At 39.1% G+C, this 1,027,065-nt stretch overlaps 5 protein-coding genes and 3 long non-coding RNA genes across 17 annotated transcripts; 4 read left to right on the forward strand and 4 right to left on the reverse strand.

Annotated features, from left to right (window-relative positions):
- Positions 1-8,007: 8,007 nt before the first annotated feature.
- LOC125113630 (uncharacterized) lies at positions 8,008-487,454 on the reverse strand. Its single transcript, XR_007131518.1, has 8 exons — positions 486,502-487,454; positions 476,724-476,895; positions 327,605-327,851; positions 326,575-326,719; positions 124,247-124,340; positions 112,015-112,151; positions 14,943-15,023; positions 8,008-11,166 (listed from the first exon to the last, which is right to left on the reverse strand). It is a non-coding gene; the product is annotated as an uncharacterized LOC125113630 (long non-coding RNA).
- On the reverse strand, positions 412,373-413,709 carry KCTD12 (potassium channel tetramerization domain containing 12). Its single transcript, XM_047756446.1, has one exon. It carries the CDS (start codon positions 413,551-413,553, stop codon positions 412,570-412,572), a length of 984 nt encoding a protein of 327 aa, XP_047612402.1. The 5' UTR covers positions 413,554-413,709; the 3' UTR covers positions 412,373-412,569.
- Positions 459,841-470,337, forward strand: ACOD1 (aconitate decarboxylase 1). The gene is made up of 5 exons (XM_047756444.1): positions 459,841-459,978; positions 464,182-464,343; positions 465,207-465,296; positions 466,689-466,894; positions 468,245-470,337. The coding sequence occupies exons 1-5, from the start codon at positions 459,967-459,969 to the stop codon at positions 469,188-469,190; spliced, it is 1,416 nt and encodes a 471-aa protein (XP_047612400.1). The 5' UTR covers positions 459,841-459,966; the 3' UTR covers positions 469,191-470,337.
- On the forward strand, positions 487,402-509,220 carry CLN5 (CLN5 intracellular trafficking protein). Its single transcript, XM_047756445.1, has 4 exons — positions 487,402-487,619; positions 499,572-499,737; positions 500,940-501,165; positions 506,999-509,220. The coding sequence occupies exons 1-4, from the start codon at positions 487,453-487,455 to the stop codon at positions 507,508-507,510; spliced, it is 1,071 nt and encodes a 356-aa protein (XP_047612401.1). The 5' UTR covers positions 487,402-487,452; the 3' UTR covers positions 507,511-509,220.
- A 2,906-nt stretch (positions 509,221-512,126) lies between these two features.
- FBXL3 (F-box and leucine rich repeat protein 3) lies at positions 512,127-531,472 on the reverse strand. The gene is made up of 5 exons (XM_047755957.1): positions 531,340-531,472; positions 526,124-526,475; positions 522,751-522,873; positions 521,554-521,725; positions 512,127-514,636 (listed from the first exon to the last, which is right to left on the reverse strand). The coding sequence occupies exons 2-5, from the start codon at positions 526,472-526,474 to the stop codon at positions 513,993-513,995; spliced, it is 1,290 nt and encodes a 429-aa protein (XP_047611913.1). The 5' UTR covers position 526,475; positions 531,340-531,472; the 3' UTR covers positions 512,127-513,992.
- Positions 531,473-544,452: 12,980 nt separating this feature from the next.
- MYCBP2 (MYC binding protein 2) lies at positions 544,453-807,969 on the reverse strand. 10 transcript variants are annotated; one of them, XM_047755871.1, is made up of 84 exons: positions 807,388-807,958; positions 780,262-780,337; positions 771,324-771,539; positions 766,034-766,187; positions 761,943-762,139; positions 755,301-755,543; positions 755,000-755,071; positions 752,839-752,935; positions 748,928-749,001; positions 748,650-748,788; positions 746,523-746,599; positions 745,471-745,675; positions 743,418-743,582; positions 740,775-740,933; positions 740,180-740,384; positions 737,730-737,875; positions 737,361-737,462; positions 728,632-728,739; positions 721,370-721,489; positions 720,142-720,223; positions 712,309-712,426; positions 705,781-705,985; positions 704,981-705,134; positions 700,543-700,715; positions 698,852-698,977; positions 698,639-698,766; positions 694,648-694,739; positions 691,452-691,586; positions 690,058-690,141; positions 688,559-688,655; positions 685,812-686,004; positions 684,908-685,182; positions 683,851-684,072; positions 681,498-681,689; positions 678,607-678,813; positions 677,603-677,734; positions 675,864-676,042; positions 673,490-673,632; positions 671,994-672,094; positions 671,094-671,312; positions 665,311-665,536; positions 663,806-663,924; positions 663,086-663,173; positions 660,738-660,787; positions 658,753-658,925; positions 656,965-657,109; positions 654,173-654,388; positions 645,839-645,894; positions 641,382-641,497; positions 638,477-638,574; positions 637,415-637,531; positions 636,290-636,430; positions 625,855-626,079; positions 624,846-624,978; positions 620,941-621,063; positions 618,074-618,229; positions 598,827-600,470; positions 596,918-597,087; positions 592,854-593,098; positions 590,521-590,688; positions 585,389-585,546; positions 583,634-583,833; positions 582,238-582,387; positions 580,770-580,930; positions 579,315-579,471; positions 578,914-579,138; positions 576,958-577,023; positions 575,009-575,248; positions 574,571-574,669; positions 571,417-571,497; positions 569,904-570,170; positions 568,912-569,195; positions 567,443-567,539; positions 565,325-565,444; positions 563,207-563,308; positions 561,745-561,873; positions 561,260-561,392; positions 559,606-559,709; positions 558,640-558,828; positions 557,721-557,828; positions 555,837-556,046; positions 553,048-553,155; positions 551,987-552,152; positions 544,453-545,281 (listed from the first exon to the last, which is right to left on the reverse strand). In XM_047755871.1, exons 1-84 carry the CDS (start codon positions 807,687-807,689, stop codon positions 545,166-545,168), a joined length of 14,193 nt encoding a protein of 4,730 aa, XP_047611827.1. In that variant the 5' UTR covers positions 807,690-807,958; the 3' UTR covers positions 544,453-545,165. The 10 variants fall into 10 exon arrangements, with proteins under 10 accessions (XP_047611827.1, XP_047611826.1, XP_047611825.1 ...); XM_047755870.1 differs by having other exon boundaries at positions 574,580-574,669; positions 618,074-618,253; XM_047755869.1 differs by having other exon boundaries at positions 618,074-618,253.
- Positions 807,970-955,651: 147,682 nt separating this feature from the next.
- Positions 955,652-976,700, forward strand: LOC125113146 (uncharacterized). Its single transcript, XR_007131365.1, has 3 exons — positions 955,652-955,969; positions 969,439-969,755; positions 976,639-976,700. It is a non-coding gene; the product is annotated as an uncharacterized LOC125113146 (long non-coding RNA).
- A 40,732-nt stretch (positions 976,701-1,017,432) lies between these two features.
- LOC125113625 (uncharacterized) lies at positions 1,017,433-1,019,011 on the forward strand. Its single transcript, XR_007131517.1, has 2 exons — positions 1,017,433-1,017,516; positions 1,018,749-1,019,011. It is a non-coding gene; the product is annotated as an uncharacterized LOC125113625 (long non-coding RNA).
- Positions 1,019,012-1,027,065: the final 8,054 nt, after the last annotated feature.

A 1,027,065-nucleotide genomic window follows, 5' to 3' on the forward strand; every position in this document is an offset into this window, starting at 1 on the left:
GGCATGATCACAGTGCTATGTGAGGGTATGCATGATGGAAAGCAGGCATTTGCCACCAAAATAAACTCATGCTATAATTTCACTTTACAAAAAAGACCAAAAGAGATATAGAACTTTTGAAAATTTTATCATGAAGGCAAGACATTTTACCAAACATCTTCGAATACTTTATCTCAAATGTCACCTTTCTGGTAAAATGAGATTTTCAATAGTAGAGATAAATAGTACACAATAGAATGTGTGTGCATGGAAGAAAATAACTTTTATAGAAAAATCATTATATATGTTTATATAATTATGTATATGTATATAATTATATATACACTATAAATGGCTATATACACACACAAAAAAACTATATATAGTGTATATGCACATATACAGATATTTAAAATGATAGCCTAAAAATTATTATTTCCTTTTTCAGAACACTAATTAGTTTCTTTTTATAGTTTAAATACAAAGCCAGAACTTTCTTCCTCACTCTAAGCAGGAAGTATTTCACAACTTCCCAGGAAAGAGTCTTAGCAATGAAGCCAACTCTAAGCCCAAGGCATAGGATGATATGATTGTCAACAAGCTGACTTTTGACCACTTATGTCACAATGTAAATTAAACGGCTGCTTGACTAGCTCTCTGAGATGAAAACCAGCTGTGTAATGGTTGGTTACTCATTGAGTTTTAATTACTACTTGCTACATGTAAAAGAGGATTAAAATTGTTATACGTGTTTGCTAATGAACTAAAAAACATGAAAAAGGTTTTATTCTTGGAAGCATTTCTGACAGAGTGCGTGTTGACATGGGGGGTAGTTCCATAGACAATATCCTTGAGCTATTGTCTATGAAATCTCAATTAACAATGTGACAAAAGTCTCAGTTTAAATTACAGGATCCATTTCTTCATTTCTAACATGTTTTGATGTTTACAGCTTACAAACTCCTGATTCACAACATTCAGCAAAAAGCACTCCAAAAATCAAACCATTTCATTGCGGAATTAAAATTAGGCTTTTGCGCAAAAGGAGCAACTAAATTGAAGTTTTAAGAACTTGATATGTATATTGAAAGCAGTGATACATTCTATTATGAATGGTTTTATATTGCTGAAGCTGAGGAACCGCTAAAATCTATTTTTCTTTCATTTATCAGGACTATCACATAGCAGTTTGACAGTTCCAAACAATTAACCATTAGATACTTTTGAAAGATATCTTTTTCTCTTTTATTTTTCAAACTGTGAAATGACTTGAAGAACAGCTTTGTTAAGAAACACCCTGAGTACAGAGGGAACAGAATTAAAGTTCAGGAAATCTGAATATACCTCCTAGCCTCTCCCTGACTTCACTTTGGATCATATGGAAAAGTCTTTCCATTTGCATTTAGATGATTCCTTAGTGAAAGGCAAGATACAGTCTGTCCTAGTTCGGAGAAATTGGATCTTCAGTTCTGACAATTCATGTGGAATGGATAAGCCCTTTCCTGATTAGAAATATTAAAGTTAACTTCTCAATGTTTTGTGTTTGTTTTTATTTTTATTGTTATAGGGCTTCTTTACAAACCTTCTTTAATAAATTAAATGGCCCTAAAATTTTCAGGTCATTTTTTTATGTAATTTTTGTGACATCAAATAGTGATATTTATATGTGGGTGGCTATAGGCTGTATTAACCAAAACACAACTTGATGTTCTGTTCTTTTTGTTTTGTTTAATTGAGTCACAGGAAATTAGGACCCCAATACATTAACAATGATCTAACTCACTTTCTTATATTACAAATGAAAAAATACACTCAGGAGATTTGATTGGCTTATCCAAGGAGATGCATAAGGAGGGTAAGCCGCGGACAACAATGGCTGAGAACAATTTCTAATGGATTTTCACTATCCTACAGCATCATTCTCCTGAAAGAGATCTTTGCTGATAGGAGTCTCTCTTTGTTCCAAAGTGACCATCAAATTAGCTTACTGAATCTTTCAAATCCTGTGAAAAATTCTAATACATGAATGAGTTCTAACACATGACACATCTTTCGAAGAAGTTTAGTTTCATGTTAGGACTAAGGCCTCTTAAAATTCAGCCCAAAGGAAGCTGAAACAATGGCTCTCATTGTAATCCTCAGAATATTACCTCATAAAGCCACTGGTTCAGATAAGAGCCCATAAACAATTACAATACAACATCACAACTTTGACAAAGGAGACCTGTTACAGCCAATAAGCTCTTGCCACAAAGAATCAAATCTAAGTCTGCAGACATGTAAAGGGTGGACTTTGATGCAGGCCAACTTTTAAATTGCCATTGATGAATTAGATGTTCAACTCCAAAAGATTTTAATAAAGGGGCTCAACACTATGTATTATCATTCAACAAGCATGACCAAGTTCTAGCAGAATATAGGGAGTATCCAAAGAAATACTAGAAAACAAAACTCATTCTAGAAGATGTTTTTCAAAAGTACTCCTTAACAGATAACTGCCCCATCAGAGAGTTGAAAATAATCTCATGCTCTTTAGTATCTGACTGTGTGAAATGATGTTATCATGCCACGGCATTCTATTTTCCAATTTACCAGTTTATGAAAGGACCCATTCAAAGAAACAGTAGCATTACACTATTCATTTCTTGTGAGGAGATTTGGCCATTTAATTCCCATTTAATACTTCAAACTTTCCCAAATTATGAACAATGATACTTAGATCTATTTGTTAAATAAGCAAATTTCTCTGCTTCTGACTTAAGTTTGAAAATCTGGTTCTTGCCTCTTTTTTTCTTGTTTCTTATTCCAGGACGAGTGATCAAATAATTCATAAAAACTACTGTGATTTCCCTCATTAGTCTTTACTCACCACTGAAATCATTAGAATTTCAATAATTAATAATGAACTATTTCTACTTACTATATAAGCTGTGAGCACGTACTTGAGATATATCTCTATATGGCATTCATATACATTTTTTAAATCTTTTTTTACATTTAATTTTTGAAATTTTTATACAATTTAAAAAAATTTTTATTGAAGTAGCTGATTTACAATCTGTATGAATTTCTACTGTACAGCAAAGTGATTCAGTTATACACATAACATGTCCACTCCCATGTAGGTGATCACAGAATACTGAGTATATTTCCCTGTGCTGCACAGCAGATCCCTGCTGACCATCCATTCCATAAACAGCAGTGTACCCATGCCAGTCCCAAACCCCCAATCCATCCCTCCGCTCCACCTTTCCCCTTTGGTAACCATGTTTGTTTTCAAAGTCTGTGAGTCTGTTTCTGTTTTGTAAGTAAGTTCATGTGCATCATTTTTTTAGATTCTGCATGTAAGTGATATCATATTTGCCTGACTTTCTTCACTTAGTATGATAATCTCTAGGTCCATCCATGTTGCTGCTAATGCCATTATTTCATTCTTTTATATGGCTAATAATTGGCCATTCTGACTGGTAAGACCTCACTGTAGTTTTAATATGCATTCCTCTAATAATTAGCGATGTTGAGCATATCGTTATGTGCTTTTTGGTCCTCTGTATATAATCTTTAAAGGCTACTTTCCATTTACAGTTACTACAACATATTGGCTATATTCTCCATGTTGTATATCCTTGAATCTATCTTACACCAATAGTTCGTACGTCCCAATCCCCATCTCTATATTCTCTCTTCCCGTCTCCCCACTGGTAACCACTAGTTTGTGCACTATATCTGTGATTCTGCTTCTTTTTTGTCATATTCACTACTCTGTGGTATTTTTAAGTATTTTTAAGATAAACCTTAAGCTAATGTTATGTCATTTAATATTTATTAATCTCTAATTTAGAACCTTAATACTTTCAGAAATGATGGAAGACACCTCATAATCGAAAACATATATTAAAACATAACAAAATACAAAAATAAAAGTAATATAATACGAGAATGAAGTTAAATATTAAGCACAAAATCAGGGGGAGAAAAATGTGTCCCAAGAACTATTCCAATTGAATACTCTTACCATAGGCAAGGTAAAAAATAGTATATAAAGCAATTTCATATTGATGATTCTTTCACCTCAGAAATTTACACAACTGAACACTTTTCTAAGCAACTATAGGTGTGAAGCAATTGCCAGGGCACTTTAGTTCAGATGAAATCCCAGACCAGAAATATCCAGGAGCATATTCTGTTGCTAGAAGAAGCGATATGGGACAGAAAATTACGGCTCTGGATTGAGCTTTGGTCAAAAGGAAATGGTATTATCCATAACACCATGACAGGGCCTCACCCCAAGTCTACGTTAACAATACTTAAAAGGAAAAAAGAGGTAGAATCAAAGCCAGAAAGAAAACAGCTACTGGCTTCAAACATATTTTATGTTGCCTTCCAGTTAAATGAGACTTATAATTCAAAGACTAGATTGTTTTCTTTTTATGTCCATATTTGCATGAAACTCTGGTTTAGCTTCATTTGCAGATATATTAATAAGCATAGATATGCTACAGAAAATACCTCTTTGAAAATAACATAACTTTAAAACATCTCAAAAGCCATTACTTAGTGTGAAATAATAAAAATCGGTTTTATCTTACAGCATACACAAAAATCTACTCAAAATGGATTAAAGACTTAAATATAAGATATGAAATGGTTAAACTCCTCTAAGAAAGCATAGGGGAAACAGCCTTGATTAGTCTTACCATTGCTTTTCTTTCTTTTTTTTTTTTCTTGAATTGACATCAATAGCACTGGTAACCCTAGCAAAAATAAACGAATGTGAAACAAAAAAATTATCTGCACAGTGAAGGAAACAATCAACACAATTTACAGACAGCCTGTGGAATGGTAGAAAATATATGCAAACCATATATCTGACATAAGAATATACAAAACATATAAAGAAGTCATACAATTCAACAGACAACAAAGAATATTTCAATTAAAAAATGTGCAAAGAACCTGAATAGACATTTTTTCAAAGACACACAAATGGCCAATAGGTATATGAAAAGATACTCAATATCACAAATCACCAGGAAAATGCAAATCAAAGCCACAATGCAATTATCACCTCACAATTCTTAGAACTGCTATGACCAAAAAGTCAAATGATAGCAAGTGTTAAAGAGATTGCGGAGCAAAGGGAATCTTTGTGTAGTGTTGTTAAGAATGTAAATGGAACAGTCACTGTGGAAAAAAGTATGGAGGTTCCTCAAAAAATTACAAATAGAAGTACCATATGATCCAACAATCCTATTTCTGGGTATACATCTGAAGGAAACTAAATCAGTATCTCGGAGAGATAATCTGCATTCCCAAATTCATTGCAGCATTATTTACAACAGCCAAGATATGAAAACAACCTAAGTATCCATCAACAGATAAATGGATCAAGAAAATGTGGTAGATTTATATACAATGGAATATTTTAGAGCCACAATTACGAAGAAAATTCTGCCACTTGCCACAACCCAGAGGCAATTGAAAGACATCATGCTAAGTGAAATAATCCAGACAGAGAATGACAATACTGCATGATCTCACTTGTTTGTGGAATAAAAAAAAAAAATGTCAAACTCATAGTAACAGAGTAGAACGGTGTTTACCAGAGGCTGTAGGGAAATGGAGAGTTATTGATCACTTTCAGTTATAAGACAAGTAAGTTCTAAAGACTTTATGTATATCATAGTCAATAATAATGTATTAGAAACTTTTAATTTGCTAAGATCTCTAGGGTCCTCACTATAAAGAAAAAAAAAAGGAAATTTGGGAGGTGATGGATATATTAGTTCCACGGAGGAAATAATTTTACAATTATTATATATATCAAAACATACTGTATACCTAAATATATACAATTTTTTATTTGTCAAAAATAAAAATAAATAAATACAAAATAAAAAACAGTCTTAAAGTTTCAATTGCCAGATCCACAAATGATGAGTAAGTATTGGTATCATATTTAAACTCTTAGTGTCTCTATTTTTCATCTGTAAAACAAGGATAATATCTACCTCATAAGAATGTCTTAAGTGTGGTAGGTAGTTTCTTAAAAGACTCTTAGTATTCACATCCTTGTGTAAGCCATTCCCCTCAAGTGTGGGCAGATGTAACAATTCACTCCTAATAAAATGTAGCCAATGTAATAGGACATTATTTCCGACATTAAACTACAAAGGACAGTGAATTCCATCTTGCTTCTCTCGTTCTCCTACTTGCTTTCAGGGAAACCAGCTACCATGTTGTGGGTCGTCCTATGGAGAGGCTTCCCTCAGATCTTATGACAAGGATCGAGGGAAGCCTCTACCCAACAGCTGGTAAAGAACTGAGACTTTTACTCCACTCACCAGTGGGAAACATGGTCCAACTATGTAAGTGTATATGGAGACATGAGACTACAATCCCATTTAACACTTTGTTTGCCTTCTTGTGAAAGGCCATGGGACGCGTGGCCCAAGTAAGCCAGACCCAGATTCATGCCTATAGAAACTGTGGAATAAAAATGTTGCTTTGAACCATTAATTTAGGGTAAATCCATACCCAACAATAGATAACAAACACAATATATTGTTATCCATAGATCTGCTGAAATACAGGTCTGGGCCTAGATGAAGGCACTGAAATTTAAAAGCATATCAAGAAGTAGAGTTTGCCTTAAATTAGGATGCTTTTGCATAAAGATTGAGTTGGAAGAGGGTAAGACAAATCCTTAGGGATAACCAGTATTTTCGGAAAATAAGATCCATCAGCGAAGAGAAATTCATGTTCACGGCCAAAACAAGCAGTTATAAAGTTAAAACTGAGAAATGGGAGAGAGCCAAAGGAGGAGAGAATTTCAAGAAGGAAGTTAAATACCAGGGGTGAAGGAAGAGGAGTAATATTTGTTAAAAACTCATTATGATACTGGCACTTACAGGTGTTTTGAAAGTACTAACTTATTTTGATGCTCATAATATTAAAACAAAATTATCCCCATCTTACAGATAAGAAACATACTCAAAAGAGGGAAATTTCTTACCCAAAGTCACACAGCTAATGTGAGGAAGTATCAGAATTCAAATCCACATCTGTCAGAATCTAATCCCCTGCTTCTTTCACTGATATACAATGACTCACTGACTTGTCTGGTGAGCTTATAAAGCTTTCATATATAACAAAACTCCCCAGACTGATATAAAATCCCATGGAGGAGGTTAGGAAGTTCCTCTGCAACCACTGTATGGTGCCCGGGCTTTCCATTTGATGTTCCTCAAGAAATTAACATTCTCTCACAACTCTGCACATACTGGAAGGACTACTCTTCCCTCCTCCCTAGTGACATCCTTCAGATACCACTTAAGCATTACCTCCTCCAATAAGATCAACTTCCTATCTCAGGTGGGGTTGGTGACTCGAAGCTCAGATTCGTATCTTCTTATAAGCACTAACTATGCTCTGTTTTTATTTATTTATTTATTTTTGTCTTTCTTTTCTTTTGCTATTTCTTGGGCCGCTCCCGCGGCATATGGAGATTCCCAGGCTAAGGGTTGAATCGGAGCTGCAGCCACCGGCCTACGCCAGAGTCACAGCAACGCGGGATCCGCGGGATCCGAGCCGCGTCTGCAACCTACACCACAGCTCACGGCAACGCCGGATCGTTAACCCACTGAGCAAGGGCAGGGACCCAACCCGCAACCTCATGGTTCCTAGTCGGATTCGTTAACCACTGCGCCACGACAGGAACGCCTGCTCTGTTTTAATTGTTGCTTTAGGTCTCCATCTCTTCCATCATAGGCTGTGTCTATACTTGCTGTCATAATTTCTATATGGCTGACTTTAACGGATATTTGGATATTTGTGAGCTGTAGATGGAATGAATAAATGGGTGAAAGGACACTGGTTAAATCCTGATGATGACATACAATGAGAAAGGCAGAAGAATGATAAGCAGAAGCAAGAATATGAAAGTCTAAAATCATAAAAGAGCACGGAGTACACATACAGAAGAGAAAATATTTCCGTATGGAAATTCAATGCTCACTTCATCACACATATACTAAATTCAGAACCATATGGCTATGGAATTCGCTAGGAGGAGCAGAAAAAGAGGTGGAAAAGCTAAGAACTGTAAGGATAGACACTGTTGGTTGCTGTCTGGTAGCCATATTATAACAAAGAGCAAACCTGACTCCATACTGGATCCAGTCCTTTAGCTCTAATCCTTGTGCACTACTGCCTGTGCTTAGTCATGCCAACTCTCCACCTTTTGTACAAAAAGAATGTTGCCTAGAGCCTGAAATATACCTGACAGTTCCTTCATGTTTTGACATTTTTTCCCCTTCATATAGAGATAAAAAGTTGCCAAACAGAAAATAACAAAAAACTGTGACCAGTCCTACCTGGACAGCTGCACGAACAAGGATTTGTGCATCAAGAAGTTGGCAGCAACCAGCCACCCCAAACACACATTCCGCCTCACCCTTTTAGTATAAAAGCAGCCTGAATTCTAACCAGTAAGATCACCCTTTGGGACAGAAGTCCACTATCTTATGGGTCTGCTGCCTTTCTGAATAAAGCTGCTATTCCTTGCCCCAACACCTCCTCTCTGGATTTATTGGCCACTGCAGTGAGCCAATATGAGCTTCCACTCAGTAACAATATCTCCTGTCTCCTTCCTAACAGAACTCTGAGTGCAGAAGTTCACTTGTATTTAACCAAATGCTTCAGGGGCTGCTCATCTCCAGGCTTAGGAAGGAAGAAAGGGAGGTGGGGGTCCTGCTGTGCTAAAATAATCCTGATGTGTACATCCCTCTTGCCCAGGTTGGTGGAGATATTAGTATGTGATGCAACATACATAGCCATGTGCTTATGACCAGTAGAAACTTCATTTATATTAATTAGTCATTACCTACTAATTGGGGTGATCTCAGGCTACTATTATTACCACATAATAGTAACTGTCATATACTGAGCACATGCCATGAACAGTAACAAGCACTTTAGACAACTCATGTATAAAGGAGCCCTGTGAGCGATCTCTTCTCCGGGGCAAGGGTTTAGGACTGGCTTAATTTCTAGACAATTTATTTTAATTTGCATTAGCTAATCCATTTTGTTCAATAACTCAATCACTCTTTGACCCTTGTGGGAAGAAAGAGAAAAAACCTATTTATTACATATCAAGGTCACATGAAAGAAGATTCTTTATGACCAGATATTCTTCCCCAGGTAGATTTCAGTACAGATTGCAGTATTGATTTCAATGAACTTACCTTGGCAAAAGCTTGACTGCTGCAGGCCCGTCATTTGAGTCACACGTTAATTAATGCTCACAGCGGCTGGACCCGGCTCTCCTGTCTGCTAGGCAGCCGCCTCCTTCCCACTGCCCCCACTGCCCGGGCAGGACGAGCAGCAGCATAGCAGCATGTGGCGACCTCACCTGTGCTTCGTTATCCTATCACACAGGGCAGTATGCACCTTAAGATCCCGAAGAAAAGGCGCAAAATATTCTAGTAATGTTTAGAAATAATTTGTGACGTGCGCGAGGAAACTATGCCGTCTTCAGAACACAGTCTCAGGCATGTCGAACTTCATTTTCTCTGGACTGAAAATGAAAATGGTCCGCCTCTTCCTCCGACGACGTGGCTGTTAGTGCCTGGTTCACCCTCACAGCAGCAGCAAGACCGGCGCCTTCATGACGTAGCTTCCGGTCGCGAATGCGGATTGCCATGCTCCTGCGCTCCAAGAACTTCCGGTACTCGGGGGGTCCACGAGGTCTTTTTAACGCAAGAGGTGCTCGCTTTGCCTCTAGGTTAAGGACCCTGCTCACCTACCCGAGAGGCAGTCCCCAAAGGCGGTGATAATAAAGAATAGGTAGAAGAGTTCGCAGCTGAAGCCAGAAGAAGTGATCTACAAGCACCCACAGTGCCGCTGTATCAAGCGCAGCATGCCCACTGCACTGCAGGACTTGCAAAAGAGGTATTGGGAAATATATCAGCACTGCCCTGGGTGCACAATTGCGTAGGAGGAAAAGAAGCAGAGGGTTTTTTGTGCCCTTCACTTGGTACAAAGCTCTGTCATCAGCGCCACGCTAGTCATTTGCGGGCTCCAGTTCATCTGGAAACGTGGGCAGTGGTTTGAATGCAGTGATATTTCGCCTCCTGTAACTATAATCCTGCTGATCTTTCTGTGCCTTGAGGGTCTCTGTCTTTTCACTTTCACTGCAGTGATGTTCTGAATCCACTTCAGTTCAATATGCAGTGACAAAACGGAGATCCAGTGGCTGAAGAGTAAGAAGCCCATGTGTGAGCGGAGTCTGCCATGAGAAGGGATAAAGTTGGTCTCTGGGGGCTCCCCTCGATGCTCTGAATGAACCCCTTCGTCAGCTTGCAGTTTAAGCGACTTCAAATGAGACCCTGGAAAGGCGACCCAGAGTTCTCTGTGAGGCCCTCTCATCGTGCTGGAACTTGTTAACGCACTATTTATTTGGGGGTTGGAACCGGTATCAACAGCCTATACATGGAACCTAAAACTCTGCTGCTTGCAGCAAGCATAGTTTTATATATTTCTAGTCACAGTTGGCAGATTTCCCACACTAGTATCTGGGTGGTGCTCTGATCATTGTCACTGTCCAATAAGGAAGGCATATGGCGACATGAAAAAGCCAAATGTCGTTATCTTCCTGCAGTTAGGCGTTTTACCTTGCATTCTCTAAGATGTGTGAGATATTACAAGTGCTGTTAAAATACGGTGTGCAGAGCTGCTTTTCTCACTCATAAAGAAAACAAGCCAATCCAGTGAACAAGAATTCTGCAAGGGGTGGTTTCAGGGAGTCCCATTGACCCTGTGACTCAGGAGTGACACCTCTGTCAAGAGGGACCTTGATCCAGGAGCATGTTCATACCGCCATTGCTCCAACACTGCACTGGGCAGCAGGGGGCCCCAGGAACACTCCCCCCACTAGGAGGTGGCTGTCCCTGTCACTTCAGGCAAGTCTGCACAAGTTCATGTGCAAACGTTCATGTGTGTTTTAAAGTGAGTCGTGTTGTTCAGGTGATGTAACTATGTAATGGGCTTGTGCAGCAAACAAGTTATTTTTTAGAAACTAAGATTTCAGAGGAGAGGGGAGAGCATTTGGTGTCTTCCTCCCCTGGGATTTATTGTGAAGGTATTGCCTATTGGAGAATATCTCAATCCAAAGAACAGTCATTCCTGTGTGATCAGAAAGAAAGAAAGAAAAATTAATGCTCATGGACAGCCATGAAAGTGGTAGTGAGTCAGAGCACGATCTAAATACACATGGAAGATATAGGTTATAACAGACCCTCTTCTTGATAAAGGCCCAGAGGGCCCTCCTTCCAGGTCCTGCCCACGGAAAGGCTGGATTCTCCAAGGCCCCACGCCCTGAAAGTTGTTTTATCTGAAAAAAGGGGTACATCAATTTATTACCTTAACTACAGTCTAACCACAGGGACCTCCTTGAACTTTTCAACCTGCCCAATACTGTCCCCTCTTTAGTCCTTTCTTTACACTCCATGTTCTCACTGGCCACCTGGCTCTTCCCCAAGATATCCCTTGATGCATTTCATGATATCTTTCAATTTACCTAAATTTTATACTGCCAAAATTAGCAATGTCTCTATATAAATTACCAGTCCTGTTACTCTGTCATCTTAGCTGAGTTATTTTTCAGAATGGAATTTGTTCCTAAGCAGCTTCTACTCTTACATCTTTACTCTGGGTCACTCCAACTGGGATATAAATTCTCTGAGGGCCAGACTTTCTCATGCTGTTCTTTATTTCCTCAGCGCCCAAAAGTGTACCTGGCACAAACTTGGTACTCGATAAATAGTGCTGAATAAGCAAATATATTGTATTTATTTTAGCGATAAAACATTTTAAAATAAATTAGTTTCTTATCAATATATGTTTTAAACCACTGTAATTTGAGTAAGTTCTGCATTTTCGTTCTCAGATTTGTCCATGTTGGGGTAAGGGAGAATGTTCTTAAATATATTAGGCTTATTGTAGAAGTCAGGACCTTGAGATCTACATCCTTCTTTAAGGCCCTTCTAGCACTCCTCCCACTCCCCCATGTGTTAGGTTGCCTCTGGCACTTCCCAGGTTTATGTGGCAGAAAAGAAGAGAGTTGCAGCACAAGAAACATCTTACTTAACTCTGGCACTGACCTGGCATAGGTACTTTCTGGGCTTGGTGGCTATTAAGAGTAACTCTGTTTCTTAGGGAGTGGTTGTGGTTTCTTCAGACAGCATTTCTTTGTTGCTGGGAATCTCTCACTGCAGCTACTCTAGAGCGGGGAAAAGTATCTTTCCCCAATGCTACCTACAAATCTCTGCTGTCCCAGCCCCTGATTTCCTTGGTCCACTTCTAACAGGATAACATGATGGAGGATAATGTGAAAAAAAGAATATGTGTATATATGTATGACTGGATTACCTTGCTATACAGTAGAAATTGACAGAACACTGTAAGTCAACTATAATGGGAAAAATAAAAATAAAAAAAAAACTGACCCCTCTATTTATTCTCCCTTACTCAGCCTTCAGAATAACTAGACAGCTATGACTTCTCACTTTTAAGCTTTGTCACACTTTGACCCAGCCTGTGCTTTCCTGGACAGACTCCAAGTAATACAAGTAAAGCTGTATGAATCTTCTCCTTATAGCACTGTCTAAAGCCATACCTGAAGAAAATGCAAAATATTGTCTAAATATGGAAATTTGTGGAATATTACTTTCCACAGCCCCTTTCCCTTCAAGCCCCATTATCTTTGCTTCCGTCCTTGAACTGCACTCCAATTGGCCCTTGAGTTGTATCAAGAGAATTCACTTACACCAAAGCTTCAGTGAACCACAGAGGCCTTATTCAGGATTTTGTAGGAGTAGCAGAGGCAATATTGAAATCATACCACTGACAATAACCAACTCAAACATCCTACACACAAACCTTTCTCTATCATGTTAGACAATTCAGGCCTCTCAATTTCTTGCTACCTAGTTTGCCTACATATGATCAAAAATTTTCAGCGTAACAGAGTTCTCATAGTGGTTCAGTGGGTTAAGAACCCAACCCTGTCTCCAGGAGGATGGGGGTTCAATTCCTGGTCTCACCACAGTCTCTTTTAATGGGTTGAGGGTCTGGTGTTGCCGCAAGCTACAGCATAGGTCATAGATGTGGCTCAGATCCAGCATTGCTGTGGCTGTGGCATAGGCCAGCAACTGCAGCTACAATTTGATCCCTAGCTCAGGAACTTCCATATGCCATACATCCAGGCATTAAACAAATAAACAAACAAAACAAAAAAAACCCACACCATTTCTATAAAAAGGATACATCCTCAAAGAAGGACAGTCATGTTTATAAATTACAAAGTTTCTTTCTTGCATAAATGTACATGTACATGAATGCATATATATATTTACATTAACAAAGCAATACATGATGGATTGCTTCACATCTTAATATGAATTACAATTCTGAAGATGCAGAAAAGTTGAAAGTTACAAGGTCATCATTACTTTAAATACTATGTGCTTGCACATACACACACACACAAAATATGGAGCAAATGTCAACCTCAACTCCCACTGTCTCAGATGTGACCACTTTAGCAGTCTGGTGTGTTGCCAAGTGTTTTAAGGCTAATGCAGACATTTGCATGCCTGCATATAAATATGTGTGCAGTTTTTATACAATCATATGAAACACGTTGGTCTATAAGTTGTTTTTCTCTGTTAACAATGTATGTCCAATGTCTTCTTGGGAAGTACACACACAGCAGTTTATTTTTATGGCTGCAGAGAATTCGCTTTCATGAATGCAGCATAATTGACTCAGGCTATGCTGGCCACACATTCCCCCTCCCACAACTGTTTCTCCCATCTTTGACAGCACCTACTCTGTGATGAGCACAACTTCAAAATATTTTGACTATGTTGTCTTTATTTTTCCCCATGAACTTTAGAATAATTTTTAAAAGTTCAAAGAAAAACAAATGTCCCCCTGAGATTAACACGGTAGAAAATGGTGATATTAATCTGAGGGTGAATTAGCATCTTAAAATGTTGTCTTACCATGCAGGAATATGGCATACTTTCACACTCACTCATGCTTAGGTTGTTTGTTTGATTGACTTTATGCCCTTTGAGAAAGTTCTTGGTTTTTAATCTTAAATGTCAGACATGAGCAATGATAAATGGGTACTTAATGTGTATCTCAGAAAGTTTCATGATTCAGTCCATAACCCAATTTCTCGATTAAAAAAAAAAAAAATCAAAAAAGCTGCCTTTGGGAGTTCCCATCGTGGTACACCAGAAACAAATCCGACTGACTAGGAACCATGAGGTTGTAGGTTCGATCCCTGGCCTCGCTCAGTGGGTTAAGGATCCAGCGTTGCCATGAGCTGTGGTGTAGTTCACAGATGTGGCTCAGATCTGGCATTGCTGCGGCTCTGGCATAGGCTGGCAGCTGTAGCTTCGATTAGGCCCCTAGCCTGGGAACCTCCACATGCTGCAGGTGTGGCCCTAAAAAGACACACACACACACACACACACACACACAGGCTGTCTTTGTGTTCTTACTTCTGAAATAATTCCAGTTTTTATTTTAATGGTTTTAATGGGATGTCAACTTTTTTCATTTCCATTACTTTATTCATAATGCAAATAATCTAAATTGTAGGACTATATCTTTTTCCCCATAAGGCTCAACAAAGCTATTAAAATTTTGAATGAAATAAGTCACCTAACATGTGTAGTTTTTTTTGTGAATTGATTCTACACAATAAACTTTGCTTGTCAGTGTTAGCAGTCCTAAGCATTTCTTCTAAATTGAGTCTTCTTAATGAAATATCCATGAGGGGTCAATCAGGGCAGTGATAAAAATTGGTCCTGTTTTTAAAAACAATTGTCTGTGTTTTCTATCATTGTTGATGGTAAATGCATATTGGAGGAAGAAGTTGTACTTACTTGCAATAGGATTCTTTTCCATTGGGTCTTCTTCTGGCCTCTCGGTTGCTGCTATGGGAAATTTCTCTGAAACAGTCTTGACTGGAACAGGAAAAGAGAATTGTAAACCCAAATTAGCTTCCTCTCTGTTTTTCCTCCCTCTGAAGAATCTAAACATAGATAGTTGTGCCAGACCATTACCTGAAATAATCAAATAATCTAGATAATTATTTCACATTTGTTCCATAAAATTTTGTGTTCAGATGGAAGATTTCTTTCCAAAATGCCCAGGAAGATACTGTGTTGTGAAACACTGTTCATGTTCCTTGTCAACCATCAGCCCAGAATATATAGTTATGAAGAAATTGGAGTTATATTTGAAACTTTAAGCATGTACACCATACACAAATGACAAGAATTCTGTTGTCTAATTTTAGCATTTAAACGATCTATCCATTCATTTTGGTGGGAAAACAAAAACCACGCTCCTTGTTTTAATTGGGAGGGATTTACCAGAAGGAAATGGATATTTAAAATGCTGTTTATAAGGGCAAATAAAAGTCAGGGCGTGCTACTGCTGGCTTCCAGGAACTCAGGAAGTGTGGAATTTGGGAAAATGGTGCCGAATCTCTCAGATGCCTACAGCACTGAAGCAGGTGATTAAAAGAAGCTCACCCAGAAGATGCTGCAAAACTGTCTACAGTTGAGCGAACATCTCGCCTGTCCTTCAAAATCTTGTCACGAATCCTTTTGTTAGAATTAAATTTAAAGCATATGGCAAAGGAGTATGGGAAGTGTAGATATAGGGAAGATCTTAAAAGGGCAAGGATAGTACTCATTATCAACAGACAATGTCTCACCCAAATATCCACTAGCATCATTCCTAAGATTGAAGTGTCCCATTAGACACCTATTACACACATACTTATTTGAGGTTTGATCAATACTCCTTAACTTTCAACTTGATGTGGACTCATCTGGATGCCCTGATCCCAATTTGCAAAATCCTAAATTAATACTTTCTCAATCAGCAGCCCCTGTTGACGGTACCCCTTTTGACTTAGAAAATGGTGTAAAAAAACCCCTTTCCAGAACTGGCCCAGCAGAGCTGATATATATCCTCTCTATTTTCATTTCCTTCTACTACAACAGTGGGAGAATGAGTTATAAAACTTGGCTAGCACTTCCCCTAGCAACAAACCAAATTAATACAGCCTCATTTCTCTTGGGTCACATTTCTATACAAGAAGATTAACATGTTTTCAAGACTGGCTAGGTGGTTTTGGATAACTGAAACTCTGTCAGTTTTATTGAATCACTCATGGAATTGATTTGAATCTTGTAGAGAGTGCTTTCCATCTTTAAAGGCTCAATTTGATTATTCACAGATGGACTTCATGCAGTTTTCAAAATATATTATCTGTCTGTATTTCAATGAGCCTGGATGTTTGTATAATCCTGGATGGGTTCCAGCAACATCATTCTGAGTCACTATGAGAATCAAGATCCAAAAACTTTAGGCAGCAAATTTCCATTTATACCTCCTAATTTTCAGCTCCAGACGCCTGTAAAATGACTTCATATGAATTCTAAGTATTTGTTAATATTAAAAGCTATACTATAATTAAAAAAAAAAACCTTCGAACTAAAATTATTTTGTCTTCTGTAAAAGAGAAAGAGGGCAAATTGTTAGCATGGAACAAATCCAGAAATTCAGACTAAAACTAACAAGAAAGTCACAAGTTAATGTTACTCTACTTTGAGTCATTTAAAGAAAACTTCCAAATTAAACATCAATTATCCAGTTTTTAATTTTTTTGAATAATAATTTTCTGAATTTGCTTGGTACACAAGAACATATTCTGCCACTATATGAATTCTGTGGTCATTAAAATCTATATATTATAGAAGGTATAATAATATAAAAACCATTTGTGATATAGTGGTAGGTAAAACAGATTTCAAAATAATACATTCTGATCCCATTTCTATTAAAAAAGTAAAAGGATAAATTGCATTCTTAGAAAACCATTAGTTATCTATGGCTAGTGATAGTATGATTTATTCTAATATTCCTGTGACTTTCTGCAGTTTCCTATATAACTTTTGTTATTAAACATTTATTTTCAAGGAAAAGAACCAGTGTTTATTTGGAAGTTCTCCCCAGAGGATCAACTAATCCTCTCCTCTTAAATGTACACATTACAAGTAATTTTTGACAAAAATACAATGACATTTCTGTAGAAAAGGGTCACCTTTCCAACAAATTAACTCAAGGTGGATTTTAGGTATTAAATTTAAAATTATAAAACTCCTAGAAGACAAATTTGTGGGGAAAAAAAAAACTTTGTGATCTTGGGTTAGGTAAAGATTTGCTATGATTGTAAACCATTTTTAAAAATGAAGTGATAAATTGAACTTCATCAAAATTTAAAGCTCCTTCCAGTTGAAGTCACTACTAGGGATTGGGAGGGAATATTTACAAATCATATATTATAGAGAACATGTAAAGAATATATAAGGAATTCTCAAAATTCTAACAACAAAACAAACACTGCAGTAAAAAAAAACTCGGCAAAATACTGAACAGAATCTCATGAAAAGATGTTCATGATTATGTCATTTAAAAATACAATCTAAACTTAGAGTAACATGCAACTACCTATCTATTGTAAAAACGAAAATTAAGAAATCTTACCATAACAAGTCTTGGCCAAGATATGAAAAAGCTGGAATACCCTAACAATGTAAAATGACACAAACGCTTTGGAAAACAGTTTGGCAGTTTCTTAAAATGTTAAACAAATACCATATAACCCAGTCATTCACCTTCTAGGTATTTACAGAAGAGTAATGAAACAATATGTCCATTAAATACATGTGCATAAATATTCATAGAAACTTTATTTGGAATAGCCTCAAACTGTAAACAACCCAACATTCCATCAACAGGTGAGTGACTGCATCCACAGATATGCAATCCCAGATACAGAACCATGTATGAGGGTTCTGACTAAAATTTATATGCAGATTTTTTTCAACTGGGTGAAGGGTTGATGCCCTTAAACCTCCCATTGTTCAAGGATCAACTGTATATATAAAAACTTTCCAATGTGGATTCATTCTTTAAATATGTACATTTTAATATATATTAATTATAACTAAATACACACACACACACATCTATACACATGCATATGGTGCCATCCAAAAGAAAAGAATACATGCTTGTATTGGTTATCTATTGCTATGTAACAAATTTCCCCAAATTTTAATGTCTTAAAACAACAAATATTTCTGGGTATCACAAATGTGGGAATTGCCTAGCTGGGTGATTCTTTCACAGTATCTCATGAGGTTGCGAACAGGATGACAGGCAGGGCTGCAGTCACCTGAAGGTTGGGCTGCATCTGGAGGTTGCTCTTTCAAGATGGTTCACTTTACATGGCTATGGACAGATGGCCTCAGTGCCTCTTCAGGAGTGCCCCACCCTAAAGCTGCTCTAAATCCTTCAGACCAAACAATTCAGGTGAGAACAAAAAGGAGGCCATGCTGGAGTTCCTGTCATAGTGCAGTGGAAATGAATCCATGAGGATTCAGGTTCGATCTCTGGCATCGCTCAGTGGGTTAAAGATCTGGTGTTGCTGTGAGCTGTGGTATGGATCGGAGACCAGGCTCAGATTTGGCGTTGCTATGGCTGTGGTGTAGGCTGGCAGCTGCAGCTCAGATTCAACCCCTAGCCTGGGAACCTCCATGTGCTGCAGGTGCGGCCTTAAAAAAAAAAAAAAAAAAAAAAAGAGGCCATGTTGCCTTTTAAGCATATCATTATTTCTGAAATATTCTATTGGTCACATAAACTGACCATTATTTCTGAGACAGTCTATTGGTCACACAATCTACAAGGGCATGAATCCCAGGAAGCAGGGATCACTGCAGCCATCTGGGAGCCTGACTCTGACAAATGCTCATTGTAGACGACAGTCATGTTTAAATGTGAAAGTGAAAGTTTCTTTGTGTTCCCTCAAAGTTAGCATTTTCTGCTTATAAGGATTTCACACACACAAAAAAAATCATGCCTATTGTTCCCATTTTTTTCTTCACTTAATACATATAGACATCCTTCCTTGTATGAATTTGCTAATATACATGTATCTCATCATTTTTTTGTTTTTTTTAAAAAGTTGTAATTAACATAAAATGAACCATGCATAAAGTAAAAAGAAAAGAAAACAAAAACACTTAACATGCTAATTTAAAACATAAGAAATCAGAGTTCCCGTTGTGGTTCAGCACGTTACGAACCTGACTAGCATCCATGAAGATGTAGGTTTGATTTCTGGCCTTGCTCAGTAGGTTATGGATCCAGCGTTTTTATGGGCTGTGGTGTAGGTCACAGATGCGATTCAGATTCTGTTTTGCCATGGCTGTGGCATAGGCCAGATGCTACGGCTCCAATTCGACCCCTAGCCTGGGAACTTCCCTGTGCCACAGGTGTGGCCCTGAAAAGCAATAAATAAATAAATAAGCTTTTAAAAAATAAAAATAATAAATTGACCTATCTCAGTAATTAATTTTATGCACCTTGGTGTGTTTCTGATCAATCCTATTGATTGGGACTTTCAATTGCAACAGAAATTGAAATAAAACTAGTCCAACTAAAAAAAAAAATGTAAGTGGCTGGGGGTAGAATTTATCGCCACGGGAATTCTTGCTTCTCTACACACTGGAGACTTCTTATATACTATCTTCCTTATCTTTAACTGGCTGAAAAAAAACTCAAAAATACCACTGCTTCTATCATGTGTGTCCACTAATAGTCCCTGCCACCAGAGGCATGTATCTTCAGCTAGGCAAGGCCTGTATTATGTGTCCACCCCTTAATGCTGGTGGGGCATGGAGTGGGGGAGAGGGTTCATTCCATCCAAACCTCACATAATGAATTTCCTTAGGAAAAGAGACTTTCTTACCAAAAAGGAAAAAGGGAATCTTGACATACATAGCCTATCCATTTGAGGGGTCATGGAATAAATAGCCTTCTATATTTTACAGATGATTAAATACCTGGTTCTGTTTTCAGGACTTAACCCCTACTAAATAATTTTGTTAAGTAATCCTTCTCTGTTAAGACTACTTTTTTTTTTTTTTTTTTTTGCCACACTAGGGATCGAACCTGCACCACAGCCGTGGCAACGCTTAACTTGATGTGCCACCAGGGACCTTCAGGACTGCGTATCTTAAGTGTGAAGGTCAATTGTGTCAAAATACCATGGGCAGCTATAATCATTTTATGGTGGATATTTTCTAACTGAAAACAAAAATTTGGAGATACCTACATGCTTTTAGAGACACTTAATGAAAGCTGCTTTCCAGTATAATCTCTCTTATCACAGACACAATCTCCAAGACTGTGTTCTCAACTGGACTTGATTAAATCTGTGCTTTTACTGTTTCTTTGTTTAGCTTAAAATAACTGCACTGACGCAATTAAGGCTGCTTCCAAGTAGTGCCTGTGGCAATAACACTCCTGTCTACACAGCCTGTTCTCAAAATTGTGACCATACACAATACGAGAAAGAGGAAATTTAGCCCAGGAGAGCAATGTTTATGTTTTCATAATACCAAAGTCACTCGGTACTTACTTTTGAATTACCATGGTATCTGCTTTGGTTAATTTGAGTAAAGCTGCAATTTTTAAAGGCCTATATGTTTTGAGTATGTAAGTGCTAATGTTGTAAAGGAGGTTTATAAAGTGTGATTGAAGTACATGCCTCGTTAAAAATAAAAAAGTATAGCCAGAAAAAGCAGAAGAGGTGAGAGAATTCTGAAAGCTTCCGTCCAGATCTTGTTTTACTGAAAGAAACATCATCCCTGGAACCCAATCTGAAAATAACATTTCAGAAAGATTTTTGTCAGGGCTGTTTGGGCTGGAGAAGGAACCTTGGAGTGGCTTAATCACAGTCTTCAAATGTATGAGGGGTTTCTATGAAATTGAAATGTATTACTTTTTCCCTTTCCATGGTGAATTGAATGAAATAAAATAGCATTAAATTAAGTCAGAGGCAATTTAGGTTGGACATAATGAAGAACTTCTTGGCTATCAGAATTGTAAGGCAGCAGAATTCCTCCAAGGGAAGCTGGAAACTATTTGTTCTCTGTGGTCAAAAAAAAAAAAATGCTTTTTAATTAAAAAATAAAGAAAGAAAAAGGAAAAAAGATAGAAAAAGGGAGTGTTTTTCCTAGTTCTCTCAGCCAAAATGGTTGTATCTCCTCCACAAGTCATTGGTGTCACTTTTACTTTGTTGATTGTCACTCTCGCCCTTTGTCTTAACCATTTGTCTTGAACAAGGGAGACACTGCTTTAACTTTGGACACAAAGTTTCTAAACCACTGCCAAGGACAGACTGAAAAGAAATTGAATATACAGCTTGGAGCTGTATATCCAGAGCTGCTGATCTCCTCCATGTGGTAGAACGTAATAACTCAGAATCCAGGACATGTGGTGAAGCCAGACAGTTGTATAATTTGGGGACCACATGACTGGATCATGTCCTTTGTGTGGGAGGGAAAGTAGTATCAGGACAGCAAATGAGGACATGGGGCAAGGACACACATCCTCCTTTTTCTGAGTGGCGCCAGCATGGCCTGGCTAACAAGGCATAGACACGCTAGGGTGCTCCTGGTGTTAAAGACAGGATGGGAAGAAGCAAGTTCATCAAAGAGGGAAGTGGCCCCGGAGATGCTGCTCAGGTCTGGTGACGAGCTTTCCTTGCCTGTTTTAAGGCACTCCACCAGAAGCCAAAGACGCTGGGTTGGTGCACAAACATGACCGAAGGCTCAGTGAGATCCAGCATCTCGAGGGATGCATCATCACAAGATGACTCACTCCTGGGACCCCAGGAGTTTTAAGGACTGCAGGCAGAAGGTGTGCTGGAAAGTGGTTTAAGACATGAGAGACTGAATGGGGGATTGGCTGACACTTTATTTATTTATTTATTTATTTATTTGTTTGTTTATTTATTTTTGTCTTTTCTTGAGCCGCTCCCATCGCATACGGAGGTTCCCAGGCTAGGGGTCTAATCAGAGCTGTAGTCACTGGCCTACGCCAGAGCCACAGCAATGTGTCGATCCGAGCCACGCCTGTGACTCACACCACAGCTCACAGCAACGCCAGATCCTTAACCCACTGAGCAAGGCCAGGGATCGAACGTGCAACCTCATGGTTCCTAGTCGGATTCATTAACCACTGCACCACGACAGGAACTCCCCTGTCTGACACTTTATACATGGAAAAATCCCAAGGACCGATAACCCATTCAACCAAAGCAGCAGCCCCCCCCCCCCCGCCCCCCGCCATGGCCCTGCAATAGACAAGAGGTTTATTCCCTGTAGAAACTGTCCAGGAAGGTCCTGGCTTAGGGACACCAGGCAGGGAGATACAGTGCATACTCCAAAGAGTGAGTCCTCTTCCCTCAGCCAAACCTGGCTGGTGGACTGCCTGCCCATCAAGGCAGGAGATTGAGGATAGAGTAAAAAGAAAACTACAGATACTGGGATCCCTTGATAGAAGAGCTGACCTGTCAGATGCACACCTTCACTGCTTCACTTTTAAGCCAGTCAGAAATCAACAGACATTTGTTAACAGACTTTAACGAAAAGACTAAAACAAAAAGACACCACCCTCCATATACAGTGTGAAGGGACAATGTCTCAAAGTAAAAGAGACAATGCTGGAAGAAAAAAAAAAAAAAACTTTAAAAAAAGGAAGTTTTTATCCTTAGAAAAAACAGAAAAGATTAAATTCATGAAGCAAACATGATGCAGTTTTTAAAAGACAAAAAATTATGGAAAAATACATCTAGTCAATGAAAGTTTTAAAAAATGTTAAAGAGTGAGAAGATAAAGTTAAGGAACCCACACAGTAGGGTAAAGACAGAGATAAACAGCAGGAGGAAACGGAGACAAGTTATCCTGAATAGTGACCCAACTTGCTAATCCAGAGTGGTTCCCATTTCCAGTATCCTATCTTTTTTAATTGCCTTGGACTTTGGGAGTCCTGGGATAATGTAAAAGGAAGACAGATTTAAATCAGATTGGCTGCATCTTGATCTCACCCAGCCACAGGTTAGGTAGGCTGCTCAAAAGCTACCTCTGGCTTAAGATGTCTACAGGTCACAAGTACCCTCCCAGAAGCAAGGGATTCTCGCATATGCAGCCCCTCAAACAGAATGCGATCACCACTCATATTCAGGGAGCATTTTCTAGAGAATTAGGGTTCAGTAGCTTGCCATTGAAATCATTCATTCTTTGCTTTCCACCCTGTCCTTCTGAACCCTTAGAACCTTATGATTCTCACTATCTTCTCTTAAGGAGCCAAATTTCATAGTCATCCTAACACTTAGATATTTCTCCCTGACTGTATCAAAAGCAGAATTCCATATGTACCAGGAATAAATGAAAAGTGTTCTAAGACAAGGGGGCCGGAGTTACTCACTAGATGGCTTTGTTTAATAGATAAGGAAATGTGGGTAGAAGCTGTACCATTTCCCCTTTATGCATTTGTTATCTTATTTCTAAATGACATGAGAATAACAGCAACTAGGAAAGAATTCAGAACCCCTGTCTGAGGAACAGATATGTCCTAGATTTTCTCCAAATCTGGCATCTTTCCAAAGAGCAAGACATACACACACTTTCAAAGGTCAATCATTCAAATTTTTTGCTGTATAAATCACTGTCCTTTTGTTGTTACATTCTTCTTTTAAATGCATTGTTCATTATTACATATTAAAGTCAAGCAAGTCTAAATTAAGACAATATAACATATAAAGAGTGCCTCTGTTTCCCAGACTCAAGACACGGAGAGTCTGAGAGACATGGAGAGCAGATTTGTGGTTGCCATGGGGGTGGGGGGGGGGAAGATGGACTGGGAGTTTGGGGTTAGTAGATGCAAACTATTGCCTTTGGAGTGGATAAGCAATGAGGTCCTGCTGTATAGCATAGGGAACTATACACAATCAGTTGTAACAGAGCATGTTGGAAGATAGTATGAGAAAAAGAATGTGTGTGTGTGTGTGTGTGTGTGTGTGTGTATATATGTATGTATATATATATGAACGGCTGGGTCACTATGCTGTACAGCAGAAATTGAAAGAACACTGTAAAGCAACTATATTTTAATAAAATTTTTAAAAAGAGTACCTCTGTTTCTTTTATTAATCATTGGAGAAGCCATCCACATATATAAGTGTAAATTCTATTTTGCATATATAATATATATGCTTTATTGTTCTTTGGTTAGAAATACTAATTAAGATTTCTTTAAAGAGGTCTTATTAAATGTACTTTTCATCACTTCTTTTTTTGTCTTTTTTTGTCTTTTCTAGGGCCGCACCCTTGGCATATGGAGGTTCCCAGGCTAGGGGTCCAATCGAAGCTGTAGCCGCCAGCCTACGCCACAGCCACAGCAACGCGGATCTGAGCCACATTTGCAAACCTACATCACAGCTCAAGGCAATGCCAGATCCTTAACCCACTGAGCGAGGCCAGAGATGGAACCTGCAACCTCATGGTTCCTAGGCAGATTCATTAACCACTGAGCCACAACGGGAACTCCTCATCACTTTTAAGTTTTCAAAATAAAATAATTTGACAGAATAATTTTAAACTAAAAACATTTTTAAAAGCTTTAGTTCTAAACACGTTTTAATCTCTCTTGTGGAGGGAAGAAAGCCATTCAGAAATATACTTCAGAGAGGAAGAGGAGTCTTTCATTTTTCTTTTCATAAATTATAAGAGCAAGTCTGTATTGATTTATCCATGGTATGAGACTCGCGTAAACATAAGACTTTATTTTAATCAACTGAACATGGCCCCCGCAGTTAAATAAGATATTTTAAATATTGAGGCTCCTGCTATAAAGATTTATAGAGTTTTATAATCTCAACAGGCAGACCTCAGAAATCCAAGCCTAATTTTTATGCTATTAAACTCTGCAGTCCCCTCTCTTTGCCTTAAGAGAAACTTGAGAAAACTTCCTGACTTGTTTTTACTTTCCCCCAGTTCATTTCTGTGCCTTATTTAACAGCTTCTTTGAAAATCAGAAACTTGGCATTGTTCTTTGTATTTCTGAAAAGAATTCTCCCTCCCACCATTGTTCTTTGGTTAGAAATGCTGATTATGATTTCTGAAAAGAGGTTGTATTAAACGAATCTTTTCAGAGCTTTTACAAGTTTCCAAAATAAAAATAACATGATTTGATATAATCATCTTAAAAATAAGGGCATTGAAAAAGTTTTACTTATGGGACAGAGGAGGCCATTAAAAAAAAAAAGAAAAAAAAAGAAAAAAGATTGTTAAACTCCTGCTGGAGTTATTGTTTTCTACTTGGAGGCCATCAAGCCCAGATGAAGCTAGAGTCCCTGAACCTCTACCCACCAACCAGTAATCTGCCTGGTTTCGTATTTGCTTTGTTCACTTTGCAGGCTAGAATAATTCCCTCTGCTTGGGGATCAGTACACATTTTTATCATTAACTAAAAACCTAGAATTATCATCTCTAAGACATTCCACAATTTGGTAGGCTCTTCACCACTGAGGTACCAAGACCTCAAGTTCATTGGCCGCCTTATAGCCTCTGGCTCTGTTTCAAAAGGAAATTTTTGAACTTCTGGCTGGAAATTGTAACACCTGGAATTATATCTGGCTATACTCACCAATATGGTGATACACAAAATTAGAAGTAACCTAAATATCCAGCAATAAAGACATGTTTATATAAAGTATGTTGCATTCATATGTAATAAGCCATTATCTGCTGTTAAAATGATGCTAAGGATGCATGTTAAACATTAGGGAAAGGTGTTTAGAATATACAGTTAAATTTTAAATAATGAAATCATTAAAACTGTATACAGGAGAATTTTATTTTTGTGGTAAATAATAAGAACGTGTATGCGTAGTGTGTATGACAGAAAAAATAACAAGGGATTAAACACTAAAAAAGTTCTTTTTCTTCTTCCTCTATGTGTTTTCTAATGTTTTGCCATGTATATGTATTACTTGTAATAAAACTGAAAAATCATTTATAACCAAGAAATATGTGTACCTTCCCTGGAGATTTGCTATTTGTTTTGCCTTAGGATAAAAAGGGAGTGGTTCCTATTTAGAGACTTTGGTGAAACCTGCCCCAAAATAGTAGGAGTGAGAGGCAGACTCTTGTGGATCCTGAAGGGACACTTCAACCCACACAAACCCCTCCTTGCTCTGAATTTCCTAGCTGAGAAGAGTTCAACCACAACAACTGGCAAGCATTCAGTCTGGCATTCTTTCCATCGTCTGTTACAATTACCATCTCACTTTCAGTTGGGGAACCACTAACTTGGATTCCATTCAAACAGGAAAAAGAAAAAAACAAAAACAAAAACAAAAATGGATAATGGAACCAAAAAGAAGAGCTCCAGGGCTCTGGATTGGCTCAGCTCACTTCAACGATAGTGCAATTTCATCCCTGATACAAGACACAAAGGGTTTCCTCCCTCGTGTCAGTTCTTTTGTCCCCTAAGAGGCTTTAGAACACCACATATGACCCTGTAGGGATTCAAGTGTAACCTCTCAAACTTCATCAGTGTCCAAGGGTCCCAAGTTCAACACTTTAAGCTCTCCTAGTACCACATCCATCTCATGTTAGTGTCACCTCAATGCCAAACCCTTACTGTATCTGTTTATGTCATGGCACACAAATATTGGTAACCTTCTTTAAGGATGGCTGTTAGTATTTCCACTGCTGCTTTGCTTAGTACATTGCCCATCATAGATGCTCAGTGGTTCTCTGGTAGAGGGAGGAGAGAGACAGACAGACATGGATGATGGATACTGAGTCAGGATAAGCTGGTATGAGCGGCCTCCTCTTAGGCTGAAAGAAGAGAAGAGTGCAAACTTGCCCAATAAATGATATTCCTATCTCCAACACATGTCGGAACCCACTGAAGGAAGTTAAGACCATAAAGACAGGTTGGAGGACCTGGGTGGTCAAGGAGGATGGCCTCATATTGTGCTTCAGAGCGAGGCCGACTTCTCACAGGCCCAGTGAGGCAGCCGCACCTTCCCTTTGCTTAAGAACCACCTGGAGAGCTCATTTAAAAATCAAATTGGTGACCTCCTCCTGCTCCTTCGGCTTGAGTGGGCTGGATGGAGCCACTGGTCTAGGTTTTGAGATAGGGCTCTAGATTCCATCCGAGAACAGAATCATTATAATAAGGTCCCAAACAGTGCAGCTGAACAAACAGTATTTTCTTTCTTCCTAGGGTAAGGTAACCCTCTTCCAAGAGCGAGAGCATACATAAAGTTCAATAAGCAATTTGTAAAAATAAACGAATCAGTACTAGTTGGCAGAGACAAATATGTAGCCAGCCCTTCAAGTTCATACTGTCTCTCAAGGTGCTTTGTTATGCCAAGTGGCAGAACATTCTACTTGGCTGGAAGGCACAGTGTTTGCATCAGGATATCCTGGGGGCACAGATGTGCTTTGGCTTGAGAAACAACAAACCATATCAGATCCTTTGCTATTATGTGGCCATGGTAAGAATAGATAAGTTGACTGTTGTTTCTTTAAAGAACTGCATTTTCAGCCTGAAAAATAAGCCATTTTATTTTTAAAAAAATTAGTCATATGAAAGGAAAGTCTTAATTTCTTCAAGCTTAACTTTTAAGCTCCTCTTCCTTCTACATCTGTGGACATATCCTGGAAAAGAGCAGAGCGATGACAGGTGAAGGTCTTTGATAGATAACAGTGAGGAATTCTGCACTTCCCAGTCTCCAGGGGGCACATTTGGTGCTGGTGATGATGAAGTTCTAACCTACTTGCCACCCCCGTATTTCCAGTTCCTTCCCTCTTTCTACCTGCCCATGAGAAAGAGTTACTGGGATGTGAAAATGATAAAGTGAAAACTGTTCTTTGTTAAAAGCAAAGAAAAAAAAATTTTTTTTTTTTGCCTTTTCTAGGGCCACACCCGCGGCATACGGAGGTTCCCAGGCTAGCGGTCTAATCGGAGCTATAGCTCCACCGGCCTACACCAGAGCCACAACAACACCAGATCCGAGCCGCGTCTGTGACCTACACCACAGCTCACGGCAACACCGGCTCCTTAACGCACTGAGCAAGGCCAGGGATCGAACCCACAACCTCATGGTTCCTAGTCGGATTCATTAACCACTGAGCCATGATGGGAACTCCAAAGCAAAGTATTTTATTCTATTTATTTATTTATTTATTTTTTAATTTTTTTGCTATTTCTTTGGGCCGCTCCCGCGGCATATGGAGGTTCCCAGGCTAGGGGTCTAATCGGAGCTGTAGCCACCGGCCTACGCCAGAGCCACAGCAACGCGGGATCCGAGCCGCATCTGCAACCTACACCACAGCTCACGGCAACGCCGGATCGTTAACCCACTGAGCAAGGGCAGGGACCGAACCCGCAACCTCATGGTTCCTAGTCGGATTCGTTAACCACTGCGCCACGACGGGAACTCCATAAAGCAAAATATTTTAAATGAAAGATAAGGTCTTGCTGTTATTAGAAATATATTTGATCAGGCAAAAGCAGGAAACTAACGTTTATTGTGTCGGATTCCTACTTTGTGCAGACTTTGATGATTAGGATCCAGTGGAGAAAATGAGGAATTAAACATCCCAGGTATTCATAAGGACAATCAATTATACTAATCGTTGCAATATAGCAATTTGCTGATTCTCTTTCCCACAGATATTAGTCATGCCATGGTGGCTAAACTTTAAATTAGCTAGCAAATGTTTCTCTTCATAATTGCTCCCATTAAAGATGAAATGCTGGTTAATTTCAATAGCAGGGAAGAGCAATTAGAAAATGAAAGAATTCTGGTCTTCATACTCCCATTTCAAAGTCTCTATGTTAGTTTAAGTCATGTTTTATGCTTTGATCAGAGCTATTAGTGGATGGTTCTATTTTATGAAAGACAAGAGTACATCTAAAATGCCAACACATTTGTAAAATTCAACTCCAAGTTGCCTTAATTAATTAACATCTACTAATGAGGTATGATTTTTCATTTATATGAAATTATTTTTCAATTTTATCTGTACGAAAATGATTATTTATTAGTCCTTGTTAAGGCTCTTTTGGTTATAGTAGCAGAAACCCATTCCAACTAGCAGAAGCAAAAAAGAGCAGTTTGCGGGAGACAACAGGGTTGCAATTCCATATTGTTCCCTGTGTTGGCTGGTTTTCTCTGCTACTGTGTCTGCCTGGGCAGCACAATGCTCCTCCTGTCCCCAACATACCCTCTTAGTTCCACCAACCTCAAGATGTAACACTGATTCATGTTAATAGGAAAGAGAAGCTCATGAGTCCAACTTGAGCCCACCAGCTGCTTCATGGTCCAATCTGGACTTGTTTACACAAAGCTATCATTTCTCTGGAAAGAGAACTGGACCATGTGGTAGTGACTGGAGCTGTCATCAGAGTTGTCCCCAACTGGTACCTGTGACCATCTGTCACCAATTTAGCCTCATTGCTTCACCATAATTTGGAATCAATTAGTGTCAGTTAGAATTGATTCCACCTCTGGAATCAACAGGTTTGAATAGATCATTGTTAATTTTTTTAAAAAAAGTTTATGGCTGCACCCACAGCATATGAAGTTTCAGGGACTGAATCTGAGCTGCTGCTGTGACCTATACCACAGCTGCAGCAATGCCAGATCCTTTAACCCCCTGCGCCAGGCCACAGATTGAACCTGTGCTTCTTCAGCAACCTGAGCCACTGTAGTCAGATTCTTAACCTGCTGCACCACAGCAGCAAATCTGATTATTTCTTTCTTTAAATTTAAGTATAGTTGATTTGCAATATTACATTAGCTTTAGGAGTCCAACATAGTGACTCTATTTTTTTTTCTGATTATACTCCACTATAGGGTATTATAAGATAATGGCTATAACTTCCTGTACCATACAGTATATCCTTGTTGCTAAACTCTTTTTTTATATATATACTGGTTTGTATCTGTTAATCCCATACCCCTGATTTGTCCCTCCCCCTTCTCTCCCCCCTTTGGTAACTTTGGTACTTCTTTGGTAAGAAGTTTGTTCTCACAGATACAGAAAATAGCCCATTTAAAAAAAATCCCTTTAAATCAATATTAAGCACCCAATAATCATTTTTCTTAAATTAATATCTTCTAGTCCAATGATAAAGAACATTATATCTGCATGCTACATGAAGATAAGCTCAATAGTTAGCGAAAAATAAAATGTCTAAGGAAGTTCCTATTGTGGCTCAGTGGCTTCAGTGGTAACAAACCCAACTAATATCCATAAGGATGCTCGCTCAATCCCTGGCCTTGCTCAGTGGGTTAAGTATCCGGCATTGCTTTAAGCTGTGGTGTAGGTAACGGACTCGGCTCAGATCCTGCATTGCTGTGGTTGCGGCATAGGCCAACAGCTGCAGCTCCCTAGCCTAGGAACTTCCATGTGCCATGGATACAGCCCCAAAATGCAAAAAAAATTAGAATAAAATATAAAAATAAAATAAAATATCTGAGGAAAAAACTGAAGGGTAATCACAATCACAAGTAATTTATATTATTTTACTATAACAAAATAATTATTTTCTATCAAATGAAAAATAATGGTAACATCTATTATAGCCTAACAATAGCCAGATACTATACTGAAGGTTTAAATGCATTAATGAATTAAATTCTCATGTTTATAAAAGCTTGGCATCATTACCCTCATTGGAGATAAATGTTTAAAAATTGGATTAAATAACCAATTCAAAGTCAACGTGGCATCATATTTGAGAATCAGATGTGAATCTAAATGTTTGGCCTATGGTGCTCCTCTGTTGGACTTTCATGTGATATGAGTTTCTGCCCAGTGCTCGCATGGGATTCTGGGTGAGAGAAATGCAGGTTTGCTTCAAAACTGATTCTCTTATTATGCTACAATTATTTGGTCCACCTACCACCCACGCATGGATGATTCTATGATCATCACCACCATTCCAGGGCGTACACAGTAAGAGAAGAAAGTCAAAAGGAGTATAAAGGAATGCTGGCATGATTTCAGTTTTTGAGACACCAAGGGACTGGCAGCAACCTTCAAAAAAGCCATCCAATGTGTTTTACTTCTTCCTCCCCATCATCGTAGTCCACGCCCCTTTATAAACTTATGGACACCAGTATACTTTATGTCTACATGCTTAATGAGCTATGTTAATTCAGACTGATCCCTGAAGGAGCCAAAGGAAAAGCAGCAGAGAATCTTGATAATCCTCCGAATAGATAACCAGTCCTTGAATCAATGAGAGTTGACAGAATGCTCATTGGATTTATTTTTAAATCATTACTAATGGAAGCAAGGAACATTTCTCAACTCAATATCCCAAGGGTGCATCGAACACAGCCTACTGATATATGATGCACATTAAATGTTTATATCTAGTACCATCTTAGATCATGTCATGGACTAAAAACGTTCTTTCTAGTTCAACCTATCTTGAGAACACAAATAAGTATGAGTCCCTAGAGAAGTAGCCATTAGGGCTAAAACAGAAGAGGAAGTAGACCTAAGGAATGCGAGAGTGCAAGGTGGATCACCATCGTCCTACACTTCACTTTCCTTGCTACCAGCAAAGTTTTGCCAACTCCATTCTTTCATTCATTTATTCAATAAATATTTATTAACAACTGCCAAAAAATGTGCTAGAATCCAGTAGTGGAGACAAATGGAAATGGCTGCTTCTTTCATTGAACTTAGATGTTATATTCACTTCCTACTAAATCTATGGAGATTCCCGAGTGATTTTAAACACAGGTAACATGCAAAAATCTCTTCTTCAGATGCATGTCTCTCTCTCTCTCTTTCTTTCTTTCTTTCTTTTTTTTAGGGCCACATATGGAAGTTCCCAGGCTAGGGGTTGAACCAGAGCTGCAGCTGCCAGCCTACACCACAGTCATAGCAATGCCAGATCCGAGCTGCGTCTGGGACCTACACCACAGCTCACAGCAACATGCCAGATCCTTACCCACTGAGCGAGGCCAGGGACTGAACCTGCAGCCCCATGGTCGGATTCATTTCTGCTGTGCCACAACGGGAACTCCAGATATGTGTCTCTTTTGCATTTGTTCTCTGCTGGACTTTCTGTGCCTGATTTTTTCTTTTTTTATTCTGAAACTAACTGAGCTGCTCCAAGGCTACTTTTTATGAGAAACACTTGGAAAGGGGAGAGAGAGGGTCCAAAAAAGGAAAGGAGAAAAAGCAAAGCATTCCCAGGTACTATCTGCAACTCCCACTTCTGGATTTAGAATGTTTCTTGTGCATTTCCTGTGATGGGACGGAGCTTAGCCTGAGTTATCCCAGGAGTTATGTCTGGATGTGGGGAGAGAGTGCCATTGACTTTTCACTACAGATAAGGGTCCACTTTTTGTGCTTCCTTTAGCTCTCAAGCAGTACATATTTTGTATGATTTTTTCCTTCATATCTAGTCTTTAGAGTAAACCTCCATTCCTGCAAGAGATACGCAAATTATCCTTGAATGCAGCAGTAACTGATACATACAAACCCCAAGTAGGGGATCTACTGCTGTTCATCACTGCATCCCTGGTGCCTTGAAGAATTCATGGTACACAGGAAGTCATAATCTTTACTAAAGGAACGAATGTATGGGTCCAGGACTCATCTATACATGCTCCCTGAAGCATCACTTCCTAATGTCCCATGATGTGGGCAGTTCTGTCAAGCCCCTCATTTCCAGTTGACTTTCCATCCCATTTCCATCCTTCTATCTGGTTCCCAAGCCTTTTTTATTTTGTGTTCTGAGACCTATAAGCTAAGCAATTGGCTGAACTCTTTTATCTGTATTGTTTCTATTTGGTTCCCAATCTCTACTGACTGGGAGCTTTGTTTTTTTGTTTTTTTCCTGTAAAACCTCTGTGCTTCCCTTTGATTTCTTACTCTTATTGGGTCTCTTCTAGTGATATCCCCTTTTAAGCCATCAGTAATTAACCCTTTAAAGTTACACCTATATGCCTAGGCTACGTACAGAGTACATTATCCAGTAGATAAAATGTGGAAAATCACATGAAAGAGATTGAGGTAGAGAGAAAGTTATTTGTTCATCACTGGGGAATTGCAGACTGACTTGAGTCTCTTCTTCAATCAAGAGCTGTGGGGGGAGGTGTCAGCAGAAACATCCATCTGGCAGCATGACCCCACAGAACTCTATCTAGGACCTACAGCTTATTGTCTCCCAGACATAAAAGGGGGCATCCCTGCCCAGGGTCCCTGCAGTTAGAAAGGTTCATTAATGGGTGTCTCCTAGAGAAGAGGAAATGTCTATTGGACCTTGATGGTGGTGGGAAGCAGGCATAAACGGAAAAATGGGCCACCTTGGGCGTGTTCTGACTGCCTTGACTTAACGTAGGGATATCTAAAATGGATTTTCTTCCACAAAATGCATGTGTGGTTCTTTCCTTCACTCTCTTATTGGTAAGAGTTATTTCCTGTAAATACAAAGAAACTAAAAAAAAAAAAAAAAGTTCCAATAGGAATTAAAAAAAAAAATACTCTAAATTAGGTAAGAGGCTACGAAACCCAGTACTCTGCTGTTTTAAAAGTTTTCCATTGGCTTTCTTTCTAAAACCAAAAAATGTGAGTCAAATAAGTTAACTTATTTTTTTTGGTAAAGATTTCAGCATGTGACTCCAAATGATTGGAACTGTTTGTTTTAAACATTATTACACCTGAATAAAATTAACAATAATTCTTTAATATTATTGAATAACCTGTCAGTGTTTACATTTTCTAAATTTCCTTATAAATGCGGTACAACTTTGTTTATAGATTCAGTTTGGTTTGTTTGAATCAAATTCAAAATAAGGTCCATATATTAAATTGGCTGATACTTATCACAAATCTCTTTTAGTTTATAGGTTCTCTCCCAACTTCATTTTAATATTTTTGTAGAGAAAAAATAGATTATCTGTTTTGTAAGATTTTTTTCAACCTTCTGGATTCTGCTAATTGCATTCCACTGGGACCACGTTAATTTTCAATTAATTTTAGAAGAGAACTCCAAGTCAGATGTCTACATATGCAATTTTTAAATTATAATCAAAATCTATACCCTCTAGAACAATCTTAGTGAAACTTTTTTTTTAGAAATTATTTAATAAACCATTTTATTGTTGGATTAAATATTTTCATGTGGCTAAAACACTTAACATTTCTACTAGAACCTTCATTTTTCTCTTCAGATCACAGCTTTATTCCATACCCCAAATTTTCTTGCGACTCTGCCTTTTCATTTTAACAGGGCATTTGAAAGACAGACTTTGTGTCATGGAATTTAAAGTGCTCCAAATGTGGTAAGTTCTTCCATTTATTCAGAATATAGGGCCTTATCCCAAATGATCTCCTTTATCCTTCCTGTCCTAAACACAGCAGACTTAGCTTTGCCACTTTCCTTTGAGTATATCCTAACCAAATGCTTATGCCCCATCCCCCGCCCCCAGCTGCAAGTACTCATGATTTTAACTAGAGTTGAGCCTGTGTATCTAAGGGAAAATTTAATTAGATATTTATAGAGTATTTTTATCTAGACCTCAAAACGATTGCTCTGGCGCATGAAATGTTCCTAAGGAAAACTCAAAGAGTCTGCCAAAACTTGGCTTTTGCATGTCCATAAATTAACTGTGGTAGACACAGGGACACCGAAATTCTTTATTCAATAAAAGACCAGCCTGGGTGGATGAAACATATTCTGGGCATGAAAATCTGATTCCAATTGTTGGTTGAAGCCACCTACTTATTTTAGCAGCACTGTAACTGGTGCTTTGGGGCTCTGGATTTTATAAAACTTGTGGCTCCCAGAAGGTGAATTAACCCACACCATGCACTTTGTTTAAATTTAAAGATGGAGTGGGAGTCTCATCTTAACTTTAATATCTTCTGAGTAGAGTCAGTAAACTCCTTCTGCAGGATTGTCTTCATCATCTTTTTCTGCTTTGTTCCGGGCATCCGCTCCATGCTCCAAGCCAGGAGCCATACTATGTCACCCGAAATCATAGTAGAATTACCCTTTCTTTGTATTAGAACTTTCACACTAATTGCAGAAAATCTCAGGTTCATTGCAATTTTTTGGACCTGCAAGAGGCATCTTTAAGGGTTTTCTGTAGTTATTGCTGCTTCAGTTCATATCTCCCAATTTATAGATTGGTGCTTCTCCCTTCCTTAACACATACTATCAAATAAATCTTTCTTTTGTAGGACTGCCCTAGGAGAGGAGAATGGTGTGGATGGGGCAGAGAGAAGAGTAGAAGCAGAAGGAAATGCCAATCACTCTTGATTTTTGTAGGCAGAGGATAACCTCTTGGTTCAGCTCTACTTCAAGATGCATTTATATCGTTAAGGCAAATGAAATAAAAACCTAAAAATGATTTTGTAATGTGATAAAGACATTATCTTAGCCTACAGAAACCATGTTCAGACTAAATAGCCCATTTATTACCTAGTGTCAGTGCCACATGCAAAACCTTTATGGACTTTTTACCATGATGACTGGTCAGTATGAAAGCAGCCTCTTCAACAATAGCAAACATTGACAACTGACAGCCAGTCTGATGTGAGAATGGTAACTTTTAGTAGGAGTTGAACCAAAGGGGCAGGAGCAGATGAGCAGTTTTAACATTCACAGATTTCATTCAAGTTGACACCAAGACATCCACAAGGAAACGGCAGTCTTGTTTGATCTTAAGGCAGGCTACTTGAGAATCTCAACTCTATTCTTCAAAATTCTGGACATTCTTAAGTTTATTCAAATGGAGAAGACTAAAACCAGCAGCCTATTAATTGGTTTGGTTCTAATTCACAAGATAGGGGGTGACCTTCATCCAATATCCTCTTCACACACCTTGAGTGAAGTTGGCAGCTCTTCCAAGCTGTCACAGTGCCTAACGTTAAACTTCTTATTGTATTTTATGACCAATGAAGCACTGTAACAAGAGGGAGATAGCAGAATTGTCTGATAATCTGGGCTCATGAAGGAAACCACTCATTGTCCACTTACCTTGCTAAACCAAGGTATCTTGCTCACTCTGATTTTATTAGGCCACACCAAGCTGGGAGAAACTCCTTTTGCTAACCAAATATCTAAATAATATTCTTGATTTGTATTGGCATTTAATTATATTATTGGATTACAAAGAAATCATAAATCTGAAGACATTACTGTTAGCCCAGGGTAATAAGGAATAAATGATGTTCAATAAAAAAAAGATGAATGAAAGAAGATAATTACAATCCCAAGAAAACCCAAAAGTGGATTCAATGAACCCCCAAAGAAATATGAATATATCCAGTGGGACTGGCATAACAGCCTGTAGTCATTATGTTCTTCTTTGCTTTGAAAGTTCATATATGTGTGTTTTTTCTGAGACTGCTGGTATACCATGCAATGGCTGAACCTCTTTCATTTAAATCAAGAACTGTCAACCCATCGATGGCATCAAGAATTAACACTATTCTCACACAGACCTCAAAGATAAGAGTTCCAGATTATGACAGCTGGAAGGCATTTGGGGCTTGTGGAGTCAAACTCCCCATATAGCAAACACTTCTCCAGGGAGGATGCGTGATCTGCCCAGCTATTTGGTAAGGGATGCCAATCTCACCAACAGAAATCCAGACACCCAGGCTAGTGCCTTCACGAGGACATTCTTCAACACTCTTTTTTAAAATCCCTTACACATATGAGGCAAAAAAAGAAAAAAAAGTCAGGGCCTCCCTAGAAAGAATGAAATACCAAAGAAAAATTTAAAAATGTATATATTATGATGACCAAGTTCTAACAGACTACATCTATGCTTCACCCTTGACATCTAGACGAGTGTGATTCCAGCACAGACTTTCAGTGGTATGTCTCACTGCAACAACCCCAGGGCACCACAGTGTGTCTAGCAAGTTCTGACCAGCCTCTTTTATCTTGCCTGGGCTGCCATTTCCTATCTCTGCATTACACAGTGAGAGGACACTGCAAGGAAATGAGGGAAGATTTTCCTACCATTCCTTTCCAAAGTCATCACACCTGTGCCCCCCCCCCACATACACCCCACCTTATCATATACATTCATCTAGGATCTCTGAAGCACGTTCTAAGCATGTTCACTTTCTCCACCTCCATCACTCTTCTCATAGTCCAGAGCCCATCATCTCTCTGGGAGTACCATTTAGTTTCCTAATTGAGCTTGCTTATCATTTCATCTTCTCACCATCCGTTTAGCACAGAACAGTCAGATTTCTCTCTTCTAAACACAAACTGACCCCCCTCCTTCCTGGTTAAAACCTTCCAAAGGCTTCTCAACAGAGAATAGACTTCAAACCTCTCCACCTAATTGGGAGAGGAGCTTGCAATACTTCGGAGTTGGAAGAAGAACACACTGACCACAAAAAGAGAATGCATTCCTCATGTCCTTTATACGTGGGGTCTATCATGACTAAATGAAGTTTGGGAGCCCAGAAAATAGACCCCATCTTGTAAGAAATATTAAACTAGAAACATAAAAATGTCTATGTTTATATTCCCTTTTGTTATTCCACAGTCTCTAGTCAATTCTTGCTGAAGCATGGTAGCATCGGCTCCAAGATACAAATGGAAAAACCGTTTTTACATTTGATTTTGGAAAACTAAAAGAAAACTTTACCTACTCCTGAGCTGGGCATGATGAGAGGAGCAGTAATTTGCAAGAAACTTAACCTCAAAAAAACCCCTGTATATCCAAAAGAATCAGAACTATTCACTCAAACCACCATTCAGGATTCTAGTGCAAATAGTAGGAGCTCAGCAAACAGACAGCAAAAGAAGAGAGTTTGTTTTCTTCTTTTCTCTCTCTCTTTCTTTCTCGTTCTTTCTTAATCAAGTTAAAAGCATGGGAACAACTTCAGTTAGTGAGCCAGAGTAAAAAAGAATCATCAGAGGTCTTTGTGGGCCAACTTAGCACCCAGGAAAGTCTAATGAACTTCACCTCAGTGGATATTCCCTAGCAGTTAAAGTCTGAATCCTTAGGGGACCTCTCTTCAGGCTGTTTCAACCTTCTTCCTATTAAATGACAGCGAGACCAAATATCCCCAGATAAATTGCTGAAAACCTTGTATCTGTGGTCCATATTTTCAGTTCCCTAAGGTCAACGCCTGGGAAAGTAGGCACTCATCTTGGCATCCTTATCTTTTTCATTCCTTACTGTTCTTACCCATGAGACTAACTAGTAACTTCTGAAAACTACACTCCCTCGGAGACTGGGATTCAAAATTCCTTGGGCCACTCTGATGTGCACTCCCAGCTGAGAACAGCAACCCAGCAAAAATGGAGGAAGAAAACAACATTGTACCCATTTCAGCCGGTAGAGCCACTGCTCGTCTTGAGATCCTGCAGCCTCTGCTGCCCCCTGGTGGTAACTACTAAACGTACCTTTAGCCCTCTCTGGAGTCCTAGTTCTTCAATAAAACCAAGAAATATTGAGAATTAACAGTATCAAAAGAATTGTAAGGGATTTTGGCACAATGCCATGTGATATATTTCTTCATTTTTATTTTAGCATTCAAGAAAAATAGTAAGAAACATAGTCGAGGAGCTGACTCCAAATACCTAACCTCAAACCTATCATGAAAAATTTGATTACAAATGAAGAGCAAGCAAAAATAACCTCATATTTATCAATATAAATATGGTTAAAATAAAATTACTCCTACCATTTTATTATAATTAATGAAATTTCTCTCTTTTGAAACCACATACTACTTAATTCCTTAAATTATTTAAGTAAAAATCTGTTTTGGTGCTTCCAGCCAACCAAAGGTGAATGTACTAGGGTTTGAAACCAAACGAAGAAGGGTGGAATCTGGGCCCTCTTTCAGTTGTCTGTCATCAACTCTTTCTTCTTGTTCATCAAAATGTTCACAGAAAATGAATTATTAGTGAATTGCAAATCTTGTTTGTTTGTTTACCTCAGCATCCCAGAAAAATGCCTCAAAATTGCTAGCCTCAAATTCTGAAATTTGAAGATGAGGGTATAGTTTCCAACTTATCTAATATTCTTTCCCTTTGCCTGGGAGTCTTCTAAAGAATCATTTTTGTCATTGTATGTTTCACTTAAAGAAACATTTACTAGTAAGATCATTTTCACTGTGTGGGCAGACATCTGTTCCCAATTTAATTTCTGGAAGCCAGGCAGAATTCCGAGCAACTCGCGATTATTTGACAGTTTTCCATCTTTGTTTCCCCTGGTAGAAACAGCCCTCTTAAATGTTCAACTCTTTCAAATAAATTAATAATATCTTGAATTTACATTCATGTCTAATCTAATGTTCCCAAACTGGGACAATTTCTAGTCAGAGAAAAATCCCCATAACTGTTTTGTAGGACAAGGTGTTCTGCATTATCTTTATGTGGCTGCATATCATTATAAACATAGAAACCACATTTTAATGTATCTAAGTCTATCTTCCTTTGATGCTCATAAATTGAATATGCACTCAGGACCATGTGTGTGTTTTCTTTGTAATAAACTACAGTGAAATTGGAGGTGTTGTGATGTATAACCTTGGGCTATAAGGGGGTACTTTTGACACATGAATATCTCTAGGACGCTGAAAATTCAATTTATTTTATTGCCTCTCTTGAAAGTTCTAAAAATTTTGGAGAATTTTAAAACTGTCCAACATACTTCTCAGAGATCTTAAGATCCATGACTGCTAAGAATTAAAATGTCCATATAGAGACACTAAGAATAAATTACTAGAGTAGGAAGCAAATAAATAAGAACAGCACTGATACAGATTTAAAAAAAAAAAAAAAAGGGAGAGGAGGCAGCCAAGTTTTTGACTGTTTTTGAGGTCAGTGCAAGTTAGGATCATGTTCTCCCAGGCACCAAACAGATTAACTATAATTTTTTTACTTTCTGAATCTCAATGTCAGTGTATTTTTAGGACTAAATTTCTTTATTTAACGAATGACTTTATAGCGTCTCTGCCTAGAATGTTCTACTCTTACAGCCCCTCTCATCCACCTACAAGCCTCTCTTTGGTCACCACTTGGTAAATCTCTAGTCATTTCTGACTCTATGGGGATACACCTCATTCATGAATTGCTCCTGAATCTAAACCCACTTATTAGTGACTGGATTTCATGTAACTCGATCAGACTTGACGAAATGATGGTAACTGTTCACTCCCAATTGGACAGTGAGTATCTCGGTGACACATACCTTGTTTAATTTTCAAATCTCCACCTCCAGGTATCGTGCAGGACTTATCAGAGGTAAAGAAGCGTTGGTTGAATGGATACAGAGAGTACACCATAGAGTCCATTTCCTCTCTATGGGGAATTAAGGGTTATTTCTATGAAGTTTGGGCACTGTTGCAATGAGGAAATGTGCTTCTTGTTTGCTTTCACAAGTTTAATTCTGGAAACACTTTTGTTTATACAAATATTTGCTTCTATTGTCACATTCTAGCTAAAACAATTTTCTTTATCTATGGTCATTAGACAAAATATAACTTCCCATAGCAAGGCAAATTAGGGTTGAGCAGTTTTGTTTTGTTTTTTTTAATTGTAACATGTTTAACCACAATTAATAGTTTCTGGCCTACTGTTTTTACTAAATTCTGCAAATGTAGCTCCTTATATGCTTTTATTTATAGTAAGTGTGCAAACGTTTATTAATTAGGGTGAATAGAAAAGACCAGCTTGGATAAATTAGTTCATTGCTGTCTCATCTACAGCCAATTTTGCCTTACTCTACTGATTTCTTTATTAGATTAAAAAGTCCTCAGTACCAAATCTTGTAAAGTTTGACTGATAGCTTTTCTATAATAATCTCTACCCTCCAAAATTCCTGCAAGACAGAACCCTGAAATCTAACATTCAAGTCTTGCTTTTCTGCCTAGAGGCTCCCATTTATCAAAGGGAGCAAGGACATTAAGTAGATTAAAACAAACCCTACAGCACAGGTTTTAAAATCTGACCACTCTACACACTTCCTGATTCTCATCGTCCTTCCCACTTCTGGAAATTCGAGACCTAAACCAAGATCAGATGAAGAAAACGCAACAGAGGGAGAGAAGGGGCTTAGAGAATTTCTGCCAGAAGGCCACTCTGCTTTTACCAGAAGAAAAATATTTACTTTATATAACAGTGGTTGTTAGATGGACCCATTTCACAAGCCCAGAGAGTGGAGCTCAGATGGATATGCTTCATTTCAAACTCCTGCAGCCAACCCAGGAGCAATCACGGCCTGTGTGCCAGGATTGGAAGTGATGCTCTTCTGGGTTGGGGGTGGGGGGATGGTCTTGGGATCCTAAAACACAGGGACAAAGGCCCCCTTGCACTGAGTTCTATTAAAGGTTATACCTCAGAGAGAAGTGCACTTTCCTGTAGGTGAATATTTGTTTTTGGATGGTTTTCACATTTTGGCCTTTGTGAAGAGAGTGGGCACATCCGTTTGCTGGGTCTGCCATAACAACATACCTCAGAGTGGGCGGCTTACATCACAGAATTGTCTTTTCTCACTGTTCTGGTGGCTGTGAGTTCGAGATCAAGGTTTGTCAGGTTTGGTTTCTCCGGAGGCCTCTCACCTTGGCTTGCAGATGGACACCTCGCCTTTCCTCACACGGCCCCTTCTCTGTGTGTAGGAATCCCTGGTGTCTCCTGTGTCCTAATCTCTTATACACAACAAAACTAAAAAAACAAAAACAAACCAAAAAAAAACTAAAACTAAAAATAAAAATAAGGGATTTTTCAACATTTCTCAATCAAAACAAATTCTCTACATGTTCTGGAAAGTAATATAAGTAATCAGCTATAGACGTTGCAAAGCTTCATCTTCCAGCTTCACTGCTTATGTTTCACTTCCACTGTGTCTTAACAAGTAGGTGTTATTTTGAATAAAAAATAATTCATCAGGATTTTCTTTTGTTTTAGTTCTTCCCGGTGTTATTGTTACGGAAGTCTTGGTTTAAAAATTCTTCTCTACCTCAAAATCTTAAAATATTCGCCTAAATCTTTTCTTCAAATGCTTTCAAGTTTTGTCTTTCATATTTGGGTCTTTAGTCCATCTGGAATTTATTTTAGTACATGATACGAGGTAGGGATCCAATTTTGCCTTTTCCTAGAGGGATAAACAAATGTCCTGGCCCCATTTATTGTTTAGTCTATTCTTTCTCCAGTGGTTTCTGATACCATGTGTCATATGTCATTTCTGTATGTTCGTGAGCTCTTTCTGGCCTCTCTCTTAGGGTCAGTTAAATAGCATGTCTCTTCCTGGGGCAATATGAGAGCTTTGTAATGAGTCTTGAAATGTGCCAGGGATGTTTCCACATTCTTCTTTAGAAACGCTTTGACTGCTTTTCAGTTTTTCCGTGCCAAAGAAATATTAGAATCTGCTTGCCAATATTCAAACATTAAATCGGTTACAATTTTGATTGCAATTTCTGTAAACCAATGAAATTAATCTGTGGAGAAATAAACATCCTTATGATATTGGACTTTCCTTTATGGTAATATGACATACTTCTCTACTTGTCAACTTTTACAGTAAATAGTTGTGGGTTTTTTTGCATCAAACAAATACATATATAAATTTGTTGTGCTTCTCTTACATTTTTAAAAGATTTTTGGTTACTCTACATTTTGATGTTAAATAACTACATATTCACTCATTTTATATTTTCTCGACATATATATACATATATATATACACATTTCTAATAGTTTGTTTTCAACCTTGCATGTCCTATGTTTTATGTGTTTTCTACAGTTAAATGTGATTTATTTTATGCAAAGTGGCAATCTCTGTCTTCTAAAGAGCAAGTTAATTCATCTTGCATTTAATGTTATTAGCGATTTATCAGAACTGATTTCTACCATATTTCATTGTGCTTTCTGGTTGATCCATTTTTTTTTTTTAAGGGACCTCAAGCTTTTCAGCTTTATTGAGGTATAATTGGCAAATAAAACTGTATATATTTAAAGGGTACACCATGACAATTTGACTTAATGTATACTTTGTGAAATGATTACTAAAATGCTGTTAATGCATCCATAATTTCACATAGTAACTTTTCTTTGTATGCTTCTTGCATCTTATTTCTATTTTTTATTATTTTTTGTTTGCTTCTTTCCATCTTTTATTTTTCTATACAATCCATGATTTATAGAGAGTCTTCCAATTTTTTTTTTAACAATTACACTGTTGCCACTGGCACAAAATTGTAAGTTAGTTTCCTTACTACCTTCTTAAAAATATTAAAGAATTTAAACAATTTAACTCCAGCCATGTCTCTCCCAGTGATAATTTTATCCTCTAATTTTGCTTTTCTTTTTAAAATTGATACATCATTATTACCATGTTAGGGGAGACAATGTTTGTAACTGTACGTGTGCATGTTTATGTAATCCTTTCTCTTACTGAATCATAACTGACCATGTGACTAATTGGATATAGCATAAGCAATAAGGTGTGACCACCCAAGGCTAGGTCAGAAAGACATTTTAACTTTCACCTTAATGTCTTGAATCACAGGTTCTGAGAGATACTGGCTACCAAGTCAGGACACCTAAGAACTATTACAGGGGTTTGTTCCAGAACCAACTTGCAAGCCATGTGACCAGTAACCTTTGAAATATATCCCCCAGCTATAGTTATGCCTTTGTTTGACTGCAGCCTCAGGTGACATATGATGGCAGCCTCATGAGGGACCCCAGATTAGATCCATCTACCCAAGTCACTCCCAGATTCCTGATTCACAGAGACTGTAAGAGATAAAGAAGAGCTTTTGTTTTAAGCCCTCTATTTTGGGACTTATTTGTTACTCAGTATTAGATAGCTAATGTATGATACTTACCAATTTCTTTTCTCATAATTGTATTTTGTACTTTCCTTGTAAGATTATTTTTCTTCTTCTTAAATAAAAATCATATGTTCTTTTAGTGAAGTTGGTTATTGGTAAATGAACTCACATTTTCTGTACCTGAAAATGTATTTGTTTCAAGACCTCCCTCCTTTTATTTATCTATTTATTTATTTTGGAAGATGTGTTTGCTGAATATTTAATTCTAGTTAACAGTTATTTTCTATTAACACTTCAAAAAATGTTATTCTATGGTCTGGCTTTCAATTTTTTGCTAAGAAGTTTGGTGACAAAGTGTTGGTCTTTGTAAATAATTTGTTCTTTCTCTCTGGCTACCTTTTCCCCCAGGCTTTCTACAAATTTACTGAGTCTATATTTCTTCTTAAATTTATTCTGCCTTGAAGAAGTGGTGCTCTCTGTGTTTTCACATCTGTACCTTTCATCAGCTCTGGCAAATTACCAACCAGCTTCTTTATTCTATTTTTCTTTTGGGGACAGTAATATGTTGTATTGCATTAATACTTTTCATGGTTTTGTTTTTCTGTGTTGCAACTTGGGCAATTTCCCTACATCTATATTCTAGTTTTACTAATCCTTTCCTCAGTAATATCTGTGTGTTGCTGAATTCAAGTTTTCTAATATCAATTGTTATTTCCTTACAAGAGTTCTCTTAGGTTTGTTTCACATATGCTTGTTATTATGGTTTCAAAGATTAAGTTGAGGTGTTTTCCCTCTATTTTTCAGGAAGAGTAAAATTAATATTTCCTACTTTAATGTTTGGTATAAGTCACCAGTGGAGGCATCTGAACCAGCTAATAGTTTTCTTTTGGGAAAATTTAAAATCACATGTATACTTAACAAGTACAGAATTATAAACATTTTCCATTTTTATGTACATTTTGGTAAGTTATGTCATTCTGGAAATGTCTATTTTATTGGATGCATTGGATTATTTCTTTAACCAAATTCTTATTATACTTTCAAAAACTAATATTTTCTTTTTTTATTTCTGTTGTTCATTATTTTTGTCTTCTTTCTTTTCATTCTTACCCAGTCTTATCAAATATGTATCCATTTTATTAATCTTTTTGTATTTCTTTATTTATGGCCTTATAATGTTTCTTGTATTCTATATTTGTTAGGTTTAATTTGCTGTTCTCCTTCTAAGTTATTAAACTGAGACTTAGATGATGGAGTTTCAGTTTTTCATCTTCTTTAGTATATGCATTTTTAAGGATGCATGTTTCCCTCTAAGCATACTTTAACAAAGCCTGTGAGTTTTGAAACTAGCATTTTACTTTACATTCAATTAAAAATATTTTCTCTTTGCCATTGTGATTCCCTCCACGACCAGGGGCAACTTAGAAATATATTTCTTGGCTTTCAACACATGGGGATTTTCTAAATAGATTTGTCCAAGATTTCTGGCTTAAATTATACTGTGATTGGAGAGTCCAGCTTGTATCATTTTGATTCTTCGAAATTTGTTGAGATGTGATTTGTGAGGCAGCATATGACACAGGTTTTAACTGCTCCATTTGTCCTTGAAAACTGTAGAGTATAGTTGTTGAGTGGAGTTGTATGCGTGTGTCTATTAATAAGTATTTCAAATTTTCATTTTTCACTTAAATGTTCTCTGGTTGTTCTGTTAATTATTGAACGGCTTGTGCTAAAATTATCTCCCATTATCACTCTGAACTTGTCTTTTTTCCACTTTAGTTCTGTTAATGTTTGTTGACCTTCCATCTCTAATATTTTGAGATCATGCATATTTGGAGGTTTATTCAAATTATTGTTACATCTTCTTGAATTATGATTGTCTTTCTTTGCTACCAGTAATACTTTCTGATAGCTATATCAGCTTTCTCTTGGTTGTTATTTGCATCTTCTATCTTTTTCCATTTTTCTTAACTTCACGTTTCACCTGGGTCTTGGCCCAGGAATTCTTACCTGCCTTCTTGATTCTCTCATTCCTAGCTACACATACTGATACACATACATACTTATACACATATACATACACACACACATACACACATCTGCAGTTTTGCTTTTCTTATCTTCTTCAGGACAGTTGACACAAATAACTGGGAAATACCATAAACAAAGCTAGGGATTATTTTTCATGGCTCCATTTCCTTTTTCCTTAATCATTTTTGCACATATTTCACTTCTTAAACATTTCATACATAGTTACTTTATATTTTTAATCTAATAATTCCAACATATGAAGTATATAGATCTAATTTTTTTTGCTGATTTTGTTGACTCTCACATATGGTGAATTGTTTTATTAAGTTTTAAAAAATTATTTTTAAAATCTACATTTATATTTAGTTAAGTTTATTTCATGGATTCTAAAAAACTATAATCAGAATGCTTTCTTCCAAAAATATTTGTCTCTAAAAGTACTATGGATCCCTTGGAGGATTCCAGCTTATATCAGAAGTGTCAGAATTAACTTCACACCCTGACATTGGTCCTAATATCCAATTTCCTGATTCCATTGTTGGTTTGGGCATTTACTCAAGAGCAACTCCAACTTCCATGTGTATTTGTCCCCCACTGCCTGCTCTTCTAGTTTCTAACTTCCTCAAGGACCTATAAATATGTATATTAAATGTACAAAACCTTTATTATAAGTTATGCATCATTTCCTTGTTTCAAGTAGGTGGGTCCTCCATCATCAGTCATACACCATACTGCTTGGACCCCAACTCCTCCACTTTCAGTTCTCAACCCCCCACGCCTTAGTCCCTCTGTGTTGTACCAGATAGCTCCAGATGGCTTGGGAAAGTCTCTTGAAAATAATTTGTTCCCCAAAAAGTGTCCAGGAATTTCTAGTTTGAAAACACTTCAGAGCCCACTTGTACTATCTGACGCAAAGACTAGGTTCTTCCTACTCCCGTCAAACACACTGATTGTCCAACTTAGAGTGAGAGGGCTCATCATAAAATGTGGCTAGTATTCTATATTGGAAAGGACAGTTAGGAAGCTCAAGTATAAGTTCAGTGAAGAGTGTTTTATATTGTCAGGCTTCCTCTAGCAGGAGGGGAAATTGTTTAAAAAATTCGAGTGAATTGGTAAGGTTTTAGGCTTATCTTCAAAGGCAAATTACTATGACCATCGGCTTTGAAATCTTTGCGAATACTAGAAGTATGATTTGAGCTAATATATTCTAGGTTCCAAATGCTCCCCAACTAATACATCTTATCACCTGTATATGTAGAATGCAGCCTTAGTTTTTGGTAAAAAGCCCTGAGCAGTTTGCAGGGGGGAAAAAAATGCTGGTTAAGATGACTTTTTGCAAGAGGCCTCCTTATTAGTAACCAGCCTCACTGCAGTGCTTATTTATGTCTTTCTTCTGCGTGGTTTGAACCGAATTCCAACCTAATACTGTTTCTGCTTTCAAAGGACTTTATCTTCTAGACCTCATTTAGCATGAGGCTAGAGAAACACAGATAAATGTCTTATCAGGAGAAAAAGTAATTTCATGTTCTTGCCATTCTTTTCTCTGGCTATTCAAATGCTAGATGCCCTTTCATCTTCTACAAATGATTTTCTCTTAATCCGCAAGAAAGTAGTTCATTCTTTCTAACAGCATCATTATATTTTGAGTGAATTATCACAGAACAATTAAGAGCTATTCTCATGTGACATGCTTATCTTTGGCTGTTTGTTTCAAAATTTGATTCAGCTGTGCCCTCCACTATTTTCTCATTTTGTTGAATGCCTTTGTCAGTGTGGAGGAAAGAAAATAGCGCAGTAGGGGGCAGGGCAGAAGTCACTGTATTATAAGACATTATTGCCTTTGGAAACAATGTTCTCCATCCCAGTTCAACAAGCTAATAACAATGCATTATTTTGTTAAAAGGCAGTTGTTGCTATCATTGCAACAAAACATCATGTAGCATTAACTAAGCTATTACTCTGACACTTTGGAATAAATAAAGAAAAAGATTCTTTTCCATCAAATCTTATTTTGCCCTGCATTACATGTTCATGCTTTCCTTTAGAAAATTTGCATTTTCTGAGAGATAACCTACCAACAAAAGGGAGGAGGCTTGAGAGTCTGACAGTCCTGAGTTTGAATCCTTACGCTACTGTTTACAGAGGTCTGACTTTAGACAATATAATTTCTCTAATTCATAACATTGGCCTGGGTGGACAAGGGAGTTTACGAGAAATAAAAGCAATGAGAATAGCTCAGAGCTTCACAAAAGGAGACACTCAAAAAGGAGGCCGTTTTACTATTATTAAAACATCTTAACCTACATTTAGCTTCTTGCCTCAGAATTCCATTAAACCATGGCAATAAACAAAAATAAATAAATAACTATCCTTCATCTATGCTGGGTGCTTTTTTTTTTTTTTTTTTTTTTTTTACAGGCTTACCTGTTGTTAAAAGAGCAAAACTTCTCTTTATCTTGTCTTGATAGAACCCTTGAGCAGCATAGCTATATAGAAACCATTTTCTAAAAGGCTCTGAGAAAACTATTTGCCCACTCAAACACCGTCTGAGGTTAATGACACCGTGGCATCAAGTATTATGGCTATTCTTTCCTGACATCCTTTTGTTGCCTGCAGTGGAGACAACACTAAAAGACAGGTCTGAATTCAGTTATCTGAGCACAGAGGAAAAAGTCTTTTATATTTTTGAGCAGGGCCCTCATCTGGATTTTTTGTCTCTGCGAAGTAAAACAGCACAGAAAATCTCCCACTCACCATAGTAAAATATTGGCAGAGCAAATTCTGTTTATTAATTCATTAATGCTTATGTAATGAGTGCCTGCTATGTGTCAGAAACTGAATGCAACACTGAAGACACAAAGTTAAGACATGTCCCTTTACTGAAGCCCCCAAGGTTTAGTTGGGAAGACATGTCCATTTGAGAGATGCTTAGAGACTTCTAGTTTGGACAAGTGGGTGTAGAGTCATTTCTCCCAGCTTCTCTTCACCAAATATGACAATAAACCCTGGAAATAATGCAAGAGGCAATGGGAGGAGAACTCTGAATGGTGGAAAGAGGCAGGGGAAGCGGTTTGTGATGTCAAGACTAAAGGAAAAACACAATGGCAGAAGTCCTATAACCTTTCACCTGGCAAAGAAAAGCTATCCAGCCTCACGTGCTGAATCTCCTATCAGAGATGAGAAGGGAACTCTTAATGGGTTCATCCCTCTCCTGGGTCGAATAGGAATTCAGGGAACAACACCAGGCACGCAGGGCAATGTGTGCAAGGGATAGAGATCAAGACCCACCCTGGAAATCAGCAGGCAAGGCTCAGGATTCTCTTCCACCCAGAGAAACTGGGAGGCCAGGTGACACCTACCATGGGGAGCCACAGCAGGCAGCCAGGCCCAGAGGGCTCTTTTGTCCCTGTGGACCTGAGACTCCACTCCCTCAGGGGAGGTGACAGGGTGAGTGGGCAACAGTGGCAAAAAGGATCCAGCTACAATAAGAGTGTCTCGCAGCGGAACTCTCTGTCCTTGGCGGGGAGGGGGAGACTCCCACCACCTAGAGGCACATGGCTCTGGGGGACTCCTACCTCCTCTCCAAGCACTGGAAGTGTCCAGTGGGTGCCCCAGTGGCACCAGATGAACCAAGCAGGCATAACTAGCACTCTAAAGGCTCTAAAAATTAAAGTGTCCAAAAGAAAAAAGAAAATAACAAGTGTGAGTGGGGATGTGGAGAAATTAGAGCCCTCATATGTGACTGGTAGGATGGAAAATGGTGCAACCACTGTGCAAAACTGGTTTTTTGATGGCTCCTCAAAAAGTTAAACATGGAATTAAAACATAAAATATAGGATTACTCAGCAATTCCACTCCTATATATACACCCAAAAGAACTGAAGTCAGGTATTCAGACAAACATTTGTACACAAATGTTCATAGCAGCACTATTTACAATAGCCAATGGGTGGAAATAACCCAAATGTCCATCAACTGGTTCTCCATCAATAGGTAAACAAAATGCAGCATATCCATAGAATGGAAAATCATTCAGCCACAAAAAGTAATAAAGTACTTATACATGCTACAACATTCTAAAAGTTGAAAGCACTATGTTAAGTGAAAGTGAAGTCATGTGTTGTTTGAATTTCATTTCTGTAAAATCTCTAGAATAAGCAAATCTATAGACACAAAAGTAGACAGGGAGATGATTCCTAAAGGGTACAGAATTTCTCATTGCTGTGATGAAAATATTTTAAAATTGACTGTGGTGATGGTTGCATGTGTCAGTAATTATACTAAACCCCCCTGAAGTGTACGGTTAAAAAAAAAAAAAATGAATTGTTGCTGGAACCACAGTCTGCAGAGTTAAGCCAGGAGCTGTGGGCTCAACCCAAGCAGGTGACTGTCTGCTAAAATAAGTTTAAATAGGACCTAGAGTCTCCTAACATAATTATCACAAGGTTGATACAATTAAAAATCACCCATCATACCAAGAAAAGATGATCAACCAATGCCAACACCAAGATGAATAAGATACTGGAATTGTCTGACAATCCTTGATGATTCTTTTATGAAGCATCCTTCATAAAAATGCTTCAACAAGAAATAACACATTCTTAGAGTTCCCGTAGTGGCCCAGTGGTTAATGAATCCGACTAGGAACCCTGAGGTGGCGGGTTCAATCCCGGGCCTTGCTCAGTGTGTTAAGGACCCGGCATTGCCATGAGCTGTGGTGTAGGTTGCAGACGCAGCTCGGATCCCGTGTTGTTGCGGCTCTGGCGTAGGCTGGTGGCTACAGCTCCGATTAGACTCCTAGCATGGGAACCTCCATATGCCAAGGGTGCGGCCCTAGAAAAGACAAAAAAAAAAAAAAGAAAGAAATTACACATTCTCTTGAAACCAATGAAAGTCTTAGCCAATCTATCACAAGGAATATAGAATTAAGAATATAGCAATTGCTTTTTGGAAAGTAAGGCAAGGAGGAATAACTTTTCACCCTATAACTTTATGTATGCTTTGAAGTATTTTCAATGAGCATGTTTTTTGTTTTTGTTTTTTTGTGGCCAGAGCCACAGCAACGCGGGATCTGAGCCACATCTGCAACCTACACCATAGCTCACGGCAACGCCAGATCCTTAATCCACTGAAGGATCGCACCCACAACCTCATGGTTCCTAGTCGGATTTGTTAACCACTGAGCCACGACAGGAACTCCTCAATGAGCATGGTTTTTAATAATAAAATTAAAGTTCCATAACATTAACTAAATTTCACCTTAAAAGGCAAACGGCTTCCCTATGCCCCAGTACTCACAGGCCTTCCTTTTGTTATAAGTAGCTAGTATGGTTTTACATTGAAATCACAAAATGGGAGTTAGTGGTTGTTCCTTATAAAAAGATTTATGAGCCACAATTTCAAAAAAGACTAAAAATGAGTGCATGCATGACTTTCTAGGCGCAAGACGCATGCTCCTATGAACTGGCTGAAGTGAATTCTGATGGTGACCATGCACTGTGCTGAATTACTTTGTCCCATGTCTGAGGAAATAAAGGGTTGAATACTTTTATTTTTAAATACTGAATTTTTGCTCTTGACTCTAGTTTTGTTTTCCTAATTTAGTAGAAATACTGAGTATTATAATTAGAAGAATATTTGTTCTTTGCATTCTATTGTTATGTAAGTAATAAGCAAGCGTGGCGACCAACAATTTTTTTTGAGTTATCACCATACACAAGGCTCTAGGAACACATATTATTGAGAAATTCAGCTTTAAGAAATTATCACGTTTTTTAAAGACTATTGCCACTTGCGGACAATTGATATCTAGTTAATGATGTGGAACTCAGAATATGCCAAAAGCAACCAGCATTTATCCTGCTCCTCTTCATGAAGAGGTTGCAAGCTGAGCACCACACTTTTGACTTAAATAAGTGGCATCAACCGAAATCCTGGAGGCTAGCACTCCTACAGAAGAAAAGGACAATAAGAAGGGAACCCTCCATGTTTTTTATTTTGTTTTCTCATTTGTTATTTTGGCTGTGCCCACGGCATGTAGAGGTTCCTAGGCCAGGGATTGAACCCAAGCCACAGCAGTGACACCAAATCCTTCACTGCTAGGCCACCAGGGAACTCCTTCTCATTTGTATTTGCTATGCTCAAACTTTCCAAAATCCTCACCAAATATGGTGTAATACTGTGATTCATAATAAAAAATATGTATTTTGTCTTCATTCCTCACACAGTGCTCTTAAAACTCTTGACATTTCCTGAGAGAGATAAACGTGTCACTTTTATGTTAACTAGGTGACTTCCCAAAAGTCCCCAGGTCCCTTAAGGGTGGGGGCTGGCTGCCAGTGGTGCCAACGATGTGACTGGAAGGTTGAAACTTTCAGTTTCACCCACTGATCTCCTGGGAGGCAAGAGGCACTGGAGATTGAGTTCAGTCACCAATGGCCAATGCACTCACCAAGCTGCCTTTGTAATGAAGCATCCATAAAACCCGAAGAGGATGGAGTCCCAGTGGGTGAACACGTGGAGATCCTGGGAGAGTGGCGAGGAAGAGGTGTGAAAGCTCTGCCCCCTTTCCCCACACCTTGCCCTGCGTGTCTCTTCCATCTGACTGTTCCTGAGTTATATCCTTTTACAATGAGCCAGTGCTCTAGTGAGGAAAGCATTTCCCTGAGTTCTGTGAGCCACTCTGGCAAATTCATCAAGCCCCAATGGGGGGCTATGGGAAATTCTGCTCTACAGCTGGTCGGTCAGAAGCACAGGTGACAACTTGTCCTTGCCACTGGTGTCTGAAAGTAGGGGGTGGTCCTGTAGGATCTGGTACCATCCCCAGGAGATGGTGTCAGAATTGAATTCAATTGCAGGACACCCAGTTGGTGTGAGAGAATTGCTTGGTGGTGGTGGTGGGGAAACCCGCACGTTGGAATTGGGTGAAAAATCCCACATGGTCATCCAAAGAGTCACTCATCTACTTAGTTATATCTGTAGTTACATAATTGCGAGCCAAGCGTCCATGTTTAGCAATTAGAGCCCACAGAAAGGTAATGTTTGCTCCTCTTCTTTTATCAGGAATCAGCAGATACAATAATAATACCGTGAAATCTATTTTTCTACCAAACTCGGAGGGATGTGCAGAAAGCAAAGAAAGCATGATGCACGCAATGCCAAAGAAATGAGGCTGTTCATTGCCAGCGTGCTGCCACGCCTGTCACTGCTGTAGCAGCAAGAGCCGCTGCTTGCGCCAAAAACATCCTCGCTGTGACACACCATGCAGATTTCAGCACTCCTGTCAGAGCAAACTATAAATATAAAAATTAACCCCAAAAGGAATTTGTCACCATCAGGGAACAGAAATATTTCAATTTCTGGATCCATCAGTTACCAGGAAGACACTCAGGGTCTTAGAATAAACAAGTAATTCCTGAATAACTCTAAGCCTCAAGTGGTAGAAGTAAGGAGAGTTGTCATTTTGGGAAAAAAAATATATAAATCTAAAAAACCAATGCTTTGTTAGGTTTATAAAAGGGATTCCAATGACACAGAAATGTTGAAGGTAATACTGCTCCCTTGCCGTCTCCCCTTCCCCTTGGTTGTTCTTTCCTAGATTTCCCATGTTAAGTTTGATGGCTTCATGACCAGAAAGATATATGTATATACTGCATGTAAATGATCCTTTCATTTACACAAATATTTGTGTTCTACATTTTTTAAATTAACCAATATGTTGGTCAATGTTCCATGTAAATAGTTAAATCTACCCATTTCTTTTTTTGAAAATTATTTTATTAAAGTATATTTGATTTACAATGTGTTTCTGCTGTATAGCACAGTGATTCAGTTTTATATATATATTGTTTTTCTTTTTCATATTCCTTTCCATTATGGTTTATCACAGGTATTGAATATAGTTCCCTGTGCTACACAGTAGGACCTTGTTGGTTACCCACACTATACAGAATAGTTTGCATCTGCTAATCCCAAACTCCTAATCCATTCTCCCCTGAGTCCCCTCTCTCTTGGCAACCACAGGTCTGTTCTCTATATCTGTTTCTGTTTTGTAGATAAATTCATTCGCATCATTAAATCTACCCATTTCTAATCATAATCGCAAAATAACACAATACACAAATATTATTAATACTTTTCTTTTTGATGAGCATTTGTGCTGTTTCTGGATTTGAGTACCAGTGAACATCTTTGCATTTAAATAAACTGTTAGATAAATTCCTGGGAGAAGGATTCTGGATCATAGGAAATCTTGGTATTTTAAAATGTATTTCAGCATGATTTGAGAGTATTTACTTATTCTAGCCAACACTGGCTATTGTAAAACATTTTAGTGTTTCCAATAAGATAGGGGGAAATGGTGTGTGTCTCAATGTTATTTAAATTTGAATGTACAGTTATCAGTAACTTTAGTATTTTAACATGTGACTGGCTATTCACTATTTATAATTTTTTCTGTGAAATGTTGCTTTGTTTTTACCCATTTTTATATTGTGAGAACTCTTTGTGTAGTAAGAAAATACGGCATTTGTCTGGCATAGATTTTATACTTTGCATATATTTTCCATGATTGTCATTTTTCTTGTGACACTGTGAAAGTTTTTGTAATATCAAATTTATACTTTTTCATGTGTCCAATTTATGACTTTCCTCTCTCAATTTCTAAGTTAGAAAAAGGTTTTTTTTTTCCCCATTCTAAAGTTTTAAAAAGTAAGGATATTTCTTCTGGTGCTTTTAGAATTTCTCTTTCTAATTTAAATGCATGTATATCTTATATTTATTTTAGAATAAAACTCCCAATAGGGATTTAGCTTTAGTTTTTAAAAAACATCTAGTCAAATGGCCCAACAGAAACATCTGAATAATCTGTCAGATCCTCAGTAATTTTAAATATCCCCTTCACCAATATCTTGATTACATTTTTGTGTCTGTTTCTGATTTTGTTTCCTTGATCTATTTATAAATTTGTACCAAATTACTTTAATGTACCTTCAAAATACTTTTTAAGCCAATAAAAATGACTTTATGCTAATTACTTTTCTTTATTAGAACATTCCAAGATATACTTACATGCTGATTACTTTACATAGAATTTTGCTAGGTAAAAAAAAATCTGGTATTCCTGTCATGGCTCAGTGGTTAATGAATCCAACTAGGAACCATGAAGTTGTGGGTTCGATCCCTAGCCTTTCTCAGTGGGTTAAGGATCTGGCGTTGCTGTGAGCTGTGGTGTAGGTTGCAGATGTGGCTCAGATCCCGAGTTGCTGTGATTCTGGTGTAGGCTGGCGGCTACAGCTCTGATCGGACCCCTAGCCTGGGAATCTCCACATGTGGCGAGAGTGGCCCTAGAAAAGACAAAAAGACCAAAAAAAGAAAAAAAACCAAAAAACCCAAAACCCAAACCCTATTATTATTTTAATTGAGATATAAATGACATTATTTAATTTGGGGAAATTTTCCTAAAGGAATTTTGTTTTTCTATCTAAACACAGGGTATAGCCTTCCTTTTATTTAAGGCTTACTTCATATCTTTTATTTAAATATTAAAATTCTCTTCATATAATGTCCAGATATCTTTAAGTTGGGTTTATTCTTAGATACCTTATCTCTGTTGTTTTGATGGTGATAGTCTCTTCTCAAAGAGCTGATAAAAGAAAAATGGAGATGTGATTTGTGAGAAGCTCAGAGCTAAAACAGGACTTTACAAACATGGGAAATGCAATATTATTTGGAAAATAAACACATGCACAAAATGAGGAGGGAATTCAGAGGAGACAGTGTCCCTCTCTGCAAAATGAGTTTCCTAATAGAATGCAACATTTGATCTGGATGTTTAAGAATGAGAGGAGTCTCTAAGGCAATAAAAGGTGAAAGGGCTTTGCAAGTAGAAGAAAAGGAAAATGCCAAGAAGGGGCGGTGAGAGAAGGCTGTCCTCCTGAGATGCTCCTGCTGGAATGGCAGGGTGGTCAGAGGGAGAAATGTGTGGAAGGTGGTTAGAACCAAGCTCCCAGGGACATGGTCTGGGCTGCACATGCATAGTAAAAGTTCTTTCCTTTCAAGTTAAGGAATTTGGAATAGATTAAATACTTTTTTCTTTTTTTGGGGGGGGGGGTCTTTTCGAGGGCTGCACCTGCAGCATATGGAGGTTCCCAGGCTAGGGGTCCAATTGGAGCTGTAGGTGCCGGCCTACACCACAGCCACAGCCACAGCCACAGCAATGCAGGATCCTTAACCCACTGAGCGAGGCCAGGGATCGGACCTGCAACTTCATGGCTCCCAGTGGATTTGTTAACCATTGAGCCATGACGGGAACTGTGGAATTTGGAATAGATTAAATCAGTCCTCTATTGCAAGAGGATTTAGGTAGCTGTGAAGAGATTTACCCTAAACATGGAGAGACAGGTGGCAGGGAACACCAGCAAGGGGAAGAAAGGTCAGGTTTGGACAGAGAGTCTCTGGTTCCAGCAGCATGTCCCAGTGGTAGCAAAGCTCCTAACAGAAAGACAATTCTTACCAAATATTGACTGAATTAAAGAAAAACATATATATGAAAAAGTAAGACTTTTAAAGTCAAGTATTTCTCGAAGTGCGTGACATGTAATAATCTAATCTCAGTGTTTAATCCACTCATTCCACCAGATCACCAGAATTCCCAGAGGTGTAGCATGTTGTTCAATAAGCATGACAACATTAAGGAACAAGAATCTGGAACATACCTCTATTTTGAAACACAGTAGTCATTAAGTAAGTGAATTAATGCTTCAGAGCACTTGGGGCAGTGTTTTGCACAAACTAAGTGCATAACTGATATAACTGTTAAGTAAATACTGAATGCTTAGGTGCATGGGCCCTGAGTAAAAATGGTAAAATAGTCAATGTTTAAATAGGACCCCAGTTCCCTTTTTCTTAACAACTTACCTGTCTCTGGTTGTCCCCTGCATTTGCCTCATGCTATTTTTCTAAGTTCCAGATATCTCTATTAAAATGCCTTTTTCCAAAATATCTCACAGAAAAGGATATGTTTACTGCAGGAGTATGTCCAGGACAGAGGAAGGAGGGCACCTGTGGCATATGACACGTGAAGGGAAGCTCTGTGCAGCTAGACCATCATTAGCAGCAAGGAAGAAGATGGGCAGAGATGGGCAGCACTCAGCTCAGGCCACCTATAGGGGGTTTCAACTTGATCATAACAGCAATGAGAAGTAGTAAAGGTATTCAACAAGAGAATTGTGTACTTAGACTTTCCCTAAAAATGATTCTTCCAATTCAGAGTGGAGAACAGATATGAAGGAATCAAAACCAAATGTGGAGTACCTCCTCCTAGAGTCAAAGTAAGAGGTGATGATGGTTTCAGCTACCGGGGTGTCTGGGGAAAGCAAGTACATCACCAGGGGGTGGAATTGGGGAGCCATTCAGATGGAGAACTGAGGAGGGGGAAACGTCAAGTCAAGAATGAAGACTAGCTTTTGTGCCATGAGCAACGAGATCTCTTTCCCAAGGCAGGAAACTAGGGGGGGGGGGGATGTTTGTGGAAAAGAGTATGATTTCAGTTGGTAACATGAGTCCAGAGTTGAATGAAGTGTGGGCTAGAGAAATATACTTGGGAGTTGTATCAGGTCCCTCTCATGCATCGCATAAATGCCTTTTAACCCCACCTCTTCCTCCAACTAAAAAGCTGCTACAACTTCCACTAGTATCCCCTCTCATCCAGATTCCTACCAGATACTCGCAGGTCTAATTTGATAATGTCTCTCCTAGGTCTTAGCTATATATCTTTTGATAGCTGCCTGAGACTGGCATATGTACCCCCTGGAATGTGAGGAGCAAACTCCTGTGACGCCATCCTTGATCAACGGGACATAGAAGCTGATGAATAAATACTTCTTTTTTCTTCCACCCTAGGTGGATAGATCTGAGCTACATTTAATTAGGCTGCTCAGAAGATCTCGGAAGGATCCAGCACCAGTTAGCTCAGCAAAAGCGGTCAACTTGATAACATATCCTTCCGCTGGCTTTTTGTCTATCCCTGCCTCGTGTGCCGCGGGCTTTTATGCCACTACCTGGGATAACGTTCCAAATAAACTAGCTACGTGTGATCTGACTATGGAGGAACCTAGGATGAGATAGCAGTTATCAGGGAAGAAGTGGTAATTCAGGTGCCAGGAGTGGATAAGGTCATAGAGTGAGAGAAAAGAGTAAGTGGGCTTCAAAAATTCAATATGCAGTGATTAGATAGAACTAAGAAAGAAAAGGAAGAAAGAGAAGACAGAGAGGGAGGAGAGAGAGAAAGAAAGAGAGCACACAAGGAAGTACAAGAAGAGACTATCAGAGGAGGATGTGGTCAATTTTGTCAAATGCTTCTGCGATCAAGAAAAATGAAGACCAAAAGTGTACAGTAGATTTGGCATCATTGAGGTTAATCATGTTCAGAGCTGGGACCAGCCTTTTCTTTTTTTTTTTTTGTCTTTGTTGTTGTTGTTGTTGTTGCTATTTCTTGGGCCGCTCCCGCGGCATATGGAGGTTCCCAGGCTAGGGGTTGAATCGGAGCTGTAGCCACTGGCCTACGCCAGAGCCACAGCAACGCGGGATCCGAGCCGCGTCTGCAACCTACACCACAGCTCACGGCAACGCCGGATCGTTAACCCACTGAGCAAGGGCAGGGACCGAACCCACAACCTCATGGTTCCTAGTCGGATTCGTTAACCACTGCACCACGACGGGAACTCCTGGCCTTTTCTTTTGATAGAACACATGGAACTGAAATCAAAAGACCTTCTCAGACTGGAACTCTAGGTGTTGATAAGCTTAATGAGCAGGTAAGTAAGAGAGCTTTACTTTTTTTTTTTTTGTCTTTTTAGGGCCACACACCTGGCATAGGGAGGTTCCCAGGCTGGGGGTCCAATCCCAGCTGTAGCTGCAGGCCTATGCCACAGCAGTAGCAACGCTGGATCCGAGCAGTGTCTGCGACCTACACCACAGCTCATGGCAACTCAGAAGCCCTAACCCAGGGATGGAACCTGAGTCATGGATGCTGGTCTCGTTCCTAACCACTGAGCCATGAAGGGAACTCCTTGCAAGAGAGCTTTAAATACTGTTTTAATCACACCATGTTGGGGACTCTCTATTTGTGACACTGATTGTCTTTGGCACTTTTTGGCACCACAGTGCTTGGTTCCAGCTGAGGGCTACTTAAGAAGCTGGACAGATGAGTCTACTGCCAATTTAGACACTTCCCAGAATATGTTCGCCAACACCTGTGCCAAATTTATGACAGTTTTTAACTCAGCTGTCATCTTTGATCTTGCAAACATATGATGGTGTTCTCATCTGCAAGAGACTAACCTGAAATTGAATCTGCAAAGCGATCTTAAGGTAATGCCTATATATATTTAATCATTATGAAAATCATTTTATGGGAATTTACCTAGTATTTAAATCACTCCCCATTTGGGGTTGTTGATACCAAACACTTCCGATAAGATCAGACAGCAGATTTGCTAGAATCCCTCCATCCATACACTTTATAGCTGAAGGCACTGCTACAAAAATGCCAACTTTTCTTTCCTAACAAAATCCTTCATGTATATTGCCTTTGACCATTCATAGTAATTTTTCTCTGGCTTCTACATGTAGCTGGCAGAGTACTTGGATTAAAATTTCATAGAAATGCAGATATATTTTGAAAAATAAGAGTGCTCATGTTCAAAATAGGAGGAAGCACTCAGGTCTGTATACTAAGACTTTGGTTACGATTTTGGATAAAACTTAATGCTAATAAATAAAAATAAATTTTGGAGAATGAAAATTTTTTCATGTGAAAATGTCAATGATGTTCAACTCTTGAACTGAAATGCTTTAGTTCCACTCTGAAGTGCTATCGGGATGATTAAGCATCCTTAATAAGAACAGCTAACAGTTACTGTGTGCCTGGCATGATTGTAATGCTTTACTTCTCCTGAGTCTAAAATTTTATTTGGGGGAGGGGGTGGGGCATGCCCATGGCATGAAGAAGTTCCTAGGCCATGGATCAAACCCATGCCACAGCAGTGACCTGAGCCACAGCAGTGACAACACCAGGTCCTTTAACCACTGGGACCCCAGGAAACTCCCTAACTTTTTAAACATAATTGCATCAAGTAGGTATCATCCTCTCCATATCAGAAGTGAGACTGAGATAAGGTTTAAGTAACCTGCCCAGGTGAGCAGAGCTAAAAAGTAGCAGGGGCAGGATCCAAATTCTAATAACCTTTTCTCAAGTCCATGTTCTAAACCCTGAGAGTAAGAGTTCTCTAAATATATGATGAAGTAAACAGGCCACTTAACTCCTTTTTTTATGTATGGGAGTCTTCCCATATTCATATTCTTACATGCCCAAAGTTAACAGTCAAAAAAGTAAGAGAGTCCAGAAACCAGCCCATCACTGAAAACGTGAAGCCTAGGAGTGGAGGATCCTATGAGGTGCTTGACTGATGGTTAATTACACCAGGTATCAAATCCACATGGCACCACCACCAATAGACTAGAAAAGTCAGACTTTGTAACCTGAGACACACCATTCTTATGCCAGTCTTCACCGGATTTCGAAGCCTCTAGAGAAGGGGAGAATGTATGAAGACAAGAACTCAAGGAATGAAGAGGAGAAATTACCAGTCAGAAAGAGTAGAGTTTGCTTCTGCCCTCTCACTGCTGCTGAAACAGGCCTGTCTGGATGCTGACTGCACTGAGCCCCGACCCTCGGAGTGATGGGCAAAGCCTCTTCATTGCATTTGCCTTTACTTCTTGCAATAGTATTAATGTGAGAAGCCTGTTTAAAAGTTGTCCTAAATTTAAAAGCAGTTTCTATTCATGAAAATTTGTCTATACTGAAGGTAAAAAAGGAGGGAAAAAGAAATTTTTATACTCCCAAATGAACATATAATACAAAGAAGACTTAATTGAGGAGTTCCCATCGTGGCGCAGTGGTTAACAAATCTGACTAAGAACCATGAGGTGGCGGGGTCGATCCCTGGCCTTGCTCAGTGGGTCAAGGATCTGGTGTTGCCGTGAGTGGTGGTGTAGGTCGCAGATGAGGCTCGGATCCAGCATTGCTGCGGCTGTGGTGTAGGCTGGCGGCTACAGCTCTGATTAGACCCCTGGCCTGGGAACCTCCATATGCCGTGGGAGCAGCCCTAGAAAAGGCATAAGAAAAAAAAAAAGACGACTTAATTGAGCACAAAACTATCTACATCTCATTTCTGGGAAAAAAAAAAAAAACATACTGAACATCTCCAATGTTTTTTCGTTTTGTTTTGTTTTGTTTTGCTTTTTAGGGACGCACTCGAGGCACATGGAAGTTCCCGGGCTAGGGGTCAAATTGGAGCTACAGCTGCTGGCCTGTGCCACAGCCACACAGCAACGTGGGATTGAGCTGCATCTGTGACCTACACCACAGTTCATGGCAACATTGGATCCCTGATCCACTGAGCGAGGCCAGGGATCAAACCTGCATCCTCATGGATATTAGTTGGATTCATTTATGCTGTGTCACAACAGGAACTTCCTCCACATATTCTTCTATACTTTACAAGGCCAGAAATTTCTGAAATAAAATATACTCTTCTGTGCCTTCAAAATTTGTTTCTTTGACATATTTTTCCTTCACTGATGCTATGATTCTCAAAGTGGTTTATACCAAAAACGTTCATGTTGAGCCCTAGACACGGCTTCAAATCCCAACTGAACATGCATGGCAACATCTTATTTTAGACATGTTCCACTTCAGTATTCTCACATGCAGAATAAAAATAACAGTACTCACTTTATAAATAAAGGTAGTTAAGACCACAGTCAAAAGTGCTCGCATGATGGCTGTCACCTAAGAAAGGCTTAAAAACAGTGATTATATCTCATATTCAGTTCTTCACACACCAATTCACCGGCTTCAATAAATTGTTTGTCTTTCAAAAGATGCTCATTCAGTGACCCCTGGAGGTCACTGAAACACTCTGGAGGATTCTTAGGAATAATTGAAATTGATGGGTCTTGGAATATTTATATGCCACACTTCCACCAGGCCACAGGGGGGAGAATGATTGGCTTAAGATGAGATTCCTTGGCGTGAAATGCTTGTGTAACAGTCACATAGTCACGGAGGGAGATGAGAAGTCTACTGGCAGATGGGCAGAGATACCCTTCCTTTTCTGAAAGTTCCAGACAATGGAATTATTGACTTTTGCCTCTAAATATGCCGTGTGCCTGTTGGCCTCTAACAGAGCAGAACTGATCCCATGAAGGAACCTGGATAAATACAGTTAGCCTCCTCAGCTCATGGTGGCGGTTCTCCTAGGGCACCTGACCTCCATGGTTCAGGGAGGGGCCGAGCACTGGGATGCATTCCTTTCAGAAAGATCTTGACCAGAAAATTTTAAGATGGGACACATGAAAAAACAGTTCTGAGGATCTGGGCCATTCTGAAGCTGCTGCATTGCTTCTATTAGGTTGATCCTTTGGTATAGGGATGGTAAGAAATACATTTAGGTTATAAAGGCAAAACAAAACAAACAGCTCTCTATTTTCAACCTGTTTCTGAAGTAGTACAATCCAGAAACTGCATTTCATATTTCAGCCAAAAAAAAAAAAAAAAAGGCAAATCAAATTTTGGGTATGACTGTTTCCTATTAGAAAGCTTTCTGTGTGGCTCAGTAATCTGGTGGCATGAAAGGAAGTTCAAATCCATGAAAATACCATCCTAGGAAGATGATGAATTTGTCAGATACAGAGACTCTTCTCTGGGACCTAGGTTTTTCTCCGGAATGCCTGTTTAACATTCTGCGTGTGGGTATGTGTGCATCAAAATGTAAGTATCAGCAGCATGCATGTGTCACCTTGATGGTCTTGAAATAAAGTTAAGAATAGAGCAAGATCAGAGCAAAGAAGAGATGCATTACCACTTCTAGGCCAAGCCACAAGAAATAGCTGGGTCTATCCCTTAACCATCTCAGAGGAGACCTATGTGTATAGGCACTTGCTTGAGTGAGTTTTAATTGGTTATCTAGTTAATGTCATGAATAAGTATAGTCAGTTTTTATTAGCCACTGAGCAAGGCGCTTTATGCGTGACCTAATTTAATCTGTTTCACAATCTTCTGAAGTAGCTTATTGTGATGCCCATTTTAGAAAATGGTAAACTAAGGCACAGAGAAGATGGATAGCTATGTCCATCATGTAGAGATCAATACTAAGTTCTGTGACCTTGAAACAACAGTGAGCTTCCCTGTAGACAAGAGTGCCATATTTTGTAAGTGGCTCTAGTGTCAGGGTGCAAACACAGGCCATCTGGCTGCAGATCACACATTTTTAACCCCCACAGTCCATTACTGCTCCCCATCTCTGTGTCACATCCAAATAACATCACCCTGAATTTAGAAAATAGAAATAAAGTTGGATTGGGGGTTTGGGACTAGCAGTTGCAAACTATTATATATAGAGCAGATAAAAAACAAAGCCCTATTGTACAGCACAGAGAACTATATTCAATATCCTATAATAAACCATAATGGAAAAGAATTAAAAAAAATTTTAAAAATAATGAATAATTATGTTTTCAACCAAGCTTGATTACATATGTGTATGTACACTCGAATGTATATGTGTGTATTTATACATGAACGTATGTGTGTATATATATATGCAATATATATGTATGTGTGCATATAGAAATCTGAAACAGCTAATTAGCATTCTTTTTCACTCATTGCATGATCAAATGTAAATTCAAAAAGTAAAATTGTTAAGTCACAACATCACAGTGAAACGAATTTCCAAGAACTGATATCATAAAGCTAAATGCACTGGATGAGTGTAATTGTATATAATTCATCCAATAATATGACACATTTTACATGTACAATAAAAACACCTCTACATAATAAAAGGCACACAATAAAACTTATCATTTAAAAAACAAAATAGAAATACAAGTCATTAAATCTCCACTTGATTACTGTCTTGTCATCGATTCCTTTTCACCACCAAGGTTTGTTTATTAGTGAAAAGCAAGGCGTTCCGGTTGTGATTCAGTGGAAATGAACCCAACTAGTAGCATGAGGATGTGTGTTCAATCCCTGGCCTCACTCAGTGGGCTAAGGATCTGACGTTGCTGTGGCTGTGGCTGTGGCTGGCAGCTGTAGTTCTGATTCGAGCCCTGGCCTGGGAATTTCTATATGCTGCAGGTGCGGCCCTAAGAAAAATAAAAAAGAAAGAAAAAGAAAGAAAAGAAAAAGAAAAAAGAAAAAAAAGAAAAGCATCGGGTTAAAGGGCTCTTAGACATTAGAGAGTGTTTCGATTTCCCCGTGGTGTTACCATGCAATGAATGCCACATTTGCTTGTTTCACTACTTTGAATTCAGTTCTGAGTGCCCACTTGCTGAGGCCAATGAGGAGTCTAACATCATTCACTGGTCACAGTGTCCTGCCTTGTGTTGGGCAGTACCAGGACTCCTGTGATGATGTGACCCAGGGAAGTCTTCAGTCTCAGCCCCTGGGGAAGCTGTGGTGCATCTGGGCTCACAACGCTGATGTTGAGCGCTACTCTCCTGCCATCTGTCACACTGCCAAGCCAGGCAGGCCTCAGGGGTGCCCCGCTCAGCTGCCTCACACTGACCATGAAAGCACTCCTCACTGCTTCCAAGACCACTGTGTTGAGTGACCAGCCTTCACTGAGTGACACTGGCTTCCACCCCTGAGTCCTGCCTGTCCAATCCCTTTCTCCTCTCAACAAATGTATATTGGACACTCAGTGTGTCCCACACATTATTCCAAGTGTTAAGGATAAAAATATCAATGGGGAGGCGGGAAGCCTGTTTTTATGAAGTTTATATTTCAGTGGGGAGATATATGTTTTAAAAAATGCAATAAAACTCTAATACTGTGACATGATATTAAGTACTAAGAAGAAAACTAAAGCAGGATAAGGAGATGGAGTGAGAGTGTGGGAAAAATTCTCTTGGAGGTTGGGATATTTGTGCAAAGAGATGAAGTAAGTGAGGAAGCAAGGCCAGAAGCCCAGTGAAAACAGCTCAACAGTACAGGTTTCCGAAGGTAGATAGTAAGCTTATGTGTGTTGATGGTTTTGGTTCTCAAATGCAGTGAAATTTTAAGAATCCAGATTCAATTAGGACTGAGGATTCCAAAGTTGGGTCAATGACTAAGCCTTAAAGAAATCAAATAACCTTTGCAAATCCAATTATTTTTAGAGCCAATATTTTCACCCAATCAACCTTGTTCTTTCTACTTCCATGTTGTTCCCTCTGTAGAGATTCTTGTAGTCATGCCACTGCAGGGTAGAGTGAAATATCTAGTTCATAGTTGAATTCGTCATGATATTTTTTATATATTCTAGTACAACTACCTTTGTAAGATATCATGGTTGACTAGTAGAGTACCCTGGTTAGTGTAATCATGACAAACTTACTTATAATAAATAACCTCCCCCTTTTCAAAAACTAATTCAATTTGTTTCAGTTACTGCCTAATACCTTTTGGAAAGGGCCTTGTATTTAATTTATTTTACATTTAATTTATTTTGGATCACAGAGTCTAGTACAGCAACTTGTAAATGCTAGGATGAAAGAATAAGGATATGATAAATACTTTTGACTCTTAAATTACACTGAAGATACCTTCACTAAGTTACTTGTTTAACAGATGAGTGATGATTCAGAAGACTTCTGAATGGTATGGTATCAAATAGACTTCATCACAACATCAGTCATGATTATTGCAGTTTATAAATCTCTGTTTTTTGCTACATAGAGTTACTTTTAACTTAACAGGCTCCACTGGTGGCTGAGCACTCAGAAATAGTTTCCTGTCACATTTGGATATGGCTAGGTTTTGCTCTCACTTACATTTGAGAGGTTCATTTTGACTCCCACTGCTATTCGCATCCTTATTACTGCTAAATAATGTAACCATCATCTTAGATTCCCAGAGGAGTTCATTTAAAAAAAAACTTTATTGGAGTATGGTTGGCTTAGAAAGTTGTGTTAGTTTTTTTTTTTAAATAAATTTTATTGGTGTATAGTTGACTTGAGACTCTCTTAAACATGATGATTTATTTCAGAATTCTGTCCCCTACATTTCAGAAAATGCACCTACCCTCATTCAAATCAATGAACAAAATAGAACATGAAATTCTGGGTGAATCAGCTCTGCAAATACTTTTCCAATAGTTGTAGGAAATTACTGTGATTGAATTTCTGGACAGAATAAAGTTGGGAAGATGAAGGAAAACTCTATTTTGCGGAATATGATTTCTCATGCCTGTGGCTTGCTTCTTATTATTCCTTTCATGTTAATTGCACTCTCCATCTTCTATAGCTCTTTTTTGAAACTCACATTGTCCTCACAGGAATGAGATTTCCTTCTACTCAGGGTTCTAAGGATAGAAGCCTCTAAATATTCTTATATAATACCCCAAATCTTAATTTCTAACTAGTATTACATCTCTTCCCTATTACTTCATTAATATAGCCATTTCTTCTTGACAAATCTAGTTTTCCTTCTATTTATTCTCTCACCTTTAGAGTAAATTTGCTTCTCTGAAAAAAAAAAAAGATCAAGGACTCTTTTTTATTTTATTTCTTTTTAATATAGTAAAGAAAATTATTGGTAAGTTAAACTTTCAGCCTCTTTCTTCAAGAATCAGTAGCCCCAGAGATGTCCTATAAGTCACCTGGGAGTAAGCAGAGTTCCCTCAGGGTTGGCTCCCTTCCATGAATCCATCACCACTATCACCTGCAAGCCAGGGTCACTTTTCCATTTTAAAAATGAATTCCACTTCTGTTTCAAAAGATGGAGTAGACATACTTTTCCCTATTCCTTTGGCTAGGTACAACTAAAAAGTATATGTAAAATAAGCATAAGGAGCTTCTCAAAGTTGGAGAAAAGAAAATTTGGAGCCCAAGGAATGACTTGGTGGTGAATGTCCAAATTTTCCTTTTTGCCTCATATACCCCAGACTGGGTTCCAGAGAAGCCAGGACCCTGGAAACACTCAGCAGAGACAAAAAAAAAAAAAAAACACAAACAAACAAACAAACAAAGACACAAAGAAGAGCCTATTCTTTCTAGCCAGGAAGAGGCAGCCTAGCAAGATAGAGCACATTTACACAATAATTGCTCTTCTTCAGCCAAATGCCAGAGATGAAAAAAATGAAAAAAGAAGGGAGCTCCCTTGTGGTGCAGCAGGTTAAGGATTTGCTGTAGCTGCAGCTATGACACAGGTCACAAATGCGGCATGGGTTCAGTCCCTGGCCTGGGAACTTCCACATGTTCCAGGTGCAAACAAACAAACAAACAAACAAAGATAAAAAATAAAACAATGGTAGGCAGAGGTGCTTTAAATTTCCACTCTCAGCAGGTTGTAACAAGGTGCCCCAACACCCTGCAGGGTGGTGCAAAAAAAGCCAAATTGGGAGCTGTGATATTCTCACCAGGTAGTAACAAGGTGGCCCTACCTTGAAAAGGCACATCTGGACTTTTACCACTATTCAGTATAATGTGATAATGAGGGATTATTATCAGTGATAACACCTTCCTAGTTTTAGTGAAGGCCACATGGGGAGCAGGGCTCCCCAAGCAACCAGACAGAATGGTACCAGCTGAGGACTGAACTTCTGTCCCACCCACCAGTATAGGGCTCTTTCCTGCACCAGCGTCTCAAAGGCTAAGTGGCAAACCTGGACTTCCACCCCTTCTTGGCCGTAATGAAACAGCACTTTATATCTCCCGCCAGAACAGTTTCAGATAAGGCCTGCTAAACTACAGAACTGAAACAAGACCCAGAGTCTCATAACATAATTCTGTAAGTGTCCAAGTGTCAATGGAAAATCATTCATCATACCAAAAACCAGGAAAATCTCACCTTAAATGAAAAAAGATAACGGATACCAATACCAAGATGATACAGATATTAGAATTATCTGACAAGAATTTTAAAGCAGGTATCATAAAAATATTTTCATGAGGAATAATAAACATATTTCAAACAGATGGAAAAATAGAAAGTATCAAGAAGGGAAACAGAAAACATAAAAAGAACTAAGTAGGAACTTTAGAACTGAAAAATATAACCACCTGAATTTAAAAATGAATAGGTGAGCTCAACAGTAAAATAGAGGGGACAGAGGGGGAAAAAAATCAGAGAACATTAATATAGAATACAAATTCCTGAATCTGTAAAACAAAGAGAAAATAAACTGAAAAAAACCTGAACAGATTCTCAGTGAACAGTGAGACTATAACAAAAGATCTAAACATTTTCTATTAGAATCCCAAAAGAAGTAGAGAAGGAAGATAAAGGTTAAAAAGTGCTCAAACTTTCCAAATTTGCCAAAAGACATAAATCTACAGACTCAAGAAGCTGAGTAAGCCCCCAAATTAAAAAGACAAGGACAGGAAATTCACACCAAGACAAATCCTGATCAAACTTCTTAAAACTAAAAGCCAAACCAAAAAAAAAAAAAAAAATCTTGAAAGTAGCAAGAAGGAAATGATACATTACCCATAGATGAAAAACTATTGAGATAGAAGTGCATTCCTCTTTGGAGAACACTGAGGCCAAAAAGAAGTTGCTTGATATTTTCTTTTTTAATTTATTTTTTATTAAGGTATATTTGATTTATAGCATTGAGTCAATTTCTGCTGTACTGCATAGTAGCCCAGTCGTACATATATACATTCTTTTTCTCATATTATCTTCCATAATGGTCTGTCCCTGGATATAGCTCCCTGTGCTACGCAGTAGGATCTCATTGTTTGGTATTTTCAAGATCTGAAAGAAAAGAACTGTTGGCACAGAATTCTGTACCCAGCAAAAATATCCTTCAGAAAGAAAGGAGAAATCAAGCATTCTTAGATCAAGATACTAAAGGATAAGTTGCTGATAGACATACAATAAAAGAATGACTAAAGGAAGAAAGATCTCTAGCAGAAAAATGGTAAAAGAAGGAATCATGAAACTATAGAAAGAACGGAACAATGAAGAAAGTAAAAATATGGGTGAATACAGTTGACATTCTTTTTCCCTCTTGAGCTTTCTCAATCGCATTTCACAGTTGAAAAAAATTATAGCACAGTCTAATGTAGTTCGCAATGAATACAAAGAAAACGTTTAAGACAATTCTATTACATGAATTACACAAATCTATAAATGTGATAAAATCATATAGAAAGAAATATACACGGACACAAGCACATGTAAAACTGGGAAAATCTGTGTAAGATTAAAAATATAACACTAAATTTTAATGAAGAAACAAATACTAAACTAAGTTTACAGTTCAGTTATAATTGAGATTATAGTTCAGTTTAAACTAAACTGAAACCAGACTACCCATTTTTGTCCTAACATGGGACCGCAGTTCAATTCGCCCCTTTAGGGATGAATGAGGTCCATTAAACTCCATCAGTACTCAGTTGAAACCATTCACCTCAATGTTTTTGATGTTGTACTGTAAGTTTCACAAGATAGTATCATTGGGGGAAACTAGGTGAAAGATACATGACATCTCTGCATATTATTTATTATAACAGATGATGAAAATAGGCCCCAAACAGGTCTACAATTATCCCCCAATAAAAGTTTTAATAAAAAATGCACTCCTGAAATGGAAATTGATTGGAACAAGTTCCCATGACTCAAGAAACAAAGTCAAGTATCTACAAAAGATAGAGGGAAATGTTAGAAAATACTTTTAGCTTTATATAGAAACTAGTGTGTGTGGATAGACAACCAGTCAATCAATGGATCAATCAATCAGTATGTCAGTCATCTAGGAAAGATGGCTAACAACTCAGGAAGGAGCTCATAATGTAGTCACAACTTGACTTACTCATCAGAGTCCGTGGTAGGGTTCTGATGTTTGCAAGTTCAGAATCTTTTCTTTAATCAAAGTATCCCAAACTTATCCACCTCTTCAGACTGACTTCTAGTAATTCAACTCACAAGGGACTCAATTTATATGAGCAGGAACACTTGGACAGTCTTTGCTGACGCTCTCCCCTCAATCCCCCACTTTTTTTCTGGATATTACTCATCCAAGGCCCCCAATCAATTATCTCATCTTCGTTTGGGAATCATATTTCCCTGGTTCCTGCTTGAATTCTTTGAGATGAATGGTTTCAACTGAATACTGATGGAGTTTAATGGACCTCATTCATCCCTAAAGGGGTGAATTGAGCTGCGGTCCCATGTTAGGACAAAAATGGGTAGTCTGGTTTCAGTTTAGTTTAAACTGAACTATAATCTCAATTATAACTGAACTGTAAACTTAGTTTAGTACTTGTTTCTTCATTAAAATTTAGCACACCCCACCCAAGTGAGCATGCATTTTTCACGAAGACCAAACACTCAAGTCTTCTCTGAGGAAAGGAAAATTTCTCCCAATAATTTGACTTTGACTCTGCCCTTTATAAAAGAGCAATCTCTGCATTATTCTTGCTAGAAACATCTGTTTCCTTCCTTGCATTGACCTGTATTATAAAGTCCACCACATTGTATAAATAGCTTCCTCTTCGGCATCAAGTACAAGCTCAAAAGGTACTTGACTTTTAATTTCATAGTAGGTGGAAAAGGAGATATAGAAGAATGTGTCCTGTTATATGAATCTCAGACGTCCTTTTTTCCTTCATTGCTGAGCCTTACCTTAGTTTTATCTCTTTCTCTACCTAAGTTCTTCTTTTATATACTTTTCATAATTGCAATTAGTTAGGTATGCAATAATTATTTTAATTATACCATGCTTGATTACATGCTGGACTCTAAGATTCTTGAGGGCAGGAAGCATGTCTATCTCACATGTCCATCTGTTCCCAATGCCCGTCACAGGTAAATAGCAGGAACTCAATAAATATTTGTTGACTAATGAATGGATGGAGAGAAAGGAAGAAGGCAAGTGATTGAAGTGCTCTGCACCTCAGTGTTTTTATATGTAACATGGAAATGTTGTGAAGATTAAATGAGATACCATAATGCACAGAGAAGTGTTGAGGGTTCTTCCTGCCTTCTTTTCTACCCATTTATCCATCATCCAGATATATGTTTAATTTGTATCTTAGAGCACAAGGGGATGATTAAGGTCTAGTGAAGGTCAAAATTAACTAGATTCTGCTTATAAAAGAGTCGTAGAGTAATTCATATAAAATTGAAATCACATGCTCACCAAACTTGTAAAATACAAAAAGAATAAAGAGGAACCAAATAATTTCCCATGACACCAAAACAATTACTGTTAAAATTCTAATAAATTTGTTTCAAGTCCTTTTCTATGAAGAAAGTTGCTTAAAAATATCAAATGGCAAGACATTAAAAAGCAAGCTCTGAGACATTTCTCCAAAGAAGATATACAGATGGCCAACAAGCACATGAAAAAAATGCTCAACATCACTGATTATTAGAGAAATGAAATTCAAAACTACTATGAGGTACCATCTCACACCAGTCAGAATGGCCATCATTAATAAATCCACAAATAACAAGTGCTGGAGGGGGTGTGGAGAAAAGGGAACCTTCCTACACTGTTGGTGGGAATGTAAACTGGTACAGCCACTATGGAGAACAGTTTGGAGATACCTTAGAAATCTATACATAGAACTTCCATATGACCCAGCAACCCCACTCTTGGGCATATATCCAGACAAAACTTTCCTTAAAAAAGACACATGCAGGAGTTCCCGTTGTGGCGCAGTGGTTAACGAATCCGACTAGGAACCATGAGGTTGCGGGTTCGGTCCCTGCCCTTGCTCAGTGGGTTAAGGATCCGGTGTTGCCGTGAGCTGTGGTGTAGGTTGCAGACGTGGCTTGGATCCTGCATTGCTGTGGCTCTGGCGTAGACTAGTGGTTACAGCTCCGATTTGACTCCTAGCCTGGGAACCTCCATATGCTGTGGGAGCAGCCCAAGAAATAGCAAAAAGACCAAAAAAAAAAAAAGACATATGCACCTGCATGTTCATTGCAGCACTATTCACAATAGCCAAGACATGGAAACAACCTAAATGTCCATCAACAGATGAATGGATTAAGGAGATGTGGTATATATACACAATGGAATACTACTCAGCCATAAAAAGAACAAAATAATGCCATTTGCAGCAGCATGGATGGAACTAGATTCTCTCACACTAAGTGAATTAAGTTAGAAAGAGAAAGACAAATACCATATGATATTACCTATATCTGGAATCTAATATATGGCACAAATGAACCTTTCCACAGAAAAAAAAATCATGGACATGGAGAACAGACTTGTGGTTCAAAGGGAGAGGGGAAAGAAGTGGGATGGACTGGGAATTTAGGGTTAATAGATGCAGACTATTGCCTTTGGAATGGATAAGCAATGAGATCCTGCTGTATAGCAGTGGGAACTGTATCTAGTTACTTATGTTGGAGCATGATAATGTGAGATAAAGAATGTATATATGTATGTGTGACTGGGTCACCTTGCTGTATAGTAGAAAATTGATAGAACACTGTAAACCAGCCATAATGGAAAAAAAAATAAAAATCATATATATATATAAAAAGCAAGCTCTGAAATAAGCCTTCAAGTAGATTATTAAACTCTCAACTCAATGATTAAATACATCTTAATGAAAATATTTAGTAGGTATAAAAGTATATATATATGTATATATATATATATTTATTTATTTATTTATTTATTTATTTATTTATTTATTTATTTTCCCACTGTACAGCAAGGGGGTCAGGTTATCCTTACACGTATACATTACAATTACATTTTTCCCCCAGCCTTTCTTCTGTTGCAACATGAGTATCTAGACAAAGTTCTCAATGCTATTCAGCAGGATCTCCTTGTAAATCTATTCTAAGTTGTGTCTGATAAGCCCAAGCTCCCGATCCCTCCCACTCCCTCCCCCTCCCATCAGGCAGCCACAAGTCTCTTCTCCAAGTCCATGATTTTCTTTTCTAAGGAGATGTTCATTTGTGCTGGATATTCAATTCCAGTTATAAGTGATATCATATGGTATTTGTCTTTGTCTTTCTGGCTCATTTCACTCAGTATGAGATTCTCTAGTTCCATCCATGTTGCTGCAAATGGCATGATGTCATTCTTTTTTATGGCTGAGTAGTATTCCATTGTGTATATATACCACTTCTTCCGAATCCAATCCTCTGTCGATGGACATTTGGGTTGTTTCCATGTCTTGGCTATTGAGAATAGTGCTGCAATGAACATGTGGGTGCACGTGTCTCTTTTAAGCAGAGTTTTGTCCGGATAGATGCCCAAGAGTGGGATTGCGGGGTCATATGGAAGTTCTATGTATAGATTTCTAAGGTATCTCCAAACTGTTCTCCATAGTGGCTGTACCAGTTTACATTCCCACCAACAGTGTAGGAAGGTTCCCTTTTCTCCACAGCCCCTCCAGCACTTGTTATTTGTGGATTTATTAATAATGGCCCTTCTGACTGGTGTGAGGTGATATCTCATGGTAGTTTTGATTTGCATTTCTCTTATAATCAGCGATGTTGAGCATTTTTTCATGTGTTTGTTGGCCATCTGTATATCTTCTTTGGAGAAATGTCTATTCAGGTCTAAAAGTATATTTTAAATAGTATTTTTCAAATTATAAAATTAACCTATATCATTATAGGATATTCGGAAAATGCAAAAAAAGTTTAAAAAATTTAAACTCCTCTACAATTTCACTGCAACTTTTTTTCTGCACCTCCATTTCAACACTTTTTCAGCTAGGTACTATAAATATTGCATTTCCTAAGTGTGTAAATTTATTTGTTTTAATCTAAGTATAAGATAAATATATATAATTATGAAAATTTCCCCAGCTATTAAACATTTCTGAAACCATTTCATTTGAAGAATAATCTACTGTTTTAGAATGTTGTAATTAAGATAACTATTTTATGTTGTTGAATATTTGGGTTATATAGAATTTTTTCAATATTACGAAGTCACAAGTATAAATTTTAGGCTGTTTTCCTTTAAGATTTTTTCCTTGAGACTCTTATACTTTGAACTATGGATAAAAATATATGGTTTTTTTTTTACTTTGGCTAATAAAAATGTATGATTTTTATAGGTTTAAATATTATAGATGTGTATAAAAGTAGAAAGCCTTCTGTAATTTCAGTTCCAAAAGCTAACCACTGTTGATAAGTTCATATACGTCCTTCAGATTTTATATGAGACTTTGCTTTTCATCTTATTTTGTGCTTGATTTCTACTTAACACCAAAATAAAAGAAAGAAGGAAACAACAGAACTTATTGCAAAAGTCTTGGTGTGTGTGTGGGGGGGATGATATTTATCTATCTATCATCTATCTATTGATTGATAGATATGTATAGATACACTCGCATTTTATGTTCATAATAAAAGTATATACTCTCTAGCTATGAAAACTGGTGCTTTGATTTTATTCTTTATGCACTTTCTCAGGGGACTTCTTTTTTTTTTTTTTTTAGCATAAACACTATTGTTGAGTTGGTTTTTCTTCATGAGAGGTTATATTTTGAACCAATAAAGTAGGAAAGAAATCAAGCCATTAAAATTGCCTTCTTCATTGCTTCTCAGCCTTTTGGCTAAGATCCAGTGAAGACTGCCTTCTTCATCGTTCCAAATATGAACATACATCATTCTAACACACTCCTTCTCTCAAAAAAATGCAGCATAAATTTCTATTGAACAAAGGTTGATCTTAGTCAAAACGTCTCTTCTGTCCATAGCTACAGTTCTGTCTAATTAATACTGTTAACTTCATATTATGGAAAGAACATTTAAAATATCATCTGTTTTGTTGGTCTACATTTTATAGTTTGTTTCTCATTAATGATGTTTTGTGTTTATATTTTTCTCCTTAATATTTCTCTCAGTCATACATGATTGATAGATTTATCTACTTCTTTTTTCAGTCTAAAGAAACAGCACTGCATGGATTTGTGTTGTTGTAGAGGTGGGGGTGGTTTTTCTTAACTAATTCATTAATTTACTTTTGTCTTTATCTTTTTATATTTACTAATTCCTTCTTTCATCTCTCTTGTCATCTTTTCTAATTTATAGATCTAATTTTTAGTTCAGTTTTGTTAAATATTTCTCATTCATTAAAATACATTTTAAAACCATAAAGTTTCCTCTGGGTTATAGATTTGGCAGTGCCCTATGGGTTTTGACATATAACATTTTCATTGATATTAACTTGAAAATGTCTTTTATTTCATCTTTATTTCTACTTTAATTCAAGTTAGAGACTATATTGTTTATTATTACTTCCAAGAGATTATCTTTTCACTACAACCTGTAGGAAACTCTGATATCTATTGGATTTACTATCTTTTTAGTATGTGATATCTTTTTGTGTGTCTTCTATAAATATTTGAAAATAGTGTATATTTCTTGAGTTTGGAATCAATATGTCCATATTAAAACTCCTCTGCACCTTTTATATTTGTTAACTTCAGCCATTAAATTCTGAAAAAGATATATTAAATCTTCCACTCTGCTGTGGCTTGGCTGAATCTAAGAAAATATCTATCTAGACAGATAGAAAGGTAATATCAATGGATATATACTTCAATGATTCTGCCTTGTGTTTAACTGAGAATAAGCAACTTCATGTGACTTAAACCATCACCTTCCACTTTTCTGAACCATTACTCTATTTTTCAGCATTACATTTGTCAGAGGACCTGGGTTCCAGATCTGTCTTCTCGGTGGTTGTCAGAACTTCAGATTGCTCAAGGCTTTTGAGCTGTATCATTGGTAGAACCAGGATAATAATCGTCCTTCCTACCTTAGTAGATTGTTACAAGAAGCAAATGAAAGGCAACAATGTAAAAAAGTTTGCTAAAAAATCAAGGTTTTACATATGAAATTTTTTTCTTATTACTTTGTAAGTGTTAGATCTATGGCTATTCATCTCTAAGACTGCCATTGTCTGGCTTAAATAGGTAAACTATAAAGCTTGAATTTTTTATTTTTAATGATTCTAAGGTATGAAATATTTGCTATGAACCTGGACCAAAACTGTGAAAGCTGTTTTTATATAACTTTTCATTAAAAACTTACCTATAAATTGATTCTAACTCTTTTGCTTTCTTAAAAATTATTTTATGAAGCTATTTTATTCACCAGAGCATTTTGGAAGAAGAGATGAAATGCCACTCTTGAGTTTAGGAGTAAACTCTGCTATTTTTCACAGCTAGAGCATGGAATGTAAATCCTCTTCAAAGTTCATTTTATCCCCTAAATTAACTTTAGTGTGTTTGTTTTAGAACATTATGCTCTTATATGTGAGTCAAGGGGCATATGGTCTCTTTATTGGAAAATAAAGAGCAGATGTGTGGTTTAGATAAGTACACATAAACATGTGAAGGTCAATGGGAGGTGACTCAGCGTTTTCACCATATTGTGAAAGGGATATGAATAATTTCCTTGGAGGAAATGTAATCCTTGATATAGTGACATCAAAGAAACCATTATTTAATTTATTTTATTAGATAAGCCTAAAAGGATCTAGCAAAAAGATGGATTTCTTCTTTGAGCTGTTAATAATTCTCTGGAAGCCTGGATGATGAATTTAAAATGTGTTGAAAGCCAATCCAAGTACTGAACACACACACCAACAGAGGCCCACATTCACTAAGAAGGAACTTCTTTTTTTAAAAAAATTGTTTTATCTTTTTTTAAGTTTTATTAAAGTATAATTGACTTACAAGGTTGTGATAATTTCTGCTGTACAACAAAGTGATTCAGTCATACATATACCATCCTCTTTTAGATTCTTTTCCCAGGTAGATTATCACAGAATATTGGTAGAGTTCTCTGTGCTATACAGAATGTCCCAGTTGGGCAAGCAGGAACTTCTTAAATATGCCTTCCCTTTAATTTCTTTGAGTATTCAGGTCACTTTGCATGAGAAGAGGATGGTAACTTAGCTCAGTAGGGTATCTCACTTATTTTGTCTTTAAATATTAAAACCCTGTCTTGGAATCCCTTGAAATGGAAGGAAAGAACCTAGTTTTTAACAGGAAAAAAAAAGGAAACTGTAAGTTCTTAAAAACTTTTTTTTTCTTTTCTTTCTTTTTTTTTTTTTTTTTGGTCTTTTTGCTATTTCTTGGGCCGCTCCCGCAGCATATGGAGGTTCCCAGGCTAGGGGTCCAATTGGAGCTGTAGCCACCGGCCTACGCCAGAGCCACAGCAATGCGGGATCCGAGCCGCGTCTGCAACCTACACCACAGCTCACGGCAACGCCGGATCGTTAACCCACTGAGCAAGGGCAGGGATCGAACCTGCAACCTCATGGTTCCTAGTCAGATTCATTAACCACTGCGCCATGACGGGAACTCCAGTTCTTGAAAACTTTTGACTTTTTCTTGTAATTTTGTCTTTCTTTGCTAGAAATTTCCATATAGGTCAATTCAAAAGTTTTCTGGAAAACAGAGCAAGTCTGTATTCATTTTGCCTTCAGAGTGGATTGCATTTTTGTTCTTTCAATCGAGGCCAATTTTTTTCTGGCTCCACATTTATTTCCACAGCTTTAGGAAGGTAATTTAGACTCTAAATCCTTGACTCTAGACTCCAGAAACAACTTTCTTATTAAGTTCCCATGTTCCAATTTCTTTTTTTTTTCTTTTTCGTCTTTTTAGGGCCACACCCACAGCATATGGAGGTTCCCAGGCTAGGGGTCCAGTCAGAGCTGTAGCTGCTGGCCTACACCACAGCCACAGCAACACCAGATCCGAGCCATGTCTCCGACCTATACCACAGATCACGGCAATGCCAGACCCTTAACCAACTGAGCGAGGCCAGGGATTGAATCTGTGACCTATACCACAGATCATGGCAATACCAGATCCTTAACCAACTGAGCGAGGCCAGAGATTGAATCTGCGACCTATACCACAGATCATGGCAATACCAGATCCTTAACCAACTGAGCGAGGCCAGGGATTGAACCTGCAACCTCATGGTTCCTAGTCGGATTCGTTTCTGCTGTGCCACGACAGGAACTCCCCATGTAACAATTTCTTATTACACCAAAAAAAACCCAAAAACAAAATTAGCAAGCATATCTTTATATTCAACTGTTGACTTATCTCTCATTAACATGTGCATTTATAAATCAATAACCCATCACATAATGAATAATTATAAGTAATATATACTAATAAATAATAAATATATATGTTAAGATCCCTGCTACGTGTCTGGAGAAGTGGAGATAATACTGTTCAAGAGATCTGTCTAGGGGCCCTGAAGGATCTCAGATTATAGTGCAGGAGAGAGATGTAGACAAACTATTACAAAATGATGTGATAAGGAATGAAATGGATGTATTCCCAGGGATTCAGAAAAGCACCATGGAGGAAATGCAGATTTGTATCTTCTCTGGTTGCCAGAATATCCTAGCACCTGGAATACTAAGACCTGTGGCACTTGGTGAATATATATGTTGAATGCACACATGCATGGATGGAAGGGTCAAGGACGGCTTCTTAGAAGAAAAATCAATTGGCTGTGGATGGAAGACTATAAAGGTATGCATGAAAGAGATGCTTCCAGGTGTACAGCAAGGTATTGAGAAATGAAATAGCTCTGGCATGTTCAGGGCACAGGCAAGTAGGTCAGTATGACGGCAAAGAATGTTTGGCAAAATGACAGCAAGTGAGATTTGAGAGATTAAAAGAAACGAGAATGTGAAAGTCTTTTCATACATCACTAAGACATGTGGTCTTGGTGAGTCATAAAAAAATACTAAAGGTTTTAAGTAGGAAATTGACATGATCTGATTTTCCAGGTGATAGAGGACAGAACCACAGGGAAACAAAGAATTTGAGAGTTGTAGCTGCAGAGTGCTTCGAAGTACAGACTCTGGAATCCAGATTGAGAAAATGTTTACTATCTCCTTTTAGAATTCCTTAGGGATTCCAGTAACCTTGAGAGGAAAGATAGCATAGTGGCTAAGATCAATCATACTGGAACCAGATTGCATAGGCTTAAATCCTGGCCCTGCCACTTAGCAGCTGTGTGACCTTGAACAATTTGCTGAGCCTCTCTGGGCATCATCTGAAAATGGGGATGACAATAGCAGTGCTTGTATCAGAAAGTTGTTCATTACGAGGATTAAATGATTAAGTCTGGAGAGTGCTTGGAAAAGTGGTAATGGTGTTTATTAAATCTGCTAAATTAAAACCTTTAGAAATTGACTCATAACTATTTCACCTAAAATTATGTTTTAATTTTGTTTTCATTTCTGTAAAACTATACATATATGTTCCTTATTTTCTGTAAGTTGAAAGTTTTATGTAATTTTCCCTCAAGCTGATAAATATCTGATTCTAAAGTGGGTTGTGAATCAACTGGCAAAAACTTGCAAACATTTAGATCATATTAAATACTTCCTTCACATTGAGCATATAAAGGATCCAGAGAAAATCTGAGAAAGATCTTGAGGAAAGTGTCCATGGTACACAGTGAGCCACCCACTACCACCCAGGGGACAGATGGGGTGAGCGACCTCCTTCACTCAACTTCCACAGGACCCATAGGAGTGTCTCCTTCAGGTGAGGGATTTCACTAATTTCTTCTTGAGTTTGAATCTTGCCTGGAAATTACAAAAGGCAGAAAACAGGCTGGCCAGTTCCTCTGGCAACAAATGTGAGAAAAGAACCTGTTGCCTTGAGCTCAAAAAAAGTGTATTAGAGAAAAGGAAGTGTAACTACTCTTGAAGGCCGGGATGGGGACCAGAGCTAAGAATGGGTCACATGGAGGCCCTCTGGGGAACAGAGCTCTGCAGTTCATAGAGACTGTGGAAGGAGAGACTATGAGGAGCCAGAGGCATCTTCCCTATCTGCATCTAGGAAATTGCTGTTAAAAGATCTCCAGCCATGGGGAAGCATCATATCTTGAAGTCAAAAAGTGGGTTTGAACCTAGACCTGACTCAGACCAAGCTTGGAGATGGCTTTTGGAGGCAAGAACTTTTCCATCCCCCTACATCCCCTCCTCTCCACTTTCCAACTCTAGAGCCATGAGATCAGACAGACATCAGGATTAATGAGTTGAGGAAGAGAGTCCAAGCAGGAGGTACTCCATGTCCTCCAACCCTGCAGCAGATGCTGGAAGCATTAACTTCCATATATGAGACTGAACATTTTAAGTTTCAATAAGAGACAAGTTTGTGATGTAAAGTGATCTTAATCTTTGGCATGTGTTCTACAACATCCGATAACTGCCCTTTTTCATGCAGAGATGGGGGAATCTAGCTCGCTGAGCACCAAGAGACTAGTGAGAAAAGAAAAGAAATGTGCTCTGGGGATTGCATCCTGCAAATTGTACTTGTTCTGGGTACTGCTATAATTTTTAAATTCTGCCTTCTATGTTATCCATTTGCACGTTTTAGTCCAGACAAATTAACTCACTCTGCCCACCACTCAGTAATTTTATTTCCAGAACTTTTCTCATGCCTTCTCTTCCAACTAACATGAAAGCACACGTCACATTCAGGACTTGTAACAAACACCCCATTCTTCTTGTGATGCCAGCAAACCCTTTGATCAGTGGTTCTCAACCTGCCATCTTGGATGAATTTCAGAGAGTCTTTGAAACCCTGAAATTGTCCCCCAACATTTGGATAAATGTGTACATGTACATTTTTTTCTCATGGCAGAATTTATAGCTTATTGTAGCTTCTTTAAAAAGGACTAGAAGAAAAAGGTAAAGAAAATTCTGTCTTTATTTCTTCCTCTCTTACAGTTAAAATAAATTTAAAATATGCATGTCCAGGTCTGTACAAAATTATGAAGGAGGTGAAGTTTCCTTTTCTGGATTTACTATCCCTGAGGGCTCTTTGGTCTTTCCTTGTACCTTCTGACCCTCTAGTAATGACAATATTAGTACCAGGCATGTATTTCCTAAGTTACTAATATACCTCTTCCCAGAAATTCTCATTTAAGCACTGTGCTCTCAAAAACCAATTTCAAGATGTAGTAAACTTGGAGGGAAACTTTCTTGGTTGTTAGTGGAGATTTCTCAAGCCCTGAAATTGCATAATGTAGACTTCCTAAAGCAACCTATAAAGATATATTTTTGTTTTCAAGTGTTATTATAAATACATATGTACACATTAAAAAATATGTATACATGTTCTTGTATATTTCTTCAAGAGCCACACATGGTATTCATTACCGTGGAGCTGAGTTGATGCTTGACTATGGGGACTCTGGTTGGTTTCTAAAAATGGAACCTAATGAATATCAGAGGTTGCCGGATATTCACTAATGATGGGTCAGTCCATTTCTCCCTCCCTCTCTCTCTCTGCTCTTTCGAGTTAATTATTCTATAACTTTTTTCCTTTGCCCTTCTCTGATTTAAATTATTTTTCAGAGTTGGAGCAGTTACCCTTGGTGGCATTTGATTGTAAGTCAAAATTATAACTGTTCTCATGACACTTTGAGCTCCAATTTCTTACTATTTTCCCCCACAGGAAAATAAAGGAGGTGGTTTCTCTCTCATTTAGAAAATAGGAGCAAAATCTAGTAGCTTCAATTTATAATTTTAAATAAATGCCAATAAATATCTGTTAATAAGAGGGAGTGTATGGAGGGAGCAAAGTAGAAAATAAAACTGGTTATTTAGGGATTTCCAGATGTTTTCCTGACTTTCTATGTCCTATCACAGCATATAAAATTATAGTGCTGAGACAGTCCACTTTCCAGGAGTGCATTTTCTCCTCTTATGGAGAAAAAGATCTTTTCTGCTCCAGTGAAGATTCCTTTCAAATCCACAAATAGACATCTCACACTGACAAGGTCTGGAGAAAATGAAGAAAGAAAAGAAACTTAAGATGAAAGTAGAGGAAAAAATTCTCTTTGAAGTATAATCAAACGCTGAGTTCCCCAAGTTAAATGATTCTAGCAGAGGAGTTCCCTGGTGGCTCAGTGAGTTAAGGACCTGGAGTTGTCACTGCTGTGGCTCGGGTCACTGCTGTAGCATGGCTTTGATCCCTGTCCCAGGAATTTCCACAAACCATGGGCACAGCCAAAAAAAAAGTAAATAAATAATAAATAATTCTAGCAGAAAATTCCTTTGATTGGCTAAATCAGTCGTTAAAAAAAGATGAATTAAGTGCAGTAATTAGTATATCACTAGCCAGGTGATAGAAATGACACAGGACTAAACAAATAAAAGTGATAAAATTAAGGTTTTCAAGCTGACTTGGTGTTGCACAGGACTTGGTATATTTCAGAAGTATGTCTACTGAGGCGTGTGGCTGCATGGGACCCCACAGAGATGCTGAGGCTCTGTTTATTCCTGAAAACCCCTGCCTTCTTGGCTGGTATCTACCTTTCACCTGGCTCTTGGGAGTGAGGTAGGAGGTAAATGGGCACCTGGGCTGAGAATACCTGGGACTTGTTAGAAAGAGTAAATTGTGCCTTCTTTCTCTTTGACACTTCAAGGAAAAAGTTAACTGCAGGAGATGAGCTCTGCTGGAGTAGAAAGATAAGACGACCACTTCAATCACTCCTGGGGTCAAGGAGACCTCCCCAATTACACATGCAAAGTAAGACTCCTAGGGGTCAAAAAGGGAGGGGGCACCAGGCCGTAATAAGTCCTGATACTGTCCCAGCATCCTTTGCTTTGGAAACTATCTTTGTCAAAAGATGCACACACATATCAGGGAGGGTCCTGTGTCTAATCAGGTGTAAGAAATAAGATAATTGGCCAAAGGAAAACAAAGACCCGGAAGAACTGTCCTATATAAGTGATTTAAATTACCTCTCTGGTGTGCTCCTCACTCAGGTGGGTGCTGGCACCCGCACTCCTCTTTAGGGTATTACTTCTTTGCTTCTGACTTATGCAAGTAAACTACTTCTCTGTGTGCTCTGCCACATGTTGTACTGTGACTCTAACAATAAACTTTATACCTGTTTTTACCATCTTTGCTTCCTTGATACATTCTCGCTTTCAACAGGGGGTAAGAATCAGGGCAATTATCTACCCCTAGCTGGTCTAGTGGCCAGGATTCCTGGTTTTCACCCAGGCTTCTCAGGTTCAATTCCTGAGCAGAGAATTAAGATTTTGCTTTAAGCCACCACTTACTGCTAGCTCTCTGAGATCAGGAGCAGCCCTTAGCATGAGCTCTGGCTCCTCTCTGCCTGGACTCCAGGCCTACACTGTTTTTAATACCTTCTGGATGCTTGAAATTTGGGCTGCATTTCTTACTGTCTGAATAACTTTTTTTTTTTTTTTTTTTTTTTAAGGCCACAGGTGTGGCATATGGAAGTTCCCAGGATAGGGGTCAAATTGGAACTACAGTTGCTGCCCTACACCACAGTCACAGCAACACTGGATCTGAGCCACATCTGCAACCTACATCACAGTTCAGGGCAGTGCCAGATCCTTAACCCAGTGAGCGAGGTCAGAGATGAAACCTGTGTTCTCATGGATACCAGTCAGTTCATTTTCTCTGACACAACAGGAACTCCCCAAATAGTATTTTTGTATATCATGTGGGTTAAGATTTGAGGTTGATTTTCTCCCATAAGGCTACTGAGTTGTTTAATCACATTTGTTAAAAAGAGAGGGTTTTCTTTTTTTTCCCTAAAAGAATATACATTTTGCTTTTAGTTCCAATACACATGTCCTCTGCACAAAATTCAACACTGTAGAGTTAAGGTTCCCCTAAAACCTCTCTTGCAAGAGGCAACCACTGTTAATGTTTATCATATATTTTACAAGATTGTATTATTTATGCATTGCCTTATATAATGGATATATTTATATTCCTCAACACAGACACACACACACATGCATCAAAATATAGCCAAGTGGTTAAAAGTATGGACCCTAGAGGAAAATTGCCTGGGTTCAAATCTCATCTGTAAACTTTTAGATAAATTAACCTGTAAGAGCTTCTCTTATCCATAATTTAGAAACTATTTCATATGGTTGGTTTTAATGCCAGTTTAGAAAAACACCTAGGAAAATGCCTAAAATACGGTAAGTGACTTGTTAATGGTAGTCATTATTATACTATAAAATGTCCTTTGACTGCTTTGTCTCATCAATAATTCATAGATCCCCTCCTATACTACAAAGAGGTTTTATTTTTTTAAATATGTATTCAGTCCCATTCTATTTTCTATTCTATTCCATCCTATGCTATTCTGTTTGATAAGCCTATTCCATATTCTACTGAATGTCCGTACTTAGAATTTAGATACATCTTTAAAACTAACACCATACTGTTTTAATTACTGTGCCTTTTTACTATGTTTTAATTACGGGCAAGTCCTACTTAGCCATGTATATGTGTAACTAATAATTATCATGCACTTGCTTTCTGTTCAGATTTTCTTTGCACTGCACATACACTGATGAGCAAAGGAAAAAATTTAAAAGTTTATGGTTGTTTTACTGATTTATGTTTTTCATTGGATGTTTTAAAACACTTTATAATTGTACACAATAGAAATTATAGTAAAAGTATAGATTATTTTGAAAGAGTATTAACATATTTATACTACTGCTCAGAGACATTCTATCTCTCTCCTTTTCATCTCTACTTTCAAATTTATTCCCATGAAGTTATCCATTGTGTGTCCCTAATTCTTTTGACTCTTTTCCACATTGCTAGCTAAATAATTTTTCTTTATCATAATGTTTTATATTTCTGTTAGTATTGGTTTTGCTTTGGTCACACTTGGTCAGTGATTCCTCTGTTTCCAAGGAGCTTGTGACATTTCTGCAGCACACGTTTTTTAAAGTTTAGGTAACCTAACGTTTTACTCCTTTCATTTGAAGTTATTTTCATCATTTTTATTTTCAGTGATTACTTCCTCAGTCAAGGATTGGGCAAATATTCATTAATATTTTCTTCATTATGAAAATGTTTTAGGTTTATTATGAAAAATCTATACCAAGATTAAGTTTCTAAATATTTCAACTACATGTTATTTGAGAGAAACACCTAAAACAAAATGTTTCAGAAGTTTAAAAGAAAAAGGAATTAAAAAAGTATGTTCTTAGAACATTAGTGGTAATAATAACAAAGTAGAATTTGATGCAAAGGTAAATTATTAAATAGGATAAAGATAATTGATGTCAATCAAAGGTTATAGTGCATGACAATAGTAAATTTGATGTAAACTTGGATGCAACAAAGCACTGCATAAGATATGAGGGGAAACTATAACAATTATAAAATAATGAGTAAAAACATAATACAGGCAAATGATTTCAACATAGCATTCTCAGTCTATGAGAGATCATGGGAAAAATTATATATTATTTATCCAAAGTCCTATTTTATACCATAAAAGAATCCTAACAAAGTCTAAAAACTATATTTCTTTTCAGACTGTTCTAATTACAGTACGAAAATACCTGGAAATTAATCTCAAATGTTGAAACTGAAAATAAATCAACAGAAGATTCAAAGACCCTCCTAAGAATTAGTAGCTCGAAGTTGAAGGTCAAATGATAATTACATAGTATTTTGAAAATGAGAATACTTTACATGAAAACATGAAAGATATAGACAAACTCAGCAAGAGTTAAATTCTTGTGCTCGAGAATTTCACGATTTAAAGGAAGAAAATAGGAAATAACTGAAAAATCCTTTGTAATGAACTAGGCAATCTTCAGAGTGCCTGTCATGCCCATAGCCTCTATGAGGTGAACTACAACAGAGCAATGCCTGGCACTGCATGTCCTTCCTTAATATCTGGTCACTCGGACCAGGGGTCAACTTGTGATCGAAGAGTTACTCCTTCCTGGTCTAGACAGTGACCAGAAGAAATATACTGTGAAAAGCTGAGCAGGGCAAAGAAATGACATTTCTTCAGGTCCCTAAGCAGCCCAAGATGCAATGCAACTCTGCCACATTACTTGATGATCCCAGGTGTTGGGACGTGGGTGGAGAGAGCCTGGATACAAGGGTGATCCTAGTGCTGAGTGGCTCAGAAAATTGATATTGAGCAATTATGGGCTAGCTGTTGGCTTTTCACCTCCGTGTTTCTCCTAATCACCATTTCTAATAAGAAATGAGGGCAGCAGACCATGAGGGCCAAAGTTCTTTCCTATTGCAACAGTGATCATTTGTGTGATTCTTACTGAGAGAGCAAAATACATGCTATATTATCCAAGAATCTCTGTACATGCCTCTCAAGGATATACTATTAACGCAAGTTCTTCTGGTACATGGAAGGAAAAAGACCTCACATATGCTCTTCCTTTAACTCAGGGTGCCATTGCTAGTTTCTACATTTATTAGCCTTCAATAGTGTTTAATGGAAGTTTGGAAGAAAGCATACCAAATGAATCTACTGCAATACAACTAATATATTTAGTTATTAATTCTCTTTGTTTCATTTACTTTTTTACTTGTGTATTTTCAAAAATGTATATAATGCAAAAGGAATGATGTTAATACTTTTGGCAAAGGAATAAATGCACAAAAATTAATAAGGCTAGAGGTGAGGTAGACAGTAGAAAATATATACTATACAGTTCTGTGCAGTTGCTATAGGTAAGCTGAAAATTTATCTCTCTGTTCCACCAGCCAGACACAGAGGGAAATAAAATCAATAAAATAAAAATTTTAATGTTTTCAAAATACAAAGAGACTTCTCATGGAGGATAATTTGCATTTTCCCCTTACATCAGCTTATTTCTTTATCTTAACATGTATGAAAACATCTTCCTGGCAAGCTTCCCCTAGTTACAGGTGCACTGTACAATGTTAGTGAACAGGTTAGAAGAGCCTTGAGTCAAAATGAGAATTATATTCTTATAACTTACTTTAATTTGTGCTAATGGCTTAACATGAAAGAGCAGTTCAATAGAAATAATTCTAAAGGGGGCAGAAAACAGCACACATTTTAACGTCTCAGTAAAGTAGAAGTAAATGTTTACAAGATGTCAATTTCTTGAGTTGAAGTTGGGAATACATATTAAATCAACTCGCTTCAGTTGTATTGATGGATTCATAGGGTAATTACTGGCTCATGTAACCAAATTGCAGGTGAAGTATTTCTCTCTTCCTTCCAAGTTTATCTCAGCCTCTCACTGCAGGTCAATTTCATTCTCTGAGAGCACCCTGTGCCACACTGTTGGGACCTGGCCATGGCCATCAGCAACTCTAGGCTTACTTGGTAACCACTTACTGACCTGCTCACCATGCATACACTTGACATTTAAAATAAAACTCCAAGGGAAGGAGTTTGGCTCAGGTCGCATGACCAACCATTAACAATTGCTAAACCAAAGAGTCAGAGTCATGAAGAAAAAAACAAAAACAAAAACAAAAAAAAAAACTGGATAATTTGGAACCCTTGTCAAGGGATGGAAAAAAGAAAGCCATTCTCCGAAGGGAGGGATACGATTGGTAAAGACATGGCCACTGGAAGAGTCAGTGTGAATACCAGTTTGCCTAATAAGGATAGCTACTGAGGTTTAAATGTGAGAATGTGCTGTGCAAATAATAAAGTGATCTATAAAATCCCAACCACTATTTTTCCAATATGACATTCTTAGAAATTTAAGATTTTTAAAAAAAAAAAGCTCAGAAAAATATTTCAGAAGAGAGAAGACTGTTTTGCCAGGGGAAAAAGTTGCTTTTTACAACTCCTTGTAACTTGAGAGCAAGTCACCAGCTGTTATGAGCTTGAAAATGAAGAACCCCCAGGAGTCCATTCTGGCCCAACAGGAAGAAGATGGCTCAGTGGCTCTCCTTGACCAGGACCCATGGTCTGCTTTGCATCCCCTGCAAAGTCTAGGAATGGTATAAACATACCACCAAGGACAGCAATGCTTACTGAGGAAATATTTGTGTGTACGAGTTGCAATTCTTTGTAATTAAATGTCTTCAAAAATCGTTTTTTAAGAGTTCTAAGAAGAGGTTGGGTCATTACCCTCCCATTTCCGTGCAGCAATATTCCCAAGGGTGCTGTGAAAGAGGAAATATGCCAGTAAAAGTAATTTCCTAAACAATGTTCTGAAGGACACCAAGGCAAGGGCACACTTAACAAAAGTGTGTCATGCCTTAAAATATAAAGCTGAAATTTTGGCCTATATTTTCAAGATAGTTTAATAGAAAAGGAGCTGTAGTCTTACAGAGTGCAGAAGAACACATTGAAATGTCCTTCTCTCTCCTTCTGCTATGAGAGAAAAATTCCAATCTGATGGTAGAATTAAATATGAAAACAGACTGTTTTAAAATCAAGTTTCATCTTAGTTCATCTGCTAATAAAAAGTGGTAATCATTAAGTACCACAATTTGTATGGAGAAGGTAATTAAGATTTTCCTGGAAGTGGTGCACTCATATTACATATCTAGTAAATATGCTTTTAAACATTCTGCTATTTATTTCTCTTTTTTTTGCCTTTTTCCTTTGGAGTAAATTAATTTTCAATTACCAGATCCATATTTAAGCAAATACAATTAATCTATATAAAGTTTGCATGACAGTTGAGAGCTGGAGAAATGTGAATGCTAAGGGTAGTTGTCAAATTTAGAAGAAAAGTCTCTATTTCAGTTTTCCTTGCAATATTAGTCTGTATTTTGAATGATTAATGAGATTTTTATTGAAGAGGAAGGAAGATGGATGTTTCAGGTAAGGAAATTACATATAAAGGCACAGAAGTATGAGAGGGGTAGCTTGAACTTTTTTTTTTTCCGTCTTTTTAGGGCCACACCCACGGCATATGAAAGTTCCCACCGTAGGGGTCGAATTGGAGCTATAGCTGCTGGCCTGCACCACAGCCACAGGAACACCAGATCCAAGCCATGTCTATGACCTACACCACAGCTCACCAGATCCTTAACCCACAGAGCAAGGCCAGGGATCGAACCTGCATCCTCATGGATGCTCATCAGATTTGTTTCCACTGAACCACAACAGGAACTGCAGTAGGTTGACCTTTGAAGAAGCTGAATGAGGATGGTGATATTGGAGTCCCCTCTGGAAGAAAGGTGCCCAGGAATCACCCTGTTTAACACCCTACAGCCCTGGTGTGTTTGGGGAGCAATGGTTATAACTGAACCAAAAGAGAGCAATCAGTAAACCTACAAATAGTGCCGGCTGAAGAATTAATATAATTTGAGCCAAGCTGCTGTGCTTTCCTGTGAAAATCAGCAAAATTTAAGACTACCCCTTACATTCAAACCAGGCAACTTCCTCTTGTCTATTAAATGTACAATAACTGGAATACTCACATGATCACGTATCAATATTGAGATAAGGAAACTTCTGAACTTCTAGCCTAAAGTATCTTCAGTTGAACTTTTAAAGATTAGACTTCAAAATTTGCTGTTTTTTTTTTTCCTCTCTTTTCTGGTTATCACTATGGAACAGAACTGTTTGCTGAGTTAAAGGTACTGTATGTGACTGCATCCCATTAGTCATTTTAACACCTGCCTCATCTGATGTCAACACAGGATTCTGCTCTTCTTCTTCTTCCTCCTTCATCTGCTCCAGAATTTCAGCCAACAATCAAGAACACACCACAGTTCTTGGCAGCCCCAAGGCCCAGATGCTGAATAATTTTTAACAGTTAACTCATAACTAATGGTTTCTCATACCAACACTTTGCAAGCAATCTGTGACCATGAAGCCTGCTCATAGGATAGTTTACTGTCTTACTAAGTCCAAATAGTTGCAGCAAAAGTAGCTGCATGCAGGGGGACTGTGATCATCTTGACTGTGGTGTATATGTAGTGAGATTCTGATTCAGTGTTTTTATTGCAAACAGGTGATTATTTCTCAAGTACATGTGCCAGGAGCACTTACATTATAAGCAATGCTTTGCTTCTTGGGAGAAATAAATAATTTGCTCCAGAACTTAAACTTCTTCAGAACAGCAAGTAAAAAGCAATAATGTGTTTGAGGTATATTTCTTTATTTGTTTATTTCCTTCACTGGGTTTATGATGCTACCTTAAACGAGAGAATTAAAATGTTTTATACATCCATAATACTTTGGTTTAAGATACTTTAAATTAGAAACATATTGTGTCCTGACAAACGACAGAGGTAGAGTAGTATAAGTAAATAATTACTGCCCCTGAAAGGCAAACTGAGGTAAAGGGAGAATTTGATTAGTGCTGCATATTGAATTGCAGGAGTCTTTATAACTACTGGAATGAAGACAAATACCCTCGTAACTGCTGATCGTAACTGCCTCTTTGCCTTTGATGTCTGGATGGAACCTCAGAACTCCAGGACCAGGCTACCAGGGCACATGGGCAGCCCTAGCCAGTCCCTGGAGCTGGCATGCTAACCGAAACTTACTGGTTATGGTTGCCTCACAGTGTGTGTGTCCAGGATGAGAGTACCAGCTGTTTCAGCTCTTCAGACACTTCGTAATGACTGACCACTAGATATACCTATTTATTAATTCTTGTCCATGATGTTCATTCTTTAGTTGACCTGAGAGATCTGAAAGCAGTTGAGTTGTAGCAACTCTGGGTTATAACATAAATGGTTTACTCCAAGTGCCTCTGTAGCCAAGATCGAAAGAGAACCAGGAACTTTTCTCTTTTGTCCTGACTTAAGACATTTATGGTTTGAACAGAGTCTTAGGAAACTCTTCCTAGTTATTCCTTTCTTTCCATTTTTACAGTTGTCCCAGTGTTCTAGAGATGATAGAGCAGGCCATTGGATGAGTTGTATAAGACTGTGAATTTGATAAACTTCCTTAGTTGCATAGTTCATCAGAGTAGCTTTGCCCCCCCCCCTTCATACTTATTCCAACTTAGCATAATCAATTTTTTTTTTTGGTTTTTTAGGGCCACACCCAAGGCATATGGAAGTTCCCAGGCTAGGAGTCAAATTGGAGCTGCAGCTGCTAGCCTACACCACAGCCACAGCAGCGCAGCATCTGTGACCTGTACCACAGCTCATGGCAATGCCAGATCCTTAACTCACTGAGCAAGGCTAGGGATCAAACTTGCATTCTCATGGATACTAGTCAGATTCGTTACCACTGAGCCACAATAGGAACTCCCCATAATCACTATTTTTAGTGATAAGTCTGTAGGTAATAACTCTACAGATTTATTGCTTTAAAATCTTGGAGGACAGTATAATGGTCTAAGGCACAATCTCCAGGACCAGAGTACCTTGATCTGAAGTCTGCCTTGTCTGTTAACAGCATGTAACCTTGGACAAATTACCCAATCTCTTTGTGTTAAATGGAGATAATAACAGTATACATCTTATTCAGTTGTTCTGAGAATTAATTGTATTAATATGTATAAACAGCTTCAAAGAGCCTCATGCACCGTAAGTACTAGTTATTACTAGTTTGCACCTATATGCTGCCCACCTAATTCCAAACATTTCACCAGGAAACATTGATCATAAGGAACAGTTGATCATAGTCAATGAGAATGCAAAAACTAATCAGAATAAATGCATCCCTGATTCCAAAAGAAAAAATAACCTATTTAGGTGATGGTAGATCCCAGCATCACTACTATTTGCAAAAATTTCACATTTGTGTTAATATTTAATGAAGATAGGATTTGACAAGTAGGGATTAAAATAATTAGTCTTTGAAACATTTATCTTCACAGGAAAAATTTTGGTAAACAATTCTACCTTTTAAATCTGGTGGTAAAAATGTTGGTACTTTCTCCTTTTTAGGATGCATTATGTTTTTGTATCTATACACATTGTTATATAGTTGTGTTATCTTTGTCACAATAATCATAATTTCTTCATTAGAATAGATATTCACCAAATTCTTTGGAACTAAATTTTTTTCAGTTTAAATTTTTTATTTAACTGAATAGCTGGTGAATAAATTATAGTCTCAATTTCTGATTTATGTAGACTAGCCTCTTCAGAAAATCATAAAAAAGAAGTCAGAAAAAAAGAGCAACACTAAATTAGGAGGTGAAGTAATGCTATCTTTTTTGAAATATACATAATCCATAACTCAAAGGAGCTTTACTGTTACAATACCCGAATTAAAGTAATACATACCATCCAGTCAGCATTTAGGAAAACTGGTTCACTTCATGACTAGCTATAATTCTCTGAGGGAATTAGTGGCCCTATTTGATTTTCAAAATAGCCCTTGACCTAAATCCACTTTTTTAAACTACATAGTTTGAAAATAGGACATTGTGAACAAAAAGAGTTAGTATTCGAACTATTATCTAAAGGAAAGTGAAACACTGAATTTTTTCCTCCACATGTGCCAATTCCTTGAAATTTAAGGTGTATTGACCGAAAGAAAAATGCACAACATGAGAGTTGTGGGTTTAAGTTTTATTCGGGGGCCCACTGAGGACTATAGCCTGGGATACAGTCACTCAGTGGCTCTGAGGAAACTGCTCCAAAGAGAGAGATGGGAGAGAAGCCAGTTTATATATGACTTTTTTGGCTCAAAAATACATTCAGTCAAGTGTACATCTTGGCAAAAGATTACTGCTAATCACAAGGAACAGACATGATCTGCTGTATAGCACAGTGAACTCTGATAATCTATATGGGAAAAGAGTCTGAACAAGAATGGATGTGCGTACACATATAACTGAATTACTCTGTTGTATAATTGAAACCAACCATACTTCAATAAAACTTAAAAAATGAAAAAAAATAGAGTTAATGATTTTAGTGCTTTTCCATGTATGGGAAGATGCAAGAATCTGGGGTCATTGAAATTCTTCCTGAGATATTTATCTAACTAAGGGAGTATTTACCCAAATCACAGAGTACCTCATCCTGTTTTTCATCCAAAATTCCTTTCAGGATGCACTGCTGGTGAGCAACCTCAGTGAGTTACAAATTAACTCTTGTAGAACTAAGTGGTGAGCAATATTCTTGTTTTTCTTTATTCGTGGTCCTTTATTTAATATCACGTTTACCAGTTAAAATGAACTCCATTGGTTTTGGTAAATGTAATGTCAAACTTAAATTACACAAGCATTATCTATTTGGGACATTTAAGACACACACATATTTCCTTGAAAGCAGAAAACAAATTTCTCATATGAGAAAAGTGTACTCTCTGCATCTGAAGGTAGAAGGACACCCTTACAGTCAGAGATGGGGAATTCAAGCTAAGACAACTGTATAAACAAACCTTGCTCCTTCTTTAATTTACCACCACAAGCCCACATTCTGTTCAGATTCCTCACTAATTAAACACCCCAAATATGTTTCTTTCCTCACAAATGTGTTGTTTCTTTGTCTAAAAACAGTATAAAACCTGCCTTCTTTGGCCACTTCTTAGGTCTCATTTCTATGACACCTCAATGTGCATGAGATAAAATGTTTTCCTTTCTCTCATGTTAATCTGTCTTATATCAATTTTATTATTAGTCCAGCCATAGTCTCAAGAAGGGTATAGGAGGAAACTTTTCCCTCCCCCACAACTCTAAAGAATTTGCATTCATTCATTTTATGGCTACTATTAGGGTCACTGTCTTTCAAAGTTGAGGTAGAAATACAGCAGGATAACCAATTATTTTTCAAATGAAAAGTGATTAGTTAATTTGTCATAAAAAAGAACTTAAGTACAAAGTGGGTTTTTTACAAACAATACATACATATTTAAAAGCAAAACACCACATCACTTAGAGATTTATGACAAAGGAGAAAAATTATATACTTAATAAATTACCCATGGATTTTAACAATTAAAATTAAGTTTCAAAGACTTTGCACTTAGGTAAAATATGGTGACTCTTTTCTATAGTCTTAAACTTAAACAGAACTGGCAATTCCTTGTCTGTGGCCAAATGTTGTCTTTAACCTTCCTATTCCTCAACAGCTAGGATTAATTGGGTGTTCCTCTCCCTACAAACTTATTCTATCCAGAAAACATTTTCATGGAATCCAACTTCTACCAATTTGACTTCACTTTCTTTAAGTCCTGTCAATCACACTCTTGCCAAGGTGCAACTCTCTTTTTTTTTTATTGTTATTTCCCCGACACAATTTTTTTTCTACTGTATAGCATGGTCACCCAGTTACACACACATGTACACACTCTTTTTTCTCACATTATCACGCTCCATCATAAGTGACTAGACTTAGTTCCTAATGCTACACAGCAGGATCTAATTGCTAATCCGTTCCAAAGGCAATAGTCTACATCTATTAACCCCAAGCTCCCAATCCATCCCACTCCCTCCCCCTCCCCCTTTCCAACCACAATTCTATTCTCCAAGTCCATGATTTTCTTTTTGTAGAAAGGTTCCTTTGTGCTATATATTAGATACCAGATATAGGTAATATCATATGGCATTTGTCTTTATCTTTCTGACTTACTTCACTCAGTATGAGAGTCTCTGGTTCCATCCAATTGCTGCAAAATGGCATTATTTTGTTCTTTTTTTAATGGCTGAGTAGTATTCCATTGTGTATATATACACCTCATCTTCCTAATCCAATCATCTGTCAGTGGACATTTGGGTTGCTTCCATGTCTTGGCTATTGTGAATAGTGATGCAATGAACATGCGGGTGCATGGGTCTTTTTTAAGAAAAGTTTTGTCTGGATATATGTCCAAGAGTGGAGTTGCTGGGTCATATGGTAGATCCATGTAAAGTTTTCTAAGGTACCTCCATTCTGTTCTCCATAGTGGTTGTCCCAGCTTACATTCCCACCAACAGTGCAGGAGGGTTCCCTTTTCTCCACACCCTCTCCAGCATTTGTTATTTGTGGACTTATTAATGATGGCCATTCTGACTGTTGTGAGGTGGTATCTCATGGCAGTTTTGATTTGCATTTCTCTAATAATCAAGGATGTGCAGCATTTTTTCATATGCTTGTTGGCCATCTGTATATCTTCCTTTGAGAAATGTCTATTCAGGTCTTTTGCCCATTTTTCAATTGGATTGTTGGCTTTTTTGCTGTTGAGCTGTGTAAGTTGTTTGTACATTTTAGAGATTAAGCCCTTGTCAGTTGCATCATTTGAAACTATTTTCTCCCATTCTGTAAGCTGTCTTTTTGTTTTCTTTTTGCTTTCCTTTGCTGTGCAAAAGCTTGTCAGTTTGATTAGGTCCCACTGATTTATTTTTGCTTTTATTTCTGTTGCTTTGGGAGACTGACCTGAGAACACAATTGTAAGGCTGATGTTAGAGAATGTTTTGCCTATGTTCTCTTCCAGGAGTTTGATGGTGTCTTGTCTTATTTAAGTCTTTCAGCCATTTTGAGTTTATTTTTGTGCATGGTGTGAGTGTGTGTTCTAGTTTCATTGATTTGCATGCAGCTGTCCAGGTTTCCCAGTAATACTTTCTGAAAAGACTGTCTTTTCCCCATTTTATGTTCTTGCCTCCTTTGTCAATGATTAATTGTCCATAGGTGTCAGGGTTTATTTCTGGGTTCTCTATTTTGTTCCATTGGTCTGTATGTCTGTTTTGGTACCAGTACCACACTGTCTTGATGACTGCGGCTTTATAATATTGCCTGAAGTCTGGGAGAGTTTTGCCTCCTGCTTGGTTTTTGTTCCTCAGGATTGCTTTGGCAATTCTGGATCTTTTGTGGTTCCATATAAATTTTTGGATTGTTCCAGTTCTGTGAAAAATGTCATGGGTAATTTGATAGGGATTGCATTGAATCTTTAGATTGCTTTGGGTAGTATGGCCATTTTTACAATATTAATTTTTCTAACCTAGGAGCATGGAATATCTTTCCATTTCTTTACATCTTCTTTAATTTCCTTGATTAATGTTTTATAGTTCTCAGCATATAAGTCTTTTACCTCCTTGGTCAGGTGTATTCACAGGTTTGATTTTTGGTGGTGCAATTTTAAAAGGTATTGTATTTTTGTATTCCTTTTCTACTATTTCATTGTTAGTATACAGAAATGCAACTGATTTCTGAATCAGTTAATCTTATATCCTGCTACTTTGCTGAATTTGTTGATCAGTTCAAGTAGTTTTGGGGTTGAGTCCTTGGGGTTTTCTATATATAGTATCATATCATCTGCATACAGTGACAGTTTTACCTCTTCTCTTCCTATTTGGATGCCTTTGATTTCTTTTGTTTGTCTGATTGCTGTGGCTAGGACATCCAGTACTCTGTTGAATAACTGTGGTGAAAGTGGGCATCCCTGTCTTGTTCCAGATTTTAGTGGGAAGGCTTTCAGCTTTTCTCCATTGAGTATTATATTTGCTGTGGGTTTTTCATAAATGGCTTTTATTATGTGAAGGTATGTTCCCTCTATACCCACTTTGGTAAGAGTTTTTCTCATGAATGGATGTTGGATTTTGTCAAATGCTTTTTCTGCATCTACTGAGATGATCATGTGATCTTTGATGAATATAGACACAAAAATTCTCAACAAAATTTTAGCCAGCCGAATCCAACAACATATAAAAAAGATTGTACACCACAACCAGGTGGGATTCATCCCGGGTTCACAAGGATGGTTCAACGTATGCAGAGCAATCAACGTCATAATACCACATTAACAAAAGAAATGTCAAAAGCAACTCTTTTCGTAATATTATTATTGACAACCAGTCTTTCTTCCCACATTGCCCCATCTTTAAATCATATTGTCACAACATTAAAAATTTTAAATATCAAGAGATCTGTCCCTGGTAGCTCAGGTCTCTACCCCCACTCCCACCATTGGCTTAGATTCCTGTAAAGAAGTCTCCATAAAAACCCAAAAGGAGGGGATTCAGAGAGCTTCCAGGTTGGGAAACAATCCACCTTGCCAGACCCAAAGATCCATGAAGATGGAAGCTCCTTTTTTGGGGGGGACCTCACCAAAAGTATCTCTTCATGTGATTATTCATAGCCTTTGTAGTAAATTGGTAATCTAGAGTGTAAAAAGGTCTACCTGCTCTAGGTTTAGTGCAGCTTTGGAAGAAAGCCATAGTCTAACCTGACCCCAGAGTCTTATGATCTCCTGATGGTTTGATTGAGTAATAGCAATGCTCTCTTGATCTCTGAGGCCATAAACTAAAAATGGATAGCTTTTTATTGAATTCCAGTTTCCTAAATGTCTTCTCCCTACTTCCACCTATAATATCACCCCTCAAGATATTGCTAGTTATGCCTAATTGTTATGTGTAATTGGATTTCATTTCATTGATGTTGAATCTGTATTTATACAGGATGGAATAACAAATAACAGCATGATAAGATATTTTTCCAGCTTATTTTATCACTACTCTTTATAAAACAAATGTTTGAGATAGCTGTAATGTAGTATAGAATGTAAGTTTTCAGAGGAAAGACTCTTTTTTTAATCATGTAATAAAATTTTGATCTAGAAAATTACTGACTTAAATGCCATCCTTGTTTCATGTTCTTCTTTTGGTCTAGTTATGAGGACTATTCTTTGAGTAGTGATATATAAAAGAGAGTCATGGGAAAAGGAATAGCACTAAAGGGCTCACATTATAGAGGATTTAATACCAAAGATAAATGATGGAAGAGATATTTAAGCTCATCATAAGAAATAAGGCTGCTGCTGATGGGCCTCCTTAACAAAGGCTTTATCCCAATGTATAGCCATATTAATAAAATACATGCTATTATCTGCACAGTGATTATTACTAAGAAACTAGTATTTCAAGACAATATCCTATTATAGTCATTAATTAATCTCTAGCTTGAATAGTAGCCCTTAAGTAAATTAACCCAGGCAGGTAAGGCTATAGTTGAAGAACAGACTTATCATTTACATCTGACTTATCACCTGCTAATTGGCTGGCATTTGGGAAAATATTTTATACTTGTTATAAAGATTAAATATTTATACAATATAATGGATATAAAACTGGCTAGCATGTTACCTACACATAAGAGATTCTCAAGTGTTGTCATTTTTATAGCATTCAGCAAATGGCTAGGCTCAGTTCTTAGCACTGTTCTAAATACTTTCATATATTGACTTTCCTTATTTTTGTACATCATATATGTTTACAGTCAAAAGTGATCAAACTGAAACTACCACTATGTATATCATTCTGAGAAATTTATAATTAAACATTTTAATACATATAGATAAAATAATACTAAATAGACTCTTGGTCCAACTACTCTTGGAAAGATTTCTGCCAAAGCAGAAATTTCTATATGTAGTGGCTCATTTGTAAAGGGTCTCAGAAAAAATGATCTTTCTTTAGCAGTATTCTATAGATTAATGCTTTTCAAACTTTAACATGCATTGGAATCACCTGGAAGTCTTGTAAAATGCAAACCTCACCTCCAGAGTTTCTGATTCAGTGGTCCTAGAGAAGAGCTTGAGAATGTTAATAAATTCCCATAGCAGTGTCTCACGTGAAGCTGCTGGTCTAGTGACAGCAATTTAAGAATCATTGCTATAGGTCAGTGATTGTCAAGAGGCAAGAGATTCATCCTTACTTTTAAACCTAAGTCCATCAGATGCATGTTCTAAACTTTAAGAATGAGTAATACATCTGAATTAGTCTTGTCTACATGCTCTCTAATTTATTTTTTAATGATTTTTATTTTTTCCATTATAATTGGTTTACAGTGTTCTGTCAATTTCTACTGTACAGCAAAGTGACCCAGTCATACATATATATACATATTCTTTTTCTCACATTATCCTCCATCATGTTCCATCACAAGTGACTAGATATATTTCCTGTGCTATACAGCAGGATCTCATTGCTTACCCAGTCCAAATGCAATAGTTTGCATCTATTAACCCCAAACTCCCAGTCCATCCCATTCCCTCCCTCTCCCCACTGGCAACCACAAGTCTATTCTCCAAGTCCATGAGTTTCTTTTCTGTGGAAAGGTTCATCTGTGCCATATATTATATTCCAGAGATAAGTGATATGTTATCTAATTTCTTTTGAAATATTGAAACTAAAATTGGTATGGGTATTGAGGAAAGTTTGAGACTCAGATGACAAACCCCACATTCAAAGTATAGAAGCTCTTGATACAGACTCACTTATAAATAGCCCCATGACATAAACTTTGAGCATCAGGGTAAGCAAGATGCTGTTACAATCAAGAGAAAACAATTCTCCTTTCTAGATAGACAATACAGCCTTTCAAGAATATTATCCTTAAACTTACTAGTCTTTTATTTTTCCCTGCTGTTGGCAGGTACAATTGGATCATCTCAGGCTGACCATCTAAATTAAAGCCATATAAATCCCAGTGTGTATTCACTTTAAAAATTTTGTTTCAGTAACAGATTACGTTTTTGTAATGAGCGTGTTTAACCGTTCAAAAATTCAGATGGTAATTAATTCATTTTGGTACACAAAATAAATTTTTCATGGAAGTAGAGTCAAATTTCAAAGTTTTCTCAGTTTCTAACTCCAGATTTGATAATATAGAGCTAAGAGGTGGGGCACAGTACATGTATTTGCCAGGAAGTCAAGCGTTCAGCTTAATACCATCACTGAAAGGCTCAGACACATACAGAGGCATGAAGCAAATTTTCTGTCCTGAAAAATCATTATTTTTATCTGTACAGGGGGAATAGGATAAGAATTCACACCTCATACTCCCAAAGTGGGAAGAAGAAAAAAAGTTCATTTCTTTATTGTCTAAAACATACTCTGTTTTGTTCCTGAGTGCCTTTTTTCCTGATGATAGGCTTAGAGAAATGATTTAAACTTTCTAACTAAAGGGAATTCATTCTCTTTTGGATATATTGGGGCAGGTCAAAGTTTAATCTCTCTCCCAGGCTTTCTTCCCCATCAAGGAGATCTCTCATCCCTGCTTCCTCCCAAGACGGTGCCTGGTTACAGAGAAAAGCTAATATTCTCATAGCATTGGATTATCACAGGTTCAAATGCTGTCCCCTGAATGAATGTCATGTCCAGTCTGTCTTTGGGCATCTGCCTCTAATGCTGATGTGTCCATGGCTGATATAAATTGTGAATTGCTTTTTCAGCCTGGGCGAACTGCCTCCAAAGACACCAACCACGTCTCACTGTTGGCCAGTCTTCCCCTCATGAGCCCTGTAGATTTCCTTACGTGTGGCTAAAGCTGTTTTGTGGGTCCACGCTGCAGCTCTAGCTTTTCATCCTCCCTGATTTTCTATAATCTTCTGAGGCTATCAAGGAATTTCTGGAATCCATCCACTCCAATAACTCGGGGTCCTTTTTCCTCCTAAACACACAGCAATACAGTTTCCTTCACCTCCATCTGCTCCGTGTTGGCTGTTGGAGAGACCTTGAGTGGTAACTGCCCTGAGATCTAGAAGTTCCCACCTGGAGATTCTTTGTTTTCAAGTCTCACACCCAAGGCAAACTGAAGAATAGAGGTTGGAGAAGAGAAAGCAGACCCACGAGGGAAGTCTTATTTTCTCTGAGTCTGTGCTCTCTCCACAATTTACAGTTATAAAGGGACTTCCCAAAAATTTGCTAAGAGAGTAGAACTTAAATATTCTCATCCAGGAGTTCCCGTCATGGATCAGCAGAAATGAATCTGACTGGCATCCATGAGGAAGCAGGTTCAATCCCTGGCCTTGCTCAGTGGGTTAAGGATCCGGCATTGCCATGAGCTGTGGTGTAGGGTAGATGCGGCTTGGATCCCATGTTGCTGTGGCTGTGGTGTAGGCTGGCAGCTATAGCTCCAATTCGACTCCATATGCCAAGGGTGCAGCCCTAAAATGACAAAAACCAAAACAAAAAGTGTATGTGTGTGTGTGTGTGTGTGTGTGTGTGTGTGTATTTGCCATATGCCGCAGGTGAGGCCCTAAAAAGACAAAAAAAAGTGTGTGTATACATATGTATATATATATTTTGTTTTATATATATAAAGTTTTAAAAAATAAAAAAATTAAAACATTTTTAATTAAAAATATTTTTAAATAAATACTCTACTTTTAACCTGGGCATATCTTGAGTTCTTACCACATGCAGGTTAAAATCTCAGTTCAGATCACAAAGTTTTACTCTTGAGATACAAAGAAAAAATCTTTTAGAATTTAGAAAGTTTTTTCTTCCAACATAGCAAGGCTTTCAGAACCACTGTCTGTCTATGGGCTTTAAGATCCTATTTTGTGAACTTAAAGTTAAAATTGACTATTTTACATTTCAAATTATTATAATCCTTATCTTCCTAAGATAATAGATACCTCTGGCTGAAAGGAAAAGGAGGTCAAATTCAAGCAAATGTAAAAAGGAAGACCACATTTTTTAAAAGTTCCTTTCTGAAATAATGTTTTAGAGAACTTTTATTAAAAAATAATGATGATTAGGCACATACTCTGGGTAGGACCACCATTATTTAAAGGCTGCTTCTAGTCACTCTTTAGAAATTTGAGAAAATTTTATTTTATTTTATATTTTTGTCTTTTTAGGGCCACACCCACGACATATGGAGGTTCCCAGGCTACGGTCGAGTTGGAGCTGTAGCTGCTGGCCTACACCACAGCCACAGCAACACCAGATCCGAGCCTCATCTGCAACCTACACCACAGCTCACTGCAACACCAGATCTTTAACCCACTGAGCAAGGCCAGGGATGGAACTAGCATCCTCATGGATGCTAGTCAGATTCAGCCACAGTGGAAACTCCAAAATTTAAGAAAATTTTAATTGTATTTACCCAAAGACATTCAGACCGAATGAATTAATTTTCAAAATTTAAACCCACAAAAAGTTAATTTCAAAGCCATAAAATTAATGTTATAATGTGTAATGTGATATGTATCTTATTTGTCACCCACCAACAGAAATCTTAGAAGGCAAGGGCCACTAACCTGAGTCCTCATGGATCCTAGTTGGGTTAATCACCACTGAGCCATGATGGGAATTCCTCATAATTTTTAAAGATTATAGTCCATTTTTAAGTTATTATAAAATATTGACTATGGTGCTTGTGCCGTACAATATATTTGTGTAGCTTATTTTAACTTTGAATTTATAATTATCTGAATACTTAATGTGTACCCAATATGAGACTAAGCAATAAGATTCAAGTACTGTCGATTAACAGGTATATAACTATATGGATATACCCCTAAATGTCTATGGATCAGGAAGTTTAATTAAGTTTTAGGCATTTTTCTATTTCATTCATATAAATCCAAAGAAATCTTATACTTTATTTCATACTATAATAAATAGGTTTTTAATTTGGTATTAAACACTTTTCATGTTTGTAGATATTCATTAAAGAGGGAAATAGTATCTCAATTAAGAGTTAAATGGTAGGTATGGAACTAGAACTTAGTTTCTGATGCCACTCTAATTTTTAATATCTTCATACTTTTAATTGAATACATTAAGGAAAGGAAGTAAGGAAAGTATCTTTGCTCTTATGACTTATATTCAACACCGTACTAGAGACCCTAATCTTTGCATTAAGACAAGAAAAAATAAAAGGCATAAAGCAGAGAAGGGGTAAAGAAATAAAAGCATTTTTAGGGTTTCCTGTTATGGCTCAGTGAATTACAAACCCAACTAGTACTCATGAAGATGTGGGTTTGATCCCAGGCCTTGCTTAGTGGGTTAAGGATCCAGCATTGTCCTGAGTTGCTGTGTAGGCCACAGGGTCAGCTCAGATCCCATGTTGCTGAGGCTGTGGTGTAGGCCAGCAGCTGCAGCTACAATTTGACCCGTAGCCTGGGAACTTCCATGTGATGCAGGTGTGGCCCTAAAAGGAAAAAAAAGAAAAATGGAAAAGAAAAAGAAATAAAAATTTTTAGTCACAGATGACATAATCATCTAACTAGAAAGTCTCAAATAATCTCCCCAAAATATCTATAGAAATAATAAGTTATTTTAGCAAGATTGAATGATAAATGTCAACATGCAAAAAATCAAATGTTTTTCATATACTACCAACACACAGTTAGAAATTTAAAAAATTTTAAATGGTGCCATTTACAGTAGGACCATACAAAATGAAATTCCTGGATATAGTCTTTAAAAATAATTGCAAAGTCTGCTGGAAATTATGAAAGTTAATGGAAAGTTAGTAAAATATAAACAAAGGGGAGTTATATCCATAGATTGAAATAACTAATATTGTTATTAACCCATAAATTTATATATAGATTAAGCACAATTCCAATCAAAATTCCAAAATGTTCTTCTTTTGTAGAAATCATACACTGACTTCTATATACAGCTAAAAGAATTCTGAAAAGCAGAAAAAATTAGGGGACTTATACACCATGATTAAGACTGACAGTAACGCTGTAATGATGAAGACAGTGTAAAATATGAACAAGTAGAATTTAGAAATGGACCTAAACACATACATATGGTCAATTGATTTTCAACAAAATTATTATAGCAGATCAATGGGCATATGATAGTCTTTCCAAAAAATATTTTTGCATATGGACATTCACATACAAAAAATTAAGCTGATCTATACCTGACACCTTAAGCATAACTCCAAATCGATCATAGACCTAAATGTACAACCTAAAACTATACATCTTTCAGAAGAAAATATGAGAAAATCTTTATGACAGTGAGTTAGAGAAAACTTATAACCAAAAAAGTAAGTGCCATTAAAAAAAGAAATTGATAACTTGGACTTCATAAACATTAAAATTTTCTTCTCTTTAAGGATGCTATTAAGAAAATAAAGGAAAAACAAAAAACAAAAACAACAAAAGAAAAGAAAATGAAAGGACACGCACTCACCGGGAAAAAATATTTGCAAAATCTGATAACTTGTATCTAAAACGTAAAGAACTCTTACAACTCATTTCTAATAATAACAAAAAAAATTTGTTTTCGCTTTTTTGGGGGGGTTACACCCACCACATATGGAAGTTCTTAGGCCAGGGGTCAAATCAGAGCTACAGCTGCTGGCGTATACCACAGCCACAGCAACTCAAGATCCTATACACTGAGTGAGGCCAGGGATCGAACTCCCATCCTCACGGATATTAATCAGGTTTATAACCTGCTGAGCCACAACAGGAACTTCCACAAATTTTTTTGTTGTTGTTTTCTTTTGTCTTTTAGGGCCATGCGCTCGCGGTATATGGAGGTTCCCAGGTTAGGGGACCAATAGGAGCTGTAGTTGCTGGCCTATACCACAGCTCACAGCAATGCTGGATCCCTAACCCACTGAGCGAGGCCAGGGATTGAACCCACGTCCTCATGGATGCTAGTGGGGTTCGTTAACCACTGAGCCACAATGGGAACTCTGAACAAAAATTTTTTTAAATGCGCTAAGAAATTTCAACAGATACTCCAACAAATTTGAGAAATAAACAGCAAATAAGCATGTAAAAAGTTGGTCAACATAACTTGCCAATAGGGAAATGCTAAATAAAATCAGAAAGAGATATCCCTACATGCCTACTAGAACGGCTAAATTAAAAAAAAAAAATCAAAAAACAACTGGCAATAGTATGTGCTGGCAAGAATGTGGAACAATTGGAACTCTAGTGCTTTGCTGGTGGGATTGCAAACACAGCATAGCTAGGGAGAGCTACTTTGGCAAACAGTTTCTCATAATATTAAACATTTACTCACCATTCAACCCAACAATGCCACTCCTAAGTATTTACCCAAGAGAAATAAAAATATATGTGCATACAAAGTACTGTACATGGGAGTTTATATCAGCTTTACTCATAATTTTCAAAAATTGGCTCAACCCAAATGTCCAAAAACTAATGAAATTGTGCTATATGATATAATTGAATACTACTGGGCAAGAGAAAGAAACTTTTTATAGCTGCATGAATATTAATCTCAAAGGCATCAGGCTAGATGCAACAAGTCAGATACCAAAGGCTACATAGTATATAACCTATTTGTAGGGCATTCCAGCAAAGGCAAAACTACTCATACAGAAATCATGTCAATGGCTACCAGAAAGATTAGAGGAGGAAGTAAATGATATGCACCAAAAGGGGGCCTCTAGAGACTCTCTGAGATGATTTAAAAAAAAAAATTGCATCTTGGTTTTCATGGTGGTTAATGCAATTTTATACATTTGTCAAAAATAAAAAAGATACCTAAAAAAGGACACATTTTACTGTAAGCAAATAATACCTCAATAAATAAAAGTAGGACTTCCCATTGTGGCTCAGTGGGTTACGAACTCAACCTAGTCTCCATGAGGATGCAAGTTCTACCCCAGGCCTCCATCAGTGGGTTAAGGATCTGGTGTTGTCATGAGCTGCAGAATAGGTTGCAGATGCAGCTCAGATCCAGCATTGCTGTGGCTGTGGTGTAGGCTGGCAGCTGCAGCTCTGATTAGAGCCTTAGCCTGGGAACTTCCATATGCCACAGGTGCAGCCCTAAAAAGAAAAAAGTATTTTTAAAAATCCAAAAAATAAAAAGTAATAGATTCTTTTGTATTAGACTTTGTCTCTCAATAATTTGAACAGGATATATAATGCCAAGCTTATCTGAAGAGATAGCTACACATGAACCCAGAACAGGTAATGTTAGAGTCAAGATTTCATCCCCTTCTCACTAACATACCTCTTCCCAGGCGGTATGCCAGGTTCTCACTAGTTGTCTATGAAAAAAAAAATTGATGGCTCATCCTTAACTCCTCTGTAATTCATAGCAGGTGTTAGCAGCCCCAGTCACCTGGAGAGCTGACTCCTCACAGAAGAAGAATAGCTGCTACTTGTCAGCAGCCAATGAGCAGCAGGATTCTGAGATAATGGTTCTGGATAATGATCCAAAAAGGAAGGGAAGAATGATCAAAAGGAAAATAAAAAGTGAGAATAAATGAGTAGGGCTAGCACTTCACACTAAATATAAGGCTACGGAGCCATGCTTCTCTTCCCCATTTACATTTCTATCTTCTGTCATCTATTCAGATATGACTTGTAGCTCATTTTAAGGTGAGGGAAGTTGTGTCATGGTTATTCAGAAAAGTTAATAGAAAGTAGTAGAAAGTCTGTAAAGGTAAAAGTCACAGACATTTTATGGGCATCTTACACTCCACAGTAGGCACGTATTTACTTACTTGCTGAACACAATCAGACTTTCTACAAGTTCACAGTATAAGAGAACAACATGGATCTGAACTTTTGATTCAGCACAAATAAAATAAAGGAACAAGACTGATGAGATTAAATGCAGTTCTTAGGGCTGCCCAAGTAGAAAAACATATCCTTATTCAGAAGAGGTGTTTTCCCTTTCTTATTTAAAAAGTAACTGTATAAAACAATATGTATATAATTGTATTGTTAAGCCACACGAATCCATGGGAGCAACTGAAAGGAACCAGGAAAGGTAAATAAGAAGGTACATGTTATTTGATAAGATGAGCATGTTTGCAAAGCCATTTGGGCTCAAAAGAAAAATGTGTACTCTCAGTAAAATTTTGGTTACTGAGTCTGACTGTACATAGAGTGCTAATACTAAATCCCATCTCACGTGTATATGAATAACGTTACTTAATAATATGATATTTCTGGAATAGTATGTGCACAGTACTCCATAACAAGAGAGAATATTATTACACTTCTTCCTTTTCTGGGATAACTATTAGATAATTAATTTTAATTTCAGTTTTCAAATCACAGAGAAATTTTAAAAAATGAATTTTCTAGGTCATGAATTTAATGACAAAGAATGTTCTAATGTTGTCTGTTTATTCTAAAAGAACTCTCATCAATAACACTCCTTTCTGCTACTTCTTCATAAAAATAAATGAAATGTTCCATATTGTTTGAGTTCATACTATTGTTCGGAGCATTCATATAACGAAGTCAATTAATCGGTCTTTCTACCAGTCTCATGCCACACATTTCTTTTCTAATCACCATCTCAAAGTGAAATTTATATAAGCCCAGAGCCGCTGCTAAAAAGTCAAGGCAAAAGTCTTGATAGAGACCTATTACAGTCAATTTGAATCAGAAGACTTGAGGACACACTATGGAGAGTAGGAACCCTTCTTTCTGATTTTCATGTAATTGGTGCTATGATTAGATCAGAGGTTAGTTTCACATACTCAACATCCTTAGTTGAATCTTACCAACTCAACTAGCTCAAAGCTGTGTGAAACAAGACCTCCAATGTTTTGGTCTTGCATCTCATTGTCAAGCTTTTATTATGTTTATTCATTCAATATTTATTAAATATGTACTCTTTGTGAAATAATGTATTCAGTAGTTTTTAGAATTACTGATTCAAGTTCATTACCGGTAACTGCCTGTTCATATTTTCTATTTCATCCTGACTCAGTCTTGGGAATTGTATGTTTCTAGGAATTTATACATAACTTCTAGTCTGTCCTCTTTTTTTGGTGTTTAATTGTTCATAGTAATCTCTTATGATCTTTAGCATTTCTGTAATGGTGGTTTTAACTTCTCTTTAATTTCTGATTTTATTAATTTGGACTCTTTTTTTCTTGATGAGTCTGACTACAGGTTTTTCAACTGCGATTGTCTTTCCAATGAATAAGCTTTTGGTTTCATCGATCTTGTCTGTATATATTTTTTTTAGATTCAGATCCATTGATGTTTATGATTTCTGTCTTACTGTTTTTTTTTTCTTTTCTACTTCCTTTAGGTGTAAGATTAGATTGTCTATTTGAGATTTTTCTAGTTTCCTGAGGTAAGCTTGCATTATTATGAATTTCTTTCTTGGAACTGCTTTTGCTATCTCCCATAGATTTTGGAGCACTATGTTTTCATTTTCTTTTGTCTCCAGGCACTTTTTATTTCTTTTTTGATTTCTTTAGTAGTCCATTACTTGTTTAGTAGCATACTGTTTAGCCTCCACATGCTTGTGTTTTTTGTAAGGTCGTTTTTGTTTGTTTGTCTTTTTGGATTTTTTGGGGGGGGGCATTTTTTTTTTTTTATAGTTGATATCTAGTCTCATAGCATTGTGGTTGGAAAAGATGCTTTATAACAATTTCAATTTTCTCAAATTTACTGAGTTTTTTTGTGACTTAGCGTGTGGTCTATCCTGGAGAATATTTCATTTGTACTTGAAAAGAATGTATATTCTCCTAATTTTGGATTGTGCCCTCCTACTTGTAGATGAGACCATGTCCTGGGTCTAGTGCTAGCCACTGAAGGGTGACGTTTTCCAGGAGCTAGTGCAGGTGTGCTGGTGGGCAGGTACGGGTCTTGGGCCCTCTAATTGGTGGGGGCCAGGTCTCACAGTGGCTGGGCACTCAAGGGGTGCTGAGGCATACAGCCTCAGAAAATGTTTCAAAAACATTTTTGAAACAGAGAAGAGCTTGGGAAACATTTCTGTGGGCCTATATAAGGAAAGTTAATCTACAAGGTTCTAGACCTTCTCCTCATTGCCTCATTTTAGACCTGAGATTATAATGCTGCAGAAGGCTGCCTGAACTTGGGATGCCTTGAGAGTATTTCCTGTGCTAAGATCTATTGATGATAATAGCTTTTATTATTGGACATCATTATTTGCTGAGCACTCTTCCAAGCATTTTACATATGTGAACTCATTGAATTTTTGCAATTTTAAGAGAAAGTATTGCAATTTATCCTGTAAAGAAGGTGAAGTATGAAGAATATGCCCCCAGACACCAAGGCCATAACTTCAATGTTAATCCATCCCTCCAGTCCTCAGTCTTACCTTAAATTAGAAGTATTGATTTCCCCTGCAATTTTTGAAAATATTTCAGTGTTGGTTTTAACTTGTAAAATGTCTAAGAAGGTCCATTTCTCATTGGCTTTAAGCATATAGCAATGAATGTTGATTTCTTTAAAATAATTAGTTGTGCAGGTAGTATGTGTCCATTTGTCCACATAGCTTCATGAGTGCAAATGACGTCATTTGTGCCTTCAATGAGTGTGCTGTATAATTAATGGAAAATCTTCTTAATGGAAAAAATAGTCATGCAGTGTTTTTCTGGTGACAACTCCATTACAGGATGGAGTTAAATATTTTAATTAATGATTTTATTATCCTAATTCAAAGGACCTGTTTTCTACTATTTTGTACAGGGTGAACTTTAAAAGTTATCAAAAATACATATGTTGTTCCCAAAGTAACCACACACACATATGCAAAAAATTCTCTTGAGAGAGTCATTTATTTGAGCCTATAATTAAATGACTCTCAGTTCATACACATGAGGCCATAAAACTTATTTATTTTTAACGATGTTGTTCATGTATCAGGGTGCCCATCACTTTCATATCACTTTCTCCATGATGAATAGGGTGTTAAGACTGTAATCTAAAACATCTGATTGGCAATTGCACTCTATCTTAAAACTTTGACAAGTCCTCTCTTCCCAAGAATTGATACTGCAATACAAATGAGGAGCAGAAAAGATCAATCTCTTTTCCATTCAGTAATTTCAAAACAAGAACATACATAATTATATGTATAATAACTGGGTTTTTTTGAAGTTTTTTTTATTTCTTTCTATATATATTTTTTCTACTGCACAGCATGGTGACCCAGTTACACATACATGTATACAATAATAGGAATTCCAGAAGGAAAAGAGAAATAACTGTTTTATAAGAATAATGGTATGTAAGTATATATATAATTTTAAAAATGCTTATTAAGTATGTATATATGTAAAACACTAATCAAATTTGGATGTGATCAAACTTCTGTCCTTGGTAACATAAAATTTAAGTTCATAATTCGCTGGATCAGACAAACATGTAGATAATTAGAAATGTATATGTGTGTGTGTGTGTGTGTCTGTAGTTGGTCATTTTATTTAGTTATTGGGAAAAGGTAAAGTGACATTCATCTAATTCCTGGTAGGATTATAGGAAGGTTTTCATATTTTGTTCAAATTGTGCCCACTTCAACAGAATATGCAGAGCTCAGTGAAAGAGAGGAACTTGAGACCAACTATTTTTAACAAGCTTATCCAGTGAGCCTTAAGACCCAAGAAGCTTGGAAAATGTCAGTTAGACTATTTGACAATACAGGTTGATGAATTTGTTAATTATATTTTCCACTCTATTACAGATATTTCAGCCTCCTGCTATTACTCTGCAAGATATTGCTGGATGGAGGCATGCAGCGATGGGTTATGACTTCTTAAAATCACGGTGTCTGGTTGGAAGGTAACTTAAAGGTCACCTTGCCCAACAGTAAGTGCTTTCCTGATTTCAAATTTAGCCTGACCCTCAGGCTATCACCTTCCATTAATCAATCCTTCAGGTTTGTCTATGTGTCAATTACATGAAGCTAACCTAATTCAATCAGAGAAAGTATATTTTAAAGAAAGAAATCTATTCCAACAAATTCTACAATCCCCAGCCAATCATTTTTGGCCTACCTTGCTCACAAATATTTTTAGATTGACAAGTGACTAAAATGAGTCATGTCTAATTTACATGCCTACTCATTCCCTAAGGCAAAAACAAGTCAAGCTAAGGCAGCAGAATTACAATTCCTTAGTTGTCATCATCAGGTGTTTTCCAAGACACCCATGTACAGAAGGGGGTGGGGGAATGACTGTGAGAAAATTTAATTTATTGGTGTTATGACTATTTAAGTAGACAGTTCACATCAGTCTTCAAAATTGCATTTTCTACCAAACATTATTGCTATTATTGATAGATTTTAGGGCAAAACCAACTCTGAATGATTTACTCTGTGATTGAATTGCACAGTATAACTTCATTGTGTTTTGACAAAAATTTTCTGCAATTTAGAGTCTGGGAGACATTAAGCAGTTATGTATTGATTCTTTTTTTCCTCTCAAGTAATCAATTCAGATCCTTTGGCCTTAATTTCCCAAAAGACCTTAACTTCCATAAAAATTTTATTTCTGTGAGTATAAGATTCTGGATACTATAAAATGCCATCAGACATTTTGGAGGCCCATCTGTACTTTTGTCACTTTAGCAGCAGAAGTGGTAAAGAGAAGTGACTCTAACAGAAACATCATAAACTAAAAAGAAAAAAAATGCTTGGCTTAAAATAAAATGTCTTAATATGTGTTTGAAAGAGGTGGAATTCACCAGATTCCACAGTTCTTTTCTGAGTAAGATAAAAACAGGCTTTTGCTTATAATTCTTATTGATTAGCTGGACATTTGCCCTTGACTATAGGTGACCATATAATGTTATCATTGAAGGACTCACAGTTTATCTAGTCGTAAATCAATGGGTAAGTTATAGGTTACCTGATATTGACAGTTCATTCAACAATAAACATTTATGAAGGGGTTACTATGTACCCACTATTCTACAAGGCACTGGAAACTGAGCAATGAACAAGATAAACAAATCCCTTTTATTTTATAGGCTTATATTCCAGTGGGAGGAGATAATAATGAACAAACAAGTGATAAGAACTAGAAAGCAAAATAAGTTCAGGTAAGGGGATAGAACATTCAGGAAAGTCCTCTATGAAATGAAGATGTGAGCCCTGTCGATATGTACATGTCTCTGCCCCTCAACTAGGATTTACGCTTCTTAGTGGCAGAGACAAACCATTAAGTGTTATTGATCTCCTTTCCACTCCTCTTAGGGCCTTACATAATCAGGGTCCAAAATATTTTAATTGCTTTGAGAGTTATCTCACTAAAAGCCAGAACAATCCCTAGCATCCCTTTCCAGCCCGTAAAACAAAGACATAACTACTAAGTTCACCAAACAGTGGTACAAATCCCACCAGACATGAGTGGTTTCCCAGCTACCCTCTTTGCTTAACTCAGCCCAGATGAGAAATATCATAGAACAAAAGAGCAAACCTGTATGGACAAACTGGAAGGAAATTGATTTTATGCTGTCTTCAATATCAGTTATCAGCACTGATTTATCAGCTCCCATAGAGGGGCAAAACTCTACTCTAGCAGTCATGATCCTCCTGCAACTCCCATAAAAATAATGCAGATGAGACTTATAATACCTACATACAAAAGGCTTCAATCTGACAAAACAGTGCTGTATTTCATTCATCCGGCAAACATTTACTGCGCACATGCTATGTGCCAGATGCTGGGGATATAACATGGAAGGGAGTCCTGCCCTCAAAGAGTTTACTTGCTGGCATATTTCAGGTAGAACATAGTCTTTTCTGCTGTAAAGGCCTATTCTTAGGGGTCAGGCAACCCTGGTACCCAGCATTGTTTGAATAAATACAGAATACTCAGCGAAGAGCCTAAGAAAAGCAGCCCCAGTCTTCAGTATTCCACTGTCTCAAAGGACAGCAGTGTCCTTAACTTGGCAATTCCAAGCCAAGTGTCTCTTTGGAGACAGGGATGAGGTGTTCCAAACTAAGTCCCTTATTGAGATGAAGCTCTTGGGCAAAGGCCCAACCCATACAGACACAAACACACACACATCCCAGGATTCAGTCCCTACCGTTATGGCGCCCTGTCTGCGAGTTTGCTTCACCTCCTCTATTAGTGGGCTTTCGTTGCCAGGTGTTGGTCCATGACATACAGATAGTCCTTGGAACACTGACCTCTGGATGGGCCATTAAGAGACTTCTCTGCTTCCTGGAAGAGTCAAGAACCGTATGAGGGCAGAGGAAAAACAGTCATGCCATTGTTTTGACAGATTCAAATTACCAAGTTTCAGCTTTGGTTCTAGAGAGTGTTTGAATAAGTCCTTATATTATCCTGAAAAGGAGAAAATCTAGTCTTGTCTATTTTCGCTCTTTGTTACACTGGCTTTTACGTTTCTCAGAGCAGCCCTATGTCAGGATAATTTGGGCCGGGCTTGGTGTCCTGCTGCTTTTAGAACCTGCTCGCTTTGAGGGGTGAGTCTTTCACTGAGCATATTTTCCATCTCATTTGTCCTTTTTGCCCTTTGCTTTGACTGTTTCCTTGGAGGAACCAACAGGTTTCTTGTTTTGTTTTGTTTGTTTGTTTTTTGTTTGTTTTTTTTTAGCAGCTTCCCAACTTGACACTTTCTAAGTACAGATGTGTCAAGTTGCTTTCTGATCTTTCCAGAGTCTTATAACTTTCCTGTCCAGTTCTGATGGGAAATCTGACACACTCTGTGATCATGCTGTAATTTTGACAAGGGAAATCTAGCTGAAAACACCATTGTCTCCACACAAATGACCTAGAATGTCTCCCTGTCTTCCATCTGTAAAACAAATGGTTATGCCAATTGGAGGTGTAGAGCCATGAAGAGAATGACACATTATGCTGTCAGGTAAAACTATGAGAAATTTGTGCTTTATATGCTCAGGATAGCGACCTTCAGGCGCACAAACAGGTATTATTACAGTATATCAATTTGCATTTTCTTAAAAAGTGTCATACTTTGTTTTACAAGATACTGAATATATCTCCCTGTGCTATACAGTAGGTCCTTGTTTATCCATTTTATATAGAGCAGTGTATATATATATTAATCTCCCACCTTCCCCCTTTGGTAACCATGAATTTGTTTTCTGTGTATGACTCTCTTTCTGTTTTGTAAATAAGTTCATCTGTAGCATACTTTTTAACTGCTTTTCTAACAGTAGGAAGTATATGATATTATTATATAACCAGCATACTAAAAGTCTGGGACTGGAAGAATGGAATTGGTGCTGAGTTTTAGGATTTAAGGTCTCAGAAAATAGAGTGAAGGGAAAGGAATCAATAAAATTACAGATTGGACAATATGGTATTTACTTTTCTCTATAGTTTTAAAGATTCTATAATTTCATAAGCTTGTCAATGATCCTTTTTAGCTACGACAGCCATTTTAACACAGACGTGGGGAATTTAGAATTATATTACTGTAGCTTTGGAAAAAAAAGAAAAAAAAAACCCAGAATTTATCTTAACTTTCTCTTCTCCATAACATTTACTAAATAAAAAAAAAATTCTTAAAAAAACAAACTGAAATATCTGCTTTTTATCCTTGATACAGTATAGCCTTTTATTCATATTCAAGATCACCTTGGAAAAGCTGGTAGATTATATTTAATGAATCTTTGTGAGGAATGACAAGGTACAAATGTGTCAATTCTTTCATTTTTATCAGAATAAAAGCACAGTTTATTCATGCCTATGTACCTTGCAGTTACAGAGCCTTTTGTTTATACATCATTCATTTTACTAAAGGCTTTGCAAACCGTTTTTCATAAAGCAAATCTGTCTGTTTTACCATTCTCAGATTGGAAGCCAGCAATTGAGAATTTTGAATTGGCATTTCTTATTATAGAATATACATCTGTATTCTTCTAAAAGAATATAGACTTATGTATTGTTTTTTAGTTAAACAGGAGAGTATATAATATTGTTAGAAAAGGACTTTTTAAAAACAAAAATGACTAAATTATGTATAAAATAAGATTGTGGTTAAAACAAATTTTGGAATGAGAAAGAAAAGTTTAGATAAATGGTCTATAAAAAGAGCCTTCCTAAGAAAGTCTTTAGTAATAACCTGGATGTGGCTCTCTAGTAGTTTATGCTGGAAAGAATGACGAGGCAATAGAATTATAAGACTTTTTTTTTTAAAGAAAGAAAACCTTAGCTATAGGTCTTTTGACTAGAAGCATGACCCAAGTTAGTTATTTAAGTTACCTCAACAAGATTTCTCATCTTTAACAATCTATATCTAACAAGGATATAAAAAAGTAAGAAAATAGATATAAAAGTGCTTGTAGCTTTTAAAGTACCATAAGCAGGCAAATTACTTTAATTCTTTTTGTGGTATGACAAAACTGAATTATCTTACCACCAGAAACACAATATTAATTTCCATTTCTGAGGTCAAATGTTGTATCTCACAAAGTATGTATATAATGTATGTTGCTCCCAGAGAAGAAGAGAGTCTTAGTATGTAACATGGTAGAAGAGATACTGTTTATTTCATCTAAGCTACCAGAATCCTGCCAGTTCAGATATAGGTCCACAACAATATGTGAAGTTCTTTCATGCATGATGGTAAAAAGACACCAAGAACTGAACTGGGAATGACTTAACATTCTGAAATTTAGAGCTATAGACATCTTAGTTGACAGAAGTATGGGTTAACACAAGCTATAAGTGATCTAAAGTGGTGGTTCATCATGAACTGCCTCCCCTCTGCCATTCAATGAAGAATCATGAGGCTGGGGGAGTATTTTTAATGTTCTATGTTCCTTCTTGTTTCCATCTTTCTGAGTGTCCTCCTTGCTCTTGTCCCAGTCTGCTTTGCACGGAATCAACTGCACCCATATTTCTTTTCCCTTATAACTAAATAGAGCAAATTCTGAGTCTCTCTGGAATCGCTCAAAGTTCAGACTTCAAAGAGGACAAAGTCCTCATTTTCATCCTCCAAAGGATTCAGAAAAATGCTGCTGCCATTTACTTCAGTTTAGAGGATGACTCCTCTTCCCATTTGCCTTGCACTGAAACTGTACTTTGTTGAGAGTCATGTAGGCGGTTATACTGTGACATGAAATGTTTTTGTTTCTGTTTTTTTAATTCTTGCTTTTTGGGATAAGAAAAAAAATTTCCTATATTAGCCTTGTCTGCAAGGGATCTTTCCTTGGGTAGAAGGATGACAAGACACTCCTGATTGCAACAGCCTGAAACTTTTTTTTATCTCATCATGTCCTTTGTCACATAAGCCACATATGTCTGATTTTTTTTTGTCTTTTTAGGGCCGCACCCATGGCATATGCGGGTTCCCAGGCTAGGGGTCTAATTGGAGCTACAGCTGCTGGCCTGCACCACAGCCACAGCAATGCAGGGTCCAAGCTGTGTCCGCGACCTACACCAGAGCTCACGGCAATGCCAGATCCTTAACCCACTGAGGGAGGCCAGGGATCAAACCTGCATCCTCATGGATACTAGTCAGATTCGTTAACCACTGAGCCATGATGGGAACTCCCTGTCTGATTCTTGAGAGATCTGAATTTTAATGTTTGCCATTGAGCCATAGTTAATAAAATGTATACTACTAATAATACAAGTTTTAACCCAGATAGACTCTTAGAAGCTAGATTTAATAAATAAGAAACAAGTAAAAGAAGAAATATTTCTCTAACATTTGGATGTTCTCTTACTATTTCAGAAGTAAATATTTTAAAACATTGAAAGAAAACATTAAGAAAAACTTTGCTGGGGAATGCCTAATTTTACTCTCATTTCATGAACTATAACTATTGTCCATGCTTCAGCCATCTCTCCAATAAAGCACCTTATGTTTAGCGTCAGCCAAATGAAAGGCTACTACTATATGACAAAAATTAATTATTAATAATGGTTTGATTTAACTTTAACTCAGACCAAAAAAAGAGCATTCTATTCTGCAGCTTCTGTTCCTACCTGAGTTTTATTTTGTTTCATTTCCATCCTGTTTCTTAGTAAGTTGCATCTATTTATCTCTTATGCTGCTCCTGAACCCAGTATACTGACAATTAAGCTGTTTGTCATTCTTGCACAAGACTGCAGAAAGTTACATACTTTTTAAGGGCTTTAAGAACCTTTCAAGATTAAAGCCCAGCAGAAAACTCCTCCCTCTGGATTTACATTTTACAATCCATTATTTATTATTGTTGCTTGCCCTCTGAGAATAGTCTTCTTTATGTACGGCTGTGAGCAATATACATATAGTCCAAACTCATTATCTTTTTCCCTTTGCCTATCCAAACCTAAAACCCAAGAGAAGACTCTCATTTTCCATACTTGAGATAATGTCTCAAGTGACCAGTCAAACAGCAGACTTGTTTTAAGTACCGAACTTTGAGCATTAAATGTGTAGGTGCATGTCATTCGTGGCAATTCATACATAAACCTCTTCTGTTTCAGATCTCTCCAGGAGCCTCATGTCTGAATGAGTTGTCCCAGAGAGAAAATAATAAATGAAACATTAGACAAACTCCTTTCCATCTCCCCTGGCTCCTAACAGTCTTTATTGTTCCAGATACTACCAATATATAGCAACAGAATCAGATTCAAGACACAACACTCTGGGAGTTCCCACTGTGGCTTGGTGGGTTATGAACCCGACTAGCATTCATGAGGATGTGGGTTGGATCCCTGGCCTTGCTCAGTGGGTTAAGGATCTGGCATTGCCGTGAGCTGTGGTGTAGGTCACAGATGTGGCTTGTATAACATGCTGCTGTGGCTGTGGTGTAGGCTGGCAGCTGCAGCTCTGATTTGACCCCTAGCCTGGAAGCTCTATATGCTGCAGATATGGCCCTAAAAAGCAAAAATACATACATACATACATACATAAAGACAGAGCTCTCCTAGCTCTCCTTCATAATTTTAACCATGAAGAACATTTTTTCCTTTTACTATCTCTAATAAACTAGCATATTTTCCTCCCAAGGTTCTTTTATTTAGTATAGGGAGAATCACAGACAAGTAATTGTCTTCTCTAAACCATGAAATATATATTGTCCAACAGGCTGAATTTTTTCTTTTTAAATAGAAGTAAAGGTCACAAGATAAAGGAGGCACACAAGAAGATTGATTCTAGTAACATAGTGTGTGTCATTTTAATCATTCTGCTTTATTCAGCTACTATCCCAAATCCCTGAAAGTCTATCTTTCTTACCAAGTTAAGCAATCTTCCAAATAGCATATTGAATGGGGAATTGTTGCTACATTTTTTTTTTTTAGCTGAAATAAGCTGTGGTTCAACTTAAAGAAAACAGTACTTGATATAGCTGCCAAGAATAGGCTGTCACATGTAAAGTTAACTTTTAGGAAAAGATTTAAGATCCTTTAAAGACATATTTACCAGCCCAACTCACATAATGAGTTTAGGAAATCAATATTATAGATCAAACTATTACTCATAAAACTAAAATATTTTGGTTTTTCAGTAAAAGTTAACACAACTATTTGAATAGCATGCTCTGCCTGGAACAGAACATAGTATGATAAATTTTTTACACATTACCCTGAATACTGATGTTTGTCATTGCTTTTTTTAAAAAAATATTAATGTACAACAAAGGAAACCATAAACAAAATGAAAAAACAATGTATGGACTGGGAGACAATATTTGCAAACATTGTGACCAACAGGGGCATAATTTCTGAAATATACAAATAGCTCATAACAATTCAAAAGCAAACAAACAAAAGAACCAATCCAATCAAAAAAATGAACAGAAGACCTAAAAGACATTTTCTCCAAAGAAGATGTGCAGATGACCGACAGGTACATGAAAAGATGCTCAACACCATGAGTTATCTGAGAAATGCAAATCAAAACTACAGTGAGGTACCATCTCATACTTGTCAGAATGGTCATCTTTAAAATGTCTACAAATAACAAATGCTGCAGAGGATATGGAGAAAAGGGAACCCTTCTACACCATTGGTGGGAATGTAAATTGGTGCAGCCACTACGGAAAACAGTATGGAGGTTCCTCAAAAAACTAAAAATAGAGTTGCCATATGAACCAGCAATCTCATTTCTAGGCATATGTCTGGATAAAAATCATAATTCAAAGAGATACATGCATCCTTATATTCACAGAAGCACTATCCACAATAGCCAAGACACGAAAACAACCTAAATGTTCGACAGACAAATGGATAAAGAAGATGTGGTACATAAATACTCAACCATGAAAAATAATGTAATAATGCCATTTGCAGAAACATGGATAGAACTAGAGATTATCATGCTAAGTGAAGTCAGAGAGAGAAAGATAATATGATATCACTTATCTGTGGAATCTAAAATATGACACAAATGAATTTATCTACAAAACAGAAACAGACACAGAGACAGAGAGAACAGACTTGTGGTTGCCAAGGAAGAAAGGGGTAGTAGAGGGATAGACTGGGAGTTTTGGATTAGCAGACTATTGTATATAATGCAAACTATTATATATAGAATGGATAAACAACAAATTCCTATGTAGCACAGGAAACTATATTCAATATACTGTGATAAAATCTAATGGAAAAGAAAAATATTGAAAATAAAATAAGTAAAATCTAGGTAAGAATAAAAATAATTATATATTTTTTTCTTTTCTTTTTCTTTTTATGGCCATACCTGCAGCATATGGTTTCCAGGCTAGGGGTTGAATTGGAGCTACAGCTGCCACCCTATGCCACAGCCACAGCAGCACAGGATCCGATCTGTGTCTGTGATCTACACCACAGCTTACAGCAACGCTGGGTCCTTAACCCACTGAGCGAGGCCAGGAATCAAACCCATGTCCTCCTGGATACTACTCAGGTTTGTTTCTGCTAAGCCACAACAGGAACTCCATAAATAAGTGTAATTTCTTATGCACATGTTTGGCCGTCTGGTGATGGACAAAGGAAGAACTGCCCCTCCCACCCCACCCAAATTGCTAACTTGTAAACTTTTAAACTAACTAGATACTTACTGTTTTAAGTTGGTGAGTTTTTAGGGTAGTTTGTGAAACAGAGTTATTGGGGCTACAGATAATGGATGATCTCTTGATGGAAGAAAGAACAGCATAAAAGGAGGCATTAAGGGTAGGGAAGAAAATCTTTTCCACTCCCTCTCCTTGTCTCCATTTCCAGGTACGGCTTTAGTCTGCCTAACCTTGGGTGCTAAAACTTCATGTTGAGTCAGGAAAAAAAAGGGGGGGATTTAAACTCTAGTTCTGGGGCATATTACCTCTGGGTCATTGAATTTCTCTAGGTTTCAATATCCTCAACAGTACTACGCATGACATGGGGTTATTCTGGGTAGTATACTGAGAAAATAAAAGTAATCGACTCACATGTTGCTGAATCCATGGTACATGCTTGATAAATGGTAGGCACTAAGGAAACATTGGCCAATTGTTTCACCATGTGTCTTTCTCATTCTTCAGGAGATGAAATGGGTAAAGACAGAGAAACAAGCAATGGCAAACCCAAGTGCACAAGCACTGGGCGAGCCTCTGCTTTGTCAAAGCTGCTAACATCCCACTGGACAAAGCAGTCACATGCCTGACACAGAGTAGTGGTAAAAGTTCATAACAGAGCTATAGGGCAAATGGTTTGAAAACATGAGGATGCAAAATGGGGGCCCACTAGTCAAATCAATATGCTAGAATCTATAACTTTTCATCTTATCTTGGAAGACTTCCTCTACCTTTAGCATTCTCAGGCTATGATTCCTCAAAAACAGTGATTTACAATGCATATAGGGGCGTCTATATAAAATGGCCTTCCAATACTGGGGACTCCATCCTCAAAGAAGCATCCATTACCTCACTTCTGGTAGTAACTGGACCAGCGGCACTGACATCTTACAGCACCTTGAAAGAAATTCAGGATCTTGGGCCATACCCAAGGCCTACTGAGTCATAAAGAACATGTTACTAGGATAGCCAAGTGACTTGTATTAACATTAGGTTTCAAAAAACACTGGCTATTAGCTTGGAATTATGTTCTTAAATTTGTTCTCAGTTGTGTTTGATGAGAAACCTTGGAGAGATTTTTACCTATAAGAATGGAAACAAAAAATGGGTTTGACTATCCAGTAATAACCTAATTTTTAAATAGATAAGACTTGACACTTCACTAAAGAAGAGATACAAATAACCTACAAGCCTGTTAAAGATGACTGGCACCATTAATCATTAGGGAAGTGCAAATTAAAGCCAGACTGAAACCTACTAGAATGGCTGGAGTTAAAGAGACTGGAAGGATTTGCAAGGATGTGAAGCATCTGGGATTCTTATAAAAGTACTTTGGAAAGTAGTGTGCTTCATATAAAGGTAAAACTGTACCTACCCCATGATCTAGCAATTTGAATTTGAGTACATACCCAAGGGAGAGGAATCTGTATATCCACAAGAGAACATGCAAAAATGTTCATAGTAGTTTTATTCATAATAGCTAAAACTGGAAATAACCCAAATATCCATTAACTGGAGTATGGAAAAACAAAATGGGGTATATTCATGCAATAGAAAGGAATGATATGCAAAACATACCATGTATGTTTGCATATGTCTCTCACTGACATTTTTGAGAGAACAAGGTCAAACACACAGGAAATACATATTGTGTGATCCCATTTATCTGAAATTAAAGGACAGGGAAAGTCAATCTCTGGCTACAGAAATCAGAATGGTGGTTTTTCTGTATGGTGGTAGGACATGTAGTATGCATTAATCATAAAAGAGCAAGAGGGATCTTTCTACATGATGGTGAGCTTTTGTAGTTCTCTGTGGGTGTCTTTACACAGGTGTATGTATTCAGCAAAAACATACTGAACTTCATGCATTATATTATTTATAAATTAAACTTCAATAAAGAGACGTTTATCACTTCACAGTTTTCAAATCCTGTATTCCCATATATCACCACATCTGTAACAATCCTGTGGGACCAGCAGGGCAGGTGTTATAATGTTTACAGATGAGAACATTAAAGCTCAGAAGGATTTAACTTGCTAAACTCTGCACACCCATAGGTCTTTGACCACAATTTCATTTTCTGTAAACTGCATTTTCATTTCCCCAGGCAGCCAGTGAGAGCAAAACTACAAGTTTTGAAATAGAAAAGAGTTAATGGATTTTAAAGTGCTGAGAAGAACTTTTCTGCTGGGATAGTATTATTTGAATACTAAGCATAGTCTTTACATGTCAAACATCCACTTTTGTCTCTTGCCTACTGTTCTGGGGAACAGGGAAGCTTTCCAAAGACAGAAATGGAGAAGACCATAGGAAAATGAGACAGTTGTTGCCAGGGGAGCGGGCTTCTTTGTTTGGCTTGGAGTTGTTCTTTTCTGTGGCTTCTCAGAAGCATGGCGAAGTATAAACATTTCAGACCAGTACTGAGAGACTAGATAGAAACTACAGAGTCCTGCATCAAAGCCAACCTGAAGAGAGACAGCCTAAAGAGATGCCATAGAGGGAGCCATGGGTCTGGCTAGCCAGTGTGCTTGGTAATTTCTATACCTGAGGTGTCAACAAGAAATTAAAGAAGACAGACTTGGGATTGTGGCCTCGTTGCCAGAGGTCAGGACAGGGCATCAGATAGGACAGCTTCTCTAGACTCATAGGCTACTTCAGAACACCAGAATATCTATTTCTAGGCCCCTGGCTGAACCTCTAGACCCATCTCCTTGAAGCTAGGGGAGTGATTTATTTGCTGGTATATATACATTTTTAAAAATTTTTATATTTATAAAATTGATTCTATGCATATAAAATACTGAAGGAGAGACTGATGATTTAACAAGAAGGCATCCTTGTGATACTTCTCACACTTAGGCTTCCATGCACCTGTGTAGTAACATGGTATACTGTTCACCATATTATCGTTCTGACTCTTCTCAATAAATAAAGTCCAAGTTGGAGGTGGCTAGAAAAACACACGTGTGTACATGGAGGGGGACAGTGTAAAGAGAAGTGGGTCCTATGATAAGCAAAGGCTGGAAATAAATTAGTCCAGTGGGTTTTTTGCCTGGAGGTACATTAATGTATATCTGGACCTTTTATTAAAACCTCACTGTGTCCAGATCCTATTGCCCAGAGAGTCTAATTTAATCAGTCTGAGGGGACGGAGAGGGCAGAGGGGTGTGAATTGCCATGAAAACTTCACAGGCAGGACTGATGGGCTGTAAGGGGTGGAAGTAGGCAGAGGAGAGAGGATAGTTATTCAGAATGAAGTCCAGGTAAAAAGGCCAGCTCGCCGAAACGGGCTGGTTCCAACAACACCTACAGAACAAACAAAACCCTTCATAGAGGTTGCTCCACTTTTAAGTTGGATGGAGGGTCAAAAGTAGAGACACCAGGGAACCCCAAACCAAGAAACTCTCCCAAAGGAAAAAGAAAGAAGCCCGCACAAGGATCCTCTTTGGTTCCATCTTTGCTCCCAGAGCACCTCACCCTCTGCCACTTCTTAGGGGAAATAAACACGTTGTCAAGCCATTGGCCTGAGACCTCCGAGTTACTTATTGCCGCACATCTCACTTCAGCTCACAAAATGCTAAACAGCGACTTTCTCACTTTGAATCACATTGATCCAAGTTACCCAGCTAAGCCCCGGGGACTATACTAAAATACATTCACTTTACGCTTTCCTCTACGCTGGAAAGTTGCATACCCACATCCTCCCAGCAATGAAAGAAATAGAAGTTACATAATCAGATAGTCTTAGAATCAGATTAGAGAAGATTAAAAAATACTACTCAACATGGGCAAAAATAAGGGGAAAATGCCATCTCATACTCTGCTGATAGAATTCTAAATTTGTAAAACTCTCCTGAAGGACAGTGTTTGTGTTTTGTTTTCTTTTGTTTTGCTTTGCTTTTTAGGGCCATACTCATGGCATATGGAAGTTCCCAGGCTGGGGGTCGAATCAGAGCTATAGCTGCTGGCCTACACCACAGCCACAGCAATGCAGCATCAGAGCAGCATCTGTGACCTGCACCACAGCTCATGGCAACACTGGATCCTTAACCCACCGAGCAAGGCTAGGGATTGAACCCTCATCCTCATAATCGGATTCGTTACGGCTGAACCACAATGGGAACTCCCGGTGGTGTTTGTTTTTATCTCAAGAGAAAATTTTAAATTTCAGAAAACCTTCTTTTTAATTAAAGTATAGTTGAGGACTTCCTGTTTGGCTCAGTGGGTAAAGAACCCAACAAGTATCCATGAGGATGCAGGTTTGATCCCTGGCCTCGCTCAGTGGGTTGTTTCTGCAAGCTGCGGCATAGGTTGCAGATGTGGCTGGGGTATGGCATTGCTGTGGCTGTAGCAAAGGCCGGCAGTTGCAGTTCTGACTCCACCCCTAGCTGGGGAACCTCCATATGCCTCAGATGCAGCCCTTAAAAAAATTACTAAAATATAGTTGATTTACAATGTTGTGGCAGTTTCTGCTGTATGGCAAAGTCACCCAGTCAAACATACAGACGCATTCTTCTTCTCATACTATCTTCCATCATGGTCTATCTCAAGAGATTAGATATACTTCCCTGTGCTGTACAGTAGTCATTTGATACGACATTCCCCCTCTGGCAATTTATCCTAAGGCTATATAAAAATACTCTTCTAATCATGATGATCGTAACATTAAAACAGCCTAAATATGAATAAGAGTTTGAGTAATTAAATCATTAAGTCTAGTCCATAAAAAACGATGATGTGAAAAAATATTTTACAAAATTAATACATGATTAGACAAGCAGTAGGTCATACAACAGAATGTACAACAGAATCCCATTTTTGGTAAATCTATATGCACAGAAAAAAGACTAGAACTTGGCAGCAAACTCTTGGCAGTGATTATCTAGGTGACAAAGCACTTTCTCCTATTCGAACAGTACTTTTCTGTTATATTTTATAACGAATTTAATTTGTACTGTGTGTATAATTAAGGCAAATGCATAAAAGCAAGTAAAGAAAAAAAGACTAAAAAGCTATACCACAAAATAGTTGAGATGAAATCTTTGCTTATCTCTTGTTCAAGATTTCTAACAATGAATATGTATTATTATTATAACAAAAATGCCCCCAAGTAATTTTAATTGCACTCTTACATAACCTAAGACATTTCAGAGTCTTCAAATAATTTAACTGTTATAGCTCTGTTGTTTCCTTTATTGAGCCTCAAATTCTTTTCAAAAACAACAGCAAACAAAACTAAGCATTAACACAAGCCTATTTCAGCTTAAGAGAGGAAGCAACTGTATGGGCTTTGAGAACTATCCTTACCTTTATGTGTAGCTTTGAGACTTCAGCGCCTAAGACATTCAGACTTTTGTTCTGCTTAGATATTTCCATTTTCTTTTGGGATGTTGCGTCTTGCCTTTAGAACCAAAAGGAGCTTTATTAGCAACTTTGTTGCCTTTGCCTTTTTCACTCATATTTTTATTGATTTTTTTTCCCCACATTGAATTGCCCTAGTTCTTGACAACCCATACCCTCTAAAGCATTAAGCAATACCCTAACGACATTGTGTCTACAAACATTCAGGTACCATTTAGCGTAGGAAATCCACCTAAGAATTCCCCTTCAAATTCATTTTCAGAAAAGGAGGATGACATTTCAGGACTTCCAAAACTATCGTCTTGAGGTAACTAAGGTATATCTACTGAGAAAAGTAACTGTTCATCAATGGTAGTCTGAGAATATTGTTTATATAGAAAGTTAACACCCCCTCCCCCACTTCCTTCTGTGGAAAAAACAAGGTATAATTTCCTGCAGAGGTTACCTGAAATGTCTGCCTCTGAACCGAAAGAACCTTAGCAGCCCTCAGACTGACATGCTCTTACAGAAAGTGTTATATGTTCACTGGAAATATTTTACAGTCAGACCCAGGCATTGTCCTGATAGATGAGAGGTACCTCAGGAAGAACTCCTGGGTCCACTCAATACCCACTGATGGCCAGAGAGGCTATGACATCCCTCTCTACAAGCCTCCCTGAGAGCAGACACTAAAACTTGTGCTCCATTATGTCCTCGGCACTGGACATACAGTGCGTTTGATAATACCTATAGTGTAAGTGAATTAAAAAAAAAAAAAAAGGATGAATGAACAAATGAATGATACTCCATAAAATTCCTCAAAGAGGGTGAATCTTTATACAAAAGAATTTACACAGGATAAGATATGGGTTAGGGTTAGGGTTAGAGCCTAACCCCAAAATTAGGCCCTCATAACAAATAAATGGCTGACTTTTGTGACTCAGTGGGTTAAGGATCTAGCATTGTCACTACAGCAGCTTGGGTTGCTGCTGTGGCATGTGTTCGATCCCTGACCTGGGAACTTCCACATGCAGCAGGTGCAGCCAAAAAGGAAAGAAAGAAAGAAAGAGAGAGAGAGAGAGAGAGGGAGAGGCAGAGGGAGAGGGAGAGGGAGAGGGAGAGGGAGAGGGAGAGGGCGAGAGCGAGAGCGAGAGGAAGGAAGGAAGGAAGGAAGGAAGGAAGGAAGGAAGGAAGGAAGGAAGGAAGGAGGGAAGGAAGGAAGGGGAATAACAGAGAAGTTTTAGCAGATAAGAGGATGGAGACAGCACGAGGCCCCTGGCAGAAAAGGAGGAAGAGCCTATTAGAGGATGGATCTCCAGGAACACTGGAGGAAGACTAGCCCACTTCAAACACTTATTGAAGATCATCAAGCCTGCTCCATGGGTTCTTGCCATGGACCCACCAACTTCAAGAGTGTCTCAAGGACTTGTTACCAAGGTTTTATTTCCCAAAATAGGGTAGGGAGGTGACTTCATTTCTGCAGAGAAGCTTAAGTTTCTTTTTTTATCAGGACCCGAAACTATAGAATCCAAGGAAAGACCCAGTTCCAAATGAGTGAATACAAAGCCTCTAGGTGGGGAAACAGCAGATTTAACCATTGTATCTGCTAGCTAACTCCATTTCTGCTCCTCTCCTTCTTCATTCCTTGGTAATTAAAGATGAAAGATCCCATGGTGAATGTTGTGATGATACACTGCTGTATAATAAACCACACTAAAACCTAGTGACTTAAAACTACCATTTTATGGTATCCTGTATTTATGTGGATCAGAAATTCAGGCTCCACATAACTTCTGCTCTTTAGAAGACACAGTTAATATATCTGGTAAAGAACTTGTATCCAGAATATATTAACAACTCTGAAAACCCAATAATAAAAAAGCAAAAAAAAAACCATAAAAAGTAAGGCAAAACATTTGAAAGACACTGTACCGAAGAAGATATTTATTATTTTTTTGTCTTTTTTTTGTCTTTTGTTATTGTTGTTGTTGCTATTTCTTGGGCCGCTCCCGCGGCATATGGAGGTTCCCAGGCTAGGGGTCCAATCGGAGCTGTAGTCACCAGCCTATGCCAGAGACACAGCAACGCTGGATCCGAACCACATCTGCAACCTACACCACAGCTCACGGCAACGCCGGATCGTTAACCCACTGAGCAAGGGCAGGGACCGAACCCGCCACCTCATGGTTCCTAGTCGGATTCGTTAACCACTGCGCCACGACGGGAACTCCCCGAAGAAGATATTTAAATGGCAAATAAGCCCATGAAAAGATATTCAGTATCATTAGTCATTAGGGTAATTCAAGTCATAACCACAAGGAGATACCACCACATAGTGATTTCTAGAGACTAAAAGCAGATTAGTGGTTTCCTGGCTAGAGAGAAGGCGCTGAAGCAAGGGGATCACAAAGGGACACTGGTCAACCTGGGAAGTGATGGATACATTCACTACCTTGCGTGTGGTGATGGTTTTCCAGGGATCTACACAAATCAAAGCACATGAGGAGTTCCCATTGTGGCTCAATGGTAAAGAACCTGACCAGTATCCATGAGGATTTGAGTTCCATCCCTGGCCTCGCTCAGTGGGTTAAAGATTTGGCATTGCCAGGAGCTGTGGCGTAGGACACAGATTCGGCTTGGACCCCACGTTGTCATGGCTGTGATGTAGGCTGGCAGCTGTAGCTCCAATTTGAACCCAGCCCAGGAACTTCCATATGCTGCAGGTGTGGCCCTAAAAAGACACACACACACACACACACACACACACACACACAGCACATGAAACTATTCAGGTTAAATCTGTGCAGTTCACTAAAGTATATGGAATGATTGGCCAACAGGGACCTGCTGTATAGTGCAGAAAACTTTACCCAATATTCTGTGGTAATCTATGTGGGAAAAGAATCTGAAAGAGAATGGATGTGTGTACATGTATAAATGAAACCCTTTTTGTGCAGCAGAAATTATCACAACCTTGTAAATCAATCATACATCAAAACTTTCAAAAAATGAAAAAAAAATCTGTGCAGTTTATAGTGTGCCCATTGTACCTCAATACAGCTGTTTTAAAGAGAGAATGGAGAGAAAAGATCTTTTCTTCCACCATTCATCCCATTAAGGAAATCACCAAGTTTAGAACTCACTGAGCCAAAGTTTTAAAGCAATTTGAGGCAGATGCTCACAAATGAGGAAATCACACCACAGATGGAAGAGGTGATTTGCCTAAGGTCACTCAGCTATTGGCTACAGTTTCAAGATCTTATCTTCCTACCTGCCACTATTCTCTGAAAAAAGGTGCCTCTTTTTTACAGCTGCATTCAAAGTGTTTTAGGATCAATTAAATGATTGAAAGTGTGATATTAATGTAGATTAACATAGGTCCTAGTTTAGATGAAGGACATCTAACAGTCTGGTAGAGAAGCCACAATCTTTCTGGTCTAAAGAAATTGAGGGTGGATTTTGGAATAATCACAGGCTCTGGAAAGTGAGTGGGGGAATACTGGAAAAATGAGACCTAGAAAAGGAGAATCCCAAATTTTATTTGTAAATTCTGCCAAAATCTCTGTTTAATCCCTGAGGCATGCATGCATAAAACAGAAGATAAAAGAACTAAATTGATATTAGAATTGCTGATAAGATCGAAAGTTGGCAGTATTAGCCTATCCATTTAATTTCCTGCTAAAACAATAAAATCAACACTCTTCAGAAGAATAGAACAGAATCCAGAGAGTCTAACACAATATTCAGGATACAATCAAAAATCACTAGACATAAAAAAAAATAGCAAATGTAACCCATTCTCAACAGAAAGCTAATCAACAGAGACTGACTCCAAGATGGCCTAGATATTAGAATTGGCAGACAGGAATCACTATAATAGCTATTTTCAATGATGGAAAGGATGTTGTGGCTTAACATAAACTCAACTTTCAAGGTATCTTGTTTAGTCTATTATCAGACACTGAGTAATAACCCACTCTTTTCTGGAAACTATACTGGCTTATGTGAGATATCACTTTCTTCCCTCACCAAAAGGGGTTTCTTATCCTAATACTCTACTCCTCTGACCACAGGGAGGTAATCCAGAACATGTGAACCTAAGTCTCTCCTCAGATTCTTCATATTGAGTTTTGGGATAGAGATTCTGAGAAAAAAGACTTGAAAGCTATTGGCAGCCATTTTCCACACAATGGGGAAAAAATGAATCTTTGGTGGAAGCAGAGAAGATTAAACTTCCTGAGAAAGAAGCAGAGACCACAGGCACATAGAAAATCTTGGCATCATTTGAATCCTGGTTTTAGCGGCTCCTGGGTCCAGCTGTACCCTCTGGTTACGTGTGCCAACAAATTCCCACATTTTTGTTTAATTTAGTTCTAATTGGAATTCTAATAACCAAAATCTAGTGTTTCTGTAAAATAAATACCTAAAGAATAGAGAAGATGGGCAAAGGGGAGAAATCATAATGTCAAAATAAGAAGTACCAGAGAACTTTCAGGACAAAGGGTAGGGTAGTTTTGGAGAAAGATGCCAGAAAACACAATGGAGGGCTTGTTTAGCACTTGCATATAACCTCTTCTTTCCACTTCCACTTCATTTGAGATAAAACATTGGGAGAGGTGGATGGGAAGCAGCAGTAGGGACTGGGAAGTCTTTAGGAGGTTGCTAAGAGAACCATTAGTTCATTTGTCACTAAAGACTGATCACAGCTGGAGGCATATATGAGTTGCTAAGGATACAGCAATGAGCAAAACAGACCATACCTCTCCTCATGGAGCTTCAGTCTAGTGTTGTGTTACTTTTGAGAAAGAGCACCTGCCTGTAGCATAGCTTGAGGCCAGGAAAGTTGTCAGCTTAGCACACCAAAAATCACAAGCTTCCTATGGCATGTGGAACCAAGCCACATGCTAGGTAAGAAGTTGCTGATACAGTATCACAAAAAGAGAGATAATTCCAGAAAGATCAGTGACCAACCACTCCTACAAACATGCTGAATCTTACGAGGTCTTGATAAGGAAGAAGCAATAGGTCTCAGTGTAGAGAAACACCAAAGAAGGAGATTGAGAGAATACTGATGTGCTAGGAAACATATTTCTCTAGGGATTCAACTCTCTGGAGAAACCATCTCCACTCTCCTCTCTACCAGGACTGGATAAGACTGGGGAGGCAGGGTGGTCTACAGATGGTGGTAAACCAGCTCAGCTGTGTTTGAGCTTGTCATGAGCTCAAGGTCATGGAGAGTGAATAATTAGAACATGGAGGTCTGAAAGCAGACTTCTGGACTTCTGCAACAATTTGAAAGGGTCCTTCCTTTTCCACAGGAGAGTTAGAAACACTGCCCACAGCTGCACCAAGCAGTTCTGTGGCTTTGTTTTACAAGTAAATGAAATCCCACGACCATCCCATGGTGTCAGCTATCATCCTGGCCATCACATTCTGCTTGGCAGGCTGGGAAATGAGGCACAGAATAACATATTCAGGTTTTGCCAGTGAGCACTGGCTCGTGGCCTCATCAGTCAGCCCTGGTGTTCCAGAGTGTTCTATACAAAATTCTATACAAATGGAGGAGAGCATGTCGTGATTTTATTTACATGTCAGATGTCTCAAGATCATCCAAGTTGTCTGTCTTGCTAACAAGCCCTGTCTCCTGTCAAGACTGTCCACCCAGGCACATCCTCAGCAGTCCTCAGAGTCTACAAACTCTACAGCAGATTAAAGTGTTTACATGCAAGTATATGTATGGGCAGCTGAAAATCAAATGTGAGTTACATCTTCCAGCTATTTGAGCAGGTCCTCAGTTAATGGGTTTTTTGCTGAGTTTTTCTTGTTTTGTTTTTGTTTTTTTTTTTGAAGATGGGAAATTTTTCTTGGACTGAGAGCTCTCTCAAGGACATTATATTAGGGGCCCTCTTAGAGGATGACAACTGCACATGCCAATAGAAAAAATGTGGCCAAAGATATTAGTGGGCAGTTCACAAAAGAATAAATACAAATGGCCAATTTTTAAAAATTTCAATCTCACTATTTCGAGATAGAAAGTAGACGAAGATGTAGTAATTTTCATGCATTAGATAGGTAACTCAAAGCAAACAAACATACAAACAAACAAAACAAAACAAAACCTTACAAAAATACAGTGAAAAGTCTCTCTTCCACTATCCCAAACTTCATTTTCCAGAAGCAACTCATGCTACTGGATCCTATGTGCCTTTCTAGAAGGATTCCTTGTATATACAAGCAAATATGTGTGTATGTGTGTGTCTTCATAATGAACATCTTGTTTTTAGGCTTAAGTTATATCCTGGGAGTTTATTTTATATCAGCACATATAAAACTACCTCATATATTAATCACTTCCTCAAAATTGTAGTGGATATTGAGGTTGCCTCCCAGCATTCCTCTACTTTTCCACCTCCTTTGTGTTACTGCACTAAAGTTTGAGGGACACTGGTACCACATGTACCACTAGGGGTAGGTGTGGTCCCTGACCACCAGTGATTATGTCAGTGTCAAATCGCCAATCTTGAGCCAATCAAAGTGAAGCTTAGGTTTTTTAAAAAATGATTTGGGGGGGTTTCTCCCTCTCTCCATGAGATGAAGAAGTCCAGAGCATCTTATTCACAAGTGGAGCCAGACCAGCCATGTGTTGGAGCAGGTAACGTGGAAGGCAGAGCAGAGAAACTAGGTCTTTGAGGATGGTGAGGGCCAGGAGGTTAAGGCCACTCTGAAGTTCACTCTTCTCTGGACTGTCAAGTCACCAAGGGATTTTTTTTTACAGTGTAAGCCACTTTGTTGGATTTCTGTGATTTTCAGCATCAAGAACTCTAATTGATCCAGTAGTCTATGGTGTGACTATACCACATGTATATAATCAACTTCCTTTCAATGGGTAGTTGGGTTGCTTGCAACCTTTGGCTATTACAAACAAAGGGTGACAGATATTTTTGTACACATGACTGAGAACAAGCTTGAATATATCTGAAGAAATTTGAGAAACTAATCAAATTGCTACCAAAAGAGAAAGAAAATTTTAGCAGCCATTTGCAAATTTCCCGCTGTATACTTTGTAGCAATTTTTTTTTTAAATGGCTGCTTCCACAGCATATGGAAGTTCCCAGGCCAGGGACTGAATCCAAGCTGCAGCTCTGACCAATGCCACAGGTGCAGCAATGCTGGATCCTTTAACCCATTGCACCGGACAGGGGCTTGAACCCACACCTCCACAGCAACCTGAACTGGAGTCATTACTATCAGATTCTTAACCCAAGGTGCCACAGGGGGAGCTCCAGTTTGTAGCGATTTTAACCCATATTCACAAAATACAAAAACGCCTATTTCTCAAATACTCGTTGACACAGTACTATCAAAGGTTTTGATTATCAAAGACTTTGTTTCCAGGAGCAATATTTAAAGTTGATAAAGATCTAATGATATAGGTAGTCCTGTATACTTTCATTTAATTACCTACAACCTGTCTGGGAAGCAATCAGGCAATATGAATCAAGAAATTTAAATTCACATTTTAAACTGAGGTACAATTGATACATAACATTATGTATACACCATATTGACATAATGCACCTATAGTTTGCAATATAATGACCACTGTAGCATTTGCTGACACTTTTGTCACTTCACAAAATTATTATTTCTATTTTCTGATGAGAACACTTAAAATTTAGTCTCTCCACTTTGGGGAATCTATCATGAGGAAAACTTCAAAGATGTGGAGAAAGGCTTATACATAGGAAATACTGAATATTATCATTATTATTATTGCTTTTAGGGCCACATCCGTGGCATATGGAGGTTCCCAGGCTAGGGGTCGAATCAGAGCTACAGCTGCCAGCCTACGCCACAGCCACAGCAATGCAGGATCCAAGCCGCATCTGCAACCTACACCACAGCTTACAGCAATGCCAGATCCTTAACCCACTGAGCGGGGCCAGGGATCAAACCACAAAATCATGGTTCTTAGTTGGATTCGTTTCCGCTGAGCCACAAAGGGAACTCCCGGGAAATATTGAATCTTATTTTTAAAAAATACTGAAAATAAGAACAAATTATAAAATAAGTTATGGCTTATCTGTAGGATGAATATTATCTAGACATTAAATACCATGTTCTTGAAAAACAATAATAGTGAAACATACTTCTTATATAAAGGTAAGTTAAATAAGCATTCATTTAAAGTAACACACTCACAACACACATGTATATACATTCTCTGTATTTGACATGATGGATACATCTTATATATCTATGCATACAGATGTTAAAGGATTTATGCACCGAAATATTCTGGGTTTTTCTTTTCTTGGCAGAGTTAGCAGTAATTGTTTCTTAATATCTTCTTAAAAATCTTCTACATTTCTAAAATTCCATGTAATGGACATGTGTTATTTTATAATCAGGAAAGTGTTCCCTTCTTTTACTATCCCCTGGCTTCAGCTTGACAAGGAGTTTGAATTTAAAATTAATTGGATGAAGGGAAATGAAACTTCATGAAACTTTCTGGTTCATGGAACTTCCAATGTGAATGAAAAATGAATATGTTCCCTAGCATTTCTGATACGCTGATCTTTCTACTTGAGACCCTCAATTTTTAAAGTTGAAATGTCATGAAAATATTCATTCCCTATTTCAAATATTTCTGCCAATGCTCCTTCAGATTCGGGGGCAAATAATTTAATCTAGCAATCTGAGACTCCAAAGCACAGGACACATATGAGAGGAAGTGAACGTTCAAAATGCAGAATGATGTCAATAAACAGTTTAATATTTTATTCATTCAGTTTTCATTTTTTCATTTCTAGTTGTATTATGTACCATAGTAATGGGTAAAACAGATCATTATCCTTACAGTGGGAAAATAGATAAATGTAAAGTGTGACTTTGAAAAATGTCACTAAGGGAGAATGGCAGCAAAAGGAAGGTCCCAGAAAGTATGGACTCTGGAGACTGATGCCCAGGATGGGTCCCTTCTGTCACATATTAGCTGTGTGACTCTGGCCATATTACATAACCTTTTTGCCCTCAGGTTGCTGATATGTAAAGTGGAAATTCTGAAGTATCTATTTCATAGGACCGTTCTAAGTATGAATTGAGTTAATATTTTAGATGCCTATGATAATGTTTGACACAAAGTAACCCTCTAGTTGAATGCTTCCTAAATAAGGGGACAGAAGGAAGTACAGGTATAGAGAGCATTTAATAGGAGAAATAAATGACTGGGATGGCCAGAGAAGCCCTTCCTGCATGACTGCTGATCAAATGTCAAGAGCTCCCCACGTGAAGGGCACGGGGTGAGGGAGTTGAAAAAGATTAAAGCGCAATGTGGTGAAAAGCGAGGACAGACAACACAGGGCATGTCTGGTCACATTAAATATTGGGGGTTTAGTTTCACTAAAGTGTGACAAGGGGGGATTTGATCAAGTTTCTGTTCGGAGTGGAAAAAACTTTCTCTGACTATAGAGTAGAGAAAACACTAGAAAAGGACAACTGATATGAAGGGAAGATCTGTTAGAAAACAATTACAATATTTCAGATGAGAAATATGGTGGTTCATTTCTGAGGCAATAGAAGAGAAAAAGGGACACGTTGGAAAAGCGTTGGGAGGATAAAAGCATCTTCCTAGTGGTAGCTGAGCTTAAGAATAAGAGAGGGCAATGTTAAGATTAACTGGTTTTGGAGCTACTAAGTCAGGGGCCACTGGGGAAAAAGAGTAGAATTAGCAAATACAGCATGACTTTCAATCTAAATAAGGTGAGTTTGAGGTAACTCTGAATCACCCAAGTAAAAATTTTAAGTAGGCAGTTAGTAATGTGAATCTGTGACTCAGGGGGATTGCAAAGCTGGAATAGAATCTCAAGTGCTGCTGAAAAGTCAACTAAGATTGAATAACAAATGACCAGATTCAGCAACAGGGAGGTCATTCTTGATCTTTTTTAAAAATTACATGATGGGTATTAAAACCAAGTTGGAAAAATTGTATTATAAGGTGGGAAAGGGTAAAGGGATGGAAGCAAGTATAGATGGGAATTTGGAGTAAAGGAAGGATTGTTAGAATTTTGTTTTAATGGAGAAATTCAAATTGATAAGAAAGATCTCTTTGAGAGGACAATGTTAAATATACAAGACAAAGAAAGTATAATCCATAGCGTAAGATTTTTGAGGCAGATAAATAAATTAGCCTTAAAGAAAAGAAAGGCTTCTATTGAGACCAAGAGAAAAGGAGGACAGAATGGTCTCTGAAGTAGGATCCAAAGCATCCAGTGTATTAGCCCCATCTTGTTCATCTTGACCAATCAAACATAAGGCCATTGAGATGATGGGTGCACGTGATGTTCCATAGGCTCCATATCTCATCATACTCTATTATGAGTCCTCATAGCTTTCTATATCTCCTCCAGCAACAATGAAACATCTGGCACAACAGTTTTAAATGGGGCTACCATGGGTCTGAGCTTGCACTGATCTACAATTATTCTCTAGGACCCATCAGTATCTGAGGAGGCCAGACCAGCGAATTAACAGGCGATAAGGAAATGATAAGCAACCACTGCCTCTCTTTCTCTGCCATGCTCTACTATACTCTTGTCCCAGAATGTGCTAGCCGGTAGGGATGGAGGAAGTTTCAGAGGTTTCTATGAGGCCATCCTCACTATATCATCTCTTACCTAACAGGCCAAAGACTCAGCAAAAGAATTATCCCAACTGCAAGTGTGTCCATCCCAACCATACATTTGGGAAATGGCCACTGAGCAGATCCACGGAAACCCATTGGAAACTGGAATTTAGTCAGAACTCCATGTATCACATGACCTTTATAAACTAGGACTCTAGCAGGGGAGCCATGATGATGCTTTGGCTCCCAAAGCATCAGAGTCACCTCTTGCTTGTGTCCAATAATCCTTGAAATGTCAAAGCATTTCCCTCTCCCTGGTATGCAGTCATCTTAGTAAAGAATATAGGTCCTTTTGGTGAGGGACTGTGAAATCATTACAAAACACAATTTCTAGAGAGCTGCTATGACCTTCCTCCTAGAAAGGAGGGCACCTTTTAGTCAGTGGGTTCCAGTTCTGAACATTGGCTTAGGTCCAAGAGCTGAGCAAAGGACTATGATTTTTATTAGACTGGCTTCCCTCCTGCTCTTCTCATGCTTTCTTTGGATTATAGATGTTAAACAGCACACCTATGTTGCCTCCAGGGACCCCATACTCTACTCTACTAAGCCTTCTCCACAACTTCTCAAAATGTTCTTAAAGTTTACTTAAATGTGAAACACATATCTACCACACCAGTCAGCTAAGAGAAATGAATGCATATGTTCATACCAAAGTTTGTATATAACTGCTCACAGCGGCTTTGCGTGTAATACCCCAAAGCGGAAAATAACCAAAATGTCCATCAATTTGTGAATGGATAAACAAACTGTGGTATATTCATATTCAGCAGTAAAACGGACTATTAATACATGAATTAATAAAAACACAAAACATCACAGATGAAAAATTATGCAACATGAAAGCAGTCAAACACAAAAGACTGTATGATTCTATTCATATAAATTCTGGAAAAACCAAAACTATAATTCCAGAAAGATCTGTAATCACTTAGAGCTAGGTCTTAAAGGAGGGAGGACAGATTTCAAAGATGCATTGGAAAATGTTACAGTATTAGAAATATTCTATATCTTGATTATGGTGTGTTAATTGTATATAACTATTAAAATTCATCAAATTGTACCCTTAAAGTGGATTTCATTGTATGTAATTATACTTCAGTAAAGCTCGAGGGAAAAGATGCCATGCTAAGCACTAAGGAAATAAAAGGACGTAAAAATAATATTCCTATACTCGTATGATGTATAATTTTGTAAACAAGAGAAAAATACATAGAACATGTTTAATAGCTGGTTGACAGAACACTGTCCAAAAAACAAAAATCGTTATATTAAAAAAATAGAAAAAGTTACTACAAAAAAAAGAATATGTTTAATAAGTGCATGATATAAGGCATGCCATGAAAAGAGTGCAAAATGTTATGAAGATTTAGAGGTGGAAGAGGTCACTTCCTTTTGGGGAGCTCTGGCAGAGCTTACTAAAAGAGGTAACATTTGAATTAAATCCTGACAGATGAGTTAGATAGCTATGGGAAGAAGAAATTTAAGAAGAACTGGATTAGGAAGGCATTTATCTTTATATTTATAAAAACCATATGGTATATTAGGAAAATGTTTACCTGGAACATAAATATTATGTAGGAGATTTTTAAAGGATACGACAATATAAAGACTAGTTATAGCCAAGTCATAAAACTCCTACAATTCTAGTGTGTTGGTAGTAGAAGCTCTGAAAATTGTGTGACCAGAACTTTTGTTTCAGATAAAGACTGTACTGGTAGCTCAGAGCAGGATGGATGGAATACGAGGCAGGGAAGGCAGCTAGGAAATGGTACTGAAATTTAACAGGTAAGAATGCTGAAATGAGAAGGGGTAAGAAAAGAAATAGGTCAGAGTTCCCATTGTGGTGCAGTGGAAATGAATCTGACCAGTACCTATGAGGATTCAGGTTCAAACCCTGGCCTCGCTCAGTGGTTAGGGGATCCAGCGTTGCTGTGGCTGTGGGTATAGGCCAGAAGCTGCAGCTCTGATTTGCCCCTAGCCTGAGAATCTCCATATGCTACCCCTGCAGCACTAAAAAGAAAAGAACTACGTATGAGTTTGTAGAACAAGAAATTTGGGGGCTGCTGTTATATAATTAATTATAACTAGGCAATTTGCCTTCAGGAGAGTATTTCTCTCAACAGAATGCTAGTATCCAATTGTAAGTGTTAATGGAATTAGCAAGTTATTAAAAAAATGGAGCTAGTGGGAATAGAATGCTATTGAAAGGCGTTTAAAGGAAAGATACAAATGTATTAATTGGAAGAATGAAAGAGGGAAGAAAGGATGGAAGGGAGGGAGGAAGAAGGAGGGAAAGCAGGAAGGAAGGGAGGGAGGGAAGGGGAGGAAAGGAGGGAAGGAAGGAAGGTAGGAAGGGAGGGAGGAAGAAGGGAAAAGGAGGAAGGGAGTAAGGAAGAAAGGGGGAGGGAGGGGGAGGAAGGAAGGGGAGGGAAAGAGGGAAGGAGGGAGAGGGAGGGAGGAAGAAAGAAAGAACTTGAAGCTGTGTAATAAAGGGATGGGATTGTGAGTAGAAAATAAACCACAAGAAAATGGTTCTTTCTCCACAAGAATTAAGACTTTATAAGAATTAAGAATAAGATGACAAGTAAAAATATAAAGAAAATATAAGGTGGGAAAAATACCTAAGGAAATATGAGTTGGGAAATGAGCTGGACTGTTTTTGAATGGTCTTATCCATCTTAGTGAAAATGAAAGGGGCTGTGGATGGGTTTCCAGGTCTGAAGAGAGAAAAAAAATTCTGCGGAATGGCAGCTACGAGGACCATGGCTCTGCATCATGGCAATTGGCTGGCAGGGTTCGCTGAGAGCTCAGCAAAGGTTATTTGCCATGAATTTTTAGAGCACCTAAATCAGCATGACTTTCTGTAGCAACCCAAGAGCAGAGAATGTAGAAAATTCAGGTTGTAGGCCAAAATTAATTCAAATTAAATACATAAATAAATGAAAAATATGAAGGAAAGTCAAGGGCATAGGTAAACAAAAGTGTTATTGAAATGGATGATGATAATGTGTTCAAATATAAGTTGAAAATTCAGAAGCCTGGGGAGAAGTCACGGTCAGTCCATGATGAACTGGCAAGCTGATAAAAATAAGGCAGTTTGTAAAAGTGTAAAGTAAGAAGATTATAGACAGAAAGGAATAGCAGAAACTAAGATAAAGGATTACAGAAGTTCCTAGAAATTACATAGTCAGGATGAGGTGGTAGGCTTTAATTAAAAGTATTGTATACAGCAAGGGTTTCAAAAGTACTTTTCAAATTTCAATCTGCTGTTTATTTACAGATCTCCCTATGAAATCCCAAGGTGGTAATTAAAGGCTTTACAAACATTTGCGCATAGTAATTTCACAATTCTTTGAGGAGATAAGAAGAAGCACTTCATATTTTGAACAGTTTATTTTTACAAGTGCTTGTTATCCATATGAAGCTAAAAAAAAAGGAAACTTCTGATGCCTTCTCTGTACTGTTGACAACAGTCTCTTTTTTGGCCAGAAAATGATGATGATGTGATTGGATTACAGACAAGAAAATTCCTAAATGGGCCTCATGCTACATTTATGATGATTGAATTAAATTTCCTTATCCCCAGGGTTTGGTGATCAACTTGGGGAACAAACAAAAACTAAAGAAATAGAAGAGAACATTTTCTCCTAATGTTCTGCTTCTCAGTAGAGAAAATGAATTTTTAAGAGCTACATTATTTTGACTAGAAGAAACAAAACTCTGGCAAGGCAGCAGGTGGTTATCATTTTGAAACAGAAAAATAAGCACATATTCCCATACCTTAAAGTTCACAGTATTCTTTTGTATTTAGTCCAACTGAGTACCAATGTCTCTTGAGTATTGATGTCCAACGGTGAGCTCTGAAATGCTAATCCAGTGAGTGACTTCGTCCTCTGGATCACATATTCAAAGCCCTGAATAAGGCTTTGAATACCTCATCCTTCCTTGTCTTACAAAAGACTCATTTTTGAAAGCAACATCTATTGGGCGACACCCACTAGAAATATTGCCCTGATAATAAAACCAAAATGTTTGGTTATACCACTTCAGTGAGGGTGTCACCTTACATCACCTGAGCAACGCACAGCAATGTGAGGTCTCCCCAGAATTATCTGCCTGTTTTAGATGAATTGCAGGATAGCAAACAGACTACACTGCTTAGTCCAATTTGGTCACACCTCTGTAGATATGTTTCTTTAATTTGTTCTCGTCTACAATAGAAGAATTTTTCTTTCTGTCCTTTTCTGGAATATAGAAGGGAAATTCATCCTCTTAATGTGGTGGTTTGGAAGTTCTGCAAAAAGCTGATGGTCTGTATAGAGAGGTATAAAATGGAAGCAGATGGATCAAGGCCACCGGCCACCAAATCACACAACACCAGGAGACATCATTCCCGGAGAACACAAGACTGGGCCCCAAAGGCTGTCATTCTTGTTATATTCTATGTTGTGCAATATGGTGGCTCCGTGGAGAGCAGGTGATAAATGAGTTTACCAGGTAAGTGTGCATGATCAAAGGTTTGCTGTGTGGAACAGGTTGTCTATTCATCCACCATGCAAATAATAGTAAGAGCCAATGCTTCCATAGCACCCACTTCTGCCTGGTCCTCTTCTAACTCTATTGGAACGATAACACTATTCTCTCAGTTTACACATAAAGAAACTGAGTTAAAGAGAGATTATGTGCCTGCCCTCAGTCATAAAGCTAATAAGTGGCAGAGCCAAGATTTGAAACCAGGGAGTCTGTCTCCAGAATTTCGACTCATCTGTTTTTTAAATAGAGATCCTGTTTTTCCCCCAAACCAAAGGAAATGAACAACAACAACAACAAAAGCTTAGCATTCATGACATCTGGATGAAAGAAATATTTGGTGTGGTACTTGATTTATTATACTACCTTTCAAAAGAAAGAACTAGAGATATTTTCTAGTAACTTTTAAAAAGATAAAACAAAATCAATTGACAGTGGCACCTGAGAGAGCAAATTTAATTATGTAGCAATGACTCTTTCCCTCCTAACATGGAAACATCCAATCTGCACATACACATAAAAAGGAAACAAAGGAGGTTTCTTTAGAGAGGATTATCATGGCCTGCTCTTCACTTTCATTTCTCTTCTTTTAAATGGAACACAGCATGTTCCAAATGTATATGTACTTTGCCGTAAGTTTCTTTACCTTTAACACAATAAAGTTAATAAACCGCAAAAGAGAAGTAAAGACTAAATCAAATATTCTAAAAGGAAGACCATTACTGGTGTGGTTATTTTTCCACTGGCTTTATTCATGTGCTTCCTGATGATACCACAGCTGATTTTTTTCCTTATCTGATAATGTCTAATTCAACTAAATTTTGCAGGAACACGAGAGAACTTTCCATAGTACGTTATACAGAATTTTATAACATAATTTGCTTTTATCAAACACAGACACTGTTTTCCTTGAGTTAAAACAAGCATTACTGATTTAAATGTGCCAGGCAACCACATGATATAGTTTTTCTGGCAACATGTATCCTCTGCTTGACAGCGTTCATACATCATTCTCAGATCCTGACAGATAACATGATTGTAAAGATTTTACGACCACGCTAGTAATGTATGTCAAGGTTCACATAAAAGAAACTCTGGCAACTGGTAGGAGGCTTCTCAATAAAACAGAGCACGCTTACACCTGAAATAGAGACTGTTAAAGATTGGGAGATAAAGGCATTCAGATGAAAATTGCTTGCCAAAGTCGAAAGTAGCAAACACACTTTTGGATTCCACTTGGCTCTGCACCCCAAAATGAAAGCCATGCACAAGAGCGTCACAGAGCAAGGATGAAAATTTCCATCCTGAAAGGTGTTAACAATAAAAAACATTTCTCACTTAGGTTTAAAAGCACCAAAACGCAAATGCCTTAATGAGAACTAAAATTCTTTCCAGAAAAATTTCATTGATTTTCCGGAGGTTGATATAGGAAACTTTCATTGAACAGAGTATTCCACTTCTTGGAAAGCTCAAAACCAAAGGATTTGTTCTATTGACCAGGAAGAAAAACTGAGCCTGCATGCAATTTCTTTTGCCATCTCTATGAGTGCACAAGAATATTGCATTAAAGAGTACTTCAAATATTAATATGCAGAATTTTTAGGAGAGAGTGACACCCATCTCCAGTTGAAGGAAGAACAATACACCCTGAGCCATCAGCTGGCTGTGTTCTCTACCCCAACTAGCCTGTCTGGGGTACACTTGAGACAATGCTTCCCACATAGAAAGTGTCAGCTTATGTCTTCAGAAAAGTGTGACATTTGGTTTTTTTCATCACTTTGTTTTTTATTGACCCAGCAAACAATACATATTTATTGTACAAAATATGCATTGAAAGGGAAATCTTAGTCAAGACTGAAGAGAGAATTTGAGAAACAAAAAGGATGGAGTGTGTGTGTGAGTGTGTGTGTGTGTGTGTGTGTGTGTGTATCTACTCCTCTTTCTATTCGTCAAGCTGAGCCCAGGAGAATGAGCAATATATGACTTAAAGGGATGTAATATCAATAAGAGCTGTTTCTCATCCTTTGTCCTAGCTGGATTTGAAGGTCATTTGTGATTTTACAAACAACTTCTGCCTATGAGAATCCATGTCAGAAAACAAAGATAAGCAACAAAGCATAAACAAAACGGGAAAGTAGGAAGTTGGAAGCTTTCATTCCTTACTTTCTCCTTCCTTGTGCCTCTTGTCAACTCTTGACCTGAGCCTCCCTGCTTGAATCTTGTGGATCTTGAGCAGTTGTTAGGGTTTTGTTCTTTTGTGTTCAAGTAACAAAAAGCCACTTGGGTTATCCCAAGGCAGGGGGTACCTTAAATTTAAGGAAGCCCGGCTGAGGAACAGGATGATGCTATGCAAAATATTCCTTTAATTTCCATCTGTCTCTCTTCACCCCTATTTTACTATAAACATCACCTCTCTTTTACTTTTTCCACCTTCTTATATCTTTCCTGCTACCTGGTAATTTCAGTTTGCACGAGACTTTGGCTAGTCACAGTTCTGATCCATGACGTCCTTTAAAACAAACAAACAAAAACAAACAAAAAAAAACAACCTCCTATTTTTCTTTCAATTCAGATTCCCAAGATAGAGACTGTGGTTGTCTCAATCATTCTTTTGTGTCCAGTCATGGCTCATAAATATATGGTCAATGTTATGGCTTGAAATGTGTCTGTCCCAAAGCTATGTTGATGTCTTAACCCTTCCAATACCTGTGAGTGTGAACTTATTTGGAAACAGGGTCTTTGCAGATGCAATCAAGTTGAGAGGATGTCATTAGGGTGGGCTTTTGATCTGCTATGACTGGTGTCCTTGTAAGAAGAGGGGACTTTGGGGACAGCACAGAGGGAAGATGGCCGTGTAAAGACAGGCAGAGATTGGGGCTGAGCCTCCACAGAAGATGGAATGCTGGGGCGACCAGAAACTGGAAGGGGCAAGGAAGGATCCTCCTTTGTCCCCTGCCAACACCTTAATTGTGGACTTCTAGCCTCCAGAACTGTGAGAGAATAGATGCCTGTTGCTCTAAGCCACTCACTCTGTGGTATGTTATTACAGTGGTTCTAGAAAACTAATGCTTTAGTCACTTTCGTCAGCTGGTTCAGTCCTCATCCAAATATTTGAAGGGTGTGTTAGGTCCAAATTATTTTGCTCTTTGGGTGAACTTGTGGAAGACTTTTTTTTTTTTTCTCTCTTAGAAACTGTGGGAGTAAGTAGGGAATGTCCATGTCCTTGTCAAGAACATACCTGGTGACAACTGCTGAGAAAGATCTTCTCTAAGAAAAGGGAGGGGAGGGGCTGTTCTTTAGTCAGAAGCATGTGGTTTATCCCCCAATTTCTAGGAAAGGGGAAAATTTCAACAGGAAGAAAAATCAGTTGTTTTTTCCAAACTGGAACTAATGAAATTCCTTTAATATTTCTTTCCCCCCCCCCCTCCACCCAAGTTCTCATCCTTTTCAAAAGAGAATTTAAATATGGAAAGGATTTCATACTTCACATTGATCATCACTCATCATTTTTTGAGGTCTTCTATACTCATTATCTTGATGGAAAATCCCAAACTGGAGATAAAGCCCAAGGAAAATAGGCTTCCAACACATCCTATTCAGTCCCTTCCATTTTTTTTTTAACTGAAATATAATTGAAATGTAACATTTTGTAAAGTTAAGGGGTACAATTCATTGACTGGATGCATTTATACACTGTGATGTGATTTCTACCTGAGTGTAAGCTAACACCACTATTGCACTGCATAATTGCCACTGCAAAAGTAGAAAAATCAGGAAAGTGAAAATGTGGGACAGTGGAGCAGAGAAACAGGAGGGACTCTGAAACAACCTTCTGTAAAGGACCAGTAAGAAAGGGTTGCTGGCTTTGCAGGCTACACAGTCTCTGTCACAAGTTGTAGCAGCATGAATCAGCTATAGACAATATGCAAATGAGTGGGCATGGCCCTGTTGCAGTAAAACTTACCCAAAACAGGAAGGGGGATTCGCTTGAACCTGGAGGTCATGGTTTCCCAAACTTTCTGTTTTAAAGGATAAGTGCAAACACTTGTGGTGGGTTTTGATGAAGCTCCTCATTGGTTTGCCCTCAGCATGGACACGTATAATATTCTATCCAGGAATTTTTTTTTTGTCTTTTTTGTTGTTGTTGTTGCTATTTCTTGGGCCGCTCCCGCGGCATATGGAGGTTCCCAGGCTAGGGGTTGAATCTGAGCTGCAGCCACCGGCCCACGCCAGAGCCACAGCAACGCGGGATCCGAGCCGAGTCTGCAACCTACACCACAGCTCACGGCAACGCCGGATCGTTAACCCACTGAGCAAGGGCAGGGACCGAACCCGCAACCTCATGGTTCCTAGTCGGATTCGTTAACCACTGCGCCACGACGGGAACTCCCTATCCAGGAATTTGAATGGCCTCTTCTGTCCCCTGTTTCTCTAAAAATGGGTCTCACCCACAGTCAATGCCAGTGTATGGGAACACCTGTGGCCAATAATAGCACCTTTAAGGCATAGAGGCATTCTTCCAAGGAGCCTGGCGCTCCTTGAACAAGTGTTAAGACCTTCCTCTGTCACTTGAACAGCTTAGGAACCCTAAGAATTCAGTGCATGCTGGCAGTCAGGTTTCACCCTTTGTCCACAGATTGCCATACAAATGTTCTTTCTCAGAAACAAAAGTAGCTTATTAGGCAGGGGGACTCTTACCACAAGCATATCTAGATGCAAATCCCAATATTGGTCTACAGCCCCATAGCAGCTAATAGAAGCAGTGTGATGTTACCACTGAATAAATGCTTAACAGTAGGAGGCATATGAGTGCCTCCTGGTGTCCCTAGAAGCACAAAAAAAGTTGGTACCTTGTTCTATAAGGACAGGACACAATATACAATGTCACTGGCTACAGAGACATATAATTCCTGATGCCATCTGAGCCAGTCCTCAGAGCAATTCACACAGTCAACAAAACTCACAATGACCTTGCACCCACCAACACATGATCAGAATGTTAACTACCTGCAACAATGCATGTGTAAGTCAAAGACAGACCAGAGATGCCAGTTTCCTGACCTCCCAATGTGCACATGTCCCCAAGACCATGGGCTATTGGACTGTATCTCAGACCTAAACCACTTTCATTTATAATGAGGGACTCCATCACATACACCCCCCCCCCACAAATCAGGATCTTTTTCCAGAGAGCTGAATGTTAGACACTTATCAGGATATCACTGACCCTGGTGCCCTATTGCACCAGCCAAAATGTTTTTGTTTTTAGTCAGACATTTCACTTTCTTAAAGTGACCAGACACTTGATCACTAAGTTACAGCTTCTCAGTGCTTTCAATTTTGGAATCATTCTCCTCCCTCCCAACCCCCGCTACAAAACAACAATGAAGCAAATAAAATCAGCTGTTATATCTCCCACCAAGAACACATCTGGTCCACACATCAGAGAATTCATCTCCTAAGGACTCATGATACTCCTACAGCAGTGACAGCAATTATTGCAATGATCATTCTGCAACCCAACCCCACCACCTACAGATCCTCTAAAAGGAGGCATAAAATGCTTTTAAAAGATTAAATTTAAAAGTGGGCATTTAGCAATGAATAATTTCATTCCAGACTAAGTCAAAAGGAGCATCACCCCAAAGAAATACAGAATAAGACTAATTCCTCGGATAAGCTGCTTCTGCAATTTGAGAAGAAAGAGCAGCTGTGAATGTTGGCTTCAAGCCAGTGTGATAAGTTAGGGATGGTCTGCTGCTCTTCATGGAAATTTTAGTGTTTGTAACTCCACTCTTTAATATATATAACAGGGATTGTTTATACCTTGTGGTTTTCAATTGATTTCTTTCCCACATAAAGGGATATAAGCCTTGTTCTAAGTATCCGTCTAGGCTGCAATAATAAAAGAGGATGAATCCTACTTTTTCATTATTTTTAAAACTGTACTCCTTTTGCCCTATTGTGCTAATGAGGTAAAAAGAAATACTTATATCAGAGGGCTGATTTATCAATAGGTAATTCTTGAAATTCACACATAAAATGCAATTCTGACTAAAAAATCACCTTCATGAGCCAGCCATAATGTATAAATGTCTACCATTAGATAGTCCTTCCTTTGGTTTTAAAATCCACCATGTTAAACCACTGAAATTTTAATATGAACCAAATTATCCAAATTTTGAAAAATTTACATTCTTCACACTATAATTTCTGAATGCCCAGAGTTTATGAACCCTGGACTGCATTAAAGGAATACATATATGAAGCTTAAACTTGATCAAGAGAGAACTTCAAGAAGGACACATGGTTCCTTTGAATTGTCTCTGAAGATAGTACCAGGATAAATTTATCTCCAATGTTGCAAGGTAAGAGGTTAGGTAATATGTCTAAAATTATACATCTAGTAAATGGTAAAGCTAGAGTTGCTCCAAAGTAATTTTAAAACTTTAATCTTTATATTGTGTTGTTTGGAGGAGTAGAACTAGGGGGGGGGGGTTAATCTCTTGTAATATGCAACAATCTCAGAAATTATAGTATGTCTTTGTCCTAAATGTCAATTTCTCCAAACTATGAAAATGTTAACTGGTGTTCTATGAAATCCTTGGCCAAAAGCATGATCTAAGAACTTGTTTTCTTTTTCTTGAAACTCATGTATTAAGGATTGACTGGAAGGTGATAATGATAGTTTTCATTTAATAAGTACTTGTGTTAGTTTCCCATGGTTGCTACAACAGGTAACCACAAACTGTGTGACTTCAAACAACAAAGGTTTTTTTCCTCATAATTCTGGAGACAGAAGTCCAAAGTCAAGGTGTCAGCAGGACCATGCTCCTTCTGGAGGTTCTAGGGGAGAGACCTTTCCTTGGCTCTTCCAGCTGGCACCTGTTGGCATTCTTTAGCTTGCAGCCATCTCTCTGCTCTGTCTCCACATAATCTTCTCTTCTGTCTGTATTATCTCCCTTTGCCTTTCTCTAACAAGGAAATTTGAGATGGCACTTAGGGACCATCCAGATAACCCAGGGTAATCTCCTCATCTCAAGGTCCTTAATTACATTGCATCTACAAAGACTCTATTTCCATTTAAGTTACCATTTACAAGTTCCAAGGATTGAGACATTATGTTTGAGCCATTATTATTCAACCCATTATAGTATTATATTCGGTGGAATATATTTTTCATTAATATACAGGAGAACTGCATGGACTAGAGTTAGATCATCAGTCCATCTTTTCTTCTTTGGGAAAAATGACAAGATACTACTTTTTATCTCTTTTCTCCTCATAACCCTAACACCCTCCCTACTCTCTAGTATTCCCCACCCCACCTTGCCTCCTGAAGATGGACTTTGCTGCCAGTATGGACACCACTAATTCTGAGAGATGCCCAAGATGAAGCTTTTTAAAGTGTGGGTTCCCTTGGATGGACAGACTGGGACATCTACACACATGCATTCTAAGCCAGAACCGGGTGTGGGAAGTGAAGGTGGGAGGTCTCTGGTCTAAGACCCCATTTATTCTTTGACCCAAGGCCCTGAAAATGTCAAAGGGGATCCTGCTGTGAGGCTGGGGATTGAGGCAAAGGCAGGCATAGCCATAAGCCACACTTTGGCTTCTTTATGACATGGTAGGAGAAAAGAGACTATTGGATAATTGTGAATATCCCAGTCACTATTCTGATGATTTAATTTCTGCTAAATGCTAAAAAGATGTAATGCTTGCTTTAATATGTTAATGGCCTTAATGATGTTCATATTTTTGACTCAATAATTATACTTACTGGAATTTAGTCCTTGAAAATATTTCAAAATACAGAAAAGATTTTATGTACAGATTTTCATCCCCCAAATTTTCAACATAATAAAAAGGAAAATATTCAAAATGCCCTGTAATATGGCTAAGTTAGCTACAGTATATAGAAATCAATATAATAGAACTATTTAAAAATTATGTTTATAAAGTGTTTTAATAACATGGGTAAATGCCTATAATGCTGAGTAAAAATAAAAGATATAACATTATAGCAACAAAATGGTCTCAACTCTGTAAAAACTAATTCTGGTAAGAAATGACTTCGAGGAAATAACCAAAATGTTAATTACCCACAGAAAGTAGGATTCTGTATTATTTTATTATACTTTATAATTTAACAAGTTTTCTAAAATAACACACATTACTTTTACAATCAGCCTTTTTAAAGAAATGTTGAAAACAAAACACTGAGATCATTTACACACAGTGTTTATCAGTTCCTTTCCAAAGCTGCACTAGATGACAGTATGAAGATTTTTTAAGGGCATAAGCCCCTAAGAAAAAAAGCAGAACAAGAAAAGAGACAAAGGCAAAATAACCTTGGAATCTAGAAAGCTGGTGGATAAGAGGTAATTGATGACATAGAGCTGGGAAAAGTGACCTATCACCATTAGCAGGAAGAAGCCAGGCTGATCCATGGAAAAGCTCAGGAATTGGAGGCATCCTATTTTATGAGAGTGGGAGTACAGATGCACTATTAAAACAGGAGGAAAAATTGTAAATCTGCATAAATGCTCATAGAACCACAGGAACCTCTCCCACCCCAACAGAAGACAAAGGTTTACTCTCTAAAATGAGTGAAGAAGATAGATGCTGAGCTCAGTGTATCAGGCAGAACTGAGGGTCAGTGTGTCATTAGACATTAGGTAAATGGTGAGATCCCTGCTTGCTTCCTCCGGAATGCTGGTAGAAAGGCTTATACTTCTTGATAGGGAAATGACCAAACCAAAAGGAAAGACTTGCATGTATTGACAGGTTGGGGGGGGTCCTTTAATAAAGAAGCCATCCATTGATAAACACTTCCCATTTATATACAGTGATTCATAAGCCTTTTATTGCCTCATTCTTAAAAATGAGTGGAAGACAAGGATTATTAGTAATTTGAGGGATGACTCCAACATAAAAGAGAGAAGTGAAGTTAACCAAAAAGTAAAAAATAACTCAGGGGAAATAAAAATATTGCAGTAGGAAGAGAGAAACTTTGAATAAAATATGATTGAAATCCTCAGGGAGGTAAGGTAGAACTATACTTAATTTACAAAATAAAAACATAAAACTATACATATAAGAATGATGGGGGGGGGAGAAAGGGTCTTTGAATTTTACAAATAATATGATGAAAAAATGAAAATCTCAAAAAAAAAAGTATGGAAGGAGAGTTAGCTATTGAAGGATGAGTGGTAGAACTGATCTTCAAACTTAACTAAGTTTCCATTATTTCTCTCCCTACCTTCCATCAATTCCTGCCCCCAGTGTATTCTCATGGATGGTGCCTGTGGTTTAAAGAATTCATCTGGGGCATTCTAACCCTCTCTCAGAACTGTTATAGCAAGGCGCTCTAACTTCATGAGCAATGAAATTTTACTGCCAGACTCTGCCGTTTATCTGGAAATAGAATAGGTTTCCCCTACCCCTTATTTCCCCCCTATTCTTAAATGCATTCTGTGTGGTAATTTTATAATATCAATTGCCCATTGGGTGTTTTACTTTCTTTTTTTCAGGCGACTCATACAAAATTGACTCTTTTTTTATAGGCTTTGGAAATAGTAACTCGAATTAGGAAGAACTATTGACATGCTCCCAGAGGCAATCCACAGGTCCAGCAATAACTTTCACTAACACCAGTTAGCTCCAGCCACAGGTTCAGCCCCACCCTGAAACTTTTTTTTTTTTTTTTTCCGCTCAGTCCACCAATCTCTCCAAGATCATTAATTACCCACACCTTCAACACCTACATGCTGCATTTGTAGGTGCTGACAAGCCTCTTTTTTTAATGTGGTTGTTTGAAACTTTCACAGCAGGCAAAGCTCAGATTTAATCATTTGATTCTGATGCACTTTCTGTACCAAAGTGTAACAGCATTTAAGTACAGTATGACAGATCTGGGACTATGACAACACTGTTGATCAGGGTTATTCTCACAGCCAGAGGTCCAGCTTTGTAGAAAGTTAAAGACCTGATTTTAAAAAGCTTTCAGACTTTGAATCTGGCTGTGCTGAAAGCTTTCACTTGTTTTTGTTGTCATCTGAGAAAGACTGAAGTTCCAGGAAAACCAAATACATAGTGATCAAACTGGCTTACAGCTGCATTGAAATAGAAGTACTACATACAACAAAAGTCCATTAAAGTAGATGTGCTTTATAAAAGAAGAGCAAATGTGTCCTGCTTGCTCTGAGAGAAATTTCAACACCTGAACCCATAAAGCAAATGTGTTAGGGGAAGTCAGTTGCACCACTGAGATGTTTAATCAATTAGAATTTGTTTCGACAATAAAATCCTTTAGTCTACCTAAACCACACCACAAACTTTGCAATTTATGAACTATATACTTTGGAGCACATGAGTTTACTTTTACAAGAGCTACGATTTTATCTTCTGGAGCTCCCAAAATAATTTTGCATATATTATATCATTTTATCCCATTTACAACCCTAAATATTCAGTGAAGCTCTTATCTCCAATTTATAGACAACAAAATGACTTGTTACAGTGAGTGGAAACAGGCATTCCTCAAATAAATGTTCCTCCTTTGCATATGCCAATGTATATGAAAGCAGGACATGAAAGTTAGAAAAATGTCAATAAATGTTTCCAGAAAAAAATATAAAACTGAAGAAAATATTCACTTTTAAGGTTAAATCTTAAGGGATTTCAAAGAACAATGTTTGTGAGAATAACACACATGGTGACATACTGATGTAGAAAGGATGTCGCTTTCCTAATTTCCTGAATGAGACAAAAAGTTTCTTGATTCACACTCAGAACCTAGGTCATCCCTTGGATGAAGTGTCAGCCTGGCTTGCTGTATCTTTTAGAATATCCCTTGCTCAGAAATCAACAAGGTAAATAAGGTAAAACCTAACCACTACTTGGTAAATGATTAGCCTTAAATAGTATAATCTGAACTACGGAAAGCTATTGAAATGAAATTAGTTCTACTACTTGAATTACTTAAAAGCAACTCAAAGAATGCCAACAATATGGCTTTGGTAGAGCCATAGGTAAAATTTCTTATTAGCAAATAAATGTGTCCTTTAGTGGTTTCTTTGTTTACAGGGCTCTGTGACAGAGGGGCCCATATTGTTGTGACTATTTCCACCTCCTGCCCTCCAGCCTAGGGTCTGGATCTTGTTTATTTTGGTATTGCTGGAGACTGTCTAGTCCATATGTTATAGGAACTCAATAAATGCTTGATGAGTAAGCTAATTAATGAATAAATAAACTGTTGCTGAATAGTTGCTGAATGCTTCTTGGCAAAAAAAAAATAGCACAGGCTGTGGAGTCAGAAAACTTGGGTTCGCATTCCAGCTGAGCCAAACAGTAGCTGTGTGATCTTAAGTTTCTCAGCCTTACTGCCAGCCTCTTGTCTCAACTGTAAAAGGAGTTTACAGTAGGTAATAATCCTATCTTATATCATTGCTTTGACAAGAAAATGAGAGAATAAAGTAAGAATTTTAACTGCTTTCCCTGACACCTTGTTTGCACTATAAATTTACTTTATGAAAAAAAAGTTTTAACTTCAGACCTCAAAATAGCATTGTCCTGAATGATTAAGTCCTCAAACAGTAGAGTTCAACTAAATTCATTGTCCTCTTTCAATACACAACACGAGGATGATAAGTTAGAAGTGGTTACTAGTGACAGTTAACTAAAATAACAAAATGAATAGTGCACGTGTTACTTCCATTTAAACATTGCCATGGCAATACTCATTGCCATGATTAAGGCTTTGATGTCAGTTTTCGTATTAATTTCATTGATAGTGAATATTTGACAGTTTTAAGATAAAAAATTTACCTCACCAATTTGTTGAATTTTGCATTCTAGGATTTTTTTTTCTTTTTTCTTTTTTTTTTTCCCCCCGGCTACCCTGGAGCATATGGAAGTTCCCGGGCTTGGGTCAAAATCTGAGCTGCACCTGAAGGCTTACACAACAGCCACAGCAATGTTGGATCTGAGCCGCATCTGCGACCTACACCACAAATGCCAGATCCTTAACCCTTTGAACAGAAGCTCCTCTAGCGTGTTTTAATGATAGTTTCTACATAAGAAAAGTACGGTTCATGGAAGAAAAAGGAAAAAAAAATTTGGAAACCAATTTTAAGCCCCCAAATAATTGAAAGAAACAAAAACAAAATATGTGCAAAACTCTGTGGGAATTCCCCATTTCTATCATTGCAGAGGATTAAAAAAAAAAAAAAATCTGGCCTGGTATACTTTCTAATTCCCTGCAAGCCTTTCTACAATGCAAATGTCATGCTGAAAAACTTGGCAACTGCATTAGGGAAAGGTAAGTTGCCCAGATCGTTGGAAAATGTTTTGACATTTAAGTGACCCTTCCATTCTGTTTTACAAAAGAAGTCCCAATTAAGCTCTAGAGCTTTCCTCTTCTTTACTATACTGACCCTGAAAATGAAGGCTGTGAAAAGTTGAATGCTATTCTTGCTGTGGGAGCAGGGCCGAACACTGTGCTCTGCAAGAGGGAATGAGAACTCTAAGCCGCCTCCCAAGAAGATGAGAGCTGAAGAAAATTGCTGCTTTTCATGAAATTTATCACCATTTCCCCATAGCACTGGTTTTCTTTCCTTGGCTGTAGCCCAACACAGATGCTCACTTCAACTGGCAGAACACAGGAAAGAGGCTAATATTGGAAGGTTCTGGTCCTGGCTCTGCCGCTAATTTGTCATGTAATGTTGAATAAGCCTCTTCATCCCTTTGAACCTCTGTTTTCTTATCTATTAAATGAAGGGGTTGCACCAGATGATTCCTGAGCTCCTTCCAGCTCCAATATTTTATGATGTGTGCATCTGTGGTCAGTAATGAAGGAAGGAGAAGGGACAGCTTCTGTAATGATGTGATTCCCTCAAAGCAGCCAACCACCCCCTCCTTCCACTTAGGTAAGTGTTGGAAGGAACAATCAAATCAGTCTGGGGTGAGGGTGGTGGATCCACAGTTAATCAGCTCTGGAGACAAGAAATGAGATGCGGACCCCAGCAGATGGAGGGGGGCTCTGACCACCTAGACAGAGTCTGACTTCCAGACTTAATTGAAATAATTCTGGACAAAAGGCATATCTACTTCTTCTGTGGTGCTAATTAGGAATCCTTCCCTGCGGGTAGTAGAAATCGTGTCAAGGTAGCTCGAGGAAAAAGGTGCAAATGCTTATGTGAATGTAACTTAGACCTAGGAAGGCACTGGAAATGTGAATCCCTCAGGGACCCAGGCAGTACTCTCTTTCTCTTACTGTCTCTTGTCTCTGCTTCTTCTGCATATCTAGTTTCTCCCACACCTTCCCTCCTCCTTCACCTCCTCAGCCCTCCTCCTCCTCCTTCTCCTGTTTTCTTCTCCTCCCCACCCTCCTTCCTTCCCAATAGGCTTTCCCTACTGTTCATCCACGCAGAGAAATGTGAAGTGACCACCACTCCTGACTTTCAATGTTACATCCACTCATAACTAGAGAAGAACTGGCCTCCTGGATCCATTTCCAGTTTCCCTGGACAGAGACACTGAACAGAACAGTTGTCTATGCCTTGTCTAACTGTGGAGAAAACAATTAAAAAGGTTAGAGAAGGGGATTTCTTGGGGGCATGTGAATGGACAACAGCTCTAAAACTTCAAGTGCAAGATCTGACCTTTTCAAGCTCTCTTAGATAACAAAGCCGACTTCAATCACTGGGCTTCATTTATCCATTTGAAATTGATTATGGGAATGTTCAACCTCACTCACCTTCATGATTGTAGCTAATGGCCAAAATATTTTTAAAACTGTTAAGGTTGATGTTATGTTTTTAAGTAGTGTTGGGCAGTTAAGCATAATCACATTTAAAATAAAAGGTCTTTACATCCCGCTCAAAATCCTACTTGATTTCATTGCTACCTCTAGGTTCACAGGATTCACAACATTAGACTCCACAGATGATCTCCTCTGGAATTTCTTCTTGAGGTAATTTACACTTAACAGGAAATACTGTGCTTGAGTTCCCTAATAGGGTATGTTCATACCTTGTATTACATGAAGATTCCAAATTGACATCAGGACACTGAATATGATAATTTCAGGAATTGAAAGAAGGAGGAAAGAAATGGGCAGAGATATTTGAACACTTCTTTTCTTGGCTAGCATCAATGAAATGAGTGTTGGTTCCTGCTGGAGATTTATAGAGCCCTTTCTTAGCCACAAAAGCATGTCAACTTTCTTCTACTTAGTCATTTATTCACTCAGCAAGTATTTATTTGCTGTCTACTCTTCAAAAATAATTTACTAGATTCTTTCTTCCACATGTAATCAGATAGGTTATTTGTTACCAAGGGAAGAATAGTCTTCATTGTGCTCTATTGAGTCACTTAAGAGTCATTAAAAATCTAACAAATATATTTTCAGTGGTATAAGCTTTGAATTCCTGGATTAAATGCATGTGTTATAAAAAAAGAAGAAATAAAATAGGTAAAAGTCTTCTGTAATCACAGTCTTTACTCTGTTAAATGTTTGCTTATAAGTTCTTAATTTAAAATTTATTTACTATTTTTATTTTACTTTTTTTAGGGCCACACCTGCAGCATATGGAGGTTCCAATCAGGCTAGGGGTCCAATCAGAGTTACAGCTGCCGGCTTAAACCACAGCCACAGCAATGCTGAATCTGAGCCACATCTGTGACTTACACCACAGATCAGGGCAACGCCAGATCCTTAAGCCACTGAGTGAGGTCAAGGATCAAACCATGACCTCACAGACACTAGTCAACTTCATTACCACTGAGCCACCTCAGGAACTCCGCTTATAAGTTCTGAAAGATTTTTTTTGTGTATATACTTACGCAGAGTATATGTGCATGTCATTCACAAATATATACATACACATAACACATATACACATTTTTATAGTAGAATCAGAATGTACATTTTTCTTTGACTCCTTTTAGATAAATTAAAAATATTTTCTCTTATCTAGCTCAATCCTTTAAAAGGCAACATAGTAGCCCATTATTTGAATATGACAAAAGTCAAACATTCTCCTAATTCTACCCATTTTTAGTTATTTCCATTTTTCTCTACATAAACAATGCCAATATGAACACTCTCATATGTACATCTTTGTTCACTTGAGTCAGCATTTTTAAAGAGTGAAAACTGGAGTTCCTGCCCTGGCGCAGCAGAAACAAATCCGACTAGGTACCATGAATTTGCGGGTTCGATCCCTGGCTTTGCTCAGTGGGTTAAGAATCTGACATTGCCCTGAGCTGTGGTGTAGGTAGCAGGTGCGGCTCAGATCTGGTGTTGCTGTGGCTGTGGTGTAGGCCGGCAACAACAGCTCCAATTAGACTCCTAGCCTGGGAATCTTCATATGTTGCGGGTGCAGCCCTAAAAGGACAAAAGATTAAAAAAAAAAAAAGAATGAAAACCTAGAAATTAAAATGCTAAATCAAAATGTATGTACAGTTACCATTTAAGTAATAAAAGCGAAATTGCTTTCTAGCTGTACAATGGAAAATATAAATAAAAATAAAAATAAATAAGTAAAGATGAGTTTACCAGGGAAAAAAAAAAAAAAGCTTTTACCACATTAAAACCTCCAGCAGCTACAGCTCCGATTAGACCCCTAGCCTGGGAACCTCCATATACAGCAGGAAGTGGCCCTAGAAAAGACAAAAAAAAAAAAGAATATCAATCCCCCCCAACTTTTTTGGTTTCCATCTTCTATTTGTTTATATTAACCAACTGCTCCAAACGTGTGGCTTAAGACAACACCCAATTATTAGCTTGTACCTGAGGAAGTCAGAAATCTAACAATCAGGGTGTTAGCAGAGCTGCATTCCTTCTGGAGGCTCTAGGAAAAAAATCCCTTTCCTTTCCTTTTCCAGATTCTAAAGGCTACTTGCATTCTTTGGCTCATCACCCCTTCCTTCTCCTTCTCTAAGTCTAGCAATGTCGCATCTTCAGATCTCCCTCTCTGACACACACAGACACACTCGCACAAACATACCACTGCTTCCTTCCTCACACCTTCCACCTCCACCTCTGACTCTGACCTTCCTGCCTCCTTCTTATAAAGATCCTTATGATTACATTGCATTTTTCCAAATAATGCAAGCATCTCCCCAACTCGACACTCTTCATCAATTTTCTCTTTAGCTTTGTAAAATAATATACTAACAGGCTTCAAGAAGTGGGACAAGGACATCTTTGAGGGGCCATTCTGTCTATCATACTTTTCCACCAAGAGATTGTAAACATCATTACCTATATTATCTTCTACTGTATTGTGATCTTTTCTTTTTCTCTCTCTCTCTCTCTTTTTTTTTTTTTTTTTTTCTTTTTAGGACCATACCTGTGGCATATGGATGTGTCCAGACTAGGGATCAAATTGGAACTACAGCTGCTGGCCGACACCGCAGCCATAGCAATGCAGGATCTGAGCCAGATCCTAGCCAAGTCTTCAACCTATAGGGCGTGGTGCTCCAGATAGAGGACCACAAGGATCAGAAGCCTGAAAGTAAAAGAAGGAATTGGGAATCCACAGCTCAGGGCAACACCAGATTCTTAACCCACTGAGCCAGGCCAGGGATTGAACCCGAATCCTCAGGGATACTAGTTGGATTCATTTCTGCTGAGCCACAACAGGAACTCTGATTTTGATTTTTATAATTGGGAAAATCTGGACTTTATTTCAGCATAGCATATAATTTATTTAAACCTCATTTAAAAATTAATAAACTTGACTCTCTTGTATTCTAGTGCTTTTCTTATTTCTTCCATTTAACCAGTAGGCTTGCTGAAGTCTCACACATTAGACAAACAAATAAATAAACAAAAAGCACTTTTGACCTCATAGCTCTCTCTAGTCAGTGTCCTCCTTCCTTTCTTTGTTTCCCAATTAAGCTCCTCTGGGGACCAACCTGTACTTCCAGTAACACAACCTCACTTTCCACTCTTCAGCACACTAGAATCAACCTCTGTCATCTTACATTTTCTCTCACTGAATTTCCCAAGTGTCCTCCTGCCTCCAATACTGTCCATCCTCATTGCTGCAGCCAAAGTGTTCCTCCCCAAATTTAAACTAATCATGTCATTTCTAGGCTTAAAACCCATCAAAATATCTCCATTGCCCCAGTGCAATCTCTCTAGTGAAATGGCCCTTACCCTGAAAGTTTGGACCAGTGATGGGCTCTCTAGGTTTTCCTCTGCCAATTCCCTGGGCTCTAGTCACATTGAGCAATTTGCAGTTTTGTGGATTCCCAATTCTTTCTTTTACTTTCAGGCTTCTGATCTTTGTGCTCCTCTATCTGGAGCACCACACCCTTCCTCACGTCTGCCAGGCAAAGGACTTCCATCTTCTAAGACTCAACTCAAAGGTTGCCTCCTTTTTGAAGTCTTCCTCGACTGGCCACCCTACCTCTCAACTCACACCTCCTAAGCCAGCATTATTATTACCTTAGCACCTTTATTATTCTCTCTAGACTGTACTAGAAATGAGAAAGGCAGTACAAGAGATTGCTTGGGATGGATTTTCTACTTTCTCAATTTTTTTAAGCAGGACATTTAACCATTAAGTGTTTATTAAAAACCAGGAGAGCATCAGGCAAAATTCTTATCTGGTAGGCTAACAAATACAAAGGATGTAACCAATTCACTTTTTAGCTTATCTGATTAAACACAACACATTTCATAGAAATGGTTATAAAATGCATTGCCAATAGAAGCAGAATATTTTTTACACTTTTGATTGCCTAACCCAGTCAAAATAAACAAACAATTACAGAGACATGAGGTGCTTACCATGCAAATGATTTTTCAAGAAAAATTCTTGACTTCCTCCCCCTTCCAACCAATTCCTCTCCCTAAGCCCCTTTCTATCCATCAAGCATTAGGGCAGGAAATAGATCCTACTCTACATATGTAAATAAGAAGGAGATTGATTACAAGGATTAAGTGATTATAAAACTGTTGGAAGGGCTGGAGGAGAAGGAGCCAGGGGTGACTTTGGAACTACTGGATTCAAGAACATTCCACCAGAGGAATAAAGACGACCATGCCATCAGCCTAACTGCTGCAGCCACTGCAACTGTCTTATGACTCCCACAATGCAGGTGATAGACTGGTTTCAACTGCTGTGACTGCCTCTCAACAGTCACAATTCTGAGCCCAACTTATCAGCAGGAGCATTAGGAAAATGACCTCTGCCTCTCTCCTGCTTTCCAGGACTAATGCATATGCATCTACTTGGCAGGACCTATTTTACACCGAGAATGCTAGCCTCAAGAGTCTAAGAAAATTAGACCTTTGCTTTCTAGACTTTAGCAACACAGGCAGGGTAGAAAGAGATGGGAATGGATGTTTAGAGCCAACTGACCTTCTCAAACTGCCCCTCCCATATGGAAATTTTAGAACTACCTCTGCTCTTACACATCTGTTTGAGTACTTAGAACACTTTCCTGAAGTGGTTTAGTGATTATTTCTCCCCTTACAAGATACTAAGGTCCTTGTGTCAGCTTCATCTCTATCTGATAGTTCCGCAAGAATAGTCAGCTAGCAAGATAGGGAACAAATGTGTACAGAGAGTAAGGCAATTGTGTTCACATACCACTTCCTGCCTCACTACTCACCCTTTGCCCAACTGTCCTGTTTAATTAATTAATTAATTAATTAATTTACTGCTTTTTAGTACTGCACCTGTAGACTATGGAAGTTCCCAGGTTAGGGGTCAAATAGGAGCTTCAGCTGCCAGCCTATGCCACAGCCATAGCAACACCAGTTCTGAGCCGCATCTGTGACCTATGCCATAGCTCACAGCAACTTGGGATCCCTAACCCACTGAGGGAGATTAGGTATTGAACCCACATCTTCATGGGTACTAGTCACATCCATAACCCGCTGAGCCACAATGGAAACTCCCTGTCCTGCTTCCTTTGAAGATGCATACACAAAGCAAAGGAAGAAAACAACCTATCTTAAGAGCATGGATTTTGGAGTTAGAAAGGTTTGCATTCAAGTCTATTTTCTGTGTGATCTTGAGAAATGTGTTCTCTCTGAGCCTCAGTTTTCTTACCTTTATTTCTTTAGAAGGACTTGTTAGTAATATAGAATGAGGCAATATGAATAAGGTAACATTTTGCTCAATAGATGCTGAGCAAGGACTAGTTTTTGCCCCCTCCCATTGAATCTCATCCTTTCTGTGTCTCTTAGTCTCCTGCACTTGCAACAAAGGGGATAAGAAACATGAATAATGTTATATGAAGGACACTACATGGACCATTGATTTAAACTTTTTTTCTTCTGTAACTAATCATCTTAATTACTTTGTCCCTTTAGAGTCTCTTATCTGAATATTTCAAAGGACTTTACAAGCAAGAATTATGATATACAATTGATAACTAGAGTAGCTAAGGCTTAAGGGCTAAGTGATTTGTCAATTTTCTTGTGATCCTCAAAATACCAACAGCCTAGTGGGTTTTTTGGCTGTACTTTCTTTTTCTTTTTTATTTTCTTTCTTTTTTTTCCCCCAGTGTTTTAGTTGTTGCTGTTTAAAAGCTGATGCAAAGGACTTTTTAAAGATGGATTGTTGTCAAGTGGTCTGACCAAAATGACATATTTAAGGGCAGAGAAGGATAAGAATTAAGGAGACTGGAGCTGAACACTCAGATCTCTTTTCTGCTTCTAACTTGGTATAATTTAGGGGTAAGTTTGCATTTTATCATGTAGTTTATTTTCCCTCAGATTCCTAAAGCTTTGATCTTTCCTTTTTAGGGAGAGTGACATAGATCCAATTTCTGTCCCCAAACTTCCCACTGAACAGCTTTGCTGAGTTAAGCAAGTCAACATCTCTGGGTTTTGATGCTTCATCTTTAAATTAATGGAACTGGGTGATCTCGTCTCCAGCCCAACTGTTCTGTGAGTCTTTATGTACAGCTCCTAGGACCCTGAGCAGCAAGGGACAAACTGACCTTTTCCTCAGTGGCACATGAAAAGCCACAAAGACAGTTTCTTTACCGTCCTTTCTGAGTAGAAATAGCGGCAAACAGCCAAGAAGGGCAAATCTCTTTTGTCCTTGCCAGGGTCAGGGCAAAGAAGCCATAGGTTGGGTGTTGAGAGTGGCTCAAGGGGCCCAAGCAAAGCTGAAAAGCAAGCCAAGAAGGTGGCTCCAGGCCAAGATGCTAAAATCCTCAGGAAAGCCTGCATACCCTAAGCCTGGCCGGCAACAAACCCAGTTCATCTGTTGATGGCTCTGCTTAGCAATGCAATCTGCAATCTTTTAATAAAATCTCAAATAACTGAAATGGTATTTTTACACAGGAACCTTCTGTATATCCACTTGGCCCCTTCTATGGATACATCTAAACTATCTTGGCATGCGAAAAAAAAAAAGTAAAAAATAATTAGCAAAAATGCCACTAAAAAATGAAAGAGACCTTAGAAAATGGGTAAACTAACTTTTATTTACCCTTATGCCTCTTCCATTTTTATGGATGATAAAAAAAAGAGGCTGAGGTGAGAAATTAGTGATTTGCTCAAGGTCATCCAGTTTATCAGTCTCTGAGTTAATTTAAGCCATCTCACTCCTAGATCAAATCCTGCTGAAGCATGGATCATATTTGTATATGCCTGTGTGGATCATACTTGGTTACCCCTAGACTCAGTCAGAATCAGGAAATCAGCACCATTCCAAAGTATATATTCAGGATGGACCAACCCGTTCATTGCCCATTTGGTCTGAATTTGCCCCAGGAGGTTCAGGCTGGAAGCACCAATGCCTCAGAGATTCCTATGTATGAAACCTTCACTGATCCCACTGTCCTGTTAGGTTTTTTGGTCTCAACAGCCTTCCTCAAGTACCTCTCAAATTTCAAGCTCTGGCCAAGCAGTTTCTGACCGGATATAGCTGGGGACTCAGACAGTCTCTTAGTCAAATTTTGTAATAGTAATACTAATAGTGATAATAATAAGAAGAAACCTGAAAATCCTGTGGTTTACTCAACAATGAGAACTTATTGGTCTGCAGGTCAGCTGGGACTCTGCTTGTCTCTGCTCCATGGGTCTTCTCATTCTGAACACTGGCTAAAAGAGTAACCCCCACCTAGATATCTTGTTCTTATGGCAGACAGCAAGAACAAAAGGCTGAAGTAAAGCACACAGCATGTATAAGTTGCTGTTTGAAAGGACACATGTTCACCCTCATTCTATCACCCAAAGAAAGTCATACGACTCATCCTGTCTATGGGACAGAAAAACATCATCGACTTGGCATCATGGCAAAGGTAGGGAAGGGGCAGATAACTGGAAACAATGCAACAAACCACATCAGAATATTGGTGTATGAATGAAGTGTTCTTGAAGCATTAAAAAGCAACCAGCTTTGCCTGCAGCAGATCAATTAAAGAGGCTGGGAGAGATAAAAACACATTCCAAAGGTCTTTGCAGGATGACTAGGAATTTTCCTGTTATAAAGGAATGCAAAAGCATTCTAGGTAGAAAAAACACCTAGCATGAAAGCATTAAATAGCACACTACATTGAAAAATCTGTGAAGAATCTTGCAAGAATGAATCACATTTGTTTTACAAGTGTTTTCCTTTCAACCTAGCTAGATCACAAAATTCTTCAGAGTGTAAAACACATACACATGCACACCCAAATGCATATGTGATTCAAGGGAGCAGCATGGGAAACAGGTAAGGTTTAGGAGATGATGTTTAACTAGATTACCTATTTCTTTCTCAAAACTCTGAGACATGCCATGGTGGCTAAAGGTTTTAAAACACCATAGAGTAACTTGGGCTGAGGGTGCAGGCATAGGTCAGCCAAAACTTGGCTTTAAAATTTCTGAAAGGCAGTGTGAGATAAACTGTAAGTTACATGAGTCACTGTGTTCAGAATATAGATGCAAACCGCAAGAGGGTTCTTGTTCTAGACAGTATGTAATGAATACTCACCACCCTGTCTCTGCCACTGAATGCAGCCATCAAATCTGAACAGAATGCAAGGAAGAGCTATTTAAAGACTCCAAAACATCACAGGTATATTAGGAAAGCATGCTAAAAATCTAAAGTATTGCTGAACGAGTGGTGAGTTTATTGCTGTTTTTCTCCAGTAGCTCCAGCCAGGACTTAGAAGAAACACAGGCGAGGGCATTAATGAGAACTGAGAGCGCCCCAGAAGTGGTCCACTATTGAGGCTCAAGGAATGAGAAGAAGTCCACCTCTACTGGCACTACATCAGCAACACCTGGAACACCACACACCTAAAACTCTGTGGAACTGGAAACTTCTCCCCTCATTGGAGGAGCTTGGCTCCCAAGAGGATAAATGCTGATGCTTTTTCTCTCTCTCTGTCCTTTCACTTCTTGGCCCCAGACATGGGCGGCGTCATGGGTGTACATGCCAATGTGAGGTAAATAATATCTTAAGTTTCTGGCCAAAGGATTGAAAAGAGTATCTCCAAAGAACTGGAAAGTACCAGTGAGACCACTGAGAGGGAAGAACTCAGGGAAGTCATACCATAAAAGAGTTTATGACCACGGAGAGTCACCTTGTCTGCACATGTGTAGATCTAATTCTAAACAACATAGTAAAGACTATGAGAACTGAATTAAGGTACAGACCAGCACCCAGGTCCCAGAACTGACCACTGGGTGACACACATGTGAGGCAGATCTGAATAGCACTGAAAAGGCTTTAAAGAAGGAAGAAAATTGAAACCACAGCCAATGGAGAGTTGGTGAAAATGTGCAGGCTGAACCCAACTGGATTAATTGCCTCCTAAAACAAACATATCAACACCTTCCATTGCACTTAAACAATACATACAGTTTCATAATATACAAAATGTCCAGAATACAATCCAAATTAAATCAATATATGAAGAACTAGGAAAATATTAACTTACATGGGAAAATAAAATAAATAGATATTACTACCAAGGTGACATACATGTTGAAATTATATGACAAAGACTTCAAAGAAGCTACTATAAAAATATACTAAGAGGAAATTGTGAACACAGCTGAGATAAATGGAGAGCTAGAAAACTGGGGCAAAGAAATAGAAAACTGAAAAAACATAGTAACCCAAAATAAAAAATCTTAAAATATGTGCTTAATAGAAAAAAATGGAAATGACAGAGGAAAAGTTCAATAAACTTGAAAATAGATCAACATAAATTATCCAATCTGAAAAACACAGAGGAATATAGTGTGTGTTTTTTTAATAAAAAGAGCTTCAGGGAGCTATGGGATAATACCAGAAGACTTAATATTTATGTCATATTTATGTCATCAGAAGTCCAGAATAAAAAAGGAAAGAGCATAATGCAGAACAAAATATATGAAAAAGTAATGGATGAAAACTAAGTAAATTTGATGGAATACATAAAGTGCAATGAATCCCAAATAAGATAAAGATAAAGAAATTCATGTCCAGGCATATCATGATCAAACTCTTAAAAGCTAAACACAAAGAAAGTATCTTGAAAACATACAGAAAAAAAAAAAGATGATGCATTACTTATGTAAGAACAATGATTTTAGTTAGTATGTATTTCTCTGGAACAACATTTAATGAACACTCCACCCAGAAATAGCAAGAATTACATTGTTTTCAAATTTCCACAGATATATCAAGATAGGACATATCCTGGACTATTAAAAAAAATCCTCAACAAATTTAAAAGAACTGAATTCATTTTTTAGTGTCTTCTAGAAAATGAATCTCCAGGTTTACATGGTTGCATTGGTGAGTTCTACCAAACATTTAAAAAAGAAATAATGTTAATTCTACACAATCTTTTTCAGATACATAAGAGAAGGGAACACCTCCAAGTCATTTCATAAAGCCATCATTACTCTCATACGACAACCAAAGACTGAACAAGAAGAATAATCACAGGACAAACTGCAAATGTAATAATCCTTAACAAAGTATCGGCAAATCAATCCAGCAATATATAAAAAGCATGACCCATCACAACAAATGCAAAACTGGTTTAACATTTAAAAATCAGTCAGTGTACCTACCATATTTTAACACTCTAAAGAAGAAATGCCACATGATCCTGTCAATTGATACAGAGGTGACATTTGACAAAATTCAAATCCATTCATGATAAAAACTCTAAGCAATGTCAGAACAGAAGAAAACTTCCTCAGCCTGATAAAGGGCCTCTACAATCTACAGCTAACAACACACTAAACAGTGAAAGACTAAATGCTTTCTCCCTAATATAAGGAACGGCAGAGGAAATCCATTTCACCTCTTCTTTTCAAAGTTGTATTGGAATTCTTAGAACAACCAGATAGGACAAGAACAAAAATGCATCCACTTTGGAAAGGGAGGTATAATACTCTTGATAGATATCATGATTGTCTGCTTAGAATATCATATGTAGTCTGCAATACATCTTTGAGGACAAGTGAGTGAGTTTGGTAGGGATGTAGGATGCAAAGTCAATATATCATAATCAATTATATTTATACCACTGATGAACAGGTAGAAGCTAAAATTTTTTAAAATACCATTTATAATAGCTCCAAAAGAAAGAAGAAATGTAAATCCAGCCAAATATATATACAACTGGTGTATTAGAAATTAGAAAATGCTGATGAAAGACATTGAAGAAGACCTTTATTTTTATTTATTTACTTATTTTGTCTTTTTGCCTTTTCCAGGGCTGCGCCCGTGGCATATGGAGGTTCCCAGGCTAGGGGTCGAATCGGAGCTATAGCTACCAGCCTATGCCAGAGCCACAGCAACACGATATACGAGCTACGTCTGTGACCTACACCACAGCTCAAGGCAACGCCGGATCCTTAATCCACTGAGCAAGGCCAGGGATCGAACCCTCAACCTCATGGTTCCTAGTTGGATTCATTAATCACTGAGCCATGACAGGAACTCCTGAAGAAGACCTTCAAAGGAGTCACCGCATGTTTGTGGATTTGAAGATATTACATATCTATGAGAATGTCCAAAACAACTGACAATACACAGGGTTGGCAAGAACTCTCATATATCACTATGGGAATATAAAATGGCACCACTGCCCTGGAAAGCAGTTTGGAAGTTTAGTACATAGATATACATACACTTTCCATATGATCCCACATTCTCACTTCTACTTATTTCCCCTGAGGAACAAAAACTCATACACATACACACACACACACACACAGAGAACAACAACCATACTCACAAAATAGTACATGAATGATCATAGCAGCTTTGTTGATAATAGCTAAAATCTGAAACAACCCAAAATGCTTTTAAAAGGGCGAGAAGATAATGTTACATTCATATATGGTATGCTCTTTGGCAACAAAAAAGAAATAAATTAACAATGCAACTTGGATGATCTCAAAGGTATTGTGCTAAATGAAGGAAGACAGTCTCAAAGGCTACATATTGTATGATTCTATTTTTATGATATTGTTCAAAAATACAAAACTGTAGTGACTGACAACAGATCAGTGGCTGGAGATCAAGAGGAGGGGTAAGGTAAAACTACACAACAAAAGCACAAGGAGTTTATTGGGGTAATGAAACTATTCTGTATCCTATTGTGGCGATGGTTACCTAAAAGTAGGCATATGTTAAAATTCTACTTGTACGCCTACTGATTGAACATTCTACCAACTGTACACTTCCCAAAAAGTAAATTTTGCTATATATTCATTTAAAAACAAAAATTTAAAAATGCTAATAAGATGCTCTAATCTTATGCATTGAGAGTTCTCCCATTCTAATGAATGTTGTATAATAAGTAGTAATGAATACCAAATACTCAAGTAATTATTTATTCATTTTTTTATCTATTCAGTCACTCAACAAACACTTATTGAGCACTTATTGTTTTTCTAGACACTCTACCACTCACTAGATTTAGCCACAAGCATCAGAAGACCTTCAGTTGAAATATCTAATGCAGGCTAATCGCATAGTCATAAAACACAATTTACAAAAGCAATCCTACATGAGCTGAAATAATACAATCAAGATACTCAACTATCCTCTGCTCTGACAAATTTAGCATGGATTTTAGAAAGCATAGAGGAATAAGTGGGTCATAATATGTAAGAATTAGTTCTCTAAACTGAGTTTTTAATAAACAGTAAATGGCAGAGAGTTTGAGATAATACTCAATAAGTACCTGGAGTTCAATATTCTATCTTTTCAGTTAAATTCAAAGCCACTTGTTTTCTGAGTCAGCCCAGCTGGGGGTGGAACTGCCATTCTCTTATAAAAGCTGCGAAGTTTGATAAGTGTTTCAGTCCTAATAGAAAGCTCCTCTGCCTCAACCCAGAGAGGATGGAGGAGGTACAGATGGGAAAAGTCATGAAAATCTTCATAAGGGACTCATAGAAAGTATAACCTTGAACCATATAAATTTTTGATATAGCCTACAGAAATTACTATATCAAATGATTAACCATAAACCAATATTGAGGAAATTGAACACCAAGAATTATTATTTGAGTTTTAATATGGTTATTTTGTACCTTTTTCAGGAGTTAAAAGATAAGGCCACTTGCTGTGAACCGAAATATGTTCCCCCAAAATTCATATGGTAGAGCCCTAACACCCATTATGATGGTATTTGGAGATGGGCTTTTGTAAGATAATAAAGTCATAAGGTAGGACCTACATGATAGGATTAGTGCCCTTATAAGAGACTGGAGAGCTTGTGCTTATTCATATTCTTCTCTTCTTATCTCCTTCTCTCCTCTCTCTCCCCCTCTCTCTCTCCCACCCCTACCCCAATGTTCGGACACAGCAAGAAGGAAGCCAGGAAGAGGGTTCTCAACAGAACTTGACTGTGTGGGCATGCTAATCTTAGACTTTCAGTCTCCAGAGCTGAGAGATAAATTTCCATTGTTTAAACTGCCTTGTCTGTATGGTATTTTGTTATGTCAACCTGAGCAGACTAATATAACACTCCTAGGTCATGATAATACTGAAAATCATCATAATGGCTAAAATATGTTGAGTGCTGAATATATGACTATCATCTCACTCAGTCCTCACAACCTCCCTATGAATTAGGTTCTGTCATCATCCCCACTTCACAAATGGTTAAATGCCTTTTCCAAAGTCATCCAGCTAGTAGGAGTAGCTGGATTACTAAAAATATCTTCAAGGCATAGCTCTAGTTTACCCCCTGCAAACTGACATAAGAACAATCCAAAATCTTTACTATTGACCTTGCATTGAGGTACAAGTTTAAATAACTATCAATAACTGAGTGGGAGTGGTCTCTATGGAGATCATATTGATCACCCACAAACTACTCCTATCAACGACAACCACAAATAACCTTCTATTACTCCCAGAACATTTCTCCAAGGTAATAAAGTGTATAACCAAAAGAGTAATGGAATACATTTAAATCTTTCCTCTTGTTGAATAAGCTTTATCAATGGCCTCCAGCCAAAATCTACCAAGAGGAACACCTTTGTATTTAAACAAGTTAAGTTTATTGCTCATTGCAATAAGAGAGACACACACCATGGAAAATCATGAGATGTCTCAGTAAGAGGATGTTAGAATGAACTTATTACAGGCATCAGGCTTGGGTTACGTGACTTTGGCAAAGTTTCCACCACAAAGCTTTGCTCTGGATTGAATGATTTCAGGAAACAGGAGTCATTTTAGAACTGTATCTTATAGAGAAGAAGGGGAGCATAGAATGAAGCTAAAGCTGTGATGAGGAAAGAAGCAGCAGTCACTCATATCAATCAGGATCAGGGAATGCATAGCATATTGTGGTTTGCATGTAACCTTGCTTTGTTTGTGTGTAGGCAAGATTCCAAGGCAGCCTCATTTTATGCATCCCTTCATCTCACAGTCACAGAGTGTCCTTGCCTAATGCTGGTACTCTGTGAGATGGACAACTGTGAGTTTGCTGTGAGTTTCTCAAAGCCAGCTCCTAGCAACACCAATATCTGGATGTTAGTGTCAGGCCAGTTCCTAGCTGTTGAGGGCATTTTTCTCTTTCTCAACTTAAACCTTTCCTTCTCTTCTCATAAACTGCAGGCCTGGGAAAATGAAGCCTGCAGTATGTCAATTAGGTAATTTGTATTGAGTTGCCTTTCAGAATGAGTGGCTAAGAAACTAATTAGCCTATAGTTTTAAGAAAATAGTGTTGTCCTCTAACAAAAATGAGATAGATAAATCCCTGAGTCAACAAGCTATATTATGTAGCAGTGGGTATTTTTCAAAAATAACAAAATCCTTTTTATCCTTTGTCTTTGAGATTATAAAATAATTTTTCATGTTATTCAAATGCATTGAAATGTCTTCTTAGCATCCATCTTGTATTTCCAAAGCAAAAAGAGAAAGAGGTCTTGGAGGCTAAGGGAAAATTTAGATTTTGGTAGAGGAGCTTTCCCCATGGCAAATACAAGTAGCTTGGTCCAATAAAAAGAGTGTGGATTCTAGAAGCAGATTAGCTCTACCACTTTGCATGATGACCTTGAGCTTGTTGCTTAAACTTTCTATAAAATAGAAATAATTATACCTGCCTTCAAGGTTGAAGATAATTGAGCTAAAAAGTAAGAAAACACTCTAAAAGCACTTTAAGTAACAGTCATTATTATTCTTACATACATAAAATATTGTGTTATTAATTAAAACTTTATCCTTAGAAATAAGGATACTGATGTAAAAAAATTAATTGATCATATTAGACTATCCCTGTAAACTAGGTATAGAATGTTTTTGATTTTGAAAAATCCTCTAAAATTTGAAGCAAGTATAAAAAGATCTTTACCTCCAGAAAGTTAAAAAGATTCTCCAAGAGTCATCTCATCTACTATCTAGCTGGCTCAAAGCCATTAATGTAAAATAAATGACCCACAGTATCATATTGATTTATTATTTCACCTTATAAAAAATATTCCAGTTCTCAGGGCTCTGAGGGCATGTAATTTTCAAAGAAGAATAAATATTGAGACCAACTTGAAATTTAAGGCACGGAAAATGTTTAGATTCTGTGAAAGAGGGTTAAACAAATAGTTTAGTCAATATGCATGTATAAACAGAGAGTTGAAAGTAGGAGTCTCTCCCTGGCTTTTAAGGTGCAAAACTCTTAAGGAAGGAAAGAAACAACTCAAGGAATAAACAACAGATTTGAAGGAACATGTGATAAGCAAGGTCTAAACAGGATTCATTGGGCTGTGTTAAGGAAGCAAAAAGAGAACAGGTGGAAACTGGTGGCACCTGGGGAAAAGACCCTCCACTGTGAAGAGATTGTGCAAATTGAAGCCAGGTCAGGTGTAGAGATGGCCCAGCCTCCATCCAGAAGTCTAGGTGATTGCTAACACCCAGAAACACCATAGGTGCAGAAATAGAGCCCATAAGCCATCCAGTCTCCACTTCCATGAGGGGAGCTTGCACCAAAGAGCTAGTTATTCTTCCAACTGGAGTTCAGAGAGGACCTCTCTTTCACAAGAGCTGGAATTGATCAATGGCTATTGACCAGCAAGCATGACCAATATTCATTAGAGTCCCAAGGCTCTGCTTGGTCTTTATCAACCTCATTTCTATGTAAAATCTTCTTGTCCCAGGGAACTCATAAGCCCAGGTCTATACAGGAATGAAAAGTATGACATCTGGTAAAACTGAGGTACAACAGAAAGTCCATCTATTAGCTGAAACTGAATATATCCAGCTTAAGATATCCCTTTCCAGGTAAATATTAATGTAAAACTAGTGAGAGAAAAGACAGAATCTCTGTTCTCCTCCAAATATCCTTGAACACCCCAGAGTTTCAAGATAACCATTAGATCAAAGAGACTTCCATGTCATCTTAGTCACTGATAGTGCTCACTGAGCCCCCTGATAAAGAAGGGAAGGATGCTATTGTTTGAAAAGTCAGAGTATAATGGAGTAGACTTTTGATTACCTTTTGTTGATCATTTTTTGGGGCAGATACACACATAATTGAGAGTCCCGAGTTGCTCCAACCACTCCTCATTGTGTATCATCAGGGCTGCACAGGGGATCGACTCTACTCCAGGCTGGGTACTAGGTATAATTTCCAATGATGGAAATTGTTCACTCACACAAGCATCAAGAAGCCAGGCTTAGGCCAACAAATCATGGCAATTCCCAGGAAACAGCCATCAGTTCGGGAATAGGCATGTGACTCAAATCAGGTCAATGAGATACCAATTTCCCCAGAAGAACTGGAAGTCCTTAGGAAAGGATTAGAGTAAAAACATCCTTTACTGACTTCATAGCAAAGGGACCAAGTGAATAAAGGCATTTTTTTTTTCCCAGAAGCAAGACCTGAAATGCATTTGGGAAGCTAGAAAATGAGGAATCCAGCTAAAGGTGTTCTTTTAGGAATGAAGGTAAGATTAGCCATAGCAGGAAAAAAAAGCTAATACTATATATGTTGGCTGTAATTTTCCACCTATAACTTTTTTATTTTATATCTTTGTTTACCTTTAGTTTTTGAAAAAGTCCTTTCCGAAAGCTGTAGTCTATCTCTGTTGTTCTATGAGAAAATCAAAGTCTTTTCAAGGGCGTGAGTGTATCCTTAATGGTACTAGGAATTAGAATGGGAGGACTCTCAGAGATAAAAGAGAAAAGTTAGGGCACTAGACGCCGACTTCTCTTTGGAGATTCTCTTCTGGTGCTTGACCCAAGAGGTCCTAGATTTTATTTTGCTGGTGAACATCACGTCCTCAGCATTGTGATGACCCTGTGGCCATGATGGATTATAAATGGAGCAAACTCAGCATCTCAATGGCCTGAGAAATCGCACTGGTGACAGGTACATAGTCCATACATAGGGTTCCCTTACCTCAGAAATGCCTGGGTTGAGAGTCGCTGTCCAGGGTGTTCACAAAAGCCTCTGGCACCATCAAAAGTCAGTCTGTGGGAGGAACCCACTTCCTCCCAAGTGGCACATGCAGCCTGAAAAGCGAAGTTTCCCTGAATCGGTACCAGCACACCACTTTATAGATGTTAAGACCCTGCCCGTCCATTTTAGAGCACCTTGCAGATTCTCATTTCAACAGAAAATCAATATATGGAAACTAATTCGTGTATCAGCACAATCAGCAGTGCACAAAAGCAGAGACCAGTAAAGTAAGCATTTTTTTTTTTATTATTATTTGGAGTAAAAAAAAATAAATTATGGTAATTTTTTTTCTCCCAATCACTCATCAAAAGAAAACACAGTTTTATTGGGTCCACTTTACTGGCTGATTATAGATCTATTTGACTTAAGTTGCCTTTCTTGGAGTAATTTTAATCTGTTCTATGAATGCACTGGGATTATTTACTAAAAAAAAGCTTTAGAATTATTTCACTGGGAACATAAAGAAGATCTTGAAAGAAAACAAACATAGGAAACAAAATACCACACAAATTCTTAACAATGCAATTAATATTTTTTTAATTTGGTTGCATTTTTTGCATGTCTCCAGGCAATTGCACATATTATCAGTTGCTTCTTGTGCAGTTTTAATTGAGTGACAAAAGTATTTTTGAATTCTAAATATATAAAAAGCATTAGGTAACTGTCTTGCTTTTGCAATTTATTTGAACCCCACATGTGTGCTTTAAATTTTAAAACTGAGCCATGGTATAAAATATAGTTTTTGCCATTAAGTTTTGCCATTAAGTTTTGCTGTTTTGAAGTTAGAAATCACTGAAGAGAGAAACAGAAATACTCTCATTTGAATGTACCTGCTCTGTACTGTATTTGAACATTACCAGTATTATACAATGTTTCTGGGTTCTTTAAAAAAAAAAACAGAAAGTCCAAAACATCAAAAGAAAACCTCTTAGATATGTTTCACATGCCATCTCTCTGTTTAAAAATGGAAAGCTAATCTTTGGAGCAGAAATTTGTAGTGACTCTGGATCTATGATTCTGGTTACTGCTATTTTCAATATTGCTCAGAAATTTGGTTCATAGGGCAGTAAAATATAGGACACGATGAGACACATTTTCAGCACAGCAAGCAGTTATAGGGTTTCACCACGCTACTTGCAATAGCCTTAGTGTGCAATGAGAAAGACATTTCCACTCACCATGAAATTGATGCCTGTAGAACCGTACTCAGAATACAGCACAACTGAGAACCATAGAATAGACCGCCTGTGGTTGGGCAGAGAAAGCACAAAGAGAGTAAAGGATCCAAGAGATCAGTTAACTTAGACCAGGGGGACAGTCTAAGTGAGCTCATTTAAATTCTAAGATGGATCTAGGAACTATTCTCCTTCTTAGTCAAACTATCAAATCGTATAATTGTCAGGTACTGTTTGTGATCATAGGCAGTTCTGTTTGCACAAGGTGCAAATGAATGTAATATAGCTACCTGGTTTTTCTGACTTACTGACATTATTAAGATGGTCTGTGAATAGCGGATGTGGTAGATTACTTCCCAAATACTTCTTAGGCTGTTCGTTATATGAAAACTAACAAATTCAGCTAACAGAGTCACTGGTCATATCCCTTGAGGAATATTCAGATTCAATGAGTGCCTTCACACATCTGTTTATTCTTTCCACAAATATAGTGGAACCCGCTGCACAAGGCACTGTGCTAGGAACTGAGAGTGATCATGGGAAAAGGCAGACACGAGCCTACTGTCCCATGACTGGCCACAAAGAAGGAAAGCCATAAACCAGGTGCCTGTTCTTTCTTCTTCTATAAGTATTAAAGCACTACCTTCAGACCCAGATGGAATTTGAAGCACAATGTGAGGTCAAATAGCAAATATTGACCACTTGTGTGCCTTTGCCAGGTCAACTTCTCTGAGTCTTGGTTCTCAAAGGGAATACAAATTTGTACCCTGTAGAGATTTTCAGGATACAGACAATCTTGTAAAATGCCAAGGAAAGTGCTCAAATGACTATTCAGATGATGACAACAATGATGATGATGTGATGGTGGCAAGTCCTAAAGGAGCAAGGGACCACAGTTGCCACTGCCTTCTATCTATGACTTTAAAGATGTCATCAATATTCTAGCACTAAACGCCAATGGAAATTTATCCTGTCTTAAAGCCTACTCCTTATGAATTCATACTTTCAATTAAGATCCTGTGCCCTGTTTAAATACAAAGACAGGGAAAAAAATGCATAAACATTTTCAGTCCTTAACATCTTAGGATAAATTATTTTATTATATCTTAAGTGGAGAGCCCAATGCACAAGGTTTTCAGCTGTGGGCAAGAAGAAGGGTGGGTCCAGAGAAGAAGCCTTTGTCATCCGCATGTATGCGACCTGCCTGGTCAGGAGTATGAAGACCTGGCACATAGAGTCAAAGAGGGAAGGGGAAAGAGAAATGGCAGCAAGTAGGAAGATGGGAAATTTTTAAATAATGAATAATACGTGGCAAGGACTATTCTCAAAACCTTGCATGCCCCTCTTGTATAGTATGTCAGCGAGGGAAAAAAATTCCTTTATTGTTCTGGACTCTTCTGGCTGGTCTGAGAATTAAATTGACAAGAGATAGATTAACAGGAGAAAATCAAACAGAAATTTAATAGCTTATATGCATGAAAGAGACCCAGGAACACGGAGTAATTTACCAAAAGGGCCAAAACCCTCACCTTCAATACCGTCTTCAACTGAAGACAAAAGAGGATGTTGGGGATAGTGGTTTGGGACTTCAAAAGGGAGGAAAACAATTCACATGAATATGGAAAGGTTTATCTTTGGTAAATAAATGTTTCCTGGGCCACACTGAGTCGATGAGACAAAGTGGACTCTGGTCCGCTACACTAAGCCCACACTCTGCAGATATCTTTACAAAGACCTACTCTAGGAACAGGCCCTCTGCATAAATTTTTTCTTTCTTTTCTTTCCTTCTTTTATTCCTTTCTTTCTCTCTCTCTCTCTCTCTCTTTTTTTTTTTTTTTTTTTTTTTGCTTTTTAGGGCTGCACTTGTGGCATATGCAAGTTCCCTGGCTAGGGGGTGAATCACCACCGCAACGTGGCATCCAAGCCATGTCTGCGACCTACACCACAGCTCACAGCAATGCTGGATCCCCGACCCACTGAGCAAGGCCAGGGATCGAACCTACATCCTTGTGGATACTAGTTGGATTTGTTTCCACTGTGCCACGACAGGAACTCCTATGTAAATTCTTTTAGACAGTTATAGGAGAGGTCAAAGTTCCTTCCTGAGCTTTGATTTGTTTTCAGCTTCAAATAATCCTCATGCCAAGGAGACACTTTGGGATGGCAAGTTTTGCGCCCCTACAGGTACGTACAAAAAAAAATCTTATTAGGTAAATACTATTTATACTCTCAGTTTACAGCCGAGAAGTTTGGGAAAAAAGAGTTTCCCCAATATACGCAGGTAATGTGAGTGGCAAAGCCAAGATTCACACTCCAGCGACGTGACTCCAGAGCCTTCTCTTAACTACTGTCTTACATAGGCCTAGTCAGGTCTTTAGTCTAGCGGCTAGATTGAACTTGCATTATGACATTTTAATGTATCAGTTAGGGTTCTCCCAAGACCCAGAAGCAACAGACACAGAACTATAAAGAGATTTATTATGAGTGCTTGGCTCATGCAAATGATGGAGATGGAGAAGTCCCAAGATAGGCCTGCCAACTGCAGGCTGGAGGCTCAGGAAGCCAGTGGAGTATGCAGTTCCAGTCCAAACCTGGCAGCCTGAGAACCAGGGCAGCCAATGGTGTGAGTACCAGTCTGAGTCTGAAGACCTGAGAACCAAAAGCACCAGTGTCTAAGGACAAAGAAGATGGATGTTCCGGCTACGGCAGAGAGCAAATTGCCCTTCCTCTGCCTCTTTGTTCTACTCGGACACTTAATAAATTGGATGATATCCACCTGCATTGTGGAAGGGCCATCTTCTTCACTCAATCCACTGATTCAAATGCTAATCTCTTCCTGAGAAACCCTAACAGATGCATCTATAAATAATGTTTTTTGTTTGCTTTTTAGGGCCACACCTGCAGCATGTGGAAGTTCCCAGGCTAGGGGTCGAACTGTAGCTACAGCTTCTGGCTTAAACCACAGCCACAGCAACACAGGATATGAGCCCTGTCTGTGACCTACACCATAGCTCATGGCAACTCTGGATCCTTGAGTGAGGCCAGAGATCGTACCCACATTCTCCTGGATCCTAGTTGGGTTCATTAACTGCTGAGCCATGAAGGGAACTACCTATAAATAATGTTTACCAGCTGGCTGGGCTGATACCTCAGGGCAGTCAAGATGATACATAAAATTACCCATCACAGCCAGGACTCTCAAAGTTCTTTGTATGTAGAAGGCCACCTTCTGAGTCAATAAGAAGACCCATTTTTACATCGGGAAATTTGTGAGAGTGCAGTAGAAAAGGTGGTAAAATAGAAATAAGACCAAGGGATTCTGTGTTCTAATATTTTGAAGGAGAATATCAGAAGACAGTACAATATATGCCGACACATACGTGAGGCACTTTGGAAGCTCTTTATAAGGAAGAGACCATCGCCTACCTTTGAGCACAGCTGTTAGAGTGCAGTAAGAGTGCTTCTCTGAGATGAGGCCAGACATTGAGCCTTAACAAAACAAGGCTCCCAAGTCTATCTACTTGGTAATAAATGGAGTAGGAATATGACAACCTACCAATTTACTTTCTGGCAGTAAGTGTAGCCTGGGGTTGTATTTGACATTGGAAGTCCAAACCTTGGCAGGAACTTCTACAGTGCAGGAATTTAGGGACATGGGCAGGGGGTGAAAGGACAGGGAGCATGTGAAATTTCTTGGCCATAAACAGGAACCTCTTGTGGTATGGGAATTGAATCTTTTCTCCCTATTAGAATAGTTCTCAGGGGGCTTGCTTGAGTTAAAAGTAAAATGAATTCCTCACCCTGGAGACTAAAATGTCCTTTATAATTCCTGGCTTTAGCTTGGAATAACTAATAAGGTTTGTTATTAATGTTCCTCTTTGCCTTACAATAACTTCAACTGGCAGAAATAGGATGTTAGCTCCCCTATTGAGGAGGCTTGGGGAATGAAGGACAGGGATCAAAGTGTGGGAAAGGCCTCGTCCCTCCCCCTGGACCAAGGTCGTCATTTAATTTCCATCAGTGTTATGGCTTTAGAGGAGGGTATAGAATCAAGCAAAAAGAATGAGGAAGCTGGCATTTGCAAAATGACTTCCAGACCTATTAAAACATCAAAGCCAAAATATACCCCCAGGAATGAACTTCAGATGACCATTTAAGAGAAGATATACCAAAGAATGTTTTATTTCATATTCACAAAACCTAAGCTTCCCATCTCCATAGTATTCTATGTTTTTATGTGTTTTAACAGCTTTTAATGTTTTCAAATAAAAAGAGCAAAAACACAAGCATGTGGCCTGCCTATCTATCTATCTAATATATAAATACTGAAACACAATTCTTAGTCATTCAGTATCACTCCAGTCTTGGAATGCCTGTCATGGCTCAGTGGTAAAGAACCTAACTCATATACATGAGGGGGTGGGTTCCATCCCTGGCCTCGCTCAGTGGGTAAAGGATTCATCACTGCTGTGAGCTGTGGTGCAGGTCACAGACACAGTTCAGATCCCAAGTTGCTGTGACTGTGGCATAGGCCAGTAGGTAGCTCCAATTTGACCCCAAGACTAGGAACTTCCATACGCCACAGGTGCGGCCCTAAAAAGAAAAAAAGAAAAACAACAACAACAACAACAACAAAAAACCCAAAACTCATTCCAGTCTTATCCAGCATAGACTGGATGAAAGTTGAAATTGTCATCCTAGTTAAAATAGAGAGAGTGCTTTTACTGGATTGCTCTTTACAGAGATTTTTTATTGTCACAAAAATGTTTCCAACCACTGGAACACAAAAAGGTACACAGATAAGTAAAGCTATGAAAGGAGCTATGAACCTAGAGTTAAGAGGAAATCTGTTTGTAGAAAAACACACACCCCTCTTTAAAGGTATTGCTCTGCATGAATCTCTTATGTATAGAAAGAGTACAATGATGCGATTAAGAATCAAGCCTCTGGTTACCAAGGGGGATGGGTGGGCGGAAGGAAGGACTGGGAGCTTGGGATGGCATATACACACTGTGGTATACAGAATGGATGGTCAACAGGGACCTGCTGTACAGCACAGGGAAATCTACTCAATATTCTATGATAACCTGTATGGGAATGGACAGGAGTATCTGTATAACTGAATCACTTTGCTGTACAGCAGAAATTAACACAACATTGTAAATCAACTATAAAATTAAAAAAAAAAATTAAAGGAGTTTGTTAACATGGCTCAGCAGTTAACAAACCCGACTAGGATCCATGAGGGTGTGGGTTCGATCCCTGGCCTTGCTCAGTGGGTTAAGGATCCAGCATTGCTGTGAGCTGTGGTGTAGGTTGCAGACGCAGCTCGGATCTGGCATTGCTGTGGCTGTGGCATAGGCTGGCAGCTACATCTCTGATTCAACCCCTAGCCTGGGAACCTCCATATGCCGTGGGAATGGCCCAAGAAAAGGCAAAAAATATAAACACACACACACACACACACACACACACAAAAGTCTAATTTTAGTCAACATTTTAATGCATAGTAAGGTTGATAGGATATGCGATTTTGAGTTCTTGGTAAACTGATTGATGCTTTCCTGGAGTTTTCATATTAGAAAAGCCAGTTCTATCAAATATTTGAACTTTGGTGAGAGATTTTTCTACTTGAAGCCTGCTGATGCTTTCCCAGGGATGGAGGAATAAATATCCCTTCTCTGTCAATATCCCCTTGAGAGCAAGAACTGAGGGGCTTAAATTGGCAGCCTCCAAAGATCCATTTGTGTCCTCCATGGCTGGCAGTGGGCAGTGTGCAAAGAGTTTCCTTATTCTAAGGCCTGTAGCAATCATAAGGCCAAATTGTCAGGAACGCATGATATAATATATTTGGTGTTACTGTCCCCAGATAGATACACACTGGTCAGACAGTGTGTACTGGTGTTTCATGTAGGAAATATGGTGACCATATGTTCAGATTTCTATGTTTTGCTAATTCTATTTCCTCCCCCCACCCCTTTTGTTAGCAGTTTATGGTTTCTGTTCACTGACAAATTGCCAACTCAATTTATAAAACAGACTAAGTGTAAAGTAACCATAGTGAGGAAACCAAAACAAAGAAAACTAGACCAAAGAAATACTATATCAAAATATCTTCTAACAAAGAGGTATGATTTGTCTTGGACCTTCATGACATGAGCTCCTAGAACACTCAAGGGGGGTGACAACGACTCAAAGGTGACCAGACTGCAAAGTTCTGTGTTTTATATCTGTTTCGTGAGTGTGGGAGGAGACTTGTTCAATTTGCAAACAAGGCATTCTCAAACAAAACAGTGAGGAGGAGTTCCTATCGTGGCTCAGTGGTTAACGAACCTGACCCGTATCCATGAGGATGCAGGCTTGATCCCTGGCCTTGCTCAGTGGGTTAAGGATCTGGCATTGCCATGAGCTGTGGTGTAGGTCGCAGACATGGCTCGGATCTGATGTTGCTGGGGCTGTGGTGTAGGCCAGAGGCTACAGATCCGATTGGACCCCTAGCCTGGGAACTTCCACATGCTGTGGGTGTGGCCCTAAAAAGAAAAAAAACAAAAACAAAAACACCAGTGAAAAGGAGCTGATAGGCTGATAGGTTCCTGAGCATTTTTAAAGAACATATTTTCTTACTCTAGTTACATCAAAACAAGAAAAAAATTTCTTAAATGAGAAAACTCCAGGAAACTCCCAAATCTGCCCTAGTATGTAAGAGTCTAAACAGACTTTCATGAAGCTGGTAAGCAAGTATTTCTCCTTTCAACTCCCTTTCCCCTCCTTCAACTCTCCAGATACTCTCCCCAGACTGCATTCTGTTAAGTCTGACATCAGCTAGAGGCCTCCACTAAGGCCAGCTCACTGTCCTAATTGAAGATTACAGATTTTCCATTGATGATAAAGTTCTTGCCTATTCTGACTCATGAAAATATCATTTATTTGCCTAATCCCATCCCCCTCAGTTGAGGAAAGACTTGATCTTGCAGTAAAGACATAGAGACAGAGTAAAAGAGATAACCTAAGGAACTGCCTCCTTGCCTCTAGCCAACCAATGACATCAACCTACCCAAAAATGTGTACTTGAAAGAAGATGGAAAAAATGGGGATACAGGTATACTTGGCATAGCGCAGGTATACTTGGCATAGCGCAGGTATACTTGGCATAGCGCAGGAAAAGTAGCTGCTAGTCACTAGTAATTCATCAATACTCAGGGCAGAGAGGTGGAGAAGAAACTACCCTCTATGCTTCCAGGCTGCTTTCTATCTTTACTCTCTCTTCAGGTTCACAAGGTGCTTTGACAACTGGATTGGCTTCCCAAGTGGCTTCATGCTTGGGGAAGTGTCCTCAATAGGGGACAGAAGCACTGAAAAGGGATGTCACTTCTCCCAGGATTAATTTCTACTTCTAGTCTCTATGACTGGCTGATGGTGTTCTGGTTGATGTCAGTCCATCTCTGAGAGTCTCTTGATCTCTAGTGGTACTGTTAATGCCAACATCCTGGATCTTTAGGAATGTGTATCAGATCTGACATCAGTATCTTCACCAAGGCTAAAGTACCCTAAAGAAGAGAAGCCCACTGATGAAGAGCCAATCAATGACACACTTTGGCCTCACCAAACATTTCCATTTGAAGGTCAATAAACTATACTCAATCAACTTTTTCTAATAATTTCTTTCCTAGGTTCACACTTCCTTCTTTAACCCTCTTTGCTACCTACCATTCCCCTAACATGCCAAGAATATTTATAGCTCCATCCTTTCCTCAAATAGTTCTATCTGTCTAAAATTCTTTATAACTGACTATACACAAAAAGAGAGGGGAAGAGACCTTCTGAGGATAACTCTGATGGTGCCTAACCTAGATGGATGGAAGGAAAGTGGTGCCATTAAGGGAACTAAGATACAGACATAGGGTGAAGGGTTAAATTTGGCAGGGAAGGGGACAGTGGAGTTCATAAATTTGGGGACCTGTTGCATTGAAAGTCCCTATAAAATGTTGCAGAAGAGAGAGAAATGTAGCATGTAGTTCAGGCAGAGATTTGGGATGGCAATAAAGACACAAGAATCATCAAAACAACGTGGTGAGAGATGAAGAGATTTCCAGAGGAATGGTAGCAGAGTGGGTAAGTAAGATGACTGAAGACAGTGCCTTGGTAAATGTATGAGAATAGGGCACACAAAAATAGTAAACAGTATTTAAAAAGCCACGACAAAGGGAAGAAAGCAGGAAACTAGGAGAACCAGAAGACTGCCTGATCAGAGCATCCAAGAGAGGATAGAAAGATGAGGATTACCAGGGCTGAGTAATATCAAGTTTCTAAAAAACAGAACCAAAAAAAAAAGTCCTGTGATAAGGTAATTAAGAGATACATAAACCTTGAGTGGGAGGCAGCCCTGTTAACTCTGGAGGGGAACTGCCTCCTAGGTACGCAGTTGCTAGAGCTGTGATTATTTGATCTCTCTCTGCCTTAGCATCCACATTTCTTAAATGGAGACAATGATAGCATCTGCTTGAGAGAGCTGACATGAGAATCACATGAGTTAACATGTCTAAAGTGCTGAGACCACTGCTTGACAGAAGCTCTGTATAAATGTTGGCTGCTATGATTTATTATTATTATAAGATTCCAAGGAATCAGAGAACAATATATAATGGCACAATAAAATAATCTTTGAAGAAGCAGGGCAATAAATTGAAAGGGAGAAATAGGGCACTATCTTCAGTAAGAGGATGAGTACACGCACATTTCCTTTTGATTTCCGCCTACAACAATACTAAGAGTAGGAGACAAGAATGTGAAATTTATGGAGAGTTACTGCATAAATACTAGTAACATGGAAACCAAAGTCAAATACGGGAAAACGTCAACAAAGTCCTCATGGAAACTCCTACTCTGACTTTTTTAAAATATGGAGTTAACACTTATCTGTCTAATTTGCTTAAGGTCTATTTATTTCCATCAACTTGACAACTGTATAACTTGATAAATCAAGTTATCTATCAAGTGTAATACTTAGCGTCATTGTATCTAACATAGTTTCAAGAAGTAAATGTTGCACTAAAATAAATGTATTAATAAATGAATTCACTCTTTTCAAAGAAACATTGCAGAATACCTAAACAACACGTCATTCCTTTAAGTAAAAAAATTTGCTTCTCCAAATAATTTTCCTTAACTTTGGCTGTCAATTATCTCAGAATTAGTAAAGAAAATAATTCTTCTCTCTAATTATGAAAATCCTTTTATCTATGAGTAAAAAGTGAGAAATAAGTAAAAATTTAGTATAAGGAATGTAAGGTACTTGCTAAAATTAAAAGTGACTATATTTTTTTAGTTTTCCTAGCATTTGGCAGCATTCTGCTGAGACAGTATTCCACTGTATTCTTCTTCCTTACCCTTACAAAGCTTCCATTCACATCAAAAGGATGTTGAAGACCCTGACCTTGACCATGAAAGTTCTCTTTGTCTTCACAATCATAGCTAATGGAATTTAACTAGCCACCTGTTACTAATTATTTTATTTAGCAACATAGAATTTTTGGCCTGCTCAATAGACCCTTTCAAGTAAGGTTTGATTGATTTTTTTTTTTTTTTTGCTGCACCTGTGATACACAGAAGCACCTGGGCCAGGGCTCGAACCCACACCATAGCAACAACCTAAACCACAGCAGTGACAATGCCAGATCTTTTACCCACTGAGCCACCAGGGAGCTTCTGTTTTGCTTTGTTTCTTTTCTTTTTCTTTTTTCTTTTCTTCCTTCATTTTGGAGGAAGAAAAACTAAGGTACAGGAAAAAATTTTAAATCTTCAAGACACTTAATGAGTCACATTTGGAAAGTGACACAAGCAGGATTTTCACAAGCAAGATACCAACTGACCATATCGTTACCAGCATAGGTTCAACAGGTGTGCTAGATGCTGTAAATCATGATTTGTCCAGTTATCTCCATCATGCGCCACCATCCTATCAAAGAATTTTAGTCCCACAGGGCAGTCCCTTTGCAAAGGATATTTTTTTGTCAACAGCAAGGAACAGCAATGAATATGACTGGGAAGATACAAAAGATGAGAAGGAAGACTTCCCAAGGTAGGAAGACTAAGCCTGAAAAAAAACCCAGCAGTCAATTCTGCCCAGGGAGAGAAAAAAACAGTAGCCCAGGAGAATCCCCAGTAAAGACTTCAAGCATACAACTTGATGGATCTCTTTCAGTCCTTACATTTATCCTTCTATATAGAACAGTAGCATTTATTTATAATGACATTTTATAACTATTAAATTGTAAAATTATTAACATTCCTCCTGCTTAGAAATAAATTCTTATTCTTCTATGGCTCACTATGTAGTTATGGACTATTTTCTAAAAGTGTTTATGCTTCTGGTTTTATTTCTCCAGAATTACACCAAATATGATACCAAGCCCTGCATGGCCTTAAGGAAAAGATGCCACAGGGTCTCCCTGGTGAGGGGTAACAGCAGCCACTGCTCGCATATCCTGGTTTGGGAATATGCAGACCTGATTCCGGCTGTGTGTGTACTGGCCACAGACCTGAAAGGTTCATCTACCTTCTAAGAGACTGTGATGCCTCACTACAGGATATTTAATTCTACGGATAAATTGACTTTAAAATCACATAGCTGATTAAGCTAATACCAAGAAATAAAAAAAATAGCATTGTTTTAGCTTAGATTGAGCATCAGTAGAAAAAAACCTGCTGTCCAGCATCACTGTCAAATTTGCCAACTGATGTGGCAACAGATATTCCAGGGTTAAAGTATTTATTTGTAAGATTTCAACTAACTCATCAGCTGGGTTGTGGAATGAAAGACTGAACAGACAATTGCAATGAACAGTAATCCCAAAGTAACAGCTTGGATCAACCCTGGTACTTGATGGAGAATAGGATACAGTTTATGAATTGTCCTTCAGAATTCTTGGTGTGTCTAATAGTGGGTTAGGAGTCACAGGCTTGAAGAGCATGGAGGAAACTCTGCATAGCCATGTCAACCATTCAGACACTGGGGGCAGGAGAGGGGCAGCAATCACAATGACTAACCTCTCCCCACCCTGCAACAAAACCTCATCAAGAATATTGAACAACTGCTTACTATTTCATACAGTAAGCTGCCACAGAACAGTAGTCATTTTAAAAAGGTAAGAGGGAAAAGGGAACTGCCAAGTGAAATTCTGTTCCTTGATGCAGAACAGACACTAATAACTTGGCAGAAAAATGTTCAACTCATGCACACATAACTCAAATTCCTTTAAATAAATATGCATGTAAAATTTGTTACTTTTTTATCTTAACAATGGGACCCCAGAAACAACCTTTTGAATCAAAGAACACCAGCAATTTGAAGTATGCCAATTAAATCTAGATTTATGACTAAATTTATTAATAGGTCTTATTACCATACCCAGAAAATAGCAATATATGGAGTTCCCATTGTGGCTCAGTGGGAACAAATCTGACTAGCAACCATGAGGATGCAGGTTCAAGCCCTGGTCTTGCTCAGTAGATTAAGGATCTGGCATTGCCATGAGCTGTGGTTTAGGTCGCAGAAGAGGTCTGGATCCTGTGTTGCTGTGGCTGTGGTTTAGACTGGTGGCTACAGCTCCAATTTGACCCCTAGCCTAGGAACCTCTATATGCCTTGGGTGTGGCCCTAAAAAGACAAAGAAAGAGAGAAAAAGAAAGAAAGAAAATAGCAATATATGTTTTATAGTAAAGAGATAAGAAAACATTTTACACGTACATTTTTTTTTCAAGCAAAGTTTTTATTAAAGGAAAGCAGATAGCTCCCAGGGTTACTGGGAGGGGGGAGAAAAGCCACTCTACATGTACATTATGATGATGTACTATATTCAACAATAAATGTGGGGTCAAATGCCTCAGAGTCAATATACATCATAACGAAAAATTCCATCCAATTACCAAATCTCTAGTACTGACATTAACCTTTCTAGTTCAAGTATGCATGTGTTCTCAATGAAAATGAAGCTGATAAAACTGGACTAATATATGATATTTTAGGCATTTCTCCTATCTTTTAAGGAAATGTATTTTGGCTAATGCTATTCCTCTGTCAAACTCATTACCCATATGGAATTTCAGTACAGGACTGATTCCTATTTGACTTACACAGAACTAATATTTGAACAATATCTACATGGTGTTCATAAGGAAACAACTTATGTAACAGATGTCAATCCTCATGGTATAAATAAAGGCAGCCATAATCATTATGACCTTTAAAGAGCCATGAGGAGAAGGGAGGCAGACACCAGAAGTAAGAAAGGCTACAGCTCTATTATCTGTAAAAAGTTCACCACACCAAAAGCCTGTAAAAATGAAAAGACATAGAACTATAATGCAGATGAGGGAGAAAGAAAAAAAAACAGAAAAATAGCCACATGATCAGGAGATTCTCAGCCTCCTGGAAAAAGACTTTAGACTGTTGATGCTGAAGATGATGCAAGACATTGGAAATATACTGGAGGCAAAGATGGATAACTTACAGGAAACACTGACCAAAGAGATACAAGATATAAAACTTAAACAAGAAGAGATGCAAAATACAATCACTGAAATAAAAAATTCGCTAGAAGCAGCAAAGAGCAGAATACAGGAGGCAGAAGAAGGAAGAAGCAAGGTGGAGGACAAATTAGTGGAAATTACGGATGTAGAACAGAAAAGAGAAAAAAGATCAAAAACAAATGAAGAGAGTATCAGAGAACTCTGGGACAACATTAAACACACCAACATCTGCATTATAGGGGTGCCAGAAAGAAGAAGAGAGAGAGAAAGAGACAGAAAAACCATTCCAAGAGATAATAGCAGAATACTTCACTAACGTGGGAAAGGAACTCACTCAAATCCAGGAAGCACAATGAGTACCACATAAAATAAACCCAAGGAGGAATACACCAAGACACATATTAATCAAACTGACCAAAATTAAAGACAAAGAGAAAATATTGAAAGCATCTAGGGAAAAGAAACAAATAACATACAAGGAAACCCTGATAAGGTTACCGGCAAATTTTTCAGTAGAAACTCTGCAGGCCAGAAGGGAGTGGCATGATATACTTAACGTTATTAAAGGAAAAAATCTCCAACCAAGATTAATCTGCCCAGAAAGGCTCTCATTTAGATTTGAAGGAGAAATCAAAAGCTTCACAGATAAGTAAATACTAAGAGAATTCAGCAATACTAAACCAGCTTTACAATAAATACCAAAGGAACTTCTCTAGACAGAAAAGAAAAGGCTGCAACCAGAAACAAAAATACCACAAATGACAAGGCCCACCAGTATATATGCAGTATATATAGGTATATATACAGTAAAGATACGAAATCATCCACACATAATTTTGCCACCAAAATCAGAAATCATGAGAAGAGGAGGGTACAAATGCAGGACACTGGAGATGCACTTGCAATTAAGAGACCAACAACTTAAAACAATCATATATACATATATACATACACACACCCTTAAATCAAAACTTATATATATATCCAAAAGAATAAAATACCTAGGAGTAAACCTACCTAAAGAGACAAAAGACCTGTACTCTGAAAACTATAAGACACTGATGAAAGAAATCAAAGACGACACAAATAGATGGAAAGACATACCATGCTCTTGGATTGGAAGAGTCAATATTATCAAAATGACTATACTACCTAAGGCAATCTACAGATTCAATGCAATCCCTATCAAGTTACCAAGGACATTTTTCACAAAACTTGAACAAAATATTTTAAAGTTTGTTTGGAAGCACAAAAGACCCAGAATAGCCAAAAACATCCTGAGAAAGAAAAATGGAGCTGGAGGAATCAGGCTCCCTGACTTCAGACTATATACAAAGAAACAGTCATCAAAACCATATGGTACTGGCACAAAGACAGAAATATAGATCAGTGGAACAGGATAGAAAGCCCAGAATTAAACCCATGCATCTACAGCCAACTAATCTATGACAAAAGAGGCAAGAGTATACAATGGAGAAAAGACAGCCTGTTCAATAAATGGTGTTGGAAAAACTGGACAGCCCCATGTAAAAGAATGAAATTAGAACACTCCTTAACACCATACACAAAAATAAACTCAAAATGGATTAAAGACCTAGATGTAAGACCAGACACTATAAAACTCTTAGAGGAAAACAAAGGCCAAACACTCTCTGACATAAACAACAGCAAAATCTTCTCAGATCCACCTCTTAGAGTAATGACAGTAAAAACAAAAATGAACAAATGGGACTTAAACTTAAAAGTTTCTGCACAGCAAAGGAAACCCTAAACAAAATGAAAAGACAACCCACAGAATGGGAGAAAATCTTTGCAAATGAAGCCACTGACAAGGGATTAATCTCCCAAATTTATAAACACCTTCTGTAGCTCCATACCAAAAAAAAAAAAAAAAAAAAACCCAATCAAAAAATGGGCAGAGGATCTAAACAGACATTTCCCCAAAGAATACAATCAGATGGCCAAAAAAACACATGAAAAGATGTTCAACATCACTCATGATTAGAGAAATGCAAATCAAAACCACTATGAGGTACCACCTTACCATCATCAGAATGGCCATCATCCAAAAGTCTACAAACAATAAGTGCTGAAGAGGGTGTGGAGGAAAAGGAACCCTAGTACACTGTTGGTGGGATTGTAAATTGGTACAACCACTGTGGAAAGCAGTATGGAGATTTCTCAGAAAACTAAAAACAGAACTACCATTTGATCCAGCAATCCCACTCCTAGGCATCTACCCAGAGAAAACCACAACTCACAAAGACACGTGTACTCCAATGTTCATTGCAGCACTATTTACAATAGCCAAGACATGGAAACAACCTAAATGTCCATTGACAGAAGAGTGGATAAAGGAGATGTGGTACATATACACAATGGACTATTACTCAGCCATTAGAAGGAATGAAATACCGGCATTTTTAGCAACATGGATGGACCTAGAAATTATCATGCTAAGTGAAGTCAGTTAGACAATAAGATGCCAACATGAAATGCTTTCACTGACATGTGGAATCTGAAAAAATGAACAAAGGACTTTGCAGAACAGATACTGACTCACAGACTTTGAAAAACTTAAGGTTTGCAAAGGAGACAGTTCGGGGGGTGGGGGGATGTGCTGGGGTTGTAGGATGGAAATCTTATAAAATTGGATTGTGATATATACTGTACAACTATAAATGTAATAAATTCATTGAGTAATAAAAAATAAAGAGCCATGAGGATGACTAAGATACCTATGGGTAAGCTTCCTCATTAGTAACATCAATATATTTTATCTACTACTTATGTAGAGAAAACAAAGACATGTCCTTGGTCATCGAGGGGCTGATACTCCGGTGAGAATACAAAATAAATATGGCATCGTTGTACAGAAGTAACAGTAAGACAAGGAGTGTTATTTCATACAATTCTAGTCTTTGGTCTTCCTCAATATGATTTTAGTATAATACTTAATCTCTTCAATGCCAGTTTCATATTCTGAAAGTGAAGAGATTAGAATAAATGCTTGCTTAGAGCTCTCATAGCTCTAAAATGTGAATGAGTTTAGATTTAAAAAAAATTCCTTAACAAGGTAGTTTATACTGTGTTGAATAACTACAGATTTCAAGTACTAAGGAGGTTTGGATTAGGGGTCAATCACAGCAGTCTGGCTTGGGAAGACACCCAGAAGAACTGCAGAAATGCTAAGTTTGAATGATTAAAACTGGGGCCACTCAGGACCTGGACTGGTCTACTGAGGTGAGGTGGGCTGAGTCTAGGAGAAGATTCTAGGCACCAAGGGCAAGGACAGCTGAGCAGAATCAGTGACTTGAAGCTGAGTCATCAGCCCTTAAACTTAACTTGGCCATGGTCATGCTGTGTCCAGGTGCTAGAACCAGGCTCATTGCGCTGAGGGGACAAGTGACCACAGATGAAGGGAAAGAAGAATTATAGAAGCTGAGGCCAAGAAGTTCTTAAGTTTCCTTCACATTATGTTGACTTCATAAGTTAGCAGTACATAATTTTAAACTGGATATAAAAAAAAAAACCCAAATTCTATTTCACAGGGGAGTATATAAACTTTACTTTCTATGGAAACAGTTAACACTAGATACTTCTTATTAAGTAAAGGACAAAAATACATCATCCAGGGAAAATAGTGATTTAGAAATTAGAGGATCTAAGGAAATAGGCATGTATGGATTCCTTTTCCAAGCCCAAATAATACCCCGAGAAGCTGAGAATATGAGTATCATTTACAATTCAAGGGTTCTGCATTGATATGATATTTCATCAAGTTTTCTCAGTCTCTAACCATATCCAGTCAGCTCCTACATGCCCAAGCTCTTACCCCAGGGTGAGGATTGAAGATTTCCCTACTGCTTGCCCAACCCAGCCTTTCTGTTAATAAGCATGTCCCACCAGGTACAGGAGCCTTAGCTCTACCTCTAGTCTGGCTGCCCTGAGGCAGTTTTTGCCATGTGAGCTTGAAGATATCTTTACCCTCAAGCTGCCAGTTTATGTCTGCACACCCTACCATGTGTGCCCCATTCATGGGATAGGATTTCTTTTGTTCCTAGTTGTTCCTTGAGTTCCCCCACTGACCCAAAATTTGCCCTTAATTCCAACCTGCTTGTCTGGGGCAATACTTAACTAATTTGGGGCAATCTCCTATTTCAAAGAGTACTGATATAGAAGACTACAAGTTTCCAATTAAAATGGTCTCCATGGGTAAACAATAAGGTCCTACTGTACAGCACAGGGAGCTATACACAATATCCTGTGATTAAACCATTACGGAAAAAATATGAAAAACAGTATGTATGTATGACTGAGTCACTTTGCTGTACAGCAGAAATGAACACACTGTAAATCCACTATACTTCAATAAAGTTAAAAAAAAAACAACAGTCTCTATTGCTTTGCAGGAATAGCTATTGTGGACATATTAACTCTGGCACTCCTGGGAGGAAGTTCAACGGTGCTCAGTGGTGTTCAATGGTGGCTTCAGGTGCCCTTTAAAAGCACAGCAAATTCTTGAATTGTCCCATAGCAACTTCCAGAATTTGTTTCCACAATTAGTCATAGTCTGTACCCTAAATCTGATTGTGTCAGCAGCCATTGCAGGGAAGGAGGAACTAAGTCATTTAAGAATGGTCCTGGATCCCAGTGTGGCTCTCTTAGCATAAACTCTAGGAACATAGCACTCTGTTCCTTACTGTGTCAGTTTCTTTACTGCTCTATAAACATTACCATAAACTTAGTGACCTAAAACAACAACCATTTATTTCACAGTTCTGTAGATCAGAAATCCAGGTGGACTCAGCTAAGTTCTCCTGGGGCCAAAATCAAGATGTTGCCTGACTCTTATCTGAAGGATAGGAGAAGAATATACTTTCAAACCATTCAGGTTGTTGGCAGAATGCTCATTCCCTTGTAGTGCTATGTCTGAGGTCTCTTTCCTTGGTGACTGCCAACCAGAGTCTACCCTCAGGTCCCAGAAGGTGTCCACAGTCCTTGATTCATGGCCCTCTCCACCTCCAAGGCAACGGCACATCCAATCCCACTCATGCTTCAAATCTTTCTCACTTCCTCTGCCACCAGGCAGAGAAAGTTCTTTGCAAACAAACAAACAAAGGACTATGTGATTATACTAGGCTTATCTAAATAATCTCCCATTTCTAAGGTCAACTCTGCATTATATCATGGGTTCAATTGTGTCCCCCCCCAAAAATATATGTTCAAGTCCTACCTCCCAGTACCACATCATGTGACCTTATTTGGAAATAGGGTCTTTAAATAGATAATCAAGTTAAAATAAGGTCATTAGGGTGAACGCCAATTCAATATAATTGGTATACTTATAAAAAGGGCAAATTTGAACACAGAGACTGGCACAGAAAGAAAATAATATGAAGACACACAGGAAAGTATCATTTAAACATGAAGGTAGAGAGGAGTTCCTGTCGTGGCTCAGTGGTTAACATATCCGACTAGGAACCATGAGGTTGCGGGTTCGGTCCCTGCCCTTGCTCAGTGGGTTAACGATCCGGTGTTGCCGTGAACTGTGATGTAGGTTGCAGACGCGGCTCGGATCCCGCGTGGCTGTGGCTCTGGTGTAGGCCGGTGGCTACAGCTCCGATTTGACCTCTAGCCTGGGAATCTCCATATGCCGCGGGAGCAGCCCAAGAAATAGCAAAAAGACAAAAAAAGAACAACAACAACAAAAAAACCCATGAATCGAGAGATAGATTGAGGCAACTGTACATTAAGGAACACCAAGGAATGCCCACCCCCACCAGAAGCCAGGAAGAGGCAAGGAAGGATTCTACCCAGAGTCGTAGAGGGAGCATGTGCCTGATAACACCTTGATTTCAGATATCTAGCTCCTAGAACTGAGACAATATATTTTTGTTGTTTTAAACCACCTAACTTGTGGTGGGTGGCTAACAGCAGTCCTAACAACCTGATACCATACAACACAACCAAGGAAGTGTAGCTGATCACATTCACAGGTTCCGGGGATTAGGAAGAGTATAATCCTGAAGATTAATCAAGAAGTTCTCCCTACCACACTGACACTATAGCTCTTTCAAAGAAGTTCAAAGATCCTGTGTTCTAAGTTTCTCCAGCATCCCCCCTTCAGATTATTTCCTCTTTGCTCTCAGGGCACAACACAGATACACTGATTTTTTAAATTCTCTATTAAGATATAATTGATATACAAAACTATGCATATTTAACACATGTATTTGATGAGTAAAGATATATGCATGTGAAATCATCTTTACAATCAAGGTAATAGACATAGCCACCATCTCCAGATTTCCTTGTGTCCTTTAGTTTTTTGTTTATTTTCTTTTTATGTGTGTGGTAAAACCATTAAACATGAGATCTACCTTAAATTTTTTAAGGACACAATAACTATTGTTAACTACAGACACTGTTATATAACAGATCTCCAGAATTAATTCATCTTGCATAATGGAAACTTCATACCCACTGAATTCTTCCTTGGTTCAGGATATTTTCTTTTCTTTTTCTTTTTCTTTTTCTTTTTTTTTTTTTTTTTTTGTCTTTTTGCTATTTCTTTGGGCCGCTCCCGCGGCATATGGAGGTTCCCAGGCTAGGGGTTGAATCGGAGCTGTAGCTTCCAGCCTACGCCAGAGCCACAGCAACGCAGGATCCGAGCCGCGTCTGCAACCTACACCACAGCTCACGGCAACGCCGGATCGTTAACCCACTGAGCAAGGCCAGGGATCGAACCCGCAACCTCATGGTTCCTAGTCGGATTCGTCAACCACTGCGCCACGACGGGAACTCCAGGATATTTTCTTAATTAAAAGGACTTACTTCCTTTTGGTGGACTGAATTGTGGCTATTATTCTGTCCTAGTAAAATCCAAGTGTTATATACAGAAGAGGCCCCTAATTTCTTTTTCATGGGTTGCATCACCAGACGTTGGAAAGATACCTACATAATTCAATTAACAGGAGGGCTTTAGATAGTTCCAAAGTGCTCAGAGTAGATTTGTGAAGAATCCCGAAGGATGACTCTGAATTACACAAGAGTTAACCTGTCTACAGCTAGTGCATTTGGGAATTACCTTGTCTCAAGTGGTCTACCAGATGTATATAGCTGCTGCATTTGCTGAATATTCACTAAAAGCAATTTGTTCCTTTTTACCCTACTTGTTTAGAGTAAAACCTCTGAGGCCTGACCATTGTCTTCCAAATTCCCAATCCTCCTTACATCTCCCCTTATGTCTCAAAGAAGGATGTTTGGTTTCCCAGAAGCCATGTAAGCGCCTAAATGAACAGTGCAGAATTTTTCTAAGAAAATTAGGACTCCTGAAGTTCCTCTTGATCTCCAGATAGTCTATTCTATAACTTCCTGTCTAAACTCAGTTTGTCCATCTTTATACACCTTTCCAAGCACTTAACAACTCTTCCTTCAGCATGAGAGTCTCTGCCAAACATTTACCTCATATATAGGGCAATCCATAGTACTCTCTGAAAGCCACAATATTAACTCATGAGCATAGATTACTGGGACTCAGGGTCAGGTATCATCCTTGACCTAAATGTCTTCTTCACTAGGTGAGATGTGAAAAGAGCTAACAGCTGCTATGGGGCATTAGGCAGAAGAATCCTGCCAAATGCACAACATTGTACTTGTGTAGGTCCATGGAATCTGAGCAGGCCTTTCCAGGGACTAGGAGTGCAAAACACATTTCGGGCAAGAGCAGAAATGGAAGGAGTCACCTAGGAAAGAAGTGATAAACAGTAGTCATGACAGATTGACAGATTGGTCGCGAGTGAGCCACAGGTAAAGAAAAATAAATAATTAAAGGTACTGTGATAGTAGAAGGGGATGGAAAAGAGGTAAAGAGAAGATGAAACACCTGAGTGGTAAAGTAACCAGAAGAGGAAGCAATGGACTCCATGCCTGAGGTATAAGTCAAGATGCTCTTTAGCCTGCAGAGCTACCACTGGAGCAAGAATGATGAGCAGTGGAGCCACATGGTAGGAATGCAGAGTCAGTTTTCTACTTTCTTAAAATCATCCCCATCACCTAAGGTTACAGAACATTTTAATTAACTTTTTTATGCTATTGTCTTCCATGTTTGCATTCTGAAATGGACTCCAGCTCTATCATATAGTTTCAACCCAAATGATTAAATTTCAGACCCCCCAAAAATATGCCACCATAACTTGTCCTTTTAACAGAAGCACTACTGATTTTCTAAGGTTTACTTTGATTTTATGTGTAAAAGTCAAGTTGCCTATGAGCAAGTTCAAAATGTTTAACCAAAATTTTATTAGTATATAAAAGGGAAAACTATTTTCCTAATGATCTCCAGGTATTTTAAAAATATGTGCCACTCAAAGTTATGACAGTTACTCCTTTCACACATTTTTATTCATTAATATAACACACTAGCAGAAAACCACACCCCAAGAAATATCACAAAGTGAACACCTACAAAACCATGACCAAAGTCAAGAAATAGAACACAGTCCTCATACTACCCCTGAGTAAATACTTCCTTCTTCGTCCCTAAAGATAACTGATATCTGTAATCCTAAGACTATGCCATAGATTTCCTTTTGTGATTTTTTTTTCTTCTTTTTGTTGTTCAATACTATGACTGTGGGATGGAGGTATTATGTACTTAATTGTTATTCCATGGAATAACACAATGTTATTCCATTGTGTCTACTTCATATATTGTGAAGGTCATTTAGGTTCATCGTGTTTTGCTATTACAGATAATATAGGAAGCTTCTGGTTTCAGTTCTGACATTGTTTCTCCCATATTTACACAAGAAAAAGGTAGACAAACCAAAAAATCAACAACTTTTCTTGGAACCATCAAAAAATAGTGGTTACAGAACAAAACACCATTCCAAAATCTGAAGAGACATGAACAAATAGAAAGTCACATCCAAGGTCTGCTCCTCTGGAACAAAATCTACTAGAGTCATAAACTGGTAGAAACATTTAACGGTAATTTTGACAAACTGTGGAGACTGAGCATGGATTAGCCCAAGAGTAAGAAACTTATGGAGGACTCCCTTTTGTTCCTTCAGAAATCTCACCAGATTTTCATGGTACAGAACTGAAAAAGATCTTCTGGTATTTCTGTCAGGGAGTAAAGAAAGAACAATCATTGTGAAATAGAAAGAGGCTTCTCCACAGCAAAGGCAGGGAAAAGGACATTACCAGAGCCTTCTCCTACCTGGGGAGAGAGAATTCATCCACACTCACACACCTACAGCCTGCCTGTCTCATCTGATTGGAGGAAGAAAGCACAGTCAACAGAAATCAGAGCTTCATAGAGTAAGAATGTTGCAGCCAGGGAATGACATAGGAGACAGAAGAGAAAAAAGTTACACTGCTGCAGAAACACTTGTGAAGGTCACAGCACCAAGACACATGCCCCACTAAAAATCTGAAATTTAATCAGAAAATTATAAAATGCTTCCCTTTGCCACATTTTACCACCACATCAACAGGGCTCTAGCATAATAACAGTGGACTACAGTTGAAAGAGCTGCAAGACACGGTCTCTTTTTGAGAAGGAGTAACTAGAAAAGCCCACAGTCAAGAGGGGAGGCAAAACCAAGGTTGGCCAAAGAATTTGGATCCCCTAGCACCTATTGCTATAGCAAACGTTAAACCCAACCCAACTGCTAGCCATATTAACATACATTTTTCACATGAAAACCAACATATCACACCTCCTATTACCTGACACAACATGCTCAGCTTTCCACAAAAATTTACAGGCATCTGAAAAGGAAAGAAAAAAATACAATCTGAAGAGACAAAACAGTCCTCAGAACCAGACATCAGTATGACATAGATGTTAAAATTATCAGATACAGAATTTAAAATAACTGTGTGTTAAGGACTCTGTTCTTTATCTGTTATAAAAAGTAGCCAACATGCAAAGACAAATAGGTAATATAAATAGAGAGGTAGAAACTCTAAAAGAACCAATGGAAATGCTATAAGCTAACAGTGCTATAACAAAAATGAAGGATCATTTCACTGGGTTCATCACTGTATTAGATATGACCAGTGAAGGAATCAATGAGCTTCAAGATATGCCAATAGAAACTTCTAAAATTGAAATTCAAAGGGGAAAAAAGAATTAAAAAATAAACAGAATAGAGAACGCAGGAACTGTGGGACAATATAAAAGATATAATACACGCATAATTAGAATACTGGAAAGAGAAGAGAGAAAGGAGCAGAGGAAACGAAATAACATGTAATATTGGTAGTAATACTCTTGTATGTGTCTCTTGGTACACAGGCACATGCATTTCTGTTGGAATGACATAACTTCAACTTTGGAAGATAATGCCAACTGTGTTCCAAAGTTTGTTGTATTAACTTATAGTCTTACCAGATATATGGGAGTTTCAGTGGCTCTACATCCTCATTAACACTTGATTAGATCCTTTCTGATGGTTGTGTAATGGTATTCATTATGGTTTTACTTTGCATTTGTCTTATGGTCAATGCAGTTGAACATTTTCCATGTTATTGGTGATTTGGTCATCCTGTTTGGGAAGTGCTCAGTCAAGTCTTTTGGCTTCTACTTTATTGCCTGTCTTTAGTTCATTGATTTGCATGAGTTTTTAATATACTCTGGATATAAATACATTTTCAATCTACTTCTATTTCAGTCTGGTTCAATTCTGAAAACCAATTCAATTCCAGTCTTGTTCCCTTGGTCCCATGTAGCTGTCAAAAGCCCTAATGTGCTTTTTAGCCTCTTCTGCTATGTCTTTCAGAATCAGCATATATTCTTAGAGAAAAACTGACCCCAATGCTGGGCATACTTCTCTGGACCTGTTTTTTTTTCTTCCAGATTTTGATTCTATAATTTTTTTACTACATTATTAGCTTACCAGTGCTTTCAAGCAGTATTTTTAGTATATTTTTCCACCTTTTAAAGCTATTTTCAGTATTAGAACTTGACTGAATTATCTTATCAGCCATTACCAGAAGTTGAAGTTCCAGGCAGATGAAACATGCAGACACTTTTTAACCTCTTCCCACTCAGTTAAGAGCATGAGAGTATATTTGAGGCTTAGCCTGCAGACATAGAATAGTGAACTTGACTCTAGTATTTTACCTTCTTTTATATTACACTACAATCTTCTTTTATACATAGTACTTAGCACTTCAGCAACATTTTTCAACTTACCTTCTGAACAACAAGTGATTATTTAACTACTTAATTTAGGGATTCTAGTGCTTATCCATTCAATCCTTGCCTTACCAGAAGTCTGATTTTCATACATTCATACATTCATTCAAATATTTTATTTATGGTTTCTATGTATAAACATTGCTCTAAAAACTACAATGAGACAGGTTAGGATCTCTGCCTAGAAGATGAAGACAAAATGAATGCTCGAATAAATCAGAAAACTGACAGAGAGAGGAATAAAAGTGATTACATATTAACAAATGATATGCAAAGAATTAATATGGATTAATGTAAGAGAGTAAAAAGGGATCACTTTACAATGGGAATCATAAAAGTCTTGACTGAAGAGTTGATATTAAAAGCTAAGATCTGAGTGACAGGAAGGAGCCACAGCATGAGGATCAGACAGAAGAGCACTCCAGGAAAAGGGAAGACTTTGTGGGAAAGCCCTTAAGCCAGAACAAGTTGATTTAGTGAAAGAATGGAACAAAAGCCAGCCTGGCTGGAGCATAAAGAGTGAAAGGTAAAGTGGTATAAATGAGGTCAAAGTCACAAACTGGAACCAGATCCAGGTGGGCTTTATCAGCCAGTATAAGAAATGTATATTACATTCTCATGATGAAAGGAAGTTTGGGGAAATATGCAAATGAGTTTGGAAAAGAAGAGGTGACAGGATCCAAGTTACGTTTTAAAAACTATTTCTCTGGATGCTGTGTGAAAATTCTAACTGCGTAGGAGTATATTAATTAATGCTAAATAAAGAAATGCTTTAAAAATCACTTAGGATCTTTTAAACAAAGACTATTTAGTACTAGGAATTGGGCGCACAGCTGATATAAGACCAAAGAATTCAAACAAGTTATGATGAAGCAATGTGAGCTTCACCATAGCCACTGCTACTTTAAGGACTGAAGGAACCAAGGCAAGAGGTAGTGTGAGCAGGACCCAGATGCTGCAGTCATCCGACTGTCATTAGCATGGAAGAGGCTTCCTGGAAGAGTTGGGTGGAACTATCTGGCAGGAGCTGAAGCTACACATGTGGTGTAGGAGACATCACAAAAAGCTGTCTTCCATCATTCCCTTCTATTGGCCCAGAGGGCAAAGGAAACTGAGAAATTTAGTTCTCTGAGGCATGGAGCTGAACAAGAGAGCAGACAAAAAAAAAAAAAAATTTACCAGCCCAGGAGACAAAAGTAGAAACAAGAAGACCAAGAGGAGGCTAATGCAGTAGATCATGAGAGTTACAGTAGATTGCATTAGCAGGGTAGAGGTAGAAAGGAAAACAAATGAATGGGGTCAATATATCCAAGATATGATCAAAAAACTCACTAGGAGAGTGGATGTAACAAGTGGGATAACACAAGCTGAGGGATACTTCTCAAATTTTTATTGAACACTTGAAGAGATAGTGACAATATTTACCAGCACAAGAAAGACTAAAAAAAAATCAGGGGAGTTCAGGTATGGTAGAATTAATACCTCTATCTGGTTATGTCAAGTTCAAAGCATCAGTTAGAGGTCTGCATGGAGAGTTCCCAGCAGGCACTGGCTATGTGGTCTAGAATTGTTGGGAAATATCAGAACTCAAGACATAGAGTCGGAGTCATTGGTGTATACATTGTTTTTGGCTTCGCTGCTCTTTTTTTTTTTTTTTTTTTTTTGATGGGGCTGGATGAAATTACCAAGGGAGAATAGGGAGAGAGGAGAAGAGTCCCAGGAGCATTCCAATGCTGAATGTTGTTGAGAGATCAACCAAGATAAAAACAGAGAAATGACCATTGTATCAGCAGCCCAGAGGTTATTTTGTAATTTTGACAGAAGCCACTCCAGTTTAGTCAAGATGATAAAAGCCAAATTAGAATTTGTTGAGAAAAGAATATAAATCTCATGTGAAAAAAAAAATTGTTTTGAAGAAATTTTTTTTTTCCAAAGGGGATTAGAGAAATGGGGCTATAAACACAGAGGAATGAGTTTTTCTTCCTTTGTAACATAGGATGTTTAAAGATAGAAAGGAAATTTCATTAGAAATTGATGGAAAGTATCCAGTGGAGAAGTACAGAAGACCCAAGAGACAGGGAGGAAACTAGAGGAATCAAGACATTAAAAAATTAAGGAAAATTATGACTCAGATCAATTGAGGGGTTTGACCCTTGATGGATGCAGGGACACTCTATCCACAGTAACAGAGGATGAGTCAGAGTTGGCTACAGACATGGGTTGGTTGGTAGGTTTGGATCTTGGAAAGTGTCTGTTTGATTACTTCTATTTCAATAGTGAAACATGAGACAAGGTCATCAACTAAGAGTGAGGGAAGTGGGTGTGTATGCATTTTGGGAAAGTTTAAAAAAAAGAGTTTGAAACTGTTTTGAAAAAAGAAAAATAAAATCTGCAAAGAGTGTACAGTAGGATTGCCCTATATGATAGCATCATTGGGATGCTAAATAATAGTGTTTAAGTAGGCAAGTACCCCAGAACAGATGAAGGGCTTTAGGGATGTTTGGGGTTTAAAATGCTGAACCATGAAACTAAGTAATTTCAGGTGGGAAGTAAGCAAATGGCTAGCTCTCTCCTGAGTGGATGCATAGCATACCTAGCTAATTATTTACATGACAGCATGCAAGGCAGCTTTCTTTAAGTACAACAAAAGTATGCACATGGCAGAACAACTGCTCAAAGCCCAGAACAACAATCTGCAAATCAAGGAACAGAATCCAGGTCTTCAATAATTAGTTGATGTGTCTTCTACTCGTAGTTCATTCTTAATTCCTTACAAAATGCATGTTTGCATCATCAATTATTTATTTGTATGGGATAACTGAGTTTTTTAAAAATTAGTGTTTTTATTAACTGACAGTGGTTTGTTTTTTTAATTTTGGTGTTTAGACACCATAAATGAACCTCTGTAAACCTCACTAAGCTCGGTCAATGAAACAGACTCCGTCTTAACAAAGATGTCTTTATTGTATGAATAATAATATTTTTGCAAAATATGAAGTAGCCATACATTAGGAGCATTTTTAGGAATCAGAAAATAGGTCATGGTAAGATGATTTTGGGGAAGATCATTTTAAAATCATTTTATAGACTGTTATATATAGGATAGCCAAGAAGTTGAAAGACTTAAGGACAAAATTAATTGGATTATATATCATTGTTTACGCCTAGCCATAATAATGAGAATGCCTTTTTCCCCCAACAATTTAAGCAATAAAAAACTTTCCCAAGCTGCATAAATGTTGAACAATATTCACCCTTTCAAGGGACTTATTTTCCTGTTCTCTTAAGTGAAAGGTTACTTTCATATAACCTCAAAAGTTTTTCTCTTATTTTATGATTCTGTAATCCAGGATCAGAAGCTAAAAATTTTTAATAGCAGAAGTCACAGCTGGAAGTAAGACTAAGCTTATTTAAAGGTCTTATCCTGCATGTCTGTGCCATCATCAAGAATGGCCGTGGCCTTATTTGCAGGAAGTGGGCCAAATAGCAGGAAGTAAAACCATGATGCAAATAACTCTAACAGAATATGATTATCAGGGGGAAAAATGATGCAAATAACTAGGAAAAGGGAATCTGATGGATGAAGCAGAAGTCTCATTGCTTAATCTATAACCAACCTAATACAATAAGCATTATGAACAACTTTCATATTGAGAGTGAACATACAAATGGTGCTGTGTTGTATGCCATTCCTAAGACCCAGTGAGAGAGCAAAGGCTTTGTAGTTAAAGAGCTGAGATCATCCTCCTGCTCCTCCTGTGTGGCTTTGGGCAAATGATTTAACCTTGCTGATTTTTAGCACCCATGTCCCTCAGAGGGCAATAATCTAATTGTTGTAAGAGTTTAATGGCATTGTATATTATAAAGTACATAATATAATACCTGGAACTTAGAGTTGAATAGATGATAGCTATTATCAGACAAAATAAATAATGCTGTGGACCTGTCTGCTAAAAGTCTCCAAATTCTAACAATACAGAATATAGAAAGGGAGTCATCTGGAAAGGGAGTCAGGGAGTCATGTGTACACATTGAAAGTAGATGCCAATCATACCCAAGAAGGTGAAGTTTCAACTATTCTTGGCATCCTATACCCAGCCATCCAAACTCCCCAGAGGTCCAAGGAAACATTTAATTAGCTTCTGATATAAAAGGTGAGAACTGGGAAGCAATAAATACCTTTTTCTCTCTTATAGACAATCCTGCTTGCTAAACTAGCAGCACCAGTGACAACTCAGCCCATATAAAACCTGCTCCAAAAGATTCCTAAAATACAAGATTAGGCTTTCTAGCAGACATGAAAGTTAGTGGCTCTGAGGGAATTATTTCTTGAACCAATTGAAGACTATTGAAAGATTTGTTAGGAACCAGAAAAATAATTTTCTCTTCCGCAGTTTTAGAGAGCATATGGCAAAACGTTCCCATCTAGGAATCAGTAATGTGACAAAATAGCCTTTGTTTTACTCTAGGTAGACAATAAATACAATGACAGTGATTTAACATAACCGCATAGCTATCTTTCTCCTTTACTGACATGACACATGCATGATTTGTCATCTATTATGCTAGCTGCTATTATAAATGTACTGACTTTGGACTCTTTAAAAGAAACCATTTGACACCATTTGCATAATAAACCCATGCAGAACAAATCTGACCTAAAAACCAAATAACTATGTACAATCTTCCATTTCAGGAATCCATTTGGAGACTACAATTTCCAAGGGATAATTTTAATCAATTTATAATTCTGAGATATTGAAACACAAAGGATCTCAGAGACCATCTAGACAAATCTCTTCTAACTAACTGAGGCAACTGAATCCCAGAAAGAGTAAGAGTTTTACACAGAGTCACACAACTAGTTAGAAGCAGAACAGGGACAGAAGCCCAGACCTCCTGACTCCACAGATGGTTCTCAAAACACTGAGCTGGTAATCAATTTAAAATAGACAGACCAGAAAGACTTAAATATACGACAGGACACCATCAAACTCCTAGAAGAAAACATAGGCAAAACACTCTCTGACATCAACATCATGAATATTTTCTCAGGTCAGTCTCCCAAAGCAATCGAAATTGGAACAAAAATAAACCCATGGGACCTCATCAAACTGAAAAGCTTTTGCACAGCAAAGGAAACCAAAAAGAAAACAAAAAGACAACTTTCAGAATGGGAGAAAATAGTGTCAAATGATGCAACCGACAAGGGCTTAATCTCTAGAATATATAAACAACTTATACAACCCAACAGCAAAAAAGCCAATCAATCAATGGAAAAATGGGCAAAAGACCTGAATAGACATTTCTCCAAAGAAGATATACAGATGGCCAACAAACACATGAAAAAATGCTCAACATCGCTGGTTATAAGAGAAATGCAAATCAAAACTACCATGAGATATCACCTCACACCAGTCAGAAGGGCCATCATTAATAAATCCACAAATAACAAGTGCTGGAGGGGGTGTAGAGAAAAGGGAACCCTCCCACACTGTTGGTGGGAATGTAAACTGGTACAGCCACTATGGAGAACAGTTTGGAGATACCTTAGAAATCTATACATAGAACTTCCATATGACCCCGCAATCCCACTCTTGGGCATCTATCCGGACAAAACTCTCCTTAAAAGAGACACGTGCACCCACATGTTCATTGCAGCACTATTCTCAATAGCCAGGACATGGAAACAACCCAAATGTCCATCGACAGAGGATTGGATTCGGAAGAGGTGGTATATATACACAATGGAATACTACTCAGCCATAAAAGAAGAATGACATGATGCCATTTGCAGCAACATGGATGGAGCTAGAGAATCTCATACTGAGTGAAATGAGCCAGAAAGACAAAGACAAATACCATATGATATCACTTATAACTGGAATCTAATATCCAGCACAAATGAACATCTCCTCAGAAAAGAAAATCATGGACTTGGAGAAGAGACTTGTGGCTGCCTGATGGGAGGGGGAGGGAGTGGGAGGGATCAGGAGCTTGGGCTTATCAGACACAACTTAGAATAGATTTACAAGGAGATCCTGCTGAATAGCATTGAGAACTTTGTCTAGATACTCATGTTGCAACAGAAGAAAGGGTGGGGGAAAAATGTAATTGTAATGTATACATGTAAGGATAACCTGACCCCCTTGCTGTACAGTGGGAAAATAAAAAAATAAAAAATAAAAAAAATAAAGTAGACAGACCATTCCAGGAAATAACATCCATTAAAAAAAAAAAACTTCATGTAAAATATAAGGCAGTTCTGTAAGCAAATACTCAGAATCTTAATGAAATTAGGATGAGATTAATGAAAATTAATAACCAGACTAATGAAGACAGGCAGAAATTAAGCAAGTAGTTAATATACTTGCAAATACAAGTAGTTAATTCTTTTTTCCCACTTTGTGTTGGCTCACTGGAGAATTTAGCATTGTATGGGGGTTATATACAGGTGTCTTGTAGCTTTCATAGGTCTTAGAGCATCTGGAAAGAAACCACAGATGCCAAGAAGGAGGAGGGGAAGCAAAAGTAAATATGAATGAGCAACCATACTAATTTGAGAAAACTTAAGCAAGAGCTCATGCATCAAAGGTGATTTTGAGAACCAGGTGTTCTACAAACAGAATTTAGGCATCAAAATCCAATCATAATAATCCACTTTGTGCAAACCAAAGGAAATTATAAGGCCATTTGCAATGAGGTTGGCTGTTATTCCTGAGAACACTTTCATATTTGTAGAAGGGTCATAGGCAAAACTACACCAAAAATCACCCTCTTTCAGGATGGTACTGTTAAAATACAGCTGTTAAATCAATGCATTTAACACAATAAAAATTCTACGTGTTTAATTTAAATATTGAGGAACATTCATAGATGTGAATTCTAGTTCCCAAGTTAAAAAAAACCAATGGGAAAATGGCCACAATAAAAAATATTGACTATCCATATTTAGGCACTAAATGCTACTAGAAGAATAAGAAATTCTACAAGTTTTAGTCTCTTAGTGGCCAAAGCAATATCCATGGCTGAACTGACTGTTGAGTGAGCCATACATATGCCTGAGAGGGCCAACAAAACTACTTCAGCATTGCCGTATGTATGCATTTTAATTTCATAGTTACAACTTAGAAAACCAAGACGTATACTGAGATCCAAGATTTTAAAATTATTATATATTTTATAATGTTTTATCTCAAGAAAAAGAACTCTAAGTTTGTCTGATTAACTAAAATCTTGAAAATCAACATTATTAGCTATAAATATTAGTTCCCATATTCAAGATAAGCATTTCCTTTGGTTTTCTTTTAATGATTTCTTACATAAGAAATAATGTGTTTATTATAGAAAATGAGAACATATGTATAAATTCAAAGAGAATAAAAATTAATTACCAGTGATACAGTGAGAACAAGGCAAGGATATCTGCTCTCTCCATCTCTATATAATATTATATTTAAAGTCCTGGCCAGTCTGGCTATAACTCAAGAAAAGGAAAAGGGGAGTTCCCGTCATGGCTCAGTGGTTACTGAATCCAAATAAGAACCATGAGGTTGCAGGTTTGACCCCTGGCCTTGCTCAGTGGGTTAAGGATCCAGTGTTGCCATGAGCTGTGGTGTGGGTCACAGACGTGGCTCGGATCCCGAGTTGCTGTGGCTGTGGCATAGGCCGGCAGCTACAGCTCCAATTAGACCCTTAGCTTGGGAACCTCCATATGCCCTGGGTGCAGCCCTAGAAAAGACAAAAAAAAAAAAAAAAAAAAGGAAGAAGAAAAAGAAAAAAGAAAAGGAAAATCTATTCAAATGGGAAAGAAAGAAGTAAAACATTATTTGTTCATAGACAACATTATTTTGTACATAGTAAATCCTAAGGAATCTAAAGAAAAAGAGTTCCCATTGTGGATCAGCAGTAACAAATGCAACTACTATCCATGAGGATGTGGGTTCAATCCCTGGTCTTGCTCAGGGGATTAAAGGATCCTGCGTTGCTGTGAGCTGTGGTGAAGGTCACAGATGCAGCTCAGATCCTGCATTGCTGTATCTGTGGCATAGGCCAAGAGCTATGGCTCTGATTTGACCGGCAGCCTGGGAACTCCTATATGCTGTGGGTGTGGGCCAAAAAAGAAAAGGAAAGGAAGGAAGGAAGGAAAGATGGAAAGAAAGAAGGATGAAAGAAGAAAGGAACTAATACAGAACTAATACATGTCACAGGATACAAGGCAAATGTAAAAAACAATCATATTTCTGTAAACCAACAGCAATGTTTACATTCCAATAAGTAATTGCAAAATGAAAACAATTTAAATGCCATTTAAAATAACATTTAATAGTAAAAATGTTACTATTTTTACTATTAAATGAGATCTCTATTAAACTTAAATAGTTTTAAGTTTAATAGAGATAAACTTAAAACATATGTACAAGACCTCCAAACTGAAAATTACAAAACATTGCTGAAAAAACAAACGGAAGCTCAAATATATGAAGAAATATACCATGTCCATGGAATGACTGATGCAAGGTTAAGATATCAATTCTCCCCAAATTGATCTATAAATTCAGTGCAATTTCAGAAAAAAAAAATGCCAGAAGCCTTTCTTAAATTGATAAACTGATTCTTGTAATCATGTGGAAATTGAAGGGGCCTAAAAGAGCTGAAACAATTTTGAATATGAAGAACAAAGTCTGATGATGTAAATCATCCAATTTTAACACTTAATATACAAAGCCAAAGTTGTGAAGACAGTGCAATAGTAGCATAAAAATAGACATATAAAAAAAGGAACAAAATGGAGAATCCAAATACAGACCCACATGTATTTGCTCAGTTTGGGGTGAGGTTTTTCAGTGAGTGAGAGTTTGGGAGGGGGAAGTTTTTGTTTTGTTTTGTTTTAATATAGTCACCAAGGTAATTTGAGGAGAAAATAATTACATTTTCAACAAATGGTACTGAACAATTGGATGCCAGTGTGGGAAAAAAAGATGAACTTTGACCCTTATTTCACATAGCAGACAAAAATCAATTCCAGATAGATCATAAACTTAAATACACACATTGAAACTAAAAAAACTACTAGAGAAAAACATAAGTGAAACCCTTTGAAACCTTGAGAAAGACAAAGTTCTTATAAATAGAACACACGAAAATGAACCATTTTAAGGAAATGATTAATTAGAATTTTTAAAAAGTTAAAATTTTTGCTCCTCAGAAAACACCACTAAGAAAGTGGAAAAGTCAAGTCAAAGAGTCAGAAACTTTTTGCAATACATATATCTGGCAAAGGACTTATGTCCACAAGATATAAAGAATCTTTACATGTATACATTCTTTTTTCTCACATTATCATGATCCATCATAAATGACTAAACATAATTCCCAGTGCAATATAGCAGGATCTCGTTGCTAATCCATTTCAAAGGCAATAGTCTGCATCCATTAACCCCAAGCTCCCAATCCATCCCACTTCCTCACCCTCCCCCTTGGCAACCACAAGTCTATTTTCAAGTCCATGATTTACAGCAGAAAAAAAAATAATGTATTGGGGAAATTAAAAAAATAATAAATAAATAAAATTAAAAAAAATTAACTGGGAAAAAAAGAATCTTTACAAGTCAATAGAAGATAACTCAATTTAAAAACAATATGAGCAAAAGATCTGAAAAGACACTTTATAGAACAAGCCCATATATATGGCTAATAAATATATGGAAGGGTACTCAATATATTTAGTCATCAGGGAAAAGCTAGTTGAAACAATGAGATACTGTGATAAGCCACTACAATTGTTAACATTAAGAATGATAGTACCAATTGTTGATGTGAATGTGGAGCAACTGGAACTATTATACATCATTTATGCAGTGTAAAATGATACAATCATATTGGAGAAGTCACTGGAGAATCTTTGACCCAGCAATTGCACAGTCAGTTATTTATCAAAGAGAACTAAAAATGTGTGTTTACAGGAGTTCCCATTGTGGCTCAGCAGAAACAAACCCAACTAGTATCCATGAGGATTCAGGTTCAATTCTTGGCCCCGCTCAGTGGGTTAAGGATCCAGTGTTGCCTGTGAGCTGTGGTGTAGGTCACAGACATGGCTTGGATCTGGCGTTGCTGTGGTTGTGGTGTAGGCTGGCAGCTATAGCTCTGATTCAACCCCTAGCCTGGGAACTTCCATATGCTGCAGGAGAGGCACTTAAAAAAAAAAAAGTGTGTTTATAAAACCTTAAAATAAATATTCAAAGATGAAAGGATAAATTGTTGTATAGCCATACAGTGGGGTACCACTCAATAATAAAAAAGAATGAATTACTAATACATGCAACAACATTGCTAAATCTCTAAACCATTATGCTAAGCAAAATAACAGAATCAAAAGAGTACATACCAAAGGAGTCCATTTATATAAAATGTTAGAATAAGCAAAATTAACTCAGAAAACAAATCAGTAGTTGCCTGGAGTGAGGAATTAGGAGCTGGACTGCAAGTGAATGTGAAAACTGTCTTTTTTTGGGGGGAGGGTGATAGAAGTGTCCTATTATCTTTATTGTGGTGGGGTAGGCTTATGCATTTGTCAAAACTTAAAAGGATAATAGAACCTCCAAACGGACAAGTAGATAAAAGGGGAAAAAAAAAGGAAAATTTTAGTAAGCCAACAAAAGTAGAGAAATGAAGAGAGAAAAACAAATGGTAATTATCAATTTAAAAGGTATAACATTAAATATATCACATGCTCTGAGATTTTTTTAAAGGATATTCTGACTTTCATTTTGAGAAAAGACTGAAAAGGTGAAGCAAGATTTCTTCTGTCTGTTCCTTGCTCATACACGTCTCCCCTGGCCCCCTTGTCTAAAGTAGTCACACAGAATCATATGATTGCAATACAAAGAAAAACTTATAAAACAGGAGTTCCCATCATGGCACAGCAGAAACGAATCTGACTAGGAACCATGAGGTTGCATGTTCAATCCCTGGCCTGGCTCAGTGGGTTAAGGATCTGGTGTTGCCATGAGCTGTGGTGTAGGTCACAGATCTGGCGTTGCTATGGCTGTGGCGTAGGCTGGCAGCTATAGTTCCAACTGGACCCCCTAGCCTGGGAACATCCATATACTGTGGGTGTGGCCCTAAAAAGACAAAAAAAAAATGAAGAAGAAAAATTTATAAACAAACATAAAAATTATTAGAATTAACATGATCCTAGGAATAGTTCTGGATATGAATATCAACATACAAAAGTCAATTTTGTTTCTATATAGTAGATAATAAGTTTTTTTAGAATAGCATTTACAATAGCATCAAAATATCAGATACTTGGAAATCAATACCTTATAAAACATTATTAAGAGAAATGTGGGGAGCCGAGAAGATGCAAGAAGCCGAGGAAGGGAGCTTGCCTAAACGGTGCAATTCCGAGGGCAGTCTCCTAATCAGAAAAGGAGGCCTGCCTGAATGGTACAATTCCGAGGACAGGCCCCAGAAGACAATAAGGCTCGCCTGCTGACATAGGTGGAAAACTAAATTTCCCAGGAAATAATTTCCATTTTGTGTTGCTGAGTGGAGATTGTTCCATGGATGATTTAGTCTTTTCTGTTATTCACTCGCTATTCAGTTTTCCTCAGTCTTTCCTGATTATTTACTTATTATTCTTATCTCCTATTTTTATTTTCCTGTGGTGACTTGTGACTTAACAAAATTACAACAATAGTATAATAAAAATTTCATCCTGAAGGACTTTTCCCCTATTTAAATCCAACTTAGTTAAAACATAGTGTTTATCTATTAACTAGTTATATAGTAAACTTTAGAGTAAGGATTTTAATGAGGTCCATAGAAGTTAGCCATATCTTATCCAAAAAACCTAGCTGTGAGTTTTGTCTTTGATTTTAAAAGCTTTTTAGTGATAGCTAGTTTAATTAAGTTGGTTTATATTTACTTACACTGTCTCCCTGCCATAACTCTTTGAAGATAAGCACCAGTCTACAAACAAAGTTTGTAAATGCCAAATTCTTGTGTTTTATGGCCTCTTCAAAGTACTCACTAAGTTTAGTTAAGATAGAGATCTTAAAACAGGATGCATAGCTGCTATACTATGTAATAGTTAACCAACGTACTTTTAACACTGTGGTGTAATCTGTAATTAAAAACTGTCTATATAATCAATCACTGTTGCCAATAAAGTTTGAGCAGTCCATCGCCCTGAAAGAAGGGACAAGGCTGTCTCCATGTGTACATTCGCCGATGCACGTCCCTCTCCAATGGGGAAAAAAGTGTACACTCCCTGGCCACTGGAGCTGTCCTCTGGCAACAGAGAAATTAAATAAATTTTTAATTTCTAATTCATTTTTATGAATTAGAAAACAATGTTATAAAGATGTCAATTGGTTCAAAATTTGTCTATGCATTCACATTTCTACAACTTTTGGTGGAAGTGGGCAATCTAAGCTACATATTAAAATACAAAAGACCAAGAATAACCAAGATGAAGAGCAGAGTGGGAGTATTTACTCAACTAGATATACAGCTGCAGTAAGTAAAACCATCTGGTATTTCCTTAAGGATAGACAAATAGACCAATACAACTAACTAAAGAGTCTAGAAAGCGAGTTCCCAGCAGCTGTAGCTCAGATTCTACCCCTAGCCTGGGAACTTCCATATGCCATGGGTGCGGTCCTAAAAAAAGACAAAAAAAAAAGAGTCTAGAAAGAAACTTACACATATTTGATGACACCATTTATGATAAAGACAACACTGTAGAGCACTAAAGGAAAAGAGAGTTTTTCAATACATGGTTCTAGGTCAACAGGATATCCAATTGGAAAAAAAAGGAAACTAAATCCCTACCTCAAGTCACATAGAAGAATCAATGTTAAGTGGATTGAATATTTAAATGTGAAATGCCAGACAAAGTTCCTACAAGAAAATGTTTTTCCATATCTTCAGGACCTTGAAGTAGTTTTGACTCAGTGTGAGAAATCTTAGTAATAAAGAACAAGTTTGGGAAGTTCCCATTGTCACTCAGCAGTTAATAAACCTGACTAGTATCCATGAGCATGTGGGTTTGATACCCTGGCCTTGCTCAGTGGGTTAGGGATCCTGCGTTGCCATGAGTTGTGGTGTAGGTGGGCAGCTTCAGCTCAAATTCCATTCCTGGCCTGGGAACCTCCATATGCTGTGGGTGTGGCCCTAAAAAGACAAAGAAAGGAAGAAAGAAAGAAAGAAAGAAAGAAAGAAAGAAAGAAAGAAAGAAAGAAAGAAAGAAAGAAAGAAAGAAAGAAAGAAAGAAAAGAAGGAAAGAGAGAAAGAGAGAAAGAGAGAAAGAAAGAAAGAGGAAGAAAGAAAGAGTTTAGTATGTTAGATTAAAACGAAATTAAGACCTCTATGGAGAGAACTGAATATAAAACAAGTAAATAGGCAAGTTACAGAAATGGAAAAGATATTTGCAACAATTATAGCCAAAAAAGGGTCCATACACAGACTAAAGAGCTATTACAAATCAGCATTGAAGAGACAAATCTATAGACTTATATAGGAATTTCACCAACAAGGATGACCAAATGGCCAATAAAGTTATGAACAGTGTCCATCTCAAAGTAATCAAGGGAATGCAAGATAAGATCATAAATCAATATCACTATAAATCCAAAGTGACAGAAATGAGCATGTATCATACCATAATAATACTATTGTGATAATTCACTAACCTGTATATTTTAATATTTATACACATACATCTGTCACAATAAAAATTACAGCTAGTTAAAAAATAAATTGTGTGTGTGTTGGGGAAGGGTGGGGAGAATCGATGTTATAAAGTCATTTAAGAGAGTAAGCAAAAATAGTCTAATGAATGCGCAAATACCCCAAAAAATTTATTAAAAATAGAAGCTTTTTCTGAAAATGTTGTTCAACCAATATTAATTTATTAATTTAATACAGTTTTGATCAAAATCTTCATTTTGATGATCCATTTGTTATTGGGGGGAGAGATTGATAAAATTGCTTTAAAATTTATAGATAAAAGAAGTGTCTGTGGTAGAAAAAAATATGATCAAAGAAAACAATAAGGAGAATATGTACCTTACCAGATATTTACATTTACTGTAAAGTCACTGTAATCTCTGACACTAAGACAGAAATAGATAAATATATTTGTGGGACAAAATTGAGAGTCCAGAAATAAATCCACAAAGTGACATTTTAATTCAGTGCGAAATAACTGGTTTATTCACACATAATCCTGGCAAAATTGGCTATCTGTCTGGAAGAAAACAAGCTAGATCATCTACTTCGCACCATATGCCAAAATGAATTCCAGATGGATTAAAGTTAAATGTAAAAATATTTTTCAAGTTTTAAAAATTAGAAAATTAAGATATTCTCATAAACTTGAAGCAGAGAAAAACTTCCTATGCAAAACATAATTGCCTGAAATCATAAACAAAAGAGAGACATATTTTGATTTCATAAATTAAAACATATTATATGATAAGCTCACTATAAACAGAGTCAAAATAAAAATGATAAACTAAGAAAACAGTTGCAGTTAAGGTGACAAAGGGCCACTACTTTTAAGAAACAAAAAGAATACCTCTAATTTGGAAAAAAAAAGAAGAAAAAATTGACAAAAGCTGTAAACAGGCAATTCACACAAGATGAAACCTAGTGGCTAATAATGTGAAAAGATGCTTAGCTTCACCAGTATCTAAAGGAGTGGAAACTAAAGCAAAATTAAAGTGTCATTTTTCACCCATATCAGCAAAGATTTTTGGCATTTGGTTTTGATGAAGATATGGGGAAATGGGCACTCCCATATTTTATTGCCAGGACTATGAGTTACTCAGGCTCCTTACAGTAAGCTAACATTAAAGTGGTCCAGCAATTGCTATGAGCATTCAAAATACACAGACCTCCTGAACAAGCAATTTTGCTTTGGAAATTCCATAGTACAGAAACAAAGGCATCAGTGCATGATGATAAATACAAGGATAATTATTGCAACTATTTTAATGAAGATAAAAAATAAAAAGGAAAAACTCTGGAATAAAGGAGTGTCATCAATAAAGAAATAGTGAAAAGTTTGTGGAATACCATTTTATAGATGTGGCTCTTGAAAATGAAAAGAAAGGAAGAGGAAAACACAGCAAGGGGTGCCAGTCTACAGGTATAAAGTTGCAATAATACAAGATGAGTAAGTTCTGAGATCTGGTATCCAAAGCTGGGCCTACAGACGAAAGTATTATATTGCACATTTAAACATCTGTTAAGAGGGCAGGTCTCATGTTAAGTGTTCTTATCGTGGTAAAATAAAATTTTTAATTAAGGAAAGGAAAGACAAGGAAAAGACAGATCAGTATTCACTTACAGGGACATGCAAGATGCACTGCTAATTTGCATGTGAGTAAGGACAATACGATAATTTTTTGGTAAAAGAGCAGATGAGATCCTATAAATGTATATGCATTTGCATGAGCACTAAGAAAGTGATGGAACCATAACATCCAACAAGCATATTCATTTGAAACAACCGGGAATAAAGGAAATGAAAATAAATCTTTAAGGACATCTTTGTGTTGTTTCACTGATTTCAATGGGCACACATTTTGTAATTATAAACCTTTTCTAGGAAAAAAAACAAGTATTTTCTAGAATACCTGTTGACTGATTCTAAATGGGCATTTGACCCTGTTGACCTCACACTTTCTGATATATAATCTTCCCTTGACTTCTCTCTCACTCTTCTCTCCTAGATTTCCTTTTGACCGCTATCTCTTATCTATTTCTTCTGTTTTAGCACATTTTCCTTACTCATTCTTGAAATAAATTATTTCTGTTAGTTCTCTTCCAGAGCCATTTCCCCCCATGTGTTTGCAGTCTCTTCTTTCATTCACTTATTCGTGATATCGTATCCTCCTACAAATTCAGAGAAATGTAGGAAACAGATATGGAAATGAAAAAATTAAAACAGGGTGAGAAGTCCCATCATGGCATAGCAGAAACAAATCCAACCAGGAACCATGAGGTTGCTCGTTCGATCCCTGGCCTCAATCAGTGGGTGACGGATCCAGTGTAGCCGTGAGCTGTGGTGTAGTTCACAGATGCAGCTAGGATCTGGCATTGTGGCTGTGGTGTAGGCCGGCAGCTGTAGCTCTGATTGGACCCCTAGCCTGGGAACCTCCATATGCTGCAGATGGGGCCCTAAAAAGCAAACAAAACAAAACAAAACAGGATGAGATAACCCCTCAATGTAATATATATTGAAATCCTTGGAGGGGAGTTCCTGTCGTGGCGCAGTGGAAACGAATCTGACTAGGAATCACGAGGTTGTGGGTTCAATCCCTGGCCTCAATCAGTGGGTTAAGGATCTGGTGTTGCCATGAGCTGTGGTGTAGGTTGCAGATGCAGCTTGGATCCCAAGTTGCTGTGGCTGTGGCATAGGCTGAGAGCTGTAGCTTGGATTCGACCCCTAGCTTGGGAAACTCCATATGTCAAGAGTGCGGCTCTAAAAGGCAAATAAATAAATAAATAAATAAAAAATAAAGATGAAATCCTTGGAGGGAACTATGTGAAAGCATATTTTGAAGTACCGAGAAGTAATCAGCTACCTGAGACTAAGCCTTTGGAGCAGAATCCTGAAGAAAGAAGTAGCCCTGCCCGATGAACAAAGAGGAGGGCTGGCCTTCTTGAAACTGCCAACAGTGGTTTTATGTTGCCATTCATTCATTCTTTCCCTTTTTTCTCAGCAATGTATAGTTTTTAGACAAACAGCATGAATTACAGAAGACTGCCTATTGGACTAAAATTGAGCTAAAGATAAATTTCCTTCTCTGAAAAATGTAGAGAAGCAGAGATGTTGCCTCGCTAATAAAAACGGCCAATAAAAAGGACTAATTTGGAATTCAAATCCAAGGAGGGGAAACAAGAACATCATGTAAATGCTATCCTGTTTTCCTCTAAGTCACTGGCATTTATGGTTTTACTCATTTTATAGGATAAGTACAGCCCCTAGCCTTGCAGAACCATGCAAGCATAATGAGTGGAAAGATTAAAGGAGCACAGAGTGCTACAGTAAGGCATACATTTTTCATCCTTTTGCTTGCTTAACTAGTTCATTATAAAATATTTTCTTATATACATTGATCCTCATGGTTTACTGGAGGATAGTTTTACCTAAGGATTGGTTGGCTGTTTTACTCAAGAGGAGAAATGAAGATTTTTGAATCGGAAAACGGAGTGGAAAGGAAAGTTTAAAAGATGAATGGTACTTGCAACTACTCTGTTGGAACAAAAGAACCTGGGAGAACAGTGGTATAGCTCTACAGATTTCTTTGCTTCCCATCACACCACAAGGCATGCCTGCTACAAGAACAGGAACCCGAGGGGAGGTGTTAGAATCAGATAAACAAGCCTCTTCCGCTCCTTGGCCAGGTTATCTTCTAGCACACAGAAACTCGTTTGCACAATAACGTGAAAGAGGATTTTATTATTTAGGAAACTTTGTCTTGTATGAAGCAGAATTATAGACCTCAGAGAAGATAACTAGAAGCTATCGTAGAAATACTTATCTCAGCACTTTCCATCTATAGATTAGATCAAAGCAGGACAGTTAAATAAGATGCTGCAAGATCTCACAGCTAGTGAGTAATCTTTCCTCCAATAATTCTACCCCCTTATATAAGTTCTTTAGATAAGAAGCAAATGTTGAGTTACCGCAAGTATGAGTTAAAAATCCTTCTGAAAATATGTATATTAGCAATGTTATTTTAGATACACAAAGGAAACTGTCCATTAAAAGAAACTCTGAAATGAATTATTTTTAATGCAAGTAAATATGCTCTCATCAATATTAGATTGGGATTTCTAAATACTGTTGTATGTTTCAGAGAGAAGGAAATACTGGTTATTATATTCTTAAAATATGCCAATGAAAAATCTTATACGACAGCTAGAGAAATCACACAATGATCCCATCAGCTCTATCATTAATTACTGAGAAATGTATAATGTTTCTATTCTACTAGATACTGTGCAATTTTACCAATAAAGAAAATCTTTAGATGTCCAATTAGAATCAGATCAGCATCTTTAACCAAATTCAACTCCTCCTGGAAGTCCCATTAATTCTGGCCCGCCTTTGCTTCTCTACCTCCTATAGACCTTCCCATCTTCCCCCAAGATTTTAATTTATTGACTACACTTTTTTGTCTGCTACAGGGGACCACAGTTTTCTAAACACATGTCATTCAGGTCTGATAAACTGTTATATAAATACTTCAGAGCCTTTCTTTATAGCCCTTGTCAACTTGTCCCTATTTTATTTCAATCTTCAGTGATTATATTTCCAATCATACCTTAAATTAAAAAAAAAAGACTATTCAGTTATGGTCTAAGAGAAGGTAAGTGAAATCCTGTTGTATTTTGGAGAAGGCAGGTGAACTACCTCAGTATATTCCCTTCTCCCTTGTCTTTATCCAAAGTCTTCCTTTTCCTTCCAGTGGTTATAGCTCAACTCCCACAACACAATCACACACCAATGCAGCATTGTACATCAACAAATACTTCAGCGCCCAATGTGTTGTACGCATTGGAACATCACAGACAAGTGGGACATGACCCATTGAAACCGACAGAGAGACCCACACAAGAGAGAAATAATCTACCGACTGTATTACAAGGTGGTCAGTACTATGTATGATCATGTGATGGAAACTTTTAAGTTGCTCTTAAAATGAATATATGGAATAAGACACACGAATCATGTATAGATGAGAAATTAGAATCCAAGAGGAAAGATGACTTGTAGAGGAAAAACTCTGCTTAGAAGATTCTTCGGTCCTGGCTGTTTTTTGGAAACAAAATTCTTTTTTTTTTCTTTTATTTCTTTCTTTTTATGGACACATGCATGGCATATGGAAGTTCCTTGGCCAGGGACTGACTCTGAGCAGCAGCTGCAACCCAAGCCAGAGCTTCAGGAATGCCAGATCTTTTTAACCCACTACACTGGGATGGAGATCCAGCCTGCACCTCTTGTAATAACCCGAGCGGCTGCCGTCAGATTCTTAGCCCACTGAGACACAGCAGAAATTCCAAAAACCAATTTATTCTTGAGTTAGTTCCTGCTTCCTTGAACATCCCAAGATGTCTGCATTCTCTTTCAAATTCCAAACTATTACTATCCCTTCTGCCCAGCTCTGTCCACCTCACCAGGAGGCTCTTTGACATATATGTGCACATAAACCTAATCTAGTCTCCAACTTTTTTGTCTGACTCAAGACCCCTTTTCCTGGCTATTCCCAGTACAGGGCTTCTCCAGTTCTTACAAACTATAATTCCTTACTCTTATCTCTAAATATGTACCTAGTGGCTGGAATTCACTTTAGAATTTGGAATTAGAATCAATCACTAATTTAGGGAGCCCCAAAGCACCTCCTGCTTTTCACCCACAAAAAAATAACTGACATGAGCACCAATAAGACATCAGCATGAGAGATCATGGACTCAGGGATATGAAACCTGTCAAAAATACAGAGATAAAAGAGGTAGGAAAAAGAGTCAAAACCTATCAAGACTGGGCAGAAACAAGATTTTAAGCAGAATAGCAAAGTCTGAGCAGGTTTTCACAGGGTTCTCCAAGGTCAGCAGGCTGATTGTTTCCTTTTCTCCTGATTTGGGGTTTTTGTTGGGGTTCTGTTTTGTTTTGAATGCCTCCAATAACTTCTTCCCACATCTCGATCACCCAAAAGAAAAACTGTAGTTTTCTCATCATCCAGATGCCACACTGAGCCACTTCATCCCACACTTAAGGCATCAAGAATGCTGTCTGGAGAACTGAGTGGGGAGAAGAAGGTGAAGGGCTCTGGTTGCATCTGGGTTTGATCAGTCCCAGTCTTCCAACAGGCACTTGAAAGAAGGAGGCTTTTAAGAAATCCTGTGGCTTCAAAGGCTTGTCAGTGGAACCTCCCTTCAGCATATTTGCTAGCTTCTCTGTGATCTGCATCTCCCCAGCTGCTGCTCCAAGATGGAACACGCCCTCTACGGACTTCCAACCTCAGCCTGACCTGCAGGATACACAACCAGGGTTCTTTCTGTGGGAGAAGCTGATTCTTTCCTACTTGTGTCAGATGTGAGTCTGGTGATTGTATGCCTTTTTTGAAACTATAAACATTTTTGGGCAAGGAATTTCTACATGTTTTCTAAGCCAGGTTTTAAGATCAACTATTAAATAAGAGCAAGTTCTCCAGCTCTGCTTCTCACACAAGATTGTAGGATTTTCAACCACTTCCAGACTATTATCTTGTATATGCTTCTCAACTGAAATCTTAGGCATTCTTCATCTTGATAATATTTCTTGTGTAAACTAGTGCCATGAAAATATTACCATGTGAATACTAAATAGTAAATGTGGAAAGATAAAATTATTCAATGTTTCCTCAGGAAACCTTCTCTTTGTGAATAATTTCAACATATTTAACCTGAAATGCTTATATGAGTTCTATGTCAGTTCAGAAAAAACAGGGACTAGTGTAGATCCAAACATTTATTTAGGATTCCATGAATTTCCTCATAGAGATGATATAAATGATATTTAAATAATGGTTCCAATTGTCATTAGCATGTTTGATTCCTTTCGACACTAACTGCACCATTTCCATTGTAGCAAACCTTCATGTATACTCAAGAAGTCAGAGCAAATCACCTATGCACCATACCTCCTCCTTACACATACCCTTCCTTGTCCCACCTCCAGGACTGCATAAAGGGGTAGAAGAAAGTTCACGTTTATTTAGCCACTATTCAGTTCCGAGATAGGGCAGTATGTTAAGTCCTATTTAAATTCCCATCAAGACCTTTGAAAATCTGATAGGGCCTATAATTATATAATATAATATATATTAACATTGCAGTCTTTCCAGTTATTGCAGATCTTGAGTGTTCCTCTATGTATAGGGGACACTGCTTGGTGAGAGATGTAAAGATGAATAAGAGAGTGTTTCTATCCTCAGTGGAGCTGATAGAAGAGCAGACAAACCAAATGCCTAGTCAGGTAACGCCCTTGCAGCAACACTGCATTCCTCCTGCATCTTCAAAAGCAGCTTGAGTCTCAGAACACTGACCAAGATGTCTGGAGTCAGAACCAGCTGTGCAAGGCAGTTTCCCTAAGTATTAACCCTACAACTTTAATACATTATGAAATCTAACTTCCACCACTGTCATTAGGTTTCACCATCTCATGACAGCAGTGGAAGTTAGGTTTCATGGGAGAACACATGAAAACCACAACTTGCAGTGTTCCGTGTGAAATAAGAACTTTTAAGAATGCTTGCTCTCTTTTCTTCCCCCACCTCGGCCCCTGATATTTCACATCATATATGGAATTTTAAAACACTTTTTAAAAAGATGAAATTCCAGATTTGGGGACCACAGAGAGAAAACAAAGCTAGGAGCATAACTGCTATTCTGTTAGACAGCTGACATAGTAACTGTATCTTACTGGTACCTTACTTCTTCCACTGTAAACAGTTTTTCAGATCCAAAAAGTGGTTGGAATGTGGATAGCCTAGACAGGATATATCTTTCATTATCTCTTAACATAGACCACAACTTGCTGTGGAATGGAATCCTACACACAACTGCAAAGCTTGCACTGCTGGGGGGAGAAAATTATGAGCTGATCCAACATCATTACTTAGAAATAACCTTTTATTATTTTCCTTTATTTTCTCATTTAGTAAATGTCCCTTTGTCCAGAGTGACCTGGCAAAGTGGAGTTGACAGGAACTTGCAGCAAAATTTTAAAGTTCCATTCAGAGGGCTCAGTTGAGGGAGGGAAATACCGAGAGCCCGAGAACATTTGAGAAAATGCCAGGGGCTTATTCAGAACTTGCTTATTAAACTTCTGACCCAGTTAGCAACAAGTTCTTCTCTTTTAGGTGAATGAGGAATGATCTCTAAGGTGCTTCTGGCTCCAAATTTCTGTTTTAAAGTGAGTGGGGTTTCCTTAAGAGAGGCAGCTTTTTAATGATATGAGCAGTAGATCTGAACCCTTAAGCTCTTCTTCAGAAATTCATTTCAAGGGACTGATTTCTGTTCTCGCTATTCATCAAAGCCTGAGCCTGTTCTCACTACGTGGAAGCAAGCTTTTTTAGAGGAGCATGCTTTTACGTGTTGTGCACAGTCAAAGCAATACGCATTTTTAACCCAGGTTCAAAGTTTCGGGGCGAGTCCACAGGAAATGTTTCAAGCTGATCAAATGTTCTCTAACCTCTTTGACTCAGTCTGGGATAAGAAATGAAATACAATATTCTATGAATTTTAGTTGTCTATTTAATTAAAATCTTATTTGTCCTCAGTCTAAATTTTTAATCTAGGCTCACCCTTAATTCTTTCCAACACACATCCCTGAGCGATTTGGGACAAGCCAATACATAAAAATTACCATTCAAGTCTTTCTCCAAGGCAGTCTTCTCCAAGAGGCCCCAAGAGGAAGAGGAAGAAACTAAGCTAAGAGAGACTAATAAGAGCTAACATGCCTGATATTCACATAAGAGCCTCATATAAACTCCTTTGATCTTTGTAATTATCCTATGAGTTAGGGGCAATTAATATCACCATATTATAGCTGGAGAAAATGGAAGCATAATAAGTTTCCAAAAGTTAGATAGATAGTAAATGACAGAAATAGGTTACAAACCCAGGGAGCCAAGCACTACTTTATAGGTGCTCTATGTGAGACAGATTTGCTTGGCTTGATCCTCAGAGATTCTGATTCACTTCTGGTGAGGTCAGATGGGATGAGGGAGGAGGTGGTGGGTGCTGGAGCTGGTCCATGCTGGCTTCCAAACCTGCCACTGCCCCCCATGACCACCCCACAGAGCCAGTAGTTAAATATGGCTGCACACCACTGAGTGGAGACCAGGTTTAGTTTCCTAAACTCCTCTGATAATTCCAACAGGCAAGTACAGTTGAAAACTACCCTTGGTAGACTGGTCACTAGTTTCTTCAAGGAGCGAAAGCATATGAAAGAGAAGGTAGGCCATGTTCACTTTTTACTACAGATGTGTTTGATGTAAACATGAATTTCATAAAGTAATTTGCTAGATTTAAAGGAACTAATAAATCTTTTTCAAGATTGCCTCTGTCTTTTACTTATAGATATGGAAATAGCAGTTGATGTCATGCTTTGGGCATGGCCATGGGGTAGAAATGACAGGTGATGAGAAAAGATCCCTATCACTTTCTCTATGGAAAAAGCTAGAGATGCAGAAGAATCAGTGCTATGTACAGCCAAGAGGAGATTCCCAGCAGGCAGAGCACCATTCCAAGGAGGAGACCTCAGGGGGCTCTGGCACTAGGTAGGAGAAGATAGTGGAAAGATAGAGGAAATTAGGCAGAGAGTCTCAGGCCAAAGAACTGGAGTACAATCCTGCTGTTTGGGCTTCAGAGACAAGAGAAGGAAGGGTTCAAACTTGGGAAGACTTGCAATAAGCAAGAGAGTTTTTTCATGGAGCAACTGGAATCCTAGGCAGGATGCCTAGATATAAAAAGAATGCAGAGAAGTAACAGTGAGGCCCGGTTACTGAAAGACCAATGAACTAAGCCAAGATTCTTTTTTTTTTGTCTTTTTGTTGTTGTTGTTGTTGTTGTTGCTATTTCTTGAGCTGCTCCCGCGGCATATGGAGGTTCCCAGGCTAGGGGTCGAATCGGAGCTGTAGCCACCGGCCTACGCCAGAGCCACACCAACGCAGGATCCGAGCCGCATCTGCAACCTACACCACAGCTCACGGCAACGCCGGATCGTCAACCCACTGAGCAAGGGCAGGGACCGAACCCACAACCTCATGGTTCCTAGTCGGATTCATTAACCACTGCGCCACGACGGGAACTCCTAAGCCAAGATTCTGAAAAGACCAGCAATAAAACTAACCTGACTATGATCGCCTGCTTCAGCTTGCTAAATGCCTGGGGACTTGGCCATGTCTCTACCATGTCCACAGTAACAAAGACAATCAGACTCCTTGCACCGAAATTCTACAGGGGCGGTGAACCAACAAATTTGAACATATATAGTGTCACTTCAGCAACTGTGACACTGTGATTTATAGCTTTACTTGCTATGCAACTTTAGTTATATAGACAAAAATAATAAAATTAGATGCCGTTGAAATTAATGAACATAATGAGGGCAAGGCATCCCACTACAAAATTTCCTATATAACACAAACTCTTTGTCCCAGTCTGGTTTCATGATCTTTAACAAAAATCAACTAGTGCAATAAAAGTAAATAACTTGATAAGTAGGAAGAATAGATGTCAACAGAGCAGCATGGATGCAAAACACAAGGGATGTGTATCACATCAAAGCCAGAATTTAGAGCAGAGAAAAAGCTCCATTATGTTCATATAATGCTTGCTATTCTTGAATTTTTTTTCAATCAAGACAAGAGAGGAAACTTTTGAGAATGAGAAACGGCTGCTAATGCTGACCACTAAGAAGTATGTTGATAGACAAGAAACTTATTGCATTGTGAAATCTTTTTCAGCAGCCTATTTCAGATGCATACTTTGACAACAATCTCACCCTTTCAATTTGACCCATTTACTTTGTAGTGATAATGACAGAGCAAATAAAGGTACTGCCCATAAAATCTCAAATTCATAGAGCTCCATAGAGACAGAAGCTTCAGTATTGCCTAACACGTTGTGGATATTCAATGAATATTTATTGAACTGAAACAATGGTGTGTGATGATCTCAATATTGTGCATGCTGAGACAGATCTGAGATTGCAAACATAGAAAGAATTTAGTCCATCCACCAGAATGAATTTTTGATGACAGCTTTTTAGTCATTACTGGAGTAAAAAAGGGATCTTTGGTGGGCTGCATTTACTAGAACATGTGCTATAGATATTTGCAGCCTTTTAAACTTTAGAGTTCTTCGTATCATACATGAAAATAAGTGGACTCATTGCCTTATTAATCTCTCTAATGGCATATTTATCTAAAGTCCATTTTTATCAAAATTTAATTTGTTTATGCTATATATAAGTATAACTCTTCCAGAGATGTTTTTCTATCCCTTCAGTTTTTGGCAAACTAAATATTTCAAAATGTCTTTAATCAACTTGGAGACACTTCTGTTTTAACTTTTTATTTCTAGAAAGAGTTCAATAATTAACAGCATTTCATATATGCTGTCATGTTCTCAGCCTCTTTGACATTTTTGTCATCCTTTCAAGGACTGTGAGACCATATGAAAAGATTTAAGTATACATAATTAGAGTATCAGAAGGAAAGAAAGGAAAGAATAAAGCAGAAGAAATATTTTAAGTAATAATGATCAAGAACTTTCCAAAATTAATGACAGACACAAAACCACAGATCCAGGAAACTCAAAGAATATCAAAAAGGATTAAAAAAAAAAAAGACCTAGTCATATCATATATATATACTGCAGAACATTAAAAGCAAAGAAAAAAAACTTGAATCCAAGAAGCTAGAGGGGGAATAAACACATTAGCTCTAGAGGAACAGGCATGAGAATGATAGTGAAATATGTAAATTATTGTATGAAAACCCCTAACCGAGAATTATAGTTACAGTAAAATAGTCTTTAAAAAAAATGAAAACGAAGTAAAGACTTTCTAAGACTTACTTAGACAAAAAAAAAAAAAAAAATGGGACTCATCACCAGCAGACCACTGGCAGAAGGAAAAGAATATTGGTCAGGAACTTGGATTTACATTAAGAAAGGAAGAGTACAAAAAAGGGGCGGGGAATAAATGAAGGCATGATGGTCAGTTTTACGTACCAAGTTGGCTGAGCTACAGTCTTCAGTTGTTTAGTCAAAGAACTGACTGTGTTGCTATGAGAGTATTTTGTGGATGTAATTAAAGACTGTAATCAGTTGACTTTAAGTAAGGAAGACTATCCTAGATATCTGATTGGGCCTGCTCAATCATTTCAAAGTTCTTAAGAACAGGGCTTAAGATTTCCTATAGAAGAAATTGCTTATGTAGACAGTGGCTTCAGCTTCAGAAACCCAAGAGTTCCAGCCTTGCCTGCCTGATAGATTTTGAACTTGCCTAGCCAGTCTTCAATAGTGCATAAGCCAATTCCGTGTAATAAATCTCTCTCTCCCTCTCTCTCACTCTCTGAGTCTATTCTTTATTATACTGTAATGGTGGGTACATAACACTATACATTTGTTAAAATCCATAATGCTGGCATTCCCGTCGTGGCACAGTGGTTAACGAATCCAACTAGGAACCATGAAGTTGTGGGTTTGATCCCTGGCCTTGCTCAGTGGGTTAAGGATCCGGCATTGCCATGAGCTGTGGTGTAGGCTGCAGACGTGGCTCGGATCCCACGTTGCTGTGGCTGTGGCATAGACCGGCAGCTACAGCTCCGATTAGACCCCTAGCCTGGGTACCTTCATATGCCACGGGAGCAGCCCTAGAAAAGGCAAAGAGACAAAATCCATAATGCTTTTCAGCACAAAAGTAAACTTTACTGTATGCAAGTCAAAAAAAAAAAAAAATAGGAGGTCAGGGAATCCCAGGATGGAATGACAAAGTATATTATGTGACAAAAGAATCTGTTTAGTAAATATATGAAGCAACCTCATGGAAGGGAATGGGAGGAAAAGTGCTGATCTAAGTAACTTTGGAAATGAGTGGAGACTGTAAGACCAAAGGCAAAAGGAATTGTAGATAAGCACTATACTCTAATTTGACAAGTTATTTCCCATGGGACTGCTGGTTAACAATTCTGAAACCACTGCACATGTACACTGGAAGTTAACAAATAAGTAGATGGTGGATGGTTGGAACCATGTCTCACTGCTAGAGTGGGAGCCTACAGACAAGCAAGGGGAAGAGGCTAGAATGATCTACATGGAAATGGATTAAAGTTGAAGACAGTATAAATTCATGTCTAGCTTAACACAGATACAGATGGATATATTATGGAATTATTTACAGGTGTCTGCATGTGCACAGATTAGTGCACAAACATTATATTCCCCTGCTCTGTCAGGTGGAAAGTCCAAGAAGCAATAACACCCCAGTAGCAACAAGCAGCCAGGTCATAGTTTCTAATACCATTCTCCAGTAAAAGAAACTAGGATTCCAAGGAGAAAGGGCCAATTCCAGAACCAGAGCAGAAAATATACAAGATGAGCCTGGAGCATCTTATAGTTCCATAAAGTAGGGAAGTTTTTGTTTTTAAAAAGTAAAATAACAATGATAGATATATGTCAAAAGGACACTGAAGTCACTGAACTCAGAGCAGCCAAACATGGAACAATTTGAGCAATAAAATAAATAAGGTAGCCTTGGATTACAATCCAGTACATAAAATAAATACTTGAATCCATATTGATATAAATGAATAAGAAATAAATGAGGGAGAAAATACAAATCTATGCAGAAGAATTCCAAATAAAAATTCCAAATTGTGTAGATACACTGCCTTCAAGGAAGTAGAGTATAACTCCCCTTAAAGGTGGGATACACACAGTGACTTCCTTCCAGAGAGTAGGAAACCTAGAAAATATATACCTTTCTCATAGAGAAACCTGACAAACTTTATGTCATCCCAGTGATCAAAACTAATATCAGCAGGGATAAATCATGTCGCTAGGATGTGCCGTTGATATGGTAGGATGAGAAGGATCAATTATTTCTGTGGTCTTCCTCCCCACAAAGTGACAACCTTCTTCTAACCTTGGGGAAAAAAAACAGTCCCAATGGAGAAATATTCTGCAAAATACCTGAGCAGTACTCCTCAAAACTTTCAAGGACATCAAAAACAAGGAAAATTCAAGAAACTGTCATATGCCACAGTCAAGAGGAAAGTAAGGAGACAGATAACTAAGAGCAATGGGATGTCCTGCATGGGATCCTGGAGCACAAAAGACATCCAGTAAAAAGTAAGGAAATCTGAATAAAAGATGGACTTTAATCAAAATACGTAGGTGAGTGTATGGGTGTGTATATACACGTACATGTACGAAATTGAAATTTCAATTTGAAAGTCTTAGCTGTGGGTAAAATTGATTGCCATTTCATATATTTAATTTTTTTTAGAAGGACAAGTTTTATGTGAAAATTGGTTCTTTGTGAAAGGAAGAGGAAGGAAGGGAGGAAGGGAAAGAGGGAGAATGGGAGAATGGGAGAGGGATGGGGAGAGGAAATAGCATAGGAATAAGGAGCATGGAACCCAAAAGGGAATTTCTCACTTTAACATTTTTTATTCATTTTATTTATATGACCGCTAACTTTTATTTTTAATTTTACTTTAGTTTTTGAAATTTTTCTTCTATGTTTTATTCTTAATCAAGTAATTTCTCTTAATATTTTCATTGTTAATTCTCAATTGCTTCACTTTTTAAATTACCATTTCACCCTTTTAGCCTCCTCCTGAAACTCTGGTTCCATTTCCTCTTCTTTTATACAGACTTGATTATTGACTTTGTTTATGAAGAAGCATGTTCTGATCACAGTGGGAAAAGCCAGCAAGCATGAGAGGTGGGAAAAATATTCTGCTGCCTGTGTTGATACTGCCTCTGCATAATAATCACTCCAAAGTGTAGTGGCTTAAAGCAACAATAGTCATTTATTGTCTCATGATTTTTGTGGGTCAGGAATTCATACAGGGCACCAGAGGGTAGCTGGACTCTACCCCATCAGGTCTGGAGCCTCAGCTAGAAGATTGAAGGCTGGCACCTGGAGTCATCTGAAGGCTTGTTTACTCACAGTCTGGCATCTGATTCCAGTTGCTGGCTAAGACCTGAGATGGAGCTTTTGGATGGAGACGTATACACATAGCCTCACCATGTGGCCTGTGTTCTAAAAGTGAGCAAGCTGGGAGAGAGAGAAAGAAAGAGAGCAAAGTGGAATCATAGGACCTAATTATAACCTAGACTTGAAAGTCATGCAGCATCCCTTCTGCCACATTCTGTTGGTCAAGGCAGTTGTAAATAAACATCTAGTTCTAATGGGCATAGAATACTGTCAATGTCATATTCTCTGAAGAGGATATGGGATGAGATGCATATTGGTGCAGCCATACTTTGAAAAATGCAATTTATTGGAGTGAAAGATGCATCTGAAACAATCCCTCCAGTTTCCTCTAAATGAACTTGGCAATGAAAAATAAGTAAATGTGTGAATAAATGAATGTATGACTTCTCCTGGTTAACTTAAAGTAATACAGAACAATACTTTCTCTGCCTTCCATTTGGCTCACTGAAGATTGTTCCTCCTAGGTATTGTCAACTACACACACATTCTACAAATATTTTAGAGCGCCTGCCATGTCTAAGCCATTGGTCTGGGATCTGGGGAAATAATGGCAACATCACAGAATCCCCATAATAATGAGTGGTATTATTGTGGGCAACACAGAAAGTCAACCAGAAATTATAATTCAGTATATTTTGTATACCGACAATGGTTAAGTACAGGATTCCATGGAAGTACATGAGATAGACTCATTACCTAGGCCTGGGAATTGGGAACAATTCCCCAAGGAAAGGGATATCTGTCCTAGAAAGGATGAATGAATAGGAATTAGCCAAGAGATAAGTATCCATGATAGGCTAACAGCAGGAGGCAGAACTATTCAAAACAGAGAGAAGAGCAGGTTCTTCGTTTCAGAGACAAGAAAGAGCATGATATAGTCATAAGAAAGCAAACAGTTCATTATGGCTAGAATGATTGTTTTGGAAACAGGCATGGAAATAGTTGAGACTAAATTGTTATGGGAGAGCTAGATCAAGAAAGGTACTATAAATCATTCCAAGGAAACTGGATTACCCCATCACTCAGATCTTTTAATCCCAAGATGCTCAACCCAGGGCTTCAGAAGGCCTACACAGAGCAGCCAGTGCTATGCTCTTTAGCACAAAGGCTCCTTCAGGTTCTCCTCTACCACTCTTTTAAGCCATATAAAGCCTATGTGCTAGGTATACATACAGGTTTTGAAGGCCTAAACCTCTGCCCAGTATATCCTACTGCACATAGGATGGAATAAATATTTGCTGGGTGAATATAAACTTCTTTTACTTTATCTTTGCCCTATGGCTTCATACTTGGACACCTCTCTCTCACCCCACTCCTATTTGCTTTGGATGAAAACATCACTGGACAGTCAGGGTATCAGTCAATTTCTACCTTGGGTGCTGCCTTTTGACTCATGCTCAGCTCCATAAATTGTGTCCTGAAAATAAAACCTGTCTTCCTGGACTTCCCAGATGTTTCTCCAAACCAGGCTACAAATCAGAGGCCTGTCATGCACTTAAAGAGAAGGGGGCATTGAAAATTCATGGTCTCCAATACCTTCAAATCTGTCATAAGTCATGGCCGTAGACCCAGGAATTGGTTATACCCAGGGAACAAGAGTTCACACAAATACCACTGACCTGCCTTGATAAGGAACCAGGTGGTGCCAAACCTCCTGATGTACATGCACACAAGATGGCACCATAGAAGGGCTACGGCAATATAGCTGGGGTTACTGCATCAGCCTTGACCTAAAGACCCATCTGTAGTTTGGTTCCTCTATCTCCTTTATCAGTAGTGTTATTAAACATATTATGGATGCCCCAATCACTACCACCTAGCTCTGTGTCTGTTTCATTCATCAAACTTTCTGGAATTAGAGCATTCCACAACAGTAGGGAATCATGAACTTTAGAGTTTCTCTGGGCAGTTTACACAAGTGATTTAGTAAGATCATGGAACTAAGATCTCCATCATACTGCCTGGTTAGATTTTGATAACCAGATTTCTAGCTACTAGAACTAACAAAGGGAAAAAATTTTTGAGAAAATATTTGTTTGGAATATGGTCAATCGCATTGTATAAATTAAGATCCTGATTTTATCTGGGTACTTTCCTTCTGGCGGAAGTGTAAAATAAGACCACCTGCCCCAGAGTGTGTTAAGTCTTGGCCTATGAATGTCTAGACCAGGTTATGTTCCCCCGTATATGTGACTTTAACTAACATGCTTAAGCTGGATAAAACATCCACTGATGGTTCTCCATCTTCAGAATTGTTCAAGGCCACTCTGAATGGCAGGCACACATACTCATCATGTGACTTACCATTATTAATTCTGCAGATATGATGGTGTCTCTGGCAGCCCTTATTTGGAGATGCAAAGTTGGAGATGCAAACTTGTTTAACTTCAGCCACAAATTTGGAGATGAAAAATTGTTTAACTTCAGCCACAGACATCCCTAAAATTGCCAGTCAGCTTCACCCTTGGCCTTCAGAAGGCTGACTTAGCCAAATGCATATTTCAACATCATGTCCAGCATCAATAAACTCACAGTTAATCAATCTTCAGGAGAATGTTTAGTTATCATTATAACTACTCAGCTTAACAACATCTAATAATTGCTTATTTGCATTCTTTACAGCCTTCATTATATCTGGATCAGAGATGATTTTTGTGGATGTTGTACATAATTTTGAAGATTTTCTTGCTTTGAAAAATTTTGGAGTGGCACAATTGATCTTCTGCTTTTAATTCCCCTCACAAATGTGAAGAAAGAATCTTTTTTGCTTGAAAGGCATCCCAAATGGAAATAAATAAATAAATAATAAATAAGTATTAAGTGCAATTCTTAGAAGTCATTTTGTTTACATTTTTGAATGCTAATATCCCAAATGATTCTACAATGTTTAAATTATATTATTTATTCCCTCTTATTCTGTCTTGCACCATTTAAGTTTCTAAAAATTATGTCTAAAATTATATACTAGTCTTCCTAAAATTACCAAGTTAAGAGGAGTGGATAAAGAAGATGTGGTACATATACACAATGGAATATTACTCAGCCATTAAAAGGAACAAAATAACAGCATTTTTAGCAACATGGATGGACCTAGAAATTATCATGCTAAGTGAAGTCAGTCAGACAATGAGACACCAACATCAAATGTTATCACTGACATGTGGAATCTGAAGAAAGGACACAATGAACTTTTTTGCAGAACAGATACTGACTTTGAAAAAACTTATGGTTTCCAAAGGAGACAGTTTTGGGAGGGTGGGGGGATGTGTTGGGGCTGTGGGATGGAAATCCTATAAAATTGGATTGTAAATGAACCTTTCCACAGAAAAGAAAATCATGAACTTGCAGAATACACTTGTGGTTGCCAAGGGAGAGGGGGAGGGAGTGGGTGGTTGGGAAGCTTGGGGTTAATAGATACAAACTATTGCCTTTGGAATGGAGTAGCAATGAGATCCTGCTGTGTAGCACTGGGAACTATGTCTAGTCACTTATAACGGAGCATGATAATGTGCAAAAATAGAATGTGTATATGTATGTTGTACAGTAGAAAAAAAATTGTATTGGGAAATAACTATTAAAAATAATAATAATAATTTAAAAAATAGAAAAAAATTGGATGTGATGATCATTGTACAACTATAAATGTAATAAATTCATTAATTAAAAAAGACACAATATTATCGTAACTACTGCTCTGTTTCCCTACTCAATTATTTTAAATTTTTCATCACTGTTTTTATTTAAAACTAACAACTTTGCTAATTATCTTTTATTACTGTGCATTTGATTTCAGACATCTGGTAGAACTTCATCATGGAAAGCACATAAGGCTATTATTTGGCTCCAAGATATATCTAGCACTCATACCTCCACTGGAAAGTGAAGTCAAATATTAACGATGACCCCCCACAACACTCATACCACTGATGTGTTGTGGTTGATAAGAAATGATAACAAATCTACCTTGTACAAATGTCAGGATGCTAGAAATGAAGTAAACTTTCAGCTATTTGGCCTCCCAAGCGCTCACATGGAGCCAAACACAGTGGCCTGAGGCACCCTTGGCTGCACTTAGGAGCTCTCATGGAAATTCTAGGATTCCCTACCACCCAGCTGTGTCAGAGACATATGCATTGAAAATTGCAGCTTCAGGGTTATTTAGATACTTTCTTCCAAAGGTTTCTCCTTGTACTCCAGTTCCCATTCAACCCTGGATTTAGGCTTTGACAAATACACAATATTATTCATATGAAAGGTAATTTCCTCACAGTACCTACATTCCGTATTTTGCATATTTGTAAACATGTTGACTCTCCCCTCATTTTTCTTTTAGGATGGAATGTATATGCAAAAGCTGTAGGCAGAGGAAAACCCTTCCTTGACAGTTTCAGGTTTCCAGAGTCAATGTCTTATAAGGTCACTGTCCACTTTGAGGGACTCTGTTGGCCTCTGAAAAATAATCAAGGTGAGCAAAGTTTGTCCTTATAACCACTTATGTCCACTACACACTCCCTCCTCCCTCCCCTAGAGGTGCCCAGATGCCATCCCAAACATCTGGGGCCCAACCCTTTTGCCAAAACTCCCCCAGACTCTTTGCCACAACTCTTTACCCTTGTTCATTTCCCCAGAGCCCTGACCTGCCTCCAGGTAGCAGGAAAGAGAAGAAAGGGCAGTGGGGGGATATATTCTGAATATGTTATCCCACTTTTCGGACATACTAGTATTTTTTAATTTATTTTTCATTAGGATATAGTTCATTTACAGTGTTGAGTCAATTTCTGCTGCACGGCATAGTTTTATTGGGGCACTTTACAGAAAAGATTTATCCCAAAGAAGGTATTTACAACAGTAGCAATTTTAGCATTCCAGGAGTACGTTACTGTGAGTAATGGTTAAAGATGGAAAGAGACTTTTTTTTGTCTTTTTAGGGCCACACCCACGGCATATGGAAGTTTCCAGGCTAGGGGCTGAATCAGAGCTGTAGCTGCCTGCCTACACCACAGTCACAGCAACACCAGACCTGAGCCACATCAACAACCTACACAACAGCTTACCATAATGCCAGATCCTTTAACCCACTGAGTAAGGTCAGGGATCAGATCCGCATCCTAATGGACACTAATTGAGTTTTTAACGTGCTGAGCCACAAAAGGAATTCCCAGAGACATTTTTGAACAAGAGAGTTTTTCTGCATCTCACAAATTACACTACAGATCTCAATAGTAGCCTCTCAATTACAGAGGGTCAGGTTTGACTTCTTCAACATCCTCCAGCCTCGCTGGGGTCCCCTTTCCATGCTCTCTTAGCATCCTGCACATGTTCCAGTCAGAGCATATGCTCTGCAGGGTCCATATTTCTATTTGTATGTTGGTTTCTGCCAGGTCAAAGCTACTTGTTCATGAGTAACAACCAACAGATAATGGAGATGGGATTTGAACCTGGGTCTCTCTGATTTCACAGCCTATGATCTTTTGATTTTTATGTTGTGGCTTCTCATCAGAAAATGTATATCAACAGTGTGTCAAACCACTTATCTGGAATCATTAATCCTGAAATAACAAATCCTATTACTTGCATTTAAGTGTCCTTCTTTTTTTTTTTTTGTCTTTTTGCCTTTTCTAGGGCCGCTTCTGCAGCACATGGAGATTCCCAGGCTAGGGGTCTAATAGAAGCTGTAGCCACTGGCCTACACCAGAGCCACAGCAACATGGGATCCAAGTCACATCTATAACCTACACCACAGCTCACGGCAACACTGGATCCTTAACCCACTGAGCAAGGCCAGGGATTGAACCCGCAACCTCATGGTTCCTAGTTGGATTCATTAACCACTGAGTCACAATGGGAACTCCTAAGTGTCCTTCTTTTAAGTAAATTGTTTCTATCATTTGTTTGACTTGCTTAAGTCCAATTTCTTAAACAAAATTTATTTCAGTGATAACTATCAGTGTGCTTCTCACAGTATATATACTCTGAAGTTTGGAAAGTCATAAAGAGGAAGGAGAAATATATACCACATAAAAACAGCATCCTGAGAAAAATGGTTGAATAATATGTTCCTCATACATATCCTCCTTCAACAATAATTTAGCATCCCTCTACAGACAAACATGCCTTTGTGGGAGATTTGGGATCCAGGTGGAAGACTGTGAAAGCCCAGGGCAGTCTAAGACTGAGGAGAGCAAGACAGGCTTGCAACCCTCTGTCTGACTTGCCAACTGTGGTCTTGGCTGCAGAAATGAAAATAGCTCTGTACCCTGACAACATGGCCACAGCCCCATTTGGCTTTGTGATGGTCACCTGCCTGATACACCAAGGGACCCTGGAGAAGCCCCAAATACCTCAATCCCAACCTTGAAATGGCCCACAAACTGGCTCGAGCTCATCTCAGTCATTATTGTTGGCTCACAAAATTGGCCCCCACACACGCAGGGCAAGGAGAAACAGAAGTAAGAGGCAGACCACTCTAGCTTGGTAGGTGGCAGGTTTAATAAGCAAGGGAACATACATATGAAGTGTGTCTTAGGTGTATACCTTCACACCCACCCACAGAATGTACATTCTAAAGACCAGGGAAGGGGTGAAAAGATTTGGATTGCCTGGTCCAGCTCATGGGTCAGCCAGCAGTCTCCACCTCCTGATGACCTCCTCCAACAATTATCAAAACAAAAAGAACTAATGAGGATTGGCAAGGATGTGGAAAAAAAGGGAACCCTAGTGCACAGTTGGTGGTACAGCTATTATGGGAAAGAGTATGGAGATTCCTTTAAAAATTAGACATAGAAGAACCATATGATCCAGCAATCCCATTTCTGGGTACATATCTGAAGGAAATAAAATCAGGATCTCAAAAAGATATTTGCACCCCTATGTTCATTGCAATACTGTTCATTCACAATAATTAATACATGGAAACAAACTAAGTGTCCACCAACAGATGAATGAATAAAATTTAAATAGGTGTGTGTGTGTGTGTATATATATTATACATTATTTTTATATATGGTAAATAATATTATTCAGCCATAAAATGATGCAATAACATGGGTGGACCTTGAGGGCATCATGCTGAGTGAAACACGTCAGATAAAGACGAATACAGTATGGTTTGTATGATTTCATTTATATGTGGAATCTAAAAAAAATCTAAACTCATAGAAACAGAGAGTAGACTGCTAATTGTCAAGGCGGGGGATGGGTAGGAGTGGAGAAGATGGATGGATGTTGGTCAAATGGTACAAACTTCCAGTTATAAAAATGAACAAATTCTGAGGATCTTCTATTCAGCATGTTGACTATAGCTAACAAAACTGTATTACATACTTGAAAGTTGCTGACAGTAGGTCTTAAATGTTCTTACTATACACACAAAAAATATTGCAATGGTATGAGGTGATGGATATGTTAACTAACCTACTCATGGTGCCATTTTGCAAAACACACATGTATCAAATACACTGTATACCTTAAATATATGTTTTATGTTATATAACAATTATGTATGATGTTATATAACAATTATGTATCAATAAACCTCCAAAAATTCAATTAAAAAATGTCCTCTATACAGTCTTGGCATGCAGTAGGGGCCCATTGAATGTGGAAAGGTTTCTAGATGAGAGGCAGCAGGTTGTACTGGTGGAGCACTGAGCTCCCCCATCAACTTTGATGAGTCACTTTTCTTCTATGAGTCTCAGCTCCTATTCTCTAAAATGAGGGGATTGGTCCTTTCACTAGGAAAGTCTAGTATTGAATAATTTCCTGCTGGCCCTGCAACTCCAAATCAAGCACACTTAGACTGTTTTTCCTCAGAAAGGAACATACTTCTTTGGATAAGTCCAATTGCAGAACTATAGGAAAAGAGAGGCATTCTACTTACTCAACATATCAGTTTATATAAAAATAGAAGAGCCTCAGAAAACACTAAAACTTAATAAAGTACTTTAAATGCCTAAGTGAAAATAATGTCTATGTAAAAACCCTGACAGCAAAGAATAAACTTTCTTTGATATTTAGCAGTCCCAAAAAGGGGAGATAGATTATGCGTTTGCTTGTTTGGAATTCCATTTGTATTCAACTCAGTGCTGTAAGATTTAAAACATCGTGAAAATGTTGCAGCTCTTAGGGAAGAAAAAAGAGAGAAGAGATAATAAAGTTAATCTGTGGATTAAATGGAAAAAAAATAAAGGAAGATTAAACACATCTCAGAATACATTGAAAACAGATACTTTCCAAGGGAAAAAAAAGGGGAGTGTACCATTCAGGTAAATGCAAGCTTAAAAAAAAAAGAAGGATAAATTTATAGATTTGCTACATTGCTGAAGCGAACACCAGAGCTTCTAAGATCTAAATACATAATTGCTTCAGAGTCCTACGAACTGAATTCAAACCTATAATTGTTTAGGTCCCTATTGTAAGCAAAGTTTTGCAAACTCTCAAATATGCTCAGAAAAAAAAAAAAAAAAACCACTATACTCAGCTGTGGCTAGAAAAACAATCAGAAGACATTCAATAGCATTTCTTAAGTTATCAGATAATATCCAACTATCGTTTATCCTAATTTAGACCAGCATTCAAATAAACCCAAATCCTGCACAAATTTTCATTTGTGTATTAAAACCTATTTTTATTAAAAAACTTTAAAAAGCATTCATTTGAGTTTTCTTAAGTATTCCCAGCTGGATTCATTATCTGTACTGAATTTATATTTCAAAGTAGCAATACCAGGTGGTCCCATAGGCTTAATGAGGATTTGATTGTATGTGCAGTGGGGAGAAATGCAATGGCAATATCTTCAGGTCACCTATATTTCTAATTTGTCTTGATATGCTACTTTTTAGCATCTTTACCCCTAACAGAGATGTGGTAGAAACAGCAGGGCTTATCAACATCAGTTGGACAGATCTGTGCTGGAATTTTACTTTGGCCCCACTTTCCCAGACCACATCCTATGCAACAGGAGCAGTTACAGAGTTGACACCAGAGCTGACTCTGGAATAAACAGAGGCAGCCTACCTCCAAACAGTTCCAGATGGGTTGCTATGCCATGGAGTAATGTTTTAGAAATACTTTTAAAGGAAGAGAGGCCGTAAAAGGAAAAGGGAGGGAATTCTTTTACAGCTCGTATTTGGGAAAGGAGAGGTATTATAATCAAATATAACATGTCTAATAAACTGCTGCCTTGCCAAAGTGACTAGTTACCCTAAGAGGTAATTCTCTTCCAGTTTAGGTGTGTAGGTTTGATGGTGGAGGGGAAAGGAGTGAAAATCCCTTTGGAAAAAAAGCAGGAAAATAATTTTGAACTCTTAGTTGATGTGAGATAAAAGAGAGGCAGAAAAATAGAGGTATTTCACTGTATGAATGAAAGCTCTGAAAATGAACAGAAATTATGAGGCAAGCTCTAGACTCCCAAAACCATGATTTTAGCAAAATCATGAAAAAAATAATTAGACATCAGGAGCACGAGAAGCTTTATTTCATATCTGGGCTACCTACGAAAAGAAGCAGAGGGGCATATAGGAATCTAAATACGGAGACTGAGGAGTTCCTGTCATGGCATAGTGGAAATAAATCTGACTAGGAACCATGAGGTTGAGGGTTCAGTCCCTGCTCTTGCTCAGTAGGTTAAGGATCTTGCATTGCTCTGAGCTGTGGTGTAGGTCGCAGACATGGCTCGGATCTGGCATTGCTGTGGCTGTGGTGTAGAGGGGCAGCTGTAGCTCCTATTTGACCCCTAGCCTGGGAACATGCATATGCCGAGGGTGCAGCCCTAAAATAGATAGATAGATAGATAGATAGATAGATAGATAGATAGATAGATAGATGATAGATAGATAGATAGACAGACTGAAATTGCTGCTACTGAGCAGCAAATAACAGTTAATTATAGGAAATACTCTTTGGTCCAGAAGGAACCTCTAAAGTCATTTAGCCCATTCCTCTGATTGCAACCTGGACACATTCAAACCATCACAAACAGACAGCATTCCTCACACCCTTCCACCTGCCAGAATCCACTGTGTCCCTCGGGGACATCTCTCAGTTTCCACAGTTCAGGCCTGTATTATTAAGGATTTACATAACTAAAGGACTTCCTGGTGCTTAACAGAGCTACCTACCATTTAAATCAAGAGAACCTGTCAGATTTCACAAATTAATCCGTTTTCCTCAGAAATATTGTAATAATTCAGCAAGAAGATTAATAATAGATGGTGTTGCTGCAACTACAGCTAATAGGTTTCCCAGAAGGAATTAGCAGTTGTATCAAGACCTTCAAATACCTTTCCTCTACCTTAAGGACGATTGCAAATTTAGTTTCTCCTGGACTGAAGAAATAGTTTTTGAAAATGTACTGGCTGAAGAGTAACTTGTCAGAGTTGTTTGCAGTTAATTGGGACAGAACACTCTCAGTTAAAATGGGTCTGCCACACCATACTAGACCAAAACCGCTGAGAGGCTACACAGAAGTTCAGCGCATCATTAAAATGTAATGACACCCAGGGTTGGAAGTGAACAAATGAGAAGACAAGGCCAGAATGGGTTACCACAAGGTATTTCAAACAATATCTTTTCATTTAGCCATCACAGTTAGTTCATTCTTTGTTAATCTTTATATTTTATCTGATGGAGTGACTAAAATGAAGGCCAGTTTTTAAAAGGAGAGGAAAATAAAGGAATTAGATAAGCCGTGAATTCAATACACAACTGCTGAATAATGTAAAATTCATCACAATGGAAATAGCTCATTTTTGGTTTTAAAAATGCCTTTTTTTTCCCTATCAAAAGCAGAGGCACCAGTGCTACAACCAAACAGTATACTTTTTTTAGCCCCCAAACTTCTCTCTCACAGGCAGCAAAAGACTTTATAAAATTTATTTTTTGTATACAAATAGCATTCATAAAAGCATACATTATACTACATTTAAATAAACAATAGCCTATTTTATTTTATTTTTGTCTTTTTAGGTCCATACTCGTGGCATATGGATGTTCCCAGGCCAGAGGTCAAATCGGAGCTGTAGCTGCAGGCCTACACCACAGCCACAGCACATGGGATCCTAGCCGAGTCTGTGACCTACACCACAGCTCACAGTGACGCCAGGTCATTAACCCACTGGAGCATGGCCAGAGATCGAACCTGCATCCTCATGGTTGCCAGTCAGATTCATTTCAGCTGAGCCACGACGGGAACTCCACTCCAGCTATTATTTAAAATGGTCTATTTTAAAAAATAACTGGGAAAAAAATTTATTTTTACATTTTAATTACACATTACTTGTGTCATATTCTGATTGAATGCCAATATATATATTTTTTGTCAGTGTTTTTCTTCCTGTGAATGTGTGTAGGCCACATGCCACAGATAAAAATATTTGTTACATACAAGAATCTTAGCAGCCATTGCCCATGTAAATGACCTTGTTGACTTTGGTTGTAATCAAAACACTGATAAAACTAAATTCTGGAATGAGAAAGAGGTCCAGGTACAAATTAGCCTACTCTTCAAATGACTCTAACAGGTACATGGTGGTCCAGTGTCACATATTTATCCATCAGGGTTTAAGTTCTAGCCTTTGGCTCATCACCTTGAGCCATTCAAGGAGAAGTCCTCCCAACTAAGCCCGAGGATGCAGCAAGACCCATGCATATGTTTCCACTGGATACCCCAGAGCACCAGGCTCAAAGGCAAATGGAAAATGTAGCACTGTACAATGTAATTCATTTAGAAAGTTATACTTAGATTAAATATAATTTAATGAAGACAAATTTATTTATGACAAAAAGCGTTTGGTCTCAGATGTCTTAAACTACTCAATTATGGTAGATTTTGTTGATGCTGATGCCGTTATCTTATCCTGAACTGCATTTATTAGGTTATTGATCTGTTTCCAATTGACTGAACTTTTCTCTCCTGGAAAAGCCCTGCTCGGCAGCTGGTAATTCTGTTTGCCTCTGCTGAATGGTTTCTGTTTTTCCTTTTTTTGCTTCTTCTGGCCAGATTGGATTTTGGCTTTGTTTACATGTCTTTGACTTACTTTATAATCTTTATGGTTTAAGATATGTTAGCAGATTCATGTCTTTATAATAACAGTCTAATTTGTGAGAAACTCTATGGTGTATCCACAAAAAATAAAGAAGAAATTAAGTACCAAACTGCCTTTTTTTTATTTCACAGGAGAATGGGTTTACTTTTATCTAAATAAACACCCTCTAAAACTGACCCAGGCAGAGATTAATGTCCAGAGGTATATTACTGTCAAGGAAAGACTCAAGTGCAAGATTTTTAATCTTGCCTTAGTTCAGCAGAGAATTTATAATCAATGAACATTTTCTGAATCCTAAAATACTAGACATCAGAATACATAGAAGATACATCTGTCTACAAAAAATTAATAGTCAATCTAAGAAAGAAACACAGAATTTTATTTGAGCCAACCTAAGGATTATAATCTGGGGGTCGGTCTTTCAGAAAGCCCTGAGAACTATTTTAAAAAGGTAAGTAGAGAGGCCAGTATGCATGTGATTTTGGTGAAGGTTTTATGTGCAATTGAGTGCACATCCTGGTAGAAGGCTACTGCTATTCTCAAAAAAAAAAAAAGCAGATATCTTAGTTAATTGTTTTAGTGCTTTTTCAAGTATGAGAAGATGCAAGAAACTGGGTTCATAAAATTTTCTCCTGAAAATACCTAATTCTGAAGGCCAGTTCTGCCAGTTTTCCCAGAGCACAAAGTGCTTCATCCTGATCTTCACCCCTAATTCCTTTCAGGGTATATTGTAGGTCAGTGAATGCAGTGGCTAATGACTTGATTCTTGTAGAACTAGATGTCCAACAACATTCTTTATTTTCCTATCCCTTCCCTTTCAGTCTTAATTTCAATGACTGTTTGGGGGGCATTTCATGACCAGTTTGTCCCATGGTGCTAGGAGCATGCATCCCCAGGTCAGGTGAGGATTTCATTGATGGATCACTCAGTGTGCTGTTGTTGGACTGGGCCTTCTTAATAGTAACCACAAGCCTCTGGACCACCTGTCTTACTAGCCTGTTATGTTCCAAGAAATGGGGCCTCCTTATGGCTTCTTCTCATATCTAGAGTTACACTATTACAATCATTAATCCTATAGAACTGTATACCTAATCATTTCAAGTCACCTACTCATCATTATTTTTATCAGAGGCTCAGTCACACATTTGGTAATGCAAGAAACAATCATCATGGCTCAGCAGAAACAAATCTGACTAACATCCATGAGGAAGCAGGTTCGATCCCTGGTGGCTTAGTGGGTTAAGGATCCAGCTTTGCCATGAGCTGTGGCGCAGGTTGAAGACTTGGCTTGGATCTGGCATTGCTGTGGCTCTGGTGTGGGCCAGCAGCTACATCTCCGATTCAACCCCTAGCCTGGGAACCTCCATACACTGTGGATGTGACCCTAAAAAAAAATAATCATCTCATAAAATGGGCAGATACAAGCAATATAGCTAGTAACATTAATAAGACTAGAGGTAAGTATTTACATGAAAAACTTCCACTAGATGCAGTCCAGTGAGTTCTACATCAAACTCTACCTATAAGGGAAATAATATATTAGCATTGTACATAAAATTTACCAAAGATGTCTGTACCTACAGCACGGGTGGTGGGCCATAGTGACCTCTTACAGAATTGAGAAAGGAATGTTCTCTTCTATGGAGTAACACAGTTGGTGTCAGAAGAAGAAAAAAAATGAACTTTGTGGTTGAGCAGGTATTTCTGCCATTGGGGAAGTCTGGTTAACACATAAGGCAGATGTACAATGCACACTAGAGAGGAGGAGGCAGAGAAATGGGCAGAAAGCATTTTTTATGTTTAAATTTTTCTTGTCTTGCCTTAAAATATGAATTTTCATTGCATTATGTCATTTCCTTAAAATATGAATTTTTATTGCATTATGTCATTTCCCTTAAAAAGAATATCCTCTAGTTAAGGAGATAGGACATCAAGGAAAATAACAGATACCTAATATATGATATAATGAAAAGGCGTGGAGTCAGTGTCAGGAAGATCATCTTCAGTAGCATCCTTCACCTTTCTGTCTCTGGTTACATCTGTGAAATAAAGGCATTTATATTTGCTCTGCCTTCCTACATGGGTATATTTAGGATCAGATCAAAAGACCGTGAAATGTTGGGAGTTTGGGGTTAATAGATGCAAACTGTTACATTACAAATGGATAGGCACTGAGTTCCTGCTATACTGCACAGGGATCTATGTCTAATCACTTGTGATGGAACATGATGAAATATAATATGAGAAAGAGAATGTGTATAGATATGTGACTGAGTCACTTTACTGTACAACAGAAATTGACAACAATGTAAATCAACTATAATAAGAAATGTTTTTTAAAAAGACTGTGAAATGCTCAGGGATATTAAATTGGAATTATGTAATTGAAAAATTGATGATGAAGATTCAACATTATTTTACATGTGACAAGTGTCAAAATTCCATAGTGAACTTCTTTATTCTACAAAAATTAGGATTTTGAAAATCATACCAAGGGTTAGCAAGGAATACCTGTTTCTTGCTGCTTTTCTCATAGTGATGTCAATATGACACATTTCCCAAGAGCATGGATTGCTCATTAATAATTTTAACACCAGGAGTTCCCGTTGTGGCGCAGTGGTTAACGAATCTGACTAGGAACCATGAGGTTGTGGGTTCGGTCCCTGCCCTTGCTCAGTGGGTTAACAATCCGGTGTTGCCGTGAGTTGTGGTGTAGGTTGCAGACGCGGCTCGGATCCCGCGTTGCTGTGGCTCTGGCGTAGGCCGGTGGCTACAGCTCCGATTGGACCCCTAGCCTGGGAACCTCCATATGCCGTGGGTGCGGCCCAAGAAATAGCAACAACAACAACAACAACAAAAAGACAAAAAATAAAATAAAATAATTTTAACACCAGTCTCTGAGGAAGTTCTATGTTATTGAGGTTGTTCACATAATCTTGGAAAATGTACCTGCTCCCTCAAAGCAAGCTGACTCTATCTTTAGACCCAGAAGGTGTCCTTGATGATGTAAGGGGAATCTCACTTTCTTTGTCAGTGACTGAGTCGGTAACAAACTTGTGACTCAACTGAGAACAAAGAAAAGTATGAAGATGTCTTCTAGGGAGCTTTGGTGAAAAGTACCTTTGCTTAAAAAAAGAGAGCTGGCCTGTGGAATGGATTAGCAATGAGATCCTGCTATGTAGCACTGGGAACTATGTCTAGTCACTTATGATGGAGCAAGATAATGTACAAAAATAGAATGTGTACATGTACATGTAACTGGGTCACCATGCTGTACAGTAGGAAAAAAATCATATTGGGAAAATAACTACTAAAAATAAAATAATAATAATAATAATAATAATAATAATAATAGAGCTGCTAGATGGAATAGCCTCCCTTGTTCTACCGGATTCTTCAACGTCCAGAAACTACTATGGCCGTGTTGCTATCTATGCCTGAAGTTAACACTAAGAGACACTGTTAATGCTGGGGAAAAAATGAGGTTCAAAGGTCCAAGAGAGAGAAGCCAAGTGTTAAATCCAAGAGTAAAAGGCAGGAATCAATACAAGGACAAAAAGGACCTTGAAGTCAAAATGAGCTGACCAGAACCAGTGCAACAGGACATGAGTTTCCAAGAGAACAATCTCCCCTACTTCTGGGTATGTGGCTACCCATGAAGGAGCCAGAAGCTATATGACGGTGGAAAGATGACAACGGTTTTAAAGACTGAGGCTGGAAAGACCGCCAAAGATCTCAAAATAAAAGCCAAGATTTAAACACTTAAATGTGAATAACCTTAGAGGCTTAGAGCAAAATATTTCTTGCTGTGGTGAAAATCTGAAAGCAGAATCTTTCTCTTGGTGCAGCAAAGTACCTCTAGTAAGACACAGCACTAGAAGACAAAGGTGTTATGATCATTATAAAGGTCAATAATTCTCAAGTACATTTGAGAATTTAATAAAGCTTTAATAATGTTCAATGTTGAGGAAGAGTAGAGATCAAGTGTCCTCCACATAATCCTTCCACCAAAAGACATCGAGTAACTGAAATTTACATCTGGACTGCAGGACAGCCATCTGGAAAATAATGTTGCAAATCTTCTACACAACAAGTAAGTCAATCTACAAAGATGAAATGAACTGGAGGCTTCTGGACACATGTTATGTACTACAGGTAATACTAGTCCATGCATGTGGGTGACTGTCAATATTCAAACTTGATGGAGTTCTCATCGTGGCGCAGTGGAAATGGATCCAACTAGGAACCATGAGGTTGCCAGTTCGATCCTAGGCCTCACTCAGTGGGTTAAGAATCCAGCGTGGCCATGAGCTGTGGTGTAGGTTGAAGACACGGCTTGGATCCAGAGTTGCTGTGCCTCTGGTGTAGGCCGGCAGCTACGGCTCCAATTAGACCTGTCGCCTGGGAACCTCCATATGCCATGGGTGCGGCCCTAAAAAGACAAAAAGAAAAATAAAATATTCAAACTTGAAATAAGCTCAGTTATGGGAATAAGCATTAAATATTTAACAACTGGTGCACCGCTGGATCAATGGGCTCATCTTCTTCCCTTGAATACACACAATAAATTAATAGATATGGGCTTCCACCAGCAGGAACAGTTTTCCTGAAAATTGGAAATCAATGAGACCACTATGGTTACATCAATAGGTTAAGCGATTAATGGAGGCTGCTGTCATTTTTTTATAACTAGGAAAAAAACAAGGAATTTAAAATTTTTTTCTTATGTTTGCTTTATTTACTTTGAATTTATAAAATGAATTCTTACAGAAGTCCCAGGCTATGTGTACTTTTTAAAGGAACATATTGTCCCAAACTAACAATGTCTGCTAATACTAAATCCAGTTCCTGTCAATCTGTCCTTAAAAATATTTTAGGTTCAGATTTTCAGTTCCTGTCTATGCCAAGAAAAAGTATGATGACTAAACTTTGTAAAAGAGGAATGGGACATGGAGTTGCAATACATAGTGTTGCAGAAATGAAAGAAAAATGTGCAAAAATGTGTAAAGACTAAATTTTTCTTTTAGTCTCTATTGTATTCTATTAAATCTCCTGCCATATAAGATCTGCTGGGGAGTTCCCTTTGTGACACAGCAGAAATGAATCCAACCAGTATCCATGAGGATATGTGTTCGATCCCTGGCCTCACTCAGTGGGTCAGCGATCTGGTGTTGCTGTGAGCTGTGGTGTAGGTTGCAGACGTGGCTGGGATCCCACGTTGCTGTGGCTGTGGTGTAGGCCAGAAGCTGTAGTTCTGATTCGACCCCTAGCCTGGGAACCTCCATATGCCGTAGGTGGGCCCTAAAATAAAGGCAAAAAGAAGGAAGGAAGGAAGGAAGGAAGAAGAAGAAGGAAGGAAGAAAGGAAGGAAGGAAGGAAGGAAGGAAGAAAGAAAGAAAGAAAGAAAGAAAGAAAGAAAGAAAGAAAGAAAGAAAGAAAGAAAGAAAGAAAGAAAGAAAGAAAGAAAGAAAGAAAGAAAGGAAAGAAAAGAAAGGAAGGAAGACAGACATCTGCCTGATCGAAAAAAGTTCCCAAGCCATGACGTAATCACAGGATATTCTGGTGCTAAGGTTGTTTCTCTGAAATAATGATTCTGGGCTCTAAGAGTAGATAACTTTTCTTGGAAGCTTATTTAAGGAAATGGTTGATGGTAAGATTTTGACTAAAATACTAAGTTGGTCCATTTAACCATTCCTTCAATAGCCTCCTTGAGGTCTTCCAGCAGTGTGATAATAACATCTTCATCAAGAGGCTGTGTGCCAAAATCCCACATAAGACATGACTGACGGAATCCCAGGGCACATCTATCAGGAGCTTCCTTCCTGAGCAGTGCATTCTTACTAACCTGAACTAAGAATTAAGAATTGGTCTCAGTCAGTTCGAGGGATAAGAAAACAATGGCAGAGGATACTAAGGGGACACATTGTGTGGAACTAGAAAAATATGTCTCCTCTTTAAGAACAGAACTGGCACTAATTAAAAGGGAAATAAAAGTTACAATTTATTTCAAGCCAGGAGCCCTACACCATGGAAAACCATTTCAGAAACATAAAAATACTTTGCTTCTTCAGTTGCTATTTTGAAAATTGCTTATCCCTGTATGATAATGTTCAGTAGGATTCAAAATATTTTTAATGATTTTTATTTTTTCCATTATAGTTGGTTTACAGTGTTCTGTCAGTTTTCTACTGTACGGTAAAGTCACCCAGTCACACATACACATATACATTCTTTTTTTCACATTATCCTCTCAAAATATTTGAAATGAACAGAGACTTATTAGCTTTTGTCTTTGTTATAAGTCTATTCTTTATCATTTACATATTCCATCTCTGTATTTTCTCATGTGTAATATAAAAAGCCCCCTAAAATTAGATTATTTTTCTATAGTCACTATTTTCTGTGAAAATTCCAAAGCTATAAAGCATTGCTTATAAAGTGATATGAAGGCAGACATATGTCAATAGTAAGAGCTAGTTCAAAATGTCTCTGTTATTAATCACAAGTTGTAAGTAGATTGATCTGGTTTGGTTTTCTTTTCCTTTCTTTGTTCTTCCAATTTATACAAATTTTGTAAACTCTAGAGAGAAAGCCCAGTCAATGTGTGCTTCCTGCAGCTTCTGTATCAAGCTATATTAAGAAGCAGATCCCAATAATGCCACTACTTATTAAAATAATTTCATTCAATAAGTATTCAGCAATCATTTACTGAGCCTCTATTATGAGCTACTACTGCTAGGTCAGACGATGGAGAGACAAGACAGTAAACTGGCAGCAAATCATACTAGTCCAAGTGTTTTTCAGTTAAATGTAGTTCAAATGTGGAAATAAACATGTAAAAAGATGGAGGTAGAGAATGTTTCAGTTCTCAATGTTCCTCTTGGTTCAAGACACCAGAGACACCAGAGGACACACTGAAGTAAAGGATTTTCATTCCAGTGTTTTCTAAATATTGAAAACCTGTTAAATGTGGTCACATGTTCTTAAATCCTATGATGGGTGAGCAAGCAAGCCAGGGGTAGGAGCAGTGAGAGAGCCAGATGGGTCTGTTTAACAGAGGGCAGAGATAGAAGACCTCTGGGAAAATTCAGAAGAAGAAAGAGGATACAGAGAAGCAGGGGCACGAACAATGAAACAGCAGCAGAAGCAAGGTCAGGAAAGAAGTCCAGTCAAGATATGTGTCTTGTATGGGGTCAACATATATATCTAGTATGATAGATATTTCTAATGTTCTATGTTATGCAATACGGGGCACCCACTTCTACTCAGTCCTTTCACTGTGTTTCTCCACCCCATATTTCAGTAAACATTGCCCCAAAATACACACACCCCCCAAAGAATTCTTGTTTATTGATGCTTATTGAATTTCTTGACATAACCACTGAATAGCCACTGTTCCAAATCTGGGTTGATGCAGCCAGAAACAGGATCAGGGTATGGCTCAGAGGATGGCTAACATCAGGTTGGTTACCTGCATAAAATCTAAAAGCAGAGAAGATCCAGGTTTTCTGGGTCCTAAAGTGATAACATTTGAGAAATTATTTTTTAAGGAAAAAATTCCAGAAAATACAAAGTTAGATACAGGGACTCGGAAGGTGCCCAGATAAGTGAAGGTAACTGAAACTAAAGCTTCATTTGCTTCAAAGTAGATCCACCTCTGCCTACAAATCAGTAAAGCTATGGAGACTTTCCATAAAAGAAATACAAATATGGTGCAAGACTATTCTTTAGAATAGAACCTCAGAACTCTGGATAAAATGGAAAAAAGATGCGAATGTATAAAAATAGTTTGTGACATCAATGTTTATCACTTATTACCTAAATCATTTCCTATATACCCATCATTGACCCAGTCTTTTAATGAAATGCATGTTTGATATAGAAACCATCTCATTATGCTACTATAATCAGATGGGAACAGTTTATGTCATTACATTTAAATACATGGTAATTCCTGGTGTCAAGGTAAGTATATATAGAATGTTGATTGCACTGGTTTCCAGTTACTCTTATTAAGATTTTCAGATAATCTGCATGAATTATAGAGCATGTTATTATTATAATTATGGCTGTAAAATAAACAAAGTAGATTGGGCTTTTTTTTACTATTATTATTCTAACAATGAGGAATGCATGTCTGAGAAAAAAAAAAAGGTGTCACCTCACTGCCAGCAGGCTTTGACCACCAACTTTCCTAATATACACCTTTCCTTCGGCTCAGCGCCTTTCCTATCAGAATGTCCCACTGAGAACCCGTACAAAAACATCAGAAGAAGAACATTAAAAGTATGTCAAAGAACCAGATTTTTAATCTGAATGTTGTCTTTGTACCTGCACTCATGTTGACATTGTGTTAGTCAATAAGACTCAAGGGACAGCAGGACAGAAAACTTCTTTTGAGGCTCTGCTTCATCACATTACAGGGGATGCTGGTCCAGCCTCCCCTCCTCCTTCTCTTGGCAACAATCTCTGCTTTCCTCTTAAAAGACCAAACCCTTCCCCATTCTTTTGGTCCCAGGGGGGCCATCTCCAGGGAACTTGAAAAAAAAGGCATGTGGCCCAAGGACTTTCTTTCCTGCAAGGCTTCATCTACGCACAACAGCATGACAAACAGATGGAAGCCATTAGGGCTGAGTTTTTTCAAGGGGAGTGTCCAGAAAAGACACTGTCATGGGATTCTTGACAATTCCCTGGAGATGTTCCAGCTCCTGTCCTTCCAGAAGTAAGGTGATTCAGCAATTCCTTGCAAAGTGTGAGCTCTCCAGAAGCCTTCCTACCAAGTCCTTAAAAACTTAAATTAGAAAAAGCTGGTATCTGTTGCTTGCAATCAATGTGCCCTAACACAGGAAGAGAGGTATTGATCTCCTTGTAGAGAGTAGGGTATCATGAGTTTCCAGTTAGGTTCAATTCTCGCTGTGATCTTTGAGCTACATTTTAAGGAAATCTAAAAGTGGTCTTAAAGGTTAAAATTCCTTTCCTTTTTACCCCAAAAAATTTTTCAGGGAGTTCCCCTTGTGGCTCAGTGGTAACAAACCCAACTGGTATCAATGAGGACGCATGTTCGACCCCTGGCCCCACTCAGTGGGTTAAGGATCCAGCACTGCCACGAGCTGTGGTGTAGGTCACAGATGCAGCTCAGATCTGGCATTGCTGTGGCTGTGGTGTAGGCCAGCAGCTGCAGCTGTGATTCCCACCCCTAGCCTGGGAACTTCTATATGCCATGAGTGTGGCCCTAAAAAGACAAACAAACAACTTTTCATGCAAAGTTTAAAAACATCTAGTTTCTTTCATATTTCACCAAATCTGCCATTAAGTGTCTAAAATACAAACAACATACAATATGAGGGTAGTTGTGTCTTATATGGAAATTCCCAAAAGAAAAAAAATTGTGCTTAGAAGACTTAGATGAATTGGGAGGGGGGTTAAAAAATTATCTCACTGAGATTTTTTTTTTTAAATCCTCTTTAAGACCTAATTTGCAATTTTGTAGTCACTCTTGGGGGAATTTTAGTTTTAAAATATTAATTTAAAAATTGATAGCCAACAGAACAATGGGAGGAAAAAGAATATATACATGTATGTGTAACTTGGTCCCCATGATGTACAGCAGAAAAAATAAAAATAAAAAAATAAAAAATAAAAATTGATAGCTAATTTTTAAGTTAGTTGAAAATATTTTAGCATACATTTGTGTGTATGTTTGTATAACATAAAGGAGATTAATTGCGGCAAATTGAAATTAGAAAGCCAGTTACCTTTAGTAGCAGCCTAACTGCTTTACCTATTTAAGCAACAAAAACATGCAGCTATAAAGTTTCCAAGCACAGCATTTTCCTAATGTTTTCACTACCAGCCTAGTGAATCATGAGACACTTAAATACACACAAAGTGAGTCATCTGTGGAATTACCCAGAAGAGACCCCCACTTACCTACATTTTCTATATCAGATCGAGCTGGAGGCAGGTGTTTCTCTCTCCTGATCAAGACAGGATTTAAATTCAACCACAGCAGGGCTATATGCACGAATGTCTTCAGTATATATTCTCCAGAATTGGGTCAAGTATATTTCTAGGCTTGTGCCTATAAAAGTGCTTTTACAACAGCAAAGCAAATCTATGTCCAATGTAGCATTATATTAAATATTCATAAATTGCTAATAATTACCAAATAACTTTTGACTTCTTCTGTGTGTACTTCTGAATCACTCAAATTAGGACAAGCTCTGACAAAAAGCTTGTTTAGAGATTACTTACTAACCATAGTTCAAGCCAGGGTATGGGAGCAGAAAGCTGCGGTTTTAGCACCACCTATAATCTTCTAGATAACATTTGCTGCTACTGAGATTATGGAGATAATGTGTGCTACAGCGTTGAAGAGAAACACAAATGATCAAAGTCTTGGAGACACCCATATTTTGGGTCTTCTTTAGAAACCAAAGTTGAAGTAGAGTATTAACTGGGATTTTTAAAAATAGCAACATGAGCTATGGGATGGGGAGATGACTTCAGAAAATGTGATTTTGTTGCTCACATAAAAGAGACGGTACACAGGGCCATGTTTCCACGTGTCCCAGCTCTGGGAAAGAATCTCAGGTTGTTCCTTTTCGGTCACACCAAGGAAAGGCACTAGGGTTTTCTCTCCCATGTCCCACACCCTCCTGTTTGTCAAGGGCCTAAATTTCTGGTTTCATTTATATTCTGTAGATGGAGTCGAGAGTGACATTGGAACTTGTAAGGGTTCTAGGTCACTACAAGAGGGAAATCCATGCTGAGGGTTTCAGACAGAGCTGAACAGTCATCAGTTTTGTTCATCACATCCACTCTCCCCAAAGATCCACTAGAAGGACCGTTACTGTAGCTTGTTTGCATAAATTGCAGGCACAGGCCAATGGATGGAAAGGGCCAAGCACCGACACGCCACCAAGGCCCTCAACAGCGTTCACAAGGCAGGAGCTGGCAGAGTCTCAGGACTCCTCCGCCCTTCACAGTGTGGTCCCTGCAATCTTCCTCCTCTCATTGCATGGCCCTCAGACCTCCTCACGTGTTATGGTCCTAGCATACTCCTCCTGCACCCCCCACCAACGCTGGCCACCCTGACCCAATCTGCTGAAGCTCTTCATCCATTTGCTTCCCTGTTAAGTGTGTACCTGTGTGTCATCCTACATCATTTCTCCCCTTGACTAGCTTTACTAGCTTTGCATTCCTGTAAGTGACATTTGATGGCATCTGAATGCATCCGGCACAACCTGCAAAGTTAACCACTAGAATCTGTTTCTTCAGAGCAGTAGGCTACCCAAGAGCATGCAGCTTGGACCCAGATCCTAGTGAAGTGCTCACATCTTTCCATTAGAGAATCATACTTGTTTTCTCAAGACCCTCTCCTTTAGCTCAGCATCACTGACCACACCCTGCTCCACCCAAGCCAGATTGCTCAACCTCAGATGTAGGCTTCCCTTGAGAGCGGATGAGCATCTGGTAGTGCTTGCTCAATAAGGGTGAGCTGCTGCTCTTACTTAAAGGCAGAGAGAAGTCTCGGATGAAACCCCGACACACTCTCCCACAGGTGTTTCCTCCTCCCCGGAGTCATTAGGTCTCTGAGGTGTAGGGGCCTGGTTTGAGCAGTTTTGTCCCCGCTTTCTGGACTGTCTTTGTGCCCACACCATCCCCCCCAACACACACACCTCTTGAGTCTGCTTTAGGATCCTAATCCCTAGCTTTAAAATTGCTTCTGAAAATAATGAAATAATGCCATCTGGAGCAACATGGATGGACCTAGAGCTTATCATACTAAGTAAATCAGAAACAGAAAGACAGACACCATTTGATATCACTTATATGTGGACTCTAACATATGACACAAATAAATATATCTGCAAAACAGACTCATAAAGAACAGACTTGTGGTTGCCAAGGGGGAGGGGGAGAGGGATGGACCAGGAATTTGGGGTTAGCAGATCCAAACTATTATATGCAGAATGGATAAGCAACAAGGTCCTACAGTATAGCACAGGGAACTATATTCAATATCCTGTGGTAAATCATAATGTGTATATATATATATATATATATATATACACACACACACACACATGCATATATATAAACAAATTATTTTTTATATGCTTTATGTGTATATATACATACAACTGAAGAACTTGATGTTTATATATGCACATATATATAAATAACTGAAGCACTCTGCTGTACAGCAGAGAATAAAACAACATTGTAAATCAACTGTACTTCCATAAAATAAAATAAAATAAAAATAAAATATCTTCCTTGCCTAATCAGGGGATAGACTCTCTCCCTTTAAAGCAAAGACCCTCGTACTATGTCCCAGGCCTCCATACTTCTCATCTAAGATTGCAGAGCATTCTCTCATTCTCTCCTCAGGAAGAGATTCAGTAGTTTCAGCACCTGTATGTCTGCAGTTGGGTCTTTCCACGCCCATCACTTTCTGTGATACTCTCAGTCATGGGCTTAGGTTAGCCTCTTTTCCAAAATCAGCAGGGACCTCTGAGAATTTACTTCCTTGCTGCACACTGTTTTTCTCCTAGGGTCGTTACTCTGATTTCAAGCTGACTTGTACCAGTTCTCAACTAGGATTACATTGGTTTATGGGACCTAATGACTCTGGGGAGGAGGAAATACCTGTGGGAGAGTGTGTCGGGGTTTCATCCGAGACTTCTCTCTGCCTTTAAGTAAGAGCAGCAGCTCACCCTTATTGAGCAAGCACTACCAGATGCTCATCCGCTCTCAAGGGAAGCCTACATCTGAGGTTGAGCAATCTGGCTTGGGTGGAGCAGGGTGTGGTCAGTGATGCTGAGCTAAAGGAGAGGGTCTTGAGAAAACAAGTATGATTCTCTAATGGAAAGATGTGAGCACTTCACTAGGATCTGGGTCCAAGCTGCATGCTCTTGGGTAAGTACTCTTCAGACTTTCCAACAAGTGTCCACATGTAAAGGATATGAATTTCAGCAATCACAAAAGATGAATGTACAGAGGTAGAGCTTTCTTTATACCTTCATAACTAAACACATCTCATACACTCCTTTTTTTTTTCCCACTGATGCTAAAAACATAATCATTTCAAGTGTGGATACAAGGAAGGTTAAAATAGAATATTACAGTCTGAGTTGTGACTGAAGCTCCAAAATAATGGAGGCCAGCCATTCCTACATTTGACTTCTTACAGTGGAGGTAATTAAAACAAAAAATAAAAACAAAAACAGTTATGCAATCATTGACCCCTACCCACTAGTGAGTATAAAGGAAGGAGTGTGGCATCTTTCTTGTAACCTCGAGTCAAGTGAGAAAAGGTTCAACAGGACCTGTCACAAAGCTTTCTATGCTCAGATGGGATGAGAAGGGTTCAACTAAACTGTGTTCTTCTCTTGCGGCTTTCTTTGAATGGCTGTTCAGCATGGAGAGAGAAGGCTTATTTATTCTTACTACTTTGGTGAACTCCAGGGCAGCCCCCACTGGTTATCCAGCTTCCCTCAGATGATGTCCCCTGTCATGTCAGTGCTGCCTAAAACAGACTTGTTTGGGTAATTAATGTGTGCTTTATGGAATAATCCAAACCTTAAATTTCTTTCAGAGTCAAAGCTTTCCCCTCCCCCAGCTCAAGCTCACGATGTGTGGGAAACCAGCAATGGAAAAGGAGAAGACAGATTTTTCCTTCTTTGTTCTGTCAGCATCTCCAGGAACCTGCCCTACTTACTGGCCACAGCTTCTGATCTCTTAGGGCTTGGAGTGTGGAAAGGGGGAGGCAATAAAGGTAGGAGGAAAAAAAAATGCCAAATGAGCACCAATCTGGATTTGGTTTCCACAGAGATTAACGGGTGTTTAAAATGGATTGTTTCATGAGAAACCTCTTTTCATAGACTCTTTGGAAGGATGCTCTGTGCCAGTCCCATGTCTGTTTGCTGTCAGATCCATTCTTTTTCCACCTGCCCTGTATTTCAACAGATCTGACTTCTTTGGAAGGCAGCTATGCTCACCACTATACCACCAACTTCTTTGGGTTCGGCTAATTGGAGGTGCTGCATGGGACTGGAATGGGGGGAAGGAAGAAGCCACAGTACTTCTCCCCATCTCACTTCACCTCCAGTGGCCTCTCCAGCAGCAGCTGTGCTTCCCTGGAGGCAGAGCCCCACCCTGATTCCAGCTTCTTTCTGGTGGTTCCAGCCCATGGGCGCCAGTAACACCTCTCACTTTGTCCTCCAACCCAAGGATGCAATGGCTTCCTGCTCTTTCCAGTCTCTGGTTACCTCTCCATCCCCCTTGTGGCTCTCAGCTCCTCTGTAGCCTGAATAAATGATCCCCTGCAGTAGGTGTCCTTAGCTGTAAATACTGAAGGTGTTTCTGTTTTCCTAGTTAGACACTGGTGATACACTCCAACACACATACTCACTGCCTCTTCCAATACTGGGGATCTCATCCTCAATGCCCTGACATGGGAGTATTGCAGCTTGCAGCTTCTACTAGCCACTTGCAGCTTCTCCCTCCTTCCCTGGTCCTTGGGGATACTAGAGCACCCTTCAGTTGGGATCTCCTTTCCCTGCCAATGGCCATCTTGGATGGAATCTAAGACAAATCAATTACACATGTCCTAGATCTAATTCTCAGGAAAAACACACTATAGAAAGTGTCAGTGGAAGTAGAATTATTTTTTGTCTTAGCTGGGCTCCCTTAAATCAGACGGAGATGAAAGTTTCTGTATAAACACTTAATTTGGGAATGTGATGCCAAGGAACAAGAGTGAGGGGTGAGGGAATGAAATATGGATGCTATATTAGTTCCTTTATTTTTCTTTTATGATTTTTATTTTTCCATTATAGTTGGTTTACAGTGTTGTGTCAATTTCTACTGCACAGAAAAGAGATCCAGTCACAGATACATATATACATTCTTTTTCTCACATTATCCTCCATCGTGTTCCATCACAAGTGACTAGATATAGTTCCTGGTGCTATACAGCTGGATCTCATCACTTATCCACTCCAAATGTAATAGTTTTGCATCTATTAACCCCAGACTCCCAGTCCATCCCCCTCCCTCCTCCTTCCCCCTCCCCCTTGGCAACCACAAGTCTATTCTCCAAGTCCACACATTTCTTTTCTGTGGAAAGGTTCATTTGTGCCAGATATTAGATTCCAGATATATGTGACATCATATGATATTTGTCTTTCTCTTTCTGACTTACTTCACTTAGCATGAGAGTCTCTAGTTCCATCCATGTTGCTGCAAATGGCATTATTTTGTTCTTTTTTATGGCTGAGTAATATGTATACCACATCTTCTTAATCCATTTATCTGTTGATGGATATTTAGGTTGTTTCCATGTCTTGGCTATTGCAAATAGTGCTGCAATGAACAAATGGGTGCATGTATTTTTTCAATGAAAGTTTTGTCCAGATATGTGTCCAAGAGTGGGACTTCTGGGTCAAATGGTAGTTCTATATTTGGTTTTTGGAGTTACCTCCATACTGTTTTCCATAGTGGTTGTACTACAATAGTTTCCTATTCCTGCTGTATCAGTTTCCTACTACTGCTGTACCTTAAAACAAATTTATTATCTTACAGTCCTGAGGTCGGAAGTCTATGATGGGTCTTATGGGCTAAAATCAAGGTGTTATAAGCCCGAAATGCATCTTACAAGCTCAAATTAAGGTGTTGGCAGCACTGATTTCTTTTGGAGCCTCTGAAAGTAGACTCCATTCCATTCCTTTTTTTTTTTTTTCAGATTCTAGATGCTTCCAGTCTTTCCTTAGCTCATGACTTTTTGTTTTTTTATTTCTCATAAAACTCCATCCTCTTGCTTCCATCATCATTCCTCCCATTATCTATAATTCTACTGCCTCCTTCTTATAAAGATCCTAAAGAGAAAGAATGAAAATAGATCTCTAGTTTCTTCCTCAAGGAACTGATACAGAATGACGCTCCCAAAGATTGGAACTAAAGCACCAAGAAAGGGAGTCAAAGAAATATTTCTCCCTCTGGCTAGAGACAATTATTACTGAGAGTTCAAACCCTTCTCAGAGAGCACCAGGGAAAGAGCCTTTAAGTCCTGACCCGACCTAGTTCTAAGACGCTACCAAAGTGCAGAATTAGGAGGTAAGCAAGATAAGCTATTCAGGTCATTCACGTTCTCAAGGACAGCTACCCTTTAATGAACAAGCCTCTGGACTTGCTGAAAACATCAGGGCTGACCTTGTTCTTTTCCCATTTATCAGAAGTGAGGGAGAAGTACTTGCTTGTGTGTGAGACTGGAGTTGGGGCAAAGAGGAACACTGCCACACTGATCATCGGAAGCGTGAACTAAGACAATACTGTCCCCCATCGGACAGGTAAAGGTTAAAAGGAGAAAATAAACCCAGTTTTAAAGAGGGGATGAAAAAAATGGGCATTCTGACCATTATTTCAAAAGCATAAATTGATAGTTTTTTGAAAGGCAATTGGGTCTTATCTATCAAAATGTAATGAATGCTGGCCAGGTGACTCCATTTTACTTCCGGGAAAAAAATCTTACGGAAACACATAAAACAATGAGCATAATGTGCATTACAGGATGTTTAATACAACATTGCTTTGAAGTAAAAACCGTCTGAGAATCTATTTTAGAAAAGAATTATGAGTTAGTTCTATCTGCACTGACATGGAAGAGGCTCACAATCTATAAAGAGAAATTCCCAATCTGCAAAACAGTGAATGTGTTATGATCTAGTTTATCTTTTTTTTTTTGTCTTTTTGTCTTTTCTAGGGCTGCACCTGTGGCATATGGAGGTTCCCAGGCTGTGGCATAGGCCGGAGCTGTTGCCACCGGCCTATGCCACAGCCACAGCAATGCCAGGTCCGAGCCGCGTCTGCAACCTACACCACAGCTCACACAACACCGGATCTTTAACCCACTGAGCAAGGCCAGGGATCGAACCCATAACCTCATGGCTCCTAGTCTGATTCGTTAACCACTGCATCATGACAGGAACTCCAAGTTTATCTATTTTTTAAAATAATATTTGCATTTGTGAAAGCTTAGGTAGTATTTGATCATAATGTCATATCCCTAATATGTTATGGAACAGTCATTGCATTACATTATCCCTATCATGGCCAACATCAAGTTTACAGAGAAGCTGTAGCACCAGAGATACTTCCTTTGTGTTTCAGAAAAACTCTTGTTTATCATAATGATGGGTAAAATGACTGATTAAGATGATAAGAGTGAATATGAGCTTTGTGTTAATGAGAGTGCTAACAGAGATAAAAGAAAACCCATTCTCTTGAGCAAAACTATATATAATCAAATGCTGGATGTGCCCAGCAATGTTTATGTTTTGTTACTATTCTTATAACTGAAAGAGTTACTCAAATCCTGAGAGGTTAAAAAATAATTTTGCTTTAAAATTCCAAACTCTCTAGTTCCAACCCTTTCTTCTTTTAAGATAATTTACTATGTGACTTTTTAAAAAAACAAGACAAGATTCCTGTAGAAGACAATTGTTGAGCTAGAGCACAAAAAATTTATAGATGTTCATAAAAATCTAAAAAGTCTGAAGACTTCAGGTTAGACATAGCAGATGGAATGTGATGTAACTTTTACAAAGCCCTCCTAAAATAAGAGTGAAGAAATCAAGTCAAGGTAATATAAACACACCCCTGTAGCATCAAGTTTTATACAAATTACATCTGGGTGTGTATTTTCATTTTATTTTTAATAAGATTTATTATATTTATTCAATATTTCTCATACTGATGTGTGTCATTTTTATCATTAACTTTATGGGTATGATAGTAAATAATGTCTTAATTGTGTTTCTACATTATAAATAGTTTAGGCATAAAAGGCAGGAAAATTAATGTCAAGCATCTGTGTGCTTTCCAAGTTTAGTAAGAATTAACAATGCATTAAAAAAAAGATATAAATTCACAAGGACCAGGGGAATGTAAAAGGATATAGCAGTGGAAAAGAGGTGTCAACACATTTTTGGCTGTGACAATCTATATGAAAAAAGAATCCGAAAAGGAATGGATGTGTGTATATGTATAACTGAGTCACTGTGTTGTACAGCAAAAATTGTCACAACATTGTAAATCAACTATACTTCAAACTTTCAAAATGAAAAACAACAACAACACAACAACACATTTTTGGAAGATGAAAAGTGTTGAAGGGACCAAAAGTTGAGTAAGTGCCCCAGTTAGCTGGGAGAGAGGGAGGAGTAAGTTAATGAAGCAACTCACGTCATTTCAAAATCCAGAGAGATTCTCACTGGGGAGCATAGCTGACTGAAAAAGTTGGGTGGAGGACCACAAACAGGAGAAGTGGCTGCAAGCCTATGAGAGGGATCTGGACCTCTAGATCCCAGTCCTTCTCTGATGCGTCCAGGCAATGGCTGCTGACGGGAGCTCAGAAACATGTTGCTCTCTTGCTTTCCCATCCACAAGATATTGAAACCTCACCCTGCATGGGAGTCAGGGGTAAGATATGCTCTGGAGGGAGGACAAAAAGCTTGGGGCTGCTGCCTGCATCTTTGTAATCCTGGGAAAACTGCCACCATCCCAGTAGGAAGTCGGAGGAATCCAAGAGAATGGAAAAGACAGAGATCTTGTAAGGGAGAAAAACAGACCCTTCTCCAGGGGAACCAGAACTGGGCTCCAAGACTGAGAAAGTAAAGTTGTCTAATGGGCATTATATGAGATGATAGAATGTCCCCTTTGTTACTGGTTTTGCTTCAGAGCAGCACCCTGCAGTTTTGAGAGCATTTTTTTTTTAAATGACCATTGTCTACCTTGGGAGAGGGGGAACATTTTTTTTAATCTAAGATGCCTGAAGACATCAAATTTAAATTTCAGACTTGTACCCACTGCAGTCAGCAGAAAACCCTGCCAACACAGACAGTTTATTTGGGAAATATCCAAAGCAGAAAAATCTAGAACAAGTATAGGGAGATTTGCTATCCTTGGAATTAGATGGAAAGAAATCCAGGGACATGTTGTAGTGACCATAACTTCAGTCAGAATGGACAAGCCCATGACACCGGGATTCTCTAGTGTAACAAGCGAAGTATTTTTTCACATTTGCATTTTCTACTCAAATCCACTCAGATCGAGAGAGAGGGATCCTATAAAGAAGTGTTCACTAAGCCTGGTTACAAAAGTCTAAGACCAGTCCCAAGACCAACAATAGGAAAAATTCAGCAAATGTAACTCAACTTGGTGTCAGTGAAACTTGGGCCACCATCTGGACCCAGTTCTCTTGCCACAACACTGTTGCATAAGTACAACCACAAACCCTCAGCAGCTCACAGTCATAAACACTTATTTTGCTCACACGTCTACAGGCCTTATATAAGGTAATCTTGCTGCTCTGGGATAGGCTTAGCTGATCTTGGCAGGACTCACTTGTGGGCTGGCAGGCAGCAGGGACCTGGCTGTCTAGCATGGCATCATTATTCTGTTGGGACAGCTCCTCTGTCATTCATATAGCTGCTCAATTCAGCAGCCTAGTCCAGCCTTGTGCTCATGAAGGAGGCTGGGGTCCAAGAAAGGGAGCAGTAGCACCCAAGGCCTCTTGGGACCCAGGCTCAGAATGGGCATATCTTCATCTCTTCTGCATTTTTTTTTTCTTTTTTGGCTGCCCCTAGGCATATGGAATTCCCAGACCAGAGATCAGATTTGAGCCACAGTCTAGACCTAAGCCACAGCTGCAGCAATGCTAGACCCTTAACTCGCTGCACCAGGCCAGGGATCAAACCTGTGTCCCAGCACTCCTAAGACACGGCCAATCCCATTACACCATGGGGAAACTCCTCTTCTGCATTTTATTGTTCAAAGCAAGTCACAAGGTCAGCCCAGACTCAAGAGTGGGGAGGTAGAGCACTTCTTTATAGGAGATGCTAAAATTTCACATCCCAAGGAGCATGGTCACAGGGAGGGGTCATAAACAAGGGCCATTAGGACAACTGATCTACCACACCCACCAGCATTTGGTATAAAAGAATTAGTTCTGTGAGTAAATCAAAAGAACTTGGTTAAAGGCAATGCAATATCCTGGAAGGGAAAAAAAAAAAAAAAACATATTAGTGAGAAAACTGCTAAAACTGCTGAAATCTGAACAAAGGCTGTATTTTAGTTAAGAGTAATATTAATTACCTAGCCCTGAAAAATTCATCATGGTTATGTCACCAAGAGGAGAAGTTAGGTGAAGCACATATGGGAACCCTACTATCTTTGCAACTTTTCTGTAAAACTAAAATTAATTCAAAACAAGAAGTTGAATTTGGAAGGGACATCCTAAAAAGAACCTGTAGTTCTGGAGTGTAGGCCATTGGTGGTGTGCAGTGCCCTTAACTGGGTGCATCCCTGAGTCCCAAAGGATGCTCTAGCCTGTATTCAAAAACCCCTGTGGCCTGGGAAAGTTGGGCAGCACATGGGAACTGAAAAGCCAGAGCAGGTGGCTTGGCCGGGGCCATGTCTCTGCAGACCTCCCAGGCAACAGCTTTGGCAGGAGAGGTGCCTGGCTCTGTGGGGCAAGTGGCTGTGCCAGGATCCTCTCTCAGTGTGACTGAAGGGGTGCTGAGCAAGCCGACTGGGGTAGTTAGAAGATGCAACACACAGCTACAAGGCTGCAGAGCTTGAGGACTCTCTTTTCTTCCCTTTTTAAATGAGTGAAATCCAGATTTCACCATCTCCTTCTGACTTTGTGAGAGGGACAAACTGTGATCTTCACTATGCCGTGGCTCTGAGTCTAACATGGAGGCTACACAAGACACATGAACATGATTGTGGTACAGTGTGATAAGGTCCATGAAGAGCATAACTTTCTTGTCTGTTCTGCTCTCTTCCTTCAGGAAATGCCAACCTCCTTCCCGAATGGTTCAGATGGGGTTTGTCCCCCACCTCCTCCCGTGTGGACCCCAGAGGCAGGCTTATGGCATATGACTCAGACCTGGTTGCTAAAAGCAACCCATCCCTCTGAGCACTGTAATTGGTCAAGAGAGAGGCACGTGCTCCAAGTGGGCTAATCAGATTCTCCATCACATTTGAGATACAACCTCTGGGAAAAGAAAGGTCTTCTTTCTCTGCTACTAGAAGCAGTTGTAAAAATATAGACTGTCTGACACTAGAGACGACCAGAGGGAAGAGTCAAGATATGGAGAGAAAAGTGTCACAAGGTAGCTGAAGCTCCTGGAAGCAGGCAAGCCTGAGGCCAGAGACCCCACTTGGGTTTCCATTTGTCTGAAAATAATCCAGCTTGAGCTGGGTTTCTCTCGCTTGCACCCACAAGAATCCTGCCTAAGGCAAAGATCAGTAGCTGGAAGTGGGGTGTGAGAATTGGCAGGCATGACGATGTGGATTTGGTAAAGAATTAGAATTGGCAGGCATGACAAAGTGGATTTGGTTAAGAACATGTGGGATGTGGGGCAGTGAAAGCAGCCTTTCGTTACCTGGGAAGGCAACAGTACTCTGTAGGTGGAAACAAAGCAGTTGGGCAGATTTTTCTTATCTGTGTCCTGGGATTCAATGCAGCTCACTTCTGATGAAGTTAAAATGGGTTGACTGTTTAGCCAACCTTCAACATAGTCCTAAAAGATTCAAGCCAAGCTTGCCCTCTGAGAACAGAAAGGAAGGCTCCATGTGGTCTCACCAAAGAGATCATTTCTTTCTCCAGCAATCTTCATGAAGACACAAAACCCGATATCTCTATTTTGAAAGGAGATAATATTAAGATGCAGGAAGAGCTAGAGCCCTGGGGAAACTTAATTTCCCCACTCCGTACCAAACACTTCTGGCCATATGCTTCCCACCTCAAAAAGACATAATTTTGCCTTTTTAGAGAGACATCGCATGAGCCTGAGCCCCACCTCATTGTCCTAGACTGTTCCAAGGACAGGGACCAAAAGGCAAGCTGGTAAAGACATGGCTAAGAGACAGAAACTTCAAAACAAGGTTGGAATCAGGGACCATGTGATTGCGTCTTAGTTGCTAGCCCACTGGATTTGTAGAAATTAAATAAGCCAGCCTCCCTCTGAGGTTTTAAGGAAGTGTTATTTCCAGAGATGCAGCAAGCCCTGCAAATAGGCTTGTGATTGATTGCTCAACCCCTGAGGCAGTCCCCAGGTCCCCAAACTTGCACCAAAAGGAAAAGGGGTAGAGTTCTCCAGCAGCTCTTCCAGAACTTTCTGGGTAAGTTCAAGGAAAGGATGCAGGAAGTCTGCCTCTGGCTCGAGCCACCATGCAGTGTGATCAGCAGTAAACCAGATACTGCATTTTCATCCCCATCTGGCTTGTGTGTCTAACATACAATTGATTCCGAATCTGGAAAGGATGAAAGGTAAATAACTAAGCTCTGCTTCAAACTCCAACACCAGGGAGCTGGTACTTTATCCTATAGGCTTTTGGGAACAGTAGGGACTTATCACCAGTTTTAAGCAGGTTTAAGCAGATAAAACCTGTGGCGTGTTTTGTAAAGGCAACTATGGCAGCATCGTGGGTTAGCAGGAAAAGGGTAAGCCTGGAAAAATGAGCCGAAAAATTAGTAAGTGATAGCAATAGGAAAACTAATAAAGGTTTGAATGAGCAGAGTTACAATGAGTAGGGAAGCCCTGAGGGACCCCGAGATGATGCAGAAGATGAAAAGCTCACTGATGTAGGAAAGCTGCAAAAGGAATACATCCTGTAAGGGAGCAGGAAGATTAAACTCTGTGGATTGTAAATGGATACAAGTCACTCATTTTGTTTTTGTTGGAGGGACGGAAGAAGCGGACAGCTGGAATTCTGTCCGAAACAGAAGGAAAGATTTTTAAATCCCTGTTTATTTTACACTTGAAAAGGATTTGTCCTGAAAATTGCCAAGCTATAAAGATACTCTTAAGGGACTTTGACAAGATATACACCAAAGAAGACTTTGGTTAGATACTGAAATGCAGCCCCTGGGACCTTAAATTAGAGCAGGCACTGGAGAGCCCCTAGGCCCATTGCACAAGGTTTTAGGTTGAATAATGAGGTTGATTACATCATTTTTAGGTTCCCTTTAACCTGCATGAGAGCATGGTGCTAAGTGATCCTTGAGGACTCAGCAGACTAGAGAAATATGCGGACCAGAAAATTTACAACACAGCTTTTGTGATTTATAAATGCTAGAAGAGATGATTACCTGTCCCAGGGAGTTTAGCCTTTGTCCTGTTTCTTCAACATCGCTTCCTTTACTGGGATTCTGTTAAACACTGCATTTCTCAGGACTGTACCTTTTCTGCCTTGTCACAGATTTAAGTCCCTAAATAGTTCTACCAGGGTGCTGAATAAATACCCACTCATCTCTCAGGCAAATGTAGATTCAGTTTAGCAGTTACAGTTTGTTCATCATAGAGGGTCCATGCAGGGATTAAATGAAATCTTGCAGGGTGAGTGATTAGCTTAGATCCCAGAATATAATAAGAAATCACATATGGCCACTTGCCTCAGTTACATATAGCACTGAGAACCTTGGCTTTAACTACAAAAGTGTTTAGCGAATAGACACTTTGCTATGACAAATATCTGGTAACCCATCCCTATTTCTACTCCTGTCTGCACTTCTTCCCCCTTAGATGTGTCTCCAAAATGAAATTTATCATAAGAATTCAGGAACAAAGATGTTTAAATGAAAAACAAAGCAAAATGAAACAACACACAAACTTAAGGTAATCAAAATACCACCCAAACATTCTTTGGCTAGGTCCAAGATTATTATTCACTAGCCCATTTAAGTTTCTAACTCTTTCCAAAGAGTAAAAATTGTTTCTCATCATCAGTGAGGAGACAAAGTTCTTTCCCAGAAACAGCTTAAAGTTCTTTTCCCAACTTGGCCAGCAGCACTTGAATTCAGGGTTTCCGCCCTAGAAAGAATGTGGTTTTGTCCAAGTGGGATGAGTCACTGAATTCTAAGTACAGGAGTTTTCATCTTTATAGGAGAAGCAGCAAGGAGTTGTTTTTATGGTGAAGTAATGCTTAAAGTGGACCAGGATGAGACCATCTCCTGTCTTCATTTCCTTGCCTGGCAGTTAGGAGGGGAAAGGGAGAACTGATGAGAGAGAAAGAGAATATTTGAACCCCAGCAATGGGCCACTTGGCTTTGTGGATTTTCTTAGCCAAGTAATTTTGGCCAAGAAAAAAGTTCTTGAGTGATGGTATAGACCATTAAGCCGCTCTGGGATGCCCATTAAATGCTTGTTGGCTGTCTTTAGGGAGCCCTAAACCTCATCAAGTCCTGCAGTCCTATTTATTGCTGAGAGCTCTATAGATAGACTGCATTCCACCTCAACCGTCTTGGGTCTCTATCTATAGAGCTCGACCGTGTTTTTGAGATTTGCAATAGTTCATCATGGCTCCAATATCAATCATGTAAACAATGTAAAGATGAGTTTTTGTTGAGTAGTCCATAAGGAAAAAATGAAGTTTTCAGATGAACTCATGAATATGTAATTCACCTCGGCTTCTTTTTTAAATACCATTGCTGAGGAGGGATCAATTTAATTTTATGGATGGTCTTCTATATAATACTTCATGCAATCATCACATCTACTTCAAAAAAGGTAAAATTGATAATATGGGTTCTATATGATAGAATCACAGTACAGGCATGCCGTGAACACTTCCTAAAATGTGAGCTGCTCTGCTAGACGCTTTGGGAAATACAAAGCTGAGTAAGCTGAGTCTTTGCTCGCTAATAGCTTATAATCAAGAGGAAAGACAAAGCAAAAGCACGTGTAACTACAATACCAAGTGGGCTATGAAAAGCTTTTGGTTGCTTTCCATGCTCTAATAGGAAAGCATTGAAAGAATGTATACAGAGTGACACACAATTGTAACTGCATTTTAGAAAGATCACCCAGCCACTAGGATGGAGAACAGATTTAATGGGAGGAAGAGAAGCATTAGCAGGTTACTGCAATAATTGAGGCAAAATATAAAAGAGGCTCAACATGATGTATGGAATACAGAGGGAATGTGTAAAAAGATTTTAATCAGAGATTAATAGGACTGGGTGGAAAATGGTCAATTGATGAGGGATGCTGAGGGAATGTAAAAAGGAAGAGCTAGACCTCTGCCTTCAGCAGCTGAGAAGGAAGCGATGTGTTCACTGTAGGAAAACACGGCAGGGATGGAGAAGGGTATTCAGTCCAGGTGGAGACAAAAGAGCAAGAGAAGCCCTAGGGAGCAGGGACACCTAGGACAGAGCGTGGGCTACGTGCACCAGCTTCACAGAAGACCAGGTCAGGAAAGCAAGCTGTGGGCCCTAGATGCCAAGCACAGAGTTGGACTTTAATTCAGTGAGCAAGAGAGAGGCTTTAAACAGTAGAAATTACTAAAGCAGATCTCTTGCAAAACTAAACTTACCAACAAAGAGACTAAGATTCCAACAGGTTAAAAATAGTAAAAGACACCTAGTTAGTGTCAGAGATGGAACTAAAACTCAGGTCTTTGGACTCCTGGTCCATTGTCTGCAAGGACAGGGAACTTTGCCTGCTTCTCAGAATTCTAAATGCACCCCCCTCTCTCCAGGAAGTCCTGCTCCCTAATGGATCCCCCAGCCACGGTATTTAGTTTGGATCACATTAAGAAAATGAATGGATACTTCCACTATTTTTTTAGTAACAACCAAAGATCCCAGTTCAATGTTTTAATTACAAATGCTCAAAAAATGCCAGTGATTGCTAAATGCAGATAATGGCAATGCTCTTTAAGACTCCGTCAAAGGTAGGAGTCTAGAGGGAATAAAGAGTATAAAAACACTTTTAAAATGATAAAGTGGCTTGCAAACACACATTAGTATTATAAAACAATAGTAATAAGAGATACATTTTATTGAAGTTTTATCCTGTGATAGAAATTAGACCCTGCATGATTTCATTTTGTCTCCACAAATACCTATTTTACATATGAGAAAATAGACAGAAAGTTTAAATAATTTGCTCACTGCCATGTAGTAAAATTTAAGCCCCAAGAGAACCCTCCTACACTGCTGGTGGGAATGTAAATTGGAGCAGCCACTATGGAAAATAGTAAGGAGGTTCCTCATAAAACTAAAAAACAGAGTTACCACATGATCCAGCAATCCCACTCCCGGGTATATATCCAGAAAAAATTAAAACTCTAATTCAAAAAGATACACATACCCCAATGTTCATAGCAGCACTATTTACAATGGCCAAGACATGGAAGCAACCTAAATGTCCATCAACAGATAAATGGATAAAGAAGATGTGGTATACACACACACACACACACACAATGGAATACTACCCAGCCATAAAAAAGAAAGTAATGCCATTTGCAGTAACATGGATGGATCTAGAGATTATCACACTAAGTGAAGTAAGTCAGATAAAGACAAATATTATATGATATCACTTACAAGTGGAATCTAAAAAAGATAGTACAAATGAACTTTACAAAGCAGAAACAGACTCACAGACAAAGAAAACAAACTTATGGTAACCAAAGGGGAAGGGAGGGATAAACTGGGAGTAGGAGATTAACAGATGCACACTACCATGTATAAAATAGATACAGTGATTCATTGTATTGCACAGGGAAGTATACTCAATACCTTGTAATAAACTTGTAATGGAAAAGAATAGAAAAAAGGAGTTCCTGTTGTGGCGCAGCAGAAACGAATCTGTCTAGGAACCAGGAGGTTGCGGGTTCGATCCCTGGCCTCGCTATGTGGGTTAAGGATCAGGCGTTGCCAAGAGCTGTGATGTAGGTTGCAGACACAGCTCAGATCTGGCGTTGCTATGGCCCTGGTGTAGGCCAGCAGTTACAGCTCCAATTTGACCCCTAGCCTGGGAACCTCCATATGCCGTGGGTGCAGCCCTAAAAAGACAAAAGACAAAAAAGGAAAAAAGAACAGAGATACATACATGTGTTTACATATAACCAAATCACTTCATTGTACATTTGACAACTATACTTCAATAAATATATTAAAAAAAAGGAATTTAAGCCCAGATCTAACTCTAGAACTCAGCTTGTCAATGGTCTGCTATTCTGCCCTTCAAAGTAGTTTGCTAGAAAGAGTTCAAAAGAAGCCAGAAAGAGAGCAGCAGGGTTATGTTCTGGGGGTTTGTGTGTGTGTGTTTTTCTTTGGTTTGTTTGTTTGTTTTTGTTTTTTAGTCAAGACAACAAGCAGTGATTTTCATGGGGCTGTGCCAGCCATTATAGCAGAAAGTTGTTTTTTACTCAGAGCCACAGTGAGAATCTACCAACTCAGAAACAACATTCCCAATTGCAGCTGAACTATTTGGGAAGAACAACAAGCTCTTACTACACTGGAAATAGAGACTAGGGAGGAGGACAGAATGAGAGGGCAGTGCACTGACATTAATCTCATTTACTTTAAAAAAGCACTTAGATGGACAAAAACAATCAGGAAATCTCAATAAACCAACTTCTAATCAGTGTGTGTACTTTATGCATGCATAAGCTCGCCTCCACGCATGCACTTGTGCAGAACTTGAAGAGAAGCCCTGGAAAAATGAACAGCTAAAGTCAACATAAAGTAGTGGGTTTTCCTGTGAACTTTTCAGATCTACCATTTTCATGGCATAAAATGCTGTTTTTTGGCTCTCCCTTTTTATTAAGGCCCTTGTGTAGACTTTTTTTTAATGGATGTCATTATTTGCTAAAGTAAATTTAAGAGAGAAATTTCCATGAGAGCAAAATGATGAGTATTTTAAACAAACATGAGTAATTTAACTTTACCTCAGCAGCTCTCTTTACCATGTTTATTCATGAGCAGGCAGTGAATTTTAAATCTGCCCCTCTGCAGTCCATCTCTTGAGAAGAATGAAGGTAGAGCCTGATGAAAGTTAAGACTCACAGAACGGAAACTCTGTGCTGGGCTAAGCATTCATCCTTGTTGAGAAAGGATTATGGGAAAGAGGAACCATAAAAAAAAAAAAAAACCCATGATCAAAGCAATATGTAGGAAAGGAAAAAGAAAGAAGAGTCATAAAAGCAAATAAAAGCAATATGATTTGAGCATGCAAAAATTGATTTTTTTAGTAAGTACTAATTCTTAATTATTTTCCAACATTATTTGACCCATATTCAGTTTCATAGTACTGTCTGGATTATATCAAAAGTGTCAGCCTAGGAATTCCCACTGTGGCACAATGGAATCAGCAGCATCTTGGGAGCACTGGGATGCATATTCCATCCCCAGCCCAGCACAGTGGGTTAAGGATCCAGCACTGCCACAGCTGAGGCTTAGTGGAAACTATGGCTTGGATCTGATCCCTGGCCCAGGGAACTGCATAGGACGTGGGGTGGACAAAAAGGGAAGAAGAAAAGTGTTGGTCCTTTGTAGGACCAAATTTAGAAGCCATATGGTCGATCCCACTAGCAGCAAGGCAGTTTATTTGTATGACTACTTCAAAGTGAACAAGTGTTGACTCAGAGAAGGAGTGTAGACAGAAGTAAAGAATGAGAATGAAAAAAAAAAAAGGAGGGGGAGCAGAGGGGACCACTCATAAGCACAAAAAATGATTCCTTACAGAGCAAAGTGCATGTTTAAATTTCATATTTAAGTTGCTGAAAACAGGGCAATTGAAGTGGTTTAAGCAAGAAGAAATGAATAGTAAACCTCAAAGATGTTATTATAGCTACTCAAAACTATAAAGAACTATAATGCATATTTGAAACTAAATACACACCAAAAAGAGGAAATGGAAAATATTAAATAAGACAACAGATGATCTCAATAATGTACTGACCCTTAAAATGTTATAAGTCTAGATGAACGCTTAAAGGCAGTTTATTCAAGAACACCTAAGCCTAAAAGAAAAGTTATTTATTTACATGACAGAATTATCTGAGAGCTCATGAACATCATATATCATGTTTTACAAGTGAGACAAAGGTCTTTAACAGAAAATAAAAGTTTTGGCGCTCACTATGTCAAATGAGTTGCTAAAGAAAATAAAAAGGGACATGGTCTAGGATCACCAAAGATATGACATGGAAATATTTATCATAACTCTTCCTTTCCTAGTTTTCCAATAAGTAGTACTTTCACATTGGGAAACTTGGAGGGACTTACTCTAGAATTATAGATCTGGAAAGAATATCAAGCAATTGTCTAAAAATCCACATATTTCCAGACAGTAATAATTTCAAACCAGGCAAAAGTTACTCCTACTTAACCTTTTCTTACAAAGCTCAGAAAAGGAACTGCTACAAGCAGTCTTGAAAACACCCATCAGTCAGTTCCCAAAAACCCTGAAAAATCGTTTTTAACTCTATTATGGGACCAATAAAAATAAAATAATCAACTTTCGGAAAAGACATTTTTCCTAAATATTACTGTCTCTTGAAATTATATTATTGTGTTGCTTTCTCCTTCTGATTAAAAAGTATAAGTCTATTTTCCTAAATTCAAAAAATTTATTTAGATTAAGTAAAGAGGCCAACTGGTTCAAGAAGGAGCCTGGGAAAGAGCCAGAGAAGCACCAGTCTGGCTCCAAGGAGACCTGTGTCTGCTGTGGGCAAACTATGAAGCCATGAAGCAACTGACTCACCTAGTGAATCACAACAGCTTATCTATGTTTGGAAATGGCGATGCAGCAGCAATTAACACCTCTGTGCACTATCTATAGTTGGGATCTTCAGCCCTCAGCCCTCAGTTTAGAAAAGGCCCTTGACAGCCCAACTTCCTTGTTATAACAAAGATGAAAAACTAAAAGAAATCTCCCTCCCTTTAATTCCTCTAATTTCTCTAATTTCAGCTTGGAGGCTGTAGAAAAGGGAAAAGTTGGTACCTTGTGGAAGTCACAGACTCAACAGCATCAGTGCCCCCTTCTGAATCCTCCCCATCTTCTTTCACATTTGGCCTTTTTTTTTTTTTAATGAATTTTATTTTTCCCATTATAGTTGGCTTACAGTGTTCTGTCAATTTCTGCTGTACAGCAAAGTGACCCAGTCACACACGCACATATATACGTTCTTTTTTTCACATTATCCTCCATCATGTTCCATCACAAGTGACTAGATATGGTTCCCTGCACGATTCAGCAGGATCTCATTGCTTATCCACTGCAAATGCAATAGTTTGCGTGTAGTGACCCCAGATTCCCTGTCCATCCCACTCCCTCTCCCTCCCCCTGGGCAATCACAAGTCTGTTCTCCAAGTCCATGCATTTCTTTTCTGTGGAAAGGTTCATTTGTGCCATATAGTCTTTTTTAAAAACACAGATCTTCACACCCACAATTAATCAGTAATTACCACACATCTGCTTTGTGCCTGGAAATATGCTGTTGTTGAAAATGGCATAAAAGCCTTTTGTTCAGTGTGCTACCCTAAAAAAAAAAAAACCCACAAAAATATCAAAAGATACAGAGGAAAATCCCCCACTTCCGCAAAACCTATGCAGTGTCACAACCGCAAACCACATACGCTGAAGGCCAACCTGCCAGGCTCTGTGCAATCTGAATTGCCTGGGTGCACAGTTCCTCAGACATCAGGTGGGATAAAGACATCCCCCACAAGAAGTGAAAGGCAGAGCCAATCACCTTTGAACTAAAACCATGTGTTCTTGGCATGAGGACAGACGATGAGAGATGCAGGGAATGCTCCGAAACAGTCATAGAGCAACATCATGAAACTGGAGAAAGGAGAAGGAGCTTAAAAGTAAAGCATGTCATCTTGCCTTGTCTATGGGATGATCCAGCCTTTTATCCAAGGGAAGTGGCCACATGTATAGCAGAGTGGAGGAAGGAGAGGAAATACTGATGGACAGAGAACAGTGAGCCTGTGATCCAACTGGCTGGCTGTTAACTGTATTATCCTCTGTATACTGAAAAACACAGAGAAATGGCATTCCTAGGCAAAAAGGGGAGTGTCACTTTGGGGAGGGAGAAAGTTTTCAAGGCAAGAAATCCTAAGGGGGCAGAGGATATCCGTGAGTTACTCTGCTAATCCTACCTCCTCAATATTACCATCACCCCAACACCCCTTCCCTACACACATACACACACATCAGGCCAGGAGTAAGCTGAGGCAAGCAAGGAGCCCAGGGAGCCCTAAGAGTCTGCTGCCTTCTTAAATTCTGCACTCCAAGTCCCTTCTTGCCCTATCCCAATCCCAGTTCTGACACACAAATGCATCAATTTGTCAGTAAGAAGTTGGTTCAATTTAAAAATGAGGAATGAATAAGGGAAGGAAAAAAGCTGAAAATAGAAAAATAGCTCTCCTTCGTCTCATGGGAAAGAGGGCAAAATTATCTGAAGGAAGGGGAAAACAGTTCAAAGAAAAACTTGTTAAATTATAGAATAATATCACATGAAAGTAAGCAGAGCTCAGGAAATACATCGAAGAGAAAAATAAAAACATTTCAGAGATAGGAGCTACACTAGAAGAAATCAAGAAAATGGAATAAGTACAACTGAAAATATCATTGGGGACGTAACAATAGGATTGAGAAAATTAAACAAAATGAGATGGAAAGGAATAATATATTTTATTTATTTTATTTTATTTTATTTTATTTTTGTCTTTTTGCCTTTTCTAGGGCCGCTCCCGCAGCATATGGAGGTTCCCAGGCTAGGGGTCTAATCAGAGCTGTAGCCGCTGGCCTACACCAGAGCCACAGCAACTCGGGATCCGGGCCACGTCTGCAACCTACACCACAGCTCATGGCAATGCCGGATCCTTAACCCACTGAGCAAGGGCAGGGATCAAACCCACAACCTCATGGTTCCCAGTCGGATTCATTAACCACTGCGCCACGACGGGAACTCCAGGAATAATATATTTTAAATGTCTAGAAAAAATGATAGATATGGAGGACAGACCAAAAACATTAATATATACATAAAACGGAATAATTGGAACAGAAAAAATATACAAAGATATTTTAGAAAAATAAATCAATTTTCTGGAACTAGATCCTTCTATATACAAACTTTAAGACCACAATATATAGCTATAGAAACAATATCAGTATGATCAACAGCAGTGTATACCCTGCAAAGTTACTGATTGCCACTGGAAATTAACAAACATTAATTTGTTATAAAAATTATAAACTGGGTATAAAAGCAAGTAACCAATCAGGTAGATCCTACATTTCTCCATGAAATTTCTCAATTCTAGAAAACAGTGATGAAATATTTATAGTCTCGAAAGTAAGTTTGAGCCAAGAATTTTTTGTACAGCCAATTTTTTCCTCAAGAGCTAAAACAAAAGCAAAAGAAAAATATCTTCAAGTGGGCAAGAACTTAGAGACTCTATGACCTATAAGACCTAAAAGAGCAAAGAAAACTTAAAAAACTACCAGAAGGTAAAATCCAGTCAACTGAAAAGCGAACCAAAATAAATTACCTTGAAAAGGACTGGTGGTAAACTATGAACCAATGTGTACATAGAACTATTCTTAAACAAAATATGCATCTCAAAAATCTTGAAAGTAGAAAAATTATAATATGAATAATTTAAAAAACTGCCACAGGACTTCCCGTTGTGACACAGTAGAATCCACGAGGATGTAGGTTCGATCCCCGCCCTTGCTCAGTGGGTTAAGGATCTGCTGTTGCTACTGTATGGGTCACAGACACAGCTCAGATGCTGAATTGCTGTGGCTGTGGTGTAGGCTGGTGGCTGTAGCTCTGATTTGAACCCTAGCCTGGGAACTTCCATAAGCTGTGGGTGCAGTCCTAAAAAGCAAAGAAAAAAAAAATCTAAAAAACTACCACAGAGGTGAAAGCTGGAGAGAGAAAGTGTGCTAATTTTCTAATCTTCAGAGCAAGAAGTCAACAGACACTGTCTAAAATTTTAAACTGTAGTTTTAAAAAATGACTACATTCTGTCTTTTAGCAAGATTCCTTGAGAGCCAATTTGCCTCACAGTGAAAATTTATCTGAATTTCAGCAATGCTTCATTTTAACTCTGTTTCTTCTTTTTTTGGTTAAATTAAAATAGAACTTAGTGCATATTATTTTCAAGTAGCACACGTAGAATAACCCCATTTTTCTTTAAGTGTTTATTTCTCTATATATCTGTCTTTCCAATATACATAGAGACGTGTCTGAAATAACCACTGGTTATTTCTGGGTGGTAAAATTGAAGAAGATATTTAATTTTAGGTTTGTACTTTTCAGCATTGCTTGGTTTTTTATGGTAAGCAAGGATGATTTTTTTTTTAAAAAAAAAAAGATAATGTCAATATTCTTTATATGACTTAAGTACAGAGAGAAGGAAACAGGAGGAGGAGAAAGAAAGGAGGAAGGAGGGTATGGAAAGAGGAAATTTTCACTGCATACACTCAAGCCACGTGTGGTCTTTAAAGGAGGCGGGGATGACACATGTTAAACAATTAGTGAGGAAGTATTGAACATGCTGTAGCCAGTAAGAACCGTCATGGAAATTCACTAAAGGACAACTTCACTAGGGATGGAGTCCTGAGCAGAACAGGGATAGAGATGGGCAGGAAGTGAGTTTTGCCCAGAGTCCCCAGTGCTACGCTCTCACCAGCGAGGAATGCTGAAGAGCTTGTGCTCTGCTTCCCCCCAAACACAACCAACTGTACTTCTCCTTCCTTTTGCTCTGATCAATGGGTGCTAATGGACACCAGTGTACACTTGGGTTACTCATTCCTTCCCTTAAAATTTGCATTTGGTTAGCCTTTGGTGAACATAATGCTTTCATATAAAGTGAAAATTCCAAAGGTCAAAATTTCTCAAACCATTGCTAGGGACTTGGCAGGGACTTTTTCGTCAGGGGAATTTCAGTTGAATTACACTTTTCAGGCAAGTACTTGCCAACTCTTTGTTAAGACCATCCTTTGCTAGAAACAAAGCTCTTTATTTCAGCGTAGGACTTTATGGCTGCATGGTTCCGACATGAGGACATCTATAACTTTCCCTCCCTTCCAAAATATTGCTCCACACCTGAGCAATTCATAAGGTATGGGATAAGCCCATGATTGGAAAAGGATCCAGGACAGGGTACCTCGTAGAAATAGAGTGTGGTATCTACTACACACGTTGTATAGTGATTTTTTTTTTACTTTTATTTATTAGCTTTTAATCTACTGTGATATGCTTCAAGAAAATCTTGGGCCATTTCCTTAGAAACATAAATAGTAGATGAGTCAACTGAGATAAAGAATGATACCTATGTTTTTTAAATTTTATTTTTATACATACATATATAAATAATACTTTTCACAGGTTTTATAATTGTCATTTTTAAAAAATTTTATTATGATTGAATCACAATGTTCTGTCAATTTCTGCTGTGCAGCAAAGTGACCCAATCATACATACATATACATTATTTTTCTCACATTATCTTCTATCACATTCTATCACAAGTGATTAGATTATATAGTTGCCTGTGCTATACAACAGATCTCATTGCCAGTGATTTCTTTTTAAGATAGAAATCTACCATTTGTTTTTAAGGTCACCCCCTGCCTAGCCAAGAGATAACTAAAAGACTATTCATATTTAAATGGATTTTTGCGTTGCTCTGCCTGTGCTGGCAATCTCTGATGGTGGGACAAGTTTGGGTCCCTCCTGAAAACTGCCCCAGGAGGGACCCTCAAACAATGAGGGGTAGGAGTCGGTGGATATGGACTCTGCAGTAGGAGGATTCTGAGATGCGTTCCACAGTCCTTCAGAAGCCCCCCACAAGAAGGGAGGCCCAATTCTGCACAGCCCCAGTCTACTCATTACCACACTCTTCATTGGTTTCCCTCCCTTCTTTGATTCCCCCTCTATCTCACAATGGCTCTGGGACCCCAACCCACAGAAATGATTGGTACTCAAATCCTTGTCTGGGGCTTAGCTTTTGACTGAAGCCACCTGTACTAGGCAGCTCAGGCTGCCATAACAAAATACCACAAACTGGGTGGCTTACACAACAGAAATTTATTTTCTCACTGTTCTTGAGACTAAAAGTCCACAATCATGGTGTTATGAGGTTGGTGTCTAGTGAGGCCTCTCTTCCTGGCTTGTGGACAGCCACCTTCTCGCTATATCCTCACATGGCCTCTTCTCTGTGTACTGGCAGACAAGAGACAGACGGGCAGATCTGCTATCTTTTCCTCTTATAAAATCATGAGTCCTATTGGATTGAGGGCCTACTCTTATGATTCATCAATCCTTTATTCCTCCTCATAGGCCCTATCTCCAAAAATAATCATATTGGGAGTCAGAGCTTCAACAAATGAACTGGGGCAGGAAGAGGATACAATTCAGTCTGTAACAACATCCTGAGATGGGATCTTGAGGAGGGACATCAGGACCATTCTGCTTCCCCTGGGATTCTTCCTCCCAAATGTGAGAGCTGCTAAACTGAGTCAGTAGAAGGACAGGTGAGTTGTCACACTGTCTGCCTACAGGCTTAACCAAGTTGCAATAGATGTTACCATCGGGGGCTGCAGGTGACGCTTCAGGACGGCAGGGCACCATGGCTTGGAGGTCTCTGGTCCTCCTTACCATCTTAGTTGAGGTGAGTAAGAGCTAAGTGGCTGCAACAGTAGAAGTGCAGGATTTCAATATACTCTCACAGAAGAGAGGAGCTGGCAGTTTCTCAAAAGAAATCTCATGGACTTGAAAGACAAGCCAGAGAAACCTTAGATTTGAATCCACATCCCTGACACCTAATGAATGGAAAATATAGTTTAAAAAATTATAGTTAGGAGTTCCCCCTGTGGCTCAGTGGTAGTAACCATAAGGACGTGAGTTCCATCCCTGGCCTCGATAAGTGGGTTAAGGATCCGACGTTGCTGTGAGCCACAGTGTAGGTTGTTTCCTGTGTTGCTATGGCTGTGGTGCAGGCCAGCAGCTGTAGCTCTGACTGGACCCCTAGCCTGGAAACTTCCAATCCTGTGGGTGTGGCCCTAAAAAAACAGAAGTTTTTTTATTTTTATTTTTTGCTTTTCAGGGCCACACCCGTGGCATATGGAGGTTCCCAGGCTAGAGGTCGAATCAGAGCTGTAGCTGCTAGCCTACACAACAGCCACAGCAATGCGGGATCCAAGCTGCCTCTGCAACCTACACCATAGCTCATGGCAATGCCTGATCCTTTAACCCACTGAGCAAGACCAGGGATCGAACCTGCATCCTCATGGATGCTAATCAGATTTGTTAACCACTGAGCCAGGAAGGGAACTCCTAAAAAGACAAAAATTTTTTCAAATAAAATAAAAATTAAAAATTACAATCAACATATTTTTTTCTAAGTGATGGAACCATAGTTCCCTCTTTTGCAAAATAGTAATAATAATAATACTACTAAATATCGGGGTTGTGATGAATAAAAGAGATCATGAATGTAAAGTACTTGGCCTGGTACCTGACACAATGCTGGTACTCAACAAGCATGACTTCCCTTTTCCCTTCCACAAATTTGAGCATCATTCCTCCACTCCAGGAGACTTGAGGCTTACACTGGTCTATGGCTCTGCCCCAGTGTATCATTCACAGGTATTTCACTACTGTCGCTACCAGTTTTTAAAACCCCCTCTGGGTTCTTGTGTTTCCAATCAAATTGTATTAAAGGAAAAAAAAAAATCTCACCTTTTCATGGACTTCTTAAGCTTTCCAATATCTACCAATGTGACAATAATTTGGGATGAAAACCTATCTTTAACTGATTTTTTATATGACATATTAGCTTTTATTTCTTTTTTTAATACATAGTTTTTAATTTTTTTTCTTATCAAGTATTCTTAATTGTAATCAATTGTTATTTCCCCAATACAATTTTTTTTTCTACTGTATAGTAAGGTGACCCCGTCACACATACACACATACATTCTTTTTTTCTCACATTATCATGCTCCAACATAAGTGACTAGACATAGTTCCCAGTGCTACACAGCAGGATCCCATTGCTAATCCATTCCAAACACAATAGCTGCATCTATTAACCCCAAGCTCCCAATCCATCCCACGCCCTCCCCCTCCCCCTTGGCAACCACAAGTCTATTCTGCAAGTCCATGAGTTTCATTTTTGTGGAAAGGTTCATTTGTGCCATTTATTAGATTCCAGATATAAGTGATATCATATGGTATTCATCTTTCTCTTTCTGACTTACTTTACTTAGTATGAGTCTCTAGCTCCATCCATATTGCTGCAAATGGCATTATTTTGTTCTTTTTTATAGCTGAGTAGTATTCCATTGTGTACATATACCACATCTTCCTAATCCAAATATCTGTTGATGGACATTTGAGTTGTTTCCATGTCTTTGTTACTGTTAATAGTGCTGTAATGAACATGCAGATGCATGTGTCTTTTTCAAGGAAAGTTTTGTCCAGATATATGCCCAAGAGTGGGGTCACTGGGTCAGATGGTAGATCTATGTATAGTTTTCTAAGGTACCTCCATACTATTCTCCATAGTGGTTGTACCAGCTTACATTCCCACCAACAGTGCAGGAGGGTTCCCTTTTCTCAACACCCTCTCCAGCATTTGTTATTTGTGGACTTGCTAATGATGGCCATTCTGTCTGACTGGTGTGAGATAGTATCTCATGGTAGTTTTGATTTGCATTTCACTAATAATCTGTGATGTTGAGCATCTTTTCATGTGCTTATTTAACTGATTTTTTTTAAATCAAGTTTACTTTAAGTATGTTATCACTATGACTGACCCACCCAGCTCCTATACTGAAAAAAAAAAAAGGCTATAACAAATGCCTACTTCTAGAGCTTGGATGTTGGGGACAGGCCAGATGATAAATACAGCTTTCACCAAAGAACAGTCTTATGTCACTGGGAGGATGACATAAAATTATCTCCATTGCTTCTTCTCTTACTTAGTCAAAATGATTCTGTTTCTAGAAGTCAATCTCATTTTCTAGTTCTAGTTCTTTGATCTGTGAGCATCCAAAGAACATCTATGTTTTCTTCCTTCTTTCCACATTTCAAGTTCCCATCCTAGAATGATTGCTCTCCTTTCCTCTCAGTACATCCATGTATCTCTCATACCATTTCTCTCACTCTCCCAAGCCCACACTTGCCTTTTATTTTCTTCCTAATTATTAGCTTGCTACACCTAAGCCACCACAAGAAAAGATGTCTCTATGATGCCTTGTCTCATTGATGACAAAACAATGAAAGTCTCCATGACAGCCAGGTTCCAACTGATGTTTACAGCACACTCAGGGTCTCCCTGAGAGGGCCTAGAGCTTTTCTAAGAGTGTTCTTTGACAACTTCTACAAATGCCGTGACCTTCACCTTCCCGACTTCTTTAAAGTTACTGGGAGGAAAATTCTTGCGATCCCAGTGGAAGAAATATGTAGGCCAAATACCAATAAATTCCCTCATCAGTTGACTAAACAAAAAAATTCAACCCCAGTTGGCTGAGCCCGGCCTGGGTTCCCCTCCTAGGCTTCCTGCTGCCCACTTTTCCAGTGCAGACTCGCAGAGCTCCCTGTCGGCCACCAGGGACCACAGTGTGAACTGAAGTTTGGCACTTGCCATCGGCCTCTACGTGGAGTAAAACATGACTCACTGCAACTGCTGACCCGCAGCGCCCCCTTGAGAGGAGCTCAGGGTGGAGACCAGGAGTAAGACCCTCTCTCCTCCGGGAAAACTGGAAGAACAGGTCTTCAGATGGTTAGATATTTTTAGAGAGGATTTTGTGAGCCCAATCCCTGCATCTCCTTATATCTAGAAAAACACTAAAATCCTTCAATGATGACTGATGTCTGTGACTCGTAGTAACCTTCACAAAATCAGCAGAAAACTCCTGTAGAATGTGCGCATGGCTGCATGCACCTCCCCCTTCACTGTTATCAGGTATGTTTTGATAGTTCCCCTTTCCTCTTTGGGGCAGAGCTATTTGAAATACTGCCTCCTGGGCTGTAGTTAGGTAGGCAAAACAAAAGATGTCGAAGTCATCTGTGAGAACAGCCACTCCCAAAGGTGGGCCAGTGAGCCCTGAGGGAACTCAGGAAAGACACAAAGAAGACTGGCCCACAGCTGAGGTGTGATTCCAGTAAGCCCAGACCTTTACATCTTCCCATAGCAACCGGTTTTCTGTAACTCTTTCGCTGTAAATCTTTTGTTCCTAATACCTTCTTTTTTTTGCAAAAACTCATATATCCTAGCTTCCTCCCTGCCGCCCGCCTTCTCTAAGCAGTATCTCAGGGCTACCTGAGATGCTGTCTCCCGGCCTTAAGTCCTAATTTTGCCCCAAATAAAACTTACCTCTCAACTTTCAGAGCACTTTTTTGTGCATTTTTTTAAAGTCAACAAAGGCCTCACAACTCATAGCAGACAGGGAGCAGGGGAACCTGCTAAAGGAGATGGGGTCACAGCCCCAAGCCATCAGAAGAGTTCAAAGCAAGACTTCCATCAACGACCCCAATAACATCCTGCCTTTTTGTCAGCTAGCAACTCAGAACTCTCCCCACTTCTAACGCACAGACCACAGATACCATCTGCCCTGTGCTCTCACCCAGCGAAAGAATTGTTTGTCACAGTCCTGAAGTTTAGTCTCTCAACCTTGCTAGACTATTTCTAGAAGGCAGCAAACCCAAAAAGCCCAGAGGGACGATATGGACAGAGTCTGCGCCCTCTTTCACATCTCATTTTGATCTCTTCTTCTGCAGGATAAACAGTCCTAGGTCCTTCCCTCATTCCCAGTTTGACATATTCTGTGTTTTCTTCACTCTCTTAATTGTTCCATTCTTATTACATTTGGGTTTCAAAGCTGGTTTCAAAACCAAGGGTATTCACAACTTCAGCTAATATTATTGATAATGTTATTGATACAGTATCACAGATGCACTATTATTTGTCACTGGTCTCTATCATGATAGAGAAATGCCAGGGGCTTTAGGAGTTATGGTTTAATATGCCTCATTACTTACTGGAACACATATTAGCCATTATTTAGCTTCCATTTTCCAATTTTTCTCAAATGGTTGGGCAGAGATTGGAAAAAAATCACATCCATTTTCTTGCAAAATCAAAACATGTCTTATATTATTTCCCAGGTATTTTTTAAAATTTAATATGACAGCATTCCTGAAAAGAATCATCAGCAAGAATTACAGAGCAATGAGATTTAATTCAACAAGGACTGAAGGAAAATGCATGTTAAAATATGTGGAAAATCTATGTGACAAAATGAAACAGACGTTAAAGAGGATCACACGGAGTGGAGCTAAACATGGGAGCCCAACTTTTTAAAGATTCAGATTGTGTGCACATAAGCTAAAAGGCAGCTGCTTTCTATATGAAGTGGGCAAATAAGAAGATACCGAGAGGTCATTATACTTTAGAATCACTGCATAGCAGGCTGAAAATAGGGAAGGAGAAATGGAAGTCAAGGAGAGAAGGAAGGAAAAGAAGGAAGGATTAAATCGAAAACAGGACAAACCAAGCCTACTTGCCTCATACAGGTACCATTCTTTCCAAGAGAATAGAGAATGGTGATCGTACTTCATTTTCAATAAGAATTTCATCTATCAACAATCCCTATTATGTAGCTACTGTAATGATTTATGCAGTAATTAGCAGAAAGCCACCTTATCTACATTACCCATGAGGATTTGCAAAGAACATAATGTATATACCCTGAAATAAAAAAACTCTGAATCTAAGCACACACCCAAGCTACCACTGGACATGGAGAAGAGAAAAACAAAAAGAATTGTTCTTTCCTGATGTCAGAGTGTGGCTGGTTCGGGATGGGATGGGGGAGTTCTGTGGGTTTATGCTGTTTTGTTTTGTTTTTTTTTTTAGAAGATAGCATCTGCTGAGAGACTTTTAAAAACAGAAAGAAAAGCTACAGCAGATCTGGCAGAGACAACACGAAGAACCCTCTTTCCTGAAGCCCAAACAGCGGCAGATAAAGAGATTGAATTAAAAGGTCATCGCACACACATGGCCTTCTGGGTTTGGGGTTTTCCTTTTTCCTTTGGCCACTACCCTGCGATCCTTTTCCAGGTTGTTTTTTTCGTTGAATCAAGAAAAACACGCAAGACAAAAATGATTCTTTTCTGGAAGCTCTGCTTGTTTAACGTCATGGGAATTTGAAGCTGTTATCTAGTACATCTGGGATGATTCTGCAGGGTAACAACAAAGTCTACAGTGTTTATGAATTTATTTTCTAGCTTGTTTCTACCACCTTTCTGATTCCAGATGGGTTTTAATTGCTTCTGCCTGCCTTCTCTATTGTATATAAAAGTACACCTAATGGCCACTATCGGAGGCTGCCCGGCATTAACCTCACAGACTTACATGAGCAGAGAAATTTTAAAACATAAGAGCAGCAGAGTTTTTCTCAAAGTCAGTAATACTAATAAATCATATTTTGAAAGGGATAAAAGTCTTGACAAATCTGCCTGATTTTCAGGCCAAGTAAAATGAAGGTCTTCAAACCATCAGATAAAATGTATTCAATTTACATCCACTATGTGTCCTGAGCTATACACAGGCACTGCAAGGGATGTGACATTTTTAAAATACAAGGCAGGGTCCTTGCTCCTACACGGCTTAAAATTTAACTGAAACATGGGAGATCCCATCAGCGAATCTGACTAGCATCCATGAGGATGCGGGTTTGATCCCTGGCCTCGCTCAATGGGTTAAGGATCCAGCGTTGCCATGAGCTGTGGTGTAGGTCTCAGACACGCTTGGATCCCGGGTTGCTGTGGCTGTGGCGTAGGCCAGAGGCGATTCGACCCCTAGCCTCGGAACCTCCACATGCCATGGGTGCGGCCCTAAAAAGACAATAAATAAATAAATAAATAAATAAATAAATAAATAAATAAATAAATAAAATTTAACTGAAACAACTCAAGAGCAGTGAAGAGGCAAGCAGAGGAAAGGAGGTCTCAGGGGGAAGAGGAATGCCAGGAGGACCTTGAACTATTAGGATCTGTGAAGAGATAGAGGGGACCCCAGCCTGGGAATTGCAACATTAAAGGCCTGAGGCAGGGGAGGCTTTGAGAATTTTCAGGAATACTGAGTAAGCCTAAGAGGGAGCAAGCAGAGGAAGCCAATTAACATGTTAAAAGAGAGTTTCAGTTATTTCAGCTCTGAAAAGGGTTCGATTTTCTGCTCAATAGGACATCCAATGCTTGTATTAGATTTTTTTCTCATTTATCTCAAGTTCTATTTCCTTTAATGCACAATTTTTTTTGGTAGTAAATTAAACGAACAACCAGAAGTAGTGCTCCTTGATAATAAAAGTATCACCTTTTTTCCACAAAAACCACATGTTGGCAGTACATGCCCCTCATACCACCTGCCCACCCTACTGCCAGCCTAATAGTACTTGGGTGCAGGGCAGGGGACGACTAAGAAAGCAGGAGGCCCATATGGGCTGGGTTTGAATTTTCCTCTTTGGGGGGTTTGGTAGGATTTGCTTGATAGTATTTATGTACAGATAATGGGTTTTGTTTTGTTTTTAAACAGCCACACCTGCAGCATATGGAAGTTTCCAGGCTAGGGGTTGAATCAGAGCTGCAGCTGAAGGCCTATGCCACAGCCACAGCCACTGCAATGCTGGATCTGAGCCACATCTGCAACCTGCACCACAGCTTGCAACAATGCTGGATCCTTAACCCACTGAGAAAGGCCAGAGATCAAATCCACATCCTCACAGATACTATGTTGGGTTTTTAGCCCACTGAGCTACTTCAGGAACCTCAGGAACTCCAAGATAACATCCAATTAATTACTTAACTTCAACTCCACTGGAAGTGGAACTAGTGCAAAAGATCATACCTGCAGAGAAAGATAGTATTTATTTTGTTTGGCTTTGGTAACATCCATGAAGGAATCCCCTTCTTTCTTAAAGCAGTATATCTCAGAGGAGGCACCCTATTTTTCTGTGTTCAAATAATATACCGTAGGTTATTGTAAAACTCATGGTTCTGCTGTCTAACTTTGAAATTCCCCTTTAATTCTCCTTCTCCAGTTGAACCAATATGCAGGTGAAGCTGTGAAACAATCTGAAGACAAATAAAAGGGAAGACAACAATAGGTACCATTTACTAGTATCTTTCATATGTCCGATCTCTGCTAAGTGCTTTACCTGCATTATCTCATTCAATCTTCCCCACCATCCTATGAGGTTGGCATTATACTCCCCATTTTATAAATAAGAAAAAAGACAGGTTGGGCAATGCCCCAAAGTCACATTCTAGCAAATGATGGAGCCAGGATTCAAGGCCAGCCCTTAAGCATCCTGTAAATTTCAGTGTGGAAGGTAGAGAAAGGTAAAGGGAAGTAGGGCTACAGAAGGGTATGAGTGTAACACTTAAGGGCAGAAATGACAAATTGGTACTGGTGCCAAAAGGGCCTGTCTATCATCCTGAAGCATGAAGGTAACTGAAGAAGTATTAAGATTAAAGTGTTTAAAACTGATGAGAGATACAGAACTGATGAGCAATACCTAGGTAGTCAATACTTGGTCTCAGCTAAAAATAATCTGAGCCACTAAAATGCAAATCAAAACCACAATGTGATACCACTTCACGTCTGTCAGAATGGCTATTATCAAAACAGACAAGAAATTAAAAGTGTTGGCAAGGATGTGGAGCGAAGGAAACCCTGTTGGTGGGAATGTGAATTGGTACAGCCACTATGGAAAACAGTATGGAGTTTCCTTTAAAAAAATCAAAAATAGAACAACTATCATCTAGCAATTCCACTCGGGTATTTATCCAAAGAAAGAGAAAACATTAACTTAAAAGATAGGAGCATCCCTATGTTTATTGTAGCATTATTTATAATAGCCAAGACTTGAAAGTAGCCCAAGTGTCCATCAATGGAGGAATGAATAAGGAAAATATAGCATATACATACAATGGAATATTATTCAGCCATAAAGAAGAACAAAATTGTGCCATTTGCAAGAACATGGATGGACCTTGAGGGCATTATGCTAAAAGAACTAAGTTAGAGAAAGACAAATACTGTCTGATCTCACTTATAAGTTGGATCTAAAAAAATCTTGAACTCATAGAAACAGGGAGCAGATTGATAATTGCTAGGGGCAATCGAGGATGGGAGAAATAGGTGAAGGGAGTCAAAAGGTACAAACATCCAGTTATAAAATAACTGAGTCATGGGGATATAATTAAGAGTATGGTGACTGTAGTTAATAATACTGTATTGCATATTTGAAAGTTGCTAAGAGAGTAGATCTTAAAAGTTCTCATCATAAGAAAAAAATTACAACTATGTGACAAGTTAACTAGGCTTATTGTGATGATCATTATAATGTGGTAATGTGTACAAATATACAAATATTGAATCTTTATAAAACCAATATAATGTTATGTGTGAATTATATCTCAATTAAAAAAAGATAATCTGAGCTCCTAAATTCTGGATTTTAATCATTAATTACCTGTGTGCGCTCTGCTATATATGCATATAGTCAAAATTAAGAAAATGACCTCAAAAAAGTCAAAGACTGCAAGCTCTAGAAGTGTTGCCCAGGAAGAAGCAAAGGCCTCTATTTTTACACTTGGGTGGTGACAACCCCTTCCAAGGAAGTAAGATCAACAGAAGAAATAAGGAGAAGAGCAATGAGCTCTCTCAACAATATCCTGCTTATTTTCAAAGCACACTAACTCTCTGGAATATTTTGTCATTGTTTAGACACACCGGTGTTGAGAAAAGACTATTTAGAAAAACAACAAAAAAAGACTTTTTTTTTTTTTTTTTTTGCTTTTTAGGGCTGCACCCACAGCATATGGAGGTTACCACACTAGGGGGCCAGTAGGAGCTGTAGCTGCTGGCCTACACCACAGCCATAGCAATGCAGGATCTGATCTGCATCTGTGACCTACACCACAGCTCACGGCAACACCGGATCCTTAACCCACTGAGCAAGGCCAGGAATCAAACCCACAACCTCATGGTTCCTAGTCGGATTCATTTCCGCTGCACCAGAAGGGAACTCCTAGAAAGACAATAATTTAAATGTAACAGGATACTTTTTTGTAGGCTAGTACAGAGGTTGTGTGGATTTAGGCAACACTCCTGGAAATACTTGGGATCCTCCCTAAAAGTCTAGGGGAAAAAAGTATCTTTCACTGTCACAGGATGTTCAATGACATGGAAAAATGGACAGTACTCAACTGTGACAAGAGTGATATTCAGGTACATTAGAAATATGTCTTCTGGAAAAGTGCAAAGGAAACTAGAAAAGGGCAGCATTGTAAATAAGGAGAGAATCTGGGGTGGTGGATGAGAAGTAGCACAAGACCTAAGTATCCAAAGCTCAAGTGCTGGCTGGCACAGATCAAAAAGATGCGACACCCACCCTTTAAAACTCAGTCTCTGGAGTTCCCCTTGTGGCTCAGTGGGTTCTAAACTCATCTAGTAGCCATGAGGATGTGGGTTCGATCCCTGACCTTGCTCAGCGGATTAAGGAGCCCATGTTGCTGTGGCTGTGGTGTAGGTGGGCAGTTGCAGCTCTGATTCAATCCCTCACCTTGGAACTTCCAGATGCCACAGGTGTGGCCCTAAAAAGCAAAAAATAAAAATAAATAAAAAATAAAGCTCAGTCTCTTGATGGTGCCTAAGCCCTTAACCCAAACAAAAGGAATTCAATAAGGAACTCCTGGGCATCTCTGTCTCTTGTGATTCAAGACTCAGAATTTAAGCATGCTCCATAATCCTATGTACTTGTTCTCATTATTAAGGTTCAAGCTCATGGAAACTATTCACATCTCTTGTCCTCTCTTTGAAAGGAATGTAACTCTAACCAAATGCCAAGAAGGTTTGTGGGCTGTGCCCCTGCCCACTTCAGAGACTGACAATGCTTCAGAGTTCAGGGAGGATGGTGAGTAGCTCAAGTATGGGAAAAACATATTAAATAATGTGTCACAATAACCCCCAATATTGTGAATATAATGGATTCTTGCATAATTAAGCATAATTTCCCATCACTACTGAGCATCCACTTGGGTTGGATTGGGAGACAGAATTCTATGGCAACGCAAAGGATAAACACTCCAGGTTGTTAGAGGTCAAGACCAAGTTCTACACGCAAAGAAAAGAAGCAGCAGCCAATCCACAGAACCAGAAACACCAAGACCACCAGCGTCTGCCCTCTCCTTCACTGTCTTCCAGAGGAGTTCCCAGGTAACACAGTAGGCATGACAAATCGGGGCCTGCCTCTCAGAAGGGGTTGTTGATCCATGGAATGAGAAGACTACTACCATGAAAGGTGACTTCTACAAGCTGGTGGAACCTAAGAAATATTCTATTTCTATAGATACAAATTAAAATATTTTGTATGAGTCGTTATTAAGTAATAATATCCCAAGGTCAGCCTTAAGTAATATAAAATTTAGAAATCCAGAGAAAACCATGACTCGCAAAGAAACATGCACTCCGATGTTCATTGCAGCACTATTTTCAATAGCCAAGGCATGGAAACAACCTAAATGTCCATCAACAGAGGAGTGGATCAAAAAGATGTGGTACATATACACAATGGAATACTACTCAGCCATTAAAAGCAAAGAAATACCAGCATTTTTAACAACAAGGATGGACCTAGAAATTATCGTGCTAAGTGAAGTCAGTCAGACAATGAGACACCAACATCAAATGCTTTCAGTGACATGTGGAATCTGAAAAAAGGACAGGATGAACTTCTTTGCAAAACAGATACTGACTCACAGACTTTGAAAAAAAGTGTGGTTTCCAAAGGAGACAGTTTTGGGAGGATGGGGGGATGTGTTGGGGGTGTGGAATGGAAATCCTATAAAACTGGATTGTGATGATCATTGTACAACTATAAATGTAATAAATTCATTGAGTAATAAAAAATAAAATAAAAAAGAAATAAAGATGTTATTAAGCAAGACTAATCCATTTTTAAAATGTCCCTGAACATAATAAAGTACTATATTGAGATGCATATTTAAAAATCTTGGCTTTTCAACTCTTTAGGTTCAAACTTAAACTACATAATATAACATATGAGGCCCTTTAAGAAACCGAAAAGTCTCAAGAGATAACTTGGTGGACTTTAGGTTGGTTAGTTTCTTTAAGACATAATTGATACATTACACTCTTCCAGGTGATAAATGCCATAGGCACCACTTAGTCAAAAGAAATAAACACACTTGAAAGAGAGGCTTTCTGTTCCAAATTAAACATAGCAAAGAAAAGGTATTGAGGAAGGATTCTTCCTCAAAGAACTATAAAACCTATTATAATCAGCTTTTTTCTGGGAAGATGATTCCTTTCTTGGCAACAGCCCACATTTCCTTGAAAATAAATGGGAGTTTCTCTCTCTGGTTGGGATATTTGTCTCCAAGGGACAATTTTACTGGCGAACTTTTCTGTCCAGTCATTGGTGAAAACGTGAGAACTTTCCAGAAGAACATGCTCTGTAAGTCTCCTATCAGGAGGAACCTCTAACACCCTCAGCCACATTCAAGTGTTTCCCATGACTGGAATTCTATGCAGTCTTCCCAGATGGGTCCACCCTAGGGAAGAACTGAGACATATTGCAATGGAATTGTCTGAACTGTTAACATTTCTCCCCACTACTTAAGGAGATTTTCTTCAGACCATTTAAATAGGCATGATACGTACCACACATGTTAGCTGTCCTCAGATATTTTTAAAAGACTCTTCCAATTGACCTCTTTAAACAAATCATGCCTCTCTGTAGCTGAGAAGCAGCCTCACCCAAATAGCAGTTTCTCACTTGGAAGTCACAGGCTAGGGAATTTTCCCACTCATCCCCTTATCTTGTTGGCTCTTTTATGTTAACTGTGTCTCCCACTAAGCTATTTTGAAAGCAGGAACTTAATGATCCAGCAATCCCACTCCTAGGCATATATTCAGAAAAGAGGAAAACTCTAATTTGAAAAGATACAGGCACCCCAATTTTCTTAGCAGTGCTATTTACAACAGCTAAGACATGGGGGCAACCTAAGTGTCCATCAACAGAATAAGAAATAAAGATGTGTGTGTGTGTATGAATATATGTATGAATATTACTCAACCACAAAGAAAGAATGAAATATTACCATTTGCAGCAACCGGAATGGACCTAAACAATACTATACTTAGTGAAATAAGTCAGACAGAGAAAGATAAATATATCACATGTCAAATCTAAAAGAATAATAAATGAATCTATATACAAAAGAGAAACAGACCCAAAGACATAGAAAGCAGACTTACAGTTACCAAAGGGGAAAGGGGCTGGGGGAGGAATAAATTAGGAGTATGGAACTAACAGATATAAACCATTCTACCTAAAATAGATAAGCAACAAGGATTTACTATATAGCACAGGGAACTATATTCAATATCTCATAATAACTAGAAAAGAATCTGAAATATATATATATATATATGAATCACTTTATTGTATACATGAAACTAATATAACATTGTATATACACTACTCTTCAATTAAAAAAATTAAAAGAAAAGAAAACCACTGAAAGCCAGTATTTAATGAGGACTTACTATATGTCTGACATTGGGCTGTGAGCTATATGGGAATTATCTCACTTAATCCTTTCACGTACCTCAAGTTAGAAACTGTTGTTATGCTCATTTTTCAAGTGGAGGTGCTAAGGTTTAGAGAGATTAAATAAGATGCTCCAAAAATCTGATACTAGAATCCAAACTCTGAACTGCTTAGTTCACATTAATACTAAGAGGCATATTTTTGACATTTAAACATCTCTGAAATCACTGGATTATCTGGCAATGTAAAGTATTACAATTAAAACCAGCAGTAGTTTTATTCCTTAATGGTACATAAAACATGTACTTCACAACTCACAGCATCTCCATTTCTCTGATCTATCTTAGTCATATTTAATTTCTGTCTTAGTCATATTTCTTTCCCCAACAGGACCTGACCCCATCCCAGTATAAGGTAGACATTCAATAATTCTTTTCTTATCCTCCCTTCGCTTACTCCTTTTATTCCCCCAGTTTTATTGAAATATAATTGATACATAACATTGTATTAATTTCTCTCCACATTCAATAATTGCTGCATTTAAACATATGTAAATGTAAGTACTCTCCAGTAGCATGTGGTGGAAGAGAGGAAGGGACTGCTAGGTGTCTAAAATATCCCTTTTCTCCTACTTCCTTGGTGACTGAGCCCTGACGTTTAGCTGGGCTCCCGGCCACCAACAATAAAGGGTGTATTTTCCAGCTCTTTTGCAGCCCAGCATGCTCAGGTGATTAAGTTCTGGATGTGGAGGGTAAGCAGAGGCGTTGTGTCTGACTTCTGAGAAATGTCCTTAGAGAGAGGAGACATATCCTTCTTTATCCTTCCTCCATCCCACTGCCTAAAACATAGAAGTGATAGCCAAACAGTGACAACTATTGGGGACCATATGAATAAAGGCTGTGCCTTGGGAATTGTAGAATGGAGAGCAGAAAGGCATCTGGTCACCTGATGACTTTGCAATACATCTTACCAGGCATGCAGGCTTCCCTCTTAACTTTTTACATGAGAGAAAATGCCACATGTGTTGAAACAACTTTAAATTTAGGTTCTCTGCCATATACAGCCAGATGTAGTCCTAACCAATACAGAATTAATATTTGAAGAACAAAGGGTTCTGGAACTTTCCATAGAATTTGCAATTGTCTCCAAGTAACCTAAGAGAATGTAGCCTTCCTGAGTCCTGGGGCCAGTCTTTAAGCACATGAACTAATCTGATGTCTGGTTCAAGCCTGAAGCGGGGATGATGGGTCACAATACAGCCTTCACGGTGCCTGCACGTTCAGGGTGATTCCACATCTCTCTTCCCATTGACCAAGTTGCCTGGGATTTCAGGGAACAAGTGGGGACATCCCTAGTAGCTAATCATACTAGCTTGTTAACAGGAGTGGAAATGACTAGTGTGTAGTCATATTTACAATTCAGATCCCAGAAAATTTCATGTATATCCTACAGCTCAGGAAAAAAATGACAAAATAACTGGGTGACATGTTTTCTATAGATCAAATGAGCTTGTCACATCTGCATATGCTCTTCTCATGAAGCGACAGAGACCACATCATATATAATCCTTTCCATCACCAGTGACTGAACACCTGCCCATATCTCCCACATGGGCAGAGACCCCACACCAGTCAATGTTTGCGGTTCCCCAACATCATCCTCTCAAACGGACGAGCAGGATCTTTTCCGGCTCCACAAAAGCTTTCCAGATGCCCCACCACGCCTTCATTTATATGCTACTGATGATAGCTTTGGAATAATCCACAGAACTTTGCTCTTATAGAGAAAACTAGACTAAAGTTCCAGTGTCAATATAATGAGAATGACCTGGAGTGCCCCTCATTGACATCTCATAAAATATAGGAGGGAAAAACAAGAATCATACTAATTTTTAAAATAATACCGCAATGTTTATCTAGAGTAAGTTAGTAATTGCATCCCACTGAGCTGAAAGCCAAGATACAAATTTCTAGTGGTGCCGGAGGCAAATCTACCATGAGTATGGGCAGTTCACTTGCCCAGCCCTGGAGCTATGAGACTTTAAAAGTGGTCGACACACATGTACCTCAGCACCTCCAAATTATCTGCCTAAATCTGTATTTATAGAGCTTGTTGTCAGGTGAAACGTCTGTCCAAACCTAAGGACAAGCAAGCAAGTCAACTGAATGAAAAACTGTAAAAAGGTAGAGAGGAAACAGCCCCTAAGGGGAAAGTAAACAGGATTCAATCTCATTTGTATAAACTTTAATCACCTATTGTGGCTCTGCAAGTTTACAGGGCATCCTCTAGCGCATATGGAGGATAAAATGCTGTGGATGCAATGTAGCCAGGCTTCCTTTGACCGCTATGCCGGTCACCCTCCCTGCCTCATTATTTGAAGCTCTCCCCTTCCTCCAAGTTCTTGAGACTTTCAGTCTTCACCTCTCTCCTTATTGGCCTCTCTTTGCCCTAATTTAATTTCCATCTTCAATAACAGCCCCATTCTGTCCCCCTAAAAGTATACTACACCCTCAGAGCTTGAAATGTTCTATTTTTTCCTGCCACATCTTCCCCAGCAAACAGACACTCCACCTTTGCCGAGACAGCCACTGATCCTTTAGGGCCAGGAAACAGAGATGCAGACATTGTCATACATTCAGAGTAGGCTAACACAATTCCAGTCTGTAAATATAAACAACCCATTAGTGACCCAGGAGACTTAGAAGCCAAAGGCACACGAGCTACCACTGTCTGCTGACACTGAAGTCTGAACCACTGGGCAGGGCCTCAGGGAACTGGGGACGTGAGGTCAGCTTGGAACAGTGGCCACAATTGGAATTTCCATGGCTGCCCATAGCTCCAAGTGAGGCTTCTTCCAGCAGTCCCAAGAATGCATGCTGAAGGCACAACCCAGGGTCCAGTGGGCTTCTGCATTAGTCAGGGCTCTCTGAAGAAACAGAACCAATATGATGTATATACATAGAGTTATTTTAAGTAACTGGCTCAAGTGATTGTAGGAGCTGGCAAGCCCAAACTGTACAGGGCAGACTAGCAGGTGGAAATTCCAGCCGTGTCAATGTGGTGGTCCTGAGTCCAACAGCAGACTGGCAACAGAAGGCTGTCCTCTTCCAGGGACCTCAGTCTTCCTCTGACAGTCTTCAACTGACTGGATGAGGCCTACCCACATTACAGAGGGTACTCTGTTTTATTCAAAGTCCACTGACTTAAATTTTTACTAAATTGGAAAAACACCTTCACAGCAACAGCTAGGCATGTGCTTGACTAAACGACTTGGCACCGTGGCCTAGCCAAGCTGACACATAAAATCAACCACCGTAGGTTCCAAGGAGACAGGTCTCTCCCTAGGATGCTCCAAGTTCATTTAACCTAGGAGCTGATCTAGTCTCCGTAAGGACAAAGTCACCTCCCACCTGTAGTCTTAGCCCAAACATCAGTGAAAGATCCCAAAGGTCCAGAGACTTCTTCGCCACCCTCCCCCCAAGATTCCAGGGGCAGGTCTCTCCTCTCCAGAGCATAAGCCCCTGTCCGAACATGGACAGTGGGGTTCTCATTACCTAAACCCTTGCCTTGATCTTGATGGAACGCCCTCACCTCACCAAAAGAATTGAACTGAACAGTTGATACGGTCACAAAATCCACCTGTCACATACTTTTATGCTGTGTCTCTCTCTTTTTTTAATATTGATTATCTTTATGGGTTTTTTTTGTTTGTTTGTTTGTTTGTCTTTTTGCCTTTCTAGGGCCACTCCTGCGGCATATGGAGGTCCCCAGGCTAGGGGTCTAATTGGAGCTGTAGCCACCAGCCTACGCCAGAGCCACAGCAATGCGGGATCCGAGCCGTGTCTGCAACCTACACCACAGGTCACGGCAATGCCAGATCCTTAACCCACTAAGCAAGGGCAGGGATCGAACTTGCAACCTCATGGTTCCTAGTCGGATTCATCAACCACTGCGCCACAACGGGAACCCCATATGTTTTTTAATTAATGAATTTTGTTACATTTATAGGTATACAACAATCATTACAACCAAATTTTTACAGCATTAGTAAAGGCGTCCAATGTGGGTCACGAAGAGTAGGTCTTCCATGAGCAGAGAAAAGTGACACTGAAAACAGCAGAGACGATAGCCTTGCACTTGACAGAGTTGCGACCGTGAGTAGGCAAGTAGAAACTTTAAACCAGGATAACAATGGGGCAGAATCAATCACAGTGAGCTAAACATTATATTCAATTGCTTAAATGTATGTTGAGACAGTCAGGGGCTCGGGTAACAGAGTCTAAGATAGAGGAATTATTAGAAGCCATGATAAAATATAACCCTTGGTTTTCAGGTGAGAGTACTGTGGACCCGGAATGTGGGGATCTTGTGGGAGAAAATTTAACCTGTGCCCACCAGTCTGGGTCCTGTCTTTCTCTTTCTGTTTTTTTTCTACATGGGAATCTATCATTAGGCTGTGTCTCTTGAACATCCAAACAAAAACACTCTCAAATATTTATTCTTAAATTACATCCTAATTTAACTCAGAGATCCCTAGATTGGCATCACTTTACTTAACAAGTGGGCATTTTTAGTATATCAACATTTATACATGTCAGGAAACAAGTTCATTGACTCGCCAAGCTTATTCTTAATTTCAGAAATAAGCCCATTCCATGGTGTTTTTGCTAAAAGAAATGACAGCAGTGAGAAAACGCAGCTATACGATGCCTCCCAGACTCAGAGGTCACATGAATTGGGTCCCTGAAGCCAGAGAGTAAATCAGGAGGCAGAAAGCACTGCAAAGAGAACAAGGGGGATGTGTGTAGAGCACTCATTTCCCTACAGTTAGCATCATTTTTACACACAGAGGCTTTGTAAAGAGTCCTGGAGGCCAAGGGAGAGGAATGTCATCTGGCAGAGAGAAAAACAAAATATATGAACGAGAGCATCACCACCAGGGAGTAGGTTTTTCTTCATTCTCTAGCAAGACAATTGCAAGCAACTGTAACATCCTAAGATGAGTCCATGCAGATCCTAGCAGCAGTGCAGAAATGAAATTAGTTCCTTTATTCTTAGTACAATAGATTATTCACATGGTAATGGACGGCAGCAACCAACGCCCAAAGAGCTTTGCTTTAAAGGAGGAAGTGGCCACTATTTCTACTTCATGCTGGTCTGTTCCCTCCCCTAAGAGGGAAGCAGAACCCTGTGAACAGTTGATCTTATCTGCCTAGTTACCGTCACTGCCATTTACAGAGCATCAATGGTACATAAGGGTCTGGCAGAGACTAAAGTGACCCAGTGGGCCCTCGGCCTGATTTCAGCTTCTAAATGTCAAAAAGACCAACCACCAAAAACCCATAACAGGAGAGGACAGACTTGCCTTATCAGACCGAGAGTTGCCTGATTACACAACAGGAAAAAGAAGTGGCCAGAAAAGAACTTGAAAGAGGAAAGCAGATTTTTTTGGAAATGTGTCATTTCTTTCCTTCACCCATTGACCTCTTTTGCAGGACTTTTGCAACAAAGCAATAATTATTTACAGAAATGGTTCACAGCCTGCAAGAGGAGAGATCAGAGAATTATTAAAGATTTTTTGTTGAATAGAGGAGGTTTTGATTCCTGATAAATGAAAATGTTATCATTCAGGTTGTAGTTAGTCACTGGGAAAACCGAATATTTACAACAGCCCTTGTGCCACAACTTGAATTTGGCATACAAAGAAAATGTCCCTGTAACAAACAAGAGCTTTGCATTCCTGTTTTGTAACAGGTCATTTGGGTCTGAGTCAAATTCCTGGTATACTAGTCATGTGACTCTAAACAGCTCACTTAACTTTTCTGTCTCCATCTCCTCATTTGTAAAATGGAGATAACAGTGAAACCAGTCTGAAGGCATTGCTGTGAGGATTGAGTAAAATAACACATGTAAAATGGCCTAGCACAGGAGTTCCCATCATGGCTCAGTGGCTAACGAATCCGACTAGGAACCATAAGGTTGCAGGTTCGATCCCTGGCCTTGCTCAGTGGGTTAAGGATCCAGCGTTGCCGTGAGCTGTGGTGTAGGTTGCAGACTTGGCTCGGATTCCAAATTGCTGTGGCTCTGGTTTAGGCCAGTGGCTACAGCTCCAATTAGACCCCTAGCTTGGGAACCTCCATAGGCCTCGGGCACGGCCCTAGAAAAGGCAAAAAGACAAAAAAAAAAAATGGCCTAGCACCGTAGGTGCTCAATAAATGTTAACTAGAATGTGAGAGCACTTTGCAAACACCAAGCATGACACAAATGCAGGTTACCTATTATAACGAGAATGGTTACAAAATTAGCTTTTTTTTTTTTTTTGTCTTTTTAGCTATTTCTTGGGCCGCTCCCTCGGCATATGGAGGTTCCCAGGCTAGGGGTCCAATCGGAGCTGTAGCCACTGGCCTAAACCAGAGCCACAGCAATTCGGAATCCGAGCCGCGTCTGCAACCTACACCACAGCTCACGGCAACGCCGGATCATTAACCCACTGAGCAAGGGCAGGGACCGACCCGCAACCTCATGGTTCCTAGTCAGATTCGTTAACCACTGCGCCACGACGGGAACTCCCAAAATTAGCTTTTAATTGCTTCCAAGTATGTTTACCCACATGGTAAAAATTGTCTTGCCTTGGTGAGTTTCCTGTCTGGCCAGAGGCTGAAGTAACAAGGAGGTACCTTTCAGAGCTGGGGAGAAAAGGAAGGAAAGAGGGGCTGGTTCCAAACCTCCCCTCTGCCATTTCCACCAAGCTGGAGAGCCTGGTCCCTGGAAAGTCCCTCCGTTGCTGGTATAAACACTATTTTCCTCTTGCTATGCATATTAACCCTTAAAAAAATTTTTTTTTAATTAAAGTATAGTTGATTTATAATGTGTTAGTTTCAGGTATACAGCAAAGGGATTCAGTTATACATATATGATATGTATGTGTATATATAAATCTGTATGTAAAATTATACATATTATATATTAATATATATATAATTGTATATATAATTTTTCAGATTCTTTGCCATTATAAATTATAAGATACTGAGTATTGTTCCCTGTCCTATAAATAGGTCTTGTTTATCTATTTTATGCATAGTAGTGTGCATATGTCAATCCCAAACTCCTAATTTATCCCTCCCCTTTACCCTTTGGTAACCATAAATCCTTTCAATATGAGTCTATTTCTGTTTTGTCAGTAAGAGTCAACTGACAGAAAGGGTAACCCCTGGCAGCATCTGACATTTGGGAGCCTGCCCTGGAAGCACAAGAACGATGTATTCCCCATCCCTCACGCTTCTTTCCCTTTCCCTCCTCTACTCACGCCCTCCCATGGAGCTCTGGATCTCGGCACAGAGCTGCCCTTCATGTACACAGGAGGCAGCCTACTGTGATGCTGAAGCACAGGCCATGGTCAGAACACATGGATTCAAATGCTGTGTGACCTTGAGAAAGTTACCTTACCTCTCTGTACCTCAGCTCCCTCATCTGTTAAATGCAAATAATGGAAATGCTGACATCAAAGGTTTGTTGTGAGCATTAAATGAGATACTATATGTGAAAAATAAATAGGTGATCAATAAACATAGCTATTAGAATCACCATCATTATCCTCACCATTGTCTTCGTCATTATCCGCATCATCATTATACACGCTCCTCCCAGAACATCCACCCGCAAGCTTGACAGTCCATCATGCTCTCTGTGAAAGTACTAAATCTCCTTCTCTGGCCACCAGTAACACTAAGTGCCAGGGGAATAAGAGGACAAATGCAGAGGGTCACAAATGCACTACTGTGCAGCACTATTTACAATAGCCAAGACATGGAAACAACCTAAATGTCCATCGACAGAGGAGTGGATCAAGAAGATATGGTACATATACACAATGGAATATTACTCGGCCATTAAAAAGAACGGAATACCAGCATTTTTAGCAACATGTATGTACCTAGAAACTATCATGCTAAGTGAAGTCAGCCATACAATGAGACAACAACATCAAATGCTTTCACTGACATGTGGAATCTGAAAAAAGGACAGACGGAACTTCTTTGCAGAACAGATGCTGTCATAGACATTGAAAAACTTAGGGTCTCCGGAGGAGACAGTTTGGGGGGTGGGGGGATGTGCTTGGGCTGTGGGATGGAAATCCTGTGAAATCAGATTGTTATGATCATTATACAACTAAAGATGTGATAAAAAAAAAAATGCACTACTGGCAGCCTGAATTAGAATAGTTCCCCAGTGTGAAAGAGGCGAAGTACTACGTGGGGAGTTGAGTGAAGAATGAAACAGGGTACCCTTGAAGTCACTAAGGTTTAATGTCTAGTACCAGAGAACATTCTTTAGGAAGGGCTCATCTTCAGAGCCAATCTCCTGGTTCCACAGATGAGGAAAGGAGGACCCCAGAGCAAATGACTTGCTCTGTGAGCTCTCCTCAGAGACGAGAGCCCAGGCCCCCTGATGCCTAGCCCAGCCCTCTCCCCTGACTCCCCAGCTTACTGACAAGTTGCACACAATCTGATCCAGGATGAGGAGCGAAAGGCTGGCTCAGCTCTGGGGCCTCATTCGTTGGGGACTAGCCCAGTTGCATCTACCCGTTGCTGATGGTTTTCTGTCCCCACCTTATTTCCTTATCCTCTTCCTCTCCTAGGTCCCAGCCAGGCCTGCAAGAAGATACAGCGCTAACATGGCTTAAGCAATAAAATGCAGGTTCCCAGGGTCAAAGCCCTTCTCCAGCGAGGGCACCTCTCTTCCCACTCACCCAACTTCCTCTATGTTCTCATCCTTTCCATCTGGGCTCTTTGACACTAGACTATATATACTCTCCCCTGCAGCCCTTAGTTCCCTGTTTCTCTTCCCTCCTGCTGTCTTATCTTTGTGCTCTCCCACTGCAGGAAATGCTTTTCTTCCCCCTTCCATCCAGTCACCTGGCTATCCCTCCCTCCTCCTGTAAATCTCAATTCCAGCCTCCCAAGCTCAGCATCTTTCTGAATCACTCCAACCCACAGCTGGATGGAATTGAAGAGCCTCCCTTCTTGGTTCCCAACTGTGAATTTCTATCTCGGCATCCTTGCACTTACCACATTTTCTACATTTCTTCTTCCCCAGCACCCAGAGCACCTCGAGAGCAGTGACCATCGACTTTCACATCCTTGGGAGCTATCATAGTGCCCGATCCAATAGTAGGTCCTCAATAAGCATGTGTTTGAATGAATGTTACACAGGTGAAGCCCACTCCCCCACCTATGCCATGAGGCACAACGGCCATTGCCTGCCTGTCCACAAGACTGGTGACTCTTCCACGAGTTAACTGATAAAAGAAGCATCGGTGTTATTTTTTAACCTCCTGACTCTGATTTCCATACTTCCTCTCAAGAGATGTCCGCTTGCTTCTTTGTCTTTTTCCAAAATCTACAGTTTCAAAATTAACCTCTCAAGTGTCAAGAGACTTGAGGTCATGGGAGTGGCACAAATTACAAATCATTGGCCAAATAAGAAGTATAATTCTTGGAGTTCCTATCATGGCTCAGTGGTTAACGAATCCGACTAGGAACCATGAGGTTGAGGGTTCAATCCCTGGCCTCGCTCAGTGAGTTAAGGATCTGGCGTTGCCATGAGCTGTGGTGTAGGTCACAGACGTGGCTCGGATCCCGCATTGCTGTGGCTCTGGCATAGGCTGGCAGTTACAACTCCAATTAGACCCCTAGCCTGGGAACCTCCATATGCCGCGGGTGTGGCCCCAGAAAACACAAAAAAACAAGGAAGGAAGGAAGGAAGGAAGGAAGGAAGGAAGGAAGGAAGGAAGGAAGGAAGGACGGACAAAGGAAGTACAATTCTTGCAACAGACACACTGAAGTACTAGCAGAGAGGCTCACTGCGTACGACACCCGTGCTGCAGCTGAACAAAGGTAAGCCTGACAAGCACACCCCCACGCTCAGGGTCATTCATTCCCATGGGCACTTGGTGCCACCCAGGAAGCACACAGACACCCCTGGTGCATCCCTTCTTGATTCCCCACTTCCTCCTTTCTCCTCAAACCCTCAGCCTCATCTCCTCATTCTCAGCCTCAGCCACTGTGACCTCACTTACCCTTTCACGGGAAAGAGAGACTCCACCCAAAGGGAACTCAGGCAAGCTCCCACCTCCACACACATGCCCCACCCAACCACACTTGCACTCCTGGATCCTCCCCTCCCCGGGAAAAGGCAAACACTTCCACCTGCGCACTAGATCCCACCCCCTTCTTGCCTCTTCTAGAATGTTCCTTTAGCTGTTCTTTCCAATCCCGTGCCGCATCAATTTTTCCTTCCTGCACTGGATACATCCATCAGAATACGACATACTCTCTCCCACTGATCTTATAAAAAACAAGCAAAAAAACCTCTCTCCCCAGTTACTTCCACATTTTCTCCTTCCCTTGATAGCAGGGTCCCCCAGGAACTGTCATGAAAAGTATTTTAAACTTAATCCTTTCTGTGGCAACTTGAATCCACTTCAGTCATATTTTGACCCTCAAAACTGCATCAAGGTCCTCAATGCTGCTTTGCTACGTGGTGGCCCAGTATCTGTCTTCATCGCTCTGGTATTTCAGCAGCATGTGATGACTCTATTTTTCTGTCACCTCCCTCTCTGGCTATGAGGACACCTCACTCTCCTGGTTTTTCTCCTACCTGTCTGGACATTCCATCTTCTTTTCTGGTTCCTTCTTCATCTCTCAAACCCATACACTTTGGAGTATCCCAGGCTCAGCCCTAAATTCTCTATCTATACTCACTCCCCTGGTAATCTTATCTAGATTTATAGCTTGAAATACCATCTTCATGCTGCTGACTTCCAAAGATGTTGAAGAGGCATCTTAAAATCATCATATCTAAACCTGAACTCTTGATAGATACCCTCAAATGAGCTCTTTGACGTTAACTGCGATGCAGTTCTTTCCCTTGCTCCGGCCAAAACTCTTGGAGTCATCTGTAGCTCCTTTTTCTCTTTACCCTACATCAGTTCTGTCAGCAAATTCTGTAGACTCCATTCATTTTCTGCTTTCATCAGGATCTTCTATTATTATTAAAAAGCTCTAAGCCTCACACAACTACAGCAATTCAAAAGGAACCACAGATGCTGTCAAGAATGCCACAGGACACGAAGACTGCAGGAAAGAGCCACAACAACTCTGCCTGACCCTCAGAGCCCCCTCATGCCCTGCCTCCCCTATCCTTCCGCCCTACCCTCATATCAGCTAATGATATTGCTGGCTTTTTTTATTTGGAAATAATTACAGATTCACAGGAAGCTGCAATGATGTTACAGAGATCCCATGTCTTCTTTACCCAGTTCCCATCGACGTTATATCTTACATAACTACAGCATGTTATTCAAACCAGGAAACTGATATCCTTCTGTGGGTATCGCTGCATGCCTGGTAACCATATATGTAGATTCCTATCACCACCACTGCAATCAAGACACAGAACTATTCCACCACCAAAGAGAACTTTCTCATGCTACCCCTTTATAATATCTACCTCCCCTCATCCCTAACCCCTCCAAATCACTAAACTGTTTTTCACGTCTTTCATTTTTGCCTTTTTTTTAAATGTCATATAAATGGAGCCATATAGTATGAGATCCTTTGAGACTGGCTTTTTTTCCACTCAGCACAATACCCCTGCAGGCTTTAGAAGCTATTGTGTGTATCAATAATTTGTTCCTTTTTTATTGCTAACTAGCATTTTGTGGTATGGATGTTCCACAGTTGTTTACCCGCTCACTTGTTGAAGAACATTTTGGTTGTTTCCAGTGGTTTTTTACTATAACAAATAGAGCTGCTATGAATAATCCCGTGCAGGTTTTTGTGTGAGCGTAAGTATTTATTTCTCTGAGATAACTGCCCAGGAGTACAATTGCTGGGCTGTATGATAAATGTATGTTTAGGGTTTTATGTTTGTTTGTTGCATTTGTTTTGTTTTAGAAACTGCCAAGCTATTCTCCAGAGTGGCCGTAATGTTTTCTTTTTCAAGATGTTTTCAGAATCCATCCAGCAGGCCAGTATCCAAACTGAGCTGATGCCCTCTCTCTCCTGGATCACTTTACTTTTATTTTTATTTATTTTTTGGTCTTTTTAGGGCCACACCTGAGGCATGTGAAGGTTCCCAGGCGAGGAGTTGAATCAGAGCTACAGCTTCCGGCCTACACCACAGCCACAGCGATGCCAGATCCCAGCCGCATCTGCAACCTACACCACAGCTCGCAACACTGGATCCTTAACCCACTGAGCGAGGCCAGGGATGGAACATGCATCCTCATGGATACTAGTCGGATTCGTTTCTGCTGAGCCACAACGGGAACTCCCTCCCCAGGTTGTTTTAACAGCCTCCTTAACTGCTGCCTCTACTTAGTATTCTCTCCCTCCCTCCTCTGTCTACGTTCAGTCCAGCAGCCAGAGTGGTCCTGGTAAAATGAAGTTCAGATTGGGTTACTCCTCTGCCTGAGACCCTCCAGTAGCTTCCCAGGCCACCCCAAGAAAAGCCAAATTCCTTACCATGACCAGAAGAATGTGCTTGTTCTCAGATTTCATTTCCAGTTACTCTCTCCTGGAGTTTCCTCTGTAGCTCAGCAGAAAGGAGCCTGACTAGGCTCCATGAGGATGTAGGTTCCATCCCTAGCCTCACTCAGTGGGTTAAGGATCCGGCGTTCCCGTGAGCTGCGGTGTAGGTCACAGATGCAGCTCGGATCTGGCGTTGCTGTGACTGGCCAGCAGCTGTAGCTCCGATTTGACCCCTAGCCTGGAATTTCCATATGCCACACCTGTGGCCCTAAACAGCAAAACCAAAACCAATTATTCTCTCCATCACTCACTCCTCTCCAGACATGACAACAGCCCCCTTGCCCTGCCCTCCACTCTCGTCAGTTTCACATCGCTGCTCCCTCTGCCCGGAATGTGCTTCCCACATATCTCATTCCCACGATCCTCAGGTCTGAATTCAAACATCCTTCTCAGGGAGACTTTCCTAGCCACCCTACCTCCTGACCAGTCTTCCTTGCTTTGTTCTTCTTCCGACCATTATCACCACCTAACACATGTACATGCTTCATGTCTCACCCTCCATCAGAATCCAGGCACCCTAAGGGCAGAAGTTTGTGTCTATTCTATTCACCGCTTAATCCTGTGTCTAAAATAATTCCTGGCACACGTTCGATGATCACTGAACATGGTTTTTTTTTGGGGTTTTTTTTGTTTTTTTTTTTTGTCTTTTTGCTACTTCTTGGACCGCTCCTGCAGCATATGGAGATTCCCAGGCTAGGGGTCTAATCGGAGCCGTAGCCACCAGCCTACACCAGAGCCACAGCAACGCGGGATCCGAGCCGAGTCTGCAACCTGCACCACAGCTCACGGCAACGCCGGACCCTTAACCCACTGAGCAAGGGCAGGGACCGGACCCGCAACCTCATGGTTCCTAGTCGGATTCGTTAACCACTGCGCCACGACAGGAACTCCTCACTGAACATGTTTTAAGTGAATGGATGGACAGCTGAGTGAATAGTCACTATCTAGAAAAATAGGGTTGCCAGCATCTCAGGTTTGTTCACAGCATCCCTGGGAGGAGTACCATTCGGAGCACATTGAAATGGAGGTCAGAACAAAGCCCAAAGACCATTGAAAAATGTCCCCAGGAAATAATGACAAATACGTATTTGTGAATGGGCTCATCAATAGCGCACTGGACCACCCAGCTAGAGGCCTTGAATTTCTGCATCGCTGGAAGTGTCGCACTGGTACACACAGCTCAGGAAGCTGAACAGGAAACCTGGACAACAAGGCCACATGCAATTCGCATCCATCCTTTGGTTATCAACCCAAATATGATGATGGAATCCATTATTCCTATAACGACTATTTCTCAAAGCTGAAAAGATCAAAATCTCACCTCGTTACCCACGGCGTTGCACTTTGGAACCAAACTTATATTTGGTAAAAGATAAAATTTAACCAGAAACAACAGGCAAAGAGTTCGCAGTGGTATAAGAAAGTTCAAAGCCACGGAAAAGAGCTGGTTTACAGGCTGACAGGTAGCAAGGCATGGCATGGACGGACATGCTAGAAAAAAATTCCAAGGAAACTAATTATACTTACTGATATCAGTTGCTATTTTTTGAGGGTTTGTTCTGAAAATAACCACCAATTATACAGTATGTATTACATTCCAAGGACTATGCTAAACACTTTACACATAATAAGGTAATCAACCCTTCCAGACGACACTAGGAGGTAGATACTACAATAGGCCTCAGATCACATGGGCTTTTACTAATAGGTCCAAAGACACACAACCCATGAGTGAAGGCCCCTGGACTTGAACCTGGGCAGCCTGGCTCATGGAATTTGTGTTCTTCACTTTGCCTCTCCATTTTGTGCTAACGTCTATGCTAAAATGTTACCTTCGGAGTTCCCTTCATGGCTCAGCGGTTAATAAACCTGACTAGGATCCATGAGGATGCGGGTTCGATCCCTGGCCTCACTCGGTGGTTTAGGGATCCAGCATTGAGCTGTGGTGTAGGTCACAGACACGGCTTAGATCCCTCGTTGCTGTGGCTGTGGCGTAGGCCAGCAGCTACAGCTCTGATTCGACCCCTAGCCTGGGAACCTCCATATGCCACAGGTGTGGCCCTAAAAAGCAAAAAAATAAAAAATAAAAAATAAAAAATAAAAACATAAAATGTTACCTTCATTATCTCATTCAACCAACGTTTAAAACCATCTGCAGAGGTAACAGAAGAGGAAACTGAAGCTTAGAGAGGTGAAGTGAGTAGCCCGGGAAGTGGTAGAGAGGGTTTCAAAGCCAAGTCAGCCTGGCTGTTAAAACCCCTCTGTGCGGCCTCCTCCCGCCCCTTCTCCCTTTCCCTACACCCTTCCCCTGGGGGAGGCGAGGTTACTGTCCCTTGGCTGCCCACCCTCACTGCCCTCCCTACAGCCCACATCAAATTAACTTCTCCTTCCAACACCTTTCCCTCAGCTATGTGAAGAAGGAAAGGCAAGAATCTCAGAGAACATTGTGGAAATATTTTTTGACTCGGAGGCTCTCCTTCTTATAGACCATGGATTGTATCCCCTGAGGAGTCGTCTTGATCTATAAACAAAGATGGCCAACCACTCACTGTAGGCCACATACGGCCTGTGAGACCTCTGACAAGTACCATCACTGTACCTCAGTTTCCAACTTGTGCAAAAGGGGCTAAAAATATACCTACCTCTTGGGATGTGAGAGAATTCCCCGAGCTACATTCAGAAAGCAGCGCTTAGAAAAGTTACCGACACAAGGTAAGTGTTAAGTAAGTGTTTGCTATTATTATCATGATTATTAAATACCCTACTCACTGCCCTGGCAAGAAGTGAGGAGCTGGGCTTCCTCCCCTTCCCCCAACTCCACTCTCAAACTCCTGTCATTCTAGAAACATCTCGTGACACTGGTTTTCAAGAAACTTTGTTTTCTGCCTCATGGAGTGGAGAATTTCGGTTGATTTAGTAATACCTGCTATTTCTACAGTGTTTTTTCTTCCTTAAAAGACCTCTGCACAACTAACAATTCTTTCCGTGACACTAAACAAAGAAAGATTCTTGAACGGGAAATTTCTGAAAGAAATGTCGTGGGCTTCATTTTCAGAAATGGCCTAGCTGGTTCAAGTCTGCTTACTGAGAGAAATAGGACACAAACTACCACAAAACAAGCACTTCCATGGTAGGAGAAAATGCACTTTGTTCAAATGCAAAAACAAAACGGAAAAAAAGCTGTTTAACCTTTACCAGCATTTGAGAGTAAATTTGCATTATTCTGAATGCTTTGCATGCTGCTTCTTAGGCTTCTTTTAAAAGAAATTTCATAGAAGGAAAAGAAAGAGGACGTACCAATAAAAAAAAACAGCATCCCTTGCTTATCTCACTCCCACTGCAGAGACTTAGCAGAATTAGACTGCTAAGCAATGTATCCCATCTCCTTGCAGGACCCACTGACAATCTACACGTCTTGATAGAAACATCCATGTTACCTCCTTTTTTCAGGGGGCTCTTCATCTTCCTTATTCAGAATCTATTTCCCAAGCCATGAATTTTAAACTAGTCACACTTAACTCTTTCCTTACTTTGTGCACTGAGAAAATTTTGTAACATGGGCAAGAACTGCATGCTGCTCCCTGCAGCTTCAGGAACACCTGAATTACACGCTTCCAAAATAATTCATTGCAATAACTCACAATGCTGCGGCCCTTTGCAACTTCAAATCAAAGGATTTGCTCAGGAAATTATGAAGGAAACCAGACGAGTGGTTAAACACCTGCATGGTCAGAGATGAAGGGGGTTTCCTAAGGAGGTATCATAAGGCTCCCTGCTTCCTGTGAGCTTTGAAGACAAGTGATCCGGTCCTTTGTGGTGAACGACCTAATATCTGGCTAACAGTGATTCCCCTCAACTTACCAGTCTGACTAAAAGACCAGCTTTTGTACCTACGTGCCTTTTCTTTCCAGATGTCTGGTCTGTATTTGACATAAAAGACATTGAGCTATTTACAGCTGGGGGCCCCGTTATTCTGCCCCAGTAAGACGGCCCCTTCTCAGATGACATCGCAGCAGGGTCTGTCTGGAGCCACAACCTCCGTGCTGTCAATGACACACACATGCCCTTGACTGTGCCCTTGTTTGCGTGGAGCAGGCTGCCTTCCTTCAGCCAACAGTTCAACCACTGCTTTAACTTCTTGCTATCACACAGCCTCTTCAAGGCGCAGGTAAGAAGAGCTGTGTCCAAATCAGCAGAGCGTTGCTGCATTTTCCTCATTAGATTGAAGGGTTAGGTTACCTAATTATGGGTCTCCAGAAGCCCGTGGTGGCCAGAGGCATAAAGCTGAGCAGGATTTGTGTTCCTGGTTGAATCTAGAGAAAACATATACTCATTTTGCATTTTTATCCCTGTGGCTTTCCTTGGTTCTAAGCATTCTCTTTGAAGTCAGTGTTCTTCAGTTCAGATGATTAGCACATTATTTTAATAAGATCAAAGCCATTAATCTACTCATTTATCAGTTAATGTCACTCAGTTCCATGTCACAGACTATACTAGTCCTAGTGAATTGTCTCAGAAATGACTCCAGGTTACCAAGACGACCAACTTATGAAAATGCGACTAAGCGTAAATCCACCATCCCAAGAGATGAAACAATTCAAAGCATCTATCCCAATCCCCCCAAAAATAATGGGCATTGTCATGTGAAAACAGCGGCATTGAATAGATAAGCATCCCACTAAGAGTGCCGTTTCACCTAGTGTTTACACAGCTCCAAGCTAGCACCTGTGCTAATACCTAATATCTGTAATTAATAGCTACAGTGTCAAAAGATCAGAGTCTGAGGTTTACACAGTTAATGACATCAGCACAACCAAAGCCTCCATGGATTTCCTCTAAGGTCTTAAAGCATAAAATGCAATGAAATTGGCTTTGCCTCCAGAGTAATTGTGGCAAAGTTTAGCATGCCATCAGAATGTATTATATTCATAAACTGAGCATGAAGGCTGTTCACCAATATAGATCACTTTTAACATGAAAATATAAAGAGCCTGAAGTCAGTATTTCTCATATCCAAACAGCCAGAAGAGTGGATGTTCTGGCCCAAGGGCAGAATTCATCCTGTCTCAGGGGTAGATATATCCCCCATATGAGGACGAATTAATCAAGTTCCTTGTGGATTATTCAAATCACACAACTAACTCGCCTGGTTCTAAATGGAATCTTTGTGGCTTGTCCACAGGGATAAGCCACACTCATGCGCTGATACCAGCACTCATATATTAACTGAAGTCAACAAACAAGCACAAGCCACCTAATTCCGGTTTAAGAATACAGTATCTTTGTGGAGCTTGCATTCTACACAGCCATTGATCAAAGAATTACATAAGCACATATGTAACCCCAGCTGTGATAAATACTAGGTATGAAAGGTTTCTAGTCCTAAAAGAGCAGAAAAGAACCAGAAAAGAACCCCACTGGTATTGTTATTATACTGATCAAGTAGAAATAAATATAATATTTAATTTTCAGAATTCTTGTGGGGATTACATTTGACCTATACAGAAACATATTTTAAAACCATACATACTTAGGTAAAAATAAGGATCATTTCACCGTAATGGATAGGATAGACTAAGTTATGTGGCAGTAATAAATAAGAAATAAAATCTCAGTGACTAAATACAGCAAAGGTTTATTTCTCGCTCTGGCAAAGTCACTGGAAAGTCTGGAAGTTCTCGGGGGCAGCTCCCCTCAAGCAGAGAATCAGGAATGGAGTCCACTTGCATCTTGGGCTTCCAACATCTCAAGATGTGGCTTCTAGATCACCATGGCAACAAAGACCCTCAGAGTGAGGGACCACAGAGCACTAGCTCTTAAATATTTCCCCTTCTCACAAAGGCCCTAGTACATGTGAGAGAGAACATGGATATCCAGTAAATACTGCCAGGAGTGGGAAGAGCATGGTTGTTGAACAAGTCGTCCAAATTTTCTTAGACCATTTTCTCATTGATCAAGTGGAAAGGGTGAGTCACACTTCCTCACATGGTTATGACTAATGTAAAGACCTTATACACTTCCAGGAGCCATAGAAAAGGCTGTTACGGCTATGCCTGCCACAACCACAATGACACCAATGCCAAAGGGAAGAATAAAAATGAAAAATGACACTGAAGAAGGCCAGGCCTGGACTAGTTTCTGTCAATGGAACAAGCCAGCCAGCTTGGCTGTGCACCTAAGAATTGACAGCATCCTAAATCATGTCACTTGGGGGCAGCGCGGAGTGTGAACACAGCACTGAAGCAAACCAGCAGAGACCCTGGTCCTCCCTGCTATCCTGGAAGGCACAGTTTGACTTCTGGGTCACAGCACATTGACCTAATTTTCCAACTGAGCTAGTCTAAAATTATCTGATTAGGTTAACGGACTTTTTTTTTTTTTCCTAAAGAAAGCTAAATATACCTAGTTACCTAAGTATTTTCTTATTCTGAATCATATCATCCCAGGTCAGAGATGAGGTATATTACTTGTTTAACTGGCATTATTAGTCCCTGTTGGAGCATTCTAGAGCCAATGGCCCTGATCTAAATTACAGACCCTTCTTTACCTAACTAAAAACCAAGAAACCTATAAAGAAGCAATTCCTGGCTATCATTACGGCTCCCAGTTGTCTTTGCTAAGATGGGAACTCAGGTGGTGTTTATCTATTTGAGAAATGTTGTGCTTTTTTATACTCTCCTAAGCAACCACTCTCAGCACCAATATATCTGCTTAATATTCTCCCTTTATTGCTTTGGTGATAGATGCAACCATTAGGTGCACAGCATGACAAATGTATATGTGGGACCTTGTGCAAATGATGTCAGCTCTTCATCATGGGTTTTAGTTCTCTGTCTACCCGTGCAGGCTCTTCACAGCTAGAATGAAGAAAGCAGTGTGCCGTAACATTAAAGGCAATACCAAAAGGCAGAAAAGGGATACTTCTATAAAAACAAGTGGAGGTGAAAGAGGATGAAATGAAGTAATTGATTGTAAGGGGAAAAGTCTCAGTGATTCTAAAGATCAAAGATAAAAAAAATCCAAAGGCTTGGGGATTAATTTAACCACTACAAAAAGATGATTCTGAGAAAAGCAACCCACAAGACCAATTGAAAAATAAATGGCTGTTTCAGAAAGTAGAATAAAATTTAGTGCTGAGAAGGTAGAAAGGATATGATAAACAAAATGGCACTTATTTAAGAAGGTGTATGTACTTATTTAAGAAGCCAGAATGTATGTTATTATTCAATACTTCAGTGACCCAAAGCAAATTTTGAAAACCACTAACACTACCTTTCCGTTGTCCATTAAAAGAAGTTATTAGGATCTTGGGGGTCTTCCTACAAAAATAAACCTTGAGAACTCACATAAAGAAAAGTGATTCGCTATATGTCCTTGGTAGAGGTACAGTCTTAACTAAAATAGCAGATTACCTGTTTTTAGCGCATTTTGTGAAAACTGTCTACATGTGACATTATATCATATTATGAAAATAAATATGTTAGGATGTTTCCACAGGTGCTTGTGCATGTATGTTTAGGCATGTATGTTTGGTGGGAGGTGTGAACATGTGTGGTGTGTCTATGCATGTCTGTATGACTTGAGTGTGTACATATATGGTTGTGCATGATGTGTGTGGTTGTGCCTATGAATAGATGTGTATGTGTGCAACGTGTGTGGGTATGCATGTGAAAGTGCATGTGAGCATATGTGATTGTGGGATGTGTAATTGTGAATATATGTAACTCCATGTGTGGATATGAATGTGGATGTATGTGGGTGTGTGTGCATATATGTGAGTGTGTGTGTGACAATGTATGAAACATGTATGTGTGTATATACAAGTATAATGTGAGTGTGTGTGTGTGCGTGTGGGCACATGTAAGCATATGCAAGAGCTGTTGATAACAGTAGATCACTTCTAATAAACTAAATGGTAAGGTGATGCTTAGAAGGAGAGAAAGAATGGATATATTTAAAGGCTAATTAGCATAGCAACTTGCCTCTTATGAGATTGCTTAGACCAGAACCACATTCGGTGCCAAAGTCATTTCCTAAACAGTCTCCCAGAGGCTGAGAACTGCCTGCCTCTCTGTCTCTTCACCATTCTTTTTATCCTTATTAGCTTAAGAAGGCAAAATGAATGCCAGCAGAAGCCCTTATTCCCTCCCAACCAGGTCTTTCTCATTTCTAGGAACCTACGTCCTCCATAAGGAAAGTGCCAGGCTTGACCTGTTCATCCCAGCCCATGACATCTTCCAAGCCCTGATTAAAAAACACTTTCATTCAAGGAACCTCCCTACCCAGCTTCTCCCCACACCAATCCCTCCCTTAATGCTTAAGAATAGCATTTATCATTTTGAATTACAAGGTTGAATTGAATTAACTGTACAAAGAGATGAAATCACACAGCTATTGTACCCCAGGTGTAATAATTAGAATAGTTAACTTTTCTTGAGAACTTACCATATGCCTGGCACTTTGACAAATAAGCCTTTTACATACATCTCAATCGATTGTCATAATGTGATTTTGACATAGATACAAATATGCCTTTCATTTTAAAGATGAGGAAAGTGAAATCCAGATGGTTTCAGTAACTTGCCCAGGGTCTCTTTTTCCTGCCTACATTCTCTGCCATTCATATTGAGGACAGTTATTGATTTGTCCTCAAATCTATAGATTTTCCACTTTAGTCCTGAGCCCATCCAAGGAGTTTTTACACTAGTTATTATAATTTTTAGTTCTATAATTTCCATTTGGTTCCCTTTTTAATCATTTCTAGTTCTTTCTGGAAATCTCCTCATTTTTCATTTGTTTCAAGAGGATTTGTAATTCCCTGGGAAGTACCTTTACGGGGCTGCTTTAAAATTGTTGTCAGATCATTCAGATTCCAATTCATCTCAGTACTGACATCTATAGGATTGCAGGTATACAAAGGAAGGAGCTACTCTGGTTGAAGAACAGGAAATCCATTGGCTCGACCTCCTTTTTTCCTGAAAAGACACCAGGGTATGGCTTCTCTCTTCCTGCCAGGTAAGGAGACAGTCAGTGTTTCTTAACTGTTGCTGTGATTGGTAAGCTCAGCCCAGGTTCTGGTGCTCCTTTCCAGGGTTCCCCCAAAAGCTCAGTCACCTAAACCACAGCAACACCCAACAACACAGAGGAATCTTAGCAATTTAATATTAAACTTTAAACATAAGTTTCAAAACACCACTTACAGCATGCTACCCTTTATACAAAAAGTCAGGACAATTAAAACAAAACTGCATATACTTTGTAGGAACACTACAATAGCACATATAATTAACAGTGACACATACAACAAACTATAGCAAAAGAAAAGCAAGAAAAATGACGACCATGGGGTCCAAGATGATGTTTACCTTCAGTGGTAGACATTCAAGACAATGACATTAGGATGAAGGTATGAAACAGGATAGATTTACTAACAGCCAGGGTCCCAGCTCTTGTTTTGGTTAATGGAGCAAATGTAATCACTACATGATTTAAAACAATAGAATAAATAATCAATTAAATAAATAAAAGCGACAGGAAACTGGATGGTTAAAGAGTTGACCTCAGTCTTAAATTAGATAAGATTCAGGATTATTTACTTTCCTGTCCCCTCCCATTCCTCCAATTAATGAAGAATGAACTGTACTTCTCAAAGGATGATATTATAGTCACGCTACCCAAAGAGTTTTCACATGTCACTGCCCAAGCTGAAAACTAGCAGATTGGTAATCATTTAGGTATATCCTTGGCATTTGCTAGCTGAGTTTTCCAAACATAGTTCCCAGCTCTAACCCCAGAGATTCTGACTCTATAGCAGGAATGAGGTCTGAAAATCTCTGTTTTGTGTTGAACGCCAAAGCAGCTCCTGGGAAGCTTGTCTGCAGTGTCTGGGTCATGGAGTCTGTCTTATATGCTGCCTCCACATTCACCTTCTAAAACTTGTCATTTTTCATATTACTCTTTCTTCAAAAATCTTTACTAGCACATTCTTGCTTGCCAAATCTGAGCCCTCCACCCACCTTTCAAGGCCCTCTACAATCTGACACCACCCTCATTCTTCAAATTTATCTCACACATTCCCCACAAGCACATCTCTATATAATCTGGCTGGTGCTCACTGTCACCAAATGTGAAGCACATTAGTGCCCCAGCCTAATTTTTGTGGAGTCCTTGTCTGGAATGCCTTTTTCTCTTCTCTGTCTCTCCAGATCCATCCCCAGTCTGGATTCTGCCAGGCCAAAATCAAATCTTTCCTTCCCATACAAGCCATTTCTGACTCTACCAGCACAGAGTAGCCCCTAATGAATTCCTATGAAGTGACTGATATATTTCTTCATTTCTCTTTATATTTAGTAGACCTCCATGCCACTAATCTTTTTTCTTCTCTTCTTCCACTTAAGATTTGGTTTCTGTTGAAACCAGCGGACAATTTCAGTACCATCACTTTGGTACTTCTCGCTAGGAAATATCCCTCTCTCTCTGTCCCTGGCTAATGCCTGAGTCACCCCATTGGAAGAATGACATCCAACCACTGATTCTAGTCCCTGGAGAAAGAATGAATCTCTAATCCAAACCCAGCCCGTGAAGTCTTTCCCCAACATTTTGAGACTCAACGCCCACAGACTTGAGGCAGAAAAAAATACAGTTTGGATGCTGATTTCTTGATATCTACCACATCTCTTGTTATGGGTAAAAGATAGGCAGAGAAGGCTACTATTCCAATAGAGAAAAGAAGGAGCAGTTGAACAGAAATAAGCAGAATCAAGGATTGAAGAGAAAAGTCTGCTGGTAGAGTCCTTGTTTCTGATTAATTCCTGAGTCTTGATTGAATTCGTGTTCTGGGGTGGTGAGACTCCTCAGAATTTAATAAATTCTTCTCTCTCTGTTTAGTTACTTTTTTTTTGTCTTTTTGCCTTTTCTAGGGCCGCTCCCGCAGCATATGGGGGTTCCCAGGCAAGGGGTCTAATCCAGCCTACACCAGAGCCACAGCAACGTGGGATCCAAGCCGCATCTGGAACCTATACCACAGCTCATGGCAACACCAAATCTTTAACCCACTGAGCAAGGCTGGGGATCGAACCCGCAACTTCATGGTTCCTAGTAGAATTCATTAACCGCTGAGCCATGACAGGAACTCCTCTGTTTAGTTACTTTAAATGCAGTTTCAATTACTTTCATGCAAAGAGTCAATCTTTATGATCCAGTCTCCATGACACTGACCCACCACACCTGCCTGTCACTGTCCGCATTCCTCCTCTCTCTACCTGTCAGTCAAGAAGGAACGCTATGAAGGGGCTGACCACTGTTGACCAGTTCATCCTAGGAAATGTCCCTCTCCCTTTATTGAGTGCCCTGTGATGCTGAGTGCTAGAGAGATCAGACCCTAAACCCCAGGAGAGGAAAGTCACATTGGACCACACTTTAAAGAAGTTAACATTTAGCCATTAGCTCACCTCAACTTTGACCTTCCCCAGAATCTCCTTGTTTCTGGAACGGACACTCCCAACATCCCTGGAACCACCTTGCTGGGTCTTGGGATTAATATTTACGAGTTAAAAGAAGGATGTGCAAATGTACATATAATTTAATACATTCTCGCAGGTGTGGCAAAAAAGGAAAGAGGATTAAATCTTCTTCAGTGCGGGGAATGCATCGGCCTCAAATTTCAAAACATAGGTTATCTCCTCAATACCCAATTCTCAGAAAACAAATCACTGACACACATAGCAAGTCACTCGATGCAATGACTAGTTTTACTCCAAACTGCACGTGCATATAGCGTATGTATCCTTATTCTTCAACTGGGGGTTTCATGAAGCAATGAGAATTCTGAGCACATTTTAAATATCTAAAATAAATTAGGTAATTATTTGCTCTGTGACCAAAGCAAGGACTTTGCGTTGCTCCCAACCTGGGTTTCACAGATAACATTGCAGCTGGTGGCCCAAAGTACACTGTGGCCGTAAAGAAATGTTGCCACTCACTTTGCACCGAATCTACAGAGCACACATATTTTTGCCTGTCAAGCATTCAAGACTTTGAAATGCTGCCCTTGTGTCAGAGCTCTGAATTCCGTGGTACCAATGGAATTTTATCACACAAAATAAAGTTAGTTGTGGTCAATGACTAGCGAGGAAATACTGTGAGTCCCACGGAAAAAAATAGAATAATAAAAAGTTTTTTAAAAAAAACAGTCTTTTGGCCACTCTCAGGCTCTCTCCCTGTGGACCAATTAACTGACACATTCAGATGCTGGCTGTCCTTCCTGTTTTCAGAACCACAGGCCCAATTACTGGGCTCCGAACAGCCGCATTTTATAGCTGAAATGATTTACTGCCTGTGTTTTCATTGCACAGTATGTGTTCCTCTTTGTTAAACAAAAAGTCCACAGAGAAGAACTGCAACTGAGGAGGAAGAAGGGGGTGGGGCAGAGACATGCAAGCAGTAGATCAGACTCAAAAGCCGAATGCAAATTAAGGAAAAAACCGCACCCTTTGGACTTCAGCCCGTATTCTTTTGGATTCTGTGCCAAATGTGTATTTAAAAACATCCTGAAATAACCCCAGTTTAGAATTTATTTTCTGCTTTTGTCAGAAGTGCTCTTCTGCCATAGGCTCTGTTGAATGATAAACCTAATGCAGTCACCAGAGGACCAAAAAACGAGCAATCTCTTTCGCTATTTTGTTGTAGTCATGACCAACTCAGGTAGACTATGAGAGACCCTTTTCTTGGTTTAATACTCAGTCATTTAAAATATTTGGAGTGAAGGGTGGAAAAATAGGCCTTGAATTTTAATACAGATGTGGACAAAGCCATTAACCTGAGGAAGAGAGTTTACCTGCTCTAACAGATTGGGACTATGCAGTTGAAATAAATGAGGCATCCACCTCTTCAATGTGATTGTACAAAACCGCTCTTCCCTGACCTGTGTCTTAGAAATGAATATTCTTTTGCAAGTCCTGTCTTGGGTAATTGAGAAATTATCTGTAGTAAAAAGGAGAGAATGGTACAGCTTTACCTGCTGTAAAACCTTTGTACTCAGTGGTTTTCAGTGAGGGGAGAGAGGGATATACCCTCCACTCCCTTGCCCCAGGAATCATTTGGCAACATCTGGAGACACTGCTGGTGTTGCAACTAGAGTGAAGGGTGCTGATAGCTACTGGGTAGATGCCAGAGATTTGGTTAAACACCCTACCATGCACAGAACAGCCCCCCACAATAGAGAATAACCCAATACAAAATATCAATAGTGAGGAGGTTGAGAAACCCCGCTTTACACTGTCACGTGAATTAAGAATCAGGTCCTTTCCTAAGTTGAGCTAAGTAAGAACAGGTTTTGTAGAGATTTATCTCATCTGAGAAGGTGCCTAGGGCCAGGAGGAATTAAGAAAGGGGCAAGAGGTACCTCGGAGGGGAAAAAAAAAACTAAAGAAGGCAGCAACTGGAGTTGAACACAAACCTCTCCAACATTTCACTTGGGCTTTAAAACCAATTACCTACTAGAGCCTTATTAATAATCAGTCTTGTTACACCCTCATCTCTTCTAAAAGATGACCTGGCTCCAATCCTGCTCCCACAGGTGTTCAAATTCTCCATTAACTTCTTCTTTATGCAAGGAAACACATTTCCCTTCTTTTTCATTTACCCTCTTGGGGCTTCTTTCTGGACATTTGCATTCTAGGATTTAGTTTTTGATATTCAAGACAGAAAAGAAGATTTGTTTATAAAAAACCTTTGGGTGTTATATTTCAAAGTCAATTTCACATTATTCATCTGAATTTCTAAATATTTTGTCTATGATACCACACTGGAAGAGAGGTATTGGCCAGCTTAATAGAGAATTCTCATGATATAAAGGGTACGGTCTCTCTCGGTTCTTTAAAAGTACTGATATACATCTCAATCTATTAGGTCAGTATTTCCCATCACATTTTCTTAGAAGAGTAGTTTCTTGTATGTTGTTCTGAAAGAGTCATACAATCAAACAAGACAACAATGTTCCCCGGTGGCCTGGCAGTGTCATTGCTGTGGCTCAGGCATGGCCAAAAAAAAATACCAGATAATAACATTATACTGAAAATGAGTAGCTGAGTATGGACTATGATCCTGGCACTTTACTGAGTGTTTTAGTACATATCTTTCGTCTCCACAATAAGCCTTGAGTTGGGACTCGTTACTCCCATTGCACAGAGAAGCAACTTGCACAAGTTTCATGGCTAAGAGTGAGCCTAGGATTTCAGTAAAATCTATCTATATTCAAAGCTGATGCTCTTCAATACTGTTATCTACTAGTGGGTTAAATGGTAAGTAGGAATTCTTTACTGTAGACTTTCTGAGACCCTTTAATAAGCCCTTTCTACTTGGAAGCTCTAAATTCATTTCCCAGTGTGATTGGTCCCAGGCACCCTTTCAGCCGTGAAGCAGCCTGTGTGGTCAGCTCTCCACAGGACCTCTTCAGAACTACATCACATTCTCCTCCTAGGAGAATTTGGATAAAGGTCCACAGAGAAGTTCACACCAGTTAGTTGTTCACTGAGTCACTTAGTAACCTGAACCGGTGGTTCAGAGTCACCACTGAAAAGCCTTGTGAAGCAGGACAAGTGTCATGGGGCTGATGAGAGAAAATATATTTTCTGAGAGCAGAGGCCCAAGAGAGCCAGGCTGTTCCTAGAGTTGCTTTTATAATTTAAATCTAGGACAATGTCTCCCTATAAGCCTCATGTTGAGGTCTTTACCAATGAACAGCTGGAGAGCATTAAAAGCTGTGTGAATATTTTTTTACACTCAAGAACAAAAGATGTTAAACTGCCAAGGCAGCTTTGGTGACTTATGAAGTGTCCTGCATTATGAGCAGTTTGGTTGATGGCAAGATTGGTTCATAAAGGCCAAAAATGAAGTGTTACTATTGAAAGACTTTCCACAGCTCCATGATCACATCATTAGCTTGTTATGCTTTGCAGAACTTTCCTCACTGTTCTTTACTTTTTTTTTTTTTTTTTTTGCTTTTTAGGGCTGAATCAGAGCTACAGCTGCCAACCACAGCAACTCAGGATCCAAGCCACGTCTGCAACCTATACCACAGCTCATGGCAATGATGGATCCTTAACCCGCTGATCAAAGCCAGGGATAGAACCTGCATCCTCATGGATACTAGTTGGATTCATTTCTGCTGCACCATGATGGGAACTCCATTATTTACTTTTATAGTCAATACTTAAGTGGGATCATGATTCTGGGTAGATTCAGACTCTGAGAACCAAAGAAAAGTCAGGTAAAGAAATACATCTCATAAGTCTTATACACTTAGGGAAGTCAAGAGAAGAGATAGAAAAATAAAACAGATGTGAATTCGATGTGATTATATCATACCCTCCAAAAGGAAGAACACTTTTAAATTCATATTTTTTTTCCCTTGGAATCAGTTGCATCACTGAATTTTTTCAAATATGTAAAATATTGAGCAGCTCTTGCCCAAAAAGAATTACATGAAGCCCACACAGGGCTTTGAACATTCATTTGCATTTGAATGATGCAAATTGTAATTTGGTGTAATAAAGTCTATGTGACTGAGAGGGAGAAATTATATGAACAAACAGAATTCCATTCAAGTCCTAGTTCTAATCCCAACATGCTAACTTCAATATACATGTCCCATCAGAGGTGTGTTTCTATGAAATGAATAATATCCTTCCTAACCCTGCCACATCTGCCTGGCTTAATAGGATCAACTTATTGGTTATTACAGTCATTTTTATTGAATGGATTCTCAAGGATTCCCCATGAACAGTATAGTTTCTGAGTCTTCTTTGGTACAACAGATACAACCTTATGGTGCTACATTAAGAGTGATTCTTTCTAAGATATGTTCAGGTTCTGATGTGGAATTAGCATGGTAACAAATCTGTTTTATGAAAGATTATATCTTTGCTGGAAAAACAATATTAATCATTTGACTATCAGACCACAAACTGCTATAAGCATACTTCCTTATTTTCAAATACAAAGAGGATAACAATGTAAGAAAAGTTGTCCGCTCTTTCTGCAAAATGGCTAATTCATGTAATTTCTAAGCCTGAATATTACACTGTTGGGTAAGGGAGACTAACGTGTAACCATTTGAGAAGAACATGAAGGGAAAAGGCCATTTCTCATCGCTGTGTGTGTGTTTGCTTTGTCACTATAGCACTGTGCTGTCCCCTTAAAGCTGAGCTTAGATTTTGCAAAACAGTTTCCTAAAAAGTATGACTTTTTTAGATTTTTTTACAGACTCATAGACTTCAGAGAATCTTAGAAGTTGTCTGTGATCCCACGCTGCCTTCTCCAATCAGGACTGACTTCTTCACTGATGGGCAGTTAGACTGATGGGCAGGTAGCTAAGGACGCTCCAAGGTAGTTACATTCTGTGTTGAGCATTTCTATTCTTTGAGAGTGCCTCCATGAGCAAAAGCAGAATTGACTTCCATAAAGTTCTTCAGTGCCCTCAGGAAGGGCAACACAGACTGAACCTAGCCCTTCTTTTAAAAGACTGAAAGGCACACCAGCCCTCTCTAAGAAAGGATCTGTTCTTCCTAGAGCCAAACACGGCCGTTCATCCAAGCATTCCACGAGTGATGGTGAGCAGTCTCAGGCATCCTTGTCTCCTTTCTCTGACACTTCTTTACAACCTTCTCTGCTTCTACTCCCCCCACCCCCACTTTCATGTTTGGGTTGCCTCGTTTTCCTTTCCCTTGTCTTCTCAAACTACACCCTCCCAAGTGTCACATGGATGAAGACCACCAATTCTGAATCTCCGACGCAGATTTCGCTTTTGAGCTCAGCTCCTAACTGAACCACACGAATGTATCAAAGGCAAGTCAATCCCAAAATGTGGCGGCAGCATCTTTCCTCAGCATTCTCTACCTCTATCAATGCTATTTATCATCATCCAAGGAAGACATTCTGAGTCACAATAAATCCTCTCTCCCCCTCAATAAATGTCCCTTCCAATAAATGCACCTCCTAGAACCTGAACTCTGTTTCCTCTTCTCCATCCCCTCCTACACCCCCGCAATCCTGCTTCCAGTCACACCTTACTGCCCTCATGGTGGCCAGTGAACTGCCCAAAACACAAGCATGTGCTTGTCACGTCCATTCTAAGAATTACAAAAAAAGAAACTGGATCTAACAACACCCCGTTTCACATCATGCAAAAGCAACCCTTACTGGCCCTGTTCTGTAAACAAAAACTATTCAAATAAATCTTATTCTTTTTTAGAAAAAGTTTGATTTAAACAAAAGAAACAGAAAAGAAGAATTGCAGCTTTGGAAAACATTTCCACACAACTCACCAGTTCTCAGCTGTGATTTGACAATAAACATATGGGAGGAAATTACAGTACACGACAAAGATTTAAGAGCCCCATAAAAATACCTGTATATTTAAATAAGACATTTTCCAGACTCTTGTAACTGGGTAGAATCAAAGGACATGTTGTGAGAGTCTTTCAGTTTTGAAGAAAGAAGTTAATCTTCTATCTCCCCCATTATTAATAACTCCACAGAACTTTTACACTTTTCTACACACACAGATTATAGGAGGTTCCTGATAGAGTCCTCTAGTGGGGATAAATGCACAGAGGGAGAGGAATTTGAAAGGATTATGATTCAGTAGCAGAAACAAAATTTTTTACATTTTTTTTTCATGAGGCAGGTTAACTTCTATATCATATGAATTGTCTCTGTCACAAATAGTGTAACACTAGAAATGAAAATGGATTCTGTTAGTCCTCAGTCACTTTTATGGAAAAGAGCAGAGTGATTTAATTACATATTCTCAGGATCCTAAAATTGACTCCCCCTTTCTTGGCTCTTACAATTTTCAATAAATACACAACTTTGGACTTTCTTGACAAGTTCCCAAGCAAAATATTTCGGATTTGTTCATTTGTCTAAATTTACTTAGAAAACATATTTAAAGGATGATGATAGAATGGACCCATCCAGATGAGTAGGCTGTCTTAAGTTATTAAATTTACTTACTTCTTTTTGACAAAATTCACAGTGCAGTCTCATTTGCAGTGGAGTAAAATTAAGGGAAAAGTTCTCTTTTCATATTATTTTTTTAATTGAAGTATAGTTGATTTACAATTTGCATTAGTTTTTTTATTATTACTCTTTTGACCTTGAAGAGTAATGAACTGTGAAAAAAATAAAACACTAAATCATTAACAATAAATAATTCCAGTTAGGTCCCAGGCCTGAAGTCTGACTTTTCTCATCTCAAAAGAACTGACATAAACTCTAGAAATAAAACTGGTTTTCTTGCATGTTTATAAGTGTTTATGTAAGTGTGAAACAATGAATTTTCTTCCTCGTTTCCTTCAAAAACAGAAATATTTTGGTTTAGATTTTCATTTTTCATTTCCTTCCATGCTTTGGAATCTTTTTAAGACACTGATGCAAATCTGCAAAGCCATAGCTAGGTGTGGTCAGCAGCCTCTGAATAAGTTTATCCTTACGTGGTGGAGGTTTAAAAAAAAAAAAAACTTTTTAAAGGAGTTCCCATTGCAGCTCAGTGGTAATTAACCTGACTAGTATCCATGAGGCTGTGAGTTCAATCCCTGGCTTCCCTCAGTGGGTTAAGGATCCAGCGTTGCTGTGAGCTGCGGTGTAAGTCACAGACATGGCTCAGATCTGGCGTTGCTGTGGCTGTTGTGTAAGCCAGTAGCTGTAGCTCAGATTCGATTCCTAGCCTGGGAACTTCCATATGCTGCAGGTGTGGCCCCTCCCCCCCAAAAAAAATTTTTTTAATGAGTCTATTAATGAGTATTATTTGAGTTGACCTAAACAGTTCTGTGGAAAATGAAACAGAACACACATTTTGGTGGTCATATCATAAGCTCTTCGCCCTCCCGAGGGACTTGTGAGGGTGGATATGTTCATGATCAAATCACCGCCGTGTTTGTCTACCCGTGCCAGATGCTTTCAGTCACATTTATATAGGAAAGTGAGATTTGATTCTGTTTCAAAGAAGGAAGAATAATTGCAGTAGTTTTTGTCACTACAAAATGATTTTTTTTAATCTTCTCCAGAAACTCAGAGACTATTTCAGATGTAACAGAAAACTTGAAAAAAAAGCATGGGATGTGAAAGGACAGGAAAGACATCCTTGAGCGTGATGCTTGAACAACGTCAATCCCCCACCTAAATGCAACAAAAGATGAGGACAATCTCTCTCTAGAGTGGGTAAAAAAATAAATAAAACCTGTGAGTGTAAAACAAGAGCACTCTGAGAAAATGTGTTAACAGAGTATTAACCTCTGAAATGCTAATAAGATAGGGAGGAACTGACAAAGAAATTAGACTTCATTTTTCCATGCAGAGCCAAAGAGATAATTGTGTATCACTAGCCAAAAATTTTATACATGTTGCCATATGTGAAAATCTATATACATTTTGCCCTGTTGTTGTTTTTTTTTAATTCATGTAGAACAGGAACATTTTTAAACCCCTCAAAATAGCACTAGTTGCGGATATTTAATTTAACTTTAACCTTTTAACGGGACCCATAACTCATTGATTAAGGATTCATCTCCATATTTCAGCTCTTGGTTTAAGGCTCCTTGTACCACATATGTCAATCTAGGGCTATCTAGAGCATTAACGTAAAATGTCAAAAGCGTAATTCTTCTTTACAGCAGAAGAAGAATTATAAAAATTAGATCTTTCAATTACAAATGACATTTACCACTCTAATCAAGGTTAGCCTTACATGTGGTTGGGGTCAGAGGTTGAATGAGAATGGCTCTCCACTCCTAAATAACTCTAGCACAGATCTACCACTGAGGCTTTGCTTCCATCTTTAGTAAATAGTCCTATTATCTTGGTTCTGAGTCATAACAACCACAATCATGGCTATATTTCATTGTGGATTTTCTATGTACCAAATACTGTGCTCTGTTGACATAAAGGAGCCCTTAAGTATGGACACTAATGTCACACCCCATGTATTTGAACCCTAGCTCTTGGGAAAATTACCTAACCTTGATGAACTTCTGTTTTCTCAAATGCAAAATAGGCTTGATAGTCTCTATATTATAAGGTGGCCGTGAAAATGATAAGAAAGAAAAATTAAGCAATTTTCCTAAGACCACACACAGCTAGGAAGTGGAAGAACCAGATTCCAACCTAGTTCTTCTAATTTCAAATTCCCTTAACTTTCCACTATATGACACCACCTCAGAGGGTGCCCAGGATGATATGCAGACAAAAGGTACCAAAGAGGAGCAAGACACAAACACACACACGTTTATACTCTCAGAAGGAGACACAGACTTCTGGGGTCCAGGGATAATTTAAAGAAGACAGATTCTGTCTGACTCTCAAAATCTTAGGAAATCATATTGGCAACCTGTTCAGCTAGATGTCATGGGAGCTGACAAGGACTTTCCAACCAACAGTACTCAATACACCATAGAACTCAAAAAAATAACAACAAAAACAAAACAAAATTATTGAGTAAAAAAAAAAATGAGTCAATTAATGAATTTTGAAAAACTCTTCTCCTAATAAAATATCTTGGAGTCTACTACCAGCTTCCGCACCTTTCGAAGACCTCAAATATTTACATTTTATAACAGAAGATGAAGATACATCAGGAAAGTTGGGATGAACCATGCTGCCCTTTGGTTGTAAGCTCAACTAGGGCAGGAAGACCAGCAATTTTAGTGACCACTCTACTCATACCCCCTGGCATGTGCTGGGTTAACTCTTAGCGAGTGTTTCTTGAATTGAATTCAATCCAATAGCTACTTTGATCTTCATCCATAATGCAAAGATAATTGACCCTCCTTTGCTCTCGAACTCTTATTTAACATCTAGGAATACCATTTCTCATGCATTTGGATCCCACCCACATTAAACATCTGCAAGCCATGCACATCAGATATATTGGCTCGAGGGAAATGGAAACACTCCACATCAAAAGGGATGTGCATTATTTTAAATGATTCCGTTTAATATAAAAGATAATTCATGTTGGTAGAGGGATGCAATGTTACATGATACTGACCTGGATTTTTTTTTTTTTTTTGTCTTTTTAGGGCCACACCTGGAGGTTCCCAGGCTAGGGGTCAAATCAGAGCTGTAGCTGCCAACCTACGCTACAGCCATAGCAATGCAGGATCCAAGCCACATCTGTGACCTACACCACAGCTCCCAGCAATACCGGATCCTTAACCCAGTGAGCAAAGCCAGGGATCAAACCTGCCTCCTCATGGATACTAGTCAGATTCATTTCTGCTGAGCCATGGTGGGAAATCCCTGACCTGGATTTTAATGTAGACATTCCTCCTTCTTCATGGAATCCAGAAAGTCTCACATTGGTTTACATCTGAAGAATATGTGGTCCAAAAGAGCAAGTTAGGAGCTACAATCTTGTAAAACCAAGTCTCAAAGCCACACACCAATGCTTTGAATCTTTGCTGTCACCCTGCAGGCTGCCTACCACAGCTTTCCTCCAAAAAATCAAGTTTAGGAAGCTGAAATAACATTGTTCATATAATTGCAACTATATTTCTGTAAAGCTATTGGAAATGCATGTCAAATACCTTTAAAATATGTCTATCCTTTCACTGAATAATTCCTTTTCTCAGAATCTATCCCAAAGAAACAGTCGCAAATGCAAGGAAACGTGTATATCATTTTTACATATTATATATTATTTATTTTTCCTCTTACTATTATAAGAGGAAAAAAGTTTGATTTTTTATAAATAAGTAAATTTTTATAAATAAAAGATCCAGAATAACAAAATGGTCAATTAAACTCAGGTATGTTCATTGATACCAAGATTCACTTTTTTCCACATTTTAATATCTGTGAAATTGGAATGTGTCTTATAGTAGCCGGCATCTTATTATTCAGCCACACAGTAGGCACAAAGTGGCTGTTATTGCCAGGCATGCATCACTTTGGTCACAGATGTTCATCTTGTCATTACCTCAATGGAATGATGTACATTGCTGGTACCACACATGTCGATTTCACTACTATTTAAAATGTCCTCAAAAGTAACACTGTGATTCAGTATTGAGATGAAAAGTTATTGTGTACACAAAAAGACATATAAACAGAGCTACAGCAGGTAAATTTTATATTGCTGAGGCAAACATTCATCATAGGAGGGATAATCATGAGCCTATATTTTGTTCCATAACAAAAAATTCTGTAAATGTGTTTTATGGAACCTATAGGAAATAGACGAAACGGTGCTACATTTTGCTTTTCTGAACAATATGCAAAAGAAGCATCTCCTACATGCTAAGTAATGCACCTCAAGACAAGAGAGTTGCCAAATGCTTAGAATAGATGAAAGAAATGTCAAAGCATCAAAAGGCTGGTGTAAGCAACAAATGTGTTTCAGGGGATCGTTAACACTTTTGTGTCATCATTTAATTGGAAAGATTTTTTTCCTTTCATAGTTGTATGTAAAATAATGTGTCCTTCAATCAACGGCATCTTAAAATCACATTTAAACAAAGAGTTTCGGGAGTGCCCGTCGTGGTGCAGTGGTTAACGAATCCGACTAGGAACCATGAGGTTGCAGGTTCGATCCCTGACCTCGCTCAGTGGGTTAGGGATCTAGCGTTGCCGTGAGCTGTGGTGTAGATCGCAGACACAGCTCGGATCCTGCATTGCTGGCTCCGGTGTAAGCCAGCGGCTACAGCTCCAGTTAGACCCCTAGGCTGGGAACTTCTGCATGCCACAAGTGCGGCCCTAGAAAAGACAAAAATAAAATAAAGAGTTTCTGGAGACATAGAGAAAACTTTGGGCTTAAATAGAGATATAAAAGAATACAAAATTGCAAATTACAACTATGTAAGATAATTTTAAAATAGTGTGGGAAAAGTGAAAGCAAATACATCAAAATGTTAAGTCTGCAGAATGAGATTATGATTAATCTTTATCTTCTTCCTTTTTATGTTTCCCAAATTGTTACCAAAAGAATGTGTTTTTAAATTAGTTTAAGATAATATTTAGAATATTAAAAACAAAGATGGAAACTCACCCTCCAGGTACTCATCAACTCCTTTATAACATATTGTTATAATTTATCTAAGCTTCTGTGAATCTGTTTATATTATATCCTTCCTATTCTGTAAGGCTAATTCTATATACTCAGTGAGATACATTCTATAGATTCACAAGCTTCAAGTTTGACCTCCTGCCTGGTGTTGCTAGGCTGGGCTCATGCATGTCAATCCAATCTCTATTCTTCACACTTTCACAATGTTCAGTCAAACCTTCCTGGCTTTTGCTATTCTAACCACAAATGCTAATTTATTAAGTTTTTCTAAATACTGAAGTTCTTTCAGAAAAATTAAAGACCTTTCCAACTCATCTTTCTTGGTCCTTATAATTATTCTGAGATCACCACGCTAGACTATTCTGATATCAGGTCTATAGCCTAGCAAGTGCATTTCCAAGTTATTTATCCAGTTTGGCATCTTTTGGTCTCTTTCCTATATGACAGAAACTAAGATGAACAAAAGAGGAAACACCTCTTTTCTTGGATATATTAGCAATCAAAGGGGCTTCTGGCTGGCATAGTTTGCAGCCATGGACTTTTGGATAGGAATTTAATATCATACACTAGAATTTCTGAGTTCACTAAGATGAATGAGGAGTTCCCATCGTGGCTCAGTGGTTAACAAATCTGACTAGGAACCAGAGGTTGCAGGTTCTATCCCTGGCCTTGCTCAGTGGGTTAAGGATCCGGCATTGCCGTGAGCTGTGATGTAGGTCACAGACTCAGCTCGAACCCTGCGTTGCTATGGCTCTGGCGTAGGCCGGCAGCTACAGCTCCAATTGGACCCTAGTCTGGGAACCTCCATATGCCGTGGGTACGGCCCTAGAAAAGGCAAAAAGACAAAAGAAAAAAAAGAAGATGAATGATGAGAACATAAGGTGAAGATGGAACAGAAATAAGGAGATCCAGAGCTTAAATTAAATCTCAAACCAGGGGACCCTAAATAAGCTGGATTCATCCTGGGCATTGTCCCCAAAGCCCATCTTTTTCTCTGCCCTGGGTCTTTTTAAATTTTACTGCATTTACAAAATCCATCTGTTACTTCTCTGGTCTCTCTCCTTCTCCTACAGATCAAACACATTTTGCCCAACTGCCACAGGCAGCCCTGGATTACAAATAAGAAGCAGGCTAAACCCCAGTTTCTTGTTTGGGCTCTTCATCAGTCAACGCTGCCAAAAGACTTCCACCAAAGCAGCATCTCCATTTGTCTTTGCAGTTCACAAGGTCCCAGCCTTCATGCCTCATGCCCACACAAGCTTCTGTCACTTATGGACTCTGTGAGTGGCCGTCCTGAAGATGTGATGAGGCTATGAGAGCAATCAATCCCACAAGAGAGGGTCAATGTGCGCCAAACTAAGCTCTTCCCTGGCACCATCAGTCAGACACGTCCTGAATAGAAGCTTTATTTTCACTTCAGTCCCCCCACAAGTAAATTTATATGCTGGTATAATTATAAAATCATTTAAGCATTTAACCTGCAGCTCATAAGCATGTTCAACACCCTATTGGTGCCCCATCCTACGCCTAACTAGTTGAAATAATAAATAAATAAAATCTGGCTTGATGTTACTAGCTAACAACTAATAACAAATATCTGACTTGGTCTGAGATTGAAGTTCAAGACTTACTTTGCTGGAGCTAGTCTTTTCCCAGACTTAGGCACAGAGGTATGATGGGGAAAGATGGGAGGCAGAAATGCCGTGGCAATACAGCGCTTACTTCAAATCAGAGATACAACACATCAACTCAGCGCAAACTTGAGCAACACCCAGAGCACAAATTTGAGGGAGGTGGGGGAAGGGTCTGCTAGAAATGTCTTGTCACTGTCACGTTAAGACTTACCAGACTTTGTAAAGTCAGAATCTTCCCAAAATAGTAAAAATAAGGATACATCTCATTGCTCTGTCATGTGTGAGATGTTCATTAGCATTTCATGCATGCAGGCAGAAAATTGCTGGAGAAGGGAAGAAATCACATTCTGAGCTTATCCCCCACCAAGAGCTGCAAATTTGGCATTTCTGCACAGGAGGAAACCATACCCTGCTGGCAACAGACTCATCATCAACCCGACCCGCAATGAAAACACAAAACAAGCAAAATACCCTGCATCTGTATTGCTCTCAGTACCCTGTGAGTATATATCAGTCTTAGGAACATATCTTGGAATCATTACACAAACTCTTTCCACCACAAATACTGTGCTCCCTATCTGAATTCTGCTCAATTCATTAGGACAGAGGTACAATTAGCTTCCTAATGATCAGCATACTAGGGATTTGAGGAAACAGGGATTCTAATGGAAGAGTAATGAGCAGTGACAGGGTCTAAAAGCCGAGTGTCCTAAGGGGGAAAAAGTGAGCTGGATAATAGGTGCTTGAATTCTGAAGAGTCAGTTTTGTGTGTAGGCACTTCCAAGATGAGGGTTTTATCTCATGGTGGCCTGGAGTGACAAGTGTATGGCCTAAATAGTGCTTTACATTAAAGATGCATGCTGATGGGAAGGACAAAATAAGAAACTATTACATTACATTGTCTTCAGTGTGTCTTTGAACTGACTGTCTGTCACCTGCCTCTAAACACCCTCATGTTGCTGCTTGCAAAGGACTGACAGCTTTCAACTGCCTCTGTCACCCTTCCCTCCATGCTGACACCTCAGATCCTAGCCCCAAATCTTAGCATCCCTTTCTTTTAATTCTCTACTAGGATTTATTCCAATCATTCTAAATCACTTAAAATAAAAATCAAAAAGAAAGACCTGAGAATATTAGCCATTTACAAACCATATTTTTGCAGAACATTCAATGCCATGGGAAAGTGCTCATCATATAATATTAAATGAAAAACCTGGATACAAAATTGCATAGGCACTATGATCTGATCTGACTATATATAGGTCTGTATGTGTGATTCCAAGATATTATTCTTGTTCATTTCTTGAAAAGGTGGTTAAGAGTAATTTTTATTTTCTTGTTTATGCTTTCAAAAATTTACAAAATTGAGCATGTATTATTTTTTATAAGCAGAAAAAAATAATCATTTTAAACTGCTACACAGAAGTAAGATAGTCCTCAGTTTAAACCTGCATGTTATTATTTATTTACACCACGTTCTACTCCACGAATTTCATGTCCTATCATCTGGATGCTGCTTATCTCACATGGTTCATCTTTGTTTCTGGCTTTCAGGATGCAAACGAAGCAAGCAGGCTGATTTCTGGGTGCCTCCTCAGCTCGTCAAGTGTCAGGAAGCAAAAGGAGCCAGAAGGACTGGCTCCTGGTCCCCATCCTGCCCCTAAGAGTAATCAGAGACCTTGGAAATCCCCAAGCATCCTGGGCCAAACTCTCCCCATATATGAACCGCAAGGTTGGGCTGGATAATCCCAAAGGCTCACCTCACCCAAAACTTCTCCTTTTCATGAGCTGCTAGATCCAACTGCAGCAAGAAGCTGTCATCACCACAAATGTGAGGTTACTGCACAGTTCCATTCACAAAGCAAAGGATTCTCAGCTGGAAGTGGTAAAAGCCAAGCATCCTAAATATGCCAGAGATCCAACTTGCTGTTTTATCTCAGAGCAGGTCTCTCGGGCAAAATCTTCATTGTTGATGTAAATATAGCCCAAATATCGACAGTATTGGGGGGGAAGAGGACTCAGAAAAGAGAGGGGCAAGAAGGCCTTTGAGAAACATTAAATTATATGCGGTCCCAAACATAAATAAGGAGTTAGCTCTTTAACCGACAGTTAAGTTTCATAGTCTGAATTCACCTGGATCTTCGGGTGACTCAAGTATAAACACCTGGGATGATTACCTTAATCTGATCTCAACAATTAGCTGTAGAAAATATAACCCTTAAGGATAGAATTATTGACATTCTAAAGTTAAATTCTTAAAATTATACGAGCGAAACATAAATTCACTATCAAATAAAATTCAAACCATACAGATGTACATACAGTAAAAACAGGAGATTCTCCTTCAAGTTTCACCTTCTGCCCACCCACCCCGCTACCAACAGGCACCTGTTTTAGACCCTTTTTGTTTTAAATGTACGCATCTTCACCTGGTTCCTATCCATTCCTCCCAAAGCTCTACAAGAATATCTATAAATATCATAAGTCTTTGTTCTGTCAAATTTAATCATAAACTTGACAAATTTCTTCTAAACTGGAACAGTTGCTTTTGAAGAAAAAGTCCATTATGTATAGCTTCCAGAATTGATGCTGACCATTATTCTCCATCCCTGCTAATCTTGTTATCTTTAAAATAATAAGCATATGAACATGAATAGTAAAGGAAGAAATGTTACTAGGACAGCAAGAATAGCACAGAAGCCTCTGTGTGCAGCTTTCGGCCCCTCAAACACAGGCATGTGCCAATCTTTATTAGCTCAGGCTCTTAACTGAGCTCAGCAGATGCCTCAGTTTAGTGCCCATTTGGAAACCCATCCCACCTGTGGGTTCTGCTAGGAAACAGCATCACAATCCTTCCTTCTGTATTCCCGGGCAGAGCTGTGGGTTCAAGAGGAAGGACCAAGTACTTTGCTGATACCTGATCCAGAGATGGTGCTTTGAGAACAGTCCCTAAGGTTTCTTTTTTTTTTTTTTTTGTCTTTTTGCCATTTCTTGGGCTGCTCCCGTGGCATATGGAGGTTCCCAGGCTAGGGGTCTCATTGGAGCTGTAGCCACCAGCCTACGCCAGAGCCACAGCACCGCAGGATCCGAGCCACGTCTGCGACCTACACCACAGCTCACTGAGCAAGGCCAGGGATCAAACCCACAACCCCATGGTTCCTAGTTGGATTCCTTAACCACTGAGCCACGACGAGAACTCCATGGTTTCATTCTTTAAATGCCAACATAGACAATTTATTACTGGCAAAACCAATTCTGTGCAGAGATCACTCCAGTATAGAGCTCACTTAAGAGGGAAAAAAATAATTTAAGGAATTAAATAACAATTAACTAGATGGCTCAGCCCCCCCCCCATTATTACATTGGCCTCAATGGGAAAGATGCTTTTTGTTAAAGTAACCAATAAAAACTATCATTTATTGAGTGCTTCCTATTTTGAGCATCTTACGTAAGTTAAGAAATTTAATTTCACAACAAACGTAGAGGAAGGTACTGTATCATTCCTATTTTAAAGATGAGGAAACCAAAGAACAGGTTGCTGGTCAGCTTCATTTTGACAGCTTCATCTTAACTCTCCCTCCAAGTAGTGAAATGGCTGTGGTAGTGTCAGCCTTTACATCTCCTTCCCATGCCATTCAGAGAAAAAGAAGCTTCCTTCTGGACTCCACATGCTCATTGGCCTAGCTGAGTTATATGCTCTTCCCTTCATGTACAGTGAGACTGAGATATGCAGATTAGACTAAGCCAATCAGAGCCATCAGATTATATACATGGAGGTATAAGCAGGATCAGTGTCATCTAAAATTCCTGGGTGGGTACCTGAGAGGTGAACACCAAGTATGCCTACTACAGTACTCATAAGCCAGAAAAGAAAAGAAAGTTTGTCCAACAGTAAAATTTTAATCACAGTCCAGCTTGAAACTCTTAATTCCTATTGGCACTATTTGTTCTGGAAAAATATGTCCTCCATGCAGTTACTTTTTTTTAAAAGCCAAATTTTTATTCCATCTCCTCTTCCTCAGAACCAATTTTCTCCTCAGGGCAATAAGTTTACAATACATATTGGGCACTCTCAGAAATATATGTGATAATGGCTTTTATTAGGAAATGTGATACTGCAGAACGAGGACTATCATATACTATGTGAATAGAGAGAAAAATCAAGATTTCAAATGAGAAGAATCTTTCTACCCAGTCATCTTAAGATGTGTTATTTTTACCCCTGGGTTATGAACTTAGTGCTCTGCTTACAAGCCAAACACACAAGTGAAATCGAGAACTGTGTGAGTCCTTAAGAACTTCTCAGAATTTTTCCTCTGCTTTTATTCTAAACAGATAATTAGCTATCCAATCTAAATGATGCCCTCAAATGAAGATGCCACTGGTTTCTTTGGGAACACACTGCAAATTTCAATGAGCTTCACTACCAGCATGATGCCTATATTGAAACTAACATTAAACTCAAGCGGATCCAATAAATGTTTGTAAAACATAGGCTGCCTACTATGTGACCATCTTGATCATGCCTGAGTCTCAACAGAAAACATCCTCTACAGTAACTTTCATGACCACAGTTGGTTGTACACAAACAGATCAACACACATGTATTTGAGCATCTGTGCTAGGAAGAGAAGATGCAGACAAGGGTAAATGTTATTCCCAACCTTACCTCTCCAGGATACATGGTTGAATTCCATTTTCCTTGTTCGTCATCGTTTCCATGACTTTTCTCTGGACCTTCAGTTAGTTTTCCACAGCTATGATAAATTGATGTCTCACCATTGAACTCCACAAATAGAAACAACCAATGCATTCTAGAAAAAAAAAATAAGTGGCTTATTTTGGGAAGTTCAATCTCCACCACAATGCTTTTACATTAAGTTGTGCTTAAATGTAAAAGAAAAATAAATATAAAACAGAAAGGTTAAGCATAGCATATATTACCTAATAATCCAGGGAGAAACACCTCATATCACTGTTACTAGGGATGACTAATCCGGTAAATCCTTTAGCTAACACCAGCTGTCTGTAATTGAAACAGACCGGCAACCATTCCCAGCCTACAACGTACATACATGCTGCTAAGGAGGACTAATTCTATCAAGGCCTGAGTAGCCCCAAATTTCCTTCAGTTCTGCTCCTAAAGAAGTTTCAAAGTCATTTTAGTCTTCCCCAATGTGACTTAAAGCTCTGGAGCAGGCATACGAAGGGGTGATTGAGGTCTGCTACTTTAAGGCAAGAATTCCTCTATAACCATGGTTATCCATGGATCCAGCAATGGGAAGCTGAGCAGGGCTGCTCCAATGACCCTTGTCAAGTTCCAACTATTGGGAAGCCATTTCTTATACTAAGTCAAAGTCAAGTACTTACACCCCTCCTCTCTGCCATTCCCATCAAAACATGTCTAATCCCTCTTCCAATGACAAGCCTTTAAATAAAGGAAGACAGCTATCATGTTCCCATCTTAGTCATAGCTTCTCTGTCTTCTTCATAGAACAGCTTGCATATATTTTGCATCATCTTTCTCCCTGTCACTTTGGTTAAGCGAGTTAAGTAATAAAAACAAATCTAGATGGTTGGAAAAGCATATCTGCTTCCTTTTCTACCATATTGCTTTTGTTAATGGCTTTTATAGTCATTTCGTAGCTACTCAGAATAATTCAATAAGTGAGCCAGTATACATCCTAATAAGCATTTACCCTGAGAATGTCCATTTTGTCTTGAGTCAACATTCATACTGCTCTGTGTCTGTTTAAATGATAGCCTCCTGATTTCTTCCACCTTTGAGTCTCTCTGCACTCAGTCTTCACCATTCATTCATTCTTGCCCAGTAGATTAAGGTCAGGTAGCAAATGCCTCTATTCTACATCATCTAATTGATCATGCTGGTGTGACATTTCAATCTCTGCTTCATCTGGAGAAGCGGCCTCGTGTTAGATGGTAATGCTGTGGAGGAAAAAACAGAAAGAGAAAAAGCCTATTAACCTTCAGAAAAGGAGAGTACAATTTGTGCTTCTCAACACCTGATTATTTTCTAAGCACTAAAACTTTCCATTTATTAAGCCCTAGGTGGGTAAGTGATGCTTTTACAGAGAACAGGAGATACCATTTTGTAGCAATTTTGTGGCAATCACACAAACTGGGAGAGACTGAAGGAATGACCAAGTAGGAATACCACAGATCTGAGTTCCAAACACTAGCTCCTCTGTCTGCTCAGTTACATTGTTGTTTAGAAAGCTCTAATCTGGAACTCCAAAAGTTAGAATTCAGACCTCATCTGAAAGACTTGGCTTATAATCGCTGGTCAGACCAAAGTATTCCATATAGACCCAGCCTCTACTGTGTACAGTAAACTCAGTTATCCTTCAAGATACCCTGTCAAGACCCAGAAAGATGGCTCCATTTTACAGATGAGGTCAACTGAGGCTTGGAGATTTATGACTGGCCAAAGCTCACATAAGTGCCAGAGGGAGTTAAAGTAGGAAATCAATCCTTAGTTCAGGATACCACACTAAAGTGTTCATTGCGGCAGTCTTCGCTGCTTAGTGTAGCCCCTCCTCTTTGAGACCTAACATTACAAAATTAGCCTTTGCTTTTACTTGCTCTAGATTTTAGACAAGTGACACAAACAAAAGTCAGAGGAGAAGAAGGATCCTAAAAAGACGGCAAACGTGTGTCCTGAAGGATACCTCCCCAGGATGCCGCCCTGCAGCCCACCCTAATCTTGAGTTCAGTGATGACAACCATCATATTCTCTGATTATGCACGAACACTGCAAGGTGGTCTTAGTGTCTGGTGTAGCCACCCCTCCTTCTGTTCCTTGCTGCAGAAACCTGACTCCAGACACCTATTTCCAGCAAATCTACAGGAGCTTGCAAAATATTGGGTCTCAAGACAGTAGAACCAAATTTTCAACTCTTTCTGGGTTAAGGTCTGAAAACCTATTTTTTTTTAAATGTTCTAATGTGGGGAGAACATACATTTTTCTTTATTATTTTCTGAGATCATTGGGAAGTTTCCCACTGAAACTTTTTTAGAAAAGAAAAAAGAAAAAAATTCTCGGGGGGGGGGTGCAATTTTCCAGATATTTCTGAACCTTCACACCACTTTGGGATTAATCATATGAATATCGTGAATCTTTTTTAGGTAACAGTGCAGAACAATTTTCTAATCTCTGCTTTGCCATTTTCTTTATAATTGTGGGCTAGTGACATATGTTCCTTCATCTGTAAAATGGTGATAATATTAGCCTACTCCAGGGAAATTTTGTAAGAATAATAGAAGAAAAACCTTTAAGTTCAGCTATAGCAACCACCCCCATGGAAGAAGTTTTCTAAGGGATTTGTGAGGAGTGGGAGGGAGCATAGAGGGAGTGCTCCCTAAGGTATAGCATCCCACCTCCTCTTTCTCTAGTACAGTCTCCTTTATAATCCATTTCTTCTTCTTGTCCAACTGTTTCTCCATCAGGCCTTCTACAGGTCCCACGTAACTACTATCCTCATGTTAAGAACACTTGCTTAAGGTTTTGTTTGAGATTTCCTCATTTCTACATATGCATAGCTGCTTTCAGGACTATATAAAATACGTTAATGCCATGAAGAAAGACTCATATTCAGGAAATTGTAGTAATGTGGAACCTGTTGACTTTTCACCTGGGAGACCAAATACATTACCATCCACTTCCTGTTTTAGGTTTAAAAGGGTTGACAAGCTCGTATAACCCCACATCAATCAGACAAAAGCTGGTCTCCAGGGTAAGCTATCCTGTCATTCTTTTTCTTTCTTTTTTTTTTAATTATAGTTTATTGACAACTTTGTGTCAATTTCTGCTGTACAACAAAGTAACCCAGTCATACATATTTACACACATTCTTTTTCTTCTCCTTCCTTTTATTTATTTACTTTGCTTTTTAGGGCCCCACCTGCAGCATATGGAATTTCCAGGCTAAGGAGTCAAATCAGAGTTATAGCTGCTGGCCTACACCACAGCCACAGCAATGCCAGATCCGAGCCATGTCTGCAAGCTACACCACAGCTCACAGCAATACCGGATCCTTAACCCACTGAGTAAGGCCAGGGATTGAACTCACATTCTTCATGGATACTAGCCGGATTCGTTCCCACTGCACCACAATGGGAACGCCAATTGTCATTCTTTATATGTCTGTCTTTTGTCCTTAGTTCCCTTTAAGGTCTTCTCTTTATCCTTGCTTGTAGTTTCACTATTTTATGTCTGGGTATCGATTTCTTTTCTTTGGCTTTGGTTTTGTTGCACATTTTCAGAGTACTCATGCCTTTTATTAGTTCTGGAAAATTCTCAGATGTAACTTCTTTGAAAATTACTCCCTCCAAATTCAACTTTTATAATACAGTTTTTGGGTGTTCTAATCCAAATATTTATTAGTCTTGTTTTTTATGGATAAGTCAGTTTAATTTTTCTTTCTGAGGTAGGAAGAAAGGTGTTGATCACAAAATGACACGCAAGGCACTTTTGCATGGCTGCCAATGCTCTATTTTTTTAACCAATGTTTAGTGATTGTTTTTTGTTCATTTGTTTTTCTTGGGGGGCGAAGGAGAAAAGGATAGCTTTATTGCTTTGCCAAGCAAAGGTGGGCTAATGCCTCCAAAAACTGTATGTCTGCACATTCTTTTTCTCATATTATCTTCCATCGTGTTCTATCACAAGAGAGTGGATAGAGTTCCCTGTGCTATACAGCAGGACCTTATTGCTTATCCATTCTAAATGGGATAGTTTGCATCTACTAACCCTCTTCTTACACAGTCAGCCTTGGAGGGAATAAAATAATACCCACCCCTGGAGAGCTAAGGAAAACAAAAGAAACTAACTTCAACTGAATACCATCATGGCAGAATTGTGAAAAAATAAAACCACAATTTTACTGGATTTAAAAGGAAATTGCACAGAGGAAAGCACATTTCTTTTGGTCTACCTAAATAAATAACTTCTGCTAGTAGTAAATGCCCACTCTCTTCTACTGAAAGCCCTTAGTTTGCAGAGAATGTAGATTAGGGCAATAGGTCAAGAAGCTAACAAAAAGTCAGGATGCAAAATATAACAACTTAGACTCTTTTTTTTAAATCACAGATGTCAGTGTTTTCAAAATGCTAGAATATCCTTTAGTAACCACTTCTTTAAAAAGAGACCTCTTAATTGTATTTGTCTATAAATTTAATGTGATAACCCTACTTTTTAAATAAAATTTTAGCAACTATATTAAATTTGATGAAGATGTTTATCCGTATGGATATAAATATTGCTAAATAACAACTAACTCCTTCTTCTAGAAACAAAGTCAAGACAAAAGATGTACTCATCAAGGGTAAAATCTAACTTTTAGTTTAGCTTCACAAGTCTTAAAAATGACCTCGACCTGGATTTCCTGTTGTGGCTCAGTGGTAGTGAACCCAACTAGAATCCATGAGGATGCAGGTTCAATCCTTGGCCTCACTCACTGGATTAAGGATCTGGCATTGCCATGAGTTATGGTGTTGGTCAGATGTGGCTCAGATCCAACATTGCTGTGGCTGCAGTGTAAGTCAGTGGCTATAGCTCCCATTGGATCCCTGGCCTGGGAACTTCCATATGCTGTAGATTCGGCCCTAAAAGGAAAAAAAAAGACTTAGACTAGATGATTCCATATTCATCCTCCTCTTCCTTTCCAACCACCTGCTTCAGCTCATGAGCCAGACCTCTCAGCACTAGAGACCCCTGTCCCAAATAGGTTAAGAGGCCAGTGGTCCAGTAATTTCAACCCCTCTCTCTGTGTGTTTCCATCCATCTTTTCAACATTATCAAATTAATGATCTGTTAATCCCCAAGTCACTTTTGAAGCACCCCCTAAATCAATAGATGTGCTTTTGATTCAGTACATTACCCTCATTCCATCTCTGCTAGACTCTAAAGAAGAAACCATTCCAATCAGGGAAAATTACCTCCAGAAGAGAATCATCATAGCCTTCAAAAATCTGCAACAAATCTGAAAAAAACTTTGATCATGAAGTATTAATTAAGCACTATCATTGCAAGACACCATTAAAAAGTGGCCAAAATCTATGTACATACATAAATACATATAAAAAATTGCAATCAAATGTAAATATATAAACTATTTTAGTAGATAGTCGTGTGCATCCAGGATTTGCATTTTATGTGAGAGATGCTGGGATGGAGGAAGCTGTTGAAATCATACTTTCCAGCTGCGGCTTCCTGACATGATTGCTCCTGGTCTGGAAACATCCCCAGCCCTTCAGAGCAGCCTTAAGTAACGACTTATTACCAAGCCCTGTTCTCAGCTTTCCAGTTGATTCGCTGAGCTCCTGGTCAATTTCCAAGGAGTTCCCTTCTTAAATTGCCACAAATCAGTTTCTGTTTCTACAACCCAAGGACTCTGACCATTACAGTTACTGATGAAATAAACTTTAAGAACACATATTAAATATATTATTTACATTCTGGGCAATTGGTATATATGGGTGGATGCATACTGTTGATCAGTGAATAAAGAGGATGCAGGGAACTTGAATTTCCAGGAGGGAAGGCTCCCATAAGCCCTCTCCAGGGGAATGACAGGAGCTGAGAAAACATCTTTTTCACACATGATATACACAAACACACACACACCCCCCTAGTGGTATATTCTGAAATTCATTAGTACTTTCAATGGAATATTAATTAAAATTGGCAACAGCGTTTTTCAGTGAGAATTTCAATAGTGGGGAATTTCAACCTCCCTGTGTTGAAAAATTTTATATTTTATAAAATTTATATTTTACGCAGCAGGCTTAAAGAACATTTCATCCAGGGAGTTCCCATCGTGGCGCAGTGGTTAACGAATCCGACTAGGAACCATGAGGTTGCGGGTTCGATCCCTGCCCTTGCTCAGTGGGTTAACGATCCGGCGTTGCCGTGAGCTGTGGTGTAGGTTGCAGACGCGGCTCGGATCCAGCGTTTCTGTGGCTCTGGTGTAGGCCGGTGGCTACAGCTTCGATTAGACCCCTAGCCTGGGTACCTCCATATGCTGTGGAAGTGGCCCAAAGGAATAGCAAAAAGACAAAAAAGAAAAAAAAAAAAAAGAACATTTCATCCAAACAATATATGTGTAGTTTATTTAACACAAATGGCTGAGGATATTTCATTGTTCACCCTTTGCGATCTTTTTAAATAGCTATTTACTATCCTGATTCCCCCGCATCAGCCAGCAAAGAGGGGATTTCCTCGCTTTGTGGATGCAGAGCATTAACTTAATGTTGCAGAATTTAAGGTCTTCTCTCTTATAAGCTTATAATATCCTTTCTCTCCCTGTGTTGTAAGTCTGATTTAATTATCTCCCAGAAATCAGTAAAGGAACTATTTTTGTATTTGCTTGCCCTTAATCCTTATTTGATTAAAGTACCACATGCTTAATTGGACTGGGTTTACCTCAACCTCCTCAATTCTAAATATCAAAGGCAACCATGGGACTGCAGGGGTGGGTTTAACAGGCTCCTTGGAGTCAACAGACTCTTCCCGGATAATCAGTAAATCAGCCTAACCCACAAAATGCCACTTTCTCTCCTTTGCACCACCCTGTCCTGCCAAGCCCCCTCGCCTCTCCTCTGAATATGGGTTCCCTTCCCTTTCACAATTCTAGCCAGTAAGGAAGGAAATTTATAGGAATGAGGAAGGTATGTGAAATCTATTATCTCCCATTTTAACAGGCTGGAATCTTTCTCAATCTTGTAGGTCTTTGAAAGACTTCAAGTACTATTTGGTGATTGAAGCCCTGTGATACTGAAAAGAAAGGCTCACTAAATTTCGGCGTTAGAAAAGGAAAGAGAAAAACATAGGCCCCTGACAACACGTATTTTTAAAGAAAATACAGGTATCACTGTGATGCTTTTACCAGTGAGTGATCTTTTAAGATGCTAGGAGAAATAGAGAAGGAAAGAGGAAGGGGGAAGAGAGAGAAGGAGTTGTCTTAGCTCCAAGAGGGAGCAATATTACACAGAAATCATTTTCCCAGCAGCAGACACTGCCAGGGTCTCCATGAACACAAGGCACACCTAGAACGTAGGAGAAGACATTTCGACATTACCCTAAGTGTTAGTTTCCTACAAGGCTGTCATAACAAAGCGTAACAGACCGAGTAGCTCACAAAAGAGGATATTTTCCTTTCACAGCCCTGGAGCCTAGAAGTCTGAAATCAGGGGGCTGGCAGTGCCGGTTCCTTCTGGAGTCTCTAAGGGAGAATCCGTTCCATGCCTCTCTCCTGGCTTCCGGTGCTTGCTGGCATTCCTTAGCGTTCCTTGGCTTGCCACTGCATCCCTCCAATCTGTGCCTCTGTTGTCAGATGGCACTCTCTTTGTGTGTCTCTGTGTCCCCAGGGACAAATTTGCCTCCTCTTGTAAGGAAACCCTTCATTGAGTTACGGCCCCGCCATAGTCCAGGATGACCTCGTCTTAACTTGATTACATTGGCAATGGCCCTATTCTCTGATAAGGTCACATTCACAGGTACTGGAGGTTAAGACTTCAATTACAATTAACCCACAACACTCTCCCTGATAAAGTAGCCTTGTGCTACTGCCTAGCTAGTCCATGTTCCTCTTTGCATATTCAATCTTGTCTTGAACTGATTCTCAGTGGGCCTTGCGTGTATGTGCTACCATGTTTTAACAAAAATTTTACAAAGTAGAGGACAACTGGCCATGAATAAGAGGGAGGAATATAATCTTTCCAGATCCACATAAAGATTTTCTGTTCACTAGAACGCGCAAGCGTTTTGCCTTGTGAGTATATGAGAGATGGAGTTCAGGGCAAGCAATAGGTCCCCCAAAACGGACACCACTGGAGCAAACTGGTGAGCAGCGCAAGCAAGAGGAAGGTTTTCCCAGACACCAGGAACCATCACTACACTGCACTTTCCTGCAATGTGCCGTCAATCTGTTCATGGCCCAGAACACAATGATGTTAAGAACCTCTGTTTTCATGAAGTGTAGATCAAATGCTCCAACTCCAGCACCTCTTCCACTGAAGAATCGTAATTCACCAGCTGCTTAACTGACTACATTGTCTAAAGATGGGAAGTTCAGACCTATGAAGGGAATGATTCAGGTAGCAGAGAATTTTTCAAGTCTACTCAGGGATTTGTTCCACGTATATAGGAAAATGAACCCCACTCAGGACTGGGATAAAATCACCCAATTCACGGCAAATAAAAAACAGATCTCAAGAATATGAATTTCAAGAATATAGCCATTGCTTCTGGAGAGCACCTAGAAGGCTTTGCCAGGCTCCAACCCCCAACAAGTTGTCATGGAGCCAGAAATCCTGTCATTGGGGAATCTGTTCTGCAGATGTGTGAAGAGCTGCCCAACATAATGCAAGACCCACCACAAGTAACGACTAAGAATTTATAGAGATTCCTTCATCAGATATTTTTCCAACCTAGAAAGAGAGAAATAAAATCAGGAAAGGCACCTGTCTAGGACACATAATGAAAAGCAAAGAGACAAAAATAATGTCACCCCTTTGCAGTTGTGCCAGGGGGCTGACCCTGTGACTCTGCTCCCCAGGGAGCTTCCTACAGCATGTCCTAGATGCCATTTTCTATAACTTGGATGACAGAGAGGGGTCCATGAGGTACAAGATCTGCACAAATATTCTCTCAGAGAAAAATCATGTTCAATGAAGAGAAATGAAGGAAATAATAGAGAATTTGGAGAGAGGAAAAATAATATTTGGCTTTTGCTCCAGTGGTCCACTTCTTCATCCATCTGCCATCCTCTTCCTTTCTAACCTGCTGACTGCCGAGTCCTGAGTGCCTGGTCCCAAAAGGTCAAGTGAACATTAGGCCATGAAGTGAGAGCCCAGGTCCCACGGGTCTTCCCCCTCCCCCCTCAGTCCACAGCAATCTACTCAAGAAGACGCTCCCTGCACCCCACTGAGATGCTGGGTCAGATGCAGGGGCATCACCAACTAAATGCCAGTAAAAGCCTCCTGTGTCTATAGATGGGGGAGCGGGGGGAGACTCTGGAAATGTGAGTGGTGCTGAACTGCTTTCTCCTGGCCTCACCTTTACTGCTCTTTCCTTGAGAAACCTGCTCCCTACTTTTCTCCACAGAATCCTCCAGCCAGAACTTCCTGGACACTAAGCCAAGGCTGTCGCCAAAATGGATATTCGCTTTCACAGGCCACGCTGGTGCTGCCCAGTTAGCTTTGCCTTTCAGTACTAAGGTAGAGCAAGACCACCTTGTGGCTGAGACTGGTTGTCATTTGCCTCTTCTCTCCTGGGCACACAGCTGGACCTTCCTCCCCAGCTCCCTCACTGTTAGTCACAGCCATGAGACTGAATTCTTTCTTTTTCAATGATTTTTATTTTTTCCATTATAGTTGGCTTACATGTTGTGTCAATTTTCTACTGTACAGCAAAGGGACCCAGTCACACACACACACACACACACACACACACACACACACACACACACACACACATATATACACACACATTCTTTTTCTCACAGTATCCTCCATCATGCTCCATCACGTGACTAGATATAGTTCCCTGTGCTATAATGTGGATCTCATTGCTTATCCATTCCAAACGCAATAGTTTGCATCTGTTAACCCCAGATTCCCAGTCTATCCCGCTCCCTCCTCCCACCTCCCCCTTGGCAACCACAAGTCTAAATTCTAACTATCAGATTGTTAAGGATCGGGCGGCACTCACAGGTCTGGCCATGACACTCCCATGCACAGTAATCCATGCTCTCTCCCCACCCACTAGTCTGAGGCAACAGACACAACCACCTGGGAAGCCACATGATAGAGGGAGCCTGGGTCCCTGAGTCACCCCCAGGAGCCACCAATCAAATCCTTGATGGTGTTATATAAGTGAGAAGTAAGCTTCTATTGCATCTGGGCCATTCTACATTCTTTAGTTAAATTTCTTTGTTGCAGCAATGACTCTAGCTTAGTTAATATGTACCTTCTTCCTGAGGTGCCCACCATGGGGGCTGTGTGCTCTCCTATACTATTGCCAGAGCGTCTGAAAACAATAGAGAGGGGGTAAGAGAACCTGTTCCTTACTGATGATAAAATTTTACCTAAACAATATGATTGTACAGAGAAAAGAGGGCAAGCCTTGAAGTCAGAGGGGCTTAATCCCATTTCCACAGTATTCTGCCCAGGTGGTCAATATCAACTCACTTTATCTCTCTGACCCTAAACCCTTCTCTATAAGTAGGATCCCAATTAAACATTAGGATAGAGTTGCAAAGAGTAATGTTTAAGGAGCAGAATCAAAGCATTTAGCACAGTGCCTGGTTCATAGTAGATCCTCAACAACTAGAAGCCATTATTATTATTTATATTCATTAGCCTTTACTTGATTGTACCCTCTAAGTACAGCAATATTTTCTTATTCATCCCTCTATCTTCAGCATCAAGCATGAGTTCCCAGAAGATATGGATGATGTCTAATTCATCTTCCTAACCCATGTCAAGAATGGTGATGGTTACTTTAGCGAAAGGAAGCTCTCCTTGGCATTAATATTATTCACTAACTGTGACCTCCAAAGAAAGAATCGTGTCCACAAATCTTTCTCCAGAATCTAGAAGGGTGACCTGCACATAATAGGCCTTCAACCACAGTAACAAATAAACTGATTTCTCCCTGGGAGGTAGATGACATGATTCCGGTCACGGGGATTGGTGGGAGGCAGTGGCTGCTATATAACAGACAGGTCTGTGAAAGAATGCAGATTCTAAATCAACAGTAGCCTGAATCTCCAAAGCCTCTTACGCTGCCTATGTGGCATCACTCCCCACCACAACAGAACATTCATTCAAAACCAAGCCTTCAAAAAAAAAAAAAAAAAAAAAAATTACGGGAGTTCCCGTCGTGGCGCAGTGGTTAACAAATCTGACTAGGAACCATGCGGTTGCGGGTTCGATCCCTGCCCTTGCTCAGTGGGTTAACAATCCGGCGTTGCCGTGAGCTGTGGTGCAGGTCGCAGACGTGGCTCAGATCCTGCTCTGCTGTGGCTCTGGTGCAGGCCAGCAGCTACAGCTCGGATAAGACCCCTAGCCTGGGAACCTCCATATGCCGCGGGAGTGGCCCAAGAAATAGCAAAAAGACAAAAAAAAAAAAAAAAAAAAAAACCCAAGCCTTCTCCAGTTCCCACTTAGTGAATTAAAGGCAAACAATGTAGCCTTCCCAACCACCTCACAAAGTCATCATGAAGGTCAAACACCATGGAAGCTGTGAAGTGATATACAGACACGGAGGAATTCTATCATTGTTGTTACTGTTACTATCACAGAAGCCATCTTCCACTACTTTTGTTATCAGAACTCTCCTGGTTTGGATTCTTTCCCCTCAACTGGTAGGAGGTCCTACGTCACATTCTTTCCTTGCATGAGGCAAGACCGTAAAGTAAAATGCTATTATTAAGACAAGTATTCTTATACCACATATTACAGAAAGACAAATGCATTCATTATTAAATCGACTCTCTCTTGGAAATACACCCAGAAATGAATCATTTCTTAGAAAATTGAGGAATGAAGCATTTCAGTTCATCCAAGAAAAGACTATCACATGCAAGTAAGACTAGCAGGTGCTGAGTCCCATTTTACGTTCTCCAGTTGTTTCAACCATGAGTAGACCCATAAGCAGTGTTTGAAATGAAAAACAGGAATTGAGAGGAGAAGGTAGAGCAAGAGCTGAAATGAGGAAAGAAATGGGGTGAAATTAAGCTTCTGATGTAGCTGGACAAAATGGAGTTCAATTACACTGTATGCATATAAACAATTGTCCTGATTACAGCAAAAGAAGTTTGAAAGAAGGTTAGATGTGTCACCAGGAGAGCTTCCAGGCTTAGGGAAAAGTGACCCCACAAAGGGCTCTCTCTCCTTGGTGCTTTCTCCCTTGGTCAAGGCCAAGTGCCCTCCTTTGTAGACTCTGATATTTCACCTTGTTGGCACACACAAGTGAATTCACCTCTGAAAGATTTAAACTCAGGGGAGATTGAGGGATAGACGAAAAGGCCAGCACATGCATTTACTGCAGGCCATGTAGCATTCGGGATCTTTTCTCGTGTCTCCTCCAGCCAGCCCAGCCTCTCCAATTATGAACACAACATGGAACACAGACTGAAAGCAGAAGTTCACGCTGTGAGTCTAGCCTCGAGCTAGTCAGAGGATTTGGATTATATGATGTCAGGTCCATTCATCACCACGACTGGCACACCCCTGTCTCTAGGAGTCAATGCCTCAAGTTGGGGAAGACGGGGCCCTCTGTCCTCCCAGGAGAGAGCTTGAATGGTCAGTGCTAGTGTCAGCATCTCCGTCTCTTAATTCCCTGCCTCTTTCTCATTCTTCACAATACTGATGAGGTCAAACAAGTGTCTTGAGCTTCATGGTGATTGTATGTGAAATGTTTTATTTCGGAGTTCCCTGGTGGCTCAGCAGGTTAAAGATCTGCCGTTGTCACTGCTGTGGCTCAGGTCCAATCTCTGACTCGAGAACTTCTGCATGCCATAGGTGCTACCAAAAAAGAAAAGAAAGAAAGGAAAGAAATGTTTTATTTCTAAGGTTAATACTGCCAATGCACAATCTCAAGGACCATGTGATATTTTTATTCAAGTTGTCACCTCTGCCTAGAACTAGTGTTCACTTTTCATTAGAAGAGAAAATGTTTGGCCTGGTTTTGATGCAAGTGCTACTCATTTGGTGGTGGCATCTGCAAATCCTTATGTATTCAACTTTCTTCTGAGACAAATATTATTTTTATTAAAATACCTTCATAGCACAAATTCCTTGCCAAAGGAAGTCTGAAATGGCAAATTTTGTAACTAAAATAACAACTGGTACCTGAGGCACAGGGATGGTGTCGAAAACAATAGACTGGAATTCAGATACCCAGGTTCTTAACCATGTACAGCCACCAAAGCCCTGGGAAACCTTTGTTTTTACACTTTTGGCCTCAGTTCCTTATCTAAAAAGTGAAAGAGTTAGATGAGATCATTTCCAGGGTTTCTTTCCATTCTAAATGCTTATGATTCTAAGATACAAGAGAGTTGACACACACTAAACAACGCTGCCAAGATGGGAGAAGAACTAAGAGCTACTAGTGACTGAATCTTTACTAAGTTTCAGGAGTTTTGCACACACCAGTTCATCCAGTCCCTAAAACGCCCTACGGTTCTATCATCATCTGCGTTTCTCAAATAAAGAAACAGAGGCCCAAGAGTTTCTATCATGGCTCAGCGGAAATGAATCTGACTAGCATCCATGAGGACGCAGGTTCGATCCCTGGCCTCGCTCAGTGATCGAACTGACTGACCTACACCAGCATTGCCATGAGCTGGGGTGTAGGTTGCAGACACAGCTCAGATCTGGCATTGCTGTGGCTGTGGTGTAGGCCGGCGGCCACAGCTCCAACTGGACCCCTAGCCTGGGAACCTCCATATGCCACGGGTGTGGCCCTCGAAAAAAACAAACAAAAAAAGAAACTGAGACCCAGAGATGTTAAACGACTTGCCCAGTGTTACAGGCTGAATATTTGTGTTCCCACAAATTCATATGTTACAGCTCTAACCCTCAAGGTGATGGTCTTTGGAGGCAGAGCCTTTGGGAGATGATGAGGTTTAAATGGCATCGTGAGGGGGGACCACTACCCATCCTAATGATAGGATTAGTGCCCTTATAAGAAGAGACCAGAGAAAGACTTCCTCTCCCCTTCTCCCACCCTCCTCCTTCCTCTGTCCCTGTCCCTCTTCCTCTCTCTGCCATGTGAGGACATAGCACAAGAAGAAGACAGCTGTCCACAATCCAGGCATTGAGCACTTACTGGAACAAATCAGCCAGCACCTTGATCTTGGACTTCCAGCCTCCAGAATGCTAAGAAATAATTGTTTAAGCCACCCAGTCTGTGGTATTTGGTTGTAGCAAGCGGAGCTAAGACACCCGATGCCCTAGAGTTAGTACCACCTCTGAACCCTGTGCTAAAAATAGAGGCCAAATGAAACTATAGAAATGTCTGAAGAAACTGTCCCCAGTGCAGTCAGCTGAATGCCAACAGTCCCCATTCTTGGGTGCTGCTACTCTGAAGGTAGGATTAGAAATTAATTTGCATCAGTGCCAAACCTACCCCCGAAGGCATGGCAAATGACCCAGATGCTCTGATGTGGAGGACACGCATCCAGAGGCACCTTGTACAGAAGAACCTTCCTGGCCCAGGGGCTAGAACTGGGGCACCTGCTAAGCCACCATTCAAATACCATTCTGCAGCAAGCCCTGCTCACTCTGTCTCTTCTTTTTTTTTTTTTTTTTTTTGTCTTTTTAGGGCACACCTGCAGCATATGGAAGTTCCTAGATGAGGGGTCTAATTGGAGCTACAGCTGTTTGCCTACACCACAGTCATAGCAATGCAGGATCCGAGCCATATCTGCAACCTACACCAGAGCTCATGGCAATGCCAGATCCTTGACCCACTGAGCGAGGCCTGGGATTGAATCCCCACACCCTTGGATACTAGTCAGATTCATTACCACTGAGCCACAACAGGAACTCCCCAGGGCTCTCTTTCAAACTGCAAACTCTACCCAGTGGGGAGGCAACAGCTCACTGCTCCAAGCTGGCCTATTAGGTGCAACTGGCAAGGCCAGAGAGCACAGATGCTACAGAGAGGAAGGGTGGGGATTGGGAGGAGAGCAGTGACAAGAGGAAGGAAAGAGGGGAAGGGAGAGGGCAGATGAAGGCACCCACCTACTTCCCCCTTGCTAGGACCAATCCCAGAGTGGAGAACTCTGCTCCAGGCTTGAGTGTGATGCTAATGCCATTATTTACAGCTTACAGCTTCCCAAACCAGGCGGCACCCCTCCCATGGGAAGGGTACCAGAAGAAGTGGGGAGCCATGATGGTGGGGACATTACTACAGCAGATGGTAGCCATGCGAGCTGTGGTGGCAGCTTGTTCAGAGTGGATTCTGTTCTGCTTTCATGGCATCTGTTTCCAAGTGAGGGTTTTGCCGTCAAAGCTGCTGACTCTGCTCCTCTCGAATCCAAGTCCATCTCTGGCTCCACATCCGGACCCCTCAGCCCTCGGGGAGGCTGCACTGAGCTCAGGCAGAAAATGGAATTTCCCCTTCCTGCCTCATAAAAGGAACCATCTAAGTTCACTTCTCTAACAGAAGCAATTGGGGCTGAATTTAGTCTGGAGCGATAATAAGCAAAGGCATCAAATTCCATGAGCCTTCCTACGTCTCAGTAACAAATGCACTGGAGTTAAGAAAGAAATCTCTAGACACATCCTCACTCCCAAGGGGAATATGCAACCCCCTCTGACGTTTCACATGCTAAGGGACACGGATGACAGTCATTTCCAAGAAACCATTAGAAAAAGGTTTTTCTGCAGCCATACTCTGCATTTTTACCCCCATTAAGCATATCGTCAGGCACCAGGCAGAGAAAACCATGGTTCATAAAATATCACTGTCTCTAGATGTATCTGTATTCAAAGGAGCAAGCCATTCTGGAGGTCTCATCAGAAATATCCAGATAACGAAATCGCCACATTAATGAAATAGTACTTATAACATCTCTCTTAATCCAGTCTTCCACCTCCCACGTATTGACCCAGCTTTTAATTCGGCTTCCTCAGCCCCATCTCAGGCACTAGATTTGTGTTGCTCAAGTGCAGACTGTGAGGAGGAAAGTGTGAGAATGAGATCATAGGTTTCACTCAACCCCACCGCCCCGAACACAATGAGCCACTTTTGGCAGCCTGGCCAGTCCGACAGGAAAGCCAGCGGTTGAGGAACAGGGCCAAGCTTTAGCTAAGCACTCAAGTGTTGAAAGGTTTCATGCAAAAATCCTGAAGCAGAGCAGTGGAACTTTCAGGGAGTGGGCTCCCCCCCCCCCCGACCCCGACCCCTGCCCCGGAAACCATGTTTATTGGATGGTTTCTGGCTCCCAGCTACCTGGCTCAATTTCTATCAGGCAAATAGAAATGAGCACAAACTTTCCACTGCCCCATCCTCCCCACCCTCCAAAGCAAACCACCAAGAGTTTGCAACAGGCTCTGACTCCTCTCACTTCCTGCCCAAGCCTCTGCTCCATGCAGAAGGCAGGTGGTGAACAGCCAGGAGCAGAGACACAAGCAAAGCCCTGTCTTGTGCACCAGAAGTGTGGGCCACCCTGGTAGGGTGGCGGGAGGGGGTAGAATGTGCAGGGTTCAAGATCCAGGCATTTCAACAGAGAGGACCCTCTGTCTACCTTCATCAATTACTAATGAAAAAACTAGCCTGGAGGGGTGGTGGGAACCCACCATTACACAAAGCCAGAGCCAGGGCTGGAATCTGAGTCTCCGCTGACTCTCTGTCACGCCTCCTCACAGTCTCCTTGTGCAATGGATGAGAGGAGGAAGGAAGTAGAGACGGTCCTGGAGTGGAAAAACTGAGAAGGTCCAGCCAAGGGTTTTTTGAATCAGAAACTGCGCAGCTTCATCTGTTCTGCCCACAGTCCTCACAAGGCATCTGGGCAGCTCCAAAGACCGGTCCTTGAGGCCTGGTGCCAGCTCTGGATGCAGAGGAGTAGTCACAGAGTGCAGCTCAGTCCCCGGGTGCAGACAAAGTGCCCTCTGCATCCCGGGGCCTCTCTCTTGCAGGCTGGGCAGCCTGCAACTACAGTGGAAACATGAGGAAACTTAGAAAAGGGAAGCTGTGGTCAGCCTTAGCAGCCAAAATGCAGAGAAGGAGTGTGGAGGGCTTGCAGCTAACCCACAGCTGCAGAGGCCCCACCCTACCACCTCCACAGGCGCCACCGTGTGCAAGCAGGTGTAAAAGGAGGTGAATTTCCCTGCCTGCGGCAGAAATTGTCCCATTAACTCACTTTAAAACAGGGCTTTGAGAGTTTAAAAATAAAAAACACGGTTTTGTCTTCTTTAGATTGAGGATCTTTGTACATCACAAAACCTAGATTTTAAGCAGGGGGTCACGCCAGCTTTAGGAAATGCATACTCATGGCGAAATCCAAGGCTCCAGGAATTTTCATGTGGGTCTTCCAGGTGTGTGTTTGTTTTTCTGTTTAGGGCCAACCTGAGGCATATGGAGGTTCTCAGGCTAGGGGTCAAACGGAAGCTACAGCTGCCAGCTTATACCACACACCTGGAAGACCCACAGCAATGCGGGATCCGAGCCCTGTCTGCAATCTACACTGCAGCTCACGGCAACGTTGGATCCTTAACCCACTGAGCGAGGCCAGGGATCAAACCCGCATCTGCATGATACTAGTTGGCTTCGTAACCCACTGAGCCACAGTGGGAACTCCTTCCAGGTATTATTACTTGTCCTTTCTTATGTACCAAGATAAGTGTTGTCACTCTTTGTGGTCCACACCAGGGACCTCAAATACATCAGGTTCTTTTTCCTCTTCTAAAATGAGGTTGAGGATTTCTCCTTGCATGGTTTTCCCCAAATTGTAGCAGGTAACAGGGCTGTGATTCAAAACTGGGCCTGGGCCTGGAACCTGGACTTTCTCTACTGTGTTGAGCCTTCCAGCCATCCCAGGTGCAGCTGGGCAAAGCTCACTTAATCCACTCAATCCTACATGCCTTAAAGCTGAGCACCCAGAACCCCCCATACTCCCGCCCAGCCCCCACCCTCCAGGACCACCAAGACTCAGGCAACATGAGCCCTGCTTCACTGTTCCTCTAAATATCAACCAGAGAAAAGTGAGCTACCCCCCTTTTCTCTGAGATAAAAGTCCTCCCTATCTACCAATCAGGGATCCAGTTTTTAAGATCCAGGCTGGCTGTGAGCCAGCGGGTTTCATCTTTCTATCATACCTATTCATCTGTGCCCATACCAGTGTGTTTATCTTAGGTTATAATTCTAAATCGAAGGAACCCAGGCTGTTTTTTCGATTCCATATTAAATAGAAAATCCTGTAGAATCCAGTGTTTAATAAAAGTGATCTTTAAATGGAGGTGGTGATGATGATGATGATGATGATGATGATGATGGCGAGGCTCTGATCCAGAGCGCGTCACCAATATTATCTCTAGGGTTTTCCCAACAGGCTGCAGTAGGGGACTCAGCAGACATGGGAAGCGGAATCTCTGACCTGGTTTTCTCCAGAGGTACCAGCTAATGCTTAGTGTGTCCTCTCTCCCAGGGCACCGAACAAGGGGGCAGACGATGCTCGGAAGCTGCAGGAGGCGACTGCCTCAGGAAGAGTGCCTGTTAGCACACAGAAGCATCACCTGTTCCCACAACAGGGAACCGACCGTGCCTGAGTCACCAAGCTTACAGCCAAATGACAGGCTGGAAAAAGAAAGCAACAAAACCTTCACGTCCGAGCATGGACTACTGGTTTCCCCGATAACCTGCTGAGCATGACTCAAAGCGGGGAAGCCGGAGAAGAGAGCTGGTCTCCCAGTGAGCCAGCTTCATGTCAGGTCTTTTCCAAGAAGGCTCTTCATCTCAGCCAAGCTCACGGAGGGGAGTCAGGGTGAGAGCACAGAGCCTCCCTCACCAACAGTAACAGCCATAACTGTGGTCTGAGGAAAAAACAAAGGCAAAAAGAATAGAGAGGAGATCAGAGGGGATGGTCTCAAACCAGGGTGGGACTTCCTCCGGAAGGCACTCAGATCCTGGCTGCGAATATCTTTTCAAATTCTCCAAAAAACTGCTCCCCCAGGTTTTCTGTATCAGTCGAAAATTACCTTCAGCTTCTAAAGCTGTTAGACTTAAGTGATTGTAAATAAAGGATACAAACTGCTTATGTTGTACACTGAGTCAATGTATCACACATCCCAGATCAAAAGCCACTGCCCTGAGCCCAGCTTGCCTTTAGAACATGGTTTTTTTTTTTTTTTTTACTGCATTTGTGGTTTGCTGAGTGCTTTTAGGGAGAATAAATAAGGCTTTGAAGGAACAGCACAGGAAATTTATAAATTGGAAGTCTTTTACTTTTCAAATCATTTTACACATACAAGCAAATGTATGTCAATGGCTTGTAATCTTTTTTAAAAAATGTACATTTGGGGGGAAATGAAGTCTTCTTTAATACAAATACTCTCTGGCTTTAGAAGTAGGACACAGAAATTAACCCACAGATTCATATTTCAATATTTCCTGCCATTTCTGTTATTTTACTCCACAGCTCATGGAGATGAGATGGCAAACTGGGAAAGAATTAAAAATATGCTTTTTGGCTCACATATCCTTATTCTGTATTAACTGCAGGTAAAGATGACACACTACGGTGAGGACATTTATATACAATTCAGAAAGAAAAAGGTTATGTGAGTTATGAGCTGTAGCAAACGGGGGGCACTGACAGATGGATGACAATTAAATGCAGAAATACCCATCATTTCCTGCATGTGGTATTGCAACAGATAAATAACACTCATATCATTCATGGCATCTGCTTAAATCAATGGCCTTGGCTTACTATAAATATTGAATGTTGTCTTTTATATTAGAGTAACTATTAGTAATGATACCACTGTCTCTGCACTTGAGGTCGACTGGAAAGACGTGCGCCAGTTTCTACGATGACGAACTCTGAGCATTCCTTCTGACACCCACAAGTGAAGAGCGAGCAATTCCACTTCTGGGTACATACCCAAAAGAATTGAAAGGAGGGACTCAAACAGACCTCTTCATCACCATGTTCACAGCAGTACTATTCACAATAGCCAAACAGTAGAAACAACCAAAACGTCCATCGATGGGAGAATGGATAAACAAATGTGGTATATGCTCACATTGGAATATTATTCGGTCCTTAAAGTAAGAAAATTCTGACTCACGCTACAACACGGATGAACCTTGAGGGCAACAGACTAAGAGAAATATGCCTGTCACAAAAATGCAAATACTCTATGATTCCACTTATACGAGGTAACTAGAGTAATCAAACACAGAGACAGAAAGTAGAATGATGGTTACCAGGAACTGGGAGGAGTGAGAAATGGAGAGGTGAGGTTTAATGAGTGCAGAGTTTCAGGGTGGGGAAAAGAAGAGGTTCTGGCAATGGATGGTGGTGATGATTACACAATAATGCGAATGTACTTAATGCCATTAAAGCGTACACCTAAAAATGGTGAAAACAGTAAACTGTATCTTATGCATATTCTACCACAATAAAAAATACATTATTTAGAGAATATATCCGATGGGTGGGTAACTAAAATAAGGATTCTCCCTGTGACCATGTGCTCTTGTGCCCCAAGTCCAAGCTCCGCCTCCAGATCCCTAATGAAGTCAGTACAGCTCCCAGCTTCTCCTAGCCCAGCCATATGGCTTGCAGGCTGGTTCCAGGGCTTTTCCTAATTATTGTTCTCCCAACATCTGCTTAGGGAAAATTCTCAGACTCCATACGGGAACTTCCTCTTAAAGCAGCCATTTCCAGCCAGCCAGCCAGCCACTCCCACCAAAGGCCACAAAGCTCAGGTCTCTGCAGCTTCTTAAACCCCAGGTACTGGTCCAGTCCTTTGGCCCCTTTAACTGGGAGTTCGCTTTTTTTAAATGAAAGTTAACTTGTTTTGGTAAAAGTAGCCCAATGGCATCTTGTTCCCTCAAAGGCTTCTTCCCAGGCTGAAGGAGTGGGAATGAAAATATAGGTGAGAAGCTCACTGAATCTTTGATAGGAGGGTGCCATGGAGGGATGGCCCCCATGGGGTCATGCACCTTGTGGTGTTTTTTTTGTTTTTGTTTTTGTTTTTGATTTATGGCCACACTTGCTAGGGTTTCCCAGGCTAGGGGTCTAATCAGAACTGCAGCTTCAGCCTACACCACAGCCACAGCAACACCAGATCTGAGCCACATCTGTGACCTACACTGCAGCTATGGCAACACCAGATCCTTAACCCACTGAGCGAGGCCAGGGATGGAACCCACATCCTCATGGAGACTACATCGGGTCCTTAACCCACTGAGCCGCAACAGAAACTCCCATGCTGTGTTAACAACAAAGAGGACAAATGGGAGAGGGCGGGGGCAGGAGGCAAGCCTGGGGGTGCCTTTGGTACCTCCTTCTCTCTCTCCTTTTGCTCATGCTTCTGACCCCTGATCACAACACCCTTCTTTCCACTCAGCTTCAGGCACTAAAGAATTGCCGTTCTCTCCGTTTCCATCTTCTTTCCTGCCCATCTGTCCACTCACTCTATAATTTTTATCATTTTAGAAAGTCCTAAATCATGAGGGAGTTCAGAGTTTGGGCTCCACATCCTATGTGGTCAAGGCAGTGCATCAAATGTGTCAAATAAGATAGCATGAAATAAGTGGGATATATGTGATCATTTATGCTCATAAAGGTGGCAAAGACAGCTGACCCAGGCACCAAAAGGCCTATAAATCATGTAGACTGATTTATAGATCAAGGCACATAGGTTCATAAATTGTCCAGAAGATTGGGGAAGAAGAGAGGGCATAGATATTCAAATAAAAGATGCAAAAGTGTGGCTCTTCCCTACAGAGCACCTGTCCCACACTGCCCCCTGAGCACTCTGCCCTGTTAGTTCACTTTTAGGCAATCCCAAACCAATTCTAAATAGTTTAAGCATGAAAAAAAAAAAAAGGGAGATGAATTCACTCACTGTACATTTAGAAGAGACTATTAGTAGGCTTGGGGGCTAAGCAGCCAAGAAAATGCCCCAATTCATATTCAATCATCCCAGTGGTTACAGAGAGCTAGGCATAAACAACCAACCCTGCCAACGTGGGTACACCTGGCTCCCCTAGATCCTCTGCCGCAACCGACTCCAGAAACTGGATGCTCTTCCCACGACATCAGCCAAGATGGATCTCACATCATCTCTGGCTTCACCAGCTTCCAGTTCAAAGTCTGACTGGTGGTACCCAGGTCACATGCCTGTGCCCTAATTGGAGGGACGATGGGTACGAGCCACGGGGACTTGGTACATCTCCTCCTTGGGAAGTTTTCCAATCATGGGCACAATGTTCATAGGTCTCCCTTATGAATACTGGGCAGCCATAAAGAATGGAACATGCGCATTGGTGGTAGCGCCAATGAAAAGCCAATGACGTAAACCCCCAAATCCTTCAGGAAAAAGAGCAAAGCCCTTAGACCACCATTCAAACACAATAGGGTCTTGGTCTGTCTTTCCAGCATGTCTCCACATACCTTCCAAAATTCTCTACCTGGCCACAGCCATACGGGTGAGCTCCCCCAACCCGTCCTACCGCTCAGCATGTACTTTCACCTTGTTGTTCACTTCATATCCCTAGAGGGCCAGGCACTATCCACTCAGCCTACCCAGTTCTACATCCATCACCTTCCATAATTCCCTAGTAGGAAGGACTTTTCTCTTCTTCAAATTCCAGTGGTAACTTAGTTTATAATCCATTCGTCAGTAAATTATGTACCACATGACATCACTTCTCTCATTGTCTCAAACTCTTCTTTCTGTCTTTTCTTATTTATTTATTTATTCATGCACATCTATGTCTTATCTCCCCAATTAGCCACTAAAGCCCTTGATGGCAGGAGCTCTTTGTCAGATTTCTTAGAATGCCCATAGCATTTCACACAAGCCTTTGCTCATTGCAGGCAGTCCATAAAGATATGTGATTTTACATTTACTTTACTCCACAGGGTTTTTGCCTACGAAAGTGATTATGGATACTCTTGCTTCCTGGCATGACCCTGTTCCACATGCTGACACTTGTGCATTTTCTTAATTAGGGCATCTTTCTTAGGGGATGCAGGGAGGAAGAAGTCAGCAGTTGATACTTCCCCAGCAAGCATGCTGGCAGAAACAGAGATAACATCTCAGTGTCTCTCATTAATCTGGGAATATTGGTCCAATATTTATCTGAATGGTGCTGATTAGGTGTTAGGTACATTCTGAGAGCTCACAGGTCCTATGGAAACTCCATCAAGTAAATGACATTATTTCCATTTTACAGATGGGAAGCCTGTGTAAAACTCAACCAGGGTCACACAACACATAAGAGACAGACACAGGATTTGAGCCCAGAATTAAACCCAGACCAGCTGGCTCCAGAGACAGTGCTTTTAACCACTGGCCAGTGACTAAGATACCTTCTTCCATGTTGTTACACTCAAGCATGGTCTCTATAGAAGGAGTATATCCAAAAGATTTTCAAGTAAATTTTCATAAAACATCTTTTTTTTTTTTTTTTTTGCTATTTCTTGGGCCGTTCCTGCGGCATATGGAGGTTCCCAGGCTAGGGGTCTATTCGGAGCTGTGGCCGCCAGCCTACGCCAGAGCCACAGCAACGCAGGATCCGAGCCGCGTCTGCAACCTACACCACAGCTCACGGCAACGCCGGATCGTTAACCCACTGAGCAAGGGCAGGGACCGAACCCGCAACCTCATGGTTCCTAGTCGGATTCGTTAACCACTGCGCCACGACGGAAACTCCTCATAAAACATCTTGCTTTAACATGGAGAATGGCTCAACAAAAGAAAGTTTACCAATATTTCTCCGTCTCTACCTTTGAGAGGACTTCAGAGAACACATGCTCTTTAGGGAGGATAAAGGGTAACACTTCCCCTTACCCTCCCTAAAGAGTCAAGTCAGATTAAACAAGTGAGAGAAACATCTGCCTCTTTGTGGCATGGAGATTCACTTAGAAACCTCTCATACATTCACAAACATCTGTGAGGAAACCCAACTTGCCTTTACCTCTTCAAGTTAATGGTATGCTAACCATAGTATCTGAGGCCTGTCTGAGAATAAACTCCAAAAGCCTCAGTTTTCAAGAAAATACTAAGAGTGTGGTATAGATGGGTATCTACATCTTAGATACTCCTATTCAAACATTTATAACAATAGGTATACAGGAAGGTTAACATTTTCTAGTGGCCCAAGTCAAAAACACTTTTTTGCTTTCTTCTTTTTCATTCTATCATGCTCTGTTCACTCAGAGAGAATATTACTGGTTACTCTCTTACTAAGTACTTGACTTTCTTCTCTCATCAGAAGTAAAGTTGACTTTATTTTCACTACCATAATATTTCCTACATAAGATGGTAAGTTTCTAAATATCCGTGTCCAATAAAAAGTAAGATCTCAGGGAGTTCCCACTGTGGCTCAGCAGTAACAAACCAGATTACCATCCATGAGGCTGCAGGTTTGATCCCTGGCCTTGCTCAGTGGGTTAAGGGTCTGGCGTTGCCGTGAGCTGCTATGTAAGTTAGAGACGTGGCTCAGATTCCATGTTGCTGTGGCTGTGGCATAGGCTGCCAGCTGCAGCTCTGATTGGACCTCTAGCCTGGGAACTTCCATATGCTGTGGCTGTGACCCTAAAAAGAAAAAAAAAAGTAAGATCTCTGTAAGTATGTTATACTTTCAGCTTTAATTGAGGAAAACTATAAAATTACAGAAAACCTATTTTGGATGGATATTACTATGGGAATGTTGTGCCCTCCATCTTCCAGTGCCTTCTGAAAGTAGGTACCACATGAGACGATGTCTCTAAATATTTGTTCTACAAAATATTTTGCCTTTCTTGAGAAATTGAAAGCAATTATCTTATAGATGATGAAAACTGATCATGTTTTTTATTTCACCTTGGCCACCAGGAAACTCAGCACCCATTTCAGACCAGTTCTATTTAGATCTATATTAGATACAGCTAGAATTGAAGGCACTTAGAATTTTATGACTCAGTGTGCCAGTTAGCAATGTAATGCTCTATCCATCTGTCTGCTCTGTGAAAATGGATATGGGCCCTTTAAATGTTTTTTCTTTGTCAGCTGGCACGGTTAACCTTTATCAGCAGTGGGCTCTGGAGAGACATTTCAGGATGAAAGGATTTTGTTTCCTGGGCTGGTGCTTGCTCTCCAGACTCCTGCAGGGTGCACAGCTTCTCTAGGGTCCTCTGACAGCACATGTGGCTTCCCCAGTGCCCAGCACCTGCCCCAGAAGCAGTTTCCCCAGAGCCTGACTCCTGCAAAGCACAGTGGTCAACATTGCCCAGCAGCCAGCAACTTCCCCAGCATGCCTTTGGGCAGATTTATAGCAGAGTTTTCCCACTGAGACATCTGTGTGTTCATCTCCCTGTGAACAGCTTACTCCAACACCCCAGAGGGCAGATTGCCAGCAAGTCCGTCGAGGTGAATTTCTAGATAATTCTAATAGCAACGAATCTCAGTGACTGCTCTGCTATCCAATCAGCCCCAGCTGCTCTGTCTCCAACCAGTCTGGGTCTCAGCCCTGAGGGCATCCTCCTCCCACTGTATCACAGCACTGGGAGCGGTGTCTGCTCCCCATCGCTGCTCTTCCGATGTGTTCCACATCTCTCCTCTTCTGATGTTCTACTGTCCTCTCTTTACTTCTTCCCAGGCAACCCCTTGTTGCTTCAGTTCCCTGTTACAGTCAATAATTATTTATATTAAACTTTCCACACCCAAATGACTATGTGGTTTCTCCCTCCTGATCAGCTTCAAACTGATGGACTTAGCATATGTGCATTTTATATTTTCTTCTTACCCAGACATCTACTCAAAAAATTTTACACCTTGGATCTATTATGTTTAAATTTAGATGTCACAATTTTATTGTGTGTATGATTTCATTACTCTAAACTATTTGTGGAATTTTAAGGCTAGTCATCAATTGAAATGTGTATGAAAATGAGGGTCATGCCTATTTAACTTGCTATGCAGAAAAATACCAGACTCAATGCAGTAGACCAATTATTTCTGATGAAGACAATGAGGATGATAATCCAAGGTTCTTCTGTCCCAGGTTAGACTTTCCTACAACTGAAAAAAGACCTCTAGAAGTTTCCATTGTAGGACAAAGAATAGCAAAGCTATTAGAGAGAACTGTGATAATAATAGTTCATCACATTGCTTCTCAAAACAAAATTTCCTTTTCCTAGGCATTTCCTGAAATGCATATGGCCCGTCTCAGGCTAGAAACTGATCCAAGAGATACTAAACCCAGAGAGACGGATGGAGCAGGATGCAGAAAATGATATTAAAGGCGAGCAGATATTTTCAAACTCCTGTAACAGAGCAGAGGGTGACAGTTTTAGGAGACACCAGTAAGCTCTGTGACAACTAAGAGAAGCCTCAGACCAAGTCCCCAGGGTGGCCTCAAATTGAAAACTCCCAGGTTAGCCATCAATTCCATTACCGGTGCCCAGGGATTTGAGAGCTGTGGTGTGGTGAGAGGAGCTGGCTTTGGTTGGAAACCCCAGGCTCCACTGAGTACTCATTATCTCCTCTTGAGCAATTACTTAACCTCAGTTATCACAATAGTGCCTACCTCTCAAGGTTGCCATGGAGATAAAGAGAAGCACTGACTAAGATGCCCTTTTCACAGTACCTGGCACGTAGGAAGCCTTAGCAAATGTAATTACCTTCTCCCTAATATTAGTCTCCCAGGGCAGCCACAACAAAGTACCACAAACATGGTGCCTTAGAACATCAGAAGCTTATTGCCTCACAGTTCTGTAGGCAAGAAGTCCAAAATCAACGTGAGAGCTTGACCATGCTGCCTCTGAAACCTGTAGAGGAAGGATCCTTCCTTGTCCCTTCCGGCGGCTGGTAGCCCCAGACTCGGATTGTGGCAGCATAATTCTACCCTCTGCCTCCATCTTCACATTCCACAGATTCTGGAATATGGGCTTCCATAATACACCCATTGAGGCCAAGCACAGGTAAGTCCATAACTTAGAAACCTCCTAACTCTCCTCTGCCTTCCCCCTTATTCTGGGCACTGGCATCCATGGTTATCCTCAGCCTTGCTCCCTCCAACCTCTTCTGGTCTCTACCCTCTCCCATCCCTGCCTTTCATTACCAGCCCTGAACTCACCAGGTACTTTTCTCTTTTCCTCTTTCTTAACCCAATTCCTTAACCAAAGACCCACAACTATATATAAGCTGCATTAAAATCTCTATACTCTGCAAACAGGTTTGCAATCTATAAAAAATGGCCCAGATGGTGAGAAGGACATTTTAGTTCATCTGAAAGAAAGCCCTTCACAATCCTATGTTGATGTCCACGTCCTTATTTGACATGTAAGAAATTTGGGGAAGGATATACATTTGGCCACTAACTCCTTCATGTGATTTTTAGGGGTAGGATTCATATTAGGACACTGGGCTCTTCTGTGGAATAAGAAAACCATAAAGGCACAGATTACGCATATGCGTGTGAACAGAGACCTATCAACATATAATCGAACTGGTCCCAGCCAAGGAAAAACAGGTAATTGAGAGAGGTCCCTAAGTTTTGTTATTGGCCTAAAGTCTTGGCAAAAATGGATCTGTAAGCATTGCCTCTCTCTGTGTCCCCACTACAAGCACTCTTGTTTTCCCACTCTAGAAATCCCAAATACAAAAATGAAGAGACGGCCGGCCGGTAGGAGCAGTCCCACTTAGGCAGTTACATGCATGGTCTACTTTAAGGGGGAATGAAAGATTCCTGCATGAAAAAAAATCATCTTCCTATCCCTCGCTCAAGCTCTAACTCTCCTCATTAGGATCATTCTCAAGTTAAAGACATCTGATCTTCCCAAGACAGTGAATAAAAGCAGAACATGTCCTCTGGATACAGAGGAATCCACTGTGCCCTTAGTGCCTGTTAATATTTTCATGAGCACTGAGGTATTGTATCCCCAGGGCTCACCTTAGACAGCCATTCCAAGGGAATAAGGGCAACCATAGACATAGGTTTGTTTTGTTCTCTATCTCCTCAGAGCTTTGCAAATCCCTGGATGTAGAACGTAATAGGCATCTACCTCGATAAGGTGGAGGCAGAATAGCACCTATCATATAATGTCTTTGTGAAGAGTTAGTGAAGAATTGGTGATTAATACATCTAAAATCTTAGAACAGTTTCCAGCATATAGTCAGCTCCCAGTAAATACTGACTAGCATTATTATAATTATTAATGACTGAGAACACACATAAGCAATGGGAAAGGAGAAAGGTCTAGAAAACCAGACCAGGAAGGCCACATGGGGTGATGCAACTAGGAGGGCCTGGGAGGAAGTGGGTGTTGGGCTGGAAGGGAAAGAGAACAGATGAGCCCCTCCTACAACCAAAGAGTCTGTAGAGCAACCTTCGGACAGCACCCATGTCCCAGGCACATGGCACTGACCAAGGCCCGCTAAGGGCCTACACTTAACTGTGGTCATCCTTTCCCTCTTGGCTTGAGCCAGAGGCACGCATATCACTGCCCTGAGGTGACCAGTGAGGGTGATAAAACGCAGGCAGTGGAGAGGAGTGTCTATACATTAGAAAGTGACCGTGGTATGATACGCGCACAAAAACAAAAATACAGATCAGTGGAATAGGATGGAAAGCCCAGAAATAAACCCAAGCACCTATGGTCAACTAATCTATGGCAAAGGAGGCAAGAACATACAGTGGAGGAATGAGAGTCTCTTCAACAAGCAGTGCTGGGAAAACTGGACAGCTACGTGTAAAAGAAGGAAATTAGAACATTCTCTAGTGCCATACACAAAAACAAACTCAAAATGGAACAAAGACCTAAATGAAAGGCCAGATACTATAAAACTCCTCGAGGAAAACATAGGCAAGAATACTGCTTGACATAAATCACAGCAACATCTTGTGTGATCTGCCTCCTAGAATAATGGCAATAAAAACAAATATTAACTGATGGGACAAAATATACTCAAAAGCTTTCACACAAAAAAATAACCCATTAAAAAAAAATGAAAAGCCAACCAGAGAATGGGAGAAAATCCTTGCAAAAGAAACAACTGGCAAGTGCCTAATCTCCAAAATACACAAACAACTCATACAATACAACAACAACAAAAAACCAAACCCAATCGAAAAACGGGCAGAAGACCTAAATAGACATTTCTCCAAAGAAGACATATGGATGGCTAGTAGGCAAAAGAAAAAAATGTTAAACATCACTAATTATTAGAGAAGTGAAAATAAAAATTGCAATGAGGTACCACCCACGATGATCAGAGTGGTCATCATTAACAAGTACACAAATAACTGGAGAGGGTGTGGAGAAAAGGGAACCCTCCTACACTGTTGGTGGGAATGTGAAACAAACGCTATGGAAAACAGTATGGCGGCACCTCAGAAAACTAAATATAGAATTACCATATGATCTAGCAATCCCGCTCCTGGGCATATATCTGGACAAAATTTTCATTCAAAAATATAGATGCACCCGTATGGTCATTGCAGCACTATTCACAATAGCCAAGACATGAAAGCAATCTAAATGTCCATCAACAGATGAATAGATTGAGAAAGTGTGGTACATATATACAATGGAATACTACTTACCCATAAAAAGAGCAAGATAACGCCATTTGCAGCAACATGGATGGAGCTAGAAACACTCATACTAAGTGTAGTAAGTCAGAAAGAGAAAGACAAATACCATATGATATCACTTCTATGTGGAATCTAAAACATGGCACAAATTGGAGTTCCTGTCATGGCTCAATGGTAACAAACCCGACTAGTATCCATGAGGATGCAGGTTCGATCCCTGGCCTCACTCAGGGGGTTGGGGATCTAACGTGGCCATCAGCTGCGGTGTAGGTTGCAGATGCAGCTCAGATCCTTGCTGTGGCTATGGTGTAGGCCAGCAGCTACAGCTCTAATTTGACCCCTAGCCTGGGAACTTCCATTAACCACAGTGCAGCTATGAAAAGATAAATAAATAATAAATGAACAAATAAATAAATAAATAAATGAGGCACAAATGATCCTCTATACAATACAGAAATAGACTCATGGACATGGAAAACAGACTTGTGGTGGCCAAGGGGGTAGGGGAGGAAGTGGGATAGATGGGGAGTTTGGGGTTAGTAGGTGCAAACTATTACATTTAGAATGGATAAGTAATGAAGTCCTATTGTATAGAATATGGAACTATATCCAATCTCTTAGAATAGAATATGACAGTGTATATTAACTATAATAAAAATAAAATAGAATAAAGTGACCATGTCCTGAAATCTCTGAAATTGAACCAAATAAACTGGGAGGCCACAGCCCTGGAAATAGGTGTCCCAGATTCCCAGCAAAGGCCCATAGGAGAGCACCCAGCCTAAAGGAGCAGCAAGGTGCTGCAACACAGTTTCCTGAAGTGTGTTACTGGCAGCTTGTGAAAAGAGTATTGAAGAGTATTCAAATAGGTTTCTGGGTTAAATACAGTTAAATGCACTTCTTTAGAATAAGATTTCTCAGAGCTTCTAATATGCCTCAATGCTTTGTGACTCTCTAGAGATGGATTCTGTGCAGTTTCCCAAATGTCTTTGACCAAAGAAGCCTGTTTTTAACACAGTATCCAGAGGCTAGTGTCCTGTTAGAAAACCCTGGGGGATAGATGATGCTGGACACAGTGTCTCCAAGGTCAAGTCACCTAGAGTTTTGGGCCCTCACCTCATCATCTGAAAAAATGAAGGGTTCTTCTTAGTCCAGTGGTTCTTATCTGAGAAGCTGGTAAAAGCCATGGGTCCTCTCCCTGAAGCTAGGTGCATATTATATATGTGCCAGACTCTTTTCTTCATACAAGCTCAGGGAATCATACATCTCTCAACTCTAAGATGTTCTAAGAGCCCATCCACCTCTCAGAGGGTGAAAGTACCTGAATTAGAAGGATATCATGGGAGTTCCCGTTGTGGCGCAGTGGTTAACGAATCCGACTAGGAACCATGAGGTTGCGGGTTCGGTCCCTGCCCTCGCTCAGTGGGTTAACGATCCGGCATTGCCGTGAGCTGTGGTGTAGGTTGCAGACGCAGCTCGGATCCAGCGTTGCTGCTATGGCTCTGGTGTAGGCCGGTGGCTGCAGCTCCGATTGGACCCCTAGCCTGGGAATCTCCATATGCCACAGGAGCGGTCCAAGAAGTAGCAAAAAAACAAAAAAAAAAAAAAAGGATATCATGGTAGACAGCCATTGCTTTCACCCGCCATGCATCCCTTTCCTTTCCTTTTGTTAACAGCACTTGTTCTCCTTTGTGGAACCACCTCTTTCCCATTCTCAGTCCACGTGTTTCGAGAAGAGTGGGCCAACTCCCTCCAACTCCAGAAGTGGACACACCACCCAAGATTAACCAGTCAGAATACATCATTCCCCTGGTCACAGCGAAGACACCATGGATGGCACAATGCTGATGAGAGAGTATTCTAGGACTTTCACTGGAGCTATCAGATAAGAGGGGAAAGAGGGAGAGATGGAGGGAGGGAGAGAAGGAAGGAAAGAAGGAGGGAGGGAGGAATTAAAGTCTTCACTTTGTGGCTACAGAACTAGCAGAATGAAAGCCAGTGGTCTAGGTAGCACTTTATCTTTGAGAGAGAAAGCAATTCCTGATGCTATTAGCTGAATCATCTCTAAAATCCACTTCCTCCCCCAAATATCCCATTTGTGTGAGCCAATAGTCTTTTCTGTTTAAACAAACTTGCAACTGAAAGACTGCTGAATAATTCAGACCTCAATCTCGGGACCCCCAGGCTGCCATGGGGCTCAAGTAAGAGACTCACGGTGTTAATGCTGAATCTTTACTCAACAGAGGACCAAGGTGGGAGGACGTGAATGGAGGACCGTGTGTTGGCAGATACCTGTAGGACCTGATCCCTGACCCCAGGCACCAAGAAGACCCCAGGGACCCTCAGCTAGTTTCCTCCACCTGCTACCTTCTGCCTGAAATGCCATCCTGGAGCATCTGGGATGCTGGTGGGTGGTAGCAGGAGGTGTGGGGGTGTTGCTTAGCCTTCTGAGAATCTAATGAATCTAATCAATCATCTTATTTCAAAAATAAGCTAACATATTTGCCTGAAATTTCAGGGGTTTACAAACTCCTGAAAACCACAAATGGACTCTGTCCTCAATGGGCCACAGGACTGCATGACCTCACTTAGGTGGAGAGGAGTTGCTGGACTTGTTCCAAGAAAGATCCCAATCTCTCAAGGGACTGGAGGTGAAGAAGAAGGAAAAAGGGAGATCACCACTGGCACAAGACGAAAGGAGGCTGGCGGATAATCTGCAGACTCCAGAGACTCCAGCATTTAACCTAACAGCATCAATGGGTCTCACCAGCCTCCACCTGCCCTTTGAGGAGTTTTCCAACTCAGGGTAATGGGGAACCAGCATAGCTAGAGCCCCCCTAGTCAGAGTCGGAATTAACCTGTGGCCCAAGGTTGGATTCCTGTTAAAAGTGATCCCAGGAGTTCCCATCTCAGTGGTTAACGAATCCGACTAGGAACCATGAGGTTGCGGGTTCAATCCCCTGCCTTGTTCAATGGGTTAAGGATCTGGCTTTGCCGTGAGCTGTGATGTAGGTCACAGACGCGGGTGGGATCCCATGCTGCTGTGGCTCTGGCATAGGCCGGTGGCTACAGCTCCGATTAGACCCCTAGCCTGGGAACCTCCATATACCATGGGAAGCAGCCCTAGAAGAAGCAAAAAGACAAAAAAAAAAAAAAAAGTGATCCCTGGAGAGAGAACATTTCAAGTTCTTATCGGTCATTCATTCCTTTTCCCAGGTAACATATTTTATCTTTTTTTTCCCCTTAGGGCCGCAGATGCGGCATATGGAAGTTCCCAGGCTAAGGGTCGAATCAGAGCTGCAGCTGCCAGCTTACACCACAGCCACAGTTTAGACAGAATCCAAGCCGCATCTGCAAACTACACCATAGCTCATGGCAATGCCGGATCCCTGATCCACTGAGCGAGGCCAGTGATGGAAGCTGCATCCTCATGGATACTAGCTGGGTTGTTGCCGCTGAGCCATGATGGGAACTCCCTCAGGTAACATATTTTAATAAGAAGAACCAGGGTACCTGAATAAAAGTGGGAGGGAGAGACAGCAGATGTCCTCTGCGGGCAGCTTTGTCTGGGCCTGCATGGTGGAAACACTAGCCCCCCAAAAAAGCAATCAATTTTAACTTTGAGACATTCTGCTGAATAACTGTTGTAAATGGCTATGTTCTTTGCAATTGTGGGAGATTTTACTAAAAAAAAAAAAAATTAGCCAAGATCTCATAACCAAGAAACTATTGAGTTTATAGTTGGCCTTAAATTTAATTGCAAACTTAGAGGCTGAAGTTCCCATCATGGCTCAGTGGTTAATGAATCCGACTAGGAACCATGAGGTTTCGGGTTCAATCCCTGGCCTTGCTCATTGGGTTAAGGATCTGGCGTTGCTGTGACCTGTGGTGTAGGTAGCAGACACAGCTCAGATCCGGTGTTGCTGTGGCTCTGGCGTAGGCTGGTGGCTACAGCTCCAATTGGACCCCTAGCCTGGGAACTTCCATATGCTGTGGGAGCAGACCTAGAAAAGCCAAAAAAAAAAAAAATCTTAGAGGCTGATGGTTTGACAAAGCCTGGCCCATTTTTTTTCCCATCCTCAAAATTTTTTCATCAGAACTGGCCTCCCCACTGAAGGCTAACTGTTCTGTTCCCAGCCCACCTCTGCCTGCATACTCACACCCCACTCCCAGCAGGCCTGGGCTTGGGGCTTGAGATCCCACCCAGCCCTTGCGAGCCCTCCTACACATCCAAATTCCAAGGCAAGGAAAGGAGGGGACACTGCAGCTCAGCTCCTGGCCACAGATCTTCCCCCAAGCCGTCATCGCTGATCTTTTTCTCCTGCCCTAAAAGATGTCAGAGCTTGGGTCTCATACTAGGAGGGCTCAGATGAATCTCTGCGAAAAACACATTTTACAATCCAGAACATTTTGCCAAGAATAAGAATGGTCTCCCTTGTGCCTATTTCAGTCTTCAACTGAGAGCAGATAATTATTTGTGTTCGCCTAATTCCTTCACGGCCTGAAAGTGCTTTTCTTTATCTTTCAGCCAGTTTGTTTGTTATACTCAGGACGGAGCCAAGATGTCAAATCTGCTCCGAGCACCTGTCTCCCTCTACTTCGATAGGGCCAGAGTCATCATCACTGCTACGTGCAGTGCAGCCTGAAGCAGGGCTGGGTCCTCGTGTTCACGCCACTGGCGTGGGGGCCAGTGGATGTGAATATGGTTAAATGTTTGCCACCATAAATTCTTGGAAAATAAAAACGACTTACTTCCTATATGAAATAAGATTTTTTACATCTAAAAAAATCTTATTAAAGAATTAAACTAAGCCATCTAGTTTCAGCTTGTTTTGAAAGCACGTGTTTCTGCCCCCAAATCACTCAGCTTGGCATATTCTCATAGGAAGCTCATTAAAACCTAAGCAACAGCTTGGGCAAAGGCCTTGCAGCATCAGTTCATGTTTGATATAAACACATGGCAAGAATCTGGTCACCAGGATCCGAGTCTTAGGAATGACCATGTACCTGCACAGCCGCGGACACTGACTGTGGGACCTCATCACAGCACTAACTAAGGAGGGTTAGAAGACATGCAAAGTGTGTCCTGGATGCCCCCTTCTATTTTACGCCCTCCTACATTTTGTAGAATCCCTTGCAAGTTTCTCTTGGTTCTCTGTCCACTGACCCCATCTTCATGTTTGCCTGTCTGCACTGAAGGGCTCTGTGCCCTGAACCACAGACCTAGGATGGCAGTTGCAAGAACAAGCTTGCCTGATTAAAACTGCTTGGTGCTGTGGAGATGGCAGGCACCATCTGGCAGGATGCATTTGCCTCTCTCTCCCTAACAACTGGCCCCACACCCAGGCCTCTGGTTACCTTGCTGCTTCCCTAGCTACCAGGGCTCCCAACCCCAAACACACCTTTGACACCACCCGTCTGTTGGCAGCTTCCCCCTGAACTCCTAGAACCCTACGGAGGTGGATCCCTGGATTCTGCCGCTTGGATCACAGCCTGACTCACAGCTCTGGTTTCAATCCTGCCAAGCCCATAGTATATTAGTCAAAATCCTTAGTTTCAGCATTTTAATTCAATGTTAGACAATCTGATCTGTTATAACTCAGTGGATCTCAGTCCTAAATGCACGTTTGAATCTCCTAGGAGCCTTTAAAAATGACTAACCCTCCAGGCACCAGCCCTAGAGATTCCGATTTCATTGGCCAAGGGTATAGCAGTATTTTTTTTTTTAAGCTCTGCAGGTGGTTCATGTGAGTCAGGGTTATGAATCAAGGATCTAACCCAAGAAATTCAGAGTACTGAGCCCATTCGCAAATGCAGAAAATTATTTCTTGCTCAATGACGAATTTGGACAAATACTGAAGAAGTTATCCCAATTTAAAAAAGTAATTCCTCCAGATTTTTAAATTTGTCTAATATTCAGTAAGGTACATATTTTGCAGAGGTATTTTATAAAAACCAACCCAATTTCTTCTCTTTCAGGACCCCTCCATAAAACTGCATTCTGTGCTGAATGTAAACTTTGTCTATGTGACTCCCTCTTTGAGTAGTATGTACCTTTGGAAGCTGTAACTCTTTCACGCCTCCAAAGTGCTTTGTGAAACCCTGAAATAGTCAGGTTATATAATATATAATAAGAGTGTCGTTAACCACTTTTCCAGTTAAATCTTCACAACTTTTCACTTGGTCCTCCAATCCACTGCTATTCAGGTGAGATAGAGTAGCATCATAGTAGAAATGCAGAATTTAGATCCCACCCCAGACCAACTGGATCAGACCCTACGTTTTAACTAGATCCTCAGGAGAACCCACAGCTGCATTCCAGTTTGAGAAGCACACCCCAGGAAACTACTTTTAGCCTTGGTGTTAGAATAACTTCTTTCAAGGCTCTCTGCTTGAGGTCTTCGCCCCCCATGAAATGCACCCACCAAATTAAACTTCCCCAGCTCCCAGGCCCTTGCTCTCTCAACCCTCTTCTCTGCCATCTGCGAAGCCCTCTCACCTTCTTTTTGCCTAAAGGCAGCGTTCTCATTTCTCAAAATCCCAGTTGAGCCTCTCAACTCCAAAACCTTCGCAGATCTCCACAGCCTGAGGGTTTTTTCCCTCCTCTAATTTTACAGCACCTGTCTAGCTATACACTCATCCAGCATCGTAGCTGTTCTTGTTTTATTATTTAACCCTTATTTTGCCCTTAATTTTCCAAGTACTTCTGCTTAGTGTCTCCTGCTCGTCCATCACTCACATGTTTTTGCACCTGTCGTGGGTCTTTGCACATAATAACACAATATTTGGTGTTTGGCCTCAACCTGTATCTCTGACGGCAAACTCTGTAATACAGAAAAACCTATAAATCTGAGTCTAGAAACTAGGAAAAGACTTTACAACATCTAAGCTTTGCTGGTATTAAGCCTTCCAGTATGCCGAACACAAGGTTTGCAAAATAGCATATTGTACAGATACTAGACTATTTTAAATAATTGGAGAAAATAAATATCAAAAATAAGACAACATAATATCAGGTATCAACTAACAATGTAAGTTGAAACATTTCATATTATTGTTACTAAGGGCAACTAAACAAATAAAATCCCTTAGCTACCAACAGCTGCCAGTGACCAAAATGCATTGACAGCCAACTCCAGCCTACGATATGCAAAGAAAAGCATGCACGGCTTCTTACAGGAGTTATGTCTACCTGGATACAGGCAGTCTCCAAACTCGTTCTATTCCATTCCTGAAGAGAATCACCTCATACACTGTGGCAGGAATATTCAGGGGTGTTTTCTTTTTATCCTTTCATAAAGTCCATAAGAATTATTGAAATTTAACAACATGTCCTGTAGCAGATACCAGAAATACGAGATGGCTAAGACATGTCCTTAGTGTCAAGTTGCTGACAGTCTTAATGGGAAGAGGCATAAATAGATAATTTAAACCTAATGTAGAACATGCAGTATTAGAGTAAACTTCCACAGGCCATTATGGGAACACAAAGAAGGGCGGCCTAACTCAACGTGAAGTAATCAAGGTGGGCTTCTTGAAGGTGGTGATGCTGGAGTTGAGACTTAAGAGTTGTCAAAGAAATTAAACAAGTGAAAGATGAAAACTGACATTTCAGTTAGGGAAAAGCATGTAAGGACAGAGAAGAGGTGACTGATGACATGGCATGTGGAAGGAGCCTAGATAGTTCCGCATTGTAAGAGGCCAGACGTGATGAGGTATTTCTCTTCAGAGGCAGTGACCACTTGCTAGTTGACAGCTTGAGGCAAAAGACCTTGGACTCTACCCTAAAGGCAAAAATGGAGAATGTCTAGGCTTGAAAGACTTTGTGTAGCTTCCAAGATCCAAACAAATAAAAATGACTTCAATTTCTAGATGAACCACAACTACACTAAATGCCATAGAATTCTCATCAACATGTCAACTTAGATACTGATTCAAACATTTCATGGATCATCTCTACAGATGGGTATGGGAGGAAATGACTTCTGAGATAAATCCCTTCCAGTCAAGATTCTATTTTCTGATTTTAAATGGCCAAGAAAACTAGGGACCTATAACATAGATCTGAAGGCACTAAACCAAACCACAGGACAAATACCTCAGTGTTATTAAGATATCAAAATGCAAAGGGCATTAAAAGTGCCATAGAATAGGACCTGCTTCTTCTCACTCCTAGCTAACTTCTCTTTTCAGCAAACCATATTTTTTTCCACTTATGTCAGACAAATGAAATTATTACAGAAATTATTATTTCTTTATTCTTAGCATTTTAATGTAAATTATTTAATAATTTTTTCATTTGCAACAAACCAGTTCAAATTATTTGCTTTATACTTAGATATGCACACACACACAGATTTTCACTCAATTTTGATAGGTGAGAAGCTGGTTGATTTGAATGTTGGCATTTTGTGAAATTTTGCCTCAGTATGAAAAATAAATTGTTTAGTCTGGGTGTTCAAAAGCATTAACACAGAAGAAAAATGCCAGCAGGAAATATTCTGTTTGGCTCAGCTAGGTGACAAAATACATTATACCCAAAGTTATATATAAGCTGGAATCATTTAACTGCCTGCCTTTTAAATACGTCATGTCGCCAACCAGAACCTTGCACTCCGCTTCCTCCAGTGGCTCCTAATCCGGGCCAGACTTCTCAAAATGGATAAAACAGGATTAACTCAGCCATCTTTTGCCAATTTCATGATACATGCATGCAACATCTCATCTCTCCACTTCACCTGTGTAGGCACTGTTTTCCTAGCAGTGATTCTATTTTTTGGAAATGGGGCAAATGTCCATATCTACATTTTTAGCCTTTTCAGGACCATAGAATTAATCAATCATTAAAAAAATAATGCATTTAGAATAATATTAAAGAGGTAAGTGTGACAGTTAAAAAAAAATTAAAATTTAAACAGCAAGCAGACCAGTGGTGAAGAACATGGGCCCTGGAGCAAGAGTGCAGGATGTGACTCTTGGTTTCCCCACTTATACTAGCTAGATGACTTTGGATAGGTCATTTAATCATTCAAAGGCCTCAGTTATCCAGTGTGTGAAATGGTTATACGAATGCTAGCTCCTACCTCATAATGTTGTTAATAAGATTTTTTTTTTTTTTGTCCTTTTCTAGGGCCGCACCTGCGGCATATGGAGGTTCCCAGGCTAGGGGTCCAATCGGAGCTGTAGCCACCGGCCTACGCCAGAGCCACTGCAACTGGGGATCGAGCCGTGTCTGCAACCTACACCACATTTCACAGCAACACCGGATCCTTAACCCACTGAGCGAGGCCAGGGATCAAACCCGCAACCTCATGGTTCCTAGTCGGATTCGTTATCCACCGAGCCATGACAGGAAATCTCTGTTAGTAAGATTTTTAACAGCAATTTATATACAGCATTTAAATCAGAGTTTCGCACATAAGAAGCTATATGTGCTGGCTGTTATTAATATCACCATCATCTTCATCATTATTATAAGGTACCATATCCATTCATCACAATTTTCAGAAAATATTTTCATTGAATGTCACAGGGATTTCATATTCACACATCCTCTTCTTTTCCAGCACATCTTGGGAAGTTTGAAATACAAGACAGAAAAAACAAACAAACAAAAAGACTCTTCTCAAGAGATTCTATTTCAAACATTACTTAGCAGAAAAGTATGCTATGGCAGACACTGTTGATTGAATGACGCAACCTCTCTTCCAGTCTCTCCCCTAGCTTCTCTTCCAGCTTGCAATGTCCACATGACACAGTGCAACAGGAAAAGGCTTCTCCCTTCTCCCTACTGTAATGATCAATGGCCAATGAGGAAAACAAACAAACAAACAAACAAACAAACAAAATCAGAGCCTTCAGTGCTAATCTTGCTGTGCCCCTCAACAGAGCCAACAACCCACCCTCAGATTTTTCATCATGTATAAAAAATAAAATCCTGTTCGATTAAGACATTATAGTAGGCTTTTCTAATGCATGCATTCCTGACCAATATATTTATAGACCCCACATTGCTCTCGAGATCATCCAAGAGATTTCAGTCTGCAGAAGTCATTCTCAGCCATCACCCCTGACACCTGATTTCTTTTCCTAGGCTAAAACTAGGTCCTAGGTCCTTGTCCTCCTGTGTTCAGCATTTCACCTTTCCCCACATCAGGTGCATACATCCAGCCCTTCTGCTAGGTCGTCCCCATATCGTCTTCCTGCTTCCAGGTGTTGGTCCCACTTCCAGCTGCTCATGCTGTAGGCTTCCAGGAAGCCACATTCTGGATGACCAGTGTGCTTATACTGGTGCTACTCATTCCCCCAGATATCGGCTTCATAAGTTTTCTCCTTAGTATCACCTGGTAATGGGGGCAGACACCTTCCCATCACTTGCCTCTCTCTACTGTATCAGTTTTATTTTTGTGGCCAATTTTTCTACTCCCCTGTGGTTCTCAAAAAGCCCTCCTGCCCAAACACAGCTCAGCTTCTCCCTGCTCTCTAACAATGTGTAGCTTTGGCTGTATAAACAATAAAATTGGGAGTTCCCGTCGTGGCGCAGTGATTAACGAATCCGACTAGGAACCATGAGGTTGCGGGTTCGGTCCCTGCCCTTGCTCAGTGGGTTAACGATCCGGCGTTGCCGTGAGCTGTGGTGTAGGTTGCAGACGCGGCTCAGATCCCGCGTTGCTGTGGCTCTGGCGTAGGCCGGTGGCTGCAGCTCCAATTCGACCCCTATCCTGGGAACCTCCATATGCCGCGGGAGCGGCCCAAGAAATAGCAACAACAACAACAACAACAACAAAAAAGACAAAAAAACAAAAAACAAACAAAAAAAAACAATAAAATTGGTAAAAGCAATACACTTTGTAATAGCGTTTTCAATTGTCATATTGTATTAGTGTTGTTTAGACAATCAACCTGTTCACTGAAATAATTACATTATTAAAATATTTTTAAAGTGTCTATGGATGTATTTAAGATAGTACTTCTTCAGATCTAAAATCATTCAACCATTTCAATAACAAAGAAAAAACTAGAACATGGACTCCGTGATATTTTCTTCTTCAACAATTTAGTTTATATTTTGGAGACAAAAGATTCTCTGTTTAATATCATATGAAAATGATAGTCATCTTGGATAAACAATAGTGTCAATAAATAGCATCTACAAAAGACTGAGGAAAAAACTTATATTCTTGCCGCCAGCAGAAAGATAAATTTTTGGGGGCCTTTGAAAGCCAGGGGATTAACTAGCATTTGGAGAAGATGTTTTGAAAGATACAGAACCTGTCATATTTTCTGCTTCATGAACTAAACATAAACACTGGGAAGGCTGTTATGGGTGTGTTACAGCTGTCTGCTAACAGATGAGGCTTTGGAGGTTGTGAGCCGAAGGAACAGCAAACACCATTCTATGTTTAATAAACCATATACCCTCCAGTACTGAGATTACCCCTGATAGGGAGCTAAAATTTCGGGAAAAAAAAAAAATTCTTCCAAGTCACAGATATAGAACCTAAGATCTTGTGATTGTAAAGAAATTACATGGGCTGTGAAGAGCACCAATTGTGAGAAATATCATTTTTTAAACGTCACTAATTTACAAATAAGAGAGGCCTGAGGTGATAAAGTATCATCCAAATTACTATTTGAAAAGGATCCAGACTAGAGGGAACCCAAAAGAGTATTTCTATTTGTTTTCTAGCAAAACATACATATATGCGTATCAAGGTGAATCAGAAACTCTTCCCAGATGAGAAAAATTTTTAAATCATACTAATAATGATGAAGATAAAAGTCATTTTCAGGCAGTAGCTCAATAATACAGCAAGAATGGAGTCACCACATACATAATTCAGGCATAATGTGATCCTCAAGGCACCTCTTCCTAAAATAAAGAGGCAGATAACCTGGGTATGGATCTGGCTCTTGTGTTACTCTGTGCAATTAACTTAACATCTCTGAGCCTCAGTATCCACATCTATAAAATTCAGGGAATAGCTAGATTGCATGGTTGTTAAAGTAAGTGAAGTGAATTGATATTTTAAGTGTTTAGAAAAGTCCCAAACATGTAATAAGTGATACATAAGTATAAACAAACAAAAAAAAAAATGACAGCTGAAGAGCTTATCCAATTCCTGATGGGATAAATTTTAACTAAGCAGTCTGTGGAAGAAGCTATGGAAGCTGCCAGTTTAAACTCTTAGCTCATATAAGAATCCTCTAAAAACACAAATAAAAAAACAAAACCAAAAACATAACCCAGCAATTCCACTCCTGGGTATATATCTTAAAAAAATCCCCAAAACACTAATTTGAAAAATCATATGTACCCCAGTGTTCATAGCAGCATTATTTACAATTGCCAAGACATAGAAACCACCCAAGTGTCCAATAATATATAAATGGACAAAGAAGATGTGATATGTATATGCTCTGAAAAGCCAGAGCATACATACACACACACATACCATGGAATACTATTCAGCCATAAAAAAAGAATGAATGGATTAAGAAGATGTGGTACATATACACAATGCAATACTACACAGCCATATAAAAGAACAAAATAATAAATGTCATTTGCAGCAACATGGATTCAACTAGAGATTCTCATACCAAGTGAAGTAAGTTAGAAAGAGAAAGACAGATACCCTATGACATTGCTTACATGTGGAATCTAAAATATGGCACAAATGAACCTATCTTCAGAACAGGAACAGGCTCACAGACATGGAGAACAGAGTTGTGGTTGCCAAGGGGGAGGGGGAGGGAGTGAGATGGACTGGGAATTTGGGGTTCATAGATGCAAACTACTGCCTTTGGAATGGATAAGCAATGAGATCCTGCTGTATAGCAGTGGGAACTATATCTAGTCACTTATGATGGAGCATGATAATGTGAGAAAAAAGAATGTACGTATGTATGTGTGACTGGGTCACCTTGCTGTACAGTAGAAAATTGACAGAACACTCTAAGCCAGCTATAATGGAAAAAAAATTAAAATCATTAAGAAAAAATAAATGCAGTGTAACCTTTTAAAATTATTAAAAAAAAAAAAAAAAAAAAACAAATAAACCTCACTACACTCTGACCTGAAGAAGGGGAATCTGGAAACAACTTCCCTGTAATTCCCACCTTGAATTCTAAATCTGAAACTATAACAAATAAATCCAAATCGCCTTCCACAGGGCAAACCACCACAATTGGGAACCATTATTGCCTTCTCTTCTTCAAGCCAAGCTTCCTCTATGCCTTCATCCTTGGAGATTTTGACAGGGCCCCAGATCCTTCACTGTCCCACCCTCTTGCCTCTACAGACACTGAGTTTGTTGGGTTCCCCCAGAAAATGGGGTGGGAAGTACTCAGATGTGGTCCACATGGCAGTGGACCTGCCACTCTCATTCCAGATCTTGATTTCTATTAACTGAGGCTAGATGGCCCGCGCATTTTTTGGCATCAGTGTCACCCTACTGCCTTATACTTAGCTTTCAGGTAATAAAACTAGCTTTGTGAGCTGCTGCAAAGCCAGCGCATTCAGCTCCATCCTTAGCACTGACATCATTATTAAGTTTAAACACAAAAGTGTATATTTATCCCTATTAATAAGTTTCACTTGATTATTAATCAGGATAAATGTGAGTGCAAATAGAATTGTAGTATGCCAAATCAGATTTTGAATTCCCCAAAGGAAATTGAGTTTTTTTACAGAAACCTTATGATCAAATTTTTTAAAGCCAATAACTATCCTTCAATTGATTTTTATAACTACCTATTAACATATTAGAGTTGCCTGCAGCAGGAAACTAATATATTAAGCTTTGGATTAAACTCTATTATGTTATTAAAGCAGATCTGCCTTCCTGTACTTTGATTAGGCTAATACTAAAATTAGTTTATTTTCCCTGAATGTACGGAAACCAAAAGATTAACATGCAGAGGGGAGAGCCAGGAGACCACAGACCCAAAAACTATGCTCAGGTCTAAGATTTCCTTAAAGTGTACAGTCCTCAAGTGGAAAACCAAGAGTTGATCCTTGGTTTAAAAGTTCCCTCCTATTTTTATATAAATGAAATAATACTATAAAAAAATTATAACTGACACTATCCTATTTATTCAATTTCCATTTAATTTGGTTCTACCATTGGGTCACTCTCCTCCAGTGCTCTCTATCAGGTAGACAAAGCTTCCTACAGGGTGACTCCAGTTCACTTCTCTTCTCTTGTCTCTGAAGATACTCCACCACTGTTACCCCTAGAGGTTCACCAGCCCTACCTACTTAGACTCTCAGTTCTACCCATATCTCAAAACTAGTCCTCAAGAAGGAGGTAGTGGGTAAATTCTTAAACCAATCCTGGGGTGAGACCACTAATATCTAGTGTGCCTGGCTGAGCCCAGGGAACCAGAGCTGAGCTAACCCTCCCCTACTGCTGAGCACACTGGCGCATGGCCTTTCTTCTCAGATTTTGACTGGGCCTTCCCGTCGTCTTACTGGAGTTGAAGCTCTTCCATAAGACCAGACACGTAACTGAGGCCCTGACAACTTTCCCAGCCCATTTCTAGATCCCCCTATTATTCAGTTATTACCTAGGATCCTGCCATAAACCGGAAAGAATGCCAAGCGCCACCATACTACATCCCTTTAGACTTTCCATATCAGCATTACTGCCCATGGATCTCTCACCACATTGGAGATGGGGCCAAAATTTTTCATGGATCTTTCAACATCACAATTTGAACTACCGATACTAAAGAGGAACCTGAAGAACTGTGCAAACACATGTATCAAAAAGCCCCAACTTCTTTCTCTGAGGCATTAAAGGAGGCTCAAATAGATGAAGATATATACCATGTTCCTGGGAGTGGCAAGGAGTCAAGGCCAAATATACCAAGATCCTAGATGAATCCATCAAACCTTTGGCAGCACCAATCTACTCAAGAGAAGATTTTCTAATCAGCAAAGCTTAGGTGTGGAAGACGGATGGCTGAATTCATCCAGGCTTGTGATTTTGTTAAGCCAATGTGAAAGAAGAAGTTAGGGACAAAAGAGTTGATAATGTCCAAGAGGAACCGAAGTGATAGAATATAAAATCTAAATGGACTGGGGAATGAATATAGAAAATGGGTAACAGAGAAAGAAAGTTGTAGAAGCATCTAGAGTCTGGAGAGCCTAATGGGACAAAGAGATGGATGAAGCTTGTCAGAGGCTATGTCAAGAGAGCAAAGTCTGGATATAAAATTTCAGTGCTGAAGACATGAATGATGAAAAAGACCAGAGTATGGAAAAGGAAGGACTCAATGGTGAAGGTGCTGGGGTAAGTAACACAAAGCCCTGGGGAGCCTGTGTCATTTGGACAAGTGTTGACATCATCTAGGATATGATGCAGGCTGAGGGCCCACAGGTCTGAAGCCAGGTGCCAAGGTGGAACCTCTTTTAGAATGGTGGGAGAATGGTGGGAGAATGGTGGTGGCTCATTTAGGACAGTAAATTAGACACAGGACAAAAATAAAAAGAAACCCAGACTGTCTTTAACTTTTCCATTTCTAGGATTGAGATAGGAGAGAGAAGATTTCTCTGTTTAAATTTTCTGCTTAATTTCACAAATCAAATTTAGCTTCACCAAGAAAGTTATGAAAAAGTGTTCCCTGGCAGTAACAGTACCAGTCAAGTGACATGGTACCACACACAGCATGTGATTTCAGAGATCTTATATTTCAACACTAATAAAATAGAACCCATCTTAGAATTGCCTTTAGCATGGCAAGAAAATGAACGCTGGGGGATAACTATTAAAACATAAAGTGCAAAAAAAAAATGAATTTGACACTATTTGTTCCATTAGTTTAGAAAGCTATTTACAAATCATTACAATTCTTGATACCTATAACCAAAAAGAAAAATGGTAAAAGAAAGGAAATGAGATTGATTCCAGCTAGGGCAGTGGATAGGAACTACAACAAATTGTTATATAAAAGTGACTGTCATAGGAAAATTCTAATCACCTAGCCTCCCTAGTACCAGCCATCACTCTCCTTGGAATGGCATTCTGTTTCAATATATCCATTCAAAGAAGATGGACTTGAAGCACCAAAGTTCTATTATCAAACCAAAAGTAAAAACTCAGGCATGGAAACACAAAAGGTGTTCTGTCAGTCCTGATTCCTTTGATAAATAATTAAATAATAATGAAATTAGAGGCCTAATTTTGTTTTTAAAATTGCAACTTGTTCAGACGAAAGCCTACTAAAAAAATGGCAAATTAGATGACATTGCTTTGAGGCCCCAGCGCTTGATCCGAGGAAAAAGTCCTTTGCAGTTTTGGTTGAAGTAGAAGCTTCACAACAAATAATCCCCAAGTATTTTTTCTGATTATTACTCATACACTAGGTTTATAAAAGCTCAGAAATAAACTATTAGGTTGGAAAAAAATAGGTTGAGCAAACTATGACTGACCTATGGGCTTTTTATTTCTCCTACCAAGTGAAATTCTGCCCATCTTGCTCATTGATATCTCAGACCACCAGACATCCTCGAGTTCCATACTTCATGTAACATCCAACAGAGAATGTGGGAGGAGAGTAACAGACATTATCCACTTCCTCTGCTGAGGACAGATCACAGATACTGACTAATGGACCATGGAGAGTGGGAATCTTCATCCATAGTTCTGATAGAACCAGGATTCTTGACAGGAAATTTTTTAACTAAACATATATATATATATCAACATTTGTCTTTCTATGCAGCACCCTCTGCTAAACTTGGGTTGGGTTTATTATTCTTTTTCATTTGAGAACCAATGTTTACTCAACCTGCTCACATATGTTGTACGTGGAGAGTGAGACCTTTAATTGAGAGCACAAAAGCTTTAAAAATTAATAGTAATTTCATTGTTGGGGTCTCATAGGTAAGTCAACTTTTGATATTAACATTTGAAACAAGTTTTGGTTTTCAAATTATGAATAATAAATTAGGCAAAATAATGAGGAAAAAAAAAACACATACACAAAGACCTTTCTGTTTTATTCTTTTAAAACTTAAAGAGACACAGATACTATCTATCAGTTTCTGGGTAACATATAAGTAAGCTAGTTTTTTTTTCACACTGAAAATTTGAAGGGACAATGGGTATTTTTTTTTTTCCTATTAGCTTCACAAATTGAGGAAAAACCTGTGCCCAAAAAACCCAAACCATGTGGGTGTATATATTTTTAGCAGGACAAAATAGACTAAAGAAAGAGTTAATGTGTGTACGTGACAGGAAAAAAAAAATCATACCTCTCTACCTCATGTCTTGGGAATTAATTCAAAGTTTTCAGATTTTTCCATAAAAGCTTATCTTCTCACTTTAAAATGAGAACGCTGAGCACAAGCAAAACTGTTTTTTATTTCATGTTTCATTCTCTGAAATAAATAAATTAACATAAAGCTACTTTTCAACTTGACATAGTAACAGTTAAACCATCCCAGACAAGGATTCTGTAACCTCTCTGTTTTAATTTGACAACTTAATCTCCAAGCCTCAGTTTGGAACACTTGCTGACCGGTATATTTTATGACCTATTCCTGGAATTATTCAAAAGAAAATAATAAAACAAATCACACTGAGTAATTTTTCTTTTTGGAACACCAGGGTAAAAATCTTGCAAAGATTTGATTGAACAGCAGTGTCCCTCTGGAGATAAATTTAGCAAAGAAGCTTTGACCAGGAAAATCTTTTTCTGGCAAGGTATGTAAGAAGAGATACAAAGCAGTAAGTATTCATTTGTGCTTTTCCTCCCTACGGTGACAATGTAAGAAGGTTTTATCTATCCCTATTCTTGATTGCAGCATAAATTTAAGATAAGCTGTTCCCCTTGTAGACAATCTACTTGCAGATGCCTTGGCTTTGGTGCCTGTGTTCTTCTAAATTCTTACTCTATGAAGAAATTCTTTATGCTCAGAGAAAACCTGTAACAAAATAATGCATGCCTGGAAATTGCAAATATGACTTGGCCCTTTTTCCTTTAAAATAAGTCACTTCAGAAGAAGACAGATCATTAAAATTTGCCCTAAATATCAAAGATTCTAATTTCAGCAAGATATTTTGTGATTCATAAGCAACACAAAGTAGATAAAGATTAGAGTTTACATCAAGGAAAGGACCATGAAGCATTAACCAGGAGTTCCCGTCATAGCTTAGTGGTAATGATACTGACTAGTGTCCATGAGGGTGTGGGATTGATCCCTGGCCTTGCTCAGTGGCTTAAGGATCCAGCATTGCTGTGAGCTGTGGTGTAGGTTGCAGACGTGGTTTGGGTCCCATGTTGCTGTGGCTGTGGCCTAGGTTGGCAGCTGTAGCTCCAACTCGCCCACTAGCCTGGGAACCTCCACATGCCACAGGTGCAGCCTTAAGACAAACAAACAAATAATTAAATAAAGCATTAGCCAAAATGCTGGATACCCAAGGAGATGATGCTAAATATCAGCAAAACCACTCACAAACAAGTTTTTTTTACGTTATAAAAGCTTCAAATGCAGGGTCATACTAATTCATGGTGTTGATTAAAATGACAGTGTCTCAACATGTCAGAGAGAAAATAATCAAATCGTTTTGCCTTTAAAACCTTATATATTATTGAGAGGGTATTATCTTTTTAGTCTTGGAACAAGATTAGATTTGCAACCAAAATGTGACCAACAGACTCATAAAAATTGGTATTGTATTACTTTAAAAATATACTGCTCAAACGCAAATCAATCAGCATCATACACCACATTAACAAAAAAAAAGTCAAAAATCAGATGATCATCTCAATAGACGCAGAAAAAGCATTTGACAAAGTCCAACATCCATTCATGATCAAGACCCTCGCCAAACTGGGTATAGAGGGAACATTCCTGAATATAATCAAAGCCATTTATGATAAACCCACAGCAAATATAATCCTCAATGGGGAAAAACTGAAAGCCTTCTCACTCCAATCTGGAACAAGACAGGGATGCCCACTATCACCACTGCTCTTCAACATAGTTTTGGAAGTCCTAGCCACAGCAATTAGACAAACAAAAGAAATAAAAGGCATCCATATAGGAAGAGAAGAGATCAAACTGTCACTGTGTGCAGATGACATGATACTATACATAGAAAACCCGAAGGACTCAACCCCAAAACTACTTGAACTGATTCATAAATTCAGCAAAGTAGCAGGATATAAGATTAACATTCAGAAGTCAGTTGCATTTCTGTATACCAGCAATGAAATATTAGAAAAGGAATACAAAAATACAATACCTTTTAAAATTGCACCTCACAAAATCCAATACCTCGGAATACACCTGACCAAGGAGGTAAAGGACCTATATGCCGAGAAATATAAAACTTTAATCAAAGAAATCAAAGAAGATGTAAAGAAATGGAAAGATATTCCATGTTCCTGGATTAGGAAAATCAAATATTGTAAAAATGGCCATACTACCCAAAGCAATCTACAGATTCAATGCAATCCCTATCAAATTACCCATGACATTTTTCACAGAACTAGAACAAACAATCCAAACATTTATATGGAACCACAAAAGACCCAGAATCGCCAAAGCAATCCTGAGAAACAAAAACCAAGCAGGAGGCATAACTCTCCCAGACTTCAAGAAATACTACAAAGCCACAGTCATCAAGACAGTGTGGTACTGGTATCAAAACAGACAGACAGACCAATGGAACAGAATAGAGAATCCGGAAATAAACCCTGACACCTATGGTCAATGAATCTTTGACAAGGGAGGCAAGAACATAAAATGGGAAAAAGAAAGTCTATTCAGCAAGCATTGCTGGGAAACCTGGACAGCTGCATGCAAAGCAATGAAACTAGAACACACCCTCACACCATGCACAAATATAAACTCCAAATGGCTGAAAGACTTAAATATACGACAGGACACCATCAAACTCCTAGAAGAAAACATAGGCAAAACACTCTCTGACATCAACATCAGGAATATTTTCTCAGGTCAGTCTCCCAAAGCAATAGAAATTAGAGCAAAAATAAACCCATGGGACCTCATCAAACTGAAAAGCTTTTGCACAGCAAAGGAAACCAAAAAGAAAACAAAAAGACAACTTACAGAATGGGAGAAAATAGTTTCAAGTGATGCAACCAACAAGGGCTTAATCTCTAGAATATATAAACAACTTATACAACCCAACAGCAAAAAAGCCAATCAATCAATGGAAAAATGGGCAAAAGACCTGAATAGACATTTCTCCAAAGAAGATATACAGATGGCCAGCAAACACATGAAAAAATGCTCAACATCGCTGATTATAAGAGAAATGCAAATCAAAACTACCATGAGATACCACCTCACACCAGTCAGAATGGCCATCATTAATAAATCCACAAATAACAAGTGCTGGAGGGGCTGTGGAGAAAAGGGAACCCTCCTGCACTGTTGGTGGGAATGTCAACTGGTACAGCCACTATGGAGAACAGTTTGGAGATACCTTAGAAATCTATCCATAGAACTTCCATATGACCCCGCAATCCCACTCTTGGGCATCTATCCGGACAAAACTCTACTTAAAAGAGACACGTGCACCCGCATGTTCATTGCAGCACTATTCACAATAGCCAGGACATGGAAACAACCCAAATGTCCATCGACAGAGGATTGGATTCAGAAGAGGTGGTATATATACACAATGGAATACTACTCAGCCATAAAAAAGAATGACATAATGCCATTTGCAGCAACATGGATGGAACTAGAGACTCTCATACTGAGTGAAATGAGCCAGAAAGACAAAGACAAATACCATATGATATCACTTATAACTGGAATCTAATATCCAGCACAAATGAACATCTCCTCAGAAAAGAAAATCATGGACTTAGAGAAAAGACTTGTGGCTGCCTGATGGGAGGGGGAGGGAGTGGGAGGGATCGGGAGCTTGGGCTTATCAGATACAACTTAGAATAGATATACAAGGAGATCCTGCTGAATGGCATTGAGAACTTTGTCTAGATACTCATGTTGCAACAGAACAAAGGGTGGGGGAAAAAAATGTAATTGTAATGTATACATGTAAGGATAACCTGACCCCCTTGCTGTACAGTGGGAAAATAAAAAAAATTTTTTTAATTAAAATAAAAATAAATAAATAAATAAATAAAAATATACTGCTCAACCTTTGCCAGATCTCCTGGCTCCTTTATTCTTACATCAGTGAAGCATTTAATCTTGCCTGCCTTCTTCAACAAAGCCAGTGAAATACCCATTCCAGCAAGAATTGTTCTTTGGTGTCAGATCTTAGCCAGAATGCATGCTCCCACACACAACTAGAAGTCTATGGTCAACTGGATAGACTCTTTCTTTGAAAACACCATTTGCCCTTTCTCCAAGTCCAGAGCAAAGATATTTTTAAGCAAAGTAGCTGAAAAGACAGGCTCAGGATAAAGGGCAAATGCAGACTGATTTTGTAGTATTGACCTTTCTTTAAGCTAGAAAGAAACTAATTTAGAATTTGTATACAAGAATCAGAGAGTTTTTTTTTTTTTTACTTTTTTTAAAAAGTAAAAATGTATTTTTCACCCAAATTTTGAAGGAGATATTGCTGGAATAAGACCTATGAATTTAATATACTAAACTAGGTAAAATATGAAAAACCCTTTTGGTACGATTAGCTTATATTTCCCATGTACAACCTCCTCTCATTTTTCTATCTCCCTCTTTGTCAATATTCTATTTTCCTCTCATTGTGCTTTCTTTTATCCCTACCCTTAGGTTGGGGAAGTTTCCATGGTTCAACCTTCTTCCAATTTCTCTTCTATCTCCTCTTGATATTTCATAGTTGGGTCACATTTGTATAGTACTTTATACATTTTATAGCAATTACCACATTTGATTCTCATAGCCATCCTATGACACAGTCCTGAAAGATATTACAATCTTCCATTTTATACTGAAATTACAGACCTATTAAGGATAACACAGAAACTCACAAGATTCTTCCAATTATCTTTGCCCACTTCGAAGAGACCATACAGACCACACAGAAAAAGAAATTTGTCCTTGTTACCAATGTGGCCTCAACAATTAGCATAGTACCCAGCATATAATATAATATAGTTATATGTATATAAAATATAACTATACAAATATCAACAGTGTAATAGGCTCCATATGTTAACTAAAGAATTAAAGATAGCTCTACTTCTTATATTTGTATGAAGTCTTACATTTTTTGAAATGCTTTTTAAAATATGAACTCTTCTGATGAATATGACATTTTATGAATTAGAAAAATCAACTCCTTTGATCAACTGATTTGCTGATGAATATACTGGGGCTCAGAAAAGCTAAAGAACTTATTCATAAGTAGCCAATAGTAGTGCCGAGCTTAGAGAGTTTTCAATCCCATATGAAACTGTGGACTATTCTTTACTATAAGGTTACCGTTAGGAGTTATGGCTAGTTATTTTCATCATTCTGCACAGACTTAATGGTATGTACATATCTGAATATGTCACGTGTGCTGGGCTGTTGGGACAGGGAAACAAACTTACATATACATACTAGCTGATTGCCTCTAAGCTGTACACTCAGTTCTTTCTAAATTTTAGAATATATAATGAAAATATCGAAACATTTTACAACTATTTAAGCCAGGATAATAATTCCTCATGTCACTGTTCTATTATCAACACCCCTTTAGACAAAAAGAATTGATGACCCGAAACATTCCTAACACACTACATGTGTGTTCACACACATATGGTTCACACACACTGTTTCATGCAATATTCATCATGATTCACCGCCTTGCCTCTTGGCCTTCCAGATGGCCTGTTGGTTATGTCCAAACTGAACTTCAAAATTCCTCTTTCATAATTACTGGCTGCCAGAAGGAGGTGTTTGTGGCAGCTGTTCCCCCCCAGTCAACTGCAACATTCCATGGCTTAAGCCTAAGTTTCAATATAGTCTTCAGGCTCTTTCTCTGCCTACCTAGTTCACAGCCATAACCAGTCTTTGATCATCCAGAAGAAAGCAGGGGAAGGGGCAACAATAATTTAAAATATAATCATCGAAGGAAAATTATTTGAAAAAATAATAATTATTATACCAGCTGAGACCTGTGATCTCAGGTTTTGTTTTGTTTTTTTTCAGCCTCTGAAGGCAGCAACTAGACTTATGGAAGACTTTGGTTATCAAGATAAAATGTATATTTTTCATTAGTCATTCATTCATTCAATAATTTTTGTAAAGAGTGTAGGATATATAAGATCTCAATAAAGTGTCTGGGGGCTGGATGAAATTAAGGGAGAGGGACGAAAAGGAAGGAAGAAAAGAAAAGAAAAGAGAAGGAAGTCACACAAATCATTATTTCAAACACTTAAATCCAGCTAACATTTCAATTATGTGATTTTTTTTTCTCAGGCCCTGTGCTTCTCCAGGCTCTACTGACTAGTTAATGCAGATTCATTCTTCACATCTGACACCCAGTGCTGCCCAGTGGAAACTTTCCCTAAACTCACCTCCCAGCAGCAGCAGTTGCCCCTCCCCATTGTGCCTTTCCCCATCTATTATCACAGTAGATATAATTTTACATTTTAAATACTTTATGTTTTAATTATATTTAAAAGATATTTGATATAGGCATTAACTAAGACATTGTATTTAATCTTATTTAATTATCATACTTTATAAATGTCATTATATGTTTTAATTATTTACTCTGTTTCCCCAGAAGCTAACACCATACCAACCATTTAAGAGGTCCCCAATAAATATTCCTAAATAAAGAAATGGGTAAGTAAATGATAGACATATCAATCAAGACAAAATGATATAAACTCTTAATGTTTAAAAATGCAAGTTTTGAGTCAGATTTCTGGGTTCACATTCTTCCTCAACACCTACTAGCTGAAAAAAACTTGAGAACAGTACAGAGATTAAAGTCACTCAATCAATAGGAGATTGTTAGTAAGGAACTAGTGAGGGTTAATTTTACGTGTCAGCTTGGCTAGTCTACGGTACCCAACTGTTTGGTCAAACACCAGTCTGCATGTTGCATCAAAGGTGTTTTTTACATGCAATTAACATTTAAATCAGTAACCTGTGAGTAAAGCAGATCACCTTCCATAAGGTGGGTGGAACTCATTCAATCACTCAAAGACCTTAAGGGGAAAGAACCTCAAAGAGGAAGAAATTCCCAAAATTGCAACACAGAAACACTGCCTGAGTTTCCAACCTGCTGCCTTGAGGCATTCAGACTCAAGACTGCAGTGTCAACTCTTACCTGAATTTCAAATTTCAGACTTTCCAGTCCCCACAATCACGTGAGTCAATTCCTAAAAATAACTTTATTTCTATCTCTCTTCCTCCTTCCCACCCCTCCCTCTTTGTCTCTCTCTCTGCCTCTCTTTCTGTCTCTATTTTTTAATATATTATATATACAACACAGATTATATGATATAGAATCACATCTAATATAACAATATATAAATACATAATTTATATGTGTGTGTGTGTGTTTTGTTTTTCTGGAAAACCGTACCTAATATAGGTCTATACCAGAAAACCCAAGAGAGGCCAATAGCCCTGTCTTACACAAAAAAAGAGAAGATAGAATCAGGCTCCTGGGACCAGGACCAGTTACCAAGCAAGGGTCTGAGCAGCAGGACTTGTACTTCTTGTTCTAAAGCTTTGCCACCGATGTAGCTCTGCTATTCCTTCATGTCTCCGTCATTCTCCAGTAGCTAGAGATTGACTCTCCATATGCTAGTCTGTTTATCTATTCCCTGTCTTGTATCTTCTGCTTACTCATTAGTTTCTGACGCTTTATCTTCCTCATTATTTCTGCTTCCTCATGACTTCGGTTTGTTGCAATCCTCAAGGCGCCAATGCTATTCTGTGGCTTTTCTCTAAGTAGTCTTTCAGTTTCAGCTCCAGGGCTGACTTCTTCCCTGTAATTACAATTCACATATCACATTCCTGATAGAGAGAACTGAGTTAGCACAGCTCATCTTTTGAGGCCAGTTGATGGTATAGGGCTCTGGCCAGGTTGGGAATCAGCTGCCTTTGGGACAAGTACCTATTTCTGGAATAATGAACTACAGTTGGGGACAAGAGCCATGTGATGCTAGCACAGCCATCTGAGACTGTTTCTTGCAGAGCAACTATAAAAAATTTTCCCTTGGAGGATCCTTAAAATATTAAAAATAGAACTACCATATGACCAGCAATTTCTCTCCTGGGAATATACCCAAGGAAATGAAAACACTAACCTAAAAAGATATCTTCACCCCCCATGTTCATAGCAACATTATTTACAATAGCCAAGGATGGAAACAAAGTGTACATCAAATGGATGAATGGATAAAGAAGTAACAAATGGAATATTATTCAGCTATAAAAAGGAGGAAATCTTACCATGTGTTGCAACATGAATGGACCGTGAAGATTTTGTGCTAAGACAGAAAGACAAATAATATATGATCTCACTTGCATGTGAAATCTAAAAGAAAAAAGGTCAAATTTATAGGAAAAGAAGATCAGACGTTTTTTACCAGAAGCATAGGGCGTGGGGAGGAGAAATGGAGGAAGATGGTCAAAAGGCACAAATTTCCACTTCTAAGTAAGTATTAGAGATGCAATATACAATATGATGGCTGTTGTTTGATGTACAGGAAAGCTATTTAGAGAGTAAATCCTGAGAGCTCTCATCTCTAGAAAAATATTTTATCCTTTTTTGTCTTTCTTTTCTTTTTTATTGTATCTATATGAGAAGATGGATATTAGCTGAATTTTTTGTGGCAATCCTTTCAAAATATGTATAAGTCAAACTATGATGCTATATGCCTTAAACTTATGCAATGATACATGTCATTTATTGCTCAGTAAAACTACAGAGGGTGGGGGAAGAACATACAATTTCAGGAAAGGCAAAGATAAAACATCTTAAATCACTGTGATGCATTTGGATGGGCTGAAGGAGGTGTAGGATGGCTGTCCTGAGACAGTGCCACATAGGCTTTCTCTTCTGCAGACAATTTGGCTTTAAATCATTAGGACTCTTACTGCTTTAGAAAACAGTTTGTATATTCCTTAAAAATGTTAAACTTAGTGTCACCACAAGAGCCCATAATCCACTCCTAGATATACCCAAGGGAAATGAACACAGTTGTCCATATCAAAACTTGCACATGAATGTTCAGTGCAGCATTTTTCATAATAGCCAAAAAGTGGAAAGAATCCAAATGTCCATCAATTAATGAATGAAAAACTAAAATGTGGCATATCTATGCAATGGAATATTATTTAGAAATGAAAAGCAATGAAGTACAGAAACATGCTATAATGCTGATGAACCTTAAAACTCAGGCTAAGTGAAAGAAGTCACTCACAGAAGACAATTCCATTATGTGAAATCTCCAGAACAGGTAGAGCTATCATGACAGAAAACAGATTAGTTTTCATCTAGGACTGGGCAAATGATGCTGAGAAATGGGAATTGACTACCTATGGGTATAATGTTCCTTTTGTAATAATGAAAATATTCAAAAATGCATTGTGGATGATGGTTCAAAATTCTGTGAATATACAAAATCCACTGAATTTTATAATTTAAATTGGTGAATCATGGGAGTTCTCTTGCGGCATAGTGGGTTAAGGACCCAGTGTTGTCACTGCAGTGGCTTGAACTGCGGCAGTGGTGCGGGTTTGATCGCTGCCCTGGGAGTTTCCACATATCTCATGTGTGGCCATAAGTAAACAAATAAATACATAAATAATTGGCAAATCACATAGCATGCAAATTATATCTCAATAAAATTGTTTACAAAATAAATTGAAGTTTCCCTTAGAAGGAGCTGTGAGTACCTGATGACATGCCTATAAAAGAGGAAAATGGCATTGGCAGAAAAGGGAACAGTCACAGTAGGATGACTAGGGTAGGAGCTCTCAGTGGCCCTCAAGTAGGTAGCATTTGGCATCATCAATGGCTGCAGCACAGACCACTTCTGAGCTGTACTCAGTCTCTATCAAGGTCAAAGAAGACCTAGGAGTTCCCTTTGTAACTCGGTGGGTTACTAATGACTAGTATCCATGAGGACTTGGGTCCAAACCCTGGCCCTGCTCAGTGGGTTAAGGATCCAGCATTGCCATGAGCTGTGGTGTAGGTCACGGATACAACTCAGATCCCTCGCTGTTGCACCTGTGTTGTAGGCTGGCAGCTGTAGCTCCGATTCGACCCCTAGCCTGGGAACTTCCATAGGCCATGGGTGTGCCCCACCCCCCCAAAAAAGACAAAAGGTCAAAGAAGACTTGGAAGTTACAAAAATGAGATTGAGTCAGAGATGATGACATTATTCATACTGTTGTTGTGAACAGTATTAACAGCGTTCGTCGTGTTCATAATACTGTCATGAGCCCTATATTATACTTTCACTAGATGGGAGAGCCTTCAGAAATATTTATAATCTTTGGAGGAGACAGGGTTTGACTAGGAATAGTCCAAATTCCAGTGCAATATTCAGATACACCATAGACTACCTTCCCCCTCTTCATTTCAGCTCCTTGATACTGTGGGAAATCGCAGTAAGACTTTTAAATGATCTCAGTCAGATCAGTGCAGACCCTTAAAGATCACTCCTCACTTAGAAATACCGCTGAACAGAACTGTGACGAGGGCATCCCTGATTAGACAGTTTCTAGCTAGTGGGCTGGCATGCAGCTGCACTACCTAACACAGTAAGCCACTCACTATAAGTGGATATTTCCACTTAAATGTACTTAAGTTATATTGTAAATTGAGTTCTCAGTCATATTAGCCACATTTCAAATACTCAGTAGCCACATGTAGCAAACAGCTATTACACTGGACAGTCCAGATAGAGAGTCTCAAGAAAAATAAGGTTTGAATCCCTTCCCTCAGATACTGAATTTTTTAAAATTGACCCATTTCCTAGAAAGTAAAGTGAATACACCATAAAATACGGCCAAAACACCAGAGCATGAAATCGCCTTTGCAGTGCCAAGTGCAGAGCCATCATATTGTGAGATAGACATGCCCAGATACTGGGGCACAAGGTGGGTAGGTGATTCAGCAAAGCCTTTAGAGAAACCCCAAATATCAGAAAGTTGGTGTTTTCCAGAGAAATCCTATACAGGCCTCTGAGAAAGAGTTCTGAAAGCTGACTGAAACAATCAGCTACCATGAGGAAAGACAAGTTTGAGGGAGGAAAATCATAGAATTTGATAGAGTTTACAAGCCCTTCTCTCGAAGGCAGCCATGTTCTCACACAGCCCTGAGGATCCGTACCCCAGGTGTCTGGATACTGAGACACATAATCATTCAAGCAGCACCCAGAAAAAAGGCTAGAAATATTATGGGAAGCAGTATGAGGAGGAGGACTTAATAAGTAACTGGAAGTTGGAGAGCATCTGGGCCAATGATCAGCAATGTCAGTTACAAGGACAGTTACTCCAGGACCCCGCCCCTCTCAACCAGGTCAGGAGAGACCAGGGCGAGATGGAGCTCTACAGGTCCTCGTGTATTTTTTGTTGTTTATTCAACAGTATTATTAATCACCTCCTTTTACTTTTTTAACCTTCTCATAATGGGAAAACACCTAATTAATATCATCATGGACTCTTAGAATATTTATTTCAACCTTTTCATTCTAAGGTTTATCAGTCAAGTTCTTTTAACTTATTGGGTTGGAAACTGAGTGGCCGATGGCAGAGCTTATAATTAGTGTGGACATATCTCCCGGTTTGCCTGCATGGCTCTGGTTTATGTTGCTGCTCTGAAATAATTATTATCAGAGTCCCCCTTTGCTCACAGGAGTCCCAGTTTGGACCATAAATATATAGTTCCCTACCCATAATTCTATTCTCTAAATGTGTGCCAAAGGCAAAATGCATTGTTTTTCAGCAGCTCGTGGTTTTAGCACCACTTTCCATCTCAGCAAATGTCACCTTGGGTGGAAGACATTACTTCACCAAGTTGGCATTGCTGACCACTTTCAAAACTATTTCATTCTGATGCCTTTTTTAACCTCTCTGTACTTCTCAGATTCAGTTTTAGTGTCAGTTTTCCTTTGCACAGCCTTCTTTCTGTCCTTCACTCTTCAAGAATGTTTTTCCTCTGGCTTTCTATTTTCCTACCTCTGTTGGAAAAGACCTCTGTTGTCTATTTTTCTACATTTACTATAATGTGTGCCTTCTATTTGTGGTTTCCTTTCTTCCCACATTCAATTTGTCTGTCATGTTTTAAATGACGATTTTTTTAGTAAACGATAGCACTTCACAAACATCCACTGGTAGAATGTGCAATACCTGATAACTAAACTTTTTATTCTACCTCGACTTTATTATATGGAACTTTAATCTGATTGGTTAAATTTTCTAGTATCTTTAAAACAGTCTGAAAAGCAAGAGTCTGCTGGTTAAATGGTTACCAACCAGCCTTATGGAGCTAGGGGTGGGGGGTAGGGGCAGGCCTTCAAGCATTGATGATTTCCATGGTGTAAAAACCCACACCATGGATGACTTCCAGCTATAGATATACCTCAACCAATTTGTGAAAATTTAATAACTGGCCCTCATGAGCCAATATGAGCCATTTCCAGCAGATCACTGCAAAACCCTTCTCAGGGAGATACAGCAGTTTAAAGTTCGGGGGGGGGGCGATAAAACACATAATTTTTAAAAATCATTCTAATTATTTGAAGTTTGCATTATCGTTAAAAGAAAATAAGTATACAGTGAAAAACTAGATCGAAAATAAGCTTACATGTGAAAAAATAACATGTAAGTTTACATTTGGTAATCAAAAATTCAGGAGGGGCCATTTCTGATACATAAAAGGGCTAGGTGAACTCACTTGATTCTATCCTCCCAAAGATTATTCTCAAATCTTGGGCACAATTACTATGCGGTTAGGGCTCCAGGCTCCATGACTGTCAGGCTAAAGCAAATTCACGGGCCAGAAGACTTCCCTGAGCTGGAACTGAGCCTCAGGGCAGAAAGTGAAAAAGTCAGAGGCTATCAGAGCTATAGATCACTTAACTAGCTATTGAAAATCCTTTGGCACTCAGCAAGGTTACTAGATTGGCTTTCCTCTGTTCCGAGAGATTCCAGAAGGGCTAAAGGTTATATTTGGTATCCATGCTTTTTTTTTTTTTTTTTTTTACAGATCTAAGCATTCTTTTTATTTAAAGCCAATTTATATCTTTGTTTAGTCCTGGTGGCATAAAACGTGATAGAAACTAAGCAGGTTAGAGGTGCAGAAAGCCCTTTGAGAAATGAGTAGTCTAAACACCACTCACATCAATTCGAATGCTTTCATTAATGTAAGAGAATCTGCACAGGTTGCACTAGCTAGAGACACTCAGCAAAGGGTGAAATAAATACTTTCTAGAGAACCTTCTGTAGCCAACACAACGTTACCTCTAAACTTGAAATATCCAGCCTGAGGGAAAACCCTAAAGGCTGAAGATTTACTAACCCCAAATTTATGAAGATAAATGTCTTTGAACACATCAGTCATACACATCATTGCAGATTTTTTTTTAAAGCTCATGTGCTAAACTTTATAGATAAAAAACTAAAAATTGACCCTGCTTAGACTTATAAATTGATGCATCATTTCTAGTAATAGTTTCCATTTATTAAGTTAGACACTGTGCTAAAAGTTCTTCACAAATTATTTTATTTAACCTATTATGGGCCTTAGGAAGTAGATGCTATGATCCACATTTTACAGATTAGGAAACTAAGACTTGGGTCAGTTACTTGCACAAAGTCACATATCTAAAAAATGGCAGAATCTGGGTTGAAACTCAAGCATGACCCTGAGCGCCTACATTTACTAAACTGCTGTCCTGCCAAAAACCTTTAGGTTACATTTTTTGACCCACTGGCCCCACTGCTACAAACCTATCCCAAGATAACATGTCCTAGGCAAGCACAATGTAACAAACAAAAATTGGGAACAATGTGGGAGTTCCCATTGTGACTCAGGGGTAACAAACCTGAACTAGGATCCATGAGGCTGCAGGTTCAATCCATGGCCTTGCTCAGTGGGTTAAGGATCTGGCATTGCCGTGGGCTATGGTGTAGGTCGCAGACAGTTCAGATCCCACATTGCTGTGGCTGTGGTGTAGGTCGGCAGCTGCAGCTCCCTTTCAACCCCTAGACTAGGAACTTCCATATGCTGCAGGCATGGCCATAAAAAGCAAAAAAAATAAAAAATAAAAATAAAAAAGAAACAATGTAAATGATCATTAACTGAAGAATATTACATGACCTATTCATACAATAGAATTTTTTCAGTCAAAAAACTGTATTCATCAAGGACATTTCAATGAAATGAGAAACTCACATAATATTAAGAAAAAATGAGCTTATAAAGCAAGATAGAATTTCACCATACAAAATCAATAGAGAAGAGAACAATAACTTAAAACAATCTCATATACATATAGACTCATATCAAAACTTCAGAATTACTGCAAACCAAAAATCTACAGTTGATACACAAACAAGGAATCTCTGGAGAAGAAATATATATCATAGTAAATAAGTACATAATCGAGCATGAAGGGGGTCATTTGACATCCTTCTTGGAATGCTGAAGTCTTCTTAGATCTGATTCTGATTTCCTCTCCATCAAAGAATTTATGATAATTATAATTAAATAACGCCACTGTATAATTAAATAATACAGATATACAATTGTATTATTAATAACCATTTCTCTCCACGGTACAATGTAAGGTCTATAATGTCTTGTTTATCACATCACCTAGAATGGTGTAATGCCTATATTGAAGAATCAATAAGATGTAACAAATTGTGAGGACATATTTATACAGTTACACTGTTTTTTAACCAATTTATGCATTTTATATTTTACTTATTTTCAGAGGGTGTATTATTTTTGTTATTCTTACCAGTTAAGTTATTCTTTTTATTATGCTATATAAAATACTTAATGGTACATAAGGCTTTCTTCTTTATAAATTTTAGTTGCGTAATATACACAATTTTAATATAATGCTAATTTTTAAAGAAAAATTGAAATGTAATAGATAATACTAAATAGTAAAGATGAAAGCCATACAAAATGGGATAAAGTATAGAATAAATTGCCCATTTGTCTCAGCATATTTTCCATTCCACTTCTCCATAGGGAGTCACTTAATCTCTTTCTTAAGATCCATGATATAATCTGTGTGAATGTAATTGTGTTTAAATATATGTATTTTAATCTGTAAAAAATAAAATAAAATTTCAAAAAAATGTATAGGTTTCAACTGACTTTGATCATTGTTTTTAAGAACCAAAGGAAGTTATTAATTACAAATCTTATCATAGAAGTGTCCTGATAGAGCCAGTATTTCCCACTATTAATAGCTTTTTTAAATTAAATTCTGTAAGCAGTTCAAGATGTCAGTATCAGAATAGTCATTACTACCCTTGTATCCACACAATAATCATTACAATAAACCTGAGTGTGGACCACTGCTGAGGCAGGACAAAAGATACCAAATGAAATAAGTATAATTGACTGTTTTATTCAGTAATTATACCATTTTTACATATAATACTGTAGCACTGTAGTCTTCAAGAAGTGACTATTTTAATTTGTGAACAATTAAAAAATAGATTTGATATGCAATTTTAAAAAAATCAATACAAATGTGAATGTGGTGAGCTAAAAAACACAGCCCTATATTGTCTCTGATGATCTCCGTGGATTAGGGTTATATATTTGTTATTTTTCCTTCTGCATCTTATTTTTTTTTATTTTTTATGATGAGTACATATCATTTTTACAACCAGAAAAGTGTCAGGTCTAAATTAAACAAAAGCATATATGTAGTTCTTATTGCCACATCTGATGAAGAAAATGTTGGTTGGCACTAAGAAGGGTCAAAGAAAAGGAACTAGGATCAGTAATAAACGAACATCAGATCTGGGGAGTATTCAAAAAGTTCTGCAATAGGCAGGCAGGGAACATCACAGCCAACACGGTCCTGGCTGGGGAGCACAATGACTAGGGTTTCCAGCCAGGAAAGGACAGTGACCCCGGCCAGCTCCGTTTCCTCCCACCTCTCTCCTAACCAAGACCCTTGTGCAATTTGCTTTCTCTCCCTACCTCTACTCTCTTGTCCCCTGTGTACTCTTTTTCTATTTGTTTTTGTTTTAACTTACTTTATTGAAGTATAGTTGATTTACAATGTTGGGTTAATTTCTACTGTACAGCACAGTGAGCCAGTTTTATATATATATATATATGTACACATACACACACATATACTCTTTTTCATAGTTTTCCATTATGGATTGAGACAGGATATTGAATAGAGTTCCCTGTGCCCCATTTACTCTTTAACTCACCATAACCTGGTCCCTTTCCCCTAGTTCCCCCCCCCGCCCAGCTCCATAGCAATTGCTCTCACCACCACCAGCAATGTTCCCTTTGTTGTCAAATCCAAGTCACATTCAGTCCTTGTCCTGTAGTTGAATGACCTCTCAGTCACGAATGACCCTTCGGTCACAAATGAGGCAACTGACTTCCTCCTCGAACATCTCTTTCCTTGAATCCTATGACAGACACACTGGTGGTTGTCTCCCCAGCAGACATTACCCCACATTCACATGTATATACACCTGCTTCCTGGCCAGCACGCTGCCAGCTGCATTAGGCGTGGGCAGCAGCACCCTCTGAGGAAGTAACCTCCTACCCCAGCCCCAGGACATGAACCATATTGGCCTAGACCCGTCAAGGAAATCTCATTTCCCTTTGTTGTAATTAGCTTAGGACTCAGGCTTAGGACTTGGTATTGGCCAAGAGGCCCTGAGGATAAGTTCCTCCTGATGTACGAGTCCTGTCTTTAAAGTCAGTTTTTGACATTTGGCCCTGTGACAGCCATTTTGAGACCATAAAAGGAAAACCAGAAGAATCACTAGCTGCTAATGCAGAGCCTGGACATCAAAGAAATACTGAAGTAATCAACCCTGGAACTACCTAGCTCCAGACTACTATATGAGATAAGAAGCCACTCTTCTCTAAGCCATTCAGCTAGATGTTCAGTTCCTGCAGCTGAAGATAACCTAGTTGAGGAGTTCCCGTCATGGCTCAGTGGTTAATGAATCCGACTAGGAACCATGAGGTTGCGGGTTCGATCCCTGGCCTCGCTCAGTGGGTTCGGGATCCAGCATTGCTGTGAGCTGTGGTGTAGGTCACAGACGCAGCTCAGATCTGGCGTTGCTGTGGCTCTGGCATAGGCCGGTGGCTACAACTCGCTCCGATTTGACCCCTAGCCTGGGAACCTCCACATGCCACGGGTGTGGCACTAGAAAAAAAAGAAAGACAAAAAAAAAAAAAAGATAACCTAGTTGAGGCTGACATACTCTCCTGACCTTCCTTCCGTATCCTGCCTACTCTACAGGCCCTCTTCCGAATTCTACCACCTCCTGCTGTTAGTGTTCTGGAAAGGTTCACCTCTAACCTCCTGTTTTTACTCCATTTACTTTCTCTTTGAGCTTTCTCTCCTCTACCTGGATGTTTTTATCTATACGTATTTATTTCAAGTTTACACCAATATTTATTGAAGGACTACTCCGAGCCAGATCCTGTTCCATTTTCTATGCTTTGGGAATGTGCTGATGAATAAGACCACTGAGATCCCTGGAAAAGAGAAGGGTTTGAAAGAGAAGAAGGGGAGGAGAGAAGAGAGGTTGAGGTTGAGGATCTGTTTATGAGACCTACTGTTAAACATAGTGCCTATCATTAACGATTCAATATTATACACTTAAAAATTTGTGAAGAGGATTGATCTCATGCTAGGTGTTCTTAACCACACAAAAAAAAAAAAAAAATGAAGGAGGAGCAGGAAGAAACTTAGAGGTAATGGATATTTTATTGCCTTGATTACAGTGATGGTTTCACAGGTATATGCATATCTCTAAAATCACCAAATTTTATACATTAAATATGTCCAGCTTTTTGAATATCAATTATATCCCAATAAAGCTGTCTTAAAAGTACAAAAAGGAGTTCCCATAGTGGCTCAGTGGAAATGAATCTGACTAGCATCCATGAGGATGCAGTTTCAATCCCTGGCCTCACTCAGTGGGTTGGGGATCTAGCATTGCCGTGAGCTGTGGTGTAGGTCGCAGATGTGACTCAGATCCCACATTGCCGTGGCTGTGGTGTAGGCCAGTGGCTACAGCTCTGATTCAACCCCTAGCCTGGGAACCTCCATATGCCATGGGTGAGGTTGTAAAAAGACAAAAAAAAAAAAAAAGCCCACACACAAAAATACAAAAAAAATGTCCATTTTGAGAAGATGTTCAAGTTTTTGCCTCTTTTTCTATGAGGCAGTCTTTTATATACTGATTCTAGGAATTATTTTTATCCTAGACATCCCTCCCCTTTTTCAACTCTCTAAGTTTGTGTAGTATTGTATAGCTGTTTCTTAAAGATTTATAAAACTTCTGGCAAAGTTATCTAGACCTAGAATGATCTTTGCAGGATTTTTTTTTGATTTATTCTTGAGTCAGTTTTAGGGAGTAATATTTTTCTAAGAATTCATCTATATTTTCAAATGTATTAGCTAAAAAATTTCTGAAATATAAATTTAAGGCTAAAAATTCTCCTATGTCCACTGCTTTGGTTGCACCCCATGAGTGTTTATATGCAGTATCTTTATTAAGGTGTGTTTCTGATATTTTCTAATTTATTTTATCATTTCTTCTTTGAACCATGTGTTATTTAGAACATTCTTTCTTAATTTTAACTTATATTAATTTTTTTCTAGTTATCTTTTTGTTAGTGATTTTTAACATATTAATTTTTTTCTAGTTATCTTTTTGTTAGTGATTTTTAACTTAATTGTATTTGTGGTCAGAAAACATGTAGTGTATGGAGTTCCCGTCGTGGTGTAGTGGTTAACGAATCTGACTAGGAACCATGAGGTTGCGGGTTCTGTCCCTACCCTTGCTCGGTGGGTTAATGACTGGTGTTCCGTGAGCTGTGGTGTAGGTTGCAGACACGGCTCGGATCCCGTGTTGCTGTGGCTCTGGCGTAGGCCGGTGGCTACAGCTCCGATTAGACCCCCTAGCCTAGGAACCTCCATATACTGCGGGAGCAGCCCAAGAAATGGCAAAAAGACAAAAAAAAAAAAAAGAAAAAGAAAAAAAAAAGAAAACGTAGTGTATGATTTTACCGTTTTAAATTTGTTTACACTTCCATTTTGGTATAGGATATATTAGTTTTTAGAAATGGCCCATCTGTTCTTAAAAAGAAATGTATTCTTCACTTCTTGGTTGTTCTAAATGTGACCATTTGATCAAAGTTATTAATGTGTTGCTCGAAATTTTCTCTCTACTTATTGATTTTTGTTGTTAACTAGTTCTGTTACTTCCTAAAAGAGATGTGTTACATCTCCCACTATGATTGTAGAGTTATTTCCTTTCACAGGTCTATTGATTTTGCTTTACACATTTGAAATTGTATTATTTGGAGCATCAAACTTTAAAATTGCTACATCATTCAAGGGAACTGAGCAAGTTATCTTTATCTCTAGCAATGTTTTTTTACATTAAGAGTCTACTTTTTAATAAAAATATTGCTGTTTCTTTGGTGAGATTTTTTCCTGATTTATCTTTTTATTTCATTTTAATTCCAATATTAATTTCCAATTTTAATTCCAATCTTTATCATCTCCATTGCTTTTTTTTATGACCACTCCCACAGCACATGGAAGTTCCTGGGCCAGGGACTGAATCTGAGGCACAGCTGCAACCTACACTGCAGCTGTGGTAACACTGGACCCTTTAACCCACTGCACCAAGCTAGGGACCCAATCTGCTCCTCTACAATACCTGAGCGACTGAAATCAGATTCTTAATCCACTGCACCACAGCAGGAACACTTCCACTGCTTTTTAAATGATTCCATAATACTATTACCACTGTAATGTTCTAATTATAGAACATAACATATTATAACTTCCAAAATAAGATTATTCACTTCTCAAAAGAAACAAGAAACAGAACTAGCATTTCTGGAATTATGGTTTGTGGTTTTGAATATCATTGGTTTGCCACCGTAAACACTGTTCTTTTTCTGACAGCCAGTTCTTGTTTTTACTGAGCCCATGGGCTCCACTGGAAAAACATATATGTGTGGGTAGTTGCCAGGGTGGGAAGAGGGAAGATGTGGTTGAGAAGAGGTAGAGGTGGGTGAGCAAGGCTAAGTGTAGAGTGGGTGCGGCAAATCCAAATGCCACAAGGGCCAAACAGCTAATTTAGGCAATGCCACCAGGCAGGAGAGAGCTGTCTGAACCGGGAATATTTTACCTTCCAAAGACAGCTATCTGTCACTCATCAATCTTTACTCTGACAGATCTTTTTTAGGAGAAACTTGAATCTAGACTTGAGTGGGAAATCCACTGAATTTGAAAAATTTGCAGATAATTCATTTTTTAAACTTTCATACAAGTCAAATAAATCATGTCTGTCACCTACATCTACAAATTCATGCTTCTCTTCTACCTGCAAATCCTGGAAGAGATTGCACTTAGGAGGAAGGGAATGAGTGGGAGAGGCCTTGCCCCAGCCCTGCTTGTCCTCCCAAATGGGCTAACACACTTGGCTTTACACTGAGAAATGCCTCCAAGGGAACGTAAAGCTAATTCATTTTCTAGTTCTTCAGAAATGGATCTTTGAGTTACATGGCCTGGTCGACTGCCACAAGCAGCATTGATATGCTGGTCAACCCGAGAGACAGAAATGGAAAACGGCAGGAAGTAAGAGTGGACTCGGCTCACACAAGAAGGGATACCACAAAGTTGCCACCAAAACAAAATGTGAAACTTTGTCCAGGGCCCCTCTTAGCACCTCTGTACAAACATCCACATTTGAACTAGTCCAGTCTGAGAAAAAAATAGAAAAAAGAAGGAAGGAAATATAAGATGACTCCTCGAAAATAAACATATGCATATGCACATATAAAGTCCTTAACTCTTCTGCTAACTTATTATTTCAAAATAATAAAATCCTTGTGAAATATCTCCAGGGAACCTTTAGAATCTACACCACCACTCAGAGGAGGCACTTCAATGGCTGGCTGAACAAGGTGTTCTTTACAAAAAAAGAGGAAGGGAGTTCCCTTCGTGGCTCAGTGGTTAAGGATCCCCACTAGGATCCATGAGGATGCGAGTTCAATCCCTGGACTCCCTCAGTGGGTTGAGGATCCAGCATTGCTGTGAGCTGTGGTATAGTTCACAGATGTGGCTCAGATCCTGCGTTGCTGTGGCTGTGGTATAGGCCAGCAGCTATAGCTCCAATTAGACCCCTATTCCTGGGAACTTCCATATGCCTCGGATGTGGCCCTAAAAAGAAAAAAAAAAAAAAAAAAGGAAGAAAAAGATTGAGTCACTATTACTTACAAATCACTTTTAGCTGCTTTTATATATGTTATTTTATGTAGTCCTTAGACAAAAACCATGCAGTCCTTCTATTTTATAGTGAGAAAACTGAAGCACAAAAGAAAGAAATGACAGCAAGATCACAAGCTTAATGAGTTTTAGCTACCAGGATTCAAAACCAGGTCTCCTGTGTGCAAATCCTGTGTTTTCCACTCTCTCATACCTTATTTATTGGGCAATCAGATGAGAATCAGCTCCACCAAACTGATCCTTACATGGCCATGGCTTCCCACAAAGTGTGGGAGCTGGGCGGTGCCAGTGCCAAGGACTCAACACTGTGAAATCTGATTTCAGCAGCAGCAGGACTCAGTGTGTAGCAAAGGAAGGACCCTGGTATTAAAGCTCTGATTTCTCACCTTCCTCACAACTGAATCCCCCTTCCCTTCCCTCCTCGTATACTTCTCCAAATATAAAAGACATTTTACTCCAAATTCAAAAAAGTATTTTTCTGGCTTTTTTGATCTCCTTCCACAAGTCAATCAAGTAATCACTTAGGAAATTTCAACTTTCACTGATGATATTTCACTATCCACCTTCTTACATTTTTAGTATATTAAGATAGGTAAGTCAATTTGTATTGCCTCAAAGAAAATATACCTCTTATGTAGATTAGAACATTCTGAATAACAAAAATTTCAATCTGCTTTCATCATAGTTTCACTCAACAAAATTGTTAGTTGTGCCAAAAAAAAAACTCAGTGTTTTCTTTTAACTAAAAAATCGATTAATAATGAGCAAAAGAAAGTGGATAGTTAAATTAGTTCTCATTCTCTTCAATATGCACAGTGTAAAATTTCTCAGGAAATTGTGATAAAAGAGATTTCAGTGGAAAAGAAAATTTATAATTCATCTGCCATCTCTCTGGTCAAGTCTCAGACTGACCCTTCAGAGCAAAGCCTGTCATTATTCTCCAGCATTTCCATTATCAAAGGTTTATTTTACAAATAAAAATTATGCATGCATAACCCTCTTCCCAACTGAGTGAAATTTAACTTATTCTTGGGCTTTGTTAGAGGTTCAAGGGATCCATTCTACAAGTAAACCACTTTTCCCCTCTGAATCTGATCTCAGGCCCACCTGGTTCACAACTGCTTTGGATCTGAAAATTCATGAGGGCTTTGATAGAACATTTAACAGTAAAGACTCTGTCTTATTTACTTCAACCAGTATCTACTGAGGCACCTTGGAATGAATTGTGAAAGGAAGGGAGAGCATATGAAAACAATAAGCTCCTAGCTATTTGCCCACCAAAAATAAAAATAATAACAATAATCTTTAAGTATAGATTTCCTCTACCCTTGATTCAAACCTATCTTCAAAGAGTTCACCCATTTCCAACAGGAAGGTACTTAGGGAAATAGAATCATTTACATTTAACTGAGAAGTTACTTAACAGTTTTGTCATAAGTCTTCAAAAGATACTTGCTTATTTGATAACTTTTGGCAAACACATAGGCACACATAGCATGAGTAAAATTCTTTGCAAAAAGAAAACGATTTCATTTTTTCCAGCCTGACTGCAAAGTTTTGACTGTTCCTTTTAAGAAGTAGTTATTGTCACATGAGGGGGTCGATGATTATAAAAAGAATTACGTTTCTCTGGTTTTTTAATAGAAGAATTCATGAAGTGCTTTTATGAAGAACATTTTTTAAGTTGCTAGCAATGTGTTACAGCCATGGTTCCAGGATCTTTGGCTGAAACAAAAGTTCATTAGCTTTTCTGAAACCTCTCACTGGGCATCACAACTTAGGTATAAATAGGCTCCCCCAAGGGCCCGCATTATCCTCAGCGACACCTATAATATATGGTCCCATAAGTCATGAGCTGGCCCCACTGCAATGTCAAATAACAATAGGGGAAGCAAGGGCTGGCAGTGACTGAGCAGGATAAGGACACCGTGGTTCTCTCTTCCCCACTTCAGTCCGGAATAATAACAACCCGTAACTCACACCAATATCCACTCCACAGAGCCTAATTCCAGTTGTACGGTAGCACACCAGTTTATTATAGTGAGCAAATACAGTGGGTCTACATATCTCATGGACACTAGGAAGGAAAGTAAAATGGCAAAGTGATAAACATTCAATATACATCACAGAACATCCTGTCTCTTTCCTGGAATAATCAGTCCTCCAGGTGACTCGCTCACAAACATGTTGCCCACGTCTGGGGATTTCTTCAGCAAGTCAACTCATCCTACTGGGTCCTACTCACCCCAGTGGAAAGGATGAATGGATTCTGAATACGATAACAAATGAAAAACATCAAGAAAATTAACAATTTATTTCCAGAAAAAACACTGACATTGACATCCTAGAACAAATAAGCTGCCAGTCCAAGAACGATGAGACAGACTCTAACAGACTAAAGTAGTTTCCAACGGCTGCTGGAACAAGTTACTACACACGTGGAGGTTTAAAGCAACAGAAATTTATCCTCTCACAGTCCAGAGGCCAGTGTGCAAAATCAGATTCGCTGGGCTGAAATTGAGCTCTTGGCAGCTCCACTCCCTCCAGCGTCTCTGGGGGAGAATCTTTTCCCTGCCTCTTCCAGCTTCTGGCGGCTGCAGCATTCCTTGGCTTGCAGCCCCAGGACTCCCATCTCTGCCTCATGGTCCCATGACCTCCTCCTCTCTTGTCTGTGTCCAATTTCCTTCTGCCTCTCTAATAAGCACCCTCATGATGGCATTTAAGACCCCCCCCCCACAGAACCCAAAATCCTGATCTCAAAATCCTTAGCTCAATCAACATCTGCAAAGACACTTTCTCAGAATTACAAGTTCCAGGAATTTGGGTGGAGATATCTTTTTTTTTGGGGGGGGGGTAGGGTATTTTTCAGCCTATCACATAGACCAAGAGTACAATACAAGAATGTAAACATTATGTCGTGACTGTGTGATATCAGGTGTCAGGGTCTCAGTCACAATGATGTTCCGGGATTAACAGATTATCTACTTTTAGGCAATCATTGACCAATTAAGAAATGGATTCCTCTCTGATTTGCCTGATAACGAAGACAATTGTAATGGGAGAGGTAATACTAAAATAGGACTGAACCTGTTCTCTGATTATCCTTTAAGGCTTTTGATCAAGTGTTTTAGCTTAAAAGTTACCCAGAGACCAAGAGGTTTTTTTTTTTTTTTAAGCTGTTCACAGGATATTGTCATGACACTGATAGTTACAAATAGAGAGGCAGAGTTTATTTCAAAAACTGTCAGGTGAGGCTCTGGGAAAATATCAGGCCAGCTTCTGGTTCACTGGTGCTTAGCTTTCAGCTGCTAATGTATGTAAATGAGCCCATCCAGGGGCCCAGCTGTTGTATGTTGAAATGTGCTGATGAAACTAAATTGGGATTCTAGAGAACGCAAATCAAATTGTAAGCAAAATGACTGAAATATACCAGCCCTCCTTTGAAGCATCGTAGGCTAACCCAAGAAAAATGACTAATGGGCAATAATACACAGTCCCGACAGGAATCATAAGCTAGGAAGGAAGTTGCATGTAAAATAATAACAAAGAATATTAAATTGCCACCAGGCCCAGCTAGAGACAAATGAAATCGGAACAGATTTCTCACCACCAGTCACTTACTCAATCCCTTAGAAAATGTCCCAGGAATCTGCAGACTGAGAACGGTTTCATTCAGATTCCCTTTCCACTAGAGAAGAACGTTTTTCTCAGATCTGGAAAAGGCAGATAAAGGATGACCTTCTGAAAAGGAGGCCCTGAGAGGTACCCTCTGGCCAGTTTACCATCCTTCCTTAGGCAATGAAGTAAAAAATTCAGGCTACTTTCATCAGCTGCTAGGAGAGAAAATTATGCACTTTTTCCATAATATCCACAGCTTGATGGCTTTTCATGTCTTCTCTCATAATGCCATTTTTATATGTAGAATATGAAATAATTTTTAATTGTCCATGTAACTTATTTGCTATCATTTTTACCCTAAGAGGATTCTTTTCATCACAAGATAATTTGGAGACTAGAAGCTTAAACCCAGAGCTCAGTCATTGAGCACTAATAAGAAGTGAGCTCCGGCTGTCTGCTCTGGCTCCTTATTATCAAATTATAAGTAAAAGCCAGCCTCAAACTCCAGGCATGTGCACCCCAGCCACAGCCCACACATCCTTTTGAAGGACAGGTAGCAAAACACCACGACAGAGGAAAGATGGCAGTTTATCTCAGAGTATTGTTCTCGTCACCCTGTTTTAACTTTACTGACCTATTAGGACAGCAGTTCTCAGCCTTGACTGCACGTTAGAAATATTTGGGAAATGTCTATAAACATTCTTGAAGTCCAGAACCCACCCTGGTCTGAGGTGGGGCCCAGGCATCAGTATGTTTCTTAATTTCCGTAAGTGATTCGAGTGCGTGAACAGGTTTGAGTATCACTGTTCTCCCTTGCTGGCTTCTGTTCCTTTTTACCATCCATATCTTGCCCACACTTTCTTCCACACTCGCCCACCCAGATCCACCACATTTACCCACTTCTTCTCAAATCTCTAAGGCCTCGTGACCTTCGTCTTGCTGCCTGTTGCTATGATGCTGTCTTGCTTTTCTCCAGACTCGATACACAGCCTGGCGAGACTTTCTTTTCATGTCTTTTCCAGGTCCTGGCTTCTCTTGGCTTTTGCCAAGGGAACAACCAGCAAGGTAACAAAAGCACCTTAGCGGGAGTCTACCAGCCCACCTGCCATTTCTCTCCCTCACTGAAGCCCGTCTCAAATCTGACAAGCCACAGAACATTTTCCTCTTGGGACCCAACAACAAACACCTTATCCCGACCATTCCTCTGTACACAAACCCATTCTCCTTTATATCACAGGGCTTCTCAACCTTGGAACTATCACATGTGAAGCCAAATCAGCCTTCACCGTGGGAGGCTGTCCTGTATATTAATAGAATGTGTAGCAGCATCCTGGGTCTCTCTCACTAGATGCCAATAGCACCCTTCCCACAACTTGTGACAACAAAAACATCTCCAGACATTGCCAAATGACCCCTGGGAAAGGGGAAGAATTTCCCCTCAAGCCCCACATTCCATGGAGAACCACTGATCTATCCATAGGTCTCATCTCCCAAACCACTTCAACAAAATTGGTTCTTCTGCCATCTGGTATATATTTCCTTCCCAGTTTCAGTTCCACCCAAGTTTACAATCCATTACTCTGAAGCATTTACTTCCTCCTGGGTTGGCAATCTTCAGCTTTGATTCAGCTTCCCAAGTGATGCCAACTCCAAAGCAGCTAAGACAGATTCTCACATCTGCTAGTCATCCTTATCCCTGCCCACTGCAGAGGATCAACTATGATTTCTCCATTACATACCTCTGTTCCCTAAAGACTGTTCTTATGCTATAAACCCTGTAAACACTAAATTAATTCACATAAAAATGAGAGTGTAAATGGAATACAGATCAGACTCTTTCTTAACATTAGAAGGGTACGTTGTTTCCTGAAGCTAAACAATCTCACCTTCTTGAATAATTATCCATTCCTTCCTTTGCCTTGTGGAATAAGAATTACAATGTTCTTGCAAAGTCCTTTGAAATTCCAAACTGAGTGGAATTTCATTCCAATTCGACCATCAACACAATTATTTGAGTTAATGGAGAGGGATGAAGCACCTAGCATAGAAAATTCACATGATACAAATTGAAGTACATACGGACACAAATACATATTCTCATATTTTCAGAAATTAAAAGGTTACTAAAAGTTCTTAGACTGATTTTATTGTGTGATTCATAAATCATCCAACTGGAGAATTGCTAATATGTTTGAGAATTATGTTACTGGCATAACACCACCAGAGGAATGACTTTCCATAGTTCTTCATCATAATTGGAGGTGATTTTAATGGCAACCTTTTTGGTAGGGTTAAAAAAAAATTTTTATTTTTTTATAATTTTCTATATTTGTATGTTATCTTTATTAAACCTACATTACTTTTATTCCGATGAACTATAAATAACATAAAATTTACCATTTTCACCATTTTTAAGTGTACAATTCTGTGTCACTAAGTACATTCACATTGTTATGCAAACATCACCACCATCCATCTCTAGAACATTTTCATCTTTCCCAGCAACAACAGTTTTTAATAGATGCCCCCTCCCTTCTGTCTACTAATAATCTGCTAAATGTCATTTTAAGTTAATTTCCTAGCTGAAATATTGAAATAAATGTAAAGTCTACCAAATGAAGGAGAGCATTTATATAGGTTTATTAATTCAATTTCTTATACCAAAAGAGAATTCTCAACTTTTCATAATCATCCTTCATATATTTCCACAACTCGACACCTAACTAATCTTATCCTTCCTCCATCTACCTGTCAACAGCCTAAGGGAATTTAACATGTGCAAACAGTTTCTGGTGGCCTTCAACAGCACGTAGACGGAGTACAGGCTTGTTGACACACAAATATGTTTTTGTACCTGCAAAATTGAAAAGTTATTTTTAACAAATCTACTTCATTTTGCTTAAAAAGATACTATAAATATCGGTTAAAGGATATTAAGAAAAGGCATGCTCATCCAGTTTTTTTAAGGCCTTAATGTTTAGACTAAACCATTTTTGGATTAACAAACTACTAGTTATCAAGGAAGACAGAAGTTTCATAGAGCTCTATTAATAAAGTTCATTTGAGCTTCCCATAGGCCTAGCTTTATTAATAATTTTTTTTAGCTGTACATATTTCATGAAGACTTCTTTGAAGCATAAAACACTATCCAACTATCACAAAACTCTAAGCTTTGGAATTAAGGAAAATATTTCTACATTGTTTTTGTACTAGAACCCCAGAAATTCTCTCTTTTTTTTTTGAGAGACAAAGACTGAAGTGGATGGCAATGATAAACACTAACCATATCGCCAAGATAATTTCCTTTACAGAACTGCTAACAATACTCCCTGTAGGACTCTAGCCCTAGTTTTAAAGTTTTCATCTAAGGAAACAGCATGTCACAATTAAAGAAGTGAGTTACCCATAGTTCCTCAGTATAGTGTTAGGCAATTTTAACTCAGTCTGTTTTTAAGAGATGGTGACTCCCTCCTTTCTGCTCTTTCTTGGATAATTATCATTTCTGGTTAACTTCCTATAGCTAAATGAAAGCTAATATTGTCCTTTTAATAGGGAAGTCACCAGTAGCTTTATCAATTATGTGTGGGTTCAAAAAGTAGAGTGAACTAAAGACAAATGTCAAAGGATTCGAGCACCAAAGACTCTTCTCATCTGTTGGATCCAGAAACTAAAATAAAAGTAGTGACTTTCCTTACTTATCCCCAAATTGATTCAAACCTAGAATTAAACTATATGATGATAATAACATGAAGATTTTGAGAATTCTTTTAAGACACTGGAAGAAGAGGACTATGCATAACAGGAGAAATATAACAACAACATAGTGAAGTTTCACTGTTGGGAAACGTAGTTAGAGTCAATTTGGGCTGCTGTAACAAAAATACCATAAACAGGTTGGCTTAAACAATAGACATTTGTTTCTCATAGTTCTGGAGGTTGGGAAATCTAAGACTAAGGAGATAGAATATTTGGTGTCTGATGAGGGGCTGCTTTCTGGTCCTTGGACACCTGTTTTCTTGTGTCTTCAAATGGTGAGAGAGATGAGAAGGTCTCTCTGGGGTTTCTTTTACAAGGGCACTAACCGCATGCATAAGGGATACACCCTCATGACTTAATCACTTCCCAAAGTTCCCACCTCCAAACACCATCTCAGTGAGGGGTAGGATTTTTTTTTTTTTTTTTTTGTCTTTTCTAGGGCTACTCCTGCAAGGTTCCCAGGCTAGGGGTCCAATCGGAGCTGTAGCCACCGGCCTACAACCAGAGCAACAGCAATACCAGATCCAAGCCGCATCTGCAACCTACACCACAGCTCATGGCAATGCTGGATCCTTAACCCACTGAGCAAGGCCAGGGATTGAACCCACAACCTCATGGTTCCTAGTTGGATTCGTCAACCACTGAGCCACAACAGAAACTCCAGGGGTAGGATTTTAGCATCTGAATTTCAGGAGGACATAAACATTCAGCTCATAGCACTGTTGTTTCTTGCTCACATTTTAAAAGAAACCCTCTTAGATCTTGCAGATAAAACTTTGACCTTATAGCTGTGTTTCTGATGTTAACTTAGGGAGAGAATTTATACTTTGAATACAAGTGGGTCTGAGGAGAGGGGGAAAAAAATCTGCTATTGTAAAGTCAGAGCATCAGTGCACAGATCACTTATTTTTTAAAAGTCCTGGCAACTGTCATTTTAAAAACCCATAAGAATCACCAGCCGAACATTTGCAACAGTATATTCCAACATTTCAGGGAAGTCAAATTTCTTTCCTACAACTCTTAAGAGGCACCTCTTGAAACTTCGTAGTTAAGATTCTCAAAACTCTGTAACAAATAATAGCCCCAGAGGAAAGCCTATAACACGGCTGTCAGTGAACTTGACTTCCATCATAAAATGGAAACATTGGCAAGTGTTTGGGGCTTTGGAGCAGCTGCCATCTAAAAACTTATTCAGAGAAAAAATACCCAAATCAGTTTTTAGGTCTCGTCATAATCTCTGTGCCTTTCAAGTCAAAAAGAAATGTAGTCATTTTTATGTATTTACTAATGAAAACTACAGTTATAAGTTTCTCAAAAAATATGTATAAAGAGGGCCAATTCATTCTTCGTAGTGTTATAAAAATAGTAAAAGCTAATTCTTTTTCTCCCTAATATATAAAAGGGTGAATTACTACAAACATTTATTCATTTATTCAACAAATTTTATTGATGATCTATTGTGTGTAGGCAGTGTGGAGCCCTGAAACGAAAATAAAATAATAAATATTTTTCCCCCTCCTATGAATGGGCAAATAGATGTCAAGAATGAATAAAGATTAAGACTACATCATAAAGTAGAAGCAAGCAATCCAAGTCACCTAGACATCTAAACTCCTAGTTCCCGGAGTTCCCGTCGTGGTGCAGTGGTTAACGAATCCGACTAGGAACCATGAGGTTGCGGGTTCGGTCCCTGCCCTTGCTCAGTGGGTTAACAATCCGGCGTTGCCGTGAGCTGTGGTGTAGGTTGCAGACGTGGCTCGGATCCCGCGTTGCTGTGGCTCTGGCGTAGGCCGGTGGCTGCAGCTCCGATTCAACCCCTAGCCTGGGAACCTCCATATGCCGCGGGAGCGGCCCAAGAAATAGCAACAACAATAATAACAACAACAAAAAATAAATAAATAAATAAACTCCTAGTTCCCTTTCCTTCACATTCCTCTCATTCTAACCTGTGACTTTTATTCAATGCTTTTCCAAGCAGAAAGATAAAAGCAGAACAAGGAGATACTGCTACTGCCCTTTTCCTCTATATGCAGAAATAAGGGCTCACTCTTACCACGGATTCTAGCTCACCCACCTAGAAAATAATAGAATGGAGAGAGATAATGAATTAAGGAGAGATAATTTCTAAATAACTTGGGATATTGCTGTCAGTTATGATAACAAAAGATAAGCCCCAATCATTTTAGAATCTGCAATTATTGTGCTTCATCTTTTCCATTTTGAAAAATGGGGGGGGGGGGGCGCGCACAGGGTGTATCATTCTTAGAAACTATTAAATGTATTTTTTAATTGTGAGGGGAAAGGCAGTGTTCATAAAAGTCCAAACAAGCAAAGTGTGTAAGGCCCAACAATGCTGAGTTTTCTGTGATTTCTGCAAGTTCCAGAGATAAAGGCCCTTTAACTGGTCAGTTCACCATTTTGCTCTCTGTTGAAGGTAAGGAAAACATTTTTTTGTGTGTCTTTTTTGGGCCACAACCATGCAATATGGAAATTCCCAGGCTAAGGGTTCCAACTGGAGCCATAGCCACCAGCCTATGCCACAGTCACAGCAACACAGGATCCTAGCTGTGTCTGGGATCTACACCACAGCTCGCTGCATCACCAGATTCTTAACCCACTGAGCGAGGCCAGGGATCGAACCCACACCGTTAGTGCTGAGCCACAATGGAAACTCCAGGAAAATATACTTGAAAGGATATGCCTGTGTCTCAAATATATTAGGGGTTCAGTTATGGCCATTGAAAGCTGAAAAGATAAGTTGCTACTTCAGGATTCTCGACACATTATATAGCAGGTGCTTGATAAACTATATACTAAATAAACTGCTACGTTTCTCTCAAGACTCCATAATATGTCTCTTGATGATGAGATTTAGGAATTAACACAGACTTCCTCAGGCAAACAGGGTGTTCCCAATATTACTACAAACAAATCTCATGTAAAACCTCATGACTGGAGAGGTTTGAAAGGAGAAGAAAGGTGAACAAAACCCTACCCCCCCCCCCGCAGCCATGTGTTCTGCTTGTGGTTTATTGGACATAGACCTTACCTCACAAACAGCTGCCTAACTAGCTTCTAACTCACCATGCCCATTAAACATATGCCCCACAGAGCCTCAAGTGGTCTTTGCAAGATGGAACCCTCTATCTCACACTTTGCTTAAAATTCCTCATCCCTCAGAAATAATGCTGAAATTGTCTAGCATGGTATATGAGGCTCTTCCTGCTTCTCCACCTGTTTTTTGGTGTGGTTGGTTGACTCTTTTGGTTGTGGGTTTTGGGGAGGGGGGCGGTTCTGGCAGGGGAGGAGGGGGGCTTTTTTTCTCCATAAGTTTTTAGTTCTTACTGTCTCTGAGTCTTTCTTCATTTTAAGTTGGCCTGTGCTTAGAAAGCTCCTCCACTTTCTCTTCTTGACTTTTAAGCCTCAGTCCTGGCATCTTCTCCTCTAGAGAGCTTATGGTGGTGTGAATTAGACATCCTGCTTTCTCGCTCATGTAATTATTTGGACTATCCCAGCACTGCCCTTGCAAAGAATCTTGTCATTATTCATTTAGCTCCCTTACTGACTCTCAGAACTTTTTCATTCCTGTCTTCCTATCAGGTTGGCGCAGTCTGGCACACAGTAGGTACTCAAGAGATTTTGAATGAACCAATGACTACTGAATGGCTGTACATGGAGAAGTGTTGCAGGAGCCAAGAGCTAGGGGCCTAAAGTGACCTTTGATATCTCCTTTTTATTTAGTCCTGTAGGCCACTCTTAGGAGATCTGTGAGTAGAAAGAGAGGTTCTTTCTTGCCTCAAAGGAGCATTGGCCTTGAAATTTCTAATGGGAGCAGAGTAAAGTTAACATTCCCCCTAAACTACTGAACAAAAAAAACAAGCCCAGCAGCTACCAGCAGAAGTTCTCAACCCCATCACCACCACCACCTCCAAGTTCTTCAGGGCAAAAGAGGGTAAACTCATTTCTGGAATTCTACAAGTTCAGAATGTCTTTAATGTTTAAGATTTTGTCAGAGTTCCCACTGTGGCATAGCAGGTTAAGGATCCACTTGTCTCTGCAGCAGCATGGGTTGCTGCAGAAGCGCAGGCTCATGCCTAAGAAGTGCTTCATTAAGAAGTAGGGGATACATCATGTTCCTCTTCATGTACAATAGTCCTAAAAACCAGCTGTTAGCTATACTAATGAGAAAGAAAACAAAAAACTAGAATAAAAATGAAAAGAGGAGGATCTCCAGAATTTTTTTAAAAATGATTTGCAGGGAGGGGTTGTCCTCAATATGAAAACTACGTAAAACTTCTCACTTGTATACCTAATGATTCTAGAATTATCTCACACCGTCATCATTCCCATTCCCTTGAGCATTTCCAATGAATCCTATTATTTCCATAGCCCATAAAGAAGAAAAAGGTACCTCCAGGTGCTTTCTCTCTTGGCATCACTTCATACCAAAAAAAAAAAAACTCAGATATACTTGAATATATGTATAAAGGTACTCAATACAGCACTCTTTGAAGTAAGACCGAAAAACCTGGGAATGTAAATGCCCATCAAAAATAAGATTGGTAAAATACATGACAGAACATCTAGACAATGGCATATCATGCAGAATATCAAGTAGCCATCAAATAAAATGAGGCAGATCACTGCTACATGTACAAGCATGCATTGCAAGAGCATCAGAATAAGTTGTTAAAAGAAGAAAGCCAGCAAGGAACAGGTATAAACCCAACTGAATTAAAAAAGGGGGGGGGGGATGAATTTATTCATGTATTCATTCATTCATGTATGTGGAATGTCTTTATAAAGATACACCAATGGTTACCCCTGGGAAAACCTAGGGGTTCCTGGAGGATGGAGATCTCCTCTTTATGATATACATTCTTATACTGCCTGAACCTTTCACCATAAACTTTTCAAAAACTAAAACAAAAGCTACCTAGGGGAAGTACAGCAAAAGCCAAGAGAAAGAGTAAAGCCCTCCTGGCTCACCAGCAGACTCCCAGCTTGCTATGCTGCAGCCCGGCAGCCTGGGGCTGGTGTGGCCTGCCCCAACCTCTGGGATTTCTCAACCTCGGAGGCCCTGGCTTTCTTTCAAGGAGAGAGACATCATTGCCTGGGGGATGGTTCAGGAAAGCACGCCTATATCCAAAACGCAGAGCCTTTCCCCACATTCCTTAGAATTTTGTCTTCATGTATTGTACTTCTGATTAAGGCCTAGCTCCCAGCTCTTATTTTTCCTTTTCCCTACAAACCTGAAGAGGTCTTCTCTACCCACATTCCCCATGTTCAAAATTATTCACATGTGATGCAAAGACTGAGGTCATAGAAAACGTCTGTGAAGGGTTTTTCCTCCTCGTGGAGGACAAGCCCCCTTGACAACAGCATTCTTGACAATAAACTCCGGGGAAAGAACACCCTTCACTCTCGGGCCCAACTGGCCAATTCCTAGCAAGGAGCCCTTCCAATGGCATTAGCCCCGTAACAGTTTAGGAAGCATTCTCAGTATTTAGAGAAACACTTAAGTGAAATTGAACCAGCATTTGAACCAATCCACACCCACCAGCTAAGAGGAATAATCAAAGGAGTGAATGTTTTATTCTTTAGTGTTTAATAGAATACATAACAAGTCACATAACCAATGATTCATTACTTCACACACAGGGAGGAAAACACTATTGAGCATTTGTTATACAAGTGGTTGTGAACAGAGAGAACCAAAATCTCTAGGGCATTTAGATGATTGAGGAAATTCTCAAAGCTCAGATATGTCTGAAAAGACTTCATCAGTTTTTGAAATATAGAAGGATTTTATTTTCTTGGCTGTTTTGTTAGAAAAGTCTGATCATTGTGTAATGATTTTTTTTCCCCTTTCTCCTTCAATTTTGATAACATCTGCAACAATTTCATAATCCTAGATGACGCTGAGGAAACTTACGTTGTTTAGCAGATGAGTTTTTCAGATGCCCAGAAAAATTTAAATAACATATAATTTGGCTCTTCAAAATTAACATCCATAATGGACATTTTAACTTTTGTCATTAAATGCCACAAATGCTATTTCAGAGATTATAAATCAATGGCCATTAGTAACAGCAAAATTCGCCTGCCTATAAAATTGCAAAGACAGTTGTATAATAGTTGACATTACAATTAATGTTCGCATATCTCAGAACACATTTAAAGTTAGAAAAAACAACTTGGGGGGGGGAATCACAAAAATGTATTCATGGTCAGCTAGTTCATCCTACCAGATGAGATTATACTCTAATATCAATATTCTGGTTGGATTTCTTCCATCTAAATTTTAAGGGCCCCAGTAGAGAATATAAGCCTTTAAACATTAATACTTTTAGATGTTTATTATCCAAAATTGTGACAAAGAAAAGTTAACTTCAACAGAATGTGTTTCTGTCTCTAGGAAACACATTTCAGGTCCTACAGCCATTGGAAACACAAGAGTGTTTTATTTATTTCTCAAGAGACAGGTTTAGGTCACCTAAGAAAACTAATTCGGTTTTTAAATGAGTTGTAACAAGGAAAAAGCAGAAAAAAAATTCCAAAGGCTTTACTATGGTAGATTTACAATAAGAAGACTCAGTTTACAATTTTAGAAATTTAAGTCAATTGAGTATTTATGACTCAGAACTAGAAAAGAAATTCTTAAGGAATTCAATCCCTCAATACTTTCCTAAATGCCTGCACTATAATTTAGCATTTTTCATGTGGAGTACAAAAATTTTTTTTAATATTAGATTAGAATTTATCATAATTTTAAAAGTAAAAAATTATCAAAGCTTCACCTTACATAGCTTTAATGTAATAATAACATTCCATGGAAAATTCCAATAAAAATTGGAATATGTTATGAGCATTGCCAGTTGCCCATTTTGTCTGAAAATTCACAGATAAAGCATTTACCCAGAGAAGCAACAAGCCCCATGTATACATGGATCTGGTTTGAAAGAGAAGTCAATTTTGGCTAGTATCATAAATTATCACTTTGCTATCAATGCAAAAACCAAATAAGACACAAGAATAAAAATCATATTGAAAGAGGAAAAAATTTAAGCCTCACACATTCAAGAAATATTTTCCACAATATATAATTTGATATATTAGAACAAATGTGGTTCATAGCCGATGTGTATTAAAAAATAGACAACCTGTCAAACACTTGGTGCAAAAGCATTGAATATGGTACCTGTTTTTTTAACCACCACTGTCAACAATTCTTTTTAAAAAGCTAAATTTGTTATTAAAATCTGTCACTCAGTAGTATTTATGAACCAAATGGTAATGAGAGCCATTATATATGTAAATGAGTCAGATTAATAGTCATAATTTCTGAATAATTTATGACACCCTCCCAGGTTACTGAATATTTGTGGAGGGCTTACTCAAATGGACCCTCAAGAGCTCATCCAACCTCACAGATGACAACCAATACTCCAGCCCACTTGGCAGACCACTAAGGGTCCTTCTGTGGCCTAAAGCACTTGGTGGAGAAGGGACCCCAAAGCGTCCAGGCCAAGTCATCTTTCCTCAACTGTACCATCTACCCAATGTAAAAATGAGTTTCCTACCCGGCCTTTACTTTGGGCTGAAAGTATAATGTTTTCATGTATCAACTTTCAACTTTAGAGGAGATGGTCATCACAGAAAGAGAGGCTGCTTTACTATATCTAACCATTCAATTCCTGGTCTTCGGACCATAAAAGGGGCAGGGGTGCACTGCAGGGCAGCAAGGATGTGGAGGGAGCGAGAGATGTGTGCATAAAGCAGTGGAATAGTTTTACAAGATAAAACTTCTAAGACTTGAGTGGCAGAGACAAAACTTAAGCAGTTTCCAATGACTCCCGGAGTTGAGCAGATGTAACAAAGAAAATCAGAATCTCAGTCTTGCCATACGTCTGTCAGTGCTTTTGATCTGTCCTGAGATGTTCTCAATTATGCGCTTTGTGTTGCACCATCTAACAGAACACTACATGGGGTGGAGACATTTCTGTGCCACTCACTTTTGGCTGGTGAGCGACATTCCTAAAGCATTTCAGGCCTCAAACCAAAGTGAAGTCTGATGCATTACCTAATATGATGCACATAAGCAAATATCAACTTCCTGAATTTCTGCTTCCACCTCCCTTACAATTACAGCCTTTGTGTATAAAGCTAACGTTACTTTTCTAAAAATGTAACTCCAATGAAAGACCTCAAATCCTTCTCTTTCCCAATTAGGAAAAAAAAAAAAATAGTGGATTAAAAATACAGGTACCTTGATTTAAGTGGACAGTTTAATCAACATGTTAGCATACAACAAATATCCAAGCAAAAAAGTATGGAGCAAATTCAGCTTTATAATTATGTTGTTTTTGTTTTTTCCCTAACCCAATTTCCCCATAGACAAGGATATAAGAAACTCATTAAAACATGTTGCTTTAGCATATACACCATCTGATCCAAGTTACTGGGGGTAAATATAGGGAAGTTTACAGCATTAGTAAATGAATTAAAAAACTAAATGATTCGTGTAAAATGTTTATATATGGTATATACAGATTGGATCACATGAGTCTAAGAATAAAACTGTTCCAATTCTTAACATCTGTTATAGACATAGTAAGATACAGTACAAGATTCATTTTTAAAAAGAAAAAAATAGCACTAATTTAAACACTGAAAAACGACCCTTACAAAAATCTTTTAAAAACATACTTCAGAGAAAGATGCTAAAACAAATGAAAAAGGAAAGTCTTCTCCATCATCACAGAATATTCAAAGGATCCTCACAGTTTGAAAGACAAGGATTCATTTTCCTTCATTTACGGTGTAGATATGATATACAGTGGGGATTTATTCCAAGTTAGAGTAAAGGTATAAGGCAACCAGGTCTCCTTCTGTTTCTGTTGCATTTACCTGGAACACCATTTTATTGCTCAGCTCACTTTTAAGTACTTATTTGCCTTCATTTAAAAATATTCCACTTTACAGCTATCTACAGATGGCAGCCTTTGGCACATCTATTTCTCCGCAGCTCTGTCACTTGAAAAGATTCCACCTTAATGTCAAACCACCTGCAGGAAAGTGGTATTTTCAGGCTTGCCCAGAAGTCAACATTGACTGGGCTTCGAGAAAAGAAGGATTTTTAATGAGAGAATTTAAGTTTAAGTCATCCAAATCAAACATATTTTGCTCAAGGAAATGGACTTTAAAATCAAGGCTTATAATCAACATGAAAATAAAGTTCAAAAACTAAAACCCTACTGGGTTATCTTTGGTTAGGTTACATAAGCATCAGCAACTTTAAGATTAGGACTCAAAACAGTTAGTTCAATAAACTGCCAGGTAAGAGTAGATCTGTGATTAATGTTTATAAAATGCTTTGCATGTTTTCGTGTGCTATTTTCTTAATGTGCATGAACTCAAATGGATGGCACAAACTTCCAACTTTCAAATAATCAATGAGTATGTCTGCTCCTCCCTTCCCACCCCCTCCTACCCTCCTTCCTCCCTCCCCCCACCCCCAGTCTTAAGAGCTAAGGTCCTACTGCCATTCACTGCAAAGAAGTGGGCTTTCCGAATACCCACGACGTGCATTACTACCCAGCTGCATTTACAGTCACAGCCAGGTGACCTCCCGAAGTACTTGGTAACCTGGGCTGTCTTGCCCTTGTCCTCGGCAGCTTTCTCTCCCCTCTTGCCAACAATGGCTGCCATGTCAACCAGTCGAACCGAGGGCTTCTGGCGGTGAGCCCAGGAGAAAGGATGCCTCCTCAGGCAGGAGGGGAACTTTCGACAAGTTTAATCCACAGGCGAAGACCTTTAAATCTGCACGGAAACCATACGCTCCTTCACTGCGCCAACACTAGATTTTCTCCTACCTCTACCTGTAACTTTTCAGAACTTTATTCATTTATAGTCACTCAGCTGCCTCCGCGGGATTCTAATTCCGGCTCCAGAGTTTTCCATCTACACTTCTAAAACCCTACCTTTAAAGAGGGTCAAAAGACTGTGTAATGAATGACCTTTTAAAACTAACTATTCTCAGTCAGTGCTATCGATTCTGATCTCCTAAACCGCGAATGAGTCATCAGGGCTTCAGAAGATTTCAAGGAATCTTCTACACACTGGACAGGGTCCAATCAAGTTCGGAACAATTCAGTCATTCCTAGGTTCTCGGTGACTCTGTGGCCACGCTGCCCCACTAGATCCAGACTCAAGGACAATCTGGGGGAGGGGTGGTTTGAGGCAGGGAGCAGAGGAAGCCTGGGGTGGAGGGGAACGTCTGGGCTCTCTCGGTTAATGGGGTCCAGAGAAGAAGCCCAAAGGATCTGCGGCTGCAGGTTTTTAAGGTGTGTGTGTGTGTGTGTGTGTGTGTGTGTGTGTGTGTGTGTGTGCGCGCGCGCGCGCGCGTGTGTTTGGGGTGGGGGCGTCGTGGGTCTGGCCGGGCTACTGGAGGTGGGAATGGGGGATGGGAGAACACGGGATGGGAAGGAAAATCTAGAATCCTCTACCGGCCAGGAAGGAGAGGGAATGGGAGTTGGAGTCGCGAGGGGTGTGGGGAGCTCACTCCCTGCAGAAGACGTACTCGGTGTAGCTGGTCCAGATCTTGTCCTCGCTCTGGTCGGTGCTGCTGGCGAAAGCGCAGGTGCCTGTGGAACTGCACGCCACCATGTGGAAGCCCGCCTCGGACAGCTTGTCGAAGGCCTGCTCCAGGAAGTTGAACTTGAGGTAATAGCGCGAGGTGTAGCGCTCCGGAGGCCGGTCGGGGTCCCGACTCTCGTTCAGGGTGTCCCCGAACACCTCCTTGGCCAGCGAAGTCTTGCCGCACACGGTGATGCGCGCCACTCGCCGGAACTTGGCGTCCGCCTGCGCATCCCGCCCGATGGTGTAGGAGCCTCGGTAGCCGATGGTGATGTAGCCCGAGCGCCGGCTGCCGTCCAACGACTGAGAAGGCGTGAGCAGTGGGCCAGCCGCGCCCCCGGACGGGCTGCGGCTAGACAGCTCCAGGGTGGGCGACGGCGCCCCAGCAGAGGCGCCCTCCTGCAGCTCGGGCTCCGCATAGCCGAGAGGCAGCAGCTCGTCACCCAGAGAGCCCTCCTTCTGCACCCCTCGCCGCGAGTGCGGCGGCGGCGGCCCGGGGCCGGGCTGCTGGGGCGCCCCGAGGCGGCGCACGAGCTCGGGCAGCTCGAAGTACTCGGCCTCGCGCTGCAGCCGGCTGCGCTCTGGGAAGTAGTCGGGCAGCACGAGCTGCAGGTCCCGCAGGTAATCCAAGATGTAGCGGAAGAGGAAACCGTCTCGGTCCAGAAAGAAGCGGCCTTTGCTGTCCCGGGCCAGCTCCTGCGGCTGCTGCTGCGTGAACATGCGCCAAAGCAGCGAGTCGGGCACCGACACCACCGTGCAGCGCCGGGTCACATACACCTGGCCCCCCACGTTGAGCTCTACGATGTCAGGAAACAGCGGCGGCTCCGCCGAGGACGACGAGGAGCCACTGCCGCCGCCGCCGCCGCCCCCGTTGGGTAATCCACGAGTGCTGTCCGCCAGAGCCATGGCCAAGAGGTGGCCGGGCTAGGGCAGTGGCCAGGAGCCGGGCCGCGCGCCGAAGCCGCCGCTTCCCGGACGCTCGTTCAGCCTTGCGCCCCGGCCACTGCCGCCGAGAGCCGCGCGGAGCCGAGCGCACCCTGCGAGCGCGCCGCTGTGCGCCCCCGCGAGCCCCGCTGCGCTCTGCCTGCCTCGCCCGCGCGCTCCAGGGGAGTGCCGGGTGGCCGCCCGCACGCCGCTTAAGTAGAGCCGCCCGCCCGGGCGCCGCTGCGCGCAGGAGGCGGGGGCGGCTGCGGAGCGGCGGAGCCTGGCTCCCTAGGCGGGAGGGGGCGGAGGAGCGGTGAATCGATTTGCATCTTAAACGCTGACGCCGTGGCCAGCTGCTGGCTCCACCCCGGCTCGCGCGCCGCCCGGGCGCCCCGACTTCCCCACCCCTCCTCGACCCGCGCTCCATCCCCTTCCCGCTCCCGCCCAACTTTCATCCTCTTCCAGAGTGGACGGAGCCTGGGATCTGCGCTTCGGCAGAGGAGCCTTCTTTGAAGAGGCAATCAGAACGCCCCTTTCCCTCCTAAGCGCTCCGGGGCCAGTGGAAGGAATACGTAAACTTTCAGGATCTCCTCACCCGAAGAGTGGAAGTGCCTGACCGCCCCTCCTCCCCCCACCTAGCCGCTTTGAACACGGGAACTGTGCCTCTTCATAAACACGCCGATCGCCGCGTTGCTGAAAGTTCTAGAGACCAAAAATATGGAAAGACCGCCCGCTGGGGTGGGCCCGCTTCAGCCCGGAGGCAGCTAGATTTTGTTCGCTAGGACGTGTAGCCTCGGGGGAAAAAAAAAATCCCTACAAACAAAAAGTTAATCTCGGTATCCTGCCGCAGGATTTTCTGGGTAAAGACGCAAGCTCATTAGTTGGGACTACCTCAAAATTGGAGGAAATGGGCTGAAATAGCAGTGGGGGAACTTGGGTGAGTTAAAGCAGTGGCTTCGGGGCGCGTTCCCCTCTAGGTGGCGGACGCTGCCTCCTGCTGAGCCTGAAGGGACGTGTTTGCTGAGGCCTTTGGGCTCCGTCTCCGCGGCCCCAGGTGAATCGCGTTCTGAGACTTGGAGGGTTAGAAGATCTAATGTAATTTGGAGAACCTCCCTTTCAACCTCTGCGTCTTTATCCTCCCAGAGGTGCAGTGCCCCTGCTCCCTCAGGCCTGGGTCACTCCGTTCATCCCGCTCTAAATTCCTTCTAGTCTCAGGGTCCTCGAACACTGGAAGGCCCTCTCCAGACCCCTTGTGGTCTTCTAACTCCTGCTCCCTCCACATTCTCATTCGCCCGTTACCACGTGGCGGGTGGGGCCTTGAATGGCTCCTTCCACCTGCTCTAACCCCCAGGCATTCTGAAATTTCGCATTTGTGAGTGATGATCTGATCTCTGACTTTGGTAAATAAAGTGCTCCTGAGAACCGCAGAAAGGGGACGGAAGAGTGGGTGGTGAAGGATGTCTAATCAGCAAGTCGATGAGTATCTATTGTGCACCAGCTATGTGGCCTCACTGGTAGAAGAACGCAAGGCTGAGTAGGCTCCAAAGCGCCATCACTGTCACCGGGTAGGCAAGGGTCAGAGATCTAAGGAATTATCAGATCAAGTTTGAAAAACAGACTGTCAAATCAGTATATATCAGGCGAGATCTTTGTTCTTGATAAAAATGTTTCCCCTTTTACATAACTACCCAATGAGCTTTACAGTCCCCTCACAGATGTGTCATTTTCACTTAAAAGGTTTAGTCTGCTGAACAATTATCTCATTTCATGTCAGTGTACTAAGATCAAGCCCCAAACCAGTTCACTTAATTGCAAGTACAGATTTTGGTACTGAATTTATTTGACCACGCTTTTTTGTTTGGTTGGTTTTGTCTTTGATATAATAACAGCTGACACAAAAGTTCCAAGTTCCCATGCTGAATGCCTAGGTGGCTGTGCTACTATTTGTTATATCAGTGTCACAGACCTGGGGGGGAAAAAAAAGTCTCTTTTCTGTAAATCCAAGAAAAGCCTTCTTTGTATCAATTTTGTACATAATTTTGTACCATTACTTTTTTCATTGTAGCGGCAAATCCTGTCAGTTCTGCCTTCAGAATTCTTCCAGGCTATTCACATGTTTCACCACCACCCTGCTTCCACCTTTGCCTCCTACAGTGTTTTATCACCAGAACAAAAAGAAGGATCCTATTATAACCTAAGTCAGATCATGTCACTCTGCTCAAAGCCCCTCACTGGCATCTCATCTCAACAAAGAGTAAAACCCAGGAGTTCCTGTCATGGCACAGTGGTTAAAGAATCCAACTAGGAACCATGAGATTGTGGGTTCGATCCCTGGCCTTGCTCAGTGGGTTAAGGATCCGGCATTGCCGTGAGCTGTGGTAGGTCGCAGACACGGCTCGGATCCCGCATTGCTGTGGCTCTGGCGTAGGCCAGTGGCTACAGCTCCGATTAGACCCCTAGCCTGGGAATCTCCATAAGCTGCGAGAGCGGCCCTAGAAAAGGCAAAAAGACAAAAAAAAAAAAAAGAGAGTAAAACCCAAACCGCCAATGCCTACAAAACTCTACGAGATTGGGGCTGTCCCCTGAGGACCTCTCAGACCCATCCCCTGCCACTATCTCAGGCACTCACTGCTTTAACCACGTTTCCAGCCCTACTCTTTTCTCAGGGCCTTTGCACATCCTGCTCGCTTTGCTGAAAGACTCATTTCTCCTCCCCATCTTATCCTCTTCACCTTGTTCAGGTACCTCCCTTCTCTCCTTCTTTGGGTCTCTGTAGCAAAACTTTCCCTTGGTCACCCTATTTAACATACAGCCCCACTCAAGCAGCGTCCCTTTCCCCATTTTGTTTACTGTTTCCCTGCATTAAAATATAAAGTTCAGATATTACTCAGCCATAAAAGTGAGTGAAATGTTGCCATTTGCAGCAACAGAGATGGACTTGGGGGACATTACACTATGTGAAATGTCAGACAGACACATATTGTATGATATCACTTACATATGGAATCTAAAAAATACAACAAATTAATATAACAAAAAGGAAGAAAACTCACAAAGAACTTGTGGTTACCAATGGGGAGAGGGAAGGGGAGGGGCAACATAGGGAGGGGGGAGTGGAAGGTACAAACTATTGGGTATAAGATAGGCTCAAGGATGTATTTTGTAATAACTAAATGGAAAGTAACCTTTAAAAACTGTGTACAATTTTTTTTTTTAATTTTAAAGAATACAAAGTCTAAGAGGTCAGGAGTTCCCGTCGTGGCGCAGTGGTTAACGAATCCGACTAGGAACCATGAGGTTGTGGGTTCGGTCCCTGCCCTTGCTCAGTGGGTTAACGATCCAGCGTTGCCGTGAGCTGTGGTGTAGGTTGCAGACGCGGCTCGGATCCCGCGTTGCTGAGGCTCTGGCGTAGGCCGGTGGCTACAGCTCCGATTCGCCCCCTAGCCTGGGAACCTCCATATGCCGCAGGAGCGGCCCAAGAAATAGCAACAACAACAACAAAAAACACAAAAAAAAAGAGACAAAGTCTAAGAGGTCATAGATTTGAGTTAGCTTGATTCATCACCACATCCCCAGTGCCTAGAACATAACTGGTATATAATAGGCATTGGATAAATATCTAATTGCTCACTTGTTTATTCCACCAATATTTATTAAAAGTCTACTACTATGTTCCAGCAACATGTTAAAAAAAAATGATCTCTACCCTCTTGGGGCTTAGAGTCTTGTGAGAGAGATATATAATAAATACATAGATAAGGTAATCCACTTCAGGGAGGTTAAAAACCATGAATAAAATAAAATTGCGAAATGGGATAGAGGGACAGAGTACAGGGATACTGCTTTATACAGACTGGCTGGGAGCCTCTCCATGAAAGTGGCTTTGAGCTGAATAATAAGAAAGACCACATGGGAAGCTCTGGAGAAAGAGCATTCTAGGCTGAGGGCAAAGCACATGAAAGGGGTCTGGGTTAGGAATGAGCTTGGGACATCTCACAGCATCATCTGCTTGTATCCTGTGATTGTCAACGTGCCCCTGAAGAGATATAAGCTCAAATGTGATCGATACTGTGTGCCTAGATGCTACCTCCCTTCATTCTCCATCACTTCACATATTCTTTCTCCATAGAGTGGTCTACTGCAGGAAACCATCAGGATTTCCTTACCAAAGTCTGGGTTGTGCATGAGAGGTATAATAATGAATGAAACAGGTGATATGAGACTGAAGGAATAATTTTCTGGTTAATTTTGTATGTTCTATTTCCTGCCTACAGGTTGGTGTCTGGAAAGTCATGAAGAAGAAAGATAGAGAATGTTAATGCTGGGACTTATGGTCCTGCATGTTGATGGGGGAAGGAAGGGTCGTAACTCTTCAGTTTCTTCAATATGTTAAATATGCTTCAGTGTCAGAGGGTAAGAGAGAATTTGGGAAGCCACTAGCTCTGTGTCTCATCTCAATTCACCTTCTAGTGATGGATACATTGATGGTCATTGTTCCTTCTCACGTGTCATGTACTTTCCTAAATAAGAGGCAGTGCTCTGTCCTTTTATCCTAAAGTTTAGGGTATTGGAAACATCTTTGAACCTATGTTCTCATCTGATTTGTAGCTCTTTCCCCACCTATTGCCTTTTCTTCCACTCAGCTTCCCACCCCCCACCCCATCCAAAAGCACAGAGTAAATATTCTGTACATCAAAGATTTGAGAACGGAATGAGGAAGATTAAGAAAAAACAAAGTTAAAAGAGGAGAAAGAACTGGGGTGAAATGAAGTGAGCCCCTCTGAGGACTGAATGAATTTAATATATGTGACAACAATCTGTAAACCATAAAGCACCATTCAAGTGTGAGAATCATGATTTCCTACACCCATCATGCTTCCTGACAAGTCTACTCAGTAAATACTGAATGAATAAATGAACGGTAGAAACATTAAAATGAATGCTGTACAGAAAGGGGAGAAGAGACAGAATCAGAAATTGTCTGAAACGAATGTTTAGCTCATTTATCATCCTCCCAATGTGTGTGAATCTTATCTGTATGCAGGCTTTAAAAATCACTGACTTTTTGCATTCACAGAAAGAAAAGAATTGGATACAGAGAGATTAAATAATTTCAAGTGAACCAGGGGATAAAGTGATCTTAATGAAGATTTGATGAAAGATATCCCAATAGCTAATCTTAAAGAGAGAAAGAAAATGTTATGTGAGGGACATTGCCAAATTATTAAGTCTAATAGAAAATCCCAACATCGCTATAATATGATTTTTTGTAGTTGAGAACCAAACTGAGAAACAAAAGTTAATGATGTTGGAAATTTAAAATTTTTTCACTTCTACATCCTTATAAACAGTATTTGAAGCTTTTCCAGGAAACAATAATGTGATATCGAGCATTTATATAATACTTACTATGTGCCAGCCCAATTAATAGAACTATACCTGTATTAGCACCTTTATTTCTCACAGTAACTCTATGAGGTTATTATTACCTGACTTTTTTTTTTTTTGTCCTTTTGCCTTTTCTAGGGCCACTCCTGCAGCATATGGAGGTTCCCAGGCTAGGGGTCTAATCGGAGCTGTAGCCACTGGCCTACACCAGGGCCACAGCAACACCAGATCTGAGCCGTGTCTGTGACCTACACCGCAGCTCACGGCAACGCCAGATCCTTAGGCCAGGGATCCAAGGCAAGGGATCGAACCTGCAACCTCATGATTCCTAGTCAGATTCATTAACCACTGCGCCACGACAGGAACTCCCTATTACCTGATTTTTAGAAGATTATAAGAGCAAATAACTGATGGAGCTGGGATTTGAACCAAGACAGTTTAACTTTAGAATCTGCTTCTAAACATTGTCTGTATATAACTATATATATATAAACATTTCAATGAATGGCTTATATGTAGGGAAGAAACAGGTTCTATAATTTCCCCCACTTTACAGATGACAAGGCCAAGGCAAAGAGAGGTAAGGTAAATGTGACCAGGATAATGCAGCCCTTTATTCCTGCTAGGGACATGAATGGTATTCTAACATTCATGGGCTTATGACCTACAGGACTGGTAACCAGAACCTCCAGGTAGCTACTGTGAAAGAACTAGAATTAGGAAGGAGTTAAATCCTTGGCTCTCATTTCTCCTTCTATTGATGGCAAAATCCTGCATCAGGTAGGAACCCACAAGGACGCACGGAACCCACAGACAGGATGGACACACTATTGTCCTATTCTTCACCCAACTGAGTCCGACACACAATAAATATGATTTTATTTCTGGCTCTCTAAAATACCGTTATGGTTTGCAAAGTACCAGGTTCTCAGTATATTTTATTCTGACCTCATTTTCTCTGGACTAGCATAAAGTGAGTTGAGACCTAGGTTCCATTATTCAAAGGCAAGCAGCATCCACTGGTCTTCTGGGACTTGTAAAATTGAACAAAGTATTCTGCTTGTGGCATTAGATTTCAATCTGAGCACAAAAATAACTGGCTGTCACACACAAGTGATTCTGGAATTCTGACCAAGGCTAATTATTAACATCACTGGTGTTTCCTATGAATCTGAAGGTTTTGGTTTCAAATTGTGTTATTAAACTTAGAAGTTAACCATGAATGAGTTATCACATTCTATTCCGGTGCTTCACTAATGTGAGGACTTTCATATCTTCAGGTTCACTTGATTATCACAATTTCAAGAGGTGTTATTCAACCATGTCACAAATGAAGAAAGAAGCTCAGAGAGGATAGGTGACCGACATAGCCTCTCAGCACCAGAATGCTGGGAGGCAGTGCTGGCATGCAAATGGATGCTTCCTGACTCTGCATTCAGTGCTCTTCAATTTAACACCTCCAGTGAAGGTGGTCATTCAACATAATCACCTTGGGGACTCTATTCCTATTGGAGAGATATCAGAATCACCCATGTTTTTTGGCATATCTGTTTAGGAATTTTCTTCAGGGCTAGGTTTCACAAGAACAACATTGCATTAATTTATACTTATGCCAAATCTCAGGTTGATCTCTTTTTACAAGGGTATAATGCAGGGCACCACACTGCAGGACACACCCACATGTTTGAGAATAATGAGGACAAAGCCCGTTTTCATGAGTGTGAAACTAAAGTAACGATTATCAGGTGACCACCTTTTGACATTGGGTTTTAAAACTCTCATCCCCGGAATTCTCTGCTGAATAGCATCGAGTTTAGGTTACTCAGAAAGAAGAAAGGCTGATTCAACCACAAAGATTTTAATATGTGGTTCCAGAAAGTCTGCATATTTCACTGTGAGGTTTGGACAAGAAGCCAAGCTACAGGCTAGACAATGGGCAACTAAGTATGTAATTGTAAGATCATTTGCTTGATATAATTAAGAGGGGAAAAACACCTTTCCCCAATTTGCTTTCCAGTTACTGGAGAAATATGCATGATATTTCACAGTAGGGAAATAGCCTCAAACAATGCTAAATTTTATATTACTCAAGATGATTTGTTTTTAGAAAATCAGTTTCTTTTCCTACAGTAAAATGTAGATGAGAAAAGCCATACCCTGTGGAGTTGGAAGAACCTCTTATGGCTTTGTTACTTTTTTTTTTTTTTTGGCCCCCAGCCACAGCATGCACAAGTTCCCAGGCCAGGGATTTCACTAAGGTCACAGCAGTGACAACACCAGATCCCTGACTACTATGCCACCAGGGAACTCAAGGCTTTGTTGCTTAAAATCTAAGATATCAGACAAAGTTATTTAAATATTCTGAACTTCAGGAGTTCCCGTCGTGGCGCAGTGGTTAACGAATCCGACTAGGAACCATGAGGTTGCGGGTTCGGTCCCTGCCCTTGCTCAGTGGGTTAACGATCCGGCGTTGCCGTGAGCTGTGGTGTAGGTTGCAGACGCGGCTCGGATCCCGCGTTGCTGGGGCTCTGGCGTAGGCCGGTGGCTACAGCTCCGATTGGACCCCTAGCAAGGGAACCTCCATATGCCGCGGGAGCGGCCCAAAGAAATAGCAAAAAGACAAATAAATAAATAAATAAATAAATATTCTGAACTTCAGCTCTTTGAGAATGAAGCAAAAACGCTACTTCATCAGACTCTAGTGGGTTTAAGTGAGATGATATAAAGCATTTCATTTCATAGTGTCTAGCACATAATGGACACATCATAAACCTAAGTTTCTGCCTCCACCCTCCCACTCCTCTCTCTCCACTGACTTCATTAGTCCAATCAGTTCTTTGCTGAGTCTCTCCTCCTAGCTTTTACTGCTCTTTCTCACGGATGACACCTCTCTGGCAGCATCAAAAATGGGCAGAGTCGATGGCATTTCATTGGCAGTTCCTCATTCTTCCCAGGAGTTACTCGTTTCTCACAAACTTGCTCTTTGGCTGGAAGATGTAGTAAAAATCTAGACAGCTTGGAACTCTGCACTTTAGAGCTTATTTCTCATCCCAGACTTTGCATCCCATGTGCCAATTACTAACATAGCTTAGTTTTATCTCTAACTACAAGTTCAGCCATGGCAACACCTGAGAGAGAAAGCCTGGGTAGAAATGGGCAGAGGTGCTGTAAGGAGGCCTATGCCAGGAGTTGATGAAGAGCTAAGACTAAAGAGGGCAGAGCAGCAAAAACGCCACCCCAAAGGGCAACAGTGATGCAGTCTACATGTGTGTCTTCCTCTTGTGCCTTATTGCAGCCATTTCCCATTAGCTCCCAGGCTGCAATGAGGCACAAGAGGAAGACACACATCTAGACTGCATCACTGCAGCAGATTTTGCTGGAAGAAATATCAACAGTGCAGGGGAAGTTTAGCTCCTCTTTAAAATTCCACTCAACATCCCTTCAAGCATTTTTGAAGTGGCTACTATGTGCCTGCTCTTGCTGGAAGTCAAGGATGGTCCATGATCTATAAGAAAGTGTGAGAAAGCAAAGTGAATGGCCAGCAATGGCAGGAGCCATCAGGAGTTCCACATGTCACATGTGAAGATCATAGACAGGGAAGTCACCTTCCTTGCCAGTCAGTGTTCTCTACAGAAACAGAACCAAAAGGATGCATATCTGTACCTATATATTATATTTATATCTATCTATACCTATTAATTGATAGATATACAGATTGATTAAATTCCTTAAATTGAGTTGCGAAATTGGGGGCTGGTAAGTTGGATGTGTGTATGGCAAACCAGCTGGCTGCAAATTCAAGCAAGAGTTGAAGTTAGAGCCTTAAGTCTAAAATCTGCAGGGCCGGCGGGGAGGATGGAAACTCAGGCAGGATTCATATGCTACATCGACAATGAATTCCTTCTTCTCTGGGAAACCTCAATTCTTTGTCCTTATGACTGTCAATTGACTGGATGGGGCCCACCTGCATTATCAAGGACAATCTCCTTTACTTAAAGCTTACTGATTGTGTGAATCATGTCTTTAAAATACTTTCATGACAACATCTAAACTAGCTGCCAAACAGCTAGGCACCATAGGCTAGCTAAGTTGACACATAAAATTAACCATCATACTTTCCAGTGTTTTATTAGAAGCAAAACAGCTTCTTTTGAGGAAAGATGCCTGTTCATTAATAAGAAGCCATAGCTTTATAAGCTATGAAGAACTGACACTCTACTCATTACAGTGTAAGAGTATCTGTGGGCAAGTTTAGTCTTCTTAGTCCCCCTGAATTTATGATCAAATTTCAGGCAGACTTGTGGAGTCCAAGCTATTTTTGACAGAGAAGCTATAGTAGTTCCACTCTCAGCCTTGTTGGTTTGGGGGTGGAGGAGACCCTTTGCTGTATCTATGGTACCATGAGCAGAGAGATAAACCAGGTTTGGATCCAGTGCACCAGACACACAAATGCTCACTCATTAATGAAGATGTTCTCTGTTATTTATTCATCTTCAATGTATCATTTATTAACAACCCTATTAAAAAGGCATGAGGAAATCATAAAGAAAGCATTTTGTAACTAAACAAATTCCCTCCAAAAATCACTTTTCCCACCCACGACATACCTTTGCATGTCTTCCATCTCTAGGCTCTATATGAAGGGGGTATCAAAGCAATGACCTTTTCTATTCATGAATGAGACAATCAAATATTCTGCTTTCCAAAGAAAGAGAAAAGAAAAGATGGTTCCCAAAAAATAGAGACTAGACAACTTGACATTCCTCCCCACAAAAATTCCAGAATGGATGATTAAATAGAGGTGTTTCTGAAAGAGAGAGAGAGAGAATCGCCTTCCAGAGACATAACGAGCTCACCTTGGGTAAGTCAGGTCAAACAAAACACTCTCCCTTCTTGAATGGCATTGTCAACCTCACAAAATATGGTAATACTGTAGACACAGTACATTATATTTTTGCAAGGATTTGAAAGATCATTCCTGATATCTTTTTGGACGCTTTAAAGAAATGTAATCAATAAGATGGATACATTGTTGGGAGTTCCCGTCGTGGCACAGTGGTTAACGAATCTGACTAGGAACCATGAGGTTGCAGGTTCAATCCCTGGCCTTGCTCAGGGGGTTAAGGATCTGGCATTGCTGTGAGCTGTGGTGTAGGTCGCAGACGTGGCTCAGATCCCGTGCTGCTGTGGCTGTGGCGTAAGCCAGCAGCTACAGCTCCGATTGGACCCTTAGCCTGGGAACCTCCACATGTCACGGGAGTGGCTCAAGTAAAGGTAAAAAGACATTAAAAAAAAAAAAAAAAGGATACATTGTTAAGACAGATCTATTCAAAGATTGTTGATGAATGGAACAATGTTGAACTGAAGAGAAAAGCTGGAAATAAGAGTTTGCTTTAGCTCTTTTCTATGGACCTTTTATTTTATCAACAATTAAATGAATTCACCTACAGTCAACTAATCTATGACAAAGGAGGGAAGAATATACAATGGAAGAAAGACAGCCCCTTCAATAAGAGGTGCTGGGAAAACTGGACAGCCACACGGAAAAGAATGAAATTAAAACACTCTCTAACACCATACACAAAAATAAACTCAAAATGGATTAAAGACCTAGATATAAGACAAGGTACTATAAAACTCTTAGAGGAAAACATAGGCCTAACACTCTCTGACATAAACAACAACATCTTCTCAGATCTACCTCTTAGAGTAATGACAATAAAAACAAAAATAAACAAATAGGACTTAACTTAAAAGTTTCTGCACAGCAAAGGAAACCCTAAACAAAACAAAACAAAACCCATGGAATGGGAGAAAATATTTGCAAATGAAGCCACTGACAAGGGATTAATCTCCAAAATTTACAAATACCTTCTGCAGCTCAACACCTAAAAAACAAACAACCCATCAAAAAATGGGCAGAAGTTCTAAACAGACAGTTCTCCAAAGAAGACATACAGATGGCCAAAAAAAAACACATGAAAAGATATTCAACATCACTCATTATTAGAGAAATACAAATCAAAACCACGATGAGGTACCACATTACACCAGCCAGAATGGCCATCATCCAAAAGTCTACAAATAATAAGTGCTGGAGAGGGTGTAGAGAAAAGGAAACCCTATTACACTGTTGGTTGGATTGTAAATTGGTGCAACTACTCTGGAAAACAGTATGGAGATTCCTCAGAAAACTAAACGTAGAACTACCATTGGATCCAGCAATCCCACTCCTGGGCATCCTCAGTGCATCCCCCAACCCGGAACCTGTCTCATTTGGAAACTGTAAGTTTCAAAGTCTGTGAGTCAGTATCTGTTCTGCAAAGAAGTTCATTCTGTCCACCACGGGAAAAGACACACATACTCCAATGTTCATTGCAGGACTATATACAATAGCCAAGACATGGCAACAACCTAAATGTCCATCAACAGAGGAGTGGATCAAGAAGATGTGGTACATAAACATGATGGAATATTACTCTGCCATTAAAAGGAACAAAATACTGGCATTTGTAGCAACATGGATGGACCTAGAAATCATCATGCTAAGTGAAGTCAGTCAGACAATGAGATGCAAACATCAAATGCTGCCACTGACATGTGGAATCTAAAAACAGGACAGAATGAACAGATACTGACTCATAGACTTTGAAACTTATAGTTTCCAAATGAGACAGCTTGGGGGTAGGGGGATGCACTGAGGATTTTGGATGGAAATGCTATAAAATTTGGTTGTGATAATTGTACAACTATAAATGTAATAAAATTCATTAAGTAATAAAAATTTTGTAGTTGACATAGGTAAAAACAGTTTGCACATGAAAAAATGGAAAATGTTGTGTTGGAAGACAAAGGAGACAAAAGAGATTATCATACTAAGTGAAGCTGGACAGTGGGAGACAAACATCATATGCTATCATTTATATGTGGAACCTAAAAAAAAAAAAAAGGATACAAATGACTTTATTTGCAGAACAGAAACAGACTCACAGACTTTGAAAATCTTCTGGTTACCAAAGGGGACAGGTGGAGGGGAGGGAAGGGTGGACTGGAGGTTTGGGATGGATAGCTTCTAAAATTACTTTGTAATGATGGCTGTACAACTATAAATACAATAAAATTCACTGAATTATTTTTAAAAACATGTGAAATAAACTTAGTATTTTAATAAATCAGAATAAATAAATAAATGCAAAAAACAATTAAATGAATTAAAATTAAAAACTAAATGCATATGTGGGCATCTAATCCAACAAATAGGGAATTAACATTCAAAATCATCCACATGGGCTTCAGTAACACAGAGAAACAAACAATAGAGGCTATAATAAGGATAAATGTAAAGTCATGCAGTTGCTTAAGATGCAGCTTCACAGACGTTCAGGTAAAAAATTACCCGGCACTCTGCATCAACTATAAGTTCAAGAAGCCAATAAGATGGCATGCGTGTAACATACACATGCACACACATTCAAATACAATAGCTTTTTAAAAAACTAGAGAGGACCTTAGAAATTATTCAAGTCAAATTCCTCATGTTTCAGCGAAAAGTTGGGCATGCAATGATAAAAATACAATAACTGATAGTAAACCTGCATCCTGTATGTTTTAATGTAGACATCGCACTCTTCAGAGTTACCTTGTTGTGGCCGTGCCTTGCATCTCTCTGATGCTTAGTGATGTTGAGCACCTTTTCATATACTACTTAGCCATTTGGATGACCTTTGGAGAAACGTCTGATTTCTTTGCCTGTTTTTTAGTTAGGATGCTTCTTTTTTTGCTATTGAGGAAAGGAGTTCCTCATATGTTTTGGATATTAACCTCTTATTAGATAAACAGTTTGCAAATATTTTCTCCCATTCTGTTGGTTTCCTTTTCATTTTATTGACTTCCCTTGCTGTGCAGAAGCTTTTTAGATTGATGTAATCCCATTTGCCTATTTTTGCTTTCATTACCTAAATGTTCATCAATGGATAAAGAAAATGTAGTATATACATACAATGGAATATAATTGAGCTTTAAAAAGAAAGAACTCATGCCATTTGGGACAATATTGATGAACCTGGAGCACAATATGCTAAGTGAAATAAGCCATACACAGAAGAAAAACACTACATAGTACCACTGAGGTGAGGAATTTAAAATAGTCAAACTCATGGAAGCAGAGAGCAAGGGCTAGGAGAAGGAGGAAACGGGGACATATTAGTCAAAGGGCATAATATCTCAGTTATACAAGATGAATAAGTCCTGGAAATCTATAACATAGCATAGTGCCTATATTTCCCAACACTTGAATACTAAAAGTTTTGCTAAGAGGGTAGGTCTTATGTTAAGTGTCCTCATCACAAATAATAATAAGTAAAGAAAAAATTATTTTAATATGCAAGAGTGGATTTTCAAGGAGTGTAAGTAAGGTTGTGAGGAATCTAAAAACAATGTAACAAAAACAGTAAAATGGAAAGAAATTTTTTTTTTTTTAATTTTAGCCTAGAAGGTAGTAGAAGAGCATAGAAGGGAATACTGTAAGAGGTGGCATGGCAGCTGTAGTCTTTTCAAGACTAAAGGGAAAACTAAGGCTTATAGGTAGAAGTTTTTAAACGGAAAAATTCAAGTTTAACTTAAGAAAAACATTTTGAATAGCGAGTGCCCACTAGAACCCACCGATGGGAAAGGTGATTTCAACAAGAGTGGGTTCCCGTTTCTGCTGTACATCTAAGCTATACACACACCAAAGACAGCAACAGAGAAGGGACTCATGACATGGGTTAAAAAGCTGCACTAGGTGATCTCTACTTCCTTTCTAAGATTCTACAGTTTCAGAGAACAGCTTTCCTCACCACCTTCTTATGCAAAAATAGGTGCTGTTGGAGTTCCCTGGTGGCTCAGTAGGTTAAGGATCAACTGCTATCATTGTTGTGGCTCAAATCACTGCTGTGGCAAGAGGTCAATCCCTGGCCCAGGAGTTTTCAAATGCCACAGGCATAGCAAAAAAAAAAAAAAAAAACACTGTTTTTTTCTAGTCTTTTCTCCCATTTTCAGGGTTTAAAACTTGATTAAGGAGTTCCCGTCATGATGCAGTGGTTAACGAATCCAACTAGGAACCAGGAGGTTGGGGGTTCGATCCCTGCCCTTGCTCAGTGGGTTAACGATCCGGCGTTGCTGTGAGCTGTGGTGTAGGTTGCAGACGCGGCTCGGATCCCGCGTTGCTGTGGCTCTGGCGTAGGCTGGCAGCTACAGCTCCGATTCGACCCCTAGCCTGGGAACCTCCATATGCCAGGGGAGCGGCCCAAGAAAAGGCAAAAAGAAAAAAAAGAAAAAGAAAAAACTTAACACCTCTAATATTAGAGAACTCATAATGGTAATCATAGGGGTACACCCCAGACACTCCCTGTGTGTCAGGATATATGGCAACCAGTAGACCAATCATGCCAATAATCTGTTATTTGATGTTATAAGTCAAATAAGCCCTGTCTTATTTGATGTCCAGATTTGAAAAACAGCATAATTTTCTTCTTCTTGTTAAATCAAGGGTAATACTCTCACTATCATCAAATATTTCCAAAATGTTTGATAATCTGTTTTCTTCATTTATTTTAATAAATCCAAGTATAACAAGTGAACATTTATTAATAAAAATCTGCTTTTTTAAATACATTACAATGGAAGTAAAAACCTATTAAATAATATAGCACCAAACCACATAATTTAAATCATTTTATCGTACAAATTGATTTTTAGTTATATTGGTTTCTCACCTGTTCATTCTACCAAGACCTCAGATGATTTAGCCATTATGCTAGATAAAAACTGAAGTAGCCATTATGCAATAGGCAAAATCCACAGAATTGTACAATGCAGAGTAAATCCTAAGGTAAAATATGGACTTTTGTGAATAATAACATATTCATGTTGGTTCATCAATTGTAACAAATGTACCACACCAATGCAAGGCTATAACAATAGAAGAAACAGTGGAGCGTGGGGGAGAACACTACACTTTCTATTCAATTTTTCTGTACACCTAAAACTTCCCTAAGAAATAAAATCTATTAATTTTTTTTTTAAAAAATGAAGCAGTCAAAATATCATCAGCCCTCTGATCATTTACCCTTGGTCCATGCCCCCAAACGTTCTACAGCCCTGCATTTACAAATATCTCATCCACAGAGATACTAAAGACAGGAAGAAACAGTTTCATTCAGTCCCAATGGGTGATATTGTCACAATCTGGAAATTTAACTTAATCTTACCCAATTTAATATAAACCGGGCATCCTTCACATATCCCAACAACGGTTGGGATAGTTTTTCCATGATTAAGAATTTTATATATGTTTGGATTATCTGATCCCTTTTCCTGAAACAATCTTCATCACCTTTATGACCCTTCTAGCCACCTAACTAGAAGTTACACTGACCCATCCTACACTGCCTAGGTATTCAGGGATGCTCTTTCAGTCAGTGGAAGGAGCTGTTGTGTGCCCATCACATGTAAGGCACTGTGTTGAGTTGTGGGGAGACAGCTCTGTCTAAGGCAGGCAGAGTTCCTATTCTCAGCAGAGAATGCAGACAGACAATAAACTAATTTTACAGTAAATAAGCAACTCCATGTTTATCACATCCCATAATGTGCACTCAACAAATATTGGTTGAATGAATGAGAACTCAACTGATTAAAAAAATCACCTGGACTTAATTAAATTTTTCCTTTATACCACCTAAAAGAGTTTACTAAGAAAAATAATATTATAGAATAATGTATGCATATTCAACCTCCTTAAACTGAATGTCTTTAAAATATTGGTATAACCATTTATTTAATGTTTCAAATGTTTCAAATAAGCTCTTCTTTTTTAACTTAAGAATAATATTTTTCCTAGTTAGACAGCAACTTCAACCGACCAAATGACTATCCCTGCTTGCTTTGTCAGAACACTTTAGGGTGGCGAAATTTATACTAATGTGTGTTAGGTATTTAAACACTCTGAGCAAACCTTCAGATATTCAATCCAGAGAAGTAGTGAGCGAACTCTTTTTTTTGTCCTACCAGCAGGATAGAGCCGTAATAATGCACCCTCCACAGAACCAGCAAAAGGCCTATGTTTTCTTCCTCTGGCTATTTCCAGCTACTCAGGTGGAGCTAAGAGTTGTATTTACCCAGGGAGGGAGATGAAGGTGTAGGCAAGGGAGTGATTAAAAGGATAGAATGAATCCAACTTGTGCAAGAAGGGAAAGGAGGCCAGGAGTAGGGCCTGCTCAAAATAGCACTTAAAAGCCGTGGGAGTAGCCTTCGAAATTCTTTTCTCCTCAAATAAGGAGTTCAGGGAGGCAGGAGAGCATATCATGGGGTTTCTAACCAAGAGGAGATAAAGGGAAGATCGTTTCCCACCTCTTGCCTTTTCAGTCTCTCAGTATCTTTTGCCTCCTTTATTAACATCACATGTCTGAAGGCTGCAGCTCCAAGTCCACCCTCAGAGCGAGGCTTTCCAGCTTCTCCTGCATTAATCAACTTTCCTTTCACTTAAATTCTCCTTCCACCTTCAAAAGTAACCTTTGTTGGTGACTTGCACTCTTGCTTGTGTGAAAGGGATTGAACTGCTTTGATCATTATGTTGTTTCTCTTTTATTTCTGTCTGGTTTAAGATTATTGTTCTATTTCCAAAGTGAAAACAAAAAGTAGGTGCTTATTCCTATAATCAAAATAGATTCTTAACAGGGAAACTAGACTCAACAGATTTGAATACAACAAAAACTAGTGCTTGACCCCATTACAATGAATAGGAATAGATCTCACTACTCCTGACCATGGCACATGCTGGTGGCCAAGAGGAAAGTAGGCAACACCTGGCCTTTCACCTTCCCAGAGGTGCTGTCCAACATTTTCATATCAGTCTCTTTGGCCAAAACTTAGTCATGTGACCATACCCAGTGCAGTAGCATAACAAGAGTGGGCAGGTGGAAGCAATTCTACCCGGAGGACTATCAGGTGATGGACAGCAAGCCACCAGCAGGTCCAGCAACACATCTACCCAGATGGTGGAAGGTTTTCATCCACTTGTGTTAAAGCCATCAAAAGAGTCTATGGTCATATCCTGTTGTTATGTCCAAATAAAATAAGCTGTCACTTGTCAATTGTCAAATTAACAAATTAACAAATCTTTCTCCTTGTTATCCCCGCTGTACCCTAAACTTTAAGCCCCCACAAAATAGAGGCCATTTCATTTTATTTTTGTATCTGAAATACATGGGCTCACCCACTAAAAGTCTGTTCAGGGAATAAATGAATGAATGAGACAGTGCATGAACAGCTAAACTGGATGAGTGAATCTGAGGGAAGATGCAAATAAATATGATCCAAGTATCTAATTTGCCTGGTCAGCTTGTTTTAATTTTTAAATCACAATTTGCTTAGTTTCAATTATTTCCTGCCTCATATTTGTTGATCCATTGGGGAGAAAAAATTAAGTTCCAATATTTAGAATTACGGAATTTAAAATCATATGTTTTGGTAAAATGTATACATGTTTCCTCAAGAGGGTCCAGTGGACATAAATATGAGAGTGGTTTAGTCCTCTTCATCTTCAAAAATGTTTACTGTTCATTTATAGGCCAGAGGGTAGGAGAATTGCTCCCACATAAGTTCAACAAAGAGGATCCCTATCAGCTGCTTATCGTCCATCTCAAAACATTTAGCAGGAACCTATAAACATATTCTATACATTTCCCTCTTTCATGGATGTACAGGAATTATCAGTAGTAATTCCTTTGGGTGATTGATAATACATAAGCAATAACTTAGAATTTTGTATTATCTCACATGTAAAATTGTTTAGATATTAAAATATCATCTTTTCAGGGAGAAAAATGAGCATGTTGACTGTCTCTTTAATGAAATTATAACCCTGTCACTTCCTTTGAGGAAGAAGAATTAAAAGCAACCAAGGGTATATTGCTAGTTTCCTGACATGTGGTGACGGACAATGCTACACAAGGCAGAAATAAATTGCACTTTCTGTGGTGTAGAGTGTTTGGTCAATGCTTTCAAAACAATGTATGGTTATAAAAAAGGGGAAATATTCAAGGTAAAGTCGTATCTTGTGTTTAAAGAGTAGCCTGGAGATGGAGAAGTTTGTTGGTTTTGCATCCACAAGGCTGCTTTTGAGACGCTAGATTCATATGTGATGGAGGAAGAGTAGCACCTAGTGGTAGAAAGTATGAGCTGCACCCACCAGGGAGCTGACTGGAAGGCTTCCAGGAAGGGTTTCAGGCACATAAAACACCAAAGCTGGCATCTTCAGTTCCTGAGATGAGTGTTTATCATGTATGGTTACAGATTTAAGTCAGCTTAATGTGTTTAAATACTTTCAAATAAAATGTATAGATGATCAATGTATCCAAGAACTTAGAAATTCTTGAATATATTTTTGAAATTTTCTGAACTTTTCACAAATACCCAAAGCATGTATAGTAAAATGTGAAAGGTTAAAACAAAATACATTTCTTAGACTGAGAGTTTATTTAATAATTACTTATCTAAGTCTACTAACATTTGAGCGAAAGACTGTTGCTTTCTTAAGCAAGTTGTATTTCACTGAGAGTATTTCAAGAACTTGAAGATACCTGTAAACAGCTACTCAAATTCTCTTTTCTTCCGGTGATGGATGTCATAAGCATTTACAGTATTTCATGCACTTTGGGTGTACATTCACTTAATTGAGCATTTAAAAACTTTTATAGTGGAAACTAGTTTTAATCATATAGCTTACAGTTTGATGACAGTGGTAAGGAGAAATAATTGGAAAAATTGTGAATAAGCATTTGTGCATACTTCAATTCCTAAATTAAATGTAAATTCAACTAAAATTTTATTCCCTTGGTGGGAGCGTAAGCATACTAATTTGTCTTCTGTCTTTGAGACCATGACGTAAAAAGAATTGTGAAATTCACATTACACCTATTTTGTTTTTATTCCCCAAGCTCCTTTTTCTAGTGGCAGGCATCACACTGCCACATATACACACAGGCCAGGCCAATCACTGTATCCCACTCCCTGGCCTTTGGGATTATTCCCAGGTTGTCCAATGAAATTGTAGCTTCCAGAAGTGATATCTTGAACCAGAGCTGGCAGAGGAATCTGTTCTTTCCCACTTTGATAGGCAGCTGTCAGAGGGGATACTCCAACCATAAGAAACTTGGCGCAGCAGAGAATGAAGTAAAATAGGAGAGAGGAGAAGAGAAAGAGCCTCTAGGGCACGAGTTTCTTGTTCTGGTTACTGAGGTCCCTGGCTCCTGTTTGCTGTTCCTGTTTCTCTCATAAATCTCGTTGAGACAAGATCTGCTTTGAGATATGTTTCTTCAACCGAAAGAGAACTGACTCATACTGCATTTTTAAAATAAGACATAATGATGGAAAGCAGTATGGAGGTTCCTTAAAAAACTAAAAATAGAGTATACACACACACAGGGATTATTACTCAGCCATAAAAAAAAATGAAATAATGTCATTAGCAACATGGATGGACCTAGAGATTATTATACCGAGTGAAGTAAGTCAGAGAAAGACAAATATCCTGTGGTATCACTTCCATGTGAAATCTTAAAAAATGATAGAAATGAACTTATTTACAAAACGGAAACAGACTCAGAACAAATTTATGATTACCAAAGGGGAAAGGGGTGTAGAAAAATTAGGAGTTTGAATTAACAGATATACACTACTGTATATAAAATAGATAAACAACAAGGATTTACTGTATTGGCATAGGGAACTATATTCAATATCTTATAATAACCTATGATGGAAAAGAATCTGAAGAAGAATATACATGTGTATACGTGTGTGCGCATAACAATCACTTTGCTATACAACCGAAACAAACTCAATGCTGTAAATCAATTACACTTTGATTTAAAAAACAATAATTTGTTTCTGCTCTGTCGTATCCCTAGCTTCCATCCTCTAATTCCCCTCATGGTCCAAGAAGGCTGCTAGAGCTCTAATCACCGCATCTACCTAACTCACTTTAGAGAGGGGAAAGAAACAGAGCAAGAAGTATTCTTTCCTGGAGTCACGGAGAACCAGCCAACCAAGCAAAAGTAGGGGAGGAGGAGCCTGGTGGCTCTGCCTCAAAGACTCCTGTTCCTTCCAGGATTTCTCAAAATGGTTTTCTGTGGCTCATAAGAGATTCACCCTTCTGGACACCACCTAAAGCTTAACTCAGTAAATGATTCTGGGACAGATGCTCCCAAGATTACAATTTGAGAAACTCCAACATTTTAAGCAAACTGAGCCTGAGATTGTTTTAATACGATAGAGTAAAACGATGCTTTAAAGATAGGACTTAGGTTGTTGAGTATATAAGACCAATGCTTTTAAATTAAATACAGAAATTAGTGGGAGAGGCAAGAATGAAAAGCATCAGAGACAAACAAGTGAGGCTGCATGGGGATGTTTGTGGATAAAGCACAGCCAGGGAGAAACGCAGCCCTGGAAGGAAATACACGAGGCACAAACTAAATCAGAAGCTGCAGCCCCAAGACGCAGATTAAAATGGCTTTGTCCATGAGAAAAAAAGAAGCCCTGAGGAGGAAAAACGAATTTTGGAAAATTGTGAATATGGCCTCATAAAACCAAGTGCAAGATAAACTTAAAGGATAAATTACAGCAAAAAAAAAAAAAGTTTTCAGGTTTTTGTTTTTTTCGTTATAGCTGGTTTACAGTGTTCTGTCAATTTTCTACTATACAGCATGTTGACCAGGTTACACATACATGCAGAGATTCATCAGAAGTGATTAGATATAGTTCCCAGTGCTATACAGCAGGATCTCATTGCCCACCCATTCCAAAGGCAACAATCTGCATCTATTAACCCCAGACTCCCAGTCCATCCCACTCCTTCCCCCTCCCCCTTGGCAGCAAGTCTGTTCTCCAAGTCCACGATTTTCAAAAAAAAAAAAAAAAAAAAAAGTTTTTTAAGCACACAGATTTCTTTTAAAGTATTATTCAGCATTCCTACACACACACACACACACGTTTTTCTACTTTGCAATAGTAACCTTCAGGGTCAGCAGAGATTTTTCTAAGCAGATATTTTTCTCCTTTAGGAGCCAAATTGTACTACTGACATCCGAGGGTTTGCCCTGGGCTGGGATACTGAGTCTGCACCCAGTCCAGCTATGACCCTCACTTTGCCTCCTCTTCCATCTTCGCCCTGCTCCCCAGCTGGCGATCCCTCAGCCTTGCATCCCACTCGCTATTCTATCTTCTGTAACCTCAGATGTTCCTTCTCTACTGACTTCTTCTCTGGCTATAAGAATATTCCTTGTCTCTTTTCATTAAAATAATACTCTCAAGTGCCCCCTCTATTTTGCTTCACAAAGTAGCCCCCCCCCCAAACAATCATATGTAAACTGTCATCCTTACTCGGCTGCTCCCACTTTCTTCACTGCTCACTGCTGCTCCTCCCCCTATTAATGCGCTGAAAGTAACAGAGATTCCCCAGAGGCCTCCTCACTGCCAAATCTAATTTCTTTTCAATCCTCAGCTTCCGCCAAACTCTCTGTGACATGTGACTCTGTTGATCATTCCACATCTTTGAAATTGTTTCTCCGTTGGGTTCTGAGAAAACACTCGATTCTGCTGCCTCCCTTACCTTTCTGCTCAGATTCTTTTGCTGGTTAAATGTTGATATTACCCAGGGCTCCACACTCATGCTAGTGTGCACATGTGTCCAAACTGTGGTCTCCAGACCCAACATCCCCATCACCAGGGCCTCAGGTAGAAATGCAAATTGGGGGAGTTCCTGTGGTGGCTCAGCGAAAGGAATCTGACTAGTATCCATAAGGATGAAGGTTCAGTCCCTGGCCTCCCTCAGTGTTAAGGATCTGGCATTGCCATGAGCTTCGGTATAGGCTGCAAATGCGGTTCAGATCTGGCGTTGCTGTGGCTGTGGCATAGGCTACAGCTCCAACTTGACCCCTAGCCTGGGAACCTCCATATGCCAAGGGCACAGCCCTTTTTAAAAAAAAATGCAAATTTGGGTGCCAGATAGAATATAGGACACCCAGTTACACTGGAATTTCATGGCCGTAACATTTTGTCTATCTTTCTGTGTATGTGGTCTCCTTTCCACAGGCTGCAGGCTTGTGGCCCCCTCTTGCTTCTGGTGTTTGCGCCCCCCCTCATTGTGGCTTCTTTGTCTTTTGGTGTAGGATATCTTTTTTGGTAGTTTCCAGTCTATTTTGCCGATGGTTGTTCAGCAGTTAGTTGTGATTTTGGTGTGAGAGGAGATGATCTTGAGTCCTTCTGTTCCACTGTCTTGTCTCTAGACCAAACTGGAATTTCAGAAAAGCAATGAATAAACTTTATGATAAAAAAATTCAGGATAAGTGTGTTCCATGCAATATTTGGGACACACCTATCCTTAAAAAATTGTTGTTTATCTGAAATTCATATTTAATTGGATCTGGTATTTTTGCTAAATCTTGCCATCCCAAACGCAAATTACTGGTCCCTATTACAGTCCTACTGAAATTCTGGGGGTGAGACCATTATCTGTGTTTTAACGAGCCCTCCAGGTGATTCTGATGCTCTCTAAAGTTTGAGGAATACTGCTCTACAGCACATGCTCAAGTGATCTCACGTGCTCCCATGACAACACTTAGCAAAATTGTGAGAAGTTCACCAGAGCTGATGTAGGTTCTCCTGAATTTGATTTAACTATGTAACCCACCCCTGTGTGGAAAACCAGGAAGAACCCAAGAATAAAGTTATCAAGTTTCTGGCTTTAGGGCAATTTTGACCAGAATGGGTGTGAGATGGAAAGACACAATGAGGGAGCATCTGTTTTTCTGCTACTCCCTGCATGGAGTTATGAAAAAATATTTAGTAGCTGGAAGCAGGTTTCCTGCACCCACTCCCACCTCTGCAGTCTCTATAAGAAAAATGGTAGAGAGCTTGTGTGAGTTTGGGGTCTGAGCGTAAGGGAGCCATTGCCCTGAGAGCTTCCTGTGGTTCCTCTAAGCCACCTCGGCAAGGGAGAGGAGAGATGGGATGGTGGGAAACAAGGGCAGCTTCATGAGCCTCTGAACTCCAAAAGGAAAGTGAAGGTAGATGGGACTTTGAGGGTGGGTGGGCTCAAAAGGGTCACACAGGCCCAGATGGCACAGAGGCCAGGGGGATCAAGGACACTTCAGCAGGTGCCATCAGAAGGGGAGCAAACCCCAAGATCAGATGAGTCTGCACATTAGCTGATGTCAGCAGAAATGGCCCCAGAAAGACCCCTGTCTCATCACATCATGATCTCAGGAGCTTCAGCTGTTAAAGGAAGTTTGTATGAGAAATTGCTAACAGGACTGAGGTGACCTAAAAGAGATTAGATTAAGTGCCCTGATACACATTAATATCCATTGTGAAATGATTACCATAATCAAGTCAATTAACACATCTGTCACCTCACCTAGTTACCATTTGTGTGTGTGTGTGTGTGTGTGTGTGTGTGTGTGTGTGTGTGTGTATGGGGAGAACAACTACTCTCTTAGCAAATTTCAAGTATACAACATGGTGTTAACTACAGCCACCTTAACACACATCCCCAGAAATCATTCATCTTAAAACTGAAAGTTTACCCTATGTAACCAACATCTCCCCATCTCCCCAACCTGCTACCCCTGGCAACCACCATTCCACTCTCTGGTTCTAAAAGTGGTTCTACTTACAGAACCATTCTACTCTCTGGTTATAGATATGGGAATAACATTCAAGTCATAAAAATAGATGGAAATCCTGCTATTTGTGACAACATGGAGGATGTTGTGCTAAGTGAAATGAGCCAAACATAGAAATACAGTATGATCTCACTTACATGTGGAATCTTAAAAAAGTACAACTCATAGAACCAACTCATTTTAACAAATGAATGGAAGCAGAATGAATGGCAAAGAAGAGATGCCCTTGGGAACTTCTGATTCTTCAGAAAGACTTGGACAGTGAACTGATCTACACAGTCACCTGTTCTTCACTCCAGAAGAGTCTCAAGGGCTTAACTCTGAAAATTTGGAGGAAAAAGCCTTAAATCGAAACAGCACTGTGTAAACACTTGTAGTTCACAAGGTCAAACTGATTGAAAGCAATGCTTTCTTTCTACACACTGCAGTTTACCTAACATCCCATGAGGTGCTCAGAACTATGTCAGATTCTATACAGGTTGTAACTGTTTGAACTCTGAGCATTATTGATAAAAGAAGTAATATTGAAAAAGCTGGATTCCAATTATCTTTACCAATAATTGTGATATAATTCTTAGTGTGTGTCACAATTATATGGAAATAAAAATCTTAGCAGTGAATGAAGGTTACTAAAAGTAGCAGCAGCGATTAAGTCTCCAATATTTACGTAACTTTAGAAGGCAAATGTTAAGAAAGATAAAGAGAAAACCATGCAAGTGAGATCATTCCATAAAATAATAAAAAGACAGGACCTTTTTTAAAATGTTGAATACATGAAAATGTCACAAGGTAGAATAACACATCATTTGGTGAATGTGTTTTATACATCATACACTTGGGTTTTCTAACTTTTATAAGGGATTTTAACTTAAAACTTTCATTGTGTTGACAAGATAATGAATGACTTTCTAGCTTCTTCCCACTCAAGGGGGTGCTGGAAAACCATCTGGCACAATAGGTGGCACTGCCTCCCCTGGGTTTCTCAGTCAGGCTGCCACGGAGCCCTCTTCAGGAAGGTGCCGTGATCCCTGGTCACCCTGGGTCCAGCCATGCCACAGTGCCCACCTCACCCTGAGAGTCCCCTCTGACAGCAAGTCCCTTTTCCCCTTCGCTCTTCTAGTAAATCTCTCCTCCTTTTCCCCTAAGGCCTTAATGAAATGTCTCCTCCCCTGTGGCAGCCACCTCAGTCTTCCAAGGCGAACTTGTAACCCCTACTTCAGGGGTTCCTCAGTGCTCTAGCCATGCCCTGTTTTGCTGCACTAACACTTTATACTCATTCATTTATTTCTTCAACAAAAATGCATCGAGCATCTGGCATGGATCAGACATTGTATCCAGTTCTGGAAACAAAGATAAATGGCACAGAGGGTCTCCTATCAATAAGCTGGCAAACTAGACGCAGGATGGCATGTGATAACAGGATGGCACACCAACGATGGACAAAGACATGCAGGGATGGTAGTGGGGGCATTGGGGAAACACAGAAGAGGCACAGATTACTGGGCCTGGAAAGAGGGTGCACTGGAGGCCTAATGAGACCAAAGGATACCTGAGCCAGGCAATGGAAGGAGTAGTTAACGACCAGGCAGAGGGGACAGTGGAAAGTCTGCTAAGAGTTATGTGTGGGGGGGGTTGGGTAGAACATACAAGCTGCTGGGAGTTTGGGGAAACTCAGAGTCTGGTAAAAGATAAGGATGGAGAGAGGAACAGAGATCAGGCTATTCATGTCCTTTTAGGATGCTGAGATTTTATCCAGTTGGCAGATTAGGCGTCAGCCTGGTAGTATCATGAAAGTACACATCCCTACGCTACACCCCCAGAGGTGCTGATTTAATAGGTCTGGACAAGGGCCAGAAATCTTCCATTTTAACAAACTCTCATGTGGCTCTGATGCATCTTGCCTAAGAACTACATTTTAAAGAAACACTTCTGTAAAATGACCGGAGGAAGCCTTTGAGGGATTTACACAAAGAAATAGTAAAGAATTGTGTTTTGGAGAGATGACTTTCCCGGTTTAAAGGAGACATTGAAGAGGACGAGTCTGGAAGCAGAGACCACTTAAGAGGCTTTTTCAGCAGCCAAAGTAAAAAAAGATAAGGGCTCCACCCAGAGCAGTAGTCAAGGGAAAAATGAATCCCCAAACTTGGCGATTAAATAGACTGGTGGATGAAGGGAAAGATGAGTCCTAGCTTTCCAGCATGGATGCCCATATGAGACCTGGAGTACACAGAAGTCAGTTTAGGGGGAAAGGTGATGCATTAGGTGCCCAAAGGCATCCCGGTGGTGACAGCAAAGAGGCAGTGGAATGTCTGAGCCTGAAGCTCGGGGGAGCAGAATGAGCCAAGGAGACAGTACAAGGAGTCACCTGCCCTCGACTGGCAATCAGGGTCCATGAGACCTACGAAGAGTGCCTGGTGAGAGGGTTCAGCATGAGAAGAAGAAAGGCAAGGCAGGGCTCCAACAGCACCAGGTGAAATGGGCTGGCTGAGGGAGAGGAGCCACAGAGGTCACAGGGAAGTGTGGTTAGAGAGGCTAGGGGAGAACCAGGAGAGGCTAGTGCTCCTCTTTGAGGAAAATATGGATCCTTCCCACAGGACCCTGTGTGATTGACATATGACAGAAGACAGGCTCTTGAACTTCCATAGCGCATTGGAAATTCTGCCCCCTTCTGGACCCTAAATGAGTGGATGGATGGATTCTTTTGCCAAAAACAGAATATAGCTAAAGGTCCAGTTTGAAAAAAAAAAAAAACAAAACAAAACAAAAAAAACAACCACAAGCCAATTTATAAGTGGCCCTGGAGTTCCCGCTGTGGTGCAGTGGGTTAAGAATCCCACTGCAGCAGCTGGGGTCACTGTGGAGTAGGTTTGGGCCCTGGCCCAGTGCAGTGGGTTAAGGATCTGGTGTTGCTGCAGCTGTGACAGAGGTTTCAGCTGTAGCTCAGATTCAATCCCTGGCCTGGGAACTTCCATACACTGTAGGTGCAGCAATCGATCAATCAATCAGTCATTCAATCGAAGCGGCCCCTTCCATAGACTCATATGAGGCCTCTAGCAGTAGAGAGTCTCAGTGTATACTTCCTTGTCCCTCTTCTAGCAGCACCACTCTCGTTTCCCCACCACAGCCTTGGGCTAGACAGCAGAAAGCAACCAATCTGACTTATTTTACCTAACCTCCCTGCAAAGATGGCTTCCTTTAATTAAGATTTTTGTTGCCTTCAGCTTTTAAAGAGGGTTTATACCAGGAATACCCACTTCAACAAGGTTCCCATGACTTCTGCAAGGCCGAATTAACAGTTATTTCCTGTTCAGTTCTTAAATATCCCTCATATGAAGATCAAGTTAATAAATTGCTTCTTGATTCAGGGCAAGAAAAAGTTCAGTTCCTCAAAGATCTAGCCTGCATTCTGCTGTCAAACAATAAGAATTGTATTACCCAACTCTCTCCCTTTTTGCTCCAGAGTAGAGACAATTATTATGCCCCACTGCAGTAACTGATTAATCGCACAGGCCCTGTGACATTGATTCCTTTGCTACGTAAATGTGTCTCTGGTCTAAGGTTTACGTTATGTTTGATTTTGTAAACAACTACATGCTTTTCTGGAAATAGGTGGGGGAATCACTTTTAAAATGCCTCTTAATTTTACCAAGAATTGGCTTCCTCCAAAACTTTTATTTCACTTTTACTTTGTTAATTTTTTCCATTTGAATAATTTTTGTCACCTATCTTAGAACCTAAGTTCCATGAAGGAAAGACCAACCTAATCTGGAGTTCCTGTCATGGCACAGCAGAAACGAATCCGACTAGAAACCATGAGGTTGAGGGTTTGATCCCTGGCCTCGCTCGGTGGATTAATGATCCAGCGTTGTCATGAACTGTGGTATAGGTCACAGACGTGGCTCAGATCCTGCTTTGCTGTGGCTGTGGCACAGGCCAGCAGCTACAGCTGCAATTTGACCCCTAGCCTGGAAACCTCCATATGCCTTTAGTGCAGCACTAAACAAGCAAAAAAAAAAAAAAAAGAAAAAAAAAAGAAAAAAGAAAGACCAACCTAATCTGCTCACTATTACACCTTCAGTGCCTGATTTCGCACCTGAGGGGTGACGGTACCTGTGTCAGTCAAGACAGACCAAGCTGTGTTGCAGTAACAAACAGCCTGAAAACCCCAGTAGCTTAAGAATAAAGGGTTTGTTTTTTTTTCTTCCTCATGCTGCATATCCATCATAGAGGCTAGAGCCCAGCTGGACCTCATATCCACTAGAAGATTGTCATGGCAAAGAGGAACAAGGTATGACAAACCACAGGTCACTTGCTGGCACTTCTGCTTCACCAGCCAGACCTCAGTCGCATGGCCAGGAAAGAGATGTGTACCCCTCCTAGGGAGGGGCACTGCAAGGAGGGAACAGACCACCTGATTATCAGTAATACCATCTATTTACACTACCCTAGGAACTGAGTCACCTGTCCTTAAATTAGTTAGGTGCTCTTTAATTATTTCTTCCTATGTATTCTTAACCCTTGGTACATTTGAAATTGTTTGTTTTATAATAACCTGATGTCAAAGTGTCTCAGCATATCACAGACTTTGTTACACTTCAGTCAAATATTCTTTATTATGTATTATAAATCCCTCCTGTTAACAACACAGAAAGTCTGGAGACTTTTAACTTTTTAACAGCATATTAATTTTGCCAACACCAATATAATATCAGGGGCCTTAACTGATTGCTACAGAACTTGTGTCATAACCACCTACAATAGGGTAGACCAGATAACCTGAAACCTTTTCACTTCAAAACATCTGAAAATCCTGGACAGAACATAAGAAACATTCTCTTCAAGGTTTGTCTAAGTTTGGAAGAAGACAAGAAAGCTCCATGGCAGCTATGATGGAAAAAATTAAAATCATTTTTAAAAATTTTTTAAAAAAGAAAGCTCCATGGAGCTCCCATTGTGGCTCAGTGGTTAACGAATCCAACTAGGAACCATGAGGTTTCGGGTTCGATCCCTGGCCTTGCTCAGTGGGTTAAGGATCCGGCATTGCCATGACCTGTGGTGTAGGTCACAGATGCAGCTTGGATCTGGGGTTGCTGCAGCTGTGGTGTAGGCCAGTGGCTGCAGCTCCGATTGGATCCCTAGCCTGGGAACCTCCATATGCCGAGGGAGCAGCCCTAGAAAAGGCAAAAAGACAAAAAAAAAGAAAGAAAGAAAGAAAGAAAGCTCCAAAAGTTAAACAAACTAAAAACTGCAGCAGGAATCCAGAGACCAAGCGTGCAGCAGTCAAGTGGGTGAGAGGTTTCTGGTTCAATGCCAGCATTGCAAAACCCAGACACTGAGGTTTCCAAGGTTTCACGGAAGCAGGAAAGTGCCTTCTTGTTGGGGAGTTACCACTGAGTCCCCCAGTAAAGCTAGAATTCTCAGAAGACCTCAGCCTAAGTGAAAGTTACACTTGGGGTTGCCAGATTAGACAAATACAAATACAAGACATCTGTTAAATTGGTATTGCCGATGAACAACAACTAAATATGTAATACGAGCATATCCAGGGCAGTATTTGGGATCCACTCATAACTAGAAAACTATTTGTTGTTTATCGATAATTATTTGCTGTTTATCTGAAATTCAGATTTAACTGGGAGTTCAATATTTCATCTGGCCGCCCAAATTACTCAGCAGAAGAGGAAGACAACAAGAATACGTGCCCATCTCCACGCGGGCTCCCATTCTGGGCCAGAGCGGGGTGTATTCTCACAAGAACTAACAGCCATGGGCCTGCCCTCACATGGATTTATGATTCAATTTTATACTGCATGCATGATCCTCATCTACCAAGTGAGAAACGAGTATAAGAAATGTCCCCTGGACCATGGTACCCCAAGACTCCCAGTAGAGGCAAATACGAACTTGCTCTGGGTGGGGAGGTGTCACACCCTGAACTCGAGCCACTGTGGAAGTCCATCGACAGAGACTCCCTCAAGATAAGCTCGCAGTCCCAAACCACAAAACACAGGTGGGAGTGGGGATGTTTGTATACAGTAAACAAGGGAGGCTCTTTCCCTTGCCAGCTAAAAAAGGTCAAAGGGCACAAAACCTTGGAGACACGTCCATAAGTGAGGGTCCTTCAAAGCTGATTTCTTCCCTGTATTCCTTTAGGTGGGGCAAATCACAGTATTCAATCCCCTGACTTCAGACGGACTTTCACCTGGCCACCCATCGCTAATAAGAATAACAAAGCAAAACAAACAAACAAAAAGCCAGTTCAAGTGACAGCAGGTTCAGCATTCTTTAAACTGTTAAGAATAGACCTTCGGGAACTTTAGTTCTTTCAGTTCTTCACTTTTGTCACAAGGACCACTTGTTAACCAAAACAAAAAAAGCTTAAGTGATCTGCTTTTAAAGGCTTGGTTCCAATGCTTCAATTTCCTGAAATTCCAAGTAGGCTGATCAGCTGTCCCAATTTGCCCGAGACTTTCTCATTTTAGCACTGAAAAAAATCCAAGACAGCTTGTCACAGGAAGCATTCTTCATCCCAGTTAAAGGCAAATTAAGTAAATCTGTGAAGGTTTTCCTCTTTCTCCCCCTACCAGCAACATTCGGGCAAAATAGGCTAATAATTATTTCTTTGGGAGGTAGGTTATGCAGAGTGTCTGGTACCCGCATAACTACACGTATTAACATGCATATATACACACTCACTCTTTTTGTTTGTTTGTTGGTTTGTCTTTTTGCCTTTTCTAGGGCTGTTCCCTCGGCATATGGAGGTTCCCAGGCTAGGGGTCCAATCGGAGCTGTAGCTCCCAGCCTACACCAGAGCCACAGCAAGGCGGGATCCGAGCCGTGTCTGCGACCTACACCACAGGTCACAGCAACGCTGGATCCTTAACCCACTGAGCAAGGCCAGGGATCGAACCTGCAACCTCATAGTTCCTAGTCAGATTCGGTAACCACTGTGTCACAACGGGAACTCCATTCTTAAGCCTCCTTGAGCTTCAGTTTCCTCATCTGCAAAATACAAATCACTATAGAAGAAGGTTTTGGTGAGGATTAATGAGATCATGTAGAACATAGATAAATTTAGTATCTGGCTTAATTGCTGGTACACAGTAACCACCAAAGAAAGATCTTTTTTTTTTTTTTTTTAAATCTTTTTAGGGCCACACCCATGGCACATGGAGGTACCCAGGCTAGAAGTCCAATCAGAGCTATAGCCACTGGCCTACATCACAGCCACAGCAAGGCCAGATCCAAGCTGTATTTTCAATCTGCACCACAGCTCACGGCAACACCAGATCCTTAACCCACTGAGCGAGGCCAGGAGTCAAACTTGTGTCCTCATGGACACAAGTCAGATTCATTTCCACTGAGCCACAACGGGAACTCCTATTTTGATTATTAAGTTTCAGATTTTTGCAGCACTTAGATTTTATACTTCAGAAACATTTATTAAATTCTTCCATTTTTCCACATTTTTCATTTGAAGTAGCAGCTTTGCTGATACTGCTTTATTATTCTCACCTAGCATGTCAGAATCTATCAACAGATGCAAATTATTTTCTCTGTGTTGGAGACTTATCTGATTTCTCCTTTGACTTTTGAAATCCAAAAATCTTTATCAAGACTTAGGGGAAATAACAATCATCTCAATAACTATTTTCTCCACTTTTTAAAGAACAAACTTGATATTTATCTTGCCTGCCTATCTTTTTTTTTAACAATGAAAACAGCTTTCTCTTTTTCCCATCTCTTACACTCAGTGACCCAGAAGTAGCAGTTTTCATTTCTGACTGTCTGATTTTCAAAGTATTCAAACTCTAAATAACTTTAAATTGAGTGTATATTTTATGTCATTGTTTTACTGATAGAAAAGGAGTTAAAAAGTTCATTTCCCACCCCACCCTGGCATTAGGCTGCACTGAGCATGTGTGTATTAACAACCTTTTACATTGCTGTCATTTTGAACACATGATCCTCCCTCTGTTAGAAGGACGTGATGCTGAGCCACATGGAGTGAGTGGTGATAGATATGTCCCAAGCCACCCATATAATCTTATTTGGTCCTTTTTATGGTCAGAATTTATTCTAATGTTGTAACTATTTTGATATGGCTGTCAAATAAGGTTTATCTTCGACTGACAATAAAAGTCCTCAAAGGAATCAAAGCAGGTAATCGAAACCAGTGCCTTTCAAACTGTAATGTGCACATTTTGAGAAACTTACTAAACACAGATTCTGATTCTAGAGGCCTGAGCTGTGGCCTGCAATTCTTCCTTTCTAGCAAGTTCCCAAGTGGTGCCAATCTTTGGACCACACTGCAGCAGCCCGGGTCTAAGGCAACAGGTCCGAGTGTGGTCATTGCACCAGCAGCATGAGCATCACCTGGGAACTTGTCAGAAATGCAAATTCTCAGGTACCATCCCAGGCTTTCTCTAGTCTGGGGTGGGACTCAAGGATTTGCATTTCTGACAAGTCTTCTGGGTTTGAGCAAGCCTTCCAGGTGACTCTAATACACACAAAGTTTGGGAAGCTTGCCTAGGAGGACCACGTACCGTGTTGTTTCCCATGGGGAAGGAAACCAAGACTGTGCTGGGGCTGAGACAACCAGAACAGACAAGCCAGTGCTCAGTTAGATGCAGGAAAGGAACACATAACAGACACACCCACACTGACCAGTGGGCTTTGGGGAGACAGGCCCTGCCAGCTGCAGGCTGAAGCCTCATGGAAGCAGGTATGTTCTCTGCATGCAAATATTCAGGTGGCATGGGCATGTGCTTTCAGCATCAGGGAAGCCTCGCATGAGTTAACTGAGCAGTGCTAGATTGCCCAACAGGGGAATAGGCATGTGTTTAAGGCATCTGCAAGCAGGGGCACTAAAAGAATGAGAAAAAAATTCTGAAAGCATTTGACACTTCTGAAAAAAAAAATGCATCAAAGTAGACTTCGTGGGGACATCACATTATTCACCTTCTGTGAACTAGTCTTACCATTTCGAGTCAGACTGCCTGACCCTATGCCCTGGCTGCACCACATACCAGCTATGTAATCTGGGGCAAGTTACTCAGCCCTCACTGCCTCAGTTGCCTCATCTGTGAAGTGGAGACAGTGATGTTTCATGGGAATTAAACTTTATATTAATAAAGCATGTGTAAAGCTCTTAGAACAGCACCTGGTATACAGTAGGTGCTTCATAAATATTAATAAACATTAACGTTTATTAATAAGTGGGTGGAAAGAGCAGAAAAGCCCTACATTTCTTTTTTCAGTTCTTAGAGTCTTCAACGAATTCATTTGTTCCCTCAATGGAGCCTAATACAGCTTGAAAGAAATCAAAGTCAGAAATGCAAGGAGGAGTTCCCGCCGTGGCGCAGTGGTTAACGAATCCGACTAGGAACCATGAGGTTGTGGGTTCGGTCCCTGCCCTTGCTCAGCGGGTTAAGGATCCGGCGTTGCCGTGAGCTGTGGTGTAGGTTGCAGACGCGGCTCGGATCCCGAGTTGCTGTGGCTCTGGCGTAGGCCGGTGGCTACAGCTCCGATTCAACCCCTAGCCTGGGAACCTCCATATGCCGCGGGAGCGGCCCAAGAAATAGCAACAACAACAACAACAACAAAAGACGAAAGACAAAAAAAAAAAGAAATGCAAGGAGAGAGATACAGCATCTTGAGGGATCTTTGGGTCCCAGGAAAGACCCAGCAAGAGCAGGATAGAACCAGAGAAACCGTGGGGCTCCGTGCGTCAAGTTCATATCAGGAAGAGAAGCATAAACCAGCACACTTGTGAGTCCTGGCCACCCACAAGGGGGTAACAGCATCAGTAAACCTCATAACTTTAAGCTGGATCACTGGCTCACATCTTGGCTGCAAATGGAATCACCCAAGGAGCTTTAAAAATGACATGTGTGAGTCTTACCCCAAGAGTCTGTTTCATCGGTCTGGGCATCAGATTTCTGAAATCTCCCTAAATGACTTTATTAGCCAGGGTTGAGCATCTTACTCTTCTTTATGCTCATCAATGTTGATCCTGAAAGTTTTGATGGGCTCAAATATAGGTAAATGAGAAACAAAATGCCTCAAAAAACACAATCCCTGCTTATTTATACCCTCCTCTTTTCTATTTATGCTCTGGATATACCTCCGCCTTGGCTACTATATAATACCTTTTCTCAATTCACAAAAACGTTCCGCTTCTTTAAGAGAATGTGTTAAGATCCCAGAAAGGTCTGAGGTATCACTCCACACACAAGCTAAGACATTGACCAGCCGCAGTTTCATGGATGGTGGCCAAAGACAAAGACTTTATCATTCACACAAATAGCAGTAGCCTTTTTCTTGCACCAATTCCCTAAGCTCCCTTTCCCACAACGATGCAAAGAGGGCCAGGTGACATTTGTACATGCAGTGGGTTTTGTTACAGGAGAGCACTCCTGAATTTAAGGAACCTAAATATTTTATAATGAGCAGTAAGCCTGCCTACCCTTTACTCCAGACACAAAGTATTTCAACCTTCTGCAGCTATTTGCTCTATACATCCTTGAAAAGGTGATCCAGAATAAATAGTCGGTGCTTCTGCCGGTAAAATGTGAAGATACATGTGAGACCCAAGGGGAATTATCTCCCAGAATATTTTCACTGTCTGAAAAGTTATTATAATATTCTGATTTTATTAGAATTAAAAAACTATAAAGGACATAATCTTATGTCCTCTACCATGCAACTATCATAATAAATGTGCAAAACTACAATGTCTATGATGTGAACAGAGCTCTGTTAGGTATGGCATCATTGAGCAGTTCACAACCTGCACAACTGTATCCTGGGGCATTGTGTCTCATTTTTTTATCTTGTTCTCCTACCCCTATCCTTGTTGGTTCCTATGCAAACTTGCATTTGGAATTATTTTTCCAATCATCTCATTCCTAATCATTTTCTTTCTTCCACCCCAACTTTTCATTAATTATTTACCTTCAGACTTTGATACTTTCAGATACGATCAGCCTCACAATGTTGTGGGTCTAATCCCATTTATTAGCATACTGGGGTTACATAGGGCACCCCCTAGACTAGGATGCACAGACAAGCATTCAGAATAACCCTGGCCAAATCCACATATAATGACTGAGTTCTATACAAATGACCTAGACTAAGGATGAGAGGAAAGAAGAGATTTCTAAGGATTATAACAGGAACTCAGGACCACGAGGATATGTCAAGGAGACATGATGTGCCACAAGTAACCTGCCATGTTCCTAGTTACAAGAACTCAATTTCATGGGGTTTTTTGTGGTTTTTGGGTTTTTTTGGTTTTTTTTTTTTTTTTGTCTTTTTAGGGCCACACCTGTGGCATATGGAGGTGCCCAGGCTAGGAGTGGAATCGGAGCTACAGCTGCGGGCCTACACCACAGCCACAGCAACTCGGGATCCAAGCCACATCTGCAAATTACACCACAGCTCACGGCAACACCGGATCCTTAACCCACTGAGCAAGGCCATGGACTGAACACGTGTCCTCGTGGATATTAGTAGGGTTCGTTAACTTCTGAACTACACCGGAACTCCAAGAACTCAATTTTAATCTTTTGTTAGAACTATACTGAAAAGGTGCCCAAACAAGAATGTGCTGTCAGAGGAGTTCCCGTCATGGCTCAGTGGTTAATGAATCTGACTAGGAACCATGAGGTTGCAGGTTCAACCCCTGGCCTTACTTAGTGGGTTGTGGATCCGGCGTTGCTGTGAGCTGTGGTGTAGGTTGCAGATGCAGCTCGGATCCAGAGTTGCTGTGGCTCTGGCGTAGGCCGGCAGCTGTGGCTCCGATTTGACCCCTAGCCTGGGAACCTCCATATGCTGCAGGAGCAGCCCAAGAAATGGCAAAAAGACAAAAAAGAAAAAAAAAAAGACCAAGAATGTGCTGTCATATGTCTGTGTGTTGCAACAACAGGAAGATGATCAATATGGGATTTTAAAAGAGGAACAAAAAAAAAGCAAAGAATTCTTATTAGCATGTCCTGGCAAGACCCTACATTTAGTGAAGATCAAAGAGAAGAACCCAATGTGTGGAACAAGGACTTCTAGCTTTCCCAAAGTCTTGGGAAACATCCCTCAAATTTCTTTCACAGTTTTACTCCAGTTTTATACTCGGCAAGCAATATCCCATTACTCATTTGATGTCCCAGCCATGATGCCATAGGGAAGGACCCTATACAGTGAACACACCTAGCCTTGTAATGTGAAGGAGCATCTGGAGTGTAAAATGACACACTAGCTGAGTTCCCTGGTGGCTCAGCAGGTTAAGGATCCAACATCACTGCTGTGGCTCAGGCCACTGCTATTTGATTCCTGGTCCAGGAACTTCTGCATGCCATGAGTATGGCCAAAATACAGATATATATATATATTTATATATATATTTTTTAATATATACATATTTATATATATATATAAAGCTTAAAAAAATTACCTGAAACACTGGCATTCTGGTCCATGCCTCAGCTTCCTACAAGGGGTGAGATATCAGAGGAGCTCAGTACTCATGGCTGGATTGAGCCTGTTCACTCAGGTGACCTCATGAAGGCATTTTCCCAGGAAGACCCTGTTGAGGTGGCCAGCTGGCCTCCTGATATTCCCCATCATTACTTCCTAATGGTAACTGGTCCCCAACATGCCAGAAGTCCATGGCTGCAGAGCAATTCCAGAGTCTTTCAGGAAAGTGCCCCCTGTCCATTGTAGGATATACATGCAGAATGTCACCCCCAGGACTAAAATGCAGTTTCTCAGCTGGTCAAAAAGCAGAACAAGGTAGGGACATGGTACCACCATACTCACCTAGGTCCACAGGTATGCACACCCTCACATGCTCACTCACACAATGTCCACAAAGAGGCAGAGACTGGAGATCCTGGACAAACAGGTACTGGAGATACAAAGACAAAAGATATGGAATCTCCCTGCCCTAATGGCACTTTGTATTAACCCGGCTTCCCCAGAGAAACGGAATCAATGGTCTGTGTGTGTGTGTGTGTTTGAGTATGTGATTAGAATTAATACAAACGAGAGAGGGGGAGATTTTACAGAGCTGGTCATGTGATAGTTCAGGCTAGCAACTGTGTAATCTGCAGGCTGGAGACCCAAAGAAGAGCTGATGTTGAAGTCTTGATTTTGAACAGCAGTCTGGAGCAGAATTCCTTCCTCCTTGAGTGATCTCAGTTTTTTTCTCTTAAGGCTTCCAACTGATTGGCTGAGGCCCATTATGGAGGGTAAACTGCTTTACTCAAAGTCCACTGACTTAAATGTTATCACATCTGAAAAATACCTCCTAAGCAACATCTAGATTGGTGTTTGACCAAACTACTGGATACCATAGCCAAGTTGACACATAACATTAACCACCATAGGTTTTTTGTTTTTTGTTGGTTTTTTTGGTTTGTCTTTTTAGGGCCACACCCACGGCATATGGAGGTTCCTAGGCTAGGGGTTGAATCAGAGCTGCATCTGCCAGCCTACACCATAGGCACAGCAATGCCTGATCCAAGCTGCATCTGTGACCTACACCACAGCTCACGGCAACACCGGATCCTTAGCCTACAGAGCAAGGCCAGGGATTGAACCTGTGTCCTCACGGATACTAGTCAGATTCCTTTCCTCTGAGCCATGAGGGGAATTCCAACCATTATAGGTTTATAGTGCATTATGTCCCACAGACCCAGATAGAGCTGTTTCCAGATTCCCCTCCATCCTAATCATCTTGCCCCCAAAACCACCTCCACCATCTCTCTCTCTCTCTCTCTCTCTCTCTCTCACTCACACACACACACACACACACACACACACACACACACACACGGTTTTTTATCATTGAAAAAAGTGCAGGATGTTTTCTAAAATAATCTGTTGTCTATGAACTCTTCCCTATAATTCTTTACCACCAGACTTGCTAACCTTGGTAGGAAGCTTCCAGAGGAGGGAGATGCAAATAAATTTTCAAGGCCTTTTGGATTCCCTCAGAAAACTCAGATCAGAAGGCACCCCTACCTAGAGGCGTTAGTGATTCCTTGGCTAGAAAAGAAGGCAGGTGGGAAAGAAGGAAGGAGGGAGGGAGGGAAGAGGGGAGGGAGAGAAATTAAGCCCACTGGCCTCCAAATCCCCCTCCTACTACTCTTGCCAATTTTTTTTTTTTTGTCTTTTTGCCATTTCTTGGGCCGCTCCCGCGGCATATGGAGGTCCCCAGGGTAGGGGTCCAATCGGAGCTGTAGCCACCAGCCTACGCCAGAGCCACAGCAACGCAGGATCCGAGCCGCGTCTGCAACCTACACCACAGCTCATGGCAACGCCGGATCGTCAACCCACTGAACAAGGCCAGGGATCAAACCCGCAACCTCATGGTTCCTAGTCGGATTTGTTAACCACTGAGCCACGACAGAAACTCCCCTACTCTTGCCAATTTTTGCCAGTAGGAAGACTCCACTCCCACCACAGAGCAAGCCATAAAAAGCATGAGGTCCAAGACTTGCCCTTTCCTTGGTGGCAGGGAGAAGCTGAGAAAGAGAAGCTGGCTCTCATGGGCCCCTGAGCCAGACTTCCCTCCCCCTACCCTGTTATCTGAATCCCTTCACCAAAGCCCAAGGCCTGCTTATTCTGTGGAACTTGCTGAGCACTTTTCTCCCCTCCACACAGAAGACTCTTGATTTTGACCATTCCTTTTCCCATTTTTCACCCATCTGAGAACAAGACAAATTTAAGCTGGTGGAAAAAAAGAATACCACTGATTCAGAAATGATGCTATAATCAGAGAGTATTAAAACCTTTGCAAATTAGATTTTGTTATGTTAAACTGCAGAAAAAGGAGACTGTGCTTTGTGAATTACAGAGGGAGGAAGGAAAGGAGCAAGGCTAAGAATTCCAGAAAGCAGAACCTAAGTAGTCATAAGGAAAATACCAAGTGTCAGAAAAAGAGGTCACGTTAATTCTAAATATTTTTCCAACAATGTTTTGAGGAAATACTAAGATGTTGAAATGCATGGCTAATGTGTATATTTTGAATGAATCATGACAGCTATTTCAACTGGCAGGAATTTTTCTCTCACTGAAACATGACGACAGTGAGTTCCCCTATTTGTTGTCATGCTGCTGACACCCAGAGTCCATGTTTTTATCATGTAGTAAACTTGGAGGGTACAGAGCTCATCCACCCCCCCGCCCCCGACTGACAAGGCTGATGTGTTTGGAGCCTAAAATGTAAAACCCAGGGATGTCTGATCACCCTGTGCTATAAGGTACCATCATGTCTTCACAGAGCAAATGCTAAAAGGCCAACGACATAAAGGTCATTTATGGAAAGCAAAATACGAATATAGTCAAATGCATCTAGTAGAGCATCTGGTGGATGCAGGCATCTGGGTACCAGGGAGATAGGAGATTTCCTGGGGCAAGGACAGTGGCTCTTCCACAGTCTGGGCAAAGCAGCTCTCAGCCTGCTCCTCTGCTATGACCATCGCTAATTTGCCTTCTTGACAGAGAAAAAGGGCTTGAGTAGCAGACTCTGTGGAATTCTAATCAATGTAAATTAACAAATTAGCATTCTGATTGACTCTTTGTTCTCAAATTATTTGGGTTAGTGAGAGTCAGTCCCCAAGACTCTAGTCAACTTTGGATGCACTGATAAAAATCAAGACCTGCAAAACTGATAACCAGTCCTATGAATGTGCTCAGTACCAATAGGGGCCCATAGCTGATGGTTCTGTGAGGCCCAGCCTCAACTGTCAGTTCGTATCTCTTTGTTCTCTCTCTTCCCACTAATTTCATAAAGTTAAGTTTTAGAATTCTAGTTTATCAGCCAGGAAGAATATGTGCAAATGGAAGACAGGGGATAAAATCATTGAGACTTCAGTAAAATATCCTGCTTAATGTTCTATGTTTAATGGAATAGAGCAGTCAAAGCCACATGGAACATGAAAAATAAGTAAAAAAAAAAAAAAGTCAATGATGATAATTCTTGGGAGAAGATCATCACACCTTATAAGCCAAGACAAATAATGTGCAGCACACTCGTGGTCCCCGAGTTTGTGGTCCCCCTCTGTTGACTAAGTGATCACACAGATCCCACAAGACCCCATCACCCCCACCATGACTGATTAGCCCAGCAATGGACATTGATCCAAGGAAAGCAATCTAGAGCCCGCCCGTGGTCTGGTGGTGATTTAATCCAAAATTTCTACTGAAGTGAGATGTCAGTGAAAAAACTTGAAGTTCTCTCCGTAGGTTCTGTGGCCTATATATATATTTTCTTAATCTTTAAACTATAATATGCAAGCATGGCTGACCATGTTAGCCCTGTTTTTACACCCTGACCAGTACCTCTCACCTAAGCTGAGTTTAAGAGCTTCCTTAAGATCTGACCAGGGAGGAGGCCCCTTGGTCTCCAAGCCTAAGGGTCATCATCTAGATTGGGGGATTGAGGGGACAGACGAGCATCCACTGCAGACAGTGATACTGCCGTCAAGAGTCATGTCCCAATAACTGTGACCAGTCTGATTCACCTGGAATTCATAATGAATAAACATAAGGAAAACCAACAGCATGAAGGAAAGGTACCAGATGATGAAGTATTGTGAATGATTCCAGAAGAAACAGGAAAAAATGTTCTAATTTTAAAGTAATTTTCTCAAAGAAAATTAAGTTACAGTATTCATAAAAGTAGAAGATGCTATTATGGAAAACATTAACCAGAGAACAAAGAAAATTAAAATAATAAAAATAAAAATACGTTCTAATAAAATAAAAAACAATTATTGCCAAAATAAGAAACTCATTTAAAGAGCTGAATAGCAGAACAGGCACAACTGAAGACCAAATTAGTGATTGGGAGACCAAGTTATTCAATCCTATCAGAGCATTAAACAGAAATGTAAAAACGTGGAAATTACAAGAATCAAGTGGCAACGCAGAGGATAAAGGCAAGAGAAATAATGTCTACCCAATATGTGCTCAGAAAGAGAATAGACAGGGAACTGAATCAAGAAAACAATAGAAGAAAATTTCCTTAAGCTGAAGAAAGACTGTATCATCTAAAAAGAGCCTCTGGTGTGAAATGAAATGGGAATATCAAATGGCTGCTGAAATGCTTAACCACATTTCCTTTCAAGATTCAAGACAATTCTATAAATATAGCTTCAAAAGAAGAGGAATTATCTAGAATCTATTCTGTCTGCTAAATGTGCAGACACACTTCCTGCATGGAATATTTTTTAAACGTCTGCTATTTCTCAAAAGTCTCATTTCTTCAAATAAGGCAACCACCCTTCTTTTTGCCAACATTCAATGTGGGGCAATATGGCCAGTGGATACTCACTCAGTATTTGCTAGTTAACTAACACTGACAGACTATCTGTGCTGATAAGGACAGCTACAAACAATCCTTTTCTTCGAGCTAGAGTGCCTAAAGCATAAAGTATAATTGGAACCAGCAGAACACATTCTCAGAACTTAGCAAAGTGTAGGTTCTTCTGTCTTGGTGCAGAGAGAATTCATCGAGAGGCAGAGTGACAGGTAAGCAAAGAGTTTATTAGTATAGGATGCTTGTGAGAAATACAAGTGAGTGGGCAAGGGGGTGCCATGCCCAGAACTTGTGGGCTAGAGTTTTATAATCGAAAGAAGAATGGGGAAGGGGAGAAGACCACCTTCTTCCTCATTCTTGAGTAGACTCTTCTCTACGTCTGGCAGCGGAGTCTTTATGTCCCTACATGGTCAAACTGGGCTTGTTGTGATGCGATGGAAATGAGCATAAAGGTGATAGCATATAGCAAAATATGGTAAATCATCTCAGGTTTCAGTATAATGTCCACCTTTTCCTATATTTTTGTTTTTAGTCTATGCAGAGAAGCGTGTCCTAGGAAATATTAACTAACCTCACTGGGCAGGATATGGTTCTCATTCTACCATTGTTTTATTGTTTGGGGGCATGGCTCATGCTTCTGTTGCATGGTTTTGGTGCTAAGCCAGCCTGCTTTCTTGAGTGATCATTAACTTACAGGGGTCTCCCATACTTCTTTCTACTTACAATCCCCTAGTGGGATTAACTATTTAATCACTTACTTTGTCTCTTTACTCTGTCCCTACCATAGCCATACGCTTCTACACATGGTAAGATATCATCACAATAAAACATGATGAGTCGATTATAGTGAAGCAATGATTTTACAGCCACACATTTCTTCAATAGGTCAAAGTCCTCACTTGATAGGAACCTAATTCCTTCCTTGGCACTTTAAAGATTCCATCCAAAATTTAATAAGTTGGTAAAGTTCACACAGAGAAAAGCAGAGAGGGTGGCAGAGGGGAGAGCCATTGACTCTCTTAAATATTGCTTTAAATATCCTCTCTTGATATTTTCATGTTAAAATCTGGTTTTATCTTTTTGTCTAGAGTCTGGGGAAAATGAAACCAGAACAATGGCAGATAGATAATGGCCTATGCAGTGGAGATTTTAATGGCTGTTATTACTGTGGTGCTGTTGTTGTCTTAAGAAAATTGAAAATATTTTGCCCCCAAATTTTCTCTTTTCTAAAACATCCTTATGGTATGTTTCAATATCCCAAAGGAATTAACAAAGAACTAATCAAGGACAGAGACCCCAGTTGTTACTGTGCTCTCTGATAAAACATAAGTTTTATTTCCAATAAAAGTTTCATTTCAAAAAATGAAACTTCCTAATTACAGTCCAGTGATTGACTCGTCAGATTTTTCATGGGAAAGGAAAAGCAGAAAAAGGAAAACTGAAACTCGAATACATCCAGTCAGCTCTTCTGGGCAAAGCTGATCAGATTAAAGGGTTTTTTCTTTATAGGACAATCTGCATTCTCACATTTCTGATTTGTTGTTTCAAATATTCCTGATTTACTCTGATAGCTCACATTCCACCCCTTATAGCTGGACTTGCTGTTGTTTAAAGAGAAAGATCCGTTCACTGTACCCTATTTGTTGTCAGACCTGTTATGTGTGAGGTTCTGAATGTAGTGATTGGCAGGGTAGATCAGCTCCCTTCCTGAACAGAACTTTCCTATCTAATAAGGGATATAAAGAGGGAAATTTTTGCCCCACGGAATTATACAGGTGGGCATTTAACCTAAACTTAGGATGTTTGGGAGGCCTCCTCTTTATTTAGACAGGCATTTTCTCAACTTTGATGCTATTCACATTTTCGACCAATGAATTGAAACCGTTGTGGGAGCTGTCCTGCACACAGTAGGAAGTTTAGCAACATCCAGGACACTACCCACTAGATGCTACAACGGGGTGAATGTCTCCAGACACTGCCCAACATCCCTTGGAGGACAAACTCATCTCTGTCTAATAACCACTGACTTAGAAGGAAGATGAGGGAAAGAAAGCTGTGGGGTGTGGGGAGAAGATACAAGAAGCGAAAGGGAATCACTCATTCCCTAAGGCATGAAGGCTCCCTAAGATCCCAAAGACAAGAAGATCTCGCCCCTTGGTTCTAGGGGAGATGCTAAACCCAATGTGAGAATGAAGAGAGAACACAGGCCAGGTCCTAAGGTCCCATGTTAGGCACACTAACAGATTATAGAGTTGGTATGAATTATCTATTCCTGTGTAACAAATTACCTTCAAGGCTTTTCCACTTAAAGGAACAAACCTTTATTATCTTAGTTTCTGAGGGTCAGGAATCCTGGGGCAGCTCAGCTCGGAGGTGTTGCTCTCTCAGGAGGTTGTGGCTAAGCTGCTGGCCATGTCTCTGAAGACAGGGCTTGCTGTGGAAAGACTTGCACCCAAACCCACCGTTAGAAGGCTTCAGCTCCTCCCCACGAGGGCTTTCATAGAGCTGTTCTCGGCACTGCTTTTTCTCCAGATCACGATGGAAAATCAAATTTGCTCCTAAAAACAAACTGGCTTCTACAGCTAGAAGCAAAAGGCAACTGGAATTGGTTTTGATTAGAGAGACCCCGGTCAATCTATGATTTACCATTTAAGCCCCTGGATAGTTAGAAAGTGACTCTAATTACAGAGAGCCTTAGTCTTTAAATTGGTCACAGTTCCATAAAGGCACAAAGTAATTAAGCAAGCAAATAACTGAACTAACTTGTCTTCTGAATTCAAGAGTGGCAAAAACGGAGAGCTCAGAGAAGCTAAATGACAGCACTTTCATTAAAGTCCATCAGACTTGATAAAGCTCATCATCACTTTATGAAGTGTTTCCACAGTGAGGTGGGTGAAGCCCATTCTTTACTTTCATGTAAAAGCAGCAGTCTTAGGAGTCTTTAAATATCTGAGTAAGCTGAAAACTCCAGAACTCCCAACTGAGATAATGCTTGGAGAATTCTATTTTAAGTGTTTTTCAAACTAAATGTCTATTTCCTTTCAACTGGATGAGATTACTATCCACATGCATTTCTGTTACTATCCAGCAATAAGCCACGAAATCTTACAATGTGATTTTTCTTCCTTGCTGGAATCTATCCAAATGGCCCTCAAATACCCATCTTGCACCCCACCCCCAAATAACTCAATTTATTTTTGGACACAGAAATTCCCCTTCCACTGAAAGCTGCCTTGGGAGTCCACTGATATAAAATAGATGGTCTGAAATGGTATTCTGATGCCCACAATGTGTGTGCCAATACTGAGCCTCGCTCTGGCTCTCCCCAGTCTGGGCCCCAGTTGGGAAGCCCACTTCAGGCAGCAGTTGGCTTAAGAAGAAAATCCAAACATCCCCCAGATGCATCCTTCCAAGACCCTCTTCGCTGTACCATCCAACTGGGTACAACTGGACCCCCTTCCTCTGACTGCTCCTTAACTACTTAGGATAACCAGGGTACCTTCCCCAGGTCGCTGCTCTCTGCTTCTCCCTCGGTACCTCTAGCCTTCTTTACTCCAAATACAAACAACCTCCCTGTCTTCACTCCCCAAAGCATGGCTGACACTAGGTTGAAGTATATAACAAACTTTGCTGAGGGTGACAACAAATTATTCTATTGCAGAGAAACTTTAAATTAGGTATTTGATTTTGTTGCTTCTTAAATTTGTCTGCCTGTTCCACTTGGGGTTCCCTGCTGACCACCTCCCCACCTCCAGCCACCCCCCCATGAGTAGTTCTGGCTTATAACCAGAACATCACATCAATCCATGGGGGTTCCCACTGACCCTGCCCTTAATCCTGCCTCCAGAATGGCAACACTCTTTCCCCACAGTCTCCAAGCAAGAGAAGCAAACTACTATAACATCTTCTCCCACAAATATCACCCAACCATTAGAAAGCTTTTGCATTTTTTTATGAAGAACCATTTAGTTCCTCTTTGTTCCAACTCTCCTTCCTGTAACAGGATGAGGTAGAACTGCAGGGCTCACAGAGATTTCCTCCAAAACTGAAAGCAATTCTCCCCCAAAGAAGAATTCTGCAACTACATCTGGAACAACAAGCTCAGATTTTAAATAACCTGATTTTTGTACCCATTGTAAGTACAAACCAATTGGCCAGGACCAGACAGCCCAAGGGCAACAGTTCCCTAGAGGACCAAAGCTAGGTTCAGACTAGCAACTTCACCGTGACTGAGAATAGGCAAAAGGTTTGGACATTTTTGCCTTTTCTAGGACCGCTCCCGCAGCATATGGAGGTTCCCAGGCTAGGGGTCTAACTGGAGCTGTAGCCACCGGTCTACTCCACAGCCACAGCAACGCAGGATCCAAGCCATGTCTGTAACCTACACCACAGCTCACGGCAACTCGGCAACTCAGGATCCTCAACGCACTGAGCAAGGCCAGAGATCAAACCCGCAACCTCATGATTCCTAGTTGGATTCGTTAACCACTAAGCCACGATGGGAACTCCCAGGATATTTGATTTTTTCCAATTTTTAAACTTGGAAGTCAGTCTGTGAATTTTCTTTTATTTTTTTGCTATTTTCCTCCCATACATCCATGTCTATTTCCTTCAGATAGATTTCAGAAATAGAATACCCAGATGAAAGAGTGTGAATATTTTTCTGATTTTGATGTATGGCGTCTAACAAGACACTAGTTTTGCCTTCAATGTACTTTTCTGAGGCCTGCGAAAAATCATTTGATCATCGCTACTGTATTTCCTAGCTTATTTACTGGCAAGTTAAACAACTCATTGCAGAGGAAGTTGAAGTAAGATTAGTTGGGAGATGTTGAAACGGTGGAAATTTTTAAGGTAGAACACAGTGAAAGAGAATGGGTTTGAGAGAACAGGATATAAAGACAGCCGCACAGCAATTCCTCCCCAGTTCATTCCTGAGGCAAACCTCCTCTCTGGAACAACATGAAGCTCAAGGTATTGTTTCCTTTTAAGTGGCTTATTTAAATTGGTTTTTCTAGCTTTCCTTTCCTTCTCAATTTCTTCAGTTGCCCTCTCCTTTTAAGAGCTACCCACTTCTACTTCAACAAAGGCCTTTTAACTTTTCTCATAGCCTCTGGGTGGTCTACTTAACTGCATCTTGTTTTTCATCAGTGTTTTACCAAGAAAAGATGTGATTCTCTGGTATAAAATTAGGAAGAAAATGAATCATTATAAGTTCATGGAGTTTTAACCTTCTGGTGTGGCCTGTATCCGTTAGGGCATTGCCAGACTGCATTTCTAGTTGTCTGTTTACTGTTCTTAGGCCCCTGGAGAAGATACGCTTCTTGTGGCAGGAGCCATAGCATCTTGGTTGGGTATTCTAGGGCACTTAGCACAGGGCAAGAACTCATGAAATACTCATTAAATAATTGCATACTTCGCCTTAATTTATACATTAGTCGTAGCATTTTACTAAGAACAGATTTAAATGCCAGGAGAAAATCAAAACAACCAAAAAGACATTTTAGAAACGAATGAGCACAGGGCGAAAGTCAGCTGAGCAGCTGCATGTTTATTTCCTTGTGTTCTCTCCCTCAGGAGCCAGAAAGAGGCCATTTATTCTTTGGCACACAGGGTGGGTTCAGGACTTGTCAGGGGACAGTGGGGCCCTACTTGCAAAGTCATTAGCGCTATGGGACTGTACGGATGGATAGCTGATCACCTCCCACGCTCCCTGTGGGCACCCAGCCAACACAAGCTCCCCAGGGAAACACGTTTCCCCAGAAGGCACTCCTGGGTCAGATCTAACCCTGAAGAGACCATCCATCACTAAATGCCCTCAACGGGAACTGCAGGGCTGGGAAGAGAGGTCAAAAAGAGCAAGTTTTGCTTCTAAGAAGGGATCCAACCACCACTTGAATCTCTAAGCTTCCCTTGGCAGATCATCAAGCCAGTTCTCTCCCCCTCCCCTTCTCTGTCCCTGCATATGTTTACCCAAATTTCTAGCACACGAAAAGCAAAGTTATTGTTATTCTCCACCCTAACCCCAAACTCCCCATCCCAGCACCCTTTCCCCATTCCAGCCATCCTCTCTCTTGGTTGACTCTGGCCTCCCCTCATTATTCTATCAAAGCTTCAGAGACTTAAAAGGCAGCCCATTGTTTGGAAATGGCAAGGTTTCCCTGACTGGATAGTCTAGAAGTTGAAAATATGGCACTAATTGGTGGGAACTGGTTCCACCTTTGTACCTCCGCTCCGGCACTAAGCTTAGCATCAGAGAGCCTCAGACATCCCAGATCCTCTATCTAATAACCCTCCATCCATCCTTCAGTTTTAAAATGAGGTATCACTAGAACCTGACTAGTATCCATGAGGACAGGGGTTCAATCTCTGGACTCGCTCAGTGGGTTAAGTATCCAGTGTTGCCATGAGCTGTGGTGTACGTCATAGGCTGGCAACTATAGCTCTGATTCCACCCCTGCCGAGACCAGCTCAGCAGGTGAGGGCTGAAGAACAGGTGCTGTGAAACTTAAGAAAAGGTGAACATAAAGCAAGACACAGAGATATTTAGTTTAGTCAAAGGTGGGAACGGGGGAACTCAAGGTCTCGGGGAACTCAAGGTCCCAGGGACCTAAAGCACCACCTCAAGAAAACACATTGCTTTTATTGTGTTCTTTAGGATTAAAAGAACAGTGAGGAGGGGGCTATAGGTACAGAACAGTTTTTTATTATTTTTTTTTAAGTCACGTAGCTGGTAGCTGGTTAAGCTTTTACTCTGACCTTTAGGTATTTAACAATCATTAGCATTGAGGAAGCTTGGCATTAACTGACCATGCACAGCATCTAGAGAATCACCATTGTGCTGCCATGTGCCTATCTGTGGCAACCCTGCGTGCCTAGGTTTGCACCTCATTCTCCTTGCTGATGCATATGCCACTAACGACCCCTCATAAACCCCCTAGGGCCTTGAGGCTCCTCTTCCTCTTATTTTAACAGGACATATCATGCTGTGCAAACAGCGTGCCTATCTGCACGGGTCAGCATGCCTAGACCAATGCATTATGTCCTCATTCACCTGACCACATGAATAACTTATGCCTTTAGGTCTTCGTTCTCAAGTCATTTACCAGCACTGCGACTGTTTTTCAAGCAGGAATATAGGGTAAAAGTAAAGCAGGACAAGATGGAGTTTTCAGCATAGAAAATAGAAACAGAGAGGCTAAGAAAAGATTGTAGAAACAAGTCTCCCAATAGACCCCTAGCCTGGGAACCTCCTTATGCTGCGGATGTGGCCCTAAAAAGGAAAAAAAGCAAAAAAAAAGGAAAAGAAAGAAAGAATGAGGTATCTGATGCTCAGAGAGAGAGAGAGACAAAGAAGATGTACAATGAGTCAATAATCAGAGCAGGGAAGGGAAGCAATCTAACATTTACAATGTGTTACTAAGCTCTAGGCATATAGTGAGACATGACTTAAGAGAAGATGTTTTTAACTATAAATAACAGACACGCTCTTATAAAGACATGTAGAAAACAAACAAATATCAAGGAACTTGATATTTAGTGGAAATGCAAAGCACTCTGCTGCTTACGAAGTACAAATAATCCTGCAGGTTTTCATTATCTGGTTTGTGGGTAGAAGCAGAAGGCCTTCTCCGCTAGGATGACTGACGACCTGCACTTCACATTCAACAAGTTTGCGATGGGCCCAGCATTGTTGCCCAGAAGTCTGCTCCTCTTCTGTGTTCCTTCTCATGGCAAATGGCACTGCTGTTTCCCCATCCACAATCTACTGCAGCAGTCTCTTACCTGCCCTCTCTACCCTCTCCATCCATTCTCCACCTACACGCATCTTTGCAAAACACAGTTCTGATCATACCTCTTCCTTTCCTAAGACAGCGCTATGGCTCCCTGTAGATGTCACAGTCTAGAGCAGAATGTAGCTTTCACCATCCAGCCCTAGCCTGCAAACCCATTCTCCCTCTCCTCTCTGCCTCCTGTGTGCAGCCCTGCAGCTGGAGTTTGCTAAACTCACTGCACCCCCTCACATCTCCAAGGCCCAGCCCAGGCCACCTCCTCTTGCCTTTAAACCCCATCTTCATCCTCAGCACCTTCACCTGGCTGACTCTGCTAAGTCTGCATTGCCAGCTCAGGCATCTACACCTCCAGGAAGTCTCCACCAACAGAAAGAGCAGGCAGTGGTTCTCAAGTGTAATTTTTAATTTTCTAGTAGCCATATTTTAAAAAGTAAGAAGAAACTGATGAAATGAATTTTAATAATACATTTTATTTAACTGTCTACTCCAAATAGTATCATTAATGAGATCCTTTATATTCCTTTTCTTCCTACTAAGCCTTAAAAACCCAATGTTTTCTTCTCCTCTGGTGACAGGGCTCGGTTTGGACTAGTCACATTTCCATCGCCACATATGGAGAGTGCCCACCGCATTGGATGTGACAGCACTAGAGCACTTAGGAATCACCTTGAGAGCTTAAGGGAAATCTAGAGCCCTGGGCTATGCTTCCAAATGTTCTAGTTCTACGAAGGGTCTCATTCTGGAGATCTGGGGTGGAAAACCAGACATGTTCATTTTTTCAGCAAAAAGCCCAGGTTTCTGTTCATGCTCCTCAGACTACACTTCAGGAGATGGGGGCTTCAGAGCTAGATGCACTGATTTAGGGGTTAGATCTACAGGGGTCTGTGTCCAGACTCAACTAAGTTACAGCTGTGTGACTTGGGGACATCACCTTTCATAGTCTTGATCTCCTCACCTGAAAAGTGAGACTCGTGAGACCTCCCTGGAGACCTGTGGGTATGAAGGAGATCCTGGCTCGCATCTGCTAGTGGCAGCTCCTGGCTGTCTGAATGCTCCCCCAGCCCAGGCATGTCCGCGTGATGGCCAAGACGTCCCTCCCAGCCTCCTCCACAGCCTAGCACACTCTGTGGTCATCACCTGCCTGCTAGGCTGTGTCCTCAACTCAGCTGAAGACAGAAACTGACTGTGGTGCATGTCCACACCCCTCTGCCTCACACATCTGTTTAACACACATCATTTTTCAGGAATTGAACCTAATTTGACCAAATGGGTTTCCTGCAGTGGAGTAAACTTGGCATAAAAATACCTCAAAGTTCTCAGGTAGAAAGGAAGTGTGTGAATACAGAGTGAGTGCAGCACTGTTCTAACACTCGTCCCTTTAAAGTCTGTCACAGAAAGCTTTGCCAAAGTGATCCACGGCTTGAAAGTGGGACACCTGACTGATCACGTCATTCAGAGGAGCAAGAGGATGATTCTGGACACCCTGGGTGTTGGCTTCCTGGGAACCAGTACAGAAGTGTTTCACAAAGCCGGTGAATACAGTAAAGTAAGAAGCTCAATGACTACTTCAGAGATAAAACCAAGTGTGCACACACACCTGCTCACAAGGTGGACCCAGGAGTGTGCCCAGGGGCGTGCATTTGTGTCCTATGCCACTGCTCTCCTCTCCATTTCAGAGATCGTGCATGGCGTATATAGCACTGTTGTACATAGTTTAGTACTTGTCTATGCTTTATTACCTAAGTCTTAATATTCATCCATATGCTTTACGAAGTATGCCTAAGTATTTACCAAGCATCCATATCCTTTACTAAGTTTATCTAAGTATTTACTAAGTATCCATATCCTTTACTTATCTTAAGACCAGTTTTAATCTTAAGGCTAGCGATATCTCAAAGTTTATTGCAACTACGACTGAAAGCACATTTTTACCTAAGAATCTCGGCGGCAGTAGCACCTGCCCCAGACCATTTATTTGTTCATGCAAAGACTGTAAGATTCTCTGGAGAAAAGCCTGGGCCAGCGCCCTGGGCAGAGTGTTTATGTGGGAGATGTAGCATCCACTCTCCATAGAATGTACATGCTCTAGATGACCAGTCTACCTTCCCAGTATGTACCCTCAAGGAATAAGTGACAGTAATTCAGACTTTATACCCTGGAGCACTTATGGATGGGATCACTGTCTGGGATCAGATGGAGCAACTAGCATTTCCTCTCCATTCCATGGAGAAAGCTGTATATTCAACCAGGAAGGCAGAGATCCAGTGATGAGGGCTTCAGTCCAGCATAAAAGGTTCAAATAAGAAGTATTAAAGTAAGGCCTTCGAAGATGGAGAACAACCCTTGCAATGGTGACTTGGCATGTTGGGCTCACACTTTGTATCACTGACTGATATTCTTTCATTCCAGATCTATAGTTCCAGTGTATCCAGCACTGTTTGGGGCCGGCCAGACTTCAGGCTTCCACCAACATATGCTGCTTTTGTTAACGGTGTGGCTGTAAGGCAGTTTCCATGTCTTTTCAATGGTTCAATAATCATAATAGTTTCAGGGCCAGAAAATATCTCAGAAATTGCCCGGTTTCCATATTTTACTGCTGAGACCATTGAAGTTAAGAGAGGTGAAGTGGCCTGCCTTCTCTCCTATGTAGCAATTTCAGTTTTCATGTTTTTACAGTGAATTGAACCTTTTCAGTTGAGAAGTACAGAAATAAGATGGAAGTATTTAGATAAAAACACCCCTAAGGTATCTCAAATCTAAATTAAACAACCAGACTCAATTCCTTCTCTTGTGGCCAGTGTTGGTTTCTATCCAATAACCTGCCTTTCATTCATTCATTCATTCATTCAGCAGATGCTTATTGAGAAGGAAACGATGGCCATATGGTGTTTATATTTTCTGAACCAAAAATCAGCACTTCTCATCTGACAATTTTTACGTTTTTCAGTATGTTAGGGACGATCGGCAATATATATAATTTGGACATGAACGTGTTGGGACTTCTGAGATATTTTTATGGCTTTGGGGACAGTAGCTCAGAATATTAAAAGTCAAACCTAATTGTGCATTCAGGAGTATGTTCCAGTAAGCAATGGGAAAGGCACCAGCCACAACCAATAGACATAAAAATCTATTTTTTTTATGGCGGTACCCACGGCATATGAAAGTTCTCAGCCCAGGGATTGAATCCCGAGCCGTGGTGGCGACAGTGCCAGATTCTTTAACCCAAGGTTGCGCCAAGCTGGGGATCAAGCCCTGAGCTTTGCAGCGACCTGAGATGCTGCAGTCAGATTCTTAACCTACTATGCCACAGCAAGAACTCCAAAAATCTATTTTTAAATGAACTTCTGGCTATTACTACTATTTCATATAAAAAAGGAAATGCAAAATAAATAAATAAATAATAAAAATAAAAATATAGCTTAATCTTATTCAAGAGTTCCTGCAACTTCTCCACAAGTTTGAAATTATTTCATAATAAAAGGGTACAAAAAATATGGCCTGATATGGAATAAATGACATTAACCTTTTAATGTGACTTTTTTGAAGGGTGGAAGTGGGAGGAAGGGAGCCACCTAGTTCTACAGCTTTGTTTATAAGGGGAATATAGATCTTTCCAGGGCCTGCAGACCCTGAGTAAGACCCAAGCTCCTTGGGGTCACTAGCTGCTCCCCAACGTCCCACCTGATCCAGCCAGAAGATAGCATGTCTCATGTCCAGCCATGTGATTAATCTCAGTCAGTTCATAGATTTTATCTTGAGAGAATCAGATCTAAAAATCTCACATCAAACAAGGTTATTACTGATCTGAACACTTACTGGTCCAAAAGCCATTGCATTCAAGGAAATACATTTTGGTTTTGGTTGTTGTTTGTCTTTCTGTTCACACAGATTCACTCAATGGATTTTGATGACACATGGTACCCTGCCACCCACCCTTCTGGAGCTGTCCTTCCTGTCCTCATGGCTTTATCAGAAGCCCTGCCTCCAAGTCCAAAGTGTTCTGGCCTTGACCTGCTGCTGGCTTTCAATGTTGGTATTGAAGTGCAAGGCCGACTCATGCATTTCTCCAAGGAAGCTAATGACATACCAAAGAGGTATGGAGAAAAGGCACCCAGCACAGGTGCCACTTTCCCCTTCGTCCATTAGTCGCCATCTCTGTAGAGCTTTCTGACACAGAGGTTGGCTCAGTTGAAGATGTAAACAGTAATGCTGGCAGATAAGCCAACTCATCGGTCACATATCCAACTGTATATCCAGTCACAAAGGTGTGACCCCAGAAGTGCCTGAGAAAAGTCTCCTCTGGGTTTAGAGAGGAGACTTCAGCAACCATTCAGCAACCAGGACCATGAACTAAACTGGAGCCTCTCACCCCAGGATGATAATATCATCCTGGCTTCTGTGGATACTCTGAGTATCCCTCATCTCATCTCAAAGCAGAATCTCCTTCGATATCTGCTAAGGCCCTTCAGACAAATGAGAACATTCAGAATACCATAAACCCAACTGCTCAACCTATAGATCAAAATTAGTCAAATGCTGACTGTATCATATGGTTCAATCTAATATTTATTGTGCCATGTGACCCAGCCTTCTGGAGGAAAGAATAAATTCCAATTTATTTAATTGGAATACCAAGTGAATTTTATTTATTTTTAATTTTTTTGTCTTTTTTAGGGTCACGGCCACAGCATATGGAGGTTCCCAGCCTAGGGGTTGAATCAGAGCTGCAGTCACCGGCCTACGCCATAGCCACAGCAACTTGGAATCTTAGCCGAATCTGCGACCTACACCACAGCTCAGAGCAATGCTGGTCCTTAACCCACTGAGTGAGGCCAGGGATCAAACTGGCATCCTCATGAATAAGAGTTGGGCTCAATACTGCTGAGCCACAATGGGAACTCCCCCAGTGAATTTTCAATTTCTACAAGGCCCTTTTTTTTTTTTTTTTTTTTGCCACAGCCAAGGCATGTGGATTCCCAGGCCAGGGATCACACCTGTGCCACAGCAGTGACAACACCAGATCCCTAACCCATTGAGCCACCAGGGAACTCCAAGGCCCTTAATTTTTACAGTTATTTACATAGGCTTTCAGCAATTAAAAACTTTTGCCTTTCTGGCAATAACTGTAACAGTACCATTTATAAATAACATACCACATGTTGTATAAGCATGTGAATTCATTCAAAACTCACAAAACATTATGAGATAGATGCTATCATTATCACTATTTTATGTGTAAGGGAAAACAGGTACAGAGAAGCTGAAATAGGTACAGAGAAGCTTTCTGACATAGAGATGTTTCTCTAAGATCACACAGCTAATAAGAGAAGAGACAAGATTTAAACCTAGATGGTAGGGCTCCATTATCTAAGCTCCTGATCACTGCATTATATTGCCTCCTTATGGTTTATAAGTCTCCAACTCTTTGCTCTTTTGCTTTTCAGATTTCATCCCCCATCAGTGGTAGGAACTTTGGGAAGTGCTGCTGCCGCATCAAAGTTTTTGGGGCTCAGCATGAGAAATTGTCAAGATGCTCTGGCTATTGCTGTTTCTCATGCTGGGGCACCCATGGCAAATGCAGCCACCCAGACCAAGCCTCTTCATATTGGCAACGCTGCCAGGCATGGGATAGAAGCTGTTTTTCTGGCAATGCTGGGTCTCCAAGGAAATAAGCAAGTCTTGGACATGAAGGCAGGGTTTGGGGCCTTCTATGCCAACTATTCCCCAAAAGTTCTTCCAGACCCGGATTCACACACTTGGCTGCTAGACCAGCAGGATGTGGCTTTCAAGATTTTCCCTGCACACTTGGCCACCCACTGGGTGGCAGAAGCAGCGGCATCTGTGAGAAAGCACCTTGTGAGAGACAGCACCCTGCTCCCCATTGATCACATTGAGAGAATTGTGCTTAGAATTCCAAATGTCCAATATGTGAACAGGCCCTTCCCAGACTCAGAGCATGAAGCCCGCCACTCTTTCCAGTATGTGGCCTGTGCCACCCTGCTCGATGGTGCCATCGCTGTCCCATCATTCCACAAATGCCAGATTGACAGGCCACAAGTGAGAGAGCTGCTTGGTAAGGTGGAGCTAGAGCACCCTCAGGACAACCTACCAAACTTCGACACAATGTACTGTGAGATAAGCGTTGCCCTCAAGGATGGAGCCATCTTCACAGAACGCTCTGATACATTCTACGGTCATTGGAGGAAGCCTCTGAGCCAGAGGGACCTACAGGAAAAGTTCAGAGCCAATGCCACCAAGGCATTGTCCTGTCACACAGTAGAAAAGCTTATCAAGATAGTGGACAACCTAGAAGAACTGGAAGACTGTTCTGTGTTAACTGCGCTTCTGAAAGAACACTCTCTACCAGAGATGGTTTCAAAATCTATCTAGCACTTAATAATTCCATTATACAATCACTCCCAAGGCTTAAATACAATCACTATGTCTTATCTGACGGACACATAGAGAACTCTGCACTCAACAACCAGAGAAGTCACAATCTTTTAAAAATCTCACAGAACATTTGCAAAAATGAATCATAGACGTAAAATCTCAACTTTTCAGAGTTCCCATCATGGCGCAGCAGAAATGAATCCAACTAGGAACCATGAGGTTGCAGGTTCGATCTCTGGTCTTCCTCAGTGGGTTAAGGATCCATCATTGCCGTGAGCTGTGGTGTAGGTCACAGACATGGCTTGGATCCTGTGTTGCTGTGGCTGTGGCGTAGGCTGGCAACGGTAGCTCCAATTAGACCCTTAGACTGGGAACCTCCATATGCTGCGGGTGCAGCTCCAAAGAAAGCAAAAAAGAAAAAAAAAATCCCAAATTTTCAAAGCAATGGATCATACAGATCATTTTCTCTAATCACAGGGCAATCAAGGTAAAAATCAATATAAAAAGATAATTAGGAAAGCCTGAAGTGTTTAAAAATAAACATTCCTATAAATAACTCTTGGGTCACAGAATAAATTGTAGTGAAAATTATAAAACATTTCTAACTAACCAGTAACAAAATACCACATATCAAAATTAGTAGAATGCTGCAAAAGCAGTACTTAGAATTTTCTATTGCTGCCTCTTTATTACCTGGAATGTGCAGCAGGACACATCATGTTACTGCTGATGGATTTGAAAGGGAAGTGAGAGAAGAGATGGTTTCTATTGTGACCTTGAGATTAAATTTAATTATCCTGTCTTGCTACATTTCAAAAGTTTCTAGGGGCAAGATATAAGGGCCATTAATAATAAGTTCACATAACTCCTATTGAAAACAAGACAACAGACCCAAAATGGAGTTGTTTATGCTAAGCCCATATCCACCAAATTGAGACTTAACTGAATTACTACTTTAGCTCTCCCAGGAGTGGAATTTTAAACCAGACAATCAGAACTCTGATTAGCACTATTAAGTTAATCAGCCTGGTAGACCCCAGCCATCCGCTAAAGGAAAGAAACCTTGCAATGATCAGTCCACTCTTTTTCCTAGTATAACTTCCTTGTTCCCACACCCTTCTGTCTATGAAATTCATTTCGTACTGCTTCTTGGAGCCCCTTTTTACTTGCTAGATTGGGTGCTGCATGATTCAAATCAATTTTTGCTCAACTAAACTCTCTTAAACATTTAAATGACTCAATTTATCCTCTGACACCCCTAAAGCTTGCTTCAGACCAACAGCAGGGGTTGGGGAAGACAATCTCTCCTGAAGGAGACAAAAGTACTCAAGGTGACCTTGATATTGGTTATTACACCCACAGAGTCAACTGAAGGCAGGAATATGGGCCTCTGGGGGAGCTGAAGGGTCCTCTTCACTGTCAGCCCCGCACCCCAGCCACCCCTCACCTGACCACATACAAAAACATGGAGAAAGAGAGAAAGGTAGGAAAGAGAGAGATGGGCTCCCCACATTCTCCTCTAGATGATTCCTTTCTATGAGGATCAAAAGCTAGGGCATCTTTGGGACACAGTGCTAGTGGAGACTTTGGATGGAAGGAGAGAGTTAAAGCTGAGCCTGCAGCTCTTCTGTCCATGAGGCTAAGGAACAAGGACAACTTGTAAGCTACCCTGAGAAGGCCCAAGACAGGGCTCGGACAGCTCTGACCCGATGTCCAGGCATTGCGGCAAATGCAAGCTTTTCCCCTCTACTTCCTTGGGGACAGCAACAGAGGATGCTGCTCAGCCCACTGTCATTGTGTGATAGGCCCGACATGTAGGCAAATGAGTCCTCTGCATGGATTGGGCCAGATCACCAGGGAGAAAACCCACTGAGACTGGGACAAAGGCTTCAGCTGACAGAGAGGTTTATCCCAGCTCCCTTTCTGTACTTCTGAACCCTCAGCACACCTCCATGACCTTGGGCCAAAGTGCCTCAGTCACCAGACACACCTTTGCCAGTTCTGAGGAGCCCTAGTGCTAGGACATATTTGGGGTATCCCCAGGACCATGCACACATTCACGCATGCACCAAAAGAACCCATGGGACTCCACATCTGGCTGTGCTCATGCCTAAAGTTTATTATAGAGACACGATAAATGACAGGATCAACAGGAGAAAAAGGCACAGGTAGAGGTCTAAAGAAACCCCTGCTGAGACCTTCAATGCTCTCTCCCTCCAGTGAAGGGACAAGGCGCTCCTTTCTTCAGCAGTGAAAAATTCAGTAAAGTGTGTATGACGTTTTTGCCCTGGGAAGAGACTGACCATCCAAGGGTTTTATAAACAGCGGGTCATGAAGGCGCCCTCGGCCCAGCAACAGTCATGATTCCAAACCTCAGAAAGGAAAGCAGGTGTTCAGCATAATTCACATTGTTTGCACAGTCTAGGCGAAGGGGATCATTTTTATCAGTTAGGGAATGGGTCAAGTGCCAAGTTCCCAGGCACCAGCCAAGCACCAACCTTGTAAAGAGGCTCTAACAAAGACAGTGGCCTCTGGCCTGCTTTGTTATCCCTTTTCCCCGCATCTTGTCCCATCCTGAAATGCCTTCCTTTCTGGTTTGTGCAGCTTTGTAGTAGAAAAATGATACAGAAAAATTCGACTTGGCCTCCACCTTAAGAACTGTCTCTGCCCTATAGCATTTGAGCTCCGTAAATGGTAAGTTTTGTCATCCTATAAACTAAAACTGATACCCCCAGTAGGCTTAGAGCTGCCACAGACCAAAGAGCTGTAACGATTTTCACCCAGGTGCTTAAAATGAGAATATGAGTTTAAAGGCAATTTTTATATATTATCTTTTACAACTTTACTTAGAAGTCCCGTCAAAAAAGGTATCACAGACAGGTAGGTCCCCTGTGAAAACAGAGATCACCTTCATGTCTGCAACAGCTTATGCAGGAGAACCTCTTTGGGGACGCAGAGTGAATGGTGGGCATCTATTCAATTCGGCGAATGTGAACTGAAGGCTTAATGTGTGCAGAGGACATTCTTGGTGCAGGTGGTAGAACAGTGAACAAACTAGGCAACAATCTTAGAGCCATGAGCTTATAATCTAGAGTGCGCAGAGGGGTGAGCAGAGTCAGTAAGTAGGACAACGAAAGTGCACTGCACCTCTTCTGGGCCAGCTATGCTTCCTTCATTCTTCCCCTGGTGGGACTGAGAGCTTCTGAAGGCCGAGCTGAGCTCAGGGACCAGGATGCCCAATGTATGTGAACCTTCCTTCAATAGAATCAAGGGTTTCCAGCTCTTCCTGGAAGAATGTAATCTGTGACACCGAAGGACGTGTGGAACTGCAGGACTGTGGCTTCCCTGTCAATCCCGGCGGGACTTCCCTGCCCAGAGCAAAGTTTCAAGGAAGCCAAGGAAGGGGGCAAAGCCACGACCAGCCACAGCGCTCTCCTTCCAGCAGAGGTGCACGTGTGTGTGCGGGCATGTGACTGCGTGTGCAGGCACATGTGTGCTCTCTTCCCGCCAATGAAATCCATCTGCACCACTGCAGGTTTTATTACTCATTAGTGAAATTGCTCCACTGTTCCTCCCTTCTCCTACCCTACGTTTAAAAAAAAAAAAATAGCATAGCGATAATTCATAGAAAGCAATCACTCAAAAAACATCCAAAGCAGGTGAGGGTTTTAGAAGCCACTACTGTGGTTCCTGATAAAACCCTGGGTGCCCCATTGACAGCTGCCTAGCACCTCAGAAGAACATATCATGATTAAAGTATCCTGGCTTTATCTGAATCATACAAAACAGAATAAATACCTTACAGAAATCATGAAAATCAGTCTAGTCAGTAGTTCAGTTGTTAATGCAGATAAACACTCAAGACATCGTTGTTGCATTTAAAAAGTCTCAAAATTCTCCCTGCTTTTTGTTGGAGCTATTACTAAAAACAAGTCAGCCTACCCTAGTTATAGTCAGTGCCCACAGAGAAGCCAACCTGGAGATTCAGGAAAAAGGCTTTGGAACAGCTGATGCCCATCTGTTTGAAACATGGCATGAAAGTATTATTTCTGACTTTAAAAAAATGAAAAATAGAAATGACGGTGTGCCTGTCTAGAAACCATGGGTATCTGGATAATTCAACGAAGGTTATTTCATCTGAGAGTCAAGATCCCTCTGAAAGCACCTGTCATTAAGTGACAGAGTGTGTAATTCATTTGGTTGGAGCTGAAATTTATTTTATTTGAATAACTTCCTCTACATACTATAAAGTATCACTTTTCAAATACATCATAAAACACCCCGCATCGTTTTTCCTATTCCATCACAATTTTCATGCTCAGGGCCAGGCCCTGAAGGCACAGGTCTGCATCATTTTGTTGGTAGGAAACTGGCAGGATCCTCTCACTTGGCTGCAGCTGTGTTTGCATCTAGGCTTCTGGGGGTGGCAGTGGCTGGGTCGGCATCAACAAACCTATCAGAAGATGAGATCTAACCAAGTGGGAAAAACCGTTTCTTAGGCACCTGACAGGACGACTGTGAAGAGAGTTAGAATCATCAGCTCGCGGGGGCCTCGCAAACACTGTAATATCAGAACAAAGCTCCCAGGCGCTGGCACACAGGAAATCTGTCCCAACATGAGGCTTCAATGAAACAGCCAATGAGTAAGAGAAACGAGGGCTATACATACTAGAATCAATAGGAAATAATTAAAGCACAATTGGACCCATGAAGCTGAATGATATCATACAAGAGAAGGGCTATGTTGAAATATTTTTTCTTACAGTCTAAGCCAGGGTATTTTGTAAGAATACATCCTCTCTATGATTCAATGCCACCTGGTCTTATCCCTTTCAACCACAGTCCCTTACCCTGCCCACCCCCACCTTAATGCCAATCACCAAATACCGCAGCCCCATAATGGAAGATAATTTGTTAAGCTATCGGAAAAGCAGTCACACTTACATTCATCTGCAGAAAGGAAGATAGGGCGCGCAGGAGAAGTTGCTTACCCGGCAGGAAGCTTTTCAATCCTTTTCTTCCCCTCCATCCACAATATTTTCCTGACCCACTGTGACTTCACAAGCAGGAAGCTTTCAGCTGCCAGCACCAGGAAATGCAGCACCAGCTGATGGGCTTCCTAGCACAGTGGAAGGCTGGAAGCGCCCTTTATAGAACTGAAGCCAGAGCAGCTCTGGGCCACCTCAAAACCACCTGCAAAGACGGGACCCTGGCTGATGTGAGGCAGCTGACAAAAAGAACTTCTGAACAATTCATTCTTAAGCAAAGAATTAAGGCATAGAAGAGCAGTAACACATGTGAATCGAATAGAAAAAGAGCATTTCTTTAAATCTTCTGGAGTGGATAATGACTTTAATTCACTAATTTAAAGTCAGGATAGCAACCTATATTTGTCAAAGTGGCTCAGAGATGTTTTTGTAAAAAATTGGTGCCAAATGCTAGAACTCAGACCCAATCATGAGGGCCTTTACATGGCTTCGATGTAGTCCTTGCAGCAAGTGGGCTGTATAGACAGACATAAAGAGGTTACAGCAACCTAATAATCATAGAAATAATCAACATTTTGCATCGACAGTATGACATTCTGAAGACACAAGCTGGAAACCCACCATGATGCTAATTTTTGCTAAACATTTCAATTTTAGTACAAAGTAGAACTGTATATTTTTAAAGCATTTGAGATAACTTCATTTCTCCTAAAAACAAAAACCTCTCCCTGTGTGCTAGAATAAAAGATTTTTTAATAGCAGTAATTTTTGTATTGATTGACAAGTAATACTGTCTTAGATATGCAAACGCTAATTCTAGCATCAGACCTAAAGGGCAATAATTTTTTACAAAGTTGTATTATGGCAAACCTATTTGCAATGAAAGAAAACAGTAAATTGTCAAAACACCAGCAGCCCAAATACAAGAAGTTTTCCTCAGCTTCTCCCACCGGGGTGTTGCATACAAAATAAACTCGGTGTACACATGATGTACAGCAGTCTGCAGGGATGGTGCCCAGGATCCATGCCTCCCAATATTCATGCCCTTTTATGCTCTCCTCTCCTTGAATCTGGTCTCACTTTTGATCAACAGAATGTAGTAGAAATGATGCTGAGGAACTTCTGTGGCTGGACTGTAAGAGGAAAGCCTGGGTGTCTTGGAATGCTTGTTCTAGACAATGCCAGGTTTATGAGTTATAAGGAAGCCCAAGACTATCACCTGGAATGCCCACATGGCCACACAGCCAGCCCTCAACTGTTCCAGCCATTCTCCGCCCAGGCACCAAACATGAGAGTGAGGACATCATTGTAGTGTTTTCCAACCCAGCAGAGCCTTCAGAGGTTTGCAGCTTCAGCCACTATTTGACTGCAACTGCATGAGAGATCTTATGCAAACCCAGCTAAGTCCAGTCATCCTACAGATACAGGAAAGATCATACATTACTGTTTAAGCCACTACATTTTGGTGGCGTTTATTATACAGCTACAGACATCTGGAAAACTCTATATGTAAAAGAGCAGTAAGCAACCTATTTAAATAGATACGTACAAGTATCTACAAGCAATACACTCCTGATCCAATGCAATGACTCCCAGTTCTCACTGTGGGACATCTCCAAACTGCCCTCCAAAATATCAAGAATATTGTGAGTGTTTAAAATAATCTTAAAACTGAATTGTTTGAAAAATAAAATATAACGTAGAGCTCCTTTATGAAGGGGACTAAAGGAAAAGAAATAAAACATGTCTAAGTCAGTTACACTTGTAAATCAATCTTTTATCTTTCAATCACCTATCCATAATGATTCCTGCACAGAAAAGTCCAGAAACAGGCAACTGTCCATTGTGATTCCCAGAGTCTCGAGGCCTTAAAATGTGGGCTGTAGTCCATAGACCACCTGTCACATAGGAGCTGAATCAGAATCTGCAGTGTAACAAAATCTCCAGGTGATTCATATACTCAACTCATTAAAGTTAAGACACGTTGGTAAAATCACTGACTGGTTCCCAAATTTGCCTGCACATGAGAATCATTTGGGAATCTTAATTCCAAAATTCAGGCCATAGGCATTGATGGTTTTGAAGCCCACCAGGCGATTCTGGGTGCAGCCAAGTCTGTGAACCACCGGTCACTCTGGGTAGAGCTGGTTTTCAACCTTGGCCGCACAGTAGAATCACCTCGGGCAGCATCAGTGTCTATTTCCACCCCCAGAGTCTCATGTAACTGGTCTCAGGTGTGACCAGGCACTAGGAGGCTTTGTTTTTGTTTTTGGCTGTATCCTTGGCACGGGCCAGGGATCTGAATCCCCAACTCGAGCCACTGACAATGCCAGATCCTTAACTGGCTGTGTCACAGGGAAACTCCTGTTAGGACGTCTAAAAACCTCTCCAAATCATTCTCGAGTGCCACAGACCTAGAGCCTGGGACAGGGGTTCAAAATGGTACCGAGCCTCCACCACTCTTTTGGGAAGAAGAGGGTTTGGACGTCAGTGAGCACTAATTAAAATGAACAGTTGGCCTCACAGCTTTCAGCTAACTCACCAGGTATCCTGACAGCATCAAGCTCGCTGAAGTTCAGGTCTGCCAAGTCTTGAGCATCCCCACGGGCTCTCCTGGCACCTTCCGCCAGCACATTTCTCTCCTCTTCTGTCGGGCTCTCTTTCAAGTGATTAATGATGTGCATCTGCTCAGCATTAGGAGCGAATACCTTCACCTTCAAAAATAGAAATAAAAACAAATGATGTCATTGCCTCTATGAAAACAACCAAGCAAATCAATCTCAGAGCTTAAACCAGAAAGGAAAGTCAGAAAACCGCTAAGTGATTCTGTATGCCTTCAGGGCCAAAACTGATGGCAAATATTACAGCTCAACCAGAAGGAAGAAACTGCAGGGGACTTTTAGAAGAAAAAAAAAATAGAGCTATAAATTAGTTTCCAGAAAGAAAGAGGTTGGTTGCATTTATATTTATATGTGTGTGTGTATATGTATATATATATTTATGAAAAGCATATATAAAAAGCACACACACATGTGTGTGTTCTGTATGTGTGTGTGCTTTTTAAAGAGACAGAGAAATGATCCAATGTTATAGATAGGACTTACACAGGACTCCAAAACATGGGAGAATTGATGAAATTAGCCCTTGAAATATTTCCAAAGCAGTGATTCCCAACCCTGGCTGCGTGTTAGGAGTTCACCACTTGTCAGGGTTGGCAACTGCTGATCTAAAGCAAATGAGAGAGAAAACTCATAACCTCGGGTCTCTGGGTTAAAATCCCAGGGGCTTTAATGCCAAGAGCCCAAAGCAGATTTGGAAGTGCTCACTTGCCCCACGTCCAGATACCCAGCCCCACCAAACTCTGGATTAACACCCCTGGTTTGCCATCAAAAACATGTGGAGGGGGAGGGATCGCTCCAATTCCCTTGCCCCCAACTCTTCAAACCTGCAGCGGCACTGATCTGGGGAGACAGGCTTTGGAGGCAACAGAGAAAGCTCAGGGCAGAAGCCATATACTGAGGGTGGCCTTTGAGTCATAACTTCTTCAGTGCCTTCTTCTCTACCCCCAGCTGGAGGTCCACTTCACCTGGAGGTGGACAAGGCTGGTCTGAGTCAAATGTCCCCTGACTCTGAGAGGGCATCATTAGGGCTAGAAAGCATAAGGTCATGAGTCTCAGCCTCCTGTGATAAACTCTGTATTTGATTAAAATGTATGTTAATAACCTAAACATTCTCTCTGCCCCATAGTTTTGGTTTTGCAAAACTGAGTAATATCTCCCATCTGTGATATATATGAGGGAGATCCTAAGCATGCACAGGTCCCATTATTCGTGAAAAGACTTAGAATGTTCTGAAGGGCAAGAAGGACAGCTGCAAACAAACACAGACTGGTTTTTAAAACCGTAATTCTGGAAACAGATCAGCCTATGGTTGCTTTATGGAATGAATTGGATGCACCTGCTGAAGGTGGAGGTAAAGATCAAACACACTTGGAAGTGGGAACACTTGTGTGTCCCTTGGACTGTTTAAAAAAGTGCTGCACTGTAATCAAGAGTAAACAAGTCCCTTGGAATTCTCCTTGTGGCTCAGCAGTAATGAAGCCAACTAGTATCCATGAGGACACAGGTTCAATCCCTGGCCTCGCTCAGTGGGTTAAGGATCAGCATTGCCCTGAGCTGTGGTGTAGGTCACAGATGCTGCTGGGATCTGGCTTTGCTGTGGCTGTGGCATAGGCTGGCAGCAAGAGCTCTGATTTGACCCCTAGCCTGGGAACCTCCACATGCTGCAGTGTGGCCCTAAAAAAAAAGGGAAAAAAAAAGGATAAACAAATCCCTCTATATCTGAGGGACTTTATCTCAAGGACAGACACCTGGGCTCATGAAACAACAACAAACCCAAGCAGATAGGACATTGCCCTTCACCATCTAGGAAAGTCAATAACTACTTGTTGAACAAATGAGTGAATATCAGCCACATAAATTGTAATACCCTCCAAGTTAAACAGGTGTTAAATAGTTTCTTTTCCTAAATTTTAGAGGATGTCTAGCTTCTCAAAGAATAAGCTTTGTAACTAACTCGTAATGACCTTGAATAAGTCATTTTTCCTCCTGGGGAAACTCAGTGAGTTCTGTAGGAATAGGTATGTCCTTTGTCTTCAAACTTCAAGTCCTACAGTCAAAAAATCATGGAGCCGGAGTTCCCATCATGGCACAGCGGAAATGAATCCAACTAGGAACCATAGGTTGCGGGTTCAACCCCTGGCCTCATTCAGTGGGTTAAGGATCTGGCGTTGCCATGAGCTGTTGTGTAGGTTGCAGACACAGCTAGGATCCAGCATTGCTGTGGCTCCCATTAGACCCCTAGCCTGGGAACCTCCATATATGCCATGGGCACGGCCCTAAAAAGACAAAAATGACCAAAAAAAAAAATTATGGAGCAGTATATCTCAAATTATTATTTAAAAGAATGGTGTAGCCATTACTGTGGAAATCAGTATAGTGGGTCCTCAAAAAGTTAAACATAGATCGGGAGTTGCTGTGAGCTGTGGTGTAGGTTGCAGACTTGGCTCGGATCCTGCTACTGTAGCTCTGGTGTAGGCTGACGGCTACAGCTCCAATTAGACCCCTAGCCTAGGAACCTCCATATGCCTCAGGTGTGGCCCTAGAAAAGACAAAAAGACAAAAAAAAAGTTATACATAGAATTACCCTATAATCCAAAAATTCCACTTCTAGATGTATACAAAAAGAACGAAAAGCAGGGACTCAGCAGACACTTCCACACCAATGTTCATGGTGGCATTATTCAGTACAGCCAAAAGGTAAAAACAACCCAAACATCTTGGATGGAACAACTGATGTGATATATGCATGCAAGGGAATATTATTCAGCCTTAAAAAGGAATGGAATTTTGATACATGCTACAACTTGGATGAGCCTTAAAGGAATTATATTAAGTGAAATAAGCCAGTCGCAAAAGGACAAATATTGTATGATTCCATTTATATCAGGTACCTAGAGTAGTGAAATTCAGGGAGACAGAAAGTAGAGGTTACCAGAGGCTGGGGAGAGAGCAGAATGGAGAATTATTGTTTACTGGTAAGATTCTGCAACCACCTTTAGTGTGTGGCTTTTCCCCCCTGAGCCAACAAGCAATTCTCATACACCTGCTGGGTGTCCCACAAATTCATCTCAATTCTGACACTCTCTACCCGGAAATAGCTTCCAATCCCACAGGGTAAGGACTTCGTCCTACAAGACTGCTCCCACTTCAGACACCAGTCACAAGCCCAACTTGTCACCTGTGCTTCTGATCAACCAGCTATAGATCAAAAAAATCCAATATCCCCTCCTCGGACTTGATTAATTTGCTAGAGCAGCTAGAGCAACACCTCAGAGCAACATGAATTATAGTAAACATGACCCGTTTACTATAAAAGGATTTAACTCAGGAAGAGTCAGATGGAAGAGAAGCATAGGACAAGGTATGGGGAAAGCTGCGGAGCCTCCAAGCCCTCTCTGAACCCTCCACTCTCCCCAAATCTCCATATGTTCGCCAACCCAGAAGCTCTCCCAACCCTGCCTGTCCTTTTGAGAATTTAAGGAGGCATCATTCATAGGCATGATTAATTCAGTCATTGGCCACTGGCTTGGGGTCAAGCTCCAGTCCCTCTCCTGTCACCCAGATGTCAGGGGGCTGGGACTGAAAGTTCCAATCCTCTAACCACCTGGTTGGGTCCCCTGGTAATCAGCCCCTTTAGGTGCATCTAAAAGGCACCTCCTTAACATAACAAAAGACACATTTAATGGTCGCGTCAAACTCTGTAAGTTTTAGGAGCTTTGAGACAAAAAACTGCAGGATGACCGAATAGATATGTATAATAAATGACAATATCACAAAAAGGTACAGACTTTCAGTTTGAGGATGAAAAAGTTCTGGAAATGGATAGGGGTATGGTTGCATAATATTGTGAAAGTACCTAAAGCCACTGAATTGTACATTTTAAAATGCTTACAATGATAAAGCTTATTATGTACATTTTACTACCAAAATAAAACAAAAAAACATCTGTTGGCGAGGGGCAGCCCCTTGGGTGTGTTTCTCAGGCTGCTGCAAGGGGGCCGCTAAAGCCACGGAAGCCCTGCTTTCACACTTGGATGGTGAACACCCATTTTTGGTCTAAGGCACAGTTCAGTAGTGGAAGGGACAATGGAGAAGTATGTAATGCCAAAGTAGAAAGAAGTAAGCCACACCCTACTCCGCCCGCAGGTTGTCTCGTCCTCGTCCCAGCACCTCAGGTGCACAGCCCTGGGTAAATCTGATGCACTTGGCAGCCCTAGAAACGCTGCTGACACCAGGAGGAAGGCTGGACCGCTGAGCCCAGCTCTGGGTCTGCACCCACGCGCCCCCTGTCGGCGAACTGGTCTAAATGCACAGTCCTACAAAGAGGGTGTTCCCAGAGGTCACCAGTCAGGAGTAGGAGACAGCAAGCCAGCTCAAGCTGCACATCCTGATCTGAGAAGGCTGCAGCTCTTCTGTCCTTTGTGTTGGGAAAGAAGAGAAGGTGTGGAAGGAATAATCTAGATTTTACTGACCATTAACCCGTAACTTTCAAAGTTATCTTTAATTAAAGAGGAAAAAAAATGGATTCTATCTTTAGCTGGACTAAAGTAACTTCCAGGCAACTTATTTCAAAAGAGAACCTCTGTATTTATATACACAATTATTAAATTTAAAACATTTCACTTATACAAATGAATCTATATACAAAACAGAAACAGGAGTTCCCATGGTGGCTCAGCGGTAAGGAACCTCAATAGTATCCATGAGGATGTGGGTTTGATCCCTGGCCTCACTCTGTGGGTTAGTATCCAGTACTGCGGTGAGCTGTGGTGTAGGCCAGTAGCTGCAGCCCAGATTCGACCCCTAGCCTGGGAACTTCCACATGCTGAGGGTGAAAAAACAACAACAAATAGAAACAGGCTCACGGACCTAGAAAACAAACTTATGGTTACCAAAGGGGAAAGAGAGGGGGAGAGGGATAATTTGGGAGTGCAGGATTAACATACAAAGCATTATGTGTAAAATAGATAAGCAACAAGGACTTATTGTATAGCACGGAGAACTATACTCAGTATCTTGTAATAGCTCAAAATGGAAAATAAGCATGCACACACATACATAACTGAATTGCTTTGCTGTACACCTGAAACTAACACAATATTGCAAACAAATTACACTTCAATTGAAAAAAATTTTTCTTTTTCATCCTGTACAATAGGTTTTTTTAACTGCTGGGCTCCAAAGCTGGAAGGCTAACTGGTGTTTTTGACAGATGAAACTGAATGAGACATGCCACTGCACATTTTATCTGCATCAGAGCTGAAGGACAAATCGTTTCTTAGGACACTTAAAATGGAAAGACTGGAGTTCCCGTCATGGCTTCGTGGTTAATGAATCCGACTAGGAACCATGAGGTTGCAGGTTTGATCCCTGGCCTTGCTCAGTGGGTTAAGGATCTGGCGTTGCTGTGAGCTGTGGTGTAGTTCGCAGACGTGGCTCAGATCCCACGTTGCTGTTGCTGTGGCGTAGGCTGGCAGCTACAGCTCCGATTAGACCCCTAGCCTGGGAACCTCCATATGCTCCAGCTGCGGCCCTAGAAAAAGACAAAAAGACAAACAAAAAAAAAAAAAGGAAAGACTGATGTCCAGATATAATGTGGACTGTAACTAAGGGCAGTGAAAGAAGGCAGTCTTGGCTAGGATACAATGTTCTTCCTGATATTTTGCGTTTCACAGAGGTACCAAGTTTTTAGAAAGTCCAAAATCCCTATGTGTAACTTAGTTTTCTTCTATAATCACAGGGAAGAAAGAGCAAAGAATGTGTTAACCTGGTTTAGCTAGGGTGCTCCCTGAGTGTTCTTTCATACAACTTCATATATTGACAGATTACAGCTCTACTTCCCTACTAGATCTTTAAATTATTAGCCCTATCTTCCTCCAATAAAAATTTACTGAGCCCTTGTTATGTGCCATATGCTAAATACAGCACTATATCTACTTTCAAGAAGAAACCTTCCTTAGCCTGGAAGTGAGATGCTGGTCATAAGCCATAGATGGAAGATTGCAAACCCGTGAGGTTGATTCTACTCCTGACCAGGAGGACATTTTCATAGCCTAAGACCATCAGTGATGCCCGAATTTAGAAAGAAGTGTACATGGCGCCGACATCGGGCAAGGGAAAGGTCGGCTGCCTATGAAAATACCTATGAATCTGCCCATGTCATTGAGGATAAGGAGCAATAGAAGAAGGAGGAGGAGAGCATCAGTCAAATTGAGAAGTAACATATCCTGGTGGTGGGAGCAGGTTCCAGGTCTGTCTGCTGGGGACTTACCTTGTGTGATACTGGGAAAGTTACTCAATATCTCATCTACATTTCCTCATCTGAAAGAGGAAGTAGCACCTTTTGCATAGGGCTGTTGGAAAGCCTAAATATAGTAAATGTCAGCTGTGTCAAAACCTTAATAATAGTGTATTTCTGTTCACCAAAGGGTAGGCACTGCTTCCTTTTGCTTGATATACGTGAAAGAAAAGAGAAGTTTTTGTTCTGAAGCTGGCTTCCTTGACAATATTAACAAACTGTTCACAAGAGAAGTAAAAAATATATTCAATAAATAACTAGAAAATTGTAAAGAATTGTTTAAAAGCTGTAACAAATAAAAGAGTATAAATCCAAAATTACTGGATTTAGGATTAGGGTGGGGTGTTAACTATAGCTCCATAGTTTTTTGCCATAAAGTGTTACATATTAAGTATGTGACATTAATTCCTTTAAGTGAACATACTTTCTAACTTTATTAAATTCACACTAAATTATACTACTAAATTGTTTGACCTAAAATAAGTTATGTAGATAAGAGATACTGCTAATAAAAATCTGAAAATAGGGCTTCTATATAGGCGTTGAATACTTGTTTAAGCCAGTCAAGCACCTATAAAGCAGACATATGTATCCAAGTTTCATAAGCTTTGGGAGGGAACTCTTAATGTTTTAACATCAAGAGACTATTAATCACTTGCATTAAAATTAGTGCCAAATAGTAGCATGTCCAGGGCAGGGGGCCTTAGCCTTTCTTCATATTCCATGAACCTCTTCGGCAGCCTGGTTAAACTTCCTCTCAGACTTACATTTTATTGCACTGGATTTACAATATTGACTGGATTATAAATCTCAGTGGGAAAAATTAATCAACAGTCAATGCAAAAAAGAAATGGAAAATCTTTTCCAAGCCAAACTGAGGATTGTAACTCAGGAGACAGTCTCTCCGAGAGCTCTGAGAACCATTCTGAAGAGGTAAGAAGGAAGGTCAGTATGTACAGGATTTTAAGGAAGGTCAGTATGTACAGGATTTTAAGGAACTTTCTACCAAGCATACACCTTGGTAGAAGGTTGCTGCTGGTCATGAGAAAGAGGTATCTGAGTAGGTTTAGTGCTTTTCTAAGCATGGGACGATGCAAGAATCCAGGTTCATAAAATTTTTCTCCTGAAATGTCGAACTCTCTGAGGGTCAGTTCTGTCAGTTTTCCCAGAGCACAAAGTGTCTCATCCTGATCTTCGCCCTGAATTCCTATCAGGGTATATTCTAGGTCAGTGACTAGAGTGGCTAAAGACTTGATTCTTGTAGAACTGGTTGGTGGGCAACACTCTTTATTTTCCTATCCCTTCTCTTTCAGCCAAGGGAGGCAATACTTTCAACCAAGATTGGGAGGCATTTCTTGATTGATTTGTCCAAAGGTGCTAGGAATGCTCATTCCCAGGTCAGGTGAGGATTTTGTTGACAGGCTGCTACTGAACTAGGCCCTGTTATCCCTAGCTAAAAGCCTCTGGACTGCCTGTTTTATTAACCTGTCATGGTTCAGGTCACAGTCTCTCCTTGTGGCTTCTTCCCATATCTGGATTTCCACGATTAAAATCATTAATCTTGGCGTTCCTGTTGTGGCCCAGCAGTAATGAACCCGATTAGTATCCATGAGGATGAGGGTTCAATCCCTGGCCTTGCTCAGTGGGTTAAGGATCCAGTGTTGCCATGAGCTGCAGTGTAGGTCACAGACGCGGCTCAGATCTGACGTGGCTGTGGTGTAGGCCAGCAGCTGTAGCTCCGACTGGACCCCTAGCCTGAGAACTTCCATATGACGCGGGAGTGGCCCTAAAAAGCAAAATAAATAAATAAATAAATAAATAAATAAAATTAAAAAAAAAAAACCTAAGAGGTTTTTTTTTTGGTCAGAAATCATATAAGTAAGAATGATACACCCACTCGCTGTATAGCACAGAGAACTCTACCCAATATTCTGCGATAATCTATGTGGGAAAAGAATCTGAAAGAGAATGGATGTGTGTACATGTATAACTACATCACTCTGTTGTACAATAGGAATTATCACAACCTTGTAAATCAACTCTACTTCAATAAAACTTTTATAAATGAAAAAAATTTATACTGATAAAAGGTAAAAAAGTTTTTAAAAGAATGAAATACCTCACTTTTGTCTGGAGATTCTCAATCACTTGACACAGAAGAACAGCCTCAATTATAACCTTTACAGCCCAGGTGCAGAGCTTCCAATAAGGGGTTTCTAGACACAAAATTCCATCTCTGTTTTAACTTCTTAGTTGCCATGGAAATAGGACCCTAGGTCCACTTTGTCATCTAGACTGCGCATTGACTCTGTGTGTTGACACACAACTTTGCTTTGAGCCTACCAGAATACTGCTCATTTAAATTTCACCTAAAGTCCACCTTACCTCAGAATCCGAAAACTCTCTGTCTTATCCATTGTTTGGGGAGCTGTCACACAGTTCCTCTGTGTGCAGTCTATCACAAAGCAATGGTTGATTAGCCTGATTTTAGTGGACTACGGTACTGTGCCACTATGGTGATCTTAGGCTAATTCGAAAAGGGAAACCATTGGTTTAAAACTCAGTCTGTAGTTGAGTCCTCAAAGCTTAAAAATCTCAGACTAGAGAGCAGTAACCAGTACAATGATGGATCAGGCAACAGTAGTCTACAAACATCCTTAGCCTGGGGTGCTGGGGTCCTAGCCAAGAGGAACAGAAGGCAGAACCAGAGCAGAGCAGATGGGAGTTACCGAGAGGCTGAGTTAGGGCTAATATGAGGAAACGTTTTCTCACCATTAGAGCTCCCTGCACACAGAGTGAAGGGACTGCAGACCCAAGAGGGGAGATCCCCCCCACTAACAGAGGTCAACCTGAAGCTTGTTTTTGTAGCTCTGGGAAATCGAAAGTTCCACTGTGGCCCACTAGCGTCTGGTCCTCTCATTTGTAAAAGCTATACTATTTCTTGAGAGCTGCTTCATTTAGTTTTAAGCCATGCTGGAGTTGAGGCCCACTCAGAATCCCCCAGGTGCTCCTCAAATCAGACAGTACCTGTCTGTTCACTGCTAGGATGAGTTTTCCTCTCATGTTGAGTGGGTCTTTGGAGAAACCAGTTTAGCTTGGTGATTTTGAAGTGGTGACAGTAAATGGAAGAGGGCTAGGATTGGTGCCACCTAAATTCTTAGGTGAGTGTTTATAAATGATGCCCTGCCTGAACCTGCCCAGAACTCCCCAAAATGGTGGGGCAAGTGGACAAAGGTGTGTGTGTGTGTGTGTAGAGAAGAACAATTGTCATCAACCCTCAGGAGGCCTGGCAGGAGTGGGAAGGCCAGTGAGGCTCCCAACCCTCCCCGATCCCACCCCCCAAGGGTCATGGTGGTCACCTCTGGCCATTGCAGACACACTACTCATTATAATATACTTACAAATATTATGATGGTTCACTGGTGTTGTGGGTGAAGTGAAGGCGTTGGAAAGCCCTGGCCTAAGAGTTACCTAGGCCGCCCTCTTGGAAAACGAGTGACTGTAAGTGGCCATGCCTTTAATGTACTGTTTCTAGACACAGTCAACCTCTGTGTATGAGAACACGGCAGGCCATGAGGGTCTCTTCAGAAGCGCAACAGTTGATCCCACTGTTTTCTTGAGGTGGTTGAAGGGTCAAAGAAGACCGAGTACTGTAGAAACTTCTTTCAACTGAAGTTGTAAATCCAAACAAGGGAGGACCTCGGGGAAGGTGGGCGGGGTGGATTGACAGCCTGAGAGTAGCAGCCTGGGCTGTAAATTGTGAGTGTGGCCTTTGTCACACTGGCTTGGTCTCCTGGGAAGCAGTCACTCCCCCATGACTGTCTTCCTCGCTGCACTGACCTCCCCCAAAAAGTCTCCTTCACTCAATGTGTGCTGTCGCCTAGTCTGGGCCCTGAGGGACCAGGTGACAGTTCAGGGCTAGAGAATCCAAAAGTGCCCACAGCTGGATTTTCGGTTTGGTTTTGGAGACTGTGGTTGGAGGGAGGTCAGCCAAGGCTCCACAGAAGCGGTCGTCCTTAAACTGAGACGCGAGGCCAAAAGAACTGGGCAGTAACAGTGGAGAAAAAGGTGACCCACGGCCTGCATCGGTGCTCGTGGGAGCCCGCCCGAAGTGCTTTTCGGGTCGCCCAAGTCCAGCAGCCTCCGAGAGGAGACGGGGCCGCGCGGAGACCCGAGTCCTCGCACCCCGACGCTGAGGGCGGCGTCCCCAGCAGCGGGGAGCGCATCCTCTGTCAGGACGCCGGGCGCAGAGGGCGGGGCCGCGAGCGGCCCCACCGCCTGCGCATGCTCAGCTCGCCTGCCCTCCGCCGTCGCCCGGTTCGGGAGGCACCGGAAGCAGCCGGAGCCTCTTCATGGTGCCCGCCACGAGCGCCGGCCCCCGGGCCGGGGTGCGGCGGTGCGCGGGCGTAGCCCTGGGGCGCGCGCCTTGGAGCTGGGGCACGGCCCTGCTCTGGCTGGTGGCCGCGGTGGCAGCGACAGCAGGCAGCCGCTCCCTGCGCCGGTGGCCGGTGCCCTACAAGTGAGTGCGCGGGCGCGCGCGCGGCGGGCTGGGTGTAGGTGGGGGTGTGGCCGTGTGACTCTGGGTCCAGTCACGCGGCTGTGCAGGGCAGTGCCCGGCCACCCTGAGGGCAGGGCGTGGAACAGGGTGGAGAAATCCCGAGTCGCGGCTGCTGGTTGCGCGGCGCCCTGGGGGCTCCTCTCCTCCCGGGACCCTTGAGCCGGTTACCAGAAGACCTAGCTAGGCTCTGGGTGTCCCGAATCGTGAAAGACAAGGGGAGTAATGTTATTTCGTGGTCTGACTTTCGGACACAAATAACTGACTCTGAATAATTTGGAGAGACATTTAGTAACGCAGTTATTGGTATGTCTTGCACTCTTTAGTTATCTTGACTGCATAATATTTGCATGCTCACTTTCCACCTTACGCAGCTGGTCTGTGTTTGGCTGGGACTTTCCGTTTTTTGCACCAAAAGTCTGGTGTCTCGGGAATCCCCTCGCCCGCTCGGTTGGTGACCTCGTTTGTCCACTGTCCTCAGCCTGGGGATAGGACGTTGGTCATAAGCTGAGGACAGAGAGGGCAAATCTGTGAAGCACAGAAGCACATATGAGCCTTTGATCCAGAAGAGTATTGTCAGAGATGGCTAAAACAGAGAAAACGAAAGCCTGGTGTCAACCTCAGGCGGGGGAAAAGCCAGCAGCTTTTGAAAACGCACAACTATTTTGGATGACAAAATAGTGAGTTGGGAGGCAGGATAACCTAGTCGTCGCGAGCGAGTTCTGGACTCTGACCACTGCGAATCAAGTCAGTCTCCACCATCACTAGCTGTGTGACCTTGGGAAAGTTACTCAGTATCTCTGTGCCCACAGGTCTGAGTCAGAAAGTTAGAATGGTAGTTCCTTCAGGTTTGTTGAGGGGATTAAATCTCCTCAATGGCAGCTGTTGTCAATTCTGGATGCAAAATTAGTGTCTTCTGCTCACTGAATAGCTTGCAGTGCTTTGTTTTCCTTGATACACGTGTAAAGAGAAATTTTGAGTTTGAAGCTGCTTTTCTTTCTTTTTCTTTATTATTTATTATTTTTCCCCCTTTTTTGGCTTTTCAGGGTCACACCCGAGGCATATGGAGGTTCCCAAGCTAGGGGTCGAATCGAAGTTACAGCTGCTGGCCTACACCACAGCCACGAGGGATCCAGGCCGCTTCTGCGACCTACACCACAGCTTATGGCAGTGCCGGATCCTTAACCCACTGAGCGAGGCCACCTCATGGTTCCTAATCAGATTCGTTTCCGCTGTGCCATGGTGGGAACTCCTTGAAGCTGCTTTTCTTGAACATGTTAATGAAATGTTAAGGAAAAAGTAAAACTTAAAACAAGGGAGAGACTGGAAATCCAAAACTCCTTGATTTAAGGGCAGAGTATTGACTATGACTTCTTGTGTTTCTTTAAATTTTCAAGTATTAAATAGTGCCTTCATCTAATCCCCATAATAAAATTTTAAGTTCACACTTATGTCATACTTTAGAGGCATTCCTTGGTGGCTCATTGGGTTAAGGATCCAGCATTGTCGTTGCTGTGGCAAGGGTTCAATCCCTGGCTAGGGAACTCCTGCGTGCCAAAGACGTGGCACATGTATGTGTTTGTATGTATATACATATATATACTTTTGAAATTACCTTTGACGTAAAATAGATTTTGCTGTGGGCAGGTGAAACCTATATATAGTTACTTATTTGTTTAGATGTATATGTGTTTTTGTGTGTGGGTATGTATGTATGTGTGTGTGTGTATATATATACATATATATATTTTTTTTTTGAAATTACCTTTGACGTAAAATACAAGTTTTATTTTTACGTAAAGTTTTTTTGTGTGTGTGTGTGTATACTTTTGAAATTACCTTTGATGTAAAATAGCACCTATAAAACAGGTAGATCCAGTTCTCTTAAACTTTTAGGAGGGTTGTTAATATTTTTGTCCTCGTGTTAGGACTATAAAACAGTAGATCTGGCTAGGAGCCTTAGGGATCTAGGACTCTGAGAAGACAGAGGCAGCTTCTTTCTCTCTTCCATCCATCACTCCCAGTGCCAAATGTGGGAGGTGCGTGGCATGGTGCTGCTCACCTGAATTCACCGTAGTCCCCCGGTCCTATTGCCATGGCCTTCTCAGGCCCCTTCTTTTGTTGCATTATTGCCCTGACCGCCTTACTGACCTCTCAGCCTCTCTCCCCTCCCTCTTCTAATTCATAAAATAAGGTTTATTTCAGAACAAATTCAGTTCTATCACATCTGCTGCTTGAGACCCCTGAAGCCCTGTGCCAGGCTCAGCCCTTTCCAGTTGTGGGACTTTAGCGGCTGGGTGCCCTTCACATTATCCAGGCACACCTCATTTTATTGCGCTTCTCAAATTCTGCATTTTTTACAAACTGAAAATGTGTGGCAACCCTGTGTTGTCAGATGATGGTTAGCATTTTTTAGCAGTAAAACTTTTTTTTTTTTTTTTTTGTCCTTTTAAGGCTGCACCCATGGCATATGGAGGTTCCCAGGCTAGGGGTTGAAATGGAGCTGCAGCAGCCGGCCTTACACCAGAGCCACAGCCACACCAGATCAGGGCCGAGTCTGCAACCTACACCACAGCTCATGGCAACGCCAGCTCCTTGACCCACTGAGTGAAGCCAGGGATTGAACATGCGCCCTCATGGATGCTAGTCAGATTCGTTTCCACTGAACCACGACAGGAACTCCCAAGTGTTTTTAAATTAAGATATGTACATTGATTTTTAGATGTAATAATACTGAACACTTAATAGGCCACAGTGCAATGTCAACATAACTTTTATATGCATTGGGAAACTACAAAATTCATGTGACTTTTTTTTCTAAGGTTATTCCATTTATTACAGTGGTCAGGAATCAAACCCACACTCTCTCCGAGGCGCGCCTAAATTAGGCCGTTAGGGCAGGATGATAGTCCTGCCTTGAAGCCTGAATTCTAGTCTTCTTTACGTATTGAGACACTTCTAGCATGCCATGCTTGTCTTAAAATATTTAGTGTTTTCTCTCCTTTTCTGTACTAACTTGCTAAAGTATTTAAAAAACCTAGGCCAGGTCTTCACCTCTTTCTTTGCGCTTCTGTTACCCAAAAACTAGGTTCGCCTCTTGGTGGGTGTGGAACCCAATGATACAACCAGGCCAAAGCGCAGGAGAACGAAGTTGTTACTTGCAGCAACTAAGGAAACCACCACCGGGAAGCTTTCCCAAAGCAGTATCTCCCGGAACAGCAAAACTGGGGAAGTTTTAAGCTAAGGGTACATGCATATTCATGAAGGGCTTGAGCCCGCACAAAGGTCCAGAGAGTCCAAGCTTTAGTTGATTAAAGTCAGGAGAGTCAACATCACCATTTCATCCTCCAGAGCCTTAGGTTCTGCACGACTCAAAGAGCTGAAGGAACTAGGACTCTGCTCTATCACTGCACTGTTGTTTGATGGCCTTTTCTGTGTTCTGCCTTCCTTTGTTCACTTAAAGTCATTAATTACTGAGACCCTGTTCTAAGCATTGTGGGCAGGCTTAGATCACAAAATGCTTAGGCTAAAATAGATTCTCTTCTGTCAAGAAAACCATTCCTGGTTCTCTTTCTCCAGGAACTCCCTAACCTTTCTGCTTACACGTCTCACCCCTGCACATCCCACACCAGGTACAAATGGTTTCTGTCTGGTTTGTGCCCCCAGGATTTTGTATATTCCTTTGGTTTAGCACTTACCACACTGCACTTCACTGCTTATGTAATGTTTTGCCAGACGCCCCCCTCAACCTCCACCCCAGAGCTCCTTGAGGAAGGGAGCAATATGTTAAGTTTTGTTTCCCTCCTTCCGCTATAGTAGTAGATCCTCAGTGGAGTTCCTATCGTGGCGCAGCAGAAACGAATCTGACTAGGATCCATGAGGATGCAGATTCGATCCCTGGCTTCATTCAGTGGGTTAAGGATCCAGCGTTCCTGTGAGCTGTGGTGTAGGTCACAAACAAGTCCCGGATCTGGCATTGCTGTGGCTGTGGCGTAGGCCAGTGTCTACAGCTCTGATTCAGCCCCTGGCCTGGGAACCTCCATATGCCGCAAGTGCAGCCCTAAAAATACATACATACATACTGGTTGAAGGGAATGTTGGCTAATTCTTTTTTTTCTTTTTTTCTTTTTTTAAATCTTTTATTTATATATATATTTTTTTTCTACTGTGTAGCATAGTGGCCCAGTTACACTTACATGTATACATTCTTTTTTCTCACATTACGTGTTCTATATATTCTTTTTTCTCACATTACATGTTCCATCATAGTTCACTAGACAGAGTCCCCAGTGCTATACAGCAGGATCCCATTGCTAATCCATCCCAAAGGCAGCATTCTCCATTTACCCCAAGCTCCCAGTCCCTCTCAGTCCCTCCCCTTCCCCCTTGGCAACCACAAATCTATTCTCCAAGTGCATGATTTTCTTTTCTGTGGAAAGGTTCATTTAGTGCCGTATATTAGATTCCAGATATAAGTGATATCATATGGTATTTGTCTTTCCCATTCTGACTGACTTCACTCAGGATGAGAGTCTCTAGTTCCATCCATGTTGCTGCAAATGGCATTATTTTGCTCTTTTTTATGGCTGAGTAGTATTCCGTTGTGTATATATACCACATCTTCCTTTTTTTATTCATGTGCATATCCAAATGGTCCAGCACCACCTGTTTTATTTTTTTATATCCCTTTTTTTATTGCTTAATGAATTTATTGCATTTATAGTTGTACAATGATCATCACAATCCAGTTTTATAGGATTTCCATCCCACATGCCCAGCACATCCCTCCACCCCCCAAACTGTCTCCTTTGGAAACCATAAGTTTTTCAGTCTATGAGTCCGTTCTGTAAAGAAGTTCAGTCTGTCCTTTTTTCAGATTCCACATTTCAGTGAAAGCATTTGATGTTGGTGTCTCATTGTCTGGCTGACTTCACTTAGCACGATAATTTCTAGGTCCATCCTTGTTGCTAAAAATGCTGGTATTTCTTTGTTTTTAATGGCTGAGTAATATTCCATTGTGTATATGTACCACCTCTTCTTGATCCACTCCTCTGTCAAGGGACATTTAGGTTGTTTCCATGTCTTGGCTATTGTGAATAGTGCCGCAGTGAACATTGGAGTACATGTGTCTTTTTGAGTCATGGTTTTCTCTGGATAAATGCCCAGGAGTGGGATTGCTGGATCCAATGGTAGTTCTATTTTTAGTTTTCTGAGGCACCTCCATACTGTTTTTCCACAGTGGTTGCATCAATTTACAATCCAACCAACAGTGTCCTAGGGTTCCTTTTTCTCCACACCCTCTTCTGCACTGATTGTTTGTAGACTTTTGGATGATGGCCATTCTGGCTGGTGTAAGGTGGTACCTCATCGTGGTTTTGATTTGCATTTCTCTAATAATGAGTGATGTTGAACATCTTTTCAGGTGTTTTTTGGCCATCTGTATGTCTTCTTTGGAGAATTGTCTGTTTAGATCTTCTGCCCATTTTTTGATGGGGTTGTTTTTTGGTATTGAGCTGTAGGAAGTGTTTATAAATTTTGGAGATTAATCCTGTATCAGTTGATTTATTTCCAAAGATTTTCTCCCATTCTGTGGGTTGTCTTTTCATGTTGTTTAGGGTTTCCTTTGCTGTGCAGAAATAGGTCCCATTTGTTTATTTTTGTTTTTATTGTCATTACTCTAGGAGGTGGGTCTGAGAAGATGTTGCTGTGGTTTATGTCAGAGAGTGGGCTTTGTTTTCCTCTAAGAGTTGTATAGTGTCCGGTCTTATATCTAGGTCTTTAATGCATTTTGATTTTATTTTTGTGTATGATGTTAGGAAGCATTCTAATTTCATTCTTTTACATGTGTCTGTCCAGTTTTCCCAACCCATTTATTGAACAGGCTGTCTTTCCTCCATTGTATATTCTTCTCTCCTTTGTCATAGATGAGTGTGTGGTTTTAATTCTGGGATTTCTATCCTGTTTCACTGATCTATATTTCTGTCTTTGTGTCAGTACCATACAGTTTTGATGACTGTTACTTTGTAGTATATATAGTCTGAAGTCTGGGAGCCTGATTCCTCCAGCTCCGTTTTTCTTTTTCAGGATGTTTTTGGCTATTCTGGGTCTTTTATGCTTCCAAACTTTGAAATATTTTGTTCGAGTTCTGTGAAAAATGTCCTTGGTAATTTGATAGGGGTTGCATTGAATCTGTAGATTGCTTTGGGTAGTATCATCATTTTGATAATAGTGACTCTTCCAATCCAAGAGCGTGGTATGTCTTTCCATCTATTTCTGTCATCTTTGATTTCTTTTATCAGTGTCTTATAGTTTTCAGAGTACAGGTCTTTTGTCTCTTTAGGTAGGTTTACTCCTAGGTATTTTATTATTTTGGATGCGATGGTAAATGGGATTGCTTCCCTAATCTCCCTTTCTGATATTTCATTGTTAGTATATAGAAATGCAGTCAGTTTCTGTGTATTAATTTTGTATCCTGCAACTTTGCCAAATTCATTGATGATCTCTAACAGTTTTCTGGTTGAGTCTTTAGGATTCTCTAGGTACAGTATCATCTGCAAATAGGGATAGTTTTACTTCTTCCTTTCCAATTTGGATTTTTTTTTTTTAATCTCTCCTACTTCTCTGATTGCTGTGGCTAGGACTTCGAAAACTATGTTGAATAGTGGTGGTGAGAGAGGACATTCTTGTCTTGTTCCTGATCTCAGTGGGAATTGTTTCAGCTTTTCACCATTGAGAATGAGGTCAGCTGTGGGTTTGTCATATATGGCCTTTATTATGTTGAGGTAGGTTCCCTCTATGCCCACTTTCTGAAGGGTTTTTATCAGAAATGGGTGTTGGATTTTGTCAAAGGCTTTCTCCACATCTATTGAGAGGATCATATGATTTTTATTCTTCAGTTTGTTAATGTGGTGTATCACACTGATTGATTTGCAGATATTGAGGAATCCTTGCATCTCTGGGATAAATCCCACTTGATCATGATCTACAGTCCTTTGAATGTATTGTTGGATGCGGTTTGCTAGTACTTTGTTGAGGATTTTTGCATCTATGTTTGTCAGTGAAATTGGCCTGTAGTTTTCTTTTTTTGTGGTATCTTTGTCTGGTTTTGGTATCAGGGTGATGGTGGCCTCATAGAATGAGTTTGGGAGTGTCCCTTCCTCTGCAATTTTTTGGAATAGTTTCATAAGGATAGGTGTTATCTCTTCTCTAAATGTTGGATAGAATTCTCCTGTGAAGCCATCTGGTCCTAGACTTATGTTTGTTGGAAGTTTTTTAGTCACAGTTTCAATTTTAGTACTTGTGATGGGTCCATTCATCTTTTCTATTTCATCTTGGTTTAGTCTTGGAAGATTGTGCTTTTCTAAGAATTTGTCCATTTCTTCTAGGTTTTCCGTTTTATTGGTGTATAGTTGCATATAGTAGTTTCTTATGATCCTTTGTATTTCTGTGATGTGTGTTGTTACTTCTCCTTTTTCATTTCTAATTTTATTGATATGAGTCCTCTCTCTTTTTTGCTAGATAAGTCTGGCTAAGGGTTTATCAATTTCGTTGATCTTTTCAAAGAGCCACCTTTTCATTTCATTGATCTTTTCTTTGGTTTTCTTTGTTTCTATTTCATTGATTTCTGCTCTGATCTTTATGATTTCTTTCCTTCTGCTAACTTTAGGTCTTGTCTGTTCTTCTCTCTTGAGCTGCTTTAGATGTAAAGTTAGCTTGTTTATTTGAGCTTTTTCTTGTTTCCTGATGTGGGCTTGTATTGCTATAAACTTTCCTCTTAGAACATTTTTGGCTGCATCCCATAGGTTTTGGAGTGTCATATCTTCGTTGTCATTTGCTTCTAGGTATTTTTTAATTTCCTCTTTGATTTCTTCAGTGATCCATTGGTTGTTTAGTACCATGTTGTTGAGTCTCCACGTGTTTGTGTTTTTTGCAGTTTTTTTCTTGTTGTTGATTTCCAGTCATGTAGCATTGTGATCAGAGAAGATGCTTGATATGATTTCAATTGTCTTAAAGTTACCAAGGTTTGATTTGTAGCCCAGGATGTGATAAATCTTAGAGAACATTCCATGCGCACTTGAGAAACATGTGTATTCTGTTGCTTTTGGATGGAATGTCTTATAAATATCTATTAAGTCCGTCTGGTCTAATGCTTCATTCAGGGCCTGTGTTTCCTTATTAATTTTCTGTCTGGATGATCTGTCCATTGCTGTAAGTGGGGTGTTAAATTCCCTCACTATGATTGTGTTATTGTCAGTTCATCATTTTAAGGTTGTTAGCAGTTGCCTTATATATTGTGGTGAACCTGTGTTGGGTGCGTAGGTATTTAAAATTGTTACATCTTCTTGGATTGATCCTTTGATCATTATGTAGTGACCTTCCTTGTCCCTTAAAATATTCTTCATTTTAAAGTCTATTTTGTCTGATACGAATATTGCTATTCCAGCTTTCTTTTGATTCCCATTTGCATGGAATATTTTCTTCCATCCTCACATATTCAATTTGTATGTGTCCATAGAAGTGAAGTGGGTCCCTTGAAGACAGCATATATATGGGTATTGTTTTTGTATTCATTCAGCCAGTCTGTGTCTTTTGGCTGGGGCATTTAGCCCATTGATATTTGAGGTAATTATTGATATGTATGTTCTTATTGCCATTTTATTAATTGTTTTGGATTTGTTTTTGTTGCTCTTTTTTCTTCCCTTCTCTTGTTCTCTCCTCTTGTGGTTCATTGATTATCTTTAGTGTTGTATTTGTGTTGATTTTTCTTATTTGTTTGTGTATCAATTGTAAATTTTTGTTTTGCAGTTATTCTGAAGTTTTGATATAAGAGTCTATATGTATAAGAGATTGTTTTAAGTTGTTGTGCTGTTAATTGCAAGTGCATCTCCAGTGTCCTGCATTTGTACCCTCCTCTTCTCACGATTTCTGATTTTGATGGTATAATTGTACATGGATGGTTTTGTGTCTTTACTGTATATATACCTTTATTGGTTAGCCTTGTCATTTGTGGTATTTTTATTTCTGTCAAGCCCTTTTCTTTTCTGCCTAGAGAAGTTCCTTTATTATTTGTTGTAAAGCTGGTTTAGTATTGCTGAATTCTCTTAGCTTTTGCTTATCTGTGAAGGTTTTGATGTCTCCTTCAAATCAGAATGAGAGCCCTGCTGGGAAAAGTAATCTTGGTTGGAGGTTTTTTCCTTTTATCACGATAAGTATATCATGCCACTCCCTTCTGGCCTGCAGAGTTTCTGCTGAAAAATCTGGCAATAACCTTATCGGGGTTCCCGTGTATGTTATTTGTTCTTTTCCCTAGCTGCTTTCAAGATTTTCTCTTTGTCTTTAATTTTGGTCAGTTTGATTAATATGTGTCTTGGTGTATTCCTCTTTGGGTTTATTTTATATGGTACTTGTTGTGCTTCCTGGATTTGAGTGAGTAGTTCTTTTCCCATGTTAGGGAAGTTTTCAGCTATTATCTCTTGGAATATTTTTACTGTCCCCTTCTCTCTCTCTTCTCCTTCTGGCACCCCTATAATATGGTTGTTGATGCATTTAACATTGTCCCAGAGTTCTCTGAGACTCTCTTTCATTTGTTTTCAATCTTTCTTCTGTTCCGCATCTGTGATTTCCACTAATCTGTCCTCCACCTCGCTTCTTCCTTCTTCTGCCTCCTGTATTCTGCTCTTTGCTGCTTCTGGTGAATTTTTTTATTTCAGTTATTGTATTTTGCATCTCTTCTTGTTTAAGTTTTATATCTTGTATCTCTTTGCTCAGTGTTTCCTGTAAATTTTCCATCTTTGCCTCCAGTTTATTTCCAATGTCTTGCATCATCTTCAGCATCAACAATCTAAAGTCTTTTTCCTGGAGGCTGAGAATCTCCTGATCACTTGGCTATTTTTCTGGGTTTTTTTCTTTCTCTCTCATCTACGTTATAGTTCTCTGGCTTTTCATTTTTATAGGTTTTTGGTGTGGTGACCTTTTTACAGATAATAGAGTTGTAGCCTTTCTTACTTCTGGTGTCTGGCCCCCTTGTGGCCGAAGTTGGTAAGGGGTGGGGGGGGGTGCTTGCTGCAGGCTTCCTGCTGGGAGGAACTGATGCCTGCCCACTTGTAGGTGGAGCTGATTCCTATCCCTCTGATGGGTGGGGCTTTTTCTCTGGGTGAGATTAGAGGTAGCTGTGTGCCTGGGGGGTCTTTAGGTAGCCTGTTTACTGATGGGTGGGGCTGTGATCCACCTGGATTGTTGTTTGCCCTGGGGCTTCTCAGCGCAGACTGACAGTTGGGGCCAGATTTTCCCAAAATAGCCACCTCCAGAGAAAGGCATGCTGATGTATACTCCTGAGAGCTTTGCTTCCAAAAAATCATCAGGTTTTGTGTTTATGACAGAAAATGGGACATTAGTGCTAGTTGCAACCATATCAGGTAAGTTTCAAAAAAGTTTCCTCCACAACAAGCCACATTCACCCCTGTTTTCCCAGGAGGTCCTCCAAGAACCTCAGTCAGGTTTGACCCAGATTCCTATGGAGACTTTGCTTTCCCCTGAGACCCAGTGCACATGAAAGTCTGTGTGTACCTTTTAAAAACAGGGTCTCCATTTCCCCCAGTCCTGTGGAACTCCTGCACACAAGCCCCACTGGCCTTCAACGCCAGATGCTCTGGGGGCTCTTTCTCCCAGTGCCAGATCCCCACTGGTGGGAGTTTGATGTGGGTCTTAGAACTCTCACTTCTGTAGGTGAACCTCTGTGAAGCAGTTACTTTCCAGTCTGTGGGCCTTCCCACCTGGGAGGTGTGGGGTTGCTTATATCACGTAATCAATCGCTCCTTCTACCTCTTGATGTGGCGGCCTCTTTGTCTTCTGGAGTAGGATATCTTTTTGAAAGTGTCCGGTCCATTTGGTTCAAGATCGCACAGCATTGGTTGTAAATTTTGTTTTTAGGAGAGAAGTTGAGCTCCACTCCTTCTATTCCACCTTCTTAATGCCATCTCCATGGCTAATTCTTAATAGAGGAGTTCTTACTGTGGCTCAGCGTGTTAAGAACTTGACTAATATTATGAGGATGCAGGTTTGATCCTTGACCTCGCTCAGTGCACTAAGGATCTGGTGTTGCCACAGGATGTGGCATAGGTCACAAGTGTGGCTCCTTGGATTTGGTGTTGCTGTGGCTGTGGTGTAGGCCAGCAGTTGCAGCTCTGTTTCAGCCCCTAGCCTGGGAATTTGCATATGCCACAGGTGCGACCATAAAAAAATATATATATAGAAAATGTTTTATTTAATTTTGATTATTTTTTAATAATCTTAACATGGATTATGTGGGAAGTTAAATATCATTTGAAAAATATTCCTGGAGTTACCATCGTGGTGCAGTGGAAATGAATCCAACTAGGAACCATGAGGTTTCGTGTTCGATCCTTGGCCTCACTCAGTGGGTTAAGAATCTGGTGTTGCCGTGAGCTGTGGTGTAGGTCGCAGATACGGCTCGGATGTGGCATTGCTGTGGCTCTGTCATAGGCCAGCAGCTGCAGCTCCGATTAGACCCCTAGCCCGGAAACCTCCATATGCCCTAAAAAGACAAAAGAAAAAAATATTCCTGCATTCAGTAAATATATCTGCTAAATAAGATGTGGAGGTATAAACATTTTCAGATCTGGTCCCTGTCTTCAGAATACTCCCTGTGGGAGCAGGGACCTGGGAAGGATGCAGTTATCAAAGTGCTTTTAATGTATTATTTGCTATTAAAAACATCATTGAAGTTCACAGGATAACAAATAAAAGGTGTATTTATGCACTGTGGGCTGAGCCTTGAATATTTTCTCTAAAAATGTTATTGACAGTGAAATTAAAAAATGGATTCTAAAATCTGCAAGAAGAGCCAAATTCCTGCTATAATCTACATTGATGATTTCTTTCTTTTTTTTTTTTTAGACGCTTTTCTTTCCGTCCAGAACCAGATCCATATTGTCAAGCAAAATACACTTTCTGTCCCACAGGCTCCCCCATTCCAGTAATGAAGAATGATGACGTCATTGAAGTCTTCCGGTTACAAGCCCCAGTGTGGGAATTTAAATATGGAGACCTCCTGGGACACTTGGTAAGGCTGCATCTTGATACTATAACGGGTTAGATAAGTGATTTGATTATTAGGTGGACTTGGGAATAATCACTATTTAGAAGGCTTATTTTTATTTATTTATTTTATTTTATTTATTTATTTTTTGGGCTACACCTCTGATATTTGGACGTTCTGGGGCCAGGGATCAAATGCACTCCACAGCAGCAGCCTGAGCCACAGCAGTGACAATGCTGAATCCTTAACTCACTGAGCCACCAGGGAACTCCAGAGGGCTCATTTTAGAGCATGTTTATTGGTGTTCCTCTTAACAAATTTAAAATGGATGGTGAAAAAAAAAAATCATCAGGTTTTGTGTTTATGACAGTAATCAATGCAATTGCTTTATTCCCTCTTAATATTCTGAATCCAAACCCAACTCCTATACCTAAATTCTAGGAAGGAAGGAAGGGAGGAGGCAGGAAGGGAAAAAGGGAGGAAGGAAAGAAGGAAGGAAGGGATGGAGGGAAGGAAGGAAAAGAGAAAGGAAGGAAGGAAGAGGGGGGTTCCTTTAGTGGTACAGCAGAACAAATCCGACTAGGAACCATGAACTAGGGTTCGATCCCTAGCCTTGCTCAGTGGGTTAAGGATCCAGTGTTGATATGAGCTGTGGTGTAGGTTGCAGACACGGCTCGTATCTGGTGTTGCTGTGCCTGTGGTGTAAGCCGGCAGCTACAGCTCCAATTAGACCCCTAGCCTGGGAACCTCCATGTGCCTTGGGTGTGGCCCCAAAAAGCTAAAACAAGGGAAGAAAGAATGAATGAAAGGAAAAAAAAAAAAAAAAGCAAAGAAAGAGAAAAGAAAGAATCACTTTCCAGTCCCTGTTGTACATACTTTTCCTTGGTTAGCTCACCATTCGAGCCTCTCATGACCTACAAGGTGCTGAGATCCTTCCTGAATCTGTGGCATGGAGGCTTCTTGCACTCATAATAAGCTGTAAGGAAATTCTGACTGTGCTCACATAGCCTTCATCCTTCCTATCTGAGATGAGCTGCAGTGGCCAAAACCAGAGCAGATGAAGGCCGGGAGTTTGAGGAGCTACAGAGTAGGCATGAGAATAGCAACGGGGAAGACAAACAGCCGCCCTACTTGATATGCCGTTGTGATGCCACATTTTCTCCCGTCTGGCTCCTGAAACAGTGGTTACTTCCCCAGTGCTTTATACATGTATGATCTTTACACAGAAAATTATGCATGATGCCATTGGATTCAGAAGCACTTTAACTGACAAGAACTACACCATGGAATGGTATGAACTTTTCCAACTTGGAAACTGCACGTTTCCCCATCTCCGACCTGAAATGAATGCCCCTTTCTGGTGTAATCAAGGAGCTGCCTGCTTTTTTGAAGGAATCGATGACAATCACTGGAAGGAAAATGGGACATTAGTGCTAGTTGCAACCATATCAGGTACGTTTCAAAAAATATGGCAGTATTTGATGGTTTCATCAATAGCCAAATGATAGAAATTAATTTCACTGAGGCAGTTTACCAAGTTCTACTATTTATGTATTTATTTTTGCTTTTTAGGGCTGCACCTGTGGCATACGGAGGTTCCCAGGCTAGGGGTCAAACTGGAGAAACAGCTGCTGGCCTATGCCACAGCCACAGCAACACAGGATCTGAGCGGTTGTTGTGACCTACACCACAGCTCATGGCAATGCCGGATCCTTAACCCGCTGACCGAGGCCAGGGATGGAACCTGCATTCTCATGGTTGCTAGTCAGGTTCATTACTGCTGAACCACAATGGGAACTCCAGTTCTGCTCTTGAGAGCTCACCTTATAAAATGCACTGTGGAAGCATTAACCTTTCACCCAAACTGTTACTCTTGGCAAAACTTCGCCTTATCTCTAGATTATCTTCCTTATTCTCACGGTAAAAATAAATGATCAAAAGCTTCCTACAGTTGGACTTTCTAAATAAAGTAATAGAGGTAAATCCCTAAAATGCCTAAAAAAATAATTGATTAAAGGGCCTGTTAACTGTAACTGGAAAAAAGGCTTTTAGTGATAATGAATTAAAATGTTTTTATATCAAGAAATAGTCATAACTACCACTCATGTGGGCCTGGCAGTGTTCTGAGTGCTTTCGTGAACATGAATATCACGTCATTTATCCTCACCCCAACCCCTGAGATAGTCATTATGATTTTCACCATTTTACAGATGGGGAAACCAAGGCACAGTGAGGTGAAAGTCACACAACTAAGTGAAGTGGGATGCCAACCCTGGCAGTCAAGCCTTACTGACCATTTCATTTATTTATTTATTTTGATGATTTTAATTTTTTCCATTATAGTTGGTTTACAGTGTTCGTTTGTTTTCTACTGTACAGCAAAGTGACCCAGGCAGACATACATATATATACACACACACACACTCTTTTTCTCACATTTTCCTCCATCATGTTCCATCCTAAGGGACTAGATAATAATTCCCTGTGCTGTACAGCAGGATCTCATTGCTTATCCACTCCAAGTGCTATATATAGTTTGCATCTATAAACCCCAGACTCCCAGTGGACCACTTCACCACATTGCTTCCCAAAACATATATGATCTTACGCATTGGAGGCCCCTTGATCATAATCCTTGAAGAAATTAGCATGCTTTCCACTCATGCCACTCTTTACAGAGCATTTCAGAGGATGTGATCTCACAGTTCAGTGGGAGAATGAGTTACTCTTCTTCCTTTTACCCATGAGGAATTGAGGCTCAGCCAGGTTGTGTGACTTACCTTCTCTTAAGGTTGCAGAGCTGAATGTAGAACCAGGAATAGAATTGGATAGAATTGGTGTCTTTTTTATTTTAATTTTTTTCCTTTTTTTTTTTAACTTGAAGTATAATTGACATACTATATTGTGTTAGTGTCAGGCATACAACCTTCAATATTTATATATATTAGGAACTTATCACCTTAAGTCTAGTAACCTTCTGTCACCATTCCAAGTTATTACAATATTACATTTCCCTGTGCTTTGCATTAAAAACCTGTGACTTCATTATTTTTTAACTGGAAGTTTATATCTCTTGATTCCCTTCACCTCTTTCTCCCACCTGCACCCACTCCGCTCCCCTCTGATGATCACCAGTTTGCTCTCTATATCTATAGGTCTGTTTTGTTTTATTTTGTTTGTTCATTTGTTTTATTTTTCAATTCTATATACTGTATGAAATCATCCAGTAATTTGTCTTTCTCTTTCTGAATTTTTCACTAAACATAATATCCTCTAGGTCCATTCATGTTGTCACAAATGACGAGAGTTCATTCTTGTTTATGGCTGGGTAATATTCCTGCGCACACGCGTGTGTGTGTGTGTGTACACACCACATCTTCTTTACCCATTCGTCTATCAATGGATGCATTCCTAGGTTGCTTCTGTATCTTAGCTGTTGTAAATAATGGTGCTATGTACGTTGCATTGCATTGCATGTATCTTTTCGAATTAGTGTTTTTGTTTTCTTCAGGTAAATACTGAGAAGTGGAGTTGCTGGATCCTATGATAGTTATGTTTTTAATTTTTTGAGGAACCACCATACCGTTTTCCATAGTGGCTGCACCAGTTTACATTCCCACCAACAGTGCATGAGGGTTCCCTTTTCTCCATATCCTCGCCAACACTTGTCATTTGTTGTCTTTTCAATAATAACCATTCTGATGGGTGTGAGGTCCTATCTCTTTGTGGTTTCGATTTATAGAATTGATGTCTTCTAAATGTAATCTGAGACTCTTTTAACTGTACATCATGCTTTTTTCTAATCTTTCTTCCTGTTTTCTAATCAGTGTGTCCCAAACCATCTGAACAATATAAAAGTCCATTTTTCTTTTAACAGTGCTGTAATAAATGTTCTTTCATTCCATGCCAGTTCATTTCTCTCCTGTCTCTGCTTCCAGCTACCTCATTATCTGTAAATTCTTCCTTCTACATCAAATAAGATCATATGAACAAATGATCATTATATTCTGTAAAAAAGTTGGTCATATGCTAGCACTTAAATCTTTTAAGTTATCCATCTGCCTTGTGATTAATCCTCTTCACTGGCCTTTTTTTCACATCATGGAATGTGTTTCAAAGCATTCTTTTTAAAATTTATTTATTCTTGGAGTTCCTGTCGTGGCACAGCAGAAACGAATCTGACTAGGAACCCTGAGGCTGCAGGTTCAATCCCTGGCCTCACTCAGTGAGTTAAGGATCTGGTATTGCCATGAGCTGTGGTGTAGGTTGCAGACGTGGCTTGGATCCCGCGTTGCTGTGGCTCTGGCATAGGCTGGCGGCTACAGCTCCGATGAGACCCCTAGCCTGGGAACCTCCATGTGCCGTGAGTGTGGCCCTAAAAAGACAAAGGTAAAATAAAATTTATTTATTTTTACTAAAGAATAGTTGATTTACAATGTTCTGCCAATTTCTGCTATACAGCATGGTGACCCAGTCGCACATATATGTACATTCTTTTTTTCATAATATCTTCCATTGTGATCTATTCCAAGAGTCTGGACATAGTACTCTGTGCTGGACAGTAGGACCCCATTGTTTATCCATTCTAAGTGTAATAGTTTGCATCTACCAACCCTAAACTCCCTGTCCATCCTACTCCCTCCCCTCTTCCCACTGGTAACCACGAGTCTGCTCTCCATGTCTGCAATCTACTGTGTTTTTGTAGATAGGATTGTTTGTACCATATTTTAGATCCTACATAGAAGGGATACCATATGGTATTTGTCTTTTTCTGACTTATTTCTCTCAGTATGAGAATCTCTAGTTGCATCCGCATTGCTGCAAATGGCATTATTTCATTCTTTCTATGGATGAGTAGTATTCCATTTTATATATGTACCACATCTTCTTAATCCCGTCGTCTGTCTGTGGACATTTATGTTGTTTCTGTGTCTTGGCTATTGTGAATAGTGTTGCATTGAACATAGGGGTGCATTTATCTTTTTGAATGGTAGTTTTATCTGGATATATGCCCAGGGTGGGATTGCTGGATCATATGGTAGTTCTATATTTAGTTTTCTGAGGAACCCCCATACTCTTTTCCATAGTGGTTGTACCAGTTTACCTTCCCACCAACAGTGCAGGAGGGTTCCCTTTTCTCTTCACCCTCTCCAGCATTTGTTATTTGGGGACTTATAAATGATGGCCATTGTGACTGGTGTGTGGTGGTATCGCATTGTAGTTTTGATTTGCATTTCTCTAATAATAAGTGATATAAACCATTTTTTCTTGTACCTACTGACCATCCGTATGTCTTCTGTGGAGAAATGTCTATTTAGATCTTCTGCCTGTTATTCGATAGGGTTGTTTATTTTTTGTTGTTGTTGAGTTGTAGTAGTTGTTTGTATATTTTGGAGATTAAGCCCTTGTCAGTTGCATTGTTTCCAACTATTTTCTCCCATTTCATAGGTTGTCTTTTTGGGGTATTTTGTTTTATGGCTGCACCTGCAGCACATGGAAGTTCCCAGGCCAGGGATCGAATTGGAACTGCAGCTGCTGGCCTGTGTCACAGCTACAGCAACAACAGACCCAAACCACATCTGTAACCTACGCCAAAGCTTCTGGCATCGCCAGATCCTTAAAACCCACTGAACCAGGCTAGGGATCAGACCCACATCATCACAGAGACAACATCGGATCCTTAACCCACTGAGCCACAACGAGAACCTCGTCTTTTTGGTTTTTTATGGTTTTCTGTGCTGTGCAAAAGCTTGTAAGTTTGATTAGGTCCCATTGGTTTATTTTTGTTTGTATTTCTATTGCCTTGGGAGACTGACCTAAGAAAACATTTCTACAGTTGATGTCAGAGGAAGCTTTGCCTGTGTTGTCTTCTAGGACTGTTATGGTATCATGTCTTGTGTTTAAGTCTTTAAGCTTTTTTTTTTTTTTTTTTGCTTTTTAGGCCCGCATTTGTGGCATATGGAGGTTTCCATACTAGGGGTCGAATCAGAGCTACAGCTGCTGGCCTACACCACAGCCACAGCAACGCCAGATCTGAGCCACATCTGCAGCCTACACCACAGCTCATGGCAACACCAGATCCTTAACCCACTGAGTGAGGCCAGGGATCGAACCCGCAACCTCATAATTCCTAGTTGGATTGGTTTCTGCTGCACCACATGGGAACGCTTCTTTAAGCCTTTTGAGTTTATTTTTGTGTGTGGTATGAGAGTATGTTCTTGTTTCATTGATTTACATGCGGCTCTCCAGTTTTCCCAGCACCACTTGCTGAAAAGACTTTTTTGCATTTTATATTCTTGCCTCCTTTTAAGATTGATTGTTTGCAGGTGTCTCCGAAGCAGTCTTAGCTCTTCATTACAGCAGTGGCTTTTCAAAGTTGAAGAACACTAAGAAAACAGGATTTACATTATTCCACAATTTTAATACCATACAATTGATAAAGGTAGCCATTCTATTCATTCTATAGGACTTGAAATATTGATTTTATAGACTCAAGGTGGAGTAAACTAAGAAAGACTCAAATACAGTGACAAAGTGAAATGCTGGGGCCAATTCTTTCAGGCCCAGATGAGGTCGTGACCATGCAGAGTAGTGGTAACATTTGGAGAGGTTCCTCTGGTCTGGAACAAGGTGGTGGGAGAGAGTGTTGTCTGTCCTGCAGTCTGTATAATCCATGAACTTGGCTTAGTTCACTGGAAGAATTTGTGTGGTGGGTGAGAAGGTTGTAAGTAGAACAGAAGTAGCTCAGGTACGGGCAGCAAAGGGAAGCACCAGATACTCAAGGTGGATGGGTTTTGGTGCCGCCTTCTCAAATAGCTGTCCTCGGGCAGCTGTCATAGTGTGCGCAGATCATGCTCTGCCCAGAAAAGCTTCATGTTTCGCTCTCCTAGGTTTTCTGACACTGGTTTTCACTCTTCCCTCTTCCAGTTTTCCCAATGCTTCCTTTTCTCTGTTGCCTCTAAATCCAAGATTTGTTGAGTGGGGTAGAGAAAGAGGGTTTCTGCATAACTTAGCTTTTGACTGTAACTTAAATGATTATACAATTAGTATGTAAGACTTCTCTTTATACTCCTATCATATCCAGTGTTTACAGTTCAGAAATACTTTGGGCCTTGAAAAATGGAATAAAAATTGGCTCAACTTGGATTCCTATTGTGAGATGCAGGTTTGGAAATTCAGAAGCTATGATTTATTCATGTACTCATGGCCTTAATCTGGTTAGAACATTTCACTCGAACATGATTAGCTTTGATGTTCATATAGTGTTTTTTGTTTTTTCAACTAGGAAACATGTTTAACAAAATGGCACAGTGGGTAAAACAGGACAATGAAACAGGGATTTATTATGAAACATGGACTGTTCAAGCCAGCCCAGAAAAGGGGGCAGAGACATGGTTTGAATCCTACGACTGTTCCAAATTTGTATTAAGGACATACAAGAAGTTGGCTGAACTTGGGGCAGAATTCAAGAAGACAGAAACCAACTATACAAGAATATTTCTTTACAGTGGAGAACCTACTTATTTGGGAAATGAAACATCTGTTTTTGGGCCAACAGGAAACAAGACTCTTGCTTTAGCCATAAAAAGATTTTATTACCCTTTTAAACCATATTTGTCAACCAAAGAGTTTCTGTTGAGCCTCTTGCAAATTTTTGATGCAGTGATTATACATAGACAGTTTTATTTGTTTTATAATTTTGAATACTGGTTTTTACCTATGAAATTTCCTTTTATTAAAATAACATACGAAGAAATCCCTTTACCTCAAAGAAACAAAACATACTTTGGTTTATAAAACCTTTACTGCTTTTTTTCTACCATGGAGTGGTTTTACATGTGTGGATTTCTTAGGCCTCTCTTCTTTGAGGCAGAGAGGTAAAATACACATGGGCAGAGTTAGCACATAATAACCTCTCAGGAATTTTTTTTGGAAAGAAGCTTTAAACTCTTCTGTTTTGGCCAAAGTGAGTCCATTAGGTGATCTTGATTCTTGATTTCAATTTTCAGCCTTTGTTATTATGGAGCATTATAGTTCATACCGGGTATATAAGATGTTTGGACTCAATTGAAAATTATAGATAGGGTATTCCAGGGCTTTTAAATTACTATCAGTGACATTTTCATGGTGGGAGCTTTTTTTCCTGTATGGTAGTTACGCTTTCTTATTTTGGTACTTTTTGGTAGTTTTAGTTGACTTTACAGGCTTTGTAAATTTTGGAACCAGGTCTAATAGTTTAATTTTGTTCTGTACACTTTTTTAAGTGACTTTTATTTTTTCCATTATAGCTGGCTTATAGGGTTTTGTCACTTTTCTACTGTACAGCAAAGTGACCCAGTCACACATCCGAGTACATTTTTTCTCACATTATTCTCCATCATAAGTGACTACATATAGTTCCCAGTGCTATACAGCAGGAATGTATCCTTAAAGAGTAGTTTGGACATCATAGCTGGAGTGGTTATGCTGCCAGATGTGGTGAATACAGTGATAAAGAGTATAGGTTTCTGGCTAGCATTTTAGACCTAGCCGGTAACTGGCATGTTACCATTTCTGAACCTTAGCCTAGTTTCCTTATCTCGAAAATGACTCACCTGTTAGGATTACGGTAAAGATTGAAGCCATTGTAGTTTGGCCTCATAATGTCACAATAAATGGTAACAGTGATTAATCAAAGAAAAAAACTGCCAGTTTTGATCTTGCCTAAGGTGGTTTATGTGCCAGCCCTCCCTGGTTTTGTAATAATGACCTAGACTTTGAGCGGGCGGACAGTGCCGCTGCAGCTCTTTAGACGGGACGTGGAAGTACGTGACTGCAGATACGTCTGGCTGAACGGGCGCCCCGTGCTCCTCCACTGCTTCACGCAGTCCTCCTGACGCCCACTCGAGCTGCCCACAGTGGAAGAGAGTACACTTGCTAGAGAGAGGGCACGTTCTCATTGAGGATTTCTAAGTAGCTGTGCTTCTGTTCAGACCATCAAACAAGGCTTCAAGGTCGAGTGTTTACTGATCACCTCAACGCATTGTTTCATGAAAAAAATACCAGTCAGTAAAATGATGATCAGAGGAAAACAGCCTGTATTTAATATGTACATGTACCACTTCTATTGTTTCTACCCACATTTGGGTGCTTCCTAAGAGGCGAGTACTTTATCATTGAACTCTCAAAAAAGGCCTAAGCATAGATCTTACTTACCTGATTCAAATGAGTGAACTGAGGCTTAGACAGATTGTGCGGCCTTTCCTCAGCTACCCAGCTAGTGGGAACGGAGCCACATTTTGTCCGGTTCTGCTGACTGAATGGGATGCATTATCATGTAGGCATTTCAGCGCTGCTCAGAGTTTTGTGGTCCTCAGACCAGTGCCTGGACCATATGTTACGAATACCTTATGTTACTGGTCTGTGAGGAGACAAGTACTTCTAAAGCAATTTGAGACTAATTTTGTTTCTGTTGAATCTAATAAAAAAAAAAAAAAAACTGGGGCTTGTACCTTGTCTTTGCTTTTATTTTGTCTAGGAGTTTATTTTTATTTTCTTCTTCAAAACTACAGGCACTAAAACACAATCTGAAAATAAAAATCCACTATTTTACCCAGACAGCTTGAGAGGCACCGCACCAGTATGCCTGCCACACAGAGGGTGTCTTGTGTGCACAGGGAGAACGTGCTTTCACCCCGTCATTTAGCCTGTCGACTCATGTTAATAGTGCCAAACATTCCTGACCACTGTTGCCTCTGACTTGCTGGTTGTCTTTAGAATATATCACAAGAAAACTTGGACCTTTGCATTATCACCATCTAGTGGCTATAGTGGAGCAAGATTCTTAGGAAAATTGCTCTGGGGAAACAGTATTTTGGATTTCCAGAACTGCATTGGGGTAACAAACAAAAACTCCTGTGACAGGTTTGTGTTAACTGTAAATCACAGAACTTGGTTCCACAGTGAAGACGTGGACATCTGTACATGAAACTTGAATATTAAAGCAAGATTCTAGTAGTTATATTAAAAAGCATTCATGATTTTTCACTGTTCCTAAGAACATTACTAAATGAAAATTCTTTGCAAGTACCTAGACTCGGGTGACTATAACAGAGTGTACAGTGTTCAAATAAGTAAGTACTTCTTTTTTTTTTTCTTTTTAAGGGCCACACTCACAGCATATGGAGGTTCCCAGGCTAGGGGTCGAATCGGAGCTACAGCTGCCAGCCTACATCAGAGTCACAGCAACACAGGATCTGAACCGAGTATATGACCTACACCACAGCTCACGGCAAAGCCAGATCCTTAATCCACTGAGCGAGACCAGGAATTGAACCTGCATCCTCAAGGATCCTAATCGGGTTCATTAACCATAGAGCCACGAAGGGAACTCCAGTAAGTACTTCTTAAGAATTTATCCAACCTTTTATCTGTACTTAGAAGATGAAGTAGGGCTTTGAAGTAGAGAAGATTCGGGAACAAGCTTTTAAAAATGGTAGCTGGGAAACCAAAACATGGGCCAGGCAGGAATTTGCCAGTTCAAGTTTGTTTCCCTTTGAACTACTTTATAGTTTAAATGTGATTTCTGTTTTTCTGTTCAGTAAATGTATAAATGTATAAAATTTCCTCTAAGAGAAACCATCTTATTAAAGTTTGAATTATATTAGGGCTTTAGAGTAAGTACATCCTCATTCATTAAGTCTGGCTCCATATTAGGTAAGTATACCCACAAGTGTCATATTTTGTAGGCACAGGAATATAGTCAAAAGGCGAAAATGACTATTAAATGTTAGATATTTAGAACCCTCAATCACTACTGGATCATTAGAAATTAGAAAAAAAAAAAACTTAGCAAGTTTCATCCAGTTTTATAATCTGCTTTGGTGGTACTTAATGAATTCTCTGGGACTATGGTTCCTTTAAGATGATGATCTTATTTTTATTTAAGAAGTTATTGGTATGTTATAGAAAGAGCAATGTTTCAAAACCACACACGTGCTTTTCCCTACTCACAGCAAATGAGTTGACCAAAGTTTGTTTCCAGCATCTTCCTCATATTTATCCTTTACTGTCCAAATAGCCTCCTGATCCTCAAACCTACCACATTTTCTCTCCCCTCTTTAAAATATATGTTAATCATATATTCTTTTACTGGACTGATTAAATTCTAAGGATAAGCTCTTAATTCACTTTGGAGTAAAAGGCTTTGTATTCTTTTTTATGTATCATACAACATGTCCTTTTTCAAAGGAAAGTTGGGGGGAGTTCCTGTTGTGGCGCAGTGGAAATGAATCCCACTAGTATCCATGAGGATGTGGGTTCGATCCCTGGCCCCGATCAGTGGGTTCAGGATCCAGCGTTTCCATGAGCTGTGGTGTGGGTCACAGAGGCGGCTCGGACCCAGTGTTGCTGGGGCTGTGGTGTAGGCTGGCAGCTACAGCTCTGATTCGACCCCTAGCGTGGGAACTTCTATTTGCCGTGAGCGAGCGTGGTCCTAAAAAGCAAAAAAAAAAAAAAGAGGAAAGTTGGGTAGTTGGGTATCAGCACGTAGGTACTATCTTTCTAGCTGCTTGGTAACATTTAAAACAGCCCCACAAATAAACTGAGGCTGGAACCTGTGCAAAGATAGTTCCCAGCAACTCATGAGAGAGAGATTACTTACAGCTTATTAAAGGAGCTAGTTCAGGCCTGAGCCTTCTTCATACCAACCTCTCCCCTTCTATGCTAAGCTTTTCCATAAATATAAAAATTCCTCCTTGAATGCAGTTAAATTGATTTAATTTTCACTGTTTTTTCTAATAATATTGTTAATAAAGTAGCCCAGACTACCAAGGTAAATTGACAACAGGAGATGCATATAGTTTTAATAGTTTAAAAAACTATTATGTTTGAATGGATTTATATAAAGACATTTTCCTCTAAAAAGGCTAGCTGGGTTTAAGGATCTTAAGAATTCTATTCCTAAAAAATCTTTTATAAATTCTTATTCTAAATGCTAAATCTTGTATCTTTTTTTTTTTTTTTTTTAAGGGCCACACCCGCGGCATATGGAAGTTCCCAGGCTAGGGGTCTCAATCAGAGCCCCAGCTGCTGGCCTACACCACAGCCACAGCAACGCCAGATCCGAGCCGCATCTGCGACCTGTACCTCACATGAGCCTTCACCACAGCTCATGGCAACAACGGATCCTTGACCCACTGAGCGAGGCCAGGGATTGAACCTGCAACTTCATGGTTCCTAGTCAGATTCATTTCCACAGCGCCGTAACGGAAATTCCCAAATCTTGTATCTTAAAAAAATTCTACCATAAACATTATTTAATATTAAACATTTCCATCAAATATGGATTTGAAACTAAAACATAAATTTATAAGTTTGTTTTAAAAATCAGGTAAGTCCATTTATGAGGGTAGTTTTAAAAACTAATACAACAGCATTAGTAACTATTTTTATTCTTAAACTGATAAAAGCATTTAGCATATATTCTATAGTTTAAACAAATTAAGTGCTAATGCATTTTGCTTATAAAGTGACTTACAAGTATTTCAAGCACTGTATAATTCAATTTGTACAAAAAGTAAATTTCCAAGTTAAGCTTTGGTTAGTAGAACTGATTACATACTATCAAATCCATTTTCCAATGTTGTTCAAGGGAAAAAAGCTTCATCCACAAACACAGGTATTTCTTATACAATCAAAAGATTTTAACTGTTTAGTAAGAGGAAGGAACATTACAATAACTGCTTTTAATTTCCATGTCTGGATCAGCTTTTTTTTCTTCTCATTTATATGTGGTCAGAATACCATCACTTTTGAAAGCATAAATTATACAGAAAAATCACCCTTTAATTAATTCTTAGGGAGGTAATCTATTTTTTAAAATAGATTAGATCCATGAGACATCAGCTTCCATATCTACCAAGATGCTTTCTAAGCTTCAAGCATTAATATATTCCACTGGGGGTAAATCACTTCTAATTTCCCTCAGGAGGTAATTATCTACTAGCACTAGTGCTCAGAATCAAAGTTTATATAATATCAAAAAACAAAAAAAACTAAATGTAGCCCCAAACTTAGTATTTTTGCAGATTCTACAATGTATGAAAGTAAAAATTCTACCTTACTTAAATAATATCAGTTTAACCAAAGTAACAATCACAAAATTGCAGACATTTTTCTATTAAAATTTTCCAGTCCACTAAGAATATTTACTTAAAAATTTGATTATAAACTTAAATATATACTCTTTTAAATTTACTGTTTATGCTAAACTGTACACTGGTGCTCCTTTTAGGATTTTTGAAAATTCTATTTACATAACTGTAATTCCAAAATGTAAAAATGAACCATCACTAAAATTTACTGGAGACTACTATCCTTGCATGGAAACAACTTATAAACAAACATTTTGAAGTTCTACTTTTAATTATTTCAATTTGGCTTTTTAAAACAGATAAACTTCTCATTTCGATTACTGTATAATACTTCAAAACTAGTTTAAACAGAGATAAGCCCAAGGAGAACTGGTAAACCATTCGTTACTTTATATATGATGCCCCAAGTGCCACATACATAGTAATGTATCACAGAAAAGAACTGATAGTTTAGCAGATTATAGAGCAATCCTAAAAGTTTATACAAAGCTAATAAACACTGCCTCCCTTCTATTCCATTCATTTTCTTTTAATTTGATCTTGGCTCTGTTTATTATCCTTCTACATAACCACTATGTGACATTTATCAGTTAAGTATTCCAATTAATTATATATACCTCTTTAAACAGCTTTGTAACATTTTAGAACATTCAATATTTTTCATTAGATACGATATATCCTACATTTTTCTCACAAAATGCTCACTTTCCTGAGCTATATTAAACACCTTATAACAGGTGTGTATGTATAACTGAAGACCCTAAAATGTCAAGTTTACATTTTTAAAAAATGCATAGAGAACATAACATTTTGGAAAACCTATTACTATTCAATTAGATACTGTAATATATAGGTTTCGTTTCCCTCAGACTGTAAAATGCTTAATCTTTATTACTGGTCATTCCTTTCAGATTTGAATCACTTTTTTTGATTTGACTATTAGGCTAAAGAAATAGATGAAGTTTTCTGACCAAAGCTGGTCCATGGGTCTTCCAAAAAACAATCCTTATATACTCAGTGAAGATACCAAATTTCTGTGCCACAAAATAGTAGAATTACATCAGACGCACAGGAAATAAACTTCTATTATAATACAATATGCTTAAAGTGAAGGTGCTGCTCATCATGCCCTATGTCATTTGGTCTTTACCAAGTGGGCATCATGTCTGGAAACCATACTCTACCAAGATGTTTGGACACCTCCCAGTGAATCTGCTCCAAACTATACTTTTGGTCAGGAATTAATACTTCTTCCATAATGGATAATTGAGACAGGCGGCCGCCACACATCTTCACAAACTCAACAAAGGCACTACATGAGACTTCGCATTCCCCTAGTCCGATAGCTGACAAATTTTTGCAGCGTTCTGCAATGCGAATTAACTCTTCATCAAGTGGCCGTAACCCATTAGCACACACTACTAGTTCAACTAGTCTAGGGCATGTCATTCCCACACGGCCAAGCACATCTTTGCTTACTGATCTCCCAAAGTAAAGATGGGTGGCAGGTATTTCATACCGAAAGAATGGATCAAATTCCTCTTCATATAAAAAAAAATACATCACTAAGTTCACTTTTGGTGAATGTCTGATGAAAGCATCCCAGCTGCTCTTCTGAATAGTATGGAAGTGTGTCTGTCCAGGATTCTCACTGACCACATCAATGCGCAAATGTTCTAATCGAACATGTTTTTCAGAAGATAAAGCAAGCAGCAATTCGTCACTTAACAAATGGTAATTCAGGGCCAGCTCACGTAAGCCATGACACTGATCTGCCACACAGAGGATACCTGGGAAGAAAAAAGACCCATTTTTATCAAGTTTTGTACAAGTTCATCATCTGTTCAAAAAATTAATCAAGTACATGTCCTACAATAAAATTTTACATTTCCCTGACCATAAAGCTATACAACTTAAAATTCAGTTGTACTGATTTAAAAGCAGCAAGTCACATGTTTAAAAATCTATTAACCAATTCTGCACATAAGAAAATGAGACCAATTCTAAATCTGACACCTTAAATAAAGCTCATTTACCAACTTGGAAAAATCATAAATTATTCACCATCATTTTAAAATATACCATGACTAAATAAGATTTATCTCAGTAATGCTGGACAGTGTCACAGTCTTTAAAAAAACTGATTACTAACACTATAAGCAAGAAAAATTACATGGTCATTGCAACAAAGACTAAAAGACATTTTTTGAAATTCAAATTCTAAACTTAGGTAAAACCATATAAAATATAATTTATATAATAAATCACTTGAAAAACTTAAAGACTTCCATCAAATGAGCACAGTTTAACTGCTAATAATAAGCCTGTCAAATTTCTAAGAAAAAATACCAAGATATCACTAGATAAATGAGTCAAAAGAGAACTGCTCTATTTACATTGATGGAAATACATGATTATGCCTTTTAAAGCTCTAACATACCCAGAAAACAATTCCTTAAATGGTTCCTTACACTTTGGGCACTTACTGTGTTTCGAAACTGCCCAAACCCCTAGCTACAGCAGATTTTACCAACGGTCAGTATCTGATCTCTAAAGAGGGCTGGTGAAAGAACTGCTCCAAAGAGATACTCTCATACTTACTACTTGATAAATGATCCACTCAAACCATTTTTCCTGTGCTTAGAAACAAAGATAGGAACAACAAAACATACATCTTACTTCTGCTATTTACTGTACAATATATCAGGTGCTAGATGTATTATCCCACAAATACTCAAAAAAACCTAGAAAAATAAGTATCTTTTCTATTTAGAAATTGGGGCAGCTAAGCCACAGATGGAATTCAAACACAGCCTGAGTGACTCTTAAGTTCATGCACTCACCTACTGCCTAAAAAGTGACAACGTGAAGGTCACCAATAAGACAAAGCATTATAGCAGCTGAAGGAAAATACAATCAGTGAAGAGATAAACTGAATCACTAGTATAAGAGTCACCAGCAGGGGGAGTAAAAGACATGTGTTTCACTGTTCAGTCTGCAAAGTTTCTGTTCTCCATGTTATGTACTCTGAAACCCAGATCATCCAACTTTGTAACCTGAACACATCTGTTCTTTGCAATCTCATAAAGCCTGATTAAAAGGAAAACAAACACACGGTAAATGATAAAGATGCAAATAAAATAAACTTGGAAGATAATCACTTAATAGTAACTACTAAAATAGTTGTGGCAGGCATAATTCTAAGTTGTCCCCAAGATCCCATTCCCTAACCTCTGAACCAGTGAATGTGATAAAATGATCACACCCATTATACTGTGCTATAGATAGCACAGTTAGCTTTAAAGCAAGATTATCTAGGGATCCTAATCACCTACTCTAATCACAGGAGCCCTAAAAAGCAGGTTTTTCTCTGACTGGTTGCAGAAGAGGAAGACAGAGAGATTCTGAGCTTCTCTGGCTCTAGCTGAGCCATGCCTCCAGCTCTGACCTACAGAACTGTGGTGTTAATAAATGGGTGGTGGTTTAAGCTGCTAGGTGTAATTGTTTGTTATGCAGCAATAGGCAACTAACACACAGTTACAAGTGTTCAAGTACTTAACAGAAAATAGTCACAAATATAAAACTAGTAAATTATTCCAACTTTATAATAAAAAGACATTACCTAATTAAAACATAGGCAAAGGATGTAGAGAGACATCTCTCCAAGGAAGATATACATACAAATAGTCAGTAAACATATGAAAAGACATCTGAGTCATCAAAATACAAATCAAAACCACAATGAGATACCAGTTCACATTCACTAGGATGGCTATAATCCAAAGGACAGTGTTGATGAGAATATAAAAAAGTTGGACCCTTCATACACTGCTAATGGAGATGTACTATGGTTCAGGTGCTTTGGAAAATAGCCAAGCAGTTCTTCAAATGGTTAAACAGAGTTACTACATAATTCAGTGATTTCACTCCTAGTTATACACCCAAGAAAAATTAATCATACAGCCACACAAAAACCTGTATATAAATTTTCACAGAAGCATTATTCATAATAGTCCAAGGGTGGAAACAACCCAAATATCCATCAACTGATCACCAGAAAAATGTGGTATTATTCACACACTGGAATATTATTTGGCAATAAAAAGAAATGAAAGACACGCTACAATATGGATGAACCTTCAAAACATCATGCTAAATGAAAGAAGCCAGTCACAAAGGACCACCTATGATTCCATTTGCATGAAGTGTCCAGAACAGGCGCCTCTACAAAGACAAAAAGTAGATTAGTAGTTGCCTGCGGCTGGTTGGGATGAGGGCTTGGGAGGTGACAGCTAAGAGGTATGGGAGCCTTTCTGGATTAGTATAAGTGTTCTAAAATTGTAGTGATGGATGCACCTATGTCAATACACTAAAAACCAATAAATTGTGAACTGTATGATATATGAATTACATCTCAATAGAGCTGTTACAAAACTGGTATAGAAAACCATTGGTGGTGACACATAAATTCATACAGCTCATTTTGGAAAAAACACAGCAAGAAGCATAAAAAGAATGCAAATGTTTTCACCTAGCTCTTCCACTTCTTAATAATTTGTCCCAAGGAAGAAATTATCAGAAGCAAACTATGTTCCCAAATATAGTTCATTTTTTTAATCAGAGCAAATATGTGGAAACAAGTTAGATGTTCAGCTGTAAAAGAACTATGAAGCAAATGTTGGCTTATCAACAAGAAAGAAAACTAAGTAGCTAAATGTTCATTAGTTCAGCTGAAAATTAATGAACAATGTTTAGCATTGGTACTATGATGGTAAAGAGTCAATAGGAACAAGACATCTTTAACCTAATAGAAGCCAGCAGATAATTAAACAAAAACACTCTGGGAATCACAGGAAGAGAATCAGGAAGAATTTCCAGAACTAATACAGACCTACAGAACTAGAAGGATCAAGCTAGGGCAAAAGGAGAGTAGAAAAGGAAAGTAAACAGTATTTCCTTTCCGAACACCAGACATGGACAAAAACCAAGTGTTCTAAGAAATGAAGGGAGCTCTGTAAGTAAAAGAGTATCTTAAAGGCTGAAATCCAATAGACAGGCAAGGACCAGATCACATGGGGCATTGTCAACCTCAGTAAGGAGTTTGGATCTTACCTACAGCATAGTGAGAAGTTTTGAAGGAAACTGAAGGGGGAAAAAATCAGACTTACGTTTTAGAAAGATTAATCTGGGTATACCATAGAAATCAAATTAGAGAAGGGCAAGTTAGATAATCAGCTAAGAGGGTACTCACAAAGATTATAGGGCTAGACCAGAACAGTGATGAAGACAGAGTGTGTTAATTTCGACTGCTCAACAAAATACCACAGGCTGGATGGCTCAAACAACAAACAGTTACTTCTCCCAGTTCTGGGGGCTACAAGTCCAAGGTTAGGATGCCAGCAAGGCTGGGTTCTGGTGAGGGCCAAAACTCTTTCTGGCTTGCACATGGCCACCTTCTCACTGTGTCTTTACATGGCAGAAAAGGAGATCAAATCATCTTTCCTATCCCTTCTTAGAAGGGCACTAATATTTATGAGGGTTTCTCCCTTAGGACCTAATACCTCCCAACTCATTTTCAAACACCAACACACTAGGGAGTAGGGCCTCAACATGTGACTCGTGGCAGGGGGTGAGGGGTGGAAGAGAACAACACAAACATTCAGTTCACAGCAAAGAGATTCAGAGCATGAATCAGTGAGAGAATCACTAGACCTCAGTGATTGAAGGAATGCAGAAAGTAAGGGTAGGAGGAGTCAAGGATGTCTGTCAGGTCCCTGCAACTAAATGGGTGGTACCATTCACTGAGACAGTAAAAAAGGGAGAAGCCAGAGATTTCAATAGGGAAAAGGATGTTCATTAATCTGAAGTAGCAGTGAGACATTCTAGAGGCGCTGGGCCATCATCAGCTCAACACACAGCTCTGGAGTTCCAGAAGCACTCAACGTAGGTGTTAACACAGAGAACGTAACTGAAGCCCCTGATGAAGATAACATAACCCAGAGGTTTACAGAATAAAACAATGAAGGGCCCAGAACAGAACACAGTGAAACACAAAAATTTAAGCAATGAAAAGATAAACTAGAAAAGGAAATAGAGTAGAAAAAATCAGAGGAGGAGGAAAGTCAAGAATAGTCAGTAGTGGAGTTCCCATCTTGGCACAGCGGAAACGAATCCGACTAGGAACCATGAGGTTGTGGGTTCGATCCCTGGCCTTGCTCCATGGGTTAAGGATCTGGCGTTGCCGTGAGCTGTGGTGTAGGTTGCAGACGCGGCTTGGATCCCTCGTGGCTGTGGCTCTGGCGTAGGCTGGTGGCTACGGCTCCGATTGGACCCCTAGCCTGGGAACCTCCATATGCCTTAGGGTGCAGCCCTAAAAAGACAAAAGACCAAAAAAAAATAATAATAATAATAGTCAGTAGTGTCAAATGGTGCTTAGTGGTCTGGTAATAGACAGTCAATTGTAAGGACCATATGAAATAGGAAAAAAGGTAGAACAGAAAGTAGCCCTTAATTTAACTTAGATAAAGAAACCATCTAAATATGCAAAACATGGATAGAAAGAAAATATACAAATGTTAAATTTTATTTTTTTAATATCCATTCTTTTTTCCCATATAGTTTATTACTAACTATTGAGTAGATTTTCCTGCGCTAGACAGTAGATTCTTGGGGTTTTTTGTTGTTGTTATCTTTTACGGCCGCACCTGAAGCATATGGAAGTTCCAGGCTACAGGCTGAATGGGAGCTGCAGCTGCCAGGCCTATGCCACAGCCACAGCAACACCAGACCCAAGCCACATCTGCGACCTATGCTGCAGCTGAGGACAATGCTGGATCCTTTAACCCACTGAGTGAGGCCAGGGATCGAACCTACATCCTCACAGACACTCTGTTGGGTTTCTTACCCGCTGAGCTGTGACAGACACTCCAAACAAATGTTAAATTTTAAAATAAAATCCTCTATGTTTATACCCTTATGTTAAAAAAGTATTACAGGTGCTCTTTCTTTTCTGTTCCCAAAACAACTAGTCCAAATGCCATTAGAACTTGTTAAGACCAAGCAAGGTTGGTCTTAACATACTATGAGAACTGATGTGTATATTTAAAAAAAATAAATGAACACTGGATGTACCAGGATAAAAAGAAAAATAAGCTCTCAATTTCACAAAGAAATCAGAGCCCCAAAGGCTCTCATACAGTGTGGTAAGTGCTACAAGTTATGTTCAGGGTGCTATGGAAACAGGCAGGGGTTCTAAACCTGAGAGGAGGGTGAAAGAGGAACAAAACTGGAACACTTGAACTGAATTTTGAAGGCTGAACTGGAGTTAGATGGATGAAGTGGAAAAAAAAAATTCTTAAAGGTACTCCACAAGATAAACTGTACTGACCACAGACATGTACAAAGAACTGTCACTACATAGGGCTCAAATAAAGCTGCACATGAGTAAACAGCAAGCAAGATTAAAGAGATAGGTGGAGGTCAGGATACAAAGAACTTTGTACACTCTAGCTATGAAGTATGAACCTTACTCTCATGGGAAACCCACACAGTAGAAAGTAAAATGTGACCAAGGTCACATAAGAAGGAAGAGCTGAAGCCCACTCTTCTAAGCCTCTGTTTTATTTAGTGTATCACCTTCACTAATGATCTAGAGGAAGCAGGAAAAGCTAGGAAAACACTGCAACCGACCTCGACATTCCCATCACCAGCTCTTCCATGTGGGAGACATGGAAGGACAGCGAGCAATCTCCATCTGAGAGGAAATCATTTTCCTGGGGAAAGGCCAGCCTTTAGATTTAACAAGAAGGTGGGACATGTTCCGTAAAGAGATCAAAACAGGTTTCCCAGGAGTTCCTGTCGTGGCTCAGCAGTTAACGAACCTGACTAGCATCCATGAGGATGTGGGTTAGATCCCTGGCCTCAGTGGGTTGCTGTGGCTGTGGTGTAGGCCCGTAGCTACAGCTGCGATTCGACCCTTAGCCTGGGAACTTCCATATGCCGTGGGTGCAGCCCTAAAAAGACAGGAAAAAAAAAAAAAAAAAAAAACAGGTTTCCCAAATAACACAGTCAAAGGGTTGGGAGGTCAACAATGGGAGGGTGAGTCAGGAGTGAAGCTACAGACTAATATGAAGTGTAGGTTTATATTTGCTTTACAGTGAAAACCACTTAAAGTTTAAATGATCTCAAATTCAATAATGTAGTAACACTTAGAAAAGTAAACAAGAAAAGTTGGAAAGAACTTTTATAAAGCTATTCCTCCATCTGATGGGTTCTTGACTCTAAAACTCAACTTAGGAAAAGCATTATCTTGCAAAATCTAAGGCAACAACTTCTGCACAATCCTTCTTTCTCTACATAGTGGGAAGAAAAGCAACTATGATATGGCTCTGACTCAAAACCCTGTTAGCTCAACCACAATTAGAGAAAATCCTATCTTACATCTCAGGCCAACCTCACACTGTCCTTTAATTTATCCATTTCCTAGCACAGGTTGGACACAAACTGCCAAATAAGATTTGAAAATAAGTGTCTAGGCTAGGAGTGCTACACAATTCATGCTATTGTATTATGACATTTAAAAATGTGTATACAATAGAGAGGAAATCATTTGAACCCACCTTCACAGTAATGATCATAACTCTCCTTTGTTTGATAAACACATCAATACATTTTACTAAAACATTATCTGGCAAGAATTGCAACAAACCTGCTGGAGAGACATGAGGACAGCTGCTCATTTTCAGCAGCTTGAGCGTATCACTGTTGTTGGCCACTAGTACTTTGAGGGATGGATCATCTACTGGGGTATCATCTATCTTAAGCGAGGATAAGGATTTGGAGTTTACAAACACGACTGTCAGTGCAGAGATAAAGTGAGACTGAAAAACACAAAATTTAAGACATTGTTTCAGTTCTTACAAATGAGAATTGAGGGTTTTTCATATATTAAGCATATAGTTCACTGGAACCTTAACGATACATTTCACAACTGTGTTTGGGTAGCAGCCCCTCACTCTACTGTGGGAATATGGTAAAGATAGGCCATCTTTGAGAAGGGCCCTTTTACCTGAGGGAGAAAAAAGATTTCAAGCCTCAGGATGTGTGTCTCTAATCACACCAATCATTGATAAGTAAAAAAGGAATTCTGGAAAAAATGAAAATACCTCTGAGACACCGCTTATTCATCTTATCTGGAAACCCTACACCAGTGTATTGTAACACTGAAATGCTTTCTTTTTTAGTGATAGTAATGACCCTAAAAATAGTAATAATTATTAGCATAAGCACCAAAAATTAACAGTCAACCTAGAAGTTTTGACAGATTCATTTGGAGTATGGAAGCATATACAAAATTTGATTTTAAAATAATAAAAATCATAACTAAATAAAATTCCAAAGTTAGAACTCCTTTACATATGCTAAATTATCTATAGTATTTTCCTTCACTGCGGGTCTACACCACAGCCACAGCAACACTGGATCCAAGCTGCATTTGTAACCTACACTGTAGCACATGGCAAAGCCAGATCCTTAAGCAATGAGTGAGGCCAGGGATCAAACCTGCATCCTCAGGGACACTATGTCAGGTTCTTAACTCACTGAACCATGAAGGGAACTTACAATATTTTCAAACCTATTATAATTTAATGTACTTTTAGCATATGTATATATCAATTAATATCATTCCCTTTACTATATACATATACATATATATCCCATAAAGAAGCACAGGATGATGAAAAAAAGGGGAAAATCTCTCTAAGATATCATCTTTAACATCCTAAATAGTAACTTGTTTTCCATCATACATATCACTTTTCTTATATTCCCACTGTCAGTGTAAGAAATGGGTAGGGTTTCAATGAGTTTCTCAGTAACAGCTAAAAAAACAAAACCATCATACCTTTGGTAAATCCATAAAGCTTGGCCGAGCAGTTGAAATAAGCCCAAGTGTTTTTAAAGAGCAATTCACAAGTTGTGATAATATATCACAAGCTGCTTCAGCTGATTCTTTGCTACTGTCCACCTGGGGGAAAAAAATCCTTAACACATGCATATAGTCACAATTCTCTGTGCATATTTTAACATCACAACACCAAGAAAGACAGTTATTAATTTACTGTATTATAATAATTAATATGTATCCTTTCAATTATCTACCCTCACATACAATGTCAGCCTTTTCTGAATCCCCCTGAAAAATTATAAGGTCAACTGCCAAGACTTAACTTTCACTAAGATATATATATTTAACGCTGAAAGGACTCGGCTTTTAAGTTAGATTTATTCCAAACAGACTACACAACCTAATGGAGACATGAATTTATAAGCTCTGAAAAGAATTATATATTTGGGAGTGGATCAGATCATACATGTAAAGACAGTGCCTATGATACAGATGCTTCAAAACAGAACGAATGAGTCTTTACTCAGAAGGTTCAGGTGAATCACAACCTGAGATTCATCATCAATGTTACTAATGGGAAAATGAATGTGAAGTAAAATGACGACATCCAACTGGTGAAGCATGAAAATCTGAACTAAATGAGAAGTGGCTGCTCCCACACAATCTTCTACATAGGCATTTGCCGGGGTAAAGATAATAAGGCAAAAACACTCCCTAAAGTTATAAGAGGGAGCTCTTCTTTCAAAAAGAAAGTTGTCCCCTGGACTAAAAGGCATCTTAAAATAGGTAAAAGTAGTATCATTCCTTTAATTTCCAGATTGATGTACAGTACCTTAACCCAAAAATGTTCCAAAGAGCTTGTTTTTAATGTACTGATTTATATTACAGCTTCAGAACTACTTTTAATACTACCCTTTGGCTAAGTTTCCTATACCAGTCGTTCTTTGAGAACTACTGTGGTCCTGGACCAGCAGCATCAACATCACCTGGGAACTTGTTAGAAATGCAAATTCTCGGAGTTCCCGTCGTGGCGCAGTGGTTAACGAATCCGACTAGGAACCACAAGGTTGCGGGTTCGGTCCCTGCCCTTGCTCAGTGGGTTAACGATCCGGCGTTGCCGTGAGCTGTGGTGTAGGTTGCAGACACGGCTCGGATCCCACGTTGCTGTGGCTCTGGCGTAGGCCGGTGGCTGCAGCTCCGATTTGACCCCTAGCCTGGGAACCTCCATATGCCGCGGAAGCGGCCCAAAGAAATAGCAAAAAGACAAAAAAAAAAAAAAAAAGAAATGCAAATTCTCATGCTCAGTTCAGAGGATCTGAATCAGAAACTCTGCAGCTGGCACCCAGCAATTGTCTTAATTAGCTCTCCAGGCATTTCTGACGCACATAAAGTTTCAGAACCACTGTTCTACACTAGTAACTCTGACTACAAGCCTCTTTGGGCCTATAGTCAGTGATGAATTAAACACAAATATTATCAGGAGAGCTCAAAAGAATCCTAGGATGTGGCTCTTTTTGTAAAATGCAAATTATTTCCTCAGAAACATAAACAATCCCTAATGAAAATGTTTAAATTTATAGGACAAATGGGATTTGTTTTTCTGTTCTTTTCTTTTTTTTTTTTTTTTTTTTTTTGCCATACCTACAGCATATGGAAGTTCCCAGGCCAGGGATCTGGCAACACCAGATCCTTAACCCACTATGCCACAGCGGGAACTCCAGACAAATGGCTTTGTAAAGGTTACACAAGTTGGATACAGCTGAACACTGACTCAGCCAATCCAATGGATGGAAATGGTCTTTAGACCTATGAGATAAATGTGTTATACCCATCTGTTTATAGGATTTACCATTAGAACACACTTAGACAACTCAAAGATGATTGAAACCAAAGGGAAGACTCTTCAGGTCTCCTCATGGGCAGCTGAGAGAGGGACAACACACGACAAGTTCCTAGATTTTTGTTTATTCTATTTTCCCACCATTCCCCCACCTTTCCCCCAGTGAGGGCTGCCACCTAACATACAGAACAACCAATTAAGTATTAAGCATGTCCCAACAATGTAAGGGACATAGTTATACTAAAAATTATCCAGTGACTATCTGAAATTCAAATTTAACTAGGCATCCTCTATTTTTTATGTGTAAACCTAGCAATCCCACACTCAGTGGCCTAAGGGGGCTACTTTGTGCATTATTCCAGGAAGACGGCCTTAATACACCCAGCCATTCCCAAAACCACTGTCTGTCCTCCTCCTCAGACACATATGGGAGAATAAACAGGTAATCTCCACCTAAAAAGGACTGAGTCTTGGGAGAAGACTTTAGTTTTGGCAAGGCACTTTGGGTTAAGAACCACTGCTACATCTGGATTTAACTTGCCTGTTTAACAACAGCTACATATAGCCAATCAGGTATGCATGCACTACTTTCCAACAATAGTCACCAAGTTTGTTAAGGATTTAGTAAATAAACATGCCCACATTATTCATCCCCAAAACAAAACATGACAAGCCTCTGTACTCATACAAATGATTCCTTAAACTATGCTGCACATCTCAAAAAGCCACGCCACTTCATTTATCTCATCACTGCCTAACTTCCAGTATGTCCCTGCTGGCAATGAAAAGAAACAACAGTTCTCACTGGCATTCTTCCATATGCCTATTTCTATTCCTATCTAAAATATATTCATCTAAACCAAGTTTACATAAAGTTTTTGTACCTCCTTTTTTTTTAAAGACCCTGTATCATAAAGCCATCAATAAGCCAAAACCCGGTCCCTATTAGATAGAAATAGCAAATAAGTGAAAATCTACACATTTTTAGTTTTTTTTTTTTTAGGGCCACACCTGCAGTATATAGAAGTTCCCAGGCTAGGGGTCAAATCAAAGCTGTAGCTGCCGGCCTACACCACAGCAACACAGGATCTGAGCCATGTCTGCAACCTACGCCTCAGCTTGCTGCAAGGCCAGATCCTTAACCCACTGAACGAGGCCAGGGATTGAATCTTCACAGGTACTAGTCAGATTCTTAGCGTGCTGAGCCACAACAGGAACTCCCCCACATATTTAGTTTTATCAGATATTTCTTCTGCCTCATGCCAATTCAATGTGACAGCTTTGGTACATGATTTATGCTTATTTAATGCCGCCTTCTGCTCTTTTAAGAAACTAAAATTTATAATAAAATGGAACAGTGAAGCTCAATGTAGTTATTTGTGACAGCTTCTAAGGTACCCAATTACTCTAAATCTTTAAGCACTTTCCCTAAAAAGACAATGGTTTAAATACAAGAGAATATGTACTGGTTTATGACACAAAAGCCACTAAATATGCTTTATTTTTAAACAAAAGGGTTTAAAGTATTACCTTGAAGCTGACATATTGTAGATGGTTTGAATGTCTTTTAATAATCTGTTTAATCAGCTCTGGATGTGTAGCTTTCAAATAAGATGTAGCTGGCTGATTCAGTTCAAATTCAAAACATCTCCACAAGTCAGGCATGTGAAATACCTGGTTCCAGTTGCGGCAAACTTGTGAAGCATGAGCCCGGTCAAGAAGAGGCAAATACTTAAATACTTGAAGAATAATGTCCTGAAGGAGATTACCCCAATCACAAGTCTGAGAAGGCTCACTTGTAGTCCTCAGTTTCTTGGATTTCTCTGCGGTACCTTCTTCTGATGAATTATGGTCACTATCTCTTCCTCCTCCTCGTTTCATCCTATTCAGAAAAGTAAAATCATCTTTTTTTCATACTTAACTTTTCAAGATAAATAAACCCAAAATTCATTCTTCTGTCACTGAGGTGTGTGTACATGTAGTTATAAATATAAATGCAAGCATGCAGGAAGAACTGGACAGTAATTCAAGAAGAATATCAAAACGAAATATAATAAAAAATGCCAATAGAGACCAACTGTCATTTTACAAACTTACATCTTTGGCAGGTGCTTTTAAAACATTTGTATTTGTACTGTACTACCTGGGAGAGAAGTTTATCTTAATTTTGAAACTAAACAAGAATTTATATTTCAAAAGTTATAGGCAACTAAAAGAAATATAAAAGATAACCTACAGTGACACTTACTCAAGATTTCTTAAAATTTGTCTAGGGATATCTACTATATTTGAGTTCCTGAATTCAAGGCAGAGTCCCAGGAACCTTCAGATAGGATGTGAATTAAGCAGTCAACAAATCTTTCCGGAGTTCCCATCGTGGCACAGTGGTTAACGAATCCGACTAGGAACCATAAGGTTGAGGGTTCCATCCCTGGCCTTGCTCAGTGGGTTAAGGATCCGGTGTTGCCATGAGCTGTGGTGTAGTTTGCAGACGCGGCTCGGATCCAGAGTTGCTGTGGCTCTGGCGTAGGCCAATGACTACAACTCTGATTAGACCCCTAGCCTGGGAACCTCCATATGCCGAGGGAGCAGCCCCAGAAAAACACCAAAAAAAAGAAAAGAAAAAAATCTTTCCACACTGAGTGACCTGCGATATGTGTTCCTGCCAGACCCAACCTTTGCTTAAAATGAGCCAACTCATGTCTACTATGCATAGTTCGATCTGGGATGTGGTTTTTTTCTTTCAACGCATCACATGCTGTTGCAATGTTTTACTGAAGTTGTATTTCTGGAAATAGTGTTTTTTGTTGTTGTTGTAAAGCAGTAGTGTGGTTAAAGAGAATGGGTTCTGGAATCAAGCTCCCTGGGTTTAATTCCTGGCTGTTCCTCTCACTGGTTATGTGGCCTTTAACAAATTACTTGACCTTCCTGTGCTTCAGTTTGTAAAATGGGGACAAGAGAAACACACATGGTTCTTGTGAGGAATTAAGTAACATTAGGGTTTTGAAAGGAGATATCCATGACAGTTGAACTCAGGTACAGTAAAGCAAGTCCAGTATTAAAGACATTAAAGTGCAAGACACATTAAAAACAGAAGTTACCAACCAGAAGGCAAAGAATGATCCTAGATTTGTTTTAAAATGAAGTGTGTATGACAAAGAGTGTGAGAACACAAGCTTACGTACGTGGAAAACACATTAAAAGTAGATTCACCACACTAGTAACTAACTGCAACTTGGGGGTTATAGAATATTATATTCATAATAGTGGGAAAACAATAGTGGTGGGATTATAGGTTTGTTTGTTTTTTTTTTTTCTTGGCCAACATGCTTCTATTTTGCATATTTCTTTTTTCTTTTTCTTTTTCGGCTACACCCGTGGCATATGGAAGTTCCCAGACCAGGGACTGAATCCAAGCCACAGCTGTGGCAATGCCAGATCCTTAACCCACCGTGCCAGGTACAGGATTGAACCCACACTGCCACAGAAACAATGCCAGATCCTTAATCCACCACACCACAGTGGGAACGCCTACACATTTAATGTCAGTGAATTACACTGTAATCAGATAAAAAGATCCAATTTTGATTTATTTGGAAAAATAAGTACTGAAGGCTCTACTAAAGGGGGTAATTCCAAACCATTTGCTGGTACTCCAGTTTAGTTCAGAGCCTATAATACTTGTCTCTAGACAGCAGTTCTGGCAGGGTGATGGTTTGGATTTAGACTTACAGCTTTTTTGCAAAGGATTGCTTGTGATTCCAACTCCCTTCTTCTGGCACATTAGCCTGTAAGAATTCTGATTCCTGTGTGGGGCAAACGATGTACCCATGCATGGCTCTTAACCAAATACATCTCTGCAGACTGTCTATCCAGGAGCTAGTAAAAACTGTACAGTACTGGGGCTAAAGGAAAATGGCACAGGACCCTGGCTTTCATGCCACTAAAACCAGCCCAAGAAGTCTTAGTACCTGTGCAATAAACTGCTATTCTTCATTACTCCTACTTCCAACTGTAAGGGAAGTAAATGATGTATATACTACTGAGCAGAGGAAGGAAGAAAACAGTGATGGGGTGATGGCAAGAGAGTAGTTTTATGGAAGGCTAAAACTTACATGTGAATTTAAGAATTTTTTTAAATATGTTTAGAGAAAAGGTAATATAATCTACAATGTCCTCTTTAAAATAATTTCTCTCCTAGGAATAATGCCCCAATAGAGGTTAAGATAACACTGTCATTATGACCCATTTTTCTGCTTTAACTTATCCTGAAGGCTTACTTTAATTTTAGCATATAAAATTTGGGTCAGAGAACAAAGAGTTTGCTACCTAGGGCTTATAATTTCTCTTCTGACTACCTAAAACTACTGAGATACAGAGATTCAAAAAAGAATGAAGTTGTCTTTAGAATTTCCACTCCTTATTACAGAATGTTCATCTCCTGTTTCTGGAGAAGTCTTCTAAAACGAGAACTATTCAACTTAAAAAGAGAATGATTCATTTTACTTTAAAGTACGTGGAAAATACAAATGAAAATACAAAAATAAAATGACAGCCTTATTTACACAACTACTTTTGATAATGCTTTTTTGATCCTAATAACATACACTTTCTTTTGTCTACTGCAGCCCCATTTCAAATAAAGTATATTTCAATACTTTTCCAAGTTGAGGAAAGAAAAAAGTTGACACATTAAAAAGAAGTATGCACCACTGAGGTACAGTATCTCTTGGTCTAGATATCTAAGACTACATGATCACCAAAGTATATTTAAGCACTTACTAGACTATGATTAGCTGAACAAGTAGTAAATTGTTATAGAGGACTGTAATATGTCAGAATTATAGTCTATTAAGCAAAAGAAAAAATGTAAAACTAAATGCTAATAAAAATGGTCTTTGTATTATCCTCATTTATGCATAAAAATAACCGATCATAGTGGGTGCCTAAGAAAAATTTTAAATGTCAAATTCTATTCCAAGATGATTTCACTTATTCATGCAAAAATGTACACTGCTTTCAAAAGTATTCTTATTAAATCTCTATACACACGAATCTCTGCTACATAGAAAGCTAAACAATTCAGAGCCTCCACCAGTCTGCAAAGGATTAACTCAATGGACTACTTATCTCCTACTTTTAATCAAAATGAAAACACCTCTTGGAGTTCCGGGATAGCTCAGTGAGTTAAGGATATCAGCATCGTCACTGCTATGGCTTGGGCTGCTGCTGTGGTGTGGGTTCAATCCCTGGCCCTGGAACTTCTGTGTGCAGAAAACACCTCTTACGTTTGAACAGGAGTGCAGAAGACAAGCTGCACCATCAATGTCTAAGAGACTCTGTGGAGCACCTACACCTCTGTAGAGCACCTAGCATACTTGGCCTCTTTACGGCTCTGGCAGTTCACTTCAAACTACAACTTTTCCCGGCTCCAAACAACTAATGCAACTTCGGCCACTAAAAGCGTTTGGTGAGGGACTGATGCTACTAAGAAGCATCAAAAAGTAAACTAAGGAGTTGCCATTGTGGTTCAGTGGAAACAAATTCCATTAGGAACCATGAGGATGAGGGTTCCATGACTGGCCTCCGCTCACTGGGTTAACTATAGGGTGATGTCATGAGCTAAGGTGCAGGTCACAGACGTGGTTTGGATCCTGCGTGGCTTGTGGCTGTGGTGTAGGCTGGCAGCTGTAGCTGATTCAACCCCTGGCCTGGGAACTTCCATATGCTGTGGGTGTGGCCCTAAAAAGACAAAAAAAAAAAGGTGAACTAACAGTTTCTGGCCTAGTCGGGCAGCACAGAGAGTTACAGAATTAACTCCTCACATTTCCGGAGTCTCTGAAAGAAGCAGTCAACTTGTTCATCAAATGAAGAGCCTAAGAGAACACTCAGCCATGTGTCCCTCATTGTATTAGGCACTTTTAGCACCCTGCACTTGCAGTGATTTTAAAAGCCCTTTTGTATTTAGCTCTAAAAAGTCTTTTATAATATCAAAATTAGTATGCATTCTTTGGCTGAAATACAAGAGTAAAACATAAAACAGTGCAGAGACTAACTCAGAGAGTGTGGTAGTGAAAATTTGTTTAGCGGTCATTTGTAGATAATTGGGAATTGACGGCATTTTTGTAAAGATTTCAGGGATAGGAAGACTCTGAAAGATCTGGGCCGCAATGGACAGGATCAGAAAATAACAGTCATCTCATCTCTTAGCTTGGAGGTGCAGGCCAATCATTTAATGGGTTGCCTCCTGTTCCATGTCTGCAATCCCACCTGAAAGGGCTACTCTCGCTCATAGCAGGCGGGAAGCAGCCCATCACAAGTTGACCAAGTTTTCCACCCGGGGACGCGCGCAGGGGTGTCCCCTCCTCCCGCGCCACTCCCGAAAATAGGCTTTCCCAGACATTTCTCCTGCGCCCTACCCAGGGCAGTCTGTTTTGACACCTTAAAGTCTCTTTTCTCACGCTACAAACACGGCCGTAACAGACACCGGGAAGAGCCTGGCAGAACAAGAGCTCCACGGTGCCGGTCCCCAGCCCCCGCCGAGGGTAACAAAGCCACACACCACGCCTTTTTGACTTGTTTTGAACCAGACGCGGGGCAACGCCCCCGAGCAGGCTCCACCGCCCGGGCGCCGCGCCCCGCCCCGCGCTCCCGAGGGGCGGCCGGCGCGCGCCCGGGACCCCCTCTCCCTGTCGGCCCGCCCCGGCGCCGGCCAAGGCCCGAAGGCCCCGGCCCTCCAACGTTACCTGCTGCCAGGGGCGGCTTCCCCAACACAGCACCCCGGGCTCCGGGGGCGGCTGGTCCCGTGGCTCTCACATGAGGCCCCCGGGGCCCCGCGCCTCGCGCTCCCGCCTCCGAGGCCCCCCGCGCTCCGCCCGCATCCGAGGCGCTGGTCCCGGGGCGGGCGCCAACTCGGCTCCACCTTTGCGGCTCTGACGGCCCAGGGAAAAGCCTCTCTTCTCAGTCCCGCGCAGCCTGCGTGCTTCTCCCGGGACCCCCCCAGTCCCCTCAAGAGACGCCTTCAGCGAGCTACAAGCCCCGCGCAGTTGCCCCTGCACCGCGGCCCAGACACCGAGTCCAAAATGGCGCCCGGACTGACGGCCGCGCGCTTCCCCCAGCGCGTCTCCGTCGAGGGGGGCGGGCGCGTGTCCGCCGCGGCGCGTCCGCGGAGGGCGGGGTCGGGGGCTGGAGGGGGCCGCGCCCAAGCGGGAGCGCGCGCCACCCCGCCGGCCTCGGGGCCTCGTCCTTCTGGTTCCGGGAGGAGTGTCGGCTGCTTTCCTCTCTCTGACGTGACTGCGGCTTTTAGAGGGTTTTTCGTCTTGCAGCGAATGTGGGAGGGCTGGAGCCAGCTAGATGCCCAGGAGACTTTCAAAGTGGAAAGCGGAAAGTTTGAGGAGGTGGAGCAGCAAGAAGAACGGAGCGAGAGTCTGTAGGGCCGGCCTTAGCCCAGCAGCTGGTTCCGGGCTCGGGGGATAAACAGCAGCTGCTGCAGTTGACACACCTCCGCGCGCCAGGCGGGGCCTCGGATGGCCGCGCCCGCCCCGCGTAACCCAAGTGGGTAAAATACGGGCTCTAATGATACACGCCTTGTACCCCTTGACGGGTATATCATAATAATATACATCGTGTACACATACGGTGTTTTCAGAAACTGCGGGAAATTAAAGCAAAGTGATGACAGTGTTAACGTTGGGATTACAGATGATTTTTATTATGATGATTTATAAATTTTAAAGTATTTTTATTTTTTCAATTTTCCTAAAAATGATTTTTGTCATCAGGGTTATTACTGTTTAACAATCGCCTTTAGGGAATTCCTCTGTTGCTCAGCGGTAACTCGAACCCGACTAGTTTCCATGAGCCCTCGGGTTCCACCCCTGGCCTGCTCATTGGGTTAAGGATTCCGCGATGTGGTAAGCTGCGTGTAGGTCGCAGCCCTTGCTGCTATCTGGGGTTACTGTGGCTGTGGTGTAGACCAGCAGCGGCAGCTCGGATTGGACCCTTAGCCTGGGAACTTCCCTAAGCCGCGGGCACGGCCCTGAAAAAACAACAACAACAAAAACAGCTTTATAAAGTAAATAGACTCCTGAAGTTTGTAAATAGCTTTCTGAAACACAATGAGGAAAGCGTAAAGGACTAGATGTTTGCTTAAAAGAAAACTCTGGTGAAACCTTTGGTAAACAGAGATATGTGTGTAACTGCTACCTAGTTTGTTTTAAAAGTTTTAATTTTTGAATACTAGGTTTTCTTAAAGTTAGAACGGTCCTTAGTTGCAAAATCATAATGTGAGTCATGCATCCTCTCTCCTTCGAAAATAAAGCAAGTAGTTTTCCATCCAAATATGTCTTTTTGAATATCTGACCCATGTGTAAGAGACTGGAAGACTGTGATGCCCACTCTTCTATGACTCCCCCCTCCCCAGATTGAGCTAGGAAGCCTTGTGTAAAATTTATGGTACTCTTCAATGGGGGGAAGGGAGGAAATGCCGCTGGTCTGTTAGGGCTTGGCTGTCTGATCAGCAGGTCAAACTGCACAAAGTTTCTAGAAACAAAATAATGTGGATGTACCTGCACTGCAACATTGTTTAGGTGCCTCTGTGACTGGATGATAAAGGACAATAGGAAGACAGGCAGTGATAATTATTAGAGGAAGAAAAACAAGAAAATACAGGTCCATTTATTTAAAGGGATGTTAACAGAATAAATGATCAGCAAACCACATTAAACCAAATCAGCAAACATAACCAGTATATATTAATATATCACATTAAAACTTTCACACTCCAAATGTATCCCTTTCTTCGTTTGGTCTTTTTTTTTTTTTTTTTTTTTTTTTTAGGGCCGCACCCTCAGCATATGGATGTTCCCAGACTGGGGGTGGAATCAGAGCTACAGCTGCCCGCCTACGCCAGAGCCACAGCAACGCCGAATCCAAGCCATGTCTGCAAACTACACCACAGCTCACGGCAACACCAGATCCTTAACCCACTGAGTGAGGCCAGGGATCGAACCTACAACCTCATGGTTCCTAGTCAGATTTGTTTCTTCTGCGCCACAATGGGAACTCCTAGAATTTTGTACTGCAGAAAATTACTATAGAAAACAAAACACTTTAGGAGATAGACCATAAATTAGGCCGCAAAAGAAATTTAAATTCCATCATACAGTGTTTGTAAGACAGAATGCAATAAAGTTAGAAATAACTAACAAAAGGAGAGCTAAAAATGCCATTTGTTTGGATATTAAATAACATAATTATAATAAAACATAAGTTAGAAAGTCAATCATAAAAGAGACTAAAAAAGATTTTCTTGTGGGGTTCCCGTTGTGGCTCAGTGGTTAACGAATCCGACTAGGAACCATGGGTTCGATCCCTGGCCTCGCTCAGTGGGTTAAGGATCCGGCGTTGCCGTGAGCTGTGGTGTAGGTCACAGACACGGCTCGGATCCCATGTTGCTGTGGCTGTGGTGTAGGCCGGCAGCTACAGCTCCAATTCAACCCCTAGCCTGGGAACCTCCATATGCCACAGGTGCAGCCCTAGAAAAGACGATAAAAAAAAAAAAAGAAAAAAGAAAAATTTTCTTGTATGATAATGAAAATGTTCTATATCAGTATTTGTGAAAAACATCTATACCAACACTTAGAGTGATATTCATAATTTTAAATATTGTTACCCGGAAACAAGTACAATTTGACGAAAACCAAATATTTAACCCAATAAGTCATAAGAAAAATCAACAGAAAAATCCCAAACATCAAGGATACTAAAATGTTGTTTATAAATGGCTACCATCTATTCTTCCCGTTCTCACAGTCAGATGGTGCTTCTAAGACATGATGTCTAGGGAGTTCCCTTCATGGCTCAGCGGTTAATGAACCCGACTAGGATCCATGAGGATGCAAGTTTGATCCCTGGCCTCGCTCAGTGGGTTAAGGTTCTGGCGTTGCCATGAGCTGTGGTGTAGGTCGCAGAAGCGGCTTGGATCTGGCGTTGCTGTGGCTGTGGTGTAGGTCACAGACGTGGCTTGGATCCCTCACTGCTGTGGCTGTGGTGTAGGCCGGCAGCTGTAGCTCTGATTCGACCCCTAGCCTGGGAACTCCATATGCTGTGGGTGCGGCCCTGAAAAGACAAAAGATGAGAAACAAACAAACAAACTTCTGAGACTAGGTCTTAGGAAGCCTTGTGGCTTTTATTTGGGTGTCTTGGAACACTTACTCTTCAGGGTGTGTCAAAAGAACCAGTCACCATGTTAAAAGAAAACAAACCCTCATGGAGCAACACCCAGTGAACCATGAGAGACAATAATAAACACCCGTTTCAGTCCAGTAAGCACTGAGTGGTTGGTCATACAAACATAGACAAGTGGCAGAGAATTAAATAATAAAGACAAGGACCAGAATCAGTAAAATTTAAGTTACAAAAATAGGATTATCAAGAATAAAACCTGTTTCAAATAAAAGCAAATAAGGTAGATAAAACACTAGTCAGACTGGTCAAGAAAAAATGTTGCAAATTAACAAAATACAGATTTTTTTTAAAGGAGGAACAAATGTAGACACCATAGATATTTTAAACCAATAAAAGTATATTGTAAATAATTATTAGCTAATTAAATTGGAAGCTCTGGTAAAATGAATAAAGGCCTAGGAAAAATATTAAATGCTAGAACTGGCAGGAAGAAAGAATTTGAACAGATTAATAAGCAAGTGAAGTAATTAGCAAAGCCCTTTCCTCCCAAATAAGCCTAGGCCCAAATGGAGTTGCAAGCAAGCCCTCCTGGACTTCCTAGTAAGAGTTATCCTTTTTTCTACAGTTGCTGCTGAAAAAGGATGAAGAGGAAAAGCTGCCCATGTCATTTTATGAAGCTAGTGTCATCATGATTCCCAAAGAAAATATGAGAAAACTGAAACCCCTATTTCCTTTATGAAAAATTGGTGCAAAAATTCAAAAAGAAATAATTAGTCGAATTCAACATTACTACCAAAACAAAAAATAAGCAAAACCAGAACAAAGCACTGACAATAACATTCGGGAGCCCCCTGGCTTTTAATGTCCCAACTCACATATAATAAGCACCATGAAAACCTGAGTCTTATCTGGTCTGTTCACAGATGCTAGGTTCCTGGAGCAGTTCTTGGCTGGGTAAATGTTCCTTTGAAGAGTGAAAGAACAGGGCAGGATAAGACTTCTGTTTATATTACATGGTGTAGTGTCCTGGATTTGAGCCATGTTACAACTAAAATGCCACCGTGGGGAGAAGATGGGCAGATAAATGCTGCAGGGGAGGAAGAATCCTAAGAGGGGGCTGGGGTGGTGATAAGAGGGCAGAAGGGAGTTTGCTTATGGACCAGAGGCTCCAGATCATACAAGGAACCCTGTGAGTTTTGTTTGTTTGTTTGTTTGGTGGTGGTGTTGTTTTGTCTTTTTGCCTTTTCTAGGGCCGCTCCCACAGCATATGGAGGTTCCCAGGCTAGGCGTTGAATCGGAGCTGCAGCCACCAGCCGACGCCAGAGCCACAGCAACACGGGATCTGAGCCGCATCTGTGACCTACACCACAGCTCATGGCAACGCCGGATCCTTAACCCACTGAGCGAGGCCAGGGATCGAACCCATGGTTCCTAGTCGGATTCGTTAACCACTGAGCCACGACGGGAACTCCAGGAACCCTGTGCTGTTATGATTCACCAATAATAGCACAAGCCCCATGAGGAACAGGGAGCCTCCTCACAGAAAACAGGAAATCTGTTAAAAGAACAGGAGAAAGAAACTAGTTGCCAAGGTCCTCTTCTTCCTCCCCCGCCTCTTTTTCTTCTACTGTCTACAAAGCGCTTGATTGTTGCAAAGAAGGAAAGAGACAAGGTCTGTGTCCTTCTGTGACTGTCTGAAGGGATAACATCCACTGAGGAAATTAGAAAACACTTGTACAGCTGTGTATGAATAGGTTCCTAATAAAATACACGGAAGAGCTGAGGGCACGAGATACAGAGTAGAAGAGGGACAGACAGGGAGCGCTCATTCATTGATCGAGGTCAGTTTTGAATCAAATCTTGAAGTAAATATTGGAATTGGGCAGAAGAGAGGCAGGCAATCCATTCAAATGGCAAGGAGAGCATCAGGTTGGGAGCTGGTAAGATGAAAGAATCGTAATTAGAAGGTCCTTGTGCTCAACTCCTGCCCAGGATTAGAATCTGCCGTGAACACCCACTCAGTTGTTCGCTAGCAGCTCTTGTTGTTGTTGTTGCTTTTTCTAGGGCTGCAGCCACAGCATATGGAGGTTCCCAGGCTAGGAGTCGAATCAGAGCTGCAGCAGCCAGCCTACACCACAGCCACAGCAACACCAGATATGAGCCATGTCTGCCACCTACACCACAGCTCGTCGCAATGCAGGATCCTCAGGTTTTATCCTAGTTCTGTCTTTCCTGAATGTGAGAGCATGGACAAGTTCCTAAATTTCTTTGTGCTTCACTTTCCTCATCTGTAAAATGGGAATAATAATATTATTATCATTATTATATCTACCACATAGAGTTGCCATTAGAAATGAATGAGTTGGAGTTCCCATCGTGGTGAAGCAGAAATGAATCTGACTAGGAACCATGAGGTTGCAGATCAATCCCTGGCCTTGCTCGGTGGGTTAAGGATCTGGCGTTGTCGTGGGCGGTGGTATAGGTCACAGGCGAGGCTTGGATCCTGCATTGTTGTCTGTGGCTGTGGTGTAGGCCGGCAGCTGTAGCCCCAGTTCCGCCCCTAGCCTGGGAACTTCCATGTGCCGTGGGTGCATCCTTAAAAAGCAAAAAAAAAAAAAAAAAAAAAAAAAGAATGAGTTGATGTATGCAAAGCATGTAAATCAGTGGCAGGCATGTAAATGCTCAGTAAGTGTTAGCTCCATTGCTCTTATTATTACTATTGGCTCCAGCTCTACAACTGAGGACTCATGTCTCCCTGGCAACACTGCATCGCTCCTCAGTTATTCCAACATGCATCTCCCTCTCAGGCAAAGTAGCCCAAGGGAACTATTTCATTTTAGGCCATAAATTTCTATTTTAACTCTCTAGGGTTAGACTGTAGACTCCTCAAAGGAAAGAAGTCTGTTTTGAGACTGACAAGAACCTTTATCAACTCTTCCTGAGACCACAGTCACAGCTTCCCAGCTGGGCTTCTCCAAGGGCAGTGTCTTTCAAACCACATTCTAGTCGCTTCCTGCATTACCTTCCTAAAGCGGGTGTCTCTTGCTAAAAAAAAAAAAAAAAAATCATTTAGAAATACATATAAGCCATATATATATGTTAAACATTTCTAGAATCCACATTAAAAAGGTAAAAAGAAATAGGCAGAATTAATTTTAATATTTAACATCTTAACTCAGTATACCCAAAACATTATTCATTCTATATGTGAACAATTAAAAAAAATTTGTGATATTTAAAATTCTTTGTCTTTTGATACTGGGTCTTTGCAATTTTTTTTTTTTTTGGAAATAATTATTTAACCTCTGTGAGACTCAGTTGCCTCATCTGCAAAAGAAAAATGAGGAGTTCCTGCTATGGCAAAGTGGGCTAAGAAGCCGACTGCAGCAGCTTGGGTTGCTGTGGAGGCATGAGTTCTATCCCTGGCCCAGTACAGTGGGTTAGAAACTCAGTGTTGCCACAGCTGTGGCATAGATCTCAGATACAACTCAGATTCAATCCCTGGCCTGGGAACATCCATAGGCTGTGAATGCGGCCTTAAAAAAAAAGTTTCTATAAGTTTGTGGACGATGAAAATGTCATAATGCACATGAATCCCATTGTACTTGTTTCCTGTCACCACAGACTCAGCGGCTTGAAACAGCGGGACTTTGTCATTGCACAGTTTGGGGGAGGGGGTGGGGTCAGAAGTCCACTTGTGCTAAAATCAAGATGATGGTAGAGCTGCATGCCTTCCGGAGGCTCCAGCAGAGAAGTCCTTGCCTTGCCTTTTCCAGCTTCTCAGGGCTGCCTGCATCCCTTGGTTCCTGGCCGCCTCCTTCCTCTTCAGATCCAACAGTATGGGGTCTTCGAGGCCGTACCTTTGAACTCTGCTTCTGTCATCACATCTCCTTCTCTGACTGTGAACTTCTCGCCTCCTCTTTCCCATGTTAGGATTCTCGTGGTTCTATGGAGCCTACCGGATTAATCCAGGCATGTCGCCCCAGTTCAAGGTCTGTACCCTTAATCACATCTGCAAAGTCCCTTTTGCCGTGTAAGGTGACACGTTCACATCAGCTGGGCATTGGGATGTGGGCATATCTGAGGGGCTGTTATTCTGCCTACCACACCCGTGTATTACTGGGAGCCACTGGGAGCCCTTAACACATGTTCTCTTTTACTACTAGAAAATTGGGTTATTGTTCTTGACAACATGGTGTTACTTAGATGCCTCTGTATTTGTATTTTGTGACTGTCTCATCTCGGGCACGCAGCAGAGCGTGGCATGTATTTACTCACTGACTCGTACAGTTTGTCCATCAGGCACCTTCCACCTGTAAGTCGTGGTTACTAAACAACTGGGCATATCGTTCCCACCCTCATGAGCATGTCCCATCAAGTGTGGATATAGAACAGGTGCTCAACTATTTATTAAATGAATTAATTAAGCAAAGCAGCTTACTTACACTTCTGAGAAGCACATCAGCACCTTAGTTTCGCTACACTCTTTCCCTGGAATGCTCTTTCTGTTTGTGCTTGTCAAAACCTGTCCATCCTTTGACTAGGCTCAAATACCTGCTTCGCTCTTTTATTTTGCTTTTGCTTTTCAGGGCCACACCTGTGCAGTATATGGAAGTTTCCAGGCTAGGTGTCGAATCGGAGCTGCAGCTGCCAGCCTATACCACAGCCACAGCAGCGCTGGATCTGAGCCACGTATGTGACCTACACCACAGCTCGCGCCAATGCCGGATCCTTAACACACTGAGCAAGGCTAGGGATTGAACCTGCATCCTCATGGATATTAGTCAGGTTCATAACCCCCTGAGCCACAACAGGAACTCCCTTGCTTTGCTCTTTTTGAGGAAATGGACATTGTTAAGTTGTAACTGAACATGCTTCTTGCCCTGCTTCGTCAGCTAAGAAACATAATGCAAAGTTGATGGCCTTTTTCTCTAGTAACTCCAAACTTAGTGGATGCTCTCTTCTAACTTTGGCTTTTATTTTCTTTCATAACTTCCTTGACTCGTTCCAGTATTTCTTTTATAGTCTGTGCATTTTTCCTAAGCTACCTTATGTCATTTGAGAAATGAAGCAAGAGTAAGTCAGTTGTTTAAAATGTATTATCCTTCTCTGTCAGTCAGCCAGGCCCTCTAGGAAGCAGATGCCAAGATAAAGTTAGAACAAGTGCAAGACAACTGTTGGAGGTGATGCCTATGAAAGATCAAGGGGTGAAGGAGTGGAAGGAGGCAGGCAGAGCCTTCAGACTTGCCGTGTGGGTTCAGCGTCTATGAAAGGACAGGAAGAAGGACTCTTGGGCAGGAAAAGCCTCTTACTACAGCACAGTTCTAAGGAAGTCTCTTGGCTAGCCCACATCCTGGAGTCAAGTTTGCCCAGAACGGAGTGCTTCTTTGGGTAGAAACAGCCGGACCCTCACATCCTGCCATGCTCTGTCACTGGCCCGGGCTGAAGGATTGAGTGTGGCTTTGGATCAAATGCGGTGGTGCACTGTTGACAATCACCAAGACATGGAAGCAACCTAAATGCCCGTCAACAGATGAATGGATAAAGACGTGGTACATATACACAATGGAATACTACTCAGCCATGAAAAGAATGAAGTCTCGCCATCTGCAGCAACATGGATGGACCTAAAGATTATCAGACTAAGCTAAGTTAGAAAGAGAAAGAAAGACAAATACCATATGAGTATCACTTATATGTAGAATCTTAAAAAATGATGCAAATGAACTTATACATGAAACAGAAATAGACCCAAAGACATACAAAACAAACTTACGGTTACCAAAGAGGAAAGAGGTGGGGGGAGCATAAATTAGGATTTAGGATTAATATTTACACACCATGGTATATATAAAATAGATGACCAAGAAGGACCTACTTGCATAGCACAGGGAACTATGCTCAGTATTTTGTAATATCCTATAAGGGAAAAGAATGTGAAAAACAACATAAAACCTGAATCACTTTGCCATATATCTGAAACTCACACAACATTGAATCAACTACACTTTAATATAAAAAAAAAAACAATGCTGTGGCAGATTCCATAGGTAGGGCAGGTACAGGCTGTCTGCTCACAGGCTACCTGTTACCTGTATGGAGATGGGAGCCAGGTCCTTCCGGATCTACCCTGCACAGTCCTTGAAGCAAATCCTGTCTTGTTCCCTTGGCGACCTCTCCCATATTACTGGTGTCCAGCTACCATTTCATAAGTTATTTCTTTTCATAGAACCAGTTGGTAATGTAACAGAAATAGTATGATGGGGTAGGAAGAATTTGTGTTTGAGACACAGAAAAATCTGGATTCATACTGCAGGTTTTTTTTCCAGCCAAATCTGTATTTTTTTTTGCCCACGTCTGTCACATGCACAAATTCCTGGGCCAGGGGTCAAACCTGTGCCACGGCAGTGACAACACTGGGTCCTTAACCCATTGAGCCACCAGGGAACTCTGAATCTGTATTAGATTAGTTGGACTTGAATGCAAGTTCTCTAAGCCCTTTAAAATCATCTGCTAAGGAGTTCCCGTCGTGGCGCAGTGGTTAACGAATCCAACTAGGAACAATGAGGTTGCGGGTTCGGTCCCTGCCCTTGCTCAGTGGGGTAACGATCCGGCGTTGCCGTGAGCTGTGGTGTAGGTTGCAGACGCGGCTCGGATCCCGCGTTGCTGTGGCTCTGGCGTAGGCTGGTGGCTACAGCTCCGATTCAACCCCTAGCCTGGGAACCTCCATATGCCGCGAGAGCGGCCCAAGAAAATGGCAAAAAGACAAAAAAAAAAATAATAATAAAAAATAAAATCATCTGCTAAAATGAGATTGTTTCATGCTACAGAGCTGCTGGGAGGATTAAATAAAATGCTTATTATTCAGTGCCTGATGTTGAGGAGGCATTAAAGAAATATTCTTCTTTGCTTTACTTTCAAATAATACATTATTGTGAGATAAAGCACTTTTATATATACTTTCGCAACTGATTTAGATGAGGTATTGTTACTTCTAAAAAGTTATGACTAAGAGGGTTAGTGGCTGATTCAAGGTCACACAGCCAAACCAGAGGCAGAGTGGGGACTTGACTGTGAGTTCTCTGGCTTAGGGTTCAGCAATCTTTATGTACTATTGGTGGTTTTCAAAAAAGGGAGCAGCAGTGTCCCATCATAGAGCCACCATCAGAAACACGTGTGGCCATGTGCTGGTGTTAATCAGTGTCAAAGTGGCCAGGGAGAGATGTTGGGCTGACAAATATGGGGGGAAAAAAGGTGAATGAGTAATTGTGGTGAATGAAAAAGTGAATAGGGAAATGCATATATTTTTCAAAGAAGCCTATTGATAGAATAAGGCGTTTTTAGACATAAATGGACTGGCCAGAAAACTGCTTAAGAAAAATGGCTTTTCCCATGCCTAAAGATGCAACTGGAAGAGATTCTTTCCAGATTTCCCGACACCTGCTCTCATGACTCTACTTTCTGTTTCCTGCCTGGTGCATGGCACACAGCAGGTGCACCGTAATGCTTGAGCCAAATATGGGCTTAAGCCATCTGCCTTCTGTGCTCTGTCAGAACTTATTCCTAACACTTAAACGTTTTAGGAATAAAATTGGCTTTGAGATGCTTGGATTATGCCTAAAAGTAGCCTCCTCCTAAAGGAAGATACGCTGGAGTCATTTTAAGACTGTTTCTGCGCTTTGTCGTTGTTCTCCCTTGAAGTGGCCAGCATGTTAACCGGAGACTGCTCATGATAGCTCATGCCCGCCAAGCCATGTGCATAGCTTCCTGTTCTCTTTTCTCTTCCCATTTATACACTGGAGCTGCTCCATCTGCCAGCAAAGTTAATGGTTACAAGATGGGATTCTTGACCATTCTCAAGTATCCATGACCCCTTCCATCCGTGAGGCATTCTCAAGGTTAGTTTCATTCCCGGGGCCCGTGGGCTAAAAAGTCAGATGTTTTTGCAATGGCCTCATCACATCTGGTTTTCCTGGGGTAAACTGAGGAACTGCTTCTTTCTCTGACCTCCTTTGCGTGAAAGCCAATGCTGAGCCTGTGCCCTCAGTGTCCCTGCACAGGCTGGGCACAGAATGTGACACTGGGAAAGGAGGGCTGGAGAAGGAGGGAGGGCAGAGCTTTGCAGGTAGGTGCTGAGGTGGGAGCTGGGCTGAGGGCTTGTCTGGAAGCAGTGTCATCCCTTCCTGATGCCAGCGGCCACGCATCCTCATGACAGAATAACGGTTTTGAAGAAAAAGGCTGTGTTGCCCTGAGGGTTCTGGAATCTTCTCAACATAGGTAGAGTCACAGTTAGCCCTTTGTCAGAAAGAGAAACGTGAGGGGACATAAACATGCCTTCAGGACACTTTTCTGCCTCAGGCATCAGCGTCTCTTTTTCAATCATTAATCCAAGGTATTCTGGAGGTTTGAAATTGAGCTAGTCTTACCGGCCACCCTTTCAGTGTGGCTTGGCACCACTGGAAGTGCCCTCAATGACAACAAATCATTCCCCTTGCTTTCAAACACACTGGGCAATTAAAAATTGCTTGCGACTCTGGGGCACCGTCACATAATACAAATGAAGTTTTTGCCTAATGTCCTTCTCTTGAGAGATTTTAAAAGAAAGTGTTATTACTTTCAATAATGGTTTGGATGTATCTTATTTACATGAAGGGGAACCTCTGCCCTGTTTCAAAGTACTTCCTGAGCAAGGACGCTCCTGTGCTCGTGCAGACAGTGGATCCACAAATTGTATCATGAAGGGATCTTTGTGATTCTCAGATTTTTTTTTTTTAAGTAAGATCTCCAACATCAGGAAGGTTTTGCGTACTCGCATTGTTCTAGAATGACATTCTAGAGTTTTCTAAATACATACTTTTTCCCTCATGCCTTTCTCCAACTCTTTGCCCTTGAAATTGTACTTACTCTTCAAGAGGCAGCTCAAAGGGTCTCTTGGCTGACTTCCCTCCCAACAACAACAAAAACAAAAAACCAGTAATCTTTCCTAAACCCTAAAGCATTTGTCTTGGACACTTTTATGCAAGTTATTAGAAGATTCTCTAAATAGTTATTTGTGCTCAGATACGATCTTTTTATATTTTAAGTTCTTTCAAGGCAAAGATTACTTTAAATTTCTCATAAACACAACAAATATTGAAATGATAGATACTGAGAAACTACATATTTTCAATAGTGGGGATTTAGAAAACTGATCAAAACTTTTGTGAGTCTCATGATATAACCTTATTTCTGACTCATCAATCTGTCAGTTTCATGAATTAACTGTAAAAAAGATCTGCTTAAACACACACGATCTATAATAGATAAAGAAAAGACCAGTGATTTTGTTGATTATAAAAGTTTTAAAAAGTGCTAGTTAATAAGTTGGAGGCTGGTCAGTTCCTAAATGTTTTCTTCCATCTTTGGCATATGTCTGTTTATGAATATGTATATGTGTGTATGGATATATACACAAACACACACATACACAGTGTGTGTGTGTGTATATATATATATATATAATATTTAGTTAAAATTCCTACCTCGTACTTACTTACCATTCTTTTCTTACCTAACGAAAGTTATGATTGTGTTCTGTCAGTAAATTTCTTTCCAAGGAAAACTGGATGGAGTTTTGGACCTTAGATTAAGGTAATTAAACTTGGTTTCTCAAGCAACACCTTACACGCTGGTTAGACTTCATCACTGTATAAAAATGTACAGTGGTTTATTGACATGTACATTCCAATATGTTTACGGCTGCAAGATGAGGCACACTCAGTATTGCACTTCATTAAAATTTCAGGCTCAAACTTAACCTAGAAGTTTAAATGAAACTGCATTTGTAATTGAGTAGTTCTTATACAGGACAAACATTGATATCTTTATATACAAGGTGATACTTATTACATTTATATGCTGTCCTAACACAATTTTTTTTTTTAAATAACAGTCTAGGAAATAAACCAGAATATTCCTCTTTTTATCCCCACCCGTGATGCAATTGTACAGGATTACAAAAAGGCAGTATACAATAAACAATGATTATTTTTCTTTTTTGCTTGAAAGCCAGCATCATTCTTAGTCCATGGGCATGGCAATTCTTTGATATCAATTATCTATAAATGTCCAATGCTTCACAGGCCAATGACGATAATGGCCACATGCAAACACTTCACAAGTTTGATGTCTTGGTTCAAAAGAAGATAAAGTGAACTAATGGAGAAACTTTCCATCGCAAGAATTATGTACATGGTATTTGGCATCCTTCTTGCACTGTGAATGGTTCGTTTCAATGGATGTAAAAATGGTCCCGTCCTTATCCTGAGCAGGGTTTAAACTTCACCACATCCGCTTGGGGGATGAAGGCAACTTTTCGCTCTGTAGACAGAAGAGTCTGAGCATTCTAAAAAGTGTGAGCATTTCTGCACACTCCACAGCCCAGAGCAAACTCTTCCCCAGTGGCGGGGTGAACAACATGGAGAGGACACTCAGTTCCTTCTAACTGTTTGCCTTTGGGACCTGCATAAATTTTGAAGGAGGTAAGAGAATATAATTAAAAAACACACACATACAAACCCAAAGTAAATATTAATCACCAATAAGGTACTCAAATGAAATAACATGACTATGATTGTGCAAATATAAAATTAAAAAATATTTTCTTCTAACCACAAAAGTAAAAATGTTCACCATAAAAAAATTGAACATACCAGATACATACAACCAAGGAAGGGACAGGGTTCCCTACCCACAATAGCTTGCCTAGAGATAACCACTATGAAGTACAGATCTTCTTTGTTTTTTAAAAATGTTATTGGAGTATAGTTGACTTCACAGTATTGCATTAGTTTCAGGTATACAGCAAAGCGAATCAGTTTTACATACATATGTGTGTGTATATATATGTATACACACACATGCATATATAAACACACACACACATATATCTCTATGTATCCATTCTTTTTTCCCACATAGGCTATTACAAACTATTGAGTAGACCTCCCTGTGATTAGGTTCTCAGATCTTCCATTAATAAATGAGTTAGATACATCGTTTTATAGCAAAGAGCAATGAACAAAAACAGTCATTAAAAAATGTCTCCAATGTGTTCTAGCAGGAAATTATACTGGATGAGAAAACATGCAGACTTCTGTACAGAGTATTTTTCTCCAAGCAAAAAACAAATTTAAGTGTAAGGAAGCCATGTTATCCTTCTACCTTCTCTGAAGAAAAAGCACATGTTGGTAAAATGGGAAGACTGATTATTAATGTTATTTCTAGAAGTATTTAAAGGGAAATTAGGACAAAAATGAAGATCAATTAACTTACAAATATGGATGGTAAAATAATATAAAATGTAGTCATCTGGAAGAAACACTTTGGGGAAAATATGTATTTGTAGATAATGACCAAATAAACTAGGCTTAAAATGTATAAAAAACTGTATATTATGTTATATTGTTATGTTAATGGGCTTCATGTCATGTGTTTCACAGCATTTAAAAGGGATTTTTGGAGTTCCATTCTGGCTCAGCAGGTTATGAACTCGACTAGTATCCCTGAGGGTGTGGGTTCGATTCCTGGCCTTGCTCAGTGGTTTAAGGATCCAGTGTTGCTGTGAGCTGTGGTGTAGGTCGCAGACTCAGCTTGGATCTGGCGTTGGTGTGGCTGTGGCACAAGCCAGCAGCTGCAGCTCCAGATAGACCCCTAGCCTAGGAACCTCCACATGCCCTGGGTGTGGCCCTAAAAAAAAAAAAAAAAAAAAAAGTCAATAAAATAAAATGGAGTTCTGCTACTTTGTAAGTGAGAAGCACCTGTGCAGGAAATAAAGGCTGGGCTTATTGAATGCAGAAGCCTACTAACAGACAGCAAGGAAGAGACCTATGCAAGAGTTTCCTACAGCTGGTTTCCAGCACAAAAAATGTAAATTTTGATTTTGTTTGGGAGAAAAGCATGATGAGATTGCATGGAATGGGCTTATCCAGATTAATGAGGAATGAAATCGAATTTAATTTACCTCTTCCAGGTTTAAAAACTTCTCTGATGTAAAAGACGGGAAATGTGAGGGGGATAAAAGGCTGGTGTATGTGACCCTCTCAGCCTGGCCACAGTATAAACACTGCGGTATAGGGCACAGACGAGGCTCAGATCCTGCGTTGCTGTGGCTGTGGTATAGCATCTGTAGCTCCGATTTGAACCCTGGCCTGGGAACCTCCATATGCCACAGGTGCAGCACTAAAAAGACCAAAAAACAACAAAAAACAAACAAACAAACAAAAACGTGGGGAAATTTGATCTGCCTTGCAGGTTGTCAAAATCAGGTGAGAAAATACCTGTGAAAATGCCCAGGGTCTATGTCAGTTTCCTCTCTGCCGCCTCCCCAGCCCCTTTCCTGTCTCATTCCTGACTCACAATGCTGAAAGGGTGAGGCCCCCCGTTGACCTGGGAGACCTTTTGAATGTGTGAGAGGAAGGCCTGCCTGGCCTGCCCTCCTTCTCCCAGCAACCACCCAGCCCTGTGTTCCCTGGAACACAGGTTTCACTAAAGGCTACTTCCCTTGTTGGTTTATTTCTTAATGTAGAAGAGCTATCTTTCATTAAATAAAATTTGGATTTTTTTTTTTTCCCATGATGACATGCTTGCCTCTGAACATTCTCACCTAGAATTTGGTTCTCTCTCATGCTCCTGTGTGTCACAAGGCCAGGAAGCAAGAGCGACTGTCCTGGTTCCCATTTCTTTCCAGAATACTAACTTGCAACTTTTCTTCAATAATCCCTCTTCCCTTGAAGCTCAGACGATGGACAGGAGTACCCGCTTCTCACTCCCTTCATCAGCTGACCTCCAGCTCACCACCCTCCTCCTGCTCATCCTGGCTCATGTCTCTATTCTAGCCACTGTCCCACACACTCTAGCCTCCCATTAGTCTGCTCTTGCTTCTTTCAAAGTCCTAAAGTCCTGCTACTGTTAAAAAAATTTTTAGAGAGAGACGGATTTTCCGTTGTGGCACAACAGAAACGAATCTGACTAGGAACCATGAAGTTGCGGGTTCGATCCCTGGCCTCGCTCAGTGGGTTAAGGATCTGGCGTTGCTGTGACTGTGGCATAGGCCAGTGGCAACAGTTCTGATTCAACCCCTAGCTTGGGAACCTCCATATGCCTCAGGTGTGGCCCTAAAGAGCAAAAAAAAAAAAAGAGAGGAAACTGTGTAGCAATTTTTATTTGACATGAGCAAATAACAGCGTAACAACAAATTAAAAAAATCCTATTTATCTTTGAATAGATATTTCACATGGTTTAAACAAAATCAAAATTAAATTACATACATGGAACCACAAAAGACCCAGAATTGCCAAAAACCAAGCAGGAGGCATAACTCTTCCAGACTTTAGGCAATATTACAAAGCCACAAGTCATCGAGACAGTGTGGTACTGGTACCAAAACAGACAGACAGACCAATGGAACAGAATAGAGAACCCAGAAATAAACCCAGACCCCTTTGGTCAATTAATCTCTGACAAAGGAGGCAAGAACATAATATGGGAAAAAGACAGTCTTTTTACCAAGTATTGCTGGGAAACCTGGACAGCCGCATGCAAGTCAAACTAGAACACACCCTCACACCATGCACAAAAATAAACTCAAAATGGCTGAAAGACTTAAATATTAAGACAAGACACCCTCAAACTCCTGGAAGAGAACATAGGCAAAACATTCTCTGACATCAACCTTATAAATGTTTCCTAGAAGCAACAGAAATAAGAGGAAAAATAAACCAGTGGGACATAATCAAACTGACAAGCTTTTGCACTGCAAAGGAAACCAAAAAGAAAAAAAGACAACTTACAGAATGGGAGAAAATAGTTTTAAATGATACAACTGACAAGGGCCTAATCTCTAAAACATACAAACAACTTATACAACTCAACAGCAAAAAAGCCAACAACCCATTTGAAAGATGGGTAAAGGATCTGAATAGACATTTTTTTTTTTTGGTCTTTTTTTTTAGCTATTTCTTGGGCCGCTCCCGCGGCATATGGAGGTTCCCAGGCTAGGGGTTGAATCGGAGCTGTAGCCACCGGCCTACGCCAGAGCCACAGCAACGCGGGATCCGAGCCGCGTCTGCGACCTACGCCACAGCTCACGGCAATGCCGGATCGTTAACCCACTGAGCAAGGGCAGGGACCGAACCCGCAACCTCATGGTTCCTAGTTGGATTCGTTAACCACTGCGCCACGACAGGAACTCCTGAATAGACATTTTTCCAAGGAAGATGTACAGATGGCCAACAAGCACTTGAAACAATGCTCAACATCACTGATTATTAGAGAAATGCACACCAGTCAGAATGGCCATCATTAATAAGTCCACAAATAACAAATGCTGGAGGGGCTGTGCAGAAAAGAGAACTCTTCTGCCCTGTTGGTGGGAATATAAGCCTAGTACAACCACTATGGAGAACAGTATGGAGGTATCTTAGAAATCTATACATAGAACTACCATTTGATCCAGCAATCCCACTCTTGGGCATATATCCAGACAAAACTTTCCTTAAAAAAGACACATGCACCCACATGTTCACTGCAGCACTATTCACAATAGCCAAGACATGGAAACAACCCAAATGTCCACGGATAGATGATTGGATTAGGAAGATGTGTTATATATACACAATGGGATACTACTCAGCCATAAAAAAGAATGAAATAATGCCATTTGCAGCAACATGGATGGAACTAGAGACTCTCATCTTGAGTGAAGTTAGTCAGAAAGAGAAAGACAAATACCTTATGATATCACTTATATCTGGGATCTAATATAAGGCACAAATGAACCTTTCCACATAAAAGAAAATCATGGACTTGGAGAATAGTCTTGTGGTTGCCAAGGGAGGAGGAGAGGGAGTGGGAGGGACTGGGAGCTTGGGGTAAATAGATACAGAATGTTGCCCTCGGGAGGAATAAGCAATGGGATCCTGCTGTATAGCACTGGGAACTCGGTCTAATCAATTCTGATGGAACACATAATGTGAGAAAAAAGCATGTATACATGTATGTGTAACTGGGTCACCATGCTGTACAGTAGAAAAAAATATATATAAATAAATGATTAGAAAAATTAAATTACATATGAAAACTCATCACATTCCTCCCACTTTTACCCCATTTTCCATTTTCCCCAATGGAAAATATGAGGTAATCAATTTTATTAGTTTCTTGTGAATCATCCCAGTGATTTTTTTAAAATGCAAAGAGAAACAAATGTAAGTATATATTCTCATTTTCCTTCTTACAAAAGGCAGCATACTACAGATACTATTCAATAACTTGATTTTTCATTTAACAGTATCTGCCATAGATCTTTCCACAATCACTGCATAGAAACTTCATCCTCAGTACCGTTCTATTTTTGTCTCTCTCTCTCTCTTTGTCTTTTTGCCATTTCTTGGGCCACTCCCGTGGCATATGGAGGCTCCCAGGCTAGGGGTCGAATTGGAGCTGTAGCCAATGGCCTACACCAGAGCCACAGCAACTCGGGATCCAAGCCAGCAACTCGGGATCCAAGCCATGTCTGCAACCTACACCACAGCTCACGGCAACGCCGGATCCTTAACCCACTGAGCAAGGCCAGGGATCGAACCCGCAACCTCATGGTTCCTAGTCGGATTCGTTAACCACTGAGCCATGACGGGAACTCCCTATTTTTGTCTTTTTAAGGCCGCACCTATGGCATATGGAAGTTCCCAGGTAGGGGTCAGAGCTGTAGCTGCCAGCCTATGCCGCAGCCACAGCAACACAGGATTTGAGCTACGTCTGTGACCTACCCTAAGTTCATAGCAACGCCAGATCCTTAACTCACTGAGTAAGGCCGGGGATCAAACCTGCATCCTCAAGGATCCTAGCTGAGTGTATAACTTGCTGAGCCACAAGAGGAACTCCCTCTTTCATTTTTTAGTAGAACATAGAATTTAGTGTTCAATCAACCTTTTACTGGATACTTTCATTGTTTACAAATGTGTATTATTATAAACCATGATGCAGTGAATAACCTTGTATATTTGCTCTTTTTAACTTTCACCAGATATGGAGGTATATCCTCAGCAGTGGGATTGCTGAAAGGCAGACGTGCTGAGGGGCACCACAAGGTTCTGCCATTTGTGCTCTGAAATGCAATGGATGAGAGTGTGTGTTTCCTTCAACACTGTATTGTGTGTATGTGCCTTCTTTTTTTTTTTTTTTTTTGGCTTTTTGCCTTTTCTAGGGCTGCTCCCGTGGCATATGGAGGTTCCCAGGCTAGGGGTCGAATTGGAGCTGTAGACACCAGCCTACGCCAGAGCCACAGCAACTCGGGATCTGAGCCGTGTCTGCAACCTACACCATAGCTCACGGCAACGCCGGATCCTTAACCCGCTGAGCAAGGCCAGGGATTGAACCCACAACCTCATGGTTCCTAGTCAGATTCGTTAACCACTGTGTCATGAGGGGAAGTCCTGTATTGTGTGTATGTGCTTTTGCTAATTTCGGATCTGGCTTGTGCGAAATTCTTTGACAGGCACATTTACCTCTTCTGCCACTGTCAGGCCTGGTATGTCACCTCACTGTGATCACCAGCCTCCCCACCTCTTCCAATTTTTTCAGTCTCTTTTTGGTTTCATGCTCACTTTCTCTCAGCCTGACCGCCACTGACCATCACTGCCCCTGTATTCCCACTGGCTTCTTTAATTCCCTTGGCTTCCTGATGCTCACTGTGCTGCCACTTCCCAGCCATTCTAGAGCAGATCACTTGTCTATTTTATGGGGTCCATTCCAGGCTTCTTAAAAAAAGAAAATTACAGCTCCTCACAATAAAGACAGATGTGTGACAAAAAAAAGAAAAGAATCACAAAAATCCCTTTAAATGACTGTTATCAACTTACAATTCCAAACCTCTCCTGGCCCTTTAGTGCTGAACAGTAATCCCTCTGCTGGTCCTTAGCTGACTCCCTTCATTCCCCACGCACTCGGCTTCGTTACAGCTCTGAGGCCCTCACTCACCGCGGTCATCTTACTTTCTACTTCACTCAGAAAGTCAGACACTTACAAGAGAAGAGGAATTCCCTTTGTTTCTTTAGGATAGTCTGAACTGGGTTTCTGCCACTTGAAACAAAGTGTGCTCATGTGATTATTAAATAACACCAGATACCATATATGTCATAACCATATTTATAAATTTTAAAAGCATACCTGCAGGACAGTGTGGTAATTCTTCCTTAGGAATGCTAGTCATTCTCTGAAAATCATCATGACAAGCATTACAAAAATGCGTCGTTCCAAAACAGAAAAAGACAGCCACTGAGCAGCAGTAGCGACATTTGTATTCCAAAAAGTCTGTGCCATGTTTTGGACACATCTATAGCAAAAGAAAATAGACATAAGATTATGGCGAGCCTATTTCAACTATACTCAAGACAATCAAATACTGAATCATATATTGATTCCTATTTTGTGAGTATACATAGCTCTCAAAACCGACTGAAAACTGAGTGCATGGCTTTGCCCAAAAGGTTTGGACAAAACCCCAAGTTTTAATCCCAGCTTCATCATAACCACTATTATTTAATAAGCTAGCCACTTAATTCCTTGCAAATGTTTCCTGGTCTGCCAAACTGAAACATTAATATTTCCTCTATCTCTCAATCTCATGGATGTACTTCAGATTTCACTGATGAAGGGAAAACCTAAAAGTGTAACTGCAAGTGTAAGAATATGAAGTAAGTAAATTTATTACCTGTTGAAAGATGGCGATTATTTTATGGGAGACAAAATTATAAAATGCAAATACCATCCAAAAGAAATAATACATACAAAATGACTTAGAAAATTATATACTGCCATTCAAACATCAGAAAACACGGGGGAAGAAACCTGCTCTACCATCCCCATCATATTGGCTATATTATTATTTAAAAAAAATGGAAGTCTAACATTTCTAAAGTAGCTTCTTTTTTTTTTTTTTTGTCTTTTGTCTTTTTGTCTTTTTAGTGCCACACCGGTGGCATATGGAAGTTCCCAGGCTGGCAGTCTAATTAGGTACAGCTACCAGCCTACGCCACAGCCGCAGCAGTGCAGGGTCCGAACTGAGTCTGCAACCTACACCACACCTCACGACAACGCCTGATCCTTAACCCAATGAGTGAGGCCAGGGATTGAACCTGCAACCTCATGGTTCCTAGTTGGATTCGTTTCCACTGCGCCACGACAGGAACTCCTCTAAAGCATCTTTTCTAATAAAATGTTCTACCCACCTGAGCCCTGGACACATCAGAACAGGCACCGCAGATGAGCTCTCTGGGATCGTAGTCATCCCCTTGTCCAGCCTCAGCATCACAGCGAGCTTCTCCACCAAAATAAGCCTACGGTGGGAACACATTTAGATTACAGCGGGAAACAGAAAACTCTGCCGTGAGAGGTTTCACGTGCACTGCATGTGCGGTGGAAGTGAGGTCGTGAAGGCCTAGGAAGTACTATTGTCTATTAGACATACCCTTGCAATGCCAAGTGGATGCCCATATTATTGCCTGTGAGAAACAGATCAGGGGAAGAAATAAAGCTGCTTCCATTCTGGAATGGACTCATGCTTACAATAGGACTTTCAAACATTGTACCATCAAACCGAAATAACAAAAGAATGTACAATATTCCAAAGAAATACCAAGAATAGGATATTAAGTAGTAAAGAGAAAATGTGCTTTTATAGGGAAAAGTTTGAATAGTTTTGCTCATTGTGAAATATTAAATAACATATTCCCTCTAAAAATATGTCTAAAATACACATTAGTACAAAACAATAATCATGAGGCTAATGGGAAAGAAACAGGTCAATTTTGGTCACATAGAAAACTATTATTAAAGGGAAAGAGAATTTGGTAATTCTGTTCAGAGTACTGCTTATACTTATAAAGCTACACTATATGTAGGAACTTAATAGTATCCAATGTAAACCCTTGAATAAATGAAATTATCATGGTAAGTAATCTATCTGTATTTGCTCTAAGCACGGAATTATTGAGGCCAATTATAATTGGGGCAATGTGCATACACAACATATCCCAAAGCCAAAAGTCTATGTACATAATTGGGAATAAATGAGTCCACATAAATCTATTATCTGTACTACAAAAAACAAGTCAAAGGACAGGCTCCGTTGATACAGAGGTTGCGAATGGTCATCCACCAGCTGAATCAGGCCTCAGAAGTATTTCATTTGCCCTTGGGCCTATTCCAGCTGTTTCACTTTTCTAGAGTCCCAGCTTGGCTCCCTGGACATTTGACTGTCATCCCCATGACACAATACTCATTTACAATGTCTAGTACATTAAACACAGAAATAATATGTTATTATATGTAACAATACCAGTTTCACAAAGGCACACGATTAGTGTTTGTCTGCCTTTCTGGCTATCATCTATCTAGTCTTGCATTCACTAGCTTTTGTTTTCTTTTTGTTACTTGGAGAGACTATGCATCTTTCATATATCGATCCCTTCATTCATTTACTCATTCTCTAGTTAACTTAGTGTCAAATAAGTGTCAAGTGCTGGAGATAGAGAAATTAAAAAGCAGTCTTTTTCTTCAGGGAACTTATCAAGTGGGACAGTCACTGGAATGCAGGGTAACGAGTGTGAGGGCGGATGTGTGTAGGATGTCCAAGAGGCGTGGGGGTGGGAAGGTGTGGGTACACTGCAGATGGGGTGAAACCTGAGCCAAATCCCGAAGTGTGATTAGACAGGTGTGGCCACAGCTAAGAGTGTGTGGGAATGAGCAGGTGGCAGGTGAGAGTAAGATGCAGGTGGGAGGTAGAGAAGAGTATTCCATGAAGAGCAAAGCCTCTGTGGTGGCATGGATGTGTCAGGGAGGGAGCAAACATGGCCCAGTTTGGGGACCTGCCAGTTGTTCAGTATTTCGTTAAGCACATATGGCAGCCTCTTGGGAGATGAGACTGGAGTGGTGGACAAGGCTGCAGGATTATAAGCAGAACAATGACATAATCAGATCTGAGATCTAGAATATTAAGCTACTAGCGGAATTTTAAGTGTAATGTATGGAATGGGGAGAGGGGGGAGGGACTCCACACAAGGAATCCAGTAAGAAGGCTACCAAAGAAAATGATTAGGGTTGCTGAAACTGTAACAGAAAGAGAAAAAGGACTCAAAAGAGATTTGGAGGCAGAACTGACAGGACTTTGTTAATACAGACTGGAGACTGAAAGTATCAAAGCTGATAAATGTAATACTGGCATATGGACTTTGAGGATCTGTGAGAAATCCAAATGTTTGGTAGAGAGATGGATATTTGTATTTAAATCTCAAACATTTTGAAAGGTCTGAACAATACAGGTGATAGATGAAGGCGTGGGCGTACAGGAGGTCACCAGAGGTAAGGAGGTTTTGAGGCAAGAATAGAGGGTGGGGAAACAAACACATAAGGAGCAGGTGAATGAAAAGGAACTAGGTGAGGAAATTAAAGACAAAGGACCAGAAAGGAAGGAAGGTACCAAAGACAGTCTTGTCCTGGAAGCCAAATTTAAGGAGGGAATGGTCAAAAGAGTTAAGCCGAAGTTTATTCAAGAACCAACTGGATTCAGCAAATAGGAAGTAGCTAGAATATAGAAATATTTCATGTTTTGGAAATAGTTTGTATATGTTTTTTTAAAAAAAATCCCCAAATAAATTAGATCAGTAAATTCCATTTGAAACGCAGTACCAAACGTTCTTATTTTTAACTTAGACTTAAGACATAAGAGTAATTAGACATCATTTTACAATTCAACTTTTTGGGTTTTTTTGGCTTTTTAGGGATGCAGCCACGGCATATGGAGGTTCCCAGGCTAGGGGTCCAATCAGAACTACAGCTGCCAGCCTACACAACGCCAGATCCTTAACCCACTGAGTGAGGCCAGGGATTGAACCCGAAACCTCATGGTTCCTAGTTGGATTTGTTTCTGCTGCACCATGACAGGAACTCCAACAATTCAACTTCTTAAGCAGAGGTAATCTCTAATTCTTAAAAATCCTTAGTAAGATTAACAGCATACCTTTCTGCATTTGTAGCAGACATAATATGCATATCTATTCATGGCATAGCCAGCAGGGTCATTATAAAATCTCACACCAGGAGTGGTGATGGCTTCGCTCTTATGCAGACCTTCATATTCCAATCTCATTAGAGCTTTTCTTCTGACATCCTCATAGAGTTCTTTTATTGGATCAAGCAGATCTTTTAACACTGTATGATTTATTTTGTTCTGAAATTTAAAAAAAGAACATTTTTTAATAGAATCATCTACTTATTAAAAAATTCAACAAACAGTGTGCACCTAAAGCTGTCAAGCTGTGTGCTAGAAGATAACCAAACATTTTCTAAATAAAAATCATTTAAAAATAATCCTGTAAGTCCTCAAAGCCTATGCTTCCTCAAGAGCAGGGTAAGTGGGGGCAAGTAGGGCGCAGAACATGAAAATTCCATTGTATTAGCTCCACATTCCTGAGTATGAAATGTATCTCCTGCTGCCTTAGCTGTTCTGGGAATAAAAGGTTACCTTGCTACTCCCTGTGCCTGTGTGCTCTGGTTCCTTGGGGATGGGGTAGAATGTTAGGTAATAGAAATGAACAAGTAGTATTTTCTATACCACTTTCATGTATCATTTCCTAAATGTGACTTTTCTTTTTCTTTTTTTTGTCTTTTTGCCTAGGGCTGCTCCCGCAGCATATGAAGGTTCCCAGGCTAGGGGGTCTAATTGGAGCTGTGGCTGCTGGCCTATGCCACAGCCACAGCAACTCAGGATCTGAGCCACGTCTGCGACTTACACCACAGCTTACAGCAATGCTGGATCCTTAACCCACTGAGCAAGGCCAGGGATCGAACCTGCAACCTCATGGTTCCTAGTCAGATTCGTTAACCACTGTGCCACGAGGGGAACTCCTAAATGTGACTTTTCTTTGTGGCATAAAATGAGAAGGGACAGAAATACTATAATCTTTTTAAATATTGCCCAGCCTAAGCAAGGACTGTGCTAAGTCTTTCCATGTTATACCCTATACACTAGTCTGTAAGTACATACTTTTTTTTTTCTTTTGGGCTGTGCCTTTGGCGTGTGAAAGTTCCCATACCAGGGACTGAACCCATGTCACAGCAGTGACCTGAGCCACTAGAGTGACAATGCTGGATCCTTAACCTGCTGCACCATAAGGGAACTCCTCCAAGTACATTCTTAAACAAACATTTTTTGTTAAACATTATTAGCTTGCCAAAACAACTTGCAAAATTTGCTTACTATCTTTGCAGAGCTGTGTCAAGATGTTACAGATTTTCTCCTTGTTTTATTTGAGTTCTAAAAGAAGCTGTCCTAATGGCACTTAAAGTTCAGGTTTGGAAGCTCCCTTTTGGTGCTGTGGGTTAAGGATCCAATGTTTCCACAGCTGTGGTGCAGACTGCAACTGTGGTGCATGTTTGATCCCTTCCCTGGCCTGGGAAGCCACAGGTGTGGCAAAAAAAAAAAAAAAAAAAAATTCAGGTTTCACTCTTTAATGGCAGGTATCAGTACCTACGTGCACCACAGGCTGATTCTCGTCTTTGCAGTCACCCACTGCCATGTCGGTCACATGATCTGAAATCAGTGGGTCTGAAAGCAGTGATGCATGCCTTTCAATGTGACCTGACATCTAGATGAATCTTCTGATGTTTAAGCAGCTTTTAATGGGCAATTATTGTTTTGAAATGCATTATAATAGATAGGGAGATCCTATTCTACTCTCATCTAGGTACCACCTAGATGAAGAGAGCAGACCCAGTTGGAAGCTGGTGGTAAAAAGTGAGGACACCAAAAGATGCTGATACATGTTTATTTTGAAAGATGAGAGATGAAGATAAAGATGAAAATAAGTAGCAAGTAAATAATCTCTGATTTTTTTCCCCATACCTTGCAAATAGGACAAGATATAAATCCAAATGTTATCCTTGGTCCAAGCCATCTGTTTTCCAAAACTCGTCGACAGCACTGTAAGTGGAATACGTGACTACAATCCAGCTTAAATGAAGAAGAGAGAAGGATATAAGCAAACGTAATAACAATAAACGTGAGAAAATGGCAGAGTACTCAAAGTGCTACTTAAAACAAGTCAGAGAAAAATCTAGAAATTCAGTGCAACAAAATTTCAGCACTTTTCTACTATTCGTTGGATGTTAATGAACCAGGTCTTCAGCTTCTCCCAATATTTACCATTCATATATGAATGCCACCTTAGAGAGAGTATGCTAGGTTAGGGAGAAATGTGAAATTATTCACATTTTTGGTATCTCGCTGAAAGAAGAGGAACTACTGATTTACAGATTAAGATTTATTTTCGAGGATGTTCATTATCTTGGAATCATAAGAACCGAAAATGCAACTAAACAACTGGTAAGCATTAAATAAACTTACTTATTAGCAAATTGTAACTTCTATAATATTACTAATATTATAGCTGTATGATGTACATTATGTATAGAGGTATGGGTCATTATGCATAAATCGATTACATTGTGCTATAAAACACCATGCTGGATTCTGGAAATTAAGAAGAGAGAAGCTGCTGGATAATTTAATTTTTTCTCCCTTTTGCACACTTGACACCTTCAATTGATTAAATGGACTCACACAAATCTTAAATTAAAGCTCAGCAACAAAAGTGAGATAACATAAAGAGACAGAATTTGCTCTTCAATAAACCGATAGATATTCGCAGGATATTTTCTCCCAGGGGTGTAAGATAGAGTCAATCACTGTGTATTTGACAAGTATATTTGTATTTCCTTTTTAAAAATCCAGGCACATTTAATACTTTAAAAGTAAAGACAACCTGAATGGCAGGTGCTGCTGAGAGCGCTTCGGTGAAACAGATCATGCACATGTCGTCAGCGTCTTGCTTCAGAGTCGAGGCGTTTTTATCACAGCCGTGTAGGCAGGGCAGACAGTGCTCTTCGTTTTTAACGCCTCCACACGGATGGCCACAAGGATGCGTCTTACTACAGGCTATCTTAGCATATTCCTGTTAAAGGTGAATCACAATGGCACAGGGGAAAAAAAGGGCAGACATTTACATCCATTATATTAAAACACTTTGCCATGAGAAATAGATATTTAGGCCAAGTAACCATGAAGTGATTTTGATTCGTTGTTTGAATATAATAGACTTACTAATGAAATTTTTCTTTCAATGTGTTTTAAAATAATTTCGCTCCACATAAAGGGAATGCTGATTAAAAAGTGAACTGCAATTTCCATCTGTTATCATGCACAGCTATGAAGAAAAAAAAATTGTTGACATATAATCATGCAATCAACACCTGCCCCCCTGCCAAAATAAATAAAAATACAGGTGTCTTTCATTATCTGTGCACTATCCAAATTCTTGTTAACTAAACTGATGAATCAAAAAATATTTGGACAGCATGGAATATGTACAGATATTCAGGATCAAAGAACTTTCAGATACTAAAAGTTTAAGGAAAAAAGTGGATAAAATATGTAAGAGGCTAAGGAAATGCAGGCCATAGATTTTTACCTTCTTCCAGCACAAAAGTAAATGTTAAATATATGTGGTGGTGGTAATTGGAAAGCGCACAAAAAGAATCTGATTTAGGTTTGAGAGCCTTTATCGGATCCGTTCTCAGCTTTCATGAAGCAATTACCTCTTGGCAACGGTAATGCACTAATTTAGAAAACAAAACTGATGCTGAGCTCAGACTCTTTATTTATATGAAGTGACAGTGTCATGAGGGAACACATGCAATTTCTTACTGTGATGGCCTAACTACACACACACCTGGCAATCTGCATCCGAACAAACACTGCCCACAGCAGACAACTCCGTTCCACTCCTGGAGCCACAGAAACGGCACGCTTCTGAGCTACTTGTGGTGGGTTTGCCTAGGTTCAAGCAGAAAAAGAAAAATCCTCCCTAAGAATATGTTTTCCATGTGTTTTAATATAACTAATGGGAAAAAAAACAAAGCAAGCAGACCAGATTTGTATCAGTTGCTATCAGTGAGAAATTGGCGTGGCAGTTTTACAGCTGAAGGGTTGTAAACTGCCCTAATTACAAAGTAAATAATCACATACAGAAAAGGATAAGAAACTAAAGAGCTGCCTGAAACCAAATACATTATTAAGTGATTTATTTGTACTTTTTCAGTAAATAGAAATAGATAAGGCTGCTAGTCAAGACAGCAGGTCAAGCAGCTACGGTAATAAGCCCTTCACTACAAAAGCACAATACCAGATAAAACCTAACAACAAAAATTAAATAAATATAAAAATACAGAGAGGAAAGGGGAATCATTTCCACAGTGACAATATCACAAGGCTTAGGAGAAAATCTATCATCAGAGAAGATGAAACATGAAAAATAGAATTAGTCCCACCCGAAGAACTAAAGATAAAAGCCGTTTGAAAAGAAATTTAAATATGTTTGAAAGAAAGAACAGAACAGGAGTTCCCATCGTGGCTCAGGGGTTAGTGACTCAAACTAGGAACCATGAGGTTGTGGGTTCAATCCCCAGTCTTGCTTAGCAGGTTAAGGATCCGGCGTTAACGTGAGCTGTGGTGTAGGTTACAGACATGGCTTGGATCCTGCACTGCTGTGGTTCTGGCGTAGGCCAGTGGCTACAGCTCTGATTCGACCCCTAGCCTGGGAACCTCCATATGCCGTGGGAGCGGCCCTAGAAATGGCAAAAAGACAAAAAAAAAAAAAAAAAGAACAGAACAGAATTATAAAACAAAGACAAAACAAAAGGAAAAAGCAGCTCAAGATTTGAAAAATACACACCAAGCTCATCTTAAAACACAGATACAAAAATTCTCAATATAATTGAATTTAGTAATATTTACAGAAAATTCCTTTTAAAAAGGATAGTTGATGTCATGAATACAATGATGTTTCAAACATCAGAACATTTATTAATGTAACATACAGCATGGAGGGATTACAGGAGAAAAAAAAAATCAGCTGTGAGAAAAGACCATGATCTTGGACTATGAAAAGTTACTCATATTTAGAGTTAAGTCTGTCAGGTTTACACCTAACTCCAAAATCAGAAATTTGTATCAGTCAGACAGATGGCAAGACTACAGAGGTGTTGAAAACTGAGAATTTGTAAGATTCAATGTAACTTTCAGCCAGACTTTAGAAATGTACCAAAACGATAAACGCTTGTTTTGGAGATAAAAGGACTTGCCCAAGGTCACACAGCTAGTGGCAAACCAGCTTTCCTGACTCTTAGTCCAACTTTCTACCGCAGAACACTCAACATTGTCTAGTAAATCTAAAAGCAGAGACGTGATCATGATGTCATAATCACTTGAGAATACATTCCAAATCGCTCACATCAATAATGCAACTGAACATCTAGTTCAACTGTCATCAGTGGGGATGGTTCAAACTCTTTTTTAAGGCATGGTTCGACCTTAAATCCTTTTACCTGTGTGTTCTCGGAATTCCACCATTGCCTTCATTGTCTTAGAATCTGCCAGTGCCATCAACCAGAACAACTTGGTTCTACCACAACCTTCATGAAGGTCAACCTTTATGGCCTCTTCTTCTTCTTTGAAGACCTATTAAAGAAAAGGGAAAAATAAATTTATCATTTTGAAAGAGGAAGTGTAAGATTCAATTATTCGATAAGGGAACAGCTTTTATTTACTAAGCATGCTAAGCAAGTTCCAGGTATTTCCAGACTTTTCTTTAATCTTTCCAACAGCCCTACTTTTATAAATGTGGAAAATGAGTCTCAGAGAGGTTAAATGACTTGCTTGGTCTACACAGTTGATAGATGAGACAGTTGGGAACTCCACCCAAGTCTTTGATTCCAAAGTCCATTTGTCCATTTTTTAATTTATTTCAGAATTTACTGAATATATTTTATGTTCCAGATACTGTCCTGCGTGTAAGTACGGAAATCTTCACCTGTCTTTGATGAGTTTTGGTTCGCCGATGAAGATGAAGGAATCTGTCACAGTCAGTACATAAGTTTCCACATACATTGCATAAAATGATTGCTGCAGTTTCACCGTCATCATGGTTATCACACATGGGCTAGAACAAGACATTTCTACATGTTATAACAGATTAATGAGAAAGTCTTATTTATTTATTTAATTTCTTATTTGTTTTATTTTTTTCACATCTGTAGTTGTGTAATGATCATCATAATCCAATTTCACAGGATTTCCATCGCACAACCTAAGCACATTCCCTTACCCTCCAAACTGTCTTCTCCGGACTGTAAGTTTTTCAATGTCTGTGAGTCAGCATCTGTTCTGCAAAGAAATTCAGTCTGTCCTTTTTTCAGATTCCACATGTCAGTGAAAGCATTTGATGTTGGTGTCTCATTGTATGGCTGACTTCACTTAGCATGATAATTTCTAGGTCCATCCATGGAGAAAGTTTTAAATACTCAAAAATTGAATGTCATTTATATACAATAGGAACAGACTGTTACTCTGAACTCTATGAAGAATTTAGAATCTGAACATAAGACAGAATTACGGCAAGTGTACTTAAATATAAAAAGCCCTCAAAATCCCCAATTCAACGATTCATGTGCTATGTGGGTTCAATAATTAATAAAATTAATATACTTTTCTTACAGACTTAAATTTCTCCCATTATATTCAAACTTTCTGTATGCTAAACAGATAATTTATTTTAAAAACATGAATGCTGTTAAGAAAATGTTGAACGAACCTATTTAAAGTTTTCCTTTCCAGTGAACCTAGGGACACCTATCAACTCACTTTGAGTACATTTGTGAATAAACGGTATATCATGTTGCTCTCTTACTGCTTTATTTCTGTCTTACTCGAAGATTGATTACATTTTGGTATAAAATCTAGATTTGAAGCAGTTTGGCTAAAAGCAAATCTTGATATGATGCAAACATGACTCAGAAAAGAAGGGAAAATTTTTTTGTTGTTCTTTTAGGGATGCACCTGTGGCATATGGAAGCTCCCAGCCTAGGGGTCAAGTTTCAACTGTAGCTGCCGGCCTAAACCACAGCCACAGCAACACCAGATCCAAACCACGTCTGTGACCTACACCAGAGCTCACATCAATGCCAGATCCTTAATCCACTGAGCGAGGCCAGAGATCAAACACATGTCCTCATGGATACTAGTCAGATTTGTTACTGCTGAGCCACAACTAGGAACTCTGAAAAGTTTTTTTTTATGCAATTAAATCCCTTAATACACTATGAAGAGCGGATTCTATGTGAAATAGACTTCTGACCTGAATTGGGTGATGAGACACAATATTTTCAATAGCTCCACTAACTGAGTTTTGACATGCAGAATTTTTTTTAAGGCTAAGCTAAAGCTTAATATAAAGAAAAGCAAGATACATTTTTAAGAAATCATTCTGATCTTACCATTTGTTTTTGTTGTCCATCCTTTCCCATCCATCTCCCGGACGACAGACGATCTACGTGGTCCTGGTCAAGAACGCACAGTGATGCCAGAGCAAGCCAGAGCTGTTGACGGGAAAGGCCGTTTGGTTACGACTTACAAAATATGGACTACCATGGCTCAGTGGCTGCTAGGTGGACTTGAAAAAAATGCAGATCCCCAGTGGCACTCAAGCCTCTGGACGTGGTGCCAGGCACGCATGCCCACAGCTGTGTGTGCCATGCACACAGCAGGCATGCAAATACACACTGATTGAATGACTGTTGCTCTGATGAACCATTCTGTTGTCTACCTGACATAAAATTATCCTTTACTGGTCAACTATGTAAACAATACTTTGATACATAAATTTACATATTTCATGTACCAATGCCTTCTCCAAGTTTTATACTTAGTGTTATCTGCTTGAGGCACTGAATTCCAAGGAGGGTGGTCAGATGTGCACAGTCCCATGAGGATGGGTAGCAACAGTCCCTCCGAGGTTTCGAGATGCCCCTCACGGCCTAAGCACTAGGCTTGGTACACTTTGTCAGAAGTAAGTAAATGTTCACAAACTTTAGAAAACTGCCCTCAAAAATAGTTTAAAACTTTCTGAGGGTAAGCTTCATGTTTATATAGAATGGCATATTCCTTCATTATTGAAAACCGGAAAATTATTTAACGGTCTCAAACTCTGAGAAATGCATGTGAGTATCACTGGATATAAGAATAAGAGGGGGTAAAATAGGGAAGGAGAAACTGGAGGCGAGTTAAAGTGGGCAAGGAGAAGGGGAGAGCCATCTGGAGGAGTGTGGGAGGGTAGGAAAGGGCGGCTCGCAGAACAGCTGCCCAGAACCACGTGCACTGGCAACACCGTACCCGCTGGCTTCTTCTGCCCAAGGGAAATGCAGTGTATCTTCTCTTTCAGAATTCTGAGGATAAATTTTGGCAATTTTTACTAGGCTTTACTTCCTCTTTAATGCTGTCACACTGCCCCACTTCAAGGAAATTTCAAGTCTCTTTTGGGAGTATATGGGACATGAAATTTGGTAGGTTAAAATTTACAACTGATCAGAGTTCCCGTCATGGCTCAGGGGTTAACGAACCTGACTAGGAACCATGAGGTTGTGGGTTCGATTCCTGGCCTTGCTCAGTGGGTTAGGGATCTGGTGTTGCTGTGAGCTGTGGTGTAGGCTGCAGAGGCGGCTTGGATCCTGAGTTGCTGTGGCTCTGGTGTAGGCCAGCGGCTACGGCTCCGATTAGACCCCTAGCCTGGGAATCTCCATATGCCGCGAGTGTGGCCCAAGAAATGGCAAAAAGCCAAAAAGCCAAAAAAAAAAATTTACAACTGATGTCTCATCTGAAGAATGCAAAATCACTTCCTAAAAGATTCTGCCCCACCCTGCCCTAGGGACACATTCGCTGCCTTTTTTTTTTTTTAAAAAGGACCTACATATTCAGTAAGTAGGTTATTGGGCTCAACTTTTGGGCAACTGAGCTACCACAGAAGAAGCAGGAGAGGCTTCGTCTCTGAAGGACCTTCAGTCTATCATAGCTTAATGCTGATACTAAAATTACAGTAAATATATCATTAAAAAGACAACACACTGACATAAGGGCAATTTAGCCTTTTCTAACCAGTATATTCTTAGCTGATAAAGAACACATAAGACTGAATATTAACAACACCATGCTTAATTTAGAATTCAAGAAGCCCTTCATAACTTTTTTTTCTCTTTTTATAGCCGTACCTGTGGCATATGGAAGTTCCTGGGTCAGGGATTGGACTGGAACTACAGCTGCAACCTATACCACAGCCATGGCAAAACTGGATTTAAGCTACATCTATGCTGAAGCTTCTGGCAACACCAGATTCTTAACCCACTGAGCAAGGCCAGGGATCAAACCTGCGTCCTTACAGAGACAATGTCAGGTCCTAGACCTGTTGAGCCACTATGGGAACTCCCATCCTTTTTCGACAAATATAATATTTGGTAGAAAAAAAGTGTTAAGATTAAGCTAAGCTTATTGATTTAAGTTTGTTCAAACCTATTACAAAAAAAGAACATGCAATAATATAGAGAAAATGAGAATAAGCCTACCCTAGTAGTTGCAATGCATCTCACCGGAGATCTAAATTCTTCCTCCATCTTGGTCAAGGCAATGATGGTTTCTGCAATGGCATTTTTTGTCACCCGGGACCATGCTTCTGACAGATGACCCTAATGAGCAGTACAGAAGGATTTAATAAGCAACATAAGAAATGTATAATCAAAATTCTCTTATCATCTCTTGCCAAAAGGAAAGATTTATTTGCTAGTGGAATTTTATTTTATTTACTTATTTATTTATTTTTAGAGTCACACCTGAGGCATATGGAGGTTCCGAGGCTAGGGGTCAAATCAGAGCTTCAGCTGCCGGCCTAGACCCCAGCCACAGCAACACAGGATCCGAGCCGCATCTGTGACCTACACCACAGCTCACAGCAGTGCTGGATCCTTAACTCATTGAGCGAGGCCAGGGATCAAATCCACCTCCTCATGGATATTAGCTGGGTTTGTTACTGCTGAGCTACAAGGGGAACTACTGCTAGTGGAATTTTATTTTATTTTTTGTCTTTTTTTTGCCTTTTTCTAGAGCCACTCCTGTGGCACATGGAGGTTCCCAGGCTAGAGGTTGAATTGGAGCTGTAGCCGGTGGCCTACACCACAGGCACAGCAATGCGGGATCCGAACTGCGTCTGCAACCTACACCACAGCTCACAGCACCTCTGGATCCCTAACCCACTGAGCAAGGGCCAGGAATCGAACCCACAACCTCGTGGTTCCTAGCCGGATTCATTAACCACTGAGCCACGACGGGAACTCTGCTAGTGGAATTTTAGATCAAAGGGCATACTTTAAAAGTCCTATACAACCGTATGAAGAATTCAACTTCTATTCACTATCTTGATGATTCAAAAGAAAAGTAAATAAAACTTTAGGTTCTCAATACACTTTTCCTATAGAGTTCAAGGGTATTTCATCTCTCATTTAGATGAAAACAGAAATATTGAAGTATCTATCAGTGAGATATTGTGTATGTGTTTGTGTATCTGTGTGTCTGGCCGAGCTTGCAGCATGCAGAAATTCCTGGGCCAGGGGTGGAACTTGTGCCAAAGCAGGAACCAGAGCCACAGCAGTAACAATGCTGGATCCTTAACTTGCTCAGCCACCAGGGAATTCCAAAAAATTCTGATCCCGAAATCCTTTTATTTAACATGAAATTCATATAGCTAAGCTAACTGCTTTAAAGAGTATGACTGGAACCCAAGAGCTCAAATGTGTTCAAATTATGACTACTTTAATTTGCTAACCTGATTTTTACTGAACACCGACATGTAACTACTACAGAATTTAGGTATTCCTAAACATCCTTCCTAAATAGTTTCATCCAATGGACATACTCAGAAAGCCCATCTGAGAACTGAAAAAATTCTCAATTCCTCTGATTGAGGAAAGAGCCATGCTGTTGGGTAAAGTGACAGAGAGAACCTCGAACTTCCGCAGAACACCCTTTCTCCTCTCACAGCTACATGCTATCAATCCTTAAAGGGACAGTTCCATGTCACATTCCTGCTCCTCTGAAACGCCTGCCAGCCTGCTACTTGTCAGGACCCGATCAGCCACAGTGTCTCCCCTCCTCAGGCTGGACTCCTGCCAATGGGGTGGCACGTGAGGAAACGAACACGGAGCAACCAGTGAGAGCCGGGCACCCTGAGCACTAACTCCCCCTTTCCACACCCCCACATCTCCCCGCAAAGCTGGCATCCAGAGACAGCAGCACTGGACAGTCGTAAACCACGAGAACTGAGGACAACAAGAAACCTTCCCTCTGAAAAGCCCCTTTTTCCTTTAGCCTTTTGGATTCAGGCTGCTTTTTTTTAGGATTCGAAGAGCATACTTTCCATTTTAAGTTTTAAAGTTTTGAAAGACTTACGTAATAATTCTCAGTAAATTAATTGGGAGGCTTGAAATGAAAGGTTTACACAAAGGGCAAATTTATCACCAACTGCAAAGACAAGTTGGTGCGATAGTGAACCTACAAAAAAGCCTGTATACAAAGCCAAGTATGGCGAATGTTTCTCTCCCATCGATTCAGTAGAATAATTCCTACTTGTTTCGTTAACCAAGTTTCTATTGCACTTCACTGACACAAGGATCAGGAGAATGGGAACTTACTGCAGCCATATCCTTAATAAGCTTAATGATGATCTCCGAAATCTGAGTAGGAGTTGAACCCTTCATCCACCAATGACTTTCCCCTCGTCGAATATAACTACAAAGAAAAGTCTCAGTGATAATTACAAATGAGTAAGAGGAAAAGTGTTATTTCAGCATGCAACATTTCAATTTTTTTATTAAATTACAGCAGCATTTTAATTCTTAAAATGATACAATCAGGGCATTTTAAAAGAAAGTTAATCAAAACCTAACTCATAATCTATCTCTTCAACCCCAAGAAAGTAGTTATTCTGATGTGAGTTCCCTTTCAAATATCTCACTGTTTATATATTATCTTTGCATGTATCTTCTAGAACAGGAGTATTTAAAATATATCCAATATATCCAAAGACCACAAACTCTTTGGGCATACTCCTGTTTCTTTCAGCTGGACTTTTTTTTTCCCCCTGGCAAGGCTATCTAGACGAAGGAGGAGATATGCATTCTGGTGCTCTTTGCTTTGACTAGCATTATTCCAGATGTCTCTACCTTTCTGCCGTTATACATACTGCAATGACAAACATCTCTGTGTATACATCTGGCACATATATGAACATTTTTGAGAGAAATGGTTCTATGAAAGTAGAATTGGTAGGTCAAAGGATACGCATATTTCAAATACAAAGATACATTATCAAGCTGACAGCCCAAAAGACTGCAGCAATTTACATTAACATTTACATCGGATGTCATTAAAAAATGCCTATTTTTTTTCATAATGCTACCAATGAAAAGGTATTTTACTATTTTTTAATCTATATTTCCCTGATCACCAAAAAAGTATCTTTTCATTTATTTATTGGCATTTGTAATTTTTCTCCTCTCAACTGTTGGTTCTTGTCACTTATTTTTGTATCAGTTGTTTGTCTTTCATTGATTTCTAGTCATTCATTCTTCTAATATTATGATAGTAATTTATTGTCTATTATATAAATATTAAATTTTTTTTCCAAGTAAGTTTGTATTTTAAAACATTTTGATAGTACTGTCTTCTTTATGTAGCCAAATCTGTGAGTCTTCCCCTGTTACTTGTGGGTTCTGTGTTCTGTTTAAAGGAGGTCTTCCCAAGTTGAAGACTACAAAAAGATTCTTCTAAAATTTGTCCTATTTACTAGAATTTAAAAGTAGAAATACATAAGCTTTAATTGATCTCAAGTTTATTTTGTACGTGGTCTGAAGATCTACTTTTTTTTTTTTAAATACTTGTAAAGTACTCTAATGTCATATATTCAGCAGGCTTTCCTTTCCCCACTAGTTCAAAAAGATACTTTTACTGTACACGGCATTCTCTTTTACACATGGGTCAGTCATTTATGACTTCTATTCCTGGTAAATAAGCAAATGAGATGGATTTTGAAATGTCTTAATTCTCCAAACAGTAGCTGACTCTGTCTTATTTTTGTACCAAAACAGATACAATGACCAACCTGGAATTGAAAATCATTGGAAGGGTAACTGTTGTAACTCCTTTGCCCACGGAGGTACCAGCTGTTCCTGTGATGGTAGTTCCTTTGGCTTTTAGCTGTACTGTGAGTGCTTTGGCGATGCATCCTAGGAACATGTCCAAGATACCTAGCTTATTCCAATCTCCCTTCTCTGTTGAGTGAATAATATCACTGATATCTGCTGGAGGGAGAGATTTCACTCCTATTATGCTGGCCAGACGATTAGGGGTCACTTCTGGCAAAACTCGTCTCAGTAAGGAGGTCACCTGGTAAGAAAAATAAAAGAATCCTATTTAAAGACTGACATTAATTTTTTTTTTCTTTTTAAATGAGGTTAGCTACCATTCTAACTTCAAAAGTTTTGAGAAGGTAGAGAAATGATTTACATATAATTTAATTTCTCAAGTGGTAACTACCACTCCAGGGCAGCCCTAAAAAAAAGCATGTCTCTTACTTGGTTCTTATATACCTCATGGTAATAAGACATTTGGTAGCCAGACCACTCTTTATCACAACAGCACATGAGTAAAGTGGAATATATTTTGCTTTTCCATATTCTCTTTCTAATGAGTCAAAAACAAGAAAATAGTGGAGATCCTGTCGTGGTTCAGCTGTAACGAACCAGACTAGCATCCATGAGGCTACGGGTTTGATCCCTGGCCTTGCTCTGTAGGTTAAGGATCTGGCATTGCCATGAGCTGTGGTGTAGGTCATAGAAGCAGCTTGAATCCATTGTTGCTGTGGCTGTGGCAAAGGCCAGCAGCTGCAGCTCCGATTCAACCCCTAGCCTGGGAACTTCCACAGGCTGTGAGTGCAGCCATACAAAGGAAAAAAGAAAAGAAAAGAAAAGAGAAAAGAAAATGGAATTAAAATACAATCCAAAACAACCAAACAAATTGCTGGTTGTTGCAGCAATTTGTAACCAAGCTTCAGGTGGCAAAATAAGCCACAAGGTAAGTGGTATGATCAGTCACCTGTCTCTGGACACGGGGCGAGGCAGTGTGGAGCAGTGAAAAGAGGTCCTGGAGCAGAGTCAGCTGCTGGGCCAGATACTGGCGGCCTACGTTGGAGCCACTCAAGGCTAAGACCATGGAGAGCAGCTCAAAGCAGTAGGCGTCGGAGGAGGCATCTTCATCGTTGGGCTGGGAATTGGCATTTTCTTTGCTTGATATGGCATGTTCCCATTCTTCACGAACTCTGGTGGCTTCCATGCGAATAGCCTGGACGATGTGAGCACACACCTATTGAGAGCAACATAAAGAAAATATAAAAACATATTTTTAAGGCCTACTTAAAAAAAAAAGAACAGTAGTTGACACTCAATTTTATACTCTGCCTCCCAGTTAATTCTTCATCATACCATTCTCTCTCTTTTTTTTTTTTAGATATAATCCATTTTATTAAATCACAGACTCTGTGTACATATTTACTCAGTGTGACCAAATGGGAGATACACATAAATTGCTTTTGCTGCAGTGCGATGGTTATCCCAAAAGCAATCATGACTTTTGGTTAGAGATAAACCAGATTCTATTTTCATGAAATATAGATTTTTACATGAAACATCATACCCTTCTCTTAACTCATCTCAAAAACAATTAAGGAAAACTAGGGAAACCATGATTAAAAGTCAAAATATTTAATAACTAGCAGAGAAAAGAATTATACACCAGTTACCAATCCCCCTGCCTTTGGTTTAAGACATCAAATGAAAACAAACTGCAATATTTAACCACTTCTAAGGCAGATTTCTCCCCAGTTTAAAATTTTCTATTTATAATGTGCTTTATAATTGATACAATTCAAAATTAAAAATTTTTTTTTAGTGACACATAAAATAACAGCACATTTTACAATTGGTAGCCTCTAAGAGTCAATAAAATGCTGTTAAAAAGATTAAGCACTGATAAATTTATTATTTATTTAAAAGATTTAATGGTGTTGAAAGTTAAAATAATGGGCTAGTTTAAAACCTCATCCCAAAGTCAATACTTTGACTTTTGAAGGCCTAATTTGATGTTATTTAGGCACCCCCTTTACATGAACCATCTAGTTCCCCATCTCTTGATAATTAAAGATCTTAATACTGGCTTAGTTAACATTACAATTGCTTGGCAAAGCAAAAAAAAAAAAAAAGACCCAACCAACCACCACCACCACCACCACCAAAAAAAACAATGGGTAAAAGAGCACAGGAAATGCACATGAAATCTGATATAGCTGGATATTTGACACCAAAATGAAACAATCTACCTGAAAATGAGAAAAACAAAGAGCGGCAAGGTAAGAAAGTTAACATTCATAACAAAATCTTTAAAGTGATGCAGGTATGCCAATGTATTCCTTCCTCTCTAGAAAAAGGCAGACACATTCTGCAGAACCTATAAAAGAGTCAGCATAAAAAAGCCTCCATAAATTTTGGAAAATGCTTTACAACCTAAAAGCAAACAAAAACTGACAAAGACAATGAAATGGCTATGAACCAACCTGTTTTTGTAGATTGGTCAGTTTACTCCTGCTGAATATGATTCCAACCATATGTTCTTTCAGGTCAGCATCTGATGTTGCCTTTATGTAGAAAAAGGAAAAAACAAAGGAAGTAGGCTCTTTCAATAAATTTGTATATATGATATTTTGAGGTATCCTGAGAAATAATTGAGCAGGTATTTTTATAAGGTGAATTTATTTTTTAAATTCAGATCTATAACACTAAGACAAAAGATAAAAATTTTGAAGAAATCACTATTGGCTAAGGTGACTAAAAGGACAAAATATCTCAATTTAGGAAATCTAGGAGCGGTAACCAATCTGACCGATAGTATCATAGCATCCATGAGGACGTGCTTTGATCCCTGGCCTCGCTCAGTGGGTCAGGGATCCAGCGTTGCCATGAGCTGTGGTGTAGGTCACAGACTCAGCTTAGATCCCACGTTGCTGTGGCTGTAGTGTAGGCTGGCAGCTGCAGCTCCGATTTGACCCCTAGCCTGGGAACTTCCATATGCTGCAGGTATGGCCCTAAAATGCAAAAAAGCCCACAAAAAAACCCCCAAAAAACACAAAACTCCTCAAAGAAACCCAGAGAAGCATACTATCTTTTCCTGGATTTATTTAATCTAGTCAATTTGTGTCACTTTGAGGGAATCTGTTTCTTTTTCTTTCTTTCTTTCTTTTTTTTTTTTTGGTTTCTAGGGCTGCAGCCACAGCATATGGAGGTTCCCAGGCTAGGAGCTACAGATGCCGGCCTACTCCACAGCCTCAGCAAGGCCAGATCTGAGCCACGTCTGTGACCTATACCACAGCTCAGGGCAACGCCAGATCCTTAACCCACTGAGCAAGGCCAGGGATTGAACCTGCAACCTAAATTGTGAACATTATTAGTTCATATCCTACGGTCACTGGGTTATTACAAGAGCAACTCAGGAAAATGACATTTGGTTAAAAGGAAAGTCTCCTGGATGTTCCCGGTGTGGCTCAGCGGCAACAGCCTGACTACTCTCCATGAGGATGTACGTCTGATCCCTGGTCTCACTCAGCGGGTTAAAGGAACTAGGGTTGCCATGAGCCGTGGTATAGGTCTCAGATGTGGCTTGGATCCTGCATTGCTGTGGCTGTGGTGTAGGCCAGCAGCTGTAGTTCTGGTTCAACCCCTGGCTAGGGAACTTCGATATGGTGTAGGTGCAGCCCTAAAAAAGGCACACACACACGCAAAAAAGGAGAGTGTCCAAACAAAACTCTGATAAAGGTGGATTTACATTAAGCTACTTTTACACTGACAATAAAGAACATATCATGAGAGGAAAAATGAAGACTGAAGTTTTATAGTGCTCATTATATCTATAGCACTCTTTTAAGTGACAGATAAATATACAGATTAAAACACACACACACACAAACTTCCGACACCAAAGTAGTGCTTAAAAGCAAGTTACAGCATTACTTATATGAGAAAAGTCTCAAGTCACCCTGTTAGGACCTTAAGAAACCAGAAAAAGAATAAATCAAACCCAAAGCAAGCAACTGAAAGCCATAAAAGAAGATATATCAGTACAGAGTCTAAGGATAATAAGAGTATACTTAAGCAACCTTTGCCAGTAAACTCAGCAACTGAGATGATATGGGCAAATAACTTGAAAGATAAAACTATATACATTAGTCAAAATTCAAAACGATACAGTTTAAAAGGATAATTTTTTTTGTATGGTAAATTCTACCTTAAAAATCTAACTTATAAAATGATTCCTTTAAAAATTATGTTATCTCATGGGCATCCAACCATCCTATTCAACCTGAATGTCTCCGCATACACTCTCCCACTGGGAGGCTGGCCTCTTCAAGGCACCCTTGCTCCCTTCCTCTGTATCTAACCTCCATCGGTTCTCTTTCAGGTCTAACTCAAGTCCAGTATCTGCCAGGAAGCCTTCTCTGACCACTCCAGGGTACAATGATGTCACCTGTACACTGAAATCCTATGACATGTACAATTTTTTCACATATTTAATAAGGCAATTATATACTATGGAGTATCCCTGCTAATTTTTTTTTTTTTTTTGAGGGGGGTGATTCGTTCACACCTAAGAACAGAATACAGGATACAAGCTTTTTGAGGGTTTGGTATCAATTCTCAAGGCTGTTTAGCAAAGAACTGCCATTTATTAAAATTCAGCAAATTTAATGAATACTCAGTCTTGTAGGTATCCAAATGGTATCTCCAAAGATGCTGAAAAAATTACTAGAATTTACAAAATCCTATTTTTTTTTAAAGACCCTAAATAAAGAAAAACATGGATGGTTTAGAGACTATTATATCAGAAGGTAAGGGTTAGCCTAATTAAGTCCTCAAAATTATCTTTCAAAGGGCTGTCAAGGTGATTATTTGTAACATTAAAGACACAAGAATTAATAAGGCTACTCAGGGTTGACACCTCTTTTTGAAAATGGATGTGATTTTCCTCTTAGAGATAATGCTTTAGATTAGACTAAACAAGTAAGGCAAATGCATTTTTCAATTTCAAGAACCATGTAAACAACAGGTCATTCCGATAGAAATTTACTGAGCACATGTGTGTTTATGCCACAGTGGGCAGAGACAGACCAGACATGTATTTGGTCTTTAGGGAAGCTATAATTCAGTAGAAGAGATAAAGCATGTACACAAACAAACACGACAAGAGACACAGAAATTACTATGAGGGTTAGCAGGGGAAAAACTACTTTCTGTCTTCTCCATGAACCTTCTTTAGGATTTCCCTGAACAATCAAAGAAGATTCATGGAGAAGACAGTATTTTTGAGCTGAACTGTGAAGGACAGAGAAGGTGGAGGAAGGGGAAGACAACGGCTGGTGCACAGCACAGCGAAGGGTGGAGTTCACTCTACACCTGCTAAGGACTGAACACAACAGCCCAAGGTTTAGAGCAAATTTTGTTTTCCTTGAAAAGCTAGCTAGGGCATACATGAACAAATAATGAATTTCTTCTGACAGTTCCTTCATCTTCTTTTCTAATTAAAGTAAAAAATATTAACTGTGTAGAAACTAGTACTACACAACCACTGAAATACACAGCAATACGTGGATTATTTCACTGAATGAAAGTAAGAAAATGAAAAAGGGAAATAAATATTTTTAGAATACAAATAAATACATTGTATACTTTTTCCTCTCCTTCAGGTGAGGACAACAGTGCTTTTTCCTCTTGTTCCGGGGTTGGTTCAGCATCTCCAGAGATGAGCTTTCCAAATACCTGACAAGAAAGAGAGGACGTGAGAACAGATTAATGGCAGGAAGTACCACTGGGAAGGCTAGAGACCTCAATGGGTGATGATGCTGCAGGTTTTATAACATTACCATGCTACTCCTGCTGTACACCACTTTTCAGAATTCAGCACTGTTTTTTAGAATTGTGAATGCAAAACGAAACATAAGAATTTAGGGCTATGAGAAGAAAAAATGGGCCACATTTGTAGCCAGCAATTTCTAACAAGTTTTATAAAATATTTTGTCACCCTCTTGATATTATTATTGAAGTAGTATATTATTTTGATGTATTCTGTGAGAGAATATGCAGTAAAAGGACACTCACTTGTGATGTAATAAGTCTGAACACTCGCAGAGTCTCAGCTTCACAGTTCCTCTGCTGGGCCACACTGGCTGAAATCTGGCCAGCAATTTTAGTGCTTTCGCCATCCTTCCAGCCCAGAACCTTAACTTGTCGAACTCTCAGTGTATTTTCTGGGCCCTTTAATTCAATTTTGATGATGTGATTATCCCCTCCGGGAAGTTCACTTGTTACCCAGCCAATGTGCCTGGAATCTAGGTCAACCTAGGAGAGGAGAAAAGGGATAGGAACCTGCTACAGGCATATCACTACTTTATTCCTGTCCTAGGCTTAGCATGATTCATGGCAAGCTCAAATAACAAATAATTGTACACACAGTACAATCTAGCAGTTTACTAAATTACTTCACACTGAATATCTATCTTATTTAAGCCTTTCAGGGATAAGTGATACTATGACAGCTATTATACAGATGAAGAAAGAGAGGTTAACTAAGGTGGAGGGATTCTAGTAGTGACGAACTTGAGAATTAAAATGCAGGTCTGCCTACTGTAGGGCTTCCGAGCACAAGTTACATAAGTGAAACTACTGCGAACAATTCACATGACTGTACCTATCCTGCCTGCAAGCAGAAACACCTGATTAGCAATCAAGTCCTGTTTTGTGTATCTTCACATGAAAGCACATTTGAACCAAGGATTTTCTCTTTCTTTCTTTCTTTTTTTTTTTGTCTTTTCGCCATTTCTTGGGCCGCCCTCGCGGCAAATGGAGGTTCCCAGGCTAGGGGTCTAATTGGAGCTGTAGCCACCAGCCTATGCCACAGCCACCCCAGATCTGAGCCACATCTGCGACTTACACCACAGCTCATGGCAACGCCGGATCCTTAACCCACCAAGCTAGGCCAAGGATTGAACCTGCAATCTCATGGTTCCTAGTTGGATTCGTTTCCTCTGAGCCATGACAGGAATTCCCTTTTTTTTTTTTTTTTTTTTTTAAAAAAAGGTCCAGAATAAGCAAGGATTTTCAGTGTGCAGTTACTGAATATGTTTCACTTTTGAAGAAAAATTATCTCACAATATATTTGTGATTAGCCATTTCACTTTATTTCATTGAGAATGTATTTTTTAAAAAATTTTTAAATTTCCCCAATACATTATTATTTTTTTCTACTGTACAGCAGGGTGACCCAGGTACACCTACATGTACACATTCTATTTTCTCACATTATCCTGCTCCATCATAAGTGACCAGACATAGATCCCTGTGCTACACAGCAGGATCTCATTGCTAATCCATTCCAAAGGCAATAGTCTGCCTCTATTAACCCCAAGCTCCCAATCCATCCCACTCCCTCCCCCTGCCCCTTGGCAACCACAAGTCTATTCCCCAAGTTCATGATTTTCTTTTCTGGGAAAGGTTTAATTGTGCCATATATTAAATTCCAGGATGTAACTTTTTTAAAGGATTATTTTCAATGTACTATAAAATGGCTTTTGACACTACTAACTCACAGGTGAACTTAGACAAAATCTCAGTCACATGCCCAGATAAAACTTGTTTCTAGAATCTCAACCTGGATATAGCTACAATGTTAGAAGTAAATCACTTTCAAGCTAGAGGACAACCACCTACATTTCAATCTGAAGTGTAGGTAAATTAAGGTGCTAACTGTGAACTGCATCTATGATGAATTGTAAGGCACCCTGAATCTTTCCAGGGAAGCAGGAGTCAGGGTGGAGGGACTGTAGGCAGATTAACCATAGAGGACATTTAGGGAAGTTCTACACGTTTAGCACAGGGATGGTTCTAACCATATACATACGGGCCATTTGTCAACTTAGTGTTTTGTAAATAGATGATTTCCTATAATACTTTGGTGGCATGCTAAATAAACTTAGTACTGAAGAGTAGAGACCGAGAAGAAGAAATTTCTCCCTGGGCAGTAAAACATGTCATGACAAAATTTTAATTACCTGCTTTATTCTGCATAAATCTTCTACTGCTTTGCCAGTTAAGAAGGTCATTGAGGTAACTTTATTCTAAAACAGACAATTCAAAATAGTTATTATGCCATATATTCCTGGCTCTGGAACTTGTAGTGATTTCTTACCGCCTGTTAACATCACCTGTCGCTTACGGTCCTTCCTAACTGACTTCATTTCATCTGCCCAACCAACCACAGTTGCTATAACTCCGGCCTTTTCTTGTCTCACAAACTCCATCTTGAATCTCACATTTCAGCCCTTCTCTTTGGGCTCTGAGAGAGGAGGTCGGCATTCTCTCTTTCCATCCAAAGTCTAATCATTTAAATTCTACCTCTATCATGAAGCCTTTCAACACTTGCCTCCTCGCTCAGGGAAGGGACATGAACACACAAGGTAGATTTCAAAAGAAGTTCAATAACTTTAAGTACTGAAAAGAGTCATGCTGGTCCTAGAGCCTGATTCCTTAAGTTTGAGCACATTTTGTGCCAAGCAATCAAGAAATAGACTGACATACTAATTCCCTGGAGACCTGTATACTTGAAGTGCTATAGGCTGAAATAATTTAAAACAATAAATGCTTGTTTAAGGCAGGATGCTGGGCAGGCTGAGTGTCACAGAGGTATACAAGCCTTAATGATGCACATAATGTAGAAAAGGTTTCCTAAAGGGAAAGCAGATGTCAGCATACATATTGGGACTTGAAAAAATGAGTATTATCATGACTCTCTCTCCTAAAAGGCAAAAAACGTCAAATTAACTCCAACCATTGTTCTGAAGACGGAGAGTGGGACTTAGCTTAAAAGCATGAATCAAAGATAACATTGTACTGAGCAGTGAGTTTCAGCCAGAAAAATGTTTTGATTTATTACACTTGACTTTCAAGTAAGATAAAGCAGTTGTACCAATTGAACTCTTGGGTCTCAAGGAGATAAGCTAGTGATATATTAGCTAAGTATTTTTTTTCTTATTCAATTTGTGCTGATGGACAGAAGGTGTGGTGACTGTGGATGGCAAGGGGTGCTCTGACTCAGATGGGACTTCCGTGCTTGGCATTCTTTATCCAAGGTTATCTGAGACCCAACCTACCACTCTGGCTCTTCTTGGGAAAGGAAACACTCAAATGGGATAGGAGCAGCTTGGCAATGCACCAAGGGGACTTATTAATATTATACTTGCTAGCAAGCCACAACCATTCTGAGGAAACATTTCCAAGAATTCTTCTCTAGGAACAGGGGTAAAAGCACGGGGGTTTGGCAGCTGGTGCTACTTTCTTCTTGGTTCTTAACACTGAAGTAAATAGGATGATTTTTCCTATTCAGGGCTTTTTGCAAAAAGTGCTCAATTCAGCTGAAACACGTATATGGGCAGGCTAGGGCTGGGGAGAACATAGAGTATGATTATTCAGTTAGTTAAGGAATTCCCCCCAATTCTCCCATGATGGCTGGAGGTAAAGACTGAAACCAAAATTCAACTAATTACACTAAAGGTCAAAGTGTATTAAGTGCCATCAGAGTAATGTAAAAAAGAACACATGGGAGAAAAAAGAGTAATTCTTATAGATGAGGTACTGGGAGATGATTTGTCTGCTATGTATTAGAGCTCTGGGAAGAATCAGAAAGGCAGAGTTTGAGGGGAGGACTTCCAGGCCCAGGGAAGCGCTTGCACAAGCGCATGGAGGTAAAGAAATTATGGAGTAAATATTTATTTTGCTTAGCTACAGTCATGGCATATTTGTAATCAGACCTTTTCTTAGAACTGGTATTCCAGAGTGCCCCAGTCACATTCATCTGTCTTTAGACTTCAGATTTATTTTGGAAATATAAAAACGTGGCTTGGATGGTGAAGTTTCAGGTGGATATCTTTGCTAAAACTCAGAATGAGACTGCATGATTACTAAAGGTCTGCAAAGAAGCAGTGAACCATAAGTTAAGTTTCCTTTCTTACCCCAAGATCTCGGGAATTGTCCACATGAACAGAGACATAGCGAGCATTGATTCCCTTTACACAGTTGATGGTGATATTCTTGGTTTTGTTCTTATCCTCATCTCCTGATTCCCAAAAGGTTTCTGTGGAACCATCTGTCAAACTGCCAATCATGGCAGGTCGGCTTGAAGTTTTTATGTCAACAATGCTGGTTAAGTCCTTTAAGCACATTACTATGCACAGTTCCTACCAGAAACAAACATAAGTGATTATAATACTCCGATGGAAACCTTCCATGATAATAAAATAGACATGAGGTAAGAACTAAAAGAACCAAATTGTTTATGGGGAATTTTCAATTTCTCCTTCAATATATCGTTGAATACTAGAAGGATAACACAAGATACTGTTAAATGACTGACCTGACTCATGGCTTCAAAGCCAGACTGTATACTGATGCTGAAACTCTCTTCACTGTCTCCATCATCTGATTTTGACAAAATATTGTTAATGTGATGAAAGACGTTGCTCTGATGAAGGAACTGGTGATCAGATTGCTTGAATTTCAGACTCCAGCATCTAAAAAGCATAAGCAATGTATTGAATAATTGTTTTTCAGGAATCTCTTAGGAATTCCTGGAGAAAAGCACTCTATACCTAATATTTCGAGGTTTTTTCTTTTTTTTTCTTTTTTGTCTTTTGTCTTTTTAGGGCTGCACCTGCGGCATATGGAGGCTCCTAGGCTAGGGGTCTAATCTGAGCTGCTGCTACCCACTGGCCTACGCCAGAGCCATGGCAATGCCAGATCCGAGCCGTGTCTGTGACCCACACCACAGCTCATGGCAATGCCCGATCCTTAACCCACTGAGAGAGGCCAGGGATTGAATCTGCAACCTCATAGTTCCTAGTCAGATTCATTTCCACTATGCCATGATGAGAACTCTGCATTTTGAGAAATTTTAATGCTCTAGGTAAAAACCATAAATGTTAAAAATTCAGGAAAAAAAATCATTTGTGCTGGGTTTTATTTTTTTTCAAGAAATAAAGCTTATTTCTTTCAAACAATGTAAATTCTAGGGAAAGTTTATCCATTTTAAATATAAAAACTGGATACATGAAGATCAAGGCTATGGAAGCAAAAAAAGGTAATAAATCAGTTTTGTAGACAAGTGTTACCTCAACCATAAAAGCTTCTCAAATTTATTTGTCTTACAATTTCGTACAAATTCATCAGAGTATAACACATTCTGTACTTCAAAAATCTTGTTAGGAGGAAACAAAACCTCCCCTCTGCTGACCTCCCGTTAGGGATGCGGGTGGCTGAAATCACTCCGTCAACCTATTTCTCATAAAGACCAATGGAGGGTTTATTCTTATGTGTAAAGTCTAGCGTGTGGCTCTAGTGACAAGGTTCACAATGTAAAAGCGATGTTGAATCTCAGCAGCTTTGGACTTAAAAGGAGGTGGTGCTCTTTTCTCTTGGTATATTTTTCAATTCAAAAACCTATTTTGATTTCTGTTTTTGAGACTTCATTCCCCCTCTCCCTTTTGGTGACAGATTTTAAGAGTCTACTCTTGAGTAGCCCTGAGCCAAAGGATTTGAGGTAGAAGGGGGGAAAGTGAGGAAGGCTACCACAGACTGTGACCATTTAGAGCAGCAGGAGGTATATTATCCACATTTTACAGAGGGGCCAACAGGTCTGAGCTAAGAAGAAGGACAACTCGAAATTAGGACAGTAACGAGGGAGGCACCATTCAGCTATAGCAGGGAGTCTTTCTATCTTGCTACCTGAAGAGGTCTTTCAAATGTTTCAAGCTTTGGCTACACCATCAGATCTCTTTTCAAGGGTATGTGGAATACCCAGACAGAAGATTACCTCAGGGCCATTTGCTGTAAGGAGCTGCCGCTGGGGAGAGACATCATAAGATCGGAGATGGTCTGAAGTAAGCGGTGAAACGTATGCGGTAAAGGATGAGCAGCCTCCCCGGCAATCACGATATCTGAGAGTGGATGTTCACATACTCTTGTATCTTTCTCCTAAGACGGAAGTTGAGAGTAAGCTGATTAGTGTGTGAGCTGGGAGGAGGAATTTTCTCCACAAAGAATACTGTGTTACACATAATTCAAGGCTACTCAGATAACAGAAACGTAAACAACAAAACCAAACCATACCCAAACCGTCCATTAAGACTAACTAATTATGTTTACATTATTTTAAAGGAAAAAGTGATAAGGTCACCTATAAATAAAATCTCCAAACAAATGCCATGTAGGAGTACCAAGTGCGTACTAGTGTACTCACTGATCTACTAGCAGAAATGAGCTGTTCCCAAGGTGAGCCTCACCCACACTGCTGACCCACAGGGTTTCGAGCCAATAAGCAATTGTTCTCATCCAGTGAGTTTTCAGGTGGTTTGTTATGCAGGGATAGACAGCTCTTACGGATGTGTCACGATCTCAAACTGTAATTGTGGAGTCTTAAAAAAAAATTTCCTTACAGCTCTACTGATTTTTACTTCATATTTTTTAAGGCTACATATATTTCCAGAATTACTCTTGTATCATTTTGTAGAGAGCCTCTTTATCCCTATTAATAATTATATCTTGAAGTGTATTTTTTTTCTGATGTTAAAATAGCTGTACCAACTTAATCTGGGTTGGTATTTCCCCGGTATACCTTTTCCTAACCTTCGACTTTAATTTTCCTCTATCTTCAGGTTTTAGATGTGATGTTCGTAAACAGTATCTAGCTTTTGTTTTTTTCTATCTATCCTGATAATTTTTGTCTTTCAAACGGAAGATTTTGTCCTCTATTCTTTAGCTCTAGAAATAAGAGATGAGGCCCAGAAGTCACAACTACAGAAGTAGAAATGGGGCTGGAACCCAAGCCTCCAGGGTCCAAGTTCAACGCTTCTCCATAATGCAGGCTGCCTCATATAAAATCCAAGTCTCTTGAAGCCAAATAATTTTGAACTGCATGTCCCTATACAGTATTGTTTTCACTGCCTGGCGCCTGACAGCAATGCTGTAAAGCAGAATGATTTCTGTAGTAAAGCTCCCCCATTTTTCTGCCTCATGGTGCACCATGACAGTACATATCCTCCAATGGCTGGCTTCATGAGAGTATTGTCTAATGAGAAATCAAAACTGACTGACAGCATTTTTGGAGAAAGAAAACTTTCATCCAGTATAGTTAATAAATTGCTCATAGCATTTAATTTATATTTCTACCTTTAGGTTATACAATCTGTGAAAGACCTCATGCAAATTATTTGCATTATCTGAAGGTGGTTCTACTCTTCTGTAAAAGTATGGAAAATTAAAAAAACAAAAATCTCACTTACTTGTTCTGCATTTTCTTTGTTTGTTTTATTTTCCTCATCCTCTTCTTCCTCTGGTTCCACTGGAGCAGGAGTCAGTGATGCCACAAAATGCCACAGGATGTCATGAAGAGAAGTTGTTTGGATAACATTACACAGAAGCCAGTTGAAAGCCTGAATAAATGATGGTTAAATATGTCCAAGATTAAAAGAAAACTTACAAGTGAAAATAGCAGAGCTTTTCTTATTCAGAAACAAAGAATCTCCATGGCTACATCTTGTAAGGAAAGATACAAATCTGACCTTCATTTCACTGAAAGCACACTGAACTTACATTGTCAGTAATTTTAGTCTAATTAAAAAACTAATAATAGGGAAAATAATACCTATGAAATGCAATACTGAAATACTTTTTCAAACCACTTTATTTTTTCTTTTTTTGGGGGCGCCTGGCGACACATAGGAGTTTCTGGGTTAGGGATCAGATCTGAGCTGCACTTGCAGCCTAAGCCGCAGCTGTGACAAGGCTGGATCCTTAATCCACTGCAATGGCCTGGGGATTGAACCTGTGTCCCAGCGCTCCCAAGACCCTGCTGATCTCGTTGTGCCACAGTGGGAACGCCTCAAACCACTTTTTATTTCAAGTATTTGTCTTACTATTAATTTCGTCAAGCACATTTTTTTTCCAACTTGCCTTTAGGATCAACACAGAAAATCTCTCAAGCTCTATACAAGCTACCACTTACTTAAATATATTCATATTGTTCCCATCAATGAAACAGCAGGTTAATTTGCTACCCATGATAAAGAAAAAAGATTTATTATATACAGGTCTATGATATACAGCAATCCATTTCCAGAGACTCAGATAAGTTATTACTGTTAAATTTATAACTCAAAAGCGTTACTTTTCATCTCCCTTACATAATTATTCTAAATAAAATGACAGTGATTACAAAAATCTTTTTCAAAAAGTATTATCAGGATTCAAATAATAAAGGAATGAAGAAATACATCTCTTTAGCGTGCTTAAATATGACATTCTAAATTCATTTATTCATTAATTTTGGAATTCCTGCTGTGGCACAGTGGGTTAAGAATCCAACTGCAGCAGCTTGGGTCGCTGCAGAAGTATGGGTTTGATTCCCAGCCCTGCATAGTGGGTTAAAGGATCCAGGGTTGCTGCAGCTATGTCATAGGTAGCAGCTGGGTTTGGATTCAATCCCTGGCCTGAGAACTTGCATATGCTGCAGATGCAGCCATCAAAAAAAAAAAAAAGTTTAATTTTGATGTGAATACTAGATTTTTTTGATTTGCTAATGTTCCTTAATTTGTTTGATAGAAAAGTGACATCATTAAACAAAATCATCACATGGTTTGTATGATCAATGAATCAATAACCATATTAATACATTCTTACCTCCATAGCAAAAACTCGACAAGCAGATTTCCTTAAGGCTTGTTTCATGGCTATTTCAAGACCTTCTAGGTCATGATGCTGTATAACGAAAGCTAAAACTGGCCACTGGAAATTTCGTTCTCCTTTGGAAAGAGAGCTGTGGGCTGAGATTAGCCGGGAAAGCTCAGGAGATGGATGTCTCAAGAGGGAAGAACCAACTTCTATTAAAAAAAAAAAAAGGAAAATTATTAATTTTCAAAGGTAATATATATGATGAATATATTAAAGATGCTAATTAAAAATATTATCTAGCTTATTCACTTTACAGTCTTTGGGGTATTTTTGTTGTTTCTTTAATGTGACACATATCCTAACGACTTTAATTTCTACTGAGGCTCAGAAAGATTAAATATCTTGCTTTCCTTAAGTCAAACAGCTATTAAGTTGTAAAGCTGGGTTTTGAATCCAGATCTGAATCTAGAGTTCATGCTTTCTAAAACACTAAACAGTAAGTGATTTATTTTCTCCCTAAATGTAATCACCATCTTATCCCCATTATTTTCTGAAGGACTGCTTTATAACCAATGGTATCTGAATAGGAGTTCAAAAATACTTGTTGAATGAATCATTCATATTTGATTTATCCTCAATAATATGTTCCTTGAAGATCTTCAATAAGATACATAATCATCTCAGCATAAATATTAGGGCAGATCTAGTAAGTGGTCTGCCTGATACATTATTAACATGTCTTTTTCTCTTGGGTTTCTTTCTTTATTTTTTTTTTTTTTTTTTTTTTATGGCCACACCTGGGTGTGTGGAAGTTCCCAGGCTAGAAGATGAATCAGAGTTGCAACTGCCAGCCTATGCCACAGCCACGGCAATACCAGATCCTAGCCGCATCTATGACCTATGCTGTAGCTTGCAGTAATGCTAGATCCTTAATCCACCAAGCAAGGCCAGGGATGGAACCTGCATCCTCATAGACACTATGTCAGGTTCTTAACCTACTGAGCCACAACTCAGAGAAACTCCTCTCTCTCTCTTTTTTTTTTTTTTTTGCTTTTTAGGGCTGCACCCATGCCATATGGAGGTTCCCAGGCTGGGGGTCTAATTGGAGCTACAGCTGCTGGCCTACGCCACAGCCACACCAGATCCGAGTTGTGTCTGATGTACACCACAGCTCATGCCAACACCAGATCCTTAACCCACTGAGCGAGGCCAGGGATCGAACTCACAATCTCATGGCTCCTAGTCAGATTTGAGAAACTCCTCTTTCTTAACCTACTGAACCACAACAGGAACTCCTCCAATTTGGGGCTGTTGATACCAACTGGTCCAGATTATCTAACACTAAGAGCTAGCCATATCCCTAATTTTCATTATCTATTCACACTGGTAGTTGACACAAGAGTTTTAAGCTTCTTTTGGGAGTAGGAAGATTGCTGTGAAACTAAGTCGCTGGAACTGCTGGTTCACTGAAGGTTACTAGAAGAGATAACAGTAGCAATATTTGGCTTAAATACCTAACAAGTAAGATATTTTTAAGGTCAATTTATTCTTGATTAACACTGGATGATCTCTGATCTCTGGGTGTCTCTTCCAACTGAGACGCAAACTTTAGAGAGGCACATTTATGGCTGTGTCACACAGAATGGATGTCCTCTGTAATTTAAAATTAATCCATTCCTTTGCCTTTAAAAATTAGATTTTGAAAAATATCTACCAATAAAACCACTCAGACAATTCAATCTTCCTTTTTATCTTTATACTTACCAGTGTCTCCACTGTTAACTCTTCTTCTAGGAATGGCTTTAACTCGAGCAGGTAAAATGGAGTGTTGTTTATCATATTCTGAAGCAACAACTGAGTATGACCTTTGGAAGACAGTTCTCTTTGCGAGATCAGTATCAGTTATGGGACTAGTTTCCAGACTGCAGACAGAAGAAGATGACAGATAAAAACTCAAGAGAAAAAGTGATGGAAGTGACACTCTATTTAGCTCCTAATAGTGTAGTCAAATATGTGAACCTACATCTTATGTGGAAGACTATAAATTCAAAGCCAATGTGACAGCCTCTCTTTAAAATCATAATTTGATCTTTCCAAGTGTAGTCACACTTTGACTCATCTCAGAACTGCATCTTAAAACTCTGGGTCTTCTTAAATCTACTTTGCATTTTAAATGAAAAAGACAAGGCACCAAATGTTCTAAGCTCCTTTCAGAATCAAAAGCACTGTGGTGAAAGACATGTGTCAGGATATTCAGGAAAAACAGGCAGACAAAAGAAAATACATATGGACATTCAGAAACCTAATAAAAGGGAAAGTAAAAGGATGCAATTTTCTTTTGGTGCTCACTGTTCTCTGAGGCTTCTCATTCTTGGGAAATATTGCTCACAGCCCTGTCCAGAGCACGGCCACACTGAAGTGTGGTATAAATTGATTTCCAGCATTTTGCTTGAGAACTCAATTTTCCTATTTATTACAGCAGCATTAAAAAATACTTGAAAAGGTATTAGATAGTTATACAATTTCCTTTATTGGGGCATTTTATAAAAAGAAATATCTTTCTTTACTTTCTAATTCAAATTTACAAACTATTCTTTTCATGAATTTTCTGTGTCACCTCATTCCAAACTGGGATATTTTTGCTCACCCTGAGTTCTAGAGTTGTTTCTTTTGCATCATCCAAGCCAGTTTTAAAATCCTGTGTTCCTCAGTAAAGCTTATACGTTTTCTGGTAAGTTGCTAATTCCTTGGCCATTTTCTTCACTCACTGCTCCAGTGTGTGCACATTCTTGTTTGAACAGACTATAAATACTGTACAAACTAAGTGGAGTAAAGGTGCCTGGATGTCAGTTTGGGCTGTTTGGTTCCAGAATTACCAGAATATAGAGACAATTTAATTTAATTCACTTTATTTATGGTGTTACTATCAGGCATGAAATACCTGCTTTCAGGGGAAGTTTATCTATCAACTTAAAAAAAACTGTTGAACAATCTCAAAAATAATTGATTTGTTCTTATAAAAATGATTGTGCTTGTGAAAAGAACTCAAGCAACACAGGAAAAGTCAAAGAAAACCAGGATGACCATTATTGACACAACCTCAGCTACTCTGGGCCAGAGAATCCCTTTGTGGGGGCCTGTCTTATGCTCTGTAGGATGCTGAGCAGCATCCCGCTAGGATGCCTATGTAACTAGCCCAAGTATGGGAAACAAAAATGTTTCCAAACATTGTCAGATGTCACCTGGGAGGCAAAATCCCCCCACCCCCACTGAAAACCACTGATTTAATGGGTTCATCATTTACTTTTTTTTTTTGTCTTTTTGCCTTTTCTAGGACCGCTCCCATGGCATACGGAGCTTCCCAGGCTAGGGGTCCAATCAGAGCTGTAGCCACCAGCCTACACCAGAGCCACAGCAACGCGGGATCCGAGCTGCGTCTGCGACCTACACCACAGCTCACGGCAACGCCGGATCCTTAACCCACTGAGCGAGGCCAGGGATCCAACCCGCACCCTCATGGTTTCTAGTTGGATTTGTTAACCACTGTGCCACGGTGGGAACTCCACATTTACTCTTTTATAATAGCCTGAGTTCATCAAGATTTTTTGAAAGAACTGTTCAAAGGTGCTGTATTCCCAAATTATGGTACACCTGGGAATGTCTCAACCTGGGTCATAGTCCCGTTTATTTAGGATTTTGTGAAAATTATACTATGTGAATACTACACAGTCTTTTAAACATAATTTTCATTAACTGTTTCATTTATTCAATTTCTCCATAATTAGGTTCTAATGTTCCCAAATCTTTTACATTTACATATGTCTGGGTTAAACTTCTAAGGTAATATTTTCTTTCTTTTGGAGCTTTAGAGACATTGTTTCATTTCTTTTCTTTCATTTAAAGTTGTTATACAGAGGTCTGAATTCACTCTAAACTTTTCCTTTTGCAAAATAATTTGTTTTTTCTCGGCTCAGATACTTGAAAAATTCCTGTGTTCCCCCACCCCCTTGGAGTTTCAATAACTTAATCTATATCCTATAGTCATCTGTTGCAAAAATTTCCTTTTAATCTGGGAATTTAGTACTTTATTATTTGAGGAATTTTTTTCTTATAGCTTTATAAATCTTCAATTATATTTGTTGGTTTTTCTAGTTTAAAGAACCACTTATTCCTATTTTGGACTGTCCTATCTCTATACTTGTTATCTTGGCTCTAATTGCTGTAAACTTTTTGTCCTTTTACTCTACTCTCTGCGATTATCTTATTTTATTTTATTTATTTTTTTGTCTTTTCTCCTTTTAGGGCTGCACCCGTGGCATATGGAGGTTCCCAGGCTAGGGGTCGAATCGGAGCTGTAGCCGCTGGCCTACACCACAGCCACAGCAACGCAGGATCCGAGCTGTGTCTGTGACCCACACCACAGCTCAGGGCAACGCCGGATCCTTAACCCACTGAGCAAGAGCAGGGATTAAACTTGAAACCTCCTGGTTCCTAGTCAGATTTGTTTCCCCTGTGCCACAAAGGGAACTCCTGACTAGGATTATCTTAAATTTTTCCTTCATATCAATAATTCAATTTCCCATTCTGAACATTCCTAACGTATTAATTGGTCTTATAATGGTGTTGACTTGGTCTTCAGCCTATCCTTACAGCTCTGTAATGTATCTTTTTACCTCACCACATTTGAATTTTTATTAAATTTATTTTATCGATTCTTTCAGTACTATGGAGTATTTACAGAAATTTTCTTTTTTATCGAGTCTTTCAGTACTATGGAGTATTTACTGAAATTTTCTTTTTTTTCCTCGAGAGTTTTCTTTCAGACTGTGTTCTTCATCTGCCTTGTATGACACTGTTTTTTTTTTGTTTGTTTGTTTTGTTTGTTTTGTTTTGTTTTTTTGCTTTTTTTTCCTGTCCTTTTCAGGGCTGTACCCACAGCATATGGAGGTTCCCAGACTGGGGGTCTAATCGAAGCTGTAGCCACTGGCCTACGCCACAGCTCACGGCAACACCAGAGCCTTAACCCACTGAGCAAGGCCAGGGATCAAACCTGCAGCCTCACGGTTCCTAGTCAGATTCGTTTCCGCTGTGCCATGACGGGAACTCCGACAGTTTATTTTAAGCATTTTCTTAGGGCTATAATAAAGTGGACAGCTCTTTGATAAGGGAGGGATGGATTTCCCTAGACCTCCTTCCCCACAATGGCCGACTCCTGTTTGATCCCCTCCCAGAGGTAGCTTGAGATCTTACTGAAGGTGCTGTACCAGGGAGTACTCTGCCTCAGTGGTGTGCATCCTGTTTCTGAGGCAGCAACTGGACCCTGGATGACTGCTCTGCTACAGCGTGGAGCTGTGGAAAACAGGATTCCCTAGAGGATCTTCAATTTCTTTTGTGACACCAGTGATAATAAGAGGGGCTTCCACACTAGAGGCTTTTACCTTGACTATGATATTCAATGATGTATAGAACTGCATTTCATTTTACCTATAAGTTTATGCTGCTTGATTTTGATCCTAAAGAGTAATCACATTTATCAGGCTAGTCTCAAAATGGTTTCTAATTCTTAAAAAGAAAACTATTTATTTAGCGATATCTTATTACCTTTGAGGATATAAAAGGCTACACTGCACTTTTTGGAGAAAATTTTAAGAGCAGCTGCAAAAAACCAACCAACCAAACAAACAAAAAAACCCCAACTCTGATGAATAATTCACACAGTTGAGGGGAGAAGTTACAAATGTTTTCAGTGGGAAAATACTCATTTTGATATATAAGTTCTATTATGCTCACTAAAATATCTGTTATACAGGCATACCTAGAAGATATTACGGGTCTGGTTCCAGACCACCACAATAAAGTGAGTTACATCAATTTTTTTTTTTAATTTCCCAGGCATATGAAAGTTATGATTATACTATGCTGCAGTTTATTAAGTGTGCAACAGCATTACATCTTTAAAAAACAATGCACATACCTGAATTAAAAAAATACTTTATTGCTAAAAATGCTAACCACTATCTGACAATGCAGGGTTGTCACAAATCTTCAATTTGTGAAAAACACAGTATTTGCAAAGTGCAACAAAGCGAAGGACAATAAAATGAGGTTTGCCTGTATATGTACCTACTTACCACTGTATAGTATGAACAGAGTGGCAAATCTTAAGAAGCATGTTCTTTCTTCCGTCAGCAAGTGTATTCCTCTCCAATGACATTCTGTTCAGTTACTCATGCCTGAAATCTTGATGTTATCCTAAACTTATCCTTTCAGTCAACAAGTCACACTGATTTTTCCTATAAAATATTTCCTTTATCTGTCTTTCTTTTCATAACCGTTGTCAACACAATCCAATTCCCCACACTTAGCTTAAATTTTAAAAATTTCAGCTTCTCAGTTGACACTGTGAGACTATCTTTGCATTTTTACCAAGTCATTCTTCTAAAAGGCCTAAGTGGTGCCCTGTTTCTTTCTGCATTACGTTTACATGCTTCTACTCGGTTTTCAAGAAGCCCTTTACCCTGATGCTATAATATGAAGGGGTAGGTGTGGGAAGCATTGCCAAGTAATACTCCTGGAAGCTCAAGTTTTACTTTCAGTGCTACTTCTCCCATAAAACCTTCTCTAAGCACTGCCTCAAAGTGACCAGTAAATGACATAATACCATATAATGGAATCTTTTATTACTTCATTAGTTGATATTTTTTTCTCTGCCTAGTCTGCCTCTGCCATCAAGGACCTTATCTGATTCATGCATGTCTTCCTGAAGAACTGACATGACCTCCTTCCCAAGATGAAAGGATGTATATATAAAAGAACTTCTAGAACATTCTCTTCTAGTTTAAAGTCCTTCTGCCACCAAAACACTGGACTCAACAGGAAGAAGATAACTCAAATACCTGGGTGGCATGGACTTCATGTTGCTCTCTGGCTCTTCGAATACATTAGGACTTGCATCAGGAGTTACTGATATGTACGGGGCAGGCACAGACGTTGAACGCAGATATCTCATTTCATCCTGGAATAGGTTGTCATCTTGATAACCCACAAAATTTTCATGATGATGCCTGCATTGAATCACACCCAATAACTTAAGAGTATGATGGGCAATACATTTTTAATTTCCTTAGTAAAAGGACCCATAAATCTATAATTAGTACTAATGTATTAACACAGCCACAGACGTTAAGGAGGAAGAAATAAAAGTCTGATAATTTTATACACAGATATATATATATATATATATATATATATATATATAGGCTGCAATCATGGCATATGGAAGTTCCCAGGCTAGCCATCAAATCGGAGCTGCAACTGTAGGCTTACACCACAGCCACACCAGATTTGAGCCACATCCGTGACCTACACCGCAGCTCACAGCAACACCAGATCTCTTAACCCACTGAGCAAGGCCAGGGATGAAACCTGCATCCTCATGGATACTGTCAGGTTTTTAATCCTCTGAGCCACAATAGGAACCCCCCCTCCCCACAAACATCTCAAATCCACAACTGAACTATTTTCCTTTGAGAACTTTTCCATCTCCCATGTTTTAGTGAGTGATCCCACCTGCTATCCAGGTGCCTTCAGCTAAAATATCTCAGTGTCACAACAGGCCTAGCCTTTGGCCATAACCAGTCATGCGGGTGGGAATACCAGGTTTCCCCTCATCAATCTCTCTTGTCTTTCTCCATCATCACTGCCTTACTTCGGATTCAGGATGTTTCTTGCATGCACTTCTGAAGTAAGGCAGTGACCATTTTGGTAGGAATATATGTAAAAGTAAAACTTGACGACAAGATCAAGATGTGTGAAGTATTCCATGGGTTAGGGGATATCTATTTCCCAGAGGGCTAAAAACAGAAGATCTATAATTAGGGTATTTGATTCTATCCTTTCAAACTGGAACAGAGAGGTGTTGGCCCAAGTACAGTCAGCTGGGTGACTGAAGCTGAAGATTAGCTGCACTTGGTATTCCTGATGATTTCCTCCTTAGTCTCACATGTTCATTTTGGTTTCCCATTCGTTTTATTGAATGATAACTACAAACACACACACACACACAGATACAAACTACATAACTCTGCTTCTCAAGATGAAACTATTGGTTCCATGTCAGCAGGCAATTTCTAGAAATCTTCATTTATCAGTTGATGAAAAAAAAAATCTGAATCTGGTCGATGAAAGGCTGTTTCAGAGTATCAGCATATAATGCCTGAATGCATGGGTTGTAGCAGCCAAGCCCAGTACAGGATAATAGTATACTAGTACCAGGCTTCTCTCCATCTTCAGTCATCCCCTTTGCTCCAGTTTCCACATCAGCAGCAGAAAAATTTAACTGCAAACCAGTTCACGCATTTGCTTAAAATTCTTCCACTGTTTCCTCTGTCTATGGGATAAAATCCACCTTAGCATGGGCTACAGAGCCTCACATGACCTGGTCTTGGGTAACCACTTTTGGGGCATTTCACCTATTTCTCCTGGTAGCCAATGCTTTAATAAGCTGTGAGTCCTTAAATGTGAAATGCTATTTCATTTGTGTCTTCACATATGTGGTTTGCTATCTTAGGAACTGCTTTCCTCCCATCACCAGCTTGAGTGATTTCTATTTATCCTTTAAGATTCTGCTAGAATGTCAGATCCTCTGGGAAATCTTTCCTGATTTCCCTGGGAGGATTCAGGTGTTCTCTCCCTCTTTTGCTGACAGTATCCCATACACATTTCTATTACAAGAACTCCTCAGGTGACATTTTAAATGTTTCATTTACATATCTGTCTCCACCAGAGTGGAAATCAGGATTTCTCATACTCATTTTGGTGTCTTCAAGGTGTAACACAAGCTGGTACAGAGCTAACCAACATATAAATGCTAAAAGAACTAAGAATTTGAAAAATGAAAGATTTCTAATCACAAAGATCAGCTTATTTCCATTTTATCATTTCCCACTATTAACAAATGGAAGTCTGTCTACCAAGGAATAAAGAGACCTTGAGTTGAAAATATATTTTGTATTAATAATAATACAAATCAATAGAGTATTTATATATTTTTTCAAATACTTACCCCTACCAGTTGTACATTGGTTAAGACAACTCAGAAAATAAATTCCTAGAGGTCTCTTTACTGCACACAATATGTATTGTAGCGTGGGTATTCAGAGCATGATATCAATCACAGTACGGCTGTTAATCCTAAGTGATTAAAAAAGAAAGTGCCAAGTTCTATTACCTAGCTAATGTCTGCAGGTAGAGACAAGGCATTTTCACAGGAAGATCCTCAGAAATGCCCTCTTTCACGCTGGGCAGGTGAGACTGGAACGGCTTTGCAGGATGGTAGCACAGAATGCTTGGTTCGGCCGCACTGCTCAGGGACAGAAGGAAGAGTGCGTTGGCTTTAATCACCTGGTGGGCTTCCATGGTGGGCAAGGCACGCGGCATCTTGACTTGCATTGGCTTCCTCCTAGACTGTTTGACCTGGAAAGAAAATTTGTAGGGATTGTTTCCTACTTGCATTCAAATTTTAAATGGCCTAACCTAAATAATTCGAGTTCTAATACAAAATTATTAAATACCTGTAGAACGATTTTAAAATAATAACAGTGATTACAAAAAACAACATTCACTTCATGCTTTCCCTGAACTGACTAAAGCTAATTTATAGTAAATAGAAAATTAAACTATATACTTTTCTTTCCTTGGGGAAGTTAAAAACCTAACTAGTACCGGTACCACACTGTCTTGATGACTGTGGCCTGAAGTCTGGGAGAGTTATGCTTCCTGCTTGGTTTTTGCTCCTCAGAATTGCTGTGGCAATTCTGGATCTTTTGTGGTTCCATATAAATTTTTGGATTGTTTGTTCTAGTTCTGTGAAAAATGGCATGGGAAAGTTGATAGGGATTGCATTGGATCTGTAGATTGCTTTGGGCAGTATGGCCATTTTTACAATATTAATTTTTCCAACCCAGGGGCATGGAATATCTTTCCATTTCTTTACATCTTCTTTAATTTCCTTGATAAATGTTTTATAGTTCTCGGCATATAAGTCCTTTACCTCCTTGTTCAGGTGTATTCCCAGGTATTTGATTTTTTGGGGTGCAATTTTAAAAGGTATTGTATTTTTGTATTCCTTTTCTACTATTTCATTGTTAGTATATAGAAATGCGACTGATTTCAGAATGTTAATCTTATATCCTGCTACTTTGCTGAATTGTTGATCAGTTTAAGTAGTTTTGGGGTTGAGTCCCTAGGGTTTTCTATATATAGTATCATGTCATCTGCATACAGTGACAATTTTATCTCTTCTCTTCCTATTTGGATGCCTTTAATTTCTTTTGTTTGTCTGATTGCTGTGCCTAGGACTTCCAGTACTATGTTGAATAACAGAGGTGAAAACGGGCATCCCTGTCTTGTTCCAGATTTTAGTGGGAAGGCTTTCGGCTCTTCTCCATTGAGTATTATGTTTGCTGTGGGGTTGTCATAAATGGCTTTAATTTGTTCAGGAATGTTTCCTCTATATGCACTTTGGTAAGAGTTTTTACCAAGAAGGGATGTTACAATTTGTCAAATGCTGTTTCTGCATCTATTGAGATGATCATGTGGCTTTTGACTTTTCTTTTGTTAATGCGGTGTATGACGTTGATTGATTTGCGTATGTTGAACCATCCTTGTGAACCTGGGATGAAGCCCACCTGGTCATGGTGTATGATCTTTTTGATAAGTTGGTGGGTTTGGTTGGCTAAAATTTTGTTGAAAATTTTTGTGTCTATATTCATCAAAGATATTGGCTGATAGTTTTCTTTTTTGGTGGTTATCTTTGTCTGATTTTGGAATTAGGGTGGTGGTGGCATTATAAATGTCTTTGGGAGTGTTCCTTCTTCTTCAACCTTTTGAAAAAGTTTAAGGAGGATGGGCACCAGATCCTCTTTGTATGTTTGGTAGAATTTGCCTGTGAAGCCATCTGGTCCTGGGCTTTTATTTGTAGGGAGAGTTTTTATGACATATGCAATTTCATTTCTAGACAGTGTGGTACTGGTACCAGAACAGACAGACAGACCAGTGGAATAGAATAGAGAACCCAGAAATAAACCCAGACACCTTTGGTCAGTTAATCTTTGACAAAGGAAGCAAGAACATAAAATGGGAAAAAGACAGTCTTTTCAGAAAGTATTGCTGGGAAACCTGGACAGCTGCATGCAAATCAATGAAACTAGAACACACCCTCACACCATGCACAAAAATAAACTCAAAATGGCTGAAAGACTTAAACGTAAGACAAGACACCCTCAAACTCCTGGAAGAGAACATAGGCAAAACATTCTCTGACATCAACCTTACAAACGTGTTCTCAGGTCAGTCTCCCAAAGCAACAGAAATAAGAGGAAAAATAAACCAGTGGGACATAATCAAACTGACAAGCTTTTGCACTGCAAAGGAAACCAAAAAGAAAACAAAAAGACAACTTACAGAATGGGAGAAAATACTTTCAAATGATGCATCTGGACCAGGGCTTAATGTCTAGAATATACAAGCAACTTATACAACTCAACAGCAAAAAAGCCAACAACCCAATGGAAAAAGGGGCAAAAGACCTGAATAGACATTTCTCCAAGGAAGATATACAGACGGCCAAAAAGCACTTGAAACAATGCTAAACATCACTGATTATTAGAGAAATGAAATTCAAAACTACCACAAGATACCACCTCACACCAGTCAGAGTGGCCATCATTAATAAGTCCACAAATAACAAATGCTGGAGGGGATGTGGAGAAAAGGGAACCCTCCTGAACTGTTGGTGGAAATGTAAGCTGGTACAACCACTATGGAGAACAGTATGGAGGTACCTTAGAAATCTATACATAGAACTACCATAGGACCCAGCAACCCCACTCTTGGACATATATCCAGACACAACTCTACTTAAAAAAGACACATGCACCCACTTGTTCATTGCAGCACTATTCACAATAGCCAAGACATGGAAACAACCCAAATGTCCACTGATAGATGATTGGATTAGGAAGATGTGGTATATATACACAATGGAATACTACTCAGCCATAAAAAAGAATGAAATAATGCCATTTGCAGCAATATGGATGGAACTAGAGACTCTCATCTTGAGTGAAGTTAGTCAGAAAAAGACAAATACCATATGATATCACTTATATCTGGGATCTAATATAAGGCACAAATGAACCTTTCCACACAAAAGAAGATCATGGACTTGGAGAATAGACTTGTGGTTGCTGAGGAGGAGGGGGGGGGGGGAGTGGGGTGGACTGGGAGCTGGGGGTTAATGGATGCAAACTGTTGCCTTTTGAATGGATTAGCATCGAGATCCTCCTGTGTGGAACTGGGAACTATGTCTGGTCACTTGCGATGGATCATGATAATGTGAGAAAATGGAATGTGTACATGTAGGTGTAACTGGGTCACCCTGCTGTACAGCAGAAAAAAAATTGTATTGGGAAAATAATTTAAAAAAGAAAAGAAAAAGAAAAAAGAAACCTAACTAGTAAAATCCAAATACAATTATTATTATTATTATTATTATTTTTGCTTTTTAGAGCCACACCTGTGGCATATGGAGGTTTCCAGGCTAGGGTCAAATTGGAACTACAGCTGCTGGTCACAGCCACAGCCACGTCAGATTTGAGCCACGTCTGTGGCCTACACCACAGCTCACGGCAATGCCGGATCTTTAACCCATGGAGGGAGGCCAGGGATCGAACCCACAACCTCATGGTTCCTAGTTGGATTTGTTTCCCCTGCGCTATAACGGGAACTCCCCAAATGCAGTTATTAAAAAAAAAGTAAATATTCTGTGTATGTGTGTGTACATTCAGCAAAATTTTATTTAGGTGTGCCACTGGTGTCAATGATCCTAAGTTTCCCTAAGTCCTACAATGTAATTAGGGATTAAGAAGAAGAGAAAGGAGATAAAGAATCAAGAAAGAGAAGAAAAAAGAAAAAAAAGAGAGAGAAAGGTGAAGCTGAAAGCTATACATATGTGTAGAGTAGCAGGCAATTAATAATAAAAAATTACACTTCTCAATAAGGGATGTAAGCTACAGGTTAGTTGTTTTGTGTTATTCCAAGATACAATTTGTTTTTGTAATTAAGAACAGCTGACCTGGTACATAAATCAATAATAATTATATATTATTCCTGTTATAAAAGCTGACCTTTATATCAACCATGTGGAGCTGGTTGATATTATGATCATTAAAAGACATTTTTATAAGGTTCACCCTTACCATTAACAGTATATCCAGAACAAAAGAAAAATACCTTCTCCCTTGCAGCAGCCTGTTTTTCACGGAGGTATTTTTCTCTGCAGCGGTCACAGACAAGATACCACGTGCTCCCCCCTATGCCGCCATCACCACAGTTACCGGCCCATCCGCCACAGAAATGCCCAATGCTGTTGTAACCTTGCCCACCAGCATACCGGCCACAACCTTGAAATGAGAATACAAATAAATACTTAACACTTTAAGTGTCCTTAAGAGTCTGATCCTTGCCACATAAATGAAGACTTTTCTTCTCCAAGGGAAATACTGAAGCAAATATCTAACTTCCTATTTTCCCCCAGGCTGTTACTTATATCAGGAAAATTGCAGGCATGATCAAAAAGCAATCAATTAAACGATGCCTAAAATACTGAAGATACTCTACACGGGCAGATGAAGAGAAATATAAGATGTGGGTACATTTAGATTTCTCTAAATATATCCAAAAAATTGGACAAAGGAGTATAAAATATTCCGTAAGAATGATATTATTTTATAAAGCATGTATTTTATAAAAGGTTCAGTGTAATATGTAGGGATAGAAAAACATTTACCCAAATTTATAATAGGTAAATTTTGGAATACGAATCAATTGTTATAGAAATAGTTACATTTGGAGTTCCCATTGTGGCTCAGTGAACCTGACTGGTATCTATGAGGACGCGGGTCTGATCCCTGGTCTCACTCAGTGGATTAAGGATCTGGCATAGCCGTGAGCTGTGGTGTAGGTTGCAGATGAGGCTCGGATCCTGAGCTGCTGTGGCTGTGGTGAAGGCCGGCAGCTACAGCTTCGACTGGACCCCTAGCCTGGGAACCTACATATGCCAAGGGCGCAGCCCTAAAAAGACAAAAAAATGACACACACACACAAAGAAATAGTTACATTTATCTAAAATACGGTCTTCTGATGAAACAGTTTTCTCCTCCACAGGAAAATACCCAAGGAAGCCAATCTAATCTAATCTAATTTATAATTCTGAACGGGAAAACAACACAACCAGAGAAGACCTAATGTTAGGATACTCCCTATGTGTGTGGACATGTCAACATTCTATTTTGTGAGACATCTTAATAGCATCCTTTGGGTAACACATAAACCATTTCAAAAGGAAACAAAGTTTTAGACTGTAATACTTTAAAATGAAATAGTATTAAACTGCCTTACACACTATTAGAATTCTTTTACCTATCTTCCACAAAACCTATGTTGATAATGCATTTACTTTTTATTTTTTAATTTTTTTGTCTTTTTAGGGCCGCACTCATGGCATATAAAAGTTCTCAGGCTAGGAGTTGAATCGGAGCTGCAGTTGCTGGCCTATGCCACAGCACAGCAATGCCAGATCCGAGCCAAGTCTGATTTTATGCTGCAACTCACAGCAACGCCAGATCCTTTAATCCAGGGGGAGGCCAGGGATCAAACCCCCATCTTCCTTGATCCTAGTTGGAGTCTTAACCTGCTGAGCCACAATAGGAACTCCTGATAACACACTTTGAAATCACATTATAAGTTCCCAATGTTGCTCAGCATTTTAAAGACTCAACGTTGTCTCTGTGAGGATGCAGACTCAGTCCCTGGCCTCGCTCAGTGGGTTATGGATCTGGCATTGCCACAAGCTGCGGCACAGGTCGTAGATGCAGCTCAGATGCTCTGTTGATGTGTGGCTGTGGTGTAGGCCTCAGCTGCAGCTTCCATGCGATCCCAGAAACTTCCATATGCTGCAGGTGTGGCCGTAAAGATATAAAGGAAAAAAAAGAAAGAAAAAAAAATCACATTATAAGATACTATTAATTCTGGGCAACAGCTTCCCTGTACCTTAGGGTAATTCATGGAATAACTTAAGTCAGACATGACCCAACTCATTTTTTACACAAAGTACTTACAAACACACAGCAGCATCGCTTACCAGGGTGGGCCTGCCTCATGTGGTATGTCACCGGGTAGGGATGCGACTCTCCGCACAGCTCACAGATGGTATCTTTCTCCGGTCCTCCTACTGCCAGCTGGGCCATCTCACCAAACAAATTACCCCGCGGCCGAACTTCAGTCTTTTCTTTCTTCTTTTTTTCTTTTTTGGCCTTTTTATTCTCTTTCTCACACTCTTTCTTTTTAAGGACTGCACATGAACCAGGGCTTGGAAAAATCATATTCTGGGAAGCTGCTTTGATAGTAGCCAAAGAGATGTCTTCCCAAAAAGCCACTAAATGCTGCAGAGTTAAGGGAAGAGGAGATTTAGACTTCATTGGGTGATGCACGGACATTTCGAAAGTGGCCTCAGTTTTCCCATCTTCACACTTTTCATGCAGAGGAGGTTCCTTAAGCATAGACAATACCTTATTTTTGTTGATACTACCCATTTTAGATATATCTGGTCCATGAGGTGCAATATTAAACATATTCAGCGCAGATGATATTTCCAATGAGTGTCTATTTTTCAATTTGGTTTCCTTTTCCTCGGTAGGCTGCTGGCTGTTTAAACTACTTCTTATGGGGGCATGCTCTTTGGAAAGCTCAGGGTTAAATTTTAAGAAGGAGGAACAAGCCATGGCATCATGCACTATGCCCTCGTGCCACAGGAAAGAGGCAAAGACCGCCCTGGCACACTCAGCCACAGAAGGAGACATGGCTTGCTTGGCGGGCTCTAAAGGTTTGGATCCATCTCCTTTGAAGAGAAAGCTAGATTTTTCCTTCTTGGGCCTGGTGTGCCTATTAGCACATTTTCGACTTATTTTGGGGGATGCTCTCATTTCCTGTTCATCTTTCAGTGGTGCTTTTCCTATGCTGAAATGCACTTTATTTGAACCTTCATCCACGCTCTTAAACTCACTGCTCTCATCACAGGTGCTGTCTGTGACACTGTTTGTTTTTAAAGTACTGGAAGTGCAGACTTCGACCACCTCACTGTGGAGGTTTTCCTGCACCACGTGGGGAGAAGGTGCTCTATTTTCAGATCCGGGGGACTCTTTAGAATCCTTTGGTACTGGTTTTGGTTTTGGCGATGTTGACCGTCCCCTTAATGGTTCAGTGAGGGGCATCTTCTTCTTGCGGAGGGTGTCTGGATCAAGGGTGTAAGAGTCTGATTTGGAGCGTTCCCGAGGAGGGTCGAGTTTCGTCTTCACGGGAGCAGCGCTTTTCTGAGGTAGATTTTTATCATGCGGTGAGGAGGAGCGCGGAGAACTGGCGCCAGATGGGCTAGACCTATTGGCTGGGAGAGTCTTTGGCTTAGGGGATGATGACCGAGAACCTGGTCCTGGGGATTCAGCTCTGAAGCTAGAAGACATCCGCCCGTCAGATTTTAGTGTCTGCAAGGTGTTATGGTTGGGGGACAATGACCTACTATGAGAATCTGACCTCAACTTTGCGGCATCAGATTTCAACATGAGCGATTCGCTCGCTGATAAGCCTTCTGTGCCTCTCGGCTTCTTCTGCTCAACCGTCGTGCGGCTCATACGCCCATCAGGTTTAAGTGTCCTGCTGTGTTTGGAGGACAGTTCTGATTTTCCTGGTGTACACAGTGGTCTAGAAGATGTTGAGATAGTTCCTCGGTCACCTGTATGGTCCATTTCATAGTGAAACTTGTTAATATAATTATAATTTACTGATGATTTAGCCACTAAACAATGAAATAAAAAACATAGCTAAAAAAAAACCCTTGTATTGCTTGTCGAAGACAAAATACTTGAAGAATAAAGACAAAATACTTGAAGAATAAAGGAAATAATTCTCATAAAATCCTGATCACATCGTTATACAACCATTTCCACTCAAAACCTATTTTAAATGGATGCAAAACAGACTGAACAAATAGTATCTCTGCACCAGTACGGCTTATCCATGACACCTGAACCTCAGCCTTAGTACAATAATTAATCGGAATTTCCATTCCGTGAGGGACTAGAAAGGAAAAAAAAAACACATAATTTTTTGGACTAAGACATTATGAGAACATGTACTTTTAAATATAAAGTATTTGAGCTTAAATTTCTACTAGAGTGATACAACTCATCCTCATTAGAGCAATGGTGCAGGTCTTGCTGAATTAGGAAACAGAATCTATGCATAGATACACTCCTTGTTTTTAGGTACATGAATAAATAAGGCTAATAAAGAGATGTTTAGGAGACATTTTATAATTCTAATAGTCTAGTAATTGGATTAGAATAGTTTATAGTTAATATACCAGAATACCCTAAATATATTTAATTTCATGCAATTCAGGCAGCCTATTATTTATAAAGAGATTATATTCTAAATGCTTATTTAGTTCATAAGTTTAGCTGGTTAGAACTCAGAGCCTGTGTCCCCGTGGAAAGAAGAAAAAAGGTTGAATTCTCAGAATTAGAAGTTCAAGTCTAAATTCCGGGGCCTTTAAACAAGGAATCGGGAGAATAAGAGAAAAAAAGATAAAAGAAAAATAATGGCACTCTTTCCTAGGCAAAGCACTAGCTATTTCTACATGGACACTGTTTTTGGCAGCCTGGCCTGGTTCAGGGTCCCTCCTTCCTACTCTCCATGCTCCCTAGGAGGCACTATGGCCAGCTCGTCTTTGCTGCCAGTACGTGTTACAACCTTCAAGATTACCTCTCCTCCCTAAAAATAAAAACTCCTATCCTTAGTGCAAGTGATACTAGCTCACTCTTAGGAGGAGAGCAACCTGGGTGAAGTGATTCAAGTGAAGTGAAAAACTGAAAATCCATAAACCTTGCTAGAAGCATTTATATCTTTTGAAAAAGGTACTTAGTAAATTGAGATATGAATCTGTTAATTGGTTATATTGTGGTTTTTTTCTTTCTTTCTTTCTTTTTTTTTTTTTAAGGGATATGAACACATCTGGACAACACAGGGAAGTGTTTGGGGCTTGCCTGCACGTGTGTGTGTTTACAGTCTCACCGAGTTATATGTAGGTCAAGAGAGTACTGTCATAGAATCTGCCTCCTCAGGAAAGGCCTGCAAGGGCTGCTGTTTCTGTTACTACTCGTCCCTGATGTAATGTTAAGAATGGGTCAATATAGTAAGTGTTCAATAAATATCTGTTAAATGAGTAAATAAATTTTTATTTCCTTACTTTGTTTTTGTTTTTCTTCTGCTAGTCACAAATGTGTAGATCCTCTGAAAATTCACTTCTTACTTTTATGGCTCCCATGGCAACAGGGCAAAGGTAACAGTAGCCACTGTTGTGTAAGGAAGGGTCAGATTTTATAAACAAATATATTGTATTTGGTAGAATTAAACATCATTCTCGTCCTTGCCACTAATTTTGAGTGAATGATGTCTAGGGCACTCGTTATTACTCTGCCAGCTGGAAATGCCTTCATCATATTTATTTCATAAGCTGAACCATATACAATGGTGAATCTAGACAAATGAACAGTCAATCTTTTGGAGTTAGCACCCTTCTCTCTAAAAGATCAATTTGTGAATTGAAAAAGGTTTGCTTTCTAATTAATGATGCACAATTCCTCATAAAGGAAATCTCCTCTGTGACTGGCTTAACAATAGAATCTTTCAAGTATCAGGAACACCACTTGTCATAGGCTAGCAAAAATGTCTGTAGAGAGAGGTAGAGTGTATGGGCCGCTATATGCCTTATTTCTCTGCATCTAGTAATGGTGAATGTTTGTAAGATCTGCAAGTGTTGATAGCGGAATACTGCTGGAGTCTAGGAGCCCAAGTAATGCACAGTTATTTCTTCCTGAGATGTATTTGTCAAATTATAATTAAGTCCTGCTGAAAAATGTACTCTTCCAAAATATCCTTCATACATTTTAAAAAAACAAACATGTCATGTCAGTTAAGTGCGGCAAACCTACACACTAAATACCTAACTGATGTTTACTGTCTTCATTTCGGTTTCAAAAGTTTTGAAGTATGTAGTGAGTATTACTAAAAATGGTCATGTTGTGGCTGCTTTAGGTATCAATAAATATAAAGAGACACTTTGTTAAAAAGCTTTAGATCATAAATACTTTTACTCTCATCACTTAATTCTGTTTAATGTTTATCATAGGTAAGTTTAAGTGGTAAAGGGCACTTTCTTAATCTCAAAAGAATTCTAAAGAAAAAAATAATACAGGACAGGATAAAAATTTAGTACATTCAAACAAATAAATAAAAATGTTAAACATTTAAGTATTCATTTACTAAGAGCCTGCATAATTTTCATGCCAAAATCACAAATAAAAGGTTTATGATACCATCCTATAATATACCATAATATAATACTACACTGTAATAGGATATGCCATTGTATATTTATATCGGGTTACACATCACTACATACTTCAGGGAACAGGCTTTATAGCCTAACATTATATAACATCATTGTGAACTGTACAAAGGAGAAATGTAAAACTGTTTTACTCGTTTCTAAGAATACAAGATTTTAAAAGTTTAATTAAATACTATTTTGAGATAAAAAATGTGATTAGGCATTGACAGTATTTTAAAAGACCAAAGCATATTTTAAAATTGTCTGACATTTTATCAATTTTCGATACTTTAAATATTTCTAAGTTTAAAATATTAAAACTAAATGGCTAAGAAATACTATAAGGAAAACTCATGCCAGACAGGTCAGCCCTCAAAACTAAGGAACAATTAAAACATTTAATTACCAAACTACTTCTCATAAAAAACTAAGATAGGAAAATTATTTTTACATTATATAACATAAGAATGAGTCTAAGGTTAACCTGTCACATGAGATGCTATACTCTTAGAGATCACAGTGGGCTTTATAGTTTACACATATACCACCTTGTTCTGACAATAATGGTTTTACAATTCTCCAAAGGCATTTATTTCTACATACTTATTTTTTAAGATCTCATATAGGCTTGAAATTAAATAAGAGCACTATTTAACCTACAGATACAGTAAACAGGCATATCAACTAGCATAATCAATATTACAATATTGAACAGATATGTTACAAATTACCCCCAAACATCAACTTTAAATAAAATGATAAATTTTAATTTTAAAATATGGAATGAGATGAAAATGACTGAGGTGAACTAAAACTTCTTTCTTGAAACCTCCTGTGTTTATTAAGAATGGCCCATCCGTGAACGCACGCATACCCACCCTTCAGTTTGTGAGACAGAGATGAGAGAGCAGAGGCAGGCCCAGCTACACCATAATTTTTGTAAAAGCGCTCACGAGAAGCAAGGTTGCGAGATGGAGATTCTACAGTGGAAAACATTGGCAAAGAAGCAGCACAGATTCAATGGAAAAAAAATTTAGCAGAGAACACAAGCAGAAACAAAGCATTTCAAATGGTATGCGCAACTCTGACTGTCATTAAAAAGTTTATATTCCGCTAAATTTTTCTACATTTCTCTAAAATTAAAAGTGAAAACAAAGGTCAAATTAATTAATTTAGACTAATAATGACAGCGCTAAATGAGTTAGCTTTAAAAACATTCATAGCACTTATGATAAATCAAATTTGAGCATTTCTTTTTAGGCTAATATTTTTTTAACTCAGTTTAATTTAGTGCTCACTTACTTATAAATTAAAGTTTATAAGTAATTTTTCTTTTGGTAAACAGTGAGAGATAAAGAAATGTTACTTACAGTTTAACCTAGTGTCACCTGGTTTTCTGTATGGAAACATGATTATAATTTTTCCAGTTATGTATCTCACAATGGACCCAAGTTGACATTTATGGTTGAATACTGTCCTGAGTCCATTTTCAGTAAAACATGTTAGTACTATTACCAATATTTAGTATTTGTTTTATAGATCTTATTACTGATACCAAATTATATTTATAAAGTTTCATGACACAAACAAAGCAAAGAAAACTTACAAATCACTGAAAATGTTAGACACATTAATGATTTACCATGGAGAAAATGAAGTACTTAAAATTAAAAAAAAATTAACTTTTTTTCAAAGAATTAATAGAACTTTTAAAGCAGTCTTTCAAAAGCAGTATGCTAAAAAAAAAAACCTATATAAATCTGAAAATAAATCCACTATTTAAATTTTTAATTCAGGACAATAAAATAAATGTAATCAACTGAGCTGAAATAAATTCAGATAATAAGGAGATAACTTTCTCAATATTACTGAAATAAAAAAGGGATACAACACACACTTTTTAAAGTTTTCTTCTTAGGGCGACACCTGCAGCATATGGAAGTTCCCAGGCTAGGAGTCGAACAGGAGCTACAGCTGCCAGCCTATGCCACAGCCACAGGAAGGTGTGATCTGAGCCGTGTCTGCGACCTACACCACAGCTCACAGCAATGCCAGATCCTTAACCCACTGAGTGAGACCAAAGATCGAACCCTCATCCTCATGGATACTGGTTGGGTTTGTAACCTGAATGAGCCACAATGGGAACTCCCAACACACACTTTTCTCAAAACAGAAAAATAACTGACTCATGGCCAAGATTAAAGATGAACTACTCAAAAACTAAAAAGTCCTTCCATATAATATACTGAGTGTATATAATGTATAAGACATTATCCCAGGAATTGAGGATAAAATGATGAATAGAAATGAAGTCCCTGCTCTTATGGAGCTTATCCTCTGGCAAAAGGAGACAGACAATGGATATATGCTAGGTCCAGTGGTGATAATCTTGGGAGTCATAAGCATGCAGATGTTCAGTAATACTACATGCCTGGATAAGACCACCTAGAGAACAAGGTCTAGGAGAGAACAAGCCCTGGGACATTCCTAGGAATACAGAATGAAGGAGGGTGTTAAAATGAGACCAGAAATGAACAGCTGAGGTAGGAATTATCCAGCAGGCAAAGGAAGAAGGTGTTTCAAGGAAGAAAGATCAATCCTGTCAAATACTGCCAATAGAGCAAGTAAAATGAGATTTTAGATTTTAGAGCTGACAACTGAACTTAAAACAAAAATCAGACTGACCAGAGCAGTTTGTGTGGATAAGGACAACTGAAAAGACCCCTGACAGTGGTTCAAGTAGATGAAGAGATGGATAACATGCCATCAAGTCATCTTCATCAAGGTTAAAAAAAATGCTAAAATTTTAATATTTTTAGCATCTTTCTTTTTAAAGTCTATAAAGCTCAAAAGGTACCAGGCACCGCAAAAGAAGTTCTTATGCCATTTCTGTCTCATATAATAAATACATAGTTTGCAACTCTCACTGAAAATATCAATTAGGAGAGTGCCAGCTTTTGACTGGAATTCAAGGGCAATTCAAACTGCTAATACAAGGATACAGTCTTGTATCTTGGCCCCTAAAATCTGTGAAGTCTGGGTTTAGCAGGAGGACACAGGAACAGGAAATCAGAATACTATCTGGATTCAAAGCACCCATACAAAGTTAGAAGGACACTTGAAGGGTAAGATGCTACAGGTTTAAGGACAAACTCCTGGAAAAGGTTTTGAAGCCCAAACGGCCTTGAATTCCTTTCAATATGTTACAAAGCCTAAAGAGACCGGATTCCTAGGTATGATTCAGAGTGAATAAGAAGAAACATTTTGAAAGTCTAAAAGAGGTTATTGTTAAGTGCCTAAAGAAACTAAGCTATGCTACATACAACACTTACCCTACACATTTAATTTTCATAAAATTTGCTCATGTTTAAAATACTTTGAAACAGTTAACTTTTAAAAATATTTGTATCTTTCAATTTAAAAAGTGAAGTAATCCTTAAGAGATACATTGCTATCCACGCACAAAAGAAAAAAAAAATCAACTAAAAGTTTTATACATATGATGAAGATTACGCCCGTTCTTTGGCTTTATAGACATAACTAATTATTAAATTCATCTCTGTAGAATTTTGATTTATTTGTGCATAATATAGTTAACTTAGGAGGATAATACTTAAAACAATATCAAAAGCAGGGGATTTTTTCTTTCAGTATTCATTTCAAGCCAAGGTTTTTTGGTATAAAATATATCCTTATTAACAACATGGTTCTTTACATATCATTTATTTTTTGTTTTAAATCCCAAATGTCAAGTTCCCTGGGGTACTTCATTCTCCGGTCACAGAAACAATGAACTTACTGTAAATTGTATTAAAAATTATTACCAAGGATAATGATAGAAATAGAACAGTATAACTTTCCTTTTTAACAAAGAAAGCCATTCTCATTTCAGTTGGCCAAAGACAAATTGTGGTTTTGCTGTTTCACAACAGTACTGGGACAAAACAATGGAAGAATCAAGATACCTGTCACCATCTGGTGGCAGTACAGGAAACTGCATTTCCGAGATTTAGAAAGTGGCATGTACTCTTTTAGTGTTCAGTCACCACCACGTAGGCTGTTTCCATATCTTGGCAATTATAAATAATGCTGCTATGAAAATTGGGGTGCATGTATCTTTTCTAAAAAGTATTTCTATTTTTTTTGGATTATACCCAGTGAATCTGCTGGGTTATACTGCATTTCTGTTTTTAGTTGAGGAATCTCCACTCTGTTTTCCACATGGCTACATCAATTTACAATCCTAACGGGGTATGAAGGTTCTCTTTTCTCCACATCCTTGCCAATATTTGTTATTTGTAGATGAGAACCAACCGACATGTATGAAGTGAATGTATACAATGGAATATTAGCCACAAAAAACATTGAAATTCTGCTATTTTGCAACAATGTGGATGGACCTAGAGAGTATTACACTACGTGAAATAAGTCAGACAGAGAAAGACAAATACTCTATGTTATCACTTACATGTAGAATCTAAAAAATAAAACAAATGTTTATAAAAATAAGACAGAAACAGTCTCACAGGTATAGAGAACAAAACCAGTCATTACCAGTGGGGAGAGGGAAGAGACAAGATAGGGGTATGGGATTAAGAGACACAAACTACTATGTATAAAATAAATAAGCAATAAGGACACTGAATAGCACAGGGAAATACAGATATTATTTTGTAAACACTTTGAGTATAATCTATACAAATATTAAATCACTGTGTTGTGTACCTTAAACTAATATATTATAAATCAATTAAATCTCATTAAAAAAATTGAGCAATGATCACAAATACTGAATTTTACATATAAGAATCAGTAATAACAAAGCTGACTACTGATAGAGTCTGAAATAAACTCCCACAAGCTGGGAGTAGTTCAAAAATATCACAACTATATGAAATAAAACTCACAGCAGCTATTTCAAAAGAATACGTTTTGGCCTCATGCTCAATTTAGCATTGAATTTAGGCTAAAATGTACTATTTTCAAGCTGCGACATTACCAAGTTACTAGTAGGCAATGTTAAAATGGGATAGTAGGAAGGACCCTATAGGGGAAATACATATATTCAAGAGGTCAAGTGTCTAATCTCTTTGCATATATCATCATTCCTGACACTCAGATAAGAGACAATATTGACGGGAATTTTTTTTCACAGACATTCTCCTGGGATACTACAAATAACAACTTGCAGCAATAATCATCTTCAATATCTACTTTTGCTTCTCTCTTTGTCTCATTGTCAATCTTAGGCAGGCAGCAGAGCAGTTACAGATTTTACAGTATCAGTCTAACTATTGGATGCCATGCTAATAAATTGAAATTGAAATTAAAATAAATTTTAGAAACTGAAAGCACTTGAAGAAGTTCTATAAATAAGTCTATGATGGCATCTGAATTTCACTGTGTTCTGTTTGTGCTTAGACACATCTATATTATGTGTGTACACATATTTTTTAGATACAAGAAAGGATCTAATTCTGCAGATCTTTCATAAACAATGATGATAACATTCTGTCAAGTTTATGGCAGGATGACAGGAACAGCATTCCTGACTTTCTTCAATTTTTAATTTTCAATTTAAACTCTGATAATCATACATCTGCATTCTTCTCTGAACAGAACTTCAGATATTTTGACAGTATAGACGCTTATAACAGGCAGCAAATGCTTAAGTTTAACTTATAATTCAGATATTCTTGAAATTACTTATTTTATTTATTTTTATTTTATTTTATCTTTTTGGGACCGCAACTGCAGCACATGGAGGTTCCCAGGCTAGGGATCAAATCAGAGCTGTAGCTGATGGCCTACACTAGAGCCACAGCTACGCAGGATCTGAACTGCATCTGCGACCTACACCACAGCTCATGGCAATGCCGGATCCTTAACCTACTAAGCGAGGCCAGGGATCAAACCTGCATCCTCATGGATGCTGCTTGGGTTTGTTAATTGCTGAGCCATGACAGAAGCTCCTATTATTTTTAAATAAGGGTAACCTCTTTAATAACACATTTAAAGAGGTATTTTAATTAACCTATTGATATTATCAAGTCACAGAATATGAAATCAAAGTGCAATTTTAAATATGGTGGCTTATTTAGATATAATCAATTTATTAAGTTTCCTTTATTCTTAACAAACTCTTTATCTTAATATATGCCAGCCACAGTTCTGAGCACTTTACATTATTAACTCATTTAATTTGCAAAATAACACTATGAATGAAATGCTACTGTTATCATCACCATTGGATAGGTGCAAATACCAAGAAACTTTAGGTGCATTGCACCAGATCTTGAACTAATGGCACCACCAGCATTCAGACTCCAGTCTGTGCTCCTAATCACTATATTAGATGCCACTTTAACAGAAAATGAAATTGCAGCCCAGAGAAATTATGTTTACTCAGTCTTTTTAAAAAATTACTCAATGAATTTTATTACATTTATAGTTGTACAACGATCATCACAACCCAATTTTACAGCATTTCCATCCCAAATCCCCAGCCCATCCTCCATCCCCCAACCTGTTTCCTTTGGAAATCATACGTTTTTCAAAGTTTTTCAAAATACTTAGGAATAAACCTATCTAAAGAGGCAAAGACCTGTACTCTGAAAACTGTAACACCCTGATGAAAGAAATCAAAGATGACACAAACAGATGGAAAAACATACCCATGCTCTTGGGAATGTAAGAATCAATATTATCAAAATGACTACACTACCCAAGGCAATCTCCATATTCAATGCAATCCGTATCAAATTACCAAGGACATTTTTCATAGAACTAGAACAAAATTTCTTAAAGTTTGGAAGCACAGAAGACCCAGAATAAACAAAGCCATCCTGAGAAAGAAAAATGGAGCTGAAGGAATCAGGCTCCCTGACGTCAGACTATACTACAAAGCTACAGCCATCAAAATCGTATGGCTCTGGAACAAAGACAGAAATATAGATCAGTGGAACAGGATAGAACGCCCAGAACTAAATCCATGCAGCTAGTCATCTGATCTATGACAAAGGAGGGAAGAATATACAGTGGAGAAAGACAGCCTGTTCAATAAGTGGTGCTGGGAAAACTGGACAGCCACATGGAAAAGAACCAAATTAGAATACTTCCTAACACCACACACAAAAACAAACTCAAAATGGATTAAAGACCTAAATATAAGACCAGATACTATAAAGCTCTTAGAGAGAAACATAGGTCAAACACTCTCTGACATAAACCACAGCAATATATTCTCAGATTCACCTCCTAAAGTAATGACAGTAAAAACAAATGGGACTTAATTAAACTTAACAGTTTCTGCACAGCAAAGGAAACCTAAACAAAACAAAAAGACAACCTACAGAATGGGAGAAAATATTTGCAAATGAAGTGACTGAAAAGGGATTAATTTCCAAAATTTTATTTATTTATTTTTGTCTTTTGTCTTTTTCGGCCACACCCATGGCATATGGAGGTTCCCAGGCTAGGGGTCTAATCAGAGCTGTTGCTGCCAGCCTATGCCAAAGCCACAGCAATGCCAGATCCAAACCACATCTGCAACTTACACCACAGCTCACAACAATGCCGGATCCTTAACCCACTGAATCCCCCAAATTTGTAAATACCTCCTGCAGCTTAATACCAAAAAAACAAAGAACCCCATCAAAAAAATGGGCAGATGATCTAAACAGAGAATTCTCCAAAGACATTCAGATGGTCAAAAAACACATGAAAAGATGTTATGCATCACTCATTATTAGAGAAATGCAAATCAAAACCAATGGTCCATTTTCAATCCTCACTTTACCCGACTCAATAGCAACATCTGATACAGCTCACCACTATTTGCTTGAAATATTTCACTTGGCTTTTGGAAACACCACACTCACTTGGTTTTCCTCCTATCTCTGTGGTCACTTCCCAGTCTCTTTTGCTGATCTCTCCTCCTCTCTCATGTCTGACCACCGAGGTACCCCAGGGCTCAGTCTTTAGGCATCTCCTCTGTTCTGTCTATACCTACTTTCCTCCTGCTTTAATTCACTCTTCAAACTATTCTGCTCGAAGCCAGTGAACTCTCAACTACATGTCCTGCCCAGAGAGTTCCCCTGAACTCCAGGGTCATATATCAACCTCAACTTGCTGTCTCTACTGCGTTTAATAGGAGCTTTGAACTTAACATATCCAATCATTTGCAAATATTGTGACAATTATTCCTATCCTTGTATCCATGCCCACTTTCAGCAATTTCCATTAAGAAGTGGAGTCTATTTCTCCATCCTTGAACTTAAGCGTTTTTCTTTGATCAACAGAGTATGGCAGATGTGATGCTCTATCAGTTTCAAGCCCAAAGACTACACATGCTTTTGCTCAGAGTCCTGTACTGTCCAGGCAGACAAAGCCAGGTTAGCCCGCTGAATGACAAGAGACACCTGACCTAATTACCTTCTTAATGATAGCCATGACCAGCTAACCCTCGAGGCAAAAATACCTGGCTGACCTACAGATGCATGAAGGATCCCAGGCAAGATCACAACTACCCAGCTGTACCAGCCTACTGTGCCAATTCAGAGAATTGTGAACTAAATAGTGCTCGTTTTAAGTAATGTTTGGGGAGGCTTGCTATGCAAGAGTAGCATACCAACATAATGTCCAAAATTAAGAGTTTGTTTTTGCCTGCCAAACCTGGTTCTCCTACAGTCCCCATAGTAAATGGAAACAACGTTCTTCCAAAAGCCTATGCAAAAAACTTAGATCTCCCCTCTGCTATTTTGATTTTCTCATTGCTCAATCTCTAAGCAAATCCTATCGATTCCCCTTTAAAATATATCCAGTATTCCATGATTTAATACCATCTCTTTGGCTACTACTCTGATAAAGCCACCATTATTTCCTGCCTGGATTACTGAGAAAACCTCCCAAACAAGATTCTTTGTATGACCAGTGCTTTGAACAGTGCTTGACATGTAGGTGGTGCTCAGTAAGTATCTGCTGAGTCAGTGGATGTCTATAACTTAGCTCATGCTATTCTCAGGGAGGGAAGGCTCCTGTATCTTTCCTTCCTTCCCCACCCCCACCATTGCCTGATAAATTCCTATGAGTCCTTCAACACTGTGATAAGGGGCCATCTCTTTTTCTAGTGCCTTCTCCAACCTTTCCTAGCTAAGCCAGGGCTTTTTCTCCTATGTTTCCCAAACATCCTTTGAATATTGCTCCTGTGGACTTAAAATGATGTTATCTTTTTTTTTTTTTTTTTTTTTTTAAACATGGCTGCCTTCTACAGTATCCCAAAAGCCCTTCAAGATTAATGATGATATTTTCTTTACCTTACTGGTCCCTATAACCTAGCATAGATTAGATATTTAACAAACGGAGGCAAACAGATGATGAGAAAATAAATGACCCAGTGAAGAAAAATGGGAAGGAAGGGTAGAATAAACAGTAGCCAATAAGGAGATGGGAGGAAAGGGAGAGATAAAAGGTCAGATCTAGCTAGGTGAAAGCAAAGAGATGCACTAGGGCACACAGTCTTCTAAACAACAGCAGTGTTTTCTTTGGTTTAAATTCTAGGATGAAGTGAGTGCTGATGAAGAAGCAAGGCAACATGGGTAAAAGCTTTCTGACCACAGTGAAGATGGCGATGCTGAGTGAAGAGAAATTGTGGCCCATGACTAAAATGATAAGGATTTGTAGGGATGTTAGAGCCCAAACTGAAGTAAGTGTACTGGCCATCGTGACAGATGCTATAGGGTCAAATATGAAAAGTTTTATTAAACTTGACTATTTGATTTTATAAAATCTTTTTGATATCATCATATAATTTTTCAGGACAAAAAATTATAAAGAGGAAAAGGATCTGAGAAATCAGCTTAGTTTCACTGAACTAACTGGAGGCAGAACAGCAATTACAACACAGGTCTCCCGTTCAAGTGTTCCATCCACACCACAGCTCACAGTGGGCAGGCAAACAAGTGGACAAATTCTGAGTGGTGACTACAACCCAGGATAAAAATGGTGTCTAGGTCTTAGAACCAAACCTGGATTTTATACCAATATTCATACTAACATCTGAATATAGTGTTACCATATGAAGAATTAATCTCAAAACCAGTAATGAAGTTAAGCTGTGAAAACATGCTGAGGCGCAGCTAGGAAACCTCATTTGTGCCTTTCCAAATTCCTTCCTGCAACTCAGTCCACAGAGGATAGACTGCTTTTTCTGAGACTGTGGTTTCTTCTAATTTTCCTCAGAGCATATGAGACGACAAAGGTTTGCATCAAAAGGCAGTAAGAGTATCAACAGATGAGATTTTAGGCACTTCATTTACAGATGAGGTAAAAAGGGTGTGTCAAGTAAATTAAGTTAGTAAGCAGCTGGAGGGGAAATTTGAGCTTAAAGCTTTTCCATCACTACATCTTTATAAGCTAAGAAAGTAAACACGAGTGCTTTAATCTATGTTAGTATTCTCAAACATAAACCAATATGCATGCAGATACTCAAGTGGACTCTTTTGTCACATGTAGAAAATTTTTTGTCTCATTTGAGAATGATACATGTGGATAACAAACTCTTGTTGCAAAGTAATCTAGAGCTCTCCTATCTGGGCTTGAAAGTATGATATACTTTGACATAAATATGTTTGTTACATGTTTAAAATCTCTAGGAGAATCATAAATTGTTTTAATGCTCTATTTAACATTTTCTTCTACAATAAATAAATAAAAGCAAATGATTTGGCTTCTTGGACAGCAGCCAGAAAATGCTTATGTTAAATAGTTATGTAAAATACAGTATTTCCACTGGAGGATCTATGTCTATGTAAGATTCAATCAGTATAAACTCAGAATTATTAGATATCCTATCGTGACATTATAGCTGGATTTAATTACTATTGAAACAGTCTATCTCTATTTTGAAGGTGTAAATCCTGGGAATACTGATCACAGGATAACAAACACATGATCTAAAATTAATGGTTTACATTGAAGATGTGATAGTCTTAGGTATTTATAGTCAATAAATACTTCCTGAGTGCTTATATGTAAGACACTGTCAGAGGATATGGGATTTAAATAATGCTTTAAAAAGAGATGAGAAAAGATAATGAAAATAAAGAATGCCGTATTCTTAAAAGAAAGCAGGCACATACCACTTCCCACCTCAGTCCACTAGAAGCTTATTGCCAAACTGCTTACCGATTCTAAAAACTACACACGTAATTCTGAAATAAAGTAAATTATAGATCAGTAAAGGAAAAGTTTATATACACACCCCTCTTCTTTCTCATGCCTTTGTACAATACACATATGGCAAGACAAGAAAAATTAGTAACTTTTATTTCTGTAATTCTATTTCACTAGAGTAACAGCTGAAATTGTATGTGTGTATGTATGTGTGCATGAACAATTTTGCTAATTAAAAACATGACCAAATTAATGTGCCAGATATTTTCAATTCCAAAGACTAAAAAAAAAAAAAAATCCTATGCTTTAGCAGAAAAAAAATAAAGGAATACTGATCATAATGCTCATAAAGTTGACATGGGGGCAGTTTATATGCGTTTCTATGGAGCTGGTCTACTTAGCTGGGAACTTGAGTTATGATTTTAGGAAATTTCTTCTTTTCAAACCATGCTACAATCTTAAACTGTAAAGGGTAAAATAATCAAGCCAAACAAAGCTAATACTCTAGATGCTAGAACCAAATGCAAACAGAAATTTAAAAACTATATATTTAACAACAGAGTTTTACAGTATTTATTAGAAGACAAAGCTATTTAAAAACATGGCCTCTGCAGTCAGCAGATCTGGCCTCACATATTGACTCTACCATTTATTACACATCTTTCTAGGGCATATCATTTATCTTCTTTAAGCTTCCACTTCCTTAACTGTAAAATGGAGATATTATCTCAAACGACAATGTACCAAAGTGCTCGAGGACAGTACTGTGTACATGGTACTATCAGCATAAACAAGAACTAGTAAATGCGATCTTCTATAAATATTTTATTTTAGAATCACAAAAGTATAAGCGAAAATGATTCTTTTTTCACTAATTAGTAAAAGGAAGTTCAGTATGAACAAGCCATCTTCTAAACAAATTGAGAAATGAATATCTTAGGTAGCATTAACAACGAACAACACTCTGCCACATTTAATTTTCCTAAGATGTGATTACTACAATTCTAATTTGCTTATAAAACATTAAATGATCTTTAGATTCCACATTTGTTTTTAGTTGTGCTAAGATTAAGAGTTCTGGTTTCTGGAATTTGGTAGTTAAACTTCAGTGACATATATTTATATTATATATATATATATATTTATGTGTGTGTATAATATATATGTATATATATATATATGTATGTGTGTGTATATATATATATATATATTTATTTATTTATTTATTTTGCTTTTTAGGAGCGCACTTGTGGCATATGGAAGTTCCTAGGCTAGGAACTGGAGCTGCAGCTGCCAGCCTACACCACAGCTCACAGCAGTGCTGGATCCTTAACCCACTGAGCAAGGCCAGGGATTAAACCCACACCTTCATAGATACTAGTTGGGTTCGTAAACCGCTGAGCCATAACAGAAACTCCCAAGATCTAAGTAATTTTTATCATCAGAGTAGAGGTAAGTAATGATTAGGCAAACTGGTAAATTTGAGACATTTCTAAGCTAGGATTTCAAATGTGCTCCAAGGCAATGGTAAAGGAAGTGGTGGTGCCAGTAACACTTAGACACAACACGCACAACAATGTATTGACATAATGTTAGTTACACACCCATTCTACTTTAAAAAGAGACAAATCTGATTTTCTTATGGTCTTTACATTTTGTTTTGCTATTTATTTATTTACTTAATTATTTATAGGGCTGCACCTACGGCATATGGAAGTTCCCAGGGTAGGGGTCAAATTGGAGCTGCAGCTGCCGGCCTATGCCACAGTCAGAGCAATGCCAGATATGAGCCACATCTGAGACCTACACCACAACTCATGACAATACTGGATCCTTAACCCACTGGGTGGGGCCAGGGATCAAACCCACAACCTCATGGATCATAGCCAGGTTCATTACTGCTGAGCCACAATAAGAACTCCTGTAATTTATTTTGTATTTTATTAAATAATTTGATAAGATAAAAACAGTAATTATACTTTGTTTAGAGAAGTGTTTGAGAAGACTTGCAATGACCGTTTAGGTCCTGATTCCTAAGTTCTCTTGTCTGCTGCTGATATGACATTATCAGGGTCACTTCTCTTTTAAGATTTTATATCTAATATGCATATTCTGCTTGGTTATGATTTTTTTCCTTTTTATTTCCTTGTCTTTACCTTTAAAACTTCCTGTAACCTGGGTACATCTAAATGTCAAATGTCTGTTGCTCCATTAAATGTGTAAACTAAGGCTTCACTTTTCTTTCATTCTTCTATAATACTCTTCAAAGAAGAAAAAAACTATTTCACATACATGACACTATTTTATTTCCCTGAAGTTCTTCTTTTAAGAGCTGTTAAAGTGACTATTACACATGAGTAGAGATTAGTTGGAAATTGATACTAGTTATACTTATAAACTAAGTAATTTCTTTTTTGTTGTTTTTGTTTTTGCTTTTTAGGGCTGCACTCGTGGCCCATGGAGGTTTCCTGACTAGGGGTCTAATTGGAGCTGTAGCCGCTGGCCTACGCCACAGCCACAGCAACGTCAGATCCTTAATCCACTGAGTGAGGCCAGGGGTTGAACCCGCAACCTCATGGTTCCTAGTCGGATTCATTTATTTCCACTGCGCCATGACGGGAACTCCCAACTAAGTAATTTCTTTAATTGAACCTGCCTAATATATAGTGCAAACTAGAAAAGTTTTATACTCTTCTATATGCTTTCCTTAGACTAATAATATCATAATGTATAATACTGGTTGCTAACTAAATACTACCCTGGATCCTAATAAAAACTAAACCGGGTGGCATTCTCTTCAGTAATCCTAATTAACAGTTATAAAAGTATTTTTGTAGAAAAATAACTTAGGGTCTAAGTGCGAACATACTCTATTAAAGTAAAGCAAGGAGGTCATGCATTTGAATTCAAACAAATGGATGTGCAAGCTGAGACTTTCATAGACCACCTCAATTTAGCGAGTGTGTTTATCTACTCTATACCCAGTATGTGAACTGAAGGCCAAGAAAAGCATGCTATAGTCACATTAGGAGCTTTGAGACGTTTCAGGAGCTTATAAGGAAAAAATTAAGACTCAGGTAAATGTAATTTTTTGGGTCAATTTTCTCAATCAATATGAACTATTATGGATAAAGGGCTAGAGAAATCTTAGAAGGCAGAACTGGAATCGAACGATCAGTTTGACTTATTAAGAATAAGAACAAGAACAAGACCTCCCCTCCCCCCCCAAAAAAAGCAAGAGAAGAAACACTTAGAGAAAATTTTGAAAATTAAGTTGCTATACATTTCATGAATACCATAGTTACTCAAAAGAAACAAACCAACCTGCCCAGTACAGCCTCTCCTCTACCCACTGCTATAGTGAGATAGATTTATTCTCTTGGGGCATCTCTATGTAACAAAAATCCAATGTAAAATAATAACAGTTTTTCCTACAACAGATGCTGACTATAGTCACACATAGTATAAAAGAAAACTTTAAATCAAATGGTTTTCTTAATATATATTATAGCATGGATTTCCTTGTGCTGGAATTAGAATAGAAAGTCTAACAGTCATATTTTTATAATACCTAATAAAGCGTTTAAAAACAAATGTTTTAGCCACAGAATGTCTTAGCTCAGAATAGCTTAAGTGCTACAAAAATGTGGGAAGGGATAATATCTTCATTAAATAAAACCAGTTAGATGAGTTGATAATTAGTAACTGATAAACAACTCAGAACAAAGCTTCAGAAATGGTGTGATGAGGCAGGGAAGGCTGACAAGACTTACTCTGAAGCTGAGGCTGCTGGAAGGAAAGGGGCTGTCCGAACACAAATGGGCTGTGGACTAGGGAAGAGGGAGGCTTTGCAGCTTGATCAAAGATGGAAGGAGCTGGGAGATTGGGCCGTGACTGAATGGAATTCAATATAGCACTCAGTTGGTCACCTGTAGTGGGCAAAACAGTCAAAACTACAACTTGTTATTAATTAACATCAAAAACAGCGAAGTAAATGGTGCTTTATGACATTCAGATAAAACACGAGCAGAACTGTGTGGAAGTTGGTGATTGTTACCCTGAAATTAGGGATGAAATGTTGTATGTTGTTTTAATGATAGATGCACCCCCCAAAATTTTATGTAATAGCCCACCTACAAAAACAAATCCACTTCAACTCATATACAACATCTAGCAACAGCATGAGAAAATACAGGGTCTATGAAGTATCTAAGATAAGTTGATTTGGTATCATACAAATATAAATGAAGATCTAAGTAAATGATGTCTTCTACACAGTATCTAACAATGACTATTATCCACTTGCCTCATACGTAGTACACTTCATGTGGAAAACACACAAATAGTATTGATAGTTTAATGTAGAACTGAAGAGAGGCAAAGTACAGTTACGTAGTAATACATTTATATTATAGCTATAAATTTTCTTTTTAAAAGTTGTCATTGTAAAAGAAATTATATATTTTTAAAAACATGAACGCTTTTGCTTGGATAGACAATATACAAATCCATAAGACCTGTAAGAAAAAAGGAGTAAGGGCTACCTTACTTCAATAGTATCTCAAACATGAATTCAGACATTTTCCTTAAAATTAAATACAAAGGACATTATCAGAAAAAAAGCTTTTTAAAATATGAAATGATGTAACTGGATGGATTATAGATCCTTATTTTTGAGAAAAAAAATATACAAAGCAGTTTAAATGAAGTTGAAGAAGATGGAAAAAATCCAGACTAGTTGATGCAGAAACTAGAAAACAGCTACCTTTTCAGCCATATTCCCTAATATAATAAAACTTCATAACAAATGAAATTTTAAATGAAACATAAATTAGAAATAGATTAATATGGGAAGAACTGTATCTACAGCATTAATTTTTTAAAAGCAGATACACGGAGGTATGTATGCTGTAGATCACAGAGAGGATTTTAGAGATGATGAAAACTTTTACAAAATTGTTTTAAGAAAAAAAGCAAATTTTTTTTTGCATGATCTTGGATAGTATAAAGAGTTAAAGAAAATGGGAACTACTATTAAAGGTAAGATAATAAATAAAGGTTACATATATTTAATCAGATGAAAGTTTCTTAATATTTCTCTGTCCCATCTATGGATCCTTAACCTGCTGCACCACAGTGGGAACTCCAAACAAGTACACACTGTTTTTGAACAGTATCACCAAAAATCACACTTTTAAAAAGTAATACATTATTATTTCTATTTAATAGCAAATGTTCTCAGCAATGTTTGTGTCTCTTGAAAGTTGACTTTTTATTCATAGGATATTTTAATAAACTATCTCTTAAAGACTGATTTAATGTGATGGCCCATCAGGACAATTTAGACATTTTAGGGACTGAAAGCATACAATTTGAATTAAACATGGATTTAAAACAGATTATTATAGAAGTGTAATAGTGGTAAGTAAACACTGAGATTTTAATTTAAGGATTGGCAGTGGTAGAAGGAAAGGGACATGAAGAAAACACCACAAAGCAGTTTCCCTACTTAAGTATGATGATCTAGCTGAAGTTAGCTGAAATCTGAGCTACTGGAAATGAGCAAGCGGACAAGTACCCAAGCTTGTAAGAAATGCCAACCCAACCCAGGAGGAAGAGCCAAAAAGAAATCTTGTAGCGAGGCTTCCTTCATAAAAATACTTTGTGGAAAGTAACAAAGATATCAAACAAGATCATTTTATTTTCAGTTGAGTATTTCCTCTACACTGATATAAATTTGTATTTTGTTGATTATTTCATTATTTCACTTGCTCTGAAAGTCAGGTACTATGACACTATATTTGTTTCTTGAAATCAAATACTATGAAATCATTTAAGTAACATTTTAATATAAAGTTATTTCCATGGGAGCTATCTTCTCCTTCCTCCCCATCATCCAGCTCTATGCTACCTGCTGACCATGTCACTGATTTTGAGGGAGTTAGCATCCAGTTCCTAGGAAAGAATTGCGAATATGTTTGAATTTACATACAAATGGAATTTGGGATGAAATTTAGGCATAAATTATCCCAAAGTAACCGCTGTTTGGACTGTCCATGATGCTGGTCCCTTCTATTAATGCAACTAAAAAGAGATGTATACATTTTATATCCATATGGCTTAGGGGACTTGTTTTTCTTTTCACAATTTTTGATTTCATTACATATGCCAAACCCAAAGATACCATTTCATGTAATTCTAAGTTAACTAAGATAACTTGATTAGATATTCAAAACCACATACATTTAATAAAGCTGATGTGCAATATTACCTAAAAATATTACTTTAAATATACTGATTTTAAATGGACCATTTTGGAAAGTTCTTTTTTGCTCATTCATTACTCTTATAAGTGGGTAATTAAAAAAGTTCTCACTGGATATAGTGACACGGAATCTTTATGATGCAAATTCAAAATGAGTATAAAGTAGGAACAAATAAGCAAGAACTATAAACTTAAATTAAAATGTATAAAACCAATAGTCCAGTAAGAACACCTTCATAAATATTTTGATTGATAGTTTCCTAGGAACAAACTTTAATAAAGTTTTGTGGGTAAACAGTAATAAAAATGGGTAAAAGAGAAGGTAATAAAAAGATTACAGTTAGGTTAAATAAAAGACTCACTTTAAACACCTACCTTTATTATTTCCAAGTCCATAATCAAATCCTTGGGCACTGCAACTGGCCCCTTTATTAAAAGCTTGTACTGAGAAAGGGCTTGGAGGAGGAGTTTGAGAATTTTGATCCAGAAGAACTTGTTCTACAACAAAAGGCACAGCTATAAAATCAGTTTCTTTTGTGATATTTTCTAGTCACAAAATAAAGAGAGAAAATTGCAAGAAGGATTTTTATGATGGTTAAATTTTAAAATAACTTCATATTTAGATTTGATAATAAGTCTACCGATTAGGTCACTGACACTGATATAAAGTGTATGACAGATCTTTGTTTTCATCTATGAAATTCATTATGAAATTTAGAAATGAGATATGCTCTTATGGAGCCAATTTGCTTATTATGAAAGGATCATCACTGAATGTATAATAATATTTCTGGACCAGGAACTCATATTTGTAACAAACTATACAAGGGCATTTTACAAAATAAAAGTGGAAAACCTATAAACCAGAATTTAAAATATTTTGTATACTAATATTCAAACAGAAAAATATCTTTAAATATGGTACAAAAAGAAACTTTTATTCCTAAAATATTTTAAGTTCTAAATGTGGAAATTATGGAAAATTTAACTTTTAACTTATTTTTACTTATTGTATAAAGGGTATTTCGCCTAAATTAAAGGATGATAAACCTGGTCATGTTATCGCTGCTATTAACACATCTAAAGTCAACAAATGTATCCAAATTCTCATTTCAAGAAGAAAATGGCAAATATTTTTTCCAGTTTACAAAGGATTAGAATACAACATATAAACCAGTAAACTATATTAATCCCCTATTAACAATCAAGTGGCTATAAAATTCTAATACTAAGAATACTAATACCATAATTAAATAACTCATTAATGCCAACTAATAAGAGGCAAAATAGAATCTGTCCAATGAGAGGTAAAAGGGAGAAAATAGTATTTATCCCATTAAAATATACATTATGAATAAATAAAAGTTTTAATTCTTTTTTTAATTTTTAAGGTTGCCCTCACAGCACATGGAATTCCCAGGCTAGGGGTTGAAATGGAGCTACAGCTGCCAGCCTACATCACAGACAGCCATAGCAACTCGGAATCCGAGCCGCTCTGCAAGCTACCCCACAGCTCACAGCAACACCGGATCCCAGACCCACTAAGCATGACCTGGGATCGAACCCACATCCTCATGGATACTAGTCAGATTTGTTTCCACTGTGCCACAACAGGAACTCCTTAAATATGTTTTAAAAGCCATCTTCCTTTAAACTGAAAACGGAACTAGAGGAATGCAGGGGAGTGTTTTCTTCCTATCAGTCAGAATTATGCTGAGCTATAAGGTCTATCTCTTTACCAGCATTTCTAGACTTTCTTCAAGAAACCAATCCTAGCACTCCCCTTAGGCAATACTCTTCAGTACGAGATATTTCAGCAGTGAAATCTTTCTTCTGAAAAGCACCCATGAACAGTAGTAATCTGAATGGAACAGACAGCACTGCTCTCACCTTCTAGACTCCAAATGGTCTAGCACAAATGTATGTTTTAACCACAGTAGTAACTTTGGCTTTATCTACAAAGATCGAAGACCTATAAAGAATTTTTACGAAGAGGAAAGCTTCTGTTTTACTTATACTGCTTTATATGAATAAATTACTACAATACCAAATCTTCCTACTTCCATATTAAATACAGTTACATATTAGTACCAATGAGAAGACTGCTTGAATAACACATCAAACTAATTTTAGTGATTTTTAAGGCACTAACTTCTCATCATTTCTTTCCTTGTAACCACAGGTTTTATGTTAAAATATTGAGACTCACATTATGAATATATATATATAGTCATATGTATATATTTAATACAGTCATAACATAAAAAGGTAAAAAATATATACACACATATATGTGAAAATTATTAAGTGATTACAGAGAGAAATTTAAACTTGTCTTACACCCCTTTTAGGGTTTAGTATGTACCTTACTGCAACAATATTCTAATTTAAGAATCATTTTATTGAAAAAGAATTGTCTATCTTGTCATTATATGAGAATACAATTTCTCATGTTAAAACTCACTCTTTAGTATAGAAAATATTTTAGATTTTAACAAGAATAGCAATCTTATCATCTGCTATCTTTTTTTTGTACATTTAGCTTTCATATAGAACTTATAAAGTATCCTCATTTTGTAAATGGGCAAACCAAGGCACGGAGATATTAATTTGGCCAAGGTCTATACCTTTTTAGTTAAAGTTACAGGGCTGGCATTTGTCCCCTGGAAGTCCAGCTCCAGAGTATACTCTTACACATTACCCTTACTACCGGTTAAAATGACTCATAAGCCAGAAAGAGCCTTTGATAGTCACTTAAACCATTCTCAGATTATTTAACTATGTCTTATATAGAGCTGATTTCAGGTTATTTTTATTTGTATCTGAATATCCCTATACAGTGAAAATGTTTAAGAATATAAGACTATGTAATAAATATACTGTATATGTAGTAAGTATATTGTAAATGAGAAAGTTATTTTGTAAAATGATTTACATCAAATGAAGCTTTTCATTTTTCAAAACATAATGAATAGTTCTACTATCTCAGAACATTATTTTAGGACCACATTATCCTTCACTAAGAAAAGTTTGTAGGTTCTCAAATTTTGTTCAACAGATCGCTGATGCAGCGTGGTATGGTGTAATGAGCATGCATCAGAAGTATGAATGAAGATTCTGGGGCAAGTCTTTCATCTGCCCTGAATCCAGTGGTGTAACCCCCACAGGCACGTCATTTTACATCCTATGAGCTTTAGATTCCCTACCTGTAAAAGGAAGGTTATATAACTTATGTCAAAGGCCTGCTGTGGGGGGGAAAGGGAGAATGTTTAATGTACCATGTTAATACACATAAACATACTCCATCCATCACTTAACGCAAATCTCAAAACTTTCATGACTCTCTATATATTTACGGCCATACTACCTCTTGGATAATGAGTATTATAACTTTATACTCTTTTGAATAAAGAAGCATGTTCTTTTAATTGTCTGACCCTATCCTATAAATTTTAGGATTTGGTAGAAACATCTTTATTTTGATGTCCTAATATTTTTGTAACTTAACTTGTATTTATGAAAATTAGTGAGCAACTAGTATATGCCAAAACTGTTTTATAAAGATACAGAGATAAGACACCTATGCCGTCCACCAGGGACCCACAATCTGAGTATGAAAAAAAAATTAACGTCAATATAATATCTGTTTTGTCCTGGTGGTGAATACAGCTCTTTAGGAACGAAGGTAATTCTCGACTCTGTCAAGATCAATTAAAGCTTCACCCAAGTGATGACAAGGTCTGATAGAGATTTTGCCACCAGGGGCACGAAAAGAGGCGGACATAAAGGAAACTTTTTTATTAAATGAGGTCATTGTTGAAAAAAGAGGAAGTTTAAGGCTGAAATTCTAAACAACAACCTAGGAAAACCAAAAGAAGCTAGGCATTTATTCAATGCTCCTTTCCTGAGACAGAATTCAATTGAATGAAATTGCCTGGGAGAAGTACTATGATTGGTGGTTTGAAAAGTGACCTTCCATTTTGCGGTAGAAAAAATAAAACGTTTAGTCCTAAACTGGTACAGAGGAACTGTCATTCAAATTCATATTAATGAAATAAAAGGCATATTTTATAAAGGCCTATTCATATGTTTCACATTTCCTTTTAATTCTCTTCTTTAATGTACATTCATTTAGTACCCATGTATTTTCTTTAGTTTTGATTTTACTTAAAAAAATAAACACACAACAAAGGTCTTTACGACAAAAGAAATACAATGTACTTTAAACTTCTGCGTTGCAAAGGTAAATTGGAATAAATCACAAATTTAAGCCAACTTGCCATCTTCATGTCGGAGGTACTGGTTTCCGCCTCTGTCTCTAGCTAAGGACCATGCCTCTCCTTCATCACTCTCACAGAACTCTACCATGCTGTTCTTATCCAGCTGCACCCACGTACCTTCAGAATTGGTTACCTAGTACATAACAGAAAGCATGATTGATTGGCTTGATTTCTTCACGTCACTCAGGCTGAAAACCAGCAAAAAGGTTTAAGTGTTTGAGTAGCATAATTATCCCAATAGATCTCTATCAACAAATTAGTTTCTGAAATTAAGACCACAGCCTGAGGTAAGACAGAAATCAGTAAATAGTTGTGTAAAATATTGCTCACTGATGACTTTGGTAAAAAAACAGTATTTTTAAAACATAGGATGATCTCTAAATAATTTTAAACATTACCCAAAAACATGTGGCTCTTTTTTTTTTTTTTTTGGCACCTAAGACGTCCTAAAACAGAGAACTCTACTATTTAGGTTGGTAGTACCTGTAACGCAACTTGAAAGTGACCCTGTCACTGAGAAATAGCATGACACACTACATCGTCAAGCTCATCAGCTGAGGCAAATGCCACAGTTGACCAAAGAGTAATGTTATTTGCTCAGGACTTCAGTGAGACACATGAACGGGAACAAAGAAATGAAACCCTTTGAATATATCACATCTCCATACTGATTCATAGCAAATATTTTAAAGTGCTGTTAACGCATGACAGTACCGTACACATTTGTAATAAGAAGATATGTGCAAATAATGAACATTTAACAAACATACAATACAAATTATTCTGTTAATATAAATATTGTTTTTACGAGGATAACTAGGAGAATAAAATTATTAAAAAAGAAACATAGAAAAACTGCATTAGTATTTTCAATACAAGTAAAGATAAAGAATATTAACATTTAAAAACCTGGGATGGAAATGGCAACCTTTAGAAGAAAAGAGATGCTTTGGCTGTATTATATTAAAAATGAATATCTTAGAAGTCATGAAGCTACAAGAATCCATACCTCTCCCACTGCTTTGACTTTGTTTCCCAGAACTAACATTCCAATTGGGATACCTCTAAGGTTAGGGCAGCTTCTGATGTTGTGACCGGAAGGTCCCGTCTTCACTACCTTGTACATGCCTGGCCCTCCTCGCAAGAACGGCATGTCTTGTTCTTGCATTGTTGCTTCCTGTGGGCAGCAGGAGTTTATGTCTTTGAAAAAGTCATCAGTATTAGTTTTAGGTTCCTGAAAATTTGAATAGGAAAAAAAAAGTAAACAAAATACCATCTATTACCGCTTCCAACATCCTCTTCTTAATAGCTTTTATTACCAAGTCCATAATACTTCAAGCAAAAAGAATACATATCCAAAGACAACTAAAGTGTTGGTTAGTACCAATATTAAAGAATCTTTCTGAATGATATTTAAAAGAGCTGAAGAGAAGAAAATATAGCAGGAGAGCAATTGAACCTTTAGCTTCTGCCCACCACAATTTGAGAAATGTAGTAGTAGTACTTGACTTTACCTTTATCTTTTAGTGAAATATTTAACAGTAAGAGAAACAAAAATAATATGAACCACAACTGAGTAATTGTGAATCACTATTACTGTATTACTGCCTGTTAGTAGGGGTTAAAAAGTTTAAATCTTCATTGCCTTATACTTTTGCTTATAATAATTATTAATAAATAGAGAAAATAAGTATGAAGATTGTAGAGTTTTATCTATAAACAGAGATAACCATGTTGAAAAATGTGCATGAAATATAGCTACATCTTATTATTTACTAGTTATGAATGAAGTAAGAATGCTTGTTAGATTTTAACAACTCACACTTTCTTAATACAGTACAAATAAAAGTATCTAGTTAGATCTGCTAGGCCATTATTAAACAGTGATATACTAATGCCATTAACAGAAACAGATGATTATACTTTTAGCAGAGAGGAGAGATTAACATTAAAGGTGGTGTGGTTTTACATAAATATAATGCATTTGGACATAAAAGAATCACTTCTAAAATGAAACAAAAGAACATGCCTTAAATTTGCTATTGAATCTGAATGCTGTGAGAAAATTATTTCCTACATGAATGCAATAAATAGAAAAAATAACCTTCTCATATTTGCTTTTTCCCAACTAAATGTACATGAGAGTCCCACTCTGGAGTTTCTCCCATTGTCATTATTACTTCTTTAAAACAGACTTAAACTGCACTTTTAAATACATAAAATAGACCCTACTGATGGCTTTATTCAAATACAGCAAAAGATGACCATAAAGGGACACTTATTCAACTCAAACGATGGGTTAATATTTAGTAATGTTATAAATAGGATAAAAAATGAAAAAAACCCACTAACATATTATACAAGGTAAAACATTATTGAATAGCTCTATCCCTATACATAGTCTTATTCTAAAAAAATATGTATACATGTCCATTATATTGTAGGAAATTGAAAATAAAATCCTAAGGTTTAAAAATATGTATTCAAGAATTTGGTGTATACACTGTGACTTTAATTCAATATGTGATTGGCCAGGAAAAATTTTAAATTCATTATTAAACTTCACAAAATATCTTGTAAATTTCATTGTGGTGATGAATTATCATCAATGTTTACTTATAGACTATATTTCTTTACATTTACTACAGTTATCACACCATATTTATCTAACATTCCTTAGTTATATATTGGCAATTTGATGAAAATAAGAATTTTAAATAAACTTGCAAATTTTAGATTTACAATCTAAAGTAAAATATGTATTTATATACCCATGCACTGTAAAAATTTATATATGTGCACAACTATATAAATACAAAGAGCACTCAAAATTAAAATGTAGTATAAGGTTTAAAATGCTAAATTGTGCTACCTTACTCAAGAGGTTTTCAGTAAAACACTTTAAAAGTCTAGTTGCTAATGGCCAATTTGAGCAAATACATCATGCTATTTCATAGATGAAAGAGTCAAATTAGTCATATTTGTAACTGTTATTTTTAAATTACATAGTATGATTAAAAACTAAGCAAATATTCATAGAATTAGTGAAAAAATAATTTCACTGGTCTTTAATGATACTTCTAGAGCATTTAATTAAGTTATAATAATATTTCCAATCAGACCATTTACGGTAATAGTGAGAGAGAAGTTTTAGCACAACTGGTAATGACTGCAAGTTATTCACTGAAAGGCAATATGGGGAACTGTACTAAAATATTTAATATTTTGCCAACTAGTTAAATTAACTATAAATTAATTAATGTACAGCAAAATCTAAATTTTTTAAAAAAAATACTAAACAGAATAAAAATAGGCATGAAATCCCTGAACTGTGCCTGTTATTCTCAAGCAACCCTAAAATGCATGTTCTGTTCAATACAAAAATTTAAGACCTGGGCACCAGCATATGAAATTGATGAACTGCAATGTCATTTTCTTCTCCCTGCATTCCCACCCCATTCTCAGAGCAACATTCAAAAGAGCACTATGCAAGGCTGGAAAAAAAACAGAACAGCTGTAGAGTTAGAACCCTCTCACCTAAATAAGCAAATTCTGAAAAAGCTAGATGAGGATATAATTGTTGGAGAGGCTAGTCATTCAATTAAATATAGCAAATTTGAAGTCAAGTCGAAGTTTAACTTAAACTAGTAATACAGTCTTTGGCAGAGACGGAGGAAAAAGGTTGAAGGGGAAACTCAATTGCAGCACTTTGTATAGATCTTTTTTGGTAAAAATTTTTAAAATTAATTTTAAGCAAAAGCTTCAAAAGACGTAATGTAAAGTTTGTTATACATGCTGAAATACCTGAATAATGTATGATTATTCCTTACAGTTAACTCACCTGGGGGAAAAAAGCTTTGGAAGTCCATGAAAATACGTCCAAATCCCTGACTCCTTGGCTAGCATTAAAGATATTCTGAGCGACAAAGTTTAAGAAAGAAAAATATCAACAAGGAAAGGGAACAGGACATCATGTGCAGAAGATGCGTTCACAGTAACCACATTGCTCTGTACTCAGGCATCCGCACTGGAATGTTATTTCACTACAGGGAAACTGAAGCAACCTGAGTAAACCACACACCAAAGAAATTCTGATGCATAAGTTTTTGTCAAAAGCTCTCCATGGATGTAGTGTGTCATGCCATTTACTACAATTAAGAGCCAGACATTGATTTAAAGTTTAAGACAGTCAGTGCAAGAAGGAAATCCTAAAACTCCTTTAAATGATGACATTTCTGTTCCGATACAAGCCAGATTTGTTTTATGACAGGAAACAGTCTGCTATTTTATAAAGAAAATGTGAGCAATACAGATTGTATAGATAGTGCAACTATTATGAATAATGGCACGTAGTATATGTGAACAAATTACTGCTTTTAAAGTACAAAAAAAAATCAAAAAGTAAAAAGAATTGTCATTTTTCAATTTTGCTCTCTTCTATAAATGGGAAAAAAAATCACTTGGAAATGTTACTGAAAGCTGTTGGCAACTTGTTAAGAAAAGTACAGGGGAAAACATACATCTGAACTTTTATCAAAAGGCAGGCCTAGTTTTCTCCATCTCAAAGTTTAGGAAATGCACAAAGCATTTAGGATCTCTATATTACAGTCTAAAAATATTTTGTTAAAGAACAACCAATTCACAGCAGCATGGTTCAAGAAAAATCAACATTTTCACAAAATGTCTTCATGAAAATTTAAATGATACACATTTTACAGAGATGTATCATGCTACTGAATACATTTATCTGATCTGAAATTAAAATCTTTTCAGAAAGTAGCAATTACACAATTTTACTGCTTATATAAATACAAAAAAGACATTCAAACTGTTATTAATAAAAGCTGTCATCATCCACGACTTTAGCATAAAGAAACAACACAATTCCCAACCAACTGTAAAGTCATTTTAGATAATGAGAATTTAATATTCTCTAGTTCTGTATTTTCCTCATGTACATATGTGTGTGGACAGATGTAGATACATACCCCTGTACATACGTATATGCTAATTCAGAAATTTAAGACACGGAAAAGCCAGAAAAAATGAGTTTCTATTAATATGCCTACAAATAAGTGCAAAACAAAATAAAAAACCAAAGTCCCCTTCACATTGAAAAACAGACAGCAGACAGGTGAAGTGGAAACATACTGCAAAGTATTCTGAAATGCTGTTAGGGCGGGTCAACGAAGATGTCCTTACTGATTCACCCATGTGTGTAAATATTTGTGGAGTACTTGGCTCAAAGGTTTTTCTCCTTCACAGAGAACAGTGGTGCAGACTTTTTGACATAAAACAATATTAACACTTTTTTTATCATAAAATTTTCTAGTATTAAAAGCAATGTAAGAAGTTCTCTTGTGGCACAGTAGGTTAAGGATCCAGTGTTGTCACTCACTGCATGAGCTAGGGGGTCACTGCTGCGGCATGGGTTCAATCCCTGGCCCAGGAACTTCCAACATACCACAAACACACAATCTTGACCAAAAACAAAAGCAATGTGAAAAGCAATGCAGATAGGTTAGTAATAAAGAAGCAATGTGGTATGGTGACTGACAGTATTTAAAGTCTGTATCTTTTATTTCAATTTTCAAAACTTAAGTGTTTCCTGGATCTGAGAACATGAGTTAACATACACAATGTGATGTAACTGCTGACCATGGCAACAAATTACAAATAAAATAAATTTTGTACATCTTAATTATATGTGGATGCAAATCCTACACTTTTTTGCTTTTGCTCTGCACTCGTAAAAAATTCTTAGTCTACACTGGTTTACCACCACATTTTCAAAATGTGTTATCCTAATAAAACTGCATAAAGCACTATACAGAAAGCTAGAGTTTAGAAATCAAATGTATTTGCATAATTTTCTTTTGAATACTTAGGAAAGTTTAGTCTAAAGACAAAAACATGCACAAAAGTATTAATTTCTCCAAAGTTTCAATTTCTCACTAACATACACAAATTAGCTTTCATATTGTATAATTTACAGATTAATATGAGCACCACTATATATGTTTGCACATGTATATATATATACACACACACATACACAAATATACACATATCTACAATAATCTAAATCATTTTATACTCAAAGACCATTTTAAAGGCAAAAAAGTTCTGTTGAGAAAATTAGAAGAGTTAAAAAATTTTCTATTTTGAGAAAATTAGAAAAGCATAATAAAAACCTAACTAAATTCATGAGCACGAAATTGCAACTCTTAAGATGATAGTGTTTCAAGGCATACAAGAGATCAAATAAGTGAATAATTTTCATGGTGAAATACATGACCAAATGCTCACACACACACACACAAATGATAATAATTGTTTCATTGTGTTAGATTAGCTCAGAGTTAAGAACTGCCATTTTTAAAGTAAAAAAGATAAAATATCTCAGGGAATTTAAACACTGCATATATACAAACAATTACAGTGTTATTGTAATGGGCTTAATCCCATTTTGTTTAGGAAACTTAAACACCAAGGTACAGCAGGAAATGAAGCTTGTGATAACCATCTAAAGGACAGCATACTCACTCAGTATTTATTGAGGCTGAACACGTTATGTGTGCGCGCACACACGCACACACACACACACACACACACACACACCCCTATTAATGAAACAAAACCAAGCTTAGGATATATTAAAGATGTGACTACTAGCCAGCATCATGTATCCCGAAAGAATGAAACCGGACAGAAAATGCAAGAAATATTAGCTAATTTTACTGATTACTCTGGGTGATGTTATAAGAGAGAATAGCAAGTGACATTTTTTCTTCAACTCTCCTCCAAATCTCCAGAGCCCCAAACTCTGGAAAGATCAACCTACTTTTCTATACGTGAACACCAATCAGCTTAAGCAGGTAGAAAGTGGTTTGTGTAACTGCATGGAGACGTCTGGAGACTCAAGCCTCCAGTTCTGTAAGAACTGGATAATATAGGTATTATAAAGACATTCTTTGAAGACTTTTTTTTTTTTTGGTCTTTTTGCCATTTCTTGGGCCGCTCCCGCAGCATATGGAGGTCACCAGGCTAGGGGTCGAATCGGAGCTGCAGCCACCCGCCTATGCCAGAGCCACAGCAATGCGGGATCCGAGCCGCAGTTCTGCAACTTACACCACAGCTCACGGCAACGCCAGATCCTTAACCCACTGAGCAAGGGCAGGGATCGAACCTGCAACCTCATGGTTCCTAGTCGGATTCGTTAACCACTGCGCCACGACGGGAACTCCTCTTTGAAGACTTTTAATGAGCTATCGTCTACCTTCCTTGATATAAACTTTTTCTATCACTCAACCTCCTTCACAATGTGAAAAGACCTCACTTCTTTTTTAAAACAAAGTATCCAAAGAACTGGGCCTATAAGTTTCAAATCACTAATATCTCTATTTTAGTAGTAAACTTGTTTTCCAAAAAACTTTAGGCTCTGTTATAGGGAGTCAAATGACCCTCAGGTCATGTGCATAACTGATTTTCTCTCTTTTTTAACTTAAATTTTCTGTGATGTCCGAAACATCCTACTAGCTTACGTTCATTGTTTCCAAATATTTAGAATTTTAATTTAAAATCAACCTTCCTCTGGTATATCTTCTCAGGCTGACCCTCCAACATATAGTATTCACCCTCATTCAACCATTCAGGTTATGAGTATTCATATTTATTTAACTGCAGTGTTCTAGCCAAAGTAATATGATTTTTACAGCTAGATTTACTTTATCCTTTTATAACTATATGTATCCTTATGTCTCTGTAGATTAAAATAGACTAAACATAAAAGCATGGGCTTTGGAATCACATCAACCGGAGTTTCAGAACTAGCTCCACTATTTACTACTCATGATCTTGGGAGAAGAGTTCTCTTATATCATGGGAAAAATGAGAATGATTAAAAAATTAACATCATAGGGGCACACTGAAAATTAAATGAGAGAATTAATAAGGTAAGGAGCATATCAGGATTAGAAATCATTTTAAGCTGCAGGATCATACCAAATGCCAAGAGCTAAAATTTAGTATTTAACAAATGCTGAAAGCCTACCATGAGCAAAATATAATATTTAATGCTCTGAAAGAAACGCATATGAATTAGAAGGGATCCTAAATGAGTCTTATCCCTTAAGGAGCTTAACAACAGCAATAAGAGGTATATAATTACAAATGGGATGAAGGCAAGGAAAACAAATTAAACAAAACGAGTAGTTGGAGAAAGAAGTTAGGCCTTTTCTGCTTTTACAAAGCACCATCCAAGAAGGGAAAGGGAAAGCTAATTTTCCCGTACTTATATGCTCTCTACCCGCAATTCCTCCTTCATCCTTATTTATTAGTTCCCAAACACAGCATGTCTTTGTTGCTTTGGACATCTGCTTCTCTATCTACAAATTCCGCCACTTTTTCCTGGCAATTTTTCTTTAAGACCTCCTCAAATGTCACCTCCTAAGTAAAGCCACTCTCTCACTGACCATGATGCAACTTACTTATGTGAATATGGTATGGTTTTTTTTTAAATCACATTATATAGTGAATAACCCAAGAGCAAGAAACGCACTCTTAATTATTTTATATCCCTCCCCTCTGCCTCTCCACCGAATAGCTTACTTCCCAGCTTAGTATTTGGTACATAATAAAGACTCAGTAAATGTATGTTGAATGAACAATTAATGAATTAATAACAGCATAATTGGGAAGTACAGGGGTGAGAAAAGCTGACACAATTTTTTGAGCCTGGTCAACTAGAAAAATATCAGAAAAGTTAGGAAAAAAATGGAAGTGAAAGCATTTTGAACAAATGAAATACCACAAAGACTCTAAGAAGTAAAATTAAAGTACATTCTAACAGAGGCAAGAAGTTCTAACAGATGATGAGCACCTCACAGAAAAGGAACTACATTCTTCATATTTATCTCTTTTCTTCCTATTGATTTAAAAAAAATTTTTTTTTGGCTTTTTAGGGCCGCACCTGCGACACATGGAGGTTCCCAGGCTAGGGGTCAAATCTGAGCCGTAGCTGCTGGCCTACTCCACAGCAACAGTGGATCTAAGCAGTATTGGTGACCTACACCACAGCTCACAGCAATGCCAAATCCTTAACCCACTAAGCAAGGCCAGGGATCAAACCTGCCTCCTCATGGATGCTAGTCAGATTGTTTCAGCTGAGCCATGACAGGAACTCTTGATTTAAAAAATTTTTAAGACGACACAGTCATACTATGAATGTCTAATGTTATTTAATCTCTAAACTAGAGCATTATTAAAGTGATAAAACAGAGTTAAAGTCACATTTGAACTACGAATGTCATTGTTTCTTAGTGAAGTATTGATGTTTAAATAGAACCACTGATAGGAGGCCAAAATTTAGCTACAGTCCATATCTTTAATGAAAAGAAGAGTTCTACAATGGAGTAAATAAACAAGAAAATGCAACAAAAATCACTTTAAAGCTTACTCTAAATATGACTATTTATGGTAATGTTTTAAAAAAACAGTCCATAACTATTTAGTCAGTGGTTCAATTTCTAATCCCTACCCCTATTATCCCCAACAGTTTGAGTCAGGCTCTAAGCATGGTACATGCATTGATGTGAATGCAAAACTATTTTAACTAGAAAAGATTGAAGAGATCAATGTAAAGACTGATTAAGGCAACTTTTGCATCTTTTTTCTTTCTTCCTTTTTTAAATGGCTGCACCTGTGCAAATGCAAGTTCCCAGGCCAGAGACCTATGCTTTATCTGAGGATCCTTGGACCCACTATGCCACAGCGGGAACTCCCTTGCATCTTTTTAAGTTAGTGGCATCAGTCCTTGATTATTTCTAATTTTATTTCAAATCTCCCAGCTTTCTCTTCTTTAATGAGCAGTATTTTACAATGGTCAACCATGATTTCTAGTTGATTTATTGACAAATGAACTGAAGTATAAAAAGGGAGAGTGGGTGGCAAGTGTTTTTCTAGTAGCAGATGATGTAACAGATGCAAAAGGAGAAGGAACAAGATGCATTTATTTAGCTGCATTAGTTTGCTTGAGAGGAGGGGTGCAATCACTGTTTCTTCTCTGCCCTATCATGTTTATCCCTGCAGAGTAGGATACTCATTAAATATTTACTGATGAATGTAAGAGGACTGTGCTGGTCCCTAAACTTGAAATCTTGGAAAACTAGCCTGTTCTTGCCTACGCCAGGCTCTGACTCTGTGGGCCATCATCTGACACCTCCACCGAACTTCACATGAGATCTGTTCAGAGCCCTAGCCCAGCTGTCACACATACCCCTCAGTCATCTTTGGTCACCACGTAATATATAAACCCTTATGTAATCTACCTGTTCTCTTATTTTTATCCCGAAACTTCCCTAGGCTTTCTCCTGATCCAACATGAAATTATTCCTATGCATCGCATGACTTAACTATAAGTCCAATGGTAAACAGACTCGCTTTCAGACCTTGGGGGTCACGGTGTTGCCGTCAATGCTGTGTCTGCATGTTAATGTGGATACCATACAACTGCCTTATCTTTTAGTTCTTAGACTTACTGCAGTTCCAATGACTTTCATTTCCAATATACTTCAGTTCCCCTCTCCTGGCCACATCAAGGGGATACTTGGGGCTATGACAGAAGAAGGGTATTCAGAACAGATCTACCCAGTGGTCTCAATGGGTCTTTAGATTTTTAAGAAATTCAGTGGTTTAAAATACTAAGATTCTCTTAAAAATAAAAATTTACCAATGCTACTTTTACTAGCAGCATCACAAGGAATACACATATTTAATGGTGATAAAAAGGAAGAAAGATCAAACTTTTCTGTTTAAATTATTAAAAGAGCTGTGGGTTCCTACCCTATTGAGTGATACAGCAATCTCCTGAATATTGGCTCTATGTATTCTACTGCATCTGTCAAAGAGGATCAATGAATTCTCTCAGACATCAGGATTTAGCTTTAACTAGAACACTACAGCACCAAAAGTCTAAAATTCCACCTTATTTTAACACAGTAGTATTACATGCCAAGAAAGAAAAGATTCAAACTTGGACAAAACACAGAGAATTACAAAATGTCAACATAAACAAGCACATTATACAAGATCCTGAAATGAATTGTAACAGTGAATTCATAAATTTTAGTTTGGAATTCATTCCAAATTGCAGTGTGAACAAGACAGGGGAAAAAAAAAAAGTTAACTACCATCACTACCTCTCTGGAAGGAATTCTGCAGGCCTAGTTTTAATTTACTACTTCCTGCCTGTGCGTGAGTATTAAGGTTCTCAGCCTTGCCAAACCCCACCCTTATCACACAGAAGCTCTCAGAATTCAGGTGCTTATCAAGTAAAAGCTATTTAGTTGTGGTTTACCTCAGAACTGAGAAGCCTTAATTAAAGAAAGCCCTGTAGCCCAGACAGAGGACACCTAGAAAGCTTTTTAAAACCACCTGTTACTTACGTCGACAGGGACCAGCAGGCTCTTGCCGAGATGCTGATTAAAAGAGAGGCACCAGGCTTCAGTGTACCCGTTCATGTTAGGAACATACTTCTTTATGGTCTCATCGTTCAGCCTCAGCCATACACCATCGTCATTGTGGATCTACAGGAAACAAGCAACAGAAACAAGCCGTGCCCTCTGGTGACTCCGAGGAAAGGCCCTGAGGCAGGCAAGTAGTGGTGGACGTGGACGGTAAGCATCTACTCTTTGCAGAAGGTAAGTAAGTATGAGAAAACCTTTAAGGAAAAACACAGCCAGGCCTGCCAAACAATGCCATCATTCACGTGGTGAGAACGTAAAAAGCAGTATCACCTTGAAGCAAAATCACAAAGAAATCACTGTTTAAGATAAAGAATTCAAAGGTAAAATCAAACGTTTCCCAAAAGAACATGAAAGTTACTGGATTGAATGATTAGAAAAATGTACTGCCCAAGGTTAAAGCAATACAAATAAACATATTCAAAAGAAACATTTTTAAAATTCAAAAATTGTCAACCAGCTATAATAAAAATGATTATATATATATATATATATATATACACATATACCTGTACTTATTTTCAGTGAGTACATGTACAGGTTCTGACTACTATGTTAACTGAATTCCTTTTATGTTAAAAGTCTAATTTTAGTTACTTTGACTTAAAAAAAAATGAAATGTTTTGAGACTCAATGAACAAGTTTTTTTTTTTTTTGCTTCACAGGGCCACACCTGCGGCAGATGGAGGTTCTCAGGCTAGGGGTTTAATTGGAGCTGTAGCCACAGGCCTATGACACAGCCACAGCAACGCCAGATCCAAGCCACATCTGCGACCGACACCGCAGCTCACAGCAATATCGGATCCTTAATCCACTGAGTGAGGGCAGGGAACGAACCAGCAACCTTATGGTTCCTAGTTGGATTTGTTTCTGCTGTGCCACGATGGGAACTCCTGAACAGAATTTTTAAATTCCACAAAACAAACTTTCCAAACACTACCCAAACTGCTTAAAACATAACTCTAACAACAACAAAAAATTATATTGTACAAACAATGCAAAAACTTTCTGTCCAACATTTATCCCAACGGTTTCTTTCCGAATTACCTCGTCAATAAAAGTGACAGTTCCGTTGACCTTCACTATGCCTATCTGCTCACTCTGAAGGGAAGGGTGGCTACGGATACGCAGCCCTGCACTGTCCTTGGCCACAAACTTTCGAACCTGAGAAAGGCAAAGACAGAGAGATGAGACAGGAAAAACCATGGAACAGAGACCTTAGAAGTGGTACGAGAGAAGATTAAATAGGTTTGAAAGTTTCCAAAATTACTTGGAGCTGACTTCCCCATTCTATTAACAGTGGACAACAGAATGCTTCTAAGTATAAAAATGTAAATTACTGGAGTTCCCATTGAGGCTCAGTGGGTTAAGAACCTGACTAGTATCCACGAGGATGCAGGTTCAATCCCTGGCCTTTCTCAGTGAGTTAAGGATCCGGTGTTGCCTCAAGATGCAGCTCAGATCTGGCATTGCTGTGGCTGTGGTGCAGGCTCCAGCTGCAGCTCCAATTCGACCCCAAGTCCAGGAACTTCCATATGCTGCAGGTGCAGCTGTAAAAAGGAGAAAAAAAAAAAGGTAAATTGTTGAAAAAATTACAATATTATTAATATATGTATAATTTCTTTTCTAAACTTTGAAGACATGATAAAAAGGAGAAGACAGCCATTTTTTTTCCTTTTAGGAAGGTATGATATAAATGCTATTACCCATGTTTCCTTCTTAATAAGTAATGTACTAGAATTCCTACAGTCCTTACTCTTTAGATGCTAGGAAATGAATTTTTCTTTTAACAGCATAGGATACTTTAACCTTGTAAACTTTATACACTTTACTTCAGTAGACTTTTTGTTAACTGTAAACCTTCAATAACAGAAAGTACATAAGGCCTATAAAATTACTATAGCATTATAAAAAGAAGCCGAAAAGTATGAAGTTCTACAATTGAGAAATGATTAGAACTACCATGAGCTATTCTTTAAACTTATTTGGGAATATTTAGATTTCAAACACTGAAATAAAATGAAATATTAGATAGCTATCCTGTAGCATCAATGAAAAAAATTAATAAATCTCTGACTGATACATGCTCTGGTTTCATTCTACCCTAACCTTATTTGGTTGAGGCTCAGTCTTTGGTTTGACCAGCTGAGTTCCTGGTGGTATCATTCCTTTTGGTGGGTCTTTTACTTTTACTTCTAGGCCAGCATCTGTAAGAAAAGGAAAGGAACTGTAGCATTCGAAAATACAAGGGAGGGAGGACCCTAAACCTAATTTTATATACATTCACAGGCTATTTTAAACAATTGAAACAAACATCTGAATTCTGCCCTTTTAAGGCTATTGATACATAATAATCAAAAAAGAGAAATACTTTAGGAGTTACCATCGTGGCGCAGTGGTTAACGAATCCGACTAGGAACCATGAGGTTGCGGGTTTGATCCCTGGCCTTGCTCAGTGGGTTAAGGATCTGGCATTGCCGTGAGCTGTGGTGTAGGCTGCAGACATGGCTCGGATCTGATGTTGCTGTGCCTGTGGTGTAGGCTGGCGGCTACAGCTCCGATTAGACTCCTAGCCTGGGAACCTCCATATGCTGCGGGAGCAGCCCTAGAACAGGTAAAAAAAAAAAAAAGACAAAAAAAAGAGAGAAATATTTGAAAAATGACCCTGAGATTCTAAACAAGTGTCTCAGGGGTTCAAGGAAAAGAGGCGGGGCTATGGTATATGTGAAATGATACTGAAAAAATTCAAAATAATAAAGAAACTCTCGTGTGATTAAACCTTATCTGACAAATCAGATCAGAGCACTACTCGTCATCTATACCAGTCAGCTGCTGAGTAACAGGCAGCACAGCATGGTTAGACTGTCCTGATGTTCTCACATTTGCCACTAGTTGTTTGACTCTCTGTGCCCCCATTTTTTTAATCTACAAAATGGGAATGAGAATAGCACACATCTCACAGAGCTGCCATGAGAATGAAATGATTTTTTTTTAAATGTAAAATATGTAAGGTGTGCATAAAACAATTTTGGATACTGAGTGCTCAATAAACATTAGCTACTATTATCATCCTTATTCTACTAAATTATTATCTGTCTTTATCTGCAGTCAAGCAGGTCCTAGCTTACTAACCGTTCTGTCACCTTTGGAGAAAGCTGAGTTAAGGAGGCAGGGAGGAAAATGAATGATTCTAAGAAACTATAAATCTTTTTCTTCAATGTCATTCCGGAAAACAAAGATGAGTGGGTTTTTCTTATGTACTTTGTATCAGTTTCCTACACTCCCTATTAGCGAAGATCAAACCATTTTTGACTTTCTCCACTTCTGAATTCCTGCAATTTGTACCTCTTACATTCTAAGTCATATGATTTTGTTCACCTATTTTATCTTCCAATCATCAGTAAGTTGTTAACACTTGACAGGAACTGTCTTACCTAGAACAATGTTTTGTTCAGAACCAAGAAAAGCATGTTAAATTAAAACTTTATGGATATGCTGAAATAAGAGAGAGTGCAGCAAAGGCTGAAGCTAAGGGTCTCTAGATGGCAAAGATGAATCTGACATATCTGATTCTACGGTTACATTTAATGTATATTCTGTACCGTTATGTTAGTGTAAAGTACCTCTTTATCTCCACTGTAAAAACAAAAATATTTAAAGTTTCCCAAGGGGTATTTCAGTAGAGCGTTAGTCAGTATTACTTTCTAAATTTTTTTAGGGCCATACCTGCAGCATATGGAATTCCTGGGCTAGGGATCAAATTGGAGCTGCAGCTGCTGGCCTATACCACAGCCACAGTAACACCAGATCTGAGCTGTATCTGTGACCTATGCTGCAGCTTATGGCATTGCTGGATCTTTAACCCCTGAGCAAGGCCAGGGATTGAACCCGCATCCTCAGGTATACTATGTCAGGTTCTTAACTCCCAGTGGGAACTCCCAATCAGTATTACTTAGAGCTCTCCCCTGCTCTCTCTTCCCTACAAGTAAGGGTCTCATGATACGGATAAAACAAATTTAGAAAGGATTCCTGGGAGTTCCCGTTGTGGCGCAGTGGTTAACGAATCCGGCTAGGAACCATGAGGTTTCGGGTTCGGTCCCTGCCCTTGCTCAGTGGGTTAACGATCCGGCGTTGCCATGAGCTGTGATGTAGGTTGCAGACTCGGCTCGGATCCCGTGTTGCTGTGGCTCTGGCGTAGGCTGGTGGCTACAGCTCCGATTGGACCCCTAGCCTGGGAACCTCCATATGCCGTGGGAGCGGCCCAAGAAATAGCAAAAAGACAAAAAAAAAAAAAAGAAAGGATTCCTAATTTTGGAACTTCTTAGAATTCCTAGTATGTTAACGTGAATTGTATGAATGTCTAAGATGAGACTACAATATACTGGGTTTTCTAAATCTACCTGATCATAGGAATCCTTCCACTTGAGGAGAATTAGGAAAGAGTGTTATAAGGAATTCATATTGATGAACACTTGCTAGAGCTTTCTTGTTCTACTGTTGTCCTATAATATGCATAGTTTAAAGATAAAGATTAATGCCCAAAGGAAATGCAGTATGTTTTTCAAAGTTAGTGGTATAGGTAAAGAAAATTCATTTTTTCAACAACTATTTATTGGGCAGCCACCATGCGCCAGGCACTGAACCAGACTGGGAGATCCAAAGCTGAAAGAGGTATCTCTGCTCATAGCCAGGCAGGAAGACAGACGTACCAGAATGGGGAGACGAGGCTTGTATATGGTTACAGGGCCAAACAGAGGAGATCCCCCTGACCAGCCATGTTAGGGGGTGCAGGGAAGGAGTCATGAGGGCCACAAAAACACACGAGTCATTAGAGTATATTAAGGTCTTATGAATGCACAAATTAAGTTCTCATTATAAAGGAGGAAAAGAAGTCCCCTAAAAGTTATAAAACCTATCCATGCCTGTGATACATGTTAAAGGGCAAGCTAGAACAGAAAGAGGATTTTGATTCTAGTTCTTTGCACTAAGTAACTCATAGCTTAAAAAAAAATACCTATTTCAATGCCGTCGATGGTAACATGAATAGTGTACAGTCCAATGGCCCCTGGAGTCCAATTTGCACAGTAAGTGCCATCGTTATTGACACGAATCAGCATATTCTCACTGGGTCTGAAAGTAAAAAAGATGAATACTGGAACATTGCTTTCAGTTAAGCTGTTGACACCATCAAGATGTATCACAGCCAACATTAAATTGCCAATTGTATTACCACAATGAATGGCAAACTGACTGCCCTGTTAGAGCCTGTTTTCCTTCTCTCCATACTGAATTGCACCTTTTCTTCCTCACCTCAAATCTCCAGCATCCTCTTCCTGACTCTCAGCTGATCATGACCTCATCGCCTTCTCCAGTGAAAGACAGAAGCAATCAGATACTGCCTTAAAGCTGAGACCAGATTAGCGGACCTGCTTTCCTCGGCCTCCTGTTACCAGGAAAGGAGTGTCCTGGGTCATGCCCAAAGCCAGCCCCTCCACTTGGGCTATGCCTCTCATTCCCTCCGCACTTGTGTGCTGCAATCACTCTGCTCTCTCATTCATTGTCTACTTCTCCCACTTCAGTGGATCATTTCAATTTCTACTTTATTTCTATACAAACGAACCTCAGACTTTCCCATCTTAAACATCGCCTGTCGTAGTACAGCCTTTTCTAATAGGTCTCGTATCTCTTTTTCTACCTATAGCAAAACTTATCTAAAGTGTTGTCTACAATAACTCTCTATTTCCTTATTTCAAATTCTCTTCTAAAGCTTACCCTAACTAGGCTTTTGCTCCCAATATGTCACTGAAATTGCCTATGTCATCACCCCATCCCCAAATTCAATAGCTGTTCCTTTGTCTTCAAGCAATCTCTCAGTAGCAGTTAATAACTGACAACCACTCTTTCTTAAAAAACCTTCTTTCTGCTTCTGCAACATTTTTCCTATTTTTTTTTTCTTTCTCAGTGTTTTGTTGACTCTCCCTTTTCTGACCACCCTTTAACTTATGGAAGGCCCCAAGATTTGGGTCTAGGTCTTCTTTTTCCTTTCTGTATTATCTCTCTAGTTGATCATTCATCTATTCCTCAATTTTAAATACTATCTCTATAATGATGACTCAAAAATTTATTTATCACTGAATTTCAAGCTACTATTTCCAATTGTCCTGGAAATCTCCCCAACTTGGAGAAGAATAACTATTTTTCCTTCGCCCCAGCATGCAACAACAACAGAAATAAAACAGGAGTTTCCACTGTGGCTCGGTGGTAAAAAACCCAAGTAGTGGGTTAAGGATCTGGCGCTGCCATGAGCTGAAGTGTAGGTGGCCGATGTGGCTCACATCTAGCATTGCTGTGGCTGTAGTTAGTGTAGGCTGGCAGCTACACTAACTACAATGCGACCCCTAGCCTGGGAACCTCCATATGCTGCGAGTGTGACCCTAAAACAAAACAAAACAAAACATATGGTATTTGTCTTTCTCCTTTTGACTTATTTCACTCGGTATTTCCATCCATGTTGCTGCAAATGGCATTATGTCGTTCTTTTTTATGGCTGAGTAGTATTCCACTGTGTATACATACACATCTTCCTAATCCAATCATCTGTCAATGGACATTTGGGTTGTTTCCATGTCTTGGCTATTGCGAATAGAGCTGCAATGAACATGTGTGTGTCTCTTTCAAGGAAAGTTTTGTCTGGATATATGCCCAGGAGTGGGATTGCTGGACTATATGGTAGTTCTATGCATAGATTTCTAAGGTACCTCCATACTGTTCTGCATAGTGGCTATACCAGCTTACATTCCCACCAACAGCGCAGGAGGATTTCCTTTTCTCCACAACCCCTCTAACATTTGTTATTTGTGGACTTATTAAAGACGGCCACTTTGACTGGTGTGAGGTGGTATCTCATGGTAGTTTTGATTTGCATTTCTCTAATAATCAGGGATGTTGAGCATTTCTTCATGTGCTTGTTGGCCATCTGTATATCTTCCTTGGAGAAATGCCTGTTCAGGTCTTTTGCCCCTTTTTCCATTGGGTTGTTGGCTTTTTTGCTGTTGAGTTGTTTAAGTTACTTGTATATTCTAGAGATTAAGCCCTTGCAGTTGCATCATTTGAAACTATTTTCTCCCATTCTGTAAGTTGTCTTTTTGTTATCACTCATATCTGGTATCTAATATACAGCACAAATGAACCTTTCCACAGAAAAGAAAATCATGAACTTGGAGAATAGACTTGTGTTTGCCCGGGGGAAGGGGAGGGAGTGGGAGGGATTGGGAGCTTGGGGTTAACAGATGCAAACTATTGCTCTTGGAATGGATTTACAATGAGATCCTGAGAACTATGTCTAGATACTTACACCACAGCACAACAATGGGAGAAAAAATTATGTATATATGTATTATGTATATATGTATGTGTAACTGGGTCCCCATTCTGTACAGTGGGGAAAAAAAACACTAAAAAAATAGGGGAAAAAATAGAAAAGAAAGAAAAAAAGAAAAGGCAAATGAAAACAAGCCTGTTCATTTCTGAGACTTTCTGATCCTCATAAAAACCATGACACCAGGGGTCAGTAACATTTCCTGTAATGATATTTTAGTCCACTGTGCCAGTCTTTGTCACAGCTACTTAACTCTAATGATAGAGAAGCTCATGAGCAAGGCTGTGTTCTAATAGAACTTTATTTGCAGAACAGGCCTGACTGGGTCTGCAGGCCAATGCTGGCCAAGCCCTACACTGCTGGATAATCTATACTGATGCTTGAAGCTGAAGAAACCTATAATCATTCTTGGATCTTCTCTTTCCCCACTCCCTATTTCCATTCCAGTGGCAGGCTGTTGGCTTTACTTCTAAGAGTAGCCCCTGTCCATCCACCCCTCTTCATTCCACTGCTAAGGCCCTTCAACCCCAGTCCAGGTCACCTTAGAGCCTCTACCTCATTTCTCTGTTCCCACTCTTGCTCCTCTGAAATTTACTCTCCAGAGAATAGCTGGAATGATCTTTTTAAACTATAAATCAGATTATATCCCCCTCCTGCTTAAAGTCCTCCAACTAAATTTGCTTACAAGAAAATCTGAACTTCTTAACACAGCTCTCCAGTCCCTATAGAAGGCCATCATCTGGACCTCTGATCTAATCTTCAACTGTTTTCTTTCCTGCTCACTATTCTCCAGTCCCACATCTCTTTCTGTTCTTCAAAGACATCTCTTCTACCCCAGATTCTCTCTGCCTAAAATGAATTTCCCCCAAATCTTTATACAACCCACTACCATCCAGCTCTTCACTCAGATATTACCTCCTCAAACAGCCTTCCTGGTCATCCAGTACTTTGGTGGCTTGTCCCGTCCCCATCACTCTCTGGCAAACGACCTTATTTATCATGTACCGTTTAGTTTACTTATTTATAGCCTGTTTCTCCACAGGAACGTAAATGTCATGAGAACCAGCACCTGGTCTAGCTTGTTCACACAAGTATCCCAGAGCCTGCACCAGTGCCTTCCAGAGAGCAGATGCCTAAGAGTATGTGCTGAATGAATAAATGCATTTACTCTGACAAGAGACCTTTAATATTAGGTTTAAAATGCCCAATGCATGAAAATCTATTTACATGAAATCTATTACAATCCAAATGGCCAATTCATTCTTATTTAACATACTGTAAACCTATACAGTCCGCATTTATATTACAAAAATCACATGCTTCCACTGTGCGGAGATTTTGAAACTAAATTTAAGCCAGAGACCAAATGCTACTCTCCTATTCCTAGACAAAGATATATTCTGAAAACCTGGCTATTTTGACAGAAAACTTTCTAAACTGTGTGCTAAAGCTCTACCTTGCATACAGGTCAGAATAAGGCCATAGGAACCTGCTAATTTCTAATAAGTCATGTGATATGCAATACAATGAAGTATACTAAGTAGTTACACTATTTCAGATTCACTTTGGAACTTTTTATAAATTCTGTGGAGTTGGCCTCTCTAAAGTACAATCCATCTAATAATTTTTTCCAAGCATAAGTACTTTCTCCTAACAAGCAAGTAAAATAGTAAATCCAAAAATCTGCTTCAATCTGGAGTTAACAGAATTACTTAGAGGCTTAAAAATAAAGTCCTCATAACCAAAAATACAAGCGCAGATTGAAATCAGTCTGCCACTCATTAGAGAAAAGAAAGGGAAAACAAAAATAGGAAAAAAAAAACAAAACCCCAAACCCCAGATTAACCAATTTACTAACAATAAGCCAAGTAATATTCTTTTAGATACTACTCTTTCTGTACTCCTTAGTATAACATACTGGCAGTATTACAGTTCAATACAAATACATTCTACCTATCTTACCTGCAAATCTACACATTACAAAACCTGTGGTAAATCTCCACTGGAAATTTTAAAATGCTCTAAAGTACTTACTTACAGAAAATAAAGTTGCAAAACGTATTCTGGCTATGCTTTGAGAAAGTGATCCTTACCTCTTAGGAGTTGGTGATGCAAAACGCAGTTCTTCAAATGAGTAATTTTCGTACACCTTTAAGAAAGAAACCAAAAGGATCACAAAAGCATTAGAAACATTCTTAACTAACACAGTGACAGACATTCAATAAATGGTGCTGAGACAACTGGTTATCCATATAGGAGAAAAAGAAAAAACCCAATTACCTACATCACAAAAGTAAATTCAAAATAAATTTACAGAAATAAGTTCTAGGTGTATTAAAGACCCAGACGTAACAATAAAACACCAACAAAATTCAGAAGAAAAAAAAAGATAGTATCTTTAGAGTGCATTAAAATTTTAAATAGCTCCAAAACAAAGACTATAAAGAAGGGGCAGAGATAAGCCTTTAACTGGGAGAAGGGGATTTATAATTCATATAACCAAAAAAGGATACGAACCCATAATAAATAAAGAATAAATCAATACAAAAGAGAGAAATAACACAAGAGAGAGTAAAGACAAGTCACTGAAGAGAGAAATATGAAAGGCCAAAAAACATTTGAGAAATTCTTCAACCATTAAGGAAATGCAAATTAAAACAGCATACGGCAACAAGTTTGACAATCTGGAAGAAATGGACAGTTTTCTAGAATCTTACAGCCTGCCAAAACTGAATCAAGTAGAAACAGACTAACTGAACAGACTGATCACTAGAAATGAAATTGAAGAGGTCATAAAATCACTCCCTACAAATAAAAGTCCAGGACCAGATGGCTTCACAGGAGAACTTTATCAAACATATAAAGAGGAATTGGTGCCCATCCTCCTTAAACTCTTTCAAAAGGTTGAAGAAGAAGGAATACTCCCAAAGACATTCTAGGATGCCACCATCACCCTCATTCCAAAACCAGACAGAGATACCACCAAAAAAGAAAACTATCGCCCAATATCATTGATGAATATAGATGCAAAAATTCTCAACAAAATCTTAGCCAACCGAATCCAACAACATATCAAAAAAATTATACACCATGACCAGGTTGGGGTCATCCCAGGTTCACAAGGATGGTTCAACATACGCAAATCAATCAGCATCATACACCACATTAACCAAAAAAAAAAAGTCAAAAATCATATGATCATCTCAATAGACGCAGAAAAAGCATTTGACAAAGTCCAACATCCATTCATGACCAAGGCCCTCGCCAAAGTGGGTATAGAGGGAACATTCCTGAATATAATCAAAGCCATTTATGAGAAACCCACAGCAAATATAATACTCAATGGGGAAAAACTGAAAGCCTTCTCACTCAAATCTGGAACAAGACAGGGATGCCCACTCTCACTACTGCTCTTCAACATAGTTTTGGAAGTCCTAGCCACAGCAATTAGGCAAACAAAAGAAATAAAAGGCATCCATATAGGAAGAGAAGAGATCAAACTGTCACTGTGTGCAGATGACATGATACTATACATAGAAAACCCTAAGGACTCAACCTCAAAACTACTTGAACTGATTCATAAATTCAGCAAAGTAGCAGGATATAAGATAAACATTCAGAAGTCAGTTGCATTTCTGTATACCAGCAATGAACTATTAGAAAAGGAATACAAAAATATGATACCTTTTAAAATTGCACCTCACAAAATCAAATACCTCAGAATACACCTGACCAAGGAGGTAAAGGACCTATATGCCGAGAAATATAAAACTTTAATCAAAGAAATCAAAGAAGATGTAAAGAAATGGAAAGATAGTCCATGTTCCTGGATTAGGAAAATCAATATTGTAAACATGGCCATACTACCCAAAGCAATCTACAGATTCAATGCAATCCCTATCAAATTACCCATGACATTTTTCACAGAACTAGAACAAACAATCCAAACATTTATATGGAACCACAAAAGACCCAGAATCGCCAAAGCAATCCTGAGAAACAAAAACCAAGCAGGAGGCATAACTCTCCCAGACTTCAAGAAATACTACAAAGCCACAGTCATCAAAACAGTGTGGTACTGGTATCAAAACAGACAGACAGACCAATGGAACAGAATAGAGAATCCGGAAATAAACCCTGACACCTATGGTCAATTCATCTTTGACAAGGGAGGCAAGAACATCAAATGGGAAAAAGAAAGTCTATTCAGCAAGCATTGCTGGGAAACCTGGACAGCTGCATGCAAAGCAATGAAACTAGAACACACCCTCACACCATGCACACAAATAAACTCCAAATGGCTGAAAGACTTAAATATACGACAGGACACCATCAAACTCCTAGAAGAAAACATAGGCAAAACACTCTCTGACATCAACATCAGGAATATTTTCTCAGGTCAGTCTCCCAAAGCAATCGAAATTAGAGCAAAAATAAACCCATGGGACCTCATCAAACTGAAAAGCTTTTGCACGGCAAAGGAAACCAAAAAGAAAACAAAAAGACAACTTACAGAATGGGAGAAAATAGTTTCAAGTGATGCAACCAACAAGGGCTTAATCTCTAGAATATATAAACAACTTATACAACCCAACAGCAAAAAAGCCAATCAATCAATGGAAAAATGGGCAAAAGACCTGAAGAGACATTTCTCCAAAGAAGATATACAGATGGCCAACAAACACATGAAAAAGTGCTCAACATTGCTGGTTATAAGAGAAATGCAAATCAAAACTACCATGAGATATCACCTCACACCAGTCAGAATGGCCATCATTAATAAATCCACAAATAACAAGTGCTGGAGGGGCTGTGGAGAAAAGGGAACCCTCCTGCACTGTTGGTGGGAATGTCAACTGGTACAGCCACTATGGAGAACAGTTGGGAGATACCTTAGAAATCTATACATAGAGCTTCCATATGACCCTGCAATCCCACTCTCGGGCATCTATCCGGACAAAACTCTGCTTAAAAGAGACACGTGCACCCGCATGTTCATTGCAGCACTATTCACAATAGCCAAGACATGGAAACAACCCAAATGTCCATCGACAGATGATTGAATTCGGAAGAGGTGGTATATATACACAATGGAATACTACTCAGCCATAAAAAAGAATGACATCATGCCATTTGCAGCAACATGGATGGAGCTAGAGAATCTCATACTGAGTGAAATGAGCCAGAAAGACAAAGACAAATACCATATGATATCACTTATAACTGGAATCTAATATCCAGCACAAATGAACATCTCCTCAGAAAAGAAAATCATGGACTTGGAGAAGAGACTTGTGGCTGCCTGATGGGAGGGGGAGGGAGTGGGAGGGATCGGGAGCTTGGGCTTATCAGACACAACTTAGAATAGATTTACAAGGAGATCCTGCTGAATAGCATTGAGAACTTTGTCTAGATACTCCTGTTGCAACAGAAGAAAGGTTGGGGGAAAAATGTAATTGTAATGTATACATGTAAGGATAACCTGACCCCCTTGCTGTACAGTGGGAAAATTAAAAAAATAAATAAATAAATAAAAGGATCAATTAAAAAAAATTAAAACAGCAATATAATCATTTCACAGTCATCAAATTATGTTTGTAAGAACTGAATGTAGATGAGAACATAAAGTATTTAGCATTGTGATACACTGCTGATGGGAACATGAGTTTTGGCAACATTTAACATAGCTGAAGACAGATATGCCCTACAAGTCAGCAACCCCACTTCTAGTTATGTATCTTAGAGAAACTGGTGCTCAAGGACAAAAGGGGACAGACATATACAAGGATGTTTATTTCAGTACGGTTTACAGTAGTGAAAAAAACCAGGAACAACCTATATGCCCCACAGTAGGAGAATGAACAACTTATGTAACAGGAATACACTGGAATACATCAAAGCTGTTAAAATGAATAAACTACAGCTACACAGCTAAACCTTAAAACAAGGCTGGGCAAATACTGGCAAAATGACAGGTGTGTATGACACCATTTTCGTAAACTTCCAAAAAACATAAAAAAATCTACATACTATATTTCTTATAGATAAATTTGTAATCAGTAAAGTGTAAAATATGTATCTGGGAACATGAAGCATTACATTTAGGACTGGTTACCTCTAGGGAAGCAGAAGAAAGGGGTCTATGTTATAGAACAGTTTACAGAGGGCAGCAACTGTACTCTTAACCATCTGTTTCTTAATAGAAATTACAGAAGGATCTGAAAAAACTATGGTAAAGTGTAAAGACGAAAATGGACTGTAAGTACACGCAAACTTGTCACATTATTTCCAATACTTTATACCTCTACAGCGTTACCAAATTAATCTTTCAAGGTCCAGGTGAAGTTCTCCAACTGCTCTTCACTTCTAACCTCTACTACACTGAGGACGAAGAGAAGCACACCCACACCACTCAAGAACCCCTTCCTTCACCCTCCTCTTTCTAATTTCATGAAAGTAATTTATAAACGAACTACCACCATCTACTAAATAGTTACAAATGAGAAGAATACAATTTAAGGGTAAGTCTAGCAAGATTACAAAGGCGTTAAATAGGAGGAAAACTCAGGTTTACAGTACAATGGGTTTTCCACTCCACCAATTTCCCTCAAACACATATTATTATACTTAACAATTAAGGAATAAATCATATCTCGATTTCCACCCTCCACCAATTCTGGCTCACTGCTGGGTGGCACATGTGAATGGCTGATGTAAGAAATCTCCTTTTCTGGAAAATGAATTAATATCTCAAAGAGACAGTTGTGGGAACGGTATTTTGTAACCGCTCTAACCTGGGCCACTCAGAACATTCCGGAAATACCGAATTCAGTTGTGGTAACTAAATTTGCAAAAGAAATTATACAAACTGAAGCAAATTTCATAGGAAACTAAAAGAATGATTATGTAGGCAAGGAGACCAGACGCTAAATCCCTAAAAAAAAGGAAACGAATGAGAATGTTTAGCTTCAAATTGTTTAATAGTCAGTGAACAACTCATCCAGAAGTCTAGCTTTGTAGTTCTTTCATTTCTTCAACCTCAGTAATCTTTTTTTTTTTTCCTTGTCTTTTCTAGGGCTACATCCATGGCATACAGAGGTTCCCAGGCTAGGGGTCCAATTGGAGCTGTAGCCACCGGCCTACGCCAGAGCCACGGCAACGCGGGATCCAAGCCACGTCTGCAACCTACACCACAGCTCACAGCAACGCTGGGTCCTTAACCCACTGAGTGACACCAGGGATCGAACCCGCAACCTCATGGTTCCTAGTCGGTTTCAATAGCCACTGAACCATGACGGAAACTCCTCAATAATCTTAACTTCAACTTTGTTTCAGCCACTCACACCCAAAGTCACAGACCTGTGATATTACACAGAATTGTTCAATCTCTGAAATCAAAATAAAATGTTTTGATTTTATTATCTGCTCAGTTTTCTGCCTCTGTAACTCCTACCTTACCTATTCTTAGATTGCTAGCCCTCTTCACCTCCTCAAATTTCTCTCTCTATATCCACTTTTATTTTCCTTTCCAAACCAGTTAGGCTTCATTGTCCTTTTTTTAACTACTATATGCTCAACTTCCTTCTCAGTCACTGCTCTTTTGTTGAACCGTCTGGCACAACATCCATGCTGAATCAATTCAAATCTTATTCGTCTTCATCTGACTCACGTTGCACAGTTAGTACACGACCTTCGATTTCAACTGAATGTCTAAGGATGTCTGAGAAACATTTTCTGATCAGTTTCTCTTCACTCGCTACAATGATTATTTCATTTTTTCATTTTGTTTCAAAACCTTGACCTTAAGATTCATCAATCCATCTCTAATATAAAACACATTAATTACTATCATAAATAATTACTCTGGCTGCACAACTACAGATGTATTAGACTGCATTAATTATTTTCTTTTCCTCTCCTGGTGGCATCAAACAGGCAACACTCCTCCTACTTAAAAGCCAATTCCTCTACCTGAGCTACAGACAGGGCTTTCCTCTCTCTAAGTATTTTCATTGTTGCTGTCTTCTCCACTGTCTTCTCATCAGTATTTAATTAAAGCATGTCTTTCTATATTCAATCCCAGACTCTAAACACTCAATTCCACTTCCTCTGTTTCTTTTTATAACAAAACATCTTGGAAAACTTACTATACTCCTTTTTGTGTTTCTTTTCTTTTTTTTTGTCTTTCTGCCTTTTCTAGGGCTGCTCCTGCGGCATATGGAGGTTCCCAGGCTAGGGGTCTAATCAGAGCTGTAGCCGCCAGCCTATGCCAGAGTCACAGCAACGCCGGATCCTTAACCCATTGAGCAAGGCCAGGGATCTAACCTGCAACCTCATGGTTCCTAGTCAGACTCATTAACCACTGTGCCACGATGGGAATTCCAATTTCCACTTCTTCATCTACAAATTAATCAACCTTCTATCCCTTTGTAGTTGCTCCTGCTAAGATCACTGGTGAATTTGTTGTTGTTAGATCCTTTTCATTTTTTAATGATTTTTTATTTTTTCTATTAGAGCTGGTTTACGGTGTTCCGTCAATTTCTACTGTACAGCAAAGTGACCCAGCCATGCATATATATATATATATATATATATATATATATATATATACACACACACACATATATATATATATTCTTTTTCTCACATTTTCTTTCATTGTGTTCCATCACAAGTGACTAGATACAGTTTCCCGTGCTATAAAGCAGGATTCTCATTGCTTATCCACTCCAAATGCAAGTTACATCCTTCTCAAAACATGACTGACTTCTGCAGCATGCACTGTTAACCCTTCTTAAATTGCTTCCTGTGACTTTCAACACATGCCATAAGGTAGATGAGATAAGCAACAGGAGAATCAAATCTGGAATCAGATTCCCTGACATTTGTGTGCCCTGGGAGAAGTTATTAACCTCTCTGTGGTTCAGTTTCCACATACCTAAAATGGGAATAAAACAGCAATTTACAGAGTTGTTACAAGGTTTAAATGAGTTATCATAGGCAACATGGTGGGAAAAGTGGCAAAAGCAAGAGCCAGTGTCCTGGGTTATGTCTTTGGCCAGTATTTTTGCCAATGCTGCTGCTGTTTTTTCCTTTTCCTTTCTTTTTTTTTTTTTTTTTGCCTTTCTTTCTCTTGTAAATCAATGTTTCTCAAAGTGTAGGTTTGGAATCTGAGTAATTCTGCTTGTCTCTTTTATATGCCAATTCTTGACCTTCTCTTCAGACCTACCCAATCTAAATCTTTTGATGGCAGGAAACATCTCCTTTCTAAGAAAGTGCTCCAGGTGACTCTGACACAATGGCTGGAGAATCACTGATATTGGTGCTTCTCAAGATCCTGTTCTAGAACTTCTTCCTCCACTCGCCACATTAGACAGGTATCTACTTCCCTAACTTCATGAGTAATCCAAATGCTGATGAGTCTCAAATCCTTTTCTTGAGGTAAGACTGTGATCACTTCACTTCTATATATCCAACTCCTTTTTACAGATCTTCACATGGATATTTCAGAGGTAGCTAAAACTTGCACATCCAAAGCTGAATCGTTATCTTCCTCAACCAAAACCTGCCCCTTCTCCAGCATTATCAATCTCACTATTCAAGCTCAAGGTATGAACTTAATTTATTTCCTACCTTTCTTTTTACCCCATCTTCATTAGCTATCAACTCTTATTTACTCCAAATATCTCTTGAATCTACTCTGACTACTCACTAGTCCGAGAGATCAGCATCCCTCACACCAGGTTAAGCCAATATTCTCCTGAAGAGACTTAAACCAAACCATGCCTCTTGATCGTTGGCATCATTACCTTCTCCACATTCCACCATCATCTTTACAACGCACAAATCTAATCGTGCCTTCAATGGCTCACCACTGCTCTCTGGAAATAGGAAAATTGCTAACTGCTGTTTCAAATAATGATCTTCTTGATAATTTAGACTGACCCTGCCTCTAAAGATAACTACAAAAGCTGAAGAAAGTATTTTTCAAAATCTGTCGAAAAGCATCAAGGAACTACAAAGCCTACAAAAGTAGGAAAGCCAAAGAGATGAGTTTCAAATTTGGAAGAACCACAAACTGAAGAGGGTCTAGGTAAATTCTGCATCCCTGAAGGACTATGTCTTAGGAGTCATGGTAAAGTGGAAACAGAGAAGGACTTCTGCAGAATTGGAATCCAGTTTCCAACGTCTCAATCTCTGAACAGATTAACTTATCTGCAACTGGAAATTACATCTAGACTCCTGCCAAAACCAAATGAAAATCCTCTTTGTAGGAAAAATAACATCATCCTAAAAAATATGTTTCAACTTTTACATTTATCAACAGCTCTCTAGAGCTGTGATCTTCTTGTGTCTGAGTCTGAATCACTAAAATGTTAAATGAATGAATGTTAAATAAAAATTTTCTGATAAGTAAAATCAATTACCTTCATCATTGTTATGGCAATATATCGAGCTTCCTTCACTATCATTGGCTCATAAGAAACATCCAGTTTTGGTGACGCGAGCCCGCCAAAAGTCATGTCAGCATTTGAAGATGCAGCTGTTACTGCGGGACTGCCAGGAATCCTCTGAGGCTTCTTTACTTGCTCTTGTTGTAAAGATGTTTTTTTCTGAGAAACAGGAACTGCTTTCACTTCCACCTAACCATAATATTATAACAACAAAATGCCATTACTATATAATTGTCTGTGATACACTGAAAGAAGCAATTCATGATTACGAACTCAGAATCGTGTAAGTTTTATGTTACCACTCATCCCTCTTGGGCATTTCATTCAAAGATTAGTTAATAGTGCCAGAATGATCAAGATGGTTCTATCTCAATAGGGATCCTGAACACAGTATAAAAGAAAGGACTTTTTTTCTGGAATAAATAGTCATAGATGTCAGAACATAAAAACACATGTCACCATTAAGGAAGAAGAGGAAAAGACAGTAAAATGAATCTACACTGAATTCTTTCAGGGACTAACATTAAATTAAAATAATTTCATTAATTAATCAAATAATTCCAGTATAAAACTTTCCAGGGAGTTCCCATCGTGGCGCGGTGGTTAACGAATCCGACTAGGAACCACGAGGTTGCGGATTCGGTCCCTGCCCTTGCTCAGTGGGTTAAGGATCTGGCGTTGCCGTGAGCTGTGGTGTAGGTTGCAGACGCGGCTCAGATCCCGCGTTGCTGTGGCTCTGGCGTAGGCTGGCAGCTACAGCTCCGATTAGACCCCTTGCCTGGGAACCGGCAAAAAGACAAAAAAACCCAAAAAATTTTCCAGCAATCTCCACCTATTTTAAAGCACTAATCTCAATTTTAGCTGTACTGTTTGGCAGGAAAAAAAGTACTCCACTGACAGCCTTAGATACTAACAAATCTTATACCCAAAAAAAGTGTTTATTTACTTTGTAGAAAGAGTACTATTAGACAGCTCTGTCACCAACATGAGCTACTGACCTAAGCATCCAATTAAACTTTCCAACTCAGTTTCTTAATAATAAAACGGGGATATCTTCTATCTACTTTACTATAGAGATGCAAAGAACAGATTTCCTGCGGCTTGTTAAAACACTGAAAGTACAAGTCGTCTCACAAACAATATTCAGAAATACTTTCTAGGAATTATAACAAAACATTTTATTGTTAGTTGTTTATTTATGCACTGGCAAAAAAACCACTTGATCCCTAGGCAACCATAAAATTACGAACAATTTAAATACGACTTTAGCTTTTTATCAGGCATCATCATTCCGAGCTTCAGCCAAAGTTTCTTGTTCTTTTCAGACACTACTTCTAGGGTTGGCAAAAATATATAATTCAACAATAGGATCTTCACAGAAATAGAAAGGGCAGCGTAAATGAAAGTCGCAATGTTACTTAAGTAATTGAGACATCCCAGAAATGTGGAATGTCTTTACTGGTTAGTGTCCTTATTAATGCCATCCTAGGGAGATGGCAGTTTGAGACACTCACCGTCTACATAAAGTGCAGCTGGCAAAAATGTTCCATTAAACAACCATGATCTTTAGTTGAGGTTATGAAAGATCAGTATTTGGAATGATATAATGTCTTGGAAATATTGAAAACCCACATCATATTTAAAATATAGAAGTTTTAAGACATATGGTAACATTCTTCAACTCATATACACTGCCCTTGGGACTGTGCTTCTTCATGGTATAAATCAAATAATGTACTGAGTAGTGGAAATAGTTCTACTAAAAGTAATCTTGAGGTAAAATTAGCTGCTTTGCGAGTAAAAAAGATAACTCTTCAGCTCCAAACCATCAAATCACTCTGAAATTCAACTTTGGGGGGGTTGCCTCTATGAAATTTCTGTTTGATATTGACCATTTTTAGAAATATAATAAAAATTTTAAATATTTAATAGATTCTATTACAAAGGACTTAATTTTATGCATTACAATATGCTCTAAAATGTCATTATTAATTAATGTCTCAAGAAAGAGGTATCTTCAATACAGCACATTATTTCCAATCCTCATTCTTTTACAACCCAAATTTATGTATTTTTAGTTTATTTAATAAGTATTAATGTTACATTTTTAAATGCTGTTCAGGGAGTTCCCATTGTGGCTCAGCAGAAAAGAACCCGACTAGTATCCATGAGGATGCAAGTTCAATTCCTGGCCCTGCTCAGTGGGCTAAGGATCTGACGTTGCCGTGAGCTGTGGTCTAGGTCACAGACATGAACCGGATCTGACTTTGTTGTGACTGTGGTCTAGGCTGGCAGCTGCAGCTCCAATTCGACCCTTAGCCTGGGAATTTCCTTATGCCACAGGTGTAGCCCTTAAAAGCAAAGAGAAAAAAAAAATGCTGTTTTGATGGTATCAAATGCCAAATATATTCGAGTCTTTTAAAAAATATATACCAAATTTTAAAATGTATTCTTTCACTGATTTATTCAATCACTTATGTATTGATGACCTTCCTTCCATGTGCCCAGCACTTTTTGTAAGGATACTTTCTTATTTTTCCTTTGAATCACCACAGCACCTAGCAAAGTGTAAAAAACAAACCAAACCAAAAAATACGAACTTGGAAAATTGAGTACTGATTCATATAAACAAGCCATTTAAACAGTTTTTTGGTTTCCTCCATTATAAATATATAAAGAGAGTATTGCAAATACACTCTAAGCACTGAAAAAAAAATTTTATTAGTTGTCAGTGCACAGAGGTCTACTAATTCTGATATAATTACCTTCATATTGGGAACGTGTACCACATCCCCATACTGGTCTTTTGTTTGAACAGTGATGGTGGTAGGCCAACCACAACGAATATCATCCTTATTCAGAATCAAAGATGTTTTCTGAGGATCAGCATAGGAATCCGGCTGAAGCCACCTAGCAGTAATGAAAAACACAAGTTCACAAAAACCCAAAAATTCATCAACCTCTTCAACGATTAACATGAACCTAAGTCAAATGAATAACACATATCAAATATAATGCTGAAATGGTATCTTCATTTCTTTTTTTTTTTTTAAAGATTTTATTGGAGTATAGTTGACTTAACAATGGCGTCAGTTTCAGGTGTACAACGAAGTGAATCAGTTAAGCACATATATTCATTCTTTTTCCCATATAGGTTATTACGAACTAGTGAGCAAATTTCCTTGTGCTATACAGTAGGTTCTTGTTCATTACCTATTTTATTCAGTGGTGTGTACATTATTCCCATGCTCCTAATTCCTCCCCACCCCCGCCCCATGGTTTCCCTATGATAATATAAGATTGGTTTTGAAATCTGTGAGTTTGTTTCTATTTTATAAATAAGTTATTTTGTATCATTTTTATTAGATTCCATGTGTAAGTAATATCATATGATATTTGTCTTTCTCTGTCTGACTTACTTCACTCAGGATGGTACCTTCATTTCTGATTTAGTAATAATGACCACAAGTGTCTCCCTTGGAAATTGTTAACGACAAATTCATTAAAGAGTATACTGAAGCATATGAGATTTCTGATGATTACAAAGAAAACAAATAATTTTAAAATCAGGAAATTTGTAAGTTTAACTATGGCTGATTTTAAAAAAACCAAGAAAATGATTCAGACTGCATATACTTTGAACTCCCAAATACACTCTTTCTTACTGAAGGACGTCTGCCTCAATTTGTCAACGTGAAAACCTGGGAAAGAGGAGTATCCCTGTCAAAGCAGGGACAGAAGCGACGTTCTAATTGCCGCAGAGTAGGCAGGTTAAAGATGCACTGTCTGTCTTCTCTTTACACAATTTCTGAAGTATCTTCCGTCTTTACCTTCCCTTCCACGTAAATCCTGACAATTTCCTATACTTTGTGACATCTGTGCCTGATTTCACCCCAAGACCTACATTCAAGTTGTCCTCTGAGATTAGTAATAAGTAATTCTGTCATGCATTACATAAAAGTGTCCACAAGGACAGCAGTGAGGCTGACTGAAGAGATTTTCTATGCTCCCCCACTTTGGTTTTTAAAAACTAAAGAGGAATCGCTGTACTGTTAAAATTAAAGCCAGGATGAAGTTAGATTTCTATATTTACTAGTAAATCACATAAGCCAGTAGCTTTGTTTTTTTTCATCTTTAAAAAAAGCAAATAGCAACAAAATAAGTGAGAATTTCATAAGATCACATGATCTGGTTCAAATTCTAAATTTCTATCTATTATTTATAGATCTGAAAAAACTGCATATCAAAATAAAATGTAGTGATAAATTTAGGAATTCAGTATAGATATTAGATGTTATCATCAATTTTACCATGTGTTCCACATATTTTTAAAATAAAAGTTCACCTAGAAAACTTTAAAAGTCAATGAATAATTATTATATATTTTAAAAACATTCTGAAATATTAACTAACATTTTATATTTCAGCAAGTCCAGAACACATAAACTAGATTCTTTTAGGCAGCACTCTAATATCCTAAAGATGCCCCTTTCATTTCTCTTCCGAAATGAAGACTGAGGCAGGCCCGGAAAGAAAGTCATAAAGTTCATTACCTCGCAAGCCTTCCACCGCTTGATCCTGGAACACAAGCAATAAAATCATCCAGAAAGGATTGTTCATTGCTTTGGATTTGAAGTGGTAGGTTCCCTTCTAGTGCCTCCAATATAGTTGGTGAATGAGAAAGAGCTAGACCCTTTCCCAGAATACCAGAATGGGTTTTGCACACCTGTTGGGGAAAAGAGAACATTGATACATTTTAAAATATAAAACTTTAATGACATGATTTCTTTTGCACTTGTACACAATTTTATGCGGAAATCATTTTCTCTCCATGGCCCAGGGGTTCTTTAGCCTATAAAGTAGGAAACTAACAGGAGGAGGATCATAATATCACTCAGGTACTTCCAGTTTCCTTCCTCCCACAAACATAAGCGATTCATCACAGATCTGCATGCTAGATGCGGTGGTGCACCTCCTCCCACACTAGCTCTCTGTGTGTCACAGTCCCATCTGTCAGGGCCAGGGCTCCCTTCTGAGACAGCTGCTGAGGTATCCCTCTTTTTGTGCCCACATAATCAGCAGGGTCATGGGTGGGCTGTGTCTGCTCTCTTGAGCAGGTGGGTACCAAGACCTTGACTTGGGCAAAAAGTGGATGGAAGCCTGATTGTGGCTGCACATATGCTGCATTAGCCTGTATAAGCCTTATTAAAGTTAAGAAAAAAAGGCAGATAAAACTGAAACTTTAGTTCCCACCTATATGACAGGTAAACCTTATGTTTCAGAAAGAGCTGCTTCAAGTGCTGAAATCTAGAAACTTTTTTCTTTTTTTTCTGCTTTTTTGAGCCATACCCACAGCATATGGAAGTTCCCAGGCTAGGGGCTGAATCGGAGCTGCAGCTGCCAGCCACAGCCACAGCCACACGGAATCTGAGCTGCATCTGTGACCTACACCACAGCTCACAGAAACACACTGAATCCCTGACCCAGTGAGTAAGGCCAGGGATCAAACCCGCATCCTCATGGATACTTGTCGGGTTCGTTTCCACTGCACCACAAGGGGAACTCTGAGATTTTTTTGAAAGAAAAAATAGAAAAAAAGCTGGTGGGTTTTTAAAACACAGGTGTTTCTTAACATTACTGAGGACACTGTGGCTCCCTGGGATTAGAGCATAGTGACCAAGACCACGGACTTTGTTACCAAACTGCCAGAGGTCAAATTCTAACCCAGTTCTTTACTCGCTGTTTGATTCTGGGCCAGTTACTTAGGTCCTCGGTGCCTCAGTTTCCTAATCTATAAGTAGAGGGGAGCCTCTGAATTCATAGGGTTGTTGCGAGGACTAAATGAGCTAAAAATATGTAAAGTGTCTGGAATGGTAATTGATCAAGTTAAGAGCAAATAAATGTTTGTTTTTATTATTACTGTTGTGACCAATTCATTTCAGAAAATAAATAAAATGTCAACTACTAGCTGTGGGTTTTAGAAAACCTGGGACACTACCCTTTATCTCCTAATTAGCTAAATTCTTAGACAAGTCACATAACTTCTCTGAGCTTGTTATTATAAGATACAAAAGAACACAGTGACCTCGAAGTGTTAGCTGAGGAAACAGGAAGATCATGTCAAAGGCATGGTAAACTATAAAGTGCTCTACAGATGTTATTTAAATTACTGTGACTAACACCTTTCCCCCTCTTTTTCCAACTGGTAAATAAAACTTCTTTCAAGAGTCAATTGAAAAAGGTCCACAGTTGGGCAAAGCCTCCCCCTTCACCTGCAACACTTGGCAGCTCTTCTGCCCCCAGCAGGTCTTGGTCTCACTCCCAGTTAATGCCCACCACGCAGTACGGTGAGGGCTCGCATGGGTCCCTCCCTCCAAGGGGAGAAGTTATGAGTTACTTATCTTTAAAACTGCCAATACTGGAATGAAATGCTTAATAACATGGGTCCTATGTTCAAGAGAAATTAAGGCTGATCTGAGCGAAAATTCTGCTTAAAATTAACGTACAAAGTTTATCCTTACGAATTTGAGGACAATACCTGTAATGCAGCCTCTTCAAGAATTTCAAGATCTTCCTCTAATTCATTGCCTGTTGTGTAAATTAAAAATGTTACTAAAATGTATCAATACTTAGCTTAACTTTTTTCAGTCCTTTGTGATTCATAAAACCTCTTCCCATAATTTTGATATTCTAAATTGGCGAGAACCATTATCATCCTTGATAAAATCTCAGTGGTTTAAATTTTAAAATGTTATTTTCAGAGTGAATAAAGCTGTAATTCTCAAGACAATACTCAAAAAGCATCTATCAAGTGATTTTCAAAAGATACATAATACATTTATGTAAATAAGTATTATTTTTGAACTTAGTGTATTTACTTTTTTACCAAAAAAAAAAAAAGAGGCAACTGATTATTCAGAATCTGAGCCTTTCTATCTTAGTTATCCTATAGAAGAGCTTTACCTTTAGGAAACAACCATTACTGATAGGAAAATGTCATGTCAGATAGTGGCTGTATTCTCTAGCCATCTTCTCCTTTACTGCTTGATATAAAACATATTTTATGTAGTGAATCTTCTTGGATAGTTTAATTAATTTATAAAATATTACTATTAAAGAAATACATGTTCGAAGAGAAATATTCAAAGTATACATAAGCGTAGAATGAAAAATTCTGCCACTACCCCCTTTCCAAACATAAAGAGTGTCAAGTTTCTTATGTCTCGTGCTAGAAACTTCGAGTGCCAAGTAAATATATGTCTGTGTGTCAACATACACACAGCGTGGGCATATGCACAAATAAGATGGTGATCACAAAAATGAGATCCTCTTCTGCAGCTTGCTCTTCTCAGTTAATATAATTTGGACATCCCTCTTGGCCAGGACACAGAGATCTACTTTTTGTGGTTTTTGCATGCATTTGTACCATATGGATGTACAGTTGCATGCATTTGTACCATATGGAGGTACCATGACTTATTGAGCCAGTTTCCAACTGTACAGTTTGGTTGCTTCTAGGTTTTATAATCACAAGCATTGCTATATTAATCTTACAACATATTTTTTGAGCATTTGTGCAAGTATGTATAAAAATGCTACATCAAAATGTATATGTATATAAAATCTGAATAGTTATTAACAAATTCCCTTCAAATAGGTTGAATTTCCTCACATGAATAGAATATAAATGTCTCATTTCTTCATTTATGTATCAACATCGAGTAGAATAAAGGGAGCAAGAAGAGGGAAGGGAAAAGAGTAGAGAAAGAAAAAAAAGAGGACAGAAAGAAACAAGAGGGAAGGGAAGTCCCAGAGGGAGGAGATATAGATGGACTGCGGGGGTGAGAATTGTGGACATGCAATAATAATTCCTATTATTCCTTACTGCTCTAAAAATAAAATGTTCAACTATGTATAAACATCAGAGAATTAGTTAATATTTTCAACTTTACTTTCATCTTTACAATCCTGATAATAGATCAACTTACGTATCCTACAATTTTTGTATCACAGCAATAGCTACTCTTCTGCCACTGCCTCATTTTTCTGTCCGGTACCATAAGAACTCTTCTAAAGAGCTATCTATGTTCAACCTGACTCCCCCACCTGACTTTGCATCTCCTACTCTAAAAGTCCTTATAGTTCTCTCATTTTACTCATATGTCTCTTATTGAGTATATAAATAGCCAAGAAGTTTCAACACAAAGACAAATTTTAACTGACTTCTCAGTTGCATGAACAAACCCTAACACTATCTGCCCTTCTGCAGTTTTATAACTACCTCACTGGCCAATGCTTCACAGTCTTTTTTTGCACCTCTTCTCACTGCTTCTGACTTTGAAATTTTGGCACGACTCAGCTTTGACCCTCGGCTATTTTCTCTTTCTCATCTGTGTTCTCTTTCTATCCCATCTTTTATATGGTTGCATGTCTGTAACTGCCAAGTATGTTCAAATGACATTTCTACTGACTTATCCCCTGGGCTCCGGACAATGAGTATCCAACTGTCTACTTGATATATCCACCAGGATGTTTGAGAGATATCTCAAACTTTTGGTTTAAAACTGTATTTCCTGTGCTTAATCCAGCACCTTGCATATAGCATGTACGTAAAGAGAGTATTTATGTGCATGTGTATGTGTGTGTGAATTAAAATAACTAGAGAGATACTCTTCAGTTCTCTGTTTAAAAAGCCCAAACAACTACCGTATTAAGTAGTTATTGCTCATGAATGTATGTGACTACTGAATTTATTTTGCTAATCTATTTTCAAGATGTTCCATAATAAACATACTCTATTGTTAAAATATTTCATTTTATTTAATTTATTTACCTATTTTTAAAATATTTTAAAATCATAAACACCTTAAATTTGACCAGACTTACCAATAGGAAGTGCTAGATCCTTTTTCATCAAAGCTGCTGCACAAACCCCACCAAGATTGGCTAGTTCTTTTTCTAACTGAATAACACCCTGGAGAATTACAAAAATCGAATGTTTTAAAAAATGTTTGGAAGATAAAATTTTTGAAAGATAATGTGGATTATCAAAAAAAGTGGCTTGCAGTCAGGCATAACTTTTGGAACCAGAAGGAAGCATGTGTTAGCTAATGGTTAAACTAAGAATGTAAGAGACTCAATATTACGTCACATGCTGGTTACAAAGTTCAGACCTACAGGTTCATTGTCCAAAGAATTTTTCATGCATTACTTTAAAGAAACATCATCATTTTTTCACCTTGACTTTTTAAAAATCATATGATTTGAAACATTTAGAAGAGATACTAAGTTTGTCCTATTGTAAAATCAGGTTCTAATATTTACTAAAAAAGGTATAGCCACCAGAGCAGGTTTGAAACAGGCACAATTATACTAAATCTTTAAAGGCTGGGTCAGGTTGCACAGACTGCATTTTCTTCACATATTAAAAGCAGCACACACACAAAAAAAGACGACTGCACAAAATTAAAGCACAAAATTTTAAATTATAGACCCAGCTTAAAATAAATTTCAGACTTCTTGAATATAGGCAGCAAGCACAATTTAAGTCATCAGAAGCTCTTAGAAACAGTCTTTCCTAAGAATAAGAAGAAAATTCATTCTCACCTCATCAGGTCCAGGGCTAAACTCATATCCAATTGCAAAACACTTGAAACCATAGAAAGAAGCCTTGTCATCTTTCACGTAATCTGATGCAGTCTCCAATGAAAAAAGGGCCTCATTTCCTAAGGAAAAAAAGCTAACACTGAATTCAAAACCTGGAACAACTTTATTAAAATTTCCTTACTTTCTTCCATCTCAAGAGAGGGGGCAATACAAATTAGGTACTGAAAAATCCTAGTCTTTTTGGGGGGGGGTCCTATATCTACTTGAACAAAACTGGAGTAAAAACACCACCAAGATAACAAAACCGTATCAGTTTTTGCTTTTAATGATCAAATGTCCTACTTTTAAGTTCTATGAGCAATCATTTTCAATTATCTGTCAATTACGAAAGTGACCTAAACTGCCTCTTCTATTTCAGAGTGAGCAATTCTCTATCCTGGAATCTGGCTTTGGTCTCTTCACAAACCAACATGGCAGGTCAGACTAGAATAAAGAAGTTTCTGAATTCATATTGGCTATTAGTTTGAGAAATCACAGGAGCAGTTAAGGTTAACTGGTTAAAAACATAAGAGACTACAGTAACAAAAGTGCCTTCCCCTCCCCGCCCCATCCTAGGCCTAAAAACAATAACTTTACACAACTCAGTGGGTTAGATGGATCACCAGTTTTCCAAAAAGGAAAGAATTCTTGGTAGTTCTCAAAATTTAGGACTTACTGGGAAAAGAAAATATATAATCCACTTTTGTCTTTTTTTCTTTTATTTATTTATTTATTTGTCTTTTGTCTTTTTAGGGCTGCGCCCACGGCACATGGAGGTTCCCAGCTAGGGGTCTAATCAGAGCTGTTGCTGCTGGCCTACGCCAGAGCCACAGCAATGCCAGATCTGAGCCGACAACCTACACCACAGCTCACGGCAACGCCGGATCCCCAACCCACTGAGCAAGGCCAGGGATCGAACCCGCAACCTCATGGTTCCTAGTCGGATTGGTTTCTACTGCACCATGATGGGAACTCCCTCTTTTTTTTTTTTTTTTTTTTTTTTTTGCCACCCCACAGCCCATGGGATTCCCAGGCCAGGGATCTGATCCCAGCAGCAGCCAGATTCTTAACCCACTGTGCCAGGCCAGGGATTGAACCTTCATCCCAGGATTCCAGAGGCGCTGCCAATCCCATTGTGCCACAGCAGGAACACCCTCTAATCCAGTTTTTTCTATAGTTTGATCCCAACTATACAGACAACCACCCCTCAGTATTAACCCTCTATTTTGGTGAGCTCTTGTCTTTTCTCACAAGATTCTCAAAACACTCTCCTTTCTCAAACTCGGTCATGTTATGCCTCATGTTGAAAGAGGCTCCTTACCACCGACTGCCAGCCAGATACAAAGGAGGCCTCGAAGAAATTTTTCTAAAAATTAAACATTTTCAATGATGTATCTTTGCTAAACATAATTATTATAAATGCGTATACTTCACCATATAAAACAGAAAAGAAAAAAATAACCTACCGGGCAACACTAAAACCATAGTAGGCCATCCGGAGGATCCTGAAAATTTCTTTAATTCTATCCAGGAATTAAGATTTTCATGAACAGATGTCAATTTTGGTCCATATCCTGAATTCTGAACAGTTCTAACAGGAATCAGCAAACGGAGGACATCTTCTGACTGTGCAGTACCACACTGAGGGTCAAACTCAATTGTCATCCACCGCACACACTCTGGGAATGTCACCTGAGGTCAACAGGCCAGAGGTCACTTGCATAAGAAGAATTAGATTTTAGCTTTTTGTCTATTTTAGAAACAGGACATCATACTGTAAATATGAGGCCTTAAACATACTTGAAAATAAATCTTAAGGAATTAATAGAGTAGTTTAAATATGATCAGCAATCAGCTTATTAATGGTCATTATCAATTGTCTCTAGTCTCCACTTGAAGTATCTACCACTTTCTACCTAACATTTGGTTGATGTTACATATTGATATGTTTGTAAGTACACACTGATATCATCAGAAAAACAATTACAAAGCTGATTAATTTCCACAAATACTGAGCGATCTGATTTTCCTGTGGAAGAGTTTATTATATAATAAATTTTCCATTTCAGTCAGTATGAATTTAAAGAATATTAAGTAGGTAACTGACAATATAATTTGATAGGTAAATATGAAGATACATTGATAGAAATGAATAAATCATTAAAATGCAAGGTTTTAGTCACTTTTAGGTTATTTATAGTGCATAGTATCTGTTCCAAATACTTCATTAGCAAAAAAACCTTAAGCTTCATCTATTAAGAAAATAAATATAAATTCACACATGTACTTACACACTTGATAAAAGCCTGGATTTTTATATTTTCCTAACCTAAAATTTTACTGGATATATGAGTTTATGATAGCACATAAATTATATGTATTTTTAAGGCCACTTTTAAGCGTCTGTCACCATCACAGTACAAGGAATTCTGTAATGGTAGTCAAATTACCATTAGGTAGGACCATGTCAAATAGTAAATAATGAATTGGTTGTAGAACAAGAAATAACTTCAAGAAATTTCCTAAATATGATATTAATCTTAAAAATATACCTAGGACTCTGACAAACATTTTCAGTAGAGGATTTTTAAAATTTCCATTTAAAGAAAAAGCTTAACTCTGTTCATGATATAATTTAAATTAAAACTAAACTGAGACACCATTTCTTTCATTATGTTGGCAAAAGGCCCAAAATTTAACTACATGCCCTGTTGGTGAGGCTGTGAGAAAACAAGCATTCTCATATATTGTTAGTGGGACACCTAACAATACATGAGAATGCTTCTAGGAAATCTGTCCACACGTGGAAAACTACATATGCATTCACCCTCTGGATCAGCAAGCCCAGATCTACAAAGCACAAGGTTCCTCATTCTCTATTTGTTTAATCTAGCAATCCCACTTCCAATTTGCTATGAAGATATGCTTCTCATAATATGGAAGCAAGAAACAAACAAAAGAACCCAAACATATGCACAAAGTTATTCATTGGAAAAAAAAAGCTGCAAAAGAACTGAAAAGAGCCCAGATGCTCACACACATAAGACTGGCTGATAAACGATGGCTCATCTTCACAGAGGAGAACTATGAAGTTGTAAAGAGGTGACGCTGATCTCTACAAACAGATATGGGGAGACGTCTACGCACAATGCTAAACGTAAAAAGCTGAATATATAAGGTATATATAGTGTGCTACCTTTTTTAAATAAAGAAGGAAAATAAGACTTCATATAAATCAGTCAGTCAATCTGTCTTTCTGATTTTTTCCAAGAAAGAATGCAGCAAAGATACACCAGGATATGTAGTGGAGTAAGTAAGAAGCAGAGAAGGGAAAGGACATAATTCTGAGGATGTTATTTTGTATAACTGTAGTTCCAAAACTATGTCAATATTTTACATATTTTTAAAGTAAAATTAAATCAATAGGATTAAAAAACTCATAAAAATTAAGTACAAATAAATAAATCATGTAGCTACCCACATGTACACATAAAATGAACTACTTCAAGCAACTTCTGAATAAAGTACTTTGATTATATTAATGTCAGTAGGATTAATTCCAAAGATAAAAAAATATGCAGAGAAATTAGCTTTACACAGTGTTTTTATTATTCGCAGTGGCGTACATAAACGGAAAGGGTATAAAGAAAAGACCTTAACAGTGTTGACTGGGATCAGTTAGAAGGGCTTAAAAACTGATGAAAACACAGAAAAAGGACTCAGAATTCAGCCTGCATAGACTTTGCCTGGCCAAATCAATTAGAATTTGAGTGTCACACTGAATAATGATAGCAACAGATTATAACCCTGAGCAAAAAGAGAATCTTTGAGTCCACACTGATATGAACACATAAAATAAATAAATGACTACATTGTTTATAAAGTGGAAGGGATGGGAAGACACCCCTCTACAAGAGAACACTAGCTGAGAGGAGCAACAGCATTAGAAAGCTACCATTTTGTAACCACTATAGTAACAGATGATTTGGGTAAGAATAACCAATGGATGTTAAAATTTTCTGAAATTTAGTATTTCTTACACAGTCGCTAACTCACAGCTATTTACCCACGGACGTTTTCAAAGGAAAAAGAGATGCTTTTGTGGTGGAGCTATCACCCTGACCAAGTGACTGCTCCTGACGGGATGCACTGAGAACACGGTATCATCCACACGGTGTCATCCACGTGGTGCTGCCGCCCCTGCATTACCCAAACCTAATCACTAGAAAACAATCAAATCCAAATAACAGGAGATTTTTTACAAAAACACTGACTGTGTTCTTCAAAAATGCCAATGTCAAAAAAGACAAAGAAAGGCTGAGGAACTGCTTCAGATTTTTTAAAACCAGCCTGGGTTTTAAAAAATTCTAAAAACACTGGTGTTGGGACAAATGGCAAAATGTTTAGATATTAACATGATCTAACACAACTCTCTATGGTGATAGTAATACTGCAATAATATTAAATCGCCTGAATGTCATTAGTGCATGGCCCTCACACAGAACGTCAATGTTCTCAGGAACAAGGTAAGGGGTCGTGATGTATGCAAATAACTTACTCTTAAATGGTCTAATAATAATACATAGAGATAAATAAAATAGAGTAAAATGTTAACTAAATGATATTTATGAAGGGCATACAGGGGTGCTCACTGCACATTACTGCTTTTTAGAGGTTTGAACTTTTTTGGAATAAAAAGTTGAAAAACGTGAGGGATGAATACACACACATCGGCATCTACACGTGTGTCTAAGCTTACATTAAAAGAAACAGGAGTTCCCATCGTGGCGCAGTGGTTAACGAATCCGACTAGGAACCATGAGGTTGCGGGTTCGGTCCCTGCCCTTGCTCAGTGGGTTAAGGATCCGGCGTTGCCATGAGCTGTGGTGTAGGTCACAGATGCGGCTCGGATCCCACGTTGCTGTGGCTCTGGCGTAGGCTGGTGGCTACAGCTCCGATTCGACCCCTAGCCTGGGAACCTCCATATGCTGCGGGAGCGGCCCAAGAAATAGCAAAAAAAAAAAAAAGAAAAGAAACAATGAAAGCCTAAAGTACAAAATTATAATAATATGAAATGCTACCTGGGAAGAAGAAATGATGGGAAGAAGGGGATAGAATGGGGGAACAGAGATAAAAGCAAGAATATACTTAAATACACTTTGTTTTAGAGATCTGACTTAAAACTATGTAATTGAATTATTATCACACAAGATTTAAAAAGCAATTGCTAAAAATCTAGAATAAAATAAAACAAATGATGCAAAATATATATCTAGTTGTGCATAATCAGAGAGGGATTATTCCACCTTACTTTAAAACACAGTAATTAACTATACCCACTTACTTTATGGTCACTTCTCTACAGTTCCTACTTGGGATATGCCCAAAAGACAAAACAAACACACACACACACACACACACACACACACACACACACAGCACTTTTCTAGTACTTTTCTAAGTACTTTTCTAATATTCTCAGCGTCATCGAGAAAAGGAATTCTAGACGCATGAGAAAGGAGATGCGTCCTGTGATCCCTAAAATCCTGTGATCCCTATTTTGAATGAGTATCATCAGTACAAACTCATGAGGTACTCTATCTTTAAAAAAATACATACATACATAAATGTGTCTTTACATAAATAAACATGCATATAAAAATATATATACAAACAATATATGCCTATGCATATAAATACATGTGTGTTGATGAGTGCATGTATGTACTGGTTCTATACATTACAAAGATCTAGAAACAATGCCAAAGTCAGAAGAAAAGAGCATTCCTAGTGCCATGTTTCAGCTTTTAACCACTCATTACCATTAAAAGGAACCATGCCACTTTGTAAAAATGATGGGTTTGAGATCTGAGGCAGGAAATGTGTAGGCCTCTTATAGCATCTTATACCAGAGCCCAAAACATCTAATAACATCGTACACAGGAGAGCAAAGACGCTCTGAATGACTGTAAGAGGTGTGTCTAAAGGAGGCAGGAAGCAAGCTGAAGAGGATCCTAACCAAAAACCACAAGATCCAGTTTCCTAAATAAAACTCAAGGAAACAAAAAAAAAAAAAAGAGAGAGAGAGAGAGACATGGAGGGGGAATCAATAAATTAAAAGAGACATAATCAGTCACAATGTGTGGATCTTATTTAGATTCTAATTCAAACAATTTAAAATGTGCATATTTGATGACATGAAGGAATCACTAGGGTTTTTTAGTGTGATAATAACATGGTTATTTTTTAAAAGGTCCTTATATTTTAGAGCTACACAATGAAATATCCATGAATGTGCTTTAAAACATATATAGGAAGGGACAAGAGGGTGGGGAATAAATCAAACAGGTTTGACCAAGAATTGATAACTGCTTAATGTGGGCCGATGGATAAGTGGGGTAAACTACACTAGTCTGTCCTTTCACATGTTCACCATCTTCTACAATAAAAAGCTGAATGTGTTACAAGCACATAAAACTTATAATTAAGTTGACAAATTCCTTTCTTCCTCTAAATTTAAATGGTATACTTTAGAAAGCAAGGAATAAGAATTTTGAACAATCTATAATAATAAATATTTAACACTTTTTTTTCTTTTTTTGTCTTTTTGCCTTTTCTAGGGCCACTCCCGTGGCATATGGAAGTTCCCAGGCTAGGGGTCTAATTGGAGCTGTAGCCACTGGCCTACGCCAGAGCCACAGCAACACGGGATCCAAGCCGCGTCTGCAACCTACACCACAGCTCATGGCAACGCTGGATCCTTAACCCACTGAGCAAGGGCAGGGACCGAACCCGCAACCTCATGGTTCCTAGTTGGATTTGTTAACCACTGAGCCACAATGGGAACTCCTATTTTATACATTTTTTAACATTATGTACAGTACTTTAATTCCTACATTGGGTATATTAATTTTCAGAGCTCAGGCTGCGTTATAAATAATATCAGTTCAAAAATGCAATTTTAAAAATGTTATTGCTTATATCCACTATTACAATATATAACATGCAGTTTAGCATTCATTTTACACTGCACTGTACTTGTAAGAAGATATGAGAACAACTTTCATAACCTTATAAAACTATATACTCTTTTAAAAAGTCTGTTGTGTGTGTCTGACAGTATGTAACCACCTGCTGGTTCTCTCTGATGAAATTACTATAAAAGAAGTCATCCTTCTGAACCGAGGCCCGGTATCAGTGCAGAACATCAAGTTTCAAGTTTACGCTCTCCCTGGGAATCGGTGCCCACCTTGTAGTGCATCACACATGCAGGTTTATAGGGGTGCTCGCTCTCTATGACAGCATAGTGGTTAGAGGTTGTACAAGCAGAGAGGCCTTGCTCAGGCTGATTTCCTGTGGTGCTATCTGTTGACTGATTAGGATTGAACGCAGGGGGTGCGTACTTCTGATTCAAAATGGCAACTGAAGGAAGCAACTGTTGGACAAGGCCAAAGACTTCTACAGCCACCTATATAAAAAAATGATTAAAGGAGATAATAAATGTGAAAGTTGTTTTAAAATTACTAATTCCTGTAACTGCTGGTTATCCTTATTACCAAGAATTTCCATCTAGCGTTTCTCCTAGCCATGTTTTCGTTCAAAGAGAAATTTGTTTTATAGAAGAGAAGATTTATCTTAGATGGCTTAGGTGTTATACGAAAATAATCTAGTCTATCTTTTTATACAATTCTGCTTTTTTCTGATCTGCAGTAAACTAGGTTTCACTCAAATTTAACTATACCAAAGAATCATTAGTTTATGATTTCTTCCATGTCTTGACTATGTCAATTTTACAACACTACTATTCTTTTACATTGGATTTTTATTCAAAATGGAGATTTTATCAACATCACAAATTTTTACGATCTCAGTGAATTTAAGCTTTCCTTCCATATCATATTCTAAAATATGTTTCCTATACCCAACTCCTCAAATGTAAAGCTAATAAGTAAGCACAGTAATCCAGTAAACAATATGAAGATCAGAGAGTTATTAGTTAATTAACAAATAACTTCTACCATTTACATGCCTATCTCTTTGTTACCTATAACCCAGGTGGCTCAAAGATTAAAATATTTTTAAAGGAAAGACGCAAACTCTAAAAAAATTATATTTACAAAAAAGATTCCAAGAGAATGAAATCACACACCTTGGGAACAGCAGCAGCTACTGGTCCTATGTAGGCTATAATAAGGGGAAGCAGCATGGAAAACAGACTGGAAGAGCTAAGCAGTTCTGGAATGTCATCAGCTAAAAAAGGCATTAAAACTATAGTTAGAAGGTAATTTCATTGAAATGTATATATTACGATAAATCTATATTCTAGTCTCCTGAGCAAAATTATAGTTGACACTGAGTGCTGGTAAAGGACCAACTATTCTAAGGGCATTATTTACATGCATTATCTCAATCTTCACAATAAGGTACTTTTATCATTGCCACTTTTAAGAAGTGGAAACCAAAGCACAGGGTGTTTAAGTTCCTTATCCAAAACCATACACTTGTAAAATGACAGAGCCAGAATTAGAGCTCTGGGTAACAGTCATGATGTTAAACCACTATTCTTGGTGCCACACACTTAATGACACGTGACATCAGGAACTACGCAGTCTGTGTGTGCAGGTTATTTACCTGTAAAAGAGGATAACAATACTTTCCTCATTGGATGTGGTGATGATTAAGTGAGTTAAAGGTAAAATGCTGAGAACAATGCCCGCACATACTAAGTACTCCAAAAACGGTTCCTGTTATTAGCTATACCATACCGCCCTCTACTTTTCCAAGGAAAGCAGTTTGCTGATGGACATTTTAATTATTTATCCTTGAACATGGGGCTAGGAAGATATGCTGAGTCTAGGTTATGAGGACATTTTAATTCAAGGCCAATTATTTCCAAATACTTATTTCTAAATCTGCTGCTGGATCAGAATAGGCTAGGCATTTGGATGGGCCAAATATTCTTTATTTTCAGTAAGTTTCTCCAGTGATTCTAATGTGCAAATACATTTAAGAATAAATGTTATGGATAACAGTAATGTTTTGTAAATATAACTGCTGCCAGTTGTGGAGAATGACTATATAGCGAGACGGGGAATGGGGGGAAGGTGGCAGGGAGATTATCAGGATGTTATCCTCCCATGAAAAACAGGACATGTGCTTTGTACCACAGCAGGCTAAACTATGGGAGAACAGATGGAAAAAAGAATACAAACTGGGGAGTTTCCAGTGAAAGAACTCAAAGAACTCAATTCAGAGAAGTGAATTTGGTGGGTTACTATTACTATAGAACACAGAACATATTCCACTAGAAACAGAACATACAGAAAGAAAAACAGGTCTAAAGGAGGACAAAAAATGGTTTCTGACTACTAAAAGAAGCAAAGATTTAGTTTAATCAAGAATTTTTTCCTCTTAATGGGTTAACTAAGAAAATAATATAAAATAATGGCTTTTCATTATTCTAAAAAATTCTGCATTTGAGTATGGAGAGAATGGCCGATCCAAAATGAACGTATGTATACATGTAGATTTATAATGTCTACCATACTCTGAGATTCTGTAGGATGGTTCCTCTTCAGCAACTCTGTGCATAAGTTAGGGAATTAAGAATCTAACATACTACTATTAAGAAAGTAAAAGTCTTACCATCCACAGCAAGAGCTCTGTGCAAGAGGTCTTTTGCAGCTCGAACAACAGTGCTTACCACAGAGAGAGCCCTGCTACAGTTTTTATCTTCTTCATTGGCTTTACTCAGAAGCTGAGACTGTAAATCGCCATCAAATTCACTCCTTTAACACGAATAACACATGAGATTACTTTACATGGCGGGTAAAACACGATCTAACTCTAGGAATCTTATCTATATCACAGCTCATTTAAATTAAAAAAAGTACATATGTAAGTGCAGAATTTTAAGGAGTAACAGGGCTTCAAAGAAAAAGCCAGATAAGGGTATAAATAAATACAACCATGAAGAGTCTATCTTAGGAACTGCTATTAGGAACAAGGGCAAAAAGAACAGTAAGATAAAGGTTCAGACAGGAACAGGATTGGTGTGTTCGAGGAACAGAATGAAGACAAATGTGACCGCAATGAAAGGAGGGAGAGTGAGGGGCGACAAGTGGGCCACGTTAACAGGAGTCAGACCATGTGAGGTGCGAACGCCACAGTGAGGACCTTATGTTTCATGCTGGAATGGGAAGGGGAGGCTAGGGGCGGAATGTGAGCAAGAGCAGAACTGACAGGATTCGCATTTCTATGAGGTCACTCTGGCTGTGCTGTGGGGGACAGGCTGCAGGAGGGCGGCAGTGAAAGGAGGGAGACCTTTAAGATCCAGTCATCCAGGTGCTTCCCTGGGCTGGGGTGGGGATGGTTCGGGCTAGCCTGCCAACTATGGGAGCAGTAGAAAAGGTCAGACTTAGAAAGTACAGCGAGCAGGACTTACTGATGTAAAGCGAGGGAATGAGGGATGTCAAGAGAGACCCCGAGGTGTCTGCTGTACCTGTGGATGGGAGGAGAGCCGTGGACGTGTCCACTAAGATGATGTGTGAGTACGTGGTATAGAGGTTAATGGTAAGTCTCCTGGAGTCCAATTTCCCACCTACAACCTCAGGACCGCCATTACTAGAAGTGTAACTTCAGGCAAGTTGTTCAGCCACTCCTGCCCTCAGTTCCCTCATCTGTGAAGCAGGGATAGGAAAGTGCCCAACTTAAGGAGTCACTGTGAGGCAGGCCTGGCTGAGGTAACACAGGGAAGTGCTCAGAGCACTGCGTGCCACAAAGGAAGTGCTCAGGACACAGGAACTCTCCTCATCCTCTCCAGTGCTGTCATTCAGATGAAGAGATCAGAGGGGCCTGGATATGCATTTCAGGCCTCAGCCCTAGCTAGAGCTATAAACTTGGGAGCCATCAAAGTAGTATGGTTTTTATAGTTCAGTGATTTTCATCTTCTAAAATTTAATTAATTTAAATTTAAAGCTAAGGCTATTTAAACCTTGGTAGAAAATATCAAAATATTGAAAACATCGTATTTTGTAGAAGACAGACAGTCTGGATACCAGATGGTTTTAAGGGGCCCTCCAGCTTTTCAAAACACATAACTTCTTTTGTGCATGATATGGTTTCTAATTTACAGTTTGAAAAAGAGAACAATGTATTATTTATTGTAGGACTATGTAACAGAAAAGGTTTTTCATGATTAGGGCAAAAGGACTAGAAAGCTTCTGTATCTCAGCAGCAACACCCCACTGTGCAGGTCTCCGCTGATGACTATTTCCATTCTGTTTTGCTTGGAGAAAGAAAGCAGTTCATCTACATCTATGGAAAACGTTTTGTACGAACTGCCCTAGGAGGTGTTTCCAGATTGTTTAGAGAGGAAGCAGCAAGCCTCAAAAAGTGATGGGCAACTTCAGGGATTTGTTGTCAAATCAGGTTGAAGACAAAAGTGGTGAAGAGTACTCACTGCTACCTAGGCTTCCAGCTAAATTGCTAAGAACTCAGTGAGAAATGAAAATGTTTTCTTAACTCAAAATTGTTATCATGCTTTGTTTTCCAACTGTTTACAGAAGGAATGGTTTTTATTAAAAATATTATTAGAAACACGTCATTATATATATTCTAAGGCTCCAAGGACTAGATTCACAGACCTTACAATATTCTGCTGACTGGATAACTGGATCAAGGTAACACTAGTATTTCAGTAGAGTTGATCAGACAATTAATTTTTGGTATTTTTACAGAACAAATAAATTTCATTAAAATTTGAAACTACAGACCACAAAACTATAAAAAACAGAGAGCATATACACCCAGTACAAAAACATAAGAAACAATGACAAAGAACATTTTAAAGTGAACACTGAATTTATGTATTAAAATGAGACCTCTTTGTATGCACGTGCACAGAAGAGACACTGCATAATTTAATTACCACTGCCCAGTTAGCACTTTTTACCTTGGTAACAAGCTGTACACGTTCTCCTACTGTTGAACGTTCTCTGCTCTCTGTGCTCACACCTACCTGTAGTAGAGTATCTGTGGAATCTGTCCCCTGGTTTGGTTTGTACCATTACTGCTCAAGCTGCACGTGCTGAAGGTAAACGTCACGCCATCAGGGCACTGAACTGTGGTCATGCCTCCATCTCCATTGGCTGTGCGGCTTCCGTAGTTCCTCAAGCGCACAGCATATTTAACATTTTCCTTCGCAATAAAGATGTTAAGCATGTTTATAGTGATTCATAATGTGCAGAAGATACATAAAACAAACCCTAGCAGTAAATTGGCTAAATGCAGGTGACTCTTAAACATCGCTGGTTAGAACTGCTTGGGGGTTTTCACTAGTAAACACACCCTCCGAGGCTGGTTGAATCCACACACACAGAACCAGTGATAGAGAGGAAGCGTGTATAAAAAGAGCTGACTACAAATTACACAGTGGCAAAGAGAGTCAGCGCACCTCTAATCCTCATGTTGATCAAGGGTCAACTCTATACTGAATGTGTCATATTCATACAAAATTTGGTTAAGTGAAATTTTAACAAATCATTTTCAATAAGTGCTAGGGTAATAACTAGCATTTATTAATGTTTACTAGTTAACAGAATGTCCTACGTACTTTGTGAGATTTACTTTAATTAAATTAATCCTTAGAATGACCTCGTGAGGTAAGTACCATTATTATCCTTATTTTACAGATGAGGAATCTATGGCACAGAGAAGTTAAATAATTTGCCCAAAGTCACAATAAGTGACTAATAAGGATTCAAATATAGGCAGTGTGACTCTACTTTCTGCTCTAAATCACACTCTAAAGAATATTAGCCATAATAATAGATTTTAAATACATAAACTAATACGTCCCTTTAATGAGTTTAACTTCTGAAATAGTTTTAAATATGGAAAAAAGCAATGGTCCATAACATTTTTATTTTGAGACACATTAAGGGACAGAAATAAGATGGGCAGACAGACATGGGAAAAAAGGATCCATAAGAAAAATAAGATTCACTGTATATAGAAAATGTGACACATAAGATACTGGTGCCTAATAACCCATGACATAAACACCATAATGTAGGTTTTTTGTTTTTGGTATCGCTTATCTTTTTGATGAAGTAACTGATGAGTTTACCTCATCAAAAATTCTGCCGTATAATGAAATTACCACAGTTTGAGTTAGAATTACACTATTAATTATGACTTTAACGTTAAGTAAAATTTGTTTTGCTAAATAGTTATTACTGCTAGACAATGGTTACACAAAATAATAACTTTAACAGTTAATACTATCTGTTAAGACCATTTATTTTTTAAAAGAGTTTTGGTTCAGTAAGAGAAGGAAAATGGGAAGAGAAGAAAGCACTGAGTTTCTGTACTGTGCTAGATATTGAGGAAAGCACTTTATTCCATCCCTTAGTTTAACCTGAACAACGCTACAAGGAGGTAATATCCTTCCCAATCCACTGATCAGTCTCCAAATGGTTAAGTGATGACATGTTCAATGACTTAGAGCTAACGCTTGCAAGAGGAGGTATCTGAAGCTGGGTTTCTTTGACACCAAAACCTACGGACACTTTCCACTACACCAGACTTCAAGAGATCCTTTGCAAAAATAGAATACAATAAAGTACAATACCAGGAATATAGTTGGTATTTTATAAACATCTAAAGGACCACATTAAGAGACAGTTCACGCTATTTTTTAAGTATATTACATAATAATATATCCTATTTATGAAAGAAACATACTATTTAAATTACCTTTAAAGGAACAACTTTGTCAAGTCTGATTTCAGCTATATCACTGGGTGAATCATCTGTTGTATAAGTTCCTTTGACTAATTCTAGAGATGTCCATCTGTGAGAATGAGTTGAATCCCCTGCGTGTTCACTCTAATTAAAACAAAACAAAATTCGCCATGATTTTAACTTAATTAAATGAACAATTTTGACTTATAATCAGTTACTGTCTTTAACCAGTTTGTATCCCTGCACACAAAATTATCCATTGGCATTTCCCCATACATAATAAAGAAAATATCTGTGGTCCTCTCAACTATGCATTTTTACCTTATTACCTGGAGGACTCCACAAATTAAATCATACAAATAGGCTTTTTTCATTTGTGTTAAAATGATGCCCCCTTCCTTCATAAGAATGTGATAGCTAATCATAGAGCCTAGTAAAGTAGGGAAGTAACTTATGCTAATTGCTTAAAAGAAGCAAAATACAGATGGACTGCTATTAGCAAATGATTTGTATGCTATCATTTTGTCTCATTTTAATAAAACGCTGTGAAACTCAGGCACTTTATAAAATGTACAGAGAACATAGTAAGGTGCAACTAATTCATTCAACAATACTGTCTTCACTAAGATCCATCCATTAGCACTCTGATAAAATTGCTTAATCACTGATACAGGTAATAATATCAGTCTGATTAGTTTCTGAAATATTACAATATCAAAAAAATTACTCAAGATTTATAATCAGAAGCTTAGCTATATAATTTCTAGTTTGTTGTTGTTGTTTGTTTGTTTTTTTTCATTTAAAATCTTCCCTGGAACTGCAAAAAATGTAAGACAGGAGCCATCCAAAATGGCACATAGGCAATCATGTAGAATAGCTTCCTTCTAATTTCTCTAATGCTGTCCATCTATGACTAACCTGCTAAACCCTCAAAGATTTGGACCACCATGTTATTATAATGGTATGTCCTGACACAACCCACACAGCAAGATGAACACTGCAAGAGTGGTACTTACATCATCAACCAACACCTCTAATTCATATTCATGAATTCCTCCTCCTCCATAGACAGAAAAGCCAACCACAACTATTCCAGGTTTGTCTACTGAAAAACAGATTGCGTCTGGGGACCCATTCCCTGTGTTCCAACTTCTCCCCTGACTTGTTTTTGTGAATCGGTTAGCACTGGCTTTAACGGAATGGAGAGAATTAAGCCCATCCACCTGTGAATGATAAAAGCGATGACATCAGAAGTCTGCACCTGAGCATAACTCATATACCTTTGACAAAACTATCCAAAGGTTTCTAAGAATAACCTACTTTTAACAAGTGAGTTAAACTTTCCTATAGGTCCATTCCATTAAGAGAGGAACTAAATAATGGCAGATTTTATCAGTCTAAATTCACAAATCAATATCATATGACAGTATTATCCAGTCACATTAAACTATACACATCACTTAACAGAAAGAATAAACATTAAGAAGTATAAACAGAGGTATAGACATAAGTTATCACAATCATATGAATGATGTATCACTCACTTTGTAATGAGTTACCAGAAATTTCATCAATATATAGACTAATAGCTGTCAGACCATGTTGCAGAGAAGTCTAGGAATTTTGGACAGAGAAATTCAAAAAAGAGGTTGACTCAAAGTTCCTGTCCTCATTCACACCATCCCTCCTGTTATCTGTGAGTTTGGGAATTGAGAATTCATTGCAAAAAATGTTCTGTGCCCTAAGTTTGAATACCACTAATGTATATTATAACTTGGCAGTCAATATTTGAAAGTACACACACATGCGCATGTGTGTACAACCTCATTAATTACAGACTCTGACTAGAGAGGATCAGAGTACTTATTTTGGTTTGAAACCTCTCTTTTTAATTATAGAGCCTGCTTCTGATCTAAGTTGGCTCCAGATGTTTGGAAGACCTACAAGAGGAAAAAATTAAAGTTAATGACTCTAGCAAGAATTATAACCTTCTCTGAGGAAGAGAGATATATGGATATCTAAATAAGGACCTTTAGAAACTCCCAAGGTTATACATTAGGCGCATGTAATTTGGGGCATCCCTTTTCATTAGAAAAGTTAAGTTCACAGGGAATAACTAGATAGTCAATTTCTGACGGGAACTTTTGCAGGACAGATCTTTTCCTCTGGGATCTAGTACAGAATGGAAACATCTTATAGACTGAATGAATAAGTGACAAAAAAATTTAAATGTTCTGACAAGGGTTTTACCTCCTAGGCCAGAGCTTAAGACACTACAATCTGCTCAGCTTCGTGTAATCATTTTGAAATACTATAGGCTAAACTTTCACTACAAATCGGTAATGAGTGTAGACTGAACAGATTAAGAATAGATTCTGAAATAAATCCATAAGGAAGAAAAAGCAAAGAACAGGAATTATAAAAGTAAACAGAGAAAAGACATTCCTCGACAAGAAACGAGAGACCTGGGGCCACTGAGTACAAGCTAGTTACTGAGCATTCATTTGAATGATATATTTCACATTATAACATGATTTTCCTTCTTCTTCTTCCTCTTTTTTTTTTTTTTGGTCTTTTTGCCATTTCTTGGGCCGCCCCCGTGGCATGTGGAGGTTCCCAGGCTAGGGGTCGAATCGGAGCTGTAGCCACCGGCCTACACCACCAGCCACAGCAACTTGGGATCCGAGCCGCGTCTGCAACCTACACCATAGCTCACGGCAACGCTGGATCCTTACGCCACTGAACGAGGCCAGGGATCGAACCCGCAACCTCATGGTTCCTAGTCGGATTCGTTAACCACTGAGCCACAACGGGAACTCCAATATAACATGATTTTCAAAACCAATCTACTGTCTACTTTTCCAGGAGAAAAAACATTAGAAACATTAGAAAATATTAGAAACATTCATCAAATTCAGTCAAGACATTTAGATAAATTATAAAACTGAATGAGCAGGGTGGTGAAATGGTGAAAAATAATTACAAAAATGTAAAGGCATTTTAAAATGCTTCAAAGTAGTTTTATCAAACATATTTGTTTTTGTTTTGTTAGATACATTTATTTTTCAGATTTCACAGATAAGTGTTAACATAGAGTACATGTCTTTTTCTTTTTTATTAATGATTATTTTTTCCATTATAGTTGGTTTACACTGTTCTGTAATTTGTACTCTACAGCAAAGTGACCCAGCCACACATACATATACACATTCTTTTTCTCACATTATCCTCCATCATGTTCCATCACAAGTGACTAGATATTGTTCCCAGTGCTATACAGCAGGATCCCATTTTATCCTTGTCAAACATATTAATATTTGATCCTTTAAAAACTTTCTGAGAATGGCTGCATAACAATGTGGATGTACTTAATGCCACGGAACTGTACACATAAACATGATGACGATATTTTGTTACCTAATTTACTATAATTTAAAAAACTCTGTGATATAGATCAGATAAAAATTATTATTCCCATTTTACATGTGTGTTTCCCTAGGGTTGATCAAGTGGACAGAGCTCAGGTTTGAACCTCTTTGCCTCTTCCATACCACATATTCATTATTAGTCGTCCTACTTCTACCACTCATTACCCAGCAATGAGAACTCTCTTTACTTCTATTGGGACATGGTGGTGGGTTGTGCAATGGGTCAGTGAAGGGGAAAATGTGTATTTTACATTACTGCAATATTTTGTATTACTGCAACATCCTGGGAAGAACTGGTGAGAGAGAGGAAACAAGTAAGAGCAAAGGAGAGGTGTAAGGAAGGGGAGAAAAACCCCACCCAGCTTGAAGGTATTTTCTTAATGAAAATTAGTTTCTATAAAACCAAAATATATGAAAAAAGAAAGAATGCAGAGAGTTTAAACATGTGCTCATTATCCAATACCAAAATATACCATTACCTCAGATCCCAGGGCTGATGCTGTCAGCTCACTGACAATACTGGCCAGTAACCCACAGGTGTTGGAGACCAGGTGGGAGGAGAAGAGCTCGTTCTCTCTCCTCAGGCTGTTCCGGACCGGGAGCACCACAATAACCAGCATTTTCTCGAGAACTTCACGGAAGCTTGTCATCCCTGAGATGTTCTCTTCATTCTACGACACAGGAAAACAGGAGGCTCTAAGATATTGCTTCATTTTCCTTCACATAAGACTCAACTGCAAGATCCTGTCTTTCGAGACGACACTTAAAATTCAGACTTGAGCCTCTGTCTACATATATATCCAGCTGTATGTGGAGTCACCCTATCTACTTTTCACTTAACAATCCTTTTTAAAATTATTAGTCACTGGGTATCGTATAAAAGTACCACATATTTATTTACAAGGTGTTTTTTTTTATTAACCCTGAGTCATTTTCATTTATCCTTTAATTTACTTTTTCAATAACAGTCGTGTATGCCAGAAAAAAAACCTCTTCCTGTTTTAAAAGCTTTTTCTACAGGACCAGATTCCAAACTGAGATAATTATTATTTCTGGTATGTTTAAAGGCAAAACAACTGAGAAAGAGTCTACACAAATCTATTTCTACTAAAATTCTTTCTGTACATCCAACATGGAATTCTACAACAAATATTTCTGTGCAGTTTTACAATTTCTATAGTACTTGATTTCAGAAGTGAAGACAAGAAATTCCAAACACTATTAATAAAAAACTTTCAAAATAAGAAATTACAGATTTCTTTGAAAGACTAATGGCAAAATATTTTCTTCCAGAAAAAAAGGGGGAAAGATGAATAATTTAATCAGATATCTCGCATGAACATTATTTATCTCTTTTACCATCCTCATATCTTTCAGCCCACGGTCCACAGAGAGCAAGATGCACTCAATTTCATCAGAGGGCCGGTCGTGACCAATGACCCTCTTGGCTATCCTGGCAACTAGGAAATCAAACAATTTGGGATCTAGTTCCAGTTTTTTCATAGTGTCTCAAGCTCATCTGTAAAATCGGGAAATCGTTTGCTATGATTACGTTATCAAAAACAACTTGTTACTCCCTGAGCGTGAAATTTGCATTCTACACTGCATTACAGAAACATTACAGATTTAACTGATTTCATAAAGTCATAAAATCTCAGGGTGGAAAGGGGTCTTAAATCACTCTTCCCAAGATAAATCAAGTATGTCAAAGAGTCTACTTTCAATCCATTAGAAAAAAATAAGTATCTTTTCGGTTAAAATCAACATGAAATTATTGTAAATCACACTCAACAATGTGACAGTCTTTCTCTCCTACTTTCTTAACATCCAATCTAAGACTAAAAATAAAATCACTTAGAGATAGTCTTTTGTTGGCCACATCTACGGCACGTGGAAGTTCCTAGGCAAGGGATGGATCTGCGCCACAGCAGCAACACGAGCAGATCCTTAACCTGCTGCACCATAGGAGAACTCTTAAAATAATCAATTATTCATTTTGTTAAAAGTATAATTCTTTTTTTTTCTTTTTTTTTTTTTGCTTTTTAGGGCCACACCCACAGCATATGGAAGTTCCGAGTCTAGGGGTCCAATCAAAGCTACAGCTGCTAACCTATACCACAGCCACAGAAACGCCAGACCCGAGCTGCTTCTGCAACTTACACCACAGCTCATGGCAATGCCAGGTTCTTAACCCACTGAGCGAGGCCAGGGACAGAACCCACAACCTCATGGTTCCTAGTCGATTCATTTCCACTGCACCACAATGGGAACTCCTCTACTCCTTTTTATTTTGCTTTAATTTTAAAGATAACTTCTCATCAACTTGGTAGTAATTACATATGGTTTTCATACGTATTTAAGTTTTCGCCATAGTGCTTTCTAATAAGCCAGAAGCAGTTACTAAAGAGTGTTTCCTTATGACTATTGTTTCATAATGCTTATTTTAACATACCAAAATGTTACAGAAGAAATGTTTTAAAAATTAATTCCTTAAAATTCTATCTTGGTAATCTAAAATACTGTATTGGAATACAAAAGTTTGCTTACAGTATCTGCACTTTTAAAATGGTTCAGGAAAATACAAATAGAAATTTATCACACATCTCTAACAAGTTTTTTATAGGTTAGAGATCATTTAAAATAAAAAAAATCAGAGAAAAAAGATCACTCATTTATAGGTAAACATGAGAACATTTTTTTCCTTAATGTTAACTCCTCCCCTTGTAAAAATCATAATTATTTGATAAATATAGCTACCGCTACAGAGGAATAAGCGCCAAGCTAAATATGTCACCATTTACAGTTTTATTGCTTCAATATAAAAAGACCTACCTGGCTGAGTTTTTCCATATGTGCTACCAGAAGGGGGAAACGGTGAACCAGCGTGGAGTCATTCTCCGTGCTAACTTGTTTAACAATTGACCGCAGCAGTACTTCCCCATCATATGCAATAGGGAAGATGGAGGTCAGCTTGACAGAAGTGTGACACAGAGCTGACATCACAGCTGCAAGGAGTCGGCTACTTGATGTCTTGAAGTTTGCCTCCTGGATATCCTTTTAAAAACAAAAATAGGCAGCCCACCAAAGGGAAATACTGCATCAATATAATCCAAGTTTCTGGATATATCAAAGGTAAACTTTTTTTTTCTTTTTTTTTCTTTTTAGGGCTGCACTTGCGGCATATGGAAGTTCCCAAGCTAGGGGTCAAATTGGAGCTCTAGCTGCCAGCTTTCACCACAGCCACAGCCATAGCAACTTGGGATCTGAGTCGTGTCTGAGACATATATCAGAGTTCATGGCAACGCCAGATCCTTAACCCACTGAGCGAGACGAGGCAAGGGCTGGAAACTGCATCCTCATGGATACTAGCTGGATTCTTTTCCACTGTGCCACAACAGAAACTCCAGTAAACAATCTTTTAAATCATACCAAAATTTTCTAGAACTCTGGCACTGTAATTATTATTATGTTATAGGATAATATTATATCAACACTTTAAAACACAACTGTTTAGGTTACTACCCAATGAAGCTGGAAAATTATTAAACACGGTAAAAAAAAAAAATCGGCCTCCTGTACTCTTTACGTATTCATGTAACTTTAGAATCACTGTCCTCTGTAGCACTATTCTCTAAGAAAGACATCAAAAAGGCCCTAATTAGTAAAAGGAGCAACCCAGAACCTATACAACATGCCTGCCAATTTAAAACTATCGAATGATAAAGCAAACAGAAAAAAAAAATGGTTTTATTTAAGTCACATACAACAAACAAGTTTCTTAATTTATCTTTTATAAACAAGTTAGAAAGACTGAGGCAACTGCAAAATATGTTCTTGAAGAATATTAATAAATCATATTTTCAACTAATATTTTAAAAACTTAAATTACCTGGTCCAAACAATTCAGGAGATCACAAAGGCAAGCCCACTGTAAGGCAGGAGTTGGGTAGAAAGAATGAAAACAGGCAGTGAAGGTATTATGACATTCCTGAAGGACAGCTTCTAGGAGACTCAAGGGTTGACTGAGGTATCCTTGGGGATCATTATCCAACTTCACCATGCAGTGATCAACTCCTTCTGACAAAATTTTTCTTAACAAAGTTCTGGTTTTTCCAATGCATTCTGCTAATTTGCTGGTTTCTTCTACAACTGCTTTTCCTGTGGCTTTAAGAGAACAAAGCAGGTTGCTAATTAAACAGAACAATAAATACATATAAAAACATTTGATTTAATTCAAATAATTTCCTATATGGCTAAAAATCACAAGTACTCATAACCTAGAAATGAAATAGTACAGAGATTATGTGTGGTCCAAAATTACTTCTTTCAAAAATCTAAACAGAAAAAAACTCCAACTTGCTAGTTTCAGCATTTAAGTCCAAATCAGTTGTTCAAAATATTTCTATTTGACAGACTCTGTTTAAAATAATACTTTATAGATCTGGTGTTGCCAAAGCTGCAGTGTAGGTCAGAGCTGTGGTTCATATTCAATCCCTGGCCCGGGAACTTCCATATATGCAGGTGTGGCCATAAAAAATTTAAAAATAAAATAAGAAAACAATATTTTATTAGAGTATTGAATTTTAATTTAGCATGACTTTTTGCTATCAAAACAACAAGCAATCTATTATATTCTTTAAAAGTAAATGTACAAGTATCACAGCAAGACAACTTCTCCTCTCAATTCAGGAGCAGGTTAAATAAAAGGTAACAAACTCTTGGTAATCCCTAAGTAAACCTTCTCAATGTCTCAAATATTTTCTCCCTGAGGGCATTTAAGAAATGAATCGTACCTGACACCGGATAAATTTCACAGGTATAGACACGCAATAACCTTAGACAACAGGTACCCACAAAGCGCAGTCTCTCTAAATCTAGAAGTGTAGCTGTAAATTGGAATCCTTTCAATCCTCTGAGTTCTTCAACTCCTAAGACTAAGGTGGTCCAGCTCCAGTGAAGAATACTCAACAATGACTCAAAACATTCCTAATCCAGAATATGAAAAAATAGATAACAATTAGTTAAATGATATCATAGGCTGAATCAAATGGAAAAATGACATTCAACTTCAAAGGTTTATCTTGAAGTTTTTACTGAGTTTTCATAGCTCAAAAAATAGACATTCTATTAGTTCATTCATTAAATTACCATTAGGAGTATCTCTGACAAAAAAGGTAAAGTTGTTAGGCATCTATAAAAGTAGCATTATAAAATAAAAAATAAAAGTAGCATTCTTCGATATTTATCTATTTAAAAATACATTTTTAACTTTCCCTACTACCAACCTATCTAGTTTATCATATAAATAAAGAAAAAATGAAAAACACTTATAAACATGTTTACTTAAAGGTTAAACTCTATAATGTCAATTAGTATTGTGTATATAAATCAAAAATATTTTAAACACTTTAATAATTTTTGAATAAAATATTTTAGTATTAGATATCAGTAACAACATATTTTATGTCTATATACTAAATTTTACAATATAAACTATAGCCAAATCTTGATAAGCAAGTTAAGAGAATGTTAAAATTGACTAAGAAAGTAATGAAACACACTTATTTGGATTTTTTAAAATTTTAGCACATGGCTTTAGGGAGGTGAGCAGCCCTCGAAGATTTTATCGGGCACATGACGACAGATACTAGATGAATATCAAAGCAAAGCACTTATTCCCTCATCTCCACCAAATTCCAGTCCTCTGGTATAGCAATATCAAGAATAAAGGTTTATAGTTTACTTTTTAAAGAAATGAATGAATAAGTTTCTTACACAGAGATTATAAATACCTAACGGTCACAAAACTACGCAGACATAAATATAAAAGAATTACTATGCACGGAGGAAAGAGATCACTGAAAAAGACAGAACAGAGGGAAAGACACGTATTTGGCTCAAAAGATACCAAACTGAGCTTAATGATATAAGGATGCCAAGGTACCAAGGAGCCAAAGCTCTTAGGGTCTCTTATTCAACAAAGCACATTCTGTTGGAAGATGAATTTGACATGATATACCAAAATTTAAATGAGTCTACTTTCAGTAGAGATATTCACAAAAGTACATAAATAGCAAAGACACATATGTATGGCTATACAGTCAATCCATGCCGCATCGTGGATTCGACCAACAAGGAGACTGAAAATATTCGGAAAAGAAAAAATTCCAGAAACTTCCAAAAAGCAAAAAGTGGATGTGTGGTATGCTAGCAACTATTTACGCAGCAGCACTTACATTGCATTAGGTATTAATAGGCAAGCTAGAGATGATTTAAAGTGCATAGGAGGATGTGTGGAGGTTATACGCAAACACTACATGATTTTATATAAAGGACTTGAGTATCTAGGAATCTTGGTATCTGTGAGGGGTCCTACAACCAGTCCCCCCTCAGGTATCAAGGGACAACTGCAATAATAAAAAATGAGAAATAAACTGTCCTTTGATGGGAACAGTGTCAGATAAATTAGAGTACAGCCACTCTATGGGATACTAAGCAAACACTAAAAAAATTGAGATAGAGCCAAATGTACTTACATGAAATAAATACCCAAAGTGTATTTGATGAAAGTTTTAAAAAGTAAGATGCAGAACTTTAAGTATGATCAAAAATAAATAAGATGGTTGTATATAGTATATTGTAAATAGAGACTAATAAATGCATTTATGTATAAAAAATAGTCTGGAAGACTATACACCAAAACGTAAATAGTAGTTACATATGGTAAAAACAAGGTTATGGGAATAAAATTTTAAATTAGTTTTACTATAGTTTTAAACCTACTGTACCCTATTTTCACCAGGGGCATGTGTTAATTTTATGGTTTAAAAAAAAAAACAACCTAACAAAAATGAAGTAAAAAGCATCCTCCCTATGCATTTTACTAATATGATAAGACTACCAGCTACATTAATAAATCACATTCATATAGTACCTTACAAATTAAAAAAAAATACCTTAACTCATTAAAATTCATAATGACACTACGATGTAGTTTACTTAAATACTTGCGTAAGAATCCTTGAATAACAAATGAAAGAACAAAAACTTAACCCAGACTTCCCGAACTGAAATACCACAATGTTTCAACTATACCTTGCTGGTTTTCCATCCTACACTGGTAAACCCAGTAGCATCATGTACCTAACATAGAATGTGGATGGTCAACAAAATCTCCAGTTAGATATGCAACCTTTCTACTTAATTCATCAGCACGAAAGTAATACTTCACGGCTAACACCACCCTTCAACTTTTCCTTCTCTTTCTAACTCATTCAGCATATGCATTCACATGTGATTTACAGGAAAATCTACCATTTACTTCAGAAATAGAAAAGCATGTTAAAATCAGTCAACAGCTCTATTTTCTCATTATTTGAAGCACATACTCTTTGGCAGGGGATGTCCAAGCTAACATAAACATATCTGAGTTCATAAAGCTACACTGAGATAAACTCTTAGAAAAGTGGCTAAATGTTAAACACCAAAATGAAACTGAACACAGGAAAGAAAAGCTGAAATTCTAAAGAAAATGGCTTACCACTGAGACAGTTCGTGCAAAAGATCTCTTTAAAATGTGTACAGGTTCACTGGTTTGCTGTTTGCCTTTTGAAGCACTGCCATCACTGGTTGGAAGTCTGAAGACAGAAGAAACACATAAAATTTATGCTGGAAAGGGCAAAGAAATTTTTCTTTCCAAATATACATTTTTGCAATAGCAAAATAAACATTTAAGTATCTTTGTTAGGTAAAAATCCCAGTTTGGAGCTTTCATAAACATTTTCCAATTTAAACAAAATTTTTAGCACGTGAACACTTTGGCTTTTCAATCCCACCTTGATAAGACTAGGTGTTAGAGAACGTTAAGAATACAGCAATGTTACTGTTAAACGCTACCATTAAAAATCACTCAACCACTGTACCCGAAAGTAGTAACTTGCTATGTTTATAACGCCACACATTACAAATACTGCCAATAACAGACTGCATAAAAAGAAACAAAAATCTCCTCTTGGAAAAAGTAAGGTTTATAACATCTAAATTCTTAAAGTGATTACTAGAAAATACATAGAAGACAGAGAATCACTGTTTTAAGGATATTTCCTGTGATTTTTAGTACTTAGAGTAAGAATGCTTTTTTTTTTTTTTTGGTGAGAAGTTACATCCATTTGAATTCCCCCCCTTTTTTTTTCTTTTTAAGGCTGAACCTGTATCATATGGAAGTTCCCAGGCTAGGAGTCGAATTGGAGCTGCAGCTGCTGGCCTGTGCCAAAGCCACAGCCACAGCAATGCAATCCAAGCCGTATCTGTGACCTATCCCTTAGCTTGCAGCAACGCCAGATCCTTAACCCACTGAGCGAGTCCAGGAAAGGAACCTGATGGACACAATGTCAAGTTTTTCACCCGCTGGGCCACAACAGGAACTCCTCTATTTGTATTCTTTAGCTTAAAAATTATTGCAGTAATCTCGCAGAAGTAGATGGACACACAGAAGCAGAGTTCCCATATATGTCTCGATTACCATGAAGTAATTAAAATTATTAAATAAAGCTAAAATATAATAGCATTATATGAGAAGTTACTGTTTGATATTTTAATTAAAGGAGAACATTTTTCAGCAGTAAAGGATCTTCCAATTCATTTCAACACAAAATGAACAAAAAACAAGACTGCAGAACAAATCAACCAGGCCTAAATCTAAGGTCCCTAACAGATTTCATTTTTATAAGACAAATTAGTTTAAAACATTCTGAAATTGGTAAGAAAATCAATATATTTTAAAAATAAGTTATTAAAATATTGTTATAGGCATAATACAGATAATCTGAGCAATATTTTATTAAAATTAACCTTGAGGTAAAAAATGTTTAAAAATATTCAAAACACAAATTAAATGTAGCTCTATTTCTAAAGATGTATTACAACTTGCTGAATGCTTCATATAATTCCTCCCTTATTATGTTGTATATTTTAAAGTGATCCCAGTTCATTATGTTAAAGGAATAAACCATGTTAATTATCTATAAATATGCTAAGTACCTGTATAATAACTGAGGTATCTGACCAGCGTTAACATCTGTACCATTATTTGACTTCTTTGAACTCTTAAACTGGAAAACAACCCTAAGAGAAAAAATAACATAACCAAAACAACATGACTCAAGATTCATAAGAGAAAACGAAAAATTTAACAACCATGTTTTCAAATGTTATGCTACTGAACAGAGATTCATGCTTTAAGGAAAAAAAATACAAGTAGAAGAGACAGTGTGTTGACTTCAGTTCTAGCTCTAAATGGCTTAATGGGTAAAAGAAAGAACTGATCCTGACTGGGAGCTTCTAGGTTGCCCCTTAGCTTAACCTTAACCAGAACAGTAAGATGTTCACAAATATTTCAATTACAGTTTACAATCTGCTTAAATAGATACAATATAAACTTTAGCTTCAAAACACTATGAATGAACTGTTTATGGGACTCACACAGTCCAGGATCAATGTAGTCCCCATTCTAGTATAAACCTTATAGCAAGCTGAAAAGGATACACTACAACAACACACTTAACTCCTCTACAGCATTCCACTTGAATATTCAACAACACAGACTTCACCTCCTAAATCAGTCTGCTCTTTTTTTGGTCAACACTGTTATGAGTTGAACAAATCTATATGAAACATACTATTTAATAACTTCTATCCATTTCAAAGAGTTTATGCTCAAGAATAATAAAGATAAACTGAATTTCTCTTATAAATGACAGTCCTTTCAAACACATGGATCTTAACAGTTGAGAGACTCCAGGATGAGATTTGGTTTTGCCACACAGTAGCCATATGACTTGAGGCAAATCATTTCACCTTTTGTCTGTCTCTCTATTCCTGAGTGTAAAAACGAGGCTAATAACTGCTTTACAAAGTTGTTGAGGGCATCAAATAGATAATACATATGAAAGTATATTATAAACTGGGAAGTACTCTATACTTGAAATTTAAACAGTAAATTCCCTTACATTTTATTAAAACTATATCATCTCATATCGTTAAAGCTTTACAATTAAATGTTTTCATAACCACTGTCAAATTTTATAGCAGGTATATAGTTCTTTTTTTTTATAGCTTCCAAACTCCTCACTAGCACTGTCACTTTCCTCTCTATATAATTTCTAATTTGGTAATAAGCTTTTAAACAATATAACATCCAGAAATACATACAAATGCCAACTGACAAGAACAAAGAGGAGCAGTCCTATTATTTCCCGATTCTGTCTAGACCTTAATTTGGCATGAGATTACATGAATTTAGTATTTAGCAGGTCATATTATGCTCTAGACCTAGTAAAATTCTTATCCTACTGAGGGACTTCTGGACCTTTCAAAACAATATTCCACTAACAAAAATGAGAGTTGCCTAAGTAGTAATTAAGCACTCTGCTTACCCATCGTCTGTGGTAATAGACGCTTGTCCGTGAGACCCACAGTCACTGCTGGGTCCTGACACTCGAGCCCAGGCCACATACCACCAGCCAGCTTGCAGGAGAACTGGTTCATCAAACATCATGGCATATTTTTCTCTGTGAGGAAAATTAATGTGTCAAAGACAATGCCTTTGTACTTCTTGTTATATACATTTAGTTTTTAAGTCCTTTATAAACAAAATGTGAAATACATTGTATTATAAAGCTTTTGTAAATAATGTTAAAACCCCTCTAAAAATAGACATAAAAACAAATAATGGTTACTTATGTTATAGTGATGGCACTACATTCCTTCCCTTCAATCTTGAATACTAAATTTTCCCTCAATGTTATAAAACTTTGATACCAAGACAAAAATTTTGTTAAAAACATGCCAGTTTTGTTGGAAAACTCTGAATTTTTTCTTTCGTAGTTCATTTATTCTACTCAAGTGTTTTTGAGAGCTCTGGAATCAGATGGCCTGAGTTCAAGGCCTGGCTCTTTGACTCAAAAGCTGGGTGACCTTGGGCAAGTTATAACATTCTCTCTGTGACTCAGTTTCTTCAACTGAAAATAGGGATAAAAATATCTATCTTACTGCATTGTTTTGAGAATTGCGTTGAGAGGAAAGCATTTTGAACTGAGCCTGTGACATGGTAACTCCCCTCGAAATTTGCTAAATTAGAAGGAGAGAAAAAAACATGTATACAAATAAGGGCATCTGCTAAGTCCAAGGTAAAAGAGTGATAAAGTCCTGGGTAACAAAGTGCAAAGAATATGCATCAGCTATAGCTGGGATAGAGAGAAGAATAAAGGCTATTGAGGAAGGGGAAGAATGTCATGAACAGATCTGCAGAGGTCTGAAAATACAAAACAGGGCCTGAAAGTGGGAAGATGTCCAGTTAGGTTAAAGCATTAAGACAGGATACATAACAAGGTCCTACCGTGTAGCACAGGGAACTATATTCAATATCCTGTGATAAACCATAATGGAGGAGACTACGAAAAAGACTGTGTGTGTGTGTGTGTGTGTGTGTGTGTGTGTGTAGCTGAGTCACTTTGCCATACAGCAGAAATTAACACAATGCTGTAAATTAACTATAAATCAATAATTTTTTTTTTTTCCTTTTTAGGGCCCCACCTGTAGCATATGGAAGTTCCCAGGCCCAGGGTTGAAGTGGAGCTGCAGGTGCCAGCATATACAACCAGCAAGATCGATACGAGATTTGAGCTGCATTTGTGACCAATGCCACAGCTCACATCAATGCCAGATCCTCACTCCACTGAGCCAGGCCAGGGATTGAAGCCACATCCTCATGGATATTAGTTGAGTTCTATACCCCCTGAGCCTCAACAGGAACTCCTTATGATTCAATAAAATTTTTACTGTACTTTTTTTTTTTTTTTTTTGGCCACCCCAGGACATATGGAGTTCCAGGCCAGGGATCAGCCACAGTTGTGACCTAAGCTGCAGGTGCGGCAACACTGGATCCTTAACCCACTGTGTCAGGCTGGGTATCGAACCTGCATCCCAGAGGTCCCAAAACGCCACAGAGCCCATTGTGCCACAGCAGGAACTCCAACAAAATTTGTAAAAAAGTATTAAGACAGATAGAGAACAGTAGTAGGCATAAAGTTTAAAAAGATGCTGTGAAAGATTATGGAAGTCTTTTAATGCTAGCCTTAGGAATCTGAGCTTTGTTAGGAAGATGAAGAAAATCTACGTGATTCTATATTCATGAAATCATACATTGTATTTTTGACTCATAATCATATGTTCAAAAATAAATTATGACAATGGTATCTTAAGGCTTTGTTAAAAATTAATCAATTAACCTTCCTGAAATTTTCCTAAATATCATTTGTATGTAATAAAATATTGAGTGAAAAAGTATCTCCTGTTAATGCCTAAGGTGAAGAAACAAGTTAACATTTTCTTTAGGTTTACTATTTTGTTCCCAAAAGTACTGACCTGCTAAGAGTAAACTCAATGCCCCAATGCTGTTTTTAGAAATGACACATTTTCATTAGCAAAAAGATGCACACAAGGTTTTATTAACACAGTTATTACTGGGAAGGACAATGTACTACTATTATCAGAAGGCCAATTTATTTTTCTTTCTTTTTCTTTCTCTCTCTCTCTCTTTTTTTTTTTTGCTTTTTTTGCTTTTTAGGACTGCACACACGGTACATAGAAGTTCCCAGGCTATGGGTCCAACTGGAGCTACAGCTGCAGGCCTACACCACAACCACAGCAATTCAGGATCCAAGTTGTGTCTGCAACCTACACCACAGCTCACAGCAACACCGGATCCTTAACCCACTGAGCAAGGCCAGGGATCGAACCGGCATTGTCATGGATACTAGTGGAAATTGGATTCGTTTCCCCTGGGCCACAAGGGGAACTCCAATTTATTTATTTTTCTCAGCAGAGTATTCCCTGATTCAAATCAATGGCTTGTCATAACACAGGACTGAGATAATTCTTAGGATTATACTGGGAAGGCTGATAGGAATTTAAGTCTCTTTTATTTAATTAATCTTCATAAATAAACCTACTGATTCTGGTTACTTCCTAAGAGGTTTTAATAAAGCTGGCCACCTCTCCAACTGTGTTATCATCAAGCAAATACCACAGGCATGGTGTCAGAGCATACAGATGATTTGAAGTATGGTCCACTATGACTACTTGATACAATATACATAATGGCACTGGATTATGTCACATTACGAGAACACTAGCATATTACATGTTCTTCAAGTAATGCAATGACAGATTATACAAAATATATGTATATCTCTACCTTCAATGTAGATACAGTCAATTTTGTGAAATACAAGTATGAAGGATATTAATAGTTTCAATGTATCACTGTGGGTTTTTCTGGCCATGTCTGTGTCATGTGGAAGTTCCTGGGCCAGGAATCAAACCTGAGCCACAGTAGGACTTGAGCCACTGCAGTGACAACACCAGACCCTTAATCTGCTGCACTACAAGGGAACTCCTAATGCAGCACTGTCAAAAGTAACACTTACATTACCTAATATATAATTTAGTTTCTTAAACATTTGATCACAGATTGTTGAAAACGTTCTTTTTAGGTTACGTCATTCATTTACAATACATTTTTCATATTAAGTATGCAAGGATTATACGGATTAATGAAGAAATCTTTACCTAGCAGCACAGTCATAAGCCAACACATCAGTCTCTGCAAGAAGGTCTCCATCAGTTTCATGATCTCCTCCATCAGGACCTAACTCAAACAGCTGGGGAAAGGAGAAAAACATATCATGCCCAATCAGTCAGTCATCTAAATCTGCTGAAAAATATACTCATAATGTTATGTCTCCAATATATGCTGGACACTGCAGAATGTAAAAGAGTACCTGCTTTAAAAAAAAAAAAAAGTTATCCAATGAAATACACAAATCTATATACCTAAATTAAGAAACATATAAATGTCTTACAGTCTGCATTAATTTCCATTTTCCTTATTTTATATAGTCATCTATTTATATCAAAAGTTCCAAAAACATTCTGTAAAAGATATAAACATCTGAGGAAGGTAAGAGAACTCTTAAGTTCTAAGTGAGCTTCCAAACATGGTAGAATTATGCTTCAACACTTACTAGCTGTGAGATCCTAGGATCCAGTTTCCTTATCCATAAAAGGGAGATGGACACCAGCAGTGCCTATGTCATTATAATCGTGAGAATTAAGTGAAATAATACTTGTGGAACACTTAGAAAAATATCCAGCCAAAAAAAAGGCTAGAAAAACGTTAGCTGTAGAGACAGAGAGGAGTAACAGAAGGTAAGAACCCTTAAAAAAAAATGCATCACAAAAAAGCGTTCAAGGTAATAACGGCATGGCAAAAGGAGATATGAAGAGTGTGGGAAAAGTGGTTATAAAAAAGGGGAAGATGCCAGAGTACTGGAAAAGAATAAAAGAGAAGAAAACATCAAATAGGAAAGTTATAAAATTAAGTGAAAATAATGAGAATTATGACGAAGGGATTTTTTAAAAATGGATTAATATATATTATAAAAAAAAGTATTTCTCTGGATAACTACAGATGAACTACAAGAAAAGCACTAAGAAAAAGAGAAGGGGACACTTAGACTTGCTGGACAGAAAGTGTGCTAGATGTCTCCACTTTTCAATTATATGTGAACGATTTAAAAAATTTGCTTCTACCTCAGACCTGAGTCTCATTAGTCACTGGATTCCCCCACGTGGCTCAATCTCACTAGTTGTAAAGTGACTCTTCTTTGCCTCCTCCTGCCTCCCCGTTCTGTTAGCAGAACTATCATTCACCTGGTCACTTAGATTAAAAAACCTGAAATAATCCTTTTTTTCCATATCTCCCTGCCCATACTGCATATATTCCACTGCTGGTACCAAAGCTTGTCAGTGTGACCATATTCAATGTGACTAGATGGAAGAGTTCAATAAAAAAAAGTTCTTCTCTCCATTGCTCTACCCATATTCCATAAATTACAGGGTTTTGTTTTTGATTACTGACCCACAGTACTCTTTAAAATGAGTACCTGATCAGAATACTTCATCTAAAAGTCTTCAATGGTTTCTCTTCTTTTCTGTAGCATGATATAAAGGTCCTGAATGACCTGCCCCTAACCTGGCTCCCCTGCATTAGTATTTTTGAACACATACTGCATGCCAGGCACAATTCTAGGAACTGGGCATTCAGGGATGAATGATGCAAACAAAAAAATGGGGACTACTGGGAGTTAAGTCTATGGTAAGGGAGAGGATTTACAGTTTTTTGGGGTTTTTTTTTTTTAGTTTCTTTGGCCTTTTTGCCATTTCTTGGGCCACTCCCGCGGCAATATGGAGGTTCCCAGGTTAGGGGTCGAATTGGAGCTGTAGCCACCGGCCTATACCAGAGCCACAGCAACGCAGGATCCGAGCCGTGTCTGCAACCTACACCACAGCTCATGGCAATGCTGGATCCTTAACCCACTGAGCAAGGGCAGGGACCAAACCCGCAACCTCATGGTTCCTAGTCGGATTCGTTAACCACTGTGCCACAACGGGAACTCCGGATTTACGGTTTTAAATAGGCTCACCAGGAGCCTATTTAAGGATACCTTAAGGTGAGGAGGTGGTGAGCCATGGCAGTATCAGGCTGAAGAGCTGTACTCTGAGGGAGTAGCACGTGTGAAGGTCCTGAGGTCTGATTATGTCTGGCATGTTTAAGGAACAAGGGCCAGCCAGAGTGGCTAGATTAGAGCAAAGCAACTAGTATGACATAAGGTCAGCATGTGACGAAAGTTACTTCTGATGGTGTTCTGCAGGCTCTTGTAAGGCCACGGGTTTTACTCTAACACAGAAAGACACTGCAGGAATCCAAATAGAGGAGTGGTACACTCTGGTACACTTTTTAAGAGAATCACTCTGCTCTGCTGTGTTAAGAACAGACTGAGGGGAGCAACCACAGAAGCAGGATACTGTAATAATCCAAACGGCTATGGTCTGGACCAACTTGGCACCAGGGACAGTTTTCAGAAGTGGTTAGATTCTGGATTTATTTTCAAAGTCCAACCAACAATATCTGCTGCTGAAGAGGATGTGGGGTGTGAAAGAAAGAGGGAAGTCATGGACAACTCCAACATTTTTGGCCTGAGCAACTGGAAGAAGGAAGTTAACTTAGTTCTGAGTCAGTTAACTGAGAGAGAGAAGGACAAGGGAACAGCAGGTTTATTAGAAAGATCTTCAGAAGCCTAGTTTTGAATATGTTACATCCAAAATGCTTCACTATCCACATGGAGATAGGCAAAGTAGGCAGTTGTATCTATGACTTCAGAGGTCTATTAAGTATGAGAATGATCACAGAAAAAATATTTAAAGCCATAGCCTGGATCAATGTGTAAGAGGGTAGACTTTAAAAAAATGTCCAGGGGAGTTCCCATCACAGCACAATGGGTTAAGAATCCAACTGTAGTGGCCCGGGTGCTGTGGAGGTGCAGGTTCCATCCCTGGCCTGGTGCAGTGGGTTAAAGGAGTGGGTGTTGCCACAGTCCTGCTGGTGTAGGTCAGCAGCTGTGGCTCTGATTAATCCCTGGTTCTAGAACTTCCACACGCTAGGGGAGTGGCCATAAAAAAAAAAAAAAAAAAAGGGAGTTCCAACCATGGCTCAGCAGTTAACGAACTGGACTAGATTAGTATCCATAAGGATGCGGGTTTGATCCCTGGCCTTGCTCAGTGGGTTAGGAATCCTGCATTGCCCTGAGCTGTTGTGTAGGTTGTAGACGTGGCTAAGAAGAGCAGCTGGTAAGACAGAAAGAAAATGAAGAGTGGTGTCTTGGGAGCCAAGAGAAGTCAGTATGTCAAAGAAGAGCTCAACTGCATTAAATTCTATTGCTGGCTAAGAAGATAAGGATTGAAACTATAGCAGCACTTAAGTGAGATTTTTTTGAAGCCTGTTACTGAAATCAAGGCATAAACTAAGGTTTTCTCTTTTACTTTAAGACCCGAATCAGATAATGTGACAACAGAACATTCAAGCTATCAGTGAATTTTCAAAGGATGACCACATCTTTTGCTTAGTATAACTGTTGGCCCTTTCTGACATGAATAACGCAGTAAATTTATGACTTTTGATTGTTTTTAGTTTGTCTATCAGATGGACTCCATCCCCTGACTCACTTCATTCCTGGTCCCCACTCCTGTGGTGATGATGTATGTTTGCACAGTATTTGGCATTAAAAATGCTAAAAACTTTTAAAGCTACATCAAAATGCCCCCATATCTTGTCATATCTTGTCATTAAAATGGCTGCAAGAAAGCAGGCACCTAGAAAGAAAGGTACTGCTACATTTAGATCACTAGAAGTTCAGCACAAAGGATAGAACAACTGGGTCGCCATGTAGAAAAAAAAAAAATTGTATTGGGGAAATAACTATTAAAAAAAAAAAGATTTAAACTTAAAAAAAATAAAATTATTGAAAGATAATTTTCTACTCATTTTACTCCTTTTTCATTTGACTTTTTTTAAGGAGTTAATGATTTAGTATTACTATATTAGACCTTAGCAATGTTTCCTCAAGTCTTTTTTAAAAGGAGGTATTCTGTAAAATAATAAACTAAGTCAAAATCATTATCTTCAAACAAAAAGGGGTAACAGTGTCAGTGAACTGCTTACCTTAATTTTAGCAGTATATTCTCCTCTACCTCCAAAGAGACCGAGACCACCAAGTAAAATATCCGTGTCAGCACTGAAACGTATAGCTTCTACAGAATGGGCCGAGTAACCCCAGCCACCTCCATGACCTAAAAGATGTAAATAACACTTTGTTTTAAAATATCCATATGTTTCATTTATAAGACAGTATTATCTAAACACAAATATACATACTTTCAAACCTGTTTACTACGCTATAATCTTCTTTGGAATAAACCTTCATTACTGCTTGAGTTTCCTCCTCCGTACTTGCAACACCCATTTTTAAATCCTGCATAGTTGCCAAGGTATCAAGACAACCTAAAAACAAACAAAAATTCAACTCCTTGAAATTAAAAGTTCCCTTGATACTGATAACATAAGATGCTGTAGGGGATAAATTAAAACAATAAACTCTGAATGTACTCAACAAATTCATTCCAAATGTTAACATTTCACGGACTATAACTACAACCAATAAAAACTCTCCTCTGCCTGGGTAATTATCACATTTAAACTTACACTACACAACAATGTATAATTCTATCTCTGAAAGGTTGGGATCGCTTAATTTTTGAGTCCTTACAAGGTTCTTCCTTTTTTTTTTTCTTTTTGCCTTTTCTTGAGCCACTCCCATGGCATATGGAGGTTCCCAGACTAGAGGTCGAATCGGAGCTGCAGCCACTGGCCTACGCCAGAGGCACAGCAACGCAGGATCTGAGCCATGTCCGCAACCTACACCACAGCTCACGGCAACGCCGCATCCTTAACCCACTGAGCAAGGCCAGGGATCGAACCCACAACCTCATGGTTCCTAGTCGGATGCATTAACCACTGCGCCACGACGGGAACTCCAAGGTTCTTCCTTTTACCAAACCCTCTGAATTACTTCAGATTGATTCTTACAGTACCACATAAGGAAGGCACAGTAGCCTCGGATAACCTTAATCAATCCTAGTTTTGGATGTTTATGGTGGCTACCAGGTGAAATCTATGAAAAAAGTAGCAAGGAATTATATTTACAATCTATTAATTATGCTTAGGAATATGATTTCACAATCGAAAACTCTAGATAAGCATAAACAAATCCTTAAAAATTATCTTTTTAAGAAAAAAACTTTAAAAAAAAATATGTAGTTATGTGGATTGTTATAAAATTTCCAGCAACAGAATATATGTATGTTGTTAAAGTGCTGTATCTCAAATTAATTAATTAGAAGTCAAGTTGATGTGTTGTGGGAAAATGTAAGAAGAAACAGAAGTGGCTAACTATAAAATTCATATATTTTCTAGAACTTATTTTTCAATAATGTACATAAATGAAAATATTATAAATAATGCATTTGAATATTTAATCTACATCTCTAAAGTTTATAATATTCAGCTTAAGCAAAAATACTATTTTGAAAGATCCGCCTATTAGGAAAATTATATTCAGGGCTCCCTTACACTTGGACATACATGAATCTTTCACAGTCTTGATATGAAGTCTAATGTACAGTTTTTCTGTAGGACAAACCTCTTAAAGTTAGAGGATTTAACTTATTTTGCATTTAGCATATTACTGTTTAACAAATATGACAGAATGATACAATTTAAATACTCTAGGAGTTCCCATTGTGGCTCAGTGGTAACAAACCTGAGTAGCATCCATGAGGACATGGGTTTGATCCCAGGCCTTGCTCAATGGGTTAAGGATCTGGCGTTGCCATGAGCTGTGCTGTAGGTCACAGACATGGCTTGGATCCCTCACTGCTGTGGCTGTGGTGTAGGCCGGCAGCTGTAGCTCTGATTTGACCCCTAGCCTGGGAACCTCCACATGCTGCGGGTGTGGCCCTAAAAAGGAAAAAAAAATACTCTAAGAAAAACTCCAATCCCAACCCTACCTAGAATGTGCAGCGCCGCGTGAGAGCGGGTGGTGAGAGCCCTGGGCCCCGCTGGTAAGGCCAGCTCAGGACTGAGAATACTGCATCGAGACTGCGTGTCTGCTGCCGAGGGAAGGCGGGCGTCAGCAACCACAGCGTTGTAACACCACAGCTCTCTAGTGTGTGATCGAAACCTTTCAAGAAAAGAGAATAATTACAGCATCTCAACATACAGTTTCATTAAAAAAAACCCCACAACAACTGTGAAGTATAACAGATGATACAAAGAGGATAATACAGCCAGCTCTGGTAGGACAAAATGTAGCTCATTATTTTCCACATTTAAGCTAAACATATATATATATATATTAAAACGATTTATGTCACTACGAGGGGATTTGAACAAAACTGTAATATAGATCACATTACTGCATAAATGTGTACTTACAAATATGAAGCTTTTGTACAACAAAAACGCCATTAAAAAGTTTAAAGATAAAGGACAAGTCAAAAGGAAATACATGAATATGAGACAAAATAACAACATCCACAGTTTAGAAGCCAGTAAGAGATAATCAATCCAATACCAAACGGGGGCAAAGGACATGGATGCTGTTCTTAGAAAGAAAGCACACAAATAGATGCTCAATCTTACTGATAAACAGCAAAGCATCACAAAAACTATAAAGAACCCACAATCCCCTTCTGCCTTTATCTCATTCATAACAAAATTCTCAAAGAGCAGTCTCCACTTCTTTATCTCTTTTATTCTATGACTTCCTTTTGGAAAATTTGTTTTTATCAACTGCTGAGTACACACAAAAGAACAGAAACAAAATATTTTCAAGATAGGCTATGAAGAAAAATGACACGTTTACACTAGTAAGAAGAACACTACCATTATCTTTGAAGTACCCTGTCTCCCTCCCTATTCCATTCCTCTCCTTTTTCTTTCAAAGGTAACAATTATCTTGAATTTCAAAAGTTTATTATTTTCTTGCTTTTCTTTATGGTTTTTTTTGTATGTTTGAATCCAAACAGTATATTATTTAAGTTTCATGTTTTGAACTGCATATGAACAGGACACATATTTTGTGTATACTTTTGAGGCTTGCTTCCTTCAAACAATAGAATATTCTTAAAATATGTATTTACATAGTGCCAAATGGCAGCAAATTCATTCATGCTCATTGTTGTAGAGTATTAGCTCATGTGACTATATCACAACTATTTGCCCACTCTATTACTGTTAGCAAAAAGAAAACCAAAAACCATTCAGTTTTCTATTATAAAAAAATGCTGCTATGGATAATTTTTTACACAGCCTCTAAAGAAAGCATAGGTACAAGGGTACATGGGAAGGAAGAACAAATCCTCATTTTTCACAGCTGGTATATCTACATAGAAAACGTGGATCCCCTACAAAATTTTATTCATGTCAGATCCAGCTAACATTTCAGATTAGTTTAGAAAGAATGGTTTTCTCAATCCATGGTGCTTGATGGTCCAAATTTAAATGAAAAAGCACTTAAATCCAGCAAACCCACTTTGGGTACATATCCAGAAGAACTGAGAGCAACATCCTGAAGAGATATTTCACACCCAAGTTCACAGCAGTACTATCCACACAGCCAAGAGGTGAAAGCAACCCAAATATCTATCAATGAATGAAAGGATAAAAAAAAATATGGTAGAAACACACAATGAAATACCGCTCAGCCTTGAAAAAAAAGAGAAAGAAATCCATCCTGCCATGGGCTACAATGCGGATGAAGCTTGAGGCAATATGGTAAAGTGAAATAAGCCAGTCAGAAGATGACAAACACCATATGATTTCACCTACATATATAAAGTAGGCAAATGCGCAGAAACACAAAGGAGAATAGTGATGGCCAGGGTAGGAGGAAGGGAGAAATGAGTTGTTGTCTGCATACAGTTTCAGTTTTACCAAATGAAAATGCTCTGGAGATCTACTGTTCGACAAAAGGACAGCATTTAATGCTACTGAATTACACACTTACAAATGGTTAAGATAGTAAATTTTAGGTTATATTGTTTAATATATTGTTTTATTGTTTTATTTTAATATATTGTTTTAATATATTGTTATATTGTTTTATAAATGAAAAATTTATAAATTATTAAAAAAAAAAAAACCTCTTAAAAGTGATATCTGGCACAGGATAAATTCTACGAAAGCAGCTGCTAAAATTAAAAACATTAGTACTGTCCAATTATTGCTTTTTAACCCATCAATCTAAGTGTTGCTTGTATGTTTACTTATATAAAAAACAAAATAATGCATTTTAAACGGTGGTAAAGGTGGGGTACACCCCCTATTAGTATCAAACAATATAAACCAGACTTAATTCCTTGTGACCCAAAGAGAAGGTGAGTGGGGTTTGGTATGGAGGAAGAAAAAGCTGTGGAGAACGACATCATTTTTTGGTATGTATTTTTTTGCTTTGCTTTTTAAAAAATAACAACACAGATTCATGTGTTATTTTTGTGAATTTTGAAATGGGAAATAAAATTGCTATTAACATTTAACTGCTCTTTATAGATGTTAAGTTTCTAATTCTTCAGGAGAATACAAAAGGAAGCAGGACTCAGGCCGGAAGGAAAGTCAAAGTAATCGAATAGTGAATCTGCAATGTCTGTGATAGCGGTAAAATGTAGGAACCCTAATGAAAAACACAAAAGATAAAGCGGCCAGAAGTCAAGACAATGGAATGAACTCTCAACCTTCCAGCTGTTTTACTGAAACACAGGAGGAGACTGCCCTTCATCTTTTAATCTCTGTTTTGGAACAAGCAAGTAAATGATCAAGGACCTGGCAAAGCATCTGAGATCATCTGTCCCACTGCTACCATCCCATGTGAAGGAGGCACGGGTCAACCCACTGGACAGCACACCTAGGAGTTAAGGCCCCAGGAAAATGGCTCCAGTTATACTGTTAGAATCTACGTCTACTGTCATCTCTAATTTAGAGAATGTATTTCTAATCTAGTAAATGTATCTGGAAAACAAATTCCATACTGCCAGTTTTTATTCTATGCTGATAATGCAAACTTAATTTCATTTAAAAATAAAACATAAGGAACTACAGAAAATAAAACATCAACTTAAACCTAGATCTAAACCAGAGCTTGCTCTTTGGTAACTAAGCCTCTCGCATACTGATTTCCAATCAGTAAATAATTGAGGACAATTCTATCTTTATACCATTTGCTTCTCTATCACCTCTGTTTCACTGTGGCCACTCTAATTTTGGTTCTCAGTATCTCATGTCTTCATAAGAATCACTCTAAGACTACTCACCTCTAGTTCTTGTTATCTAATCTATCCTATATAATGTTGCTAGGGGGATCTAAAAACACTGCTCAACTCAATTCTGGCCTCCAAGTCTTCTCACAAAATGTCCAAAAAGGACAGTAAGTTTGTCAGCAACCTGGGAAACACTATAATCTCTTCACTTGGATGTAGGCCTCAGGATGGAGAGAAATCATGGACTTTTAAGACTTGGCTGGCTGGTGGAAATAAAAGCAGGAATGGGCAGAAGAAGGAACTTCAACCTTTCAACTTATCTTAACTCCCGCCTACTAAGCCTGGCCGAAAAAACAACACAAGGGGAAAAAAAAGGTAAGTCCTGTGATAAGCCTCTCTGGTAAAGGTGGGGTACACCCCCTATTAGTATCAAAGCCAGAAATCTAAGGACTACTCTTTCCTATATTCATTATGTGTACAATAATGTATAATAAAATTCACCATAATAAATTTTAAAGAAATACAATATAATTTCTATTCTATTCTATTATATTATAATTCCCTATATTTCCCTACTAATATAGGGATTTCGTTACGTACACTCCTAAAGAGCAAACTCATTGATCTTACTTATTCTGTATTGTCTTTGGCATAATTTCTTCTACATAGTTGGTGATGATTAGGTATTTATGGGACCGAGAAATAGAGTGAATTCTATACAACACAGACAAGATTGCTGACAGACTGAAAATAATTAACAATAAAACACTTGAAAGTAAAACTGCCTATTATAATGACAGTAGCAAAGGCTTCCACAGCCCCTACCATGTGCCTCTGCTCTAAGTTCTTCAGTTCTCCTAACAAGCCCACAAGGTACCATTATTATCCCTATTTTACAAATGAGAAGAGTAAGGCACACAGTGTCAAAGTAAATTCTCCGAGGGACAAAGAAAGCAAGTGTGGAGCTGGGATAACCTAGGCGGTCTGGCTCCGAATGCACACTTTTAACTGCTACACTACACTGTCTGCACAGGGCCCTGCCAGTGACTGTGAAATAAGTGCAGTGTAGCTAATAGTCAAACATGAGAGCTCTCATATGTGAAAAGTCTGCCTATACATGACTTATATTCCACAAAAGTACAATCTGATCCAAATTTATTTACTATCCTACCTTATAAATGGAGAAGCTTACCTCCAAATGACATCATACACAGGATCAAGACACACACCAAATCCTTGCAGATCCTCTTGTTCAGAGTCATTAAAAGTTTTACAACTCCCATCCACTTTATTTATCAGAAGACACTTAAATGGGGGAGGTTCTGATATAGAAGCAGGTACCAAGCCTTGGGAAAAAAAATTACATATTTTAAAGATGCATTCTCTTTTTATATTCGCGAACTTATAAAGATAAGCACTTCCTACTAGGTGAGTGTTATTATCTCCATTTTACAGATGAAGAAACTGAGACTTAAGAGGTTAAGTAACTAAAAACTTTTAGGTTACAGAATGTAGACTAAAACCTCAGACCATCTAAAGCCACAACACATGCTCTTAAGGTCTATACTATACCATTCCATTATATACTTACTCATCATGGACGTAAGCATAGACAGATGCCTTGGTCTCAACGAAACTTCAAAGTCTGATTTATGCAAGCTTCCATAAAAATTAACTTTTATCCTTTATTTAACAAGAACCAATACAGAAAAATTCCTCTTTCCAATACAGGTTTTATACCACAACAATTTAGCTCGCATTTCCACCACTCTGTAGCTTGTAAATACTTTGGCTTCTAGTCTCCCAATTATTCTATTCCTCCAACATATAGATACATATAAACACAGACACTTAGAAGTTTCTTTTATACTTCTTCAAAAGAAAGAAAACAAAAAGCTACAGGACTGCATCTCATAATAGGGAAAGATGAACCACTTACGATCAATCAAGACAAAGAATTTTGGAGGATCGTTTGTTTATTTGGGGTATTACCTATTATGTGTTTACTGGCAAAAATTTCTGATGTAGCAAGCACATGAGAATTAATAAGGGCTTCATCAATTCGTAAGAAAGTCTGGTCCCCACTTGCACCTATCCAGGTAGCTTTTCTTCCATATTTCGATCCAATGTTAGGCATGGGAGCAGGTTTTGCATTCCAATATGGCACATCCAAAATTGGTCTACCCAGTTGTCCTTTCTAAAAGATTAAATAAATTGTATTAATAATATTACTGGATAAACACTTATAATTTTCTATAAAGTTAAGGAAACAGTAAATAAAAATAGCTCCATGAGACAATTCTTCATCAATTGTTAATTGTTTTTTAATAAATGAGATTCAGGTGAAATTTGGAGCAAACATTTATAAAGACGTAAAATAATTTCTACTATTCTAAGGAAATCTCCCAGAAAGCAAATGATTAAAAAATAATAATAAAGTTGAAATACTTTGCCATGTAAGAAATATCCCTTAAATACTGTGATTGTCTTCACCAACATTTAAATGAAGAGTTTAGGAGTTCCCGTCATGGCAGAGTGGAAACGAATCCGACTAGGAACCATGAGGTTGTGGGTTCAATCCCTGGCCTTGCTCAGTGGGTTAAGGATCCAGCACTGCTGTGTGAGGTTGCAGATGCGGCTCGGGTCCTGCCCTGTGTTGCTGTGGCTGTGGTGTAGGCCAGCAGTTGTAGTTACGATTCGACCCCTGGCCTGGGAACCTCCACATGCTGCGGGTGCGGCCCTAAAAAGCAAAAAAAATAAAATAAAGTAAAATAAATAAATGAAGAGTATAAAAAATACACAATATGTTAAAAATTAATAATGCAAATTTTCATTTAAAAAAATCACTTTGAGATTTTAAGTTGACAGTACAACAAAACATCACCATTCAGCTCACACAGTCTCGAAACGTTTGGGTTAAGAGATCAAAATAATGAATACTGCAACTGTGAATACAATTAGGAAATTAAATATTTTTCACATGACCGTGTGTTACTAAGTTACTTCATTATGTTTCAAGATAGAGTAGAATCATTTTCATGTCTTTAATAAGTAACTGTCAACTCAATTTAAGTATGGCTGTCTATAGGCACCAGGTTAACTAAAAGTTTAATTTAAAAATAGGAAGTTTCTCACTACTAAGCCAGTCTCTAGACAACAGTGTTGATGTTGGTTTGGTAAACATTCAGCCACCCTGGCCCAGGGGCTTTCTCCAGGCATTCCCCCTCCAAAACCTCCTGGAGGGCAGGCAATGCCCTGAGTACCATGGAGTCTAGGGCTCACTGTAAGTGACAGGCATGAGAAACCTCAAGGAACAAGGCAGCCTGGAGCACCGCAAACGCTGCGGCTACATCATCACCCGACTACCAGGTTTCTAGTGGGTTCTATCACTTCTTCAATACCACAGCAAGAAAACACAACCACAAACGGACTGCAAGAGTAATCAAATTTCAATCCCTGGGTTGAACCAACAAAGCAAAAAGTGGCAAGCAAAATGATTAGAGAAGCCAAAATATTTCAATGTTTATTCTCAGCTTCTTTCAATATCCATCCTTATTTATTTTTTTCTTTTTTGGCCACACCCACAGCATGTGGAAGTTCCCGGGCCAGGGATCGAACCTGTGCCACAGCAGGAACTGGAGGCGCTGCAGTGACAATGCCGGATCTTTAACCTGCTGAGCCACAAGAGAATTCTTACTGTTATTTTTTGACCAAACGACAACAACAACAGCATAAAAATGGGTACATCATGTTGAGGGATATTTTATGCTTTTGGAGGAAAAAGAAATTAATTATATTTTTCACTGACTACTGAAATAAATATCTATTCCCCTATCAACCAACTAATGTGAAGAAAAGCAGTCCAGAAATATGATAGATGTTTGGACAGTCCCTGAGAGTCGGTTATAAATAAGCCATGTTTAAATTCATAGAGGTTCCCAACTAGGCCTTCTGGGGTAGAAGATAATAATGACTGTTGGATTTCGAGTATTACCAGTCATATTTCCTCCAAAACAACAAAAAACAAACACAGAGCAAAGAAGACCACATGTGACTCAGGCCTTCAGAAGTATTAGGAAATAGCAGTTCTCACGACCCTTAAGTTACCTGGAACCAGAGGAAGAAACCAAATTCCAAGTGTTTTCTCTACCTGCCTACCTCTGCAGGCCTGGGGGTGGAGCTCAAAAGAGGAGGCTTAAGAAGGAGAACAGAAGAAAAGAACGGGCAAAATCAACCCCTCAAAGGAAAAACCCAAACCTTAATACAAAAAATACAGACACAAACAGACTGTGTGGGCAAGAACTTGAAGGTTCACAGAGTCTGCTACAGGAAAAAGGAAAGTATGCAGGACCATTTCGCACTCATCAGACTGATGCAAATGAAAAGATGTGACAGACAACACATCTGCTGGCAGAGCTGTGGAGAAACAGGCACTCTCACACACTGCTGGTAGTAGAAGAAAACTGTTAATACCTCACAAAACTATACAGGTGTGAACTTTCAAGCAGCAGCCTTACTTCTAAAAATCTACCTCAAAGATACATCTCTAACGATACTCAGTTATTGCTGCAAAATATTACAAAGTACTTAAATATCCACATATAAGAAACTGACCAGGATTTCCCATTGTGGCTCAGCAGAAATGAATCTGACTGGCATCCATGAGGACACAGGTTCGATCCCTGGCATCGCTCAGTGGGTTAAGGATCCTGCATTACCATGAGCTGTGGTGTAGGTCGCAGATACGGCTTGGCTCCCGAGTTGCTGTGGCTGTGCTGTAGGCCTGGCAGCTACAGCTCCAATTTGACCCCTAGCCTGGAAACTTCCACATGTCATGAGTGCAGCCTAAAAATTAAAAAAACAAAACAAAACAAAGAAAACAAACTGACTGAATAAACTACTATATATATAGTGTGTGTGTGTATATATATTTATATATAGTATGTATATATCCAGTTTTTTCAATTAACTACTTATATACAGTAGTTTATTCAATACACAGTGTACTATGCAGATGCAAAATATGAATTAGGAAGATCTCTATGAACTGATATGGAATGATTTCCAGGAGATAAAGTAAAAAGACAAAGTATAGAAGAGCAGGTGTAAAATGCTGCATTTTGAAAAACAACAGGGAAATAATTATATATACATGTATATACACACATACTCTGTATCTACATCAGTGTGGATATAGACAGATGGTGTATGTACTTATTTATTTATTATTCTTTAAAAGAAGAAACACAGGAAGTAGAAATCGCGAACCAGTGAACGTCATCATGGACAAGCGTCGCACGAAGAGGTGGGAGTGGGGATGCCAGAGATAGGGGAGGGAATGACACTTGAGTGAGGACCTAACTTTTGGAAATGTGTTAAGGTGCTACACATTCAAAAAATAAAATTACATCTAAGGAGTTGGGAGAAGGGACCCTTAGACTTAAAAGCAAACTGAGACAGTGCACTGGATCACAAACCACTCTCCTTGGGAGTCTGAGAGGTAAAAGTTAGCATGACATGTCTTCCTCGGTAGGGCTAGGAAGATTTGTTAAAAGATGGAGAAGAGGAACCCCACCAAGTGACAGTCCTTGAATCCATTCCTTTTCTGCCTGCCTTTGGCATTGCTCTGGAGCCACATTCACTGTTCAAGGCCAAAGTTATCTCCATGTGAAAAGGTCATCCTTCTTTCTCCCCACACGCTCGCTGGGAGATCAGAAATGAACCCCTGACTCAGGATAGGGTGAGACCAAAACGGACCTGGTAAAAAGGCCTGTTTTTAGGCACAAGGGAAGGAAGGTGACACTTCGCTGTTGTTGCTCTTTATGAAGAATCTGCCAGTTCCACCTATTTTTAATCCATATATAAAGAAAAAGAAAACGAACTCGATCCCAAAGAAATAACAATTCCACTAAGAGGGGGTGGGGAGAAAGAATCCAAGTACCTTATGATTCTCCACCTTCAGCCATGGGGCAGAACACCGGTGGGAGGGTGCAGGAGCACGAGTGACAAACAAATCCTGAACTCTTTATCCTGCTTTTTGTTTGTTTGTTTGTTTGTTTTGTTTGTTTTTGGCCGCATTGGCAGCATGTGGAAGTTCCCAGGCCAGGAACTGAACCCACGCCACAGCAGTGACAATGCCAGATCCTTTAACTACTAGGCAACCAAAGAATTCCTAGTGAGTCTGTTTTTATAGCAGTATTGGGCAAAGCAGATATAAAATTATTTTAGACATATTTTAGGACTGAGTGAATGAGAAATGAATGTATCAGTATTGTTGGGAGCCAGGATTACTACTACAGAAGAAGAGACATAAATTCCGAATGGGACAAAGTAAGAAAGAACCTTGTGGGAGTGCACTGGAATTAGAGGTATTGGTGTGGGCTTGTGTGTGTGTGTGTACAAGCACACAGATGTGTACTGAGGATGGAATGACACCCTGGAACAATGAACACGGCCAGTGCGCAGCTGGTATTAGTCCTCACTGAAAACCTAGGTTCTTGGAGAAATAGCTGATTCTAGGACACATATAGATAAGGGTGGAATATTTTGTTGTGCCAGGAAGTAAGAGAATACTCAAAAAAATGAAGGGGTATGTCACAAGAACATAGGGGCCAGCTTGAAAGGACTCCCACTGGCCAAATCTGAGACAGTCTAAGCATCCAAATAATTACAGCAATGAAAAGAGAAAAGCATTTGTCTATATTGGTAATAAGTAGATAGACAAACACACAAATATTAAATGGGCTCTTGCTTACAGTAAAACACAAAGGGTTGGCAGGTGAATGTGAGGGGAGCTGGAGTTGGAAAAATCATACTGCAACCACTATAGTAAAGACTGGTTCAGGCAAGAAGGATCAACAGATGCTAAACTAGGGGGAAATTTTGATAAGAAACAAGAATCTTAAAAGCATAGATTTCTTACTAGTTTCAAGTGAAAAAAATACTAATTATGAAGTAGCAAAATCAAACAAAATTTTATAGGTGATCAAAATTCACATGACTAATGATGGGCGTGTAGGCATTTTGTGTCTCCAGATGTGATGCCCTGAGCAGGACAAAACATCACCTATGTTGCGTTTTGTCCTGGAATACACAACTTGAATCTAAACATGAGGAAATAGCAGAGAAACAAAAATGAGGAACATTCCATTTTAAAAAAGTACCATATTCCTCAAGAATGTCACTGTCATATTAGACAAAGAAAAGGTGTGGAAATGTTACAGCTTAAAGGAGATTAAAGAGACACAGCAAGTAAATACAGTGCCTGACTTGAGGATAAGAGGGGGAAAAAACATCAAAAAATAATTATCAGGTCAAGTGACAAAACACAAACTATTTAAAATTAAGGGCTCATAATGTACGCAAATTATTCCTGAAGGATTCAATGGGGGGAAAAAAACGTTTTATGCACACACAGAATATGTGAGAAAGAGTGAGAGTGTGAAGGTACAAATGATAAAGCAAGCAGATCAAAATGTCACCAATAGGTGAACGTGATTCAAGAGCATATGGGCAGGAGTTCCTGTCGTGGCTCAGTGGAAACGTTACTAGCATCCATGAGGACAAAGGTTCGATCCCTGGCCTCACTCAGTGGGTTAAGGATCTGGAATTGCCGTGTAGGTCACAGGCGTGGCTTGGATCCTGCATTGCTATGGCTGTGGTGTAGGCCAGTGGCTACAGCTCCGATTCAACCCCTAGCCTGGGAACCTCCATATGCTGTGGGGCAGCCCTAAAAAGTTAAAAAAAAAAAAAGAGCATATGGGCATTCTATGTACTGTTCTTACTTCTTATTTTTGGCAACCTTTCTATAAGCTTAAATTCATTTTCAAGTAAGACTTTTTTTTTTAAGTTAATACTTAAGTTTTTTTTAAAAAAATCAAGAGTTGCAAATTATAGCCCAGAGACCTAGGGTGATAGGGTTCTGAATAATTACCCACATCACAGGTGGTATAGGTTTATTAGCACAGTCTTATGAAGCTTTTCCTTGATCTCTACTATTCAAAATTCTTACAGCTTATTCACTCTTTTCAAGCTTTGGCAAAAATAGGAAGAGAGCAAAACAGACAGGCAACCAGACAGACCAACACAGAGATAGGGTGACAGGAAAAAGGAAACTGTAATTTTAAACAAATCTAACAAGAAAACCAGACCTTGAAAAAGTTCTAAAATAGAAATAATTCTACATGTTAAGAAAAATGATTCTTTACAAGATAGTTGGGAAATTAAGTTTCCAAAAGACAGAATTAGCTCCCGTGAATGCTTAACAGACTCTGACCTGGAATAAACATGTCCAATTCTAACACAGTTGTTAAATTTAATAAATTCTAATGCTACACTAGGAAGAAAACAATCTCAAAGTAAAGTTTTTAGGGTTTTGTGTATGTTGGATGTGGAAATAGGAAATATGCATATGCAATAATTATAAGAATATCATTGAAACCAGAAAAGAAATAGCTAATGTAGACAAATCGCAAGTCAATGGTACAGTGCAATATTATTAATGCTTAAAAAATTCCTTACAGAAAAACTTCCAAATGTGAAGACCTGTCCATCCATTAAAAGTACTGCCGTATGGTTGCTGCCTGCAGTAACTTGTGTGCTAGGGCCTGGCAAAGCTTGAACAAGAGTGGGACAGCCCCTGGGTTAAAAAAAAAAAAAAAAATTAAGTCAATTTCTTACAAGACTCAACTGAAATAAAAAACAATAAACAATACAATAAAAAATAGAAGAGATAAAAGGCACTAATAAGAATATTCAGCAAACACTTATTTAGATTCTATGTGCCTGTTTCCCATCCTAGGTGTTAGGTATACAAAGATCAAAAAGACATAATCACTGACTTTAAGGAGATTATTACTGCTCTAACTATCGACACATAATTTTTATTTTTTCTGAAAGGCTGGTACTACCTCTGTTTTAACAGAAAAAAATGGTGACTTTATATAGTGAATTGTTAGAGATCTCTATAAATATTTGACAGATGAAATAAAGATCACATAATGATTTAAACAGGAATTTAACCCAGGAACCCATACGGGACAATTAATTTTATGCCGCCTTCTCTACCTTTTTTCACTGAACTGTAATTTCAGATTTTAACACATATAGTACCTAATGAGTTAGAATCTGTATCGGGAGAGGCACCATGGCAGTGGCTACAAGGCCCCAGCTCTCCAGCGAGCCTGCCTGCGTGTGAATCCCGGCTCCACCACATGTTAGCAACATGACCATGATTTTGGGTAAGTTACCCATCCTTTTTGTATTTCCGTTTTCTCTTCTACTGCATGGAGATAACACTAAACAGCATTTAGCTCACAGGGTTCTTATGAACGATAAGGAAGCTCATATATGTCAAGTGCTTGGATTAGTGTCTGAGACAGTTAATAATTAAGAAACAGTAACTATTACGATAAATGACATCCTTGTATCCATCCTATCTGTCCTTGTAACCATCCTTATATCACACTATTTACCACTTACTAACCACTTTTAGTATTATCTATAATGAGAATAATAATCACTATAGAAATAATCTACACATGATAAGAGTTCTGTTCTTGAGATGATGTAATTATTATACTTTAAAATGTTGAATAATCATTCAGGCTGCAATGTAAAATGAATTGGGAAGAGGCAAGACAAGCAGCTGGAAATCTACTTAAGAAAATGTCACAATAACCTGGGTGAGTTATGATTAAGGTCTAAACTAGGAACAGTTTGGATTAAAAGGAATGAATAGATTTGACAACTCTGTAGAGGATAGAATTGACTAGACTTTGGCAATGATTGATGTGGAGCAAAGAAGGTTTTCTGCTTAACATTCGCTTAAGCTATGAGAATGAATGAGACCTAGGAAGACAGAGAGAATAGAAGAGACTCTAATTTTCATAGCAAACCTTTTCTAACATATTAGGTGTGAACAGAGGAAGAGGAGCTCGTAAAAATCTAGGACATAACAAAGAAGAATGAACTCTGTGGTAATAAAGGGAGTCATTTTAAGAACGTGGAAATAATGTACATGCTGAATGATTGACAGACAGATACAGAGGACCACTTGACTTTGCAAGAAGGCAGGCTCTTCCGTGGAAGCAGGCAAAACGTTATGTAGCAAATGAGAGTTAACAGTGGTTCAGAGACTATTCAAAACCTCTCTAAAAAGCTCAGCACAAAAGGAAAAAGAAAGGAGAACCAACAGCTAGAAGGAAAATGGAGCTGAAGGGGAAGCTTTGTCCTTTATAAGATGACAGAGAAGTGCAGAAGTTTAAAAGAATAAGTAAAGATAGAGAGATATGGTTCCGAAAGCAGACAAGAAACAGAACCAGATCCCTATGGAAATGGCAGAGAGGTTTCACAACACGAACAAGAGCAGGTCCCTCTTTCAATGTAACATGAGAAAGGGGCAAAGAAGAAGTATGGATGCAGGCAGGTTTGTAGAGTTGGTAGGATGAAGAATTTTCCATCTAACGTCTTTACTTTTGATGTCACGTGAACAGAGGTCAGGTGATGAAAGGAAGAAGGAAATGGGTGAGCAGAGAATCTGAAGATTATGGAAAGCGTATGGTGACGAATGGAAGAAAGAAATACCTAGACAAGAGCTTTAACCCAGATCCAAATGACTTCTAGGAAGCCTATGAGTAAGCTTCAGGAGATCTGTAAATCCTCTAAATTTGTAAGCCAACTTTTTTTTAAAATTTATTGGGGGTATAGTTTATATACAGTGTTGCTTTAGGTTTACAACAAAATAAATGTTATACATATACACATATATCCATTCTCTTTCCCATATAGGTTTTTAAAGATTATTATTAAATAATAATAATACAGGTTATTGAAGATTATTATTAGTAATTTCCATAAAGGTTATTATTCAGCAACCCTCCCTGTCCTAGGCACTAGGTCCTTGTTAGTTATCTATTTCATACATAGCAGTGTGCATGTGTTTGTAAGTCACGGTTTGAGTGTGTATTCTTATGTCCATTTTTCTGATGGGATAGCCCATATCTTTTATCAAATTCTCAAAAGGCCTTAAACCAAACAGTTCAAAACTACAAAAGAGGAGGATTATTGTCCACTGTGGAAGGATTGGGAGGATTGAGAAATCATAACAATGTCTACAAGCATTGTGATTTATTTTCTTTCCCAGAAGCCTAAAAGTTAGACTTAGAAAACACAAGTAGATAGATTCATGCTCGACGTTTTGCCACACCAGAGCATCAGAACCAAGAGGGTGAGAAAATTAAAGATATTGGTAAGAGTGTAGGTGAAGAGCATAAATGACGACCTCTAACTTGGGTCTAAAAAAAAGTGAAATAGCTGATAGACAGGAAGAAAGTAGAGGGCCGTGGGGAATGAAGTCCTTCACAAAGTCAAAGCCATGTAAAGTTAAGTAACGAAAGAAGAAACTGTCATCAGATTATGGGTTGTTGAAGCTTAAAAATTCAGAGTCGGAGCTATGCTAGATCCACCGTGAGTCCTGAGAAGTCAAGTTCACTAGGTCTAAGAATGTCAAGGTAACTATTTTACATGGGAACATTTATGAGTGTGAAAAGACAGACTGGGAAAACACCATCAGCCAGATACTACATTTTCAATGAAAGGAACACGCTGATTAAAAGGTAGGGTGGTAATAAAAGGGGAGGAGAGCAGAAATTGGTACTTGACGATACAGTAATATGGCTAGCAACAGCAGTGACATTAAGTCATTCTCAAATCCAAGGTACTGAGAATTTTGGCAACAATGACCGTGGTCAAAGAGCTGTACGGTGAGCTAATGCCCTCCACCAAATGTCCAGTTCAAGTCAAAGAATTAAAGGAAAAGTTCCTATAACTGTTTACTTGTCTGTAGTTTACAAGCATTTTCACATAAACTGTATCACTGGTTATCAAAATAACTCTATGGGTAGATCTGAATCACTTACAAAGGATTTTCCCAGGGTTGGGGGCAGTCCTCCTAATGAACTTTTCTCATGATGCTAAAACTTACTTATTAAATTATTTGGTAAACACAGCAAGAACAGAAAAGAAAAAGCATGTACACGTGCCAGGCATTTAACATACACTATATTAATTCTTTAACAATCCTACGGGATATTTAAACTAAGGCTTAGTAAATTAAAGTCACATAGTTGGCAGGAGATGAATCAAAGATTTAAACCTTGTTGAAATGGTTCTAGACACCATGGTAGTGTAGCATATTAACACAGAAGGAGGAGAGCATAGCAAGAAACTCAAGAAACATTATAAGAATTATCAAGGCGTTCCCGCCATGGCTCAGTGGGTTAAGGATCTGGCATTGCCATGAGCTGTACGGTGTAAGTCACAGACGTATCTCGGATCCTGCATTGCTGTGGCTGTGGTGTAGGCCGGCAGCTATAGCTCCGATTAGACCCCTAGCCTGGGAACCTCCTCCATATCCCACTGGTGCAGCCTAAAAAGAAAAAAAAAAAAAAAAAAAGGAACATGAACATGAATACAGAACCTCTGAAACACAGGCATAATAAAGCAGCAATGCAGTAAAAATAAAACAAAAAAAATGCCAGGGTAATAAAAATAAAACCAAAAAAATCTATAAAAAAAGAATTATCAAAATTCTACTGAAAAGAGGAGAGTGAAAGAATCCAAATTATATAGTCTCTTTTACAACATCTGGTTTAAGTTTACTGAAAACACTAAAAGAATTTGGAATTTAGAGACTTAGGAGCATACTAAAGAAAATATACAAACAAACAGACAAAGAGGGCTGGCAGACTCATGTCATGAGTGAATGTATAAAAGCCCTCAGAAGCTTTTTGATATTCACTTTAAAAAGCAGAAACAGAGGAGTTCCTGTCATGGCACAGTGGAAACAAATCTGACTAGGAACCATGAGGTTGTGGGTTTGATCCCTGGCCTTGTTCAATGGGTTAAGGATCCAGCATTGTCATGAGCTGTGGTGTAAGTCGAAGATGTGGCTTGGATTTGGCGTTGCTATGGCTGTGGCATAGGCCAGCAACTGTAGCTCCAATTAGACCCCTAGCCTGGGAACCTCCATATGTCGTGGGTGCAGCCCTAAAAGGCAAAAATAAATAAATAAATATAGTAAAATAAAAAGCAGAAACAGTCACAGCCACTGTTCATTGAGCATTTACTATGAGAGAGGACCTGTGCTAAGTAAACAACACTTATCTCACTGAATTCTCACGAGAACCTTCTGAGACAAAGATACTCCCATTTAAGAGGAAGAAACTGAGACAGGAAAATTAAGGTCATATAGGCACCAAGTGATATAATCAGGCTCAAACAAGAGACTGCATTCAGTCACTGGCAAGACAACACATTAAGTAAAGAGAATACCAATGACATGTCTGTACTGGTAGCACAGGCACACTACAATATTTTTCTTCTATTAATCACACATTGTTAATGTGTACTATACATTTTGATTAAAAGCCCTTGATTAGTAAAAACTTAAAAAAAAATACCCTCCAGCTTTATTTCAACTAACTAGTCCATGTTTTGCTTGGTGACAGTTAGTAAGTAAGCTATTGAGGCCGTGTTCCTCCTGGGACTGTTCCTCCACATACGTGTTCATTTCCTTTTGGAATTCCCAACAGTTCCTGTCTCCTGCCTCCTAAGTCCCACAGAATTCCAAACGGGATAACTGTGTTTACGGCACAGGCAGTTTTCACTGGTTTTCGTTTAATCCACCAGGCACAGTGTGTAGGCATTCTTTCACTGGTTACCCAGCCTAGTGCTCTCCACACCACATGGAATCAGCCTTCCGGTTACCATTCAATCAATGGAACCATTAGTGAATACACGTATATGTTGGAAAAGAAAAACCTTGGGCAGTTAAAACACACCCCACCAGAGTGTAATCTCCTCAAGAAACCCTAATTGTTTTGTTTTCAATTTTAAAAGCTACCTTATTTCATGAAGATGATACATTCGAACTATTAAACATACTTAACACACTGCTATGACACTGTCGCCTGAGCAAGTCATTGCAAGTCAAGGAATGGTGCTTCCTGGCTGATAACCCAGGACAGGAGGCAGTGTTTTTAGGCCATTTCTTCATTGTAAAAGCTGACGTGGGATCCTTCCCTTTCAACAGCCATTACACCTCCTGGCTGGATTTCGAGCTTATGCTGGTCATTCTCCACACGGCAGTCACCTGAGGGCTGTGATGTGACTAGAGTTAATGACTTACAGTGTTTCCCTCTCAGTCAAGACCAGGAAAACCATGTATCTGCCAATTCTTTTCTGTGGAAAGATGGCCAAGTAGAGTCTGGTTTGTGAAAAAGTGCCCCCTCTGCTGAACACATGACTGGTGCTCTGTCAAGTACAACTAAAATGCACTTTCCCCAGTTTATACCATGACTCACAAGATAATTACCAGCTAAATAACAACAGCAATAATAATGATGATGACGATGTAACAATAATAAATCCTCTTCTGTGTGTCATGAGTCTTCAGTGAGAAACAGAACAGAAAGTTTCCAAATTCTTCTCCACGCACATTGCAAGCCCTGCCTCAGTCTCTGCAGGTGAGTGATGTCATTCAACTGTGAAGCAAAACATCTGCTGCCTTCTCACACCTGTGATAGTAACTGCTCAACCTGGCAAAGCCACGGATATTCTGTCATACGCAACATCCAAGATCCAAAGGTCATATCCAGTGACATTTGATAAAGTAATTCCATCAAGACCTTCTGCTCTCTTTTCAGGCAAAATATCTGTCCTTAAGATTGTGATTGTTTTGGAGTTCCCGTGGTGGCAGAGTGGTTAACGAATCTGACTAGGAACGATGAGGTTGTGGGTTCAATCCCTGGCCTTGCTCAGTGGGTTAAGGATCCGGCGTTGCCGTGAGCTGTGGTGTAGGTCGAAGATGAGGCTTGGATCCAGTGTGGCTGTGGCATGGGCCGGCGGCTACAGCTCCGATTAAACCCCTAGCCTGGGAACCTCCATATGCTGCAGGAGTGGCCCTAGAAAAGACAAAAAAAAAAAAAAAAAGACTGTGATCGTTTCAAAAACCTCTTAACAAACGTCAAATGCATGCTGTGCTTGTGTTTCTAGTGAGAAGTTCAACTCTATGATACCTCAATCATCTCTTCTCATTAGGAACAACATTAATCAAAGTAACCAAGGACATTCCTTTCATCCCCATTTTGTGTGCAAAGGATCTGACCCTACTTTCCAAGGATGGAGAATGGCTCTTAATCCTGGATGCATCCCAGAATGTGGAGCGCTTTTAGAAAAACAATGCTGATGGTGGCATCCTATCATCCTTTGCCGCCTCCATCTCCCACCCCCAATGCCTGTCTCCCAACACACACCTCTGAAAAATTCTAGAGTTAGAATCCAGGCATGGTATTTTCGAAGTTCCCCAAGTAACTCCACTGTGGAGCCAGGATTACCACTAGTTTTTACCAGTAAGTGGCATAATTCCATCCCTGCCACAGTAATGAAGTGATTTCAGAATAAACTGAAAACTCTGGATTTTATTTAATGACTGGAGTGATTCACTGGATGTGAATGAGAAACCAGATAGGTCCAACGGATTCTGGCAGGTACCTGGGACAGTATGGAAGAACAAGGCAAGGACAGAGAGACTAAAAGAAAGGAGGTTCTGTTGCAAACTGACTTGGTAAGTCGAGTCTGGCCTGAAGCTGCCCTACATAGCTCGAGTCTTACAAATACACCTGGTTTCAAAGGTGGGGCAGCCACACACGCGGACCACTCAGATCTTCAAGGCCACCCGCTGCAGGGAGCATAAATGACTAAAAGCCTGAGCTGCTGCTTCTTGAGACCCACAAGGCTATCCTTCCCCTGGGAAGTTACCTGCCTGTGACTGCGCACTGGGAAGGTATGAATGTGGGTCCATCTTGCTCCATTTGAGACTCTTCCAAAGGCCACCTTGGCTTGGCTAAAACTCTCAGAAGTGCACTGTAACCTCACTCTTTCTACCCCATCCTTCTTCTTTCCTTTACCACAGGTCAGACCTACATGAGACCTACTCCTGCTCTTTTCCTTTTCATTCTTCACAAGGGTTTTCTCCCAATAATCCCCTTCCCCATCTAATCCTGTCATAGCATCCTCTTCTTGGAAGACCTGAACTATAGTCTTAAGAACTAATAACTTTTTAAAGGCTGTTCATGGAAATAGAAAAGACAGTGAATATCCCCAAATTGCATTTTAATAAACTAGCAATGGATTTATTCATATTCCTTGATGTTATCTGTTTAGAAATTCTGGTCTAATATTGACATGAAGTCATTGAAGTTTGTGAATGTATATTTAGAAAGAAAAAAGGAAAGAAAGGAAGAAAACAAGAAAAAAAAACACTCAGTGTCTTCACATAAAAAATTAAAGTACCTGGAATTGACATCTCCGTGTCCAAGCTGCCCATGCTGCCCGTATCCAAATGTGTAGACATCACCATTTTCCATTAAAACCACTGAAACCAAAAATCCAGAGCTGTGTTTTTCCAATATAAGCATTTTATATTTCTATCACAATGCAATTTTCACTATTTAAAATTTATAGAGCTATTAAGAAGAGACAACTGAAGAACAGATTTATATTTAATGAGAAATAAATATAATTTCAGTTCTGTAAAATGTTTTTGTAGGTTATAAAATGCATAATGTTTTCATAATATACATTTTAAAATTCTTATAAATGCCATTTAATAACATTCATATTTAATAAAACATTAGTTCGGTTCAACTATAAAATCTTTTTTTTTTTCTTTTCTTTTCAGGGCCATGCCTGCAGCATATGGAAGTTCCCAGGCTAGGGGTCAAATGAGAGCTGCAGCTGCTGGCCTACCAGATCTGAGCTGCATCTGTGATCTACTCTGCAACAACAGATCTTTAACCCACTGAGTGAGGCCAGGGGTTGAACCAGCATCCTCGTGGATACTATGTTGGCCTCTTAACCCACTGAGCCACAGTGGGAACTCCCGAAGTCTTTTTATAATAACTACACACAAAGTGTTCTCTCTTATCTAGAATAATTATATTGGTAGATGGGCTTGGGCCTCTGCACAATCATGTACGACCTCAATGTCTGTCAGAACTTTAATAGCTGTTGATGCCTTATCAAATAAGGAAATATATTGAATATTAAAGAAAGAAGGCAACTTTTTTATTTTTATACAGGTTGACTAGTACAACCTAAGCTATAAAACCCAAATATCAGTAATTCACTAGGGATTTAAACATTTTCTACATTTTAAGGAAATAAAGAAATCTGTTGAAGTACATATCTCATTGAACAGTAACAAAGTATGTGACCAGGTTATAAAAAAAAAATCACAGAATTGTAAAGTTCAAAGGGATTTCAGAGGTTATTTCATCTTCATGAATTGAATTATAAAATAAGTCCATCAGAAGACAGATTAGAAGTCAGATCTCTAGACAATCATGCCATATCTTAAAAGAGACTCTGTAATAAATGACACTTTTGTAGATTTGAGAGATACTGCCACACTATAGCTTTCAACATGCAGTTGACAGACTACATTTGTCAAAACTAAAGAATATAGGTTATTTAGCACAATTGTAAAAATGCAGTTATACCCTAAAGTTCCAGCTGCTACCTGAATGGTGAAATCCACAGCTGACTTGTACTGCCCGGAGCTCACAGTCAAACCTCACAGAGCCTGGAGGATATGTTGTGATTTTGCTTGCATCTTTTTCTCCACGTTCTCCACTTCCATCTGAAAGTGTTATAATTGGTAATTAAGCCATTATTCATCTTCCAAATAAAATGTTAAGTCAGTTTACTATGGAAAAACAAGAGAAAATGTTAAAAGGAACAAGCAAGAAGAATCTGCAGCTATTAGAAGTGACAGATCAAGAATCTACCTGCAAAGAAGCAATTTTGAAAAGATATACTATATACCTCTGTGTGCAAAGATCACTAAAACAGGAAAATCACAGCTAAGATCTGGTTATGGATAAAAACCTATCAAGCTAATAAGTTATGTAATGTAAATGGGTCATTAAGTTACAGGAATAACAAAATTCTAAATGTAATAATTTATATAGGAAAATTTAGTTTGCATAAGAAATAACTGCATGCAAAGTCATTTAACAATTATTTTAAACTTAGTGATACTGTTAGTGCTTGCCATTTAAAAAAAAAAAATTCCTAGTTGACACATAAATGACTTAGATTTCCCAAACACATCTTAGAAAGGCTATTCTGTCCACCAGTATTTCTAAACTCAACTGAACTTTAAAAAAGTTATAAAGACCAAATAGCTCGATCCAATATACTTGCAGTTCAATGGTTTCCTGTCATTCATTTTCTCCTGTCCCACCTCATTCCTCAGCCAGTCATTTTGTGGTCTCCTCTGGCCCCCAATCACAACTCTTAACCAAACCCTCTGCTTTTACTCCTTCTCCCCTCCTCCCTTCTTTCCATAATTTCCTCCCACTACCTTGCTCTAAGGCCTTCCTTCCACCCCTGGTTTCTACATTTGACTCTGAATGTTCTGGTATTTTAACCATAGAATTTTAAAAACACATTCCAGAATGTAACAACTTTTCTTTGGAATGTATAAACGAGACAGGCAACTTACTTCTCCTAATCTAAAACTGTATCAACTAAAATCTGACCCCTCTATCATCCAGATTCAAAATCTTTACACATGGAATAAATGCAAATCTGGAAGGAATTTCAGGTCAACCAGGCTAAGCTAATTGCTTATGATAGAGTAAATCTAAACAAGTGTGTATAATTTGAAGACACACATTTTAAAATAATCCTGTATTTTCACTGCCCATTTTAGAATGTTAAACAGAACAGCATCAAATCATTTCATGTCCACATTATCCTTTCTTTTTTTAAATCTAATATTTCTAACCTTTAGTCATACCTACATAAGACAAAACTGGCCTAAATTATGACTTCCAGTTCTATTACTACATGACTCTAGCATTTCAAAAAGCTTTAAACTATTTACAACATTAGGACAGTAAAACATAACTAATTTGGAATAACATAGTATGGGTTGGCCTACATGACTTACTGGAAAGGTCTTAAATACAGAATGTTTAAGTAAAAATTCAGTTTTATTACCTTCAAGCAGTACAGACTATAAACTAAATGCTACAATAAATGAAATGTGGTTACCTATATTATAATTCAAAATAGGCCTATATTACATAAATATGTACCATAAACATAAAAGTCCTTTAACATACAAGAATTAATTGCTGGACCCAGAGGTTGAAGGCACGCTGAAGGAATCCTTCATTTCTTGAGCCCTTGGTTTGAAAAGCTAGTGATTTTAGACAGGTTTCCCCTTATAAGTATGACCCTGAAAATTCAGAGGAAGAAGTTATTTTGAATTTTTTGCTCAAAGAAGATCACAAATACTGCATCTGAAGTATCATAAATTTTGAATTAGTTGAGAAGTTTTACTATACTAGGATTAAGAATATGATACCTCTTTTGCCAAATTATCTAATGTGGGTTTGCCAAATTTAATGTGCAAGAATGGATGGGCTAAAAAAAACCACCCTGCAACATTTACTTTCGCTTCATCCAAAATACAATACACTCTCAGTTCAAAGACTCCTCATCTTGGAAAGACAGTGGAATGGGTAAACATAAACAAGGGCCCACACATAAAGGAATAAATATCTTCCAAAGACTATTTAAATAAGTTGACAAATATATAAAAATTGTACAGCTTTACCTCAATTGGTAAAAATATTTTATTATTAAAACCAAATCAGAAGTTCCCGTCGGGGCACAGCAGAAACGAATCTGACTAGCATCTATGAGGACGCAGGTTCCTCCCTGGCCTCGCTCAGTGGGTTAAGGATCCAGCATTGCTGTGAGCTGTGGTGTAGGTCGCAAACACAGCTTGGATCCACTGTTGCTATGGCTGTGGTGTAGGCCAGTGGCTATGACTCCAATTTGACCCTAGCCTGGGAACCCCTATATGCCATGGGTGTCGCCCTAAAAAGCCAAAAACAAAAAACAAACCAAAAAAACCCCAAAAAACTAAACCCACCAAATCTGTTTTAACAAAGGAAACAAATTGCATTCATTTGATTGTGCCAGACCTAACTAAATTCAATGTTACACTCTAATTCCACTTTATCTAAATGTATTGATGCCTAGTGAGAAGATTTTACCTTTGAATTTGGCATTTTTCCCTCTCCCTTGAGTCTGAGATTAAATATAGATACAAATCCCACAATAGAGACAGTATCAGGGAAGGAGGAAAAAAAAAAGCCTAGTAATTTACTGATTAAAATCACAGTGATTAAAAGAATAGTAGCTATTATTTAGGGATAAAAACAATATTAGAAACATTTGTTCAAGTTCATTTAAACAAATCTGTTTCTATTTAAATAATTTCTCAGTTACTATAGATGGTGAAAGTATTATTACTATAGGAAAAAACAGGGATAAGGTTTTTGATTATTAGCAGCAGAAGTGACACAATTTTACAAATATATATCTGGAATTTGATGTCAGTTTAAAAAATTACATGCAATTCTAATAATTTAGGAATTTATAAAAGATTATCAAAGAAAAAAAAAAGCACCTAATAAGCAGTCAAGAATTTAGTGTAAATTCAAGAATCAGCAACTTAAACTTGGCAAGATTAATTCTGTTCGAGCTCATTTTTTGGTAAAGTGCTAATGAGCACCAAAAAAATTAATCTCAGATTTGAAGGAAAGTTAGGTCTAAATATTATAATGGCTACTTAGGTATAAGTATATCTGTATCTTCCCTATGAGTATGTTCATACAATATCATGTGACACTGGAGCTGTGACAGCTGTAAAGCTTTGACAGATATGTTATCCAAAATATTGTATTATACATTATTTATGCCTATTTATGTACACACACAGAGAAAGGAGGATTCTGTATCCAAAGAACTCTTAATTTTAATCTATACTTTTTGGGTAATCTTACGGGTATGTGTATTACTGAATATATCACAGAACACAGAGGGTACTTTGAGCAAAATCACTAAAATAAAACAGCAAAGTAGTAGTAACTACAATTTGTTGAGCACACGTGCTGTGCTAAACAATGAAAATTTAAATAGTACAGTGGATAAGTGCTTTTGCACACCAGTGCCAAAGAGACTTGGGTTGGAGTCTTGGCTCCACTACTTGCTAGTGTTATGATAATTGAACACTGGACCTTTTTAAGCTTTAGCTTTCACATCTATAAGACAGCAATAAAGGTATATTATCTCAAAGTTCTTATGAGAATTATGTGAAATAACATATAAAATTGCTCAATCAACATTCACTATTTTTGCTTCCTTTAATCAGTACAATAATCCAATGATATAGGTACTGTTATTCCAATGTGGTAGTTAGGAAAACCAAGGCTTTAGAGGGGTTAAGCAACCAGCTGAAAGTAATAAATGGTAGAACAGTTTTAGACACTGATCAAAAAATAAGGCTCACACATTTTACCACCATCAAATGGCTGACATCTTAAATCTTTCGTAAAAATATTTACCCATTTTAAAAATGTCAAATTTTGTATCTTTAAGATTATTTCTAAAACAGAAAGCACTCAAAGAATTAAAGCTAGAATGCAGGGATGATTTCTACTTGCGAAGAATATATATGTATGTGTATACACACACATATTAATTTAATCTTCATATCAACATGATCAGTTAGGAATTATCATATTCATATCTTTAAAATAAGGACACTGAAATTAAAGAGATTTAAAAATTTACAAATGGCCACATAGTTCTAGTAAATGACAAAGAGGATTAAAACTGAGGCCTAATTCCAAATGGTATATTTGCATTATACCATACTGCTTCTTTACAGAAAATAAATGTAAAATACACAGTTGTTTCTGAGGGTGCCCTCAGAGTTTCAGATCAGTCACTGCAAGACTATCTCTAGAATAATTCAAATGTTCCTAATTAAGAGGAGTACATTAAAATCTTTTTCTCTGTGTGGGACACTGAATAGCTGACACAAATGTTAATCCGGATAACTTGTTTGAAATACAGTCTACAGTTGCATTTTTAAAATACTATGTTATATGGATATTTTACACTTATTGATTCAGTCTTATAAGCTCTATTTTTGCTTCTGGCCAAAATCTGCCTGTAGAGGATGGATTCCATGACCTTTTCTGAGTTCTCTCCAATCAGCCAGCTCTCCAACTTTCCATCTTAAAACTCACTCCTGTTAACAATAAATCCACAGTTCTTACCCTCCACACATCCCCATAAAAAAAAGTCATAGTCTAGAAAATTTAAATCATTATTATCCTATAATTTGTACCATGAACATAATTAAATCTAAGACAGAACACAGCAACTCATATAGTGAATTTCTCAGTGAAACATAGTAAGAATAAAGATAAAAAAATGTGTAGGAAAAAAATTATTAGAAGACTATGACCATATGCAACAGAATAAATGAAGTGACTAGTGAGATGACAAAATGCCTGGGACAGTGAAGTGAATGCAAAGGGAGGAACGGAGAGCAAATCTATGGGTACACAGTGAGTAGTAAATTAAACAGACCGCTATTTGACAAAATACTACTTACACTTTAAATTCATTTTGGTGGTAAAGAGATGAAACTGTTTCACTCTATAAAACCACATACTCTGATGATTAAGAAAAAAAAATGGCCCTACAACAGTAATAACTACAAAGTCCTTTCAAAGAGGCTGCTACAAATACACAGTCTCATAAAATAACCCTGTGGCAGGCAAGATGGAAGAAAACCTTGTTATTGTTGAATAATTTCCATAGCTAATCAGTGTGACATTGTAAAAAGTCTGTTTTAAATTGTAACCTTGATCTTCATTTAGCATTTCATTTTAAAATTCTGGAAGAAAGATATTTGTTTATAAGATACTAAGCTGGAGTAAGAAAGTTTTAAACTGTTTACTGAAACATGAATATTTAACCTCAGGTAGAGTATTGGAAAAACTCCACTTTCACATAATTTGTAGGAGCAAAAAGGACACTGAGAAAATAATGCTCTAATACTGTTCTAATACTGATAGAATAGAAAACATAAGATGAGAGATTCTAGCAATAACTAACATAATTTACACAGCACACCCCAAATATTGGTCCTGAGATTTAAATATTTATGGCATTGTTAGAGCATCCAGCAAATAACATAATTACAAACTTTAGCATGGTTAATCAACCACAGTAGATTTAAAATACTCTCAATTTGCATTTCTACAGAATATATCTTAAGTAGTGCTCTGTGCTTTTACCAAAAACAGAGGTTTTTTTGCCTGTTTTGTTTTGCATTTTTGCTTTGAGTGGCAAGATGAAAGAAACAAATAAAAATAAAGTTGGAGTTCCCGTCGTGGCGCAGTGGTTAACGAATCTGACTAGGAACCATGAGGTTGCGGGTTCGATCCCTGCCCTTGCTCAGTGGGTTAATGATCTGGTGTTGCCGTGAGCTGTGGTGTAGGTTGCAGATGCGGCTCGGATCCCGTGTTGCTGGGGCTCTGGCGTAGGCTGGCAGCAACAGCTCCGATTAGACCCCTAGCCTGGGAACCTTCATATGCTGCAGGAGCGGCCCAAAGAAATCACAAAAAGACAAAAAAAAAAGAAATAAAAGTTGTAAGATCTCTCTTTAAAAAAAAAATAATAAAGTTGATTATAATATATCGTATGTGAAAGTTTAAAAATAAAATCAGTGTATAATGGTTTTTCAGCAAAAAAAGGGATACCAAACATTTATTAGAATAATTTTTCTACATGGAATATATGCTTTTAACTTTGTCTACTCTATTTTGTTGGGGTTATTTCAGGCATTTAAGAAAACAGTAAGTCTCAGAGTTCCCATTGTGGCTACGATGGTAACGAATCTGACTAGCATCCATGAAGACACAGGTGCAATCCCTGGCCTTGCTCAGTGGGTTAGGGATCCAGCATTGCCATGGTTGTAGCACAGACTAGCAGCTGCAGCTCCAATTGAATCCCTAGCCTGGGAACCTCCATAGGCCACAAGTGTAGCCCTAAAAAGAAGAGGAAAAAAAAAAAAGAAAATAGTAAGTCTAAGTTGTTCTAGTCAAAGAGTTCCTGCTTCACATGCCAGGATTCAAGGCAGAATTTATACATAAATTTAGGAATTCTTTGAATTAAATTCTTTCCTGATCTTAGGTGACCCATAATCTGTAGTTTCAGGGAAAATAATCTTGCTTTGGAAATATCTGTAATTAATCCAGACCTGTGAGATTGCAAAAAGTTATGCAGAAACAGATTCCCAGTTACTCAAAGACTTATTTAGATCTGACAGTTTCTGAGGACCAGAGAAGGTCTACACAACTCACTCTTTGTTTACATCTACCACTTTTTAAACCTCAAATATCAAATAATTTGTGTGCGTTATATACATAAACATTAAAATTAAAACAATGTGAAAGTGTAATAGCAGTCAACTCATTATCACTTTATAACTGAATTTGGCAATTCTGTTAATTCTAAAGCAAAAAACAGCATTGCAAACAAGAGAAAAGGATTGCAAAATGCCAGATGGCGGTCATCTAAGCGCAAACAATAAAAGATATAAAATAGAAAGCAATAATCATTTTTCCACCTTCCCTTAACTTTATGAAATTTGAAAAGAAATGGAAAAGAAAAAGATATACTACAAAAGGTCAACTTTTTATTCAAGTTAACAAAAAAAATAAGATTGACAGTCCTTGACAAACAGTACACTTTCAGCATGTTCTTTCTCCTCAGGCTACATAATAATGATAGAAGCAAAGTAGAAGAATTAGGTTTGTGCATTTTCCCAGAGACAAAATTCAGATGAGTGGAAGAAAATTGGGAAAGTATCCCACCTAGTTGATAAGGAAGACCAAATACCTTTGTGCTTGTCCCGTTTATGCTTTAGCTGTGCTGGATGGGATCTGAGTCTGGCTAGAGCCTGTTCTCGATGGTTCATAAAAATAGGACCAGCAAATACAAGGGGGCCTGAGGAGAAACATTTTGTATATGCATAGAAAAACTCACAAAGAGAAAACTCTACAATGAACAAAAATAATTCAAACTAAAAAGCATGGAAATTAAAGTAATGGACATCATACTTTTCTCTCAGTTCTCCCATGTTTACCCCCCACCCCCAACCATAACCTTTTCACCTTGCTACACACAAGTTTTAATATCTTAGAGTTGATAAAGCACAAATTATCATTTATATTTAAAATATCATATATAAACTTAGTAAACCAGTCATTAAAAACAAATACCTCTCCCTGTGAAATACCAAAAACCGACTAAGTTTTAAATTAATGATTAAATTTTAACAAGGTCTTCAAGATTTAACATCCACATTCAATCCTGCTACAAAATCAGGATGTTATTATCTTAACTACAGTCTACGATAGTGGTAAGAAAACAAGGTGGTCAAAACCAAACAAAAAAAACCCAAAAAATTACTATCATCTGAGATATATGTATTTACATACATGTACATTTTTATATATAAACACACACACATAAACATATATATACGCATAGTACACATTCACAGATGTATATGTACATATATAAAAACACTGCTTTATAAAGACAGAATTGTAAAAGTCTGATTTGATTTGAATATCTAAAAAAGGTATATCTGACTTTGTGTATGATTTCTGTAACTACAAACACAGTCATTTGAAACGAGGTTAAGTTGAATTTCATATTGATGGTGAAGAGGGGAATCCAAACTCAGTAACATTTTTGGAATATTAACCATTCCCTCATAAAATAATTTCTTTCTGAAGCCCCACTATGTAAACTTACATATATATACACAAATATATACTGACACAGATTACTTCTACTTATACAATATTTGAGAAAAAAAATCTACAGCCAAATTTGTTTCAATAAAATTTAAAAACTGCTTTTCTCCATGACCATTTAGCTTGAAAAGAAAACTTTACATTACACCTTAAAATTTTAGTTCTTTTCTTACAAAACAGAACTATAGCTTCCCTGAGTTTTACCAACATCAAAAATTCCTGATGGTTTCCGAACATTAAATTTGACAGTTAAGAAGTTACCAGTATTGGATGGAGTTCCTGTCATGGCTCAGTGGTTAACAAATCCGACTAGGAACCATGAGGTTGTGGGTTCGATCCCTGTCCTTGCTCAGTGGGTTAAGGACCCGGCGTTGCCGTGAGCTGTGGTATAGGTTGCAGATGCGGCTTGGATCCCGTGTTGCTGTGGCGCAGGCCAGTGTCTGCAGCTCCAATTGGACCCCTAGCCTGGGAACCTCCATATGCTGAGGGAGTGGCCCTAAGAAAGGCAAAAAGACCAAAAAAAAAAAAAAAAAAGGAAGTTACCAGTATTTGAAAAGGACATTGACAATATATACACATTGAACATTTTAAATTTTCTTCATAATTCTCTATAGATCTATAGCTATCATTAATTTTTCTAACAATGAGACAAAATGAAACTACTGCCCTGTAATAAATTTGACAAATGTCAAAATAAATACAAAAATAACCTGCCTTAAACATTAAAAAATGGGTAGAAAAAATATATTTTAATTATATCTCTAGATATATAAAAAAATGTAAGCAGCATCAATTTATGAAAAAACCAAGAATAACATATCCTATGATTACTACAGGTAGAAATATGTTAACATTAATAGAAGAGTTAAATATTATTTCCTAGCAATGTAGTACAAATTATTTTCAAGCAGACTCTATAAACTAACCTCCATGATAAAAAAGGAAAGACATTTATTTCAAATATTTTCAAAATATCTTATTTCTTAAATTTGCCCTATTTTTCAATTGACTTACTAAAGCAGATAATACAAATCATTCTTAAAAAATGTAAGATGCTTTTCAACTATACAAAAGAATTATAAATATTAAAATGACAATAATATTAAGCTATATTACCACTTTTCGATTTCTACAGTCTGCCTGAAATATTTATTCTCATAACAATCAGTTATTTAACCTTTTTAAAGTAAATTCAACCTTTTTAGAGTATTTTGATATACGAATTCAGAAGGCCCACAGGCAATCACACCTAGAAAGTATACTATTCAAGCTCAATTTAAAGGACCATTCAATATCAGGGTTCTAAAATACTCATATATCTTATGGACTAAAATAATTTTTCTTACATAGTTCAGCCATTCATCTATGCACAAACATTTCTGATTATTTTTAATGTAACAGATACTAGGTATCGTAATCATACATAACGATCAAGATACAGATCTAATTCAAATTCAGTCAACCAGGGAAGACAGAAAAACAAGGAATTGTAAAATGTTGTGATAAACATTATAAAGGAAATCTGTACACCTTACATCCTAAAGAATGAAAAGTGATCAAATCAACCTGGGTGAATCAAAGAGATGTCAAAGAATGAGAAAAAGTTTGTCAAGAGAAAAAGAAAAGAAGAGGGGGCATTCCAGGTAAAAGGAACAGGATTTATAAACACGTGAAGACATTACACAACAATACCATATGGTCATTAAAAACACACACAGCTAAATGGATGGAACACAACGTTATGAGGCAGAAAGCAGTAGGAAATTAGTTTCTAGGTGAATACACAAAATAGATAATTGACATCTGTTGATATGACTAAACCACTTTGGAGATTTTAATAAGTCCAGAAAATGTTTTCAGTTAGTCAACAAAGACATAATACGTACTCTGAGGACATAATACGTACACAATATGAGCAATTTCAAACATCACAGGAACATTTGGATAAACAAAACACTATCTCTGCTTCAAGAAGCTCATGGTCTAATGGCTGAGGAAGAGTTTACGCACAACTCAAGAAGAAATCATGGCAGTGTGCTCTGACACTGGAGGGGCAGCTGACAAACCCTGAGCGTGGGAAAGCAGGGAGTTTCGGGGTATAAGAGGAGAAAATATGACGTAAACTTAGAGATCTAATAAAAAAGATAGCCAGATTTTAGTGGGAAGGCTTTCAGCTTTTCTCCATTGAGTATTATATTTGCTGTGGGTTTGTCATAAATGGCTTTGATTATGTTAAGGAATGTTCCCTCTACACCCACTTCAGAAGAGTTTTTATCATGAAGGGATGTTGGACTTTGTCAAATGCTTTTTCTGCATCTATGGAAATGATCATGTGGTTTTTGACTCAAGGATATCCACTCTCACGACTGTCATTCAACATAGTACTGGAAGTCCTAGCCACCGCAATCAGACAAACAAAAGAAATAAAAGGCATCCAAGTAGGAAGAGAAAAGGTAAATCTGTCCCTGTATGCAGATGACATGATAGTATATATAGAAAACCCCAAGGACTCAACCCAAAAACTACTTGAACTGATCAGCAATTCAGCAAAGTAGCAGGATATAAGATTAACATTCAGAAATTAGTCACATTTCCGTGTACTAACAATGAAATATTAGAAAAGGAATATAAAAATACAATACCTTTTAAAAATGAATCCCAAAAAATCGAATTCCTGGGAATACACCTGACCAAGGAGGTAAAGGACTTATATGCTGAGAACTATAAGACATGCATCAAGGAAATTAAGGAACATGTAAAGAAACAGAAAGATATTCCATGCTTCTGGGTTGGAAAAATTAATATTGTAAAAATGGCCATACTACCCAAAGCAATCTACAGATTCAGTGCAATCCCTATCAACTTACCCACGACATGTTTCACAGAGCTAGAACAAACAATCCAAAAATTTATATGCAACCACAAAAGATTCAGAATTGCCAAAGCAGTTCTGAGGAACAAAACCAAGCAGGAGGCATAACTCTCCCAGACTTCAGGCACTATTACAAAGCCACAGTCATCAAGACAGTGTGGTACTGGCACCAAAACAGACAGACAGACCAATGGAACACAACAGAGAACCCAGAAAAAAACCCAGACACCTATGGTCAACGAATCTTTGACAAAGGAAGCAAGAACATAAAATGGGAAAAAGACAGTCTTTTCAGTAAGTATTGCTGGGAGACCTGGACAGCTGCATGCAAAGCAATGAAACTAGAACACACCCTCACAACATGCACAAAAATAAACTCCAAATGGCTGAAAGACTTAAACGTAAGACAAGACACCATCAAACTCATGGAAGAGAACATAGGCAAAACATTCTCTGACATCAACCTTAAGAATATTTTCTCAGGTTGGTTTCCCAAAGCAACAGAAATAAGACCAAAAATAAACCAGTGGGACCTAATCAAACTGACAAGCTTTTTCACAGCAAAGGAAACCAAAAAGAAAACAAAAGACAAGTTACAGAATGGGGAGAAAATTGTTTAAAATTAAGTACAAGGGATTAATCTCTAGAATATACAAGCAACTTAAATAATTAAACGGCAAAAAAGCCAACAACCCAATGGAAGAATGGGCAAAAGACCTGAATAGACATTTCTCAAAGGAAGATGTACAGATGACCAACAGGCACATGAAAAAATGCTCAACATCCCTGATTATTAGAGAAACGCAAATCAAAGCTACTGTGAGGTACCACCTCACCCAGTCAGAATAGCCATCATTATTAAGTCCACAAACAACAAATGTTGGATAGGGTGTGGAGAAAAGGGAACCCTCCTGCACTGTCGGTGGGAATGTAAGCTGGTACAACCACTATGGAGATAAGTATGGAGGTACCTCAGAAATCTATTCATAGAACTACCATATGACCCAGAAATCCCTCTCTTGGGCATATTTCTGGACAAACTTTCCTTAAAATAGACACATGAACCTGCATGTTCACAGCAGCTCTATTCACAATAGTTAAGATATGGAAACAACCCAAATGTCCACTGATAGATGATTGGATTAGGAAGATAAGGTATATATACACAATGGAATACTACTCAGCCATAACAAAGACAAAATAATGCCATTTGCAGCAACATGGATGGAACTAGAGACTCTCATGCTGAGTAAGGTAAGTTAGAAAGAGAAAGAAAAATACCATATGATATCACTTATGTCCAGAATCTAACATAAGGCACAAATGAACCTTTCTACAGAAAAGAAAATCATGGACTTGGAGAATAGACTGTGGTTGCCAAGCCAGAGGGGGAGGAAGTGGGGTGGTTGGGGAGCTTGGAGTTAATAGATACAAACTATTGCCTTTGGAATGGACTAGCAATGAGATCCTGCTGTGTAGCACTGAGAACTATGTCTAGTCACTTATGATGGAGCATGATAATGTGTGAAAATAGAATGTATACATGTATGTGTAACTGGGTCACCATGCTGCACAGTAGATAAATAATTGTATTGGGAAATAACAATTAAAAAAAAGATTAAAAAAAAACCTATATGGGGAAAAAAGGAATGGAGATGTGTATATATATATATATACACACACACACTAATACAACATTGCAAGTCAATTATACTTCAATAAAATTAAAAAAAAAATAAAAACAAGGCAAACAGAAGTCTACTAAATAGCCCACCACCACTAGCATCATCATCCCCATGTCAAACATTTACTCAGGGCTTAGTCAGGCATTTTCATGCATACCCCTTAATCCTTATCCCTATTTATGTGGACAAAGTTGGAATCTGTAATCCCCACTTTAAAGATAAGGAAACTGAGGTTCAGAATGCTAAATTCCAGGGTCATACACCCTCAGTAAAAGTTAAGATGCCAGGATGTCAACCAAAGTCTAACTTTAGAACTCATATTCTCGACCACCATGCAATATAGCTAGGCTAACTATACAACTTATTATCCAGATGAAACTATCTACTGAGAGCAAAAGACGGCATCGTAAGAAATATGCCCAAACAGTAGGAATAAGATGGGACTGTCCCAAGAAAACCAAGACATAACTCACCCCCCATCCACAGTTCACAATTATGAAACTCTGTTTTGACATTGAGGGGAAAAACAAAGAAGGAAAAGGAGATAACCTTATTTGAGCTTAATTTTCCTTACAATTGAGTGGTAAGAATGAATATAAAGAGCAGTGATACAATCACCTAGGAGTCCTGGTGACTTAGAACGTTCTACTTAAAAATCCCACTGAACAAGCACACCACTTAAAAAGTTAATACAAGTCTCAGAGAATGCATATCAATCAACTCTAATCTAAAAAACAAACCAAAAAGTATCACAAACATAACTGAAATAAAATCTGTAAATGAATGCTACTGGTACCTAAGGATATTTATTTAAGAAAAATATTATCTGGTAGCTTAATATCATAAAAAATTAAAGTTCCACCTTTATCAAAAAACAGTAACCACACTGCTTTTTGGGGTTTCAACAGCAATAGCAGATTTTGTGTCATAAACAGAAGCTAAATTAGATTAACAGTCCTGAGGAGGCTGATGAGCAATGCTTTAATATGGGAGCTAGGTCCTAAAATTCTGATCAACTTTAGAACAATTTTAACATCAACTAGTTACACAGGATGGGTCAGATAAATCAAGAGAAATAATTAATCCTGAAAGGCTGAAATTTCAACACAGGTAAATCCAATTACTAATAAACATAATTACCAAGAGACTGCTAACTGTTAGTATCTAAAATGTACCAAGCAAGCAGAAACCATGAAGAAAACCTACAATACTGTGTAGGTGACTCAAATCTGTATCCAGAACCCTCAGGCAGAAATTCTGAAGAAGGAGGCCCAGGTGATTCTGACGTAGAAGGTCCATGGAACCAACTTTGAACATCACTGCCTTAGAGCAGCAGCTCTCACACTTCAGCACCGTCAGAATCACCTGAAGGGCTTGTTAAAACACAGATACAATAATTCCCATAAATTTTTTTTTGGCTTTTTAGGGCTGCACCTGAGGCACATGAAAGTTTCCAGGCTAGGGGTCGAATGGGAGCTGTAGCAGCCAGCCTACACCACAGCCATGGCAACACCAGATCCCGGCCCTGTCTGCATCCTACACCACAGCTCATGGCAATGCCAGATCCTTAACCCACTGAGTGAGGTCAGGGATAGAACCCGTGTCCTCATGGATACCAGTAGGATTTGTTACCACTGAGCCACAATGGGAATTCCTCCATAAATATTTAAATAATGAAGTTTTTAACCTTTAAAAGGTTAAAGTTTTAAAGGTCCATGACACATTTTAAAATAAATGGCAAAAGAATATTCTGCAATTGCAAAGTTTTATTGGATAACCAATGCATAATCAATGCCACTTTACTTCTAATATACAGAAATATATTATACCTAGAGAAGAATAGCTTTTTATAGAGGGAGAGAAAAGATTAACAAGATATACAGCATTAGGTAAATAATTAAATGTCATCACAAAGATTTGTTCTACTTCGAAACATAAGAAATTGCTGGTTTTGTAGGTCATTTCCTATGATTCAACTCAATGCTTCCAAAAGAGAGAAAAAACAGGTTATCACATTATTAGTGATAATGACCCTTAAACAAATCACACCATTATATAAAAGGAATTATCACTTAGTCAACATGTGTCATAAGACCAAGAACTTAAATTTTACCCTATTCCTTAAAAAACATTTAATACGCAATTTCCCCATACACTTATATAATGTAAATAACAGCAGTATATACATTAATCTCATTAAAACATCCTATCAAAGGCAATGATTTTATAGAAACAAAGCCAAACTAACAGCAAATATTCACTGTATCAACACCTCAACATTGCTTATCAGACACTATAAAGAACAATCTTCAAGTTCTAAGCATGTTTTATGACTTAAGTTTGATAAAAATAGAATTTACCATGTGTGTTATATATTTCATACTTACTCCATTTTATAGTTTTAAAAAAGTATGCCTAAAAAAACCCTGTAATGATGGTTAAATAGATAACAGGTTTTATCTCATGTATTAAATATCATGTCAATTCTAACAAGTATTAAAATAGACAATATTACTAAATATTTCTAACCAAGATTTTGCCTAGCAGAGGAATAATCACAGACCTTTGTAACAACCTTAATCCACAAAGAAAAGACTCTACTGGGTAACAATAACTTTAAGAATACTTATATTTATCCCTGCTGTTGGAGATATACTAAAATACCATAATCACTGTTCAATGTATTTTTCAGGCTGAGAAATGGTCATAAACAATGAGGAAAAGATAAATAATAAATATACCCCTGCAGTTAAACACTGCAGACTCTCCAACTTACCCTTCTTGGTACATAAGCAGAATAAGCTTTTTCCAAAAAGAGATACATAAAAGCATAATTATGCACTGAAGGGGAAGGAAGAGTGGTAAGCCCATGGCCAGTGATAACGGTCATAAATGACTACGAAAATGGAAATTAGAACACTAAACTAATTTGGTGTTCACAGTTAAGCAGATGAGTCAAAATATGGGTGAAGGACGGAATTTGTATTTTTTTAAAAATTGCCATTGCTGATAGTTTCTGATATGGCAGATGGCACAATAATTCTTAATATGGTTGACTTACTCCATTAACATACTACTCAATTAAATTTTGTTGGTAGCACACTTGTAAATACCCTGAATATTCTCACATTACTTTCCTAAGTCTAGAACATTACTAATTCTTACCAAATCAGCCTATTCTGTAAACTCCTAAGTGGTCTCAGTACAGGGTAAAAAAAATACATTTTCTCTGCAGCTACATCTTACCTCTGCCTTCATCTAATCTGTGTCTCCTGATTACACGCTGCCGTTTTTCTTCTTGTCGTAACTGAAGGTGTTCTTCAATGTTAACCCCGGGTACTGGGACAGCTAAATGATTGATAATTAATCCATCAGTTTCATACTAAATATGACAGAACTATATGAATTCAAGAAAGTAAAGGCTAACAAAAAACTTGTCTAAAACACAAATGATTTTTACTTCAAGAATCTTAGCCAAAAAGGAAAAAGGAATCCCCTCCCTTCATCAGTGACATAGTGTCAGTTACTATACAAGCGGTACTGCATAATCAACTCTTATCCTAGTTTTTAAAAACACGTATCTAATAGGAATTATTTAAACTATCAAGTTACTACCTAACAGAAGATCTAAAGGTATCATCTCTTTCACTGCATCGAGAATTCCTCTTTGTCTTGCCTCTTGACCATCCAATTCTCTTGCACAAGCCTTACAACATCCACAGACAGCACAGCCGGATTCTCCAGAACCACAACCACAGATCCTAAAAGTAAATAAATTAATTACTAAGTGAAATCCTTCTCTTTCCTTAAAACCCCTTAACATCTTTTTTGCACTTCTGAGAATAACTTAAATGAGTCAGCAATGAAATCATTCCTTCAGCTAAGGAATTGTCAAGGAAAGATATGAACAGATGAATAATTAAACATTATAAGTAGATATTAAAAAACTCCTAGTAGGCACAATTGGTACATTTCTAACAAAAATACAAATGGATTCTGCCATCTTCAAAAAAAAAAAACAAAGTCTTTTAAAAGTTTTCACCATTAGTGAGGCACCAGCGACTTCAGTATTAAGAGGTTAACAAACGGCAGTGTGATCTACCAGGTTAAGTTAAGGGAGGTGTGTAGGCAGCCTTCAGTCAGTGAAGCCAGCTTGCCAGCTTCCTGCACTCTGTCTCCTCTCCCCTCCCTCTTCTTTACTTGCCATCATCCGCATGTTATAATAATACAGAAAACAAGAGCACTCTTAAAAGTTGGCTAGAGGGTCAGTGAACATTATTCATATATTAGTCATTTATTCTGCAGAGGTAGAAGTCCTAGCTTTAATGTTATTTGCTGGATCCTGAAAAACTTTTAACAGCCTCATTGAGTCTCTGGTTATCTGGATTTGTGGAGGCACAAGCCAAAGGATCTACCTGGCAACAGTTTTGAAAGACAGAGCTAGGAGCTCTGTGAAATGCCTGATTTTTAAAAGCAAGAATTACTGATGATTTGAACAATCACTGACTACGGCAGTAAAAAAATGATACAATAATATGCTCTGGCCAAACTGGCCATGGGTACTATTTAAGAAATTATGTTTAATCCTACATTGAGTCTAAGATATGTAGTCACAATTTTATAACATTTGAGGTCATCCGTAATAGAGCTTAATGTCCTGCGTATATTCCTATGTTGACTTTATTGGTGTATTTACTTTTGCTTCATTAATAAAGAAATTACTGTACCTGGTTAGATACTATCCATCTAAATCTATAAATAATTATTGGAAACTGACAGTATATCTCTGGGGAAAAGCATATAATGAAGGACAATTAATTTCAGGAAGAATTAGAGAATTCAGAAATTCACTTATGATATTTGTCAATGGCTTACGGTCATAGATTGAGAACACAATTTCAGATGGAAAGAGCTTGGGAGAGATTGAGAAAGATAAATTTCAACTCCAATGTTGTTTTAAAAAAAATCACAGAATCTTCCTTTCATCCAAATTAAATGTTAAAATAAACAAGTTAGGGGCTTAAATATAGGAAACAAAGCTTTGTTTTGTTAGAAGAAATATTGCCCTTTGATAGGGAGCCAAAACAGTTTTGAACATAGGCTAAAAATGCAAGGAAAATTTGTTAAAAACCATGTTTCAGCAGTCTAAAAGAAAAGGACAGTTCTATGTAGGCCATTTTACTATGCTAGGCCAAGTATAATCCCAGGATATACTCATAGGAAATCCAGACATTATTTGAGGAAGAAGCACCTGACAACTTAACGAGATGTCAAGTAGGGAGGTCAGAGATGAAGAGGTGGCTGTCCTCACTCTGGGCTTTTCTCCACAAGATTCCCCTACTTCCCAAAGGTGGCTAATTTTCATAAATAGTCTGATCTTACAAAGATCAGATCTACCATAACACAAAGAGGTATGATAATTAATTTGATCTCCCAAAGTATACCCCATTATATTATACTAGCTCTAAATGACAATACCAATACAGGACTTGAAATTCTCCCCAATATTTTAGGGGAAAACCTGCATTCTGATTCTGCTGAACTGACACACTAACGTTAAAATGATAATAGCACCAGGCCCTGAGGGTAAAAAAAGTGGTCCAAGAGGAATAAAAGGATAAATTTGAGAAGTGACAGTTCCCAGGACTCTTAAAACTGAGAACAGTTTATTTATTCAAAAGAAAATTATATACCCTTAGTTAAGTATTCTATATGTCTGATAATTCTATGCAGAAAAAATTCACGTTCAACAAAAATGAAGAGCTATTTGGCATTCAAGCAGTCTTAGGAAAAAACTACAACTGAAGGCACAGCCCCAAGCATTAAAGAAATTTGTTACCTCTTTTTAAATGATGGTTTAAACCAATCAAATGAAAGAAAAGCACCTTAAATAAAGTAACACTGCATCAGAAATGACTATAACAGAAAACACTTGCAAGAATTAAATGCCAATATGCCTTGAGGAAACAACACAACAGAATACACTCTAGAATAACTTGGAAAAGAAATGTGCTTTGCATATTTTCTACTACTGTTTTATTTCTTGCATATGAATCCTTCCTTACCCTCCAGGAACTCTGTCTGGACGCCCACTACTGACACAGCTGGCCCCATAACCGGTACAGTCTCCGCAGACAGTGCAGACCATGCACTGCTCCAGCTTCCACTTATGCATGCCTGGAGGGCACATCATGGACTTCTCATCCTTCTCATCTAGCTCTTCTTCCAGGTCCTCGTCCATTGCTGTTGCCATATTTTCAACTCCAAACCCTATTTGAAAGATTGAGTCATAATTTTCATGTAAATTATTCTCACATCTGAAAAACTGGTAATTTCATTTCACAATTAAAACCAGTATGTAACACATACTAATCCAAGTGACTATACAAAGGAAAAATAAAATACAAGTGCTACTACATTTTATGTAAAATTAAGAAAAATATACAAGTGAGCAAGCTCAGTTGCTCAGAAATTAGAAGTCTGAAGTATATCTGATGATTCCAGGGATATAAAGTCAAATAAGAAATTCAGTGGTTTTTATAAGTATGGAGTCAAAAGCCACTTATTTTGAAAGAGTAAGATTTTCGGTTCACCATGGAGTTCTGAAAAGTTATTGAAAAAAACAACACCGAAGTTAACAACCACACACGGAACACCTACCTTTCCCACCTTGGTTCATGGCACCAGTGTCTCGTCCACACTGCCCTTTATTATTTACACCAAATGTCCAAACTTCTCCATTCTTCATTAAAACACAAGTATGAGCTTTGCCCATAGCTACCTGAGTTACAAAATGGCCTTTCAAATCTGTTACCAAACCTACAGGAAAGATACAAACTTGGTAAAAACAACAAGAAGCCTTTCTGAGCTTAGTTAATCAAGAGTAACGTAAAAGGACCATCTCAATGCAGAACTTTTTGTTTCTAGGACCAAAGTGGGAAAGAGTGGTCTACAGATGGACAGGGTATGAGTAAACTAATTTTGTAATGAAGACTCAAAATCTTAAAATGTTATCGTCCAGACTTGGAAGAAATCTTTGCTCTAGCCTTAGCTCAAGCCTGAATGCTTCTCTAAATGGCAGCACATCCCAACAGTTCTTAGCAGGGTCTCTAGATCTTAAACTTTACTGACCCAAGCAAAAAGAAACCTATAAATCACATACTTTAACTTGTTCTGACCTGCCTCAGCAAAACGGAGTAAAATACTTGCCAGAGTATTCTGAAACAACATTATTCTTGTAGAAACCTGTGAGATTCTCCAAAGCAGTATTTTTCTATGCTTTTCAACCTACAATGCTTTCTTCCACAATCTAACACATAGCTAATTTCTACACTTTACTTATTCACATAAACTTTCTTTATACTTGCCATATCCAAGTGCTACCTATATTATCTTAATATTTTTTGCATCAATTTTAAATTGACTAAAGCACTTTTAACTTTTTTGAGTAATAACAAAAGTAAAAGTCGGGAGTTCCCGTCGTGGCGCAGTGGTTAACGAATCCGACTAGGAACCATGAGGTTGCGGGTTCGGTCCCTGCCCTTGCTCAGTGGCGTTACCGTGAGCTGTGGTGTAGGTTGCAGACTCGGCTCGGATCCCGCGTTGCTGTGGCTCTGGCGTAGGCCGGTGGCTACAGCTCCGATTCAACCCCTAGCCTGGGAACCTCCATATGCCGAGGGAGCGGCCCAAGAAATAGCAACAACAACAACAACAACAACAAAAGACAAAAAAAAAAATTAAAAGTCAAAAGATTTTGAGTGTTTCAACATACACTGAAGTAAAAAAATAAATTTTTTAAAAATTTACGTACTGGTTTTTTTTACATTACAGATAACCTAATTCTCCTAACACACTTTAGTAAAACGATTCTTAATATTAGCTCAGACATCACTTCCTTAAGGTGACCTTCCCTTCCACCCTATCCTAGCTTAGGTCCTTCGGTTAAGCATAGTTCAAAAACTCCCACTATTTAGTATTTAGCACACTTGGAAAAGATATGTGTATATAGAAATGATATTTAATATTATTAACAGTACTGTCTGGTATAGCTTGAGTCCTTACACATACATAAGCATTATCTCCTATAATCATATAAGAATCGTATTAAGTAGGTAGTCATTAGCTCCCTTTTACAGGTGGAAAAAAAAAGTTCAGAAAAACTCTGAAAAGTAATTTAAGCTAGTTAACCAAATAAAAAGTGTCCATGCTAAGATTTGAGTCTATATTCATAACCATTACACCACACCTCTCTAAAACATTTAAGTTCTATAATGCCCAGTTGTCTCTCAGATCCTCAAAAAAAAAAAAAGACTGTGTCTGTATGGTCCACCGACCCTAACATATTGTTAGTTCTCAATAAATATATGCTGAATAACTGCACAAGTTTCCATCAACCTTAGCCAAGAGGATTTTAGAAAGCAATTGTTACACTGAATATTATATTTAAACTATAAATGAGCCTACTCCCAAATTCTGATTCACTCTGACAACTGAGGCTAATTGAGACGCTAAATATTACCACATTAAACCAACTCATAAGTCACCTGAGCACAGTTCAGCTTAATAATGTTTAACATATGTCATTTTCCCAGCATGAGACAATCACTTTAACTTCTAATCAGAAACTTCATTAATTCTGGTTTGCTTTTTCAAAGAAATTAATAGGCTTTACATATTTACTTCATACAAAATCCTTTCTAGTGGACTACCACAATCATTATACTCATTTCTAAATGCCAGAAAGAAAATCTAGCAACCAAATGTGACAAGCTTTTTGAGATAAAAGAATTTATAAATATATAACATTATTTGGTCAGTTCTATGCCTGCATATGCACTACTTAAACCTATAGTTATCAGCCAGTTAACAAGTCATTCTTGAGACCTTACCATGCATTAAACACTGTGCTGGACACTGAGGATATAACAGTAGATATGAGAGAGAGCCCTTCTCAAACAATAGGGGGAAATAAATAGTTCATTAATTATAAATCAGCTAAGTTATGAAAATCATGTCCCCAGGGCACCACCAGGAACAAGTCACATGAGCCCACGGAAAGTCTTACAGAGAAAGTAATGGCTGAGGTAGAGCCACACTGCAGGAAAGCCCCAAGATTAGCTCTGCCAGAAACTAGTGACAGTGTTCCCAGCAATAAGACAAGGAATAATATAAATGCATTTGGAAAGAAATTTGAAAAACATACAAAAAGCATGCTACAAGTGTTAGTTTTCTAGATATACCATTGCAGTGCACAATGTCTAGTACAGGACTTTCTGCATAAAAGTGAAACAGTGTTTAACTTACTTGAACTATCTGAGTAAATGGCATCTTTTCCAAACATGTATAGCTCTCCATCTTTAGAAATAACAGAACTACTTCCATTATTGCAGGCCGTATACACCACAATCTTTCCTTCCATCTTAATTATCTTTTTAGGTTTATAAGGTTTTGATTGCCGTCTGCTCTTAGCTTAAAAAAAAATAATTAACTTAAGGCATCTATGTACAAATAAAAATAAGGATTTGTATATAAAGTCCAAGGGAAAAAAAAGATCATTTGCATTTATGATACACTTTATTCATTTATTTATTTTCACAAATGCCGGGGCTTCCCAACATGTCAATTAATTGAGTCAATCCGAAAGCCTCATTAAATAACATTTAGGCTATCACTATCAGATCCTCTTCTCTGTAGCACATTGAAATTAAATAACATTTAGGCTATCACTATCAGATCCTCTTCTCTGTAGCACACTGAAATTCCCTATGGGAAACACCAAATTTTTCTACCAAACTTCTGGGAAGCCTAAACTCTAGGTTAGCTACTTACATTATCAATACCATTCCATTAGAGAGAGAGAGAGAGAGAGAGAGAGAGAGGGAGAGAGGGAGAGAGGGAGAGAGGGAGAGAGGGAGAGAGGGAGAGAGGGAGAGGGGGGGAGAGAGAGAGAGAGAGAGGGAGAGGGAGAGGGAGAGAGGGAGAGGGAGAGGGGGGGGGGGAGAGAGAGAGAGAGAGAGAGAGTGTGTGTGTGTGTGTGTTTGGCTTTTCTAGGGCTGCACCTGCGACACATGGAGGTTCCCAAGCTAGGGGTCTAATCAGAGCTGTAGCTGCCAGTGTAAACCAGGGCCACAGCAATGTGGGATCCGAGCCGAGTCTGCAACCTACACCACAGCTCACGGCAACGCCAGATCCGTAACCCACTGAGCGAGGCCAGGGATTGAACCCACAATCTCATGGTTCATAGTTGGATTTGTTAACCAGTGAGCCACAACAGGAATGCCCATTTTTTCTTTTTCTTTCTTTCTTTCTTTTCTTTTTTTTTTTTTTTTTTTTTGGTCTTTTTGCCTTTTCTAGGGCCGCTCCTGCAGCATATGGAGGTAGGTTCCCAGGCTAGGGGCCAAACTGGAGCTGTAGCCATCGGCCTACACCACAGCCACAGCAACACAGGATCCTTAGCCCACTGAGCAAGGGCAGGGATCGAACCCGCAACCTCATGGTTCCTAGTCGGATTCGTTAACCACCACGCCATGATGGGAACTCCCTGTATTTTTTTTAAATCCCTTTTCTCTCAATCTTTACCTCACATGTATTCTTATGCTAAATCCTGGAAAGTAAAACCAGTTCCTCATTCATTCAACACATATTTATTAAGTAGCTATGCCTAGTCAGGGCTTGTAAGGAAGGGATATATGCTCATGGAGGGAGAGAAAATAACTTTAAATGTAGATGAAAGCAGCCTCTGCTCTTAAAAATTAAATTCCTGAAGTGAGCAAAAGATAGGAAATAACAGTCTTCTGTTCCCTTAGTCAACCCCAGTTCTTGCATGCCCTGAATAAACACATACTGTGCTGGGTACAATTCTGGGACTTAAAATATCATTATATTTTTTTCATATAACATGATCCACATACCTCTATACAGCACCTAAGTTATCTCATGCTAGGCAAAGGAGAAATGAAGTCTCCTGAATGCCACAAGGTAAAACTGGCTGGGTTGAAGTTTCTGAGATATGTAATACACTTCATGGCTATTTTAAGGGATTTTTTTTCAGGATAACTTTTATTTATACATGGTTTCTACATTAGATATCCATTTCAAACCCAATCTTCCTAAGATGCTACCCCAACTGCTACAATGTATAATGTACAAGAGAAGTTACAAAAAGAGAAAAATGCTGAAGGCATATAAAAATGCATGAATTTAGTTTGAAATCAGTAATCACAATTCTTTAATGAACAGTATGCCACAATCACTAACTGAATAAAATCTTCTATTAACTTGGGGAGGTTAGTGCTGTTGAAATTAATACATTTGTGTTAACAAATTCCATAGTATTTTTACTGAATAGTCAACTTACTTGACTCTCCATCTTCTCCTTTACTAGCAGATCCTGTAAAGAATATGCTTCCATCTTCTGCAACTAAGAGGGCATGAGAGCCATCATGTCCAACTGAGAAGTGAACAATCTTTGGAGATTTTGTAATTGGTAGCTCAACCCATTTTCCTGCTGAAGGGCCACCTTGTTTGATTCCAAGACTCTGGTATTTGCCGGTGTAATATATCTTACATATTAAAAAAAAAAGAATTATAGTGCCTTTCAGAGCAGTATACCATGTTTCATATGAGAAAAAAACTTGAATACTTTATTGAAAAATAAAAATAACAAGAACTCAAACTCTTTAATACTACTCAACTTCTGCAAGCTTAGCAGGAGAGAAACAATATTTTTCCAAAACCATTCTGTTCAAAATAGTTTGCTCATATCTACTCTGGATACTTACAATCTTTCCTAAGTATCCCAAATAGATATAAATAAATATATAGCATAAATATACTCCAAACACACAACAGTAGGAAATTCATAAAATTCTGTTTTCATTTTTCCCAGTGTAAAGAGCTTTACATACTGATATACTATATATGCTTCATAATTTCAATTTTCAGCATTCTTTGAATTACATTACTTTATCCTCACGCCCACCAGATCAGAAAGAAGCTTCCACCTCCATAAACAGATTTCTACAATCTACAACTTCATTTTACATGCTCCTACTTTCCCCAACTTATAGTCTGTATATCTGCACATTTACAAAACTTTGCAACAGATATCCTATTCACCAAAATAAATACAAAATGTGAATTCATTCCAACTCGAAAAAATTACACAAAAGGCTCCATAATTACATTAAATATTTGTAAAAATGCAATATTTTACAAAGTTTGTTTTATACTTGAATGTGACAATTTATACTAGTTCAACATGAATAAAATTTTATTATACAAAATAACTTTCATCAAAATTTAAAATATGACTATGTTTAAACATATGAACTATGTAAGCTAATCAATGGATTATACTATCTCTTGAAGCAAATAATGCTAATTTTTAATCCTAAAAGAGTAATTTACCTTTCCATTTGCTGTTTTCATTAGTGCAAACTCTCGTCCTGCACCAAGAACTGCTGACTCCTCATCAAATCCTGTACCTGATAATACAACAAGACTAATAAATGCTTACCATATCTTAATATGAATAATTTCAAGCACAACTCACACTATTTTGAGTGACAAAAAAGTCAATTCAATTAATACCACTCAAAAACAAAGATGAAAGAATATGTTATATGCCTAGAGGGGGAGAGAGTTCGATGAACTGGAAGTTTGGGATTAGTAGATGCAAACTAATTACATTTGGACTGGATAAGCAATGAGATCCAGCTGCATAGCAGAGGGAACTATATCTAGTCACGTGTGATGGAACATGATGGAGGATAATGTGAGAAAAAGAATGTGTGAGTGTATGTATATATATACACACACACACACGTCTGGGTCACTTTGCTGTACGGCAGAAAACTATAATAGAAAAAATAAAAATCTAAAAAAAAAAAGATGGTAACAGTAACTATACTACTCCAAGGGAAAGATGAAGCTAAGATAAGCTTCTTAATCTGTTTCCAATCAGTGTCAAATTAATTTTTTTCCATTTTTTTATTACTCAAATGAATTTATCACATTTGTAGTTGTATAATGATCATAACAATCTGATTTCACAGGATTTTCATCCCACAGCCCAGGTACATCCCCCCACCCCCCATCAAATTAATTTTTAAGTATTAAAAAAACTATTTCAGGAGTTCCCGTCATGGCTCAGTGGTTAACGAATCCAACTAGGAACCATGAGGTTTCAGGTTCGATCCCTGGCCTTGCTCAGTGGGTTAAGGATCCAGTGTTGCCGTGAGCTGTGGTGTGGGTTGCAGATGCGGCTCGGATCCCGCGTTGCTGTGGCTCTGGTGTAGGCCGGTGGCGACAGCTCCAATTCGACCCCTAGCCTGGGAACCTCCATATGCCACGGGAGCGGCCCAAGAAATGGCAAAAAAGACAAAAAAAAAAAGAAAAGAAAACTATTTCAATCAATGCCAGCAGAATGAATAGGTTTTTACCAGGCATCTATTAACCATCAGGCATGAGCCTTTTTCTTTGATTCTTACTACATTGCTTGGTTTACATATGAACAAATATAAAGCGTGGTGAGATAAGTCCTGACAGAGTCATTTGGCTCAAACAATGCCATGGAGATATGTGAATTAGAGTATTTCGGATTCTCTAGTCCAAGCTTTTTTCTACAGAAGAACATTTCATGTAGGGTCTCCATGTGAACACATGTACATGTATATACATAGGCAGACCTTTATGCATGCTTCCAAATTATGAAATTATGAGGAAATAATTACAAATGGCACATTTTATGAGTTTTTCCAATTATACAAACAACTAATGAGTTTAAGGGATTTTGAACTTTAAAAACTCTTAAGTTCAACCCAGTATTTTTTCCTAAGGAAAAGCAAAAATACTACATAAATAAAATATGCAAAGTAAATCACTAATGTCAACTTTAATAAATTTAATAACAGTCCCAAAAGGTGGGTCTTGCAAAGAATCTCACAAGAAAGGGAACTATTACACCAAGAGTAGTGTGGCAAACCAAAATTGAGACAGTAATGGAAACTAGTAATCCTAACTACAACTATGACACTGCAAGAGTAAGCATACCCAGTCCAGGAAATACTCTGTGGGTGTCTGTTATCCAAATGAAAGACTATTAAACCTATTTGTTAGGCTGATCATCATTTTCACAATCTATGGGATCATTCTACGGCTATCCCAAAAATCTGTCCAAATAAAATAAAAATTAAAGGCATCAAAAAGAGAACTATGTATATTATTGTAGTAACATTTACAATCGAAGTTCTCATAATTTTAGATAACTGAATAAAGATGGAGCATATAAATTAATGATATCCATAAGCATTCTCTATAATTCTTATCAAATGTAAGTTTATTTTCTTTTGCTCAATTCAAAATGAAAATGAAAAATCATTAGTCACTTCCTTAAAATGGTGTTCAAATATCATACTCTGTTTAAAGGTCATATTTCCTAGTTATGTGTTAATTTATAAGTGTGCTTCATGGTGACAGCAAAATGGCTGAAAACACAATAAAAATATGGGAGAAAGGCTTATATGACCATCTTACTTATAATGTGCAAGTCCTTTTCCAGATCAAACAGTGAGATACCACAGGCATGTAAGCATTTTCTGGCCAGTTTTAGCTGTAATTCTTGCTGTAGCACAGGCTCAGTGCTTGTGGCAAATATTCTGACAACGAAGCCATCCTAAAAGAAATAAAACAGCCACAGTATTATGTTGCATGAATTGGTCTTCTAAGGCTCTATTTTCCATCTAATAAAAATCAAATAATTTATGAGAAAAGGAGTCCATTTATACCAGATATTTGTGACTCAGAATACTTACATCTCTGGAAGCAGCTATCTGATTAATATATTCTCCATCAGTGAATAAAATATTTTGACCTTCAGTGTGGCAATCTGTGCAAGAAGAAGAAAAAGTAATTAAAATTACAAAATAAATAAACACTTTGCAAAATGACTTTAACCCTCTGTTGAGGTCAGAATGAGAGTTCTCCACGCAATATATGTACAAATTTAAACTCAAAGGGAGACTGTGCTTTTTAAATAAAGAGTTACAAATTAGCAGAAACTAAAAAATTCAACTAATGATACTCATTACATTTTGTGCTTACATTTATAAAACTTCCACAGTCAAGGACCTGAGAGCCCACCTTATTTCAGAATGAATTAGTATATAGTCTTATAATAAACATGCATCACGGTGAACAAACTATAATGTTGGTTATAATCATTTCAATACAATCACATGCGATGTAGGTAACACTCTATCTTCAGACATACATAACAGTCATTAGGGTCACAGAAAAATACAGACAGACCTAAAGCTTCTGCATTTGAGGTCCACAGTGTCCATCTACAGGTATCTCTTGCTTTATAAAATAGAACTGACTGTGCAGTTTCCACTTAGGTTTAAAGCTTATTTCCAGTACTTTTGGCATTTGGCATGCTACGTGCTTTCAAAATGTTCATCCTTCACACAAGAAACACATCTATGCTTATGTGTTTCTTTCTGTCTGAAAGTGCTTATATATTTTGGCTGGAATGCCATTTTTCTCAATACTATATATATTTCTGTGGAACAGTGCACTATATACTTTGATCAAAAGAATGCACAAGTGCGAGTGTAACAAGGGATACCAGTATTACAGAAGGACCACTGGGACATGTGTTAGTGATTGCTACTCAATAACATGAAACTACAAGCCAACTCAATATCTAAGTATAAACTGTACCCTTTTGGAAAAACAAATGTTCAGCAAGCAAGTCTAAAAGCACACACGACTCTCAAAATAACTGCAGAGAACTAGGATGAATCTCTCCATTAATTACAATACCAATCACTTCTATTTGCACCTGAATCAACAAAACATAAAATTCTGGTTTTGGAATGCAGTAATGGAGCCCACCCAAATAAGCTGGATTATACTCTATATCTTTGCCCAGGAGCTTCATACTAGCATACTTCCTTATCATAAATATGCAAAACACAGGCAGACCCTTACCAAATAGAGAATTCAGTGATCACAAACTGGAAATAGAAACTGGGAGACAAGGCCCACTGGTAGCCCAAGAGACTTGGTAATCAAAGAGAGGAGAAATCGAAAGAAAGAGTTCCTAGTCCACTGTACAGAATACAAAGAGGCGCAAGAAAGACGCTTCTCAAGCTCTAAGCAGTAAGATTTTAAACTAAAAAGCAAAGAAGAAAAACTCATTATAATTTCAGATAAATGCAGGGGTGAGGAGTGAAGCGGCGCAAGAAGAGTAGCAAAACCCCTCATGATTTAACGCAGCCTATCACCAGGCACGAAGAGTAAATGACACAGGGACACAATATAAAAGGTATGCCAACATATTAAGGCTAAAATGACAATAGGGAAAAAAAGAGTGTTTTCAGTTCATCAGTGCTGAGTTGAAAATAACTTATTTACAAACTAGACTGCAAGACAAGTTGGAATATGAAGCTTGCGGAATTACCAGATTTCTGTCAATTGTAAACGTGGTATTTATTACCATCTATAAACCTGACAGTTCACTTCTGTTCCTTCTTGATGGGAAAGCTACAGAGCAGAGCTGTCGCTGGCCAGGAGAAAAAACCACTATTAAAGAAACCGCTGTCCAGGTCAAAGAAATGGAAAAATGGTAATAGGAGTCTTCAGGCCTGAGGGCAAGTCTTCTTGACGGATGATTTCAAAAAGGTTTTCTCCTTATTCTTTCTGTATCCATCTCGGGGCGTTACAAGAAGCATCTTCAGGAAAATATCAAGCAATAATCTGCTCCTTCGGAAGACACAACATAGGACTATCCTCCCCCAGTTTGGTTTCTTCTTCATCATGAATATGGTACATATTTGCGAAACACAGAAAGCATGTTTCCATTGTTGAAAGTCACATTTCATGTGAAGTAGAGGGATTTAAACTGAGTAAGAACACTAGCAAGTCATTTTTTAATCATAACGGTATGAATAAAACAGCTGTACTTCGGCAACTTTCAAATGGTCTTTCTCAGCCACAGTCTCTGTTAAATGGTCAGGGTTTTCCAAAGATATATCCTTCACATTAGTATTCATCTGCTGAGGAGCAGGGGCTTAAGATTTTTTCTGCCAAGACATCCTAAAATGACGTGCACAAAGACAGAGCGACAAGAATGCTCACTGAGCTGAAATTTACATCGCAAAATGTTAGAAGGGACCTCCATTCCAATATATTAATCAATGGAATATATTTAATAACATGAAAACAATGTTACAGAAGACTATTTAATAGCCTGGAAATATATTCAGAATACTAAGTGAAAGGGATAGCTAGAAAAGCAGTATGTAATTTATATGTATATAAATTATATATGCATATATAGGCATAACTGGGTCACCTTGCTGTACACCAGAAACTGACAGAACATTGTAAGTCGACTATAATAAAAATTTTTTTAAAAAAGCAATATGTAGCATGTGATCACTTCTGTACAAGTATATATATAACATACACAGGAAAAGGAAAGATATCTACTACGTTAATAGTGTTTATAGATGGGAAGTGGGTTATAATTAATTTTGATTTTGTTTTGCTTATATGATACTTGCACAATAAATATGATCACTTTTAATATATGTATATATATGGGTTATATTATTATCATCATCATCATTATTAGGATCAGAGACATGGCCCGGGACATGTGATTATTAAAAAACAAACAAACAAATAAACAAAAACCTGTAGACATATGTGAAAACAAATAGTTATTTACAAAGTGGCTCTAATAAGTCATCTCTTTTCCAAAGTAGCTTTATTTGTGAAACACACATGAAATGTAACATTTACCTTAACATGGATATATGCATGCTTGTCAATGTTTAAATAAATGTTTGTTGAAGTTATAAAAACACTCCTAAAATTAACAAGCAGCCAGGGAACAATTATCCTTTTCAATGTGTTCTTTAGAAGTTCTCAATCATTTTCAGATGGCCAAGTGCCTAGAAGTAATATCACTGCTTGCCATGAAATTTTGGTAGGCACTCTAAACATTCAAGATTTTAGTATAAACAAACTCCTTTAAAATATATTAATGGTAGAAGCAAATTCAAATACCTTACAATGGAGAATATATTACACATTTGCCCAGTGATCCACAAAATTTAAGATCTACTGCCTAAGAATTTAGACAGCACAGTGATCTGAATGATAAATACATATGTACAATTGCAAAATTAAGGCAAAATGAATTGTGTCCAAAGTGCCTTATCAGGTTATTATTAAAGAGTATAAATAACAGTATTTGAAAAATTCGTGAACCACCCTGAAAATCTGTCCCTGAAAACACTTTAAAATAAAAGGGACCCGACATATACTGTTCTTTAAAGTAAAAATAAACAGAAATGTCTTTACACCAAGGTTATTGAGAGCCAGAGTTGTGGCTTTATTAACAGCAACAAAGCAACACCACCCCACTAATTGAGGAGCTGAAATGAGGGGCTTGAGGAGGGGGAATTTCAGGTTAAAGAACTGGGGCAAGAATCTGAAAATAAATTTTAAAACATTATAGACTAGATAAACTTTTCTCATGTGCATTGATTTTATATAGACTACAAAATGTTCTGCATGTCAAGATTTTTTAAATCCATTTATAAGCAAGCGCTATTCCTTGCTAATCATTCTTTATAGGTCTAAATGGCCTAACATGCATATCTCTTACAATCGCCTGTGAAGAAAAGAGACGACTACTTAAGTAACATACCTGGTAACATTACAGTACCATCCTGTTCCAATGTTTCAGGGCTTATTCTTATGGCTGTCATGCTGTGGTTATTCACATCTCTATACAATAAATAACCCTGATAACAACACAAAAAAATTAGCTATGTTATATATTAAAATATTTGTTCATTACCCACACAGTAGAAAAAGCAGCCATAAGTCTTTATTACAGTTTTTGTTATAATAATAAATTATAAATTATTTGATGTCTAAAATAGATTAAAGATTTAAAATATAGGAACATTAGTATACTTTAATAAGAGAAGGAACTGTACACCTCTGGATATCAATTTAACCTATTATATTCTTAGATACGTATTAGACACACCACACAGAACAGTAAAAATATTTTGTTCAAAATTATATTACATCACTTGCCAAGTAAATGATAGAAATGACTTATGTAACTTTCACAAATATTTAGGTTAATATTTAAAAATGAATACAGCAGGAGTTCCCTTGTGGCACAGTGGGTTAAGAACCCAGCATTGTCACTGAAGTAGTTTGGATTGCTGCTGTGGCGCAGGTTTGAGCCCTGGCCTGGGAACTTCCACTTGCTGCAGGTGCAGCCAAAAAAAAAAAAAGAATAGAGGAGTGGTTTTAGATAGAGTGATATGTTCCTGAAAATATTTCTATAATAATGTATTTCCCATGACATTATTTCTTAAATAAAATACAGCAGTGGCAAATAAAATTTTGATATTTTAAACCAGGTTAAGTTTTAAGAGATAATTACCAAGTCATTAAATTTGATATTTAAAATTTAATTTCAAAATTTTCCCAAAAGATGATAGTAAGATTATTTTTCATATGACAATAATTTATTTGATTTTCAAAATGCTTTCAAATATCTTTATCTGAGCTGACAAATTGTGAGCTGGGCAAGACAGGGATACAGGGACATCTTTTTTTTTGTTTGTTTGTCTTTTTGCCTTTTCTAGGGCTGCTCTCGTGGCATATGGAGATTCCCAGGCTAGGGGTCGAATCAAAGCTATAGACGGCGGCCTACACCAGAGCCACAGCAATGCAGGATCTGAGCCACATCCGCAACCTACACCACAGCTCACGGCAACGCCAGATCCTTAATCCACTGAGCAAAGCCAGGGTCCGAACCCGCAACCTCATGGTTCCTAGTCGGATTTGTTAACCACTGAGCCACAATGGGAGCTCCAGGGACATCTTTATTCTATATTCTTCCACAAAGAAGCTCGGGCTTCACATCCCAAAAAGGGATAGTATAGAAATAAACACATGTGGCGCTTTGACCATCATTCATTTGCTCCATTGTTCATTTGCTTCATGCATCTGACTGCTGACACCCATTTGGCCATGTTAGGTGATGAGATCACAGCATTAAGGGAGCAACATGGGCCAAGCTCTTCTCTCTTTAGAGCCACTTTGCATGATTTTCCAATACAGGCAGCCATCTGCTGGACATGCCACACATTGTTCCCTACTATCTAGACTTAATATGGCTTCAGGTCACAGCTACCATCCCAATTAAGATTTGCAAATTATAAAAGTGGTCCTTGATTCTTTACCGAGAGGCTCACTTAAACAACAACTCCACAGACGACATACATATTTCCATTTTAGAGCTAAATCACACAGGATCAAAAGTTAGCTGAGTTGTCCACAGTCACTCAACTACTAAGAAGCAAGGCCAGACCTAAAAGTAAACCTCCTATGACTTCTAAGTCAATGTTCTTTATACTACACCATACCATCATTTTAACCACATTATTAAAAATATGCTGTATGTTTAAATATAAGTTTTGTGGGGGTTTTTTTTTGGTTTTTTTTTTTTTTGCTTTTGAGGGCTGCACCTGTGGCATATGGACATTCCCAGGCTAGGGGTCGAATTGGAGCTGCAGCTGCTGGCCTATGCCACAGCCACAGCAATACCAGATCTGAGCCATGTCTGTGACCTACTCCACAGTTCACAGCAGTGCCAGATGCTTAACCCACTGAGTGAAGCCAGGGACTGAACCCACACCCTTACTGATACTAGTTGGGCTCGTAACCCACTGAGCCACAACAAGAACTCCCTGAGGTGATATTATGTGTTGATTAAATAAGTATGAACCACACATTTTAAAAGATAAGAAAGAGAAATTTGCTTTATGTGGATATTCTCCTACCTGAGCATACCCTAACCAGGACTTTTTTTCTTTTCTGTTTCTGATGCGAGATGTAGAATTATATATATGGCCCTGCAAAACAACAAAAATTAGTTCTATCAACAGTTTTATAATTAATAATCAGTGAAAAATAACACAAATTGATGAATAACATTTAATACGTTTCAATTATGATATTCAAGGAAATATTATGACATCAAAATTATATGGTACTCTAAAAATAAAGCTATAAATGAAGAGAACACAATTCAGCAAGGCTATAACTTCTGCTATGATTAAGAATTGAAAGGCATCACATTACCCTAACGGTTCCACTGTATCCAGAGCCTATTTTGTATAATCCATCCTTGCATAACAGATAAAGAAAAAATCCATCATTCTGAAGTAGACATTGATCATCTTCATCAACAGATATTTCTTTTAATGGCCACTTGTGCATTAAAGCTGCTTTCTTTATGCCATTGCTAAACCAGTCCTGAATCTGAATTTTTCCCACCAACACAGCCTGTACACTTCTCTGTAGTGAATTTAGTATCATTGGCACCTATTCAAAAGAGAAGAAAGACACAAAGAGACATTTTGAAATGTCCCAAATAAAATATTCTTTACTAGCATATCATCATTTATGAGAAAATAAATTATTCAGAAAGATCACGTTTGGTCTGTTAACAAAAAGCACCAACTACAGGTTAAGCTATAAGAAACCAGTATCAAGCAGACCAAAATAAAAATATCAATCCAAAGAATATTAATTTGCATTTTTAACCAAAAACACTACAATATGCATCTTTCTCCAAAACACCAGATAACCAGTACTACCTATGATTTTAAGTTTTGTGAACTAAAACATACTAGATTAGTAAACTAGAGTATGAATACCAAACATAAAATTATTCGTTGTAGCACAGGACACACAAGCCAAAATGTTATCTTGGTATGACATGTATGGCCATTAAAATACTTCATTATCATGAAGCATAAGAGAAACACCACTGCTTCCACAGACGAAACAAAATTTCAAGTGTTTCTCTTCTTCACTGTCTCTCTATTATGCCTAATACACTAACATCAACAATTTTCCATGACATGAAAACTTCACTGTGTTAACTGTCTATTCATTCAAAATTCATTTAAATAGTACTTATTAAATATCCGGTGTTTATTGTAAATAAGTCCTCAAAAGTTATAGCATGGGACCAAGACTTGGCCACCAGTGAAAACTCCCTGTTCCTCAATTTTGGCCTCTATTTCACACCACATATCTGACTGCAGGGCCAGACATGAAGGCAGTGTATCAGCCCCAGCTCTCCAGCCGCAGTGTTCCATATTGCAGCCACTAGCCACCTGTATGCTCAGTTCCTGAAACGGAGTTAGTATGGCTTGACATGTGCTTTAATATGAAATACACATAGGATTTTGAAGACTTAGTATAAAAACAAGAATATAGATTTTATTATTAAAGTCATATTGATTACATGCTGAAATTATTTTTTTGGCATATTAAGTAAAATCCATTATTAAGGTTAACTTCACCTGTTTCTATCTTTTTAATGTGGCTAAGAGAAACATTTCAATTACATATGTGGATTACCTTATATTTCTACTGGACAGTACTGTTCTAGAGGGTAGAACTTTAAGAGGGAAATATGACCCACTGTTCACAGAAACACTCTCTTCCCCTTTGACTTCTAAGGCCTCTAACCAAAAAAAATACAGAACTTTAATTTTTAATAAAACTTTCATTTGTATATATGGTTGAATGTTACAAATTATCTTCCTAGAAGTAACCACATTAAACTTAAAAACCCTTTTAACTAATTAACTAGAATTGATATCCACATTTGTATATAGTACGCTTAAGCTTCACTCAATTTTTTGTTGGGAGTTTTGATGTGGCTCAGCGGTAATGAATCTGACTAGTGTCCATGAGGATGCGAGTTCGATCTCTGGCCTCGCTCAGTGGGTTAAGGATCCAGCATTGCTGTGAGCTAGGTGTAGGCTGCAGATGTGGCTCGGATCTGGCATTGCTGTTGCTGTGGCGTAGGCCGGCAGGAGTAACTGCAATTTGACCCTTAGCCCAGGAACCTCCACATGCCACAGGTGCAGCCTGAGAAAAAAAAGCAAAAACTTTTGTTGCTGTTTCAGATACTCTCTATTGGTCAGCTATGAAAAATGATGCCCTTCCTCCCTTTCCAAATACACAAATTGAGCTATAAAATAATTTCTGGTTAAAGCAGTATTCAGATGCGTTTTATTATGACTGTGTGATCACAGTTCAGAAATGAGCCAAACATAGTACATACTGAATTTCCCTTTCTGTATAATTTTTCTTTTTCTTCACTGCATCAACAACTGCCCAATTTTTTCATTTTCTAAGTTTTTTCTATAGCTACCCTTAAGCTTTCCTTGTACTCCTCGCAATAAAGTCAAACACATCATTTCTATTTTCTTCCCCTTGGCCACACCCTTCACAAAGCCCTGCTCCAGTCTAGACTAAGGACAAGGGCAGGGACAGAGGTTAAAATTGTTCCGCACCTTGCATGTTCAAAAGCATCTTTACTTTTCCCCAAACATGACTGATAGTTGAGCTAGATACAGTAAACGTCATTTTCTCTCAGAACTCTGAAGGCAACTGTTTGTTATCTTCAGGCCAACGTTGCTTTTGTGTGTTCTGTCAACCTAAAAATGTTTCTTTGGAGTATGGGAATTCTCCTTATAAGATTTCTTGGGTTAGAGTTCCTGTCACAACAGGAACTCAGCAGGTTAAGGACCCAGCATGATCTCTATGAGGACGCAGGTTCAATCCCTGGCCTTGCTCAGTGGGTTATGGATCCAGTGTTGCCACAAGCTGCTACGCAGGTCACAGATACAGCTTGGATCTGGCGTTGCTATGGCTGTGGTGTAGACCTCAGCTGTATCTCTGATTCGACACCTAGCGCGGGAACTTCCATGTGCAGTAGGTGTAGCCGTAAAGATTTCTTGGGTAATTTCCTCCTCTCGGCTTGAATACCTATTATATATTGGATTTCTTGGATGGATCCTCTAATTTTACTTTCTATCACCTATTCTATTTTTCTAGGGACCTCTTCAATCTGAACTTCTAACTCTTCTATTGATTTTATTGCTGCTATCTTATTTTTACAACTTGTAAAAACTCTTTCTTGGAGTTCCCATTGTGGCTCAGCAGTAATGAACCCAACTAAAATCCATGAAGACAAGGGTTCAATCCCTGGCCTTCCTTAGTGGGTTAAAGATTTGGCGTTGACCTGAGCTGTGGCGTAGCTCGCAAACACAGCTTGGATCTCACGTTGCTTGGTTATGGTGAAGGCAGCTGTCGCTCCAATTCAATCCCTAGCCCAAGAACCCATATGCCTGTGGGGCAGCCCTAAAAAGCAAAACCAAAATAAAACAAAAAACCCTCTTTCTTGTTCTGAGTCTTTCAAAAATACTGCTGTTTAATGTAAATAATCATCATCTCATTCCTCTTCAAAATACTAATTATAGTTTTCTTACAGTTTTTCTGTTCTCTATGCTCTTTTCATCCAAAGTTTCTTTTATTATTACTATTATTACGATTTGGGAGATCTCTGTCTTTCATGTTAGCCTAGTGATACTCGGCTATATGATTATACTTAAGGAGTAAATGACTGAAAAAGTGATATGAAGTTGACATGAATGGATAGGGTTTGACATATAGAGAGCTTACTTCAAAATGATCATACCAAGTTTAGCTGCTTCTTTGGAGGATCTCTCACCCCTGCCCCCGCTGAATGTCTGCCATCTACTAAGTCTTTTCTCCACTTTTTCTCCAAATAAGAATCTTTCAGTTTTTTCCTCAGAAGCTAAAAGCCTCACTGTCAGTGTTCTGGGAACTCAAGTGAGGACTAAGAAATTTCATCATCAATAGAGAGCCTGCTGTACAGCACAGGGAACTGTATCCAATCACTTGTGATAGAAGATGATGGAGGATAATGCAAGAAAAGGAGTGTATATATGTGTATGACTGGGTCACTCTGCGGTACAGCAGAAACTGACAGAACATTGTAAATCAACTCTAATAAGAAAAACTTTTTTAAAACATGGACTTTCATTTAATCTCCATTTTCAGCCTGGCCCCTCAATTCCACTGTCGGCTGTGCCTGGTTTCCCCTGGCATCTCTGGCTCACATTCCTAAGACAGCAAATCTATCTCTTAGCGGTATGAGGAAGGACTACTGCCTGACTGGGAAGGTTAGAGGAAGAGCTCTGGGGTTCTCGAACTTTCATTCTACAGGCATCCAAATCCATTTTCAGCTCTTCCCCTCACCACCACTTTCCAGGTCCCTACCACTTCCAATTCCAAATCCTATCTGGAATTTTAGGGGAAAATCAACTTACTTTCCATGGGCATTAGCCTCCTGAGCAGCTTAAGTTTAAGCTTTTCCCAATTTATATCTTCTAGAAATGAGTCCCATTCTTACAGGTTTATACTTTCAAAAATCCTTTATCATAATCTTAGTGGAGGCTGTGGGGAAAGGAGGGGAGAGCAGAAACTAAGGGGTCTTCGGTTTGCCTCTATTTATCTCATGCTTTCTAACAGCACATTAAAGCTTGGAGGAAACAGCGCTACAATCAGAAGTCTCAGACACACCCTTTTTTCTCTCCTTCGGATTTTCTCTCACCAACACTGTGGCAGGAGGTAGAGAATTTATTCTAGTAAACTAGACTTCCTTAATCTGAGGATTCCATGTCCTTCACCACTTCTGAAAATTCTGCGTCATTATTTCAAGCACTGCCTCTCCACAAATCTATTACTGTCTTATGGAACTTAAGCTACACTGATACTTTAGACTTTCTCGTTCCCTACCCATGTTTCTTATTTTTCATGTTTTGCCTCTCTGTGCTGTATTCTGAACAATTTCTTTCTCTTGATCTCAGCTGACTGCTTCTATCTTTAACTATATTAACCACTGCTTAAATCATCCTTTAATTCTAATTGTAATTATTTAGTTTTCATTTCCAGGAATTCTAATTTGGTTCATTTTTCTGATCTGATTACTTTTTATATCCCTATTCCTTAATAATTCTTTGGATACTTTTTATTATTTTAATCATATTAAATAGGTACATACATATATTTCATATTTATATCAAATAATTTCAATATATAAAGACTTGGCAGGATTGATTCTGCTCTAGTTCTTTCTACTAACTCTCAATGATAGTGCCTTTTTTCCACATCCTTTTTGTTTGTTCATTTGTAAGTTCAGAGACAGTAGTGCTTTGCCTGTGGGAGGCCTCTGAAGTCCAGAGTTCATCTCTCCAGACTCAGCACTCACAGTACTACCACCCCTATCTACTTTAAACTCTCAGCTTAATCTTTTTGGAACAAGATAAGAAAGATGCTTTTGGATGCCAAAGCAATTTGGGATGTTAGAATCACACATTTTCAAAGAAGACTCCCCCGCTACAGAGCCTGGCCAAGAGGGTTTTGTGAAATGAAATGGGCAGCAGGAATGGGGCCAGATCACGAAGAACACCGTAAGCCATGTGATGATAACAGGCTCTATCTAACAGGACGTTTGGTCTGGAGGTGGGTATGGAGTGACAGGGTAGGTCCACAGAAACCTTGAGCTGTTGGTTCAGCGGATCTAGCAGTTCTGTGCAGCCTAGTTCTTAAGCAGAGTACTGCAGTCAGAAAGACAGGCAGGCATTCAATCCTGTCTCTGCTATCTGACAGCTCTCTATATTGTAACTACACTAAAACTGCAGCTTCCAGGATTCCGCTCTTATTCTTAATTCCATGCTTTAGCACATGGATACTAAGAACATCCTCTCTCTACACCCTAACACCAATACCTCCTCCCACGGACTGGCTAACTTCCACTCTCTACTTGGACCTAATGACAAACTCTGTGGAATAAATCTACTCAAAAACAAATCACTAGATGTCTAATAAGCACATGTGTTTATGGCCACTACTAAAATGTGGTACTGATATATCTGAATGTTTGTATTATTCCATTACAATGTTGAAAATATTTGTATATTTCGAGCATATACTGAAATTAAAGTTTTGTTGAGCCCTCAAAGCACAGCTATAGAACAGTTTGGAAATCACTGAATTAGAGAAACTTCAAAATAATTTAAGACTATACAAATGGCAAAGAGGATTTCAGGTAGGATAAAAAGGTGGAAAAGAATAAGCACAGAAATTTAGAGTAAGGAGACTGCTCGTGTTTAACAAGGAGAGTTCAAAACCACTGACTAAGTCACAGGTAATGCCCCATGTATTCCTTTTGCTATCTCCGGCTTGCTAATAACAGGATTGAGGCATCCCTTCCAGGTGTGCTGTGGGTCGTCCATGGGGCCAGAGAAGAGCATACATAACAGAGACTTAAAAATGTAACTTCTTACTCAATTTCCAGAACAATCCAAAAGAATTAAATCACATTTGTCTATAACTAGAAGTATATTTCCCACCACTAACAATGAAGAGCTTATTCCACAACTGCATATTAAAAACTTGAAAATAGGTAAAGCTTGGAAACCAACCAATTCATGAAAAACTATAATCAACCAATCAAAAACAGCAGAATGACAGCATATCCTTTTCTTTCAACAGGGAAACAATGAAGGAATTCCATACCTGCAAATTCAGGGCAGGACTGGGGGGTGGGGGAGTGCAGAGAGCATGACGATGCAAAGAAAAGAGGCTAGCGTGCTAACACAAAGACCAGGTTAAGGATTTAAGTTTTTGCCAACTTTCATTTTATTAACTTTAATGCAGATTTAACCGCACACGTAGATTAGCTCAAATATCTGAGATAACTTCTATATCAACTTTGGACAAATCAAGTCACTACATCGAGTGAGGAAAAAGCAGGAACTCCTACTGACGGAAATTGAGACGAAACTGCAATTTTGCACCATCAATCGCTAAGCAGCTGGAGATGTGAGATACCTGGATAGTCTGGCAAGCATGGCTGCCGTTGTTGGTGAGGATAGCCGAGATGGCCTGGAGTGTCCTTCCTGTTTCTCCCCAAGAAGCCACCAGACTAAAGAGACAAGCACAGGAAAGTGCTGTCAGAGACTGTCCTGTGCTGTCATTCATTCCAGTGCTTCGAACAGTGATTTCCAAAAGGAGCTGGAAGAGAGACTCTGCGGATAAAACAGAACTCAATTGTATTCATTTTACACACAGAACAATATATGGTGTCTGTTTATTTATACCTTGCCTCATTTTTTAAGAAAAAATTTAAGGCAGCTACAACGCTTACTTTGCATTAGCTCCTTTCTAGGTACCCTTTTCCCCCCAAAGTTAGAATATTTATGTAACAAAGACCTTAGAGAACATTTAGTTCAATTCCTTATATCTGTGAATTAAAAAAAGATTCTACTTTTTAAATCCAAGATCATTTAAAAGAAACTTGCTTTGAGGCATTCACATTTTCAAGAAATAGCCTATCACACAGTAACAGACTATCCATTGCACTTATTTTTTACCTTTTAGATTGGGAAAAATCTAGGTTTCTTAAAATGCTAAGTATCCAGAAAACTATGTAATTATTTGCAAAACAATAACACATGTAATAATTTGTTAATACAAACTTAGCTTTTTTGTTAACCTAAGAGCATTTCATTCATACTTGTAATTCTTTTCATAATATAGATAAAACCTCCAAGTCAATGTGAGAGATGTCCCCCTTTGATGGACTATGAAATTGAGACACAGGGAGGTAAAGAGAGTTTGCCTAAATCACAAAGCCATATAATGGAAGAGAAGGAAAAATAACACAAGAATGTTCCATGCCCATCAGAGGTTTCCACACAAAACACCACCCAAGATTAAATCAATAAACTTTTGGGGAAGGGAGATTTGAAAATCCTTTATAAGTGTATACTCAGAGACAGGAAAAGGAAGAAAAAAACAGAGTCAGAAAGAGACAGAAATATGTGAGAAAGATGGAAAAGGGGAGGGGAAAGAGGAGAGCAGGTACACAAGAACTAGTCTAGTTTTTGATGACAGGGACAAGAAAGACAAGGAATGTCCCTGCCATCAAAAAAAAATTGGATTCAGGGAATTCCCATTGTGGTGCAGCGGAAACGAATGCGACTGGTAGCCATGAGGATACGGGTTCGATCCCTGGCCTTGTTCAGTGGGTTAAGGATCTGGCATTGCCATGAGCTGTGTATGGTGTAGGTCGCAGATGCCGCTAGGATCCCATCACACATGTGGCCAACTGCCCTAGGATCCCATGGTGTAAGCCAGCAGCTACAGCTCCAATTTGACCCCTGACCTAGGAATTTCCACATGCTGAGGGTGTGGCACTGAAAAGCAAAAAAAAAAAAAAAGGTTCGATTCAAGTGGAAGAAAACAGTGTTAACACTGTAATGTTGTCCTAAAGCGTAAGGAGAGAGTGACGTTCAATTCCTCCAAGAACAAAAAACAGACTCCTTTAACGTGGCCTTTCAAGCTCCACATAATCTCGCTGCCCCTCTGTCCCCTCACTCTCCACACTCGAGCCAGTCTTCTTCCAGTCATTCTCCTTTCTACCTGAGAGCCTTCAAACACTCTGCCCTTTCTGCTGGCCCCTTGGTTATTAACTCCTTCAAATCTCAAATGCTACATCTTCAGGGAAGCATGTTATAAACTCTCAGAACTTTCTGTCACGCTATTTATCTTGTTCATCATCACACATGTGGCCAACTGCCTGACGCTAAGTTCTGTAAAAACAGCCATGACATGTATAGTGATCACTCCACATTATACACTCTTAGCACAGAAAAGAGAAGGTGCTATTGCATTTAAGTGAATACTTGAGAGCATGTATACCAACCTTAAATTGAACAGAAATATAGATATAAGGGAATGATTTTCGAAAATTGGACAATGTGCAAATGTAAACCCATTTGTAAAGAGAAGTCTGACGTTAATAATCGTCAAGATATCCCCAAAGTAAGAGGGATACATATACACGTGTATTTTCATAACATGAAAATAGCCAATGGGGAAAGAAGGTGACTAATGAGATTATATTAGACCAAAGGAAAAAAACACAGACAGATTTCAACAGAAATTTAAAGAATCAAATCACTACTTACACCTTTGAGCTAATTAAACAAAGTAAAAAATACAAAGTGATGGTAAATGCCTGAACAGAAAGATAAGTGAAAGCAGTGAGCACAAGCAAGCACTGAAAGGACTGAAGAGAGACCAAAGAGAGTACAGCAGCATTTGAAATTATTGATAAGACAGTAAAAACTAACTAATCAGGTGACAGTTTTGACAGAAAATGATTAAGCTAAATTATAATTTCAAAACCCAGTAGTGAGAACAAGATCTATTTTGAAAAGAATAAAGGAAAGGGAGTATTAATGTATAAACTGGATATAAAAGAATGTACACAACTGAGAAGACAACAGAATGGCACAAGACCTAGGAGGAGAGCAATGATTAGCATGTTGTTCAAAGTAAGACACAGGATGTATTAGTTTTGGTGGGTACCTTAAGTATTCAATGAACTGCTAATTAACAAACCAGGGCTGATGGTGACTAGCAAAATAGTCTTAAAATTAATTAATTTAATTAAACCTCCAATAATATGCTGTGAAGCCAAGTAGTGGATCCAAACGGTACCATGATCACTGGTGCTACAGTAACTGTAAGCAACAAAGTGCCTGCTTCTTTTTTTCTTTTGGTCTTTTTTAGGGCCACACCTATGGCATATGGAGGTTCCCAGGCTAGGGGTCCAATCGGAGCTGTAGCTGCCAGCCTATGCCAGAGCCACAGCAATGCGGGATCCAAGCCACGTCTGCGACCTACACCACAGCTCAACGGCAACGCCGGATCGTTAACCCACTGAGCAAGGGCAGGGACCGCACCCGCAACCTCGTGGTTCCTAGTCGGGTTCGTTAACCACTGCGCCACGATGGGAACTCCAAAGTGCCTGCTTCTTAACCTACAACAATTTTTATTTTGTAGTAGCACTGAATAACGTGGCAGGTTAAGGGTGTTGTTTTTTTTCAAAAATCCTCAGTTTATTTTCAGGCCACCACTTCCCTCACCAACAAAAACAAAACAATAGTAACAACAATAACAAAAAAATCGAACACAAAAACTAGTCATGATATGTGACCAAAAAAAAAACAAAAACAAAACAATCTTACATGTAATTAAATTCAAGTAGTTAACTTCTCCCATGTGGGTCTAACACAATTCAAAGAGCCAAGCTGAGAAAAGGGATCCCTGGACCAAGAGCCCTGCCATCACCCAGAAACTTACTCCAAATGCAAAATTCTCAGGTCCCACTCCAAATCTACTGACTCAGAAACTCCACAAGGCTGAAGCGAGCTAATGCTTAAGATTTAGAAAACTCTAGACTCTTTGCAGGCCCATGATCAGCAAAAGAGAAAAGCAATCAGCCTTCAAAATTAAGCTTCTATCTCCATTTCTATTCCCTAAGAGTCCCCCACCTGCCTACAGGACTATGTGCTGAGCCTAGGTCACTGGCAGGAAAGGCAGGCATTTATAAAATTCAAACACACTTTGCGAAAAGCAAACATTTTTACTTAATGGAAGCTGCACTAATGAGGAAGCTTTATCTTTAAGAAAACTAGATTTTTATTTAGCCCGAATACAAAAGAAATGTCCTCGCTGTTTGGAAACTAATTTTGTTGTTTGGGGTTGGTGGCATTTGCTTCTTTTTTTCCTGCTTTTTTTAACCCTCCAAAGTAATATGTAAAGTTAGAGAAAGTCATTGCAGCTAGTTTGGCCAAAGGTTCAGTACAAAAAATTTAAGTTCACAGTGACTATAAAGCTTGGGGATTATTTCTGGGTTCCAAAGATTTATGTTTTGCTTTCCCCCACCATCACAACAATCAGGAAATGTCTACGCATGAACTCTAACTATTCAATCATAACTCCTGGGGAACACAGCAAAATAACTTATGATCTTATATCCTTGCTGTTTCAGTACCATAAGCTGCCATATGTACTTCTCCAGAAAAGCTCTCTACATTTAAAGGCTTCATTCTATGGGCCAAAGCTCTTACCGAGGACCTCGGGCGGCTCTGACTGGAGGCCTTCTGGCTGCTGACCCTGAAGCACATTAAGCAGGGCATGGAGACTCCTCAGGCACAGGGATGGATGAGAAAACCGCGTCTCCTTGATCAATTCGAAAACTTCACAAAGTCCAACCTCAATGATCTATTTTAGATGAAAAAAAAAAATTACACTTTACAGCATGTGAGCTAATAACACTTTCCAGACAGCATGATCAGTGCAGCTTACTTTCACAGCACATGATTAACATTACAATATTTAAAAGGCAAAAACAAAAATCATGACATAAAAAAGAATAAAACCCAGTGTGTTTAACTGCAAGATTTAGGAAACCATCTGGTTACATAGAAGGTTAAAAAATAGAGGCATTGTTTAAAACAGAGTTTTAGTATAAGAAGCCATAATAAAACACTGTGAAAACTGCTTAACAATGACCCAAGAACAAGATTGCATTCATCAGAAAAAATAAACTGTATGAATTTACAAAGTTCATTTGGCTGTACTCAAGTTAAAATCAACACTGTTTCATTAAGTTATGTTAATCATTACTTATGACCAAGAAAAAAAGAAACTTTTCATCTTAGCCTTTCCTATGATGGTACAATCACCATATTATTGTTTAGAGATGGTGTCTCTTATTCTTGCAGGTTTTATCGCAAAAGAATGAAAAACTGCCTAGCTAAAAAAATCATGACATTTTCACTTGCATTATCTTATCATTCCTTACCAGGACCAAGAAAAATACAACCTAGTATCTAGCAAAAGACAGATAAATCTGTAACTAAAGATTGAGAGAGTAAATGTGATAAAATGGTGTAAGGAGATACTTTCATAGGCCTGAAAGATCAATAGACAATGAAATTTCACTTCTCAATCAATGCCAGCATTTTAGAAGCAGATGTATAAGACCTTTGCAGAAAGTGTTAAATTATTTAGAGAAGTAACAGAAAAAGTTAAAACAAGTTTAATTAACAGAAATCCATCAAAGCATTTATTCTATTGGACATAACACTGTAAGATATTCTCTCTGCTGAGGTTTTACATTAATTCATATATCACATAAATACTTAAGAACGTATTTTGTGCAACTTGCTATAGGAGATATCAGATATATTACACTAGACCCTGTCCTCTAAGAGTTTATAATCTAACAGGGTAAATGAGTCTTACGCTTATTCACTCCAGATCACTGTTACAGAATTTATCATGTTATAGTGAAACTATTTTTGTTTCCATTTTCTCAACTAAACTGAGATCTCCTTGTGGACATGGAGTACATCTTACCTAGCTTAATATCGCTCATGACTAATCCAGTGCATGCACATGATAGGCTGACAACAAATATCAATCTACTCTCGCTGTTGTGCACTGAAAAAGCACTGCACTCATAAATGTGTTGTCCAGACAAAGGTTAAATCAGCTACAAGGCAAACCAGTTGTAGTTCTGATCATCATCAGCAAGACTTCTCAAGAACAGAGATAGGACTGAGAAGTCAAAATAACTAGTGGTGCTGTCTTTGGAGTAGTTAACTAAAATCCTAGGACACCTGATCTTAGCTAAGATTAGAGAAGTGCTTGTACAGAGTTTCTTTTAAATGGAAATGAAAACTTTCCATTTCATACAGTTTATTTTCCTGGAATAGACCAGAAAATAAAAATATGCTGTCCAAGATTTCCAGCTGCCTATGTCCTTATGGGAAAAATCTCCTAAGTACAAAAGGTGGGGACTCTATTCTCGGGCCAGCAGGAGACTACTCTACCCTATCAGTCTTTAAGATTGCTTACTTTACCACTACCAAGCACAACTTTCCATAATTCAAAGAAGATTCTTCACAGATGACAATATTTTTTGGCCAGGGTTTCTTCATATAAGCAGATTCCTATAGGAATAAAATATTGAACCTCGCCAAAAACCATAAGGCTACTTATTGAAGAGAGTCCTGAGTTGTCTCTCTAATAAGTTTAAGGTGTAATAACAAATGTACGGTAACGGGAAACCCAAGTGGGCTGCCTAGGACCAGAGCATTAGATGCTCTTAGTGAAAAATACCAATGAAACATTAGTCATAATGAGCAGGACAAGGAGTTACTCATCTGTCTACATTAACCACTGTGAATTCTCATTTATCATCTGTACCTTTGTTCAGTGTAGCTTTTTTTTTAATAAGGGGGAAAATAATTCATTTCCAGAATAGTAATATGTATTCAATATACAAATAAAATAAAAATCATCTGAAAATTTCCCAATCATATTTAGCTTTGAATTATTAAGCAGAGGAACAAAACATTAGGAATTAAACCTTTTTTCTGAGGTTTGGCTGAGAGCATTTTACTCTGTGTAGGAACTTTGAAATTGCATTCTGTGCTTTGAAGCCTATCTCACAGTTACTTAGAACATACTATACACATCCTGTTCCCTCAGTATCAGGAAGGAAGGGCATAAGAAAAAAATACAGTATTGCATATACAGTTTGGGTTTGTTTGGGCAGAAATACATTATTTTTAATGTGTGTATGTAAAAATGCTTATAGTGGGTATTTTTTGGTTAATAGGATTTTAGAAATGATGTCTGTAATTTTCATTTCCTCTTTACAGAAATATTCTGCAGTTTCCAAATTACCTACAATGAATATGTACCGCCTTTATAAATAGTAAAATAAATTATTAAGTGTGGCTGTTAAATAGGGAAAAAACTCTACCAAAATGACACTTCAACAAACAAAAAATGTCTTAATTATGTGAGAGAAAAAAGGAGCAAGAGAGAAAAAACCTCCAGCAAGAAAAAGCAAAGTGACAGCCATACATTCGGGAGGAGCAAGAGAGGAATAACAAAGAAAAGAAAGGAAGTGACAGGAAGAGCATCTAGAGCAGAGGTGCAGAAATGGTCCAAAGGAAAAGAAAAAGTCGACATTTCTTACCTGCCCTCATACGCCCATCACCTCAAACACTAAAGGCCTCATATCTTCCTTTGTGTCCTTCAAACACTGCCAAAGACCTGAAGGTTTCACTCCCAGCCCTGCCCCGACCCCACCCCCAGGAATCTAACTGCCTCGGCATAAAGGCGTCCCAAGGCGTCCAGTCGCTTCTTCCTCTCTGATCTCACTGTCCAGAAGTTTCATTTCCTTGGATATAAAGTATTTCTTAATAAACTGAAAAGTTCCCTGAAAACTAAGAAATTCATTTGCACCTACACACTTTCTTATTTGCGCCTGATACATATAACTAGAGCTTTCATTTCTGAGCACGTGCACATTTATTAATTCTCTGAATCTTTACTACTATCCTATGAGGTAGATATTATCACCACGTCGTAGATGACAAAACCGAGGCACAGAGAGGTTACATAACTTCCCCAGCATCACACAATGAGTATTTTTCATGGCGAGTGTTTGAATCCAGGCAGTTTGGCTCCACTATCCATGTTCATCACTATGCCATTTCCTGGCAGGTCAGTATCTGATGGAAAACTCAGTATTAATCTCTTGAGCTATTTGATTTTCTTTTACTTTTCTTTGAAAGATCCCCTTTTCACTCTGCATCTTTTGATTCTGTTAATCATGCTAAAAAAATTTTTCTTAAATGCCCCAAATTTTATTTTTTGTCCTGATGTTTTCAAAGAGCCTGTTTTAAAACAGTTTTTCTTGACTGTGTAGTATCTTTCAAATTAACTACAGTTTATTATTCAAAATCTGTATACCTGTGTGAAGGTGTCTCTGAGCCTTTACTTTCCTTCCTAATGTTGAAATGTTGAACCTAAGCTGAGTGGTTACAACAGTACAGAGAGGCTCACCCACAGAGAGAATGAAATCCTTGCATCGAAAGTACTCTAGAGTCCTGCAGCCTCATATCTTAACTCTACAATGTATTTTTTTCCCTCAACCTCCCCTAACTGAGCACAAGAAATCAGAATTAGAGACCATGCTCTTTACCTGAAGAAACTTACATGGAAAAGATGGACCTGTTTAAGTTGAAGAAAAAAGTTAAAGGAGGTGCAGTTAAGGACACTGGAGAGAAAAGGACCAAGGGGAGAAGGATCCCAAGAGAATAAGGACATTTGACAGTGGTCGAGGTATAAGGAAGTTTACAAAGCCTCTATTACCCTATGAAATAGGAAGCAAGTCAACAGCTGCTGAGAATAAGGTGAGAAGAACCTGACAGTAGTAATTAAGGAGGTGGTGAACTTAGGAAGAGCTGCCATGAAATGTGCCAAAGAAATGAGATTAGGAACAGAGCCTCCATCTGGCTGCCATTTCCAAGTAGCAAAAAATATTTAAATATTCTTAAAGAAGTTTTTGAGGCAGAGTTTTAAGGTATCCGTTTAGTAAAAAGACAATATATAAAACAAAGACAATAAATATGAATCATTATGATAAAGGAAATCATTTGAAAATGTCTCTATTTAGAAAAAATATGCATAAATAACTTATGATAAAGATATCATTTTAAAATACGTGTTTTCATCTATTTGTTAGAAATACTAACTACATCTACTTTGTCGAAATAATTATACATAAAAAAATTAGTCATGAAATATCCCAATGCTTAAACAGAACAGAGTACCTTAAGAACTGTTTGTTCTATGATACATGTTTCTATAACACCAATTAGTTTATATGTTCCTGGTAAATAAGGGAGTGATATGAGAACAACACAGAAGTTTTACTGGCTCATATATAATTTTTTTCCTAGGCAAAGGGAGCCAGGATAGCAAGAGTACAATTATAACCTTAGGCAGAAAAGGCAACAGTTCTTGGCTCAGTGGCTGCACAGCCAGGAGCTTTTCTAGTTCTATTTCAAGAAAAATAAAAATGTTACACCTGGACCCAGGGCTCCCAACCTGGAGGGAGGGACTGCATGCCCCTACTTTTCCTGGCTCTTGGCTTGTGGTAGTTTGCACTTCCTCGCATGCCCACCTTAATAGCAGCCCACTGGCTCAGAGCTCTACCACCATCTGCAAAGGCTCAGTGCCTACAAGCCACCTTTCCCCTCTACTGCTCTTATCCATTTTTAATAGCCCCTGTAATAGACTCCAAGCCACTGAGCTCCTAGACAGATTTTCCAAGTACTCCCCAATGAAGTACCAATTACTGACTTTGTTAGCACTCCGGTTATAAAGCTGCAGAAAGTTTTCCTGGTCTGCCCCAAATCTATTTTTTACCCATCGGCCTGTTATTTTCAGTGCAAAATTTTATTAAAAAGCAAGTATTTTAGCAATGCAAATATATGCATCAATGCATAAACACCTGCAGGTTATGCATGTAAGTGGAACTTAGTGACTTACCTTTGGGAGCTTGATTGGTGGCTCTTTGGATTCCTCCTCCTCATCACTATCTGATTCTCCACTCTGCACAGCGTTCTTAGATGCAGCTGCCAATGATGTTTCTTTTTTCTGCCATTCCAGAACGCAATGGCGTACATTGCAATAAATATTAAACGCAGAAGGATTGCTATGTAGTTTGATATCTGGTATGATTACTGTATTCTCCAAGTTTTCAGACTGAAACACAGGATATAATAATTCAATTTCATATTCCTTTCCATCGTCATCCATTCTCAGTTTAAGTAACAAAAATTTAAACATTAGACAGGTTGGATGATTTGCAGAAATCACATAACTGACAGAGCAAAAACAATCCAAGTCTATTGACTCAACTTATAACATATTTCTTTACTATACTTCATTGCTTTCTCAGTAACACAGAAATAACTAACCTGACAAGGGCTGGAAAGGGGCCAGCAAAGAACTTATCTGAAACATTCTTTCAAGTCACAAAAGGAAAAGAGCCAACAAAGCCTAACTGCTGGAGATTCAAAGGATATCCATTTGGCGCTTTTCTAAGGTACACCAGCTGTATTGCAGAGTCTCAGTAACCTACTATAAATGCTGAATTTTGATTTCTTTTTGATTTCTTTCAAAAGTACATATAAGTATGTAAACAGAAATTAGGGCCAACCCCCCCCCCCGCAAACCATTAATTTTAATCAATTCTATTTTCATTCTAAATGGTAATGCTAAGAAAACTAGAGATTATAGGCATCTGCTTTCTGAAAACTCTCTCTTAGCTATCTGTTTTGATAAGAACTAATAATCACAGGCTTGGTAATTTAATTGTTAAAATTAAATACTCAATTTGTTTCGGCCCAGCATTTTATTCATCAGACTCCGATCTCATTTTTTAGATCAACATTTACATTATAAATACACAGAAACAGCTTAAGATATTCTACAAATGCAAATTCCAACAAATGGAGTATGTCTAGCAGTATCCAAGATAAATAAAATGACACTTTGAGTATGGAGTACTCCTTGTTAAATAAAAAATGTACTAAAGTTAACAGACATACAACATGTAAATATGTCTTCCAGAGATATTGAAAATAATCAAATATTAGCAATTCAACTCCAATGACAGACACTTAAAAAGATAACAAATCATGATCAACCCAAAAACAAGGATGTACTATGCTGGAAAATCAACCCAAAAGCCATACCAACAAAAATAACATGGGGAAAAAAAAAAAAAGACACTATAAATAAACATGGAAAAAGCATCTGGCAAAAATCAAATAACCATTTATGATTAAAAGTCTAAGTAAATTAGAAATGGAAGATAATTCCAAAACTTGATAAAGGGTATCTATGAAATACCCACAGCTAACATAGTATAAGACTGAATGCCTTCACCCTAAGATTGCAAACAAGGCAAAGATATCTGCTCTCAGCAATTAAGATTAAACATTGTACTCGATATGCTATACAGTGCAATAAGCCAAGAAAAAGAAATAAAAGGTATGGTTAGAAAGGAAGAATTATCCTCTAGAAATCAAATGTCTTTATTTGCAGAAGGCATATAAAGAATCTTAAGTCTGCAAAAAAAGTCACTAGTATTAATGTGTGGATTTAGCAGTCACAGGATACCAAATAGATATATAAAAATGAATAATATATCTATCAATCATACTAGGAGTAAACAATTAAAATGTATAATTTAAAAAATAATAGCAGTAGAAACAGACTGGGGGCAAATCACATATCTGACAAATGACCAGCATCCAGCACACACAAAGCATTCTCAAAACTCAAGAATAAAAAATAAAGCAAGCAACCAAATTAGAAAATGGGCAAAAGACATGAACATGTCACCGAAGAAGATATACAAAAGGCTGGAGTCCTGTTGTGGCTCAGTGGGTTAAGGACCTGACACTGTCTCTGTAAAGATGCAGGTTCAATCCCTGGTCTCACTCAGTGGGGTAAGAATCCAGCACTGCTGCAAGCTCCTACATAGGTCAAAGATACAGCTCAGATCCAGCATTGCCATGGCGGTAATATAGGCTGCAGCTGCAGCTCTGATTTGACCCCTGGCCCGGCAACTTCTATATGCTGCAGGTGGGGCCATATAAACAAAAGGAAAAAAAAGAAGATATACAAAAGACAAATAAGTACATGAAATAAAGTTCAATATCATGAGCCATTAGGGAAATGCAAATTAAAATGAGATACAATACACACCTATCAGAATAGCTAGAATAAAAAATAGTATCATCACCAAATGCTCATACATTGTTGGATCTCTCATACATTGTTGACGGCAATGTAAAATGACAAAGACACTAGAAAAAAGTACAGCTTTTTCTTAGAAAATTAAACAAGTGCCTATAGTAGAATCCATTAGATGTACTCTTAGGCTTTTATACCAGAGAAACAAAAACCTATGTTGATACAAACACCAGCACATGAAGTTCACAGTAACTTTATTCAAAATTACCCAAACTGGAAACAACTCACATGTCCTTTAATGAATGAAGGGTTAAACAAACTGTGGTATATCCATCCATGGAATGCCCACTCAGCAAAAAAAAAAAAAAAGGTACAAACTATTGATGTACCCAACAACTTGGATGAATCTCAATGAATTATGCTGAGTGGGAAAAAAAGTCAATCGCAAAAGGTTCATGCCACATGATTCCATTTTATATAACATTCTTGAAATGACAAATTATAGAGATGGAGAACAGATTTGTAGTTGTCAGATGCAGGAAGAGGGTAAGGTTTGGAGATGTCTGTGGTTATATAAAAGTAGCACGAAGGATCCCTGTGATAGAACTGTTCTACGTCTTGACTATAGTAATGGTCACAAAGACCCACACAAGTGATAAAATTGCATAATAATAAATGCACATATACACAAATGAGTGCATGTAAAACTGGTGAAATCTCAAGATCTGTAGGTTGTATCAAGGTCAATTTCCTTGTTGTGGTATTTACTACATTTATGTAATACATTACCAACAAGAGAATACAGGTAGAAGGGACATAGAATCTCTCTATATTATTTCCTACAACTGCATTCATATTATAATCATCTCAAAATTTTTAAAAAGTCTTTTTACATAATAGCATTTACAATAACATCAAAAATAGGTACTATTAAATTTAATAAAATTATGTGCAAGCTCTGTGCACTGAAAAGCAAAACGTTGCTGAGAGAAATTAGAGAAGACTTAAATGATGAGAGAAATCACGTTCATTGATAAAAAGACTCCATATCATTAAAATGGCAATTTTCCCTTAAACCTATAGATTCAATGTAATGCCAATAAAAATTCCAGAGGCTTTTTAAAAATGGAAACTGACAAGCTGATTTTAAAATTTATATATAAATGTAAAGGACCTAAAGTAACAAAAGCAATTTGTTTTTAAAGACCAGTTAAAAAATATGCGACCTATTTGAAAGCTACTATAATGAGGACAGTATGGTATTGGTATAAAGATAAACATACAGATCAATTAAACAAAATAAATTCTGGAAATAGGACCAGACAAATGTAATCATCTGATTTTTCACAAAGATGCCAAGATAATTCAATGGATAAAGATGTCTTTTCAAGAAATGATGCTAGATCATTTGAATGTCAATGTGTGAAAAAATAACATCAACACTTATCTCACACCATACATAAAAATTAACTTGAAATGGATCACAGACCTATATCTAACAGCTAAAACTATAAAATCTCTAGACAAAAAAATAGAAAAAAAAATCTATGTGACTGTGGGGTAAACAGGAAACAAAATGCTGAATCATATAAAAAAATATTAGTTAAATTTATAAAACTTAAAAACTTTTGCTCTTATAATGCACTCTACAAAAACAAAAAAAAAATCAAACCTCAAAATAGGAGGAATTATCTGCAAAACAGATATCTGACAAAGGACTTCTATCTAGAATATATGAAGTACTGGGACAATTCAGTAAGAAGTATAAAAAGGGGAGGCAAGGGTTGAACAGACATTTCACAATAAAAAGGCATGAATGGAGAAAGGCACATCACGTGATGACGATTTTCACATCATTATTTGTTAAAGAAATGCAAGCTAAAATACCAGCAAGATAGCCCTATATACTTATTAGAATAACTCAAACTTTCTATAACAATCAGAGAGTAAAAAATAGTGGTATCTTTTCAGGAATATTTTTTTTTCCTGGCATATAAACTTTAAGCATAATTATTCTCTAGGAAATATTTTTAACTGCTTTAAAACCATTTTCATCTATGATTCTAAAAGTTTTCTTTGTAGTACTGATGATTTTGTAACATACTACAGTAGCAAAGGACCATACCCACTGGTATGTCCAATTGCTTTGCACAAACATTAAGACTTGACAATGTGCACCTGAGTTTCACAAGCTGTGGCTGGTTGCCTATCAGGATATGTCTATGCGACCAGATCCCCATAAAAGTCTCAGATCCTAAGACCAAATGGGCTTCCCTGGACAGAAACATTCCGCACATGTTCCTGCTGTTCACTGCCAGAGAGAACCCCTGTCCCATGTGCTCACACAAGGAAGGAACAGGAGGCTTATGCTACAACTTTCTAAACCATGTATATATATACATTTTTTCCCCATTGCTTAAACTGTGCCTTTTGCTGTAATAAATCTTAGCCACTAGTATAAACTATTTTTGAGTTTCATAAAACTCATAAGTTCTTCTGGCAAGTCACCGAAAAAAAAAAAAATCACCTAATCATTCCACTCCTAGGTATTTATACTTCCTAAAAAACAAAAACTTGATATCCACACAAAGACTTGTACACAAATATTCATAGTGGTTTTACTTGCAATGGCCAGAAACTGGGAACAATACCCAAATGTCTTTCAACAGGTGAATGGATGAATAAATAAGGAAGAAAGACCACTAATAGATACAACTACCTCAACACAACTCAAAATCATTATGCTGAGGGAAAGAAGCCAGATAAAAAGGCTATGTCCTATATGGTCATATTTATATTAAATTTAAAAAAATGAAAGCTAATCTATAATGACAGAAAGTACACCCGTGGTTACATAGGGCCAGGGCTGTCGGGAGGGATGGAATGCAGCATAGGGTTAAGGAAACCCTTGGGGATGATGGAAAATTTCTGAGTATCCATTGTATCTTTTAAAACTCACTGCAGAGTACACTTTATATCCCTTTCCCTCTCTGGGGTTCTACTATTAAGGACTCTGACCCAAGACAGACACATTTGGTAACAAGATGCTGAGGAAGTCTGCTATGTAAGGGATTTGGCTTCTGCTATAAGAAAGTGAAGCCATTTGCTGGAGAGCAGAATTTATCAGATGTTGGAAGAGAGTAGCAAAGGTCTGAAATAATCACAGGAAAAATGAAAGAATTGCTTGACTAGAAAAAATAAGAAGACAGTCTGGCTATGCAAGGTCTGTTTGATACCATGATCATGAAAGCGTACTGGTATCAATTAACTCTTATCTAACTCCCTTCAGCAGCAGAGGGTACTCACCAGCAGGGACAGAGAGCAAGATAGCTAGATCTGTATAGGATTGAGTTTTGTCAGATAAATCCAACAAATGTACACAAGAGCACGGAAGATTTGTAGGCAGAATAACAGTCTTCAAAAATAACTTCCCCCTAATCTCCAGAACCCATGAATATGTCACCTTACATGGCAAAAGGGACCCAGCAGATGTGATTAAGTTAAGGGTTTTGAAATGGGGGTATTATTCCAGATTGTCCAGGGAGGTCCAATGTAGTCTCAAGAGTCCTTATTTGAGAGATGGTGGCAAGACAGTCAGAAGGAGATATAACAACAGGAAAGTGTCAGGGTGATGCAGCATGAGAAGACTCAGCCAGTGATTACTGGCTTTGCAGATGGAAGAAAGAGCACCCAAGGAATGCAGGCAGCTCTAGAAGCTGGAAAAAGCAAGGAAATGAATTCTCTCCTAGAGCTTCCAAAAGAATATAGCCTTACTGACGCTCTGATTTTTGTTAATGACAGCAATAAAGAAGGAGTAGTATAGCTAAATAGCATTTTTTGGGGGGTAGGGAGCATACCTATGGCATGCAGAAGTTCGTGGACCAGGGATCAAACCCACGCCACAGGAGCAAAGTGAGCCACGACAGTAACAACACCAGATCCTTTAACCAACTGAGCCATACAGGAACTCCTTAAGTAACTTGTATAAAAAGAGGCAGGAGTTCCCGTTGTGGCTCAGCAGGCTAAAAACTCAACTATTATCCATGAGGATGAAGGTTCAATCCCTGGCCTTGCTCAATGGGTTAAGGATCCAGCATTGTAGCAAACTGCAGCATAGGCTACAGATGTGGCTCAGATCTGGTGTTGCTGTGGCTGTGGTGTAGGCCAGCAGCTGCAGCTCTGATTAGACCTCCAGCCTGGGAGCTACCATATGCTGCAGGTGGGGCCCTAAAAAAAATAAACAAACAAAAATAAAAAAAGGGTGGAAGAAAAACAGTCCAAAAACAGATATGGAGGGCAAGGAGACCAACACCACCATTTTAAACACTCATTAAGAGCAGGAAATACTCTTACTCATCTTTCCATCCCAAATACCTAGCACAAGGCGTGCAAGTCAGCAGGCAAATCATGTCTCAGGAGTAAATGAAGAAGTTTTTTAATATCACTCTCATCACAAATTGTTCCTATAAAGCAGATATAAAACCTGAAGGCCAACAGAAGACATAAGAATTATAAAGGGCACAAGGCTAGTTAGAAACAGAATTGAAAGGGAAGAAATACCTTGACTTCCCATCTCTTTCTGGATATCACATGCCACCACTTTTAGGGAAATCAAAAAATGAAACCTGAAAAAGGGCTTTAAAAGATTTTCAATATTCCCATACTCTAACTATGCATACAGCACCAAAAAGTGGGATAGAAGTTGGAAATCTGAATGACTATGCATTTGTTAAAAAGTTTTCATATATTTAGTAAGAATGGTCTCCACTTCCCTCTCAGTCAGTCTCCCAAACAGAAGCAGTAAGACGGGATATAGTGAACGCACATTACTTATCTGTCACCTCACAATATTTTCCTTAGGGCAACCATCCCTCTCCCATTACACACAGCCTGCTCATCAGCATGTTCACCTACTGTCCATTACAAGGTTATGAACAGAATTTGGTCTAACCAATCAAGTACCCCATCTTCAAGGTCAAAGTCAATTATGCAGGTCAATCAAAAACCCTATCCAAGATTTTCTGTCACAACTTGTAGAGGAGACTGCCTTTTGCTAAAAAAAAATAAAGTTGGAGCTGCCAGCAGCCTGATTCCTCAGGCAATAAACCCACATTCAGAGGAAAAGAGAAGCAAGAAGATAAATATCTACTAACATTATCATAATCCCTGGATCCAGCTGATAAATTCCATCCCCTATTCTTTATTTTTTATTTACTTTAAAGTGAATATCTCAGAGTTCCTATTGAATGAATTGAAATGAATCCGACTGGATCCATGAGGAAACAGGTTCAAACCCTCATCCCACTCAATGGGTTAAGGATTCGGCATTGCCATGAGTGGTGGTGTACGTTGCAGATGTGTCTCGGATGGATCCCGCGTTGCTGTGGCTATGGCGTAGGTCAGCAGCTACGGCTCCGATTCAACCCCTAGCCTGGGAACCTGCATATACTGCAGGTAAAGCCCTAAAAAGACAAAAAAAAAAAAGTGGATATCTCTCAGTAATGAACGAGACCAAAAGGGCAGAAGATAACTATCTCTGTAACTTAAATAAAATACACAACTCAAGCTAAGTGATTGTTTCTATAATCAAAAGTGGAGCTCTTCAGATATCAGTTATGACTCCTCTCTTCCTCCTGTCTGAGAGAAAAGAGATCCTTTTACAGAAAGTGGGATCTGGTCCTTAAAAATGTTAATGAAAAAGCTAGCTGGATCCTATAGAGAAGATATCAGACTTCAGTAGAAAAATCGATCCTTGATCTTTAAGGTACCACCTAATTCAAATAGTCCATACTACCTTTTCTTTTGCACAGCCACCAACAGTCAAAAAAAGCTCAGAACAGGAGTTCCCGTCGTGGCGCAGTGGTTAACGAATCCGACTAGGAACCATGAGGTTGCGGGTTCGATCCCTGCCCTTGCTCGGTGGGTTGACGATCCGGCGTTGCCGTGAGCTGTGGTGTAGGTTGCAGATGCGGCTCGGATCCCGCGTTGCTGTGGCCCTGGTGTAGGCCGGTGGCTGCGGCTCCAATTGGACCCCTGGCCTGGGAATCTCCATATGCCGCGGGAGCGGACCAAGAAATAGCAAAAAGACCAAAAAAAAAAAAAAAAAAGCTCAGAACAATGTAGGCACACCAAGATACTCCCTAATCATAACATATGCATAAGGATATGACAAACCCAAATTCAAGTCCCAAATCCCAAGCCAGTTTTACTCAGTTTGCAGTACATGCTGTCAGAGTGAAAAAAAAGTACAAGAGAAATAGATATCTTCACCCAAAGGACTGATCAAAGATAACAAGAATAAATAAATACTTTTCATTGTCCAGATAATAATTTCCAAGTTAATGATCAAAAAAATGCCAAAAAGATGAAACTAAACAGTATAACCCAAATAATAATGGGCTTTCAAAAATTCCTTCAGCACATAGAAAGAAAATGATTTCCTAATTATACTCATATTTACTTTTTTATTGCAGTATAGCTGATGTATAATATTATTTAATTTCAGGTGTACAACATAGAGATCCATAATTTTTAAAGGTTATATTCCATTTATAGTTATTATAAAATACTGGCTATATTCACTGTTTTGTACTATACATCCTTGTAGCTTATTTACTTTATAAATAGTAGTTTTAACCTCTTATCTTTTTAATCCTGGCATTTTTATTCAAATTATTGAATGAAAAAGCCCTTATTCCCTATAAATTACTAACAGTTTTACCTTGCTTCTTGTCTTCACTTTTGATTTGCTCTTCTGTTTTCTTTTCAACTTCTTCTTATTTAAAATTTTCTTATTCCTAAAAGTATAAAAAAAAAAAGGTGGAAAAAAGAATTAGGGAAGTTCATATTTTAGAACATACAAAGCTATTAAAAATAGATACTTCCAAAGTAGACATGTGAATATTTCTTACAAACTTTATTTCTGTGAAACAATATACTCTAGATGTGCATAAAAAGAAAGTGGGAGGATGGAGAGAGGATAGGAAGAGAAAAGGAAGTTCAGAGCTAGAGCTACCAGCCTTACTTAGAGAGTAAAATAAGCGGAGGGCCTAGGATGGACCCATAGACACACCAATACATTTGAAGGAGATCTAGCCAGAAATATCCATTAAGGAAATATCCATGGGATTATTTAACTCGGATTTTGGTGCAAAGGAGATCATGGAAATCATGTTTGTGGGCGGGACATCCCCAAGAGTGTGCTACCAGAGGAAAGAGAAAGAACAACTAGTAGCATCAAATGCTACTCATGAACAGATATACCTGTTCACACAGTCTGTTCAACTATGAGCAAAGAATATCTATTCCAACATTTTCCCTTTCAGCACCTGCACCTGTGTGTGAAACATCATGGAGGTTCAAGAAATATCAAATGAACAAAGTTGATGAAAAGCAATGAGTATTTTTCATGTGTGGTTGAGGGTGTCCTAAAGTTTACTTAAATGAAATCAGTTATTTGAGCAAAAGGAATACGTAACTGCTGAAACAAGGTAGCCCCTTCTACACAATTTAGAAAGCATCAAGGTTCGTTCAAAACAAATCTTCAGAGCAAAAGAATATATAAATCCAACTTAAGATGAATTTCCTAAAGTCTACTTATCATGAACTTAAATTTTCAAAAGTATACACCAATACTGTTGGCTGTTTTGTTTAAAGAACTTCCTTAAAGTTCAAGAGACTTTATATGTATCCTAAAATATTTCTCTTGTTATGCATTTGGGATTTAATTAGCTATAACTTTTTTTTTTTTTTTTTTGCTTTTTAGGGCTGCACCTGGAGCATACGGAAGTTCCCAGGCTAGGGGTCGAACTGGAGCTGAAGTTGTCAGCCATGGCCACAGTAATGTGGGATCCAAACTGCATCTCACACCACAGCTCACACCAACGCTGGATCATAACCCACTGAGCGAGGCCAGGGATCAAATCCACATCCTCATGGATACTAGTGAGGTTTGTAACCCACTGAGCCACAATGGGAACTCCCAGTTATAACAATTTTAATGAATCTGGACCCACCAAATCTGAATATCGATCAGCTGAAGAACCCAGCTTCCCCCAATCCACACAAATTGATTTTACTGTGTTTTCTTGTTGATTTGGCTTGTACTAGAAGTAGATGGATGTCCAAAAGAGCTAGTAAAAAGGTAAAAATTATATATACAAAATCTGTATTTAACATTGCAAAATAAAAATGCTAGGTGTTAGGAGTGTTAGGAATGTAGCATCCCATTACATGACTACCTTTCAGAACTAAGCTTAAATAAACTTTTCATGGTATCTGAGGATGGACAGATAAAAGAAAAACTCTAGGAGTCTTATACATTAACATTTCACCATGGAATTTTTTATACTTTAGAATTTTAAATCTTAAATCAATAGGAGCTTAATGATGAATGTTTGGAATTGGTCCTGTTAAGATTTTTTTAGTCTTCTCACAAAAAGAACCTCATACCATGAGATTTCGAAGAATTCTGGGTGGTAATAAAAGGGAAATGTTATTAACATGCTTTAAATATTTATTTTAAAAATATTTACTTTAAAAATTCCAAAGAAGAAATTATCTTAATAGTTACCACTGTTTAGGGAAACCAAATACTTCCGCAATATAAGAATAAATGAATTTGGCAAGTTGTTCTGTGACACAGATGATTAGTTTCTATTTCAGCTTATTACTGAGTCTGTTTTCTCAGAAAACAAAAACTAGCCATAATTTAACTTAAAACTTCTCTTACTCTAAATCTGTTTTTTCATTTGCAAAATAGAGATAAAGGAGTTTATCTCTGAGGTTCCTTCTAACTAAAATACTAGGATTTAAATAGGTCAAAATTCAAAGAACTTATGGAATAAGAGAGTTTCAATCTTGTAGTTTCCCTTAGAAATGAGAAATGAAAAATTCCCAAATCTATAGTCTAAGGCAGGAATAGGCAAATTTTCCTCTGTAAAGGCCCAGATAATAACTTTTGTATGCTTTGTGGGCCACAAAATCTCTGTATGAAAGCAGCCATAGATGACACAAGAACAGTTGAGCATGATTATATCATAACGTGATTTAAACTTCTAGATACTGAAATTTGAATTTCTAGATACCAAAACTTGAATTCCATATAATTTTCATATGACACAAAACATTTTTTCCTATTTATTTATTACTTTTAAAAATGTTAAAACCATTCTTTACTCACAGAACATACAAAAAGGGAATTTGACTCAGATTTGGTCTGTGGACCATCGTTTGTTGACTCTTGGTCTAGAGTGTATTTTGATAAACATGTTCATATCAGAAGGAAAAAAATATATATATACAACTATTAGTATGCAACACAGATAAAACTAGTCAAAACATCACTAAGCTTATACAAATAAGGACTCAAAATTATCTGCCCTTTCTTTCCGCAAAGATGAACTCCCCACGTTTACTTTCCTAAAGTAAGTAAAAGTACTAGATAGGAGCAAGCCATTGCTCTTCCTTCAAAAAGTAGACTAACATAAAAAAGCCATGGAAGCAACTAAGGACTAAATGAATTAAAAATCCAGCGATGGAAGAGCAATTCCAAGGTGAGCTGAGACCACTGGCATTTTATTCCATGAGGGCATTTCAGAATTTGGGTCTAAGTGAGGACTGAGTTCACCAAAGGAAACCAAAACCCAGCAGTACTTGAGATGGGCCAGAATGACAGACTAGAAATATATCTAATGGTATAACTGCTCAGTGAAAGGGGAGGCTGGGCCAACAGAACAGGGTCAATTTCTCAGTTGCCCAGTTTTAGAAGCCCATATGTAAGAGAAGGAGGAATCTACTTAATCTCTGAGGCAGCCAACACCTTACCCTAAATGTCTAACGAAACAAAGAACAAACCTCTCTGGGAGAAAATATCATCCAGAAGAAAGTAACTGTTCTTTTATACATAATATTAGGCATACAATAAACATATTAAGAGACATCCAAAGAAGCAAAATAATGAGACGGATAATCAAGAGAAAACCAGACAATCAGGCAGATTCAAGATAATCCAGATACTGAGGTTAGGAGGCAAGGACTTGACATATATGCAAAGATGAACAAAACAGACAAAATGATGTAATTTTCAACATTTTTTTTTAAAGCCAAGTGGATTTCCTGGAATGGAAAAATAAATATCTGAAATTGAGTACCTGTCAGAAGGTTCTAAGAACAGAATAGACAGGAGGAAAACAGAATTCACCGACTCGCAGACAAGCCAATAAAAAAAATTACCCAAACTCAGGCACAGAAAAAAGAATGTGATGAACAAAACAGAGGGTATGAGATACGTGGGACATAGTCAAATGGTCTCACATTCACATAACTGGAATCTCAGAAAGAGAAAAATAGAATGGAACAAAAGCAGTACATGAAGAGATAACTGACCATGAGTTTACAAAAGTGAGGAAAGAAATCAACCCAGAGAATCAATTTTACTCTAAGCAGTAAAATGCTTGGCACAAACTGCTGAAACAAAGGATACAGAGAAAAAAGATACACTTGAAGAAACAGCAATATGATTGATAGCTTCCATTCTCTGTGTTGAGAGGTTGGGGGGAGGGGGAGCAATCTAGAATTATATGTCTATCAAAAATATCCATGGGGTTGGTTCCCTGGAGGCCTAGCAGTTAAGAAGTCAGTCATTGTCCCTACTGCGGCTCAGATTCGATCCCAGGCCCAGCAACTTTGGCATGCCGGGAGCAAAAATACCCTTTAAAAATGAAGACAAAAATAGAGATGATTTTAGATCCACAAAAGTTGACACAAATTCCTTGTCAATATACCAACAGTATAATAAATACAAAAGAAAGGTCTTCCTTTAAAAACTACTACGTTAAAATTTTAAATAAAAGGACAGACTAAAAGCAAAAGGACTGGAGAAGTATATCTTGGACACACTCACTGGCCTTCCAGAAAAAGCTGGTATAGCTATATTGATATTTGACAAAGGAATTTTTAAGGCTAGAAGTGTTATTAGAGATGAGCAGAACATTTCATAATGCTGAAAGGGTCAAGTCAATAGGAAAACATAAAAATCCTAAATGGGAATACGACCTAATAACAACAGCACAGCTTCAAAATATGTAAAGAAAAACTTAGAGAAGCAAAAGAAGAAAGGACAAATCTACAATCAAAAGATCGGATTTTAACACACCTCTATGACAGGGTAAGCAGAGGACAAAATGGAACACATGTAGAAAAATGTAAAAACGTGATTAATCAATTTGACCTGACATACAAAAGAAATCACATCCAACAACTTCAGAATGCACATTCTTTTTTAATGCAGGTAGAATATTTACCAAAATAGACGATATGCTGGACCAGAGACCAAGTCTCAATAAATATCCAAGGATGATGATCATCACAGAAAAATTAAACTAGAAATCAACAACAGAAAGAAAACTGAGATATTCTCAAAGGTTTAGAAATCTAAAAAACATATTTCTAAATAACCTATGGGTCAAAGAGCTACAAAAGAGAGTTACAATAGGAATTTTAAAATATTTTCCATTGAATAAAAATTAAATATGACATTATCAAAACTTGTGGAATGTCACTAAATTAGTCCTTTGGGGAAATATACAGCTTTTTGCATACAAATGCACACAATGAAAAAAGAAAGTCTGAAAATCAATGACGTACACTTACAACTTAAGAAGCAAAAAAAGAATAGAGCAAATTCAATGTAAACAATGTAGAAGGAAATAAAAATAAGAGCAGATATCAATGAAACAGAAAGCAGACATTCAACAGAGGAAATCAAAGAGTCAAAAATGGTTCTCTAAAAAGATTAATAAATCTAATAAACCTCTACAAAGACTGGTCAGGAAAAAAAATAAAACCACAAATCAGCCATATGAAAAATAAATAAGAATGGGGATATCATTACAGACACTGCTCATAAATTTAACAACTTAAATAAAAAGGACAAATTCCTTGAAAATATATAACTTCTCAACACTAAACAAGGAAAAAAACAATATCCAAGTAGTCTTCTATCTGTTAAAGAAATTGAATCCCTAATCAAAACATTTCCACAGAGAAAACTCTAGACTCAGATGGTTTTACCAGTTAATTCTTTTAAACGCATAAAGAATTCACTGGTACATTCTTTGAAGCAATATCAATCTTAGACTAACTCTTCCAGAGAATATAAAAAGAAGAAACATTTCTGAGCTCATTCTATCTGGCTAACATAATTCTGATACCAAAATCTGAAGAGAATATTTCAAAATACGAAAATGTCAGACCAGTATTTTCTATGAATGTAAAACAAAAAATATTACATAACCAAAAAGTGGAAACAACCCAAATGATCATCAACTGATGACTGGAGAAAACAAAATGTGGTTATCCATATAACAGAATATTATTCAGCCATAAAAAAGGATGAAGTAGACACACGCTAAACTATGGATAAAACTTAAAAACTAAGTGAAAGAGGAGTTCCTGTCATGGTGCAGTGGAAACAAATCCGACTAGGAACCATGAGGTTGCTGGTTCGACCCTGGCCTCGCTCAGTGTGTTAAGGATCTGGCATTGCCATGAGCTGTGGTGCAGGTTGCAGACACAGCTCAGATCTGGCATTGCTGTAGCTGTGGTGTAGACCAGCAGCTATAGCTCTGATTAGACCCCTAGCCTGGGAACCTCCATATGCCACAGGTGTGGCCCTAAAAGGACAAAAGACAAAAAAAAAAAAAAAAAAAAAAAAAAAAAAAAAAAAAAAAAACTAAGTGAAAGAAACAAAGGCCATGAAAGATCACAAATGTTAATGAATGTACAAATGTATTCATTTATATGAATGTCCAGATAGGCAAATCCACAGAAACAGGAAGTTGATTAAAGGAGATGGGAGTGATTGCTATAGGACATAGCATTTATTTGGGGGTGAAGAAAAATGTTCTAGTTACATAACTTCGTGAATATACTAAAAATCACTAAAATGTAGACTTTAAAAACGTCCATTTTATGGTATGTGAACTATGTATCTCAATATAAAAATTATGAGAAAAAAGCCATTGACCTAAAAATAATTGCAATGTCCAACAACACATAAAAAGGATAATAAATAAAACAGAAAATTCACTTTTTAAATGTCTTCCCTTATTCTGAATAAAGGGAAAAGGGGGAAATGTGACTATTTTAATAAAAGCAGAAAAATTATTTTATAAAATTCAACAATTATTTGTGATAAAATGCCTCAACTAGGAAAAGAAGTTACTTAATCTGATTAAGATTATCAACAAAAACCCTACAGCTAATACTATACTTAATTATACTCAATGATGAAAATTAAATACTTCCAGTGAGGATGGGAAAAAAACAACACAATATCACCACTTCTGTTTAACACTGTACTGGAAATCAGTAAGTCAAGCAAAATAACTAAGAGCCATAACGGCCAGAAAGGAAAAAGTAAAGTATGTCTACCTGTAGATAACATAGCCATATTTATAGAAAATGGAAAATAACCCACAAATACAGAATTAAGAAATGAATTATCAAGGTCAGAAGATACAAGACCAATTTTTAAAAATGAACTAATTTTAAAAACACCTTATGTAAACTGAAACTTTTCTATAGAAGCCAGACTTATTTCTCCTGTGTAATTAATGTAATGATACTCTCTTTGTGTTCATGCATCACTGAATAAATTAGGGAGGGATAGTAGTCTGATCACTAAGTAGGAAACTTTTATTTACTTAACCTAGGCTGATAATTAGAAATAACACAGATTTTAACAGTTCAAGTTGATCGAGGAGAGGGATGCAAACAGATTTCATAATATATATATAGGAGTCTTGATTTTATTAGGAAGTCTTTAGGTTGGGGGTAGGCATGGAGGGTGGGAGAGGAGTACAGACTAAAAATAAAGCCACCATAGCAGTGGGCAGAGCAGCAAAAGCAAGAGAGATTGGAGAGCATGTGGGAGTGAAGAGTATGGGGAGGAAAAGACTGAAAAGTTATGAGTCTACATCATGCCTCATGCAGATTTAGTATCTAAGTACACAGAGCCTAGGAAGGCAAGCAAAACTCAAGCCTTAAAGCATCTGCAAAACTTTCTGAAGAAATCCATTCTTCCTAGGCCTCTGAGAGCCACCAGAAGAAGGGTAATGAGAGTTAGCAGTCAAACAATCATGAACACAAAGATACAAGGCGCCACAAGTGAGAACTAGCAGAAAAAGACAACGGAAAGACATACAGACTTCAGATGAAATTTTCAGACACAACTACATTTACCAAATTTAAAGAAATTAAAACTAGCTTTAAAATATCTGCAGGGTATGGGGACTATAACACATTTGAAAAACAATCAAATCCAACATCTAAATATGAAAAACATAACTGCAATTAAAGATTCAGTAGGTGAGTTTGCAGCATATTAGACATGGCGAAGTGAGAATTTGAAGAAATCAGAAAAAATAACTAGAATTCAGATAGAAAGATTAAAAAGGGTGAAAATATGCCCACTGAGACTTCTTCCAAACCGAAATCTCCTCCAAGTCCCTCTATCCCAGAAGAGACAGAATTTACTGCACCCAAGTATAACCTTTCTCCCATACACTGATCCCATCTCATTCACCATCATCGGGATTTTGCTCAATTGCTTACACTCTATGCTCATTTGTTAATTTCTCTCTTCTATGGTTTCTAACTTTAAAAGCCTATGGGCCTCCAATTAAAAGAAAAAAAAAAAAATCAGGAGTTCCCATTGTGGCTCAGCTGGTTAAGAACCAGACATAGTGTCCATGAGGATGTGGCTTCAATCCTTGACCTGGCTCAGTGGGTTAAAGATCCAATGTTGCTGCAAGTTTCAGTGTAGGTCGCAGATGTGGCTCAGATCTGTTGTTGCTGTGGCTGTGGAGCAGGTCTGGTGGCTGCAACTCCAATTTGACCCCTAGCCTGGGAATTTCCATATGCTATAGGTGTGGCTGTAAAAAGGAAAAAAAAAAAAAAAAAGTTTAAATGACTATCCCTCTGACCTCTTCACTAAATTTCTTGGAGAAAACCATCTCGAACTTTTCCAATCCCCTCCCTAATATGAAGCGCCTACAAGCTTAGGAGACTTCTCAACATCACAAACTTTCTTGTTGCCTACTGAATTCCTTGTCTTCAATCTTCATCCTCTATAGTTTGCTACATGAATACTATCAGATAGTCTACTTCTTTAAATACTTCCCTCACCTTCTAGAAGAATCTCATCTTAGTGTTCCATATCCTTAAAGATGATTTTCTCAGACTTTTTTTTTTTTTTTGGTCTTTTTGCCTTTTCTAGGGCCACTCCCATGGCATATGGAGGTTCCCAGGCTAGGGGTCAAAACGGAGCTGTAGCCACCAGCCTATACCACAGCCACAGCAATGCAGGATCCGAGCCGTGTCTGCGACCTACACCACAGCTCACAGCAACACCAGATCCCCAACCCACTGAGCGAGGCCAGGGATGGAACCCGAAGCCTCATGGCTCCTAGTAGGATTCATTAACCACAACAGGAACTCCTCAGACTTCTTTATTAGCTCCTTTTCCTCCCTTTTTCTTAAATCCTCTAGCACATATATTACTTCTCATGAGAGTTATCTGTTCATAATCTATATTTATTTCTACACTGGTAACTTACACTGTTATCAATAAGCTATAACAACTTTAATAATAACTGAGAGTCCACAAGCATCCTCAGAATGCTGCTCTAGAATGAGTTACAGTCTCTGACAATAAAGGTACATCCACTGTGAAAATCAACCACCTTTCTAGCTACTTCAAAATCTCACCACTGCCCATCTAGCTTCGAGTGGATACTTTAACCCTCTATTTAATTGCTAAGAGCTGCCATTTAGAACGTACTACTCCCTTTACTTCACTTTCATCCACCTCAAAATAATCTCTATGATGGCCTTCTCCATTAATTATCCCCATTCTCTCTTTTTTGTTCATTATTCCTGCCCTCCCCTCTTAGTCTTCCAAGTTAAGATAAGAAAATTTACAAGCAAATGGCATAGGTTTAAACGCAGGTTCTGTCACTTATTAGCTCTATCTTGGGAAAGTTACTTAACTGCTCTGTGCCTCAGCTGTCTCATCCATACAATAGATGAAAACAGTACTTAACCCATAGATTATGAGGCACTTAGAGTTACACCTAGTATTCAGTAAGTGCTAAACAAATTTTATTCATTTCTATTTCTTTGTTTACTTTGGTTTGGATTTCTCCCAAAGCAGATTTGATTCAAGGATTCAAGTGCAAGGAGTCGTTTGAGAGGTGTTCCAGGAAAACCACCAATAGGGGAAATCAGAAGTGAGACAGGGGAGGGAAGGCAGTCAAGAAAGAGTGCAGGGGAGTTCCCGTTGTGGCGCAGTGGTTAACGAATTCGACTAGGAACCATGAGGTTGCAGGTTCAGTCCCTGCCCTTGCTCAGTGGGTTAAGGATCTGGCGTTGCCATGAGCTGTGGTGTAGGTTGCAGACGCGGCTCGGATCCCGCGTTGCTGTGGCTCTGGCGTAGGCTGGTGGCTACAGCTCCGATTCGACCCCTAGCCTGGGAACCTCCATATGCCGAGGGTGCGGCCCAAGAAATAGCAACAACAACAACAACAAAAAAAAGACCAAAAAAAAAAAAAAGAAAGAGTGCAGGGAGTTCCCGTGGTGGCGCAGTGGTTAACGAATCCGACTAGGAACCGTGAGGTTACAGGTTCGACCCCTGGCCTCGCTCAGTGGGTTAAGGATCCGGCGTTGCCATGAGCTGTGGTGTAGGTCACAGACACGGCTTGGATCCCGAGTTGCTGTGGCTGTGGCTGTGGCTGTGGCTGTGGCCGGCAGCTACAGCTCCGTTTCGACCCCTACCCTGGGAACCTCCATATGCCGTGGGAGCGGCCCTAGAAAAGGCAAAAAGACCAAAAAAAAAAAAAAAGAGTGCATTATTAAACCAGTTACCCTGATGGGCAAACAGAGGGCAGCCCTAGGGGAAAACTCTAGTAGATGGTATAGAACACAACTCAGTCACCCCAACGGAGAGATGTGAAAATGAAGTATGTATCCAGCAAATCCCATGCATCACTGGCTGCAAGTCTCTACAGACATTAACTCCCTGGCATTTCTGACTTGCCCTGCTCAGAGACAAAGCATGTCTCTATGGCCTGTAAGAAAGTTCTCAGGCAGAAAGTCATGAATACAAGTACAAAGTAGGGAGACAAAAGCCAAAGAGATATGGCTAGGACACTAAGAACATCTGTCATAGTGTGTCTCTTATCGAAAAGATAAATTAGTTCTCTGTCCCCTTCCTCAAGCTACCGTTTTCCTTCCTTCACTTTAAACACTAATTTCTAAATGCTGTACTCTCTTCTCCATCTAAGCCCAATTCACTTTCCCATTGAATGTGGCTTTTCCCAGCCTTCTGGCAAAAAAAAGAGATATGGGTGAGTGGGTATTAGGTCACTATGATCTCCCAATGCCAACTTCAAGATGATGTCTCAGACTTCTGTTTAGTTGATAGACAGGAAAAGAGTCAGTCTGGAAGTGATAATATGTTCATGAGGAGCCTTTGATATACTGAACATAATGTATTTGAGACAGAATTGAGAGACTCCTAGCAGTAGACTTTTTCAAGATACAGGTCTAGAGAGATCAGGAGAAAGGTTTTAGCTGTAAACCACAGACCACGAAATCCAAAACAATCAGGTGATAAATAACTGAAATCACAGGACTGACTGAAATAATCCACAAAGAAAATTTAGAGAGAAAGGTACCAAAAATGGACTCTTGAGAAACTAGCTCTCCCTTCCTCCCTTTACAATCTCAAGGAAAGGCACTGTAATTTCTGTTCATGAAATCTAGTCATCAAGAATGAGAGTCACCTGCTCTCATTCTTTTGTCATCCTTCTAACACCAAAATGTCTCTCAAATCTGTTCTATTTCACCTATTTTCATTGTCTTTTCTCAGGTTTTATTATCACTTGTCAGAACTACTGCAATTGCTTCTTTAAAAGTAGCCAGCCCTGCTTTGGGCATCTGTGTCTTTTCATCCTCTACAATGCTACTAGGGATATTTTTATAGATTGAAAGTTTAACTCTATCAGTGCTGTCCTCAAGTAAACCAATACATGGAAAATAGCAACTCAGTCCTAACATAGCTTTTAGTCTTTTCTCTATATCCTTATTCTCATTCATCCAGTCCCCCACACTTTAGTTACTGCCAATATCTGTTTTGCACTTCTTTGATGTTACCTCTATATTCACATTGTAGCTCCAGCAACTATCACTGCCTACACTTCAAGAGTCAGCAAATTACATCCTACAGTCCAAAGCTCCCCTGCCACCTATTTTTGTAAATACAGTTACACTGAAACAAAGTCATGCTCATTTGTTTAAATACTGTCTATGGCTATATTCAAGCTGTAAAAACAGAGCTGCAATAGTTCCATCAGAGACTGGACGGCCTGCTAAGCCTGAAGTATTTACTATCCTGCTGCTTAAAGAACAAGTCTGCTGACCCTTCACCCATGGGACAATATCAAGCAGCCTCATTTGTGTGTAACTGGATCCTCAGAAGGAAATGAGAGACTGGGTTTGAAATAATATTAGAGGAAATAAAGGCCAAAATTAAACAAAAATTAATCACACAGATCTAAGAAGTTCAATGAACAGCAAACATGGGATAAAAATACACTAAGAAAAAATGTGTTCAGAAACAACACAATCAAACTGCTAAAAATCAAAAATAAAGAGAAAAATCTTAAAAGTAGCCAAAGAAGGAATTCTAATTTCAGTATGGGGGCATAAACCAAATACAGTCTATCTTTCACACTGTTTACAACTAAAAACATTGGGCAAAATACAAAAAAAGGAAGGAAGGGAGGATCACTCAAGGTCTCTGAGAAAGAAAAGCAGACTGAAGAGGGTAGCCAAACTTGGAAAAGTGAGGCACATGAGCTTCCCAGCTGAGTTATTTGTCTCTCCTTTCTCTAACAGCTTTGCTCTAAGGCCAGGAAGTAATCACAGAGAGCAGCAACATAAAAGTTAAAACTCTAAGAGAAACTCTATCTTTCTGGCCACAGGAATTGGGAAAAGGAGCTCCTGCATGTTAGAGAATGTAAAGAAAATCCTGGAAAGGAAAAAGATGGAGAAATAGACTTCCTAATCCTGTTTAATTTCCCACACAGGTCTTGGGCTTGCCTGGAGCTGCATGAGTATCAGACAGACCCACACCAACAGAACAGAGGCTCTGAGAATTGAAAACTACCACCCACAAAAGGCAAGGCCCAATTTGCCATCTGAACTTAAATGGGATGATGGTCTGCTTAAAGAAACAACAACAAAAATCAACATTCTCCAGAGAATTATAGTAAGCCCCAGGATTACAAAACAAACATTCGCAATGTCAAAGATGCAAACCAAAAAGAAAATGTGATAAGTTTCAAGGGAAGAAACAATTAACATGTGCCAATCCTGAGATGATCCACAAGCTATCCTTATCTAACAGTACCTTTAAAACAACTATTGTAAATATGCTTCATCAAGTACAGGCAAACACATTTGAATTGAACAGGGAAAAGTTCTCAAAAGACAAAGAGAAATTATTTTTAAAATGAGACACAAGTAAATTTAAAAACCAAACAATGCAGTGTGTGGAATAAAATTCACCTGGATGGGCACAATAAGAGAATGAAGATGAAAGAGAAAAAAGTCAGTGAATACGAAAATGGAGCAATAAAAATGACTCAATCTGACAAAGAGGAAAAAAATTGACAAAAGAAAAAATGAACAGTCAGAGACTTGTGGGGCAATCTCAAAGGTTTTTTATCATGATTGTCATTGGACTCTTGGAAGGAAAAAAGAAACTAGAGCAGAATATTTCAAGAAACAATGACAGAGAGCATCAAAAATTTGGCAAAAGACAAATTTACAGATTCATGAAGCTGAGCATTCTCCAAAGAGAAGAAACGCAAAGAAAAATAATGACCAGATACATCAAATCAAGCAGCTGAAAACCAAAAACAAAGAGAAATTCTTGAAAGCAGATAAATGACATACTACATAAAGGAAAATAAAATGTGAATTACCAAAGGTTTTTTTTTTTATCGGAAATCACAATGGTATAAAGACAGTAGAACAGCATCATGAAAATGCCAAAAGAAAACAAGTTTTTATTAAGAATTCTATGTTCACCTAAAATATCCTTTAGATATGAAAGCAAAATAAAGAACTCTCAGATGAAGAAAAACAAAGAGTCTACCTCCAGCAGATTACTCTACAAGAAATGATTAAGTACTTTAGGCTAAAATGAAATGTAGCATGTTCAGGAATGAAGGGAAAAAAACAGAAATAATAAATGAATGGGAAAACATAAAATACTACTTTTTTCCTTTTTTTTTCAAAATATATATGACTGCTGACAGCAAAAATTATAATATTGTATGGCGAGGTTTTCAAAGTATGCAGCCATAATACATATAATAACTGTAACATAAAGACAAGAGTGGGGTGCAACCAAAGGAAAAGAAAGATCTATATGGTTGTAAGCTTTCTCAATTTTAGGTGAAGGGGTACAACAGTAACTCTAAGTAGGCTGTGAAAGGCTAGGTATCCATATTGTAATTCCCTAGGGCATTAAAAATTAATACAAAAAGATACAGCCAAAAAGTCCAACAGAGATATTAAAATGGAATACTGAAGAATAACCCAAGAAGGTAAAAAAAGAGGAATGAAAAACAAAGAGGGAAACAGAAGATAAAAAATGGTATACCTAAAGTCATCTATATAAATAATTAATTACATGAAATATTAATGGTCTAAACTCTCCAAATAAAAAGTAAAGACTGACAGAATGGATTTAAAAAAAAAAAAAAAAAAAAAAAAGGAAATTCCTACATGAACTGCCCAAAGGAGAAAAACTTTGAATACAAAAATATAGACAGATCAGAAGCAAATGGACAGAAAAATTTACCATGCAAAACGTAAGCCTAAGAAGTGTGAACAGGCTATTTTAATATTAGATAAAGTAAGTTTAAGACAAAGAGTATTACTTGAGATAAAGAGACATGTATCATAATGAAATAAAAGAATATTCATCAGGAGGTTTTAACAATTATAAATGTTTATGTACATAATAGTAGGGCCCCAAATTACATGAAGCTGAAACTGACAAAATTATAGGGACAGGAAACAAATGACAGTTAGAGTGGGATATTTTTAATACCCCTTCTCAGCAACTGATTAATAGAACTAGAGAAAAAAATTAATATAGACATAAAAGAGCCAAACAACACTGTCCACTTTAACTATATGACACTAATAGAACTCTACATGCAAAAATGGTAGAACATATATTCTTTTCAAGTGCACATGGCACAATCACAAAGGCAGACTATATGCTGAGAGATAACACATATCTTGATAAACTTTAAAAGGCCGAAATTAGGAGTTCCTATTGTGGCACAGGGGAAACAAATCCGACTAGTAATCATGAGGTTGCAGGTTCAAACCTTGGCCTCGCTCAGTGGGTTAAGGATCCAGTGCTGCCGTGAGCTGTAGTGTAGGTCGCAGATGCGGCTTGGATCCTGCGTTGCTGTGGCTGTGGCATAGGCCAGCAGCTGCAGCTCCAATTCGACCCTTAGCCTGGGAACCTCCACATGCTGTGGGTGTGGCCCTAAAAAGAAAAAAAAAAAAAATTAAAGACTAAAATTATACAAAATGTCCACTGGAAAGTAGTAACAAGAAAACACCAATATCTGAAGGTTAAATAAAATTCTAAGCAATGTATGGATCAAAGATGAAATTACAAAGAAAATTAGAAAATATTTTAAACTAAGTGACAAAGAATATGCAGATTATCAAAATTTGTGGGATGCAACTAAGATGCTTGCATGAAAATCCATCACTTTAAATACCAGAAGACAAGAAAAATCTAAAATCAATGACCTAAGATTCCACCTTAGGAAACTTAAAAAAAAAAAAGTAAATTATAATAAGGGTAAAGTTAACAAAATAGAAAATAATTCAATAATAGAGAAAATTGACAAACCCAAAAGTTGGTTCTCTATGAATTTATAAACAAAAACAACAATCAAGGAAAAAAGAAAAAACCCCAACATGAGGAATGAAAAAGGGATTATCACCACAAACTCCACAGACATTAAAGAATAATAATAAAAGAAAATGCTATCAATAATTTTATGCCAAATATTTCAATAATTTAGATGAGAGGAAAAATTTCTCCCCAAGAATTCAAGTTACCAAAATTCACGAGAAATAACAAAAAATCTACATATTGCTATATCTATGAAAGAAAATGAATTTGTCAAAAGCATCCTTCGAAGAAAATTCTAGGACCAGATGGTACCCCCAGTGAATTCTATCAAATATCCAAGGAGAAATAAGACTGATCTCATGCAAACTTTTTAAAAATACAGAAGAGTTACTAATCAACTCATTTTATGAGACAAGGATAACTGCAATACTAAACAAGACAAAGATATTACCAAAAAAAAATTATAGACCAATATTCTTCATGAATATAGCAAAATAATCCCAAATCAAATTTAAATATACAGCACATATGAGGCTCCATCCCAAGAATACCAAGTTGACTTCACATTCAAACATTAATTTAATTTTTCCTTTATTTTCTAAATATATGGTCACTTCAATAAATGCAGAAAAAGCATTTGACAAAATTCAATACACATCTATAACTAAAACTATAAGCAAAATACAAATAGTAGAGAATTTCGTCAAGTAGGCAAACATCAAAACATCTACCGCTAACATCATACTTAAAACTGAAAGACAGAGTAATTTGTCCTTGTCTCTCCCTCAGAGTACAAGCAAGGTAGGAGGCAACTTTCACCACTTCTATTCAGCAATGACTAACAGAAGGAGAAAGATTCTTATCTTTGGAATAAAGATGAGGGGAGCACAGAGGTAGCTAAAAATCAGAAAGAATGATGATATTATGCAGTATATACCAAAGAATCTATAAAACTATTAAAATTAATCCATAGCATTCACTGTAGTCCACCTATGATACTACTAACACTCACTTGCTTCAAATAAATACTGGAGAATGTTCCTGCAGAATTCTGGTTAGTCTTCTCTCCTGGAGAAACTTTCCAGAGGCAGTAAAATGGGACAAACTACAGCCTCCACCACTGGTTTCAGATGGTTTCCGGGCCAAAGCTTATATTTACAACCTCTTCTCTGCTAGTCATTCTAGATTCCCTTCATCTTTGGCTAAAATTTCTGCTGGTCCAGATGGCTGATCATGGGAAACGGTCATCAGGCCTTTCTCATGTCCATTTACCATTCAATTTGTAAAGGGAGTACCAACAGGCAGCAGATCACGTGTGCCAAACCTTATTCCCCATCATGTGATGGCAGCCCTACCTCCCCCAGATGACCAGGTTCAGCCCTGTCAAAATGGTGACTCCTTTCCTTGGAAAGGAGCACCAAGTTCCAGCAGTAGCTGTGCCTTAAAACTGGACTTACAGTGTCTCTGTTGAAAATGTTTCCCTTCTGAAAACCAGGATCTTTTAATACCCAGTGCTCAGACTACGCAGATGGGAAGCATAAATTCCCCAGTGGATCATGGATAGTGATACCAAGTGGAGCCATTCCAATTTCCATGTATTCTTCCTACTGGGAACACAGGAGCACAGAACCTCATCCTCATCAGCTGTGCTGTCAGAAGACTATTCTACCACTCCATCAGGTCAGCAGCTTCTGGGTAGATTGGTACACAACGGGAAATACAGATCTGTGGGATCCATTTGCTATAAAGTGGGTCCTTTACTCTGAAGGGATGCTGCGTGTCAGCCTGTACTCACAGTTCACTCTGTAAGCCCTCAAACAGAGGCACGATTGAGCCCCTCAAGTTGGAGAGGGAAACTCAAACTAAGAATATGAGTCAAATCCAATCAAAAGGAATCAAGATCCTTTCCAAAGCACAAGGATTGGTTGATTTCCTTGAAGGAATGTTAGTCTCTGCCACTGCCAGGCTGGACTTTCAGCAGCTCAGCTGACAGATCAGCACTGATAAATATAAGTCCATTACTGGGCCCTTGCATAGCCATCAAAGGTAATTTTTCCAAAATACTTGTAAGCCAAAGGGAATATCTAACAGTAGTGTTTACTAAGTAATCAGATCCAAACAATTAATAAAAATTTACATTCTAACGACTTAGTAGCCATGTGAAAAAATACCACACATATATTGAAAGAAAAATACTTATATTTTATTCTTAAATAACTGCATTTACTTAATAATAGGACATGTGCATCTGCTAGATACTACACATCTTCTCAAACTTGTGCAGATTCAACATACACCCTCTCTTTCTGTTCTACTGATTTTTGTGCAGTGCTTTATCTGTATCACAGTAACTACCCAAAATCCAACTCCAAAAAGATACATCATCAGAAGGAATAGAGCATGATCTAAAGTCAAGACTGGGAATTACCTCAACTAAGCAGTTTGTGACAGATGCTTCTGTGTTTCTTCTACAATTCTGAAATATCCCATGATATTCTTTTTTTTTTTTTCGGGCCGTTCCCATGGCATATGGAGGTTCCCAGGCTAGGAGTCCAATCAGAGCTGTAGCCGCTGGCCTACACCACAGCCACAGCAATGTGGGATCTGAGCCGTGTCTGCGACCTACACCACAGCTCACGGCCATGCCGGATCCTTAACCCACTGAGCAAGGCCTGGGATTGAACCCGAAACCTCATGGTTCCTAGTCGGATTCATTAACCACTGAGCCACGACGGGAACTCCTCCCATGATATTCTTGTGCGCCCCATGAGGTGTTTTCCGGTGCTTCAGTGCACAGGTAGGGAATCACTGGGGGGGGGGGCTCATGCACACTAGTGCACCACAGTCCCTCTCCTTCCTCAGTGTGTGTGTGTGTGTGTGTGTGCATGTGTGTGTGCAAGTGCACCACAGTCCCTCTCCTCCCTCGCAGTCCCTCTCCTCCTACTGTGTGTGTTTGTGTGTATGAGTGTGTGTGTGCAAGTGCACCGCAGTCCCTCTTCTCCGTCACAGTTCTCTCCTCCCTCAGCAGGCCCGACACCTCCCAGTAGGTTTGGTTAACTAGACTTAAATCTAGTTACTGGTTTGGAGGGGAGAGGAGAGTAGACAGGGGTGGTAGGGGCAACATGATCTTCAAGCAACCATCCTCTAGCCAGGAGAACAATGCCACTTCCGTAGGCCCAGAGGACTCAGAGGAATTTGGGGTTTCAAGGTTTTCCTGTGCATCCACTCAGATGTCCTGTCTTAGGAGACACAGTCCCATTCCTTCCAGATCAGAGCACAGACACGGGCATAGCAGACCTGCTCGGAAATCAAACCACCCTGGAGATTTGCTATCCTTGAAATTAAATCTTGAGCCTAATCCTTAGCTTATTCTTTCCTCCTACTGCAGAAGATGAGTTTCTTCACATGATGCCAAAGAAAGAAGTCACCTTATTTTCTCATTTTGCTCCCCAATTACCTTCAGTTTTTCATTATCTTTCTCCATTCTATCAATGTCACTCACTAAACAGCCATCTGATTACTGTCTTTATAATTAATAATGTCGCAAAGCCTCTCAAAAGCCTAAGATATTGTACATCCTCTTCTACAGGAATTGCATTCCAACTCACCACCAGCGAAAGTTTTAAGAGGTGCACAGCTACAGTGTGTGCCAAGTGTTATCCGCATGAGTGCTCCACCTACAACCAGTAGTGGGGTTCTCACTGCCAGCCAGGCAGCCAGTAGATAAGAGAGCTCCAAAATCCCATTTTAAAGTCTGCTTCCTCAGACCACGGCTGGCACCACAACTGTCTTGGCTAAGTTTCCCAAGAAAACAGACTCTGAAATGGAGATGTGCACACCCAAAATATTGGGGAATGCCCTCCAAGTCAACAGCTGTGGGAGAGAAAGGAAGTGAGACTAAAGAAAGGAAGGAATGAACTGAAACGCAGTCAGGAGAAGGCCTCAGCCAGTCTCATGGGAAGCTCTGAAGTTGGGACGGACCTTCAAAGCTGTCCTGCCTTAGGGCAAAAGGGCCAGGCATTTACACTCCCACACAGAACAGGCTTCCAATGCAGGCAGACTCTGAAGAAGAGGCATGACTCTGAAGGAAGCAGCTCTGCTGGCTCAGAGCAATGCCTAGAGAGGGACTCAGCTACAATCATCTTTAGCTGCCAATCTTCCCAATGGCTAGGGAAACTCGTATCTGAATGAAAGGACATGGGCTGTGGGCCACAGCACCCGCCACGCCACTGCTGGATGACTGCACCAAATCTGGCTAATGAGAGGAGAGAATTAATCATCTACCCTGCCTTCTTAGGAGGAACTAGGTCCACCATCAGTTGATGAAGGAAAACTCTTCTTTGCAGAAGAGCATCAGGTAATAAATTCTATAATAACAGAATTATAAAAATCATCTTTTTAAAGCCCCTAATGAAATTATTGACTCAGTCAAGGATTATCAAAGGATCCTAAAACCATTACTTGGAAGATATTGACAGTGTGCTAAAGTTATTACCCATGATTACCTGCTTATTGCAAATGGAAAAAGGATACATTTACAGAAAAAGCACACATTTACCATCTTATCCAAGTAATTAGACTGAGTATTATTAAACAATGAGGCAACCTGAAAACCCCTAGATGGGACGCAATATGCAGCATTTAGCATTATACATAAAATATTCTTGCCAAAAAATGTTTAACAAAAACCTACCGAAGCTTTAAAGTCTAACTTCCATTTATAGAAAATACGGGTATAGATGACATAGAGAGGAACAGTATCTGGGTCAGGCCCTTAAAGAGCTAGATGAATACGACACTCTAGGAAAGGTAAAATATTAGTGACAGAAAACTGGTCTGTGGTGGCCAGGGGCTAAGGGTAGGAAAAGGGAGTTAACTAAAGAAACCTTTTTTTTTTTTTTTAGGTCCGCACCTTTGGCATATGGAAGTTCCCCAACTAGGGGTCAAATCAGAACTGTAGCTACTGGCCTATACCACAGCCACAGCAACACCAGGTCCAAGCCACATCTGTGAATCACGCTACAGTTCACGGCAACACTGGATCCTTAACCCAAAGAGAGGGGCGGGGATTGAACCTTCATCCTTACAAATACTAGTAAGGTTCATTACCCCTGAGCCACAATAGGAACTCCTAAAGAAACTTTTTAGAGTGATGGAAATGTTCTATACTTGACTGTGGTGATGGTTCTAAGACTCCTCAAATGGACATTTTATTTCATTTTAGTTTTGGTTTTGCTGTTGTTGTTTTTAAGGACACATGGAAGATCCCAGGCTAGGGGTCAAATGAGAGCTGCAAGCCTACCTCACAGTCATAGCAATGTGGCATCCAAGCAGCATCTGAGACTTACACAGCAGTTTGTCACAATGTGGGATCCTTAATCCACTGAGTGAGGTCTGGGATCGAGCCTGCATCCTCAGGGACACTGTGTCAGGCTCTTAACCCATTGAGCCACAATGGGAACTCCTCAAACGGACAATTTCAAAGGAGGAATTTTATTATATGTAAATTAAACCTCAATTAACCTAACCCCTCCCTCCTAAACCTGAATATTTAATCTATTTCTGAGTTAAAAAGTGAGACTATTCTAATTATTGATTTTTTAAATAAATATCTTAACATGCAAATTATTTTTAAATTAACATTTTTATTTCCTTTTTAAGCCCACAGGTAAGAGTTTCTCTTATCAAGAGCTAAGAAACTAATTTATTTCACATTTCTACCTGCTAAGAGGCCAAAAGAACAGTGTTTGCCTTAGCATGTGTTTACATAGAATTCCATAGATATGACAGCTGCATGCAGCAAAGTACTACCTATTCACAAATACATATATATGTACATTGATTCAATCTCATTACTTCCTGAAACACTCCTACAATGTCTCCTCATAGTTCAAAACTATCAGTGTTTACTGAATAAAATCTAACTTTTACTTGGCAGTTCAAGCTGCCCTACCCTCTGACCAAAGCCTCCATTTCCAGAATGAATTCCCATTACTCTCCCACATAACACCTACACTGTAGCTCTAACGGGATTCTTACATTACCGACACACAAACTGTCCCTTCTCACCTTTTGTTCATACTTTTGCCAAGCCAGAATGCCATCCCTTTGTCATAATAGGCTATGCTTTCTTCCTTTCATTTAACATTCTTTAAAGTACCTGCCTTTGTACTTTCACCCCCATCCAGACAATAAACTCAAGGTAGAAACTGTCTTATAAATCTTCATAGGGGCAAAGGTTAGCACCAAGTATTAATCCCTAAATCTTTGTTGGATTAATAGACTGCTTAACCTCTCACAACCGAAATCCCATGTATCTGAAGGATGGGCTCAAATAGCATTTCTAACAAGAAAGAGATAAAGAAGCTGAAGGAATTAAGTGGGTTTAGTTTAGAGAAGAAAAGCAATTCCCCATTTTAACCACAAACTCCTCTCCAGTTTCCACTAACGCTAGACACCCAGCGTCTACCACTTCAACCCAGATACCCTGACTGTCTCTATCTCTCAAGTCTATCCAGTTCCCTCCTGGCATCATTTTCCTTCTTACCATATGGTCAATCTTTGTCACCAAAAACCTTTACTTTCTTTTTGTCTTTGACCTCGAGGCACACTTTAACCTTAAATCAACTAGCAGTTTTTTTCATTTCAATTGTGAGTGGAAGAGCTTACAATATCATGCTGATTGGAATTTTAAATATGTGATTTTAATACTAATAACAACAGTAATAGTAATACAACAACCAACAGCAACTGCAGCTAACATTTAATGACCATTTACCACATTCAGGCACAATGTCTGTTCACTAACCCCTGTGAGGTTACAAGTAAAGAAACAGACACAGAATGCCAATTAGCTTGCCCAATTTAAGACAGATAGAAAAAGGCAGAACGGAAATTTGAACCAAGGCAGTCTGACTAGAGAGCAGATTTAGTCACTGTGCTTCGGTTCTCCCCAAATGCAAGCAATGCTATCCTGCCATTCACACCCAGAACTGATCAAATAGTCCTTTATTCACTTCTTTACAATCACTTTCCTCAAGTAAACGTTCCAACTTTGATTGATTCATTCATACAAAAATATATTTGTTCAGTCACTGAATAAATGAAATGGTTATTCCCACACTCAACACTCACTGAGACCAAACATAAAGTAATTAATACATGAGTTTTGCCTTCCTTCTAAATTCTCAAACTCCATCTGTCCCCTCACTCTCAGCAGAAATCATTAACTAATATTTATTAGCACTTAATGTGAGAAGCACTTTACATATACAGATTCATTTAATTGACAAAACAATCCTCATTAGTATTCTCATTCTACATAGAAGAAAACTGAGGCATAACCAAAAGCAAAAATAAACAAGTGGGAATACAATCAAACTAAAAAGCTTCTGAACAGGACAGGAAACAAAAATGAAAAGGCGACCTACCAAATGGGAAAAAATACTTGCAAATGATATATTGATGAGGGTTAATATCTAAAAATTATAAAGAACTCATATATCTCAACAGAAAAACAAAACAATATGATTAAAAAAACAGAAAGAGGCTTTGAATAAACATTTGTCTAAAAATGATATATGAATGGCCAAGACGTACATGAAGAGATGTTCAACGTCATTAATCACCAGGAAAAAGCAAATCAAAACTACAATGAAATATCACTTCACACTGTTAAAATGACTATTTCAAAAAAGACAAGAAACAAAAAGCATTGGCAAGGATGTGGAGAAGGGACCCTTGTGGATTACTGTTGGGAATGGAATGTAAATTGGTGCAGCCACTATGGAAGACAATATGCAGGCTCCTCAAAAAATTAAAAAGAGAACTACCATATGATCCAGCAATTTCCCTTCTGAGACTGACCCAAAGAAAAGGAAAACACTAACCTGAAAAGATATCCCCTATGTTCACTGCAGCATTATTTACAATAGCCAAGAAGCAAACTAAATAGATGAAGAGATAAATAAGATGTGGTATGTATTAAAAATGGCGTATTGGCCATGAAAAAGGAGGGAAATCTTGCCATTTGTGACAGCAGGAATGAATCTTGAGGGCATTATGCTAAGTGCTAAATAAGTCACATAGAGAAAGGCAAATACTGTATGATCTCGCTTATAAGTGAAATCTAAAAAATGAAACAAAACACAAAAACAAAAACCAAGCTCATATATACAGAGAACAGATTAATGGTTGCCAGAACCAAGTGGTGGGAGATGGGAAGCATGGGTGAAGGTAGTCAAAAGGCACAAACAAAACTTCTAGTTATAAAATAAGTCATGAGGATTTAATGCATAGAATGGTGACTATAATTAATAATACTGGGTTGCATATTTTAAAGTAGTTAAGAGAGTCAATCTTAAAAGTTTGCACCTCAAGAAAAAATAACTGCAACTACGTGTGGTGATGGATGTTGACTTACTGTATAGTTATTTCTCAAAATATGGAATGATTATGTTGTACATCTAAAACTAATATGCCAACTACACCTCAAAGTTATGTTTTAAGCAAAAAACTGAGGCATAGAAGTTATGTAATGTAGCCAAGGTCACACAGCTAAAAAGTAGCAAAGCCAGGGTTTAAAACCAGCCTAGCTTCAGAATCCAAGCATTTATCAGAATGCCACTGAAGTCACTGACATCATTAGGTTTCCATCCCTCAACTTCTCTGCGTACACCTAAAACATAGTCCATGGTAATTAATATATTCAGCACTGACTGCTAACTCATTCACTTTGTTTGTATTCCTTGAACACAACCTTGTTTCTGTCTCAGAGCCTTTATATTTTCCTAAAACACTATTCCTATTCCTCTACATCTACCTTCCAATCATTACAACTCAAATGTCAACTCCCAAAGAGACCTGTCCCTAGCACCCTTCCTAAAATACTCAACTACCAACTGCCTATCAAACAAAATTGGTTTTATTTCCTTCAAAGTTACTTATTTACTACCTGAAAAGATAAGTTGCTTATTTCTCCCCACTAATGTGGAAGTTCCAAAGAGAGTTTCGACCTTGTCTATTTTGCTCATGCTACATCTTCAGCACCTAAAACAGTGCCTGGCACACAGTAGGCACTTGATGTTTACAGAACAGATGCCAGAAATTGTGTTAGACATTAGGATTACCAAAATGAATGGGATGTAAGTTCTAAATAAACCCCTAGCCTTTAGATTCATAAAAACTTACTTGACCCTTCTATATTAAAGGACGACTAGCCCCTAACTTTCTTTGATGGCTAATCTCTCTCTCCACTTGTCATGTTCAATCTGTCCCTGAGATCTCCCTTAGACTTCTCCCCAACCATTATTCCCCTCCACTTACTGAATGTTTCCCACCCACCCTCCCATACTCAAATATCCTCCCTTCTTCCCCGCATCTCCCTCTTAGCCCCAAATACCCCAGTGACTCCTCACCACATCTCATTCCCACACACATCCTGACCACTTCCTCAAAATCATCAGTGACCTGGAAAGTGTTCTCACTTTCTTCAGCATTTAAGCCTGCTGAAGACTTTCAACCAACTTCCCTAGGACCACAGGCGCTACTGTCCCACAGCTCCCTTCCTAATTTTTTAAGCCTTTTTTTCATCCTCCTTCATTGCCTTCTTTCTCTCACACCTTTAAACTCACTAGAACTTGATTCCCACTAGCACTTCGTCCTCTGTTCTTGCCCCATTCTGTCTTGAAAGATTTCAACTTCTCCTCTAACTCAACTAGTGCCCCTATACAAATAATTGCATCATCCATTCAGAACTTAAATCCCAGCCCCACCTCCCTCATTCATATTTAATAAGTAATGTGACTGAATTTTTAAGCAAATCCTCAGTAAAGAATCATTACAGACCAAGACTTAGAAAAAATAATGTGAACTATAATAAATGATAATGTTCTGAACAAGCACTAGTAGGCAATATTATACAACTTAAGGCTGGTTTCCCTGAGTACTTCTTAAAATCCAGTACTTAATTAATTCTTCATTTAACCTTAATAAGCTTTTACAAAAATGGACCAAAGACTAAAAATCATTCAAAGATTTTATATTTGTGGTTAATCTACATTAATTTTGTCTAAAACCATTTATATAGTTCTAAATACAAAGAAAATGTATTACACAAGTATAGTTGTAGAAAGTTAAAACAGGAACCTAGCAGTCACAAAATATTGCGAAAGCTGGGAAATAACACGCAAAATAAATTCTGATTCTTTGAGGGGGTTTGTAAACATGTTCCTACAGAGCCATAATTTAGAGATTAACAGCTCAAAATTATATCTAATTATTAGAGCAAACTGTCTATTGAGGTTTTGTGCTATCTTCAAAAACATTAGCAAGAAACAGACTTGTACCACTGCGGTCTCCCATTTAAAGAGCAAAATGTAACTGACACCCATGTATATTGATATGATAAAACTACTCAAATCCCAGTCTTGTAAACAATTACACACATGGGAGTGGTTTACCCACAAGAGGTGTGAAGAAAGCTCCATCTTTACAACTCTCTGCAATGGATAAGAGCCACAGTACATATCAGCCAACCAGAAATACCTAATTCACAGCCGAGCCCTTTTCACAATGAGAGAAAATGGCATCTGGTTATTACCCAACAAGCTGCACATTCAATAAATACAATTAACTCTGTAACTTACTGTACAAAATTCTGTGCTCTTCCTATGTACTGCACAGAGTGAGAGGAAAAAAAAAAAGATGAAGCCAACTCCCAATTACCACTGCCAAAGCCAAGCTGGTGAAACAAGTCAGTCACCATACTTCAGGGTGTGTGGCATGTAAGGGCATGGAAGGGAAAACAATAGGAGAGCCCTTAGCAAAAAGACACCCATATTTTAAGAAAAAGAAAATGAAAGTGATTTAACATCATCAAGGAAGCTGAACGTGCACCAAGCCTAGGAAAAGATCTAGGAGCTACTCAAATTTTCTAGTTGGTGGCAGCTGATCACTACACCAGCTGTCACATTTTGAAGTTCTTTAGGTTTCCACTTTTCCCCACAAAACGCCCTCTATTACTCTAAAGCTGAAAAGTGACAGAGGAAGTAGAACATAAGATGAAGGGAAATGGCCGATGGGACAAGAGAACACAAGCGCTGATGCAACCACATCTCTAGATGACCAAGTGGTCCAGTTATCCAAATACGGCTCTAAAAATCTGTATCAGATACCTTTCACATCCACATAAACCTCCATCTGCATCCCCTTCGTATAAATCTCTTAAATTGAAACCCCATGCCTTATTCTATAACCCCCATGATTATCTAAAACTCATCCTATATAGATATATAATATATATGGCATTATCCTTAACCGATACCACTACTCCCCTTAGTGAAAGGCAAATTTTTTTTTCAAAGGGGAAGCAGAAAGGTGAGGATGGAATGTCATAAGGGCTTGGGGAGGGGGGGAGGGGGAAGAAAGACGTGCAAATACCATTGCGGCAGAGACATTGGAAACGCCACTTCCCTCATCACTCTTGCAAATTCCCCTCGTGCATTACCCTGTACTCATCCCTCCTCCAACAATACATACACGTGTCATAAACACCCCGCACCACCAGCTTTTCTAGCATCACACACTTACTTCCCAACCCTCTCTTGCCCCCCACAAAGACAGTCACACACACTTAGAGCAGAAACTGCTGCCACCGCACCCTATCTCAGCAAGTGCTCCTACCACCTAGCACCAAGCGCTTGCTGAAAGACAGCTCAATAAATACGTACGTAGACACACAAACGCACGAGCGCGCGCACACACACACACTCACACACACACCGGCGCACATGCGGTTTGTGGCGCAAGGAAGGGCGTGTGGAGACGCACCTGGAGGCTGGGTGTCCAGCGCTGCTGCCCCCCTGGTCCCTGTCACTGAGCGCAGCTGTGTAAATCCTCCGGTAGCGGTCGGCCAGGGCCCGGCCTGACAGCAGCAGCTGGTAGTGACCCCGGGAGTCCGCGGCCGGCAGCCCCAGCCCCAGCCCCGCGGCCGCCAAGGAGCCCTCGGGAACCGGCATGAACAGCGCCCCCGGCGCCGGGGAGGAAGAGATGGTGGCGGCAGGGAAGAATCCGTCCCCGCCGGGCCCCGAGGAGGCGGCGGCAGGAGAGGCAGTCGCTGCGCACATCATCATCCTCGCCGCCGCCTTGTCCCCGCGGGCCGGGCAAGCAGACACGCGCGCGCACACACAGCCCTTTTCCAACGACGACCAGTCCGGCGGGGGCCTCTCGCTCCCGCAGCAGGGAGACTACAAAGACAGCGACCTCCTCCTCCTCCTCCCTCCCGCGCCGCCCTCGCCGCTACTGGGGCCGCTCATCTAACCCCGCCACCTCGGGAGTGTGAAGGAGGAGGCGGTGCCGCCGCTGCCGCCGCCACCACCGCTGCCACCGCCGGAGCTACCCGCAATGGGAAGCAGCCGGCCGCACTGGGCATGCGCCACTCTTCGCACATGCTCAGTCACTCCGGCCCCTTGCCCTCCCCACCCCCTCTCCGCCGCCACTCCCTCCGCCTCGGGGGTTTGGGTGTGGGGCCTTAGAGTCACAGAATCCAAAAGAAGTCCACTTCTCCAGGTTTTACTAGCAGTTTGAGGAAGAGTGTGGAAAGTGCTGCGGAGGTTGTCAGCTCTGGCTGGTCAGCTTCAGGTTTGGGTTCCCTCCAGGTGCGAGAACTGGGACCTGAAATAAAGAGGCCCTGTGCCCACCGCCAGAGGATGACTGTCAACGCATTCCTGCTACCTTTCTGCAAAGTCTGTGCTGCCAACGGGGAGACGTACTGCACTTGGTGCTGGTTGAACTCAGAATTCAAGACAGAGGCCAGTCGATTTGGAAGTCCCCTTGGCGATCTTACTTGGTTTTTTTTTTTTTTTTTATCATTAGGATTTTTCTGTTTAAAATAGCTTTTACTTACAAAGGACAAGTAGTAATTTAGTGCTTTTTTTTTTCTGTAAAAGTAGAATTCCCAGATATGAGAGTATTCACAAGTCAGTCATTCCCAAATTCTTCTCAACATTTATATCAGAGCCAAACCTTAACACAGTAATACTTTTCTAAAATATTCATTTTTGATTCCACACTCACCGTAAGGGGGCATTTTTATCTCTTGACAGTGGTCACTTCATGGTTTATCTTTTTCTGCTCAGACTTATAAAGATAATTCTTGAATATGACCTGAAACTATAATTGTGACTGTGACTGTGTAACATCTGAAAATGTCATAATCTACCAAAGATCTTATCATTGTTACCTATAAAAATGTAATATTTGCATTAGCCTGTTCCAAGCTATTCTGACTTCTTCTAAGCAAATGCTCTAGAAATACATATGCCAAAGATCCTGATTCCTATTTTTATCCTTTTGGCTCTCAATTTGAAGAGTTTGCCTATCTTATACTCCCAACAAAATCATTTGTCTAAGTCCTATCATCCCAGTGCTGTACCCTTTAAATACTTATTGGATCTTAAGCATCTTTGAATGTCCTTCTCTAGGGGGAAAAAAAAGTGAAGCCCTGTTCACTGTTTAGAGAAATACAAACAAAAAGTGGGGAAGTAAATTCTAGTTTTTGCAAGGAGTGCCAAAGGAGTGCATTGTATCTGAGGCTTTGAATAATAAATGGATGTCATTTTAATTTTAAAAAGGTAAGTAGAAGTGGAATAATGAAGACGGGAACAAAGAACAGGCATGAAAAATCACAGTATTCTAGTCATGTGAGTAGCACCATTACACAGGTTTTGTACTGCCTCATTTCCTCAACTATCTTATAGGCTCCTTCAGAGCTTCTCATTTATCTTTGTGTCTTCCTTAGCCCCTGGTCTAGAACCTTGCATATGGTAGGTATCCAGTAAGTATTTGTTGGGGGAAATTCCTGTCCTGATGCTTAGGCACAGTTAACAAACCTGTATTGAACAGAAACCTCTCTGCCCCCAGATCCCCTCCCCCGCCAGTCAGTCCTGGGGTGAGCCAAGACATAGAGGCTAGAGGAGTTAAAGGCCCATGCAAGAGCCAGAGAGGTGGCGGTAAGGCACTGACAGTGGATTTGGATCCTGGCTTTGCTCCTTGCAAGTCTTTGGGCAAGTCTCATCTTCTGAACAATGGTCAAAATAGTACTGCAGGAGATGGTGCAAGCCTCTAGGCTATCCACCTGTCCCATGACTTTTCAAAAATGGTCACACACAGAACAAAACAAACTAAACTTTTCCATAAAGACTGAAATGGTGCTTGTGTCTGCTCCCCCACTGCCTTCCCAACTCCCAGCACAGACTCTGGCAGGAGGGAAACAGACATTGGTTGAATGAATGAATGAATATGTGAATGAATAAATGTTGCCAGGCACAGAGAAACATCTTCAGCTCAGGCTTAGGTGGTGGCATGTGCAGTCATTGCCCGTTTAGAGTTTCCACTGGAGACTGACCTGGAGCATTTGTCTAGGAGTTCCCTCCTCACCCTTCTTTAATTTCCCTTTGGTCTTCAAGGTACCCTTCATTCCCAGACAGGCCCCTTCCTGAGCCTTCTGGGTACACACAAAACCCGGTAACTGGATAATTTCTTAAGAAACCCGTTGTCATTGAGCAGCGCGACTAGGCGTGCGCAGCGCCGCACACATGCTCACTTAGGTATCCGAGGGTGGCACTTCTGTTGAGGTTGGCAGCGTTTCCTTCCACGGCAGCGGTAGCTGCCGCTCTACTCTAAATTGATAGCCAATGCAGCGTTTTTTCTCCTCCTCCTCCTTTTCTTCCTGCCGCCGCACTGTGCGCTCCCGGGTCACTGCAACTGCCAATGATATTGCCTAGGCAGCTGGCACCTTGGAAGGCTCTCCCGGGGTGGCGGGGAATGAGGCGCCAGCCGGGAAGGAAAGGGCGTTTGAACTCACTCTTGATTCCACTGTCAAGGGGACCTGAAGGGGAGAGTGGTCCCCAAGGCCAGTCGCCAGAGTCACCTGAACGACCGCTGCAAATGGGCGATGTGGATTTCTCGGAATGTGCAAAGCAAGCCATCCCCTCCCACCAGCCCTGCGCGCGCCAGTACCGAATGCCCACGTGTTGGGAAGCGGGGCTGGGGGCTCTTATTTATTCAAGGAAATGTGCAGAATAAAAACATATATAGAGGGCTTTGCTTTTGTTTTTCCAGCTTCACTGAGCAGGGTTCCTGTACTTTCCTGTGCTGCCATCTTAGCTTTATTTTCTGGCCAGGCTGGGCGTGCATGAGCATTGGTTTTAGGAGGGAGGGCTAGAGGCGTGGAGGGGAGTGGAAGGGAGCTTTGGGCGGGTCGGATGTCAGAATTGACTAGACTGGTCAATTCAGTTCAGGACACAAGCATCCTCAAAGAATAACATTGAACCAAGGCATATCCTGACTTTGCCCATTTTATTAGTGAAACACATGCGTAGTATTTTTGAGTCTTTGTTGTTGATGTCATGCTCATTTATCCAAAGCATCTCTCCTGTCTGTGACCGTAGGACCATGGCTTCATCTTTTATCCCTATGAGCACAGATTTTGTCACTCTTTTCCACTTGAAATTGCACATCTGGGACTATACTTTTCTGAACTCTTATCAGATTCACATTTTCTGTGTTCTATATCCTTTAAGTAGATTTTTTTTTTAAAGGAAGCCATCAGCGCTGATGTAGTAAATAACAGGCAGAAACTATAAAGTGTATTAAGAGAACAATGATTGATATTGTTAGTTGCATTTAAAAGGCTAATATTGTACTAATGCTACACAAGATTACAAACACAGGAAGCACGTATATTATCAGAAACATCAAGGCTGCTGAAAATGTGGTCAAGTCAAGAATCTGGGTTTGTTTCCTGGATTTGTGCAATGTATTGGAGCATATAAAAAACAAAAGTGGCAGCTGAGAGCATTTTAAAACAAGCTTGGTAGCTGAGAACAATTTGTACGAAAAAATACTCCAGCTTGAACAGTGAAAAAATGCTTTACTCTTTAGTAACTACTTTCTAAGGACCACAGGATTCTGCATACTTGACAAATATGGCCATGTTTTTATTTTAAAATAAAACATATTTCATGTAATATATTTAACACTCCAAACTGAACAGAAAAAGTCACCATGGCAATTGAAATTATTTTAAACAAAAATTAACATATTGGATCCCTTAGACATCTTAACTTCCTCCTTGAAACAACTATTTTTAGAGCCTTGGAAAAGTTAGTAATTTGTAAGCATGAAGAGTTAATGCTTTTTCCATTTTATTCAATATTAGTTTTAAAAGATACATATTTGGGAGTTCCCATCGTGGTGCAGCAGAAACGAATCTGACTAGGAACCACGAGGTTGCGGTTTCAATCCCTGGCCTCGCTCAGTGGGCTGAAGATCCAGCATTGGCATGAGCCGTGGTGGGGGTTGCAGACGTGGCTTGGATCTGATGTTGCTGTGGCTGTGGTGTAGGATGGCAGCTGTAGCTTCACTTCGACCCCTAGTCTGGGAACCTCCATCTGCCACGGGTGCAGCCCTAAAAAGCTAAAATAAAATAAACTAAAATATACATATTCGGGTAAAATATACATATTTGGGGAGTTCCCTGGTGGCCTAGTGGTTAAGAACTCAGCATTGTCACTGCTGTGGCTCAGGTTCAATCCTTGGCCCAGACTTCTATATGCCATGGGTGCAGACACACACACACACACACACACACACACACACACACACACACACACACACTCTCACACGATATATATTTTATGTCCAAGTTTTCCTACAAATAAAAAATTTGTACTCTAGGGGCCCTGAGTTAAATTTTTGACCCTCAAAAATTATCCTAAAATATTTATTAGTGAGAATATTATTTGAAGTATATGAATTCAATAACATATTTGACTGCAAATCACAGTTTTAAAATCTTGCTGTGGTGGTTCATTTTTAGCCCAGAGGAAGCTTTCACCATTGATACAGAAAGTCATATAAAGTATAACTCTGAAAGAGAGAAATAGAAGGACCACAGAATTTTAACCTTGAAAACTTCAATATAGTTTATAAATTATTAGGTTGGTCTTTATTACTAAATTGTTTAATAATTAAATTGTATTTCCTCAAACCCTAAAGGACCATTGAAATTTTTATATAGAATAGCAGATTTATCATGCAAAATTTCCTTGAAATATATTATTTTTAATAAGGTTCTTGGCTAATCCAGATATCAGGGTATATCTAAATGGCTCTAAACTGATTATATCAGACATTCTCTTCTTTTAAAGACACCTAGCCTCCCTCAGGCTAAATTTTCTCATCAGTAAAATGAGGGTAATAATAGTACCAGATTCATCAGATTCTTTCAGGATTAAGTTAATATGTGTGAAGGACTTGCTTAGCACATTATCTGGCACATTATTATTATTATTATTATATGTGGTGCTTTATTTGATATGTGTCCCGATCTTGTACTACAGGAAGTTACAAAACTGTTATACAGTTTGAATTATACATACTTGGACTTGAGAGTTTGTTTTTTCACAGAGTCCTAGCCACAGATAAAGATTCACTGTATCTTGACATAAGAAGAATAAAATCCAAAGACTATTCATTTCCCTAAAATACTCTGTTCTTGTATGATTTGTTCATTCACAAACTATATTGCTTACTTTCCTAAATTCAGTGAATTTTTGGAATTTTAGCTGATGCCTATCTTTTTGACACATAATAGTCAAAACACTGTAGTTTCTTCTCAAGTGGCTGGTGACCATGGTACACTTCTCGGGTCAAAAATTATAAATCATCCATGGCTCACATTCTCTGTTAATTCATCTGTCAACATCAGAATCTTAGCCCCACCTAGTTCAACTTCCTGTTTTGATCGATTATTTCTACTTTTATATTTTGAAAGTAAGAAAAGGAATTGATTTACTAGTTCTTCATAATTAGTGCTCTTAAAAATATTTTGCTCCCTCTTTATCCTGTCATGTTTGTCTTCAAGCGGGGCCAGAAGCTGTTTTCAAAGTTTTTAGAACATATATATCATGAAAAATAGTTTATGTTCTTCCTAAATAAATTTGTGGTAAGTAACTCTGTTTTCTTAGTTCGGACAGAATAATCTTATCTGAATGATAGATGTTGGGAATTAGATTAATTATTTATATGATGGAGCAAAGACAGCACTGCTTCTTGAGAAAAGCTGTGGCTCCCCTGCAGGTACTCCTAAAGTCCATCTCCAGTGCAGGAGGGATGTTAGGCCAGGAATGGGCTTGTTTGCTCTTGAGTCCCTTCTTCTCCATGGCCCTGCCCTGCTCTGTACAGCAGGCGAATAAGCCCTGCAAACTGCCTTTTCCAGACTGTGTTGCCAACCAGCTTCGAATTAGGTTTAGCCTGTGGGTGATATGGGCGATTAGAAAGTGGGAAGGGGGGAATTCCTACCGTGGCCTAGAGGGTTAAGAACCCAACACAGTGTCTGTGAGGATGCGAGTTCAATACCTGGCCTTGCTAAGTAGGTTAAGGATCCAGCGTTGCGGTGAACTGTGGCGTAGGCTCACCTCTGCAGCTCTGATTCGACCCCTAGCCCGGGAACTTCCATGTGCCGCAGGTGCAGCCCTAAAAGAAAAAAGAAAAAAAAAAAAGACAGAAAGAAAGTGGGTGGGAAGGGAGAGAAACCATGCCTCCCCCATACCATACCCACACACCCTTTCTATTTGGGGCAACATCTCTTCTGTGGTTCCAGCTCCTGCTGGACAGCTTCTTCTTCCATGATCCAGCTCCAGCCAGGGAGCCTCTGTTTCAGAAGCAATTCTCACTGCGCAGCCCCAGTGGGATCTTCAGCCCTAGACTTTTAGTAGCTTCCTGCTGACATTAACCCTTGAGATGTCTCTATCCCCTCTTTGGCTTTTCAGCTCTGTTACAAATAGTTCCCCGTATTCATTCCTCTCTCTTAATGACCTGACATGCACTTGTTTGTTTTTCTGAATGGACCCTGAGTGAGGCAGATAGTGTCCCAACCACGTAACAGGCCTGATTTGGCTCCTCAGCCAAATGATGGCATTTTGTCCTCTTTCCTCTTTTCTTCGAAGCTTGCAAATCTGAACGCAATCAGCAAAACAGAAACCTACTTTAAATATAATACTGCTTGGCCACCACGCCCTTTCCAAATCCCCTTCTTACATGCCTGCCTTTACTCTCAAGGCTGGAAAAAGTGATGTATCCGCCCTGAGAGACTCTCCTGCCTTTAGGGTTGGCTTCGGAACACAATTCAGGCCAGCAGGATAAAGGGAAGTCCGCTGGTACTGCTCAGCCTCTCTTTCCACCTCAAAGAAATGTGGAATCTAAAAAAGGGATACAAATGAACTTATTTGCGGAACAGAAACAGACTCACAGACTTTGAAAACAAATTTATCGTTACCAAAGGGGACAGGTTGGAGGCGGGGTGGACTAGGGGTTTGGGATTGGCATATGCACACTATGGCATAAGGAATGACCGGCCATTGAAGACTGGCTGTATAGCACTGGGTACTCTACGCAATGTTCTGTGAGAGTTTATATGGGAAAAGAATCCGAAAGAGAATGGGTGTGTGTATAAGTGAATCACCTTGTTGTATACCGGAAATTATCACAACATTTTAAATCAACTATACTTCAATAAGACTTTTTAAAATGGGGAGGTGGGGAAGGAAGGTCAGGATGGCTGGTATTTGTAGCAATGTTAGACAAAAGGTATGAGATAAATGCCAAGAGCAGCACTGATATTGTCCTTGACATTGTAGAGCCATTGAATAAAACTTCAAATTTGTTTTTATGGGGAAAAAAAAAAAAACCTCTAAATTGCCTCAGCTGCTGCAAATGAAATATTCTGTTACTTATACCTGATGCAGCAACGCTAGCATCTTGTCAAAGAGTGCTGTCTCTATCTATCTGGCTTATATCAGTGGTCTGTCTGAAAAAAAAAATTTGCAGGAAAAACAAAAGCATAAAAATGCATTCACTGCCCTGGGTCCTAACTTTTCTTGTTTTATTCAAGGCAAACTTCAAAACGTTCAGTGAGGTGTAGTTTATAGCATGCCTTTGGGTTTATTAAAAATTTCTACAGGAGTGTGCCTCTCAGAGAGCCTTCCAGGTTTGAGGCCCCTATTCCCCCAGCTGCTGGGAGTGTGCACTGCTGGGTACTCACAGCTAAGCCCCTTCTCATAAGTTGCCCTTGGCCTTAGGGAGCTGTCTCACGGGACATGCCAGCCTCTCCCCTGGAGGAGCCCGCATCAATAGCCCAATGTGTTGTATAAAGACCTGGCTCTCCCACCGTACTTCAGGATGACTCTGAAGAGCCATCCTAGCTCAGAATGCTCCGTGGATTTATCTAAAGCTTTTGTTTTAACTGTATTGCAATTCAATTTCTCTTTCTCACTTGCATTCCTTACTCATTCACAGGAAGTATTGTTGAAAGGACTTAATGATATACTTTCTACGTGAAGTCTTCATCTTTGACTTGTTTCAAGTCAACTGATATGAATAGTGGTCCAAAGAAGCCAACTCTCAGGAGTTCCCGTCATGGCTCAGGCAGTTAATGAACCTGACCAGCATCCATGAAGATGAGAGTTCAATCCCTGACCTCACTCAGTGGGTTAAGGATCCAGCATTGCCATGGGCTGTGGTGTAGGCCAGCAGCTGCAGCTCTGACTGGACACCTATCCTGGGAACCTCTATATGCCACAGGAGTGGGCCTAAAAAGGAAAAAAAAAAAGAGGCAAGAAGCCAACTCTTAAGTGGGACTTTGGAGCTGGATCATCCACTGGTTGTGTGTCAATGAGGACCCCATCAGTGATGAACAGTTTCTAAGGTGATCCCATGAGCTCTGTCTCCTAATGCCCCTGCCCTTGAAAAGCCCTCTTCCCTAGGACCAACAAACTTCTTCTAACCAATAGACTATGACGCAGTAACAGGATGGTCATGATTAAGTTACAGATATTACAACTCCCATCTTGCTGGACCCTCTTTTTTTTTTTTTGCTGACTTTGATGAAAAAAGCTGCATGGATAAAGGGGTCCACATGGCAGGCATCGTAGGCTCTGGCCAACAGCCAACAAGGACTTAGTCCTTTAGTCCAGCAGCCTATAAGGAACCTAATTCTGCCAAAAACTGTATGAGTGTGGAAGTGGTTCCTTTCCCAGGTGAGTCTCAGATGAGGCTGTAGCCTCAGCCTTGTAAAAGACAGAGCTAAGTCATGATAATAATATGTATTATTAAAGCGACTAAGTTGTGGCTTGTTATGTAGCAATAGAAAACTGAAAAGACCGGGGTTCCTATCATGGCTCAGTGTAAATGAACCCCACTAGTATCCATGAGGATGTGGGTTCAATCCCTGGCTCTGCTCTGTGGGTTAAGGATCTGGCATTGCCGCGAGCTACGGTGTAGTTTAGAGATGCAGCTTGAATATGGCTGTGGCATAGGCCTGCAGCTGTAGCTCTGATTTGACTCCTAGCCTGGGAAACTCCATACGCCTCACCTGTGGCCCTTAGAAAAAGAAAAGAAAATGAAAAGACCCGTCACTGATGATAGATGGAGCATTGATATCTCAGATGTGTGACAGTAGAACTATGCCACTGCTAAACTCTCACTGGAGGTGAGCTAAGATGGAATATCTGCAGGCAGGAATGCGCTGGCAGCAATAGTAACTCAAGCTTTTGAGAAGTTCAAAGAAAGAGTTTATTATAAAAACAACACACTGCTCTTGCCGAGTATCATGGATGCACTGGAGGAAGAAAATGAAATGCTGCGTTAGGGAAAGGCCAGTGGTCTGAGGCATGCCAGCTATTTTTTACAAAGGAAAGGGCAGGTTATCACATCTTTCACTCACTACCACAAAGGAGGCACAACACCTGCTGGGCTTCTCTGAGTTCTGCAGGCATAATATTTACTTGAGAATATTGTTCTGACATGTTTCCTGAATGACACAGATGGCTGCCAGCTTTAAATGGTGTCTGAAGCAAGAAAGGGTTCTGCATTTTCCATGTGGGGCAAGCACTTCTGCTTCCTGGACTATACGGCATGACAGTGTGAATGGTATTAGATGTATCAGTGGTGGGAAAAGATGCTGTGGAATGCATGGGACATTTCAGTGGGAAAAATCACAAAGAAAAGTCTGAGGGCTCTGGAGCAAGGGCAGATCTAAGATCTTTAGAATAAAAAATCATAAACTACCTAAAATTAGCTCCTGTCACACTATTTGGGTCAGGATACTGACAGAGCACCTCACTGTGCGATGTCCAATAGCTAGAACTGCCCAACAGGAACTGGGTTTTGTCAGAGTCACCAACTCATAAGGTCCAGTGGGCCCAGCAACAACCTATAGTAAGATGGAGGTGATATACCCAGGATTGGGCGTGAACAGGGCCAGAGAACAGGTGTGTTGCATGAGTGTTCGGCCAGATGTGATCAACTATTATTGCCCTGGTACCGGCCTCTAAGCTCAAACATAAGGCCACATGGGACTAAGAAGTCCCTTATACCTGACAGAAAAGAGGAAAAAGGCTGAGCTCAGTTCAAGCATAAGATGACTTGGTAAGTAGGTGCAAACTGACATGAACTGCAGCTCTGCTATGACCTGATGGAGAGTGATGAGGCAAAATCCTCCCAGTGGTTCACACTTCATGCATTGAGCATGGTCCTCCATTTCACACATAAAAAGAAATAGCCTGAAGCAAGAACATGTAAGACTCATGGGTAGCAGCAGATGGCTTGACCAGTGGGTAGGCGCCTGGAAGCAGAAGACTGGAAGATGGGGGAGAAGAAGGTCTATGAAAGAGGCGTGTGTATGGACCTATGGGAGTAAGCACCAACTGGGACTATCTTTGAATCCCACGGTGATGCCCGTCAGAGAACATCCCACCATGGACGAGACCATGTAGATAGGATAACTCCACCAGTTGGTATCAGTTAGCCTGTTTCTGTCCACCCAGTGGGGACACAGAGGGCACATGGACAGAATAGCCATGGTGCAGAGATGGAGGCTATGTGTGGTGGCAAGAAGGGAGTTATGCATGGAAATTGCTAGGAGGGCTCTCCCTTAACAGTGTTCATCTAGCTACTGCTACTGCAGAATGTGCAAACAGCCAGCAAGACTAAGCTTCCAACACAGCCTAGTAATTCAAGGAAACCAATGAGCCACTTGGGGGGGGGAGTTGATTACATTCCTCCCTGAAGGGTCAGTGATTCCATTTAGCTGGGGTCAATACCTCTCTTGGTATGAATTTGCGTTCCCTGCCCACATTGGCCAGCGCATTATCTGAAGGCTTACAGAGTTCGGTCTCAAAGATAGGGGATCCTGAAAAGTATTGTTTCAGACCAAGGTGTACACTTTATAGTAAAGGGTATTCATCTGTAGTAGACTGAAGAGTGACCCTCGTTCCAAAGTGGCCCACATTATAATCCTTATTCTGTGAATATGTTACCTAACATGGCAAATAGAGCCTCTCACGTTTGATTAAATTAAGGATCTTCAGCTGAGAAGAACATGCTGGCTTATCCAGCATGTTCCAATAGAAGCAAATCACAAGGGCTCTTATAAAAGGGAAGCAAGAGGATCAGGGTAAGAGAAGACAAAATGTGTTAAAGGAAGTAGAGTCAGAGGAGAGGGACTAAGACATGTGAAGATGCTGTGCTGCTGGCTTTGGTGGTGAAAGAAGGGCATGAGCCAAGAAATACACGTGATCTCTAGAAGCTGAAAAAAGCAAGGAAACACATCCTTCCCCAGAGCCTCCAGAAGAAATTTAGCTCTGCTGACACCTTGATTTTAGGACCTCTGACCATGAGTAATGTAAGACAATTAATTTAGTTTGCTGTAACCCAGTATATGTGTTCAAGTAGCAAAAAGAAACCAATACAATGTCCACTGGATTCACTTATCCTGTCATATAAAGTGCCACTCAGAACCTGCTGGTAATAGAATGAAGGTGTGGTCTTTTGAAGGTGCAGTTTGGGTACAAGCTACACACATATTTTAAAGTAACAGCTATTGCCTGGTGCTATGTCCCTAACAGATGGACTATATGAGTTCAGGAACCCAAAGCAGAAGTAGTAGTGGCTAATAAGCACTTAGAAAATAGGTGTCTTCTGTCCTGTGTGGACTCTGTAGCTGTAGAGCTCCTGGCTCCCAAAGATTTTTTTGGCCACACCCACATCATACAGAAGTTCCCCGGTCAGGGATTGAATCTGAGTTGCACCTGTGGGGATGCTAGATCCTTAACCCACAGCACAGGGCCAGGGATTGAACCCACGTTGCCACAGAGACAGTGCTGGATTCTTAATCAGCTGCGCCACATTAGGAACTCCTAAAATTTGGTTGGTCTTAGTCCTTTCAGGTTTCTTGGTCCAGGAGACCAGCAGACCAAGAAAGGTGTGCCTACGCTAGCAGGTGTCACTGACTCCTATCATCAAGAGTAGGTAGGGCAGCTGTTCCATATGGGAGCAGGGGAGAGCGTATGCCTCCTAGGTGAGCCATGGGTGTGCCTCTTGGTAGTCCTTACAGAATTTTGATATGAAATGAGCGTGTACAGTCGCCATGGTCTGAGAAGGGCATGGTGACTAGAAACAGAGGGATGAGGATGTGGGTGGCCCTACCAGGTCAGCCACCTCCATTAACAGAGGTTCTAGCTGAAGTGAAGGATAGATGTGGAGGAGGGTCATTATGCATTTCAGTTGTAGCATTGAGACCAGCTGCAGCAACAAGGGCTGTGGTTCATCCCACTTCCAGTTTGAGGTTTCTGCAGAATCTTGGGTGTGGGGTGAATTCTCTAGAGAAGCAAGGGAAGCTGAGCCATGCAAGAGGTGGACCATAATGGATACTGTAGGGTTCACATCCAGATTGATCATCCTTTCAGTACTGAGTCACTGGTTTCTCAAAGGTCAGAGGTGTTGGCCGCGGACAGCTCACAGCCGAGTCCTCTTCTGAGACCTGGGCTCAGAAATCAGTGGAAATCAGTTGCTGCGTGGACCATAGTTATGTTACATCCCCTCCCCAAGGGCAGTTTGTGTCAAGTAACTTAACATTGTGGTGGTACAAGGTCCAGCCCTGTAGCCTTAAGTTGGATACAACTCTAAGGCATCTCAATTCCAGAGCTCTCTGTGGGTTTGGCTGATGCTTCTCTTTTTAACTGATCGTCCATTCAACTTCCACCTAATGCTTCTTTTCAGGTCTTATTCTCAAGTGTACTCTGTAATAAACTTCCTGCATGCAAGTATTTGTTTCAGAGCTGGTTTCCTGGGAAACTTATACCAAGATAGTTATTATGATTAGAAGACATAAAATGTGTCCTTGTATTTGCTTGAAATATTGATGACATTATTCATGACCTCATGCCATGTTCCAAATTTTATTTGGCAATCAAGCACTCAGAAAAACATGTTTTACTCTTCCTCTTATTAATGAAAATTACATAATCACAATTCCCTTTACATTTGGCTACTGAAAAACAGTAAATTTGGTATTTGCTGAAGCCCTTAAGTTCTGAGGAAAAAATCTGAAAAGTTTTGTAATCAATAGAAGCAAAAATTGATCTTTTTTTTTTTTGGCTGCACCTATGGCATATGGAAGTTTCTGGGTCAGGGACTGAATCTGAGCCACAACTGCGACCTATGCCATAGCTGAGGCAATGCTGGATCCTTAACCCACCGTGCCAGGCCGGGGATGGCACTTGTGTCTCTGCAGCAATCTGACCCGCCTCAGAGACAACACCGAATCCTTAAACCACTGCGCCATAGTGGGAACTCCAAAAATTCATCATCATTATAATTGTGGCTATGTGAGAAGACAGAGCATAATGTCAAGCCAACAAAGAAGCTCTATCCTCTGAACCCCAGATGTTAGAAGTTTTAGCCAAACACTCACCTTAAAACTGGCAGGGCAGAACTCATTATGCTAAAAGGAAGAGTCTGTGGGCTCCCTGAAGGCACTAATTGGATGAAAGGAGGAAGGAACGAGGCTATCAACAGCTATAAGTTTCTGCTTCCTACCTCAGATGTGAGATAAGGCACTGCACCTTCCCCGTTCGTCCATCTTTTGTCATGGTTGCTCCTCTTGGTGATGGAGCTAGCGGGCACCATGCACAAAGGATGCTAGTTAGGCAGTTATGGTAGTTCAACATGACTCATTGGGGCTTCTCAACCAAGGCAGTCAGCATGTACAGAAGAGGACCCATTTCAAGAGGTAAGATGCACAGGAAAAAGTGCTCTAATGTGAAGAGTGAGGGCAATGGGGTTTTCTAACCTGACTCTCAGATGCTGTGCAGACAATGGTGCCATTCATTGAAGTAGAAGCCAGGAAAAGAAGGCTGTTTCAGGATAGGAAATGAAGAGTGCTGTTTCATTTTCTCTAACTTATTTCTTGGTCTGAAAATACCTCGAGAGGATGTTGTCAGTGAATGTGATTGCTCCCCAACTTACATATATCCCCTTGCCATTGATTTTTGGCTTCTCTATACAGCTGTTATCTTTGATAATATATGCAATGAAATATTAGCTAGCAATAAAAAGAATACTCACTACCACATGGATGAACCTTGAAAATAGTGCATTAAATGAAAGAAGCCAGACACGAAAAGCCACCATATTTTGTGGTTCCATTTATATGTAACATCCAGAATAGGCAAATTGATTGAAACAGAAAGTAGATTGGTGGTTGCCTGTGGCTTGGAAAGTGGGGATGGGGAGGCACTGCTTATGGGTGTTGGATTTTTTTTGTGGGGGATGGGGAATGGGTGAAATTATTCTAGAATCAGATATTATGGCTGAATGCACAACTTTGAATATGCTAAAAACCATGGAATTGTATAATTTAAAAGGATGAATTTTATGGTACGTAAATTATATTTCAATAAAACTTATTCTAAGAGTCTGCTGAGGAGTTCCCACCTTGGCGCAGTAGGATAAGAATCCAGCTTCAGCAGCTTAGGTCGCTATGGAGGTGTGGGTTCCATCCCTAGCCTGGTGTAGTGGGTTAAGGGATACGGCAACTCCGGTGAAGGTTGCAGCTGTGGCTTGGATTCAGTCCCTGGCCCAGGAACTTCCATATGCCACGAGTGCAGCCATAAAAATGAAAAAAATAATCTGCTGAAAAATCCATCAGTGATTTATGTTAGAGTAATTAAAGCTAATTGCCACAACAGACAAACTTCATGAACTGCTTGTTCTCTTGACCTCCCCTGCACCCCTCCCCCAGCCATTCTCCTTCTTTGATTGAACTATTTTGTGCCCCTGGAGGCTGGGTGCTGTGTACCATATCACCTGAGCTTCCTTGAGGCTGCATTCTGCTTGAGTTTGGCCAACGGGGACACCTTCTCAGGAGGCTGAAGCACAGGAGAAGAGCTAGGTCAGGAGATTTCTTCCCTGCTCTCCCCCTTCTACTAGCAGTGGTTGTGTCTTTTCATGACCAGAGCTCCTGCCGGGCAGCTCTTCCTCCTTGGCACCAGCTCCCAGGGCTCTGATAACACTTTTCCTCTCTTTGCCCCTTCAATTCTGGGAAAGAAACAACTTCCTGCCTCCCATGTTTCTTCCCGTCCCCTGTCCACACCTCGGAAAGTATTTCCTCCATTAAAGTCTCTTCATGTGAACCATCTGGGGTGATTGGTTTCCTGACAAAATTCTGACGGATCCTCCCCAAACCTTGCTGGCTTAAGACAATCAAAATTTACTCCTCGCCTACCTGATAGGAGTCAGAGGGTCCTCTCTTATCTCGGAGCTTTTCGATCGGGATCATGTGACCTCCAACCCTAGGCAGGAAAAGGAGTTGGAAGATTGCAGGGGAGGCTCTCAGGGGCCAGGCCTGGAAGCGGCTTATATCCCTTCCACATGCTAACTGCAGGGGAGCCTGAGATAGTGGTGTGGCAAACATACAACATCATTTCTGGCTGGGGTACCGTCAAATCGCCTTCAGGTTTAAATGGACCCTTGAGCAGAGCATAAAGGATACACCACCATCCGGCCTCAGCCTTCCTTACTACCTTTACGCCCCAGGCTGTGGCTTTGCACGAGTTATTTCCTTGGCTTGAGCATCTGTCCTCCCTCTTGTTTACCTGGCTTAACTTCAAAGCTCAGCTCAATAATTAACTCCTCCAGGAAACTTACCCTGACCCTTCCCAAGGCTGACTTAACTACTGGGCCTCGGTACTACCACAGTGCCAGAAAAAGAGCTCCATCACAATGTTTAGCGTTCTGTTACCATTTCATTCATGTCTTCTCAACTGAACTGTGGGTCTCCTGAGGGTACGGATTATATTTCCCTTCTACTTTTCCTAACACCTATCATGTAGTCACCACACTGATTATTTTAGTAGTGCTTAGCAGAGTCGGTACCTAGAGAGTTTTAGAAAATTTGTGGAAGTGTTTTGCAGTTGTCATTACAGCCAGGAAACACTACTGACATTTAGGGCAGAAACTAGAGATAATAAACATCCTGCATTATGTAGGACAGTCCCTAATAATATATATACATAAGGGGGAGGTATAGTAATTGAGTGGAAAAATGACTTGTTTGTGTAAACTGAACTGATGCTCTAGCATTTCCTTTTGGTTTCTATATTTGTCTTCTCCTTGATCTTAATTTTCTACTTTGATTTACATTTAACTAAAAATATGTACTCTGGACACAGCTCAGCTCAAATCTCTAAGTGATAACATGGGGCATATAAATGAATATATAAATCGCTAGTTCTGTGTTTTTGCCAATTCTTATAGAGTATATGGTATTTATCTTTAAAAATGACTTTTCTCCCATAGAAATAGTTTTTATTTTCTAGTTAGAACTAGATGAGTGAGAAAGTCTATATTTGTGTTGTATTAACCCTCATATTTTACTCATGGACCTTACTATGACGAGTTTTTTGGTATGTCTACTACATAATCACATTTTTGGAATAAAGCTGAAATTTAACGTAACTATTTTAAATTTCTGACATTGCAAAGTGCTTCACCTCCTCATATTATGTTTTCAAGAAAAAAAAAAAAACCACATTAGACATTTTAGTGGAGCCAGTCTATGGACAAATGTATTTATCCCATGACTTTCCTTAAAATGCTGTGCTTAGAATATATTCACCACCTGAAACTAAATTCTAGAGAGCAATAAGTACTGATAACCTCTTCCTGTGACCTCTTACTGCATATACAAGTATAATTAGTTTCCATTCAGGGGGTTGTTTTCTCATATCTATACTTTCATACCAAAATATATAAATGGCTCTATGGATATTGAATCATCAGCATTTCCCATAATATGATTTTTAAAGCAAATAGACAAACCAAATACACTGATTTATGTTTTTTGCTGTAGGCTCTGGAAAATGCTGTTCTTCTGGTCTGGTAGGCAGAGAAATCCTCCTGGTTGCTGGGTAGACAAAAACCTCTGGTTCTGATAGACAAATACCACCCTTCTGGTTGAGTAGACAGGTCAGACTCTCCTGATCTGGTAGGTGCTACCCTCCTGGTGTGGTGGAAACCTTTCCTTGTTAGATAGACAGATGCTACTTTCCTGGTCTAGGAGACAGGTGTTGCCCTTCTGGTCTGGTAAAGCAGTAGAGAAGCAAGATCTCAAAATTAAACTGTCCTATAAATCATCCCTCAGCTTCTGCTCAGGAAACAGGCAATGATTCTCTGTTCATTACCATGGGTGTGAAGCATGAATGGCCTCGAGAAGTACATCATGGAAAGGATGTAAGAGACACAATTACTTAACTGCTATGGCTATGGTAGGCTCAGAAATACTATCATTTTCCTTCTTAAGCTATTCTAAGGAGGGTCAAGAGAAATCTGGCTTCACATCAAGCTTTATCAGCATGCTCTATAAAACTGAAGACTGGTATAGGAACGCCATAAATGTCAGACCACAGAGAGAAAAATCCCTACTTAGGCCAACCACTGTGTCTACTTCAGTTTTAATTTGGGGAACTAGGTCAGCCTCAGTGCTAATACGGCAAGAGAAAAATGACTCTGCTCCTTTTAAGTGCAAACAAGTGGCTGATTTAACAGTTAATTTTTAAAACACTGGCAATGTACAGTATTTTTTTGACATACTCATCTTCTTGGTCATTGTGTTTTCTTCCCACACAAATAGTCAAGTCTTTCTTTGGTGGGTAAAAAGTTAACCTTATTTAGTCTTTGCACCAAGGAAAGTATAACAAGGACCCCACATAATAGTCGATTTTAGAAGTTAACCCACCAATACTGTTTATAATACAGGTGCATAGTCTATTTGAAGTAATACCCTGTATATTTTTTAATTTATTCTTATTTCAAAGCAAGGTTCTAAAAACGAACATTTTCCTGCCTTAGGATGTTTATAGAATGCAAGAGAAAGTTAATTTTGTTGACAAACAGAAGCCTTGCCTCAAGATGGGTGTGGATGTGGGTGTAGGTGTGGGTGTAGGTGTGGGTGTGTGTGTGAGTATGTGGGGGTGTGTGTGCACAATATTCTTGCACCACAAATCCATTTTCTAGCCCTTGGCACAGAACTGAGCACCACCCCTACATTTTTTTATTCTGACATAAAAGCATAAAATAGTACAAAGGAAAGAACAACTTCCTATTCTGCCCCCAAAAAATGCGTTCCCCAATTCAAAGTGTAGCATGAGACACATTTTAAAATAATAAACACATTAGTCAGTAGTATATTACAACCCCACTATTCAAAATAATAGGGTTATTCTATAGATTTTTCACATATTAGAGTTACATGATACTTGGCAGAATTGTACAAATCTGATAATTATTGAATAAACTACTGTAAACTATGTAAATCCCACTGCTATGATTCCTTACTTTATGTAATTGGTGGTAGAACAAACAGTTGTAGACAACCACATAACATTTTGTCTTATATATGAAATGAACTTATACCACATGAGATCAGAGTGTAGCCCTATTTATAAATTTAAAAAGCCAAGATGCTTCTGGGCCACTACTGTTTTTTTGATTGCTTTAATATGGCTAACATTCATAATGAAAACAGCCCTTGTTCATAAAGTGAAAGAGGTAGATTGGAGAGAGAGAATGTGAAAGGATGGGGCAGAAAGATAACTTCAAGGTTTAGCAGAATTTTGCAGAATCAGTGAGGACATACCATCTTGTCCTTCATTCCAGTCTACACAGAAATCAACTATGGCAGGAGTTCCTGTCGTGGCACAGTGGTTAACGAATCCGACTAGGAACCATGAGGTTGCAGGTTTGATCCCTGGCCTTGCTCAGTGGGTTAAGGATCTGGCGTTGCCGTGAGCTGTGGTGTAGTTCGCAGACGTGGCTCGGATCCCACGTTGCTGTGGCTGTGGTGTAGGCTGGCAGCTACAGCTCCAATTAGACCCCTAGCCTGGGAACCTCCATATACCATAGGAGTGGCCCTAGAAAAAAGACAAAAAAAAAGACAAAAAAAAAAGAAAAAAAGAGGAAATCATAACTATGGCATCCTATCCTTTGTGAGTATGATAAATTGTATGTCGAAAAGAACCTTAATAAGCTGATGAATTGTTATTTTTCCCTTCCCAAGAGAGTGAACTTAGAAAGCTGTGACATTTAAACTCTTGTAACCAGCTCTGGTGAAGTGCCTATTAACTTAGGTATCTTCAGGTATACATACAAGCATGCATGCATGCATAAACACATAGTTTGGGAAGGATGAAAATAATTGGCTAAAATAAATTTTCAGTTGACATTGGGCTTTATTTATTGCACGCCTCCAAATTTAGGATTTTCTAAATTGCACTTTATTCCCATTATAATTTTTTAATTCCGTTTATGTAGCACATGCATGGACATGAATGTCTCATATTTGTATTAAGTATAATTTCCAAAATATAATCTAAATAATGTGTCTTTTCTCTCTTCTAGATGATTAAACTAAGTCCAGAAAGGTTAAAAAATATACACAAGGTCACGTAATTAAAATGTGGTGGAGTGCTGTATTTCATTTTAGTATCATTTCCCATCATATACTTCATTTTAGTGATTTTATTTTTTTGTCTTTTGTCTTTTTAGGGCCACACCCACGGCATATGGAGGTTTCCAGGCTAGGGTTCTAATTGGAGCTGTAGCTGCTGGCCCACACCAGAGCCACAGCAATGCCAGATCTGTGCCGCATCTGCAACCTACACCACAGTTGACGGCAATGCCGGTTCCTTTACCCACTTCTAGAGGCCAGGGATCGAACCCGCAACCTCATGGTTCCTAGTCGGATTCATTTCCACGGTACCACGACAGGAACTCCTCCCATCATGTTTTTTAAAACAGCATTTAAAATTACAGTTTGTAAACCATGTAAGCATACAACTTTTTACTTGAGTTTGAGTAAATTCTTTTAAACAACTTGGGCCTGTTGCTTAATCTCTGTCCCTCCATGTCTCATCTCTAAAGTGAAGACATGAGTAGCACCTGCTTCACAGAATTGATGTGAGTTAATTCCTAGAAACTCATACAGCAGAGCTCAGTAAATGTTAACCATTGTGAGTGCTTAGACCACTGATCTTGAGAGTTCTTTTTTTCGGTACATAAATAGCCTTGCTTTTAAGATGGACGTCCTTCTTTTCTGAATCTTAATTTCATTTTCTTTCTGCAGCAGGTCTGTAGTTTCATATATTGGAAGTAGATTTCTTTCACCCTGTCTTTCCTACTTTTGTTTAGGTATGTGTATGTGTGTCTTTGTATACTAACTTAACATTTCCTTTGTAATGAATTACCTGTTTAAAACTCTTGCTATTTTGGCAGGGAGTTCTTTGTTAGTTTGCGGCTTTTAGGAAGCAAGGGCCAAGAGGGACCTATTCAGAGACATTGGTTATTAATTGCATGACAAACTTTATGGGAAAAGGATGACCTGCTAGTGTGATGGGGGAAGGGAGGATTCTTTCTGGTTCTCCTTCATGCAGTGAAACTTGTGTTGCTATTGCTTTGGCTGTCTGTGCTGTAGTGGGTGTAGTATTTGCCAGGCTGCGGTGGGAAAGGTGATGGTTTACCTGCAACTGCTTTGAGAAGTGCCTCATTGATTTGTTACATTATCTTTTAAGAACAGCATCCATTTTGGCAGTTGACTTAAGATTTATTTGTGCTGAGATGTAAAGCTGTCACGTTTACATTTTTTTGCTCTGGATTTATTGTTGTAAGGGCTACAAAAAAAATTGTGGTTACCTTCAAATATTTAAACATTTATTTATATTTAAAATTTTTATTTATTTATTTATTTTAGGGCTATAACCATGGCATATGGCGGTTCCGAGGCTAGGGGTTGAATCAGAGCTGTGGCCTCTGGCCTATACCACAGCCACAGCAATGCCAGATCTGAACTGCGAGTGTGACCTACACCACAGCTCAATTCAATGTTGGATCCTTAACCCACTGAGCTAGGCCAGGGATCAAACCTGTGTCCTCATGGATGCTAGTCAGAACTCCATTGTTTTTTTTTAATTAATGTATAGCTGATTTACAATGTTGGGTCAATTTTGACTGTACAGCAAAGTGACCCAACCATACCTATTGGTTACCTTCAAATCTTGAAGTTAAAAATATATGAATTTTTTTTAAAAAGATGAAAGTGTTTGTTTAGGAATAGATAGTGAAAGCCCCTGACACCTGTGAAAGGAGAGAAGGCAGGAAAGATGACTAGGGAGGAGTCCCTCATTGCAGTGCAGCCCTGAGAGTGTCAGCCAGGCCAAGGGGAGTCCCAGAGCAACGAATGCCTGTCGGAGGGGCCTTGGGTTGGGTGGGAATCTTTGAGCCCTAGTGCCTCTGCCATGTAGACTCACTGGCTGGGAGCTGACCTGGGGAGCCTGGCTTGGTATAAATATTGCCATGGATCCAAAGATGTTGCAGCTTTCTGCCAAGCACACTTCTAGACACAGTTTCTCTTGGAGGAAGGTCTGAATAATGCATCTCCATGATGACAACAATTGCCCAGTGTTTTCGCAGTGATACTAAGGAATCTCATATATTATTGATATTAAGCCTTTATTGGTTGCAATAAAGAACTAGATGGTTGCAAAGTTGCAAATATCCACGACTGGCCTGTTAAATTTCAGATGTCATTGACAAAAAGAATATGAGTCATTTGCTGAATCCACTTCTAAGTGTTCTTGGCTTTGTAGGTTGCATAATATTACGTGGAATCTGGTATAGTCTCAAAAGAACCTCTTCATCTAATATTGTTGCAAGACTTCTTCAGACAACATCCGCTGCCAAGTTCCAATAGTACACATCTTTGTGTCACATAGAAATTTGTGCGGCTGTGAAATTTTGTCAGATTTCTTCTGCCAGCTTGCATTATTTCCAGGAGATACTGATTGAGCATACAGCTCAACTGAGCCTCCAAATACTGATAGAGTAATATAGTCCATTTTTAACAGAATGGAGTCTTTTCTTATTGCCTAAGAATTGGGCTCAAGATTGCTTAGAGGCCACAGAAGTGGCTCTGAAATAACTGGTGCCTTCTACCCTTTTCCAGTCTACACAAGACTGAGTCAGAGTTTCTGTTGTGGCTCAGTGGATTAAGAACTTGACATAGTGTCCATGAGGATGCAATTGAATCCCTGGCTTAGCTCAGTGGGTTAAGGATCCGGCATTGCTGCAAGCTGTGGCATAGGCCGCAGATGCCAGTTGGATCTGGCGTTGCTGGGGCTGTGGCATAGGCCTCGGCTGCAGCTTCAGTTCAAACCCTAGCCTGAGAACTTCCATATGCCACAGGCGTGGCCCTAAAAACAAAAATAAGATAATAACAACAAAGAATCAAGATAATAAAAGACAAAAGACAATTGGGAATTGTGAGCCTGGAGGAAGCGGTGGGGAGGAGAGGAACCAAGAGAATCTCTTGTAAAAATTGGGAATAACTGGCTTGAAGAAGAGAGTAGCATTATTTTTTGTCTCTTTTTTGTCTTTCTAGGGCCACACCCATGGCCTATGGAGGCCCCCAGAATAGGGGGTGAATCAGAGCTGTAGCCACTGGCCTATGCCACAGCCACAGCAACACAGGATCCGAGCTGCTTCTGCAACCTACACCACAGCTCACAGCAATGCCGGATCCTTAACCCACTGAACAAGGCCAGGGATTGAATCTGCATCCTTATGGATGCTAGTCAGGTTCATTAACTTCTGAGTCATGATGGGAACTCCCCAAGTTTGGCATTTTGTTTCCTGGTAGACAGCTATCTCTGCTGGAAGAAATTCTTTTTTTTTTTTTTTTTCCAGTTTCTTAAAGTCTTTTTATAGAAATTCTTCTCATTCTTCATGAGTCTCTCACATATCTGCTTGTCTCACAAATGAGGCATGGATGACCCTTTGTTCTGGTCTATCTTTTTGAGGATGTTTGTACAGCAAACAGCTTTGGCAGTTAGGGGTAGTGTGTTTCTCAAGAGCAAAGGGCAAGAATGCTTATTGTCAAATCTCATGAAGATGTCTCCTTCTGGAGCAAAGGTCAACCTCAACAGGTACTTGTCTTAAGAGATTTGGCTTCTCTAGACTTGACATTCCTCTCCTGAATTACAACTCATTTCATATCCAGGTGTCATCTGGCCCTCTTCATGACTCCCTGGGGGAATTGGGGCTTGGGGAATCAGCACAAAATTAATGATACTGTGGCTATACTCTTGCTTTGATTTATAAACTACTCTTCTTCTCTGATTCAGGAGTCTTGCATTTTCTACCACATCTTTGATACTGGCAGGCTAAGTTGTTAGTTTGCCAGTAAGGGAAAGTCTCAGACTCTTCGCAGTTCTTGACAATCTGCTTAGGTGGTGGGTGTGTGTTGCTCTTCCCTTGCGCTTATTTGAGCATAGGAAAAGAGAATTAGAGGAAGATGGCAAGACTGAAAAAGGAGATTGAATAGACCGTTTTGGCATTAACCACCATTGGATGGAGTGTATCATTTATCTTTTGCCACAATAATGTCACACAATAAACAACTGTGAGATTTCATTGGTGACAACAACAAATATTTATTTCACTCAAAAGTCTAAAAAACTCAGCTGATTTGGCCTCAATTCACTCATTTTCTGGGGGTTGATGCTTCTTGAATTAACTATGATGGCTTTAGCTAGGATAGCTTTGGCAACTCGACATGGACCTCTCACGATGTTCGTAAGAGCATGGAAAGTACAATTGTACCAATACTTTTCAAGTTCCTCCTTGTACCATGTTTGCTAATAATCCATTGGCTAAAGGGCAACCCAGAAACAACATTGATTAAAGAAAACAAAATCATCTTGAGACAAAGCAATCCCAAGACGAGTCCAGATTCAAGGAATAAAGAAATAGACTCTGTCATAAATGAAAGAAACTGCAAATTTAAAGGGTGAGGATACAAGGAGGGTAAAGAATTGGGGCTCCGAGAAAACAGTGGTTCAAAGAAGAAACTAAAGATATTTAAAGTTTTCTTGAGACAAACAAAAATGCAGGCGTGCCCTTGTAGTGAATTGGGTTAAGGATCCAGCATTATCACTGCGGCAGCTTAGGTTCTGTACCTAACCCAGGATCTTCCACATGCTATGGTCATGGCCAAAAAAATAAGTAAATAAAATGTTTTAAAATGTATGGGGAAAACAACATAGCACAACTTAAAGGATGCAGCAAAAGCTGTTATAAGAGGTAAGTTGATAGAAATAAACACCTATATTAAGAAGCAAGAAAGATCTCAAACAACCTAATTCTACACCTTAATGAATGAAAAAAATAAAAATAGACTAAACCCAAAGTTAGCAAAAGGAAGAAACTAAGAATAAATAGAAATAAATGAAATAAAGAACAGAAAAACAATAGAAAAGGTTAACCAAGAGATCCCTTGATGGTGCAGCCAGTTAAGGATCTGGTGTCATTGCTGCAGCATGGGTTCGATTCTTGGCCCCAGAACTTCCACATTCTCTGAAAGAAGAAAAAGAAGAGGAAGAAGAAGGAAGATGAGGAGGAGAGGAAGAAGAGGTACATTTTCCTAATGAAATACTACTCAACCATAAAAAAGAACGAGATGATGCCATTTGCAATAACATGGATGGACCTAGAGATTGTCACATTAAGTGGGTCAGACAGAGAAAGGAAAATATCATATGGTATCACTTGTATGTGGAATCTTATGAAAAATGATACAAAAGAACTTATTTATATAAAAAAGATTAACTGAACTAACAGTTGATTCTTTGAAAAGATAAAATTGCAGTTTCCATTGTAGCGCAGTGGGTTTAGAACCCAATTACTGTCCACAAGGATGCATGTTCACTCCCTGGCCTTGCTCAGTGGGTTAAGGATCTGGTGTTGCTGCAGCATAGATTGCAGATGTGGCTCAGATGCGGTGTCAGTATGGCCGTGGCATAGGTGGGCAGCTGCAGCTCCAATTTGACCCCTAGCCTGGGAACTTCCATATGCCACAGGTGGAGCCACTAAAAAAAGGAAAGAAAAGATAAAATTGACAAACCCTTAGCTAGAATAATGAAGGAAAGAAGAGAGAGGACCCAAATCAACAAAATTATAAATGAAAAAAGGAAAATTACAACTGATACCATAGAAATGCAAAGAATAATAAGAGGCTACTATGAACACCCCTACACCAACAAATTGGACAATCTGGAAGAAATGGAAAAGTTCTTAAAAACATGCAGTATATCAAGGTTGAATTAGGAAGAAATAGATCTGAATAGAGCAATTATTGGTAAGGAGATGGAATCAGATTCAAAAATTTCTCAAGGAAGGGGTGCCCAGGACCAGATGTCTTCACTGGCTAACTTTACCAAAAATTTAAAGAATAATTAATACCAATACTTCTCAAGCTCTTCCAAAATCAAAAAGGAGAGAATACTCCAACACTTGGGAGCCAAGCCCAGCATTATCTTGACACCAAAGCCAGCAACTATACTAGTAGAAAAGAAAACTACAAGCCAATATACCTGATGAAAATAGATACCAAAAAACTCAACAAAATACTAGCAAACCAGACTAAGCACCACATTAAAAAGATCATTCTTCATGATCAAGTGAGATTTATCTCTGGGATGCGAGGATGTTTTAAGATATGGAAATCAATCACTGATAATGTCGCAAAAATAGAATAAAAGTATATAGTCCTCTCAATAGACATAGAAAAAGCATTTGACAAAAGCCAACATTTATTCAAGATAAAAACAATAATTATGTGTAGAAGGAATATATCTCATCATCATAAAGTTCATATATGACAAGCCCTTATCTGACATAATACTCAATGGTGAAAGTTTGAAAGCTTTTCCTCCAAGATCAGGAACAAGGCAGGGGTGCCCACTCTAACCACTTCTATTCAACATAGTACTGGAGCCCTAACTGGAGCAGAAAGTTATGAAAAAGACATCAGAATTGGAAAAAAAGTAAAATTATCTGTTTGCAGTAGTCATGATCTTATACATAGAAAATCTTAAAAACTCAACAATGACAAAAAAACTGTTAGAACTTATCAATGAATTCATTAAATTTGCAGGATGCAAAATTAATACACAAAATTAGCATTTCTTTACATTAACAATGAATTTTCTAAAAAAAAAAAAATCAATCCCATTTGCAATAGCACCAAAACTCACAAATAATGAGGATTAAATTTAACCAAGGAAGTGAAAGATCTCTGCTCTGAAAACTACAAGATATTAATGAAAGAAATCAAAGATGACACAAATAAATAAAAGATATCTCATATTCAAGGGTTGGAAAAATTAATATTGTTAAAATGTCAATACTACCAAAAGCCATCTATAGATTCAATGAAATCCCTGTCAACATTCCAATGGCATGTTTTTATAGAAATAAAAAAGAACTAATCTTTATAAGGAACCATAAAGGACCCCAAATAGCCACAGAAGTCCTGAGAAAGAAGAACAAAACAGGAGGCATCACAATTTCTGATTTCAAGCCATGCTATACAAAGCTATAGCAATTTAAACAGTATAATACTGCCAAATAGACGAATGGAACAGAATTGAGAGTCCGGAAATAAACCCAAGCATATAGAGTCAACTATTATTTGAAAAGGGAGTCCAGAAACTCAGGACACTGTCTTCAATAAATCATGCTGGGAAAATTGGTTATTCTCATGTAAAACAATGAAACTTGACTCCTACATTATACCACCCACAAAAATTAACTTGAAATGGATTAAAGACTGAAGTGTAAGATCTGAAACCTGAAAGTCCTAGAAAAAAGCAAATAGGAAAAAAGCTCCTTGCTGTGGGTCTTGGTAATGATTTTTTTGGAAATTCCACCTAAAGCACAAGTGGCAAAATAAAAAACTAACAAGTGGGACATTAAATCAAAAATCTTCTGCCCACCAAAAGAAACCATCAATAAAGTTAAGATACAACTTAAAGAATTATAAAAAAATATTTGCAAACCATATCTAATAAGGGATTAATATCTAATATACATAAAGAACTCATACAACTTAACAGCAAAAAATCCAGTTGAAAATAAGAAAAAGACATTTTTATGTAATAGCAAAAAAAGAAAATCCAATTTAAAAATTGGCAAAAAGATATTTTTCCAAAGAAGTTATATGAATGATACATGAAAAGATGCTCAGTATCATCACTAGTCATTAAGGAAATGCAAATTCAAACGAGGGTGAGTTACCACCTGCTTATTAGAATGGCTATGGTCAAAAAGACAAGAGATAACAAATGCTGGCATGGATGTAGAGAAAAGGAAACTTTTGTGCACTGTTGGTTGGAATGCAAATTTCTTCATACTATAGAAAACAGTATGGAGTTTCCTCAAAAAATTAAAAATGAACTATCACATCCAGCAATTCCATTTCTGGGAATACCCTAAGGAAGTGTAAACACTAATTTAAAAAAAATAGCTTCATCCCTGTGTTCATAGCAGCTTTATTTACAAAAATCAAAACACAGAAGCAATCTAAGCATCCATGAATGGATGAAGAAGTTGTGATACACACACACACACACACACACACACACACACACACACACACAGACACATTGGAATATTATTCAGCCATAAAAACAAGGAATTTTCTGCCATTTGTGACAACATAGGTAGATGGAACTTGAAGTCATTACGTTGAGTGAAATAAACCAGAGAGAGAAAGACAAAAATGTATGATCTCACTTACATGTGGAATCTTAAAGAAAAAAAAAACAAAACCCAGCAAACTCATAGAAAAAGAAATCACTTTCGTGGTTACCAGAGGCAGAATGGAGATGGGCAGGGGAAGAACTGGAGGAAGTTAGTCAAAAGATATAAGGTTGTGGTGGTAATGTAAATAAGTACTATGGGTGTGATATACCACATGCTGATTATAGTTAACACTGCTGCATGATATACAGCCAAGTTGTTAAGAGAATAGATCATATATATTCTTTATCACAAGGATAATTCTTCTTTATCATAACATTGTAAATCAACCATACAGCAATAATTTTTTTTTTTATGCTTTCTTTTAGGGCTGCACCCACGCCATATGGAGGTTACCAGGCTAGGGGTTGAATAGAAGCGAATCGGAGCTGACCTACAGCACAGCCATGGCTATGCCACATCCAAGCCACATCTGCGACCACAGCTCATGGCAACGCCGGATCCTTAACCCACTGAGTGAGGCCCGGGATAGAACCTGCAACCTCATGGTTCCTAGTTGGATTTGTTTCCACTGAGCCACAACGGGAACTCCTACAACAATAAAACTTAAAAAAAAAAAAAAAGAATGTGATAGTTGTCTTGTCTCCCCCAAATTTAACCCCACCAATATAAAATGCTGCGTATGAACAAATAATTTCGAAAAATAAATCCAATGATTCACGCTTCATTCTTTCATGGGAAACATTATTACCACTAGATAATAAAAGTTGACTAAACCCTGTCATTTAAAAGCCAGGTTTACAGTTTTTATTATGACTCTGATGTAACTCATTTATAGAAAATTTTAGAAATGTAGGATGAAAATTCACCATAATCATACAATCTGGAAATAACATTTGTTAGTATTTTGGTGTATTTTCATTTAATATTTCTTCTCTTTGTGTGCATGTATTTCTAGAGATATTTTAAGGTTATACTGTATATCCAGCATTGTATCTTACTGTTTTACTCAAAATTATGCTGTATTAATTTTTGTGTAAGTAATAATTGAGAAATTCATTTTAATGACTATGTACTAAGCAACATGAAAGTCCCACATGTTATTCAATTGTTCACATTCTTTCACTCTTATAAATGGTGTTGAATTGTATATCATTCTTTATAAATATTTGCCATTACACCATTTTTTTGTTGTTGTTGTTGGGCTGGATTCCTAGAGGTGGAAATACCAGATGAACAGGCTTTCTTTCTAAAACTTTTTTATATTGTATGTTGCTTTCAAGGAAGATCATATCAATTTTAACTCCAAGATCAATTGTGTTAGACCTATGTCATAGCACTCTTGCTAGCATAGAAATCAATTTACCAAGCTCTTAGGTAAAGATGAATGTATGATTATTTGTGTCATGATTGTTTTGTTTTTCCTTGCTAGGGTGTGATTTTTATTCCATTCTTTTTTTTTTATTTTCCCACTGTACAGCAAGGGGGTCAGGTTATCCTTACATGTATACATTACAATTACATTTTTCCCCCAGCCTTTCTTCTGTTGCAACATGAGTATCTAGACAAAGTTCTCAATGCTATTCAGCAGGATCTCCTTGTAAATCTATTCTAAGTTGTGTCTGATAAGCCCAAGCTCCCGATCCCTCCCACTCCCTCCCCCTCCCATCAGGCAGCCACAAGTCTCTTGTCCAAGTCCATGATTTTCTTTTCTGAGGAGATGTTCATTTGTGCTGGATATTAGATTCCAGTATTAAGTGATATCATATGGTATTTGTCTTTGTCTTTCTGGCTTATTTCACTCAGTATGAGAGTCTCTAGTTCCATCCATGTTGCTGCAAATGGCATGATGTCATTCTTTTTTATGGCTGAGTAGTATTCCATTGTGTATATATACCACCTCTTCCGAATCCAATCATCTGTCGATGGACATTTGGGTTGTTTCCATGTCTTGGCTATTGTGAATAGTGCTGCAATGAACATGCGGGTGCACGTGTGTCTTTTAAGTAGAGTTTTGTCCGGATAGATGCCCAAGAGTGTGATTGCGGGGTCATATGGAAGTTCTATGTATAGATTTCTAAGGTATCTCCAAACTGTTCTCCATAGTGGCTGTACCAGTTTACATTCCCACCAACAGTGTAGGAGGGTTAAGTAGTGTCCATCTTTGTCTTTCTTTATGTCTTTTGTTTTAAAGTCTATTTTGTCTGATATGAGCGTTGTGACTCCTGCTTTTCTGTCATGTCTATTGGCGTGAAATATTTTTCCCCACCCTTTCACTTTCAATCTATATGTATCTTTTGTCCTAAGGTGAGTTTCTTGTAGGCAGCATATTGAAGGTTTTTGCCTTTTTATCCACTCAGCCACTCTGTGTCTTTTGATTGGGGCGTTCAGTCCATTGACATTTAAGGTGATAATTGATAGATGATTATTTATTGCCATTTGAACCTCGTGTTCCAGTTGATTCTATGGTTCTCCATTCTTCCTTTTTTTTTTTTTTTTGGTTGGATGGTCTCCTGTTATTATCTGCTTGAGTGTATTTTTTTTTTTCATTTTTTGCAAATGCAATATTTGGTTTTGGCTTGTGGTTGCCCTGTTTTTTAAGTATGCTAACCCCTTCCCATAATTGTGTGTTTTAGCCTGATGGTCCTGTAAGTTCAAACACTTCATTACTATATTAAAATTAAGAAGAGAAACATACAAACAAACAAAAAGGGTTATCTACTTCCTAACATCCCTTGCCCACATTTTATGGTTTTGATGACTCTTTTTTATTTTTTTCTTTTTAATTTTATTTTGTTTGAGGCCTGTTCATGATTAAATCTGTATGCTGGCTTATTTGAGTGACTGCTCTCTGATTGCGGTTTCCTCAGTCCTAGTTCTTCCTCTTCTTCTTTTTTTTTTTTTCTTTTTTCTTCCCTTTCCTTCCTTTCTTTTTGGTTTAGAGAAGCCCTTTCAATATATCCTTTAACCTGGGTTTTGTGTTGCAGTATTCTTTAAGTTTTTGTTTGTTGGAAAAAATTTTTATTTCCCCTTCTATTTTAAATGATATTCTTGCTGGATAGAGTATTCTAGGTTGCATATTTTTTCCTTTGAGCACTTTAAATATCTCTTGCCATTCCCTCCTGGCCTGTAGTGTTTCTGTAGAGAAGTCAGCTGATATACTTATGGGGGTTCCCTTATAGGTAACATTCTGTTTTTCTCTTGCTGCCTTTAGGATCCTCTCTTTATCACTAAATTTTGCCATTTTTATTATGATGTGTCTTGCTGTGGGTCTATTTGGGTTCAGTTTGTTTGGGGCCCTCTGTGCTTCTTGTATCTTGAACCCAGCATCCTTTAGATTTGGGAAGTTTCCAGCGATAATTTCGTCAAATATATTTTCCATCCCCTTATCTTTTTCTACTCCTTCTGGAATTCCTATTATGCATAGATTGGCCCGCTTTATATTATCCCATAGGTCTCTTATATTGCTTTCCAGTTTTTGGATTCGGTTTTCTGTCTGTTGACCGGCTTGAGTGATTTCCATTATTCTATCTTCCATATCACTGATTCGTTCTTCTGCATTATTCATTCTGGTTTTTACTGCCCTTAGTTCAGTTTGCATCTCTGCAAATGAATGTTCTAGTTTTTCTTGGCTCCTCCTCATATTTTCTAGTTCCTTTCTGAGGGTATCTGCATTACTGTTCATATCTTCTCTTAATTCCTTCAGTATTTTCACTATTTCTCTTTTGAACTCCAGGTCTGTCAGACTGCAGAGATCTGTTTCATTGTTGACTGTTTTAGGTGAGTTCTCCTGTTGGTTTGACTGGGGGTGGTTTCTCTGCTTCTTCATCTTGCTTGTTGTTTTCTTTCTCCTGAGGGAGTTGTACTCTCCGTTATCGGTCAGTGTTTGCCTTGTCACTGCCGTGGAATATTTCCTGAGGGCTGGCGTTGTTGGTGAATCTTTTTTGAGGCAGTGTGGCTTTTCTGGAGTGTTGATGGGGCTAACAGTGTTTCTTTGAAGCAAAGGAGGACTTCCTGAGGGCAGACAGGACTGGGAGGTCCACACCACGATGGTAGCAGATTTCACTTGGTCATGCAGAGCTTGCTCTGGTGTTTTTAGGCTGTGGGGTTCTTGCAGGGGGTTGGTGGTGTTGGGCAGCTGTTCCTCAGGAGTGCAGCACCCCCTGGGGGCTGGAGCAGCTATCTGGGTCACTGAGAACCTAAGGGGCTCTTCCCTAGGGCAGCCCAACTCAGAAGGCTGGCCTGAGAATGTAGGCAGATCTTTTCACAGTCTGGCCAAGCTTGTTGCAGCTTTTCTGGGCTGCAGGGGCTCTTCCAGGGGGCTGATGGTGCTGAGCAGCTATTCCGCGGGAGTGGGGCACCCCCTAGGGGCTTGGGCGGGTAGCAGGGCCACTGGAAACCCAAGAGGCTCCTCCCCAGGGCAGCCCGACTCAGAAAGACCGTCTGAGATCTTTTCCCGGCTTGGCCAGGCTTGTTGCAGCTTTTCTGGGCTGTAGGGGGTCCTGCCTGGAGCTGGCAGTCCTATACAGCTGAACCACTAGGGCACCCCCTGGGGGCTTGAGCGGGTAGCAGGGCCGTTGGAAATGGAAGAGGCTCCTCCCCAGGGCAGCCCGACTCAGAAAAGCCATCCAGGAATTGGGCAGATCTATTCACTGCCTGGCTAGGCTTATTCTAGATTTTCTGGGCTGCAGGCCTTTTCTCGGGGGCTGGTGGTGTTTGGTGCTACTCTGCGGAAGTGTAGCCCCTCCAAAGGGCAAGCAGGCCTGTGCAGGGACAGCCCCTGCGGTGGTAGGCTTCAGGCAATTGTTGAGGCCAGCCCTCCTGGATGGCAGGCAGCCCCAGGTTCGGCGAGAGCGTAGTGGGTGGCGGGGGTGGGAGGAGGGGATGCACTGAGAAGCACAGCTTTCAGGTAGCTAACGGGCCTGTAAGCTTGCTGTGGCGTGGGGGGTATTCTATGTGGACCCACCCCTTCTTCTCTCCTCTCCCCAGTACGGGCACAGACCAGGCTCTTTTCCCAGGTTCCCTCTGATGCGGCTTTCCACTTCCCCGCCCCTAGAGTATTGTTCCCTTCCTCTGCGACAGCTTTGTTTTCTAGTCTCCCAGGCAGTCTCTGCCCCGTCAAATGGTTTCTAGACCTCCCAAGCAGTTTCCGCTCCGCCCCCCCCCCCCCCCCCCCAGCCAGGGGACTAACCTCTGGAGCTGAGGTCTCAGTGCCCAGCCCCCACCCAGGTGTCCCCCAGCCCTTTCCCGGGGACTAACCTCTGGAGCCGAGGATTCGGTGCCCAGCCCCCACCCAGGTGTCTCAATTTTTGGTGACTGTGCCCATAGTTCAGATGGTCCGTTTGGTTCTTGATCGGCTTTTCCGTACTGCAAATTACTGCTGCACTCTTCTCTGCATCTGGAGATTCCTCCAGTTCGTTTGATCTTTCCCCCGTGTAGGTGACTTTCCAGGCTGTGGGATCCCTTTCTCCTCCGCAGTTCCCTTTCGGGAGCGCCCGTCCTGCTCAGATTCACCTTCTCTCACTCTCCTCTTTTCTCCTGTTCTGCCCCGTAATGTCACCAATTTCTTGCCATTATTGGAGTTTAGGTTCTTCTGCCAGCGATTGGTTGCTGTTCTGTGCGAGTCATTTATTCTGTAGATGTGCTTTTTTTTGTTGTGTTTGTGGGAGAGGGCGAGCGTGTCCCCCTACTCCTCCGCCATCTTGTCCTCTCTCCTCCTAGGGTGCTATTTTTTAAAAGTAAATGTATATACATACCCATATATATTTAAAGTATATGTGTATACATATAATTTTTTTGTACTTTATCTTCTGGGGACTGTTTGTTCTTTCTTTTTCTAACCATTACCGGAAATTTTTAAAAGCTTATTCTATTGAGTTCTAGTTTTCAAGTTTGATTAAATGATAATCTAATGTCTAATCTCATATCTGTTAACAGTTTAGAAATCCCGTGTCTTAGGATGGTAGCCTTAACTTATGAACATTAATTTAGGCTACTGAGGTAGTTTAGCCTAGTAAATAAAAAGCATTAAGTTAGAGCCAGAGAAACCCAAGTTTAAAATTTATTTTTATTATTTACCAGTACTGTGATCTATGTCCATACTTAACTTCTCTGAGCCTCAACTCAACTATAAAATAGAAAGGATGAGTCCAGTTTTCTGAGGTTGTTGTGAGAAGTAGAAAATACAGGAGAGAATCCAGCATTTAATAGTTGTATAACCTTCTATCATCCTTTAAAAATCAGACTGCCTGAGAGCCTCTAGATACACAATGGAAAACTGATTAATGGAAAAGTATTACTACCTTGTGCTTTAACAGTTTTATCCTATAATGTATGAGCTTCTCTGTTTCTTTTTTGTTTTTTAATGGTTACTTTTATATTTCCTGTCATTAGAGGTAAAAATCTCAAGTTAATATATTAAACCCCTCACTCTATAAACCACTTCCCTTTTCTTATTTCCTCTTTAACAGTACTGTAAACTTTGACTCAAGGCTTTTTTTTCTCTTCTTTTTTGTTTGTTTTTTTCTTGTTTTGCTTTGTTTTTAAATGCTTCTTGTTCTTAATCTTTCAATGTTCTGCTAGATTTATTCCATTTTGTAACCAGATTTCTTTGTTCATCCTTGACTAAGCTGGCTACTCTAATTTTCAAACTCAAAGAATATCAGTCTTCTGATTGCTTTCCATTCAACTAGTCCTCAGGACAGAGAACTAAGTTTCATTTCTGTTTTACAAGCTCATTTCACAATAATAATGAGTTAAAGTGAGTGAAGTACCAGAGCAGATTCTTCAAGGTGATGCTAGTTATAAAATATAATTTGTGTTTTACATCAAAAATCTATTTGGTTTTGTAAAGAAGGAAATATTATATTCAAAAAAATGCTTTTTTTTTTTTTTAGGAAGTGATCCCAACTGAAATGAGTGTATATTCATCCACAGAGAGGTTAAGAATTGCATTAAGGATTTTTGCTTCTGATATTAAATATGAAATATCTATTAATTAAATGTCTAAATATCTCAATATCTTTCTTTACAGAATTTTATACTTCTGGACAGTATATATTCTGGGGATATTATTGGTTTTGCAAATGGTAAGGGAATTCTCTAAGGATAAATCCCTAAAATAAAAACAAAACTGCAAATCTGGGGCTAGAGCTTTTGTATATACTTGAACTTTTCCATAATAAATCTCAAAAGTATAAAGGTAATAGTTTGTATCTATTAACCCCAAGCTCCCAATCCACCCCACTCCCTCCACCTCCCCCTCAGCAACCACAAGTCTATTCTCAAAGTCCATGATTTTCTTTTTTGTGGAAAGGTTCATTTGTGCCATGTATTAGATTCCAGATATAAGTGATACCATACGGTATTTGTCTTTCTTTTTGTGACTTTGTAATGTATTGGCAATGAGATCCTGCTGTGCGGCCCTGGGAACTATGTCTAATCACTTATGATGGAGCATGATAATGTGAGAAAAAAGAATGTATACATGTATGTGTAACTGGGTTACCATGCTGTACAGTAGAAAAAAAATTGTATTGGGGAAATAACAATTTTAAAAAAATATATAAAGGTAGTTGGAGAGGAGTTCAGAAGGGAGAATGAAAAAGAGTATATATGCAGATTTATTGATTTTTTAGTCTTCTATATTTTGGGTTGGGTGGTATATTTATTGATATTTATTATATTATGTTTTTTAACATCTTTACCATATATATTATTTACCTAGAATTATTTACTTTTAAATGAAAAAATTAATTTGTTCTTCTGACAACTTTTTACTTTCAAAATATCAGATCTATGCAAAAATCAAAAGGATGATAGAAAATTTATATACCCCCACTAAATTCAACAATTATTGACATGTTGCCAAATTTTAAAATATTTGTTTATATTCATGTCTAAATTTACTTTCTTGCTGAAATACTTAAAAGTCATTTGCAGACATATGAAACTTCCCTCCTTATTATATTTCATCATATAACTTCTATGTATCAGAATGTTCTACTTGGAGTTCTTGCGTGACACAGTAGGTTAAGAATCAGACTGCAGTGAGGTGACTCAGGATGCTATGAGTTGTGGGTTAGATTCCTGGCCTGGTGCAGTGGGTTAAAGGGTCCTGTGTTGCTGCTGTGGCTTGGGTCACTGCTGTGACTCAGTCAATCCCTAGCCTGGGAACTTCTATATACTGCAAGTGGGGCCATTAAAAAAAAAAAGTTCTACTTAATCCCAATGCCATTATTACATACAAGAAAATTATCAATAATTTTATAACATTATTTAATATTCACTTCTTATTTAAATTCTTCCAATTGTTTCCCAATACCTGTTATAGTCATATATTTGAATATATTGAATTTGATACATTGAATTTTATGGTTGTCTCTTTTATTTTTTATTTTTATTTTTTTTATAATTTTAGGGCCACACATGGCATATGGAGGTTCCCAGGCCTGACGTGTAGCGGCTGGCCTACTCCACAACACAGGATTCAAGCCGTTTCTGTGACCTACATAACAACTCATGGCAATGCTGGATGCTTAGCCCACTGAGCAAGGCCAGGAATCAAACCTGCATCCTCATGGATGCTAGTCAGAGTCATTTCTGCTGTGCCATGAGAGGAATTCCTTCAGTACTATTTTTAAGAATTGCATCAGGTTGCTAGGTCTTTAGCTTATATGAACAGATTAAATTTAACATAATTATCATTTATTAGTAAAATTCTGTAGCTAGGCTAAGTTTGAAAGATTATTCTTTAATATAGTCCTATGGGCTGAATTGTGTCACCCCAAAATTCATATGTTGAAGCCCTACCCCCCAAATGTGATGTTTTTTGGAGATGGGAACTTTGGAGATATTTCGTTTGGATGAAGTCTTGAGGGTGGGGACCTCGTAATGGGATTAGTGCTCTTTTTTAAAAAGAGATACCTGAGAGCTGTCTCTCTCGTTCCCCATCATGTTAAGGATGCAGATAGAAGATAGCCATCTGCAAGCCAGGAAGAAAACCCTCATCAGGCACATTACTCTAGGAGGTGGATCTGAGAAGATATTGCTATGGTTTATGTCAGAAGAGTATTTGGCCTATCTTTTCCTCTAACAGTTTTATAGTATCCAGTCTTTAATCCATTTTGATTTTATTTTTTTGTGTAGTGTTTGAGAATTTCATTCTTTTACGTGTAGCTGTCCAATTTTCTCAGCACCACTTATTGAAGGGACTGTAATTACTCCACTGTATATTTTTGCCTCCTTTGTCATGTATTAGTTGACCACAGGTGTGTAAGTTTATTTCTGGGCTTTCTATTCCTGTTCCATTAATCTATATTTCTGTTTTTCTTTGCCAGTACCATATTGTTTTGATGACTGTAGCTTTGTAGTATAGTCTGAAGCCAGGGAACCTGATTCCTCCAGCTCCATTTTTGTTTTCCCTCAGGATTGCTTTGGCTATTTAGTGTCATTTGTGTTTCCATACAAATTTTAAAATATTTTTTTCTAGTTCTGTGAAAAATGCCATTGGTAATTGGGTAGAGATTGCATTGAATCTGTAGATTGCTTTGGGTAGTATAGTCATTTTGACAGTATTGATTCTTCCAATCCAAGAGTATGGTATATCTTTTCATCTTTGATTTCTTTCATCAATGTTTTATAGTTCTCAGAGTACAGGTCTTTTTTCTCTTTAGGTAGGTTTATTCCTAGGTATTTTATTCCTTTCGATGTGATGGTAAATGGGATTGTTTCTCTAATTTCTCTTTCTGATCTTTTATTGTTAGTATATAGAAATGCAATCATTCATTTTTTTATTTTATGATTTTTATTTTATCCATTATAGTTGGTTTACAGTATCCTGACAATTGATTCCTGTATATTAATTTTGTATCCTGCCACTTTTCTGAATTCATTTATGAGCTCTAGCAGTTTTATGGTAGCATCTTTAGGATTTTCTGGGTATAACATGTCATCTGCAAACAGTGATAGTTTCTACTTCTTCCTTTCCAATTTGGATTCCTTTTATTTCTTTTTCTTCTCCGATTGCCATGGCTAGGACTTCCAGAACTATGTTGAATAGAAGCAGCAAGAGTGGACATCCTTGTCTTGCTCTGGATCTTAGTGGAAATTCTTTGAGCTTTTCACCATTGAGTATGATGTTAACTGCAGGTTTGTCGTGTATGCCTTTATTATGTTGAGGTAGGTTCCCTCTATGCCCACTTTCTAGAGGATTTTTATCAGTAATGGGTGTTGGACTTTGTCAAAAGGTTTTTCTGTATCTATTGAGATGATCATATGGTTTTTATTCTTCAGTTTGTTAATGTGGCATATCACACCAATTAATTTGTGGATATTGAAAAATCCTTGCATTTCTGGGATAAATTCCACTTGATCATGGTGTATGATCCTTTTAATATATTGTTGGATTCAGTTTGCTAGCATTTTGTTGAGGATTTTTGCATCTATGTTCATCAGTGATATTGGCCTGCAATTTTCTTTTTTTGTGATATCTTTGTCTGGTTTTGGGATCAGGGTGATGAAATAGGGTAAATTCTTAAAAGTATAAAAATTTGGTCAAAGTTATAGCTTTCTTATCTAAGCTTCTTAAAGCTTATGATCTGAATTGCATGTTAGCTTTCCTTAAAGATTGTATCAAGTTCTATTTACACAAGCTCTGTTTGCAAATGTTCACTTGAATATCACAACCCTCAATGCTGATCATTATAATTAAAATCATTTCTGAATATTAAAGGAAAATGTTTTATTTATATTTCTTGATAGCATTTTTTTCATTTTAATTAAAACTTTTTTGGAATAAATTGTTTTGGTTATCCATTGCCAGTTTATCTACTGCAGTTTTAGCATTTTCTTGATGAAAGTTGAATGACCATAAATTAGGTTATATCTTGCTGAAAATTATTTTTTATAGTTTTAATTTTGAAGAAGCCAAGCCTGTTTTATTAGAGATACTATGTTCCTACTAGCATTAGTGGGACACTGAGGAATGTGAAAACAGTGTTTCTCTGCATCTGATTTACAGAGAGCTTATTGCTAACACATATACATGAGAATTAGATAGGCTAAGTGATTTAAAAAAAAAGTCAATGCCATTTATCAGTGGATATTTGATTTACTACATATGAATATATTTACCAAGTGTCCAAAGCATGGCACTGAATATGAAGCAAATTTTGGGTGTTTCATTGGGGCTTTTTTGGCTGCTTTGTACAGCACATGGAAATTCCTGGGCCAGGGATCAGATATCCAAGCTGCAGTTTTGACCTATACCACTGCTGCATCAATGCTGGATTCTTAACACACTATGTGGGCCAAGGAATTGAACCTGCGTCCCATTGCTCCAGAGACACCATCAGTCTCATTGAACCACAGCAGGAACTCCTGAAGCAAATTTTAAAACACTTCTTAAGGAATTCACTAGTGGTGCAGCAGGTTAAGGATCTAGCATTGTCACTGCAGCAGCTTGGGTCCCTGCTGTGGTGTGGGTTCGATCCCTGGCCCTGGGAACTTCCATATGTGGTGGGCACGACAAAAAACAAACAAACAAACAAAACACCCAAAACCCCAAACCTTTCTTCCATTCGTACTCCATAATGCAATATAAATTTCCTTATGGTATTATTTCTGTTTGTTTGTTTTTTAGGGCTGCACCTGCAGCATTTGGAAGTTCCCAGGCTAGGGGTCAAATTGGAGCTACAGCTGCCAGCCACAGCCACATCAGCATGGGGCCTGAGCTGTGTCTGCAACCTACACCACAGCTCACAGCAATGCTGGATCCTTAACTCACTGACCTAGGCCAGGGATTGAACCTGCATCCTCATGGATACTAGCCAGGCTTGTTACCACTGAGCAACAACAGGAACTCCTCCTTATGGTATTTTTTATATGGGCATTCTTTCAACTACCAGAGTCACATACACATAGACATACTGCAGAAATTTAAAAGTTATAATTATGCTAGGTCTGTTATGAAATTGAAAATTTTGAAATGTAAAGATTCTTCCTTAAGCACATTGTCTTCCTTCTGCAAGTTTTCCTAACATAAAAACTTTCTCTTCCTTTCTCAAAAATGTGAAAACCCTTGGTGTCCAACCCTGTTTAACAAATAGTATTAAATTATATTGTATAGCATAGCCAAATAGATTCTTTTTATTTTCTATAGTGAGTTCATCTTATGGTTATTCAACCAATGCTCAGTTTCACTTTAAGAAACATGTCCTATAGGCTGAGATACCTGAATCTCAGTTTTTGTCACGAGTGATATAATCTGATATACAGTCTGTCATTACAGCAATATACTCTGCAGAAATAAATGCTTTATGTGCAGTTATTTTTATATTTGGCTATACCTGCTCATCCTTCTTTCAATACCGTAACTCTCGAGGGCAGAGATGTACCTTACCTATCAGTCCATCCCTGCGAGAAGTCTTGATGTGAATTTTTGCTTTAATAAATTGAGTCATCTTGGTTTTCCATTTATCTTAAAATTATTTAAAAACAGCTATCAACTCTACCCTGCTTTAAAAAAAAAACAAAACTCTCAAATAAAAAAAAAAAATCTTGTGACAGGATATACCCACATTCCATAATCCTGAGAGTTCATTTTCTTTTTCTTTTTTTCCTGTGGTAATGAGATTTATTTATTTAATTTTATGGAGTATGGTTGACTTACAATGTTGTATTATTTTCAGGTGTACTGCAAAGCGAATCAGTCATACATATAAATATATCCATTCTTTTTTTCCCATCTAGGTAATTACATACTATTGAGTGGATTTTCCTGTGGTAAAGTGGTGCTGGTTAATCATCTATTTTATACAGTAGTGTGTATATTTTATTTCCACCCTCCCAATTCTTCCACCCCACCCCCCCCATGGTTTCGTCTGTGGTAACCATGAGATTATTTTGAAATCTGTGAGTTTGTTTCTGTTTCATAAATAAGATCTTTTGTGTCATTTTTATTAGATTCCATGTAGAAATGATACCATGCGACATTTGTCTTTCTCTGTAGAGGTCTTCTAATGTCTAATTTAAATTCTCCCTGCTGTAATTTGCATCTGCCCCATGAGACTAAGAATAATTTTTTTCTATCTTTTATGTAGGAATCCTTTCCGTACTCAGAAACAAGTCAGTCTCTCTCTCTCTCTCTCTTTTTTTTATCTTTTTGCCTTTTCTTGAGCCACTCCTGCGGTATATGGAGGTTCCCAGGCTAGGGGTCGTATTGGAGCTGTAGCCACTGGCCTACACCAGAGCCACAGCAACGCAAGATCAAAGCCGCATCTGCGACCTACACTACACCTCACGGCAATGCCAGATCCTTAACCCACTAAGCAAGGCCAGGGACCGAACCCGCAACCTCATGGTTCCTAGTCGGATTCGTTAACCACTGCGCCACGATGGGAACTCCAAATCAGTCTCTCTTAAACCTTTTTTATTTCAGATCATATACATTCAACTCTTTTCACTCACACTCCTCAGTGCTGCGCTTTGAATTGTATCTGCCCTTCACAATGGACTTTCTCTGTGTTGCCATACAAAATGTTACAAAGGTTCTGACTAATACATTGCTGTTTGCACAGTGTTAAATCATTTGTATGCTTGTGGGATCCAGAGGTCAAGAAGTCATGAAAACAAAAGCAAACATAGAACATGAAAAAAAATAGTAAAGACCTAATAACCACCCCAAACAACCCTTTGGAAAAAAAATCAGGTATCAGAGGGTTTGCTTAATATGGTGGGTTTTTTTGTTGTTCTTGTTTTTGTTTTTGTTATTCATCCTGTGAGCTTTATAGTGGGAAATATTTCTGCTTCCACGGTGTACTGATATAAATAACTAAGAAAAGGAGTTCCCATTATGGCTCAGTAGTAACAAACCTGACTAGTATCCTGGAGGACGTGGGTTCTATCCTTGGCCACTCAGTGGGTTAAGGATTTGGCATTGCCGTGAGCTGTGGCGTAGGTCGCAGATGTGACTCGGGTCTGGCATTGCTGTGGCTCTGGCGTAGGCCAGCAGCTACAGCTCCAATTAGACCCCTACCCTGGGAACTTCCATATGCTACGGGTGCAGTTCTAAAAAAATAAAGACAAAAAAAAAAGTAATTAAGAATAAAGTGCCTATTCAAATTTCATGAAATAAATTTTCTGCCAGATTAGGTTTGAGGGATAGAATTAGTCAATAGATTCCAGTTCATGTATGTGAAGACACTGAAACTGATACATGCAAGTGTGCATTTAGAGTACGATCTTAATACTAACATTGAAACAAATATTGTCATTTCCTGGGATGATGATGTATGATCACCTGCTGCCTCTGGGCTATAACCAGTGCTGTGTGACCAAACAACACAGAACAGCTGGTTTACCTTTTCGGCCTGTGAAAGAGTGACCATGGCCTCATTAGTTCCAAGCTCTAATAAACTACCCCCAAACAACTGACTGAAGATAAAGTTCTCTGTACGATCTTCCAATACATTCTCTCTTTTATGGCAGAAATGCATACATATTTATTCTGAGCATGTAGATTTTGCCACTTGACTTTCCTGTGCAGCAAAAAACCTTGTTTTCTCCCAGTACGACCAGTCACTGTAAGCCAAGTTCACCCAAGGGATGTGAATTGGGCTCTACAGCTTGCATCTCCAATGCTGCTGTCACCATGACTATTTCCAGGTGCTGTTGCTGGCACTGACACCACAGTGGGCCCTGAATGCTACTTGCTAACCCAGCTACTGGTGTGGCTTATTGCCCTGCCTCTGACACTGCCAAATCCACCAGTTCCCTGGCTCTTTTTAAAAAACTTTTTTTTATTATAGTTGATTGATGATGTTCTGTCAATTTCTGTTGTATAGTCATCCATACATATGAATATGTATATATTCTTTTTCTCATATTATCTTCCATCATGTTCCATCACAAGTGATTGGATACAGTTCCCTGTGCTGTACAGTAGGACCTCCTTGCTCATCCATTCTAAATGTAATAGTTTTCACCTACTAACCCCAAACTCCCAGTCCATCCCAGTGCTTCCCCTTCTCCCTTGGCAACCACAAGTCTGTTCTTTATGTCTGTGAGTCTTTTCTGTTTGGTAGATAGGTTCATTGGTGCCATATTTTAGATTCCACATGTAAGTGATATCATATGGTATTTGTCTTTCCCTTTCTGACTTTTCACTTAGTATGAGAATCTCTTTATATCCCTAGCTCCAGATTCAAAATCCTCAACAGTCAGATCCTGATGATTGACTGAGGCTTGCTCATGTGCCCAAGTCCTAACTACCACACTTCCTGGGAAAGCAAGTATCCATCCTTTTTAGCTTCTTTAAAAAAAAAAAAGTATATTATTAAACATCTTCAAAATATGTTTATTAATTTCGTATTTCATTATATACATATATATTTTATGGAAGTATAGTTCATTTACAATATTAGTTTCAGGTATAAAGCAAAGTGATTCAGTTATACATACATGTATATCTATTTTTTTGCAGTTTTTTTCCCTTACAGGTTATTACAAATTTTTTATTTTTTATTTTATTATTTTATTTATTTATTTATTTTTTGCTTTTTTGGGCTGTACCTGTGGCACATGGAGGTTCCCAGGCTAGGGGTCCAATCTGAGCTGTAGCTGCTGGCCTACACCACAGCCACAGCAATGCCAGATCCAAGCCGGGCCTGTGACCTATACCACATACATCACAGCTCATGGCCACGCTGGTTCCTCAACCCACTGAGTGAGGGATAGAACCCACAACCTCATAGTTACTAGTCAGATTCATTTCCGCTGAGCCACGATGGGAACTCCTCACAAAATATTGGGTAGAGTTTCTGTGGGTCTTTGTTGGTCATTTACTTTATATATAGTAGTGTGTTTATGTTAATCCCCAAATCCTAATTTATCCCCCTGTCCCGACCTCTTTCCTCTTTGGTAACCATAAGTTTGTTTTCTACGTCTCTGGGTCTATTTCTGTTTTGTATACAAGTTCATTTTTATCATTTTTTAGATTCCACGTATAAGCAAAATGCTATGATTTCTGTCATTCTCTATCTGGCTTACTTGATTTAGTATGATAATCTGTATATTCATCCAGGTTGCTGCAAATGGCATTGTTTCATTCTTTCTTATGACTGAGGAATATTCCATTGTATAAATATACCACAATTTCTTTATCCATTCACCTGGCAATGGAAATTTAGGTTGCTTCCATGTCTTAGCTACTGTTAATTGTGCTGCAGTGAACACTGGGGTGCATGTATCTTTTCAGATTTAGTTTTCTCTGCATATGTGCCCAGTAGTGGGATTGCAGGATCATATGGTTGCTCTATTTTTAGTTTTTTAAGGAATCTTCATACTGTTATCCATAGTAACTGTACCAATTCACATTCCCATCGACAATCTAGGGGTTTGTTTTCCTCCAACTCTCTCCAAAATTTATTATTTGTAGGCTTTTTGTTGATCGCCATTCTGACTGGTATTAGGTGATAACTTATTGTAGTTTTGATTTTCATTTCTCTAATAATTACTGATGTTGAGCATATTTTCATGTGCATTTTGGCCATCTTTCTATCTTCTTTGAAGAAATGCCTCTTTAGATATTCTGCCCATTTTTATTGTGTGTGGTTTTTTTTTTTATATTGAGCTGCGTGAGCTGTTTGTATACTTTGCAGATTAATCCCTTGTTGGTCAGATCATTTGCAGATATTTTCCCTCATTCTTTTTATTTTGTTTATGGTTTCCTTTGATATGCAAAAGCTTTTAAGTTTAATTAGGTTTAATTAGGTTTTTGTTTTTATCTCCATTACTCTAGGAGATGGATCCAAAAATATTGCAGTGGTTTATGTCAAAGGATTCTGCTGATATTTTCCTCTCAGTTTTAGTGTGTCCAGTCTTACATTTAGGTCTTTAATCTATTTTGAGTTTATTTTTTGTGTGTGTGCTCTTAGAGAATGTTCTGATTTCATTCTTTTACCTGTAGCTGCTCAGTTTTCCTAGCACCATTTATTGAAGAGATTCTGTTTTCTCCCTTGTATATTCTTGCCTCCTTTGTCATAGATTAATTGACCATAGGTGTGTGTGGGTTTATTTCTGGTCTTTCTATCCTGTTCCATTGATAAATATTTCTGTTTTTATGCCAGTACCATACTGTTTTGTTTTGTTTTGTTTTTTTTGTTTGCCATGCCTGTGGCATATAGAAGTTTCCAGGCTGGGGATTGAACCACATCACAGCAATGATGCCCAAGGCAATTCCAGTACCATACTGTATATAGAGTAATATAGTCTGAAGTAGGGAACCAGACTATTCCAGCTCTGTTTTTCTTTCTCAAAATTGCCTTGGCCCTTTGGGGTTTTTTGTGTTTCCATACAAATTAAAAAACTTTTTCTAGTTCTGTGAAAAATGCTATTGGTAATTTGGTAGGGATTGCATTGAATCTGTAGACTGCCTTGGTAGTATAGTCATTTTGACAATATTCATTCCTCCAATTTAAGAACACAGTATACCTTTCCAACTGTGTGTTGTCTTTACTTTTTTCCATTAGCATCTTATAGTTTTCAAATACAGATCTTTTGTCTCTTTAGGTAGATTTATTCCTCAGTATTTTATTCTTTTTGAAGTGATGGTAAATGGGATTGTTTCCTTAATTTCTTTTTCTGATCTTTCGTTATTAATGTACACAAATATAAGAGATTTTTGTGTCTCAACTGTGTGTCCTGAAACTTTACCAAATTCATTGTTGAGCTCTAGTCATTTTCTGGTAGTATCTTTAGGATTTTCTATGTATAATATCACGTCATCTGCAGTGACAGTTTTACTTCTTTTCCAACTTGTGTTCCTTTTATTTCCTTTTGTTCTCTGATTGCTGTGAGTAAGAGGTCCGGAACTATGATGAATAAAATTAGTGAGAATGAACATCCTTGTCTTGTTCTTGATCTTAGAGGAAATGCTTTCACCTTTTCACCATTGAGTATGATGTTAGCTGTGGGTTTGTCATATATGGCCTCTATTATGTTGAGGTAGTTTCCCTCTATGCCCACTTTCTGGAGAGTTTTTATCATAAATTGATGTTTGCTTTTATCAGAAGACTTTTCTGCAACTATTGAGATGATCATATGGTTTTTATTCTTCAGTTAGTTAATGTGGTGTATCATACTGATTGATGTGCTGATAGTGAAAACTTCTTGCATCCTGGGATAAATCCCACTCGATCTATATTGTATGATTCTTTTAATGTATTGTTGGATTCCATCAGCTAGTATTTTGTTGAGGATTTTTGCATCTATGTTCATCGGTGAAATTGGCCTGTAATTTTCTTTTTTTGTGATATTTTTGTCTGGTTTTGATATCAGGGTGATGGTGGCCTTGTGGAAGGAATTCCAGAGTGTTCCTTCCTCTGCAATTTTTTGGTATAGGTGCTAAGCCTTCTGTAAATATTTGCAGATTTCACCTGTGACGCTATCTGGTCCTAGAACTTTGTTCATTTGGAGATTTTTGTTTTTGTTTTTCCTTTTCCGGCCACACCCACAGCATATGGAAGTTCCCGGGCCAAGTAATGAATCCAAACCACATCTGTGAACTTTGCCACAGGTCTCATAATGCCAGATCCTTAACCTACTGCACCAGGCCAAGGATTGAAGCAGCAATGCCACGAGATGAGCTGGATCATTAACCCACTGTGCCACAGCAGTACACCTGTTGGGAGTTTTTAAATTACAGATACAATTTCAGAATTGTACTTGCGATTGGTCTGTTCATATTTTCTACTTATTCCTGGTTTAGTCTTGGGGAGATTGTACCTTTCTACAATTTTTTCATTTCTTCTAGGTTGTTCATTTTATTGACATATAATTGTTTTTAGTAGTCTCTTATGGCCCTTCATATTTCTATGGTGTTGATTGTAACTTCTCATTTTTCATAATTTTTTTATTTGGGCTCTTTTTCTTGATAAATCTGGCTAAAGTTTTATCAATTTTATTTATCTTTTCAAAGAACCAGCTTTTTGTTTCATTGACCTTGTCTCTTATTTTCTTAGTCTCCATTTATTTCTGTTCTATATGATTTCTTTTCTTCTACTAATTTTGGATTTTGTTTATTCTTCTTTCTGTAGTAGCTTTAAAACTACTACAGAAAGTTTAGTAGTTTAAGTTTAGGTTGTATTACTATAAACTTTTTGCTTAGAACTTCTTTTGCTGTCTCATAGGTTTTAGATCATTGTGTTTTCATTTTCATTTGTTTTTAGAATTTTTTTTAATTTCCTCTTTGATTTCCTCAGTGATACATTAGTTATTTAGTAGCATATTGTTTAGCCTCCACATGTTTTTGGGTTTTTTGCATTTTTTTCTTGTAGTTTATTTCTAATCTTATAGCATTGTGGTCAGAAAAGATGGTTGATATGACTTCAGTTTTCTTAAAGTTACCAAGACTTGCTTTGTGGCTCAGCATGTGATCTATCCTGGAGAATGTCCCATGTGCACTTGAAAAGAATGTGTATTCTGCTGCTTTTGGATGATATGCTCTGCAGCTAACAATTGGTCTAATGTATCATTTAATGCCTGTGTTTCCTTACTGATTTTCTGTCTGGATGATCTATCCATTGATGTAAATGGGGTGTAATTGTATTACTCTTGATTTCTACTCTTATGTATGTTAACATTTGCCTTCTACATTGAGGCTATTCTATATTGGGCACATATATTATTTACATTCGTTGCCTCTTCTTGGATTGATTCCTTGATCATTACATAGTGTTCTTTGTCTCCTTTAACAGAATTTTAGAGTCTGTTTTGTTTTATATGAGAATCGCTACTCCAGCTTTCTTTGATTTCTGCTTGCATAGAATACCTTATTTCCATCCCCCTTTCATCTTCTTTGGTGAAAGGTAGGATCTGCCATCTGTGAAGATTCAAAAGGTGGGAAAGTGCTCCAAATATGAAAAGGGGGTTTAGATAAACACAAGGTGGGAAATTCTGTGTATCTTCTGAGGTTGGAAATCTTGGAGAAAAAAGTCAGTGAAAAACCCTGGAAGTTGAACAAAGCTACAAGGGGAACCCTGGAAATCAAATGACAGTATTTAGACTTTATTTTGTAGGCACAAAATGTCATTGGAAATGCTTGCACAAAGGGAACAAAGTGGGATTTAGAATATTAATCTACAGAAGTTAGCATAGAAGAACATTTGGGGAGAGGAGATTTTGAAGGCAGAGAAACCAATGAACAATCCAGGGAGTTATCTGTATATAAAGTGATAATTGTCTGAATTTGGATAGTGTCTGTAACAATGGAGGTGAAAGAAGAGATGGGAGAATTGTAGAGATTAAATTCTAGAGCTCCCTAAAAGAACTCATGTCTCTCTAATTTCCTTGGTAGTGAAATACTAATATCACATTCAGAAGGTTTTTTTTTGTTTTTGTTTTTGTCTTTTTGCCATTTCTTGGGCCTCTTATCCCACATATGGAGGTTCCCAGGCTAGGGGTCAAATCGGAGCTGTAGCCGCTGGCCTACACCAGAGCCACAGCAATGCAGGATCTGAGCCGTGTCTGCAACCTACACCACAGTTCACGGTGACACTGGATCCTTAACCCACTGAGCAAGGCCAGGGATCGAACCTGCAACCTCATGGTTCCTAGTCAGATTCATTAACCACTGAGCCACGACAGGAACTCAAACAGAAGTGTTCTAGTCCAAAGTGAACTAAGTGGTTTGTGTACAGCGGTAGTCCTCAGAGTATGGACAGCTGGGGTTCCTGAGACCCTTGTAGCAGTTCTGCATGGTTAAAATTATTTTCATAGTAATACTAAAAAGTTATTTGCCTTTTCCACTGCATTAACATTTGCACTGATGGTACAAAGGCGGTAGTGGCTAAAACAGTTCCTTAGCACACATCAAGGCAGTGGCACTGGACTGCATCTGTGCTATGTAGTCGTCATTGTATTCTTCAACTACATATTTGTAAGAATGAAAAAAAACAATTGTTCTCACTTAAGAATATCTTTGATAATGCAGTAAAATGTATGCATTTTATTCAATCTTAATCCTTAATTTCATGCTTTTTAGTAATCAATGTGATAAAATGAGAGGTAGCTACATATTAAAATGCCTAGTTCTTCTAAGGAAAACACTTGCATGATTGCTTAAATTAAAGCTGAACCAGCTCCTCCCACCCCCACCACCCTGTAGCATATCATTTTTACTTGAAAGAACAACTGACAGACAAACTATGACTATTGAGTCTTAGCTGTTTGGCAGATATTTTTTTTGAATGTGAATTAATGAGTCTGTAACTTCAGGAAAACAATCTTTTTTTTTTTTTGGCCAATGATAAAACTAGCATTTTATAAAATTTTCATCTGCCACTGTGAACTTGACAGCTTCCTAGCACCTACAGATTTTTCTAATGAGGTTGTTGGTGAAATTAGTGGATGTGATTTTTAAAAATATTAGGTAATGAACTGAGTCAGCATTTGGAAGATCCACATAATTCAGTGAGCCCATAAGTGCCAAGCAATCAAAGTCAGATATTACAAAATCATGGGCAAGAAATCTATTCAAAGTGCAAGATAGACCAATAGATTTTAATGAGGATGAAAAATCCACTGGTGTGCTTTTAAATTCCATATTGCATCAAACCTCTTAAAAACTACCTCTGCCCAGTTTTGGTGTTTTTATCAATTGAAGAATATCTGCAATTATCTGAAAATGCTATTAAAACAGTCCTCCCTTTTCCAGCTATTATATTTGAGACTGGATTTTCTTCATCTACTTCACCTACAGCATATCACAACAGATTACATGTGGAAGCAGACATGAGAACCCAACTCATTTCTGTTTTAAGCCAGAAATTAAACAGCTTTGCCAAAATGTAAAACAATACAAGTCTTCTAATTTTTCAGTTCTGAAAAATATGTTATTTATGTTAACATATAAAGCACTTATTATTGCTATTTTTCATAGAAACAGTATTTTCCTAATTTTTACTACTGTTATTTTAAATGACATTATTGGTTATCAGAGAATACAAATCAAAACTACTTTATACTTACTAGAATGACTATAGCAATAATTTTTTTGTCATTTTAGGGCTGCACCTGTGGCATATGGAAGTTCCCAGTTAGGGGTCAAATCGGAGCTATAGCTGCCAGCCTATACCACAGCCACAGCAACAGGGGATCTGAACCGCATCTGCTACCTACACTGTAGCTCATGGAAATGCTGGATCCTTAACCCACTGAACAAGGCTAGAGGCTGAACCTGCATCCTCATGGATTCTAGTTGGGTTTGTTACCTCTGAGCCATGACAGAAAATCCATGGCTATAGTTTTTAAAAAGTAACAAGTGTCATTGAGAATGTAAATAATTTGGAACCCTCATATATTGCTGTAACTTTGGACAATGATTTCATATACCTCAGGAAGTTAACTGTAGAGCTACCACATGACCAAGCAATGCCATTCCTACGTGTATACCTCAGAGAGCTGAAAACACATGTTCACAAGAAAACTTGTGCACAAATGTTCATGGCAAGATTATTCTTAATTCCAAAAAGTAGAAATAATCCAGATGTCTATCATGGATACATGGATAAAAAATAGTATATTTATGCAATTTAATATTACTCAGCTGTAAAAAGGAATGAAGTTCTGATCCATGATAAACATGGATGAACTTTGAAAACATTATGGTAATGGAAAGAAGTTAGATACAAAAGGCCACATATTGTATGATTCCATTTGTATGAATTGTCCAGAATAGACAAAGCCGTAGAGACAGAAAGTAGACTAGGGGTTGCCAGAGGCTAGGAAGAGGAGGGAATGGAGTGACAGCTAATGGATAGTGGCGATGGTTGTACAACCTTGCAAATATGTAAAGAATCACTGAATTGCACACTTTTAAATATTTTGTTGGTATGTGAATTTTATCTTAATTTAAATAATGATATGCCAAGCAAAAAAAGTATAATGTTTGTGGCTAGCAACTAATAATAAAATTTTTCCCATTGCAAAGTTTTTTGAGAAGTAGCCACAGAGATGTTGCCATCATGGCTCAGCAGAAACGAATCTGACTAGCATCCATGAGAAAGCAGGTTCGAGCCCTGGCCTCACTCAGTGGGTTAAGGATCCGGTGTTGCCATAAGCTGTGGTGTAGGTTGCAGATGTGGCTTCAATTTGGTGTTGCTGAGGCTGTGGTGTAGAACAGCAGCGGCAGCTTATATTTGCCCCTAGCCTGGGAACTTCCATATGCCACGGGGGCGGCCCTAAAAAGACAAAAAAAAAAGTAGCCACAGAGACTAGAATTATATTGTGGCGCATATGGAAAATCTCAGTTTTGGGTTCAGAGATTCCCAAAGTTTGTGCTAAGTACCAAGCTTAGGTTCCAGAAGTAACTCTAGCTCCAATCAGCTAGGATTTTTTTTTCCTTAATCCTGGCCTTACATTTCACCTTGGGAGGAATTCCTAAAAATATTAAATGCTTATTAATCTTGCATGTAAACTTTTGTCTGTTTTTTTTTTTTTTTTTTGGTCTCTTGAGGGCCTCACTGGTGGCATATGGAGATTCCTAGGCTAGGGGTCGAATTGGAGCTATAGTTGCCGGCCTACACCACAGCAATGTGAGATCCGAGCCGTATCTGAGTCCTGCACCACAGCTCATGGCAACACCGGATCCTGAACCCACTGAGCGAGGCCAGGGATTGAACCTGATGCTAGTCAGATTCGTTTCCACTGAGCCACAATGGGAACTCCTTGTTTGCTTTTTGTACAAGTTTTAACCAATGATAGAATATTTATTATTACTGAAAGACAAAAATTACTAAATTACTATTACTGAATGCCAAAAAAAAACAAAACAATACACATTGTGAGAACAATGTATACTGACAACGTAGAAAATGGGGTCACTGAAGAATGTTAATTATAGAAAAACACACTTTGCAATTTTGTTGAGTTTCATTGCATAGTTTAAAATTGGTTTAATTTCCACTTTTAAAGATAAAAACTTTTCCCCTCTTTAATTGAGAACAAACCCCAATTAACAGAAATACAACAGCGATTTGCATAATAATAACTTCCTTGGCATTAGGGAAGCTTGATATTTGGTTTTCTTTAAAAGAAAGGTTTTGGTCTCTCTAGGACACATCAATATTTTTATCTTAATATTTTGTAATCTTTCCATTATTTTCTGAAATGTGATTTTGAGTACCTATTATTGCCATCATGGTCCTTGCCAGCATGGCTATGAAATGCTTCTTGGGAAAATTTTACAATTTAACCCAACCTCACCTTCCATTTGAAACAGCTGCATCTTCTTCTTATGCTCTGGCCATGGAGATTGATCTGCTCCATAATCCCCAAATTAGATATGGCCTTTAATGTTTGTAAAAGTGGGTACCATTTTTCTTCCTTTCACCAGAATTCCCTTCCTCCTCTTAGCCTGTCCAGTTCTGTCCTTTGTGTTTTTCTTGGTGAAGACAGATCTGGCTCCACCGTACAGAATCCATCACTCTTAGCTCCTGTTCCTACCACACTCCTGATACCAGGCATGGTGTCCCACAGAGGGGTTTTTTTTGCAGTGCACTCTAAGGTGCTTGTACAGTGGCGCCTCACAATTCTCCTCGTGTGGCTCAAGATTCACCTCTCATTGTGTAGAGAAAAGAGAATAAACTCTGCCATCAGACAGATCATAGTTGGCATTTAAACCCTACTCCTCATTAACAGGGTAACCTTTGTGACCTCATTGAGTCTATCTGATTTAGTTTCTCATTTGTAAAATTGGGTGAATAATAGCAAACTCTTAGGGTCATTGTGAAGATTAAATCAGACTCCGTATACATTGTACCCGGCCCATTAAAAAATGATAACTCCCCACTTCCCCTTTCAGCATGTAACACGTATAATTTTAACAGTGTGTTTATACTGCCTACTATACTATACTAGCAGAGAGAGAGAGAGAAAGAGAAAGACATAGCATAGTGTCTGTCTGGCTCAGACCAAGCACTCAATAAACCTTTGATGTAAATGAATAGTTCTGATTTCCTTCCAAAATATTTTGAAGATTGTGGCTTTGAACCTGCTCTAAGTGAACAGTTCTGTATTTAAATCAGACCTATATCTGATTCAAATGGAAAATTGAATGAGGTTGCAGCTATTTCACCTTCTAATTCATCTGCAGCTTGTTTTGAATTCCAAATGATGATAGGTTTTAGAGTCCTAAATAAAAATTTGAAATTAAAGATATTGCTTCTTTATATTTGTACCAATTTTATTTAGCTTTTCATTCCATTTAGATTATTTTTTCCCTGTGAAGTTCCAGAATAGACTTTCCTCAGTTTAATCATGGATAGTTTTCAAGTGAAAAGTATTTATTGAACCTCTTTAAGTACTTCTGTTTTCTCTCTCAAAATTAACCAGCCTCAAGGATGTAAGTTATGAGGTCATTTGATTTGTAGGTGTGCTTAGAGAACAAAAAACTGACAACCTTAATTATTGCTATGAAAAATCTATAAAAGATAAACGAATGGTGGTTGGTAATAGCTTTTTATTCAGCAAAGGATGAGATGTTTAATGGGAAAATAGAGTTTTTCTTTTGATACTCTATTAAAAGTTTTCATACATTCAAGTTCAGAGTTATTGTCTTGGTACAATTGTTACTGCAAGTTCTTACTTTTCTTTTTTAGTAAATTTTATTAACCACAAAAAGATCTCTCTGGGCAAATGTTTTTGGTTCTGAAAAAGTTAGTCATATGTGTCTTTTATGATATGTTTATACTGGAATGAAGTAGTAAAAGAAAACACTAGGTAGCATCTTCAAAAGTAATTATATGAACCCGGATATCTTGAAAAGTAACTTTTTAATTATTTTAGAGGTTCAAGTTCAGAGAATAATCTGGCTCTGCCTGGAACACTCAGAAAGTGCTCAGCCAAGTTCATGTTTGAATGGAGTCTTGAGGCATAAATAGAGTTTGCATGATGAGGAAGTAGGGAAAGCATTTTAGGTAGAGGAAATAGCCATCACCACTTGATGTTGGGTTTGACTTTTATGGGGCAGCCCTCCAAATGTTTAAAACAGCTATTATGACAACTGCTGGTCTTTGCTCTTTAGAGAAATGTGCATGTTAAGAAGATGAAAAGAATAGGCAATTTCTCTTTAGGTTATTTTTTTCTGGTAGAACAGGATACCCAGCAAATATGCTGGGCGAAGTTCCAGGTTGCTATTAGAGTGTTTCTAGGGATGTTAGGTTTCTGCAATTTCTCCCCAAAACTTTACTCTTCAACTTTCTTTTCCTGAATTACCTATAAAAATTACAAAAAGTTGGAGTTCCCATCGTGGCGCAGTGGCTAACGAATCCGACTAGGAACCATAAGGTTGTGGGTTCGATCCCTGCCCTTGCTCAGTGGGTTAATGATCTGGCATTGCCGTGAGCTGTGGTGTAGGTCACAGACGCGGCTTGGATCCCGCGTTGCTGTGGCTCTGGCGTAGCCCGGCGGCTACAGCTCCGATTTGACCCCTAGCCTGGGAAGCTCTATATGCCGTGGGAGCGGCCCAAGAAATGGCAAAAAAAAAAAAAAAAAAAAAATTACAAAAAGTGAAGCTTAACACATAACTTTCTGAAAACTGCCTTAGAGGAGCTACCTGGTCTTTCCTGAAGATCTACAACTTGTATATATTATCTTGTTCCCATTTATTCCAGTCTTCATCTTGGGGGAGGAATCCATGTCTTGTACTTTATATTTTTCTATAAGACCTTACAGTGCTAGAATCTAGATATAGCAGTATGGATAGTTTGAACTTCCTGAATACCTATTAGACTGCTTTTTGATTTGATCATCAGGGGAATTAGAGATACTGCTGACCAAGATGTAAGGCTAGTGAAACTGGAGGTATAATGGTGGAAGAGAATGTGTGTTGGCTATTTCCCACGGCCCTTCTAGACCCACTCTCCACCCTACTCTGGCTGATCTTTATGGAGCGTATGGATTTGTTCCCTTGCCCTCTGGCTTCTGCTTGGGTTCAGTCCATAGAATTCATCGGAAAGAAATCTGAAGGGCATAGGGAGTGAGGTTAGGGTATTTATTCACCCTGCTCCCTCTCTGCACAGCCTCAAAGCTGCTTTCTTCTACCTGTGTCTACAGTTGCTTTTGAGCATCCTTCTTATACCCATACAGCTCCAGCCTCTTCAGGTTCCAGAAACTACTTGCCCCCTTCAGATCTAGGGTCATGGCTCCTAATGATTTTTGTCTTGGGATGCTTCCCTTTCACAGGTTGATTTCCTTAACCCTGCCCACTGCTTCTAAAGATCTCTCCATCAAACTCTCCTTACTCATTTATAGCCTTCTGGGGCTGTTAACTGATAACAGGTTGGTAGCATAGTTTTCTGAGGAACTCTGAAAAATCACAATTTGCACACTTTATTTTCATTTTGGTAGAGTGGTGTGTTTCCTAATTCAATGTGAATATTTATGTCTCAGAAAGAAAAACAAAACAAAGCAAAACCCAGACATACAAACTTCTGAGCTGGATGTTTGAGGAGACTGCATATAATTTTAAGTTATGACCTTCAGTGATTTGTGGAGAAACCCAAATTTCTTACACAGCACTGCACTTTTAAATTTGTTTATGTAACAAAGATGCTTCCTGCCCAATGATTCAATGATCCGTTATGAACCAGCCTTGTTCATTCTAACACATTGTTTTAGAAGCTTAATTGACTCATTCCTCCCATACAAGATTAAACTTGCTCAGGAACCCCTTTGACTACTATGGTAGTTATGCAGATGAGAGAATGAATTAAATGTGTGTGTGAATAAAAAGTGATACTTATACAGACTCCACTTTTTTTTCCGCCAAAGTGAGAGAGTGATAAGGAAGATCATAATACTATTAGAAATGATAGGAATATATGATCTTTAGATAATTATTGGTTTTACGGAAGAATAAAGTAATTCTAAAATATTACTACTAGTAAGGTTTTTTAAGGAACTTTCCCTTTCAATTAAGAACATTCATTCCTCAGATATTTTCTATTATAATGTATGACTTTTACACTCATGCTTGTGAAAATAAAAGAAATATTTCATTGATAACAATATTACTTTGGCAATAATCTTAAATTCTCCTTTAGGTTTGTTCTCTAGATAGTACTAGAAAATGTGAAGCATACTGAAAAACAATTCCTCTAGAATGTTCCTTCTTCATTTTTCTTTCAAAGGCAATTTATACCTGAGTTAATGAAGAAATTTCTCAGCATTGCTGGAAGCTCATAGTATGGGCTCTAAAAACATAAGGTAAGTGAGTGAATGAGACTTTTCTATGTAACTTTAAAAATAGTTTAATGATGCGTCTGAACAGTGATATAAAATTTATGCATTCATTTATTCTCTCTCAGAATATATTTGAGTGCCTTCTCTGTTTTAGGCACTGGACCAGGCACTAAGGATACTCTTGGTAAAAGCCAACGTCATAGAAATATTTCTTGTAATCAGGGGTGATGTTCAAATATTTAACAACTCATACATCCTAATCCCATACAATGTGAAGTAAAGCCAGCAGGAAACAACAAATTCTGCTGGACCACATCCTAGCTGAGTGTCTTTAAGACCCACCTCTTCTTGGTTTCATTACTTGTAGCCTCTGGGCCATTCGCTGGAGATTTTCGCTTGTCCTTCAGTTGAGAGCAGGACAGCTGGGTCTCCCACCTTTGCTCTGTGTCCTCTGTTCCTGAGATTCTGCAGTGTACCAGGCCCTTTGACTTTCCACTGATCCTTCAAGCACTTCAGCCCTTCAGTCCCCAGGTGCCAATTTGAATTCTGAGTCTTCTACTTTCTCAGATTCCAGTGATCCTCTTTTTTCTTTCTGTCTGTCTGTCTTTTTAGGGCCATACCCATGGCATATGGAAGTTCCCAGGCTAAGGGTCAAATTGGAGCTAAGCTGCCGGTCTACGCCACAGCAACACAGGTTCTGAGTTGTGTCTGCGACCCACGCCACAGCTCTTGGTCATACCGGATCTTCAACCCATTGAGCGAGGCCAGGGATCAAACCTACATTCTCATGGATACTAGCACCACTGCGCCACAATGGGAATTTCCTCTTGATTTTTTCAAAAGAAAATGTTAATCGCACAGTTGTTTCTGGGCTCCTGAATGTATTTTAATATATAGTTTACTTTTTCCATCTCTGCTACTGTCTCCCTTCTCTGACCATCACATGGTGCTTCATTGCTACTTTTCTTACAGTGTTTGTTTCTCTTGTTTTAAAGATCTTATCGTTCCTCCTAGAATGCAATCTCCTTATTAGCAAGGAGCAAGTCTTAATAGAACTGGATATATACCAATTACATCTAATCTTAAGGAATTATTGTTACTTTCTTCTGGTGCGATAATGATCTTATGGTTTTAAAATTCCTTACCTAATACAGATATATAGTGAAATATTTATAAGGTGAATTTTGGTATATGGAATTTATTTTAAAATACACCAAGAAACAAGTTTTGGGGTATAGAGAAGATAAAATAAGAATAGTACAAAATTGGTAATTATTAAATTTGGATGATGGGTACCTTGAGGGGTCATTATATTTTTTTCTCTACTTTTCTGTGTTTCAAAAGAGATAATATAATATTTAGAGATAATACAAATATAAATTATATATAACTATAAAGAAATATAAAAATTAACAAGAAATAGAAAAATAACAAATGTACGTACACATCAATATGAAAATATTTGTTACAGAAATGATCCTGAAATTGCCCCTTCCCTTTGCTCCAAGATGATTGCTGCATAATGTGAACATCTTCTCTATCTAAGGGGGTTGTCATCTGGGGTGGCCACTTTGGTCACAGTAGATTCCACTGAATCAAAACACAGGGGCAGGCCTCTAGTGGCCATGCCTGTCCCACATGACCTGCCACTCCAACCAAGTGGATCCATTCAGCTGTAGGCAGACAGTTGACACAAGCCGGGCCAGTTGCACCCTCTCTTTTGACAGTTTGAAACTGGTAAAAGGGAAGCACAGACCAGTCTTAACAGAGGCCTCCTCTTAACAGCAGGGCCCGGAGATCAGGCCTCTGAACATTTGCTTTTGAGTTTTCCTACACAGTTACCTTTGCCCCCTGCCTTTCTGAGGTTTTGTTGTCCACTTCCTCCATTGGCCCTGTGAAATATCTCAGTATTCATCCAGTAAATCCCCTTCCCCCTCTTTGTTTCTTTAAATTATCCAGAATTTGTCTCTGTTACTTAGGATTAAAAAAAAGTTAATTTCACATACCATTGGAATGAAATAAATTCATTTTCATGATGAGGAACAGAATGGATGTAGCACAATTCTGCATGGGAAACATTTTCATATATTTTATATATTCCTTATTTAACTGTGCAGAGGGTTTCCTTTCTTCTGGCTCACTTTCCTGCCTTCAACAAATAATTATTGAGTACTTACTATGTGCTTACACTGTGACAAGTGACAACCATTCAATGACAAAACTGAGTCCCTAAACTCCTGGAGTTTACATGGGGGAGACAGATATTTTCAAATAATGATACTGGTGGTTGTATTATTATAGAGATGAGTATTCCAAAGAAAAGGAACATGCTTCTAAGAAAGTAGAGAGTAAGAGGACCCGGTTAATGGAAGATGGGGGTGGGGAGTGAACTTGAGTTGAAGGCTGAACGATAAAGAAATTTATCATTACAGGAGAGGGTGGTGGAATAAAGATGGGAGTGGAAAGTCATTCCTAAAAGGATGACCTCCAGAATTCTGTCTAATTGATGGAACAGATGGAAACAGAACCCCTTACATTCAAAAAGATATTTAAAATAATTAAAACCATTAATATAAAATGATACAAAAAAGTCATTTATAAGACAGAAACAAACACACAGTTTGTGAAATCAAACTTATGGTTACCAGAGGAGAAACTGTAGGGTTGAGGGGGGGGATAAATTGGAAAGATGGGATTAACATATAGACACTACTATATATAATAACATAGGTAATTAACAAGGACCAACTGTATAGCACAGGGATGGTCAGCTCAATGTTCTGTAACAACCTATGTGGGGAAAAAAGAATGGATTTATGAATATGTATAACTGATGCACTTTGCTGTACACCTCAAACTAGTACAACATTGTAAATCAACTATACTGTAATAAAATTTTTTAAGTAAAAGAAGAAAAAAAAGCTAAAATCATAAAAATAAGAATTGACTAAATTGTCAATTTTCATTTAACTACTGCCCTAGTCAACATTAGGGCGGTAGTTAAATGAACTAGTACAGTCACTTTATTATAAGAGCACAGATTTAACCCCTAGCTTGGGAACTTCCATGTGCTGCAGGTATGGCCCTAAAAAGCCAAAAAAAAAAAAAAAAGGAGAGAAAGAAAGAAAAGAAAGACCCAAGTGCCCTAGTGTATATAGTTATTTTTTGAGCAATGAAGTTTGTGGAAAGCAATGGCTATTGCCTGAATAAATAACAATATGTGAGGCAGATAGGTCAGGTAACCTGGATGGAAGCCATGGCTTGATTGTACAGGCTTAAAGAGAGCAATTAAAGCAGTAAGTAGCAACAACTCTCTTGAGAAGTTTTGCTATAAAAGCTAGAAGAGAAACAAGGTGGCAGCTGGAGAGGGATATAGTGTCCAAGGGATGCTGGTATGAGTAGAGGTAAGTATGCATGTATTTGAGATCAGAGAAGTTGCTACCTGTCAATATTGATGGGTATGAGCCTAGAGAAAGGAAAAAATTGAGATGCAGAAGAGAGACGAAGGAGTTGGAGTGGTATTGATTAAGAGAGAGAGGCTAGGCACGAATGCACAGGTGGAGGGACTGGTCTCAGGAGGAAGAGCACTCATCCATGTTAATAGCAGGCCACGAGGAGTCCATGGACGCAGACGCAGGTAGGTGTATATGTAGGGTGGGGAGCTTGTGTAAATCTCTTCTGACTGTTCACGTAAAACCCCAACATGTAAAGCAGGTTAAAGTAATGAATAGGTTTCTCAGGGAGATTAAATTCCTAGTTGGCAGAAAAAAATTCATTGTGTCCCCATGAATGTTGTTTTAATTCTTGATTTTAGCTAGGCTGATTGTTAGTACAGTAAGGTTATTGTTCTAAAGCTATATTCATAAATAGAGCATTGGGTAATAGCCAATTTAGAAGGAGGGGGCATTATTCTTGGAATAACATTCAGACTCTTCGCTAGAGACTACACTTCGCTGCATAATCTGATCTTTGTCTTCCTCTCTCACCTCATCATGTGCTATTCTTTCCTTTGCTTATGGTTCCAGCCAAATTGTCTTTCTTTTACACCAATATGTCAAGTTTATTCCAGTTTCAGGACCATTGTGCTTCCTGTTTTCCTCTTGTTGGAACAGTGTTCCATTAAATATGCACAGGGCAGTCAAATTGTCATGATTTATGGTTCCGTGAAGCCTCCCTAGTCCCCTTATCTAGAGTTACCTATACCCTATCTAGTCACTAGTTTATTACTATATTTTATTTATTTGGAGCATTTATTACTAACCCAAATTTTATTACTTCTTCTTTTTTCAAAAAATTGAAGTATAGTTGATTTACAATGTTTGTGTTAGTTTCAGGTGTACAGCACAGTGACTCAGATATATACTTTATATGCAAGTGTATGTATATATACTTTATCAGATTATTTTCCTTTATTAGTTTTTACAAAATATTGAGTCTATTTCTCTGTGCTGTGCAGTAGGTCATTGCTGGTTATCTATTTTATATATAGTAGTGTGTATATGTTAATCCCCAAATCATAATTTATCCCTCCCCTCATCCTTTCCACTTTGGTAATCATGGGTTTGTTTTCTATGGCTGTGGGTTTATTTCTGTTTTGTGCATAAGTTCATTTGTATGGGTTTTTTTTTTTTTTTTTAGATTTCACATACAAGCAGTATCATGTGATGTTTTTAATTATCTGGCTTACTTCTCTTAGCATGATGATCCCTAGTTTCACCCATGTTGCTGCAAATGGCATTCTTTCTTTTTTTATGGCTGAGGAATATTCCTGTGTGTGTTTATGTATTTATACCACATCTTCTTTGTCCATTTAGTTGCTTCCATTTCTTGGATATTGTAAACAGTGCCGCAGTGAATATTGGGGTGCATGTATCTTTTCAAATTATGGTTTTCTCTGGATATATGCCCAGGAGTGAGATTGCAAGGATCATGTGATAGCTCTATTTTTAGGTTTTTTTTTTTTCCCTCCCTTTTTAGGGCCACACCCAAGGCATATGGAAGTTCCCAGGCTAAGGGTTGAATCAGAAAAGTAGCTGCTGGCATACGCCAGCTAGGTTGGGATCCAAGCCATGTCTGCAACCTATACCACAGCTCACTGCAACACCAGATCCTTAACCCAATGAATGAGGCCAGGGCTCAAACCCATGTCCTCATGGATGCTAGTCAGGTTAGTTACCACTGAGCCACAATGGGAACTCCCTATTCTTAGGTTTTTAAGGAACCTCCATACTGTTCTCCATAGTGGCTGAACCAATTTACATTCCCACCAACAATGTAGGAGAGTTCCTTTTTCTCCATACCCTCTCCAGTGTTTATTGTTTATAGACCTTTTGATGATGACCCTTCTGAATGGTGTGAAGTGATACCTCATTGTAATTTTGATTTGCATTTCTCCAATAATTATCAAGGTTGAGCTAATGAATTTTCCTCTGCCTTTTGGCCATCTGTCTTTGGAGAAATGTCTTTTTAGATATTCTGCCCATTTTTGGATTGAGTTTTTTTTTTTATTGAGATGCATGAGCTATTTGTGTATATTGGAGATTAATCCCTTGTTGGCCACATGATTTGCAAATATTTTCCCCCATTCTGTATGTTGTCTATTTTCTTTGTCTATGGTTTCCTTTGCTATGCAAAAGCTTTTGAGTTTTTTTAGGTCCTATTTGCTTATTTTGTTTTTATTTTCATTAATCTAGGAGATGGATCCAAAAAGACATTGTTGTGTTTCATGTTAGACAATATTCTGCCTGCGTTTTCCTCTAGGAGTTTTATGTCATCTATTTTTATATTTAATCCATTTTGAGTTTATTTTTGTGTAGGGTGTTGGAGAGTATTCTAATTTCATTCTTTTACATGTAGCTCTTCAGTTTTCAAAGCACCACTTATTGAATAAACTGTCTTTTCTCCCTTGTATATATATATTTTTTGTCTATTGCCATTTCTTGGGCTGCTCCCACGGCATATGGAAGTTCCCAGGCTAGGGGTCAAATCGGAGCTGTAGCTGCCGGCCTACACCGCAGCTCATGGCAACGCCAGATCCTTAACCCACTGAGCAAGGCCAGAGATCCAACCTGCAACCTCATTGTTCCTAGTTGGATTCGTTAACCACTGAGCCACAATGGGAACTCCTCCCTTGTATATTCTTGCCTCCTTTGTTATAGATTAATTGTCCACAGGTGTATGGAGTTATTCCCAGTCTTTCTATCCTGTTCCATTGATATATATTTCTCTTTTTTTGGTGCCAGTGCCATACTGTATTGATGACTGTAGCTTTGTAGTATAGTATGAAGTTAGGAAACACGACTCCTACTGCTCTATTTTTCTTAAGATTCTTTGACTCCTTGGGGTCTTTCATGTTTTTAAAATATTTTTGGTTTTAGTTTGTTTAGCTACCAATGGAGAAATAGGATTGGTAATTTCATAAGGATTGCATTGACTCTGTAGATTGCTTTGGGTAGTACAGTCATTTTGACAATATTGATTTTTCTAATCTAAGAACACAATATATCTTTCCATCTGTTTGTGTCATCTTTACTTTCTTTCATTAGCATCTTGCAGTTTTTGGAGTACATGTCTTTTGCCTCCTTAGGTAAGTTTACTCCTAGGTATTTTATTCTTTTTGATGTAATGGTAAAGAAGATTATTTTCTTAATATCTCTTCCTGATCTTTTGTTATTAGTATATAGGAATGCAAGACATTTGTACCCCCAAACTATTAACTCATTATTGAGCTTTAGTAGTTTTCTGGTAGTGTCTTTAAGATTTTCCATGTATAGTATCATGTCATCTGCAGTACTTCTTCTTTTCCAATTTGGATTCCTTTTATTTATTTTTTTGGTTCTCTTATTGCCATGGCTAGGACTTCTAAAACTATGTTGAATAAAAGTGGTGAGAATGGGCATCCTTGTATTGTTCTTGATCTTAGAGGAAATGCTTTCAGCTTTTCACCATTGAGTATGATGTTAGCTATGGGTTTATCATGTAGGACCTTTATTATGTTGAGTTAGATTACCTCTATGCCCACTTTCTGGAGAGTTTTTTTTTATCATAAATGGATGTTGTGTATTATCTGCATCCCCAGAAATTAACATAGCACCTAGTACATATAAGATGCTCAGTTTTTAAAATGAATGCATACAAATGGCTCTGATTCTATCCTCATTGTATTTGACCTTTTTATCAGCAACTTAGAGAAAAATATAGAAAGACATGGTGGGAGCACCCGTCGTGGTGCAGTGATAATGAATCCGACTATGAACCATGAAGTTTCGGGTTCGATCCCTGGCCTCACTCAGTGGCTCGGATCAGGTGTTGCTTTGGCTCTGGTGTAGGCCAGCAGCAATAGCTCCGATTAGATCCTTAGCCTGAGAATCTCCATAAGCCGCGGGTGCAGCCCTAAAAGGACAAAAGACAAAAAAAAGAGAAAGACATGCATGCTGATCAAATGTGTGGATGGTATAATGGTGCTAATTTAAATGGAATATATAAATATCTCAATGTTTTGAAGTGCTGAAGTAAAACTCTTTTAACAGGGATAAAGGTAAAATGTGAAATTTAGGTAAAAAAATCTACTACAGAACTATAGCTTAAGAGTATTTCATGAGCAAAAAGACCTAAGAATTTTAATTGTAGGCTGCATGGCTGCTAATGTAGGTAATCTAAATGAATAATAGCCAGACAATGGTGCCACCACATTCCGCTGGATTTAGCCCATATTTGGAGCAGTGTGCTTGTTTAGATTATTCGGTTGTCAGTATTTCTTGACTCTTACTTTCAACTCTTTATTTTTCAACAAGCGGTAGAAACTGTTGTGTTAACTGGCCAGCAACTTATGTTCTTGGAGGCAACCTAAGTGGAAAAATGAAGTTGTAATCAACTTGCTGATTATTGAGTGAGGGTGATAGTTACCTTTGATGACATCAGGCTCGGAGAGCCTGAGCCACCATCTCCATGTCTGTAAAGAGGATGGTCCTCTTCCAAGTCTCTTCTACCACTGGGGTCAGGCTTAGGGGTGTAATGGGACCCTGGGGGACTAAACATCCTTGTTGGGCAGCCTAACCCTGCCCTCATCCCTGTAAAGAGTTCCTCCATTAAATTCTACTCAAAATCTCAATTTCCTCTAGGACACTGATTAATAGCATAACCTTTGAGATTCCTTGAGGGAATTTTAGGAGGGTCAAATTTTGTGTTTTTAATCATTTTACACCTAGCTCTACTGAAGTATTTGTAATAAAGATTTTCCCAGTACTTGTGTGTGCCTGACAGTTTACAGACCTTAATTTAATTGACTATAGGACAAGGTAGATATTCTTATTTGCATTTTACAGATGAGAAACTTGAAACTCAGAGAGGTCAGATAATGTACCCAAGGCAATGGGCCTACCTCATTTTATTGCATTTTGCTTTGTTGCATTTCTCATGTACTACATTTTTTATGAATTGAAGACTTGTGGCAAACTTGCTTCAAGCACCATTCTTTTTTTCCAACGTCATTTGCTCACTTCATGTCTCTGTGTCACATTTTGGTAATTCTTGCAATATTTCAAACTTTTTGATAATTACCTTTGTTATGGTGCTGTATCATCAGTGATCTTTGATGTTACAGTTGCTAAAAGATTGTGACTCTCTGAAGGCTCAGATGATGGTTAGCATTTTTTAGCAATACAGTCTATTTTAAAGTGTGTATATGTTTATTTTAGACATATGCTATTGCACACAATAGACATAAACAGAATTTTTATATGCACTGGGTCACCAAAAATTTGTTTGACTAACTTTATTGCAGTATTCACTTTATTTCGAGGATCTGGAACCTGCCCTGCAATATCCTTGGATTATGCCTGTAGTTTATAAATGTAGAGACAATGTGAGTTTGAGTCCAAGGTCCATGTTGTGGTTTCTACTGTACCTATCACCTATCTTATTCCATCATACATGTGTGGTAGGTTTTTTGAAAGTAAAGACTAATTGTATTCTTTTTTTTTTTTTTTTTTTTTTTTTTTGCTTTTTAGGGCTGCACCTGAGGCATATGGAGGTTCCCAGGCTAGGGGTCAAATCAGAGTTGTAGCTGCTGGCCTACACCACAGCCATAGGAATGCAAGATCCAAGCCATGTCTGTGACCTACATTGCAGCTCACAGCAAGGCCGGATCCTTAACCCACTGTGCAAGGCCAGGGATCGAACCTGCATCCTCATGGATACTAGTCGGATTCATTTTCTCTGTGCCACAATGGAATTCTTGTATTGTATTCTTTTATCTCCGCTAGTATAGTATTTGGCATGCAGCAGACATGAAACATATTTTTTTTTTGAATGGAGAGGAAATGTCACTTATCTGTTAACCTGCATAGGTTCTTTGCACTTTTGAAAGGAGAGCTTCCTAAGCCAAAATGGAGTAGAGCAAAAAAGTGATGACCTTAGGACACAAAGCACAAAATAAATCAAGATAACACACTGATGCTCACAGACACAGTTCAAAGCCCTGGTGGCTTGAGGCTGAGATGCTGACGGTAGTTTCTAGGGGAGGAACTTGATGGTGCCACCCTCATTGCTCAGGGTGTGTGCTGCCTCTATAATTGGGTCACTGAAAAACCAACCTTGAATGCTACTTTTGCTTTTTGCCTTTTTTCACATAAGTGAAAATCCTCTTCCCATCTCTTTTGTTTTTTATCAAAAAACAGCTACTGACGTTAATCTTTCATAAAAGCTAAGTATACATAAAGGGAACTTTTGAAAAGCAGGGGATACTTGTATTGTTTTTCTTCTTTCTTTCTTTTTTGTCTTTTGTCTTTTTAGGGCCACACCCGTGGCATATGGAGGTTCCCGGGCTAGGGGTCTAATCAGAGCTATAGCTACCAGCCTACGCCACAGCCATAGACATGCCAGATCCAAGCCATGTCTGGGACCTACACCACAGCTCACAGCAGTGCCAGATCCTTAACCCACTGAGTGAGGCCAGGGATCGAACCTGCAACCTCATGGTTCCTGGTCAGATTCGTTTCCGCTGTGCCACGATGGAAACTCCGATGTATTGTTTTCTTTGGGGATACTTTCAGCCTGTCTTTAAATCATATTCTTTCCTACATAAAAGTTTTTCATGCTCCTTTTCTCTTTAAATCACTGGCTCTTCCTTTTATGGTCTTGATTTTCTCCTCTATGCATGCCTTGCTGAAAATACAGACAAATGTATCATGCATCAAAGATATATCTAGGCCTCTCTTGCTCATTGCTACATCCCCAGCACCTAGCGTGATGTTTGGCATATAGTAAAAGCTCAATAAATATGGACTGACTGTTGGCCTGTGTTGTTGTCTATATGCTTGGCCCTAAGTGGCTGTGCAAATCAATCATAGCTTGAAAGAAATTGTTGATTTTGATCGTAAAGCAAAATACTCAAAAGTGTACACAAGTCTCAAGGGGAGTATGTCCAAATCCTCCTTTTATGTCTGTCAGCACTTATTACAATGCCCTGGATCAGATAGTGCTCATTCAACAGTCCTTGAACGACAAAGAAAACTTGGTTGTAGTATCCAAGATAGTCCTGACTATGATCAAATGTTGGAAAAGCCTCAATGATAGAAACTCGGAGAGTGATTTGCTTCAGACTGGTACAATCCATGAATGGATCTGCTGCTGGTATCTCGGTTGATCTCTGTTGCAAGTTTGAGTTCTAGAACTGGAATTCAGAGAAGAGGATGTACAATGAACACAGAACGGAAAAAAGTAAATTAAACTATTAAATAGGAATTCTTGAACATACAGAAGCCTTTTTTTTTTTTTTTTTTTAACGGCTCCACACATGGCATATGGAGGTTCCCAGGCTAGGGGTGTAATTGGAGCTACAGCTGCCAGCCTACACCACAGCCACAGCAATGCCAGATCCAAGCCGCATCTGTGACCTACACCACAGCTCACGACAACGCCAGATCCTTAACCTGCTAAGCAAGGACAGGGATCGAACCCGCAACCTCATGGTTCCTAGTTGGATTTGTTTCTGCTGTGCCACGATGGAAACTCCACCAGAAGCCTTTCTTAAAAGTGAATGTTATTTGAAAAGATACATGCACTCCTCTGTTCAAATTCAGTATTTCAATATTCTATATTCAATATTTCAATATTCTGAGATCACCATAAAAGAATATATATATACATATATGTATAACAGAATTACTTTACTGTACTGCAGAAATAAAAACAACATTGTAAGCTGAATCCCACTGTGGCACAGTGGAAAGGAATCTGACTAGTATCCGTGAGGATGCAGGTTCAATCCCTGGACTCCCTCAGTGGGTCAGGGATCCAGCGTTGCTAAGAGTTGTGTAGGTTGCAGACACTGCTCAGATCCCATGTGGCTGTGGCTGTGGCATGGGCCAGCAGCTGTAGCTTCAATTTGACTCCTAGCCTAAGAACTATATGCCATGGTGCAGCCCTAAAAAGAAAAAAGAGAGAGAGGAAAAAAGTGTGAATGCTATTAAGTTTTGAACTTGGGTATTTACAGAGGTAAAATTCTGTTCTGTAGATTTCTTCTTTCATGGAGGAATCTATTACAAAATTGAAGGTTCCTAAGACCTTTTAATATGTTTCTAAAATAACCACATCTAAACATATTAAGTAGATAAAAAGAATGTCAACAGGGTATTTTCCCACTGCTTACATAATAAAGTCCAAATAGCAGCATACAGTGCAAGGTCCTTTGCAAAACTACCTCCCAACTAGATGTTCTTGTCCCACGTCTAGTCTGGATTGTGGCCCAGAGTTTTTCTATGTTCTGTGGAACTCTAGTGTTTCCTAAGCAGAAGCTCAAGGTGCTGACTATGCCATGAGTAATAAAATCCTTGGTCTTTGACTTAGGAGGCTTGTGTCTCCTGCCATTATCCAAGGAACCATGACAGATTGGCTCATCAGCCTGCAAAACTTGGTAAAATCTCAGAGCTGTAATAGTTCCTGACATTGTAAAGAAGCAGCCTCTGCAGGGGATGGGTTTGTAAGGTTTTTTTTTTCCCCCTGGGTGTCATCAAGTCTTGACCTAAATCAGGGCCTCTGGAGTGGATCATTGCTGAATGACAGGGTGGGGTGGGGTTGAAGTTGGAGGGAAAAGCAGTGCTAGGCTGAGGCAAATATCAAGTGAACAGGGGTGCTCTGGACTCATCTAGGAAATGCAGTCTAGTCTGGGTTAAGAGTGGCCCTGAATGAATGGACAGACTAGGAAATGGGTAGCCCTGGGATGGCTCAAGGAAGCACATATCCCAGACTAAAGCAGTCAGAAACAGGTTGGCAGAAAGTAACCACTTGATTTCTTTTGATTCTAGAGTGTAACTTTTCATTTAGATTGAGTTCTTTTCCCTCCTCTGAAAGGGACCTGTAGGTCAGACTTTGTTCGCTTACAGTTGCCAAATCCTTGGACTGTTCTTGGCCCAGACATGGCAGACCCTCATCAATTTCATTGTCTATGTTTAAGAGAAAGTGATGCTCTTTGCTTAATGGAGAACGTTGGCTGGGCCCTGAGACTTTCCTTGTGTTAGGGAGTGCTGGTTCTTGGTGTCCACTGGCTAAGACCATCTTCTGCTCCTGGGACTGGTCAGTCTTGAGTGCCAGGTGGAAATATGGACCTTGGGCCTTAAGAGATCACTCTGGACAAAAAAAACACCCCAAGTTGATACTGGCAAAAATAGTAACGAATTTCCAAATGATGTGTCATTCAGTTTTCTCAACATTTTGGTTCCCTTGGGAATTTGAAACTGTTGGCTGTGCTCTTCTAGAGGGGAATGTGGTTAAAATAGCAGTCGGTCTAAGCTGGCATGCCACGGGAGGTAGTGGCTAAGCCTCTTTGTACTCATAAACAGACTTATAAAAATGGATATGCCATAAAATGCAAGGGGCATAGTGTAGTCACATGAAAGTTTGTGGAGAAAACACCCCAGCTCTTTCAAACTCTTAATTTGGGCCTGATTTATGGTGGCCTTCTAAGCTTTGCTATCAATGTTACTGGCAGGGTCTACAATAAGATAAAAAATTTTATTACTTTAAGGAAAGTATTGAAAAGCAGTTTAAGTATCTTAGAAGTGTACAATGTTGTATGTTGCTCTTCGATTTGATTTCAGTGGGGAACCTGCTTCTGGACATTGAACTGGGAGCAAAAATAAAGCGAACACAAATGGAAAAAAAATCCCAAAGTATAAGTCCTGAGCAGAACTGGGAGCAGAACTGGCTGTCATAAACCAAGTTCAAAAGGAGGTGTGGAAATTGAAGGGCAGAATTAGAGGACAATCCAGGAGAAGCTGGAAGAAGGCGATGGTGTCAGGAATTCCAGGCCACATTGGATTTCAAGGACAGCTTGATAAGAGGGAAGACCATCTGATCAGATGTGTAGGAAAGCAAAAGAGAAGTTTAGCTTGTTGACAGAGAGACTGGGAAATGTGACTATGGACAGAAGGACTGGAGTTCCTGTTGTGGCTCAGCGGAAATGAACCCAACTAGTATCCATGAGGATGAGGGTTCGATCCCTCACCTCGCTCCGTGAATTAAGGATTGGCATTGCCGTGAGCTATGGTGTAGGTTGCAGACTCGGATTTGGTGTTGCAGTGTGGCTGTGGTCTAGGCCAGGAGCTGTAGCTCTGATTCAGCTCCTATCCTGAGAACTTCTATATGCCACAGGTGTACCCTAAAAGGCAAAAGGCGCAAAAAAAAAAAAAAGATTATTCAAGTATATTGGCCTCTCAGGGTAGGTCATATAACTTTAAGCAAAACAAAGCACCAGACAATGAGGGTCTGACCAGACAATTTCTCCAAAGCAAACTAGGTGGAAAGGGAGCTACTAATAACCTACTAAACTATAATCCATTTGTTTTGGGTGTTGGTGGGACTGTGCCTGATAATGCCTGTGAAATTAGGAGCAACTGGAACAAGCATGGGGCTGTTGGTATCTCCCTCCTTTGGCTGGGGAGCAAAGTGTCCCTGACTGAGAGAGTCTGACCAGGCTTGTGCTGGTCAAGAGCCCCTCAACTAAATCCAGTAGAAGTAGGGGTAAAACAAAAGCTACATTCAGTCATGTTGAGAGGAGATCTGGATACCACCAAACTGATGGGCCAGAAGGTATCAGAAGTTCTGGGATAAGGTCAGGGGGTAAGCAGCCCTTCTTTCCTCCATTCAGTCAGTGTGTGTACATTATGTGCCAGGCTCTGTGCTAGATTTGTGGACTCCAAAGATGATAAGATATAATTTAGAGTCTTGTAGGTGAGCTAGACAAGCTGACTGAAATCGAGTGTGGTCAGAACTATGAAGATAAGCCTACAAGGCGGTGGTGAGGAGTGGAGTAGGAGTTGTGAAAAATGGCTTACCAAAGAGTTCCTGTTGTGGCTCAGTGGGTTACAAACCCAATTAGTATCCCTGAGGCTGTGGGTTTGATTCCTGGCCACGCTCAGTGGGATAAAAATCTGGTGTTGCAGTGAGCTGTGGTATAGGTGGCAGACACGGCTGGGATCCCATTTTGCTGTGGCTGTGGGGAACTTCCAAATGCTGCAGGTGTGGCCCTAAAAAGCAAAAAAAAAAAAAAAAAGGAAAAAAGGCTTCCTGGAGGAAGCGATGATTGAGCTGTGTCAAAAAGTATAATTAGACTGTAGGCAGGTAAAGGTAAGAATCATTCTCACTGAGGTTTGTGCAAATCCTGATGCATTCAGGAACCTTCAAGATTTCAGGCAGAGTAGCTGAGGCTAGAGAGCTGCAGGAAGCACCTTCTATGTCCTGATTCCTCTACAGAAGTGGAGGAACTTCAGCACTCACTTTTGGGTCTCCCAGACCAGCTCCAGTCATAAGACAGGGCTCTCTTAGTTACCTTTGGATTGTTCTCTAGGCAAGTGCAACCTGGCTGGATTCCCTTTCATCACAGAATAGAATCTAAGCTCTCTCTTCCAAGCCTGGGGGGATGAGGTGGGGAGTAGGAGGGTGGAGAAGGAGAGAAGAAATGACCTCTTTATTGCACATTGACCACATGCTGAGATTCTAGCATGCTTCCATTTCATGTCTTTGGAATGAAGTCACAAACCATCATACCCAGGTCAAACCATGATGAGTTTTTCCATCAGCCTTCCCTTTAGCAGATAGATATAGACCTATATTTATCCAAGTAAATAGCAGATCCTGGGGAATGCACATATGACAATCTTTGGGTCTTCTTCTCCTGGGAGGACAAAAGTCTATCATATCCTTCAGGTCCTACAGTCCTTGGGATGAATTCATATTTAGTATCTTGCTTTCTGCCTTAAAATATTATAGAAGAATGAAAATGTCATGTTTATTTAGATATTATCTATAGTGATGGATTGTTGCTGTGACTATTAAGTTGATTTGAATGCTCGAAGAGGCAGAGTGTATGCTAAAGTGAAAGTACTAGAATGCTGTATTAGCCACAAGATTCTGATGGTGCCAGTGCTAGAATGCAAATAATGAGCCTCACTTTGCCTGCCTCGTGTGGGTATTTGAAAGGTTAAACTATGGAAGGAATATGAAAATGAATTGTCGCTAGGATGCTATACAAGCAAGAGATGTTATTGGTTGACTTGCTCCTTGTCTAGCTTTCTAAGAAAACATTTTTTTTTTCCTTCTGAAATATATCTTCTAACCAGAAATGAGTGACCATGGTATTAAAGACACTTTAATGAATTATGGGCAAATACATTTTTAAAAACCCAATAAAATGTTATCATTTAGGTCTGTCTTTTAGTAGCGTCTCAGTGCATTGAGTAATATTTAGGATTCCTTATTTCTATCTGTATTTAGGTCTCTATTTGCAAACTAGCAGATATTTCATTACATAATTCAACATATTTTGATGCCAGAACACTGAAACGGGTAGCAAATTCTTTGAAAGATAATTGCCTTAAAAGAGAGGTTTAGCTTTATCTGAGAGAAAGGTATTGGTAATTTTGAAGCGTGCATTAAAAAATGGGTGCAGAATTCAGACAGGAAGTAGTTCAGATCAGATGGAGTGAGCAGAATGCCTATCTTAATCGTTTAAATGTGCAAAGGGAGATGAAGAGTGAGGAAATCCTTAGAGGTGGAGAATGAATTTCAAGCTTATTATCTTTCAATAAAGGGTGGTACTCAATATACAAATATTGAGGAAAGGGTGCAGAGCTTCCCTCTGGCAGCCATCAATTCTAGGATTAAATGTCTGCCTCTGATCCAGTCATCCTCCCAGCTTGCCAAGAGGCACACCTCCCTCTGTCACAAACCTCCAGAGGGAATCCTTGGGGTGTTTTTGTGGGCAGAAGGAACATCCTCCCACAGTTACTGGCAAGACAGCGGACATCGACTTGGGGCTTGGAAACCTCCCAGGAAGAAACATCAGAGAAGAGTATTTATTTATTTATTTATTTATTTATTTATTTATTTATTTTCCCCTGATTTTCTAGCCTGGACCAGAGAAAGTGTCTTGTTAGTGTCTGCAGAGGCCACCTGCTCCTACAGGAAATAGGCACAGGGTAGGATGGGTTTCTTTGTCCCTCTGTGCTGAAGGAAATACATAACCTACACTCATTGGAGAGGATTGACCTCAGACTTATCAAGAGTGTCACTTCTCATAGTATTTCTATAAATAGGAGACTTTTAATGAAGGACCAGTTTCCCACATTTCATTTACTGAAACGATATAAATGGGCCAGTGTCCCACTAATGTTTGAGAAGAATGCAAGAAAATGTTAAAGCCCCTTGAATATTTACTGTGCCTGGGAATTATAATATGTTAATCTACTGTTTTCAATAAAGTCTTTCTAACTAGTGCTCAAGGTCACCGATTTCTATTTGTAGGGGAAATATACACACCCTTTAGAATAGATACACACCCAAGCCCAATATACTTTTTCAAATGAAAATTCATAAGTACATTATGCAAATTCTCTCAGTATATTAGTAATTAAGTTCTAGAAGTGAAATGCTGAATGCATTGTTTTCTCAAAATACTATTAAGTTTCATGTTTAAGGGACAGGAGTCATGTCAATAGCAGTAGATTATGGTAATGAAATGTCTGCTGCATAATAATTTTTAAAATACAGCAAGTGAGTTTTAACTTTGTATTTTATGAGGCTATGAAAAGAGGTCAGAAACTTTTTGAAAATACTGCCTGTGTAATTTCGTACCTAGCAAATCCTGTTTTGGGGCCAGTGTGATAATGCATATGCGGAACAGATTATTTCTTGCTAAATGGGTGTGGTGAGTCCCAAAGAGTAACTGGTTTTTTCTGTCCGCCCAGAGGCTTGTGTCTGCCTGTTTCTGGAAGGGTGAGTCTGAACCACAGAGTATTTTGGTGTTCTTTTTTCCTCCAGAGTGGTTCTAAAGAGGCTAATCTGACCTTAGAGCATATGCAAAATAGGAAAAAACCCTACCCCCAAACCCTGGGGAATTAGGGTACACATAGGATTTTAAATACATGCTAAGGAGGGGCTAGAGTTGACTGGTTTATGAAGCACATTCAGACTTCGAGATCCTCTGAGTATTAGTAGAATCAGAAAATGGACCTTGTGAAGTTTTTCTTAAAGAGAAGTTTTTAAGTAAATTAAAAAAAAATCAAAGAGCCCACAGCAAATATAATACTCAATGGAGAAAAGCTGAAAGCCTTCCCACTAAAATCTGGAACAAGACAAGGATGCCCACTCTCACCACTGCTCTTCAACATAGTACTGGAAGTCCTAGCCACAGCAATCAGACAAACAATAGAAATTAAAGGCATCCAAATAGGAAGAGAAGAGGTAAATCTGTCCCTGTATGCAGATGAGATGATACTATATATAGAAAACCCCAAGGACTTAACCCAGAAACTACTTGAACTGATCAACAAATTCAGCAAAGTAGCAGGATATAAGATTAACATTCAGATATCAGTCGCATTTCCATGTACTAACAATGAAATATTAGAAAAGGAATACAAAAATACAATACTTTTTAAAAATGAACCCTAAAAAATCAAATACCTGGGAATACACCTGACCAAGGAGGTAAAAGACTTATATGCTGAGAAATGTAAAACATTCATCCAGGAAATTAAAGAAGATGTAAAGAAACATAAAGATATTCCATGCTCCTGGGTTGGAAAAATTAATATTGTAAAAATGGCCATACTACTCAAAGTGATCTAAGATTCAATGCAATCCCTATCGACTTACCCACGACATGTTTCACAGGACTAGAACAAACAATCCAAAAATTTATATGGAACCACAAAAGATTCAGAATTGCCAAAGCAGTTCTGAGGAATAAAAACCAAGCAGGAGGCATAACTCTCCCAGACTTAAGGCACTATTACAAAGCCACAGTCATCAAGACAGTGTGGTACTGGCACCAAAACAGACAGACAGACCAATGGAACACAATAGAGAACCCAGAAAAAAACCCAGACGCCTATGGTCAACTAATTTTTGACAAAGGAGGCAAGTACATAAAATGGGAAAAAAACAGTCTTTTCAGTAAGTATTGCTGGGAAACCTGGAGAGCTGCATGCAAAGCAATGAAACTAGAACACACCCTCATGGCATGTACAAAAATAAACTCAAAATGGCTTAAAGACTTAAACGTAAGACAAGACACCATCAAACTCCTGGAAGAGAACATAGGCAAAACATTCTCTGACATCAACCTTACAAACGTGTTCTCAGGTCAGTCTCCCAAAGCACCAGAAATAAAAGCAATAATAAACCAGTGGGACCTAATCAAACTGACAAGCTTTTTCACAGCAAAGGAAACCAATAAGAACAACTTACAGAATGGGGAGAAAATTGTTTCAAATGATGCAAATGACAAGGGCTTAATCTCTAAAATTTACAAACACCTTATACAACTCAACAGCAAAAAAGCCAATGGAAAAATGGGCAAAAGACCTGAATACACATTTCTCCAAGGAAGATATACAGATGGCCAACAAGCACATGAAAAAAAGCTCACCATCCCTGATTATTAGAGAAATGCAAATCAAAACTACCATGAGGTACCACCTCACACCAGTCAGAATGGCCATCATTAATAAAAGTCCGCAAACAAGGAATGTTGGAGAGGGTGTGAAGAAAAGGGAACCCTCCTGCACTGTCGGTGGGAATGTAAGCTGATACAACCACTATGGAGAACAGTATGGAGGTACCTTAGAAAATTCTTCATAGAACTACCACATGACCCAGCAATCCCACTCTTGGGCATATATCCAGACAAAACTTTCCTTGACAAAGACACGTGCACCCTCATGTTAATTGCAGCTCTATTCACAATAGCCAAGACATGGAAACAACCTAAATGTCCATCGACAGATGACTGGGTTAGGAAGATGTGGTATATATACAGAATGAAATACTACTCAGCCATAAAAAAGAACAAAGTAATGCCACTGGCAGCAACATGGATGGAACTAGAGACTCTCATGCTGAGTAAAGTTAGTCAGAAAGAGAAAGACAAATACCACATATCACTTATGTCCAGAATCTAATATAAGGCACAAATGAACCTTTCCACACAAAAGAAAATCAAGGACTTGGAGAATAGACTTGTGGTTGCCAAGGAGGAGGGGGAGGGAGTGAGAAGGATTGGGAGCTTGGGGTTAATAGATGCACACTGTTGCCTTTGGAATGGATTAGCAATGAGATCCTGTTGTACAGCACTGGGAACTATATCTGGTCACTTACGATGGAGCATGATAATGTGTGAAAATAGAATGTATACGTGGGTCACCATGCTGTACAATAGAAAAATGACAGAACACTGTAAGCCAGCTATAATGGAAAAAAATGAAAATCGTTATTAAAAAAATCAAAGAGGAACATTAATACTGAAAAATGCTCAAATTGAAAGCATATGTTTATTTATTGAGATGGATACTTAGATCACTGAATTGTAGCCCTGTGTTACCTTAAAGTCAGCACTAGAAACTCTCAATTTCACCTAAGTACAGTTTTAGTTACATCTCACACATCTGATATTTCATATTTTCTGTTATAATTCAGTTCAAAGTTTTTATTGTGAGTGATTCTTTGACCAATAATTTTTTAAAAGAAGTGTACGGCTTCCCCGCCCCCCAAATGTTTGGGCCTCTTATAATTACTTTAAATAATTGATTTCCAGCTTCATTTCATAAGATTAATCATTTAAATTCTTTGAAATTTGTTGGGACTTGATTTATGGTCCAATACTTGGTTAATTTTGGCAAATAGTTTATATACATTTAAAAAAAAAGTTTGCTGTTGTATTGTACATAGCAATTAAATGTCACTCATTAACCATGTTTGTTAAAATCTTCTAAATCCTATGATTTTTTTTTCTTGTTCTTCCCTTTACTGAGAGCAATGCATTCAAATCTTCAAATCTAATTGTGATGCAACCATTTTTCCTTTGGTTCTGTCAAATTTTGCTCCTTTTGAGGTTATGTTATTAGAAACACACATTTATAATCATTAAGTCAATTTAGTGGATTGACCCTTTTACCTTGATAAAACATTTGCTACCTCTAGTAATACTTTTTTCCTAATATTGGTATAGCTCTAGTAATTTTTTTTCTTATTACATTGTATATTTTCTCCAATGTTTTGTTTTTAACCCCTCTATGTCCTTATGTTAAAGGTATGTCTTTTTTATGGAATACATAGTTGAGTTTTATTTTTCAATCCATCTGATGCTCTCTTTAATTGGAGAATTTCATGCAAATTGCTGATATTTTTATTTTCAAATCTATCATTTTATTATTTGTTTCCTACTTATTCCTCTGTTTCTTCTTTCTTTCCCTTTCTTGTCTCCTTTGAATTGATGAAATGTTTTTATAAATCTATTTTTTCCTCTAGGTGTTGCTGAGTATATGTTATTTTATAATATTTTTGGTGGTTATCATAGACATTACAAAATGCATTCATGACTTAACTACAGTCTACACAATTTAGTACTTCTACCACTTCCTAATAATGTTAAGACATTACAACACTGACTCTATATGCAACATTCCTGCCTTTTTTCTTAAATTTCCATGTATATATATATATATATATACTTAGCCCTTTTCTAGGAGTATTATTGTTTTCTGCTGTTACAAGTATTCAGGGTTCCTTTCTATTGCTTTTCATTCTGTCTTGCATTTCTCTTTTTCTATCTAGGATTATTTTTTTTTGTCTGAAAAACTACCTTTAATACTCCTTTTAATACTGATCTGCTAATGATGAACTCTCTCAGTTTTTGTTTTAAAAATCTTTATTTCTTCTTCACATTGAAAAAATAGCCTTATAAAGATATGATTTACATACCACAAAAGTCACCTTCTTCACTCTTCTTTTCCCTTGCTCCTGTACTTTTTAAAAAATTTGTGGTAAAATACACAGCATAAAATTTACCATTAAATTAACCTTTAAGTGCATAGTTAACCTTACCATTTTAAGTGTATAATTCAATAGCGTTAAATATATTGTCAGTGTCATGCAATCAATTTCTAGAACTTTTTCATCTTGCAAAACTTCTTCTTGCCCTTCACTTTCGATGGTTATTTTTGTGGAGTATAGAAATATAGCTTGACAGTTATTTTATTTCAAGTTTCTGATAAGAAAGCTGTCACAAATGAACTTATTTACAAAACAGAAACAGACTCACAGACATAGACAACAGACTTTTGGTTGCCAAGGGGGAGAGGGAGGGCGGGAGATGACTTGGGAGTTTGGGATTGGCAGATGTGAACTATTACATATAGATTGGATAAAGAACAAGGTTCTATTGTATAGCACAGGGAACTATATTCAATACCACGTGATAAACCATAGTAGAAAAGAATATGAAGCATATATATGTAACTGAATCGCTTTGGTATATACCAGAAACTAATACAACATTGTAAATCATGTATACTTCAATAAAAAAAGTAAGTGAAATTAAGAAACAGCTGTCATTGTTATTGTTACTTATTTGAAGGAAATTTTTTTTTTGTTTCTTTACCATAAATGATAACTCCATTACTTGATTATCTGTAGGTACATTTCTGTTGTCCACTTTGTTGTTGTTACTTAGGCTCTTGGTTGTTGGTAATTTAGCCTTTTCTTCTGCCATACATGCTTAGTAATTTTTGACTGAATGCTGGATATCAAGGCATAAAAATTATAGACATATAGATGGCCTTATATTCCTTCCAGGGAAAATACTCTTATTTTCTACTAATCTTTTAGAATGTTTTATTGAATTATGGTTGATTTACAATGTTGTGATAACTTCTACTATGTAACAAGCAGAAATTGATAACTGAAGCAAATGATTCAGTTATATATAAACACATATCCATTTTTTTCACTTTTCTCTAGGGAAGATATTCTTTCTGCTGGTAGACAGTGTGTGAGTAAATCCCTTTGAATTAATCAACAGTTAGGATGATTTGTGATGGAATTTCAGTCCATGCAAGGTCTGATATATTTTGATTTGTCCTCAGTCCTGGGACATAGCCTTTCTGTGGTCTAATGAAAAGCCAAGGTGTTTACCTTGATGGTTTAAAAAAAAAATTTAAAGCTGATTCAGAATGTTCTGTCAATATCTGCTGCACAGCAAAGTAAACCAGTTATACATATGCATACAATCATTTTTTCACATTATCTTCCATCATGTTCCATCGCCAGTAATTAGTTATAGTTCCCTGTGCTATAAGCAGGCTCTGATTGCTTATCTGTTCCAAATGCAATAGTTTACCTTCCAAACTCCCAGTAACCCCACCTCCCGCAACTCCCACCCTCTTCCTCTTGACAACCACAAATCTGTTCTCCATGTCTTTGAGTTTGTTTCTTTTATGCAGGTAGATTCATTTGTACTCTATGTTAGATTCCAGATATAAGTGATATATGCTATTTGTCTTTCTCTTTCTGATTTACTTCACTTAGTATGAGAGTCTCTAGTTCCATCCATGTTGCTACAAAATGGCATTATTTTGTTCTTTTTATGGCTGAGTAGTATTCTACTGTGTATATGTACCACATTTCCTTAATCCATCCACCTGCTGTTGGATATTTAGATTGTTTCCATGCCTTGGCTATTGTGAATAGTGCTGCAATGAACACAGGGGCACATGTATCTTTTTCAATGAATGCTTTGTCCTGATATATGCCTAAGAGTGGTATTGGTGGGCCATATGGTAGTTCTATATTTAGTTTTCTGAGGTACCCCTATACTGTTTTCCATAGTGGTTCTATCAAGTTATATTCCCACCCACAGTGTAGGAGGGTTCCCTTTTCTCCACACCCTCTCCAGCATTTGCTATTTGTACTCTTATTAATAATAGCCATTCTGACCATGTGAAGTGGCACATCATTTCAGTTTTGATTTGCATTTCTCTAATAATTAGTTATGTTGAGCATTTTTTCATGTGCCTATTAGCCATCCATGTCTTCTTTGGAGAAATGTGTACTTAGGCCTTCTGCCCATTTTTCTTTTTTCTTTTTTTTTTTTAATGATTTTTATTTTTTTCCATTCTGCTCATTTTTCAACTGGATTTTTTTTTTTTGCTCTTGAATTGTATGAGTTGTTTGTATATTTAGAGATTAAATCCTTGCATCATTTGCAACTATTTTTTTTCGCCCATTCCGTAGGTTGTCTTTTTTTTTATGGTTTCCTTTGCTGTGCAAAAGCTTGTAAGTTTGATTAGGTTCCATTGGTTTACTTTTGTTTTTATTTCTATTGCTTTGGGAGACAACTGAGAAAACATTTTTAAGGTTGATGTCAGAGAATGTTTTGTCTATGTTCTCTTCTAGTAGTTTGATGGTGTCTTATTTTAAGTCTTTTTGCCATTTTGAGTTTATTTTTGTGTATGGCATGAGGGTGTGTTCTAGTTTCATTCTTGTGTTGTAGTTTCATTGTTGTATCCTGCCACTTTGCTGAATTTGTGATCAGTTCAAGTAGTTTTTGTGTGGAGTCCTAAGGGTTTTCAATATATAGTATCATGTCATCTGCATAGAGTGACAATTTTACCTCTTCTCTTCCAATTTGGGTACATTTTATTTCTTTTGATTGTCAGATTGCTGTGGCTAGGACTTCCAATGCTATGTTGAAAAACAGTGGCGAGAGTGGATATCCCTGTCTTATTTCAGATTTTAGTGGGAAGGCTTTCACTTTTCTCCACTGAATATTATATTTGCTGTGGGTTTGTCATAAATGGCTTTGATTATGTTAAGGTATGTTCCCTCTATACCCACACTGGTAAGAGTTCCTATCATGAATGAATTTTGGATGTTGTCAAATGCTTTTTCTGCATCTACTGAGATGATCATGTGGTTTTTGACTTTTTTGTTGTTGTTGTTAATGTGGTGTATGATCGATTTACGTATATTGGACCATCCTTGTGAACCTGAGATGAATCTCATTTGGTCATGGTGTATAATCTTTTTTATATGTTGTTGGATTTTGCTGGCTAAAATTTTGTTCAGAATTTTTGCATCTATAATCATCAAAGACATTGGCCTTTAGTTTTCTTTTTTGGTAGTATCTTTTTCTGGTTTTGGTATTAGGGTGATGATGGCTTCATAGAACATCTTTGGGTATGTTCCTTCTTCTTCAACCTTTTGGAAACATTCAAGAAGAATGATAATAAGTTCTTTGTATGTTTGGTAGAATTCACCTATGAAGCCATCTGGTCCTGGACTTTTGTTTGTAGGAAGTGTTTTTATTACATATTCAATTTCATTTCTAGTGATCTGGCTCTTCTATTGATCTATTTCTTCTTGATTCAGTTTTGGCAGGCTGTATGTCTCTAGACAGTTGTCCATTTATTCTAGGTTGTCAAATTTGTTGGCATATAATTATTCATAGTAGTCTCTTTTTTTTTTGTATTTCTGTAGTATTCATTGAGATTCCTCCTTTTAAATTTCTTATTTTATTTGAGTTCTTTCTCTCCTCTTCTTGGTGAGCCTGGCCAGAGGTTTGTAAATTTTGTTTATCCTTTCAAAGAACCAGCTCTTGGTTTTATTGATTGTGCACATAGAACATTCTCAAGGATTGACTACATACTGGGGCATAAAAATAACCTCAACAAATTTAAGAATATAGACATTATTTCTCATCTTCTCCACAATGGCATGAAACTAGAAATCAACCACAGGAAAAGAAATGAGAAAAAACTGACTACATGGAGACTAAACAACATGCTAATAAAAAACCAGTGGGTCCACAAGGAAATCAAAATGGAAATTAAAAAATACCTTGAGATAAATGATAATGAAAACACAGTCACTCAAAATCTATGGGATGCCACAAAAGCAGTACTTAGAGGGACATTCATAGCAATACAAGCCTTCCTCAAAAAAGAAGAAAAATCTCAAACCAACAACTTAAAACCCACCACCTAAAAGAATTGGAAAAAGAACAAACAAAACCTAAAGTCAGCAGAGGGAAATCATAAAGATCAAAGAGGAAATGAATAGAATAGAGATCCTTGGATTTCCTGTTGTGGCTCAGCTGTTAACAAACCTGACTAGTATCCATGAAGACACAGGGTTCAATCTCTGGCCTCACTCAGTGGGTTAAGGATGCACTCACATTGCCATGAGTGGTGGTATATGTTGCAGACACAGCTCGGATCCTCTGTTACTGTGGCTGTTGCATAGGCCACCAGCTATAGCTCTGATTTGACCCCTAGTCTGGGAACTTCCATGTGCCATGGGTATGACCCCAAAAAAGATAGAAAAAATAAAATAAAATAAGATCCTTGATGGTTCTTAAGAGCCAAACTTTATCTTTCCATTCCTGTGAACATGCTGCAAGCTCTGAGCTTGTAAGTTGAAAGCTCTGCTTATCTACTAAGCCCCATGGTGCTTAAGTATTGGCAAATTTCTCAAGAGGCAAATTGAAGGAGAATATCAAGTTCACATTTGTGTGCATCTGTTCCCTCTGTGATTTTGTCCCTTTAAGTGTTTCTCCTGAGTGCCCTCGAATAGCTGATTTCTTTTATGGGATTTGGTCCAGCTTCTTGCTGAGAATATTGGTCTGATAGTTGTGGATGGATGTCCTCTGGATTCCCTTAAGTCAGGTTGAAGCTAATGTCTGCATATGATAGTCTTACCTGGAAATTCAGGTCTGAACAGAACTTGTAAGTTGCTGTTCATCTCTCTGGAATGTGCCATCACTGTTTCATTTTAGTGGGAAAATGGGTAAAGGACACTAATATTTCACAGAAATAATGTAAAAGTGGCCAGGAAATCTACAAACAAATACTTGACCTCAATTAAATGCATAGAAGTTGAAATAAGGAGATGATTTTCCTCCATCAGATTGAAAAGAGGAGTTTTTAGCTCCTCTCCTCTCCAGAGAACTGGGAATGAGACTGAAAGTTCCAAGTTTCTAATAACATCTCATTCCCATCCAGGAGCCTACCAAGAGTCCCCTTATGACAACAAAATATGCTTCTATTACCCACAAAATTGCAGAGGACCTAGGAACTCTGTGTCAGGAAATGTGGTCAAACACCACATATAAATAAATAAGTAGGAACCTGGGACAGAGATGAATATATATATATATAATGATTTGACAGCTATTCTAAACACCACTATGTATTATTTATCCTCACAATAATGTTATGAAGTGAATATGATTAGTATTAATCCTATATTTGAGGAAATACTGACATTCAGAGAGTTAATGTGCCCTAGATCTCTCAGATTGTCCGTGACAACTCCAAGAATACTGATTGCAGTGTGCACACCCTTGCCCACTAATTCAGACCATCTCTCAGTCCTACTTCTAAAACTTATTCTACTGACAGTCACACACGTACAACAAGACATGCACAAAAGCTTCCCTGTAATATTGCTTGTAATAGTTAAAAACTGTGACCAAACTAAATAATCACCCATATGGGATTATAAAAATAAAGTCATCCATGCAAAATGTCGAAGCAATGGAACTCTCTGCATCAGTTAGTAACAATAATTTAGGTCGGAGTTCCTGTTGTGGCTCAGTGGGTTAACAACCTGACATAGAATCCATGAGAATGTGGGTTTGATCCCTGGCCTTGTTTGGTGGGTTAAGGATCTGGCGGTGCCACGAAGTATGGTGTAGGTTGTAGACATGGTTTGGATCCTGCAGTGCTGTGGCTGTGGCGTAGGCCAGCGGCTGCAGCTCTGATCTGACCTCTAGCCTTGAACCTCCATATGCTGTGAGTGCGGCCCTGAAAAAAAAAAGACAAAAAAAAAGATATGTATATATGGGTATATATATGCAGTTAGAAATGTCCATATTGGTATACATACTAAATTGTTAATAGTGGTTTCCTCTGTGAGTAGGATTTAGGGGCAGCGGTGAGGAAAGACTTTTGCATTTTAATTTATACACGCCTCATCTTATTGGTATTTTTACATATTGAATAACCATTACTTTTGTGTTATTTAACATGTTTTTATTTTAAAGGATTTAAACATATACAAAAGCGGAAGATAGACCATCTATCTCCATATATGTAATATCTAGTACCGCCAACAATGATAAGGTTTTTATCTTATTTATTGCATATATCTTCCCTCTCTTTTTACTTTGCTAAAATGCCTTGCAGCAAATCTCAGACAGCATACCATTTCACTCCAAACTAACTCAGTATGCGTCATAAGAATTATAGAAGTTTTATTACACAACCACAGTGCCATTATCATACCTCACAAACTGACAATAATTCCTTGGTACCATGTAACACCCTGGCCATAATCTCATTGTCCCAATTGTCACAAAAATGTCTTTTTACAGTTGGTTGGTTTAAAACAGGATCCAAATTAGGTTCTCACATTATATTTAATTATTACATTGTTTTTGACTCTTGTTAACTTGGAACACAGTCCCTTGCCTTTTTTTTTTTTTTTTTTGTGCCATTGACTTTTAGCAATTATTAAAAGAATTTGAACACGGATTCCCATAGCTACTTACATAAGGTGGCAACCCATGTTAAATTAGGTGGCAACTTAAAATTCTATGGAAGTAGTAAGACATTTTAATTCTATTTGTATTTCTTCCTCCCATTGTCCACCAATACTGTATTTATCAACTAACAAGTGTTTATTGAATGTTTAAGGTGGTTTGAGCAAAAGACGTTTTGAGAGAGTAACAGTAGATGAGAAATAAAAAGGAAAAAAGACAAAGTCATGAAGTTTTTAATCTCATTAAGCATAAGAATAGACTAAAGTTCTAATAGTTTTGCTTTGAATTAGAAATTAGGTTAATCAAGCTTATAGTTAAAATGGCCATAAATATGTTTTGTGTTAAATTCCACATTAATGTTCTTTGGTAAGTCATACCTTTTTTCTTCTTCTCTCTTTTCTCTCTTGCTCTGTTTCTCTTTCTTTACATATAATCAGAAGTCATTGGTGTGGATGCTGCATTTCCTCTGATATAGTCTAGTGAATTTTAAATACCTTTGAAAAGATGAGAAAATTTAAGAACTTTCAAAGAAGGGCAAGTCAACATAATTACAATCTCAAGACAGAATTATTCAGAGCGTTCTCATTGTGGCGCGATAGAAACGAATCTGACTAGCATCCATGAGGACGCGGGTTCGATGCCTGCCTTCGCTCAGTGGGTTAAGGATCCGGCGTTGCCATGAGCTGTGGTGGAGGTCGCAGATGCAGTTTGGACCCCACATTGCTGTGGCTGGGGTTTAGGCCAGTGGCTAACAGCTCCAATTCAGCCCCTATCCTGGGAACCTTCATATGCTGCCAGTGCAGCCCTAAAGACAAAAAAAAAAAAAAAAAAAAAAAGGAATTATTCAGTAAAATTCAAAAGTATTCAATGCATAATAAATAAAGCCACACAACATTGTCTACAGCATTTGGGAGAGAATGTCACCATTGGAATGGCATCATTCTCCCTGATCCAAGGGGACCTAATTAGCACTAATGGAGGGAAAATAGCAAATGAGAGCAGGAGCTCAATATTTTATCAGGGAAAATTATCCTAATGGACAGATTGATCAGTTAATGGAAAATTCCCAAGAGAAGTAATGTTAATGCAACTGAAATATGTAATTAAGAAGGCAGAGAATATGGTGGGTGCGAGGGGGGGGGGGGAGGAGAAATAAACATACTGTTTGTAATTTTTTATACAACGCTGCCCAGATCAGATCCTGTTTAGAACATTTCAACTTTATTTTGGAAAAAGGTGAAAAGGCTGTATTCTGGAGTTCCTGTTGTGGCTCAGTGGGTTAATAACCTGATTAGTATCCATGAGGATGCGGGTTTGATCCTGGCCTTGCTCGGTGGGTTAAGGATCCCATTGTGCATAGGTTGCAGATGCAGCTTGGGTGCCACGTTGCTGTGGCTGTGGTGTAGGCCTGCAGCTGTAGCTCTGATTCAGCCCCTAACTTGGGAACTTCTGTATGCTGCAGGTGCACCCCTACAAAGAAAAAAGTAAAAGAAATAAATAATAAAAGAAAAAGGCTCTATTCTTAGTGAAGGAATATCTAGAAAGAAAACAGAATCATGAAACCTAGATTTTGCTTTCATGTCTCTAGTTTTGTTTGTTTGTTTGGCCATGGCATGCAGCAGCTTGATGTGGGATCTTGGTTCCCTGATCAGGGATTGTACCCAGGATGCAGTGGGGACAGTGCTGGATCCTAACTACTAAACTGCCAGGGAACTCCCTCATGTCGCTTGATGATGTGAGCATATGCATTCTAGAAATTCCCAGAGAAATTTCATATTCTGTTACTCATTTACTTCAATATCATAAAACTTGCTTAATTACAATATTATCATGGTATTGCAGAATTTTGTTTAGCAGTACCATGCTCTATGAATAGTTCAGTTTATAAGCCAGTTGAAAATAGTAAACTATGTATTCAGTGTGTTAGCAAGTTGAAAACAGTTACAAAATTGAAGTCAAGGTAATGTCTGTTTTTACTCAGAATGTAGTCCTGTAAGCTAAATCAGTCTGTATTGATTTAATTTTGGTTCCTGAGGATAGAAATAAGTTTTCACAGCATGACTGTGCTTTGCTCTTATTGATGTTGCCTAAGGAGAATGAGAGAAGCCAAAAAAAATTCTTTAAAAAGTTTTTAGGAGTTTGATCATCTAGGCTAGCCCAAGTAATCTTAGTCTAAAAATAATAGATTATTTGGTATTACTAAACTCAGAATATAATTTCTCTATTGTACTTCCTTTTAATAATATTAGGTGGAAAATTTAAAGTTGTAGAATGAGCTGAGACTCCTCAAGAACTTTACCAAAGCCCTTTTAATTAAGCTTGAATGTGTTAACCAGAGGTACAGTGATAATACATAATCTTTCTAGTTCGTATTAGCCGAATATATTTTTTTTTACTTTTAGTGAAAGAGACACAAGTAGAACCAAAAAGTGATTTTCCTTTCACAAGTTAACAATATCCATGTGAATCATTCAGATCTACTGTATCTGACTTAACTGACCTAGATCTTCTTTTTGTTCTGTGTTGTGTAGATATAGGCAGAGCCTTTAGAATTTAAATCAACTTTCAGAAGCAAGTTTAAGTGCATAAAAATAATGGCTTATTAATAAGAGTGAGGGTTATTGCGAAAGGTTCCAAGCTAATCACAGGGATGTGTCTGGCTAATTACATTCATTATACTTGGACTACACCCACTGGCTGCATTTGTTTATTTAAACTGGCTGGCCATGTTCTAGGACACATTTATGTGAATGATGCAAAATACTTTCTTATTTGACAAATGATCACCCAGGCAGTTAATCTTGATTCTGGAATTAAAAAAAAAAAAAAAAAAAAAAGGCTGGAAATAGAATTTGAAGTCTATCACCAAGGTAATGGATCTGCCTGGAAACATCCTGCAGATGTCAAAAGAAAGTCTATATGGAAACAGCAGCCTTCATATTTGACAAGAATAAATTCAAATTAAAGGTAATTTAGGCCTAGTGAACAGATAATTTGCTACACAGTATTCTATTTTCCTCTTTCTTTGTACCCAGACAGGCACTGTGCTTGATCTCTTTTGTGTCAGAGTGTCTGATTCACAGGGTGTTCCCAAAGCAAAACCATAATGCAATTCTCTATATGCTTCTGTGGGCATAATGCCATATTCCATATAAATTCCGTGCAATTATTGCTGCAACTATAGAGTTGCGTCTTAGTCTTTAGCTCTCCTAGGTTTGCTAAATCACATTCATGATGCAATAGTAAATGCTTGTTGATATCAAGATGATACTAGAGTATGAGTCCTTGAGGACAGAGACCTTATTAATTGCTCTTGTACAACTGGGATGTATATATAGAAGGCCTGGCATATAGTACAGTGAACAGTCTGTACTATAGATTTGATGAAAGTGTTATCGTCCTATTGTTAAGTCAATGGATGTCTTTACCCACTGAATGGCTAGAACGCTAGGTACCTAAAGGTGGCTAACACCTCTTGAGGTTGGGGTTACAAGTACAGCTCATTGAAATGTGCTGTGTTCTCTACCCAGCTAAAACTTTAGGGAAAGTGGATTCCTACTCCAGAATTCCCACATATAGTCCTCAAATCAATTCAAGGCTTTCACATTAAAGGATAGCAATTTAAGATTTCACTGCTTCAAAAGAGTTAGTAGTTTAACATTTTACTGTTTCACTGTGGCACAAAATAAGACTATCCATGACTTAAAGTATTGTAATTCCAGGCATCCATTTATTTCAGGCTTTGCAGACTGTTTAGAAGGTAGGAAGTTGATAGGAATGGTAGTAATTCCGGATGTTGGTGCCAAGTTTGAAGAGTCACATGATATTTCCCTTTTGATAGTCTGGAGAAAGTACTTTTTGGTGTGTTTTGTTTTTATGAGCATTATTGAAAGGTAACTGTTTAATCAATTGCATGTATTTATACTAACATGTAAAATATGATGTTTTAGGTTCTTTATACACCTCGGAAAATGTCACCACAATCAAGATGACAAACACACCCATCACACCCAAAAGTTTCCTTGTGCCGCTTTATAACCTTCTCCCCTGCCTTCTCCTCAAGAAACCGCTGATCTGTTTTCTGTCACTCTAGATTATTTTGGATGTTTTAGAATTTAATATAAAAGGAATTATATAGTACGTACTCTTTTTGTCTATTTGCTTTCACTCAGTATAATTTTTTTGGATTCTTCTATGTTCTGTGTATCAATAGTACATTCATTTTTATACTGAGTAATATTCCATTACATGGATTTACTCCAATTTCTTTATCTATTAACCTGTTGATGGACATTTGGGTTGTTTCCATTTTGGGATATTATGATACAGTCACTCTGAACATGCTTATATAAGTCTTTGTATGGACCTGTACTTTCATTTCCCTAGGTAAATAAATATTTAGGAGTGGAATAGTAAGATCCTATGGTAAGTCTTTGTTTAACTTTCCAAAAAACCGCCATGCTGTTCTCCAGTCCAGCTTACATTCCTACCCACAGTTGAATGAGAGTCTCAGCTGCCCTGACAACACTTAGTAGGGTCAATCTTTTAAATTTTAGCCATTGTAATCGTTGTGTAGTAGTATCTCATTATAGTTTTAATTTGCATTTCCCTAATGAGAAAGTTGTTGATCATTCCTCATAGGCTCATTTGCCATCTGTGTATCTTCTTTGGTAGTCTGTTCAAATGTTCTGACCATTTAAAAATAATTACATTTTGGAGATCCCATTGTGGCTCAGTGGTAACGAACCTGACTAGTATCCATGAAGACATGGGTTTGATCCTTGGCCTTGTTCAGTGGGTTAAGGATCCAGTACTGCCCTGAGCTGCGGTGTAGGGCTCAAATCTGGCATTGCTGTGGCTGTGGTGCAGGCTGGCAGCTGCAGCTCCAATTCAACCCCCTAGACTGCAAACTTCCATACGCTGTGGGTTCAGCCCTAAAAAGACCAAAAAAAAATTATATTGCTTTTTATTACTGTTGAATTTTGAATATTTTTTAAAAAACAGTTTTTGTATTTCTCCAGGTAGGCTGCTTTTCACTCTTAGCCTTAAAAGAGCAAAAGTTTAAAAATCTGACAAAGCTAATTTATTATTTTGTTGTTGTTGTTGATTAAGTTTTCAGTGGCATAGCCAGGAAATCTTTCCTAACCCAAGGTCACAAAGAGTTTCTCCTATGCTTTTGCCTGGAAGTTTTATAGCTTTAGATTTTACACTTATATCTTTGGTGCATTTTAAATTAAATTGTATATACAGTTTGAGATATGTATTGAAGTTCAACTTTTTGTATATTAATATCCATTTATTTCTGCACATTTATTGAAAGACTATCCTTTTTTATTGAATTGCCTGTTCATATCTGTTAAAAAGTCAAGTGTCTACATATGTATGAATCTACTTTTGGAATTGCTATTCTGACCTGTTAATCTGTCTTTATGTCAATATCACTGTCTTAATGACTGTAACTTTAATCATAAGTATTAAAATCAGGTATTGTTACTCTTCCAACTTTGCTTTTCATTTTCAAAGTTTTTTTGACTCTTCTAAGTCCTTTGCATTTCCATATTAATTTTAGAACCTTGTCAATTTCTATATAAAAACTCCTTTTAAAAAATAAAACTATGTTGACTCTATAGATCAAACAGGAAAACAGATATCTTAACAACATTAAAATTTTCAACCTATAAACATGGTATAGCTCTCTATTTCTTGAGATCTTCCTTAATTTCTCTGAGCTATGTTTGATAGTTTTCAACATTTCATGAGTATCTTTTGTCAGAATTTTCTGTAAATATTTCATATTTTTAGGTCATTGTAAATGGTATTCTCAAATTTTAATTTCTTATTATTGCCAGTATTTAGAAATAAAATATATTCTTCTATGTCAATCTTATAATCCACAACCTTGCCAAACTCACTGATTGGTTTTAGTAGCTTTTTGTTTGTAGATCCCATAGGATTTTCTACATGAATGATTACATATGTCTTCTCTGAATAAAGACATTTTATTTTCCAATATGGAGGAATTAATTTCTTTTTCTCGTCCTTTTGTGTTGACTAGAATCCCCAAGTGAATGTTAAATAGAAGTCCTGAGAGTGGACACCCTTGCCTTGATAATGATCCTAGGGAGAAGATATTCCACCTTTCACCACTAAGTATTATGTTAGCTGAAGCATTTTTTGTTTGTTTGTTTGTATTATTTGCACTACATATTACAATCAATTTGTGAGGTCTATCTTTTAAAAGCATATCTATAAATCGATAAATATTCCTTGCTCTGATATTCTAAATAATAGACGTGAAGGATTAGAAGCATTTTTCTAAATGATTGTGTAAAACTCACTTTACTTTCTACATTCTCAGTTCACCAGACCATGGTTGGCCTCCTATCCCATCCTGGATATATAGCAATAATTGAGGATGACTGCCAATATTTTACAGGTTTTTTTTTGAGCATACTGGGTCATTGCTAGAGTCTAAGCTGTATTTCCGGCTAGGGTTCAAGTATATCTGGCCTGCTGGGTGAGCTGGCCTGCCAGAGATCTATTTGCATGAATAAATGCAGCTTCCTAGGGAAGAACACATGCTTAGGAAGGACAAGTCAGGCAGGGAAGACTTGGCTTAACAGATGCTTCAGACTTTGGAGGAAGCCTTGATTTAAAAGTAGCACCTTGTCAGACTCTGGTCCAGTGCCCCATAGGTCTTATAGAAAATAAGATTTGAGTATATCAGTGTGCACAACCTCTCTCTAAGATATGAGGACACTAAGCATCTCTTCTTTGGTCTCTAGACATGAGATCAGAAAGGTAGAGATGCATTCTCCCTTTTCTAGAGGGAACACAACATGGCTTTGCCACATACAAGTTTCCAGAGCGCTTGCCAACATTTAGCATCATGATAATTTAGCATCATGGGGACTGGCTCCTGCAGTTGCAAAGTCTCCATGCAAGTAGTGGAAGCAAAACAGATCTGTGGACTCTCAGGTCCAAATGGAGGGATTTTGAATGAATCTGGAGATCCCAAAATTGTGGTTGGGATCAAAGTCAGAAGAAATATGGGTTGTTATTATTAATGTACTTAATTCTATCCTCTAGATGGGTGTTATATGGTGAAATATGAACAGCATATTTTTTAAAATTTTTATTAGAGTGTAATTGATTTACAATGTTGTGTCAATTTCTGCTATACAGCAAAGTGACCCAGTCATACATACATTTACATTCCCTTTCTTCTCTTATCCTCCATCATGGTGTATCCCAAGAGACTGGATACAGTTCCCCATATTATACAGTAGGACCTCATTTGGGCAACATATTTTCATTAAGTTAATTTAAAATATATTTATTTTAATTTTGAGTCTAGTTAAAGAGATACACAAAAGAAAAAAAAAAGATGATAAAATCAACTTCTAATCAACATGTTTTTATAAGGAAGGCCTCTTGTTTGGCACGATAATTATTTTCCTGCTATTCTTGACTATTTTTAAGTGATGAAAACTTTGCTGTGATTTCCAAGTGCTAATTAATTCTAAAATTCTCTCAGGTCTGTAAATGGTAAAGGGTGCAAAGGATGTGATTTAGAAAAATATTGTCTACTTTAAGTTCTGTTGGTGTATAATGGCTTAGTTTTCTATTGCTATGCCTTTGTCACTGGATTTTGAGAAATCAGGCATAGCCACTGACTGGAAAAATGGCAAAATAAAGGGATTTTTATATTAGAATATACTATTAAGGGGTGGTAGCCTGTAAATGCTATTACCCATTTCTTTGTGAACAGTTGCAATTTAGTTGTCATAAACAGTGTTGGTGATGCGCCAAGCGTATGCCACCTGGGGCAGGTATTGCTTTAGCGATATAGAACCCATCTTTCACAAATCTTCACTCTGGTGACTCTTGCAGTGGCCTCTAGTGTCCAGAACCTGTTAGAGTAACTAAAGAAGAAGATGACTTCATAGGTATTTGGCTTGCCGAAGGGGACACTCCCTCCAGGTACCATCATCTTCTATAACATAAGATTTTGTGTTGTTTGAGGACAAGAATATTTCTAAAATGGGTATAGTATTATATCAAAATAATGATATTGGTAGTAGTAAATATGTTATAGTTATGCCTTCTTAGAACTTCCAGGTACTGTTTCCCTTGGTGTCTTTATTATTTTGATATCAACTGCCATTTCCTTAAAACATGTTTTTTTTAAAAAAAATTCCTTATTTTTCTAACATTCTTTGGATTTAAAAAAAAATCTTACTGTCATCTTAAACTTAATTTTCAATATTGAAAACAAAAGGTATATCTCTTTCCTTCTAAGCCATTATTTTTCCTCTTATTTCTCTGTTATTCTCTTGAAAATATACTCTTTTTTGCTTGTGTCATGGAAGAGAAATGGAAGGGACCTGGTCTGGAATGAAGAGAATATGAAGGTTCTGGCAAGAAGATAAGGGTCTAGGAAAATATTTAGCAATTCAAATCCTTGGAACTGCCTCTAAGAAGAGTAACACATTGATATATAAAGAAAAAAATTTTTTTCTAGCTTTTTTAGCCTTATTGTAGGCTATCCTAAACTATTAGATTGCTTTTTTAGAAAGGGTCATCAAAAAATATAAAAGGCTGGAGTTCCTGGTGTGGCCCAGCAGGTTAAGAACACAACATTGTGTCTGTGAGGATGCAGGTTCCATCCCTGGCCTTGCTCAGTGGGTTAAGGACCTGGAGTTGCCGTGAGCTGTGGTGTAGGTTACAGATGTACTTGAATCTAGAATTGGTGTGGCTGTGGTGTAGGTCTCAGGTACAGCTCTGATTCCATCTCAGGTACTTCCTTATGCTGCAGGTGCAGCTGTAAAAATAACAAAAAAATACAAAGCTTCCAGGATTTTACACTTTTCGCAAACTAACTAGTGAGCCTGCCACAGTTAGATGGAGGCTGGCAGACGACACGACACTCCTGAGCCTAAGAGAAACAAAAATACAGCACAGCAGGCAGTATGAACATCTGCATGCATACATATTTGTATTTGCTCCCTTCACCTCTAAGCTCCACAGAGGTGACACAGTAGGCTCAGACGGATGCCTTCATGAAAGTCGCTTGAGTTACAGGAGAGGAATGCTAAACTTGGGTATTTTTTGTTTTTTATAATGGACGACAAACACGCAGTTTTTAAAAAAATAATAATGGGCAACAAGCATGCCTATAACGTTCAAGGTTGTTGGCTATACAAAAATCCTTGAAAATATGGTTCAGAATGAATGACAGTCAGTGCCTTGATTCACAAGGTACGTAGAATCCTGAGTGACTCATGGAGAATTGTCTTCCAACAAGATTATAAAAGACCTAGCTCTTTCCCAAAGCCAGGAGTCAGTCAGAATTTATGCCTCTCTGAGAGCAAAACTGAGACCTATACTCATGGGTGTGCTGACAAATGTTTAACAATGGATTCTCTGAAAAGAACAACAAAAAAGCCCTCATTTGTAGTATTTGCTGATTTCCATGGTGCAAATATTCCCATGATGATTATAAGCTACCAAGAAGACACCACTGAACATGGAGTTAGAAAGAGGTATGCAGCATGCATTTGTATAGTATTTCTACCATACAAGTATAAGAGACATAAATAATCTCAAGGAAAGTACTAAAATTTAGTGAAAAATCAGGAAGTGAGGAGTTTTGAGTATTTACTACCTTTCAACTTAACGTAATATATTTAATTATAAGTGTATGTAATTAATTTTTAACAATAGCCATTTTTAACAACTGGCTTGTAGAATTTCCAAAAGCTGAACAATGGGCTCTTGCAAGCCAGTCTAAGCCAGCTCGAGCACCCCACTGCCAGGACTCCTCCCTGTCTAATTAATGGGGTTCCATTGGACATTCTTCAAAACCAAATCTCTTTTGTATTTGTTCTCCTAGCTTATTTAAAAGTCTTTTTTATCCTTTTATTTAAAGCTAAAATGATATTTGCTTAACCTGTTTATTTTTCAACACCATCTGGGTAACATAAATAAATCTGATCTACTGCATCAAAACTTAGAGTATGTAAGAAATAACACATATAACTTTGAAGGTTCTCTTTCTGGCCATTGTTTTCAGTACTATGGGATGGATGTCAGTAGAAAACCCTTTTGACTTTTGCCTGGAATTTGATTTCTTTGTGTATGTGTGTGTGTGTGTGTGTGTGTGTGCATGCATATGTGTGTGTGGCTGCCCCCATGGCATATAGAAGTTCTTGGGTTGGGGATTGAATCCAAGCCACAGCTGTGACCTATGCCACAGCCAAGGCAACACTGGATCCATTAATCTATTGTGCCTGGCAGGAGATTGAACCCACGCTTCTGCAGCCACTCAAGCCACTGCAGTTGGATTTTTAACACATTGTGCTATAGTGGGAACTCCAGAATTTGATAATTTTTTGACTCTCTCTTTCTGAGGATTATACAAAGAGACCTACCTCTGTGAAGTCTGCCACAGATTCTTGGGAGATTTCATAGGTTTTAAATTGGACCAAAAGCACTGCTTCTATAGGTGGCCAAGTGAGACTCAGATGCAAAAAACACTTACTGCACACTAATGTGCCACATACTAGGATAACTAAATTATTTCAATGTGTATTTCATTTAGTCTTCTAAAGAAATCTATGAAGTAGGTATTCATTTTGTTTTATGGATGGGGAAGTTGATATTAGTCTTGGGTTCTTTATATTTTGAGGAGGATTATTATGTGCCCCTCCCTTTTTATGATAAGTATACAGTCAGTAATTATCAAATATTTCTTTTTTTATGATCACAGTATAGTTGATTTACAGTGTTTCATCAAGATCTGTTGTACACAAAGTGAGTCAGTCACACACATTTCCCTGTGCTATACAGTAGGATCCCATTGGCCATCCATTCCAGATATAATAGCTTGCATCCCCAAAACCCCCAAAATGCCTATCCCTCCCACTCCCTCTCCTCTCTCCCCCACAGGAACCGCAATCTTCTCTTCTTGGCCATGCTCTGTTTCTGTTTTTTGTTTGTTTGTTAGTTATTATTTTTAGATAAGATCATCTGTTCCATATTTTAGATTCCACAGATAAATGATGTCATATGGTATTTGTCTTTTTCTTTCTGGCTTATTTCACTTAGTATGAGAGTATCTCCATCCATGTTGTTGTGAATGACATTAGACCATTTTCATTTGTCCCTTTTATGGCTAAGTAATATTCCATTGTATATAAGTACCACATCTTCCTAATCCATTCATCTGTCAATGGATATTTAGGTTGTTTCCATGTCTTGGCTGTTGTAAATAGTGCTGCTATGAACATAGGGGTGCATGTATCTTTTTCAATGAAAGTTTGTCTGGATATATGCTCAGCAGTGGAATTGCTGGATCATACGATGGCTCTATATGTAGTTTCCTGAAGTACTTATATACTGTTTTCCATAGTGGTTGTACCAATTTACATCCCTACCCTTTTTCTCCACACCCTCTCCAGGATTTCTTATTTGTTGTCTTGTTAATTATGGTCATTTTGACTGGTGTGAGGTGGTACCTTATTGTAGTTTTGATTTGTATTTCTCTAATAATTAGTGATACTGAGAATTTTTTCATATGCCCGTTGCCGTCTACATGTCTTCTTTGGAGAAATGTATATTTAGGCCTGTCCGTTTTTCACTTAGGTTGTTTGGTTTTTTTGTTGTTGAGTTGCATGAGTTGTTCGTATATTTTGGAGATTAGGCCCTTGTCTGTTGCATTGTTGGCAAAGATTTTCTCCCATTCTGTGGGTTGTCTTTTTGGTTTTTTAATGGTTTCCTTTGCTGTGCAAGAGCTTTTGAGTTTTATTAGGTCCCATTGGTTTATTTGTGTCTTTGTTGTCATTATTCTAGGAGGTGGATCAAACAAAATGTTGCTGTGATTTATGTCAAAGAGCATTCTGCCTGTGTTTTCAGCTAGGAGTTTTATAGTATCTAGCCTTACATTTAGATCTTTAATCAATTTTGAGTTTATTCTGTATTTGGTGTTGGATAGTGCTCTACTTTCATTCCTTTACATGTAGCTCTCCAGTTTTCCCAGCACCATTTATTGAAAAGGCTATCTTTCTTCCACTATATGTTTTGTCCTCTTTTGTCACAGATTAGTTGCCCATAGGTATTTGGGTTTATACATGGGCTTTCTATCCTGTTCCATTGGTCTATATTTCTGTTTTTGCGCCAGTACCATATTGTTTTGATGGCTATAGCTTTGTAGTATTGTCTAAAGTCATGACGCTTGATTCCTCCATTTTCATTTTTCTTTTTCAGTATTGCTTTGGCTATTGGGGGTCTCTTGTGTTTGCATACAAATTTTAAAATATTCGCTTCTAGTTCTGTGAAGAATGTCTTTGGTAATTTGATGGGATTGCATTGAATCTGTAGATTGCCTTGGGTAGTAGAGTCATATCGAACATTTCTATGGCATTTTTTAGTAGTGAACCTTGACAAAGTAAGACTGCTCTAAGGCCTCCAAGAGAGGAAAAAATATCCAATTTCTGTGAATGAGTTATACATTTTTGACTATAATGATAATCCAGAATGGAATTGTGGGCTACACATTACTAAGATATGCAAAAATATTCCAAATTAGTATAATCAAATTGTATGTTCATCAAACAAACTATAACTCAGTTTCAGGAAAAGCCACTGTCAATATCGTAAAAATGATACATGGAGCTATATAAATGCACTGATTAACTTTTTTTCAGATGATTTAAACTCAGACTATACAAAAAATGTCAGTTTTTTCATAGGTGATCTTTTATCTCAGTGAAATATCTTCTCTTTCAAGAAAGAGGAAAAGACCATAAACAAACCAATAAAGACTTTAGGCTAAGTATCACTGAGGCAATTTTTTAAAAAGAAATAAAAAAAAAAACGTAAAACACAAGAAAATCAGAGTGATTCACATCACTTGGTTTGTTGTACTACTATCACTTGCCTTATCAAGGAAAAAATAAATTGCTCTCTTTCCACAAGTAATAAAAATGCTACAATTGTATAATGTTAAGTCAAAACCTATCTCAGTGAGTTTTTGTTTAGCACGTGAATGTATAGCAATTACCATTTCAGTGGATTTATTTTGTGTCCATTCCATAACCACCATTTCAGTGGATATATTTTGAATGATTAATTGTTATGTGGGGTAGTGATTAAAAAACCTATAGAAGACAACTGAGTATCTGGTATGCAATTTTTGATTATATTAATATTTATTTCAAGTTTATTATGTGTCAGGTATGCTGCTAGTATGTTAGATGCATTATGTTAATTTAGATTCCATATAATCACTGTTCAGTTTATGCATGAAGTTCATTCAGTTTATCTCAGTAATATTTTAACCTTTTATAGATTATGGACTCTTTGATAATTTGCTTGGAACTGTAAGCCTACTTAAGAAAAGTTGCAAATATATATTTGAACACAAATGTTTGCATGTAGTTTCACGGCTCCACAGATTCCCACCTTAAGAATCTTTTGGAAGAATGCTTATAGAATTCAACTGCAATAACATTGTTTCCAAACTCTGAGATAATTATTTTAAAGAGCATTTGACAGCATAGAGCTTCAAAAACCTACAACTTTGATGATCCTATTAAGTTATATTGTTTGGAAAAATGTATTCTTAAGGAATTAATTGAAAAAAATATATATATACACCAAGAGTGCCAACTGAATACTATTTTGAAACTGGAAACAATATCCAATATCCAGTAATAGAGAACAGGTTAAACAGATTATCATATAACAACATGTCATGAGGCCATTCGTAATGACGATGCACGTCAATATTTAATCCTTAGGGCATATCACTGTGTCAAAAACAGACTTCTGGGAGTTCTCTTATGGTGCAGCGGGTTAAGGCTCCAGTGTTGTCACTACAATGGCTCAGGTCACTGCTCCGGTATGAGTTTGATCCCAGGCTGGGGAATGTCCACATGCCACAGGCACAGCTGAAAAATATTAATAATACAAAAATAAAATAAAAATTTTAAATGCAGACTTCTAAGCAGCATATGTACTATATTTTTAAATATACATATATATATATACACACACACATACACGCACATATATATATATACACATGTATATTTTTTCCATATATATATATATATATATATATATATGGAAAAAATATGAGGAAGTCTTTAGTTTGGTCTTTTTTTTTTTTCTGTCTTTTAGGGCCGAACCCACAGCATGTGGAGGTTCCCAGGCTAGGAATTCAATCAGAGCTGTAGCCACCAGCCTACGCTGCAGCCACAGCAATGCCAGATCTGAGCCACATCTGTGATCTATACCACACACAGCTCATGGCAACACCAGATCCTTAACCCACTGACTGAGGCCAGGGATTGAATCTGCAACCTCATGGATCCTAGTCAGGTTTGCTAACCACCGAGCCACAATGGGAACTCCAGGAAGACTTTAGTTTGGTTCTTAAAACAGTTAAGCTACCTAAGTAAAGAAATCTTAATCTCTAGAATATACAAGCAACTTATATGACTCAACAGCAAAAAAGCCAACAACCCAACGGAAAAATGGGCAAAAGACCTGAATAGACATTTTTCCAAGGAAGATGTACAGATGGCCAACAGGCACATGAAAAAATGCTCAACATCCCTGATTATTAGAGAAATGCAAATCAAAGCTACTGTGAGGTACCACCTCACCCAGTCAGAATAGCCATCATTATTAAGTCCACAAATAAGGAATGTTGGAGAGGGTATGGAGAAAAGGGAACCCTCTTGCACTGCTGGTGGGAATGTAAGCTGGTACAACCACTGTGGAGATCAGTATGGAGGTACCTCAGAAATCTATTTATAGAACTACCATATGACCCAGCAATCCCACTCTTGGGCATATATCTGAACAAAACTTTCCTTAAAAAAAAACATGAACCTGCATGTTCATAGCAGCTCTATTCACAAAAGCCAAGACATGGAAACAACCCAAATGTCCATCGACAGATGATTGGATTAGGAAGATGTGGTATATATACACAATGGAATACTACTCAGTCATAAAAAGAACAAAATAACGCCATTTGCAGCAAAATGGATGGAACTAGAGACTCTCATACTATGAGTGAAGTAAGCCAGAAAGAGAAAGACAAATACCATATGATATCACTTATGTCCAGAATCTAATATAAGGCACAAATGAAACTTTCCACAGAAAAGAAAATCATGGACTTGGAGAATAGACTTGTGGTTGCCGAGGGGGAAAGAGTAAGGTTGTTGGGGAACTTGGGGTTAATACATACAAACTCTTGCCTTTGGAATGGATTAGCAATGAGATCCTGCTGTGTAGCACTGAGAACTATGTCTAGTCACTTATGATGGAGCATGATAATGTGCAAAAATAGAATGTGTCCATGTATGTGTAACTGGGTCACCATGCTGTACAGTAGAAAAAAAATGTATTGGGGAAATAACTATTAAAAAATAATAATAAAAAGCAGGAAAAAAAAAAAGAAATCTCATTGGTGAGCTACATATGAAATTTTAACAGAAACTTGGGAATCCAGGAGTTCAAAACTTTATATAGCTGACTTCATGGAGTCTGGACCTAGAGGTAGTTCTGAATTTAAGGAGAGTCTAGTTAATCAGAATTCAGAGCCTGGACACTCCTTTTGAATGTGATTCAGTCATACCTTGTTTCCCTGCTTCTTTCTGTTCTACTTTCAACTGGCATCCACTTAATATATGCTCCTTGTAAATTTAACATGTCCATTGGTTTCTCCAATTCATGACATTTAGTTTCAGATCTATCGCTAGCTGCTTTAAGTTTAAATTCTCCCAACAGAGCCTGTTGCCTGGCTTATTTGGTTGGTCTATATTTACTGCTGAACCTTCCTTTGAGTTTCTTTGGGAAGATGTCTCCCGGCAGCTGGGGTGATGGACTGGTGCGATGAGTTTCATATGGTAGAGGGTGTGGGTAGGTAGTTTCATTTAGAATGACCTAGGCAGATAGGCAGCATAAAGTAATTTTACTAAGGAAAGATTAGGCACCAGAAAATTAATAGTGCCTATCTCTGTGTAGTAGGATTATAAATGATTTGAAAAAATAGAGACTTTTCTCTGTATTTCTCTATTTTCTAAGTTTTCTTTAATGATTATACATGATTTGGGAAATAAGGAATGATATCACTACAATATGATTTGTACTTTTTCCTCTGTAGTTTTATAGTTTGGGTCTAATTCCATTTGGTAGAGAAATTTCAACTTCTAGCAACCTGGTGTTCTTTAGGAAAGATGAAATGTACTGGCAAAAAGAAAAAAGAGAGAGAGAGAGAAGGCAAGAAGGGAGAGAGAGGGAGAGAAAGAGAGAGAGAGAAAATTAAACATGTATTTATATTTTACCCAGCAGATAAAATACATTTGTATGGTACCCATCAAAGCCAGTACTGGGTACCATTTGAGTTGTTTAGTTTTATGGCAAGGCAGATGCTGGGGCTGCTGGGGCTGGAGGGACGGAGAGATACATGCTCTAAGGCAAGGCCTCTGATAATTTGCTCAGCAAATTATTATTATTATTACTTTTTTTTTTTTTGGTCTTTTCGAGGGCTGGATGTGAGGCATATTAGAGTTCTCAGGCTAGGGGTGGATCTGAGCTACTGCTGCTGACCTATACCAAAGCCACACCAATGCAAGATCCAAGCCATGTCTGCGACCTACACCATAGCTCACCACAATGCTGGATCCTTAACCCACTGAGTGAGGCCAGGGATCGAACCTGCATCCTCATGGATCCTAGTCGGGTTCATTTCTGCTGAGTCACAATGGGAACTGAAAATCTTTATTATTTTAATGTACATAAGGTTCCTGAGGTGATAAGATACAATCACTGTCTCCACATAGAGCTAGCAGTTAATCATAGGAACAGGAAAATAAAACGAATAATGCGGGATGATATATGTAAGGAATGACCTGAGAGTTCAGAGCAGTGAGAAATCACTGCAAGTTGGGATAAATGAAAAAGACCTCATGAGAGATGTGGGATTTAAATTGTCTTATTGGATGGGGAAAACTTGGGTAAACAGGATTATGATACAGAACTTTGTTTGATGGGAGAATAGCTACAAAAGGTGTGTAGGTAGGAAGGCACAGTGAGTTAAGGCCCAGGTCACTGCTGTGGTGTAGGTTCGATCCCTGGGCCCGGAACTTCCATATACTGTGGGCATGGCCAATAAATAAATATCTGATAATTTTGTCTTTAGATGTTATAGTGAATATTACATTTTCAAGTGAGTACTGACTTTTTATATAAATCATATTGGACCAGGTGCCCACCTAGATCATACTAATCTAGAAAATATTTGATGTTTCATGTAACTCACCTACTAAGTCTATTGGACACCCACTATGTGCAAGATAATATACAGTGAGGGATAGAAAAATGAGTCAAGCATAGTCTTGGCTCCAGGGTGGAGGGATGAGGACAATTACACATAGACACTGGAGCAGACCAGGGTAGCCAATACAGTCTTTAAAGACAAGAAAGCGGTTTTCTTTTTCTTTTTGCAATATTTTACTTTTTCCATTTTTAAAAGTTTTATTGAGGTAGAGTTAATTTACAATGTTGTGATAATTTCTGCTGTACAACAGAGTGATTCAATTATACATATAAGAAAATAGTTTTACAATAATGGCATGATCTTCGTTTTTTTTTTATCCTTGGCTAAGATAAAGAATAATTATGTACTCAAGATGCAAATTATTCCTGGCTGCGTTCTCTCTATCAGTTTGAAGGAGTAGATGCTCAGGTGTGCAGATGGGTACTCAATTCCCTTGGGAGCACTTCATCTATGTCTGCTTTGGGGGCGTGGGGAGGATAGTCACTGATTAAATTGATGTTTCATTCTAAGAACAAGGTAGCAGAAGACCTTTTCTCAAGCTGTATTTCACTACGTATGACCTTTGCCTGGATGTTCATCAGCAGCTATAGAGCCAGTCTAGTCGATGACAAAATCCACCTCTTCATGTCAAGCTAATTTAGGGAACATGTCATCACTTTGCTTCACAGTGTGAAGAACATTAATAATTCAGTGCTTTGTATACATTTCCATTCATTCTCCTTGCGGAGATGTTTACACTGCAAAAAAATGGGGAAGGGGTGGAGGAGTTGGGAAGACCTGCCACCCGAGTTGGAGATGGGTTCTTGTGGTGTCTTTTGTCCACCCTGTCCCCATGTCCTACCCACAACCGCCTGGGATTTTTAGAAGGTCTGTGGCTTCAGCAACAGTGGAGTGAATGATCAGTGCTGCTGAGGAAGTGGGGGGCTTTCTTAGTACCTTGTGCCTTTAGCAACCCCTGGTGGGTGATATCCTTCATGCCATCTCTGTCTGGGTTATTAAGTAATCTTTTCTTTTAAAAAATTTCTTTTCTATGCTTTGGTGCTAGTAAGAACAAGGTTTGTGTAAAATTGTTTCTTCTGGGTTGAAACAAGGATTTTTAAAAATGTAGACTTGGAGGGGCAATTCCAGAGCCTTGGTCCTTTGGGAACTACCCATCTGTGAAAAAATTCTCTTTCCCTTGGACTAGAGACTTGGCAATGGCAAAACGGACTTGCCACTGTGAGCCATTTATTCTGTCTCACTGGAGAGAATAAATGGCTCCCTAATTGAAGCTATGTCATGACATGAACTGTAAAATGTGGGAGCAATAATCTACTCTCGGCATAAAGAAATGACAGAAAATTGTCTGCTCTTTTTAAAAGCTTTTTTTTCCCCCCGAACCAGACTGAGGTAATGTTAAAGAAAGGAATACTTTCTGCAATGCTGTTTATGCTTTAGCCTAAACTATACTTTTGCAATATTTTAATTATTATTTTTTTAAGCAAAAAAAAATTTTCAGAAAATTCTCAGTTATTATTATTATTATATATATATATATTTTGTGTCTTTTTGCTATTTCTTGGGCCGCTCCCGCGGCAGAAGGAGGTTCCCAGGCTAGGGGTCGAATTGGAGCTGTAGCCGCCGGCCTACGCCAGAGCCACAGCAACGCGGGATCCGAGCCGCATCTGCAGCCTACACCACAGCTCACGGCAACGCCAGATCCTTAACCCACTGAGCGAGGGCAGGGACCGAACCCGCAACCTCATGGTTCCTAGTCGGATTCGTTAACCACTGCGCCACAAAGGGAACTCCTAAAAGAAATAATTATAAAGCATTGTATGTGTATGTGTGCTTTGGAATGCTATCATTTGAAAGGGTACATCAGAGTTCCTTGAGCATAATTTTAAATATTGTGAATTACAAATTCATTTACTATGTCCTATAAGCCATTGACATCATTGTTGCCCTTAGGATGAAGTCTTACAGGAAATTTGTCTATTGGGTATTAAAACATGTGTATATATGTAGCAACTACACACACACACACACACACACACACACACACACACACACACACTTTGTCTATATTAAGAACATCCACTAATACATCTGGAAATTTAGCGTAATTACAATTATGGAATTTCAGAAATTATAGGCAAAATACTTATTCCAAATGATGTTAAAATACTTGGTAATCAAGTTAAATCCCTAAACCACACCTTTCACAAAAGGGCATTCTAAATAATTAAAGATATAGACATTAAAAAAAAACAAACCCCAAACTGCAAAAATGCTAGAAGAAAATGAATGAAACATAGGTTTATAATTGCGCACTGAGGAGGGACTTTCTCAGCATGATATCAACCTAGAAACCATAAAGAAAATCAACATATTAAAAAGCTTATTTGAAAAGATAGTAGTAAAGGTAAAAGCTAAGTGAGAGGTTGGGAGAAACATATGCAGCATATGTAAAGACAGAAGACTGATGTACAGATTATTTCACTAACATTCTAATAATATGAAAAAAGATAATCAGCCATATAGAAAACTGACAAAGAACCCAAACAGGAAATTAGGGAGTGTAAATGTCCAATAAACTTATGAAAAAAGGCCCATTTCAGTCATTATTAAATAAATGAATATTACACAGTAGCAAGATAAGTTATTCACCCACCTGACTGGCACATTTCAATAGACTGATCACACGTGCCTTTGGTGAGGGAAAATGGGTGCTCTCATAATTATATTGGTGGGGGGGTGTATATGGGTATAGATTTTGTAAGGCAAATTGACATTATCAAAATTAAAATATGCATGACCTTTGACCCAGAAATTTCACTAGAAATTCCCCTTCTAGGGGTCTTCCTTACAGAAATACTTGCTTAATTACACACAAAGTAAATCTCCAAGGATGCTCTTTGCAATGCTGTTTACTAGCGAAAAATTGGAGGAGAACTCTCACTTAATAGGAAAATGGTGAAATCAGTTACAGAACATTCATAAAAGGAATTTCACACATCAGTTAAAAAGGAAGTTGTAGATTCAGATGTACTGACTTGGAAAAATATTCACAATAAGTAAAACAAAAAGCATTGCAAAATCATACATACATAATCTGATTCTATTTTCATTTGGGAAAAATAAAAAAAATACATATTCCTATAAGCATAGAGTAAAATCACATCCACTGAAAGATAAAAGTAGTATTATGAGTGATTTTGGCTTATTTGGTTTTTTACATTTAACATATTTTCTGTTACAGACATGTATTACTTTCATATTAAAAAAATGAAGTGTGGAAATTCCCGCTGTGGCACAGCAGATCAAAGATCCAACATTGTCTCTTCCATGGCTCAGATCGCTGCTGAGCTGTGGGTTTAATCCCTGGCCTGGCACAGTGGGTTAAGGATCCAGTTTTGCTGCAGCTCTGTCATAGGTCGCAGCTGTGGCTCAGATTTAGTCCCTGGCCTGGAAATTTCCATGTGCCATGGGTGAGGCCAAAAAACCCCCCCCAAAACAAAAGACAAATGTAGCCTTGAAAAAATAATTTTTTTTTCATAGCCACAGCCACAGCAACATGAGATCCAAGCCACATCTGTGACCTATATCATAGTTCATGGCAATGCCGGATCCTTAACCCACTGTGTAAAGCCAGGGATTGAACCTGCATCCTCATGGATCCCAGGCAAGTTTGGTACCACTGAGCAACAATGGGAAATCCTGAAAGGATAATTCTTGAAGGATGGAATGAAAAGATGAGAGACTGAAGATGGGAAGATGATATAGGAGACCTTGAATGACCTTGGGAAGGATATGAGAGTCCAGCCCAGGGCAGAGGCGAAAGGGGGTAAGAATGAAGGGCTGAGGTGAGACTCTGGGAGATGGAAGTTGAGTGGAGAGGCCCTGCCTGGCTCACAGGTGAGCACCCATCTGAGTTACATCCCCAACTCCCAGTCCAGAGCTGTTTCCTTGAGCCATGAAGGTCCCATTATCTACCACCCTGCCCCCATCCTGAGACCGCCCCCCAAGAACTAGAACTTGGGCATGGGCACAGCCAGAGCACAACTGACAGCAGGTAGCAAAACCCAGGTTGTCTGGCTCCTAAGTAGGCAACCATTTCAGTTCTAATTTCCCACTCACATGTTTCCGCAGGAGACCAGATGAAAGCAACATCGTCTTTGCCAAGGGCCCCTTGGGCTGTTCTCTGCAGTTCAGTGACCTGGAGGTTATACACCATTACATCAGCCTCCTCCTCCGGGACTGGCAAGCAGCTCTCAGGCAGCCTCCAGGGAATCTAGCTTTCCTTCCTTCACTCTGCTTGATCCTGACCTTCCTCATGGGTCGTCTGCTCAGGCTGTACTCAAATCTGTGGGTTCCTGTTTACTAAGTCATGCTCACAAACATGAGACTCAACCCACCTGCAGTCTGCTCTGAGTCCTGCATTGTCAGTACTTGACACAGTCATCGTGAACGTTGCTGTTTGTGGCCAAGGCATGTCTCACCTCTGAGTTATTTTGGGCCCCTGGGCACACCTTCAATATGCATAACTGACTGCTCAACACCGAGGCAGCAGCGTCACATGATGGAAACTAATTTCACAGAGGCACCTCTCTGAAAGGCCTGCCTGCTTTCTATTTGTTTACTCTGAACAGATGTTTAAACATCTGCTTAAAAATTGCGAAATCTTTTCACAGATTGGACCTTTGGTTCTTGCAGCCTAACAGGGAAAGTCCATGTTCTAAGAACAGAAGCAAATTATCTGTTGAAGAGGGGAATTCAGTAGAATAGCTTTTATAGCATGTCTATGAGAACAAGCAAAATGTTAACAAAAGTGGAGTGCCCATTGTGGCTCAGCAGTTAACATACCCAACTAGCATCCATGATGACACGGGTTCGATGCCTGGCCTCACTCAGTGGGTTCAGGATCCTGCGTTGCAGGGAGCTGCGGTGTAGGTCACAGACACAGCTCAGATCCCCTGTGGCTGTGGCTGTGGTGTAGGCTGTCAGCTACAGCTCGGATTCAACCCCTAGCCTGAGAACCTCCATATGCCACAGGTGTGGCCCTAAAAAGACCAAAAAAAAAAAAAAGTTAACAAAATCTTTCACATGATCAGTGGGAAATGCCTTTGGTTGTTTGAAGCTTTGAAGCTCATAAGTGTACAATTACCTTGAATCTTTTTATGTTATGGAATGCTACCTATAAAAATTTTACAGAAAACAACTTTGAATAAAATTTAAAAGATATCTGAAAGCTGAACTGGTATGGGAACGAAGATATGTCCCTTTTTCTTCTCCAGTAAAACATCGGGCAACCTTTCTGATTTTAAATGATTAATTTCCACATCACCATCTCCAAGGAGCTGGATATTGTGACCTATGACCATGCACCAGCAACGGTCCTGCTGCTTTGCTTCAGTAATGCAATAGACATCATTTGGCTTATATAATTAAGATAATCTGGTTACTTCAGAGAGCTAATGTTCTGTTTTTCAATTTGAGTGATTTCTGTCTGATGTCACATGGAAGAAAATGTAATTTTTCCCTGTCTTCTAGCAGCAGATAACTTGTGGATTTTGTTGCTCAATGGCTTACCTTTAGAAGGAATTTTGAAATTGCACCTTGAGCCTCATACCATTTTGCCTATGAGATGATCGATACTCTTTACTGGTAGCTTTTTTCAAGCAGGAGCACGTGGGACCGGATGAAAGAGGAAAATTCGATCCGTTGTTTGCCTTCCCGAATCTCAGTCACTGGTTTTAAAGGAAGGTACCTAGGCCGTGGAGAACGGTTTGGAATGAAGAAGATCTTTCTAATTCAATCTCTCTGTTTCCTTGCTGGGCTCAATTTCTCCAGTTACCCCCCATGCCACACACACACAGAAAAGACATAGATTTTAATCCATTTTGGAGGAAAATAAAAAGCAATCATAAGGTATTAATAGAACTCTCTTTTTCTGTTTCAATAACATGCTATGTCAAGACTGATGCTTATCTGATAACTTGAAGGGTGACCTCTGCAATGATGATGCTTTATTGCTCCTTCATGTAGATGTCTAGTGGCCATGAATCCTAAGACAGCTCTTCAGCACTCATAGAAGATAATCACTTGTTTCAGTTGATTTGAAAGCCTATTGATTTTCCATGGTTAGAAATGTAGCCTGGCCATTCTCAGGCTTCCTACAATAAAAAGTTTAACTTTTATGGAGTTCCCTTGGGGCACAGAGGGTTAAAGATCTGGCATTGTCACTGCTGTGGCATGGTTTCAGTCCCTAGCCTGGGAACGTCCACATGAGGCGGGCACAGCCAAAAAAGGAAAAAGACGTAATTGGAGTTCCCTCATGGCCTCACAGGTTAAGGATTGTTTGCTGTCACTGCTGTGGCACAGGTTCCCTAGCCCAGGAACTTCCACATGCTGTAGGCATGGTGCCCCTCAAAAAAACCTTTTTTTTTTAACTTTGAAGACCCTGCTTCTCAAAATCCCCACTTATAGGAAGAAAATTTATGGATGTGGCTGTCTAATAATTAAAAGTGTCTGAGGGGATAATATCCACAAATATATGAATATCTAATATTCATAGGCATGCAGTTGCCTGCAGGATATGCCAGTGGATAGTATAAGCCTCACCACCAGGGCAAGTCAGGACATGAGAGAGTTGGATCTTGCTCCTCATGGACTTGTTTTGAGGGTTTCACACTTGGGTGTTAGGATATCAGCCTGGCTTTTGGGACCTCCTGTTCTATGATACTGCAAAGGTGCAAAAATGCTTGGGCAACTTGGACTCCTGCCTGTATCTACCAGCTTGCCTTAAGCAGATTCTAAGCCATTATGTTCAGAATTGATTGCCTATGTTCTTTTTGTTTCATATTCTCCAGCTTCCATTGTAATTGTCAGCCAGGTCTGAGGAAGAACACTTGTCTGTTAGTAAATGTTCCAGGCTTGTCTCAGAGGTCAGTGATGAGCTGATGCATAACAAGTCAGAAGAATGAAGGAACGAATAAATGAATGAATGGCATTTCCTTATTTGGAGCTTCCTAGGGAATGTGGCTTTTCCTAAAAAACTAAAGACTTCCTACTATGCCATAAGGGAAATTGCTTAGATTTTCTACATTATATACCTGAAAAAACAGGGAAACAAAAGCAAATGTTGGTGGTCTAAGGAGTTCAGATGATGTCTTTGATAAAAATAACTAGTAACTGCTTAAATTTTGCTTTTGTTTTGTCTATAAAACCATTGTCTTCATTATGGGCCAAACTTTGGTTAGTGGTCAGGGGATATTTTGTTTTTGAAAGGCTTTTAGTAGCATCTGTGACCAAATTTACTTCATTTTAGACATTCTTTGGTGAAATAAAGATGCCTTCCCTCCCCCCAACTCCAAGTACCTAGTTCATTAACTACAAAATCTAATGAAAGTCCTTCTCACCTGGATATAGAAAAACAGTGGATATACTACTTGTTTCCTGGCTTTCTGTAGTTAAGAGGACTAAAGCATATAGCTGCCAGGGAGTTCCCATTGTGGCTCAGTGGTTAACGAACTTGACTAGTATCTGTGAGGATGCAGGTTCTATCCCTGGCCTTGCTCAGCGGGTTAAGAATCTGGCGTTGCTGTGAACTGTGGTCACAGATTCGGCTCAGATCCCGTGTGGCTGTGGCTGTGGCTGGCAGGTACACCTCCAATTCAACCCCTAGCCTGGGAACCTCCGTATGCCATGGTTATGGCCTTCAAAAGACAAAAAAAGCAAAAAAAAAAAAAAAAAAGCATGTAGCATCCAGTTATGCATGTGAAAGGGAAAATGGTGATGTTTTTGCTTAGTCTGAACAGAACGATTCCTTTAGCTCATTTTCTAAATCCTTCTGCCAGAACAAGCTGATTCTCCTGGGAAGACAGAACTGCCTACAGGCACATGCACCCATCTGTTCTCTGCAAACATGCTTTGTCTTTTCCACACACAATCACTGGGTGCTAGGGGTACCCACTGCAGGTGGCCAGGCAGGTCTCAGCCAGGTAAGGGAGCATTTAGAGTTAAATGTGTAATGATAAGAAGACAGTTACCAAAAAAGGGTTTGCCACGACCAAGTTATTTCTCTACCTCTGCTAATGGCCCACAGTCTTCTTCAGGCAGGCTCTATGCTCCGAATGCTTCTTACAAATGCTTTTCTTGGTCTTTGTCACGTTGTCAAAATAGCTTATTTGTGTGCTGTTTGCATTGCAGAACTAATATCACACCCATATGTAGTTTTCAAATTCTTCTGTCAAGAACATCAACTAACAATCATCCTTCCATTTTTGCTTTCTTTTCTTTTTTTTTTTTTTTGTCTTTTTGCCTTTTCTGGGGCCGCTCCTGCAGCATGTGGAGGTTCCCAGGCTAGGGGTCTAATCTGAGCTGCAGATGCTGGCCTACACCACAGCCATAGCAACTGGGGATCCGAGCCGCATCTGCAGCCTACACCACAGCTCATGGCAACGTCAGATCCTTAACCCACTGAGCAAGGCCAGGGATAGAACCTGCGGCCTCATGGTTCCTAGTTGGATTCATTAACCACTGCACCACGATGGGAACTCCCATTTTTGCTTTCTTGCCTCACTTATATTTCATCTCTTACTGGGAAAAATACGCCTGAATTCCCAGATCACACACTGCACAGGGAGCATCCAGGAGCTTGTAAGAAGACAGACTGGGAAAGAAGAAAACCTATGTTCCTTCCTTTTTAATAATGGGTTCCAAAATTTTCTTTTCCCTCAATAATCTATCTCTTTTGGCTGATTTGTCTCTAGGTTCTTAGGGAATGATAGGTGAATTCTAGTTTGAATTCCCTTCTAAGATTTTATTTTGATTAAAAATTGTAAATGTTGCAAGAAATTCACTATAGTGGGGTTTTATTATGCGGGTGATGAGGACACACAGACTTAATATCATAGAACCTGAGCGTCAGAGTGATTTACGCCAGTCCTCTAAATCAATCCCTTTGCTCTCTTTTCAGAAGAGGAAACTAAGGCTTAGAGCAGTTATGTGAATTGCTTATAGTTATTCATCTATTAAGGAGTTAAAACTGGGAAAAGAACTATATGTATACATATGTATACTGTAGTGACTATTTAAAACGTTCTAGTGATGTTTGGTATATATATTTTCATGGTTTCAAAGTTATTCAGATGCTTTGTATGTTTTGAAAGTTGTTATGGAATGACAAAAGTGTGTGTGCACGTGTATGTATGAAACATTGCCCAATTTTTAGTAGGTTTTACATTCTCTGTCATAAATATATGATTCATCTTTATATTTAATAAGAAACTTAAAACTCCTTTATTTGGTAAATAGATACTGGTAAAAAGATCAAAGAGACTTATAAAGTATGTTCACTTCATGTGGTTATAAGGTTGGACTTGGAAGGGAATGGACCAGAGAAATGGTGGCAAAACCAAATCAAACCACCACAGGGAGTTCCCATCGCGGCTCAGCAGTTAATGAATCTGATTAGTATCCATAAGGATGCAGGTTCGATCCCTGGCCTTGCTCAGTGGGATTGGACCTCTAGCCTGGGAATCTCCATATGCCATGGGTGTGGCCCTAAAAAGCAAAAAAAAAAAAAAAAAAAAATCCACAAAAACCCCAATTCGCCATTGATTTCCAAAACCAACAGTGCTTTGGTTTTTTATTTGTTTTTGTTTTACATTTGCATAACATTCCACCTAGAGTGCCTAATTGATCATAGTCTCTGAATAAATTATGAAACTTTATGCTTCCTACTGAGGTACAATTATTATATACAGATCTCCGAAATGTAATGGTGTCACTTTCTCAGCAGCCCTATTAATAGCGACGAAGCTACATCAAATAGTGTTTTTAAAATGATATGTCTGTAAAGTTAAATGCTTTTTAGGACACGGACCTGAAATGATTACCAGAATTCATGGTCTGAATGGAATTAGTTTTCAAATGGAGCAGATACATAATTTCCACATCTCCATTCCACTAAATAAATTGAGTTCATTTACCATGGGAGAGAGCCTGATGGGAACTGAGAATGCCATTTCCTCGCATAGGTTTAGACCCCACCCGAGCATGCTATGTCTTTTTACCCACTGGACCTCAGCCTGCCCAGCTGCCTTTCCCATCCTCAACTCATAGCCAGTGCCCTTCTCCTCTGCATTTTCTGTGTGGTCCCAAGCCTGTCTTGGCCTCTTCACTTCCTTCTATTACTGCATTACTTGCCCAGAGCCTGCCCAGGTTCGTGACAGGCTGACTAATGGTCCTCCAAAGGGGTGCATGTCCTCGTTTCTAGGACCCAGGTATAGGTTACCTTATATGGTGAAAGACACATAGCAGATCTGAGGAAGTTAAAGATTTGGGGGCGTTCCCATTGTGGTAAAGCAGAAACGAACCTGACTAGTATCCATGAGGATGCGGGTTTGATCCCTGGGTTAAGGATCAGTGGGTTAAGGATCCGGTGTGGCCACGAGCTGTGGTGTAGGTCGCAGATGCGGCTCAGCTCCTGTGTTGCTGTGGCCGTGACATAGGCCGGCAGCTACAGCTCAGATTAGACCCCTAGCCTGGGAACCTCCACATGCCACAGGTGCGCCCACCCCCACCCCCCCCCCCCATAAATGAGATGCAGATGGTAATGGATTATCTGGGTAGAACCAATGTAATCAAAAGAATTTTTATAGAAGGGAGGCAGGAGGAGCAAAGTCAGAAAAAAGAGATGTGACAACATAGCCAGAGGTTACGGTGATGCCGTTTGCACACAACAGAGGAAGGAGCCAGAAGCCTGGGAATACAGGAGGCCTCTCAGAAAAGGGAAGGAAACTAACTGTCCTGAAGCACTATAAAGAACTGGTCCTGCCAACACCTTGACTTTAGACTTCTGACTTCCTGAACTGTAAGAGCATGAGTCTGAGTGGTTTGAAACCACTAGCTCATTACAGTAGCAATGAATATAATGACTACTAGGGCATTACAGTAGGAAATGAATAAAATGATCATGTATATTAACTCCTTTTCAAGATCATAACACAACAACAGGTATTTTTCACTATAAAACCATTTGAATTAAGGCCCACCCTAAAGACTTCATTTTACTTTTATTACGTCTTTCAAGACACTCGCTCCAAATACGGCCATCTTTTGAAGTTCCGGAGATTTGGACTTCGATAGATGAATTTCAAGGGAACATAATTCAGCCCATAACACATACTAACAGCCATAAAAGAGATACACATAACTTGGCTTCAGAAAATCAGAGCAGAGTGAGAGACTCCAGATATTGCAAATAAAATTCACTTAAAAATCAAACAGTTAACAAGGAATTCCTTGTCATGTATGATTACTTTAAGACTGAGCCTTCCCTCCCCGAGTACACAGAGGCAAATAGGGCAGTCCTGCTGAAGTCATATGGAAATGGTAACTAAAATTATGGATCACATTTGCGTCTTTTCGTAAAATGGACTCAGAGGAATAAAGAGATCCTTTTGTGCAGCTCTGCAATTCCATTCCCAGGTGACAAACAAAGCCAGCAGCTAACAAACCTTCCAGTGATGAATCTGCCCTTGGAAGTAAACAAATTTTCTGAGAGAACCTCTGTTATGCTCTTAGGAACAGTCATGCCTCGCCTTACAGATAGGAATGCATGTTCACTGAGACAAAAACAAGCCAACAAACAAACGGAGTCAAAAAGCACACCACACAACCTTTTGAAAAGCTTATTGTTCTCCTCAGAGAACCTGTTCCAATAGAAAGAGGATAATACACTAACACATCAGGTGAGCAAAACCTGCCATGTTCCTTGGAGTCAGCATTGATATGTTTTAGGAGAAAACACCCACTCCCAAATTAAGGTTTAGTTAAGGTCAAGATGGAATCCTGCTATGAAGGCAGTGTTCACAGAATTGTTTTTGTTGACCTATCAACAAAGTGAAAGGGCTCAGGTTGGCAGGAGCTCCCTTGAGCTGGTGATTTAAGCAACTGAATTTGACCCATTCTTATTCTAGTGCCTTAGATGGAAAATGTGGACATGGGACAGGAAAATGTCCCTGGTAAGGAAGATAAGATGCACACAAGATGTCAGTCTTTAGACGTGCGTAATACATGATAAAACACCACAGAGAGAGTCTGAAGGAAAAATAGACATGAGCTTCCTTCAATTTCTGGGTATAGAAAAAAATGAAGAAATTCCACTTTTAGGTTATTCGTTTCCATAAATATTTGCTCATCTTGCACCTTATACATCTCTCACTGTCCTCTATCATTTCAGACGAATTGTGTGACTAGAAATTTAAAAAATAATTCAGTTCTCAAGCCCCAAATAATATTACTAGTGGAGCAAAAAGAATATTTTCATGTAAAGAAGCAAAAAGGGAGACTAGGAGGATGCTCAGTAATTTTCAGTTAAAGTGCTTTTTTTTTTTTTCTAACTGATTAGTTATAGAGTAAATGAATTCAATTGTCTAAAGGTGTTTGCTAGCAACTTGTGAATTGATTTAATGATAATCTACAATTTTTAGTAGGAGTTAATGGAAGTTTTCTAAGAATGTTGATTCATCTCAAATCACATTGTTTTCCGGATGGAGTCTGTTGAATTTTAATAAAACCCCATGGCTAATTACAGGTAGGAAATAACTATATGACATAGCTATTTTCATTGATGGTGTTGCTTTTTGTCTTAGATCTAGTACAACAATGTGCCTCAGCAACACACTTCCTGTAGTCAAGGAGACGTCACACACTTAGAGGAAGAGATGGAAATGGTATCTAAGGCTCTCCTCAAGGCATTGAGAGGATACTTGCAGAAAAGAAGTAATTGTCCTCTAGTTTAATTAAATTCAAAGGAATTTTAATTACTACTTGAATGATTGAGGCTGGGAAAAATTTTTTTTTTGTAGTAAAGATGCCAAAACTTGGTTAGAGAGAAATTTTACAGATGGTGGATGAGTCACCTGAGATTTTAGGCCCAAATTATTATTTTTTTAACAGAATAGAGCCAATTCTAAGATTCTATGCAAAAGAGATGGGAGGCTTTCCAAACAGGGTCTTAAGGAAAATGAAAAGATGTGAAAAAAAAAAGTAAGGAAAATCCCGAAGGTCAAAGTTTCTTGTTCCCTTTCCCAAATATCTCAGAAATCACATAAAGGTAACCAGTCGGGTATTTGTGGACCTGACCTTTTCTGCCCCAAGCCAACACAAGAGCATATAAAACCACAGCAAACCAACCTTGTGCTTTAACCTAATTGCAGAGGAATTTCAACTTTTTATACTGTAATGCAGGGGTTGGCCAGCTACAGCTTGTGAGTCTAATCTGGCCTGCTGCCTGTTTTTGTATGGCTGGCATGAGACAGGAACATTTTCTTTTTTCTTTTTTTTTAATTAAAAAAAATTTTTTTTTTTTTGGTCTTTGTAGGGCTGCACCCACAGCATATGGAAGTTCCCAGGCTAGGGGTTGAATCAGAGTTGCAGCTGCCAGCCTACACCACAGCCACAGCAACACGGAATCTGAGCTGTGTCTGCGACCAACACCACAGCTCACAGCAACACCAGATCCTTAATCCACTGAGTGGGACCAGGGATCGAACCCGAGTTCATTAACCACTGAGCCATGACGGGAACTCCAAGCAAAAATTTTTTTTGGCCACACCCACGACATATAGAAGTTCCCAGGCGAGGGATCAAGTCCAAGCTGCAGCTGCAACCTATGCCACAGCTACAGCAATGCTGGATGGTTAACCCACACAGCCACAGGGGGAACTCCAAGTACCTTTTCTACAGATGAACATTTGCAATTTATTTGATGAGAGAACACAGTTATTTTGACCCCCCCAATTCAGTACTTGCTGACAAAAGAATGCCATCCATCTCATTAGGAAATTTGTATTACAAAAAAAATTATACTCAAGTATTATTATTATTACTGTATTTTGAATTTTGAGTAAAACTTTTTGGTTATCTCACTGATATAACATATGCAATATCCCTTTGGGCTTTTTGACCAACAAAACCTAAAATACTCACTCTCTGAGGGTTTGTACAAAATGTGTGCCAATTCCCATTCTCGTGATGCAAATAGATTGTCTCTGTAATTGTAGCCATGTCTGACATCTCAGATCTCCCACAAATGATGAGAAAATGATTGGTAACATTTTTTACTCCATCCCATTTAAATCCAAGATGTACTTGACTTTCCATCAGTTGCTATATCATTAGTGAACATAACTCAGAAATTCTTTGGTTTCATATGATATCGAAGAGGGTCACTTTGAGATACTCAGCTGGAAGATGGCTTCTCTCATGTCTATCTTTCTTTTTTTTGGTTTGTCTTTTTATCTTTCTAGGGCCGCACCCATGGCATATGGAGGTTCCCAGGCTAGGGGTCCAATCAAAGCTACAGCTGCCGGCCTACACCACAGCCACAGCAATGCCAGATCTGAGCCACGTCTGCAACCTATACCACAGGTCACAGCAACGCCGGATCCTCAACCCACTGAGCAAGGCCAAGGATTGAACCCACAACCTCATGGTTCCTAATCGGATTTTTTTCTGCTGCACCACGGTGGGAACTCCTCTCATGTGTATCTTGGTGATGATGGCTGGAAGGCTGAGGTCTCTTGGGACTATTTGCTGCAGTTTTGCATATTTCCTCTGTAGCTTGGTGCTCTCAGAATAGCTGACTTTTTAGATAGCAGTGTTCAGAAAAGCTTGGGTGGAAGTTTCAAGGCTTCTTATGATCAAACGTAGAAGTTTATAGAATGTCATTTTTACCACCTCCTCTTGGTCAAGAAAGTCACAAAGACCAGCCCAGATTCAACGTAAGGACATACTTCTATATTTGGCTCATAAAATTCAATCACTATTTGTTTAAATCACAAAAGGGTATTGAAAATCATCAAGTATTGAATCTAGTATTAGAGTCTTTTTCTTCTTCTGTAATATAGTAAATTACGTTTATTGGTTTTTGAATATGAATCTGCCTTCGAATTCCTAGGAAAAATCCCATCGTATTATATCACGATGTATAATACTTTTTAACATATTGGTTAATATTTTGTAATCTTTTGTTTAAAATTTTTTAGATCCGTGTTTTTGAGAGAGATGGACCTGCAATTTTCTTTCTTACAATGTCCTTGTTAAGTTTTGGCATAAAAGTTGGGATGGCTTCATAAATGACTTGTTACTTGTTTGCTCTCTCTCTTTTTCTTTTCTTCAGAAGAGTCTATAAGCTTTGGTCCTCTTTCTTTATTAACTTCATCTGTTAGGCCATTTGAACCTGGAGGTGTTTTTGTTTTTTGTTTTTCTTGGGAAAATTCTTAACTTTGGACTCAATTACTTTAATACATAGAGAACTATATCTGCTTCTTCTTGATTCAGTTTTGGTATCCTGTGTTTTTTTCCAATTGACAAAAGATGTTACTATCCTCTTATTATCTTATTAATGACTTGGCATGTGTGCTGACACCTCCATTTTCATTTCTGTAGTGATTATTTGTGACTTTTTCTTCTCATTTTCTGAATTAGCTGCGCCAAATGTTCATAAATTTTATTTTTTTCTAATAACTAATATTTGGTTTAAAAATTTTTTAACTTCTATTTTCATTTAAAATATTTTCCATTTTATTTTTTTACTATTTTTATTTATTTATTTTTCTAAATTCCTGATATGTGTAATTGATTTTAGTCTTTTTTATATAAATGTGAACTTAAGGCTATAAAATTTCCTCTAAGAATTACTTTAGTGCATTTCACATATTTTTGATACATTTTACTTTAATTATCACTTAGCTTAAAATATCATCTAATTCTGTGATTTCTTCTTTGACTCATAAATTATTTATAAATTTTGGGGCTAATAAACAGTTTAGGGTTTAATAGTTATTTTTCTCCTTGTTGATTTCTTGCTTAATTCCACTGTAATCAGAGAACACTATTGTAGTTTGCTATATGGCCCAACATAGTATCAAATTTGCATGTTCAATAGACCTATACCACAGCTCAAGGCAACTCCAGATCCTTGACTCACTGAGAGAGGTCAGGGATTGAACCTACATCCTCGTGGACACCAGTTGGGTTTGTTTCAGCTGCGCCACAATGGGAACTCCCTTATTTGTTGAATGCAATGCTTTAAACATGTCATCAGGTCAAATTTATTCTTTGTGATTTTCAAATCTTCTCTATTAACACTTCCTCAGAATTATTCTGCTAGTAGCTAAGATAGTTGTGCTAAGGAATCTCACTCTGTGTGTTTGTCTTGTTCTCCTTTTAGTTCTGAAGTGTTTGTTTTGATATTTTGAAGCTATATTATTTGATACATACAAATTAAGTCTTTTTATATCTTTCATGTCAACTGTCACTTTTAAAAGTCGTAATACTCTTATCTCTAGGAATCCTTCTAGCCTAGAGGTTTCTTTGTCTAATTATCATAGCTATTAAGTTTTGTCTTTTTATTGTTGTTGCTTATATCATTCCCATTCTTTTAGTATTAATACTTTTATGTCCTTATATTTAAGTTATTCTCTTATTTTTGAAAAATTCCACTCTGAAAATGCTGTCCTTTAATTAGAATATTTAGTCCAGTTAATTTGGATTCAAATAGTAATATTTTTGAGCTTAAATTATCATATTAATATTGTTTTCTCATTTTCTCCCTAATCTATCTTCCTTTTCTTTTTCTCTTTGACGAGAAATTACAATTCACTTATTTTTTCATTCATTCATTAATCAGCATTCTGTTATCCCCTGCTGTTTGCTATGTGCACATTCTTTTATCATTCTTTTTGTAGTTATTCTGGAGGTTATAATATGCACCGTTGACCTATTAGACCCTAACATATTTTTTTTTTTTTTGGCAAATGCTGTTATATATTTAGGCCCCTGAAAAAAATTTTTAATTATTTAGTATTAGTTTAGATTTATCAACAAATTCCCCCTTCTAATACTTTTTATTCTCCCTGAATTTTCATATTTTTAAACTTGTGTTATTTTTCTTATGCCTAAAGAACTTTATTCAGTATTTTTTTTAGTATGGTTTATGGGAAATTAAATTTTTCAGTTATTGCCTGAAAATACATTTTTCAGTAATTTATAAAGAATATTTTGCTTGAAAAATAGAATTTTCTTTCAGCAATTTAAGGATATAATTTGTGATGATTAATTTTATATGTCAATTTTCCTGGGATATGAGATGTCCAGACATGATCAAATATTATTTTGAGTGAATATTGGGAGGGTGATTCTGGATGAGATTAGAATTTAAATTGGTAGACTGAGTAAAGCAGATTCCTCACCCTAAAGTGAATGGGTCTCATCCAATTAGTTGAAGACCTGACGAGAACAAAAGGCCAAGTAAGAGGAAACTCTCTTGTTAACTGGGTGAGTCTTCTCCTGACCTCCAACTAGAGGTTATGACAGTGGCTCTTCCAGTTTTCCAGCTTGCTGACTACAGATTGTGAGAATTCTTGACCTTTATAATTTCATGGACCAATTCCTTGTTGTGTGTGTGTGTGTGTGTGTGTGTGTAAAATCTCTAGCTAGCTGTCTAGCTAGCTGTCTACCTACGTATCTACATCTTAATGGCTTTGCTTCTCTGAGAACCCTGATAAAATACAGCATTCCACTGTCACCTAATATCCATCATCTTTATTGTAAATTTAGTTCTATCTCACTATTCCTTTGAAGAAAATGATTGTTTTGCTGTGTCTACTTTAAAGGTGTTGCTTTTGTCCTTCATTTTAAGTAGTTTCACTATGATGTACTTGGGTATTTTGTTGTTCTGCTTAAGACTCATGGAGTTTCTTAAATGTGTGACTTGTCTTTTATCAATTTTGAACCTTTCTCAACCACTTTCTTTTCATATATTACTTCTATATCACTGCTCTTCCAATTTTATCTCCTTTTCTTATCTTTCCTTCTCCCTCCCTCTCTCTATTTCTGCTCTCTTTCCCCATTTTCAGGGATACTTATAAGTATGTTAGACCTTTTCATTATATCCTGTACAGTTATGGCCATTCTTTGTGTATGTTTTTACATAATTTTTTTCTCTCCATGTTCAGTGGATATATTTTATTGATCTTCCAGTTCATAATCCTTTCTTCTAATACATCTAATTGGTGTTAATCTCATCTACTGAATTTAAAATTTTTATTATTGTAGTATCCATTTACAGAATTTTTATTTATATTTAATTATTTATTATATATTACAGTACTCTAGTGAAATTAATCCATCTTGTCATGTATTGTCCTGGATATATTAGTAATAACTTCAAAGACTATATATAATAAGTATAATATCTGTAGGTCTGCTTCCATTGTCGGTTTTTTTCTTTTATTGGCCAGATATTTGCTCCTTTCTAGAGGCAATTTGAAGTTTTTTATGATACTCTTTTTACAAAGAGAATTTCCCTCTTTGTGATTGGCAACTAGATTAAGGGACGATCTTCCCCATCCTACCTGTGGTTGAGCTGATTCAAAAATGGTTTGTCTTTCGTATGGTTTTTTTCCATTTTGGTTTCATATTTATTCTTAGAATATAGTCCTTCTGTATTCTTAACTGGAAGTATGAGAAGTTTACTGGTGATTGTCCTCCTTGAAGGTCACTAGACTCTACTTTTTCAGTATTAAGACTATTGGAAGCAGAGTTCCCATTGTGGCTCAGCAAAACCCAACTGGTATCCATGAGGATATGAGTTCGATCCCTGGCCTTGCTCAGTGGGTTAAGTATCTGGTGTTGCCATGAGCTGTGGTGTAGGTCATAAATGCAGCTTGGATCCTGCATTGTTGTGGCTGTGGCTGTAGCTGGCAGCTGCAGCTCTGATTCGACCCCCAGCCTGGGAACTTCCATATGCTGCACGAATGGCCCTAAAAAGCAAAAAAGAAAAAAGAAAAGAAAAAAAGACTAATGGAAGTTCAGTTAGGATTTCAGCCCTTTAGATACTATCTTCTGCTTAGTTCTTTGTCTCTCTGTCTTGTGTAGTCTAGGAACCACCAAGTTCCTTAGAAGGAAATGTGCTGCAGAAGGTTCTATTTCTGTCATTGAGTTTCCCTTCTCTCTGATATCCTGGCTCTTTAAGTATCAGCTGCCTTGGTAGCTTCCTGATTTCTCTAGAGACTGTTGTTTGTTTGTTTGTTTGAATATGGTCTTCCTTTATATTCAAATTGGAGTGGAGTAAGCTCTTTTCCTATTACAGAAAATGACCTAATTTTCTTTTTATCAGAACAATGATTTTTTTTCCTTCAAGAAAAGTTCAAGATATATTTTTGGTTACCTATCCTTTTTTAAAAATGACTTTAGATATTAAATCATCAGGCCTCCCAGAGTCATTGCTTGTATTTCTATCCCACTTTCTACTGCCATTCTTTGGCTGTCTATCCTAGCATTGATTACTTCTTGTTGCTTTTTTTTAAAAAAATTCATTTTAAATTCACTTACTACTCTACAGCTGTGTATTATGTTTTCTTTAATTTGTTGAGAATTTTAGTTGTGTACTGCTATATAACAATAACCACCTTAAAGTTAGTCACTTAAAGCAATGATTTGCAATTTCTCTTATGGATTGGTTGGCAACTCTTCTGTTCCATGTGATGTCAACTGGGGCCACATGGCTGTAATTACTTGGTGGCTGGACTGAGTCTAGAACATTGAAAAAAGGCCTCACTCACCTGTCTGGTGCCTCACCTTGGGTGGGTTTAATGGCTAGAGTACCTTGGTTCTCCTCCATGGGCCTCCTTTCCTACAGCTGTATGGACTCTCTTCCTTAAAGCATGACAGCTGATTTTCAAGAGAGCAAACGTGGACGCTACCTCATTTCATAAAACCTCAGCCCAGAACTCTCACAGTGTCTGTCACTTCCGTCATATTCTCTAGGTAAAAATAAGTCACAAGTCCAGGCCAGAGCAAAGAGGAAGAGAAATAGATTCCCCTTTTTGAAGGGGAAAAGAGACATGCACATATAGAGATAAGAGGAACTGTTGGTGGCCTTCCTAAAAAACAATCTACCTTGGTGTTGCTACCTGTATAATAACATATCCCCATTTTTGGACAATTTACTGATGCTTTACTGCTTGTTTGACTTCTGCTCTGGAATTGTTTTCTCTATCAATAGCTAAGTTCAATTACTTTCCACCTGTGGGCTCAGGTAAACTATAAGCACTGGATTCAATATCAATTTAAAGCTTGGACCTTTTCTAACTATGCACTCCAGCTTTAATAGTTATATTTCTGTCTTGTCTTTTTTCTTTTCCTGAGCCAAACCTTCCTGTGCCCTATTCCTGTGACCTCTTCTTAAATTTCCTGAGCCTCCCTGCTCTCTGGTACTGCAATATTTTGCTTTCCTTGATCCTCCGCAGATCATTTTTTCTTGGTTAGACTTCCCTTTATATCTTCAGAACATTGGCATCTTCTTGGTACTCTCTTCCCATGGAAAATGCTTGCTAGGCTTTTAACAGAAGGGTCCCTGTTTCAGGTATTGCTCTTTTTGTTTTTAATGGAATTAATCTCTTTATTTCCAGAATGAATCAATAGGTCTGGATTTATTTATATATATTTTTAAGAAGAGTAAAACTTAATATAGCCCCAGGGTACACTAGAGTCCACAGACTATAAGGGGCCTTGCGTATGGAAAGTTTTAGCAGTTTTGCTATTTGCCAGTTATATATTCTGAAAATGAAATTTTCTTGAATAGAATCAAACTTGGCCAGATTTTCTTAACAATTTGGCTGCAATATTATACTACTGGCATATGTGTTTTAATTTTTCACCAGTTTTCACAAAAATAGAGGAGGTATAGATTTAAAGCAAATCTATATTTTATTCCAATAACCTGAAAAATTCATATATTATTCTGTGTCATGCCTGAGATACTATAAATCTCATCTGACTAATGTCTAAGTAGCTAAGCTATTGAAAGACCAAATTACATAATAGCAAATAAAATGTAAACATTGACATTGAGTAGGTCAAATTTGCCTTCTGTAATTTAGAATTTTTGGTTAATGAAAACATTTTAAATGAAATAAATTTATTTATTATCATGCAGGTCTTTGGGGGAAAGGTGTGTCATACCTGCATTATTTTACTGCGTAAGAAAAGCATAAATATATCTTATTAGAAAGTCAGGATTTCTTTGAAAAGGTTTTGGACACTGTTAGTCTTTTAGAATAGAAAATCTTTTGGCAGTAACAAACACCAACTAAGCCCTATTTTAGCAGCAGATAACTCTTTGGCTACATTATAACCATAAGAATGAAGAAATTTTTGTCAGAATCATGTATTAATATATTTGTCAGCAATGCCTATCTTTATAAAGGCTAGGTTGGAACTGTTCTTCAAGATTTATCATGTATTCCAATTCAAAAATCTCCCACAGCCAACATGGCTCTGAGATCTGAAGCATCAAAATTCTTACTTTCTCTGTGTTGTCTGATTTGCCAATTGCTCTCTGAACCTTGGCAGATTTCAACTAATCAAGATGATAATTTCCTTAAATTTCTGATTCCAGTCCCATTAATTTATATGGATGAAAGTTTATTAAGATGAAAAATTATTTTCACTGGACTTATGCAAATAATTACCAGTTATTGCTTTGTGTATTTTATTAAAAGTAAAATTGAAAGCAATTAAGAATTTTCTGGGATAATTGTAAGTTACGTGAGGGCTAGTTTTTCTAGTTTGCTCTTTTCCTACATTTCAAAACAAAATTTTAAAACTAAGGAATACTATGGGAAAATAATGGTTAACAATCTATTATTATTGGAATTCCTGTTGTGACTCAGCAGGTTAAGGACTCAACATTGTCTCTGTGAGGATGTGAATTCAATTCCTGGTCTTGCTCAGTGGATTAAGGATCTGGCATTGCCATAAGTTGCAACGTAGGTCAGAGATGCAGCTCAGATCCAGTGTTGCTTTGTGGCTCTTGCATAGGCCTCAGCTACAGCCCTGATTTGACCTCTGGCCCAGGAACTTCCATGTAGTGCAGGTGTGGCTATAAAAAGAGAAAAGAAAAGAAAAGAAAAAACCCAATCTATTATTATTTAGCATAGAAGCTCAAATGGTTGAAAGTATGAAAAATTCAAAACATTGATGATTTTGTTAATAGAAGGTCATGATTAAAGTCTCTAAAGTTTGTTTTCAAATGTATACTTTAACACAAAATTGTATATTTATCAACAAAGTTTGTTTCAGTTTCAGAGTAAATTTTGGTTTTCTATTATAAGTCTTTTATTGTACATATTTTGGTTTTCTCATGCCTTCATTATATGTCTTTCTTTCTGACAAAATTAGCTTACATCTTTCACTTTAAGATTAGCATTTTTTCACACCACCTTTCTCTTCTAGGTTGTCTGATACCAGCCCCTCCTATTATTATCATCCCTTTATTCCATTCATGCCTCCTTTTATTCCCTTTAACCCTTGGGCTTGGAGCTTCTGGGTGTATTTATCTATGTTTTTAGCAGACTTTTTTGCAATAGTGGGCAGGTCTTCCATGGAGTCATTCAAAACTTACTGTGCACCTATCATGTACTAATTGGTGTGCTAGATTTTGGAGATAAGATAACGATAGTCTCTTTGATAGTCCTATTTAAAATTAGGGGTTGTGTCTTTTTCATCCTATATTGCTAGTGCTTGACACATGCCAGACCCATTGCAGACCTTCCATAAAGTTGTTACTGAAAGTTGTTCATTGCTGAACTATTACAATAGCCAAGACATGGAAGCAACCCAAATGGCCATTGACAGAGGAATGGATAAAGAAGATGTGGAACATATATACACTGGAATATTACTCAGCTGTTAAAAAAGAATGAAGTCATGTCATTTGTAGCAACATGATGGACCTAGAAACTATCATACTAAGTGAAGTTAGATAGTGAAAGACAAACGTCGTATGATATCACTTATATGTGAAATCTAAAAAAGGATACAAATGAACACATTTGTAAAAGAAACACACTCACTTACAGAAACATGTCTGTAAAACAGAAACAGACTTTGAAAAACTTCTGGTTACCAAAGGAGACCGGTTGGGTGGGGAATGGACCGGGTTTTGAGATTGGCATATGCCCAATGCAATATATGGAATGATTGGCTAATGGGGACCTGTTGTATAGCACAGGGAATTCTACCAATATTCTGTGATAATCAATATGGAAAAGTAATCTGAAAAAGAATGGGTACGTGTACATGTATGACTAAATTACTTTGCGGAACAGCAGAAATTATTACAACCTTGTAAATCAACTATACTTCAATAAAGCTTTAAAAAAATAAATATTTAAAAAAAGAGTATCCCCCAAAGCCCATCTGCACATCTTGAAGTGTCCCATCTGTATTGACTGTTTCCTCTTAGTTCCAATAATGTTTATTCAAGTTTTTGGGACCATTCCATTTACCAATCAGTAAAATATGGGGCAACAAATATAGTTCTTAGACTTCCAAATTAAATTCACTACTATGGCAACGAATTTCCTGAATAAAAGGAACATATGCTGTGCAAACATTGCCTCAAGAACTTCATTGCTGCATTGAGCCAGGTTATAACACAGCATTTGGGTGCATTGCTAATTTTCTGGTTAGGATGTCTGTGGCAAATAAAGCAATTTGTGCAAACTAGCTTCATGAGCCTGCACCTGAACTACATATACTTTCTGTTTTGTGACCCAGAGACCAAAAAGTTGAGGAATGTAGAATGTAAAATGAAAGTAGGCGGTGTATTTAAAAAACTTACAGTATAATTATTTGTATTCATATCATGAATGAAGAAAATAGCATGTGATAAGACATGTAAAATCAAGACTTTTGTGAAATTAATTTGACTTTTATTTCTGAGTAAAATAATACACAAATATATTTAAGCTTCAGAAATGCATTCCAAAAAAACTATTTCCTGACCCTTCTTCTGTAGGTAATCAAAATGACATGTTTATATTTAACCATTCAACTATTCCCTTCCTGACTTGCAAACTTGGCTTAATATAATTTCTTTTCAGCCAGACTTGTTCCTAGAACTGTGAAGCTACTACTGAATTTATACTTGAAAGGATCAATTTGGGTATTGTTTGGCAATGGGTCAACACGTCCTTCTGAAATCTCGATCTTTGTTTTAACCAGTTTTCTTGTGAAAGAGTGAACTTCCATGCTGACTAATTTTAATAGCCCTTATTTTTTTTTTCTGGATAATATCTGATTTAGTCTTCACGCTTTGTAGAATTTTGCCTTTTTCAAATTGGACTTGCTCATGCCATTTCCTTCCTTCCCTTTGTTTCCTTTGTGAGGAAATTACCTCTTTCAGGAGCAAAGGGGTTGATAAAAAAATAACTCTCATAGCTAAGTTGTTTTAGGTTGTTTACCAAAAGAGGGCATGAAAGGAGTCTACCTCCAAGGTGAGGCTTAAGTGACTAAGAAGAGAAGGGAAGAAAAAGGCAATCTACCAAACCAAAGAACAAAGACTTGGGATTTGAAATTTAAAATATGTAACTATATATTCATGATATATTTATTTATATTTTTCTTTTTGGGCTGCCCCCATGGCGTATGGAAGTTTCTAGGCCAGGGACTGAATCTAAGCTGCAGCTGCTGGCCTATGCCACAGCCACAGCCATGTTGGGTCCTTAACCCACTGCCGCACAGTGGGAACTCTGTATTTATTATAATTTTGATCAAAGTTCAAGATACATAGAATTTCATATAGGTTAAAAATATTGTTGAGTTTATTTTGACTTTCATTAAAAACAAATTTTGTCAATCATCCTCTTGTTAAAATGTGTTGTTGTTGTTGTTGTTGTTGCTATTTCTTGGGCCGTACCTGCGGCATATGGAGGTTCCCAGGCTAGGGGTTGAATCGGAGCTGTAGCCACCGGCCTACACCAGAGCCACAGCAACGCGGGATCCGAGCCACATCTGCAACCTACACCACAGCTCACGGCAACGCCGGATCGTTAACCCACTGAGCAAAGGCAGGGACCGAACCCGCAACCTCATGGTTCCTAGTCGGATTCGTTAACCACTGCGCCACAACGGGAACTCCTTGTTAAAATGTTTTAGAGCTAAACCCAGAATATAATTACAACTCTAGAAATGCCATTAGGTTTTCTAAAGGAACATCAATCTATTTAGAAGTGTGAGATCTATATTTTTAAGCCTATGTTTACATAGATGCTTTTTCCCTATAGGCAGCATAATGGAGTGGAAAGAATGTGAGATTCTGGAATTAGAAAAGTTGGGCATGACTCCCAGACTCTGCACTACCAGCTGTGTGACCTTGGGTAAGTCGCTTAATCCATCTGAGGCTTATTCCTCTTGCCTGTCAAATGAAAATAAAAGAAACCTATCTTTCAATTCGAGTGTACAGCTTAAATGAGTAATATGTGCGAAGGTGCCTTGTAAGTTATAAAGCATAATGCCAAGGATAGTCATTTTATTTCAGATTAACTCAAATATTGCTCTAAATTGGCATGTCTCCTAACAAAATAAATGATTGCTAATGCCTGGAGTATCCTTGGTTTTATCTTTTTCTTTTAATTTTATTTTTTATTTAAAACATAGTCGATTTACAACGTTTCTTCAATTTCTGTTGTACAGCAAAGTGACCCAATCACACAGAGTTCCCTGCACTGTGCAGTAGGGCCCCATTGCCCATCCATTCCAAATATAACAGTTTGCATGGAACAACCCTGAACAGCCCATCAACCCCCTCCCCCCTCCCCAGGAACCACAGGTCTTCTCTCCTTGGCCATGATGTCTTTCTGCTTCGTAGATAGGATCATCATGGCACAGATGATCCTTGCTTCTATCTTAAAATATTTTTTCCTTGAGAGAAAACTTTTAATTAGCAATGGGTTTAAAATCTTTTTTTTTTAAAGACTCATTCTATACTTGAATTATTCAATTAGGAAAAATATATAAGCCTCCTTTAAGAGAACCCCTTTGAAAAGGTGAATCATTTTACCCTTACCTCAAGTTCATTTCTATTCTAAAAGCAAATCTGTGCTCCTTCAGAGACACCCCTGTAGGCTGTGGATTGTATAAGTGAGGAAAAGGTTTAAGTTGAGAGCACAGGCACCCAAGGATGACTTAGTCATTAGACAAAATGGTACAGGGCCAGGGTCCACTCTACTTTTCAAGAATCATGGAAATGTTTTATTCTTTTTTGAAGTTGGAAGAGGAAATGAACTTCAGGGTCAAAGAAAATGTTTTAGTATATAATATTAATATAATCATCTCTATACCAATGAGTCATAAAGGTAACTTTTAATGTTTGTGGTAGCCCTCAGTAACCTAAGATGAATTCTTTGAGGAGTCCAGTTATATGCGGTTCAAGGCACACCAGGCCATTTCTCCAACAGAGATGATGTTGCCAGGAATCACAGATGTGGAGCGGTTCGTTCTATCTTGGGAAATAGGGAAGGCTTCTCAGAGCTGATATTAAAATCAGCCTTTTGAAGATAAATATGTTTTTATAGGTAAAGATGGTAGGAAGAGCATTTCTGGGAGAAAAAGCAGAACGAACCTAGGGATGGGGCTGTGGTGAGAGAGTGCTGGAACTTGGCAATGGTCAATAAGCAATGATGGCCTCTTATACATGGTCATGGGAATAAAGTCTGTTCCTTATATTGCTGAATCTTACTCAAGTAGTTCTTGTCCAGTATTTTGCAAAATATTTTAGAGATAGGAATTCCTCTTGTGGCTCAGTGGGTTAAGAACCCAACATTGTGTCTGCGAGGATGGAGGTTCAATCCCTGCCTTGCTCAGTGGGTTAAGGATCCAGCGTTGCTGCAAGCTGCAGCATAGGTTGCAGATACAGATTGGATTTGGGTAGCATAGGCTTGCAGCTGAAGCTCCAATTCAACCCCTAGCCTGGGAACTTCCATATGCCACAGGTGCAGCAGTAAGAAGAAAGGAAAATTTAAAAAATAAAATATTTTAGAGATAAATCCTGAATTACATGAACATCCATGAAAATAAGCATTTGGTGGAGTAAGCATTTGGTCATTCCAAGAGCTACTGAAATTAGGTAAAATTAATAGGATAGTATATCAGGAATAAGGTAAAATACATAATGATTCAGTTTTTGATTGCAAGCAGCAGAAACTGATTCTAGCTAATTCAGACAGAAAAGAAACAAAAAGAGGAAAGAAGAAAGGATGTCATCTCTGCAAGCACATGACGTTCTTTTCAAAGTCTGAGGGTTTTTCTCCTTTCCCCATTGCTGAACCAAATAATCTCCACTTACAAGTTCTGTTTAACCCAGAGACCATTGATGGTCCCAATCCTATCCTTTGTCAGCATCTCTAGGTCACTACTTACGTTATTTAGCACCAAATATGCAAGCATCTGATAGGTCATCTGTTTTTTAGTAGCACTTTTACCTTGATACAAGGCTGATATGTACCATGTTAAATTCTAGAAATTGTGCTCCAGCCAACTTCCCAAAAAAATGTCCTCACATTATAGCCTAGTTCCGTGGTCTTCTTTCCCTATCAATCCCTTTCTGAACCTCATCTCTAAGGACCTATGAGCAGGGTTGCTATTCATGCTCTATGCATTTGACTGGTTCTTTACACTGGCATCTGTTCTTACCTACTGAGGCATTCTTCTGCTGGGCCATGGTGTCTGCTCTGACTAGCTGATGCCTGTCTGTACCAGCGGTTAGAGATGTTCATGTCATTCCTGCTCATGATCGACATTTAATCTTACATCTCATAGCATCACTGGAACCTCATTATGAAGACAGTAAATAAGGCTCTTTTGTGTGGTAAAACATTAGCTCTCCTCTGTTTTTAAGGATCAGTCCAGAATTATGTCCATCTGAAAATAATATTTTCAAAATTGGATTGTTTCTGTTATTTAAAAGGCTAGTCATGCACAACTCTAATCAGAGCTGTTGACTGATTAAACTTTTAGTATATGCTTGCCAAAATACTCAGAGGCCAGATATTAGGGACAAAAGGATGAATTGGCCATTGACTATATCTGCAAGGAACTCACTATGTAAGGCTTCTATTTATGAGTCTGCCACTTATTACTTTATTTAGAACCATTCAGTTTATATTTGTTAAATTTAAGATTATGGTAGATCTCTTACTGATTTTTAAAAATATACCCAATTAATTAGATTTAGAAATATGTTTGAGAATATCACACTCTGCTTGAAAGGTAATTGGATAGAAACTTGGAAAAATCCATCCAACTAGTCTATCAAATGCTCATTTATCCATCCGTCATCCATCCATCCATCCATCCATCCAGTCATCTGATACTTGTTAGATTCCTCTATCTTCCAGGAAGTGTGCTTATAAATAGAAAAAGACTCCCAAGAATCTTACAGACTAGTGCAAAAATAAACATACAAATAAACAATTACAATGCTATTTGAAGATAAATTCACTTGTGGATGAATTCATAAATGCTCCAGGTAGTAGAGTTAAAATGATCCTAGAATGATCTAGAATCTGGAGGATTGTAGATCTGGATTTGAATTCTGGCTCTACTCTTGTTAAAGCTACAGCTTTGAGAAAGTGATTTAACATCTTTATGTCTCAGCTGCCTCATCTATTTTATGTGCATGATGTCATTTGTCTAACACATAATGGGTGCCCATCATATTACTTACCTTTTGTCTTCCCATCTTCCCTTTCATTTCTCTCTAAACTTGGTTTCTGTATCTCAAAAAGGAATGGCTTGAATTATATCTCTAAGTTTTTTTAAAAAAAATCTAAAGTTTTATGATTCAGGGGTGATCCTCTAATCTTGAAAGAGGTGCACCCATTACTTAAGGTCAAATATGCAGTGTGTTTTGTAAATATGGTAAACCTTTCTGAATAGCATTGATTACCTACACACCTGCTCTTCCTCACCTTCAGGATGTGCCACATCCTGTTCCTGCAGATCTCTTTCCCCTGTGCTTACCCAGCTAACTTGTGCTCATCCTTCCGTCCCAGTCTAGAAGTCATGTCCCCCAAAATGACTCCCTCAGATGATCTCCAGGGGGCTGATCTGTGAAATTCTTTGGACTCTATTCATCCCATCAAAATAGCCATGACAGTACAGGAATCCCCTAATTAAACATAAATGTCAAAATTTGAGATCTCTAATCTTCTAATGTGTTTCCCTTAAAGAGAGACAGTAATAATGACCCTTCCAGTAGACCCTCTGGGAGCAGCTTTATGGTTTACTGCAGAGAAAGAGAATCTATTCGTAATCATTTCATCCTCTCAATGCAAAATGTGGACACAAATGATTAATGGCTAACATGTATAAACCATTCAATACATGCCAGGCACTATGCCAGGTACCCTATATGCATTATTTCATTTATTCCTCATATTGGCTTTAAAGATCAGGGTTATAAGTAAAATAGTTTTACGGGTGAAGGAACAGCGACTTCAGGATTTAAATAAACTGCTTACTATTATGAAAATTACTATTTCCTAAATGTTAAGACACTATAGGTTGTAAATATAAAACTAGGCCAAGAAACTCCACAAGAAAAGAAATATGCAAGAAAATGATGTATCTCAATTAATCTTTATAACAATTTTTAAGGTAGATATATTATTATAATCTATATTTAACAGGTGAGGAACTGAGAGACATAACCCACCCAGTTCATACCCTACTAAAGAGTAGATTTTGTAATAGACCTAGAGAGTCTATATATTATGGAATTGATTGGAAATTCTATAGTTTCCCAGATCGCATGGATTCAGCTATGTTTTTCCAACTGATTGGATAACATTAGTCAAGAGAAAAGTTTAAGGCTGAGGCAAGGTTTTTAACACGGGGATATCTGGTTTACTCTAGAAATGAGATCCTTTCATATTCCCTATTCTCCACCAGATCGTAATTTTGCTTGCTTCAGTTTTCACAGTCATGGTAATTTTAGGAACATGATCCCACCAAAACCTAAAGTACCTGTGCATTGTAATCTTTGGTGACTTGTCTCCATGTCCCTAAGCTAAAATTTCCTTGTGGTCAGATGCTGGGGTTTGTTCCTGGGTCTATCAGTGCCTAGCATAGCCAAGGAATCCATACACACATGTTGAATGAATGAACCATGTAAGAAGTTGAGCACAGGTAATTTTAGATTTAAACAAAGGAAACGCATGTGATAAAGACTGGTCTTTTCACCAGGTCACAGCCAGCTTCTGCAGAACCTTTGACAAATTAGAAAACGTGCTCCCTCTGATTGGATAAATTAGGAAAATGCATCCACTGGCCTCTAGCTGTGCCAGCAGGACTGGAGAACAGAGGGTTGGATCATCTGGAAAACAGTATATAATGGTAATTAAAGAGGAAGGGCTTTAGAGATGTGCATTTTTTCCCCCCATGGTACTCACTAATTTTTATTAAAATATTAAAATATGGGAGTTCCCATCATGGCTCAGTGGAAATGAATCTGACTAGTATCCATGTAGACACAGATTTGATCCCTGGCCTCACTCAGCTGGTTAAGGATCTGGCATTACTATGAGGTATGGTGTAGGTCGCAGACCTGGCTCAGATCTGGCATTGCTGTGGCTGTGGTGTAGGCCGGCAACTACAGCTCCAATTCAACCCCTATCCTGGGAACTTCCATATGCCACAGGTGCAGACCTAAAATAGCCAAATATATGTATATATAAATTAAAATAATAAAACATTTAAAATGTATATCATTATTTTATATATATTTAGAATTTTATCCAGGAATGTAGGGGTATTGCAATATTTTTGGTAGTATTATAATTGTAATACTATTTTCAAAATTTAATTGTATTGGAATATAGTTGATTTACAATGTTGTCTTAGTTTCAGGTGTACAGCAAAGTCAATCAGTCATACATATAAATATAGCCATTTTTTTTCTCATATAGGTTATTACAAACTATTGAGTAGATTTTCCTGTGCTATATGGTAGGTTCTCATTAATTATCTATTTTACACAGTAGTGTGTATATGTTATTCCTATAATCCCAGTTCTTCCCTCCCCCTAATGGTTTCAATTATGGCAACCAAAAGATGAATTTATGAAATCTGTTAGTTTGTTTCTGTTTTACAAATAAGTTCTTTAGTATCATTTTTGTTAGATTCCACATATAAGTGATATCATATATTTGTCTTTCTCCAATATATTTTACTCAGTATGATAATCTCTAGGTCCCTACATGTTGCTGCAAATGGCATTATTTCATTCTTTTTTATGGCTGAGTAATATTCCATTGTCTATATGTTTCACATCTTCTTTATCCATTCATCTGTTGATGGACATTTAGGTTGCTTCCATGTCCTGGCTATTGTGAATAGTGCTGGAATAAATATTGGGGTGCATGTATCTTTTTGAATTATGGTTTTTTCTGGATATATGCCCAGGTACAGATGTGACTTTGAATCCCAGCTTTTATATCCTGTATGAGTTTTGGGTAAGTTGTTTAACCTCTAAAAGGCACGTTTTCTTCTTTTGAAACAGCTCCTACCTTAAATAATTGTTGGAAGGATTAAAAGAGATTTTACAGCTAAAGCATTTAGCATAGTATCTGGTACTTGCTCAGTGCTTGACAAGTGACTGCTTTTTCTCCAGGTGATGTATGATTCTGGAGAATCTCTTTTGGTCTGAAATTTCCTTCTCAGAGGTTGAATTATAAGTCCTAGGAATAGTTAAAATAAAATAAAACTTTGGAGACTTTTGAATTTGTGCAAATAAAATATATTGCCAAGAGTAGCCACCCAACTGGCGTTAATATACCAATTTCCAATGAACTTGACTAGATGTGCTATAAATAAAAATAATAATGAAAATGCTTGGCATTCCCGTCGTGGCTCAGGGGTTAATGAATCTGACTAGGAACCATGAGGTTGAGGGTTCAATCCCTGCCCTTGCTCAGTGGGTTAAGGATCCAGCGTTGCCATGAGCTGTGGTGTAGATCGCAGACGTGGCTCGGATCCTGCATTGCTGTGGCTGTGGCAAAGGCCAGCGGCTACAGCTCCGATTGGACCCCTAGCCTGGGAACCTCCGCATGCCATGGGAGTGGCTCAAGAAATGGCAAACAAAATAAAATAAAATGCTTATAAGTGTGTTATTTGTTTAATGCAAACTTTATTTTTCAGGCACCTTAAATATAAAATTTTATGTACATCTAACAATGGTACAAATTAAGTATCATTTTTCATATTTTATAGATAAAGCAGGGTTCAGAGAGATTAAAGAACATCTCAAAGGCTGCATGACTAGTAAACAGAAGACCTGGGAGTCTCAAAACTAGGTTTGTTTTACTCTAGAGCATTTGTTCTTTCTCCTACACCTACTGTATGCTGAGAATATGCCGAAAGGTCCAGGAGATTTGTCCCTCGCATTGCAGAGAGCAATAATCAGCAGGTGGTTTTGTCTTCCTGATGAATACCAAATAATTTGCTGCCAATTTCACAAACCTCTGAGGGACTCCAACATTCTCTGCTTTGCTAGAATCCAGAATCCCTTTAGCTGATTAAATTATTTCCATTGACGTGGATTTCAATTCAGTCTAATAGCAACAAGGCCTCGTCTTGACAAAGGACATGCTGCTGTTAGGGGTTTTTCTGAGATGCGATTTTTTCATAACTTTCAGTGAGATGAATGTGAGGACAGTGGTATTAATATCTGTCCAGGCCACGGCAGATACAAATTTTGTTGTAGGGAATAGTTTTTACCTCTAGTGGATCTTATCATGAGACAAAAAAACAATTAAAAAAAAACAAAACAGAAGAATCAATAGAGTGTTAAGAGAACAGACCACAGTGTTAGAAAGACAGATCAAAAATGAATGAGACATAGGTAGCTTAGGAGGAAGTGACAGAGCTAATAATAAGATTAGATGTACCAAGAGAGAGAAATATGTACCATATAATAGGGGCAACAAGGAGGGGAATGGTCCCATTTATGGGAATTCAGGAAATTCTTCAAAAGTTAAAAATCCTTTGAGTACTGAACAGTGAGTGAGTACTTCCAAATGATGGAGGAGAAAGGAGAGTGCAGAGGAGTTAAAGCTCAGATGATGAAGCAAAGTGTCAGACAGCTTAGGAATAGAGCAAATTACCCAAGAAGGGCACTACACAGAAAATAAACAAAATGTAAACCTATATCCAACCATATCAGCAGTTAGTTAGTGTTAGTGAACTAAACCTGTGCTGTTGGATGCCACTACCATAGGTGGCTATTTAATTTTAAACTAATTAAATTAAATATAATTAAAAATCCAATTTTTTAGTTGTATCAGCCATATCTCAAGTGCTCAATAGCTGCATGTGGACAGTGGCTACCATATTATGTACAGCACAGAGGCAGAACATGTCCATCACCCCAGAAAGTTCTATTAGACAATGTTGGAAAAAGATCAAAATGAATTTTAAAAAATTACACATCATCTGTAAGAGATACATTTAATTTAATTCAACTTAATGTAATTTAATTTTTTTTTTTTTTTAAGGCCCATACCTGCGGCATGTGGAAGTTCCCAGGCTAGGGGTTGAATTGGAGCTACAGCTGCCAGCCTATGGCACAGCCACAGCAATGCAGTATCTGAGCTGTGTCTGTGACCTACACCTCAGCTCATGGCAATACCGGTTACTTAACCCACTGAGTGAGGCCAGGGATTGCACCCACATCCTCATGGATCCTAGTTGAGTTTGTTAACTGCTGAGCCACGAAGGGAAACCCAAGAGATACATTTTAAATGGAAAGATACAAAAAGATATACCATACAAATGTCAGGTAAAACATCCTTCAAGATGAGTATTAGTAGAGATATTGATAAAATGATGAATTTTATCATTATGAGTGTTTCATAATGATAAAAGAATCAATTCAGTGGGAAACCATGACATGTTTATATGCCTGTGTGATATTTTTCTTAACACCAACCAATTCTCTAAGCCTCTGACCCCAACTGAGTCCTACAATTCAATTCAGTTCGAATCTATTCTGATACTAACAGCCCAGTCTTAGTGCAACCACACAAGTTAAGGGCTGACTTCTAGAAGACTGCCCCCACTTGAGACACCAGCCACAAATGGGGTCCCCAGGAGACTTATACTTGTACCAGACTAAGCACAAATTTAGAGGTTCTCATGACCCTCCCCCAGAGTCAACGTGCTAAAATGAATCCCAAGATTCAGAAAGGCGCTTTACTTATGATTATCAGTTTATTATAAAGGATATAACTCAGAGCAGACAAATGGAAAATCTGTATAGGGCCAGGTATAGGGAAGGAGTGCCGAGCAGCCATTCCTATTCTGGGTACATCATCTTCCCAGCACATCCGTGTGCTCCAACCCAGGAGCTCCCCAAACTCGTCTTTTAGGGGGTTTTATGAAAGTTTTATTATGTGAACACCAGCTCCATTGTGCAATGGATAACGCATTGGACTTCTATTCTGTGGACACCATTCATTAAATCGCTGGTCATTGATGATTGAATTCAATGTCCAGTTGTCTATGTTCCCTGAGGTCTGATTCCTCTAATCATTTTTTTTTTTTTTCCTGGTGACCAGCCCCCATCTTAAAGCCATAGGGCCCTCTCAAGAGTCATCTCACTGGCATACAAAAGACGGTAAACTGCAGGCATTCTAGGGGCTCTGTGCCAGGAACAAGGGACAACAACTAAATGCTTATTTTTGATCATATCACAATGACTAATAATAGTGCCTCCAAATACACGAAGCAAAATTAACAGAATTAATCAGAAAAATAGACAATTCCACAATCATGTTTGGAGATTTAAATATTTCTCTCTCACTAATTGGTAGACTAGACAAAGGAATCAGTAAGGACATAGATGATGAGAGCAACACTATCTATCATCATAATCTAACTGATATTTATAGGACACTATACCCAACAACTGCAAAATACGTGTTCTATAAAATTGTACGTGATACTTCCATTATGCTAGGCAATAACACAAGCCCTCAATAAAGGTGAAAGGATGAAAATTGTTGCTCTAAAATAAGTAGACTGCCAGTTATTTCTATAGCAAAAAAAAAAAAAAAAAGGGGGGGTTTATCAGGGATCAACAAAGAATTGCATTCTGGGGTCTGCAATCACGGTGAACCACTGGTGCAGGTCCCCACACAGCAAGGGAAGGAGACATCTTTTATAGAGGGGAAAAGGAAGTTACGGGAGGGCTCCAGTAAGCAAAGAGTCCACTGGAGGAATTGAGAGTTCAGGGTATGGTGGCTTCTCATTGGCAGAGTTGTGGCAGTCTCTATGGGCTGAGCTCTTACTGAGCAAGAAGAGGAAGTCTTACTCCTCCTGGGGTTTGCTGTCATCATGGGGTATGAGGACTCCCCCTTCTGGCCTCACGACCCATTTTAATTGAGGTTTCTGTTTATTAATTGTCACGAAATCACACAGAGTAGGATTTCAAACACAACAATTACATTATAAATAAATAGCAATGCTATGTCTAGAAAAATTCCAAATTTTTGGAATTTTAGACTTCCACATAACCTGTATCAAAAAAGTAGTAAGAGAAATTGGGAAATATTTCAAAGTAAATGATAACAACATGATAGTGTATCAAAATGTGTGGAATGCAGCCAACATATCACTTAACAGAGAAATTTAATTCTTTAAATGCTTATTTTAGGGAAGAAAAAAATATTTAAATGACCTAAAGTTCTATCTTAAGCAGTTCCCCGGTGGCCTAATGATTAAGGACTCAGAGTTGTCCCTGCAGTGGTTCAGGTGACTGTCATAGTTCTGGTTCGATCCCTGGTCTTTGCAAAGGCAAAAAAAAAGAAAAAAAAAAGAAAAAAAAATTAAAAATAAATAAATTAATTAAAGTTCTATCTTAAGAAGTTTGGAAATGAAAAGCAAAGCAACATGAAGTGAAAATACATAGAAGGAAATCCATCAGTGCAGAAAGCAATGAAATGGAAAAAAAAAAAAGCAGTATAGAAGTTTAACAGCCACAGGTAAATGGGAAAGCAGCTGAATGGACTGGGGATGCCTGCTGTGAGGACAAAGGGTCTGAGAGGGGCGAGTGCCCCACAGTGTTATCAGAACTTTGTAGAAAACACCTTGTTGTGTCATGTGAGGGGTCTTGCTGACACTGTCATTTTGCCTGAGTACAAAGAATGCTGGGAGGCAGGTATTATTTGTAACAGCATTTTGAACTTGAAATTTTTTTTTTTTTTTGGTCTTTTTAGGGCTGCACCCGCAGCATATGGAGATTCCCAGATAGGGGTCCCATCGGAGCTATGGCTGCCAGCCTACGCCACAGCCACAGCAATGACAGATCCAAGCCATGTCTGCAACCTACACCACAGCTCACGGCAATGCTGAATCCTTAACGCACTGAGCAAGGGCAGGGATCGAACCTGCCACCTCATGGTTCCTAGTAGGATTCGTTTCTGCTGCCCCACAACGGGAACTCCTGGACTTGAAAATATTAGCACCATCTTAACTTTGTTCAAAATAAAGGTACTATCTGCCACTTTTCTATGCTTCTGGTTTTTCTCTCTGCCATTCAGCAAGGATGATAAGAACCTTTTCTCGATTTTTCACCACCATTACCTTCGCTGGTTCGCGACAACATGCAAACCTATGTAAAGACGTTAGGGCCACGCCTGCGGCATACGGAGGTTCCCAGGCTAGGGGTCAAATGGGAGCTATAGCCACTGGCCTACACCCCAGGGACAGCAACACCAGATCTAAGCCTGTCTGTGACCTACACTACAGCTCACAGCAACACCAGATCCTAAATCCACTGAGCAAGGTCAGGGATCAAACCCACATCCTCATGGATCCTAGTCACGTTCATTACTGCTGAGCTATGATGGGAACTCCTGGGTTTGGTTTTAGTAGGGTCTCTAGGAGAACACCTCTGGAAGAGAGGGCAACCTACCCTTGCTTCAGTTTCACATGTTGAAATTTGCAAATGCCTCTCACATTTGTAAGAATATAAGTTACGATTTAGTCTATTGGAAATGGCCCTTTGATCAATACATTTTTGCTGTTAATTTCCATTTGAATTTGTATATTTTACTTAGCTTTTTTTTTCTTGTCACTTTCATAAAACCCAATCAAAATTTTAAAAGGTTACACATGAGCAATAGAATTTAATTCCTATGCTATTTGAGTATAAAATTCTTTTGCTCCTTTTCTTTCTTTTTCTCCATGCAAGTAGAAAAAGAAAAAAATAAATATTTTAAATGAGATTTGTGGGTTCTCATGAAAACTAGAAAATAAAAAAAAAGAAAAGAAAACTAGAAAATATAGGAGAGTCTTGTCATATAGCGATTGTGATATATACGGCTTTGGCTATGGTCAAGTATTATCTTCTGAAACATAACTGTATTCAGTTAAAAAACTTCTCAAGAGTTCCCTTTGTGGTTCAGTGGTAATGAACCTACTAGTATCCATGAGAATGCAGGTTCAATCCCTGGCCTCACTCAGCAGGTTAAGGATCCAGCATTGCCGTGAACTGTGGTGTAGGTCGCAGATGTGGCTTGGATCTAGCGTAGCTGTGGCTATGGCGTAGGCCAGCGGCTATGGCTCTGATTAGACCCCTAACCTGGGAACTTCCATATGCCACAGGTGCAGCCCTAAAAACAGCAAAAAAAAAAAAAAAAAAAAATTCATCTAAGATGAGTTTTGTTCAATCCATAAACACCAACATTATCTAAAGATTCCACTTGGTAGGAGGCAGGATGGTAGAGAAGAAAGAACATCCTTTTGAGTCAGAAAAACCTGGTGTCAAATACTAGCTATGTCACTTAATATTGCTGTCATCCTGATTATGACCTTGAGGGGTTTGAATGTCAGTGTTTCTGCTCCACAGGTTGCAGTGTGCTCTAGAGGAGTTTATGTATGGAAAGTGCCTGGAACACAGGGGGTCCTCTGTTTTCTTATCTCCTTGACCTACAGCACTGTATACCTGCCCTGCAAATAACTAATAGTGTTCTGCATTTTCAGAGAGCCCGTGTGGCAGAGCAGAAAGAGGAGGGCCTTTGAAATTGCACAAAACCAACCTTACACTCCTTCGTCACTTCTGACCTCCAGCAACTTCAGGCATATTACTTAACCTCTTGGAGCTTCTGTTTCCCCATATATTAAAGAAAAAGAAGATCTTCTGCAGACGTATGAAGTTATGATATGTAAACATCTAGCACAGAACCTGGCATAATAAATGCTCATTTAAGAGTAGCTTCAGGTATAATATTTTTGTGCTATTATGATTTTCTATTGCAGAGTTCCCTTCATGGCTCAGTGGTTAACAAACCCGACTAGGATCTATGAGGATGCTGGTTTCATCCCTGGCCTCCTCGGTGGGTTAAGGGTCTGGTGTTGCTGTGAGCTGTGGTGTGGGTCGCAGATGCGGCTAAATCCCACGTTTCTGTGGCCATGGCCTAGGGATGGCTATAGCTCTGATTTGACCCCTGGCATGGTAACTTCCATGGTGTGGCTCAAAAAAAAAAAAAATTTTTATTGCTTTCTTAAAAGCACTTTCCATTTTAATAATCAAAGCCCTCAGGATTTTAATCAGCAATGCTAGAGCTCAGATCAATTTCTCATTCAAATGCTGGATGTTTAATTTGATCTCTGCCTCTGCATGAGGGCTAGAGAAGAAATCTCACTGTTCCACAGGCTGCAGGGTAGAAAGATGCTCATGAACTCACTGGAGGTTATTTTTTTATGACTCCATGAACCTAACCTTTATGATTGATGATGGTTGTTTTGGGGATTTTTTAAAGTTCTATCCAAAGAACTCATATCTCAGAATATTGATTTCTGTTGAATTTGCCCACTTTTCAGTGTAACAGATTATATGATCAGAGAGATAAAGTACTTATTGGATTAAAATTTCTTAGCTTGGTTTTCTGGTTGCTAGTGACAACCAACACAAGAATATATCTAAAATGACAGGCAACAGCCACAATGATCACAATCCATGTTTTTATCTTTCCCAGTTGTGGTTTTAAAATAGCCTCTCTTGTGCTTGTGGTCATCAAAAAGATGACCATATACACGGCTTTAGACACACGGCCCGCCTCAACAACCCTATTGCACTAATAAACCTTTTCTCAGGGCTTGGAGAGTCCACTTCAGGCCACATGTGCTATTGCTACCCTAATGCTATAAGGACGATAAAACCATATATTATAGAAATTATTTTCCAAAGTGAATTGTCCATGAACTGGTATGTCTTAGATCATTATAACATTAGGTATGGCAGCAGCATTTACACAGTTTGTATCTTTTTGAAAAGAGTATCACTCCCTCCCCCACTCCACTCCCCCCCCCACTCCACTCCCCCCCCACACACAAGTAATCTACTTACGAATTTGGTGGTTCTGGTGTAGATATATACTGAAGTCTCTAAAGGAAACTAAAAATATACCCTTGGCAGAGCTGTTCATAATACAGAGGAATTCTATTAGATTACTTTCCAAGGACAAAAGAACATCTTTGTAAGCAGGAAGATATTAACTTTACGGAAGCCGGGCATACCTTTGGGATGTTTGTTGGATATTCCAAAATTGAACCTGATAGATAGGGAAAAAAAAAAAAACACACACACACACCAGAACAGCAAGTGACATAATAAGATTCACTCTTCCTCTGTCATCTTATTTTCAAGCCAGTAGAGAGAACGTTCTAACACAGGATTTGATCTCTGCATGCCACAATGCTATTTGCCTGACTCTTTGAGTGTTACATTCATGAGGACAGGACTTCAAGGGAAGTGGCTGTTATCAAATTTAAAATAAGACTTCTGGGAGTTCCCTGGCTCAGTGGAAATGAATCTGACTAGCATCCACGAGGATGCAGGTTTCATCCCTGGCCTCGCTCTGTGGGTTAAGAATCCAGCATTCCCATGAGCTGTGGGTCACAGACTCAGCTCAGATCCCAAGTTGCTGTGGCTGTGGTGTAGGCTGGCAGCTATAGCTCTGATTCGACCCCTAGCCTGAGAACCACCGTATGCTGCTGGCATGGTCCTAAGAAAACAAGGAAAAAAAAAAAAGACTTCTGCTGGGTGAGAAGCCTTTGTGATGAGTAGCCTATGCACTTAGTTGCAGTTCTTGAGACCAAGGAAACACATAGTGTTGAAGGACAGGACTCCTTAGGAGAAACACTTTAGGTTACTAACAGCTACAGCACTGTTGGGGATGGAGCTTGGGAGCAAAGTATTTTCTAGGCAGCTGAGAATTAAGGAAGCCAGTATTCCCTGTGAAGGAAGATGCCCTTAGCAGCCAGGTTTGATATGGAAGCCAATGCAGGGAGAGCCTCTCTGTGCTGACCAAGGCGAGAAGGCAGGGGAGGAAGCCAAGCCAAGGCTGAAGAGGATCGAAAATATTTTGTCCCCTTCACAAAACTTCCTTAGCCAGGTACTTAAAACACTTTCTAATTTTAAAAAAATGCTCTTAAAAAAGTTTAGCCAAGTCATGAGATTCAAGGAGCAGTCTCCTCATTTGCCTTTCTTATAAATCTGTCCAACCTGGCAACACACTGTTCATCTCCTTGCTTGAATTTGCTGCAGGCATGAAGATCTGACCTTCTTGGCTCTGCATCAAGAGTTGGCTCTGAGTATGTGTTGCCAGGGCACAGGTCGGTTAACTAAAGAAGCCATGACTAAACTGTTAACCAAATGCTTAATTCTGCTTAGCCTTCTCCCTCAGCACTCAAACCAGAAGTGGATTAGAGCCTTCCTTGTCTCTAGGGCTCCAGTGTGTATACTATTCATTAAACTAGAGGACAGCTTTGTCTCTGGGAAGAATTTGGCTCCACCCCTGACCTTCAGGCATTCATTCATTCATTGAGCATGTGCACTCTGTAGGACTCACCACAACACTGGGTATCCTGTGAACGTAACTAAATTCCTCCTAAATTGAAGTCCTGTGAGAATATGTTCTCTAGCTCAGTCATTCCCATCCATGGTGCTCAACAAAACTCAATCATGCTTCTTACCTGGATTCAACATACTTTCCACGTTCTCTTTGTGCTTGGGACATCCACTCTCACTAGCGTGCATGGTTTTCTCAACTTGTTTCAGCCGGTTGGGAGTGATGGAATCTCTGGAGCTGAAAGCAGAGGATTGCCTTAAGCACTTGGTAGACTATAGATCTTTTTTTTTTTTTTCTTTTAAATAGAGAATGAAAAATGCTATTTAAAATAACTTAGCTCCACTGTCACAAGGTGGGAAATAACTGAATCCTGGCCTCAAATAATTCAGATTCTTGAGACCATAGAAACCTAACAAAATGAAGTAGTAATTGATGAAATTAGAGCTGTATCTCCCTGGGAACCAGATACCAAAGATGCTTAAAGGTCAGAGGTTGTTTGAATGTGGAAGAATTTTGAAGCTTCATGACAACAGGGACTACATTTTTCTTATTACTCTGCAGGGACTATATTTTTCTTATGACTGTGCATAAAATCAGCACTGAATAAACATGTTGAGAAGGAATGACTTTTTATTTTTGTATTATTCTCCCGTGCTAGTCTCCTTCTCTAGAGCCCATGTTTATTTATGCAACAAATACTTATTAAGTGCCTACTTTATCTTAGGTACCGTGCTGGAGAAAGAGTATAGAAAAATGAATAAAACTGAAGCATGCCCCCAAAGAAATCTCAGTCCACTATTGTAATGCTTAGATCTATTGAGCAATGCCCTTTATCTGTACCCTTTTTTCACCTCATTCCTGTTGAGTTTTTCTTTACTTTTTTTTTTTTCAGTTTTAAAAATTTGAATGCTAGGCTTCCTCTCATTTGATTTGCCTAACACCTAACCTTTGCTAAGGCCAAAGCGCAGTGGAGGACCTAGGTCAGTGGGGGGAGGGAAAACAATGAATTTCTTACCCTTGATGAATAGAGATAACTGGCAGATCCACAACAATTAAGGAAGAGAACTCTTCTTTTGTCTTTTCCTGCTTCTGGAAGCTACCTGTATTCTTTCAATGGTGGCTCTTCCATTTTCAAAGCCAGTGATGTCCAGTCAAGTCTTTCTCATGCTTATTACTTGGACTTTTTCCCCTCATCATTTCTCCTTCTCTGAATCTTAAACTCTTGCCTACCTCTTTCCTAAGTGCACATGGGACTACATTAGATTTACCTGGATAATCCAGGATAATCTCTTTATCTCAAGATCCTTAATTTAATTGTATTTGCAAAATCTCTTTTGCCACGTGAGACAATATATTCACAAATCCCAGGATAGAAACCTGGGTAGATAGAAGGGATTGGTCATTCTACTTACCACACTCCTAATGGGCTCTTAAAAATTAATGTTCTTCAGTCCTTTTTGGTTGAAAGAATAGCTTCATCTAACCCAGATTCTGATGTCTTGGCCCAAATTCTTGGCTCATTTTCTCTGTCTTAAGTCCAATAGAACAGTAGCTAATGTAATACTTTTGTGGAAGAGTACATTATGTTATAGACCAGAATGGATTCTTTATGTGTGTATGTGGGCAGGCCATATACAAAATGAGCTTGACTCTGCAAAATATCACCTTATATTTTGGCAATTTTACTACTTGTTTCACACAACTATATGGTTTTAGTAGTGATCTATGAATGCTATTTTATGTGCTATAATATTTTCCAATTTTTGTCTTATGTCTTTGTACTTCTTTTTCTTTTTTCCAGGAAAAGTAGAAGAAATTTTTGTAATATTCTCTTTGGGACAGAAGATATGGACTTTGATCACTGAGATGGTATAATTACTATTATTCTATTGATGTGAGTTTTAGACCAGAATGGTTTTTAAGATATAGTAAATCCTCAGTAAGCATCATTTAGTCTGCCAGTCCCTGTGTGTTCATAGGAATAAAATGTTACTCCTGTCTTTGAGGAAACCGTGATTTCCAGGAAAGTGAACATACACAGAGGAGAGAATTAGCAAGATTCATACTAGAAAATTAAATAACGGTGATCCAAATATTGCTAGTAGAAGACATTCAGACTTTAACCTGCAGGCAAAGATATTTCCTTGGGAGCCGGGCGTAAATATCACTTGCTTAAGTTCATATATGGAACAAAGGAGGTTGACGATTATAATATGTGTTGAAATAAAATTTCTAATTTGAGAAATCTTTAAGTTGCTTACATATTTCTCAATGTCATTTAAAAAGATTTGGGCATATCAGCGTTCCTGTTGTGGCTCAGTAAGTTAAGAACCTGATCTAGTGTTGGTGAGGGTGTGTGTTCAATTCCTAGCCTTGTTCAGTGGGTTAAGGGATCCAGCATTGCTACGAGTTGCAGTGGGTTGCAGATGCAGTTTGGATCTGGTGTTGCCCTGGATGTGGCATAGGTCACTGCTGCAGTTCCAATTCGACCACAGCCCAGGAACTTCCATGCTGTAGGTATGGCCCTAAAAAGTAAAAACAAAAAAATTTGGTGATATTAGTGATTAGAACATTAAAACTGATGTTCCAGAGATTAGAAAAGAAGTAAAAACAGAGTTCCTATCGTGGCTCAGGAGAAATGAAACTGACTAGCATCTATGAGGACCCCTGGCCTCGCTCAGTGGGTTAAGGATCTGGCGTTGCTGTGAGTTGTGTAGGTCACACATGCGGCTTGGATCTCACATTGCTGTGGCTGTGGTGTAGGCCCACAGCTGTAGCTCCAATTTGACCCCTAGCTTGGGAACTTCCATATGCCATGGGTGCGGCCCTAAAAAGACAGTAAATAGATAGATAGATAGATAGATAGATAGATAGATAGATAGATAGATAGATAGATAGGTAGATAGATAGATAGATAGATAGAAAGAAGTAAAAGCCATTAAAGTATGTGGGTTTTTTTTTTTTTTTAATTTGGGGACTTTTGTTTAAAAATACCATTGAGTGTTTTTACCCCTAAAGAGTGTGGAGGATATAGGTCAGTGGGGAAGGGAATAGAATAAAGTTCCTATTCTTGATGCATAGAGATGACAAGCAGATTCAAAACAATTATTATGGTACAAAAATAATACCAGTGATTAAATCTCGGAGATACCTAGACAATTACCTATGTATGGAGCTAATTACATTAAGACTCAGTTATTGGGAAAGAGAGAAGAGTAAGAGGCTAAGAGTGCTTCCTTTTTTCTTTTTTATTTTTCTTTTTTTTTGTTGTTGTTGTTGTTGTTGCACTCGTAGCATGCAGATGTTCTGGGGCCTGGGATTGAACCCACACCACAGCAGGGACCTGAGCCACAGCAGTGATAACACCAGATCCTTAACCCACTGAGCCACTAGGGAAACTGCAAGAAAATGCCCATATTATGAAAAATTCTCCTTTGAATCTATGTTGTAAGCATGAACCTTTTTGATGGAATTGACGCAAGTAGCTTTAGTGTGGTCCTTCAGTAGAAGAGGCGATTAAATTTGTGACAGGCCTTGTGATCATCTCTCACTTTTGTCTACCCAACCTGAGTTAACTTAGATTGCAGCTGTGGAGAACATCTTATCACTTGATCAATGTAGAGTTGTTATTTCTTGATCTGAAGGGATTAAAAATTATTTCACATGTATGTGGTTGAAGTTGGGTTGGGGGTCTCATTAAATATGATTCTAACAGCTAGAACTGGGGCAGAAATCAGGGTGTTTGGGAACAGTTACCTTGGGTCATGAGATCTGCATCCACTTGCTTCTCTAAGCCAAGCCATGTTTATTTCACTTGAAAATGTACTTGGTGGTTTTGGGTGGACAATAAAATTCAATCACGGTAATTCCAAACTCGTTGGGAGATGGCTAACCTATTGCTTTTTACTTGCCTGGATTTGTTATTTTGGCTTCATAAAGCCTTTGTAGTCAAATCCATGTTGAAAATTAGCCAACAACAAGGTCTGAAAAGTGACCAAAAAAAGCAGGGAGAGTGATGGGCCAGCATAACTAAGTCTTTGATCTGCTTAGGACATGACTGTTTAAATGACACTAACTCAGTAACACCAAATACCATTCTTTAGATTCTTTAGGAAGAGAAGTAGCCTAAATCTTTTAAAATTTGGGTAGTAGACTATTGTTTGGGCAAGGTAAGTCCAAGATTCCAAAAGTTTTATCCTTAAAAAAATACTTTTGGTTAATGTGATTTCCAAGCAAGAAATAGTTTTTTGCTTTTAAAAAGAGCTTCAAAAAATAGCCTTAATTGTTAAGTTGATCTTTTTCATAACAGAAATTAATTTCTTTCTCCTTCCTTCCTTCCTTCCTTCCTTTCTCTCTCTCTCTCTCTCTCTCTCTCTCTCTCTCTCTCTCTCTCTCTCTCTCTCTCTCTCTCTTTCTCTCTCTTTCTCTTTCTTTCTTTCTTGGGCCACAGGTATGTCAAGTGGAAGTTTCCAGGCTAGGGGTCAAATCGGAGCTGTATGTGCCAGCCACAGCCATGCCAGATCTGAACCTCATCTGTGACCTACATTGAAGCTCATGGCAGTGCTGATCCTTAATCCACTGTGCAAAGCCAGGGATCAAACCCGCGTCCTCCTGGATACTAGTTGGGTTCGTTACCCCTGAGCCACAACAGAAACTCCAGAAACTTATCGCTAAGGCAAGGTCCTATCTTTAATATTGTATCTGCCTCAAAGAATTAAAGTCCTTGAAGAAGAGTGGGACTGAGAACATACAGCTGACATGAGGAGGGCAGCCGAGGCAGCACAGAATTCCTACTTGCAAAAAAGTGATTTCAGCCTAAATTTTCCTGGTTAGTGGTTTTATTTACTAGATTATTGTTCACGTTCCTCTTTGTTTTGGCTGGGTCTGCTCCCAGCATGGCACAACTGGACAGGCTAAAACCCTGACCAGTGATTTGTTGTGGCCAGTCTAAGAACTCAGTGAATACCAGGAGCCTGGACTATTAGTACCTATGCCAGGCAAGGTGAGCTTGATTGTTGCAGTAGCTGAATCCAGTGAACTCACATTATCCTTGTGACTACAGAGCCATGCTGAGACATCAAATTTTCCTTGGAAGTGGTTGTATAGTCATAGGTCCTTAATTAACTTGGAGCTCTTATGTGTACGGTGTCAAAATTTGGTGCATAATACTATCCATTGTTAAGAGAAATTTGACATGTTTGAAAGCAAAAGTGAATGCTAAATTAGCATTGTTTTAAATTTAAACCACATTGTTTTAAGTGTCCTAAGGCATTAGTGCAAGAGTTTTGTAGAAGTGTTAATAGTTTCGCTTTTTAAAAGGAGCTTAGGTTAATTCATCTGTTTTAGCAAGCTTTGATTTTCTGTATACTTAGCCCTTACTCAGCTTCCCCTCTGCTTGGCTCTTTATCTTTTTTAGCACTTTTGCACACAGGTGGGCTTGTGGATATACTACTTTTTATGTTTTCCTCCCTCCCTCCCTTCCTTCCTTCCTCCCTCCCTTTCTTTTTTTTGTCACACTCACGACACCTGCAAATTCCTGGGCCAGGGATCGAACCTGTGCTACAGCAGTGACCCTAGCCACTGCAGTGACAATGCTGGATCCTTAACCCCCTCTGCCACAAGGGAGCTCTACTTATGTGCTTCTGTTAGCAGTAATATTGGAGTTGGGGGTTTCCAAGATATTTAGTTTCTCCTTCTTATTTAATTTTTTAAAAAACAGGGTAATATTTGCCTTGCAAATTTATTTTAATGATACGCATAAATGTATGTAAAGTTTCTACCGCTCAATAAGTGCTCAGGAAACTAACTAGAATTTATGTTCGTCCAGGGAAATGTCTGTGGTTTCTCTTTGTTTCCCTTTAGGGTGGATGGATATTCAAGAAATGTTGCCAAATAAGAAACTACTCAAATACAAACACAAGACTACATGCTGAAACTGGCTTATAAACCCAAGCCAGCTGGCCGCTCTAGACAGAGTCTTAGGAAAAAAGCCTTCTTAATCTAATTCATAAATGGAATTGCCGGGCTTAACTGGCTTATTTTTTTGCTTTTGTTTTTTTTAATTGCTTTGAACTTTGCATTGCTGCCTAACTGTGACAACGTTGAGATGAGAGTCAAGAGTAAAGTAAGAGGGGACTGTTCACAAAGCAGTGTTATAACCATCCCTGTGAAAGAGCCTGGAGTTCGTTCCAGGTAGGAAACCTTCTGTATGGATGATGTGACCTCAGGCTTGCACAGATGATAAATGAGAAAGAGAAATTCTCTACTCGACTAGGCAGTGTGTGTGTGTGTGTGTGTGTATGTGTGTGAAAGATAGAGACATGAATATGTTCTATACACACACACACATATATATGTACATAAATATATTCAGAATCAACACTTCCAGCCTGCTTTATGCTCTCCCTTGTGTCACAAAGCTGGACGCCTGAGCATCTTATTTCCCAGACTTCTTCGCTTGTGATGCTGAGGGTATAATTTACGTTCTGTCAATGAAATGAACTCATGCAAGATTCCGAAGACAGGAACAAAGCTCAGTGAGCCCCAATATGAAAAAAATAAAAGCTCCTTTGCAAGATAATAATTTCCCTACTTTATTAATGTGATAAGTTTGGAATTGTGAAGAGAGGCTTGCCACTCCACTCCCTCTTAACACAAGAAATACCTGTTTGTTCAGCATTTGCTGCAGGGATTGAATCCTTTATTAGACAAAAAGGTGAATGACTTTTCTTTCCCTTTAGCTCGCTTTGCATGTGACATTGTTTGAGAGACTGAGCACAGTATTTTTTAAACAGACTATAAGATGTCACCTTGGAGTAGCACACATTTAGAAGCAACAATGGATTGTTTCATAACGATTTCTTTATAGTATGAAACCCCAAAGTTGTTCCTCTGTGTCTTTGTGATGAAATCACCTTGAGAGGCAACATGAAGATGGTGATTGGGAGGAGAGGCGAGCGTCAAGCAGACAGGATGATAATTTTCATCTACGGACACAGCACGAGACTTGTGCGAAGGGAATTGCATGTATTACTGAGCAGTGTGATGATTCTCCCATATGAATAGTTCATGTCCAAGAAGCATTCAATCAGGCAAGCTAGCAACAAGATCTGGCCTTTGATAAATACATCCACTTTAATAGCAGCTCCTGAGATGAAAGGTTTGGATTCTTTCAAGGAAACACAAGTTCATGGCACCCCATCTCTGCAGCCTGAAAATATAAAATGATAACTTCCTAGTGGGCTGCCTTGAGATTCACCAAATTATGCTAGAATTATTCTTTTATTTATTTATTTATTTATTATTATTTATTTTATTTTTTTTTGCCTTTTCTAGGGCCGCTTCCCGTGGCATATGGAGGTTCCCAGGCTAGGGGTTGAATCGGAGCTGTAGCTACCGCCCGCCCAAGTCAGAGCCACAGCAACACCAGATCTGAGCCGGGTCTGTGACCTACACCACAGCTCACGGCAACACCGGATCCTTGACTCACTGAGCAAGTCCAGGGATCGAACCCGCAACCTCATGGTTCCTAGTCGGATTCATTAACCACTAAGCCACTACGGGAACTCCTCGAATTATTCTTTTAGACATAAAGGGAGATGCTGCTAATTGATTACTCTCCCTTGTTGCTCCTCAATTGATTTAAGGCAAATGGCTCTGTAATGCAGTGGGAAAATACTGCTTCTTGCTTGACTTGATGTAAAATTGCCCAAGATAATCTCTACATTGTCCTCTATGTCATCCTTTTTATAGGAAAATTTGGGGAGTCTGTCATTTAAAACTTCATTGCAAGGGACCATATTAAAGTGAAGTCTTAATAATAAAACTCCTGATGTGGGTTTAAGATAAACCTAAATTCATTTTACACTCTATCTGGTACTTAAGACTGTTGTGGTTCTGAAGCTTATGTGTATCCACAGAGCTGATATAAACCCAATTCACTGGAAAATTAGAAGACAAAAATTTGTTCTCTGTTCTTATCTTATTGAATTTGTCAAATGGTGGTCACCTTTCAATGGCACAAATTTAATAGCAACAGGAGGATGCTTTATCACAATTTATATAACAGGAATTCTTTTTTTAACTCAATGAATTTTACTACATTTATGGTTGTACAACAATCATCACAACCCAATTGTATAGCATTTCCATCCCAAACCCCCAGCCCATCCCCCTACCTCCAACCTGTCTCCTTTGGAAACCCTAAGTTTTTCAAAGACTGTGAGTCAGAATCTATAACAGGAATTCTAAAACTGAGTTTGGTGATTGAGAGGGAAGTTGGTTAAGAGGACAGCATACTTTTTTCATCTAATGAAACAACCCCTAACTTGTGGGAAGGCGATGGTAGAATTACTGAATAATGCAATTTCTTCCTTGACTGAATGAACAGGTTTCCATTTGAAGCAAAGGCGTCAGTTTTTATCTTGTTGAGAAATTTTTCTAGCCAGTATGTATGTAATTTTTTTTTTTTCTTTTTAGGGCCACACCTGTGGCATATGGAAGTTCCCAGGCTAGGGGTCGAATCAGAGCTGCAGCTGCTGGCCTACACCACAGCCACAACAATTCAGGATTTGAGCCATGTGTGTGACCTACACCACAGCTCATGGGAATGCTGTATCCTTAACCCACTGAGCAAGGCCGGGGATCAAATCCGCATCCTCATGGATACTAGTTGGGTTCATAACCCACTGAGCCACAATGGGAACTCTGAGCCAATATTTTAGACGAGATGTTTTTTAAAAGAGTTTAAGCAGCAAAATTCACAATAGTCAAAAGATGGAAGCAACCCAAGTGCCCACAGACAGATAAATGTACATACATACAATGGACTATTATTCAGCCTTAGAAAGGAATGAAATTCTTACACTTGCTGCAATATAGCTGAACATTGAAGACATTATGCTTAAGTAAATAAGCCAGTCACAAAATGACAAATATTGTATGATTCCACTTTTACGAGATACCTAAAGTAGTTCAATTCACAGACAAAAAGTAGAATAATAGTACTTGCTAGGGGCTGAGAGTCTGGAAGGGGGAGTTAGTGTTTAATGGATATAGAGTTTCAGTTTGGGAAGATAAAAAAGTTCTGATGGGAGCTCCTATTGTGGCTCAGCAGTAACAAACCTGACTGGTATCCATGCGGATGCGGGTTCGATCCCTGGCCTTGCTCAGTGGGTTAAGGATCTGGCGTTGCCGTGAGCTGTGGTGTAGGTTGCAGACGCAGCTCGGATCCCGCATTGCTGTGGCTGTGGTGTAGGCTGGTGGCTACAGCTCCGATTCAACCGCTAGCCTGGAAACTTTCATACGCTGTGGGAGCGGCCCAAGAAATGGCAAAAAAAAAAAAAAAAAAAAGACAAAAAAAAATAAAGTGCATTCATGTTGTTATGTAATTTTCACCACTATCCATCTCCAGAATTTTTTTTTTTTTTTTTTTGCTTTTTAGGGCCATACCTGGGGCATATGGAAGGTTCCTAGTCTGATTCATTAAATTCATTAACCACTGGGCCACCACAGGAACTCCAAGCATTTTCATTATTATTTTTATTTATAGCACATCTAGTCAAGTTCATTGGAAACAATTTAAGGTATATTAAAACCAGTTGGGTGGCTATATTTTTTTGTTTTTTTGTTTTGTTTTTTTGTTTTGTTTTGTTTGTTTCTGTTAAGACGTATCTCTTGGTAAGTCATTAGTTCTGAGATATATCTGTGTGGCTCTGACTTCAGACGAAATAGAGTTCTCCCTCGCATTTGTTTTATAGTTACAAATATGGAAGGAAAATTAAGAAAAAAATAATGTTGTCTTAGAAAACAGCTTTTTCAGAGATTGTGTATATGATTGTTAACATCAAAGATATGATATTATCATGGCTTCTTACTACACATATTTAAAAATACACATTTGGCATCAAGTTAAAGATATTTACATTTTCCTGTTCACTAAAGTGAACCTCACCTATTGACGATATGCTTTTTCTTCCCTTATGAATATTTGGCAAAATATCATTGTTCTTTTATTTTTTGGAAGTAGGCTAATAGGCGGCTTTTTTAAAGTAGGCTAATAGGCTGAAGTAGCCTACTTACTTAAAGTAGGCTAATAATGCCTTCAAATGTTGTTTATTTTTCTGTTTAGTTTCTGATTTAGTAGTTATCCTGAATACATTTATGTGTCAAACTTTCATACCACTAACACTAAAGTGAAAATGATTTTTCCATTTTTTTAAAGTAGAATCACATAATTTATCAGGTGTTTTAAATTCAGGTTCTCATCCAAGAACTTATATGAGATTCATTTTAGAAGAGTTTTCCCCCCCAAGGATAGTGGTACAAGACAGGCAAGCAGACATGACTCCAACACTCAGACATACTTTAGACTATGAAGCATCTTGAATTTTCCCCCTTAATTAGTCCCTTTGTTATAATTATGAGTCTGTTGTTTAAAGTTTTGACAGAAAATTTTCGTAAATACTTCATTCTTTTCTGGATAAAATAATTTTTTAAAAACCAGTCATTACAAGGAGCAATCAATAGCTTGTAGCATTGTGTTGAATTTAACGGTGAAAGCATTTAGAATACAAGCAAAAACACACTTGGAAGTGTCAAGGAAGTTATCAGTACAGAGGTCAAAGAAGACATGAGAGGATGCAAGGGCAGTGCCGAGTGAGGCAGAATTTTTATTGTTAAATTGATTCTCCAGCAGCACCGACCCTGGTTTTGGACAGATTCCTTAATTATTTTTTTCCTTTCAAATCTATTGCAAAATGGAGAGTTTCAAGTGCTCCCAAGAGATGGCTATTTCAGTGAGAGTGAATTGCATGGTGGAAAGTCCACGTCACTGGAGTCCACTGAGAGTCAGTCCTTTCCTTGTGAGAAGTCTGAATTTATTTTGGGTCAATCTGAGTGAATGTCAAGTGCTTTTTCACACAGGGAAAGAGAGCTCTTCTGTGACACCTCTTATGAAAGCCAGAGGTCACAGCAGGGTTGGGGCCGCTCCTCAGTTATTCACGAGCAATTCCCAAATCCAAACTCTTCCAAAAACTCAAAGACTATTTTCACAACTTCACTGGTGATAAATTTGGACCTGACTTGATGTGGGGCTATTCATAATTTTTAACTAGTTTTACCTATGACAAACATTTGTACATTTAGCTGTGGAAATAATAATATTTGGTTACAGGTGCTGCCCCAGATTCAGCCAGGATTGTTCCATGATGTGGTACGTGCACATTACTCCAAAAATCGGAATGTTTCCATATTCTCAAACACTTCTGGCTCAAAGGGTTTCAGAAAAGGGATTTGGGTCTATACTACCGTAAATATTTGTATTACTCCTACTAAGCAATGATAATCTTTTATGAAATAAATATTTATTGTATGCATATTATGTGCCAAGCACTGTGTTAGGTACAGGATATGTAGTAGCATTGAAAACATATATAGGATTAGGATTAGGTTTAAGATGGCAGAATAGAAGCACTGGAGCTCAACTTCTCTCCTAAAAACAACAAAATTTACAACCAAATGCTGAGTAATCTTCAACCAAATGGACTGGAAACCTTAAAAAAGATATCCTACTCCAAAAGACAAAGAGGAGGCCGCATCAAGAGGTAGGAGGGGCAATTACGTGATATAAGCAACCCCATAGCTCCCTGGTGGGAAGCCCCACAGACTGGAAAGTAACTATCACAGAGACTCATCTATAGGACTGAGAGTTCTGAGCCCCACATCAAACCCCCACATGTGGAGATCTGGCACTGGGAGAAAGAGTCCCTGAAGCATCTGGCATTGAAGGCCAGTGGGGCTTGTGTACAGGAGCTCCACAGGACTGGGGGAAATGGAGACCCCATTCTTAAAAGGTGCCAATACTCAGACATACTTTGTACTGGGTCTCAGGGCAAAGAAAAGTCTCCATAGGAATCTGGGTCAAACCTGAATGTAGTTCTTAGAGGACCTCCTGAGAAAACAGGAGTGAATGTGCCTTGTTGTAGGGGAAGGACATTGGAAGCAAAGTTCTTGGGAATATTCATCAGCATGCCTTTCTCTGGAGGTGGCCATTTTGGGAAAATCTGGCCCCACCCATCAGCTCTGAGAAGCCCCAGGCCAAACAACAATCCAGGTGGGATCACAGCCCCACCCATCAGTAAAAAGGCTGCCTAAAGAACCCTCAGGCACACAGCCAACCCTAATCTCATCCAGAGACAAAGCCCCACCCACCAGAGGGATAGGATCAGCTCTACCTACCAGTGGGCAGGCATCAGTCCCTCCCATCAGGAAGCCTACGGCAAGCCCCTGTATCAACTTCAGCCACAAGAGAGGCAGACACCAGAAGTAAGAGAGGCTACAATTCTATTATCTGTAAAAGGGTTGCCACACCAAAAACCTATAAAAATGAAAAGATGGAGAACTATAACTTAGATGAGGGAGAAAGAAAAAAAAAACAGAAATACAGCTAAGTGATGAGATTCTCAGCATCCAGAGAAAGACTAGACTGTTGATGCTGAAGATGATGCAATACATTGGAAATAAACTGGAGGCAAAGATGGATAATTTACAGGAAACACTGAGCAAAGAGATACAAGATATAAAACTTAAACAAGAAGAGATGCAAAATACAATAACTGAAATAAAATTTACTAGAAGCAGCAAACAGCAGAATACAGGAGGCAGAAGAATGAAGAAGTGAGGTGGAGGACAGATTAGTGGAAATCACAGATGTGGAACAGAAAAGAAAAAAGATTGAAAATAAATGAAGAGAGTCTCAGAGAACTCTGGGACAACATTAAACACACCAAAATCTGTATTATAGGGGTGCTAGAAGGAGAAGAGAGAGGAAAGGGGACAGAAAAATTATTCCAAGAGATAATAGCCAAAAACTTCCCTAACATGGGAAAGGAACCACTCACTCAAATCCAGGAAGCACAACGAGTACCACATAAAATAAACCCAAGGAGGAATACCCAGAGACACATAGTAATCAAACTTACCAAAATTAAAGACAAAGAAAATATTGAAAGCAGCTAGGGAAAAGAAACAACATACAGGAGAACCCTGATAAGGTTATCGCAGATTTTTCAGCAGAAACTCTGCAGGCCAGGAGGAAGTGGCATGATGTACTTAACATGATGGAAGGAAAAAGCCTCCAACCAAGATTACTTTACCCAGCAAGGCTCTCATTCAGATTTGAAGGAGAAATCAAAAGCTTCACAGATAAGCAAAAGCTAAGAGAATTCAGCAACACTAAACCAGCTTTACAACAAATATTGAAAGAACTTCTCTAGGCAGAGAAGAAAAGGCCACAACCAGAAACAAAAATACCACAAATGACAAGGCTCACCAGTAAAGGCATATATACAGTAAAGATATGAAATCACCCATGCACAATTATGCCACCAAAATCAGAAATAGAAGAGGAGGGTACAAATGCAGGGCACTTGCAAATTAAGAGAACAACAACTTGAAACAATCTCTTATACATATAGACTCATATCAAAACTTCAGAATAACTGCAAACCAAAAATCTGCAATTGATACACAAATAAGAAAAATCAACTCAAATACAACACTAAAGATAGTCAACAAACCACAAGAGGAGAGAACAAGAGAAGAAGGAAAGAAAAAAGAGCAACAAAAATAAATCCAAAGCAATTAATAAAATGGCAATAAGAACATACATATCAATAATTACCTTAAATGTTAATGGGCTAAATGCCCCAACCAAAAGACATAGACTGGCTGAATGGATACAAAAACAAGACCCATATATATGCTGTCTTCAAGAGACCCACTTCACCTCTAGGGACACATACAAATTGAACCTGAGAGGATGGAAGAAAATATTCTATGCAAATGGGAATCAAAAGAAAGCTGGAGTAGCAATACTCATATCAGACAAAATAGACTTTAAAATGAAGAATATTTTAAGGGACAAGGAAGGTCACTACATAATGATCAAAGGATCAATCCTAGAAGAAGATATAACAATTTTAAATATCCACGCACCCAACATAGGTTCACCATGATATATAAGGCAACTGCTAACAATCTTAAAAGGACAAATCTACAATAACACAATCATAGTGGGGGACTTTAACACCCCACTTACAGCAATGGACAGATCATCCAGACAGAAAATCAATAAGGAAACACAGGCCCTGAATGAAGCATTAGACTAGATGGACATAATAGGTATTTATAGGACATTCCATCCAGAAGCAACAGAATACACATTCTTCTAAGGGTACATGGAACATTCTCTAAGATTGATCACAACCTGGGCTACAAATCAAACCTCAGTAACTTTAAGAAAATTGAATTCATATCAATCGTCCTTTCCAACCACAATGCTGTATGACTGGAAATCAACAGCAAGAAAAAAAAAAACCACAAAAAACACAAACATGTGGAGTCTCAACAACATGCTACTAAACAACCAATGGATCACTGAAGAAATCAAAGAGGAAATTTAAAAATACCTAGAAGCAGAGTTTCCGTCATGGCTCAGAGGTTAACGAATCCGACTAGGAACCATGAGGTTGCAGGTTCAATCTCTGGCCTTGCTGAGTGAGTTAAGGATCCGGCATTGCCATGAGCTGTGGTGTAAGTTGCAGATGTGGCTTGGATCCCCCATTGCTGTGGCTCTGGTATAGGCCAGCAGCTACAGCTCTGATTCAACCCCTAGCCTGGGAACCTCCATATGCCAGGGAAGTGGCCCAAGAAATGGCAAAAAGACAAAAAAAAAAATCCCTAGAAGCAAATGGCAACAAAGATATGACACTCCAAAACCTATGGGATGCAGCAAAAGCCATTCTAAGAGGAAAGTTTATAGCAATACAGGCCCACCTCAGGAAACAAGAAAAAGCTCAAATAAACAAGCTAACTTTACATCTAAAGCAGCTAGAGAGAGAAGAACAGACAAGACCTAAAGTTAGCGGAAAGAAAGAAATCATAAAGATGAGAACAGAAAACAATGAAATAGAAATGAAGAAAATCATAGAAAAGATCAATGAAATGAAAAGCTGGTTCTTTGAAAAGATCAACGAAATTGATAATCCCTTAGCCAGACTTATCAAGCAAAAAAGAGAGAGGACTCAAATCAATAAAATTAGAAATGAAAAAGGAGAAGTAACAACAGACATCACAGAAATACATAGGATCATAGAGACTACTATATGCAACTATACACCAACAAAATGGAAAACCTAGAAGAAATAGACAAATTCTTAGAAAAGCACAATCTTCCAAGACTAAACCAAGATGAAATAGAAAAGATGAATGGACCCATCACAAGAACTGAAATTGAAACTGTGCTTGAAAAACTTCCGACAAACAAAAGTCCAGGACCAGATGGCTTCACAGGTGAATTCTGTCAAACATTTAGAGAAGAGCTAACACCTCTCCTCTGAAACTATTCCAAAAAATTGCAGAGGAAGGGACACTCCCAAACTCATCCTATGAGGCCACCATCACCCTGATACCAAAACCAGACAAAGATACAACAAAAAAAGAAAACTACAGGCCAATTTCACTGATGAACATTGATGCAAAAATCCTCAACAAAACACTAGCAAACCACATCCAACAATACATTAAAAGGATTGTACATCATGATCAAGTGGGATTTACCCCAGGGATGCAAGGATTGCTCAGTATCTGCAAATCAATCAGTGCGATACACCACATTGACAAACTGAAGAATAAAAACCATATGGTCTTCTCAATAGAGGCGGAAAAAGCCTTTGACAAAATCCAACACCCATTTCTGATAAAAAACCCTTCAGAAAGTGGGCATAGCGGGAACCTACCTCAACATAACATGACAAACCCACAGCGAACATCATTCTCAATGGTGAAAAGCTGAAAGAATTCCCTCTGAGACCAGGAACAAGATAAGGATATCCGCTTCCACGACTGCTATTCAACATAGTTTTGGAAGTCCAGCCATGGCAATCAGAGAAGTGAAAGAAATAAAAGGAATCCAAAAGGAAGAAGCAAAACTATCACTGTGTGCAGATGACATGATACTATACCTAGAGAATCCTAAAGACTCGACCAGAAAACTGTTAGAGCTCATCAATGAATTTGGCAAAGTCGCAGAATACAAAATGAATACACAGAAATCGATGGCATTTCTATACACTAACAATGAAAGAGCAGAAAGAGAAATGAGGGAAACAATTCCGCTTACCATAGAAAACATCTTGGCAAATGTAAAGGGTAGAAGAATACCATGTACTTGGTGCATGACAGGGATGAGAAACTGAGATGAGATGAAGCTTTAGAAGTACGCAGAGGCTGGATTGTTTGAATGTGCTATGGAAAAGAAAATCTTATTCTATTTGCTGGTGAGTGATACAATCAAATTATTTTTTTTTAAGTTATCATTCTAGGCTATCATAGGAATTCTAAGAATGAATTGAAATTGTGCTAAACTTGAATGAAAAAAAAATTCAGATGACAGATGTTGGAGATAAGACCAGAGTAAAGGAAGTGGAGGTGAAGAGAAGGAGAGTCAGAATTTAATTTGGAGAGAAGACTGACAGAGCTTCATAATGGATTGGTCCCAGAGGTTGAGAAGGAGACTTGCTTTCTTCTGAGTGGTTGGAGGTCTCCTTTGCCAAGATGGAGAAGGCTGGAAGAGAAGCGTTGTGGCTTGGTCTTGGGTGAAGCGAGAGCAAGAGGTCTGCTTTGGGCGTGTTAAATTTGTGATGTCAGGAGGATATCCAAGAGGACATTTGACTACAAAGATCTGGAGCTGAGATGTATATTTGGAGGCTATTAGTTTGGAAGTTATAATATAGAAGGATTTAAAGCACAGGAATGGATGAAAATAATTAAAGAATGAAGATAAAGAAGAAGGTCAAAGGCTGACCTTCAGCCTTGTTGAGAAATCTTCACATTTAAAGATCAGGTAGGAGAAGAAAAGGCGGTTTTGGGAGTGAGAAGCAGGGGCCTGACCAGTGGGGGAGGAACTTGGTAAATGTGCTATCAAAACAAGCCAGGAGAAAAGCAGTTTCAAGAAGCAAGCCCTTGAGGAGGTTGAATGCTGCAAAGAGGGAAGGGGTCTGAAGAAGCTCCTTGGTTGACCACAAGGGTTGGTGGCCTCAGCAAAAACACTTCTGTAACTGGACTGTAGTGGCCAATCAGGGAGGGGATGGGGAGTTCTTTTCAGAAACAGAAAGAGATAGAGATAGAGGCAGGGACAGAGGTTATTTTAAAGGTAGGAGCTATGAATGCCTGTCGAAGTAAAATAGATGTAGAAGATGCCTGGGAGAGGAGGAAGCCAAGGAATTGAGGCTACTACTTATTCTGTGTCAGGCTGCTAAAGGTTTTATGCATCAGTCCATTTTAATCCTCACAACATCACTAGGAAGAAGTATCACACTTATAACACCTTGTTACATTCCACATGGCTAGGAAGTCCAACAAGAATGGCCCAGGCTTACTCATGTGCATTAGAAATCACCTTGAAGATGAAGTAATGGGAGCTGTTCCTAGACTGTTCCCTTGCTTGTCTTCCAGTCACTGCCAAGTTTGCACTCAGCCGGGGCTCAGAGCCTCATCCTCACTTCCACCTGGTTCTCTGCCCTCTCCCTCAGTCCTGACTTTATGTCACTGTGCTCCCTCACCTACCTGGGTAAGTTCTCCTTGTACTGTGTTTTCTGTTTTGGGGAAACACCCATAAGACCAGCGAAAGCTAATGTTGATCACTTCTCAGAGTGCATCTTAGAATTATTCACCTAAGTATTGACTCCTGTGTGCTAGGTACTATACTATATGGTGGTGTATGCACAGATACGGAGCTTATGTTTTAATATATGTATATGCATGCAAATGATTGATAAGTGAACCAATAAGTTCTTTGAAAAGATGATTTCAAGCCATGATGAATTCTGTAAAGAAAATAAGCCAGGGCAAATGTAATGGAGAACTGAAAGTTTCCTTTAGATTAGAAGGTCAGGAAAGTTCTCAATATTTTGCTATAAGACCCATCTCTACCGAGAGTGAGGATAGAAGCAAAGAGAGCTCAGCTTACCCCCTGGAGGGGATAGAAAAGTCAGAGGAGTAAAAGGGAAAGGAACCCAGCCCAGACACTTCCTCCCATTTCACACTGGGTGTGCGGATGGAAAAGATCCAGAAGGCAGTTACCCCAGCTACTCAAGCATATTTGACTCAAAAAGGATAATGTTAGAATTCCAGCCTCTGTTTAGTTATTTGCATAAAAGCACTAGTTCTAGGCCTACAATAGAATCTGGACAAATAATCTACCTGGCTCCGCAAGTGAGGCTGTTAGCAATCTAAGTATCCTTGGGCTGAATGATGTACGTGCAAAGGCACTGGGAGTCGTTTGAAGACTGGGCAATATCAAAGCAAAATTTTCACGACCACACCATGTCATCATTGTGAAATGTCGTTTTTTTAGACAATTGGGTCTTCAAGTCTGCCAAAGGTCACTTAGTCTTCCCCCTCTTTTCTAAGAAGGAATGGGCCTAAATTTTCCCAGAAAGATGGGTGTTCCCTTCAGAGAAATGGATTGCTCAACCTTGCTCGGTGGCAGCCAACTCCAGAGAATCTCACAAATTAGGACAGATTTTTTTTTTTCACATCTTACCAAAAGTACTACATAGACATTCAAGGCTCTGCGCAATGGTTTGTGCTTCACTGTGGCAGAAACAGATCCAGAAACTGCTATTGCTTAATTGGTGTGACAGTCTCACCAAGATTCTGATAAGATAGGGGGTGTGTACCTAGATGTGTAACTAGGGCATGTGGCTTGGGGAAGTGTGGGGAAGTGCTTCTCCTGATTAGTCTCTTAGCTTGTATCCAGTTTAAGGGATTATGCAAAACCAGGAAATAATCCATCTATTATAAAAGAGCGCTAAAGGAATGGAATGATAATTAAATGGTTAGAAAATGAGATTTAAATTGTGACTCTGCCAATATATTACTTTTTTTTTTTTCTCATGGCAAAACAATAATCAGTGTTATAGTGTACACTGAAGACAGTTCAGTCAAAATCTGCCATTTTTGCGGGATGTTTGACCTCTTACTATCACTCTCATTTTTCATATTTTCAAAAGACAAAAAGCTCCTCTGTTTTATCTGCTTACATGTGTGATCATGAAAGAATGAATGACCTAACAAAATCCCATTAAATCTTGAGGTTATTTTCCCAACTGTGAAAAACAGGGAGAATTTTATTTCAGTGCTTGTTTTGGCACCAGGTTTAATAATTCTTCTTTTCTTCTAGTTATATCAGATTATCCCTCCATCAGCATTCACTTGTAATACAATGGGCTTCTGTGTGGCGTCCATATTAAATATGATTAACCTGCAGGCAATTTCACAAACACCATAACCTGGAGGAGGTTTGGGAAGAAAAGCAGGGTTTGGAGAGAATAAGTAGAAACATAGCTACAAACCAGATCGAAGAGCCCAACTTTTCCCTAAAACATCCAACTTTATAAAACTATCATCATGGGAGCTCTATGGCCCATTCCGATAGCTACTGGGTGTGCGGATGGAAAAGACGAGCAGGACTCAGAGGAAAACAACAAATGGTCTGCGCTAGCAAGCGGGCAGATTGGGTTTTGAGAATTCTGTCTATATTCAAGAAACTAGAGTTAATATCTTCTGTATAGTCATTCTTCCCTTCCTTCTGCTTGTAGAGAGTACCTCCAAGAAGAGAGATGCTGTGCTAGACATGACCCAGTCCATACATCTGGGGAGGAGTATCAGCTAATATTGTCCAGCAGTTCAAGAACCTCAAGGTTCACTAATCAAAGACCTCGAGGTTAACTATCAAAGAACCATGAGGTTGACTGTCACTGGCACAGAGGTTGAATATCTCAATGTCTGGAGGGTGTGACGGGAGGCAGCACCAATGCCTGTGAACAAAGTGGAGAGCCATCCCTGAGAGCTCCAAGTCTGTCCTCTGGATGGAGAATTAAATTGCACCAGCGGCGGAAGTGCCCAGGGAAGTGTGGTGAGTCCCATCCCTTGTTTACCTTCTGTCCTTGCAATTTCATTCATGCTATCAACATTCATTGACTTACACACGTAAAAAAGATGGTCCAGGGCAGCTGAGTGGTGCATGAGACACCACCCTACTTTTTAGGACTGTCCAGTAACTATAATATAAGATACACAGGGCCATCTGGAAAGATACTATTAGAAATTACAGGGGTTCACAACTCTCCTGGTGAGACTAGAGAAGCTTCAGAGGGGAATCTCTAGAATCTATAACAATGCATGTTTTAACTGGGCGCCCCAAATCTCAAACTTGCAGGCACTTTAGGATCTGAACTTTTATCTTTCCATATACCTAATTTATTTTATAGCCTGTCCTGAAATTTACACTGTGTAGGCTGGGTTCTTTGCCTGCAATAGAACCAGATATATGGAGCCTCTCTGGTACTGAGAACCCATGCAGTTTCTGAAGCCCTCATCAGGAAATTTATGAATCAGTACTTCAGATTCCCCTCTCTCTTACAGTAAGAAGAATGAGTGGCCAGATATTTGAGGCATGTCTGATTCTACTGCTGCCACGCAAGTCTGCTCTGTGAAGGAAAAGGAAAGGCAAACCCAAAGTTGCATAGATTATTAGAGAGGAGATTAGAATAAAATATAATAAGAAGACCCATAGTGGAGTTCCCACCGTGGCTCAGGGGAAACAAATCTGACTAGCATCCATGAGAATGCGGGTTCAACCCCTAGCCTCGCTCAGTGGGTTAAGGATCTGGCGTTGCCGTGAGCCGTGGTGTAGGTCCCAGACACGGCTCAGATCTGGTGTTGCTGTGGCTGTGGTATAGGCCAGCAGCTATAGCTTTGATTCAACCCCTAGCCTGAGAACCTCCATGTGCCACAGGTGTGGCCCTAAAAAGACGAAAATAAATAAATAAATAAATAGATAGATAAATAAAACCCATGGCTTCCATTAGACCAAATGCTTTGCTTTTCTATGTATTTCCCAACAAAAATATAAGTACATAGATATGTTTCGTGTATGAATGGCAGCTATGTTTTAGACAGATGGTTGGAGAAACTGTCTTGGACCTAAGTATCACACTTACTCCTTTTTACTGTCAACAAGTTAGGATTAGTCATCTCGCTCTGAAGGACCAAGAATGTGGTTATTTCCCATTGATTCAGCTCAAAGTCCCTAAAACTTTTTCCTCCAAGGAGCCAGGGTGCCATTCAGGGAAGTCCCAACACTGGCTGGCTGAGCTCTGCTTCAGGAAATTATATATTCTGTCCTTATTCATTACATTATTGCCTAGAGTCCCCAAAGATTCTTTAGTTCCTTTAACATTTGCAAACTATATTTATGGCCACATTTCCATGGTCAATTGAACAGTGGTTGACTTGGAAAAAGCCTCTTGGATGTGATTTCATGGTATACAGTTTTGGGTTTTTTTCCCCAATTTTAAAATGGCTAAGAGAAAAATTATAGGCAGGAAATAATGGAAAATATTATTTGCTTAGGACCTTCAAATCCTCTTTATCTGTAAAGTCTAGGACTCTACATCATGCTTCAAATTAGTTCTTGTTCCTGCCCTCCCCACTCCTAGCCCGATTCTCTTTTGGGAAAGATTTTTTAAAGCATAAGAGCTGAGTGCTTCAGTGTCTGTCACCATTTCATCTGCATTTTCACAAGCATTTTAGCAATTTTCTGAGTCATTTCTCCCTCACCTCCCACAAATAGCGTGGGTTAAATGGAGCTATGGGAATTTTTTTAGAGTAATAATTCTGACTTCGGTCTCTAAAAAGACATTGCTTACATTAAAAACACATGTAGACAGCAAATGATCTTTCAGTCCAGCTGCCTATGCATGTCCCGTAAGGTCGATGCCAGTGATTAGTGTTTTGGTCTGTTAGCCTTGATCTTTTGTTGTTTTGCAAGCACCGTTCATTCAGAGGATATCGGGGACTGACCTCACGACATCCTATGTGCTGAGTCAGTGTCCTACAACTGTTGTCCCTAAGGCACGGGCAGACTTTGAGCTGCCATCTCACTGCCGTGGGAATGTGTGCCAGTACAAATCCTTGCAGGCTGGTGTGATAGTCTAACTGTTGTTTCCCATTAATATTCATTTTAATGCGATCTAGAAGATACCCGTTCTCTCCCCCACTCCCCTGCTAAACAATCAAATGCTTTTAAAATCCTGCAAAACAGCTTTTATTTGAAGGTTCTGATCCAGGGACTCGCCTTGCTCCATTACCCAGTGTTTTGACTGTCCCCTAGTGGCTGTTTGGAATCTTAAGAGAATTTGTCTTTTTGTTTCTTTACCACGTCTCACAAAAAAAAAAAAACCCTGCATGCTGAGAGTTGTCCTTGAAACTGCAGCGCTTTCCTGTTTGAAAAGAACAAAAGAATAATGATAAATTTGAATCTCTATTTCGCCTTCTCTTTGCGGCACTTAGAAAACCCCAGACCTCTGACATGTTACGTCAATTAACCCATGTCTGTGCAGCCTCCATCAGCAAAGGCAATAGTTTAAGAATAGTCATTCTTTGAGGAACAAACTGCTTTTGTCTGTGCCACTCAATTTAAGGGAAAACCACTTCTGGAATCCTATCCAAGTTCTACTTTAAATGATTTCTACGGCCTCTCTAATTATCAGCCAGGATGCTTACTTGTAATCATGGGCTTTCAATAATTTAAATAGGTAGTTTTTCAGCCAACAGTTTTTATTCAAAATGGGACAAAAGCTAAAATAGCATGTTGAATTTCATCCAGACACTGTCTTCTTTCAGGACATGCCAACCAATGCAATAGTTCATTTTCTTATGGCATGTCGGAAGCTCATCTTTACTTTATGAATCTAACTAGCAATCTAACTCGAAGTCTACAATTTATGGATCCATTCGGTTGCTTACCAGAACCAGCAGGCAGGGCATTTTAAGATTTAATTCAGGCTGCTGAATCATCAAACATAACCACACCCAAGCAATGTCATTTTTCGGAGACCTTAAAGATTAGCTTTCATTGTCTGTTTGAATTTCAACAAAGATTGTCTTGATAGCTATAGTTTTCACCAATGATAATAAAGATCACTTTGAATAAATTTGTCAACATGAATAATATTACTGATTACTGCTTCTGTAAGGACCCCAAAAAGTCTTTTGTCTAAATTTTTTTTTATACTCTTGTGTGCAAAGTGGACCCATTTCTTAATCTCAAAATGAACAGAATCAGACAGAATCCAGATTCCTTAAAAAAAAAAAATCTCTCTTCTTTCAAACTTTCTTTTTCAGCCCAGTAAGTTTTGCCTTCTGGGTCAGCAAAAGAGGTCACTCTGAAAAGTCCCAAAGCTGCAAAATTGCGAAATAGAGAAGCTAGGTTAAAGGTCTTGTGTTTTGTGAAATGTGCTAGATTTTGCCAAGTCCCTGGTTTTGCACAAAAAATGTCTCAGAGAAGGCTTATGTGTTCCTTTGTCGGGGTCCTTGTTGAAAACTCCTCTATGAAGTGGGTAATTGCTATTAGCAAATGCAAACAGAAACAGTTGCCTCCATGCAGCTCGGCAATCTTTTGCCTGTTCCCAGGAAGCACCCTCCGCTTTCTTATTTCTTAAGGTTTTCCCGAGTCTTCATCCTGCTCTTCCAATCTTCCCTGCAGCTCCCTCCATTCACTGTCAGCAGATTACCCTGGCTGTGACCTCGCAGAGGAAACAATTCCACTTACGGTAACACCTTCAAGTTGCTACCGCTGAACAGACACACCTACCTTCATAGGTGGGGAGGAGCCTAAGGAGACTCCTCTGGTTTTCCAAGACCCATCCCTCTACCTCACTCCTGTTTCCTGGTTCCATCCTTGTCTCTTCTCTCTCACATATCTTCAGTGTCCGATCACTGACTCGATTCTCCCAGCTCCCTCCTGAGCACAGAGGCCACAGGTGGCTCCTTTGACAGAAGCTGCCATGCTTTCAGTGCTGTGGCCTTGCCACCCGGGCCTTGGGGGATTGGATTATGATTGGGCTTGTAGCCAAAGGCGGCAGATGTAAAAGCCACGGCCAAAGGCAACTCAGATGTGAGAGCCAAAACTACACGGTGTCTGAGTCTATTCTTGTTTGCAAGCAATAGAAAATGATTCTGCCTAATTTAACCTCAGCAGGATATTCACTGGAAGGATGTCTGAGGCTTGCATATCTTTGGGGCCTGGAAGACCTGGCTTAGAAAAGAGGCAGAAGCCAAGGTGCTCTTCAGAGCTCTGTGTTGAGAAGCACAGCAGGTTATGCAGGAAGAGCAGCATATTCAAGCTGCTGCTTCTGCTGCTGCTCCCTTGAGGGGGTGGTCTGCAGCTGTGCCTACACTTGTCTGACTGGTTTCAGCCCAGGGAAAGGCTTGCTACATAACCGGGCTGGGAAAGGAGACAGTGCATTGGCTCACTGGCTGCTCTGTGGGCAGTAGGTTCCATCCCTACAGCTACACACAGTAGGATTCTTCCCCCAGCTCCCGCCCTGCCCCGCTCCAAATGATATTGGATTGTTTCTAGGAGTCGGGTGCTGGACAGCCCAAACCAACAAATGGTGACTGTAGATGATTCTCTAACGAAGTTGTTACTGAGTCTAAGCCCATACTACTCACCACATGACAGGTGAATAAATTGAGATGATTTATTCTTTGTTGGGGCAAGAAATAGAACTTAAGAGAGCGAGCAGACTGAGAAGATGGTGGACTAGTGTCCCAAAGAACTGTCTCACCCCAGTTAGAGGGCAGGCTTCTTTTATACCAAAAGGGAGGAAATGTGGCTGGTTGTTTCAAACGTCTTGGTGCCTGGTGTCCTTTGTTCTTGAAGCTGTTTTCCTATGTCTGGTCACAGTGTTCCTATAAACCTTCAACAAGACAAATGTTATTCTCTGTTCTGCAACTTTTTATCTGTATATGAATGGAACATTCTTATGCCTTTAAGGGTCAGCACCTTGAGAATGGGCTATCATGTATATTTCAGGCTATAGGCACCCTGGTTTTTTTTTTGTTTTGTTTGTTTGTTTGTTTGTTTTTACGGATCTTGCAGAGCCAGCATGACAAAGCCAGTCAACAGAGCACAAAATTTAGAGCTAAATGAATAGATCCAATATGGAGTCAGGTTTGTTCTTCTCTGTTACACCATGAGATGCTGTCCTGAAGAGCAATGAGTAAGAGACATAGATTATGGAGAAGCAGAAAGCAGTAGAAAGAGAGAAGAAGCAATTGCAGAGAGAAACAAAGAGGAGACAGACTCAAAGGAGGGTGGGGCATAGAGAAGTTGTATCATGAAAATGGTAGAGTCATGAGGAGTAGAAGGGCTGGATTGGTGTCCACTCTCAGGAAGTGTGAGAGAAGAGAACCTGCTGTTCTTTTGAGTGACAGTTCTACTGAAGGCTGGGTTTGTGAGCCAAGTGATTGCTACAACAAGGCAGCTGAAGGGAGGAGTTCAAGGACTGTGGGATGTAGCCATGGACAGTTTAGTAGCAGAAAATGAAAAACTCCAAATTCTTAACTCTCAGCTCAAGGTACCACTAAAAATCAGTCACTTTCTAAAATGATGCTGAAAGAATCATCTCTGTCAGCCACAGGGCGGAGACGGTTGGAATAAATACTCAAAGATTTTGCCTCCAAGTTGCTTATGTCAATTTTATAACCTTCCCTTGTCTCTTAGGTGGCAAGTCCAAGTTCACCTAACATAGAGGTCTAAGCAGTTCCTAACATCAGGTGGAGACGTGTGAGAGGAGCAGGGTGGCTCAGCATTCAAACTGTCAGTGCCACTGGGGGTCCACTCTTGCCACACCAGTGTGAGCGTGTCCCAGGGACTTTTACAAAGACAATCTAAAAGTTGCAAGATTTTGTTCACTTATATTTACAGAAACCTGGCTAATACATAGGAGAATTGTTAACCAAGGGTGGAGGAATGTGATTTAGATGAAACAGAATGTGTCACTGTCCTTGTGTGCACCTATATGCAATTGTATATTCAGCTGGGGTGATTTTAGTGACTTTTTGTAGTTTACAGATGAAATTTGGACTCAGCAGTGGCCTAGACATTTGTAACATGATATGAAGAGGAAGAAATGAAGACTTAGGGATGTTGGGAAGTGGAAGTGGGTTTCTTGTGTGCAATCTATTCCCTTAACTCCTAACCGTGGCCCTGAGTCCTCCTCGCTGAGCCATGCATTAAGAAATTCATTGGTGGAGTTCCTGTTGTGACTCAGCAGTAAAGAACCCAACACATGTCCATGAAGATGTGTTCGATTCCTGGCCCCGCTCAGTGGGTTAAGGACCCATGAGCTGTGGCATAGGCCAGCAGCTGCAGCTCTGATTGAACCCTCAGCCTCGGAATTTCTGTATGCCGTGGGTTCAGCCCTAAAAGGAAAGAAAAAAAAAAAAAAAAGAAATTCATTGGTGAAGCGCATCCCAGCCTTTTGGAAAATCCCTATAGAGACTGTTCTTTGTGGACCTAGAATGCAGTGGGAGGACACATGTTTGAATTGAGCTCTCTGATGTCACTGTGATACCAGAATCCCAGAGTGGCAGAAGCCATGGAGCAGCAGGTAAACTCTGGAGGCAGTGGGGAGAGAGAGGCTGAGTCAGTGTGGTAATCAAGGCGGCCCAATACTCAGAGGTCGCTGGTGTCTGCTAATCACTCTTGTGTATTCGATACTATATGTGCAGCCCACCAAGAGAAGGTTTGATTTGTAAAACAATACCAATACCAGCTCAAACCCCCAGACTCTAGGTATGGTCATCAGAGCCCAACTTGAACTACCTCATGAGAAAGTGTTGGCCTCTTTACCCAATGTCCAAACTTAAATTCCAGATACTAAAAGGAAGGCTACATAGACTTGAAAAAGAATTTTTATGCTAATATTGCACATGTGTATTTCTTCCAGCTCTGCAAAGGGACCTTCCACTACTGGGATAACTAGTGACCATGAGGATGTGGGTTGATCCCTGGACCCACTCAGTGGGTTGAGGACCCAGCATTGCCATGAGCTTCGTTTGGTGTAGGTCATAGATGTGGCTCGGATCCTGCGTTGCGTAGACCTTTCAGGTATGATACAACAGTTGCACTGAGCTAATGCTAATTCCAGAGGGTCCAGAATGCCACTGTGAACTATCAGTCAGTACGAGGGCTTATGGGGGTCAGGTAAGGAATGGGCTTTTGAGCTGAATCTTCCTCAGTGGAACCTGAACTCATCTTGGTATGTTACTCTCTTCCTGATATTATGATTGGAATGAAACCCCTCAGCAGCCACAAATCCCTTTGTTGACCCCTGACACATGGAGTGAAAGTTATTATGATAAGAACAGCCCAGTGGAAGCCCCTGGAATTCTTCCTAACGGCTTTCAAATAATCATTCATCTCTTCGTTAAACAGTGTTTATTGATTGCCAACTCAATGTCAGACACTTTGCAGAAGGGAACAAGACAAAGAAAAATTTCTGCCTTAGTGGAGCCAAAATCCTGGAGGGAGATGATAAATTAATAAGTGAAATATAAAGTAAACTGGGTGGTGCCATGGAAAAAAATAAATCAGGGTTGGGGGTGTCGGGGTGGAGGGATGGCTTCATTTCTCACAGAGCCAACTGGGATTAGAAAGGAGGGATTGGGGGCTGGTGTGGGGGTCCTGGGCCTCTTGTGGTGACCAATGTAAATATAGATTGAGGGAATAATGAAATGATATATGATGCCAAGTGCAACAAATAATAAATAAATAAATAAATAAACAATTTCACATGATGGCAGGACTCACAATTACCAGCAGGGACTTGAAAGATACAGGGGTATTGTTTCCCTCTCTGATCTCCATTTAACTTGTCCATGTGGCAGATTTGGGTGGCAGATGGGTGCTGGAGAAAGTGTTCGTGTTTCTGTATCAGGATTTAAGCTAAGCTTGCAACATAGAGAATCCAGCTCATTGTGGGTGATTGGTCAACACTATGTCCCACCTTTGAGTTCACATCCTTGATACCAGGAGCCCTTGCATTTGTTATTAATTTTAAGTTGTTTAGCAGCTCATCTGGTCTCCATGGGGTGGTGCTAGCGAGTCACATATTTTCCAGTACTTGAATACTCTCAGCCATAGCTTGATTGATTATTATATTGTTTCATGAATGGCTTCCTTTCCACTGTTTTATCATCATTCATCAGTGGGGTGGCCTCCTGGGTGTTGCTGTTTAAACTAAAATTAAAATCTGTTCAGGATGATTTCGTGGAAGCTTAATACAGTAAGAGAAGTATGATTTATGCAAAGCTTTATCTTTCAGCACATTCATTTTCAGAACCCACTCCATTCAATTATGTAGAGTGAAGCTTTTGTCCTTGAGCTGGGCCACTTTTGATTTGATCCCAAATGTTAAATTACAAAGGGAAGGTTTCCTCCTGTTCAATATAGTTCTTCGCTAATAACAACAAGAAAAATAATGCCGGGAGTTCCCGTTGTGGCTCATGAGATTAAGGACCTTACATTGTCTCTGTGAAGATACAGGTTTGATTCCTGGCCTGGCTCAGTGGGTTAAGGATTCAGCATTCCCACAACCTGCGGCTAAGGTCGCAGTGTTGGCTGTGGCTGTGGCATAGGCCAAAGCTGCAGTTCCAATTCTGTCCCTGGCCCGGTAACTTCCAGAAGCTGCAGGTGTGGCCATAAAAAGAAAAGAAAGAAAGAAAAATAATGTCACTACGTTTCTGCAAAATATGACTTGGCTGACTTAAATTATCCATACTAGTTTTATTTTTGTTATAAAGTTTTTTCTTCTGTTATAAAATAAGCACATTTATTATAGAAAATCTGGAAACTTCAGAAAATTGGGAAGGAAATGTATTCACTTTCTATTGCTACATGACAAATTACTACGGGCTTAGTGGCTTAAAACAACACACATTTATTATCTCACCGTTTCTGTGTGTCGGGAGTCTGGGCGCAGCTCAGCTGGCTCCTCTGCTCAGAGGCTGCCTTCATGATGTCACTAGGGACTGTGGTCTCATCTGAGGTTTATGGTATGATTCCAAGCCCAAGTGGTTGTTGGCAAAACTCATTTCCTACAGCGTAGAACTCATGGTGGCTTACTTCTTCGGGTAAGACAGGAGAAAGGAATTTCTCTCCTGTCAAGGAAGGTTGGGGCCCTCTTTCCAAGGACTCACCTGATTAGGTTAGGCCTTCCCAGGATCACCTTCCTTTTGACTGATGAACTCAAAGTCCCACTGATGAGAGGCTTTGATTATCACTGCAAAATCACTTCACCTTTGTCATATAATACAACTTTTTTTTAATGAAAATTTTTATTACCCAATGAATTTATCCTATCTGTAGTTGTATAATGATCACCACAATCCAATTTCACAAGATTTCCATCCCACAACCCCAGCACATCCCCCCACCCCCCAAACTCTTTCCTCCAGAGACCATAAGTTTTTCAATGTCTGGGAGTCAGCATCTGTTCTGCAAAGAAGTTCAGTCTGTCTTTTTTTTCAGATTCCACATGTCAGTGAAAGCATTTGATGTTGGTGTCTCATTGTATGGCTGACTTCACTTAGCATGATAACTTCTAGGTCCATCCATGTTGCTAAAAATGCTGTATTTCATTCCTTTTAATGGCTGAGTAATATTCCATTGTGTATATGTACCACCTCTTCTTGATCCACCCCTCTGTTGATGGACATTTAGGTTGTTTCCAAATCTTGACTCTTGCAAATAGTGCTGCAATGAGCATTGGAGTACATGTGTCTTTGAGAGTCATGGTTTTGTCTGGATAGATGCCCAGGAGTGGGATTGCTGGATCAAATGGGAGTTCTATTTTTAGTTTTCTGAGGAATCTCCATACTGTTTTCCACAGTGGTTGCACCAATTTACAATCCCACCAACAGTGTACTAGGGTTCCTTTTTCTCCACACCCTCTCCAGCACTGATTGTTTGTAGACGTTTTGATGATAGCCATTCTGGCTGGTGTAAGGTGGTGCCTCATAGTGGTTTTGATTTGCATTTCTCTAATAATGAGTGATGTTGAACATCTCTTCATGTGATTTTTGGCCATCTGTATGTCTTCCTTGGAGAACTGTCTGTTTAGATCTTCTGCCCATTTTTTGATGGGCTTGTTTCCTTTTTTGGTATGGAGTGGCAGAAAGTGTTTATAAATTTTGGAGATTAATCCCTTGTCAGTTGATTCACTTGAGAAGATTTTCTCCCATTCTGTGGGTTGTCTTTTCATGTTGTTTAGGGTTTCCTTTGCTGTGCAGAAGGAAGTTTGAAGTTTGATTAGATCCCATTTGTTTATTTTTCTTTTTATTGTCAATACTCTGATAGGTGGATCTGAGAAGATGTTGCTGTTGTTTATGTCAGAGAGTGTTTGGCCTATGTTTTCCTCTAGGAGTTTGATAGTGTCTGGTCTTATGTGTAGGTCTTTAATCCATTTGGAGTTTATTTTTGTGTATGGTGTTAGGGAGTGTTCTAATTTCATTCTTTTCCATGTGGCTCTCCAGTTTTCCCAGCACCACTTACTGAACAAGCTGTCCTTTCTCCATTGTATATCCTTGCCTCCTTTGTCATAGATGAGTTGGCCATAGGTGCATGGGTTGAATTCTGGGCTTTCTATCCTGTTCCACTGATCTGTATTTCTGTCTTTGTGCCAGTACCATACAGTTTTGATGATTGTTGTTTTGTAGTATAGTTTGAAGTCAGCAAGCCTGATTCCTCCAGCTCCATTTTTCTTTTTCAGGATGTCTTTGAATATTCTGGATCTTTTGTGCTTCCAAACAAACTTTAAAATATTTTGTTTGAGTTCTGTGAAAAATGTCCTTGGTAATTTGATAGGGATTGCATTGAATCTGTAGTTTGCCTTGGGTAGTATAGTCATTTTGATAATATTAACTCTTCCAATCCACGAGCATGGTATCTTTCCATCTATTTGTGTCATCTTTGATTTCTTTCATCAGTGTCTTATAGTTTTCAGAGTACAGGTCTTTTGTCTCTTTAGGTAGGTTTACTCCTAGGTATTTTATTCTTTTGGATGTGATGGTAAACGGGATTGCTTCCCTAATTTCTCTTTCTGCTCTTTCATTGTTAGTGTATAGACATGCTATCAATTTCTGTGTATTCATTTTGTATCCTGAGACTTTGCCAAATCCGCGGATGAGCTCTTACAGTTTTCTCGTAGAGTCTTTAGGATTCTCTAGGTATAGTATCATGTCATCTGCAAATAGTGATAGTTTTACCTCTTCCTTTCCAATTTGGATTCCTTTTATTTCTTTTACTTCTCTGATTGCCATAGCTAGGACTTCCAAAACTATGTTGAAGAGTAGTGGTGAGAGCAGACATCCTTGTCTTGTTCCTGATCTCAGTGGGAATTCTTTTAGCTTTTCACCATTGAGAATGATGTTCGCTCTGTGTTTCTCATATATGGCCTTTATTACGTTGAGGTAGGTTCCCACTATGCCCACTTTCTGAAGGGTTTTTATCAGAAATGGGTGTTGGATTTTGTCAAAGGCTTTTTCTGCATCTATTGAGAGGACCATATGGTTTTTATTCTTCAGTTTGTTAATGTGGTGTATCACACTGATGGATTTGTGGATATTGAAGAACCCTTGCATCCCTGGGATAAATCCCACTTGATCATGATGTACAGTCTTTTTAATGTATTGTTGGATGTGGTTTGCTAGTATTTTGCTGTGGATTTTTGCATAAATGTTCATCAGTGAAATTGGCCTGTAGTTTTCTTTTTTTGTGGTATCTTTGTCTGGTTTTGGTGTCAGGGTGATGGTGGCCTCCTAGAATGAGTTTGGGAGTATCCCTTCCTCTGCAATTTTTTGAAATAGTTTCAGAGGAGAGGTGTTAGCTCTTCTCTAAATGTTTGATAGAATTCGTCTGTGAAGCCATTTGGTCCTGGACTTTTGTTTGTTGGAAGTTTTTTAATCACAGTTTCAACCATGGTAATCATGGTAAAGGTATCCCATCATATTCACATGTCCAGCTAAACGTCAAGGACAAAGGACTACATATAATCTGGATCATTTAGACTTCCACCGTCCACAGCAAAAATGCTCAAACAATCTATAATAACAACCTCAAAAATTTAATGTATTTTTTCCTATGTTTTTTTCCTGTGCAGAGTGTTCTTGACATAAGTGGTATTACATTTTGCACATTTCTATACTTTTTATTATTGAATGTTTCAAACATACACAAAAGTAAAAAGAAGACTAAGCTCCCATGGACCGATTACCTAGCTACAGCAGTAATCATTTCACAGTGGAGTTCCCATCGTGGCTCAGTGGGTTAACGAACCTGACTAGGATCCATGAAGATGCAGGATCTATCCCTGGCCTCACTCAGTGGCTTAAGGGGCTGGCATTGCCATCAGCTGTGGTGGCTTGGATCCCACCTTGCTGTGGCTCTGGCAGAGGCCAGTGGCTACATCTCTGATTGGACCCCTAGCCTGGGACCCTCCATATGCCGGGGGTACAGCCCTAAAAAGACAAAAATAACCCAAATCATTACACTGAGCTTTACTCCTTTATCATCATTGTTATCATTATAGCAAATTTCTCACTTTATTAAAAAATCTTCAACACTGAGTTCCTGTCGTGGCTTGGTGGTTAACAAACCTGACTGGTATCCATGAGGATGCAGGTTCCATCCCTGGCCTCTCTCCGTGGGTTGAGGATCTGGCGTTGCCGTGAGCTGTGGTGTATGTTGCAAATGAGGTTCGGATCCCATGTACTACAGCTCTGGCGTAGGCCAGCGGCTGCAGTTCTGATTGGACTCCTAGCCTGGGAACCTCATATGCCGGAGGAGCGGCCCTAGAAAAGGAAAAAGGACAAAAAAAAAAATTATTCAACACATTATTCATCTATTCATGAGATTAGCATATTTATTTAATGCTGGCTATATACCAGCATAGACTGCTAAACAAAAGAGATAAGACCCTGCCTTCGAAGAGCTTATTATCAAAAAGTGTCACAGTATTGTGAATCAACTATATTTTAATTTAAAAAATATAATAAAAGGGAGTTCCCGTCATGGCACAATGGTTAACGAATCCGACTAGGAACCATGAGGTTGCGGGTTCGATCCCTGCCCTCGCTCAGTGGGTTAACGATCCGGCGTTGCTGTGAGCTGTGGTGTAGGTCGCAGACGCAGCTCGGATCCTGTGTTGCTGTGGCTGTGGTGTAGGCCGGTGGCTGCAGCTCCGATTGGACCCCTAGCCTGGGAACCTCCATATGCCGCGGGAGCGGCCCAAGAAAAGGCAAGAAAAGACAAACAAACAAACAAACAAAAAATACAAAAAAAGTGTCTTGCCAACAAAGAGCCAATTTCAATATAGTCTGATGCATGTAACTTACAGTATGAACTGAAAGTGCTAAGGGAGATATAGACTCCAAACCCAGTTTTAAGGGGTCATAGGAGGTTGCTTAAAGAATATGATATGTCATATATATTACTTAAATTTTTTTTCCTTGGCTCCTTCCTTATCTGGAACTTAAGCTTCATGGGTTCTTTTATTCTTTTTTTTTTTTTTTTTTTTGCTGTTGTACATTCAGTGTCTAGATGGTTGTCTGGCATATTGTAAACAATAAGTATTTGAAGGATGAGTAAGCACCACAGTCATTAGACAAAAGCAAAGGAAATCATAGGGGTGGGAGATTGGGGTATCCAGAGATGGTATTTTCTGGAAAGTACAGAGCATGAACAAAGTTCTAGGGACGGGAGAGCAGGGTTCATATTGCTACTATTAGCAGTATTTTCTTCTGTACTGAATGAATATCCCATAATTTACTTAATTAGTTCCCACTGTTTATTATTTAGTTTCAAACTTTTATTATACAATTATGTGTATTTTTGCTTATAAATCTTATACTTCTGGAGTATTACTTTCAGATATGGCATAATTGGGACAATAATATGAATATTTTAGAGACTTTTGATCAACCAGGGTTCAGCCAGAGAAGAGAAGCCATAGAGAATGGAAGAAAAATATTTATGGTAAGACATTAAAAAGCTTGCAGAATTTAGGGAGAGTCTATTTGAACTTCCAGGAACAATTCTCAATGCCAAACCAGGAAGTCACCTGCTGAATTGCAATATGGGCACCACAGCTGCCATATACAAAACCACACTGTGCCAGCTAAAACCCATGCCAGCAAACGGATGCTCTGTATTTGACACCCAAAAAGGAAGTGAAGGAACACTGGCAGTTCTCTTCCCCCGTCACTGCAAACCCAAATGCCTCTGCATGTGCGTTTGCGAAAAGAAATGCCAAAGCAGCCAAGGAAGCAGTCTCCTGTCAGCTGTCCAAATCTCACTAAGGCCTCGGACTTGTGCCAACTTAAATCACATTAGAATCACAGCTATGAGGGAATCTGGAAAATGAATTTTCAGTTTTCTGACTTTGGCAGCTTAGCAGGTAGCAGGTTAAGAAGCCATTTTAATGAAAAAGGAGGCAGAAGTGCCTTTTTTTTTTTTTTTTTTTAACAGCCACATCTGTGGTATATGAAGTTTCCAGGCTGGGGGTCAGATCGGAGCTGTAGCTGCCAGCCTACACCACAGCCACAGAAATGTTGGATCTGAGCCACATCTGTGACCTATGCTGCAGCTTGCAGCAATGCCAGATTCTTAAGCCACTGAGAGAGGCCAGGGATCGAACCCACATTCTCACAGAGACAACCTCACAGAGTCAGGTCTTAACCCACTAAGCCACAAACAGAATTCCAGAAGTGACTTTTGAGGACCAATCCACCACTGCCACCAAAGCCCTTGCTGTCAAATTGCTTCTGAGAGAATTATACGGGTTGTGGTCCTGTCAGGAAGGGACCTGATATGAGAAAGTGCCAGTTTCATAGCACTGTACCCCAGAGTTGTATATAGTTTCCTAAAAACCTTTGTAGGAGTTAAATTTTTAGATGAACTATCGGAGTATCCTACTGCTTTTGGCATTGTTTGCTTTCTCATGAGGTTGATCACTCTCCCAAATGTTGGATAACAAGTGTCACTTTGAAGTAACTTGTCACCTAGGTTCTTAAAATATTTTTCCTGGTGAGTTTATCTATGTACAGGCTTCCCCAGATATACTGTGGGCTTAGCTCCAGACCATTATTGCTTTATTTGTTCACAGTAAAGTGAATATCACAATAAAGCAAATCACATGTATTTTTGGATTTACCAGGGCATAACAAAAAAGGTTATGTTTACACCATACTGTAGTCTATTATGTGTGTATTAACACCATGTCTAAAAAACTCATGTACATACTTTAATTAAAAATACTTTATAGGAGTTCCCGTTGTGGCGCAGTGGTTAACGAATCTGACTAGGAACCATGACATTGCGGGTTCGATCCCTGGCCTTGCTCAGTGGGTTAACGATCCAGCATTGCCATGAGCTGTGGTGTAGGTCGCAGACTCGGCTCAGATCCCGCATTGCTGTGGCTCTGGCGTAGGCTGGTGGCTATGGCTCCAATTAGACCCCTAGCCTGGGAACCTCCATATGCTGCAGGAGCGTCCAAGAAATGCCAAAAAAGACAAAAAAAAAACTTAATAATCAACTATAATTAAAAAAATAAAAATCATTAAAAGATGGATTGGATAAGCAATGAGATCCTGCTGTATAGCACAGGAAACTTTATCTAGTCACTTGTGATAGAACATGATGGAGGATCATGTGAGAAAAAGAACATGTGTGTGTGTGTGTGTGTGTGTGTGTGTGTGTGACTGGGTCACTTTGCTCTATGGTAGAAACTGACAGAACACAGGAAATCAACTATAATGGAAAAAATAAAAATCACTAAAAAAACCCACTTTACTGCCGGAATTTCTCTTGCAGCTTAGTGGGTTAAGGATCTGGTGTTGCCCCAGCTATGGCGCAGGTGGCAACTGTGGCATGGGTTCCATCCCTGGCCCGGGAACTTCCACATGCTATAGGTGCGGCCAACAAAAATATATAGGTAATTCCTAAAAAATGGTATTCATCATCCGAGCCTACAGCAAGGAGTCATCTTTTTGCCAGTAGAGGATCTTGCTTCCATGCTGATGGCTGCTGACTGATCACAGTGGGAGTTACTGAAGGTTGAGGTGGAAATGGCAATTTCTCAAAATAAGACAGCAATGAAGTATATCAATTGACTTTCTTTCATGAACAGTTTCTCTGTTGCATGCAATGCTGTTTGATAGCATTTTACTCACAGCAGAACTTCTTTCAAAACTGGAGTTAGTCTTCTCAAAACCCACTACTGTTTTATCAACTAAGTTTCTACAGTATTCTAAATCCTTTGTTGTCATTTCAGCAATCTTCATAGCATCTTCACCACTAGTAGATTTCATCTCAAGAAACTATTTTCTTTGTTCATCCATAAGAAACAATGTTCCATCCATTAAAGTTTTTTTTTTTTTTTTTTTTTAGAGCCACACCTGTGGCATATGGAGGTTCCCAGGCTAGAGGTCTAATCGGAGCTACAGCTGCCAGCCTGCACCACAGCCCCAGCAATGCCAGATCTGAGCGGCATCTGCAACCTACCCCACAGCTCACAGCAACGCCAGATCCTTAACACACTGAGTGAGGCCAGGAATCGAACCTGCAATCTCATGGGTTCCCAGTTGGCTTCGTTTCTGTTGCACCATGACGAGAACTCCACATCCATTAAAGTTTTATCAGAGATGGTAGCAACTCAGTCACCTCTTCAGGCTCTACTTCTAATTCTAGTTCTCTTGCTATTTCCACCACATCTGCAGCTACTTCCTGTCACGAGACATGTTTCTACAATATTTTCTTAGCCTCTTTGCTGAAAACTCCATCTTGTCCTGCTTTACTTTATCCCATCTTCCTGCTTGAAAAACCATCACAGTGCTGGTAAATGACTTAAGCTTAAGAACAAAGACCTAAAGGCATAAGTTATTCATAGGGTCAGCTGAAGGAGGACATAATGCTTGATCTAGGTGTGGACCTGTGCAGATTGGCACGCCGTTTGCACAGCATGATACGTCCTCTTAAGAATAAAAGAAAGATGGGGCCTCATGGCCCCAAGGGGTTTATGAGGGGTTGTTAGCAGGATACGCATTAGCAAGGAGAACCGAGCTGCAAACCTAGGCACCTGGGTTGCTGCAGATAAGCGTGCTTTCTGCAGAAGCACAATGGTGATTCTCTAGATGCTATGCATAGATAGCTGATGCCACGCTTCCTCAAATGCTAATGATTGTTAAATGCGTAAAGGTCAGAATAAAAGCTTAATCAGCAACCGGCTATGTGACTTTTAAAATAACTTAAACCTATATCCTGCACCTACAACCCCCTCCTCACTTGATGTAATCCTCAAGAGCTCAATAAAAGCAGTGTGGTTTCTTGAGGCAGGGCTCTTGGTCCCTGAGACCTTGAGTCCCCCGGTTCCCACCTTTACTTAAGATAAATGTCTCTGTGTCTTGTTTTATGTTAACTTTTTTCCTTAAGTTTCACAACACCCGTTCTTCAGCCCCATCCTGCTGAGCTGGTCTCAGCAACTTCCTCCACTGAAGTCTATTTTTTTTTTTTTTTTTTTTTTTTTTGCTTTTTAGGGCTGTACCCATGGCATATGGAGGTTCCAAGACTAGGGGTAGAATTGGAACTACAGCTGCAGGCCTACACCACAGCTGCAGCAACATCAGTTTCAAACTGTGTCTGCAAGCTACACCACAGCTCACAGCAATGCCAGATTCTTAACCCACTGAGTGAGGCCAGGGATCAAACCCACAACCTCATGGTTCCTAGTTGGATCTGTTTCGACTCTGCCGCAATGGGAACTCCGGCACTGAAGTCTTGAACCCCTCAAAGTCATCCACATGGGTTGCAAGCGACTTCTTCCAAACTCCTGTTAATATTGCTATTTTGACCTCTTTCCATGATTCATGAATGTTCCTAATGACATCTAGAATGATGAATCCTTTCCAGGAGGTTTTAAATTTATTTTGCCCAGATCCATCAGAGAAATCACTGCATATGGCAATCGCCTTATGAAATGTGTTTCTTAAATAGTAAGACTTGAAAGTCAATTACTCCTTGATACATGGGCTCAGAATGGATGCTGTGTTAGCAGGCATGAAAACAACATCGATCTCCTTGTACATACATCTCCATCGGAGCTCTAGGGTGACCAGGTGCCTTGTCAATAAGTGGTAATATTTTGAAAGAAATCTTTTCTTCTGAGCAGTCAGTCTGAACAGTGGGCTTAAAATACTCAGTAAACCGTGTTGTAAACAGATGTGCTGTCTTCCAGGCTTTACTGTTCTGTTTATGGATCACAGGCAGAGTAGATTTAGCATAAATCTAAGGGCCTGGGGTTTTCAGAATGCAAAATGAGCACTGGCTTCAACTTCAAGTCTCCAGCTGCATTAGCCCTTAATAAGAGAGTCAGACTATAGTTTGAAGCTTTGTAGCCAGACCTTAACTTCTCCCCTCTGGCTATGGAAGTCCTAGAAGATATCTTCTGAATGGAAGGCTGTTTCATCTACATTGAAAATCTATCTTTCAGGAGTTCCGTCATGGCTCAGTGCTTACGAACCTCACTAGGATCCACGAGGATGCAGGTTCAATTCCTGGCCTAGCTCACTGGGTTAAGGATCCGGTGTTGCTGTGAGCTCTGGTGTAGGTTGCCAATGCAGCTCGAACCTCACTTTGCTGTGCCTGTGGCTGCAGCTCTGATTTGACCCTTAGCCTGGGAACTCTCATAGGCTGCAGGTGTGGCCCTAAAAAACAAACAAACAAACAAACAAACAAAAAAAAACCTGTCTTTAATTATCTTCATTAATTATCTTAGCCAGCTCTTCTGGATAATTTGGTGCAGCTTCTGCACCAGCACTTGCTGCTTCATCTTGAAATTTGATGTTATGGAGACGGCTTCTTTTCTTAGACCTCATGAAGCAACCTCTGCTAGCTCCCAACTTTTCTTCTGCAGTTCCTCACCTCTTTCAGCCTTCACCAAAGTGAAGAGAATTAGAACCTTGCTCTGGATTGGGTTTTGGCTAAAGAGAATGTTGTGGCTGCTTTGATCTTCTATCCAGATCACTGAAACGTTCTCTACATCACCAATAAGACTGTTTCCCTTTCTTATCATTTGTGTGTCCCCTGGAGTAGCACTTTTAGCTTCCTCCAAGAACTTTTCTTTTGGAGTTCCCGTCGTGGTGCAGTGGTTAACGAATCTGACTAGAAACCATGAGGTTGCGGGTTCCATCCCTGCCCTTGCTCAGTGGTTAAGGATCCGGCATTGCTGTGAACTGTGGTGTAGGCTGCAGACATGAGCCGGATCCCATGTTGCTGCAGCTGTGGTGTAGGCCTGTGGCTGCAGCTCCAATTCGACCTCTAGCCTGGGAACCTCCATATGCTGCAGGAGTGGCCCAAGAAAAACTTTTGTTTTGCACTCACAACTTGGCCGTTTGGTGCAAGAGACTTAGCTTTCATCCTATCTTGGCTGCTGACATGCCCTCCTCATTAAACTTAATCATTTCTAGCCTTTGATTTAATTAAGAAATGTGAGACTCTTCCTTTCACTTGAATGCTTAAAGGCCACTGTAGAATTATCAGTTGGCCTCATTTCAATTTTGTTGTGTCTTGGGGAATAGGGAAGCCTGGGGAGAGGAAGAGAGACGGGGAATGGCTGGTAGAAGGGGCAGTCAGAAAACATGTTTATAGATTAAGCTCGCGGTCACATATGGGCAAAGTTCCTGGTACCCCCAAACAGTTACAATAGTGACCCCAAAGATCACAGATAACCATACAAATATAATAATAAAGTTTGAAATGTTGCAAGAATTGTGGCAATAGAGACACAAAGTGAGCAAATGCTGTTGGAAAAACGGCATCTATAGACTTGCTCTACACAGGGTTGCCATAAATCTTCAATTTGCAAAACGTACAATATCTGAGAGGTAGAATAAAGCAAAGCACAATAAAATGAGGTATGACTGTATTGAGGTTTTTTTAATGTGAAAACTATACATAACATTAAATTTGCCATTTTAACCATTTTTATTTATTTATTTATTTTTCCTGCACCTGCAGCATGTGGAAGTTCCCAGGCCTGGTATCAAAGCTGTGCCAAGCTGTCGCAGTGACAGTGTGGGATCCTTAACCCACTGCTCTCTAAGAGAAATCCCAATTTTTACCATTTTTAAGTGTACAGTTCTGGGGCATTAAATATATTCACACTGCTGTGCAATTATATATGCCCATGTTTTAAAGGTATTAACGTTTTTTATTACTCAATGAATTTATTACATTTATAGTTGTACAATAATCATCACAACCAAATTTTATAGCATTTCCATCCCAAACTTCCAGCCCATTCCCCCACCTCCCAAACTCTCTCATTTGGAAACCGTACATTTTTCAAAGTCTGTGAGTCAGTATCTGTTCTGCAAAGAAGTTCATTGTGTCCTTTTTTTAGATTCCACATGTTAGGGATAGCATTTGATGTTGGTGTCTCCTTGTCTGACTTCACTTAGCATGATCATTTCTAGCAAAGGTATTAACTCTTTAATGAATTTGTTGCAAATATTTTCCTAAGTTTGTCACTTAACTCTTTGACATACAGTGTTCAGATGGTTTTCTATCATTATTTCCAGCACTTCTATTTTTTCTTCTTATTTTTTTAAGTTTGATTTTTAAATTTATGTCTTTCTTTTAGTAGTTTCTTTGAATATTTCATCTATGATGTGGCCAAGCTTATGTTTATTTATGTATAAATATGAGAATGTATAATTATATATTAAGATAAGATGACTATATATTGCTTTTTAGGGCTGAGCCTGTGGCATACGGAGCTTCCCAGGCAAGGGTTCGAATCGGAGCTACAGCTACTGGCCTACACCACAGCCACAGCAACTCCAGATCCTTAACCCACTGAGCAAGGCCAGGGATCAAACCCGCAACCTCATGGTTGCTAGACGGATTCATTTCTGCTGCGCCACAATGGGAACTCCCAAAGATGACTCTTTTAAATGTTATAACTCTAATACAGTGAAACCTCTTATAGCATTAATATTTGTTTTCAAAATTTTCTTTGATCTACTTAATCACTCTGAGATAATATCAGAGCGTCTCAGAATTACCTGCTACATCAATATTGCAAATACTGATACCAATGTGTAATTTTATAGATCTTCATTTGTCCACGCAATGGTGCAGACTGAATATTTTGTTTTGCTTTTGGAACAGATTAGTAAACAATAGAATACATACATTCTAACAAAGGGTAAAAAAGCTTTATTCTGCCTTTTTTCTGTACAGTTCCCTGAGAAACTCCAAGAAGACTCAGCTATATTTTATACGGCACTTGCTTACAAGGTATGTTGTTATGAATTGCTATTCTTTTCTTTTTATATTGCTGGTATTTTTAGTTCGTATTTTAGCATCGTGATTCCTTGGACACAGCCCATTTGGGGTTTCTACGTTGGATGGGACTGGGATGTTATTGGGACTCCAGGTACCAACAAAGTATAGGCAACACTTTATTTTAGGGTAAAACCTAACTGACTTAAATAAGGAAAAATTTGCTCTTTAACTGATCTTTTGTGCAGGCACGGTAAGCCTATAACACAATGTGAAGATGGTCTGATGGGTGTGCAGAGAACAGGGAGTCAAAAGCAAAGAATTGTTGGGTTTCATAAGACATGAATATAGGCAATTCATTCAAAATGTATAAAGAATTTAAAATTTTATAGCTGTGATCTCATGTTTGAATGGGAAGACAACACAATCATTTATTTATTCAGTCTGTTATGATTTGGGGAGTGCTTAATATATGACAGCTCAAAGGACAGCAGGAAACCCGGACACAGTGGCTGGAAGACAGTGAGCAAGGAGGCAATTGGATTTCAGGATGCTTGATTATTTGGTTAAATGTTGGTACAATGAGAATTTAGGGATCAATTTATGGAAATAGCATTATGTTTAAGAGCTTTAACTGAAGCATCAGCCAAAAATATAGCAACTTTTTATCAAACCAGAGAAATGTATTACCTTAGCCTGGGCTCTTGTATAATCATATAGCACCTAATTTCATTCTGATTTTTTTTCCTTTTCTCTACATTTGAATAATGCATGTGTGCCTGCATGTGAATACACACGCGCGCACACACATTTTATTATTCAACCCTCCCCATGCCTTTTCCTCCTCTCCATCAAGGCAAAAAGTATTCCATTTACCCTGGTCCATATATTAAGCAAACATGACCACACCTTCCTTTATGTTCCTTCTTCATTTTTTTTAAATTATTGTACTTGATTTACAATGTTTGTCAATTTCTGCTATACGTCAGTGACCCAGTTATACATTTAATTCATATACATCCTTTTTTATGTCCCTGCTTATGCTTTATTTCTTCAGGAAGTTTTTATGATATATTACCAACAGTTTTGAGTGTATTCAGTTTACTTTTATCTACATCATACCCTCATGATGCTCTAGAAATTATATTTTTTTGTATGCATCTTTTTGTATCTTCTCTTCCATATTAGATCAGTAATCTTTAAGAAATCTAATCTTTATTTCAGACAAGAAATACACAGTACTATAACTTTTAGGACCTTTGGGTACTGTATTTACCAAGTACCAAAATGAGTCATCGTAATTTATTTAGGGGTCTCCCATTTACAAGAAACAGACGCACTAAGCTGTCCTACGTGAGGACATAGTCAGGGATTTCATGGGAATCTGAGGAGTAAAGTAGGGCTGGGAGCTGAATGCCTCTTGTGTATCAGGTATTTTCTCTCTCTGCCTGTTCCTGAGTCTTTCTGTCTTGGGACTTGCTGCTTCTCTTCGCACATGTGTTGTCACTTATTGTCTTCTCCGTGTCTGTACACTAAGCTGCCTTTATGTGAAATCAATCTGGCAGCAAAGCCACATGGTCTGCATTTCAATTTTGCCCTCCCAGCTAGTAATCGCACTAGCTGAGTGAGCTTGAACAAGTTTCTTAATTCCTACGAGCCCCAGAATTCTCATTGGTAGAATGGTGTGGTGAGGTGTTGTAAACAGTAATTAACTTCATGGGGTTAATAAACTGAGAATATGAAACAGAGTAAGTACCATATAAATGGTGGCTCGTATCATTGGTACGTTTGATTGTCATTTCCTCACAATGTCAGCTTGCCGGTGGACCATTACGACTGTCCTCATACTTTCTACAAGAAAACTCTGACCCTACGGCTGATTCTGTCCTATGTTCTCAAGGGAAAGATCTCTTTGGCTCAGTACATCCTTTTTTTTTTTTTTTTTTTTCCTGTCTTTGTCTTTTGTTTTGTTTTGTTTTGTTTTTTAGGGCTGCACTCGCAGCATATGGAGGTTCCCAGCCTAGGGGTCCAATCAGAGCTATAGCTGCCAGCCTACACTACAGCCATAGCAACGCTGGATCCGAGCCGTGTCTGCAGCCTGCACAAGAGCTCATGGCAATGCGGGATCCTTAAGCCACTGAATGAGGCCAGGGATCAAACACACATCCTCATGGATACTGGTTGGGTTCGTTAACCACTGAGCCACAACAGGAACTTCTGGCTCAGTTCAACTTTTTCAGCAGGGCCACAATGATATCAGTTCCTAGCCAGCCAGTGGATTGGCTGCCTTTTATGCAAATGCCTTTCTCTGGTCCAATCCCATGTCCGGGGGCTGGGAATGGAGTGCCAGGTACACAGTATGGCTGCAGTCTCTGACCAGGTATAGTCAGTCAGTTTCCCTGTTTCTAGCAAGAGGGTGGGCGAATGGACACCATAAAATCTATATTGACTGAAGCCTGTATAGGTCCCAACCTGTCCATGGTTTGGGGTTGCTGTCGGCCTCATAAAACAAAGTATAGTGGATTCGTTTTCTGGGAAGAAAAAAGTTGTCTTCTTGGAAAAAGCCTCTTGCATAGTTGGCTTGGTGTCTTCTAGGAGTAGAAGGACAGGGATTGAGGCCTCACCACTCTAGGTTTTTAGCTGAGGTAGCGAGAGAAGACAGTGGTTATAACCAAAAAGTCCAGAGTGGGGTATTGTTACCTCCATAACTTGTCACTGTTCACTCAGCCTGGGCTTCCTGACAGTCACAAAAGTGGATTCCTTAATGAAATAATAATACAATTTCTAAAACAAAAACAAAAACAAAAAAACCTCTTGCCGAAAAATGTAAGTGAATATGTTTATGGAAATACTGCGTGGATTCTCAGTGAGTTTTTAGAAATTGAATCCTGATTTTCATTGCATTCAGAATTTTAAGTATACAATTCATGGACCCTTCTTACCATTACAAACACGGACGCTTTGAATCTGGTAAAGGCACAACACCATGGAGCACAAAGTTTGGAGTCAGGTGACCTGGATGCGTTGTGGGTCATGACCACACCCACCTGTTAGTCCTGGGCGATGCAGAATATTTCCTCATTCTCTTCATCTCTAATCAGGGATCAAGAAAATCCATCTCACAGAAAGTAAAAATGTCAATTATTATTATAAGTATACCTCTTTACAAGGAGTAGCTTCTCTGGATAAGGCCTTTACTGAGTGTCAGAACTCAGAAATATAAAGTATGATATGATCGCAATAGATAGAAAGTCTTTTTAATTTCTGTCTTTGCAAGATTCAAAAGGCTAGCAGCACAGCGGAAAAAAAAAATCACTGGTAGAGTGAAGATAACAATGAAGTAAAAATGATTTGGAAGAACAGTAGCTCAATACTAAGATAGAAATAATAAAATTCCAGCAGTTTCTTTAGAACAAAAACTTGGGCTTCATAAAAGAGAAACACCATTTTGACAATTTCGAATATATAATTGGACTCAGGTATAGCAGGGCTCAGTCTTAGCAATCTCATTTTAAAAATGGCATAATTAATGGACTGGGGGTTTGGAGTTAATAGATGCAAATTATTACATTTAGAATGGGTAGACAATAAGGTCCTCCTGGAGAGCCCAGTGAACTCTATTCAATCTCCTGGGATAGACAATGATGGAAAATAATTTTAAAAGAATGTGAAAAAATTGCAAAATTAACTTTCTTTCTCATGTTCTTATTGCATGTTAATAGCTCAAGCATAGTCGCACATAGGATTCTTTTTTTTTCTCTTTCTCTCTCTTCTTATGGCTGCACCTGAGGCTTATGAAGTTCCCAGGCGAGGGGTCACATCAGAGCTTCAGCCTCAGGCCTATGCCTCAGCCATGGCAACACTGGATCCAAGCCGCCATCTATGACCTACACTGCAGCTTGAGGCAACACCGGATCCTTAACCCACTGACTGAGGCCAGAGATCAAACCTGTGTCCTCACAGAGACCATGTTGGGCCCTTAACCTGCTAAGCCACAACGGGAACTCCACACATAGGATTCTGATGGAAGAGCAGCTTGTATTACCTGGTTGAGTGTCCAAAGAGTATGATTCATGTGATACAGATGGCCCCTTCGCCAAATACTCTTCCAATAGTTCAGCCAGTTCAGTATTACTGACTTTTCTTCAGACGCTACATTTCAGCAAGGCTAAGGAGTTGTGTGTTGTGGAAGATGTAATTATCTGATAAAGGCCAGCCATTTTCATTTCACAGATATTCCTGAGGGAATGCAATGCATTTGTAGAACAAACTCACATTGAGTCAGACTGCCTGTGTTTGGATTCCAGCTCCACAATTTACTAGGTCTGCAACTCACACTGTGATCTTGAATAAGGGTACCTTGTAGCCATGTATTCATGGTTTGAATGAGCAAATGTACATAAAGACTGTGTAACTATCAACTCCTATTATGGTAATGAGATGATAGGAGAGGTCTAGAAAATGGAATCAGGGCTTAGTAAAGGTGTGTGTGTCTGTGTGTGTGTGTGTGTGCGCGCGCACGTAGGGGGCAGCCGAAAGGCATAAGAACATTAGGGCTGAAAACAGTGCAAGTGTTAAGAAATAAAATGCAGAGACCCCTCAGAAAGGTGGTGGATGTCAATTATTTTCATTCTTTCGCAATTTTTCAGAGAATCATCCAGCCACTGATGAAAGCCCCTTTACCACTGTGACTGCCAGAGGGAGATTAGTATAAACTTTCTCTCTCATTTTATGGTCCACTGCTCTTTTTATTTGTCAGTGTTGGAGTTTTCTGGTTCCCTAATGTATTATTTTTTGTCTTTTAGTTCCATTAAGAGAACAAAACTTTTCATACTAAGTAACAGGAGTGTACAGATTGTTCAGTGTTTATCTTATGCCTGTGTAAGAAAATCTGGTGACAGTGAAACTTTCTCAAAGAGACAGTGATGGAAGTAAACATATTTTATTCTGGGGAGGTTAAGTTCACCATTCAACTTGTCTTGTTGCATGAATCAGAATGTCTGGCTGAAAGAGGTGATCTGAGAACCGATTGCCCACAGGTGCACCCTCATTTCTACCACTGTCTACACTGATGGTCATTGTAACCGCTTAGCCTTGGTACTAAGCACTTTCCTGATATGACTTTTACAAAGATGATGGCACAGTGAATGACTTAGAGTTTGGGTTCTACCATCAATAAAACTCACGTGAAAGTGCTTTAGTAGAGAAAGTTCATCTCTCTCTCCCATTAATGCCTAGCCGTAGGCATTCCATGGCTGTGATGGCAGCACTCTGCCTCCTGAAATGCGCCAGGATCCAGGCTTCTCGCTTGGTCCTCCTCCAGCAGGGTGTCCATTTTTCATGTCATGCTACCATGTCCTCACCATACACTGGGAATGAGGCAATGAAGAAGGGCGTGTTCCCATCCTTCAAGGATACTTCCTGGTGCTTCTCACAGGATGCTCTTTCACATCCTGCTGGCCAGACTTAGTCCCATGGCGATGCCCATCTGTAAGGCAACCTGAGAGCTGCACTCTTTATTCTGTACGATGATGTGCCCAGGGAGAAGGGAGATCAGTTATTTTGGGACAAATAGGAGCCTGTGCCATCCTGGGTCTAGGGTGACTATAAGTCAACCAGGAAAATAAGATTCCACGCAACAAGCACTTAAACGTTCATCTAAGTGTCTCAGAGATGTCTCCAACTGCTCGGTTTCTTAAAATATATATTTAATTCATTACTGTGAAAGAAACTCTTTTATTTCAACCAGTGAATTAGAAATTCAAGCAAAGTAGATGTAATTTTAGGGATCTGCTTGGCTTCTTAAACCCATATTTATTCAGTTCTCAGAGTGAATTCCATACAGGATCAGGTGGTGCCTGGTTGAGAATTAATTTCATTCTGCACTGGAAGAAATGTGGGGAAATCTAGTTCCATGGTGTAGACACTCAGTATCAGGTCACACGATGCAAATTTCCTTCTCAGATTCTTTACTTGATTCTAAACTTTGACTTAAAAACAAAAACAAAAACAAAATCTTGCCTTGCACTTCATTAAATGGGTCTTCTTGGGCCAAAGTTTTCATTGGTCCTTTGAAGGATAGTTGCCCTAAGCCTTTCTCGGAGATCGTGTCAGCATCTGCCTGGCTGTCAACCACATCTGAGGTGCATGTTCACTGGAGTCTCCAGTACTATGTCCCTGGCACTGAGGTTCTCACCACTGAACTTGGCTTCGGGGTCACTCTGGGCTTCTGCATACTGCCTACTTCTGGACTGCTTGTCCCACTGAGATGTCTTTTTCCTATGAGTTTCTACTTCCCTATTCCAGCCCCTTCCTGAAAGCCTATGTCTTCATATGTCTCCTGATCCAGATGAAAAGTGAGAGATGTCATGACTCATTCCGAGTCCTACTTGCATGGTACAAAAACAGAGCAGAACTAAGTACTTATTATATACTTGTCAGTATAGAGCCACAGACTAAGGTGGAAGAGTTGGCGGTGGGAGAATGCTGCTTAGGAGAGCTGCAGCTACACGTTACATTTGGAGCTGAGAGACACACAGTGTAAAAGGATTGCCCAAGGAGCAAATACACACTGGCAGAATTCATACTATGTAACTTAAAATCAGGCTCACTGGAGGTAACTGGTGATCCAGACCACATGAGCAGCCTCACCTCCTCCAGTGAGCTGGAAATGCCTCTGAGCCTAAAAATGGCTTGTGGAAAAGGATCCTCTAATACGCTCCTTACAAGTAGTCAAAAGAAAATATACTCCTTTCTTTCAGAAAAGGGATCACTCAGGGCATAGTGTACAAGAGCTTGGGCTTCAGATTCACGCAGATCTCAGGGAACCCTAACTCTCTCACTTATCAGCTATGTTACTTTGGGTAAGCTGCATCTTCTCCTCGAGCTTCAGTTTTCTTGTCTCTGGAATGGATATAATAGTAGCACTTATAGGATTAGTGTGAAGAGAAAGAAAAATCATTTAAATACTATACATTGTATGCCCTTATTAAATACCAACTTAAAAAAACAAAACAAAAAGGGAATTCCCTGGTGGCTGATTAGGTTAAGGATCCAGCATTGTCACTGCTGTGGCTTGAGCCACTGCTGTGGCTTGGGTTCGATTCCTGGTCCTGGAACTTATGCATGTCATGGGCATGGCCAAAAAAAAAAATATAGTACAATAAAGTAGCTTCAAACACACACACACCCAAGAATGATACTACTGTAACTACAACTTCATTGCTGTCTTGAAATGAGCAGATAGGGAATCACACGTTAGATTTAAAAAAATAGTGTGATCATCCATAGCACTCTAGGATGACATGGAAAATCATAATTCCCCCCCCCCGCCCCAGTTTTACTGAGATATAATTGACATACGGCGCTGTATAAGTTTAAGGTATACAGTGTGATGATTTGATGTGTGTGTGTGCGTATAAAACCATAATATGCTTAGTTCACATCCATCATCTCATATAGCTACAAAAAAAATAGAAAGAGAAAATTTTTGTTTCTTGTGAGGGGAACTCTTAGGATCTCACTCACTTTCATATACTAAGTACAGCAGTTGTAATTACAGTCATTAAGTTGTACATTGCATCCATAGTACTTATCTTGTAAGTGTGTACTTTCTGACCACCTTCATCCAATTCCCTCTCCTCAAACCCTGCCCACTGATAACCACAAATCTGATCTCTTGGGAATATCTTGATTCTTAGCATATGCCCCCATTATAGTGTACTAAACTCCATTAATGTGGGGTTTGTTTATTTAGGTTTTTTGTCTTTTTAGGGCTACACCTGCAGCATATGGAGGTTCCCAGGCTAGGGGTCTAATCCGAGCTATAGCTGCCGGCCTACACCACAACCACAGCAATGCTGGATCCTTAACCCACTGAACAAGGCCAGGGATCGATCCTCATGGTTCCTAGTCGGATTCATTTCCACTGCACGCCGACAGGGAACTCCCTACTGTGGGGTTTATATTCTAGTTTTGAGTGGCAGGAAGTTGAGGGAATACACCGTGTTCAATAAAGAAACCAGAGGGAGGTGTTCTGGAACATTTGCATAATTACTACTCCACCTAAACTCCAATTCTAATCTCCAAAATCTTACCTTAAGCCGGTTGTGACTGCTTTGATTTCTGATACAGGTGGCTATTCTCACACCTGTTTCAAGCTGGTGAAACCTGTAAAGGTCTTGCTTCATTTGACAAAGCAGAGCGATGCAGTTCTTACCTGGTATTTCAGACAGGTATCAGGTAAAGCTTTGCCAGGCACAGAGCAGTCTGTGGATCCAAAGATCTGCATCCTCTAAGCCCCTGTTAGATGCTGTGCAGCAGAAATTAGCACAACATTGTAAATCAACTATAATAATAATAATAGAAAGAAATGCAAACCAGCTGAATTAGAATCTGCCTTCTTTTTTTTTTTTACCTTGACGTATAGTTGATTTACAATATTATGTGAGTTTTAGATGTACACCGAAGTGATTCAGTTATATATATATATATATATATTCTTTTCAGATTGTTTTCTGTTATATACTTATTGTAAGATATTGACTATAGTTCCCTGTGCTATTCAGTAAATTCTTGTTTCTTATCTATTTTATGTGTAGTAGTTTGTATCTGTTAATCTCGAATGCTGATTTACTCCTCTCCCCCTTTTCCCTTTGGTAACCATAAATTTGTTTCCTGTGTTTGTGAGTCTGCTTCTGTTTTGTATACAGATTCATTTGTATTAGTTTTTCAATTCCACCTATAAGCGACATCATATATTAGTCTTTCTCTGACTTGACTCTACACTTAACTCTGGTCATCTCTAGGTCAGTCCATGTTGCCACAAGATCCTAAGAGAGGCATTGAGATAAAGAATATTTGACATCAGGCATTCCTATCATGGTGCAGTGGTTAACGAATCCGACTAGGAACCATAAGGTTGCAGGTTCAATCCCTGGCCTCACTCAGTGGGTTAAGGATCCGGCGTTGGCATGAGCTGTGGTGTAGATTGCAGACACGGCTTGGATCCCTTGTTGCTGTGGCTCTGGCTTAGGCCGGTGGCTACAGCTTGGGTTAGACCGCTAGCCTCGAATCTCCATATGCCGTGGGAGCAGCCCTAGAAAAGGCAAAAAGACCAAAACAAAACAAACAAACAAAGAGAATATTTAACGTCATGTATTTCACTTACATTTTAGAAATAGTTAAGCCAGAGTGATGGATCTTACTATCCGTTTCAACCAATTTCTTAAAAACTGTATATTCCTTGTTCTGTCTTTTTCCCCATTCATTAGTCATGACCTTTGGTCTCGGCTTTAGTGAGAAAGTAACATTGCTGTTTAAATTATCATACCCTGTATTTTGCTCCTCATCTTGGTTTGAGCTCCAATAGTGGTAAAGCCCACACACTTTGGGTTCAGAGAGACAGAGATTAAGGTCCATCTCTGCTGCTTACCTCTGTGAAAACTAGAGTAAATCAAATTTCTCATCCATAATGGGCATGATATAAATGGTTCTCTCCCCATTTAATCCTTCAGTGACTATCACAGCTTTGAGGTCAGATATACGGTTCTGTGCGATCAGTTTTTTTTCCTAGGGAACCCTGATCACCTAGCTCAGATTAGCCCATTCATGGGTCAAAATATTTAGAATTTATGCAATTTAAATTCTCCTGTTGATTTCAGTTTTTAAGATGAGGACAATTTTTTTTTTTAATTTTTCATTGCTCAAGCCCTATTTACATTGATTCAGCCAAGACTGAGTGCCCTCCACATACTCAGCGCTGCCCTAGAAATAGGGACAAAATACTGGGCAAGGCCACAGGACCCACCACCCGTCTCACAGGGCTTACATTCTAGAAATAACTGTGCAAAAAAATGTATTTGCAATATTTTATGACAACATTCATTTTTCCTTTCTGCTTCAGGCAAATTGCTATAGGGCATGGCTCCCTTCATTTCTACAACTTTTATTTGAGCATCAAAAACAGAGAACTTGAAGACAAAAAGATTGAAAATGCATTATCATTATCTACAGGATTTATGCAACCTGTGAAGTTTCAAAAGTTAGGATAAATAAAGTGTAAAGTTATTTTTTAAGGTCATTCTGTTACTATATGAAACAATTTAGCAGCATTGAACACTAACTTATAAGGACGCAGAAACCACTAAGTAAACTTATACTCATTCAGCCTTGCAAATAAAACCCAAATGTGCACCAGCACTCAAAAGACATACATTTGGTTTTCACAAAAGTAATTCAAATGCACATTCAAATTGGCGTCACCTTGTTTTTTCTATTCTGACAACGGCTGGCTCTTAACTATAACACACACACACACATTACATGCATCCATTTTAAAATCAAGGATTATTTCACCAATTATTTTGAGTGAGTTTATTGGAACTCAGTGGGGCTTTTTCCTTTCAGTAAGAATAATCTAGAGTTCCCACCATGGCTCAGCAGAAATGAATCTTAATAGCATCCATGAGGCTGCAGGTTCGATCCTTGGCCTCACTCAGCGGTTTAAGGATCTGGCATTGCCGTGAGCTGTACTATAGGTCGCAGACATAGCTCGGATCTGGCATTGCTGTGGCTGTGGTATAGGTTGGCGACTACAGCTCTCATTTGACCCCTAGCCTGGGAACCTCCATATGCCATGAATACGGCCCTAAAAAGACAAAAAATAGCAACTAACTAACTAACTAAATAAAAGCATAATCCCTTGTTTGAAGTTTGGTTGAATGAAGCCAGTTACATATTCCAAATGGAAACGTTATCATTACATCTCATTATCAAACTCATTCTAAAATAATGCCATAGGTAAAACATGATCATAACCAATCAGTGGGGGTAACACTTAGAAGATAAGGCTTCCTTCACCTAAACTTTTGCTCCATTTGAAGATGGAGCTGGAGAGCAGATGGAAGGTTCAAACCTGGGAACTCCCAAAAAGGCTTAATGACACTTACGTCATCAGCAACGAAAATCCCAGACACATTTTCTTTCTAGGAAGATGGTGATGAAGTGTATGCACTAAATTGTAATGCTTCTTTCTCTTTGATTTCCGAAGGCCATGGCCTTCTTATTGGTTATTTAAAAAAAAAAAAAGGTCTTTCCCTCATGTTCTTAATAACAGTGAAAAACGCTCCTACATGTAATTGGGAAAGTAATTTCCTGAAAAGAATTTAGATAGGCCTCTAAAAATAAACATGTATAACCAAACCCTTCTCTAATCCGACTTAAGGACCTCACTTTTTTTTCCTGCCTCCGTAGGAGTTAATGGATCTTCAGGGATTCCACTGCGGAGGTATTCCTGAGAAGTGGGATTGATATATTGTGAAATAAAATCCAAACTGGTATATTTTGAAATCAGGTTGTTATTTGAAAGATTTTTTTCTCTCCTAAAGGAACAGAAGAATATACTAATCAAATGAATAGTGTTATTTTAGTTAATACATTAGACCTCATCATTTTTCTTTCTTTGTTTCCCTCTAGTGCCCGAAGTGAAAAGTGCATGGGGATTTGCCTATGAAGACAGCAACTCAAAGGAACTTGTTCCTTACCAAGGAATTGGGGAGATTCATGGTTTCTTGTAGAAGCCGGGTGCTATTGCCCCTGTTACCACAATGCATGGACGCTGGTTCTCAATCCCCTCTACCTCCCTAACTCACCGAACATCTCTTTTCCTGCTAATACTCAGATTTCAGAGCAGAGGATCAAATACATGATTTTCTTCGTTTCCATGTCTTCTACCTGGTCCGGATATTTGGTCTGAATCTAGTAGTGCTACACATTGCAATGATGTGGGAGTATTAGGCTCAAGTTGGAACAATTTTATAAGTTGATACACTCAAATTATTTTATATGCTGAAGACAGATTTTCACTTTATGATGCTGTAACACATAATTTTTTCAAGGAGGAATTTGATTAATATTTGGATTCTGGGTGTCAAGTACTCCATTTTTGACCCCAAAACACTATCCTTGTCATATGTCTGGTCATTGTTGAGCCTTTGAGGCAATAGAGGTCTGTCTTAAAAAAGAGAAAAATGATCAGGGCTTGTTCCAATAGCAAGCGTTTGTATTTGGGGAGAGAATAACTACGTTGTTGATATTTTAAACGAGGAAGATTTTACTTTGTGGTCACTCTGGGCTGGCGCTCTGGAACTGGGATTCATCAGAGCCACTCAATATTCCTTTTGGCAGGAGGCCAAATGATATTTTTGTAGATTTTCTAGGGTCTGATGATCTCTCAGTTTCGCCTAGACAACTTCCCACAATGACAAGTCCATTAATCAGGGAATCTAGGCGTGACAACCAGTCAGGAATGCTTTTGTCCTCTTCTCCATAAAGAAGGTACTGGAAAGACCAGTAGGGGAACACACAGATGCACTGTGAGCTCGTCAGAGCCTCTCCTTTTGTGGTCTCACCTCTATGGCCAGTCACCTCAGCTTCATACTCGTTTCCGCTTCTCCAGCAGGTGATAATCAGGTGACACAGTGAGACGGCATCACTCAGATTTCAGCCAATCAGTCCTCTAATATGTTTGTAAAGGTCAAGGGAGAACTGCGGTGCTGTGAGCAACATCCCAGTTACTTAGAATTAGAACAGGAAAGATGAAGGTGAAGTACACATGGATGAGACGTTTTCTTTGGCATCATTTTAGACACTTGGCAGTGATCTTCAAAGGAGGGGGTGTGTGTATCTGCTTTGGCATCGTTTTTGTTTTACTCCTCCTGGAGCCCCACCTTTTGTGTAGGGTAATATTTAATCTGATATTCTTGACAGCTGTGCTGAGGCTGCTCCTGGTGCCACATTATCTCCTTAATTTAGGGGGAAAATAATGGGTAAGTTGAATTTTTGGCATCGACTAGAAAAATAATATCCGAATTATTGCTTTGCAATTCAACATGTTGGTTGTTAAGTCGAGACAACCATAAAGCCATCTGAACACTGCAAAATTTTGGTAAATCGTTTGTACAGAGCTCAGAGAAGTGAGATTTTAAAAATAAAATTGGGAATTCCCGACATGGTTCAGTGGGAGTGAATCTGACCAGCATCCATGAGGACGCAGGTTCTATCCCTGGCCTCCCTCAGTGGATTAAGGATTCGGTGTTGCCATGAGCTGTGGTGTAGGTTGCAGATGCAGCTCGGATCCTGAGTTGCTCTGGCTGTGGTGTATGCCGACATCGGGTACAGCTCTAATTAGACCCCTAACGTGGGAACCTCCATATGCCATGGGTACAGTCCTAAAAAGACAAAATAAATAAAAATAAAATAAAATATAAGTAAATATTTTGCTTAAAAAATAATTCTTTTACTCATTACAGCCAACTTCTTCTTTTTTTTTTTTTTTTGTCTTTTTGCCATTTCTTGGGCCACTCCTTGCAGCATATGGAGGTTCCCAGGCTAGGGGTCCAATCGGAGCCATTGCTGCCAACCTAACGCCACAGCCACAACAATATGGGATCCAAGCTGCATCTGCAACCTATACCACAGCTCACGGCAACACCGGATCCTTAACCCACTGAGCAAGGCCAGGGATTGAACCTGCAACCTCATGGTTCCTAGTCGGATTCGTTAACTGTTGAGCCACAACAGGAACTCCCAACTTCACTTTTTACATGAGAGAACAAGTAGTAAAGGCAACAGTTTAGGATCTTCGACTATCACTTGGCTATGGACCCAAAATTTAAGATGGAAATATTCAAGAAGAGAAAATTCTTAATGCAATAATATAGCAGTCAAGTGCACGGGTTTTGGAAGTACACAAGATTGATGTGTGCTCCACGCTCTAACACTTACTATCTGGAAGAGCTTTCTGAGGCTAAAGACTCTATGAAATTGAGAGTTTTTCTTTCTTTTTGCCATTCTGCCTTTCATATCTAGCAAGTTATCTGACACAGGGGGTTAGTAGATGCAAACTTTTGCATTTGGAGTGGATGGGCAATGAGGTCCTATATCTCATCACTTGAGATGAAACATATGAGAAAAAGAATGTATATATATGTATAGCTGGGTCACTGCTGTACAACAAAAATTGACAGAACACTGTAAATCAACTATAATTTTAAAAAATTAAAAACAAAAACAACCCCCTCCCAAAAAAATATATATTTAGTGACTCCTTAAGTGTTAAGGTTTTTAAATTTTTTTTTCTGTGCATGAAAATTCTTTGCCAAGCTAGTTTCTTTTTAAGACTGCACCTGTGGAATTTAGAAGTTCCCAGGCTAGGGGGCTGAATTGGCCGGCTTCCACCACAGCCACAGTAGTGCCAGATCCTTAATCCACTGAGCAGGGCAAGGGATTGAACCCTCATCCTCATGGATGCTAGTCAGGTTCATAACCCACTGAGCCACAGTGGGAACTCCAGAGCTAGTGGTTCCTTATAAAAAGACTGGCCTTTTGCTCTTTGCTGAAGATCATTTGGGCTCTGCAGTGTATAGTATGCTTGAGAATATGAAGCATCACTCAGAAATCTGAGATCCCTTGCTTCCTGTTTCCTGTGTGCTTGCTCATTGTTGAGTGTGCCAACGACACTGCTTCTCAACCTACTTCTCTTTCTGACTGGTTAAATGAGGTCAGAGATATGTCTAATACATCTAATATAAACGAAAGAGTTCTCAGCATTCAGAGCCTATCGGGGGAAGAGTCACTGAAACCAAGGAGCAGCGTGTTTGTGGGGTGGTGGGGGTGGGGAAGAATGTTGGCGAAGCACTAAGAGTATTTCTTCTAAAAGTGACAGTCTTCTCTTTGTCCCTTTCGTTTTTTCACCACAAAGAAAGAGAAACAGACTGTTGCACCTTCAATGCATGCTGCTAAATGAAAGAAGCCAGTTGGAAAAGGCCATTTACTATGATTCCAACTATATGCCACTCTGAAAAAGGTAAGACTGTAGAGAAAGTAAAAAAAAAATATATATATATATATATAAAAATCAATGGTTGCCAGGGGTTTGGCCAGGAGAGCGAGTAGAGCACAGGGAGTTTTTAGGGCAGTGAAACTATTCTTTCTGGCGGGTAATGATAGACGCAGACATCACGCATTTGTCCAGATCCATAGAGTGAGCCCTGATATAATCAATGGACAGTTAATAACAGTCAGTATTAGGAATTCCTGTCGTGGCGCAGCGGAAACGAATCTGACTAGGAACCATGAGGTTTCGGGTTCGATCCCTGACCTTGTTCAGTGGGTTAAGGATCTGGCGTTGCCGTGACCTGTGGTGTAGGTCACAGACAAGGCTCAGATCCAGCATTGCTGTGGCTGTGGTGTAGGCAGGCAGGTGTAGCTGTGATTAGACTCCTAGCCTGGGAACCTCCATATGCCTCGGGTGCAGCCCTGAAAAGCCAAAAAAAAAAAAAATTAGTATTAGCTCATCAGCTGTAACAAATGTGCCACACTAATGCAGGTGGTTAGTAATAGAGGAGCCTGTGGGGTAGGGGTGGGAAAAGGGGTATACGAGAATATAGCAGTTTCTACCTAATTTTCCTGTAAAATTTAAACCACTCTAAAAATGAAGTCAATTAAATTTTTTTAAAAGTAAGTTTTAAAACTAGAAAAATTCGAGAGAATATATTATTGTGAGCTTTTAAAACACACCCAAAAGAGCCTACTAATTCATCATTCAAGAAGCTGAACTAAATAGTGGCAAAGGTATTTTGTTGTGGTTTGTGGTCATTGGTTTTTGGTTTTTAGGAGCTATAATAAATTGGAAGGTTTTTCTTGGTTTGTTTGTTTTTCTTTTTTGGCTGCTGTGCCACATATTGGAGTTCCTGGCTCAGGGATCAGATCTGAGTCACAATTGTGACCTCCACTGCAGCTGCAGCAACACCAGATACTTTAACCCACTGTGCTGGGCTGGGGATCAAACCTATATCCTGGTGCTGCCCCCAATCCCATTGTGCCACAGGAGCAACTCCACATTTGGAGGGTTTTGTTTTTTTGGTTTGTTTGTTTGTTTGTTTGTCTTTTTAGGGCCACACCTGAGTCATATGGAGGTTCCCAGGCTAGGGGTCCAAGCAGAACTACTGCTGCCAGCTTATGCCAGAGCCACAGCAAGGTAGGATCCAAGCCGCGTCTTTGACCTACACCACAGCTCATGGCAACGCCAGGTCCTTAACCCACTGAGCGAGGCCATGGATCGAACCTGCGTCCTCATGGATGCTAGTCATGTTCGTTAATTACTGAGCTGAGATAGGAACTCCTAAATTTGGAGATTTCTAAACGTATAAAATTATATTTTATTTTGGTTTTCAGTCAATGATCTTTGAGCCATCTTTAAAATAAACTCTCACTGATGTGCTAAGGCAGACCCTACTGGAATTACCCAGTTAGCTTCTGCATTGTGCAATCCCCTGGCAGCTACGAGGCTGAGAAGATTTTCTGGACTGTTCTCCTTGGCCAGCCCACTGAATCTGAGTTCAGTCTAGTCACCTCCCACATTGTGCTTTCATGATGGAAACTGCTTTTCATTGAACCTCCTGGTTTTCTAACTAGAGTAGCAACAATATTCCTGGTCCTGATTCTCAGGAAGACACACTACCTAACTGGCTTCCTCGGCCGTGGGAAAGATCGCTCAGGGAGCAAACTTGTGTTGCTCTGACGGGTGGGTCATGTTTTTCTATCAGGGTGAAGGATTCTCTTTTTCTGCATCTTTAGGACAGTGGTCTTGATCACCTGCCTTAAACTGAAGTCCATTTGCTCTAAGGTCCTCAGCAAAATCCTCATGCTAGTTACTCATCACTTAGAGAATGGCTTCTCGCATTCTGAGCACAGATATACAGCTGTGCCCTGGGACTGCATGTCCTTGACCCTTAGCTGCCTCGATGTTCTGCTCTGTGGGTTTCTCTCGGCTTTGAATGGAAGAGAGAGCAGCAGCCTGAAGTGGACTGGACTTGATGGGAAGTAGGGTTTCTAGGTTGGTTCTCTTGCGGTCCTCTGATTGACATCGGTTCCCTGGTAACCATTTCTGGTGCCAGCAGCATAACATTTTCATGCTGCCAGCTTTATATAGATTTTGTGAACATAAAGGAATATTATTTAGCTATTAATAATGGCAGGCATGGGGGATGTTGTCAATAAAATAAATGCTACTATGTGATAATCGCCCCAAAAGAGAAAAATGCAAGATTGAGGCAAACATTTTTGGCAACCATGTGAAATTTAATTTTGTCATCATAAGATCAGAAGAGAATTTGGTAAGAGAATTTAGTATCAAATAATGTTTGTTTCCTTTTTTCCATAATGATGCCAAAGTAGCTACACAGAAGTCATTCTGCAGAAGGTGCTAGTATGTTTCGGGCTGTGCTGTGCTCTTGTGTCAGCCTGGAGATAGGGAGGAGGAGTGACAGTTTAGAAATTCTGGCCTGGGAATTACCACTGTGGCTCAGTGGTAACAAACCCGGCTACTGTCCATGAGTATGCGGGTTTGATCCTTGGCCTCACTCAGTAGATTAAGGATCCAGCATTGAGCTGTGATAGAGGTCACAGACACTGCTCGGATCCTGCATTGCTGCGGCTGTGACATAGGCTCATAGCTGTAGCTCTGATTGGACCCCTAGCCTGGGAACTTCTGTATGCCACCAGTACGGATCTTTAAAAAAAAAAAAAAAAAAAAGAGGAGTTCCCGTCGTGGCGCAGTGTTTAACAAATCCAACTAGGAACCATGAAGTTGCGGGTGGATCCCTGGCCTCGCTCAGTGGGTTAAGGATCCAGCGTTGCTGTGAGCTGTGGTGTAGGTCGCAGGCGCAGCTCGGATCCCGCCTTGTTGTGGCTCTGGCATAGGCTGGCAGCTACAGTTCCAATTCGACCCCCAGCCTGGGAACTTCCATATGCCACAGGAGCAGCTCTAGAGAAAGGCAAAAAGACAAAAGAAAAGAAAAGAAAAGAAAGAAATTCTGGCCTGGAGACTGTATTAGTTATAATAAATTTGGGTATTTTTAAAAGTAGAAAATCATATTTTATTTTGGCTTTCAATGATGAAAACTAGAGTAAATCAACCTGGAGACTGTATTAGTTAGCTCAGGCTGCCACAACGAAGTACCGCAGGAATGGTGGTTTAATGCATACAACTCTGTTGAATATACAAGTTAAATATTTGTGTGGGTTTCCTTCTCTGGTATCTCTCCAGTTAACCAAGTAGTCTATTCCTGTACAGCACTAGGTTAATTACTACAGCTTTACAACAAGTTCTTATGTCTGGTGAAGCAAGTCCTGTACCCTGCCATAGCCTTCTTCATCAGAAAGTTCTTGGGTATTCTCTTTCATCTACGCAGGTTCTAGAATCAGTTCATTGACCTCCATGAAGAGCTCTGTTGATGTTTTGATTGGGAACTGCATTGAATATATAGATTATTTGGGGGTAAATTACGGTCTTTATAATATTGTCTTCCTACCCAAGAACAAGATCTGTTTCTTTTTTTTTTTTTTGTCTTTTTGCCATTTCTTGGGCCGCTCCAGCGGCGTATGGAGGTTCCCAGGCTAGGGGTCTAATCAGAGCTGTAGCCACCGGCCTACACCAGAGCCACAGCAACGCAGGATCCAAGCTGCATCTGTGACCTACACCACAGCTCACGGCAACGCCGGATCGTTAACCCAATGAGCAAGGGCAGGGATCAAACCCGCAACGTCATGGTTCCTAGTCAGATTCGTTAACCACTGCCCCACGACGGGAACTCCCATTTTTTTTTTTCTGTTTCCCTTTTTTTAGCTGCCCCAAGGCACATGAAATTCCTGGGGCAGGGATCAGATCCAGGCCGCAGTTGCAACCTATGCTGAAGCCGCAGCAACCCTGGATCCATAACCCACTGTGCCAGGCCAGGACCTGAACCTGTGTGCCAACACTCCAGGCACTCTTCCAATTCCATTCCACTGCAGTGGGAACTCCTGTTTCCATTCTACTTAGGTATAATTTTTTGTCCTTCTGGAGAGTTTCATGATTTTCTGCATATCAAAATTTTCTTACATATCATAATTTAGTAAGAAAGCCTAATTAGGTGCATCTTCTGTATTAAACTATATGTTTTTGTTAGATTGTTCTTAGCTCTTATAGCTATGAAGACTAAATACTGAACAAATGTAGGACCATAAATTCAAATTATATCCTAATTAATTGAAAATAAGTAATTACAAACTAATATTTTTATTGAGAAAAAAATTTTAATTTATAAAATAAGATAGTATTTGTTACTGTTTTTATGTCTGTTATGAATATCATGCTTTATAAGAAATGTCTCAATTAAACTGCTAAGGAAACAGATTAGGAGGATAAAGTTTAAACAAAGCTGCTAATAGCTTTTAAGAATCAGGGATTGCAGGAAATGGCTGACCATGATTCAGCTATTTGTTCACCACTGAAATGAAATAATTGACAGGAGGAATACCAGAAGCTTCTGGAAACATCTTTAACCTGTCATCTACCAAAGCACATGACATGCTTGCCAATGGCACAGGAACAATAGTACGGCTTATGCTCCTCTCCCACCTTCCAAGCTCATGTGAGTATCTCTCACAGGCTTAATATAAAGCAAAACCCTGCTGGCAGGGATTCTGAGAAATGTAGTTCCTAGTCTTCTAGCCCTTGTGAATACGAGATCTTGGAAGGTGAATAGTGATGGGTTACCCACAGGTAATCTGTACAACACAAAATACCCACAAGTACAAAAGAGAGGTCAACATAGGTGGTATGTGTTCCAAATGTTTTTGCTTGAGGGGAGGGGGTATGGGATCAAATTTTTTTTTTTGAATAGTTCTTCTCTAGTGCCCAGCAAGTCTAGTGAATTTCTCATTCTTATCTTCCCATTATTGTCTCTGATTAACAACCTTTCTGCCTGCCATCATGCTTTTTGATCACCTATCACTATCCTTCAACTTTTAGGGCACACCAATTTCCTTCTCCTTCATGCCATGCAGGTCTTATGGTGTGTGGTTGTTCTTTGACGACGAGTACTTTCCTCTGAGGATTGAGCTAGGAAACATGGCAGTGGAGGGTGCTCATGGCAGGAGTTGGTGATGCTGAAGTGCTATAACAGGAGCTGGAGAGAGGGAAAGGCTGTGCCCCATTATTCATTAGTGATTCCTGATGTAACACACACAAGCAGAAGTGACCAGAGATGGCACAGCCTTCTGCCCTGAGGTAATTCTCAGGGAGTCCCAAAGGGCTAAGAATATCCCACAGACATCTCATATGACATTTTTCTTCCAGAATCCTTCTTGTTTGTTAGTTTGTCTCTCTGGCCTCTAGGAACCTTTCATTTCATCTGTCCTCATGGACAAGTCAGAGAGTCTTCCTTATTGCAAAAAAATAAATAGCAACAACAAACCCATCAGTGCCCCACCCACCCCAGGGGGGCATTCAGAAGGTTCAAGCCCAGTTCACAGATGACTCATGGGGCTGTGACAATTGACGTGTTTTTGGAGAATCAACTAGGGACTCAGCCCTGAGTCCAAGGTAACATCTCAGCTCCCGTCTGCAGTCTCCTTTGTTCTCCCACTCAGCATAAAATTCCTCCCATCTAGTAGAGAAGTAGTCTTACCCCTTTGCAGGTCAAAGCATAACAGCACCTAAATCACCCAATATCCTATTCTGGCCAAAGTAAGCAGAACCACACATCAAAAATAGAAGGATAGTGACCTCAGGTTGGGTCTAGTAGGAATACTTGAGATTAAAACGAGGGGGCTGAGGAGTTCCTATCATTACTCAGTGGGTTACAAGCCTGACTAGTATCAGTAAGGATGCAGATTTGATTCCTGGCCTCATTCAGTGGGTTAAGGATCTGGTGTTGCTGTGAGCTGTGGTATAGGTCACAGATGAGGCACAGATCTGTTGTTGCTGAGGCTGTGGCATAGGCCTGCAGCTGCAGTTCCGATTGGACCCCTAGCCAGGGAACGTCCATGTGCCATAAGTGTGGCTTTAAAAAAAAAAAAAAAAAAAAAGGTGGCAGCTAGAACCCAATTCCTCTCAATCCTTGACTTTTCCCATGACTGATGTGACCTGGTGGAAGCAAGGTCAGAGTTAAAAAGACATTAATATCTCTCTGCACACACATGTCTTTGGGGACTGAGAAAGGACACTATGGAGGGCCAGTTCCAGGTCTGAGGTCCATCACCCCTCCTGGGATGTAGGAGGTACTAGATTCTTCCTTCCTGAGTTCCCAGGATGCACCGTGGGTGTTGAGAGCTGTTGCCCAGATGTTCCATGAAAGGAAGAAGGCGAGAAAAGAGAGAGAAGTAGAAATGGCATTTGTGCTGAGCCTCCTGTATCAGTTCTCTCCGTCTCTCGCTCAGTGCAAGGAACTTTTGCCAGGGTAAGTTTTGTTTAGTTACGTTTTCATATTTTAAAGATATCGGCAACAGAAGAAGGTTACAGGCATTTTAATGTAAGAGTGGATTTCTGGAGAAAGACCATTAGGTGGTGGTTTCTTCTAGAGAGGCTGAGGCTGATCCCATGACCCTGGCTGAGGAACTTGTTCTTTGTGCCACACCTCCTGAGGAAACACAGCTGCCAAATTCCTCTGCACAAGCCCTAAAGAATGCCTTTGCTTTTGAGAGTGTATCTGCTGGGACCTTGTCAGATTTGGCTCCAAAGGGTGGGTCAGCCCACAGGGCGGGCTGCATACCTTTCCTGGGAGATCCAGGAAGCTGCTGGCAGTGAGAACTTGAGGTACAACATTAGAAATTCTTTCTGTGGTTAAGCATTTGCCCGGAAATACCTAAAGCGCTTCTGTGAGATCCTCTCAATGGTAATTTTGTGTTGTTATTTTAAAATAACTCTGACTACCTACAGTAAATGATGTCAATAATCTAATTTCTAACATTTTTCTTTATTTCTTTCCTTTTTGTCTTTTTTGGGTGGCACCCGTGGCGTACGGAAGTTCCCAGGCTAGGGGTCCAGTTGGAGCTGAAGCTGCCAGCCACAGCCACAGCCACAGCCACAGCAACATGGGATCTGAGCCACGTCTGTGACCTACATCACAGCTCACGGGAACGCAGGATCCTTAACCCACTGAACGAGGCCAGGGATCGAACCTGCATCCTCATGGATGCTAGTGAGGTTCATTAGCTGCTGAGCCACGACAGGAACTCCTCTAACATTTCTTGACTTGCCTCTACCACCCTGGCAAATCACACAGTTACGTGAAATATGTTGGCTTTGTTTCCTTCTAATCTTTGCAGTCAAGTCAAGAAGTCCCTGAAAGTGCCTCCTGCTGTTTCTCTCTGCCGTGGGCTCTGGTGTTTAATGCTGTCTATTTATGACATGACCCATTGCTTTAACACCCCAGTCTTGTCCTTCTTCCCTGGAGACTCCTATGGGCTGCCTTACAGTTTGACTCCAACTTTTTTTCCCCCTTACTCTTGGAAAAATAAGGATTTGGATGCAAGAATGAAGGACAATAGACCTTATCAAGTAGCTTCATTAGAAACCCACTAGGAATTAATCTTCCTGCAAGACAGAAGTTTGTTCATTTGAACCTACCTATATTTATTTTCTTTTTACAGCTGCACCTGTGGCATATGAATTTCCCAGGCTAGGGGTCGAATTGGAGCTGAGCTCCCAGCCTACGCCACAGCCACAGTAACGCGGGATCCGAGCTGCGTCTGCAGCCTACAGCACAGCTCACGGCAATGCCAGATCCTTAACCCACTGAGCCACAGTGGGAACTCTTGAACGAACCTACCTATTTTAATTGAGGCAAAATGGGGATGGGTTGGGAGGAAAGACAGAGAGGGAGTGTATGCCTCTAGATCTCTGTCGTCTGAGGAGAATGAATTTTATACATGCCCCTTTCTAGAGTTGGGGATGAAAATAAAAGTATATAGGCCACATAACTTCTCCTAATGGCAGCTTCAATTCATGCATAGGACACATGAAGAATAATTGATTCTGTAATATGAACACATCAACTCAAAATTTTTTTCAGTTCATCGCTTGCCATTTAGCTTCTGATGGTTTCTTTCTCTCTCTTTCTTTCTTTCTTTTTGTTGTCTTTTTTAGGGCCACTCCCATGGCATATGGTAGTTCCCAGGCTAGGGGCCTAACTGGAGCTGCAGCTGCCGGCCTGTGCCACAGCCACAGAAACGCCAGATCCTTAACCCACTGAGTGAGGCCAGGGATTCAACCTGTGTCCTCATGGATCCTAGTCGGGTTCATTTCTGCTGAGCCACAACATGAACTCCAGTGTTTTTCTTTTAATGGTGGAAACTTTAGATGTGATACTTGCCACATGTTCATAAAGAAATTCATTTATTCAGAAAAGAAGCGTACACTGGATGTCTCTTTATTCCTTCCTACGTTTTCTGCACCTGCTTGTTTGACGGGGCTTTTCAAAACAAGGTGGGGGAAGAGGGCGATGCTAACATAATGCGACGTCAGGGGGACCAGGAAGTCCTGATTTTCCAAGAGAATCGCATGTTTTAACTATGAAATGGGAGAGAACCCCAGTCTGGGTCTTCTGGGGGACTGGTATGGACTCCAGGTGTCTGGAAGGAGCCCCAGAATTGCTCCAGGCATCTCACAGAGTAGGAGGGACACTTTTATGGGTTTTCTCGGGTTGGGGTTATGCAAACAAAGACCAAACACTGACATTCTCAGCCTTTCTACATGGGGTTGGCCAGGGGCGTGTAAAGTCAAGGCCAACTCCCTGTTTCTGTATTGCAGAATTATAGTTAGACTGGATTGGCAAGTCCAGCTATGGGTGCTTCTAGGGGAAAAAATCTCAACCATGGCAGCTTGAGTCAGATGCAACAGTAGGCAGTCTGATTTTGACTTCCAAGGACAGAAAATGCAGGCGCTGAAATGAAGCAATTTCTTCTCCAGAGTGTCATGGAACAGTGAGCCATGGAGTGTGAAGTGGTGGACCTGTTACAGCAGCGGCAATAACAGCAGCAGGGAGCAGAGGGTTAAAGACCCTGGTGCTTCCCTGTACCGTGTGTCTGCTGGGAAACTCAGCCTATTGCTTAACCTCTCTGAATCTCAGTTTCTTCATCTGTGAAATGAAGATGAGAGTATTACTTTAGAACGTTGTTGAGAAGATGAAATCAGAGAAGGTGTAAGTGCTTTGAAGTTTCCTGACCCTGGAAGTGGTCAGCAAAGGTTCCATCACTTTGAATGGGCTCTGGTCTCACTTCCATGCAAATTTCCCCCAATTGTGAATAGATTTCATATAAGATGTGGTGTTTTGGGTGGCTGTCACATTTGAAACAGATAATAACTTTGGAATTATAGGTCATATTGTACTTTTACATAGAAAAATGAATTTAATCAAGTCTTCAGATTACTTTTTAGCCTTTCTTAGGAATCTGATTGGTTTGTTAGTTTAAAATCCCCTCCCTTTTCTCTTCTTTGGATATCAGTAATGGAGCAGGTACAATTTAAGATTTATTTACTTATTTTTCTTTTTTGGCCCAACTTGTGGCATATGGAGTTCTCAGAGCAGGGATTGAATCTGAGCTGCAGCTTCGACCTACACCACAGCTGCAGCAATTCTGGATCCTTAACTTGCTGCACCACAACAGGAACTCCTCAAGATTTATTTTTATGGAAGACATCTGAATGGATAGACGTATACAGTTTTTTCTTTCTGAAAGAACTGAATACTCGGTAGAGAAAATGGAAAATAAAAGGCAAACCAAAAAATTTAAAATATCAAAAAATTTAAAAGAGCATGGAATGCTTAAAATAAAAAAAAGCAAATTACCTCCTAGTATTCTCAATCACCTAAAACCTCAAAGCCTCTCTCTCTCGTTCTCTCTCTCCCACACACACACACACATACACATTACTGAAGCCAACTCTTTTTAATAACTTTTAACTTAAAAGTTATTAAATTGATTAGGAGAGGAATAGGGTGTTAGCAGGGGGAATTGTAAAATCAAAGCAGTAGAAGGTGCAGAAATTCCTAAACATTAGACAATCACTGTTTTCCTAGGGACATCGATATCAAAAATTTTGTTTCAGTGAAGGATAATGCATGAGTTTACAAAAATGTTTGGAAATGAAAAGTCTTCTAGGATTCTCTGCCTTTTTCTGCGGGATTTATCCTTTGGTTATGCACAGTAAAGGAGGCGGAAGATCATGTAAAGCTGAATTGTGAGGAGAAAGGAGAGGAGGCGGACGTGAGTGGCAAAGGCTAAGTATGCTAAGTGGGGGTCTTTCAGATATTGTGTCGAGGGAGGGAGCAAGGACACAATCTGGGAAAATCGGGTGGCTTGAATGTGTCAGAGGAAAAGGAAAATAGCCACCAAAACATCAGCCTGACTGAGGAGGACTGTTCGCACCACATTTCTTTAGTTTAGTCTATTAAAGGCTGAGTTACTGAGAAGGAAGACCCAGGAGAAGAAAGAGTCCCATGATTTCATTTTTTTTTTTTTTTTTTTGGTCAGGTGGCTTCTATTGCATTTTCCCATATGTCACATTAAAAGACATCTTGACCAACCTTCTCCTTGTGCTATTTGCCTGGGCCAATGTGGTACTTCAGTAAGTTTTATTGGAGTCTAGTTGACCTACAAAGTTGTGTTAATTTCAATTAAGAAACAGGCACTAAGAACTGGCTAGGTCGGATAATCCAGGATGCTCTTCCCATCAGAAGATTCTTAATTTATTAATATAAGCAAAGTCCCATGCAGGGCAAGATTAGGATGCAGATGGGCTCCATGTAATCATGTGTCCTTATGAAATGGAGACAGAAGGATGAGAGTCAGAAGCAGGAGATGGAATGGCAGAACAAGAGGTTGGAATGATGCAAGGAAAGTGTCATGAACTAAGGGGTGCAGGCAGCTTCTAGAACCTGAAAATGGTGGAAATGGATTCTTCCCTCCCATCCTCTAAAAGAAACCAACCTTGCCAACACATCGACTTTAGACTCTTGATATCCACAACTGAAAGATAATAAATTACGTTGTTTTAAAGCCGCTAAATTTGTGCTCATTTGTTATAGTGGCAATAGGAAACTAATACAATAGTGAATTATTAGAAGAAAGATAAAATAGATTTCAAAAAAGAAATGAAACTCTACTATGATGGATATGGGATTCTGAGGAAAGAGAAGAATGATGTGAGAAGAGAATGTGAGTAACAATAAGTTGTCACTGAAGAGCAAGGAGTCACGGAATCCTACAGTGAACACCCGCAGATAAAGAACTGAGACAAGGAGCTAAGGACTAGCACAATGTTACACAAGTTGTGGTTGGCAGAAGCCATCTGGCACCTGAATCTGTGTTCTTTTTTTCCTTTAACAGCATCCCCTTAGGCATATGGAAGTTCCCTGGTCATCAATTGCCATCAATTGACTCTGAGCTACAGCTGCTGGCCTACACCACAGCCACAGAAAAGCTGGATCCAAGCTGCGACTGTGACCCACACCATGGCTTGCAGAAACACCAGATCCTTAACCCACTGAGGGAGGCCATGGATTGAACTTGCATCCTCACAGAGACTACGTCAGGCCCTTAACCCACTGAGCCACAATGAGAACTAGCCATGCTGGCTCTGCTCTGGAGGTCTTCTAGAAATGTATGTGGTATGCTAGGTACTCCTGGTTTATCATATATGTGGTTAAGTACTCTAATAGAGGCATACACAGAGTTCCTTTGGAGCAGAGAGAAAGAGAGCAGCTGCCTATGTTTGGGGAGCGAGATGGTAGGAAATTCTTCACAGAGCAGCTTAGGTATTTGCTGGGCCTTTGAAGTTGAATAATACATGATCGGATGCACAAAAGGTGAGGGTATCTCAGGTCATAAGAATGGTATCAGGACAAATTTTAAAGGCCTGAAGTTTATAGAATATTTGGGTACCAGCAAGGATTTCAGTGTGGTTAGAGCTTAGGGTACAGGGGTGGGACGTGGTGGGAGATAAGCCTGGAATAGTTGAAAGTCATTTAAAAAGACACCTTGACCAACCTTCTCCTTGTGCTATTTGCCTGGGCCAATGTGGTACTTCAGTAAGTTTTAATGGAGTCTAGTTGACCTACAAAGTTGTGTTAATTTCAGATGTACAGCAAAGGAAATCAGTTACACATATACATGTATCCATTCCTTTTCAGATTATTTTCCCATCCTATATGGTACTTCACATATGGCTAGTGCCACTGAAGAACTGAAGTTATTTTATTTTATTTTATTTTATTTTAGGGCCACACATGTGATATATGGAAGTTTCCAGGCTAGGGGTCAAATCAGAGCTGCAGATGCTGGCCTACACCACAGCCACAGCAACTCGGGATCTGAGCCAGGTCTGCGACCTACACCACAGCTCACAGCAACGCCAGATCCTTAACCCACTGAACCAGTCCAGGGATCGAACCTGAATCCTCATGGATACTAGTTGGGTTCATTACTGCTGAGCCACAATGGGAACTCCTGAAGAACTGAAGTTTTAAATTTATTTAATTTGATTCATTTAAGTTTAAATAACCATCCGTGGCTACTGGGTGCTGCATTGGAAATCACAACCTTTTGTGAATACAAGGTATGAATTCAAGTTGTGGGACATGGGGAACTTATGATGGGTTTGAGGCTGGGGAGTGACATGATTACATCTATTTGGGGAAAATAATGTTAAGGGATGATGTGCCTTTACTGGGGAGAAAGTTCTGACTTGCTGTGTGTTCTGCCTGTAGTCCACTTGTGAGTAGTTATGAAGCTTAGGGGGCCAGTGCCTTGATTCCCGCAATGCTGTTGCTTTGGTCACGGCTGATTGAGATGGGGTAGGTATCTGAGCGTAACTCCCCTCTCCTGTCTCCCCAGAAACCCACAGATGGCCTAGTGCAAGAGCTGTCCGTAGGAATCCAGTCTGGCTGACCAACTCAAGCAAATCTCTCCCAGAGGACTTAAACTAATACATGCAGAGACTATGATAAATTGGTAGAAAGAAGAAGCAGGAAGAGAATCGGAGGTAGTGGAACTGAAGGAGATTCATAAAGTTGCCATGGAAGGCCCAGAATGTACCAGACAATTAGTGATGTTTTGCAAAGTTAACCATCAGTAAATATTGCTTAACTTCTAAGAAAGGCTGCTGACTCTGTACCTTGTCTTCCTCACAACCCCCTGAATCTTTACACTAAACCTCCTGTGCTCGGAGGCGTAATTCTACCAGGCCTGGAATCAGCCCAGTTATTCTGCTAAAATAAGAAATAAGGAGTTCCCGTCGTGGCGCAGTGGTTAACGAATCCGACTAGGAACCGTGAGGTTGCGGGTTCCATCCCTGCCCTTGCTCAGTGGGTTAAGGATCCGGTGTTGCTGTGAGCTGTGGTGTAGGCTGCAGACGCGGCTTGGATCCAGCACGCCTCTGGTGTAGGCCAGCGGCTACAGCTCCGATTTGACCCCTAGCCTGGGAACCTCCATATGCCGTGGGAGCGGCCCAAGAAATAGCAAAAAGACAAAAAAAAAAAAAAAAGAAGAAGAAGAAAGAAATAAACATGCAGAGCCCTGATCTAAAACACAGTGATTAATAGCATTGCTTTGTAACCCTGTGCCCTAAGAGTTTCAGGATGCTTTGAACCAGCCAGTCAGCATTGTTTACAGATAACAGTGATTCTGATGATTTGTAGCTGGCGAGACCCGGGAAGCCCTAGTCACATAGGAGGAATACGCCGACGTGACCAGCCAGGTATAAGAAATTCCAGCTGGGACTCCATGAGGATGATTCATTCACAGGTCAGTTGTTCTCGATCTGGGAGAGAGTGTATTCTGCTAAGACCCTTCCTTCCAGAGGGAGGACGACTGAGCTCACAAGTAGTTTTTCTGAACCTTTACTGAGAAACGGTGCATCTTTTTCCTGTAATGAACTGTAGATTTCTAAGTATCATCATTTCAGGAACTGTGACTCTTCTCTGTTTAATTGTTAGCGTGCTCCCCTTGACTGAGGTTTCCAGAGCTTATCTCTGATCTTTACAACCTAAAAGAGCCCAACTGACTCAGCAGGGGACATAGTTGAACAAGGAAGAGGCTAGTTAGCAGGTGATGGCAGTAGAGTTCCCCCAAGATGTTGAGGTTCTCACACAAAGCAGGGGTGATGGGAGACAAGTGGAAGGAGGAGGTTGGACTGAATTAGGAGGTAGACTTGACAGTGATGGCCAGTGGCAATTTCATTGGATGAGGATGTGAAGTGGAGAGAGTGAGGGAGGAGGCAATGACAGAAGAGGTTTCAACCTTGGGCAATAAGTTCAGCTATGGTAATTATGATTGGAGCAGTCTCTGTACAATCCAGAGAAACCTTCTCTTCTTCTAAGAGAACAGTGAGTGTTGTAACCTGTGGATGAGTTGAAGAGCCGATGGTAAGAGCCCATATTACAGCCTTTTGTTCAACCTGTCATAGTCTAGTCAGTCCATAGTTCAGCCAGAGCAGAAAAATCTGATAAGAAAATCAGATTTATAACACAGATAAAGCAGATTGTTGGCAAACAGTGAATACCCCTTGTATATACAGGTTTATTGTTGGTGATCATTAGTTCTTCATTCGGTCAACAAATACTGAGTGCTACTGTGAGTCACAACTGTGCTACATGTTTAGAATAAAGCTAAAAATACAGGCCTGGTCTCTGATCACAAGAGATTACTTAAGAGGTAATACTATGAAATATTGGGCAATGAAGGGACTGATGTAAATATTCAAAGTGACCATGAATTGAGGAAAATTGGAAATCCTTTTTTTTCCCATAAGGATATCAGTGAGTATGTTAGAAGCATATTAGATGCTTGATACATTAGTGGAAGATTTTGTACTGGTTAAAATATCCAACTATCACACTATGCTGATCTCTGATACTTCGGTAAAATGATCAAAGCACTTATGCTGCAAATCTCATTCTTGGCTCTGAAGAACTAAGATTGCTGGGCTGCAAAAATGCTGGTTCTGTTGGGTACAGCAATGAAGAGGAAAGGAACAAAACTTTCTGGTGGGGTTTCTCAATATTGGCAGTACTGACGTGAGTTTGGCAGCAAGTCCTTTTCACCCAAGGGCTTCTACCTCTGCTCCACTTTCTCTCATTAACTGGACCAGCCATGCCTCAGATTGCCAGACTCTTAACTATATCCATAATCAGAAATCTGGAAGACGTTAAGAAGACAGTCTAGGAAGTCAGTGTGGATGGTTGGCTTTCTCCCTCTTGACCATCTAATCATTGTGCACTTGAACTTCAAAATTCAGTGTCAATATCGTCCTCCAGGTCCAGGTGGAATTCTTTTGTCTCTCCACTGGTGACTCCATAAGATTGTTCTGTATTAATTTATCCTGCTCTATTATAGCCATTTAATTCAATGACTCTCTCCCAAACATGGTGAATTCCTGGAGACCAATCACCAGGTCTAATTCATTTTTCTGTCCCTAAGCATATTAAGTACTTAATATTCATTAAATGAACAAATGACTAAAGAAGACAAATGAGAATGAGTTACATTGGTAGATCCATGACAGAGGGCAATTTGGTAATATTTATCTACCAAGGTTAAAATATATAAATCCTTGAAGCCAGCAATTACATCTCTGAGAATTTATCTGACAGGTTAATACATAGGTGCCAAATATTTATGGGCAGTTTTATTCATTACAGTATCATTTGTTAGCAGAAGAGACTTAGAAATGATGGAAATGTCTGCTAATAGTGGATTAATAATAGATTATGGAATATCCATGTGATGGAATGACAAGCAGCTGTGAAAAACACAACAGGGCAAGATCTTCAGGATATAGTGTTAAAGGAAAAAACATTCGGAACAGTATAATATGCAAACATTTGTGTAAAAAATGGAGGAAATGCCTAAATCTTACATTTGTTTGAATATGTATAAATGTCTCTGGAAGGACCCAGAAGAAATTAATAACTGCCTTTTTTGAAGGTTGAAGTTGAGAGAGAGAAGGACTTTTCATTGTATTCCTTTTCATATTTTTAATTTCTGAAAAAATGCAAATATATGACTGGTTCAAAATATTGTATAAAGAATTTTTTTAAAAAAGAAAAGTGCATGCAGATGATTACAGCAGTTTTATTCATCATTGCCCAAACTTGGGAGCAACCAAGATGTCCTCTATTAGGTGAATGGCTAAATAAACTGTGGTACCTCCAGATAATGGACCACTATTCAATATTAATAAGAAGTGATGGAAAATAATATTTAAAAAGAATGTATGTATGTGTATGACTGAGTCACTTTGTTGTACAGTAGGAATTGGCACAGCAGTGTAGTAAAATATAGTAAATCAACTTTTTTTAATAATCGAAACAGAAGAAATGAGGCATCAAGCCACAAATAGACATAGAAGAAACTTAGATGCATATTACTAAGTGAAAGAAGCCAATTTGAAAAAGTTATAGACTTCACAAAGTCTATAAACAATAAACGAGGTGGAGAGGGTGTGGAAAAAAGGGAACCCTATTACACCATTGGTGGGAATGTAAATTGGTGCAACCACTGTGGAAAACAGTATGGAGATGCCTCAGAAAACTAAAAATAGAATTACCTTTTGATCCAGCAATGCCACTCCTGGGCATCTATCCAGAGAAAACCATGACTTGAAAAGATACATGTACTCCAATGTTCATTGCAGCACTATATACAATAGCCAAGACATGGAAACAACCTAAATGTCCATCAATAGAGGAGTGGATAAAGAAGAGGTGATACATGTACACAATGGAATATTACTCAGCCATTAAAAGGAAAGAAATAACAGCATTTGTAGTAACATGAATGAACCCAGAAATCTTCATGCTAAGTGAAGTCAGTCAGACAGTGAGATACCAACATCATATGCTATCATTTACATGTGAAATCTAAAAAAAGGACACAATGAACTTCTTTGCAGAACAGATACTAACTCAGACTGAAAAACTTATGGTTTCCAAATGTAAAAGTTATATACTGTATGATTCCAACTATATGATATTTTTTAAAAGGCAAAACCACATAGGTGGTAAAGGGTCAGTGATTTCCAGGGATTCTGGGGAAGGAAGAATGACCAGGTTAAGCACAGAGGATTTTTAGGGCAGTGTATGACACTGTAATGGTACCTGCCCTTATACATTCATCAGAACTCATAAAATGCACAGTACCAAGAGCAATGTGCTAATGTAAATTACGGACTTTGCATGATGAAGATGTGTCAGTATAGGTTTGTTGCGTGTAAATAGGGGAGGCCATGCGTGTCGGGGGGAGGGAGTTTATGGAATTTCTCTGTACCTTTCTCTCAATTTTGCTGTGAACCTAAAACTGTTCTAAAAATAGTCATTTTAAAAGGTAAAAAGACTGACATTCTAGGCACATCCAATTCCCAATTGTGTGGTCTTAGGTTTTGTTTTGTTTTGTTTTTTGCCCCCTGTGATGTCAAAACAGCAGTTCCTATAATTTCTGTAGTTTAGGGTTTTTTTGAGGATCAAATAACACATGAAAAGCACTTAGCAAGGATTGGCACATACTTACACTATTGTTGTTACTTTTGTTATTGTTATTATATCATTGGAATCATTATCAGCCTTGCCTAATCTCTGCTGGTTTCTTTGGGCAAGGGTAGCTGCCTATTTGGAGCATGAGGAAGAGTCAGAAGGCCTCTGGAACTCAGGCTGAGTCCCCCCGATATTGTCTAGAAGGTGCAGGTACAGGAGTCCTGATGAAATAAAACTCATCTCTTCATCATAACCTGTCCAGGCAGTAGAGATTGATCCCATTAGTCTCTCTGCACCAACAAAGACGTGGACCTGAGGGTAAAGTGGGATTTGCCCATAGTGAGTGGTGGGTCTGCCCAGGTGATGGAATCCAGGCTCCTTTGGGGTCTCTGCTGGGCTCTCCATGGGTCTGGATTATGCGAGCACTTCAAAGTATATGAAGCAACCACCAGCTCTTGCAGCACCGGCAGTAATTCATTACTTCTGGCATCTGTCTACTCCCAGCCAAAGAGAAATTGGTTGTGTAATTATCACGCTGATGATCGCTTGCTTTTGTTTCAACATGTACATGACATATATTTTCTCCATCTGGGAAGAGAGTGGGAAGCCCTCTGGCTCTCAACCCATCAAGGTCCCGGTATAACAGATTAGAGATGGTTAAGATGTCCTGTTGGTCTTTTTTGCATTGTCAGCATCGCTTTTCACAACTCTCTGGGGTGAGGCAATATCTTAGTCCATTCCGGATGCTATAATAAAATACCACAGATGGAGCAGCTTATAAACAACAGGAATTTGATTCTCCCAGTTCTGGAGGCTGGGAGTTCTGAGATCAGGGTGCCAGCATGGTTGGCTGAGGCTCCTCTTCCTGGTTTGTACTGTGTCTTACTATGTCTTTATGGTCCTCACAGGGTAGAAGGGGCTAGAGAACTCTAGGTGGGGTGTCTTTTTTATAAGAACAATAATGCCATTCATGAAGGTCAACCCTCATGAGCTAAGCACCTCCCAAAGGCCCTACCTCTCGACACTATTATCTTTGCAGGGTAGGATATCAACATATAAATTGGGGGAGCAGGGAACAAAAACGTTTAGACCATAGCAGAAGGGGAAAGTTTTCTGGGGGGGGGGTTGTGTGTCTTTTGTCTTTTCAGGGCTGCACCCGCAGCATATGGAAGTCCCCAGGCTAGGGGTCCAATCGGAGCTACAGCTGCCAACCTACACCATGGCCACAGCAACGTGGAATCTGAGCCTCGTCTGCGACCTACACCACAGCTCATGGCAACGCTGAATCCTTAACCCACTGGGGCAAGGCCAGGGATGCAACCTGCAACCTTATGGTTCCTAATCAGATTCATTAACCTTTGAGCCACCATGGGAACTCCTAATAGCAATTATTAAATGTATGTATGAGAAGTTCTTAGAACAGTGCCTGGCATATGGACAATGCTATATAATTATTTGCTCTTTTCATTATTATACTCATTTTTGGTCATTTGTTTCATTGGTGGCCACACATAGATAAGGCACAGTCCTTGTGGTGGCCAAAGGGAAAGGAGGAAGGAGTGGGAGGGACTGGGAACCTGGGGTTAATAGATGTAAACTATCGCCTTTGGAATGGATAAGCAATGGGATCCTGCTGTATAGCACTGGGAACCAAATCTAGTTACTTGTGATGGAGCATGATGGAGGATAATATGAGAAAAAGAATGTATGTATGTATGTGTGACTGGGTCACCTTGCTGTACGGTAGAAAATGGACAGAACACTGTAAACCAGCTATAATGGAAAATATAACGATCATCAAAAAAAAAAAAAGTGCAGTCCAATGTTGGGAGGTAGGTTCAGCCAACACTCCCCCCATCAGAGACATGGGGCAGGCATGACTAACCCTTCATGGCTGTCTCTATAAGTTCAAAGCTGCCTTACCTCATCAGATTCCCCCCAGTCGGCCAGCACCAAGCAATCATCGTTGGCACCCATGGTAAAACGTTTGCCACCTCAGCCTGGGAGCTCACATTCTAAAGGGACCTCAAGAACTATGACACAGTGAAACGGGTGTGGTAAAGCCAAGTTATTTGAAGCATCCTCAAAACTTCCCCGTTCAAAGTGTGAGTGAAACTAAGGCCAAACCTATTTGGCCACCTCCACCTCCCCGCATTCTTAATTGACCTCTTCAAATGTCAAGATCCTTAATTTTCAGCAGCCCTTGGCTGAATGTCTACTCAGAAATAAGGAGGCCTGAATTTTGCCCAAGCATTTAGAATTAGTCCTTTTTTGAAGCAAAGATTTGGTTCTAGATAGAAAGATGCTGATGTGGCTTGGGGGATGGGCTCGTGGTATGTAAAATAAAAGAAACTCTCAATTCCATGCAGATATAATTGCTTGGAAGCTCAAAAAGCCTTCAATATACCTTGGGCAATGTACTTTACTTCACTGCAAAGTAAAAAATATACATATTTTTCTGGTTCTATATTTTATGAATGATAAAAACATGCCTTCAAGCATTCTGTAACATAAGTTACTATCTGTCCCTACGAGCTGGCTCTGAAACTGTTTTAACCCTTCATTTTGGCTAAATGAATGCTGAATGATGCTGAATATATTGCTTCTAACTTATGTTTTGGGTTGAGTCAAAGTCATGTCTTGATTTTTCAACTTTCTCATCTATAGTATTAATATCCGGCCTCAATCCAGTTAGCATTTGGGGGGCATCACAGACATTTAAAACATATTTTTAAATTTCTTGCACACAAAAGTCTATGAAAGCACTGAATAAACATGCACGTATATGCGACTTTTAAAGAACATTTTCTGTTTCAGATTTTCGCATTCCTCAGTGCAGAGCTGGAGCACATGCAAAAAAAAGGGATGTCCCGGTTCTGGTCATGGCACAGTGGAAATGAACCTAACATCCATGAGGACGCAGGTTCGATCCCTGGCCTCGATCACTGGGTTAAGGGTCTGGCATTGCTACAAGCTGCAGCTTAGGTTGCAGATGCAGCTCCGATCTGGCCTTGCTGTGGCTGTGGTGTAGGCCAGTGGCTGCAGCTCCAATTTGACTCCTAGCCTGGGAACCTCCATATGCCACAGTTCATAGGGACATCCCGCCATCGCCCATGCCGTCTAATCCAAATGTTTCATATCTCCTTATGGTCCCTTCTGTGACTAGAGCTTAGCTGGACTGTGCTTTTCAGGAGCTGTCTTGACACTGGGAGGATTTGGTTAATTATTGGTGTGACAGATGAGTAAGATGACCCAGGAAGCTCTAATAACTAGCTGCTCCCAGCAGTGTTCCAGATTCACTGAGCTGCTTAAAGCCTCACTGGCCGTCATGGAAGGAGAAGGTGCATTTCCGAACTTGTAAAAGGAGCCCCCACCTAGCTGACTCTTCTGCACTCTTCCTTCTTCCCCAGGAGCAGGTATTGACGCCAGAGTCCACAGCTGCCCTCAGATATGAAAGAAGTTTCAAGGGTCGTTGTCACATTTTGGTATGTGGTGAAATCAGAAAAAGATCAGAGTTCTATTTCGGGATCCATTTTTCCTCTGAGAGTTTCACCAAAATTCCATGTGTAGAATTTGTGTAATGGATCCTTTCATAGTTCTGGTCCTCTGGGTTCCAAAGGCATTTTCCCTCCTAAAAGATCTTGATTCCTACCCGCAGAATATTTCCTCTGTGTGGATCTGGT

Source organism: Phacochoerus africanus, chromosome 13, assembly GCF_016906955.1.
Source record: "Phacochoerus africanus isolate WHEZ1 chromosome 13, ROS_Pafr_v1, whole genome shotgun sequence".
Taxonomy (NCBI): Eukaryota; Metazoa; Chordata; class Mammalia; order Artiodactyla; family Suidae; genus Phacochoerus; species Phacochoerus africanus.

Bases quoted from the DNA above. Each gene is read 5' to 3' on its own strand.
- KCTD12 (XM_047756446.1), bottom strand. From the start codon at position 413,553: ATGGCTCTGGCGGACAGCACTCGTGGATTACCCAACGGGGGCGGCGGC.
- ACOD1 (XM_047756444.1), top strand. The intron at 464,344-465,206 runs GTAAGAAGCTCA...CTTTCATTCCAG, and splicing joins AAGCCGGTGAATACAGTAAA to ATCTATAGTTCCAGTGTATC. The intron at 465,297-466,688 runs GTAAGGCAGTTT...CTGTTCACACAG, and splicing joins CTTTTGTTAACGGTGTGGCT to ATTCACTCAATGGATTTTGA.
- CLN5 (XM_047756445.1), top strand. From the start codon at position 487,453: ATGGTGCCCGCCACGAGCGCCGGCCCCCGGGCCGGGGTGCGGCGGTGC. The intron at 487,620-499,571 runs GTGAGTGCGCGG...TTTTTTTTTTAG, and splicing joins CGGTGGCCGGTGCCCTACAA to ACGCTTTTCTTTCCGTCCAG. The intron at 501,166-506,998 runs GTACGTTTCAAA...TTTTTCAACTAG, and splicing joins GCTAGTTGCAACCATATCAG to GAAACATGTTTAACAAAATG.
- FBXL3 (XM_047755957.1), bottom strand. From the start codon at position 526,474: ATGAAACGAGGAGGAGGAAGAGATAGTGACCATAATTCATCAGAAGAA. The intron at 522,874-526,123 runs GTAATACTTTAA...TTTTTCCCCCAG, and splicing joins TACAATATGTCAGCTTCAAG to GTGGACAGTAGCAAAGAATC. The intron at 514,637-521,553 runs GTTTGTTGCAAT...TTTTCTTCCCAG, and splicing joins TCCTCATGTCTCTCCAGCAG to GTATCCTCTGTGTGGCAGAT.
- MYCBP2 (XM_047755869.1), bottom strand. From the start codon at position 807,689: ATGATGATGTGCGCAGCGACTGCCTCTCCTGCCGCCGCCTCCTCGGGG. The intron at 665,537-671,093 runs GTGGGCACCGAT...TGTTGACCTCAG, and splicing joins CATGTGTGATGCACTACAAG to GTGACATTCCCAGAGTGTGT. The intron at 545,282-551,986 runs GTATGCTTTTAA...AAATTTATGCAG, and splicing joins ATTACCACACTGTCCTGCAG to GTCCCAAAGGCAAACAGTTA.